Below are 1153433 nucleotides of genomic sequence, written 5' to 3'. Positions count from 1 at the left end.
AAAATATAAATTATATATCAGGGGGCCGATTCTAAAATATATTGACCTCAAGAGAGCGAATGTCAAAAAAGTTTGGGAAACACTGTTTTAGGGTGATGTTTGTAGTAAAATTCTTGATTGAAAAAATAATATAATGAAATAAGTTTCGAGAAGTGATAATTGTGAATCGAATTGAATGAACATTATGACTCCATGATAGTTTCCAAATATTTTATAAGGATTTTATACTCCATACTTCGGTCAAATGTTCACCGTATATCCTACAGAAGGTTAGGAGTATGGTTGCGCCTTTGAATCAAACAAATATTGAATTTCCCAACAGTTCGTGGCGATGGACGCTTACTCAACCACCCCACGAAGCATCCGAAATTCCATCGTCCAGTTTAAATAGAGTCGTTAATTCATGTGCAAGCACTGCGTGTGCGGTTTGATCCCAATTTCACCTGCAAGTCAACATTATGTTCACGAACGGGTCATAATGCATCCGAAGGCTGATACTGCCGATGATGTTTGCGTTCCCTATTACAATGTGCCGCACTGGTACAAGCCCCAAGACGTAACCTCACGCGTCATATGTCAATAGTGATCACTGACTTCTGGCACTTCTGGTATTGCTTACCCGGGTGGATCACACAGCACTAATCGCCTTATCGTCTACTTTTACCCTACTCAAACAAACCAGCGAACAAACTAACAAGTGCATCCGAAACCAGAGTCAATATTTGGCCAGCTCAGTAAGTGAGGGCTCAGGCGGGTCACGCTATATGTAACGTCTATTGTACCATCCAAGTGCGATCCATGACGGACTCGGATTAGTGTAATGAGGTCCGTGACGGAGATTTGTTTTCCTATCGCGCGATTTGGGTGATCCAACTGAAAGGTGCCTTACAAGACTGTTTGCGTTTAGTGAGTAGAGAAAAGTGATTCGAAATACACGGGGCAGAATGACACAACTTATGGAATTTCATAGAACTAAATGCAGTCAAACTTCGATGATAAATATCGAAGGAATGATATTTTTGTACTTTTCAATTTATATGGAAAAGGAACGCTATTGAGGAAGTAACCATGAATCGGTGGTTTTATTATGAGTAGATATAAAGTCATGGAATATCGGCTAATTAAGGATTTACTGACCAGGATTGCAATTCTGTTTTGAATAGTTTGTTTAATACTTTGCCATCCCTGATGATGGCCCAGTAATGTACAATATTGATTGGCGACATTAATTCAAACTGTTCCAATATTGTTTGTGCTGAGCTGCCGCCCAAGAATTGATCTAAAGCTTCACCTAACACTTCAAAATTGGAATAGCTCAAGCTCAGGGCCAATAAAGTCGTACGATACTCCATGAGCCAATCACCTAGCTCATTGTCCAATTAACATCCAGGAATGGAAGAATAGCCTGGTCAGGTAGTCGTACAAGCTAAACAGAGTTGACTGAATTCAGTTCCCCAATTTGAGATCCACATTCGATAACCTCTACATAGCATTGGCCAAAGCAAGAGCTTTGATAGCCTGGTTATGTGAAAAGAAGTATATAACATTACATATTACGTGCTGTTGAGGTGTACATTGCACTCAACACACACCACATATTTCCACCCAAAAAACGATACAGTGCAAGAATGGAAAAAAATTAGCTCTAACGACAAACAACACGGTATTTGAACGGTCAAAGAGGGCCATCGCTCTTGCAGCAACATGATTTCAACACCTCACCACGCGCGCTAATCATAGATATATCGAGCATCCGATAAACTGTTTGTCGTAGGACAAAGGGTTTGTCGGATATTGTAATAAGTTGCGATTAATGCGAATCAATTTAAAATTCACGGATAAACTTTCTCACATTCCATGCACGATTGACTTTAGGATCAAAAATGGTATGCTAAAAGTCATATCGCAGAGTGAAAGCGAGAAAATCTTCCAAAACTTATGAATTCGGTTTGCGAACAATTGATCGTTAGCATACATGCCGAGCGATTCATTTTCGCGGAGCGAAGTTTGTTGTGATGGCTTGACGACTAAGGGTTTATCGTTGTTGCTATGATCACATGACAAAGAACAACCACGATGCATCATTTGTTTTATCATGATCACTAGATTTCCATCCTTGATACAGTGTCAATCAAGGGAATAAGACTGATTCAGGTCATGAGAATACAGTAAGTTTTAGCCATACGATATCGTTTTATATACTTCATTTCAAATAGTTAGACGTCCACTCTTTTCGAACTGTGGAAAACGAACTTTAGTATCCGAAAATAGTATATTGTAGTAGAAATTATGACGTTACGCAAAAATGAGAGCACGAAACCAAATTCAAAGAAATATAAATCTAACATTGTTAGCGAGAAACTGTTATACAACACGATCATAAGATTTCCACAAGATTTGAATGAAACGTGTCTGCATTCACTCAGTCCTCAATAAATGTCGAGACTCAATAAATTTTGGAAAAGGTATATATTAGCACTGGAAAGCACAAAAAAAGCTACCCTAATGCGATATGGAACCCGGTCAGTGCATCAACAGTGATGAATATTTAATGGTTTCGGATGAATAAAATTTGGTCTCTAATAACAAGATTGCCACCTTCGGTCGTAGATATTCCCCTAAGAACGCCAATTTCCTGTCCCACTAATTTGCACGTTCGGAAATTAAATTATCATGTCTTCTCGATTATTCACATTTTCTGCTATTTCGTCAATTAAATATTTCCGTTGACTTAAATCTGCTCCCCACAGTCGGTCATCGGTCGATCGGGGTGATCCTCTCTCACTCCACACATACACTGACATGTTCTAGTGCTCCAAATCTCCGAACCTCCTGCGCAACCGACGTCAGTTTGGCTAAGCCGACCGTGTTCAGACTACAGCCTGCGCCTAGTCCATTCATGCGTTGATCGTTCTTCGTTCAACGGGCGTGGACCGTTCTAAATGTGCACGAATAGAGTGGTTTTGAGATAAATACACTGCTCACAAGCGGTATGAAGTGTATTATGTAAATTTTGAATTTCACATTTTTTTCCACAACTCTCCATTACTTGATATTTCGTATCTCGATATTGAGTTAGAGAACTATAGTAAAAGTTTGTTTTGCATTTGCACATGTTTTGTGTTTTGTAACTCGATACCTCCCTAACTCGATGGCCCCTTCGATATCGAGTTAGGGATAAATGACTGCATAAGTAATGGGAAGAAAATGAAAAATGTTCTTAAATTCAAGCACTTGAAATGCGTTCATTCTTTTTTTATTCCTTCAGTAGTATCATTTCAAATATTACATTCATTTCTAATATCTAAGAGTTCGTGGTTTATGGTTAGGCGAGCTCAAAGCTGTTGTATTGAGAATCGGAGATTAGTTGCAATTCAGATAATTAATGTTAGAATGCGATTTCAGGACTTACATTTAGTGACCAAGTTTTAATTCGGTTTTTTTCAACAAAATGTCGGTCTAAGAAACGATAATTCACTATTTCGGAAGAACCGGTTATAGCGGACACTTTCTGGCTCTGCCTACTTGTCCAGTACCTATACAAGGAATGGATTTGATAATAACTTACGGATATTACGATACCTGAAAGCTGTCAATATATGATAACTAACTAATGCGGCTGTATAGGTGAAAAAGCGCAAGGTTGTTCACTACGAGACGACAGTGGCGTAGGTTCGCCCCCAACATTCCCCGACCTGTAATGCAAGTCCAGAACTTACTTACTCTGCTCTTCATGGCGAGCCGTTGCCTCGAAATCCAGAATGGCGACCTTTGTTACAGGACGCCGAAGCACTTAATCATGCTAATGTCTTCACTAGGACTTGCCTGCATCGCCCGTCTCGTCCTTATACAACTGAAAGAATACGCCCTCGCAGCCATCCGTTTCGGACCGACGGGTCCACGACGACCGCCAGATATCGGACGTTCGGATCTTCAAACCACCTGATACGTCCAGAAATTGTTGGCAGATATTCCCGTACCCATCGCTTCCAAAATTGGTTCACAAGGTTTGTCGTCAGCCACCAGTTAGTCCTGAGGAATTCTGGGCGTACTGGAATAATCATTGGAGATTGTGCGAGTTCAGAAGTAAAAAAATGATTAGCGGTTAGAGCAGCCTGTGATTCTATCTTAAGTGGCACAAACGTAAGTGGTCTAGAGTTCACCATCCCTTCCGCCTCAGTCATCAGCGTAAGTTGTGTCTCGTCGTCCGGATTTCTGCTAGTCGTCATGGCAGAGAACGCGACCTTTATAGACCTGGCTAGTAGCTCCCATGAGCCACCCATGTGAGGGGCTGACGGCGGATTAAAACCCCACTTCGTGGCTGCGTTGGTAAAGACGGCTGAAAGTTGTTGATTCATGCCTCTAATCTGTTGCTGTAACTCGTAAATGGCTCCTTGGAAATTGGTTCCATTGTCGCTCCTAATTTTCGCCGTGTGGTCATTTTACACGCTTCAGTGGATAGGGAATGCACCACCTCTAGGTGGACAGCTAGAATGGTGAGGCATGTAAATAGTGCGACCCAACGTTTCACCGGCGCACGTCCGATCTTGACCTGAATAAGACCGAAGTAGTCTAGCCCAAAGGGTTGCAAAATGGTGAGTCGACAACCAGGCAGGAGCGTCAAACATAGCTCTGGTCCTCGCTACCTCACGCTTCCACGGGTCAAACGACGACAAAGACCGCCAGCTAAGGGTTTTGTACTTAGCTGTTAGTGCAACCTGGGCACTGTTGTCCTTCTGACATCAGCTAGAGTGAGGGGGTGCGTCCCGAGCGTCTGTTCACCAGGAGGTGCGGCTCAAACAGCGTCTGTTCTGGTATCCAGCAACTGAGTATGAAATGTTGTATCACGTCAACTAACCTAAGGTGGCACCCCATCAACGTGATGTAGGTAGCGCAACCCCGGTATGGTAGCATACCGAATTTCTCAACTACCACGAAAAATGAGAAAGAAGAAATAACGAACGATATTTTCGGCAACCGACCTGGCAACAAAATAAGAACTATGAATGCAAACTTGGTACCTGTAATGTCAAGAAGTTAAATGAACCCGGACGAGCGAGCCTTTTGAGTCGTGAACTGCAGAAGGTTGGAGTGGGCATGGTCGTCATTCAAGAAGTGCGGTGGCCTAGAGCTGGAGAACGTGAATTCCGGGCGGTTGATCCCATTGCCAACACTACGTTCAAATATAACATCTACCACAGCGGCGGCGATAAAGCTGAACACGGAGTCAGTTTCATAGTGATCGGGAAGCAGATGAAACGCGTTATGAAGTGGAAACCGATTAGCGAGCGAATCTGTGTACTGAGGATACGGGGCAAATTCTTCAACTACAGCCTGATCAACATCTATGCACCGACGAACGAGAAACCTGATGACGTGAATGATGGCCATCAGCAGTACCTACTTTGCACGCATGGACATTCGGGAGAACACCTGGAGGCATCCAAATTATGATATTTGCAACCAGATAGGCCATATTCTGTTGGATGGCCGACATTTCTCAGATGTCATCGATGTTAGGAGTTTTAGGGGTCCTAACATTGACGTGGATCACTACCTCGTTGTCAGTAAAATTCGTAGCGAATTCAAGACCATAGCGAACAATGCGATTCAATATCCTGCGCTTTTCAGCAGACGGTGTTACATCTGAATACCACCAAAAGCTGGACGAGCGGATAAGTAAGGTCAATGTGAGCGAAAACTTCAACAATCTATGGGATGCAATCCATGGTGTAGTGAGTGAAACAGTGCGAGATGCGACGAGTGAAACAGCGGATGGTTCGACGAGGAGTGCCAGAGGGTGACGGATGAGAAGAACGTGTCTGGTACCAGGCTGAACAAAGAGTACAGGGTACAGGGAAGCAAGATCAGCGAATCCATCGCAGGAAGAAAATAGAGTATGACGAGAATGTGATAGCCGAAGCGCAAAACTGTATGGAACAGAACGATATGCGACGATTCTAGGAAACGTGCGGAGAAATTCAGCGCCGTCTCCTGTCCCGCTGACAGATAAAACGATGGTGGCTGCCAGGTGGAAAGAGCACTTCGAAACGTTACTGAATGTAGGGAACGATAGAGCATCGAAGAACAGAATGAACATCGTCAACGATGGTCAAGCTGTGGAGCCTCCATCACTAGATGAGGTTAAGGATGCGATCAAAGAGCTGAAGAACAACAAGGCTGCTGGGAAGGATGAGCTCCCGGCCGAACTTCTCAAGCACGGAAGTGAGCAGCTGCATAGAATAATTCACCATATACTACTAAGGATATGGGAGGAAGAAGAACTGCCTGCTAACTGGATGGATGGCCTCATTTGCCCTCTCTTCGTTTCTAGGCCTATCATAAGGATGTTTTGACGTGTATTAGTTTTTCCATAAATATTTGGAATCAATTTTTGGCCCATAGCGGGGCAAAAGTTCGAATCTGCGGGGCAAAAGTTCGACCCATGTATAAACCTACGGAAAATTTTTCAAATTTCCTGAAATCTACATATTATCTTCAAATTTAGCAAAATTTGCCTGATCGTGCGAAAAATGTCACAAAAATTTTACATTTTCACTTAGTTTTGCGAAAAACTGCTATTTTTGGGTGTATTACAATTAACTCTGTTTTGGGCATTTTTTGATGAAAATTCAGTGTGTATTTTTCGGCAAACATAAGTTTACGGCTGGTATAAAGTATGCCTGGCATAAAAGTATTGATATTTTGTGTTTTAGCCAACGAACTTTTGCCCCACACTAGATTCGAACTCTTGCCCCACCGGTGGGGCAAAAGTTCGTTTAAGACAATCAATTTTGAAACTGTTATAACTAAAAATAGGTAAATATTTTGACACAAGTTTGTTCAGCAAAGTTATAGCCAATATGTTTGTAGTGAAACAACGTCTTCAGCTTTCAGTGGTTTATTACAGAATGAGCATCCCTAACTGTCAATCTTATCTTTTACCCTAAGTCTGCCTACTATGATCTTACTACATCTCGGGCATCCTGACACTATCGATGTCCTCATCGATATCACTGTTGTCAGATATGAAATCCTTCATTTCCTCATATTTTGAGGAGAGCAAACCGAATTGAATGGGATATTTGCAATTTGAAATCCATCTACCGTTTTGTCTCAAATTCCGAACAGACTCATATTCCGAACACTCGGTTTTTGTATGGCGACTTGGTTGAAATGTTTCGCTGAAATATGTCATCAAATCACTACGAAATAGCTGTCAATTGCAATTAAATTTTAACGTTTTCAAATCTATTTTATAGCTCTGGAGTAGTGATGATTCTCAAGTTCAAGACCCGTAAGACTAGCTCAGATAAATTTATTTGCAAAATTATTCATTTGAATAAGATTTATTCGTGCTGTTCGGAATTTGAGTCAAGGTGTTCGGAATATGAGACAGAATGAACACAGTGTTCGGTATTTGAATCAAAATGTTGTTCCATACTTTAACGTAAAAACAATAGTAAACACGTCTAAATAAATATTTTTTTCGGTACACCCAACAGCTAAGGGTTAGACTTTGTAAAGAAATGTAAATTTTCACAAATATCACCTAATTTATGCCTATCAGATGCATTTGAAGTCACTGCTGACCTTAAGTGTTCGGAATATGAGTCAAAACGGTAAATCAGTTACAACGTACCTATCGTTCGGCAAAACTTTATGAATTTTATACGGACCTTTATATTTAGGAGCTAATTTATGTGTTTCGCCAGTTTTCAGAACTACGAAATCACCCTCTGCATATACTGTGCTCTTTTTTCGTTTCTTATCTGCATTTCTTTTGTTACAAAGCTGACTTCTAATATTATGTCTTTGAGCATTTTCTCGGATATCTGTCAAACTCGTTAAACTAGTTGACACCTGCCTATTTGCAATAAAATTCGAAATATTTTGACTTTCACAGTCCAAATTATTTTGTTGCACACCAAATAATAACACGCTAGGATAATTACCTATTGACCTATTAAAAGTATTATTAAATATAAATTCCAATTTTGATAACAATTCATTCCACGGTTTAGCTGTTTCATTGCACATTTTTGCAAGCATAGGAGTTAAAGTTTTATTTACACGCTCAACTTGATCGTTAGCTTCAGGAGTATACGCAGCAGTTTTAATGTGTTCGATTTGATTGATGGTAGTAAAATTTTTGAATTTTTGTGAAGTAAAACAAGTACCTCAATCTTTGATAATTCTGTTAGGTTTACTGTAAAAGTGCATGTAATTTGTCAAATGGCGAATAGTTTCATCTGAGCTTGTTGATTTTGATGGAAAAAATTTCGTAAACTTTGTGAACCCATCTATAATTACCAAAATATATTTTGCTCTATTTGAAGAAGATAATTGTATTGGTCCATAGTAGTCTAAATGAACTGTTTCGAACGGTTTATTTCCTTTATCAATAATATTGACAAACCCTTCTTTTCTCCCAGCAGGGCTGTAAAAAATACATGTCAGACAATTGTTTACATAATTTTTCACCATTTTTTTCATTCTACTAAACCAAAATTGCTTTCTTATTTCATATAAAGTTTTCTCTATTCCAATGTGTCCACAATTATCGTGACATAGTTTAATGACAGTATCGATCATTAATTTTGGAACAACTAATAAACGTTTCTGACCTTATTTTCTAAAAAGAACTCCATTGATTAGCTCAAAATCTGGAAATGTAGATCGCTCAAGTAATTCTCTAATATTCAAAAGTTTAACATCTTGTTCTTGCGCCACAATAATATTTTGTTCAATATCACAATCATTTAAAATATTAACAGTTTTATTTACATATTTTTCTTTGCCTAATTTATCTTCTTTTTAATGGAATAATTCCTCCTCAGTAAATTGTTTTTTAACTATAGTATTTTGACGGCTTAAAGCATCAACATGTTGCATTTTTGAGCCATCTCTGTACTCTAAATCAAAATCATAACTCCCTAAATACAATGCCCATCTGCAAATCTTCGGATTAACATTCTTTTTTGACAAAGTCTGAACTAATGCATTGCAATCTGTAAAAATTTTAAAATGTGTACCGGCTAAATAAATATGAAATCTTTTTATTGCATAAACCACGGTGTTCGGATGTAGAAGAACCTTGACAGCCTTTTTATCTTACGAGGCTTAAAGCTAAAACGATAATCTTTATTATTTAAATATAGTTGATTGATAGTCATTAACTTACGATAGTCTTCTCGTATTGTTCCAATTTACGGCCTATACTGAACAATTCCGTACAAAGATTGATTGTCCCTTTTAGAGAAAAGCACGTTAATTAAGGGCTAATTCAATAAGATATAGGTTAATGTTACCTATTATCGAGCTCTATTATTTCAGAGGACTACAGCTAACCCGAATACAATTGCACAGTATAATTCACAGTTTCTGGGCAAATAAACCAATTTAATTAAATTCATATCAGTGATATTAACACGGAACTTACTTTTACAAAGTTTCTTCTCTCGATCAGCAAACTAATCTTTTTCTCAAATTAATAATTCAACGTTAACATTCAGTGTTTCAGAAAATCATCTCACATGTTTCATACTTCGCTACCTATACGCTATGTCGTGGTGGCTTGACAGCCAGTTCGCATTCATCGGCGAGTTCACTGCCTGCTCGTAGTCCAGTGATGCCGGAACACACGGCTAATGTTTCGAGTTCAAAGTTGTGCAATTTTGACTCAAATTCGTCTGTTTTTCTACTAAAATAACTAACAGGATGAAAGTTGTTGTCCTTTTGTTTTTGAAGCAAAATAGCTCCAAATCCAAAAGAGCTTGCATCACAATGAAGTTGTGTTTCAGCCTGTGGATCGAAAGTAGCAAGTATCGGTGACGAAATCAATTTATTTTTCAATGAGTTAAAAGCATCTAATTGTTCTTTACCAAAATTGAATTTTGCATCTTTTTTCAAAAGAATATACAAAGGTCTCGCGATGGTTGCAAAATTTTGTACAAACTTCCTGAAATAGCTTGGAAGACCTAAAAACCTTTGAACGTCTTTATTATTTGTTGGAACTGGGAAATTAGATATACTATCAACATGAGACTTATTCAATTTCTTTCCAAATTTATTAATTGTGTATCCCAAATAATCAACTTCTTCGAAAAGAAATTGACATTTACTCAAATTTATTTCTAATAAATTATCATTTAATATTTGAAAAACTTTTCCTAAAGTATCTATGTGTTCATCAAAACTTGTGCTTGCAATAAGAATATCGTCAATAAAAACTATAATTTTACCATCATCAATCAATTCTTTGAATATTTTGTTTATAAATCTTTGGAAAACTGCAGGGGCGTTACACAATCCGAAAGGAACACGTAAATATTCATATTGTCCATTTGGCGTTACAAAAGAAGTGTACTCAGTTGACTCTGTTGCTATTCTAATCTGATGAAAACCAGATTTTAGATCAATAATCGAAAATATTTCCTTATTTTTCAGTGTATCAATTAAATCGTCAATAACAGGTAAAGGGTAGTTATCTCTAACGGAATTTTTGTTTAGTTTCCTATAATCTACACATAATCTAAAATCATTACCTTTTTTAGGAATTATTACTATTGGACTAGCATAGGGTGAATTACTTTCTTTAATGATTCCATCTTTCAAAAGCTCTTTTATTTTTACCTCAACTTTGTTTTTCTGGTCAAAAGATAATCTTCTTGGTTTAAAATGAAAATATTCCTCCTTTTTCAATGCAATAGTCATTTCATATTCTGTTACTGGTTTGGATGGTTTGTTGTTAAAATAATATTTAGTTTTAAAACATTCTAAAAATTTTGTCTTTCTATCATCTGATATTTCTCCAATATTCGACGATAGTGTTTGGTACGTATCAGAATCAATATTACATATTTTGTGTTGTTTTACCTTTGTGTTAGATGGATCTTCAATCTTTAAATATCCTTTCTCGATTTCAAAAATCTGAATACCATTTTCGATTTCGTCTGTTTCCACTAATACTCCGATACATTTGTTTTTCATTAAATTTAGATATTTCTGATTTCTTAACTAAACCTCGTCGTATTAGTGAAATCTTATCCGCGCAATTCAACGCTAATCCGGTTGATGGTTGAACAGCGGCAGCAGCAGCATTCATTGCGCTTGAAACGACGATACCTGCAGCAAGTGATCCGCCTACGTGAAGTGAATTTCCCGACATCTTATTTCTCTCAGCTACAGTTGAGACTCCAGTTTCCGCAGTGTTTTCTCCGATCGAAGCAAAACTTCCTGATTCCATGAAATTTTTTCGACTCCGTACCTGCATGGCTTATCCCACTTCTGAATTGTAGTGAAACAACGTCTTCAACTTTCAGTGGTTTATTACAGAATGAGCATCCCTAACTGTCAATCTTATCTTTTACCCTAAGTCTGCCTACTATGATCTTACTACAATGTTGAAGGTTCGCTGAATGGTGTTTGTTTTGTTTCATCTGCTATTATTTTCCTGGAAACTTTGATCAGGGGGAGTGTACCAGTTATGGCCATAGTGGTTCCCTATTTGGCCATACGGGAAATTTCGATAACTTTCACATTTTAAATCTTTTTAAATGTTTAAACTTCAAGATATATCTTAAATCTTACTACTAAAACACACAAAATCTTTCAAAATGTGAAAACATTCAAGTAATCCCATATGGCGAAATAGGGAACCACTATGTCTATAACTTGTACACCTACCCTATACCATTAAGGTCGAACTTTTGCCCCACCTTACTCTACCGAGGATAAACGCTCCTCAACTCGGCGTACAAAATAATTTCACGTATTCTGTTGAACAGATTGAGACCGCTTGAAGAGTCCTTCGTCGGCGAATACCAAGCTGGTTTTCGTGAGGGCCGATCGACGTCGGATCAAATGTTTACTCTGTGACAGATCCTCGATAAATTCCGGGAGTACAACTTGCAAACTCATCTGTTCACTGATTTCAAGGCGGCGTACGATTCAGTTAGAAGAAACAAGTTGTGGGAAATAATGATGGAACATGGTTTTCCGACGAAGCTGATTAGACTGATTCGTGCAACGTTGCAGGGATCGAAATCAAGTATACGGGTTGCGGATGAGATTTCAACATCCTTCGTAACCTTAGACGGATTGAAGCAGGGCGATGCACTTTCAAACCTTTTGTTCAACATAGCGTTAGAAGGAGCAGTAAGGAGAGCATGCGTGCATAGGATGGCACTATTATGCTCCTTGGATTTGCGAACGATATCGATATAATCGGGATTGATCGCCGAGCTGTGGAAGAGGAATACGTGCCTTTTAAAAGGGAGACAACACGAATTAGGCTCATTATTAATACTACAAAGGCAAAGTACATGGTCGCTGGTAGACACCGTGGGCCCATAGGTGATGTTCATAGCGAGGTAATGATAGGTGGTGATATTTTTGAAGTAGTTGAAGAATTTGTGTACCTTGGAACTCTAGTGACTTGCGATAATGATGTTACCCGCGAGGTTAAAAGGCGTATTGCAGCTGCGAGTCGGGCTTTTTACGGACTTCGTAACCAGCTAAAGTCCCGCAGCTTACAGACGAAGACCAAACTCGCGTTGTACAAGACTCTAATTCTTCCGGTAGCTCTGTACGGCCATAAATCTTGGACGTTGAAAGAGGTTGACCGGAGAGCTTTTGGGGTCTTTGAACGTAAAGTGCTGCGAACAATACTCGGCGGTAAATTGGACAATAGCATCTGGCGGCGTTGCATGAATCACGAGTTATACCAAGTCAATAATAAAATGGATATTATTAAGCCTATAAAACATGGTAGGCTGCGATGGGCTGGGCATGTAGCTCGCATGTCGGAGGAACGTCAAGCTAAACTAATATTCAGCAGAGAACCAGGAAGAGGCTGTCGCCTCCGTGGAAGGCCGCGCACCAGATAGCTTTTTGCAGTTGAGGAGGATTTAAGGTCCGCTTAACGTTCAGAGTGACTGGAAGCGATTGGACCAGAACCGGGTCCAATGGAGAAGGCTTCTTCATTCGGCGTAGGTTCAAAGCAAAAGCAAGGAATTCTTGCCCATCATGTGTCAAGTAAATAAGTCCAGCCCAACAAAGCTGAAAGGTCGAGTATTCGGGCTCAAGCGTGCCTCAGGGGTTTGTGTATTAGTTTTTCCATAAATATTTGGAATCAATTTTTGGCCCATAGCGGGGCAAAAGTTCGAATCTGCGGGGCAAAAGTTCGACCCATGTATAAACCTACGGAAAATTTTTCAAATTTCCTGAAATCTACATATTATCTTCAAATTTAGCAAAATTTGCCTGATCGTGCGAAAAATGTCACAAAAATTTTACATTTTCACTTAGTTTTGCGAAAAACTGCTATTTTTGGGTGTATTACAATTAACTCTGTTTTGGGCATTTTTTGATGAAAATTCAGTGTGTATTTTTCGGCAAACATAAGTTTACGGCTGGTATAAAGTATGCCTGGCATAAAAGTATTGATATTTTGTGTTTTAGCCAACGAACTTTTGCCCCACACTAGATTCGAACTCTTGCCCCACCGGTGGGGCAAAAGTTCGTTTAAGACAATCAATTTTGAAACTGTTATAACTAAAAATAGGTAAATATTTTGACACAAGTTTGTTCAGCAAAGTTATAGCCAATATGTTTGTAGTGAAACAACGTCTTCAGCTTTCAGTGGTTTATTACAGAATGAGCATCCCTAACTGTCAATCTTATCTTTTACCCTAAGTCTGCCTACTATGATCTTACTACATCTCGGGCATCCTGACACTATCGATGTCCTCATCGATATCACTGTTGTCAGATATGAAATCCTTCATTTCCTCATATTTTGAGGAGAGCAAACCGAATTGAATGGGATATTTGCAATTTGAAATCCATCTACCGTTTTGTCTCAAATTCCGAACAGACTCATATTCCGAACACTCGGTTTTTGTATGGCGACTTGGTTGAAATGTTTCGCTGAAATATGTCATCAAATCACTACGAAATAGCTGTCAATTGCAATTAAATTTTAACGTTTTCAAATCTATTTTATAGCTCTGGAGTAGTGATGATTCTCAAGTTCAAGACCCGTAAGACTAGCTCAGATAAATTTATTTGCAAAATTATTCATTTGAATAAGATTTATTCGTGCTGTTCGGAATTTGAGTCAAGGTGTTCGGAATATGAGACAGAATGAACACAGTGTTCGGTATTTGAATCAAAATGTTGTTCCATACTTTAACGTAAAAACAATAGTAAACACGTCTAAATAAATATTTTTTTCGGTACACCCAACAGCTAAGGGTTAGACTTTGTAAAGAAATGTAAATTTTCACAAATATCACCTAATTTATGCCTATCAGATGCATTTGAAGTCACTGCTGACCTTAAGTGTTCGGAATATGAGTCAAAACGGTAAATCAGTTACAACGTACCTATCGTTCGGCAAAACTTTATGAATTTTATACGGACCTTTATATTTAGGAGCTAATTTATGTGTTTCGCCAGTTTTCAGAACTACGAAATCACCCTCTGCATATACTGTGCTCTTTTTTCGTTTCTTATCTGCATTTCTTTTGTTACAAAGCTGACTTCTAATATTATGTCTTTGAGCATTTTCTCGGATATCTGTCAAACTCGTTAAACTAGTTGACACCTGCCTATTTGCAATAAAATTCGAAATATTTTGACTTTCACAGTCCAAATTATTTTGTTGCACACCAAATAATAACACGCTAGGATAATTACCTATTGACCTATTAAAAGTATTATTAAATATAAATTCCAATTTTGATAACAATTCATTCCACGGTTTAGCTGTTTCATTGCACATTTTTGCAAGCATAGGAGTTAAAGTTTTATTTACACGCTCAACTTGATCGTTAGCTTCAGGAGTATACGCAGCAGTTTTAATGTGTTCGATTTGATTGATGGTAGTAAAATTTTTGAATTTTTGTGAAGTAAAACAAGTACCTCAATCTTTGATAATTCTGTTAGGTTTACTGTAAAAGTGCATGTAATTTGTCAAATGGCGAATAGTTTCATCTGAGCTTGTTGATTTTGATGGAAAAAATTTCGTAAACTTTGTGAACCCATCTATAATTACCAAAATATATTTTGCTCTATTTGAAGAAGATAATTGTATTGGTCCATAGTAGTCTAAATGAACTGTTTCGAACGGTTTATTTCCTTTATCAATAATATTGACAAACCCTTCTTTTCTCCCAGCAGGGCTGTAAAAAATACATGTCAGACAATTGTTTACATAATTTTTCACCATTTTTTTCATTCTACTAAACCAAAATTGCTTTCTTATTTCATATAAAGTTTTCTCTATTCCAATGTGTCCACAATTATCGTGACATAGTTTAATGACAGTATCGATCATTAATTTTGGAACAACTAATAAACGTTTCTGACCTTATTTTCTAAAAAGAACTCCATTGATTAGCTCAAAATCTGGAAATGTAGATCGCTCAAGTAATTCTCTAATATTCAAAAGTTTAACATCTTGTTCTTGCGCCACAATAATATTTTGTTCAATATCACAATCATTTAAAATATTAACAGTTTTATTTACATATTTTTCTTTGCCTAATTTATCTTCTTTTTAATGGAATAATTCCTCCTCAGTAAATTGTTTTTTAACTATAGTATTTTGACGGCTTAAAGCATCAACATGTTGCATTTTTGAGCCATCTCTGTACTCTAAATCAAAATCATAACTCCCTAAATACAATGCCCATCTGCAAATCTTCGGATTAACATTCTTTTTTGACAAAGTCTGAACTAATGCATTGCAATCTGTAAAAATTTTAAAATGTGTACCGGCTAAATAAATATGAAATCTTTTTATTGCATAAACCACGGTGTTCGGATGTAGAAGAACCTTGACAGCCTTTTTATCTTACGAGGCTTAAAGCTAAAACGATAATCTTTATTATTTAAATATAGTTGATTGATAGTCATTAACTTACGATAGTCTTCTCGTATTGTTCCAATTTACGGCCTATACTGAACAATTCCGTACAAAGATTGATTGTCCCTTTTAGAGAAAAGCACGTTAATTAAGGGCTAATTCAATAAGATATAGGTTAATGTTACCTATTATCGAGCTCTATTATTTCAGAGGACTACAGCTAACCCGAATACAATTGCACAGTATAATTCACAGTTTCTGGGCAAATAAACCAATTTAATTAAATTCATATCAGTGATATTAACACGGAACTTACTTTTACAAAGTTTCTTCTCTCGATCAGCAAACTAATCTTTTTCTCAAATTAATAATTCAACGTTAACATTCAGTGTTTCAGAAAATCATCTCACATGTTTCATACTTCGCTACCTATACGCTATGTCGTGGTGGCTTGACAGCCAGTTCGCATTCATCGGCGAGTTCACTGCCTGCTCGTAGTCCAGTGATGCCGGAACACACGGCTAATGTTTCGAGTTCAAAGTTGTGCAATTTTGACTCAAATTCGTCTGTTTTTCTACTAAAATAACTAACAGGATGAAAGTTGTTGTCCTTTTGTTTTTGAAGCAAAATAGCTCCAAATCCAAAAGAGCTTGCATCACAATGAAGTTGTGTTTCAGCCTGTGGATCGAAAGTAGCAAGTATCGGTGACGAAATCAATTTATTTTTCAATGAGTTAAAAGCATCTAATTGTTCTTTACCAAAATTGAATTTTGCATCTTTTTTCAAAAGAATATACAAAGGTCTCGCGATGGTTGCAAAATTTTGTACAAACTTCCTGAAATAGCTTGTAAGACCTAAAAACCTTTGAACGTCTTTATTATTTGTTGGAACTGGGAAATTAGATATACTATCAACATGAGACTTATTCAATTTCTTTCCAAATTTATTAATTGTGTATCCCAAATAATCAACTTCTTCGAAAAGAAATTGACATTTACTCAAATTTATTTCTAATAAATTATCATTTAATATTTGAAAAACTTTTCCTAAAGTATCTATGTGTTCATCAAAACTTGTGCTTGCAATAAGAATATCGTCAATAAAAACTATAATTTTACCATCATCAATCAATTCTTTGAATATTTTGTTTATAAATCTTTGGAAAACTGCAGGGGCGTTACACAATCCGAAAGGAACACGTAAATATTCATATTGTCCATTTGGCGTTACAAAAGAAGTGTACTCAGTTGACTCTGTTGCTATTCTAATCTGATGAAAACCAGATTTTAGATCAATAATCGAAAATATTTCCTTATTTTTCAGTGTATCAATTAAATCGTCAATAACAGGTAAAGGGTAGTTATCTCTAACGGAATTTTTGTTTAGTTTCCTATAATCTACACATAATCTAAAATCATTACCTTTTTTAGGAATTATTACTATTGGACTAGCATAGGGTGAATTACTTTCTTTAATGATTCCATCTTTCAAAAGCTCTTTTATTTTTACCTCAACTTTGTTTTTCTGGTCAAAAGATAATCTTCTTGGTTTAAAATGAAAATATTCCTCCTTTTTCAATGCAATAGTCATTTCATATTCTGTTACTGGTTTGGATGGTTTGTTGTTAAAATAATATTTAGTTTTAAAACATTCTAAAAATTTTGTCTTTCTATCATCTGATATTTCTCCAATATTCGACGATAGTGTTTGGTACGTATCAGAATCAATATTACATATTTTGTGTTGTTTTACCTTTGTGTTAGATGGATCTTCAATCTTTAAATATCCTTTCTCGATTTCAAAAATCTGAATACCATTTTCGATTTCGTCTGTTTCCACTAATACTCCGATACATTTGTTTTTCATTAAATTTAGATATTTCTGATTTCTTAACTAAACCTCGTCGTATTAGTGAAATCTTATCCGCGCAATTCAACGCTAATCCGGTTGATGGTTGAACAGCGGCAGCAGCAGCATTCATTGCGCTTGAAACGACGATACCTGCAGCAAGTGATCCGCCTACGTGAAGTGAATTTCCCGACATCTTATTTCTCTCAGCTACAGTTGAGACTCCAGTTTCCGCAGTGTTTTCTCCGATCGAAGCAAAACTTCCTGATTCCATGAAATTTTTTCGACTCCGTACCTGCATGGCTTATCCCACTTCTGAATTGTAGTGAAACAACGTCTTCAACTTTCAGTGGTTTATTACAGAATGAGCATCCCTAACTGTCAATCTTATCTTTTACCCTAAGTCTGCCTACTATGATCTTACTACAATGTTGAAGGTTCGCTGAATGGTGTTTGTTTTGTTTCATCTGCTATTATTTTCCTGGAAACTTTGATCAGGGGGAGTGTACCAGTTATGGCCATAGTGGTTCCCTATTTGGCCATACGGGAAATTTCGATAACTTTCACATTTTAAATCTTTTTAAATGTTTAAACTTCAAGATATATCTTAAATCTTACTACTAAAACACACAAAATCTTTCAAAATGTGAAAACATTCAAGTAATCCCATATGGCGAAATAGGGAACCACTATGTCTATAACTTGTACACCTACCCTATACCATTAAGGTCGAACTTTTGCCCCACCTTACTCTACCGAGGATAAACGCTCCTCAACTCGGCGTACAAAATAATTTCACGTATTCTGTTGAACAGATTGAGACCGCTTGAAGAGTCCTTCGTCGGCGAATACCAAGCTGGTTTTCGTGAGGGCCGATCGACGTCGGATCAAATGTTTACTCTGTGACAGATCCTCGATAAATTCCGGGAGTACAACTTGCAAACTCATCTGTTCACTGATTTCAAGGCGGCGTACGATTCAGTTAGAAGAAACAAGTTGTGGGAAATAATGATGGAACATGGTTTTCCGACGAAGCTGATTAGACTGATTCGTGCAACGTTGCAGGGATCGAAATCAAGTATACGGGTTGCGGATGAGATTTCAACATCCTTCGTAACCTTAGACGGATTGAAGCAGGGCGATGCACTTTCAAACCTTTTGTTCAACATAGCGTTAGAAGGAGCAGTAAGGAGAGCATGCGTGCATAGGATGGCACTATTATGCTCCTTGGATTTGCGAACGATATCGATATAATCGGGATTGATCGCCGAGCTGTGGAAGAGGAATACGTGCCTTTTAAAAGGGAGACAACACGAATTAGGCTCATTATTAATACTACAAAGGCAAAGTACATGGTCGCTGGTAGACACCGTGGGCCCATAGGTGATGTTCATAGCGAGGTAATGATAGGTGGTGATATTTTTGAAGTAGTTGAAGAATTTGTGTACCTTGGAACTCTAGTGACTTGCGATAATGATGTTACCCGCGAGGTTAAAAGGCGTATTGCAGCTGCGAGTCGGGCTTTTTACGGACTTCGTAACCAGCTAAAGTCCCGCAGCTTACAGACGAAGACCAAACTCGCGTTGTACAAGACTCTAATTCTTCCGGTAGCTCTGTACGGCCATAAATCTTGGACGTTGAAAGAGGTTGACCGGAGAGCTTTTGGGGTCTTTGAACGTAAAGTGCTGCGAACAATACTCGGCGGTAAATTGGACAATAGCATCTGGCGGCGTTGCATGAATCACGAGTTATACCAAGTCAATAATAAAATGGATATTATTAAGCCTATAAAACATGGTAGGCTGCGATGGGCTGGGCATGTAGCTCGCATGTCGGAGGAACGTCAAGCTAAACTAATATTCAGCAGAGAACCAGGAAGAGGCTGTCGCCTCCGTGGAAGGCCGCGCACCAGATAGCTTTTTGCAGTTGAGGAGGATTTAAGGTCCGCTTAACGTTCAGAGTGACTGGAAGCGATTGGACCAGAACCGGGTCCAATGGAGAAGGCTTCTTCATTCGGCGTAGGTTCAAAGCAAAAGCAAGGAATTCTTGCCCATCATGTGTCAAGTAAATAAGTCCAGCCCAACAAAGCTGAAAGGTCGAGTATTCGGGCTCAAGCGTGCCTCAGTAGAGGTGCTTCACGAGAATACATTTTTTTTTTAATTATAGACACTTTACACCATGTGGTGCATTCGTGTCTGAAAGATTGAAAAAGTTAACATTACACGATACATCGATAACAATTTCATTTCTTCCTAGATCTTGTTTGATAAACCTTCCATTCGGGATCGACTTTCTGGCTGCCCTGGCTACACGATCGCTTCGGTATATTGTCTTCTGTTGCTCCACTGTTTGTCTCAGTCGACAACCGCCTCTTCCCGGTAGATTCGATTGTTTCACTCGCTTGCATATCACCGCTGTTGCTGTTACCGTCGTCGTCGTTGTTGCTCTCGTCCCCGTCGTCATCGTCATGGTCACTTGAGTCGTCGGCAGAATGGACCGATGGTGCGCCGCAGTAGTTGTTTTCGGCTTTCTCGTCACTTGTGGTTGATGGTACTTGGGATGTCGATTTTGTTGTTGATGGTGTGCGTTGATTATTATCGGCTTTCGGGTAGCTGATATAGCTGCGGTGACCGTCCACGGCAACGTATGACGGCAAGGGTTTTTCTATTCTCATTCGCACAACTCGAACACCGTTCGGGACCCCCGGGAAAAAGTTCTTCCAAACGTCGTTTTGAATAGAAATCACCTTGCCGTACTGTTGCATGTAGTTGCTGATTGTCGTGTTGGACATTTGTGGCGGGAGGTCGTGAATCTTCACGACTGTGTTGGGGCCATCTACGTACACCGGAACGAAATAGTCCCTTCCTTCGTAAACGAAGGAATGTCGCAGATGGTGTTGCTTCTGCAGTCGTGGCGCCAAGCTTGCGTTGTTCATTTCTATGAACACGCAGTTCTCGAGGTGGTGCAGCTGAATGCTCTTCACGTCGGCCATGTCGAGCTTGATTCTTTGTTTTAGAAATTCCTCCACCTGATCTAGAACCGGCCGTTTTGGTAGGGTACTAAAGTCCACTACTAACGTGTTTCTTCTATGCGAAGGCATTTTGCGTCAGACACAAAATTCTATCGCAACAGAAACTGCGAAAACTCGAAAAACCGGAGCAAATAAAAAGTACGTGTATCGCGAACGAAGAAAGGTTGTCAACTGGAGAGAATACAATGGTTACGCCTTGGAAATCCTACATTGAACCAGCACACGGAGGCAGGGAACGTGGAACCTGTGACGAACCTCGTTGATAACGGCGGGTAGTACCGACAACCATCCTAGACAGACAGATCCTCTAGAGAGGGTTATCGGAAACTTCGTGTCGCAAAAAGATTGATTCGGAGATTCTCGTGTCCATCCGTACCACCCCGTACTCGTCGATGAACGGTGACAACTTGTAGATTGGGCTGGCTCTTCAACTTCACACCCAGGTAATAGGCGCGTGGTGCTCGCACTTCTTCCCGCTCTTTGAATTTAGCGATCCATGAACGCCATCGCTCCAGAATCTGCTCGTCTATCATATCGTCCCAGCCAGTTTTCGTATGCCAGATGTCCTGGATATTAACTCGGACGTGGGCCAGGAAGTGCGGAAGAAGTCCCAACGGATCGAACTGGCTCATTACTGTAACGCAGGATGCTTCTTTTGGTGGGAATCACTGTTTCCACGTCGACCACGCTGAAGAATACGAGAACATCCTCGGCTGCCTTCCATTGCACGCCCGCACGCGCTTTATATGAGAACCGAAGGTCCTTGGAGATTTCCCGCTTTCACTGGGCCAAATTAATAGCTGGCTGTATCGGTCATCGCGTCCGATCTTAAGCTGATGGATCATTTCCATGAAGTCCCCTACGATTGACACTACGGCAATCTGCCGTATCCGACATCCACAGAGCACTTCCGGGAGTGGTTGCACTAAATCTGGACCTTTTGCTAGCATGCTGTTCAAGGAAATGCCGTCTACTGTTGTTGCTGCATGCCACACGATTTGGATCTTATTTGGCTTCTTCGGGTTTTGCACTATTCCGACTGGGACTCAAAACGATCAGCGAGGTCTTTGTAACGTAGTGGTTGAACCGGTAGTGCCAAAGATTCTACGGTTCTGACATCTTTGAGCAGATATCTTTTACCGTCTTTTTTTTTTTTTTTTTTTGTTTTTTACAAGGGGGAAATCTGCAAACAGATCCCCTGAGAAGATAACTCAGGGAATGCGGGGATGACGCACCAACGACGACCCGCTAAAACCAGCCTATGCACTGTGCATGAGCAATTCATTTAGAATTGCTCAAGTGGTGAACAGTGCATCGACATGACCCTTGGACTCAGACCATCATCTCCCCGGAACCACCTTACGGTATTTCTTCGGGAAGGGACCAGTGCATATAGCACAACACGTGTAGCAGAAGTAGCCTAGGCAAACTGCTTCTCCTTGCCGACTTAAACAATGTTACAAGGGACCAGCCTCGGCAGGGCTAATCCTCTGCAGCCAACTCTTGGTCGGCGCGCCATAGACGCTGCAATTCTAACATAATGTGAGTGACAGCCGTTGTTACTGCATTCCAGAACTCGGCATCCGCACACATTCTCTCTATAATATTGTCGGGGGACGTGTCCCCTCCGCATGTAGTGAGCATGCGACCTCTCACAACAATGAAACGGGGGCAATCGAACACGACATGCTCCGCTGTTTCCTCTACACCAGCACAATTGGGGCACGCAGGAGATTCTGAGTGCCCGAACCTATGCAGGTACTGTCTATAGCAACCATGTCCTGACAGAAACTGCGTCAGGTGGAAGTTCACTTCCCCATGGCTTCTACCATACCAATCTGACACATTTGGTATTAGTCGATGGGTCCATCTACCCTTAGTGGAGTTATCCCATTCCTGCTGCCAGCTTCTGAGCGTTTCCTCTTTACACGTGTCGCGGACTGCTCTGGTACCCCTTTGGTTGAAGCATTGAACATCTTCCTTGATGATGAGCCCGATGGGCGTCATCCCGGCTATGATGCACACGGCCCCTTTAGATACCGTCCGGTATGCACTTGCTACTCTTAAGCACATTATCCTGTACGTGCTTTCCAACCGCTTTAGGTTTCTGTTCGTTCTAAGCGCTTTTGACCAGATTGGTCCTCCATACCTTAGTATGGATAGCGCCACGCTTGCCAGCAGCTTGCGTTTGCTGGCAATTACAGCAGAGCTGTTAGACATCATCCTCGAAAGCGCCGCTATAGCCGTAGATGCCCTTTTACAGGCATATTCAACGTGGCTGGCGAAGCTCAGTTTGTCATCGATCATTACCCCAAGATGCCTAAGGGATCGCTTGGACTCTATGGTGCAATCACCTACCGAGATAAGCGCCCGTTGCTCGGACTTGCGGTTGTTGACCACCACCACCTCAGTCTTGTGACGGGCCAGTCCTAGTTTCCTAGACTTCATCCATTCCTCAACCAGGGAAATAGAGTGCGCTGCTGTCAACTCTACTTCCTCCATCGATTCACCATAGACCACTAGGGTGATATCGTCGGCGAAGCCAACAATCTTAACACCCGTCGGAAGGGGCAGCCTCAGTACGTCATCGTACATCGCATTCCATAACAGCGGGCCCAGGATTGAACCTTGAGGTACTCCCGCGGTAATTCGAACGCTTTTCTGCCCCTCCTCTGTGTCATACAGTAGAATCCTACCATCAAAATAGCTTTCTAGAAGCTTACACAACTGCACCGGTACCTTGAGGCGGTGAAGCGCGTGTGCTATTGCTTCCCAGCTTGCGCTGTTGAACGCATTCTTCACATCCAGAGTGACTACCGCGCAGTAACGGATGTCGCTCCTTTTATGCTCGATTGCCACCTCAGCTGTTTGAACGACCGACTGGATGGCGTCCAGAGTAGATTTACCTTTTCTGAATCCAAACTGGTTGTTGGACAGGCCGTCCGCACTCTCCGTATACGGTACTAGTCTGTTGAGAATCAACCTCTCCAATAACTTGCCCGTCGTATCTAGTAGACAGATAGGTCTATACGCCGACGGGTCACCTGGTGGTTTCCCCGCCTTTGGTAGTAGCACCAATTTCTGTCGCTTCCATACATCCGGGAAGATTCCTTGATCAATGCAGCGTTGCATCGTGGTTCTGAACATGTCCGGATCCGCGCTCACTGCCTCTTTTAAGGCAACATTCGGGATACCATCGGGTCCCGGTGCCTTGTTTGACGCGAATGATTTCACGACTTCTGCCAGCTCTTCGTTCGTCACTCTCGCCACTTCTTCTCCTTCATCTGCCGCATACGGCGCTGGGGGCCATGGGCTTATGGGATGGTGCGGGAAGAGTACATCGATTATCGATCGCAGCAACTCGGGCGATTTCTCTTGGGGCGCTATGGCTCCTTTGGTCTTAGCCATTACCACTCTGTAGGCGTCACCCCATGGACTAGAATTGGCACTCTCGCATAGACTTTCAAAGCATGCCCGTTTTCGACTCTTGATTTCCTTTTTGAGAGCCAACTTTGCCTCTCTGAATGCTGCACCGCGTTCCTCTCTTTGTGCTTCTGTGCGTGCGCGTTGCATTCTTCGTCTAGCCCGAAGGCAGATTGCTCGAAGATTTGCAATTGATTCGCACCACCAATACACTGGCGGCCTGTTCTCTCTAGGAGGGGCTTTTCTCGGCATAGAAGCATCACACGCTCGTGATATCATAGCAACTAGCTCTTCACCGTTTAGGTCCAGAGTGTTTCGTTCGCCCCTGAGGCTTCGACGTCGAAGCGCGCTGTTTTCCATCCTCGGGCTTGGGTCGAGTTACATCGCGCTGCCTTCTGCCCGCCTGGTATTATACTATAGCGAATCGATTGATGATCGCTATGAGTATAACCGTCATCAACGCGCCAGTTCATGGTACCTAAAAGGTTAGGACTACAAAACGTCACGTCGATGATCGATTCTGCACCATTTCTGCGGAAGGTACTCACTGTACCCACATTTGCCAACTCTACATTTAATGCGGCCAGGGATTCCAACAATAGCTGGCCTCTTTGATTGGTGCAGTGGCTACCCCACTCCACTGCCCATGCATTAAAGTCGCCAGCTATCACTACTGGCTGCCGATTAGCTAGTTCGGCCATCATCCTGTCAACCATGTGGGAAAATACCTCAATCGACCACCTTGGGGGCGCGTAACAACTGCAATAGAACACGCCGTTGATTTTTGCTATCGCAAAACCGTCATTTGAGCTAGAGACTACTTCTTGGATTGGGTATCGTCCTGTCGTCCCTATAGCTGCCAGCTGTTGAGACCTATCCGCCACCCAGTTCCCGTTGTTGGCTGGTATGCGGTATGGGTCCGATAATAACACCACGTCAGTCTTGGTTTCCGAGACTGACTGCCAAAGCAGCTGCTGGGCTGCATCACAGTGGTTTAAATTTAACTGTGTTACTTTCGTTTTGGCTGCTTTGATACTCCGCTTGTGCCCGGACATTTGGGTCCGCCCGTTAAGTGTCCGTTGTCTGCTCTGTCGACACATATTAGGCACTTAGCGATTTGCTTACAATCGCTTGCCCTATGGCCTTCCGCGCCGCATTTTCTGCACATCTTACTTCTGTCGGGACCATTGCAATTCCACGACTTATGGCCCTTCCCGAAACACTTGAAGCAAACTTCAGGAGGCTGTTGTATGCTCAGCCGGCAAACAGACCAGCCTACCTTGAGTATGCCCAAGTTCTTCGCTTTGTTGGCCTCTGCGACCGGCAGCCTGATCGCCGCCACCTGGGTGCCCTGCGGGCCCTTTCTAAGGTGGATGGCCTTACTGGCTACGTCGATGTCACACTGCTCTTTGAGGGCAGCCGAGACCTCCGCTGCATCGGTGACCTCATCCAGATTTCTACACTGGAGAGTCGCTTCAGCAGTAAGGGATCTTACATCAACCTCGTCACCAAGTACTTCTTGTGCCAGTTGCTTATAGACTGCACCCTTTTCCTTGGCGTCCTTCTTTAAGACTAGGATCATTTCACCAATCCTAGTTCGCCTTATGCTTCGCACGTCTGCGCCCAATGGCGATAGCTTCTCTGTGCTTCGCATCGCCTTCAGAACCTCGGCGTATTTTGCTTCCTCCGTTTTGATAACGAGGGCTTCGCCTAAATTCCTACGTTTCGCTGTTTTCGGTTTAGCGCTCTCCTTGGGCTCCGTTTTCGGTTTCCTCTGTTTTTTATCTTTTACCGTCTCCGATGCTCGAAATAACCACCTCTACGTGATGCGAACCTTCTTCTTCGCGACTGATATTACTCGTGCAGATCAGGCAGAGACGCATTTCCGTTCCTTCTGCTTTTAGAGCATCCGCTATGATCTTTTCGGGAAGCGTTACGGATGTGCGGAAGTGCTCATACAAGAAAAGCAGGCTCTGTCCCAGTTTTCACGTAATACCAAGAAGAAGAATCTATGTACAGACTCTACTTAAAACATGTAAATAAATTAAATGAGCCGTTCATGTTCATTAGCATGTTATCATTACAGTGCGCCAATGCTCATTTTTTTTATGAAAATATCAAAAAGGTTCATTGCAGTCTGTTCAAATTTAGTACGTTGCAGCCGGTTGCGCGGGTTCCCAAAATTTGATGGGATAATTCCCCACCCCTGATTTCTACCGAACCTCAACGAACGAAGGAAGGCCCGAAGAAAAAGCGATCACCGAAGGCCCAAATTAAACCAATCAGCATTTCCTCTCCCTTGTCCAAAAGGCTCACTCGAAACGAAAACAGCCTCCTCACTATTAGAAATGGAATGTGAAGCCGACGCCCCTTTCGCCTCCTCTGGGTTCGCTCCACACGTTCCACAACGTTTCACACGGACTTGTTCCCAGAACTTGTAAAAATTAAGTGATGAAATGTGCCTCGATTAGCTCTCAAATCCATGGCCTAATCTATCTCATTTTCGACCGTTCCCCGAATGAAATCCCGCCAGACCCGTCACATTAGGCGAGTGTTGTTCTGAGCTGTTCCAATCCGCACAAGAAGCCTATAATTTCCGACCGAAAATCCTACCGCGCATATCCGCATCCAAAAGTTAGGCCCTGCCGAACAAGACTGCGAGAAAATAAAAGGGATAAAAGTGCTCCGAGCGAAGATTTCGATTCTTGCGTGTTGCACCCGCCTCCCTATTTGTGGCCAAAATTGAATGCCCTCTCTTTCTGCTTGTTTCTCTGTCTCGAACGGAATGCGAAGCGCTTGAATTCTGGGTGGCATTTGCGGCTGCAGCAGACATTTTGAATCCAGAAAAAAAATCTCGTCACGACTAACTAGTATCCCAAGCAGAGTATTGGAGCACATGGTTGGTCGCAACGGGATAGGATTATGATTCTAAAATAATGTTAACGATCGTTGAGTTGAGTATCGTAATTCAAAAGCATGTTATCAAGTATCTTAAAAACGGTAATATACAACATTTTAGAATGATACGAAGAGCAACAAATCCCATCTCTTGAGTAAACCCTTTTTGTATAGAAAATTCTGGCAGAAATCAACTTTCTCTTAACAAATAAACTTTTTGATATAAACTTGAATACCACTATTCTTTAGTGAAAAAAGCAACAGTTTTCCATACTTTTTAACTTATCTTGTTTTTAAAAATTTATCAACTCATTACGCGTGGTAAAGATGGATGAATTATGGGCGAAATTATGAAAATACATCCACGTGACCCAGGACTCTTGTATGGTAGACGAGTTCTTTAGCAACTAAGCTTCCGAGCCAGCTGGTGACTCAATAACTCAGAGTGTTACAAGTTTCGAATTCAAATCGATGCGCCTTTGCGCTGAAAAATTCTGTTTTTGTAGCACTAAGAAGTACTGTTTTAATGATTTAAGTAGTTGTTGGCGATAGATGACATGGTTTCAATTTTTTGAAGACTTTATTCGATGAATTACAAAATTCCTGCGACGATATAACAGTGCTTCAGTTTGAGGTTATTTGGGAGTACCTACTTGTAATACTTACAATAATAGCTTTGGACTATCACATAACAATATAGTTTTTAATAGGACCACTATTAACTATCATTCCAATAATCTGATGTAGAAACCTTATAGAATTTAGTTTTAATTAATAATATTGCATGAGATTAGTTGTTTGTTTCCTCACCTCGTAGCTCTAATAAGTTTTAATAGATATGACGGTTCCTCTATTTTCTCAGCGTTCAAATTTCTGTTTCTAATGTAATTTTGCGTTGAGAATAATTAGAACAATCAATTCACTTGCATGTCTTACCAATAAGGAATAACGGAAATTTTAGGTTAATTTATTTATTTATTATTGATGTTACGAGCTGTATCTACAGTGCAACTTATTTATTTATGTTGTTAACCGACGTAGACTAGTACATTTTACATATACATATTTTTGTTTCATTTCTTAATACTAAAATTTTGAAATTTATAAAAAATATTGAAAAAGAAAGTGTAGTGTAAGTAATGTTAATTTCATTTTGTTTTATTTTATGCGTTGCGATTTCTAATGGATTTGAAGTATGTTTTTGGCATAATTTGTTCGATGATGATTTGTCAAGAATAAGTTATGATTTCGTAGTTGCCTAGAAGGAGCGTAGAAATTTAATTTTGATAAGATTTCTGTAGAATCAATACGAAGCGAAACGATATCATTTACAAATGAAACTCTTGCGATTTCACGTCGCTCTTTCAAAGTTTGTATGTCATTAAGCATGCAACGTGCTTTGTAGGGTGAAGTGGAAATGATGTCCAACCTAATTTACAAAGAGCATATAGTAGAAATTGTTTTGTACAGATTCTAATCTTTCTTCGTGTGTGATTGAGAAAGGAGACCATACAATGCTGCAGTATTCTATGATTGATCTTACATATGCAATATATAGAGTTTTAATGGCTTTAGGACATTTCGTCGAATGACATTTGGTCGAATGACGTTTGGTCGAATGACATTTGGTCGAAAGAACATTTGGTCGAATGAACATATGGTCGAATCACTTTGGAACATTTATTTTGGTCGAATGACGTTTAGTTGAACGGAAATTTAGTTGAAATCTTATTTTCAAATAGTTTATTGAAAGATCATTTGGTAAAATTGAATATTGTTTTAGGCATTGCAAAGGTTGTAAGATAACGTATTCTTTTGAATGATCTGAATCATTAACTGTTGTTGAATAAAAAATGGGACATTTTATGTAGTTTAATTTTTAAATTATTCAATTGAACTTATAAGAAGTAGTTTTTTTGTACATTGACTGAAATATAAAGCTCTAGTGAATTTATTATTCTTTGAAAATATCATCATTCTTTGGAAAACTGCTCAACAAGTTTTCACTTCATTATTCAGTGATGTGAGCATAATGCTATTTTTTTTATTTTTCTTTTGAAATTTCATCGTTCTTCGTAATGAACTGCTGATCTTCATCTGATGGAAGCATTAGGAAAGAGTGCTCGGGATCTTTTCTTGAATTCCGGGCCTTGCAGCTTACGGAAGTGGGTAAGATTTTTAAATGCGGAAATCAGAATTAAAACGGGCAGAAAAAAATGCTTTGTGGTAAAGCTTCATGGCGAAGTGAATGTTTGGTTTTTGTAATTCTGCTTTTGGCAAATTAGCTTACTGTGAATTACAGCTTAAGAACGTTCCTCAGGCAAATAAATGGCTCTGCTGACAGTGTTGATGACCTCGGATGAATAACAAAGTGTGCAGTAGAAGCTTTGAATTATTAAAAATGAAAATTGTGCTAATTTCATGTGTCGAGTAAGGGAAGATGTGTTGACTGAGGTGACAAAAGCTGTCTTGCTTCCATTCAAGATCATCTTATCTCGAATCGCAGAACCTGCCTGAACGAATAAGCAGCACGAAATTTCAAAAACGCAAGAGGTTGATCTATATTTTGGGAGAGCGTCCATCAAATTGAATAACAAAATTTTGCTAAGCGCATAGAAATTGTTTCAATCATCTTGTATTAGCGACAAAATGCTACTTTCGACGATAGTCAGACTAAACGTAAAACATTATTTCCATACTATTGTGTATGGGTCATGAAAGTTGTAGCAGAAGCGTTTTATGAACCCTAGCATGTTATTAGCCCTGTGAATTGTTGTATTGTAGTGATCTACGAAAGAAAGCTTAGAGTCTAAGATTACTCCTAAGTCCCTTACTCTTTCACATTTTTCTACATTTTGATTTCCTAATGAAATTGAAATTTGTGGTGTTGTTCTTTTTCTGCTAAATGATATTATGTTGCATTTTTTTTTTTCATTCAATTCTAATAGGCTTTTTTGCACCATATGTAGATTTTTTCTATTTCATTGCGGAATACATTGATGTCTTCTTCTTTCTTATTTCCAGGTAGAGCTTCATGTCATCGGCATAAATTAACACTTTGAGTTTATTTAAAATGAAGAAAATGTCGTTTACATACATAATAAAAAGAAGAGGTCCCAAATGAGAGCCTTGAGGGACACCCGAAGTGACTTGAATTGGTTTTGATTTGATTCCTTTGAATTTTATTATTTGTTGGCGTTCAGTTAAATACGATTCAAGCCATTTCAGCAGTCTTGGCTCGATTCCATTTTTTTAGTTTGAAAAGTAGCATTGGTATATCTATGCGATCAAATGCCTTGCTCAAGTCCGTATAAAGATCTTCTACGTAGTTTCCATTGTTCATTGCATTCAATGAATAGTCAACAAATTGAAGTAAATTTGTTGAGGTCGAAAGACCTTTAAAGAAGCCATGTTGTGTGTCAGTAATTCTATTTTTGATTTGAAGAAATAGTTTTTCGTTGACAATTGACTCGAAAAGTTTTGGAATACAAGAGATAATGGCTATACCACGATAATTACGTATGTCAGATTTTCGGCCAGGTTTAAAGATAGGCACTAAAAAGGAGCTTTTCCATATTTTTGGGAAGATTCTTGATTCAAGGGATTTATTAAAAAGCCAAAACAATGGCGCTGTAAGTTCTTTTGCTAAATTTTTCATAAATATTGGTGAAATCGTGTCAGGGCCGGGACCTTTTGAAGGGTCCAAATTCATTAGAGCGTCTGAAATTTCCCGCACATTGCTTTGATTCACACCAATATCTCTAGAAAATTCCGGGTAAAACTTTAAGTATAAATAGCAAATTTCGCAGCAATCCAGACAGCTAATGCTTTCTTTTATTTTATAGTTCATCAATTGTTCTGCATGTATGATTATTCGACGGCAAATCCTTTCTATACGCTCTAGGTGTGCCATAGGCGTAGTAGGATTGCTGATAGACGTTTCATTTAATCGGATCAGTCCAACTTTTTCAACACCAACATAGATAAAAACCAAAAAGGTTAAATAGTTTTTATTAGTGTCATTCCAAGCATTACATTCATGTATTATACCAAGGTGTTCTGTGTTATTAGACAACACTATCATCCTAATTTGGTAAAACGAATTTAAGATTTTATTAACATTTTGTTAAAAACATACTAGATTTCTTTTAACGTAGCCGTTCAGATTTTTTACAGATGAGTTGATTTCACCTGGTTATAAGAGAAAAAAACACGTTTTCAATTTACTTAACCTAAACATATAACGCATTAATTGTGGCAAAATAAGATTGTAACGATTTTTGCCTGAAATTATTAATTATTTTATTTGACATTTGTTCCAATGTTTCAACATTGGATATTCTATGTAACTCATTGGTACTATACCAGGGAGGAAGCCTCAGAATCATTTTCAAAATTTTATTTTGAATTCTCTGCAGAACTTTCTTCCTGGTATTACAACAGCTAGTCCATATTGGTACAGCATACAACATGGCTGGCCTGAAAATTTGTTTGAATATCAAAAGCTTGTTCTTAAGACAAAGTTTTGATTTTCTATTAATAAGGGGATAGAGACATTTTACATATTCGTTACATTTGGCTTGAATGCCCTCAATGTGATTTTAAAAAGTTAAATTCTTATCTAGCATGAGCCCTAGATACTTAACTTAAACTGACCAATTTATTGGAAGCCCTCTCGTCGTGACAACATGTTTACTTGAAGGTTTCAAATAAAGTGCTTTTGGTTTACGTGGGAATATTATTAGTTGAGTTTTGGAAGCATTAGGAGAAATCTTCCATTTTTCCAAGTATGAAGAAAAAATATCCAAACTTTTTTGCAATTGACTACAGATAACACGCAGGCTTCGTCCTTTGGCAGAGAGACCTGTGTCAGCAGCAAATAAGGATTTTTGACATCCCTGACGTAACTCAGATTTGTCCGCGGTAAAAATATTGTATAATATTGGTCCCAAAATGTTGCCTTGAGGAGCACCAGCTCTTATAGGAAGTCTTTCAGACCTGGAGTTCTGATAATTAACCTGAAGTGTACGATTTGACAGATAACTTTGAATTATTCTAACAATGTATGTTGGAAAATTAAAGTTTTTTTAATTTTACGATCAAACCTTCATGCCAAACACTGTCGAATACTTTTTCTATGTCTAGAAGAGCAAGATCAGTAGAATAGCCTTCAGATTTGTTAGAACGAATCAAATTTGTTACACGAAGAAGTTGATGAGTGGTCGAATGTCCATGGCGGAATCCGAACTGTTCATTGGCATAAATTGAATTTTCGTTGATGTGGACCATCATTCTGTTCGAAATGACCTTTTCAAAAAGTTTACTGATGGAGGAAAGCAAACTGATTGAACGATAGCTAGAAGCTTCTGCAGGATTTTTGTCTGGTTTTAAAATTGGTACAACCTTAGCATTCTTCCATTTGTCAGGAAAGTATGCTAATTGAAAACATTTGTTAAATATATCAACTAAGAATGATAAGCTACTTTCTGGAAGTTTCTTGATAAGGATGTAGAAAATTCCATTTTTGATTTTTTAATAATAGTTCTCACTTCTTCCAAATCAGTCTCCCAAGAATTTTCGAAAACGTTCTTTTGATTAAGAATATTTCCGAAGTCCTGAGTAACTTGATTTTCAATTGGACTAGTAAGTCCTAAATTAAAATTATGTGCGCTTTCAAACTGCATAGCAAGTTTATGAGCTTTTTTGCAATCGGTTAGTAATAATTTGTTTTCCTCTTTCAAATCCGGTATTGTCTTCTGAGGTTTTTTTTTCCAAATTTTAGATAATTTCCAAAAGGGCTTAGAACCAGGGTCCAATTGAGATATTTTATTTTTAAAAAATTTGTTTCTAAATTGTGAAAATCGTTTTTTGATTTCTTTCTGCAAATCCTGCCATATAATTTGCATAGCAGGATCGCGAGTGCGTTGAAATTGCCTTCTCCTCGCGTTTTTAAGACGAATCAAGAGTCCATTAGAAAAACGTAATCCAATAACAATTTGATTTGTAAATTTTACACCAACTTGGACTGCTTCAGTCCTAGTAGTGGCTTTGAACATTGCATTAATCATTTGATTCAATAATCCAGTTAGAAAATTAAAATCAGAGGCAGACATATAACATGAAGTAGGTACATTATCGGATGATTTTCCGTTAGAATTTTCAGTAGACTAAGAAGCGGAGTAGAAGTTTCCTGTGGCGGCAGGGCTTTTTCCATTTGATTTGAAACAATTAGAACGGGTACTCTTAGAATGAAAAGGGAAGAAGTTCAAATTAGCTGCTACGATATCGGCAAAGGATTTTTCTTGGGTAGATACATTCGAAATTAAAAGATTCGAACGGCTATCCGACGGATTAAAATTAGTTTGTGAATGAGCATGATTATAATCTTCCTAATGGGTATGATTACTAATCAAGCGATCGTTAACTGAAAAATGAGCATTGTTCGAAACTCTACCTGGGAAATTCCGGAAACGGGTATTATCGATCATCTGCCTGGCACGAGCCTCGACGACTCGCCTACGCGAAGGGCATGCCCAAAAATTTGACTTATGATTGCTCCCGCAATTAGCGCATATGAGCTTATCGGTATCTTCCTTCACTGGACAGACGTCCTTAGCGTGAGAAGAACCTCCGCAAATCATGCATTTAGCATCTATGCGGCAGTTTTTTGTACCATAACCCCACTTTTGGCACCGACGGCACTGAGTGGGGTTTTGGTAATTTCCTCCAGGTTTCTGGAAATGTTCCCATGTCACACGGACATTGAACACAAGTCTTGCTTTTTCTAAAGCTTTAATATTATTTAGATCTTTTGTTTTGTTGAAGTGAACTTAATAATATTCTTGAGAAAGCCTTTTCCGAAGAATGCCAGATTGGATTCTCCTTTTCATAATGATTACTTGGACTGGGGAAAATTCAAGTAAATCATTTATTCCATTTTTGATCTCTTCAGGTGACTTATAGTCACTTGAGAGACCTTTCAAGACGACTTTGAATAAACGTTCAGTTTTGTCGTCATAAGTGAAAAATTTGTGCTTCTTCTCTTCAAGATGTTTGAGAAGAAGTTCGCGATCTCCTTTCTTTGCGATTTGGAAGAAAACCTTTATTCCACTAATGGAGTTCAAGATCTCCTGCCTAAATCCTGCAAATTCAGAACAACTGACCATGATAGGCGGCACTCTTTGCTTCCTCACTTGAATCAAAGAGCCTGGGCTAGAGGCTGCTTCGATTTGGTGTTCGGAAAATTTGTCTAGAGCATCGAACTGATTGCTCATTTCGATACAATTATTCATTTCACCCTTGGAAGAAAGTTCGCATTCCAGAGAAACGTCCTCTCTTCCATTCTTGCCACGTTTAGTGACAATTTTAAATCTCACTTTTTTGGAAGGAAGTTGTGAATTCAGAGATTCACCCTTCCTTTTGTTTGTTGCTGCAACCATGTTTAGTGAATAAACGAAAGAAGACATGACCTTCGAGAGGTTTTTTTCCCAAGACGGTGTCCAAGAAGGACACCGCTAGTTTTCGCCAACGGGTCCAACGAAAAATCGAAGACACGGTTCCAAACAAGGATCGTAAAGGGATCAATAGTAGAAAAAATAGCACTGAAAAGTACCGTTTTTAATTTTAGCACTGAAAAGCACTGTTCGTGTAGCACTGAAAAGTACTGTGTTATTTCTTGAGGTAGTTTTTAAAAACTTCCAAGAGAAGAGAGAATTCGTGTACGCACAGCACGAAGATATGAGGCGCACTGTTGATAAATAGTATTCTACATTAGGGTTCGCTATATGAATAATAACATTAATATATCATTTTTTTGTATGCCTACCCTACATAAAAAACAGCTCGAGCATAATTTCTATTAATTCCTCAGCATCGACCATAAGCAATGCATCGAGAAAGAACATCTCTTTATGGAAAGACCTGATAACAAGACATCGTCATCATGATTCCCATAATTTAGAAGCAACCAATTTGCCGGGCTTTCATGCCCATATTTCCAATCGAACGACCGAGAAACAAAGCCGACGCTCAGCCTTCTCCAAACGTTCCACCGCGTGCTCGAAAGTATCTTGTTAATTTTCTCACGCAGCTATTTGAATAAGCTCACCCAGGAAGAACCACGGCATTCCCGGTCGTCCAGGCCCTCAAACTCGAGGCCAACAGCAGCCACTAACTGTGATGTATGTTTTGTATATTTGTTTGTTGATGATCCCTTCTCGTTCCAGGCCATCCCATCATCATCATCTTCAATCCCTAGGCAAAGGGGGCAAGCCACTCTCTCGGTGTGAAACGTAGTACATATAATCTCCGCGCAGCGATTGAGTTATGGATTCATTTATCTCTACGCTTGTGCTGTTTGCCGCTTGTGTTTCATTGCTCTTTCAATACGAATTATCTCATTCGTTTCGTGTACTGTGTTCCGAACACTCATCGCATGTATGAAAAACTTTTAATGATTGATTCATCCACTGTGAATCTAAACCTCTCTTCAACCAATGTTTCAATAAATTCAGCACTAGGGGATATGATACAAAAAAAAACCCTTTTTACTATTACATTCTTTTCTCATATCTAGGTGTTCTGTGTTAGACAACAATTAGGGTGATAATTTGGTTGAACATCAGTGCTTCCCAAACTGTTTTCAACTGTCGTCCCCTTGAGGCCAATGTTTATCTAAAATCGCCCCACTGATTTGTAATTCAATTATTTCAATTAGGTGCTGTTCTCGACTCGCATATCCATAGAATCATAATACAATATCTAAAAATACCTAAATGCATAGCACAAACATTTTGCGTTTGACAATCATTTATTTATTTATTTATTTATTTATTTCTGCACCGTCTTGGATAATTAATCCTACAGACTGAATAATAACTTATGACTAAAGAAACATTGCAACATAATATTCATAATTTAAAATACAGAGATATACGCGGCCATACATTTAACGACGATTTTACAACCAGGTGTACAATATGCATCTAACGACAAACAAAAAATCAAGGCATAGCTGTATTTGTACAATCAAAAGCTCTAATGATGAATATAAACGAAAAACATGTTAAAACAAAAATACTTAAAACATCTAGGTTTGTATCGTAGGTTTCCATGTTTCATTAATCATATTTACGAATTCTCTAAATTTTATTCCCTTGGGCCATGTAGATGCACGCAACGCTTTTGGTTTCAGGCTCATATTCAATATTACTTTGAATGATACATAGTCCAACGTGCAAGTATTCCTACTCCTAGATATAAGTTTCACTACATCGGTACAACACGACAACGGTACATCTAGAGAACGTGATACCATCATACTAACATCGTCCTCCGTGGCAACCTTATCGATGTTCGTCAGATACAGCGAGAAATTTTCATTTGTAGATGATCGCGGGAGCAAAGGCACAGATTGCTCTTGTTTGCTTTCAATAGAGATGTCTTCGTTGGTTTCATGAGTTCCATTCAGCAGAACACGTGATGGTACGGGCGTTGAGTGTAGGAACGAGGCAGCAACATCTGGCTTGTGAATCACACTTGCAAGAGTGTTGGCGATTTCGGATACAGCGCATTTCAACTGATTGATTTCCTCTTCTATCGAACGGGATGCATCCATGTTCGTTGCGGCATCAGCATGAGTTCTTTCTCTTGTTCTGCAGAACAAAATCATGCATGCGTCACAGATCCATATGATGTTACATGACAGCGCGCACAAAGCAGTTTCGGTGACACCAACACAGTTCGCATGAAATGATTTGGCGCATTTACCCTCACATACTGTGAAGAGATCATTATTGCTGATCGAATGGGAGCATTTCGCGCATGTTCCAGCCATTATGGTTATCGTAGGATGAGCGAAAACAAATATTTCAAGCAACAAATTGCGTGGAATTCTCAATACGATGTTATTGAACTCGTACACCAATGAACAGCTCCGTCACTTATGCTCGGTTGCAGACACTTTCCGATGTTTTAAACATACGTATGCACACTATTTGACGACATAAACGGAAGGAGTAAATCAGCGCGACTTTTTGACAAAAATGCAGATGCCATTGACCAATCATCAAGTGTTGTCTATCGAAATTTTAAAATTACCATGATTAGAGATATAACAATCTAAGGTAAAATAGTCCTGGAAATAGTAAAGTTTGGAATCGATTACCCATCAGATGTGTGCCCTCCAAAGGGTACGTTTTTTTTCGAATGCTAGCATGTTAGCTTTTTCGCCCCCTTTCTGAATTTTTCGCCCCCCAAATTCTATTTTACAAATTTTCGCCCCCTTGAGCTTTAAAATCGCCCCCAGGGGGGCGAATTTGCCCACTTTGGGAATCACTGAACTAAATTAAGCTTTTATTAACATATTGCTAAAAACATATTACATTTTATTTGCCGTAGCAGTTCAGAATTTTTATAGGTATAAGAGAAAGTAAATGCTTTCAGATAACTTAACCTAACCTCATCTAAATATATAACGCAATTATCGTGGCAATAGAAGATTGTAACGATTTTTTTATCTTAAATTATTTACAATTTTATTTGACATTTGGTCCAATGTTTCAACATAGTATATTCTATGCAACTCATTGGTATTGGTAGCTTGTTCTTAGAACAAAGTTTTGATTTCCTATTAATATCGGGATAGAGACATTTTACATATTTGTTACATTTGGCTTGAATGCCCTCAATGTGATTTTTGAAAGTTAAATTCGTATCTAGCATGCGCCCTAGATAGCTAACTTCATCTGACCAATTTATTGGAACCCCTCTCATCGTGACAACATGTCTACTTGAAGGTTCCAAATGATTCTACCCCATTACCCCGAATCCCATTACCTCGAATCCCATTACCCCGATTGCTATTAACCCGAACGCCATTACCCCGAATTCAATATCCCTGAACAATCCATCACCCCGAATGGCCTTACACCGAATTCCAATATCATGGGCAAATGTCATCAATATCATCATGTCAAGATAATTATAAATTTGGGGAAATCACATTTGGGGTGATGGAATTCGGGGTTATGGTTCATTCGGGGTAATGGAATTCGGGGTGATGGCATTCTGGAAAATGAAATTCGGGATAATGGGGTAGAATCGGCGGAGAGATCTGTTTCATGCGCAAACAAGGATTTTTGACATCCCTGAGGTAACTCAGGTAAGTCAGATGTGAAAATATTGTATAATATTGGTCCCAAAATGCTGCCTTGAGGAACACCAGCTCTTACAGGAAGTCTTTCAGATCTGGAGTTCTGATTATTAACCTGAAGTGTACGATTTGACAGATAACTTTGAATTATTCTAACAATGTATGTTGGAAAATTAAAGTTTTTTAATTTTACAATCAAACCTTCATGCCAAACACTGTCGAATGATTTTTCTATGTCTAGAAGAGCAAGACCAGTAGAATAGCCATCAGATTTGTTGGAACGTATCAAATTTGTTACACGTAAAAGTTGATGAGTGGTCGAATGTCCATGTCAGAATCCAAACTGTTCATTGACGAAAATTTAGTTTTCATTGATATGGACCATCATTCTGTTCAGAATGACCTTTTCAATAAGTTTTCTAATGGAGGAGAGCAACATGATTGGACGATAGCTAGATGCTTCTGCAGGATTTTTGTCTGGTTTTAAAATTGGTACAACTTTGGCATTTTTCCATTTTCATGAAAACATGCCAACAGAGAAAATTTGATAAATATACCAACTATGAATAATAATCAACTTTCTGGAATTATTACGATGTAAAAAAATATTATTAGTTCTTACTTGTTCAAAATCAATCTCCCAGGAATTTACGAAACGTTCTCTTGATTGAGAATGTTTTCGAAATCCTGAGTAACTTGATTTTTTTATTGGACTATTAAGTCCTAAATTAATATTATACGCGCTTTTAAACTGCATAGCAAGTTGTTGAGCTTTTTCGCAATTAGGAAAAGAAGAGGAAAAATATCAACGTCATATGCAGCCCAGATTCCGCTGTCACGAAACGTCAAATGCAGCCCGTCGTTTTTATGGCTGAAAAAGTAAAAAGTATTGTATTCAATAGAAACTATTATTAAAAACCTCAATCAGCAGAGAAGATTTTTCAAAGATGCTGATAAATCTAAACACATAACTAGTTACTTATAATGTCTGCTACGTTTTCTGGCTTGAAATTTCACTCAAATACAGTTTATACTTCGGTGTGATTCAAACACAATAGTTTTTTGCTAAGATAGTCATGTGAGAGCTTGAACGGCTTGCGCAAGATTAATGTTAACATTGAGTGGAATAAGAAAAAAACTCAGCAATCGCAGAAAAAGAAAACCGCCTCCGCGAGTCTTGTCTCAGATATAAACCAGCTATTACTTATGATCTAGGACAAGACGTGACAGCTCAACTGAGACTGTCACGTTGTTTTTCAGCCGATAACCTTGACGATACAAATGCCAGTGTTACCAGTATCCTTTTTGAGCAAATCTGGTGAACAAATTCAAATATCAAGGTGCATAATCTGATTGTTTCTTGCACGCTTCATTTACTAACTGCAATAGAGGATGTTATATATTTTTAAACTCATGTTGAAATTCAAAACCGGCGATATTTTTAGAGAAAATTTACACCATTTCCAGAATATTGTTTTCAATTAGGTATTTTTATATGTTTTAGTATTGTATGAACACATGCTTTGAACTTAACATCGAATACTAATAGATTTGAAACAAAATGATTTTCATGAAAAATTTACAAACTTTTGATGCAAACTCTAATCTATGAACTAGCAACACAGCCAGGCTAGCAACAAAGTGCTCTGTTGCAATCCAACTCAACGATGTGAAAGTAGGCCCAGCAAACCAGAGATCATATAAGGATGTTAATTTCAAATTGTATAAATGTGCAGTTTACGTTGGAATTGGATATGAATCAGAATTGAATTGATTGAAATTGTTTATAGAGCAAGTAATTTGATCTGATTCAAATTTGCATCTAAACAAACTCCAATTTCAAATAACAGAATATGTAACTTCCAATTGTCATTGCTTTACGATTTACACTTCACTTGATTTTATGCTATTATGATTCTGAATGTGAGATTAGATATGAGTTCATTTGAGGCAAATATAAAATCATACAGGGGAAGATGATGTGTACTCTGATTGCATCTAAAAAAACAGGCATAATCCAAACAAGAGGTATTCACGAATAAATCGACATTCTGAACAATATAATATCAAAATTTTACATTACCAGAATAACATCACTTTAGGTAACCATTTATGTTAATTTCTTCAATAATTAACTCACTACGAGATAGATGTACTGGGGGAGCGACTGTGGTCACAAATTGGACCGCAGATTTTTTGTTCTCCAGTCTTACGGCGCTGTTACAGCTGCATACGTTCATTCGACGGCAATCACACATGAGAAAAACTCACTTACTTATTACGTTTTACTTTCTTGTTATTATAACTATTAATATTGTATTAACTTGATAATTGATGGCCACAAATTTGCGGACTGCCTCACGATTGTTTGTAAAAATTAAATCATATAAAGTGCAACACACTGTCATATAAGTTAGTTATAGTAAACGCCAAATCAACTTGTCTGGAGTTGCAATGGCCATGATGAATTGCCTCCAAGTTTTTACGAATAGAGAATTCGCGCAATCTTATAATTTGTATTTATCGAATAAGCGTTTTCTATGCGGACATTGTTTTTGGCTGGGTAATAATTATAATGCCTAACGTTTTATTTTCAATTGAGGAACAAATTGATTACTTCAGAACAAAGCTGTGTCAATTATTGGAGTTAACTAGTGTATTTACGGAATGCACCGATGACAAATTCTATTTAACATGGGTTTCAGTATGGATGAGGTAGAGACGTTCGTGCAGATGAGTTATATTGTTGGATTTATATTTGCCAGATTTCCGTGTCATTCAATAGTGATTGAACGGCACAGCGGTAGCCAATATGATTAGCGATCTGAAGATCATTGTATGGAGGCTTGCACCCACTTGTTTTACCTTTTTTATTTTTTTGTTTGTTTATTAAACCAAAGTCATATAAAGTGCAATATACTATTATATACCATGACCCCACAGTTATGGATCAAATATTGTGGAGTCCAACCTATAAAATTCAATAAAACGACATGGAAAACGTAAAATTGTAATTTAAAAACACGAATCGAATCGTTTCAAATTGGAACTTCGGTTAGTAAACTGTTTTGAGTGTAATATTTACATAGGATTGCAAAAAAATTAAAAATTGTGTTGGTTCCTGAAAACCATATTATGGATCAATTTTCATATTATGGATCAAATTGTGACATATTACGGATCAGTGCGCAAAATCAAGAGATTTCCAACTCAATGCATCTGTATTGCATGGTTTGGCGAACAGTTCACAATGTGTCATATATTACTGCAAAAAATATCAGTGTTAGAGCTGGAAACAAGGGTAAAATGTCCTTTTTATTATGATATTGCATTGTAGTAACTGAGACATGAACTGTTTCCGCTCCACACCAAGTTTTCCACCTATTTTTGTCTGCTAAAATATGAAATTTACAAACCTTGATGTTTTAGTTTGCTCCTTAGTGCTGTTGTCTGAAAATATCGAATCCAATGCATAAAATAGCAGAAATCTACATTCTTTGGAAGTGATCCATAACCGTGGCAAACAATCATTTCCTGGTCCATATTATGGATCACTAGTTAGAAGTGCTAATATTCGGTATTTTGAATAAAAATTCAAGTAAAATGTTTTACAAAGATGAATTCATACTAAATCGAAGCGAACGAGCATAAAACATGCTATAACATTTGAATTTTACCACCTGTAAGAGCTTATGAATGCTGACGGCACTTCTTACATAAAACGACCATATAATGATAGCTGTGTGGTACCAACTAAACATTTGTCAAAAACACCGGTATTTAGCGGTTGAATGTTGTGCTTAACATTACAAATGGTAGAAGACAAATAGTATAACATGGGAAAAATATGTTTTACGTCAACGTTTATGTTTTGAGCGAGTTATCCGATGTTGAACGCCAAAGCGATCCGTCACTGTGGGTGATCCGTAACTGTGTGGGCATGGTACAAGATTATAAAATGCACCAAACGAACTCGTCTGAAGTTGTATTAACCACACTGCATTTTCTAGAATGTACGTATATGGCCTCCACATTTGTCTACATAAATGGAATCTATGCATTTAAAACAATCTTTTATCTCCGAATAAGCATTCACTTCACTGAGTTGGAGCTCAGTTATGTGAACAAATTTGTTGCCAAAACGACCAATGAGAAGCAGTGTTGCCACAAGTACAGATTTATCTGGAAAGGTACAGATTTTCTGATAGTTTTTGGTACAGATTCTGTACGGTACAGAATACAGATGTTCACCGGAGAGTACAGATTGGTACAGATTTTTGGAATTGGCGATTTTAGTTATACAAAATCCAAAAGATGCTTGAAATTCGGAACTAATTACCACGAAACTATTATTAGATAATATTATTTCCATATAATTTAGTATTTATCATCTAATAAGTGCAATTATTTTAATAAAAACTATGTAAAATTGCCAAATTAATTAGGATTTCTAAAGTTTCTTTCCACAATTTATGTTGTATGTGGTACAGATTTTGAATACAGATTTTTAGAACCTCTGGTACAGATAAAACAGATTTTTGAGCCTTCGGTACAGATATAAATGTGACAACACTGATGAGAAATGGTCTTTTTTGACAGGCTATTGGTTTCGTTTTTGTACTTTGACCTGTCACGTCTTGTCTTAGCTTATGATTATCTCAGCGTGCATGAAACATTGCACGTTTGGAAGTGCTAGTAAAACATGATTTAGTTGGGTGAATATTGTTGTAGAGTGATGATGTGCGTAGCAGCGGAAGAAAAATTCGACTGATGGTGGATCAGCCGAATGTATTTTCGAGTTGCGGATACTACAGTATGTTTCAAATGTATTCCAGCCTGCTCGGAAATAATTGAAATTAGAGCTGACAGGATTAAGAATCTCTTCATGCGGTATTTGAAATGTAACAGGGACATGATCAGAATCAAAATTAGCGTGAGTAGCCAGTTGGCAATAAAGGTGGCTAGAGTCGGTTAAGACCAAATAAATCATAGACGGGTTTCTTTAAGAAAAACAAGTACTATCAGTGTATTGAATTGAGAAATATCTTGAAAAGCACTCATCAAATAAAAACTTTCCATTACGCCTATGAATAATAATAGCAACTCCACCACATGACCATTTAAGACAATATAACAGCTTGTCCTCTCAACCATTCGAAAAAATAAAGGAATGCTTGTTTTTTTTTCAATTTCAAAGAGGACGAGCTGTTTGATTTTCAAAAAATATTTAGTTCCGTTAGAGCAGTGATTCTTAAAACTAATGTTTATGGAAATACCAAATATCTCCAGTGATTTAAACTTCCGGTCGTCAAACGGTTGACCAGCGCCAGAAGCACTCGCTTTTTGTTTACAGCATCTGCGTAGTTTTCTCAACTGTACAATATACACTATGCTACAATTGAAGCACAGCTGTGATTGAAGTGTTATCTGATGTACTGGGAAGTCACTCCAACAAATCATATCTGTATTCCACAACAGATCTTAATGGAGGAATCGTCAATCAAAAAATCCTGCTGTAAACTTTTGAAGAAGTTCACTACGAATTGAGTCAGGTATCTACCTAGTTTTTCCAAAAATATCACAAGGAACTTCCATAAAAGATCTTGACAAAATTCAACAATGTATGCAGGGCAAGTAGGATTAACTACTTGGGAGGTTTTCGCCATCCAATTGTCTGAATTGTCTCTTCCAGGATCCACTTTTACAGGGGAAATTTTCTCGTCCAAATTGTCTGAAACTTGGCAATAAGAAGCGTTTGAAACAACGCATATTGTGATCAAATATAAGCTTAGTAGGGGAAAAGCACTAATTTTCAACTCATAAGAATTCTGTGCCAATTTTCGGATTTTCATACAAAGTAGGCCAAAATCGTATGGATGGGTCGAAAATTAGTGCTTTTCCCCTAGTTCTAAAAACTCCTGTCGAAGTGAATCAGGAGTGCATAAAAAATATATTTCACATGGAAATACTCCGTATTCCGCTTATACCATGCCCACACAGTTACGGATCACCCACAGTGACGGATCACTTTGGCGTTCAACATCGGATAACTCGTTAAAAACATAAAATATGACGTAAAACATATTTTTCCCATGTTATACTATTTGTCTTCTACCATTTGTAGTGTTAAGCACAACGTTCAACCGCTAAATAGCGGTGTATTTGATAAATGTTGAGTTGGTACCACACAGCTATCATTATATGTTCGTTTTCTGTAAGAAGTGCCGTCAGCATTCATAAGCTGTGCACAGGTGGTAAAATTCAAATGTTATAGCATAAAACATACTCATTCGTTTCGATTGAGTATGAATTCATCTTTGGAAAACATTTTTCTCGATTGTTGATTCTAAATATCGAATATTAGCACTTCTAACTAGTGATCCATAATATGGATCAGGAAATGATTGTTTACCACGGTTATGGGTCACTTCCGAAGAATCTAGATTTCTGCCATTTTAAGCATTGGATTCGACATTTTCAGACAATAGCACTAAGGATTAAACTAATAAAACGTTTAGGTTTGTAAATTTCATTTTTTAGCCGACAAAAATGGATGAAAAACTTGGTGTGGAGCGAAAACAGTTCATGTCTCAGTTATAACAATGCAGCATCACAAACAAAAGGCATTTTACCCTTGTTTCCAGCTCGAACACTGCTATTTTTTGCAGTAATATATGACTCATTGTTAACTTTCATCAAAACATGCAATACATATGCATTGAGTTGAAAATCTCTTGATTTTGCGCACTGATCCATAATATGTCACAATTTGATCCATAATATGAACGTTGATCCATAATATGGTTTTCAGAAACCGATACAATTTTTAATTTTTATGCAATCCTATGTAAATATTATACTCAAAATAGTTTACAAACCGAAGTTCCAATTTAAAACGATTCGATTCGTGCTTTTAAATTACCATTTTACGTTTTCCATGTTGTTTTATCGAATTTTATAGGTTGGACTTAACACTATTTGATCCATAACTGTGGGGTCATGGTACATCATCGAAAATCTTCCCAGGAGTAAATTGTAAATTTCATATGTTGCTTAAAAGCCGTAGGGAAATTAATAAAAAAAAATCGTCATGAAATCTCCGAAAACCTTGGATCTCGTCAATAAGCTGTCAAAATCTACTATGGAATAAGCCGCAAATATTCCATATATTTCCAATGGATACTTCCAGAAATTATTCTAGGTTTTAATTTTAAAGATCTAATTGGATAAAATTTACATGGATGTGCTTTGAGTAACTATAGCTGACTTGCAATCCTTAAGTGACAGGATCAACAGGATTACATTGATGGTGTTTCTCAATATTTTCACAGTTGAAAGGAACAAAATAGGTTTTAGTTTGAAAGTACTTCACAGATCAAAAATTTGCAACGCTGTAATAATTGAAACCAAATTGAAATGAAATTGCAATGACTCTCTCGTGCTTATTCGTTGAAAACCAAAAGGGCCTAGCCTTGTGCTACAGCACGCTAACAAAACAGGACAATGACTGCTTGAAAATCAAAAATGGGCCAAGCATTTAAACCCTTATTTTTCCACATTTTTGGCAATTTTCAGAATGAAATCGATTATTTACGTGTATTAATAGTAAATCGTCAATCAACGAGCAAGAAAGCAAGATTTATTTGAATACTGATAAAAAGGAATTGAAAATGTGATGAACAATATTCATTTCGAATTTTCTCTGAATCAACGATCTTAGGATTGGGCCTTTTGAATTATTAAGTGAGACTTACTCATCAATTAGGACTCCTAATTTAGGAGAAACGACACTTGCTCTCAATAGCTTCGTGAACCCCGTGAAAACTCTTCACGGCCCCCTAGGGGTCCGTGGACCACCGGTTGAGTAACCCTGCATGAGAGAAACATAATCCAAAAACAATTTTGTTTGTATATTTCACACCAACTTGGACTGCTTCAGCCATAGTGGTGGTTTGAACATTTCATCGTCTCATCGTTTCATCATTAGATTAATTTGTTAAGTTTGAAATCGGTGTATATTAATTGATTTTCTATTGACAATTTCCGTTGATTAAGAGACAGAATAGAAATGCTTACGCAGATATTAAGCACGTTTGAAACAATTCAAACAATTACCCATAAGAAGAAATATTGGAGGGGAGGAGCTGCAATTACCTGCGACAATATTGGCATATAAATTTCTTTGAGTATCTCTATTCGAATTTTCAAGATTCGAACGGAAAAGCTAGCTTAATTATAATTAACTAGTGGTCCCGGCAAACTTCGTCTTGCCATCAAGTAGGCTGCTGAGAAACGTCATGGAACGCCCCATACAAAACTGGCAGCTCCGTTCACTCCCGTTTTTGCTAACTTTCCCGGTGAACACCCTGTGTTTGTTATACACACAAACACGTCGGACCACTTCAGGATCATATCTTAATGAAAAATTTCAAAATCCGACAGCCCATTCTCAAGCCATTTCGTGACATACAAACACCATTCAATTTTTATTTATATAGATCTGATTTTTTTTCTGGCATAACGTCCCAAACCGAAACAGAGCCTAATTCTCAGCTTAGTGTTCTTATAAGCACATCCACAGTTATCAACTGAAAGCTTTCTATGCCAATTGACCATTATTGTATGTGTATATCGTGTGGCAGGGATGAAGATACTCTATGCTTTGGAAAATTCAGAAAATTTCCTTTAGGAAAAAATGCTTTGGAAAAATTGGAAAAAAAGCATCTGGACCAACATTTCTCTTGCCGAGTATCTTCTTTCGCAGGGCAAACGTCGTTATCGTGAGAAGAACTTTTGTAAATCATGCATTTAGCATCCATGTGGCAATGTTTAGTACCATGACCTCACCTTTGACACAGACAGCACTGACTGAGGTTCTTGAAAGTTCCTCCAGGTTTCTGGAAATATTTCCATGTCAGACGGACTTCGAACATAAGTCTATCTTTTTCTAAAGCTTCAATATTATTTTGACCACTTTGGTAAAGTGAACAAAATTCATTTTTCTAGCAAGCCCTTTTCGACGAATGCCAGATTGGGTTTTTTTAAATGATTACTTGGACTAGGGAAAATCCAAGTAAATCAATTATTCCACTTCTGACCTCTTGAGGTCACTTAAGAGACCTTTCAAGGCGATGTAACAAACGTCTATTTTTGTCGTAAATAAGTTCATGATCTTCATGAGTTTCTGGTAAAACGCGACAGTCACCTTCCTTTGCGATGTGGAAGAAAACCTTGATTCCGCTAATGGGGTTCGGGATCTACTGGCTAAATTTCCCAAATTCGGAACAACTGATCACGATAGGCAACACTCCTTGTTTCTTCACTTGAATCAAAGAGCATGTGCTACAGGCTACTTCGATTTGATGTTCGAACAAATTTTCAAAAGCATCGAACTGATTGCTCACTTTGATGCAATTATTAACACTCAAGTACCAAAGTTAATTTTATGCAATTTTTGAAGTGTTCTCTTACACAAATCCTACAAAACCCGAAATAAAACCAGTTGTAGCACGCTAAATGCGGCTAGGCTCCGCTCGTTCTCTACACGTGGTCTAGCTCGAAAAACGGACAGCTTAAGCGCCACCTCAAAGAGGACTGTCCGTCAAGTTTAGTTTGCCCGGCAGAAACCCAACCTCAGGGCGGGTTTTATGTTGTTAGCTAATATCGGAACGATTCTGACCACCTATCGAGTACAGCTGAAAAAGATTATGTTCAAACGGTCCTGAAGGGAAAACTGGTGCTAACCGTCGTTCTACCGAAAATCCACAAAAACACCACTCACGTATTTCTCATCACGGGAGGAACTCACTGTTCAAATCTTCTCGTCCGTTTCCGACACGTGAGTGCTGAGGCTGATTTCCCAGGCAGCCCTACCTGGAGTAAAACAATCAACAAAAAACTACAAGAACGACGCGAAAAACATGAGAAATCCTTCGGACCAAAATTATTGTTACATGAACTGAATAACAGAAACACATTTATTCAGAAAAAAACGAGACTTTTAACATTTATTGCATGGATTTGTAGCCTAGGGTTTATTCATGGTAGTTCCTTTCCTCTCCTTCTCTCTCTCTCACTCTCTCTCTCTCTCTCTTTCTACTTTCTAGCCTATCTCATGTGTGCGGTTTTCTAACTAATGGTTCTAGTGATTGCTAAGGTGTGCTTCTTTAGCGTCTGTCTTAGAGCTTAGTGTTGGGGTGTGGAAATAAGCATGCTTTTGTTCTACTCACGGTACCGTGTTCTGTATTAACGTCGTCGGCCAAGCAGCATCTCACCGGACGAAGTATTGCGCGTTGCACTCCAAATTGGCTTCCCGACTTCTGCTTCGACTTGCACGCGGGTGACGGTTGGTGCAAATAATCGACGTGAGGACCGCCGATCCGTTCAATGGTCCACACGTGGCGGAAAATCACGTGTTGGACCTTTCGCTCTGTCGGAGATAAACGTCTCCCTTCCGGAATCTCCCCCGACCCGGGACCTTTGACGTTGAAGCGTGGGGTCGAAAATGCGCTGGACAAAAAAGGCGATGTGCCGAGCAGGTCTTCGACCGCCAGAAGCGATTCTACACAAGAAGCCGTCGATCGGCTTTTTCGACGCAATTAATTAATTAAGGGGTCGTCCATAAATGACGTAGCTTTTTTAGGGGGGAGGGGGGTCTTCACGAATTTGCGACGAAGTGTGACGAGGGGGAGGGAGGGGTCCTAGCTAGTGGACGTAGCATTTAGAATCAAGTCCGTAAAAACTCAAACTTCTTTTTTTTATTTATAAACTTGGGTTATGAAATTATGATTAAGCTTCAAAACATTCATATGACAAGATGGATATTGCTTGATATGCTACGTATTTTCCAGGGGGGAGTACCAGCATTTGTGACGAAATGCTACGAGGGGGAGGGGGGTGTAAAAAATCTGTGAAAAAATGCTACGTCATTTATGGACAGCCCCTAATTAATTATTTCCACACAAAAAAAAAGAGGATTCAATTTACCTTCTATATACACTATACGCACACAAAAAAATAGACCGCACGTAACTTTTGACCTATCGTTGACTAAGGCTACACGAAAAGGAACAAGAATTGAACAATAACTTAATCTTAAAGACTTCTCACGTTTGCTAAATCACATACCACATTAAACACACCGCGACACAAGGTACACTTAAGTACTAACTACGCGCACTCTCGCCTCTTCCACGGTTCAAGTCAAAGTGAACGAGTAGAAGTCCCTGAAATCCTCAGATAGGGTTGAATGTTACGGTCTTCGTGGCCGGAAGTGCGTCAAACCCCCGAAGTAGTTCAACGACCTTTTAAACAATCAATTCTCATCAATCTCCCCATCGTTCTTGCCCAAAACTACATCCCTTTCATACGCATACCTTCTAGATGGTCTTGTCTCGTTTTGTTTCATCTTCGCTTACTGGTCATATAAAAAGAGAGAATGGTTCGGATTTTAACTTTGAACCTCGAGCTAATTCAGAATCTACGGCGGCGTGTGAACGATAGTTATCCTGCTATAACTTTGAAGGCAACTTGCATGCAAGTTATGCGGATTTGAGAATAATGCATGTCATTTAGAAGTGGTGATACAGAATTTGCAAATATTTAGTGAACTTATTGGATTTAGTAAATTATCAAGGAAATATCATTTGAAATAGGAAAATAAATTAAACACGGAAACAATAAATTACATTGAAGGAAATAAATAACTGTATACGCAACAATATGTAATAAATCTTAAATGGCTCCATCCCATTACCCCGAACACCATTACCCCGAACGCCACTACCCCGAACGCTACTACCCCGAATGGGTCACTACCCCGAAAGCCATTACCCCGAATGGGTCATTACCCCGAACGCCACTACCCCGAATGAGCCATTACCCCGAATAGTATGAGATACAGTACAGTATCTTGTTTTGCGTGCAAAAATGCGTCCTAATGAAGGCTGGTAATAAATGGCACGTAAAATTCGTCGGTAAAATGTTCATCATATATTTATTCTTTCGAAATATCTTGATGGCATCTATATTCTTCTCATTCTTTCTTTTGTTACAGTGATCATTCACGTCAAAGCTGCAAACATTTCACCAGAAGTTTGCCCTTTTTTTTAAATAGGCTGTTCTTTCACGTTTTTGTTGGATAAGCTAGTCACTAATATTTCCATATAGAACAGCTTTTTATAAAGGCATATATCTTGAAGGCTTTCACTAAAGTGATTCCTGCTATAATTATTATCGGAAATTTCCCTTTCTTTTATCTTCTTGTATTAAAACAGACAGGTCTCTTATTAATTTACTACCACTTCATTATCTTGAATCAAAAAAATATTTTTTGTGTGGTTATCTCACAGAAATTCAAATTAATGATCCCACAAATCAACACAAGTCCTTACTGTAGCGTCAATCAGAGACCGCCGATTGTTCTAACATGTACAAGTGTACAAGTGCGATAGCGGAACGGTCGTCTATTAGGTTGTTTTTTAGTCGGGTTCCATTGAACAACTTTTGCAGCGACTATCTCAGGGTGAACTTCCATTACCATCGTTTACGAAACAACATCTTTAAGAAGATCTAAATCTTAATGCCCGACACCTATAAAATGAGTAAAGGAAGTGGCTACCGACGTCCAATAAGAGACTTTACTACTTCCTAATTTTGTACATATTATAGCTGTCCTTCTCATAATAAATTCACCATTCTTTTCGAAACAGGCTGTTCTTCAGAGCATTGCAGTGTGGCTGTGTGAATCTTCCCAAAATTAGAGGACGAAACTTAGCGTGTAAAAATTATTTGCTTAACAACTAGCTGCTTTTTTATCTTCTAATATTTGAAAAATACATTTTTGAGCCAAACTCGTGAAATACTCAAAAGGAATCGTACAATTATCTCTCCACTCTCTAACTAGAATATGTCTCAAAATGTTATCCATTCGGGGTAATGGCGTTCGGGGTAGTGACCCATTCGGGGTAGTGGCGTTCGGGGTAGTGTCATAGAATCATCTTAAATTAATATTTACATAAAATGACCATGTTACACAGTAACTTTTCAAACTTTCAATAGCTCAACCATGAACCTCTCGTAAGACTAAAGAGGCCCATAATAGAGACGGTATTAGAGAGCATTTCACAAATATCTCTTAAAACTTGTAATCATGCGCTTATGACAATTCTCAACAATAAACCTCAATAATAATATAATGATAATAAATCTTCCAAGTTGTGTAGTGGTAGGTAAGTAGAAGAAAAACCGAATTTAGTACTATAACATTTAATTCCACTTAAGTTTGTATTTTTTGACAGATTCGCGCATTTCGACCACAACTGTAAGGCTTCAGTGTCGTGTCTAGTACACGACATGTCGCCAGCATGCCGAAGAATCGTTTCTTCCCTTTTTGCCATGTTTAGTGACAATTTGAAAATACACTATTTTGGAAGGAAGTTGTGAATTCAAATAATCAGCCTTTCTTTTCTTCGTGGTTGCACTAAAAAATAATGTTTTTGTAGCACTGAGGAGTATTGTTTAATTGCTTCAGATTTGAGCTTTTCAAAACTTCCGTCAACAGAAGTAGTTTGTGTAAACCGAGAGCACGATGCAAATTGAAAATATTCATATAGGATATTACGGCTTTTCTTTACACAAAAATGTATCGAAATCAGAAAAAAAACATGCAGCATCAAGATCTACTCACTCGAAGTACCGCGCAAATCTTGGATCACGCAGAGAGCCCACCAAGCGAGGAGTAGGCCCGATTTCGAGCCTTCGATGGTTTCCCTCCGTTTCTTATACGGTACGCTGATGATGATCTCCGAGCTGCCCGCTCGCTGCTCGGTTAAGTTCTATATAGTCATCACGCTAATAAGGCATGAAGAAAATCAATTTCGAGGAAATGTTATTTGTTTTTCAAATTACTTTATTATCGGCTGTTGCCTCTTTTACCGACCAACGACGAACGACCTGAGCAGAGATGTGAGATTTTTTCGGGGCCATTTTCGGTGCTTGGTTGTTTGGCCAACGGCATTCTTTGCGCGCTTGCGCTAGCCGTACGAGCCAGGGGGTTTGTTTTAGCGGACTTTGGGGCAAGTGTGCCACCCCTGCTTTTTATAAAAACTACAGTATATATTTTCTCTTTGAGCTTAACAATACGTTTCCTTATAGTTCACAATACAATGATCAAAATATGATGAAAATTGCTCCATTTTTCACGTATTTACATCGACTTGTGCAAAAACAACCAAATTTGAGAGGATTTTTATAAGATTTCGTTGTTCCTAAATAGCATGGTGAAAGGTAAATTATTAACAGAATTTTCTAACGTACTGTACATCGTGAAACTATTCCAATGTGTAATTTATTGTGGCATTTGAACGAAAAATTGTATTTAGTTTTACATACGACATCCAGTTTGGTTGAAATGTATACTTATTGGGGCAAGTGTGCCACCTATTTGGTAAATAAAAATTGTTCGAGTGAAATTTATAAAAATGTAAACAACAAAAAAATCATCATAATAAACCAAAATGAGGCACCAGTAGTAGTTTCGGAAGTATAGTAGGGGAATAACTGACTTTTTTGCCCCCCAAAGTGATTTTTTCTCAAAATATTGAATAATAACATGTTTTTCGGCTTATTAAGTATCTTTTTTACATTTTCGCCGTTATATAAGGGTAATACATATATTGTATTGAATGAAGACAAAAATAATTATTTTAGTTATTCGAATTGAGTAATAGGGAGTTACACATGGTTTGAGCCTTGTTATAAAGCATCCCCTTATTACGGTAAACTTGAAATTATTTTTTAAATTATCGATTAACGTCTGCTTTGTAAATAATATTAATAGGAAATAGAGAAAATTTCATTAAAAGTAAAATTACATGCGACGTTCATTCGGTGGCCGTCTTGCCCTATTTGGGTGGCACACTAGCCCCATAGTGTCGAAAAATAGGTTATTTTGGGATGAAATTTGAGAAGCTCCAAAACTAATACTTTTTGAAATTATTTTCTTTTTAAATGGTACAGTGGTTATGAAAAGATGTGAAACTAACATCATGAGGCTAAATTAGTGGATTTTATAAGCTTTAGGGAAAGTTAGAGAACAATTTGCTTAACCCTTTGGGGCCTGATTTTTTCCAAGAACTATTATACAGTTTTTTGAACGCCTTTCAATAGTTTTGGTGCTCAAAATGCTAAACATAACAAGAAATGATGACAAAATTTTTTTTTCGGAGGTGCTAGGTCTTCCAAACTGCTCTTGAGTTCATAATTTGAAGTCTATGCTTGTAATAACAACCTTGTTCATCATAAAAAACTGTAATCTACCGTATATTCTGAACCTTCTGAGTGTTCAGCAAATATTATCGGATCATTTCGAATGTTCTAGATTATCTAACTTGTCGGGATGTTCAGTACATAAGATCTACAACGCGATGAGAGTCAGGATTTAGTGGTAATAAATTAATAACCCCGAAACGAAGCACTTCCGAAACATGGTGTATTCGACAAAGTTTCCAGTCATAATTAGCGACATCTATTGGGAAGCATCCATAAATTATGTCACGTAAAAATATACTATTTTCAACCCCCCTGCTTTTCACCTTTTGTTTGAGAACAATTTGTGAAAACGTCAGTATAGTATAAATGCGTAAACGTTTTGAATATATGTGTTTGTCGACGAATCTTCTTCTTTTTTCTTGGCATATCGTTCCCACTGGGAGGAAGCTGGCTTCTCAGCTTAGTGTTAGTTTAGAACTTCCACATTTATTACCTGAGATCTTTCTCAGCTAATGACCTTTTTGCATGGATATATCGTGTGGTAGGCATGCGCCCATACTCTGTGCCCAAGGAAGAAAAGATCCGGTAATCGTCATACAAATCTCGAGCTCTACTTCTTTTTTGCAATCGTGCAACACGACTATCCGTGTAGAGGCGTCACTACTGTACTGTCACAGACAAACAGACGTAACACTCTTGAGAAGCTCATGGTACATGCGTTTAACGATGAATTTGAATTTCATTTGACCGACGCGATCGTTCCACCAGAGGCGCTAGTGTTCGACCGCTTTGACTTTTGATAGTGTACACGTTGCTGAATAATGCGAACAAAACTTACAGGCAATTCGCGTGGTAGTGTGCGTGTTAGGCAAACGTCAACTAAAAATCCATCATGGCAGACAGTGCTTCGCGCGGTTCTTGCAACAGATGGCAGTGTGGACTATAAGACTATCCATGAGGACTCTTCGCGATTGGGTTGACAGCTCAAAGTGCAAGCACAGTGAACACTAAACTTACCGAAATTTCGTTAAGCGTCATCAGTGCTTACCAATCTCCTTGCGATGATTGTCAAAAATTCATGGTAAACAAAAAAATTTAGCTGATCACAGCTGTCTCATGGATTGCCTTATTGTCAGTTAAGCACTTAGTAAACTCTTTGCCATGACACGAAAAGGCATGTGAAGCAGCGTTTTTCTTGACATAATAGGTATGTATTACCAAGTACGAACATCAATTGTATTTACAAAAGGCATTTTAAGCTACTTTTATACTAATTATTCTATTTGTCAGACTTCTGCATGTTAAGGATGTTCTAGGTTGCCAACTAGGACATTAAGGCATACACCTAAATTTTTCCCTGACAGGGAAGTATATTTGCAAGGACTTTTCCGAAGACAGTAAATTTTATTCATTGGTTCTTTTTATACAGCCATTTTCCGACTACGGTCATAAATGACCGTGCCGGCCCCAAAGGGAAAACTTTGATCATTTTAGCGAGAAAAGTTACTGGAACAATGGTAGACCTGAAGTTCTGAACTCCAGGATAAATTGGAGGGCCTGGAATATCACCAACGTTCCTTGAAATAGCCAAGTGGTCTGTGAGAAGGTTCAGTGAACATGGTAGATTATATAACTTCACTCAGTTTAGAAGGAAATATTACTGGAAAAATAGTAGACCTGAAGTTCTGAAGTCCTGGGGAAATTTTGAAGGATCTGCAATACCTCAATCGTTTCTTGAAACAGCATATTGATCCCTTTGAAGGTTCAGTCAACATAGTAGATTATATAACTTCACTCAGTTTAGAAAGAAAAATTACTGGAACAAGGGAAGACCTGTAGTTCTGAATTCCAGGGTAATTTGGAGGGCCTGGAATACTCCAAACGTTCCTTGAAATATCTTTTTGATTCGTGAGAAAGCTCAGTGAACATTAAATAACTTCATCGTTTAGTAAGAAAAATTACTAGAACAATTGTAGATCTGAATTTCTGAACTCCGGGGTAATCCGGGTGGCTCGGAATACCCCAAACGTTCCTTGAAACAGCTAATTGATCCGTGAGAAAATTCAGTGAACATGTTAGATTTTATAACTTCACTCAGTTTAGTGAGATAAATTACTTGAACAAGTGCAGACCTGAAGTTCTGAACTCCAGGGTAATTTGGAGGGCCTGGAATATCCCAAACGTTCCTTAAAAGAGCTTATTGATCCATGAGATGGTTTAGTGAGCATGTTAGATTATATAACTTCACTTAGTTTAGTGAGATAAATTACTGAAACAAATGTAAACCTGAAGTTATGAACACTAGGGTAATTTGGAGGGCCTAAAATACCCCAAACGTTCCTTGAATAAGCCTATTGATCCATGACAAGGTTCAGTAAACTTGGTAAGTTATATATCTTTACTCAGTTTAGCAAGAAAAAATACTGGAATAAGTGTAGACCTGAAGTTCTGAACTCCAGGGTAATTTGGAGCACCTATAATATCCCAAACGTTCCTTGAAACAGCCTATTGATGCATGAGAAGGTTTAGTGAACAGGAATATAACTTTTATAAATTCACTCAGTTTAGCGAGATAAATTTCTGGAATAAGTGTAGCCCTGAAGTTCTGAACTCCAGGGTAATTTGGAGGGCCTGGAATACTCCAAACGTTCTTTAAAACATCCTATTGATACGTGCGAAAGTTCAGTGAACATCGTAGATTATATAACTTCACCCAGTTTAGCAAGAAATACTATTTGAATAAATGTAGACATGAAATTCAGATTTCTAGGGTATTTTGGAGGGCCTGGAATACCTCAAACGTTTTTTGAAGTAGCCTTTTGATCCGTGACAAGGTTCAGTAAACATTGTAGATTATATAACATCACTCAGTTTAGCAAGAATAACTAGTGTAGACCTGAAGTTCTGAACTCCAGGTTAATTTGGAGGGCCTGGAATACTCCAAACGTTCTTTAAAACATCCTATTGATACGTGCGAAAGTTCAGTGAACATGGTAGATTATATAACTTCACCCAGTTTAGCAAGAAATACTACTGGAATAAATGTAGACATGAAATTCAGATTTCCAGGGTAATTTGGAGGGCCTGGAATACCTCAAACGTTTCTTGAAGTAGCCTTTTGATCCGTGACAAGGTTCAGTAAACATTGTAGATTATATAACTTCACTCAGTTTAGCGAGAATAACTACTGGAACAAGTGTAGACCTGAAGTTCTGAACTCCAGGGTAATTTGGAGGGCCTGGAATATCCCAAACGTTCCTTGAAATAGCTCTTGAGATTCTCAGAGGTTGGTAGATTCTATTTGAATTTGTAATGTTATTGTTTTTAACCCAAACAATTACTGTTACGGTTGTAGATTTGAAAGAGTGTGCTTCAGGACAGTTTGGACGTCCTAAAACATCCCAGGACATAGCAAAGCAAGTGAAATAGTGTTTTTGCTAAAAGAGTAATTCTGTATTATCTAGCCTGAACATCATTTATGTTCACAAACAGCATTTCACGCTTAGTATGTACTTATAGTTAAATTTTCCAAACTTCAGGATGTTCAGGATGTTCTAGGTTGTCAATTAGGTCATAAAGGCATATACTTCATATTTTTCTCTGATAAAAGAGTATATTTGAGACAACTTTGCCGAAGACAGTATATACATTTGTTCATTGGTTCTTTTTTTACAGCCTTTTTTGTACTGCGGTCATATATGACCGCGCCGGCCCCAAAGGGTTAAGGTGGCACTTTTGCCCCAAATTCCGCTACTTAACAATCAAGTCGATAGACACTAGTTTCCCAAACTATGGATCGCAGCCTATGTTGTCAAATGTTTCTCAAAAGCTTGATAACATAATTAATTTGTTAATTTCAAGAACGCTGAAGTAATATAATTCTGTAATGTTTCGAAATTTCAGTATAAACTGTTATGTAAATCTTTAACATTTGTAGGCCTTCTTTAAATCCTCACCAAAATGGCAGTAAATCTGGCAGCACACTTTTTTCTTCACAAAGACTGTATAGAAGATATGGCAGATGAGATTTATTTTCTTATTTGCACCACTCTATTGTGCATCTAAAACGACGAGATATTATTTTTAATGATTTTTGACAATGTTTGTCAAACATCGAAATTCTAGAAAAAATGTAAGCCATGGTCTTACTCAACAGGAAACTTTCATCTTACTTATTTAATTGGTATTGATTGGCGTTGGAGAACACTATGATCCTAAAGTGTTAAATTAATTTTATTAACACATACAGTGATACCTCCATGAGTCGATGTTCCATGACTCGATATCGACTCATGGAACCATACTAAAACCATAATTTCATGGTTACTATGATGGTCCCTTGAAGCAGCTTTCCAAAGAATTGCTGTTCCATGACTCGATATTTCCATGAGTCGATGGTCCCTTCAATATTGACTCATGGAGGTTTCACTGTATTACACTTCATTTGCCGTAGCGGTTCAGAATTTTTGAAGATTTGTAGAATTCACCTGCTTATAACAGAAACAAAATAACTCTTAGCATACTATTTTTGTTTTCGTGTCGTGCACCACAAAAGTTTGGGAACCTTTGCGATAGACTGATGCTTGCTCATCGAGGAATCGTCATCCGTGTGCAATTATTGCCAAACGACCAATCCTCCTGGAATGCAAACATCTCTCGGCGATGGCCTGACGTACGTCCCAATGGAATTCCCCACCAGTAACGTAAATCAACCCAAGAGGTAACAATCGAAGCAATTCAGTAAACATTTTATATTAATTAACGAAAAGGCAGATATCTGATCAGCACTTATTGCTGCTTTGAATACTAAATATGCGCTGAAGCACCTATCGGAGTTGTGGAAAAACACTCGAGAAAACGCTTTTACGCTGAAGCAGGCAAACATCCACATCCACCGCCGACTGCGCGCTTGCTTGCCTATATAGATTTTGATCGCGAGCGCAAAAGGTTAAAATGCTAATTTGACGAGCGACTCCTTCACGTCTGGTTCGACTGGAAACTCAACAGCGTCAAAGACGACGCGAGAGACTCCTTAGCGCGAGCTTCTCCGACATCATCCTCATTCGTTCCCATTGAAGTATAGTTTTCACCGGCTTCGTTTCCTCCCAACGCCAGCCATAACCCACATTTGCACCCAACCCAGCTAATGGCGAAAATAAAGGTATTTGAATTGTAAATAAAAATTGATATGTTTGTTTTCTAATTTAAACGACAATGTGAGAAACAACAACCCCCGGTTGCACCTCGCACCGTCACACTTTGTTTTCTACCGATTGGTGGGCCTCCATACAATCAGGGCAAAGTGATTTAAAATGAACTTATAAAGTAAAATAAACTAGTTTACATTTCAATACAGCTACAGTCGACTCTCTACATCTCGATATCGAACGGACCATCAAGATAGGGAGAGATCAAGACATAGAACAAATTTTTAATGATAACAAGAATGAAAATCGATCCTAACCACTAAAATTCAAAACAAACAGACATCACATTGCACTATGGTCCAGGAATCAGTTTTACGCGGAAAGATGCATTTCGAGCTTTAGAATGAAACATTAGACAAAAACGGTCTTCTACAAAGTTGTTTGTATTAGTTAAGCCCTTTGTTTGGTTCTATTAAAAATTAGGGTGGACCACATTTTCATAGAAATTGTGTAACTAACTTTCTTATTTGTACAAATTATATTATACATGCTTCAGCAAAGTTGTCGATCATTCAATTTCAAGCAACTTTGCCAAAAAAAGTTTTTTTGTATCTCTTAAATTGACCGATTTAGAGCTTTTTTCCTACGGTGACATAGGGTGGTCCGAACAAAACTGGTTTTCTGGCTCTAGAGTTTTCAATTCAAATTTCCCATCAAAGTAGTCTATGAAACACTTTTAGAGCTTTGAAAAATGCGTAATTTGGTGAGTGAAGAAACTCGCTATCTCCTTCCGTTTAGGAGTTATTGTTGGTTTTCTCTCAAAAACATGCCTATTTTGATTGTGAATATCTCTGATTGGGGCAAACATAAAAAATATCTTTTGACGGCGTTCAAAAGACAAAATACAATTGTATATTATATCAAAAAAATACAGATGTGTTATTTTTGTAACTCTAAAAAAACGTCTTGAAAGTCAAATATTTTTTATCACAAAAACTTTAATAACTTTTGAACTAAAATAGATATCATCAATATTTTTGCATTAAAATTTGCGTTTTGTTAAGTTCTAAAAGTCGTTCATAGACGACTTTGACGAGAAAATAATATTAAAAAAACTAGAGTTGAAAAACTTATTTTTGTTGGACCACCCTGCGATGATTAGGAAAAAATCAAATTTTGAGCTACAGAAAAACTTTTTTTGGCAAAGTTGATCAAAATTTCAAGTTCTACCGCTCTGCCAAAGAGCATATACCAGTATTTTTGCAAATAAAAAAGTTGATTATATGATATGTGTGATATTGTGGACCACCCTAGTTTCAAATGACACAGTATGTAAGCTTACATTTTTAGAAACAATTTTGTAGAAGATCATTTTTGTCTAAAATTTCATTTTCATGCTCAAAATGCAAAATAATAAAGAAATACATACTATGAAAATCTTCAAAATAGTTTTAGAGCCCTATCTTTCTTATTTCAGATTTCTCGTCAAAGCAGTCTATGAACGACTTTTAGAACTTAACAAAACGCAAATTTTCATGCAAAAATATTGATGATATCTATTTAAGTTCAAAAGTTATTAAAGTTTTTCTGCTTAAAATCCTTTGTTTTTCAAGGCATTTTATTAGAGTTACAAAAATAACACATCTGTATTTTTTTGATATAATATACAATTTTATTTTGTCTTTTGTATGCCGTCAAAAGATATTTTTATGTTTGCCTCAATCAGAGATATTCACAATCAAAGTAGGCATGTTTTTGAAAGAAAAACAACAATAACTCATAAACGGAAGGAGATAGCGAGTTTCTTTACTCACCAAATTACGCATTTTTCAAAGCTCTAAAAGTGTTTCATAGACTACTTTGATGAGAAATTTGAATTGAAAACTCTAGAGCCAGAAAACCAGTTTTGTTCGGACCACCCTATGTCACCGTAGGAAAAAAAGCTCTAAATCGGTCAATTTAAGAGATACAAAAAAACTTTTTTTGGCAAAGTTGCTTGAAATTGAATGGTTTACAACTTTGCTGAAGCATGCATAGTATAATTTGTACAAATAAGAAAGTTAGTTACACAATTTCTATGAAAATGTGGTCCACCCTAATTTTCAATAGAACCAAACAAAGGGCTTAACTAATACAAACAACTTTGTAGAAGACCGTTTTTGTCTAATGTTTCATTCTAAAGCTCAAAATGCATCTTTCCGCGTAAAACTGATTCCTGGACCACTGTGCATTGGCTTTGCAAATTGTTTTGGACCCCTAGAATCTAGTCTAGTAACCTTTGATAATGGGCATTTCGACATACAGAGAGAAAATCGGGAATGAAAATCGCATTGAGATATGGAGATATCGAGATAAGGAGGATATCAAGATATGGAGAGTGAAAATGTATGCAGTACGAAGGGACCCAAAAAATCATCGACATAGGAAAAGATATCGAGACGTGGAGAGTCGACTGTAATAATGATTATAGTACTCACCGGGTAGACATTTTTTTAAGTTGTTAGCCGTACAGTGAATACTGTCCGAAGCTCTAAACTAGACTTTAGATAGAAAAGAGGACATAATCCTTCTGAAGCATGGAAAGATGGGTTCGGCACTGGTATTGATATCACCATTTTTATTATCAACAGAATTTCTACTAACAGCGTCACCATTATCTATACCATTTTTATTATTAACATCACATCTATAACCCAGCCACAACACAATACTACTGCTCAAGTTTAAAGTATAAAACTTCTCATTAAAAAATAATCACTGTAATAAATAAATCATATCAACACTCAACATCATTATCTTCATTAAAATAAAAGTAGGGTTCTTGTTGCTCATATAACTAATATTCACAATATCACCAACTATCATCACTCGAATAATCACCATCTTTGTAGCTTACTACCATTAACCACACAAACTTATTCGACACAATAACGTCATCTCACTATATTATCACATTATCACTATTTTTAAAACCAGCAACGGAATTATTCATATATCTTCTTAAGGTGATCTTGACGAGGGACTGAAGGCCGCAATAATAATGAGAACAATGTCCTGCAACAATGAAGCGCATCGCACAGCAATCACAAGTGCAGATTATACTAATCACTTACACTGAGCTACCTGTTTTCACTAAAACTACCTCCGAGTACGCGTCCAAGACGCGTAGAATAGTCCTTAATCAGATTTATTTTAGAATTTGTTTATTAAGGTGAAGATGAGTCTTTCATAACGCATATGTTCCATGCTTCAATTTGATTACTTTATCAGTTTTTATAGTATATTTAAAGCTATAATGAAAAACTTAATCTTGAGATGACTAGAAGAAAGTGATATAATTAGTAAATTAGTAAATAGTGATATTATTAGTATAAGAAACGGATTTAATAAGATTCTCTTGTATCCTTGTACGGCCCATGCGTGTTCCTGTTCAGCACGATTTCTTCAATGTTAGGAGGTTTTGATGCACATTAAAACAAATAAAATAATGATGACGGAAGTATAAATGAAATACGTATAGAAAAAACGAACAAGAGCCGCTTCATCATAGACCACGTAAAGTATCAGTTCACGGCGATGTTAATCAATATTGTTCATTAGAAAACACTTTTGATTATTTTCACCATTGGCAGCACTAGTGTGCATCTTTCTCTTCAGAGTAAAGATACATTTAAGCTCCGAGACCTAACAGCAATCAAGCTGATCACAAGGTTGTGCCTTTGCCCTTGGGAAACAGTACTCACCGGGTAGAAAAGATTTATAATCTTATTATCACTTACAATATAGGCTTCATTGATAGTAGAATATCATTCTTAGAGCTCTAATATCTTGGCATTACACTTCAACGGAAAACTATAACACAAATTAATAGTTTTAGGGGAATTCATATAAAACACGGATCATAAAAAAGCCTTTTAATCTAACAAGTATAAAATATGATCAATTAGAATTATAACTTCAGTTTGGACGTCGCTTCAACTGCTGAGTGAGCATAGTTCATTATCCATCTTATAATTTACATGAGCTATCTGGAATTTGAATCAAAGTGTCCGGAACATGGAGCAAATATAAAGTGGCGTCCGGAATAAAAAGTCATGGAAAGGGCAATTTGTTTATTCAAGCTGCGGAATCAAAACCTTGACCCACTATTCGAAAATTAAGAGTTTTCAAAGCTAGATGAAGGTTCCATACAAAATGTTTTAACTTATATGATTATAGTTATAGTGAGGTTTGAAAATATTCCTCAACATCACCAGAGTTCGGTAGCATGCTCTAGAGCAGATGCGACACAAAACACAACGGAGTTAAAATCCATCATAAGAAAGTCATCCATCACAACTCCGCAAGGCCTGTTTTGTTCGGACGGGTCACTCAAATATTCTTTTGAAATGTGAGTAAGGGTGAGCAATGCACTCGGTAGAAAATCAGAAGAAATATCGATTGCAATAATCATTATTTTCACAAATTTCGTAGTTTGCAAAGATTTTATATGTTTTTATTTTGTCTGACATCACTGCACATCAGTGGTATTTGTGAATTTCAAATTTCACTTCGAATGATATTCATTTTTTGTCTAGTTCAGTAAAAACCTTCATATTTTTTCCGAAAAGATCATGATAAATATCTCTTGTGATTCTTCCACGAGCTTTCTTAGCTTACCAAAAAAATTCTCGAGGAATCTTTAAATTAATCAATTTCCATTCGAATTTTTTGAAACCACTCTCATTTGTTTGTCACAAATGAACAATGCTGAATTCAGAACCATGCCGAAGATATTCCGAGTTGTTGTAGGGTACCAAATTTTGAAAACACGAGTTATTTTATTTATACCAGTTGAAACAACGAAGTTTTCATGTTGAGCGTTAAATAATGATCGATTGTCATCATTTAAACAAAATTTGAATAAGTGGACCGTTCCGGAACACCGAAGCTGGTTCCGCCAAGGCCCCTTAGGGGACATTTACGTTTTTAATCCAAAACATACCGTGCAAGGTCTCAATCTTCATGAAATTGGGAGAACATGTCAGTAAAATAAGAAAAAAAAATACAATCTACTAACAGATGTGACCACTTCAGAGCTCCTGGCACGGGTTCCACGAGGGCCTCTTTGGGGACATTTCCATTTTATGACCGAAACATACCGTGCAACATTTCAATTTTTGTCAATTCGAATGAACATGCCAATAAATAAAGAATAAACCAAGAATGTCCAAAACATACCGTGCGACATCTTTTGATTAATTGGTGTCGCGGATCGCGAAGCAGGTTAGGGTAACGTATACAACTTGGACATGCATATAATTTGGACAGGCTAGTCGTTCTATGCCCATTTCCAATGAGATGGTGAGGAATATATGTACGGGAAATCATGTATTGCATTAATAATTCACTATGCTGCTTATTAAAGATGACCTTTTTCATAACAATCACAAATTGGCTTCAAAAATATCAAAATTGTAAATTGTATCAACAGAACATCTGTGAAACCTACGAATGCAAGAGGCTGTGCCTTTCAAGAACATACATTTAATGCAATAATAGCACTCAGAATTGGCATTCATAAAAAGTTCAAAAGTGGCAACATGATAAATTATGTCTAAAATTTATGCTAAGTTCATCTAAAATCTTAACATGAGTATGTAAGGCATAAATCAGATGATGTCCAGAATAGATTATGGTTTTAGTTCTGTTGATATAATTTAGCCATCTGATGAAACACACTGGAATGTCGCATACATGCATACTTGCAGGCGTTTTTCGTGGATCTGATGATATTTGCTTGCATTGAATGAAATTATTGATTATCACTAAAATACACATCCGTTAAGCGAAAAAATGCATAAGTTACATGTAATCTCTTAAAATTTTATGATATGATTGTCTTTTTAAGAAATCATTGCATGGATATTGAGATACCGTCCCTGTCCAAATTATATTCACCAAAATGTATATTTGGTGTCCGAAATGTATAACAGACAGGCCGCCAAAAAATGCTATTTTGGTAGTTAAAACTACAGTTTGTAAGCTTTTGCTCCCTAGAAACTCAAAGTATAATGGGACATTAAGCATATAAGCAACATTAGGTAATAAAATATTACTATCTAATGCAGTTAATCAATCATCGTTCGCAGACATATCCTTAGCCTGTCCAAAATACATAATTTACCCTAGTAGTGTTTGATCTTTTGCTCGCGTCACTTGCTCCTGCGGGGGCGGGTGATGTGAGCAGGATCAATCGTGTTGCGCGTCGTTGACGTGGTATGATTAATTAGTGTCGCGGATCGCGAAGCAGGTAGTAGTGTCTGATCCTTTGCTCGCGTCAAATTATTTATCATGGTCTAATCGCTTATCAAAGTGAATCCTGTGACCCAACGATCCTCCCCATTAACAAACATTCATCCCAGCAACCTTTGTGGAGATGCAGAGGCAAACACGGTCTCCAAATAGCAAAGGTTACACACTAACATTCCTTCCTCCAATCCCACCTGACTGCAAGGACGTGGCCGGCGCCGTTATTGACCATGTATAAATAGAGGCACTGAATTATGTACACTAAAGTAGGTTATGGCCAATCCCAGCCGAACTTCTAGTTGATTCTTTGTGCATTTTCACTGACTTCGGTCAATCACGGAATAGCAACCATTGATATGTGTAGCCAGTCTAAGCTAAGCTAAGCTAAGCTAAAACATACCGTGCGACATCTCAATCTTCTTGAATTCGAAGGAACTCGTCAATTCGTGAAGAACCAATTTATTATCAATTGATTTGGCCACTCCAGCGCATCTAGCACAGGTTCCACGAGGACCTACTAGGGGACATTCCCGTGTTATGCCCAAAACACGCCGTCCGACGTCTCAATTGTTGTGCATTCGGAAGAACATGTCAATAAACGAAGGATAATTTCGGTTTCAACAAACATGATTACTCCAGAGCATTTGGCACAGGTTCCGCCAGAGCATGTTAGGGGACATTATAATTTCAAGTCCAAAACACACCGTGCGACGATTCAATCTTCGGGAAATCGAAAGAACAAGGCCTACAAATGAAAAGTTAACTTGGTATCAACAGTCATGCTTCAGAACTTGCCACTCAGCAATTGGACAACTTTCACCAAGGCTTCTCTGGTGAAATGTCTAATTTATGTTCAAAAGACATCGTGTCAACTAATGCGATCAGTCCAGAACAGGCTTCGCCATTCAAAACATACCGTGCGACGTCTAAGTTTATAAGTATTCGAAAGAATGTGTTAATGAATGAAGATTGAACATGGTATTATTTGCATGGATATTGCATTATTGGAGGCATCTCCAAAGCACCCAACACAGGTTCCACGAGGGTCTGATTTAGGACATATTCGTTGTTTAACCAAAACATGATGTTTGATGAATTCTTGGCTAGATTATTGTTTAATTACTCATGAAATCCTTGACAAAATGTTTTTTTTTAGTTGCACGTGGAATTCCTCCATTCGTAAATGAGCGGTACGATTGACGGAATGGACGTTTGGTCGAATTTACTGTTTAAATTGGTATTGGTGGTTCTCTTTATTTATATAGTTAAAATAATTACTGACAGTAAATATGCCAAAGGACCGTATGTCAAAGAGATAGCATAGAGGTTATAAGAGGTTTTTTATGGTCTATTCATGGGGAGTTCTAGTGGATTCCTATTAAGTTTTTCAAAAATAATATTGAGAAACCTTGAGTGATTAATAGAGAAACTTGTGATGATATTGATGACTTTTTTGAAGTTCACAGCAAATTCTTGGTAACATCCTAGCCAAAACCTTTTTAAGATTCCTGTTGGATTTCTGATGATCTAGTTGCTTAGTGTATTCCTGTCAAGGTAACTGGCGTATTCATAAAGACAGATTTTCCAAAACTCGTGGAAATCATATGTTCTGAGAGATACTGCTTCAGATTGCTTCAATTTAAGATCAGTTTATCTCGACTCGCAGAACAAGCCTGAACGAAAGAGCAGCATGAATCGTCAAAAACGCAAAAAGTTGATCAATTATTGAGAAAGTAGTGTCCATCAAATTGATAAACAAAATTTTACTAATCGCATATAAATTGTTGGTAAAATGGCTGATACTCTTTTCAATTACTCAATCATTCTGTGTGTTACTGACAAAATGCTATTCTCGACTCTTTTCCACGAAATGTTAATATACTCTATATTGCAATTAAACATTTTCGACCAAATGTTCATTCGACGAAACATCTGTTCGACCAAATGTACTTTCGAGCAAATGTCACAGATTCCCGACTCCTATAGGGACATAAAAGAAGAAATAGATGTTTTTTTTAATTTTTGGATTTTCTTTTAAGATCTCTTAGGTTTAACAATTATGTTCAATTCAAATCGCTCAAATTCCCAATTAAATGTATTATGACCCCCATTCCCTCTCATTGTGACCTCCTTTTTACTCCTAATTATGAGTTCCAGGGCAGGATGAGTGTTCGAGAAGGTTTAAGGTGGACAAACATTGTTTCCTAGGGAGATTCAAGGGATTCTGTAAGAGTTTAACTGAAACGATTTTTATTATGCAAACGGCGTATTCACAGAGGCGGGATTTACCAGATTCCAGTAGGGGCATAATCTCTCTCATCTAAATGTTCCTCATATTTAACACTTCAAATTGTATTTCAAATCTCTTTAAATTTATTTCAAATTCATGGTGACCCCCTTCCATTATGACCCCCGGTAACACCTTCTTGTGGAATTCATGAGGAGTTTATTAATGTGGGTTTCGTGAAAACAAAAACTGGGAAACCAGTCCGTCTGAAAAAAATTCAGGGATCAGGATTTCATTTTGGACGTAAGAGGGAAACTAGCTGACTTCAATTTCCTCTGCAGACACATTCCACGCACATCTACGCCAGGATATCAAAAATTCAAACTCTGAAATATTTCCAAAGCTATGCAGAACATGAAAGACAATATGTTGAATTGTATAAAAAACATAAATTTGATTGAAAATACAGTGAAAAACATACCTGAAAAGTTATATAAAGTTTATATAATTTATTGGTGAGAAATTGAGACATTATACAACTTTTTCATAATAGCCCTGTATCATAGTTTATCAAGTGTAATATGATTGTCTAATCCGTTAACTAGAAGGGTATTAGATGACATTGTTATGTGCGGGTTTAATTTTTTCAAACGAATTATTGGTTCTTTGAAAACGTATTTTTTCAAATAGTCACATTATTATGGTGTCGCGTTACGAAAATCGCCTTATTTTTGACATTGTAAAATAAGTACTTCTTATAGAACTTTTATATTTTGGATTCTCTTCCTACTCGTCAAGATACGTGTTTCCATAAAAAAAATTTAAAATCAACCATTCTTCGAAAAGTTACACTAGGTGCAAAGTTTTGGTGTCGCATTACGTTAATTTTCACCGTAAATTTTCAGGATGAAACTACAAATTTCAAAATGTTCGTTCTCAGCAATGCTACAACCGATTTTCGAAATTTTTGATTTTTAGTAGATGGAAATAGTTATACACTCCAACCTCTTTTTACGACCGTTTTTCTACCGACGGTTCTTTTTCCGACCACTTTTTTACGACCGAAATTCAGATTAACGACCGTTTTTATAAATGATCATTATCTTAAAAAGTATTCAAAATAGAGGATCATTATGTTCAGCAAAATTGTTCAGTAGTTCAAGGGCTAACAAATGGTGGTCATTCAATTGCGGAATTCTGCCGCTAGGCGGCGCTAGTGAGCATAGAACTTTTGTTTTGCGGATAGCTCACGATCCTGACCACTTAGAAAGATGGCGTCTTCGGCAAAGTTGTTCAGTAGCTCAAGGACTATCATTATAAACGCTATGAAGTTCAAAATTTTGCCGCCAGGCGACGCTAGTGAGCATGAAACTTTTGTTTTGCGGATATCTTAGGATCGTGGCCACTTAGAAAGATGGTGCTCTCGGCAAAATTGTTCAGTAGCTCAAGCGCTATCATTATTAAAGTTATGAGATTCAAAATTTTGCCACCAGGCGGCGCTAGTGAGCATAGATTTTTTGTTTTCCGGATATCTCAGGATTCTGACTACTTAGAAAGATGGCGTCTTCGGCAAAGTTGTTCAGTAGCTCAAGGGCTATCATTATAAAATCTATGAGATTCAAAATTTTGCCATCAGGCGGCGCTAGTGAGCATGAAACTTTTGTTTTGCGGTTATCTAAGGATCCTAGCCACTTAGAAAGATGGCGCCTTCGGCAAAGTTGTTCAGTAGCTGAAGCGCTATCATCAGAGCCGTATTTACGGGGGGTCCAAGGGGGCCATGGCCCCCGGGCCCCCACAAAATACGTCTAAAATAAACATTATTGATTATTCAAGAAGGATGAAATGTTGCCAATTTTTTGAATCACATTGAAAGATTTGAAAACACATTTTTTTTTTATTTTAAATTAGAGTGTAAATGTTGAATACTGTTCTTGAAATATAAATTATTTTAGACTTATCTGGTGTGTGCAGCATATTTGCCTTTTTGATTTGGATCTGAGAGTCTTAATTTTTGTTTGTTTCTAAGAGTTTTGGTTGGTACTTTTTTAAATAAATAAAAAAATGAATGAAATGAAAAATTTATGTCGGATCACTGGGGTGAACATGTTTCTTGATTTCTAAAGAATAAATAAGTCTAAAAGTAAGGATATATCCAACATTAATTTGATATATTGTAAATAAATTATATTGAATTACAATTGAGGGGCCCAAGGTAAGTAACAGTCATATTTTGGTCATTTTTGATTTAGGTTTACTGAAGTATTGTTCTGTTACCAAACTTTCCATGAGTGGTATTTCCGTCTCAAAAAATATCATAGTTTGTAGAAAATTGGATTGTTTTTTGGCTCTCATAAAATTTGTACGGAGTAAAAGATTACTGGAAAACACCAAAACCGTTTTTCTATAGCTAGGTTTTCATCACTTACACGCATTGATCACAATTTGCATTTCTAAGGGTTTTAAAGCAGCTCAAGCCTATCTTCTGGTAATTAAAACATAGTGGGCTTCGTGGCATTTTGGTCAATGCTTCCATCAAAGGACAAATCGTCCATTGGAAGCATTAACGTGTCGGTGTATTTTTGAAAAGATAAAAAAAACTTATCCAGAACATTAATCATAAAACTTATAGGGAAATTACCAATGCAAAAATTCTAGTAAGGACACAATCGCATATGATACGACAAAAGAGTACAAATATGGAAACGTACATTTTACATGCAGTTTAAGGTGAAGATGAATCGAAGCCAAACCTGAAATTTTCAAGAGCACGGATCTGGAGAACCAAACATCCGTTTGAGCTGAAAACTTAATCGATTTGTCACTAGCTGTTGGTGACCAATCGATTAGGTTTTCAGTTCAAACGGGTGTTTGTTTCTCCAGATCCGTGCTCTTGAAAATTTGAACTTTGGCTTCGATTCATCTTCACCTTAATGACGCATGTACATATATCACCTCCACATACTCCACACACTAGTATCCCAGTATCAAATCATTGTTTTCTGGGAAAAAGGCCCCCAAAAGACTCTGGCCCCGGGGCCCCCACGTTTGTAAATCCGGCCCTGGCTATCATTATAGAAGTTAGTGAGCATGAAATTTTTTTTTTGCGGATAGCTCCGGATCCTGACCACTTAGAACAGTGGTCACCAAACTGCGGCCCGCGGGCCGCATGCGGCCCTCGTAAAGGTGTTGTGCGGCCCGTGAACACATTTTGAATGTTAATGTGAAGTGACCCGCGTGTTACATAAAAGAAATAACGAGGCTTGTATTATTTTACCTTTGCAACTATGTTTTGAAAAGTTGATCATTATTAAATGAAAAATTTTCCTGTAGAATTTCTTTAGAAATTTATGGAATACCGGTTGTATTTATCATCTCAGGAATAATCAGTTAAGTGACAGAACCTCTTATTCGATGCAAAAATGAGGCGGTTTCGAGGTTTTTCTGAGAAGTAAAAAATTAACACAAATTCACAACACGAATCCTCAAACGATTCGAATGAAAGTGCATCGAAATGCAAGGATTTTTGCTGATACTCTTTCTCTCTTGCTTAGACTCACCCTTACTGACACTTTATGATAACTCTTAAGTGACTCGTCCAAACAAAACAGGCCTCGCGGAGTTGTGAATTCATTCTTTTTTGATGGAATTTTCATCCGTTGTGTTTTGAGTCGCGTCTTCCTCGCTCATTTTTTATTGCCACTTTGCTCAGTATAGTTTCTATCTCTTACAAAGAGGCAAAGGCAGCACGCTAGTCTAGAGCATGCTTTCGAACTCTGGTGATACTGCGGAGTATTATCAAGCCTGGGAATAACTAGAAATCTGTCTGAGACCGTATCTCTTGAACATACCTTGAATCAAAAAATCTTAGATAAGCCAAGGGTTTAAAATTAACTTCAAGTGTTCATAAATTTCTTCACTTCGCACATCGATTTATTGATAAAATTTAAGTTCCTTTGAAGCAGTGTAATCTTCAAGATTCATAAGCATCCCAATTTAAGGAAGGATTTCAGGAAGCCCAGATATATCTCCAACCCGTATTAATTAGGAGTCTGATATTGTTTTTATGGGATAATACCATCTGTATTGTTTGACCTTCTTCTAAAAGAGATAACCGAAGGACCACAAAACTCATGTTAATAGAAAATTCAAATTTTTTGCATTCTCATTGAAAATAAAAAAAATCTCAAATACGATGTGGCCCGCGCTATGTTTTGAAAACACCTAAGTGACCCGCCTAAGCAAATCAGTTGAGGACCACTGACTTAGAAAGATAGCGTCTTCGGCGGAGTTGTTCAGTAGCTCAAGGACTATAATTTGTATTTGTATTTGGACTATAGGCTGTAAGCCCGTTACCCTTACTTAAAATTAACAAACAAATTTCTTAGTAGTCTCTTAAAAATATCCTTAATCTACTACGAATTTCATCACTAGTCATATTAATAGAAATTACATCCTGTAGTCTGTTGAAGTCATTCATAAATCTAGCTGTAGGCTCATGCCGGGTGTAGTTTCTCGACCTCAATGGGGGATCAAACACCCTTCTGCGGCGAAGTGAAACTGGACTGGTGTTAAAACAAAGCCGATCGTACAAAAGTGTACTCCTTATGCGTCCACTCAAAATATTGCAGAAAAATACAATGTCTGCGATCTGATGTCTGTTGCTTATGCTGTCGATATCTACAAGGCGGCAAAGTTCATCGTAATCAGGCATTTGCTCTCTAGTCCATCCTAGGTTTCTCAGTGCAAATTTCACGAACTTCCTCTGGATTGCCTCAAGTCTTTGCACATGTATATCATATTGGGGACGCCATACAACGCTCGCAAAATCAAGCTTAGTCCTAACTAGGTTGGTGTAGATTGTTAAAATAGCATGAGGATCATCGAAATCTCGGCCAAAACGTCGGGTCAGCGCGAATAGTTGAAGTGATTCCTTAACAACTGTGTTGATGTGGTCGTTAAACGTTAAGCACTGATCCATCGTCACACCTAGATCTCGAACAGTTTCTACGCGCCGCAAGATCGTGTGTCCCAAGCTGTAGTCAAATATAATTGGTTGAACTCTTCTTGCGTATGTTATTACAGAACATTTGCTTGGATTAATACTCAGCCTATTCACGTCGACGAATCTTTCAAAGTTGCGTAGGTCATGTTGAAGCAGAAGACAATCATCGATGATCTTCACTGGCAGGAATATTTTTACATCATCAGCATAGATCAGCACAATTGCCTTTGTCATGAACGAGGGTAGATCATTCATAACCATAACGAAAAGCAGTGGACCAAGATGGCTACCTTGTGGAACTCCCGAATGCACACTAAACGATTCAGACGTGTTATTGAACACTCTAACGAACTGTATTCTGCCTCGTAAGTATGTCCTTATCCATTCGAACAGCATGCCGCTGATTCCGAAGTTGGTCACAGCGCGCATAATACTGTCTATTCCCACGACGTCAAAAGCCTTGCTCATATCTGTATATACACAGTCAACTTGGTATCCCTTGGAGACAAAGTCGGTGACTATGGAACTGAACTCACACAGGTTCGTCACAACTGACTTACCTTTGAGAAAGCCATGCTGTGCAGCAGAAACACGTTCACTGACACGTTCGTAGAGATGGCAGTACACTAATCGTTCGAACAATTTTGGTGTCGCGGACTGAATTGCTATTCCTCGGTAGTTCTCAGTGTCTGAACGTGAGCCCTTTTTATGAACCGGAGTTATGTGAGAGATTTTCCAGAGATGTGGAAAATAGCCGGATGAGAGCGATGAGTTGAACAGAATGGATAGTGGTTCACAAAGTTCGTCCTTGAATTCTTTGAGAATCTTTGCTGGCAATTTGTCCGGACCTGCTGTTTTGCTTGAATCTAGATCTGCCAAACCTTGATTCACTTCATCTTGAGATAATTCCATTACATCACCATGCGCGTTGATTGGAGGATTATAGTCGTTTGGAATATCGTCGCGATAAACACTCTTGAAGTATTCGGCGAAAAGTTGAGCTGTGTCTTGTCCATTTGCGGAGGATCTGTTACCATACTTCATGACCTGTGGAACTAAGAATAATTATTAAAGCTATGAGATTTGAAATTCCACCACCAGGCGGCGCTAGTGAGCTCATGATTTTTGTTTTTCGGATAGCTATAGATTATGACTATTCAGAAAGGTGGAGTCTTCGGTAAAGTTGTTCAGTAGCTCAAGTGCTATCATTATAAAAGCTATGATATTCAAAATTTCGCCACCAGGCCTCGCTAGTGAGCATAGAATTTTTGTTTTGCGGATAGCTCTTGATTATGACTATGGCGTCTAAGGCAAAGTTGTTCATCAGCTAAAGGACTATCATTATAAAAGCTATGAGATTCAAAATTTTGCCACCAGGTGGCGCTAGTGAGCATGAAACTTGTATTTTGCGAATATATCAGAATCCCGACTACATAGACATGTTGTCTTGGGCAAAGTTGAGCTACTCAACAAGTTTACCGAAAACTCCATCTTTCTTAGTGGTCAGGATCATAAGATATTTATAATGATTTTTATAATGATAGTCCTTGAGCTACTGAACAGCTTTGCCGAAGACGCCATCTCTCTAAGTGGCCAGGATCCTGAGCTATCCGCAAAACAAATATTCTATGCTCACTAGCGCCGCCTGGTGGCAATCTCATATGCTTTATAATGATAGCGCTTGAGCTACTGAACAACTTTGCCGAAGGCGCCATCTTTCCAAGTAGCTAGGATCCTAAGATAACCGCAAAACAAAAGTTTCATGCTCATTAGCACCGCCTGGTGGCAAAATTTTGAATCGCATAACTTTTATAATAATAGCGCTTGAGCTATTGAACAACTTTGCCGAAGGCGCCATCTTTCTAAGTGGCTAGGATCCTAAGATAACCGCAAAACAAAAATTTCATGCTCACTAGCGCCGCCTGGTGGCAAAATTTTGAATCTCATAGCTTTTATAATGATAGTCCTTGAGCTACAGAACAACTTTGCCGAAGACGCCATCTTTCTAAGTTGCCAGGATCCTGAGATATCCGCAAAACAAAAGTTTCATGCTCACTAGCGCCGCCTGGTGGCCAAATTTTGAATCTTATTGCTTTTATAATGATAGTCCTTAAGCTACTGAACAACTTTGCCGAAGACGCCATCTTTCTAGGTGGCCAGGATCTTGAGATATCCGCAAAACAAAAGTTGCATGCACACTTATACTGCCTGGTGGCGCAATTTCAATTAAGCTGTGTTGCCAGCTACGAAAAAAAATTTGAACCCTTCATAAAAAACTGGATTACAGTTGAAGAGTATTGCTATGTTGCTAACCATCTATATAAATAAAAATGGAATGGTGTTTGTATGTCACGAAATGGCTTACGAACGGGTCAGCGGATTTGGATAATTCTTTCTCCATTTTGTTCGTCAAGGGTTCCGACGTGTTTGTGTGTATAAAAGTTGCACGATATTCACCGGGAAAGTTAAAAAAACGAGCGTGAACGGAACTGTCATTTTGTATGGGACGATTCGTACTGGTTTTCAACAGCCTACTGGATGGCAAGACGAAGTTTGCCGGGTCCACTAGTAAATAAATAAATAAATAAATTATATTTTTCTGTTCCTCTCAAGTTTGATGCTTTTGATCTTTACTTTATTCTTCTTAAACAGTGTTGCAAGCCACATGAACATTTGTGATTCGGCCGACTGTATGGCACGCAACACTTCCTTCAACTTTGTTGAACATTCGGTATCGTTATCTTTAAAAAAATTTGTAATTTGCATATCACACCCCCATAAAATTGGCTCTTTTGATAACAATCGAGCAGTGTTGCCATCTATTATCAAAATATGAAAACTTGAACGGCCATTTTGGAAAGTTCTCAACCCATGCTTCAACTTTGCCGAATATGTCGAATCAGTATTTCCGCATCTAGACGTTGCATTTTTCAAAAACATAATTATTACCCTGATTTTTTTACGACCCCCCGATAACGGTCGTAAAAAGAGGTTGGGGTGTACTAGCTTTCAGCGTTGGTGCCACCTCACTAAAACCCTCCCCGTTTTTGTAAAATGTGGGTATGTCTGTTTTCTCTTGTTTTTCACTCAAATCTGATCAAGTAGCTCTGGTTTTTAATGGCTAGTGACCCAAATCTTATCAGACAGGTGCCGTTTAGTGCAGGAATAGTCTCTTACATGTTGTGGAATACTTGGCTTCGATGGTAAATAACGTGGTTCTCCAGCGGATAATCCGGAATATCCGTAAAAATGGTCTATTCATGAACCAGAACTTACCAGAACTCCTTATTATAAAACGCAATAGATTATTTGAATTGTTCATGGACCTAGGTGGTCACAATAATGACCTCCGGAAGATCCGGAACATCCGTAAAAATGGTCATTTCGTGAAAATCATCCTGGATCACTGCGCTTTTTTTCAAAACATATCAGAAATCAATTACTAAACATAACGGATGATTGGGATTGTTCTTGGATATATAGGTGGCCATTATAAAGCGCTTGAGAGGATCTGCAGCAACCGTTAAAAATGGTCATTTCGAAAAAATCAACTTAGACACGTAGTTTTTTTTTTTCAAATCTTCTGGATGTCTTGTCATGACATTTATCTATGTTGACATTCATCCTTTACGTTATATAATAATTAATTTGATTAATTTTGCAATAAACTTCGGTGACCAAGGTGGTCTTTAATTTCAATACAAATTATACTCCTTCTTCTTCCTGGCGTTACGTCCTCACTGGGACAGAGGTTGCTTCTCAGTTAAGTGTTCTTATGATACTTCCACAGTTATTAACTGAGAGCTTTCTTTGTCAAAGTTGTAATTTTCACATTCGTTTATCGTATGGCAGATACGATTATACTCTATGCCCAGGGAAGTCAAGGAAATTTTCTTTACGAAAAGATCCTGGACCGACCGGGAATCGAACCCAGACATGGCTTTGCTTTGTAGCCGCGGACTCTAACCACTCGGCTATGAAATGCCCCCAATTATACGTGTATTACAAATTTTATATGTTATATAATTATGATTTTTTACGTGTTAAAAAAAACACACAGTGTTCTAGCATGATTTTTACGACCAGTTTTGCGGATTTTACAAAGGGAGTTGTAGTGGCCCATGGGCAGTCCTGATTGGATGATTTTATAAATTGATAATTTTTATGAATATTGCGGATTTTCCAGTAATCTAGGTTGTTTACCATTGAAGCCAAGCAGTCCATAACATGTGTGAGGCTATCTCTTCACTGACCGGCACCTTGTGTACCAGTTATGGCCATAGTGGTTCCCTATTTGGCCATATGTAAAATATTAATAACTATCACATTTTAAATCTTTTTGAATGTTTCTACATCAAGATATATATTAAATCTAACTACTACAACACACAAACATTTTCAAAATTTGAAGACATTAAAGTAATCACGTATGGCAAAATATGGACTCACTATGTTCATAACGGGTACACCTACCCTACTTACCTCTCACTTAAACGTGGAATGTTTCAGAAGAATTGCGCCAACGCTTAAATCTGGTACAACTATTTCCTTTCAATGAAAGCTCAAACAATCGGTTGAATAATTGACGAACTGAATTTTATGAGTTAAAATGTATTCACAGTTTCGCCTAATAATCTGATTTAATAACTCTTCTGTGCGGTAGAATTCCATGATATTCAGATCACTATTTTGAGACCATAAACATCCTTAATAATTTTGCCAAAAAAAAGTCCTTAAAATACTACATGGCTACGTTGAAATTTTATTGGCCCAATATCTGGTTCACTTACACCCCTATGCCACAAAATTCTGTATCCTTCAGACCAGTAGTAAATCGTGAACACTTGCACACGCTATGTCTGAACCAGCAGATTATAAAAATCGAATGTACATCGGATGTTTTCGTCATCTTCAAAAAAGATCAAAGGAACGGTAAAAAAAAATTAACCCAAAAAAGTACAATTACCCCACTGTACAGCAGCTCTATATATTTTTCGTCCCATCATTGGGAAGCTTTTATGGTCGTCTACAAATTTCTGAAACAATATTCTTAAAATAATTTATTGAATCTTTTTAATAATTTTACCCATTTATCAGATCCATTAACTTCACTGTGTTGTTGAATTTTGGATAGCTCCGGCAACCATAAATGTCTGCTTGTCGACTTTTCCGAAAGCATACTTTTAGAAGTACATCGTTGAAAGGTTTACATAATTTTATTTTACAATCAAATTCAATCATTCTAACATGTATCAAAGCTCAAGATTATTCGCGCCACCATCCGGAAGCACTGTACCGGAAACATTCTTAAAAAATCACAGAAATATCTTAACATTATTGCAAAGAATTGAGTCAAATTTATATGGTGACCACAAGCGCCATCTACGCTTTTACAAAGCACGACATTCTCAAAAGGTTTCACAGAAACATTAAATTAATTTTAACCAGTGTCGGATCAAATTACCCCACTGTGAGGCAGAATGTCAAATGTATTAAACAAATAACAATACTAGATATACATTTTTTCTGAAACCTGAAAGCAACATTACCGATTTTATCAATAAAAATAAAAAATGCTTTTTGCGTAACGCGACACCATTTGCAGAACTCTGTTGGAGTACGTAACGCGGCGCTCATAAAATGAAATCAATGATTTCTGCAATTATTCAATATTTCCATCCAGTTTAAAGTCACACTCTGATTCTTATCAATACATAAAAGGATTGCCTAGAACAAATCCGGATTGTAAAAATTATAGCAGAGCAGATATAGGCGATTATAGAGTGATGTTTAAAAAAGTGCATTTCAGCGATGGTGTCGCGTTACGAAATGCAACTGCTTTTAATTACCATATATGCAGTGTTATGTTTCAAAATGAATGTCACAACATCAAGTACATTTAATATGCAAGATATAAAACCTGTTTTATCACATGGTCATAAGGCATATTTCCGAGAACATGCCTAATTTGATAATGAAAGTCGGTTCCTCGTGGTGTCGCGTTACGCTGGAATGTGTCTGCATGTTCCTAAACAATAATGCAAATTCTATTCAGAACCGCTTTAATTCCCCTTTATATGTATCATGGCACCTCTTCCTCATTCATTATGACCTAATTGTTATATTCCCTTATGAGGTTCATGGGAAATTCATTAGGGTCCGACAAAAATTGAATTCCAGGAACGATTAAAGGGTTTTCCAGCGGAGGGACATACCAAATACCGGTAGGGGAATAAAAGGCAAAACTAGATGATTAGTGGTATATTTCTCTATATCCTTTTAACATCTCTTATTTTTAGCAATTCATATTCTATTTAAAAGCTTTTTAAATCCCTTGTCACACCATATGACCTCTTAGGATAAGAGATAAATTATTTTTGGCCGAGAGAGGGTTTAGACTTTAGAGGGGCAAGAATTGAGTTCCAGAGAAATGTAGCATACCAGTAGAGGTATAAGTCGAAAGTGATTGTATAATTTCCTGTATCTTCTGGACATCCTTCACTGTTACTAAATTAATTTTCAATTCATATATATTTTAATACCTCAAAAATTATTGTTACCTCACTCCCATTATGATCCCCTCTTAAAACCCCTAATGAGTTTAAATTAATATTCAGAGTCGTTTTAGAGAATTTTCAGGAGGAAGCATACCAGATTATAGTAGGGGAGTTAATGGCGTTTGCTCTGAATTTTACAAAGATTTACAGTCTTGATGTTTTCACTTCCTACATTCTTAGTTTTTTCTCGTTGTTCGGTAAATTTTCTTACCGGAAACTTATTGTAAATAAATACTTTACTGAGGTTTCGGTATAACGAACAAGATTTACCGAACAACCTTGAATAAATAAAAAAAGCAAAACAATATTCCTCCACTTTTACTGAAATCGTCGATTTATTACCGAAAAAAACTGTACACCATTTAGATTCACCGTAGCCTGTAATTTTTACCGTACATCAGTTCATAGCGCTCAATGGTTTACCGAACAAATTGTAATTTGAAATATCGGAGACCGCCATGTTTGTTTATAAGTGTTAATCAACAACTTCGCATTGCATCCGGCACAGTTTAATAGTCTGTTTTTGTGGTAATGAACACTGGTTTTCAAAAAAACTACAGAAGCGGGATGAGGGTCTAGTACTTGTTTTCCGTAAGTATGACCTTTGAATGTCTTTAAAAAGCGTATTTTTAAGATGGAATAGTTTACAATTTACGTTTTCGGATTGCAGCGTCATAATAACCAGCATGACCACCCATACCGGGATCGGTGGCACCGGTATCCTTCATGAGGAGTGAAAAGCCAGGATTGTTGTTCAATGTCCCACCAGTGACCGTTGATGGTGTTTAATATCTTACCTTCATCAACAGAAAGCAACAGAAATGCGAAATAAATCGAATTATTAAATTTAATATCAATATGAACTTCATTGTTTTTTTTTTATGATGACCTCATTCTATTCCGACTGCCTGCTGTTATGAACAATGTGTTCGGTAATTTGTTTAACAATTCGTTCGGTAATAGGTCACGAACATATTGTAATTTTTTGACAGCTGTGTGTCGATTAACGTTACAGATTGTTCGGTAATTCTTAACTTTACCGAAAGCATTACCGAGCGCTCAGCGGTTTATATGTCGGTAAAAAAATTACCGGAGTCGGTGATATTTTCTAAGTGTGTACATCTCGATATCCCCGTTATCTCGATATCTTCATATCTCGATGTGATTTTCATTGCCGTTTTTTTCTCCGTATTTCGATATACCTATTATCGAAATTTACTACACAACATTTTAAGGATTCAAAACAATTTGCGAAAACGAAATGACGTCTTTTTGTTTTTAATTTTGCTGGTAACGGAGCATTCATTAAACATTTGTGCGATGTCTCGATCTCTCTCTATTTCGATAGTCCCTTTGATATCGAGATGTGGAGAGTCGACTGCATTTATTATTGCAGTTTTTTTTTTTTCAAATGATATTGGGATACACAAATATTATCATTCTATAGCATCAACTTAAATATCGACAAAATTGAAACATCAGATCACTCTTACAATACGATGATGATCTTACTATGCATTCCATTCCAATATTTTGGTCCGTCTTGCCTAAATATTTTAATTCACCCTACCCTGGTACATTTTCCCCCTTTCATATGGCATTTTGAACTCTTAGTACTGCTTCTGAATGTTTCATTAAAAATCAATATTTTCTGTTAAATAAACTGTTTTTCAATTTAAAACTACTGACAACCGATATGAGTTTCTTGTGAAACTTAGCAATTTCTCCATAAAATGCCATTGAGCTTAAATTGGCATTTTACATCATCTTGCCCTACTGCGGTGTATTCCTAAGGTCAAATCATCCAATCGAACCTGTTGTACGGTATGCAAATTTTGCACTTAAGACAAATGATTGTCAATAGATTGAGTGTGTCGGAGTCGCTTTTTTGTGTTTGCGAAACACGCCATCATGACCGTGTTGAAAATCGTGAACGCTCGAGGTGAGAAGTTCCACGACATCAGGCAGGCCGCAGTCAGTTCTGACGTCTTTCAGACATAGTGGCGACTTGACTTGACATGACCAACTGGGGGAGGTGAATTATATCTGCGGGAAGACCGGCAAAATGGAAGGCGTAATTGCTTCAACAAACAGCGCAATACATATGCAGAAAATTTTAACAATTATTTCATTGATGTTGATGGTTTGCAAGCTTCTTCTTCTGTTTGGCATTACGTCCTCACTGGGACAGAGCCAGTATTTCAGATTAGTGTCAATGAACACTTCCACAGTATTAACTGAGAGTTTTCTTTATCACAGTTGCAATCGTCGCATTCGTATATCGTGTGGCAAATACAATAATATTCTATGCTCAGCGAAATCAAGGAAATTTCCATTGCGAAAAGATCCTGTACCGAGCGGGAATCGAAGCCAGACACCTTCAGCATGGCTTTGCTTTGAAGCCGTGGACTCTAACCACTCGGCTAAGGAAGGCCCCATATGGTCAGTGTTCCCTTAGTAGACAGTCCCCTATAGTCGCACTAGTGGCTTTTCACGGCCGTTTCGCTATAAATCGTAAAATACACAGCTTGATTTTGTTCAAAAAATGATCGAAATAATTAGTTTTGCTTAAAATTTGAGCTCCCTTGCGTCTATAGTAAACCTATTGTTCCTATTGTAACACTACTGAGAGAAACTATTTTTTATTATACGAAATTATTGATGAATTAAGATTTTTTTTTACATCAAACGAAAGCTTTTGATCCACACTTTAAAGGAAAAATATAAAAGTTTTGTAAAAATACGGTTTTGACGGTTATTTTGCCAACGTCTAGCATCACGACGTTGACAAAATACCACTACTATAGGAACAGAAATTAGAAATAGTGCTACTATAGGCACATGTGTTCCTTTAGTGGCACAAGCGATAATAAATACAAACGTATGAGTTTTCGTAGTTTTCATAACACAAAAACCAAGATAAAAAAACTTTCAGATGAAGGAAAAATATTGACGCTAGCGTTATTTTTCGATTTTATACGAATATTTGTTCTTAGCTATGCGGCTATTGGTACATCGACCCTACTGATTGTGTATGTTCCAATAAATCACTTTCATCATTTTGTAATAAAAAAAAATGAAGGTTCCGATCAAAATACTGACGAACTAAGATCAGCCTTTCGAATACTGAATAGAGAGTTTTAATCAGATGTTTAATCGCAAAGATTTGGACAAACATCCTTAGTATGTTTTGTCGGGGTCATCCCAAACTTTTGTACGGGAATGTATGCTTTGAATTCACTGCAGACATAAAAGATGTCAAAAATGTTTGCAAATAATCGAGTCTTAACTTGTTGCCTGACGAGTTTCATTCCATTGCGATTAAATCATTCCTCAATAAAGCTCATCTCTCCGAGCCAATCCTCCGACCCATTGAGGATAATAAATCCCTCATATTGCGCATCTTGTTCACGTCTCAATAAACACATCGTTTACGTGTGCGCAAATGCAAACACTTTTCACGAGAAGCGGCGAAATCATCTGCGCGTACCTACTTATCGTTGTCAATCATACAGTCAAAAGTGTCTCCCGTTGAGCCCCAAAGACTGCTGCGGCGTAGTTCGTTGGGAAGTGGTGGTGATCGCGCGATCGTGGAATTTCATGGCGACATTTCGTCTAGTGGTCTCCTGATGTGTGCGCTTTTTCACCGTCTCATGATGTTATTTTATGGATGACGCAACCCCAAAGGCTTTCAGCGTGACATCGCTTCGCCAAGAGGGAAGAGGGTTGTTTATCGAGGTGTTTTGCGCGCGCTTTTACTGCCCGGCTCAATGGAAGAGTACCGTTTTGTTCCGAATTGCAAAGAGACTCATATTGCGAACATTTAATTTCGTAACGAGACTTTTTTTTAATATTTTACTGAAACGTGTCATTGAATTTTAAGAAAATAATCGTCTCAAAAGAAACTTTTATAAATTTCTCAAAAAGTCCTATGTCTTCTAAAAATTTTGTTTGAACGACTGATGCCACGTGCAAATGGTCTACAGAAACATGTTTTTTCAAAGTGAAAAAAGTGTGACGCTGGATTAGATAGTTAAACATGTTTTTGCTCTGGTCATATAATTGTGGTTTTACCCTAGTTATTAAATTGGCCTTATTGGCTCTGGTAGTTTTTGGAAAAAATAATTTTATAACCTAACAACTATTTACAAGATTAATTTAAAATTTGATAACCTAAGGGATGACCTGCTGGCCAGAACGGTGGAATTGGTCTGGGTTTGGTTTTCAAAAGTTTGGTCATCTTCCAGAATGGCCTAGCACAATCTGGGAGAGAGCGGATCTTTTCGGAAAAATCATCGTTCCTGAGGTCCACCATTCTGGCCATGATTATTTTGGATATGCGATTGACTTCGCTTTTTAACGCAGGAAGACCAGTGCGTTAGTACTGCCTGCGTTTGGTCTTCCGTAAACGAATGAGATCTTCGGTAACACGATCGATAAAAAGGGTGTTGCTCACCTGACCAGATGCTGGCACATGCTGCTCTCGGGCCACGGAGATGACCTCTTCCACGCTCTGCAGCTGCCGGTCGATATCTTCCACGGACGCCAGAGGAGCCTCGTACCGAGTGTTGGCGTCGACACACCGTTGGAATTGACCCCAGTCGACACGGTGGTAGTTGCGCCGGGTGACCCGATGCCGGTTGACCAGGAAACCAACTTCTGCCACCACCGGGTAGTGGTCCGAGCTGAGGTCCTGATGAACAACCAGTTGGGAGATGTTGCCGTTCATGTTGGTCAGGAAGACATCGATGGTTGAGTGGGCCCCGTACCGGTTCAGGCGAGTGGGTGAATCCGGGCTCAGGATGGTGTAGTGGCCTTCCTCCAGGTCCTGTTGCAGGATGAGGCCATTCCCGTTTCGCCGGAGGTTACCCCATGTCTCGTGCCTTGCGTTCAGGTCGCCAGCCAGGAGGAAATGCCCCTGCCGCCGTGTCAGCTTGGTGAGGTCTTGCTTTAGGGCCGCCGATGTTCCGTCGTTGATATTGGCTTACTTCGGGTAATACTAGAACACCAACGGCCTCGATGATTTACAGCTGGAAGCTCGGCAGCAGGGTGCAGTTTACGTTCCTCCGCAGAGCAATCGCAACGCCACCTCCTTCGGATCCTCACCGGTCAAGCCACACGAGCCGGAAGTCGGGGATGAAGACGTTAACTTCCGGCTTGATGCCTTCTTGGTCCATGAAGGCGGACAGCTCTCGGTTTTTCCTCCGGAGGGAGCAAGCATTCCAATTGAGGATCTTGGTGATAGCCTCACGGGCCATATTTTGCGTGGAAGGCGAATACCACCGAGTTGGCGGCGTTGATTAGCTCCGACTTGGAACGGCAGGCGCGCAGCCGTTGGAACAAGTCCCTGGTGTACTCCAACATTTGCTCCGGTGTGTACAGGGAGCCGTCGTCGGAGGGAGGAGTGCCGGGGGCACTGGGTCCAGGATTCTCCCATCCAGGAGGGGGCGCATTCTGCACCGGTGGAGCGGCGGCGGCGGTCGCGAGGCGATGCTAAACGGAGGGGGTCGGCTGGCGAGATTCCTGCCGGTGGGTTGGTGGAAGCGGTGGCAGATTGGGCACCTGGTAGCGGGGCGTCGGAAAGTGCTCCTCAGTCAGCGGCCGGGGTGGTTGGCGCTGGCGTTGCCGTCTCAGCTTCTTGGCGGATGCTTGCTGGCGGATTGCCAGGAACTCCGCTCGTTTGGGAAAATTGCGGCTGCTGCCCTCGTGGTTGGCGCCGCAGTTGCCACACTTTGGTTCGGTGCCCTCCATCGGCTGGCATGTCGTAGTGGCGTGCGCACCGGCACATTTGCCACAGCAGGGCTTCATGTGGCAATTTCTCGTCCTGTGCCCGAGCGCGAGGCAGTTGCGTCACGTCTCTCTTCTTTGGGCGGTAGCGCTCCCATTCAATGACGATATTGAAGAGCGCTCTTACCCTCGTCAGGCCCGCCATGATGGTGGACCCCTTCTCCAGGTGGACCAGGTAGAGCTGGTCCCGATGTCTTCCTCCTTGCGCTTGCCGGATGGGGAACACATTCGTCGGCTTCAGTCCAGCCGCCTTAATCTCGTCGACGATGGCCTACGGGGTGTTCTCCGGCAATCCTCGGACGAGAACCTTCAACGGCTTGCTACCGGGGGCATCGTGGGTATAAAATTCTACCCCCTTTGCCTTCTGTAGCTTGCCGGCCTTGTCGTATTCGGCGCCCGTAGCGCACATGATCTTGGTGCCGGTGTGGCACAGCTTGAACAGCGGTCTGATGTTGAGAACCACTAGTTCGGACCGCAGCGCCGAGAGGTCCTTCGACGCGGTGAACAGGGGGGGTGACCTTCGCGCTCTGGGGGGTTTGGTCCAAAGGCAGGGAGGCAAACTGGTTGTTTGCCAGCAACCTGCTGTACGCCGCCAGGTTAGCATCCTCGTTCCTTGCGCGTTTTGGCGTGCTTGTCAGCCCGACAGGCCAGCGGGGCAGGGATCGAGGCGGAATCCGCCTTTTGTTTCCGATTGCGACCCATCGCTATGGGCCGCGGTTGCTCTGCTGCTGCTTGCGGAGATACTTTTTGGTCAGCCATCCCAAGGAGGTAGGTTAGCGCCGGAGAGCAGTCGCGGGAGCGAGAAATCGCGAAGGAGGTGCATTTCGCACACGAACGGGAAAAAAATCGCACTTGTGCTTAGCAACTCAAAAAACACGACCGTTCAGAATGGCAGTTCGATTCAGAATAAACCGAATTCAACGAACCGAATTCAACGAAGGAAGTATGCTTTATACCCTTAGAATAGCAGATGATGCTCCTCCTTTTCGTATTCTTCGCTTTCTGATACAGTCGAATTTCGTTCGTTGCACTATCTTTAAGTGGGCTACGTTTTAATTGGGCTACCGTTAGTTGGGCTATAGCCCACCTAAAACGAAGGCAAACGTCATTTTCTGACATAACACGCAATTTGTCAATGTTGGTAGCTCTGTTTTTCTTTTGTTCTACGTTATTTGTCAGCTCGAAACTCAGCCCGATTAGTGAAAGTCTTTCACTAAGTGGGCTAAAGGTTTAGTGCAACGAACGAAAGTTGACTGTATAGGGAAATAGGTTATATGAAATCGATGTCTTGGCAAGGGATGTACAAGATGAGCATTATGCTGTTATTGCATCCCGACGGCACAGCAGCATCGTCTTCGGAAATACCTCAAATTGCCGTATTGTCGATTATTCGTGATAAATCAGATATTGTATAATGCTACGAGATGCATTAAGAGATTATAGCAAGTATGTGGTAAACACATTAGGAAATATTAGACAAATAACTCTTAAGTACACATTTGTTGGCCCTAAATTGGCCGAATGAATTGTTAAATTCGAGGAACACGGACACATATTATCGACGCACATGTTGAAATCCTCCTCGCCTGATGAGGTTTGCGATGGCGGCTTCTTCGGAGTCTTCTTCATCGCGGCGGTCTTTGAAACTTGTGGGGTTTTGCTTAGGAACTGCCTTCTTTTTCACCTCCTCCTTCTCGGATGCCAGCCACAGCCACAGTTTCCTGGGATTTCACTTCACTCTTGCCAATCTTGCCGACATCGCAGCCAGGGTTGTTAACGTTAATCAACGATCAACGCCGTTTCGTTGATTCGTTAACGTTAACTGCAACGATCAACGAATTTTCCGTTGATTTTTTGGAGCCGTTGATCAACGTTAACGTTAACGCTTGACGTTGATTTAACGTCAACGACTCCGTTAATTTTTACGTTAATGGTGGCCTTTGTGCATTCAATTTCCAGCAGATCGCCGACCTAGTTTATCTGAAGTAGACTATGTAATGTAGCAAGAGGGCCTCTCGGAGTGGCAAAAATAAACCCAGTTTTTAAGGTCTTTTAGCTAAATGATAAGTTGCTGATTTATTTTGTTGTTGTTTTCAGACCAAAAAACACATGTATTTTATGTCATTTACTTTTTGACAAAACGTGAAGGATTTTTGGATACTAAAATAAGTTTTCTATACAGTCAGTATAATATTTTTTCAGTTTAAGGGGACACGGGAGACCGTGTTATTTTCCCTATCTTTTGTCTCACTCTAACAATTATCATCAAAACTTTGCCGAAGCAAATCTCGAGTTTTAGTGAACCGATGAAGTTGAAAATTTAATCGATTGTGCACCACATATATAGAATATAGTGATAAACTTTTCACGTCCATATATGGAGTGGTACTTGAGATCTGCTTCTTCAAATGGATTGGATGATTATAATGACGTCCCGTGCGGCCTTAATAATCAAATAAAAGATTACCATTCAAAATGTCCTAGTTTGGGGCTATGTATCTCAGATTCTAGTAATTCTAATTGGTTGAAGTTTGAATGACCTGACAAAACCTAAAGTTTTGTGTGCAGTGATTTCATTATTTCAATTTAAGAGATAACTTTCCGTTCTACGGTTGAACAGAAAGCTACCGCAGCAGTCACATTAATCATTTTCTCAGAGCATCATCGATCGGCTGCGATGATACCTTGGAAACCACGCTAATGACTGTTGTTTTCTGCTGTTTTTCAAAGCTTTGGACTCTATTAGCATGCTTTGATTAGATGGTTTCGTTCAATGATACAATGATTTTCAAGCCTGCGGTAGAACTTTGACAGCTGCGGTAGAACTTGGCGGCTATCGCAGAACGGAAAATTTTCAGAAGAACCGTAATACCTTGCAGAATTTAGATTTTAATTTTAATTTCTCTTTATGCATGTAGACGTAGTTTATCGTACTGATGTTCTGTGATTACGAAATAACGTCGTTACCGGAACCAGTGTACAGACAAGACAGGTTTTGAAAATTTCCTCGGTGAAGGGGCCACTTGGCGAATGTTGATACGGGAGGTAGCTTGGATATGGTTCTGCGGATCTTCATTTTTATCCACTCATCACCCTTGTTTGTTTGCTAAGGTCCTCCTTCGATTCGGTATAGGGCTCTGCACAAAAATCATTCTCTCTTTTTCTCTCACCCATGAAAATAGTAAACAACAAGGCCAGTAAACGGCAAAATCCAAACAGTGCAGAGCCCCATACATTCGTTTTGAATATCGGGTTGCACAGTGCAATCGAGAAACGTAATTCCAAGCACTCTGAACAAGTCCGGATTCCTTTAACACTCGTTCAAAATTGATCATGAACCTCTAGGCTGGCACCCTTTTATATCCCTAAACAAGATGTTTTTTGTTTTCAACTTCCTTGGTTACGCCATTTGCATGGAAACAATTTGTTTATCCAAGTAGAGAAAATTTTCATTGCATCTACACAGGTTGAGGGGGGTCCGTAGCCTTGAGGTAACGCTTTCGCTTCATAAGCGGAAGGTCATGGATTCAATTCCCAGCCCCTCCAAAAAATAAACCGTCCAGCCACCAGAAGACGCCGCACGGAGGACCGTGCATAGGGGAGCACATCCATCCTCCGTCAGTATCAGATGGTGACTGAGACAAATTGACCCACTTCGCAGGCAGCTAGCCTCAAACGACTCAGGAATACGGCAAAAACGAACCACCGCAAAAGAGCAACGGACTATGGCTTATGGAAATCGATTGGACCAACAGCAGTGCACTCTCCTACCTGCTCGGTGTGAGAGCAAAAGAGAGCAGAAGAGAGTGAAAGCAAATGTAAATATAGATTAGTTAAAAATAGAACTGTATCGGTAAGGAAGATACAGATAAAACTGATTCCGGCACAGTAGTGGCCACGAGCACGGAGTGCCTTAATAAAAAAAAAAAAAAAAAAAAAAAAAAAAAAAAAAAAAAAAAAAATCTACACAGGTCATCCAATAATCAACGATAAAATTACCGCTGTTCGTTGACGTTGATTCAACGCAACGAAACGCCGTTGACGTTGATCTCGACAAAAATTAACGTTAACGGCGTTACTCGTTGATTAACGTTAACAACCCTGATCGCAGTTGTAGTTTTCGCCGATGTATTTCTCGATCGCATGCAGAGAGAACTCGTTCCGTTCGTTTAGGGCTGCAATGGCGGCCACAACCATCTCATTCTCCTGTGGACTGCTTCCTCTTCTTCTTCTTAGCGGTGATGGCTTTGGCTTCGGACGGCATCTTCTCTCGGTCGGTCGACGGTCAGTTTGATTTGAGCGAAGCAAGACAAACGGGGGGGGGTCCTTCGCTATCGGTGTCTGTGCCTGAGACGCACGACCGATCAGAGCAAGCCGGCCTGTTGCCTGCTGAGATCAGGGGGCCATCAAAAGACGATCTTCCCGTAGCTAACAACAAAAACACGTTGAAGATAGTTTCTCCTTTTATTTAGTGGCTTACACAATTCTTTTCTCATTTACTTGCGCATTTCTAGAAATCGTGTAATTTTTGAGCAATAGCACACTAAAATCAATTCCATCATTATGCGCCTTACCCAGCTCAAACAACCCAAAACTGTCAGATTTCCCAAAAGTGTCATTTTCCCAAAAGTGTCAAAATCATGTTGACCACGGTTCATGTATATGTGGTTGACAAGCTTGGAGGGCCCGTGGCTGAGATGCGATCCAAGCGGAGAAAGAAAAGCAAATGACGTCAACATTTTTCTAGCACCCCTATTTATAGATTTGCTTGAAATCAACGTTCTCGTTTAAAACAGTTATTGAACTATTTGGATAGGTATGTGGGATTCCGTAAGTGAATGACATGAACCTTTGAGGCCTTGTCTTTCGATTGAGGTGCTTATGAAGGAAATTCGTTGAGTCAGCAAAAAGTTATAAACGTTAAAAATATTTCATGCCAACGTAACGCTCTTGGTTTTGAAATTCCAATTTCACTCCTGTATAGAGAAGAAAGACGCAGTCCTACGTCAAAAGAGATATGACACCAGCCATGCTGTACGGAAATTTAATCTAGGTGTTCGGAATTTGCGAAAGAATGACGTTAGTGTTCGGCACTCGAAGTAAAATGTTGTTCAACAAATGATAGGTAATAATAGCTAATCATTATTTCCAGCAACACACTCAATAGTTTACCGTTAACTTAAAAAATATTAGATCTTTTAGCTATGTTTGCTATTTTTTTACTATAGATTACCTTTAAAGTCACTATCAGCCTTAAATGTTCGGAATATGAACCCAAACGTTACTTATTTACACAACTGATTCTACCCGGTAATAACACGACTATCACTCAATGAATCTGATGTTGTTCAGTTGCGATTACTGTCCCAAAGTGTTGATTTTGACACGCTACTTGACTGCGTAACAGTTTCCTGGTTACATGACCATACTTTGTGGAAGAAAATCTTGTTGTTACCAAAGTGATCGCGCAAATGAGTACAAAGTAGCAACTTCCAGAAAATTCTTTTCAAACAATTATGCATTTTTTTTTCGGCGAGGAGGTCACTCGACCACTGTTATCTAACATTCCACATCTAGAGAGAATCTGTCGGCTAGTCGGATCGATTCATGCATTTCCCAAAGTCAATCTGTGTGTCTTCTGATTCGGTAATTGATGTTTCCTAAGGTATATTTAAGATGTTCAGTTTCTTTCGTTCCGTTCTTTGCCTCTTCTTGGAGGTCATCATTTTTTTTTTGCTTCAGCTTCAAAAGTCATTTGTGTGACTCGATGGCAAGACGTTTGCCGGACCGACAATCGAGGAGGAAGGAAATATCGGCGAAAGGGAGAAAAACTAATAATAAATTAAGTGGATCAGAATGGTTGTTTTATACGTTTCCAAAAGGTTTCGTTTTTGTTAATGGAAAGGCATTTCGCTTCAGTCGTCTTTTTTGTCTTTTCCTTCACCAAAGTCCAGTTGCACGCATTTCTCAAGTGAGCTCAAACCCACTTAGGGGTCGTAAAGCGGACACAAGTTGTGAGTCATCATTCAATAAAGTGCAGCCGACAAGAGCCACCTCTTGAGACCCCGATGCGATGCGTTGAGGGACGTTCATAAATGTCGTAATACTTTAGGGGGAGATATAATTGATTTATGTTCTTAGAGAAACAGAACATTAGTACTGATATTTGGCCATGCATAGGAAAACCAGTTTCATCCTTGCTCTGCTATTAAATTGTCTCAGTACACTAGGAAAAACTTTATTAGGGACGTTATTTTCTCGGGAGTAATGGAAACTTCTCGATAACAGCTTAGTTTTCCAGCAACTTCAAGACTGTAATTTTGTTAAAGAATTTCCTCAACGATAGTTCATGCAATGTATTAAATTTAAATTACATTTAAGTTTCACGGGTATCTCTCATAGATACGTCTGACCCAACCTTACGTTACCAATTACATAATCCACTATATAATTTTACTGTATGAATTTATTGCAAACTAATCAAAGCGATACTGTCATTCTACGCATGATTGTTCCGCGATCCATAAGGATAACATAGAACATGGGACAAGATGACGTAGAAAGACAGTATAGCTATCATAACTTGACAGTTCGATCGTTTGGGGCTGTCCATTAACCACGTGGTTTTGTTTTTTGGATTCCAGAACGCCCACGTTATACCTAACACATATCAAACTCTTTCTCCAGATCATGGTTTCTGTTGATCGGGTACTGGCGCAACACGCGTGAAATAATCATCTAACTCCTATTTGATATGATTGAACCAAGAAAAACGATGTCCAGAAAATATAGTCTATTCTATAGTCTACGAAAAGCTTCGAGGTTTTTTTAAGCTATTATCAAACCATTTCGCTGGCCTGTACTGCCTATTGGCTGTCAAAAATCTAACACGCATACTTATTGATATAACCGAATGTCTGCCAATACTCATCAACGTTCTCATGATACACGACGTCGTTGTTTGTATCCAAATGAACCTCGTCAATGACATGAGTGCCGAACAGGTCTGTTTTATCTATGTATATACAACAAACAACGATCACTTGTTTGATCATCGTATCATTGAAGCGTGAAGATTAAAGATTAGACTCGAAAAAATGCAACACTTTGTTTTGGGTGTAATTTTTTTATCACGTGGCTAGAAATTAATGAAATTTTGTGTAATACTAGTTTAGAGTTGTATGTTTATGTGTGCAAAATTCAACGCGATCTGTCAAGTAGTTTTTAAGATGTATTTGAAACAAGAAGAGGTACGCCAGAAAATCTTAGTCGCGATGATCGATAATCCTGGTCAGTCGCACAGATGAATCGCAAAAGGCTTGGAATCCACCATTCCACCGTGTCCCGCGTTGTGAAGATGTTCCAGGAGATGAAGACGATCAAGCGGCCGAAAACTGAAAATGGAATATTCGGAGAAGGCGTGGAAGATAAGGCAGTATTTAAGAATTACCCCAACCTTTCTACACGAGACGTGGCCAAATAGCTCAATTCATCGAAGTGGTCCGTCCAGCAGACCATGAGGCGGGCCATTACGTGCCACTACACCAAGCCTATAATGGATTGGTACGAAGGGTGTTAATGTGGGCCCGAAGGAGGCGAACCCGTCAAATACACCAGAGCTTCGTCCGATCGAAAAGTTTTGGGGGATAATGAAGAAGAAGTAGAAGAAAATCGAAAAAACATTCAAAACCGATGAAGCTTTGAAGGAAAACTGGGAGAAATTGTGCAAGAAAGATGGGCGAAAGGGGTCTACTCCAAGCCGCGAGCAAGGCAATCGTCAAGCAGGTCGGGATCGAATGGATGGATGAATTTACCAATACAAAAATTAGATGAAATTACAATCCTTTTAGCGCACCTCACAAAGGATGGGTTTGGTTCACTCCATGAAAGCAGCGCTAACCGTGCTGAACGATGGGCGGTCGTTGACCGACGACGTGCTCCTGACGACGATTACGGAGCCAGAAGACCTCATAAATTTCCAGACGCTAATGAACGTTGGCCTGGAACCAGAAACGGAAGAAGCATTGACGCTGAACCATTTTATTCGCGGCGTCGATACGTTGAACGCGGAACATTCTATTCCACCAATTAGTGAGACGCAAGCACTGTGGGACTAGTACAAGCGGTCGCAGGAACAGGCAGATAAGTTGTGGACGCTTCCAAAAGTCAACCAGCGTACGAAGTGGCACTTCGAGTCGCCGCCACTAACCTGTGGTGACCTAATATATACCACAGATGACTTTGTTCGAAAGAGTTGGGTACGAGGCATTGTTACTAAAATCTACTCGGCAGGATTTGACAGGCAACAGTGCAAACTACGAATGGTAAGTTCAGTGCTCGAGGTGCAAGATAGTAAAGCCTGCACCAGCGTTACGGGGAGGGGAATGTTAGCCCAGCTGCGTACCATCCAACGGCAGCGTAACATGCGTTCCACATCGAGATGCGCCCACTGTGCTTCCATTCACCCTGGATGAAGCATAGACAGCTGTCAGTGAGTATGTTAAGCATACAGCGAAGTACGGACTTCAAAAGAATAGCACTCAAGTAAAATTTCTCCTGATTAACAAAGTAATTTTGATAGCTAATCCAATAGGATTGAAATATCACTTTTACTTATGGATCGTACGCTGTTCATAAGTACTGTGCAAAAAGATAGGACAAGAAACGGTCAAGGAATGATTCCACTACCGAAATTATTTGTGCTGTACCCTGCTGATAAGTAGTGCCGATTTCGTACCGTCGATAACACTTGCCGTGCAAATCAGATGGAGCTGTCAGAATCAAACAGCCGTGGCAGAAAGACCAATTTGAAAAAGATTGAGAATTTATCTATGCAACTGAAAATGACTATTCAGAGGCTGAAAAATTTCTTCAGGAAAGATTTTCTAACCTTGTTCTAATTCCTGGAACAAAAAAATATCATTCATTTATACCAAAAGACGAACGAAGCAGTTTTACTAGTGAATTCTCAGATGCATGCTTTGTTCTTAATAATACAAAGAAACGAAAATCTTCTGGTGTTAGCAACCAAAGACAATCTTCCCGGTTGAAAAAATAGATAGTATTGAGATGAAAATGTATGTTATATACTGAATAATTGAAAAAAAAATATTTAAAAAATAATATAAATAATCTTATTTGTTCCATAAAAAAGAAAGAATCCTTTTCAGTGTAATGAAAAATTGAGTCAGAACGTTTTTTTTTCAGTTTTTCTTAGCGGTGTAATTTTTCATGAAAAATATCATCCATTTCGACTTATACTTCATTAAAACCAATCTCATATCTTTTTTTCAGATGTTATAGAAAATTTGCAATTGCTTTGATAAAAAATCTTTGTTTTTCCGATGCTTCGATTGAAATATGGGTTTTCAAAGAAAAGACTTATATGGTCATTTTCCACAAAATTGGCCATAACTCAAAAACGAAAAAAAAGTTCATTTCAAAAATTTAATTTCGACGATTAAAGCTTATGAAATTACCTTCTCAATTTTTTTTTTAAAGTTTTCCACTAATTGGAACATAGTTTTTCCGACTTTTCTTTACGAATTTTCTCAACGGTGGAAAATTTTGTAGAAAACTGTTTCCAGTTAATATTTTTTTTTTATTTCTGAGGAAATTTGCTTTCATTTTCATAAAAAAATTTGTTTCTACGATGCTTCTTTCTTTATGATTCTTTATGAGTTATGATTTTTCAAAGAAAAGGCTCAAAATGGCACATTTGCACATTTTTTACAAAATTGGTCATAACTCAAAAACGAAAAAAAAGTTCATTTCAAGAATTTCAGCGATTAAAGCTTATGAAATTATCTTCTCAAAAATATTTGTTTGAAAATTTTCCACGAATCGGAGCATAGTTTTTCCGGCTTTTCTTTACGAATTTTCTCAACGGTGGAAAATTTTGTGGAAGTTATTTTTTTTTATTTTTGAGAAAATTTGCTTTCATTTTCATAAAAAAAAATACTGTAATTACCAACCCGAAACGGCGACAATAAAAATGGACTCCATCCAGTTAAATCTTGCTGGTCTTGTCTTGTCTTGGGCTGGTTTAAGATCATTTGGTCATTAACAATATAATTATTCATAAGCGCTTTTGATCTTAAGAACCTTTGCGCAAAATCCTTCACTGGCTATAATGTTCTTAAGTCAGACTATTTGTTCTGCACTAAGGGTCGATTTCTTCACCACCGCTTAGGCCTTAAACCTAGTTTAACTATATGGGTAAACGTGGTAGTCCGTACGTTTCTTGTCTTATCCTTTTGCATTGTATTCATGAACAGCGCACTACCCATATAGAGCAAGAAGTAGAAGGTAGATAAAACATAAATATTGTAAATGTGTATAATACGCTAACTATGATTAAAATGTTGTACGATTTCAACAATGTATTCAGCAGTTCACACTTAACGTTCAAGGATACGTCATCGTCATTATCAAAACATCAAAACAGCTGTTTTTTCTGTTCAAAACTGAAATTTATTCGATAGTGAACACATTACTGTGTTTTGATTAGAGAATAGTTTCTAGAAGTAGCCAAAGGAACTCGGAAACAAAAGGGCTATTTTTTGGAACATGCCAAGTTACCTTTATTTATTTGCAATGACAATCATTTTAATTTGCATAAATCATTAAGATCTGATATTCAACATTATAAATGAAGAGTTTTGCACTGTTAAAATATACCGAATGCTCCGTCAATTATGGATGGCCCCTTGCGAGACTGGAACCAAGTCCCAGGAGAAGATAGGGCGCTTGTTTGTTCTTGCTCGGCTTATCGTATTATTGATTGCACCTTTCGTTTCAGTTCATTTCATCGGGTTTCTTGTTGATCCATCATCGATGTCTTGCTCTATCTCTCTGGCTCTGCACAGCCAGCGTTCACAGAGAGTTCTGAGCGAAGCGGATACAGAATGCCGGGTGGCCACAATTGCTACTTTAAGAGGCAACTGTCAAGAGGGGATGTAGATAAGCGCCACTTTATTTGTAAAATTGGTTGCCCGATCTGGAATGTCACGGGAATGGATTCTCAATGAGGGCAGATGATGGATTGGCTCTGTCACCTAGAAGCTGTCGGTTCCCATGTAAATGATTGTACAAAATGAGTTGGAATTGATATCATAAGAATGTAGACTGATGCATCCAACACGTCTTCTTTGAGGCAATACAAAATATGAGCATGAGCATGAGCATATATGACCGTACAATTCGTAGCTGCTACTCCGTGATTGACTAGAGCAATCGAAGTTGCACAGGGAATCAATGAATGGGGCTTGGGATTAGCTAACCATTCTTCAATGTGCACAAATCGAGAGCTCAAATTTTAAAAGTCAATAACGGCGCCGGCCACGTCCTTACGGTCATCGGGGAAGGGAAGGAATGTTAGCTAGACAACCGTTGTTACTAGAGACCGAAGAATCTTCTGCATCTCCACAGTTGTCATGGAAGGGATATTGGGTTAGTGGGATAAGGTAAAGATCTGGGAGTCACCAGCGATTGGTGATGCGATCCATGATACATTCACGCCTAACCCGTTTAACGCCACTATTTATTCATGCCGCGCGAGCGACGCGCAATACGATTGATCCTGCTCACATCACCCGCCCCCGCAGGAGCAAGCGACGCGAGCAAAGGATCAAACACTACTAACCCTATCCGCGAATCACGCCACTATTTATTCATGCCGCGCGAGCGACGCGCAACACGATTGATCCTGCTCACATCACCCGCTCCCGCAGGAGCAAGCGACACGAGCAAAGGATCAAACACTACTGACCCTATCCGCGAATCACGCCACTATTTATTCATGCCGCGCGAGCGACGCGCAACACGATTGATCCTGCTCACATCACCCGCCCCCGCAGGAGCAAGCGACACGAGCAAAGGATCAAACACTACTGACCCTATCCGCGAATCACGCCACTATTTATTCATGCCGCGCGAGCGACGCGCAACACGATTGATCCTGCTCACATCACCCGCCCCCGCAGGAGCAAGCGACACGAGCAAAGGATCAAACACTACTGACCCTATCCGCGAATCACGCCACTATTTATTCATGCCGCGCGAGCGACGCGCAACACGATTGATCCTGCTCACATCACCCGCCCCCGCAGGAGCAAGCGACACGAGCAAAGGATCAAACACTACTGACCCTATCCGCGAATCACGCCACTATTTATTCATGCCGCGCGAGCGACGCGCAACACGATTGATCCTGCTCACATCACCCACCCCCGCAGGAGCAAGCGACGCGAGCAAAGGATCAAACACTACTAACCCTATCCGCGAATCACGCCACTATTTATTCATGCCGCGCGAGCGACGCGCAACACGATTGATCCTGCTCACATCACCCGCCCCCGCAGGAGCAAGCGACGCGAGCAAAGGATCAAACACTACTAACCCTATCCGCGAATCTCGCCACTATTTATTCATGCCGCGCGAGCGACGCGCAACACGATTGATCCTGCTCACATCACCCGCCCCCGCAGGAGCAAGCGACACGAGCAAAGGATCAAACACTACTGACCCTATCCGCGAATCACGCCACTATTTATTCATGCCGCGCGAGCGACGCGCAACACGATTGATCCTGCTCACATCACCCGCCCCCGCAGGAGCAAACGACGCGAGCAAAGGATCAAACACTACTAACCCTATCCGCGAATCTCGCCACTATTTATTCATGCCGCGCGAGCGACGCGCAACACGATTGATCCTGCTCACATCACCCGCCCCCGCAGGAGCAAGCGACACGAGCAAAGGATCAAACACTACTGACCCTATCCGCGAATCACGCCACTATTTATTCATGCCGCGCGAGCGACGCGCAACACGATTGATCCTGCTCACATCACCCGCCCCCGCAGGAGCAAGCGACGCGAGCAAAGGATCAAACACTACTAACCCTATCCGCGAATCTCGCCACTATTTATTCATGCCGCGCGAGCGACGCGCAACACGATTGATCCTGCTCACATCACCCGCCCCCGCAGGAGCAAGCGACGCGAGCAAAGGATCAAACACTACTGACCCTATCCGCGAATCACGCCACTATTTATTCATGCCGCGCGAGCGACGCGCAACACGATTGATCCTGCTCACATCACCCGCCCCCGCAGGAGCAAGCGACGCGAGCAAAGGATCAAACACTACTAACCCTATCCGCGAATCTCGCCACTATTTATTCATGCCGCGCGAGCGACGCGCAACACGATTGATCCTGCTCACATCACCCGCCCCCGCAGGAGCAAGCGACACGAGCAAAGGATCAAACACTACTGACCCTATCCGCGAATCACGCCACTATTTATTCATGCCGCGCGAGCGACGCGCAACACGATTGATCCTGCTCACATCACCCGCCCCCGCAGGAGCAAGCGACACGAGCAAAGGATCAAACACTACTAACCCTATCCGCGAATCTCGCCACTATTTATTCATGCCGCGCGAGCGACGCGCAACACGATTGATCCTGCTCACATCACCCGCCCCCGCAGGAGCAAGCGACACGAGCAAAGGATCAAACACTACTGACCCTATCCGCGAATCACGCCACTATTTATTCATGCCGCGCGAGCGACGCGCAACACGATTGATCCTGCTCACATCACCCGCCCCCGCAGGAGCAAGCGACGCGAGCAAAGGATCAAACACTACTAACCCTATCCGCGAATCTCGCCACTATTTATTCATGCCGCGCGAGCGACGCGCAACACGATTGATCCTGCTCACATCACCCGCCCCCGCAGGAGCAAGCGACACGAGCAAAGGATCAAACACTACTGACCCTATCCGCGAATCACGCCACTATTTATTCATGCCGCGCGAGCGACGCGCAACACGATTGATCCTGCTCACATCACCCGCCCCCGCAGGAGCAAGCGACACGAGCAAAGGATCAAACACTACTAACCCTATCCGCGAATCTCGCCACTATTTATTCATGCCGCGCGAGCGACGCGCAACACGATTGATCCTGCTCACATCACCCGCCCCCGCAGGAGCAAGCGACACGAGCAAAGGATCAAACACTACTGACCCTATCCGCGAATCACGCCACTATTTATTCATGCCGCGCGAGCGACGCGCAACACGATTGATCCTGCTCACATCACCCGCCCCCGCAGGAGCAAGCGACGCGAGCAAAGGATCAAACACTACTAACCCTATCCGCGAATCACGCCACTATTTATTCATGCCGCGCGAGCGACGCGCAACACGATTGATCCTGCTCACATCACCCGCCCCCGCAGGAGCAAGCGACACGAGCAAAGGATCAAACACTACTGACCCTATCCGCGAATCACGCCACTATTTATTCATGCCGCGCGAGCGACGCGCAACACGATTGATCCTGCTCACATCACCCGCCCCCGCAGGAGCAAACGACGCGAGCAAAGGATCAAACACTACTAACCCTATCCGCGAATCTCGCCACTATTTATTCATGCCGCGCGAGCGACGCGCAACACGATTGATCCTGCTCACATCACCCGCCCCCGCAGGAGCAAGCGACACGAGCAAAGGATCAAACACTACTGACCCTATCCGCGAATCACGCCACTATTTATTCATGCCGCGCGAGCGACGCGCAACACGATTGATCCTGCTCACATCACCCGCCCCCGCAGGAGCAAGCGACGCGAGCAAAGGATCAAACACTACTAACCCTATCCGCGAATCTCGCCACTATTTATTCATGCCGCGCGAGCGACGCGCAACACGATTGATCCTGCTCACATCACCCGCCCCCGCAGGAGCAAGCGACACGAGCAAAGGATCAAACACTACTGACCCTATCCGCGAATCACGCCACTATTTATTCATGCCGCGCGAGCGACGCGCAACACGATTGATCCTGCTCACATCACCCGCCCCCGCAGGAGCAAGCGACGCGAGCAAAGGATCAAACACTACTAACCCTATCCGCGAATCTCGCCACTATTTATTCATGCCGCGCGAGCGACGCGCAACACGATTGATCCTGCTCACATCACCCGCCCCCGCAGGAGCAAGCGACACGAGCAAAGGATCAAACACTACTGACCCTATCCGCGAATCACGCCACTATTTATTCATGCCGCGCGAGCGACGCGCAACACGATTGATCCTGCTCACATCACCCGCCCCCGCAGGAGCAAGCGACACGAGCAAAGGATCAAACACTACTAACCCTATCCGCGAATCTCGCCACTATTTATTCATGCCGCGCGAGCGACGCGCAACACGATTGATCCTGCTCACATCACCCGCCCCCGCAGGAGCAAGCGACACGAGCAAAGGATCAAACACTACTGACCCTATCCGCGAATCACGCCACTATTTATTCATGCCGCGCGAGCGACGCGCAACACGATTGATCCTGCTCACATCACCCGCCCCCGCAGGAGCAAGCGACGCGAGCAAAGGATCAAACACTACTAACCCTATCCGCGAATCACGCCACTATTTATTCATGCCGCGCGAGCGACGCGCAACACGATTGATCCTGCTCACATCACCCGCCCCCGCAGGAGCAAGCGACACGAGCAAAGGATCAAACACTACTGACCCTATCCGCGAATCACGCCACTATTTATTCATGCCGCGCGAGCGACGCGCAACACGATTGATCCTGCTCACATCACCCGCCCCCGCAGGAGCAAACGACGCGAGCAAAGGATCAAACACTACTAACCCTATCCGCGAATCTCGCCACTATTTATTCATGCCGCGCGAGCGACGCGCAACACGATTGATCCTGCTCACATCACCCGCCCCCGCAGGAGCAAGCGACACGAGCAAAGGATCAAACACTACTGACCCTATCCGCGAATCACGCCACTATTTATTCATGCCGCGCGAGCGACGCGCAACACGATTGATCCTGCTCACATCACCCGCCCCCGCAGGAGCAAGCGACGCGAGCAAAGGATCAAACACTACTAACCCTATCCGCGAATCTCGCCACTATTTATTCATGCCGCGCGAGCGACGCGCAACACGATTGATCCTGCTCACATCATCCGCCCCCGCAGGAGCAAGCGACGCGAGCAAAGGATCAAACACTACTGACCCTATCCGCGAATCACGCCACTATTTATTCATGCCGCGCGAGCGACGCGCAACACGATTGATCCTGCTCACATCACCCGCCCCCGCAGGAGCAAGCGACACGAGCAAAGGATCAAACACTACTAACCCTATCCGCGAATCTCGCCACTATTTATTCATGCCGCGCGAGCGACGCGCAACACGATTGATCCTGCTCACATCACCCGCCCCCGCAGGAGCAAGCGACACGAGCAAAGGATCAAACACTACTGACCCTATCCGCGAATCACGCCACTATTTATTCATGCCGCGCGAGACGTCTTCTTTGAGGCAATACAAAATAATATAAAAATGTTTGGATAAAAGGATACTATAATTTTGATTACATATCCGTGAAGTTAAATTTAAACAAGGAAAATTATTCTAATTGCGTTTTTACTATTTTAACGTAGGTCCAAGTAAAAATGTTTAATATTATGGCGGTTATCTTTGCGGAGATCATCTAAATCGTCCTCTTTATACAGTCGCCTTTCCACATCTCGATATCGAAGGGACCATCGAGATAGGGAGAGATCGAGACATAGAACAAACTTTTAACGAATACTAGATTGAAAATCACTCCGTTGCCAGGAAAATCAAAAACAAACAGATGTCATTTCGTCTCCGCAAATTGTTTTGAATCTCTAAAATCTAGTCTAGTAACCTTTGATAATGGGCATATCGACATACGGAGAGAAAATTAAGAACGAAAATCACATCGAGATAGGGAGATATCGAGATAAGGAGGATATCGAGATATGAAGAGTGAAAATGTATGCAGAATGAAGGGACCGAAAAAAACATCGACATAGGGAGAGATATCGAGATGTAGAACATCGAGATGTGGAGAGCCGACTGTACTTGTGAAATTTATTTATACACTTTCATTCTAAACTAGTGGTCCCGGCAAACTTCGTCTTGCCATCAAGTAGGCTGTTGAAAACCGCCTAATCGTTTCATACAAACTGACAGTTCCGTTCACTCTCGTTTTTCCGACCTTCCCGGTGAATATCCTGGAACTTTTATACACACAAACACGTCGGAACCCTTGACGAACAAAATGGAGAAAGCATCATCAAAATCCGCTGACCCGTTCGCAAGCCATTTCATGACATACAAACACCATTCCATTTTTATTTATATAGAAGACTATTTTGCATCGAAAAGTATTATGTTATGAACTTTTAAAGTATCAAGGCCGCTAAAACTTAACACCAGCAAATATGTTGACAAATGTTGGCCGTGTTGTTGAATTTGCAAAACATTGACATTTGTAAATTATATTGAACAATTTGTTTGAACTGTCATTTCTTTAGGTCCCACTTGCCCCACGGTATCTTAGGGTTTTCATTTTTCAATTAAAAAAAAAGGTCCCTATTTTATTTTTTTTATATTGTTTTCTGCCGTAAAGAATACTTAAACGTTGAGCGAACACTCAACAAATTTTGATCATTTTTGTCACTCACTATACTCGTACATATATCTATAGTTACTTAAGCTAGCCAGAGGACCTAAGGAATGTTCAAAATTTTGTAACACAATACGCCTGAACGACTGATGCCGCTAGCCGCACGGTCACGAAAACCACTCACATATTTTTGTTATAAGCTAGTCATACTTACTTATTCGATTTTTGTTATGAATTTGATTTAATCAAATTTCAAACCAAGGTGCATCCTTTCTACCTTACTTAGAGAAGACGAACATCAAACTAGCAGTGAATGACTCATACAATCTATAAACTGCAGAGCGCTACAGTCAAAGCTAAAACAATAAAGCGAAACCGCTAAAAAGGTCCATGACCACACTGGCAAGCGAAGTGCAGGTAGATAACTGCCAGAATAGATAGGACTGGTATGTGGACCTTTTCCTTTGATCGATGGCCACCATCGAAGCGCCGCCTGCACGAGGTACATGGCGTGTAGTGTAGTGCCACTTGCAGCTTATGGCAAGTTGCTGTGCAATAATTTATGTTTTATGCCCCGAAATTACATGGATTTTCACTTAGCCAATAATTCCGGGTTCCAGTCCGGTCCGGATAGTGCGTGTGCGAGTTCCGACATGTCACTTCACGCTGGGATTGATCTTGGATTTATTGACTTTTGGTTTCGTTCGGTTTATCTCCCTGCAAGCAAACACTGAAGTGACATTTTTATGCCCTTCTCTTCGTTGCTGTACAGAGTCAGGCTGAGGAATTGAGGTGCATTGCGGCAGGTTTCTTGCACTCTATCGGCGTGCGATAAAAAGGCGGCCGGTTTGCTACAACCATCTTTTAGGCGATAAAAAGTGGGCCATCAATGCAACATTCCTTTGAAATTGATATATTTTGGTTCATGTGAACTTGATAATAACGTGTGTTCCTGTTTTCCATCGTCAGATTGGAATGTACCGTAGGACGATTGATTTCTGGGACCATTTTTAAGTTATTTTCTTCTTCTGTTTCTTTTTTTTTTGGCATTACGTCATCGCTTAGAAAGAGCCTATTTCTCCGTTTAATGATCAATGAGCACTTTCACATATCATTAGCTGAAGGCGCTCTTTGCCTATGATGCCATTTTTGCATTCGTATATCGTGATGATATCCCATGGCCATGGAAGTCAAGCAAATTTCCATTGAGACAAGATCCTGGACCGACCAGGAATCGAGCCCCCAAAAGTTCGAAAAGACAAAAGGTCGAAACAACAAAATTTTAAAAGGTGAGATATTAAAGAAAAAAAAGGTCGAAAATGTTTTGCTCAGTGAGAATTTTTCCTACTTTGAAATAAAAATACGATCTTTTGTCCCTTCTTTTTTTGTCCTTCGACCTTTTTATCTTTCGGCCTTTTGTCTCTCGACCTTTTGTCTTTTCGACCTTTTTGTCATAGATTCATGTCAACTTGAGTCTCCATTACCGGAAGCGGTTGAGCGCAAGAACAACTGGAGTGCAGTAGGAGCGATGCGGCTGATATCAGCTTCGGGTATGTAGGACGAAGTCGACGGAACTCACAGTACGATGCTCCATAGATAAAAATCAAATTTCAAGTTATTTTATCCGGTGTGTTGATACGTACCCGTTATAAAAACAAGTATTGATAGGCTTTTTATTTTATTTAGTTGATGTTACATCAATTAATTTGATAAAACCTCGTTAACAATGTTAGCCAATTTACTCCGTCCATGGCTGTGTCCATACAACTTCAATTTTGGCCCACGCTCACCAGATCTTGTTGCACCTGATCAAGCCACCTCGCTCGCTGTGCTCCTTGCATTCTTGTGCCAACCGGATTCGACGCGAACGCCATCTTTGCAGGATTGTTGTCCGGTAGTCTTGCAAAATGCCCTGACAAACGCACCCTTCCGACTTTCGCCACCTTCTGGATACTGGGTTCGCCGTAGAGCCTAGCGAGCTCATCTTTCGCGCCGTACACCGTTCTCCTGCACGCCGCCAAAGATCGTCCTAAGCACCTTTCATTCGAACACTCCAAGTGCTTGAAGGTTCGCTTCCAGCATGGTCCATGCTTCATGTCCAATAAGGACCACCGGTCTTATAAGCGTTTTGTACATGGTAAATTTGATGCGTGGGTGAATCTTTCTCGACCGCAGCTTTTTCTGGAGCCCATAGTAGGCGCGACTTCAACTGATGATGCGCCTTCGTAATTCCCGACTAACGTTGTTGTCAGCCGTCAACAAGGATCCGAGGTAGACGAACTCGTCCACCACCTCGAAGGTATCCCCGTCTATCGTAACACTGCTTCATATGCGGGCCCTGCCGCGCTCAGTTCTGCCAACCAGCATGTAGGGGAAGTGGTGGTAAAATGAACAGGGGTGGTAAAATGAACAGGGGTGGTAAAATGAACACTGTTCCTTTTACCGAGAAAAAACAAATTTCGATGAATTTTTATCTCGCACGAACGATTTAGAGCATAAATCTGAGTGTTCGAGTTCATACGGAGGTCAATTAAAGTGAAAATATCAACGAAAATTAAGATTTTAGAAAACGACGTTTGAAAATTAGAACTGACGTAACTTTAAGCTCGGAAGACTTGAGGTTTTTCGGTGAAGTGGGTTACAATCATTAATGCATGTATTTTCAGTGGGACAATGAAAATTTTCAGAAATATTTGTTTTGCTCACGTTTTTTGCGTGGTGTTCATTTTACCACCAACCGCTGTTCATTTTACCCACATAATGCAGGTAAAATGAACATTTGCATCGCTTTTTGATAGCGATGAAAATGTGTGAAAATTTAGCTATTTTAGTCTGAATCCATGTCGCTGCTATAGATTGCTTCCCTATTTAAGATGTTGTGCGATATAACTATACAAATTCCTCGTTTTTCTATCAGATACAAGACGATTTCCTTAAGGTGTTCATTTTACCACCCCTTCCCCTACTTTGTTTTCGACGCATTCACCATTAGCCCGACTCTTGTTGTTTCGCGTTTAAGGCGAGTGAACAAATCGGCCGCCGTTCCAAATTTTCTCCCAATAATATCCATGTCGTCCGCGAAGCAAACAAATTGTCTGGATCTCGTGAAAATCGTGCCTCGACTGTTAAGTCCGGCTCTCCGCATGGTACTTTCATGCGCAATATTGAACAACAGGCACCAAAGTCCGTCGCCGTGTCGTAGTCCCCGCCGAGACTCGAACGAACTGGAGTGTTCGCCCGAGATCTTCCGGCAGTTTTGCACACCATCCATCGTTGCTCTAATCAATCTTTTGAGCTACCCGAGAAAGCTGTTCTCGTCCATGATCTTCCATAGCTCTACACGGCCAATACTGTCGTATGCCGCCTTGAAATCGATGAACAAATGGTGCATAGGGACCTGGTACTCACGGCATTTCTAGAGGATTTGCCGCACGGAAAAGATCTGGTCCGTTGTCGAGTGATCGTCGATGAAACCTGCTTGATAACTTCCCACGAACTCGTTTGGTGATAGACGACGGAAGCACTTTATAAGCGGCGTTTAGATAGAGCATATAACGCCTTGCTTCCACTCCTCCGGTAGCTGTTCTAATTCCCAGATTCTGATTATCAGCCGATGCAGACATGCGGCCAACCTGTCCGGGCCCATCTTGATGAGTTGGCTCAGATACCATCCTTGCCAGCGGCCTTGTTGTTCTTGAGCTGTTGAATGGCATCCTTAACTTTCCCCACCGTAGGAGCTGGTAGGTTTCCACTGTCTGCTGTGCTGACGTAGCCGTCGCCTTCGCTGTCCTGGCCTTCTGTGCATGTGTTTTCTGCGCCATTCAGGTGTTCATCGTAGTGCTGCTTCCACCTTTCGATCACCTCGCGTCCTCCCGTCAAGATTCTCCCATCCTTATCCCGGCACATTTCAGCTCGCGGCACGAAGCCTTTTGCGGGATGTGTTGAGCTTCTGATAGAACTTGAGAACGGTACAGCAACTCCATCTCTTGGCATTCCACCTCTTCCAGGCGGCGCTTTGGTGACATCCTGTTGTTTCAGTCGCGCTAGATTGTACCGAGACGGGCGTGGGTACCGTACATCGTTGATGACGGATAGTTTTGGGCGTAGTTTTACCATCACAAGGTAGTGGTCGGAGTCAATGTCAACGATAGGTTCTGACGTCGGTTATGTCGGAGAAGTGCCGTCCATCAATCAAAACGTGGTCGATTTGCGATTCTGTTTGCTAAGGTGATCTCCAGGTGTACCGATACGGAAGGCTGTGCTGGAAATAGGTGCTACCAATGGCCACATTCTTGGAGGCGGCAAAATCAATCAGTGGTAGGACGTTCTCGTTCGTCAGCCGGTGGGCGCTGAACTTTCCAATCGTTGGTCTGAACTCCTCCTCCTGGCCAACCCGAGCGTTCAAATCTCCTATGATGATCTTGACGTCGTGGCTTGGGCAGCGGTCGTACTCACGTTTGAGTTGCGCGTAAAATGCGTCCTTGTCATCATCAGTGCTTCCAGAGTGTGGGTTATGCACGTTGATTATGCTGAAGTTAAAGAATCGGCCTTTGATTCTTAACTTGCGCATGCGTTCAATGATCGGCCACCACCCGATCACGCGCCTTTGCATATCACCCATCACTATGAAAGCTGTTCTCAGCTCGCGTGTGTTGCCGCAGCTCTGGTATGATTACCTCTAAACGTTCGCACCATTGCTCCTGTCCAGCACACCTCCTGCAGCGCTACGATGTCGAAACCGCGGTTCTTCAGTACATCGGAGAGTATGCGTGTGCTTCCAATGAAGTTGAGAGATTTGCAGTTCCACGTACCGAGTTTCCAATCGCTAGTCCATTTCCGTCGCTGTGGTCTTTACCGTTTTTTTCCGGTCCGTATTCTCTCGTTGACGTACCTGTGCTGATGTGTTTTTATGGTTGGCTTGCAGGGCCTGACACCAATCCTCTAGATTTCCGGAAGACCATTCCCCCTAAATTTTCGGAGGGCCATAATGCGCAGTTTAGCTTAGAGTCCTTCTCTGGCACTCGGACGATGATCAGCCACCCCTGACATGGGGAACAGACGCTGTTGTGAGCCGCTCCTAACATGGAGTACAGCCGCTCCAGGTTTGCTGAAGCAAAAGCTAAAGCAAACCCCCCCTTCCCTGTCAGCATACGACCAAAGTTCCCACCGGGGTTGGTTACCCGATCTTCCCTAAGGTTACACGTACCCCGGCTAGTACCACGAGAAGGTAGGGATGGGAGTTTCTTTGCAAGAGGCTAAGGACCGCACGAAGGGGTCTATTTTATTCCTGCAGGTACAAGAAAAACAAGGAAACATCGAAAATAGGAATCTTAGCAGCGACATGAATTCAGACTGAAATAGCTAAATTTTCACATATTTTTATCGCTAGCAAAAAACGATGCAAATGTTCAGTTACCTGCACTATGTTTGTAAAATGAACAGCTGTTGGTGGTAAAATGAACAGCTGTTGGTGGTAAAATGAACATCATGCAAAAAACATAACCAAAGCAATTTTTTTATTTTCAAAAATCTTCACTGCATTCCCGACAATATATCCATTAATGATTGTAACCCATTCAAAAAGAAATCTAAAGGTATCAAATTTGACATCATATCATAACGATTTTCACCTCACAGAAAAACCTCAAGACTCCCGAGCTAAAAGTTAGGTCAGTTCTAATTTTCAAACGTGGTTTTCTAAAATCTTAGTTTTCGTTGAAATTTTCACTTCAATTGATCTCCGTATCAACCTGAACACTCCATGCACTAAATCGTCCGTGAGTGATAAAAATTTAATCAATTAATTAATTTATTTATTTTTTTCTCGGTAAAAGGCATGGTGTTCATTTAAGCACCCCTGTTCATTTTGCCACCACTTCCCCTACATGCTAATATACGGATCTGAGCGCGTAGGAAACAATGTCACGATAGACAGGGATACGTTCGAGGTAGTCGATGTGGATTCTTGCTGACGTGTGATAATAACGTTCATCGTGAAATATGAAGGTGAATTTTTTGTTGAAGTCTGTATTCCAGACGATATTGTGATCCAAAAAGTTGTCAATACAAAATGGGCAATGTACCGTTCTGATTCAAATTCCGGACAGCTTTCAATTCCGGACACTCAACTTTGTATGGGAAAGGTTTCACTTGAAATGTTTCAAAATTTGCCGTTCAAAAGTTCCCAACCAAGGTATCTAGAAGGGAGGTACTTCAATGTGTCAGAATGTTGAATTCGCCTTTTTGATATACCAGGTGACAGCTGGCGAGTTTGTTTTGGTTTGAAGGTGCTAACTCAAGACGTAACTCCAAACATTTTTCACAGCCATGGAGTGTGGCTGTGAAAAATGTTTGGAGTTACGTCTTGAGTCTCGTCTCGTTTCGTTCGGCTTTTAATTTCACTAGTCATAGAAGAAATGTAGCATCCTAGTAGCTTTTCCTCACTTTAATGCTCGGTTATACTTCACCGCGGCCTTAAGTGTCCGTAATATGAATCAAAACGGTACAAGATGTGCATAAGTTTAGTGATCCTCTACGGACGTGAAATGCTCAAAAACCTTTCACCTTGCACTTGAAGTGTACAAGCGTGTTAAGGGCCATCCATGGCAATATATAGTGGCGAATAATGAACCACGAGCTCTCCCAACTCTACGGCTAATCCTGTACTAAGAAGATGAAACTGTAAAAATAAGATGGACAGGAACGATATGTTGCTAAAATATTTAATGCATGAATGTAATGATGATACCTATGATACCAATCAGCATTAAATTTGCTCTAAAGACAATTACAATACTTGAACATCATATAATAGCAAAATTTACTATACAGGGGAAAATACAAATCGTTTTTTCAATTAATTCTTGGAATTTATCCAGCTCTTCCTATAAATTGAAACTGAAGTCCAGATCCCCGTCAGACAAAATGGCTACACTCGCTTCGCCGTGTTCAATTTGAAACCAATTCCGCTGTTTCTCACAGCTTTTGCTTGTTGTGTGAATCAGCCCGCGCCGGAGGATTTATTCAGTAATGACCATTATAAAATGTTATATCCCATTTTCCGCGGACCGTTTCCCCAGCAGCCAACCCCGTCCCAAGCCCCACAACCTCAGAACAAACCTAGCGAGGACCCACCGCAGAAGCAGCGAGTGATTTAAGCCACACACAAATCGTTCTTCGGGCCCATTGAGAGAAGATCCAGCAAAAAATAACATATCTTCGGCAAAGTAAAACAATAAGCGGCAGGCAGCAGAATGATTGCATGATGATGGTTCGGTGTGGTTTTTGCTCGTTCCATAAAAAGGAACCCTTTTCCTTTGGGCCCCCAAGGCGAAATTTGAATTTTTTGTTTCTGCTGGCTGAAGCCCTCCCTGGTGGGTCCACAGTGGTTCGAATAAAAGAATCATGGTAAAAATGCCGCATTCTACCAATTTTACTATTTTTAGTCACAAAAAGTGTTTGCAACAGGATTTTGGGTTGAAGACTTTATTTTGGGCATAGTTACAGTCTTGATTCTAATTTAACAGAGGTCCAGATATCCGTGTCGGATATGCAGGATCTTTTATAAATGACCATGAAAATGAAAATGAAAAAATCCGAGACTTTCCAAGGCATAGAGCATCTCCGTGTATGCCTCACGATATTCGCAAAAAATGGTCAATTGGAAAAGAAGGCTGTGAATTAATAAACCTTCCCCATTCGATTGTTTAGTCTTGAAAGCATTTTATTTTTTTTTTTGTTTTCGTTTTTACTGGTATCATTTCATTTGTTATAAGCAGGTAGAGTAAGGTGGGGCAAAAGTTCCACCTTAGTGGTATAATCAAAGTTTCCAGGAAAACAATAGCAGTTAAAACAAAACAAATACCATACAGTGAATCTTCAACATATTGGCTATAATTTTGCTGAACAAACTTGTGTCAAAATATTTACCCATTATTAGTTGTGACAGTTTCAAAATTGATTGTCTTATTCGAACTTTTGCCCCACCGGTGGAGCAAGAGTTCGAATCTAGTGTGGGGCAAAAGTTCGCTGGCTAAAACACAAAATATCGATCTTTTTATGACAGGCATACTTTACACCAGCCGTAAACTTAAGTTTTCCGAAAAATACACACTAAATTGTCATCATAAAATTGCCCAAAATCGGGTTGATTGTAATATTCTCAAAAATAGCAGTTTTTCGCAAAACTAAGTGGAAATGTAAAATTTTGGTGACAGTTTTCACACGACCAGACAAATTTAAATAAATTTGAAGATAATATGTGGATTTTAGGTAATTTGCAAATCTTTCCGTGATTTTATACATGGGTCGAACTTTTGCCCCACTATGGGCCAAAAATTGTTTCCAAGCATTTATGCAAAAACTAATACACCTCAAAGCAACCTTATGATAGGCCTACAAATCAAAAAAAGAAACTCTTACTGTGACATGCCCCTCGGGCAGTGCGCTTCAAGCTTCGAGCCCCTATCGGATACACGGCGCTCATGGAAAGTGGTGATATATAATATCTTATAATCTATTGTTTTCTCTACCTATTGTGTGAACTAGAGACTGAATTGAGATCAAAACACGAACATGTGAAGTCATAACTTAGTGAATTTAAACTACTGCTTGCTAAATTACCAGATTATTGTACTTTTGTGTAGAAATTTGCAACGGTAACTGTAAATATTAGAAGCTTCAAAAATGAATTAAACTTATTATTAACAATTATTGTTTAAATAGCTTGCAAAACTAGAGCTGGATATTTAGAGTGTGCGAAGAGAAGATTATGCTGGAATGAATACTAAACGTGAGTTATTTTGAAAACTATAAATCTATAAACTAACTAATTCATGAAAATATACAGGAATTTGAAATTCTCCTCTGAAAAGCCAGGACAGGAGTATTTTATGATCTCGGAAAGAAATTCAACGCAGCATAAGCAACATCTTTCAAATTCGTTTATACGAAATGTCTGGTCGCAGCAAATCCAGTGCCCGAACAAGCGAAAGCATTCGTAGCAAGCAGTCAACTCGTAACAAAGAAAAACCACCTTCAGGTAGCAAAAATAAGTTCACCGGGAATAGCTGCCACACTTGCAAATCGTTCGATAATAGCCAGATGGTTCAATGCGACCATTGTGACGACTGGCATCACTTTGCGTGTGTTGGTGTTACCCAAGAAATCGAAAAAAATAGTTGGTGCTGCCCACCGTGTGAAAAATCAAAACAACAAAGCTCGATGACTGATGTGGAATCAAAACAAAAAGCGAAAACCAAAACAACAGGTTCAACAACATCCAAGAAGCCGGCGGAAACAATAAGCGAGACGGTGGTGAAAAAGGCTACCAGAGCCATAAAAAAGGTCCCTGGTGTGTCCAAAAAGGAATCATTGGTGAAGACAACTAAGATGCAGACGAGAAAAGCAAAAGCACGATTAGCGGAGCAATCCGAGAGGTCGAAGGCCGCCTCGCTAGTGTCAGCATCTTCAATAGTATCATCAAGGGCGCAACTGGAAGCCGAAATTAAAAGAGTGGAGGCGGAGCAGACACTCCTTGAGCAAGAAACTAAGCGTAAGCGGGATCTCTTCATAAAAAAGCTCAGTCTGCTGGAAGAGTTAGCGGAAACTATGGGCGAGTTGGAGGTCGCAGAGGAACAAGGTGCGAACGAAAAGGTCAATTCATGGCTGGGCAGTAATAATCTGCAACAGGAGGTCGGCAATGGCAAACATGAGTCCAACGACGACGATTCCGACGAGGAAACTGACGACAGCATTGATGAAACCGCCACCAGCGACACGTCAGAAGAAGGCGATGGAGACGATGGTGGAAATAGGTCCTTTGTTCCCCTACGAAAATCGACACCAACCAGACAAACGTTGGCTAAGCTCCCAAATGCGGACCGCACATGTCTAAACCGTTCTCAAAACACTCTCACGCAAGAGCAAATAGCCGCTCGTCAGGTGGTCTCGCGCGACTTGCCGAAGTTTGGTGGCAACCCGGAAGAGTGGCCAATGTTTATATCCACGTTCGAAAGCACCACGAAGATGTGTGGTTATCGCGACGAGGAAAACATGATTCGCTTGCGAAACTGTCTTCGAGATGATGCTCTCAATGCCGTCAGAAGTTTTTTGATGCACCCTTCCACAGTAATGAAAGCCATCAGTGTACTGAAGTTGCGGTTTGGTCAACCCCAAATAATTATAAACACGCTACGGGAGAAAATACTCACTATGCCACCGGTTAGACCCGAATCCATGGACCGGTTAATCGACTTTGCCCTCTCCGTACAGAACCTATGTGCAACGATAGACGCGTGTGGACGGAAGGAATATAAGCGGGACGTGACCTTATTACAAGAACTCGTCGGAAAGCTGCCGCCTTCCATCAAACTAGACTGGGCGAGATACCAGAGGACCCACTCCAAGGTTAACCTTTTTACCTTTAACAACTGGGTGTACTCGGTAGCTGAGGATGCTTGTTTAGTATCAGGGGCAACAGTCTACAACGCTAAACCTATCGAGAATCGTGGGAAGAAAAGTAACAAAGCTTACGTAAACTCACACATCGAGTGGCGCTCGGAGAAGCAGAATCGACAAGACACGAAGCCTTCCAACATCAAGCAATCAGCCGCTGCACCAACGGAAGAGAAAGTACCGGTCAACTCAAGCAAGGGCTGTCCAATCTGCAAAGGATGGTGCAAAACTTTAGTCAAGTGTGAACGCTTTGTCGGATTGTCCTATGAGGCGCGATGGTCAGCCGTTCGAGAACTGAAAATCTGCCGTAGATGTCTGCGGCAACATGGTGGAACTTGTGACCGGAAACCTTGTGGTATCAATGGCTGTACCTTTAAGCACCACCCTCTACTCCATAAGAATATGTCAGTTGCTACGAATATTCCCACCATTCACGAAAAGGAACCAGCAGTCATCAATGAAGAACGCAGCTTGAACGCCCACTTATCGGTGAAAGGAGCCCGAATGTTCCGAAATTTGCCCGTTACATTGTACGGTACCAATGGCCAAGTTGACTGTTTCGCCTTTCTCGACGACGGATCGGAATTAACTCTGATCGACCGAGGAGTTGCAGATAGTTTAAGCTCGTCGGGAGCACCGATACCACTTTGCCTAAAGTGGACTGGAGGAACGCATCGCGTTGAAGCATCGTCTCGCAGCATTGATATAAAGGTCAGCGGCAGCTCTGGTAAAATATTTCACCTGGCAGATGTTCGAACTGTAGAAGAACTACGCCTCCCGCAACAGACTTTGGACGTAGAGCAACTGGTAAAATCTTTCCCTTATCTCAAAGGTGTGCCCGTTACTTCATATTCGATGGCGCGCCCACGCATTCTTATCGGCCTCAAGCACGCTAACTTATCTCTTGTACGACGAACTCGCGAAGGTAGTGCAGGCGATCCAATAGCCGCAAAAACTTTGTTAGGGTGGACCATATACGGTGGCTGTGCAGGTAACCTTGCGCGAGATGCGCACCACACCTATCACATATGCGAATGTAACCTTCGATTCGACGAATCTTTAGAAAAAGCTGTCAAGCAACACTTTGCCCTGGAAAGTCTAGGAGTTTCGCGTCCAGAAAATCCAGTGTTATCTACAGCAGAGCAGAGATCTCAACAACTTCTGCAGTCATTAACAAGATACGTGGGAGATCGATACGAGTCTGGTCTACTCTGGCGACATGATAACGTGCGGTTGCCGGATAGTGAACCTATGGCTCGACGCAGATTTGAATGCCTGGAGAGACGGATGGCACAAGACGAAAGCCTCGCCCGTTCCCTGAGAAAAAAAATTGAAGAGTATTGTGACAGAGGCTATATTCGCAAGCTGACAGAGGAAGAGCTTGCTGGTCAATATGAGCGTGTATGGTACCTCCCAATTTTTCCGGTCAAGAATCTGAATAAGCCGAACAAATTCAGAATCGTGTGGGACGCTGCCGCATCCGTTCATGGAGTCTCCCTCAATTCGGCCCTGCTCACAGGACCTGATGAACTGGTTTCCTTACCATCCGTGTTGCAAACATTCAGGCAATTTAGAGTGGCAGTAGTCGGTGATATCCGGGAGATGTATCACCAGGTGAGAATGCGTCTTCCGGATCAACACTGTCAACGATTCTTCTTCCGCAACGATAAGAGCGAGGAGTTAAGCGTTTATGTCATGCAAGTGATGACTTTTGGCGCATGCTGTTCCCCGGCAACCGCGCAATACGTCAAAAATAGAAACGCGGAGAGGTTCCAAATCGACTACCCACGAGCAACCGATGCCATCATAAACAAACACTACGTGGATGACATGTTGGTAAGTGAGGAGACGGAGGAAGCTGCTATTGATCTGGCTATCACAGTTCGCAGGATACATGCCGAGGCCGGTTTTGAAATCAGAAACTGGCTGTCGAACTCGAGCAAGGTAGCAGCAGCCTTGAATGGAGCTTCAACGGAAGAAAAGGACCTCAACCTAACTGCTGAATTGGCAAATGAAAAGGTCCTGGGGATGTGGTGGAACACCACAACGGATTGTTTCACATTCAAGCTCTCCAATGGACGTTTTGATCAATCTCTCATCGACGGAAGTCGTAGACCGACCAAACGCGAAGTACTTCGCGTTTTAATGAGTATCTACGACCCTTTGGGACTGATCTCTCACTATATGATGTTTCTCAAAGTTACGCTACAGGACGTTTGGAGGACTGGTATCCATTGGGACGCAGCTATCGAGGAGAAGCAATTCAAAAATTGGAAGACTTGGGTAAAGCTTTTACCCAACCTGGAAAAGCTGAGCATTCCTAGATGCTATCGACAGGTAACCTCAGCTTGCGAGACAACGTGCAATGTGCAAATGCATACTATGGTAGATGCCAGTATCAACGGAATGGCAGCCGTAGTATACTTGCGGTTCGAAGAGAAGGGAAAAGTTGAGTGCGTGTTGGTTACTGGTAAAACTCGAGTGGCTCCACTTAAATATTTATCAATACCGAGGCTTGAACTTCAAGCTGCCGTGCTGGGCTGTAGATTAGCCGAAAGCGTCTCCAACAACCTCTCCATCAAAATCTCTAGGCGTCTATTTTGGACAGACAATCGCGATGTACTTTGCTAGTTGCGATCCGAACATAGGCGCTACAGCCCCTTCGTAGCTGCACGCGTAGGAGAGATATTAGACACAACTACAGTCGACAATTGGAGATATGTTCCGTCAGGTAAAAATGCTGCCGATGATGGGACCAAATGGAGTGGTCAACCAGACTTAAGTTCAACAAGCAGATGGGTTAAAGGACCGAAATTTCTATGGGAATCCGAGGACAGCTGGCCCAGGATGCCTTTCATAAACTCAGAAACGGAGACTGAACTACGATCCAGTGTTATGATTCACCTTGAAGCTCCATTACCTGTCATCGTAGCTGCGTCGTTCTCTAGTTGGAGAAGAATGATCCTGGTGACTTCTTACGTGCAACGGTTCATTGCAAACACTCGTCGTCGTCTTCACAAGCAGAATATACAAGTGGGTCCAGTGACCATCGAGGAGATGCACGCCGCTGAGAGGTACCACTTCCGCACTGCCCAAAATGAAGCGTACTCGCACGAAATTTCCATCTTGAGGGCATCGAGTTCCTCAAAGCAGATCCCCAAGTCAAGTCCACTATCGAAGCTTAGTCCATTCCTAGATATCAACAATGTTCTTCGAATGAGGGGGCGAGTAAGCGCTTGCCTCTATGTGAACGAAGAAACAGCGAACCCTATTATTCTACCTGCCGATCATGCTGTGACGTCTCTTATGCTTAATTCGTACCACCAGAGGTTTCATCACCGGAACTTTGAAACGGTAGTTAACGAAGTTAGGCAGATGTTCCGAATACCTAAGCTACGAAGACTTATATCTTCTTTACGACGCAAATGCCCAAAATGCAAAATCCGAGATGTTCGGCCAAATCCACCAGAAATGGCAGATCTTCTGGGCGACTTGCAGCGTATACTCGGCCATTCTCACATGTAGGCGTGGACTATTTCGGCCCATACCTCATCACTGTAGGACGTCGAACCGAAAAGCGCTGGGGGGTCCTATTGACCTGCTTGACGACGAGGGTGGTCCACATAGAGGTTGCTTATTCTTTAACGACTAGCTCCTGTATTATAGCGCTTCGAAATTTTATCGCGCGACGAGGAACGCCGCTTGCCTTTTACAGCGACAGAGGAACGAATTTCGTCGGCGCTCAAAAAGAACTACAGAAGGCCTCGGAATTGTTGGAGCAGAACAAGATAGCGTGTGAGTTTACAAGTCCCCGAACTTCATGGCACTTTAACCCTCCCAGCTCTCCACATATGGGTGGAAGCTGGGAAAGATTAATTCAATCTGTCAAGCGAAACTTGCAGGAAATTCAAGGCACACGCAGACTCAGTGACGAGGAACTTCGTAACGCGTTAACTGAAATTGAGTTCACTCTCAACTGTCGTCCATTGACGCATGTACCGATAGACGACGAGTCAGAGCCGGCGTTGACCCCGAATCATTTTCTTTTGGGGTCGTCGGATGGTAGTAAACCGCTTACCCGGAACGACGAAAGTGCAGCGACGTTGCGACGTGAGTATGAAGTATCACAAACATTAGCTGATTACTTTTGGCGAAGATGGCTGCGCGATTATCTTCCTGACATAACGCGACGAACCAAATGGTTCCAGAAGGTAAAGCCAATCGAAGAAGGGGACATCGTCGTTATTGCTGACCCTGATCATCCCAGAAACTGTTGGCCGATGGGCCGCGTTATCGGAACAGTTAATCGAGACGGACAGGTACGACGAGCGACTGTGCAAACATCAAAAGGAGTTTATGAACGACCAGCCGTGAAACTAGCGGTTCTCGACCTTGCCAGCGAGTGATTGTAACCCAAATCTGTGTTTCGGATTACCGGGGGGACTGTGACATGCCCCTCGGGCAGTGCGCTTCAAGCTTCGAGCCCCTATCGGATACACGGCGCTCATGGAAAGTGGTGATATATAATATCTTATAATCTATTGTTTTCTCTACCTATTGTGTGAACTAGAGACTGAATTGAGATCAAAACACGAACATGTGAAGTCATAACTTAGTGAATTTAAACTACTGCTTGCTAAATTACCAGATTATTGTACTTTTGTGTAGAAATTTGCAACGGTAACTGTAAATATTAGAAGCTTCAAAAATGAATTAAACTTATTATTAACAATTATTGTTTAAATAGCTTGCAAAACTAGAGCTGGATATTTAGAGTGTGCGAAGAGAAGATTATGCTGGAATGAATACTAAACGTGAGTTATTTTGAAAACTATAAATCTATAAACTAACTAATTCATGAAAATATACAGGAATTTGAAATTCTCCTCTGAAAAGCCAGGACAGGAGTATTTTATGATCTCGGAAAGAAATTCAACGCAGCATAAGCAACACTTACCCCACTCGAACTTTTTCCCCACTTTACTCTATCATTCATTTATTATAAGCAGGTGTTCTATGTTACGCAACACTATCATCTTTATTATGTAAAACAAAATTAAGCTTTTATTGACATTTTGTTAATAAAGGTGCCAGATAGCCGTAGCGGTAAACGCGCAGCTATTCAGCAATACCAAGCTGAGGGTCGTGGGTTCGAATCTCACCGGTCGAGGGTCTTTTCGGGTTGGAAATTTTCACGACTTCCCAGGGCATAGAGTATCTTCGTACCTGCCACACGATATACGCATACATTGCCATAGTAAGCTCTCAGTTAATAACTGTGGAAGTGCTCATAACAACACTAAGCTGAGAAGCAGGCTCTGTCCCAGTGGAGACGTAACGCCAGAAAGAAGAAGAACATTTTGTTAACAACATATTACATTTCATTTGCCGTAGTAGTTAAGAATTTTTACAGGTGAGTTGATTGTATCTGTTGATAAGAGAAAAAAAACACTTTCAATTAACTTACCCTTATTTAGCCTAAATCTTCTTCTTTTTTTTCTTCTTTTTAGCATTACGTCCTCACTGGGACAGAGCCTGCTTCTCAGCTTAATGTTCTTATGTGCACTTCCACAGTTATAAACTGAGAGCTTTCTTTGCCAATTGGGTCCTAAAATCTTTAATGAAATCTTGTTTTTATTTATTGACACGAAAAAGCATGTTACTGTAACTACTTTTGCAATTTTTCCCGCTCAAATAATGGCTATATCATGTTTAAACTTTAATTTAGCTTCAGAAGCATTTTCAAAATTTTCACCAGATTTAAATATTGTAGATGAATGTTTGACTTTGTTTCTCAACTTAAAACTAGGTTTAAAAATTGGGTTTCTGCCAGCTTTCTGAAAAAGAGGGACCTCTGTGGGGTCGCGTTCTGTTCTCCCTCTTGATGGGTGCAACTTCACACGCGGCCCTAGGAAGCCGCTGATGAACGAAAATTTACTCCGAATACGAGTCAATTTATTGCCTTCTGGAAGAAAAAAAAAGTGGCCCTCCGCGGATGCACGACAGCACAAAGCAAGATGTTGATTTGAGATGAAGTCATTTATCTTGTCGAAAAGTGAGGCATTTTGCCGAGCGCTGGTTGTCGTTTGAGCTGTTATCAATCAACAGTTATTTTTAGCGAGGCTGGATAAAATTTATGAATCTGCCATGGATGGCCTCTTCCATGATAATTTTCCCCAATCGAACATTGATTGCCATTGATCATTGGGAGACCGCCAATTTTCAAGTTTTACATAATACATTTTTTTAATAAAATAAACTTTATCTGGACACATACAGTTAGAGAATTACGGCTTGATAGCTTCCCACGAGTTCGTTTACTACAGGTGACAGACGACGGAAAATAATCTGGGATAATACTTTGTACGCCGCATTTAGAATGGTGATTGCTCGGAAGTTCTCCCAATCTAACTTGTCGCCTTTCTTGTAGATGGGGCATATTGCCCCTTCCTTCCACTCCTCCAGTAGCTGTTCTGTTGAGTTCAACTCCGATACCATCCTTACCAGCAGCTTTATTGTTCTTGAGCTGGTGAATGGCATCCTTAACCTCCCTCAAAGTGGGGGCTGGTTGGTTTCCATCCTCCGCAGTACCGACGAAGGCATTTCCTCCGTTGTCCTGACCTTCATTGCCTGTGCTCTCAGCGCCATTCAGATGTTCGTCGAAGTGCTGCTTCCACTTTTAGATCAACTCAAGCTCCTCCGTCAAAATGCTCCCATCCTTATGCCTGCACATCTCGGCTCGCGGCGGGATGCGTTGCGGGATGCGTTGAGCTTCTAATAGAACTTGCATGTTTCTTGAGACCGGCACAGCTGTTCCATCTCCTCGCACTCCGTCTCCTCCAGGCGGCATTTTTTCTCCCGAAAGAGGCGGGTCTGCTGTTGCCGGTTCCGTCTATAACGCTCCACGTTCTGCCGGGACCCTTGCTGCAGCATGACCGCCCGTGCTGCATTCTTCTCCTCCAGAATCTGCCTACATTCCTCGTCGAACCAATCGTTCCGTCGACTCCGTCCCACGTACCCGACGTTGCTCTCAACTGCTTTGTTGATGGCTTCACTGTTCTCCAGCAGTCCTCAAGAGGGGCTTCATCCAGCTCACCCTCTTCCGGTAATGCAGCCTCGAGGTGCTGCGCGTATGCCGCTACGATATCTAGTTGCTTGATCCGCTCTAGGTCATACCGGGGCGGCCGTACGTTGTTGGCGACGGAGAGTTTTGGGCGCAGTTTAACCATCACCAGATAGTGGTCAGAGTCGATGTTAGCGCCACGATAGGTCGTCGATAATGTAGGAGAAATAAGACAAAGAGAACAAAGAGAATTGGTCGAGGATCATTTCGGGTTGGAAATTTTCTCGACTTCCCAGGGCATAGAGTATCTTCGTACCTGCCACACGATATACGCATGCAAAAATGGTCATTGGCATAGTAAGCTCTCAGTTAATAACTGTGGAAGTGCTCATAAGAACACTAAGCTGAGAAGCAGGCTCTGTCCCAGTGGGGACGTAACGCCAGAAAAGAAGAAGAAGAACAAAGAGAATTGATGTGGAATTAGACAAATTTAACATAATAACTATAAAATAATATATTATTGGGTTTTTGGACTTCCAAAAAGTCAGTAAAATTGAAATTATTGTTACGCGTAATTGAATTGCAAAATATTATCATGTTTCAGTTTTTTATCGATATATATGGTATAAATGGTATAGTCTGCTGTTAAATTCCATAGTGTTCTTTGAAATTAAATTTTAGTTTTACTTATTTTGCTAATTTTTATGGTAGTTCAAAATTACAGTAATTTGAATCCCATAGATCAAGTGTGTAATAATGAACGAAGTTAACATCTCTCATGAACGATCTTATCAAATAACTAAATCAAGTAATAGCTAACTGAATAATATAGCCATAAGCCCGTATACAAATAATATCTTAGTGCATTCACCGTTCTCGCTTGGGCGGTACAAAACGGTCTATGCTCGCACAACGTTAACAACGTAACGATGAAGTAAAATAAAACAACAAAAAATCCATCCAAACACGTTAATAAGATGATGTTATATGCTCTTGTATGTTTAGCTTATTCTTCTTCGGCTTCTCTAAGCCTGGGACCGCTTCACATTGCTTCTGCTTAAGATCGCTTGCGCAATGCACCACCGCACATCATCATCAGCATCTTCATCGAGGTTTCGTTCTGTTCCGTAGCATAAATGCTTCATAGCCGCTGGTCAAAATTATTCCCGAGAAAATTTTCGGGAGGTCCTACATAATATCCGCGCTAGCCCTTGCCCCCCTTGTGTCTTTGCCCTCAATAATAGTCTCCTCCCATTTTACCCCCCACGCGAATCGGAACCCCGCCACTAAATAGGATCCACAGCGAGGTGAAGAAGGAAACGAAGCTCAGCACGGTGTGTGTCCCGAAATTGTTCTCAACCAGGCCGTGCGTCTTTTGAGATGTACCGACTGGGTCCCGTCGATTGGTGCACGAGGTGGAGATCTCAGTGCCGAATTGGGGCCGGTTCAGATCTCAGAAAGGGCAGGATTTTGTTTTGATAGCGAATTTTTAGAAAGCCTTCCGAAAATCTGATGCTTTTCAACTTAGTGTTCTTATAAGCACTTTCGCAGTTATTAACTGAGAGCTTTCTTTGTCAACTGACCATTTTTGCATTGGTATATCATGTGGCAGGTACGAATATACTCTATGCTCTGGGGAATCGAAAAAAAATTCCTCTACGAAAAGATCCTCAACCGGTGGGAATGAAACCCACCCTCAGCTTAGTCTTCTTCCTGAATAGCTGCGCGTTTATCGCTACGACTATCTAGGCCCCTGTTTCCAAAGACTGACTGTGAAATACAGGCATCAAACTGTCATTTTTTATGTTTTAAATACTGGGGCATTTGCCCCCCTCAAATTCGGACCTGGGAGATGTCCCTTGTTCCCTTCGGCTCTTGTTTCCTTCGCGTGCTGATGCTGCTGCTGCTGCTCTTGGGATCGCAACCGTAGACTTTGGGGAGCATAAATATTTAAATTACCTGGAAGGGTTCCCGTTGCTGGAAGGTACTGCGTTGATATCTGGCCGCGTACTGATGTAGCGATGAGGTAGATGAGCGTGTTATTGGTTTTATATGAGCAAATAAATTATGATACTTCATCGACGATGCTTTTTTGGGGCTGATGAGCGGAGAAAATAGCTCAAGCAGCTTAATCATCACGGGGCTATAAATTACAGTAAGAGTGAAGACTTGTGGTTGATTTGTCGATATTTTTCCTCGATCCTTACTTAAAAAATATGATAACAAGAGGGTTATAATGTTATAGAATACATCGCATTCCTAGATTTTTGTATTTTTTCGATAAAATTGGATTTCTAATTTGTACGAAATTGGATACCTTTTGTTGCTGAAAAATGATGATCTGTAGTTAAAAAATGAAAAATGGACACTAAAAATATATAGTTTAGAGATAAAAGAACAAAAATCTACAATCATTGCTTTGTTCGCAAAAAAATTCAAACTACACTCAACTCTCCGTTACTAGATATTCCGTTTCTCCACATCGAGTTAGAGAACCATAGTAAAAGCTGATTTTCATGGCCATTGCGATTTGCGCTTGGATCACAGTTGCAAATGTTTTGTAACTCGATTTTTTTTTTTTTTTTTTTTGAACATAAACCACTGCGACCAATAATTGATCTATTGTAGTATATCCCGTGTCCTTTGTGTAGTGCATGTCGTTTTATTTTGTCACTATCGAGAAGTGATAAAGCATTCGGTTTTCTTACAGTTGTAATTCCTAACTTGATCACAGGAAAGGATTCTAACTGAAAGGTTCCTACCCTTCGAAGAGTGTGGTGCATGCACTCTCCACAGGCGCGCCCCTTTATCAAGCAAAATCGGATCCCTCGATAAAGCCAAGAAATTACACCGATATTGTCCATGCATCAGAATCCTAGTCCTTACTTCTTCAAACTAGAGAACGAAATAAATAAAAGATTAGAAAACAAATTTTTGAATTCGGCTCATGTTTTTCCTTGTCTCAAGATCATTCTCGGCAACTGGGAAAACCGAGACTTGTCACTTTCAACAAGGTTTAAAATGTAACAAGGACTAAAAGTGTTCCTTTGATTACTATAACATCCTGTTCTCTTCGTTTGAAGCAGTCAGGACTAGGGTTCACTGGTAGATCTTTACCCCATAACGCACCACGAAAAGGTGATCTACCTGCGTTATGGGTTTTTGTAACTCGATAGTCGTTTCAATATCGAGTTATGACTGTATTTTCATCTTTTGCAAAAAATATCTACAAATATATAATTTTCTAGTAGTTTTTGATGGTTCACGAACAAAACAGTTTTATTACACGTAGTTACAAATACATTTCGATCCTGCCACACTCGATGCGCCATCACACAAGAATATTTTGAAGCATACCTGGAGGCAACCAAATTCTGATACAGGGCCGACATTTCTCAGATGTCATCGGTGTTAGGAGTTTTAGAAATCCTAATATTCAGTGCGTATCGTGCCTTCGTGCTGTGCGTACACGAATTCTTTCTGCTCTTGGAAGTTTTTTTTTAAACTACCTAAAGCAATAAAACAGTACTTTTCACTGCTAAAGCTAGGTATGCTATTCCGCTCAAGAAAAGTAAAAATTTCTGCTCAAGAAATGGTCAAGAAATTTCCTACAGTGAACTCCATTTGAAATGACATTTCTTTTCAACTGCTTACTGCGATCAAAGAAAAATGCTTTTCTTGAGCATTTCTTACAAGAAATTTTCCACGCATCGAGATAGGCGATTACTTTTCTGTTGAAGTGCATACTTCGCTTAAAAGTAAAAACGGTAATTTTCAGTGCTATTTTTTCTACTGTTGATCCCTTTACGGTCCTTGTTTGGACCCGTGCCTTCGATTTTTCATTGGACCCGTTGGCGAAAGCTAGCGGTGGTAATCCTCTTGGACACCGTATTGGGAAAAACCTCTTAGGAGGTCTTGTCTTCTTTCGTTTATTCATTAAACATGGTTGCAACTACAAACAAAAGGAAAGGTGAATCTCTGAATTCACAACTTCCTTCCAAAAAAGTGGGATTTAAAACTGTCACTAAACGTGGCGAAAATGGAAGAAAGGACGTCTCTTCCAAGGGTGAAATGGATAATGTTAGTAATTGCATCGAAATGAGCAATTAGTTCGATGCTCTAGTACAAAAAAGTGCAAAAAATGATCCGGCCCGCGGGCCAGACTGATTTTTACTTTAGCTTGCATCGCTAGCGAAGAGTTGGATATAAATTTGAAATTTTCAGCATGGATTAGACAGATATACTACAAAGCTTTCATTTGAGGCTAATTTTGTTTAAATTGGCCTATTCCTGCGAACGCACCAACCATTTATATCGAAAAAGAGCCAACAAGGTTGGGCACTGCCATGGATGCACCTCAAAACTAGATTAGTTGACCCGTCCATTACTTCTTAAAGAATTGAAATCGGTCAATTTTGTCAAAGTTACAGCATTTCAAAGTTGGCCCAATTTTTGCCTGTCCCTGTGTGTTTGTTATTTTGACAACCCCATGTATATCAAATATTCCATCATTTGCGATACTTTAAAAATGGGGAGGGTACAAAAAAAGGGCGGAGGGCTCCCTGCAAATCTTATTACAAATTTTCATATTGTATTTAAAGTTAAAAACATTATATGGCACATGAATTCCGCTGTCAAGTTCAAATATATTTTTAAAAAGACCTGGGCAGACACGAACATTCTGAAAACGCCATTATTTTTGTTTATTGTTATACTTTCAAGCCCGGGTTGTCCGGTCTCTGTGCATTCAGATCGACTTTTTTGTCGAACAGTGTAATATTAAAGCTTTAGAAAAAGCTACCCAAGTAACACGCGAAACATCTTTCAAAGAGATGCATTCTAAAAATGGTTTCAAATGTGTATCAATAAAAGCATCCATAACTTACCTAGTTCTAGTTCCGTTGCATATTAATATCAGAAGCTCATGTAGTTTCTTTATCGTTCCAATAAACTTTACATTTTACCCCTTGTTTGACGTTTAACTTTATCGAAACAACGAGATTTTCTGCAAATGTTCTCTGCAAACAGCAATGAAGTCAAGTTTATCAAGATGTATTCAGTTACCGTGAGGGACCGAATTCCGTACACTTGACCTAATTATCATTATTTTTGTATTTAAATTGCTAAATATGCAGTATTAAATGGACACATCCTGGGAGGGAGGCACCGATACTACACGCAAAATATAAGACAACGTTATTTTGAACTGCAAGATAACTCCAGCTTGCCAACAACAATCAAGGCAGGCTTCGAGAAAATCGGTACTTTCCTTTTGTTGTGCACCTTCGATCTTTCCTGACAAACATGAAAAAAGGGCCACAGTTTTCTATGCACTAAATATTCATTTTCATTGGAAAAAGTAGAACGATGCGTTTTTCAATGCATTATGGTCAATCATATTAAATGGTGCTCACGTGACATTATTTGCGTTATGTGCATGAATTGATTTTCATTCGATTTTTATCACTTTTGAAGAAATACGAAAATGTGTTTTAATCAGTTACGCGCTTTTTTCATGTTAGTCCAATGTTTGAGATCTGGGCTCACAGTGACAGTTCGTGACAGCGGAATCTCGGCTCACTATGACGTACAGAAATTTTGTATTGGTTTCTCCCTCCCAGGACACATCTAATCACAATAAGTTATAAGTTGCTGGTAATGCCAACTGTATATAAGTAGGCCATGATTTGAAAATTATAAAAATCAAAACGTGATCGCTTGTCATTGTGTTGTGTGATTTGTTTGCCTTCTTAGCGATTTGCTAACGAAAGTGGATATAGTTTTCAACAGATTAACTAGAGTTTTCAATCCCGGAAACATTTTCCGGGAAATGAGATTTCCCGGGATTCCCGTTTTCCGGGAAATGATTGCCTGTTTCACGGGATTCCCTATTTCCCAGGATTTCTGTATTTCCCGGGTATTTCTATTCAAAAAGGATTTTTCAAACCAAATTTTCAAACCAAAACTATCGTATAATTTACTTTTCATATCATTCTAACCAATGACCTTACTAGATCACTAGTTATACTTCGATATTGATTTATTTTTTTTTTTTGTAATCTAATAGTTGTTGATAAAATGGATAGCTCTTTGACGATATGTTTTTTTTTTTTTTTTTTTCAAAATAGATTATATGCTATATAAAATAAAGGATTTTTCGAGGGATCATCCATGAATTGAGTACGCTCATAATGTTTTCATGGATTTAACCGTCACATTTTCCATCGTTAGACTCTAGTTGGTTTGGTTGGTTTGACTTTATTAACGAGATTTTTAGCCCTGGGCTAGTTCATCTCGGGACCAACGGCTTTACTTCCCTTCCGAAGGAAGTCGTCACTATAACTTTTTACGTCATAGGTGACTATGTCGGGGATGGGATTCGATCCCAGGTCCTCGGCGTGAGAGGCGAGTGTTCTAACCACTACACCAGGTCCGTCCCCATTAGACTCTAGTGCTTGAAAGGTTTGATTTATTGTTGGTGCAGGTCGGACTCGATTATCCGTTGTATCGTTTTTTTTTTTTCACTCCGGATAATCGAATCTTCCTGCTAATCGAAACACTAAAAGAAAAATTAAAATCTGCATTAAAAGAACTCAAATATTATCTTTTTTCGTTGTTTAATTTATATAATGCAGTGGCGTTTCCAGAAATTAGTTCTAGGAACATTAGGGGTCTTGGGAAGAAATTATTTTGACCGTCATACAAAAAAAACTATTTTTCAAACCCCCTCTTTTACCTACATCCAAAGCTGCAAAACCATTCATATTGTATATTGCAATACCAAATTACCATCAGTGCACCAGATTCCGCTCATTTAAGGGAAGCTATGTGTTCAAATGTTTATTTTAAAATAACTATTGTGTCGATCAATACTATTTTTATGTCACAATATAGCTCCAAGTATAAGTAGTCAGCAGAAAAATAAAAATAATTTGAGAAACTGTCATAAAAAATATTCAATTGCTTTTGCTATTACAACTAAGTGTTCCTATTTCCGCTCACGGTAAACAGATTTCGTGACGAACTTACTAAAAATCGCATTATTTCGAATTTCGCTATTTATCCTGAAATTTTTTATGGTCAAACCTTAGCTACTACTGCAACAAAGACATATTAAAGACCTCCATGTCCCTTACAGTTGCCCAAAATTTTATGGCTCATAAGGTAAAGTGTACTGCGATCTATCAAACTTTGGTACCTTTTGCACTACCGAGGGACCAAATGCAGTACAAGAAGTGGTATCCAATCTGAGCCCGAGTAGGACGGACCTGACTGCAATAAAGAAGGCTATATACTAAAATCGTCATTTCTTTAATATTTTGTTTAATTTTTTGCATGAGCGGTTATTGGAACACTCAAAAATACCTAGTGATCCAATAACCGCTCACCAGGTCTTGTGTTTTCAATATAAAAAAATATTTAATCCAATGAAAATAATATCAGACGACTTCATTTGAAAGTTAATATTGCTAGAATATATCCGTGCGAAAAATGTTGATTTTTGACACGAAAAATCAATTTTTGCACTAGTGAGAGGAAATAGGGGCATGAGCGGATACTGGTACACTGATGGTATCTCAAATTTATGTATAAAATCTCAAAAACAACAATATCAAAGAACAAACTCCGGATAAAAATCCGGATAATTATAGTAGCGTGTTGATCTAGTACGTTGTTTATTTTTATTTCCGTTAAAGTAGGCTAGAGATTATGAAGTCAGGAATACCTTTGTCAAATAAATCATTCTGTACCGAACCATCAACCACTGCAGTCATCCTTACTACAACTTCAGAAGTGGGATACCGCAATATTTTTCCTCTTAAAAAGCGACTACCATCTAAGATGCCTCGTACCGCTAGAAGTCCACTGCGTGCCCGCCCTGAATTGGTTGACTTGGATTGCGAAAACGAAACTCAAGTTGGCGGTACAAGCCAAACTAAGAAAGCACAAGAAGTTAATGATGAAAATAGAAATAGTCAAATGAACGCTAATGTGAAAAACGATCTTCAACGAGTTGCTGATATTACAAACCCAGACATAAGAAGACTTGAAAATCAACATCCTATGCATCCGGATGACGTTAAGAAATTAATACCTTTATTCAACCCCAACGAAACGACCTCAAACTTATGGATCGAAATCATTGAAAATTTGAAACGTTTATACTTTTGGTCAAATCAAACAACTCTCCATTATGCTGTAACTAGATTAGGGGACGTTCCACGATTATGGTATGAAGCTGTTCGAGGAAAAATCGAAAATTGGGAAGATTTTAAGACTGAGTTGCTGAAAGGATTTCCAAATACACTCGATGAAGCAGATGTCCATTTCCGTTTGATGAATCGTTTGAAAAAACCAGATGAAGATTTCGAAAAGTACGTGTACGAAATTATGGCGATTGGTAAGACTGTAAACCTGAGTGAGCCAGCGCTGATCAAGTATGTAATTAATGGAATTCAAGATAATGAGCTGCGAGCAATGATGTGTATGCAGAAATTTGATTCAGTATTGAAAATGATTTGTTGCCTCAAGAGATTGGAATTTTTGAATTGTATGAAAACGCCTGCCATTATTCGAAAGTCGTCATCAGACAACCGCTGGATTTGCCACAATTGTAATCAAGTTGGTCATATTTCAAGAAATTGTACAAATTCCGCAACCAAATGTGCTCAATGTGGTCGACTCGGACACTTATCGAAATTTTGCCGTGCTGGTACTTCGTTGGCGCAGACTTCTAAGAATATGAATTCGATTTCAAGAGAAATCAACCCTTTTGGAAAAGTATACACATCAAACTTTGGTCGTCAAGTTCCGGATGTTTCTCAAGAAAATTTTGCCAACCATTTTGAACATAATGTTAATCATCTAGGTAGTATAGTTAGGATACAATTAGTGAAGGATCATTTCACGTCGTTCATTAGATTTGACAATTATTTCAAACCAGTTTTGACATTGATTGACACAGGAAGTTCAGTTAGTCTCATCAAAAAAAGCCTTATACCACCTTTATTTAAAATATCTTCATTTTCAAATGATACAGAATTCAGAGGCTTGAACGATACAGTTGTTAGAATATTAGGTATGATTACTACGGAAATGATGATAAACAATATTGTTTTTAATTTACAGATTAAAGTCGTTCCGGATGAGACCATGTACCCGGATTGTATTGTTGGACGCGATTTTATACGTGAAAATGATGTCAAACTTACACATGAACGGGACTTGGTTACAATACAGAGGGAACCAACTTGTCGCAAGAACAAATCTGAAAATTTCAATGAAGCTGAAGTTTTTCTTAATCAACTTTATTCTATGGAGGTAATCAATTCACCAACAAGTGTTAATGTAGTCGATAATTTAGATATAGGTGATTCAAAAATAACTCTCAATGTCGTGAATCAGATTAAATCTCTTTTTATGCATTATTATTTTGAAGCAGTTAAACCGTCAAAACCTGAAATTGTCCATGAAATGAATATAGAGCTTGATTGTAATAAACCTTTTCATTTTTCTGCAAGAAGGTTTTCCTTTTATCAGAAAAAGGAAATAGAAAATACCATTGACAAATTATTGAAGGAAGGCACAATTGTCGAAAGCAATTCTCCTTATGCTAGTAGAGTAGTGTTAGTAAAAAAGAGAGATGGATCATTCAGAATGTGCATAGATTACAGAGAACTAAATAAACAAACCGTCAAAGATCGTTATCCAATTCCATTAATTGACGATCTACTTGATCAGTTACGCGGGAAAAAATATTTTACTAGTTTAAATTTGAAAAGTGGTTACCATCAATTAAGACTTTCTGAAAAATCAACGATGTACACAACCTTCATTACACACATGGGTCAATATGAATATAAAAGAGTGCCTTTTGGGTTATGTAATGCCCCATCTGCTTTTATGAGGTTCATACATCATGGTTTCCGTAAATTAATTAAGTCTGGCAAATTGATTATTTATATCGATGACATTTTAATAGCAACAGATACTGTTGAAGAACACATGAGTATTTTGAAACAGGTATTCGAAATTTTAAACAAAAATTTACTCACTTTCAATTAAGTAAATGTGCGTTTATTAAAACTGATATTGAATTTCTCGGCTATAAAATTTCAGAAAATGGGATTTGTCCAAGCGATCGTCATACTGAATGTATAAAAAATTTCCCTGTGCCAAAATGTCAAGCAGAAGTACATCGTTTTGTAGGATTAGCCAGTTATTTTCGGAGATTCATCCATCAATTTTCTTTGATTGCAAGTCCATTGTATAGTTTAATCAGTAAAAAAGAAAAATCTTTTGATTTTGGCGTCGATCAATTGAATTCCTTCGAACTTTTGAAGCAAAAACTGACAAGTGATCCTGTACTAAAAATATATAATCCATCAGCTCCAACAGAGCTTCACACAGATGCCAGTAGTCATGGCTTTGGTGGAGTGTTATTACAAAAACAATCAGATGGCCAATTTCACCCCGTGATGTATTTTAGTAAACGCACTACACTTGCAGAAACAAAGTTGCATTCTTTTGAATTGGAAACATTGGCAGTTTATAATAGCGTAAAGAGGTTTCAAATTTATTTGCAAGGAATTCATTTCAAACTAGTAACTGATTGTAATGCTCTCACAGATACGTTGAAAAAGAAAGATATAAATCCAAAAATTGCCAGATGGGAGATATTTCTTTCAGATTTCGATTTTGAGCCAATTCATAGATCTTCAAGTAGCATGAAGCATGTCGATGCATTATCAAGAATTAACAGTATACATTTACTAGACAATACTTGTAATGATTTTGAAAGAGCATTAGTAGCTTGTCAACTGAGGGACGCAGAAATAAACAAATTAAAAGATGAATTACAAACTGCTGAACACAAATTTTATGAGTTATGCGATGGAATGGTTTATCGAAAATACAAAAGCAGATTATTATTTTATGTTCCACATGATATGGTTAACCGTATTATAAAAGTGGGCTTCGTGGCCGTGCGGTTAATGTCGTCAGGCACTTAAGCGCATCGTGTCATGGGGTGTGGGTTCGATTCCCGCTTCAGCCATTGAAACTTTTCGTCAGGAATGTTTCTCGGCTGTGCCACTGGAGCATGCTTGTCCGTTGTCTAGTGTTAAGTTACAGTCTGTGCAGCTAAATGGCTGAAGACGGTGTCCGCGTCTTTATAAAAGTATGTCATGATGATTTGGGACATTTTGGATGTGATAAAGTATGTGAAATGATTATGAGATGTTATTGGTTTCCGAATATGAAGGAAAGAGTGATAACTTATATAAAAAATTGTCTCAAGTGTGTAATGTTTTCAAAAAAGTTAAGTAAATATGATGGACAATTACATAATATCGATAAAGGTAATACACCTTTTGAAACAATTCATATTGACCATTATGGCCCTTTAAAACTAAATAATTCAAAATTTAAGTTTATTTTTGGTATAGTAGATGGGTTTACAAAGTATATCAAATTATATCCTTGCAAAACAACAAATACTAGCGAAGTTTTGAAACATCTTCGGAACTATTGTTCAAATTATTCCATTCCAACAAAATTAGTTTCGGATAGAGGTTCATGTTTTACAGCAAATAGTTTTAAAACATTTATGAATGATTCAAATATTAAACACGTGTTAATAGCTTCAGGTTGCCCAAAATCAAATGGTCAAATTGAAAGATTCAATAGAACTATTACACCGCTTATAGCTAAGTTAATTGATTCTTTTCCGTATAAAGGTTTGAGTACAATTCTAAATGAAGCTGAATTGTTGTTAAATAATACTGTTAATAGAAGTACATGTGAAACACCATCAAAATTATTAATTGGAGTCAATCAAAAATGTAAAACAGATGATCATATAAGAACTTATTTAGAATCCAAATTAAATGTGGAAAGAGATTTAACTGATATTCGACAAAAAGCTTCTGAAAAGATCAAATCAGCTCAATTAAGCAATAAAAAGTTCTATGACAATAAATGTAAAATTAATAATACTTTCACTGTTGGTGATTTGGTTTACATTCCTAATAGACCAGAAGTTGGAGTATGTCGTAAACTTCAAAAACAATTTAAAGGTCCATATCAGATTAAGAAAATTCTTCCAAATAACAGATTTGTAGTAGCAGATATTGATGGTTTTCAATTGAATCAAGTGCCGTTCAATTCGGTTTTTGATCCGTGTAATTTAAAGCATTGGAAACCTATTGATTTATGACAATACACTTCGGGTCGAAGTCTTCTTCAGGATGGCCGAGTTATAGTAGCGTGTTGATCTAGTACGTTGTTTATTTTTATTTCCGTTAAAGTAGGCTAGAGATTATGAAGTCAGGAATACCTTTGTCAAATAAATCATTCTGTACCGAACCATCAACCACTGCAGTCATCCTTACTACATAATCGAGTACGTCCTGTACATATTATTTGAACTTCATACGATTTGTCGAGAATAATCTCCACGTGGACCAAGGGGGTGGTCACTCTACACAGTGCGCCTGGCGCAAACCGGGCGCACATGAGCACGCTAAGTGGCACATGTTTATCATAATGGCACCTGCTATAAAATTGAACTGAAAATTCAAAGAAATATTCTTAGCATGCCATGATTTTCGAATGTTGTGTTTACTGTCTCCCAGAGGTTTGTCTTCACGAGGACCTGCAAAACACTTTTCATTAAAATTATTACTATTATTCGATGATTTTAACATCAATTTCATTTCAGGTTCGCGAAACTCATCGATGGTAGGACAGAAAAAGTGAACTTCTCAAGTGTAACTCCCTGTATTTTTTATATACAACGAAATCCAAGCCTCAATCCAACGACAAGGCGGGTTCGAAAAGCTTTGTGGGTCTTTCATTCATAAGTGAATTGAATGCAAGAATGAAGTTTTGTGATGGTTAGGAACTAGGAGGGAGAAACCAATACAAAATTTCTGTACGTGATAGAGACGTCTAGTCAAGTTAGAGGGCAAATAAGTAATCACGGTGTACTAAAATTAATTTTTATGCCGTGTAAGTAATGAGGTTTATTTTTCAAATTCAAATCGTCGCTTACTATGATCTAACATCCCCCCTTAAGCGGCAATTTTATGAATACCTAACATTTTTCTATCTTCAAACAGCTTTGTGTTTGGTATCGGTTTGGTAAAAATATCTGCTGCCTGAAGATCCGATGATACATGGTTCAAGGAAATGGCCCTAGATGCAAATTGTTCCCGTACATAATGGTGTCTATGTGCTTGCTCCTTGAATGGCGCTCTTGTTATCGCATTTGATCGGCACTGGCATTTCCGCACCATGAAGTTCTTGACGGAATCCTCTCCACCATGCCGCTTCCTGGGTAGCCGAAGAAAGTGCCATGTATTCAGCTTCGGTAGTGGACAGTGCTACGGTGGACTGCCTCTTCGAGCTGCACGAAACTGCACCGCCGCTCTGCATGAACACGTACCCAGAGATTGAACGCCGAGTCTCGATATCATTCGCCCAATCCGCATCGCTGTAGCCTTGGAAATCCTGTTCTGGGTCAGCTCAGTACACTAGCTTGTGATCCTTCGTCCCCTTCAAATATCGTAGAATTCGCTTTGCTGCCGTCCAGTGTGCTGATCCCGGGTCGCTACTAAAGCTGCTGACAACACTCACCGCGTAGCTGATATCCGGCCGAGAGCATTGGGTAACGAATTGCAAACCACCAACTAGCTCTTTGAACGGAATACTGCTCATCTTTTCTCTTTCTTCCGCAGATGCCGGCTTCATCGCTTTGGTCAGCTTCTGATTGACGTCCAAGGGTGTCGCCACAGGGTTTGACTGCAAGTATTCTGAATTCAAGGTGACGTACACGATTCTGAGCTCATAACCTGATAGAGACGTCTAGTCAAGTTAGAGGGCAAGTAATTAATGAGGTATATTTTTCAAATTCAAATCGTCGCTTACTATGATCTAACAGTACGTCATAGTGAGCCGGGATTCCGCTGTCACGAACTGTCACTGTGAGCCCAGATCTCAAACATTGGACTAACATGGAAAAAGCGCGTAACTGATTAAAACACATTTTCGCATTTCATCAAAAGTGACAAAAATCGAATTAAAATCAATTCATGCACACAATGCAAGTAATGTCACGTGAGCACCTTTCAATCTGATTGAATATAAAGCATTGAAAAAACGCATCGTTTTACTTTTTCCAATGAAAATGGATATTAAGTGCATAGAAAACTGTGGCACTTTTTCCATGTTTGTCAGGAAAGATCGAAAGTACACAATAAAAGAAAACTAGCGATTTTCCCCAAGCCTGCCTTGATTGTTGTTAGCAAGCTGGAGTTATCTTGCAGTTCAAACAAACGTTGTTCCACAGACAAACAGACGTAACACTTAGAACAAATCTTAATCAAAATCATAGTCACGAAGACATGTACGCCCAATGCTATAATCGGTGTGTTTGGCCGACGGGCCAACAGATGGCGGTAGTGTGTAAACGTCAAACACGAACAAAAACGATACGAGCGCTGCGGGTGGTGGATTGGCCACCTACCATATTTTTGAATCGACCGTTAAAAAGGTGGTCGATGGACAACGATGAGAGTGTGACGTCTGTTTGTCTGTGGTTGTTCTATATTTCGTGTGTAGTATCTGTGCCTCCCTCCCAGGTTCGGAATATCTAACGATGTTGGTTATAAGTTCAGCGTTATCTCAACGACGGAACCTTTCTTAGTCGATTGGATGAAATCGTGGAATGTGGGAGCTATGATTTTTTTTAATTTGATTGTGAAATGATTGTAAATAGATTATGATCACAATTCAATACGCATGAGCTTTGTTGATTTGAATTTGACTAACACACTAGACTAGGACGACGAATGCAAAACAAAAACGATTCCTGAAAATTACTTAAATTACATAAAAAAAAACCTTGCGGGGCATTTAGGTTATACAAAAGCCTAACATTTTTGAAATTCAACTTCCAGAGTAGCTCACATTTTAGAACCAGAGGCAAACAAGAAGTAAATTCCAATGTCATTGTTTGCTGAGACCATTTTCGATGATTTCAGTTCATTGATTTTTTATAGTATGGAAAATTATAGCAAGCTTGGCGCACTTGGCGCACCTTGGCACTCTGAAGGCACAACTTCAAACTATGTGTGCCGACTGAAGTGTGTAGAGTGACCACCCCCTTGACGTGGACTCAATATCATAATTTGTATTGTTCTGAAGCCTAGCGTACACAACGAAATCAATAGATTTTTTTGAGAAACATACATAAATTACTTACAAAAAAGAGAATTTAGGTACCATACAAGTTTACTGGTATAAAAAAAAATATAACAAAAATACGAATACACGTTTTTGCAAATTTCCCGGGATCCTGGGATTTCCCGGGAAATGGCAAATTTAGTTCCCGTTTCCCGGGAAATCAAATCCCGGGAAATTTGAAAACTCTAAGATTAACCGAGATGAGCCAGCCTCGGGCTGCAAATCTCGTCAATAAAGATAATAATAATAATAATAATAATAATAATAATAATAATAATAATAATAATAATAATAATAATAATAATAATAATAATAATAATAATAATAATAATAATAATAATAATAATGCAGTATGTGCCGTTTCTGACCAGTACAATAACTATTTTTGAGTTTTATTGTACTGTACGGATTTTGATTCATATTTTCAATTTGAATCTAAATCTGTACACAGGAAAAGTTTAACATATTTCATCATGTTCTAGCCAAAACACATGATACAATGAAGCCCAAATATAGCGCTGGAGATTTGGAAAAAGCCGTTGAAGCAGTGCGCAATGGCCAATCATTCCGGAAAGCTGCGGATGCTTTTGGTATACCCAAGACCACTGTCAGAGATGCTGTTATAAATCGGTACGCCCAAAAAAAGGAGCTCCCACAGTTTTCACAACCGATGAGGAAACCAGAAATGTAAACTGGATCCTTGCAACGGCCGCAGCAGGATTGCCGGTAGGTGAAAAGCAGATATGTTAAATCTATCGATTTCGGAGACGTCTGTTCATTTTTGCATTAAAACAAAGCTGAAAATGAGGCGTTATCCAATTTGGTATGTAATGTCAGTAATAGAGAGAAGAAGTTATAATTCCATCTTTAGCATCCAGGTTTTGAATTTTAAGTATTTAGCTGTACGGATTTCGAATCACAGGTGTGTGGATTTCGATTCAACCTTATTCAGGTGTACGGATTTCGATTCAAGGCAAGTCATTTTAATTCCTATTTTTTAATGATTTCTACTCAACTTTTAGATATTGATGTGATTATTTACATCTTAAAAGATGTTAAGGTAACAGAAAAAAGGCTGATCGATTCTCTATACAAACCCACACAACTTAATCATAGGCTTTTATTTGGCTTAGTGCTTAGGTGTACGGATTTCGGTCCCACACGGTACTTTACAAACAAACTCGTGCAACTTCTCCTAAAATGCCTATTTTAATGTTATGTATGTTTCAAATTACAGTTAACTCTCCCTTACTCGATATTCCGTATCTCGATATCGAGTTAGAGAACCATAGTAAAAGTTGGTTTTCATGGCTAACTCGATGGTCCCTTGGAACGCAGTTGCACTGCTTTTGTGTTCTGTAACTCGATACCTCCCTAACTCGATGGTCCCTTCAATATCGAGTAAGGGAGAGATGACTGTACTTTCAATTAAAGCATCCGCAACATGAGTTTATTGCATTCAAGTTCCGTTTCAATACCCACTACTCAAGGAAATTCATCCCAGTTGCGTAAACGTTGCACTTAACTACGTGTTTGACAGCTAGAAGTTTGTGTGTTTCAATCCAGTTGCAATATAGTTGAGTTTCACATTACGCTCCATGTAACTACAAAAACATTTTAATTTTCTCTTAAGTATTTTGCAACAAATAAGCAATTTCACTATAACATAAATATGTTGCAAACAGACTCCGCCTCTTGCGCTTTTTGCATTGCTATTCAGTGCAATTGTAAATCATTTTTTCAACAATTGACAACTCTAATTAGTTTCAAGAGAAATTTTTATTCTTGAGTTGAAACAAACTGTGCAGCTTGGGTAGACTTATGTTCGATGTCCGTGTGACATGGCAATATTTCCAGAAACCTGGAGGAAATTACCAGAACCCCACTCAGTGCCGTCGGTACCAAAAGTGGGGTCATGGTACAAAATATTGCCGTGTGGATGCTAAAAGCTTGATTTGCATAGGTTCTTCGCACGCTAAGGACGACTGTCCAGTGAAGGAAGATACCGATAAGTTCATATGCGTGAATTGTGGGGGCAATCATAAGTCAAATTGGGCTTGCCCTTCGCGTAGGCAAGTCGTCGAGGCTCTCGCCAGGCAGATGAATGATAATGTCCGTTACGATAACGGTCGTTTCCGGAATTTCCCTGGTAGAGTATGGAACAATACTCATGTTTCAGTTAACGATCGCTTGATCATACCCATCAGGAAGATTATAATCATGCTCATTCACAATCTAATTTCAATCCATCGGGTAGCCGTTCGAATCCTTTAATTTCGAATGTATATACCCATGGAAAATCCTTTGCCGATAGCGTAGCTAGTAATTTGAACTCCTCCCCTATTCGTACTATGAGTACCCATTCTACTTGTTTCAAATCAAATAGAAAAAACCCTGCCGCCACAGGTAACATCTACTCCGTCTCTTCGTCTACCGAAAATTCTAACGGAAAATCATCAAAAGTACCCACTTCAAGTGATATGTCTGCCTCTGATTTTAATTTTCTAACTGAACAATTGAATCTAATGATTGATGCAATGTTCAAAGCCACCAATATGACTGAAGCAGTAAAAGTTGAAACATATATTGACTCTAATCTTGATGTTAACATTTCTTTACAAATAAAACTTGATATTGACAATGGTCTTGAAACTTTAATAAATTCTATTGTTGAAGCCAGGAGCATTGCAATTCCAAAATGTGAATCCGTGATTATAAACGATGATCTTAAACTCTTGATCCGTCTTAAAAACGTGAGGAGAAGGCAATTTCAACGCACTCGCGATCCTGCTATGAAAATTATATGGCAGGATTTGCAGAAAGAAATCAAGAAACGTTTTGCACAATTAAGAATCCAAAATTTTGAAAATAAAATTTCTCAATTGGACCCTGCAAGCACTTCTGGAAATTATCTAAACTATTGAAAGAACCTCAGAAGCCAATACCGGCATTTAAAGAGGAAAACAAATTATTACTAACTAATTGCGAAAAAGCTCAAAAACTTTTTTATTTTAGGGCGTAAGTCGCAGGATCGATTTCTCTTCATCGATCCTCTCTTTTGTGAACAAAGGTGGCAAGATACAAGTTTGTCAGCATTTTTTCACCTCGGGACGCAAGATTGCATCGCTGTCAAGCGGTCTGAAGCGAAAAAATGCTATCAAACTTGCATCTTGCCAATTTTATTCACAAAAGAGAGGATCGATTAAGAGAAATCGATCATGCGACTTACGCCCTTATTCAAGCACACGGTTGACTTATAGTTATGGGTTGCTATTGAATAATGAAACTATAACTGCAATAAAACATTAAATTTTGAAATATATCACAATAATGTTCGATACCGTAGTGATCTAACATAAAAATGAGAGCTCAATAAGCTTTTAAGAAGCATGTATATTTCCAAAGATCACAATAATGGGACGAATCTACTACACATGACAAAAATATATATATATAAATCAAAGAGATGTCCAACAAAATGACGACACACAATTTTTTGACTCACATTGTTTTTGAGTCATTTTTAATCTATTCAAATAACGTTGAGTCAACTAAATCCCATTAATGATCATTTGAAAAATATGCTTTGTTATGTTGACTTGAGTTTGTTTCGGTGAAAACACCTAAGAAGTAAGATCAACTCATCGCCTCTCGATAAAGCCATACAGAATTTCAATCAGACGTGTAAATAAAAAAGAGATAAATATCCAAAAAACTTTGGTATGTTTTTGTATGCGACCCTCATGGTATGCAGTGGAGTGTATGTGTTCCTGAAATTATATATGTGGCTTCGTACCATCTCTCAAATTAATCTTGGATGTTTTTATAGATTATAAGAAAGCTTTGAACTAGAATAAATCTCTTTTCCGTAACTGTTGTTTTTTCCTAGATATTCAAGGTAAATGAATATCTGAGCGATAACCAACTATAAATATAGATATCGAATAACAAAGAGACAATTTCAAACTGCAATTCTTTGAAACGAAAACGCAAAACCGTTCGCCATTATGGCTGGTACGTCCGAAGAACAAAAGGAAATACCAAAATCATGAACATGTTTAAAATTATCTGCCCCTGTGGTAATGCTTTTGACCACACACGAACTTTAAGTGCAACATGCTGGCTACTAAAATATTCATTGCCGAATGGTCGAGCCTTGCCGTGCTGTCTGCTGGTCTGTCCTCACGTCCCCGTTCGCAACAAAATTCTTATTCGGGAAAAATCCTCCCAACAAAAAAAAACACGCTAAACAATACACAAATGACTGGACCGTGTGTTTGGCTTCTTTCAGGTGAAATTAATTGCTACCATCGATCGTTCGTGGCCGTCCCCTTCTGTAGAGTAGAGTCCGCGGACGCAGTCGGTGACTCAAACTAATGAAAAGTAAAAAGTATGCAACGCAGTCCCGACCACGCCATTCAGTCTGAAAAGACATCGAATCTTATGCTGGACTGGAACCGCACGGACACGATTCGTTTTTCTCTCATTCGCCAGGAAAATGCCTTTAGCTGTATTGGGGGTAAGTGAGGTGTAAGTAGGGAAGAACTGCACCTATTCACGAGATTCCAGAGTTTCAGCTGAGTTTCACTCCCTGGCTTGTTAATGGACGATATAACTCCACACCCAACTTCACTACATACCGGAGCAATCATCTTTTATGCGTATTGTGTATTGATGTTCCATTATGAAAAAATGTGTACATGAGAATTTCATTTTGAAACCAAAATTCGCAGAAATTGAATAAGTCTGAAACATTTTTGCACGATATATAAATAAATAAATAAATTTCATCAAAAAAATAATACAATAAAATAAAACCGGTTCTTCAACTTCAACAAAAAACAAGCTGGCCTAACTAGCCATAGTGATAAACGCGCAGCTATTCAGCAAGACCATGCGTTGAACGGTACCAACGCCTGCTTTAATACAGTCTAGCGCTACCGGAGGCGCGTCCATGTTCGAAGCCATGGGCAAGACAAACGTTGGAAGTTTTTTTTGTGCCCAGTGAAGCTAAGAAAAGCAGTAACCCAGGGCTGGCAATTGAAAGTTACTATATTTGAGGAGCTCAAACGCAAAGAGTGTAAGTTGAGGAAATGTTACTGTTTCCAAGCGTTCTAACAATATTTTCAGGTGACTTTTCCGCTCAACAGAAAAAATAACATAATTTCATTGAAGACTGGTTTAATTTTTTACTCCCATACAATTTGTATAGATAGAAAAACTGCTGATAAAAATTTCAAAGTAAATTCTCACAAAACTAGGATTTTGTCACTGACACAGCCAACAAAACAAAACGAACTCTAAAAGGAACCATAAGATAAGAGTTTGACTCTTCATAGCAGACATTTATCTAAAATCTAAGATTTTTTTTTGGATTGTTTGTGATATTACAAGTATTAATGTATGTGTTTTTCATGATTTTCTCTAGCAATTTCATCAGCATTTTCCCAAATTAGGATTCCTAATACCGACCCCTTTTGACGAGTACCAATTCTACGGTACTATAACTCTCAGTACCGTTTTTTTTTGTTTTTTTACAAGGGGGAAATCTGCAAACAGATCCCCTGAGAAGGTAACTCAGGGAATGCGGGGATGACGCACCAACGACGACCCGCTAAAACCAGCCTATGCACTGTACTTGAGCAAATCTTATAGAATTGCTCAAGTGGTGTATAGTGCATCGACATTACCCTTGGCCTCAGACCCTTATCAACCCGGAACCACCTTACAGTATTTCTTCGGGGAGGGGCCTGTGCAATGCATATAGCACAACACGTGTAGCAGAAGTAGCCTACGCAAACTGCTTCTCCTAGCCGACTTAAGCAATGTTACAAGGGACCAGCCTCGGCATGGCTAATCCTCTGCAGCCAACTCTTGGTCGGCGCGCCATAGGCGCTGCAATTCTAACATAATGTGAGTGTCAGCCGTGGTTACTGCATTCCAGCACTCGACATCCGCACACATTGTCCTCCGCATGTAGCGAACATGCGATCTCTCACAACAATGAAACGGGAGCAATCGAACATGACATACTCCGCTGTTTCCTCCACACCAGCACAATTGGGGTACGCAGAAGATTCTGAGTGCCCAAACCTATGCAGGTACTGTCTATAGCAACCATGTCCTGACAGAAACTGCGTCAGGTGGAAGTTCACTTCCCCATGGTTTCTACCATACCAATCTGACACATTTGGTATTAGCCGATGGGTCATCTACCCTTAGTGGAGTTATCCCATTCTGCCAGCTTCTGAGCGTTTCCTCTTTACACGTGTCGCGGACTCCTCTGGTACCCCTTTGGTTGAAGCATTGAACATCTTCCTTGATGATGAGCCCGCTGGGCGTCATCCCGGCTGTGATGCACACGGCCTCTTTACATACCGTTCGGTATGCACTAGCTACTCTTAAGCACATAATCCTGTACGTGCTTCCCAACCGCTTTAGGTTTCTGCTCGTTCTAAGCACTTTTGACCAGATTGGTCCTCCATACCTTAGTATGGATAGCGCCACGCTTGCCAGTAGCTTGCGTTTGCTGGCAATTACAGCAGAGCTGTTAGACATCATCCTCGAAAGCGCCGCTATAGCCGTAGATGCCCTTATACAGGCATATTCAACGTGGCTAGCGAAGCTGAGCTTGTCATCGATCATTACCCCAAGATGCCTAAGGGATCGCTTGGGCTCTATGAGTAAAAAAAAATCCTATATTTTTCAATGCTGAACATGTACCCATATATAAGTACACCCATATGATGCTTTACTTATAGATAGACAAGGGCACTTTACCCATAAAATGAGTGTGTGCACTTTTCGGCGATTATGGGTAAACTTTACTCATATTTTGGTAGACTGATCTTAGCGTGTATGGTGATATCGTCCAGGGTGGGTGTACGGCTGTCAACTACAAACAAAGCTCCCCTAACAATCATCTCTCACGCGGGCCGTCCCAAACAGCATCATTTCTCACGCGGGCCGGCCAAACAGCACAGGTCGAAAACGCGGGCCATGCCAGGTAGCAAATGCTGATGCTTTTCAACACTCAAACAGCGGGATGTCTAGCAGCGTTCTGAGCCACACGAACACATCCACAAAACATGAACGGTAGGCGCACCTCGTTGCGTATACCCCCCCTGATATCGTCGGCGAAGCCAACAATCTTAAGGTGAAACATCTCGAAATGCAAAGATGGCCGGCACAATGGCCGACTTCTCCACCTACTCACGTTTTCAAAGACACAAAACTGGAGGAATAGTTGGCAAATTGTAGCATGATAGACTTGCATTACAAAGTTAATATTCAAAAAACATAAATAATTCATCTCAAGCATTAGAACATGTTCATGTTCCGATGTTCATAAAGAATATCAAATTACAGAACGTTTCCTAGCTCTCACAAATCCTTAAGAGTGTGAAAAGCATAAAACAGTAAAACTAAATTTCACATCAACTGAAATGCTGAACCTTCCCACGATCATAAAAACCTTACTTCACAATTCCCAAGCATTCATATCATGCTAACATTCAAACCAAATTATTGCCAACCTTTTCCAAATTACAACTCAGGCAATGACCCATGTCATTGTCACTACACTCTGACGCCAACGATCATTCCAGACAATCGATATATGCAATAGCGTAATTCGATCTCCTTGCCTACGCCAAGTGCATCGTTCTCACGATGCAAGAGGCCAATGGTTATATTTCTTTTCGCTTATAATGCATAGTGCTAAATTCTGATTGGCTTATATTTACATACCAAAAGTTAACTCCAAGTACCGCCTCTTTTAGAACACTTTTAGAACATAAGCAATTCAATGATTGTAAGACTTCTTGTAAGTAAAAATGATTCTAAATAAATATAAGCTTGTAGACAACGGAACAATCAACAAGTCTAAAATTTAATACGGTAAAATTAATACGGTAAATGGCGACCGGTGACTTTCGAATCTTTCGGAGTCCGAAGTGGATTATTATTGATCACCAACTAGATGATCTAGTGATTGATTTTGCATGAAGCAAACAAGTGAAAAAACAAAACAAAAATCGGAAGTTTTTCAAACAGTGCTAGTGAGATTCAAGTGATAAGTGAGATTCAATTATGGGAAAAGGCGCATCAAAGTCGTCCAACGAAGGCGACGCAAATGTTCAAATAACTAATCTCCTAGAAAACCATCAACAGTTCCATGAGGAAAATGCATTAAAGTTGTGGCTAATTTTGGTGATGGTTGGTATCCAAACAGTGATAATGGTTTACAACATAATAAAGAAGAACACTCGAAAAAATGCACTCAAAGCAGCTAAGAGTATTGCTGTACTGGAAAAAGTTTGAATAAGAAATCAAGTGCAGTGAATAAAAATAAACATTTTAAATCATTCGATAAAAATAAACTGAACAATTGTAACGAGTAAGTGTACAAAATAATCTTCAAATAAGTGTAATTCTTGTAAGTGAACAAAATAATCTTCAAATTGTGCGGAAAATCAGAATCGCGTGACACAAGAAAATCCCGCGGTGCAGTGAATTGAAAACGAAAATTTATTATCCACGGGCGAACCGGCAACTTGGAGCCGCCCCAACAAAGGGCAAACCGGCAACATGGAGCTGCCCCTACGAAGATGAGAACGTACAGTTAGAACAACATCAACAAGCAGCAGCAGTGACCGAGGTGCAACGATCGTGCCAGAGCCAGGAACATGGCGATGAGCAGAATTACCCGTAGGAAGACAACTATTGGTGAGCGTATCAAATCCGTAATTGATTACTAACATTAATTAATAATTTTCATATGTGAATTGTGCATTGTAAATCTACTTTTATAATTATATTGGAAAATAACAGAAGAATGAATATTCCCCATTAAGAAATAATATGTTATGATTTATATGGTGAACATAAATGAAAGTTTATGCCTTTATTAGTAAATTTCATTTGGTATTGATATTTTTCTTAACTATATGAATTATAATTAAAATTTTAAAATGAATGACATTGAATGGGAAGATTTTCTCAAATTTTTAAATGAAGTTGAAAAGGGTAATGGTCCAGAACCATTTGCACCTTTTGAAAGAAACACAACCCCCCGTACGTGGGAAGAATTGATAGCAAGAATTGAAAATTTGCCAGGAGACGATCCAATCACATGGTTGCCCCTGAGCGAAAAACTATAAAAGAAAAATTTTATTTTTTTTTATTATGCAATTAACCTTATGATCAACTTTAAAAGTTTTCAATGAGTGGAATTGAATTAGAAATACAAAATTTAATTGGAAAACTACATAATATTAAAACAAACTTAAAAAAATCTCCTTTTAGAAGATACCTTAAAAGTACTCTAAAGGATAAAATTCTTTTAACTAAAACCATATACAATAAAGTCGTACAAACTCTTTTGAAATATGAAGATGTTTTAGATAATAGACATGTTGATTTCTTTATAAAAGCAGCACGTCTTGATTATGATGAAATAATTTATATACTAGAAACAAAACTTAAGAAATATTCAAAACCAATATCATTAAAATCTCTTAGTTACGCAATAATATTCAGTATTAGACTGATCAAGATTTCAAAAAAAGTTAAAATGGCATTGAACATAAAAACAGCATCTGAATTAGCATCACTGATTCCCTCTTACGATGGAAATCCAGGAGGTGTAAAATCATTTATTGATGCTATCAGATTGGTGCAAACTATAGTGCCAGCAGATCAGCAAGCCCCTGCCATTCAGCTCATTTTGACTAGGTTGACTGGTAAGGCCAGAGATTTGTTTACTGGCGTTCCGGCTAATTACCAAGAAATTGTGGATAAAATTTCTGCTGACTGCACTGACAAAAGCAGTTCAGATTTAGCTCTCGCTAACTTGAAAAATATTAAACCAAAAAAAAGGCCAAGAAACTTCTGGGTTTACCAAGGAAGTAGACATACTAGCAGATAAATTGAAACAAGCTTACATTAGAGAAGAAGTACCTAATGAAGTAGCAAAAAAATTAGCAAACAAGGCTGCCATTCAATCCTTGATTATCGCGTCACAGAAGCAGGAAACAAAAATGCTTTTGAAAGTTGGAAAATTTGATTCGCTTTCTGAGGCATTGAATATCGTTGTGGAAAACGAGAATTTTAACAACGAACCATCTGTGTCAATGTTACAGATGAGAAAGAAATTTCCTCAAAATAAGCCAAGTTATCAATCAAATTATCAAAATCGCAACAATGGCAACAACTCTAGAGGTAATTTTAGAGGTTTCACACGTAATAATACGCGTCAAACCACACCAAATTTTCCTCAACAATCATCAAACAGATTTTTAAGATACAATTACCAAAATACCAATCATCAACATCCAAGACAACAAAACTGGAACCATTCCGGTAATAGACGATTATATCATATGAATGAGGTAGATGGTTCAATGCTTTCCAGTCAATTTGCGCCAAACGGTGCATTGCCTCAACCGGTGAGTATGGTGCCAAGTAACATGATGCCATCGCAAAGGCAACACCAACAACCTCAACAAGTTCCAAATCATTTTTTAGGAACAACAGGTCTGTTCCCGTACTCACGATGAATCTGAACGCGTCCAATTTCATATCGGTCAATGTTCAGATGACAAACACTACAAACACATTCATAATAGATTGTGGAGCAGACATATCTATTTTCAAACGTAGCAAAATACACCCCAGCTATCTAATAAATATAACGGAGAAGATCAAGTTAACAGGTATCACTGATGACACGGTTGAAACCATCGCGTCAGCAGTAACTGACCTATATTTTGAAGGAGGACTGTGCATCAAGCATAAATTCCACCTTGTAAATGATGAATTCCCTATTATGACAGACGGCATTTTAGGCCGCGATTTCTTAAGTTCCCATAGATGCATAATTGATTATGAGTCTTGGTTACTTAAGTTTAATGTAAATAATGAAGAAATAACTATACCAATTCAAGACAACTTAAACAATGGCTTTATCTTACCGAAAAGAAGTGAAGTCATTAGGCGAATTATAAATATTCCATATACATACGATATGGTTGTGCATTCACAGGAAATATTGCCAGGCGTTTTCTGTGGAAATACTATCATATCATCTAATAACCCTTATGTTAAATTTATCAACACTACAGAAAATCCTGTACATATATTGTATTCACGATTCCAACCTATAATGGAACCACTCTATAATTACCATATAATGAAAATTAATAGTAGTATTAAAAATAAGAAGAATCGTCAGCAAGACATTCTGAATCAAATTAAAACTATTGGAATACCTTTAGATGCAGTAAAAGGTTTACAGAACCTCATTGCAGAATATCACGACATTTTTAGTTTACCTGATGATGTTTTAACCTTTAACAATTTTTATACTCAGGAAATTCCTCTGCAGGACAACTGTCCGATATATATTCCGAATTACAAAAACTTACATGCCCAAACCAATGAAATTCAGAGACAAGTGGATAAGATGCTGGGTGAAAACATTATCGAACACTCAGTATCCCCATATAATTCTCCAATTTTGTTGGTACCGAAAAAATCGGATACTAATGACAAGAAATGGCGTTTAGTTGTCGATTTTCGACAGCTTAACAAAAAAATCCTTGCTGATAAATTTCCTCTCCCCAGGATTGATACTATTTTGGATCAATTGGGAAGAGCTAAATATTTTTCCACGTTGGACTTGATGTCTGGTTTTCATCAAATCCCACTAGATGAGAACTCAAGAAAATTCACAGCGTTTTCAACACAGTCTGGACATTATCATTTTACGCGTTTACCATTTGGATAGTTTCCATCCAAATAGTTTCCAGCGTATGATGACAATCGCCATGGCTGGATTGACACCCGAATTAGCTTTTATTTATATTGATGACATCATTGTGATTGGTTGTTCAGTAAACCACCATCTAATGAATCTTACACAAGTTTTTGACAGATTGAGACACTATAATTTAAAACTTAATCTAAGTAAATGTAAATTTTTTCAATCAGAAGTGACTTATCTAGGTCACAAAATAACTGATAAAGGAATATTACCTGATCCTTCTAAATTTGATACAATTAAAAATTATCCAGTTCCATCCAATGCGGATGATGTTAGACGATTTGTAGCTTTCTGCAATTACTACAGGAAATTTGTTCCAAACTTTGCAAAAATTGCTAGTCCTTTGAATAATTTACTTAAGAAAAATTCAAAATTTATGTGGACGGATGAATGTCAATATTCATTCGAATCATTACGCAATTATTTAATGTCACCAATGATTCTTCAATATCCTGATTTTAATAAACAATTTATTTTGACGACAGATGCTTCAGACATTGCTTGTGGAGCAGTACTGTCTCAACAATTTGAAAATAGCGAGCTACCGATAGCTTTCGCAAGTAAAACCTTTACGAAAGGAGAAAAAAATAAACCAGTAATTTTGAAAGAGTTAACAGCGATACATTGGGCTATTAACTACTTTAAACCTTATTTGTATGGAAAAAAGTTCGTTGTAAGAACAGACCATAGACCGCTAGTATTCCTGTTTGGAATGAAAAATCCAAACTCGAAACTCACAAATATGCGTTTAGACTTAGAAGAATTTGACTTTGTCGTAGAATACATACAAGGCAAAGCTAATGTAATCGCAGACGCACTGTCACGTATTGTCACAACGTCTGAAGAATTGAAAAATATAAATATTTTGAAGGTTAATACAAGAGCAATGACCCGAGAACAAAATCAAACTACAACACCCGCAGAAACACCAAAGGTTACTGTTAGTAAAGAGCCTGATCACCTCTCTACTTACGTAACTGAAAATCCAAGCATTACCAACAAATTGCATAAGTTAAGAATTAGTTATGATAACAATGTTCTTGAAATGATAATTTTTTCAAAGAACAGTAAAAAACGTGTTGCATCAGTGCAACAACAGTTTATAAGAAACGGAAGTCAAACACTTGAGTTTGCTCTTCTGAAATTAGAGAAATTATTACTTACGATGAAAATTAAAAAGATTGCTTTATCTTCGGATAATGAACTTTTCAAGTTATGGCCTATAAATATTTTCAAAAAAATAACAAATGAAAAAGTTAGACACGTGCAAATAATAATTTACAATCCGCCAAAATTCATAACGGATAAAAATGAAATACATGAAATAATAAGAATTAACCATGAGATCCCATTAGGAGGTCATATTGGACAACATAGACTTTATCTCAAAATAAGAGAAAAATATAAATGGAAGGATATGAAAGGTTGCATATCACAGTTCGTAAAATCCTGTGAGTTATGTAAAAAAAATAAAATTACTAAACATACTAAAGAAAATATGATAGTTACCACAACACCTTCCACACCATTTGAAGTGATTTCAATTGATACAGTTGGACCACTTCCATTAAGTAATAACAAAAATAGATACATAGTTACAATCCAATGTGATTTAACGAAGTATGTTGTTTTAATACCAACGGCAAGCAAAGAAGCTAATGTCATTGCCAAGGCATTAGTCGATCATTTCATATTAGTGTACGGAAATTTCCTTGAATTGAGGTCAGATCAAGGAACCGAATTTAAAAATCAAACCTTAGAACAAATTTGCAAAATTTTGGAAATTAAACAAAACTTTTCAACGGCTTATCATCCCCAAACTATTGGTTCATTAGAGAGAAATCACAGATGTTTGAATGAATATCTGAGATCCTTTACAAATAAACACCATACAGATTGGGATGATTGGTTAAAATTTTACAGTTTTTCCTATAACACCACTCCACATTCAGATCATCAATTTACACCATTTGAATTAGTTTTTGGCAGAAAAGCTCAACTACCCAACGAAATATACGAAAAAGGCATAGAACCACTTTATAATTACGAGGACTATTATCATGAACTTAAATTTAAAATTCAGAAATCAAATGAAATCGCTAGAAGAAAATTAATTGATCAAAAATTAATACGAACAAATCAAGCAAATCAAAATATCAACCCAATAAATCTAAATATTGGAGATTTAGTATATTTAACCGTAGAAAACAGAAAAAAACTTGATTCATTTTATTCAGGACCTTATAAAATAGTCGAAATCAATGACCCAAATTGTAAAATTAATCACTATTTGACACAAAATAATGAGAATATTACAGTTCACAAAAATCGACTTATTAAAGCATAAAAATAAAAAAAAAAAAAAAAAAAAAAAAACAAAAAGTTTTGATTTAATTATTGTATCGATAACTAACAATAAATTTTAATACAAAAGAGATCCACCGAGCCTAACACCCATAAAAAAGAGAATAAAACACAAAAAAAAAAATGACAATCAAATGGGGTAGGTAAAATTTCTTAGTATAACACTAAGAAGCTTGAAATTCGATAGGATCAAATAAGTATATTTTTTATGTAAACGGTATTTGGAGCATAGCTATACACGAGTAATTTTTCTTCGATACATTACTCTCCCGAAGGGTGGAGGTGTAGCATGATAGACTTGCATTACAAAGTTAATATTCAAAAAACATAAATAATTCATCTCAAGCATTAGAACATGTTCATGTTCCGATGTTCATAAAGAATATCAAATTACAGAACGTTTCCTAGCTCTCACAAATCCTTAAGAGTGTGAAAAGCATAAAACAGTAAAACTAAATTTCACATCAACTGAAATGCTGAACCTTCCCACGATCATAAAAACCTTACTTCACAATTCCCAAGCATTCATATCATGCTAACATTCAAACCAAATTATTGCCAACCTTTTCCAAATTACAACTCAGGCAATGACCCATGTCATTGTCACTACACTCTGACGCCAACGATCATTCCAGACAATCGATATATGCAATAGCGTAATTCGATCTCCTTGCCTACGCCAAGTGCATCGTTCTCACGATGCAAGAGGCCAATGGTTATATTTCTTTTCGCTTATAATGCATAGTGCTAAATTCTGATTGGCTTATATTTACATACCAAAAGTTAACTCCAAGTACCGCCTCTTTTAGAACACTTTTAGAACATAAGCAATTCAATGATTGTAAGACTTCTTGTAAGTAAAAATGATTCTAAATAAATATAAGCTTGTAGACAACGGAACAATCAACAAGTCTAAAATTTAATACGGTAAAATTAATACGGTAAAAAATGTTCCTGAGCTTCTTATTTTAAGCTTTCTGCTAGTGCACAAAGCCAAAATAAAAAGTGCACTGTTATGGGATGCTTTCTTCGCGAGATTTGTGCCTTTGAAGTTTTAGTGCAATCTTAGAAGTTGATTCCAAACTGTTTCACCTTAACACTCGTCGGAAGGGGCAGCCTCAGTACGTCATCGTACATCGCATTCCATAACAGCGGGCCCAGGATTGAACCTTGAGGTACTCCCACGGTAATTCGAACGCTTTTCTGCCCTCCTTTGTGTCATACAGTAGAATCCTACCATCAAAATAGCTTTCTAGAAGCTTACACAGCTGCACCGGTACATTGAGGCGGTGAAGCGCGAGTGCTATTGCTTGCCAGCTTGCGTCTGGATGACCGACTGGATGGCGTCCAGAGTAGATTTACCTACCTTTTCTGAATCCAAACTGGTTGTTGGACTCTCCGAATACTGTACTAGCCTGTTGAGAATCAACCTCTCCAATAACTTGCCCGTCGTATCTAGTAGACAGATAGGTCTATACACGAATGGGTCGCCTGGTGATTTCCCCGCCTTTGGTAGTAGCACCAATTTCTGTCGCTTCCATACTTCCGGGAAGATTCCTTGATCAATGCAGCGTTGCATCGTGGTTCTGAACATGTTCACTGCCGCTTTTAAAGCAACATTCGGGATACCATCGGGTCCCGGTGCCTTGTTTGACGCGAATGATTTCACGACTTCTGCCAGCTCTAAGTACCGGTAGTACCGGTAAAATGCTAGTACTGGAAGGTTTTTTTGCAATAAATAAAAAGTAGGGAGACTTACGGCTTCGGCACCATTCGACTATAGGCCTATTCAAATGACGTCTCAAATCAGCTGATCGGGAAGCACTTTGACATTTCTTCTATGAAAATGACAGGCCCGTGTTAGCACCGGTCCTCCACCGATGTAAACAAATGCATAGACGGATCTGTCACATGAAAAGGCCTATTATCGGCAACCAAATTTCAAATGCCAAATACACAGTATTTTTCTATCAAAACACATCAATGAAAACATCCAGATGATTCTTTGTTCTGCCCGCTTCCCGCTGACGAGATTTTCGAGACTGAACAACAATATCGCCAAAGATGTCATCAATTCAAATGAACACGCCTCAAAATGCGATTGATTTGGAGCTGCCAAAGAGATTCACCAGCAGTTCTTATGAGAAAATTGCCGAACAGAACGAGGCTGCCGACAATAGTCACACTGACAAGGGATGTTCGCAGCGTTGTAAAAACGTTTCCGAAAGCATTCTGAGAAGTCAATCGGTGTGAATCGATAGAGGATTGAGCAACGCATAAATGTAAACAGGCAAACACGGAATTTGTCTGCTGATGTCCGAGAAAATTACATAAGAAGCGCGGCATCGGCTTAGAATACGTAAGTTCCCCTATACAATATTGGACTTAAATATCATAAATTTTTCAATTTCGTCGATAAGCACAAGTTTGCTTCATTTTAATGAATTATAACACTAACAAAATATGGTCTTAAAATAATAATGAGTATACCGTTCGATCTTAATAACTGATGAAATACTCAAAAATATATGTTGAAATTCATGTTTTCCCGCATAATCATGAACCATACTAGTACCGTTTCCCGTTTTGTCCATAACAATTTGCCACAATATGTGAACAATTTCGTACAGTATCAAAAATAACAATAAATCTACCCTACCGCAAACGTTGTTTAGGTTTATGTAGGTTATTTTTGTTTAATTGTTTATTATTGAAAATATTCGGTTTTCTAAAACTCACATTATCTACCCTGAATGGTTTATAGAAAATATCAAAATACAGTTCCAACACCAGTCCTATAATTTCTCCCAACTCCTCCGCCATCCATGTGTCTTAGATGCGGAAAAGGCATTTTTCTTTCATCAGCTTGATGAAAAGTGAATCTACTCCGTAGATCGTAGAACTTCCATTGCCTTCGATCACCAAAGAAATGTTGTCATACCGGCACCGACAGTAGTTCGTGGTTCCATGAGGGTTTTTGTGCTGCCATGCCACCTGGAATGTCGATGAGTATCAGAACTTCAGACGGGATTTACGGCATATGTGGCTATTCGATAGAGTTGCGGGTTTAAACTTACCTGGCGCACGGAATTCCATGCGTTTTCGACGCTGCCGGATTGTTTGATTTCACGGAGTTTTAGGTGTTTCAGAAAATCAGCGGTTACTAAATAAAAAATAAACTTTGGCTGTTGTGGAAATATGACACAACGATGAAAATGATCAACGATGCACTAAATATGTTCAGTACGAATCGCTCACAAATATCAACATGTTTGACTGTTTGCCAAATTGTGAAACAAAAGTAACATATTGTTTTAATTTTCGTGTGTGCGTGTGTTGCCATGTTTCTTGCGATTATTTGAAAATATAATTTGAGAAAAGGTGATCAAATTGTTCTACAATTTCTCTCAAGTTTCTTTCTTCGTCTTGTTCTTCGTATGGTTTTACAATTTCTTGACACTTTTACATATTGTAACCGTTCGCTAAGAACTCTGCAAAGTGTTCTTAATGATTTTAAGCTTTTTGATTGATATTGTTCGACAAAATACCAACTATTTGGGATAAATTAACCGTTTCTGTTTAAAGAAACATACTGTTTGGAAGCTAAGGATAATTGTTATTTTCTATGCGGGTTATCTTGTGGTCCACCACCCACATACATAAAAAAATAAGTTCACCCTCATTTTTTTATTGTCCCAAAATATGTTTTAACAGAAACAAGATGCAAACAATGTGCTTCTAACGTTTTTATGTACGGAGATAAACCATCCTTAGAACTGAGAAGATGATCATTAGAATAAGCCTTTATGTAAGACGTTCTTTGATCGACCAGGGAATTACGCCAGCAACGAATTTTACTAAACTGACGTACCATTTATTGTGAAGATATTTATTGATTCAAACGATTAATATATTATCGTTAGGCTGCAAAACGGTGAGTCGACAACTAGGAAGGAGCGTTCAACACAGCTCTGGTCCTCACAAGTTCCTACCTCACGCTTTCACGGGTCAAACGATGACAAAGACCGCCAGTTAAGGGTTGCGTACTTAGCTGGTAGTACAGCCTGGGCACTGTTGTCCTTCTGACATCAGCTAGATTGAGGAGGTATGTCTAGAGCGTCTGTTCACCAGGCGGTGCGGATCAATCAGCGTCTGTTCTGGTATCCATGGTTCATCCTTCGCCGCCACACACCGGTCTCCTGCACACCGCCAAGGATCGTTCTAAGCACCCGACGTTCGAAAACTCCGAGTGCTTGCAGGTCCTCTTCGAGCATCGTCCACGTTTCATGCCCGTAAAGGACCACCAGTCTAATCAGCGTTTTGTACATGGTACATTTGGTGCGGGGGTGAATCTTTTTTGACCGCAGGTTCTTTTGGAGTAGGCACGACTTCCACAGATGATGCGTCTCCGTATTTCACGGCTAACATTGTTGTCCGCCGTCAGCAAGGATCCGAGCTAAATGAATTCATCTAGGTACCATCTCGTAGGTATCCCCGTCAATCGTAACGCTGGTTCCTAGGCGAGTCCTATCGCCTACAGCATGTACTTTGTTTTTGACGCATTCACCACCAGTCCGACTCTTGTTGCTTTGCGTTTCAGTCGGGTGTACATTTCTGCCATCATTTCAAATGTTCTTCCGATTATATCCATGTCATCAGCAAAACAAACAAATTGACTGGACCTTGTGAAAATCGTGCCTCGGTTGTTAAACCCGGCTCTCCGCATGACACGCTTTAGCGCAATGTTGAACAACAGGCACGAAAGTCCATCGCCTTGTCTTAGCCCCCGGCGGGACTTGAACGACCTGGAGTGTTCGCCCGAAATCTTTACGCAGTTCTGCACACCGTCCATCGTTGCTCTATTCAGTCTTGTGAGCTTCTCGGGAGAGCTGTTTTCTTCCATGGTTCTCCATAGCTCTATGCGGTCGATACATTCGTATGCCGCTTTAAATTCAATGAACAGGTGATGCGTGGGGGCCTGATATTCCCGGCATTTTTGGAGGATTTGCCGTACTGTAAAAATCTGGTCCGTCGTCGAGCGGCCGTTCACGAAACCTTCTTGATAACTTCCCACGAACTCATTTGCTATTGGTGATAGACGACGAAAGATGATCTGGGATAATAATTTTTAAGCGGCATTTAGAATAGTGATCGCTCGATAGTTCTAAAATTCTAGCTTGTCACCCTTATTGTAGATAGGGCATATAACCCCTTGCTTCCACTCCTCCGGTAGCTGTTCTGTCTCCCAGATTCTGACTATCAGCCGATGCAGACAAGCGACCAACTTCTCCGAACCCATCTTGATGAGTTCCGCTCGGATACCATCCTTCCTAGCTACCATGTTACTCGTCGTAGTGCTGCTTCCACCTTTCGATCACCTCGCGTCCGTTCGACAAAATGTTACCATCTTTATCCCAGCACATTTAGGCTCGCGACACGAAGCCTCTGCGGGGTGCGTTGAGTTGTAGATAGAACTTTCGCTCGCCCAACTTTACGGTGAACCCAGTATCCAGAAGGTGGCCAAAGCTGGAAAGATACGGGGCCCTATCACGAATACCACTCACGGTGACAAAAAGGTGAAGTGATCACTTTCCTATTACCGATATCACCCAAGTGAGAAAATGTGGAGAAGTTCATCGCAAGTGATAGATCGCATGAACACGAGCTATTACGAATGGCACGCTACCCGGCGAAGATCGGCAAAAGCAATCACTTGAAGTGGAAACTTTCCACCGCCGTACGGGTAGGTGAAGAGTTGTCACGTAAAATGAAATAAGTTTAAAACAGCATTTTTTTGCTTTCTATATAACAAATCTTATATTTTTGTTATTCTAGGAAACATAACACTATATTTAGCCTCAGTTTGCAGCAAAAAATAATTTATTGTTCTTTCTTTATTTGTGGGAAACTAAGGTAGAAATCGAACCAAAAAATTTTTCCCGCTCGCTGTACGCAAAGGAAAAAAAGGTCAATTCAAACGGGAGTCGCTGTAGAAAACTTTTGCCTATCGACGGAAATATTAAGAACATTTTTCAATTGCAATTGATACACATTCGTTGATTTACAAATATTTTTAATGCTATTGGCGATCAAATGTGAGGTAATGTTGCGAAAGTTTTGCAAATTCAAATGGATATTCTTCTCTGTGCTTAAAATTCTAAACTTTTTTATCAGTGAAATGATTGTGGTTATTTCTCTTCCAAAGTAATCAAAATTCCGTTGAAGTATATCGGAGTGAGACCTTACCCCAGTGGTTCTCAACCTTTTCGGAGCAGCGACCCCTTTTGAAACTTTACAAACGTCTCGCGGATCCCCAAAGATGGATGTTCATAAAATCGATGTTCATGGAAATACCGAATATCTCAAAATGATTCACTCCTTCGGTCATCACGCGGTAGACCATCGCCAGACGCACCACGCTGTTGCTGTGAACGAAAAGCGAAGTTTTCTCAGCTATGTTGTACAAAATACAAAATACGTCTAAGTGTTATCTGGTATACTGGACAGGCACTCCTACAAATCATGTCTATAATCCACAACAGATCTTAATAGGGAAATCGTCGATGCAAGAATCTTGCTGTGATCCTTTGGATGAGTTCACTAATAATTGAGTCAGGAATCTACCTAGTAATTTTCCAATAATACAATAAGAAACTTTAATAAAGGATCTTGACAAAATTCAATATTTATGCAGGGCAAATAAGACAAACCACTTGGGGTGTTTCGTCAGCCATTTGTCTGATCAAGTAAGCTGCATTTATGTACGGTTCAGAATAAAGTAAAGAACTTTGGCACATCTACGATACATTTTTACGGAGTGAATTTTCTCTATTAAATTGTCTGAACTTTGGCAATAGGAAGCGTTCGAGAACAACGCATATTGTGACCAAATATGAGCTCAGTAATTCTAATGAAACCCTGTCGAATCCTTATTTAAATTAGGAATGGTAAGAATAAAATACTACACATTAAAACATTTTAAATGTTTGCTAATAATTTATCAAAAAGCTAAATATCTATCTGACGTTGAGAGAATTACAAAAAACAACGCCGGGAAATCTCCGAAAACCTCGAATTTCATTAGTAAGCTGGCGAAATCTACTAAGGATAAAGCCGCAAATATTCCAGAAATTTCTTATAGATGCCTCCAGAAGTTATCATAGTATTAAATTTCAAGAACACACTGGATAGAATTAGAATGAATGTAATTATAGCAGACTTGCAATCCTCAACTGATAGAATTACATTGAAGGAATTTTCACGGTTGAAAGAAACAAAATAGGTTTCAGTTTAAAGACACTTCACAGATCAAAAATTTTAAACTCTACAATAATGTTCTCTGGATACCAAGTTGGGTAAATGATTCCTCACATTTGTTCATTGATCAGTCGAAATGACACTTACTCTCAATGGCTTCGCCGACCCCCTGAGAGCTCGTCACGGCCCCCTAGGGGTCCGCGGACCACCGGTTGGGAAACCCTGCCTTACACACTATTTAAAGTAGTTTTAAGTATTTAGTAGTCGGTGAGATACTTTTTTTAATGGTACGCTTGAATGAAAACGGATACAATTCTTCAAAAACAAAACCATGATTGAGATGTTAAATTTGATTATGTTCACAATAGTGATTTGAAACTGTTTAGTCATTTGAAATTATAATTTGAGTAATCTGATATTTAATAGTTAAAACTAAGTCCGTGCCTATATCCAAATCAACTTTCAAAATAGCGCCAAACAAATCTGTATTCTAAACATCATGTAATTCCTTAAGAAATCATAATTCAAAATTCTACAATTCGAATTATTCTAAATAAAAAAAACGATGAGGCGCACAAAAATCGAACACATTTCCATTACTTTCTCATGTTTAAAAACCATCCACCGCAACTAGTGACTATTCGTTGCATTTCACTGTAAATAATGCTATTATGAACACCACTTCACTGCAGTTGTCACTCCACTGAGTTCATTTTCAGTCACTGACACTGAGTCCGTGACAACGGGAATAGAGCAAAACAAGTGAAGTGACGGGAAGGTGAAGTGTAAGTGAGCGTGAAAGTGATATTCAGAATAGGGCCCACGATTGGCAGGGCATGTTGCAAGAATGCCGGACAGCAACCCTGCAAAGATGGTGTTCGCTTCGGACCCCGTTGGTACAAGAAAACGTGGAGCGCAGCGGGTGGACCAAGTGCGCATCGATTTGGCGAACGTGGGGCCGAACCGAGGATGAAGAAATGCGGGCACCGAGTATTGTGGCGATTTTTTTTTTTTTTTTTTGATTCAGTGTTAGGGAGCCAGATCCTAGTTTTAACACTTTTGATTCCGGCAGTAGGTTTTTTTAAATGCTACAGAGCTCATATTTGGCCACATGTGCGTCGTATTGATGCGCTTCTAAATGCAAAGTTTCATACGATTCGGCCCCCCATGCCAAAGCGAATCATGGAAGTGCCCAAGTGGTTCTGAACCCTATCTGTTTAGATCTGTTAACTAAATAAATGAAATGAATGAAGACGTGCGGCTGCACATTGTTCCCTGAATCTGACTATAAATTGACGCATGTGGTCGAACGCCGCAGTTTGGAGACCACTGTTCTAATAAAACTAGCAAAAACTTGTAAAGATAGAGCCACAAGGAATTTAATGATCACCCTTTTGAAATATTGTGGTTCAACTAGGGTGCAGGTAGGGTGGTTCAAAAAATCGTTTTTACTCCACACCGCTCATTCGTTTCAAGATCAAATTCTGAGTGTCCTCCCAAAAATTTTAGCTCATTCGGATGAAAATTGAGACTGCACAAGCACCTTCAAAGTTTATATGGGAATTACTATGGGAAACACAAACAAATCATTCAATCGGTCATAGTGTTTGTCCATGTGCTTTTGGGGATTAAAAAAATGTGCTTTTGGGGTTTGTCCATATGCTTTTGGGGATTTGAAAATGATCATCGGCAAAGTTGTAGCTGATGAACGTATCTTACATTATCAACATAGCTCTAATTCCCAAAAGCACATGGACAAACACTATGACTGATTGAATGATTTGCTTGCTTTTCCCATAGTAATTCCCATATAAACATTGAACGGTTTGTGCAGTCTCAATTTTCATCCGAATGAGCCCAAATTTTGGGACAAAACGATATTTTGAACCACTCTAGCAGGGCTACTTAGGCACTTCCATGTTTCACTTTGACATGTGGTGGTTTATTCGGCCGAATAGTCTTAAACTTTGCGTTTCAATACGACGCATATTGTAGCCATATATGAGCTTTGTAGCTTTCAAAAAACCCCACTGCCGAAGTGAATCAAAAGTGCCAAGAATAGGATCCGGTTCCAATATATTACCTTGTAATTGTTCTCATAGCCATTACCGCACACTAAGAAATTTTCTTCAAAAGAAACCAATGCTAATTGAGTTATCCCCAGCGAGTTGATTTCATTCACTTAAAAACCGTCGATCAAGCACCATCTTAGGTGGCAGAGTTGAATTTCCTTATTTATCGCTTTTTCCCACACCTTGCGCTACCGTTTTCGGCTCCGGTATCACGTTTCATCAATTGGTTTGATTGTGACAGAACGTGTGCTCATTCTGCCGGGTAAAACGCACTCACTCTTTAATCGTTGCCTTTTTTCGCACCGTTCGTTCCGTGCGTTATTTCTGCATTTCAGCTCCAATTTGCAGCTCGACTGCATGATGATTTCAAAAAAGGAATAATTTGTAGCCCCCTACTATGGGCGGGAGTGCATTTATGGACTGGACTGTGTTGAGCAGTTTACGTCCTTCTTCGTCTCCTCTCTTTCGAATGCACCTGAACCATTTGGAGGGCAATGGATACGGTGGTTATGTTCAATTACGTCAAGATCTGCTGCCACCAGCATACAGAGCGCACTATGGGCTAGAAATCAAAACTTCGCGACAAAATTTCAAGTACATTAGCAATGAACAAAAATCAACCTAAAAGTAATATGATGCGTCAAAATTTTATTGAAATCGGCTGAAAATTATGGAAATTAGAGCCAGAAGATCACAAAAATTTGGTTGTAAAAATAGGCCAGGGACGCAAAGGTTAAATAACACATTGAATGAGAACCACGCATTTGAAGGTTAAAAAGAATCAATTGTTCAAACTTGTTTCTAAAATTATTTTTTTTTCCAATGTTATGAAAAAACATTCCTGACATGCGTCAAAAATAAAATTATTTTGATTTCGAGTTACGAAAAAATACACAAAATTCCAAAGGGCCAAAGGCGAGATTGGGTATTACATGGTTAATATAGACTGGAACTAAAGTTCTTCATGTTGAACAAAACACAACTTCATAAAGTGCAATGTGAAATAGTCCAGAAAAATTATAATAGTTGAAAAATTAATACCACCCAGTAATATTTTAACATATTGGCTATAATTTTACCACACTGTGAAACAAATACGGTTTCAATGTATTTATGAAAAACTTATACATCTCAAAGCATCCTTATGACAGTCCCTAAAACGCCCTTATATAAAACCCCCTAAAAAACAAAAGAGATTTAAACTTTACTTTGCGCGCAATGAAAATTCGACTGATAATTACAATTTTCAACCAACAATAGTCATAACTTGTCCCAATCCCAATAAATTTCTATAATATTTGGAGTGAAAGTCTTTTACTTGAACAGCATTCAAGCCATAACATTTGTTCTGAATTGAGCTAGTAACTTTTGTTCACATTACTATAATTTATCAAATAAAATCGTCGATATACAATTACGATTTTTTTTAACAATGTGAAATTCATGACTATAATTTGTTTTAATTAAATAAAAATATTTTTATACTTTTGTCACGAAATTTTGATTTCTTTCCCATAGTGAAGTGGACGGCAATCGCATCCAAATTTGGTAGAACAAATCAATTTGATCATAATTATGCTGTTACAGTTTCTTTCCTTCTTTCGTTTAGTTCCACCACTTTCGGACGGACGCCTTCGTTGGTCTACAGTGAAGCGCACGTGAGGTCCAACCAGCAAAAAGAAGGCCTGAAATCGCGTGCAAGAGAATAATTTGCACCATTTTTCGGAGACCTCACGGCGCTGACATGGCTTTCGAAGAATTCTCATAGGAATCAGACATTATGCCTTAGCAGGATATTACGATATTTATATTGCATATTGTAAATAATATACTTAGCTACAAAAAAACAGGCTAACAAGTGTAACTGTCGCAATAGTACCCCTAATAACATACCCAGTTCTCTTCGTGTCACCCGTCGCATGCATACGTCTGTAGTTATGCTCCACCGATTTCCTGTCCCAGCAGCGATAACTGTTTCAGGAATTGCTTCGCATTGGTCAAAGTCGAGGCACCGTAGATTATCCTACGATTGCTATTGGCGGTCTGTTTCGTTTTGATAAAGTCCACCAAATTTTGATACTCAATGTAGTTTCCGCCGCCGACCATGAACACAACGGCATCTTGGAATGGAGCCCGATTCTTCGGCACAATGTCACCTCCCTTGAGCAGCTTTGGATCCAGATACAGGTAGTCATCCACTTCTCCACCGGCCCGACATTCCATCAACTGCTCGGTAATTTTCGTGACCGGTAGATTCTGTTGAAAAAAAAAATGTTTTAGTACTTCAGTGGAGTGAGTTCAGTGAACCCCAAAAGACTTACATGTCGCTTCACCACCAGATTTTTGACGCCCTCCATAACGAACGATGATCCTTGTGTGACCAATTTTGAAAACATCGAAACCGTCTTCGTGCCACTACCTTCGTACTGATTGGGATTTGTAACGGAACTTTTCATTATGCTCCTGGGAATAGGAATGTGAAAAAAATATGAGCAATCATACAATTAAGATTAAATCTGCAATGTAAGAAACATAATTGAAATTTAGTTGTCTTCACATCTGTCTGCTCAGTGAATCTGTTACTAATCAACAGCTCCTATGTAACACAAACAGGGGCAAAATGATTGAGATAGGCAAAATGTTGCCTAAATTCAAGTGATTACAACTTTTTGGAAAATTTATGAAATTGGATGCATCTGGAAGTATTCAATGGCAAATTTGGGAAAGTTTCAGTAACTTGCATATTGACCGCCGGACACCGAAGATGTTCCGGATTTTCGGAGACCATTTCAAAAACACATTTTTCGGACGATCGTATTTTTGTGTGGACTGAAGTTTTATTGATGTTCACAATATTTACAAGAAACAAAAACTTATTGAAATTTGGATGCCGATGGATGCACTACGATTCGTAAGAAAACTTCCGAAAATATGACTTTTTCTGTTAAAATGGTTCCGGAAGTGAGAATTGGGGGTAAGTGGGACCTTCCGTCATAGCTCATTTAGAAAAAAAAGTTTTCAAGGGGGGTGTTCTTCAAGAAAGTTGAAGATACAAGTATACGAAATACATTTTTTTTGTGGTGTTTAGTTGGATATGCCTGACAGCTTAACTTGTCAAGGCTGAACCCTCAGTCTGGCTTTTGCCAAGTTTCCCTTCTACCAGGACCAATACTCAGACGGACTAGGCTATGGTGCCCAATTGAACACTGTTTTTTTTATTCGTATTGTGACGTGATAGTTTTTGAAAAATACCCAAATTCCCTTGGTTCTGAGAAAAGGAAGCATTGTGAAAATTAGCAGCTCCATCAGAATTTGTTTGAAATATGTAGTAGTGTAGTAGTGTCATTACTAATACTGTCTAGTCAAAATGGCTTTGAATAATTTGTTATTTACGTGCTATTCTCATTACTCCTGTCTTTTACGTAAGATTCGAGGCTTAAATGTCAATTGTCGTGACTCGTGATGTCTTAACAAAATTAGGCTGTTTAGTAGTAGTTCTAGTTAATTTCATTTTTTATTGTTAAAAGTATTTATTGGTCATACGTTCATATATCCTTAAAGAAAAAAGTCGCTTTCCTTGTCTGTTCAACAATTTTTCGAAACTAGCAAGTGTACCCTAATGATCGATCTCAGCGTCTTACTTTCCATAGTCATTTTTATAGTGAATATTTAAGAGTAAAGTTACCTTAGGCTTCTATAACAGTCTCCTACAAGAATCACTTTTCGGTGGCAAATGCAATGCTTTACAACGCCTTCTTTCTGCTTGTAAATTTTGTGAAAATGAAGCTGGAATTAGATTATTTATACCGTTGTTACAAAAGAGGTATTTCTTTTTATGGGAATGTGAAAACCATATTGAAATACGATTGTCGCCACTTATTTCTACTCAGTGAATCTACTAGTCATTTTCCTCAGAGTAATATTCCCTACGTCGTATATGATAACGATGTGTCTAGCTAGCTAATAGTATCAGAAGGCCGGCTCCAAAGGCACGTTCACCACCAGTTGGGAGATTTGTGCCATTAATAGTAAGAGTGGCTACGGATCGTTCTGGTTAGCAAAAGGCAAACTGATCGTCACCAATAGTATTAATGTCCACTTCTAATAGATTAATTATTAGAAATGGGCATCAATTCTATCAATGACGCAGAATGTCCGTTGGTTCACATCCGAGATATTAGTGCGTCTATGCCATATGAATTATGACGCGGCTTTAAGCAAAAAAAATGCCAAAATGATTTTTTAAAAAAAGGTTGATTTTTCAATATGGTCTAAATAAACTTTTTGAATGCTTTTCGACCCGATTTCATGAAAGTACGCAAAATTTTCAACAAAAAAGGTATATGAGAAAATTTTGCTAATTGCTACCGAAACATTTGAAAAGTTTATTATGACCATTTTCAACAAATTCAGCTTTCAACGATTTTTTTTTTTAATCATAACTTTTTTGTCCATGCTTTCTCCATCTTGACCCACTGTGCAAAAGACTTCATTTTTTGTCTACTTCAACATATAAAAAAATCAAAAAAAAAATCAAAAATACGATTTTTGAGAAAATTGATTTTTAAGCTTTATTTTCGATATATAAAAACATTTTTTTACAGTGTATTTTTTTTTTTCCTGATAGTCCCAACAATAACCTAAAACTTTGCGGAAGACTCCAAACTGATCGGACAAACCGTTTCTAAGTTATATTATAATGACCGAAAATTGAAAATTATATCATAATTTTGTATTAAAATCGCTGTATCTTTAAAACGGTAAAAGTTAGCCTGATTTTTCCGTATACCTTTTTTGTTGTAAATTTTGCGTACTTTCATAAAATCGAGTTGAAAAATATTTAAAAAGTTTATTATGACCATTTTCAAAAAATCATAACTTTTTTGTCCATGATTTCTCCATCTTGACCCACTGTGCAAAAGACTCCATTTTTTGTCTACTTTAACATATAAAAAAAAAATCAAGAAAACGATTTTTGTGAAAATGGACTTTTAAGCTTTATTTTCGAAATAAAAAATTACATTTTTTTTACTGTGTATATTTTTTCCAGATAGTTCCAACAATAACCTAAAACTTTGCGGAAGAAACCAAACCGATCAGACAAATAGTTTCTGAGTTTTAATTTTTTGAAAATTGTTAAGGCTTTTTTTCTTAGGCCCTTCTTAAAAGTAACGCTAGGGTAAAAATGGCGAACTGATGATGCAAATAGGCATTTTTGGGTATAAAGAAAGCATATGCCAAATTTCAGCCAAATCAAAAAATACAAAAGTAAACCGACATTCGAATTCAAATGGAACCGCTCTACTGAAACCTTGGCCGTTTTCAAAAATATTTTCTAGTTTTTGAGATATTGGGTGTTGAAATGCATTGTTTAACGACTAAGTCAACTTACATGCAAGAACAAGATTATATGAATATTTATTTGCTTAGTTTACTACAGAATTCAAAGTTATTGTATTAGAGAATGCTTTTCAACAAATTTCATAATACTTTCAAAGCTCAAAAGTTATTTGTTGATGTAGTAGAAAAGTACGGTATCTTGCCATATAATAGGAACGAATATTTGTGTGTGACGATGGCGGCATGTTGAACAAATCGATTTATTCGACATTTATTCATGCATTCAAACCAAATTGAATCCTACATAACCCTATTCTGATGATTATTGGTGGGTTAGATCACTATATATCAATCATAGTTTAAGGCGAAGTAGGCCGTCATTGCAATTTGTACGTGTCGTTGATGATTGTTGCTAATTCATCTCACGATTTCGAATCAAAGAAAATCAGTTGGTTTTGCACTGACATAGCTAAAAAGGTATCAGCATACTTTATGCATGTTAGCGCGTACAGTGATTATTTTTCAAGTCAACATAAACTATCAAGACTGAGATTTATCACTTTGAAAGGCATGCTGAAAAGTCATCATTGTTGTCAAAACGAATGACGGGCTACTTAGCCTTAACTTTCAACATTAAGGCGAAGTAGGCCGTCATTGAAATTTGTATGCGTCGTTGATGATTGTTGTCAAGTTACTTCACGATTTGAAAGTGAAGAAAATCTGTTGGATTTGCACTGACTTAGCTGAAAAAGTATCAGTATACTTTCCACATGTGGGCGCGTACAGTGATACTTTTTCAGACCAACATTTATCATGCGGACAAAATTATATCAATTTAAAATTGCGAGCTGCAATGTCAACATGACTGCCTAAACAAATGACGGGCTACTTAGCCTTAAAAAAAACAGCATTTTATACAACCCGAAAGAACCAGTAGCTTAAAATTCTAATGTACTGGAACATTTTCGAAATCAGCTTCAATTTCACCAACCCCAAATTTACTAGGCACATGATTTGATCTTTGAAACACGCAAAAATGTTATCTTTGTCAAGCAGTGTAATATTACTGCTATCTTTGAAAATTTTAATCATGCAGATTCATAACCTGCAACAGACATTTTTTCCGGAACTACAAATAATCGACGATTTTAGTACTTCATGATAAATATATGGTGAATAATTTGAAAGCATTTCATGGAAAACGTCCAGGTTTATTAATAAACTGAATCGTTCAAGTAGCATTATAAAGCGGCGCAGCTGAAATTTTTTATATTGAATAGTGTGCAAAAATAGTTTCGAAATAGTTAATCGTGGACATATTCAACGATGAATTACGGTATCAAAATTATTTCCCTGAATGTGGAAAATTTTCCCTGAGAATTTTAGGTTTTTTCCAGGTTGAATAGAATTCCCTGAAAATTCTAGGTTTTCTAGGTTTTTTTTTCAGGCAGTAGACACCCTGGAAAGCCAATAAATATTAATTTAATGATTCGAAATGACTCCTAATTCATTAATTGACTCTTTATTATAGGGAAATGCAGCCCGAGGTAAAATGACTCCTAGAGAAAAATAAGAAATCTAGAACACTGTGATTACGTCAATATTAGATTAAGAAAAAAATAAAACTTTTCTATGAAAAAAAAACAAGAAGAACACAAAAAAAAACAAATAAACTGCATTTTGGTACTTACTTCCACCGCTGCAGATATGGAATTGGGGCCAAATCGCACCCGCACTCCTTCAGCACCTGTTCCAGCTTCTGATACTCCGACTCGGGCATGTTCGTACAGATGTAATAGATAATAAACAGCCGCATCTTATCCTCAGGCGTTCCGAACTCCGGGTCCTTCATAAGATCACTCAGTGCCCGATCCAACGCCTGTTTGGACATAATCTTTTCCTCGAACTCAAAGTACGAGTCTAGCCGTCGCGCTTTAATGAAGTTCAGAATTGCTGTCGCTATTTTGGTGTGCATATCGATAAGGCGTTTCTTCTCCATAAGCTGAGGTAAAGAATTCACGGCACTCGTCAGTTTGGCCGTGTTGTCATTTACCATCGAGAAAGCCACATCTGTTTCGCCATCGATTCCCATGGTGGATTTCAACTTCTTGATTTCGTCCTCCGATGATCGATACTGTTCTAATTCTTCCTGGATTGCCTCCGCCACCATCGGGAACGGGCTGCCTTTATGGGAACTCCAAAATTTGTCTCTCGAATCCAAATCGCAGGCTTTCATTTTAGACTTTGCCCCTGTCGATGTAGCCTTTTCATTGTCGTCCTCCACAATCACTCGATTTAGAGACAATTCCAACACGTCGTGAGCCAAAGCTTGATACGTCCACGTGTGGTGTAACGGAGTGGCCATATCCACATTTCGATCCATCAAAATCAGCAATGGACGCTGGAAACTAAACGTCCCAGTTTGAGTGGCATCCATGTGGAACAGATTATTGCGAGCATCCCAAAGATTTTCCCGGAGTTTTTTCTCCAGTTTCCGGGCTACCATTTCGGCGGCCGTGTTCTTTGGACATCGAATGATCGGAACGTTTCCAAGTGTAACAAACACCGAAAATAAACTGTCCACTATGCTGTCCATGATGCCTTCCATTTCGTAGTCTTGTGTGTTTGCTCGGTTAATAGCTGAAATGAAAAGTATTATGTTGGACTATTATTAGCTATATTAGAGAGATTTTCAGATTTCGGCCCTTAGTGACATAATACACCCAAAATATGAGTTTAAGGCAAGGGATGTGACAAAATCTAAAAAAATCAGAAGAAAATTATTTTTGCCTGTAAACTAAAGAAAAGCATTTCAAAATAGACTAAGCATGTGTTTTTGACCTAAACTTAAGTGTACGGTATCGGTAATAAGATTGGGACAGGGCTTTAGGACCCGATTACGGAAATGATACTGTTAACTTAACAGTGTTAAGATCCCAATAAAAATCCTGATAGCCCAGAACCCAGTAGATATTCCGAATAGGTCTTTTAAAGAACACCGACCTGGATGGTCGGCATTTGGTATTTTTTAATGTTTCGCAATTTTCTAAAGTATATAATGTTTGACACCAATGCAATACGGGACGCTAAGTAATGCGGGACAAGTTTTCAGAATTCAGATAATCCGGAAAGTTTGGTCGCTTACTGTTAGATTCAACGAAAACTTTGCTAAAAACTAAAGCACTTACCATAGTACGAGAGGGAATCACTGTTTTGGTGCTTCAGCACAAACATATCATCTTCCAACGTTATAAAGTTCACGTACTGGTCGTACACTTTATGGATATTTGCCACACATCCAGCTTGAAGGGCAGCAGCGGCCAAATCCTCCAATCGCTGCCTGGAGATAGGCGAAATGAAGTTCAAGTGATAAACGTCGTACAATCCATTCTGGAAATCTTGAGCTATACGTCCCAGATTTTCCTCCGTTGGTGCACAAAAGTATATCGCCGGCACATCCGGAATCGAATCCCGATCGGAATGTAGTTGTCTACAAAAAAAATATTCATGATAACTAAAAAATAACTTAGAATTATCATTTACTTACATATGCAATGTCACACCCAATTCGCGAAGTTCCCTAATAGAAATAAGCGGTGAAATAATGTCCTGGCCGACACGGTCGTAGATCAAAAGCTTCCAAACAGGTTCCGCGGCCAGGGCTTTGGTCTGTGGCTGGTTCATATTAAGCATCTGCTTGATGGCATCTAGAAGAAACATTCGCCTTCAGAGAGGAACTAACTTACTTACACCACGAAAACGCACTTATCTGCCGGTCCTTCAAGGTTAGCATCTTGATGAGTAATTAGACTTTTAAAATTCTACGGTAAATACAGAATTACGCCGGCCACTCCGAATAATTTTAAAATAAATTGGAAGAATAAAACTTCCGAGTCACTACAGCTAAATAAAATACGTTCGTGGACAAAAATATTCGCTGCAGTGTGACGTTGAACGACAACTGTCATAATCGTTCTAGTACTGCAACGCAGGTTCAGCTCAGTGTACACCCGAAAAAATCACGAACTAATACACTCAGAAATAAATCTATTAGGATATCTCGAAAAGCATCTGCACAGTGTTTTGTTTCGTTGATTTCATGCACCTTTTGAACACAAGTATGGTTCATTCACATATTTCATAACGCCAAAAATGACCATTTTTGACACCCACCCCTCGTAACGCTTTTTGTATGCATGTTATACAAATTTTGTATGAGCTGTAACATCGCGGGGACACCCACCCACCCCCTTAAGCGTTATGAAATTTATGAATGAGCCCCACAGATCGCAGTACATTTTCACGGCATTCCAGATTTTGCTCTAAATCTGGAAAAATGGCCATTTTCGGTGTTATGACATTTGTGAATAGACCCATTTCGTCTTTGTCGAAACCGCAGACAGACGTTCAAGTTAGACTCAGCCACTTGTGTAAAAACATGGCCGCCACAAATCGCCAAGTGGCAATAAGCTAACAGATGGCGTTAGAGGCGTATGCGTCCCGCCACCATCCTGATCACATTTCGTTGACATCATGACACACAACCGCTCCCACAGTCCACGTGCTCAACGCTAAAAACTATGCACCTATTTTTCGCGCTGGGTGGGTGATGTTCCCTTTTGATTCTAATTTCTCATGTAAAAGTTAATTAAATCCATTGTAATTTTTACCACAAGCTGGCATTTAATTTACTCACAGATTCATGCTAGTATAACACCCTTGAATGATCGTAACTCATGTAAAATAAATTGGCGTGAACAAATCACAATTGTGTGAATCATTTTTAAAGTGATTGTTTTGATATTTTTGTTCAGTGGGTGGTGGACTGGGTGGTAAGCGAGAAGATGAAGCCACGTGCTTTTACGAACTGTCACTGTACTGCAGCAATTTGCTCCCTAGGTGACACCACGGTAGAATTTACACAGGAATTTTGAATAAATTTGTTCCTGCTTAAACGTCTGTCTGCGGTTATTCTGTGCCCATATGTTTTGGGTTGTACTGATTACTGATAGGTGCTTTTGGTCAGCCATAAGATTTATGGTTTATCAGCAGAATCAAAAAATCACTAGAAACATTTTTTAAAACATGCTATATACTTACGAGCGGTGGATGCCAGTACTTCACGCAAAAAAAAGTGCGGTAAAAACTACCATTTTAGGGGGTAAACTTAAGCGCTCGCACCGGAAATTTTCAGCAAACCAGGAATGCGCTTGATTTTACCATGTCCAGGGCTGTTACATAAACTTCAAAATTCATCCGCGAAAATCGCGACTACCAAAAGTCGATCCGCGTCTAGAGGCAGCAATCCGCGTCAAAGAATAACATTTTCTAAAATTTTAAATTAGGACACCTGGACCAATGGTTGTATCAGTACCAAGTATCAGTACTTCAAATCCCAAACAGTAGGTCATAACGAATATTTTCGATAAAAACGCCATATACTATTTTTCATCCAAAAGAATTCTTCCAGTAGATTTACAAAATTTCAGCTTATCATCTGACAAAATGTTCTAGTAAAAATTAGGTTTTCTCAAAAATTTAAATTCTTTGCCACAGTAGTTACCGTCAAGTTCAATTAATGAAAGCAATGTTTCAAATGAATGTGTTGAAATAAAAAAAACTTAGAGATGTTCTGCATGCACCATTTGAAAGAATTCAATTGCTGCTACGAGGGAAAAAATTAAATCTATATTTAAATCAAATATTTTGTTTAAAACACAATTTGTACAAAAATAATTATATTTGTTGAATTTTTTGTTAAACATGAAAAGATCAACAAGTCCTATATTTGAGACCTATCATTATTTTTTTTTATATATATTTTTTTTTTGTTTTCAGGTTATTCATAATTGGTAGCGAAAACTTAATTCAAATTTTTCATATTAGATCGCCAAAAGCTTGCAAGGTCTAACATTTGACTGGTATTGACCAAAACGTCAAACATTCATTCGATATCTCTGAAATAATGTAATTTTTTAACAGTCTGTCAAAATATGCTAAAACAAAATAAAAAATCCCATTTTTTTTTTTTGTTTATTTGTTCTAATTTTTTTGGGTTTAAAAATACTGAACCGAAAACATTCTTTAATTACAGTAAAATTTCCAAAACAACCGTAACAATTTTGCCTTCACAAACTAGGAATCAGTAGGAAATTAAAAGAACTAGGATTCAATAATTGGGTTGTTTAGCGGTAGAAAAGTTGCAGTTTTTGTTGCTTGATCGAAAAAGCGCATTTTTCTAGGTATTGCACAATTATTTACGTTTCATTATCATAATTTTGGCATTATAAAGGTAAAAAAATATTTAGAAAAAAACATATACACTCAATGACATTTCAATTTACACAATGACAGCTCGTTCCGAAGTAAAATTTGTCGAGAGGTGATTTCCGTACTAACTTCAAACGTATTTTAAAAATAGTTCCAGGAAACGGAAAATTATGAAACTTTGCTTTCTGGCTCAATTTTTAACGTAGATATAATATATAAAAAAGTGGATATTCCTAAACAAGCCATCCTACGTTTTTAAAATCTTAATAATAAGACATATATAACTCTACAGTTTCAAGCCTCCTAATAACTGTATGAAATTATATATAATTATATATATGAAATTTGATGACAACACTAGAATATGACCTAACTCTCTGCATTTCCAATATATTGGGGTCACAAAACTTCACGCGGGCTTCCCCTGAGGGAACGACGTGCCGCACTTTTTCCACACTGTTCATATCTTGCAAAGATACTGAAAAATAGAAACTTTGTAATTTATGAAAAATTGAAAATGCGCAATTCAAAACATGACAAAAAAAATGTGTCTGGCAAATCTATTGTATGTGATTTTCGTGGCATGATGTAGCAAATCCGCGATTTTCGCGACTGTTTTTCATGCACCCGCGATTTTCGCGTCTGGCGGCATAAATCCGCTACAAATCCGCGAAAATCGCGAAATCCGCGAGAATCGCGAAATTCGTGACTGTTGTAACAGCCCTGCATGTCTGTAGTCGAAATCAGATTGTTGTAAATTATTTCTGTCAAATGTACCAGTAATGTGGTGGGATGTACCGTAGTCATAGTAAATTGGTCTGAAATTGCATGGCAGTTTCAAGAATGGGCGTAGTCAGCTAAAATAGTAATTTTTACCACAGATTTTTTTCCGGTGTTGTTTTAAAAATCTAAAACTTGTAACATGTGCATTGTGAAATGATAAAATTAAGAAATATTCAAAAAAATGATCACCCAGATTAAGGTACATAACTGTCAAAGGGATCGTTCACAAATTTCATGACGCTGAAAATAGTCATTTTTGACACCCACCCACTTCCTCGTAACGCTTTTTGTATAATTATTCAACAAATATTTTGTATGAGCTGTAACATTTAGAGGAAACCCACCCACTCCCTTCAGCGTTATGAAATTTGTGAAGATGCCCAAACTGCATACATTTTCGCGTTGACATTTATAGCCCCGTCGGCCAGCAAAAAATGTTTCGACTGCGACGCCAGCGTCATTCATCCTCTATGGTCCATTGCACGAGTTCACTAGGGTAAAAGCACTATATTTCGACCCATGAAACCAGCAAATAAGATGAAAACTCCTATAAAATCTGCAAAAATGCCTTAACTAATATTCAAATTTGACAATCGAATAAGTAAACATTTTATTTGTTCATGTATAGCTTCTTTCAGGTGATATTTTATTATATTTTGTGTACATTTCGCGATAAAGGGCTTTATCTTTTTGTGCTATATTTCGACCCATTGTTTCATTTTTCGACCCATACTTGTGCTAATTTTCGACCTGCAGCATATTGCAGCAATATAATCGTTATATTGGATGAGGAAAACACTAATTTATGGAATTTATATAAAGTTTGTGCTTGTCTCACTAAAGGGAAGACAATTATGTTTTTTTTTTTTGTATTTGAGTGCATTTTTATTTTGTAAAGCGAACGTGGGAAGATCAAGACATTCATGGCACAGGAGAGCAGACGTGGACACTAATTGATTTTTGTATCATTAAATCGTTTTTTCGTAGAACAAACAAACACAAAACATCATTTTATTTAGAGCATATATTTTATTTCATTATAGTGTAATTTAAAAAAAGGTAACAAAAAACTTATTCTTCGGCTAATTAACACTTGATTTGGTCTGCTTCTTAGTCTGCGGCTTGGATTTTTTTAGCTGTTTCGGTACATTGTTTTTTTTTTGTTTTCCTTCAAACTTTGCATGTTCAGCTTGCTCTTATTTCTTCAGATCAGATTCTCTCTTCCGTTCCATTCTAGCAATCTTGCGATTTTCTTTTCCTTGTTCCAAACGAAGCTTATCTGCTTCCTTCTGTTTGAATTCCTCTGATGTAAGCACATGATATTTTTTCGACCTATATTCCCGTGTGTTTTTCCTAGTTGGTGTAGGTGGTTTGCTCAGGAATGTGCTCAACGTTGGTTTTGGATTTGAAGAAACAGTTGATGTTGAACCCAGGGACTCGGTTTGTTCTTCTAATTCAAGAACATCCAAATCCACGACAGGTTCGACAATAGGCTCTGTATTGCTGGTGGATGGCTGACAAAAATCTTCTGTCGGAAGCGATAGATCAACTGTTGCAGTAAAAGAGTCACCAATGTCGATATCACAGAATACTTCGTCGTTTTTACTAAAAAAAAAAACTAAAACTAAAACTTTTTAGCACCTTCTTCAAATTGTTCAACAACATCCGGGCATGCTTTCTCAATGGTGGTGAATATTTTGAATAAAACTGTCTCCTCGTCATTCTCTAAGCAAACAAATTTGCTTTTGAACTTCTGAATTCGATCAACGCCAATGGACCGATGCACGAGTTCACTATCTGACGTTTGAGCGTGAGTTATTTACGTGACTATGGCAACGAGTGAATTCGGCACCGCTCAAACGTCAAATTAGTGAACTCGTGCATTGATCCATTACCTGAATGCACTCTTGTAGTGCATTTTCTGTGTCGCTAAGTTCCTCTTGCAGATTGTCATCTACTGTGTTATCGTCCTCAAACAAATTTCGTTCGTCTCCTGCATTTTCTTTATTGACATTCTTACCCAAGCACTTGGAATAGTCAATTGCAGAGCGGTCCCATGGAAATAAACCAGAATCAATTTTTAATAGTTTGCACCGTTAAAGAGTTTCGAAGACAATCTTGTAACACAATTGCAAAATTACTAGTTGTAACGGAAATGGTTGCATTCTTACTTCGAAATCTTGCAACAGCTTTTGGCCACCCATTTTTAAGTGGTTTAAAGACTGCAACATCAGCAGGCTGCATTATACGCGTAACATTTGGGTAAAATGCGATCAAAATTATACCAAATTCCTGGCACAGTATTGAGGTATGCAAGTTGATGTGGCTACTATGGCCATCAATGATGTAAATGACGGGCTTTTTGATACTGTTCGCTACGATGTACGGATCCAAAACATTACGAATATAATCTCGAAATACATCTGAGGTCATCCAACCACTGTCGGACTTAGCAATTCCCCACTTTGGCGGTACGGAGTCAACTACAGCTTTCGGTATGGTTTTATATGGATAAATAATAGTCGGAGGCACTACCTTACCTGCAGCGGAGAAGGTGAACATAGTCGTGATGTTTGTTTTGCTGGGTCCTCTTTCGATCTCGTAAACGTTACGGCTTCCACGTGGTGCGAAAACTGACTTTGTTTTCGGATTGAGGTAGAAAGACGTTTCGTCGCCGTTGAAGATTCTGTCTAGGACCTGCCTAGACTCTAGGTCATCTTGTATGTCTGAGTTTCCCTCCGCATTCAAATAATCTTCAATTTTGTCAAACCACTTTTTTATGTCTGACTGAGAAGCCTTGGCACTAGCATTCGTGATGAACTCAGGAGTTCGAATTGTGATGTTGGGGTGCCTTTTCAAAAGTAAACGCATCCATGTGCGGCCTGTATACATAGAATAAATATTAAAATCATTATGAAACTGAAACAATTTACAATGGTTTTTAGGCTGTTTGGGCACGTCAGGAGTTAATCATCAATGTTAACTTCCTTTTCCCGATCAGCCTAGAGAACCGTGTAGTGTCGGTAGCGGTTGTTTCAATTGGCTAAGACAGGCCTGCCCAACCTTTTTGAACCGCGGGCCAAATCGCAAAAATAATTTTGTGTCGCGGGCCACATTTTTAAACGCACAAATATTCCCATGAAGTCTGACAAAAGCCTGTAAATGAAGTTCAAGAAACCTGACAAAATCAGTGAATGGAGTCAATTTCATTTGAATAAATCGAAAAAAGAAAAGCTTAACAGCAATTAAGTATTCTGCTGGACATTGTGAAAATCCCTTTCAAAATTATATGATAATATAGTCCAAAATATTTAGAACTAGTGGTCCCGGCAAACTTCGTTTTGCCATCAAGTAGGCTGTTTGAAAACGTCATAGACCGTCCCATACAAAATGTCAGTTCCGTTCATTCTCATTTTTTCGACTTTTTTAACTTTTTATGCACACAAACACGTCGGAACACTTCACGAATACTTTAGTGAGAGAATCATGCAAATTTTTTGATCCATTCTCAAGCCATTTCGTGACATACAAACACCATTCCATTTTTATTTATATAGATAGAATCTATCCTAGAAATTTTTAATCCTGTGAGAATGATACTAGGGATTTTTTTCAATCGTACTCAGAATTTTGTCAGAATCCGACTTAATATTCTTAGCATGAACCGGAATGATGAAACTCTGATCAAGCTTTTACGAAAATCCTGATCAGAATGTCCAAGATATTACAAGAATCGTGCCTAGGATTCCTTCAGAATCTCACTTAATAATTACAGGGCTGTTACAAAAACTTCAAAATTTCATCCGCGAAAATCGCGACTACCAAAAGTCGATCCGCGTCTAGAGGCAGCAATCTGCGTCAAAGAATAACATTTTCTAAAATTTTAAATTAGGACACCTGGACCAATGGTTGTATCAGTACCAAGTATCAGTACTTCAAATCCCAAACAGTAGGTCATAACGAATATTTTCGATAAAAACGCCATATACTATTTTTCATCCAAAAGAATTTTTCCAGTAGATTTACAAAATTTCAGCTTATCATCTGATAAAATGTTCTAGTAAAAATTAGGTTTTCTCAAAGATTTAAATTCTTTGCCACAGTAGTTACCGTCAAGTTCAATTAATGAAAGCAATGTTTCAAATGAATGTGTTGAAATAAAAAAAACTTAGAGATGTTCTGCATGCACCATTTGAAAGAATTCAATTGCTGCTACGAGGGAAAAAATTAAATCTTTATTTAAATCAAATATTTTGTTTAAAACACAATTTGTACAAAAATAATTATATTTGTTGAATTTTTTTGTTTAACATGAAAAGATCAACAAGTCCTATATTTGAGACCTATCATTATTTTTTTTTATATATATATATATATATTTTTGTTTTCAGGTTATTCATAATTGGTAGCGAAAACTGAATTGAAATTGTTCATATTAGATCGTCAAAAGCTTGCAAGGTCTAACATTTGACTGGTATTGACCAAAACGTCAAACATTCATTCGATATCTCTGAAATAATGTAATTTTTTAACAGTCTGTCAAAATATGCTAAAACAAAATAAAAAATCCCATTGTTTTTGTTTATTTGTTCTATTTTTTTTTGGGTTTAAAAATACTGAACCGAAAACATTCTTTAATTACAGTAGAATTTCCAAAACAACCGTAACAATTTTGCCTTCACAAACTAGGAATCAGTAGGAAATTAAAAGAACTAGGATTCAATAATTGGGTTGTTTAGCGGTAGAAAAGTTGCAGTTTTTGTTGCTTGATCGAAAAAGCGCATTTTTCTAGGTATTGCACAATTATTTACGTTTCATTATCATAATTTTGGCATTATAAAGGTAAAAAAATATTTAGAAAAAAACATATACACTCAATGACATTTCAATTTACACAATGACAGCTCGTTCCGAAGTAAAATTTGTCGAGAGGTGATTTCCGTACTAACTTCAAACGTATTTTAAAAATAGTTCCAGGAAACGGAAAATTATGAAACTTTGCTTTCTGGCTCAATTTTTAACGTAGATATAATATATAAAAAAGTGGATATTCCTAAACAAGCCATCCTACGTTTTTAAAATCTTAATAATAAGACATATATAACTCTACAGTTTCAAGCCTCCTAATAACTGTATGAAATTATATATAATTATATATATGAAATTTGATGACAACACTAGAATATGACCTAACTCTCTGCATTTCCAATATATTGGGGTCACAAAACTTCACGCGGGCTTCCCCTGAGGGAACGACGTGCCGCACTTTTTCCACACTGTTCATATCTTGCAAAGATACTGAAAAATAGAAACTTTGTAATTTATGAAAAATTGAAAATGCGCAATTCAAAACATGACAAAAAAAATGTGTCTGGCAAATCTATTGTATGTGATTTTCGTGGCATGATGTAGCAAATCCGCGATTTTCGCGACTGTTTTTCATGCACCCGCGATTTTCGCGTCTGGCGGCATAAATCCGCTACAAATCCGCGAAAATCGCGAAATCCGCGAGAATCGCGAAATTCGTGACTGTTGTAACAGCCCTGTAATTATTTTGAAATGCCACCTAGAATTCTTTGGAAATGCTAAAAAGTATTTCAAAAGAAGCCTGCTCATATTTTTATTACCAATTCGTTTAGTGTTCTGGCAAAATGTAACATAGCGTTATGATGAAATTATGTATTGAGTTCGTCGAAAATCCTGGCTTTGGAATCCTGTTAAAAATTCTGTGAGAATCTTGCCAATGTTAAGACTGATTTGCTGCTCACAAGAAAAGTAATCGCCTATCTCGATGCGTGGGAAATAACTTGCATGAAATGGTAAAGAAAATCACATTTCGTTAATCGCAGTACTCAGTTGAGAAAAAATGTCATTTCAAATGGGGCTCTCTGAAGGATTTTATTTTGACCCATCCACTCAAGGAATTGCTTTACTTTTCTCGAGCGAAACAGCAAAATCAGCTTCATCCACGAAAGTCGTGTCCAGAATTCTTAAAAAAAATCCTGTTCAAGATTTTGTAAAATGCCCGCCTTTTCTATAATCCTATCAAAAATAAATGTCGATTGAATGAATGTAGAAGGAAGTGATGGTAGAAACATTGTTGAAACACTCCGAATTGGAGATTTTGAATTTGAATCATCCATACAATTCGATATCTAAGAAGGTTAAAAAACAAACAATTTAAATAATTACTAAGCTAGAATATGATATTGAAACTAAATTGAAAATTAAATAGGCTTGGTATGTTCTAACTTTGGGTTGGTACAATATTCAGCGGGCAAAATATAAGAAAAATCTTCAAACCCTCCGCGGGCCGCATATAATGGAGTCGCGGGCCGGATGCGGCCCGCTGGCCGTACGTTGGGCAGCCCTGGGCTAAGAATTAACACTACGGACTGCCTGTTCCGGTGGTAAAAGTCCACCTAACAGGTGACCCCTAATTCATGTGGCTTTAAGCTTACCGTGCCTAAGAATGAATGGTTAGGGGGTCTAAATAAAACCTAACCGCAAACGGAGCCTGTGGAGTACCAGGGCGCCCTCTACAGTATTATGCCCTTCTTGTGCTACCCGGAGCAATGGTGCAGGTGACCTTGTGTTTCTCCGAGATAATCGGCTGCCCTTCTTCAGTCTCAAGCCTGAGGCTAAATAAGGGTGGGATTATTAATACGTTGTAATTTAGTTTAGATTTTCACCTCTATGGTTTCGCATTATGCGTATTACACAGTGTAGTCTGTGCTTTTCGCCTTTGGCGACTTTTAAGAGATACCGATCTGGTTTTTCGCTGCTGGTCTTTTTCGTTCTGAGATTGCGAAAAGCTTAATCCTGCCTAGTTTGGGTAGTGGCTACGGTTAGGATAGCTTAGTTAAACCAATCTTCAGCATAAAATATCAGCAACGATCAATCTTTGCAGACTCATGCAAATGGTACAGTTCAAGTGGCGCAAGTTTAAAAAACTTACTTTCGTGAACTTTTTTCTAGGTAACTTTGTGGAACCAGTTTTTGCTATTTTCAAAAACATGGAATGGCAAACTCGCGTTCCATGCCTCGTGTCTGCGTGCTCGTTAATAAAGCAATCGTTGCTACACTCATTTCTGAGTTAACAACCAGAGATGTATGTGCTGTCACAATTGATATTTCTGTTGGTGACCTCAATAGGAAATACGTCTTTCGTTTTGTGGTGTATTTACCACATGATGAACCATCCCCAATGGATGATTTCAAACGAGTTGTTGTTCACTGCCTATGAAAAGGTCGTCTGCTGATTGTGGGCAGTGATGTTGATACTCATCACATCATCTGGAGCAGCTCAAATATCAATTTGAGAAGCTCCAGTCTGATGGAATGCTTAAGTAGTTCAAATCTTGGATTACTTATTTCAGGGAATCGCCCAACCTTCATGGTATCTGCTAGAGAAGAAGTGTTAGACATAATGCTCTGCTTGAACAGAATCAGTCACGAGTTGACGAATTGGCATGTATCAGATGATGAATCATTATCTGATCATCGCTACATCTCTACATGAACATATGAATGTAAATTCGCAGACTTTGTATTTGTTATACTCCACAAACTGGGAATTGGTTGTGACCAAATTCTATGAATTCTCTCCGTCCATTGGAAATCCTAGTGATTTGAATGTTTCCACTTCTGGGGAATTAGGACACACTTGTCCTTGCTTCAAGTGAATCCCACAATTGCTTGTCACTTTGTTCCTCACAACTCCCTTCGCGGGACGAGTTGACGTCTGGCTATTTGTAAAGGAATATGTAAGATAGTCAGGCTGCTTTTAAAGCTCTTGCTTCGACCAACTCAAGGTCTAAGCTTGTTATCGCACGTCGAACTCAATTTGAGGAACTGAATTCAGTGAACTCTGTAAAACTTATATGGGTCCTTGCTATTCTTCCATTGCTGGGAATGAATTGGCTTATGAATTAGCTCGCATTATCACCTGATATATAACTATCCAATCTTCGCGTAATTGCGATTCCAATTACTTGGTTAACACTTATTAAGTGAAACTGATTTCAAAAACCTGAATCTTCAGGACATTCTGTTATTCTTAACCCGCTGTGGTAATGAGCTATAGGCTCTCTTTACGCTCATGCGTTTTGCAGTGTGCTTTTTAGGGCGCTGTTCGAACCCATTGTGGTATGGAGCTACATGCTCTCAATTCACTTATGCGATTTTCCCCCTTCCAGGGACCCCACTCCTATTTCCTCCCATCTTTCCCTTCCCTTTCCTCTCCCATCGGGTAGATGATGAAATAGGCTCAAATATGGCGATGGCACAAATCTCCCAAATGGCGGGGAACGTGCCTCTGGAGCCGGCCTTCTGATACCTGATACCTGATAGCAATTCCCCACTTTGGCGGTACGGAGTCAACTACAGCTTTCGGTATGGTTTTATATGGATAAATAATAGTCGGAGGCACTACCTTACCTGCAGCGGAGAAGGTGAACATACACGGGAAAAAAATCTGTGGTAAAAATAACTATTTTAGCTGACTACGCCCATTCTTAAAACTACCATGGAAATTCAGACCAATATACTATGTTTACGGTACACCCCACCGCATTACTGGTACATTTGACAGAAATAATTTACAACAATCTGATTTCAACTATAGACATAGTAAAATCAAGCGCATTTCTGGTCTGCTGAAAATTGCCGGTGCGAGCGCTTAAGCTAACCCCCTAGAATGGTAGTTTTTACCGCACAATTTTTTTACGTGTAGTCGTGATGTTTGTTTTGTTGGGTTCTCTTTCGATCTCGTAGACGTTACGGCTTCCACGTGGTGCGAAAACTGACTTTGTTTTCGGATTGAGGTAGAAAGACTTTTCGTAGCCGTTGAAGATTCTGTCTAGGTCATCTTGTATGTCTGAGTTTCCCTCCGCATTCAAATAATCTTCAATTTTGTCAAACCACTTTTTTATGTCTGACTGAGAAACCTTGGCACTAGCATTCGTGATGAACTCAGGAGTTCGAATTGTGATGTTGGGGTGCCTTTTCAAAAATAAACGCATCCATGTGCGGCCTGTATACATAGAATAAATATTAAAATCATTATGAAACTGAAACAATTTACAATGGTCTTACCTGGCCGATTGTTTTTAAAATTGTTAGGCCTTTCAGCAGCGTCAAGAAACCCTTTCAGACTCCGAAACTGATTCACGTGCCATTGGCCATCCCCGTCGCTGACTGTCGAATTTCCACTCTTCGAGTTCTGTCTCCTCTTCCATTGTCAGTATTGTGGCCGGTCCAGTACGAAAGACGGACTGCGATTTCTTCACCAATCTCGAATACAGTATTGGACAAAACATTTGCAACTTTTTCGATTTTCCATACAAAATGACCAACTTTGGTAAGTTATATCTCAGTTATTTATGAACCGATTCGATTGAAATTTTGGCAGAATATCAGACATAACTTGAATTTTAACATATATTTTTGAGTGATTTTTCCTATCACAAGTTCAAAAGCAGTAACGGTTTGAATAAAGTGATTTTTTTTGTAGATTTTTAATAAATTGCATAACTAAAAATATTTAAGGAATAGCTTCATGGTATCTTCAGCAAAGTTGAAGATTTGAACGAGATGAACAAGTATTCTGAAGACAGTTTTTGTGTAGGGCCATCAGATTTTGAGATAAATAGTTTTAAATTTTTCGTCGAAAATTACACTTTAAAAAACCGTTATAACTTATAAACTCGTGATTGAAAAAAATATTCAAAAATATATGTTAAAATTCAAGTTATGTCTGATGTTCTGTGAAAATTTCATTCAAATCGGTCCATAAATAACTGAGATATAACTTACCAAAGTTTGTCATTTTGTATGGAAAATCGAAAAAGTTGCAAATGTTTTGTCCAATACTGTATATCGTCGATTTTGGAATTCCATACTGCTTCACAGCAGCATACAGCGAGAGTTCTTTATTGACTACCTTTGAAACCGCTTACTGGATGTCGGTTTCTCCGTAGACTTGTCGGTACTTTTCTGGACGCTGGAATATGTCAATACATATAATTTTGATGAAATTAAAGCAAGATCAGTATGATTCTCACCATTTTTGATGAAAACCGTTGAATGTTTACTTCTGATGGTGGGTCGAAAACTGAAACACATCGTTTGCTGAAATCATGGCATGCTTTTTCGTCCGGTCGAAATTTGAAACATGGTGTTTCAATTTTCGAACAATTTTAAACGTATAATTAAATGTATTTTTGCTTATGAATGAATATAAATCAGTACAATATGCTTGAATCTAATCTATTTTTATCAATTTTCATTAAATAGGTATTTCTTTGTTCAGTTTTTATACTGATTTGTGTCTTTTACATATGTGATGATTTTTCATCATTGGAAGAAAACAGGACTGATTCAGACACCTAAAAATCAGACTGAATTTAAGATCAAAATTACCAAAATTACGCTATAAAAATGTAATTTTCATTAGATCATTACAAGTATAACAGCAATGACACATTCCAGTGATTTTTGAAGGTTTCAAAATTTCAAATAGTATTTTAAATCACGTTTGTTTTATCAATGGTTCGAAATTTAGCACAGGGTCGAAAATTAGATCCCTTACCCTATTTGACGTTTTAGTGGTGCCGTGTCATTTATGTGACCATGGAAACCAGTGAATTCGGCACAGCTCAAACGTCAAATTAGTGAATTCGTGCATCGGTCCATAGTTTGTTACCTCTATTGTTTGAAACGAAGCAGTAGTGTTTAAATTTAAGGCAAGCTTGAGTCAGTCAGCTGGGGACTGATATGATATTATGATTATAATATTATGAAATTATGATATTATGATATTATGATATTATGATATTATGATATTATGATATTATGATATTATGATATTATGATATTATGATATTATGATATTATGATATTATGATATTATGATATTATGATATTATGATATTATGATATTATTTCAGATTAAACTACTTTTTAGTTTCTAAGATTTGCTCAAATCTGAATGGCATAACTATTGCATTTAAAGAAATGATTAAATAATTGAACTGTTCTATGGTTATTCCTTGTACGACGATATCAGAAACTAAACGCCACCTTTCGAACGAGAAGAATATAAAACTAATCATATTCAAGGTAAACAAATTCAAGTGACTCAATGGATTAATATTCTACGATTATCTATATCGAACGATCAACCGTGTGGCGCTGCCAGCTAGTGATGACGCGACGCTATTTATTGACGGCAGTGTAGATTGTTTACGACAGCCAATTAAAAGTCACTCGTCGAATGCTAAGTGTTGTTTTCCAAACCTCAAACTCACATTCACTCAGGCATTAGTTGAGGTAAGCAACGCGCTGGGTAATCAGGCAAAAGGCTAACTAGTATAGAGTTACTGCCTCTCCTCTCAGCGAATCACGTTACGGGGGCACGTCTCACTTACGTACCAATTCTCAACTACGACATCTCCTGACTTGAAATATATGAATATAGGACTATATGTATAACTCATATATTTATATACTAGTGTTGTTGACGGTAGACGTAATCTCGTATGAATGCATTTTTCCTCTTCCTGTGACTACCGTGAAGATATATGGAATAAAATTAAACTGTTTTTGTTTATCCGATTACTGCAATGCTGACGCTGCTTTAAAGCTTAATGTGTTTACTAAAGGCACAGGATCGCGTGAGAGTTGTTTTGAATTTAAATTCCTTCACGTTTTTGTTGTTTTCATTAAACCACTAAATATCTAGAATACGTCGCCTTGAGGACCTTCATTAGTCTCATAGTAACATCCGCAGCTACAAGGCCATGCTAAAGGTGCCAAGGGTTCGAATTCAGATTGGTCCACGGTCTTCGTATCTGATGAATGCCAAAAAGGAAAAAAAAATGACAAAGAACGCTCTCGACTAATAACCGTGGAACTGATCTTACAGCATGATTAGGAGCTGGCTCTATCCTAGAAGAGACGTAATTACAAAAATAAGAAAACTTTGCAATGGATCATGCTCATATTTTCAAGTTTTACTATTGTTGCTATTTATGCAAAACCTGGTATAGCAAGATCTTAAAACAAAATGACCAGGAAGCCCTACAATCATACTGGTAGGGGAAAATGCCCTAATAAGACCACCGTAAACCAACAGTTATTAGTTTATTAGTTGTTTCAGTACATAAAAGAAAAATGTAGAATCTTTGAGTGATTTGGTATCTATGGTTGAATAAGCTTGGGTTTACAAGGTTCTTGCCGAACTTAGTACTTTACCACTATACCATTTATTTTCACTAGAGTTTGTGTACTTGACACTGACGATGGCGTTACAGTTGAGGTCGAAATACATGTATCTGTGAAATGATATGATCTCTAGTGGAAATAAATAATATAATACTAAATTCGGTTTTCATTTGTTTCTGCAGCTAAGTGCTAATTGAATCATTTTTTACAGCTTCGTCACCAGCTGAGGGGAAGGGTAAGGAGGATTTCAGTCTAGACTTTTGAGACGGTGCTGGTGGCAGTGGGTAGATTGGCGCAATCCCAGTTACTCGTGTTAGCTCACGCGGATTGCAACATCGACGCCGTTGAGTGTGTCGTTTCAAGGTTCCTTCCGTCTTGGAATCTGGTTTTCCTCTCGTCTCTGTGTCGTGCCGAGTTGATATTACGGGGATTCTGAGTTGTTGTTCTATTGGTTAAACTGCTGTGCTTCGATAAGAAAAAAAAACTATTGATCTGGTGAGGTACTGTTGAAAAACAAATTCGAGGAGGGTCTCATGACGTTTCAAGATATTGTTCAAAATTGTTTGTGAATAAATAAAATACATACAATACAAAAATACATGCAGCAGATATAAAAGTTCATGATGGAAATTGAATTTTGAAGAAAGTTTTTATATTGTGGAGAAAAATAATATATCGCAATAATATTTTGTGACATTCATACTTTTATTCATTCAAACGAACGATTTATCTTTACTATTCATTCTCTCTTGTTTACAAATATATTAAAAAAATATCATGGCAAAAATGAGTTTTAAAAAATTAGGATACGAGATGAGCAGTTTGACTGACTCTTTATTATGGAGAAATTCAGCCGAAGGCTGGTTCATCCCCGTGAGCAGTTTGATATCAAAATTTACTTTTTTACTTCACTAATGCTCTAGATAAAGGATAGACTTCGTATTGCAAAATAAGAAGTCTATTTAGGTTATGGACATTAAAATACGATTTATATTTCAACACCGTGCATAGGTCCTCCACAATAGTACGGATACAAAATAACCAATGTTTCCCAAACTTTTTTGACTTTCACCCCCTTGGGGCCGATTTATTTTGAATATAAAATTTATTTTCAACGCTATACTTCGCTGAAGCTTTGACCAATATCGTATCATGACTGCACTGAAAATTTTGCCCAACTCGTGTTACTTAGATCATTTTTTGGCAGGTTTGGGTGCAATGGTGCATTCAAAAGCCGGCAATATGCAATAAAAAAAACATACAATGGTTTATCTTTTTTTTGTTTCTGGTATCTATAATTCTTTCAAATATTTTTCCTTAAATTTATACAATCGAAAATTAAATGATACACTGGTCAATAATGTCTAATAGAAAATGTAATAATATCCAACGAACAGCAGATTTCTCTATGGGGTCTATTTTATTAGTCGAGTCGATCAAAATAACTCGTCTGGAGTCACTGTCGACCAAAAAATTCGCTCGACTCAGCTCTGTTATTCGAGTTTATCGACAGTTGTCACACTATGTGACTGGATTACTATGGCAGTCGACGGATGACATCTGGAATATGCGTGCTTGCTTCGATCGACAGTGACTACAGATGAGTCACATGAATTTGCTCGATTTACAAAATAGACCCCTATATTGAGACCTTCGATACAATTATGACAGGCTTTCTATGTTTTGTTGTTATTTTTAAAAAATATTGGAATAAGTTTTAAAAATGCTGGTAAATCTTTCATAGCTTTGTAAATGCTTAAAAATGTATGTGACAATCGTGTTTTGCAACTTTTATTTCACGGCAGCATAACTTGAAAAAGGTACTTTTTCTTTTCTGAATTACACCGATAATTATTTACGTCTTTTTCCAAGTAATGTAATAAACTTTTTCGCCAATTAGTGGATTTATTGTTTGCGCTTGTTTTTATCGGTCCAATTCCCCAAAGCTATTTATGAAATATTGTATAATATAAGAAATTATTAGCATAGAAGTAACCAAAATATTGAAATAAGTTCGAATAATGTGTTCGTGGAAAATCCAATGTCAACAATAGCCATTCAATTCCTCAAACTAACGAGTAATCAAGTATTTATTTCATATTTTGAAAACCATTTTAGGACCATACTTTGGAAATACTTATTTTCTGTGACCACAACTTCCAATTTGCCGTTTCATGTTTTAAAATGCAAACAATGGAAAACATTTCAAAATAAATAAATAAAATAATAAATAACGAAATAGTGGATGGACCGTAAAATCGCCCACTTCGGGAATCTCTGCTCACTTTGGAGTAAGAGTAACGCGGGTAGATCACTTTTTCGAGGTACGTTACGGGGTAAGATCCACCATATTGTACTCTTGTTGTATCTGTTATTGTGAATACTTATAAGTTAGGGTCGAAAGAGTATAAGAGAGTAACAAGCCACTAAGTCCCACTTATTTGTCCTGGATGATGAGGAGGTCGAAGTGGAAAAATGGGTCAATCAGCATCTGAGGTTGGTTTCAACTCATGAGACAATTTCTTTCCGAATTCAAGAGTTTATCTTTCGATATCTAGGAGGGAAACGATTCCGAATCAGTGGAATAGCAGACCTCTTAACTTCTAAAATAAGCTTTTTGTTTCAAGGAATCTAAATGTTTCATGGGATGAAACCTGTTCACAGTTTCAAAAAACGACTTTGAACCTTATAAGTAGAAGCAATAAAATGATACGCTAGAGTACCGATGCATGGTCAAAATCAGTATCATTCAACCAGCTTAGTGGCCGAACCTGATTAAGGGGCACGCTTTTGAGAGTTTAATGGTGACAAACTGTTTTCTCCAAAAGGTAGAAATAGCGGTATCTTTTTCTAAAGAGCCTCTATACAAAATGGTAAAGAATAATACTTGTATAAAAAACGACTACTTCATTATTCAATAGTAATGGAGTAGAACGACATGCACTAAACAAAGGACACGGGTATACCACAAAAGATCAAAGAAAACTGGTCGCAGTGGTTCATCCCGAACAGAAACAGAAGAGTATATTTATAGATTACACAGATTCATCATTCGAAAAACTTATAACCTACGATAGATTACTTACAAAGCATTTTTTTACCCAGTGTGATGTGAACCCAACCCAATTCTGTAATGCACTGTGCACCGTGATCAGGAGTAACATTGGTCAGTTTATTCAGTCCTCATTTATACTAAAGTAATCTATCCAGGAATTCTTAGAAGAATTCATCATTAAAAAAAAGAGGAAAAATACACGGACATCGCCTTCAGTCATATAGCTGCGTAGACTATAACTCAGTGGTCACCAAACTGCGGTCCACGTGCCACATACGACACTTTCCACGGTTTTGTGCGGCCCACGAGACATTGTTGAATATAGATGAGTTGCGGCCCGCTTCTTATGATCTCAATAGAAAAGGATTATATGTCTTAAGTTCTTACAATCAAATACTTATGAACTGTACATGGCGAGATTTTTATATCACATTCTGCGCTACATCGTACTGAGCAGAGGCGAAATGTTATTTTTTTCATTCCATGAACAGCTTTGAATTTTGTATGACAATCCTAACTGTTATCGAGTCTTGATTTTTCAACACATCTTAAAAATCTTTTTCTGCCAGTTATCTCAAAAGCGTTCTAAACATATTGAGAGCTTTTTGAGCGTAAGTTGTAAAGGAAAATGGTAAAGCTTCCTACAGTGGCTGGACAAACTTCCTTTCAGAAGCCGGAAAAGCTTTTATCCAGAAGCAAAAAAATCTTTCTTCCAAAAGCTTCAAAATCTTCCTTCCAGAAGCTGCGAAATCTTCCTTCCAGAAGCTGCGAAATCTTCCTTCCAGAACCTAGAAAAGCTTCCTTCCAAAAGATGAAAAAGCTTCCTTCCCAAAGATGGAAAAGCTTCCATCCAGAAGCTGAAAAAGCTTCCTTCCAGAAGCTGGAAAAACATACTTCCAGGAGCTGGACAAAAGCTTACTTCTAGAAGCTGGATAAGCTTTCTCCCAGAATCTAGAAAAGTTTCCTTCCATAAGGTGGAGAAGCTTCTTTCCAGCAGCTGGAAAAGCTTCCATCCAGAAGCTGGAAATGATTTCTTTCAAAAGCTAAAAAAAACTTCCTTCCAGGAGCTGGAAAAACTTCCATCCAGAAGCTGAAAAAGCTACCTGCCAGAAGCTGGAAAAGCTGCTTTGCAGAAGCTGGAAAACCTTCCTTCCCAAAGCTGGAAAAGTTTCCTTCCAGAAGCTAAAAAACCTTCGTTCCAGAAGTTGCAAAATCTTCCCTCCAGAAGCTAGAGAAGCTTCCTTACAGAAGCTGGAAAAGCTTCATTCCCAAAGCTGGAAAAGTTTCCGTCCAGAAGCTGAAAAAGCTTCCTTCCCGTTTCTAAGATATCTAAAATGAAATGATCGGCACAAATACCTTTTAAAACTCACAAAACTTGTGCGGATTGAACCGGCTTAGAAGATAGATATTAGGGATGTTTTAGGTTTGAAGTGGAATTCTTTCTGTTAAATCCATGTATTTGATCCCATAAATGAGAACCTGATTTTTTTACTTACCTAGAAGCATTCTAATTATAAAAATCTCGTATTTTTCTCTCCACATAAGACAACATCTCGAAGTTATAACTCTTCAGGTATTTTAAATAGTAATAAAAATAATACATTTCAGAATTACGAAAGGTAAATCTCTATTCTCTTGGATAGGCAACTTTATTTTTTATTTATTCATGTTTTTACGTAAATATAAGGATTTGTTTTTTGACCATTTTCAAATCGACCACGGCTGGAATCGCATTTAAGTTCCAATACAAATTTTACATGCTTAAGTTTAAAATTTCAAATTGAAGAAGTGATAGTTCCGATCAATTATCATTTCGTCGCTGATAAATATATTTTTTCATATTTTCACTACACGCACTTTCTGACATAGAACAAATTTTGTAAAACAAAGTCGCTCAAAAATAACGCGATTTGTGCAAGACTGATAAGAGATGCTTCAAAGAAATGTAACATAATCAACACAATAATAATTAAATTATTTACTAAAAAATCGCAGTCTACTCTTGTTGGGCACAATAATCTAATGTGTAAAATTCAGATTTTTATCATTACTAGTCTTGAAATGGCAGTATGGTGAACTCGTGCCCATACTTTCTGGGACACCCTATAGAACGAACAAACAACGACAAACAGATGTAGCTCTCGAATTATTTTCATCGTACAGTGGAATAGCGCTTAATTCTAATATTTTTAGTTAGATAACCGTCAAGCATGCTAAATGGCACAGTCGAGAAACATTCCTGAAAAAAAGTTTCAAAGAACTGACACCCCTTGACGCGATGCGCTTACTGCCTGACGATACGAATGCTCAGCCACGAAGCAAAGAAAACTCCTCATTCTTCCCCATGAACTCCTATCGGGATTCTACTTTATATTCCTGTAAATATTTTCTTGAAATTCTTCAAGGAGTTCTTCCAAAAAATACTTCAGGGATTATCCAATAAATCGTTTTCCCAGCGAGTCCTCAACAATACTTTCTTTTTAATAAATGCCTCTTAAAACTTATAAGTTTTTTTTCTAAATACCTCATGATTTTTTTCCGAGAGTTTATACCAAGACTGTTTGAAAAATTAACTGATGGAATCCCGATGAAACTTTTTTCAAGGCATAGCAAGCTTCAAGAATTGTTGCAAAGTACTTACATAGAAGTTTAAATAAATTTCTCTAAGTTACAATTGAAAATTAAATATCTTGATGCATTCCCTTTTTGAATGTGTTCCGCAATTACACAATATAATCTATTAATTGATTCTGTTTTTAAGAATTTTTGTACTTCAATAATTGTCCTTCTTTACTCCTTGTTCAATTCATCAAGATTTTCTCAGTAATTTCTCGATATATTCCTTTAGAAATTGAGCCGGATAGTTCCGTCTTCAAAAATGCCCTCTATAAATCCATTTTTTTTTTTAATTTTCTCAGGGATCCGGATATCATGATACCTCTGAGAACTCCATCAACTGTTTGAAAGATTTCTACAGAACTTTTGATAAGTTTTATTCAAAATTGTTTGCAGAATTTCTAAGCACATCGGAGGATTCCAACAAAAATCATCTCCAACAATTTTCAAAAATACGATTAAGAATTCCACTACGATTTTGTTTTTATGTTTGCCTTGATAGGGCCCAGATAGCCGTAGCGGTAAACGCGCAGCTATTCAACATGATCATGCCGAGGGTCGTGGGTTCGAATCCCGCTGGTGGAGGATCTTTTCGTAATTTTTTTCGATTCCCAGGGCATAGAGTATCTTCGTACCTGCCACACGATAAACACATGCGAAAATGGTCAATCGGCAAAGCTCTCAGTTAATAACTGTGGAAGTGCTCATAAGAACACTAAGCTGAGAAGCAGGCTTTGTCCCATTTGGGACACCAGAAAGAAGAAGGGCAATTTTCACTCATTACCTCTCAAAAGCATAAGCATAAGCATAGATGACCGTACAATTCGTAGTTGCTACTCCGTGATTGACCAGAACAATCGAAGTTGCACAGGGAATTAATGAATGGGGCTTGGGATTAGCTTACCATTCTTCAATGTGCACAAATCGAGAGCTCAAATTTAAAAGTCAATAACGGCGCCGGCCACGTCCTTACGGTCATCGGGGAAGGGAAGGAATGTTAGTGTGACTACCGTTGTTACTAGAGACCGAGATCACCTCTGCATCTCCACGGTTGTCATGGAGAGGATATTGGGTTAGTGGGATAAGGTAAAGATCTGGGAGTCACCAATGTTTGGTGATGCGATCCATGATATAATCACGCCTAACCGGATTCGCGAAATAATTCGATAATCGCATTAAACGCCGAACAAGTGTTCGTCACTCGCCCACGCAAGAGCAAGCGACGCGATCAATAAATCAAACACTACTAGCGATCCGCGGCGCTTTTCCATTTCTCTGAGCGAACGACGCGCGACAAGTTTGATCCTGCCCCCATCGCCCGCCCCCGCAGGAGCAAGCGTCAAGGTCGAAGGATCAAACACTACTAACGAACCGCTCACTTTTTCACCGCTTCACTACCGACGCGCGACATGTTTGATCCTGCCCTCATCACCCGCCCCAGCAGGAGCAAGTGTTAAGGTCGAAGGATCAAACACTACTCTTTTCACTCATTGCCTCTCAAAATCCACCAAAATACCACAGGGATTTTTCCAGTAATATGCCGTGAGTAATTATCAGATACTATCCTAAAAATTTCTCCCGGAATGCTTCTTGGTTTTCTCCATGAAGATTCAAGAGTACCTCAAGTAATAGGATTTTTTAGAAATTTCTTCAGCAAACTTTCCGAGCATTCCCTGGTAACTGAGGAATGTCATGCAAACGCAAGAAGGCACGGACTACATTCAGCAGAAAAGTGGAATTGATCTCGGAATAGAAATCCCCTAAGCACTGACTGAAAAGGAAGTCCAATGAAATAATCTTTCGGCACAATCGTTGCTCTCCTCCTTGGTTCAGAACGAAGGACAAGGAAGTATTGTCAGCTGATAATTCTAGAACCGAAATTGGAGGCATGCCATTTTTTGTGTTTCCAGAAGTGTACGGTTTAGTCATTTTATTGCATGTTTCGAGTTTTTTTTGCTCTAGTTGACATAAACGTCATGCCACCAAGCCGTTTATAAGCATTGATAGCTGTTGTATACTGCTTATTGGCACAGGGTTTATAAGCCCTGTACCAAAGCGTTATATACTAATATACGGTCAATTTCAGGGCATGTGGGTCACAGTGCCTAAAAGCATTTAAAAATATCTTATGATGCTAGTTGGCACTGAAAAGCCGTTGAACGACCCATAAACCGCTATTAACAGTGCTAAGTGGTTACCTGGGTAGCGTTTACATTAGTTGGAACGAATTCCACGTGGCTGCCGAAATAAACGGATATGACCGATCATTTGTAAACAAAATTCTACAGAAACACAAACGCAAAAGACACAGACGAAACATAACAACACTACGATCGGATGATGAAAATGTAAGGAGGATCAGTTTGCCATTCTTCCCGAAAATAACAAACCCTATCAGAAACACTCTCCATCGACAAGGCCTACAAGTGGTACACAAGAGCGACAAGACCCTACGTGACCTACTGTGCAACCTTAAAGACAAGGTTCCACCGGACGAGCAATCTGGAATTTACCGGATCCCTTGTAAGGATTGCCCAGCTGTCTACATAGGCCAAACCCGCCGAAAAGTTAAAATTAGATTAAAGGAACACAAAAATGCAGTATCGGCGAATAAAATTAGTGAATCGAGTGTAGCAGCCCATGCGATAACTTCCAATCATGCAATAGATTGGGAAAGTGCGAAGCTTATAAAAAACGTAAGAAAAACTTCGCACTTGAACGCATGGGAGTCTATGTTCATCAGCAACGACGAAGGACCCCTGATGAATGAAGACGATCCTCCCATATCGTCGTGTCTGTTCAATTTGATAGATACGACGATCCAGTAACATTTCTCTTCGGACGCGTACGAACAACGTACGAGAAGCAGTCAGTCGGACATTGTCCCGTAGATGGGCTACATCGTGCCCGAAACCGGTCGACAGAAAGGTAATTTTTTTTAAACTTTCTTGACGTTTGTAAGAACTGTAAGTGTTATGTCTTGTCTCGCGTCGCGTATCGTGAATTCCATGCATCAGGAAAAAATGCCAACTGAAAGCATTTCTCAAATATATCAACCAAGAACGGCAAGCTACTCTCTGGAAGTTTCTTGATGAGGATGTTAAAAATTCCATCATTATCAGGGGCTTTCATATGTTTGAATTTTATAATAATTGTTCTCACTTCTTCCAAATCAGTTTACCAGGAATTTTCGAAAACGTTCTCTTGATTGAGAATACTTTTGAAGTCCTGAGTAACTTCATTTTTAACTGGACCGTTTTTCAGTTGTATTTCAAGCAAATAGTTACCAAAAAAATTTTCTACCTCATTCTGTCGCATGTGGTATTGCGCGTTTTGGTTTAAGAATTTTGCAAAAATAGCTACAACCTATTGTTACGGGTGTTTGAATTTTGAAATAAACAACTAGGAAACGTTAACGCATTAAACATCGAGCTTTGCCATCTGGCCATCCACGCTGCTGTTCAAACCTCTTGTCGAATCAAACCTGGCAAGACGACTAAACGTTTGCACCCAAAATTAAACTGGTTTGAGTCAGCTACCCTGCGTTCGATGACACGAAGATTGTGCGAATCGATAGCAAACGACCAAATCTTATTACCTGTACCTATAATCTGCTTCCTACAGTCGGACAACAATCGATAAGAGGATTCGAATTCAACTGAACTGTGAGTAATCAATGCGATATCACCATTCGAATGATGAGATGTATCACGTCCTTGGAAAATAAGCTTGATTACACACCTTCAACAATTACAAAAAACACCGTAATTATCAGAAGCAATGCAAAGTTCCAGGTGAAAGGAAGCGTTCTAGCCTTGAAGCGGAAGAATAAACAAAAATCATCGATTTGTTGATCTGGTTCTTTATACTGAGAAGTTTACCACAGGAAAAATACGGAATCGAGAATATATGTTTGCATTTTTCTCGAATGATTATGGTGTCGGCTAGCAGTGGAAAGTGAATGGTTTGGCTTATGTTCATTCAGAATATGACTTTGAAAAAAGTGAACCACTTTGCTTGTGCAAGGCTAAACATCGTTAAAATTAATATGGAACTACGGAATTAATGGTTTTACTTGTTCAACACCTTGTGGAAATGCGATTATTCGGTGCAGAGTACCTCTAATTACCATTTTGTTGTCTAGATCAAGAATGCCGGACATTGTGACAGCCATGTTTGGATTCCGACATATTTCACCTTAAGCAAGATCATCCAATGGTGTAGTCACTTAGAAATGACTCCACGTTTAAGTAGTAGCTCAAGAATAGAAAGGTTTTTATTTTATTTTGATGCTAATTTAAGAGGGTGGCAAGAACCTCTACATCTTCCAATCGTAAAATAGTGATGGTCTTATTGGAAAAGTATTTGATGGCCTTAGAAAAGTGATACACTGTGTGTGATTTTTGCACAAGAACGCAGTAAACAATTGATTTATGAGCAGGAGCTAGCTATTGGACCCTTCCCTTTACAATGCACATTGGGGTCATGCACAAATTATGTCTACTTTACTAACTAATCTTATAATTTATTCGAGTTTCTTTTCATCTCCACAGGTTCTTTGTTTTTGAACTAAACAAAAATATAAAGTCTACTAAACTCATCTGAATTCATGACTATCTGTATACGACACAGGATACTAGTTTATTTGGCAGTTTCGGACACCATATGGCATAGCATAGCTTATTTTAGTTTAGACTGGTTTGATTAGCTTCCATACTTTTTATCAGGGTCAAGTCTGGGAGTTCACGACCTTCTGGTTAGTCATCAGATGCGATATATGTAAGGCTGTCAACCCCATCCGCTGAATTATTATTAAATTAGAATACTAATATCAAACATTTACCCATTTTTTCTCTAAACACAAAAAAAAACAGTTGTGAATCGTACGTCGCATACGAGATTCCATTCCATTCCTTCTTTGTTTCGATATTGATACAATTGTTCTGCTGTGCTGTTATCAATGCCAAAGCGTAAAACAGAACATAGAAATACATTCATCCTACTTTGTATTCAGCAATTTCTTGCTTGTTCTGTGGAATTCTTTCTCGATTACTAACTGATTATCCGTCGTGGGGCTCACCGTTTCGAAGAAGATGATGAAAGCATTCGTATATATTACAAAGTGCATCTCCGCTGCCTCTGACGTAGGGACCAATAAACAAATAAAGTCTTTTCCTACATGTACTCATTGATTGATTTTATTTTGTTTCTATGTTAGTGACCCAAAACTGAAGATGCAAACGTACCATAATCGTGTTCAAACTACGTTGTATGAAGGCGTCCGATACCCCCTCGAAATGTCTGATAACTGTAATAACATTGGATTAAATTGCTTCGAAGTAATAGTGCTAATGAGGAAACGTCTCGCAAATATTAACCATTATTAACCCTTCCTTCGATCTTTGTCACTCATTTTGTATCAAAATGTAAAGGTTACGTTATGAACACTCCTTCTTCAACAAAATGGGACAAAGCCTGCTCCCCAGCTTAGTGTTCTTATGAGCACTTCTTCAGTTATTAACTGAGAGTTTTCTTTGTTAATTCATTGTCTGTATTACTTTATAACTTGGGCAGTCGAGAAAACTTCTGTTGTGGAAAGAATCTCGACCTACGGATGCGAACCCACGACCAGTGGTGGAAAAGTTCGCATCATGAAGCAGCTCACGAGTGTATACCAATGCATAACAAACATGACTGACTCGCGAACTGGCTAGGTGTGAGTAAGTCCGTACCCGTCTGCTCGGGAAAACATGCCAAAAGAAGTAGCAACAAGCTCGGGAACGTTAACTTGCGAGTAACCGAGCCAGATGTGATTTATTATGGTTTTGACAGGCAATTTTACTGTATACCATCAAATCGACAGTAAACTACCAGTTTGTAATCAAAAAACCCTTGAATACCATGAATCTCGGAGAGGAGCAGGTTTTTTCCCTAAGCACAATTGGCTCTGAACAGCTCCGAACACGGTCACGAATCATTTTTTGCTTCGGTTACTCGAGAGCACGACCGATGCGAGTAAACCATTGCTCTGACGCTCGGGAGCAATTGGTTTTGGTTTGTTCTAGTTCAGCAGAAATGATTCCCACTTTCCATCACTGCCTACGACCCTCAGAATGATCTTGCTGAATAGCTACGTGTCTACCACTACTACGAATTGGGACACCCCATATGCCTTCGTAAACCATGCGAATCTTATCAACAAACGATCATGTGTCGAATTATGTTTAGTCTTCGATCACGAGCGCGCTATTTCTACACCATTGGAGTGTCATTACGATGTTTTTACCAGGACTCAATTTACTTACTTCACGATAGAACAACGTGTTCTGGAGAAGATTCATGGGATCGATTGATGGGTTGATTCGCTGATTAAATTTTACATTTGCTTGTCTTGTTCTTACATAGGGCGAACTATTGCAGAAGATGGACAGCACGACCCATTAATTCAAACCGCATTTGATGTTGATTATTTCAGAAACACAATTATGCTAATTCTTAATATTTACACACACAAAATATACTTCCGGTCAAATGTTTAAGGATACCTTACACTGGAGTAGCATTGATCTTTTTCATATCGTAAAACGGGGTGTCATTTATCAACGTTGCAACATTGATCAGCATGTATCTCCACGTAAAAATATGAAAAGTTCAACTCAACATTTTTCGTTGTCGTTTCAATATATGTTATTCATTCAGAGCTGAACACGTTTTTGTTTCAAGCACCAAAATATAGATATTTACTTGATTTAAGATTGCTGAATCCATTGTCGTTTCTAAAAATATCATAGCACGTCTAGTTTTTGAGATATTTGCAAATGAAAATTTGACTATTTCAGTAGGATTGCAGAATTTTGTATGGAGCCTGCAAGCATGTTGGTTTCATATAAGTTTAAAGTGCAATTTCTTAAATGAAAGCCGTCATATTTTCCATTCTTGGGTGATTAGATCACAAAAAAAGTTTGATAAATCATATTTTAAATGTCATGTAACATCATTGAAACCAGTGTTTCATATCACTTTGGCGACCTGTAGCTAAAAATGTGACGTGCTGGAACATTTCTAAAAACGGTATTTGATCCAGCACCCCCAAATCTACTAGAGACACATAGTTTGATCCTTGAAACACGCAAAACTATCATTTTTGTTACGCTGTGTAATGCTTCTCTATTTTATACGAGTTGGTATGTGAACGCCGTAGCGCCCAAGGGGACTATATTTTAAAAGAGTGCTTATTTTCTTCTTATTCTATTTTGACGTACTCTTCTTCATCTTTTCCTTCACTTTCCATGCCGTCCATTTTTAAATATTTAGATTTGGTTGAAAATTTTCAAAAAAAAAACTGCAATGTGTAAATGTTTAAATCACTGTTTTTTTTTACATTGTGTGAAATTTCATGAAATTGTTGATCATAAATGTATGAATAATTGTTTCCTCACTAAATCGAAAAGCATTTTTCCTCTTTTGAACACCAAGTAGTTTTAGAGGATATGGGAATGAGAATTCATAAATGGACTGGACACGATTGGCTACACATGGAAGGATTTTAAAATTAAACCTTAATGGTCGACTATTTTATGTTTACAATATGCTTACAACTAACCCATTGTAGAAAACATACCTTTGAACAAGAAACTAATGCTAAGGAAAGCTAATATATATACAGCCATTCCATGAAAAACCGATCTAGTGGGTCACCGAATTCCGTGAAAATTTGCTATTTTGTTCTTTATCCGAAATTAGGATACACGTGTTTTTGGATTTTTTGATGAGGGTGATCATTTCCGAAATAAGGTGACCAGAAAAATCGCGATTTTGCTAAATTTTTATTTTAATAAAAATTATGAACCGTTTGACCGATTTTCAATCTTTTGGGACGAAATGAAAGCTAAAGACTTTGACTTTTCAGGAATAATATAAAATTTTACTCTAAATGTAAAAAGAAAGGCTCAAAAAAGCATTTCTAAATTATTCAGGCACTAAGTATGAAATATCAATACTTGACGATTTCGAGAATCTTCTTTGGATGAGATATAAGTTGATGATAATCTATTCAAACTCGAAAGCGTGTTAGATAAGCAAAAGAGTTTTACTACATCTATATCAAAAATGAAACCTTCTTGTGTCATACTGCATAGGATTTGTAAGACAAACGGACCAATATATGGTCGGTGTTTAGACATACTGAAGTAAGTGCTTTTTGAAAGTTCTAGGAAAACGTTCCAAGGCATTCCAAATGTCAAAATATTCGCATTATTTGCTGTAGTAATAGAACTTATCTATTTGATAATACATCAGTATCAAAATAGCTTTGAAAAAATCCGAATTTATGGAGTCTTTAACGTATGTTTAGTCCGTTCTGTCTGAACACCGACAATATATACATAATAGACTATAGAAAATAAACACAAAATTTTCTCCGTGGTCATATATTTTTGGTACTGAGCTCATAATACTTTTCGAAATATCTATGCATGTATACAGTGTATAAAAACAAGCTGCATTAAAAATGTTATAAACCAAAGTTTACATAATGTGGAAATGGTTTCCACTAGAACCACATTTTTGGGGACCTTTTTATTTATTTTCCTTTTATTGTTGTTAAGCTGGAATGCTTTATGCACAAAGTAAATTTTCATACATTACAGCTTAGTTGGATTAGATGGGTTTTCGATATAGAACCATTAAATGAAGCGAAGAATATTCTAGTCGAGCATAATATTGAACCTTAAATAAATATTATATAATGGGGCAGATAAGTGAATTTGGAAAATAATGTTTTTTTTTAAATGGAGCACATCCTTACATGTTTGTTTAATAATCATTTACGTGATTTATTAATATATAACATGCTAATGCTAATATTCTCTTAACCATATGCACTTTTTCCTGCAGACATCTTGTAAATAATGGCTTGATAAATTCAATACATGAAATAAAAAATATAATAGCTTTTTGCTTATTATTTTTTTTTTGTAATTATAAATGCAAAATTTTCAAACATAAAAAATCCAAGGGTGTTTCGAATCATTTGAAAACGGCATCTTTCCACACTTTTCTTGTACTTAAAAACCCAAATAGACGCATCTCTGATCCATTCAAAAACATTTTGTTAAACAGTGCATGCAACAGTGCAGTGTTGAAAAGGTGCATGTATGCACCTATGGTGCTGATTTAGGATAACAAGTAATTGAGCCATTGAAATAATATGGAACCAATATTATATAATATAATAATCTGAGTGATTAAAGCGTTGCTAAAATATGATTATCACTCTATACAGCACATACTCTTGTTTAACTGCAACTGCTGTTGTAAAACATTAGTTGAGGAAACATGTTAATTCATCATCCTAAATTCAGGGCTAGTAGCAGGTCTCTTTTGAGAGACTTGGTCTCTGTTTTACTACAAGTTTCTAAAAAGTATCTTTTTAATGGAAGGTTTCTAAAGTATTTTTTTAACCAAATTGGTCTGTATTTTCCTTTTCCCTGTGTGAATTCTGATTGGAAGTACCTAATCATAAATTACTACATCGATTACTTGTAAATTTTCCAAAACGCCTTTCCGGGGATTCCTTGAGAGATTTTGCAGTTTTCTATAGATTTTTCTGGTACCGTTTCCCAAATAAATTCGACCAATAGTGATTCATTGTTAGGTTACTTCAGAAAATTTCTTCAACATGTCATCCACAAATTACTCCTGCAGTTTTTTCAAAGAAGTCTTGAGTCTTCTTAAAATTTTCGTAGATTCTCTAACATTTCGTTTGAGGTTTCACACCAGCAAATACTACCGGTCAATACTATTACTCAATGTTTTTTTAAGGAATGCTTCCAAATAATTCTGAATGATTTTATCCATGGATTAATTTTTTGATAATTATCTTCGGAAAATCTCCAAGACTTACTATAGGATAGGATTACTATCAGATTTTCAGGGATTTCTCCGGTAATTTCTCAAAAATATCCTTGACTATTCTCTGGAGACAATCCAGGAACAATTATTTGAGAAATTTTTCAAGAAAATCGGACTAAAGAAATTATAGGTGAAATCTCTGGAGTAATTTCTAAAGGAATCGTTATAGAAATTCTTGGTTCTTTTGGACAAATTTAACGACAATTTTGGAGGAAATCCTAAACAATCTATGAAAGAAATCTTCGTAAAATCGATTGAAGATCAGCTTCCTTGATGAATTACAGGATTCTTTGAAAAAAAATGTGAAGAAAACTTTAGATGAATCCAGGAGTCACTGGAGTAACTTCGGGGTTATCCTTAAAAAAATCCAGTTTGAATTCATGAAGGCATCTTTAATTGATTTTACGAAGGAATCCCTCCAGGCCTTTAGAGAATCAATAAATGATTTTTTTGACAAATACCTTTCTGATAAAATTAGTTTATAATGAATCTGTGAAAATCTTGAGAAAATGCATACATTAATAAGAGCAGTGATACTTGTAAACAAAAGTAAATATATTCAAGAAAAATGTCCGGACGGATTTTCTGAAAAATTCTTATGAAAACGTTTTTCTCATGATGTTAACTTGGATTATTTTTATTTTCTTGATTCCTGTGTGGTATCTTATTGTTTCCCGTTCGGTATCTTTTTAGTTCCTGTTCGGTCTCATTTTCCAAGCATAAGGTCTTTAAAGTTCCAATTATAAAGACATTGTTCCTTGGTTGGATTGTTTAGGGATGTCATGTTTGTTACATATTCCAAATGTACGTTAAAAATTGAATCGGAATCCAAAGCTTCAAAATTCGTGCCTTGGAACTATTTTCAAAACACGTTTGATATAAGCGTGTAGTTACCCCTCAAAAAATTGTACTAGGCACTGGACGAGCTGGCATAATATGAATTGAAAGGTCATGGAGTCAATAAATCCAAATATTTTTCAATCATCTATCTATTTTCTATCTATATGAATAAAAATGGAATGGTTTTTGTATGACACGAGTTGGCTTGATAACGAATTACTGAGTTTCGAAAATTCTCTTATAAATAAGTTTCTAAAGTGCCCCGACGTGTTTGTGTGTAAAAAAGTACAGGATACTCACCGAGGGCTTTAGGACATTTGGTCGAAAGACATTTGGTCGAATGACTTTTGGTCGAATGACATTTAGTCGAAAGTACATTTGGTCGAATGGACGTTTTGTCGAATTACCTTAAAACATTATTTTGTACGAAATATCGTTTGGTTCAACAGATATATTTTGGCCAATGAATGATCTTATGACTATTTTGGGCAAACATACTTTTCATCAGAAGTCAATAACGAATCTTTCTATATTTTTGCCCACGGTTCAATGTATGGTTAGCATGCATGTATTAGTGTCTGTATAGGATTGATTATTCTTGTACATGTACTCATTCTTCATTCAATTTTGAATAAGAAGACGGTAATTGTTTCTGGTACTCATTGTTCAACGTTGGAAACATAATTCTTTATTCTTTCAAAATGTCATCATTATTTGCAAAAAATTCTCCTTAATATCTTCGTTGCTCAATTATTGTAATATTAAACATTGGTAAATCTATTATTCTTTAAAAATGTAATCGTTCTTTATAAATATTTGTTGTACTTTATCCTATGACTACTTCGAGTGCGAGTGCGTTGAATTATCTGTTTATAAAGCACTTTCATACGAAGAATAAGAGGGCGAGTTTTGATGGCCATAGCTTTTAGGAAACGATTTTGACGGAATCTATTGGAAGTTCCGCCTATAGTAAACGTTTTCTACTCATGGTGAATTATCGTTATGATTGTTACTTCCAGCTAAATCACATTCCTTGGGTAAACATGTGGGTTTGATAGCGAAGTTGATGACTTCTATCTAAATAAGCTGATTTATAATTAAATCGAAAGTAATCAAACAAGATAATTGTGATTATCCCATGTATCGCGTGAGGTTAGACGAGTCTACTTTGGTGATGAAAGTTCACTTGCTCCTATTTGAGATCAGCTCGTCGTGGTTCATCCGACTCGCAGAATCTATGACATTTTGCCGAAAGACATTTGGTCGAATGACATTTAGTCGAATGACGTTTGGTCGAAAGTACATTTGGTCGAACGGACACTTCGTCGAATGGACATTTGGTCGAAAAGGTATAGTTGCAACAGAAAGCATATGATATTTTGTCGAACTATTTCGTGGAAAGGATAGTGGTTGAATCTAAATAGTATGGAAACAAGTTTAGTCTGACTATCGTCGAGAGTAGAATTTTGCCGCTAATACAAGAGTGATTGAATAATTGAAAAAGTATCGACCATTTTACCAACAATCTATAAGCGATTAGCAGAATTTTTCCAACATATTGATCAACCTCTTGCGTTTTTGACGTGTCATGTTGCTTTTTCGATCAGGTACGTTCTGCGATTCGAGATAAGCTTATCTTAAATGGAAGCAAGCCAAATTTTGTCGCCTCAGTTAACTCGTCTTCCCTTACCCGATACATAGAATTGGCACAACTTTCAGTTTTAATAATTCAGAGTTTCTACTGCGAACACTATTATTCACCCGAGGTCATTAACTGGAATTCACCAATTGACCATAAGTAGAGTAACCGACACCCAACATTCACTTTGCCATAAAGGTTTTCCTTAAAGCATTTTTTTCCTGCCGTTTTGATTCTGATATCCGCATTCAAAAATCTTACCCAAGTCTGCAAGCGCTGCAATACCCGGAATTCATAGAATGATCCCGAGCACTATCTCCAAATGCTTACATCAGATGAAAATCAGCAGTTCATAATGAAGAACGATGACATTTCAAAAGAATAATAAATAATGAAAACATTATGTTCACATCGTTGCGTAATAAAATAACTTGTTAAGCAGTTTCCAAAGAATGATGATATTTTCAAAGAATAATACAGTCAAACCTCCATGAGTCGATGTTCCATTGCTCGATATCGACTCATGGAACCATACTAAATTCAAAAGATCATGGTTACTATGATGGTCCCCTCAAGCAGCTCTCTATAGAATATTTGTTCCATGACTCGATATTTCCATGAGTCGATGGTCCCTTCAATATCGACTCATGGAGGTTTCACTGTAAATTTACTAGAGCTAAATATTTCAGCTAATGTACAAAAAAAATACTTCTAAACAGTTCATTTGAATAATCATCGAAATCCTAGTGGCAAAATGTTCAACAACAGTTAATCATTCAGCCTATTCAAAAGAATACATTATTCTACCAATTTTGCACAACTTAGAAAACAATAATCTACTTTACCAAAATAGTGATCTTTCAATAAACCATTTGAAAATAAGCTTTCAAGCTAATTTCCGTTGAACTGAACGTCATTCGACCAAATTAAGTGTCCCAAAGTAATTCGTCTAAATGTCCATTCGACCAAATGTCCTTTCGACCAAATGTCATTCGACCAAACGTCATTCGACCAAATGTCATTCGACGAAATGTCCTAAAGCCGACTCGCAGAATAAGCCTAAATGAGAAAAATTACATCAAGTAACGTCAACATTGTCGTTTTTTTGGGAGTCTGAAAGATCAACTGGAATCCCAAATTATCACTCGTCGCTTATTAAAAGCTTGAAGTTTATTCAGTAAATACCAGCAAATCAATGCAGATTTCTTGCCCTCCATCATGTTGTTCTTGCATCTGCAACCTCACGTAATAGCTCTAGCTCCTACCATACATGCTTTCCGCTCTTTCAATCTCAATCACTATGTATTAATGTCAAAATATCACTCTGTAAAATAATCTGAAATATTCGACCAAATTTTCCACTAAATGTCCTCTGGACCAAATATCATATGCTTCTTGAAGCAATTAAATTCTGTTCGGCCAAATGTCCATTAGACGAAATGTCCATTCGACCAAATGTACTTTCGACTAAATGTCATTCGACCAAACGTCATTCGACTAAATGTCATTCGACGAAATGTCATAGATTCCTCACCGAGAGAGTCGAAAAAACTAGAATGAACGGAACTGTTATTTTATATGGGACGTTTCATGGCGTTTTTCAACATCTTACTTGATGACAAGGCGAAGGTTGCCGGGACCTGAGACGAGACTCGCGAAGACGGTCTTCTTTTTCTGTGATTGCTTCTGTGATTTTTCTTATTCCACTCTGTGTTCATATCAATCATGCGCAAGCCGCTCAAACCGCCACATGAACATCTCAGCAAAAACTTTTTGCGTTTTCATCACACATAAGCATAAATTGCCTTTAGAGTGAAATTTTATTTCAGCAAACGTAACAGACACTAGAAATAACTACAGTGAATCCTCCATGAGTCGATATTGAAGGGACCATCGACTCATGGAAATATCGAGTCATGGAACAGCGATCCTTTGGAAACCTGCTTCTAGAGACCATAATAGTAACCATGAAATGTTGCTTGTAGTATGGTTCCATGAGTCGATATCGAGTCATGGAACATCGACTCATGGAGGTATCACTGTATAGTCTTGTGTTTAGAAGCTGCTCCGCTGACTGAGGTTTTTAATAACAGTTTATTTTGAAAACAATACTTTTCACTTGTTAAGCCAGAAAAACGACGGGCTGCATTTGACGTTTCGTGACAGCGTAATCTGGGCTGCATATGACGCTGATATTTTTCGTCTTCGCGAGTCTGTTTCAGGCCGGGACCATTTGCTTATAATATAAACATTAAAATATTGAAACGTTATAAAGTTGTGTCATTCTTAGAAAAATGTGTTCTTTAAAAACTGTATTTTTTCATCACTAAACAACCCAAGTGATATCTTTTTAATGATGTATTTATAAAGATATGCGTTTTAACCTATTGTCTAAACTACTGATGCATTCACAACCAGAGCTGTTAAATGTTATGAATATAGCATGACTTTGATTTCTAATATTTCAATTGAATATTGCTTATATCATCTTTCCCCGCGGAAAAAGTAATCGGAAAATGTTTTTTTCGGTGACTTTTTCCGAATTACTATCGGATGGCAGTATTTGCTGATACGATATTTTGCTTAGGAGAGAGCTATAAGCATTTGGAATTTTCAAAAATTTTGACATTTCACAGCACTGTTCACAATCATTGGCACAGGTACACCCTGATCAAATTGGAATTTCCGAATTTTTATTTTCAAGGAGAGTGCTTTAGAATAGTTCTTTCTATGGCTATCTTCAATATAGCTTGGATAATGTTACATACCGTTCAGTTCTTGGGTGGTACATAGGAATTAATTCCAAATCAACTTGTTCGTAGTTCTAAACATTCATTAGTAGGTAATAGAACGTTTTTATTAAAATTATTGTCTTGTTTCGCTTCGATCGTATATATCATCAAATGTATACTAATTTTTGGGCTAGAAGGCATTTTTTGCAACTTTATGTAGGCGACTACTTTTAGAATTTTAGATCAATCAATTATATTATTATTTATTCCAACAAATCAAATGTTATTTGATCTTAAATAGTTGATTCATTCAAATGATCATAAATAAAGCTCTAACCACGTGATTTTCGATAGCCACCATAAATAAGCCTGTGTTGAAAATTGAAATGCCTATGCCTATCTACATATCTCTCAATTCAATGATAAGATTTAAAATTCAAAAAATATGAAGGAGATCGTAAACAAGTTCGAAATCTGCTTGCGAGCAAAGATAACAGCATGCACATACTCCTATCCGAAGTGATGCAACAGTTCGTTATATTTTCATCACGGAAATAAACAACAACATCGCCACCGGTCGTAATGTTTATGAAACGTCGACTGCGGTAACCCCGAGTATCTCCCAAAAGCCCCAACCGTTCGGATATTCTCAGCCTTATGGTGTGAAATTTCGGCAGCTTCTTATAAATAGGATCTGTGCCGCGTAGATTGCTGACTTCTGACAACAAAGTCACCACTCCGTCTCGTCCGATGGATGATCTTCTTGATCTGCTGAATATTTTCCTATGAGCGGAGAGATCAAATTCAAGCTGCGCGATGCATTATCAAGCATGCTTCTAATTCAAAATGCCGAATCAGATCGAAAGTGAGAGTAGGTACACATTTTCATTTCATCATCTAGACTGCCAACTCGGACGATGATATCGCCCGCCGTCGTGGGAATTCAGCTTTTGCCATGACCTAGTTCTTGGCTTTCGTATCAGCATGTAGCTAGGTATTTTGAGTAGAGTAAGGTGGGGCAAAAGTTCGAGCTTAGTGAAACAATCAACATTATCGTAAAAACTATAACAGTTGAAAAGCAATAAATTTCGCACAGTAGACTTTTGATCTATTAACTATACTTTGTTGAATAAAATTGTTTCATAATATTTAGATACCCGTTTTAAGTTAAAACAGTATCAAAATTAGAAGTCTAAAACGAACTTTTACCCTATGGGGGGGGGGTTAAAAATTCGAAACTAGTGTAGGTCAAGTGCTCGTTGAATGAAACACAAAATATTGATATATTTTGACAGGACTGTATTATGCCAGCCATGAAGTGATGTTTGCATGAAAATATGTACTAAATCACTAACTTTTGATCGGAAAATTGACCCAGATAATGCTAATTCTCGCATAATATAGGATAACGACCTAAGAGCATTTATAATCACGTGTATAGCACTTCGTTTCTGAGTACATATATGAATCATTTTATACGTTATTTACTAACCCTTAACAAAGAGAATATCTTTATATATGTACAATGGACAAAACTAATACACAATGAAGCATTTTTTTCCATAGGCCTAACTACGCTCTTACATAACAAACGAATAAGACTTTTTTTTTATTTCTTGCAATGAAAGTTACGTTCTGTTAAAAATTACAATTTACAGACCATAAACACAGCTAATTGCCATAACTTTTTCAAATCTCAATGATTTAATATTTTGCTGGCGAAAGTCTTTTAAAATTTATTTTCAAATGTGCTATAAATTGTTACCCCATTGTACTCTATACTAACCAGTCGCAGCAAATACTTCACGATTTAGCAAAATGTGCTCCAAACGATAAAATGTGATAGGGACGCGTGCCGCATGCGGTCGATCACCATCACCACCAAGCTGAATGCTGAATCACATGTGATAAGTGAACGACAAAACTCAACGCATGATAAGAAGGTGCGTGATTGTGTTGAATGGATTATGTAATTTAAAGATAATTTTTGAAGGCCAACCCTATTGAAGCATATGCCGCACCCATTCGCTGGCACGAACGCTCAGAGCCAATAGATCAACGATCTTTATTAGGTTTATACATCTGCCAAAAGAATGTGTAAACATTAGTATTACAAGTGTAATGCTTAACAGCCATCATATTTCTCGGTGTCGATTAGAACAACTTCCATGAATACTCCTACTTCTTTGTCGATATACCATTCGGTATGTCAAAGTGACCCACATTACCGTTTTTTGTTCGTTTCAAATATACTTCTTACGCCTAATCAGTCACGTACGCATGGAGAAAAAAAATGCATCACTAATTGCTGAGGCAATAATGGTTCACCACGGTCGAAAGCTGTTGCACCAGTTCTGAGAGGATTAAACTTTTGGTGATTCAATCTCTAAAACATAAGATGCATGATAGGGACTTTCCCTATTCGTCATCTAGATTTAATTCCCGATACGACTCTGCATTTTTTTGGACTGAAATTTCCTTAATTTTCAATATGATTCTGAGTAGCAATTTTGACAAAATCAGCTTTTTGCAGCAGTGGTGTCATAAAACTAGGGCATCTTCAGCAGCGTTGCAAATCGTATGACAGGGTTTATTGGAACCCCTCTCATCGTGACAACATGTCTACTTGAAGGTTGCAAATAAAGAGCGTTTGGTTTATGTGGGAATATTATTAGTTGAGTTTTGGAAGCATCAGGAGAAATCTTCAATTTTTGCAAGTATGAAGAAAAAATATCCAAACTTCTTTGCAATATACTAAAGATGACAAGCAGGCTTCGTCCTATGGTGGGGATGCCTGTGTCATCCGCAAACAAAGATTTTTGACATCCCTGAGGTAACTCAAGTAAGTCTGATGTAAAAATATTGTATAATATTGGCCCCAAAATGCTGCCATGAATAACACCAGCTATAACAAGAAGTTTTTCAGACCTGGAGCTCTGATAATTAATCTTAAGTGTACGATTTGACAGATAATTTTCGATTATTCTAACAATGTATGTTGGAAAATTGAAACATTCATGCCAAACACTGTCGAATGCTTTGTCTATGTCTAGAAGAGCAAGAACAGTAGAATAGCCTTCAGATTTGTTGAAACGGATCAAATTTGTTACGCGTTAAAGTTTATGAGTGGTCAAATGTCCATGTCAGAACCCGAACTGTTCATTGGCAAAAACTTAATTTTCGTTGATGTGGACCATCATCCTGTTTAAAATGATCTTTTCAAAAAGGTTACTGATAGAGGAAAGCAAACTGATTGGACGATAGCTAGAAGCTTCTGCAGGATTTATGTCCATTTTTTTTATTTAGTATCGTAATCCGGGGTAACTTTGACCGCAACGACCCTCCTTGTAGAAAGTTCGAGTCAACATTTATCATATTTTCAATGCATGAATAGTAGTTCTCTTACTTCTATTCATAAGTTGATAAACATTAAGGTTTTTGCAAAAATTGAGTTTATTTTAAAATTTTTCAATTTTTGGAAATATTGATTTACATTTTGTGTGAAATGTTTCCCATACAAAGTAGAGTGTCCGAAATTTGATACTGTCCGTAATATGATTCAAAACGGTAAACTCTTCATAACGTATTTTTTTTTTGGTTCTCATTTATTTCTCGCATAACTTATGATCTCGCCCTAAAATCCATTGGTAGCCATGTGTGTAGCTTGTTGTTTCTGAGGATTTACACGGATTTACACGTTTTTCATCAACTCTAGGGTGAAGAAACGATCATTATCTACCTGCCAGTGGTATTGGTTTGTTTATTTGTTTATTTATGAATGTTTATACATTCATTTGCTCAGAAACAACGAGCTACACACGTGGTTACCAATGGCTTTTAGGGCGTTATGCCAGATTATGCGAGATTTTTACAATTTTTATTTTAAACATTCTTTATGAACTAAAATAAACATTCTTCAAGTATCAATCACCAACCAATATCAAATCAGAGCAATGTCAACGTTTACTACCACTGAATACAGTCATGAATCTATATCGAGTGAGCTATAAGCTCAATGTTTAAACTAACGTTTTGTCATTGTTGTACATTTGTATACATCTTCTTTATTTTCGTGGCATTTACGCTCCCACTAAATCCAAACCTGCTACTTATTTCAATTTTCCCTGAAAACTTTAATAACTGGCTTGTTTATGGGTACCGTAAATTCAGGTGTAATTGATCAGTAGGGTGAAATTGATCACCGTGTTACGCGATTTTATTTCTTACTAATAGTGCTCCAAGCTCATTGCAACTTATAGTAAATGAACGTTGTTTGTCTTGAATAATGTCTAATTGTGTATAGTGAAGTTTTTTGTGCAACAGAATGTTTATTTCTATGAAAATAATGTAGAATTCTAGAATCAAGTTTAGTGTGAAATTGATCATCATCTATCAACTTCTAGTTCTAAACAAGGATTTGGACATAGTGCAAACCTGAAAGTTTGTGAGGATGCTAACAATATATCTCCCAAACAGATTTTACTATCAAAACTCTTACCAATTTGCTCGTTTGGTTGAAAAATTCAATTTTCTGCAACAAACTAGGGAAATCCTTTGGAAATTGCCTACATTTAGGCGTTTTCGCGGTATTCTTAAAATTTAATTATTGATTATTTCCATAAATATTGTCTTGTTAAGAATTTGGCAAGCAGATTTGGATTCAGGAGGCCCAAATTAAGTATGTAAAGTTGATTTCGAAACTAACAATAATAACATTGACAAGTGATCAATTTCACCCCGAAATGGGATTCCCCGATTTTGAATTTTAGACCAGATTTTTGACAATAACACCACATTTGTTGACAAATTTCGGTACATGAGCCAATGAGGCTCACCGTCGTACTTGTTTTCCTGCATTTAGTTGTATGATATTGATAACAGTTTAGAAAGCATACCAAGAAAACAGTGAAAAATGATCAATTTCACTTGAAATTACGGTATCCTGTTTTTGACATATTCTGATTCTACGTTACAAACTGAGCCAGAATCCAAAGTTTCATAATTTTCCGTGCCCTGGAACTATTTTTAAAACACGTTTGAATTTGATATGGAAATCGCGTTTGAATCACCCCTCGGCAAATTTTACTTCGGGACGAGCTGTCATTATGTAAATTGAAATGTCATTGAGTCGACGTAATGAAATCTTTTTCAATCATTTACTATATCCAAATTAAGATATTGAAGCGCAATAAAATCGTGTTACACTTAGAAAAATGTGCTCTTTCGATCAAGCTACAAAGAACTGTGAATTTTTCATCACTAAACAACCCAATTGATTCAGTTTTCTATGAACCACTTAATACATAATGCAATAACAAAAGTTTCCAATGAAAACTAATTATTGATTAGGACTTTGCATTCAGAAACACTAGATTAAATTCATATTAGGCTTGGGTGACGTCGGGCCACCCTGTCATTGCCGATCTATTTATTTGACAACATTTTTTTTCTAAAAATCCTCAAGCCATTATTTAGGTATAATTTTAGGAATTTCTACAGATATTCTTCAAATGATTTCTCCTGGAATTTCGCTACGGATTGCCTCCAGAGATTCCTCCAATAATTTCCCGATATACGCATCTTGAACCCTCATTATAATCATGTGTAAATCTTAATACATATTCCTTAAATAATTTCGACAGGGATTTCCCAGAAAATGCACTAGATATTCCTCCAAAAGTTCCTAGGAATATTTGGTCAGTATCGGATTAACGGATTTCCCGTCTTGAGGTTTCCTTGAGGAAATTTATCAGAAATTTTAAAAAAAATGTTTACGTTTTTTCTACTTTTTGTGTCAAAATCGTAAAATGTTTTATTTTAAAAACCATGCGTCGCTTGATTTCGATAACATGCATGTACTTACTTGATACTTGATGGGCTACAATCCGCTACGTTGAATCTACGCCGAATGGATAATTCTTCTCCACTGGGCTCGGTCCTGAGCCAATCGCTTCCAGTCGCCCTGAACGTTAAGTGCCCTTAAGTCCTCTTCAACTGCAAAAAGCCAACGTGTGCGCGGCCTACCACGAAGCCGACGGCCTCGTCCGGGTTCTCTACTGAATATTATTTTTGCTTGTCGTTCTTCCAGCATTCGTACCACGTGACCAGCCCAACGCAGCCTGCCGTGTTTTATGAGCTTGATAATATCCACTTCTTTATATACTTGGTACAACTCATGATTCATGCGACGCCGCCAGATGCCATTTTCTTGTTTACCGCCGAGTATTGTTCGCAGCACTTTACGCTCAAAAACTCCAAATGCTTTCCGGTCGATCTTTTTTAACGTCCAGGATTCATGGCCGTACATGCATGTACGGTATAAAAAAATATCTTATTTTTATATAAATATTTGAATTTTTGAACAAAATATTGTAAAAATATCATAATTTTTGACATGACTTTACTCAAAAAGTAGCAAGTTTTTGCAAAAACTTATCAATGATTCTAAATACGTTTTATAGAAATAACGTAGAAAAAACGTAAAATTTAAGTGATTTACACATTTTTTACCATAACTTTGTTATTTAAAGTCCTAGAACTTTGGTGTCTTCGACAACTTGTCGTATTTTTACACGTTCTAAAACATTGCCGAAGACGCGAAAGCTCTAGGACGTAAAACAAAAAAGTTTGCATCGCAGCGCCACCTATGCGATGAAATTCCCAACTAACTTTTATCATCAAATTGAAGAACAAACAAATTCAAGATAAGTCTCCTTTGACACCAACCCGGAAAAATGCACTCCTAAAGCGCTAGAGGTTTTGTCTGGCTAAATTCTGCTCCTGGCCCAGTGTGCAATGTTCGTTTGAATATTATTTAGGATGCATCAGGAAATCATATATCCATCATTGGATGTTTTTAAAGTTAATCATATTTCAATCGTGGATTGGATTGAATTGGATCCATTGGTTCAGTGTAGAATACCGATGATAGTCCCAAAAGGTATTCGTTCAGAAACTTTTCCTTGGATTATCTGTCAAGGAAAGTTCTGGTTTCAAATGAAGTTTTCTAGTAATTTCTTCAGAAATTCTTTTATACATGTGGGAATAATATCCTATGCACCCCTACGTGTTCTCCCAGTTACGCACTGCAACCCGAGGAGCAGAGGCAAAGCATACGAGGCAGTTAGTGTTTGAATGTGAGAGCAACCGTTCGGTCGCGTTTAATTTGCTTCAATATACTTTTAAATTGATTCGCCGTCTTTGAAAAGGTTTCGATATCCGAAGTTGTCATCTGGAACGCGTATCCTTTCTTTTAGTGCGGGAAAAGTTGAGCTAGTAGTTAAGATTTACTACAAATTTGGGGGCTCGTCCGGGAACGCGGGATGAAACTGTCGTGATATTCGTTAGTGTGCAAGATTGAGGGACTGTTTTTTAATCATCGTGAATCTGAAATTTGCTGTGAAATAGCATTGTAAAGAAACTTTTATTTTGAGTGTTCTGAATTTCAATAGTTTTTTAGATAGATATGAAATAAATAATTTAGTGTTAAGGCATTGAGTAAGCTTGACTAGTTATTTAGCGATAGGAAAATTGAATTCGGATTTTTTTTTTTAGCAAACTGTAAATAAAACAAACTGCCACTGATTCTTTCCCGCCGCGAAAAAAAAAACTAATAGTGAACTGTTGTAAAAGTGGATTGCATTGAATTTCAGATTTGACCTGGGGTTAAGGGTCATTGTACCGTAACCAAAATAGTTAACGCGTGTGATTTGGTGCGGTAAAACGGAACAGAAAAAATAGAATGGCGACAATGCAAGACGTGAACGTTTGGCCTTTTCAGCCCATCAGCGGTGATGCGCCTTCTGCTTCTAATCCTCAACTACAGTTTGCCTTGTCTGCAAATGGCATACAATTTAATGCAATTGACAATACGTTCATGCGTTTAGTGGATCAGCTAACATTTTCTAATACGGCTGTGGCGGACCTAACGCAAGAGCTCAGTGTGATGCGTAGTGAGATGAACTCTATGCGGGCAGAAACATCTCGTTTAAGTTCAGTTATTGAAAAAATACTTTCTGGCTCTATGGTACCACAGCAAGCAAGTACTCCAAATGGAGGTAGATGTGATGAAGGTGGACATGTAAGAGTCGAACAAATGAGACGTGGTGCGATAAGTGAAAATATTGCGATGAACAGTAGGCTGGCTGTTGGAAACAACGCAATGAGTGACGGCTATGGTCGTGGTCATGATAATGTGTTGAGAAGATATGTTGGAGATGTGAATGAAAAAGCAAACAATGATCTGTTGGGTGATGGCCCGAATAATAAATTTGTTACTAGAGATTTGCAGAATCTATTTGGTGATCGTAAATGTACGTATGAGAATGTCGAGTTCGGAAAAGACCGAAATAGTAGAAAAACAGTGATTAAGACCTGTTGTGGCTCTGAGGCATACGGTGGCTTGCGTGGTGATTACCACTTGGAGGCTCATGCGCATGATATTGGAAGTAGAATAGAACAACAATTATCGGTAAGTGATGCTGAGTGCGCATTTTCTGAATTTTCTGGAACTGATTTTTATCCTGTTCGAAAATGGATCGATGATTTTGAGGAACTGTCAGATTCCATTGGCTTGACAGAGTTACGCAAATTTGTAATTGCAAAACGAAAATTAACCGGATTAGCTAAAATTTCATTAAACTCCACTAATAATGTCTCTAACTGGAGAACGTTAAAGGATATTTTAATAAATGAGTTTGAGTTTTCAGAAAATAGTGCTGTTGTGCATGAAAGATTACGGAATCGCAAAAGAAAATTGGGCGAGAATGTCCTAAAGTATTTTCTGCAAATGCGGGAAATTGGGGCAAAGGCCAATGTTGACATATCATCAATTATTACGTACACAATCAACGGAATAAATGATAATGGTCCAGACAAGACTATATTATGTGGATCAAAAAGTATGGATGAGTTCAGAGAAAAGCTTCGTGAATATCAAAGAATAAAAGATAATAAATATTGTAGAGATTATAAGTCAAAGTCTTCAGCTCCAGAAAGATTTTTTAGTAGCGGAAGGCCAAATGGCCAGAATAATTTTGAAAATCAAAATGACATCCTACCCAAGACTGTGAAAAATTACAATTGTGGAAAAAGAGGTCGTGTTCCAACCAAATGTCCGAAAAATATTGGAAGCAATTACGTAAATCTCTGTTATTCAGATCCTTCTTCGTTAAAAAGAAATAGTTTGTCAATATTCGTTCATACAATTCAATGTCAAGCATTATTTGATTCCGGTTCAAGTGTTTCTTTACTGAGAGAGGGGTGGACAAGAAAAATGAATTTGAAGATAAATCGGAATGATCGGAAACGTTTAATGACGTTTAAGGGAGTCATATGGACTTTAGGTAGTGTTGCGTTAAATATAGTGATTGAAAATACACCTTTGAATATTACATTTGATGTTATAAGAGATAAAGATATGGAGAATAATATTGTTTTAGGGAAAAATTTGTTAATTTTTGGCGTGGTAAATATTACAGCGAATGAAACTAAATTTTATCCTAAAAAGAATTCCATTTCAAAAATTGAAAACCGTAAATCCTGTCATTTAGACGTGTATAATTGTACGCAGTTCAGAAATCAATCAAAAGACTCTGGAAAGTATTTCGAAATGCTTGATAACACCAAGAAGAAGCTAAATTCAAAATGTGACGTCAATGCGATCAAAATTGGGAACAATTTAAGGAAATATGGTAACAGACATCAAGTAGCACAGAATTCAAAGATTTGGAAGCAGCCAACGATGAAGATGTGGAGGACTACATCCAAATCAAGGAGTAAGGCTAAGCAAAGCGAAGAAGATTGGGAGCGAAACGACGAAAGTGAGAGATTGAAGCTAGGCAAGGAAAGACAACATGTTGGACGATCTGATAGCACCATCCGGGCCGGATGGTGGTCAGGATGGCCGATTTGTGGGAATAATATCCTATGCACCCCTACGTGTTCTCCCAGTTACGCACTGCTACCCGAGGAGCAGAGGCAAAGCATACGAGGCAGTTAGTGTTTGAATGTGAGAGCAACCGTTCGGTCGCGTTTAATTTGCTTCAATATACTTTTAAATTGATTCGCCGTCTTTTAAAAGGTTTCGATATCCGAAGTTGTCATCTGGAACGCGTATCCTTTCTTTTAGTGCGGGAAAAGTTGAGCTAGTAGTTAAAATTTACTACATACATTATGTTTAAGAATTCTTAGGAAATTTATTAATAATTTATCCCACCCAAAAAATTACTAAAGATTTATTTTCAAAAAAATTACCATGAACTCCTCATAATAACTCTTGAAATTCCATAATTTCCTACTAGAAATGTTCATGAACTGCTCAACATTATTTTTTTATAGATTTCTGAAAAATCTCATCTATGAATCTATCCAAAGATTTTCCCGGAATATATTTCTTTTAGAATTTCTCCAATAAACACGTAGGTATTAATCTATCTAAATAAAAATGGAGTGGTGTTTGTATGTCACGAAATGACTTGAGAACGGGCTATCGGATTTTGAAATTTATCATATAGATATGATTCTGAAGTGTTCCGACGTGTTTGTGTGTATAAAAAACTCAAGATGTTCACAGGAAAGTTAGAAAAAACGGGATCGAACGGAACTGCCTGTTTTGTATGACGTTTTTAAACAGCCTACTTGATGGCAAGACGAAGTTTGCCGGGACCACTAATAAATATTAGAATTAAAAAAAATAACAACAAATATTGAAAAAAAATAAAAATGACTGAAAATACCTGCTAGGTGAATAATATCAATTTTTGATTCATAATCAAATAATCATTTTCTCATAAAAAAAATTGAAAATTTAGAAAAAAATATGCTGCTTTGATATAACGTAACCTCGAACTGTAGATGGTAATAATTTGTTTTCTCTTTCAATGCCGGAATTTTCTTCTGAGTTTTTTTTTTATCAAAAATTAAAGGCTTAGAGCCAGGATCCAATTGAAAAATTTTTGTTTCTTAATTGAGAAAATCGTTTTTTAATTTCTTTTTGCAGATCCTCCCATATAATTTTCATAGCAGTATCGCGAGTGCGATACGTTTTTAAGACGGACCAAGAGTTTAAGATCATCGTCTATAACCACGATTTCGAATTTTACTTCACATGTTGCTATTGGATTGTCCCTTGCTTCAACAGTGGAATTTTTTAAATATTCGAGAGCATTGTCAATATCAAGTTTTGTTTGCAAAGAAATGTTAACATCTTGATGATCTTGAACTATTGATGTTTTTTTTTTTCATATGTGTTCCTGTAGGCTCGTAAATAATTGGAATTGGAGGTAATAGGATTGAGAATCGCTTCAAGGAATATTTTAAATGCAACAGGGACATGATCAGAATCAAAATCAGCATCAATAATCAGTTGGCTACAAAGGTAACTGGAATCCGTTAAAACTAAATAAATCGTAAAAGGGTTTCTAGTAAAGGAAAAGCATGTAGGGCTATCAGGGTATTAAATTGAGGAATATCATGAAGAGCACTCATTAAATATAATACTGCCGTTGGAATTACTTTGCGAATTATTTCATGAGCAATTTTTGGCATTAAAATCACCAATGACAAAAAAATAGACTTTTTGCGACTCGATTTTTCACATGTCAGTTTAAAGCAAATTAACTTGCTGCTCAGTGCTTTGAACAGGCAAATGGGCAGCTATATTTACACTTTGCAAAGCTGTGTTTAGAAGGAAATCTTGATTCCCCTAATGGAGTTAAAAATTTCCTGCCTAAATCCTCCAAATTCGGAAAAGTTACTATGATTGGTGGTACCCTTTGTTTCCTCACTTGAATCAAAGAGCCTAGGCTAGAAGCTACTTCGATTTGATTTTCGGAAAATTTGTATAAAGCATCGAACGAATTACTCATTTGTGTACGCACGGTCTATTATATAATGCAGCTTACAAAATCAAGTCACACCCTAACGAAAAGTCATTCTCTTTACCCAGTACTTTTGTATTCTATTCTGTGATTACCGCACAACAATTATCTGAATTTTCGACTTCAGTGTGGAGTATATGACCTAGCACAAAGAATACTAATCAAACAAACTCTCCATATCGGCCTCTTCCACATCGCAATTTGACGCCAACAGAACCAGATAGTATTAATACATATATGGCTGTATTATCGCTCTGTGTAGACTAGAGAAAAAAAAATATGCAAATGAAATTGACACAACTCGGCTGTTACCCACGCTTTCCAAAGCTGCTTGGTCATGCAAGAATATATCAAACATGATCATCCAATGTGACGATTCTATGTTATATTGAAAGCAAACATGACAATGTTTTGGTCGTAAAGTATTGATTCAGAAATATTTGCAAACCATGTTATTGCTCTTTATCAATAAATGCAGATTAGTTCAGTTCAGTCACGCAGCAAGATGAATTTATGGAATAATTTCCAACTAATGTTAAACTAATTTTAAAATTCAAAAATACACCACAATACAAAAAAATATAGGTGTGTCCGACAAACAAGCTGAGAAGCAGGCACTGTCCCAGTTGGAACTCAACGCTAGAAGAAAGAAATGTGTAGGTGATGGATTTATATGTGTCTATGCTAGAGTGGATCATTATGGTTGATTTTGAATATGAGCGTTTGTGAGACTGATTTTTCGATTCAATTAAAAAATACAACATTGCTTGCTGTAAAAAAAATCTTAAGAGGTATGATGGCTCGAAATTTCACGACAAGTGCCAATTATTAGCTTCATTCCCGTAAACAGGGTTGGTAACAAATCTATTTTTAAAGACTTGGTCTATATTTTAAAGCAAGTCTCTAAAAAGTCCCTATTTTTAAAAGAAGGTGTCTTAATCTCCATCTTAACCAAAATGGTCTCTAAAGTCCTTAACCTTGCAGTGAACTCTGATTCGAGCCAGGATTACTCTGAAAATTTTCCAAACTACTGTTCCAGGTATACCTCCAGAAATGTCTCCACCAATATCAGTTATCCCCTATTTTTACCAGTAGTCACTCTAACACTGGCTTGTTCAACCTTTTTGGCGCTTTTTCAACATAAATGGTTGGTGCGTTCGCAAGAATAGACCGACATGAGAAAATTTTACCTGAAATAAAACCTTGGTATTGAATGTGTCTGATCCATGTTGACGATTGCATAATCGATACTTAAGCCTCGTAGGAGATTAACTCCACATAAACATTACAGCTAAATTTCCACAATACTATGACCCACCCTAATGCATGACATGTACCATATGTGAACAAAGATGAATATGAATTTTCTGTTTTCGTTTCCAGTTCATTGGCCGATTAATAATTTTCATCCAGCATGAACAGCATAGAAACATGCTGAGACGGATATCAATTCGTTGGTTGTCCAATCTCGCGCAATATTTCGATGACCGTGTTTGTAAACATATACCCTTCCGTTCAGATTGAAGTTTAAAACAATACCAAGAATCTAAAGGAATAATAATAATAGTAGGTATTGAGCTCCACGCCTGGAGAATATTGACGCTATGTTGAGAAAACCGGTTTCGCGGAAGGCGATCACAAGTTATGTTATGAAGTTGTGAAGAATGTAAAAAAGGGCCCAAAACAGCAATCCCGTAAGAAAACGAAGCAACCAAATAAAAACAAAAATAAAAATATAACATACTCCGTACGCACACTTTGGCACGTAGTATTTCTTCAATATTATATGCTGTGTCTATAGCAAGCAGCAGAAGTAAAGCCATAAGAATACGATACCGCCGTGCGGGGTGACATTGGTCCTAGGGGGTGACTTTGACCGCCCTTTTCGATGCATGTCTTGACTAGCACGGGAGGCAAAAAACTAATCCATGACCATCCAGTGGCTATTCATAACGTATTCTTGAAGCTTGCCGCATTGTATTCATTATTCTAGTTATAGTTTGCTGTAAAAATCTTGGCCCAAAGTTACCCTTATGGACCAATGTCACCCCGCACGACGGTACGCAGAAAACAAAAAGTTAGCAAGCACTCGCTAAACTATCGAAGGAAATGATTATTCACCTAGCAGGCGACAGACAGCACGTAATTTATTCACCCAATCCGAAGATTGGCGATGGTGTGAGTTTGATATTTCAAGGTATTCAAGAATCTTCACTCATGAGTCTGATTGCGGTAGGTATTTACATAGGTTGCGTGGTTAAACCACGCTTTGTCTGATGAAATGAAAACTCGTGGTTTGCGAAGCGTTTCCGCGACACTAACAAATGTATGATGCTAATGTAGTAGGGGAAAAGCACTAATTTTCGACGTACAAGAAATCTGTGCCAATTTTCGGATTTTCATACAAAGTAAGCCTAAATCGAATGAATGGGTCGAAAATTGGTGCTCTTCCCCTAATATATTGTAGGTATAATAACCCAAGGTTTCCCAAGTGAAAAGACTCATAAATTCTCGGCAGAAGCCTGTTTCATATGAAATGATAACCCGATCAGATTTATGTTTGTTAGAAGTACTCCGAATTAGTGGAAGAGATTACCACATAATTATATATAACAAATGAAAATAAATACCTAAATGTGGTAAAATAATAAGCACTGTTATAAATTCGTTTCAATCGAAAACATAATAACATCACGATTCAGAGTGAAGAAACAGAGATATTCACTCATACTTAGTAAGTACTTATGTTCAGAGAATTTAACAATAATGTATACCGTAATCCGGGGTAACATTGATATTTTTTTTAATATTTCTTAAATATTTCGTTTGAAAATACAAATGTTGCTAATTGTATACTTTTAAAACAAGTACTGCCACCCATAGCTCGTGACTGAATACTGTTTACGCAAGTTCATTTATAAACAAGGAATTCAGATTAGAATAGTCAGACTGTAGTGTAACCGTAACTAAATCTTATGCAATTGTTATGCACTCAGTCACTCAGTACTGTTACCGCCAAAACTTAGCATTATGTGCATCAAACTTCCAGTAGAAAGCGATTGACCGCTCTATAATTGCCTTTAGAATACTTCAGAACAATAAGTCTATACATCAAGATCATATAAAAGGTCAAGTCTGAGAACATTACAGTTAATAACCGATCAACAGTTAATGTAGTTAGTCCGCACGCGTCCAGTTTGTAATCGTCCAGAAATACAGTGATCGTTTAATGTTTATGTGAACAGTTTACAGTACAGTACAGTGTTTGAATCGAAATACAGTCAGAAAAGTAGTTGAAGCTAAGTTTCCAATAAACATCCGTATTAATACAGAAGACTTTGTGTGCCACTTGTCCGTCAAATAAACGTTGTGTTGTAGTTCAGCAATTTCGTGTGCCAATTCTGCTACAGTTCCGATTATCACCACGACCATGAATGAAAGGTGTCCGACAAGATTCCGACTACCACACAGACGCTCTTATGTGCGCAATCATAAAATGGTCCTTCGAGCCGGATTGTCGGTTTCGAAGTCGGACCTCGGAACGGTCGTCGTCGTGAGTGAATGTCCGTAATGCTCGCAAACCCCGTCGGAAGTTTCGAAGTACCAGTATCGTCGAGCTAGTGAAATGGAACCGCCGCCATCAAAATCCATGGAGCAAAACAGTTATGAAGATCAAAACTTGTGAAACGAAATTCTATGATTTACTGCGTCAGAGCTGAGAACATTAGTGTGTGTGTAATGCCAATCGCGGCGAAAATCATTCCTACACGGAAATCATCCAGTGCATCCAGGATACTGTGATACGAAATTGTGAAGAAAAAATCAGTCAGTCAGTAGTACAGTATAATCAACGGAGTGTGTATTGAAAAAATGCCGTCAGAATAATCATTTGTTGTGTGAAAGCAATCCGTACAGCTTATTGGTGTATCAAAAATGTCCTACAGTTCTCATAAATTCGGTTATGCAACATCTGTTCAGTTGCATCAATGTTTAAAGAAGAATCCATTTCCGTGGAAGCCGCGACAACCGTCAGTACGAGATACACCATGCGCTGTTGATAACCGAGCGAAAAATTGTGAAGTTCATTAGTGTGTGTGAGGCAGGAGAAATTTTCGTTTTTGTTTTGATCGTTCGTAGCGGACAGATGGAGAAGAAAGTTTCGTCGTTGTTTTGATCGTCAATGCCGTCCAGAACAAAAACACAGTTTTGTCGTGTATCGTAATTATGTGTTCGAAAAGTTAAGTTGGTTTTGCTGCATTCAGACAATGTCATTCGCAAAATGAAAACCTTTGCGATTCCGTCCCAAGTGGCCGGCGGCAAGTCAGAATACGTCGCCACACACCAAAACACATACGAAACAGAGGAAGCACTGCAGTAAGTACAGCAAGGACTCCAGTTATGAGTGTTTAGGCCCCGTGAAATTCGATCCAACGAAGCGATCCAGTCAGACAGTCCAGAACTCTCATCGCAAAACCGCACTGTGCAGAATGCAGACTGTAGCTAAGTGAAGTGAATGTGATTACCGGCAATGAAAAGCCGCTTCAATTGGTGTTAAGAATTACTGACTGAACTAAACGAAACTTTGGTTTTGTGATATTTTTTGAAATTTATTTCGAGACTGAAAGTCAATCAATATTGACTCTGGGAATGAAAGTCATAGTTCGACCGACATGAAGAAGTTTGTCATCGAACTATTGTTGTTGTGTTCAGACAGTTTCATCCGTTCCGAAAGTACAACTGCACTAAACAGTCCAGTTCCATTTAACCTGTTATCCTGTGCCAAGAATTTTCGAGCCAGCGTGAAAGACCGTTGGTGCCTCATGAGCAGCCGCCATCAGTCCAGTGAGATGTCACTGGGGCATGAGGATTTGTAGTAGAAGGCAAGGTATCAGTGTGGATTCGCCTATACGGTGTGGGCCATCCAGGGCCAATAATCTCCGAGCCAACGTGCAAGACCGTTGGTGCCTCATGAGCATTCTGCCAACAGCCCAGTGAAACGTGTCACTGGGGCATGAGGATTGAGTATAGAAGTTTGCCTATCAGAGTCCATCATATTCGAGCCAGCGTGCAAGACCGTTGGTACCTCATGTAGGTTCGCCATCAGTCCAGTGAGATGTCACTGGAACATGAGGATTAGTTTGGGATGACACGATAGTTTCACACCGATCCACTCAACCGGAGTGGATTCAGCGCATTGCAGCCTTGCAATTGTGCTCCCTAGCTTGCTATTGTAGCAAGCGCCCCAATTCTTGTTGCTTTCGCAAGTTTTGGTTTGTTGGTCTGCCCGCCACGGGAGACACCTTCACAGCCGTGAAGTTTCAGTCGCTTTTTCTAGCACCTCAACCGGAGGACGCCTGCTAGTAAGAGCAAATCAAGGAGCGTAACCGAAATATCGTTGTCTACCAGTCGAAATAAGATGCCATTCGTCAAAGGAATCCACATCAGTCGAAACAGTTTCACAAAAGGAAAAAATTCAGCCGGTGCAGCAACGGAGCACCATTATCAGTCAGCAGATAAACAACAGCGGAACATATCCAGTCATCAGCAGCAAGTCGTTGAGCAATCAGCAGTCTGAAGAACCGTTTAAGCCACAGGGGCATTCAGCGGAGGCCAACCGGCCTCCATCCAGGCAAGTCGTTTTTTGTTTGTTTTATTCAGTTGAAAAAGCGGTCTCTCATTTTATTCATAGCAATCGTCGGAGGAACATGGTCTGCCTTCATCCAACGTTAGTCATCAGAGATTCTTCATCCAGTCAGTTTGAGAAGCGCAACATTATCAGCAGTAATTCATCCCAGAGCAAGTCAGTTCAGACCGTCCAACAGTTGAGCGGAAGTCAGCCGACATAATTATCCAGATCGGTAAAGTAACAGAGCTCATCAGGCAGCAATCATCGGACACGTCAGATGACGTGAACGGGGGCCAGCCGGCCTCCGTTTCCAGGCAAGTGTTTGTATCATACTGTTTTTCGGTTTAAAAAGCACCCTCTCATTTGATCAATAGGGTACATCGACCGGGTTGGTTGAGCGCCAACCGCTTCGTCCATCCATGGGACACATTTCACACGGACTTGGTTCGCACGGTCTGCCAGCCAATCACAAGCCGTGGATGAGATTCAGCGGAATGCACATGGTTGCAGTTCCAGTAATTTCTGCACAGTTCGTCTACCAAGTTCAACTGTAGACACCGAGAAGATTCAGTCCGTCAACTCCAGTCCAGCAAGAAAGGGATCGTATGGAGTATGCCAGTCAACGCATTTCACGCAGCCCGTCACAGACAACATTCCTCGTAGTGTCAACAGAAGCAGAATGAGGAGAGAAGAAACGGATGGTAACCAAGAACGGCATCCGCAACGGAGGGAGCATCGTCATCGTTCCATATGGCAATCGGCCTAGTTCAGTACAACTCGATCATTACCAGGAAAACCAAAGCAGACAAGCAACGCTTCAGTTAAGTAATATGCAGTCAAAATTGGAAAACCAGGCAGTTTTTAGAATATCGGGAAAAAGCTATTAAGATCCAGACAGCCTCTGCAAGGTTAGGTCATTTGATGACATACAGATACTAATTCAGAGAGTTAGCTTGTTCCATCATTCAGTTCCTTTAGATAAAGTGGAATCTTCATTGAAAGACTTAGTCGTGCGTCTTTCAAGGGGGGCGGTATGTTTACGCAAGTTCATTTATAAACAAGGAATTCAGATTAGAATAGTCAGACTGTAGTGTAACCGTAACTAAATCTTATGCAATTGTTATGCACTCAGTCACTCAGTACTGTTACCGCCAAAACTTAGCATTATGTGCATCAAACTTCCAGTAGAAAGCAATTGACCGCTCTATAATTGCCTTTAGAATACTTCAGAACAATAAGTCTATACATCAAGATCATATAAAAGGTCAAGTCTGAGAACATTACAGTTAATAACCGATCAACAGTTAATGTAGTTAGTCCGCACGCGTCCAGTTTGTAATCGTCCAGAAATACAGTGATCGTTTAATGTTTATGTGAACAGTTTACAGTACAGTACAGTGTTTGAATCGAAATACAGTCAGAAAAGTAGTTGAAGCTAAGTTTCCAATAAACATCCGTATTAATACAGAAGACTTTGTGTGCCACTTGTCCGTCAAATAAACGTTGTGTTGTAGTTCAGCAATTTCGTGTGCCAATTCTGCTACAGTTCCGATTATCACCACGACCATGAATGAAAGGTGTCCGACAAGATTCCGACTACCACACAGACGCTCTTATGTGCGCAAACAAATACTGTATTTTGTTTTTAGAAAAATTTAAGCATGTTTAAAAAAATGTTTTAGGCGATTTTCTGATTAAGCTGATATGGGGTAACATTGATCACCTACGTAATAGTAGTTTACGCAACAAGTTGCAGAATGATGATTTTTACAGCATGAGTCGTAAATTTATCCAACGAGGCTTGCCGAGTAGGATAATTACGACGAGTGCTGTAAAAATCGAGTTCTGCAACGAGTTACGTACAACATTTTTTGCAATTTCGTAGAATGCCACTTGAGGGTATCAGAAATAATATCGGAATGCATTCACCTTAATTTTACAATTTCTGAACAATTGTTGTGTAATGATTCATTACGCAACTCAAAACAGTTGCGTAATGAGGAAGCGTTGCGTAATGAATCATTACAGCACTGGTTTCAGTTGCGTAATGACTATTTCCGCACTGCAAAGTAGGCCGTTATATGACAGATTGGCGTGATGAAAAACAGCCTATTACGATGAGAAATTGCAAAAACAATATTTAGTAATATTGAAAATGTCGTTACTTACTAAAATCATGGCCTCTGAAGCCGAATATGAAGGCCAAACGCTTACAAGTCATTTACTTTTTGAATTATATTAAAATTAAAAATACCTCTAACCACGGAATGCGCCTAAAGGTAGGCAATTTCCTAAGAAAATTTTACTTTCTTAACAGTAATTCGGTAATGTTGCCTAATTGAGCATAGTTTAGAAAGTTTTGACGACGGAATTATTTTCGACGAAGTATGTGGTGGAAGAAAGAAGCTAAATGAGCCTAATGAGACATACATGGAAAAAAATTTGGGGTGGGTAGTGTCTATTACATTACCGCGGGGTTGACGTAGAACTACGATGATTAATAATTTGATTTGTCATGTGTATGAATTTGTAAGTGTACTAGTTTTGTGTTGTTATTGATCGGATGAAGTTTTCAGAAGTTAACTCTTTTTGGACTCATTTTGGTAGTCCTGAAAAGAACCATTTGTCGTTCTGTGGTTCCGAGAACCAGTGTTTGGTGTTCCAGGAATAAGGCCAGATGATTGAATTTGTTTCCTTGTGTTGCTTGGTTGGGTGATCGGTTTCTGGCTTCAGCTGTAGTACGCCAAACTCCTCCAGTAGATTAGATGTTTGATAGCTCGGGTGCTTCGATCGTGAGAATCGATAGAATCGGTCCAGTGCTTTGGTCTGTAGCAATATCCATTGCATGAGCATTTAGGCTCTGTACATTGATACTCATCAATATGCAGGCTTGGCCGCTATGATCCAGTATTTCACGCAGTTCGTCTCAAAGCGTCACTAATCGATGATTGCCTAAGCACTGCAGCTCATTCCTTAAGTCAATCCTCTTGGGAGAAATGCTGCCTTTGGCGTGATGGAACTTGAAAAAAGTAGAGTTTGTCAAAAATAGTCCTTGCAATGAAGTAACCAGCGACAAACCAACATATACCAATTGCTGATCCTGGCTTTTGTCATAGTCGTACACGACCTCGGGGAAAGTTCCACCTTGCGACTTATGAACAGTAAAAGCACAGGCACTAACCATCGGGAACTGAATGCGTTTGCATTTGATTATGCCGCCCAGTTTGAAAGTAAAATAAAAGTTCTCTATACAGGAGTGAAAATGGAATTTCAAAACCAAGAGCCACGTTGGCATGAAATATTTTGAACTCTTATAACTGTTTGCTGGTTTAACGAAATTCCTTGAATGTCACCTCAATTGAAAGACAAGACATCAAAGGGTCATGTCAAATAGTTTAATTACTGTTTTAAAATAGAACGTTGATTTCAAGCAAATCTATAAATAGGGGTGCTAGAGAAAATTTGACGTCATTTGCTTTCCATTCTCCGCTTGGATCGCATCTCAGCAGGCAATAGATCGTCTAGCTCTGACCGGGCGTGCTTCTCAGGCACAGACATCGATAGCGAAGGACCTCCCCGTTTGTCTTGCTTCGCTCAAATCAAACTGTCGAGCGAGCGAGAGAAGATGCCGTCCGAAGCCAAAGTCATCACCGCTGCCGCCGCCGCCAAGAAGAAGAAAGGGAAGCAGTCCACAGGAAAATTTGCGGTCGAACTGTGAACACGGTCGGGCAAGTCATTCTCGCTTTGTGCTTCACCGCTTGTTTGCGTTCACCCAGCCATCGTCATCGCCGCCATCATCAGATTTCGACTTAAGCCCGGTGATCCACTACCTGTTACTGTTGTGCGCCATCCACGCCACAAAACTTTCGGTTCGTCGTATAAGCAAATAACTTGCTCAAATTTATACATTTGAGTTGAGGATACCCCGTTTGACCATGCCAATCAACTGATAACATCCCGCAGTGTTATTTTTCTGTAAGAGCATCAAAGCTAACAAAGCCATCGGCCCTTTTCAGGGCCATCAAATTAGTGGAAAAGAGTTGAAAGAGAAATATTTCCGACTTTATATATGACTTCTAATATTCCTAAATCAATTTCACAGCTTCATACAAAATTTCATTTCTCATGAATAATTTATGACTAAACATTTTGAGACTGTAATCGCGGACACTGCTGCAGTGCCGTCGGGGTGAGTGCTCAACATTCCACAACAATTGTAAAAAAGAGTGACATTTCCAACAGCGTCTTTGATGTTCCATATTTTAAGGGAACACTTTGATTAGGAAAATTATCACATGCAACAAAATTGCGACATATTTAGAATGCTTTTGAAAAGACATTCTCATTGAACAATTGTAATAATTTTGGCACCCATGAATCAGAAATTTACCTTCACAATAAAGAAAACTATTGATTATCAATAGCTCGTATTGAATATTTAGTTAATGTCAACCTTTCCAGCAATTCATGTTCGACCAATTTCTCACGCATTAGCATTCAGTTTCATTCCAATTCCGCTTTCGAGCTGGTAAGAGTTCCTCCGAACTTGCTCAGCGAGAAGTACCTCGCTGCTAGAAATCTGCTGAGCTGTTAATCTTCAAGCTGCCAATCCAGCATCTGATTTGTGAAATCGCTCAAGATTTCTAGGTTGACCGATCCGGGCTTCTAAATTTCGACTCGTGGTAAACTCGTGGTCACAGCATACAAGCTCAACTCTGCTGTTATTGCATCCCGACGGCACTGCAGCAGCGTTCTCGGCAGTGATGCCACATACACAGATTTATCTCTAATTACACAGATTTTTTCTTGTTCTTGCCTACAGATATCTGTGATCACAGATCACATAATTTTGAGTTCAAAAAGATTTTTAAGATTTTAGGATATAACACGAGTTTAGGACATGGATGTGAAAAAAAATGCCATTACTCTGTTTGATTTTCTAAAATTCGTAAGTATTTCAAATATTTCGAAACAATTGTGCATCTGTTTCTTACTTTTAGTAGAGTAAGTTTAAATTTAAAATTGTTGACATGCCAAGAACACCCAACATGCGTTAGCAAATGTTCTTTTCGATCTAAAAAGTTGAAATTTTAAATTTTTGTGCAACACAGATTTTTACCAAGATTTTTGTAGGTGGGCTACAGATAAAAAAGATTTTTTCAACTCAAAACACAGATGAGATTCGAAAAAATGTGGCAACACTGGGTGTGATTCTTCGCTGAGAAAAAAAACTGCAACTCTTTTGATTTTTCATGCAAAATTACCAACTTTGATAAACCATATCTCAGTTATTTATGGACCGATTTGAAAGAAATTTTCACAGAATATCAGACATAACTTAAATTTTAACATATATTATTGAGTGATTTTTCCAATCACACGTGAATTTTTTGACGATTTTTTTTATAATTGACATAACTAAACATATTGAAGGAATCGCTTCATGGTATCTTCAGCAAAGTTGTAGATTTTGACGAGATGAATATGTTTGCTGAAGACAGTTTTTGTGTAAGGCTGTCAGATTTTAAGATAAATAGTTATGAATTTTTCGTCGAAAATTACAGTTTAGTCAAACCGTCATTACTTATAAACTTGTGATTGGAAAAAATATTCAAAAATATATGTTAAAACTCAAGTTACATCTGAAGTTCTGTGAAAGTTTCATTCTAAAATATTTCCATAAATAACTGAGATCTAACTTACCAAAGTTGGTCATTTTGTATGGAAAATTGAAAACGTTTCAAATGCATGTGAATAAGTTGGGGCCTTCCTTAGCCGAGTGGTTAGAGTCCGCGGCTACAAAGCAAAGCCATGCTGAAGGTGACTGGGTTCGATTCCCGGTCGGTTCAGGATCTTTTCGTAATGGAAATTTTCTTGACTTCCCTGGGCATAGAGTATAATCGTACCTGCCACACGATATACGAATGCAAAAATGGAAACTTTGGCAAAGAAAGCTCTCAGTTAATAACTGTGGAAGTGTCATAAGAACACTAAGCTGAGAAGCAGGCTCTGTCCCAGTGAGGACGTTTATGCCAAGAAGAAGAAGAAGAAGAAGAATAAGAAGATGTGAATAAGTTCTCAGTTTATTCGACAAACCAGCTAAATATTTCATGGGTGCACAACAGCAACAGGGTAGCGGATCACAGGGATTTAGTTGAAATCTGGAAACGTAGCTCAATTTTGAAATCTTGAGCGATTTCACAAACCAGATTCTGGATTAACTGCTCAGCAGGCTTCTAGCAGCGAGGTACTTCTCGCTAAGCAAGAGCTCTTACCAGCTCGAAAGCGGAAATGGAATGAAACTGAATCCAACGAAGGCAGCATGTTTTATAACCTTGGAATAGCAGATGATGCTCCTCCCTTTTGTGCTCTTTGCTTTCTGATCGACCAATCTGGGAAATGGGTATGTGCCAATAATGTGTTGGGTTTGGAATTACTTGAAAATTGCGGAGAATACTAATACGTGAGAAATTGGTCGAACATGGATTGTTGGAATGATTGACATTCCCTAAATATTCAATACTAGCTATAGATAATCAATAGTTTTCTTTATTATGACGGTAAATTTCGGATCCATGGGTGCCAAAATAATTACAATTGTTCAATGAGAATGTCTTATCAAAAGCATTCTAAAATGACAAATGAAATTTTGTATGAAGCCGTGAAATTGATTTAGGAATATTAGAAGTTATAAATAAAGTCGGAAATATTTCTCTTTTAACTCTTTTCCACAAACTTGATGGCTCTGAAAAGAACCGATGGCTTTGTTAGCTTCGATGTTGTTACGGATAAATGACACTGCTCGGACCAGCAAAACTCAGGGGGCTTCTGGTATTTGCTCCTAACGGGATTGCTTCTTGACCACCAAAGATGATTTCATCACGAGTCGAAATTTTGAAGCGCGAGTCTACAGCTCCTCGGCCGATGAAATTTGCGGCGGCGATGACGATGGCTGGGCGAACGCAAACAAGCGGTGAACCACAAAGCGAGAATGACTCGCCCGACCGTGTTCACAGTTCGACCGCAAATTCACCTGTGGACTGCTTCCTCTTCTTCTTCTAGGCGGCGGCAACGGTGATGGCTTTAGCTTCGGACGGCATCTTCTCTCGCTCGCTCGACAGTTTGATTTGAGCGAAGCAAGACAAACGGGGGCGTCCTTCGCTATCGATGTCTGTGCCTGAGAAGCACGCCCGGTCAGAACAAGCCGATCTGTCGCCTGCTGAGATGCGAGCCAATCGGAGAGTGAAAAGCAAATGATGTCAAATTTTCTCTAGCCACCCCTATTTATAGATTTGCTTGAAATCAACGTTCTCTTTTAAAACAGTTATTAAACTATTTGGACAGGTATGTGGGATTCAGTAAGTGAACGACATGAAGCTTTGATGTCTTATCTTTCGATTGAGGTGCTAATCAAGAAATTTCGTTAAGCCAGCGAGATGTTATAAACGTTTAAAATATTTCATGCCAGCGTAACGCTCTTGGTTTTGAAATTCCAATTTCACTCCTGTATAGAGAAGAAAGACGTACTTCTACGTCAAAAACACGAACTCTCCGGAAACTTCGTTCAAAAACTTCCCAATCCTGAGTTCGATACCCATCATCTGACCAATAAAATAAACACTATTTTCCTTACAATACCACATCTCCGTTCTCTGGCTCGATACGTGCCTACTCTTACCGCTTTTACTCGCGCATTTTCCACACGACGTTTCTTCTCCTTTCTAACCTCTCTTCTTTCCTTTTGTGTTCCAGTGTGCGTTTCGCATAGTAAAATCTAAATCGCCTATACCCACCCCAAAGCATTGCACCGCAAGCCAAACTAGCCCGGTGCCACCACCACCCCCTAGCATTCACCGGCCGGCAAGTGCACCCCGCCACTCTGAGTCCCCCGAGGTAAGGCAGTTTCTTCTTCGACCAACCGGCATTTTTTTATTATTTCTGCCTCCACACTACACCACATGTTTACACACAAATGTGTGCCGGGGCGAGGCGATTGTGGGCGGTAGTCAAAATAAAAAGCATTTAAAGTAGGCAAACACTCCACGTTATATTGAAAAATAATCATTGAAACAATTAGAAAGAAGCAGCAGTTCGAAGATAGAACAACAATATAATAGCAATCAAAAAATTCAAACAAGCAATCAAAATAAACAATATATTCCTATAAAAAAGCAATGGGAAATCATACATACTTAGAAAAATTCAAATATTCTAAAAAAAACAATAGCTCAATAAAACCACAAAATAACGAATAAATTTGAAACTAAGCGCATATAGCTTAAAAGTACTATTTAACATTTTTTTTTCAGTTTCTTATATTGCATTGAATTAAAAATAATACAAATACAGTTACTTCTCCCTTACTCGATATTCTGTATCTCGATATTTTCCCTAACTCGATGGAATGCGCGGTCCCTTCAATTTAGCATACTTTGATCCCTCTGTAAGTCGGTACCTCTCTAACTCGATGTTCCCTAACTCGATGCGATCTGTTTGAGTTTTCCATGCAAGTTTACCTCTCTAATTCGATATTTTCATAAAAAGTTTTAAATATCCTACGAATGTAAATGAATTCCTTAAATTTGAGTGCAATGATTATGCTTATAGTAGAATTAATTTAAAACCCTTAATTTCAAGGTGATAAAAATTCAAATTTTGTTTGTAGACTGTTCAAAAAGTCTCAATTAGGTGAATGTGTCAAAACTATACTATTTTCTACGTTGATATAACTATTTTAAATCTATTTTGTCAAAAATTTGAAATTTCGAAAAAATTGAAAAATGTGTGTTCTGTATCTCGATACCTCCCTAACTCGATGGTCCCTTCAATATCGAGTTAGGGAGAGCTGACTGTATTCTCATTTTTTCTTCGGGAATATTTGTTTTGCGATTTTCAATGCTATGGTTTGGGTTTTTTTTTTTGGGAAAAAAATATTTTTCAATGCAATATCTATAACAAATTATTGATTTTTCTAAAATTATGTTATTTGTTTTGGATAACCTAGTGATAGCTATCCTTTTTTAGGACACGACAATATTTTTCCTCACTGTGAGGCCTCCTATTCGTTCCCGGAGCGGTCCACCAGAAACTACGCCGTAGGAAACTCGCTTGCAAACATTGTTGAGTTTCTCGCTCTTGGCTCGGCAGCTTGACGGATTCCATATCATACGATTCCCTCAGCTACCTACTGCCCCGCGGCCCACTTTTCCCTCTCAACTTCCATTCCTATACTTGCTCCAAGAGAGTCGCGATGAGTGTGCCAGAATTGGAGCAAGGGATGGGACCGATGTGAGGAGCGTGCGTTTCTGCACGCTGTAAGTAATGAGTTTTAATTGATAAATCATCCGGCCCCCGTCGAGATGCATCGCTAGAGTTTAACTCGGGCTTTCATGTAATCGAGGTTTTCAGGGGATAGTTTTTATCGGTAAAATGGTTTTTCTAAGTGTTGAATAAAACTTTATAAAATTATTGTAATCATTTTTTTTTTTCTAAATTTAACCTTTCTACTGTCTGATGGCGGAATCGGCAAGAAGTAAAAAATTATAATTGATGGATACTGCAATACAGTTTTGCAATCAGATTTATTGATTGTCCTTATTTCGGATTTCGATTATTTCTACATTTATGTACTGTTTTTACAATAATATGACCACCCATAATTGTTCGTATAACTGAAGTAGGAAAAATCTGATACCTTGCTATGGTTAGGTGTAACGAAAATTAATGAGGGGAAAATTAATTCATTAAAATTAGTGTTAATTGACATATATGGCAAATAAGGCTTTTCAAATAGATATGACCACTTACGCAAAATTGTATGTTAAACAGCTCTAATCTTTTTGTAACTTTAAATGCTTATTGCTTATGGTAGTGTTAGAATAAGTTTTGACATCTATCTTTGTTAGTTTACAGACCTACTCGTCTTTAAACCATAGGTAGAAAAAAAAACTCAGTTTTTTATGCTTTTGTCATTTAGCTATACTCCGGTAATGTAATATTCAGAAAAAATGGTTGAAGCGGCTTACTAAGAAAGGCAGTAAATGGGCTATTCAACAGCATTTCAGTGCCAACTAGCACCATAAGACATTTTCAGATACTTTTAAAGTGACACATCTCGGAATCCAAACATGGCAGACACAATGGCCTACTTGTGCCCCTACTCACAATTTCAAAGGCACTAATCTGCTGAAATAATGAACGTACAAAGCCAATCTTCTTATTTAAAGCTTTCTGCTAGTGCACAAAGCAAAAATAGAAATTACACTGTAGTTTGATACTTCTTTCGCGAGATTTGTGCCTTCAAAGTTTTGGTACATTATTGAACCTGATATTAGTAGTATATGGGTTTATAACGTTATGTTACAGGGCTTGTAAACCCTGTGCCTATAAGCAGTGCACAAGGTCTACGAATGCTCATTGATGCTTTTGGAACAATATCTTGCAGATAACGAAAAATAATTGTAAACATAAACATGTTTTATCTTGTTTTATTATGAATCTCGAATTTATTTTAAAAATGTATCCAATAATATTGTGTATTTCTTTCACTACTGGACTGCGAAGTGCGGTCTCATAAGTGCGAAAGTGCGAATAAAAGTGCGGGATTGCAATGAATCCTGTTGGTGTCTTCAGAGCACTTGTTCTTTGATTTACGGAGAATAAGTCCCCCGAAGACACCTACCCGATTTGACGGAATTGCGCACTTTTATTAGCGTTTCCGCACTTGTAAAAACTTCTGCGATAGTCCAGTGGTGAAAGAAATGCGCAATATCTAAATGTTATTCTTAACTCCACAGTAATATTTTATTAAAATATATTTGTCGGATAACTCGCTTTAAGACATCTATTCTTGATTATTCGTTGTTTTTTTTTACTTTTAGCATTTTTACCGGTTATTTTGTTTTTTTTTTCTGGCAACACTGTTATCCAGAAGCTCAATACACCATAGAAGTTCATGCAATGCGTTATAAAATGTTATAATGTTCTTATTCTTCTTCTTGGCACTAACATTCTCACTTGGACATAGCCTGATTCTCAGCTTAGTGTTCTTATGAGCACTTCCACAGTTATTAACTGAGAGCTTTCTTTGCTAAAGTTTCCATTTTCGCATTCGTATATCGTTTGGCAGAACGATTATACTCTATGCCCAAGGCATAGAGGCAGGCAGGAAGTCAAGGCAATTTCCATTACGAAAAGATCCTGGACCGACCGGGAGTTGAACCCAGACACCTTCAGCATGGCTTTGCTTTGTAGCTGCGGTCTCTAACCACTCAGGTAAAGAAGGCCTCTTTTGTAATGTTATAAAATTCATGCTTCGAAACTATTGATTTAAAAAAAACGTTATATGAAGAAGTTGCAGTGAACCGATTGGGTTACAAGAAAAAAATATACAGTGAAAAAATATTCTATGTGTTATCATGAAAAATTCAAAAATGAAACTTATACTTTAAATTTCACAACCCCAAACTCAATATTTATTTATTTTTCGACAAACAATACTTTTTTTAAAGTGAAGATGAATCGAGCCAAAGCCAAGCTAATAACTGGATGTATTGGATCAAGTTTTCAGTATGAACGGATGTCTGGTTCTCCAGATTTGTGCTCTTCACCTTCACCTTCACCGTCACCTCAAAATTATTCTGATCCCTAATGATTGTTATAATCTTTCACTAGAATTAGCCCAATTTTCATTAGTTAATTGGGATCCTCTTACTACATTAATAAGTTAGTAGTGGGAAATAAATACCTATTGTTCTTGATGACAAATCGTGATTAATCAGTGAAAGCAGCATATTTTATTGTTCACTTCATAGATTTTTGCATTAAACTTGAAATGACTCGAAAATGGTTACTTCTAGAGAGGTGATCATTATAATCATTATGGTTGAGTATAATTTCAAGACTCCTAATCTATCATCAAAAATTATTTAGGGTGATTTACAGCTTTAGCGCTATTCGACTATTATCGGCAACCAAATTTCAAACGCCAAATGCACAGTACATTTCTATAAAAGCACACCAATGAAAACATTCAGCAGATTATCTGTTCTGTCAGACTCCCGCTGACGACAATCCTGAGATTGAATAAACAATTTTGCCAGAGATGTCTTCAAATGAACAGGCCTCAAAACGCGACTGATTTGGAGCTGCCGAAGAAATTCACCAGCAGCTTTTATGGGAAAGCTGCCGAAGAAAATGAAGCTGCCAACAATAGTCACACTAACAAGAGATGTTCGAAGCCTTTATAGAAACGTTTCCAGAAAGCTTTTAACGAGTCTGTTGGTGTGAATCGATAGAGGATTGAGCAGCGAATAAATGTAAACAGACAAACACGTAATGTGTCTGCTGATATCCTAAAACATTGTAAAAGAAACGCGGAATCGGCTTAGACTGTCGAGAAAACGTAAGTTCCCCTATATTTAAAAAAATAATCTAAAGTTGTTCTTTAAAAAAACATTTTTATTTAAAAATTCTCCATCATCAAACATCGTTCCGAATATATGTTTCCTATCGATATTTTATGATAAAATAAAAAAAAATATTGAAAATAGAGTTTTTGTGTCTTATTGAATTTAAGCTTTGAGCTTAAATAAATGAAAACCGAACTAAGTACTGTACCATTTAATTCCACAGAAGTTTGTATCCTTTGACAGATACGCGTACAAATATAGCTGGCGTACGAGGGGTCCACCAATTTGAGAAAACTGAAAGGACCACCCATTAGTTTTAGCATATAAATGAAAGACGTGTTAGTGAAAATAAACGTACGCTTTGGCTTTTTTTATTCGGGATCGTATTTTTTTTTTTTTTAATTCATAACTGTTGTACGATTTTCAATGCCCCACACAGTTATGAATCAACACTTCTAGGAATGTGATTGACATTTTTTTTCCAACGGGCGGAAAAAATATGTTCAAATATATTATAATTGATTTTGATGTTGTAAAGATTTATGGTTCGCGTAGGTAAAATGTGTTCTTTGTAATTGCAACTCTATTTCATGAGATATTCTTTATTTAATCCAACTCTGATTCATATCTGTGTGCTATCCATAACCGTAGGGTGACTGTAAAAGTTGGTTTTCATGGCAACCTCGATGGTCCCTTGGATCGCATTTACACTGGTTTTGTGTTCAATAACTCGATACCTCCCTTCTGCCCTGATAACTCGATGGTCCCTTCAATATCCAGTTGTGGAGAGTTGAATGTAGTATGGAACAGTTAAAATTTGCCATGATAAAGGGCTATTTATGTCACAGGAATGATTAATGAATAGGCGCCAAAGAGGCGTGCCTTCGAATGCTGAAGAACCGGTTGAGCGAAGTTGCACCTCTTGAAGGGCATACTAATATGTTATCTCACAACCAAGAGTCCTTAAGGGGCTGTTTGTTTATCTCACCGAACAGCTTAACTTTTTCTTTGAGTTGGCTTGAGTAAGCTATGCAAGGTATGAAGATAAGAACCCAATTATCAAGCCAGAGTTTGGGTGCATACACCCGGGCGGGATTCTGCGACGCAATCCCAATCAGCCGGTCACTTCGCCTCCGCCGCCACCCCGCCCTTGTTCCACCTCCTGGATACTACCCTGCCCTGCGCCCCACGAACCACGACGAAGGCGCAGTTCTCCTCTCGCGATGTGGATGTTGTTGTTTTCGTGCTGCTTTAAATTGCGGCGCGAACCACGCCGAATCTTTAGTCAGTGCCAGCATTTCAAACCGTTGCGACAGCTTACGTTCTTCACGGAAAGAAAGAAAGGAAGCCCATTAGGGAACATTACTACACGTTCTCCACTTCCACCAGTGCTTTCCCCCTTCTGCAACAGGAAGCTGATATTGGTTCGAAACTGCCCCTCGTTACAGTTCAGAGAGAATACTGCCAAGTGCCAATTGAAGAGTTGTTCTGCAGCGAGCAGTCAGTGTGTGCAGGTTCTGATTGAAGAGTGTGTTAAGAGTGCGTATTGCAAGGTGTAGAAAAGAATTATCATACTTAGTACAAAGTTTAGCAAAGTACCTGATAAGCTTAAAGCAAAACAACCACAACATCATGTCAGCATCGCCAATCGCACGCCAAGCCTGCAGCCAAACGCAGGCTATTCCATCCAAGAGAGTTCTCATCCATGACGCCTCCGAACTGCCGGATCTCTACTCGTCGACACCCGGTGGAACTCTGTATTCCACAACTCCAGGAGGTAAGTAACTACCGCTCAAGGAAGGAAGAAGAAATATATGCCTACTATGAAGGTACGCGTTTTCCGGCTTATCGCATTCAAGGCCTGCTGCGTACTAGCGTGTTGGGTAGTGTGTGGCAGAGCTCATGATAGCTGTGCGAATATTGGCAAATGAAGAAGATACGCCCATTCGTCCTTCGAGCGTATCTCAAATGTTAATGCGTAATTTTGCAAATGTGATCGCTTGGTAGGCCTAGCCGTGAAAGTTTTCAAATTAATGCAAATGTTGACGCGAATTAATTATATATAGCGTCGCGTATTTTTGAAAGATTTAAAGTTTTAGTCCCGAAAAACACGTGCTAAGCATCGGAGGAGCATCACACTACCAGCTAGCGAGTGCTATATTTAGCTGACGCAATCGCGCTTTCGCGGCAGCTTTGTCTGTGATGGCACACTAGAATTTTGAAAACACGGCTTTCAACGCCGACAGCGATTCTCCTCCCGACGACCTGATGAAGCGGAAATATTAATCTGCAATTCAATAATCTTCGTTCGCATCGCAGCAAGCGCATACTGGCTCTGGACAAAGACCTTTCTCGCCCAGAGTGCAGAGCACAGCTAGCTAAGATCGAACCAGAAAGAGGACACTCTTAGTCAAATGGCTTCTTTGTTCGGGCTCAGAAATACGATCAACGATCATCGACGAGAAGAGAGTGACTACTAAATATTCATCATCGAGCACCGCCACCGCGCGTCTCATAGTCGTTCGTGACACATGTAGAGGTACCTGCCTACGTACACGAGCGCGCGCCTCTGGAGAACTCGTTATACCTGTTCTGTTTGTCACCTCGAATCTAGGATCGAGAAATAGGGCCAGCTCCAACTTGTTTGCTATGCCCATTAGGGCAGTTCAATTAACAAAAAAGTTAGAAACCCTTATTTTTCATATTTTTCGTACAACCCACAACCAAAATTGTAGGTCCATTTACAGTTACAGTTAACTCTCCCTTACTCGATATTTTGTTTCTCGATTCGAGTTAGAGAAACATAGTAAAAGTTGGTTTTCATAGCTACCGTTTTGATTCATATTACGGACAGCTTCAAATTCCGGACAATCTACTTTGTATGGGAAACATTTCACACGAAATGTTTCAATTTTTGCCGCTCAAAAGTTCTCAATTTCGAGGCTCGTTTTAGTAAACTTTTTCCATAAATATCTTTGAAAATTTATAATGTCCAACTACCTTAGATGTCTCTTTAGTGATTCGACGATTTCAATTGATGATTTGACTGTTCCATTCATGATTATCATGAGCTGCCCGGAATTCGAATCAAAGTGTCCGGAATATGAGGCAAAAGTAAGGAAGCGTCCGGAATAAGAATCATTAAAAGGCCACACATTTTGATTTATTTAAAATTATTCAAGTTGCGGAAGCGTATTCTTTACCCACCATTCGAAAGTTAAGGGCTTTCGACGCTTAATAACGCTAAGGAATCACACAGAATGATTTATTTTGTATGCTCTATGCTGAGTTATATTTCACTGAGGCCTTAAGTGTCCGTAATATGAATCAAAACGGTACTTCGATGGTCCCTTGGATTGCATTAGCAGTTGTTTTGTGTTTCATTAATCGATACCTCCCTAACTCAATGGTCCCTTTAACATCGAGCTATGGAGACTTGACCCTGTGGGGAAATTTATAGAAATGTTCTAAACACGGTAGTATTTTCATATAAGTACAATCTTTTCATCTCTAAGTCTAAATTTGTTCTTCAATTCATAGAGAAGAAAGTTGCTGTAGAAAGTAAAACGATCCGACAGATAGGAGAAGAGTTTTCCATAATTTTGTGTGATACCTTTTAGTTTGTTTTAATATGGGATGTAACTCTGTGAACTTTTACAAAAAAAGCAAACAAAATAATTTCAAAATGAGTTTTTACTATCAGAAACATTATTTATTAAACTCGGAGTTTTAAGGTTTTGTGATGCATTTTAGCATCACCGAGAGTTAAACCGTTGCTGAATTTTTAGAAAAGTGGCTGAAATTTTGACATGCCAATATGTTTCTCATTAAGATTGCAAGGAAGATATGAGAGGTGAGATCTTTAAACTTGTTGTTATTTGAAACATCCTAATGTACATATAGGCATAAACAATTCGCACCGGTATAGATTGCTCCAGGCTCCACTCTAAGCGTATGTTTAGTCCGACAAGCCAGTTGGTGTGTATGAGAAGCATAGAAGGGCTGATAGGGAAGTAGACAGAGCTGATCGCAATCATCCAATCCGACAACGGTTATGTGGTCCAATTGAAGCCTATCGTCGTGGAACTGTTTGTTGATCATAACTATATATGGCTACCAGGAGCGGCAATAGAATCAAATTTCCTGTTGCCGATGATAACCAAGTGGTTCTCTCACAGATCACTGACGATCATCTGGTCGAGTCGAGAACCAAACGAAGTGTTTTGTTTTGCTACTGAATCCACGTGGAAGCCACTAAAGCTGATGTTTAGGTAAACGACCCAGATTGAGCTGATAGTGAAATGATAGGCCTGTGCAATGCGGTGTTTCATAATAGAAATGCATAATAAGAAGTTTGTTTAAAATTATATGTCATTAAAATTTCAACAAATAGTTTGCAGTTTACATTGCAATTCAAAAACAAACTTAGAACTGACGTAATATACGTCATAATTTCATTCAGCTCAAATGTTCTTTAATGCTCCAAGTAAGACAAGTAGTGCAAGGAATTCTTCGATCAATTAACAAAGTTACATTCAACTTGACTTTTTCTTAAGCCTCTAAATGTAAAAATCGAGTTAAAATTGTTAACTGAACTGAAACTTTTTCAATGCAAATGCTATAAAATAAAATGTTACTAGGAGTTTTTGGTTTACTGTGGTTTTGAAGATCGATTGTTAACTTTTAATCAGTATTACAACCGTGACTTCTAAATTTGTTCTGAGAAAGTGGTTCAGACTGCAGCATACTTTTTATATCGATAATGCAACTGTAACTAAGACCATTCGCAATGCTTTTTGATTCCATACAACGAATTCGGAAATGAAAATGTAATGGTAGCTATTCAGTTGCAATGTTAAAACTGCAGTTACATTTTTCGAGCACTTTTTCCAAATAAATTCGAAGATTTGTGTCAATCTTGAATCAAATTCAAACTGAAACAAAATTTATAAATAACGTAGCATTGCACAAGCAATCGCAATGCGCGTTTAGAGTTCTATTTTTTACTACTTTCTTGAAACAGAATCGAAACTATTGGATATGTTAGTTTTGAACCTGAGATCATTTTAGACCGAAGTAAAGTTTTGCTTTATGAAGAGTACGTTTACTTGGTTTTTGTGAATATTTCTGCGATATTGGACCACTTTACAAATCAAATCATTTTGGAGCGAAAATCGAGTATATTGTGTTGATGCAAAAGCTGAATGAAAGTTCAACAAAAGTTTCTCTAACAAATCTACACACAAAGTACAGTAGACATTCATTATATGTAACAAGCTTGCGTATTACTTATGGAAGTGAATCAATTATCAACCAGCACGCAGCAACAAAGGCATTGACCTCTTGTGGTCTTATTGCGACAATTTTAACTCAACAACAGTTTATCACAATTGGAACAGAATATGACAATGATCACTCACCTAGGCTTTGTATTCCAATTTTCGTGAACTTTCTCCGTGTTGGTAAACATTACAACATTATCGATTAACAACCATTAAACGAATTTGATTTTGCGTTAAAAATAACTGATTAATCACGAGTTAAAAAGGTTGCAGCAATGTTGCCCTCTGTGTTTATCATGTCAATTTTTTATTAGCGAAAATTAGTAGTGCTTCAAGAGTGAATTCAAATAGTGCATAATGTGAAAAATAAATCGAAAATTAGTCGAGAAAAAGAATCGACAGTAATTTAAAAATAGACAATAGGTCAAAATTGAGTTGAACCTGAGTCCGGATTGAGTCCGGGTGCTAAGAGTTGTGAAGTTGTGTTTTTTGAAGCTGCATATGATCTGAGACATAAGAAGTCGAGAACGCCAGCCAAAAGTAAACAGAGTGAGTCAAAAAGCAAAATTCTTAAGTGAGTTGGGAATTAGTTGAGATTGAATTAGCAATGAGACGAGAATCAATCGAGAGTGAATCCTGAGTGAATACAAATTTGGTCTAGAGTGAGGTGAAAATTAGCTCCGGTTGAATCGAGTGTGAGTACCATAAGAATCAAGTATTTAATTCAAAAGTGTAAGTGTCGAGTGAACATAGAAGAAAACAAAATTGAGTTAAGGTGAAACATCTCGAAATACAGATATGGCCGCCACAATGGTTGACTTGTGCACCTACTCACGTTTTCAAAGGCAATAAACTGGAGAAATAGTTGGCAAACGTTTCTGATCTTCTTATTTTAAGCTTTCTGCTAGTGAACAAAGTTAAAATAAAAAGTGCACTGCTATTGGATGCTTTCTTCGCGAGATTTGTGGCTTTGAAGTTTTAGTGCAATCTTAGAAGTTAATTTCAAACTGCTTCACCTTAAATGAGAGACTATTTTTCAAAAATCCAATTGGTGGTTTACAACGCTATAATAACACATGATCAGTTCAATGCACTGCCAATGCAGCCAAAAACATTTACTAAGAGCATATTTCTCGCGTAAAATTTCAAAAGCACCTGCAGTCAGTGACATAAGTTAGTAACCAAATGCTGTTTTTCCATACAAAATGCTCAATTATGGGGTGCTGTATCTCAGCTTCTGGTAGACCGAATTGGATGAAATTTGGATGACGAACTACAAATAACTAGAAGTTTTGCCTGTAAAAGAATTATTACATTGCAATCATTTTCCATAGAGTTTCAGAGGGTTGTTCAAAGACAAAAGTAAGTAACCGGGAGACTTTTTAATTTATTTCGAAAACGGTAAGTCTTGGGAAGTTGGTGTGTTCTTCAAATTTATGTGACTTCTGAAATTAAACAACTTTGTGAAACAGACCAACAACCCACAACTTGTGGTTCTCGAATCAAATAAATAATTCTCTCAGTTACTTACTTTTGTCTTTGAACAACCCTCTGAAACTCTATGGAAAATGACTGCAATGTAATAATTCTTTTAAAGGCAAAACTTCAAGTTATTTGTAGATCGTCATCCAAATTTCAGCAAATTCGGTCTACCAGAAGCTGAGATACAGCACCCCAAACTTGAGCATTTTGTATGGAAAAACAGCATTTGGTTACTAACTTATGTCACTGACTGTATCTAACATTAAGAGGCTCTTTTTGTTTAAATTCTCTTCAATCAATAACTTCTTCTGTTGCTTTTTTCATATGAAACGCTAGCCAAGGAGATTGTTTTTCGATCTATAGTGAAAAGTTTCCCTAAAGCTCTAGTATTGCACTGCTACAATCGAAATAGAGCGAGAGAGGAGAGAACCTCTCATTGATACATTGGTCCTTTTGTAGTGTTACGCGCGATTTGTGTTAATTCCATGGTATCTCAACGAATTTCAAGATAAATGAAATCTCAAAACAATTTAAATATGAAAAGCATCAGTTTTATTACTTCAATAAGCTAATTACCAAACCAAGCTCAAATGTAGACTGTAACTTCAAAGACGAAATTCAAGAAAAAGTTCTAGATACTGAATGGTGAAGAACAAAACTAATCGTAACACGAATCGCAACCTTGATTATGAAACAGAAACTGATGTTTCGTTTATCAACAGCTAAAGTTTTCCGGTACATATCTTGAAATTAACGGCGAGAACTTTTTTTCTACTCAGTGTCTAAGTCTGTGTGCAAAAATAGAACAACACCTGATAACATGTTTACCGAGTAAGGTCGAAGGGATGGACATTCATAGACCAGAGGTGTGTCTTATGTTTGATATCTAATAGTGCAAAATTAACTGTCTGATCACAGACACAGATCACAGGTGTGTCTTATGTTTGATATCTAATAGTGCAAAATTAACTGTCTGATCACAGATAGCCAGGCACAAGGTATCTCGAAGGAAGGTACATCAATCTAAGCAGTCAGTTGATGCAAGGTGAAGTAAACTGCGGGGAAGGTTGAAGTGACAGCTGTCGAGCTGGCTATCTGGCTGAAGGCTTTACCCTATTTGGAGAAGATTACTATGAAAAAAAAAATACAAATTACATAAGACTTGCTGCTGCCAATGTTCGACGTAAGCACCATTGACTATTGTAGCATTCTAACTACGTTATACAGCGTATGATTGAAAATAATATGATTTGATATCTACATGCCATTTGGTCGGCGTTAATTCAGAGTGGACCAAGTACAAAACATGGGAAAATTGGATTAATCTTCCATTAGATGCGAAATCACTTTAACTCCATTTCACTTCGATCCGATTTGATGAATGCTGTAAACTGCGAGAGATATAACCAATTTACTTTGGATGATCAATAAAAATCGATAAAAGTATGCAGTCAGAGTGGACACAGTGCTTATTACCACATTTCACATTTACAAAGACATTTCAAGTGATTTGTCAGTGTTTTCGACATCGAATGATTTTTCTTCTCATCAATCAATAGAAATTCATAAATAAAATAAATAAATAAAAACTGATTGATTATTACATTTTTCGAGTAGATTTCAGAGTCCGATAGAACTTGTTGGTAGTTCTATGGTGTTTGTATGGAATGATGTCCTAGAATCCGCTTATTAAACCAGCATATTTTGGCTGGTACTCAAGATTTTCACTTAGTCCACTCTTACTGAACACTTATTTAAATATTTGGTATTCAATACCTTTTGTAGGGCAGCTCTAATTTGCAAGCTATTATTATTATTATTATTATTATTATTATCTTTCATTTGAACTTTTTTTTTTATTATATGTAGAGACTTTCAGCCCTGAGCTGGTTCGTCTCTGAAACATTTGAACTTGAATTTTGAAAGAGGGAAAAACAAATTATTTTATTTTTGGCTAAAAGGATAGATCATAGCACGCATATTATGCCTTTAAAAAAACATATTTTGTAGTTTTTGAAATATGTTTTAAAAAAAACTGAATTATATTAAACTAACTAATACCTGAGTCTTATTTAATGTGTAAAACATGCTCGAAATATTTCCCTACAATAAATTTATCATTGATTAAGAAGTAACTATTAAATTTAATTTATCCGTAGTTTTTTTCCAAAAAAAAAAACAAAATGTTCAAGAAAAAATGAAAAATTTTATATTTCTAGATTTACCGTTAAAACTCAAATTTTCATTATTGCCCGGAATCGATATGAAGAAGAAGCTCATAGAAAAGAAAATAAAAAGAATAGGGATGTTCAAAATTAAAAATAAGAAAAATCGAAAGCTAAATTTCATAAAGTCGCAAATAAAAAAGAAACATTACCCAAAACGTGCCTAAAACTATGTTAGATTACGAAATATTATATTTTGATTGATAATAAAATTCGGGGAGTTAATTATGGAATATGGAAAGTACACTTTGAATCGACATAAAAACAAATAGGAAGTTTTTATGAACGAATAGGTATATTTGGATACTGTTTTCCACTCATTTTCGTCAATTCTGACACTAATATTTTGTACAGAAAAACCCCTCCGCAAATAAACATTCAAGGGAACGGAAAATTTGCACATCAACATCTTTCACATTCTCGCTAAACCGTTCATCAGTCAACGACCCGCGAGCAGAAGCGCGACCGACGAGCACGTTGCGAATTTTACTACGCATGACATCAAGGACGAATCATTTATTATACGTATCTTATCGGGACCGGTTGTGTTTATTTAGCTGCCGACTTAATAAACGCGAAGAAACGTTATTTTTCTCTCGCGCCTGAGTCAAATTTCTGAATCACGCTAATTAAAGCTCGACTTCCTGAATACTGACGATGACTTTTCGTAGGGGTGTGGTAGTCTAAATCCTGCGTATAGAAAATGGTCACAGCCGGATTGGTCTGGATCGCGTGTACCATAGAGCAAAGATCGCATGAATAGAATCCCTTACGCAACCCATATGGTCCTTCAAAGTTATGTAGACATTTGAATGACAACACATTGTGAAAAAATAAATGGGTTGAAGCTAATACAACACTCTGGCCGAGAAGAAGAACTTGTTTATTAATAGAAGCCCATTCTGAGAAACTGGTACACAATGGTTCAGATTGGGAAGCTATGCGCTTTTCAATGTCAATTCCAACAGTTCTTAGTAAATATATTGAGGCAAATGATTTTTGCATCTCATAATTACTTTTTGCTACTTTATTTTAGTATACTCTCAGTATACTTCAAATTTTCATATTTCTTTGGATTTCGAGATCTGAAATTCGCAAAATTTTAAGAAAAAAAACTGTTTTATCCAATAACACCAAATAACGGTTGATCCATAGATTAATGTAAACATTTTTTAATAGTCTCATTTAAACCACCTTCACGTTCCCTTAGTCAACAAACATCCTACTGCTCTTAGTTTACATCTTTCACACAAAATGTTCTTATCTGACTTTTGGGAGGCACACGGTGAAAAGAATTTCGCCAAATTTAGAGTTTAATTCAGCAGATGCGTAGAAAACTTTTTTGTTATTTGAATTAATACAAATAATTTGAAAATTGAGTTAATATTTATTTCTTTCACATTTGGTGAACCAAATGAATAAATCATAGAGTTAATATACCAAGTAACATAACAAATCAGGTTTTTTCATTTGATTCAAAATTTAAAAAATATCTTCGAAACCGCTACAAAATACTAGGGATATGTTAACCATCAGGGGCACATGTTTACCACCATCCCCTACTAATGATGGAACGATCGCACAACTAGGCTAATATCGACTTTGTTCCTCACACTTCGCAGCTGTCGTCGGTCGACCGCGTGCAATTGTATGGCTGTATAGAATTTTCGTGAAACAGAAAGCGTTTTTTTTCTTTCGTCGATGCTCATCTACGCCGGTACGCCACAATAAGGAAACGGAAAAGCAAAATCCGTTCAAAACTAGGACATTACGGAACACCTTTTGGCACCGATCTCCTGCGGCTAAAATTATCCCCCATCAGCAGAGATTCATTGCACTTTGACGCGAGTTGGCGATCGTATAAGACTGGTGTAGAGAGCTAACGACCAAAATTAAAGGAAAGTAAACATCTCACGTAAATGACTAACGTCATCCCTGTTAAACGGGTGGTCTCTACGGTTCAGCTGATGGCGGTTAATCGTTGTCGCGTTGATGATGATTGTTTAATTAACGCTTATGAGGTACATCCCGTATTCGAAAGGAGATGATGTAAAGTCGTCTAAACTTAGCTAAAGAGAAAACAAATAATCCACAGACTGTCAGTCGACACTAATTAAGAGAAAGAAAATATCGGTACCTAATTTTAAGGTATTTGACCGCATGGTGCATTCAAAACCGACAGATGATAAATGTCACGTGGTACATTTCTTCAAATGCAAAAGTCAAACTCAAATTCTTATCTTATCGGCCATTTCCATTTGCTCAGCGTTCTTGCTATTCCCGAGCTGTTTTGAATATTTTATTGAAATAGATTGATTGTGCCGTCGATGTATTGTTCGTCTGCGCAAATTTCCTAGGCCTTGTCCGTTGACGTAGACTTCGTATTGAAAGGTCAACTCGTTTGACCGGACAGGACTGGCTCGATCAGGACCTAGCTGCTGAGTTTGCACGTTTGCACTGATCATCGGTCGATGTGTGATGACCTCGATTGTTCTTTGAAGTATTAAGGCTTTCAATGGCGTACAGCCAGATAACGCGTATCATTTATGATTAGGTTCAAATTCAGTCAAAATCAACTCAAGCCAGACGACCGCAATCTAATCTATTCTGTTTCGCTCTTCTCTCTTCCAGGTACCCGCATCGTCTACGAACGTGCCTTCTTGATGAATCTGAAAAACTCTCCACTGGCACGCACCCCACCGTCTAACCTTAATAACCTACCTCACAACATTCTCCGAAACGGAACGACCGGTGTCACCAGCAAGCCGAAGCCGCAGCAACAACCGCAGAACTCGCCGCCCAAGTTCGATGAACACCAAGAGCAGTTCGACATGGACCTGTAGATTCGGCTGCCGGGACGCTGTGTTCCACAGAGAGTTCTTTGTTACTAATGGATAATTCAACTTCTACGTTAAGATGATTCACGATATAAACTTTATAAGTTTATCCTACTTTATCGTTTGTAAGATTAATGTTAGCGGACAAATGCTGCTTTGCAACACCCAAAAGAGCATACTGATTCGAGGAAACGGAAACCATATTTTAGGTTCGTCGAGCCGATGAACTCAATACAGCGTGCAAAGACTGCTATACGCCATCTACATAGTTCGCCATCTAAACTGATGAATGTAAGGCAACCTCATGAACCAAGACAGAGTACATATGACGCCTTGCGAGAGTGCACGCCCGAGGACGATCATTCTTCTGTTTTGTCGAATTGGGTTATAACACGTTTATCCTATTCTTTCTACTCGTGTATCCCCCGACGACAGTCAACACATGCTGTGCTGTCACTGGCCAACAGTACGGGAAGTTTGTGATACTGGATGGCTGATCCAACCAACCATCCAACTTCTAGGGACTAATGTTTGGTTTAGAAGCAAAACAAGTAAGAAAACTAAAACCGTTTAAGTATCAGAAAACAAATTGTTAGATGTTAGTAATTTTGAGTGGAATTGAAGTCAACACCATCTTCCAACAAAGAGAACAAACCGAACAGTTCTCAAAACAGTCATTTGATTTGTATGGAACTCTATTATTGCCGCTTTCCAATTTCGAGACTATAGGTTTCAAAATCAGCTAGGAATAATGATAACAAATATCGCTGTAAAAACTGTCTATGCATTGCAAGGTCAATCATTGATACGATATCATGATAGCAATAGGTGACAAGAGTATAAAATGATACAGATAATGTTTGTTTTTCTTCGTTTTTAATGTTTTATTGTATGTATTTGAGTAAATGAACCTATTTGTAATATTACTACTACTTACTATGACTACTAGCAGCCATGCAGATTGACAATCTGCATTTTGAATCTAATTCAATCATTTTTATGGAAGCACGATGCAATGATATTTTATTTGATTACAGTTCATCAAAATAATAAAAAAAAATCAATGAATAAATCCGTTTTCTTCAATGTCAATCCAATATCCGAAAATTATGCTTTATTTTATATAAAAAGTTTTGTGGTAAATTCGCCCTTTTGTTTACTTCAATCAACAAAGAACCAGACATCGATGCTAGAACAAAAATCATCTTAAAAAATTAGCAAGAAACAGCATAGTATTGCCATCAGACTAGAGGGAGGCCATTAGCACTTTTCATAAGATTTAGATCGTTATGAAAGTCCTATCATAACTTTACAATGCTTGTTTCGATGATATTTATGAACCAATATAATGGCGTTTTTTCATACAGAGGTATATCATAACCTCAAAAGTGTCCCAAATCGATTGAACAACCTTATGTGATACCGTATGTCACTTTCAAGGAAAATATTTTTTGTTTAATTTGCTAAGATGACAATTTTTACCCAATCACATAGAACTCTAATGAAATACAAATATACTAATTAAACAGAGAAGATCAAAAGCAAGAAACAAGTTCATCATTCCAATTTGATTTGAACAAGATTTTTACCCGAATGCAGATTTAAATTTTGAATTGGTTGAATTAAACTACAAACCTCTTGAAGGCAAACAAAACTAACGCATGTGTCCTGACATATGGAACAATGCTAAGGTTGTACCAATTTTAAAGCCAGACAAAAATCCTGCAGAAGCTTCTAGCTATCGTCCAATCAGTTTGCTTTCAGTAAACGTTTTGAAAAGGTTATTTTGAACAGAATGATGGTCCACATCAATGAAAATTCAACTTTTGCCAATTTTTTTTAATTTCTTCATTAGTATCATTCCAAAAATTACATTCATTTTTTATATCTAGGTGTTCTTGTGTTATTACACAACACTATCATCCTGATTTGGTAAGACAAATTTAAGATTTTATTAACATTTTGTTAACAACATATTACATTTCATTTGCCGTAGCAGTTCAGATTTTTTTTACATGTGAGTTGATTTCACCTGATATAAGAGAAAAAACACGTTTTCAATTTACTTAACCTAACTTAAGGGGATTTTTTTTTATTTCCGTACGGGTTTGGACCGAAGGGTTTCAGATTTTCATGAAACTTTTTCCTAAGGCAGGGCTCATCAATATATGAATAAAAAAAATTGAGAAAAATTCAGGGTCGCTTATTTTCCCGGAAAACTCAGTTGGAATTTTTTTGTTTCCACTACTTACTTTGAAAAATCATAACTCAAGAACGAAGCATCGTAGAAACAAAGTTTTTTTTTATGAAAATGAAAGCAAATTTTCTCACGAATAAAAAAAAATTAACTGGAAAAAGTTTTCCACAAAATTTTCCACCGTTGAGAAAATTTGTAAAGAAAAGCCGGAAAAACTATGCTCCAACCCGTGGAAAATTTTCAAAAAAAAAAAATTTTTGAGAAGATAATTTTATAAGCTTTAATCGCTTAAATTTTTGAAATGTATTTTTTTTTTCGTTTTTGAATTATGGCCAACTTTGCAAAAAATGACCATATAAGCCTTTTCTTTGAAAACCCATATTTCAATCGAAGCATCGGAAAAACAAAGATTTTTTATCAAAGCAATTGCAAATTTTCTAAAACATCTGAAAAAAAGATATGGGATTGGTTTTAATGAAGTATAAGTCGGAATGGATGATATTTTCCATGAAAAATTACACCGCTAAGAAAAACTGAAAAAAACTGTTTCTGCCTCAATTTTTCATTACACTGAAAAGAGATTCTTTCTTTTCTATGGAACAAATAAGATTTTTTTTAAATTTTATTTATTCAATTATTTAGTCATAACGTACATTTTCATCTTAATACTATCTATTTTTTCAACCGGGAAGATTGTCTTTGGTTGCTAACACCGTTTCTTTGTATTATTAAGAACAAAGCATGCTGTATTTTCTTGGTTTTCATGTGCATCTGAGAATTCACTAGCAAAAATGCTTCGTTCGTCTTTTGGTATAAATGAATGATATTTCTTTGTTCTTGAGTTTTGGAAGCATTAGGAGAAATCTTCCATTTTTGCAAGTATGAAGAAAAAATATCCAAACTTGTTTGCAATCGACTACAGATGACTTCGTCCTTTGGCGGAGAGGCCTGTGTCATCCGCAAACAAAGAATTTTGACGTCCCTGAGGTAACTAACAGGTCCGTCCCACTCGGGCTCAGATTGGGTACCACTTCTAGTACTGCATTTGGTCCCTCGGTAGCTAAGTATATTGACAGCTATAGAAGGTATGCTATTGACAGGCTATCGACATGATGGAGACACCATCGTCTATGGTGACAGAGGGCTCGATTGGCTTGTCAGATAGATCGGGCCCGGGACATCCTGTTTACTGCAAATCGCTGCAGTTGATATAGGGCATGTCCATTGCCTGGCTATTCACGACTGTGCATTAGTATTAGTAGATAGTTATGAAGTTTTTCCGGAGTTGTATGGCATTTGTTATATTTTCATGCAATTTAAGTAAATTTAGGTATTTGGGATAACAAAATGTCGATAGCTTAGCAGAATAATTTATTATGTATCCGATTGGGTGGTCATATAATGCATTTGATCTTTTTATTAGGTGTATTTTTCATGTTTCTTATCACAACCTTTTACCTGCTTCAGAAATAACTAGCCGTGCAAGTTGTGTGTTATTTTACATACAAGAATCTTCTTCTTCTTTCTGGCGTTACGTCCCCACTGGGACAGAGCCTGCTTCTCAGCTTAGTGTTTTTATGAGCACTTCCACGGTTATTAACTGAGAGCTTACTATGCCAATGACCATTTTTGCATGTGTATATCGTGTGGCAAGTACGAAGATACTCTATGCCCTGGGAAGTCGAGAAAATTTCCAACCTGAAAAGATCCTCGACCGGTGGGATTCGAACCCACGACCCTCAGCTTGGTCATGCTGAATAGCTGCGCGTTTACCGCTACGGCTATCTGGGCCCCTACATACAAGAATATATTTATTATATGTACATAGAAAGGCATTATTGTACGGAATGCAGGAATTGAATCCTGTTATAATTTGGGAAATTTGACCGAATGTCTAGGTCATGAGGGGCGTGAGAGTGTAATTTAGGTCGGTTTTGAGTTAAGTATGCTGAAAAGTTTCAAGCTTTACAACAGTGTTTTTGGAAGATTTTCGATCAGCCTTTTCGATATTTTAGATTGGTGTAATAAAATGAATAAAACAGGGTGCATTTGCTTGTTGTTTATTGTTCAGTATAATTTAACTTTTGATAGTTGTTCAAAACTTACAACAGGTTTTACTTTAATTTCTACCGCTATGGTCCTGCTATCTGATTCACGGAATATAAGTGCTTGGAACGAACGAAAAGATTCGTGCTATTTATTTTTAAAGTTTTAGCCCAAAAATGTTAACCATCGGTTTCTCTGCACATTGATCGTTGGAAATTTGCTCCTGCATGTCGAAACATGACAATTCGACACTTTAATGGTGAAATTTAAGCACTTTTCTAGCTCCAAACCGGTGAAACTGGCACTGAAAAAGTTTTCGTAGTTTGATCGAAAGAGTACATTTTTCTAAGTATAATACAATTTGATAGCGCTTCAATTTCTTAATTTTGACGTTATAAATGATTAATGAAGATTTTAATCTGTAGACTCAATGACATTACCATTTACATAATGACAGCTCGTCCCGTAGTAACATTTGCCGAGCAATGATTCAAAAGCGATTTCCATACTAACTTCAAAAATGTTTTAAAAATAGTTCCAGGGCACGAAAAATTATGAAACTTTTGGATTCTGGCTCAATTATTATCGTAGAATCATGATATGTGAAAAACTGGATACCCCTAAACAAGCCAATCGAATAAATTGAGTTTATATTCCGATTTCAGTACAAATCTGACGGATTTTCATAACTATTTTATCTGTGTGAGTATTTTCGTGTAAGATAAACAAAAATGCAGCGTACCTTTAGTAGCTGTCAAAATACGTTGCCTCGGTAATGCAAAAGGTACCCAAGTTTGACAGATCGCAGTACACTTTGAACGGCATTCTAGATTACCTTATGAGCCATAAAATTTTGGGCAACTGCAAGGGACATGGGGGTCTTTAATTTGTCTTTGTAAGTAAGGTAAGATCTGGTAAGTCAGATGTGAAAATATTGCATTATATTGGTCCCACACTGCTGCCTTGTGGAACACCATCTCTTACAGGAAGTCTTTCAGACCTGGAATTCTGCTAATTAACCTGAAGTGTACGATTTGCCAGATAACTTTGAATTATTCTAACAATGTATGTTGGAAAATTAAAGTTCTTTATTTTTACAATCAAACCTTCATGACAAACACTGTCGAATGCTTTTTCTATATCTAGAAGAGCAACACTATTATAAGATGAACCAGCCTCGGAAAGAGCAAGACCAGTAGACAAATCAAATTTGTTACACGTAAAAGTTGATGAGTGGTCGAATGTCCATGGCGGAATCCGAACTGTTTATTGGCAAAAATTGAATTTCCGTTGATGTGGACCATCATTCTGTTCAAAATGACCTTTTCAAAAAGTTTACTGATGGAGGAAAGCAAACTGATTGGACGATAGCTAGAAGCTTCTGCAAGATTTTTGTCTGGTTTTAAAATTGGTACAACCTTAGCATTTCTTCATTTGTCAGGAAAATATGCTAACTCAAAACATTTGTTAAATATATCAACTAAAAATGATAAGCTACTTTCTGCGAATTTCTTGATGAGGATGTAGAAAATTCCATCATCGCTAGGAGCATTCATATTTTCGATTTTTTCAATAATAGTTCTCACTTCTTCCAAATCAGTCTCCCAGGAATTTTCGAAAACGTTCTCTTGATTGAGAATATTTACAAGTCCTGAGTAACTTGATTTTCAATTCGTGATCAAACGTCAACATCCCACCGCAAAATCGCTAGTGTTTGGAGGTGATTTTAACCTCCAAATTGCCAAATAACCTCCAAAACATCACCTCCAAGTTAGTTCTAATAACCTCCGTTATATGAAATATGGTGGCGCGTTGATGTCGCAAGTTTATCGTTAAACAGTCAATAGGGTAACGACTGTTTATTTCGTTCTTAAACGCTAACAGCTGGCGCCAGCGCCAAAAAGTACAGGTAACAACCTTTCGAACATTCAGTTTCTTCCACTTTCTATCATATTTTAAATTTATTTTAAAAATTGGATCCATAAATGAACCATGAACCTTGACACTTGAGATCATGTTTGACGTTCGCTTAGTCGACAAAAACACCACAGGGGTTTTAGTTTTAACACTGGGGTTGTTCCTATCTGACATTTCTGAAGGGACACGGAAAACAAAATACACCCAAAATTTGAGTTTAAGCCAAGGGGTGTGACAAAATCTAAAAAAAATATATAAAAACAGTTTTTGTACTTAAACAAACAAAAAACATCAAAAAATTGAGTAAACATGTGTTTTTTTTTTCCTAAACTTAAGCGTTTGGCAATGAAATTGGGACAGGGCTTTAGGACCCTATTAGGAACCTGGATCAAAAAAGTAGTGATAAGAAATCAAGTGCAAAGTGAATACATAACTTTTTGTGTTTATTTCATCTTTCGTGGTGCTTTCTTTGCTTCAGGATTTCGATTTTACTACCACTGAAAAAGAGCCATCCATTGCCTTTTCAGTTTTGAATATCGCCCTATAGGACTAGTAAGTCCTAAATTGAAATTGTGCGCGCTTTCAAACTGCATAGCAAGTTTTTGAGCTTTTTCGCAATATGTTAGTAATGATTTGTTTTCGTCTTTCAATGCCGGTATTGGCTTCTGAGGTTTTTTTCAAAATTTTAGACAATTTCCAAAAGGGCTTGAAGCCAGGGTCCAATTCAGAAATCTTATTTTCAAAATTTTTGTTTCTTAATTGTGCAAAACGGTTTTTGATTTCTTTCTGCAAATCCTGCCATATAATTTTCATAGCAGGATCGCGAGTGCGTTGAAATTGCCTTCTCCCCACGTTTTTAAGGCGGATCAAGGGTTTAAGATCATCGTCTATAATCACGGATTCAAATTTTAGTTCACATTTTGGAATTGCAATGCTCCTTCAATAATGGAATTTGTTAAAGTTTCAAGAGCATTGTCAATATCAAGTTTTGTTTGTAAAGAAATTTTAACATCAAGATTTCATATATATATTCCAGTTGGCTCGTAAATAATTGAAAGTGAAGCTGATAGGATTAAGAATCGCTTCATGGGATATTTGAAACGTAACAGGGACATTATCAGAATCAAAATCAGCATGAATAACTAATTGGCTACAAGATGACTATAGTCGGTTAAGACCAAATCAATCGTAGATGGATTTCTAGAGGAGGAAAAACACGTAGGGCTATCAGGGTATTGAATTGAGAAATATCCTGAAGAGCACTCATCAAATAAAATTCTGCCGTAGGAATTACTTTGAGAATTATTCCATGACCGATGTTTGGCATTAAAGTCACCAATGACAAAAAAAATTGACTTATTGCTGTAGTAAACGAACGATGATTGGATAAATTAACATCCAATGAGAATATATACCGAGGTGAGGAAGACGACATTTAGTGTGCGTGACATCCGTGTACGGTGCAAAATGCTTCACAACAACAAGCGAGCGAGCTCCCATAAGAAGCCGGGTAAATTAGTGACGTAGTTAATTTTGTTTACGTTTTTTTCTCTTTACTAATACGTAGCCATTGCTTCTTTTTCCACACCTTAGTATATATTCTCATTGATTAACATCCATCCGCTACTGCAATGGTTACAAGAATGAATTCACACGCTTCCTATCACCCGATCTTTCTCAGCCGAAACTCACACACAAACGAAACACGAAGTACATTGCAAATCTCCCGTTCTTATTCCGCATCATCCGATACCAATACATTTGCATTCTTTAGAAGCCGATGCAAACTTTCGTTCAGTTTTCATCTCTCTGGCATGTTCACACACTGATTCCGATTAGTGGTGCTCAGTTAGCATGTTCAAGCTAGTGATCCTTTATAGAGAGATAAGCGGAAGTAAAATGGAATGATTTGGCAACAGACCAGCAGTGCTGATTTTGCTCGGCGTCGAGAATAATATTGTAACACGGATATGACTTCCTCATTGCTATAAAGTGTATTTTGTTTCGTTATAGATCTTTGAGCTACATATCAAAACTAATAAACAGCCGAAAAAATCAAAAACTAAAAATCGCATTGACAAAAAATCAAAAAATAAAACATTTCATTTTTTTGCTTCATGCAAAATTACTTTTACCGAAATAATTTCAAGCGGATTACATTACTCCTCAAGAAAAGTTCAAAACAAACATAACGCATGTTCGTTTGGCTCACACTTTGACAGCTCTCGCTGCTCGATTGGCTCACACTTTGACAGAAATGTCAGCTTCCGCGAATCTCTCTTATAAAGGATTTCTAGTTCAAGCTTATTCGAACACACACAAAAGGAAAACTAGTAATATTATTTAACATTCCTACCATGACTACTACATTATTCCTCTTCTCTACTCTACAAAGACATTTTTCATCAACTTAGTCTTTTATAAAAACCTGTTCACTCATCAATTCATCGAATAACGTCATTACAATCTCATTCAAATCAAAATCCAAAGCCGAATCATAATTTAAATCTAGCCAGATTCAAGAGTAATCAATTCCCAACAAAATTAAAATTGAATACTATTGAAGTTCTATCCAGATTCAATTCAAATATCATTTAAATCCAATTCAATCCACATTTAATTCAAAAATCCTATTTGAATCAAATCTAAAAAAAAATCAAGTACAGTCCATATTGCAGTCCAAATCAAATTCCAATCCAAATCCAATTTCAATCCACATCCAATTCAAATTAAATCCAAATCCAATCCAAATCCAAATTCAAATCCAATCCAACCTAAGTCCAATCCAAAACCGATCCATATCCAATCCAAATCCAACCCTAATCCAATCCATTCCAAATCCAATTTCAATCCAATCCAAATCCAATTGGGTCCTAAAATTTTTAATGAAATCTTGTTTTTATTTAATAACACGAAAAAGCATGTTACTGTAACTACTTTAGCAATTTTTCCCGCTCTAATAATGGCTATATCATGTTTAAACTTTAATTTAAAAATTTAGTCCATAAATGAACCTTGAAACTTTTGATCATGTTTGACGTTCGCTTAGTCGACAAAAACACCACAGGGGTTTTAGTTCGACCACTGGGGTTGTTTCTATCTGACATTTCGTAAGGGACACGGAAAACAAATTACACCCAAAATTTGAGTTTAAGCCAAAGGATGTGACAAAATCTAAAAAAATGTTTTTTGGGCTTAAACCAACGGAAAACATTAGAAAATTCAGTAAACATGTGTTTTTGGCCTAAACTTAAGCGTTGGGCACTAAAATTGGGACAGGGCTTTAGGACCCTATTCAAAACCAATACAATCAGATTCAAATCGAAACCAAATCCAATCCAAATCCGAATTCAAATCCAATCCAATCTAAATCCCATTTTAATCCTATCCAATACAATCCTAAATCCAATACATATACAATCCAATCCAAATCTAATCCAATCCAAATCTAATTCAAATTTAATCCAAATCCAATCCATATACAATTTGAATCCGATCCAAATCCAAATCCAACCCAAACCAATTCAAATCCAAATCCAATCCAATCAAAATCCGATCCAATCCAATCCAAGTCCAATCCAAATTCAATTTAATCCCAATCCAATTCAAATCCAACCCTAATCCAGTCCAATCCATATCCAATTCAAATACACACCAAATCCAATCTTAGCCCATTCCATATTCAATTCAAATACGTTCCACATCCAATCTAAATCCAATCCAAAACTTTTCCAAATCCAACCCAATCCAATCCAAATCCAAATCCAAATCCAAATCCAGTCCATATCCAAATCCAATCCATATCTAATCCAAATCTAATCCAAATCCAATCCAAATCCAATCAAAAGTTATGACATGTTGCATACATTGACATCTTCCATTCCTATATTTGAACTACCTATGTTTTTTCAGTATCATCACGGTTTTTTTTCACAACAACTTGCAGACTCGCAAATTTTTTGAATCTCCTTCTTTTTCGAGTCGATATCGTCATTGAACTTTTTTTTTCTTACGGCTTTCTTTTTTCCACCTTTTTTTCTTTATTTTTTTTTACCTCATTTATTGTTTTCGCTTCTCACATTTGTCCAACATCCTTATTTTTTTCTCTTGGAGATTTCGTATTTTTTTTTCTCTAGACTTCTTCTTATCCTCATTTGCTAGTTTTTTTTACTCAGACATTTAAACATCTCTCTTTTTTCTCAAAACCATCGCAAAGCTTTTTTTTCACATTCTCTATATATTTTTTTTTACCTCAGAAATATCGAGTGTCTTTTTTTTCGCTTCTCCCTTTTGTCCATCACCCATATATTTTTCGTATTTTTTCTTTTTTTTCAACTACTTATCCACATTTTCTTATTATTATTTTTTTTAACTCAGTTATTTAAACATATTTTTTTCTCAAGAAATCGCATAGCATTTCGCATCGCCTCTGCATCCCATCGTTTTTATACCATATTCCCCCCTTGTACTTCACCATTACCTTCGTTTTCTGCACAAAATTGTTTAGCATTTCACTTCTTAAGACCTAAATATTGAAGAAAAATACATTACTGAAGTCGTTATTGATCACTAGTTTCACTGAATCTCACAAAAAATTGGAAAATTGTCTCCTACTGACTGCGCCATTGTAGTAAACGAACGATGATTGGATAAATTAACATCCATCCGCTACTGCAATGGTTACAAGAATGAATTCACACGCTTCCTATCACCCGATCTTTATCAGCCGAAACTCACACACAAACGCAACACGAAGTACATTGCAAATCTCCCGTTCTTATTCCGCATCATCCGATACCAATACATTTGCATTCTTTAGAAGCCGATGCAAACTTTCGTTCAGTTTTCATCTCTCTGGCATGTTCACTAGCCTGGGACACGGTTATATGAAAAATTTAGATTCTCGCTCCAGTCCACTTTTTGGATTGCTTTTAGGTCCCATAACAACTGTGCAAAATTTCAGCTCGATCGGAGAAACTATATTTTAGCGCCAGCCGTTCAAAGTTTGTATGGGATTTACTATGGGAAAACTTACTTTTGCAAAGAAAAATCGCCAGAGGTCGCCCATTGACCTCTATAAAAATTCGAAACACAGAGCTCGATAGGTATTTTCACGATGAACAACATTGCCGAAGACCGCAAAGCAATCCGATGCTTGTGAAAAAAGTTATTAAGCATAGACTATTCGGAAATTTTGCCAGATTTTGTTATTATTGTTATTCCTTTACGTGTTAATCAACGTCGCCATGCAAATCGGTTTTCATTGAATAACTTTTTTCACAAGTGTCGGATTGTCTCGCGGTCTTCGGCAATATTCTTCATCGTAAAAATACCTATCGAGGTCTGTGTTCAGAATTTTTATAGAGGTTAATGGGCGACCTCTGGAGATTTTTCTTTGCAAAAGTAAGTTTTCCCATAGTAAATCCCATACAAACTTTGAACGGCTGGCGCTAAAATATAGTTTCTCCGATCGAGCTGAAATTTTTCACAGCTGCTATGGGACCTAAAAGCAATCCAAAAAGTGGACTGGAGCAAGAATCTAAATTTTGTCCCACACTAATGTTCACACACTGATTCCGATTAGTGGTACTCAGTTAGCATGTTCAAGCTTATTCGAACACACACAAAAGGAAAACTAGTAATATTATTTAACATTCCTACCATGACTACTACAATTGCGAGTCAATTTTCGCAAGTCAGTTTTGACCAATGAACTTCAAGTTGATTTTGACTAAGTTATAGAGGCCTCAACTCGGTTTCAGTTGAATGTAGAAATGAGGCCTATTAAGGAAAGGGCCGCATTTGCGATAAATATCTTGGTTAGCGGAAAATGAGATGGGGCCTTTTAGAAAAATGTTTTTTTTTTTTCAATTTTCATGCATATTTTTGAATGGCTGTTGTGTGTTTCAGTAATAATAGGCTCTTATACACTAAAATCAGCAAAAACCCGATTTGTTTACATTTTGGACTTTCGATTTGTTGATCTTGAAATGTGAATAGTCCATTTTACGAAACGGCAACACTGATGATATTGCTGTTACTTTCACACGTTACGACACCGCCTACTGTAAAAATTTCATTCATAAAATAAGCGTCTCGTAAAATGGGCTATACGCTTGATATATTCAAGATCAAGTTTACCCAACACATCTCTATGTCTTCCTTCTCTGGCTTCCCTCGGGCCCTTAGGGAAGCACGTAGATTAGATCTGGCAAAACCATACTCGGGGCATTCCCAGACAACATGATTAATGTCTTGATAGCCTGAACCATAGTTGCAGCGATTACTGTATGTGAGTACATTACCGGCCTCATTGAACGAATAGCCTCTATGGAGCTAAGGCTATCCGTGAAAATGAAGTATTGACCAGAGGGAAGAGAGGCAATTCGCTCTATAATGCGTAACTTATTGCTGCTAATTCAGCGACATATACCGAACATATACCGTTAATGTCACTTCTTACAGTATTAGCAGGAATACTGCCATTATCAGATCGTTCAGTGAAATTGTCGTTAAGGTTTCTCATTCGCTGTGAAGTGTTAAACCCATTGGTAATTGAAAATTTTGAAAAGCTAATCGAACGAAATTCTCAAACAAGATTTATGACGTTGAATTACTCGTAGATAACTCTGGAGGTGAATCCTTCTATGAATATTTCCAATTTCGGTTGCTCCTCTGACTTCTTCAATGGTACTGTAATTTTTGATCTGTTCATGACTCATAAAAGAACTCCTACACGCAAAAAAATTGTGCGGTAAAAACTACTATTTTAGGGGGTTAACTTAAGCGCTTGCACCGGCAATTTTCAGCAGACCAGAAATGCGCTTGATTTTACCATGTCTGTAGTTGGAATCAGATTGTTGTAAATTATTTCTGTCAAATGTACCAGTAATGCGGTGAGGTGTACCGTAAACATAGTAAATTGGTCTGAATTTCCATGGTAGTTTTAAGAATGGGCGTAGTCAGCTAAAATAGTTATTTTTACCACAGAATTTTTTCCCGTGTAGTAAGCGCATGTGACGAGCCTCACGAGATGTAAAGCGCTCACTAAGATATATTTTGTACGTACTATCTGCATCTCGTGTCTCACACAATCTGTGTGCTGCGATATGAAATATCGCATGGCACACCAGCTCATTTAGGTATACATGAGAAATACGACACTCTGAATGTAACAGGAATGAAGATACAACATAGTGAAATTAAACAGTGCAACAAACGAAATTTGACTGTTTAAGCAGACGTCTCTGCGTCGTCTGTATAATTAATTTTGTCAAGTACTGTGCCTCTAAATTCTATTCTCTGTTTTCTTTTATTTTTAGCTGTGTCTGAAATATTTCCCCTCCTTGCAGTACTAGCATTAGTGTACACCAAGCTGAACAGGTTTTCACGAAGTTTGACGTTTCAAGACATTTTCACAACAGCCGTCAAGTTGTTTCGTTCTTCGTAGCATCGTCCAAGTTGGGTGCAGTTTTTCACGGAGAAAATCAAGAAAAGTGTAAATTTTCATAACGATTTATAATAATTTAGTGTACGAATAACTAGATTGTAATTGCAGAACATGCCGGAAGCACCAGCACGTAATCCTTTGGAGAGCTTCACCAATGCAGTTGGTGCTATGATCGATGGTCCGGTTACATGGTTCCGTGGTAAGTTGGAATTTGTGGAGAATATTTTCGGCTTATTTGCGTAACTGAAGTACCTTTAAAAGATTTGGTATCTTGCGCTAATGTGTCTCTTCCAGTTAGAGAAACTATATCCGTAATGGTTATTCTTAAAATAATGTTAAAATTTGTTTAGTTACATAATTTTCCCATAACCTTTTCACATGTCCAGCTTCGGCGGCTTCGCGACCAAAACAAATGCAGGAATGTGGGGTAAAATGGGCACTATTGGAATATTATGGTTGAACGGGTGGATGCCATGTCTAAGAATCTGTGATGCTAAAGGAATGTAGCTTAATTATTATACAACAGGACTCTTTTTTCATAATCTGTGTATTTGAAAATATTTTATCTTCAAAATAATTTCTGTGCGTATTATCTATCTAAACGTAATGTAGCCTAATATTATAATATCTGGTCACTATAGCTTCGTTGACCTTGTAGAAAGTTTTAAACTTAAAACTTTTCGTTAACAATAAACATACAAATATTATTTTAATGCAAGTCTTTAAATTGTCTCTATTTCAACCAAAATGGTCTATAAAGTAACCTTCTCCTTATTCTGTTTGCAAAGAATTCTGATGCAAAATTCTAGAAGCTCTAGAGAAACCTTTGGAGACTATAACGCAACTATTCCACAATCCTACAAGAATTTCTTCCCAGATTCACCACAAAAGATTCTAGATTCTTCAGAGATTTCTTCTGTGATACATTCAGGAACTCATCTAGAGGTCTCCCCCTAGATATTCCTCCACCAATTCTTCCAAAAAATTTTCCTTCGATTTTCAAAGGGATGCTTATAGGAATTTCTCCACAACTTTCTTCAGGAAATCCTCGAACATTTCAACACTATTAACTTCAGTAATTTTCTTAGGGAGTACTGTAAAAAATTTCCAAAAGACTCCCAGGGTTTTTTTTTTCAGATATTTCCCCAAAAACTCTTCTACCAATTTCTTCAGCTGTTACTCAAGAAGAACTTTCAAAGCTTGTTACAGGATTTCCTCCAACAAAATCCAGGTTTTTTAACATATTTTTTAAGGATTTATTTTTTTTAAGAAACCCTACAAGATTTCCAACACAGATTTTTTTTCCAGGTATTTTCATATGAATTTCTTGAAGAATCTGTCCAAAAAATCGTCCAAAGATTATTCGAGAAAATCTATTAAAAACTTTTTCAGGAACTCCTCAATAAATTCGATCTAGGATTAATCAAGAAGTTCTTCCAGATATTTTCCTAGCTGTCAGTTTATACTGAACCAATTATTCCAGTAATTCCTCCGATGATTCCACATTTTTTCGGAGCTTTCGTCCGATATTTTTCAAGAATTCAAGAAACTCCTGAGATTAAAAAAAAACATCGTGGAAATGTTTATGAAGAAATTATTGTTTCTAAGGACAAAAATGCGATGAGTTTCAAATAATAATTTTAAGAAAATCATAAACTTTCAACGCTCATGGTTTAAAAGCACCATCTCTTTTCGACGTATTTAACATAAACCAATTCAGTTAAATATTGTCAAGTATTTATTAGAATTACCATGGGGGCATCACTCAAATAGCCTACTTCTTGGATCAATAGTGTAACTTTTGACAAACAATCAGATCACCATTGACCAAAAGCATTTTTGCGATTTTGATAAAATTAGGTAAATTCTGATCCTGTTTCTGTACAAACTTAATTTACTACTTAAGCTTCACTTATCTATAGAATTGATAAATAAAAATCCGTAATACTGCATTGTACATACTAATTTTATTCAATCGTTTCCCATCATTTTCCAGAATCTGTCGTCGAACCAAACCGCAAAACCTACCCATGGTACCACCAGAAGTTCCGCCGTGTTCCCACCATCGACCAGTGCCACACCGATGATGCCGTGTGTTTCTTCGAAGCCAACAATCAGTTCAAGCGCGACAAGTAAGTACCATAAGCAATTGCCAGCAGTCCGTTCTATAGTTCTTTGACCGCATCGGGAAACAGTTGAAGTCCTGTATGGTGGTCAAAACCACCAGCAAAGTAGAAACATGAGCGCAACAATCGCAAACACCACATCTCGGATGCACGCTTCCTGTCGCCAGCGGGTGTATCCTGTGGGAATCATGGTTTTCTTCTTTGCGTTATTCGGAAATGGTAACTGAAAATTGAATAATTTGTCGGTGTTTACAAGCATTGAATATGTTTAATGAGAATTGCTAGGCAAGCTATAAACCGACAATAGTAATTTACCAACGTGAGGTCAAACTGTCTGTTTTAAATTCGCACTGCAGTCATGCATGTGTGAAAAACGTTTGTTTATTCCGACAAGTGTTTTATGGCCTGGGATGTTTATGTGATGTGATTTCGAAGATAATGAAGCGGTATTTATTGTTAGCGCTGGTTAGAATAATTGTGCGATCTGCATTTTATAACTTTTTGAGAAATTGCTAACATGCAGTTAGTTACTATATACAATATTTAGTAACTGGGTACTAGTTAGGGTTTACCATTCCGGGAAGAATTTGCAGGGATTTCTGTTTTCTGAAATTCTCGAATTTTCCGAGAAGTTTCATTTCGATAAAAGATTGATCAACTGTATGCAAATAATATCCATCATGCAATTTTCTTATACTGACAGTGCACTGTCTTACGAGGTAAGATGCACACAATTACGAGGTAAGATCTACCGGGTACGAAAGTCCAGGGGCTTAACGGACCCCCCCAGATTGCTATGTAGGATGACGTACTGAGGCTGCCCCTTCCGACGGGCGTTAAGATTGTTGGCTTCGCCGACGAAGTCACCCTAGTGGTCTATGGTGAATCGATGGAGGAAGTAGAGTTGACAGCTGCGCACTCTATTTCCATAGTTGAGGAATGGATGGCGCATCACAAGACTGAGGTGGCGGTGGTCATCAATCGCAAGTCCGAGGACTTAGCGCTTATCTTGATTGCACCATAGAGTCCAAGCGATCCCTTAGGCATCTTGGGGTAATGATCGATGACAAGCTCAGCGTCGCTAGCCACGTTGAATATGCCTGTAAAAGGGCATCTACGGCTATAGCGGCGCTTTCGAGCATGAGGTCTAACAGCTCTGCTGTAAGTGCCAGTAAACGCAAGCTACTGACAAGCGTGGCGCTATCCATACTAAGGTATGGAGGACCAATCTGGTCAAAAGCGCTTAGAACGAGCAGAAACCTTGAGCGGTTGGAAAGCACGTACAGGATAATGTGGTTAAGAGTAGCAAGTGCATACCGGACGGTATCTAAAGAGGCCGTGGGCATCATAGCCGGGATGACGCCCAGCGGGCTCACCATCAAGGAAGATGTTCAATGCTTCAACCAAAGGGGTATCAGAGGAGTCCGAAACACGTGTAAAGAGGAAACGCTCAGAAGTTGGCAGCAGGAATGGGATAACTCCACTAAGGGTAGATGGACCCATCGGCTAATACCAAATGTGTGAGATTGGTATGGTAGAAACCATGGGGAAGTGAACTTCCACCTGACGCAGTTTCTGTCAGGACATGGTTGCTGTAGACAGTACCTGCATAGGCTCGGGCACTCAGAATCTCCTGCGCGCCCCAATTGTGCTGGTGTGGAGGAAACAGCGGAGCATGTCGTGTTCGATTGCCCCCGTTTCATTGAAAAAAACCCGGGAATTACAAATGACCGGGAAAATACGGGAAATACCCGGGAATTTAAAGAACACCCCGGGAAAATATGTATTTCAAATAAAAGATTACCGGTTTCTTTAAATTTAAAGCACTATGAGCGACATTTCTTCCAGAAGGTGCACAACTGCCTACCACTCGTACTTCCCAATATCACTAACTTTTGGTGTATTAGTAGGAAGATAGTTATCGATTAAGATCTAAAAAACATTTCTAGAAGGGTATTTAATGATTCCTGGCAAGGTTATTGGCGAGATTCTTGTTAGATTTCTATTCAAATTCATGGCACATTTTTAATGAGATCTTTGCTGGAATCCTAACGGGAATCGAACCGATAATTGACCAGTTTCTTGAAATATCTTTCTGAGAGATCACTGAAATTGTTATTAGAAAATAGAAAAAAACTTTGGCTGATAATGCTTGATTTTTTTACTAGGTACGTAGAGGTTGGTAAAAAGCTAAGCTAAAATATATGGCTTATTTCTTGGGAGATCTTTTGAAATCCTGGACAAGGTAATGAAAAGCTCCGTTTGGCGGATTTCTGGAGTTATTTGTGAAATTGATTTTTGATGACGCTTTTTTGGATTAGGTACTAGCGCAGACAAATAGACGTAACACTGGCGAAATTTCCATCATCCACTCATTTAACGATCATTTGACGATGTTACAAATCTCACAACCCGAGGCGCGCGCATCGTTTTTCTTTGCGTTTGACGTTTCACACTACCGCCATCTACCGGTCTTGTTGCACGAAACACCTTTTCGTGCAACATGCTCGCCAGATGATGATGGTGTAAACTGGGCGATGGATTTTGAAGAAATTTGTTCTAAGTGTTACGTCTGTTTGTCTATAGTACTAGTTTGGCTATGACAATTTGATGGATTTCTGCAGATTCACAACGATTTTTTCTAATCATTCTCGACAAATTTAATTGCAAGATTTTCGATAAATAAATAAACAGCAAGGTTCTTTATGCTTATACTCTTGGCCAGTTTTTTGTTTGATTATTGACGAGATTCATGACCAAAGATATAGTTCCTGGTAAGAAAAATCTTTCATTGATTTACTAAATCAAGAATTGCTCCAGGAACCAGCCCTAGGCCATATCTTACGCATTATTCCGAAGGCATTTTGAAAAGATAAGGGGTGTCCCTTAATTACGTAAGACAATTTTGGCAACTTTTAGACCCCCCTCTCCCATAGTCAGATATTGTGTATGAAAATTAAGAATAATTTGCCTGGCGCGTAAGAAATCTCAAACACCGCCACCCCACATAAACCCTTACGTAATTAATGGACGATCCCTAAAGGCTTGCCTTTTGAACTTTGCTCCTTTGCAAAATTTTGTGTATCTAACAGAGCAGAAATTTGTTTATACAATTCCAGATTCTTTCTGAACTTCCTATGAATTCTAGGGGGTGAACGGTCTTTTGGATACATCAACAAATTTTCTTTTTTTGTCCCTGTCCTTCGGTTCAGAAAGGGGTATGGGCGCGTTCTGCTAACTCGGTCGAGGCAGATTTCTTGTGTGAGCAAGTTACAACATGGACGTTCTGAAGTGGCAGAATGAAGTGTTGTGCTTGTGGGGAGCACTTGAAGATGGGATGGAAGGTCATTACTTCGCGTCCACGCTTTACTTCTGCTTCTCTGAACAGTTATATACAATAATCGAACCTAAGCTTAACTATCTAAATTAACTGTTGCAATTACAATAGTCGTCTCTGAGCATGTTAAATTTCGTCGTGTAAATTTTATTATAATGATCTTTTATCTACATCCGTCGAACCATTCTGATATCCGTTGTGAGAATATCACCAATAATTTCTCACATGCAATAAAGGAGGATTGTCCTACATTGAAACATCATTCGCTCTTCGGATTCATGTTTTGTTGTTTGTCATCAGTTTTGTTGAGTTGTCCTAAATACCGTACATGGCGTACAGAGATTATTGCCATGGACTTTCTCGGAAGCTTCATGGGAGTTGTTATAATCCAAACAGCGAATTTTGTATGACTTCAGTGTAGGCCAATACTACAATAGAGCATGTAACAATCACTAACATTTCTTCACTCCTTGTCTGTTTTCATATCTAATCCGCCATTACTCCGAGGAATTATTCATCGGAGAGGGACATCCGGCAGCGTAATGGCCGAAACAAGGATAAGTACCGTAATCCGGGGGCAAATTGATCACTTTTTCGCAACTTTTTGTCATGTTTTTCTTTGGAATTCAAATATTGTCAAATTTATTTCGGTAAAACCAGTACTTCATCGATCTCTATCAGATTATGTAATTGTTTTTTGATGAAATAAATTTTAACATTTCATAAAATTAGTTTTAATATCAATAATTGAAAATGACACTTTGGGGCGAAATTGATCACTATATAATTAAGCATATTTTAGAAAGTAAAATTTCCCCATCTACTAAATTTGAGTCTCCTGAATCTGAAAATGATGTCAAAATTCTTACAACTTGTGTATCTCATCATTTTATTGCAAAATTAAACTTTGTAAATCTGCATAATACGCCTAAATGTATGCAATTTCCCTTGAAATAAGCACGTTCTTGAACAATAAACGCTTTTATAAGCAAACAACACTGTTCTTGTAATGCTGTACGATTTCAAAAATGAGTTCAGCAGTTCATACTGAAGCTTACACAACATTTTTAGCACTCAAAGTTTGTATGCAGGCTTAGCACTAGCGGATTGTTTAGTACCGCCATTTTCAACAGTATTGCTGACACCTTAAAAAAATGTGAATATTTCTATACAAAATGAAATAGTTTAAAATTATCATTAGACATCTATAAACTAGAAAATATGGAATGTTTGTTATACCAACGAAGTATTAAGCATCCTTGAAAGGAAATGCTATTTGGTACCGACCTGATCAAATTCAATCCAGTGATCAATTTGCCCCCGGATTACGGTACCACGTTTCTGTAAACATTCTCATTACTAATTAAAAGGTAAATCAGATTAACTAATAACAAATTTGTCCCACAGAGCTATTTACAAATCACACCACACAAAATCCCTCCTTTCCAATTTCCTTAGGCAAAACACTTCACTACCGCTATATGTATGGCTGTTTCATGTTCTATTGACCTTGCATTATTCATACGTATATTGGAAGTCTAGGGTAGAAGCAAAACTTAAAGAACCTTCTGGTCAAAGATTTTGCGTTGCCTACCTCCCACACTCCAAAACCCCCGGTGTATTATGGAAGATGTGAGTTTTTAAACTTATGCTGGAGACTTGGCCCCTGGGTACATCAACAAAATAAAATAAAATCAACAAATTTTCTTTTTTGTCTAAATCTTTTTCAAAATTTGAACCGTTTTAAGGCAAAGCAGGCCGTCATTCGTTTTGGTAGCCATTTTGGGATTGCAGCTGGCAATTTCAAAGTAAAAACCTTCTCATAGTTCATACTGATTTGAGAAAGTATCACTAGATGTGTTTACATGCCAAGTGTATGTTGATAGTTTTTCAGCAATGTTAGTAAAAAAACCAAATTTCAATGACGGCCTTCATCGCCTTAAGCTTACAGTATTTTGTAAATTTAATTGAAACTAATTCATAAATAATTTAGATCAAATCCTCCAGGTTTGTTCACATTTTATGCAAGTCGCAGGATGATTATCCGTTTTTTTTTAATTTCTTGGGCATCCGGGGAAAATCCGGGAATTGGAAAACGAACCGGGAAAAACGAGAAAAAGACGGGAATTTGAATCCATCGGGAAAAAGACGGGAAAAACCGGGAATTTGAGATGATCACCGGGAAAATCTACAAAATCACCTAAAATAAGTCGTAGAAAGTTGTTCTAATCGACTTAAAGTTAAATAAGTAAGGTAAGATACATGCTTCAACATGTGAAACAACATATGAAGAAAAAAAATGAAAGATTAGAAATTGAAATACTTTTGAATAGGATACCTAGTAAGATACACAGAAGGGGTATATCTATATGAATGGAAAAGGAATGGTAATTGTATGTCACGAGTTCGCTTGAGAACGGAACGATCGATTTAAACAATTCTTTCATTTTTGTTTTCCTCAAGGGCTCCGACGTATTTGTGTGGAATAATATTTCTGGAAATATTCCGAAAAAGGTGAGAAAACGGAAAATGCATCTGACATAAACTTCGGGAAGCCTCTTATACGGCCTACAGTACAACGGGACAGCTATTTGTTGATAAATATGGACTTGGTAGCTTTTAATACAAATCCCTGTCGAAGTTAATCAAAAGTGTCATGAATAGAAACCGTCCTATTAGCACAATTGACAGGAACCTAGTTTTGAGAAAATGGACTTTCAAGTATTTTTTTTTCAGCAATTTTTATTCCATACAAATTGTATGGAAGCCAAAAACACCAAGCCAATCTTCTACGAATAATATTATATTTTCTATTGGACGGAAAATTCACCTTAAAATACCATTGAAAAGCTTGAAATAGATTTTTCCAATATATTCAACTCAAAAACCGACCAATGGGGCTTTGGCCCCTCAATTAAAAACCGGGAAAATTTTGAAATGTATACCGGGAAAAAAGCGGGAATTTCAAAATGAATATTTGGTGGCCACCCTGGAATTTTGAATGGACACCTTGGTGAGAGGTCACATGCTTACTACATGCGGAGGGGACACGTCCCCCAGAGAGGATGTGTGTGGATGCCGAGTGCTGGAATGCAGTAACTATGGCTGTCACTCACATTATGTTAGAATTGCAGCGCCTATGGCGCGCCGACCAAGAGTTGGCTGCAGAGGATTAACCCTGCCGAGGCTTGTCCCTTGTAACATTGTTTAAGTCGGCTAGGAGAAGCAGTTTGCCTAGGACCTCGCTATACGAGAATAAAAGAAAAATTATAGACGTGGGAGATTCTACCATTTCCCAGGATTCTTTTAAACCTCTAATACCCAAACCCGCCTTTAGACTTTGGAATTTTGTACATTTTTTCGTAGATCGGAAATCAAAATGATTTTATTTTTGGCTTAAACCTTAGCTCATAACACGCATATAAAGAATTTTTTTATAACTTCAAACTTTTTTGTATTTTTTAAAAAATGTTTGAAAAAATGTATTTTTTATAACCTACAATACCTGGGGTTCATTTAAGGTGTACTACAAAAAATCATAACTTTTATATTTTTCTACAATCAACCTATCACAGAAGAAATGCCTGGTGGTATTATAATAATTTCAAACCGGTTATTCTGTTAGATACACGAAAAATAAAATACGCTCCAGAAAAAAAATAATATTTTCAAAAGTATTGCAAAAATTTAAATTATTTTTATTTCCAAAAATCAATAACCAGAAGAGGCTTCAAGAAAAAAAATGAAAAAGTGTAGGAAAAATTATAAAAATCAAAAACCAAAATGTATAAACTTTCGAATAAAAATAAATCATTGCCCAAAACGTGTTTAGAACCATCTGAGATAACGAAAAATTATATTCAGATCGAAAATAAAAATTTGGGTATTAGAGAGTTAAGTACTGGCAGTCTATAGACTAAGTAGACAAGGAGTGCTTACAGCATTCGCAAATTCGGCCCAACTACTATTATCTAAAATGCTGACATGTTTGGATGTATTACCACAAATGACTTCAATGAAAAGGATTTCGTTACAAAATGAAAACATATTGAATATTTTCCTGCATATTTTAATACACAACCTTGTTTTGTCCAAAAATCTCAACAAACATGATTTCCACCAAACACAAAAACCATAAAACCCACACGCAATCCTCACTTTTTCGCCTATTGAACCGTTCAGAAGCCACTTATCCTGCAGTAAATACTATTTTTAACAATCACCATCCGACGGACGATCACTTTCGATTAGTAGTTATACACGTTTAACGACTTTCTCCGCATAACTGATGAAGGACCTATCCTCGACGCTGTATATCGATCAACTTCAACCGAATCGGTGGTGTACCGAAAAGCAACCGAACGATCGATGATTCGATGTGCTCTCTTTAAAACGGTTGAGAAATTGGTCAATCGCCAGCAGCACTCTCTGCTTTCGGTTTTGTGCGTCATTAATACGAAGCACTTAGAATGTAGATTCAGACGACACATCACAGGTAATGTCGTAGTATCACACTTCGATTCCGAATAAGCTCCCACTTGCACATGTTTGTAATCATTTTGCTATCCCACTCTCCGTAGCGTTTAGCTTAGCTTGCACTTGGTCTATCGAATCGAAAGTAATGCTGATTAATTAGTAGAAATAACTGAAATCTGTCGACGGCGGGATTACAAATACCTCGTAGAAAAAGTCGTTTATTTTTACTCGCCATGGCACCAGACCGTATGGAATTCAGAAACATTTGCTAGCTATGTTGTTCAAGATGGTGAATATTTTTATCAATATAAGATAGAACAGATTTCCAGAACCCAACCGGAACATGCTTCGCTGGACGGGTAGACACTTGTTCCGCACTTTGCACTCCGAGGTATTCTTGCTGTATTTGGTGTACTGCTTGGGATTGTTCTGATTGCCCATTTGCTTTGCCCGTCAGGATCTGCAAATTAGTTCAATTTTGAAAAAGTTACTATTTCAACGCTAGAAGATGTAATGTCTTACCGTCTCTTTCGCGCGCCACGCGACTCGGAGTACGCTGAACAATAGACGTAATGGTAAACCACTCGATTGTAATTCGCTAAGCTGTGTGTGGGAGTATTGGATGGTAGCTATATCAGCTCGACACGACTATGTTTCCATCAAAGATTCGATCTGCGGTGAAGGAGCGTCGGCCACCGACTGACCACCAAATATCAATTGGTCAAGTGCTGGCGTGTGTTTCTCCGATATTCCTGCCCACCTTATAGCGAATGGATTGGTCGATTTGTACTTTCTGTAACTTCAATACGTACACACCACATCGATATATCGATCTTGGCACCATGCGAGCCGATGGGTGTAATAATTGGCTATAATTCAGTAATATTCAATAGTCAGGTTGACCAACTTCAAGTCTTCTGAAATTTGTGTTTTGTTTTTCAAAAACTGAGCTCGTTCTTCGTTATGAGTTGGCACAAGTAAATTCAAGCGTTAGGTTCAAGTTAATTCAAATTTTACCACCAACAATTCAACTTAATCTTACAAAAGGCAGTTATCTTCCTGCAGATGGAATTCTCCCCATGCTTGTTTACTTTCAATAGCTAACACAAACAATGCTTGCTAAAGTAAACGTTTTTTATTTTGAATATACCTGATAATTTTCAATTCGCATATCGCTCTCCTCCTCCATATCCATGAGCGTAGCCAGAAAGGGGTAGCGAGATGGTAGTGGCCGATAAAAAAGACTTCTCAATTTATTTTAGCGCATATCTATAAAAAGTTTCTATTACTTAAGAATGCCTATAAAGAATCAATAAATGTTGTTCGCGCAAATACCTGAATTAGTTTCTGATGAAATTCTTAACAAAAATCATAGAAAATACATTATTAGTAATCCGATCAGTAAAACTTAAATTTATAAAAAAAAATATTCCTAGAAAAATGTCTGACCTGATTTTCTGAAAAAAAAACTCAAGATAACTTTAATCTCCTGATTCTTGTTTGGATTATTTTTTGTTTCCTTGATTCCTGTATGATCTCTTTTTCGTTCCCTTTTGGTCTCTAAAAGTTTTTATCTAAATGTACTTAAGGGCCATTCACAAATTTCATAACGCTGAAGGGGATAAGTGGGTGTCCCTAATATGTTACAGTTCATACAAAATCGAAACATATTAATACAAAATCCGTTATGAGGGGATTGGTGGATGTCAAAAATGACCTTTTTTAACGTGATGAAATTTGTGAATGAACCCTTATCGCTACCAATCCTGAATCTGTGAAGAAAAAATACATAGCTAATGGACCGATGCACGAGTTCACTATTTGACGTTTGAGCGGTGCCGAATTACCTCGTTGCCATGGTCACGCAAATAACACGGCATCGCTCAAACGTTAAATGGATCTATGCACGAGTTCATTATTTGACATTTGAGCGGTGCCGTGTTATTTACGTGACCATGCACAGAAAAAAATCCGTTCTCGTATCCGTGAACAGCAGACGTGAACTCGTCAACAAGCAAAAATACACCGTGAACTAGATCATGTTTTTGTGAACGCGTTGCTTAGTTCCGAGAACGTTCATGATGGTAGTTCATGGTGTATTTTTGATGTAACACGGACAAACATTTTGACGGCGCACATGTTGGATTCTTCCTCGTCCGATGAGGTTTACGGTGGCGATGACGATGGGCGCTTCTACGAGCAGCTTTGGCTGATTTTCTTCAATCATCTCGTACAAAGCTTGCGTTAGCGTACCGATTCCTTCAGGGCCAATTCTGGTAGCGCGAGTCAATTTATAAATCTTGAGCAATTTCACAATCCGGTCGCTGAATTTGCAGCAGCTTGATGATCAAGAGCTCTGTGGCACAGGTAACGAGGAGCTGAGCAGGTTCGGCGGAGCTCTTACCAACTCGAAAGCGAAAATATAATGAAACCGAATTCAACGAAGGAGGTGTGCTTTATGGACCGATGCACGAGTTCACTAATTTGACTTTTGAGCGGTGCCGAATTCACTGGTTTCCATGGTCACATAAATAACACGGCACCGCTAAAACGTCAAATAATGAATCCGTGCATAGGTCCATACCCTTAGAATAGCAGATAATGCTCCTTCTTTTCATATTTTTCGCTTTCTGAGCTGGGAAATAGGCTATATGAAACTGATGCTTTGGCAAGGGATGTACAAGACGAGCATTATGCTGTTATTGCATCCCGACGGCACTGCACCAGCGTCCTCGGAAACATCCTCAAATTGCCGTATGGTCGATTATTCGTAATGAATCAGATATTGTATGATGCTACGGGATGAATTAGGAGATTATAGCAAGTTTACACATTAGGAAATATTACACAATTAACTCTTTAGTACACATTTGTTGGCCCTGAAAAGGGCCGATTGAATCGTTGAATTCGAGTAACACGGACACATTCTGACGGCGCACTGGTTGAAATCCTCCTCGCCCGATGAGGTTTGCGGTGGCGATGACGATGCTTGAAATCAATGTTCTCTTTTTAAACAGTTATTAAACTATTTGGACAGGTATGTGGGATTCAGTTAGTGAACGACATGAACCTTTTATGCCTTGTCTTTAGATGGAGGTGCTAATGAAGGAAATTCGTTGAGCCAGCAAAAAGCTATAAACGTTTAAAACGGTCCTATAACACTTCCCCGAATACCATTACCCCGAAAACCATCTCCCCGAAAACCAGTACCCCGAAAACCATTACCCCGAATGCAACGTTACCCCGAATGACACATTACCCCGAAAACCATTACCCCGAAAATCAGTTCCCCGAATACGACACTTCCCCGAAAATTAGTGATGCACTTCAAAAAATTCTTCAAGGAATCTCGCGAATTTGAGCCTAACAGTTTTCAGCTTAACTACTATTATTCCTATTAGTGATTTTTTATTCTTTCAATCATCGGCTGTTCTTTCGATGTTGTATAATGGCAGTGTAAAAGTTTTATTCAATGATTTTCTCTTCTTTGAGTTATAGGCTGTTCTTTCGAGTTGTAACGTTTGAGTTAAAGTTTGAGCGATAGCGGTTAAAAAAATCGACTGACAAAATTGTCTTGAGCGAAATTCAAAGTTGACAGTGACTTCAGACGAGCAACCTTGAAAATATGCCGCTGCATTACTTGTCTGTATTACATCTTGTCAGTATTACAATTTCCAACCAGAGATTTGTCCTTCTTTTAGTTATCGGCTATTCTTTTGGAAGTTGCACTAGCAAAGTGATTGTTGGCATCATAATTATTGACGCTTTCATCAGTGATTTTTTCTTCTTTTATCATAGGCTGTTCTTTAGCGATGTACTTTTGAAATAGTGGTCTGTTTAAAATCAGTTAACATTCTTATCTGACATTTTTCAAACCATAGTCTAGTGCCCTTCTAGAATATGTTCAACTCGCATTGCCTCCAGCAATATAAAAATATAATTATGCATTACCAAATAATATAACGCTTTTGAAAGAGGGCGGGATATGTTTCTAATATTAACATGTCAGCACTATCACCAGTTCGAAAAATGATTTATTACTGTGAACACAACCATTCTCACAAAATCAAGTACACGCCTGTGAGTGAGATTTTGGTTCTCACTTGGCTCATGAAGAATAGCTGTTGATTAAAAGAAGAATAAATGTTTTGATAACAAGAACATGAATTCAAATGAAAATCAAAATTCTATAAAATTGGTATATGGGATTAGTTTGTCGGATCTTCATTTTAAATTTTTCGTGCCAAAAAAAATTCGGGGTTATGGTCTATTCGGGGAAATGGTATTCGGGGTAACGGACTATTCGGGGTAATGGGTTTCGGGGTATTGATTTTCGGGGTACTTGACCATTCGGGGTATTGACTTTCGGGGTGATGGTTTTCGGGGTAATGGTATTCGGGGAAATGTTATAGGATCTTTAAAACAATGGTTCCCAATCTTTTTGAAGTTGCGGCCCCCTTTGAAGATCTACGAACATCTTGCGGACCCCTGATAATAGATGGTCTTGAAATTGAAACTCATTAAAACGAAGTATTTGCCCATATTATAACTCAAATGATATTTGAACATCTCAAAATGGTAAACAAACAAAATGACTGAAACAGCGTGATGTCTACGAATGCTCTCGTCAAGCATCAAAAAGATCAATTAGATCCTTTTCACAAGATTAGTAGATTACCAAAGATCTCAGAGTAAATCAATAGATATTTGCGGCAGACAAACCTAAAAATTGCGCCGTATTTCATGAATTCTGCTATGATCCTCTTCTTCTTCTTCTTTCTGGCGTTACGTCCCCACTGGGACAGAGCCTGCTTCTCAGCTTAGTGTTCTTATGAGCACTTCCACAGTTATTAACTGAGAGCTTACTATGCCAATGACCATTTTTGCATGTGTATATCGTGTGGCAGATACGAAGATACTCTATGCCCTGGGAAGTCGAGAAAATTTCCAACCCGAAAAGATCCTCGACCGGTGGGACTCGAACCCACGACCCTCAGCTTGGTCTTGCTGAATAGCTGCGCGTTTACCGCTACGGCTATCTGGGCTATGATCCTCTGAAAAACTTCAAAAAACTAATGATTAACCTGATATGCGGATTTTGCCAAAATAAAACCGTATAGGGAGCCGGATCCTATTCTTGACACTTTTGATTTACTTTGGCAGTGGGGTTTTTTGAAAACTATATATGCCCACAATATGCGTCGTATTGAAATGCTTCTTATTGCAAAATTTTAGACGATTCTCCCGAGAAAAATCCCTCATGCCAAAGTGAATCATGGAAGTGCCTAAGTAGCTCGGCATCCTACTTGGGAACAAAAATCCTGTCAGCAACTCATCAATGGTATTTGAAGGAGTTGTAGAAAATTTCCTCAGTTATCTACGCAAAAATTTTCGAAAAGGTACGAATATTTCCTCGGATATTTTCCTTCAGGATCTGCTATACATATTTTAAGAGTAAACTATCAACAATTAGAAAATCAATCAGAAACTCTGCTAGAATTGTATTCGAAGTCTACCAATGCTCAAAACTCAGATATCATTCGAAAATCTAATACCCTAATAATCCTTCTGATAAATTTAAGAACATTCCGCCAATGTTTTGAGTGGAAAAAGTGAATAATTTCTGGCCACGAATTTGTTGAGGGATTTTTGGTAAAATCTTGCAAGTAAAAAAAAAAAAAACAAAAAATATGCCACGATGGAAACTCGCTCTGGAATAATATTTAAGCAACAAATGTAAGGAAATACCTGGCTTGCAATCTTTTATTGACATAATGACGTTAAAGGAAATAAGAAATTTTGGAATTCGGTAATATTAAACTCTAGTAAAGCAAGTTAGGTTAGAGACTACTCACATCTATGCATCGATCAAAAAGCACGGCACTTAATTACAATGGCTTCGCGGACCCCCTTAAAAGTATTCACGGCCCCCTGGGGGTCCGCTGACCACCGGTTGGGAAACCCTGGTTTAAAATATTTCATGCCAACGTCTTCTTCTTCTTTTCTTCAAAAAATCTTACCCTTGTAAATGCTAGAGAATTCGGTTTAATGATTAGTCGATTAACGGATCCTTAGGATATGTTTGTACTAATTGATTAATTCTATTCTTTTCATCCACGGTTACTCCCAGGAATGGCTAAAAAAGACCTTCGAGAGTAAATGAAATCCAAATTTGAACTTTACCCATTAATTCCACTAGAGTTTGCATCGTTTGACAGATACGCGTCAATAGAATGGAGGAGTCAATGGCGTTCAATAGCAGTTTCCCGGCGAAGGCAGTTTTCGATATGCTTCGTCTGTTGGAGAGGGTTTCTAGGCCCAACAATCGGCAGCGTTCTCCATATTTCTGGATTATTCCAGAATATAAATCTAAAAGCGTATCTGATAAACCGTCTACCCCAGTTGTCAGTATAGTGGTTATCACGCCCAATGGTATGGGTGCCCTAGTGTAGATGTAGTTGTGAACCTTAGAGGAAAACAATATGCACTCTGTCTCGAAAAACCCCCAGAATCAGGGTGTAAATTTTTCAAATTGGGTAATATTTCCATATGCATTTTGATGAGTCTGGAAAGCGTGTGCAAGTTTCTTTGAGGAAAACAAAAACAAACTGTGTATGACGAGCGTATGCTAGTATACGTGTGTTCAAATGTCACTAAGCTCTATACACGGAGAAAACGGAAAACCCATATTTGAGTATATTTTAACTTACTTTTGAGTTATTTTTCTCTCCCTATTTCATTCGCTCCTTCTATTGTTGTCAGAGAGCGAAGAGCAAAACAACCCAAAAACCGAACCTTAGTGCGTTACCTCAAATTTGAGTAAGTGGCGTAGTACTGGAAGTTGAGTTATTTGATCTGCCGGTTGAGTGAAAAGAACTTAGCCGGTAGGTAGTTTTTCACATGGCTGCAAATGAAAACAACTTCTACCCCATCAACTCAAAAGTAGGTTAACGCACGAACCCACGGAATTGAGTGGAATGAACACACTTTTGAGTACTTCATTTTCTCCGTGTAGGGACACCAAACAATAGATGCTGGCTCTAGGACTAATCGTACCAGCGCTACATAAAGAGCGCCTAATGGCTGGTACGCTGTTCATAAGTACTGTATAAAAGGATAGGACAAGAAACGGTCAAGGAATGGCTCCGCCACCAAAATTATTTGAGTACGGGAAAAAGTTGCCGCTTAATTATTACACAAGTAAAAGTGACATTTCGTTCATACTGGATCAGATGTCAAAATTACTTTGGTAAAAAGGAGAAATTTTACTTGAGCGCTTTTCGTTTCAGGTGCATACCACGCATAAGCAGTAAGGATCTCGAAACTCAGCTGACATCCTAAAGAAAAAGGTTGCTTTTACTATGATCGACGAGTAGTGGTCCGTGAACGATAACTTTGCGTCGATCAGCACTCCTAAGTCTTTTACCACAGGAATCACAATAAAAAACTTTGAATGGTCCGACACATATTTCCTTGACATGATTTAAAGTTGTAAATACTAACATGCTATCGTTTTGCCAATAAATTACAATTACAATTGCAAAACGTGTCGACGTTTTATCAGTCTTATAGAGCTATTTCGAATGAATAAATTATCAAATGCAACAAACACTTTGTATGGTTCGTCACCAGAAGTGTCGACATTTTTTTGTTTAGAAGAATAGAGTAGATGAAAATTATGTACACCCGATTCTGTTTTTGCTAGGTTTTTTTTGTACACGGCCTTGCAAAAAAAGTTTCCATACATTTTTTTACGCCAAAACCTTATTTTTGCAAGAAACGTCGAGAAATGGTGTTACTTTTTTTTGCACGGTACGCATCCCCCGTGCAAAAACAGAATCGGGTTTAATTATCTACTTAAATTGAGGTTACACGAATCGCATCACTTATCAAGGTGAATCCAGATTGTGTAGCTTATGAATCCTTCCCACTAACAAAAACTCCTTCCCGTGACAACCATGAAAATGCAGAGTAACAATGTCACACTAACATTCCTTCTCTTCCCCGATGACCGTAAGGGCGTGGGCCGATATTGACTTTATAATATTTTAATTTCCCAAAATTATACACTGAGGATGGTAAGCTACTCCCAAACTCCGTTTGTTGATTCTTTGTGCAATTTCGATTATTGTGGTCAATCAAGGAGTAGCAACTACGAATTGTACGGTCATCAATGCTCATGCTCATGCTATTTCTGTGTAAGATGAGCAATTCTCGCTGAAGCCAGGCCGCCATCGGCACCCATCGTTAGAATTCCAATTTTATGTCACTAATCGCTAGTTTTCGATAAAACTTAAGGGTGGTCTTTTCTGTTTTCTCAAATTGGTGGACCCCTCGTACGCCAGCTAGCTGAACAGTTTGCGAAAAAGCCCATTTTTTGATAAATCTTGGGTATTTCTTCACGGAATATGTCTCATATTTCGCTTGGAACACATAGCAAACTTAGTGACATCGTATAGAGAAAGGATATAGCTTTCATTTAACCTTGAAAAAATTTTGGCGTCCATTTTGAATTCGGCCGCCATCTTGAATTTTGTTAGAAAAATCGTTTTTTCACCATTAGCGCACCGCTAGTTTTGAGTTCTGAGATCACCATCAGAAAGCTGAGGAAAAATTGCGTAAGATAGGTTACAGAAACTAGGTGAGCAATGGTATTTACCCTATCAAATGAACGATTTTCTAAATCATGTTATACGATTTCGACGTATATGGCGAGTGCAATCAATGCAAACATCATTTTTTGTACAACAAAGAAACAAGTTTTCAACCTTTGGTGTTTTATTCGAGTCGAGTAAAGAATAAGAATATTATTTCTAGTGAAGAAATCTGGCGGCCATGTTGGATTTTGACGCCATCTTGATTTTAGGTAGTAGAATTAATTTTTCACCTTGATAGCACTCAGCATGTCGAATTAAGAGGCTACCAATAAAAAAAGGTTACGTATACTCTTCTTCTTGTTATTCTTCATTTTACTGACGTTACGTCCCTACTGGAACCGAGCCTGATACTCAGCTTTATTAGTTATAAATCCAGGTTATTAAACAGGAATTTTCTTTCTTAATGCGATTTCAGCCAACACGACATATCTTTGAATTCAGTAATAATGAATAAATGAATTCAATAAATGAAAACCGTCAAAAAACATTGATTGTATTAAACAAACATTTTTTTACCCTATGCATTGTTGTTCATTGTATGAAGTTTATAGATTGCGTGTCGGGACATTAGTAAGCCTTGTGGTAATATCTGTAGTTCTAACGTAAAACATTTACAAAAGTGCATTAATTTATAATTAAAGTCTTAAATTTTGAAGCAAAAAACATCCTTGATTTTCTAAGCCATAAAGTATCGTTTTAGTACCGCCCAACATGCATGTGAAAAATAGCGAAATTGAATGATGAGAAGCAGGTTTTGTTCTAATCTGGACGTAATGCAGAAAGGCAGGTGTATGATTTCAAGGTTAGAAAAACTGGCGGCCATCTTGGCTTTCGACGCCATCTTGGTTTTTAGCAGTTGCATGATTTTTTACCATCTCAGTGCTCATCATGTTGAATTATAATGCCTCCATTAAAAAAAAAACAATCAGATTCTATCTTTCTTATCTTATCTCAGCTGTTCAACTGATTATTCATTTGTATCAATGGTTTTAGACCAAATAAATGAAAGAAATAATGCTATTTTACAACTCGAAGATATGCAGAAGAATCATTCAGGCAGCAAATAAGCGTTAAAAATCCTATTTGATAATTTGTTTTTAAAACTAGTTAAGTTGAAGGGCTGGCTCTGTTCCAGTAGGGACGTAACGTGAGGAAAAAGAAGAACAAGAAGAAGAATAAGTGTAACGGTAGCATTGAAATTCAACATGTTGAGTGCTAACAAGGTGAAAACTCATTCTACTACTTAAAACCAAAATGGTGTCAAAATCCAAGATGGCCGCCAGATTTTTTCACTCAAATTAATACTCCTATTCTTCATCTGTCTCAAATAATACACCAACGATTGAAAACTTGTTTCTTTGTTGTACACAAAATTATGTTTGCATTGATTGCACCCGCCATATACGTCAAAATAGTAGAACATGATTTAGAAAATCGTTCATATCATAGGGTAAATACTTTTGCTCACCTAGTTTTTGTAGCCTATCTTACGCAATTTTTCCTCAGCTTTCTGATGGTGATCTCAGAATTCAAAACTAGCGGTGCGCTAATGGTGAAAAATTGATTTTTCTAACAAAATTCAAGATGGTGGCCAAATTCAAAATGGCCGCTAAATTTTTTTCAAGTTTAAATGAAAGCTATATCCTTTCTCTATACGATGCCATTAAGTTTGGTATGTGTTCCAAGGGAAATATGAGACATATCCCGTGAAGAAATACCCAAGATTTATCAAAAAATGGGCTTTTTCGCAAACTGTTCAGCTAGCTGGCGTACGAGGGGTCCACCAATTTGAGAAAACAGAAAGAACCACCCTTAAGTTTTATCGAAAACTAGCGATCAGTGACATAAAATTGGAATTCTAACGATGGGTGCCGATGGCGACCTGGTTTCAGCGAGAATTGCTCAGATACAAATAATTTGAGTGTTACGTCTGCTTGTCTGTAGTACCGTAAAATGGGGTAAAGTTGATCACTTTTGAGCGAATCTGTTCTATAATCCCTAGTAGGATGCATGATTATCATCCACATATTTTTAAAACCTGTACTGGTTGGATGTTTATCGAATTGCACAAACGAATTTTGTTCAAAATGTTATCGTAATAATAAAAACCATTTTTTAGAAATTAAAAAAAGTTGAATTTTTGATACCGCTTCACCCCGATTAATTGATTAATCACTGCGATATGTTTCCTAAAATGAAGAGATATGCTATTTAATAAATTTGGGGTCACTGATTCCGAATCAAGTTCCAAAAATCTTACAACTTGTTTATAAATCGATCAATTTTAGAATTGAATGTTGTGAATTACAGAATACACCACATACACCGCCTAAAAGTATGCAATTTTCATTGAAATAAGTAATCTGCGCACAAAAAGAACATTTTTTTTTCTCTGAAAATGATTTTTTATCCACAATGCAAATTCAAAACTGGGTTCACAGAACATATCTCTAATGTATGAAACAGTTTATTTAAATGGATTCTTTATAAAGCCTTTGAAATAGTTGAATGTTTGGAGTAGAACGCATCAACAGTTAATCAAACATTTCTTAAAAATCTGTTTTTCCATGGTATACTTATCTTGAATGGCAAACCGAAATTAGAAACACCAAGCGCAGCTATCAGGTAATGCGGTATCATAGAAATTATGATAATTGAAAACGCTTGGCAGTTCATACATGTGGGTACGAGAATGATCAACTTCTCCCCACTGATCAACTACACCCCGAATTACGGTACTACATCATCGATTTCAAATTCGTGCCTTAGATAGCTTGAAATTTTGATTTGTAGCTTTAAGGGGACGAATTGTTCTTAAAAGTTCAATTATCATTTATTATCAATCATGATAGGAACTCTTCTAAGATATATTGCCACATGTAGAGTTGTTTGGAAATCCGATCACCATGTTTTTTTTTTGTTTTATTAACTGATTACGCGTGGTACAAATGGATAAATTATTTAGTGAAATTATGAAAAAATCTACGTGCTCAGGTGGGATTCGATCCCACGACTTGTATGCTAGACAAGTGCATTAAAAGCTAAGCTACCGTCAAGACATTGACTTGGATCTATAGTTTATACCTGTCCTTTCTCTGGACACCCCTTATTCTCTGAGAATATGCATATTTCAGCAATGTGATACACTGTGTACAATCTGTATTGCATATGAACTGTTTAACGACGAAAAAGTTCATTTTTTGTTTTAATTGTCCTTTGAAATTTGATTTTTATTTTTTGTTTAATTTCAAAATGGGTTGTAAGCAAGTCGGTGGAAGAATCAAGTTTTCGAGCAAAATAACGAACCTAGAGAAGTTTTTTCTAGCTAGTAAGATTGAGGGAGAGTCCTTTTACCTATCAGAAATATTGACACTCATTAATAATATTGTTTTTACAAAATTACACGAAAGTGTTCATTTTTCTCCCTGATACCTTTTTTGCATCCTTTTTTGACCCAATTTTCAATCTCGTTTTTCAGACAATTGATACTTACTTATTTGGCTTTACATCAATTATCTTGATAAAGCCTCGCCAACAATAATTCGCCAAATCACTCGATTCATGGCCGCTTCTCTCCATCCTCGACTGTGACCCACGCTCTCCAGGTCCTGGTGCACCTGGTCAATCCACCTAGCTCACTGCGCTCCACGCCTTCTTGTTCCGACCGGATTCGTAGCGAACACCATCTTTACAGGGTTGTTGTCCGGCATTCTTGCAACATGCCCTGCCCAGCGTATCCTTCCAGCTTTAGCTACCTTCACGATACTGGGTGCGCCGTAGAGTTGAGCGAGCTCGTGGTTCATCCTTCGCCGCCACACGCCATTCTCCTGTACGCCGCCGAAGATCGTCCTTAGCACTCGGCGTTTGAAAACCCCAAGAGCTTGCAAGTCCTCCTCGAGCATAGTCCACGCCTCATGCCCATAGAGGACTACCGGTCTTATGAGCGTTTTGTACATCGTGCATTTGGTGCGGGGGTGAATCTTTCTTGACCGCAGCTATTTCTGGAGCCCATAGTAGCCGACTTCCGCTGATCATGCGCCTTCGTATTTCCCGACTAACATTGTTGTCAGCCGTCAACAAGGATCCGAGGTAGACGAACTCGTCCACCACCTCGAAGGTATCCCCGTCTATCGTAACGCTGCTTCCTAGGCGGGCCCTGTCGCGCTCAGTTCCGCCGACCAGCATGTACTTTGTTTTCGACGCATTCACCATTAGCCCGACTCTTGTTGCTTCGCGTTTTAGGCGGGTGAACAAATCTGCCACCGTTTCAAATTTTCTCCCAATAATATCCATGTCGTCCGCGAAGCAAACAAATTGTCCGGATCTCGTGAAAATCGTGCCTCGACTGTTAAGTCCGGCTCTCCGCATAACACCTTCAAGCGCAATATTGAACAACAGTCCATCGCCCTGTCGTAGTCCCCGCCGAGACTCGAACGAACTGAACTGCCCATAACTGCATATTTGTAACATTCGACAAAAGTAGGCATTGAGTAAATGGGATACTAAGTTTGTATTTTATTGCAGTATGGGAAGGAACTAAAATTTCAAAAAATCACTGAGAGTTCAAAAGTGCTTATTTGAGGTTAAAATTTTGTACAACTCATATCGCATAATGGGTGAATAGTCAGAAAATAATTCTGATAGAAATTTCGTTGCTACTGCATTATGACGCTTATGTATAATCTCAATGTGACTGTTATGCGGTTACAATTGCCAATGTGACAAAACAACTTGGTATTTTTTTCGAATTTCCTAGAACTATCTCACAGATTTCAGTTAGTTGATCGAAAGTATTTGTCATTTGATAACTCTCCCCGGTATTAACTCGAAATTGTCAAAAATGTCGAATGTGACAAACATGCAGTTATGGGCAGTGAAGTGTTCACCCGAGATCTTCACGCAGTTTTGCACACCGTCCATCGTTGCTCTGATCAATCTTGTGAGCTTCCCGGGAAAGCTGTTCTCGTCCAGACAATTGATGTTATTTTTTTTATCATCAATGAATGCAGCACGTCATACTAATATCAAACAAGGAAACGAGCTGGGTAACTGAATAGTATTGCCATTTAATGATCTTAAAAAAAGCATTCGCTTAATGTGCCCATTATGCCCCTAATCCCCCCTAATGTATTTTGAAAGATGTTTTTCAAAATTTTTTAAAACATTTTTGTAGCAATTTTCGAAAGAAATGAATTCTAGGTGTAATTCCTAGAGAAATTTAATGTGAAATACATGAATGTATTTCTTGAAGCATATTCCTGGAAGACTTCTTAGAAAATCTTCTACAGGAATGTCTTGTAAAATCTTTGGATTTTTTCCTGAAAAAAAAGGAAAGAAAAAACTGCATAAATTTTTCGACGTTTCCTTGGATAATTCTAGATATCATAATCGCATACTATAAGAATCATAACTTGATTCCAATTCAGCAATTATTCTAATCGAGAATGAACCACACCATCTACTGAAAAAACAAAAATGTCGTTGTTACAAGGTTGTTTGGCCCGTGATGAAAATTCTGGCTACGCCCTCGACCATATCTCTAGTACAAACAGAAAATACAAACAATTAAAGTCATAATCATCATCGGCAGCTTGACCGAGATCAATCTTCGGCGTGGTTCAATCTATCCGCGGGACCGCCCACGCATGTTCTTTTTTCTGCGCGATTGGCAGAAAACACGCACATTTCGATGATCGTTCGTTTATGTTCCATAGGTAGATTCACACCCTTCCCTCGCATTTGTGATCCACCCGCTTTTAGTGGGCCATAAACATTTCGTTACTATCTGCTGCTGCTGCAAACTCTAATCACCGACCTCACCGCGCCGAGAAAGCATATTATACAGGAACGAAACGAGCCGAGTATTTATTGGCTGCTGACAGTCTAGATTGCTACAGTGGCCCAATTTCATATTCGTACAGGATACTGACTCCACATCATGTTAGTAAAAAACTATTAAATGAAGTATTGAGCTACAAATACTTTATCCACATTGAAGGTAATAGGTGTCATCTATTGTTTGCCAATCACAAAATGTTTCCATTTACATTCATCTTTGGATTAATAGAAAAGTATTGAATTGATGTCTAAAATTCACCCAATTCCATATTCGTACACCTACCAAAATTCAAACGCACAACGTTCAAAACTAAATTTAGAAGCTCTATTTGATTACTGAAGTGCTTTATTATGATGTTCAGATGTAGTGAAATACATTTGGACAATTTATTAGTGGACATATATAAAATTTAGGTAAAATTATGAGAAATGCCAGTTTTCCAATGATTTTTGCTATAAAATCCAATAATTCGAATAATTACGTTTATTTTTGTCATTGGATCCAATCTATAGATTATACTTGTAAGCTCTGATAGAAATTTAGTTGAAATATATACACTTTACAGAAATCATAAACAGTTTTTATCCCTTTTGAGTTCAGAAAATTGTTGTGCCATAAGTTCAAAACTCTTCTAAAATGATATTTTTAATCAATGTAAACCAAATTTTCATTCTAAACATCTGGTAAATGTTAATTTCAAATTTGTCTGTAAAAATAATTTGAACTACGAACATCGTTTTACAATAAAGTACCCTAAACTACCTTGTACATACCTCCACATAATTGATGTCATCATAATATTCAATTATCTTTGAAATAATATTTAAATTATATTCAAAATAACACCCTATTTTGCAATTTATTGATTTTATAAGAAAAATACAAAATAACTTGAATGAGCAGAAAGCATTGATACACTATTTAATAGAATATATCCTGTTGTTTTTATCATTTTAAAAACACGTTTGTGTTGCGGTTATGGCAATAATATTTATTCTATAAATCTCTATAATCATGTTTGGTAGTAAAATGTAAATTAAAAATGATAATTACGCAATGTTTTGATAGGAACATTAACTATGGATTATGTATATACATTTAGGAGCCAAACATACAGAAATTGACTAAAATTTTTGGTTTTGGATTTGTTATAAATATTATATTAACTAAGATTCAGAAGTATAAGTTGTCGATATCCACTCTTAGCTACTCTAAAACTGATTATAATTTTTTGAAACTTGTGCAATATTCGCAATTATCATTCTTAAGGAAGTGATGATGAAAAAAATGCAATTTATTGTTCGACTTACAGAATATTTTAGCAAAAAACATGGGAAAACTGGTATTTTTATTAAATTTACTTAAGTTTCAAATATATCCGTTTATAAATTTTCCAAATGTATTCTACTGCATCTGAACAACACAACGAAGAGCTTCAGTAGTCATCTAGTCCATTAAAAATTAGTTTTGAATGCTGTATATTTCTTTTTTGTTAGGTGTACGAATATGGAATTGGGTCAATTATAGACACAATCTCAATACTTTTCCATTATTCCAAAGATTTAAGCAAATGAATACAGTTTGTCATTGCCAAACAATAGATGACACCTATAACCTTCATTATTGATAAAGTACATCGAAGTCCATGCACCATTTAACAGTTTTATACCAACTTGATATGAAAACAGTGCCCCGTACGAAAATGAAATTGAGCCACTGTAGACCCCGCATATGATAGGGAGAAGCGAATAAAAGTGCCACCTAAGACATTTCCTAGTTTGAGAATCTGCAATTCGCAGTAGTGCTTAATTAATGTAGAAGAAAATTCAATAAAGATTCATTTCTTCGACTTCTTTTATCCCAACAAGATGCATTTGATCCCATAGTCCCCATTACCTACTAGCCAATTTGGCGATTTACTTCGTAGTAGCAACTGGCCATCTGGATTATTTTGTCTCGTTTGACGGAAGGCGATATAATGTTTAAACAATAAACCGTTCTTGGATAGGTTTCTTCTTATTTCTGGAATAAGGTTTAAACTTAGACTCAGTATATCGTATCGAAAGTGCATCTCCTTGCTTCAATCCAATTTTGAAAAAAAAGCTTTCAGTTTCGCGTTTTTTTTATTAAGTAACTATAGAATTGCTCATAGAAAATTGATCTGAGATGCAGGCTCTTGTCTCAATTGGAACGTAAAAATAGAAAAAGAAAGTAACTGTTCCACTTGGCTCAGAGTACCTCATAGAAACCATCTTGCTGAGTGTCCCGTTTTTCCCTGGAAGCAAGTTTAACGTCATGGGTTTCCAAAGGTCATTTATTATACATCAACAAACATGCCACTTTTAACTCGTCATATTCCGTTGCCAACAAGTTCAAACATTGTATCGTCGCACCATTCAGGAAAATAAGCGAGCTCAAACCAAAACATCGTTACCTTGTCATTAATTTGGTCAAAAAGTTAAATCAATCCAATTTTCGACTGAGTCCAATTAAAGTGAAATCGTGGCGCTAATTTGGAAGCTAATTTTCATCTTCTCAAAGAATATTTTCCTACTGATGCACGATAGCTATCTATACCTAGTCCCATTTGTTTATATTGATTGTCCTTGTCGGTGGTTATAACGCAGAAAGTCAATCAACGTCTGCCCGATCGGATCGAAAGATGGAACGATGTCCATCTTGACTGGTCCATTGACCAGCCAGCCGGCTTGTTTTCGACTTTGAATTGTTTATACATATATTCGTCGAAGTAACAAATCCGCAAACTTTCCACGCTGGCTGAGGCTTATCCTATCCGCCTGTAGAGCATGCTTTCGCTGTTCGCCATCTGGTCTGGGTTGATGGACACAAACGGTTCTAGGACAAAATCAATTGCCTCGTATTTTACATTTCAATGACTCAACCACTTGCAGCTGATTTCTTTAATTGATATTCGTGATAGAAATGAGTCAAGTTAATGCTTCGTATCTATTCAATGGGGAGATTGAATTTATAATTATCAAGCAATAACCGTGCATCAGTCGTCTTGAATCAATTGTTTTTAAAGCAAAAGTATTGTAATTGTATACCACACTAAACATTATACAAATGATCTTTTATTTCCAGAATGGTTGACAACGAGATCTTGAACATTCTTCGCCAGCGTTTTGAGGACTGTGTCATGTATGAACAGCCGGACCATGAACGCAAATGCCGACCACTGTTGGATCAGTATGAAAAGGCTGCCGAGAATTGGTTCATTAAATGTAAGTTGAACCATGCACCCCATCTCCCACCCGTTCCACTTTTATTTCTCTGCCTTTTTTTTCAGACGGTGATCTGGGAGGTTATGCCAACGCCAAAACTGCCTACATGAAGCAGAAGCATCGCATGGTGTGGGAAAGACGCCACGGACCGGTCGGTTCCGGAATGAAGCAATCCGATGATGCTGCCCCCGAACACTAAACCGAATAGGTTCGAGAATGTTACGAAAGAAAGGGCTTGTCGCAGTAGTTGCAGAAATTGGTTATTTCTTATGAAATTGTGTAAATATAAGAACAACTGGAAAAGAACTGTTACGGTCGATTTGAATCGAAATGAAAGAATTTCTGGATTGGGCGGACCCAAATGAGCAACCTAAGAATGCTCATTCCGGCATTGATTTTTCATAAGAGCTTATCTGCATTTACTGATTTCTCTTCATCGTAGCTCTCTTTGCATTATTGCAGAAAACTGATTCACTTTTCGTGTTGTAAGGTAAAGAATCACCATATCACCAACAGTCATATTTCCCTCCTTAGCCATTAATCGCATCACCGACCAAAGATGACTTCCAGATGAGGGATTCCACGGAGGCATGCAAGTCGATTCTGATCGACCATTTCAAAAATATCTGAAACTTTGCACAGTTTTTCAGTTCCATCTAAATCGTCATTTTCCGATATCAAATCTTCAAGTTGAGTCACGACTAACTTTTCAAAAGGGTGTATGTGAAAATGGTTCAAAAATATTCAAAAAGCTGCACAGCAAAAACGGTTCGTTCGATTGTTGGACAACTAAAGAAACAAAGTTATCAAAACCTCATTTTTGTCACAAAAACTCAAATATCTCAAAACCCTATCGGAATACCAACGTAATTTTTTGAGGGAAAACGGTCCATTATATTAGCTATAAAAATTTGGTGATGGTAAGCCAATAAACAAAAAAGTTATGACATTTCAAATATTTCACAAATTTGACACTTAGTGAAAAAAAATTTTTTTTTCATTGTTAATTTTTTTTTTAGGACCGCAGTTTGTTGCTGATTTTTTTGTTAAGGGTACCACATGAGGTTAACAAGTTGTTTTCATGATATTTTATTTAATTATTCATAACTATTATAGCATCTATTAGAAAGTCAGACGCGATCCAGTGTTGTGATCTCAAGTCTTGATAGTGTCATATTTTTTATTGTACGTAACTGAAGAAAAATTCTCTCAATAGTGTTGAAACCTTTTGATAAAAGAAACCTATAAGAAATCTAATATTGAAGACAAAAGCAACAAAAAAAGTTTTCTATACAGGTATACGACTAGTTTACCTGCAAAAAGTTTACCTCGTAGAGAACAAGGCGGGTCTATACCCAGGTAATCTAGTATACGTAAAGCAGGTCGGTTTTCTCGGCGCTGGTTTTCTCCACAAAGTTAAAATCTGACTACACCTGGGTATAGACCCGCCTTGGTAGAGAATAGACTTTGTTAATCATATTTGGGAGAAAGCGAGTAACTTCGACAACATCAAAAACATGATAGGTACATACCATGAACATACTCACGAAAAAGCTAAAAATATACTACCACTATGGTTATAAAAGATTTAATTGTAAAATTTTTCTTCAGTCAAGCAAACGACACCAAACTAGTCAGTAAAACTAAAAAGTGATTTTGTTTATTAAAATCTAACGAGCAACATGAGTAGTCGCTTTCTCAACTGTTGCAGGCCGTTTGCAGAAAAAAAAGTGTTCGAAAGAGCTACGAAATCTCACCGAAAGCACCATAGATAAACTGAAAGCGGCTGGTAATGCTCCAATGTCTACATTGAATACAAATTTACGCATTTGTACGTCCTGCCGTTTAAACGTTGACAAACGGGCAATCTGTACATCATCGGTGGATCAGGTTGCAGGAAGTTCGAAAACAACAACAACTGAGGAATTACTAGATGCACCGACAACAACTGAGGAGTTGCCAGAAGTACCAAATGCAGATAGTCTTGCCACGGTACCATCAGCGACATCTGTTTCAACAAATCAATCAGAAGATGAGTGCATCCAGAAGGTCAACATCGAACGCTTCAACGAAGGGATAGCTGGAATAAAAGTGACTCCGATTAAATGGACGAAGATGGGTTACGTCAATTATCCCGAGAAAAAATACCGTGAAATCAACGAAGCTGTACGAAGAAACCTCTTCAAATTAGGACCTGAGGATGTGGAAAATACAGACTACGATGAGGTAATTATGAATATGAAGGAAAGGTTCTCGAATCTAGCCACGACAAGGAAAGAAAAATTATTGATTTTGTCGATGCTGCCAAGCTCGTGGTCTATTCAAGACGCCATTGATGAGTTCAAAACCAATAGAAATACAGCAAAAGAGGCAAAACAATTCAAAAATAACTGTCTTGCAACCAAAAATGCTAGGTCGAGTACTTCATTAACAGATGAGACAAACGAAAAAATAATTCAATATTTTGAAGACGATGAAGTAAGTAGAGCTATGCCTGGCTAAAAAGATTATGTATCTGTAAAAAAAGATGGAAAGCGTCAAGCAATCCAAAAACGATTAATGATGACTACTTTGAAAGAAGCGTATACACGCTTCAAGGAAATTAACGAAAATATTAAGGTAGGTTTTTCCTCATTTGCAAGCCTTCGTCCAAGGCAATGCAAGCTTCTATCCAATTCAGGAACACATAATGTTTGTGTGTGTGCACAACACACGAAAATATTAACCTAATCTTACATAGTTTGAAAAGAATCAATTTATCAAAGGATATTAAAATGTTAACTGGTAGTCTTTTGTGTGAAAATAGAACATCAAATTGCTATCTACGATCTTGTTCGGATTGTCCAGATTCTTCATCATTGGAAAATACTTTATTCGCTGAGTTTGAAGAAAATTATATTGATCAGTTATCATTTGAGCAATGGGTGACCACGGATAGGTGTGACCTAGAAACTATTGTAAAACCTGTAGATGAGTTTGTGTCATTTTTTTGCTTGAAATTAGAAAGTTTAATTCCTCACGACTTTATTAAAACAGAGCAATCCCGCTTTTTTAAAAATACGAAAAATACATTACAAGATGGTGAATTTTTAGTCATTTGTGATTTTTCTGAAAACTATAGCTTTGTATTGCAAGATGAAGTGCAGTCCCATCACTGGAACGTACAACAAGCTACAATTCATCCATTCGTTATTTATTTCAATGGAAGTACGCAAATTGAACATTTTAGTTTTATTGTAATTTCCGAAGATTTAAGACACGACTCAGTATCTGTAAATTTGTTCATTGCCAAAATGATTAACTTTTTACGCGTTGATAAGGATAAAGAAATCAGAAAGATATATTTCATGTCTGATGGAGCAGCATCGCAGTACAAAAACCGTAAGAATTTTTCGAGCCTATGTCAATTTAAATCAAAGTACGGAATTGATGCAGAATGGCATTTCTTTGCTACGTCACATGGAAAAGGTCCTTGTGATGTTATTGGAGGAACCATAAAGCGCATGGCCACAAGAGCAAGTTTAGCCAAAGAACGTGAGCATCCAATTAAAACTGCAAAAGAACTATTTGATTGGGCGAATCGCAGAAAAGAAGAAGATTTAACAAAATTATCATTTTGTTTTACTACTACTGAAGAGAACGAATTAACGGCATCAGAGCTCAGCGAGCAATATAATAACGCGAAAACGATCCAAGGAACCCAAAAATTTCACTGTTTCATTCCATTGTCAGAAAATAAAATTAAAGCAAAACTATACTCGAACTGTACTGATAATGATGCAAAAGTGTTCGATATTGTAAAAAAATTGAATAACAATAAATAAATAAGTATTAATAAAATGTTTTCATGATCTCATAACGCATACCCAAATCCAAAACTTTTAAAGTTTATATATAACATTTAGAAACTTATCGATCATACTCTAAAAAAAAATATCCTGGTAAAAAAAAAATTATTTTCGTGTAATCTGTTAATTCATTTTAATTTATACATATATACATATACATATAATATTTATACATATACATAATATTTATACATATAATATCTTCTTCTATATAAATAAAAATGGAATGGTGTTTGTATGTCACGAAATGGCTTACGAACGGGTACGCGGATTTGGATGATTCTTTCTCCATTTTGTTCGTCAAGGGTTCCGACGTGTTTGTGTGTATAAAAGTTCCAGGACACTCACCGGGAAAGCCGGAAAAACGAGAGTGAACGGAACTGTCATTTTGAATGGGACGATTCGTAGCGGTTTTCATCAGCCTACTTGATGGCAAGACGAAGTTTGCCGGGACCACTAGTACATAATACTAATGAATACATGAAAACGACTTGTTTAATTCACGCAAGGCCCTTAACAATAAAATCAGCAACAAACTGCGGTTCCCGTAATAATTTACACCGAAAAAATTTTTTTTTTCTACTAAATGTGAAAATTGTGACATGTTTGAAATGTCATAACTTTTTTGTTTATTGGTTTACCATCACCAAATTTGTATGGTAGATAGCTAATATAATAATATAATAGCTAATAAGCTAATATAAAAAAATTACGTTGGTATTCCGATAGGGTTTTGAGATATTTGAGTTTTTTGGTCAAAAATTATGTTTTTTAATGCAAAAAAAAATTTTTTTTACTGTGTGTATTTTTTTTGGAATCATTATTTAGTTGTCTAACTTTGTTTCTTTAGTTGTCTAACAATCGAACGAACCGTTTTTGCTGTGCAGCTTTTTGAATATTTTTGAACCATTTTCACATACACCCTTTTGAAAAGTAAGTCGTGACTCAACTTGAAGATTTGATATCGGAAAATGACGATTTAGATGGAACTGGAAAACTGTGCAAAGTTTCAGCTCAATAGAAAAAAATGAATTAAAAAATTTACCAAATTTTGGTGCTGTTGCTTGGAATCACTCTGATATCTTCCTTCTTCACTGATAAACACCCTTCCCGTGGTGACTGTGGAGATGCAGAGGTATTCTCGGTCTCTAGAAGCAACAATCATTACACCCTAACATTCCTTCCCCCATCCCAACTTACTTGCAAGACTTGGCCGTTGCCGTTATAGGCCTCTGCACTGTTTTGATTTTGTATGGGATTTTGATGTTTACTGGCCGTGTTGTTTACAAATTTCGTGAAAATGTGAAAAAGAGGCAATGATTTTTGTGCAGAGCCCTATTGATCAATAATATGTGTTTTGCTAAAACTGTACTTCGAGAGTAAGCGGAAACTCCCATCCCCTATTCTTTATTTGGATCGAAGTGCAATAGGCCAGGAGAAGTGGATGAACTAGTCATTCATTTTTCTGTCAATTCTCATACAAAATCTACTTTTTCTCTGACATAAATTCACTCTAGGTGAACCACTTCCCCTGACCTATTCTTACCAGTTTCGATCAATCACGGAGTAGCAACTATTGGCATGCACAGTCAGCCTATGCTATGCTATGCTAACTGCAACGATACCAACTAGTGAAATTAGCTAGCTTTATTCACACTAAGCTGCATCGCTGAGCACTTTTGTGATTTACTGGACACAACGGCCTTTGTTTTGCATAAGGTTGTGCATAGTGTAATACGATTGTATCAACCTAAAATTTCAGATTTATTCAAAAAAAAAAAATCTAAGAGCACCATCATACAATCGTTTATTCAACACTCCATGTATTCAGAGCAGTCTCAAACTACGTGATTGATATTTTGATAACCTATCATAGCTGTAGTAATGTATGTTTGTGAGTTCTATGCAATAAACATATGAACGAATCTAGAGACATAAGTCTTAGATGAAGTTTCGATTAATAAATAAATAAAAAACAGAAATAAAGATGTGTAGCATGTGTATTCAGATGAATATAGAATAGACCTCTTAGTATCCCTCTAAGTGGGATTTCCCGGTATTCACTTTCTACGTGATACGCATTGCATCAAGTTATCGGGCCAGATATCCCTGAAAATGCTCTTCAAAAGAGGTAGTTCAGCTGTGAGGATAAATATTGCATGTTCTGCTAGCTTGTCGTTCTGCGAAGAACCGTGAGCGGAATTAGGACATGTTAATAAGATTTCCGGTAGCTTGGTTAATTTATTAATGTGGGGTAACTCTATATGAACTGCAATTCATGTATGTAACAGAATTTATCAAGAATGAAAGTCATTTAATTTTATTTTATTTTATTGATGTACAAGGGGGTCAGGGGCCAAGTCTCCAGCATAAGTTTGAAAACTCACACCGTCCATAATACACCGAGGGGGTTTTGGAGTTTGGGAAGTAGGCAACGCAACATCTTTGACCAGAAGGTTCTTTAAGTTTTGCTTCTACTCTTGACTTCCAATACACGTATGAATGATGCAAGGCCAAAAGAACATGAATCAGCCATACATATAGCGGTAGTGAAGTGTTTTGCCTAAGGACATGGAAAAGGAGGGATTTTGTGTGGTGTTTTGTAAATAGCTCTGTGGAACAAGTTTGTTATTAGTTAAAAATTTAGTTGATCTGATTCACCTTGCAATCAATAATAAGAATATTTACGGAAACATAATACTTATCTTGTCTCGGCCAATACGCTGCCATGTCTTTCCTCTCGGATGATTTTTTCCTCGTTGTAATGGCGGGTTAGATATGAAAACAAAGATAAAGAGAGAAGAAATGTTAGTGATTGTTGCATGCTTTATTGCTGTATTGACCTACAATGAAATCATACAAAATTCGCTCTTTGGATTCCCATGATAACAATCCCCATGCAGCTTCCGAGAAACTCCATGGCAATGATCACTGTACGCCATGTGCGGCATTCAGGACATCTCAACACTACTGATGACGAACAACAAAAAGTGAATCCAAAAGAGTGTAAAGCTTAATGTTTCAATGTAGGACAATTCAGCTTTATTGCATGTGAGAAGTTTTTAGTGATATTCTCACAACGGCCATTCAGACTGGTTCGACGGATGTAGATAAAAGATCATTATGATTAAATTAACGCGACGACATGTTAGTAAGCTCAAAACGATTATTGTATTTGCAACTGTTAATTTAAATAGTTAAGCTAAGGGTGGGTTATTGTATATAACTTTATAGATAAGCAGAAAAATAGCACGAACGCGAAGTAATGACCTTCCATCCCATCTTCAAGTGCTCCCCACAAGCACAACACTTCATTCTGGCACTTTAGAACGTCCATGTTGTAACTTGTTCACACAAGAAATCTGCCTCGACCGAGTTGGCAGAACGCGCCCATACCCCTTTCTGAACCAAAGGACAGGGAATCAAGAATGAAAGTCATTTAAGAAACAAAACTAAAGAACTGAGAACGTACAAATATGTTTGTTGGTCGTTGTATATATTTCTCTTACTAATACTTGTTATCTTAAATTAGGCATAAAGCACTATCATTTCAGCTACTTCGTAATACTAAGTACAAATTTGTCTAGTATGCATTGGGAGTCCATTCGATCGCTGTGCGGAATGATATTGCCTTAACGTGTACAAAGTTCATAAATATGAATGAATGAGAAAAGCAAACTACCTAAAGTCAATAGTATAAAAATTAATCTAGTTGATTGTCACCAACGGTTTGCTCATCAGCGACTTAGTCAAGCCCATGGCAGAGAGAGATTTCTTCAGACCACCATCCTTCTTCTTCACAGCCATCGGAGTGATGTACTCCCGGTCACGTATCTGCCGCCGTAAATCGCGATAGTATTCGAGAACCTTTGGATTGGCCCATACCTGTTTGCCGTCAAAATCCAACACTCGGAGGCTGTCCAGGCTCTGGGCTCGACTCAACGCCACGTAAGCTTGACCCGCTTCGAACACTTTGGACAGCGACATCTCGACGCAATCCAGGGTTAGTCCTTGAGACTTGTGTATGGAGAAGGCCCAGGCTAGTTTGAGTGGCAACTGCGAACGAGTAACGATGACGGCGCCGGCAGTTTTGATGGACCACTTCTCCGGTTTGACCAGCAAATCGCGCTTCTTAAACTTGACCAAGGGATAACCCTGGACAAAGTTGGTGACTACGCCGCGGGCACCATTCACCAGCCCTTCGGCAATGTTGAGATTCTTCAGCAGCATCACCTGAGCGCCTAGTTTCAGTACGAGCTTCCCAGGCGCTTGAACCTGCTGGTCCAGTTGCTTTGTCATGTAGGCATCACTGTCGATTGCATGATAAGTCTTCTCCTCTCCCGAGAGATTGTTCAGTTTCGATTGATTGATCAGATCGGCATCATTGGTGTGGGAGCAGAGTTGCGTCGCGAGGATTCCTTCCATTTCTATGCGCTGCTTTGAGGTTGCGGTCAGGGTGTCTCGTATCTGCGGGGTCACCCGACCGATTCGAATACTGTTGAGGATGCTAACAAAGTTTGAATCCTTCTGACGGTGGACAACCGTTAGTTCGAACGATTGCTGCACACACTCCTGCCAGGTCTTGGTTTCGAACGAAAATCGCATCACGGAATTATCGTCCTGGGTCAGAGCATTCCGCGAGAAGGAGTCCTGCTTCACCACCGGTGGCAGTTGGAAAAAATCGCCACAAAGGATTAGCTGTATACCTCCGAAGGGTTTATCGCATTTTCGCACGTATCGGGCGACGGCTTCAATTTTCTGTTGAAGAAAAATAAAATAAGAATAAAATTGTTAAAAAAAAATCAGCACATATAAATATAATGCGGTGGTTATCCTTCTTAGACTTCGACTTTGAAAAAAATCCTATTGGCATAAAATGACCAGATGTGTCGCGGAAAAATCCGGAACGCTATGTCAGATCTCATCCTCAATGACTTACTGCCAATATTGTATGGGTATTTACATTTATATTCAATTCAGAGACATCCCAAGTCTCAGATCCCAAGTAACCACGAAGCTATATATGAATACTTTATGTTTGCTCTATAGTGTACTATCAGATTTTGTTTTAAAGTGACATAACCTTTAAGAGCTTTATAAAGCATAATTAAAGTGGGAAAGGGCCCCACAACAACCAAATTAAAATTAAATTAAACAACCAATACTTGAAAGCCATTTCATTATTCCATATCCCACAAAACGTAATGAGCGAGTGCGTTTAATGCGATTCGAGTGCGTTTAATGAGGTTATGTAATCTTGAATGACAGCATAACTGTATATTCACTCTAAACGCTTAGCATAATGCTATATTAAAATAATGCTACAAAGCATTTTCAATGTTAATCAAATGCATCATTGCTTGACAGTTATTGAATAAATGCATGATAACATTATTAATGCAAAAAATGTTGACTTTCGACCAAATTAATGCAATGGTATAATGTTGTGGTTACTTGGGATGTCTCAAAGATCAAGAATGTATCTTTAGTAAATTTAGGTTGCTGAATATGATACCGTTAAAGTTAATGTTTAAACCAAATTTAGAAACACCTATCCTAGTTGCAGCGATTGTCGCTATCGCTGTTTTCTACTATTTGGAGCGTAAACATCCACCCTGGGGAAAAATCCCATGGAAAGTCAGAGGCCGGCTCAGTCGCGGAGGCTGGGCCGTCCGGGAAAGTGAATATTCTGATCCGTAAGACCTACGATAAAAACAAAGTGAATGCTATGCTTGGAAGTTCGCTAGTAATCCCAGAGGATCCACAGCGGACCCGAACCAACTCCGGCAGCTCCAGTCAGCCATCCGGCTCGCTATCGCAACCGATAATTCCGTCCAACAATAATGCTTCTACATCAACCCAACCACTGGCGTTCAACATTCCTACCAGCAACTCGTTCGAGTCTCTAACTGAAATAATGGATGACTCGAATCTCCCCGGCGATGCGACTGTCCCAGGAAACAGCGAGTATACACACTTAGATCAAATCACCGAATTCGGTAATCCATTTACCGAAATCTCAACAGCTGAACGGTCGGTAATCCGTTCGGTAAACGAATAAATTACGGACCTTTCGGTAATTCGCATTTTCGATCGCAGTTGTCAAAACAACCGATTGATCGGTAATCGTTTACCGAAGAACTGTAAACACGGCGCACCGATTTTTGTTCCTCGGAACCCATTTTTCAGACAAAAAAGAACAACGTTGACAATTTTTATTAATGGCCTTTTTATTAATAAGTTATTGCTCTTTATAAATATTGAGAAATATGTTCCCGGATCCAGCATTCTTAATATTTTGATGAAACAACAGGTTTGAGCAATGAAGTCGGGTGTGATGTTACATTTTCAGTTTCCTCGATGCGCCGGGAATAACGAGAGAGCAGCGGAGGCTGATGGCTGGACTTCAAATAATTATGTTAGAGATAGATAACACATTCAGTTCATATTACTTACCTTAATAATAACGAAGTTTCCCTAAAATCTATTGGATGCTGGGAATAATAATTAACGATACACCACAGAAAATCGTTGCAACGGGAAAACAATAATATACAATATGAATTCAGGCTGCGCAGCATGTCATTCAGCCAAATTACAGAATTCGGTAACCTAATAATCCGTTTACCGAAACATCAGTAAAATGTTTTACAGTTTTCGGTAGCACTATCGATTCACAGATCTTTCGGTAATTTTTTTGACAGATCTTCAACAGTTCACCGTAGTTCGGTAATTTTGTTTTTGGCACGCTGTCAAAAACTGCTTGATTACCGAAACATCGGTGATATCGTTATTTACCGATTAGTTTCGGTGATTTCATTTACCGAACTCTCATTCTCTGTTTAAGTGTGTAGTCAAAATACCGTTGCTCGCAAGATTCGCTGTCCTCCGATTCATGTGTACGGAACATCGGTGACTGAATTGAACCAACTCCTGCCAGCGGCAAATTTGAGTCAACAAGATTATGTGCTTCGTGTTGGCAGAAACAACATACAGATAAACATCAAAACAAAACCTCACTTTGCCGCAAATGTGGAAAAGTTGCGTTCGAGAAATATGCATTTCTACACTCATGGTACGAGTGACGAAATGCCTGACAAATTTGTCTTGTCTGGTCTTCCTAAGTACGAGATTCAAGATCTGGAAAATGAGTTGAGAAACAACGATATAGCGCCAGCAGATGTCAAGCTGCTATCATCGTCACGATCAGGCGATATTGCAGCGCACTTACTACAATTTCCGAAAGGCATGGTGAAACTGCAAATGCTCCAGAAAACCAAAACTCTGTTCAACGTTGTCGTCTATTGGCGTTTTTATACACAGAAGAAAAACGATGTAGTTCAATGCTTCCGATGCCAACAGTATGGGCATAGCATGCGAAATTGCAATCTCCAAGCAAAATGCCTGAAATGTGGTGAGCGCCATCAAACAGTAGACTGCCAACTACGAACGAAGGCTGAAAATAATCCAACGACCAAAGCAAAGTTAAAGTGTGCTAACTGCAGCCAGAACCACACTGCTAACTTCAAAGGTTGTCCCACCCGTTGGCAGTACCAGAAGAGGTTGGAGGAAAGGAAAAATCGTCCGCCGGCAACTCGCGCTCCAGGGCGGGCTCAGTTGTCGCAACAGCGTTCATCTCAGCATCAACAACCGCACATTCGCCAGGACCATCCATCTGCAGTGCTGTCAACAATCACCAAACAAGTTCACTCCTATGCAAGCGTCATAAGGAGTATGCCGGTGGAGATAGCGGACCAGCCTAGTGAACCCGTTTTGTTCTCCGTAGAAGAATTTCTGATGCTTGCACGTGAATTACAGTGGCTCAATTTCATATTCGTACAGGATACTGTTTCCACATCAAGTTAGTAAAAAACTATTAAATGAAGTATTGAGCTACAAATACTTTATCCACATTGAAGGTAACAGGTGTCATCTATAGTTTGCCAATCACAAAATGTTTCCATTTACATTCATCTTTGGATTAATAGAAAAGTATTGGATTGATGTCTAAAATTCACCCAATTCCATATTCGTACACCTACCAAAACAGGGTGTCTACTCATTTACAGAAATGAAATTCCCTGAGATTTCCAGGTTTTTCCAGGTTTAAAAAAAGATTCAAAACACTGGAAATTCTCCAAAATACATAAATTATTGATGAAAAGTTCATTTTACATGACTAAAAAAATGTTTCAAAGCATTTAAACAAAAAATACTTAAATTTACATAAAACATAAATGTATTTTTCATTTTTATAAACAAAAACTTTATTTTCAATTATTCAACATTAGAAAAAACAATTAAAAATTTTGTGATTTTTATTTGATTTTCACAAAAAAATAATTATTCTTTTCAAATGATCTGAACGTGCCTTCAATCATCAAAATCAGATGAAGAAAATATTCTATTCGAACATAAGGGAAAAAAATTTTCCCCTAAAACGGGATTCTGAATCATGGACATCAGTGATACACCTAATTTCTTTTGAGGGCATTTTGTATTTTTTCCAAGATGATATCTTGGGGAAATCGGGTCTGGTAGCGTTTGATAGCCTTGGAAATAAGAATTGTAGATACCTCTCGCCCGAAAAAAAAAACAACATGAACCACGTCATGAAATTTTGGTTCTTCATTTGAACAGACATTTCTTTAAGAATGATTCTAAAACTTGTCGGATTCCCTCGACATTACGACAAGTATTGATTTTTCAAGAACTTTATAAGAATTTCTTCCAAGGATTTAGTTTTTGATACCTTCAAGAATTCAATCTGGAGTTTTTCTGAGGATAACCATAGAAACTACTTCGGTGATTCCATCAGGAATGCCTCCAAAGACCTTTAGAGACATTTTCAAAGGGAGTAACATGTTCTCAAGAAATATATCCATTGATTTTTCCATTGATTTCCCTAGGACTTTCATCGACATTCCAGCAACTTCAAACTCTCGAAAAGAATTTTGAAGAGACTCCCTGAAGAAATTTAAGTATAAACAATTAGAAAAATACTTGTTAGAATAGATAATTTATGTAGAACCTTGAATGAAGTTTTGAAGAATCCACGGAGTTTGGAAATATTATTTGAAAAGTTATTAGATAAATGTTTGAACCACAGCAATAACATTTTGATGAAATGCTGGAGATATTCTGAGAAAAAAATCTGGAGAAACTTAATCAGGAATTCCAGGTCGAATTTTTTGAGGAATTCTTGAAAAAGTTCATAGAAGGTTTCATCGGAATAAGGCCTGAGGAAATTTTCGGAGCAATTTCTGAAAGTAATCGTGCATGATTTTTTATAGAATTCATGTGAAAAATGAAAAAAACGACGTGGTAATTATTGTAGGATTTCTTGTAAAAATATCGAAATTATGGAATGAACCTTTGTGCAAAGAAGGAATATGTGGTGAATCTCCTAGAACTAACAACTGGAAAAATCGGTGAATGAATCAGTGGAAAACCATCTGGAGGAAATCCTAGGATAATCGCTGTCATTTTTTTTTTTTTCAGAGCGATCTATGTGAAAATTACTGGAGGTAATAATGTTGCAGTGCTCTACGATTTTCTTGACAAAATTTATGAATGAATTAATTTAAGCATCTCTTGAAAAATTGCTGGCGGCATCCCTGGATAAGCTCACAAAGGTATTCCAGAAAGAATCACTAGAATACCTGAAGCATTCCTTGAAATTTCTTCCAGAACTTGTGGAATAGTCGAAAACCATTTTTGTGAATAAATTTGGAATGTTTTCCTCCAAGTTTCATATGATCATAAATGACACCCAACTGTAAATTAGAATTGTACTTGCCTTTACCAAATTTCCAATCTTAGGTTTATGTTTTATGTTGGATAAATAAAAATCGTTAATAAAAATAGGGACTGAATATTTCTAGTAGCGTCTTGATAGCGGCGCAGCCGAAATTTTTATGTTTGAAAAGATTTTTTGTCTAGAAAAGGACATATTCTACCTTGTATTACAGATGCAAAATAATTTCCCTGATTTTAGCCGAAATTCCCTGAGAATTCCAGGTTTTTTCCAGGTTGAATAAAATTCCCTGATAATTCCAGGTTTTCCAGGTTTTTCCAGGTAGTAGACACCCTGTCTAACCCTTGTAAAGTCCTTGGAAGAGTTGGTGAGGGAATATAAATTTCTGGAGGGATCCCAGAAATATCTGGAAAAATCACTAAAAGAATTTCTGAAGCATTTTCTTGAGAAGTCTGAGAAGATATTCTTTAAGAACCTGTGGAATAGTCGCGGGCCCAAGTAAAAATGGTGCAAAAGTAAAAACTGAAAAAGCAGTTTTTCCGAAGAAAATAAAAACACACAGCCCTTTTATTTGCAAAATAAAACAGCTGTGTGTTTTTATTTTCTACGATTTGTTGATATAGAAGGAGCAAACTGCTTTTTCAGTTTTGAAGAAGGGTTCAATTCTTACTTGAGCCTTAAAATCTGTGAAAGTTTATTTGGAGCCTCTAGAAATTTGCCCCAAGATTCACTACAAGCAGAATAAGGAAAAAGGAATGACATGCCTTTACAAACCATTTTGGTTAAGATAGAGGCCTTAGAGAGCTTTCATTAGAAATAGCGACTTTTCAGAGACTTGCTTCAAAATATAGACCAGGTTTTCAACCTACCTCGAAATAGCTTCCGTCCACCATGGAAATTTCGTCGATGATCAATCTCTTGCAGCGTCGCCAAATCTGGCCGCTATTGGCCCTGGTGGCCATTTCGTAGCATCGACTGAGTGAAGCCTCACCGCTGCCTATCCCGGCAAACGAATGCAGCGTAGTGCCACCTATCAGACAAGCAGCCACTCCAGTCGAAGCGGTGGCAACCGTTCCGTCCGGGGGAAGCGTCGAGATGATCTTTCGCAGCAAGAAACTTTTACCCGTCCCGGCCGAACCGGTGAAGAACACACTGCGCCCTCTTACGCATGCATCCAGAATCATCTTCTGCTCTGCGTTCAAGGTCTCCGGCTCCATGGAGGCTACGGTCAAAGGAGACGGAACGTACAGCTTCTTTGGGGCTGGCCTTTGTTCCTCGCCGGATAATCTTTTTCGCTTCTGCGGTGGCGACGGTGTAGTTACGGATCCATTCCCAGAGGCCATCTTTTTCGCACGAGCCAGCTCGGCGTTCGTGACCGGACTGATGTCGTCGAACTGATTCGCCTTCCCGGACAGCAAATGGGCGCGGGTTTTCTTGAGCATGTCCTCTTTCGATTCTCCGTTCGATGTTTGGTCGGAAGTGATCTTGATGAAAATTACTTTCAAAAATTGAACCAGCAAACCCGGTGGGGCGTTGGACAGGAAGCAGGAACATTTTTCGTCGGTGAATTGGATGGAAGCCTTTCCTTCGGCCATAAACTTGGAGTGGACCTTGATTCCTGAAAAGGGGATAGTTAGTATTATTTTTTTTAATGAGTAAATAAATGTAGTTTGTAAAGGACTAGAAGCGACTGAGTGTCTTGAAAATGGGAACTTTAGAGACCACATGCTTGAAAAAAGGGATCAAGCTGAAATTAAAAAGAATACTCAGAAATTAGAAGAAAACTAGACTAATATTTACGATCCAAGGAGTACTAAATTAGTAATTTTGTAGGATTTTTTTTAAAGATTTTTCAAGAATCCAACCAGGTACTTCTTAGGGGGCAATTATAAGAATTTCTTTATTGATTTCTCGTGAGATTAGACCTGGTATTACTCTATTGTTCATGATTTTCTTCAGTAATTTCACCAGAAATAATTTGAGATAATCATTTTGATTAAAAATGAGCTTTTAGAGACCTTTTATTGAAAATAGAAAATTTTTAGAGGCTTGCAATAAAAAGTGACCAAGTCCCTAAAAAGAGTCCTGCTAGGTAGCAGTTTTGGCTTATCTTTAACCCATAATAAACACAGCTGCCTGAAAGTTTTGGAATCAATTTCTGAAAGTTCAACGTACCGTTATTAGACCCAGACCCATTAAAAATTCCAATAAGAAATTTCGTAACTTCATCAAAAACGCATTAATTAGAAATTGATTCACAACTCATTCGTCCCATTTCTGTCCCCAACTTACCTTTCAGTTTCATTTTGATGGGGTTCACCTTCTCTCCGGACACCTCCAGAAACATTTCCTTCAGCGTGTTCCGAACCAGCCGGAGCGTGGCCTGTTTGTAGGCGACCTTCTTGATCGTTGTTCCGAGGCTGTTGGTCCACACGATGTTCGCCACGCAGCTCAGACTAGCATTGTTGGGATCCATTTTGGGTGAGGGATAATTATCACAATAAACGAGCCGCACAATATGACGAAACCGGGCACGGAGGACACGAAGCCGTTCTGGAAACGGAGGAACACACGGGTAATCGGTGCGGAAACGGTGCCAGAAGCCAACGCTATTTTTCGAAACCAAACGAAACCGATCCGCCTTCGACGACGGACAAACGAAAACAAGAAACACGAACTGACGTTTAATTTTCAAATCCGCGCGAAAACATCTGCTCAAAGCTCGCGCGCTAGAAATGAACACGATCGATAGCGCACAGCTCTACTCTTTCGTGTTTGCTTAACGGAATGAACATTGGAGTGAGGGGCGCATGGATGGACGCAAGATTGCATCGCTGCCAAGCTAACAAACATGCATCTTGTCACTTTTATTCGCAGAACAGAGGATCGATGATGAGAAATCGATCATGCAACTTATGCCCTTATTCACGCTTGAAATAATGTAACACACTATAACTAAATTTATGATCTCGCCTTAAAAGCCATAGCACAGTGGGACGGATAGGGGTTTTTAGGAGGAAATATGGAACTCATGCCTTCAATTTATATTTTATTTACTACCCCCTTTGAAGTTTTACAAACAACTCGCGGACCCCCAGAAATGGATGCTGTTCAAATCAATGGTCATGCAAACCACCCAGAGATCTCAGAATGATATCAGATATAATTTTCCAATAGGCCAGGAGAAGTGGATGAACTTGTCATTCATTTTTCTGTCAAATCTCATACAAAATCTACTTTTTCTTTGACATAAATTCACTCTAGGTGAACCACTTCCCCTGGCCTATTGGCAGGCGTACCAAAAAATCACGTTTGAAATTCACCACAGATTATGTAAACATTCTGTTAGGGCCCATTTGTTGGGCAGAGGTGGACACACCACAACGCAGAACAGGGTCACCGAAGCGGAACGCGGAACCAGGATTTCGGTAGGAAAGAAAACAACTACAAATCAACTACTGTACGCTACGAGAACTTTAATAAACACGTCTGAACGGATCGAACATCACATTACGGATGAATGGCAAAACTTTCCATTCTCCCTTTCTTCCTTCTATTTGGCGCTCTCGCCGCCTGCCCTACTGGCGCATGCGTCGCAGCCTCATTCTCCAAATTCTACACATTCAGTGTTGCCGCTTTGCATACGAGGCACAAACATTGCATACTCCAACACTCCTCCTCAATGTTGTCCTCGTACTCGTCCGCATCCTCTCTGCCTTTCTTGCCGGGTTGATCTCCTCCTGCTTCAAACAACGTAATCAACCAATCGGCCAGGTCGGACTCCTCGATTGCTCCTCCTGGATCGCCGAACTTCCCTCCAGTTATCAGCATCCGAATCTGAGCTTCCACTGTTGGACTCTACCACTTGCAGCGGCTCCACTTCCTCGCTTGAAGTGTCCGCATCGAAATATTCTTCTTCACCATCATCGGCTCTATTCGGCTTCTTCTCCGAATACCAGCTCACCACACTGACTGGTGAACTTCTTCCCTTCGTTGTCTTCTTCTCGACAATTATCGACCGCTGGCCCTCCACTTTCTTCATAATCTTCGCTAGCTTCAGCCGATACAATGGCCCCGACTTTTCGCCAATTACCACTTTCTTACCGGATGTATCGCAAATGTCACAACTATCTTTGTTGAATTTCACTGAGAACTCTTTCGCCGTCAATCTGTCCACTGACACAAGTCCACTCTTTAACGACGGAACATACAAGACGTTGGTAAGCTTCACCTCAACTCTGTTTCCATTTCCGTCCAAACCGTACACAACACCTTCGCCACAACCAGCGGCGGTAACCACTTTACCGTTCGCTAACACTACACTTGGGCCTTTCTCTTCTTTCAGCGATTTGAAAAAGTTTCTATCGCTCGTCATGTGCCGACTTGCTCCACTGTCAATGTACCAGCACTTTTGCTGATCCATTCCAGCCATAAAACACACACTGGCACCACAATTTTCGTCATTTACTTGTCTCGCGTTTTGCCGCACACGCACTCTGTCGTCCGGCTTCTTCTTATCTTCGCACTCACTTTCTAGCTCCTGCTTCGCTAGCAAAAATGATCGACAGTTGCGACGCAAATGACCGGGCTTGTCGCAAAAGTAGCATCTTCTCACCGGTGCTCTATTGCCGAGTCCACCCACGCTTTGCACTACCGCACTTTTCAACGCTTTCGTTTCACATTGCATTTCACTTATTTCGCCGGAACGCTCTCTCCGACGTTCAAACTCATCGATCAGCTTCGATTTCACAAGCTGCATCGTGATGTCCGCATCGGCACGACTCTCCAACGCCGTGACCAAACCACCGTACGAATCAGGCAAGCTACGCAGGATCATCGCAATCCGCAGCGACTCTTCCAGCGGTTGCCCCGCATTCGACAAACGATCGAACAAATCGTCAAGCACAACCAGATGACTCTCAAGGTCACCTTCTTCCGCGAGATTTAACGAGCACAGTTTCTTCAGCAAAGATACACGTGACGTTACCGTGTTCTTCTCGTGATAAGCACGCAACTGATCCCAAAACGCTTTTGCACTGTTTGCTTCCTTCACCAGTGCAAACTGGTTATCATCAATACACAATCCGATAGTGGCACGAGCTTTCCGGTCGTCCTTCGTCCACTGATCGGTCACTACAGCCGGCCTCGCATCACCGACCACATACCATAGTTCCTCCCTGGTCAGGAGCATCTCCATCCGGAACTTCCATATTTGCCAGTTGTGGTTGTTCAACTTGGCAAACGCAAATTTGTTCACATCCGCCATTTTGTCCACGCAAAATCACCACCGCGGAGATACAACTCACACACACTCACACGCGGCGTGATCACTTTCGCTCTCTCGGATCCTTTTTCCTACGCAATCCAGAACCTTCCCTTCGGCACTGCTGGGCCAATAACCTGTTGGGCAGAGGTGGACACACCACAACGCAGAACAGGGTCACCGAAGCGGAACGCGGAACCAGGATTTCGGTAGGAAAGAAAACAACTACAAATCAACTACTGTACGCTACGAGAACTTTAATAAACACGTCTGAACGGATCGAACATCACATTACGGATGAATGGCAAAACTTTCCATTCTCCCTTTCTTCCTTCTATTTGGCGCTCTCGCCGCCTGCCCTACTGGCGCATGCGTCGCAGCCTCATTCTCCAAATTCTACACATTCAGTGTTGCCGCTTTGCATACGAGGCACAAACATTGCATACTCCAACACCATTCACAAATTTCATAACGCTGGAGGGGGTGGCTGGGTGTCCATAAGATATTACGGCCCATATAAACACTGAATATTATTCATACAAAAAGCGTTACAAGGGGGTGGGTGGGTGTCTAAAATAGCCAATTTTAGCGTTATGAAATAAATGAATGAGCCCCAGTTATCGCTTTTGCTGCTTTCACTAAGCTGTAACTCAACACCGTAAAAGATAGCAACCTAATGATGTGGAATAAAACTCGCCAACATCAATCCGGCTGCTTCTATACAATATGATTTGTTATGCTGCTCAATATATATTTAAGAAGCGCTTTGTCGTTAGTTGAACAGCGAGCATACAGCAGTATGCTGTAAAACAACAACTTGTGGCGCATCTACTCAACTTGTTGGATGTAAACATTGCGTTTGACGTTTCGCACCCTTTTACAGCCTGATGAAGTGGTGTAAGCGCGGCTATGACATCTTTTACGATCATTATAAAATATGGTGTGAACCGTTTTCGATGTAGAACAAAACGGTGTTTCGATATAGACTGTGGTGGCAACAAGGACAGCGTCGACACTTGTGGATGCAGAGATCGTGAGTTCGATTCCAAGCGGTGGCAGGTAACGTTGGGAAGATTAAATTCAGATACTTATGATATGAATTACTCATTGGGGCCCAGATAGCCGTAGCGGTAAACGCGCAGCTATTCAGCAAGACCAAGCTGAGGGTCGTGGGTTCGAATCCCACCGGTCGAGGATCTTTCCGGGTTTTTTTTTTCTAATTCGTTTATTTTAAGGCTCACACGCCGTATTCAGCTTAACAGAGCCGGTTATCATTTTCTACATTGTATAGAAAAATCACAACTAAAAGTTTATTTATTTTTGCTTTTTTCATCTGGTGATGAAAAAATTTCCGCATGGTCCGTGTTTGGGGAACACTGACTGGAGCAAGCCTTTTTGGTTTTACACCCTTTGTTATTCTGCCTCGATCGCCGTCGCTTGTATGTTGCACCATTGTATTCGGAAGAAGAGTTCGAAGCAGGCATTACATTTCATCTCATCTTTTGATCATCTGAGTGGGATATGGATAGAATAACAAGATATTATCTTTGAGCTCTTTGATCGATTTTCCCCTAGATCTCTGACTCTTTTGATCATCAATAGAATCTTTTAACCTAAGCAAACCATGCGTAACAAATTCTCAATCAGTGACACTGTCAATCATGCAAATCAATTCCAGGATCAACAAGTACTAATACTTGTGGGTTATTTGAAGAGTATTAGTTAATTTTTCATATTAAAAAAGATCAAAACATTATTTCCGTTTATTATTAGGTAACGCAGACTTCTACGTCCGTGAAGGGATTCCGAGTTCATTCTGTCCAAATTGCCCTCATCCCATGTTCAACCAGGATATATGAGAAATACCTTAACGTCGTCTCAATGGATTCAACGAACTGCTTCCCCCAGAATATTGATTTGACAAGATTATTCAATATTATTGTTGTATGACATATGTGGGTCAACGTGACATCAAATAATAAAGATTACCATGCTAGAAATCCGCTAGAAATGCATTATTCAATGATTCCTCTATGTTTCAACCCATTTAATTTATCTCTACAAACCGCGTTTGGTTTTTAGATGAGCTTGAGGTTGAGCTGATGTTCCCTTCACACATTCTTCAGTAATATGTACACAAATTAGACAAGCCTATAAATAAATTTAATACAATCGTTCGATTCAATTTTTACAAAACAAATTGTATTGTTGATCTCGCTTAGAACCAATTGAGGAGAAGCACAATATGGATCCATAGGTGTAAGATACAAGAAGTATTCGTTAATCAGTTATCGTCAATTGTTCTAAAGAATCTTGAATGCTGACGAATTCGTCTGACCATATCTGTCAACTACCATTGTTTGAGTGAAAATCACTGACAAAAGTTCAAGGACCGGTCCAGCTCCTCACTGAGCTAGAAATTTTTTTTTCCACAATCATATTTCAAAAATGTGGGACACCATACACTTGGTCTTACAAAAGTACGTTTATAAACTGTCAATGATAATCATTTTATGTTCCAGATGGAAAGATTGTATCATCTCAATGTGCTCTTGGATTAGGGATAATATCTTTTCAACATGCAAAGATGATCTCTACGCTCAGATGAGTTTGCAATGCCTGGTTCGAAGCACTTTCATCATCGGTCCAGTCATCGTCGTTGTTGTGTTCGCTATTGTCGTTCTGTGTAGCTTGCACTGGTTCGGGAACGGGAGATGTAGTTTTTTGCAGGTTATTTGCTATCGGCGGGAAATCATCCTGCGTGAACAAACCGTCGGGTGATTTTGTTGCCGTCGACGTTGGTGGACTTCCATTTGAAGTAGTGTTTGGCTCCGGACATTTGCCAGGATGGGACGATTGGTCAGATTTTGGCTGGCCATTGTAAGTGACCATTGTATGTTCATATTCAATGGTAATGAACGATGGGATATGTCGTAGAATGTTCATTCTTAGAACCCGCACTCCGTTGGAAATCCCGGGAAAATAATGCTTCCATTTTTCCTTCCGTATGGAGATCACCTCTCCATACTTCAACATATGGTCCGCAATAGTGACGTGACTCATCGATGGCGGAAGATCATGGACCCGGACCGTTACTGCCTCGCAATCAACGTAGACCGGAATACGAAATTTCGCATTATTTGAAAGCATTGTTCGCTTCCAATTATGCTCTAATTGGTAGCGTGTGACGATTTCCTTCGTCTTCATTTCAATCAGTACACAGTTGCGTGCGTGATGCAACTGTATACTCTTAACGTCCTCATATTTAAGCTTCAATTCTTGCTCCAAAAACTGGTGCACCTTCGCCACTTCAGGGCGAACAGGGAGAACACTGAAATCCACCACTAGTGTGTTAACCCGCATACCGGACATTTTCCACGAACTGCGAATGTGAAATCGAGAGAGGTAAGGGAGAGCGTCCGACGCGTGCGATGTCTGGCTGATAACTGATCTTTCCGGGTTGGAAATTATCTCGACTTCCCTGGGCATAGAGTATCTTCGTACCTGCCACACGATATACGCATGCACAAATGGTCAATTGGCATAGAAAGCTCTCAGTTAATAACTGTGGAAGTGCCCATAAGAACACTAAGCTGAGAAGCAGGCTCTGTCCCAGTTGGGATGTAACGCCAGAAAGAAGAAGAATGATTTGAATTCCGGAAGCTGTGAACCAGCTTGAAAATAATATTTAATCGATAATACAGCGAAGCTGTATAATAATTATTCAACAGTAGCGAAATGGTTGAGAAAGCGCCTTTCGAAGATGTTACATAAATAGCTACTTGTCGTATAACTGTCGAGATAGAGCAATGATCGGTATGAATAAGAGCTGCCAACACAGCTTAAAAGTAGCTGAGTAGGAGTAGATTCGCCAGATTTGTTGGTAAAAGGATCGCATAGAAGCTTTCGTTCGTATGTACAGCGCCTTTACTCAGCATAAAGCCGTATAAAGAGGGCCTAGAGAATGTTTACATTTGCACTAAATGTTAGTTGGGTAGTTATTACAACGATGGGACTTAATAACTGATTAATTTTTATTTTGCATTTTCCAAATATCTTGTTTAACATGGTTAAATTATTCACCAATCATTTGGCTTCCACTATCTGAATCAGATCACGTCATGGATGATGGGGTCTGATGCGACAACGTAATTCTTAGCAGCTTTAGTAATTTGTCGGATACGTCCACTTCGTTATTATTGGTGCTGGTTCCACATAAGATCCATCCTGCGGGACGAGATTCTTACCGGGAAATTCAACAGTTTCCATGCATAATTGTAGAATACGAATCTGAAAACAATAGCAGAAATAGAAATAGAAAAGACACAATTCAGCTAAACTCACCTGTTACACTATAAAAAACGTACCATTTAGTGAATGAAATAAACCATTAATGTACAATATAACGTACTGGACACAATACAGCGTATTGTAATTGAATGTCGAAGCAACATTATTCTTATTTGAATATACAATTCAAAAACAATTTAATATATTGTAAAAAAAACACTGTATTGTTTTTTATTGGTTTTAAACCTTACAATAGGATAACGACTGTTTATTTCGTTCTTAAACGCTAACAGTTGGTGCCGGCAGCAAAAAGTACAGGCAACAACCTTTCGAACATCCAGTTTCTTTCACTGGACGCCGAGCGACGACACTGTTGTTTGTATTCCTGATGTATGTACTGATCGCGCTACGCTGGATTCTCAAATTTCTCAAACTTTCAACACAAACGCATGGACGAATGGTAGTCGAAGAACTGTCAAAACGTATGTAAAATAATGAAAAACTTAAATTGCTTGCAATTAGGAAACTGGATAAAAAAAAGTAGTGATTGGAAATCAAGTGTAAAGTGAATACATAACTTTTTGTGTATATTTCATCTTCCGTGGTGCTTTCTTTGCTGCAGGATTTCGTATTTACTACCACTGAAAAAGAGCCATCTATTGCCTTTTCAGATTTGAATATCGCCCTATTTTGGCCAAATTCCTATTTTCGTGTAAAACAACTGTTGCTTTTTCTATGTAGCTTGACTGAAAGAAGTAAACAAAACAAGTTCAGAGAGCAAGAAATATTGAGTTAAAAATGTTTAAATAGTAAACATAAGTAGTTTTGTAGAAGCCACTTGACATTATCATTTTTCAAAGGACGAATGCAATCATGTAAATATCTTTATTTCTGTAGGGGTAAAATTCTTTTTCTACTGGTGGCACGAATATCCAGTAAGTTGGGGACAATCCATACAAAAGACAAAGTCTCTACTTTTCACCACTAATTGAAATACAGTTCGTTGAATTGTTTTTGTATTGCACAACAGTACACGAATTGCAAATCAAGACAATACATAAATAATATATTGTATTGTATTTTCAAATTGTATGTATGAGAAAATATCTATATTTGTATTGTTACGATACTTAACAACCCATACATTATATTGCAAAAATCTCATATACCATACAGTGAACTGTTCAAAACAATATATTGTACTTTAATTGTATTGCCATTTTACAATATACTGTATTGTATTTCCAATATATTGAATGGTACTGTTGCAATACGTTATATTGTTTTTGTATTGTATTTTTTATCCGGGTATGCACGGCTGTATACTGCTTTATGATGCCGACTGTTGGTTTCTCTCCTGGTTCTTCTGCTCATTCCGGATACAGAAAACTATCTGTGGCACTATTTTTGCTCAGTAAAGGGACATTAATGGCTCGAAAAGTTATTTCTTCACATTGCGGATCACTTCGAAAATATTTGCAATGATGATCGCGCAATATCAAAACAATATATAAATTCCATGGTTGCCAGAAACGAAAAAAAAAAACCTTAAGTGCCAGATCTTCGGCACATTTCGGCACACCAGGCACAACATGCACTGAGCAGAGTTTCCCACTCCCTGATTAAGGTGATTATAAAACAAAGCAAAACTTTGAACTTTCAAGTGCACAAGTCTGGAGAATTTAACAATTGGGTTGTTTAGTAAAGAAAAATTCACAGTTTATTGCAGCTTGATCGAAAGAGCACATCATTCTAAGTATAACACGGTTTTATTGCACTCCAATATCTCAATGTTGATATTATAAATGATTAACCAAAATTTCAATCCGTTGACTCAATGACGTTTCAATTTACACAATGACAGTTCGTCCCGAAGTAAAATTTGCCGAGGGGTGATTCAAAAGTGATTTCCATACTAATTTCAAACATGTTTTAAAAATAGTTCCAGTGAACGGAAAATTGTGAAACTTTGGATTCTAGTTCAATTTTTAGTGTAGATTCGGAATATGTAAGAAAATTGATACCCCTAAACAAGCCAATTGTTGGCGTTGATAATGCTTGATTGTTGGTGGTGACTAGTGATCCTTTATAAGGGATGGTACACAAATTATGTCACGCTAAATTTCGACTTTTCCAACCCCCCTCCCCTTTGTCACGTTTTTTGTATGAGTCCTTCGAAAATTTTGTAAGGCTTGTCACGCTTGGCTTGACCCCCCCCCCTTGGAGCGTGACGTAATTTGTGCATGACCCAGATACGCGGAAGCTGACATTTCTGTCAAAGTGTGAGCCAATCGAGCAGCGAGAGCTGTCAAAGCGTGAGCCAAACGAACATGCGTTATGTTTGTTTTGAACTTTTCTTGAGGAGTGATGTAATCCGCTTTAGATTATTTCGGTGAAAGTTGTTTTGCATAGAGCAAACAATATATTTACCTTTTTTGAATGTTTGTCAATGCGGTATTTAGTAAGTGATTTTTTCTGCTGTTTATTAGTTTGGAAATGTAGCTCAAAGATCTATAACGAAACATAATACACTTTTTAGCAATGAGAAAGCCATGTCCGTGTTAAAATATTATTCTTGACGCCAAGCAAACTCAGCACTGCTGGTTTGTTGCCAAATCATTCCATTTTACTTCCGCTAATCTCTCATATAAAGGATCCCTAGTGGTGACCAATGGGACAAATTTTCAACGCGGAGCGCTGTTTGGTTTTCAAGAATTTTGCTTTTGAAATTTTGAGGAGTGGCTCCGTTCTAAAATCATTTTAAACTGAACACTCAGAAATAAAAATAGTCACAGGGTCAAAGAATTATTAAAGTTTATGCATTAATGACTATATGCCTGTCTTTCATTCTGCTGTGAATTTTACACTGTGCCGACAACACCCCTCGTTGCAGCGACGCCGCTGGTGGGGTTACAAACACTTCACGACAGGCCATGCACGTAACCGTCAAGTATGACAGTGGAATGGAAGACATGTCGAAGCAATAGGAGATTTGTATACATGCAAGTCATCATGGTACTACTTTCCTCCGTATGAGACGTGGCTACCAAATCGAAGCAACTATTAAAACTATATTGTATTTTTTGGTAAAATCCAGAATGCGATCGCAGTTCTGTTTAGAGCTGCGAACTTATTTACACAGTTAGAGAAAATTGCTCAGAACAAAGTATAAAAACTCTCTTGATTTATTACACCACATGCATCAAAATAAATGAGACTTCACAAAGATTATCAATATTACTTGCCAAATTAGAGTAACACACATCATAATTGATAAAAATAAAACAGTTTTCAGTGAAATTTCGACGTCAGAAATATAAATTTCACCAGCTGTATAACATTTCATTGATCCTAGGATGAAAATATTGTCGCACCGCCACCAAACCGGATCGCGCCAGCGAGACTCGCGACGCGCCTCAACTCGCCGCATTTTGAAATCAGTTTTTTAGTGTGGCGCTGTATTCTTACGATTTTTATAAACGCAGCGCACTATTCACATATTAGCTGCGACGCACGGGGCCCGAGAAAACAATAATTATATACTGCTTCGCGACTAAAAATGGGTGAACCAACGTGCGAAGTTCGATTTTTGGCCAACTTCGCCGCGTCGCGAGTCACTTCCCTATAGTGCGCATCTATGCCCTCCGCCGTGTGCATCATGCGCATTATTGAGAATCGAGTTGCGACGCGTCGAAGTTGCTCAAAAATCAAACTTCGCACCTTGGTTAACCCATTTTCTAACGCGAAGCAGTATAAATAAATGTTGGTCTTGATTTCTACCGGATACATAATATTACCTGCAAAAAGAATCCTCATGTCTTTTGGATTTACACTGCCTGCAGTACAATGTTACGCGAAATACGCTATTCGGAAAGTTTACAAACAAAATGTAAGTCTTTTTCGTCACAAGGATGCGATGAACGTTCTCTGACTGATCGAGAGGAGAATCCGAGTACCACTACCAGTACTTCACTCGACGCTATTGCCGAGATCAAAACAGAAATCGCTTCGATACAGAAAACATTGTGTGATCTGACTGCGTTTCGTATGAGTATAAGCACAACTTCAGCTGATCGACCGTTGGCCCATTCATCGCCTACATCAAACGAATGCCAAACAACGAACTACATCGGAACTGCACCAAGACGAATAAGAAATGATAGTACCCATCGCAGTGGAAAATTTTGGCTGTATTTCAACCGCATTAAAAACGATGTCACGGAGAACGAAATGCATTCAATGGTCGCTGAATCCCTTGGAAATACGGATGCAATTATTGTTAAGAAGCTTGTATCTAGCTGGACAGATGTGTCTCGCCTTCCGTATGTGTCGTTTAAAGTTGGTGTTGATGATAGTCTCCGTGAACGTGCATTGTGCTCGTCGACTTGGCCCAGAGGCATTTGTTTTAGAGAGTTCAAAGTTATGGGAAAACGGACAATCAACCGGAATAACTAAAACACTACACTAGTTTAATGAACTTAAACTAACAAACAACTTTATTCTGTAGCAAAAAGGTTAACATAGTCTTGTTTGCTCGACAACTGTTTCACGAATGAGGTAGTAACAAAAAGCGCGCGCTAACCGCACGGTGATGACAGGAATGGCACGCTAGCTAAAAGCAACTCCAGTGATGCGCACGCTAAGAGCATCTCCACAGTAGGGGTTGGAAATTGGTACCTCAACACAAAGAACAATGTTATACGTGGGAACCTCAAATACGAATAGCACGTATTGTGTAAAACTGTAAAATTGAATACTTATGAAAATTCGTCGTTTGATTCAAAAATGTTGAATGTGTCCATATTGCTATTGTTTGTCTTGTAATTTTGTGCATTTTCATCTAGAATTAAGAAAAATGTTCAATTAGATCATAAGAGACCGCTTCAATTAGATCATATGGACCGCTGTCCATAAAATGCCGTCTCTCTGTAATTTGCTACCACCACCTTCAGAAGGTAGATCGCTGAGATCATCAACGGCCAAGTCTGGTCTGAGGCAGGTCAATAAAGTGACTCAATTGGCATCACAATTCGCTCGGAGCGCTCATAGCACGACTTCGAGTGTCCGTGCTGCCCGTCTGCAAGCCCAAATGAAGCTGGTTGAAGAGTGTAATGACTTGTAAAGTGAGAGGTTTAAAGATTTCTGTTCTATATTAGATTGTAGTAAAAACACGTCTTGTTTCGATGGTAGTCACAAAACTTTTAATCATGTATATTTCACCTATTCCTTACATAGCTGAACTTCCTCTAAATTCCCTTTTCTCTCTTCATGCTATCTCTTGTTTTCTCTGAGCGAGTTCTCAAGCGTTTGTCACTACTACAACTCCTCCATCCTTTAGTTCGAGAATAATTCATTTATTCTAAATTTATTTAAAATCCAACTAATTCAATTTAAAAACCTTCGAACGCACATTATGCTTAAATGTATACACTAAATTATATTTACAATTTATTTATAGATTTCTTGCTTATTCGATTCTATTAATAGTAGACAAAATCGCTTTTTCTACGCTTCTTATTTCTTCTTCGTTTTGATCTCCTATTTGAAACCACTGGAAGTGGATCTGACTCCTGATTTTCAAAATCAGGCTCATCGTTTGCAAAAATGAATGAATCGGCTGGGTAGCCATAAAATTCGAATTCTGGACTAGAACTATCTTCGGAATCATGTTCTTCATCTTCTCTTCTTCTCTTACCAGTAGTACGAAAATTGTTCCTTACCGGAGACGATGACAAAAGAGATTCTGATAATGGTACCGATGACAAAATTGGTGCTTCTTGATTGGTTAGAGATGACGAAACTGTTGCTGCTTCCGGATTTGGCGGTAAAAGGAGTGCTGTATCTTTTACTGGGGTATTCACACTCTCAAATGGGAAAACTAAAGTTCCCTTGCGCTGAGTGTCCGACGATAGCTTAAGCTGACGCTTATGCGCCAACACTATCCTTCCCCCAAGAGAAATCTGGAAAGTAGCATCAGAAATTTGTCTTAAAAAAGTGGCTGGCAACCATCTTCTGATGTCTGTAGTGTTAAAATTTTTATAAAAAATCAGATCTCCATTCTTGAGTTTAGTAAATGCATCAGGTTTCTTATCACCTTTTTCATCGACAAAATCAGGATCATCATGCGAGTTAGTCAAGTGGTGTTTAAAATTATTCTTAGGATTAATTAAGTCCAACATAGTTTTTGGTTTATAAGAGAGTAATCTTTCAGAAGGAAACTGGCCTTTGTCTAAACAAATGTTACGATAATTAGACAAAAAATATGCTATTTGTTCATCAATATCCAATCTTCTCATATCTGGATCAAGGAAAAACTTTTTCAAGACGTCCTTGACCAGCCTAACAGTTCTCTCTGCTTGTCCATTACTCTCCGGGTGATACGGTGGACTTTTCATCACCAAAATCCCCTGATTTTCCAAAAACTTTATAAATTTGTCGGAGTTGAAGGGTGGTCCTCCATCTGTGACCACAACGTCCGGCAAACCATACCTGGCGAAAATTCCCAAAAGAACCTTCAAAACCTTGTTGCAATCCGTTCCATATCGCATGTACTCTAGCTCGATCCACTTGGTAAAGCTGTCCACGACTACAAAGAAAACTTTCCTATCAAAGTGGAAAAAATCCGCATGGATTCTGCTGAAGGGTTTTTTCGTTGGGATCCACTGGGAATACGGAGCTTTTTTGTTTATCGCTGTCATCTGATGGCATATCACGCAGGTTTTTACATAGTCCTCCACGTCCTTATTCAGTCCAAACCAGTAAACTGTCCTCCGTGCTAGTTGCTTTATTTTGCTAATACCTGAGTGATTCATATGAAGCATTTTAAGAATTTTGTTCTTCATTCTCTCAGGAATAACCACGCGATCCTGGAACAAAACGCATCCTTCAACTTCCTCAAGCTCCTGGTAATGAGAGTACACATCCACGAAGCGCCTTTCCAATCTCTGAGGCCAACCTTGCTTCAGGTATTTCAAAATTGACTGTAAAAATTCGTCGTTCAAGGTTTCTCTGGCAACTTCTTTATAGTTTATTGGAAATTCGTCGGAAAAGTTAAGGTTTTTGATGTACTCCCTTGCTAACTCTTTTGGAACTTCGTCGGATAAAGGAAAACGACTACAAAAATCGGCATTACCCATCCTTGAAGAAGGTCGATACACAATATCAAAATCGTAAATAGAAAGCTCCATAACGTATCTCTGTAAACGCGTCACTGAAATGGAATTCTTACCCTCTTTGCCAAAAATACCGATTAAAGGCTTGTGATCGGTGTAAATGGTAAAATGCATCCCGTAAAGAAATTTATGAAATTTCTTCACTGTGCTAACAACTGCTAAAGCCTCAAGATGCAAAATGGGGTAGTTTTTCTGTGCGCTGTTCAAAGAAAATGAGGTGAAACATATTGGCTTTTCTTCGTCTTCAACCAAATGAGCGATTACACCTCCTAAACCATAGCTGCAAGCATCTGTTACTACGACAATGGGCTTATACGGGTCAAAATACTCTAAAAGGTTTGGGTTTAAAAGAAATCCTTTACAATCGTTGAATGCTTTTTCGCATTTGTCTGTCCAACAATATGTCACGTTTTTCTTTAAAAGATTGTAAAGGCAACTGATGCGAGTGGACAAATTAGGAATGAACTTAGAATAGTAAGTTACAAGTCCCAAAAATGCCTTCAATTCTGAAACATTTCGTGGAGCTTTCGCTTCACGGATAGTTTTTACTTTATCGGGACAGGGAAGTAAACCCTTGTCTGTTAAAACATGTCCCAAGTAAGGCAACTGCGAAACAAAAAATTTGCATTTTTTCCAATTTACTTTTATATTGGCCTTGGCAAGTCTCTCCAAAACCAACAAAAGTTTCTTCTTGCAATCGCTGAAGTCCTTACCCGCAATCAGTACATCGTCCAAATAAACTGAAACATTCTCCAAACCACAAAGGACTTGGTCCATGACCTTTTGAAATATAGCTGCACTTGATGAGGCTCCTTGAGGGAGTCTATTGTAGGTGTAGAGACCCTTTATGGTGTTTATAACCATAAACCTCTTCGAACGATCCGTTAAAAGCAGCTGAGTATAAGCACCCTCTAGGTCCAAAGAACAAAAAATTGTTGAACCCGAAAGTGTAGCAAACAGATCCTGCGCTACAGGCAAAGGATACGTATTTGGAAGCAAAACTTTATTGATGGAGACTTTACAGTCTATCACCAACCGAATACTTTGATCCTTCTTCACAATAGCAATTACCGGCGAAGCCCATTCGCTGGCTTCAACTGGCGTTATTACTCCTTGCTGTTCTAAATCTGCCAAATAATCAACAACTTGCTGTCTCAAACGTAATGGAACTTCGTAGGCCTTCTTAAAAATGGGTATGTCTTCCTTCAAGATTAAATCTCCCTTATAACCAACTATTGGACTAGAAAAATCTTTGGTAAAAATTGTCGGAAACTTACTTTTTACTTCTTCAACAACTTTCTGCTCGTCTGCTACGTCAATGTTTCCAACAGTCAAAATAGGATTCGTAAAAGTGTTTCTCCATCCGGTATAGAATTCATCCAACCATGAGCGGCCTACCAGCGGGATAAAATCATTGTTGCAGCGTAAAACAACCATGCTGAGTTGTTTCCGATTTCCGGCGAGCTGTACCTCCACTAAAATTTTTCCAACAACTTTGAGTTTGTTACCGTCAATCACAACTAGTTTTTTATTGCAATATTGCATCTCGCAATTCGCAAAGTTTCGCAGGTACAACTCTTCTGAAATCACACTCTCCGCTGAACCGCAATCGATTTCCATGGTCAAACGTTTCCTATTAATCAACACCTCCACATAGCAGGGATCGCTGATCTTATTGACGGAAGAAATCATGAGGCAAGGCATTCCATCAGAATAATCTGAATCTGAATCCAAATCTTTCTTCAACCTCTTGAAAAGTGTTGCATCTTTAGAGCTAGAAGATGGCTTTGGAGAATCTACAAATTTAACGCTAGCTTGATTTTTGCGAGGGCTTTTCCCATGTAAACGGTAGCAAAATTTTCTAGTGTGTCCAGTTTTCTTGCAAAAGGAACAAAGGTAAAGTGGTTTACCTGAAACTCCACCTCTTTTGCTTGGATATCTACTGTTACTTCTACTTCTGGCTGAAAATGATCGATTTCTGTCAAAACTACGACTTCTGTTTCTAAATCTATTTCTAGACCTGGAAACATCCGATCGCTGACCCAATCTTGCTACTACGCTTACTCGCCTGTCGTCATCATGATTAAGTTGCTTCGTTCTACTAGCTGAAATCTCAGAGTTGAGAATCAACCGTTCTGCCTTTGCAGCAGATAAATCTTCTTCATCGCAAAGTCTCTTCTGCAACTGAGTATCATTCACTCCTATCACGAGCATATCGCGTATAGCCCTTTCCTTAAATTCTCCAAAATCACACCTTTCTGCTAAATTTTTTACTGTTATCACAAAATCTTCCAAAGATTCATTCCTGCCTTGTCTTTTCGTCCAAAATTTGTAGCTATGAACTACTGCAGAATCATTCTTGTCATAACGTTTCTTTAATTCATCTGTCATTTGCTTGTATGTTAGTTCATTGAAATCTCTTCCAGGAAAAAGCCTTTTTAGTTCTGTGAAAACTTCTTTTCCACAAACTGCAAGGAAAGACGTTTTGTAACGATCCTCTGGCAATTCATTGTATTTAAAAATCCATTCCAGCTGCTCTTGATATTGGCTGAATGGCATTGAATACGGCACGTAAGGATCCGCAATTGATGTCAAGGTCATCCTTTCCAAAGAAATGCACAAGAATTTTACACAAAAAAAAACAAATTAAAATCGAACTCAATCAATAGTCAAAATAAAATAAAATCAAAAAATAATCTTGCTCTTGCACAAGAAAGATCAAAAAAGTAAACAAAAAAAAAACAACCACGTACCTGATTTATGATGACAAAAAGCACTCTCGATAAAACGTTGCGTTCCGCAAGCAAAATCCGCTCAAAAACTGTAGCAGCAACCAAATTCGCACCAAAATCTCCTCTAGATGCACTTCTGCATGCAAAATCCCTGTAGCACCAAACGAACGATCCTTCAGATGCACTTCTGCATCCACAGTCCACAACAGCAACAGTAGCAACGATGGCGAATCCCAGCAGCACGTACACTATGTCCTTGATGGCAAATCCAACCAGATGAATGGCTTCCACTGCAGAAAATCAACGCACTTTCCAAACGGCAGTCCTCAAAAAACAACCAATTCTTCGCCGGCTAGCGGGTTTTCACAGCAGGCCACTAGTTCGTTGATCTCTGATGCACTTTGGATGCACTTTTCTCTGTTGACTTCAGACGTAAACCAAACTCTGTCGCTCGAGTTGTCGGTAGTGGTGAATTCAGTCCTTCGCAATCCGCTCAACTCACGCACACTACTTCTTCGGAACTGTCAAAATTTTCGTCGATTTTCCCTTTTGCGTACCCAGTCACTGGGATATTCTGGTACGCTGATTCGCACACTGAGAAAATTTCTGCTGGTGTTTGTGATTCTCGTAAAAAATATGCTGTAAATATGTAATGCGAAAAAGTGTGTGTAGAAAAATTTATCGTCGACAAAATTTTACCACGTTTTGACAAAATGGCGTTTTTATAATGGCTTTTGTCTACACCAAATATAATTTAAGAAAATTGTCACTTTTCAGCTTTTCATCACCAACAATAGAACAAAGCGAGGTTATTGTTCTGGCACAAAAGATTGATTTCAATAAAACACAGAACAATGGCCAACCAAGCATAAAAATATGGTGGAAAAAATTCTTTTCACAAGGAGGGAAAATTTACTTACGCCGAGCTCCTTGGATAAAACTTGTGGAAATTTCCTCGATCCACTAAAAATTTTCACAAAATTCACACGCGAAAAAAATTAAGTAATGAAAAACTATCACTTTTTCAAAAAAAAAATCTATCCTCGTACGTCACTGTAATGACTTGTAAAGTGAGAGGTTTAAAGATTTCTGTTCTATATTAGATTGTAGTAAAAACACGTCTTGTTTCGATGGTAGTCACAAAACTTTTAATCATGTATATTTCACCTATTCCTTACATAGCTGAACTTCCTCTAAATTCCCTTTTCTCTCTTCATGCTATCTCTTGTTTTCTCTGAGCGAGTTCTCAAGCGTTTGTCACTACTACAAAGAGGAGCAATTACTAAAGGAGCAGGAGTTAGAAGCCCAAGAAGCGATGCGGAAGAAAGAAATGGAAGAAGAAGAACGCCGGCTAGAAGAAAGGAAAGCACTATTGGAAGAAGAAGCGCGGCTACGGCAACGAAAGCTGCAAGACGAAAAGGAGTATCAGAAGCAGCAACAGTTGATCAGGATGGAATCTCTGGAAAAGAAAAACACCATCGCTCGGCAACTAAGCGAGTGCAGCAGCAGAGGTACATCAATCCCCGATTCAGATCAAGAGGTGGCCCGTTGGCTTCAACAATGTTCGCCAAATTTACTCGACGATAGAATTCGATCTCTAAGAATTGATCCTGAAGAATCAGTACCAGAAGCCTTACCTAATTCATCCTTGTTTGCGGACTGCCAACAACAAGTTGGACCAACCAGAGGCAGCAACCGTACCGAATCGTTCAAACCATCCGTTGCAGCAACCATTATATCGCCTCTCTTCAGCCCATCAACCACACCCCTCGGATCGTGTAGCGATGCACAATCATGCGAGCTTCACTCAGCGGCATCCAATGTTCCCCTCGGAACCGAGATTAGGAGTGCCACGAAAAAACAGACAAGATACCTGTTGTGACCGAGAGCACTCGCGAAGGTATTTTACGGAACCGGGAAACAGTAAAACACTTCGGAATACTTTCCGATAGCTTTATAATGTATTCACGTGTACTTTTCTTCTAATTACAATGGCGAATGAACAAGGTTATTATAGTTGGGGGGAGCAAGGCATGTTAACTTCAAGGTTATTGTAATAGAGTAGTAATTAAGGTAATGGTTTGATATGGACACGGAAAATATATAACAGCTCTTCCCCCCTTATGGTTTACAACGTTACAAATCCAATCTCTTAGGAGCTTTCACCATACGGGTTGATCTTCTTGGCGTTTGCTGATACGACCCTTCGCTTGGTTCACGCTCCGTTGTAGGCTTACTCGCAGATGGAACCGTGGACGAAACGCTCAATGTCGGACGTGGTCCAGAAACCGACACCGAGGCTGGTTCAACTCTTGAACTTGCTGGAATAGCAACTGGTTCCGTAGATGTAGAGGCTTCTTGATAAATCGGCGCAGCATTGCCTCTTGTAGCGTTCGAAGTAGCTGCGGGTTGTTGTGGAAGGTTCGGTAATACTGGCATCTCTCGTAGGTTTCGACTAGCTGGTAAGTGTTGGGCAGAGGTGGACACACCACAACGCAGAACAGGGTCACCGAAGCGGAACGCGGAACCAGGATTTCGGTAGGAAAGAAAACAACTAATAACTCAACTACTGTACGCAAGAGAACTTTAATGTAAACACGTCTGTACGGATCGAACATCACATTACGGATGAATGCAATTCTTTCATTCTCCCTTTTCTCTCTGTTATTTGGCGCTCTCGCCGCCTGCCCTACTGGCGCATGCGTCGCAGCCTCATTCTCCAAATTCTACACATTCAGTGTTGCCGCTTTGCATACGAGGCACAATCATTGCATACTCCAACACTCCTCCTCAATGTTGTCCTCGTACTCGTCCTTCTCATCTCTGCCTTCCATGCCGAGTTGATCTCCTCCTGCTTCAAGCATCGAAAACGTAATCTACCAACCGGCTGGGTCGTACTCCTCGATTGCTCCTCCTGGATCGCCGAACTTCCCTCCAGTTATCAGCATCCGAATCTGGGCTTCCACTGTTGGACTCCGCCACATGCAGCGGCTCCACTTCCTCGCTTGAAGTGTTCGCATCGAAGTATTCTTCTTCTTCACGTTCTTCGGCTCTATTCGGCTTCTTCTCCGAATACCAGCTCACCACACTGACTGGTGAACTTCTTCCCTTCGTTGTCTTCTTCTCGCCTATTATCGGCCGCTGGCCCTCCACTTTCTTCTCAACTTTCGCTAGCTTCAGCCGATACAACGACCCTGACTTTTCTCCGATCACAACTTTCTTCCCGGATGTATCGCAAATGTCACAACTATCCTTCATAAACTTCACTGTGAACTTTTTCTTCGTCAACCTGTCCACTGACACAAGTCCACTCGCCAACGACGGAACGTACAACACATCGGTAAGCTTTATCTCCACTTCGCTTCCGTTTCCGTCCACGCCATGCACAATACCATCGCCACAACCAGCGGCGGTAACCACTTTACCATTCGCTAACACTACACTCGGGCCTTTTCTTTCTTTCAGCGACTTGAAAAAGTTCCTGTCGCTCGTCATGTGCCGACTTGCTCCACTGTCAATGTACCAGCACTTTCGCTGATCCACTCCCGCCATGAAGCACACACTGGCACCGCAATTTTCGTCCGTCGCTTGTCTCGCGTTTTGCCTCACACGCACTCTGTCGTCCGGTTTCTTCTTCTCTTCGCTTTCTCTCTCTAGCTCCTGCTTCGCTAGCATAAACGAACGACAGTTGCGACGCAAATGACCGGGCTTGTCGCAAAAGTAGCATCTTCTCACTGGTGCTCTATTGCCGAGTCCACCCACGCTTTGCACTTCGTTTCGCACAACAACACTTTTCATCGCCTTCGTCTCACACGTTTCGCCGGAACGCTCCTTCCGACGTTCAAACTCTTCGATCAGCTTCGACTTCACTAGCTGCATCGTGATATCGGCATCGGCACGACTCTCCAACGCCGTGACCAAACCACCGTACGAATCAGGCAAGCTACGCAGGATCATCGCAATCCGCAGCGATTCCTCCAGCTGTTGGCCTGCATTCGTCAAACGGTCGAACAAATCGTCCAACACCACCAGATGACTCTCAAGGTCACCTTCTTCCGCGAGATTTAACGAGCACAGTTTCTTCAGCAAAGATACACGTGACGTTACCGTGTTCTTCTCGTGATAAGCACGCAACTGATCCCAAAACGCTTTTGCACTGTTTGCTTCCTTCACCAGTGCAAACTGGTTATCATCAATACACAATCCGATAGTGGCACGAGCTTTCCGGTCGTCTTTCGTCCACTGATCGGTCACTACAGCCGGCCTCGCATCACCGACCACATACCACAGCTCCTCCCTGGTCAGGAGCATCTCCATCCGGAACTTCCATATTTGCCAGTTCTGATTGTTCAGTCTAGCAAACGCAAACTTGTTCACATCCGCCATTTTGTCCACGTAAAATCACCACTGCGGAGAAACAACTCACACTCACACACGGCGTGATCACTTTCGCTCTCTCGGAACCTTTTTCCTACGCAATCCGGAACCTTCCCTTCGGCACTGCTGGGCCAATAACCTGTTGGGCAGAGGTGGACACACCACAACGCAGAACAGGGTCACCGAAGCGGAACGCGGAACCAGGATTTCGGTAGGAAAGAAAACAACTAATAACTCAACTACTGTACGCAAGAGAACTTTAATGTAAACACGTCTGTACGGATCGAACATCACATTACGGATGAATGCAATTCTTTCATTCTCCCTTTTCTCTCTGTTATTTGGCGCTCTCGCCGCCTGCCCTACTGGCGCATGCGTCGCAGCCTCATTCTCCAAATTCTACACATTCAGTGTTGCCGCTTTGCATACGAGGCACAATCATTGCATACTCCAACAGTAAGTTCGGTCCTACTTCTCGTAGTTGGTCGATATGACGCTTCCATACACGATTGTCGTCCAACTGGACCATGTAGTGCAACTTTCCAAGCTTCTCTATCACACGACCGTATTTCCATTTCTCCTGATCCAAGAAATCACGCGCAGCGACTCTTCCTCCCTCGGGAATAGTTCGGACTTTTGGATCAACCTTCTCCGAGAATGTCGGACCAGGCAGCATCAATTCAAGTCGGGAGCGGATTTGTCGATTAAAGAGCATCATGGAAGGAGACTTTCCGGTTGTCGGGTGGATTGTCTTCCGGTAAGTCAAGAGAATGTTGCAAAGTTCCACGTGCATTCTTGATTTGTCACATTTCATGGCCTTCATTTTGTTTTTAAAGGTCTGAATGAACCTTTCGACCTGCCCGTTGGTCGCCGGATGGTACGGCGCACCCATTTTGTGGAAAATTCCATTCAACTGCAGAAATCGCTGAAACTCACCGGAGGTGAACTGCACCCCACGATCGCTGACCAGAACGCAAGGTATTCCGTAAGTCGCAAAGAACTCTCTACATGCATTGATAGTCGTAGCAGTAGTTATGTCCCGTAGAATCTTCACCTCTGGCCATTTTGTGTAGGCGTCGACAAAAACGATAAAATATTTGCCCATGAACGGTCCAGCGAAATCAACATGTACTCGTTCAAACGGTTGAGTAGCAGATTCCCAGCAGTGCAATGGCGCTTTTGCAGGATTCGGACGTGTAACCTGACAGGAAGCACAATTCTTCACCAGATCTTCAATATCCCTGTCAATCCGTTCCCACCAAACGTACCCTCTGGCAAGTGTCTTGAGGCGGGTACTGCCGAAGTGAGTGGAATGCAATTCGTTGAGTACTTTCATCCGTAACTCTGGAGGAATGTAAACCCGAATACCGCGCATAATGCACCCTTGCTGCAATGAGAATTCGTTCTGATCGATACCGAATCGATCCTTCGCCTCCACTGTCTTTCCGTTTCGCAGACCCTGAAGCAGCACCTTGACCGAACCATCTGCCGCGGTTCTCTTGGCCAAGTCATCAACGGTGACAGGCATCGTCTCGATAATACTCGTTTCCAACATATCGACTTCTTCTACGACGTTATCCGGCCGCTTCGTAGTAATCGGCAACCGTGAGAACGCGTCCGCATTGTAATGTTGCTTAGTGGGGCGAAATTTGATGGTATAGTCGAAAGATTGGAGGAAAGTAGCGTAGTGCTGCATTCTCAAGGCTGACATAGTCGGTAATCCCTTCGTCTCGGAGAAAATTTGCTTAACCGGCTCGTTGTCCGTGTAGAGAAGGAATTTACGTCCATACAAATACTGATGGAACCGTCGAATGCCGAAAACAATCGCATAGGCTTCACGATCAACTTGTTTGTACTTACGTTGTGTCTCGTTCAAGGTTTGCGACGCATACTGTATCGGACGCTCCGATCCGTCCGGCAGGATGTGACTTAACACCGCACCGACTCCGTACGGTGACGCATCAGTCGCCAACACCAGTGGCAACTCGGGGTTGTAGTGCACCAGCAAACTGTCTGACTGCATCTCCTGTTTCACCTTCCTAAAAGCTTCTTCGCACGACTTCGACCATTCGAACGGCACGTCGTTCCGCAACAGCCGATTCAGCGGATAGATCATCGTGCTCAGATTAGGAAGAAAACGTCCATAGTAGTTCACTAAACCGACGAACGAACGAACCTGTTCTTTGTTTTCGGGAGTGGGCATATTCTGCACCGCATCGATCTTCTTTCGCACTTTGTGTATACCGTGACGGTCGACAACGTAACCACAATACTCTATTTTGTCCGCAAAGAACACGCACTTGTCCAAGTTTATACGCATTCCGTAGTTGCTCAAACGATTAAGCACTTCTTCAAGTCGTTGCAAATGTACTTCGTCATTCGGACCCGTCACACGTATATCGTCCAAAAACACTGTCACTCCCGGTATTCCGTTTAGCACTTCTTCCATTAATCGTTGCCATATTGCAGGTGCGGAGCTCACGCCGTACATAAGCCGCGTCGGCCGGTACAGCCCAAGGTGTGTGCTCAGCGTCAGAATTTCACGCTGATCCGGATCCACCTCAAGTTGCAAATACGCCTGGGACAGATCTATCTTCGAGAATTTCTCTCCACCGGCGACATTCGCGAACAGCTCCTCGATTGTAGGGAGAGGATGCTCATCCACCACTAGATTAGGGTTAACCGTTATTTTGTAATCCCCACACAATCGCACTTTGTTGTTCAGTTTCATCACGGGGACCACAGGAGTCGCCCAATCACTATGGTTCACTTTTTCGAGCACTCCTTCTTTTACGAGCTTCTCAATTTCTTGCTCGACAGCACTTCTCAAAGAAAACGGCACTGGCCTAGCTTTAATGTACGCCGGGTGGGCGTTCGGCTTCAACCGCAACTTTGCCGTGAGCCCTTTTATCTTCCCCATCGAATCAGCACAAACACTACCGTACCGCGCAATCAACTTTTTCACCGATTCATCGGCGGTGCACTTTACACCATTGTACGCAACCGAATGTACTTCTTCGTAAAACTTGTTCACGTCAAGTCGCAAAACTTTCATCCAGCTTCTTCCTAGTAACGGATGCTTTCGGTTGTCCGCCACGTACAACAACAATCGATGAACTTTGCCTGCATACTGCACCGAGACCGTACACATACCGCGCAATTTGATCGAATTTCCACTGTAGCTCACAAGTGACAAATCCGGTGGAGCCAATTTCACAGCCGGTAGCAGCTTTTCGTAGTCCATCACGCTCATAATCGCGACGGGAGCACCACTGTCTACCTCGAATCGCACTTTGGAATCATTCACCGAGATGACGACCCAAAATTTGTCCACTCGGCTCTCCGCGTCGTACAAGCCACAAATTTCATCCATGTAAACATCTTCTTTCTTCTTCTGTTTACATTCTGCAACACTTTCTTCCACTTGATGGAAATCACTTTTGCTCTTCGTGCTGCAAGCACTCTTCTTCTTCATACACACTTTCTCAATGTGGCCCGTCATGCGGCAGAAATTGCAAACAGTTTTCACATGAACGCACTTGTTCGCAAAATGATTCGTACTGCCACAGCGGTAGCATGCACCCTTTTTCGAACCTTGCTTCGAATCACTGTGGTGCGACTGACTAGCAGCAGCGTTCCCCGGCTTCTTACCCTTCGGTTTACCACTCTTGTTTACCGGATGCTCGACCAAATTCACATCAGCTTTCGCACGAGATTGAATCTCTTGGCCCCCTTTTGCGGACATCTCCATCGATACCGCAAGATCGCGAGCTCTATCTAACGTGAGGTCGTGCACTTCCAAAAGCCTTGCCTGAATTCCGCGATCCTTCAGGCCGAAGACGAACTGGTTTCTCAGAGCGGTGTTGAGGTAATTGCCGAAATTACACGTTATCGCCAATTTCCGCAGCGCAATCAAGTAGTCGTCGATTGACTCATCGACTCTTTCGTCGCCTTGCCTCCTACACTTGAAGCGAAAATTCTCCAGAATTTCGAGCGGGCGAGGGTTGAAATGAGTTTCCAGCAGCTGTACGATCTCATCGTACGTTTTCTCCTGCGGTTTGTCAGGAGCCATCTTGTCCGAAACGATGTCGTAGTTCTCTCCACCCATGTAATGGAGCAGCATCGGACGCTTCAAATCGTCTGGAACTCGAAACAACAAAAATCCTCCCTCCAAACGCTCGACCCACCGAGACCACTTCATCCGATGACGATCGTATGGCTCGATGGTGAAGTTCGATTGCATTGCTAGCGGAGCGCCAGCAGCAACCCCAGCAGCAGCACCGGCGACAGCAGCAGCACCGTTCGGAGGAGGATTTTCTCGAACTTGTTCCTGATTCCTCCGGCCGTTTTCGTTCCCGTTTTCTGCCATCCTCGTCGACAGATTAATTGTTGTGACCGAGAGCACTCGCGAAGGTATTTTACGGAACCGGGAAACAGTAAAACACTTCGGAATACTTTCCGATAGCTTTATAATGTATTCACGTGTACTTTTCTTCTAATTACAATGGCGAATGAACAAGGTTATTATAGTTGGGGGGAGCAAGGCATGTTAACTTCAAGGTTATTGTAATAGAGTAGTAATTAAGGTAATGGTTTGATATGGACACGGAAAATATATAACACACGAGAGCAGCGACAGTCGAATAATATGGAGACAGAGTTCACTCCTGTGGTAATCAACGCCAGCCAACTTGCAGCCAGGCAGGTGATGGGGAAAGAATTGCCCAATTTCTCAGGTAACCCCGAAGATTGGCCGATTTTTATCTGTAGCTTCGAGCAATCGACAGCTGCTTGTGAATATACCGATGCAGAAAATCTCATTCGGTTACAGCGATGCTTAAAGGGACATGCACTAGAATCGGTGCGAAGTAGACTCCGTCTCCCTTCGAGTGTCCCTCAAGTCACCCTTCGAACGCTTTACGGCAGACCAGAGCTACTCATAAGAACACTTATCGAGAAGGTGCGTTACACTCCAGCACCTAGACATGACCACCTGGAAACGTTGGTTGAATTCGGGCTCGTCGTTCAAAATCTAGTGGACCACCTGAAGGCGGCGAAACAGTACACGCATTTATCCAACCCAGTACTAATGCAGGAACTAGAAGAGAAGCTCCCCGGTTCACTCAGAATGGACTGGGCAATCTACCGAAGCAGGCAGCCGTATGCTACGTTGGCAACATTCGGGGACTTCATGACGGGACTACTGGAAGCGGCTAGCCAGGTGACCTTCGAACTTCCGAACTCAAGTCGTAGCTCCAGAGGTGAACAACGACGTATCAAACAAAAGGGTCTTCTCCATGCTCATTCATCAATACCCGTTTCCTCTTTGGAGCCACCGTCATCACCAAGTCCAAAAATGGTCAGGTAAGCCATGCGCCGCATGCGAACGTGAGGGACACCGGGTGGCTGATTGCCATAAATTCAAGTCCTTGAGCAACGATGAGCGGTGGAAAATCGTTCATCAAGGGGGACTGTGTAGAACTGGCTTGAATGGTCATGGAAAGTGGCCTTGTAGGTCTTGGCAAGCGTGTGCAATTGAAGGCTGTAACGAAAAACATCACACCCTTCTTCACCCCCCTTCCCCTATCCAATCTTCCCTCAATGTCTCCGTCAATAACATTATGCAGAAAAATGGTTCCTCCTCCATGTTTCGAGTCCTTCCTGTGGTATTATATACCGGTAAACGGAGGGAAGTCGTCTTCGCCTTTATCGACGAAGGCTCATCGACAACATTTTTAGAGAAGACGGTCGCTGATCATCTGGGTGTTTCTGGGCCGGTCGAACCTTTGACGTTGCAGTGGACGGGCAACATAACTCGAGAGGAACAAAAATCACAGCGCGTGCAACTAAAAATTTCTGGTGAAGATAGTCTCAATATCCATAAGCTATGTGAGGTCCGAACGGTTAATTGTCTAGTTTTGCCTACGCAATCCATGAAGTACGGCGAACTCTGTCATCAATATCCTCATTTGCATGGGCTTCCATTGAAAGATTACGAACTCATCCAACCGAAACTACTAATTGGATTGGACAACCTTCGTTTGGCTGTTTCTTTGAAGGTAAGGGAAGGGGGAGTTTCAGACCCCAGAGCAGTAAAATGCCGACTGGGTTGGAGCATTTACGGATGCGTGCAAGGTTCATCATCCCCACGCGCTGTAGTCCATTTCCATGTTGCTGCATCTGCTGACAGTGACCGCCAGCTGAACGACCAGTTACGTGACTATTTTGCGCTAGAGGATGCTGGAACAAGTGAACAGATGAGGTTGTTGGAATCAGACGAAGAGAAGCGAGCGAGATCGATACTGCAACAAACAACTAAACGCACGGATCGTGGATTTGAAACCGGACTGTTGTGGCGGGATGATAATCCGGATTTTCCAGATAGCTATCCCATCGCTATTCGTCGTTTGAAGGCTTTGAAGCGAAAATTATCAAAAAATAACTGGTTACACGAGCGTGTGCGCGAGCAGATTTCTGAATATTTGAGGAAGGGGTACGCTCACAAGGCAACCGAATCGGAGCTGAACAATGCTGATCACAAACGCATGTGGTTTCTGCCACTTGGCGTGGTCGTACACCCCAGGAAACCGAATAAAATTCGACTGGTGTGGGATGCAGCAGCGATGGTGGACGGAGTCTCTTTCAACTCAAAGCTTTTGAAGGGACCTGATCTACTAACTCCACTTCCAGCTGTTCTTAGCCGTTTCCGTCAGTTCCCTGTAGCAATCTGTGGCGACATCAAAGAGATGTTTCATCAGCTCTCAATCCGTGAACACGACCGTCTGGCACAATGTTTTCTTTGGCGCGACAGTCCAACCAATCCTGTTCAGATCTATGTTATGGACGTGGCAATATTTGGCGCAACCTGCTCGCCCGCCTCAGCGCAATACGTAAAAAACATAAACGCAGAAGAGTTTTCCGAAAACTACCCACGAGCGGCGACTGCGATTGTTAAAAATCATTACGTCGACGATTACTTGGACAGCTTTCAGACCGTCGATGAAGCCGCTGACGTGATTAAGGAAGTAGCTTGGGTCCACTCGTTAGGAGGTTTTGAGATCCGAGGTTTCCGCTCCAATTCGTGAAATAGGGGGACCTTTGGCGGCTGATGAACCGAAAAACTTAATGCTGGAACGAAGTGCTACCAGTGAATCAGTGCTGGGGATGTCCTGGGATCCCACGAATGATTGTTTCTCCTATTGCTTCAATCTACGGGACGATTTGCGCTCAATACTGGATGTAAATTATTGTTATTATTATTATTATTGTCTTCATTTAAGAGATTTTCAGCCCTAGGCTGGTTCATCTCGAAGCGATGTAAATTATATTCCTACCAAAAGAGAGGTTTTAAAGGTCGTAATGAGCCTATTCGATCCGCTCTGGCTCGTTTCACGCTTTCTCGTCCACGGAAAAGTAAGAATTCAGGGGACTTGGGCTGCTGGAACTGGATGGGATGAGCCAATTAATGAAGACCTTAACAGAAAGTGGCGCCAGTGGGTATCACTCTTCCCGAAGCTCAATGAACTAAAAATTTCCCGGTGCTACTTCTCACAATTTCCGTCCAGTATCAAGAATCTACAAGTTCACACCTTTGTGGATGCCAGCGATATCGCCTACTCTTGTGCTGTATATTTTCGTTTAGTACACGAAGACTGAGTCCATATAGCGCTGGTAGGAGCTAAGTGCAAAGTGGCCCTACTAAAGACACTATCCACTCCACGGCTAGAGCTGAAGGCAGCCGTCCTCGGAGTAAGATTCGTGGCAGCAATTCTTGAATATCATTCACTTCCGGTGTCCCAACGGTTCTTCTGGAGCGACTCAACTACGGTGCTAGCGTGGATTCGGTCTGACCATCGTAGATTCCACAAGTTCGTGTCGGTGCGAATAGGCGAAATTCTTACTTTGAGCGAGCCGCAAGAATGGAAATGGGTACAATCCAAGCTGAACGTTTCCGACGATGCGACAAAATGGAAGGACGGTCCCAATCTCAACCCTGAGAGTACCTGGTTCGATGGACCCAGATTCCTTTACTTCGATGAAGCGGCATGGCCAGAGCAACGGATTACGACGACAACTCATGAAGAACTTCGACGTGTTCAAACTCACTGGAGTCGCGAACCAATGATAGATTACTCCCGATTCAACGAATGGACAAGACTTCAACGCACAATGGCATATGTCGTTCGTTTCATCAATGGCGTGCGTCAACGAAATGATGAGCTGAATATACAACTGAAAGTACTCACTCAAGAGGAGCTAGCACAGGCCGAAGTTATGCTATGGAAGTCGGCACAGGAGGAAGTCTTTGCTGAAGAGCGATCTGCGTTGGAAAAAACAATGGGCACTCCAGAAGCTAGGCACGCCTTTGTGTCAAAATCTAGCCCAATTTATAAAACTTGGCCGTATATGGATGACCAAGGAATCCTACGAATGCGAGGCCGCATAGAAGCGGCGGACTTTCTACTCTTCCATGCAAGGTACCCTGTAATACTACCAAAAACACACCCAGTTACAACTTTGATCGTGGGATGGTTCCATCGTCTCTATCGTCACGCGAATCAAGAGACGGTGACGAACGAACTTCGGCAACGTTTCGAAATTGCCAACATGAGATCCATTGTGCAAAAGGTAGCAAAGGATTGTTCCTGGTGTCGAATCAATAAGGCCTTCCAAAAAACACCAGTAATGGCCCCTCTACCCAAGGAACGATTGGAACCGTATGTGAGACCCTTCACGTACGTTGTGTAACCGATGGTTTCATGATTTTGGTTTGTGACTCCATCACAAATACAATAATATTACTCCTTAATGTGACTCTGGAATATGCTCAGCGTGAGAGACCAACTGTCTATCACTTATACACTCCCTATCCCTTCCAGCGGTATCACTCACCAAAACTAGCAGTCTGTTGGCAGCGGTTTGAACGCCGGCAAAAGACACTCAGCCGAAACAGCAACTCAGAGGCATGATCAAGGGGCGGTGATACTCACAGAAACAATAAATATTTAAATACGGCAAACTCGGGTTCGCTCGTTTTCTTAGGGGAATTAGAGGGTCGATCTCGGCTTGCTAACTCTCGCCAGTTCAATTCAGCTCTCAACGTGCAAGCGAGCAGTAAGTGCGCGGCGGTTGTAAATTTATAATTCACATGCAAAAGTGATATTAGTAGTGAGTTTTTTTAATAATTTGTTTGTTCTTTATTTTAGATCTAGTGTCATTAAAAGTCTTAAAGCTAAAGTTAGTAGTGTTAATTGTGAAGAAGTTATTAAAAAGCGGTTAGTAATGTTAGTAGAAAAAGCGTGGTCAAATGTCTAAAATTCTATTGTGTTAATCTAGGGTAGAGTGACCTAGCTTGGTCCAGCGCATCTAAAACACTACAAAATAAGTTGAAGTTAGAAGCAAGAAAAAGGTAACGATATGCACATTTATAGATTATTTAGTCTAAAATGATCTAAAACTTATTCCTAAATACTAATTAAAAATGCGGTTTTGGAGAAAATGCGGTAATGCGTGAAGTGTGACTAATTAGTGTGGTAGGTCCACAAAGGGGCCTTTTTCTTTGTAATTAGCAGCTTTGTTCGGAGGAGGAACGCCATCTTTATTCCCTCAGAACAAAGGCAAGTCTTGGGTCCTTGGATGCCTGACCTGAGAAGCCATCTTGGGATTCGGTGAATGGTATTGAAGTCGCGGAGCAAAACCGCCGTCGAATAGGAAGCTTCATCCGAAGTTCCGAAGTTCCAGGTCCTCGATAGCCAACCACGAGTGTCGTAGGAATACCCGATCCCCTGCTGGTCTGGTGCCCTATCAATGGGAATACCAACCAAGGACGCCCCGATACGCCATTAGCCGTTGCAGAATCCACCCCGACCACCTCAAGGTGCCGTTAGTCCGCAGAAAGTCCACAACGCAAGAGTAAAAACCGCAAGTAGAACTATGTGACGTCACGTTATAGCTAGATCATAAGAAATGGCCATTTTACACGAATCTTTATGTAAAAACACTTAATACACAATGTTATTACACGTAAATTCAAAGTGTTTTAAAGGATTTTCAGAAAGTTAAATAATTCACTACTATTTAGATTTGCTTCGTTTCCGGACTCGAAAGGAGTCTTCAAACCTCCCTCACTTTGCGTTAGATCTTAATTGAATTGGCAGTGTGGCCTTTGAGCACATTTCCCTTAAGACGTTGTTTGTGAATGCCACCCATCCTGAGCACACTTCTGAGGATGCTCTAAGAGAGAGTTCCTGCTGGAAGTAGACCTGTGAACATAAGTGAGTGTCTTGTACCGATTTCCCTGATTCCGACCCTGGAGATCCCCTATTCCACTGAGCGTAGCCAAGTGGGTTAAAGTTGGGTTAGATTATTTTGGGCCAGTGCTGGTCAAGGTTGGCCGAAGTCAAGCCAAACGGTGGATTGCTCTTTTTACGTGTCTGTCAGTTCGAGCTGTGCACATGGAAATAGTACACAGCCTTTCTACGGAGTCGTGCATCATGGCAGTCCGAAGGTTTATATGGCGCCGTGGCTCGCCTGCTGTGATATATTCGGATAATGGCACCTGCTTCCAAGGGGCCAATAAACAACTTACAGAGGAAATTGCTGCTAAAAACGAAGCAATGGCGCACACCTTTACGAACGCCGATACGAAATGGAAATTCATTCCACCTGCCACTCCGCATATGGGGGGCGTTTGGGAGCGCTTGGTAAGATCGGTGAAAACAGCAATTGGATTGGCTCTTGAATACCCTCGTAAGCCCAACGATGAGACTCTAGAGACCATCATTTATGAAGCTGAAGCGTTAGTGAACTCCAGACCGCTCACGTACATTCCATTGGAGTCAGCAGACCAAGAGTCGCTGACTCCCAACCATTTTCTTCTGGGCAGCTCTACGGGTAACAAAATCGAAACAACCGAAGTGTCTGGATACGCTGCACTCCGTAGCAGCTGGAAGATGGCCCAACATATCGTTAACGAATTCTGGAAGAGGTGGATAAAGGAATATCTGCCTGTTATAACACGCCAGAGCAAGTGGTTCGAGGAAACCAAAGACCTAATGGTAGGAGACCTAGTTCTAATTGTCAGTGGGTCTGGGCGAACTCAGTGGACTAGAGGACGGATTGAGGAAATCTTCGTCGGCAGCGATGGGAGAGTTCGTCAAGCACTTGTACGAACGGCAAACGGAGTTTTACGGTGACCTGCCTGCAAGCTAGCTGTGTTGGACGTCGAAGGAGGATGTGAATCCATGCGACTCCAGAAGAATTCGAGACATCACTTAGGTTCACAGGCGGGGGTATGTGCCGACAACACCCCTCGTTGCAGCGACGCCGCTGGTGGGGTTACAAACACTTCACGACAGGCCATGCACGTAACCGTCAAGTATGACAGTGGAATGGAAGACATGTCGAAGCAATAGGAGATTTGTATACATGCAAGTCATCATGGTACTACTTTCCTCCGTATGAGACGTGGCTACCAAATCGAAGCAACTATTAAAACTATATTATCCTATCTAATTCTGAAACTATTTACACTAAGCTTTTCCTGAATCGTGAATTTGTGCTTAAAACTAGAGGTCAGATTTTGAAATCATCTGTAAGTAATAAAAATAAGGCCTAATTGAACTAAAAAACTAATATGTACAATACGATTGTAGCAAACGCCTATTGACGAGGGTTATCGATACGATCCTTCCAAACTCTATAAAACGTGCACTAAAATCATAAGTAAATTGTATACTTTTTGCGTATCAGTTAATAAAAATGAACTTTTTAGCTTGAAGCTTACATTACCACAAAAACGTGTTTGCTGTCGAGATTTAGTGACAACCCCTCCGAATATACACTAACTGTCATTTCGCCTGGGTTGAAGCATCGCTAAGCTTCAACCCAGGCGTAATAAAATTCTCTGTAGAGTGAAAGAGAGGCAGATGGAAAATAGTCATAACACAGACAAACAGACGTAACACTTAGAACAAATCCCGATTAAAATCATAGTCACGATGACATGTACGCCCAATGCTAAAATAGGTGTGTTTGGCCGATGGACCAACAGATGGCGGTAGTGTGTAAACGTCAAACGCGAACAAAAACGATGCGAGCGCTGCGGGTGGTAGATTGGCCACCTACCATATATTTGAATCGGCCGTTAAAAAGGTGGTCGATGGACATCGGTGAGAGTGTGACGTCTGTTTGTCTGTGGTCATAAATTACTAAAATTTAGTAATTCTTTGATTACCCATGTTTCTGAGTGAGTCGGTCATGTGACATGCGCCCTTATTCAGTACACTGAAAGGTCAAAGTACCCTTTTAAGGGTAAAAAAGTACCCTCTTTGAGAGAAACTAGTTTAACTCATTAAAAGAGTAAAGGGCCTTTACTCTTTAAAGAGTAAACGGCTTGTACGTCAAATCAACGAGTGAATTTTACCCATTATTGCCGACAAATTTTTAATGAAAATGGGTAAAATTTACTCTGTTCCCATTTCTTGTATATTTTGATATTAAATGGTACTTTAACAAAGAAATATCAATGTAAAACATTAGATGCAGGTTTAGAGTATGTTTATTTTATACAGATAATCAATTGAATTACAAATTTGGTTTATACACGCACTTTAGTTGAAACATCAACGGGAGAACAGCGTCGGCTCCGAATGGCTTGTGTCCTAACAATCCAGTATTTCCGTATTCCCTGATTCATTTTCCGAGGTATTCCGCAGATGGAATACCAGCACATCTCGGTAGCGATAGGTATTTTCAATCCGGATCCTCGACTCTGGAGTTTCAATGCAACTTGTCCTGTAATTTGTGAAACAAACTGATATCCATATTATTCATTAAATCAGTTGCACTTACCTCTAGTCTTTTTTTCGATGCGCTAACTATATATTTTTTCTTATAAAAATGTTCCGCGAATAAGTCAGGATCACCATTTTGAAGTTCAAGAAACTTTTCACCCTTTAATGGGTAAATGCTTCGAACTTCAATATGGGAGAAAAGTACCCTTTATTTCGCATTTGAAATTACTCTTTATTTTGACGTTTCCATACATCAGCAAAAAGTGGGTATTTTTTCCACATTAAAGAGTAATGACGAGTTTACAGTGTACATGCTTGATTTAAGTTGACCAAAATATCTCGATTACTTTTTCAAATCGACGTAAGTAACTTTCATATGATTTGGAGAAACTAAATTAGGGTTTATTCACAAATTTCATAACGCCAAAAGTGGGTATTTTTGACACCCACCCACCGCATGGCAACCCTTTTTGTATGGAAATCCTTCAAATTTTGTTTGAGCTGTCACATTTCGAAGACACCCACCCACCCCCTTCAGCGTTACGAAATTTGTGAATGGGTCCTTAAGAAGAATCACAACCTGTCCTCTAAAATTGTATTAAAATGAATCAACTTTTTAACAATTTTTCACCGTGTACATACAACCAGCACGCGTTTTGTTTTGATTCGTGGTTAAGTCACTTTGTCCCTCCATACAACGAAGCAGCGAAAGTAGCGGTTAGGTTGCGAATATTGAAAATCTTACTTAAGCCGTTTTGTAAATCGGTAAATTAAACGTTCTAAAAGTGAGTTGGTTTCAAGCGGAACGCGTGGAATTTCGTCTGCGAAACACGTAGGATCGATAGAGTAAGTTTGTTGACTTTTCTGAGTTGAGACTGTTTGAATAAGTCTTCGAGATATAAGTTTTTCGTGTTGCATATCAAACTTGGGACGTTTTCAATTGAGCATATATATATGGCAACCCTGGCGCACAAGTTGGATGTGTGCGTGTCTTTTCGCTGCGAGCTGTCATTTTCATTTTCGCGACCACCCGCCTCGTCTGACTGTCTGTCTGTTGCTGCTCCCACCCATCTCTCGCGAGACAGCGGACGAGCTTTCGCGAACCATCACGGATCTCGCGAGATTGTGCATGTGTGGTGTACTCTTCGCGTGTGTTTACATCAAAAGAGCAACTTTGAACGGGAGAGCGTTTCCTTCTCTGTGTACGTTTTGGGCCGCTGGTCGATCGAAGCGAATCGTTTTGCCGTTCGAATCCGACCGAGAGCGGATAGAAAATCGACTCGCGGTTTTGCGTTGGAAGTATGGAAGAGTGGTCGGCGAAAGAACAGTGAATTCGTGAAGTTATTCGTTTGTGGTGGACTTTTCGGTGGAGTGATAAAAGTGTGGTGTTTTCCGTGATAAGAGGTTTGTGCACTGGTGGAATGTGAAGAAAATGTCGAATGGAAAATTGTTTTTCTCGATACAATATTGCGCAAAAATATCGATTTGCAAAAGCACACGGCCTCTCGCTCTTCCGCTCGTGGTGTACTTACGCACACCAATGTAGCGCAAAAATACCTGCAGGGTTGCCAAAACATTCTTATTATTATAATATTTATTAATATTATGTCCAGGGATTTTTACCAGGAACTACTCTAGGGCTCATTCATTTGTTACATAACGCTGAAAATGACCATTTTTGACACCCACCCACCCCTTCGTAACGCTTTTTGTATGGATATTCTACAAATGTTGTATGAGCCGTAACATCAAAGACAACAAAGATAACATCGTGAGGACACCCACCCATCCCCTTCAGCGTTATGAAATCTGTGAATAAGCCCCTAGTATATCCTCCAGAACCCCATACAAGAATTTCTCCAGTAGTTTCTACTCCGATTTTTCAAGTTTCCAGGCATTTCAATATGGATTTTCTTGAGAATTCATCCACGTTTTAATCAATGGCTTAAGCCATTGCTTCAAAAAAATCTGAATTCCTTTCAAAAAATACATTATTTTCTGGAAATGCTCAACTATTCGACCAGGGATTTCACATAAAAGTCCTCTTATGTTTTTATAAGAATTTATCCAGCATTTCATCTTACTCTTGTAGTTCTTTTGATTTCAGTGATCTGTGAAAAACTTCCCTAAAGATTTATTAAAATTTATCGTCCACGGAGCATACAAGTTAAATAAATCTGTTGAAAATCGTACCCCGGTTGTTAAGCCCGACTCTCTGCATAACACCTTCTGAGTATCAGACACGAAAGTCTATCACCTTGTCGTAATCCAGTTAATATTCAAATAAACTGGAATAGTCGTCAGAAATCTTTACGCAAAATTATGAAAACTTTCCAACGTTGCTCTTATTAGTCTTGTGAGCTTCGCGAGAAAACTGTTTTCGACCATGATTTCTCGTAGCCTTGCTCATAGCTCTACGCGATCGATGCTATCATATGCTGCTTTCAATTCGATAAAAAAGTGATACGTTTGGACCGTTGTCGATCGCCGTCAACGAAGCCGGCTGGATAATTTCCCACGAGCTCGTTTACTACAGGTGACAGATGACGGCCTACAAAGGCCACTTTTAGGATGGTGATTGCTTGGAAGTTCTCACAATCCTACTTGTCGCCTTTCTTGTAGATGGGATATATTATCCCTTTCTTTCACTCCTCCGGTAGCTGTTCTGTTTTCAAGATTGTGCCTATTAGTCTATGCAGACAAGTAGCCCTTCCGGGCCCATCTTTACGGGTTAAGTTCTGATACCATCCTTATCAACAGCTTTATTTTTCTTGAGCTGGCGAATGGCATCTTTAACCGCGCTCAAAGTGAGTGCTGGTTGATTGCCATTGTCCAAAGTACTTGGCGAGTTGTTAGAGAGCTAGTTAACGATTAAGACTCTTGAAACATTTCTAGAAGGGGACTTAGGATTTGGTGAAATGATTGTTGGATATTCTTTTAAGATTCATGGCAAATTTTTGACTGGATCTTTGCTGGATTCCTAACGGAAATCGAGTCGATAATTGACCAGCTTCTTGAAAGTTCTTTCTGAGGGATCACTGAATAGTCTATGAGTAGATAACCAATAAGGTTTTTAGATGATTCTAAAAAATATCTTCGTCTGATTTTGCTAAAAATTCTTAGTAGATTCGTAGGAATTAGCAAAAACCTAAGCCAAAAACAATTGGATATTTTTGAGAGATCCTTCGATGTCTTGGATAGATTAATTAAGAATTCCGCGGATTTCTAAGGTTATTGATAGTACTGATCCTTGTTGAAGCCTCGTTTGGACAGTCAAACCAAAGACACATTAAATACCTCCATGTCCCTTGCAGTTGCCCCTCATAAGGTAATCTAGAATGCCGTGAAAGGTGTACTGCGATCTGTCAAACTTGGGTACCTTTTGCACAACCGAGGGACCAAATGCAGTACTAGAAGTGGTACCCAATGTGAGCCCGAGTGTGACGGACCTGGTCAAACTAGTCCTTGATCTATGACAAACTTCTTATGATGCCTCTGACGGGATTTAATATGGCCCTTTTCAGATTTACAGCGAATTATTTCAAACATTCCCAGCAAATTTCAAGTAAGAATTTTTAAGAATTCATGACAAGATCTTCGACGAGTACAAAAATAGTGAGTATCTTTAAGTGTTTCTGTAGTATTACTGAGGTTACCTATCGCACTTACGTGAAATTCACGTAGGTGCCTAAGTTCATTTTGACATCTGCATATTGTACGTACATTCGGTGTTGAGCGCAAATCCTAAGATGGCGCCCGTTTTATTTTTAAAGAACTTCAGAAGCTGCTGAGCTTCAAACCCTGTGAAAGATTGATTTCAAGGTAAATATGCTTTGAAAACCGAAGAATCCCTGCAACTTATTTTTTTCTGCCTGAATTATAACCTCTATCAATTATAGCACGCAAAGGCTACAACAAGACAGAACAAACTCACAACATTTGGGAAACAGGATTTAAAATGCTCAGATTGAATATAAAAATATCACAATCTTATTGGTTTGTTTAGGTTTTCAAATTGGGAATTAGTTTTCTTCCAAAGCCTATTAGAGATAAGGTTGGTCTTTATTCCAGTTAAATTTAATGCAAAACCATCTACGTCCTATTGAAACGCTTCGTAAAGGCTACCGAAAAAACCACGTAGCTCTTACGTGTAGCACCGGTGGAATGGACGAAGTTCAAAAGTTCATGCGTTCATTCTGGGCTACCTATGATTCTCGTAAGAGCTACGTGAAAAGTGCGATGGAAAAAAAACCACGTATGTTTTCACGTAACAATGACGTTTGGATTATTTTGAGTGCTCTAAACTTCCTATAAATTATCGGGAATGGACGCTCTCCAAAACGTTTTGAGCTCATAACATTTTATAAATACAAGCAAAAATAGTACATAAATAAGTTAGATCAAGTCCTCCAACTACAACCATTTTGTATGAACAACGAAAATATCAAGTTGCACGTTGGTGGTGGTTGGTCCCTAGTGATAAATCCTACCTCCGTTCTGGTCACGATCTTCAGATTATCGTGATTCGTCAACATTCGTATTGATAAAGTGGGAGGACAGAAGTAAAATTTGAAAGAAACGAATGCCAGAACAGGTATCCACCGGCGACGCCAAACGGACCAACGTAATGTGGTGTAATTTGGAATTTGTGGATTGAATACTGACACCTATATTTTTTTTGCCAAGCATCAATATGGATGACTCTCGAGGATTGCTTAACGTAAAAGGGATTATGACAAGGTTGTGGATTTACTGGGTAAATCCATCACATTGGGGTTATGACTTTGTGTCTAGTCAGGAATAGGGTCTGATTGGTATGGTAGAATGCAATAGAGTTCGGAATTGATAGACAGACTTTGAGGAAAGAAGTTTTCAACGTAAGGCAGCAGCACCTTGGAACTTGCAGGGCGCAGATCTGGAGAGTTGGGCAGCTGTTCATGCTGGGTTACATTATGTAGAAAGTGGAATCTGTTTTGCCGCGCACAAATTATGGGAAGTATTTGAAAATGGCTTCTTGTTTAGATTGTGTAACGCAAGAGAGCATTTTTTAGCTCTACGTTATATTAGGAGGTTATTATAGTGCAAGGTCTACTGATGACTGTGTAGGTATTTTAAGGGTGATTGAATGAAAGTTTTGTTGAGGGTAGTTATTGTTGAATTTTAGCATTTCGTAATTGTTTTGAAATGTTTGTCGTACAATGAGAAAGAATTTTGGGGTATTTGTTTGGTTATTATTTGCGCTTTTGCACTTGTAAATGTTTTATTTAATAGAGATACTTTGTGTTAGGGAAGTGTAGGAGGATAAATTATAATTTATTAGAATTTTCTGATAGAGGCAGAGTTCACATGTTACTTAGGTATTGGAAAGCAAATGAGAACCACATTAAATAATAGATAAACACTAATGCTCATATTTTTATATTTTCATTTCATCGCGGTCCTCATTGCCCGAGCGGAGACGATAAAACTCGAGTTGGATATAATCGACGCAACTACGATACGGAAAAGAAACAGATGAGAAACTATCTATACATTTATTTAACTATAAAAACCACGTTTTAACGTAATAACTTTATTTATTTCTTCTCGTTTCAGCAATCCAACAGCCAAACCATCTCTACTATCTTTTTCATTTCCTCTTCGTTACATTTATAGTCCCTCTGGTACTGAATCGAATGACGCATTCCGCTTTTTATCAGCGCTGTCTTTGCTGTACGTTGAGCATGGTGTCGGAGGTGGTGTGCTGTGTAAAACATCTGATGTGCTACACGGCACGCTACTTCCGGCATTTTGTTGGCGCGCGGGATGGGCAGTGCTGGTGATGATGTGGAGGGCGCTATTCGGTTTAGTGCCAGAGGGACTATATCTATTTAATGTATCTGAAACTTGTGGGACCGCTTTAAATACCGGCGCCTGCTTGTGGAAGATCCCGGTGTGCTAAACGGTATAGGACATGTTAACGGGGGAGGCTTGGTAGGTCCTCACCTAGCCCGTGTCTAGATAGGCGGACGGATGTCTGCCAGGGTGTGGATCGAGCAATTACAATTACAATTACAACGAAAATATCAAGTTGCACGTTGGATCATTTTGTTATCCATTTTTTTAATCTTAGCCTCCGGGAATTTTAAATCTGATTTTGAAAGGACACTTTGAATCTCGAGGTGCTGCGCCTATGCACATGCGACATCCGGTTGCTTTGACCGCTCTAGGCCATATTGAGGAGGCCGTCGGTATCGTATACTGTTGATGACGGACAGTTTTGGGCGCAGTTTAATCATCACCGGATAGTGGTCAGAGTTGAGGTTAGCGCCACGATAGGTCCTGACAACGTGGTCGATTTGTGGTTCTGTCTATACTGTGATGAACTCAAGGTATATCAATTCTCGTTCGCCAGCCGGTGGCTGCTGTGCTGTATTTTCCAATAGTAGGTCTGAATTTTTCCTCCTGGTCAACATATGATGATTTTAACACAGACCAACAGACTCAACATGGACGAAATTTCCATCGACCACTCATTTAACCTTCATTTCAAATTCGCTAAGTTACAAATCTCACAACCAGAGGCGCGCGCATCGTTTTTCATCGCGTTTGACGTTTCACATTACCGCCATCTGCCGGCTTGTTGCACGAAACACCTTTTCGTGCAACATGCTCACTTGATGATGATGGTGTAAACTGGGTGATGGATTTTGAAGAAATTTGTTCTAAGTGTTACGTCTGTTTGTCTGTGATTTTAACGTCGTGATTTGAGCGGCTTGTGAAGGCTGTAAAACGGGCTTTTAACCATTGATCTTGGCATTATCATTTTCCAATTTGTCAGGAAAATATGTATCAACCAAGAGTGATAAGCTGCTCTCTGGAAGTTTCTTGACGAACATCAGAGGCTTTTATATATTTTAATAATAGTTCTCACTTCTTCCAAATCAGACCCCTAGAAATATTGGAAAACGTTGGCTTGATTGGGAATGCATTTGCTTTGCATTGCTCGCATTCTTCGAGCTTCTTCTACTGCACCCACAAAGCTCCTCGGTCACCGAATGATCCAGATCGTTTGTTCCTCCAGCCGCACGATTCTTTTGGTCATCTTCAGTCGAGTTTGTCGGACCTGGCGCTAAACTTGACGCTCTCGAAGGCAATCACCGATCTGATCGTGCAATAACCGCTTTTGCCGGGAAACCTGGCCATCACATCCCATACTCGGCTCCTCAGCTTTTCTAGCTGTCTCGTGTACCACTCCTCCGTCAAGGTATTCATTCCATACTATCTATCCTTTTTGGTCGCATCATGGAATCGATGACCAGCATCTACATAGTGCTTCATAATCTGCTGGACTTGGTATTCACCATGATGTTCGGGAAGATTACACTGATGATGCAGCTCTGTGCTCCTGGTTTGTTGTTGATCGACAACATCTGAGTCAATCCGTTAAAACGCTCATGTAAGATCCGGAAAGATGAGCTAGACTTATGAAGATGGAAAAAGATGTTTTACGGAATGCCACAGATGAAACAAGATAATATGCTACAAGAAGATGAATGGTCATCGCAGAGATGGTTCAAAGATATCCTCGTGATCTGAAATACCTGGATGTGTCGTTCCCCCTCGGCTTAGACCACGGGTCAAATTGAGAAATTTTATTTTCAAAATTTATGTTTCTTAATGGATTGAAACGTTATTTAATTTCTTTTTGCCGATCCTGCCATATAATTTTCATAGCAGGATCGCGAGTGCGTTGAAATTGTCTTCTCCTCACGTTTTTAGGCGAATCAAAAGTTTAAGATCATCGTAGTAGGGTGCAGAGTAGACCTGTTCATATTGAAAAAAAAAAAAAAGGTTTGGAAATCTACCGGTCAAGCAGTATTCGGAATTCTCATGCTAAGAGCAATGTCTGGTCAAATTTTCAGCTCATTTGATAAAGATTTCAGTATGCTTCAAGTTGAAAATGTGTTTTGGGCTTATTTCAAGGTTTGAAAAATCATAACTAGCATGTGGAAAATCAAAACCACTTGCTATTACCACTATTTGAAAGCTAATTCTATTCTGTTAAAGTTTGTCCAACACGCTAACAAGATTAAATTGAGTTTTAACATTGTTTGATCCAAATTTGTACTCCGCAGTACCGAGAAATTACAGTTTTCTCATCATACATGGTATATAAAACATACATTGGTATTATTTTTTCAGGCCCAAGTCAACGGGAATCAAACATAATACATTTATGAAATCATTGACCATCAACAGATTACATGTTGCTAAAGGCAATAAATTACAATAAATGCCCAAAGATCGAGCACCGCATCGCAACCTGTTGATAGTTAAATCATGCATGACACATGTATCGGAAACGAATGAATTGCACAAGTTAGCATTGCTTTTTCTTTCCGAGTGATGATTGTTTTGATCGCATTTCACTGATCATTTAGAACGATTTGAAAACAATCATCATCATCGACTGAGAAAAGGCAGTGCTAACGTGTTCATTTTTTGTATTCATTGAAGCTCACGGTGGTGCTCTTGGCTCACCCACAGTGGATTTACAAATGTGCTTCCTAATTACCCATTTTTTATAATTTATTTTCGTAAGATAAATGGTTACTTTGAACGGGATTGACTTTTAGATATACATTGTCATCATGTCTGGAAAATAAAAATCCGAAATTTTCATGCAGGCATGCTGTTCAGTGAAAACAATTCCCGAAAAAAGAGATTTTCAAGAACCTCGAGATACAAACCTCAACCAAACTATGTTAAAACTTGCTCCAATCATAAAATTGTGTTCTGCAAAAGTTCGTAGAATTGGATAAACTACTATGTAGAAATATTTCCGATAAACTTTGATGTTTCGTTCGGTAGTTATGATTTTTTAAAGCTTGAAAATAGCCCGAAAACACATAATTGATTTGAAGTACAACTAAATTTACCCTAAATTGAGTGAAATTTTGGCCAGAAGTTCATTTCGCAATGAAAAATCAAAGTATTGGTTGACTGGGGAGTTTTCAGACATTTTTGAAAATATGAATAGGTCTAGTGCAGAGCTACTTGGGAACTTCCGTGATTCACTTTGGCATGGGGGTATTTCTCGGCCGAATCGCATGAAACTTTGCCATAAGAAACACTTCAATACGAAACATATGGGATCAATAGCTTTCAAAAACATCACTGTCGAAGTGAATCAAAAGTGTCAAGAATAGGATCCGGGTCTCTATAGGGTATAGGTATAAGGTAGGTATACTTATAATGTTTGTGCTTGAGAGTTTACAGTTCCTAGCACTGAGCTTCCAATCGCTTTTTAATGGCTGTGTAGGAAAATAACTATTGAAGATTTTTCAAATTTGATAGCCCGGTCTCAAGCCATTTCGTGACATACAAACACCATTCCATTTTTATTTATATAGAAGAAGAAGATTATGATTTTATCGGTTCTGCATGCTTGGCAACCCTGTTGGATGAGAGCGCGAGCGAGGGAGCGAGGCGCCCGCAAAGCTTCGCGAACGGCGGATTGCGCTTACGGTTCTTTGATGTGTGCGTTTGTTGTGTCTAGCTAGCTCGCGGTTGCCGTCGTCGTCGGCGTTGTGGTCGCGAGTAGCTGTACTCGCGCTCGCGGATACAACCACACGACCGACCCTTGCGCTGGTGTGCGTTATTCCCTCGGCAGTGTATTAGCGCAAAATTCTCATTTGGAAAGGTCCATCCACTAGCTTGCTCTTGCTTGGCAGACATGTTTTGCTAGACAAACGCGAAGGTTCTGTTTTCGTGTCGCGCGCGCGGAGAGATAAGAGAGGTTCTTCGGTCTGATTGACTGGCTGATGGGATTATAGTGAACGACTAGGAAGAAGAACAAGAAGAGCAGCGACGGACAGACGGACGGATTGCCTGTGAAATCTGTGTCGGTACCCTAGACCAAGTCGAAGAAGTAGGAACCAGTAGTGAAAAGGGAGACGAGCCGTCGTCGGATCAGAACGGAACGGATTTCGACCGATTTCGACGTCTGTGATGAAGAAGAGTGAAGTGTAATGCCAGGGGAGCAGGAGTGAATTTCGCGAAACACAAGACAGGATGAACAGAAAATAGATTCGGTTGCAGTGATTTTCGTCCGAATCCGGAGTGCAAAAATTTCTCACCAGTGAGGGCCCCGAATTGTGAATGGGTCGAAGAAGCAGAAGTTGTGTTGATTGACGCAAGGTCACAGGACGTTCCCCTAGAAGAAGCCTGAGAAGGGCATTTAAATCAACCGGAAGGCAAAGGTGCTGTGTTTCCAACTCTGGGAGATTTCTGGGGAATGGTTGCCTTTCGTGACTGGAAAATGGCTTTGACGAGTGTTCCGGATAGAATCGATTGAAGCTTGGTGCGTCGCGGACGCGGGGTCACTCTCCGGGACCTTAACCGTTGTCGTCGTCATCGGAAAACGAGTGGAAGACAAATAAATAAAACGTTGCGTAAGTGTGGCTCTCTTCTTCACCGCGCCCCGCAGTTGTGTTTTTCGGTTCCGTCGGATTTCGGACCACCGTCGTTTCGCGTTTGTGTGTTTCATTTTCGGACGAAAACGTGTACTACGCCGCTCTGTCATCGTCGTTGCGGCCGCCGTCTTTCCGAGAGAAACAGAAGCAGCAGGAGCGGAAGCGCAGGAATCGCCGCCACCAGAAAAGTGGAGAAAGCGCGAAAATCTGAAGTAATTTTAGTGCCAATTAAAATGAAAAGTTTGTGTGTGAGCCCCAAGCGTGTGCAAACCGTGTAGAAGTAAAAAGGGAAAGATTCTTGGCACATGGTTCCCGCTGTGGCTCACGCTGCCCAGAATTACTTCTTGGTTCGGTCGGTGTATACCTACCTATTGGGGAAGAAGAGGGCGATGAATTGTCCGCAAATGCATCTCCCGGACTAGAGGCCTGGTGGCGTTGAGTGTGTCTTTTTGTCCCAGACGGTGTACGGAATGCGCTACGGCTAGACTAGACCGAGGTTACAGTATGGCTCATAGAAAAATGCGAAAATCGTCATATAATATGTCGTGGTAGTTTTAATGTAGAACATGAAAACGAATAATGAACTTTACTTATTAGTTGATTAGTTCAATTCAGGATTCCATCCGGGAAATGCGGGAAAACTTGGGAATTTCAAATGATCGGGAAAATACGGGAAATTCCCGAATGTCATGGAAGAAACTAGAAGATTCCGCCAATGAAATTCTTGCACAACTGCCTGAAACAAGTCTGGTTGCAGATCTCATTTTAGAGACTTGGTTTCTATGTCCATTTCTCTAAAATGTCTCTCTTTTAATGGAAGGTCTCTAATGTCTCTATTTTAACCAATTAACGATGAGACCATTTGTCTTTAAAGTCGCTTTTTTTCTTTTTCCGATTGGAGTGAATCATATTGCAAATTTCTACAGGCTTCAGATACTATAACGCGACTGTTCGCCTTTGGTTAATCAATAGGATCCTCCAGAATTCCTAGAGGAAGAGCAAACTACTTTTGAAAGAACTTTCAAGTAAGTGATTAATTTTCTGCAAAGATTCTGGATTTCTGCAACGATTTCATTATGGATTTTCATGAATCTTAATAGAAAGTAGTAGCTACTATTTTTACTAGAGATTTTACCCGGAATACCAGGAACGCCCACAAAGATCTCTTCAGAAATTCTTTTAGACATTTCTCAAACAATTCATTCAGAAATTCTTCTAAAGTTTTTTCTTAAAGGAGGCTCAGAGGAATTTCTCCGAAAATCCTAAAGCACTCCAATACTTCTGCCTCCAGTAATTTTCTCAGTGATAACTGTTTTTCATGAGCAATTGCAAATAAGAGTGGTATTATAGTTCGACGTAATCCCACACGATCAATTCAACGTAATCCCGCACGTTTATTCACAATCTCGCACTTATAATGTGCGCAATGCGCTGTAAAGTAACTAACATGACAGTTTTCAGTGTGCTATGTACGAATTATTCCGTTACCACGCAACGCAGTTATTTTCTCAGGGATTACATCGGTTTTTTTTCTCCAAGACTATCCTGAGATTTTCCTCAGTAGAACTTTCAAAAATACCTACAGAAATTCTTCCGAGAAACTCTACAAAGAATTTTTGAAGAAATTCGTTTAGATATTTTCCAATGAAGCGAGAATTCCTCTAATTGTTCATGTGGAATCCACAAAGAGTTCATCTAAAGTTACTCCTAGCATTTCTTAAATACAGGATTGCTGGTCTAATGGCTACCGCTTCTGTTTCGTAAGCAGAAGGTCATGGGTTCATTCCCAGGCCCGTCCCTTTCCTCGTACATTGTAGTTGTTTGGTTGGTTCCTGGTGTAAGTGCAGCTGATCTGGCGATACTGTAGTAGCAACCACGGGCGGCCAATCAAGCAAGTTACTCCTAGAATTGCTCCAAACATTCCTCCAGGGGTTATTCGAGGAAATTTATCAGGAACTCTTCCATGAATTCCTTGGTATTTTCGACCTAAGATAAATAAAGCTCCTTTAGATTTTTTCTAGTAATATTTCCATGTTTGAACAAATCTTCAGGATTACTCCTGAACTTTGGAAGGTCTACCAAACATGTCTATAGGAATTTCTATAAATATACCCATGAAATCTTCAAAAGTTTATTTTAGGTTCAACAGCAGTTAACATAACATCTATTTTTTTTAGTTTTTCCTCCAATATTCCGTCCGATTTTGAGGAATTCCTTTGGAAAATCCTGCAGGACATCCAGACATTCGATTGATTTTTTTTTTCAATTTTCTCAGCAATTTCTCTAGGCAGGAATTCTTTGAGTGATCCTTATTCATAAAGGGTTACTTTAGAACTTGTACAAGTTTGCATCAGAAGTTACTATTGTTACCCTAAGGATTTGTTTTTCTTGATTTCTGAAAAGTTTACTTTATATTTCGCTGGAGAATTTTTTGGAAGAATGCCTGGGAAAAATCTCTGAAGGCTTTCTTGAAAAATATATAAAAGAATTACTGGATGAATTCATGAAGAAATCTTAGGAGGAATCTCTGGAGTAATTCCTGAAGGTATCCTTAGAGAAATTCCTAGTAGAAATCCTGAAAAAAAAATCTGAAAGTTAATTCGAAAGGAAATCTTTAAAAATGGAAAAGTTATTGGTTGAATTTCTGAAGATGTGCTAAACTGGAATCTTAGATGATGTCATAGGAATATCATTGAAAAAATCAGTGCAGGAGGTAGAGGACATTTATGATAAATTTGAAGGATTTTCCAAAGGAATTCCTGATGGTCTCCTGACGATTTCCGAAAAAAAAATCTTTGGCGAAATCCCTTATGTAGGAATGTGGCTATCCTGGAAAATTTTTAAGGTATCCACTTTTTTTTAAAGGAATTCCATGAGAAATAATCGCTGAATGAACTCCTGAATCATTTTCAAAATACCTTGTTTGATTTCTTATAAAATTCCTGGAGAAAATTTTGAAAAAAATATATACAGTTCAAAGTAATACTTGTGGTAACGTCAAGAGCTATTCCCAAAAAAAGTTTTACGTCTTAGAGAAACGTCTGGTCTGATTCTATGGCGTAGAATCAAACTCTTATCTTCTGGTTTCTATTAGTTCTTGTTTTGCTTTCTTAGTTCAAGTTTGGTCTATTCTCGGTTCTCTTTGGGGGCGTCCACAAATTACGTAACGCTCTAGGGGGAGGGGGGGAGTAGGCTCAAGCGTTACGGCTCATATAAAATTTTGAAATTTTTCATACAAAAAGCGTTACGGACGGGGGGGAGGGGGTCGAAAATTTCCAAATTTAGCGTTACGTAATAAATAGACGCTGCCTTTTTAGACTGACCTTTTGGTCTATTTTTTTAAGCAAGAGGTTCTAGAGTTCCTATTTTTAAGGCACACAGCCCTGCTAGTAACTCCAACTTTGCTTTATGACTAACTTTCGGTGTGGAGATGATCTCCCTAATAAAGCTAAAAAAAAAATCGGTGCGATGCTAGAGCGATAGTCACCAAACATTAGTATGTTTTGTAGAATCCTGTAAACATATGGTTGGTTTCCTGGAGAGATACTTGGTGAATTTTGCTTACGTTTATACCGATTTGTTGTTAGCCTCTATGTAGATTTCTGGCGACAACATATTGTACAGATTCATGGGAGATATTATAAAATATCATTGAGATCCTCGGAAAATTTCTAGAACTGCACTAACCTCAAATCTATCTGTTACACGAATTCTTGGATTTCATCAACAAATTTGCATCTAATGAACGGACATTTATTGAAAAGTACGATTCTGTTCATATACTATTTGATTTATAACCTAAATTTTCCTAATTAACCATATTTTGGTTCGTGGAACAGTTAAAAAGTGAGGTTACGAGTCGCCTCTGATACTTAGGAATTCCTTCGATGTTCTTGGTGAGATTCTTGATATCTTTCTATTAAAATCTTTGCAGGAATCCTAACTAAAAGCCGATAATTGATCAGTTACTTGAAAGTTCTTCGAAAATTGCTGAAAATCAGTGGATTGCTAATTCGATTTTCAGTGGAATCTATAGAACATCCTTGGCTGATATTTCTTGCAATCAATATCTGAACCACGAGAATGGTTGGTGGAAAGCTGAACTAGGAGACTTGCTGATAATTTTATGTGAGATCTAGGTGGTTTCCCACTGGAATCCAGTTCCGTTACTTGATATATGACAAGAAGGTTATGAATTCCCTGGCGGGATTTTGGATAGATTTCTGCATATTCACTGCGAGTTCTTTCAATAGTTCTCATTACATTTCTGGTAAGACTCTTAATGAATTCATGAGTAGATCCTTCGAGAATTCTTGGGCATTTTTTTGTTTAATTTTTGTCGAGATTATTGATTTAATCTTTGATAGCTGCCTAGGAAATTGTTGTTTTCATTTCGGGTGGCTTGTTGTATCTTCGAATGCTTTGTTCTCTTCGTCTTGAGTGGTTATATTGAACCTGTTTGGCTACTTTTATCACATAAGCCTATCTCACTGCCGAATTTAAGAAGATTTGGCCTACAAAAACCCTTCATAACGAAGAGTAAAAATAACTTCCGAAAATACTTAAGTTCCCCTATCTTACATGTTTTAGCAAGCTTCATAGAAGAACATTTAAATGTGTTTTGGCCAGATGTCGTTTCTGTCAATACGATCTCTCGAATCCAACAGGAGTTTCGCCAGATCAAGAATACCCAGGGTCAATGTGCAACGCATAATTTCCAATACATTCCCAGAGGAGCTGATTAGCTGTTAAACTTTGCTCTTTTGTGTAACTATGGGCAAAACTTAGATATATCGCGTGGTTATGCCCATTCGACTTACAATAAATAGTGGAAGGCAACTTTCACCATGCCACATGATTTCTTCCACGTATTCCAAAGTTATAAGAGCTTTTTTAAGGAGTGTATCGAAAAGTAGTCGCAAACATTTAAAACGGTATATCTCAGAGCATAGTTCATTTTTTGAAAGCTTTTTTCACGCAAATCTTCACCATGTCATCAAAAATTGAAGCAGCTAAAAAAATATTGAATAATATGCAGTCTTAATATAAATACAACAAGGTTTATAAAGCATGGAAAATAAAATCTTGCACAAAATTACATTTTTGAAGTGTCTTCTGAAGATTCGATGATTTGTATTTAACAAAATGTATATCAAACAAAATAGGATGAAAAGCTTATTCTATCGGAAAATATGTTTACTTCACACAGCACGTAAAAAGAAATTCAAAAAAATAAATTATTGCTCTAAAAAGGTCAATAATTGGAACAAGGTCGGTTTTAGAAAGTCACTTTTGTTTAATCAACTTTTGAAGCTCTGTCATATACAGCGGTAATTATATAGAGTAACATTTTTTGCTTACGTTACTTCATAAATATGCAAAGAAACTTTTCCAATCAAAAAACAATGTTTTATTCATTACAATCATTCGATATTAGCATTAACGTGTAGAAAGAAAAAATCAAAAAACGAGGTTCTTAAAAATCGACTTTTTTCGATTTTTGTATCTGGTCTTAAATGCTTGTTAATGAATTTTTCAAAATATTGTTTACACTATGTCATGAGAGTTGTGGCACAGAATATATTAGCATAAACAAAAATATTTTTTTCATAAAATTTAACACATTTATTAACATATCAATTTTTTCAGAGGTGTGCAAGATTTTCATCGACATCTGTTAGTAATTTGCAAAATTATCATGCAAAATGCCACTTTCTTAAAATAATATCACCGCATCATCATTTTTAAATAGATTGTAAAGCATTTCTGTTAAAAACATCGTTTTTAGGTTCAACCCATTATTTTTGAGACTGTTTTGAAAGTTTGCGACTACTTTTCGATACACTCCTTACTACCATTCAAAACGATGTGAAAAATGAAGATCTGATCTGAAAGTCATTTGAGCAAACTTTCAGTTCTGTAATTTTATAAAAGTTTGCTCAAAAGATTTTTAGCGTTGGTCTGTCAAAGTATAATGATGTCACGCAGTTAAATATTTTCAGACATCCGGAAAAAATCGGGAAATGAACAACTCTACTTTTAGTTTTGCACATTACTTTTATCTGTTACTTTCCTCTGAGTATTCCATGTCAAATAATCAAAGGGAACTGATTCGCTGTAGACTTCAACATATTTTAGCTTGAACTGCTTACTCTGAAGTACCGTGATTGAGGTTTCATTAAAGTGTAATATGCGGCTCTGTCTTGCTGAAAAACTGTGTGCCAGTGTTGATCGTGAAATAGACAGACAGTTGAAAAGAATTTGAATCCACCGGGAAATAAACGAGAAAAACGGGAACATGGCCACGGGAGAAAATCGTTTTAAACAAACATTTCCAAGCTTCTAATTAACAAATCATCAAAAAAAAAAGTGGTAGAAAGTCGTTATGTTTGATTATACTGTAATTAAGCATCTGTGTTTGGACAAATAACTATGCTTGACTAGTTAATTAGTCATTAGTTAGCAATCGACTAAAATTTTGATAAATAATGCAGAGATCTTCTTCTTTCTGGCGTTACGTCCCCACAGGGACAGAGCCTGCTTCTCAGCCTAGTGTTCTTATGAGCACTTCCACAGTTATTAACTGAGAGCTTACTATGTCAATGACCATTTTTGCATGCGTATATCGTGTGGCAGGTACGAAGATACTCTATGCCCTGGGAAGTCAAGAAAATTTACTACCCGACAAGATCCTCGACCGGTGAGATTCGAACCCACGACCCTCAGCTTGGTCTTGCTGAATGGCAGCGGGTTTACCGCTACGGCTATCTGGGCATGTAGAGATACATTCTTCTAATTGTTTTCCTTTCATTAATCTTCACTTTAAACTTATTTGCTTTAGAAAACTCTTTATTACATTAAAAATGAAGGATTCAAAATTAAGATATTTTCAATTAGAAATTTCTGTCGGTCAAATTATTTCAAACTTGGCAGTAGGATAAACAAATGAACTTAAGTATTGAAGAGGTATTATTAAGGGGCCCAGATAGCCGTAGCGGTAAACGCGCAGCTATTCAGCAAGACCAAGCTGAGGGTCGTGAGTTCAAATCCCACCGGTCGAGGATCTTTTCGGGTTGGAAATTTTCTCGACTTCCCAGGGCATAGAGTATCTTCGTTCCTGCCGCACGATATACGCATGCAAAAATGGTCATTGGCACAGTAAGCTCTCAGTTAATAAATGTGGAAGTGCTCATAAGAACACTAAGCTGAGATGCAGGCTCTGTCCCAGCTGGGACGTAATTCCAGAAAGAAGAAGAAGGTATTATTCCTTCTGGGTAAAGTCTCTCTTAGCGAAAAAAATGGAAAACCTAAAAAATCGGGAACTACAAAAAGGAAATTAAGTGTCCTCCCTGACCTAACCAAAGGATTGATTAATGTAGGCCACCAGAACCAGTTTCAGCCAACTTTGATTGCTAAATTAGTTGCTAAACATTGATTTCTCCTGAGAGTGGCCAAAAGAAGGAATAGAAGATAAAATTATGAAGAAAATTATGTTTTTCTATTACCTTCTGGGTTGATTTGGACGAATAAATGAATGTAGTTCTAACGTTTGAATGTGTTCTACTTAACAAGACAAATGTTTCTTGCTAATTTGGTGTGTGAAACGTTTTATTATCCACTATGGCTACAATTGACTCTATGGCCAAAACCGGTGCTTCTACCCTATAACGTCTAAGTTAGTGAACAATTTTCCTACTTGACAAAGTCATGTTGGTTCTAGAACAACCAGAAATTACATTAATTGTTTGTGCTAAATTCAACTTCATACCATTTTCGCATTTTTTATGGGCCATACTGTACAAGTTGTAGAAGCGACCTGGGGGAAGATGCATCAGTGAACAGGTGTAGGCGGTTCCCATACGGTGAAGGAAAGCCTGCGGAACCCCAAGTGATTCTAATTGCGAAAAAAAATGTGATCATTACAGGTTCGAATTTGAAGCCGCAAAGTGTTCCGAAGAATTAAGAGAAATTAAGAGTGGCCAAGGTCTGTGTCTTGCGCGGCTTGCTTTCACGTGATTGGAATGTAAAACCCCAGAAGATTTCTTCGCTGTGAAATGTTCGCAAAGTGTTGTATCGTCAAAGTTATGGAAGAATCGGAATCGTGAAGCAATCGAAGAAGGAATACCATTTCGAAGAAAAAAAAATGTGTTTGTGTTAAACGAGAAAAGATCATTATTGAAAAGAGAATCTATTTATAAGAAAGCTTGTTATTTTCGCGCTCGGCCTGTCTCCTCGGACGCGACTAGCGGAGAGCGCTAGCAGATCTACTTGGTGGCAAACACAGCAACGGATAAAAACAACACCATGACAGAGTACGTCCCGCCACAGCTGATCACGGTTTTGAAAACCTACCAGGACAATGCACCGAAAGGCCTGCACGGTCCCGGCCTCTCGCTGGTGCACCCGAGCAAGGGCGGCCCCTCCACCAGCAGCAGTGCCACAGTTCAGCGTCCGGATTCTCCGGACAATCCGGAAGATTCCCTGATCGCACCGCCCATTACCGGGCCCCTTCCGATGCCATCGCACCCCATTATGACAACCCCCGATCCGGACTGTGGCGTAGTGCAACTCACCATCCTCGAAGGCAAGAAGATTGGTTGCTTCCTGTTGGGCGGCGAAATGCGACTCTGCCTGCCGCAGATTTTCAACAACATCCTGATGGACTTTTCCGTCGAGCAAATCAATCGCTCCATCCAGGAGCTGATGATCTATCTGTACAACTGCACCGATCAGCAGCTGCAAGAGTTCAAACGGGTCAACATCATCCCGGACACGGCCAAAACGTGCGGTCTGATCACGCGTACCAACGCGGAGCGGCTCTGCAGCTACATGCTCCATCAGGCGGACGACACCCGCAACATCAAGGGGGCGACCTCGTTCCGGGTGTACCACCGGTGCTTCGGCAAGTGCGAAGGCGAATTCACCCCAGCCCTGTACAGCTTCAAGGAGCCCGCCTGCATCCGGTGCCGCGTCTGTCAGGGAATGTTCTCGCCGCAGAAGTTTGTTTGCCACCAGCACGACCGGCAGGAGATCCGCACCTGCCACTGGGGGTTCAACTCGAGCAACTGGCACGCGTACATCCACGTGGCCCTCGACGAGCAGAATCGGGAGGCATTCGCGAAGATTTTGGAGCAGATCTGGCACCAGGAGCAGGACTTGGAGGAGGAACTGCAGGAGCAGGAATACTGGATCGCCAAAAGAAAGGTAAGTGTGATGGGTGGATGGCGGGGCGGGTTTGCGGGTTCTGTGCTGATAAGGGAGTAAACACCGTTTGTTCGGTTTGGCGTGGGAAAGGGTTTGAGTTGCGGTGGCGCCGCTCGGGCAGACAATGCCATGTAGAGATAAGGCGCTAGACAAGAACGTCATATCTAGGGTTAATATTTGATTGCACTGATTGGATTTTTTGTACAATTTTGCTCCAAACAATTCGTACACACGAGATTAGGATTTAATATGTAGAAAAAGGGAAACAATGAGTCGAAATGATTTGCGTATTGCGAAAGACTTTAGTTAAAGTAAAACGTATCTACTTATATCATTTTGCTTGTTATGATGTCACAGAAACGTTCCCAATCAATGTCAAAAATGTAACAACAGGGACTATTAGACAAGATTGTCCTGGTCGCGTGTTTGCAAAAGCTGTGAAATATGAAGGAATGATTAATTGAACACCTGTTTATGGAAAATGCATTAAATTTCACAAGAGTTGAAAGGTAAATGAAATATTCAAAAATTTAAAAATGGATTCTTTTCTAAATGAATGGAATCTATTGAATCAATTAAATCGGTTGAAAAACATTACCATTTGTAAAGTTTGGGCATAAAAATTACTTAACTACTTAAGGTAGCTTTCGATAAGTGCTTCAATTGTTCACAATATTTTAGTGCCTACTTTTTCCATATGGGACAGTTATTCTTTTCTGGGCAGCATAAGAAGCGCACAAATTATACATACTCGTAAGCTATCACTCTGAATCATCGGAGATGAGCATCTAAAAGTCTTCATCGAGACCACTAACGAGCTTTTCCTCATGATAAATGCCAAATGAAAATAATTATATACCAACTCAGCGATCTTATTTAACCAAACGATCCAGGTAAACCCGTAAAACTGCAATGATAGCTGATAATTTGAGATAAACCAAATCATTCGTCAATTTTTGTTCACCGAGCGTTCCGATCATCGAATAATACGCGTAAAATGAAATTCGTTATGCCCTCCGCAAAACCGACAATCCGGTTATTTGCCAGCTCTCTTCGGCACACCATCACCATAATTACAAGTTTTGCAACCTGTTCTGCCAGCGTCGTCGTGTTCCTGCTCTGATCCTGTGCATCCTTTTTCGACCTTTCCCTTCCATCGAATCGTCGTCTGCCGTTGCCCATCGATAACAGGCATCTTGGGACGCTTTTGAAACGAACCACACATTACAGCTGGTGGTCGATGCATGACGTAACCACCATACACATAATGTTTCCCGAATGGCTTTCCCTGCTGAATGTACACAGCAAAAAATAAGTAATATCGGATTATTTAACTTTAAGCTGAGTATCAATAATTCTTGAAGGTAGCAACTTTGAAATGTTAGAAGATGTCCTGGTTCAAATTCAGGAGTAAATCTTCTAATAATCGTTGAAGAGAATTTTCTGCAGGAATTTCTGGTAGGATCCCTGGAACAGTCCCTGAAAGTGTTTCAGAAGAAATTTTCGAAGAAATCACCAGAACAATTTCTGAAGATAATCTTAGAGGATTCTGAGAAGAAATTTCTGAAAACTTTTTGAAAAAAAAGTTAGAATCTATTATGGTATCTCTTGAAAGCCTTGAGATTTCATCATCAAGATTTCCTGCAAGAAAAAGAGTGCGCTTCGTAAAACCCAAGCTATCGGTTTCGTTTTTTGCCTCGCTGGAGTGAATGTTCTTTTTTTCGGTTTTCTCGTTATGCTCGGCAGCTTGGCACAGTCGAGGATGGAATTCAAATGGTGAGCTCGTTTTATGCTTCAATTTTAAATAAGTTAAATATGATGGTTTTGATAAGATTAAGATAAAGAGTAAGAAAAGAAAAAGAGACTGATAGTTTTTTTTTTTTTTTATTAATGTTGCATTCTTATAATGCACGTTGAGCTTTCAATCACGCAACACAGCGGTCAAAAATTCATGGCTCATCTGTTTGACTCGTATTTACATAATTTTCTTGCACAAAGCAGTGATTTAATGTTAGTTTTGCAGAACTATAAATTATATCTAAAATAAACAGTAAAATTCGGATTTCAAGAGTTTTTGACGGGATTTAGGACTGAATTATATTGACGGTTTGGGTGTGATTGAGTGATTTTGCATAAGAATCTCAAGCATAAGATTTGCTAAGCAGATCTTTATAGAGTTTTCTCTCGCGTGATAGCTCATTGATTTAGGATTTGAATGTGAGACTACCAACACTGGTGATAATATACAATTATTTTTTCACTGTGTACCACCAATCCATGCATATGCAAGGTGAAACGCCTGGGGACCCCAAATGCACATTAAAAATAGCACCATCTAGAGCGCTTCCTCCAGACGAACACCAACGGCGGACATCGAATGCGAGGATGATGACGGTTTATTGAATGTCTTGACATGACGGAAACATAACCGGACCAGCGAGAGGAATATTCCGAAAAAAAACGCACAGAAGAGAATAGCCGCGTCCCAGAACGTCCAAGACGACGACGGTGACAAAAGGTAGAAGAAGGAACTACCTACAATTATAATAAGACATGGCAAACCTGCTGTCGCCGCCGTCCTTCCTCAGTGGATACACACACCGTGTCCTCCCGATACGCTTTGAAGGTTAAACATGCGACCGCCGCGCGAGCCCTCGTTCTGTATAGGTTGTTGGGTACAGGCATCTCCTCCTCGTGCCACATCACCGGTCCTCGCATGGCTGGTCAGTTCTTGCCATAAAAAAAAAACGAGGAAACGCAGCGAGAGAGGGGGATTGCGTATATCTGTGTGTCCGCCGCCCGGTTGTTCTGTGAATGTAGGCATTGTTCCCAGCGGCCATCGGACGGGTAGCTGGTCGTCGCCACAGAAGAGTAACTAGATCAAATTCGTAGTCATAAATTCGAATTTGAAAATTTGAAATCGTTGATACCGCTATGCTTTGTAAACATAGCTAAAACTATACCGCATATTTTTGTTACATTGAATAGACTTAAAAAAAATTGAAAAAGTATAACGAGATTGCAGAAAAGTGGATTTTTCAATGAATTTCCATCTCTTCCTATTATTCAAAATTATTTTCAAAAGTTATCCTTGGCTGGTTTTTAAGTTCGTAATTAGTACGACGTGCTACATTCACCCATGGTGAGAAAAATCATATCAAATTTCAGAAAAACGAGATAGAAAATTGGGTCGAATACAAGGTTGGTAAAAAGTGTCGGGTCAAAATGAACACTTTCGTTTAATTTTGTTAAAACTTTATTATTGATGGGTATCGAACGTTATAAATGATAAAAAAGTCGCTCCTCTATCATATTAGCAAGAAAAAACTTCTCTAGGTTATTTACTTTACTCAAAAATTTGAATCATCCATTACCTTGCTTATAAACTAATTTGAAATTGAGAAAAAATATAGTCAAATTTCAGAGAATATACAGATTTCATACAGTGTATAAAATTTTAATGAAATATGCATATTCTCAGAGAATAAGGGGGTTGTCCATTTCGCCCCGTGCGTACCTTATGCTCCTAATCCCCCAAACACGTTTAATTTTCGGAATTACAAAACGACGTAAGATTTTCAAATTTTGTAATCTAACCACTAATCGCCGTTTTATATGGAAAGACAACGAAACACAACGCTAATCAATCTTATATTGATACGAAAATGGCGTAAGTAATTGAACAAAATGATGTATCATTTTGTTACTAAGGTTTTGTGGGAAATTGATAGAAAACCAAAAGTTTTAGACGCGTGCTGCTTGCTTGTAAAGTTTCAAGGATACACGAGAAGAAAAATGGCAAATTGTAGATTTCTATTAGAATAGATATATAAATAAGGTTTTAATTCTACTCATTGTTTCTCCAACCTGTGTGAAAGTAAATGACTTTCAAGCTTAGTTTAGCTTAGCTTAGACTGACTACACATATCAATGGTTGCTATTCCGTGATTGACCGAAGTCAGTGAAAATGCACAAAGAATCAACTAGAAGTTTGGCTGGGATTGGCCATAATCTTCTTCAATGTGTGTGAAAGTAAATGACTTTCAATTTGAAAAAGTAATCGAGATTTGGTATAATTGTTTTTTCTCTGACGTTGATTTTGTAAAATTTATACAAATGTTTTGTTACATTTTTGGTTTGTCATTATAAAAATAGCTTCTGCTAAAATGTTCCCAAAAAATTGTATCATTTATTTATTTTCAAGAGAACCTTGAATAACAAATTTTTACTCATTTTTGACCATCTTAAATATTGAAAAAGTGTCGTATTCGGCAGGATCCGACAAAGTTGCGTTTGCTATATGGAACTTAAGACATTCCGCTTGCATTGTGGGGACGGACCTGGTGTAGTGGTTATATTACACGCCTCTCACGCCGAGGACCTGGGATTGAATCCCATCGCCGAGATAGTCGCTTATGACTTAAAAAGTCACAGTAATGACTTCCTTCGGAAGGCAAGTAAAGCCGTATGTCCCGAGATAAACTAAGCCCAGGGTTAACTAATTTAATTTAAGTTAATAAAGACAAAAAAGCTTGCATTGCAGTAACCTTGAATCCCTAATCAATTAAAATTGGTTTTATAAATTAATATTTTTTTAGTTTGCAAAACTGCCCTACGTAAAATCGATAATTCAATGAATGGCTTATATCACAGACACAAGGGTTTTCGATGAGCTTGACGTTTGTATGATAAAAATAGGCAGCCCATGATAGGCTAATTCTATGCAGATACGACATGTTTTCATAATCTTAGCATTAGTTGGTGCTGTAGATATCAAATCATCACCTTAATTAGATATTTATCTTTATGCAACAAGTTGCATGATGATGTCGCAATAATGTAGAGTTTTGCAACGAATTGCATACAACATTTTCTGCAATTATGAAAAATGCCGTTATAAATGGATTATTTTTTGGAGCATGAACATCAGTGGCGATTCCCTAACCTCAAATCTACCTGTGCTACAAATAGAAATTAATAAATTTTCACAACAATTGCGCATATACTGAATAGGATATGGTTTAAATAGTTGATTTCAGTAATATATCTTTTCCATTTGCCTATAGATTTGCTAGCATATTAATTTTTACTGTCGTAGAACAGATAAAAAGTGAGGTTACGAGTCGCCCCTGATGAACATATTACAAAAAAATCCACATGAGCTTCCATGCGTAGAAACAGCACTGGTTTCTCAATCAGAGGTTGTGAAATGACTGTCACATATTTTTACACTTCCATTGCCGATTACATTTCTAATAACTAGAAAGGTAAGTCGTTACATACAATTTTCTTACATTATCAAAATTATTATTTTCTGCTGAATTGCCTGCACGAACCGCCGCATTCAGCTCCCGACTTTTTAGAGATTCAGAGCAATTTGATAAATGACGTATAGAGGTAATCAGATATTAATTTGACAATTCCCAAAATAGTGTTGAAAATTGCTACTTTTCGATACCGTTATTAGTGCTGAAAAGTTCCTTTTAATAGAAAAAGTAGACCGTTATGTTGATCAATTACTTGTCAAAAAGTAGGCTTATATACAATGGAATTGACAAAATATAATTATTTGCTCAAGAAACTTGTTAAAATGGTTGAGAAAAGTCTCGGTTGATGTTACTTCACTACACAAACCTTATGGTGGACCCGCCTAGGGTGAAAAGCCACTTTCATAATGTTGAAAAACGAAGCAATCGTGAACCCTATCTGAACAACCCTGCTACGTCCCTGACAACCGTATCCTGGAGTAAGTTGGACCTAGCAACTTAGGGTTGTTACACTTTTTTCTTATTCCTGTTTCAACCACCAATCACATCAGACGTGTTTTTCAATAAACATTATTGTTCCTGTTGGATTCGTGTCTTGTTCTTCGTCTCCAAAGTTCTACAACATCAACACATAAAGATCACATTTATAAAATTCCAGAGTTGTCTATCTGTCACTAACGCTTTGAAGTGTTTCGTCCATTTGTCCATTAAGCAATACAACATAAAGTTCAAAAGACCACAACAGTTTATTTAAATTATAATAAATACCACAACAGCTGTGCAGCAGAATGTTCGAGAATTTTCGGTAGCATCTTCTTCGTAGAGTGTTCTGGAGCTTTTGAAATGTTTCACATCAAAAGAAAAACTATAAAATCATTAGGGCTGTAATGATTTGAGACTAGAACCTTACAACAGAATTAAACCAATATGCTCAATGGAGTATGGTAGGAAGATAAATTAAGGCGATTTTGCAGTCGTTATTACTATGTCGATGTCTGGCAATGTTAACAAAATTATAATCATTATCCTTTACTTCTTGACATTACATCTCCACTGACAGTTTGTGTTTTCAGTGCTATTTCACAGTTATCAACAACAAATGTTTTGCTTAATTTGCCATTTTGCATTCGGACATGTGTTTTATGAATCTTAGGAAAGCAACACATAGCGTTCAGCTTCCAAATTCCGTTGTAAGGTAGTTGAAATCGAATTCAACTTCTGCGTTCATGAGTCCTTTCGTGGTGCAGGGGTGACACGCGCTTTCTAGTAAACAGGGAGTCATGAGTTCGATTCTCTCCCAGAAGACGAGGAACTTTCTCGCAAATTTCACATCAATTTGTCCATATAATCCAATTGCAAAGTATATGTAATGTTTAGTTTTACGGTAGTTGTTCGAAATAGTAGTTATGAATTTCAGTATTTGAATACTTTGGAAAAGGAGGACATTTGCATCCTAAGTGATACCATATGATAAGCCTACCCTAAACGGAAACGCAGATCTACTGAAACCAGAGTTGTTTTAACGCTAAACCGTTGAGTTGAGTCCAATAATCCAAAATTGGCTAACATTTGCAACTTTTTTGGTTTTCCATACACAATGGTCAACTTACGAGGCTTAGACATTTCAAATATATTTTTTCCAATTACGAGTTCAAAATCAATAACAGTTTGAATATAGTAAAATTTCAATAATTTAATCTAACTTAAAAAATGGAGGAATAGCCAGAGGCTCACCAATTTGTTTTAAACTAAACAGTTTTCACCAGTTGTAACAACCTTCTAAACATTGCTTATAAACCTTTCGGTTGTCGCGCGAATTTTTGTAACGCGAGTAGTCGCGCGTTGTATTTTGCACAACACCTTTGGTTTTGCGAATATCTCACAAGGAAAGGTTACGATGGTGTTACACGGGGTGTTCAACCGGACTATTTTTTTAGATTCTACATGTCGAAATATGAAAAACCTCAAAGCCTTTCGGGTGATGGACTAGTGGTGAGCCAGGAGGGGCTCTAAAAGGGGAAATTTTGTACGTATATTATATTATTAAGCTAATTGGAAGTTCGATAAAAATATTTTTTAGGTGTTAATGTGATGGTAGAGAACATAATTGACATTAATGTATGTTTAAAATGTACTTTTTTCATGCCATAGGCGTAGTCGGGATGGGTTCATTGTTGGTATACTATTCTAATAAAACCAAATTTGTTTTTGGTGTTCATATCCCATGGCATAACAATACATTATAAACATACATTAATGTCAATTCTGTTCATTACTATCGTAAAAAAACACTGAGAAAATCTTTTTGACAAATTTTCAATTGACTCAATAATATTATATTCGTACAAAATCGACCCTTTCAGAGCCCCTCCTGGCTACACCACAGGTCCATCACCCGAAAGGCTTTGAGGTGTTTCATATTTCGATACGTAGAATCCGACATCTGGGTTGAAAACCCCGTGTAAAACCATCGTGACTCTCCCTTGTCAGAAGCCTGACCATTTGGAAAGATGGCGTCTTCGGCAAAATTGTTCAGTAGCTCAAGGGCTATCATTATTTAAGCCAATAAATTTTGGATTTTGCCAGTAGGCGGCGCTAGTTTGCATGTTTTGCAAATCTCAGGATCCTGACTACTTAGAAAGATGGCAAAGTTGTTCGGTAATTCATGGACTATCATTGTTCAAGCTGTTTTTGCAAATATCTCAGGAGCCTGATCACTTAGAAAGATGGCGTCTTCGGCAGAGTTGTTCAGTAGCTAAAATGGTTTCTTTGTTTTATCCTTTATTTTGAGATTGGGTAAAATAATGATAACCTCTGAACTTCTGAACAACTTTGCCGAAGATACCATCTTCCTAAAAAGTCAGGATGCTGAAATATTCGCAAAACAAAAGTTTCATGCTCTCTAGCACTGCCTTGTGGCAAAATATCCTATTTATTGGCTTGAATAATGATAGCCTTTGAGGCTACTGAACTACATTGCCGAAGACGCTATCTTTATAAGTGGACAGGCTCATGAGAAAAAAAAAAGTTTCATTCCGCCTAGATGCAAAATTTTGAATCAACTAGCTCGAACAATGATAGTCCTTAACTTATTGAACAATTTTGCCGAAGACGCCATCCTTCTAAATTGTAAGGATGCTGAAATATTTGCAACACAAAAGTAAAAATTACATGCTCACTAATGCCACCTAGCGGTCAAATTCCGAATTAAATGAGGTACCATCAGATAGCATCACCTTTAGAAGAACTTTATTGAAGAACCCAAGTTTCGAAATTATCTGGATTTTGAAATGTACCGATTTCAAACTGTGGTCTGCTAGAACCGTATATAGTGCGTTCATTATTATGCGACTTCCATGTACATTTGTTAATTTGACCGCATTATAAAAGGCCATACTGTAAACAAAATCAGTCGAGTATTATTCTTAAGAAGAATCTTGAGGAATGCATTTTGGTTTGGTGTCAATATATATCTTTGTTGCAAAATGATAGCATATAAATAACAGCTGTAGCACAAAGTACAACAGCGCGACAGCCCGAAGGTTAGAGATAATCTTAAAATTTTGTTGTCTATAAACAATTACTTACTGATATGTGGATAGGCGCCATGCAGAGGTTCGTCCGAAATTAATCCTAGTTATGCTCAAGCCGTTGATATTAGAGCATAAGAGTCCATTAAGGGCAGAACATAGTTTTGACCATGATTGACAAAAATTATTCCTGTGCGGTCGTCGTCGAGACGGGTTCGCTCGGTTCACGCGATGCTGACGACGACGACCCTTGCTTGTTTGGCGGATTTCTCAAGTCTCCTGCGTTGTTCTCGGCGTCGTCGTCGTCGTCGTCGGTATCCTCCTTTTCGAGGTTCTTTTTCTTAATCAACGACACAGCAGTGCAGAGTGTAGTGTGTTGGTTTCCCTTTCCACGCGCGCGCTCTTCTTATCCGCTGTTTGTCGAACCGGTCGTTGTGTGCATTTTTTTTTGTGGTCTTGATCGTTGGTCGACCGTTTTTGGAGGGTTTTTTTCTGGGTTGTTCCGCATGACCGTATTCGATTTCATCTTTTGCAACATTGTTGCCTCGTGGAGTAGCATGAATGTGTAGGGTCGGTTGGGAATTCGGGGTCCAATTTGTTCGTTTGTATTTGCTTTTGTCAGAAATTAAAGGCTCTTCAACGATGCCGCTCCGGACAGTTAAATCGCATATCATATGGATTATTCTCAGATGTAAAATTCTGCAACTGGAGCTACCATTTTCTTCAGACAATCACTGAAATCCATGTGAAATATTAGGTTTGTTTGAGGAGGCGTCTGAATCATAAGCTTATACTGTTGAAAGTTATTTTAAAGAGTAGATCTGAAAATTTTAGCGTTTTTGTTCTGAATTAAACAGATCTTGAATTACACAGTTAAAAATAATGAAGATTACACGTAATGTAAACTTCATTTATGCCATGTAAACATAACGTCATGTAAACTTAAGTCTGAAATCATGTAAAAATGTGTTATATGTCATGTAACCACTCGGGATCCTGCTGGATTACATGACATATAATTGAAGTGTCATGTAAACTATCCATGTAAATATCCATGATACTCCACGCTCCAATTATGTGCATTATATGTCTCAGAAATTTACACGTTTCATTCGAACTGTGTACCTAATATAGGAAATCGCCCAACCTTCATGGTATCCACTAGACAAGAAGTGTACGTCGTAAAGCTCTGCTCGATCAAAACCAGTCACGAGTTGACGAATTGGCATGTCTCACATGAGGAATCATTATTTGACCATCGCTACATCTTGAACATTTGAATGTGAACTTTGCATACTTTGCGTTTTTGGAATCTCCGATCAACAAACTGGGAGCTCTATATTAAATTGGTAGCAACCGAATTTCATGGATACTCTCCGTCCATTAAAAATCCAAGGGATTTGGATGATGCCGTAAACTGATCCAAAGACTGATAACAAATTGTGCTGGGAATGGTAATAGTAGTAGGCTTGCCTTTTCGCGAAAATCACGTGGCTCTCCCAGTACAGTAGTTCAAAAACGTGAATCTCATCAAGTAGCCTCTGTTGGGTGCACGAATTTTCTAAATCATGAGTATCATTGAAGGCTCTAAATGCGGGAAATGCAGCGGGAAATAGAACATTTTTCTACAGTAATTTCGGGTTGCCCTTCGCAACGGGTGTTTTGCAATTTTCAAGGCATTTGCCTACAGCAGCGATGGGCGTGAGTTTCACTGGCTTCGCTGACTGTGATTGGCTTTGTTTGGCTACTGTAGAGTGAGTTTCAGATTTTTTCCCAACCCTGATAACAATGAATGATCCTAAATCTTTGAATGAATGATCATTAATCTTTTAAAAGACTTGTATCCAATTTAATGCAAGGCTATATTTTAATGGATGGTCTCTAAAGTATCTATATCAACCAAAATGGTCTCAAAAGTCTGTTTTTGCCATATTCTGTTGCAAAATTGTACAACCTTCAGAGATTTTAGTGGGTTCAGCCAGTTGAATTCAAGAATTTCGTCTTAGATTTCGCGAGGAGAAGCGTCAGGAATCAACATAGTCATTTTATTTAGAATACTTTCAGTGTCTCCTACAGAGAGAGATTTCTCTACCACTTCTTCCTAATTTTTCAAAGCATGCTTAGTGGCATTCCTCCAGAATTTATTCCAGGAAATTCTTGAGAACTTCCGTCTGTTCATGTGGGTTCCTTCAAGAATTCATCTACTTTTCCTCCCAGAAATTTAAAATTCTGTGGGGTGTTCTCGAACATTTTTTTTCTAAAAATGTTCCAGCATTTCATCCAAGCATTACTCCTGCAGTTTGAGCAAACGTTTCTTCAAAAAAAAAATCTCAAAAAATTCCCATGCAATCTTCAAAAGCTTATTTATATTTTTACACACGGTTTTTCCAATAATTCCATCAATTCCTGTAGAGATTCTGTACAATGTTTTTCGAGAAATTTCTTTGAGAAATCCTGCAGAATTAAACCGAGACTCGATTGATTATTTATCGTTTATCTTAGCAAGTTATCTAGGAAATCTTCTAGAACTTCCTCAAGAGTTCAGGAGTTGTTTCAGAGATCCTTGTTCATTAGGGTGACTTTCTTATCCAAGTTTTTTCAGAGGTTACTCTTGATTTTTCTTTGAAAACACTTCACGGATTTATTAAAAAAAAATCTTGGCATTTCTCTGGAAACGTTCCAGGAAGAAATCATTAAAAAAAAACTTTCAGGACTTGAGCAATTCTCAAAGAATCACTAGATGAATTGCTGTCAAAAACTTAGAAGGAATCTGGAGCAATTGCAGAAGGTATCTTCAAAGAAATCTCTAGTTGAAAACTTGTATAAAAATGAAAAACAATTTTAAAGGAAATTCCTAGAAATTTCTGGAGAAGTTATGGATGAATCACTGAATAAAATGTTAGGAACTTTAGTTAGGACTTTCTTGAAACATTCCTAAAAAAATGGAGGAATTCAGATGATTTTTGAAATAACCTTTGGAGAAATTTCTTTTCTTTTCTGTGGTTCACCTTGGAAAAATCCTTATTAATTTCTTGTTCTTTCTAGTTTGTAGTAGATTTTCTCTTTGAAATTTTTTCAGCAATTTTTTATTTCATACAAGTTGTATGGGAGTCAAAAAAAATAAGCCAGTCTTCTATTAATTGTGTATTTTTTTCTGTTGAGCTGGAATATCACCTGAGAATATCTCTAGAATGTTTAAAATTTTCATCAAATTAACTCGAAACCGACCAAAATGTCACTTACACCCTTTTTCGTTTAAGTCTTTCAAGTATAGCTATTTTCAATTTCCGGTCCAGGGTTAAAATTGGTTTTAGCTTCACTGTGTACAAAATATTAGCCAACGTTTGTCCTACCCATGGTTTCAAACGTGGACGCGCCTCTGGTTTCACCACTTAGGAAATATAATAAGAAAAAAAGGAGATAGGCTTTAATAATATGTAAAGACAGTTCGTTCCCTGTTGCAAATAATCAACAACAATCAAAACAGATGATCGTTATAAATTTTAAAAGAGAAATTTGTTTCGAATACGAGTGATAATCGATTGAATCATGTCTCGTGTCATAAACAGATCATATTTGTTCCCCAAACTATACATTGTCAACTCACTAAATTAGACAACCCCGCTTTTTCTCGCATCATTCGCAAAGTCGGTGAAATATTGCGAACAATATTTACATGACCTCTGCAACGTGTGTGTTTCGCCACTATTACTGACGCAGATTGACGTAATCCTGAGCCCATGGATAGAAGAGCTCTCGCTTTTTTCCCTCCTATGATGACAGAGACATCTCCCTAGCATTACAAATCCGTCTCTGTCGTGACCGACTGGGTTTATAGGCTTGTGAATGTGTTTATGTATTTTGCTGGCTTTCGCAGACTCTTCGAAAACATTGTTGTATTATAGACAGATCGCAACCAACTCGCAAAGTCGCGAGTGTTGGAAATCATCAATTTCATCGTACGACTGACTATCAACGACCATCAATAACGGCTAGCGTGCGGGGAGTCGTTGTCGTCTCTGTTGTGTTGTAGGGATGGAGGGAGGGTGGAATACCTATTATTATCAGCGGTATATCAGCATATACATTAGAAATGGGTTGTTTTCGCCGCTCTGTGAGTATTTCCTATCAATTTGCAGCCCCCACCCGCGCTCTCTCCTGTTTGCTTTGTACGTTTCCCGAGCACTATGTTTCCTGCTACATAGAAAGCTGGTCATAAATACCAATTTCTATAAATTATAAATTCTATATGAAAATTATATCTTCAGGTATAGAAATGTACTACTTTTCAAATGTAATTAAATAATCATTCACATACATACACGTACAAAATGAACAGAAGGAATTGTTTAGCCAATAATTTAGTACATTTTACAGGGTGTTCGTAAATTATCCGAACAACAAAATATGAGAAAGATGATCTCACATTTTGAACGATAAAAAATCATTGACCGTGTACCTTTTTTGATACATCCATATGTTGACACAAAATAGAATTTCAAATGATTTCGAAATAATTGCTTCTTTCTGAGATAGGCAAATTTTAATTTTTCGGAAACGTTATTCCTGAGGGCCGCTAGTCATTTTAGAGATGTTTTCTCCCTAACATTTGAAAAAGATCATTCCAAATTTTCTACTACTGTTTGAAGTAATCTCTAGTTCCTTGGCTTCAAGATAGGCTGGAGATATAAAATGAATCAGTTCAAATCCTGTGAGTTCTATGGACTTTTATCTACCGTCAAAAAGCTCGAAAAACGGCTCTCTCTAAGACCTTTCAACACTTTTGTCTTGGTTTTACAAATATTTGAAACCGGAAATGTGTGAAACTTACTGCTAAAGGATATAATAGGTCAATGTATTATACCATGCAAGAATACTGAAATTATTCCGCTTAATTGCATAGAGCCATGCTTTCAAAGTTTGTACGGATAATTTGCGGACACCCTGTAGACACTTTTTTTTCCAAATAATTGATTGGTCACTCGCTGCTGGTGTTTTCAGCTTGACTGACTGTCTGGTTCTCTAGATTTATGCCCTTCAATATTTGCGGTGTGGTTTCGATTCATCTCCTTTGAACAAATATCACGATTTTGTTGAAGTAGAATTAATGAATTTGGAGGAACCACTGTGCGTCGAAAGCCGCTGCCCCTGCGTCGTCGCTTCAACTGATAGCCGGTTCGCTGCTAGTTTATTTGTATGGATTTTTTGCCGACCTGCCGCCGCTGCTGGCTTGTTACAACAAACTCAGTTCATTCAATAGAGAGCGAGGTACACAAAAGCAGCCATCCCACGTCGTGATTTGCTGTTTTGTAGTGTCGTCGCCGTCGCTGATAAGCTACTGAGCTGAGCGGCTACTGGCCTGTCTGGGTCTTTTAATTCAGTGTAGTTAGTGTACGTACAGTCAGTGTGAGTGCGACAAGCTCCAATGGAGCGCTTGTTTGACCTGAAGCGTTTTGTCTAGGATGGTGGCAGCAGGATGGGGGGTGGGGGGACTTACAAGTAACCACTCTCGGGACGGGGTGAACAATAATTGTAAACGAAACGGCGGCGCGCTCGGCTCAGACTACAGCATTGTACAAACTCGGGTTCGGCGGGTTCTGGAGAGTTGAGGTTGGGGCGTACGCAGGGAGGCTCCAGAACTGGACCGGCGGGGACTACATTCTGTTTCTCGTTCCGCGCACCAGATAAGCTCTTCTAATGAACGTGTAACACCAATTGTGACAGACCTTGAACCTCTATTGTAGATGTTTACAGATTACATACGTTCGCCTGCCAGATGACTGGAATTGTCACTAACGCATCTGGTATAAGCGAGCGTACCCACCCTCTCTCTCTTTTTAGAAGCCGAACTACGGCTAGTTGATGGATGCAGAATGGATTAATGGCTTACCGGCGACCGTACCGGAGTAGGTTGGGCTGAAACGCGAGAGACAAAATGTTGAACAAGTTCTCGAGATAAAAATAGATTTATAGATGGCCTTGACGGACGCTTTGGAAGAACAATGCATTTGATTTAAGGTTGCGGCAGCGTGCTTTAATCGGATCACTATGTTTAACCAAATTGAAGCGAAATTTACGCAACTGGGACGGATTTTTTCCGTAAAAAACTAGGAGTCTAATAAGGCTGCTTGCTGACAATGTAGATACTACTCAAGAATGCTGGTGCTATATTTTTGCACAACAATTCCCTATCTATGGTTCAACCCGTATAGGACTGAGTGAAAGAAAAAAAAGTAAAACAGCAAATTTTTAACGGATTTCAATCATTTTTTGTCAGAATACACGTACTCATGTCTAGTTACGAAAAGTGGCCAGAGGATCTCGGTAATGTTCATGGAATGTTCACTCGACCTGACCCGTTGGATCACTGGGTCAGGTCGGGTGAAAAAGGTGATGTGCGTTTGTGCCCCTGGAGGTAGGCAAATTTCAAGTCACAGGTTATTTCCGGAATCGGCTATATTGTGGCCACTATATCAAGGAATTTAAAAAAAATCGCATCAGTGTAAACCTTTTGAGAAACTATTGATTTGGATAACCACGTTTCCAGCATTTGATTGATTCTACAAATGTCCATTTTCGGGTAACAATAAAGTGATCAATTTATATCTAAGCATCTGTGCCAAGCTGAATTATTATGTTTGAGTTCTACTTTTCGAGAATTGTAACCGTTTAATATCCAACAAATCTATTGCCGGTTCTTCCGAGCATTAGTTCTGAGTTTCCTAATCCGGTACTCTCTAAACGGTCCAAAACTCTATTTATAATAATAATTATCAGATCTTAATGATTTATGCAAATTTTAATGAATATCATTGCAAATAAAGATAACTTGGCATGTCCCAAATAATAGTCGTTTTTTACCCGACTTGACCAAGTAACCCACCCACAATGGCCGGAAAAAAAACGAAGTTCGGCCAAAACTAGTTTTATCGCTTTAATCGATGAAATATGCAATCTGAATATTTATATGGCGTTTTTATTATTTCAGAAAGGATTATTCACATATAACGTAACTTTTTTTAAAAACCTTTTTTTATTAGAAATGCAATCAAATTTGGCTGAAAGCACAAATTTTGTTTGTATTTTAACGAGTTTGATCAAAATATGTATGAAGAGTGGTTGAATATGTTTTATATCAACTTTGTATGAAAAATACCGTCAAAATTTATGAAAATATTGAATTATTCAAATAGCTCTAACTTGCAAATCAGCAAATTTCTGCAAAAAAAAATTAAACGTTTTTTGTAAGATCTAAGGATGCATTTTAAAGTGCAATATTCGAAATTGCGGCGACATGACGCGACAAGAGTTGTTTTTCATATTCAAAATCATTAAAATTACCAAAGTGTAATATCGAACGGTATAAAAACTTCAACCAAATATTTTTTTCCATCCTCATGCTCGATAAAAGCGTTGAACCATAAGCTTGGAGATAGTGTGTAACTTTGGGAAAATATTGCATTTCTTAAATATAAATTTTGTACTTTATTTTATTGTTACATTTTTCAATTTTTTGACTTCAGTCAGTTTGACGTCATAAAAGTCAGAGAAATTTAAATTTCAGCTTAATTTCAATTAATAATCATAATAATATAATACATGAGGTATATTTTAAAATGATAAAAATCATAAGAATCTCAAAAAAGTGTTTTGGTAGTTTTGGCCGCTCCTTTATATGGAGCCCGACCATTGTGCCACCGTAATAACTCTGGCCACATGAATATTCCCGGGTTCCTCTGGCCACTTTGAGAAACAAGATATGTGTGAAAGTATAATGACAAAAAATCATTTGAATCCGTTAAGAACTCGCTGAGTGGTGAGGGTTTTAGTATTTTTGCTTCCACTCAGGCCTATACGGGTTAAACCGTATCCACCCAGCAAATGAAAAAAAAAGTTCAAATTGCTACCATTTCCGCAATTCTTGACGGGTTACTTCGATATGTAACAATGGATGTAATTTGAATCCACCATCATATTCCAGAGTCAAGTCAGTAGTCGGCTGAGTGGACAGTAACAGCTAAACCTCGTCCAGAGGATTATTATTATTATGTTAATGAATAAAATTGATTTATGAGCAAATGTTTTTGATTTATGGGTTTTCTTACAGGCTTTTCAGCCGATGTATTACATTATTTGGTATATTGTATGTTAAGCGGAATTTTAGGGGTCTGTTTTGTTCTATAACTTTATTCAATGCTAAACGTAACCACCAAGTATCAAAATGTTAGGTGCTTATCTTCTGATAGACACTGACTGTCACATTTAAAACGACAATTTGCTTAAATTTATTGTAACTTCTCCAATTTTATCAGAAAAAAAGATTATTTCCAAGCACTACGGGGTGTTACCCATTCAATCCTGATTGTCTAAGCGCAGGGAAAATCTTCATGAACGCATTCATCATTAAAGTATGTATTAGGTATTGCATAAAACGATGGAGGATAAATGATCTAATAACGTACGTTCCCACAGAAATTCTTTCCAAAATTTCTTCTACGATTCCGCCACGAATACTTCTAATGTAAGCTCCTGTGATTCCTCCTCGCGGAACTTCTTCAGTAATGCTAGTCGATTTCTTCAAAAGTTCTTCGAAGGAAGTTTTCAAAGGATTTTTACCAGGGATATATGTTTTTCTTCATCTTTGCATTAACGTCCTCACTGGGACAGAGCCTGCTTCTCAGCGTAGTGTTCAATGAGCACTCCGACAGCTATTAACTGAGAGCTTTCTTTGCCAAAGTTGCGATTTTGGCATTCGTATATCGTGGGGCAGGTACGATGATACTCTATGCCTGAAACGACCGGGAATCGAACCCAGACATCTTCAGCATGACTGCTTTATAGCCGCGGATTTAACCACTTCGGCTAAGGAAGACCCCAGGAATAAATGTCTGCTAGATTTTATTCAAGTCCTTTTTGAATTCCTCTCCTGCAAACATTTCTCTAACGATTCTTCCTGCTATTTCTTAAAGGATTTCTCCAGTAATCATACACAGTTTTCCTGGTTCTTTAATGTTTTTTTTTTTTCATGGATGGTTTGAGAACTAAAAACCTCGTCCAGAGGGTTTCAAAGAAAATTTCCAAGAATTACTACATAAATTCCTCGAAGAAATCCTACAAGAGTTTATCAAATAAATTCTATATATATTCTCCCAGTTAATATTTAAGTAATTTCTAATGTGATTCTTCTTGGCATTATGTTCCCACGGGGATAAAGCCTTCTTCTCAACATATCGTGTGGTAGGTACGAATATACTCTATTTCCTAGAAACTCTAGAAAATTAGAGATCCTGGACCATCTGAAATTCTAACACAGAGGCCTTAGCAAGGTTTTGCTTTGTTTCGTTGTTGCGGACGTTACCTAAAGACCCAGAATATTTAACAAGCATAAAGAGTGGTGGTAAACGCTTAGCTATTTATCACGGCCCCATTGAGGATTAGAATCAGTGCTGTTAAATGTCAAAATTTTGTAAAAATTGATTAGAATACCACCTGTTAAGGATCTTTTCGGGATATGATTTTTTTTTATTTATCAAGTCATAGATCATCATTGTGTTTACCATTTGTTAATCCTCTCAGCAAAGAATTGTTGAAATGCTCCTAGCGCACTCAACTTAAAAGCAGGCTTTGTTTTACTTATGGAAGTAACGCTACAAAGAATGAAGAGGAAACCACATCAATCCATATTACTTAGCAAAAAAAATCCAGAATCTGTGCAAGTTCTCATTCAATAAATTGATTGTGATTTCAACTCAATGGTTCATGGACAAATCCTGCACTGCACAACTAGGGAACCGGATCGTATTCTTGGCACTTATGTTTCACTTTGACAGGTGTATTTTTAGAAGCTTCGACTACTAAAAGTTACTGAGCTCATAATTGAGCATGATATGCCCCATACCAAATTGAATCAAGGAAGTGCCCAAGTAGTACTTAACCCTACTTTACTCTGACCTATGTCAAGCGAAAAAAGTTGCCATTAATGATGTTCAATGCAATTAATTATCCCGCGCATTATTACAACTCATGTTCTCATCCCTTTTTAGACAAAATAGATTCACTATTGACACTTACTTATCTGAGACAAAACTGATTTGCTAGTTTTTTTCGGCGTTATCAGGAATGTTTTTCCCGAGCAAGTCGTGTTTTGACCAGACCGGCTCTCGCACCAACTAACGCGGTTCCCTGTAATGTGCACCAAGGCGAAACCGAGTGCGTAAAAGTCAACGATCGCGCATTAATTACACACTTTCCTCTCTGACGCGCTGCTGCTGGCTGCACAATTCCGAGCTGACAGGCACGCTGTTTGTTGCATTGCTTCCCTTCTCGTGCGGTATGTTCTGGTTGACATACTGCCGCCAACCGCGCGCGGGGCCGTAAATCATTCTGACATCGAGATTAATAGACACATTGTCTCATATTATCCCCGAGACATCGCGGATCGACGGAAGACGACGACGACTGACTACGACTACATACCCGACAAATCTCTCGCTCGAAGCAGAATCTCTAGGAAAACGCACCAGAAGAATCCATTTTTGCGGCGCAGCGCGGTTGTTATTTTTGCAAACGCTTCGGTTCAAAGAATAATAATAATCAACGGTGACAAGTGAAGTCGATGGACGGACACGTACACCAGACGACACTAGTGCACTGGTGCAGCCAAAAGTGCATCTGTATGCGTAGAGAGCTCTCAAACTGAGTTGGCGCGTGAACAAACTCAGGACGGATGCAGAGCAGCGCTTTGAGATTTGTCGGGCGATACGGTTAGTAGAAACGCCCAAGGTGCATCGAACATCGCGCCTAGATGACACCTTTGCTTCGACATTAACCCTTTCAGGACGAATTTTTTCTAGATACATTTTAGGTATGGATTTACTTCTACCATTGATACTCCATCGAATCGCAAGGACGGCATATATTATGTTTGAGAGCATAAACAGTAATCAAGATATTGTTGGCTCTCAAAATTATTTTGGAGTTCATTTCATTCAATCAACCAGAATGTCCTAGACTCAAAAGGTTTTCTTCTTGTTAAAAACCAATGCCTTATAACATCATTATGTTATAATACGAAGAAAAATAACATATTGTAGGCTCTCCATACTGTCCTTGAGTTTAATTAATTAAATCTATTTTAACAAGACTTGAAACATGTTCTATTGAATCAAAATAAATTAGATCCTTAAGGCCTTAAGGCGACTCGGCCAGGCAAGCAGAGCTCAGTTTAGAATGACCTTGCAATTTTATGTTTGCTACTTCGTGATTGATCGGTGTTGATGGTAATATAGAAGCAATTCGATCCATTATGTCTCAAGGCTGCTTGTCCAGTGTATATAAGGTAAGCATATCTTAGTTTAGACTGAGTGCACATTCCTATATTCACTACTTTGTGATTGTTCAGAGTTGGTGATAATATACAAGGAATTAACTTAAACTTCGCCTGAAAATGTGCATAATCTTAAAAATGTCCTGAAAGAAATTGAATCTAAATTTTGTGTAACTTCAAAAATACATTTATTTGGAGGGAAAAGAGGAATCGATTACATAAACATAGTTAAGAGATATTTTTGTGGTTTTCAGCAATTAGTTCTTCTTCTTATTCTTCTTCTTCTTCTTCTTGGCATTACGTCCTCACTGGGACAGAGCATGCTTCTCAGCTTAGTATTCTTATGAGCTCTTCCACAGTAATTCAGCAATTTGTACAAAGTGCATAAAAAAAAACAAGCATATTTTCTCCGAATTTTGCCAGAGTGCTAAGTGCTTTTTAATAATTTCAGGAAAACGTACTCCAAGCATAAGAAATTAAATTCGTATTATTTGCCGCAATATTGGCTATGGTAACATTTCCCCTTCTGCAGATTCAGCCACTTCAACATTGAGGACTAATGGCATGTGAAGTATAAATGTTCATTATTATGTAAACCAAATCCATAAAGGCAGCATCCATTTATCATTTAACGCCAAAATTGTCAATTTAAGATCACCTCCCCCCTTTCGTATAGAAAAAAAAAAATCAAATTTTTGTATGAGCCGCAACGCTTGAGCCTACTATCCCCTCCCCCTAGAGCATTATGTAATTTGTGGACGGTGCCAAAAGGACGATTCAAGATTTTTCTGTGTGACTTGGTCACTTAAGGCTTTATTTTACTCATCTTGATCTGACAGATGCAAATCGTACGCTCACAACAATTCTTGATTACTTTTTCAATTCGACGTAACTTGTGACATAGTGACATCTCTTCTAAATAGAATAAAATGCTATGTAATTTAACCAAATGTACTTCTTTGTTACATAAATATGTCATATTTGAACAATCTGTGCGGATTTTGTATGTATTTATGCGTTATTGGAAGACTCCCCCCAAATACATCACTAGCTGGCGCACATAGACGTAAGTAACTTTCACATGACTTGGAAAAAAAAACATTTAAAATAAATCCACATTTTATCATTTTTTTTTCTTTATGTGTACTTTAGTACGCGTCTAAAAATTCTGGTTTTCTATTATTTTCCCACATAAACTTAATGGCTAAATGATACACCATTTTATTCAATTACTTTCGACGTTTTTGTACCAGTGTAAGATAGCCTCAAGTAGTATTTTGTTTTGGTTCGCGGTTAAGTCACTTTATTTTTCCATATAACAGAGCGGTGAAAGTAGTGGCTAGGTTGCTAAATTTGAAAATCTTACTTACGTCGTTTCGTAATTCAGATACACGGAGCTGTCATTTTCATAGAAGAACTTTCAACGAGCCTCCCAATCAGCTGATTTAAAACGTCTCGTGATAAGACCTGTTGAATAATCCGTGTCCGAGAGAGCGGAGATGAACGTTGGCTCTAGCCAAATGTACATCTTCCATTAGGGTGGGGCTTATTTCCAAAAATCTTCCGTAGTCAGTAAATCCTGAGTGGAAAATGATCACCGGTCCCAAAATAACATCCTGTGAAAAAATGAGATTTTTCGGTGAAGGTTTAGAGGTGGCGCAAAGGGCGTAAGTGCAATTTTCCCATTTTAGTGAACTCTGAAAAAATTTGGTATGCTTTTCAGCTTGTTTTGGTGATTTAAGGACCCTTAAGGGCAAAAAATCACCTCAAAATTGCGATATCTCTACTCCTTTAGATGATATTTGACGAAATATATGTATGCATGCGATTTTTGGCCCTTGTATAGGTTACGCTGACTGATTACTATGAACCCGAATAAGCATATGATTAGCTGGGGAGAATTCCTATGCTAGTAAAATGGAGCGAAGAGCAAAGAAGAATGAGAGAAAGAACAAAGAACACAGAAGAATGTAAGGTAGGGTGGGTTAAACAAGGGATGGTGTAACTGATGATATTATATTAGAATAAACTACGGAATCATGAAAATATCTCGGTTGGATGTATGAGATGTGATTATATACAAGTTCAACACTAATTTTGTATTTTAGAATGCCCGTTTTATATAACTCCAGCAATTGCTTTTACAATCTGAAAAAAAAAAAATTACAGAGGGGCCTTAACCAATACAGGCTTAAAATCCGTACACTTCATACAAATAGAAGGAGTTTTATATGAAGTGGAAGGGTTTAGATTCATATCATAGGTGTTCGGATTTTGATCCCGCACGATTTATCCTTATTAGGTAAATTCATAAACGATTTCTGCTTTCTAGCAGTAACACTTCCTCTTAGAATTTCGCCCTTAAGGGTCCTAAAATCACCAAAACAAGCTGAAAAGCACACCAAATTTTTTCAGAGTTCACTAAAATGGGAAAATTGCACTTACGCCCTTTGCGCCACCTCTAAACCTTCACCGAAAATTCTCATTTTTTCACAGAATGTTATTTTGGGACCGATGATCATTTTCCATTTTGTAAATCCTGACTACGGAAGATTTTTGGAAATAAGCCCCACCCTAATCTTCCATTAGATAGATCTTGCTTACTGTGAAGCTCTGCAACATCATCTTAGCTTTTGGGTTGAACTGAGGATGGTTGCTTCGTCAACACAAGATCTTAATTTCATTCTTCTCTTTGCCCTTTTTGGCAACGAAGAGCTATCTGGAAATATCGTGTAACTATTCAAAAAGAACTCTTTCTCTCTTCCGATCAAACAGTGCAATACTAATGGAATCTTGGGTAATATGCACCTTCGAGGCAAAACGACCCACAGTGCACTTTTAGGCTATTTGCGAAGTAATTTTGAACAATTTTTCATCAGGGGTTGATAGTAAAGAACCCCAACATACGATTTGACAAGAAAACATCCGCGGAAAATGTCTCAATTTTTCCAAAATATTCATAGAAACCCAAAAAAGTCGTTTTGCTTCAGGGATGCATATTACCCCAGATGCCCCTATAGCTTTTGAGTATTTTTTTACTATAGATCGAAAGACAATGTCCTTGGCCATGTAAATACACTATCAATCAAATCTCTTTTAAGCACTGAGCACAAATCTTTACAACTGTGGGAATGGAAATATACAAACACAACCGTGTAAATTCTTCATCCCGCAGAGTACGTATTCTCAGGTTAATACACAGGTAAATCGCTTCTCTTTTGAAGTTAACCATTAGGGCCCAAGTAAAAATGGAGCAAATGTCAAAAATGAAGAAGCAGTTTTTTGCTTCAGAATCGCCAAATCGAAGAAAACAAAAACACACAGCTGTTTTATATTTGAATTGAAACAGATGTGTGTTTTATATTCTTTCCAATTTTACGATTTTAACGCAGAAAACTGCTTTTTCAGTTTTGACATTTGCTCCATTTGCATTAAAAGGGGTAGAAAGTGGCTAAGTCAAGAGCAAGAGCCTAGTCAACTGCCGACGTGTTTCGTATATCTCATTTGTTCTCAATCCTTGAAGCTACGACCCCTTTGAAATTCTACATTCAACGCGGACCTCCAAAAATGAATATTCATTCAATTGTAGTCTACTAAGATTGTACAGATCATCATATTTACAAACGTAACTAGAGACATTCTCAGTACAATTCTCAGAACATTGTGAACAATGATGATACCGTAACAGGCTCATATAACTAAGTTCTATTTAGTGTTGAGTTCTACGATTGTTTCAAGATATCCAATAACCCCTTAGAGCACAGGTCTTCAGAGCAACAAGCGTAATCAGTGATCTCCCGTAAGTTTATGAGTAACATTAATATCTATATAGGCTTTGGAAAATAGATCCTGTCAAATTTTAAATTTAACAGCTGTTTAAAGCTATTCAAGGACTTCATTGGATTTGAGTACTACAACCGTTTAAGACAGTGGTTGTCAAGCTGCGACCCTTTTGATGTTCTACATCGCGGAACCCCAAAAATGGATGCTTTTGAAATCAATGTTCATGCAAACCTCCCAAAGATCTGAGAATGATTTTGTCAGATATACGTGCCAAGTGACGCAGACATATCACTAAGTGTCTGTTTGCTATATTGGGGTGCACTTTGTGAGTTCGGATATTGGAACGTGTAACGAAATTTGGTAATATTTCGAACGTTAATAACTCAGTTGTTAATGAGCCTACAATAATGATTTTAGTATCAATCGGTCTACGCATTGATAGTATCAGTTTATCTACGCATTGACAGCAATTAGACAGTTTTTAGGCACCCCTATAGTTTGTTTTGATATTGGACGGTTTCTCAGTAAAATAGTTTAAAACTTAGCAGTATCTTTCATTCATAATGTCATTGTTGCAAAATATGAGCCCTGTAGCTTTCATGAAATCTCGAGTCAAAGTAAATCTAAAGTGTCGGGAATAAGTAATAAGATAAGAGTTCATTGAAGATTGTCTTGAGTTTCACAAGATTGTCTGAGAAGTTTCAGAAGATTTACTTAAGTACTTCATCAGAAACTCAAGAAGACTTCGCAAAACATGGTATTTACAAATATTTTAAGGGACTTTCTGATTGGCTTATCGTTAAAAAATATCCAAGAACTCTCTGAAAACCTTGTAAAATATCCATCAAATAACTTCGCAGAAATCTACAAATGATCACTATTACAAATATCAGCCTAAGAGTTTGATTGGAAACAGTGAATTATTGTTCTTAGTCCAGCTGCCATAACTGCCAGTGTACAAATAAATTATCCGAAGATTTCGCCAGTAAACTTGCAAAATTATATCTGACAACGATTAAGCAGCAAATCTTTAAAAAAAATCTTATACCTCTTTAAACTATCCCAGTTTTACTAATTCTCGTGTACAATTTCTTACTGCTAGAATGACATCAAAAGTAGTTGATTAATATTTGCGTAGTTATAAAAAGAAAATATCTGGAAATTTTGATACATCAAATGCTTTCTTGTATGAACAGAAAGAAAAACGGCACTTATTCTCAATAGTTTTGCGGACCCCCTGAAAGGTCGTCACGGCCCTTAGGGATCCGTGGACCACCGGTTGGGAAACCCTGTGATATCTGGTTCCATCGGTGGATATGGTCACTATTTTGGCGGTTCCAAAACATAGTTTATCATATCAAACTTTATGATTTTTAAAACCGTATATAAACAAGTTCAAATTTAAGAAGTATTTGGATAACTTGGTCACATACCGGATTTGATCAGGATATTCAGAACCCCAGGAAGAAATTGTGACTAATTGAGTTTCGTACTCCTGGTTTTTCGGGATCCAGATAGCCGCAGCTTTAAACGCGCAGCTATTCAGCTGCAAGTAGAGGGTTCGAATCCCACCGATCGAGGATTATTTCGGGTTGGAAATTTTCTTGATTTCCCAGGGCATCGCGTATCTTTGTACCTGTCACATGATATACACATGCAATAATAATCCATTGGCATAAAAAACTCAGTTTCAGTCGTCGCGCGGTTGGCCACCGCCAGAAACACCACGCTGATCTTGTGTATGAAAGCGAGGTTTTTTCATCGGTATTGTACAAAATACAACAGCGCGACTACTGAAGTGTTAAGAACTATGGAAGTGCTCATAAGAACACTAAGCTGAGAAGCGGGCTTTGTTTCAGTAGGGTTGTAACGCCAGAAAGAAGAAGAATCCTGGCTTTGGACACAGTATATCGAAGAAGCTTCTGTTAACTTCAATGAACTGTTTATTAAGGCCTTTGAAAATAACAATAATAATATGTTTAGAGATTTGTGCAGACTTGAAGACACATACTAAACATCTACCATAACTGAAAAGAATATCAAATCATTAGTCCTCGTCACCCTCGAATGAGTCACCGCAAACCTACCATAGAGTAGTAATACTTTCGCAAGCATCACCTTCAAAAACCTTGAAGTGCGATACCCATGTTGGTATGCTCCATGTATGTTTCGATTTGTCCACATCCCCCCGAGCAGCTGAAATCTACTATTGAGTGTTCATGGCATCTTGTTGTTCTGAAAATTGTTGAAGTTGTATACCCATATTGATATAATTACATACACGTTCAAAATAGGCCACATCCCCCGGGGCACCTCGAACCTACTATACATTGGCCATTGCTAACGGCGGTTCTAAAAATGCTTCCGGAAGCCTGAGCTTCAAAAATCTTGAAGTTTGTTACCGAATACATTAAAAAGAGTTACCCATATTGATATGGTTCTGGACATGTTTTGAATTGGCCACATCCCCGGTGTACTTGGAACCTACTATAGATTGGTCAGAGCATCGAATGGTTCTGAATATTTTCCCGGAAGCATCATCTTGAAGTTTGATGCCAACTTGGATATAGTTCCGGTTGATATATACATGATTGGAAACACAAACGTGACTTCTTGTATTTTCCGGTACAAGTTTTACGGAAATGGTCATATCTCGGAAGATTTCCAACGAATCTTAATGCGTCCACCTGCATTAAATCATCAATTGGGTCTAGTTTCTTGGAAAAGTCTTAACATCTATAGAACTTCACACCGCACAAAGTAACAAGTGACAGAAAATATGTGATTTGGACATGACCTCGAAAAATCCGGAACATCTCCGGTGTTCGGTGGCCAAGCAATTCCAACCAATTCCTAAAACTAGACTGAATTTGGCATCTAATGCAGATGCATCCTATTGCAATGGCATCTAATGCAGATGCATCTAATGCAGATGCATCCTATCCTATATAATTTGGCGAATCTAGAACATTTAATATGCAAGAAAATTGTATTTTACGCAACACTAGACTCACATAGACTCATGGAACATGTGTAGATATATATCGTTGTTGAAACAATTCTTATTGATCCAGTACTCTATTTATTCTGAAGTCTTGAAGTTAACAGACTCGGATCATTTTGAATGAATAAAAATGAATCATAGGAGTTGTGTATACTAGGCTTTGATTGAATCAATACCGATGTTTAGGACACCTGGATAATCTAGTTTTTAGTAAATTCATTTATAAGAGCCAGCTGGTTTGTAGACCGTAGAACATAGAGTATGCAAGAACATAATTTGACAGTTCTGCACTGCACATAGGCTCACAGAACATGTTGGATAGGCTGTTAAAAAGAAAACAGTGAGAGTCTAGGTAGATCTAGGGTTTCAATGCTAGTAATGGACCCCTTAGTAGCTGAAATTCATTCTCGACGCTTTTCCGCAATGATAACTCAGACGGATATACGTTTTGTGGAGTCCAAAAACAAGTTCAATGTCTTTACTCCATAGTACGCCTATGAAACATAAAAAATCATTCGATTTTTCTAGCGAAATATACATTTGGAAAACTTTTGTTCGAATGCCTATTATGGACCCTCCCGGGGTCCATAATAGGAATGTTTACAAATTTGACGTTTCCTTTTATGGACTCCATTTGATTCCCATGAACTCCGGCTCGCAGCCGAAGTGCCTATTATGGACCCACCTGGAAATGCGACCCTCTTGTGTGGTTACATTTACAAAACTGTTCAAATATCTGTATTTATGCGTCTCAAAACAAATGCTTTGTCTGAAACTGCTGACTAATAATGCGACCGAAGTTCCCCTGGTGGAATTTTATAGGAATAATGTTGCTTTGAGTGTTAATTTTATGTTTTTCTGTAGGGGGTCCATAATACGCAAAGGGTTCATAACCGGCATCGGCTCCCTAGTTGATCATCTGAATTGAACTCCCGGACTTTTTGAAAGAATTAGAATCCAAATTCAAGTGTTTCCTCGACGACCAACATTTTTCAAAACGTTTTGGATATCTGTAGGTACATTCCAGATATCGCAAACCGTCCTGAAAGGGTTGAAGTCCATATAGCAAAGCGATGAGAAGCGACAGGACCGAGTTATGTCAAACGAAGCAAATTTCTGCCAACTGGCTGTCACACAGCGCGCGCAAAAGAGGGGACGACTTTGGGCCGGCGGCGGTGAATGCGAAAATTTTCTAATTTTAACTCGGGCGGCAAAAAACGTGGCGTCTCCGGTGTGCAACGGTGATGGGTCTGTACAGCTATTTACTACCCAGAATGCGTTCACGGGGTACGATTCGTTGTATTTCACTGCGGTGGTTCGGGGCAATGTTGGCGGTCACCGGAAAATGGGGATACTGTATCCATCAGACGGACGCAGGAGGGTGCTGTCGTTGGCAATTTGAAAATGAATTGCATTTAATTCATAAAAATAATGTGTCGAACCAATTTATCAATTAACGTTTGACGAAAAAGACGGGAGCACGCAGGTGCGTGCATTGTATGTTTTATGTTGAGTCTGCTGAATGGACTATTTTGCATACCTCGATGTCGAAGCCGCAGGCAGCGTTAGGGAGACATTACCAACGTGGTTTGCACCAGCGGTGAAATATAATATTATTTTTTCTGTATGTGCCTTTGAAGTCGTATTGTTTTTATTATCAACCTTATTTTTTATATGACGTGCTGGCAGAGCAATAATACAGTCTTAAAGTGTGGCTTTTGCATCATTTACTGTACGCGTTCCAATTTAACGCATAAAGAGTTGTGTCGCAAAGCTTGCGATCACCATGTGGAAAACAGAAAGATTTGGCCGTTTAAGATTATGCTGGCATCTTGAATAGAATTGTATGCCAGGTTTATTCATTTAGCGTGCTATTGCTTGCTTCTCTAATCTTCATTTCTTTGTCGAAATGGTGATGAATACCTTAGTGATGAAAGGCTTAGCGAAATCCTTGTTAGATTCTTATTCTTGACATAATTCTAAACAAGAGGACAGCTTTATTTGCCAGTTTATCATTTGCCTTGGGATTTGAACACGCAACCCTCAACAGGGAATAACTGCGCATTTCCTTTTTGTCGTAATTCCAAACGGATTCCAGGAAAAAAATATGAAATGAGAAAATTAATTGCAAGATTGGACAGTTAATTTTGATCTGGCGAAGTCCTCAGCGGGTTTCTCGCGAGATTTTCATAAATTTCATGCAAGGTATTGAATGGCGCATCCTTGATAGTCGGAATCAGACGACAGCTTTGACGGTTTGCCTTGAATGATATTTCCCCGTGGTAATGAAATTTGTTGTAATTTCATCCGGGGTTATGGATGGTTTTGAGAACTGGTATTCAGATAATTGGCTTTCGGAGTACATAAAAGGATTCAGGGTTATGGAGTTACATTCTTAAACGAAGAAATTATGTATATTTCTACTTTGGAAATATGTTCTACAACTTTTTCTTTATCCCCTGCGCATTCAACAGCATCTATGACTAATTTTTCGTAGAGATAACTAATGATACAATTCTATTTTACGAAAGCAATCATTAAAAATGCTTACAGAGGGACATAGCACGTATGCTAGATGTGTACATAACAGCGACATTTCAAATAATCCGTCCGGCAACAGTATTACGTGTATCTCGGCTTGTTTAGCCTCGTTTGATCAACGACCCCATCCCCCACCCGGCACGGCATCTGCATCAGGTGCTAGCAACAAACAAGTCCTGTTGATTTCAATGCCACCCGAAAAAGAAATACCCATACACACTACCGCTGCTGCTGCATTACACTGACAGTAAAACAACGTTACCCATATTTCATGCAACCAAAAACAATTTCGTACCCTACCGCACACGTTACCTACCGACCAAGAAAAAAAAACCGAAAAAACGTGCAAGCGTTCACTCTCGATCCCCCTTTTGGGGTATGTGTAGTATGAATGTAGATATTTTGCTGGTATGCTAGCAAGCTGGCAAGCTGTTGTTGTTGGTGGTGAGTCCAACTTTCCCATTGATGTGCTGCTTCTCGGTTTGGTACGCAGCGAAACTGCCTTCGCCTTACCTTACATTCGATGGAGAGCGTAAAAAAGCAGCGAAAATCAGCCAACAACCAACCAGCAGACAAGTTCGCCCGAAGATGTCGGTATGTGGCCGCGCTACGTTGCGTTTTGTGCAGGTAGTGGTTTTAGAGGAATTTTGGGTCTTTTTGCACCATATCCGCACGAATATCCCTCCTTTTTTCAAAAGTGTGGTGACTATGGTTGTGGTTGCGAGCGCGAATCGCACACTGTCTACGAATTGTAGAGGCATGTCTCCGCGCGCCGCATCTAAGGCCGAGGGCATAGTAACGCGATGCGTCAAGCAGCGCGTGACGCGTTTTTGTAAGATTTTCAGATAGGCGTTGTGTGACGCGATATATGACATAGTGACGCGTTTTGAATCGCTTGGGGCACAGCTACATAATCGAATATCCGCCAGAAAAATCAAAGAAATAGATGTTTTAGCAAGCCAGCTTAACATTTTTTATCATTAACAACATTTTAACTAAATAAAAATAGAATTCAGGCTGGTCATTAATCACGTACCTACGACTATTTTGACTATTCTCCCATGGTAAGATTTTTGTACGGAAATAAAAAAAATAATGCCGAGTATGACCTATCAACAAACATGGGGGTCTGTCCCATAAAACTTTATCAAAGTTTCAGTCACTTGTAGCTGATGCGCCACTTGGTGTCCCATGATTCTTATTCTTACATCATGCGACCTGCAGTAGTACCAAATTCCACTGAAACCTGTCTCCAGAAATTGTACACGATGGTCCTGCTTATATACACATACTTCACGATAAGCTTTTTAGCTAACAAAAACTTAAAGTTTTTGCAACGAACGCCATCATAAACAAAATGAAACAGCATCGGACGCGCGTGAAACCACTTCACGGAATGGTTCGACGCGACTGCACGCGCATCGCATCGCGTTCACTTTGTCATGTATACGCGCTGCACCATGCGTTTTGCATTGACGCCTGCCAGAACTGTTCAGACGCAAACGCGTCGCGTTGCGCATCGCTTGACGCGCGGCGTAACTATGCTCTCGGCCTAATAGCCAGCGTTTCGAAAATTACGATCAAACGCCTGGAGGATAAGCATGGGCGCAAGATAACAACGACTTATAAAAATCGAAATAACTCGACTGTTTACGTATGGTTGAGTGTACACTAAGGTGGCCCATTTTTATATGGGAAAAATCTACATTTTAAAATCTTAAGGGAGGCTAAACCTTAACCTTAAGGGAGGCTAAACGAGCTTGTATGTAGTATGTATGTAATTTACGAAATATAAGAGAAAAACGGTTCTAAATGCATTTTCGACCATAGCACAAAGGACGAAAGCCTTAATATTCTATTCTATTCTATTCTATTCTAAGTGCTTGCACAGCCAATATTGAAAAGCATCCTGGAAATACCGAAAATCCATCCAGTATTTTCTTGTCAGCATTAATATTTGTAGCATATCAATGATTTGATACAAATATTAAAATGGCCAGGCCCACTGTGCAAACTTGGGGTTTGAAAGTAATTTAAAAAAATCCGGCGATCAGATTATTCACGAATGAATAACATGATAGACGGAATATTTTTTAAATATTGTGATGGAAGAAACGGGGACAACCGTACCAACCGTTCCATTCACGGAGATCGGGTAAAATCGTTGGGAGTGGCGTTGCTAAGAAAGTTAATGCGCACTCCATTGTTGTTTGTGGTTCTTTTCCAAGGATGGGACACAGGTATTTCTTCCGTATGTCCTGGCTATGAAGCCTAGGCTTAAGCGCCCTTACTCGCTCTCTGAAACGAAAAGAAAAGTTACTCTGACCTCCCTCCCGACCGAAATCTATAATGTATGTATCCTGAATAAATGAAACCCTTTCATGAATTGTGTTGAAAATAAAAAAAAATATATGTACAAATCATCAGAGTGGCATTTTGACCACTCTCCCCTATTCGTTTTGAAGTGCAAACAACTAAAAAAATTAGAACAATCTCACCAAGTTCATCCATGGCCGGTGTAGCTGTCATGAGCATGTAAGCTTCCATATACTTCCATCCCAATCCCGCGAGAAAATGGTCACGATCGAGTATACGTCAGGGGCACATTTTTACACTTTTACCAAAACACATTGTTTTTGCATTGTGTGGCTTTTGAACTACTTTTTTTATTTTGTCTTATTTTACCTGCCTTGTTTCGGCAGGAATTATTTAAAGCACAAGCTAAATTGCGGAAAACTCCAAATGCGGAACGCAGAATCACACTTATCACAAACGAATGATAAACTTTAAACGGGTGGCGTAGGGCCGGCCGAACCACCAGCGAAATCACGTAACAATCTAGAACGCGGAACAACACATACTGTCTTTAAAATGAATCTCCGCGAAGAAAAACACTTTTATTACTTCAAATTACATTTTTCCATAGAATATCGACAAGTGGCATAGCACCATCAGCCGATCCGAAAAAAAAAAACGCGGAACGAAGTAAACGTGACAGAAAACTCCAAAGGACGAAAGCCTTAATATTCGCTTCAAAACTAGACTTTTTTTCTACACTAAACCGTGCAAAAGGGGTTGGTAGTCTAATGGTTATCGCTTCGGCTTCCCAAGCAGGAGGTCGTGGATTCAATCGATTGTATGACATTTGCCACAAAACCAGTCACCAGAATGATTTTTGCCAGAAAACCATTCCCCAGAATGGACCATTTGCCAGAAAATCATTTCCCAGAATCATTTTATTTTAATTAATTTTCAACCTTGATATCAATTTATCTACAAATTTAATGAAAATTTGAGGCTATCGAATTTTTCGATACATGTGATTTTGGTATCATAAATATACTCATATTTTTTTGTACTTATAGCATGAAACATTGTTTAGCCAACTTTCAGATTATTTCATCCAGATGATTGGACTGCTAGCACTGTACAGCTACAGCGAAAAATTCATTGAAATTTAGCGTCTTTTCTGCAGTACATCACTTGCGTCGTAAATGTTGCGCCACATAATATTTATATCATTGTAAGATTATAAAAAGTATAAAACAACGCGATTGATCGATCTATGTTATTTAATCTATGTTGATACAATCATTCCCATACAATTTTATGCAATTTTCACAACGTGAGAGATGTGTGACGTAAGATTCCCTCTGTTGCTATATAGCTGACCTGAAAAAAATAACTAAACAACTAGAAAGAACAGCATTTATTGAAAAATTATGTTTAAAAAATGATCAGTTTAGCGCCAATAATTATTTTAACAGATGTCGGCTAGGTGAGAATCGAACTCACGACTTCCTGTTCACTAGATAGGGCGCGTTACCCCTACACCAAGCGAGGACTCGTAGACTCAGAAGTTAACCTGAATTCGATTTCAACTCAATAATCACGTGGTCCTTTTTTTCTGAAATAAGGTCGTAGCCGGCGCCGTTATCAATCTAGAAATATTAGGGTATTGTACACTGAAGATGCAAAAAAAGGCTAAAACCCAAGCTTTATCTTAGTAGTTCTCTGTGCAATATCACTATCCTGATTAATCACGGAGTAGTAACTACGAAGTGTATGTTCCATTTATAGATTGTTTTGGACTCTCAGAAGCGACCGATAAGGTATAGATTTCCTGGAAAATCCTAAGAAGCCTGGGAATGTCAAGGAATTCAATGTCTGACCTTGAATTAACCTTGCAACTCAAACTGTGTATGCCTTAAGAATCTCGCTGTTTAACAGAACAGAAGTCATGCACCGAAAATCTTGTTAAAAGTTCACTAAGGATCTCACAAGAAATTCGATGAGGATGTTTGGGTATATGTGTAACAGATCTCGGAAATCCACACAATATATGGTCGGCGTTAAGTCAGAGTGGACCAAGTCACATTTTTCATATTTTGAGAAAAATGGGTTTAAAGTTTAACGCTTTGTAATTTTTGAACTCGTTTGATGTTAGGTTCAACATTTCTACACCTCTTTGTATTACTTCCAAACAATATAATGTGAAGTAATAATCATGAAAAATCGTAATTCAAACCTCTGATAGAACGATTTTTTGATGGAATATGTGTACTTGGTCCACTCTGACTGAACTAAAGACCACCGTTCGGTGAGTTGGTTCACTCTGATTGAACAATTTCTAGGAAAATAACAATCATTCAATGCTTGCATGGTCAAACTGGGTACATATCTCTAAGAAAAGCAGATTATCAAGACCCTTCGACACCAGTATTGTAAATTCTTCTATATTCCATTGGTCAATACCATGATCAGTGGCATTACGATAGCTTGAAAATTAAGGTTTTGCAGGGTCAGGGCATTGAAGACCAGAAATATTCAAATATGTGTTCAGTCAGAGTGGACCAAGTGAAAATCTTGAGTATCGACCAAAATATACTGGTCCAATAAGCGTGTTCTAGCACACTCCATACATACACCACAGAACTACCGTAAGCTTCTATCGGACTCTGGAATTAACTCAAAAAAATGCAATAATCAATCAGTTTATTGCTTTTCATTACTTGGTCCGCTCTGTCTGCACAGAAATTGTTGCAATTTCTGACCACCCATCCAAATATGGTAAATAGCCAAAAATCAAAATTAAATGCATCGAATTAAATAATATTCATAAATTTCTATTGATGGATAAGTAAAAGAATCATTCGATGTTGAAAAATCTGACAAATCTCTTTAAATGTTTTTATTTTCTAGCATTCCTCAGCGCGTTGATCGTTTTAGCTGTTATGGTAATAAGCACTTGGTCCACTCTGACTGCACACTTTATCAATTTTTATTGATCATCCAAAGTAAATTTGCCACAAATCTCTCGCAGTTTACAGCATTCATCAAATCTGGTCAAAGTGAAACGGAGGTAAGGTAATTTCGCATCTAATGAGAGAATAATCCAATTTTCCCAAATTTTGTACTTGGTCCCCTCTGACTTAACGCCGACCATATGGTCGGGGTTCTGCTAAACCGCACCAAGCGCCATTTTTTTTTTCCAAAAATGAGTTATTCACACCAGAGGATTTAGATAATCACAACCTTACTCCATAATAAATATCGAATAGTTTGAACACTCATTCGTTGCACAACTTCATAATTTTTCTCTGGCAGGATATGTAAAACTAAATTTGTATCCAACCAGAGCGAACCATAAACCAAAGCATGCAATTGGAGGCAATTCAGTATTCTGATTCAAAACGGCATTCTTTTCGAATTTTCCCTAAAACATTGCAAAGTGGTTATTCCGGACAACTTACAGGAACAACACCATAGTATTTTGGCATGTAATGTAAGCGGATGGCTATGTTAAAAAACTATTGTTTCGGTGGTGCTGATCTATTTTCATTGAAATTTTGTTCAGCCACACCGCACCAAGTACCATTTATATACAAATCGTGATATTGTATGAGGAAACGAAATCAACATGCACTAAACGCTCACTATTGCTTTGTATCTAATATGTTGATGGATCCATGCAGGAGTCGTAATGAAATAACAAGACGTTTTGATTTGATGTTGTCTGGATTATTTGGGAACACTTGGTGCGCTTTACCTGCTCAGAAAATGACGTTTTCATCATCAAGCCTCTTCGATGAGAATGCGCGTAAGTTGTTTCGAATTTCTCGCACTCTATTCAACGGTTCGAAATGACCGAGAGGTAGCGCACCTGATCACCACTCGAAGTTCGAATCCTAATTAATATTTTTTACCTTCTTCCTAACAGACAGTCATGACAATCAATCAACTTTCAGCTCATGTGACTTTTTTATAATAGAGCACAAGGAGTATCACGTACAGCAGAAATGACGAATTTCATGCCATTCCAAGTATCCACTTCACGTAAAGAAACGTGAACTTTTTAGCAAAAGTGCGCTTAATGCGAGTAACTTGGTGCGCTCTAGCAGAATAAATTCATGGTTTTCTTCGATCATCATATTTTTTAACTACACCATTATTGTCTCTTTCGAATCTTTGAACGCGTGAGGGCCTTGATTCAACATAATTTCTGTTGAAATATATAATCCACCAACAGAAAAACAGATAGAATACGTTGAGGATGGCTTATGAAAATTTATTGTTACATTCATTGCAGTAGACCGGATATACCCCTGCATCTACGCCAGTTTATGCGGGAAAGTGTAGAGGTGGTAGTTTTATGACAGAAAGGCTTGCTTTTGGTTAGCAAACTACCTATGTTTCAGGCGCAAGGAAAGACGTGCTATAAAGATGGAAAAATTGAAGCGTAGGGAAACTTTGTTTGTCCATCTCTGGTTCTAGCGTTTGAGTGTGATAGATTAAGAATGGAAGATATAAGCAATTGAAAGATACAGCTACAATGTACGAGGAAAGGGACAGACCTGGGATTGAACCCACGTTTTCTGCTTATGTAGCAGAAGCCATGAGACCACCAACTCCGTCGAAGAAAGTCGAACAAATATTTGAGAAAATCGTTCTAATTACCTTTTCGGCCATATGTGTAGCTCTAATACTTGTCCATGAATTTCTTTCATAATTAATTTGTGGATTGTTCAATAAATAGAGAAGGTACTGCAACAAACCGAAAGTCTTTTCGATAAGAAACAAACAAAAATCTATATTTTAGCGTTACGTTTCAAATAGGACAGAGCCTGCATCTCAGTTTAGTGTTCTTACGAGCTTGTTGAAATAGTTGAAATTTTAAGCTTTCATTCCGTACAAAAAGATTGGAAATCGATTAAGCTGTTCAAAAGTTATAATTTTTTTTAAACATTACAAATCTAATGCGCTGAGACCTACAGTGTGTGCCGATAAAAAATGACTGATTTTTTATTTTCAAAAAAATATATCTCAAAAACTAAAAAACATACATCGTTGAAAATTTGACAGTAAACGTAAAATTTTCTGAACTTCCAAGCAAAAATGAGAACAACAATAGCCCCTTTGGTCCCGAGGCCTTCAAAACACGAAAAAACGGAAATTATTGATTTTTTTTCATGTAAAAAAACATTTTTTGTGAAATTTTATATTTTTCCTGGAAAGCCAAAATCTTTAACTTTCATTCGTCCAAAAAGATTGAAAATCGGTCGAATGATTCAACAGTTATAATTTAAAAAAAAAACAATTTTGCAAAATCGCGATTTTCTGGTCACCCTATTTCGGAAATGGTCACCCTAATCAAAAAATCCAAAAATACGTGTATCCTTATTTCGGATAAGGAACAAAATAGCCAATTTTCACGGAATTCGGTGACCCACTAGATCGTTTTTTCATGGAATATATATCTTATACCATGGGAAGTCGATAAAGTGTTCAACCCGAAAATATTCTCGACCGGTGGGATTCGAATCCACGACCCTCAGCTCGGTCTTGCTGAATAGCTGCGTGTTTACCGTTGCGGCTATCTGGGCACCAAAAAAGTTATACCTAGGGAAACTGATTCGTTTTTCCCTCGGGGTGGATTGATTGGAGAATCTCAATAATGGAGAATCGATAATGAACGTAATTCATCGACTACAGCGCCACCCGTCGCCAAAAATGTAATTAGAATCTTATATTTTCAAACAAATCTATGTAACAATGAGAGATTATCTCCTGTCTCGCTCTCTTTTGATTATAGCAGTGTAATACTAAAACTTTTGATAAGGTTTTTCACTACATATCGAAAGACAATGTTCATGGCTAGCGTTTTATACACCAGAAGAGGTTAATGTGGCTCAGTTATTGATTAAAGAGAAAGTAAATAGGTCCTTTTGAAAAGTTACGTGAGATTTGGTCGATTTTCTCCATACAAACTTCAAGCTCATTAAGACTCCCTAGAGTTAGCGCAGCTACTGCAGGTGTAAATGAACAAATTTGGGGGATAAGACTTGAGATTTTTGTAGTTCCATCATTATTGGCCACCCTAGTGTACACATAGCTGTACGCGCAAAAGTGTAGTGTCTGTGATGGCTAGCAATCTGCTCTCGCAGCCACCGAACCTATACGTGTATCCGCAGCTCCGGAGATGGGGAGCTTCACCGTGACGTAGCGCCTGGGTACAAAACACACTGACCCATCGCGGGAGAAGAAACATGGCATGGCAGACGTGCAGAACTATAAAAAGGCACACGAAAAAAAAAACGCGATTTCATCGACGCCAAAGTCACGCTTCGACGAAAGAAACCAGAAGACGCCAGAAAACGAGGGAGGGACAGGTGGGGTCCTCAGAACGAAAAGAGTTGAAGAAAGAAACGCTGATGGGGACCCTCGCGGAGACGTCTACGGCAATGAAGACGACGACGACGACAAAGATGGGATGGTCTGGTGCACTTGAAAAAAAGGAACACCCTCGACTGCTTTGGCTCATACCCTCGTCGACTATCGTGAACCGAATGGCGGCCATTATTTCCGAGAAGAAGAAAAACCCGAAACGCATGGTTCATACAAGTGGAGTGGACTTTTTCGCTCCGTTCTTTGTCATCGTGCTCGTGACTGATTCTTTTTCTGGATCGAATCAAGGTTTTCAATGAAATCTATGTTTTAGGGAAAATATTTTAGAAACTCACAGTATTGAATCGGCAGCTTTACGTATGTTCTTCTCATGAACAAGGTATCTTATTGTCGAATTACAAATAATTTGACCAGAAATCCTTCTTGGTTTCATGTGCCCTTATGATGTGACCAGGAGGCGAATTCCGGTGCGTATTTTGCTAGTGGGTTATGAAAGAAAATTTCTTCTCTTCGAAGAAAATGTGCGCCGGAATTCACCTACAGATATAAAGATATGCGACTCACCAAATTGTATATTCTTCGATGTTATGACAGTTGTTAGGCACCAGGGGGTCCAAATAACAAAATAAGTTGAATAGTCCTATCTTCAATATCTTGCTTACAATCTTTATGATGAAAACAGAGTTCTTTAAAACCTTATTACTAAAGCCATTTTGAAGAATGATGATTAAAAAATATTAGCTTGAATTAATTTTATTTGAGGATTTTTGCAGAAGTTCAATGCATTATATTGTACTATATTGTACTAAAAATTGCACACAAATTTATGGATATCGCTTCTCCAATCCGTCAGATCGATTTGCTCTCTTCTCTAGGGTTTGAAGAACAGAGTCGGTGGTGATTTAATGACAACCGTTTCTATTTAAAAGCTCATGAATTCAATCTGAAATCTCTGGCTTTAGTAAAAGATGGGAAGGAGGCATCCCTCCTAACTAGCATGGTGGTACAGCACATGTGATAATTTAGAAAGCAATTTAAAAATTGCGTTAAAAATTTCAGATACGTGAGCTTTGATTATCAGTACTCGCATTAGCTTTAAAAATGTTAACCTTGTAATGTTTGTATTTACAAATTAACAATTCGGAAAAAAAACTGATCAATGTTTTCCAGATTTTACTATGATAACTGTAAACCTTCGAGTCAAATAAGAACCTATGATAAAACTGCCGCAGCCCTTGATGCTACGTCTACAGCCTGCCTCTACGATTGATCAGTAAACCTACCGACGCAAACACATTTGGAATCAAGAGCCGATTTGTTATGTCAGTAGCAAAAACATGTCCACGTACTACACACCGGCCAGCCCAAAATACTTTTTAAGCTGACCGCTCATTATTCACGGCAGGTTTGTGGCCACCAGTAGCTCCACAATCAATTTTCGATTGCCAAATTAACGCAAAAATGCCCGAACCAGCGTGCGCAGCAAACAAAAGCGCCACATCGCGCACAGTTGTAGCAAAACAAAAAACAACCAAGGTTCAGCGTTCGTTTCCATCAATCAAATATCAATAAGACAAGGTGAAAAAAGCCTAACCTAAGTCATAAAAAGTAGTTCACTCAGCCACGGCAATTCGCCGTCTCGCTCACGCGTTGTTTTGAAAACAAATACGCAAAGCTCTCTCTCGCAGAGGACAATCCTCGTAAAGCCTATGCTGCCGCGTGCTGCGGAGCCAAGAAAACAAAAAACGAGTTTCCCACTTCTGACACCCACCTCCTCATCTACGGATCTACGGAAGAGACCGCGGCCCACAGTGGTCCATTCATGGGAAAAATCGACATTCTCAATATTTTACTATTTTTAGCCATATAAAGTGTTATGGAACGTGATTTCAGGGTTAAGAACCTATTTTGAGCTAGTTTTCATACATTTTGAAGCTATCAACTTAAAAAAATGTTTAGGCAACAATAACAGTTATTTTAATAATTGAACCCTTATTAAAAATAAATTTGCAAACAGAAATACCGAATCTTGATAAGAATTAGTAGTAATAAGAAAAAATATGGAGAAACCCAAATTTGCATGAATTCTGTTTTTTGAGTTTTAAAGAAAAGAAAAAGTTTGTTAACATCTGCGACTTTTTAGCGTCCAAACATGATAAAAACATTTTTCTTTTTAAATTCCCGTATGTGTTCTTAACCATACAATTTTGATTCGCAATTTGAAACTATGTTTTGAAATTGGGTTTTTCCAACTTTTCAAAAAACTGAAGCTCTGTGCGCAGCACGAAAATCCATTGTACTCACGATATTTTGACGTATTTGTGCGTGTATGGCGCTGGCAGTCGAAATTTAAACCCCACGTTTCTGTCTGTCGGAATGGTCGAGCAGACAAACGGATGGATGGATGGAAGGCTAGATAGACGGATGGCACGCAGATCTTCCCATGAGTAGTGTTATGATGTAGGCATTCACATCGATATATCTTCTGTGTGATGCTCAGCGGGGATCGAATACACTGTGGAAGCTACGTGCGAACGATCATTGTCTGCTGAACCTACATAACTAGTCTAGCTGTCATGCTGAATCAGAATAGTTTGGCCCCAGACTACGCGCCAGACGGATACACAATGCAGGGCTAGAAGCAGATCTCTTCTTGATCAGTTTTTAATTCTAAAGGCCCAAGAGAAACCTTTAAAGACTTTAACGCGACTATTCCTTAGATTCTTCCGGAATTTCTTCGTACCGAAATTATTCGAGTGATTTCTCCACAGATTTCTCCTGGCATACTGCTGAGGACTTATCCAGGAATTCCTTCAGAGCTTTCTATACTAATTCTTTCAGGAATGGAACATACACTTCGTAGTTGATACTCCGTGAACAATCAGGATAGTGATATTGTACAGTGAACCACTCAAATGAAGCACACTATCCTTGATATTTCTAGATTGATAACGGCGCCGGCCACGTTATAATGCCTTATGGAGAGGAAGAAATGTTAATTAGTTAGCAGTTGTTACTAAAATCTGAGGAGAATCTCCTGAATTTGCCAAAGCTTCCTTGGACGTGGGAGTGGTTTGTTAGTGATGGATGGGATATTCGACCGGAGGATATCACTGTGATAAGCAGTTAAGTCGATTCATTAAATTATAGCTATAGATAGAACTGATAATGTTTGATTTCATTATCAAGGATGGCGCTCTGCGCGCTTGTGTAGTATACATGAGATGGATGTATATGGGTTATGAAAAGGGTCTACGTGATCCGTGGGGATTTGAATTCGAAACTTGTAACCATCTAATTGGGTCACCAAGTGGCTCGGTAGCTTAGTTGGTAATGCGCTCGTCTAGCATACAAGAGTTCTAGGCTCGAATCCCAGCCGAGCACATGGATTTTTTTTTCCATAATTTCACCCATAATTTATCCATCTTTGTCACGCGAAATGAGTTAATTAATTTAAAAACCATGCGGATTGGGTTGCCGATAAGCTTCAATTTATATTAATGTTCTTCATTAAAACTTCCACATGTTTTAAATGAGAGCTTTCTTTGACGATTGACAATTTTTCCATGTATATTGTAATAATATATTGTGTAAGAGGAACAAAGAAACTCTATACCCTGGGAAAAAGAAATAAATTCCTAATTTGAAATGATGCTCAATAAGTGGGATACACGACTCACAGTTTAGTCTTGCATAATAGCTACGACTGTCTGAGTCAAGATTCTTCTGATCTTTGAAAATATTCCCCGTCTCTAAAGTCTCTATTCCAGCCCTAATAATATCTCTAAACTCCTCTAGTCCTGCGGATTTCTTTCCTTATTCTGATCTTGATGGTTAAGATAATTGTAAATCCAACATTTTACAAATAATCGAGGATTGCGCAACATACAATGCTAAAAACGAGTTTGGTGTTGCGTGCGAATGATCGGCTTAGTCGTGGTCAACCGAAAGCGAGACGAATTAAATGCTGCGAAACATACACATTATGTAGAGTCCATTAATACTATCCAAAAAACCGAAGCACACAACGGGCGAATCATTCATACGAACCGAGAAAAACGCCGATCAAACTGCGATGCAAGTGTAACAAGTCGACACCAAAGACATTGAAAACTCTACCACCTTTTTCTGGTGCTTATTCATTCGTTCCGTGGAGTCATTTTCTGCCATCTATCGTCCGCATGTGATATCGAACAGGGTGCGTCGATGGAACTAGTCCTTAAATTTTCAATGAGGCTTAAATGAGTTAAAATGTTTTCCGCTTTTTCAAGACCTAAGCAAATTAACAATGTATATGTGAATGGACGAACTGTGCAAATTAAATTGACGTAAGCATTTGAATGAATGAAACCCAAATTAAGACTCCAAAGCATCGAAATCCGCACTGAAAATCAATAAAACTGCTATCGAATTTCGTTTGTTTATTTTTCACGGCACACTTTACACTATAAGCACAAAACACGGCCACTTCACCCATGGTTTTGGTAGTGGTGTGCTTCCCAGATGGTGTGGTGGTGCACTGTTGTCGAAAAAGTCTTTGACCGCAAAGTTTTGTGTGTTTTGTTTTTGTTACATTCTTCTTTTTTTTCTCTGCAGCGCGCGACTTCACGATCATCATCGTCATCATCATTCGCGCAACAGTAGTGAGCGAGCGGTAACAGCAGAACCGACCAAAAGCATAAGCAAGAAGTTGGCAATCATCAAGCGACTGATTGAAGCGACTGGTGTCGGTGACACGGTTGATATGATTCACACAAAATTGTGTTCTAGTAACCCGAATTTTTAGTTACATTTACCCATCCAGAACAGTTACGACATAACCCAAGTAGTAAAATAGCACTTTATTTTGCATTGCGTGCTAATATAGTGCTATTATTGAGCTAACATTGTCTACATTAGTCGTACAATAGTTTTATTAGCACAAAATAATTGGCTTTTTTGTGCTTATAGGGTTATTGGGCGTGCTAGTGATTACGTGGGTTACTACATCATCCTGAACCTACCCTATTTCAGATGTCTAACAAATTTTAAAATATATATTATAGACATATTAAAGTGTAAAAGATTCTTACCTTGCAAGCACGTACAAACTTATCGCACCGTCCAGAACAGAGAACGGCCCGGTTCCCCGGAAGGCACTTGGACGAGATGTCAAGATCACGAATGAATTCGGACTTTGGTCGTCTCGTATGCGTCTTGTGGCGAAGTTGTGTGGAGCTACTAGACGTTGACTTCACTTTCCTCGAACCGCAACTGGTTTTAATGTGTGGATCATTTTGGTTTTTGCTGTTGCTGCAATTATTATTTCGTTGAAGGTTCGATTGTGATGATCGGACAACTACATTAAAATTAATCATTAAATAAAAATTAGTCGCACTAATTTAGGCAGATGAGCGGCTTCAAATCATCGAAACATATGATTTCAGATTGTTCGTATATGCTATAATGTACATGTTCATGAACTATTTTTACCTTTTGTTGGTATCTTGACTGAGTTTAATTATCGACAATCACTATCGATCTGCTAAAATCGGAATTATTTACAACCAATGGATTTTTGATTTTCTTGCTGGGGAATTTTCCCTTTTTTGAAAAAAAAGATAGTCGGCCTTTTGTTCCTTATTTTATTTTCTTCCACCTACTGCTCTTTAACCCTTTTGCCTTCCGTCCTTTTTTTGAAAATCATACTCCAAATAAGGGCTATCCAACGTATGACCTGTGGTTACATTTTGTGCGTTCCGCGAATAGTTCGAAGGCTCTTCTTATTCCCTTTAACCATTCTACCAACTTGAAGCAAAAACATATCAAGGCTAATTATGTAATTGTATAATTGAGTTGCTTAATGAATCTACACAATATTTTTCAGGATTTTTTTTCAATTGATGATTTTTTTTAAATATTTCAATTTTAAATTTTTAAAATACTTAAATGTTTAACTGCTTACAAATTCAGGTTGAGATATTCAATTTGAAGGTTATAATAACAATTTTCATTGTGTGATACACAAAATTATGTTCACAGAAGAATTTATTTCAATTTTGTATTCTTAAGCTTTGAACAAAAGGTGTGAAAATACTCGATTGATCAAACACATTACCGGATTCTCCTAGAGTAATGGGCATATATTTTACTCAAATATTGGAAATATTTTTATTACATAACATTTTTACATTTACATTTTTTGGGTATTCCGAATTTTACCGAATTTTGGACATGATTTTCACGAAAAATCCTAGCTAGATATATTTTTTCACAGGAATTTCATACACCCCAGCATGAGTTAATGATAGAATTCTGTACTGGATACTTTCAACGCCCTGAGTATCATTCTTGTAGATTTTAGCACAAAAGTTGAGAGTTGAGACGAATTCTAGGCGTTAGTCTGGTTGAGTTCTAGAAACAATTCTTATAAAGAATGATTGAAAATCTCAACAGGATTCTTACAAAATCTGAGACGTGATTCTCAAAAAAAAAAAAAAAACGCTCGTCACTGGATTCCTAACAGAACCACACTTTAAAAATCCAAAATTCCGTTATCTCAGAGTCAATTGCAATATTTTTTAAAAGAATCCTAGGCAGATTTTTCTTTGAGTATAATTCCAACTTTAATCTCCAGTCTTGTACAGAATGCTTAGAACCTTTTGACCGTTTCGCATTTCGCACAATTTTATAACTGAGGTTTGGCTCATTTGGATAAAAAATGTTGAGATCTGTTGGGCTGCTCTAGATCAAATATAATATTTATGAACCGGCAAAAACCGTTGCAAAACACTGTGAGTAACCATTCAAAATTTAAATAATTAATTTAGTTTTCTTATGCAATGTAAATTCTTTTCGGTTTCATTATAACTTCCAAGCAGTGTAACTGATCTTCTACCATGTTTTAACTTAAAACGGTGATCATAAATACTCTGGATGCATACCTTTAAATAGCAGTTTAAATAAAACCAATATACTTATATAATAAATTGTAAGAGTCGTGCTTCTTCCAAGAATATGCTCCTGAATAACAATAAGAAATCTTGAATTAGAATATCCACACAATCATGTTTTACGTGAACATCAATGATCGTTATACATCTAAGATCCCTAAAATAAAACTTGTTACTCTTGCTCGCATCAGAAAGTCCAGGAAAATAGCTTTTTTAAATGCAAGTTTATTTTTCAAAAGTTCTCAAAACCAAAAATTCGCGTGCTTTTCTGAATTTAAATCATATACAAAGAACAACCTCAAATTTTGAGCCAAAAAGGTTGATATTTAAAGCTGGCGCAAGCGACTTGAAGGTGCTTTTTCAAGATATAAAATATAAACTAAGTGAAATCTTCAAAACTTTGTTATTTTCAATTACGGCCAAACCTCTGTTTACGCTCACTTATTTTACGCTCCTTTTTTTTACGCCCCCTCCTTTTACGCTCCAAATTCCTTTTTACGCTCCAAAAATTCTAACTTACGCTCCTGCCTGTACGACCCACGAGAACCATATGGTATGCGTATATCTGGAACGGGACCGAAGAGGAGATGACGGAAATCGATTTCTGACGCCAATTTGGAATCCAGGATGGCGAATTTAGGTTTGTAAAAATCACTTGAAACCCATGCAATACGGGTTCCGTTTTGTATCAAATAATTTTCACAAACCGGAAGTAGCTATCTTGGATTCCAAAATCGCATAAGATACCCATTTCCGTCATCTACTCATCGGTCCCGTTCCGAAAATACCCATATTACATAGATTTCATGTAATTTTCACAAACCGGAAGTCGCACTCTTGGATTCAAAAATGGTGTCGAACATCGATTTTTGTCATCTACTCATCAGTCCCGTTCCGAAAATACCCATATATCATGGGTTTCAAGTGATGTTTACTAACCGGAAGTCGCCATCTTGGATTCCAAAATGGCGTCAGACATCCATTTCCGTTATCTACCCATCTGTCCCGTTCCAAAAATACCCATATATCATGGGTTTCAAGTGATTTTCACAAACTGGAAGCCGCCATATTTGATTTCAAAATGGCGTCAGACTATGGTCTACGTCATCCCTATTGATACCCTTGAGAATAACCATAAATAAACCCCACTTCTTTGCAAAACTTCTTGAGAACAAACGAAAAGCTTTTTACGCTTCTAATTATTTTCACGCTCCCCCAGTTAGGGGCGTAAAAAGAGGTTTGGCTGTAATTTTGAATATCTTAGCATCATTCTTTTCAAAATTAAATTTATGAAAAGTTTGTAAACATCAAATTTTTCTTAAATCAAAACTAAAAAATGACACTACACGTCAATGCTTCCAGTGGGCTGTTTGCCCTTTGAAGGAAGCACCACACTAGACAACGGACTAGCATGCAACGCCCAGTGGCACAGTCGAGTCGGAAAACATTCCTCTCGAAAAGTTTTTCGGCCTGAGGCGGGAATCGAACCCACACTCCTTAGCACGATGCGACTAAATGGCTTGGTGACACTAACCGCACGGCTACGAAGCCCACAAGTGTAAGTTAAAAGTAGTTTTCTTCAAATTGTTTCTCAATCTACTTAGAAAAATATCTTCGTTTGACCATAACCTCATCCGATTCCAATTCATGCTTTTGAAGCTAGTTTAGTTGTTTTTAAGGCGAAATAGGCCGTCATTGAAATTTGTACGCGTCGTAGATGATTGTTGCTAATTCATCTCACGATTTTCAATCAAAGAAAATCAGTTGGTTTTGCAATGACACAGCTGAAAAAGTATCAGCATACTTTATGCATGTTAGCGCGTACAGTGATACTTTTTCAAGTCAATATAAACTATCAAGACTGAGTTTTATCACTTTGAAAGGCAAGCTGAAAAGTCATCATTGACGGGCTACTTAGCCTTAAATTGTATACACAACAGATTCAATAAAAAATTGTTTTAACTTACTTATTCAACAAAAATTGAGTAATTTTGACGAAAAAAAATCAAACTTCTTTGGATTGTTGAATTTTTTACCGTAAATTATATTCTTACTATTTCACTTAAGTTTATAAAGCATCTTGTTTTAAGTACATGTTGAATAGTGCATATATTTATCAAAAATTATAAAGAAAAATTGTTATGAATTTGATCAAAAAGACCTTTGTGAAAGTTTAAAAATGAGAAAATATCACCGTTTTTCATTTGGCATGAAGTCGTTTGGCATAATGGTCATTTGGCATAAAGTCGTTTGACATAATGGTCGTTTGGCATAATGAGTCTGAAACCAAGAATTTCTTAAGATGGCATTCGTTTTTACGTTTCTATTGAATTTTTCTGAAGACATCAGGCTGGCTTAGGAGCCAATTGATACAAAATGACACTTTATTCGACAATCATTCGCTCTTTAATACACTAAAGCATATTAGGAAAGTTTCCCCAAAAGCCAGTTCTCCGAATTCTAGTTCCCAAAATATCCTGTTTCCCCGATTAGCCCACTTCCCCGAAAAGTTTTTAGCACTCATAATTGTCGTTACTATATACATTTCAGGGTGGTTAACGAACTGGCCATCTAATATGCGCCCTTTTTTATTTAATTAGGGGTGCTTTCGAGTTTTACCGTCCTCAGCATTTTTGACAACATGTGTAGAGCCGAGAATGACAGAATACCGTCGGGCGGGGTGACATTGGGCCATAAGGGTAACTTTGGGCCAAGATTTTTGGTTTAAACATAAATTTTGCCTTCTTTTGAAAATAGGCTGTTCTTTATATATATATATATATATATATATATATATATATATATATATATATATATATATATATATATATATATATATATATATATATATATATATATATATATATATATATCCCTGGGCTTGGGATTATATTTTCCAGGGAGCGATGAGTTTTGATGATTGATCGCTGTTGTTAGTAGTTTTGATTAGATGTTTAGTGAATTTCAAAGCAATGGCAACCTTTTTATTACAAAATTTAGATTTTGTCTTCTGACCTAAAGATTCTGGTTAAACTATTGCATAGTACGGCTATCACTCATCAAAATTACTTTCACTTCGGGAAAATATAATTTCAAACTGGCGAGAAGATTACAAACTGAGGGTGGGTTAGGAGCACAGTCAGACCCTTGAATGTGCAATGTGGGGTAGTAATTGGGAATGCCATTGACGGTTTGTAATCTTCTACGAGGTTTTCGAAAACCAACAGGGCGCGTGCACCGGGTTGCGGATAGGAGCAAAGGGAGATCAATAGCATCTACTTAAAATAATAGAGCAAAAAGCCGTTCCATGATTAGGTAATGTTTAGCGATCTTCTATGGTGTTCTAGTACTATAAAATTCTTCACTCACTGGGAATTCTGGCCTTGATAATATCAATAGTGATAAAAACATAAAATAATACCTAATACTCAATAAGTACAATGTAGCTTCAATGTAGTCATAAATGAAATAGAATCAATTTTCTATACTTGACAAGGTTTTGAAGACAATCAATGAGTGAAAGAACTACCTATTAGAAAAGCCACATCAGCTAAGGCTATACATATACAAATGATGGTCATAGGGTCATGGCGAGCATTCGGTATGTATGTCTATGACTGATTCTGATCTAATAGGGGCACTAGAAGACCACGCGGACAATTTCGAAACAAATTATTTTTATACATCGGTCTTATGATCCGAAAGGCTCAGCTATGCTGTACTGTCATTTTTTAAGCTATTCATTAGTGCTGTTTAATTGTTTATTATTCTAACAAAACAACATAATTACTCATTACTAATCACTGTTCCTATATTCTCTCTTTCTCACCTTCTTACCTGTTGCATGATTATGATCATTACTAATATAATGCATGAGCATGCACAATAAGAATAATTTCAGAATTGTAAGCAGTCAATGGATAACTGGATAGAATAGCTTCGAAAAGGATGCTCAAAACAGAATAATTCTGGTCAGGGAAGTATGAACCACATGAGTAAGTAACACATTTCATTTTAATAATATCAAATATTTTTATATAAATCAGCACCGCCAATCAGTGAACTGAATTATAATTTTATATCTGTACATAATAAAAACAGATAAAGTTTGTAAAGTTGTCACCATCGATTGAATTGCGTTCTTTATAGTAATGTTCAATCATTATCAAAAGCTCCTAAAGCGTCGCATCGTGCTATCAGCAGTTCTTAGCATCACTCTCATATTGTTATTACTTTGTTGTTTATTAAATTTCTATAAAGCGATCAGCTCATTCTTTCTTACTTGTACAATTGTTTGAATTTTTAATAAATCAAACCAAACTTCAAAACTCAAATTAAATTACTCTCAGCACATTTACATTTTGCAGCATTAATCGCATTACTGTGTCAAGTCTTCTCCAATTTCCTATACCCTACCCCAACCCTTCCTATCATTTCCGATGGTGTTCAAGTGGTCCGCATAGACTATTACGGCCATTACCTATCCCTGCCCCCGGCTTTGGACTGATATATATATATATATATATATATATATATATATACTGTTTTAAATTTTATTATTTAGTAAAGCTTAATGTCAACCATTTTTATATTTTGCTGTTTTCAAAATGTTGGCAAGACGTACTGTTATAACGAAAATTACTGTAGAACCTTCCAATATTCAACATATTTTATTTTAGAAAACGCATGATCTTCTTTCGTAATATGCTGAAAAAAAAACATTATTTCAATTACAAATTTTCCCTTCTTTCGACAATGGACGGTGTTTTTGATGTACACTTCCAAAATTATTTTTAATTGAATCGTTGAAAAGTTTTGCCATTTTAAACGAAAAATAATCTGCCCTCGTATATAGGCTTTTTTTGCATTATGCTGCATTAATAGATCTTTGTATTAGAGCTTTTAATATTTTGCAAATAATCATTATGTCAAACGGCCAGACTGTTTTTATATTAAATTTGGTGTATACACAGTTTACAAAAAACTAAATCAGCATGTAAAAAGATTTGGAATCGGTTAGTTATTCTTGAAGTTATGGTCAAACAAAGATGATTTTTTTAGTAAAATGATGCAAAAATGGAGAAAACTTAACTAAAACTAATTTCGATTTTAGACAAATTTGGTGTTCTACAAACTTTTCATAAAATTAATCCTAAAGAAAACTAACCTAAAAGCATCAATGTTGGCTAGACAACAATAAAGTTAAGAAGACTGCACTTAAGGCCGCACGGGACGTTATCATAATCACCCTATCCATTTCAAGAAGCAAATCCCAAGAACCACTCCATATGTCGATGCGAAAAAGTATCACTATGATTCTATATATGTAGTGCACAACCCGATAAATTTTCAGTTTAATCGGTTCACTAAAACTCGAGATTTGCTTCCACAAAGTTTTGATGATTATTGTTAGAGTGAGACGAAAGATAGGGAAAATAACACGGTCTCCCGTGTCCCCTTAACGTCATATTTTATACCTTGGAAAATCACCTTCAATTCGCTTGCGCCGCCTCTAAATCTGAATATTTTTGGCTCAAACTCTAAGGTGTCTTTTTCATGTGATTTGAAATCAAAAGATCACACGATTTTTTTAAATTATGCCGTACCCTAATAATGAAGGTTATTCGGAAGATTTTGTGTAAATTTGAAAAAAAAAGAAGTTCGTTATCAACCATATCAACTCAATGAGTGTCTATGATTTGACAAATTAACTCCTTAAAAGATTTCTGACTAGATCATAGGCGAAATCCCTGTCAAATGCTGTGTAGATCCAGAAAGTTATCCTAATTTTTGAATGTCTTTTTGTCATAGATGAGTGCAAATGCAAATGCTGAAATGTCATAAAAAAATCAAATTGGGTTTCTACTCGTGGAGCCTTGAAAAATTTCTCATATGATTCTAGGCGGACTCCTAATGAGGATCTTATCGGATACCTGTTAAGATCCTCGGTGGCCTCTACCTATGAGGTATTTCTTTGGAGGGATTCCTGATATTCTTGAGTTTTCGTGAACTTTCTGAGTATGGATTCTTAAAAAAACCTGAAAATCCATGGCTCTCTTCAGTAATTCCTGAAAGAACAGGAGCTCAAAATCTTTGTGGAATGAGGTAATCTCAGGTGAAATTTCCGGAAGAAACACGGATTGAATACCAACTATGTTATCCATTTTGGTATGGAGAAATTTTCTTGGTCAAATTATCTGAAACTCGTCTGTAAGATGCACGTGTATACGGAGCAAATTGTTCACAAATATAAGCGAAGTTGCTTACAAAAAAAAAAAACGATGTTTCTTATCTCAGTAGAAATTTTCTAAAAAAGTATAGTTCCAAATACAGTTAACTCTCCCTTACTCGATATTGAAGGAACCATCGAGTTAGGGAGGTATCAAGATACAGAACACATATTTTTCAAATTTTAAACTTTTTATTCTTTTGACACAATTTATTCAAAATAGTTATTTTTACGTGAAAAACAATACAATTTTTTCACATTTACCTATGCGACACTTTTTACCGATCTGCAAAAATTAAAAATTTTAGCGCCCAGAAATTGGCAGTAAACCTTAGTTTTACTATCAATTTAATCATAATAATCAAATTCATGAAATTTATTAACGTTTGGAGGACATTTGGAACTTTTTATGAAAATATCGAGTTAGAGAGGTAAACTTACTTGGGAAACTCAAACAGATAGCATCGAGTTAGGGAACATCGAGTTAGAGAGGTATCGACTTACAGAGGTATCAAAGCATGCTAGATTGAAGGGACCGCGCATTCCATCGAGTTAGGGGAAATATCGAGATACAGAATATCGAGTAAGGGAGAGATGACTGTATATATATTTTTTTGTGGTGTTACGTCCCAACTGGAACAGAGCCTGCTTAATAGCTTAACTGCTAAGTATTCAACCAGTTGCAGTGTGCTAAATAATCACAGCCTGAGAAAATTGAGAGTATCTCTCACTTATCGCTTTCTGTAACAATGAAGATCCGCAACACATCATGAGAGTCTGTTTATCGTCTACTGCTACAGCTCTGATTATATATGTGAAATAACAGGACATGATAAAACCCATCCAAACAATCTCCAAACCTTGGGGACACTATTGCTATCCGATGTTCGAAGATTGTTCATCATGTCAGTAAAATGAAACGCCTACCCCCGATTGTAAATAAGCGAGAAAAATGATTTTTTTCATCGCTCTCTCATTGTTACAACCTGCGCAACATTGCCGACCATGGACCGATACAGATGCGATGTTTCTTTTCGCTTGCTTTGATGGTGCTTCGAAATCAATTGAGAAAAAAATCTGCAACGTCTGATCATAGCACAATACTCCATGCTCTGAAAAGTCGAAAAAAAGTAAAAAATAAAACAGAAAAATATTGATTTAGACCGGATTTGAACCGACCATTCGCAGCATGGTCTCGCTGAATAGATGTATGCTTACCGTTACAGCTATTTCAAACAGGATGCCGAATGTTGAACACCAAAAATTAACTCCAATCAAGTCACGCATTTTGCAGCCCATATTTTGCCAATATAAATAGTCACCGACCCAACAACATTGCCTCGTCGTAGTCACGTCCGATTTGCCATTTAATTGGCTGTGAAATTGCAAATGCGATTTTCTTCTATTTTAATGTATTTACTTGGTAATAACCAAATGCTCTCCCTCTCTCGTAGGTACGTGTTGTAGATTGTTTTCATCACAAAAAAAAATCGCAACAGTCTGGCACAGGTCTAGTTTTGCCGTGACTGAAACCTCGCTCTCGTGCAGCTTCAAGGACGGCTTCTTTCAACTCTTATCGTTTCGCGCAAAGACGCACGTGTTTTTTTTCTGTGATAAGAAAAAACACGAACCTAGACCGGCGCTGCGTCTGACATGTAGACATAAGTGTGACGTGAATTTAATCAGTAAATATGGAATAGCGAGTTCAATTGTGGAATTTTTTGATTCGCATCTCCGGTTTTAGCTGATCTTGATGGAATGGAAACCGGCAAAAGAATGCTTTCTGCGAGTCTGCTCGACTAAATGGCAGAAACAAGACTTCAAATTATTGGAACAAGAAAATATTATAACTAAAATATATGAAATTTGTTTGAAGAATTTTAAAAAATAACAAAAACCTTTCAAAATAAAAACAGACCCATTCTGTTACCTAAATTGTCTGAAATTCATTTTTTCTTGTCATAACCTTATTATGTGTAATTCTGGTCTGGTTTCGCACCAGTTCCGGCACAGATCAAGGTTCAACGGAAGCAAAGTCAATTAACTGATCTTCAGAATGGTCCCATGGGCAATCTATAAAAGTGAATTATTCTATTTTACAATGATCACCTTTTTTCCATTGGGGACGGGTTTTCATCCTAGAAACCTTGATTTTATAATAATAACCGTGGAATATGCATTGGACACTCACATTCGGTTCAAAAGTTTGATCACTATTTCTGCCATTCCGTACCCCAGCCTAGTTACAGCAAATCGCTTACAATGGACATTGTGTTGTACATTATGTTTAAAATGCATAAAACGTATCACTGCACGGAAAGCCGGTGCGCCGTCGAGTTTTCGCCACGCGGATAAGCAGTGCAGCTGTTCAATCTTATGCTTCATGTGCCCAACTGGATGGGAGGAAGGGTGTGGCAGATGCAAAGGAATGGCGAGGTTGTTTTTTTCTGTGTCAAGCCGGAAAAGTGCGCTGAACCGTGGTGAACCTCGCTAAACACCATACTTATGGTGAGTCACTTTTAGTCGACATGTGCATTTATGCTGATAGAAATGCACAAGTGTTGACAAGTGTCACTGCGTTTATTTTATGGGGGGCAAGTTTAGCACGTTTCGATTGTTTAGTTTGCTTTAGGACTTGTTTTTTTTATTAGTGAGAAAGATTTAAAACTATGCTATGTAGATAGATTCTTTACACATGTCATTCAAACATATTCTAATGTATCTTTATTTTCTTTTTTTACAGGTATGTACACTATTGGTGACAATTTATTTTGGACAGGAAAATGCAGTAAGTTTTGTCTTCTACTCCAAGTGGTTTTCTAATATATGATGATAGCTAAATGATGGTACTGTTGTTATCTCAGATAACATACAACATTATCTATACGAGGTCATGTTCATACTTGTCCTAACCAGTGCTGGGAATAGTAATAGTACTAGGTTTGAATTTCGAAAAACTCACGTGGCTCTTCCCAGTACAGTAGTTCAAAAACGTGAAACTCATCAAGTAGCCTATTATGGGTGCATGAATTTTCTAAATCATTAGTGTCATTGAAGGCTCTAAATCCAGGAAATAGAACATTTTTCTACAGTAATTTTGGGTTGTCCTTAGCAACGGGTGTTTTGCTATTTTTAAGGTGAAGATGAATCGAAGCCAAACCTCAAATTTTCAAGAGCACAAATCTGGAGAACCGAACACTCCTTTGAGCTGAAAACTTAATCGATCGGTCACTACTAGCCTGTGCGATTGGTTACGTTGTCAGCTCAAACGGGTGTTCGGTTTTCCAGATTTGTGCTCTTGAAAATTTGAATTTTGGCTTTGTTTCATCTTCAGCTTAAGGCTTTTTGCATACAGCAGCGATGTGTGTGAGTTTCACTGACTGTGATTTGCTGTGCTACTGTAGAGTGAATTTCAAGATTTTTCCCAGCCCTTCGGCAGTTTTAGACTATTTATATTATAAACATCGCTACTCCTGTGGCATTGCATCCAGAAGTGATATAGTGGGATTTTTCTAATGTTGCGTCCTATCAGTTATTATCTCGGCAACCTAGAATATAAGAAAATATAATTCGTGAAACTATAGAGAGTTGGACCTATTCTTTTCACTTCTGATTTGCTTCGACAATGAGGTTTTAAAAGCTACTGAGTTCATATTAAGCCACAACTTATTGCTTTTCCCGGTTGACTACAAGAGTTCCATGAAAGAACCATTAGCATTCTTGGAAAACTCAGGCTGACTTAGATCTGTATGAATTCCTTTCACTAATCACTATTTTTTTCACTAATCCATGAAGGAAATTTCAAGCGAATACCATAAACAGGGTGTCCATTCATCCGGGAAAATCAGGAAAAACCCAGGAATCACAAATGACCAGAAAAAATATCTAAGTAACATTGGTTGCTGAATAACAGGTTGTTCGGTTAAAATGCTGTCTATACAGCCTCTTTTCAGCTGAATAACTGTTATTCAGCTCCCATTATTACCTGGGTACGGGAAATACCCGGGAATCTGGAGAACACCCCGGGAAAATATGTATTCAAAACATAAGACTATAAATTAAACTTCAAACGCAATGGGCAAAACTAGATATTTTTTCCAGTCGGTACGCGACTACCTGCACTCGCGCTTTACATCATGATTAACTTTTCGTGAGTTGGTTTCGTAAGGAAGTTAAACATTGAAATCTTTGAAACATTTGTAGGAGGGTACTTAAAGATTCCTGACAATCCTGCTGGAGTCCTGACGGGAACTGAACCGACCAGTTTCTTGAACGTTCTGATAAATTACTGAAATGTTCGTTAGATGATTGCTAATATGGTTTTTAGTGGATTCTAGAAAAGATTCTTGGCTGGTTTTGCTCGTAATTCTTACTATTTGTGCAGAGATTGGCGAAAAGCTAAGCTATAAACATGTTTGCATATTTCTTGGAAGATCTACTGAAACGGATTGGACAGATTCATTAGTAATTCTGTTTGACGGATTTCACGGTTTGTTGATGATACTTGTCTGGATTACTAGTTTGAGTAGTATTTGATCTATGGTAGAATTCCCTGGCCCCTGATGAAATTTTGTATGGATCGTTCTCTGGATCCAGCATAAGTTTCACCAGATCAAGAGTTGACCCAGGAACAAGCCATGAGCAATGTCTAACGCATACCTAATTCCAAAAACATTCTTAGAAGGTAATTGGTTGGCTATTAAACTTTGCCTATTTGTGGAAGTTTAGATACTCTGAGCAGAAATCTGTTAATCTAATTCCAAAATCTCTCTACACTTCTTATCAATTCTAAGGGGTGGACGGATATTTCAATATTTTTTTTTAAGTCCAAAACTCTTTCCAAATTCAAACCATTTTGAGCTCACCGTATTGTATAAATTTAGTTAAAAATAATTAATAAATAGGATAGATTAAATCCTTCAAATTTATGCATATTGTACCAGAAAACAATAACAAAAATATCAACTTACAGGATCATTTTGTCACCCGTTTTTTTATTAATTGGGCATCCGGGAAAAATCCGGGAATTGGAGAACTAATTTTGAATAGACATTCTGCATAAATCAAGCAGGTACCATTAGTACCATATCTAAGAATCAATGAAAAATCCACGAAGAATTATTGTTCTTCACTTATTGAAGAAAAGCCTTGAGAAATTAAAGAAATCTGTGAAGGTATTTGTGGTGTTATTTCTAGATGAAATTTCTATATTCTTGGATGAATTCCCGGATGATTTCAAGGAAACATGAATATTCATGGATATTCAAGGGTGAATATTCATGGGTATTCAAGGGTACCAATTAGCGTTGGGCAAATTTTACTAGAACATCGATGTTTCTGAATCGATTCAAATTTGATATGTCGAATCGAATCACGGATTTAATCGAATCGTTCAAATCGATGTTTTTGAATCGATTCGATTAAAAAGCTCATATGAAAATTTACAAAATGTTCTCAAAGTAAGACCAAAAGCAATAGCATATATTTTTTATATTCCTTACGTTTGAGAATGAAAATTATATAATGAAGACTGCAAAGTTTATCCAAAACTAGATTTATAGTTCATAGACTCACTAAAGACCAAGCTGAGGGTCGTGGGTTCGAATCCCACCGGTATAGGATCTTTTCGGGTTGGAAATTTTCTCGACTTCCCAGGGCATAGAGTATCTTCGTACCTGCCACACGATATACGCATGCAAAAATGGTCATCGGCATAGTAAGCTCTCAGTTAATAACTGTGGAAGTGCTCATAAGAACACTAGGCTGAGAAGCAGTGTGGACGTAACGCCAGAAAGAAGAAGACTCACTAAAAATGCTAATCAATTTCATCCTTTCGAATCGAAACAAAAAATCGAATGGAGAAAATCGAGTCACTCGATTTTGAGTGCTCCTAGCATCGATTGAAAAAATCGATTATTCGAAACGAAAAAATCGATTTTCGAAACATCGATTCATAATCGCCCATTGCTATTACCAATAACGTGTACTCACAGTACTCATGATAACATACACTCATGAGTATTGATGGATATTAGCGATTATTCAAAGGTTTTCAAAGGTTACTCCAGTGTACTTACAGATACTTACTGGTATTCCAGGGTACTAACGGGTATTTTACGTTCTGATGTATTTCAAGAGTGTTACCGGCAAGCATGGGAAATTCTCACTCAGTTATTGCGTTTCCCTAACTCGCTTCCACACAGAGTCGGGAGCGAGAAAGCCGTTTATTTAACCAAGCCGAACGTTTCAATTTCCAGTGCCCATTCTGCTTCTTCGGTGAGCACTAAACGAAACAGAAAATGGCAACTGATTGAGTCGCTACCGATTCTGAAATCCGAAAGCAGCCGAATGCAATACCGACATTCTGATTGCTTTCGATTTGCATTCGGGTTTGAATGCTGATGAGCGTTCACTGACTGGCAATCTACACCACGCAATGATTCAGTGAGTGGGAATCCGCTTTGTCAGTTTGACAAATTTCGAGATTTCTCATTTCCCGGGAAATAATTTCTGACGTCCCGAGATTTTCGGGATTCCCGGGATGAACCTAAAGTTTAATTGAACGCTTTAACTTTCAATCAAAACAATGACACATTTTCTCAGACCAAATGTGTATTCAATAAAGTAGAAAAGAATATCACATAAGATGAGAAATAGCTCTTCTTCAGAAGAAGACATACAAATAAAGTAAAACATATTAACCTAGTTACAAACGTACTGGAAGAGCCTTCGTGTCCATATAACATTAACTTTGAGCGTGATTTACTAAAATACCTTCAATGGATCTAAAGTGTATCTCTCGTCTCGTCGTCAAATTTGAATAACTGTTTGAGTAAGCTGAAATAAATTGTTTTTTATCTGACTCGAAACCAGTCAGAAAAAGTGATCACTTTTGTTCAATTAACCAAATCTTAATTACGCATTTGCATATTGATATTATAACATACTATTTTGTGATGTAATGTTGTATTTAAACTCAAATGAAAACTATTATATTGTTGAAACTTAACTTCAATTATAATGAATATTCTAGTTTTATTAGAAGTCTAAGAAATCCCGGGATTTCCCGGGATATGCAACATTTTTTGTCCCGAATCCCGGAACAAGCAAAACGGTCGGGAAATGTACACTCTAGTCACATAGGATTGAAAAACTTCTACTTGTACGTTACTTTCAAAATTATGAATCAGATTTCTCACATCTCGATTAGATAGTAGAACAGCGTATTTGGCAAAGTTGTTCACGAAGTCTAATTAACCAATAAGAGGTCAGATTTATTCTTACTTCGTGAATCAATTTCCAGATTGTTTGTATTGTATTAATGCTGCATTGCAGTGCACGGGTTTTCACATTTTTGTATTTCTGAAACTTTTAATGCTTCGTTCTGTTGTTACATCCCAACTGGGACAGAGCCTGTTTTTCAGCTTAGTGCTCTTATAAACAATTGCCAATTTCAAATTGACCATTTTGGGGACGGATCTGTGTAGTGGTTACCTCAAAACCTTGGAACAAATTTCCGAATGGTGGCGATGAACTAGCCCAGAGTTAAGAGTCTTGTTAACACACCGAGGACTAAGGCTCAAAATCAGTTGGAACGCTAAATTTAAGCTACTATATCTCAACTATCTTAAACCCGATATAGTTTTGGCATCTACAGAAACTTATGGGCTTCTAGATTCATTGTTTAATTTGTAGTACTAAAACACCGGATCATGTCATTAAAAATTCTAATCGGTTCTAATTGATACATAACCTGAAATTTATCGCGATAACTTATAGATATTTTGCTGAAATGATAATCGAGTCTGGATATAATCAAACAATTAGCACTGAGATTTTGATTGTTAGCCATTTCAAGAACTACAATATATTCACAAAATTGCGTAGAATACAGAAAAAGTTCATCTTCAACTATAGCTTGGAGAGTGTCTTCATGATTGCCTCGCAATATACATCTTCCAAATTTTTTATCTCTATTATTAAAAGATAAAAAATGATAATTTTTGCGAATGTGTCAAGCATGAAGATACTCTGCATGCCCTAGAATGTCGGGAAACTTCAAAACCCTAAAGGTATACCATCTTTTAGTCTGTGACACTGTAGACGAATTGAACTGTTCAACTCTGTCCAACAAACTTTATATAAGATTCAATAGATTGCGTGAAGTTCAAATATTGAGTTTACTTCTACGTACGAATGAAATCCCGTGACTACAACACATTCCTTCATATATTTGCCTAAACGAATCTGATATACCTATAGCAGTAAATGCCTAATATGCGAAATTTGAAGACGTGTGCTCCGTTTCCAATTCGCCGTTGTGGTTCAGAAATCCAGATAGGTTATGATTGACTCAACTGCTTCGTTTATCCACACCCGTGTGTCTCGTTATCACACTGTATTCTTACCAGCAAGACGCTGATTCCCGCAAGCATTGCACATAAATCTGCCAAAATGATGGAACTGCTATACTGCAGCAGCCACTACTGCCTCCTTCAATTGTGCAGCCAAGCATAAGGTGTGGTTTAAACACTCTGCCTATCGGTACAAACGAGCTGTAAATTAAGATTGATGGAAACTCTCTCAAGCCGTCTGAAAACTTGAAGCATAGCAGATCTGACGGGTTGGGATAGGGGTAGGGGAACGTGACAGTGCACATTCCTCATACAGAGCATCGAAGAGATTGTTCTGAAAGTGAACGAGAGGGGATTCTTGGCGTTGGCATATGTTGGCATAAATGTGGGACTCTCGCTGATATGTGTGTCATCGTCTCGTTTTAGCCCGCTCTAAATGTGGACATGGAATCTCCATAAAAATGGGTCGATCCCCGATTGTCAAAAATACTCTCTCCCCCTCTCGAATACGAACAGACCGAAAAAATCCTGTTAAGTGATTGATTTCCTCGGGGACCTTCTCGTGACCTGACAGGTTACGAACTAATTGAAAGTGTGCCCTACGTCGTCGAACAGGGGGGAAAGAACTGGAATTGGTCAGATCTATTTTTCCCGACACCAATTACCCGGGGTGATGTTCTTTCGTTCCTAGGAACGAAGCGGGGTTAGATCTAAGTTAACCTGTTGCTTTTTCCGAGTAATACGCTCCCTAATGACTGCGCTCAAGAGTGACAGTCCAACCCCCGACTAAACTCGGCGACGACGACGACGACGGCGTTCAGTTAAGCCGAAACCCGCGCATATTCTGCGCTATGCGGCAGTTTAATGATCTCGACATCTCCTGGTCTAGTCGGACGGAAGCATGCTACGACGATGGTTGATCTCCTTCGCCTAGCCCTAGAGTATGTAGTGGAACCGAGAACTTGCGCCGCGGAGCACGCGAGCAGCCAGCATGAAAACCTATATTTATTTAAACGACGCCGTGTACATATTCGTTATTATATTTATGATTAGTTGCAATTATTATAATTATTGTGTGTTGGTGGATTTTTAAGATCCGAGATAGCGATGCACTCGGGCCGGACCGCGCCGCGTGTCGCGCCCAGGAGTAACAGAACAAATTTCATGGTCAAAAGTTTTGAAGACGTTTAAATGACCTTTTGAGGTTGTTAGGCCTTAGTTATTAGTATTGCACTGTTATGATCGAAAGAGAGCAAGAGAGGAGAAAATCTTTCATTGTTACATATCGTCCCCTTAATGCTACAACTAGATAACTCGAAAATCAAAATTTTGAGATGTGCAACTTTGGAAGTATGACCGTTTAACAAGGTGATGGTTAAACGCAGAGATTATGATTGAAAAATAATTTTTAACTTGTATATTTTGAATCACACGCTTAAGACCTGTGGATATTTTGCAGATCTAATTAAGAAAAATGTTTTGACATATTGAAGTCAAAAATTTCAAATTTCGAGTTATCTAGTTGTAGCATCAAGGGGACGATATATCCTTCAGTAAAGTTCAGCGAGATTTTTTCACGAATTCTCTTAGGAATTGATCGAGGAATTCATCAAGGAAATCTATTTTTCCTGGTATTCATCAAGAGATTACTCTTAAATGGGTTTCTCTACAATGTCATCCATGAATTACTCGTGTAGCCCCTTTAGAAGATTTTGACTAATTTCTCAAGTAAATTCCATCCATCAGTTAATTGAAAATTAATCAGGATATTATTTCTTTACATTTTTTTCAGAGATTATTCCTAAAGTTCTATAAACATACCTAAAGAATATCCTACAGGATATTAGCCAATGTTTAGTTTTTTATCTACCCTAGAATATTCCAAAACTATGTAGAATTGCTTCAAGTACCTCCGAAAAATATAAGGCAAATATTGTTTTTACATTTGGCCAGTAATTCGGTCCAGTTACTCCTACGTGCATCTTTGGATCAATGCGGAAAGGTTCATATCTATTACCGGGCGGGCAGCAGAGATAGAGACAAGCCGCCCGACGAGAACTGCATGTTGAACCGCGCGCTGATGAGGTTGGGTCGCAAACTCTTGACAGTGCGCGCGAGTGATGCGAGAGAACGTAGGTCTACAGAGCAGAAGAAAAAAAACCGTGCATATGTCTGAATAAATAGGTATTATTCGTATTGAATTCTGCGAAATCGTCATTCACATCTGTAATTGGAGTGCAGTGCACTCCGGTGGTTGGTTTTTCTCGTTGATGACCGGCAGGCCCCCTGGCTGATGCTGGTGCTGGCGCTAATGAAGGGCTCATGGTTGCGAAATGAGCACAACAGTCGTCAACAGTCGGTTTGAGGTTATGATAGGTAGTTTGTATGTGGAAATCCTGGCTGCACTTAGAAAGGCAAAGACATTAATCGACAACGGTTCTACGGCCTTGGCCATTCTGTTGGCGGCTTGTTGGTGGCGGATTTATTTCTATAATTTCTGCGATCGTAATAATTGCGCTAATGTGGAAAAAAGCGATACGTTAGCTCGACAAAGCTTACGATGCTCGCAAATTATACTAAATTGACTGGATGAGTCATGTTTTATTGGTTTTAAACGAATGGTTTGCTGCCTATTCCATTCGATCATAATTTCTATATTATTTTCTGTGATTTGTTTTTATGGCTTAGATTTTACAAATTTCAAATTGTTAGTGTTTAAAAAAAAATATCTGTGGCTAAGTAGTGTTTATTTACCGTTGTTTTTTGTTACCGAGCTCCACTTAGGTGGGTATGGTTCATTCAAACTTTAATTTATCAGAAAGCAGCTAGAAATGTGTTGTTCATCAGTAGATAATCTTGAAAAGTTGGTGATCAAGATTATACAACTCTTCCTTATTTTCGACGCTATGCATTTCGACGTTCGACCTGGTGTTCGTAAGTCGTGTTTTTTTTTAGTTTTTTTCCTAAATTTCTAACGAGGTATCTCTGAATTTACTATAAGATTCATGGACAATACTGAATGCAATCCTTAGTGAATTGTGTATCAGACAATTGAGCGACAGAACTTCTTGTGACAAAGAAGCTCATGGAAATTTCGAAGTATTGCTTGATGCTTTGCTGTACAGATATGAACAATTTGATAAAGACAGCTCTTAGTAGATATCTGTGAAAGTCGTCTTAGAACACTGAACTGAGGACAGATTCTGTTCAAGATGAGCTGTAAATCCGAGAACTTGTCGGAATGTAACATAATTCAATTCTAGCGAGCTAAAAAGAACATAAAACAAAACTATTCAACCGAGGAACATTGAGCTCTGTGCAATTCTGCCAACAACGATCGGAAATTCTCCGTAAACGCCGTTGTTACACCGAAACAATAACAACACCAACAAAGCGAGTGCACATGCAAAAGCAAAGTTGCCGACATCTTTTCAGTAACAATCTTTCTCGCTATTTATCTTTCGATAAATAAATAAATAGCTCCGTAGATTGTCGAGCTAGACACTGGCAGCGAACATAGACACACTTGCGCCATCCACCACCACCAAAAGCCAAAAGCCGTCTAGTCTAGGACCGTGGTCGTCTTCCCTTGGGAGTCAGGCCTTGTCATGTTTTGCCTTCTTTCTTCCAGTCGGCAATAGTTCGACAAACTCGGTCCCCTCCCCTCCTTCCGAACGTCGCCTCTATCATTGGATGGTTTGCACTTTCCGAACTGTGCAACGCGGCAGTCATCAACATCATGCATCGGCACATATGCACATGTTATTTAACTTAATGTGTTTTGTCTACACATGGTTGTTTGGTTAAATCTAGTCATGTTTTGCCCCCCTAGATGGGAGGTGGGTGGACCCGGGGTGCCAGGTGCAGCATCTGCCAATTGGTCGGGTTCTGCACTGTGATCAAAGTCTGTGGTCCGAAAAGAAGCTATGCAAATGCAGAGAGCAGCCGGTCGGCATACAAATGTTGCCTATCGATGCATGAATGCAACGGTTGCAGCCGCGGGAGGGGGAGGAATATCTAGAGCACAGAGAAACATATCGAGCATTGGGAGCAAATTGTGTCGAAAACGTGCGCCGGATCTAGAGGAGAGTATCATTTCTTTACGGCAAACAGTTCTCAAGTTCACCACACCGGTTACCGTCCATTTGAAACGTGCAAAAAAAAAAAACGGATGAATCGAGCGTGACAATTTTGTCTGCAGTTGTTTCTTTCTCTGAAGTGGACAATAACCAAAACAAATATGCAGAGCAGTAATGCTCTATATCCAAAAAAAAAAAAAATTTTTTTTGTGTTGGAACCATTGGAGGAATTCATGTACCAATGCTTGAAGAACATGGAAGAACCTGACGAAATTCTTGCAAAAATATTTGGAAGAATTCTTCCGGGAAACTAAAGAACGTTAACTGTAAACCAATTTTGGAAGAATATATAGAGGTGAAACGATTAAATGTATACCTCAAGGAGTTTCGTTCAAATCAAACGTCTTCAGAAGAATTATTGTACAGTATGTTGTTGTCTCAAAAATTCACTTTGTCAGAAAGCTCTAAATCTCCAAATGGTAACTAAGGACATGTCAACCTAAATCAGTGGTGCTCATCCTACGGTTTGTGGGCCGCATATGGCCCTCGAAACCCATGTTTGCGAGACTCTTTTTCATAAACGAAAATTGATAACAAACGCCAAAAAATTATCCGTAGAGAAGTTTCCAAAAAATGCCTATGGCGATATCCCCGCACAGTGGTCCAGATTAAAAAAATCACGCATTCTCAATATTTGACAAGGTTTAAGGTTTAACATGTTTCAGGGTCGCAGACCCTATATTTTGCATATTCACCATTTTTTGGTTTCCATAGAAATAAAATTTCTCCAAAATCGCAATTTTACACTCCTGTGCATAAGTTTGGGTTCACCCCCTAAAAAACATACACAAGTTTTCAGTCCATATCTCTGGGATTACCAGTCCAATTGAAACTCTCTAAGTCGCATTCGAAACTAGAGTTACATATTTCTCAGGAGCACATAAATGTACTGACGAGCCTCATGCCAAACCGTCTCTCAGCTCATCGGAATCCTAGTGTTCTGCGCTTGACGGGGGCTCACGAAAATTCTAAAAGCGCGCGCTAGGTGATGTGCTCTCGGGGAGACTCGTCTCATGCGCTGCTCGGCGCTACGGCTCACCATCGGTATCCAAGTTGTGAAACAACTGCTTAGTAACGAAGAGCCTCAACAACTATTTTCGCCTTATTATGCAGGTGTCCAGATAGCCTACATGATATGGTCCAAGACTCGCAATCCAAGAGCTACAATTTCGATCCTCGTTGAAAACTTTTGTAGTCACTTTAATTATTGCGCTGAATTTTAAACAGCACATGTGACGGAGCGCATGAGACCGCAGTGAGACACATCTCAAGAAAAATGAGGCGCACCAAAGAAGGTCTCACAATGTACAGCGCGCCCGTGCGCTTGCAAGCAATGAGGCTCTTGCACCTAAGGCTACAGCACGTGCACATTAACTCTAATTCGAAAGGCAAAAAATTATTCTCACTTCGTATGTAGTTTTCCAAAAATATTTTTTGAATTTTGTATACTAATTTTTTACTTAAAATTGTGACATTTTTTAAAAAAACACACTGAAAAAACATTGCTAATTTCCTCAGCATTGGATCGACCAAAATTTTGAAACAAGGTGTCATTAGAATCGTAATCTTATATTCTTTGAAGGGCACTCACGAAATTTTTGCGGAAAAATTTGAAAACTGTTCAAAATCAATGAAACAATCATTCAAGTCATCGTGCAAAAGTTTGGGTGCTCAGGAGTGGCAACATATGTTTACGCAGTGCCTAATTCCCGTAACGCGGGTAGATCACCTTTACGAGGTGCGTTACGGGGTAAGATCTACCATATTGTACTCTTATTGTATCTGTTCTTGTGAATACTTAAAAGTTACGGTCGGAAGATTATAAGAGAGTAACAAGCCACTAAGACCCACCTATTTGTCCTGGATGATGAGGAGGTCGAAGTGGAAAAATGGCTCAATCAGCAAATGAGGTTGGTTTCAACTCATGAGACAATTTTTTTCCGAGTTCAAGAGTTTATCTTTCGATATCTAGGAGGGAAACGATTCTGAATCGGTGTAGTAGCAGAACTCTTAAATTCTAAAATAAGCTTTCTGTTTCAAGGAATCTAAATGTCTCATGCGATGAAACCTGTTCACCTGTGACAAGCTGTTTTCTCCAAAAGGTATAAATAGCAGTATCTTTTTCTAAAGAGGCTCTATGCAAAATGGTAAAGAATGATATTTGTATAAAAAACGACTACTTCATTATTTCTCAATAGTAATAGAGTAGAACGACATGCACTAAACAAAAGACACGGGTATACCACAAAAGATCAAAGAAATAAAACGAAAAAATCCCAGTGCGGCACTGGTGCAACCTGAGCTTAGGAGCTCTGGAGTGACCACATCAGTTGATATTAAGTTGATTTTTCATTTTTTGACAAGTTCTCTCCAATTTGGACAAAAAAGGAAATGTCCCCAAAGAGGCCCTGGCGGACCCTGTGTCAGGTGCCCTGGAGTGGTCAAATCTTTTGATATTTAGTTTTTTTTCTTCAACTATTGGAAAGTTCTTCCGAATTCACGAAGATTTTGTTACCTGCGAATCTTCTGCACTAGTGTCCATTTGTCAACCTAGAGATCGACCGACCAGTAGCATCGGGAACAGTTCGAAAACCGGTTAAATTTATTCAGAAGTCGCACGGTATGTTTTGGACATAAAATGGAAATGTCCCCAAAAAGGCCCTCGTGGAACCCGTGCCAGGAGCTCTGGAGTGGTCACATCTATTCATACCGAGTGTTTTCTTCTTTTACTGACATGTTCTTCCGAATTCATGAAGATTGAGACGTCGCACGGTATGTTTTGGATAAAACGGAAATATTCTTGGTCCTGGGGCCCTGGCGGAACTGGCTTCGTTGTTCCGGAACGATCCACTTATTTAAATGTTGTTTAAATGATGACAATCGATCATTATCTAACATTCAACATAAAAACTTCGTTGTTTCAACTGCAATAAGTAAAAAAATAGTCACATTTCCAAAATTTGGCACCCTTGGGACCCCAGTACAACCTAGAATAAATCTAATGGAAATTAACGAAATGCCAGTTATTTGAAAATGCTTTGTCAGGGGTCGGTAACGTAAAGGTTAATAAAGAAATTCTAATAAAATCGATGGGAAAATACCTGGTGGAATTCCTGGCTTTTTTTTCTGGCGGAAGCAATATTCACTAAAGAAATACAGTAGAGATACCTGGAGAAACAACTTGGGGATTGAACGAAACCACTGGTAAATTTCTTTCAACAATACCTGGCCGAATGCTTAAAGATATTCACAGAATAATCCCTGGACCAACTCATGTAGGAATTCCGTATGATTTTCAAAATGAATCGTTTCGAGAAACACTGGAGTTCTTCATTGAGGAATCATTGTGGTATTCCAAGATGAATCATTGGAAAAATGAAGTTTTCCCAAGATAAATTCTCAGAAACATATCCGGAAGTGTTCTTTATGTAATCTGTGAAAGAATTCTTGGGAAAATTTCCGAATGAATCCCTTGACGAATTCCTTTTAATCCACATGCATTGCCTAAATATTTCCTGACGTGTTTTTTTTCTATTAATATGGTCTTTTTTCGAGCTGAATCAACGGCCTTCCTAATTTAACCAAATAAAATACAAAGTTTCAGAGGACGTCTGATCTCTGATCGGTCCACCTTGCGGCAAATTCTCCACTTGTCTCTTTGTAGCAACATCTGCTTACAAACATTTCACAGGCAGATGCATCCGCTCACTGTCCGAGCGCCAAATGTATCCATTCCTCATTTAGTTTTTCCCGAAACATCAAACCGCCTAGACCGGCGACGACGACAGTTGCACCCACACCGCCGTCTCCATGTTCTTGATCTATTTCGGCCATCCACTTCGGCAGACATCCCCACCACCGCCGCCACATCTGCCTTACCGTGAATCAAAACCTCCGACGTTCTTCGGTACGCAATCGTCTGATGTGTATTCTTGTACCGACGACAGGTCTCGCGCTCGGGAAACCTTTCGTTTGAAGCGCGCAAATAACCTCTAGGAAGTTATGGCTTCCCTTCTCCAAAAGAAACCGACCTCACCAGGAGCGCTGGGCCAAAAATAGACTCCAGCCACCGCCGACGGTTTCGTCACGGCTGAGCTGCAACATAATCTAGCTGAGCGTCTCCTCGCGCTTCGGCAGCAGAAGTCACTGGCGGCATTCTCTTGTTTTGTTTGGTGTTACGTCCCCACTGGGACGGAGCCTGCTTCTCAGGTCTACGAACACTTTCGCAGTCATTAACTGAGAGCGTTCTTTGTCGTAGTTGCCTCGATTGATTATATCGTGTGGCAGCTATGCCAAGGGAAGCCAAGGAAATTTGCATTACCAAAAGATCCTGGACCGACCGGGAATCGAACCCAGACACCTTCAGCATGGCTTTGCTTTGAATCCGCGGACTTTACCACTAGGTTAAGGAAAGCCTCTTCATTTGGCATTAAAATTCAACGCATGCTCAGCTCCGGCAGAAACCGGTTCCTTCCTATTAGATATGTTCTCACACCGCACTCTCATTCATTCCCGACTTAGAGATAACGCGAAAATGTCACTATCTGCACCACACTGACTCATAGAGATAGTGCGGATACTGAACCGAAGTCGGTCGATACCTGTAATTGAATAGAGTCGTCAAGGTGAAAAACCACTTTTTTTCGCTGGTTAAGACGAAGACGGTCGATGACTAGGGTAGATGTGCCGATAAGAAAAATCTTGCCGTTCTTGTGCTACCATAGTGTATGAGTCAACTGTAGACACCGCCACCCTTTGGGGTGCGTTTCGCATATGCCGCGTGGACGCATTACTTCAATGATGACGACGAGAACGACGACGGCAGGTGCGGGTTTGAAGTGTTAGTCAGTAAATTGATTTAAGTCATGTGTCTGTCACCGGTCTAGACCAACTGTTTGACATTTCAATTACCAGCAGCGTGAAGCGGTGAAGCCAACGCAGATGTAACAACACCCGTGAGAAGAATTTACTGGTTTGTGTGGAAAAAGTTGTTTTGTGGAAAATAAGACTGTTACTAATTGTGACGAGGATCACAAGATGTTGCAAAATAACGCTTATCCTACCTTGCTTCAGAAACAGGAATCATTTCGGGAATTTGGTAAGATAAGGTAAAAATCTCGCCTATCGTTGAACAGTCTGTGTATTCCTTATGGCGTGTTCGACAATTAGCGAGCATTTCAGTCGTTCAACAATTGACGAATTACACTATTAGCGTTCGCACAAAAAGCGAAAAAAAATTGTTAAAAGTGTCAGTAAATCATTGATTTCACTTTTACGTTCATCTCTACAATCCAAAAACTTTACACATTTTTTAAAGAACTCCTTTTTTTGAATTTACAAGTCTATTGTGAAATTGCTGCATTTCTCGTATAATGCTTCTAAATGACTCAAGCAAGATAGTTTGGGTTTTCGCGTCGCCGGAATGATTTTTTTATGCATCGAACATGTTGATAAAGTAGATTATGGCTACTCAGTCAAGGATAGATGATCAATTTGGTGAGCTCGTTTCATGTTTTCATGTTTTATCGTGACAAGAGAATAAATCAGCGTAGCAACCATTGACATGTACAGTCAGTCTATGCTATGCTGTGTTATGCTCATACACTGAGAAACATGAATCATAGTAAATTTATGTTTAAATATAAACGTTGAAACGTTGTAGATAATCAACTAAATTTACTGAAAAAAAATATCAGTAAATCGAGTTAAAATTTTCGAAAAAAAAATACGATTGCGGAGAAAAAAAAATGGTATGTAACCTTCCCAAAATGATCATTTTAAAAAAGTCCTACAACCCCAAGTAACTTTGAACATTTGTCCTACAACCCCAAGTCTAATCTTTGAACTTTGGCAAACAAAACACTGATAGCGGGCTATGTTATAGTTTGAAGAAGCATTCATTTGCTTCATAAAATCCTAGACCTACTTTTGGAAGATCTGTTTTTTTTTGTGTCTTTTTTATGATATCTTCTAAAGATATAACTAGATATTAGATATATTCCCGCTTTATCTTCCATGAACCATTGCTGGTACCACCATTCTCCTGCGTCAACACACACACATGCTCCATGTCGAGAGATACAAACCTCAGACCCAGTGTAGCGAACGACAATACGACACTATTGCCGGGGCTTTAGCGCGACATGTCTGAAAATATCATAAATTTGAGGCTGTCTAACAGAGAACGACGCAGTCACTATCTACGGCTATGCCTGCAGTGTCATATTGTGCGGTTTAGTACAGATATAGAGATATAGAATGTTGTGCTACTGTTGTCGCCGCCGCTGTTACAGTATCTACTACTAGCCGGTTTCGAGGGCATACGAGGGGCGCACCGAGCGGTTATTTTTTATTGTTATTAGAATAAATTTAATCACTTTCCGCTCAATATGGCAGCGCAAAGGGGGTAAAATGTCAGCCGCCACCGTTGCCGCGATGAATTGTACCTACACTCGCTTTAGGGCCGCCAATACGTTGGTCATTTGTAATTGATTTGAACTCGTCACCGGCGATGCTTGCTGCATGTTATCGCGCTTCTGTTCTGGTCGGAGAAGTCATGTAGTCACGTTTGATGAGAATTGATGGTGGCTTTTAGCTGGAATTACTTTTCTGTCATGGACCATTAATGTGCACATTATTTTGAAAGTGGGATTGGACCGGTATGGGATTGTTCACCAACTGTGAACAGTTTAAGCTTTAATAGATTAACTCGTTTAGTGGAAATACCAGTGCTGGACTGGCTCAAGATTTTCCACCTAATTTATTTCGCAGCAAAAGCTGTACACACGACGCACATCCATTCCGTTCGTTTCGCTTCAATAATAAGGGTGATAGATGCGTGTCCAATTGGCGGTGCAAACTACATCCGGTGTACCGTGGAATTGCAATAGTGCACTTTTCCTACATACGTGACACAGACGCACACACATACACCCACATCAAATGGCACTACAAGCAGCAGCTGCTGCTACGAGTGGAAGTGTCTTCGCGATCGTCATCAACCACTGTCAATCCGTCACATATCGCGTCGTCCTGCTTGCGGAAAAAACCCTGATGCGGGACACAGAAGAGTAAAGGACTATTTACATGGTAAAAACTCTTACGGCCATTCAAATCATCTGTTGTATGCTAATAAGCTTTCAAAACTTTGATTTTATTGGTTTTAGTACATTTTGGATGAGAAATCTTTATTATACCGTCAAAACATATTTTGAAATATTGATGTACGCTAGCAGATCTTCCAAACATACCTTCAGGATTGCTTCCAAAGAATTCTCAAAGGTTCACTCCAAAGTTTAACATTCTTTTTAAGATGGTTTTCCCGGAAACCCTAAAATAATTTCACGAGGAGCTCCTACGCCGATGTTTCCAGTTCTTCTTCCAGACATTTTCATATGTATTCGTTCAACTACAATTCACATACATTTTTATTATATTTAAGAATGTATAAATTATGCATTTTTCGTCCCTCAATAATTTTTTGACCTAGTATCTCAAATTTCAATTCAAGGTTAAGGAAACATTTACATTAACACTTTTATAAAATAATTCTTGACCTAATTGACAAAAGCACAAAAAAAGCTTTGCAAACGTAACTTTCTGGTACCTAATTAAAGCGTTCTGCAAATTCATGATTGGTCTTTCCTGTTAATGGTAAAACTTTATATAGATTTGATGAAATAATACGCCTGAGTTGTACTAGTTTAGTTTGTTTGCTCTTTTCAAATACTAGTCTAGAGTAAAGCAACTCTTTTTCTGACCGTAGTCATCTTGATTGGGGAAGTTGGCCAAAGTATACCTATAGGTTAAATTAAGAATTTCATTTTAATTCAATTCACTGAAATTATAATAATCGTTATTTGGTGAGCTGCGATAGCAAGCTCTTCAATTCAGAAAAAAATACTAATAGCAATTTTGTTTAAAACGATCAAAGATTTTTTTAAACAAAACTATTGGTCCAAAAAGATAAAGTAAGCTATCATATTGAATAAAGAGTGTAGTGTTCATAAGAGCACTATGCTGGGTCAGTTAGGCCTGATGAACCTCGTCTGATAAAGTTTGCCCCCTCAATAATTTCTTGAAGTTGGCACCCCTTTGCCCAGGGGTCCGCCAAGAAATCCCTCCAGAGGGTTTCCCAAGTATTCTCATCTGAATAACTCCACAAATCTCTCTAAGGAGACCTCTTTGGGCTTCGCTGGGTATTTCTCATAAAATAATATCAATTATTCGATCAAGCATTTTATTTTTTACTTTTAAGTTTCGAAATTTTCGTCCAACTACTAAACATTTGCGAAAAATGTTGCAGGTACTTGCGATTTCGGTAATGTAATCCATGTAAACCTCTATTTTGGGGCCACCCAAATTGATCTTCATATCGGGGTGCCAAAACTCTAGCTACTCCACTGTTTTCTGCAGACAATATCTCAAAAACTGTGTGTAGTGTTATGATATTTTTTTAAAAACGACAATGGTTCCAGTAAGTACTTAAGTACTGTTTTGTTTTAGTATTTTACTGCTTGAGACAAGAAATTCTCCCTAATTGTTATTTATTCAATAATTATCTTAGCAAATTATCTAAAAGATCCAGTACAAATTCGTGGATAGTTTCTTTGAGATGTCCTTGGGAAATTTCACAAGGAATTATTGATTAACTTCTTGAAGGAATCTTTGGAAGCGAATCTGCCTTTGTTTTATAAATATCCTCAGGGATTTCCTGGTCAAAATCTTAAAGTAACACTGAAACACAATTTTTTGAAGGAATCCGTAGAAATCTTGAATTCGTGAAGATGTTCTAAACGCAAATCTTGGATAAAATCCTATCGAGATTTATGGGAGAATCACTGGATGACTCCTGTGGAGAACTTTCTTAAGAAATTTGTGAGATTTTTTGAAAGATTTCCTAAACAAATTCAAAGTGGAGTCATTGGATAATTTCGGAGCTTGTCTTTAAAAATCCAAGTTGATTCTTGAAGGTATCTTGAACAAAATTTATTGAAGAATTCTTTGAGAAAGCCGTTGAACAAGCAAAACATTTAATAATGAATGGGCTTAGGGATAAAATGTCGAATCAATTATTCTTTCGGAAAAGAATCATCCTTCCAAGAAATTTTCGGTCCCTTCGACACTCAACTTTCGAAGTTTTGTTCTTTCGACATTTCGTTCCTTCGGTGTTTTGTCCTTTCAACGTTTTGGCATTCGACGTTTTGAAATTCGACATTTTGTCTGTCAAGGTTTTGTCACCGAACCATTTAAATGAATTCATTAACAAATCATATACAGTGGGATTCCGTTTTTGATCCGTTTTTAGCTTGCTCCATTTTTGGTACCCCCCGTTTTTGGCATTTTGTTGTCCGATTTTGGCAACACATTTTAAGGTGAAGATGAATCGAAGCCAAACCTCAAATTTTCAAGAGCATGGATCTGGAGAACCTAACATCCGTTTAAGCTGAAACCCTAATCGATTGGTCACTAGCTGGTGGTGACCAATCGATTAGGTTTTCAGCTTAAACGGATGTTTGGTTCTCCAGATCCGTGCTCTTGAAAATTTGAAGTTTGGCTTCGATTCATCTTCACCTTAATATCATTAAAATTTGTAGAATTTTGTAAATATTATTGTGTTTTTAGGTTTAGTCATCTGAAAAACAAGTCATCTTCACGCTTACCCGCATGCCAGAGCTCATTTTTTTTTCGATATTCCACCAAAACGCACCAACTGATACAGGTCCCGTACGCGCCTATTTAATTCTAGATAGTCATGTGTTTTCAACGTTTCACGAAGATATCAATATCTATGAGTATCTCAACTAGAGCTCCAACCTCTCAGGCATTCACTTTATATGACCAACCCACTTGGCTGTGCCGACAGGTGATAATTTTTTTTCTAGACGTGGAACAATTTGTTTGAACAAAGCACAAGTCTATGACTTACACAGAGTTTCTATCATAAATTTGGTTTCGCCTCTCCAGCTCAGCTTTAATTGTGGGATTACAAGTATTGTATGTCTAAAAGCATACCACAACAATAAAAGGAAATCAAGCAAAACAACTAAATTACCCTCCGGCTTCTTCTACACGCCATTTATAGCGCCACATTGTCCAATGCAAACACAGTCTAAACTACACTTTGTTCTCAAAAGGGTCATTAGAGATTACGACAGAGACTATGTATGATGTTCGATATTTTAAAGAAACGATCCAACATTCTATACCATTGGTGCTCAGACTGTAGTATATTGGTTGTCATAATAATCTCGATATGATCAAGGATGCGGATCGCATAAAATGATCAAAACAGTTTTTACCATATCCTGGTGAACCCTAGCTGGATCAAGAAGTTTTCTTACCGGATTCTGGAGATCACCTACAAGATCATATGGTATGTAGGCTTCTGAAAATTTTCATCGAATTCCTAAGGATACTGAGCGAAATCTGAGTATTCCTACCGGACTTTAGGTTTTGCTTCTAAGAATATGTAATTAGTTATTGGGCGATTCCTTATAAACTCCTAAGATTTCTTAGGCGTCCTGTGAATGTCTAGTGAAATACTGTGAATATTTAATAACAATTATGAATATTTTTTTTTTAATTTCTGGCAAAATCTTGAGGATTCTGAACAGGTTTCGGAATTTGAAGATTGCTAGGGGTAATCTGTAAAATCCTTATGAACCATTGAATTTCATCGAAGACTTGAGTATTTTCAGCAATATTACAGCGAAATCTCAAAATTCTAAGCGTAGATGTCAATTCCTTTCTGAATCGTACGCAAGATCCTGTGGATTCCTACCGAGCTTTTTAATAGCTCTAGCGGGTTCCTGTGGGTGCGTTACGGACATCTGAAGATTCTTATCTTTGGCTTTCATAGCAGTATCCTGTGAATTTCTGTTGAATTCATATGTTGATTCACATACAGGCTCAACTTCTAAAACACAAATAAAACTAATTTCGAATTCAAGTGATGTGAAGCTTATTTGTGTATAAATTGTATACTTGTTTATGTGAAAATGAAAAATCTGATTGAAGTCCTATTATATTTTTCGTGTACAGCAATTGATTTCAGCCGTTTATGTGTGTTGTTTTGACTGTAGTCAATCATCTGATATGCATAAGATGCCTTATATGCAATGAAATGCCATTTTCAAAATGACAAAAAAAGCCATTTTCAAGTTGACGAATACTGTCTTTGTTCAATAAATTCGAAAAATCATTCAGTTTTGTAACACGTAGAACTAGTTTCGTAATTACGTTTCTAATAAAATGTATTGAATTTCTGTATTCTTACTCTATTCTAAGGAATGGACCACTTATTGAATAAAGGTCACTTATGCGTTTATAACTTAAATGTGTACAAAACAACTTATAAAGCTCATTAAAGATACTTCAGCAATGAAAAGATTGAAGAACGTTTATTACAATTAATATGACTGGTCTATAATTTCATAGTAGGGTGCCGGTACCATTGGTTGTAATGTACCAGTAGATTGGACTATGCAATAAAACGTGCATTTTTCGATATTAACTACATGGGTTTATTTTGGTGGATAGATCGTCTCTAGTTTAGTCGATTGGCCAAATATCAGCTTTTAATTTTATCAAAAAGTCATATAAATAATTAAGTATAATCAAAAAATGTGCTCCCTTGCACCAGTAGTAGCCGTCGTGTTCCAGTAGTGGATCAACGGATGGAAGCAGTTTTTAAAATGGATGTATAAAAATGAAGAAAAACCCCAGAGATGATCTTTATGCTTCATTCGAAAGACATTAGTTGCTGTTCCGAGGGAAAAATGTTAAACCTACGTAAAAATTTATCATTTTGTTTAAAATTCCTTGTATCATTCTCGAACGTCTACTACTGGAGCACTAGCGCAACTACTGGAACACGTGTACCAATAGTGGCTCAAGCGATTTTATGTTTAAAAATTAGTTTTATCACTCATTTTATATTTTTCCCATATATAATATCTCTTCACCGCGGGACAAAAATGCAAAACTAGTTTAAGTAAGATCCCGATCCCGACCCGAAACCCGAACAAATTTTGTGAGAAACCCCCGAATAAGACCCGAGTTTGAGAAAATGTTAAATTCATCGTTTCTGATTAAAAAGGAAGCTTCAAGGTTGTTTCTCTGTTTAGACTTGAGAACCGGAGTTTGCGTCAAGTTTGAAAACATGAATGATACTCAAATGCAATAGTAAGTTTTTGTTGATAAATGCTTTTTTATAACATTCGGTTGAACTTTAAGCCAAAACCAGCCTATATCAAAATGCTATATTTTAAGCGCTGCGATTTCTTTGGAAAGTTATTCTCGACCATCATCAAGGTTATATATTGAAGTTTCGCATCGTTTCAATTGGATTGTTGCATGTTGCAGAATGTGCGTTTTTTTTCAATACCGAAAATAATGTAAATCAGTAAAGCTTTTTTTTTAAATTCAATTGACCCATATTTCATTGTACCTGATATTATATAGAGGTATAAAATATTCTTTCACTAGATTTTTGACGCAATCATTATTTTGGTTAGTGGTCGTACACAAATGATGTCACGCTCCAAGGGGGGGCGGGGGTGAGGAATAGCGTGACAAGCCTTACAAAATGTTCAGAGTACTCATACAAAAAGCGCGACAAGGGTTAGAGGGAAGTGGTCGAAAAAGTCGAAATTTTGCGTGACATAATTTTGTATCATCCCTTATGATACGTTCATAACATATATAGTAAGTGAAAAAATATTAATAGAAATACGTCAGTTTTGATCAACTGTTCCAGAAAATAAATCCTTTTATATGTATTTATAATTTCGCAACATAATCTAGCATATCTTCAAGTATCTAAAAAAAAGCACGTAAAAGTTAACAAAAACATATTTTGACTTGAAGCCAGGAATTTGATCCAGTTCCTCCTCTGTGCGGGGCAGAGAATCGATGGACTGGTTGGCTGGTAGAATTCCCGTGAATTGCAAACGTTCCCTGGATAGGTGCCGGATAAGGTTGAACGACTTCGTAGGGCCAACGAGGGAAGAGAGGCGAGAAGGTACAAGCGTTTGGCAGGCGAGACGAGGCGACGATCTAATTTACATAATATTATGCATGCAGCAGACGCGCGGGTAAATATTGGAACAAGCGGAACGCGGACCCAAACGGAAGATCGCTGCGGTACACAGCTAGAAATAAAGGTAATATTACGACGTTTTTTGATGCACTTCACTCGAGTCATGAATATTGCGCAGAATTACTATCATATATTTTTTTGCTGTGCACTGCTGTCGCGGCCGAAGAAGAAAAAGTGCCACTTTTGTGAGTGTGGTGGGTGACTGAGTAAATGTGCGTCCAGCGATGAGTGAATGTGTCGGAATGAACCGTTTTCATGCCCTGTTGTTGGATTGGAATGACCGTCCCGGAGAGATTGAATGGAGGAGCATCACCGGTGGGAGGAGTTGTGATTTCAATGCTAATTTGATTTTGAATAGCATTTGGCGTTCATTGGCGAGTTTTTTTTTTTTTTTTGGTTACTTTTTGCTACATTCGATGCTGGACATTCCCCGTGGGGTGCGTCAGGAACGATGTGAGATGTTACCAACCGCTGCCCTCTAAGATCCGCTATTTCTTAGCCTTGACTGGTAAGATCGAATTTTGAATTTGCTTTGCAATGCTTCTGTCACAATAAGCCGCTGAGTTGGATGACTCGACCGAGACTTCTTTGCGCATATATCTGCACGTGTACCCCCTCGTAATACGCTTCGATGAAGCCAACAGTTTTCTTCGGGATTGCTTTCCAAACTGTGCGCCGCGAGCTGCATCATCATCATCTCGGAAATTGGCTTACAATCGTACGATTCGTGATGAATCGAATAAGTCTATAAATTTAAAAATAAGATTTCAAACTGACGGGGTTGGTGGTCAAATCGCATGGCTTCTGCTTCATATACTGAAGGTCATGGGTCCTAGGCTCGTTCCTTTCCTCGTGCTTTGTTGTTGTATCTTTCAATTGCTTATAACTTCCACTCATAATCTATCACACATAACTATTTGTTCATAGTAAACGCTATAACCAGAGACATACAAGAAACCGTTTCCCTACGCTAACATTCTTCCATCATTATAGCACGCCTTTCCACGTGCCTTATACATATACAGTCTGCTAACCAAAAGCACGCTTCTCTGTCATAAAATTACCTTACCTCTATACCTTCCTGCATCAACTGGCGTAGATTCAGGAGTATTTACGGTCTACAGTGGGCCAGTTTTGAATGCATCATAAATTCCTCTTCCTTCCCCTCATTGGTCTGCTTTCTGACGTGGCAGGCGCCATTGTTGCCTAAAAATATAAGATCCAGCACTTATACATTGAAGGTGTCTGTTAGTCCCTATCAGCTGGTTCCATGAGTAAAGGCAGCTGATATGGTGATACTGTAGTAGCAACCACTGGATCAAACTCAAGCTTGGAATAATATGCAGTTTACAGTGAATGTCTATGGAGTGGATTTTATATCGTTGACTCCTTGATAGTTTTCCCTTTGATGCTTCTCACACTGATGCTGCTCGTCGCCATCAATATTAATCTTCGATCTGTCTCAAAACTTCAATTGACCATAATTCATCCATCCCTTCAATAGTATTGATGACGCAAATTTAGGTAAATATCTTAATCTGTTGATAATCGCCCGAAAAACGAAGTTTAAAGTCTTCTGGAAGCCATTCTAGCGGGGGAAAACTACAATAACGCATCAAACCCAAGGACCAAATTCCATCAGTGCGGTGCGGTCGGTTACTTTGTACATCCAACGAAAAAATCGTGGAATTCTGTTCGGTCGTGATGTGGCTACGAGTAAACTGACGTGACAATCAATTACTCGGTCGGGCGGCTTCCCTTTCTGCCAACGACGCCGCACTATGGGCAGATTTCATGCTGTTTGGCAGCCGAAAATATTTGTGCTGACTTATGTCATATATCTATGAGTTTTTTATACAAATTTGATGTTTGTTTTCAAAAAACTAGTTGTTCACGATACTTAAGTTCACATCTAAAACTATTATTAAAACATAAAATTTTAGCCCAGCACAACTTGGAACAAAAAAGTATGCAATGTGTGAAGTTGCGATAAAAATTCAAAAATATTTTTTCAGTGTAATCTTTGCATTTGCCTGAACTAAATAACAATAAAAATAACTCTTTTCTTAAAATAGCCTTTTGAATACGCTTTTGAACAGCGTATGGAAATATAACGGTAGAGTATTATTATTATTATTATTATTAACTTTATTTGGGAGACTTTCAGCCCGTGGCTGGTTCGTCTTGTAGAGTAGTAGAATTCATTTGACAGATACGTTGTGTTCACACTGATTTTTTTAATTCCCTATTTTGACATATTGTAACAAAACTACTAAAAATCTTGCTCTTATATTGCAGGAAAATCTTAAAAGAAGTATTTACTATAAAATGATGAACAAGAAAACCCTATTAACATACTCTTTATGTTTTTCCATTTTGGCCACCTCATTGCCCATTGTGGCGCCCCGGCTTTACATGATATACCCCTCGCGAGACACACCAGAACAAGCGAAGCGAGGTTGGGGCTTGGAACCGCGCCACCGGCGGAGGTGTAATTTATTGTCTACCTCGTAGATCAATTGTCGCGACGACGACGAGTTACCGACAGTAACGAACAAGGACCGTCGATCGAGACGAGACGAGACAGTTGAAAAGTGAAAATCGTGTTTGTTGTTGATAGAGGGACGTCTGCAGTAGCGAGCGAGTCCATTTTTATTTTTGGGGGACATTGATGCGACGAGAATAGTGCATAGCTCTACTTTCACAGTGGCAATTAGCATTCCGATTGGATTTGTCGAGAGCGGTTTCAGTGTGGCAAAATGTGAATTCCTGGGATTGTTTGGGGGTTGGGGAGATTCTGCGGTGAATACGGTTATAGGAATTGATTCTGTGAGAATCTATTGGTTCTATGGGAATATCAAGTTGCTCAGGATGTCTACCATCTGAAAAAAATCGAAAAACCATTTCAAATCGTGTTTTTTTTGGTCAAAAAACGACTGCACTGCTATCAAAACTATTCAGTGACTTTCTAGAGTAAAGGAATGTACTCCTGCGTAATTACTCCAAGGATTATTATATGACATTTTCCAGGAATTCCTACAGCCGTTTTTTCAGGGTACTTGTTCGGATTCGTTCAATGTTTCTTCTTAATTATTAAAAAAAATCTCAAATATTTTTGTATGGATTTTACTAGTTGTCGGAAAGAACTTGCTCAAGAATATTATGAACAATCACTTGAACAAAAGTGATCTAAATAATATTATTAGCTTTAGAAGCTTTAGAAAAAGCAAAACTTATAGTCGATGTCCATGTGACATGGGGACGTTTATCGTACTGATCGACATGAAGAGAGCATGTGATGGAGTTGCTATCATCATTCATAGAAGTTGTTGAAACATTGATTAACTATTCGCTGCTGATTTATGTATTTGAGGGTCTGGATATTGCGGAATTTCATGTTTTCACCCTATTCTGCAGGATTTTCTGGAGAAATCCCGAATAGTCTGGCGGAATCATTGAAGAAATTTTTGTGTAGATACAATCGGAGGGATTACAGAAATAATGGGTATAGAATATTCTGGAGTAAAAGATCTTTTCAAGAATACATGGAAAATTTACTTGAGAAATTATTTGGGAGATCTTTGGAAGGGACAGCAGGAGTAATCCTCCGATGAAATGTTGGAGAAATCCATAGACACTTCATGAGTAACCCATGTTGAAGTTTGTTGAAGAATTCAAAGAAAGGTACTCTGGATGATCGTTCCAGGGATCGTACATGGGATCGTTCCAGGATGAATAATTTCGAATGATTTTATTCAAACCTGTAGGAAAAAGGCTTTGTGGATGTTCTTAATGGAATTTCTGTAGGAATTTTTGGAAGATATACAAGACCAACAACTGAAGACATCGGTAGAATACTGTAATCATACTGTAAGAATCTCCGAAGGAAATCCTAAAAAAATCCCTAAGAGGTTATCGCTATGAAAAATACTGGAGGTTTCAGCATTGGAATACTTAAAAAGTCCTGAAGGAGTTCATTCGTGCGTCGTTTGAAAAAAAAAAAAAGTTGAATTCTAGGATGAAGTCTTTAGAGAATTGATGGAGGAATCTGGAGCTCTGGACGAGACTCTGAATATTTTCACTGACTCTTTGGATAACGCAAAAAGATTTACAGTTTGTTTGGGTAGCATGAAGAAGACAAAGTGCTTCTTTAACTCATTTTCTTGATATTCTTTACTCATTCAACCCCTTACACCTTACACCATATCACGTACCAGATTCAACTGATGTGATAAACTGGCTTCAGTGCATTCATCGCGTATCACCGCCACTACTGGGCTGTCGCAACATTAGGAAAATCAATTGTCAGACAAAACTTAGTCAGACTCCTCCCATTGTACGTTTGCAAAAGCGCGCGGCACAGGGAATGCACTTCGCCCCAATCGATCGCACTGATGGTGGAGATAGTGTACTAGTGCTCTGGCTACATTTGGTACCATGATTTATTTAGCTGACCGGAACAAAGTGGCCGAGCTCCATGCAATCGTTGAAAAAACCTAATTTACCGGCAAAATGTCATTTTTGATAACAAAATGGCCGCTAATTTGAGCATATTTAGTTTTTTAATAATAAAACCGTATAACCATCAACATTTATAGATTTGTAATTATTTGCATACCAATTTAAAAAAGAATACCATGGGCAAACTTTTCGTGGCTCTGAATTTTATCGGCAAATCATGATGTCAAGAAAAAATGCGGTTTTGGTGGAACAACATCCACGAAATTTGCAAAATTAAAGTTTAGCTAAGACCTCTCCCAAAGTGTTGAAATTCGAAATATTGATCAATCGATCTGATATTTTGCGGTATTACTATTCAATACTCAAAGCCTAAAAAACGTCAGTGATAGAATTTACGAACTTAATTATTTTGCTTTTTACTAGCTTTGGGCCACTGTGGCGGACAGCAGGAATCTCTCGAGGGGCTTTGTGTGGCGTCGTCTCCGTCCGCTGACATTGGCTACTGTTTCGTGTGCTGAACTGAAACTGATGCTAATCTACTTTGCACAAAGTCGACTGCCGGTCGGTTAAGTGGATGCTGCCGGCTACTGCGCCCCAGCCAGCGGTTGCACTTTTGTAAGTGCATGGCAAATAGAGATGTACTATCTCTATCACGGCGCTGCCGCCGCCGTCGTTGCACTGCAGCAGGGTCGGTAGCGACTGAGTGTCTTAAAAAATAGGAACTTTAGAGATCTAATGCATGGAAAAGAGAACAAGAACAAAAAGATATTGATCTAGAATCAAGGAACCAGAACGAAACCGACCAGGCATTTTTCTAAGAATTTTTCTGATAGTATTTTTAGTAATTTCTCGTGTCTTTACGACAAGTATTAAGTCCAAGGAGCGTCGAATGGAAACTGAACGTTTTGTAGATAGACATAATTCTCCTTTGTCGTCTACGAAAATATCTGCCACTGATCACATTGTCATATTGTCAATGATGTTACATAGCAAGAAGTAAAAGCAATGGTTTGTAAATCGATAGGAGTCAGTGATGTATGACCCATCAAACCTTTTGTGCACACTTCAACACTGGACAACGTCTCTTTCAAAATTGTCGTAGATGCTCATTTCCGCAAAGCTGCATTAAAATGTTCGAATTGGCCAGTTGGAGTGCGATGCCGTGAATTCAGGAGCCTTTCCCAAACGCCATGAAGGCCATCGAACCGAGACGCTCGACAGACGACATAGGTTAAAATCGATCAAGTGTGACTTTTTATTGTACTTTTATCAGGTTTGTAGCTTGATGTCATCGTTGTGTTCAGGGATTGAATCCTGAGAAAATTGAGAGAATCTCTCACGTATCGCTCTCTGTAACTATCATAACATGCTGCATATTATGAGAGACTGTTTATCGTATACTGCTACAACTTTGATCAGATTAGGGCAATAGCAGTGCACGATAAAACCCCTCTAAACAAGCTCCAAACCTGGGGGGACACTATTGCTATTGGAAGTTTGTGGATTGTTCATCGTGCCAGTAAAGAAGAACACCTATCCCCAACGGTAAACGAGTGAGAAAAATGGATTTTATCACCGCTCTTTCTTTGGGGCTCTCGCTCGCTGCTTCCATTTATCAGACTTGTTACATTGTTGACGATCGTGGACCGCAACAGATGGGATGTTTTTCTTTGCTTGCTTTGATCGTCTTTCACACTCAAATGAGAGCGAATTCTGCAATGCCTGGTTGTGTTAGATTTGTGAAAATTGAATTGAATGTTAATTGTATCATACATATGTTTAAGTATCAGTCTGTGCGGTAAACGCCGGAAATGATGGAATAAATTACTGTTCAGAAGATTTCTCTGGAGACTCTAGTACTTAACACCAGGACTCTAAAACGTGACTTTAGAAAACAGTTCGCTTAAAAAAGACCCTTTAGAGATCTCCCATAAAAAATAGAGACTTTTCAGAGACTTATACAAAAAAAGGGGCTACCAGCCCTGCAGCAGGGATAACGCAGATGAGGAGAAAAAGTTGCAACTTTGCGTGACTGGTGATGGCTCTCTACAACAACACAGTAGCAAAGTTGCACACTGACTGCAGCGGCACCAGCGGGACTACATAAAAGAGAGAGACGGGCAGGCAGCGCTCGTATTTATAGACGTTAATTGCAATTAATTAATATTGACAATTAACATTTCTCGAGCGGGCGCCCATAAATCTTGGTTAGGCAGAGGAGCCCCCGTTCGTCGGCCGGCGGCTCTCAGAGGTGACATTCAACGGTGCATCTTCACCAATAAGATCTTAAGATCGTGCAAGGCATTGCATGGCATGTCGAAGAAGGTTGTTCTCCTGTTGCGTGAGCTGTCGCATCTACGTCACGAGTTTTGATGGGTTGGACGTTTAGCTGCTACTACAGGGTGTATTAAGGGTACTATGTTTTGTTTGTTATTTTTTCGTTAATTATTTTTTTGAATGTCTGGCGAGTCATCCAATAGGTCATCATGGTTAAGAAGTTCCTTTAAAAATCCTTGCAAGAGTTCTCTCATACAAGAGTTTATCATGTGTTACACCAGGAGTTTCGTAAGCGCTTATTTTAGGATTTCCTTATGAAGAACATCCCGTACCGGATCCTGCACTTCCAACAATGTCAAAAAGAATTCTCTGGAGAAATTTCTGTAAGAATTTCTAGAAAAATCTGTTGATATCTTGGAGGCATTCCTAGGATAAATTGCGGTTGGGCTGAAGTTGTGTGTCTTGTGTGTCAAGTGCCCGACCAAAAATATTCCCATCCCAAGTAACATTAGTGAGCTTTATAACAATAACAATATTTTTAGGAGTATCTTGTTTAACCCTCTAATACCCAAATTTTTATTTTCGACCTAAATATCATTTTTAGTTATCTAAAATCGTTCTAAACATGTTTTGGGCAATGATTTATTTTTATTCGCAAATCTATGAAATTTGGTTTTTGATTTTTATAATTTTTATTTTTGAACATCCCTATCTTTTTTCATTTTTTCTTGGAGCCTCTTCTAGTTACTGATTTTTGGCAATAATAAAAATTCAAGTTTTTACAATACTTTTAAAAATAATAAATTTTTAATATTTTTCTGGACATATTTTTATTTTCCGTGTAACTAACGGAAAAGCAGATTTGAAATTATTTCATTACCATCAGGCTCTTCTTCTGTGATAGGTTGATAGTAGAAAAATATAAAAGGTACGATTTTTATATTATACGTTAAATAAACCCCAGGCATTTGTAGTTTATATAAGAATACATTTTTTCAAACAATTTTCAAAAATACAAAAAAGTTTCAAAAGTCATGAAAAACGTTTCTTATATGCGTGTTATGAGTCAAGGTTTGAGCCAAAAATAAAATCATTTTGATTTCCAAGCTACGAAAAAATATACAAAATTCCAAAGTGTACCCCGTCTAAAGGCGGGGTTGGGTATTAGAGGGTTAAATTTGATTCAGCAAAAAAAGTTTATTAAGCAGGGGAGTTTGTAAAAAATTTCATTGCAAGTGTTTCAAATGATTTGAAGAAATATATAAGACATTCCTCATGTATATTTTAAAAATTTCTCTAGAAATTCGGAAAGATCTCACCATATTGTTAGGTATCCACCATTTGAGTCTTCTATACATATTTTAAGAAACTTGCAAGTGTGCTTCTGAAGAGCCAACTATAGGTTGTGTAAGGAATTCGTTAATAAATTCGCCAGTAGATATTCAGAAATTTGTCAGATATCTGTTAGGAATTTAAGCGAAGGTTCCTGGCGGATATCTGACTAAGATTTCTAAGATTTCTCTCCAAAAATCCTGCTGATAGATTGAAGTGGATTCCGCAAATAGTTAGAATGCAAAAAAAAAGAAAAATTGCATATATCTTGTATCTTACCATTCATGTGCCTGGGCCACAAGTAATTTTGAACGAAAATTTTGGATACTAGAAATGGTCGGGCTTCGGATTTTCAAATCTGAAACCCGACGCAAAGCCGGGTCGGATTCGGGTTCGATAATTTAAAATGTTAGGGGTTCGGGTCGGGTTTGGAGGCTACACAATTATCGGGTACGGGTCGGGTTCGGGCTTGGAAAAGATCGGGTTTAGTTGGGTTTAGTGAGAATTGTAAAGAAAGTAACAACCTGAAAGCTGCACAGGGAAGCGAACGAAGAAACGATGAAATCATCATCTTTTAGAACTCTGGTTTTATTAGAATTTTTCTTGCAAAAAAAATGGGGTTTTGGGTTTGAACAGCGTTATTCTTTCGGATTCGGGTCGAGTCCGGGTTTGCTTTTCAATTTAGGTCTCGGGTTCGGGTCGGGTCCGAAGAAATAATATAAATCGGGTTTGAAAAAAGTGAAACCCGACCATCTCTACTGAATACATCTACAGTCACCTGAATAATTGAATATCTGAAGGAACCTTTGAACAAATGTCAGAAATATTTACATTATGAAGAAATTTCTGCAGAAAATCATGAAAAATTCTTAGAGTGACGTAATTTAACGAAGACTTTCAAAATATATTGTTAGAAATAACCTCTGAGAGATGCCTAGTCGGATTATATGAGGAATTCTTAGGAGTATTGACTTATTCCTATTTGTTCGGTGTTCAGACAGACTAGACTAGATAATATTTTGTCCTTGTAACTGTTAGTCAATGACTCCATCAATACTGTTTTTATTTCGTTGTGATTTTGATACAGTTGTTTGTTATGGATAAATGGATAAATTCGAGTATTGAAGCAATCGAGTATAATGCAAGTGTTTTGTCATTTCAAATGCTTCGAGTTAGAGTATCCATTCCGGGGCATCCCGGGACAAAACATCCCGGGATTTGACAAATTTCAGGATTTCCCGTTTCCCGGGATTCTATTCCTGACATCCCGGGAATCCCGTGATTCACGAAATGTACGTAGAATTTGATGGAAACCACTAAATTTCAATGAAAAATAATGACATGTTTCCTCACTATCAACCTTATTTGATAAAGTAGAAAAGCATACCGAAAAAGAGAATAAAGGCATGATTATTTTCATTAAGAAACACATATTTTTATTTGTCTAGTTGCAAAGTTTTAATGCTTTTATTTTCAACTTTAGCCGTTTATATTAGCGTATGCTGAGATAACAAGTTTAAATTACCCATAAACTGCCGCAAATCGCAAGTCAGTGCCATCTGTGAAAAGAAGGTATTGAGAAAATTAACTGAGAAGTTTTCAATCTCGTTTTCCATACAAATATTCAAACAAATCCAGGAGATTGGAACATGTTTCGATCTCAATGACACTTTCATAATTTGCTTTTCTCTTTGTCACCTTTCCAAGAAAAAATATAAAAATGGAGTTAGTAAAAAAATATTCACTACCTCAACATCCTTATCAGCTAGAAGATTGGTGTCTTCATCAAAGTTATTCAGCAGATTGAGGGCTATCTGGAGGTAAAAAACCTAATTGTAAAATCATCTGCAAGGTAGCGCTAGTAAGACATTTTCTTCAAGGTACATCAAGGGCTTTCTGATGGTGAAGAGTCTGATTGGGAGTTTGATTATTTTTTACCTCCATATAGCCCTCAATCTACTGAATATCTTTGCCGAAGACACCAACCTTATAGCTGATAAGGATATTGAGCTAGTGAAGATTGAAGATTTATTTTCCTAGCGCCACCTAGCGGATGAATTTCCAATCAAACTCTTTACCGCCGCATTTTATAACTGCTGAACAGTTTTGTCGAATACTTCTATCCTCTAGCTGATTAGAATGTAGAGATACAGATGATTGAATAAATTTATCACTAGTGCCATCTAGCGGATGAGTTCTCAATCAGATTTATCATTGAAAGATAGCCCTTGATCAGCTGAATAACTTTGCCAAAGACACCAACCTTCAAGCTCATTTGCATATCCGCTTGAGGTCATTTTTTGACCCCTCGTGTCCACGGCATCTGATATAAAATTCACCAAGATACCACAGTGAATCCATTGAAGATGGGGATTTAGATTTATTGTTCGATATTCAGACAGACTGGACCAAGTGTTTTTCATGAAAACGTATCCCAGGCATTCTGAATATCTGAGTATTTGCATTATTATCTGTAATAATGGCACTTATCTAGTTGATGATACAACTATATAAAAATAGCTTCGAAAAACCTGGAATTGTTGAAGTCCTTAACATATCTAAGGAACGCCAAAATATCATCTAGTCCGTTCTGCATGAACACCGACTAATTCTTTTTAAGATTATTGGTGAATTGTTCGAAAAAGCTATCCCGACTACAACAAAATTGTAGTACAATTATATCAAGATTTGTTACAAATAACAAATTTTGTTTCATTTTTGTTACAAACACTTTGAGTTGATGTAGGAAACTGTAACATAATTAAAACCTAATCAGTTATAATAACAGAAGCTGTTTTAAATTTGTTTCAATTTGAAACATAATTATAACACAATTTGTTATTTAAAATTGAGAGCAATTGCTTATATTAAATTTTGTTGTAATTTAGTTATGGAAAATAACAAAATGAGTTATATTTTTGTTTGATTTGAAACATAATTAGTAACATTTTTGTTTAAATTATACAGTTGACTCTCCATAACTCGATATTCAAGGGACCATCGACTTATAGAATTATCGAGTTATAGAACATACCGAGACAAAAAAAATATCCAGAAATGAAAGTGTTAAATTTCTGTGTTTCCAATACTTTTATGGTCACTTTTGTAAGAAAGCAATATTATTTTGTTGATAGCATTTTGAAAAATTATATTTGAAAATTTTCTCCAAATAGTCGAAAAATCACATAATTTTACTGAAAATCAATTTTACTTTTACTTAACTGGTTAAAGACTTTATTCACAAACAAGAATTAGTCCAAGTTTCACCGTATAAGAAGGATTATATATTATAGATTATAGGATCATTATTATAGAGTATATGGAGTTATAGAACATCGAGTTGTGGAGAGTCGACTGTAACATTTTTTGTTTTAATTTTATTTAATGCACAGCTGATTGTGTTATAATTTTTGTAATTTTAACTACAAATCAGCCAGAATTATAACATATTTTGATAGAAAAAACGCGCTAACTGAGTTACAAAATCTGTTGCAACTCTGTTGTAATTCACTGGTCGGGATGTTAAGAACCTTAGCGAATGATTTGCATCGGGAGATTTCATGATATTTACTAATATTAGTTGCTTAAACAAGTAAACTTTACTGACTGTGAAAATTGCGTGTCGTGACAGTGGAATGGGCTGATATCAAGAACGCCTTCAAAAAACATGCTGCTTCCAAGTAGACTGTGCATAATTTCAATCCACCTGTAAAAGCCGATGCACCTCTTGTCTAAATCCTCACTCAGACTCTTCAATCATGCCATGGATGGGTGCCGACCAGTCAGTGGTCTGCCACTAATTAGAACATGGGGGGTGTGCATACTTATAGGCACATCGAAACCCGCAATGGACTTTCAATCTTTAATCAGCACACACACACCGCTCAATTATTGTACCGGAATTGCATGGGTAACATATTTATTGCGGCCGTTCTAGTTTGAAGATTTCCCGAGTTTCCCTGCCCCTTCGGTGGTGCATTGTGTTATTTGGGAGGGCGCTAACGTGTGAATCAGCAAACGTACGGGGATGCACCTGACTCACCAATGTGTTGAACAAGTGGGCTTCTTGTGGCAGATTCTAACACCGATAATAAAATTGCTCATTAATTAAGCACGGTTTTGCGAGTTTTGAGCTGAGACGGTTGCGATGTAATAAAACTTTGTGCTATGTGTTATATTTATTCATCCATTTATATAATTTTTTGTTCATTAGCTTGTGTTGGTATTTTCTCTGTGATAACAATCTACTGCAGTAGCAGTTTTTAAAATTATTTTTGCCTCTTCTCATTTTATTTTCTTTGTTACTTTTCATTTCCAAGAGGAAAGAGGCTGTTACCTGCAATGTATTATTCAAGCACTTCCACAGATATTCACTGTAAGCTTTCTTTGTCAATGGTATCAATTTTGGGACCTTCCTTAGCCGAGTGGTTAGAGTCCGTGGCTACAAAGCAAAGCCGTGCTGAAGGTGTCTGGGTTCGATTCCCGGTCGGTCCAGGATCTTTTCGTAATGAAAATTTCTTTAACTTCCCTGGGCATAAAGTATCATCGTACCTGCCACACGATATACGAAAGCGAAAATGACAATTTCGGCAAAAAAAAGCTCTCAGCTAATAACTGTGAAAGTGCTCATAAGAACACTGAGCTGAGAAGCAGGCTCTGCCCAGTGAGGACGTTAATGCCAAGAAGAAAAAGAACAGTAGGCAGAACCCGGTTGATTTTTTCAAAATTTTTCGTTTTGTTTGGTTTACTTATAATAGTTTATAGCTATAGATAACTAAGCTATAATTCGCAATATAAATAGACTATCACTAACTTCCCTGGCCACGATCACAGGGTTTGACGGTGCCAAAGTAGAAGGTGCACCATAATAATACCCGTCTGTGAAACATATCACCTTCCCAATACTTTGGCACACCTCCAACGGTTCATGATTTATCATGAAACGGCTGCATTCAGGCGGAGGATCTGTTAATATGTTTCGGCATATTATCAGGTCCTCTTCGAACGGAGGGACCGCCAGGGCTCATTAGTTACTTATAAACCAGTGCTGGTTGTTTGATGTTTCAATTCGTTTACACGAGCTGTAGCATCCTTTGTACTAATCAGCAATGGTGGTTAAGTTTCGAAGCCAACGTGTGATCAATCGTTTTATAATGCAACATAAGAATGGGTGTTTGGTGGAACTGTGCGTTACACTCGTCGTTATTAAATTTAGTGATTGTGAAGGTGCTAATAGTGATTTTATAATTAAATCTATAGTGATGAAAATTTGAAAATTAAGGTGAAGTGATTCTGATAGTTTTGTTAAAAATATAATAATAATGATGTGAACTCTACTAATTTAATAATGGCCATAATACATTGTGCAATCATTTTTCTGAATATAACTTAATTTAGTTTGAAGAACTAAAACGTGCATGATAAAAATATTAATACATAATGACAGCGAGTGCAGAAGAATGGATCGAATTGATTTGTTTTTAATGTAACTTTCTTGATCATAGTGCTAAATCGTAGTTTGAATTGTAATGACTCTACAGCAACAAAAATAATGATACATTTAAATTGAATATTTTTAAATTACTTAGTAATGCTAACAGATGGTAATGCTAACAGATTTATATAAAAATGGTGTGATGTGAAAAGTGATATAATAGAAAGTATATCTGAAGTGTATTACGAAAGTTGATGAGTGATAATCGGTGATATACGTGATAGTGTCGAAAATAAAAGTGACGATAGTGAGTGATGAAATGAAATGGGGAATGAGGACCTTTTAATAAAACTATTTCGTTCTTCACTTTAACCACTCTAGTAGCATTTCAGGCCTTATCATAGTTTGATAGTATTTTGAACTACTAGACTGCAAAACTACGGCAAGGGCTGATTGCTGCTAGCGTACACAGTGACCATTTGAGCAACATTGCTTAGGAACGTCTGTGTGATGAACGCAATAGAGGCTTATAAAAGCAAATGCTGGGAAGGAGCTTAGGGCAGATTAAGAGTGCCAGTACTACCCCTATCGCTACCGACAAAAAAAAAAAAAAAAAAAATAGACTATCACTAACTTCATAACTAAAGCAATTTCTTATCTTCTTCTACTTTCAGGTTTGTTCCAACACTTATCGGTTACTTTTCGTAAGTAAAATAGTGTGTGCTTTAAGAATAACATAATCTTATACTTAAGTCATTTTAGCAACATCCTTCATCAATATTTTCAATTTAATGCATTTCGCGAAGAAAAAAAAAGTTGAATTATAGTCACCCATTATTTGTTACATTCCTTGTAACACCATAAAACATTCAGCTACGACAACTGAAATCAGTTACGTATAATGACTATTACGCAACGCTTTTTTTTATTATGCAACTTTTTTGAGTTGCGTAAAGAATCACTAGCGAACAATTTTCAGAAATTGCAAAATAATGGTGAATGCATCTCGACATGATGTCTGATACCCTTAATTGATCTTCTACGAAATTGCAAGAAATGTTGTACGCAACTCGTTGCAGAACTCGTTTTTTACAGCACTTCTCGTAATTATCCAACTCGGAAATAAATGTACGACTCGTGCTGTAAAATTCATCATTTTGCAACTACTTGCGTAAAATGTTTATTCTACATCCATGAAAACGAAAGGGAGTGATAATTGTGACAAATCATTCTTAGATTTTTGTCCTACGGGTGGTACCACTATGCGATGTTATGTGCCTCACCGATGATGGTGAGAAAACATTTACTCTGTGGTTAGGCGTGTCGCGTACGTCGATTGGCACCGTTTGTCGGCGACAAAGATGTCCACGATGGTGTATACAGTTGCCGCGAATATGTTTTCGAAATATTAAACAATATTTTCAATTTTCCTACACCGCAACAACAACGTCGCTACGTCAACGCTTTACGGGGACGGTGTGTTGTGTATGTACAGGCGAGTATGGGCCGACCACGTAGTGTCAGTGCACTTGTGCACGGAATATTCAAATAAATAATTGCAATAAAAATAATATAGGACTATCAGGTGGGAAAATGCATATCTGGGATGGGAGAAAAAACGGGCTGCAGAAGGGCTGTAACTGGTGAGAGGAAGATATATTGAAATGAAAAAGACCGACACGCCACCGCAATTATACTGAACTACTCGATGCTACACAGCAGGTGTGTTGAAATCTAAACGAAAAAATAAAAAGGCTTGTCCCATACCCATCAATTTTCTAGTACACTCTTTTCCTTCAATTCCCACAAAAGGGATAGTGTCTGCTTCGCAGCTTACTGCACTATGAGTACTTTTTACACTGAGACTTAAACTGGGAACATTCTTTTTCAAAGTAACCTTTTGTTTTATTATTTTTTATTTCTTCATTAGTATCATTAGATTCATTTCTTCTTCATCTAGGTTTTTTGTATCAGACAACACTATCATCTTTATTTGATAAAACAAATTTAAGATTTTATTAACTTTTGATTAACAACATTTGCCGTAGCAGTTCAGATTTATTACAGGTGAGTTGATTTCACCTGCTTAAAAAAAACACGCGTTCAATTTACTTAACCTAACTCAAACTAAATATATAACGCATTAATCGTATTTAAAAAAAAAAGTTCTCTAATTTTACGATCAAACCTTCATGCCAAACATTGTCGAGTGCTTTTCTAGTGTCTAGAAGAGCAAGACCAAGAATAGCCTTCAGATTTGTTGGGAAGAATCAAATTTGTTACACGTAAAAGTTGATGAGTGGTCGAATGTCCATGACGGAATCCAAACTGTTCATTGGCAAACATTTTCGTTGATGTGGGCCATCATTCTGTTCAAAAGGACCTTTTCAAAAAGTTTACTGATGGAGAAAAGCAAACTGATTGGACGATAGGTAGAAGCTTCTGCTGGATTTTTGTCTGGTTTTAAAATTGGAACAACCTTAGCTTTTTTCCATTTGTCAGGAAAATATGCTAATTGAAAACATTTGTTGAATATATCAACTAAAAATGATAAGCTACTTTCTGGAAGTTTCTTGATGAGGATGTAGAAAATTCCATCATCGCCAGGAGGTTTCATATTTTTTATTTTTTTAATAATAGTTCTAACTTCTGCCAAATCAGTCTCACAAGAGTTTTCGAAAACGTTCTCTAGATTGAGAATATTTTCAAAGTCCTGAATAACTTGATTTTCAATTGGTCTTGTAAGTCCTAAATTGAAATTGTGCGCGCTTTCAAACTGCATAGCAAGTTTTTGAGCGTTTTCGCAATAAGTTAGTAATAATTTGTTTTCCTCTTTCAATGCCGGTATTGGGTACTGAGGTTTTTTTTAAATTTTAGATAAGGCGGCATCCACAAATTAGGTAACGCTCTAGGGGGAGGGGGAGTAGGCTCAAGCTGAGCCGTAACGCTAAAATTTTAATTTTTTTATACAAAAAGCGTTAAGGAGGGGGGGAGGGGGTCAAAAATTTCCAATTTTTGCGTACGTAATAAATGGACGCTGCCTAATTTCCAAAAGGGCTTAGAGCCAGGGTCCAATTGAGAAATCTTATTTTCATAATTTTTGTTTCTTAATTGTTTCTTGTTTTCTTTCTGCAAATTCTGCCATATAATTTTCATAGCAGGATCGCGAGTGCGTTGAAATTGCCTTCTCCTCACGTTTTTATGACGGAACAAGAGTTTAAGATCGTCATCTATAATCACGGATTCAAATTTTACTCCACATTTTGGAATCGCAATGCTCCTGGCTTCAACAATGGTATTCGTTAAAGTTTCAAGAGTATTGTCAATATCAAGTTTTGTTTGTAAAGAAATGTTAACATCAAGAATAAGAGTCAATAAATGTTTCATATGTATTCCAGTCGGCTCGAAAATAATTGAAAGTGGAACTGATAGGATTGAAAATCGCTTCATGGGATATTTGAAATGTAACAGGGACATGATCAGTATCAAAATCAGCATGAGTGACTAATTGGCTACAAAGATTACTATAGTCGGTTAAGACCAAATCAATCGTAGATGGATTTCTAGAAGAGGAAATACATGTAGGGCTATCAGGGTATTGAATTAAGGAATATCCTGAAGAGCACTCATCAAATAAAATTCGTCCGTTGAGAATTATTCCATGGCCGATGTTTGGCATTAAAGTCATCAATAACAACAAGTTTTGACTTATTGCGAATCAATTTTCGCAAGTCAGTTTGGAGCAAATTAACTTGCTGTCCAGAGCATTGAAAAGGCAGATAGGCAGCTATAAAAGTATATTTACCAAGCTGTGTTTCAACAGTAACACCTAAAGTTTCGAAAACTTTAGTTTCAAATGACGAAAACAGTTGATGTTTTATACGCCTATGAATGATGATTGCAATTCCCCCACATGGCCCATCAAGTCGATCATTACGATAAACAAATAAATTAGGATCTCTTTGAAGTTTGAATCCAGGTCTTAAATATGTTCCAGTAATATACACGTGCTATATACACGTTATTAGCTGTAAGAAAATTAAACAGCTCGTCCTCTTTACCATTCAAAGAACGAGCATTCCAATTTAAAATATTTAAATTATGATTTATTGGATCCATTAGAAAAACGTAATCCAATAACAATTTGATTTGTAAATTTTACATCAACTTGGACTGCTTCAGTCATAGTGGTGGCTTCGAACATTACATCAATCATTGGATTCAGTTGTTCAGTTAGAAAATTAAAATCAGAGGCACACATATAACTTGAAGTGGGTACCTTATCTCATGATTTTAAGTTAGAATTTACAGTAGACGAAGAGGCGGAGTAGAAGTTACCTGTGGCGGTAGGGTTTTTTTTCCATTTGATTTGAAACAATTAGAACGGGTACTCATAGTATGAATAGGGGAGATGTTCTAATTACCTGCTACGATATCGGCAAAGGATTTTCATTGGGTAAATACATTCGAAATTAAAAGATTCAAACGGCTACCCGGCGGATTAAAATTAGTTTGTGAATGAGCGTGATTATAATCTGCCTGATGGGTATGATTCTTGATCAAGCGATCGTTAACTGAAACATGAGCATAGTTCGATATTTTACCTGGGAAATTCCGGAAACGACCGTTAGCGTATCGGATATTATTGTTCATCTGCCTGGCTCGAGCCTCGACGACTCGTCTACGCGAAAGGCATTCTCAAAAATTTGACTTATGATTGCCCCCGCAATTCGCGCATACGAACTTATCGGTATCTTCCTTCACTGGACAGTCGTCCTTAGCGTGAAAAGAACCTACGCAAATCATGCATTTAGCATCCATGCGGCAATTTTTTGTACCATGACCCCACTTTTGGCATCGACGGCACTGAGTGGGGTTCTGGTAATTTCCTCCAGAAAATGTTCGCATGTCACACGAACACCGAACATAAGTCTAGCTTTTTCTAATGCTTTAATGTTATATAGATCTTTTTTGTTGAAGTGAACTAAATATTCTTGATAAAGCCCTTTCAGAACAATGCTAGATTGAGTTCTTTTTTTCATAATGATAACTTGGACTGGGGGAAAATCCAAGTAAATCATTTATTCCATTTATGATCTCTTCAGGTGACTTATAGTCACTTGAGAGACCTTTCAAGACGACTTTGAACAAACGTTCAGTTTTGTCGTCATAAATAAAAAAATGGTGCTTCTTCTCTTCAAGATGTTTGAGAAGAAGTTCGCGATCTTTAAAAGTTTCCGGCAAAACGCGACAGTCTCCTTTCTTTGCGATTTGGAAGGAGACCTTGATTCCTCTAATGGAGTTCAAGATCTCCTGCCTAAATCCCCAAAATTCGCAACAACTGACCACGATAGGTGGCACTCTTTGCTTCCTCACTTGAATCAAACAGCCTGGGCTAGAGACTGCTTCGATTTGGTGTTCGGAAAATTTGTCTAGAGCATCGAACTGATTGCTCATTTCGATGCAATTATCAACATTATCCATTTCACCCTTGGAAGAAAGTTAGTATTCCGAAGAAACGTTCCTTTTCAATTCTTGCCTTGTTTAGTGACAGTTTTAAATCCCACATAGCGAGACACTTCATTATCACATGTCACAAGCTCTTAAATGATTTGGAACAAAACTCCAATCAAATACTACGTGACAAACAAAGCTACTAGACATACTTATGTCCCTACCTGCAATCAAGTACTTCGTTCTTGTAGAGCTCATGATCAAGTATATCCCGGTTGCCTCCTTCTGGCTTTTGCGATGTTCTGTACGATTATTATGTACGCCGAATTTACCAAGGTTACACCTCTGCAATTCGAAGTACTCTATGGATCTATTGATAATGCAGCTTACTTCACGAGATCTAGTTTCCCACAATCTTCTCATAGCTTATATTATTTTATCCTGATTCTACGAGTCGGGTGAATCGCGACAAGCTGATCTGAAATGGAAGCTACTCAACTTTTGGCACATCAGTTGACTTTTCTCACCTCACCCGGTACACAAAATAATTACAAATCTCTAGTTTGAGTTTTTTTTGTCTGAATAATTTATCAAATTATTATCGATCATCGACATAGTCATTATCTCATCATATTCGCCCTAAGAATATGTTTTGGTTGGAAGCCACAATAACCTGATTTACGATGAGTAGAAAATAGTATCATATAGGCGACACTTTTGATGGCGACACTATGAAGCGTTGACCATCAAAATTGACCCTGTATAAAAGTACATTTTATGTTCTATTATAGTTCTCAGCCCAACCGTTCCAAGTCTGGGCTCTGCATCCCAAATTCTTAAACAAGTTCCTACGCATTGAGATCTGAAAATCAAAGTTTCCAAGCACTCACATTGAGTATCATTGGATAAAGATTAGCAATTGTATATGAAGAACGATGGAATATTTGAAATAATAATAAATTCAATAAAACTAATAATTGAATAATAACGAAACAATAATAAAAAAATAATTGGAAAGCATTTTCCCTGAGAATGATGATGTATTGAATGAATAACAAATTCAATAAAAAAATCAACATCGATCAAATTGAAAAAAAACTAATTTTAAAATATTTGACACAATTACATTCGAAGTTCTACTATACCGGGTGAAATGAAACGGCCCGATTTCTCAACCAACAATTACAAAATAATCCTCCGAACAAATGTCCGTTCGACCAAACGTCATTGAAACAAACATCATTTGGCGAAATTTTCTAAATCTATTCGACCAAATGTCCCTTCGACCAAATGTACTTTTGACCAAATGTCATTTGACCAAACGTCATTCGACCAAATGTCTTCCGACGAAATGTCCTAAAGCCCAGTGGACAACTGTGGAAATGCTCATATAACACTAAACTGAGAAATATACTCTGCTACGTGATGCTTGAAAGAAGAAGAAATCGTAAGCTGAGTTATTCAATGTCTTTCAACGTTTCGCTCCGTGGTTTGGACCTTCTTTAGAGATTTTTTTTTCTCACATCAGCTTAGCGTCAGAAATTTCTTGCAAAAGCTTAATGATCAATTCGAAAATCAAAACCAAGAATTTTGATGCAGTTTATCATCGCAAATCAATCATCTATCTATTCGCCTGCACTTCGGCATCGATTTAATTTAGAACCACCAGGCGGGGAGTCAGTCACGAGCAGAGAGAAATTTGCATGACATCTCCCTTTTACGGGAAGGGCGCATAATCCCAGGCCGAGGAGAAGACCTTGACAGCGAAATCGAAATCGGTTTGCATGCCTGGTGTTTGCTGGCCCGTTCTAATTGGAGAACCGTCTCCGAACACACAAAGCTCTGAGCTGACATCCACGTTGACGGGACGGATTGAATATGGCAGTTGAATTAGCGAGCATTTAAAGAAGGGGAACACTCTTTTCCCCACAAAAGGGGCCAACAAAATAATTTGACATAAGCAATTGTTTGAACATTGTTATCAATAAAAAACAGTCATAATGACGCTAAAAATATATTTCTTACCGGTAAATAGATAAAAATTAGAATCTATATGAAAAATTAATCGAAAATCCTATACAACATTGTAAATGTATACATCTTTTATATAAATAAAAATGGAATGGCGTTTGTATGTTACGAATTGGCTTGAGAACGGGCTATCGGATGTTGAGCTATCGAAGCTTAGGAAAAAGTTGGCAAAACACGAGTAAACGGAACTGTAATTTTATAGGGGGCGATTCTAAGCGTTCTTCAACAGTCTACCTGGTGACAAAACGAAGTTTGCTGGGACCACTAGTTGACGAATTAGTTTGGATAAACCAGTGATGATTATCCTTGCCCTAGGGTACAACATTATTTTCCCGCTTCAATATTATTCTGCGCCCTGCCTCTTGGAGTTTCTTCCCGTTTCTTGACAATTTAATAAAACGTCGACGGCTGATCGTTGGATGGGTGGGCGATGATTGCCAATGGTAGCAATTAGAGGGGTAACATGGGGTTTGGAAGGGTGAGCTGCTCATTCGCGACTATTTGCGGTTGTTTCGTAATACCATTAGGTGGGTGAGGGATGTGGCCAAGCTAGAGCTAGAGCTAGGAACTTGCTAACAACGCGCTACGGCAGCTGAGTTGTCTAATCAATGGGTTGTGATAATCGTTTTGATTTGCATTTCCCGAGCGGAGCTTGATTGATGTGGTTTGGGAAACAAAGGATGACAGGAGTAGTGGGTGTTGCGACTGGGGAGTGTTTCGTAATATGCTGTAGGTATTAGTCTCAGTGGTCACTTAGGGTCAAGGTTAGAGGTTTTGCGTGGAGCTGCATGAGTGTTTCATTTGTCGTATGTATAAGAACTAGACTTTCAATTCTAGAATCTATTTGTATCTTGCATAGGTGTACCGAGTGAAAACTCTGACTGCTGGTGACATCTTTCTAGATTGGTTGTTACTTATTAACCTTCCTCATGCATTAAGAAAAAGTTACACATTATGCATTAAGGGTCAAAAATGGCCCACAACTTTGAAACGCTCTTCAAATCCGTTTTTGAACCGATTTTTGTTCTTTCAGCTTTATATGAAATGCATAGAACCCTAGAATCGAAAAATGGACATTTTTTGTGAGTATGGCCATTCTGGGCATAAGGGCACCCGGAACCTATATCAGAAGGAACAGTCACATATCGTGCTCAGAAGTTCATACGCATGTATTGTAGGACGGTTCCAATTTCATGGTTTTTCATTTCCATTTACAAAAGCATCAAGAGGCTCAACATTTATATTTGGCCGGTTTTGATCGGAGTGATGTGGACATTTTCGAACCATCTTATAGTTCCATCATGCGACAGCTCAAAATACGTGATTTTTCATCCAGATCTAAATAGACACCATGAATAATACCAAACATAAATTCTTTTTCTTAATTCTGGCGTTACGTCCCAACCGGGATTGTTCAGCTCGGACTAGTTCAAATGTTACTCCACAGATTCCTTCAAGCATTCCTCTCGAAATATCTCCAGAGACTCTTCCAGAGAATGCCTCAGGAAATCCTTCAAGATAATCTCTACCGCAATCGCTACAAGAATTCCACTAGCGGTTTTGTCAGAGACTCCTTAAGGCAGATTTTTTGTTCACTACTAGATTTTCTAGACCAGTTCCGATAAGGCTCCAAAAATACCTTCAGCAATTCGTGCTGGAATTTTGCCAGCAGCTTCCTCCAAGAATTGTTCCTGATTTTTTGCAGGGATAATTCTACCGGAATGCCTCCAATGATTCCTCTATAGATTTTCCAGTAAAATCTTTACTGTGGGATTTCCTCAGGAATTTCTAAAAGGAGTTCTTCAGTAATAGCAAAGATTCTTCAAGCGATTTCTCCTCCAAAAAATCTTCTAGGGATTCTACAAGAAATAAGTTCATGAATTCATAAAGGGATTCCTCGCGAGTTTTCTTCAGGAATTCTTCTAGGGATACCTCTAGGAAAATTGCTTCATGAATTAGATTAAGGGTTTGTCCTGGTAATCCTCCAGGGACGCCTCTTAAAATTTCTCCAGAGATTCGTTCTGGCCCTCCAAAAACTCTGATAAAGGATTCCTCCAAAAATTCCTCTAGAAATTCTTACGAAGATGCATCCATGAATTCATCCAGAAATTTTATAAAAAAGAATAAGAATTCCTCCCGGACTCCTTCCGCGTTTTCGTACACATTCCTACAGGAACTCCTTTCCTTAAAAAGTTTTTTTTTGAGAATTCGCTTCCGGTTAAATTCCTGGAAGAATCCCTAGAAAAATTCTTGCAGAATTCTATGAAGGGATTCCCGAGGAAATTTTTGCCGGGATATTTTCACCGGAATGCCTCCAGTGATTTCTCTATAGATTTTCCAGTAAAATCTTTACTGGGATTTCTCCGCGAACTTTTCCAGGAATTATTGCAGAGATTACTTCAGATCAGACTCCTTAAGAGTAGCCTTCAAGGATTTTTCAAGTAATTTCTCCTTCCAAGAATCTTCTAGGGATTCTACAAGAAATAAGTTCATGAATTCATACAGGGATCCCTCGAGACTTTTCTTCAGGAATTATTCTAGGGATACCTCTAGGAAAATCGCTACATGAGTTATTCTAAGGGTTGGTTCTGGTAATCCTCCAGAGTTTCCCCTTGAAATTTCTATCGAGATTTGTTCTGGGCCTCCAAAAACTCTTATAAAGTGTTTCTCCAAGAATTCCTCTACAAATTCGTACAGAGAATAATCCATGAATTTCTTCAGAAGGAATAAGAATTCCTCTCGGGTTTCTTCCGCGTTTTCAGACATTCCTACAGGAACTGCTTTCCTGAAGAAGTTTTTTGAGAATTCGCTGGATAATTTCATGGAGGGATTCCAGGAGAAATCCTTGGGGGAACCTGTAGAAAGAAAATCTAGAGGTATTCCCGGTTAAATTCCTAGAAGAATCCTTGCACAATTCTATGGAGGAAGGAAATCGCTGGAGGAATTCCTGAAGAAATCCCTAGAGTATCAAATATGATTTTTAGCTACGTAGTGTTTATTTCTTCAACGTCTTCTTTATTATAAAGAACGCGTAGACAAGAAGTGTATTTCATTAGTATATAGAGTCGATTATCTACCAGCTCATCCCAGGAAAAAAATCTAGAGGAAACCATTTGGAGATCTTTCTGGAGCAATCCTTGGAGACATTCGTGAAGAAAAAACTGGAGAGATCCCTGGACAAGTCTCCGGAGAAAATCCTGTAGAAATCTCTTAAAAAATGTCTAAGCTAATTACAGAAACACTCTTAGAGGCATCTCTGGAGGAATCCTTCGAGGTATCCTAGGAAGAATCACTGTAAAGATTTCCTGTTAGAATACCTACAGAAATCACTGGAAAATCTCCTTTTTTTCTGGAGAAATCTCTGGTATAATCCTTGGAGGAATCCATTGAGAAATTTCTGGAGAAATTTTTGCAGGGAGCCATGAAGAGCTTCCAAAACCAGTTTATGTAGAGTTTTTACTGGAGAACAATATCTTATGAAATTTCTGCAGTAGTTCATGGGAGAATCTCTTGCGGAATTTCAACATGAGCTCTTGGAGGAATCACCGGAGGAATTTTTATAGGCCTAGAAAGAATTCCTGAGGAATCCCCGAAGTGAGTCAAATCCCTGGAGTGAGTCATGTAGCGATTTTCTTGGTGGTAATTCTGGGAGAATTCCTGGAAAAAAATCTTGAGGAATCCTTTGAGCAATTCGTAAGTTGTAGAAAACTGGAGGAATTCGTGATAGAATCCGGAAGGAATTCCTGGTAGAATTCCTGGTAGAATCCCTGGAGCAATCCGTGAAAGAATCCCGAAAGAAATTTCCGGAATAATTTCATGCTGAAACGCGTGAGGTCTACTTGGGAATATCTTTGCATGTATCAGTAGAGGAATCCTCGGAGGAAATTCTAAAAAAATCACTCTCAAGTGACTTCTAAATATCTAAATATCTTAAAGTTATCCTTGACTTTCGTACAGTAACTCATAGAGGAATTCCTGGAGAAAGCTTTGAAGATATCTCTGGAAGAATCCTTGTATAGTTTTTTTTTCTGGAGGAATCCTTGGAAGATTGTCTAGAAGAATTCCTGAAGAAATCATTTGAAAAATCCCTGGAGAAATTGTGAAATATTCCTGGAAGAATTACTGAAACAAATCCACGAGGAATCCCTGGAGTCCTGAAAGAATCTCAGTAAAGATTTTACTGGAGGAATCTATGAAGGTATCTCTAGAGAAATTCCTCCAGGAACTTCCTGTGAAATAGAGGAATCATTTTTTTTCCTGTGTAGGGTTTAATATACTGGAAAAAAATGGTTTTCAAATTTTAAAGTCCATTAAAAAAAATGTCATATTTTATTTTAATGAAATTTTGTTTACTACAAACCGTCCATAGATCGCGAGATGAGAACTTTTGAAGACAAAAGTTTTTTCTTGTCTTAAATAAAATGTTTTAGCATGTCATTTTCAAACAAAACTAAACAAGTGAAAGTCACAATCATCTCAGAATTCAATGAAATTCATTAAGTAAGTCAATTTTGTGTAATCGGTTTATTTAGGACATGAAAAAGTTTTTGTTAGAAAAACTTTCTTCATTAAGTGCCATCTCGCGATATATGGACGATTGATAGTTAACACAAATACTAATCTTGAGAAAAAAAATCATTCACATAAAAAATGACCTTATTTTAAATCGAATTTAAATTTTGAATATCAGTTTTTTCAGTGTAGGTCACAAATGAGACATTTTTTTGTATGAAATTCTGGATAATTTGAAGCAAACTGATTAGACAAAATTGCGTCACTTTTTAAGCTTCATTGAATTCTGAGAAAATTATGACGTTCTGGACGATTGGCAGTAAACATAATTACTTATCTTGAGCAGTGTTGGTAGACTCACACTCAAAACTCAATCAATGAGCTCTCCTGCAAGAGCAAACTCACTAGAGATCTTTTTCGTAAATCTCACGCTTGAATTTTTCATGCATAATCATTCAATCACACTTAAGCCGTCAAAAATAATTCAGTCATAAAAACCATCAAAAACTCGTTGAAACCGAATGTTGTTGTAATTGTTAGAAAGGACTACTATAATTCTACCAGACTAATAAGGAATCATTACTTTGTGCGAAAAAACTGTGGAACTACGAGGCAATGATTCAAACAGATGAGCCGACTCATCTATGATGTTTTGACTGCTGAGTTGCGTGATTGACAACTCACGCATGAAGAATCTCAATCGTGAGTTTTTCACAACACTGATGAGACAAAATTACATCAACATAAGAAATGTCAATTTTGAAAACCATTTATTTTTAAGTGTTGACCACACATAAGATTATCTTATGTTGTTTTTTATTCAAAAATTTAAACAATTGTCTAAACAACACTTTTTTGTAGGTGTTATTTGTTTCAAGAATAGGGTGAAAAAGTCTGGCCCGTTCCAAAAGATAGTCCAGATAAATTTTGGAAAAACTAACTATGCAAAGTGGCATCCAGAAAGTTTCATTAAATCTGAGAGGGTGCTGCCAACATCTGTTTGAGTTGGCGCGAAATTAGAAATTCAACAAATTTTATTAGGAGTTATTTGACATTTTGTTTAGAAATACCTCACGAATTTTTTTTTACAAAATTTCCAGTTTCTGAGCAATTTTTGTGACATTTCTTTGAAGACATTCCTGGAAAAATCTTTGAAGGCTTTTTTTTTAGATATATTTGATTTAATTACTGGACGAATTCCTAAAGAAACTTAGGAGGAAACTCTGGATTAATTCTTAAATGCATCCTTAGAGAAATTCCTACTTGAAATCTTAGGAAAATTCTGAAGAACAATTATGAAGGAAATCCTATAAAATCCTTGAAGGCATTTCTGGAAAAGTTTTTGGTTGTATTGTTGATGGTGTTTTAAAACGGGAGTCTTGGAGGTTCACTGGGTAAAATCCTGGAGGACTTAGCACTTTCAAGAAAAATATCTAAAAGAATTTTTGGAGGAATTGAATTTCTGAGGTAAATCCAGTGGTTAGTTCGGGTTTCCGAAACAAAATTCTTGGAGGAATTCCTTAAGAAAATTTTTGGGGGAATTTCATGGGAAATAAACACTAAAAAATCTTCAAAGTGGTATCTGATGAAACTCCTAGAGTAAATTATTAAAAATGCAAACAGTAATACGAGCAGTATTGCGTGTCATTATGTCACTAAGAATTTCTATAAAATGTCTTAAAAATAAATTTTGAGAAATTTCTGATTATATGACGAATCAAACACTAATCTACTGATTAGTTGTCGTTTGGTTTTCTTGATTCTTGTTTGGCCTCTTTTTGATTCCTGTTTCGTCCCTTTTTCCAGCTAAGAGGTTCCAAAGTTACTATTTTCATGACACTCAGTCGCTACCAGCCCTTCTTCTTCTTTCTGGCGTTACGTCCCCACTGGGACAGAGCCTGCTTCTCAGCTTAGTGTTCTTATGAGCACTTCCACAGTTATTAACTGAGAGCTTACTATGCCAATGACCATTTTTGCATGCGTATATCGTGTGGCAGGTACGATCATACATTATGCCCTGGGAAGTCGAGAAAATTTCCAACCCGAAAAGATCCTCGACCGGTGGGATTCGAACCCACGACCCTCAGCTTGGTCTTGCTGAATAGCTGCGCGTTTACCGCTACGGCTATCTGGGCCCCGCTACCAGCCCTGTTGCAACTAATATCAGGAAGAGTGAAATTCTGAATTAGTAACTTCTTTCCTTGAAAGTGGGGATCAAACCTGTAGCAAACAAATTGAGTAATTAATCGTTAATTCGAATGGCGCTACCTGTAACAATGTGACTGAGGGTACACATAATTTCAGTTCCGCCACTTCACCAACGAAAAGCTCCCTAAACGTATTTACTACAGATAACATGCCTGCCTTTGCTTTTGATTTCCTAACTGAACAATTGCACCAAATGATTGATACAATGCTCAAAACTGATAATTGCTTCAAAAGAGTATGTGCTGGAGTTGCGATAATGTGAAACCAATTTATTTGAAACTTTGGATGTTTCGATTGAAATATAGGAGCATAGTGAATCTACTCTCGAAGCTTTTCAATGCACAGCAAGTTCATCTTCTTTAAACTGGCTCGAAAAATTATGGCTAAATTTTTTATCATCTGAAATTATAATGTCAAACATTGTTAGTGGAAATATTCCTAAAGCATTGCTTGTGTGATAAATAACGGTTGAATATTTAAACATTGTGGCAATAAACAAATCCTTACTCAAAGATAAAAAAATGAAAATTTATTGCTCAGGCAGGTGCATGCTATTGTGCAGCTTTGAATAAATAAGGCAGGTATTCAAATGCCATTGAGCTTCCAGAGCATAAACGCATCCCATATTAATATTCATCTCTTGACAAAACATCACAAAAAATGCATTCCCTCGTGCCAAACCTTGAACTCATTCGCTGCCAGTTCAAACGTATTCCCATCGCCATCCATATCTAGACCACTCCTCTCAAACAGTGCGCCGAAAATGTGCAAAGTCTCCTCCTCAACCTCGCGCAAACACAGTCAGTCTGTCAACGTTTTTTAAAATAGACCAAATGTCCCCATTTTTGCCGTCAACCATGTACCGGTGGCGGGCAGTGTGTTACTCGTCGTTTGTTGCGAATATATGTCTGCAACCGAATGTGTTTCAGCTTTTCTATGAGATGCACATCCCTTTTCCCCTCCCCCCTGATCAGGCTTGCGACTAACAATATAGGAAAAGTGTACCAGTTATGGTCATAGGGGTTCTCTATTTGGCTATATTTGAAATTTCTAATATTTTCTAGTTTTGAATGTTTTGGTATCGAGATACACTTGTCATCTTACTACTAAAACAATCAAATCTATTCAAAATTTGAAAAGTAGCTTATGATTACATACTGATTGCAACAGTGAAAGAATAATCAAAATCTGTTAACCCGTTCTAAAGCCAACTCGTGACATACAAACACCATTCCATTTTTATTTACTTGTAGATATATAGATGGCGAAATAGCCGAGTGGTTAGAGTCCGCGACTACAAAGCAAAGCAATGCTGAAGGTGTCTGGGTTCGATTCCCGGTAGGTTCAGGATCTTTTTGTAATGAAAATTTCCTTGACTACCCTGGGCATAGAGTATCACCATACCTGCCACATGATATATGAATGCAAAAATGGCAACTTTGCAAGTGATCATAAGAACACTAAGCTGAGAAGCAGACTCTGTCCCAGTGGAGGCGTTTGCTATTGAGAAGAAGAGGAGAAGATGGCAAAATAGGAACCCACTATGACCATAACTGGTACACCTACCCTATTGTGTGCACATTTTTGGCAACTATCATCCCTCTGCAAGCTGCTGTTGTTGCGGTGTAGTGTGTGTGTTTCAAACGGTTCCCTGCCCACTGCGGCGCACTGCAACTCACACATGGGTAGAGCGCGCCACTCGACCGAAAACTGTGCGCTCTGCTGCTGCTGCTGCAACTGCAACTAATAGTGGTGGAAAACGAGATCGCACGCTTCTTTAGGTTGCCAAAATATCTTCCATCATCGTGGCAGGCAGGCGATGCACAAATGGGTTGATCCGGTACCGGTAGGGTGACCAGGCGGGTGCATTTTCCGGGTTTTCTTCAAATTCCTTTATATCTAATTTAATTTCAAACAATACATTGATTTCTCATTACTAGACACTACCATTCTATGAACGGTTTTGAAGATAAATAGAATCACAAAATATATATATTTTTAGCAACTTTAAAACACCTTCTGTAACTATTATACCATGCCCGTAACTTTGATAAAACATTGATAAAACCTCAAGAAAGCCATACTACTGTCGAATAGGGTCCTAAAATATTTAAAGAATACTTGTTTATATTTAATAACACGAAGGAGCATATTACTGAAACTACTTAAGCAATATTTCCCGCTCAAATAACGGCTATAGCATATTTAAACTTTAACTCAAAAATTGGGTCCATAAATGAACCTTGATACTTTTGATCATGTTTGACGGTCGGTTAGTCGACAAAAACACCACAGGGGTTATGTTTTAACACTGGGGTTGTTCCTAACTGATATTTCAGAAGGGACACGGAAATCAAAATGCACCCAAAATTTGAGTTTTAGCCAAGGGGTGCGACAAAATCTACAATAAAAACATAAAAAAATGCTTTTTGGACTTAACAAACGAAAAAAAAATAAAAATTGAGTAAACATGTGTTTCTAGCCTAAACTTAAGCATTAGGCACTAAAATTAGGACAGGGCTTTAGGACCCTATTGTTACTAGAGCGTTCTTTGGTCACCCTATTGGTCGACCAGCTCGACCATCCACTCACTAGACCAAAGTTTTCCACTACGTGTTCTGCCGTTACGCTTCTGCTGCAGCAGCCGCCGCTTCTGATGATACGGTCCATCGAGAGGACAAATAATGCATTTTATTCGATGTGACAAAACAGTTCGTCTTTTTGGCTCGACAGCGCGAACGCAAGACAAATTGGACGACATTGCCGTTATGTCCCTCTGAGCTGTTTATAAGTGTTGTACTGTGTGTAGCCGTAACTCGTAGGAAAGCCTATGCATCACCACGTTACGAGCCGTATAAGTTTGAAGTTGCGGAGAAACCCCTTTTCTGTCTCGTGAGTGACAGCAATTTTTCTCTATGATCAACACATTTTCGATCGCGGTCGTCTCCATCGGTTAGCTCGCTATCTTCAGGGCTGATAGCGGTGAAGTTGCAAAATAACTTTAGTGACTTTAGTAACTTTAAAAAGATCAAAATTATGGCTAAATACTGACTGGAAAAAGACCTAAAAACCACACATATTCCATACAAATAACCAAAATTATGTGCCAGTGCCTAGAAATAGGGTGTATCAACCATCGATATACACCAAACATTATGTCAAATTGAAAATTAGTAAAATCTTCAGTTGGGTATATTTGTCTACGTCTTTCATTCCGGTACACAGTTTGATTACTTCAAATGGCTCGTTGTCAGAAACAAGCTCTTCTAACTATTTAATCGAATTTAATCGAAATAAACTCTGCAAACTCAAGACTAAGGAACAAATCTGCAAACGATAGATACTGATCACGATGCTTTTTATTTTCTATTGAAAATTATCAATTTTTGAATGTGATAAGAAAAAAAATACAAATCATAGAAACTTTATAATTTCTGGTTTCTGTAATAATAACTTCTCTGGAGTTTCTCACTCTCCTGTTCAAACATAATGTTTGTCTCTGAAATCTACTATAATTGTAAAACAATATTTTTATTTAATATTGTATTGATCATGATCATGAGCATGATAGACCGCCCGCAGTAGCTTCTCCGTTATTGCAGTAACAGCTGCAACAGAGAATCAACAGACGCTACTCATAATCACTAGCATCCTCAATGTTTAAATACTAGTGCTTTCATTATTATAGCAAACAACAACGGCGTCGACTGCGTTCGAATGTAGATCAATTTGAGGATGGGAGGGAAATGTTAACGTGTTACAGGTATGTTCCGTTTTTATCAAGTTCCAATTTCGTCAACAAATTATTCCGTATTTATCAACACACAAAAAATGATTTATTTTAATTTTCAAAACATTTAAAATATAATCTAAATACTTACTTTGAAGCAATTTAAATGCTTCTCAATAGCCTGTTGTGTTGAATTTTTGACATTATGTTAATATTGAGCACTTACGATATATGGTAGGTACCAAGTCATATACGATTCAATAAGGATTGTCTTCTTTCTATCTACTAATCAACTGGAGTTTTCAAACTTAGCATGGTCTGTTAGACAAGATGGATCCATCGATTCAACAATCGAGAGTTGCTCTGGCCAAGTCCTAGCAACAATTGTGGAGACTTCTCCTTTTTCCTATATAACATGGCATCAAATAATTTTCTATGAAGGCCCCTATTTTCCATTAATTACGTAAGACAATTTGTGCAGTTTCTCGATCCTGCTCCCACTATGGTATGTTTTTTTGTAAGTACGTGGTATGCCACGTAAAATATCTCAAAACCCCTGGGTTAAGAACGGGCTAATAGGGCTTTAGGACATTTCGTCGAATGACATTTGGTCGAATGGCTTTAGTACGCTTATTTTGGTCGAATGATGTTTAGTTGAACGGAAATTTGGTTGAAAGCCTATTTTAAAATGGTTCATTGAAAGATCATTTGGTAAAATTTATATTTGTTTTGCAAAGTTGATAAGATAACGAATTCTTTTGAATAATTTGATCATTAACTGTTGTTGAATAAAAATGGGACATTTGCTGTAGTCTTCTTTTAAAATTTAATACACCTTTTTATTTGTAATTTGAAGTTACGCAAAAATCTAAAATTTCAATGACTATCCAAATGAACTTTTTAATAGTTTTTTTTGTACATTAAATGATTTAGCTCTAGTGAATTTATTATTCTTTTAAAATATCCTCATTCTTTGAAAATCTGCTCAACAAGTTATTTTATTACTCAATGATGTGAACATAATGTTTTCTTCTTTTATTATTCTTTTGAAATATCATCGTCCTTCGTAATGAAGATCAGCTTATCTGATGGAGCTTGTAGAGCATTCGGAGAGAGAGCTCGGGGGCATTCCGGGTCGTGGGTAAGATTTTTGAATGCGGAAATCAGAATTAAAACGGCATTAAAAATTAGCTTCAAAGAAAACCTTTATGGCGAAGTGAATGTTAGGTGTCGGTAACTCTATATACTATATATATATATACTTATGGCCAATTCGCTTATTGTGAATTTCAGCTCAATAACATTCCTCAAGCAAATATATGGTTTTGCTGACAATGTTGATGACCTCGAGTGAATAACAGGGTTTGCAGTAGAAGCTTTGGATTAATAAAAATGAAAAATGTGCTAATTCTATGCACCGCATAAGGGAAGACCAGTTGACTGAGGTGACAAAAGTTGGCTTGTTTCAATTTAAGGTGAAGATGAATCGAAGCCAAAGTTCAAATTTTCAAGAGCACGGATCTGGAGAACCAAACACCCGTTTGAGCTGAAAACGTAATCGATTGGTCACTAGCTGGTGGTGACCAATCGATTAAGTTTTCAGCTCAAACGAATGCTAGGTTCTCCAGATCCGTGCTCTTGAAAATTTGAACTTTGGCTTCGATTCATCTTCACCTTAAGATCAGCTTATCTTGAATCTCAAAACATACCTGAACGAGAAAGCAGCATGAAACGTCAAAAGGTAGATTAATACTTTGGAAGAGCGTCTATCAAATTGAATATCAAAATTTTGCTAATCGCATATAGATTATTGGTAAAATGGCTGATACTTTTTCAATCATTATTGTACAGGCATTACAGAATTCGCTCTCATTTGAGTATGAAGCACGATGAAAGCAAGCAAAGAAAAGCATCCCATCTGTTGCGGTCCACGATCGTCATTGTATCGCAAGGTGTAACAAGTCTGATAAATGGAAGTGAGAGCCCCAAAGAGAGAGCGATGATAAAATCAATTTTTCTCGCTTGTTTACCGTTGGGGATAGGTGTTTTTCTTTACTGGCACGATAAACAATCCACGAACTTCCAATAGCAATAGTGTCCCCCAGGCTTGGAGCATGTTTAGAGGGGTTTTATCATGCACGCACTACTATCCCCCCAATCTGATCAAAGTTGTAGCAGTATACGATAAACAGTCTCTCATAATGTGCAGCATGTTGTGATAGTTACAGAGAGCGATACGTGAGAGATTCTCTCAATTTTCTCAGGATTCAATCCCTGTTCTTATATAAGCGACAAAATACTACTCTCGACGATAGTCAGACTAAACGTAAAACTTTGTTTCCATAGTATTTAGATTCGAGCACAATTCTTTCCACGAAATGTCGGTTCGACCAAATATCATATGCTTTCTGTTGCAACTAAACCTTTTCGACCAAATGTCCATTCGACGAAATGTCCGTTCGACCAAATGTACTTTCGACTAAACGTCATTCGACTAAATGTCATTCGACCAAATGTCTTTCGACCAAATGTCATAGATTCGCTAATAGACATGATTATTTTACTGTCACATTGATAAACTGTCCCGATAGGTTTGAGTGAAGGAAACGATTTGGAAAATTCTCTGGAATAGCTGGAAAAACAACTGAAAACGAATATGTCTCTTTGTATGGGAGATGCATGCTATTTTTCAGCAGCCTACTTGATGGCAGAACGAAGTTTGACGGGACCACTTGTATTTAATATTACTTTTACTTAACAAAAAACTAGAACTTCAGGATATTTTATTGTCAGTCTATTCGTGATCTAACGTAAAGCTAAAAGCAGGCATGATAGAAACTCCTCTGCGTTGCAAAGAGGAGGCGATTTTGCCGTTTTTCTGAGGAGAAAAAACAGAACTTAAAATTTCCAACACAGATCCTCATGCGATTCGAGTGAGAGTGCAAAAAAATGCGAGGATTTTGTTGCGATGCTCACCTTTACTCACACTTCAAAAGAACTCTTGAGTCTGCCACCCGAACAAGACAGTCCTCGGGGAGTTGTGAGAGCACGCTTTTTTGATGGAATTTTACTCTGTTGTGTTTTTTGCTGCATCTTCCTCACTCATTTTTTGTTGCCTCTCTGCTTAGCATTTTTTCGCTCCTTCGCAAAGAGGCAAAAGCAGTACGCTGCTCTAGAATATTTCACCGAACTCTGGTGATGTTGAGGAGTATTATCAAGCCTGGCTAAAAGTCGAAGTAATAACTATAGAACGAAGATCACTACGATAATTTTACTGATAATATTTTGGCAATCCAAAGCACAGAAAACCGTAAATATTCATTTCAGTTTGCAAAACTTTCGCAGCATAACTCCAAATTTAATCTTCAATCGGGTGCGCTCAAAAATGCAAAAACATTTTTTTTGGAAAAAAAAGCTCTCAGTTGATAACTGCGGAAGTGTTTAGCTTAGCTTAGTGTTCTTAAGCTGAGAAGAAGGCACTTTTTCAGATGGGATGTAATGCCATAAATAAGAAGAAGAAGAATAGAAGCAGAAGGATGAGGGTAAACAATAGAAAAAGTTTTTTCTTGTTTAATCTTTCTTGAAAAATAACAATGATCAGCTTGACCCACTTTCTTGTAGTTATTTTTACAAATATGACGCACCTTATGATGTGAAGGACATTTATGTGATTATCGTTTTAATATTCTAAACATTTATTGAAATTATATCCAAGAAAACTAAAACTATTACTGGATTATTACAAAATCATATTGATTGATAGGAGTCTGCAATCAACTTTCATTACGAACCTATATAAATGAACTATTTACATGCTCCTCGTAGCTCCTGAACATCAATACTGTACATTTATATGACGAAAATGTGTATTACCCTGACAAAACTGCAGTTTTCTGTGCAAAATTGTAAAATATTTGGTCCAAGAAAATTATTCTGTTTTTTTAACGGTTCCGTTTTTGTCAACTGAAAATTGCCGATCGTGTTGATACAAACGGAACATACCTGTACTGGCTTTATGGAAGCCGTAGAGTCCTCTGCACTTTTACAAAAAACCACTTGGGTTTTTTATATGGGAAAGGGAATTGTATTGTTGTTTAAGTTTAAAGGACAAATACAAAATACGATATCTTTGATATTCACTTAGTGATATTTATCTAAAAAATGTGACTTTAGTGACTTGTCGAACATAGTGACCAAGTACTATAAATTGACCCGCTACCCACCCTGTATATCAGCTATTCGACGTGAGGGACGACCCAACATGCTCCTCTCGGTTCACAATTAGCGCTGCACTTCCCCACAAATGCTACTGCACTGAGACAAATACGTCGTCGACCAGATGATAGTAGTCGTCGTCATCGTCGTCGTTGTACATGTAAATTAGTCTGATGACGATCGGCGGCCCACGACGGACGGGAACGCCGTAGATATAGTCCGATTGTTGTCTGCCCGGTACGCGGCGTGCTTCGAAGTAGCTTTAATTGTTGTTGATATTAATTGAAAATAATATTCTATTTAGACTCATTAATCTCGAGCGAGCCAGCACGAGGAAGGAACGCGGAATGTGGTTGGTTAAGGGTTCAGCACGTGTACCCCACAGTTGGCATGTTGATTAACTAAACTATTACAGCAACGGCAGCGTATGCTTACTCCTACGTCTTCGGATTTGTTCTTGGCAAGCAGGGCAGACAAAGGCCGCCGGGAAGGTTAAGTAGTTCGGAGCTGTGTTTGAGCTTCAGATATGTAACAAAATGTGGTTTGTGCGGTTGGAGGTACATGTGTCATAGGAATTTTCCAGACTTTTAACCATTGCGTTCTGCTGTAAGAATTCAATCCCTCGAACTCTTAATCGCATATCTAGCCTGATCAATCTCTCGCTCTTTTGCAACTTTGAAATCAATATGATTTTGATTTCAGGAAATGTGCTCAAATGAAGTCTTAAAATGTACATTTGTATCTCTTTTAATATTTTGTAATCATTTTCTCAATTTCTAAGAGAATGTTTTAGCCGTCCCTAAGGATCTTCTTAGTGACTCTAACTTGCTTCCTGAAAACTGTTGCAGTACTGATGCACTGTTCCTCAATGATTTGAAATGGGATTGTGTTTTGGCAAGCATTACGATTTGTTGAAGCTATCCAAGAAATCTATTCTGTTCAAGCCTTCAAATCTTCTGGTTTAGCCAGTGATTTATCAGAAGTTTCACTAAGGTTTCTATTAAATAAATATGGCCTAACATGTTTCGAGTTCAAAAAGTATTTAAGGTAAACCTAAAACTTCGACTTTATAGTCGAGTCTAGTACACGATACTAGTTTTTATAGTAATGTCGAGCCGTGCGGAATTAAAATCCGACATTTTCTTCAACTGGTCAACTCATTCTCCGAAGCAACCCCATCCCCCATCTTGCTCCGCAATCATCTTTCCTGCACTTGCAGAACAGATCCTCCCCTGCATGAGCGCATTCACATAATTTGGTTCAGAGTATCGCATTCACCACTTTGAGAATTTATGCATCTTGTTGATGCGACGTCGACGATAATAATCACAACCAGCGCGCACTGCTGCAAACCGGGAGAAAATATATCGTAAGTACATGCATGTCCGTACATATATAGGTGGTACACATAGTTTGAGGCCCCCCGTTCGCCGTAGGTTCTGATTTTTTTTCTGCTCTCTCATAATACACAATGCAACTCTTCTTCGGCTTTACATCGCAAGACAGGGAAGACACGCTTCAAGAAGGCACCGGCCGGCGGCGGCGTTGAAGCTTGCTTGAAGAAGGGAAAAGAAATGCCTATCATCAAAGGGCGAGTGTTTCAGTAGTGGCGCGCGAGGAGAATAAAACAAAAAAAAAAAACATCCAAGTCCAAGCCAGGAGAACCCTCGGTGGATGCCTCTACCCTTCTCCGGTGGATGCATCCGATTAGGGTGATTCATTTAGGTACGGTGAAATACTTTGGATTTTTCATGGAATAACCATGTGAATTGTCTAGTCTTTGGATGAGCCTAAGTGTACGATAACAAATAACCTCGTACACCCAAAACAATGACTCATTCAAAATTTGTATTAGGGCCTTCCTTAATCTAGCTGTACCATCCGAGGCTAATAAGCAAAGTCATGCTGAAGTCGTCTGGGTTCGATTCCCGGTCGGTCCAGGATCTTATCGTAATGGAAACTATCTTGACTCTCCTGGGCATAGAGTATGATCGTGCCTGCGATATACGAATGCGACTTTGCAAAGAAAGTTCTCTGTTAATAACTGTGGAAGTGCTCATAAGAACACTAGGCGTTGTCATGCTTGGGTGTACTATCTTAATATTATACTTGTCTATTAGACCTGATCATATTTGAAAAAATGTCTGGAAATCTACCGGTCAAGCAGTATTCGGAATTCTCATGCCAATAACAATGTCTGGTCAAATTTGCAGCTCATTTTAAAAAGATTTCAGTATGCTTCAAATTGAAAATGTGTTTTTGGGCTTATTTTAAGGTTTGAAAAATCATAACTAGCATGTGGAAAATCAAAACCACTTGCTATTACCAATTTTTGAAAGCTAATTCTATTCTGTTAAAGTTTGCCGAACACGCTGATGAGATTAAATTGAGTTTTAACATTATTTGATTCAAATTTGTCCTCTACAGTACCCGGAAATTACAGTTTTTTCAATATACATGGCTTATAAAACACCCATTGACATTCTTTTTTCAGGCCCTAGTCAACGGCAATCAAACATAATACATTTATGAATACATTGACCATCAACAGCTTTTATGTTGCTTGAGGCAATAAATTACAAAAAATCGGGATTGACTTTTAAATATGCAAAGTCATCATTTCTAGAAATTCAAAATCCGAAATTTTCATGCAGGCATGCTGTTCAGTGAAAACACTTACCGGAAAAATAGATTTTCAAGAACCTCGAGATACAAACCTCCACCAAACTATGTTAAAACTTACTTCAATCTTAAAATCGTGTTCGGCAAAAGTTCGTAGAATTGGATAAACTACTATGTAGAGGTATTTTCGATAAATTTTGATGTTTCGTTCGGTAGTTATGATTTTTTAAAGCTTGAAAATGGCCCAGAAACACATAATTGATTTGAAACACACCTAAATTTACTCTAAATTGAGTTAAATTTTAGCCAGAAGTTCATTTCTCAATGAAAAATCAAAGTATTGGTTGACTGGGGAGTTTCTAGGCATTTTTGAAAATATGAATAGGTCTAATGTCTATTTTTGTATATTCAAGAATGTTTGTTTGGCTCCATTCCATCTCAACTGAAACAGAATCTGCTTTCTTGATAATATATTGCATTCAAAGCACAACGTTATTTAAGATGATACTTTATATTCGGTAAAATTCAGAAATTTTCTATTAAAAATACTGTGCAACCTCATACTGCTGGTAGCAGGTCTCTTTTTAGAGGCTTAGTCATTATTTTGATGCAAATCTTTAAAAAGTCTCTATTTTGATTGGATGGTCTTCAGAAGTTTTTTGTTACCAAAATGGTATCTAAAGCCTCTTTTTCCTTCTTTTGTTTTTTGAATCTGCTCCAGGAGGAAATCCTTGAGCACTCCCATGCTACTACATTCAGCATTTGCCCACTGATTACTCTGATTTTTTTTCAGTGACTATGTCAACTGGTTTTTATATCTTTCAGGGAACTCTATTTCTATTTCCATTCTTTCGGGGATTCTTCAATAAATTCGACCAGGAATCCTTCATGAGAAGTCATCGGGAATTTTTCAAGGTATTTCTATTGATCCTGAAACTACTGATGAAGTTCTTTCGAACATTTCTTGAGTAATTTCTTAAGTACAAGCTTAATAGATTCTTCAAAAAAAAGATTTTATAGTTCCACATCGTTATTCCTTTAAGACATCGTTTCCCAAACTTGGGTTTCGCGACCCCCCAACACCTCGTAGCCTCGCTTTTTGTTGATCATTATCTTACAAACTAATCTAGAATATCCTCCAAGACTTCATAAAGAGTTCAGGACTTCTTTCAAATATTCTGTCTGGAGGTTAACAGGAATTTTGATAATTAAACAGCGCACTTTCAAAGAAATAATGTTTCAGTAGAGTCTGTAAATTGTAAAGCATATTATAAATTCAATGAAGAAATAAATGAAATGAAAATTTCTACATGTTAGGAGCGGCTCACAACAAGGGTCTGTTCCCCATGTCAGGGGCGGCTAATCATCGTCCGAGAAGGATTCTAAGCTAAACTATGCACTATGGCCATCCGAACATTCAGGCCCTGCCAGCCAGCCGTAAAAATCATGCAACGAGAGAATGCGAACCGGGACAATCGACGAAGACCTCAGTGACGTAAAGGGACTAGCGATCAGAAGCTCGTTACGTGGAACGAAGAGCTACGGCAACACACACGAGCTTGGAACAGCTTTTATAGTGATGGGTGATATGCAGAGGCGCATGATCGGGTGGTGGTCGATCAATGAGAAAATGTGCAAGTTAAAGCTCAAAGTCCGGTTCTTCAACTTTAGCATAATAAACGTAAACAGCCCTAGATCCGAAATCACTGATGAAGATAAAGACCGTTTTTTACTCGCAGCTCGAATGCAAGTAGGACATTCTAAGGCACTACGTCAAAATCATCATAGGAGATCTAAACGCTCAGGTTGGCCATGGTCTACCTGCAGGAGGAGGAGTTCAGACCGACTGTTGGAAAGTTCAGCGTCCAGCAACTGACGAACGAAAACAGCTTACGACTAATTGATTTCGCCGCCTCCAAAAATATGGCCATTCTTAGCACCTACTTCCAGCACAGCCTTCCATACCTATACACCAAGAGATCACCACATCAGACAGAATCACAAATCAATCACGTTCTGATTGATGGACGGCACTTCTTCGACATTATCGACGTCAGGACCTATCGTAGCGCTAACATCGACTCTGACCACTATCTGGTGATGGTTAAACTGCGCTCAAAACTATCCGTAGTTAACAACCTACGGTACCGACAGCCGCCCCGGTATGACCTAGAGCGGCTCAAGCAACCGGATGTCGCAGCGGCATACGCGCAGCACCTCGAGGCACCGGGTGAGCTGGACGAAGCCCCTCTTGAAGATTGCTGGAAAACAGTGAAGGCAGCCATCAACAACGCCATCAACAGAGCAACGTCGGGTACGTGGGAAGGAGTCGACGGAACGATTGGTTCGACGAGGAATGTAGGCAGATTTTGGAGGAGAAGAATGCAGCGCGGGCGGTCATGGTGCTGCAAGGAACCCGGTAGAACGTAGAGCGTTATAGACGGAACCGACAACAGCAGACCCGCCTCTTTCGGGAAACGAAACGCCGCTTGAAGGAGACGGAGTGCGAGGAGATGGAACAGCTGTGCCGGTCTCAAGAAACACGTAAGTTCTATCAGACGTTCAACGCATCCCGCAACGGCTTCGTGCCGCGAGCCGAGATGTGCAGGGATAAGGATGGGAGCGTTTTGACTGACGAGCGTGAGGTGATCGAAAGGTGGAAGCAGCACTTCGACGAGCACCTGAATGGCGCTGAAAGTACAGGCAATGAAGGACGGGACAACGGAGGAAATCCCTTCGTCATTACTGCGGGCGATAGAAACCCACCAGTCCCCACTTTGAGGAAGGTTAAGGATGCCATTCATCAGCTCAAGAACAATAAAGCTGGTGGTATGGATGGTATCGGAGCTGAACTCATCAAGTTGGACCCGGAGAGGCTGGCCATTTGTCTGCACCGGCTGATAGGCACAATCTGGAAAACAGAACAGCTACCGGGGGAGTGGAAGAAAGGGTTAATATGCCCCATATACAAGAAAGGCGACAAGTTAGATAGTGAGAACTTTCAAGTGATCACCATTCTGAATGCGGCCTGCAATGTATTATCCCAAATCATCTTCAATCATCTGTCACCTGTAGTAAACGAGTTCGTGGGAAGTTATCAAGCCAGCTTCGTTGACGTCCAATCGACAACGGACCAGATCTTTACTGTGCGGCAAATCTTCCAAAAATGTCGTGAATACCAGGTCCCAACGCACCACCTTCTCATCGATTTCAAGGTGGCATACGATAGTATCGACCGTGTAGAGCTATGGAAAATCATGGACGAGAACAGCTTTCCCGGGAAGCCCACGAAACTGATAAGAGCGACGATGAAGGGTAGGCAAAATTGTGTGAACGTTTCAGGCGAACATTCCAGTTCGTTTGGATCCCGCCGATGACTACGTCAAGGTCGTAGGGTCTTTCGTGCCTGTTGTTCAATATTGCGCTAGAAGCTGTTATGCGGAGAACCGGGCTCAACAGCCGGGGTACGATTTTTACGAGATCCAGTTAATTTGTTTGCTTCGCGGATGATATGGACATTGTCGGTCGAACATTTGAAAAGGTGGCAGACCTGTACACCTGCCTGAAACGCGAGGCAGCAAAAGTTGGACTGGTGATGATTGCGTTCAAGACAAAATACATGCTAGCTGGTGAGGCCGAGCGCAACAGGGCTCGCCTAGGTAGCAGTGTTACGATAGACGGGGATACGTTCGAGGTGGTCGACGACTTCGTCTACCTTGGATCCGTGCTGACGGCTGACAATAACGCAGTGAAATACGGAGGTGCCTCATCAGCCTCTACTGGAAGCTGCTGTTAAAAAAGATTCACACCCGATTTAAATATACCATGTACAAAACGCTCTTAAGGCCGGTAGTCCTCTACGGGCATGAAAGTTGACAATGCAATGCTCGAGGAGGACTTGCAAGCACTTGGAGTCTTCGAATGTTGGGTGCTTAGGACGATCTTTGGCGGTGTGAAGGAAAACGGTGTGTGGCGGCGAAGGATGAACCTCGAGCTCCCCAACTCTACGGCGAACCTAGTATCCAGAAGGTGACCACAGCTGGAAGGCTACGATGGGCAGGGCATGTTGCAAGAATGCCGGACAGCAACCCTGCAAAGATGGTGTTTGCTTCGCATCCGGTTGGTACACGAAGCCAGCGAGCTAGGTGGGCGGATTAAATGCGCATTGATTTGGCGAGCGAGGGGCAGAACCGTGGATGGAGAGATGCGACCACAAACCGAGTATTGTGGCGTGAAAGTGTTGATTCAGTATTATTGATATCTGTTTAGATGCTAAATAAATAAATAAATGAATCACTTCACAAAGATTTCTTGACAGTTTGTTTTATTAGTTTTTGAAAAAAATACTGGAGAATTCTTTGAAAATATCCTTGAAAGAAATCGTAAATAAATTATTTTAAAACTTTTAATAAAATATTGGTCATCTGTTAAATTTTTGAAATTTTCGAAGAAAACCCGTATGGAATCTTTGGAGGAATCTCTGCAGAAATTTTTTAAGGCTTAAGGTTGAGATTTTAATGACACTTATTCGAGGAAATCTTTAAATCTGGAGAAATTATTGGGTAAATTCTTAAAGATGTCCTTATAGAGAATCTTGGAAAGAATACTTATTAAAACGATGTAAGAATCATGGGATGAATTCTATGAGTATTCTTGGAAATATTTAGTAAAATTTATAAGAACTTAGAAGTAGAATTCCTGGAGTGATTTCTGGGTTTAACCTTAGAAATATTTTTGGTTGAAGGTATATTGAACGAAATTCTTAGAGGAGTTCCTTGGGGACATCCCCAATGAAAGAAAATATAGTCCTGAAATAATAGCTGAATAAACTAAACTGAAGATGGAATTCCAGCAGATGCTCATTAAAGCATATACTATTCGTCAAAAGTAAGTATGGAATGGCATAAGTAATCGAATACTGCAACACTCAGTGATATGATTTCATACTATACGGATAGTGTACATACAGTAATGTGAGCTTAATATTTAATAGCAGTAATACTTGTTCGAATGTATTTAAGAATTCAATTAACCCCCTAATACCCAACCCCGCCTTTAGAAGGGGTACACTTTGGAATTTTGTGTATTTTTTCGTATTTCGGAAATCAAAATGATTTTATTTTTGGCTTAAACCTTGACTCATAACACGCATATGAGAAATTTTTTTTATGACTTTTGAAACCTTTTTATATTTTTGAAAATTGTTTGAAAAATAGTATTCTTAAATAATCTTCAAATGCCTAGGGTTTATTTAACGTGTAATATAAAAAATCGTGCCTTTTATATTTTTCTACTATCAACCTATAACAGAAAAAGAGTTTGGTCGTATTAGAATAATTTCAAACCTGTTTTTCCGTTAATTACACGGAAAATAAAAATATTTCCTGAAAAATATTAAAAATTTAATGTTGTTAAAAGTACCGTAAAAACTTGAATTTTTATTTTTGCCGAAAATCAGTAGCTAGAAGAGGCTGCAAGAATAAATGAAAAAGGATAGGGATGTTCATAAATAAAAATTATAAAAATCAGAAACCAAAATTCATAGATTTGCGAATTAAAATAAATCATTGCCCAAAACGTGTTTAGAACGATTTTAGATAACTAAAATTGATATTTAGATCGAAAATAAAAATTTGGGTATTAGAGGGTTAAACTCCTAGAAAAATCGCTAGTTAGATGACTGGTCGGCTACTCTGATGAATCCTTATGGAAGCTCTCACTTCCTGGTTTCTTTTTGTTTTATTGATTCCTATTATGCTTTTTTTATTCCTTTTGGGGTCGTTTTTGATCTTTTTAAGACATGTTGTCTTAAAAGTTCCCTTTTTTAAGTCAGTCTGTACCAGTCCTGATACAGATTTGTCGAGTTTGTAAATGTCGACCGTGCATTGAATCACCCTAATCCAAACACATAAGATCACATAGGCATTGTAGTTTGTTTGGTACGTACAGTCTTTTTCTACAAAGGCTTTAGCGCAAAGACTTGGACTGCGCCCCCCTCTCTACCAACCACGCGCCAAACCATCCCACCACTCGACATTCTGTTCTATGCAGCATCAATCCGGGGCCCCGGTCGTGAGTGCATATTATGAATGTTCGCAGTGGTATAAATAATTTTTCATAATATAAAGCACAAGATTTGTGAGCGGCAGAAACATGATGTTAAAGGAAACCCGAGTCCCTCCGCACATCTTTATATAGAGCATGCATTCTCATCAAAGCGAACACCTCGCTGCTTGAATATAAGCTGGCTGGTGCAGCAGTTGGATGGGGCATAAACAGCCGCTGCGATGAGTGTACTACCTATTTCTGCAAGCTAACACCCCCCCCCCCTTTCAAGAAGGAGATGAGTTGTTACAGTGGTTCTCAAACTTTTTGGAGCTGCGGTTTCTTGGAAATTTATGCAAACCTGCCGTTCATGTAAGAATACATCTTGCCAAGGGTCTACCAAATACCTTTCTACGGGTTCGAGAACTAAAAAAAAGCATCTATTCATCAGCTGGGTTTTCTCTGGAATCATCCACAAAGATTTCCTCGGATATCCCCCAAGTATTTCACTAGAAATGCGGAAGATCACGCACGATCAGAAGTATGAAATTGCTCACATTCGTTTACCAGTCATGAAAAATGGCTTCACTGTCAAGGGGTCGACAAGTCGTCACAGCCCCATAGAGGTCCGCGAACCACCGGTTGGGAAACCCTCAATTATTAGATAGGAGAGCAAAAGCTTGAGATGCCCTTTCCACGTTTGCATCCTCAAGCCGCGGCCAGCAGCAACGACGGCGGTGCATTTCTGTTTGCAGTGGTGGCAGGATCGACTTGCCGACAATTGGCCAGATTCGCTCCGGTGCTTCCGAACGAAATCTCCGTACGGAAAGACGTATGGAACGACGCGGCGTGACGCGTGTGGTGAAAGGTCCAATTGTTTGCCACTGCACGCACAATGTTCACGCACTACACGTGTAGCCATAGAATGAGCTATAGGGACTGTGGAGTGGATAAACCTTGAGTAGGAATAGCATTTTTCTGCTGGAAAAGTGCGTGTGCGTTGATGTGGGATAGAATGGTGGGGACAGCGATTGCAGAAATAGCTTTACAGGGCCTCTTGGCAAATGTTTGTCACATCAAGAGGGGTTACTTTTGAAATGGCACAAGTCCCGTTTGGAAGTTGCGTTTTTCCTGCGGAAGGGCTTCACATGCATATATTACCTCTGGGATGAGACTCTATGACATTACCCCGAATACATAACATATTGAGACTCATTCTGATCAGAAGGTGGGGAGATAATTTTACGATTCCTTATGAGTATTAAACAAGTTCTCAGCAAATAATTTTTCATGTGGATTTGGACCAACCTGATAGAAAAGCGACGCCATTTGATCGCCTCTACAGTAAGCACTTTCGTTGGTTTGTGGAATCATTCAGCTGAATTTCTTTGAGGTAACCACAAAAAGTAGTTGTAGTTGACTCAAGATGATGGTAGAAAAGTGGTGAGCAGTTCCATAATCGACCTGACTGTTTTAATGAAAGAAAACAAAAGAAGGGATTTTTTTTATTAGGATTATACCAGGATTATTTTCAATGAATGCCATAATATCCTCCTTTTAAAAAAAAAAATAGCTGTTCCATATGAAATACCAACGTGACTAGCACCCCAAGTAACCAAACAGCACTGCGTGCTAATATACTGCTATGATAGAGCTGACATGCCCTATTCTAGCCGTATAATAGTCCTATAAGACCAAAAATTTCAATTAGCGGTCTAGTGGTTACTTGGGTCATCCAACGAAAACTTAGAAGAATACCCTATTTAAGAAAGAAGGGAAAAATTCTAGTGAAATCACTGTAACAATGTGATGCTACCACACAACCTATATTCATAAGAAAGAAAAATCTTTGTTAAAAACAAAATTAAAATATAAACACCACCAAGCAGTCTAAATGCCGGTGAGCACGCAGCTGTTCATCAAGACCATATTGAGGGTATGAGTTCGAAATCCTCCGTTGGCGGTTCTTAATGCATTGAAAATTTCCTTGACATTCCTGAGCATAGAAGCACATGTACAAGAATTGTAAAAGATACTGGCCTATATCTCATACTATTCGGGGTAATGGCTCATTCGGGGTAGTGACCCATACGGGGTAGTGGCTTTCGGAGTAGTAGTATCAAGCACTATCTCAGCAACAAAACCACCAAGCCAGAGCCACCAAGATAGAGTTAGCTGTACCTGCAACCATATACTTCATTTTGGTAGAATTAACCGGTCAGGCCTATCTTCGTTATCTCCATATTCAGAATCATCCTCCTCCTCCTACTGACCTGCGATCCATTGTGACCATGTAATAGTGCCGTTTCTCTGCATGCCATATTGACACCTTGTCTGCAATCTGAACACTAGATTTCGAACTATCCAGCGTAGCACCTATCAGATTTATTAGTTTCGCCGGAAAACCATGTTAACATATTATCTACCACATCTCATTTATTTTCAATGAAATGTACGCTGTCTTGAAATCAATAAACAGATAGTAGGTCTGCAAGTCATATTTCCGGAATTTATCTAAGATCATTCGCAACATCTGGTCCGTTGCCGAGCGGTCCTCACGAAGACCAGCCTGGTTATCGTCGACGGAGGATTCCTAGAGCGGTCACAGAATGCGTGCAAGTATTTTGTACGCCGAATTCAGCAGGGTAATCCCCTTCGAACAAACCGGTAGGCATTTCTTCGTCCTCCCATACCTTCAGAAGTACTCGGAGGATCGATTGGTAAAGCTGTTCACTTTCATGCTTGAGAAGCTCGACCGGGATCCCCTCCTTCTCAGCAGCCTTACAGTTCATTCGCTGATAGCCTTTTTAACATCTTCTATAGAAGGTGGGTCCACAGCTCGATTTTCATCATAACCATGTTTATCGCTCCATTCCCCTTTTGCACCATTCAACAACAAAAACATTTGTATTTAACATCCTACAGCTTTTGTGGCTTCGGCAGGTTTTCTTTGACTGTTTCAATGATGAGAGTGTTGATGAGAAATAACAGAAATCATCAAAACTCTGAACGTTTACGGCAAATGAAATGTACTATGTTGTTCACAAGATGTTAATAAAAGATTAATTTTGTAATATAAGAATATAAGAAATTAATGTAATGATTGAAATGATACTAATAAAGAACAAAAATCATCTATTATATTTATATTTTGATGTAAATATATACTAAAAAATGCGTAACACTCCAGGTTATTACACTTTTTCATATTATAAAATGAACAAATTTTAACACATTGCCTTCTAGGCCGCAAAATTTCCAACTAATTTCTGTTATCATATAAAGTAACAAATTAATCCCAGAGAAGTCTCAAGAGACACCAACCCGAAAAAATACACTCCCAAAGCGCTAGAGGTTTTGACTGGCAAAATTCCGTTTCGGGCCCAGTGTGCAATGTTTGAGGAACTAAGGGGTAATCCCTGGAAGAAATTACTAGACATTTTTGAATCTACTTCATGAGATATTCCTGGCCGAACTTATTGAGGAATTCCTAGAAGATTTTTCGAAAATTTCCTCGAATTCCTTCCCTGGAAGATTTTTTTTAGTCCGCGAACTCCTGAAGGAATTCTTGTAAGGTTGCTAGGAAAAATGCCTAAACGAATTTCTTTGAAAAATCTTTAACAAACTTGTGGGATAATGCCTGGAGAAATCAGTCGAAAAGTTGGCGGAACAATCTCTGGAAATAGTCTTGGGATAGCTCCTGGCAAACTTTCAGTGAAAATTAATAAAGGAATTTTGGAATTTCTGTACGAATAACTGGAAGAATGGGTAGAAGAATTTCTGGAATGATCCCCGAAAGAGTCATTGAAAGCAGGGTAGACAATCGTCAGATTCGTCACCGACTGGAGACGAAATAAAAAAAAAACATCGTCATCAACAAAAGAACGCACGACTAACTTCAATCCAAAATCGTCACCGAACATTGTTTTTCTTCATTCCGTTTGCTACCCTTACAAGAAGAAGGCGTTTTCGCTTGCTACGCACCAAAACGGCAAGTGAACTCACTCTCCTTATGATTCGACAATAGCTTTGTTGGTAAACACTTGGAGTTGACGAGTCAGAGATCGTTTGTTCGATTCCAGACGTGTTTTGCTAAATATTTTGTTTTTATTTTATTTTATTTTTCAATGCTCATAATCTTTCGCAGAAACGTTTCATATTTTTAACCGGCTCAGTGCTCCTGAACGAAGATTTGACCATAACGTAGGAAGCTTATTTATTCGTCATGACGCCGAGCCTATGTGACTGGACTCTTCGGCAAATCGTCTTCCGACGCTGGTTGAGTGACGATGACGATTCTTCTTTTAGTTTCGTCGCCGACTTTTTCCATTTGACGGTGACGATTGTTTATCCTGTTTGGAAGTACTAATGGTGGTAGCTCCATCGAAGTTAATACGCTAATTGCGTGTTATCCTCGATTTTACTATGATAAAATCGAGGATAATACGCGATTGGGGTATTAACTTCGATGGAGCTTACCACTATAAGATACATTGCAAACAAAAACAGGAAAGCAATGCGGATAAAAAACAGACTTTAAAGACTAGGCATAAAAATTGAGACTTTCTAGGAACTTGCTCTAAAATAGTTACCAAGTCACCGAAATGAGACCTACTATCAGCCCTGCATGACTATTCTAATTCTTCTTGGAGACTATTTCGACCACCTTGGTCGTCATGTTTAGTTTAGCGGCAGTAACGACGACGCTGACACAGACGTGACATCTGTAATGCTTGTGCTGCGACCAGCTACCTATAACAATGGTGGCCACATACAGTGTCCGTCAGTTGGAATCATCATCATCATCAACCAGGGACACACATTGTTCTTGTGTGTTGGCCGGATTACCCAGTGCCGTACCTACTTGCAAAAATACACGAGAATCTAGTAGGTATCTAGTTTTTCGCTGTGAAGGAGGTCGGGAACGGTGTGTCACACAGCTTCCCTCCCACACACACTGCGCGCTACTGCCACTGCCAAAGGAGAGCAAACCGACAAGATAACTCGAGGCCCGTTTGGTCATCGCAACGACGACGCTCTCTGCATATCTACGGTGTTCTGTCATGTTGAGCTGTGTGACATGACTAACAGCCGGTCAGCGTGCGCTCCGTTACTGCCATCGCGCTTGCTTCTAGTTTATTCAGTAGCGCGCCTAACCAAATGAAGGTTTGCAAGACGACCACCGCCGCCGCCGCCACCGCATTGTGGACTATTTCAAATATGACAAATTGCACATGATGGACACGGACGTGAGGAGGCGTTGCTCCCTTTTTTTTTTTTTTTTGTTTTTTACAAGGGGGAAATCTGCAAACAGATCCCCTGAGAAGATAACTCAGGGAATGCGGGGATGACGCACCAACGACGACCCGCTAAAACCAGCCTATGCACTGTGCATGAGCAATTCATTTAGAATTGCTCAAGTGGTGAACAGTGCATCGACATGACCCTTGGACTCAGACCCTCATCTCCCCGGAACCACCTTACGGTATTTCTTCGGGAAGGGACCAGTGCATATAGCACAACACGTGTAGCAGAAGTAGCCTAGGCAAACTGCTTCTCCTAGCCGACTTAAACAATGTTACAAGGGACCAGCCTCGGCAGGGCTAATCCTCTGCAGCCAACTCTTGGTCGGCGCGCCATAGACGCTGCAATTCTAACATAATGTGAGTGACAGCCGTAGTTACTGCATTCCAGCACTCGGCATCCGCACACATTCTCTCTATAATATTGTCGGGGGACGTGTCCCCTCCGCATGTAGTGAGCATGCGACCTCTCACAACAATGAAACGGGGGCAATCGAACACGACATGCTCCGCTGTTTCCTCTACACCAGCACAATTGGGGCACGCAGGAGATTCTGAGTGCCCGAACCTATGCAGGTACTGTCTATAGCAACCATGTCCTGACAGAAACTGCGTCAGGTGGAAGTTCACTTCCCCATGGCTTCTACCATACCAATCTGACACATTTGGTATTAGTCGATGGGTCCATCTACCCTTAGTGGAGTTATCCCATTCCTGCTGCCAGCTTCTGAGCGTTTCCTCTTTACACGTGTCGCGGACTCCTCTGGTACCCCTTTGGTTGAAGCATTGAACATCTTCCTTGATGATGAGCCCGATGGGCGTCATCCCGGCTATGATGCACACGGCCTCTTTAGATACCGTCCGGTATGCACTTGCTACTCTTAAGCACATTATCCTGTACGTGCTTTCCAACCGCTTTAGGTTTCTGTTCGTTCTAAGCGCTTTTGACCAGATTGGTCCTCCATACCTTAGTATGGATAGCGCCACGCTTGCCAGCAGCTTGCGTTTGCTGGCAATTACAGCAGAGCTGTTAGACATCATCCTCGAAAGCGCCGCTATAGCCGTAGATGCCCTTTTACAGGCATATTCAACGTGGCTAGCGAAGCTCAGCTTGTCATCGATCATTACCCCAAGATGCCTAAGGGATCGCTTGGACTCTATGGTGCAATCACCTACCGAGATAAGCGCCCGTTGCTCGGACTTGCGGTTGTTGACCACCACCACCTCAGTCTTGTGACGGGCCAGTCCTAGTTTCCTAGACTTCATCCATTCCTCAACCAGGGAAATAGAGTGCGCTGCTGTCAACTCTACTTCCTCCATCGATTCACCATAGACCACTAGGGTGATATCGTCGGCGAAGCCAACAATCTTAACACCCGTCGGAAGGGGCAGCCTCAGTACGTCATCGTACATCGCATTCCATAACAGCGGGCCCAGGATTGAACCTTGAGGTACTCCCGCGGTAATTCGAACGCTTTTCTGCCCCTCCTCTGTGTCATACAGTAGAATCCTACCATCAAAATAGCTTTCTAGAAGCTTACACAACTGCACCGGTACCTTGAGGCGGTGAAGCGCGTGTGCTATTGCTTCCCAGCTTGCGCTGTTGAACGCATTCTTCACATCCAGAGTGACAACCGCGCAGTAACGGATGCCGCTCCTTTTATGCTCGATTGCCACCTCAGCTGTTTGAACGACCGACTGGATGGCGTCCAGAGTAGATTTACCTTTTCTGAATCCAAACTGGTTGTTGGACAGGCCGTCCGCACTCTCCGTATACGGTACTAGTCTGTTGAGAATCAACCTCTCCAATAACTTGCCCGTCGTATCTAGTAGACAGATAGGTCTATACGCCGACGGGTCACCTGGTGGTTTCCCCGCCTTTGGTAGTAGCACCAATTTCTGTCGCTTCCATACATCCGGGAAGATTCCTTGATCAATGCAGCGTTGCATCGTGGTTCTGAACATGTCCGGATCCGTGTTCACTGCCGCTTTTAAGGCAACATTCGGGATACCATCGGGTCCCGGTGCCTTGTTTGACGCGAATGATTTCACGACTTCTGCCAGCTCTTCGTTCGTCACTCTCGCCACTTCTTCTCCTTCATCTGCCGCATACGGCGCTGGGGGCCATGGGCTTATGGGATGGTGCGGGAAGAGTACATCGATTATCGATCGCAGCAACTCGGGCGATTTCTCTTGGGGCGCTATGGCTCCTTTGGCCTTAGCCATTACCACTCTGTAGGCGTCACCCCATGGACTAGAATTGGCACTCTCGCATAGACTTTCAAAGCATGCCCGTTTTCGACTCTTGATTTCCTTTTTGAGAGCCAACTTTGCCTCTCTGAATGCTGCACCGCGTTCCTCTCTTTGTGCTTCTGTGCGTGCGCGTTGCATTCTTCGTCTAGCCCGAAGGCAGATTGCCCGAAGATTTGCAATTGATTCGCACCACCAATACACTGGCGGCCTGTTCTCTCTAGGAGGGGCTTTTCTCGGCATGGAAGCATCACACGCTCGTTGCTCCCTGTTGAATGCAAATTGTGTGTTCCCAAGAATTGCAGCAGAAGCCATGCGGAATCGATTCCTCCGATTGGGTGGGCTGTCTTTTGCTAGATGGTGGCAGTTTGAATCGGATGGCCCTGAGTTTATGACTATAAACTAGAAGGCGATACAAGCGTTCTGACGTAGTTTTTAGCCATTTTCCTAAAAATCACCTGCAACAGTGCAACGGAGGTAGATGGCGATATGACAGTAGTCGAATAATTGTTTGTTTGTCCATTAGTAACAGATGGATGGGAAGCTTATTTTACTACGCCCAATATTAGGAAAAGAAAACAAAAATGTCTTCTACTACTGAGTCTTGGGTTTTCTCAGCTCCTTCTTATTCTTCGAATATCGTCATAACCAGGATTGATAGGCCCAGATAGCCGTAGCGGTAAACGCGCAGCTATTCAGCAAGACCAAGCTGAGGGTCGTGGGTTCGAATCCCACCGGTCGAGGATCTTTTCGGGTTGGAAATTTTCTCGACTTCCCAGGGCATAGAGTATCTTCGTACCTGCCACACGATATACGCATGCAAAAATGGTCATTGGCATAGTAAGCTCTCAGTTAATAACTGTGGAAGTGCTCATAACTAAGCTGAGAAGCAAGCTCTGTCCCAGTGGGGACGTAATGCCAGAAAGAAGCTGCTTCCCAGAATAACCCTTGGAAGGCGTGGACGACTATTATGCACTCTTTTGTCCATATCTTTCAACTCAATTGATCAATTCTCAAAATTTTAACAGTTTTATGCAGTAAATTAGTTGCACCACCAAATGCGTCCAAAAAGATTTTGAATGTAACATTTTTGAACCACAATAATCCCTTGGCCGTTCAACATGTTCAGATACAGTATGCGATCCAAAAGAAACCAACCCAAATCAAATGTTGATTTCTATGCTGTGTCATATAAAATAATATTTACTCCACATAAGACAATCATCGGAAGCATTTCTTGTCATTTTGCTCGAGTAAGTTTCCATTTTCAAGACACTTACTCGCTACCAACCCTGTACCACTCGCCTTAGATGGGTCAGTTGGTCGATGCGGCGGTCGCTTAGCCTTTTTTACACTGAGTTTGTCATTAAGATTTATTTGTGGTAACATGCAGTCGGGGCGGTATCGTAAGGTACTAGTCGACTACGCTGTATTACAAAGCATTCATAACCATCAAAGGGAAGCCGATTTCGGTTGCACTGGAATGGGGAAATATTGTCGAGATACTAATTCATATTCGTGACAAAAAGAAGTGCAAACAACGATAAATTGCCTATTTTCAAAAAGTCAACTGCCTCAATATGATGCAAATTCTTTGAACTGGTTGAAATCTGCGCTCGCGAGAGCTCATTAGCGTATTCCATTCAAAAGGATCCTTATCATAAAAGTTTTACCCAGTGGGGTTGACTTGAAAAGTGTAAGATGCGTGATTGCAGATACGCATAATTTATTCATCTCTCCGTCCTGGAAGTTTCCCCGTAACCGTAAAAATGCCAATGAAAGAAGTTCATCAACTTTGATGCTGCCGAAGGATATGTATTACTCCAGTGCGAACGAAGTGAGGGTTAAGAAATGCGCCTGCAATCTTCCATTCTGGATGCAGTTCTGAAGTGGATGTCAAACAACTTGGACTAATTATTTTCCAGGAATTGTATGCCGGGAATTGCGATGCATCAAGTTTTCCCCGCTGTTTTGTGCGTTGCATTGCATTGAGTTGAGAAACTTGTCGATGCACATATGCATTGTGGAAGTCTTCTCTGTGTTTTTTTTTTCTTTTTTACATATTTTCGAGTAGGTTTACATATTTACATACATTATGTATATTATGATATGTGTTTTGTTGTTGAGGTAAGCCAGCAACACATCTTCCACAATATGTAGCTATTGACTTAAAACACCTTATACTGAAATTTGTTTCAGGAATTTCTGGATTTTTTCTAGGAATGAATTTTCAATTGTGATTCTTCCGAGATTACCTGGGAATACCTCTATTATTGTAAATTTTTCAGTGATTTTTGCAAGACTTCTTCAAAATAGTCCTTAATGAATGAGCTACTGATTTTTACGGTGGTAGGTCATTTGGCATAAAGCCGTTTGGCATAAAGCCGTTTGGCATAAGGTCGTTTGGCATAATGGTCATTTGGCATAAAGTCGTTTGGCATAATGGTCGTTTGGCATAATGGCCGTTTGGCATAATAGTCGTTTGGCATAATAGTCGTTTGGCATAATAGTCGTTTGGCGTTTTTAGGTTTCTATTCAATCTTTCTTAAGACGTCAGGCTTGTTTTGGAGTCAATTGATACAAAATGACATTCAACAATCATTCGCTCTTGATTAATTTATGCATATTAGGAAAGTTATTGCCAAAAGTACTTTATTATTTCTCCAGAAATTACCCTTCTTTCAAATATTCATTCTTCTTTTGAGTTTCGCTATTGGAACAAATTTTTGCACTGAAGATATTTATATATTCAGCACAAATTAAACCTTCTCTTAATTGTTCTAATTTTTTTCTTCTAAATATGTTGTAACCATAATTATCGGGATGAAAAGTGTTGATTTAAAATTTTAATAAATTTCGCCTTCTTGTATGCATAGGTTGTTCATTGGAGATATATTTATTAAGTATTTTTTTGTTTCTAACTGACAAAAGGGCGGCAATCGACAACATTGATCTGCTCAAATTTTCAGCGAAAAAAAAATCGATTACTGCAGTTCCTTCGATGGGTTTTGCTACTTTTCCCCGAATGTCGGTTCCCCAAAATTCGTTTCTCCGAACGCCAGTTCCTCGAATGCCAGTTCCCCGAATATCCCTTTTCCCGACAAGCCCACTTCCCCGAAAAGTTTTAAGCACTCATAATTGTCGTAACTTTATACATTTCAGGGTGGTGAACGAACTGACCATCTAATATGCACCCTTCTTTATTTAATTGGCGGTTCTTTCTAGTTTTACCGTCCTCAGCATTTTTGCCAATATGTGTATAGCCGAGAATGACAGAACACTTCCTTCTTTTGACTATTTATCGTTCTTTCTCGTCACCACTTTTCGAGGTAACCAGTCATTCGGGGAAAAATAGCACAATCACTTCGATGATTCTGAACGCACTTTTTATATCTTTTCGTTTTATTATGCCACAATAATTTTTAAATTTTAATTTTTCTTCTATTGTTTTAATTATAAATTTTACCTTCTTTAAAAATAGGCTGTTCTTTATATATATACTGTCTTAAATTTTATTATTTCTTCTTCTTCTTCTTTCTGGCGTTACGTCCCCACTGGGACAGAACCTGCTTCTCAGCTTAGTGTTCTTATGAGCACTTCCACAGTTATTAACTGATAGCTTACTATGCCAATGCCCATTTTTGCATGCGTATATCGTGTGGCAGGTACGAAGATACTTGATGCCCTGGGAAGTCGAGGAAATTTCCAACCCGAAAAGATCCTCGACCGGTGGGATTCGAACCCACGACCCTCAGCTTGGTCTAGCTGAATAGCTGCGCGTTTACCGCTACGGCTATCTAGGCCCCTAAATTTTATTATTTAGTAAAGCTAAATGTTAACCATTAGTGTTGTTAGAATGATAATTACTTTAGAACCTGTCAATATTCAACATATACTTTTTTGAGACAAACTCGTGATCTCCTTCCGAGATATGTTGGAAAAAATATTATTTCAATCACAACTTTTCCCTTCTCTCGATAAAAGACGATGTTTTTGATGTACACTTTCAAAATTATAATTCATATTGAACCGTTGAAAAATTGGCCACAAATATTTTCTTTTAAAGATGTGTTGTTCGTTTGAGGTATGCTGTGAAAATTTTTTTTGGGTTAGAGCCTTAAACATTTCAAACGAAAAATAATCTGCTCTTGTATATAGGCTATTTTTGCATTAGGTCGCTTTGATAGACCTTTGGATTAGAGCTTTTGATATTTTGCAAAATAAATTCCATTCTTTTATCAAGTAATTTTCATCGAGTGTTACGTCCAAACTGGGACAGAGCTTGATCTGCAGCAAAATATTCTATGAGCGTTGCCTTGATGGATAACTGCGAACTTTCTTTGCCAATTTACTGTTTTCAAATATGTATATCGCAACAAGCTCAAAGATAATCTATGTTCTAAGATGTAGAGATCTGTCACGAGGTTTATTTAGTAATGCTCTCTAATGTCAAAATAATTATTGAAATTCTTAGCTTGGAAAATCTCTGAACGAACACCACGCTTGTTTCGAACCTACCAAATTGGGTGGTGTTGATCTCAATAAAAGCTTAAAAAATGTCGATATTTATTTTAAGTTAAACATTATGCCTAACGGCTATTATGCCAAATGACCATTATGCCAAACGGCCATTATGCCAAACGACCATTATGCCAAACAACTTTATGCCAAACGGCTTTATGCCAAACGACCTTATGCCAAACGACTTTATGCCAAACGGGGTACAATCGATTTTTACTGATAATTCTCATTGGTTTTAATGGATTTTTACAGGATTTTATTTCGGACATCTTTCAATTAAATTATTGATAAGCCTCAAAGCTGTAGAAAAAGATGATGTGTTGCGAATCATGATTGTTACAGAGAGCGATAAGTGAGAGATACTCTAAATTTTCTCAGAATTCAATCCCTGCTGGTGGTCAATAAATAATCAATCACATCGTGATTGGTTGTTTGGTTCTTTACATTTGTAACCTTGGAAATTCCAGGTGTATATCTTCATCGTCACGTAACAAAGTTAAAATTTATCTAAGCATGGTTGCGTAATAGGAATTGCTCTACAGTGATCTCTTTGCCTTCGCAGATCTAATTTCATTATCGATCCTTCCAACGTCTTCATTTAAGGACCTCACATATCATTGCCTGTAGAAATTAATAACGTTTTAATTTCACACCAAATTAGGCTGTCGCAATCGAATCAGCTTCAGGAGTTGCTACCAGTAAATACCTGTCTACCTTAACCAACTTTAGTCAACGATGCGAACTTTGATTCACTCCTTCGCAGAACCTCCAAGAGCCTACGGGTTGTCCAGCCCATTTCGATTAATTTTCATATAGATTAGAATGTATGTCTGCCCACCACTGGCCTGGGTGACGTTCCAATCCAACGACGACGATGGTTGATGCTGGAACGATTAGTGTACTTTATTGGCGTGAACAAATTTTACGATTACCTCCGCGCCGCCAACTTCCCAACAACATTATTGCGGCGAATTGATCGGGCAAGCCGAGAAAGGGTTCAATCGCCGACCCGGGGGCTGTTTGCTGATTTGCATTTTAATAAACTGCCGCAACAAGTAAAGCGATTATAGTACGAGTTGACCGCGCTCTCGGTGCTGCTATTTAGTAGGAAATGTGGATTTTACTTATACGGAAAGGTGGAAACGTATGATTATTTGTTTTATTGAGTTGACCAATTTTTATGCCAGTTGGCTTGAATCGAAAACGTTTTCTATCTGAAAAGTCTAACTAGTTTTATTTTTTCTGTTTATTTGCAGGTATGTCCCGTGAGATGCTGATTGAGACCGGTCATCAAAGGACGCAAAGCGTGATCTGTGCTAATACATGACATGTCAGTCAACGGTTAATACAAACCAACAACCCGTAAACCTCACAGTTACAGGGCAGGTAGCGCGTTACTTTTTAGTGACTTGGTCCTTATGTTGAAGCCAGACGCTATAAAGTATCTTTTATAAACCATTTTTTGCATAACTTATGACCAAGCCAAACGAAAGGATTAGCTAGAGAAGATCTTTCTCTATCCTCCAGGAATCTATGACATTTGGTCGAAAGACATTTGGTCGAATGACATTTAGTCGAATGACGTTTGGTCGAAAGTACATTTGGTCGAACGGACATTTCGTCGAATGGACATTTGGTCGAAAAGGTTTAGTTGCAACAGAAAACATATGATATTTAGTCGAACCGACATTTCGTGGAAAATATAGTGGTCGAATCTAAATAGTATGGAAGCAAAGTGCTACGTTTATTCTGACTATCGTCGAAAGCAGCATTTTAAGATTGAACATAACTAACATTAGACAACGGACACACGGAACGACCAGTGAAGAATTTTTCGTTTGACGAAAAGTTTTCTCCGACTGGGGCGGGAATCGAACCCAAACTCCGTAGCACAATACGCCTAAACGACTGACGCCGCTAACCGCACGGCTATGTCGCTAACACAGGAAACAAGAGTGATTGAATAGCTGGAAAATAATATCAGCCCAACAATCTATAGGCAATTAGCAAATTTTTGTTATTCAATTTAATGGGCACTCTCCCAACAAATTGATCAACCTCTTGCGTTTTTGACGCTTCATGCTGCTTTTTCGTTCAGGCAAGTTCTACGATTCGAGATAAGCCGATCTTAAATAGAAGCAAGCCAACTTCTGTCGCCTCAGTCAACTCGTCTTTCCTCACCCGATACAAAGGATTCGTTTTCAATAACTCAAAGCTTCTACTGCAAACTCTGTTATTCACCCGAGGTCATCAACGCAGTCAGCAAAGCCAAATATTTTCTTAAAGAATTTTATTAAGCTGTAAATCACAATAAGCCAATTGGCCATAAATAGAGTTACCGATACCTAACATTCACATAGCCATAAAGGTTTTCCCTGAAGTAAATTTTTCCTGCCGTTTTAATTCTGATTTCCGCATTTAAAAATCTTACCCACGTCCGTAAGCTGCAAGACCCGCAATTCAAAGAAAGATCCCGAGCACTCTCTCCGAATGCTTTATTCAGGTAAATTTCAGCAATTCATTATGAAGAACGATGACATTTCAAAAGAATAATAAATAATGAAAACATTATGTTCACATCATTGAGTAGTGAAATAACTTGTTAAGCAGCTTTTCAAAGAATGATATATTTTCAAAGAATAATAAATTCACTTGAACTTAATATTTTAGTCAATGTACATAAAAATACTTCTAAAAAGTTCATTTGAATAATAATCGAAATACTTGATTTTGGCATAACTTCAAATTACAAATAAAAAGATGTATGAAATTAAAAAAAAAACAGAGTACATTATGTGTCCCATGTTTTATTCAACAACAGTTAATGATTCAGATTATTCAAAAGAATACGTTACCTTACCAACTTTGTAAAGTTTAGAAAAAATAGTCATTTTTATCAAATGATTTTTCAATAAACCATTTGAAAATAAGCTTTCAACCAAATTTCCGTTCAACTAATCGTCATTCGACTAAAATAAGTGTTCCAAAGCAATTCGACCAAATGTCCATTCGACCAAATGTCTTTTCGACCAAATGTACTTTCGACCAAATGTCATTCGACCAAACGTCATTCGACCAAATGTCATTCGACGAAATGTCCTAAAGCCATCCTCCAGTGGTTATAGTTTTTATCTTGGTCCAATTATTTGCCCATAAACAACTTACTACTTACTTGGTTACCAAGTTATGGTTTACCTTTCTCTAATGATTCTTTAGTCTAAATTGAAATTTATGTAGAGATTGCAGTTGGACTGTGCGATAGTGCTTTAGGACATTTCGTCGAATGACATTTGGTCGAATGACGTTTGGTCGAATGACATTTGGTCGAAAGTACATTTGGTCGAATGGACATTTGGTCGAATTGCTTTGGAACATTTATTTTGGTCGAATGACGGTTAGTTGAACGGAAAAATGGTTGAAAGCTTATTTTGGACTGCTTCGTTGCAAGATAATTTGGTAAAATTGATTATTGTTTTCTAAGTTTTACGAAGTTGGCAAGATAACGTGTGCTTTGGAATAATCTGAATCGTTAACTGTTTTTGAATAATATTTCATGTAGTCTTAATTTTAAATTGCATACATCTTTTGATTTGTAATTTGAAGTTATGCCAAAATCTAGGATTTCGATGATTATTCAAATCTCGAAAACTTATTCATACAGACTCAAGTCAAAAAGTATACAAACTAACTTTATCGATCCTACGTGTTAAGCAGGCGGAATTCTACACGTACCGCTCTGTACCAACTCAACTTTTCACTTTTAGAACGTTTAATTTCCGGATTTACAAAACGACGAAAGTAACATTTTCAACTTTCGCAACCTAACCACTACTTTCGCCGCCCCGCTGTATGGAGTGACAAAGTGACTTAACCACGAATCAAAACAAAACACTACTTGAGCCGATTTTACACTGGTAGAAAAACGTCGAAAGTAACTGAATGAAACGGCTTATCATTTTCTTATAATTATTTTTGTGGGAAATAATAGAAACTACCTAGTTTTTGAATGTGAGCTGAGTGTATGCAAAATTTGAGCGAAGTACACGGCAAAAAAAATGTTAAAAAGGTGATTCATTTTAAAACAGTTTTAGAAGACAGATTGTAATTTTTCCTAATTAATTTTCTCAAAACCGTATAAAAGTTACTTACGTCGATTTGAAAAAGTAATCGAGAAATGAAGTTTTTAGACGTAGTTTTTTTTTACATTGACTGAAATATTTAGCTCTAGTGATTTAATTATTCTTTGAAAATATCATCATTCTTCGGCTGCTCATCAAGTTTTTATTTTATTACTCAATGATGTGAACATAATGTTTTCATTATTTATTATTCTTTTGAAATGTCGTCGTTCTTTGAAATTAACTGCTGATCTTCATTTGATGGACGAATTCAGAGAAATGAATTGCAGCTTACGGACGTGGGTAAGATTGTTGTATGCGATAATCAGAAATAAAACGGCAGGAAAAAATTGCTTTAGAAAATCCTTCAGGACGAAGTGAATGTTAGGTGTCGGTAACTCTACTTATGGTCAATTGGCTTATTATGACTTCCAGCTGCATTCTATGCATTCCAAAAACAAACATATGGCTTTGCTGGCAGTGTTTATGACATCGGGTGAAAAAAGAGTTTGTTGTAGAAAATAGAAAATTATGCTAACTCTATGTATTAACGACAAAATGCTACTCTCGAAATATGCTATGCTTTCTGTTGCAACTAAACCTTTTCGACCAAATGTCCATTCGACGAAATGTCCGTTCGACGAAATGTCCGTTCGACCAAATGTACTTTCGACCAAATGTCATTCGACCAAATGTCATTCGACCAAATGTCTTTCGACCAAATGTCATAGATTCGTGCAATAGATATCTAATATAAAATAAGTTGTCAAAATTCTTAAATTGTAAGGATAAAATGTAGTGAAAAGTACCAAACATGATCTACACAGTGAAATATAGTCATTGAAATAGCTACTTGTGGCATCACTTTACGCTACCAACCCTGCACTTGTTGAAACTGCATGCCAAGTGGAATTTTATAAGATTTTTCTTGATCCCATGCAAAAGTTTCCCGTCCAGGTTTGGAACTACAATCTCACCTCCGCCTGCGCACCTCAACCTGTAGTGGTGGTGCTGCTGAGAAGCCGGCTAAGCGATTAGCAGTTGGTGGTGATAATTGTTTAATTATGGCAAACTATTTACATACACACATGGCCTCTCCCCCTCACCGTCGTTTTGCGTTACATTCAAGTCCAATCCAAAGCGTGGGTTAGCTGTGAATTTATGGAGCACCATCACTGACTTTGGTTTGGGCCTACAACTCCAACAGCAGCAGCAGCAGCAGCAGGACTAACTTTCGTGTTTGACTGTGGCTAATCCATCCTGATCAGAAGAAAATAACAATCACATACCAAAACAAGCTACATACCTATAATACTTCTGCATATTCGTGACTTGCTATTATATGGGTAACTAAGGAATCCTGATGAATACCATATTATGTTATCATAACAGAGTTAGCACATATAGCCGTAGCGGTAAACGCGCAGTTATCCAGCAAGACCATGCTGGATTCGATTCCCACCGGTCGATGATCTTTTTGAGTTGGAAATTTAATCGACTCTCCCCTGCATAGAGTATCTTCGTGCTTGCCACACGTCATACGAATGCAAAAATGGTTGGAAAAAAAGCTCTCAGATAATAACTGTGAAAATGCTCATAAGAACACTAAGCTGAGAAGCAGTTTCTATCCCAGTTGGGACGTGACGTAAAAATAAAGAAAAGAGAAAAACAGAATTAACTGCTTATAAGCTCATCAAAAGTAAAAATCCTTTGAAAATTTGGGATGCTTTGTTTGTTATGTAATACTAACTCAATAACATGGTTTGCTATTCATTTGGTTTTCAGGTATAACTCATTAACTTTTTATTAAAATTAAAATTATGGAAATTTATAGTATTTTGTCTCATATTCCCACCTTAAGAAGAGCTTACTTTACGGTCTGCTGGTACTCAATTTTAATACCATAATAAGGTTTTAGTTCGCCACGTTCTTCTGCTCGGGATGGCTCCACATATGAAAGCCGCGCAGTCAGCGCTGGTGGATCTACTAGAGGTTTCTTGTTGGCGCGCGCTTTTTGATTCCCAGTCATGCGGCTAAATAGCTGTGAAATCGAGTTTAAACTGATCCCACTTGGCTCGGCGGTGGTCGGTCGGTGCCTACCAGTAACAACCGGCTGCATATAGGTACCCAAACCAAAGATGATAATGGCTCAAGCGCGCGCACGTTTCGTACGGTGATTGCGTGAGTGCAACACTTTTAGGATAAATATCGGTTGTCAGCCGTTTGGGCTCCTATCTCAGTGCAACAAGATCGATGAGGTGAAAATGCGAAAATTTTGCCCGAGCATGACATGGTTTAATATATATGCTGGTTTTTACATCTGGAGGAACATTTCCCTAGCTTATTCGGTTTCTTATTCGAGCTTCATAATCATTTTAATAGGGGCCCAGTTAGCCTTAGTGGTAAACGCGCAGATATTCTGCAAGACCAAGCTGAGAGTCGTGGGTTCGAATCCCACCAGTCGAGGATCTTTTCATTATAAAAAATTTCACGACATCCCAGAGCATCTTCGGTATCGTCGTGCCTGCCACGCGAAAATGGTCAATTGGCAAAGAAAGCTCTTAGTTAATAAATGTGAATGTGCCCATAATAACACTCAGTTGAAAAACCGGCTTTGTCTCAATTAGGACGTAACGCCAGAAAGAAGAATAAAAAGGGTTTTGATAAGGCAGCTTGATTTTTTTTTATGTTTTGCAGAACTAAAAAGCAGCTGTAATTTAACCCGTATCCGTAAAATAACAGAAAAAAAAATCAAAATACAGCCATTTTTGATGAAATGCCGGTAGGGTAAATCGCCAAATGTTAAACGGTTAAGATAAACGTTATTTTGTTATTTGATTTTCATCAAATTTTGATAGAAAGGTTGCTAAAAAAGCATTCAACACCGTAGACGATTGTTTAACATTATTTCTGTAACATTTTTAGCACGGTAATGTCCCTTTTTAATTGAAAAAATATATATTTAAAAAGATAGTTCTATACCCAATTGTTGAACACATACATAACCCATCTTATCCTAATGTTGAACTATTGTCGCTAAATGTTGACCGTTTTACTCCCGCATTCATTCAGCTTGCAAGTTTGCGCTCCTCGTCGGTTGTGAGGCCAGGGTTAGGTCCGCGAAGCACTTTCCCTGACCACTCTGGGCTGAAACGGAAGTGAATCGTCCCCTACGACACTCCATAGACTTTAGCGGCTTCTCCTAATGTACATTATTTTCGACATTACAGCATCAATCGCGAGATTGAGGTTATACTCCGGATAAATCGGCTGCCTATGCGTAATTTCAATCATGGTGTAAACAAACAAACGGTGATGGCATTGATGCCATAGTGAAGATAGTGAAATTCGAATCAGAATGGCTATGGGAATGGGATGCAATTAATTATACTTTTCTGAATCGCGTTTTTCACCATTGCAACATACACCATTATAGGATTTTTTATAGTAATTATTCAACAGATATTTAATGCAAAAAACAATACTATATTGTGTAATGCAATATTCCATTTCAATATAGGTGTTTGGTACGAAAATAAAAAATCTGGCAATACTGTTGATGAAACCAAGCCTTTCATGTTATTCAGTGTTCAACAAATGGAAAATGTACGTGAAACGAAAGTGCAATTGAAAATGATTTTATGTAAATAATAGATACGAGTAAATTGTACGGATGTTTAGAAAATAACTAAAGTAGACTTTTACTGATATCGTGAATAGGTGCTTAACCCAATATACGTAGTATGTTTTACCACACAGCTTATTTCATAGCAGCCCCAGCTTAAGTTATTTTTAAGAGAATTAAAATTTTCGTTCCACCTACCGATAAAAATTTTCAATAAATATTTCGTTTCAGAAATTGATGTGCTAATTAAATTTATTGTGTCCAATAGTACAGCTAACTTACAAAATAATCTGTATTATTTATAGAAACTGTTTGAAAATGTTTCAATTTCCTGTTTTAACATGGTTTGTACAGACCGTTCAACATTTGGGTAGCGTTCAACAATTAGCGAGTTACCCTATTTCACTTCCATCCGATTATACATTTTAAATTATTTAATGTGCCCATCAGTCCGGAGATATATGGCAAAGGATATGGGAATTTTTTAAAACATTCTTTCCATAATCTTTTAGTCGTTTCCTCTTGTACTTTGAAGTTTTTCCAGTAATCTATGGGTTATACTAGGGATTCCATCAAAAATTCTTCCTAGAATTCTACAAGGAATCTAACAATTGATGGGGCCTTTCGTCGCTATAAGTCTATGGACCCTAGCGGTTTTACAACTTCTTCAACCCGACTAAAGTTTTGGTCTAACCACTTTTTCAGTCCACCGATTCTATCGGCCATGGGCCTGACGACCCGAGCAGAAGAAAATAACTACTGAATACCAAATTGAGGTATTCCATACCAGATAATTTCCAATACTTACAACCTGAATGAGGTATGAATGAGCCCTGCATAAGAGGTAAAATACCTCAAATAATACCTTCTGCATATTCTACAAATACCAAGCTAATAATTAGATCAGGTATTGTAATACCTAAATAATACTTGATGGATTTTCATATAAAAGTGAAATTTTTCAATACTAGTTCAATACCTCCAGCAGTCCTCAATAGCTGTCGAATACCAAAATGAAGTATTTTTAATTGTTTTAAACATTTTTTTCAAATACCATTATGATACCAAAGTGAGGTATTGATAACTGAACAATACCTAATTCTGGTATGATACCAAAATATGGTATGCATAAGGGGATTTTTTTTTTTATTATCGTACAAATTGGGCCGAAGGGTCTCAGATTTTCATGAAACTTTTTCCACAGGCAGGGCTCATGGATATATGAATAAAAAAAATTGAGAAAAATTCAGGGTCGCCTATTTTTCCGGAAAACTCAGGTGGAAATTTTTTGTTTTCCCTATGGTTATGGAAAATCATAACTCATGAACGAAGCATCGTAGAAACAAAGTTTTTATATGAAAATTTGAGCAAATTTTCTCAAAAATCCAAAAAAAATATGAACTGGAAAAAGTTTTCCACAAAATTTTCCACCGTTGGGAAAATTCGTAAAGAAAAGCCGGAAAAACTATGCCCGAACTCGTGGAAAATTTTCAAAAAAATATTTCCGAGAAGGTAATTTTATAAGCTTTAATCACTGACATTTTTGGAATGCACTTTTTTTTCGTTTTTGAGTTATGGCCAATTTTGTGAAAAATGTCCAGATGTGCCATATAAGACTTTTCCTTGAAAAATCATAACTCAAGAACGAAACATTGTAGAAAGAAAGTTTTTGTATGAAAATTTAAGCAAATTCTCTCAGAAATCCAAAAAAAAATATGAACTGGAAAAAGTTTTCTACAAAACTTTCCACCGTTAGGGAAATTCATAAAGAAAGGCTAGAAAATCTATGCCCGAACTCGCGGAAATTTTTTATTAAAATATAGTTTTCCGGAAAAATAGGCGACCCTGAATTTTTCTCAATTTTTTTTATTCCTATATCCATGAGCCCTGCCTGTGGAAAAAGTTTCATGAAAATCTGAGACCCTTCGGCCCAAACCCGTACGGTAATAAAAAAAATCCCCATAAGTTATTGGCGAGTTATTCTTTCCTCCTCGGGGACCTCTCAAAATCCTTACGAGCTTGTGTGAGGTCACTAGGCCGAATTACGTTGGGCCGAAGTACGTTAAGCCGAAGTTTCTTATGCAGCCCACAGACGCACAGACGGTTTGACCAACATTGACTCCGCCCCCCAAGTTGGTCAAACCGATTTATGTTGATGCAACCGTTTGACCGACTGTCAAAGTTCGTAACAGCAACACTATATTTCTTTGCATGTTTTGAATTTCGGCAAGTCTATTTGATATGTGATTATTATTTTTTCGTATTCTGTGGCTGTGGGTGGAATATCTCTACGATTTTTGAACAATAATCGTAGCAAGGAAGAACAGAACTTTCAAAATTTAAGTATCGGAAAAAAATGGTATGGATGAGGAATTCCAGTTATAATTCGCACGAAGTATTCCAGCAATACTCTAAAATGATGAGGGGTCTCTGTCGGGGATTATTCTGAGCAGTCATCGATATGGGAATGGATATGGGAATTTTTCCAAACAATCTATCCAGAATCTTTGAGTGGTTTCCTCTATTTATTCTACTTTATAGTTTTTTCAGGAATCTATGGGATATACTAGGGATTCCATCGAAAATTCTTCCTGGGATTCTACCAGAAATTTTTTCAGGTCTTACTCCAAGGCTGCCTCCAAGAATTCTTCCAGAGATTGCTATAACAATTTCTTCAAGTATTCCTTCAGGAATTCCTCTAGAAGTCAGTTCCAAAAATTCCAGCATGCATTATCCAGGAATCACATCACGAAATCTTTCAATTATTTCTCAAGGGATTCCTCAAGAAATTTAACCCCAGAATTTCACCAGGACTTTTTTTATGGCTTCCTCCTAGGATTCCTCATTGAATTTCACAAGGACTTGCTTCATATCTTCCACCAGCGATTCTTTCTAGTATTTTTTCTCCAGATTCCTCCACGGATTTATACAAAAGCATTCCGATAGATTTCTTCAGTGATTCATTCAATGCTTCCTTCAAGAATTTCATCAAAAAATCCTTCAAAGATTTATTTGAGAATTACTCCAGTAAAACTACAGGAATTTTTTTCCTGCGATCCCACCAGGAATTCTTCTAAAAATTCTGAAAGAGATTGCTCAAGAAATCCCTTTCAAGAAATTAATACGGGAAGAATTTCATCAAACATTCTATTAAGAATTTCCACCAGGAATTGCTCCTATCAAAAATCTTATAGTCATTCTCCTGGTGATTTCCCGATAAATACCTTCATAGATTCCTCCAGAAAATCATTCACCGATTTTCTCTATAAATTCCTTTAAAAATTCCTACAGAAATACATGCAATGATTTACTCCAGGAACTCTTACAATGATTCTACCCAGAATTTCTCCTAGGATTGTCTTTTTAATGTATAGGCCAAAACTTCCAACACGTAACAGGAACTTGAATTGTTTCCTTCTTTTATTATTGGCCATTTTTTCTTTGTTATTAACTCACTCGGCCTAAGACAAGTTCGGCCTAATGACCCATTCGGCCTATCGTACTTCGACCTAATAACCCAGCACCTTATGGCCTAAAGGTATCCGGCTCAATGGCATTCAATATTATTGGACAGCACCAAATACACTCACATTTTTTTTTAATTTTTCCCGAACTTTAAGGCTGATACAAATATTAATTTTCTTTTATGTAACCTCCCCTCCCTTATTAAAAAATCCTTAAATTTGGAAGGGGAGAAAAAAAAAGATTCATCATTTTTTTGACATCACATTACATTAATTTCAAAGTAAAAAACAGGTAAAATAAAGATCTAGAGGACGATTGAAAAAAATTTGACAACTATCGTTACAAATAAAAAAAAAAAAAAGAAAAAGATATATTTTTAATGGTTTTGTTCCTTATTTATTTTTTTATAAACCTTCCCACCCTCTCGTACCTTCCAAGTGGTCTCGAACATAAAAGAAAATTAATATTTGTATCAGCCTAAATAATAATCGAAAAAGAACGAGAGAGAAGAGAATTTCTAATTGTAACATAGGTCCTTCTGAAAAGTTACGCGAGATTTGAATTGTCGCTTAGTGTGGTCTCTCATGAATACGGCACTCATCAGCCTCTGTCAGTTCTCACATCGTAGAACTGAATGCGAGTGCCGCAGTCGTTTGGTTTCGCTTGAATTTTGAGCTCTGAGATTGAAATTTGTTAACACTGATCACAAGTAAATATCTCTCAGATGGGATTTGATCCCAGGTCTAGTGTTAGAAGAATCATAAAAGTTTAATGTATTTAAGACTCTTTTGTAGTCCCGCAGCTATTCAGCACAACACTACCGTTCAAAGCGTCTAGGATCTGTTCCAAGGGAGGTACTAGCGGCTCTTTGTTGCAACATCAACGTGTCGCTGGTTCTAAAATGTAAACAACCACACAAAATAACGACCAAACAATGGTGAAGGCGTAATTAATTTTCTCGCAAACATCCATTTGGAAATTTAGCAGAATTTGCTGATTAAATTACCAACAGAGAATTACAGTAGCACGTAGTTAATGAGTGCTTGCAAAAAATATCTTTTGCGCATTGATTACCTGTAATTTTGCAAATAATGACTTTTACTTTTCCGCGTTTACTTAGCCTTGAAACTGGTTGTGGACTTAGGTTGGCGGCTTTTCAATTTTACTCTTATTTGACAGGTGCTTTCCACGCTTGATCTTTACGAGCTGGAAATTCGACTTCCTAGGACAGAAGTTTCATGAATTCACAAATTATCAATTGGAAATGAGACAGACAAACCTGAGAAGAATCTATCCAAGTAGAGACATAACGCCAGTAAGAAGAAAAAGAAATATCTACGTGGTTGGCCTACGATATACTGATACAAAAAAATCTCAATATGGCATTCGAGCTGCCCAAAAAGTGGTTGCATATTGTTGCATCTATTCATGATCCAGGTCACATCTGCGTGCGAGAAGCTGGACCAATTCTCCATTCCCCTCAGTAGCCTGCTGGTTTTCTTAAGGCGAAGTAGGCCGTCATTGAAATTTGTACGCGTCCTTAATGATTGTTGCTAATTCATCTCACGATTTCGAATCAAAGAAAATAAATTCGTTATGCACTGAAACAGCTGAAAAAGTATCAGCATACTTTATGCATGTTAGCGCGTACAGTGATACTTTTTCATGCCAATATAAACTATCAAGACTGAGTTTTATCACCTTGAAAATGCAAGCAGCAAAGACATCATTGCTGCTTAAACGAATGACGGGCTACTTAGCCTTAAGCTTTACTCGGTTTCATTCATTCCGCAGCATAGTCAACTAAATGCACTAGGTATGCAGATGCGGAAGAAAAGTTGTTCTTTGTGTCTCTTAGACGTACCAATCAAATTATGTTGCAATAAAATGTGTTGAAATTTCGTAAAAAAAAATGAAACATCCCTTCAAATGATGACTACAATGTCCCGTAGTTACAGTTTTGGGGGTCATACTCCTGTTCCTAACTGAGGATCATATTTCGTTACCGTACTCATAGAAAAGAAAGAAGTGGATTCGACAGACTCGACTAATAGCCATGCCTCTGGTGGGACGAAAACCGCAGTGCAAAAAATACAGTTAGGGTAATGTGGGGTTTTATGTTACCAAGCAATCGTTAGAAAAAGAGGATTTTCAATCCAACCAATAATCGATTGTAAGCCTCTTTAGAGATATAGTATTCTAGTGTTTTGCTCAATATGCAAACTTTTTATCCTGATCGAAAGCTTCTATAAATTTTAAATGTAATTCATTTTTTAATATAGATAAATGGGAAATTTACAAATTTTCGATCAGTATTTAAGATGCTTTCTCTTATGCGACTTTTCAACCACATTCTCATAAAAGACGACAACGAAGACGGACGACACCATACCTATAAGGAAAAGGATGCTGGTTATTCAACGGTTTCCGAAGTTTTGTGGCACATAGATATGTGTGGCCCTATAAAGCGTGTGTAGTGCAAATTTTATTTATGATGCTTTAAAATAACTTCGCAAACAAACGCTGGCGACGATCATCTTATGTATGTGTGTGTGTTCGTGTGTTAGTTCTTAAATGGCACCGAAGATACAGGATGCGGACGACAATATGTGGAGCCGTAGTTCGGAGGATGGTTACGATGGTGATGATGGTGGTTTCTGAGAGCGCCATATCACGCAGCGAATCGAGCGCGCGAGTTTTTGCTCTCGTTTTCATTTCCTCTGCTGGTGGCGGCGGCGGCATGACCGTGATGGCGACACCTCGCCGTCGCCACTGCTGCCGGCTAGGACTTAAGACGACATGGTCCATCAAGGCTTTCCTTTTGAATGTGGGGAACTATTTTGTTGTTTGGGATGTATCCCCAAACGATGCATAGTGGATAAAAGTGGATGCAATATCGAAACTTTTTAGAAGCCTCTGGTTTAAAACAATATCAAATACCTATTTATATAAAAACATAACGAGACACCGTTGGATGATAGTTTCGTCCAGGCATTGCAGAAATCGTTCTCAATTGATTTCGAAGCACGATCAAAGCAAACGAAGAAAAACATCGCATCTGTATCGGTTCATGATCGGGAATGTTTCGCAAGTTGTAACAAGCTTGATAAAAAGCAGCATCAAAGAAGAGACCCTAAGAGATTGAAAACCCATTTTTCTCGCTTATTTACCATTAGGGGTAGTTGTTTTACTTACTGGCGTGATAAACAATCCCTGAACATTGCATAGCAAAAGTGACCACCAGGTTTGGAGCTTGTTTATATGGGTTTTATCATGCACTGTTATCCCCCCATATAATCATAGCTGTAGAAGTTGAAGATAAACAGATTCTTATGATGTGTTGCGGATCATGATTGTTACAGAGAGCGATAAGTGTATGGCGTTCAATTTTGTCAGAATTCAAGTCTGCACAAGACGAGACTATCACCAATCGATTCTTCGTGATTTTTCATTAAAATTGGTATATAATAACGTTTTAAACCAGCGGCTTATCAAAGTTGTGGTTTGGGTCCATTTTAGCCCACTGTGTGATGCGACGTGACACGTGGCATTCGGATGAGTGCAACGCAAAACCGTCAATAGTAGAAACTAAATTTCTTCTATTTCAAACAAAAATAGCTTCACGAGTTGTGATTGAGTTAATTGATTTATCAGTCTCCGTCATTAAGCGAGGTAGTCAAGCGTTTGACACCGTCTACGGTGTGGAACTCTGCTTTCAACAGGGCCACGCCACGCCAAATGCGTGTTTCACCGTCTAGTCGTCGTCGTCTTCGACAGCTTGTCGATCCACAGTAATAACAACTCAACGACCTCACGAAACCGACTTAGTTGGCCTTGTTGTCGTCGACCATTAGCTAAGTTTGAAGTGAGGAACTGCGCCGAAGGGACGCCAAACATTCCGAGCGCGACTCGGCTCAATTTCAGCGTGACAATTCGAAACTTAAACCTTCAAACGAGCATTCGCTGGCATTGGGATTGGAAATTGGCCCATCTCAGGCGAACGTCGTTGTTGTCTCCGGGACACGAGACTCGGAAGGTACTAAATTCCCACCAATTTACGACGAACTACGTACGACGCACAGTGGTTTGATTTGTTTTACGAAGCGATCAAAATTCATCTTAAAAATCTGATATCTGATGGAACTACCATCGAAAATGGCCAATTCAACTATGGTTTGATTATCAAAAACACTCGAGAGTTCAAGAACATTAAAAACAACAAACAAGAACAGTGGAAAATAAGACAACTTAGCGATGTTTGGCCTATGGGCGGTACCACTGTGGAATGCTTAAACCGTTTACCTCTTGGTTGGTTTCGTATTTCTTCGAGTGCGATTTGGTGTGATGCTGCAAAACACGGTTTGTCAAATGCGGCTTAGGTGAAATATTCCCAAACTCTGACAGACGTCACAAACTTACTAAATCTCATCCCAACCACGTGCCTCGCTTCGCTGCTGCCCCCTACACACATACACACCGGTTATTTGTGCGATCAATGAAGACGACAGCAAAACAACAGATTACACACACCCACCGTAGCGGGCGCATTATTTACCCGAAAAGCAAAAAAAAAACGCTTCAAAATTAGAAAATTCCAAGAATACGGGGTGAAAAACAAAACGACCTCATAACCGATTGACCGGCTCTCATCAACGTGAAGTGAAAGACCGAAGCAAAAAAAAAAAACAGGCAAACGGTGCCGCGAATGTAAACAGGCTTCCTTCACCGTAAATTCCTCTCTCACAAATTCGCTGCTGCTGCGGTCGTAGTTAGTTGTCGTCGTCGTCGGCTACGTCGTTGTCGATCACACAGACACGTGAAATTTGATATTTTAGCAAGAGCTCTCCTAAACCTTGGGGAAAAAATGGCAGTCTCGAAAAAAATAAGCTGACAACCGTTGCAAAAGCAGAGCCATATTTAGGGATTCGGAAGGGTGAAGTTCATAACGTTAGATGGAGGCATCACAATAAAATTTTGAAATTCTGTTAGTTTCTGTATGTATACAGCAAAAAGACGTGAAAATTGACTGAATTTTCAAGGAATACAATGTGATTGTTATAAAATTATGCATGCAAGATAAACCTAGAAAATAATACCAATTATCCTGAATTTATTGTAGATGAATCTCTGAAAAAGATCTAAACATTTTCAACATTTTCCTAGTCTTTAATTTCCTAGTAAGATATCTAAAAGATTAAGTTTGCAGAGATGGTTACTAAACTTATGCAAATTGCAAAGCAAAGTTGATTCACATTGGCATGAGGGTTTTTTTCTCGGCTGAATTGACTGAAACTTTGAAATTAGAAGCACTTATATACGACGCATACAGTGGCCAAATCCTGAGCTCTTGCTCAGTAGCTGGCGAAAAACCTCACATATTAATCAAAAGTGACAAGAATAGGATCCAGCTACCTTTGTATGAAAGATACCAAACTTTTGTATATTCGGCTCTCCAGCTCTCCATCATTATATTCTAAGGAAGTGCTACAACTTTGTCAAAGACCTCATAATAAAAACATTGTCCTTATGTCCCCTAAAAATTGACCTTTAACTAGTTATAGCTAACAAAGCCGATTTTTTATTGCATAATTTGGTGTAGAATTAGATGGACGAATACAAAAGGTGGGCTTTCGCATAGCAATTTCCATACAAATTTCAAGTGCCGTGTTTTCTAAGTCAAATTTCTTCCAAGCTATTTCAAACTTCTAAGAAATGATCCTTACCGTTATTAATATTGTTCAAACAGAAGGGAATAAAAACTTATAAATTTGCTTCAGTCTCATGCTTATAAGTGGTATACCACTATAGTCTATATGCAATGTACTCAGATTTGCAATAACTAGGAATCCAGAAGACTTACAAATCTGAATGAAATCTAGATGTTTGCTCTATAAAATCAGACGAAGTACTTGGAACAAATTTCTCCAAAATACATAGCCAAGTTCACACCGCAAATCTGTTTTATGCAACAAGACCTGCAGAAGGCGCTAGTGTGAAACGTCAAACTCACTTCTGGTTTTGAGGTTTGAAACATAGAGAACAAGAAATCATCGTTCAATGAGTGGTCGATGACAATTTCGTTAGAGTTACGTCTACCTTGAATTTTCTCAAACATCAATCGGATCAGTTTAACCACGGATAGTTAAAAAGATCCGATTGATGTTTGAGAAAATTCAAGGCGGTAAGATCTTTGCTTCGATGCAATGCACATTTAGTTTAAGTGTGATGAGGGGTATATCTGAAATGTATCATTAGTTCTTTCAATTCAATAAGCGTACTGCTAGCATTAGGGGGCCAGATAGCCGTAGCGGTAAACGCGCAGCTATTCAGCTAGACCAAGCTGAGGGTCGTGGGTTCGAATCCCACCGGTCGAGGATCTTTTCGGGTTGGAAATTTTCTCGACTTCCCAGGGCATAAAGTATCATCGTACCTGCCACACGATATACGCATGCAAAAATGGTCATTGGCATAGTAAGCTCTCAGTTAATAACTGTGGAAGTGCTCACAAGAACACTAAGCTGAGAAGCAGGCTCTGTCCCAGTGGGGACGTAACGCCAGAAAGAAGAAGAAGAAGAAGACTGCTAGCATTCTTTGAAAGTTTTCAGATAACTTGTCATGAGTTTAATTAAGTAAGTAGCCTTTAATGGAAAATATGTTGAAATTAGTTTGAATTAGGAATTTTTTTTTTGCCTTCAAAACGCAAATTTGAGCCTTCGAAACACACGGACGACGAGGGTTTCTTGTAGTGTTGTTATTGTTAGAATGGCACGTGGTTAAACATAATGATAAGTTTTTCAATGTGCAATTTACAATATTTTTGTTAAAATTACAATTTTATAAAATTTGTGCGGTTTGATCCTACTTTTTTGGTAAATAGATCGAAACCAAGCGAACAATTTTCCACTTTTGCCTCCCCTTTCCTAAGTTTTGGTAAGGATAGGCGTGGCCGGGAATAGCGATGTTCATTATTTTCATATTCTTGTTTAAGGTTCAAGGTTCACTGCCCAGCCTTGTTCTTGAAAGCAGTCTAGATGGGATTATCAAAAGGATCATGAACATTGCTGTAGGGTGTCCCAGAAAGTATGGGCACTGTCATTTCGAGACTAGTGCAGATATGTTCTTGCCCTTATCAAAAGCAGATTTAGAATTTTGAGCTATTTTTTTCGCTTTTCTTTTTGTTGATGGTGTAACATTTCTGGAAGCTACTCTTTTCAGTTTTGCACAAATCGCGTTATTTTTGAGCGACTTTGTCGTACAAAAGTTGTGCTAGGTCATAGAGTACGTGAAATAAAAACCTGAAAAAAAAATATTTATTATATATATATATATATATATATATATATATATATATATATATATATATATATATATATATATATATATATATATATATATATATATATATATATATATATATATATACAGTATTGGACAAAACATTTGCAACTTTTTCGATTTTCCATACAAAATGACCAACTTTGATAAACTATATCTCGGTTATTTATGGACCGATTTGAATGAAATTTTCACAGAATATCAGACATAACTTGAATTTTAACATATATTTTTGAGTGATTTTTCTAATCACAAGTTGGAAAGCAGTAACGGTTTGACTAAAGTGGATTTTTTGACGATTTTTTATAATTGACATAACTAAACATATTGAAGGAATAGCTTCATGGTATCTTCAGCAAAGTTGTAGATTTTGACGAGATGAATAAGTTTGCTGAAGACAGTTTTTGTGTAGAGCTATCATATTTTGAGATAAAAAGTTTTAAATTTTTCGTCGAAAATTACACTTTAGTCAAACCGTTATTACTTATAAACTCGTGATTGGAAAAATTATTCAAAAATATATGTTAAAATTCAAGTTATATCTGATGTTATGTGAAAGTTTCAACCAAATCGGTCCATAAATAACTGAGATCTAGCTTACCAAAGTTGGTCATTTTGTATGGAAAATCGAAAAAGTTGCAAATGTTTTGTCCAATACTGTATATATATATATATATATATATACTAGTGGTCCCGGCAAACTTCGTCTTGCCATCAAGTAGGCTGTTGAAATACTCTATTGATCGTCCCATACAAAATGACAGTTCCGTTCACGCTTGTTTTTTTCAACTTTCTCAGTGAATATCCTGGGATTTTTATACACACAAACACGTCGGAACCCTTGACGAACAAAACGAAGAAAGAATCATTCAAATCCGGTGAACCGTTCGTTAGCCATTTCGTGACATACAAACACCACTCCATTTTTATTTATATAGATATATATATATATATATATATATATATATATATATATATATATATATATATATATATATATATATATATAATATATCATTGCCGATACGATAAATGATCAGACCATCACTTGTTTTATTCGAAATTATAAGCTTAAGTATATGAAATTTGAATAAAAACTAAAAATCCGATTTCAGCTGTGGTCGATTTTTAAAAGGGTCAAAACCAAGTCTTTTGCCTATCCAAAAGTATAGATATTTCACATAAACAAATTTTAAATGAATAAATTTTATTTATAATGAAAATACCGGAAAAGCTATTATTTCGTGAAGTTATCTTATGTGGAGAGATAAACTACCGATTTTTTTGGAATTTGGCTATTTTGTCAAATGTTTCATAGCAAAGCCATTCAAAATGCTTAACAAAAATTCGTGTGGATCATCTTAGATATAATGTACTTGAACTCACTACAGCAAAGGATTTTAATAAAAACATTCATTACTAGTTAAATTCCAACGAAACACAAAACTAAGGTCTGTGCTGGCTAGATACCCGACCAGAACCACATAACAAGATTGTAACACATTCCTATCGGCAGCAGTTAAAAATAACAGAAGCTGATAAAGTTTTGTTATCAAGATGGCTTTTTTCTCAATTTGTTATATTTTTAGCAACACATTTATAACAATATTTGTTATACTTTTGACATCGCTTTCATAAGTTTGTTGCAAATGACATCCGATGTCATAAACAGTAACATAGTTTGCAATAATTTTGTTATTTTGTAATTTCCTTGCAACACATTCTGTAATAATTTTAATATAATTATTACAGGGTTTGTTATATTTTAGTTTAATTTGGAGCAAATTTTGTTAGAATTTTTGTTATTTTAACTACTAATGGTACATGTTTTATTACAACTGTTGATATAAAATGATCATATCAAGGGAACACATTTTGCTATAATCTTGCTTCTTCAATCTGGTCGGGTAAGAATTGATTTTCTAAAATCAATAATTTCAATGTAAATGGTTATTTTATCAAACAAAATTTTCACAGACAGTATTTAAAATTCCCCAAGGAAAAATACAAAAATATAAAAATTATTATTTGTTTGAAAAAATATTCTGATTCTCGTTATCGAAGTCGTGCCCATACTTTCTGGGACACCCTATAGTATCCAATCTACTAAGTATACTGTAACTACGGTAATGCTAACGAAACCAAGCGAACAATTTTTTTATAATCTAGAGATATACAACTCTAAGAAGTTAGAAGTTTTCAAATAGAATTGTATTGTATTATAATTATTCTGTTTTATCAAGTAGATTAGTTAAGGAATCAAGTGTCCTCAGCCTACATCTTTGAATACAAATCAGAAACACATTTCATCTTTTAACTTATTATTTCTGCAATTATTAAATTTTACTATGATACTTTCCCATTTCATCTTACCCAAGCCGTCTCAAGTTGCCCCGGTGTACCTTATTTAAATCTCCAATTGTGGGAATTTTATAGAGTGCTATGCAAAGGCCCAAGCTGACCTGTTCGGATCGGCGCTTAAACGGAGTGATTTTTTTCCTTCGGGTTTGTAGGCAGTGCTATGCAAAGGCCCAAGCTGACGTGTTCGGATTCGCGCCTAAACGGAATGATTTTAAATCGGTCTTCACGTGTTGATATACAAATTGTTGATTTCTCATTCGAGGATGAATTACCAACTGGTGAGATCGTTTCATGTTATTTTTATCGAGGCAACTTTACATTTATGAAATTTTGAACAAACTATGAATGGTTCGTCATAATGAGTGTCGGCATAAATACCTATTCCTGTTTTATACTTTTATAGAAATACATATAACTTTTATTTCACCTTTGAACAGTTCGACACTAAAGAGTTGGCGTACTGATAAATAACTTTTTAAACTGATGTTAAATAATTTGCATCACCTTCACACTTAGATTAAATTACTGGGCTCGTTAAAATTTTACTGGGTTTTGGAACTACCGAAAAAGTCAGTAAAATGAAAACTGTCGCCACGCGTAATTGAAAAGCAAATTTCACCATGTTTTATTTTTTATCGATATATGATATAAAAAAAGAAAGCTCTCTGCAAAATTTCCGTGAAAAATCTCTATTTTTCGATTTCTGACATTTTTTTTAGTTTACTGACTTTTTCGGTAGTTCCAAAACCCAGTTATTTTTACCGAACAGATTGAGTGTGTTCTAAGGTGTATTCAGATCATATAGCTTTTCCGATTATAAGATAAGATGTAGGTGTGGATGCAAACACGTCGCGATTTTACTATTCGCGAAGATCTTATAGGGATCAGTATGAAACAATTCATTGACCCTGGAGGGACCGGTTCTGCTCTTTGATACATACTGAGCTGAAAATTCGAAAATGTATGCTTATTTATGTGTGAAGTGAGCAATAGCGCAGTACAGTATTCAAATTATATCGCCTCTTGAGTTTTTCTTAATCCGCGGATCACATCACCAACCGAAGGTGTCTCCCAGAACTTTTCCTTCCCACTAAAAGTACCCTTCCCGTGGTGATTGTGGAGATGCAGACTCTCGGTCCCTAGTCTCTAGTTGTTGAACTCCGGTTTTATAGAAATAACTATTATTGTAAATAATTCTTGTGTAACTTTTTAAAAGGACCTATCAAACATTGAGGGGCTCTCTTTGTTTACTTCCTCTTTAATCAATATCTGAGCCACATTAAACTTTTCTGTAGCGTATTTTGTATAAAACCTATTTCCTTGGGAATTAATAATATTAAGTATTTAGATTCTGCAATGGATTTACCATTAATTATCGAAGAACTTTATTCAAGGGTGCTTCTAAGGATACTACTTATTTCTAATACATTTACTCACACGATTTTCTTCAGGAACTTCTCTGAAAATTTGTCCATAGTTCTGAGGATATGTTCAAGAAACTGATTGCAAATTCTTGAGTTAAGCTTTAGTAGAAATTCCAGAATCATGCGTAACTTTTCAAAAGGACCTATCTAACTTGCTCTTCAAACAATATTTGAACCACATTAACCCTCCTCTGTTGCGTTTTTTGTATAAAACCTATTTCTATGAAAATTACTTCGATTAAGTGTTAAGATTCTGCAATGGATAATTCTTGATGAACATATTCAAGGATACTTCAAAAATTTATGATACATTTACTCACAGAATTTTCTTTAGAAACTCCTCTGTAAATTCGTCCATTTTTTCTGAGGATGCCTAGGAAACTTATTACAAAATCTTGAGTTAAGCTTTCGTAGGAAGTCCGGAAATAGTTCTCGCGTGACTTTATAAATTGACCTAACTAACATTGAGAGCTATCGCTGTTTACTTTTTCTTTAATGAATGTCTGAGCAACACTAATCCTCCTCTGTTGCGTTTATGTAGAAAAAACTAGCCAAGGACCCTGTATTTCGTGCTATAGTAGAAAACTTCCCTAAAACTGCACTATTGCACTGTTATAATCGAAAGATAGCGAGAGAGGAGAGAATCTCTCATAGGTTACATAGGTCCTTTTTTTTAGACAGTGTCTCGGTAGCTTAATTGGTAAAGCGCTAGTCTAGCATACAAGAGTCGTGGGTTCGAAGATTTTTTCATAATTTCACTCATAATTTATTCATAATTACCACGCGTAATGAGTTATTTTATTTAAATACTATGCGAATTGGATTGCCGAAAACCACAATATATGTGTGAATACAGTTTTTTTTACTAAAATTGATTGTTTTCAGTATGTTTCAAACTAAAAACAAAACCTTTTTTATGATAAATGAAAGGATTGGGATAACATACCAAAAATGCGTTTGGAATTCTCGATCTAGTAAAATTGAAGTGTTTTCTAAGCAGTGGTAAAAATTCATGACCAAACCGAGATTCAGGCCTGTAAACTTGACCAATTTGTAAAAAAAAATCAATGCTTACTTTATCCTTTCCTATCTTTTATAATACAGAGGCATTCCTGTTAATAACAGTGACTCATTCTCTGTTCACTGTGGACTTGGACTTATTCATGATATTTCTTGTTATTCTATTTTCTCTTGACGCAAAGGGGTGTAAATGACAAGCTTTCCAGTGGTAATTTTAGGTGATTTTTACGCCTAACAGAAAAAAAATTCGTAGAAGATTGTTTTGTTTCTTTAAAGGCCCCCATACAATTTGAATGGAAAGAAATCTTACTTAAAGAACTTCAAAGTCGACTTTCTAAAACTCAGTTGTCTCCACTTAGGTCCATTTGTTTTTGTTCTTCCTCTCAACTAACACTTTTTATCATCCCTATCATAACGTTAATCTCGAAATTAACTTTATTTCGACTCACTTTTGATGCACACTTAGCATACTCTGCTGAGTAGGAAGAAAAATGGTGCTTATTCGAAAGGTGAACGATTTTTTTTTCTATACCCCTCCTAAAATAACAATTACCAAAAATTGAATCCAGCACACAATTTTATTAAAGCCTTTGATACCAAACACCGGTCTCAATTGAACTCAGTTGATCTTTTGTGCTAGCCAAATTCATCGAACTCATTCTCAGCACAATGAGTACAATATGCGGCGAAGTAAAATTAGAAAACTGTAAAATGTTTAACAACTACCGAAAAGCTAAACATTACACATAATTTGCAATTGGATTAGATGGACAAATTGATGTGAAGATTTGCGAAAAAGTTACACGTCTTCTCAGTGAGAATCGAACTCACGACTCCCCGATTTCTAGTTGGGGCGCGTTAACCACTACGCCATGAGAGGACTTATGAACGCAGAAGTTAACCTGAATTCGATTTCAGCTCAATAATCACGTGGTTCTTTTTCGCAAAGTGCACCTCTTTCGGAAGAATTAGATGCCCATCCAAACACAACGCTTTCTATATATATCCAATGCCTAGCCCGAGAGCGCATTGTTTTTTAGGTATAGGAATAGCACACTACACTAGCCAGCAACTGCGCTGGCTGAGGTATCTATTGTGTGGGCTTCCAATGGGTCGCGACGTTCTCAAACCACCGGTTACGGAACATGAGTCCGTTGCTCGATAAATACTTGTTTTTAATTATGAATCGTGGTTTACGGCTAACCAGCCGAGTGGAAGTTTAACAACTACCGAAAAGCTAAAGATCGGGGAGTCGTGAGTTCGATTCTCACTGAGAAGACGTGTAACTTTTTCGCAAATCTTCACATCAATTTGTCCATCTAATCCAATTGCAAATTATATGTAATGTTTAGCTTTTCGGTAGTTGTTAAACTTCCACTCGGCTGGTTAGCCGTAAACCACGATTCATAATTAAAAACAAGTATGTAAAATGTTGATGAATAATAAATTTTGTCAAAGATAATTTAGATTCTAATTCTAAAATATCTCCTAGACAGAAAAGATGCAAACTTTTTCGGAAATCACATAATAAAATATCAACGATTAAATTCCACTGGAGAGGATTTCACTTTAACTCATTCGCAGGGATTGAATCCTGAGAAAATTGAGAGAATATCTCACTTATCGCAGCACATCATGGGATCCTGTTTATCGCATATTGCTATAGCATTGATTAGATCGGGGGGAAGCAGTGCATGATCAAACCCATCTAATCAAGTTCCAAACCTGAGGAACACTAATACTATCGGATGATCGGGAATTGTTTATCATGCCAGTAAAATATAAAACCTACCCCCAACGGTAAACAAGCGAGAAAATGGATTTAATCATCGCTCTCTCTTTAGGGCTCTCGTTCGCTTCTGTTATTTATCAAGTTTGTTACAACTTGCGAACGTTGTCGATCATGGACCGATACAAATGGGATGTTTTTCTCCGCTTGCTTTGATCGTATTTTCAAATCATATGAAAATGAATTTTGCAATGCACGAGAGTGAGCATTTTAGATTTTACTAAATGTAAATGTTTGCCTGAACGGAAATTCTGTTTTCAAGCATTTTAATAGATTTTTCAAGTGATATTTCACGTAATAATAGGATTCAAAGGAAATTGGCTTGTTTTCTGTTCTCCATATAATTTGTTGAAGTGAAAAATTTCTGAAAATATTTGTTGTCTTCAAAGTTATGTTTTTGATTCTTACTTTCTCACATGATGTTCTCTTTCCCGTTATTTCAATTTTTATAATATATTAATAAAGTTTGTAAATCTATTCACACTTTTCGCTTTATTTTCCACCCCACACTGTACCATACAATGTTGCTAGAGCATTGCCAATTTCGGCAGCCCCGTGTCAACAAATTCCAGTCTATTCTGCATCCATTTTTTTTTCTTCGTTCAGGATTCTTCACGCTTTACACGCTAATAAACCATCTATTAGAAAGTCACCCCAAGGTCTCATCGCTGGAAAGAGAAGCAAATCAAAGCAAAGTTTTTTTTTTTTGAAACAGAGTGGTGGGGTTCTGCGTGTGCATAAATTTATGCTAATTCTTCTTCTCATGTGAGATACTGAGATGTGACGACGACGATCTCTGTGTGGTTGCCGTCGTGGCATTTGCCAGGCCGATTTTGGCTCTTGTTACTTCCACGAGTAGGGTAGTGGATTGTATGCTGGACTGACAACTGTGGATTCAATGGAACTCTATTGCACAGATATCGGCAATTAGATTTAGGCGGTAACTTTTATCGATACGAGAATTCGACATCATTAGTTTTACCAAACTTTATCACTGGAAATTGTGATCACTACCCTATTCCAGTGTAGGTTTTTTTTGCGACTTCATCGCATCGCATTCGTAGAAACGATCATTTCGGTTTGTTTCATTGAATCAATTTAGTCAGCAGAGCATTATTTCCATAAATTGACGTTATCCATTGGCTGTGGTGGGCTTGCCTTTTGGACCGTTTCCCCTGATTTGGGCAGATCAACGCAGCGAAAGTGCAACTCGTGTCCGTGTTTGAAACGAAACTGCGTTGCAGTTTTATGATAATCTTCGATTTCTGAATTTGATTTCGAAATGGTTAATTTTGAATCTATAATTTGTTAATAGATGTGTGAAAACAGCAACGCAACTTTATGAATTATTCTAGCTATTTGTGGAATTGGATCACGATTAGTGGATTAAACTGGGTCGATGAACTAGATATATCTGAGGCTGTAGAGCGTTACTGCATTGGCTAAATAACAATTTGAAAATTTTAGAAAAACTATCAACACATTCTTGAGTTTCTTGAATTTTGTTACCAGCAGGTAACATTTGATATTATATTTGATTGAATGAGAAGAGTTGGCGTATTCTTACAAGACTCTGTCAAAGTTTCTACTCAATTTAAGGATTCTAATAACCTTCAAGCCTTTTTATATTATACCGTGTTGGAACATTACGGTTTATTGAGTTTTGTTACCGGCTGGTAACATTTGGTATTATGTTTGAACGGATGAGTAGAGTTGACGTTTTCAAACTAGACTCTGACTAAGCTTGCACTCACTTTTATAATACTCTAATCACCCTCAAGACTTTATAGACAATATAGCGAATTGCGTTGAAACATTATAGCTTATTGAGTTTTGTTACCGGCGGGTAACGCATGATATTGTATTTGAATGGATCGTATTCTAATTAGAATCTGGCAAAGTTTAGTCGGTCTAATCACGTTTGTGGTCGAACAAATAGCAATTGTTGCAAGCAATTTGATTAAAGGTTTGAAATTTGAAAGTTATACTGTGTCGCTGTTGCATTGGTCATGTCTCTGATTCAGCATTGAATTATCACTTATGAATCATGTTTTCTTTCACTTCATACAAACAAATACAATTTGACCCTGTTTTGACCTGGATACTAATTGATTTTTCCCATTCTTCTTTCTCTGCTTGCAGGTATGATTATTTCGCGAAGCTAACTGCTACACAAGACAGGATGAAAACTAGAATCTGCCATCATAGACTGATTGAATACTTTTGCTGCTATCGAGTGGCCTCGGATACCGCACAAGATGGCTCACCTAACTGACTAGCACTAGCAGAGAACAGCAATGTCTGCCTTTACTAGCACTAGAAGGATACAAACGCTGCCCCACCGTTCACAAGAGGTTTCCGTCCTCCGGCTGCTGTCGGGCTTGGGTCAGGATTATTTTTAGCATCGTAAATCAATTAGCATTTTCTGCAGTCCAGCCAGATGCGAATCACGGATGTAAAGATGTTCGTTTAGTATCATTCTATTTATTCAAATTTATGTAAAAGCTTGCCTGAATAAAAGTTGCAATTCTCTTGAGAACAGATTAGTTCTTATTCTGTTGAGTTAATTTGTGTTGTTTCAACTTGTAACAATTCATGTTCGCCAACATAAATTGTAACAATCCTTATTTTATTATTGGAACGATCTTCTTTATTAGGATTCGAACAGAACCTTTTTCGGATTGTAACAACCCTTTTTTATAATTGGGACAATCCACTTTTTGGTATGGACACAATCCCCTGAGATTGGGACAATCCTTTATTTGGTATGGGGACAATCTCCCTTTTGAGATTGGGACAATTCCCTTTTTGAAATTGGGGCAATCCCCTTGTTTGGATTTGTCCAATACCCCTTTTGGAATTGTGACAATCCCCCTTTTCGATTGGGACAATCCCTTTTTGGTTTTAGGACAATCCCCTTTTTGATTTTGGGACGATCCCCTTTTCGAGATTGGGAGAATCTCCCTTTTGGTATTGGGACAATCCCCTTTTTGAGATAGAGACAATCCCAAAATGGGGATTGAGACAATCCTCTTTTTGGGATTGGGACAATCTCGTTTTTGGAATTGGGACAATCCCCTTTTTGGTTTTAGGACAATCCCCTTTTTGATTTTGGGACGATCCCCTTTTCGAGATTGGGAGAATCTCCCTTTTGGTATTGGGACAATCTTCTTGTTGGGATTGGGACAATCCCCTTTTTGGGATTGGGACAATTTCATTTTTGGGATTGAGACAATCCCCTTTTTAGGATTGAGACAATCCCCTTTTTGGGATTGGGACAATCTCGTTTTTGGAATTGGGACAATCCCCTTTTTGGTTTTAGGACAATCCCCTTTTTGATTTTGGGACGATCCCCTTTTCAAGATTGGGAGAATCTCCCTTTTGGTATTGGGACAATCCCCTTTTTGAGATAGGGACAATCCCAAAATGGGGATTGAGACAATTCTCTTTTTGGGATTGGGACAATACCCCTTTTGGGATTGGGACAATCCCTTTTTTGGGATTAGGACAATCCCTTTTTTGGGATTAGGACAATACCCTTTTTGGGATTGGGACAATTTCATTTTTGGGATTGAGAAAATTTCCTTTTTGGGATTGAGAAAATTTCCTTTTTGGGATTGCAAAAATCCCCTTTTTGGATTGAGACAATCCCCTTTTTGGAATAGAGACAATCCCCTTTTTGGAATTGGGACAATCCCCTTTTTGGGATTGGAACAATTTCCTTTTTGAGATTGGTTGATTGATTTTCTGACGAAAAAATGTTTAAACTTTGTTAACCAAATTCAACGAAGTACTTGACTGTCCAAATCGACATTTTAGTGCTAACTTCTGGCTGAAAAACCGCTAAGCTAAGTAGTTCAATTTCTTCAATACATACCCGATTTGGCAAAATATACGACTTCACGTGCTAATCGAATGCTAACGACTCAACTTATCTCGGTGTACGTACCATAGAATAATAAAAATGTGTTTAGTTCAAATTTATACTGCAAAAGTTATCGTTTTTTTCAGAGCCGACTTCTAATTTGTACTACAAATAAGTCTTCGTCGAGGGGATGATCTCTTTCCTTTTGTTCCTTAAATCCTTTCGTAAAACAGTTAATCAGCCACCAAAACCACCAACCAAACTAGTTTCCTTCCAGCTAAATTGCAGTGATTTATAGCTGCCATCATAACAAGTTCATTGCACTACCATTTTCCAGGACTAGACCGAACCCAGACAGCCCGAGTCACGAATGTCGGAAAACGCGTAAAATCCTGGACATCGAGAACAAAGAAACCAGTTCAGTACCCAACAATTGTGATTACTTTCTATAGTATTCCAACTTTCAGCCCCTTTTCCGAAGAAAGTTGGAGAAAGCAAACAAACATATCGCAGTCAAACAGTCATACCGCACCACCAGAAAGAGGGTGAAATTTTATTACAATTTATACATGCATCCGTGCGAGCAATATGCTACGAATCGCCTTCGATTGGGCACAGTGGGATAATTGAAACTATAGGATGGCTAAAATTGTGCAACGATACATATTTTCCTGCAGAATTTGCATGTCAAGTTTTTTTTTCATGGGTTTAAAGCAAACTAAAACTCCCAAATAAATAATTAAAATTGCAATAAAACCAAAAATGTTATTCGGTACCGTAAAATCGGGTGTAATTGATAAGAAGGGTGAAATTGATCATCGTATCACACTATTTTATTTATTCGTAATGGAGCACAAATATCAATGTAAGCTGCACTAAAGGAACGTTGTTTATCGTAACTAATGTCGAATTTTGTGTTTTGAAGGTTTTTGCGTTAAAGAATGTTTATCACTTTGAAAATAATGTAAAATTTTAAAATCATGCTCGGTGCAGTATTGACAAACATCTATGAACTTCTTTTTCTAAGCAAGGATTTGAACATGGTATAAATAAATCCCCAAACCAGATTTCATCACCAAAACTCGTACCAATTAGCTCATATAGTTGAAATAATTGAACTTCTATTAGATATTATTGAATTCCTTAGGAAATTGCATACATTTAGGCGTTTTCCGCGTAATACTTGAAATTTAACTATTCGTTATTTATGTAAATATTGCATTGTTAAGAAGTTGACAAGCATATTCGGATTCAGGGAGCTCAAATTTATCATGTAGAGTTGTTTTGAAAACTAACAATAATAGCATTGACAAATGATCAATTTCACCCCGAAATGAGATCCCCTGATTTTTTTTATTTTAGAGATATTTGTTAACACTAAAATTACATTTGTTAAAAAATTTCGGTACATGAGTCGATGATACATACCTTCGTACTTGTTTTCCTGCATTTAGTTGTTTTGGCTTTGTTTACATTATAGAAAACAGACTAGAAAAAACGTTAAAAATGATCAATTTCACCCGAAATTACGGTACCCTAGTAACATTTTTGGTTTTATTGCGGTTTTAACGACCAATTTAAGGGTTAAAGTTAGCTATAAGCCAATGAAAAATATTGTACTGATTTAAACTCAAAACTTACACAGAGAATGTAAAGTTTTCGTACAAAACATTGAGGATATATATACAACAATTAAGGTGAAACATCTCGGGATCCAAAGATGGCCGCTTCAATGGCCGACTTGTGGCCCTATTTACGTTTTCAAAGGCACTAAACTAGAGAAATAGTTGGGAAACGTTTCTGATCTTCTTATTTTAAGCTTTCTGCTAGTTCACAAATTCGTTGTTGGCTGCTCTCTTCGCGAGATTTGCGCCTTTGAAGTTATAGTGCAATCTTAGAAGTTAATTCCAAACTGTTTCACCTTAAGACCAGATTTAGACCAACTAGGACCAATAAAAGATAATATTTGTGATCCCATTTTTAACACCTCTGTCGTCGCGCTGTTGTATTTTTTACAACACTGTTGGGAAAACCTCGCTTTTCGTTCACAACAGCAGCGTGGTGGCTCTGACGGTGGCAAACCACGCGACGACTGGAAGGTTAAATATCGAAACAATATTTAGAAATTCGATGTTAAACTTTCTTTTTGTCCACCAACCGGAGTCAACTGTTCCTCCAAATTGTCGCACTCGACCAGTCCCGAACCCTCGCAACTTAGGGGTAGAAAATGTTGTCGTTGCACTTTTCATACCATTTCATCCGTCGTCATTGCCTCTTCCCTGGTTGTCGTGTGCCGCCGCTCCAATATTCAAGAAGGGATGGTGACTAAATTGTCCTTTGTACTCGGGAGTTTGATGCGTCCGATGGCTTACGTACCGTAATCCGGGGGCAAGTTGATCACTACTGGTGTGAATTTGACCAATTCGTTACAATTCCTTTTAAGGATGCTAAATATTTCGTTCGCATCAAAGACATTCGATGTTTTCTAGTTTGTTAATATCTAATGCTGATTTTATTTTTTTTTGTTTTTCAAAAATTTAAATCCCAAAAAAATCTTTCAAAGGTTTTACCAACATTTCTGACGAAGTTAGTACCAAACAGAACACTACTGCTTAGCCTAGCAAATTGCGTTAGCTTAAATGTAATCTACTTAACTCGTCTTTGAAATTATACAGGCTTGGAATCTTTGTTTTCCGAACATAAAACCGCTTATTCCCGAAAAAGGTGCTTATTTCAAAGGGAATTGCATACTTTTAGGTGAATTATGCGGCAAAAATAAAAATGGAACAACCTACTAGTGGTAAGGATTGTGACACATTTCCCAGATTCGAGGGATCCAAATTTTGTGGAAAAGGCATTTTTTTTATAATATTTGAAATTGCAGGATTAAATTTAGATTAAATTGATCATTTGAACATGCTCTTGCAGTCTCCGTGCAAAATTTTTCGCTTTTTTTTATGACACAATACACGTTTCAAAACCATAAAAACTAATTTTTGAAAACCGGTAGAATATAAACTTTGTTGATAGATATTGTTATACACATGAAGTTTGAATTGTGTGGCAGATATATTGTCATACAAGCTGCAAACTTGCATGCAAGTTGGCAAAAAAAGTCAAATATTTTGTGAAAAAGGCAATAGATTCAGCTACGCCTAGTTAAGTAAATAGCGGTATGGTATGGTTCTTGGGACAAAAATATGTTCCGCAGTGTAGTAGTTAGGACAAACTACAATCATATCACCCAAATCATATTAAGCTTTGTTCTCTTTTTGTAAGAAACGATTGGCTTTGATCTATTTTACCCCAGTTTACGGTACTAGCAGTAGTGCGATGTTGATGGTATCCAACAGAAGGGCGATTGAAGGACACTGAACGGGCAGGGCGAGACGTGCGAGTTTGGTTCGGTTTGGTATGGTGGATGGAATCCTTGCCTTGTACCCACTTCGCGCCCGTTTTGTCGTCGTCCTGTAACAATTAACTCAATTGAGTGTGAAAGTTGTCCCATTGCAGGTTACTGGACCGATCCACGGATTGTATGGCGAGGGTAATGGACGACACAGTATGTAGTACTATGATGAAGTGGAGGAGCAAATTCCAGCATGAATTTTTAGGTGAACTGCTTGGGATGAGGGTGGAAATGGGTCTGGTACATTCGATTTCAGTTTGATTTAGGAGAACGAAATCGAATATGCAAACAAGCGGAAACGAATTGCGCATTGAGGTAGGGTGCTTTCTGGCATGAATATTTTACCGAAATACCATACATCTGTTGATGTATTTAGCATGAACCGACTGAATTTTTCGCAAATTAAACACTACCATAAAAAATATTTACGAATTTTATGCTTTGCAAATTCTGAATACATTGAAAGATTTCTAAAAAATCACTGTCTGATACCTTCGCCAAGATGCCATCCTTTTATATTATCAGGATCCTGAAATATCAGTAAAACAAAAGTTCCATGTTCACTAGCGTCACCTGATGGCAAAATCTCTATTTTTTAGCTGAAATAATGATAGTCCTTGAGCTACTGAACAACTTTGCCGAGGACGCCATATTTATGAATGGACAAGCTCCTGATATATCTGCCAAACAAAAGTTTCATGCTCACTTGTGCGGCCTGGTGGCAAAATTTTAAATCAACAAGTACAAACAATGATAGCCCTTGGCTACTTCTTCGCCTATGTTGGTAGCAAAGATCAAAGCTTTAAGCCAACCCTTCTCTAGTAGAGAAGCTAGGTAGAATACAGGACGCTTCGATGCTTACTGATTTTAAAATGGCTTGCTCAATTTTCACCACCTAATAACATTTCAATATTGTCGCTCCCTTGCGACGCCTATCTACCTATTCATTTCCATCATTTGCAAAATCTTCTATAGACTCTCTTTAACTTTGAGTCGCATGCCCGATATAGCCATAACAAAATAGAAGTTGTGATTAGTCGTAGGGGCAAATGAGCTTTTGGGCCATATGGGTTGTTTGGAGTTCGGTCAAACCTTGAGGCCCACAATATCAGCTGTGAGTTATAAGGCGGCATCCACAAATTACGTAACGCTCGAGAGGGAGAGGGGGGGAGTAGGCTCAAGCGTTACGGCTCATACAAAAATTTTAAATTGTTCATACAAAAAGCGTTACGGAGGGGGAGGAGGGGGTCAAAAATTTCCAATTTTAGCGTTACGTAATAAATGGACGCTGCCTAACTCGAAAGAACAGCCTTTGTTTAAAAGAATGTTAATTAATCGATAAATGATTAATCCTGTTTTTATTTTGCACCTTAAAAAGTCAAATGTTATTTCGACTTTACGATTGTTTCTATCTAACAACCTTTTCGGCCTAACCGCATTCGGCCTAACGGGATAGATCCATGTTTTCAGGGCCTGCTGCCGAAAAAAATCTGCGAAACTTCTGAGAGGAACTCAAGTGAATTTTAGATAAGAATTTCAAAAGGGATTCCTTAAAAACAGCCAAAAGGAATCGCTGAGGATTCTGTATAGAAATTTTAGGTACTGTAATCCGGGATTCCATTGATCGGTATGGCCCTTCTCGTAAAAAATCGAATCATTATTAATTGATCGAACATTTTAAAAGCATAATTGGTGCTTATCTTTTTTACATTCGTAAGCTAATATAAATTGAGGTTTTTGCGAAAATTGCTTTTAGTTTATGCATAAATTTATCAACTTTTTGAATCAATGGTTTTCATCATTATGGGTGACACTGATAGGTCTCACATGAGTTATGCAAATGGTATGAATAAGGATAATTCGGTTATTTCTAAAAAAGACATCGCCGAAAATGATTTCTTTGTCGAATCTTCAATAAGTTTATTCAATTAAGCAAAATTAATGAACTTCAATAAAAAATGTTGAATTTCCTAAGGAAATTACCTACCTTTAGACGTATTCCACGGTTCAAAGTGTTTTTATTTTTGAAATAACTCAAAAAGGGAATGATTTGTATGAGTTTGGTCTTCATATTCGGTATCAGGGGCCATGATTTAAGTACCGTAATCCGGGGTATCATTGATCAGCGGGGTAACATTGATCGGAATGACTCATCTTATAATAAGTTGGTATCATCATTTATTGATGAAACATTTTCAAATCATGAAAAATTACGTTAACTTTATGCGTAAATTTGTCAAGTTTGCGAAACAATGATTTCAATGGTTAAGGATGACACTACCAAAGATTCATGTCTCACATCTGCAAGCGATATGAGCAAGGTAAATGCGGTTCTCACTAAAAATGGCATCGCCAAAAACGATTCCGCTGTCAAAACTTTCTTATGAATGTTCAATAAGGCAACATTAACGAATTACTGTTAAGATTGTAGAATTCCCTTAGGAAATTGCCTACCTTTAGGCGTATTCCGCTGTTCGAGGTGTTTTTAATTTTAAAATAACTCAAAAAGTAAATAAGATGTAATTGTTTGGACATCATATTCGGGGCCATGATTTATGTAAGTAACGGCATTTTCAATATTATCGAACGTTGTTTACATGGATGATCAATGTTACCCCATATCCGCTAAATGAAAAATCACATAAAACATTTTTGTAAACATGCTTAAATCTTTCAAAAACCAAAATACAGTATATAGTCACGAGCTATGGGTGGCAGTACTTAAATGACGGGGTTGGTGGTCTGATGGCTACCGCTTCTGCTTCGTACGCAGAAGGTCATGGGTTCAATCCCAGGCCCGTCCCTTTCCTCGTACTTTGTAGTTGTATATCTCTCACTTGCTTCTATCTTCCATTCTAAAATCTATCACACTCAAACTATTCGTTCATAGCAAACGCTAGAACCAGAGACGGACAAGAAACCGTTTCCCTAACGCTTCCTACTTCCACGCGCACGCCTTTCTTACGCCTGATACATAGGCAGTCTGCTAACCACAAAAGCAAACCTCTCTGCCATGCCTTTCCCCCAATCCATACACTCCCGCATGAACTGACGTGGATGCAGTGGAATATACGGTCTACGTGGGAGTCAGTTCAATGCATCATCAATTCCTCCCCCTTCCCCTCATTGGTCTGCATTCTGACGTGGCAGGTGCCATTGTTGCCTAAAAATAGAAGATCACCAGCACTTATACACTGAGGATGCCTGTTAGTCCCGAGCAGTCATTCGGTTGGTTCCTTGTGTAAGTGCAGCTGATCTGGCGATACTGGAGTGCATCCACGGGCGGCCAATCAAGCTCAAGCTCAAGCTCACGAGCTATGGGTGGCAGTACTTGTTTTAAAAATATAAAACTCACAACATTTACATTTTTGGATGGAATATTTAAGAAATATCCTGAAAACTGATCAATGTTACCCCGATGTAATATTTACCCCGATGTAATATTTACCCCGATGTAATATTTACCCCGATGTAATATTTAAATCGTTACGGTAAGTAACGATTTAAATATTACCGTACGTTTTTTACATGGGTAATCAATGGTACCCCATATCAGCTAAATAAAAAATACTTAAAACATTCATTTCAACATACCGTCAAACGGGGCTTCTTTTGACATTATTTCCAAATTCTTTAACTTTGAGGATTTGTAACTCTTAGAATTTTGGATAGATGTTAATAATTTTTGCCTATATCTAAGTTGTATATGTACGTAACAAATGTGCAAAATATGAGGCAAATCCATCAAGAAATAACAAAAATGCTAGAATAGCGAAAAAAGTGTGTCCTTCAAGACAAAAAAGGGGCTACTTTGGACATTTTCACAATTTGCTAATGAAATGATTTTTCCTTATAACTTTCAAACTAATTCAATAGATTGTCGTCCACTATGATGTTATGGAACGTTTTTCATTGATAAACTTAATGTAGAAAATTGCAAAGCTAGAATCAATTACACATATATAACAAATTTCAACGAAACATGCCATTCACTATTCTCAGTTTGCAGTATGAAACTTAAATTTCCAGCTTCTCCTTAAATTGAACTATCAGTTACGAATGCTCGACTTTCAAGTTGACATAAACAAACAACGTAACTACTAGGTACTGCGATGATAAATGTACAAAATAATAATAAATGTACAAAAACTCTTTTTTTTATTCTTACTGTTATATGAACAATATGTTGAAAGATCACATTAATACCGATAACTAATTTAATACCAGTAAGTAATTTTCATTAAAAACGCAATCTTTGAACTAAAGTTTAGCAAGATCGTAAGGAAGTAAGTTTGCTTTTGTAATATACTTTTAGCTTCTTAGCAGTTTAGAGCTGGCTCAAGAGTAGTTTAATTTAGGCATTTGAAGGGTGCAACTGTTTTGTACTACAAATTCATGTAAAATATGACGAAAAATAGTTTTTTAGAGATTATGTTGTGAATTTGGCATTGGTACGTATTGAAATATATGTGTTTTATGTCTATTCACTTTTACAAACATTTTTTTTTTTTTGTAAAATACACAAATCAAAACATTATAATAAAATAAAAGTCGCAAAAATAAGATATTTGATCAATTATTTTAATAAAACAACAATTTTAAGCAAAACTAATCACAAGATTTTCATGAAACATGACGATTCGATAGTTTTGTGATGCTCCCAATAAGTTTCCAAGACATGGGTAAAATTCAAACAATGTTTGTATAGTCAATGTTTTATTCCTTGTGAATATTTATTCGGGCTTGTTTGAAATGTTTTCTTGTTTATCCTGTTATTGTTGATGTTGTTCCAAGAAAAAAATCATGCCTAGTGGTAGAGCATATATTGATTAATAAAAGTGCTGAAGACACAAAATTGCTCAGATTAATATTTACGCTGCTAATAAATAGAAAAAGTGAGTGTCCAAAGTAGCCCCGTCCGACGGTACTTAAATCTACCAAAATACAGTATATAGTCACGAGTGGTGGGTGCCAGTACTTGTTTTAAAAATATAAAGCTTGCAACAATTCCATTTTCAAATGATTTTTTTTTTTAATATTCCAAATACTTATCAATGTTACCACCGGATTACGGTACCGACTGTGCCTGAAGGAATCGCTGATGGCTGTGTACAAAAATTCTAAGTATCTACTTCCTTAAACAATTACTGGAGGATTCTTTGGAATAGACTCAGAGAAATACCTGGAGAAATATTCCTAGAGAAATTCATGGGAAAGTTTGTTATGGTACTCCTGATGAAATACCTTGAAGAACCTTTCGAAGTATAGGATGGATTTATTTTGAAATACCCAGTATTTTTTCAGATATGACTATTTGCTGAATCCTAAGGAGTTTCGTATCGAATTTTAACAGATTTTTAGCTTGAGATTTTCAAATCTTTTGGATAATCTTATCAGAATCTTTAGCAGTCTCCTTGGAGTGTTTGGTGTAAGAGCACTTGTCTCAATTTATTTTCATTAGTCAACGTTGTGCGTAAAGATAAACAAAGCAAAAATAGTATGGAACAAGCTCACCATTGCTCTCCGTCTCCCTTTGGGTAGACCGATGTAAAAGGTAAGACATTTGTATAAGACGATAATTATTCATATATAAAACCTATCTTAAGCAATTTTGTCTAATCAGCAAACCAATTATCCAATTATTCAGATAACTTTTTTTCTGTTTGACCATTGCTCCAATATTCAGCCATATCAGAAAAGAACGTTACAGCATAGCCATCAAACACCCACTTGGACCAATACCTACACCACGTAGTGAACCTTGCGCATAAAATCGAAAGTAAAACTCATCCCGTAGCATACAAGTCAATCAAAGATACTTGCTGGCATCTAAAAAAAGTTATAAGGGTATTGTGCAGACGGCAACGGACACTTTCTTTTTATCCTGCTATCGTTATCGCCTGTTATCACCAAAACCAACCGTCGTCGTAAAGCAGCGACAGCATCGTTTGTGAATGAACATATCGTTCGTATCCTTTTGTTGGCACCGTGAAACGGGGTATTTTTGATAATGCGGGGCTCACAACTCATCAAACGAAATAATTTCTGTTGAACAGCTAATGCAAAAATAAAGAGTGTTAGAATGACACTTCATGTCAGAGATATTTCTGTTGGAATTGGGAACATTTGAAGCTTTATACTCGAATAACTCAAATCCTAGTATCAATAGAACTTGGATTTGGTCTTCAATCTCTTGACAAAAAGCACAAATTGGGGCAATTTTTGTTATTGAATTCAAACATATCCATATAACACTAAAAGCCTAGTCCCATTTTCTTAACGTATTTTAATTGATTTATTTCGAAATATACTTATTTATATTCGAAAAACAATTGTATTATGTTGAAAGCAATGTAAGAAATAATCAATATCCAAAATCAATAATCATCTCGTGACCAACGACTTTACTTCCTTTCCAAAGGAAGTCGTCACTATAACTTATTAAGTCATAAGTGACTATCTAGGGGATGGGATTCGATCCCAGGTCTTCGGCGTGAGATGCGTGTGCCCAGATCTGTCCCCTATCAAAAAATGGTTTTATACAAATACTTATAAAATTATAAAAGTGAAACAACTTCGTTTGAGCATGTAGTTTGTTACCCCGTTTTACGGTTTGTGAAAGCTGATAGATTCTGATCAATGCCTCTTACGGAATAATGGGGCTATATAGTTCGAATCCATCTCTCTCGGCAACAGAATCCGTAATGGCATACCAGTCAGTGACCGCTGTCATCGTCGCCATCGTTACTGAATCAGAAGCAGTTCCATCGTGATCTCAACGACAACATTGTTTCCTTTCCCGAAATAAGGGATGGATTCTCACAATCGTGCATTTTACGCTTTTGTTGGGATCCTGAGGGGCAACGAAAAAAGATACGAAGCTATCAATGTCGAACGCTTGACGTTTCCAAAACAACACGTTCCTCAGTCAATCAGTCTGTTGGAGCCTGGCGGTCATCTACATCTTATTTTAGACGAGCGTGATACAAAGTCCGTACATATCAGGGCGCACTTCTGGAAGCTTCAAGATCAAATCAATGTCGTTGGGCGTGACAAAGATGACAATGTGTGGCATCCCGAGGAGGAAGGAATAACTCGTACGTGTCTAGGCATACCATATTTTGTTATTATACCTTAATTAGGTATCGTTCCGTAGTTCAGATATTGTCCATATCCTTATTTGATACTATAAAGGAAAATATTGTTTAAACCAATTGAAAATATCTCGTTGAGGTATTGGAAAGCTATTGAGGACAGCTTGACGTATTGAACTACTTTTGAAAATCAAAAAGCCCTCAATATAATTTCATCATGTATTATCTAGGTATTGCAATACCTGATACAATTATCACTTTGTGCGAATGCGAAAAAAGAATCGCGTCGTTAGTGTATGGTTTTTGATTCCGTTGTGTCTTGTACGTGTTGTGCGAGTGCGAAAGGATATTCGCGTTGAGTCGCAAATGGATCGCCGATTAGTGAGCTCGTTTCATCCTTAAAATAACAAATTTTGTAGTGGCAACTAAACGTTTATGTATCTGCCTTCTTCTATATACACCAATATATTTCCACCAAGAGATAAAAATGCAAAACTAGTTTTAAGTAAGAGTTGTATTTTTTCTCCTTATTCATGAATCGCAACATCGACCAAAGGTGATTCCCAGCTCTTTTACCACTCTCACTAATCAACACCTTTCCCGTGATTATTGTGGAGATGCAGAGGTATTCTCGGTCTCCAGTAGCAACAATCATTATACACTAACAGTCTTTCCCCATCCCAACTGACTGTAAGGACTTGGCCGGCGCTGTTATTGATCAATAACATGAGAACTGCTAAAACATGCACTTCGAGAGTGAGCGGTAGCCCCATGCCTTATTCATTTGGATCGAAGTGCAGCTCCGATCAATCACGGAGTAGCAACCATTGGCATGTACAGTTAGTCTATGCTAAGCTATGCATGAGATATTATTTGAGGTGTTTTACTTTTTATAACGTATTCAGGTGGTGAGTATTGGAAATTATCTAATAGGGTCCTAAAGGACTGTCCCAATTTTAATGCCAAACGCTTAAGTTTAGACTAAAAACACATGTTTACTCGATTTTTAAATGTTTTTCTTTTGTTTAAGTCCAGAAAACATTTTTTTTAGATTTTGTCACACTCCTTGGCTTAATCTCAAAATTTGGGTGTATTTATCTTTCCGTGTCCCTTCTAAAATGTCAGATAGGAACAACCCCAGTGTTAAAACTAAAAGCCCTGTGGTGTTTTTGTCGATTAGGCGAACGTCAAACATGATCAAAAGTGTCAAGGTTCATTTATGGACCTAATTTTTAAATTTAAATTTAAATATGATGTAGCCGTTATTTGAGCGGAAAAATTGCTAAAATAGTTGCAGTAACATGCTCTTTCGTGTCATTGAATATAAACAAGATTTCATTAAACATTTTAGGACCCAATTTAGAAATCCTTAGTTTGGTATTCTGCAGTTATTTTCTTCTGCTCGGGACTCGTACGAGGCGGATTGACCATTGTGTTCCGGGCTATTTTTCGAACTCCTTGATAGATTTCCTTGAAGACCCAATTATAATGCATGTTTGGGCGGTTGGGGTGAATACCTTATTCAAAGGGAGACTCTCAGGCATTTGATTAGTCTAAATTTGAAATAAATCACGGTGAATCTTTGGAAACTGTCACTAAACGTGGCAAGAATGAAAGGGAGGACATTTCCTTGGAATGCGCTCTCCCTTATAGAGGTTTTTGAAAATTGTATAGAAATGAGCAGTCCAAATTTGCCGAACAAAACATTGAAGCAGTTCGAATCAAGTGAGAAGGCAAAGAATGCTGCCAATCGTGATAAGTATTTCCGAATTCGTTGAATTTAGGCAGGTCTTGAACTTCATTTACTGCTTCCTTCCAAATCGCAAGAAAAGGAGATAGTCTCGTTTTTACGGAACCCTTGAACTTTGCGAGCTACTTCTCAAACATCTTGAAGAGAAGAAATTATCATCTACAAGATAATGTTATGTACTTGATGCTCAATTCCAAATTTTTGATTTGCAATGATTGCTGATGATTGAATGATGGATTCTTGAGCCTTAAAAAATAATGGTTCGGTTCAGTAGATCTTACGTACGTAAAAGTGGTCTACTACGTGTGTTACGGTTGTGGTTAACCTTATAAAAAGTTCAACACCGAAACTACCCTGCCTTAATAAAAACTAAACGTTGACAACAAAAAAGCAGAGTTCAACTCGCCTAATACGTAGTTGTACCACTGTTTCCATAATTGCACTCTCAACCCCTCAGGTAACAATTACGTCCACCCATCGTGCAACATCCGTTCATCTCACATTGGAAAAGTCAATATGAAAAATCTGGTCCACAAGTGCTGTCGCAACTACTCCCCTAACATCGAACGCGACAAAACCTCCCCTGCTGACATTTGAATTTGAACAAAGAACTAACATCTCCTCGTCAGTAGTGTTGGCAATTGTCCTTGAAGCAGGATTTACCCATCGTCCGTAACTCTTCTCGGTGGTTGACGTGGATATGTTACGAATGGATGGCCAAGCTTAACCTATGAGGGTACTGTCCCGCAAAAATGTGACGATTACAACGTTTGAGGCAACCCTCGGGTTTCGGGGTGCTGTCACAAGATTTGCGTTCGTCTTTCGAGCGCATTCTGGCAAACTAAATCGACATTTGTTGCTAGCATTGCAGTGATCCCATAAATTACCCCATCATTACGTTAATACAGGCAGGCATTCATTCGCGCCAATAAAACCACGGCATCAAAGTTTGAATTTTAATGCGTAGATGAACGTCACTTTGTTGGTCGGGATATGTAAGGGCAGGCACAACTACTTGGCGTCATCAGATTCGTCGATGAACATTTATGGCGTAGCATTTGAAAAAGGCCTAACAGCAAACAACATCGATTCGTCATTATTCATATCAATATCTACGTAAATTACCGCTCAAGAGCATGCAAGACGCATTTTGCATTTTAAAAGAACCTATCTCATAATAGGATACCTAGAAAGGCTTAACTGGGCATAAAAGGGCCTAACTGAAAATATACTTCAAAATCATATTGATCCTTTTGCACATTCTTGTTTCCTCATTTTTCTCAAAATTTTGCAATTATATTGTAGATGAAAAAAACAAATTTAGTATTATACCATTTAATTCCACTAGAGTTTGTATCCTATGACAGATACGCGTATTTCGACCTCAACTTTTTTTATTACGTTTATACCTAGTTTTAATATATAATGTGTGCATGCGATGGTTTTCTTCAAGTCGAGTCTAGTACACGACACTGAAGACGGCCTTACAGTTGATGTCGAAATACGCGTATCAGTCAAAGGATACAAACTCTAGTGGAATTAAATGGTATAGTACTAAATTCGGTTTTTTCATCTACTTATAGATATTCTACTAAACAGCTCGAAGATTTATTATCAATTATATTGTGTTTTTCTCACAAAATCGTTTGGTAGAGTAATGAGGCCAAAGATCTTTTTCAAAACACATGTGTCGTACACATGTTATGGTGATTCAAATGTTGCTTTGGAAGCAAGAGCATTTTTCTCCAAATAACAAATATTATAAAAATCGATTGAGTTTTGAAAAAAGCAAATGTATTTATTTGTTATTCTTGGACGTAAAAATGGTAATTTTCTGTCGAACTTCCATTTCATGGGACAAAATCATGTAAGGGCGTAGCTAGGCTTATGCTAAGGATGTTGTTGCTTTTGCATAAATGTTTGGAAACCATTTTTGGCTCATAGTGTGGCAAAAGTTCAAATCAATGGAGCAAAAGTTTGAGCCCAATATCACGAAAAAAAAACTTGTCTAAAATTTACAAAATTCCTTCAATTTTGACAAAATATGTCTGCTCACGCAAAAACGTCATTAATTGCTATTTTTGGTATATTACAATTACACCTGTTAGGCAGCATCCATTTATTACGTAATGATAAAATTGGAAATTTTTAACCCCCCCTCCGTATCGCTTTTTGTATGGGAATTTTTTAAAATTCTGTATGAGTCGTAACGCACCAACCCCCCCCCCTCTGGAGCGTTACGTAATTTGTGGATGCCACATTATCGACAAATTTAATATGTATTTTTAAGCAAACTTTCTTTTATGACTAGTAACATACTCCTGAATCTTTGTTCGAGAATTTATCAATGTTTACATTTAGCAAATAGGCTCTTTTTAAATGTCGCACTAGATTTTGATCTCGGGGAGGGTAAATCCGAAAAAAGTCATAAAATATGATTATTTCACCTCGACTGCGATTCAACTCCGGTTGGTAGGTGACTGCCATCACTTCTCGGATGGGGGCTTCCCGTTTTTTGAATGTCTGGTTCTGTCGGAACCGAGTAACCCAACCAACAGAGGCAGGCAGCCTTTTTACGATCTCAAACACGGGCATAAAGATATTAGTTGCCTGACAGCGAAATTTTAACGCGTGTCTATTTGTATTACAAAAGGAGAATTCATAAACCCGCTCCGCTGAATATGTTTATAGAAAATGAAAAGAAGCGAAGCACCCATTATCGCCACTGCCATGGGAGCTCACGCACCAGATTCTCCAGGAAAAAAGATAGAAACTAATAAAATGTCACACATTTCCATTCACAGCCGAAGTAACTCGTCATCTCTCCCGGCAAGCATGTCCCCAGTATAAGCCATCTCGCGGAATGAATGCTACAGAAAAGCAGGGCTCTATTTCTTACACGAATGGCAATTAAATTCCATAATGGGTTTGCATAAATCAGACCTCCGGGAAGCGATTATGAATTTTTATTTCACAAAACGTCTTGCCAGACATCGACGTCTTCCGTCACTTCTCGCGTTAAAGTTCTAAAGGGCCAATGATCAAATTGTAAACGAATCGGATTTTGATACCAAACGATAGCATCTCCAAACACCTACTAACCATGGATGAATCCTATTTTCAAAACGGTCAATTATTGCATTTTTCCGAATCATTTATAGACCCTCTGCTAAAAATGGCCAATGAGTGGATCTCTCTCCATCAAGAGGGACTACAATCGTGAAATTTTGCAAACTGTCTATGGCCTTAGCATGGTGAGGGGCCAATGACTCTTTCTTGTTCATTCGAAGTATACAAAAAGGCCAAACCTTGATCCAATGCATTGATTGATTCGAATAACGAGAAATAGAAATTAAATATTTGGTGAACGATCGAGCTTCTCAGAACTAACCATCTGGGGATTGGCCCTTTAGAATTGTCATGCAATACTTCTGTGATCCGATGACTGTTGTGTGCCATCTGGAATTGATCGTTGCTTCAAATATATGTGTGCGCATTAGCCAATTAGGTTCGTCAAAGTGGAATCGTGATTGCATATTTAACAATTCCATCAATCATGGGATACCCGACCCGGTTCGAATGACACAAAGTAACACTGCAACTTGTCCAATCGCCGTCGGCTGAGCTAGACTAACCGTCTCTTGCACGGAGTTTTCATTGAATGTAAATGCTTGCGGTGGTGCACCTCACACGATGGCGACGATGACGACGATGACGACGACTGTATATAGCTACTGCCTATGAGGGCAAATATAAGAAATCAATTAATGCAATTCCCATTAGCTGTGAGTGCTAAACGAACGAGCCCCCTCTTCGAATTGCATCTTGCAGCTTCACTTCATTGGAGGTTCGGAGCAGCCGAGAAAAGTAGTTATTGGAATAGCTCTCAGCTACAATGTTGCAGGGCTCCGGAGGAAACCGAATCTCCTGGTGATGAAGAACTTTTTTCCATTGAGGATTCAAAAGATTGAGTTGTACAAGCATCCTTATAGGACTAGCATCATTTCGCTCAAAATTTAAATGAAGTTCATGAAAATATATCTTTGCGTCCTATGATATGATTCATTAAATGTTGAAGAATAGTTATAAATTAATTCGTCACAGCTTTTCTATTTTAGGTATAGAACCGCAAGATATTATTGGCTCAGCTCTGTGATAACCTTCGAAATTGAATTTAAATTTCGATACGTTTCAGGCAAAGGCAAAGGCAAAAGTTCATCTTTGAAATCATCATTGGAATTAATTCTGTGTTGTTTCCCCAGAAAAACTTTGTGATCGGGTTTTTGAAGCGGTTCAACAGGGTTGTTTTCCGGCATTCTTACAACATTTCCTGCCAAGCATATCCTTCCGGCTTTAGTTGCTCCACAACGCCAAACATGTTGATAAGAAAACATCGCTCGAAAACTCCAAATGCTTGCTGGTCCTCCTCCAACATGGTATAGGTCTCAGGACCATGACCAGCAGTCTTATTAGCTTGCAGGAGTTAATCATCGTCAACCGTAGTTTCATCTGGAGCCCATAGTAGGCACGACTTCAACACATGATGCGTCTTCGCATTTGTCGGTCAAAGTTGTAAACGAACTCATTTACCAATTTCAAAATATCCTATTCTCGTCTATCGTGACATGACTTCCTGGTCGTGCCATGTTTTGCTTAGCTCCACCTACCAGCATGTTCTTTGTTTCGACGCGTTCAACACCTAGTCTGAGTTTGGTTTCTTCGCGTTTCAAGCGGGTGAACAAATTTCCCAGCGTTTCACATTTGCTTCTTATAATATCCATGTCACTCGCGAAGCAAATAAACTGACCGGATCTGGTGAAAATTGTACCGCGACCGCTAGGTTCGGCTCCCCACACTTTTATGTGCAATATTGAACACAAGGCTTGAAAGTCCATCGCACGAATTGGAGAATATTATTTTTGCATTTCTTACTTCCGACAAACTCAGTAAGTGACCAGATCACTGAAGTTTGCCGTATTTTTCACACTAAATAATGTTCGCATCTTTATACACTTGATACAACTCGTAGTTCGTAGGCTTTTCGGTCGGCCCCTTTCAACGTCCACGCTTCGTGCCCGTAGAGAGTCACCAGAAAAGTCATTGTTTTATACAGGGCGAATTTGGATTCCGTTTGCAAGTTGCGTAGTCCGTAAAAAGCTCTATTCGCAGCTGCAACACATCTTTTCACTTTGCGGGAAACGTCGTTGTCACATGTCACAATGGAACACTTGTGGTTAAACTCTTTAACAACTTTAATCACATTCCATCAAGCGCTATCTCAGCACCTCTATCAAGCTTACCTCTATCTTTACCTGCAACCATGTACTTCGTTTTGATAGAATTAATTTTCAAGCCTATTCTCGCTGTCTCCCTCTTCAGAGGCACAAAGGCCTCTTCCACTGACCTGCGATCAAATCCAATAAAGTCCAATAAATATCTTCCACGTCAGATCTCCTTATAGCACCCTCGAGTGCAATGTTGAACAGTAAATTGGAAAGTGCGTCTCCCTGCTTCAATCCGTTTAACGTCACAAGTGAGGGACACCTCGCCTGCAATCCGAACACTTGTTTTCGAACCATAAAGCGTTGCATGTATCAGCCCAAATAGTTTCGCCGGAAAACCATGTTCAGACATTCATTTTTTTTCACTGAATCGTATGTCTATATGAAATCAATAAACTAAGTCTTCAAGTTATACTCTCGGAATTTATCTAGAATAATTCACAAGGTATACATCTGGTCTGTTGTCGAGCGGACCTCACGAAAACCAGCTTGGTATTCGCCGACGAAGGATTCCTTGAGCGGTCACAGATTGCTTAACAGGATGCGTGACAGTATTTTGTGCGCCGAATTCAGCAGAGTAATCCCTCTGTTATTGGCGCACGCCAGTCTTTGTCCTTTCTTGTAGATTGGGCGTATGAGGTCATCCAACCAGCCGGAGGGCATTTCTTCGTTCTCCCATACCTTCAGAAGTATTCGGTGGATCGACTGGTAAAGCTGCTCACTTCCGTGTTTGAGAAGCTCGACCGGGATCTCGTCCTTCCCAGCAGCCGTACAGCTTCCACACTTTCTTTGAGCTGCCTTTTTTTCTGCGATATATCGGCTTTTCTTCGGCTCTCGCTGCCCTGTAGTACCACTCTCTTTTCTGTCGGGTACCGGCCAAAAGCATACGACTGGCGACATTCTTCATGTCTGTCACTCTCTGGCACTCTTCATCGAACCAGTCGTTTTGTCTTCGTCGTTGACCGGTGCCAATCACTTTCCACGTCGTTGTTGTCACAGCTTCGTGGAAAGGCTCCCACAGGCTGCCGACTTCTCCAGAAACGTCGATTTTTCCCAACTGCTCGTCTAGCTGCTGGTGGTACTGTGCAGCTACCCTATCAGTCGACAAGCGTTGATATTGAAGCGCAGCGTTCTGTTAGTTCTAGAATTCGTGACGCTGGATAACCGCACCCGTATTGAGCTACAACGAGATAATTATCCATGTTTGCGGATATTCTTGCGTGTGTAGTAGGTACTGCTGATTGCCATCAGGTTCTCCGATTTGTATGAAATTTTCACCAGAGGTAGAGCTCGTGGATACATGACCAAAAGTGAAAATAGTGGCCTATTTTCCCGGAAAACTCTAGATGAATTTTCACGATATCCTTATATACCTCAAACTTTAAAAATTCATAACTCCTGAACTATGCATCGTAGAAAAAAAAACTTTTAGTGAAATCAAAAGGAAATTTCCTCAGCAATCTATTAAAAATATAAAAAGAAAAGCATTTCTTGGAAAAATTTTTACCATGGAGAAAACTGTCGGAAAAATAGCGAAAATACTATCGTCTGAGGCCCACAATAGAACACATTTTCCTATGGGAAGCGTGCGGGTGGTCATCGGTTTTTCAGTTCTGTCGCCTAAACGGTAAAAGATACCACCTTAGCTTGTTTATGGACGAAAGTTAGAGTATGGATTGATGAAACAAAACATATTTTTTGAAAAATTTTCATGATACAGACGACAGTTTTTTCGCTATTTTTCCGACAGTTTTCTCCATGGTAAAAAATTTCCCGAGAAATGTTTTTCTTTTTATATTTTTAATAGATTGCTGAGGATATTTCCTTTTGATTCCACTAAAAGATTTTTTTTCTACGATGCATAGTTCAGGGGTTATGAATTTTTAAAGTTTGAGGTATATAAGGAAATCGTGAAAATTCATCTATAAATATTTGTATAGAAGCACTTAATACGAATGTGAATTAAAACCAATAAGGGGCTTTACAGACTTGTGGTCATATATATAAGGAGAGAGAGGTCTGGCCAAACAGCACGCCCCAACAAAATTTTAAAATTTTATGTGGACAAAAGATCATGAGGGTCTGAAATCCAAAGAAAATGCCTACATAGTTAATGGACAGTTTTTATGGATATGAAAGCAACTACCATTTTATTTTTAATTTGTTTACCGGCATATCGGTCTATTTTGCTCGAAGTAAGAGGGAGCATGAAGAAGAAAGCAATGAATACTAGATGGATAGACACCGTAAGGGAACGGCGAGAGAAATTGGATTAGATGTTGAAGAGGGCATACCATATGAAACAGTAATAATTGAAATGTCCTTCCTGGTGGCTAACGTCCCCTATGGGAACGGCTTGGCGTGTTGTTCGAATAACACTACCAAGACGGCTATTTTATTTTTATTTTATTTTTTTGTTAGGGGTCGTTTGAATAATAAGTAACGCGCAGAGAGGAATAGGTATGAACAAAGATTTTTTTTTTATTAACTTTCTTCATAATTCCAGATCAAAGGTCAAAACTGGAATCGACTAACAGTTCAAAAAACAGAGCTGTGTTCATGATTCCAGGTCAGATGCTTTATGATATCATAACTAAATATGTAACTTTTTATCTTTAAACTTAGAATTATAAATGACAGGTACCTAAAAAAGGTCTTCATGAACTGTGTTCCTTCCTTCATGATTACAAACGGAACGATAAGGCAGCGTTACGGTGAAACGATTCATGATTTCATGAATTTTGTTCATGTTTGTTTTCACATGGTAAAAACACACGTTTATCCATAAATTATGACTCTTGTTTTAGTTTCGGATGCCGCATTTTTTCCCGTTGTCACCATTTCCAGAATTTACTTTGAATTTCTTTGCAGTTTTTTTTTCGGCGGTCTCTCATGGATTTCTCAATTAAATTCTTCAAGAATTTCTTCTGATTCTTCTGTTGCTGCCTTTAGAAATTTTGAAAATAAATCTATAAAAACAACCTACAAAAAGCTATGATTTAAAAAAAAATCATCATGAATTTTTCGATTGTTTACAAGATTCCTTTAGATATTTTTGTTAACTTCAGTTAGTTCTCCAGATTCTACAAATTGAAGGGATTCATGTATTTTTCAGATGTTTTTTCCTCGAACTTATGAATGCTCATGGGGTCTTCCATAGCCGAGTGGTTAAAGTCCGCGGCTATAAAGCAAAGCCATGCTGAAGGTGTCTGGGTTCGAATCCCGGTCGGTCCAGGATCTTTTCGTAATGGAAATTTCCTTAACTTCCCTGGGCATAGAGTATAATCGTACCTGCCACACGATATACGAATGCGAAATGGCAACTTTGGCAAAGAAAGCTCTCAGTTAATAACTGTGGAAGTGCTCAAAAGAATACTAAGCTGAGAAGCAGGCTTCTGTCCCAGTGAGGACGTTAATGCCAAGAAGAAGAAGAAGACCTATGAGAAATGAGTACTAATTTAGCATATTTTCATCATGATAACCTTCTATTCATTCAAGCTGGCCATAGATTCGCAACCCAAATACATTGAGACAGCGACTATGAAATTGTGCTTATCTCCCCAAATGGTATCCCGCGAATCATCCTTTCCGGGCAATATCTAGGAAACGACGGAGCCAGCCATCCAAGCCAACCATGGGTGATTTGACGCGACAGCTCCAGCAAACCGTCGACGACGTATAAGCGGAAAACCGACTGGTGGCGGCGCCCTGTCGACGATGGCGCCCGTTGTTGGTGTGTTTTGGTGCGTATTTTTATGGGCACAACAATGTACGCCAGCCAGCAGCCAGCCAGCGGCAGCTCAATTCGATTCGAATGGCCATGACTCCTGCGGGGCTGCGATGCCCGAGCAGAAAAAAGATTTCTGCAGAATACCGAACGACGGTGTTCTATACCAAATTATTTTCAAACGTTCAAACCACTTGAATATGGAATGAAATAGTCCTGCTCTGACTGATAGTTGCGTTAAACATTGTAATACCTAAATAATACATTATTATCATGATAATTTCTATATCAGTTCAATACCTCAAAAAGTCCTCAATAGCTTTTTAAAATCTCAATGAGGTATTTGTAATTGTTCTAAACAATATTTTCTACACCATAATTATACCGAATTGAGGTGTGGAGAAAACCTGGATTACTGAGGATTGTCTAATTTAAGTATAATACCAAAATATGCTATGCATAGATAGGCACGAGTTATTCGTTCCTGCTCGGGTGCCTAGGCCGATGATGACACGCAGGAAGGCAAGCAGCCGAACAGGACGACCATCCAACCGCAAAAAGGACGACGTGCGCGGACGGACGGCAGGGAAACCGGAAGACGTGTGGATGGAAAACGGGATGTCGGCGTCGTCGTCGTCGTCGTTGCTGTCGACGCCACAATCGAAATGACGCAGTACAAATTCGGGTTTTCTGGAAGAGAATCGATTTTTCTTCCGGAGCGGGACTGTTTTGGGCAGTAGTGGTTGTGCGTGGAAGCATTGGGAATGATTTCCAGGATTACACATTGAAAGCAAATATTCCGGGCGGGAAATCGTTTGCAATGAACCAGATTGCTGATGGACTTCCGCAAATTTTACATGATGAAAGATATGCATTTCTACTCTGTCCGATTCAAAGTCTTTTTCCTATTTTTGCTCGATTATGAATGAACTTTTCAATAAAGTGTACCGTTTCAAGCGTGTTCTCGCACCCGAAAAAAAAGAAAAAATAAACTTTTCCGTTGGCATCACCCACCATCTGCCAAAACATTATCAACAAAAAATCAAATATTTACCGAGCGGCGAGATGCAAATGAGTGCGCTAATGGTACACAACATGGGGGACGGCAAAACATTGATAAAGGAAGGCAGGTACCACACCATTAGTTTCCCTCCTGTTGCACGCATCAAACTATGTTTCAGCTGACAGCCAGCAATTATCGAGCCTAATTGTCTGTAATTATAACACGCACCCAGCAACACCATGCATGGCTGCCGTCGTTGTAACCGTTTGGCGGATCGTCCGATAGCATAAGTACCCAGCTATCTACCTAGTCTAGCTGGCTAGCTACTTGTGCGGAGCAAACTGCTTCTGTCAATCAAGTCATCGATGTGATGCCAGCGCCACCGCCGGGCATTCGGATGCATTTCTTACCGTTATCGGCCAAGCTGCTGTGCTGTGATCAGGTACCGTTATTCGGAGTAACATTGATCGGAATGACATTTTCAAAGTTTGAATTGTGCTTTTTTATTCGCGCCCAGATAGCCGTACGCAGCTATTCAGCAAGACCAAGCTTACTGTTTGTGGTTTCCCACCTAATGATCTTTTCGTAAAGGAAATTTTCTCGACTTCCGTGGGAACAGAGTATCATCGTACGTGCCACACGATATGCATATGCCATATTGGCAAAAAAATGTCTAAGTTAATAATTATGGAAATGCTCATAAGACCACTAAGCTGAGAAGCAGGCTTTAATTCAGTTGGAACGTAACGTCAGAAAGATTTTTATTTCGAAACAATGATTTCTTTGATTTTGGATTAAACTTCTGAAGATGCATACATCCCAAGTAAAAATTAGAGTTTTATAAATGACTTTCAGGGTGCTATAAATCAACGACTTTAGAACTGTGGCTACAATACTTGTATCTTCATAACATCTACCAAAACTTCTTACAGAGTAGAAAGGGACTGTTGAATAAATCAATCTTTCAACAAAAACAAAAAGATCAAAAAATAGCTGAGGTAAGCTGTTTTGTTCTGCATCTATTATGGCGTGAAGTTAAAAGTGATCTAAATTCTGTGAAATGATAAAGTGTCCTTTTTGTCGCTAGCCAGCGCATTCCTTTAGGCACGCAGAATTTTTGTTTTGACTTACGTCTTTTCTGTGCAGTATTTTGTAATGACATTGTCGCGGCTCAGAGTAACGAATTTTTCGTGAAATAGACATTGATACAAAAGCGGTGCATTGCAGATGAGTTTCGAAAGTGGAATTCAGTGAGTTCCAATCTGTTGTCACTTATCAAAACTATATATCTATATGCCAGAATGCCTACCAAACGTATTCTATAGCCTTTACCCTCTCCGCTAAAATATTAAACCTCCCGTGATATCTATGAGAGGATGTAGCGGTTTCTGAAACTCTCAAAAACCCTATCAGAGATTGCCAGATTGTTAAATAATTTGTGTTTTAGAGACGAACTAGCTCAAGGCTGAAAGTCTCTAGCAATAATAATAATAATAATAGTTTATTTATATAGCCATTGCATGAAAAACCGATCTAGTGGGTCACCGAATTCCGTGAAAATTTGCTATTTTGTTCCTTATCCGAAATGAGGATACACGTGATTTTGGATTTTTGATTAGGATGACCATTTCCGAAATAAGGCGACCAGAAAAATCGCGATTTTGCTTAATTTTTATTTAAAAAAAATCATAACTTTTGAACCGTGCGACCGATTTTCAATCTTTTTAGACAAAATGAAAGCTAAAGATTTTGACTTTTCAGGAAAAATATAAAATTTTGCAAAAATTGTTTTTTTTACATGAAAAAAAAATCATCAATTTCCGTTTATTCGTGTTTTGAAGGCCTCGGGACCAAAGAGGCTATTGCTGTTCTATTTTTTTCTTGAAAGTTCAGTTAATTTAACGTTTACTGTCAAATTTTCAGCGATGTATGTTTTTTAGTTTTAGAGATATATTTTTTTTGAAAATAAACAGTGCATTAGATTTTTTTTTTAAAAGAAATCATAACTTTCGAACAGCTCAACCGATTTCCAATATTTTTATGGAATGAAAGCTTAAGATTTAAACTTTTCAGAAAAAAATATAAAACTTTGAAAATATATTATTTTTACATCAAAATAAATGAAAATTTTAAAAAAAAAACTAGATTTTTAAATACTTTTTCATACACATTTTTTTAAGTTTTTTATTTTGTCTGAAAAGATGAAAACCTTCATGTAATAGATAAGGGTTGTATCACAGACAAGCAGACAAATCTCTCGGACTTATTTCAGTGAATGGCATAATAGCGCTTAATTCTAATATTTGGTAGTGTGCTATCTGCTCACCTGATGCGCTCGTATCGCTTTTGTTTGAGTTTGACGTTTACGCACTACCGCCATCTAGTTTCCTAATTTGGCGATAATCAGTATTTTTAGCATTGGGTTCTAATGCTTGCGGTACTCAACCCGTATCCGCCCAGCAAATGGTAAAAAGTTCAAATTGTTGCCATCTCGGCAAATCTTGTCAGATTGTCTTCATTTTAGTTCGAATAATCAATCATTATTGGACTTATTAGTATAAATCTGACTCCAACTCAACTTGTTTTTATAGTTTTGACTACGGACGTCATGTGAAAACTGAATTTGTTACTGAGACCAGATTTGGCCTAGGGTATTTTTTGTTGGATCCGGCCGGAGATATGTAAATTTTATATTTCTTGTGAACCGTCTAAATTTGGGTGTTACACTTCATCATTTGCAAATGCTAACTCAGAGGTAGCCAATACCCTTAAAATTTTGTTTGTGCTGCTTTTTCAAAATGACATATATAATACAAGAAGTTGCTTCTTAAGTAGAAAAGTACCATTGGCCTATTAGAAGCTGGTTTTACGAAGCTACCACAAATGACCAAAAAGCAAAGCAGGTCCCAATGTCCAATTTAAATTTGTTCGAAGTCAAAACCATCAAAAAAATAATTGAAATGAAGTTATATTTATATTGATTTATTGGGTAAAAGTTGATTGAACAGGAAGTTGGGGTCATTTTTTTATTATTAAACTAGACATCCTTTCTATTTTACTCGAATTAAAACGTCAACAATTGTCGAAATGGCAGCAATTTGAATTGTTTCTTTTCATTTGGGCGGATACGTTGAGTCTGTTTTTAGAATTTTATCATAACATATCTAAAAGATATCTAAGATTGAACTTGAAAAACGTGAGATAACTCTGCAGAATTACGTTAAAAACGGCAACATAGTCGGGAGAAATAATCGCAAAAATTCTTACCAGCCTCCAATCATGTCCATTATATGTTACAGAAGTTTATACGTTTTGTGCGAATCATGTAGAGAAACTAGTTTATAAAAAGGTGTCTCCAGAGAACAATTTTTATATTATTCGAATTTTTAAGTTCTGACACGATTTAACCAGCTGCTATTACGGTCGCCATGTCCTAGAATGCAATAAACAAAATAATGTCAATTTTAGTGAGAAAAGTATCCTCAAAATTGTCCACATTCCCGACCGTTTGTAAAATTTCGGACAACTTTATAGTGTAACGCTAAGAAATAAGTCAGAAGAATGAAAACGTCGTCTGATTTTGAAATATTCTCGAACAAATAGCAAAAGAGTAGACAATGGCAGTGTGAAACAATTTATGTGTGAAATCCAGTAAAAATTTAGAAAACTCTTCTGGAAAGCTGATAATTTATATATGTTTTCCTCAAAGCTTAATAAAAATGCTATAGAAAGATTTTTTGTAAGTTTGTTTTTCCTTTTGGATAAATCACTCATTATGTTAGAAGGTCGCAATCTAAGTGGAACAGACTTTATGTTTCAAATTTAGAATTGTTGTAACTGTTATGACTGTTTGTCTGTGTACATACAACCTACAAATTTGTGCGAAACGATAATTCTCGTGGGAAAGAGGCATATTTATATTTTTTTTTTTTTTGCGTTTGCAAGCAAAAAGCAGCATGTTTGAAGCAAAAAAAAAGTTATGCAATTTTTGGTTGGTTTGGGCAGTTTTTTTCTGATTTGAGTGTCAGACTAGTTCCTCAATTATATCATAGCATTTTCTGGAAAAAATGAATAAGGGAATTTTTTGGCGGAACCATGATTGATAAGTTGTCATTAAGAAACGCTGTTTTGTCATAATAAAAACGCGACTAAGACCATAGTGCAATGATTCGACATTTGTACCTGTAAATCTACCTTTATATATGTCGATTCAAGATGATTTAACTTTTTCACAATAATTTTTTTTAATAAATTTAATATTTTTTATCATAAAGTTAATAAATAAGCATCAGTAACTACAAAAAATTTAAACGAAGATTTTAATGTTGTTATAAAGTCAGTTTTGAGCCACAGAATTTCGACTTTACAGACTATAAAATTTGAAGACAGCTTAAAACCGAATTACAAAATATATACTTTTGGATAAGGTAAATGTCTTTACCACTTTAATTTACTTGTAATATGATTCACATTTGAAGTCCATTCAAAGTGTTAACAGTAACTTTGCATATTTGCTAACTACCACAATGAAAAAGTTTCCCAAATTTGAGTTTTTTACGGTTTTCAATCGTGTCGAAAAGTTGGGGATGGTTCAAAATGATCAAATAGGTGGGGTAGAATGTCATTTAGTATGGAGATCGAAGAGTCAGCTACTATGCTTCCCCATGAGTTTGCTCTGTGGCATGGAAACGCTTATTGAATTATAAAATCATCGGATAAGTTTACGACTTAGGCAAAAAAGTGAAAAATTGTGGAATTTCACCGTCATTTGTGGAGCCTCATTGGCCCATATAGGTACCGAAATTTTCATACAGATGTGATTTTTATGCTGAAAACTGTCTTCAAACTAAAAAATCAAGCCACCTCATATCGAGGTGAAATCGATCACTTGTCAAAACGATTATTGTTGGTTCTGAAAACAATTTTACCTACTTAGTTTGGACGTCCTGAATCCAAATATGCTTGCTAAATTGTTAGCAATGCAAATTTTATGGTGAAAACAACTAAATAACTAGCCCCGGGCAAAAAATCTCGTTAATTAAAATAGAAAAAAAAAACAAATAATTGAAATAATGATGCAAATTGGTACGAATTTCGAAGATGAAGTCTGCTTTAGGATATATTTCAAGCATCCTAACAAACTATCAGGTTGATAGCACGTTTAAATCTAGGAGTTTATAGATGTTTGCTAATATCACACCGAACACGATTATTAAATTTAACATTATTTTCATAGAAATAAATATTTGTTAACACAAAAAACTTCACAATCAATAATTCGACATAAGTAAGTTCATTTTGTTCATTTGTACAAATTGTATGCTGCATCTTTTAAATTTATCAATGAAATTGCAATCGGTTTTCAGTACATCGTTCGACTAATATTGTACAATGTTGTGATAATAAAGCCTCCAAAATAATTAAATATCACGCGAACAAGGAACAACGTTTAGAACGGTCGATTTTTGGAGGTTATCAAAATCAATGATTGTAGGAAATGGGCTGGAAAATTTGACAATCTATATTTTTTATTTTCAAAAAAGGCTTGTTCTTCGAAAACATTATCAATCAGATGCTTGCTAAAAAATATCAAGTTATTTTTGGAGTAACACATTTCCAGGCATCATAGAATCATTTTTCACCGATTTTTTTAGAGCAAAATATTTTAAATTTAAAGGAAACTGGTATGAGTAGATTTTTTGGTTTAAAGTACGTCCCGAGTCCTGACCAGACATTTAAGACGTGAGCAATCGTAGTGAGCATGAGCTTTGCGCAATCATAGCGACCATGGTCTGTGAGCGAACTGTACCGCTCAGTCAAATTCCACTTTGCGATCATGAGCGATCACTGTTGAAGTAAACAGTGAGCTCGAAATATCACTTAGCAACAGTGATTCAACACCAAAGCGTTTCAGTATCATGGAGGCAAACCAAATGTCACGGTAAAAATTAATGTGAGGAGCATCATTGTTCGACGTTTTGCAAAAATCTATCCTACTAAAGTGGTATTAACAAGTTTACATGTAGGGCACGACTCCTCTATTTAACGACGCTCAACAGCAACAGTGCGGCAAACATACTTTTCTCAGATTGTGTGTACAGTAAATGATACAAACGATCTTAGTATGGAAAAGGCCTGGTCATCAACCGATATTACTCCGTGCCTTTAATGCAATTGCACCCCATTTTCTACAGCGCGACGCAAAGATACACGCGTCACATAGGGAGCCGGATGCTATGCTTGGCACTTTGTATTCACTTCGGCAGGGAGTTTTTCGAAAACTTGTGGTTTCATGCTTGGCCACAACATGCGTCGTACAGAAGTGCTTTCTATTACGACCGAGAAATGCCCCTTTGCCAAAGTGAATCATGTGCCCAAATAGATCATATTATGGAAAAAAAATCTAGAAGAAAATTTATTCAAGCACAGTTAAACCATCCAGCAACGAAATTGTCTTATCGAATGAAGCTAATTTGTCTAACACATTTTGATACTTCATCTGCCTGTTTATCACTCTAGAGCACTGTCATTTGAAAAACAGAATTCCTAAAAACACTTCAATTCGGTCCAAATACTGTCGTGATCAGTTGATTTCTGTTCTGTCAGGCTGGTTTTTGCTCATGAGCTGAGCATTATCGATACCTGGTCCTGACCGAAGTACTAATGTAGTATCAATATGAAAAATAGTCTACACTTTCATAGAATTTATTTAGTCTTATTTAGTCCTCACGCAATATTTAAAGCATAATCGAAAAACAAATGCCTTATTTTTAGAAGACGTCTCAAAGCACAATGACAATCATCATAATTGGCAACACTGTAATAAAAATGATTTTATTTTCAACTTATTTTTTTAATAATATGTTATTCTAAGATTACCGATTAAAAACGTTAACGATTTGCTGTAGATCGATAAACATGCCTACATGATTTTAAAAGTATGAGACTTTTTTGTAAAACGACCATAAAGAGTAAAATGTATACTTAAGAATGCGGTTAAAACTCACTACTTAGCTCTTGTTTATAGAAGTTTAGTTTCATTAGTAATTTGAACTGGTTTTGAACACGCCTTTTACTTTTCTCTTTTGCTGGGAGTGAAAGCATGGTGTTTCAAAAAATTTGGACATAAATGGATAAATCACTAAAGTGACCTGTTGTCAGAGAATGGTGGAATATTATTTGTTTTTTTAAAGCTCTACCTTCGGTAGAATACTAAAGGATACCAACCCACATATTTTTAATAAAAATGAAGATTTTTGTTATGCGAAAAATAATGTTTAACTTAGATGAAGAGTTTTTCTTATGAGTTTTTGAAAAATTTATTTAGTTCGTCAATCAAAAGCATTTTGTGAGATCTTATATTTTCATAACATTGTAGAATGTTATGTAGGGTGGTAAATGACTGGACAATGCGTACCATTGGTACTTCGTGTACCTGCAGGTATAAAATAGACCCCATTTGTGGTCCTTAGCCTCTTGTCCAGTAACTCCTATCCCTACCTCCCCGTGGTGCCGCCTGGGATACGAGTAACCGTAGGGAAGATCGGGTAACCAACCCTGGTGGAACCTTGGTCGTATGCTGACAGGGAAGGGGGGCTCCTCTCTTCTGAGAGTGTAGCTTATCAGAGCGTCTGTTCTCCATGTTAGGGGCGGCTCAAAACAGCGTCTGTTCTCCATGTTAGGAGCGGCTGATCATCGTCCTAGTGCCTGCGTGGGACTCTAAACAGTGCTGTGCACGATGATCCTCCGGCGAGACAGGGGGTTGGTGCAGGCCTTACAAGCCAGCCGTAAAAATCATCAGTACAGGAAGCATACAATGTAAATTCGGACCGGAACAATCGGCATAGACCCAGGCATCGAAAACGGACTAACGATTGGAAACTCGGATCATGGAACTGTAAGTCTCTCAATTTCTTGGGAAGTACCCGCATTCTTTCCGAATTATTGAGGGTCCGCAAGTTCGACATCGTAGCGCTGCAGGAGGTTTGCTGGAAAGGGTCGACGGTACATACGTATAGGGATGGTTATACCATCTACCAGAGCTGCGGCAATAGACATGAGCTGGGCACAGCTTTTATCGTGATGGGCGAAATGCAGAGGCGCGTGATTGGGTGGTGGCCAATCGACAACAGAATGTGCAAGTTGAGGATCAAAGGCCGTTTCTTCAATATCAGCATAATCAACGTGCACAGCCCTCACCTAGCAAGTGACGATGACGATAAGGACGCTTTCTACGCGCAGCTGGAACGTGAATACGACGGCTGCCCAAGCCATGATGTCAAAATCGTTATCGGAGATCTCAACGCTCAGGTTGGCCAGGAGGAGGAATTTAGACCGATTATAGGGAAGTTCAGCGCTCACCAGCTTACGAACGAAAACGGCCTTAGACTGATTGATTTCGCCGCCTCCAAAAACATGGCCATACGTAGTACCTACTTCCAGCACAGCCTCCCGTATCGGTACACCTGGAGATCACCCCAACAGACTGAATCACAAATCGACCACGTTTTGATTGATGGAAGGCACTTCTCGGACATTATCGACGTCAGAACCTATCGCGGCGCAAACATCGATTCGGACCACTACCTTGTGACGGTTAAAGTGCGCCAACGACTCTCCGTTGTGAACAACATTCGGTACCGACGCCCGCCCCGGTACAATCTGGAGCGACTCAAGCAACCCGAAGTCGCAACTGAATACGCGCAAAGCCTTGAGGCAGCGTTGCCGGAAGAAGGAGAGCTCACCGAAGCCCCTCTTGAGGACTGCTGGAGTAGTCTCAAAGCAGCCATAAGCAACGCAGCGGAAGGTGCCATTGGGTTCGTGGAAGCAAATCGACGGAACGGTTGGTTCGACGAGGAGTGTCAGACGGTTTTGGACGAGAAGAATGCAGCGCGGGCGATGATGCTGCAGCAAGGCACCCGTCAAAACGTGGAACGATACAAACAGAAGCGAAGACTGCAAACCCATCTACACGGAAAAAAATGCGTTGCCGGAATCATGAACAAAAAGTCATGAAATCATAAAATTTTATGTTTCATAATATCATGACTAGAAGTCATGAAACCATGGCTATTATTCAAGAATTTGTGTGCTCAGGGCGTTACATAAATCCAACTGTCACTTTTTTTCATTTAAGTCAACACGTCTTTTGCGATCGGTAGTGTTTTTTTTTCTAGTGAAATTATAAATATGTTTTGTTTGCGGAAGAGGTTAATTTGAATACCATGCTCGTCGGAACTTTACCATCATATCGATTACATTCCCGATGACCATTGCTATTAGATGTGCGAAAATGTACTTGCAAGATTTCACATTGATTATTCCGTACCGGGCAATGATTGACGAAGGTTTTGCTTGACAAATTCGTCGGCGATTTCAAATTTTCGGTGTGATGCATTCTCCACATCTTACAATACAGCAGCTCACACAAACCTTCGGCAGCCGGATGATCTTTACCATTTTCCACGCCCGAAGAGTCGTTTATTTTTCCATCGCCAATACAATCCACCAGTATTTTGCAGCCCAGGGACGATGTGCCAATTCAACTGATGTTTGGAATGACATTTTTCGTGCAAACCTAACCACCGGATGTTCGCGTTCCTGCCAAAGATGTGGCACTCGTTAAGTTGACTCTTCTCACAGTTTATTCCGAAACTACCGGCACAAAATCCATCTTCATGTTATTTGTTTACCTATGACAAATAAACTGGGATCATAATTGACGTTTGTATGTTTTCATGAAGTTAGTTCATGATTTCATGATCCTGCTTCATGATTTCATGACTCAAATTTCCACTTTTCATCACCAAAACTGGAATCATAAATGACAGGTATCTAAATCCATGAATAGTTTTCATGTTTTCATGAATTTTATTCATGGTTCCGGCATACATAGTTTATGATTTGATGATTCGAATTAACACTTTGTAAACGTAACGTACAGCTGGCGTTACGGTAAAAAGATTCATGATTTCATGACTTTTGGTCATGGTGTATTTTCATAACATGAAAATACACATTCCTCCCAAAATCATGACCTTTTTTCCTTGTTTTGTGTGCCGCATTTTTACCCGTGTATTCCGGGATAAAAAGCGCCGCCTGGAAGAGTTGGAGTGCGAAGAGATGGAGCAGTTGTATCGTTCTCAAGAAACACGTAAGTTCTACAAGAAACTAAATGCATCCCGCAAAGGCTTTGTGCCACGAGCCGAAATGTGCCGGGATAAGGATGGTGGTATCTTGACGGACGAACGTGAGGTGATTGAAAGGTGGAAGCAGCACTACGATGAACACCTAAACGGCGCAGAGGAGGAAGATCAAGACAGCAGGAGGAATGGCTTCATCAGTACGGCGGATGAGGGAGATGTGCCAACTCCCACAATAGGTGAAGTTAAGGATGCTATCAAACAGCTCAAGAACAACAAAGCAGCTGGAAAGGATGGTATTGGAGCGGAACTTAACTTGATAGCCAGGATCTGGGATACAGAACAGCTACCGGAGGAGTGGAAGGAGGGAATAATATACCCAATATACAAAAAGGGTGACAAGTTAGAATGTGAGAACTATCGAGCGATCACCATTCTTAATGCAGCCTATAAAGTGCTTTCCCAGATCATCTTCCGCCGTCTATCGCCACTGGCAAGCAGATTTGTTGGAAGTTATCAAGCCGGATTTGTGGACGGTCGATCGACGACAGACCAAATCTTTATGTTGCGGCAGATCCTCCAAAAGTGTCGCGAATATCAAGTCCCTACGCACCACCTATTCATCGATTTCAAAGCGGCCTATGATACCATCGACCGCGAAGAGCTATGGAAGATTATGGACGAGAACGGTTTTCCCGGGAAACTGACTAGACTGATCAAAGCTACGATGGATAGTGTACAGTGCTGTGTGAAGATATCGGGTGCTTTATCGGACCCGTTTGAAACACGCAAAGGACTTCGACAAGGCGATGGTCTTTCCTGCCTCCTGTTCAATATTGCGCTAGAAGGTGTTATGAAACGGGCGGGCTTCAACATGCGGGGCACGATCTTCAATAAATCCAGCCAGTTCATTTGTTTCGCTGACGACGTGGACATTGTCGGAAGAACGTTCCAGGTGGTTGCTGAACAGTATACCAGGCTGAAACGTGAAGCAGATCGGGTTGGATTGAAGGTAAATACGTCGAAGACGAAATATCTGCTGGCTGGAGGAACCGAGCGCGATAGAGCTCGCATAGGCAGACGCGTGACGATCGACGGGGATGAGTTCGAGGTGGTGGACGAATTCGTCTACCTCGGATCATTGATAACGTCGGATAACAACTGCAGCAGAGAAATTCGAAGACGTATCATCGCCGGAAGTCGTGCTTACTATGGACTCCACAAGACCTTGCGGTCTGGTAAACTTCACTTCCGTACTAAGTGTACCATGTACAAGACGCTAATAAGACCGGTAGTCCTCTACGGGCATGAGACGTGGACAATGCTCGAAGAGGACCTGCAAGCGCTAGGAGTTTTTGAACGACGTGTGCTTAGGACGATCTTCGGCGGAGTATGTGAGAACGGCGTATGGAGGAGAAGAATGAACCACGAGCTTGCGCAACTCTACGGTGAACCCAGTATCACGAAAGTCGCCAAAGCTGGAAGGGTACGATGGGCGGGACACGTTGTGAGAATGCCGGACAACAATCCCGCAAAAATGGTGTTCAACTCAAATCCGGCCGGTACAAGACGAAGGGGAGCGCAACGAGCTAGGTGGTTTGACCAAGTGGAGCAGGATCTTGGAAGTGTGGGGCGATCGAGGAATTGGAGGTTAGCAGCCATGGACCGAGTTAGTTGGCGTAACATTGTGGCGCAGGTCATGTCTTGAAGGACGTAGCGCCAGCAAAAGTAAGTAAGTAACATTGTAGAATAATTGTTGAATTATGCACAGAAAACCGATTACGATTTTATAAATAAATAAAAATAGATGTAGCATAAACAAAGTGTCCACTTTATAAAATGAACAGTCCTTAAGACAAACAACGTTCATTTGCTATGGATTGCATTTATTTGTGTGCTTCAATAGTAGAAACTAAAGTCGTGTGACACGGTGATCAATTTTACCCGAATTTACGTTAATGCTGAAATTTGCATTTTGAAAAGAGTTTTTTAGATATATAGTAAAAAAGCTGATCAAAGTTACCCCGAATTACGGTATCTGACGAATGCAGTCAGTGTGGTGCCAATATTCTATCACTGCTGCTGCTGAATGTATTAGCACTTGAGCCCAAATACTAGGGTGTGAATGCGTCTCCATAGAGGAGAGCTTCGAGGGATGTCCAGATTGACCATTCAAAGAAGCTGTGGACTGGATTCTGTCAACTTGAGGTGACGTTTGAATGACGCACTGCTGATTCGCCCGGTTTTGCTGTAATTATTGGCAACGATTTCAGAGCGGACTTGATTCACTCAAGTATCAAGGGAGATGTTTAAAAGCATCGTTGCATTAAGGCTACTATTTTAAAATATACTCTAGCATGTTGAGTACTGTGCCTGCTTAGAAAAAAAAAATGATTTGTGATGCGTTGCTATGTTGCTTGTCTAAGACATTCAAGTGGCTCCTACGGGAATCGTGGTATGGTACCAAAGTGCTGTAGTCCCAAAAGTGCGTAGGAGAGCTTTCTAAACGAAAAGTTGCCATAGAGCCATAGAATTTTCCAAAGGATGAGCTTGTATCGTTGCTATTAAACAAAATTGTGCGACACATTCTGTATAAAGGGCTGTCTAACGCAATACACCAAGCTTCCCTGACAAGAATTGGGAAATATTCCGACGGGTTTTCCCCACTGACTCTTATGTTGATTTAGCATGTCGCCGTCGTCGCTCATCATTGCTAATGTGCCTTAATGCTGCCACGTTCTGTGGGCTCCTGTTTCGCCATTGACTGCCTTGTTCCCGGGCTTACGTCGAGGCCCACTGCGGGACCGGATATTGATTTTCGCTGAATGTCGCCTTCTTATCCCAATTTTTTTTCTACGTCGTAGCGTGTCGAACTTGAATCCAATTGGGGTGACCCAATCGGGGGCTCGTTCCGATATTATGAATATGAATATGAATAGGGCAAAGTTTTGAGTTATGTCGGGTCGTGAAAGCACGCTTCCGATATAGTACGTAGCAGTATAGTAGACGCAACAACAAAACCCAAACGCACAGACGACCGGCGCCGAGGATATCACCTTCTTGTTGCCAAGAATCCTGGCGGCCCTTTTGGGATCGATGAGTTGGGCGGTGTCAGAGCTGCTGTGCTGGATATGTGCGGGAAAGTGTGGTTTAATCGATTGAATGGAAATCGACGAAACATCGCGGGCAATGAATAGCATGTCGAGAGAATTGTTCATGTGGTTCCAGTAATTCTGACTGGAGAACTTTCTTCCAAGAATTTTCCGTTCCCTTCCCATTCTTTCGATGTTTTTGCATTTGACGTTTTGGAATTCGACGTGTTGTCTTTCGATATTTTGTCACCCAACCGATTTTACAATTCAGTGAGAAGAAGGTTGATTAGAACTTACTATTGCAACAATAAGAACTGTCGAAAAGTTCGCTAGGTTAGGTAATTAGAGAAAAAAATAATCGATGAACAGATATCGAGTACGGCGGGTACCCCGTTATGATACTCAAAGCGTAATTTCAAAGTTTATTACGATTTCCTCGAAATACGTTTCGATATCGGACCTGATTCCGCTTCCGACTTCAAAGTAAAATTCCAATGATAATGATTTCAGCTCGAATGATGAAAGACATGTATGTTGGACGATTTTCATATTCTATCCTCTTTATTTTACGGCAGGTATTTGTTCACATCGAGTCAAAGACGCAAGCAGCAGCAACCATCGCCGTCCAACCTAATCCAATTTTCCTGTTAATCTTGTTTGATTTTCGGTTGCTTTCCTTCAACCTGCATCCCTTGAATGTGTTTCGTGTTTTTCTTCGCAGCGCCATGGTATTCGGATGTGAATGTTTTATTCATATAATTTTCCTTTCTCTTGTTGTTTTTACAGGTACGATATCCATCGGTCCGGGTGCCCTTAACGGTGGTGGTGGATCCAATGTTTTTTGGAAGGATAACATCCAACTTAACGATGGCGATTCACGGCAACCTGGCTGCCTCGTACAGGTAGACGGAGGGAACGATCAAGGTGAACTCCACCCTATTTAGGGTGGGAAAGGTGCTGAACAGGAGTTTGGGTTCCACAACAACATTGACTACGTGGATGGCACACATTCACGTTTTTCTTCTTTGGGTCATGGCACATTTTGGGTGTGTCGGTTCTGTCGCAATAAATTAGACGGGATGTGTAAATCACACCTGCGAACGTAAGGCTACGTTTTAGCAGTCTATATGGCGAGCATTTACTATACTACTCTGCTTTTGCTGTACTATATCCAGTATTTAATCTAAAATGGTCAAAGCAAACCCGTCTGATCGCGGATCTTTTCGAGCTAGAATTAAGCATGCTTGATTTCTCTGGACATGAGTATTTTTTTCTTGTCATACGATATAAAAAATAAATAAAAATAAATAAATAAATAAATAAAATAAATAAATATCAAACTCTGTCCCATTCGAAATATAACGCCACGAAGAAGAAAGCGATCAACGCAATGATTGAAATGATATTAACGACAAGATATATGTTCAAAGGGAAAATAAATAGAAGTAATGAAGTAGTTCAGCGATTAGCAAAACCTCGGAACAATTGACTGCAATATGTCATTTTCAAATGAAAAATAGCTCTAGCTATCGTACAATCATCTAGCTTTGCACTGTCAGTAATATTGGGTGACAAAACGCCGAAATGAGAGAATTTTAAGAGAACGAAAACTTATTGGAAGAATGATTGTCTTCCGAAAGACTAAATAATTTGTCGTTTTGTGCTTTCGACGTTTTGGGATTCGAAGTTTTGGCTTCGACGTTTTGTCTTACGACATTTGGCTCTCTGTGAAGGAATCCCAAGTAATCAGAATTTTGAACAAAATGGTATTTTCGATGATAAGTAGCTTATTTATGAACTTATAAATTCACACAACTTAATGGGACAGTTTCATTTGCGCCTCATCAGAACATTTAAAAACTTGTCAAAACTTATCAGCGAAGTTCCGATGAAGTTCACAGTGGAACCAATATTAAGATTGATCAACTCATTTTAGTGTTTTGTTTACTAAATTTGTATTTAAAACTAGCTGTTTTGGAAAAACTTGTACTGCCTCAAACGTCAAATATTAAGTAACCCGCTTCTATCCAGAATCTTTTAGCGATTTCTTCTAGTTATACAATAGTCACACTGCAGGGCTGGTAGCAAGTCACTTTTTAGTGACTTGGTCACTTTTTTCGACCTGGTCACTAAAAAGTCACTATTTCCATCAAAAAGTCACTAAAGTCACTTTTTTCAGGAAAATGGTCACTAAAGTCACTTTTTTCTTGATCTGATGCCAATGACAAGTTAATAGCTTTTCAAAATCAAACAGAAAGAAGATTATTGATACAAGAAAAATAAAGACTCCCGACTAAGTTTCTGGAAGAATTCAAGTAAATATTCTGTAGACATTTCCTATGAAAAATGTCAACATTTCCTATAATAATTTTTAGAGAAGATTCTGGCAAAACTTAGAAAGCATGATTTTTTTGTCAGAAATATTTTATTAAATTTTGGCAAAAACCAGGACCAATATCTGTTTTGAGTAATCTACAGCTACAGGGTGTCCGCAAATTATCCGTACAAACTTTGAAGACATGGCTCTATACAACCAAGCATATTAAATTCAATATTCTTGCATGGTTTTAACCATTGGCTTATTATATATTAAGAAGTAGGTTTGACACATTTCCGATTTCAAATATATGTAAAACCGAGCCAAATATGTTGAGGTATCTCAAACGGAGCTGTTTTTCGAGCTTCATGACGGAAGAGAAATGTCCGTAGAACTCACTGGATTTGAACCGTATAATTTCACTGCGGAACACGGTTTTGTCTCAAGCACCAAAATACCGCTATTTACTTAATTAAGGGTTGCTGAATCGATTACCATTTTCAGAAATATCCTAGCACGTCTAGTTTTTGAGATGTTGGCAGTTGAAAATGCTATATTTGACTATTTCAGCCAACTTGCATGCAAGCTTGCCAGCTTGTATGGCAATTTATTTACTTAATTTGCCTCCGAACCCAATTATTATGTGTATAACAATACTTCAAGCGTGTGCTAGAATAAGGGCGTAAGTCGCATGATCGATTTCTCTTCATCGATCCTCTCTTCTGTGAATAAAGGTGACAAGATGCGGGTTTGTTGGATTTTTTCACTTCAGACCGATTGGCAGTGATGCAATCTTGCGTCCTGAGGTGAAAAAATGCTGAGAAACTTGTATCTTGTCACCTTTATTCCCAGAAGAGATGATCGATGAAGAGAAATCGATCATGCGACTTACGCCCTTATTCTAGCACACGCTTGACATATCTACAAAGTTCATCAGAATTCCGATGCTCAAAAGTCATTTTTGTTGGTTTAGAAAAGTATTGTATTTTTCCATATAAGAGAAACGAAGAACTTTGTATGGAGACTATAAGCATGTTGAAAAAATCGATTTAATCTAACTTTAACCGTGTAATTTCAACCAAATTAAATATGAAATGAAAGTTATGGTCTTATTTTGCATGATAAAATTGTTTAAATTTTATGTGAACATCAATGAAACCAATGTTTTATGCAACTTTGGCGACCTGTAGCTAAAAATTGTGACGTGCTGGAACATTTCTGAGAACGGCATCAGATTCAGCAGCCCCAAATCTACTAGAGACACATGATTTGATCCTTGAGGCACGCAAAAATGTTATTTTTGTTCCGCTGTGTTTTCTATTTCCAGTCTAACTTGAAGCCACTAAACTGTAGGTTACTTCAAATAATAATTGGACATTTGGATTTATCGCTTTTAGATTTTAGGGATAACACATCTCCAGTATGACTAGCGGCGCTCAGGAAAACGTCTCCGAAAAAATTAAATTTGATTATCTCAGTAACAAGCAATCAATTCAAAATTATTTAAAGTTGTATGTTGTGTAAGCGCATAGATGTATTATGAAAGCACAGACAAACAGACGTAACACTTAGAACAAATCTCGATCAAAATCATAGTCACGAGGACATGTGCGCCCAATGCTAAAATTATTGTATTTGGCCGACGAGTCACCACACACGGCCACGGCCACGAGTCACAGTTGCGGACACCATATATAGAAGAAATCTTGAACCCGCTTTCTCAAATAACATAATCAAAACTCCTCCGGAAAAAAAGCCAAAGACGGCTAGGAATAAAAAAAAATCAAAGAATTGGTCAGAAACTCGTCCAGGACGTCAAAAGCGAGTACTAATTTTACTGGAAATCATTTCAGAAATTACATTAGAAATTCCAACAAATAAACAATTGATTAACCCTTGAACGTGTTTTATCACAAGACTTTCATCAACTATTTATGTAGAAAAAACACGTTTCTTCAATGAGTGTTTGTACATTGTTTGACGATAGTTAATTATTAATAGTGATATCAGTGACTATACCCTAACGTCAAATCTACCTGTTTATAAATTTCAGTGATTTCTATCGTTTACTGTTTGCTATATAATCTAAGTAAGCAAAATTAGTCATTTCAAGGTCGTAGATAAAACGTGAAGTTGCGAGTCGCCACTGAGTAATATGATTATTTTCAATAACAGTCATCTTATTCGGTTTGTCTCGTATTCGTCAATAATCAATTGTGTTCTGGAGTTATTGTTTATTTGCAAGAAATGGTTTAATTTAACAGAAATTCTGCCACAGATTAGCAGTTTCGTCAACAACCAAAAATTTTCCCTCGATTTATTCACCAGATTTGTTGAGAAATGCTTCAAGTAATTCGTTTTGCATCGCTACTTCAAAATCTTCAATTATTTTTTGCCAGTAAGTTCCTTATGAACATGAAGTTTGCTAAAATTATACCAGAGTTTATGTATTTTTTTTTCACCAATATTAAACTAATGTTCGTGTCGTAAAAAATGATAAGTCAAGTGAAATCTCAAATGCGTCATCTTTTAAGAATTATTGACGGGGCTGTAACTTTTTTGTGAATGAACCGATTTGTGAAATTTTTACATACGTTGGTGAATTTCCGTGATAGGATTTTTTATCAATTATCTTGAAAAATAGTTCATCGAAAATTTTCATGAAAATAGTATGTTGTCTGTGTTTTGGAAAGCAAATTTAATTGAATTAAAAAAAAAAATTAAGAAAATTCAAAAGGGGGCTGGTTCATTGCAGGGAGGGGTTATTGTGAAAAATTGTTTAAAAACAACGAATTTTTGAAACTTTGGACGCTAACATCTCAGAAGAAGTTCTATATAAAATTATACATTCTTCGGTGAAGATTTGCAATAGGGAGTGGGCTATTATATTATGTATTGGTCAGTTGGGAATTTCACCACATGATAGCGCTAGCTAAAAAACATGGTTTTCTGATTCCCCTAAGCGACTATGACGTTCTATAGATCATACGATGGTTCTAAATTCTGATGATTTGTAATATTGATGTCTTTGGCAAAGTTGCTCATTAGTCTAAAGGCTATACACTTTATGTTTGCTTTGTTGAACATTCTGGGGATCCCAAAACCCAAACAACGTAGCTTTTTTCGCACAGAGAGAAGGTTAATTTACACATAGAACGTATTTCCATTTCAAGTCATTTTTGTGACTTATACTTGTAGTTTTCAAGTCACTTCTAGGTCACTTTTTGGTCACTATTTAGTCACTTTTTTGGTCATTTTGGTCACTAAAGTCACTATTATTTTACTGTCTGACTGCTACCAGCCCTGACACTGACAAGGGATGTTCGCAGCGTTGTAAAAACGTTTCCAGAAGCATTTTGACAAGTCTGTTGGTGTGAATCGATAGAGGATTGAGCAACGCATAAATGTAAATAGACAAACACGGAATTTGTCGAGAAAATTACAAAAAAGCACGGCATCGGCTTAAGCTGCCGAGAATTCGTAAGTTCCCCTATTAGATATTCCACCAGGAATTTCTTCAGCGATTCTTTCTAGTAATTTTTCTACAGATTATTTCGGAGATTTATCCAACAACCCCCTAAGAGATTTCTTCAGTGATTCTACCAATGCTTCCTTCAAGAAATCCACCAAAAAGTCCTCCAAAGATTTATTTGAGAATTCTTTCAGCAAAACTTGAGGAATTCCTAAACAGATTTTTTCACGATTATTTTCCTGCGATACCACCAGGAATTCCTCTAGAAATTCTTAAAGAGATTGCTCAGGGAATTCCACCAAGAAATTACTACAGAGATTTCATCAAAAATTCTACCAGGAATACCTCCTATCAAAAATCTTCCAGTGATACTCTTAGTGTTTTCCCTAAGGAGCCCCCACAGTTTCCTCCAGAAAATCCATCAGCGATTAATCCAAGCATTCTTCCAGGAATTGCTTCCACGATTTTCTCTTAAAACTCCTTCGAAAATGCAAACTCAAAAAAAGGAGAGATTTAGTTCTTCTATCCCGAATCCCTCCAAGGACTCATCAAGGAATCTTCAATAAATTCTTTTATAAATTCCACAAGTGTTTCCTTCAATGATTATTTTTGGTATCCCTGAAAGGACTCTACGTGGCATTCGTCCTAGGAATTATTCGGGCATTACTTCAACAATCGACCAGAAATTCCTCCCAAGATCCATCAATTCCTTCCAGTATTTCTAGCAAAGAATCCACCAAGAACCTTAGAGATCCCTTTAGGATTGGCTTAGAAGTTCTTCCAGAGATATACAGCCTCTAGTAGGTCACCGAATTCCGTGAAAATTTGCTATTTTGTTCCTTATCCGAAATAAGGATACACGTGGACGGGGTTGGTGGTCTAATGGCTACCGCTTCTGCTTCATATGCAGAAGGTCATGGGTTCAATCCCAGGCCCGTCCCTTTCCTCGTACTTCGTAGTTGTATATCTCTCACTTGCTTCTATCTTCCATTCTAAATATATCACACTCAAACTATTCGTTCATAGCAAACGCTAGAACCAGAGACGGCCAAGAAACCGTTTCCCTAACGCTTCCTACTTCCACGCGCACGCCTTTCTTACGCCTGATACATAGGCAGTCTGCTAACCACAAAAGCAAACCTCTCTGCCATGCCTTTCCCCCAAGCCATACACTCCCGCATGATCTGACGTGGATGCAGTGGAATATACGGTCTACGTGGGAGTCAGTTCAATGCATCATCAATTCCTCCCCCTTCCCCTCATTGGTCTGCATTCTGACGTGGCAGGTGCCATTGTTGCCTAAAAATAGAAGATCACCAGCACTTATACACTGAGGATGCCTGTTAGTCCCAAGCAGTCATTCGGTTGGTTCCTTGTGTAAGTGCAGCTGATCTGGCGATACTGGAGTGCATCCACGGGCGGCCAATCAAGCTCAAGCTCAAGCTTATCCGAAATAAGGATACATGTGTTTTTGCATTTTTTTTTTATTAGGGTGACCAGAAAAATCGCGATATTGCAAAATTTTTATTGAGCTTGAGCTTGAGCTTGAGCTTGATTGGCCGCCCGTGGATGCACTCCAGTATCGCCAGATCAACTGCACTTACACAAGGAACCAACCGAATGACTGCTTGGGACTAACAGGCATCCTCAGTGTATAAGTGCTGGTGATCTTCTATTTTTAGGCAACAATGGCACCTGCCACGTCAGAATGCAGACCAATGAGGGGAAGGGGAAGGAATTGATGATGCATTGAACTGACTCCCACGTAGACCGTATATTCCACTGCATCCACGTCAGTTCATGCGGGAGTGTATGGATTGGGGGAAAGGCATGGCAGAGAGGTTTGCTTTTGTGGTTAGCAGACTGCCTATGTAACAGGCGTAAGAAAGGCGTGCGCGTGGAAGTAGGAAGCGTTAGGGAAACGGTTTCTTGTCCGTCTCTGGTTCTAGCGTTTGCTATGAACTAATAGTTTGAGTGTGATATATTTAGAATGGAAGATAGAAGCAAGTGAGAGATATACAACTACAACAACTACAAAGTACGAGGAAAGGGACGGGCCTGGGATTGAACCCATGACCTTCTGCATATGAAGCAGAAGCGGTAGCCATCAGACCACCAACCCCGTCTCGCGATATTGCAAAATTTTTATTTGTTGGAAATTATAACTTTTGAACCGCTTGACCGATTTTCAATTTTCTTGGACGGAATCTAATAGCTAATGATTTCGACTTTACAAGAAATATATAAAATTTCACAAAAATTGGTTTTTACGTTTTTTTCGTGTTTTGAAGGGCTTGGGACTAAAGAGGCTATTGATGTTCTCATTTTTTCTTAATTCTTATTTTTTTACGTTTACTGTCAAATTTTCAGCAATGTATGTTCTTTAGATTTTGAGACATATTTTTTTGAAAATAAAAATTCAATCATTTTTTATCGGAATACACTGTAGGTCTCAGCGCGTCAGATTTTTTATTTAAAAAAAATCATAACTTTTGAACAGCTCAACCAATTTGCACTCTTTTTTATGGAATGAAAGATTAACATTTCAACTGAAAAAAAATTAATCACATGAAAAAATTTAAAATTTTCTAGTTTTTTAGGAAATTCTTATATATTTTCATGTAATTTTTTTTTTTAGAGTTTTATATTTGTTTTGAAAAGTTGAAATCTTAAGCTTTCATTCCATAAAAAAAGATTGGAAATCGATAGAGCTGTTCTAAAGTTATGATTTTGTAGATTGGTGTATTTTTCAGAAAAATCTTGTGGACTATTTGTTAATTGTTTGGTTGATTCCCTGGAGGAATTTCTAATAACCCAGAATGAATTCTAAAAAGAGAAATCCTAGTAAAACCTTTGAAGTATTTTCTGATAGAACCTCTGATGAAACACTTTAAGATTTTTCTGGTGGAAGTTCTGATGAAACTCTGGTGATATTCCCAGTGTTGTCCCCGGATGAACTCCTGAGGAAATTCCTTAAAAAACTCCCCTCTCTCAAAATTACTGATGAAATAATTAGAGAAACTGGTGAAGTCGCTGAATGAATTGCCGATGGAATCTTCATGGGGCATTGTGGTCGCATGCCTTGAGAAATTTGTTATGGGATCCTTGGACAACATTTTGGTTGAATCCTTGGAGGTTTTTTTTCCAGAATGGTTTAACGTTTTTTTTTTATTCAACGGTAAAATCACCGGCGGAGTTTCTGATAGAGCTTCTAGTGGAATTCCTATAAGAATTTCAGCTGAAATCCTTGGGGTTATGCTAATGGGAATCCTGGAGAATTACCTGGGCGAGTTCCAGATCCAGAATCCATGGAGGAACCTCTGGTGGGATCCTCAGAGGTAGATTTATGTAGGGGATTTTTAGTTGGAAGCCTTAGAGAAAATCCTAGTGGAATTTTTATACAATTATTGGAGGAATTCTTGTAGGAATCCCTAAAGGAATTCCTATTTTGAATTCCAAAAGGAACTCTTGATAGAGTCATTGAAGGATATGGTAGATTCCCTTATTACTGGAGAAACCGTTATCAGAAATTTCTGGTAAAATCCCTGGAGGAATTCCGCCACGAATCCCTGGAGATATTCAGTGAGAAATTCCTGGAAGAATTCCTTGATGAATTCTGCGAGGAATCTCTTGAATATTTTCGGTGGTGAATTCTTATTTAAAAAAAATGGTAAAATCCCTGAAGAATTCTCGATTACCCTCGGGAATTATTGATCCATGTGACTGGGAGGAATCCCTTAAAGAGTTCTCCACAGAAGAACTTCTGATAGAATCCCAGAACGTGTTCATGATGGAATCCCAGGAGTTTTTCATAATTAAATCTCAGAAGTATTCCTAATGGAAGCCCGGCAGAAACACCTGATGAAATGTATAGAATAACTTCTGATGGAATCCTTTGAAGACCTTCTGATGTAATCCTTGGAGGAATTCCTGATGAAATCTCTACGGAAACTCTTGATAGAATTCTTGTAAAATTACAGGTAGAAACATCCCTGGAAGAACTCTTGATAAAATCTCTAGAAAAATCCTGTTGGAATCTCTAGAGAAACTCGTACTACAAACCCTAGAAGAACTTCTGATATAATTGTTGAAGCAACTCCTAATGGAATCATTGGAGGAACTTTTTGGGTAGTCCCTAGAAAATCTCCTGATAGAATCCGTAGAGCAACTCGAGATAAAATCCCAAGAGGAATTCCAGCTGAAATCTCCTGATGAAATCCCCTGAGAAACTCCTGATAGAATCATCTGAAGGAATTCCATGTGGAATCTCTGAAGGAACTCCTGATAGAATCCTTGGAGGCATTTCCAAGTAGAATCTCTGAAGGTACTCTTGAAGGTATCTCTGGAAGAAACTCCTGATGAAATCCCCAGTAGAATTCTATTTGAGGCCATACAGGTACTCCTGACAGATTCCCTATAGGAACTCCTAAATATATTCTTGAATCTCCTGATGAAATCGCCTGAGAAACCCCTGATAGAATCATCTAAAGGAATTACATGTTGAATCGCTGAAGGCTCTCCTGATAGAATCCTTGGAAGCATTTCCAGGTAGAATCTCTGAACGAATTCTTGAAGGTATCCCTGGAGAAACTCCTGATGAAATCCCCAGTAGAATTCTATTCGAAGCCCTACAGGTACTCCTGACAGAATCCCTATAGGAACTCCTAAATATATTCTTGAAGGAACTCCTGATGAAATCATTGGAGAAACTCTTTATGTAATCCCTACAAAATCTCCTGATGGAATCCCTAGAGGAACTCCTGATAAAATCCCTGGATGGATTCCAGATTGAATCACTGAAGGAACTCCTGATGTAATCCCTAGAGGAACTCCTTATGATATCCCTAGGAGAAATCTAGATGGAATTCCTTGAGGACCTCCTGATATAATCTCTATAGCAACTCTTGATATAATCTCTGAAGGAATTCCAGGTGGAATCTCTGAAGGAACTCTTGATGGAATCCTTGTAGGAATTCCTGATAAAATCCCCAGAAGAACTCTGATGGAAGCCCTACGGGTAAGAACTAGAGGAACTCCTGATGGAATCCTTGGAGGAATTCCTAAATATATTCTTGAAGAACTCCTGATGAAATCGCTGGAGGTATTTCGGATAAGATTCGTAATGGAACTCCTGATAAAAACCCCTATGATATGTCTAGAAGAAATCCTGATGGAATTCCTTGAGAACCTCCTGATGTTATCTCTAGGGGAATTCCAGGTAGAATCTCTGAAGGAACTCTTGATGGTATCCCTGGAGAAACTCCTGATGAAATCCCCAGAAGAACCCTTTTCGAAGCCCTACAGGTACTCCTGACAGAATCCCTATAGGAACTTCTAAATATATTCTTGAAGGAACTCCTGATGGAATCATTGGAGGAACTCTTTATGTAATCCCTAAAAAATTTCCTGATGGAATTCCTAGAAGAACTCCTGATTAAATCCCTGGATGCATTCCAGGTTGTATCACTGAAGGAACCCTGATGGAATCCCTAGATGAACTCCTAATAGAATCCTCTGGAGGAATCTCTGAAGGAACTTCTGTCAAATCCCTCGAGAAACTTCTGATGTAATCCCTCGAAGAACTTCTGGTGTAATCCCTAGAAAAATTTCTGATATAATCCCTGAAGGAGATCCATGTAGAATCTCCGAAGGAACTTCTAATGCAATCTCTATAGGAACTCCTGATGAAATTCCTAGAGGAATTCCTGATAAGATTCCTGACGGAACTTCTGATAGAATCCCTAGTGGAGCTCCTCATGATATCCCTAGGAAAAATCCAGATGGATTTCCTTTGAGGACCTCCTGATGTAATCTCTTGAGCAACTCCTGATATAATCTCTGGAGAAATTCCAGGTGGAATCTCAGAAGGAACTCATAATGGATTTCCTTAAGGAATTTCTAATGAAATCCCCAGAACGAGATGAAATCTCTGAAGGAACTTCTGATGAAATCTTTGGAGGAATTTTGAATGAAATTCCTGAAGGAGCTCCTGATGGAATCCCTAGGAGAACTTCTGGTGGAATGCCCTGAAGAACTCTTGATGGAATTCCTTACAATTACTTGTAATGGATACTTTTGAAATTCTCCTGATGGAATCCCTGAAAGAACTTTTAAAGGAATTGCTAGAAGAACTCCTGATGGAATCCCGTGAGGAATTATAGGTGATTTATCAAAGCAATTCTTACAGAAATCCCTAGTCAAATCAGTGAACAATATCTTGATTAAATTTTTGAGAAAACCCGGTGGAATCATGGAAGTATTACCAATGAAATCCATGAAGGATTTTTGGTAGAATTTCTAAAAAAAATCCTACATAATCTCCTGGAGGAATTCCAGGCGGAGTTCCTTGTTGAACTACTGGTGAATTTGCTAATTAAATAGAATATAGAAAAACGCTAGTGAAATATATAAAACAGCTCAAAAGCGCACATTTGCTAGGTCATCACGGCGTCGACATAAATTTACACATTTTAACCCTTAAAAACCCGAGGCGAACCTTGAATTTTTAAATGACCACAATTCGGAGACTAGAAGATCAATTATTTTAAATAAATTTTGAAGTAAATGCGGCAAGTTGGTCTTACGATACTTGGGTGGGACATCCCCCTGACCCCTCGTGGACACGAGGGGTCCAAAATTGGTTTCAAACGGATATCTCAACACCCAAACAAGCTAGGAGATTGGAGTCTTCGGCAAAGTTATTCAGCAGATCAAGGACTATCTAGCGATAAAAAATTTGATTGAGAATTTATCCGCTAGGTCGCAGTAGTGACAAATTTTATTCAATCATCTGTATCTCAAGATCCTTATCAGCTAGAAGGTTGGTGTCTTCGGCAAAGCTGGTCAGCAGATTAAGAGCTATATGTAAATTAAAAGTCTGATTGGAAATTTTCCCGATAGGTGGCGTTAGTGACAAATGATCTTCAATTATCTGTATCTCAAGATTTTTAACAGCTAGAAGGTTGGTGTCTTCGGCAAAGTTATTCACCAGATTGCTATCTGGTGCTGTAGGGCCTGAACGTGAATTTATCCGCTAGGTGGCGTTAGTAACACATTTTCTTCAATTGTCTGTATCTTAAGAGTCTTTAAAGCTAGAAGGTAAGTGTATTCGGAAGAGATATTCAGCATATGAGGGACTATCTGGCGAAGAAGAGTCTGATTGGGAATTCATCCGCTAGATGGCGCTTGTAAAATGAAATGTACAATATTCTCTACTTCGAGGTTCTTAATAGCTATAAGGTTGGTGTCTTCGGCAAAGATATTTAGCAGATTTTTGGCTACCTGGCGGTGAAGTGTTTGAATGACAGTTTATCCGCTAGGTGGCGCTAGTGACAATTTTTCTCCATTTGTCTGTATCTTAACATCCTTATCAGCTAGAAGGCTGGTGTATTCGGCAAAGCTGTTCAACATATATAATGCTATCTGGCTATGATTCGAAATTCTTGATTCGTTTTGACTCATAATCCGAACACTTATGCACAGGTAAAAATGTGAGCTTGAGCTTGAGCTTGATTGGCCGCCCGTGGATGCACTCCAGTATCGCCCAACCCGGTGCTAGGCAGCCATGTTTTCGTGGTCAGCATCAAACTCAAGAGCAACAACGTACAATGGCCTAATCATATTAGGAAATTTTTCTTCCAATACTAAAATGTGTTTCTAGCTAATCACTTCAACCCAAATTGACTTGCTGTACTGCAATGCAATAGTTTGCAACCGTTTGTTTGTTCGAATAACTGTTGTTTTGCGGGAAAAGAAATTTTTCGGAGAAAAAGATTTCGCCATCATCGATTGTTTTTCCTCAAACGGTTATTTGTTTACAAACATTGAGCTGTCAGTGGGAACCACTTCCCAGTAGGAACCAGAGATGTTTGTTCGTTATTTTCCTATGGGGTTGTATGGGCGGTGTCAGGAGGCTGGTATCGCCAGATCAGCTGCACTTACACAAGGAACCAACCGAATGACTGCTTGGGACTAACAGGCATCCTCAGTGTATAAGTGCTGGTGATCTTCTATTTTTAGGCAACAATGGCACCTGCCACGTCAGAATGCAGACCAATGAGGGGAAGGGGGAGGAATTGATGATGCATTGAACTGGCTCCCACGTAGACCGTATATTCCACTGCATCCACGCCAGTTCATGCGGGAGTGTATGGATGGGGGGAAAGGCATGGCAGAGAGGTTTGCTCTTGTGGTTAGCAGACTGCCTATGTATCAGGCGTGCGCTTGGAAGTAGGAAGCGTTAGGGAAACGGTTCCTTGTCCGTCTCTGGTTCTAGCGTTTGCTATAAACGAATAGTTTGAGTGTGATATATTTAAAATGGAAGATAGAAGCAAGTGAGAGATATACAACTACAAAGTACGAGGAAAGGGACGGGCCTGGGATTGAACCCATGACCTTCTGCATATGAAGCAGAAGCGGTAGCCATCAGACCACCAACCCCGTCTGACTTATGCACAGGTAAAAATGTGTTCCAGAAACCACGAAAATTATTCATGGAATCATGAATACCCATATTCATGGCACTCTTTTCCGTACAAAATCGGACCATGAATATGGATATTTATGATTTATTCATGATTCCAGGAATAGTTTTGTTCGTGAAATCTTACTGTTGGGGGTGCCGATAGAAATGTTTATTTTAACTTGTATAGTATTGTTTCTTCGTAAGAGTATGGAACATCATTTTGATTCAATTTTTTTCATTCTGTCTCATATTTCAAACACCTTGATGTGAATTCCGAACAGCACGATTGAGTCGTATTCAAATGAATAATTTCGCAAATAAATTCATCTACTGACCTGGAACTAGAGAGTAATTGAAATTGCACAAGTATAAAATACATTAAAAGGCATTTGAATTGACTTGCAATTGACTGTCATTTCTTGTAAATTCGATGACATATTTCAGCGAAACATTTCAACCAAATCCCCACATGAAAATCGAGTGTTCGGATTATGAATCTTTTCTGAACTTGAGACAAAACGGTTCTTCTTTTTCGCATCGATGCAAAAATACAACATTTTCTCTGTTTCCCCAAAACATCCTTTTTGCTTCAAACGAAAACAGAACCATCAAACAAATATTGACATTTCGCCAGTTCGTGAGTATGTCTGTCTGAGAGTAACTCCAAGAACCAACCCAACCGAATCAAGGAGAAGGAGAGAACGAACCTGGATCGAAATTAAGTAGAACATTCTGCACAGTCATTACATTCAAGTAGTAACGTTACTATGTAGTAGTGGTTACAGCCTCTCCAACGCTGCTCTCGCTCTCAACGGTTTCGATGCAAAAAACGTTATTACGCCATAGCTGGAGACTGCTGGAGCACATGGAGCACGACGTCCCCTCACAAACACAGTCTCAGTCCGGCTGCACGGAGTCTGAGAAATTCGTTTTCCGACAGGGGGTGGGTGGCTGTAGTGTGGAGGCGTCTGTGCAAGGATACGGGCAAAGTGGGTGGGAAACAGCCTCGCCAGTCAGTCAACCAGAGCGCAGTCAGTGGCACGACACCAGCAACGAGGATGACGACGTTGGTTGCCCGGGCAATGGATGGAAAATGGTGGAAGGGGTGGAAAATTCTCCGAAATTGAAGCCTCGCTAGACAGACCATCGTAAATATAGTACCGGGGTACGTTGTACGGCGTCGGCTGGTTTAATGTGGGGGCGGAGGGTGACCGACGTCGACTGACGACGACGACGGCGATGTTGATGACGGACGATTCGGTCGAGCAAATGTGCGTGCTAACGTGCGTTTTTCTCTGCACGTATCCATTTAGATTCTATTACATTTTCCTGACAACCATTTGCCCGAATGCGACATTTGCCCGAATAGTATAGTATTCGCGCCATCTTGAATTCTTGTAAGCTTGTTCTTAACACAGTAGAACCTTACCCATCTGATTAGATTGATAGTAAAAGCGATATCGAGTTCATTATACGAAGAATTACTAAAGACCTTGATTTATTTCAGAATACCACGACACTTACGTACAGGTAAATGTCATTCGGGTAAATGGTTTTCGAGCATTTGTTACAGAATCATTCACGTAGTACCCAAAAGGAAAAAAAAACGCTTTCGGTGTTGGAAATCGTTTTTCCCAAAAATTATGCTCCGTTCAGGGCGGCGGCCGACGTCAGTCAGTTGAAGTCGGTTTTGGGTCGAGGCATTCGGCGGGGAGTGTCTGGAAGCTCTTCTCTTTCTCCATCCACTGCCATGTCCTGACGACGACGACGACGACGACGAATACGGTCGAATATCGTAAAGGAGAGGCAAAAACCATGGTCGAAGGGTCATAATTTATTGCGTAGTTTGGGTTTGGTTTTGTGCCAGAGAGTGGGCATGGTAGATTGGATGGGAATTTCCCCATTTCGGGCTCGTTAGGGACATTCGCCCAAGGGCATGTAGTTTTGTGTGGAGATGGCAAATACCAGGCATGATATTGAAGCATTGTTAAGAAAGACAAATTCATTGCCTTAGAGGCGTGATGAATAAGTTTTAAGACGTTAAGCGCGTTATGGAGACGCATGGTCATTCATAAACGGCGGTACTGGTTGATTCGAATACACAAAGTCTTTTTGCTCACGTAAGTTTGGAATTACCTAAATCAATAAAACAGTACTTCTTAGTGCTACAAAAAAGGACTTTTCAGTTCTACTTTTTATACTTATTGTTCCATTTTCGATCCTAGTTTGAACTTTGAAGCGGAAGCCAACGGTGGTAATCCTACTTGGACACCGTCTTGGAAAAACTCTTAGAATTTCACTTTGGAACATTCATTTACTTCCACGAACAAAAGGAAGGGTTAATCTTTGAATTTACATTTTTCTTCCAAAAACGTGGTTTTAAAAATTCCACTAGACGTGACTAAAAATGTAAGAAAGGACGTTTCTCCAGAATGCCTGCTTCCTTCCAAGGGTGATATGGTTAATGCTGATAAGTGCATGGAAATGAGCAATCAGTTCGATGCTTAAGACAAATTTTCGAGCATCAAATCGAAACAGCTTCTAGCCCAGGCTCTTTGATTCGAGTGAGGAAACAAAGAGGGCCGCCTATCGTGGTCAGTTGTTCCGAATTTGAAAGATTTAGGCAGGAGATCTTGAACTCCTTTAGATGAATCAAGGTTTCCTTTTAAATCGCAAAGAATAAAGACTGTCGCGTTTTGCCGGAAACTCTTAAAGATCGCGAACTTCTTCTCAAACAACTTGAAGAAAAGTAGCACATTTTTTTTTACTTATGATGATAAAACTGAACGTTTGTTCAAAGTCGCCTTGAAAGGCCTCTTAAGTGATTATAAGCCATCTGAAGAGATCAAAAATGGAAAAAACATATTTACTTGGGTTTTCCCCAGTGTAAGTAATCATTATGAAAAGGAGAATCCAATCTAGCACTCTTCGGAAAGAACTTTCTAAAGAATATTATTTAGTTCACTATATCAAAAAAATCTAAAAAATATTGAAGTTTTAGAAAAAGTAAGACTTATGTTCGATGTCCGTGTGACATGGAAACATTTCCAGAAACCTGGAGGATATTTCCAGATCCCCTCTCAGTGCCGTCGGTGCCAAAAGTGGGGTCATTGTACCGAACCTTTCCGCATGGATGCTAAATGCATGATTGGCGGAGTTTCTTCTCACGCTGAGAGGGCGTCTGCCCAAAGAAGGAAGATACGAAAAAGTTCGTATGCGCAAATTGCGGAGGCAGCCATAAGTCAAACTTTTGGAACAAAGCAGACGAATCTCTAGCAATTCACATTTGTCAATTAACGATCGCTTACTTAACCTCTACCGGCAGCTTCATTTTTTACCGCAAAATTAATATTCAGATCGTTATAACTTTTTTGTTTTTCAATATTTTTGCACCATTTTTTCACAAGCTCTCAAATAACTCTTTTAGTTTAGAAGTCCGTGTCGATATTAATCATTGGTGATCTGGTTTTAAAGATATTCCGATGTTCCTTGGGGGACCGACAGTTTCCATATAAAATGTCTTTGGCGGCCATTTATCAAAAAAATAAAATGTTTGCTATATAATGCCAGGTAATAAGGAGCTACTCTGAAAAAATCATATAAATCAATTAAGAATTCTTGGAGATATCTAAAAATTACAATATGATGTTTTTTGAAGTTTTTAAGATATTTATTTGGCCAGCGTAGTTCCAGAAACCTAAATGCTCATTACTTAAATACGGCTGCACCAAATTGCTTCATTTTTTCACAACATGTATTGTTTGTTAATGTATTGTTCCGAAGAGTGAATATCCGAATACGATTAAAATTCTTAAGCCTGAGAAATTAACGGGGGGTTCTGGTTACGGGTCGGTCCCCCAAGGTATGTTGGAAGATCTTTAAAACCAGATGATCAATGATCAATATCGATACAGATCCTTAAACTAGAAAAGTTTTTTGAAAACTGGTGATAAAATGGTGCAAAAATATTGAAAACCTAAAAAGTTATAACGATTTGAATTTGAATTTTGCCATTGCCATCATTCAAACGCCAATTTTCTTCTGTCGGACAACCGTTCGAATCTTTCAAATCCGAATGAAAATACCCAAGGAAAATCCTATGCCAGTGTTGTCAAAGGTAGTTTCAGTACCTCCCCTTCAAATTTTCTTCCTATAGGTAACCGTTCGAATTGTTCAAATCCATGAAATACCCATGCTTATGTCGCCACAGGTAATTTATGTTCCGTCTCTTTATCAACTACTATTCTACTGGTCTTGCTCTTCTAGACATAGAAAAAGCATTCGACAGTGTTTGGCATGAAGGTTTGATCGTAAAATCCAAAAACTTTAATTTTCCAACATACTTTGTTAGAATAATTCAAAGTTAACTGTCAAATCGTACACTTCAGTTTAATTATCAGAACTCCAGATCTGAAAGACTTCCTGTAAGAGCTGGTGTTCCCCAAGGCAGCATTTTGGGACCAATATTGTACGATATATTCACGTCTGGCTTACCTGAGTTACCTCAGGGATGTCAGAAATCCTTGTTTGCGGATGAGACAGGCCTTTCCGCCAAAGGACGAAGTCTGCGTGTCATCTGTAGTCGATTGCAAAAAAGGTTGAATATTATCTTCATACTTGTAAAATTGTAAGATTTTTTTTCTAAAAAAATATTTGCAATCTTCTTTTGCCATTTAGGTCAAGTTAGATTAAAGTTTTGAGGCATAAAGCAAGCCGTGGGGACGCATGGTCTTTCTAGATCGCAGTACTAGTTGAAGTACGTTGACCTTCAAATCGTAGCACTATCTATTGTAACAATGTAATTTTTCTTTCGAAGCTCCCTGCATCATAATTTTCCTCCCTATCATATCCAACCGAGCAATATTTATTCCCATTTCGTATTGATACATTGTCCCAATTATCGATTTTCGCCCTTCTTCGGCTGTAACTCAGCCCAAACCTCCCCAGGTCCTACCCAGCTGCGCACAAAAACCGGGAAAGGAAACAACATCCCTTCGCTCCGGCCGACTGGATGGCTGTCCAAAATGTAGGTCAAACCCGACTTTGCTGCGAAACGCCGCCTCCGCCACCCGCACCACTGCAATCGATAGCAGGGAAACAAATTTCCTGGAAATTAACACAGAACCGCCACGACGCAGCAGTAAAACACATTGTGAAGGTACACTGCCAGCGCTCAATCCAAACGTGTTTAAAAATTGATCGGCCTCACCCTTTTCGCATCCCTTACCATTAGGGTGGTTCAAATTACATGAAAAGTTTTGCCAGGATTCTAAAACGGATTCTGTCAAAGTTTTAGTCAGAATTCTTCCCAGAAACTCCTAGAATTCTATGAAAGATTCTGTCAGAATTTTGTTTAGGATTGAGCTAGAGTTCTTTTATTTTTCAATTATGTTCAAAATCCTTTTTGAATCATGTTCAGTTTTTTTTAATTCTGTCCATTCAAAACCCTAAACAGTATTCAAGAATTTTGTTCAGGACTCTCGTTGAATTTTTTTCAAGATTTGTTTTGAATCCTGTTGAGGATTCTATTCTTGTTCTGTTGTCATAAAATTTTTGCAAAATTTCAAACAAAATTCATACAAAAAGGATTTGTTTCATCAACAGTGGTTATAACAGTTCTACTGGTATTAGAAGTACACATTATTTTAGTTTTTTCATATGATTTTTTATGTAAATCTTCGAAGTCTCAGGGACACCTTTAAATCCTCACTAAACCTTATGGAAATTTGACAGAACTCTACTTTCATCATAAAGATTGAGATGTAGATATGGAAGAAGGAAATTTCTTACATTTTATCCAATTTGAACCGCCCTATTCACTCTCCACATCCCGACTCGGTAAAAGGGCCCACCCTTGTCATTCGTGGGCATAATTTCACCTGATTGAATTCTACACAACAAAAGTTACGAACCCCCCCTTCGGTTTCGCGATGGACGACAAATTGTCGTCAACCCGCACTTTGGAGGGGTAAGAGGCAGCAGAAAACGCGAGCCTTTCTACCTGCCGCCGGCCTTTATTGTAGGGGTGGGTCATGAATTTGACGTATTGGCGTGAGTTATTATGACACCAGACCAATCACGACAGTTAGTTGCTGGAGGTGACCCAATGCAATGGCTTCGGGGTATGGAATGTTTCAATCAGCTCTTTCGAAATGGGTTATTTCCTGCTCGACGGCAGTGTGGAAACGGCGCAGGATGGGTGGCAGGTGGGTGAACACTCCCCGGAGTAATTATGAAATGCCTCCATAGGAGCATTTGCTGGCGGCTTACGACGGTACCAACTGTCGATGATGATGGCTCAGGGAAAAAGGGGATATAAATTATTTGTTGCAGTGGTTCCCAACGGTTTTGAATTTTGCGAACAATTTTGCCAAAATGTGTTATTATATGGACGTAATAGAATTTCTAGGATTCTCTCAAAATCCTGTCGATTATTGTCTCATTATCAGGTCGATGGCTCTCTATGATCTTGTCGATGATTCTCTCAGAATCCTGTCGAGGATTATCTCATAATCCTATCGAGGATTCTCTAATCATCCTCTCGAGGATTCTTTCAGAATCCTGTCGAGGATTATCTCCGAATCCTTTTGAGGATTCTTTCAGAATCCAGGATTGTCTCAGAATTTTACTGAGGATTCTCTCAGTATTCTGCTGAGGATTCTCTCAGAATCCTGCTGAGGATTCTCTCAGAATCCTGCTGAGGATTTTCTCAGAATCCTGCTGAGGATTCTCTCAGAATCCTGCTGAGGATTCTCTCAGAATCCTGCTGAGGATTCTCTCAGAATTCTACTGAGGATTCTCTCAGTATTCTGCTGAGGATTCTCTCAGAATCCTGCTGAGGATTCTCTCAGAATCCTGCTGAGGATTGTCTCAGAATTCTACTGAGGATTCTCTCAGTATTCTGCTGAAGATTCTCTCAGAATTCTACTGAGTATTCTCTCAGAATTCTGCTGAGTATTCTCTCAGAATTCTGCTGAGAATTCTCTCAGAATTCTACTGAGGATTCTCTCAGTATTCTGCTGAGGATTCTCTCAAAATCCAGCTGAGGATTCTCTCAGAATCCTGCTGAGGATTCTCTCAGAATCCTGTTAAGGATCGTCTCAGAATCAAGATGAGGATTCTCTCAAAATATTGTTCAGGATTCTTTCAGTATTCTGTTGAGGATTCTCTCAGGATCCTGCTAAGGATTCTCTCTCCCTCAGAATCCTGCTGAGGATTCTCTCAGAATCTTACTGAGGATTTTCTCCGAATCCTACTGAAGATTCTCAGAATCCTCTTGAGGATTCCCTCAGAATCCTATTAAGGATTCTCTTAGAATCCTATTGAGGATTCTCTTAGAACCCTGTTGAGGATTCTCTCAGAATCCTGCTGAGTATTCTCTCAGAATCCTCTTAAGGATTCTCTCAGAATCCTGTTAAGGATTGTCTCAGAATAATGAAGACGATACTCTCAGAATCCTTGTGAGGATTCTCTCAAAATCTTGTTCAGGATTCTTTCAGTATTCTGTTGTGGATTCTCTCAGGATCCTGCTAAGGATTCTTTCAGAATCTTGCTTAGGATTCTCTCAGAACCCTGTTGAGGATTCTATCAGAGTCCTGTTCAGGATTCTCTCAGAATTATGTTGAGGATTCTACTAAGGATTCTCTCAGAATCCTGTTCAGGATTCTATCAGAATCCTGTTAAGGATTCTTTCAGAGTCCTGTTGAGGACACTCTCAGAATCCTGTTCAGGATTTCCTTAGAATCCTGCTGAGGATTCCCGTAGAATCCTGTTCAGGATTCGCTCAGAAACCTGTTCAGATTTACATCAGAATCCTGTTCGGGATTCCCTTACTGTTTATGATTCTATCAGAATTCTGTTCAAGATTCTCTCAGAAGCCTGTTTAGGATTCTCTCAGAACCCTGTTCAGGATTCTTTCAGAATCCTGTTCAGGATTCATCCAGAATCCTATTCAGGATTCGTCCAGAATCCTGTTCAGGATTCGTCCAGAATCCTGTTCAGGATTCGTCCAGAATCCTGTTCAGGATTCGTCCAGAATCCTGTTCAGGATTCGTCCAGAATCCTGTTCAGGATTCGTCCAGAATCCTGTTCAGGATTCGTCCAGAATCCTGTTCAGGATTCGTCCAGAATCCTGTTCAGGATTCGTCCAGAATCCTGTTCAGGATTCGTCCAGAATCCTATTCAGGATTCGTCCAGAATCCTATTCAGGATTCGTCCAGAATCCTATTCAGGATTCGTCCAGAATCCTATTCAGGATTCGTCCAGAATCCTATTCAGGATTCGTCCAGAATCCTATTCAGGATTCGTCCAGAATCCTATTCAGGATTCTCCCAGAATCCTGTTCAGGATTCTCTTAGAATCCTGTTCAGGATTTTCTCAGAATCCTGCTCAGGGTTTTCTCATAATTCTGTTCAGGATTATCTCAGAATCCGGTTTAGGATTCTCTCAGAATCCGGTTTAGGATTCTCTCAGAATCTGGTATAGAATTCTCTCAGAATCCTGTTCATGATTCTCTAAGAATCCGGTTCAGGATACTCTTAGAAACCTGGTCAGAATTCTCTTAGAATTTAGTTCAGGATTCGCTCAGAATCACGTTCAGGATTCTCTCAGAATCCTGTTCCGAATTCTTTCAGAACCCTGTTCACGATTCTCTTAGAATCCTGTTCAGGCTTCTCTCAGAATCCGGTTCAGAATTATCTCAGAATCATGTTCAGAATTGTCTCAGACTCCTTTTCATGATTCTCTCAGACTCCTGTTTATGTTTCTCTCAGCATCCGGTTTAGGATTCTCTCAGAATCCGATTTAGGATTCTTTCAAAATCCGGTTTAAGATTCTCTCAGAATCTTGTCCAGGATTCTCTCAGATTCCTGTTCAGGATTCCCTCAGATTCTTGTTTAGGATTCTCTCAGATTCCTTTTCAGGATTCTCTCAGATTCCTTTTCAAGATCCTTCAGAAACCTGTTCAGGATTCTCTCATAATCCTGTTCAGGATTCTCTCATAATTCTGTTCAGGATTCTCTCAGAATGCTGTACAGGATTCTTTCAGAATCATGTTCAGGATTCTCTCAAAATCTTGTTCAGGATTCTCTCAGATTCTTGTTCAGGATTCTCTCAGAATCTGGTTCTAGATTCTCTCAGAATTTGATTCGGGGTTCTCCCAGAACCCGGTACAGGATTCTCCCAGAATCCAGTTCAGGGTTCTCCCATAATCCGGGTCAGGATTCTTCTAGAATGCTGTTCAGGATTCGTCCAGAATCCGGTTCAGAATTCTCCCAGAATCCTGTTCAGGATTCTCTCAGATTCCTGTTCAGGATTCTCTCAGATTCCTGTTCAGGATTCTCTCAGATTCCTGTTCAGGATTCTCTCAGATTCCTGTTCAGGATTCTCTCAGATTCCTGTTCAAAATCCTTCAGAAACCTGTTCAGGATTCTCTCATAATCCTGTTCAGGATTCTCTCATAATTCTGTTCAGGATTCTCTCAGAATCCTGTACAGGATTCTTTCAGAATCATGTTCAGGATTCTCTCAAAATCTTGTTCAGGATTCTCTCAGATTCTTGTTCAGGATTCTCTCAGAATCTGGTTTTAGATTCTCTCAGAATTTGATTCGGAGTTCTCCCAGAACCCGGTACAGGATTCTCCCAGAATCCAGTTCAGGGTTCTCCCATAATCCGGGTCAGGATTCTTCTAGAATGCTGTTCAGGATTCGTACAGAATCCGGTTCAGGATTCTCCCAAAATCCGGTTCAGGATTCTCCCAGAATTTGGTTCAGGATTCTCCCAGAATCCGGTTCAGGATTCTTCCAGAATCCTGTTCAGGGTTCTCCCATAATCCGGTTCAGGATTCTTCTAGAGTGCTGTTCAGGATTCGTCCAGAATCCGGTTCAGGATTCCTTCAAAATCCGGTTCAGGATTCTCCCAGAATTTGGTTCAGGATTCTCCCAGAATCCGGTTCAGGATTCTCCCAGAATCCTGTTCAGGGTTCTCCCATTATCCTGTTCAGGATTCTTCTAGAATGCTGTTCAGGATTCGCCCAGAATCCTGTCCAGGATACGCTCAGAATATTTTTCAGAATTATCTTAGTACTCTATTCGGTATTCATTAAAAATTGGGAACCACTCCCCTCCACGGCATCTCTGGGATTATTTTTCCCTGTGCTCGTTGAGTTGGCGTAGCACATTTTTCCCTTACTTACAAAGTATCTGACTCTGCGCTTTTCATTTTCACCGCATTATCGGCAACGGCTCCGGGTCTGAGTCCGGGTTGGGTGTTATTTCGGGGTTGGTGTTGACGATATATGGGCTTTTGGTACCATTCCAAGATCAGCTTTAGAGAGCAAGCGAGAGAGAAACAACAGTGTGCGAGAGCGAGAGAATTATCGCAGACAGGAGGCTACCATCAACAAAGTAGCTCAAATCAGGCGCCCAGAGGGCGAGCCGTCTTCGTCGTAGTCTTTGAATATTGATTTTACGCCCAAACACACATAACCGCGCCAGCTCGTCCCGACGACATCGTTTTTGGGATAACGACGCTGGTTGCGACGCCGCCCTTGCCATCCTGCGGCCGTGTGGAAGGTTTCTGTCCGTCTGCCAAACTCGGAATTCCATCTCACTCGTTCATTGCAGGGATCCGCTAGAGTAAAGTGGGGCAAATGTTCAGAATCCGCTTTTGTAGGGCAAAAGTTCGAATCAGTATTTCAAACTTATGCCAAACTTTAAATAAAGTTTATTCAGGCAGTAATCGACTATTCATTGTTTGTTGAACAAATACATAAACGTAGTATCCACTTCGCTGTATCGATAATATTTTGAACCATAATATTTAACTTATTAGAAACAGAAGCATGAAACGAGCTCACCAGTTTATATTTCATCCTCTACTGTTCAACAAGAAGCTGCTGAGCAAAACGTAAGCACAAAATTAAACTTTACCTCTGGATTTCTTCCTTTGGAGATATATGTTAACATAATTGTATGGCTGGTATTAATGGTTCCTGTCCAAAAAGTATCAATATTTTGTTTTTTAATCAGTGAACTTTAAGTTTGTTTAAAACAATCAATTTTGAAAACCTAAAAATGCTTTAACATTTTGTCACGAGTTTGTTCCAACAAATTTATAGTCGCTATGCTGATAGTTTACTCTCTGATATTTTTTTATTTTCAACTGATATAGTTTTTGCGGAAATATTGATTATTCCACTAAGTTCGAACTTTTGCCCCACCTCACTCTATGTGTCGGCAACCAAAGGGAGAGCATATCAATCCTGCTCCAGCTCACGTTTTTCTGACTCTGTGGGTTAGTGTGCTCTTACTCTCGCTCGTGACTTTGTGCCATATATGTGCATAGATATAAGTTTTGGTAGCCTTCCGACGAGAACGATAGTGACGCGCCACATGCCAATTGCCCGGCGGAGGAATGCGGGAGAATGTCTAGCATTCGAGTTCCCCATGTGACCTCGACGAGTTTTTTTTTTTTTTTATTTTAGAAGTTACCCACTCTCACCCCCTAATGGTCACTTGTACTTGTTAGCTATTTGAGGAGTCTTTCCCTCAGGATATGCTAGGCTTTTTGTATACGAAGCAATGTAAGATTTGATGTTCTTCAGTCATGAGCATAGTCAGGTTTTCCAACAGGAGGGAGGAGGTATCCTACAAAAAGTTCTTCGGGGTATTTCTTTAAGGAATTCGTCAGGTTCTACTTATTTTCGGTATTACGTACCAACTGGGTACCAACTGGGACAGAGTCTGCTTTTCAGCTTACTGTTATGAGCACTTCCACAGTTATGAGCTGAAAGCATTCTTTGCCAAAGTTGCCATTTTCGCATTCGTATATCGTGTGGCAGGTACGATGATACTCTTCGCCAGGAAAGTCAAGGAAATTTTCATTACGAAAAAATCCTGGACCGATCGGGAATCGAACCCGGACACCTTCAGCATGGCTTTGCTTAGTAGCCGCGGGCTCTAAACACTCGGCTACGGAAGACCCCTCAATGCTTGACCTATCCTTTGGGAAATTCAAACAATATTCACGTCAGACAAATTACAGAACAACCTTGGTCAGCCAGGAAGGGGCATAACGACACCTCTCCTGTCCCCATCTGGCTGTTCTGATCAGTTGATGATTTGTTTCGTCGTAAAACAATGCAAATTTGTACGAAAAAAAAAACATAACATAAATGTGAGTGGCGAATAGGAATCAATCAATCAAAGCATCAAACTTCAACATTGCAGTTTAACGCGTTCACAATTTTCTTCGTCCCATTTTTCTCAGATTTTCTTCCCCAGAGACAGTCGTCAACATGGGCCGACATAATAAACTTCTTAGAATCAGAATTGCCATATTTTTTTATAAAATCTCTCGCGAGGATGCTCTCACCCACAATCGCTCACCTCTCTTGGTATGCTTCTCTTCCAGTATCCCTATACCAACACCATCACCACCAATAATGTGAAAAACATTTTCCCAGTCTTCATGACGCACAACCACCGCATGGAGGCCCATGTTGACGACGAGTCTGGATCAAAACCGTCGCGTTCCCTCTGCAACCCCACACCGCCACCCAAACAACACACACATTGCATCACACTACTGCAGGACATTTTTCTCTCCCTCTCTGGGACAGACACACAGACAGAAGCCCCACTTGTGCAGAGATATTGGTGCCACTTGGAAAACACACGTTGTTGTTGCTGACTGTTGGAAAACTGGAGACTGGCGGAAAATGCTTTTGCTCCAGTCAGCCAGACACCCACGTCTCACTCTATAGCATTGCTGCACCCCCTCCCCTTCTGAACTTGTTTCATGTTGTCGTCCTGGTCCCCCTCCTACTCCCCTAGCCGTTAGAAGTGTAATCCAGAGTGCCACCCCACGTGGCGCGTTGTCTATGTTCTGAAGAACGAACCAACTTGCACGGTGCGGGGAGAGGTGGCACCGACGGTAGTCGGGTAAACTAGGGCAACCGGGGTAGTCACCCCCGCCCTCAACCAGATCCCCATGCGCAGTTTTTCATAACAGAGAACTTCTCCCAGTGTTGGTGAGTTGTTTGGATTGGTTTCCGTCGACCACGCTGCTGGTGCTGTGATGGAATCACACCATGGCATGCCGTGTGAGACACTGTTTGTCGCTGCTCAACGTGGCAATTGTTTTTCCCCGTACACACTTCAATGCCTTCTGTCTCTCTGCCTTCAATGCCGCTGTCTCTCTGTCGTTGGTTTTGGGAAAAGAATTGCAACTCAGGCAATGCATTTTCCAATGCACTGAAACACAACAGCGTGAGGACTTGCGATGCAAAACATACATTGTTGGATGGGTACTGTTTTTCATCGTTGATGTCTTGTCTAGTGCCTTGCAAAAAAAAATATGGATATTTTTTTTTTGCGGGAACATATTTAAGCAATGAATCTTACGTGTTGTGATTGCTTGTGTATACGATATGTTTTATCAGTACTTCTGAAAAATAGACTTAGAATAATTCATCAACGAATGTTCTTTTAAAAAAAATAACACAAACATTAGCCCAGGGGCGCAGCTGTACATCATGCTGAGGGTCGCGGGCTCAAATCCCACCGGTCGGGTAGTTTTTTTTTCGAGGTATAGACAGGGTATCCCTGTACTTGCCACACAATAAACAAATGTAAAAATGTTCAACTGACAAATAAAGCTCTCAGTTAATAACTGTTAATGTAAGTAAGGCTAAGTAAGGCTCTGGTCCGATTGGGACGTCACGTCAGAATGAAGAAAAATACATTGTTAGCGCAATTTATGATGCAGCATCTGGACGAAGTTTTTTAAAGCCCTTGAATAACATCCTAAATATTTTGATGAATTTATGGTATTTACCATAGAATTCTAAGATGATTTTTTTAAATTTTAAATGAAAGTTTCTCACGAAATCCATGGAGAAAACGGAGAATGGAGAAATTCTGCATTGAAGGAACTTCAAATCCATTGAAGGAACTTCTTCCGTAATTTCTGGTATAAAAACTGCAGCATTTTGTTGAGCAATTTTTTCAAGCAGCATTAGACAAATTGCTATGTGAAGTCGTAAAGAGCTTAATTCAATAGAAATTCCTCGGAGAATCTCGTGCGTTAGAAATCGTGGAAGAAATCATGCTGAGACGTACCTTGCATAGGATCTGGGTGTATATATGAAACCTTTAGCAACTTCTCTATAGGATGTTCTGAATTTGCTTAATAGATTTCTGTTGAAAAAAACTTAAGCATTTTGCTAACGTTTCTGCCTGAGAAGTTGTGTAAATCGAATTATTTACCAAGGTAAATCCAGATTTTGTAGCTTTTGAACCCTTCTTCTAACAAAACCTCCTTCCTGTGACAACCGCATGGAAACGCAGAGGTTATCTCGGTCTCTAGTAACAATGGATGTCACACTAACAAGCCGTCAGGTCTTCGATGACATTGCGGAACACGTTTTTGTTTCATGCACCAAAATACCGCTATTTACTTAAATAAGGGTTACTGAATCCATTGCTGTTTTCAGAAATATTATAGCACGTCTAGTTTTTGAGATATTGACTGTTGAAAATGCAAAATTTCGATATTTCAGCCAACTTGCATACAAGTTTACTAGCTTAATTTGCCACAGAATTCCAACTTCATATGTATAACTCTACTTATAAATTAAATTGATAGTATATCCAAGGCCCAGATAGCCGTAGCGGTAAACGCGCAGCTATTCAGCAAGACCAAGCTGAGGGTCGTGGGTTCGAATCCCATCGGTCGAGGATCTTTTCGGGTTGGAAATTTTCTCGACTTCCCAGGGCATAAAGTATCATCGTACCTGCCACACGATATACGCATGCAAAAATGGTCATTGGCATAGTTATGCTCTCAGTTAATAACTGTGGAAGTGCTCATAAGAACACTAAGCTGAGAAGCAGGCTCTGTCCCAGTGGGGACGTAACGCCAGAAAGAAGATATCCAATGCTCAAAGGGTAATTTTTCATGGATTAGAAAAATATTTTATTTTTCCATATAAAAGAAACAAAGGATTTTGTATGGAGACTGCAAACAAGTTGAAAAAATCGATTGAATCTCAATTTAATCGTTCAATTTCAAGCAAATCATATCTGAAATGAAAGTTTAAGTCCTATTTTGCATGCTTGGTGGATGAGATCACCAAAAATTTTGGAAACTCATGCTTCAAATTTTATGTAATCATCAATGAAACCAGGGCTTCATCCAACTTTGGCGACCTGTAGCTAAAAATCGTGACGTGCTGGAACATTTTTGAGGATGGCATCAAATCCAGCAACCCCAAATCTACTAGAGATATATAATTTGATCCTTGAGACACGTAAAAATGTAATTTTTGTTACGCTGCGTAACCGTTCTTACGTGGCAGGCGACGTTGTTGACAAAAAAGTCCTCGAAGATGTATATCAGTGATTTTTCATATGAAATTTACCGTTATATATTACATAAATTTGACTGTTTTGTCTACAAATAGACAAAAATCAATCTCATCTCTCCTTAGGAAACAACTAAGATGATGGCTGGTTCCTTAAGAAATTTTTGACGAATTCTGGGTGTTGAAAACCGTTGTATCTGTGATAGTAATTATATTATTGGTGGGCTTCTACCAAAAAAATTGCCACAAACGAAATTCAATGAATTTTGCACTTGAATTCAAATAAGCATTTTCTCATAAATCCACCAAAAATCTCTACAAGTATGCTACTACGTGTTTGAAGACCACTCAAAGTATCTGCCCAAAAACCAAAATCAGGGTTTTTATTCATCCAAGTAATCCGGAAAACCCCTGAAATTCCAAATGATCAGGAAAATAACGGGAAATATCCGGGAAATTATAGAACCTACCAGTTTATTTGAAACCGCCCATAGTGCTTTGACGCAAATTTAAGATTTTGCCAAGTGGTCCACGACTGCCTGACAACTTGCAGTTCGCACCATGACTAACTTTTGGTGAACCCTGTGAAAACAATTGTTGATCTTTTGCAGATCTTTCTCAAATTGTTTGCCGATTTCTTGTTTTTATTCTAGCGTTTGGTAAAAAGCTAAACTTTTTTTTAGCAAAATTTCATGCCAGATTTAAATTATGTCCAAGTAAAGCCTTTTTGGATTATCAGTTTGACTAGGTAGCTTAAAAGTCTTTGTGAGATCCCTGGCGAGATTTTGTATGGATTTCTGAAGATTTACAGTGAATTCTTCCAGTCAATTACTTGGTTGATCTTTAGGGTTCATTTACAAATTTCATAACCTAAAGCCTAAAATAGATATTTTTGACACTCTCCCACTCTCTAGTAACGGGTTTTGCATGAATATTTTATAAATGTTGAATTTCGAGGACACCCACCCACCCAACTTTATGAAATTTGCGAATAGGTTCCTAAAGGCATGTCTCAATTTTAATGCCAAACGCTTAAGTTTAGGCCAAAAACAAATGTTTACTCAATTTTTTAATGTTTCTTTTGTTTAAAAAACATTTTGTCACACTCCTTGGCTTTAACTCAAATTTTGGGTGTATTTTGTTTTCCGTTTCCCTTCCGAAATGTCAGATAGGAACAACCCCAGTGTTAAAACTAAAAGCCCTGTGGTTTTTTGTCGATTGAGCGAACGTCAAATATGATCAGAAGTGTCAAGGTTCATTTATGGACACAATTTTTAAATTAAAGTTTAAACATGATATACCCGTTATTTGAGCGGGAAAAATTACTAAAATAGTTGTAGTAACATGCTCTTTCATGTCATTAAATAAAAACAAGATTTCATTAAACATTTAAGGACCCAATTGTATTTTTCAACAATTATTAAAATTCCATGACGGAATTTAGAAACTGTCAATTATGTACTCACGGTACATTATTGAACACTTTTAACCTGTCATCCATGACGTGCATGAGACGATAGCGATTAATTGAGTCATAGCAAGGTCTATAATCGATGAATAAATCCGTTTTCTAAATTATTTTTCTCCAAATTTTTGTTAATTTCTTGACAAGATTCTCGTCTCGTCTCGTTCTTTTAGTGAACTATGATCTAAACGCAAATGGTTTATATATTTCCAAAATCACAAAAGTTTCATTCAAATCCATCTTAGATCTAGTCCATAAAATAATGCACAAAATCTTCCCATTGCACTGTGTTTTATTTTCTCGTTTTCGTGAGCTTTTTGAATAGCGCCGAAACCGTTGAGTTAAGCGATATAGTTTATTCGGAGAAGTTTTTTGGTATATTAAAGCGCAACTTTTGACGAAAAAAGTTTTGTGATCAATCCACCTAACAGTGAGATAGAAAAACTATTTTTTCAAAACATTTAGATAGACATATGGTGTCTTCGGCAAAGTTGTAGAATTGGCACTTTGAAACAACTTTGTCGAAGACACAATTTTTCTATCTCTTATACTTTTTGAGATACATGCCGTTGTATGTGAATGACTCCTAAAAAAAAAATACTATATTAAAACGAATTCGACTGATAATTATTTTACTTTAAGAGATAGAGAGGTGCAATGTTCAGCAAAAACACGCGTTTTAAGATGTTTAACAACTTTGCAGAAGGCATGTTAAAAATTTAAGTAAAAAGTTATAAACGAAAATGATTTTGAACGATTTTTTTCATACAAATTTGTGTACTTTAAGTTAAAAAAATCGTAACTCTTTTACAAGTTTTTTAACATTTTTCATGTCTTCTACAAAGTTGTTAAACGTCTAAAAACGCGTGTTTTTGCTCTCATGACTCAATCGGTTCCAAAAACTTCACATGCTTTTTAAGCTAATAAGGTTGTTTCCGACTACATATACAACACATGATTTTAATGAAAAAAAAAAACAATTTCATATATAGTCAAAATTATTTCGCCGGCAATTACATTGAACTATTTAACCGAATATATAAACATTATCTAAACATATTGTTATAACAACGAGTTGTATAACACTTATATTTTTTTAGAAATTATATATAATTGTGTTGTAAAATTTATTAAAAATTGACCTTTTAAAAGGTTTAACAAATAAGAAAAACTAGTTTCAGCTTAAGTATTAACGTTTAATTGGCAAAAATTTGGTTTTACTAAAATTTATATTTGTGGGACTTAATCAAAATGATTTTTCAATTGAATATATGGTATAGTATATGTATATCTTGCTGGTAATCACCTTCAGTTTGATTTTATTGGACTCCATAAGCAGATGCATGGTTCGCTTTGATTTTTTGTCGTTTGTAAGTCGATTTAAAATAATAGGGGTGTTCACTTAATGTTGCGTAAAATGAAATTCTGCGTGAATTCAGCGATGAAACAATTCAAATGAAATATTTCTTTTCTGATTCTAGCCGATGTCAAATCAGAGCTTTTTAATCTAGTGTTCCATAGTAAACAACAGCCGATCACCCAGGGTCACCCAAAATTTTGAATTCAGAATTCAGAGTTGATTATTCTCTCGTTAAATATTTAGTAACAATTTTGTTCCACGGCAAATCTTTTCCACAGAAAGGAGGACAAGGTTGTTCAATTAAAACAGAATCCTAGCTAGAATCCCATCTAGGTAACTGCAATAAATGACAGACAGTGCACTGTTAGTCGTCACCCAGGATATTTTTTCGGGTATATGTTATAATCGCGTTGATGGAATTCTGTACAAAATCCAGAGGCGTCTGGTCAGCCTGTTCAACCTGTTCATTGAACAGGTAGACCATTTGAATCAAAATCGTACAACTAATTTAAAAAAGTAAATCAAATTCAACAAATTTTAAAATAGCATGAGTGTGGGTTTATACGTACTACATAGAAAGTAGCATAACAATTGTCCCAAGGCACCAAGATCGATCGCGTAGTGTGCTGAGTTCACGCACCATGTAAAAAGCTCGCTTGACATCCACAGCACAAGCGTGGTATTTCACCAAAGACAGCAGCGCAAAAGTTGAAGAGAAACTACTGTGCCTGTTCAACTGCTGCTGCTGAACCAAATCCCATATAACTAAGGTCCCACATACATTCACAGCTTAGTAATCTGTACACGCTCAAAAGCATACATGTGTGGAAACAACCCGTTCAACGAAAGAAGTTGAACAGGTTTTACTTTTTCTTCTTCCGAAATATTGGTGCACGCTAAGCAGTTTCCTAATAGAATGCATTTTGTTCGGAATAGATCAGATGTCCAATGTCCATCCAGACATATTTACATCAACTTAGAAGGATATCCACATTATAAAATGAGAGATTTTAATAATTAAAATCAAATTTATAACAATTCGAATGCATACCAAGCATACGTAAATTCGATTAATCCAATGTTAAACTAATCATCTCTGGTCTTTGGTGAAGTTAGCGCAGTCAATGTGAAAATAGAATGTTCTTAGAGTGCAAATTGCATGCTTTACGGTGCTAACTTTCATGCAATACGAAATCGGTTTCTCTCGACAGGTTCAACCAGCCGATTTGAACAAGCTGAAGAAGATGATAAAAGCTCAGGAAGAATGTATTATCAATGGAATTAGCGCATTTATTTTTGCTCCGTAGCCTGCTCAATTTCCATATTTCAATAATAGATGATTCCATATCTGTTTTCTCTATAGTTTATTGTGGGATTCATGTTGTTTTTAAAGAAGGATTAACCTTTCTAACGGGATTTTCGGCTCGCCACCGAAGCGGACAGCGTAAAAATCATTCGCGATGTGTTCTTACGCTGCATTCATACAATTCAAGTACCGCCGTGTGGGGTGACATTGGTCCTAGGGGGTGACTTTGACCGCCCTTTTCGATGCATCTCTTGAATTGCACAGGAGGCAAAAAACTAATCCATGACCATCTAGTGGCTATTTATAACGTATTCTTGAAGCTTGCCACATTGTTTTCATTATTCTGGTTATAGTTTGCTGTTAAAATCTTGGCCCAAAGTCACCCTTATGGACCAAAGACGACGGTATTGCTCATTTTAAATCCACATCCAGGGGCGGCGATAACGCGCAGATATGCGCGCAATGTCAACATTCAAGTAGGTTTGAATTTTTTCGTTCTTCAAGTACGCGAATGTTTGTAATTATCTAAATCTGAAACCGTCAGAGACGAACCAGATCAGGGCTGAAAGTCTCTATAATAAAGCAAAACAAAAAAAAATCTGAAACATTTGGTGATTTTTATTATCACTGCGACGATATACCACCATTTTCTGTTAATCGCATTCCGTGGATTTTTTTGCAGAGCACAATACGCACATATTCACATATTAGTTGTAATGGCTAAGGGACCAAGAAAATTATTTTTAAAAAATAGTGTTTTTTTCTATATTTCTGCCGGATACACGAGATTAATATGCAGATGAAAACATTTGCAAATCAAGTAAAACGTACCAATAAATCGTAAAAAAAATGCACACTGCAGTTATTTTACTAAATGCAAGAATATATGCAAATACGCGCACATTAATACATTTTGTTATTTCTGATATGTTTTGTAACTGAAACGTGCGAAATCCAGTTAATCACCAGTTTACCGTTTACATAGGCGTTATTTACCCAATTAAAAAAAATATATTTTTCTTGTTGTTGCACAGGTGGCTTATTTGAGCACGCGACGCCTCTGACAAAATCATCATATATTAGCTTCATAATGTGCAGGTTCACTTTGGTGTTCAATTTGGGAGACTAGACTATGTGGATGATATTCAATAGGAATCACAGGGAGTCAATAATGGGAGACACACGGAAAAACTATTTTTTTATCCCACATGCTACAAGGCTCCACGTACCCACTTCAATTACGTGACTGAGCTCGAGGCTGTCCTAAACGGAAACCAAGTATAGATTAATATACATTTAGAGATTCTGATGCAACTGTACGCTATAATTTGCCCATCATCAAGTATTTCAATCTTTATTCACACTATCTTTCTGCAGTAAATTCTTTGATGATTGGCATACTTCCGCAGAAGTTTTCGGAAGTTTTGAAAATCGAAAATGACCGAACCAAAATTCAATAACCGCTGCCATCCCCGTCGTCTCGGTACTGGTATTAGAAAAAAACGAGCAGAGGTCTCTAAAGCTGCCTCCTTAGGCAAGTATGCGTGGCTTTCGAACTTGATTCCGTCTCTGAAGTTCCTACGGATTACAGCTCAAATTGTATCATAATTGGTCACCAAGTAAGAAACAATGTTAGCTTGGAATTTCAATAAATACTGACGCCATGACTGTCATATTGACTTCACCAAATTCTTAGATTGATTTTCAACCTTATGAAATATTTAATTGGTTATTTACGCCATATCATGAAACATTTTAAATAATCAATTTAGCATGACTTACGCAGCAGTTTACGCTGTTAAGTGAATACCCCTAATATTTTAACCTACAAAATCACCATTACTTCGAACCTACAAATCACCAGTTCGAAGTCAGGGCAGTGCTTCGAGAAAGTCCGAGCAAGCATCAGTTTTTTTCCCTCTCGGGTTGCGCGTTCTTTTTGCCGGGCAGTGCGTCAAAAAGCTTGAGCAAGCGTTTTTGTTCTTTCGGTTTGCGCGCGTTTTGCCGGGCAGTGCTTCATGGAAGACCAAGCATTTGTGTTTTAGTTTTGTATCATGAGAGCCATTTTTTACATATAAAGCAAAAGTGTTACTTTTCCAGCGTCTCCACAGTAATTTATTTCGTTCAGTGAAGCTGAAAGTGGATTGTGGCTGCTCAGTCAAGGATGAAGGATCAATTGGTGAGCTCGTTTCATGCTTTTATTTCAAATCTGTAAAATATGTATAACTGCACAATTAATCGTTACAACGGTATATGACTTTTCAACAAACTATGAATGGTTCGTCACTGTGAGTGTCGGCATAGACTCTTATTCATTATTTATTTAATTCTGATCATTTTTTTTTCAAAACACCAGTTTCATTTTACTTATATTTTTGTAATTTTTTTTGTATGGTTCGACACTATAAGTGTAGACTTGCAAAAGGTTTACTTTAATCAACAAACTTTGAATGGTTCAACACTGTAAGGGAAGGTAAATGAGTGTTCTGTGATGGTCCAACCAATCGAGTTTTTTTTTCTTTTCGAATGAGTAAAATATGATAACACATGTATTCGTCCTGACAGCTATAAAATATTGCGTTTAGCTATTTGTTCAACATACTTTGAATGGTTCGTGGTTCAAGTGTCGACATTATTTTTTTTTACTTGGAAATTTTTCATATTAATTGAAAATATTATATTTACTAACAGGTTTATATCTCACAAATAATTGTTTATCATGGTCTAATCACTTATCAAAGTGAATACTGTGACCCAACGATCCTCCCCACTAGCCAACATCCCTCCCAGTAAACTTTGTGGAGATCCAAAGGAAAACACGGTCTCCAAATAGCAAAGGTTACACACTAATATTCCTTCCCCCAATCTCACCTGACTGCAAGGACGTGACCGACGCCGTTATTGACCATGTATAAATAGAGGCACTGAATTATGCACACTGAAGAAGATTATGGCCAATCCCAGCCGAACTTCTAGTTGATTCTTTGTGCATCGGTCAATCACGGAATAGCAACCATCGATATGAGTAGTCAGTCTAAGCTAATCTAAGCTATTCCAATACTCCAGTCAGTCGACCAGTGTATCATCCTCTACAAACGTTGATACGTGCAAATAATAGTGTCACAGCAATGGACAACCAACACAGCTCTATACCACGCTTACCTACTACGCTCTAGGAAAGTGCGAAACATGACCAAAGTTGAATGACTTCCAAAATGAAAACAGCCTCGTCATGTGTAATCGCAACAACCAACGTCCACTTGCACCCGTTGCTGTCCCCATACTCTGCCTAAGTGGAATGCTTCGCAAGCTCACACGACACGTACCACTAGCCAGCTATCCAAGACGTAACGCTGCCCCAAAACCGATTAACGAATTGAGAGAGTTGGCTAGTTTCTGTGCGGTAGATCAATGAATTGCTTGAGCGTAAGCTTCGCGCACGCGGCGACGCACTCAAATATCTCCACTAGCGTTGGTATGGTTCGCTCAGTACAATACACATTTGTAGGTAGCCCTCTCCGCGTCAGTGGCAATTTCTTGAATGAAACTTTACGTCAGCTTTTGGGGTGTTCTCGGAGCTGTTTTTAGGGTGAGCTATGCAGAATGGACTGATTGTTTGTTGTTTGTATATTTTCGGCGCACCGTGAGTGGCAAACCTATGCGTGGTCGATTTACACGTATTGACTGAACGAAGCCAAATGGAAATCGAATTATAATCAGGATGGTTACTATAGGGATTCACCAGCTTAACATATCAGTATTTTAGTTGGTATGTTCCCTTTTTATACACTAGAGTTTGGATTATTATCTACATTTGTATTGACGTTTGCAAAAAAATGCAAATCAGTCTCACAGGACTAGGACTTCAGGAATTTCTTTTTAAGAATAATTTAGAAAATCTCCGCCGATTTATCTTGGAATCATTCTAGAAATCCCTCCAAGGACTTCTGTAAAATTCTAGAAACTCTTACAGGGTATTTTACCATTTCCTCAGACAATTGCTCCAGTTATTCGTCCAGGGGTTCCTCATAAAGATTTTCCATGATTTTTCTCCTAAGATTTTTCTAGGGATTATTCCAGCAGATTCATTCAAAAGTATCTGGATTTTTTTTCTCAAGTAACGGATTCATTACGAAATACTGAGGGTTTCCTCCAGAAAATGCTTGTTTCTTGTATTATTTTCAGCAATTCCGACCGACGTGTCGGACTTCTCCAGGAAATCTTGCAGAATATTACCCAGGGTTTTGTTTGGTATTTTTTCCAATAATTCTTCCAGCAGGACTTCCTCGAGAGATCAAGAGTTTCTCCATGCTGAAGCTGATCAGAAGTTCTTCGAGAAGTTTCATCAGATAATGCTAAAACATTTCTGTTAGAGATTCGACAACCAATAACACTCGTATTTCCTTCGCACAATTGTATTTCACTGTTTCACTTTTTTTTTTATTTGAAAAGTCTACTGATACATGAAAAAAACACTTTTTTAAATTAAAAAAGGGTTTATCCTACTATTGGTTGTTTAAAACAAATGAAAACTTAATAAATATCTTTAGCTTCTCGGACTGATTCGTTTCGTGTCGTATCTTCGGAAATTCCTCCAGCATACCTTACATAAACACTATCGCTACAACGTAACGCATCAAAGAATTTTAGCACCGGACACGTAAGTTAAAACCGCACCGCCCACAATCCTATTATCTGGTTCAATTATAATCAGCCATCCCATTAGTTACTACCACTGCACAATAATGGCCTTAATCGTCGTTTTCCAGCACACCAAAGTCCGTCTAGCTCTAGCAGCTCATTTGCCATTCTTTCCTCTTTTTGATGATGATGATGATGATGGTGGTGGTGGTTGAGGTGGCGGCGCTAAAGAAGAAGAAGAAGGCAATGAATTCCCACACTGTGGCTGTGGGTTGATAACTGCGTCTACAAGGGAATCCATGGTCGCCTCTTCGGTCTCTTCGTTTATTGCTCCCTCGATTTTGAGTTGTGGTGGTTGCTGTGCAAACATGCGGTGATGGGGGACGAGGGTCTTCAAGGTCACCACAACCGTTGGCGGCGCCGCTGACGGTTCGATAGTTTGTTCAATGTAGCCCGAGTGGGGTGTGTTCCCCTGGCACATATACATGAACACGCTTCAGGAAGACAATCCCTAGTAAAACGAAAGCTATGTGCACTAGGTAGAGTAGGTATACACTTACTAGACAGTCACCTATAGTCGCACTATTGGATTTTTAAGGCCGTTTTGTTAATAACACAGCGTAACAAAAATGACACTAGTAGATTTTGGGTCGCTGAATCTGATGCCGTTATCATAAATGTTCCAGCACGTCACAATTTTTAGCTACAGGTCGCCAAAACTGTATGAAACACCGTTTTCATTAATGTTTACATAAGATTTAAAGTATGAATTATCATTTTTTTGTGATATAATCTACCAAGCAGGCAAAACAGGACTTAAACTTTCAATTTAGCTATAATTTAGTAGAAATTGCACGATAAAATTTAGTTCAATTCGATTTTTTCAACATGCGTGCAGCCTCCATATAAAATTCTTCGTTTCTCTTATATGGAAAAATACAATACTTTTCTGAACCACCAAAAAATAATATTTTACCAACGAGAATATTATGAACTTTGTTGATAGGTATTGTATGACACATGAAGTTTAAATTCTGTGTCAAATTAAGCAAATAAATTTCCATACAAACTGGTAAACTTGCATGCAAGTTGGCTTAAATGGTCATTTTTTGCATTTTCAACAGTTAATGTCTCAAAAACTAGACGACCCCTATATTAGTAAATAGCGGTATTTCGGTGCTTGAGACAAAAACGTGTTTCGCATAAATAAAGGAAGAATTAAGAACTTATTTTTAGGTACATCAATTGAAAGCTTTCGATCCAATCTTTAAAGGAAAAGTGTAATAGCTTTTATTTCGTAAATATAAATTACATAAATTGATAGGTTGATGACTGTAGCTGTGAATATAAACGACTAAGTACAAAATAATCCATGCTGATTTTACCATTTTTGGGAAAATTTCTGATGAATCAAATTCCTGACCGGTTCACTAGAGCATATAACGCTTCAATGTGATTCGTTACGCATAAAACTATCAGTTCTTTCAACAGAACAACGGAACAAGCGATGTGCAAAATAAGCTTACCCATGAAGCGTTGTACCATCTAATCTGATGTACCCCGCAGCTCAACCCCTCATAAATCTTTAATTTATGCAAATGACCTACGCACAAAAATAACTTTCGTAGGTTTCAGAGCATCCCTGAGCCGGACCGGAGGATCCGTTATTATTCCACTGTCGACTACAGAGGGAACTTGGTGGCAATCGATAACACTGCGAAACACGTTTTTGGTTTTTGAAATATTATAAAATACAGACTATTTCAGCCAACTTGCATGCAAGTTTGCCTGCTTATATGAAAATTTATTTGCTTAATTTGTCACAGTATTTAAACTCATGTGTTTAAAAATACTAATCAACAAAGTTCATAATATTTTTGATGATCAAAAGTTATTTTTTGATGTTTTAGACAAGTATTGCACTTTAGCATATGAAAGTACCGAAGAATTTTGAAAGAAGACTGCAAGCATATTAAAATAATCGATTTAATCTAAATTTTATCGTACAATTTCCACCAAATTATGTCTGAAATTAGAGTTATAGTCCTATTTCGCATTCTTGGTCGATTAGATCACAAAAGATTGATAAATCATAGTTTAATTTTTATGTGAACATTAATGAAACCAATGTTTTATACAACGTTGGCGACCTGTAGCTGAAATTTGTAACGTGCTGAGTCGTTTCTGAGAACGGCATCATATTCAGCAATCTCAAATCTACTAGAGACACATAATTTGATCCTTGAAACACGCAAAAATGTCATTTTTTGTTACGCTGTGTAACAAGACATATATTTCGCACAGATGTGTTTTAGCGTGTTGGTGCGATGAGGTCAACGGCGTAAAGACGCATGGAAGCAGGTAATGAGATTTTCACGGAAAGTGGTAAAGATAGATAATAAATAAGTCGTTTCACGGGAGGGACCGAGCTTTTCACTTCCAACACGGACTGGTGCTAAAGGGCACCGCATCTCAAGAACCCGCACTGAAATTCCGATGGATCAGTAGAGTGGAAAATTTCATCGTAGTTGCAGGGGAATCATATCAAACATCAACTGCAGCGGCTAGATCAATTTTGCAGCACGATAAGAATTTTCCAGAGCCCAACTTAAGTGGATAAAACGCAACCGGCTAGGAACAACCGGCAGCATAAAGCAATTAAAATAACTTTCGCCAAGGTGTTGAATGCGACTCGAAATCAGAGCACTTTGGCGCAAACTGCGACTTCAGTTGGGAACCCCAAAGGCTCTCGTTCGGAGAGCGGCACATTCCAAGGGCTCACACCTCGACAGGAATCCGAAATATTTCGTAATATCACCACCGGCTACCACACTTCTTGATGGTTGCCTTTTGTCCGGAGCCTGGTTGCCTCTTATGTGGATGTGGCAGTAGCACTTTGCGCCACTGCCGGGTTGAAATAGATTTGTTTAGCTTTTTAATTGGATTGTTGCAGAACTCGGCCGGCCCTCCATAGCTGTGGACGTTGATGGCGGTGCGCAAATACAAGAAGATAGAGGTTCGCAACCCAAGACGAACGATACCTACATTCATCTGCATTACGCCTCTTACGCCTGACTGCAAGACGCGGCAGAGTGCAATCAACGTCTTTCAGTTAGGGTGGTTCAAATAGTAAAAAAATGGAAAATCTATTCTCCCATAACTTTCTCACGATGTACAATTTTTATCCTTGTTGGCGAGCATTTAATAATTACCCTTGAAGAATTGAATGGATATTATAAATATGGAATATGGATAAAAAAAAACTAAAATGATACTTCCAGCACTAGTTCAACCTTCGTATGACCGTTGATGCTAAAATACATCATAAAACCTTCTTATTCCGGCCTATTTATGAAGAAAAAAAAATGAATAATTGAAATCATCTTGAGCTAATTATTCATCTCGGAATCCAAAGATGGTCGTCACAATGGCCACTACTCACGTTTTCAAAGGCACTAAACTGGAGAAAGAGTTGGCAAACGTTTCTAATCTATTTATTTTAAGCTTTCTGCTTGTGCACAAAGCCAAAATGAAAAGCACACTGTTGTTGGATGGTTTCTTCGCGAGATTAGTGCCTTTGATGTTTTGATGCAATCTTAAAAGTTTGATTCCAAACTGTTTCACCTTAATAAGTTTACTGGACTACGGTATTGGACAGAAAAAAGTACGCTTTGACCGTTTTCCGTACAAGTTTGGAGGCCTTAGCTTCTAGAGCTTTGATTGACCTGGCATTTTAATCGCAACTCATAAATGTCTTGTATTTTTCACAACTGAAAATATAAAGTATTTCAAACATGAATCTTCCATCATTGCCCATTGGTTCGAATGGACAATTTAGCAGAAAAAAGTGTTTTATCTGTTCCCGTTGATTTTATATGAGAGAAGTCCTAAGGGCAGTTGATCGTGATTGAGTTTTGCATCTTGTTAGGAAAAAAGTTGAGTGGGTTGGTCCTTATGACGGTTTAAATGTTTAATCAAACTTTTTTATTTGAGATTTGAATGTGCTCTCATCAGCAAACTTTCGAAAATTATTATTATAAACCACTTTGCTGAAAACACTTTCAATCTAACTCTTCATTTGAGCTCAGTAAATTAATTCTAAAAGATTTAACTTAAGGTGGACCCAAACAATCTGTTTTTATGGTCTAACTTTTATATTTTCAGTTCTACGTAAATGTGATCTCCAGGAGAGTTGTAGAGAAAGTAACAATGAATATTTCTGCTGAACTTTAAGGCGATTCATAATTCAAAAATGTTTGATAGTCCAATCTCCCATACCTTCCTTACCATCCTTATCATAAAAATAGTGTTCTGTGAAATTTTCAGCTTTTTCGATGGTCATTTAAAGGTGGCCCAAAGACAATGTAGGTTTATATGGAAATCACTATGGAGAAATTTTGAAAAATGTTCGAAACAGTTTAGTACTGCAATGTAAGTACAAACTTATCATCTCATTGTAAAGAAATAAATCTTCATATTTAAGATGAAGATGCATCGAAGCCAAACATCGAATTTGCAAGAGCACAAATCTAGAGAACATGACAACCATTTGTGGTGAAAATTTAACTCTCTGGTCACTCGCTGATGGTGACCAATCAATTGAATTTTCAGCGCAAACGGATGTCAAGTTCTCTAAATTTGTGCTCTTGAAAATTTGAGGTTTGGCTTCGATGCATCTTCACCTTAAGGAAGGATGCCCTGATAAAAATCCTGTTAACTTAAAGGGATACTCGTGGATAATTATGGCACTATCCACATTAGCAACTACAAATGATCTCAGTGGGTTTCATCTGGCATCACTTGCCACCCGAAAAAATATACGACCCCAAAAAGTGACTGATATTTTCACCTAAATTACTATAATTGCTTTCCATTACGTTTTTGAACCGTAGTATTTCCGAGAAAATTATCTATTTTGACAGTTTACACAATTTTGTAGAAATAAGTTGCTACCGAAAACCTCACATTTTCAAAATATTCGAGAAAAACGGGTTGGAGGGTCGTTCATAAAATACCTCCATATTTCGGAAATGTGACTAGATACAGACTAGGTGTCTTTGGCAAAGTTGTATGTATTTAAATTATCTACAACTTTGCCACTGACACCATATTTAAAGATCGTCATTTCAGAAATTTTAATTTTACAGCGCCGCCTGTGGCAAGGTTGTGAACTAACGTTTACCGCCAATAAATGCGCTATATTTTTAGAACATTTTCGTCCGAAGACACCATTCCAGAAAAAAATCACGTTTAAGAGTGCTACTGAATTAGGTTCACGATATCGGCCTATCAAAGTAGAGACTTGCGGGTCCGCCCATTAGTTTTTGGCCCTTCATATAGAGGACTGGATGATCACAAACTATGGCAAAATTTTGATCAAATCGCTTCTCAGATTATTCCAGTGCTATAGGCAGCTGCCTTGTTACTATAGATGGTAGTATCTCATCATCATCAAAAGTTATATCTCAATCAAATTTTCCTTTTATTCTCATTAAATGAGATTTGCAATAACTCAAAAGATTGTTCATGAAAAGATCATGAACCGTAATCAGCGGGGTAACATTGATCGCAATGACCCTCCTCATAAAAAGTTCGAATCAACATTTATCGATGAAATATGTTCAATGCATGAATGGTGATTCGATTTCTTCTATTCATAATCTAATAAATATTAAGGTTTTTGCAAAAATTGAGGTGCGTTCATGCGAAATAAAAATAAATTTTTGGAATCGATGATTTTCATGATTATGAATGACACGATCAAATAATTATGTCTCACATTAGTTCTGACAGGGTGGCCACCGAACCGGGAAAAACGGTAAAAGCGGGAAAAAGACAGAAATTTGAATCCATCGGGAAAAATACGGGAAAAACCGGGAATTTGAGATGATCACCGGGAAAATGATTATGAACAAACATCTTCAAGTTCTAAATTTACAAACCACCGAAAATAAGATGTAGAAAGTTGATATGATTGATGATATTGTTACATAAGTTTTCATTGAACATTGTTGATAAGTTTACATTGAACATCTGTAAACTTGGACAATTAACATTTAAACATTAATGATATAACTTATTGTAGAGATATACATATTTTGCTACATTATACATTTTGGCAATGTTTCAATTTTCTCATTGGTTGGCAATGTTTTGAAATGTTTTTTTTTTCTATCACTTAAGGTAAAAAATGATGTAGCAAATGCATCATTTCAAAAGTTTTCTATGTCAAGGCGTTGCTCATTTAGTTGGTCATGCTCTGAATGCAACTTTCTCTTTCCAGGTTGCTTCAAAAAAGTGTACAAAAGGTTTTTTTTTAATGTTAACATTTCAAAACAACCCGGGCAATATGTCCCTCCCATAGTTTTCCTAGGCCCACAGCGTTGTAGAAATAGGAATAATCTGAAAAGAGATTTTATCAAGATTGTGCTATTGTTCGTGAGCGGTCAGTCTCCTGTATGAAGGGCCAAAAACGGATGTGCGGACCCGTAAGCAGAGACACTTGCACGAAACCCGCGGCAGGGGAAAAGAATCTCCTTCCAGAAGAAAGTTTTCACGAACAATTGTACAATCAAGCCCTCGATTGACAGAATACTCCCAATAGATGGGGTCGAAGAGCCCGCCCTCATTCCACGAAATGTTAACAACAGGAGAAGGCAGTCCCAAGCTCCCTGTCCAAATCGCTTCATTCGGGTGCCCTGGTGGTCCCTCCCAACCCAGTTATATCTATATAAATAAAAATGGAATGGTGATTGTATGTCACGAAATGGCTTACGAACGGGTCAATGGATCTGATTGATTATTTCTCCGTTTTGTTCGTCAAGGGTTCCGACGTGTTTGTGTGTATAAAAATCCCAATATATTCACCGGGAAAGTCGGAAAAACGAGAATGGACGGAACTGTCATTTTGTATGGGACGATCCATAGCGTTTATCAACAGCCTATCTGATGGCAAATTGCCATTGGCAAGACGAAGTTTGCCGGGACCACTAGTATGATATAAAATGATAAATAAATTCAATATAAATTAGAACAATCTCGCCAAGTTAGTTGGAATCCCATGCAGATTTGTAACACTTGATGAACTGGATGAGCTCTTCGATGACCAATGATGGTTTGATTTTTATTATGGTTTCCTTTTTACGCTATATGCTACACTATATGCTTGCGAAACATTTCATTAATGATTGTGTTAACTTTACGCAAAATTCAATAAGATTGAGATTTCTTACGCGCCATATAATTATTTTTGTTTATTTTCATACAAAAAGGGGTTCAAAAATCCTAAATGTTACGTAATTAATGGACAGTAGGAAATGTATATCTAAGGGCCGATTTCTTCACCTTCGCTTAAGTCGTAAACCACGTTTACCCATATAGTTAAACTAGGCTTAAAGCTTAAGCGGTGGTGAAGAAACCGCTTATAAAACTGCAAAATATTAATTTTTCTTCTGGATATCCTGTAATGTACCTACGACATACGCAATTCAGCAAGGCATCACAATGTCACATATAGCGTCACTCGACGCTTATATGCAAATCGCACGATGAACGCGTTACTATGTCGTCGGCCTACAGCTTTAGTTTGTTCCACTTCTAACACCACATTTCGTCGTTGTCATGACAACATAATGCTCGATGCGCTAAGTTTCACGCACACACACTTACTGATCTGAGGTACCCATGGCTTCCAGAATAGTCTATGCGCACTTCAACCACATGATATAAATTCTTGAATTAAACGACCATATTACGAAATATATATGAAACGCTGTACATGCCAACTGACAACAATTCATTCCACACCATTGAACCCTATTAAAACAACATCATTCAAGCTTCAGATAAAGAAACCCCTCACTTCACTCCACCCACACGACAACACCAATACAATGACTACGCCAGATTTTTTTCACTTCACATCAGCCAAGCCATTACAAAATCGATCAAACACCTCAAAAAATACCATAATTTCACAATTTTTCACAATACACAATGGAAATTCATTCCTATATCCACTGACACGCACTATCCGCTACTTTTTTTGAGAATTTTTTTTCCATATTATCGAGAACATTGCATTTGAAGCAGGAACCGCTTCCGCGCACGTCTTCGCCGCCCGAGCACCATTTGCATATGTTATCAATTCAAGGTGTTTTCAATTTAGAAATAACTTAAAAAGTGCATGACTTGTAAAAGTTTGGCCTTCATTTTCGGTATCAGGGACCATTATATTAGTAAGTAAGGATATTTTCAATTTTACCGAATGTTGTTTTCATGGGTGATCAACCTTTCCCCATATCAGCCAAATAAATAAAATCACTTAAAACATTTTTATAAAACCGTTTTAAACTTTCAGAAAACAAAATAGAATATATAGACAAGAGCAATGGGTGTCAGTACTTGTTTAAAAAAAAAAATCTAGTACCATATGCATTTTGCAATGAAATATTTAAGAAATATAAAAAAAATGATTAAAGTTATCCTGGATTACGGAACTTCTAACAGAGTAAATTTCAAGTTATTTTTAAGCTGCGGTGAACTTGATTCAAACTTGATCATTTTCTGTGAAAAAAATGACCAATGCGTACTTTCTTCTGTCCAGTACTGTAGTATCCAGCATAAAACAGCACTTTTCAAACAGTGCGAATTAGCAAACAATTGGGAAATTTGATCATAATTATATAATGTTTTTTTTTCGAAGTGACTAAAAGCCTACAAATCAATGCAACTTAGATTGATTGCACGACACCCCAGAACGCCATTCAGTGAACACTTTTAACCGGAAAACTCAGGGAAAACCAAATTATAGTTTTCAAAAGTAAAACATTTTTTTGATTGCAGGACTTCTAGTTTGTTGAAGTCGTTGATTTATTGATTGAAGAATATTTTAATCAATAATTCAGGTAATTTATCAAATACTGCGCCTCCTATGGTCGTAAATGTAACTCAAAATAAGAAGATCAACTCTGTTCGAGTAACTATTTCTGTAGATTAGTGCCTTGGAAACCACGAGTAGGGCACAGGTCGGCCATTATATGGCCATCTTCGGATTCCAAGATGTTTAACTTAAATTTCTACCGAAATTGCGGAAAAAATTACAGAACTCTATTGCTATTGAAAAAATTGTAAAGAAGTTATAAAAAAAGAAATTTTCCAAAGTTGTTGTCATTGGAACCGCCCTATTGTCGGTGCACTTGCTTTTAACCCTAGGCACCAGTAGCACGGTGCCAATCGAGAGCACTTTTCCCTGCTGCGGATCAAGTTCAATGCTGATGGCTCTGTAGTATCGGACTTCGCCGTCGTCGTCGTTGGAATGGGAGGGTTCGGTTGGGTCGCTAAGCCTCCGGGCTCTTTTATGACGAGAGATTGAGACAGCAATCGCTGATTGGACACAACCATCGAGTGTCGATGTTACCTGGAGGAAGCTCCAGGCTTTGGGCTTGGTATTACCGGCGCTAGACGTTGACTCTAGGATGGAGACAAAAATAGACTTCTAGTCTACTCGCTGTTTTGTTTTTACCAGAAGGTTATTTATTGGATATTAAACAATGTTAAGACTTGCATTTGGTCGAAATTATTGCTTTCTCGTTACTGCTTTGAAATGAGTATAGAGCTCCATGGCGGAATTCGAAGTTTTCCTTTGGAACCCTTCATTAACTTAATAAAGCAATAGAACAGTACTTTTCCGTTGCCCCTCATGATCATTGTTAGGACCCGGGCCTTCAATTTTGTTGAACCTGTGGGTGGAAATAAAATTGTTGGTACCAATGATTATCCTTCTAGAACACAATTGAAGATCTCAGAATATGATTGCTACATAAATGAAAGAAATGTTGAGCCAAAGGAATGAAAGAAATAAAAAGCAAAGGGTTACAATCGTGTTCAATATTTCCGAATTTACTGGATTTAGACAAAATAGCTTGAATACAAAGCTTTTTATTTGAAACTTATGATTTTCATTATTATTCTTGGTGATTTTTGAGCATAACTTTCAAAGCTTTTCTAAGCACTGAAATATGTACTGTTCTATTTGAAACGTAATGCCAGATAAAAGTAGGAGAAGCTTATTTCATATAGAATTTGCCGCGTAGTTTGATGTTCAGATTAAATCGCGAACAGGACTTATTCCACGAACCACCAGCCACCAGTTAATTATTCCCTTTAATTAACTACAACCATCCCACCATTCGTCTGCAATGGGGCGTCTCGCAATTTGGCTCAAATGAAGCCGCACTTGTGGATAATGTCGGTATGTGTGACCGCAGCAGCAGTAGACGACCACCCACATCCTGTCGGCTGTTAGTTACAACCGGCGACACTACTGCAAATGTGTTGTGCTCGTCGTCTTCGCTGCGGTTTTCATCGATGCGTTTGTTCATTTGGGTCCCCGTTTTTGACACCCTGCCTGCACAAGTGAGCTAGCGGTCTGCATCGTGAATAGCAACAAACTGTGAAATGATAGATCTCTGACGAAAATTTCGGAGCGACAACGAAGACCGCTGACACTGACAAGCGTCAACACTCGGCTGCTGCACTTGCTCTGTGCATCCGCAATAGGGTACGGCTTATTTTTATAAAGTTCTTAAAACCAAAAATTTGTGTGCTCCTCTGAATTCTAATCACCTAAAAAAGAAAAACGTCAAAGTTTAGACCAAATGTCAAGACTTAGAGGTGGCCCAAGAAACTTTAAGATGTGACCTTCAGTGAAATTTACACTTTGTTTTACAAATTTGTTCAAAATTAAAACTAGTTTTAGTTAAAAGTAGTTTTTTCCAAATTTAATCCAATTTAACAAAAAAAAAACGTGTTTTCTAACCATAACTTCATTAAAGCTCAGCCGATTCCTAATCATTACGTATGTTTTTGAAAATAAAGTCGGAGGTTTCACTTTTTATATGATTTGAATCCAGAAAAGCACACGAACATGTGGTTTCAAAAACTTTTGAAAAATAGGCCGCACTGCACACTTGCATAGACAGGTGTGCACCGATCATCGACTACTAGCTGTACCACCCACGCAGTGCAGTTAAACAGGAATTCTAGAAAAGAAGCACACCGATTGTGGTCGATGCGCTTCTTCTCCTGTTCGATGTTTGAATACGTAATTACCGGTGTCGCGAGCGATGATGAGTGCGCAAAGACGGTGTCAACGAAGACGACGACGACAGCCCGTGATGGCGGACAAGATCAAACAGATGTTTTCGTTCTGATTACACACGGCGACGGCCGGTGACACAGGAATGAGATGGATCTATGGAAAAGGCGTGGAATAAGGATGACCTAATTGTATGTTTTGCTATTTTTTAGACCGTCTATATCTTTTTGTAATATTTTTGAACTGTAAAATTATTAGAACTGAAAAAAATGTAAATTTTTATCGCAGAACTTCAAGTGTAAGGACGTTTTTCTCTGATGCAAGCCTAATTTTTCAATGTTTTAACGTAATTTCACTGCATTGTATGTGAAGAACTACAACGCAGCAAAATCGAAATCATTTTATCCCTAAGATATTTTGTATTTTGTAAATTGAGTAATGAGTTACTTGCTCACCTTATATGAAGTTTGTTCACCTTATATGAAGTTTCTGAAATAGTCATAATGTAGCCGTTTCAAATAATATTGTCTAGGAGTATCTTATCCGACGTTACTATATTTATATTTGTTTCATAAACCATCAATGGATCTAGCTTCGAACTTTAACATTATTTATTTTTCTGTAAACCTAAGGCTCATGGAAATATCTTCTTTTTCTTTTCAGGTAACTCAAAGCTTATGTATGAAATGGTCCAAGAGAATCAAGTATGTATTTTTGCATTTTCAATTGAAGTGAATTCTTACTCACGGGACCCACAATTAATGCTTCGGTTATTTCGCATCTAACTTCAATAACAACTGTCCATACTATTAGATTGTTGGTAATTTATCTACCGAGCTTTTAAAATATATGTACTATCGAGGCTCTGGAGTTTATGACCCAAAATGAATTTCATAATGACTACTGCTGAACAATTTATTAAAGTTATTGTCAAAAATTATTCTAGAATTCTGCCTACATTTGTTGTTGCAAATGAAACCAGAGACAAAAAAAACTGTTACACATTGCTATAAGCCACCATGAAACTCAATTTTTATTAATTTGTTCATTCGTGAAAAAAGCTCAGTGCTTGAATTCCCTCCAGAGTATTTTAATGATTCAAATTAACAAACTCAGCAATTGTCACCATCTAGGGATATGCAATGATGTCAGTGATCCTTGATTCATTTCAACAAACCGATAAAAATTTATCCTGCATTAATTCCAACCAACACAAAACCCATTACAACTCCAAAGGGTGTGCACTGTGCATATTGTGCAGAACAAGGCTTTATTAAAAATTATTACAATGCCACCAAACAAGCCTTGCGTGGGAATAGAACATGGCACGCGATCTCGACTCCCAACGACATCACGCAGTAGTAGAGTATCATGCTGCGAAATCTTCGCTCCTCCCAACCGTTCGCCATCATCGATTGCAATCAATCCGAGGCGAGCTGAATTGTTGTAATTGCGTGTCCCCCTGTGGTCGGTCGGCAAAGCCCTCAACCAAAAGCTCCACATTTTAAAGCCCACGACTTCCCGAAACTGTCGGAATGACCTTTGTGCAACAACGACGCCGCCGCCACCATCTGTGAAGACTTTTGCGCTATGTGACACTCTGTTGCAACTTCCTGCCAATAATGGGTTCTCCGTTGTCTGTTCTGTGCTCTCTGTGGAAGTAGGGGTACTGGGAATAATTTGCCCATAGGGGCAAAACGCGCCACCCTAGATTTGGACAAACGACGTGTTTTGTAGAGTTTTCATTCCCGAGAACATTTCCCGGGAATTGAGATTTCCCGGGATTCCCGTTTCCCGGGAAATGATTTTCTGTTTCCCGGGATTCCCGTATTTCCCGGGATTTTCATATTTCCCGGGTAACTTTATAATAAAAGAAATTACTATCTATTTTCAAACAAAAATCATCGCACCATTTACTTATCATATAATTCTAACCAATGAACTCACTACATCACTAGTTATATTTCGATGCTGTTTTTTTGTATTTTTTGTGATGAAATAGTTTTCATGAATTTTGCTATATAAAATAAAGGAATTTTCAAGGGATCTTTTCTATGAATTCAGTGGGCTTATAAAGTTTTCATGGATGTAACAGTCACAATTTTTAATGTAACTCTAGTTGGATTAAGAATAAACTCCACGAGGAATGTTGCTTAATGCTATAAACTTTGTTGTGCTGAAGCCTAGCTTTTGAAATGAAGCTGTCATTTCTTTAGAGAAACATGAATAAATTACTCATTAGAACAAAAATAAACAAAAAAAATACTAGTATAGGGCCGATGAAGCCGCATGACTTTGAACAAATATTCAAATAGAATCTAAAAATAAAGCCAGTGGCATTGTTTTTACGTCTGAAAGCTTTTTATCACGGTTTTGTAAAAAAAACACAAAAATACGAAAACAATTTTTTTTTGTGTGTCGCTTGTGCTACAAAAGCCTTTAATACACAGCAAAATACAAATCAAAACCGTGTTTTTACAAAACTTTAACATTTTTACTTTAAAAGGTGGATCAAAATCGTTTGATTGATTTAAAAAAGTTCTAATTTAATTATTTATTTTGTTTTATGAAAAATAGCTTTTCTTAGTAGTGCTACTATAGGTACAATATGTTTCCTATAGATGCAAGGGAGCTTAAATTATAAGCAAAACCATATTTCGGTCATTTTTTTTACAAAATCGAGTTGTGTATCAATGATACTTAGTTAAGTGGTTCCTAAGCTTCATGTTAAAAATGTATTGCAACGATTTGTAGCAAAACGCCCGTAAAAAGCTACTAATGCGACTATAGGGGACTGTCTACTAAGGGAACACCGACCTTACACGAAATACGAATAATTTGAAAAATAAAATTCCACCAAATTTGCTTTAATTTAACGTTTTTCATAAATCCCGGGATCCCGGGATTTCCCGGGAAATGGTAATTTTATTTCCCGTTTCTCGGGAAATTTGAAAACTATAGTGTTTTGGAACGTTTTTTACCAGAGTTTACAAAAATTTGTATCATTATTTCTCTGTACAATTTTTATGTGTTATTTTCTGAAGAAAATCGTGAAGTTCTTGAAAAGAGTTTTTCTCTGTTACCGCTGCATTTTTTTTGTAATTATTAAGTGACTTTTCAGGTCGATAAATAACCAAACATCTGAAACTGTTACTAAGAGCCTTGTGCATTCCATGCGAAAAATTGCCATCACAAATCCACGAGGGCTGTTTTGTTCGGATGGGACATTCAAGAGTTGTTTTGAAGTGTGAGTAAAGGTGAACATAGCAACAAGAGAGAAAGAGTATCAATATAAATCCTCGCATTTCTTTGCTCTCTCACTCGAATCGTTTGAGTGCAATTTTTACTCTTTAGAAAAACGTCAAAATCGCTCTATTTTTGCATCGCAGAGGTGTTTTTGTCAAGCCTGCTTGTAGTACAACTTTAAATCAGACTTATACCAAAGATTTTTCCAGAAATAATTAAAATAAATGAATTGGGCATTGCCTCGCCACCATTCGACCGATAGAAAAAGTATTGCCTAATCTCATGTGTTTTAATTTCTCAAAGATCTGTCTCCTCCTCTCCTAGACTCCAGATTGAAGATTTTTTGGAGTTCACCAAACAAAATTCACCAAAGCCGTTTTCCCATAGAACTTCAGAGAGCTATATCTCCGCCTTTTTTCAACCGGTTACTTTTATTTTTTCTGTAACAAACTACAAATTACCTGAATTTTTGAAAACTATTGATAAAATTGCGTGTAAACTATAGCCAAAAAACTACGCGTAGAACCATCTTGATGTATTCAGCACATAAGTTCATCATTACTTGTTGTCTAGATGTATTTTTATGTCCAAATTCAATAAATCTGTAACTTTTTGATCAATACTTTTCACGCCACATAAATAGCTATTAAAAATTGAGGTAATGTCGATTTTTCTCATTTTCGCTCTATTCGTTTCGTACACGTATTAAAAATTCCACTCTAGTTCATATCACTAATATGTGACCGTCTCTATGAATATAGTTTATTACCATGTTTTTAACTTTACCAAATATTCTAAGACCTACGACTATAAGTTTTTGAAGAGCATTTATTAAGGTTGTCCACCTTCAAAGCATACCTTGCTGAAATTTTCCTAGGGTGATTTTTTGTGCTGAAACGAAGAGATTGAAAGTGTAGGGATTGTGTTTCGCTTTGTCCGAACAAACAAAAATTGTTTCCTGCACCTTGCTTTCAGTTTACTCGCAAAGAATGGGAGACGCACAATAAATTTCGGATTAACACGCATGTTTTTTGCACAGCACTGAGTTTTTAAGACGTTCCCGGCATTTGATTCTTCAAGGAATTTGCTCAATAATCACTGCATAGTTTATTCCTAAATTTCATTCTAATGTTAACGCTTAAATTATTTTACAGGAATCCGTGAATTTCGCCGTAATCTCAACAGCTGAAATAAATTTACGGAGTACGATAAATTTTTACAGTTTTCGGTAAAAATTCACTGGAATCCGTTCAATTTCGACGGAATTACGGTGTTTTATTTTACTGAACTGTTCAGCTGTTGAGATAACGGTGAAATTCAAGGATTCCGGTAAAATAATTTAAGTGTGTTCATTTTCAGAATCCTGATAGAACTGTCTTAAAACACAATGAATTGCTTCATCAATACAATAATTATTGTTATAGGGGTTCTAGCAAAGATAATACTGAAATAGAAGTTTATGGAACAAGTTGCAGAATAATGATTTTTACAGCACTAGTCATATTGGAGAGATTGATTCTCAACAGACTAGTACCGTATACGGAGAGTGCGGACGGCCTGTCCAACAACCAGTTTGGATTCAGAAAAGGTAAATCTACTCTGGACGCCATCCAGTCGGTCGTTCAAACAGCTGAGGTGGCAATCGAGCATAAAAGGAGCGGCATCCGTTACTGCGCGGTTGTCACTCTGGATGTGAAGAATGCGTTCAACAGCGCAAGCTGGGAAGCAATAGCACACGCGCTTCACCGCCTCAAGGTACCGGTGCAGTTGTGTAAGCTTCTAGAAAGCTATTTTGATGGTAGGATTCTACTGTATGACACAGAGGAGGGACAGAAAAGCGTTCGAATTACCGCGGGAGTACCTCAAGATTCAATCCTGGGCCCGCTGTTATGGAATGCGATGTACGATGACGTACTGAGGCTGCCCCTTCCGACGGGTGTTAAGATTGTTGGCTTCGCCGACGATATCACCCTAGTGGTCTATGGTGAATCGATGGAGGAAGTAGAGTTGACAGCAGCGCACTCTATTTCCCTGGTTGAGGAGTGGATGAAGTCTAGGAAACTAGGACTGGCCCGTCACAAGACTGAGGTGGTGGTGGTCAACAACCGCAAGTCCGAGCAACGGGCGCTTATCTCGGTAGGTGATTGCACCATAGAGTCCAAGCGATCCCTTAGGCATCTTGGGGTAATGATCGATGACAAGCTGAGCTTCGCTAGCCACGTTAAATATGCCTGTAAAAGGGCATCTACGGCTATAGCGGCGCTTTCGAGGATGATGTCTAACAGCTCTGCTGTAATTGCCAGCAAACGCAAGCTGCTGGCAAGCGTGGCGCTATCCATACTAAGGTATGGAGGACCAATCTGGTCAAAAGCGCTTAGAACGAACAGAAACCTAAAGCGGTTGGAAAGCACGTACAGGATAATGTGCTTAAGAGTAGCAAGTGCATACCGAACGGTATCTAAAGAGGCCGTGTGCATCATAGCCGGGATGACGCCCATCGGGCTCATCATCAAGGAAGATGTTCAATGCTTCAACCAAAGGGGTACCAGAGGAGTCCGCGACACGTGTAAAGAGGAAACGCTCAGAAGCTGGCAGCAGGAATGGGATAACTCCACTAAGGGTAGATGGACCCATCGGCTAATACTAAATGTGTCAGATTGGTATGGTAGAAGCCATGGGGAAGTGAACTTCCACCTGACGCAGTTTCTGTCAGGACATGGTTGCTATAGACAGTACCTGCATAGGTTCGGGCACTCAGAATCTCCTGCGTGCCCCAATTGTGCTGGTGTAGAGGAAACAGCGGAGCATGTCGTGTTCGATTGCCCCCGTTTCATTGTTGTGAGAGGTCGCATGCTCACTACATGCGGAGGGGACACGTCCCCCGACAATATTATAGAGAGAATGTGTGCGGATGCCGAGTGCTGGAATGCAGTAACTACGGCTGTCACTCACATTATGTTAGAATTGCAGCGTCTATGGCGCGCCGACCAAGAGTTGGCTGCAGAGGATTAGCCCTGCCGAGGCTGGTCCCTTGTAACATTGTTTAAGTCGGCTAGGAGAAGCAGTTTGCCTAGGCTACTTCTGCTACACGTGTTGTGCTATTTGCACTGGTCCCTTCCCGAAGAAATACCGTAAGGTGGTTCCGGGGAGATGAGGGTCTGAGTCCAAGGGTCATGTCGATGCACTGTTCACCACTTGAGCAATTCTAAATGAATTGCTCATGCACAGTGCATAGGCTGGTTTTAGCGGGTCGTCGTTGGTGCGTCATCCCCGCATTCCCTGAGTTATCTTCTCAGGGGATCTGTTTGCAGATTTCCCCCTTGTAAAAAAAACAAAAAAAAAACAGCACTAGTCAAAAATTTATCCTACGAGGCTGGCATTCAGCATTATTTTACAATTTCTGGAAAATTGTTGTGTAATGATTCATTACGCTACTCAAAACAGTTGCGTAATGAGAAAGCGTTGCGTAACGATCCATTACAGCACTAGTTTCAGTTGCATAATGACTATTCCCGCACTGCATACTTCAGTGCAGGAAAGTAGGCCGTTTCATGACAGATTGGCGTGATGAAAAAGACGTTTAAGACGGCACCATCAGGATTTCTCCTGCATAGATTTTTTTTTCTTCCATCCTTCAGAAACTCGGTCAGGAATTACCACCAGATATCTGATTCAAAAATTAAATATATTTTATTCTTTGTAAAATTTATACAGCTTTCTCTTTTGATATCTTCAGTAATTCCTTCTAAAGGAATATGAGAAACTGCTCCTGATACCTTTCTTGGGATTCTCTAAACTTCCTCAAGAATCTCACCTTAAATCCCTTTTCCTGATATTTTCTCTGGATTTGCTGATGAAATTCAACCTGAGATTGATCAAAATTAAATACCTCTGAGAACTCCATCAAGAACTGCTTATGAGAATTTTCCATTAATTCTTCTAATTTATTTTTTGAATTTCACATAATGAAACAATAATGTACTACATAAATTATTGCATATTTCTTGCAAGAATTCGACAGATATTTCACTAGGATCATCTTCAAGTATTACTTTAGTCATTATTGCTTCAAGAAATTTCTTCAGAGATTCTTCACTGTGATTTGCCCTAAATAGTTTTTAGGACAACCTATGAATTTTTCTTTAGTCATAGCTTTCAGCCTATTTCACTTCCGTTAGTTACAATTTGCTTAGGAATTTTCTTTGTATATATTTTTTCGAGAATTCCTGCATGAATCGTTCCAGGAATTGGTCCAAGTATTACATTAACAGATCCTCAAATGGTGATTCCTACAGAAATTTCTACAATCAATTATTTGGGTTTCCATCGAAGGTTTTTATCAAAGCTTAATTTAGGAATTCTCATTACTGTTATCTTTTTTTCAAAAAGTTCCCAAATACTCTTATAGAGATTTTGGAAACTTTCAAGATTTTTTTTTTTTTCGAAAAATGAAAATTGAAATTTTATATTTTTGTTTTTACTGCAGAGGTTATATGTAAACCATATCGCATTAACGACTGTAGATTGAACCGAAGTTGTGATGTTATTGGACTTAGGAGTCCAAGTAGCAGCATAAACAATTTCTGATTTACATCCGGTAATGTATTTTACCTTTTTCAAAGACTAGAAGCTTGTGTTTCTGTACAAAGCTTGTATTGCACTCTGTAAGCCCAAGCAAACGGTTTCATTTTACGCGATGGTTGCAAAAGAAGTGCAGTAGATTCTCGATTTTATCACTGGACGTTTCATTATCGCTTCATTTTATCACTCTCGATTTCAGCAAGGTTTTCTGTTCGATTTTATCACACCATTGAAGTTTCATCATTTGTCATTGAAAAATAATTCTAATCATCCAACATATATGTGTTTTACCCACCTCTTACGTGCTTTTCATTTCATTCGTTCTATATATGGCAGAAAAATACAATTTCGGTATATCACGCTTCGGTATAACACGACATTTTTTGGATCCGTTATATAATTGAGATATTACTGTATCGCAAATCCGTGATTATTGTGGGTGCTGGTGACGAAATTGAAAGTGATTGATTTCCCTATCAACGATGGATCATCAATTGGTGAGCTCGTTTCATGCCTCTATTTCAAATCAGTTGGTTCCTTGCGCAATTTTGATTGTTCTGCTCAGTCACGGAGTAGCAACTACGAATTGTACGGTCGTCTATGCTCATGCTCATACTCACATGCTTTGTATTGCACTACGTATGATTGTCCTCATGCTAAGATGTCGCTCACTTCGTTGCACATGTGCCGATAATTTTTTGGCACTCTGTATCATTGGCGGTGTGCTTTAAGTATAGCAGCTTAAGCCTTTTACTTTAGCTAAAATATATTACCGAAACCGTCGGATTTAGATACGAAATTGTTTTTGCTGCTACTTAGACTGCTAAGGCCGATAACATCATAACTCCGGTTCAAACTACAGCCGTTAAACTTTTATCTGCCGAACAAAATGGCCATATCGCTTTGATTGTCTATGAAATAATTCTGTGATTTCACAAGGAAAAAGTATAACTCCTTAAGAATAGCCTGGACGAGTTTTCAAAGCAATACAGGATACAATTCTGGAGGTTTTTTCTTAATTATGCTTAAAGAAATTCCAAGAAGATCTCTTGGTATCCCATGAAAAATTTACATTGGAAATAATAAAAAAATAGGATTCATCTCAGAGATATCTCTGAGGCAAGTTTTGGAGAAATCCTTGTTAAAATTTCATCAAGAATCTCCAGAGAAATTCATCAGAAAAAAATTCATGATTCATGAATTCATGAAAAAAATATGGCCGAATCTAAACTAATGATACATTCAAGTTGAGACCTAGTGAACCACGTATCGTATTAGAATTTGCGTCCAAAATCACAAATTTGTACGTCAGAAACTGGAATCGCACAATATGCCAAAATTAACGTAATGGATGTCAAGCCAACTTGTATATGATTCCAACATGTCGTGAATAGTGCAGCATAGAATCGCGGCAAATTGTATAAAATGAAAGATCATATGTCAATCCAGACTAGCATCAAATGAAATAGCAGTAACTTAGCAAAAATTGCCACCCAATCTTGGTACCAGTTGACGATTGAATATCAAAGCAATTTTTGCTATATATAAAGCTTGCATTTGTATTAGCAAATAATCACACCTCCTTCATGCATCAATTGGTGGTCACATCTTATCACTGATGTTTGGTCCTGAATCCAGAGGATACGTGTTGGCTTAGGTGATGGCTTTCTTTTTTTGTCAAAATTTTGTGACATCGTATATCTGATCGCAGAAAGTCTGGAAAAGGCGTACCAAGTGCGCATATAGCCTCCAATTAGGTACATAACCTTATCGTACATTATATATGAGTGATTTTGTTGAACTACCATCAAAATGTTGACTTCCAGAGAAATACTTTATGGAATCTAGGGAAAACTACTTGAGAAATCTTTGGAGTAATGTACAGAAGAATGTCTGCATCAAATGTCAGTATAGAACTCAAAATATTATCCGCTTGGCTTTAATTCAATTTGATAGAATACATTTGGAAGTTTCTGGAAGAACTCCTTGAAAAATGCAAATTACCCGGAGGGGAAACTTAAAACGAATCCTGAACAAATCTCTAGTTCAGTTCCCGGGAAAATTTCAGTCGGATTCCTTGAATGAATACTTGAGGGATATCTGAAAAATGGGGGTTATTCCTGGAGCTAATGGAATCTCAAGGAAGTTTGAAGAAACTACATATATGAAATTTTTATATCCAGTTTCGATAACTGGGCAAGCTGAAATTGCTGATCGATGGGACCTCTACCAATCGAATCTTCAGAAATTTTCCAAAGCTTTATTCAGCCAACAAATTGAACCAAGGCGTGTTTTGGTCTCCACTTTGCTCACTGTGGAAGAAGAAGGAGATTGATGACGGAGTTTGTGGTCTGATAGCTTCCGCTTCTGTTTCATAAGCAGATGGTCGTTGGTTTAATCCCAGGCCCGTCCCTTTCCAGGGATATATCCGGTCTATTGTGGGCCAGTTTTAAATGCAACATCAACTCCCTTCCCCTCTTTGGTCTACATCCTGGCGTGTTAGGTGCCATTGTTGCTTAAACATAGAAGATCACCAGCACTTATACACTCCGGGTGTCTGTTAGTTAAAAGCTGTTGTCTGGTTCCTTGTGCAAATGATCTGGTGATACTGGATTATCAACTGCGGGTGGCAAATCTCAAGCAAGCTATGGAAGAAGAAGCAGATTGGATGTTCCCGTGTTTTATAATGATTTTGCATGAAATTCGTGAATGAACGTCTGAGGTCGCTCGCTCAAAATATATAAATAATGTCTCTCATAGCACACATTGCTTTTTCCTCAACATGGGCGTATTACTCCCCATTCCCCTATAGCGGTAGAACAACGATGAATCAGCTTTTGCAGGCGCTCATTTGAATTGTTTTAATCGATTACAGGCACACGCGACCCGATCAAGCAACGCCACTCCTCTCGATTTCAGTCTGTCATGATGCTTGCAGTCACCGCCGCCGTCGCCGCATAGAGTAGGGGGGGGGTTTATTATGTTGAGCCGCCTGACCTGCATTCGCACATTACTGGTCTGGGTCCTATGAATAATGCTCTGGTCACTAGCATATCGCTTCGTCGCCGCCACCGCTCGTTGCACAATTCCTATTAACATTCTTTAGCGTAATTCGTCGCTAAACAGCTCTCGCATATTGGACCCTCATTTGATGTGGGCTAGTCCTTCCTAGGATGGTGTCTCCTTTGGTACTGTATGGTCCATTTGTGCATAATGCAGCACTAGACCTGTCGATTGTGGTCAGATAGGGCCAAAATGGCAATCTTTGTGTGGCAAACGGTGCAAGCTGCTGAGTCGTAGTGCAAAGAACATTATTCATTTTCATTGTGACTAAAAGACTAAGGGTGACGAAAACGGGCAACAGCATATTTAGTAACCCAGCAATCAAGTAGTTACCAGTAGTGCCGCCAGTAGGACTACTCACTCGCTTCCTGAATGGAGGTTGGGGATTATAAAAGTGTGGTATATGGTTGATTTGCGTCATCAAAACTACTCAAAGGGGTCAGTGTAAAGCAGGGATTGAATCCTGAGAAAATTGAGATAGTCTCTCACTTATCGCTCTCTGTAATAATCATGATTTGCAGCATATCATGACAGTCTGTTTATCGTATACTGCTACAGCTCTGATTAGATCGGGGGTAGCAGTGCATGATAGAAGCCCTCTAAACAAGCTCAAAACCTGAGGCACATCTTTGTTATCGGATGTTCGGGGATTGCTTATCATGCCAGTAAAGTAAAACACCTATCCCAATGGTTAATTAACGAGAAAAGTGGGTTTTATCATCGCTCTCGCTCTCTGCCGTTAATTATCAAGCTTGTTACAACTTACGAATTGTGAAATACCCCCAAAAACTAGTCTGCGCCTAATGCATCTCATCCATTCAATTTGTAAAGCAGGTTTCAGTCAATAACACAATCAATATTCTCGTAAAACTGCAATCTACCCCGATAGTAAAGGTGTCAGCGAGTGCGCGACTATCTCAAAGTTGCTACTACTGCTTCGGGCAAATCATCCCACACGTGGCGGGGGATCATCTGTGTGAGAACAACCAGTCACCCCTGTCCCAGTAGATACCTAATGCTCGGTATACAAGTCACACACGGAGCTGATTGCATACAACGAGGGGGTGGAACACCCTTTCGACCTCGGTAGCCCGCGAAGCGAGTTGATATTTATGGTCGCCCTGGCTCCGGGTAGCGTATAGAAGCTCCCTAGAGATGCACTCTGCAGGGCTGGCAACGGGTCTCTCATTAGAAACCTGGTTACTCTTTCAATGCTCCAAGGCAAGCCTGCCCAACCTTTCTGAATCGCAGGCCAAATCTCAGGAACAATAGTGTGCGTTGGGCCATACTTTTTTCTAAGCAGCAATTTCAATTATTTTGGTGAAATTAAATAAAAGGTATAAAATTTTTTTTTGGGAAACTTGTCTTGTCGAAAATTCTGTGAGAATTGTGCTCATGCTTACGCCTGAATCCAGCCCAGGCCTTTATGAGATTTTACTCTGAACCCTGTGAAAATATTGTCCAAGATTTTATAAAATCAATATCAAGATTATACAAGAAATATTCTGTTAGAATCTCATCTAGCATTGTTGGAAACCCCAGTTCAGAGTTTACTAAGAGTCTCGGATTTTATGATAATCCAGTGTAAGATTCTGTTAAAATTGTCCTCAGGACTCCATCAGAACCTCACCCTTAAATTGATTTTAAAAACCTGTTCAAGAATCTGGAGAAATGTGTCCCACCCTGAATTTTGTTATGTAAATTAAATTTATGTTAAAAACTTCCGCAGAATAATATCCTACAATCGGTGTGAAATCATACAAGGATTTAATGACAATCTTGTTTAACATTTAACGATAATCGATTTAAGTTATCCGTGAAATTTATGTAAGAATCTTATAATTACTTCTTAAAGTAATCAATCATTTTTTTATGATCTTTCTCATGTATCAAATTCATGCTCAGGATTTTGCAAGTATCCACCTCACGAATCAGTGAGATTGTGTTTGTCCTTTAACTTTTTGTCGGCAACATTTGTTCGAATTTTCAATATAAATTCATTGCACTCATCGAACTTGATATAATTAATGTCCATTTGATATAAAAGAAAGTTTTTTGGTGAAGATCCTCATAAAATGTAGCTTTTTTCCGATGATAGAACCATTTCAATAATTAAAAAAATTAAGCTTATGCAGAAAGATAAAAAAACATAAAGAAAAACCTTGGAATGTTCGAACATCAAGTTTCAAGAGTAGTAAGAGAGCCGGATATGAGAACGGTCTTCGAGTTCCTCGCGGGCCGCACAAAATGAGGCGGTTGAATAGGCCTGCTCTAAGAAATCTCTATTTTTAGTGGAAAATCTGTATGCCCATTTTTTCAGCTGAATGGTCTCTGAAGTCAGTTAGTTTTACTTATAGTGAATATTGGTGTTATTGTTGAGGCCTCAGAGACTTTTACGCGACTATTCCACTATTCAGGAATTCCTTTGTGGATCTTTACAGTCAAACCTCAGGGATGCTACAATGATTTGGTCTGGAATATGTTTAGACGGAACACACAGAATCTATGACAAAAAGTCGAAATACAAAAGGTCGAAAGGATAGAAGGTCGAAAAGATACAAGGTCGAAAGGACAAAAAGTCGAAGAACAAAAAGGTAGGAACAAAAGATTGTAAATCTTTTTTCAGAGAAGGAAAAATCTCCCACCAAGCAAATCACTTTCGACCTTTTGTCCTTTGTTCCTTTTAGTATTTTGACCTTTTGTCCTTTCAATGTTTTGTCCATAAACCGCTCCAACGATTTTTTCAGAAATTCCTACAAAGATTTCTCCAGCTGTTCTTCCAAAAATTCCACCTGTGATTTTTTAAGGGATGATGCTTCAAGAAATGTCACTAGAAATTGCACTTGGAAAATTCCAATGCTGCTTTCACAAGCAATAATTTAATATTAATAATATAATATAATATTAACATATAATAATTTCACCATAAATTCTTCTACTGATTTCTCTAGTTAGGCTGATAAAAATATTCATTTTCTTTTATGTCGACACGCCTTTCAAAAAATTGAAAATATTGAAGGGGAGAAAACAAAAGTTGTCTTTTTTGGTTTTTAAAGTTTTTAAAATAGAAAAAAGATCGATAAAAATATTTATTTTCATTTATTTATTTCTATCCCTTACCCTTCGTACGTTTCAAGTGGTCTCGGATTTAAACGAAAATTATTAATTGTTTCAGTTCCATAAATTTAGGGTACCTTGGAAAAAATTGCTTTTAATTTTTCCAAATAAAAATCCACAGAGATTCTGGGATTGAAGCAATTCATTTGGGAATTATTCCAGGAAATCCTACAAAAATCCTTGACTTTCATATGATTTGCTTGAAGACTTGCTCTAAGGGTCGGTCCATGAATTTCTCTATGGATCATTCCATGGAATTCATTAGGAACTTTCTCATGAATACCTAATTAAATTCGTCCAAAAATGTCTCTAGGAATTTCTTAAGTATCACTCCTGCAATCTCAGATTTTTTAAAGTAAATTTCCATGCATTTTAATAAAACAAACCACAAATCTTAAAAGGAATCCTGAACATATCCCAGGAAGAAACACTGGATAAATTCCGAGAGGACTAAGGACCAAATATCTGAACTGCTTTTTGATGAAATACTGAAGATCAACAATACAAATGCTCAATTACTACTTGGCGTAATGCCAAATACACACTGAGAGATGGTTGGTTGAATTATTTGAAAAATGCATATCGAAAATAGTAGTATTTCTCGATTGTTGTTTTCCCTGGCAAGAAGACGCTAAAGTTCTTACTTCCTAGGCACTTAGCCGCTACCAGGCCTGACTTCGTCCGCGGTTATGCAACCTTGTCGATAGTCGATTTTGCCCCTACGACGACGACGGCTACGAGTGATGTGTGAATCTCCCGACACTCTGCCAACCGCAACTGATCTGCTTACCGACGTCGTTACACCGCGCCGTTGTAGTCGTTTGACAGTTACCGTGAGATGTGGGCCGAACGCGTAGATTAATGCGGTTAGATTATACGGATTGAGGGATGCAAACATGTGCCGCCGGAGTGCAGCGGAATTACGACATCGCACCACCAGGCAGCTAGCCTGTAATGCATTGCATCTGTTTATTTAAGTCAAGGTCTTCTGGTTTACTCCCGACGGAGGGGATTTGTTTAGCAGGGAAACCACGATGGTGTTTATTACTGTGGGAACTAATGGGTTCTCGTTTAAGGTCGATTTGCTCCGGACAGTTTCCTGGTCACTGAATTCCATGACAAAAGCCGTCACATCTCCTAACCAAAGTCATTTAAACGAAAGTGACACACAGCCAACTCGTTTCGAATTCCACCGCAGCAGCGTGTGCAGAAAACGCTCCCACCCTTTGAGGTATTGTCCCGCATTAGAGGGTGCCACTCGCATAAGTCATTATTTTTCCCAACACCCGCTCTCCGATGGCGTTATTTATTATGCACCGCATAAAACTTCACAATCCACTACTGACCGAGTTCAATATCGATTGCATCACTCACACATTCTGTCCCATGTGTGCTAGATTGCCACCCAAGCCAACAGTGCATTGTGTGCCGTACCGTCGTCACTCCGTACTTAGATATCCATCCACATGTTTTGTAGGTCCTCTTGGTTGGAGCCGCAGAGCAGAAGCATACCTCTTTTCCTACCGGGTGAGTCCTCAAGCAAGGAGAACACTCGACAAGCTTTGGCACTAGGCGCAGTAGGGACGATGGTTCCCAAGCTTTGAAGAGACGCGGTCCACGGTGTGGGGAAGCTACCTGTGTCAGACATGTGCAGAGCTTAGTTAGGTGTTGGAGTTTAAGGACACACAGTATAATTCTTACAAACTTCTACCAGCCTAAAAATTCCTTCGAAATGGCGTAATGCTAATCGTATAACAAGTACCTAGATACTTCGAATGCGGTTTTTTTTTGCTGCACAAACAGTTTGTTGACTTGGATATCATAATGGATACCGTGTATGGAACCAAAGATTCTCCAAGAAGAGCTTCAAAAACTCTTCAGGCGACTCATATAGGAATACACTCAGGGAGTCCATTGGGAATATCCATTAATAATCTCTTTAGAGATTCTTTCAGCAACTATTCTAAGGATTCTTCCAGAGATGACTCCAAAGATTTCTTAAGCGGGAAGTCCGCCGCTGATTCAGATTAATGGATTGACACGAAAACAACTCCCCTTTAGTAGTTATTCTTGAATTTACCCAACAAATTCCTCCAGAGATACAACAGATACTCAATCTCTCCTGTGGTATTCTCCTAGAACACATACAAGATTTGTTGTCGAAGATTCATTAACCCTTATCCTACTTATCCTTACGTTCTAAGCATTCATAAAACGATTTATCAATCATATCGTCGTTGTTTCTGAAGCAATTTTACCATTTCTAATGGAACATGTCATACATAGGAGTTATTCCGGAGTGCAGTGGGGTTTTTCCTGGCTGATGATCCACTTACGAAATGCTTCAGAAGCGTAGACTTGAACAAACGAGCTCATTTCAAACTACTTAGGAGACTTTTAGTCACTTTGGCCGCATTTCGGAAGCTTGGTTCCCCTGCGGAAATGGCAGTTTATGGACCAGTTATAAAGCAGGGCTGGCGACATATGTCAAGTATGTTGAAGACTGTTTCAATCGTTTTTGATATCATTGTTCACATTCAGGAAATATGGACCAGTTATGAAGCAAGGCTTTCGACATATCAATCTTCAAAATTTTTCGAGCAAATATGTTGAAGACTATTTCAATCGTTTTTGATCACATTGGCCACATACCAGAAAAAAAAACTCATCCAGGAAATCGGCCAGGGATTCTTGCAGACTCTCGTTCGAAATTTATCTATAATTTCGACCGGAAATTTCCATCAGAGTATTATCCAGGAGTTTCCCAACGTTTCTCCAAAGATTTTTCGGGCAGAATACTTCAAAGATTTTTAGAGGTTATTTCTCAAATAAATATCCATTTATTTTTTGAAAATTATCGTTTGCGAAATTTTGATTGAAATCTGGAGAAAGTTTTTGAGGAATCTTTAAATATGTTCTTGGTCGTATCCTTCGAGATATTCCTGGTGAAACTTTAAAGAAATCCTGGCCAAGCCTAGGTCAAATTCGCCAAATAATGTTTCGAGTCATTTCTGGAACCAGTTCTTGGGTATTTCCTGATAGAATCTCTGAAAAATGTCTAGCGTGATTACTAGAAAAATCTCCGAATGAGTTATTTATTGAGTTCTTGAAGAAATCCTGAACAAAAATCTTGGAGAAAATGCTAGGATAATTCATGGAAGTACCACTTGATAACTTTATGTAAAATTGAATCTTTGAAGGATTATCCGGAGAATTGTCTGGGACTATCCTTAGAGAAATTGGTGATTAAGGTTATTATAAAACGAAGCCAAACTTTGAATTCAAAATTTTAATTTTGGAACAAATTATTGTAAAACTATTATTATTTTTAATATCACTTTACTAAAAAGTTGCAAAAAATTATCAATGTTCCGAAATAAGATATCGTCTATCAAATGTCAAAGTTTGCCGGATATATATTTTGATATATTTAAGTTATCTGAATCCAATTTTTGGGCGAATTGAAAAATAAAATTTTCGAAGTTTTTGCATACAGCACGATTTCTACTAACGTGAGCCTTAGGCCCAAATTTCCTAACCACTGACGACCCGTACCTTCAAGGGAGCTTGTGCATTTCTTCACGTCAAGCTCCCGTGGGCATTATTGACAATCGATTAGTTTGGTGGCGCATTGTTGTGCTGCAATATCGGCAACCCAGTCGGTCGCAATAACCGTTCGGGGCCCCTAGCTGGGGCTGAGTTGACGATGGCCAGGCTGGTCCAGGAAAAGTCGTCGCCAATGTCGTCGTCGTCGCACCGTTTACAGGACAAATTATGTCCCAACTGGTCACGTTTCACCAATTTAAAGCCGGCTTTGGTCATATTACTTAAATTGCACCTCTCCCTTTCAACATCAAAAGCCGTTCGATCTTGAAATCTTTCGGTGGGGTGGATGTACCAGTATTTGACACCCCGAATTGTATACCATTTTATGGCAGAAACACGCATAAATCGTTAAGTATTCATTAAATTACTTTTAAATGATTTGGAAACATTCTCAGAAATCTCAAATTTGCTGAGAAAATACATTTTTTGTTGCTTTGCTCCTTTTTCGCTAATATAAATTCAGGTGCAGGTGATCCAGTTTTCGTCATTTTAATTTTCAATACAAAAACAAAGTTTGTGATAATTTCTTATATTCCTCCTACTTAACATGAATTGAATGCTTTCGTTCAACATATTAACTGTATTCAAAAATCTATTGACTTAATTAAAATAAAAACTTGCTTAGGGTGGCGAATGCTGGTACAACTACTCCATTGGCTCATAACTTCCACAGTCCCGTCGTCGGTCTGCCAGAGCCATAAATATGGACCCGATTTGCATTTTTATTCCCTCGCGTTGATTCAATCTCGTTGGTTGCCGTTCAATCACTTCCTTGGCGGACAGAGCGATGAAGTTTGGTCCACCAATCTCGGTTGTGCTGTTAGTTTCCTATAAACCGTATGTGTGGCATTGTTTATGCGCCTGATTTGGCGGGAGGGGGCTTTTTATGGTTATTCTCTTCGGCAGCAACCAACTATCAACAATCTAGCAGAAATTGATTATTTGCTCGTGGATTTCACGGACCGGAGCTGACTTGGTTGATCATGGGTGTCTCTACGATGGTTGATGTGTTGAATCAAGAAATATAATCCCAAAGAGCCTTTTTTCAGTACGAGGCAAGCCACACGAGTTTTTTTCTTGATGGTTACTGAAAAAAAAGTAAAAACTGGAGTCTTCAGTTTAGATATAGGTTTCTTTTACGGATCTCAAGTTTCTGGACAAGCGCCACTTGGGCTATAGGGTTGTGTGCTAATATCCATCATATTGAGGTTTGATCAGTGAGATCCTGAAATTTTATCAGTATTCCTATGAATAAAGCAGATACAAATCGATGCCAAACAATTTTTTCCCGAGACGGCTTTCGCATTGTGCAATAAGATTTTGATAAAATATATCGTTCATTCGAAATAATGCAGTGAAATTATTACTTACCGTGGCCTATATTCGTCGTATCCATGTTCATTTCGGCCACAATCAGTTTTGATTCGTCTCATAACTAACGGCTTACTGTGATATAGTGAGTAGTCAAAATACAACACTTCAACGTAATTAAATGTTCTACTGGAATAACTGGATCTACGAGCATCTCCCTCAATTCTTTCAGCATGGTGAAATATATGGATTTTCTTTAGAATTCATTGGCGCCATCAAAATACAGCCCAATCATATAAGCACAATTCCTTTGAGTAATCATGACAGCTGCTCACAATGAATCACAGTCGCAGGAACCGTTTTCTACGCCGAACATCACGCACACATTGATGCAAACAGATTTTTTTTCTCAGTCTGACTTGAATTGAATTTTTTTCGACGTTCTCAATTATTTGCGGGCGTTGAGTGAATTTAATAAAATTTCGTAAATTTTAGAAGTTATTTTTTATTGAAATTCTTCAGTGAAGATGTACGAAGTTTTTCCATGATGTAAATAAGTGCACGGTGAATAAAGTCACACAGAAGGGTAGAAAGAAATATGAATCGTAATGTGGCTTAGCTCAGACGATCGCTAATCAGATTTCGCTCGGTACGTCTTCGTCCTACGATTCCGGTGCAAAAGTTCGAAAATGTAATTGAATTGAAGTTATTTATCAAAATACAGCAGTTATGGACGAACCATAACAGCTTTCACAAAATTACACTTATAAAATGAATCTATATTGTAGGTAAGTTCGGTTATCAACCGTAGTGGAATATTTTAAGTTTGATATGACGAATAATAGCGCTTGCGACGAAGTAGATCGTAACCGAGCTTTATATAAACTGCTGTTTTTCTTAGAAAAAGACATTGATGCTCCGTATTCATAATTATCTCCCACTTGCATTACATGTCACACAACATCCCAAGTCTGGAAACAATTTCCGACCGGCAAAGTTTACCGTGTCACTGTCGGGTCCGGAGTTTACATGTTCTCGCCATCGCATATCGTGTATTATTTTGAAAAACAACTCTCGGTCATCTGCTGCTCGCTGCTACCTTTGTGTCTATATCGGCTATGCGCACAGCACTTACGATGGGAGCATTTCAACGATCAGACACCGGCCAGTCTGTGAGTTCTGGGATATTACAATTGCAAGCCATAATGCTCGCTTTGGACATATGCAACTAAATACTGTTCCACTCCAGTCCAGTCAGACCTCCTTCTTATCTCCCACTTTCGTTGTTACGCCCTGTCAAATACGCCCTTACATCGACGCATGGATGAACAAAAGCCGATGATGTTTGACGACGACCGCTGATGGAAAATAAAAACAAACCACCAACCAGCCGGGATCGTCCCCATTTTCACACTATTGCCAGCCGAGCAAAAAACAACACGTGCAGCTGGTTGCAGGGCTGGTAGCTGGTCGCTTTTGAGAGACTTGGCCACTGCAAGCCTCTATTTTTGGTGGAAAATCTCCAACGTAACTTGAATTCTACTCAGAAAACATTCAATGTTTTATACCAGAGTATTTTTTAAGAAATTCATTTAAGGATTCTGTTCCGAAACTCTACAAGAACCGCTGCAAAAACTTCTACGCCGATGAGGGCTTTGATCTACTTCGGCGCAAGCGCTATTATTCGTCGTATCAAACTTTAAATATTCCACTACGGCGGATGTTCGAACTTAACTATAATATAGTTTCATTTTCCAAGTGTAATTTTGTGAAAGCTGCTATGGTTCGTCTACATGTACACAAAAATGCAAAAGTTTTGTATTTTGACCACTTATTATACCACAGTGAGCCGTTAGTTATGAGACGAATCAAAACTGATTACGACCGAATTGAAAATGGATACGACGAATATAGGCAACAGTAAATAATTATGTCATTGTATTATTTCCAACGAACGATTCATGAAAATGTTATTGCACAATGCGGAAGCCGTCTTGGGAAGGCATCGGTTTCTGTCGGCATCATTCACTGCAATACTGGGAAAATTGCAGGTTCTCACTGATCAAAGCATAATACGATGGATATTAGCAAAACATCATGTTCCAAAAAATCAATCAATAAATCTTCCAAAAAATCATCAATAAGATCAATTATGGATTCATCATGAAGTTTCGGCAGTTATTCCAAGCATTTCTTCAGTAATTTCTCAAGCAAAATCTCCAAGGTTCTCTAAAATTTTTATTAGGGGTTTCAAACCAGCGAGTTTAACAGCAATTGTTCCAGTAATTACTCCGAAAAATTCATTCAGAGATTCCGTTCTACATTTTCAAGAAATTTCCTCTGAAATTCCTGCTAATATCCAGGGATTAGGGTTATAATTTTTTTCATTAATTATCTCAACAACTATAGAAAATCCAACAAGCATTCCTCGGGAGTCCAGGAGTTCTGTGCCCCCAAAATTTACATAAGTTTCATCAGAAATTATTACAGGATGTTTTTGAGAAACTCAGTCGCAACCAACCCTGCGTTTGTGTGTATTATCAGATTCGGGTGTGGCTAGTAATGGCGGAATTGGAGAGTGGGGAGACATCGAATGTCATTCCGCAGACCACCACCGCAGCGTGTTTTTAATCACTGACTCGACATGTTTGTTTGTGTTCAAAAGTTTGTTGTTTGTTGACTGGTCGGAGCGGTATGGATACATGCGGAAAATATTTTTGCACGATGTATTCCAACTTTTTCAAACTGCTGGCTGCTGCTGCACTGTGTTTATTGTTTGATTTGTAGATTAGATATGTTTTGATATGGGTAATGGAATGTTCTAGTTTGGTTGAAGAAACGGCAGAGTAGGTATATTTAAATTATGCTTCATGAAAAACAATGTTTCACTTATTTGCTTGGCCATACCCATGAGAGCTTAGTATGCTTTCAAAAGAATCTTGATTTTTTCTTCAAATATAACAAAAGCTTGAAAAGCTTTCTTCAACTCTATCAGGACGACAGTTTTCTACATATATTTTATTTTAAGTTTTTCTGCCAAGTCATCCAAAAACTTTTGAGCTTTACTTCTGAAGACCTAGTTTGTGAGATCTTCAAGTATGATATATTACAAGCTTGGTTCCAGGAAAACTGGGAAACCAGATATCCAGATCAAATCCGGCATGTGGCCAAGTTTTCCAAAAAAAGATTGAACCTAATTTTGACTTTTGGATCGACGCTGTGGAAATTCGGAAACAGAAAATGTCTTTTGTCATCTTCTATGAACTGATTTCAAAATGTTGTAAAGGAGATTAAATTATGGAATCTGTTTGCAGTCATCGGCTCCGTTATGCATTAAGGCGCATGAGCCTTTCAAATAAATGAATGGAGAATACGTTTGAAGAACGCATGCAGACTTAAAAACAGTATCTAAACATCTACTATTACTGAGGACTTCATCAAATACCTAGTTAATACAGTTCATCATTTCACCTAAACTTTCGGTTGACTTAGAACATGTAATATGCATCTAATATTTAAAACAATTGAATTATGTGTAACACTAGACTCATATAGACTAGGGTGGAACTTAGTTAGAAAAAAAAAACAAAATTAGGAAGACTTCACTGAAGGTGATACTTCACAACTTGAAAATTCACCTTCAAGTCGCTTGCGCCACCTCTAAATCTTAATATTTTTAGCTCGAAATTTAAAGTTTCCCATTTTGTGTGATTTGAATTCAGAAGAGCACACGAATTGTTGGTTTTGAAAACTTTTGAAAAATAAGCCGCACCCAAATATAGACTCATCCAGAGCTGTTAGCAGGTTTGTTTTATATACTTGGTCTCAACTTCAATGCAAGTATCTAAAATGACTATTTTCAAGGTCTCTAAAATTTATATTTAAAAAAGGTCTCTAAAGTAACTTTTTTCCTGATTCTGTTTACTATAAATCCAAATGTTAGTGGTACTAGAGAAAACTGAGACTATTACTCGACATTTCACAGGTTCTTCAGAAATTTCTTCTCAGATTCCTCGGGGAAAATCTTTGGAAATTCTGATAGCGATTCTTTTAGAAAATTCTTCTGACTATTCTTAGGAACTACTTCAGAAATTGCTCTAGTGATTTCTCTACCAATTCTCGCAGAAATGCTTTCAGCAGTGTTTCAAGCGATGCTTAGATGAATTTCTTTAGAATTTGTTCCAGGAAATTCTAGTGCACTGTAACGCTTCCATTTTTAGTAATTTCCCAAAAGCTATTACAGGATTACTTCCAGAATTTTTTTGTTCAAATTCTTAAACCGATCCTCCCAGATGTTACTATACAAAAACTTCCGAAGTTTTTACAGCAGTTTTTTTCAGAGATTCATTTCAGAGTTTTCGGAAAAAAATCGTTTTAGAATTTTCTAGGAAGATTTACGAAAATTCCTCGGTCAATTTTTCTAGTTATCCATTGGGGCATTTCATATGGATTCCTATAAGAATTTATCCAACATTGCACACCTGGAAAACATGGAACACCTGGAATGCTCAGGGAATTTTGATGACAATCAGAGAAATTTCCTTGCGGCAGTAATTCATGGTAAAATACGTTAAAAACAAAGGATTTTCGCGTCGAAAATCCCAAAAAAGTTTATAATTTTGATGAAAGGTCTCTTAAATCTCTCTTTTTTTCGAATATTGCTTGCAGTGAACTGTGATGCAAAATTTTGTAGGCTCCAGAGAAACCTTCAGAGACTGTTACGATATTATTCAAAAATTTCATCTCAGATTTCTCGAGGAAAAACTACAAGAATTATCCTTGTGTTTTTTTTTTCCAGAGATTTCATCTGGAATACTTTTAGGGACTCCTACATTGATCTCTTCAGAAATTCTTCTAGAAACCACTTTACCAATTCTCTCAGATATTAATCCAGTGATTTTTCAAAAAATATCTTCAGAAATTTCTTTAGACTTTCCTCCAGGAAATTCTCGAGTACTTCAACGTAACTATCTCCAGTAATTTGCTCAGGGATTAATTAGAAATTTTTTCCAAGCACTATCTTAGGACTTCCTCCAAATATTTTTCCTTAATCCTTCAACCAAATTTTTCAGTAGGAGATCTTTCAAAGATTTTTACAGGCTGTTTTCCAATAAAATCCAATCTTCTATCTTCTATCTTCTATCTTCTATCTTCTATCTTCTATCTTCTATCTTCTCTCTTCTATCTTCCATCTTCTATCTTCTATCTTCTATCTTCTATCTTCTATCTTCTATCTTCTATTTTCTATCTTCTATCTTCTATCTTCTATCTTTTATCTTCTATTTTCTATCTTTTATCTTTTATCTTTTATCTTCTATCTTCTATCTTCTATCTTCTATCTTCTATCTTCTATCTTCTATCTTCTATCCTCTATCTTCTATCTTCTATCATCTATCATCTATCTTCTATCATCTATCTTCTATCTTCTGTCTTCTGTCTTCTATCTTCTATTGTCTATCTTCTATCTTCTATTCCATACTAGTTAACGTTGCAGCATTTTTCTAGAAAATCCGCATACACATTTTTACAAGGGACTGTCCGATGTTTTTCTATGAGTTCGTACAAAAAAAGCTGCAGGATATATCCAGTGCTTCGATTATGCAATCTCTTACACATCAGAGGTTACTTTTGTGAACATTTCCTCAATTTCTAAAAAAAAATATTGCTTACAGTTCAAATCATGGGAGAATACTTTAAGGACTTGCTTCAGAAGTCTAGAAGAATTAATGTAAGAACTCCTAAAGAAATCTCTGAGTAATTCCTGGAGATATTCTTAGACAAATTCCTAGTTATAATTTTAAAGGAATTCTCAAGAATAATTTTGAAAGAAATCCCTGAAAAATATCGCAAAGAAACTTTGAAAGGAACACAGAAAAAAAAACTAATTGTATTCTTGGGATTTCTAAAACAAAATCATTCGATTAATTCCATAGGATCATTTTCGAAGAGGTCCCTGGAAAAAAAATCACTAAATGAACTAGAGAAGAAATTTAAGAGATGAGCCAGCTTCGGGCTGCAAATCTCTCAAATAAAGAAATATTTCCATCTATCCTAACATGATAAAATCTTCGGAAGTAATATCTGAAATACCTGAAATAATTTCTGATGAAATTCCTTGAGCAAATCATTGAAAAATGCTGTTCAAAACAAAGGAGCAGTAGGGTAGGGCGCGACAAGATGAGCACCCTAAGGATAGACCGATATTTGCTGAATGTGATCATTATTTTTTATTCAAAATGGCATGGAATCGATTAGACAACGTGTTTAATATCATTTATAAAGATAATAGGTTCAAAAAATAAAAATTTTCATTGAATAAATGCCTGAACTAAAAAGATGTATTTAAGTTGGCTTAAATACACTGCGGGGCAAGTTGAGCACCCCTGCCGGGCAAAAAAGGCACTCCCTTTGTTATCATTTTTCAACTATTAACCTTTCGGTCGTCGTGCGAATTAGTCGCGCGTTGTAGGAGTCTGACCAGTTTTGCCACTAGGCGGCGCTAGTGAGCATGAAACTTTTGTTTCGCAGATCTCAGGATTCTGACAACATAGAAAGATGGCATCTTCGGTAAAATTGCTCGGTAACACGAGGGCTATTATTGTTTGAGTTGATTGATTCAAAATATTGCCACCAGGCGGCGCTAGTGAGCAAAAAACATTTGTTTCGCAAATATCTCAGGAGCCTGATCACTTAAAAAGGTCTTTGCCGACGACACTATCTTTCTAAGTTGTCAGGCTCCAGAGATACCTGCAAACAAAAGTTTCATGCTCACTAGTGCCGCCTAGTGGCAAAATTTTAGGTCAGCTCGAACAATGATAGCCCTTAACTTACTAAACAACTTTGTCGAAGACGCCATCCTTCTAAATGGCCAGGATCCTAAAATATCTTCAAAACAAAAGTAAAACTTCCATGCCCTTTAGTGCCACCTAGCGTTTAAATTCTGAATTAAATGAGGTACCATCAGATAGCGCTTCACCTACAGAACAACTTTACTAAAGACCCAAAGTTTCTATATTATCTGGATTTTGAGATATACCGTTTTTAAACTGTGGTTTACTCGAACCGTTATTATGCTACTTTAATGTACATTTGTTGATTTTACCGTATAATAAAGGGCCGTACTGTAAATAAAAACTGTCGAGTATTGTTCTTAAGAAGATTCTTGATAAATACATTTTTGGACCAGATGTAAGAAAGCTAAAGCAACTAGTCCAAGCTTTGATATGCTTATTAAAATTATTTAAACAAAATCTCATTTCACTCTCATTTGCTCTTCTTGCCAACTTTTAAAAATTACTTAAATCAAGTAAAGTATTGTAAACAAGTTTTGTTGTTTTTTTTTATCTGTATATACTAAAAGACTCTCCAAATATACCAGATATATATTGGAGTAATGCAAAAAGGAAATCATACTGAACGGGTTAACCAACGTTTGTATTAGTTGTAATCAAAAGATAAACCCTTTCTTATCACAATTTCCATTCCTAACTTGTTGTCTCTTCATAACCAGCAATCTTGGAAATCCTCCGAATGCCTTCAACCAGCGTTTCAACCTAGTTTTTCCTTTTCATCTGTCGGCTTGCCATTGTGTCGAGATGTCGTCATTAGGAGCAGCATTGTCTAGCCAGAAATGCACGAACGTATTTATTCGGCGCAAGCTTCGAAGCTTTTGAGTTTTTTTCTGAGGATTTTGCTCCAGTTTTCCAACACTCATTCCCTTCTTTGCACAAGGTGAAGTGTCGCTGAGAGCGCAATAGGCGGCCACTTCTTGACGGGGTTGGAGGAGAGGGTGGTGGTACGGACGAATGTGAAAGAAAGATTTCTTTTTTGTTTGCTTGAGAAGGTGTCTGCCCAGAAGAGTGCTCTTGGCAGATGGAGAAAAGCTTCATAGCTTTTCCAGTGAAGTAGTTCTGTGTGATGGAAAAATGTTACACCGGGTGCACCAGCTTTACCTGGCAACTGTGCACTAGTAGCGGTCCCCAGTTCCGTCGTGCCTTTCATGTATGGTTGAACGGTTTCATCGTCATTCTTGTGACTGGATGCCGAAAGAATATATGGAATGGAATGATTTGTGAATGATTTGATACTGCTAAGAAAAAAGATTTATTTTTAACTTGTTAAGAATTTTAAATTTGAGTAGTATATGGTATTGTTTTGAACTTGGGTCACTAAAGTTGCGCCAGATGAACAGTACCAACTATTGACATTAATTTCCAATCGCAATACCAAGTAGAAGCGTAGCGAGCGAAAATAAAAAAAACAAAAACTAGTATCGATGGAATGACTCCGTAAGCAATTAAGTTCAGAATTCACTGTGAATTCAAGTACTCTTTTCAGGAATTGACCTAGTGTTTTATCCAGATATTTCTTTCTAAAATAAATTCGGGACTCCAGATTTCTAAAAGGATTTCACCAACATTTCTCCGACGAATTTTTCAAATATTCCTTCGGAGAAATTATCTTCTTTTCCAAAATAAGATCTTCAGAATTAACTTCAGGATATACTTCACTGCCCATAACTGCATATTTGTCACATTCGACATTTCTGACAATTTCGAGTTAATACCGAGGAGAGCCATTAAATGATAAATACTTTCGATCAACTTACTTCTTCTTCTTTCTGGCGTTACGTCCCCACTGGGACAGAGTCTGCTTCTCAGCTTAGTGTTCAAATGAGCACTTCCACAGTTATTAACTGAGAGCTCACTATGTCAATGACCATTTTTGCATGTGTATATCGTGTGGCAGGTACGAAGATACTCTATGCCCTGGGAAGTCTAGAAAATTTCCAACCCGAAAAGATCCTCGACCGGTGGGATTCGAACACACAACCCTCAGCTTGGTCTTGCTGAATAGCTGCGCGTTTACCGCTACGGCTATCTGTGCCCCTGATCAACTTACTGAAATCTGTGAAATTGTTCTAGAAAATTCGAAAAAAATACCAAGTTGTTTTGTCAGATTGGAAATTGTAACCGCATAACAGTCACATTGAGATTGTACATGAGCCTCATAATGTAATAGCAATGAAATTTCCATCAGAATTATTTTCTGACTATTCATCCAATATGCGATATGAGTTGTACAAAATTTCAGCCTCAAATAAGCACTTTTGAGTTCAAAGTGTTTTTTAGAAATTTTAGTTTCCTCCCATACTGCAAGAAAATGCATACCGTAATCCGGGGTTACATTGATCATATTTTTGAATATTTCTTAAATATTTTGTTTGAAGATGCAAATGTTGCAAGTTTTGTATTTTTAAAATAAGTACTGCCACCCATAGCTCGTGACTATATATTGCATTTTGTTTTTTGAAAGATTTAAGTATGTTTAAAAAAATGTTTTAAGTGATTTTTTGATTTAGCTGATATGGGGTAACATTGATCACCTATGTAAATAACGTTCGGAAATATTGAAAATATCGTTACTTACTTAAATCATGGCCCCCGCAGCCGAATATGAAAGCCAAACGCTTACAAGTCATTTACTTTTTGAGTTATTTTAAAATTAAAAACAACTCGAACCACGGAATACGCCTAAAGGTAGGCAATTTCCTAAGGGAATTCTATATTCTTTACAGTAATTCGTTAATGTTGCTCAATTGAGCATATTTATGAAAGTTTTGACAACGGAATCGTTTTCAGCGATGCCATTTTTAGTAAGAACCGCATTTTCCAGAACTTATGTGAGATATGAATCTTTGGTAGTGTCATCCTTACCCATTGAAATCATTGTTTCGAAAAGTTGACAAATTTACGGATAATGTAAGAGGAATTTTCGCAAAAATCCCCACTTACATTAGCTTATGAATATAAGAAAGAGAAGCACCATTCGTGATTTGGAAATGTTCCATCAATATAGGATGATACGAACTTTTTACGAGATGAGTCATTCCGATCAATGTTACCCCGCTGATCAATGATACCCCGGATTACGGTACTTGGAATCCCATTTACTCAATGCCTACTTTTGTCGAATGTTACAAATATGCAGCTATGGGCAGTTCAGCACTCCAACGCTTTTACATCTTAGAAAATTTTAGTGATTCTTCCACCGGTTTCTCCTATTTTTGTGGGAGATTTCCCAGAAGATTATCATTAAAGTGCTTCCAATAATTCTTTAAAGGTTTATTCTGCAGATTAAAAAAAATCTTATTTTTCCTGTAAGCCCTATGAGAATTCCAGGAGCTTCTACGCTGATATTTCCAGTTATTCTTTCAACGATTTTTGTAAGGATGCCTTCGTTCATTCACTGTTTCTCTCAAGATTTTATATTTCAGGAAATCTAATAAAAACTCTTGATCATGTATTCCTTGAAAAGCTCCTTCAGATATTTTTCTGGGAATTTCTCGAGCATTTCATTCAGAGATTACTTCTGCAGTTCTCCCAGACAGTTCTCTAGTAATTTCTTATGCAATTTCTTCATAAATGCCTCAGAAGTCCATTCAAGGTTTCACATTAGCAAATTAAACCTGTAATGTTTATCATTCCTATTTAATATCTATGTTATAAAACCATAAAAAAGCTGAAATAAAACTGTAATAAATGACTGTACAAAATTATGTCCCAAACGAGATATCAAGTTCTCTTAACACCAAAAAAATACATTTAAAACCGTAATTAAACCGAAATTGTTACTTGAAGAACTTTTTGTTCCACAATGGACAAACCCTTGTGCTACTCCAGTTTTCATATTTTAATTGACGATCACGATTATACATATGAAATCATGTCCAATACGGTCGATCAAGGATCGTCCTTTCCAAACGTTCATGTTATGTAGCAATTAGCTTTAACAAGCATCATTTTAGTTTAACTCTTATCGTCGTACTTGAGTTCCATCAATTTCCAAACAAGATTTATCACCTCCGGGCACGCTACTTGGCCGTAAGTAGGCAGGTGCTAGGTTGAACATTGAAGTTCTCCGCCCAGGTTTTACTAATTTATTGGACATATTTATTACAAAGCCGCCTGCGCATAACTTACCAAACTGGAACTCATCGTAGATGGTTGTGCCGGTGGAATCTTGCTACACTCTCGCTTGTTAGTACAACACGAACTAGTTCCGTTCTGGCTTATTGAGCACCTAACTTATGTTGAGCGGTTTCCACTAGTGATTAATGACCCGTGAAAAGCCGAAGATAGTTGATGCTGATTAGCCTATCGCTTCTGGAGTGCACAGTGGAAAGTTGAGAAGAAAATTTCCACTCATAGGTGGACAAATTCTGGCTGAAAACCAAATTGAGGCTTTTTCACTTGTCCGATCCATTTGAAGGTGCCACGCATTGAGTGCACTGGTTGAAACGATAAATTATGATTGGTCGGCATACCGCAAAGAGGGCTATCTCTCGTAGGGGCCCAACAAGCAGTGATGCCAGATTGTTCGAGCGTGGATCCCGTAGATTTGACTAACACAAAACAAAAATCTAGCTTTCATTCGGTTTTGAAAAACAAATTAAGAAGAATCACAACCTGTCTTCTAAAACTGTTTAAAAAACCTTTTGACAATTTTTTCTCCGAGTACATCGCTTAAATTTTGTATACAATCAGCTCGCGTTCAAAAACTATGTAGTTTCTATTACTTTCCACAAACATTTTACGACGAATATAACAACATGAAATTCCAACAATTTACTAACCAAATGCTTGGAAGAATATCTAGGAAGATCTTTGGAAGAATCCTTGAAGAATATCTTGGAGGACTTCCTGAACGTATCTTAAAAGAAGCCACTGTATGTTCTTCTAATATTTTGAGAACGGGAGGGATATTACAAACGGATTCACTGAAAAAATAAGAAGTAATGCCTAGAACAGTTTTTCTGGAGAAATGATTGAAAACCCTAGGGGACAAGTTCAGATAGTAAACCCTGAACGAGTTCCCTGCGAAAAATTTTGTCAATAAAAGTGGAATGGTGTTTGTGTGTCACGAAATGGCGTGAACACAGGTAAAAAAATGACACAATTCTTTCACTTTTACCTTTGCTAAGGACTGCGACTTGTTCGTGCGTAGAAAATGTTTAGGAAAGTCTCCGGAATAGTCGGAATTAGAGATGGGCAAAACGGCTTATTTTAGTGGACGGATCTGAACCGAATCACTCATTTTAATGAACCGAATCTTTTGGACGGTTTGGTGGCTCAGCGGTTAGCAAAGAAAGAGAAAACTGAACCGAGCGAACGAAAAACAGAGAGGTTCGCTCCCTGTTGCACGACATGATTTACTCGGCCGATTTCGCCTACCCGTACCAAAAATAAGAAGCAAAACGTAAGCACATTCCTGTGAGTACTTTTTCTCTATTTTTCATCTGCCTGCGTTCAAGTGGGCTGAGAGTACGGAGCAGCAGAAAAATGTGCTTGTATATGTGGCGTGGCGCGCAAAGCAAGTCACGTGACCAGCGTTATAATAAAGCCGAGAAACGAACGAAGGAAAATAGGGGAAAAGAATCGAGACACTTTTTGTCTGGCTGATCAAATAAACCGACTCTCGTCAAAAAAGAGCTATGGATCATTCGTTCTTTTGAGTGATCCGGATCTTTTGAACGGCTCCGATTCTTTTATCCCATCTCTAGTCGGAATAAGGGGGAAAACTAATATGTTATATTTAGTAGAATCCTTAAACATTTTCTTTTTCTAAGCTAAATATTGAATAAAATATTTGAAATCAATCTGATAAAGACTCGTGGAATTAGCTGTGGAATTTTTTTAATGTGTGTTATTGTTATCTCTAGAAGAATGAATGGAATTTCTGAATGAGTCTCGATGGTTTTTATTTTTGAAAAACTCATCGCATAATATAGCTCTTATAGCAATTCGTAAGGGAATTGCAGGCAAAATCTCAGTATAATTTTGTAAGAGATTTACCGGACGAAAGTGTGGAGAATGCTCATTCTTTTTAGTGGAATCATTGGACAAATTCCTAGATGAATTCCTGTAAATCATCGCTGACTCAGTCAGTAGATGAACCTTCCTAAGAATTTTTGGGATGATATGATTTTTTTTTTTCAAACTTTGGGATAATACAGTAAATTTGTAAACCAGGAGATGAATTCTGAAAAAAATGAGAGTGTCTCTCACTTATTGCTCTCTGTAACAATTATGATCCGCAGCACATCATGAGAGTCCGTTTACCATGGGGACCGATACAGATGCGATGTTGTTCTTTTCTTGATTTGATCGTGCTTATAAATCAATTAACCCCTCTACCGGCAGCTTCATTTTTTACCGCCAAAAATATATTCAAATCGCGATAAATTTTTTGTTTCTCGACATTTTTGCACCATTTTTTCACAAGATCTCAAAAAAACTCTTCTATTTTAAGAAGCCGTGTCAATATTTATCATTGGTGATCTGGTTTTGAATATATTCCGATGTTCCTTGGGGGACCGACATTTTCCATATAAAATGTCTCGGGCTGCCATATTGTTTTTGGTCAATTTATCAAAAAAAATAAAATGTGTACTATACAATACCAGGTAATAAGGAGCTACTCTGAAAAAATCATACAAATCAGTTCAGTATTCTTGGAGAAATATGAAAACTACGATATGAGGTTTTATAGAGTTTTCAAAATCTCTATTTGTCCAGGGTGGTACCAGAAACATAAATGCTCATTACTCGAAGACGGCTGCACCAAATTGCTTCATTTTTTCACAACATACTCGCATTAATGTATAATTTCAAGGAGTGAATATCCGAATAGTATAAAAATTCTGTAGCCTGAGATATTTACGTGGGTTATGGCTACGCGTCGGTCCCCCAAGGAATTTTGGAATATCTCCGGATCCAGATGACCAATTTTTAACTTCGACACATATTCGAAAACTAGAAGAGTTGTTTGAGAACTTGTGAAAGAATGGTGCAAAAATATCGAGAAACAAAAAAGTTATTGCGATTTCAATATTTTATTGGCGGTAAAAAATGAAGCTGCCGGTAGAGGGGTTAAGAACGCAAGACCTGCTCTAAACTGTTTCTTGTACATTCCCAAAATCTTTCTTGGATTAATTATTAGCATTCTTTTCAATATCTCCAGCCTTTCCTCTTATATAACGGTTTCAATTTAGTTTATAGACGTACGGAAATTTCCGTAGATCTGGCACCGCTGCCAGCAAACTGAAAACGCATTGGCGCGTGAAATTAGCCACGTAATTTGCGATCGGTCCTATCCACCTTAATGGATCCGATCCGTGCTGCGTTGATGGACTTTTGAGTGAGGTTGCCACCTCGGCGGCGGCGCGGCGCAGGAGGAAACCAAACGAAACATTAGAAATCAATTAATTGCTAATAAATCATGCTTTCAGTGTTTGATTAAACGCAACTTGTTACATCGGTGTCCGAATCGACAATTGAACGGATGAGGTCAGTAGGGGGAGGTGTGCGGAGGGGTGTGGTAAAACCCCGGGCGGATGCATGTTCTTGGTGGTTATCTACCGATGTCTTTAACACATTCAATTATGCGTTCTTGGGTTTAATTGGCTTCAGAACGCATAGGTATTAGCAAACAGAGCCGGCGCCTTTGGCTGTCAACGCAGTGATCGATGGGTTCAGCAGCAACAATGTTTTGGACCGAATCTATTAATGCAATCCGCTGATCAAAGGACTGCCATGTTATGCAATATTGTACTAGCAGAATTACAAAGGCTGATAAATAAATCGGTTAATGGTTTTTTGAACTGATGCCCGGAGGGAGATCCGTGTGCGAAAAGCGTTAATGAGCAGCTGGTCAATGACGATCGGTTTGATGGTATGGAAAATTGATAATGGATGGTGCCCTTTAATGTAAATCAAATGCAAGTTGTCAGGGCATAACTTATAGTTTTTTTTTGCACTTCTTGGAAAATTTTTCGAACCCGGTTCGAGATGGCCCTTGAACTAAACCTACAATGTTAAGCCCACACCTGTGTGGGAAGTTCAAGCAGTTTTTAATCCTTACGTTAGTTCTAGCCAAAGGCGTGTTTTCGCGTTCTCAATTTCAGCGATCCGAAAGAGATACTCGAGATTTCACTTTACAAATTAATTTATGTAGCATTTGTTAATGTTAACTTTCGTTTTTAATTTAATTGTTTTGTTTTATCTGCAGTGAACCATGGCCCAAACCTTTATTTGCAATCACAGAACAACCTTCAATATGACTATTGTAATCGATCGATAATGCTCAGCTTTTTGTTATTGCAAATTATTGATGCAAACATCTTTGTTCCAATTTCTCAAGATCCTGAGTTTTGAAAAAAAGTTTTTAATGTGTGATCATTCAAAATGAAACCTTTGACAGGTTTCCAAAAAGATCTTTGGTGGGTTTGCAGCAAAACACTCACAGGCTCGTTACAAAAACTGCAGTCTATTAATATTTTTGGTTGTGGGGGGGTCTGTAGCCTTGAGGTTACGCTTTCGCTTTATAAGCGGAAAACCATGGGTTCGATTCCCAGCCCCTCCACAAAAAACCCGTCCAGAAGACGCCTCACGGAGGACCGTGCTTAGGGGAGCACACCCATCCTCCGTCAGTATCAGATGGTGACTGCAGGGGTGCCACTATGCCAGATTAATCTGGCACTACAAGACTTTTTATCGACGAAAAGACAAAAAGACAAACTACTTATTCTGCAAGATTTTTTCACATGCAGCAACACTTTACTGACCGACGCTTAGTCATAACCCACATTGACATCGCATTCTTTAGAATTTTCCCAAGTTCGGTTACTTGCTCTCTAAACTATAGTTCGATGAGAGCCCGTTATGAAAAATGAGGCAAATTACTGCAACCATTTTTGAGTAATGAGTATTTAGGTATTTGGTTCCGCTCACGCCGTATAAAGATCTTGAAAACATCGATAATCGATCATCAATTACGTGGATTTTATAATGCTCAGTTTTCGTTAGGACAACACAACCGATATTTATGATTTTAAGAGAGAAATTTTTCAATACCTGACATTGTTTAGCCCTATTTTTTCCAATATTGAGTAAAAACAAAATGGCGGCCTGATGTGTTTTATATAGGGGATGCCATCTCTCAAATCATTTCGGAATATTCTCAAAATCAAGCAATCAATATCGACACAGATTCCATAAATAAACGAGTTTTTTTTTTGAGTGGATGAACAAATGGTACAAAACTATCGAAAAACAAATAAATCATGGCGATTCAAATACTAGTTTCTGGTGGAAAAAGATACTGCCACTAGAAGGGTTGACCTGTATTCAGATCAACTCTACTAGAGCGTAGTTCTCATTGATTAAGTTCATACAGATTTTTGAAAACATGGCATTGCTAAATTTTCTCACGGATTCATCGTTTAGTCTTGAATGCACTACAATAATATGAACTTAACAGTTCGGTCGTCACGCTGTTGTAATTTGCGAAAAGCTCGCTTTTCGTTCACAACAGCAGCGCGGTGGTTCTGACTGCGGCAAACCACGCGTCGACTGGAAGGTTAAGTGCCAAGATCTAAATTAAACATAGAAAACTTATTAGATAAATACCATAGATAAAATACTAGAATGTTTTCCAATTCAGCCTCATGCACTTGAAAAAGGTAAAGCTCAAGTTTCAGTGACGGAGATAATTTTAGATAAATTTGTCTATTATACATATTTTTTTGTTACAGACGAATTCCATCTAGAATGAGCCGGAAAAAATAAAAATCATGCTCGATTTGGATTAAATTTTGCACATGTTTTTGGTATGGTAGAATAAGTGTTTTACATAGAAAAATTGATCATTTTGATGGCTTATAAATTATTGCATGCAACTTATTTGAAAAATTCTAACTCCGAAACTGTTGATTTTAGAGCAAAAAGTTCTATGAAGAAGTTGTAGTGAACCGTACCAAAAATATGTGCGAAATTTAATCCAAATCGAAGATGGTCGAATTTTGGTTGGATGAGATCCTCGGTGCTTCACAAGCTCTCTTTGACGAATTTCTACCTTTTATTGTTTGAATCCGTTGAATTTGGACTGTTGAAATGTTTAACCTTGTGAGATTCTTGTCAGACTCTTATCTGAATCCTCATGAGATCTTCGGTATGTTCCTCCAGAGCTTCTTAGTGTGTTTTTCGAAATCCAGACAAATTACTGGTGAAACTTTTGTCGATTTCCTTTTCAAATCTCCGGTAGACTGATAAAAAAACTTGGCTGTAGAGATACGGGTCCTAGATGAAATTCTCGAATCGAATCCTGATAAAATTGTGTACTTGTTTCTTATGCCATCTTTATATGTTTCCTGACATGGGTTATTTAGAAGTCCAGAGAAAACTCCAAAGAGATAACCAAGATCTTTGGAGGATTCCTAGCTTATTCCTGTCGAGTTCCTAACGAAAATTTCCCCAGTTCCTCATCTACGACCTTGATAAACCTTTGATGAATTCCAGGTGACATTCGTATCCTTGTAATATGACGATAATTAGTGGTGAAACCATGAAAGACAATTTGCATAATTTGCATAACTTAACGTTTTCTTGATGAATTTCTTGGTGGATTACTGACAAAATCGATATCCGATCCCTGGCAAGATCCTTGAGGGATTTTCCTTGTGCATACTTTTAAGGTTTATGGCGAATTTTATGAGCATTGTTATGAGCATTGGCAATATTTTGGGTGGATTTCAGTGGATATCCTTGACGAATTCAAAACACGAATTCGGTTCTGCAGATAACTTTGATGAATACTGAACAAACTTCTTCAGATCATCGACGAGTTCTTGATTAGCTGTTTGCTTGTGGTGAAATTCTAAAAAATAAAATATAGGATATTTTTGTGTTTAGTGGAATTTCTCTTAAAATCCCTGGTAGATTTTACGGTCGAAACTAGTTTATTTTTGCTAGAAGATGTACTAAGACAGAGCTATTGCAAATTGTTTTTCTTGATTTCTGCTGTTTTTTTTTTAATTCGGATACTTAACGGAAGGTTATGGTGAGATTTTTCATAATAAATCTTCGAGCTCTTTAGTGGAATACCTATAAATAAAAGAAAAACCGAATTTTGTACTGTACAATTTAGATCCACTAGAATATGAATAAAAAAAAAATAAAAAATGGGGAATTTGGGAGAAAGGAGCATGATAACGTTCCGTGCGGCCAGTTTCAACTCCTGTACTCACTAACTCAGACTGTTATCGCCTAGGAAATGGTATTTCAATAGCTCATAAGCAGTTTCCCTGCAAATAGTATCAGAAATCCTATCAAAATCCTGATAAATTGAGGAATTCGGGTCAAATGAGTTTGATATCGATCCGTGTGTTCAGTTTTGATTCCTGCACTCCCTTCTCTAGACTATTATCGCCTAAAAATGATGTGTCAATAGCTAAGAAACAGTTGGCCTGCATATAATATAATAATTCATATGAAAACCCCGATAAAATGGAGAATATGCGTGAAATGGACATGATAACTATCCGTCCGGTAAGGTCCAACTCCTGCTTCCACATTCTTTTATTCCTATTGTCTAAAAGCGTTATTTTAACAGCTCATAAACAGATTCCCCGCGTATCATGTGAGAAATCCTATCAAAAACCTCTAACAATGAATAATTTGGATTAAATGGGCATGATAACAATCCGTGTGGCCAACAGAACCACTTTCATTCAATTTTTTAGACAATTTTACATAGGATATAAGAATTTTCTAAAGATACGGCACTCTTTGTCGCTACCTTTTCTTCCCACTGCCTTATAGAGTCTATAAGATGCCTTTCCTGTGTGTTTCAAGAGATATATGATACATATCATGCGAATAAATACCCAAAATTTATCAAAATATGGTAGCGTGTAAAATCGCTCCTAGGATTATGTGATAATCCTTTTTTGTGCTCAATATTGTGTCATAACCTTGGTCAGGATTCATTCAAAACTCGAGCCTTGGACTCTTCGACAATAATGTTTAGAATTCAACAGTTTTGTCAAAAATCCGCATAGTATTCGTTAAAAATTCTACCTCTTATTATTTGAATACTAAGGATTGTGAGAATTTTGCCCAAAAATAATTAGAATCTGGCGTTGGAATTTGTGATAAAGTTGTCTAGCATTTTATAAGAAATATGCTTAATATTTGGTTAGAAATTCACCTAGAATTTTAACAACTTCGCCCTATGTCAGTCTATCCAGCAGGATACTTAACACAAAAATGAATGCTAATACCGTATCGTGAGTGTACCAAATGCGTACCATAGCCCTTGTTTTACTGTACAACTTTGCCGAAAACATCGACTTTCTTGCTCATCAGGATCTTGAGTCATAGTGAATTTATGAAGAATGTTTTTAGCGCCGCCTAGCGGACGAATTCCCAAACAGATTTTTCACTGCCAGGTAGCCCTTGTGCTACTGAACAACTTTACCAAAAACACCAACTTTCTAGCTCATCAGGATCCCGAGTTAAAAAAAAAAAGAAATAATGGTACTACCGCCACCTACTGGATGAATTCCTAAATAGAGTTTTCACTTTCAGATAGCCTTCGGTTCGTTGAACAATTTTGCCGAAAATACCAACTTTCTAGCTCATCAGGATCTTGAGTTATAGAAGATTTAAGAAAAAATGTTACTAGCGCCATCTGGTGGACAAATTCCCAAACAGGTTTTTCAGTGCCAGGTAGCCCTTGCCGAAAACACCAATCGTCTAACTCATAAGGATCCTAAAATATCCGTTGCAGGGATGATGTGGCCAATTTTGTACCCCAAGACAATCCGGAATAACTCCGGAACCACCTGGACCATATTTCCAAAACTTTTGGACCTTAAACTAGAAGAGTTTTTCGGGAACTTCTGAAAATTTAAGCAAAAACAAAAAAAGTTATGCAGGTTTTAGTGTGTTTTTCAGCATGCAAAAGTATGTTGGCTGGATGAAGGTTAAGTACATTTTAGTAGGTACATTACATTAAGCTTTTCTAATATATCATTGTTGTTATTGATGTACAGGGGATAGGCAAAATTTTGCCTAAATTCAAATGCTCATAACTTTATGAAAAATTGATGAAATTGGATGCATCTAGAAGCAGTCGACGGCAAATTTGGTCTACTTTCAGGAACTTGCTTGGCCATGCATGTTGGCCACTGGACACCGGAGATGTTCCGAATTTTCCGAGGTCATGTCTAAATGTCATTTTTTCTGTCACTTGTATTTTTGTGCGGTGTAAAGTTGGATAGATGTTTACTATTTTCCTAGAAACTAGAACTAATAGGAAGTTGAATGCCGCCGGACGCATCAAGATTGGTTGGAAATCTTCAGAAATATGACCATTTCCGTAAAATGGTTCCGGAAAACATGGTCAGTCATGTTTTTATTCCCAATTATGTAAATACTATCCGGAACTATATCCAAGTGGGCATAAACCTTTAAAATGATGTTTCCAGCAGCATATTCAGAACCATTGGATGTATAGACCACTTTATAGAAGGTTCCAGGTGCCCTGGGGGAAGTGGTCAATTAGGAACATATCTGGAACCATATCAATATGGGCAATAAACTTCATGATTTTCAAAGGTTATGCTTTCCGAAGCATTTCCAGCACCACCGGCTGCCATGACGACTCTATAGTAGGTTCCAGGTGCCCCCGGGCATGTGGCCAATTCAAAACATGCCCGAAAACACATCAATATGGGTATAAACATCAAGTTTTTTGAAGGCTATGCTACTAGAAGCATTTACAGTGCAACATATTTATATAACCACTGCACTGTGTAATAGTTTCCATGGGCCCTGAGGATGTGGTTATGTTCCGAATTGGCCACATCTCTAGGAGCCCATGGAATCTACTATAGAGTGGTTATTTAATCTTGTGATTCTGAAAATGCTCCACATCCTTCAAGTCACATGGATCCTACTGTTCATGGTAAAAGGTGATTCTTAACAGGTGAACGGCCAAATTGGCCAAATCCCCTGGGGCACCTGGAACCTACAATTAAGTAGTCATGGCAGCCGGTGGTGCTGGAAACGCTTCGGATAGCATAAGCTTTGAAAACTATGAAGTTTAATGCCCATATTGATATGGTTCCAGATATGTTCCTAATTGACCACATCCCCCAGGGCACCTGGAACCTTCTGTCGAGTGGTCTACGTATCTAATGGTTTTGAATATGCTGCTGGAAACATTATTTTTAAGGTTGATGCCCACTTGGATATAGTTCCGGATAGTATTTACATAATTGGAAATACACACATGACTGACCATGTTTTCCGGAACCATTTTACGGAAATGGTCATATTTCTGAAGATTTCCAACCAATCTTGATGCGTCCGACGGCATTCGACTTCCTATTAGTTCTAGTTTCTAGGAAAATAGTAAACATCTATCCAACTTTACACCGCACAAAAATACAAGTGACAGAAAAAATGACATTTAGACATGACCTCGGAAAATCCGGAACATCTCCGGTGTCCAGTGGCCAATATGCATGGCCAAGCAAGTTCCTGAAAGTAGACCAAATTTGCCGTCGACTGCTTCCAGATGCATCCAATTTCATCAATTTTTCATAAAGTTATGAGCATTTGAATTTAGGCAAAATTTTGCCTTTCTCAATCATTTTGCCTATCCCCTGTATCCCTAAGCTTAATGTTCTTGCTATAGGTTATATATTAAACCCATTTACATCACGGCTCTCATTATGTTTGTTCTTCTAAGTTCAATGCACATTGGGCCAGACCGCAAAAATAGGAGGAATGATTTTTCAGTAAAAATAATGTTTGTTTTCACATCAAAATTATACTGTAAATCCTCCAGAGATGCAATATATCATTTGAACCTCTATGTTATACCTTTCAGATCCTGCGCAAATTGCGTCCCCGTTTCCCCCCTTTTAGAAATATTGACGTTTGAAAAATACGTTTTTTTTTTTGAATTTTTTTTCACTTATTTTTTTTACCAAAATGCGCGTTTCAACTAGGGTCAGTGTTCCCTTAGTGGACAGTCCCCTATAGTCGCACTAATGGCTTTTTACGGCTGTTTTGCTATGAATCTTTTCAAAATATTTTTTGACATGAAGGTCAGGAGCTATTTATCTAAGTACCATTGATACACAGCTTGATTTTGTTCAAAAAATGATCGAAATAATTAGTATTGCTTAAAATTAGGGCTCCTTGTGCCTATAGTTAACCTATTGTTCCTATAGTAGCACTACTGAGAGAAACTATTTTTTATTATACGTAATAATCAATGAATTAAGTACTTTTTTTACATCAAACGAAAGCTTTTGATCCACACTTTCAAGGAAAAATATAAAAGCTTTGTAAAAATACGATTTTGATTAGTATTTTGCCAACGCCGTGATGCTAGTGCTACTATAGGAACAGAAATTAGAAATAGTGCTACTATAGGCACATGTATTCCTATAGTGGCACAAGCGATAATAAATGCAAACATATGAGTTTTCGCAGTTTTCATATTTTTCTCACAAAACCAAGATAAAAAGCTTTCAGATGATGTAAAAATAATGACGCTAGCGTTATTTTTCGATTTTATACGAATATTTGTTCTTAGCTATGCGGCTATTGGTACATCGACCCTAGTTTTGAAACTTTGTAGAAGTCGCAATTTTGATAGAATTTGAAATCAAAAAGTTATGTGTAAAATATATATTTTTCATGGACCACCCTACCCTGCATAATTGAAAACGCCATAGCAAGGGCTACAGCAGACTTACAAGGTTGGCGTCTTCGGTAAAGTTGTTCAAAATTAAATAAAGAACAACTTTCTAGAACACTTCAAAGCGCTAATTTGAAAGCCATAAAAGTTGGCAAAAATATGTCCGTATTTTGTTTTACCACCCTAATATCACTTAATGTCAACATGTAGTCCTCATTATATGTAACAATTTTGCCGAAGACACTTTTGTTCTTAAAAGCCATCTTCATAGTCAAAATATTTTTTTCCTCCTATTTTTTCGGTCTGGCCCAATGTGCAATGTTGAGTGTTGCATACATCTAGACAAATATATGAACACATCTGGTAGTATACATTGAGGGGTGTATTCGAAATCTCGCTTATAGCGATTAGGTTTGTTTGCCATAAAGTAGTCGTATTTCAACTTAAAGACATTTTTTTTACATGTTTACATGAAAAAATAAGGTACGTTCAAAACCGAGCTTAGATCCGGAAGGTAAATCGTTAGTACTCGCTAGCTTCGAAAAAATCGGAACAGTTTGCCAAAAATTTCGATAACTCGACCATCTATCCAGCGTTTAAAAAAAAACGTGAGGTACGTTCAAAATTCCGCGAGGTACGCTATGGTACGCATTTGGTACTCTCACGATACGGTATTATTTTTCAGTTTTCGTTTTTGGGATAAAGTATCCTGCTGGATAGATTGACATTTTCGCCCAGGATTCGGCGGTAATCCTGGTTCGGCTTCTGTGTGAATCTCTAAGTTTTCCATGAAAATCGTCTGGGGTCGATGTACCAAAAGCTGCAAAGCTAAGAACAAATATTCGTATAAAATCGAAAAATAAAGCCAGCGGTTTTATTTTTAGATCATCTGAAAGCTTTTTATCTAGGTTTTGTGGGAAACATATGAAAACTACGAAAACTCATATTTTTATATATATTATCGCTTGGGCCACTGTAGGAACACATGTGCCTATAGTAGCACTATTTCTAATCTCTGTTCCTATAGTAGCACTAGCTTCCCGGCGTAAGGTGATACTAATCAAAACCGTATTTTTACAAAACTTCTATGTTTTTCCTTCAAAGTGTGGATCAAAAGCTTTCGATTGATCAAAAAAATTCTTAATTTATCAATTATTAAAAAAAAAAAAATTTTTTCTTAGTAGTGCTACTATAGGAACAATAGGTTAACTATAGGTGCAAGGGAGCTCAAATTTTAAGCATAACTATTTATATCGACCATTTTTTTGTACCAAATCTAGCTGTGTACTTACTTACTTACTTATTTGGCTTTACATCAATTATCTTGATAAAGCCTCGCCAACAATATTTCGCCAATTCCCTCGGTTCATGGCCGCTTCTCTCCATCCTCGACTGTGACCCACGCTCTCCAGGTCCTGGTGTACCTGGTCAATCCACCTAGCTCGCTGCGCCCCACGCCTTCTTGTTCCGACCGGATTCGTGGCGAACACCATCTTTACAGGGTTGTTGTCCGGCATTCTTGCAACATGCCCTGCCCAGCGTATCCTTCCAGCTTTAGCTACCTTCACGATACTGGGTTCGCCGTAGAGTTGAGCGAGCTCGTGGTTCATCCTTCGCCGCCACACGCCGTTCTCCTGCACGCCGCCGAAGATCGTCCTTAGCACTCGGCGTTCGAAAACCCCAAGAGCTTGCAAGTCCTCCTCGAGCATAGTCCACGCCTCATGCCCATAGAGGACTACCGGTCTTATGAGCGTTTTGTACATCGTGCATTTGGTGCGGGGGTGAATCTTTCTTGACCGCAGTTTCTTCTGGAGCCCATAGTAGGCACGACTTCCGCTGATGATGCGCCTTCGTATTTCCCGACTAACATTGTTGTCAGCCGTCAACAAGGATCCGAGGTAGACGAACTCGTCCACCACCTCGAAGGTATTCCCGTCTATCGTAACACTGCTTCCTAGGCGGGCCCTGTCGCGCTCAGTTCCGCCAACCAGCATGTACTTTGTTTTCGACGCATTCACCATTATTCCGACTCTTGTTGCTTCGCGTTTCAGGCGGGTGAACAAATCTGCCACCGTTTCAAATTTTCTCCCAATAATATCCATGTCGTCCGCGAAGCAAACAAATTGTCCGGATCTCGTGAAAATCGTGCCTCGACTGTTAAGTCCGGCTCTCCGCATGACACCTTCAAGCGCAATATTGAACAACAGGCACGAAAGTCCGTCGCCCTGTCGTAGTCCCCGCCGAGACTCGAACGAACTGGAGTGTTCGCCCGAGATCTTCACGCAGTTTTGCACACCGTCCATCGTTGCTCTGATCAATCTTGTGAGCTTCCCGGGAAAGCTGTTCTCGTCCATGATTTTCCATAGCTCTATGCGGTCGATACTATCGTATGCCGCCTTGAAATCGATGAACAAATGGTGTGTAGGGACCTGGTACTCACGGCATTTCTGGAGCTTGCTTCCACTCCTCCGGTAGCTGTTCCGTTTCCCAGATTCTGACTATCAGCCGATGCAGACAAGCGGCCAACCTGTCCGGGCCCATCTTGATGAGTTCGGTTCCGATACCATCCTTGCCAGCGGCTTTGTTGTTCTTGAGCTGTTGAATGGCATCCTTAACTTCCCCCATCGTGGGAGCTGGTTGATTTCCGCTGTCCGCTGTGCTTATGTAGCCATCGCCTTCGCTGTCCTGACCTTCTGTGCCTGTGTTCTCTGCGGCATTCAGGTGTTCATCGTAGTGCTGCTTCCACCTTTCGATCACCTCGCGTCCGTCCGTCAAGATGCTCCCATCCTTATCCCGGCACATCTCAGCTCGCGGCACGAAGCCTTTGCGGGATGTGTTGAGCTTCTGATAGAACATCCGCGTTTCTTGAGAACGGTACAGCAACTCCATCTCTTGGCATTCCACCTCTTCCAGGCGGCGCTTTTTGTCCCGGAATAGGCGGGTTTGCTGTTTTCGCTTCAGTCTGTATCGTTCCACGTTTTGCCGCGTACCATGCTGCAGCATTGCAGCCCGCGCTGCATTCTTCTCCTCTAAAACCTCTTGGCACTCCTCGTCGAACCAATCGTTTCTTGAGCTCCGTTCCACATATCCGACAACGCTTTCGGCAGCGTCGTTAATGGCTGCTTTGACTGTCCTCCAGCAGTCCTCAAGAGGGGCCCTATCGAGCTCGCCCTCATCCGGCAACGCTGCCTCAAGATGCTGCGCGTACGCATTGGCGACATCCGGTTGTTTCAGCCGCTCGAGATTGTACCGGGGCGGGCGTCGGTACCGTACATTGTTGATGACGGATAGTTTTGGGCGCAGTTTCACCATCACCAGGTAGTGGTCGGAGTCAATGTTGGCGCCACGATAGGTTCTGACGTCGGTTATGTCGGAGAAGTGCCGTCCATCGATCAAAACGTGGTCGATTTGCGATTCTGTCTGCTGAGGTGATCTCCAGGTGTACCGGTACGGGAGGCTGTGCTGGAAATAGGTGCTACGAATGGCCATGTTCTTGGAGGCGGCGAAATCTATCAGTCGTAGGCCGTTCTCGTTCGTCAGCCGGTGGGCGCTGAACTTTCCAATCGTCGGTATGAACTCCTCCTCCTGGCCAACCTGAGCGTTCAAATCTCCTATGATGATCTTGACGTCGTGGCTTGGGCAGCGGTCGTACTCGCGTTCGAGCTGCGCGTAAAATGCGTCCTTGTCATCATCAGTGATTCCGGAGTGTGGGCTATGCACGTTGATTATGCTGAAGTTAAAGAATCGGCCTTTGATTCTTAACTTGCACATTCGTTCATTGATCGGCCACCACCCGATCACGCGCCTTTGCATATCACCCATCACTATAAAAGCTGTTCCCAGCTCGCGTGTGTTGCCGCAGCTCTGGTAGATGGTATGATTACCTCTAAACGTTCGCACCAATGCTCCTGTCCAGCACACCTCCTGCAGCGCTACGATGTCGAAACCGCGGGTCTTCAGTACATCGGAGAGTATGCGAGTACTTCCAATGAAGTTGAGAGATTTGCAGTTTCACGTACCGAGTTTCCAATCGCTAGTCCATTTTCGTCGCTGTGGTCTTTGCCGATTGTTCCGGTCCGTATTCTCTCGTTGACGTTCCTGTGCTGATGTGTTTTTACGGCTGGCTCGCAGGGCCTGACACCAACCCCCTAGATTTCCGGAGGACCATTCCCCCTAAATATTCGGAGGGCCATAGTGCGCAGTTTAGCTTAGAGTCCTTCTCTGGCACTCGGACGATGATCAGCCGCCCCTGAGATGGGGAACAGACGCTGTTGTGAGCCGCTGCTAACGTGGAGTACAGACGCTCCAGGTTTGCAAAAGCAAACCCCCCCTTCCCTGTCAGCATACGACCAAAGTTCCCACCGGGGGTTGGTTACCCGATCTTCCCCAAGGTTACTCGTACCCCGGCCAGTACCACGAGGAGGTAGGGATAGGAGTTGCTGGGCAAGATGCTAAGGACCGCACAAAGAGGTCTATTTTATTCCTGCAGGTACGCGAGGTACCAATGGTACGCCATGCCCAGCCATTTACCGCGCCAAATCTAGCTGTGTATCAATGGTAATTAGAAACATAGCTCTTGACCTTCATACCAAACAATATCTTGCAACAAATAAAAAAATAAATAAATATTACAATTTATAGCAAGACAGCCGTAAAAGCCACTATAGGGCTTTTGGGGTAAATCCCATTCAGGACGGTATTCAATTCATATTCTGGATTCTATGAGAATTAAGTCTGAAATTCTACGTGATTATGTTTAATCAGTATAGCCTTTGTTATAGGGTAAAAGCAGCGGTTTTGGCCAGCCTAAGAGAAAATGTCGATAAAAATTAAATGGGACGCCGTATTTATACTACAAATATGTCAAATGCAAGCTTTCAATCCATATTATGTGTGTAAAATATCACAACTGAGCTAAAACCATTTTCTCGCTTTGAAAATCCCGTTGGTCAATATAGGCCAACGGAACCAGTTTCGGCCAGAGATTTAACTTCGGTTCCTAAATTGGTATGGCAGTTAAAATTATAAGAAAAATTAATTGTTTTTCTTATGCTTTGAATCAATTTGGACGAGTAAATGAATGTAGCTCTATCATGTGCATGTGATCTACTGAACACAAAAGGTTTCATGCTGATTGGCTATGTAAAACGATGTATAATCCCCTATAGCCACAACTGGAGTATGGCCAAAACCGGAGCTTCTACCCTATGAGTTTTTTTAGCAAATGGTGAAATAAAAGCAATGTGAGAGAATTTGTTCTTGGAGTTTAAGGAAAATTATTCCGAACAATGAAAAATAAACTTGAAATTACGTGTTATGCTTAAATTTTTGAAAAAAAAAGTTTCCAACACCCGATCATCTTAAGCTAGACTTTTTACGTATAAGTATGTATAAGTTACATAACATAGTAAGGATTTTTTTGTCTCAAACTCCAAAATATCGCTATTTACTTGATTCTACGTCACTGAATCTATAAAAATGTCATAGCAATATCTGAGATATTGTTTGCTGAAAATGCATTATTTTACGATTTAAGTAAACTTACATGCAAGTTTCCCAGCTTGTATGCTGATTTTTGTGCCTAATTTACTACATCAATTAGTTTTTAGTTGCTGCAGAATACGAAACAACAAAGAATTTTTAATAATTTCGTTACTAACAGATATTTTTTGATGGATTGTAAAAGTATTGTATTTGACCATACAAAAGAAACAACCAATTTTATATGAAATGAATGATCGAATCGATGAACACAATAGTTGATACGCCAGCAAAAATAACAATCAATCATGGTTTAAATTTTATTGAAGCATCAAATAAACCAGTATGACGTGCTGGGGAATTTCTGAGAACGGCAACCCCAAATTTACTGGAGAAACATAATTTGATCTTTGAGACGCAGGAAAAGCTAATTTTTATTCCTCTGTGTAATTTGAAAAAAAAAGAGAGTGCAGCTGAACGAATTTTGAAAATTTGAATTAACGTTTTTAAATAGTTCTGGCAATTTGGCATAATTCGCGAAAATTGAAATTGAAGTTATCGTAAGGTCCTGAGAGCCTTACGTTTCAAAAAGAGGACACGGACACCGTCTTCAGCCCTTTAGTTGCACAGACTGTAAGCTTAACACTAGACAACGGACAAGCATGCTCCAATGGTACAGCCTAAAAACATTCCTGACGAAAAGTTTCAATGGCTGCAGCGGGAATCGAACCCACACCCCATGACACGATGCACTCATTGCCTGACGACACTAACCGCACGGCCACGAAGCCCTTTTATATGTACTTCCTACAAAAATTGGATTGCTGTGTGTCATTTAAGTGTGTCCATTAAGGCGAAGTAGGCCGTCATTGAAATTGGTACGTGACGTTAATGATTGTTGCAAAATCATCTCACAATTTCTAATTGAAGAAAATCAGTTGGTATTGCACTGATGCATCTAAAAAAGTATCAGCATACTTTCTGCATGCCAGCGCATATAGTGATACTTTTCTGAATCAATATGATCTATGAGGACTGTGATTTATCACTTTGAAATTGCGAGCAATTATGTCAACATGGCTGCCAAACCGAATGACGGGCTACTTAGGCTTAAAACAGTCTAAAACATTTTTTTTAATACAAAAAAGCATAGCAAAGGTAAAAAAGAAGATGAAAAAATTCAAAACTTCAAACGTTATGTAATAAATGGGCTTCACCCTATCAGTAACAACCAGTCTAGTCCCATCAACCGCAAACGTTTCCACCAAGGCGTACAATGTCAACACTTTTGGTCCGCGGTTAGCGCGAACAGCCCCACCCAACCCTACAACTAGCCGCGGCGTGTGTGGTTCATAAATCATCGGCGACGACGACAACGACTTGGTCACACTACGCTCCGGTAAATTGCACTGACTCTGACTGAGGCGGAGTGCAGTTCCGAACTGCATTTACAAGCGGTGAAAACTTTTCTCACCACAAACCGTTTGCTCTGCTCTACTGTTTTTCTTTGTAGATTAGTTTTCATAACAGGAAAAAAAAGCCGCGGCCCCCATATGGGAATGCGTCCCCCCGGTGGGGAACTTTATCGTTGTAGGATTTTTGATAAATGATGATTACTTTCCAAGCGATTGTTCCTTCGCGCACTTCTGGGGGGATGAGCAAACACTTCAGGAAAACTAGTTCTGTTTCATTAGCCGCCGCCCCGAAGGGAAGGTGAGACCAACAACCGTGCTTCTTGATAGACCCGTCAACTTGTCTGTATTGATTGAAATTAATTTTTCATCGTTTCATCCATGCAGCAAAACGGCGTGGGGCTATTACCATAATTATAATTGTAATTTGTTCTAATAAATGCTGCATCCTTTATTGGCCGGCACGCTTCGCCTTCTAGTGTTCCCTAACAGCTATGGCAGGGTTTCTCAAATGGAAGTTCGCGGACCCCTAGGGAGCGTGACTTACATTATTTGTTTCATACGAGAGCATCATAATCTAAGTTTAAATTTAATATAATAGTTCTGAAATATTAGGGGAAGGGGTGGTAAAATGAACACCTTAAGGAAATCATCTTGTTTCTGATAGAAAAACGAGAAATTTGTATAGTTCTATCGCACAACATTAACGATAGGGATGTAATCTATAGCAGCGACATGTGTTCAGACTAAAATAGCTAAATTTTCACATATTTTCATCGCTATCAAAAAGCGATGCAAATGTTCATTTTACCTGCACTATGTGGATAAAATGAACAGCGGTTAGTGGTAAAACGAACACCATGCAAAAAACGTGAGCAAAACAAATATTTCTGAAAATTTTCATTGCCCCACCAAAAATACATCCATTAATGATTGTAACCCATTCAAAAGGAATTCTAAAGGTATCATATTTGGCATCATATCATAATGATATTCACCTCACTGAAAAACCTCAAGTCTTCCGAGCTAAAAGTTACGTCAGTTCTAATTTTCAAAAGTGGTTTTCGGAAATCTTAGTTTTCGTTGATATTTTCACTTCGATTGGTCTACGTATCAACTCGAACACTCAGATTTATGCTCTAAGTCGTCCGTGCGTGATAAAAATTAATCGAAATTTGTTTTTCTCGGTAAAAGGCACGGTGTTCATTTTACCACCCCTGTTCATTTTACCACCACTTTCCCTACTTTTTTCGACAAAGCAAATACTGAAATCATAATGGATATTCGACAAGGTTTCTAAGGGTTCCTGGTGAAATTTTTGACCAATTCTTTCGAAGACCGTAAGGTGATTCCTGAATATCCATTAGCAAATTTCTTAGAATACTCGAAATTTTTGACCAGCGCCTCGCGGATTATGGAAAAATTCTCAGGGATACCTTTGCAACTCTTACTAATCATGTTAAAACCTCTTGTGATGCTACTCTAGGATTCCTGGAAAAGTTTTTGACAAATTCTTCCGAAGACCGTTAGGCGAGTCAACAAATTTCTTAAAATATTCGAATTTCATGGCCATATGATTCCATCGCGGATATGGAAAAAATCTCATAGATACCTTAGAAAGTCTTTCAAATCATGTGAAAACCTTTTGTGATGATTTTCTTAGGTAAATTGCTGTCAGAAGTTGGAATCATCCCAATCAGCTGATCTGCAATATTTTTCTTGGACTTCAGAGGCTCTTACAAGAATTTTTGGCATATCCGTGGTGGTTTCAAAGCTTGATTCTGGGGCTGAAGGATTTCTGTTGATTCATTTTGAGATCTTTCCATAAATCCGCGAGAGGTTTGTAAAATTTCGAAAGGGGTCACAGTTTCAGAAAGATTGGAAACCCCTGAGTTATAGCTTCGGCGATCAGCGTATTCTCGCACTCGTTCGGTTCCCGCGTGAGACAATCAATCGAGAGGTAATTATTTCGTTCGCAATCTTTGCGTAGAGCCTCTACCGGGCACTTGCCCGTTTCTCACGAAGGAACCTAGGCAGAAATCTTTGCTTGCAACTAGTTGCTGCTACTGGCTGCCGGCTGATACGACATGCGATCTCGATTGAAACTGGGTGGGTAACTAGCGCTCGCAAATGAACAATCCAATCACTTTGTGCACCGACAACGGCTATGACTTGCCTGGAGGTATCGGGATTACTTATTCGCTGTTCTAAACGGCTGAATCAATATCTTTCTCGTTGTTGCTCAAACGACTGCTTCTGGGCGCTACAAAATTAACGCTTATAATTCGAGTTCTGATCGAAATATAGGCTGTCTAGAGGTTCCAGACATGACTATACCACTATTGCTTCAGGAATTTCTTCTCAGATTACTGGAGAAAACGTTGCAAGAATTCTTTACGTGATTTCTCCAGAGATGTTTTTTGCTAAACTTTCAGGCACTCTTCCGGGGTTACCTCCGCCAATTCTCCCGAAAATTCTTCCAGAGATGTTTCAAGGGATGCTCAGAGGATTTTTTTAACAATTTACTATAGGGAATTCGCGAGCACTCCATCGCTATTTCCTCTAATAATTTCCATAGAGATCACTGTGAAAACGCAGAGACTTTCTCTAGATATTTTTCCACAAATTTTTAAACTTTTAAATACAATACAATGGATATCTAGTGTTGTACAGATTGCACTTTTGAAAGATTTTTCTGATTCAATCGATAATCATTCGCTGAAAAAAAGGTGGTATTTGAAAGCAGGAGTCTACTTGAAATTCTATAAATCCGATTTGTTCTAGAATATCGATATCATTAATTTCAACAGAAGTGTAACTATCGCATTTACTCAAATCACACTACGTGCGATAAATCAACCGTAGTTGCAAAACTTTTGGTCATACCTCGACGTGATCTGCTTCATTCATCACCATTTGCTGCAGTAGTCATAGTCGGGGCTGTCGCCGTTTTGAACAGCATTTATGACGCCGATTGACTGACCAACAACCACCACCCCCTCCACCCGTCCAGTCCAGTGGGAACTGAATAGGCGAGCGTTTTTTGCACAAAGAGAGCCTGAAATTAACCGATCGCTGTCATAAACTAGTGACACTAGAATTTATTACCGGATAATTAAAATATTTTCCAGCCAATCGATCGATCACATTCATGAGCCGAGGGGGGTGGCTTCTTGGTTGGTCAGTTTTCCTGTGGCAGTCAGAGTCAGGAATATGGTGCTGCTGTTTGAGCAGGTTGCAAAGGTGTAATTGCACCACACAGAGAAGGCCGTTTATGAGACATTCGGTGACTGTTATTCTTGGAGTGCGAGATTTTAAGATGGTTGTAAACGCGGTTGATTGAACGTGTAATTCACTGGAAAGTGGGTCAATGCTTTCGGGCGTTTTTTAATGAAATCGAAGTCTGTTACAATGATCATTAGTAAAGATTTTTACAGACATCTACACATTTTCAGCAAATTATGAATGCAAATCCATTTTATGCAATTCGTGTGAATGTGGAATTGGATAGCTTATAAAAGTCAACTCTCCATTACTCCATTACTCCAGTCACTCTTTCCAGGTTTTAGGGTAAGTGTTCCCTTAGTTGTGGGTGTTCCTATAGTTGCGGTAGTGCCGTTTTCACTGATTTGATTACATTAGCCACAGAACCGACACTGTCAATCGACGTATTGGCTGGTTGATACACGAAACAGTTGGAAAGAGTGTTCAAATTGCTTTAAAACTGATGAAATATCACTAAAATAACTAAAACTTGTCTTAGTTGTACCAATAGTTGCGATAAAGTGTTCCTATAGTGGAGGATCCCATAAGAAAACAACGGATACCGTAACTATAGGAACACAAATTAAAAATATACCGCAACTAAAAGAACAGTGTACCAATAGTGGAGGTATTATTTTTCACTGACATGCCGTGGATTACTGCGATGTAATCATTTTTCTCATTAAGTTAATGGTCGTTAACTTCCCGTTACAACATTACCATGTGAGCGGTTCCATTTGAATTCGAATGTCGGTTTACTTTTGTATTTTTTGATTTGGGTGAAATTTTGCACATGCTTTCTTTATGCCCAAAAATGCCTTTTTGCATCATCGGCTCGCCATTTTGACTCTAGCCTTACTTTTGAGAAGGGCCTAAGAAAAAAATCCTTAATAATTTTCAAAAAAATATAACTTAGAAACGGTTTGTCCGATCAGTTTGGTGCCTTCCGCAAAGTTTTAGGTTATTAGTGGGACTATCTGGAAAAAAAATATACACTGTGAAAAAAAATGTTGTAATTTTTTATATATCGAAAATAAAGCTTAAAAATCAATTTTCTCAAAAATCGTATTTTTGATTTTTATTTTTATTTTTTTATATGTTAAAGTAGACAAAAAATGAAGTCTTTTGCACAGTGGGTCAAGATGGAGAAATCATGGACAAGAAAGTTATGATTTTTTGAAAATAGGTGAATTTTTGAAAATGGTCATAATAAACTTTTTAAATATTTTTCAACTCGATTTTATGAAAGTACGCAAAATTTACAAAAAAAAGGTATACGGAAAAATCAGGCTAACTTTTACCGTTTTAAAGATACAGCGATTTTAATACAAAATTATGATATAATTTTCAATTTTCGGTCATTATAATAAAACTTAGAAACGGTTTGTCCGATCAGTTTGGAGTCTTCCGCAAAGTTTTAGGTTATTGTTGGGACTATCTGGAAAAAAATAGACACTGTAAAAAAAAATGTTGTTATTTTTTATATATCGAAAATAAAGCTTAAAAATCAATTTTCTCAAAAATCGTATTCTTGATTTTTTTATATGTTAAAATAGACAAAAAATGAAGTCTTTTGCACAGTGGGTCAAGATGGAGAAATCATGGACAAAAAAGTTATGATTTAAAAAAAAGGTGAATTTGTTGAAAATGGTCATAATAAACTTTTCAAATGTTTCGGTAGCAATTAGCAAAATTTTCTCATATACCTTTTCTGTTGAAAATTTTGCGTACTTTCATAAAATCGGGTCGAAAAGAATTCAAAAAGTTTATTTAGACCATATTGAAAAATCAACCTTTTTTAAAAAAATCATAACTTTTTTGTCCATGATTTCACCATCTTGACCCACTGTACAAAAGACTTCATTTTTTGTCTACTTTAACATATAAAAAATAAAAAAAAATCAAAAATACGATTTTTGAGAAAATTGATTTTTAAGCGTTATTTTCGATATATGAAAAATTACAAAAAAATTTTTACAGTGTATATTTTTTCCAGATAGTCCCAACAATAACCTAAAACTTTGCGGAAGACTCCAAACTGATCGGACAAACCGTTTCTAAGTTATATTATAATGACCGAAAATTGAAAATTATATCATAATTTTGTATTAAAATCGCTGTATCTTTAAAACGGTAAAAGCTAGCCTGATTTTTCCGTATACCTTTTTTTGTAAATTTTGCGTTCTTTCATAAAATCGAGTTTAAAAATATTTAAAAAGTTTATTATGACCATTTTCAAAAATTCACCTATTTTCAAAAAATCATAACTTTTTTGTCCATGATTTCTCCATCTTGACCCACTATGCAAAAGACTTCATTTTTTGTCTACTTTAACATATAAAAAAATAAAAAAAAAATCAAAAATACGATTTTTGAGAAAATTGGTTTTTAAGCTTTATTTTCGATATATAAAAAATTACAACATTTTTTTTTACAGTGTATATTTTTTTCCAGATAGTCCCAACAATAACCTAAAACTTTGCGGAAGGCACCAAACTGATCGGACAAACCGTTTCTAAGTTATAATTTTTTGAAAATTATTAAGGATTTTTTTCTTGGGCCCTTCTCAAAAGTAAGGCTAGAGTCAAAATGGCGAGCCGATGATGCAAAAAGGCATTTTTGGGCATAAAGAAAGCATGTGCAAAATTTCATCCAAATCAAAAAATATAAAAATGAAATTTGGGAAAAAAGTCGTCATTTTCTGTGGAACCGCTCATGTAATTGCGCTTCTTGAATTTAGGCGGTTAAATGAATTTCAATAGTGCTTAGTACCTCCACTATTGGTACATCTACCCTATTTATAAATGTTCCCAAAGAATTTATTCAGAAGTTCTATTCAACAATTTTCCAGTAATCTAATTCAAATCAGTTTTCTGAAATTCATTCAAAAATTTTACCTGTTGTTAATCCAGACATTCCACATGAGAGTCTATCAGCATTTATCATGTAATTTTTCATAACTTCTTCTACAATTCTTCCGCATAATTATCCCAAGGATTTTACTTCCCTGGACTTCTTCAAGGAGTATTTTGTGCAATTTTACCATGAATGCCTTGGATAAACTCTTCTGTTCATTTCAATTGAGAAGCTCCAGGATTTCTCAAATTCCACCATGTATTTGTCAGGATTTTACATGAAATCTTTAAATAAAATATCCCAGTAAATTGTTTAGAGGGCTGCTTATAAAAAGATATGAAGTTACTATAGTCATCTTTAAACATATTTCTAAGGGTTTTCCTTGAATTTACTTAACTATCTATTCTCCCGTTGTCATTTTCATATAGTTTTGAAAAATTTCTCATCTTGCATAGAACTCCTCTTCAAGTGTACCAAAAATTTATTAGGATGGTTCTCTAGTTATTTCCACTGTAATTTATAAATATTCTTTAACATCTTATCACAGACTTTCTACAAATCTCCGTCTTTTGAAACCAGAGACTAGCCTGAGAATTCTTTCAGGATTTTATTAAAAGCTACTTTTAGCAATTCGGTATTTGTCCATAGATTCATGGTTGAAGAACTGTTTGTAAGTGTTAAAACTTGAGTTGATAAAGGATTTGGAAACGAAAATCCATACATTTATCCATAAACTCTCGTATGCATGCTTTCAGATATATTCAAGGGAATTCGTACAGAGATTCTTGGAGAGATTCTACCTGAAATCAATCCGGAAAGTTATCCAGAAGTTTTTGCATATCAGCCACAAATTTCCTTAGTTTAATATTATTGAAATTTGTGCGACACGTTTTCTCAAGTTTTTCGGGGAATCCTCCTAAAAATTTCTTGAGGAGATTTTCCTTCAAATGTATACTCATTTCCTACTAATTTTCCGGTAATTTATTCATAGTTTTATAGTGATTGCCACTGAAGGGATTCCTATTAAATTATTTACCACGACAGTTTTTTAAAGTTTATTCCTATTTTTTTTCCACAGGACGTTGCATTTTCAGATTTGCATTGAAATCAAGTTTAATTTGCTTCAACGGCTTGTGTAATAATCAGAGATGGAAATGTTCACTCAAGAAGCACCTCACGAGTGTACCCCAAAGTAAAACAAACATGACAAACTCGCGAACAGGCTTGGTGTGAGCAACTTCGCACCCGTCAGCTCGGGAGAACATACACAAAAGAAATAGCAAAAAGTTACTCGCGAGTAACCGAAAAACGTGTGATTATTTTAGTTTTGACAGATGAATCAATTTTATATCCATCAAATGAAAACCTAGAAAACCAAAAGTCTCACAGAACAACTCCGAACACATTTTGTTTTGCTTTTGTTGCGGCAAACTGATGTTTGCCACTTTCCATCACTGGTAAGCGACAGTCAATATCTCAAATTATCAACTGCGAAAATCTTGAGAAACAGATATTTGTATACGTTGAAAACTTGATCGATTCAATATTTGTAAGAGTATGTGACATTTGATGGTTGTTTCAAATTTATTTGTCATTCAACATTGTCATCTCACTACAGAACCGAAATATTAACCCTTATTCAATTAACCTTGAGCAGTGTAGCTAGTTATGACTATGTATTGAAGTGTGGTTCATTTTTCGAAATCTTTCAGAACCAAAAATTTGTTTGCTCTTCTGAATTCAAATCGTTTCAAAGTTCAAAACAAAAATATTAATATTTAGAGATTGCGCAAGCGACTTGAAGGTGAATTTCCAAGTTATTAAATACGACCTTTAGCGAATTCTTTATAACTTTGTTATTTTCTAATCAATTGTAACGTCATTTAGAACCCTATTCGTAGTTTTCGTTCTCATTGATAAAATTTGTTTGTATTTGTTATGTATACTAGAGTTCGTCGTGAATGTCGCAAACTGACAGCATAGCTTCAAGTTTAGTCCGAACACCAACCAAACAAGACGCCACCTATGTTCATTGAAATGAACTAAAGAAATATTTCGGAAATTCAAATCTATTGCGTCTTAGAGAATTGACCAGAATTTCTCTCGTCGCTCCTACTAAATTGCGCCGATGGGCTAATATGAAAATTCCCAAATTAGCCAATTAAAAGAAAACAAAAGATAGTACAACCATTGTACGCATTCGGGTGGAAATTGCGTTCTTCTAAATTAGCTCAACCCTTTTTTAAGTCTGGATCGCGATTGTTCATTTATTATAGTGGAGTGCGTCAAAGCGATAAGATCGTTATTAGTCGGAGTGATTTTGAAAGTGTTTGAGTTTAACTTAAGTCTAATTGTGACTTTGTATTTTGGTTTAAACTAAACTCGAAGTAAGTTTCGGGAGTTTTAGATTTACTTAGTGTATTAATTTCAGTTTATGTGTCTTTTATGTTCCTCGTTTAGAATTTTGAATTTGTCGAGTCGAATTGTAATATTTTGAAAAAGTGCCTGAGATATTGTGAGATTTGGTGAATAAGAATTCAGGTAAGCCTAACTTGATTATTTAGTGAGCAAATTAAGTGAGAATCCGCGTTGAATAGGCCCTCCTTGCCCAATCAACGTGGGCGGCTAATCTGGGCTGGGATCAACTAGAAGCCCTCCCTCGGCTACGGCTGGGACTACGATCGGCCGTCGCCAAGAGGCTGTAAGTTCCCGAGAACGGCACCGGTCCCTGAAATTGCTGTGCAACATCGGCTACCAACGCTCGTGTGACATTTCGCTCGCCAATTCGTCCGGCGTGAGCATCGTTCTTATAAGAAGCTCTTCACTCCACAACAAGGGGACGCCTTTACCCCTTAAGCGACGCCGACGCGCAAATCACATGTTGGCTTTACCGGTCGATGGAGTAAGTTTGACCCACAGCAATTGGTGAGTACGTACGTGAAGTTTTACTATCGGTGAACTGCATGGGACAACCGACGAGGGATTGTCGCCGAGAAGAAAAGGCCAGATCTGACAATAGAAAATAAGAATTTGCTCAAAGATAAATCAAAACTTGATTTAAATCGTGACGTCACATTAGGGATTAGGCTTGTTTGAATTTAAATAAATATTTACTCGTTAAAGTTAAGGCAATCGATTTGAACTCGATAAATTTAAATTTTTATCAAATAAAGTAACTTCGGATTGAATGTTTGATTTAAATAAACTTACTTCTAGATTAGTTAGATTACTCCACTAGTTTATTACGTCACGAATTGGTTTTTGGCTAGATTTAAGATTGGTGTTTGGGTTCTTTTAGTGAATAAGCATTTCCCCCATTGGTTAATTTCTGAATTTATTTTCGGTTTCGGTTGTTTTGAAGATTTTGGAATTGGTTCTGGTTAGTTTTTGGAGACGTTTGGGTTGTTTTAGTGCGACATCGGTTCTCATTAACTAGGTGACCTGCCCTGAGAGGGTAGTTTCATGCCGGGTAATTAGAAAGAGCTAACGGTCCTTCTTATTGGAAGGTGGCGCGTAAGCCGTTTGCTTAGCGTAACAGAACGGAACGTTACATTTTGGCGCCCAACGTGGGGCCTGGCTTTTTAAGCTTGGCATTGCTGATTAATAACTTGAAAGTTGGCAATTGGAAAATTGACTAGGATCTTTTTAAAATTGATTGAATATTCGATCTGAATTGAAATTAGGATAACAAATTTTGATTGCAAATGCAATCGGCTATCGGTTTAGAATAATAAATTATTGAATTTCGGTTCGTTTGAAGTCGGTTAGTTTAATATCGGTTTAAATTCGGTAATTTTTTGGTGAAATTTTGTTTTTTTTTTCGATAATTGCTTATAAAGTAGAACATTCGTACAACTGTCATTCATTTCGAATTTGTTCGATTATAAAGTGAATTTAAAGTAAGATTTTCTTCTAAATTGAATTCAATAATAGTGAATTGAAGTGATTGTTTTAGTGTGGAAAGAAAATTCTTCAAAATGGAGAATTACTATATGAATGCGGATGATTTAAATGACGAAGAAGTGGCCTATGAGCTGAAATTGCGGAATTCGGCCATCGGTCGCAGCACAGATAATCGTCGTGTCCTTCGCTATTTGATTCGTCGTGAGGAAACCCAGGAGTTTCCAACGTCGAACACCATCAACGACGAATACGTAACCGTTGCTGCAGCTGTGAAGCAGATTGAAGATTCTCTGCTGGCTGGCAGACCGATTGGGTGTCGATCTAGGCTGATTCACCACTATCGGCGTCTTCGTAGATGCCACGCGACTACAGCGTCTGGAGAGCAGACTCGTCTGGCGCTGATGAAATTTGTTTTTGGATTGGCAGGACGTTATTTTCAGCTCGATTTGAATCGGCTAGGAGCTGTTTCGAATGCCGGAGTTTCTTCGGAGCCTACCGGAGTAGTCTCGCCTCCGAATCAGAGTGTGGGTGGTCAAATGCGGCTAGCTACACCCCCGATGGTTAATCCAGAGATGCAATCATCAGCTGAAGGAGCTGTTGGCGGCGAAACTCGCAACGACGCGGTTGAAGATCCACTCCAGATGTCAGAGAATGTTTTGAATCCGTTCATTGTCGAAAATCGCCATTCGTTGGACAGCCGTTTTCCAGCCCCAGGGAATCTGCAGAGTGAAATGCAGCAAGCTTCGCTCGGTAGAATGTCCGCTGAAGGAAATCCTCTGCCTTTTCGTAATGTTCGATTCCGTTCCGGAGAAGATTTGTCATGCTTGAATCCTCCTAGACAGAATTTGTCATCGGTTGACCCAGAAGCCTCGGGAGGTAGTGTTCCTCAGCCCCTTAATGTGATTGGCTTTAATGAAGAAAGGAACTCTGTTGCAGAAACCGTTCCGAAACCTTCTCGTGGATCACGAACTGATTTTTGGTCAATGGGACCTCCGGTATCCCAAGGGAAACCATCTTCCAACCCACAAGAGGGCCAATATCGTCCTTGGTTAGATGAAAGAGTTCGCCAACCCTCTAATGCTGGAAATTCAATACCAGAGCCACGAGAAACCGTTTCTGTTCAACCTGCAAATACAAACGCGAATCAGCAACTGAATCTTAGGGAGTACGTGCATATTTCCGAAATAGAAAATTACGTACAATCATGCGTGAGAACTTTGTTGAATGAACGATCAGATCGTCCATTGGTGCGTGAGACTGTTGTAAATAACGTGAGGGAACAGTTTGCTAATTTTGGAATAACATCTACAGGCGAACGTAACGAAAGTGTGCCGAGATTATCGCCACCATTACAGTTACAGAACGCCCCAGGACCTCAATCATCGAGTAACAATATTCCGTTTACTCCTTTGCTAGGAATCGGCACAGAAAGAAATTCAATGCCATTCCAGTCTCAGCTTAACTCGACTCAGATGCCTCAATTTGCAGGGAATACCCAGAGCCCGATACAATTTCCGGCCTCGTTGTCTTCAGGAAATAACGGTACATTAGGACAGCGAAGATTGCCACACCAGACCTGCAATATTATTGAAAAGTGGCCTAAGTTTGCAGGAGACTCAAATCCGGTCCCGGTGATCGACTTTTTGAGACAGATTGATCTCCTTTGTCGTTCGTACCAAGTGAGCAAGGAAGAATTGCGAACACACGCTCACCTCCTGTTCCGAGATGATGCGTACGTTTGGTATACAGCTTATGAACCCAAGTTTAATTCGTGGGATACCTTGCTGTACTACTTGCAAATGAGGTACGACAATCCAAATCGCGACAGGTTTATAAAGGAAGAAATGCGCAATAGAAAACAACGCCCTAACGAATTATTTAGCGCTTTCCTTACCGATATGGAGACTATGGCACAGCGCTTGATCAAACCATTGACGGAAGGAGAAAAATTTGAACTCATTATTGAAAATATGAAACTTTCTTACAAAAGAAGACTTGCTTTGGAAAAGATTTACTCCGTTGAACACTTGGCTCAGCTTTGCTACAAATTCGATACCTTGGAAGGGACTTTGTATGGCCAACGTGTCCAAACAAAACCTCATCTGGTAAACGAAGTTCTTCTTGAGGAAGAGGACGAGTTTGTGGTTCAAGCTGATGATGAAGAAGAAATAGCTGTTCTCCAAGCGGAGAAGGTAACTTCAAACAAAGCTCGTCTATCTCCAGCTGATAATGCTCGAAGCTCTTTCAACAATGGCCAACGACAACCTTTGTGCTGGAATTGTAGGAAGGTTGGTCATATTTGGAAGGAGTGTGACCGCCAGAAGACAATTTTTTGCCATGTTTGCGGGCATCCGGACACTACGGCTTTCCGGTGTCCTCAACAGCACAATATTCGACCATTATCTGAAATGAAATCAAAAAACGCTTAGGTAAAGAGAGATATGGGGACCCCTCTCTGAACCTTAACGATCCAGAGGTCTCCAATCGTAGGTTCGAATACTTCAATACCACGTATACTATCCATACTCAGTTTAATCGTTGTCCCACAATTATAGTTAATGTTTTGGGCATAGAAGTTGAAGGTCTTATTGACACTGGAGCTAGTGTGACAATCATGAGCTCGCAGAAATTAATAGACCGTCTCGGACTTAAGATTCTGCCTTGTCGTCTTAAGGTTTCGACAGCTGATCGAACTTCATATAGCTGCCTGGGATATGTCAATATTCCGTTCGAGTTTCAGAAAATCACCAAGATTATTCCTACCGTTATCGTACCGGAAGTTTGCAAAACCTTGATTCTCGGAATCGATTTCCTGAAAGCATTCAACTTTCAGTTAACGATTAACCCGAATCAAAGGCCAATGATTGCAGATCCGTCAAAGAATCATACCATATTACTGGCAGAAAGTTATTTTAGTGAAGATGAAGGCAAAGTTTGTTTTCATTTAGTCCCTGATCTTGACACCAATCAATCTCTAGATCCGAAGGAAGACGATGATTCATTAGAGATGCCAACCGTAGAACTGCCATCCAATCCTATAACAACCTCGAACTATATTGTTACGGAACATAAATTGAGCACTGAGCAGAGAGAACTTTTATTTAGGGCTATCCAGGAACTTCCAGCAACACGTGAAGGTCACTTAGGACGCACTAATCTCATAAAACATTCGATAGATTTGATTGTAGGCGCGACCCCCAAGAAAATACCACTTTATAAGTGGTCACCGACTGTAGAAAAGGTGATCGATGAAGAAATGGAGCGATTACGTAGGCTTGACGTAATTGAAGAATGTCTGACCTCCGCAGACTTCTTAAATCCATTATTACCTATTAGGAAACCCAACGGAAAGTGGAGAATATGTCTGGACTCGCGACGATTGAATTCTGTCACGAAGAAAGATGAGTTTCCCATACCAAACATGTCTCAGATCTTGCATCGTATCAGTAAAGCTCGATACTTCTCAGTCATCGATTTGACCGAATCGTATTATCAAGTTGAGCTGGACGAAAATGCCAAAAATAAAACTGCCTTCAGGACCAACAAAGGCCTTTTCAGGTTCAAGGTTATGCCTTTTGGCTTAATCAACGCCCCAGCGACGATGTCTAGGCTCATGACCCAAGTTATTGGCCATGATTTGGAGCCATTCGTGTATGTATACTTGGATGACATCATCATAGCAGCTGAGACTTTTGAAGAACATGTACGACTCATAAAATGTGTTGCCGAAAGGTTACGAAACGCGGGTTTGACCATTAACCTTACAAAATCCAAATTCTGTCAAACCAGCATACGATATTTGGGGTACGTCATCTCTGAAGCCGGATTATCGACGGATGTTGCAAAGGTACAACCAATTCTCGATTATCCTGCGCCTAGGTCGGTTAAAGAAGTACGTCGTCTACTAGGTCTGGCTGGTTTCTATCAGAAATTTATCAGCAAATATTCTGAAATCACGACTCCATTGACCAACTTGTTAAAGAAGGGACGGAAAAAGTTTGAATGGACTGCTGAAGCGGATGAAGCTCTCAACAAGCTGAAAGAAGCGTTGGTATCTGCTCCTGCGTTAGCAAATCCAGACTTCTCAGAGCAATTCATCATCGAAACTGATAGTTCCGACCTTGCGGTTGGTGCAGTTTTGGTGCAATTGCAGAAAGGTGAGAGGAAATGCATCGCTTACTTTTCCAAAAAGTTATCCAGCACACAACGTCGGTACAGTGCAACCGAAAGGGAATGCCTGGCCGTACTATTAAGTATTGAGCACTTCCGACATTTTGTCGAAGGAAGTCGCTTTATTGTGCAAACAGATGCAATGAGCCTTACTTTTCTCCAGACCATGTCTATTGAGTCTCGGAGTCCGCGTATCGCTCGGTGGGCTTTGAAGTTATCAAAGTATGACATTGAGCTGCGATATAAAAAGGGCTGCGAGAACATCCCAGCTGACTGCCTCAGTAGAAGCATCTATACGGTGGACATTCATCTGTCAGATCCATATATTGATGGACTCAAGTATCAGATTGAGCATAATCCACAGAAATATCCCGACTTTAAAGTAGTCAACGGGAACGTCTTTAAGTTTATTACGAATTCGACTTTGATTGAAGACCCTGCCCATAGATGGAAGCAAGTAGTTCCAGGACCTGATCGAAGAGAAATTATTAAAAATGTTCACTGTGAAGCTCATCTCGGTTTCCTGAAAACACTGACCAAGATTCGTGAACGCTATTATTGGCCAAGAATGGCTAGCGACATTAAACGGTACTGCTTCAGTTGCGAAGTGTGTAAGGAGTCAAAAGTTCCCAACCAAAACGTTCAACCCCCATGTGGTAAACCCAAAGTGTGTTCAAGACCTTGGGAGATGATCTCCATAGATTTTCTTGGGCCATACCCTCGGTCACGCAAAGGAAATGTGTGGATTCTGGTCATTTGCGATTTCTTTTCGAAATTCGTTTTGGCACAGTGTATGAAGACAGCCACTGCTCCTGCGGTATGTACTGTAATGGAGAATCTAGTCTTCAATCTCTTCGGTGCACCGTCAATTTGCATAACCGACAACGCTAAGGTTTTCGTTTCCGATTCCTTTAAGAAGTTGTTGAAGGAGTACGGAGTTACTCAATGGAATCTAGCTGTCTATCACCCGGCCCCTAATCCAGCTGAAAGAGTAAATCGAGTGATAGTCACTGCAATCCGCTGTGCATTGAACAAACAAGCCGATCATAAAAACTGGGATGACTCGGTGCAAACGATAGCTCGTGCCATTCGGACTAGTGTGCATGAAAGCACTGGACATACACCCTATTTCGTGAACTTCGGACGTGACATGATAAGTCACGGCCAAGAGTACGAAAATCTTCAAGAACTCGGGGATGGACAGGACTACGATGCCACAAAACGAAAAGAAGAGCTTACGAAACTCTACGAACTAGTTCGCTCTAATCTCTATAAGGCCTACCAGAAGTATTCGCGACCTTACAATCTTCGATCGAACCAAAAACATACGTTCAAGAAAGGCGACATCGTATATAATCGTAATGTTCACCTTTCTGACAAAAGTGCCAATTTTGTGGGCAAATTTGGATCGAAATTCACTAAGGCACGAATTAAGGGAGTGCTCGGTACCAACACTTACATCCTTGAATCGGAGGATGGACACCGTATACCCGGCACTTTCCACGGTTCGTTCCTTAAACGAGCATAAAAAGGTCAAGCTATGACTGCACTACGGCCGCGTAGTGCATACACCAGTCAAAATAACAAAAATACACTTATGTGGTGCAACGTTAGTCCGATCCGAGATGTCCTCGTGTTTCCTCGATCGTTGACAAAATCTTGAGCTTATGTTACCGAATAAAACCCAGCTATGACTGTGTCCTTAAACCGGAGGCACAGCAACAATCCTTTCCACTAAAATACTCCTGGAGGTGCTACGGAGCTCCAACGTTCGAGATGTCACATCAGCTGTTTCCTCACGTTGTCGAGAAATGATTTCGCTCAGAAGTGCTCTGATGCAGCTATTTGCATTGATAGCTAGCATTAAATGGGCAAATTCTAATTGGAATATTCACACATCCAACTTGCATCAGGCTCGATGACGCATGAGAAGCGAAGTTGAGAATGCGAACATGGATCAGCAGAAAAATTGTAGAATCACTAGTAGTGTCACGCAGTTCTGCATGTTTTCCATAGTATTACGAAAACCCACTTCAATTTGTTTAATCTTAGACCTAAAATAGAGTTTGTAACGTTGTAAAATATTAAATTTTAGCATAAATTACCTTTCGGATCAATAATTTCGTTCGTTGTTTGTTTTGTTTTAGTGAGTTTTGACAGTTGTACGTTGTTTCGTCATTGGTAACCAGTGTTCAGATGTGTAGTAGTATTAGTGTTAGGTCATTTCGGATATGCTGTAAGTAAGTTCAATAGGGTTATAAAATCAAGAATTTGCAATTTTGTTTGCAGTATTCGGTTAGAATTAGTTTCAGTAGCTTATCAGATTAGTTCTGATGTTTATCGGTGTATGAAATCGGTTCGATTAATTTTCAAGTATGTTGAAGCAAATCGGACCGACATTCGGAAATCTTTCTCAGTTGTTACTGAGGTGATCGGATAATTAGGTTAGAAATTTGTATCAGATTCGGTCTGATGTAATCGGAAAATTGGTTTAGTTTAGGAAATTAGGATATTGGTTTCAGATTATTCTGAAGTATTCGGTTAGCTCAGTTTCGGAAATACGTAGGTAATAGAAGAATATTCAGATCATTGATTAATTTGTTTGTTTGTTAATTTGAAGATAAGCCTTCTTTTCTTATAAAAATTTTGAAATTTCTTTAAATTTCAAAATTTTTATTTATTTAGTGGGGGCGATAATGTAACGTCATTTAGAACCCTATTCGTAGTTTTCGTTCTCATTGATAAAATTTGTTTGTATTTGTTATGTATACTAGAGTTCGTCGTGAATGTCGCAAACTGACAGCATAGCTTCAAGTTTAGTCCGAACACCAACCAAACAAGACGCCACCTATGTTCATTGAAACGAACTAAAGAAATATTTCGGAAATTCAAATCTATTGCGTCTTAGAGAATTGACCAGAATTTCTCTCGTCGCTCCTACTAAATTGCGCCGATGGGCTAATATGAAAATTCCCAAATTAGCCAATTAAAAGAAAACAAAAGATAGTACAACCATTGTACGCATTCGGGTGGAAATTGCGTTCTTCTAAATTAGCTCAACCCTTTTTTAAGTCTGGATCGCGATTGTTCATTTATTATAGTGGAGTGCGTCAAAGCGATAAGATCGTTATTAGTCGGAGTGATTTTGAAAGTGTTTGAGTTTAACTTAAGTCTAATTGTGACTTTGTATTTTGGTTTAAACTAAACTCGAAGTAAGTTTCGGGAGTTTTAGATTTACTTAGTGTATTAATTTCAGTTTATGTGTCTTTTATGTTCCTCGTTTAGAATTTTGAATTTGTCGAGTCGAATTGTAATATTTTGAAAAAGTGCCTGAGATATTGTGAGATTTGGTGAATAAGAATTCAGGTAAGCCTAACTTGATTATTTAGTGAGCAAATTAAGTGAGAATCCGCGTTGAATAGGCCCTCCTTGCCCAATCAACGTGGGCGGCTAATCTGGGCTGGGATCAACTAGAAGCCCTCCCTCGGCTACGGCTGGGACTACGATCGGCCGTCGCCAAGAGGCTGTAAGTTCCCGAGAACGGCACCGGTCCCTGAAATTGCTGTGCAACATCGGCTACCAACGCTCGTGTGACATTTCGCTCGCCAATTCGTCCGGCGTGAGCATCGTTCTTATAAGAAGCTCTTCACTCCACAACAAGGGGACGCCTTTACCCCTTAAGCGACGCCGACGCGCAAATCACATGTTGGCTTTACCGGTCGATGGAGTAAGTTTGACCCACAGCAATTGGTGAGTAAGTACGTGAAGTTTTACTATCGGTGAACAGCATGGGACAACCGACGAGGGATTGTCGCCGAGAAGAAAAGGCCAGATCTGACAATAGAAAATAAGAATTTGCTCAAAGATAAATCAAAACTTGATTTAAATCGTGACGTCACATTAGGGATTAGGCTTGTTTGAATTTAAATAAATATTTACTCGTTAAAGTTAAGGCAATCGATTTGAACTCGATAAATTTAAATTTTTATCAAATAAAGTAACTTCGGATTGAATGTTTGATTTAAATAAACTTACTTCTAGATTAGTTAGATTACTCCACTAGTTTATTACGTCACGAATTGGTTTTTGGCTAGATTTAAGATTGGTGTTTGGGTTCTTTTAGTGAATAAGCATTTCCCCCATTGGTTAATTTCTGAATTTATTTTCGGTTTCGGTTGTTTTGAAGATTTTGGAATTGGTTCTGGTTAGTTTTTGGAGACGTTTGGGTTGTTTTAGTGCGACATCGGTTCTCATTAACTAGGTGACCTGCCCTGAGAGGGTAGTTTCATGCCGGGTAATTAGAAAGAGCTAACGGTCCTTCTTATTGGAAGGTGGCGCGTAAGCCGTTTGCTTAGCGTAACAGAACGGAACGTTACACAATATAATATATGTATGGAAAGTAGAACATCAAAATTGTCTCAAATCAAAACAAGTCTTAGTTAAAAGCAGTTTTCTCCCATTTTTCCCTTTTTTACTAAAACAATCTGTGTTCAGCTCAATCGATTCCAAATCTTTTTATATGGTTTTGACATCAATTTAGTTGTTTTTAAACTGTGTACAACAAGTTCATTGCAAATATTTTTTTATTTAGTTATTTAATAAAAACTACTTATTTTCATAAAAAAATCCTCGGATTTTCTACTATTTAACCGAAGTTCATAAAGCTTCTTGATGTAGGTACGAGTTGAAAAGTGCATCATTTTTTTGTGTTGTACCCACAGTTAAAAAAACATCTAAGTTCGCTACAGCTAAAAAAGCATGTAAAAAGGTTTGGAATCGATTAAGTATTCATAAATTTGTGGTGAAACAAAGATGATGTTTTTTGGTAAATGAAAAATTTTGAGAAAATTATTTTGAACGAGGACTAGTTTTGATTTTAGATAATTTTGATGTTCCACTAACTTTTAATGAGTTTAATTTTAAAGAGAATGATGCTGAATTGAAGCTTTCAGCATTTTGGTAAAAAAAATAACAAGCTTATAGAGATTTTACTGAAGGTCATATTTTATAACTTGAAAATTCGCCTTCAAGTTGCTTGCGCTACTTTTAAATTTGAATATATTTTGGCTCAAATTTTAAGGTTTATCTTTTTATGTAGCTTAAATTCAGAAGAGAACACTATTTTTTGGTTCGAAGTATTTTTGAAAAATTCTTTAATATTATGTAGTGGTTAACGCTTGGCAAGTTAACACCTCTACCAGCAGCTTTATTTTTTACCGGACAAGAAAACATCAAGTCGTTATATCGTTTTTAGTTCTTAATATTTTTGCACCATTTTTTTTTACAAGTTTTCAAAAGTTCTGGTCCTTTAACGTTTTGGTACAATATTAAAGTTGGGCGAGTAATGGCGCTCAAACCAAAGCTTATTAGCTAGGACACATGATGTAAGTATCTGTGCCCAATCCTTAAATGATAAACGTGCATGGGATGACATTAATTTTCTTATCTGCGTCATTCCCAGCGATCATAGAAGGATTACATTTACAATTACACCCAATTGCAAAAAATATACTTAATTACACATACACTAAATTTAATCTGGTCGCATCACTCGCTTATAGTGAATCATACGCCCGTACCTTTCCCATCATCCAACTCCTTGACATCTACGAGGGCGTCGGTGAGTTGCTCAGTTCTCTTCAAGTAGATGTCATATCATCATTATCCTTTCCTTTCTTCGTAACGGAGAAGATGGGCGTGGCCAGCAATGGAAATTATCATTCCTTTTCATGTCTGACTTCCGATTGGATAGCTATTTCTTCCAAAATAGTTTTCAATGATCAATTGGAATAAGGGTGATCAAATAATCAATATGACAGTATGGGGCCCAGATAGCCATAGCGGTAAACGCGCATATAGCAGGACCAAGCTGAGGGTCGTGGGTTCGAACTCCACTGGTCGAGATTTTTTTCGGGTTGGAAACTTTCTCGACTCCCAAGGCATAGAGTATCTTAGTACCTGCCATACGATATACACATGCAAAAATGGTCAATAGGGTCCTAAAGTCCTATCTGAATTTTAGTGCCAAACGCTTGAGTTTAGGCCAGAAACACATGTTTACTCAATTTTTTTTATGTTTTTCGTTTGTTTGAGTCCAAAAAAAAAAAATTAGGTTATTTTTTTGGATTTTGTTACACCCCTTGGCTTAAACTCAAATTTTTGGGTGTATTTTGTTTTCCGTGTCCCTTCCGAAATGTCAGATAGGAACAACCCCAGTGCTAAAACTAAAACCCCTGTGGTGTTTTTGTCCACTGAGCATGATCTTAAGTGTCAAGGTTCATTTATGGACCCATTTTTTAAATTGAAGTTTAAATATGATATAGCCGTTATTTGAGAGGGAAAAATTGCTAAAGTAGTTGCAGTAACATGTTTTTTCGTGTTATTAAATAAAAACAAGATTTCATTAGACATCCATCCTATTGGCAAAGAAAGCTCTCATTTAATAACTGTGAAAGTGCACATAAGAACACTAAGCTGAGAAGCTGGCTCTGTCTCAGTTGGAACGTAACGCCAGAAAGAAGAATAAGTATGCAATCTATGTAATACTTCGTCACTACGCAACGCTTTTAAAGTTTCAGTACAATACTTACGTTGGATTCAAGATGTTTCATATTAAACTTATCATGTTTTAAGTAACATGCTGTCATCCATAACGTAAATCATAATGATCGCCACGTTATTATCGTGGCAAGATTTGGGCGACCGATCTATGCAAATGATTGTTATCATTTTTTTTTATTTTCATATGGCCAACTATCAAAGTCCTCGTACCCACGTTCAATGATCCGAATCGGGGAACACATGTCAGCCACATTATTCGCCAGGCGTAAATTCGATCTATCTCTAGTCAGCATCTGCCATCGCTCCTTGGCTCATGGAAGAGGTATTGCCACTGCATATCCACAATCCACATGGCAGCCAGGTGGGATGCAGAAAACTGCTCGGTTTCTAATGGTGCCGTTATTGCAAAAGATACACAACACCGCCACATGTGGAAGAGCCCCGACTGAGCCTTAAAATCTGTCACACTTGGAGTTTGCATCTACTACCTTGCTTCCATAGATTCGCCAATATGCGGCGATGACCTTCTTCGATACGCGCCCGCCGTGCATTATTCCGACGTGACGGCTGAATGGCGTCTTCATTCTCCCCGATTCAGATTTTGTTCGCTTATTAAGAAGCTCATTTACATGAATTACACGACCAATTTCGGAGTGGGTGTATCGCATTAACCGTGACTCTGACGGCGACAACCAACCAGCTCCGCGCGGAGGTTTGCAAATTATGTTACGCTCGCGTAAACTCACAATTAACGAGCAAGTCGGCTCGGCACACACGAGGGAAGGGCACGACATCTCAGCAGCGATACTTTGTGTTGTTGCATCACTTTTAGGCTACAATTTAGCAGAAAATAATTAATCATACAAATTACGGTTCCACCGAATGGATGTTGTCTCCGGCAGGTCGGGAGCTCGCCATTTGTGTGTAATTGTAATGAGCGAAAAGCTCGAACCCGACGCAGCATTGCCAGTCCGCAGACTCGGAGGCTGGTGAAATATGAAACCGTAAAGCGGGGCTGGGCAGTATCGGTTCTGTTCCGCCCGCCCTATCGTCGACTGGTCGTCTCCCTTGTAGGTACGTTCCTCAATTGCTATCCGAATCGAAGCATGTAGGAGTCTCATGACCAATTTGATGGCCAAAATGTTTGAAGACGTTTAAATGACCTTTTATGCATTTGTAAAAGCATTTAAGTCCTGTCTTGTAAGGCAAACTATACCTCAACATGTCACCTCCAAAACGTAATACAAGATTTTTTCAATTTTAATTTGCAGTTTAAGTTCTATGGTATTTAGTATTACAACTTTTCATTGCAGGTTCTTCTTCCAAAATTCAGATGAAACCCACTTTCATAATATTTCATTATGATTCATAAGCAGTGATTTCCTTGCTTTAATATCTTGAATAGAAGAAGTTAAACACATTTTGATAGTTTTGCTTTGAAAATCTAGTACAAATTAAGAGAATTGAACAGTGTCCCTATCCCAAATGATTATAAGGACTTGCTGCCGCTGCTATTGCTCAATAATATGAGATCTGTTAAAATGTGTACTTCGAGAATAAGGGAAAGTCGTTTCCCTTATTCATTTGGATCAATGTGCAATTATTTTCAGTTCCGATCAATCACGGAGTAGCAACTATTGCAATGCATTGCCATTTACATTCAGTCTATGCTATAGAAATGTGCAGCTTATGACTAGGAATTTGACCAAGTTACTCCTATGTCCGAAGCCTCGAGTCTGGAGCACCAGAATAACAGATGGAGTCTGCAGACGACGAAGTTTTTTTTTCGCCAAATCCGACCGAACCGAGACATGCACCCACGGAGAATAGGTAATTGGAAGTGAATTATAAGGTTAGGGCAGTAAAGCAACAAATTAAATATTATTCATAGATTATTTATGCACTTTCGATAGTAATTTATCATCGCGCGCTAAAAGTGTGCGGAGAGCAAAATCGATACGTGTTCAACGTCGGAGTTCTTGTGGGTTCCCCAACTCACTTTTCCTTGTTTCCTATAATTGAACCGGGCGCAATGATGATGAAGCCCACCACCAATATCTACCGGGGCTGCGGCAGCACTTCAACGACAGCAGCTGACTCCTTCAGCTTAGCTGGTGAAGGCAGGAGTCTGTTTCGGTTCCCTCCCGTGCCAACAACGACGTAGACGTCGTCAGCAGACGGACACCAGTAATCGACCGGCAAACGCAATCCATATTGCCTATTAAATCTGTTAGCGTATGTTATAGCGGCCATTATTCATCATTGGAATGGAACGGAAAGTGGGCTTTCTATCGCTGATATTACTTCAGACGCTAAAGTGCCCGTTTCACGCGTATACCGTTCGCAGGAAGGAGGTGGCATTACGCAACAACAGCGATGCATGGATTCGATTTTTCGCCTTTCACCTGCACCAACAAAGAATCATTTAAAAACATCTCATTTGCCTTTGGCTCCCTTTTTGATAGGCTATTTAAACAAATACATTGAATATGTAGCTGAAATAGAAGCTCTTGAAGCCCAACGCTTCAACTGTAATGTATTATTGGACTGTCCTGACACCTCACCAATCTCAATCACATCTAATCGGAGAAACAAAGTGATATGTTTTTAATCTATTTCTTTAGTTTTTGTACATTTGTTGGTCTCTACAACACGCTAAATTAAAAAAAAACTGCACAATAGGGTGCGGCTTATTTTTCGAAAGTTCTCAAAACCAAAAATTCGTGTGCTTTTCTGAATTCAAATCACATGTAAACAATTTGAAGTTATTAAAGCATCTAGTTAAAACTACTATTTAAATAATGCTAATTTTTCTAAAAAAAAATCAAAAATATTTCAGATAAAAACTTTATAAAAAATTGCTTTTAAGACCTTTTTAAAGGTTGAACAAATGAGAAAACCCGGTTTACCTCAAATATTACCGTTTAATTGACACAAAATTGAAAATTATAGTATTTTCTGTTGAAACTCCATGTTTTTGGTCAGTTTTTGTTAAATCACTAAGTCAAAAATATTTTCGAAATTAATGTGTTGTACCATAATTTTCCACAATGTTAAGCTTCAAAAACATGTAAAAAGATTTGGAATCGGTTAAGTATTTATGAAATTATGGACAAACAAAGATGATTTTTTAGTAAAAGAGGAAACATTTGGAGAAAACTACTTTTAACTAAAACTTGTTTCATTTTTAGACAAATTTGGTATTCTAAAAACTTTTTAAAAAATTAATTTAAAAAATAATGATGTTACACTGAAAATATATATTGTTTTATATTACGAAATCGTTCATATGAACTACGAAATTATTCGTTGTTTTCTGCAACGAAACAGTTTCGTAAAATGTATGCAACCAGCTTCGTAATATGATTGAAGCTCGAAATCAAAACAAACAATGATTGTTATAATGTACTAAACATTTCGTAATCGAAATTCGTTTGTTTCGTATTCAGAACGAAAATTTATACGCGCTTCTTCTTACCTCCCTCGGCTGCGGTCGTGTCATGTTGTTTTTTACGAAATGTGTCTACGAAACCTTTCGTTGCAGAAAACAACGAATGATTTCGTAGATTATACAATCAGTTTCGTAATACTAAACAATTCGTAATACGAACAATACGATAACGCACATCTACGAATTTCATATCGTACATCTTACGAAATATTGTTAAGTCCCTGAATCGCGAAATTCTGTCAAGTACAAATAATTCGTACAATGATTGAAAATAGCGTTATATGTACGAAATCTTGTTTTACGAAATGGATTTTGGATAAAATACGAAGAGATGTTTTCAGTGTAAGATCTTCGAAATTGGTTGGAAAACAACAAAGTTATGAAGACTTCACTGAAGGTCATATAGCATAACTTGAAAATTAAGCTTCAAGTCGCTTGTGCCACCTCTAAATCTTTATATATTTAGCTCAAAATTTGAGGTTTGCCTCTACATGTGATTTGAACTCAGAAAAGCACACGAATTTTCGGTTTTGAGAACTTTCGAAAAATAAGTCTGACATTTTGGATTCACGGTTATCTGGAATCAAATAAAAAGTGTGATTGGGTGCCAACCGCAACAGGCTTCTTCAGTAATTTAGAGATTTCTCGAGGGATCCCAAGAATTGTATTGTATTGCTTGAAAAATCCTAGAACGGGTTTTAGAAGTTTACGATTTGGGCTCGACACGTAATAGTGATGTTACAAATCAATGAGGCTCAAGCTTTGTTAGGAACGAAAATACCAAACTACAATGTTTCTTTATATCATGCCTGTCACAACATAGGTTTACAAATTTGGGCAAACTTTTGGACTAATGGAAGTCAAAGTGGTGTGTACTTTTTAACTAGGATTCTAAATTCATGATCGTGTGTTGCCATAAGGCTGAATTTTGTAGATAATTACCTTATTGAGCGTGTGTAAGGATTGACAAATTATGAGTTAAAACATGAAAAACATGTTGGAATTAGAATTCGATACATGTAACCTTTTGAGAAATTGATTCATCAAGTGGCATACAAGAGTTGTGGGTTCGAATCCCACCTGAGCGCTTAGATTTTTTATTCTATATTCCTGTAACTTTAGATATATTAATTAAATATACATTCATGAACGATGAAAACGATCATCTAATGGAGCATAGACTTCGTAGTTGCTACTAAAAGATCAATCAGGGTAGCGATATTTATTGCACAGAGTACTACTCAGATGGAGCTTAGGATTTTAGCTTTTTACCATCTTCAGTGTACAATCAACTATCCTTAATATTTATAAATTGATGGCGTCGCCGACGACACGTCCTTATGTCTATAAGGGCGAGGAAGGAATGTTAATAAGATAGTCGTTGCTACTAGGAAACCGGAGAATCACCTGTATGTCAAACAGCTAGCTTGGGATATCACTGTAATAGAAACGCTTATTACAGTGATATCCAAAGCTAGCTGTGTGACATGCAGGAGATTCTCCGGTTTCGATTTATTTGATTCAAACGATAGATAGAATTGATGATGCTTTGATGTCGTTATCATGGATGATGCAGACAGATAAAGAATGTTACAAATATGATAAAGGGACGCACCTGGGATTGAACCCACGATCTCCTGCATGGGAAGCAGGAGCAATAGCCATTAGACTATCAACTCCGTCATAAATATGCATTTTGCAGTTTTTTTTTTCATAATCATAAAAGAGAGACCCAACCGAAAAGGAGTGTACGTGATATTTTGGTCGGTTTATTGTTATTTGTACCGAAAAATTCTACTGTTTTCCAGCTTTCCTACTTCATCTAACAGAAAAAAAATAATATTGCTGTATGCGTTTGAAACTCAAATATCAAATGCGGGAACACCAAACGCGGTAAGATTTTCCACAAGAAATGCAATGTAAAAGATTGGTTTTTCTATCTAGGTCAGCGGTGGTTTAGATAATCGTTGCTAGGAGTCCTTTGATTGGTTTGTTTTACCGCATTTGGAGGACATTTAGTCAAGATTTGCACCTCAAATGCAAACAACAATATAATTCGTAAAAAAAAGCATGTTATTACTTGTATTATGAGCTGAAGTGTATGGATTTTCGTCAATGTCGATTCCTTTATCTAAAATCTATCACAACAACTAGATGTTTTTGAATTTCTTATTTAAATTTACGTGTAATAGTCGTTCCCTTTTAAGCAAATGAAAGCAATTTTACCTGCTGTGCTCTTGTCCACAGTTGATTAGCAAAAGTTTTTTCGTTTTCTCTTGTATGGGGAAAGGCATCTAACTTCAAATTTCTCGTAAATGAAAGCATTGATCGAAAAAACATTTGATAGGCATGATAGCCGTTATCATTACGTACAACCGGTATCAAATATTTTTTCGAAAATAGTTTCCAATTTTGAGAAATAAATCGTTAGATGCTTTTCGCCATACAAATATTTTTCGCGTTACCTTTTAGCGATTTTTCGTGCATAGACTCTAGCGCATGTGCGTTACTATGTGGCGAGTAGCGAATCAGGCCATGCATGTAACCCATTGAAAGAACTTTCAATTGCTTCAATTTCAACTATAATCAACTGTAATATTTGATAATGAAATTTAGTGCTTTTTTCTGTTGAAAAGAATACATTTTAAATTGTGGAAACCGTTTCGTTTATGATCGTTATAACATCGTTTTTCATACACAGCATCAGCGCGCTGCTTGTGGCGATGACCAATTTGCTTAGATCGGATTTGTGAGTTTGTTCCAATTAAAGTACTTATTTTCATTGAAATTGGAGCAGTTTCAGAGGATAGGGTCAATTTGTTTCAATCTCGTTTCAGAGAGCGAGCAATGGTGCTTACACCAAAGCTCTTTAGCTAGAACACCAGATGGTGCCTCATCCCTGGAAGATGCACATAAATTTTACGTTAATTTCTTAGCAACGTCACTCTCAAAAATTTTAATCCGATCGTATCACTCGCTGATAGTGAATCCTAAACCATTCCTTTTCCTATTATCCAACTTCTTGGCATCTATGGAGGCGTCGGTAAATCGCTGGTCTCTCTTTAACCTTCCAGTCGTCGCGCGGTTCGCCACCGTCAGAACCACCACACTGCTGTTGTGAACGAAAAGCGAGGTTTTTTCAACAGTGTTGTACAAAATACAACAGCGCGACGACTTAAGTGTTAAGTAGATGCCATATAATTATTATCCTTACTTTTCCCCGTAACGGAGAAGATTGTAATTGGAAATAAGAGTGGTAATAGTAGTTTACACAACAAGTTGCTGAATGATGATTTTCACAGTACGAGTCGTACATTTATGACGAGCGCTGTAAAAATCGAGTTCTGCAACGAGTCGCGTAGAAGACCACTGAACTCAGTGAGCGCTCAACTTCCGAGCTGAATAGACGCGTTTTTGCTATCGTTCCGTGGAAGTCGAACCCAAACCAAATTATAAATTTCGTTTTCGGTTATTTTTCTCGTCGCTAAGCCATCGGTGCCTATGTGCATACCGCAACTCCGTCATGGGCCGGCGGGAGAATACATTTCGCATAGACTTTTCAAGTGTGCCGAAGAAACCAGACGTTGCTAAAGTCTACAAATTTTGTGCGACGGTTCTGGGTCTTCAACCTTGTGATGTGTTGCGAATTCAAAACAGCAGAGCTCTCGGTGTTACGTTCGTGAAGGTTGTCGATCTAACGCTGGCGCAACGTATTTGCGAAGAACACGACAACCAACACGAAATATCTGTCGATGGAAAAAAGTATCCATTGCGGATAACAATGGAGGATGGAGCGGTAGAGGTGAGACTCTACGACTTGTCCAAAGATGTGTCCGATGAAAAAATCACCGAATTTCTCGAAAACTACGGTGATGTGATCGAGATTCGTGAGCAACGGAGCGGAATCGATGTCGATTTCCCAGGTGTCTTGACCGGCGTTCGAATCGTCAAGATGATTGTGAAGCAAAACATTGAATCGTGGGTTACGATTGACGGAGAGTTGACAGCCGTTGGCTATTTCGGGCAGCGTAACACATGTAAGCATTGCCGGGATTATGTGCATGTAGGACTAACCTGCGTGCAAAATAAGAAACTGCTTGTGCAAAAGTCTTATGCTGATGCCGCCAAGCAGATGAGCCACACCAGCCCCAAAGCAGCCCACATTACGATCGCCGCTGGTACAAACCAGGGCAACAAAACAAAGAACCAAACCGCTTCCAAAGCGAACCAAACTAACCCCGACTCCGTGCAGGCAGAATCAATGCCACCGCCGAAACCAATCCCGCAACAAAAGCCACAACAACCTCCACCATCAATCGCCTCCGAACAAAATTTCCCCCCGTTAGGTGGGTCAGTGACCGCCACTACAGGTCAACAGCCTTCTGCTAGCTGTGGAATGTTTCGCAGATCTGCTAGTGGAACATCAGATGGCAACGAAACAGATTCGTCCGTCGGCTCAGCTGCCTCCAAGCGACAACTCCGAATCCGACCACCAGGCAAGAAGCCCCGCGTGGAGGAGAACCAAGAAAACAAGCGAGAAGGAGGGTACGAAGCAATCTAATGGCTGAGTTCACCAGTTACAATCTCGCTACCGTAAATATCAACAACATCACGAACGCCACGAAAATCGAAGCACTTCGGACCTTCATCCGAACACTCGATCTCGATATCATTTTTTTACAAGAGGTAGAGAATGATCAGCTTTCTCTCCCCGGATTCACCGTCATTTGCAATGTAGACCACGCCAGGCGGGGAACAGCAATCGCACTCAAAGTCCACATTCGGTTCTCCCATGTAGAGAAGAGCCTAGATGGTCGTCTCATCGCTTTGCGGATACAGAACACGACGCTCTGCAATGTCTATGCACCGTCGGGCACAGCTGCCCGGGCCGAGCGGGAAAGGTTTTTCAACGGTACGATTGCCTATTATCTTCGCTTCAACACGCAGCACGTCATCCTTGCAGGAGACTTTAACTGCGTGTTACGTCAGGGGGACTCAACAAGTCCCAATACAAGTCCAGCTCTGCAGGCGACCGTACAACAGTTGCGACTACACGATGTTTGGTTGAAACTATATCCCAACACACTCAACACAAGAATCGCATATGACGGCTACTACCAGAATCCAGGCATGATATCGACCATCAACCGTGTAAAAGCACAAATGCTAACGCTACAACGTCAATTTGCGCAAAATTTCATCAGGATCAACGAAACTTTTGTGGCGGGAGAGAGCTTGTCCACCTTCCAGGTGGGCGACAGACGAAGGAAAAAAACTGTGATAACAGAATTACAGAACGAGCAAGGAGATCAACTTCGAGGCTCGCTTGAAATTGAGCAGCACATGTTCCGATATTTCCGGAACCTTTATGCGAGAGAAGAGACGAGACAAGACGCGGAAGAAAGGTTTGAAACTGAGAGAGCTATCCCAGCAAACGACGAAGACAATATTCCTGTAATGGCAGAGATCACAATCGACGAACTCAAGAGTGCAATCAAAACCTCTCAGAAACGGAAATCACCCGGCTCCGATGGTCTACCGGCTGAGTTTTACCAACGATCATTCGACGTCATATATCGTGAACTGTACTTCGTAATGAATGAAGCAATGACCAACGAGCTTCCCCCGGAATTTGCTGATGGGACCATTGTGCTGATCAAAAAGAGAGGCGGCGATGGGTCCGCGAGAAGATACCGTCCGATCAGCCTGCTAAACGTAGACTACAAAATTGTCAGTCGGGTCATGAAAGCACGATTGGAAAAAAATCCTACAGACTCTTCGAGTTCTGAGCGACGCACAAAAATGTGCAAATACCGAGCGTTCCATCTTCCAAGCTACTCTTTCACTGAAGGATCGTATTGCTCAGCTGATCGCGCGAAAGCAAAGAGCGAAAATGATCTCATTCGACATGGATCATGCATTCGACCGCGTATCCCACGAGTTCCTGCACCGAACCCTCCTCTCTCTGGGACTCAATCCAGATTTCGTCGACTGGCTCTCTCGAGTGGCAAACGCGTCTTCGTCACGGCTTCTGATTAATGGGCGACTATCTCAACCGTTTCGAATTGAACGCTCCGTGCGTCAAGGAGACCCGATGTCGATGCTGCTTTTTGTGATTTATCTTCACCCTCTTCTCACACGATTGGAGCGGGTATGTGGTGGTGATCTTTGCGTCGCATACGCTGACGACATCACTGTTATAGTAACAGCAACCTGTACAATCAACCGTATATTTGGTCTGTTTTCCTGTTACGAACTCGTAGCCGGCGCAAAGTTGAACATGCAACAATAGCGATTGATGTTTGGATTCATCAATGGGGATCCACTGACGATACCTGGTCTGCAAACAGCGGAGACAGTTAAAGTTTTGGGTGTTATTTTTACCAACTCCGTGAGACAGATGGTGAAATTGAACTGGGACAGCCTTGTGTCTAGAATCGCACAAATCATCTGGATGCATAGTATGCGATCCCTCACTCTACAACAGAAGGTGGTGCTGTTGAATACGTTCATCTCATCGAAGGTATGGTACCTCGCGTCCATAGTTCCACCACAGTGCGCGCACACGGCGAAACTAACAGCATCGATGGGAACGTTCTTGTTTCGAGGGCTGCCAGCACGAATACCGGTGTTTCAACTAGCGCGTAGCAGAGATAATGGGGGGCTTAAATTGCATCTTCCAGCAATCAAATGCAAAGCTCTTCTAATCAACCGTTATCTAAAAGAAATTGATTCCACTCCCTTCTATCACTCCCAACTTGCCCAAAACATTGCACCTACGACCGAATTTCCCTGCTTAAAACTTTTATCCCAACAAATTCCTTTGCTTCCCCATCACATCAAGCAAAATCCTACCAGCGAGCAAATACATCTTTTCTACTTGGATCAAATTGATTTACCAAGAGTAGAACGAAATGAACCAGGACAAAACTGGAAAAGAATCTGGAGAAATATCTCATCAAAAAGACTTTCGTCGAAGCAGCGTAGTGATCTTTACCTTCTAGTCAACGAGAAGATTGAACATCGAAGATTGATGAGCATCATGGGACGAGCCAACGATCCAAACTGTCAGCACTGTGTGGTGGCCATCGAGACACTGCAGCATAAATTTTGTGAGTGCCCACGAGTTGCTCAGGCATGGTCTCTCGTTCAACGGAAAATTACGACGATTCTGGGAGGGTGGCAAAGGCTAACCTGCTCTTAGTAATATTGTAGAAGTGAACCGAAACAAATCTCTAAAAATCTTCATTCAATACATCAACTATGTTAATGAATCAGTTAATAATAGAATAGATGTAGATGGACTAGATTTCATGCTGAATCTAGCAGATTAATATTTTATATTATCAATATGTTATTTATTATCCAGAACTAAATAAACAATATTTTACAAAAAAAAAACAACTGAAAATAGTTGCGTAATGATTATAACGGCAACGTCACTGCATACTTCAGTGAAGGAGAGTAGGATGCCATGACAAATTGGAGTGAGGAAAAACGGCATATTACGATGAGAAATTGCAAAAAGTGAATAACATGACAGTTTTCAATATGTAGTCTACGAAATACTCCGTTACCACGCGTTAGCGTTAGCGTAGTTACGGTATACTTCGTAGATTGGATACTAGCAACATTCATGTTTCTTTTTAATAATCTCATCCTGACTACTTTCAAGAACAAGGCAGGGGAGTATGCCTTGTTCAAATCATAAACAAGAAAACTAAAAGCATGAATATCGCTATTCCCGACCACGCCCATCTTTACCGTAATTTGGGATAGGGGAAGGAAATGTTGATGTAGCACTTACTTAATGAGAGGCCACCGACTCAGCGACACCCTCATAAGTGCTACGGAGTTGGAGGTTGGGGAAGGTATATTGTCAGGATTCGCCTAGAAAGCTGGCGATAGACCATAAATATTTGTTGTTTAAGCGTTTTCAAATTAATCTTTTGAATGCCGGCAATCAAAAGAGAAAACAATAGCTTATTTATAGTATAAATAGTATTTCGCGAAATGCTTGTCGATTGTGCAGTAATATTTTTGCTCAATAACCAGTAAAAAGCAAAACCGATCCCTCCAGGGTCATCGGATTGTATAAAATAACGATACGCGTAAAAAAAATCTCAGGCGACAAAAACACGCGCGAAACCGTGAGCAAAATCTATCTGACGACGCAAAACCGAACTGTCCTGCTTGGGCTTTACAAAGCACTACCCAGCAAGACGCTCCAAAACAGGAAAAAAAAAAAACAAAAAAATCTCCAGCGACGAAACCGTGAGCCAAATCTATCGGACGACGCAAAACCGAATTATCCTGCTTGGGCTTCACGAAGCACTACCCAGCAAGACGCTCCAAAACAGGAAAAAAAAATCTCCGGCGACGAAAACATGTGCGGAACCGTGAGCCAAATCTATCGGACGACGCAAAACCGAACTGTCCTGCTTGGGCTTCACGAAGCACTACCCAGCAAGACGGTCCAAAACAGGAAAAAAAAAATCTTCGGCGACGAAAACATGCGCGAAACCGTGAGCCAAATCTATCGGACGACGCAAAACCGTACTGTCCTGCTTGGGCTTCACGAAGCACTACCCAGAAAGACGCTCCAAAACTACGAAATACTCCGTTACCACGCAACGCATAAAGTCGGAAGACTAAAGGTTGAAAGCACGTCAAATGGTTAAAAATGGAGGAACAAAAAGTCAAAAACGATATGTTTTATGCTTTATCATCTTCCTTGAACTAGAGGGAATCGGTGATGAAGCTTTTTGTATTAAAAAACTAAAATTTTTGTGTCAGCCGTAAAGTTTGAGCCTACTTTCCCCTCCCCCTAGAACGTTACGTAATTTGTAACGGCGCCTCATTTTTGATCTTCTGTACATTTGAACTTAGCCGTCCGACCTTTTGACATACCTATGCCGTTTTAAATATTGCTCAATGCGTTCTCAATCACCAGAACTATTAATAAGGATCAAATTACTTAACTCTCTGTACATGCGATGGGGTAAAATTGATCCCATATTAAAATCGTAATAACCTCCCGGTTTTTAATCGATTTTAGATTTTTCTGCTGTTTTGGAAAGAACATTCAATTCATTAAAACACTTAAGCAATTTCAAAAGAGGGGGGGTGTCTTGGCGAGAATGGGTTATTGCGAAAAAAGAAAAAAAAAAGTGAAATTTTGACGCTTTAGACGCTTATAACTCAGAAAAAGTTTTACATAAAACTATACTTTATTCGGCAAATATTTGTAACAGGGGTAGGGCTACTATGTCGCACATTGATTAGTTAGGTATTCCACTGCATGATGGAGCTATAACAGAAAACATTATTATCTAATGCCCTGAATTTCATAATTTTAGAAAACTATTTTTCAACATATTCGAAAAAAACATGTTCGCAACAAACTACTCGTAGATACGCACGAATGTGTGCAAAAAGAATCCCAAATCGATTCAGACAAAAAAAAGGTACACCCCTTCAAAGTTTACTGGGGTCATATTGACCCCAGAACACAGACAACGGGTCAATCAATGATCGCTGAATCCATTTCCGTTTTCAAAAGATCATAACACGTCTAGTTTTTGAGATAATGGCTGTTGTATTTTTAGCAACTTCAGACTGCTTGCATGCAAGTTGACCAGCTTTTATGGTGATTTATTTGTTCAATTTTCCACAGAATTTAAACTTTACGTGTTAAGGAATACTTATTTATTTAATTTATAACACTTTCGATGCTCAAAAATTTTGATCTCTTAGAAAAATATTGTGTCTTTCCATATAGAAAGGAAAAAAATGTATGGAGACTGCATGCATGGTAAAATAAATGATTTAATCACAATTGAACCGTATAATTTAAACCAAACTATGTACTACATGAAAGTTTAGGCCTTTTTCTGCATGTTTAGTGGTTTAGATCACTAAGAAAACGATAAATCATAGCTTCAATTTCATTTGAACAATAATAAAACGAATACTTTATGAAAAAACTAAAGTTCGTACACACAAAAGTCAATTTGGACAAATTGAGATGTAAAATTGTGAAAAATAATGGATTCGTTCTGGTGGGCTTCGATCCCACAACTCCCAATACGCTAGACGGGGCGCGTTAATCAACTACGCCACAGAACAGGTAACGATTGAGTAGTGTTTGATCCTTCGACCTTGACGCTTGCTGCTGCGGGGGCGAGTGATGAGGGCAGGATCAAACATGTCGCGCGTCGGTAGTGAAGTAGTTAAAAAGTGATCGGTTCGATAGTAGTGTTTGATCCTTCGACCTTGACGCTTGCTCCTGCGAGGGCGGGTGATGAGGGCAGGATCAAACATGTCGCGCGTCGGTAGTAAAGAAGTAAAAAAGTACCGCGGATCGTTAGTAGTGTTTGATCTATTGACCGCGTCGCTTGCTCTTGCATGGACGAGTGACGAACACTTGTTCGGCGTACGATGCGATTATCGAATTATTTCGCGAATCCGGTTAGGCGTGACTATATCATGAATCGCATCACCAAACATTGGTGATCCCAGATTTAAACCTTATCCCACTAACCCAATATCCTTTCCATGACAACCGTGGAGATGCAGAGGTGATCTCGGTTTCTAGTAACAACGGTAGTCACACTAACATTCCTTCCCTTCCCCGATGACCGTAAGGACGTGGCCGGCGCCGTTATTGACTTTTAAATTTGAGCTCTCGATTTGTGCACATTGAAGAATGGTAAGCTAATCCCAAGCCCCATTCATTATTTCCCTGTGCAGCTTCGATTGTTCTGGTCAATCACGGAGTAGCAACTACGAATTGTATGGTCATCTATGCTTATGCTTATGCTCATGCTTACGCCACAGTACAGGTAACGATTATGCAGCGCAATCAGCCAGCCTGAAATCAAAGTCCGTCATGACCCCACATTCTCCTTCACAACACTATATCTCCTTCGGCTACTTTATTATTATACTTTATACAAATTTGGCGATCTGCAGCTCAAAAATTGGTTTGATGCTTGAGACACGCAATAATGTTTTTTTTGTTACGCTGTGTTAAATAAAAATATTTTAACATGAAGATCAGGAACTATTTATCTAAGAACCATTGATTCACAACTCGAATTTGTTCAAAAAATGATCGAAACAAATAGTTACCTATTATATACCTAAAAGTAGAGGAAAAAACGAATTTAGTACTATCCCATATAATTCCTCTAGAGTTTGTATTCTTTGATAGATACGCATATTTCGACCTCAACTGTAAGGCCGGCTTCACAGTTGAGGTCGAAATACGCGTATCTTTCAAAAAATACAAACTCTAGTGGAATTACATGGTATAGTACTAAATTCTTTTTTTTCATCTACTTAAACTATGTTTATTGAACAAAATAATTCAAGAATTAGGAACTTTTTACAACAATCAAAAGCTTTTTAAGTGTTTGCCTTCATCGTGAAAACTATAAAAAGAGAAATAGTTCTACTATAGGCACATGTTTCCCTATAGTGTCACAAACGATAATAAATAAAAAAAATATGAGTTTTAGTAGTTTTTTTTTATAATTTTTCTACAAAACCAAGATAAAAAGCTTTCAGATGACGTAGAAAAAAAGTCGCTGGCTTTATTTTTCTCGATTTTATACGAATATTTGTTATTGGCTATGCGACCAATAGCCGACAAACCGACCCTAGCTTCGTCTTGCTTTTAAGAGTACTCAATCTCATAACTTCAATATGTTCTAGCCTAAATTTCTAAAAAGTGAAATTCCTATTCCAAAATTTCGACCTGACTGCAGGAAATGAATTACGTATGTCGCACTTACAAAAGCGCTTTTAGAAATCTCCTTCACCTTCCGAGGCCCACAATCTCTCCCAAACCTGTGTAATTATGAAAAATTACAATCAATTTATAATCAGCTTATGACAAAAGTTTACCTGTCATCGAAACAGTGTAGAGTTATGGTACGACCGACGAATGAATTTCGGAGGAGTTCAACGTTCTCTTCTGCTCGTCGCTTCAAGCGACTGACTGTTCGGTTTACTTCCTACAGACCGAATCAAAGTTCAAGGTTGTGCCAAAATGCTGCGCAAGGCAACCGAGCTGTTTGAAGGGGTTTTTGGTCCGGCGGTTATTTATTTTTCGGCGATGTGGGGACACTGTTGAAACTGGTGATATTCGTTTTGTTTATGAAAGGGATTGTCGTAACTAAAATCCGGAATGATAAATTGTAAATTATTTCAACGATTTTCTTTTCTTTTCTTTGCAGGTACGAAGAGTCATTTGCTCTACATTTTAACGGAGGTAAATAAACTCACCGTAAGCGTTCAGCACAGTTTAAATAAACATTTCAACATACCACCGACCGCAACAAAAACCATTCTCGTTGACAAATGCATTGCATTTTCTCCGGTTTTAAAGCCACCCGACAATAATAGCCGAGTTTGCTAATAATTTCTCCCACCCAAGATGATTTACTGCAAATCGTAATTGCAGCCGCGCTAATGCAAACAATCATCCATCATCTTGACCTGCCAACAAGTGCCGTTCACAAAGCCGCGAGATGCCTTTGGCGCTTGGCAACGCCAACAAACGGGAACCCTTTGCCCAATAATGGCCAATGACCCTGGCGACAGTATTCGTTCACTCTTCTGTCCGGGGGGATGACACCGCACTCACGATTCGCACTTAATCATCATCATCATCGTGAAACCTACACGTTCATCCTGACTTGAGCCAGAACCCTTCTCGCATTTAGGCCAAGAATTCGACAATGACAGAGTATCTAGCTAGGTACTCAGTTCAATGAGTCACTCTTACCGGGACGGTAACCCCGCTGTCGAATACCGTCATTTCGGGTGTAATTGATAATATTCACTGTTTTTTATGTTTGATTTTTATAATGCTATCAATTTCTCAACTAAACACAATAGAATAAGTACAGCGGTGAATGTAATCTGGTACACAAATTTTAAATCAAAGTTTATTTCATTGTCGAAAGTTATTGTTGAATTTTAAGAAAATTGAGAATGTCTCCCACTTATTGCTCTCTGTAACAATCATGGTCTGCAGCACATCATGAGGGTTGGTTCAACATATTCTGCTACAGCTCTGATTTCAGGGAGGGATAACAATGCATGATAAAACTCATTAAATATCTCTTTTCTTAATTTGAAGTCTATCCCTACTGACCAATTTAACCCGATTTTACGGTACTGGTATATTTTTCGCGCATGGAGCCCTCTCCAATATTTTTTTCGTGCATTTCGCGACCTCCCAGAAGCGGGGGTTGTCTCCTACAACGACAACCACCGCCGTTGGTACTTGACAATCTTGACAGTAAGAGCTCTCCAAAGCTTACTCTACCGGATGAAGCTAAAGCTTCTCGAGCAAAACCCCACAAGACAAAAATCTCTCAATCATCTTAATTAAGTTACCTTGTTCGGGTTAATGAAGCCAATCGCTAAGATAATTACCTTTTAGATCCCATTCGAAGATTAGAATTCTAATAAGCGACGGACTGCGGAGGAGCGTACCCGGTAGACATTGCTGCAGCTACCTGCAATATAGACTTGGTGCTGTAGTCGTCGGTGCGCACAAGAGTAAATCCAGGAGTCGGCTCGAAGCAAAATGGGGCGTTTCATAATCTGCGGCGGCGGCGGCTGTTTTCTCGTGGAGATTAGGTTGTCGTTTTCCGCGTGGCAAACTAAATCAATGCTAATCTGGCTGATCCGCGTGCGAGTTTCGCAGGTAGAGAGCACGGTGCTTCGGTAGTTGCACAGTGGTGTAGTAAGGGGAACGTTAGACCCTAGCGATTGGTATTTGATTTTCATATTTTACGAAAAGCTTCTATTCTGCATATGAGGTACAGTAACCCCACGCAGTTGAATCACCCACAATTTATGAATCAGCAGATTTTAGAAGGCAAAATTATTATCAAACTTATCACAAAACATCACAGAATCATTTTTACTGATAAGCAACACATAGTGTTCAGTCGTTTCAATGCTTTTTATCTAAGTAAAAAAGCTCTAAATAGCGGTATAAACCAACTATATTACTAAACTCTTTTTGTAGCTATTTGGGCTGTATTGTTTGGTAACTTTGTAAGCCGTGTGGCTATTGACGCTTGGCTAGAAACGACGTTTTAAAGTATGTGTCAAAGAGTTTTTGTGAGAGATTAAACCCCAGACAACATTTATAGATTCAATAAACATAGCTATGAGAGATAAATGCTTATTTATACGGATTTGGCTATGATTTTTGAGTGAAATACTTGATCAATAAATCGTGGGAAATATACACACCAGTCACAGTTTATGAATCAGCGTTCAAACTACTAGTGCTCAAGATTTTTTATAAATGATTCTTAGTTTCAAATAATTTCCTATGTTAAATTTTGTTACGGGAGAGCAAAAGTGGTTTGCGACCGTTCATAAACTACGGTTTTTTTTTTTGTGGAAAAGGAATCTGAAAATACAAATGAATTTCCATGATTTTGAAAAAAAAAACAAATTCTTATGAAAAGTTATTTAGGGGGTTAAAGTCTTATATGGCTATTAAAATTCCAGACGTTGTTTGTGTAAGGGCTCAAAGATTATTATGTTGAATAATTTTTGGACATATAAAAAATCCTAAATTTGTGAGGAACGAAAATAACCAGTATAGATGTAAAAAATGTAAAGATTTTTTTAGTTACACCTGATAGGTGGGTAAGAAAAGAACTGGTTTGCATCCTCTCTGATTGATATCAATACCAATTGTTTGCCATTTTTATGATCACTTTTGTTGCACGTAAGTTTTTTTTAGATTAACTCCCAGGCTAAACTGTTGGCTCTTTTATCAGACATATTGAGAAGTAAAAGATATTCACACTTTTAAAAAATTAAAATATCGGACAACTTTACTAATAAAAGAAAAATTGAATTTATAAATTTTCATATAACACATTCAGCTTCAATAGACGGGGTTGGTGGTCTGATGGCTACCGCTTCTGCTTCATACGCAGAAGGTCATGGGTTCAATCCCAGGCCCGTCCTTTTCCTCGTACTTTGTAGTTATATATCTCTCACTTGCTTCTATATTCCACACTCAAACTATTCGTTCGTAGCAAACGCTAGAACCAGAGACGGACAAGAAACCGTTTCCCTAACGCTTCCTACTTCCACGCGCACGCCTTTCTTACGCCTGATACATAGGCAGTCTGCTAACCACAAAAGCAAACCTCTCTGCCATGCCTTTCCCCCAATCCATACACTCCCGCATGAACTGGCGTGGATGCAGTGGAATATACGGTCTACGTCTTCAATGCATCATCAATTCCTCCCCCTTCCCCTCATTGGTCTGCATTCTGACGTGGCAGGTGCCATTGTTGCCTAAAAATAGAAGATCACCAGTCTGGTATGATACCATAAAGGACTTATCGGAATTAGTCAACTTGACTCTATGGTTGTTGATTATGTTCTCTCTTTTATTTTGAAGTCAATCTTACAGCTAACCTCGAGCTTAATCTAGTACTCCACTATATTACGAGAAGGCTGAAACAACCAATATCAATTAACCAATCATAGAATACAAATTTAAAAGAAGGCGTTTACCAAACGGATGGGTAAACGTTTACATGTGTGTTCGCTGGGCCGTTGCACTGTCGGGTCAAATCAGTGCAAAGGCAAAAGTAGAAATTGTCTTTATGGGAATTGAAATATGAAGCTTCTCAGCATGAATGCGCTTCGTCATGAGAACAAAATAAGTTGCTCAAGTTGTGTGGTATGTGGATAATCGATGGGTTGTGAAAAATGAAACCTAGTCGATTAGTTGAAAAATGACATGTACCAAATGCTTTGAAGATGCAAGTACAGCTAACTTGCGTGTGGGAATGTTTTCCTAGAAGTTGAGCAATGTAAGCTGTCATGATCCTTAAATTATGATCTTTTTGAAATGCGTTAAGATAAACATGCTACACCATCCCCCTTTGGGTGAATGACGTAACGTAGTGAAGACATTCAATTCTTGTCAACATATGTGATATAAATGAAAAAAAAAAAAAATGTTGTTTCAATCTCCTTTACAATGTTAGATTATATTATTTTGATAGAATATTGGTAAATGTATTCAAAAACAAGAAGAAAAAATGCTTAATTAAATATCCGAATTTCTCACTTCTCAGCTTGCGCTAGGAATTTTGACCTATCTCATTTTTTTACTGTTTTTTGATTTTCATTATTTTTTTATGAGATTAGGCTCGGTTTTAAAACTAACACTTCCTAGGATTTAATTAACCTATTTTTATGAACTAAAGATAATTGATTTGTTTGTAAATTGATGATCTCACAATTTGGTTCTGTTATTGATTTTACTTTATATGGACCTGAATAAAATGAATCTAATTTACGTCTGTTTTCTTTTTGCAAATAAACTATATCTCCTATCTTGATTTGTAATGGGTTTATCGAACGATCATTTATTTCCTTTCGTATTTGTTTTTGTTCAAGTAATTTTTGTTTAACTATTTCATGTGACTTTTGAAGTTTGTATCTTAATTCTTTACTATAGAGATCAAAATTATAAACAGGATCAATTCTATCTGTGTATGTTTCGTGTGGTACTCTTGCTTTAACTCCAAAAACCAATTCATATGGTGTTAAACCATGATCAGTGTGTGGGCTAGTATTATATGTAAATGCATAAAATTGTAACCAATCATCCCAATCTGACTGATGTTCGTTGACAAAATTTCGCAGGTATTCATTTAAACACCTGTGATTTCTTTCCAACGAACCAATCGTTTGAGGATGATAGGCTGTAGAAAAAGTTTGCTTAACCTGTAATAGTTTACAAATTTGATCAAGGACTTCATTTTTGTATTCAGTTCCTTGATCCGATTTTAACTCTAAAAATTTTCCATATATTAAAATAAAATTTTCAACTAAAGATTTAGCAATTACGTTTGCTTCTTTTGTTGGAATAGGGACTAAAACTACATATTTAGTTAATTCACACTGTATCGTTACAGCATATCTATTATTATTGTTTGATTTGGGAAGTGGTCCTATAGTATCAATAGATACCACTTCAAACGGTTTAGACGGTGTATTTGTAATTGTTAATTTTTCCTTTGTATGTTTGGTAATCTTGTTCAGTTTACACAATTCACAGGCCTTTATAAATTGTGCTATTGAACTTTTCATATTTGTCCAATTATAAATTTCTCTCAACTTGAGGTATAGTCTGTGCTGACCTATATGTCCTCCAGTCGGTGTTTGATGGTAATTTTCAAGTATTCTTTTAATCTCATCAAGATCACTAATGAACTTGGGTGGATTATATATTATTATCTGCAAATTTTTTATAGATTTCAAAACTAGTTCTTTAAATGTTTCTTTGGGTACCCATTCAAAAATACAGTCATGACTCGATAGCGCGATTTTTGTAATTCTCTTCATTTGCATTTCTTTTTCTAACACTGAAAGTGCAAACACTAATGTTTGTCTTATACTTCGCAGTTGTGTTGTAATTCGTATTATTATTTTATTCTTTTGTGATGCTTCATGTAATGTAAAAATTAAATTCTCATTTTCCATTGCACTTCGAAGTTTTGGTAGTTTTCTAGTTTCAGTCGGATTCTCTGTCGTATAAATAACAAGTTGATCAGGCTTATTATTAACGGCATTGTTTTGACTTTTGTTTTCATCAGGTAGTTCCTGACTACGTTTAGACTCTTTCAGTTTTCTTTTTGTCATGGCTCGTGTATTAACAGTAAATATACTTTTAGGTTTTAATTCATCTGACGTCGTTACTATACGTGATAACGCGTCGGCAGTAACATTTGTTTTACCTTGAATATATTCAATAGAAAAATCGAAATCTTCCAAATCTAATCTCATCCGGGTCAGTTTGGATGTTGGGTTTTTCATATTAAATAAAAATACCAATGGACGATGATCTGTACGAATTACAAATTTACGTCCATACAAATAAGCTTTGAAGTAATCGATAGCCCAATGTATTGCTGTCAATTCCTTCAAAATTACTGATTTATTCTTTTCTCCAGGCGTAAAACTTTTACTGGCAAACGCTATGGGTAAATCGTTGCCATCAATATTCTGTGATAATACCGCACCACATCCTACATCTGATGCGTCGGTAGTCAATATAAATGTTTGCTTAAAATCTGGATATTGTAATAGTTTTGGTGACATCAAAAATGATTTTAGAGCATTAAAAGCATCTTCACATTTTGATGACCATTCAAATTTTATGTTTTTTCTCAACAATTGATTCAACGGGTATGCAATTGTTGCAAAATTTGGGACGAATTTCCGGTAGTAGTTACAAAAAGCTACAAACCTTCTGACTTCGTCACTGTTCTTGGGAACTGGATAGTTCTTTACGGTATCATATTTACTACTGTCGGGCAAAATACCTCTATCGGTTATTCTGTGCCCTAAGTACGTTACTTCTGTATTAAAAAATTTGCATTTTGACAAATTTAATTTTAAATTATATTTTCGAATTCTTTCAAAAACAACTGATAAGTTGTGTAAATGGTGTTGCATTGAACAACCTACAACAATTATATCATCGATGTAAACAAATGCTAGTTCTGGCGTCAACCCAGACATTGCAATTGTCATCATCCTTTGAAAGCTGTTTGGGCTAATGTTTAGTCCAAACGGCAATCTTGTAAACTGGTAATGACCTGATTGGGTCGAAAAAGCTGTATATTTTAAGATAAACATGCTACACCAGCATTTATACACTGAGGATGCCTGTTAGTCCCAAGCAGTCATTCGGTTGGTTCCTTGTGTAAGTGCAGCTGATCTGGCGATACTGGAGTGCATCCACGGGCGGCCAATCAAGCTCTCAAGCTCAAGCTCAAGCTCAATAACACATTCAGCTTCAAAATTTGCTTCTTCTCATTGGAAGAATATTGATGACTGTTGTTCGACACGAGGTCCAACCGCAGTTTAGTTCGCTATGGGTTGATCACAAACAATTTAGAAGTTTTGAATATGGATATCGATAGCAAAGCTCATCGATTTCATCATAACAAACTCATTGCGCAAATCGATTAATTGACCAACATAACATAACATAATGATCATGACACAAGCTAACCATAAGCAAAACACACTGAATCCATGGGTAGATGCATACAAATCTGAAAGGAAAGCTTCGGGAACTTATTTGGAAAAATTTTAGAATCCCTGTTATCGGTTCATGAATCAATCGATGAACCAAAACAAAGGAATTTGATGTGTAACACACATGAAGTTTGCAAGAAAATCACAGCAATTCGATATGGACGTTCATGAATCAATCCATAATTTTAAACACACAAATCGAACGTGTGAATTTTTATCACTGCAGTAAAGGCAGTCGAAGAGTCAAGCATTTACGAGTTCTGCAATCTAATCTGTCTAATTACACTACCTGCCATCATCCTCCAAATAAACATAGCATACATCCACATCCTCCATATAAGCACATTCTCCAAATAAGCATATAAATCCACAAATTCAATGTTCACTAGGCCCGCTCAGTGGCAACATTAAAAATCATGCAATGTCATGCAGATTCTTGAAATACTTGGTTCCGGTTCACCTCCGGTTATAATTAACGTTGTCTGAGACAGTGTTTTAATAAACATATGAGCTATATAGCATTTAATTGCGAAATAATTGAAAGTAAACAACTGATTCATAAATCGTGTTCACATTGATTCATATTTGTGGACAACTTTTTTGCCGATTCATAAATTGTGGTTTAAGACAATGTTGAAATTAGTAAAAGTTTCAAATGTTTTCAACAATTTTAATGACAACATTGTGCATGAACTGCATGTATATACTCCACTTTAGCATTCGGCATTGATTTCATAAAAAAATATTGTTTATTTTGCTCTCTATAATTTTTCAAATTTAAGCTGAACCTTAAATGATTCATAACTGTGGGACCAGTGTATACTTTTATTTTGTGATTCTACAAACTTCCTTCCATTTGCATCTTGTTCTTGGCATTACGTCCTCACAGCGACAAAGCCAGCTTTTCAGCTTAGTGTTCTAGGAGCACTTCCACGGTTTAACTGAGAGCCTTCTTTGCCAAAGTTTATTGCACACTGATCCCAAAGCCATATCTAGGAAGACAAAAATGTTTGCGCCTAAACCGTCAGTTTTAGATATACGGTGTCTTCGAGAAAGTTTCTCTATATTGTTTAGACTTTTTTTTCAGTGATGTGAAATTAGGATGGCCCACATGGTGTACGAGATCCGAATACATACTTTTTTGCTGACACATTTAGGCCCATACAATGTTCTTCAATGTTTTAGAACAATCAATTTGGAGCAACTTTGCCGAATAACCCAAATTTCTATCTCTTATGATTCGCGAGTTATGTTTTTTTTTAACAAATAAGTTATGGTGCACCTGAAAAATCAGTTTTTTCTCAATAACTTTTTTACACGATGATTTCTCGCAAAAACTTTGTTCCGAGCACTTTTAGAACTTGTGATTGCGCAACTTTTTACTGAAGTATTTACTGGTCTATCTCTTACGGTTGCAGAGTTATCAGAGATTTTATTCGCAAAAATGGGTGTTTTCAAATGTCTATATTTCTGAAAGGCGCAAACGGATTCTCAATCTTTCCTGTTTGAAGAGATTAACAAAATTTTGAAAATAATATGTTTTTAAAAGTAAAACGTCTATAACTTGAAAAATAATCGAGATAGCTCTTTAGTGGCTTCAGCGAAACTGTGCCAAATTGAAAGTTCTGAAAGTGTTTGATACAAAGTATTTATAAAAAATCAACGCTTTAGGATATATTCACCAAAAACCGAAATTGATATGGTAAAGAAAGAGAAAAAAATATATATTTGCTAGAACAACCGAAACAAATGTATGTAAAGTCATTAATCATTGAATATTCATGTATAGATATTAGATCAATCACAGTAAGCGGAGTCTAAGAAGTTGGGAAATTATTTGCTGAAGCATGATGAATCTTCATGCCCAGGGATGTCAAGAAAATTTCTAATACGAAAAGATCCTAGACCGAGTGGGAATCGAACTCAGACACCTTCAGCATGGCTTTGCTTTGTAACCGCTAACGTTTCCAGAAGGTCAAGAAGGGACAAAATGTCGAAAAAGTGTTTTTTACAGAAGGGAAATATTCCCACCAAGCAAATCATTTTCGACCGTTTGGACTTTTGACCTTTTGTTCATAAACCGGAAGGCTCCATTACCATACAATTTGCTAATTTTCTATTGGTTTCGAACTTGAAAACTCTAAGAACCTAAATTATAAAACTTCTCTTCTCAACCATTAGCCACAAGTGAGAAGACCAATTGTAAGTTACCAGTCTTGCAGTATTTAGTAAAAAAAATATCTAAATATAAAGGTCAATACTTGTGTTACTTTTTCGAATTTACAAACAAATTAATCAATTTTTGAAAATATTCTTCAGTCCTACGATAACGTCCGAAGATACATATCTGCAGGTATCAGGGTTAGATTCTTGGTCAACCCAGGATGTTTTCGTAACAGAAATTTCCTTGATTTCCCTGGGCCATGATATAAGAATGGAAAACGAACACAATGGCTTTTAGTTGATAACTGCGGAAGTTCTCTTAGATATCGAAGCTGAGAAGTGTCTTAGTCCTAGTTAGGTGGTAATGCAAAGAAGAAGAAGAACTTCCCATAAACTTTATTAGGATTTAAGATTAACTTTGTTTCGACAAAAAACATAGCGGTTCTGCCATGCCTTTTCATATTTTTTCCAAGAAATCATGTTCTAAGCGAAAACATCGAAAATGTCCTTTGAAAGTTTATTTTGAAATGTTTCAGACCACGACCAAGACATCAAGCTTGTTTTTATCTGAAGACAATTCATTTTGGAAAAATTCTAATGAAACCGCCATAGAATCTTTGAAGAAAACCCAGCATGATTGTGTTGATGGTTTCTTTTTTTCCAATGGTGGCTAGAATACCACAGAAACCGACAATTAATTATCAAGGTATCATTCAAAATCCTCAGAATATCTCTGCGAACTTCGTTGGGAAACTCCAAGATCCCACTAGAAATCCTCAGGACAATACGCGTTCTCAAATTTCATTAAGGTTTTTTTAAAGCTCAAGACTCTCGAAAATAGGGGGTCTGTAGCCTTGAGGTTACGCTTTCGCTTCATAAGCGGAAGGTCATGGGTTCGATTCCCAGCCCCTCCACAAAAAAAAAAACCGTCCAGCCACCAGAAGATGCCTCACGGAGGACCGTGCTTTGGGGAGAACATCCATCCTCCGTCAGTATCAGGTGGTGACTGAGACAAACTGACCCTCTTCGCAGGCTGCATGCCTCAAACGACTCGATTGGACTAACAGTAGAGCTCTCTCCTACCTGCTCGGTGTGAGAGTAAAAGAGTAGTAGAGAGTGAAAGTCGATGTAAATATAGATAATTCTCGCGGAACATTACTAAAGGACCTATGTACAAATGAGAGATTCTCTCCTCTCTCGTTCTCTTTCGATTATAACAGTGGAATATTAAAGATTTTGTGAACTTTTTCACTATAGATCGAAAGTCAATTTCCTTGACTAGCGTTTCATACAAAAAACGCAACAGAAGAGGTTAATATGACTTAGTTATTAATGAAAGAGAAAGTAAACAAAGAGAGCCTCTCAATGTTAGATAGGTCCTTTAGTAATGTTCCGCGAGAATTTGAAAATAGATTTGTATCGGTAAATAAGCTACAGATCAACTGATTCCGGCACAGTACACTGTGTTTTAATTCCTCGTTTTCATGCGCTTTTTGAATAGCGCCCTAACCGTTGATTTTAGCGATATAGTTTGTTCGGAGAAGTTTCTTGGTATATTAAGGCGCAACTTTTGACGAAAAAAATTTTGTGATCAATCCACCTAGCAGTGAGATAGAAAAACTATTTTTTCAAAACATTTAGATAGACATATGGTGTCTTCGGCAAAGTTGTAGAATCGGCAATTTGAAACAACTTTGTCGAAGACACAATTTTTCTATCTCTTATACTTTTTGAGATATATGCCGTTGTATGTGAATGACCCCTAAAAATCATATTTTTTATCACAACTTTTTTCCAAGATTTTTAACATTTTTTGTGTTTTCTACAAAGTTGTTTGTCATAGAAAAACCCGTGTTTTTGCTGAACATATCATCACCCTATTTTTTGAAGTAACAAAGTTATTCATGAATTACTCTTTTTTCAAGGGGTAGTTTAGGCCTCTATAACTGGCTTCGCTTTCATGTCTTCTACAAAGTTGTTAAACATCTTAAAACGCGTGTTTTTGCTGAACATTGCACCTCTCTATCTTTTAAAGTAAAATAATTATCAGTCGAATTCGTTTTAATAAGGCTTATTTGTTTGATAGTAAAAACCCATGTAAAGACGCTTATAGACATAAGTTTTTATCAACTGCCAAAAGGGGAGATAAGGTACTTTCATGATTTGTAAGAGTTGTCTGCGCCATTTTCATCTTTTTCAAAGATCTTATTCTTGCTAGATTTGCTGAAAAAGGTTCTGAAATCTAAGAGGGACTCCTATAGAAACTATTGAAGAAATTTTGGAAGAATTCGGTATCTTTTGCTGTGAAATTTGCGTATGAATTATAGAATAAATTTCCTGAATTACTTGGAAAACAAAGCTCGCAGTTAAAAACTGTGGAAGAAACAACTTGAATCATTCCCTTGATATTCCCTGAGAAAAATTCTTGACATTGAAGTACATCATGGAAAAAATATATGTAGTCATTCCATAAGAAATTTTCAACGAGTTTGTGGAGAAATACCTGTGAAGTAATAGCTGAAGTAAACTTTTGGCACAGTCCAGTGTGTATCGCTGTGATAATTACTTAATCACTTTTCATGGCGCTACGTCCTTCAAGAGATGACCTGTGTCACAATGTTACGCCAACAAACTCGGTTCATGGCTGCTAGCCTCCAGTTTCTCGATCGCCTTATACTTCTAAGGGCCTGCTCCACTTAGTCAAACCACCTAGCTCGTTGCACTCCTCTTGGTCTTGTAGCGGTCGGATTCGTGGTGAACGTGCCCTTTGGAGACTTTCTGCAGCTTTGGCGACTTTCTGGAGACTGGTTTCACCGTAGAGTTGCACAGGCTCGTGGTTCATCCTTCTCCTCCATACGTCGTTCTCACATACTCCGCCAAAAATCGTCCTAAGCACACGTCGTTCAAAAACTCTTAGCGCTTGCAGGTCCTCTTCGAGCATTGTCCACGTCTCATGTCCGTAGAGGACTACCGGTCATTTCAGCATCTTGTACATGGTACACTTAGTACGGAGGTGAAGTTTACCAGACCGCAAGGTCTTGTGGAGTCCGTTGTAAGCACGACTTCCGGCAATGATACTTCTTCGAATTTATCTGCCGCATTTGTTATCCGACGTTACCAATGATCAGAGGTAGACAAATTCGTCCTTCACCTCGAACCCATCATCGTCGATCATCACGTCTGCCAATGCGAGCTCTATCGCGCTCGGTTCCTCCAGCCAGCAGATATTTTGTCTTCGACGTATTTACCTTTAATCCAACCCGGTCTGCTTCACGTTTCAGCCTGGTATACTGTTCAGAAACCACATGGAACGTTCTTCCGACAATGTCCACGTCGTCAGCAAAACAGATGAGATGGCTGGATTTATTGAAGGTCGTGCCCCGCATGTTGAAGTCCGCCCGTTTCATAACACCTTCTAGCGCAATATTGAACAGGAGGCAGGAAAGGCCATCGCCTTGTCGGAGTCCTTTGCGTGTTTCAAACGGGTCCGATACTGCACCCAATATCTTCACACAGCACTGTACACTATCCATCGTTGCCTTGATCAGTCTAGTCAGTTTCCCGGGAAAACCATTCTCGTCCATAATCTTCCATAGCTCTTCGCGGTCGATGGTATCATATCGCGACACTTTTGGAGGATCTGCCGCAACATAAAGTTTTGGTCTGTCGTCGATCGCCCGTCCACAAAACCGGCTTGATAAATTTGAGATTATTCTGCACGGCGTGTGAGGTGACACGAGTCGAATGAGGTGACAATTGTCGACTCGCTTCCATTTGATTAGCATTAGTCGTCTCATGTCACCCGAGGTGAGAGCGACTTGTTTAGACTCACACGCCTCGCAGAATAAGCACAATTCCCACAAAGCTGCTTGCCAGTGGCGATAGACGGCGGAAGATAATCTGGGAAAGCACTTTATAGGCTGCGTTAAGAATGGTGATCGCTCGATAGTTCTCACATATTAACCTTTTTTGTACATTGGGTATATTATTCCCTCCTTCCACTCCTCCGGTAGCTGTTCTGTATCCCAAATCCTGGCTATCAATCGGTGCAGACAAGTAGCCAACCTGTCCGGGCCCATTTTATTAAGTTCCGCGCCAATACCATCCTTTCCAGCTGCTTTGTTGTTTTTGAGCTGTTTGATAGCATCCTTAACTTCACCTATTGTGGGAGTTGGCACGTCTCCCTCATCCGCCGTACTGATGAAGCCATTCCTCCTGCTGTCTTGATCTCCCTCCTCTGCGCCGTTTAGGTGTTCATCGTAGTGCTGCTTGCACCTTTCAATCACCTCACGTTCGTCCGTCAAGAAACCTCTATCCTTATCCCGGCACATTTCGGCTCGCGGCACAATGCCTTTGCGGGATGCACTGAGTTTCTTGTAGAATTTGCTTGTTTTTAGAGAACGATACAGCTGCACCATATCTTCGCACTTTAACTCTTCTAGGCGGCGCTTTTTATCCCGGAATAGATTAGTTTGCTGTCTTCGTTTCTGTTTGTATCGTTCCTCGTTTTGACGGGTGCCTTGCTGTAGCATCATCGCCCGCATTGCATTCTTCTCGTCCAAAACCGTCTGACACTCCTCGTCGAACCCAATGCAATGGCACCTTCCGCTGCGTTGTTAATGGCTGCTTTGACACTACTCCAGCAATCCTCAAGAGGGGCTTCGGTGAGCTCTCCCTCTTCCGGCAACGCTGCTTCAAGGCTTTGCACGTAATCAGTTGCGACTTTAGGTAGCTTGAGTCGTTCCAGATTGTACCGTGGCGGGCGTCCGTACCGAATGTTGTTCAACGGAAAGTCTTTGGCGCACTTTAACCGTCACAAGGTAGTGGTCCGAATCGATGTTTGCGCCGCGATAGGTTCTGACGTCGATAATGTCCGAGAAGTGTCTTCCATCAATCAAAACGTGGTCGATTTGCGATTCAGTCTGTTGGGGTATCTCCAGGTGTACCGATACGGGAGGCTGTGTTGGAAGTAGGTACTACGTATGGCTATGTTTTTGGAGGCAGCGAAATTAATCAGTCTAAGGCCGTTTTCGTTCGTAAGCTAGTGAGCGCTGAACTTCCCTATAATCGGTCTAAATTCCTCCTCCTGGCCAACCTGAGCATTGAGATCTCTGATACCGATTTTGACATCATGGCTTGGGCAGCTGTCGTATTCTCGTTCCAGCTGTGCGTAGAAATCGTTATCGTCACTTGCTAGGTGAGGGCTGTGCACGTTGATTATGCTGATATTGAAGAAACGGCATTTGATCCTCTACATGGACATTCTTTTATCCATTGGCCACCACCCAATCACGCGCCTCTGCATTTCACCCATCACGATAAAAACTGTACCCAGCTCATGTCTGTTGCCGCAGCTCTGGTAGATGGTATAACCAATGATTATTAACCATCCCTAAACGTATGTACTGTCGACCCTTTCCGGCAAACCTCCTGCAGCGCTACGATGTGGAACTTGCGGACCCTCAATAATTATTTCGAAATGTTACTGACAGACATACAACTCTGTCATTTTATAAATATGATGATATCCAAATTTTAAGTCGATGGATGATTTGTCTCATATGCGACAATGATTAGATGTGTATTGTTTAGAAAATTTTTAAAAGCTTTCATTCGAAAAATAGATGTGGAAAATAATATCCTTCAACTTTCAATGTTTTGCTCACAATAATCTTAGGCAGCGTTCATTTATTACGTAACGCTAAAACTTGAAAATTTTGACCCCCACCCCATCCGTAAGGTTTTTTGTATGGAAATTTTCCAATTTTTGTATGAGCCATAACCCTTAAGTCTACTTCCCTCTCCCCATAGAGCGTTACGTAATATGTGGATGCCGCCTTATTGATATTTATCTTACTTCTGTAAAATAAAAAGTTCGAGAACATTCCTGACTCGGGACGAACAATGATCCACAATATTCTCGAATTCTAAACAGCGATTTTAGTGCTCTATTATTTGCAATTGTAATTTTCTAAAATTTTAATCGTTCAACGAAACATTTCGATGAAACAACTTTTCAAAGCGTTACTGACAGGCACAATTTGAGGAAACTCTGCAATAAGGAGATTCCCCAGGAGTTTTCCCAGGAATTTATTTGGGCATTATTGCAAGTGCTCCTGCAAGAACTTCTACGTATCTTTTCTAGAATATTTCTTGACAAAAAATCAAATTATTTAACAAGAAATATTTCAGTAGTTTTCCAAGACTTTTCGAAGGATTTATTTTGAAATCCAGAGATTTCGTGGGAGTTTCTCTCATCTCATTCCTGCTTGACATTCTCCTATGATTTCTCTCGATGTTTATCTGGGATCTCTTTTAGATTTTTTTTCTATGAATCTATCCAAGAAAACCGTTTGGGCATTCTCACAAGCTGTATCTTTTGTTATAAAAAGTCTGCCTATTAAATTTCTTCAAAATATGCCAGTGTGAATTTCTTCAAATATTTTTGCAAGGATTTGTCAAGTTCCTACAAAAAAAATCACAGTGAACCTATCTGGATTTTTTCCTACAATTTATTCAGAGATTCTTAAAGAATTTTGTCCAAGATTTATTCTAGAATTACTTCTTGAGTTGTTGAATATTATCCTGATTTTATTATTTTCTGCCAGAATTGCTTCAGGGATTTTTGCATAGATGCATCTAACAACATCCATCCATCTGTTGGTTTCTTCTCGTGTTCTTGCGGAGATTCTTTCAGATCATTATGCCTTCAGAGATATCTTTAATGCTATCTACGGATTTCATTCGAAAATTCCTCCTGGAAAAGTTCGAATTGGAATGTAAACCTTATCACTGCTCTGCGACTAATGACGATAATTCTGAATGAAAGCATTACTAAGAAATTACTAACAAAATGCCTTTTACCTTTCTTCGTTGATGATAAGTCTTCAATGGGCCACCTAACCATGGTTGCACTACCTACATCAAGCTAGAGGAGATGCCTTCTAGATGTGCGAACTTTACGCTAGTTCTTTTACTTTTAAATTATTTTCTTTTCTTTTGGAGAATTGTTCTGACAAATGTTGGAAATGCCTTTTATGCGGCATGCTCTTATGAAGCAGTTCATAGCTAACTTTGTCTCCAGTCAATTCATGCATTACTTTTTGCCTGAAACCGCTATTGCATTTACGCTACCGTACTTGCCGTGAATCGAACCTTAGCATAGAGCTAAGATAAAATACAATTATTTATTATTTCACTGCCCTATCGCGACTAAGTCTGACCGCCCTCCAAACCAACCCAGCCAACAACGCAATGAACCAACCAACCACCGATCGACCAATGACGATGACGACGACGCCACAAGATAAGAATGTAAAATCAATGCGATGCAATTTAAGATTTGATACTTTATGTTGCCTGGAAATCGCCGGGGATTGGTCGTTTCTGTTCGGTACGGTGTAATACGTTCCCGATCAGAAAGGAGTATCAAAATTATAACAACCAGAGCTATTTTTCCAAAAGAAATTTATAACAGAATGTGTTATAAATCATAGCTGGATATCAATAGATTTTAGAGCGCGATCCAAATATATAACTTATTAATCGTAGAAGATTGAAACTGTTTTTGTCTAAGAGTAATAATAATTTTATTCGACATTTGTTCCAATGTTTCAACATAAGATATTCTATAATAGAATTTATATGTAACTCTTTAATACTGCACCTGGGAGGGAGCTTCATAATCATTTTCAAATTTACATTTGAAATCTTTTGTAGAGCTTGCTTCCTTGTATTACAACAGCTAGTCCATATTGAATACAACATAACCGGCTTGAAAATTTGTTTGAAGTTTATTCTAAGACAAATCTTCGATTTTCTGTTAATAAATCGATTCAGACATTTTATGTATTTATTACACTTAGTTTGAATGCCCTTAATGTAGCTTTTGAAACTTATTTTTGTATCCAGCATGAGCCTTACATACTTAACTTCACCTGACCGATAAATTGGAACCCATCTCATCGTGACAACATGCCCACTTGACGGTTTCAAATAAACAGTTTCTCCTGTTATACCTTCCTGATCGGATTGTTCCGTTTTATTTAGGGAAAAAATATCACCGCAGCAATGCGGGTGCCTGCTTTAGCACTTAGTACCCACATGCCAACATTGTATGGTTTCTTAGATCAGGGTTAATCTATCCAGCAATTCAAATGTGAAAGGACAGTGCAACCGTTTCGCCTATAAGGTATAAATGGCTGGTAATTTATGAAACTCAGATTGTAATCTCGACGCGAGTCTGATCGTCGACGTCCGATCGGTATACCTACATAATGGACTCGTGCTACGTCAGTCCGTTTGTGGTGGCATTAGGAAAAAGGTGTGACACCGTGTGGTGACATTACAATTCAAAATTATGAGATCTCTGCGGGATGAAGTGACTGGGTTGATGTTGCAGTAAAACGTACATTGTAATTAAATTGAAGAACCCAGGAACGTATCGAAACATTGAAAAATATATAACGAAATACAGATTCAATACTATTACATTCAGGTATTCTTAGTGAAATGTCTGATCGGATTCTCTGATAAATCCTTGAGATACTTCGTTCGTCTTGTTTTGTTTTCTTTTTTCGTGTTTGGTTTCTTTTCGGTTCTTGTTTAGTCTATTTTTTCAGTCATGAGGTCTGAATCGGGTAATCGATCGTCATCTCTCTCAAAGGCTATTTACACTCGGAATTATCTTGTGTGATACCCGCTAATTAGAGACAATAAATTCAAAGCCCGTTTTTCTTCGCAGTAGCAACTAATCTCCACCTTTCCCAAGCATCTGATCGCGAAACAACCGTAGTTTTCAGCCATGCAAACGACCTACGATTGGGAAATGATTTCTTCGATCCATGTTCAACACACCCACTTTTCAAGAGGACAGGTGGCAGCGCTTTCTTACTTACCAGTCTGGCAGGACGAGATTTTTCTCCCTCCCTGTGTAATCTCCCGACTCAGTAGGAATTTATTTCACAATACGAAAACCATTTATCAGCTGGCTGCAATTAAGCATATTTATCATAAATTCTTCCGAAAACTACCGGTCTTGGTTATAGCAAGACTTCGATTACTGTTGCTTTTTGCTGGTAAATGGTGGGTAAACGGTGGCGTGTGGCAGCACCATGACCACGGTTGCAACGATCGGTGAATTTATGACATCTATTTTTCTCACCTTGCACCATTGCTAGTATAAATATGGTGTAGCTCCTGTTGGGCTGCTGGATAACATTGCGATAAAAATCTGCCTCACCCAAACGAAGTCTATCCTAGGGATTGGGTCTAAGTGCGATATCGCTCTAATCAGTTGTTTATTTTGCTTTATGGTGAATATAGAACGGAGCCAGACCTTGAATTTTCAAGAGCACAAATGTTGAGAATAAGAAATCCGTTCTTGGTATACATTTCATCAATTCATGGTAGCAATCAATCAAATATTCCGTTTAGATTTGCGGAATCATTGCGGAAAAGCGTCTAGAATGAATTTCAGCTACTAAGGGGTCCATTACTAGCATTGAAACCCTATATATGCAAATCATTTTGAGAGAAGTTGTATTGTGAAATCAGACAACAAAATTATAAAATTTTCTCTTCGTACTCGTCATTTGTACGAGTACGATTTGTTTCGAAAAAAAAAATCTTTTTTGGATGAATTGTCATAGTTCTTGTATGTCATTTACACGTTTCTTTAAAGTTTTACTTCATCATGTCCTTCTTGTCCTTGTTAAACTTCGAGAGACACCATTCTAACAGAAGTTGTTTTGTGAAATCAGACAACAAAATTATAAAATTTTCTCTTCGTACTCGTCATTCGTACGAGTACGATTTGTTTCGAAAAAAAAAAATCTTTTTTGGATGAATTGTCATAGTTCTTGTATGTCATTTACACGTTTCTTTAAAGTTTTACTTCATCATGTCCTTCTTGTCCTTGTTAAACTTCGAGAGACACCATTCTAACAGAAGTTGTTTTGTGAAATCAGACAACAAAATTATAAAATTTTCTCTTCGTACTCGTCATTCGTACGAGTACGATTTGTTTCGAAAAAAAAAATCTTTTTTGGATGAATTGTCATAGTTCTTGTATGTCATTTACACGTTTCTTTAAAGTTTTACTTCATCATGTCCTTCTTGTCCTTGTTAAACTTCGAGAGACACCATTCTAACATGGCAATCAATCCGGCTCAACACAGAAGCACTTTAATTGAACATTCCAGTCTGGAAACTTCCTCTCCACGACACCACCCACGTCGTCCCCACATTCTGAAATGCTTGCAAAAAGGAGTTTCAATTCCACCAGGTTCTTACCGTGTCGGTACTCTTTGGTACATGGCTGCAGCACGGGTCCACAATCAGACCGTCACCACCGTCTTGGTAGTCGTCGCCGTCGTCTTTGGAGCCCATCGGTCGTGCTCGTGAGTCTTACCTGCAGATGTATTACAATAATAAAATAAATTACACGATCAAGCATTCACCTGTACACAGCCGGTCTGCGCGTTTTTCGGTGCTGCTGCATACATTTATCTCGCTCCATTCTTGCCTGTTCCGCGCTGGTCTCTCTATTGCTGTTTGTGGATTAGGGTGTCCCGAAATTTTGATTTGTCAGAAAACTTTGAGACTCAACCTCTAAATGGTAGATAAGGGCGTTACAAATAAACTGTTAAATGGGGAGGCACTCTACGAAAATGCGCCTAGAGGTTTTCCCGTTGAAAGTTTTGAATTTTTGGAATGCAAAAAAAAAATCTAGTTTTGCTAAAATTTCGCAAACCCGTTGTTTTGTGAATCCTCGCAAACTGTCTGAGAAAATGTGTTCATGCTCATATTCGCACGAAAATTTTGCCAACTGTTTTTTAGAATCTTCGATAACTATGAGTCAAATGTACATCTCATACATCCGAAGGAAGTTTAGACTGCGAAATGATGATACCACTGTGCTTTGGGGTAATCGAGTTCAGTTCGCCTCCGAGCGTCGTAATAAGACACCTGAGCAAAAAATAACCTACTGTTTTTTTCTTTTGTTTTTTTTTCTAATAACTGAATAATATTGAAATGCAGAATTATGTTCGGCGTGGTATTACATCCATCCATACATCCATAAACTTCTAGTTCTAGACAAGGATAAGAACATGATGCTAGTCTGAAAGTTTGTGAGAATGCTTAAAATATATCCCGAAAACAGATTTCATCATCAAAAATCGTACCGATTCGGAAATTGCCTACATTTGGGCGATTTCCGCGGTATTATTGATGTTCAATTATGTATTACTTCTAAAATATTATTGTGTTAAGAATTTGGCAAGCAAGTGGAGTTGTTTTCAACACTCACAATAATCGCATTGACAAGTAATCAATTTCACCCCGAAATGAGATCCCCAGATTCTTCATTGTAGAGATAATTTTTAGTACTAAAATCAGATTTGGGAGAAAATTTCGGTTCATGAGCCTGCATTCAGTTGTTTGGCATTGTCAATATTGTCTATGCTGATTTGAGGGAAAAAGCAATGTCTGTTGATACCTGGCCCAGAAAGGACGAATGACCTTCGGGTTAAAGTCTCCCTCATCAAACAACAACAACCTGGCCCAGAGGAATTCGTTTTAGTGAGTTTGAAGATCATAGCCTAACACGTCAGGGTTTTTGGAGACCAACATCTGTTCCTGTGATTGCGGTTCCACAAACGATCATCACACCAGACCCAGCAACCGAGCATGGGTTAATGCTGAATCCCGATACCGAACCACGTACATCGTCTGTCCTGTCCTCCTTTCTTGTGTATTACCAAAATGTTCGTGGTCTAAGAACGAAGACGAGCGATCTGTGTACAATAAAGTGACTACGATTATGAGGTTCTGGCTTTTACAGAAACTTGGTTACATCCAGGTATTGCCAATTCAGAGCTGTCTTCTGCATACAATTTGTATCGGTGTGATCGGAACGCCTCGACAAGCAATCTTCAACGAGAAGGTAGTGCCATGATAGCTGTTAAGAAGCACCATTCGGTTTCATTCGGTCAGAGGTACGGCCGTAACCAAGTTGCAGTACGTATCAAGCTTCCATCAAAATCGGCCTATGTTTGCTGTATCTATATTAGTCCCAACTCCGATTCGTCAATCTATAACCAACATGCTTCCTGCATTCGAGAGGTTTTGCGAGAAAGCATCGATCAACGACACCATAGTTTTGTTGAGCCGCATCTAGCGCATCTCATTTGGAGTTATGATGACGAAATCAACGCGTATCTACCGACAAATGCATCTTCTGAATCACGTTTAGATCACGTTGTCGGAATCAGTGCTTTCAGTCGAACTCTTTCAAGTGGTAAACGTCCTTAATAAAAATGGTCGTTTACTCGATTTGGCGTTCGTAGATGATACTCATAGTGTGGAAGTATTGAAGCCGTCTTTTTACCTATCGTTGAAAAATGACGATCCGGATTATTACAACATCCGTCTCGATTTTCGTCATTATGACGTCAAAGCTGTCTGTAGGTGTATAGTCGCCATCAACTGGAAAGTAACTCTGAATGAAAACTCTGTGGACGACGCAGTCATCGAGTTTTACAATCTAATCCACGACATCATCCGTGAACATGTGCCACGCAAAAACCGCCAAGCAGCTTCCAACTTCAATCAACCGTGGTGGAACGACGATCTTCAATACTTTCGAAACAGGCTACGCAAAATCCGTAAAAGGTATTTCAAGCATAGATCCAAAGCAGAACTGGATACACTTCAGACAATGGAACGGTATTATTCATCCATATATACAGCTCTCCGTGAGTATATATGAGGCTTGGAAAGCAACGCGAATAGCGATCCTTCGTCATTTTGGAAGTTATGTAAAATCAACGCAAATCAATTGGTGTGCCTCGTGAGATTCGGAGACCGTGGATAAAGTTTACCAGCGTTTATCCGACTTGGATACCACTAAAGGTCCAGGTCCCGATGAAATTCCACCGCTGTTTATTGCCCTACCCGTATTAATTCTCTTCAATCGATCGCTGGCGAATGGCGTTTTTCCTGCTTTATGGGAAGAAGCGTTTATTACTCCATTCCACAAATCGGGTAATCTAACGAATGCTGACTAATTACAGTGGTGTTTCAATTCTGAAATGTTTTTTTTTCGAGGCCTTGTATCGAGTCGTTTTGCCAGTCATTCCGTGCAGCACGGTTTTATCAAAACAGATCTACAACGACGAATCTAATGACGTTTGTAACCAGTTTTAAAACCAAAATAGAAAAAAAAAATCGTCTAGTCGATGCCGTATACATCGATTTTGCAAAGGATTTCAATAGATTACCTCACGGACTACTTATTGCAAATCAGTTGACAGCCAGAGCTCCTATCTATCGGTCGTGTTCTTCTATTCGCTCCTCTATTGTTCAGTTCTGAGTGCTCAGTGAAACGACGGCAATGAATTCTAATCGACCAAATACTGTTGTAGTCGATTTCGGTGTGCTTCCAGCACGTCCCGATGCTGAGAAAGTTCACAAATTTCTGATGAACGATATGGAGCTCAAGTTATCGGAGGTGAAACAAATTCAGTTTCACCACATTCGAAAATGCGTGTTTATTCAAATGACAAGTTTTGAAGCCGCTTGTCATTATGAAACTGAACACAATTTAAAGCATAATTTTTGGTACAATGATAAAAAGTTTGCTATTCACATTTATGTGGACAGCGAATTGGCTACGGTGCGAGTGCATGATCTCCCGCCGTCGGTGGATAACAAAACTGTACACAAATTCATGCAGCAATATGGAACAGTCACCTCAATCACGAATGAACGGTGGAAGTACTACTTCCCCGGTGTTTTCAACGGTGTACGCGTGCTTCATATAAGACTGAGACAGCCCATCCCTTCGTACGTCACTATCAATGGGTTCCAGAGTTATTGCAGTTACGATGGCCAAAAACCCACGTGTAGAATATGTGGGCAAACAGCTCATCCGCAGCAGAAATGCTCCAATTCAACCCCTGCATCGAGCAACAAATCAACATCAACACCTCCGACAGCATCAATACTACAACCTTCCGACTTCCCCCCGCTTTGCAATGAGCAAAGTCCATCGTCACCCGACACATTCGGAAAAATAATAGCAAGGGCACGGCGATCGCTTGCTGAAGAGGAAAGCAAAACCCAGGATAACAAAAACAACGATTCTTCCGATGAAGACTCATCACTATCCAGTTCAGCATCTATCGATACAAACGAAAATATTGGACACACAAAGCGACGGCTGCCAACTCGCAAGGCAAAGGAGAAGAAGAAAGTTTGTCAGGAGCAGTGTCCATCAAACGCGTGCCCGTCGGATGAAATTGTTAATTTAGGTAATGAAAACAACGGGAAGAGACCCAGTGGTAAACATTGTTAAAACAAATCGGCTCCGTTAAGCTTGAAATGGCGGTTGAGCCTTCCAAATAAATATATTGAATAAAAAAAAAATACTTATTGCAAATCTACAAAAAATATGGGCCTCCCGAAGTGGGCAACATCTTGGTTACGCTCATATTTGCCTGCACGCTGGGCTTTTGTCAAAATTGATGGTATTAAGTCTGTGGGATTCGTAGCCGTACGGTTAGTGTCATCAGGCATTTAGCCGCATCGTGCTAACGAGTGTGGGTTCGATTCCCGCCTCAGGCCGGTAAACTTTTCGTGAGGAATGTTTTCCGACTGTGTGCCACTGGGCGTTGCATGCTAGTCCGTTGTCTAGTGTGGTGCTTCCTTCAAAAGTCATAAACGTTCACTGGAAGCATTAACGTGTCAGTGTCTTTTTTTAAGTCATCCCGTTTCAGGATGCCTTCGGGTGTCCCTCAGGGAAACCATCTGGGACCGCTGCTCTTCGTTTTGTTTACTGCCGATCTGTGTGGTCTAAATCAATCAGAAAAACTGTTTTACGCCGATGACCTGAAAATCTTCTGAGCGATACTATCCCGTATCAACTGTTGTATTATACAACGAGATTTTGATACAATCGTGAAGTGATTGGAGTGATTGTCGATAGTAGCAGTGTATGGATTTGGATCAGAATAAGCCGATCGAACCATATTCCGAGAGTGTTACAGTTCGCGAACCATAACAGTTCGTGGCACATCGCATTCAGAGAGCCCTATGAATGTAAACATTCACTCTCTCGTTTGGTACGTGGCACGAGAGCGTTCAGGAGCAGCAACTCTCACAGACTGCAACAGTATCGATTCGAGTGATTTATGTTTTGCATAAAATTGTTAATAACTTTCATATTTTCTGATAATGTAGCCTTTAACAACCTAATTATAATCTATTGGACCATTGAACACCCCTTTGGTTGCAAACATAGCACAGAAAATAAAAAAAATATTCGCCTCAGCTGTTTCTTGATCAGAATGAGAGTGAGTCAGCGAATGTTACAAGTGTTGACACACAGTGATCGGCGCCAAACAGTGGGTGGTATGTGTCTGTCTTGTTTACGTTTGTGGCTCGTTATCTTTAACGAACGATAAATGTCATGCTTGTTGTATGAATGCAGGCGGATAATGAAATTAGGGTTTGTGTGTCAATGATCGTTAAATTTTCCAAAGCCTGGATAGTAGGATGAGCTTTAATGAGTATATAGCTTATACTACGGCGAAAGCGTTTTCCTTGCTAGGATTCGTACTCAACGCATCTTCTTCGCGAACGATAATCTACGCATCTTCGCGATCCAACATTCACCAAAATTCATTTTTTATTTTTGCGTCATAAAGAGCATCGCAAGAAGCGAATGGATGCAACGCCGAAGAAGCAAAATGAACACACCGATAAGTTGCTCGCGAAGCCCTTCCATTCGTATGATTCATTTATTCACGCGCAGTTCATTCCTGCGATTCATTGCAAGGTTCAGTATTATGCCCTTCCTGTGCTACCCGGAACAATGGTGCAGGTGACCTTGTGTTTCTCCGAGATAATCGGCTGTTCTTCTTCAGTCTCAAGCCTGAGGCTAAATAAGGATGGGATTATTAATACGTTGTAATTACGCGTATATTACACAGTGTAGTGAGATTGCGAAAAGCTTAATCCTGCCTAGTTTGGGTAGTGGATACGGTTAGAATAGCTTAGTTAGACCAATTTTCAGCATAGAATATCAGCAACGATCAATCTTTGTAGACTCATGCAAATGGTACAGTTCAAATGGCGCAAAAACCTTACTTTTGTGAACTTTTATCTAGGTAACTTTGTGGACCCAGTTTTTGTTACTTTCAGAAACATGAAATGGCAAACTCGCGTGCCATACCTCGTGCATGCATGCTCGTAAATAGCGCTGACGTTGCTACACTCATTTCTGAGTTAACAACCAGAGATGTATGTGCTGTCACAATTGATGTTTCTGTTAGTGACCTCAATACGAAATACGTCTTTCGTTTTGTGGTGTATTTACCACATGATGAACCATCCCCAATGGATGATTTCAAACGAGTTGTCGTTCACTGCCTATGAAAAGGCCTTCTGCTGATTGTGGGTAGTGATGCTGATACTCATCACATCATCTGGAGCAGCTCAGATATCAATTTGAGAAGCTCTAGTCTGATGGAATGCTTAAGTGATTCAAATCTTGGATTACTTATTTTAGGGAATCGCCCAACCTTCATGGTATCTGCTAGAGAAGAAGTGTTAGACATAATGCTCTGCTTGAACAGAATCAGTCACGAGTTGACGAATTGGCATGTATCAGATGATGAATCATTATCTGATAATCGCTACATCTCTGTATGAACATATGAATGTAAATACGCAGACTTTGCATGTGTTATACTCCACAAACTGGGAATCGGTTGTGACCAAGTTCTATGAATTCTCTCCGTCCATTGGAAATCCTAGTGATTTGAATGTTTCCACTTCCGGTGAATTGGACCACAATTGTCCTTGCTTCGAGTGAATCCCACAATTGCTTGTCACTTTGTTCCTCACAACTCCCTTCGCAGGACGAATTGACGTCTGGCTATTTGTAAAGGAATATGTCAGATAGTCAGGCTGCTTTTAAAGCTCTTGCTTCGGCCAACTCAAGATCTAAGCTTGTTATCGCACGTCGAACTCAATTTGAGGAACTGAATTCAGTGAACTCTGTAAAACTTATATGGGTCCTTGCTATTCTTCCATTGCTGGGAATGAATTGGCTTATGAATTAGCTCGCAATGGCAGGCAGCTCTTTCAATTTCGAAGTGCTGGGTGAAGCTTCAGAAATTCTTGTGCGGCAACTCAGCACCAGCAATAATTGAATAATTTTGAGTCATGTCGTCAAACAAAATTGTACATTACTGAGCCATCCCAAAGGTGGCTAAGTATTTATCAAATCTGTCAAAGCAGAATTGCAGTCTCTTGGTTACAACCTTGACTGGCCACTGCCGACTCAACTATCACATGGCAAATATTCAGTGTGTGGTAGTTGTGATTCCGATGATGGAAATTCTTATCACCTGATATGTAACTATCCAATCTTCGCGTAATTGCGATTCCAATTACTTGGTTAACACTTATTAAGTGAAACTGATTTCAGAGACCTGAATCTTCAGGACATTCTGTTATTCTTAACCCGCTGTGGTAATAACTATAGGCTCTCTTTACGCTCATGCGTTTTGCAGTATCCTTTTTAGGGCGCTGTTCGAACCCATTGTGGTATGGAGCTATATGCTCTCAATTCGCTTATGCAATTTTACCTCTTCAAGGGATCCCACTCCTATTTCCTCCCATCTTTCCCTTCTCTTTCCTCTCCCATCGGGTAGATGATGAAATAGGTTCAAATATGGCGATGGCACAAATCTCCCAAATGGCGGGGACGTGCCTCTGGAGCCGGCCTTCTGATGATGCGAAGAAAACGATGTACTGTACGATAGGTCGCAGTGTGTTGGAGTACACCGTACAAGTCTGGGCACCGTATAATCGAGTTCAAGCTGACAGAATCGAACGGGTGCAGCGATCTTTTGTTCGTTATGTTTTGCGTCAATTACCGTGGAATGATCCTATCAGATTACCTCCCTACGATCATCGTTGCAGGCTAATAGGATTGGACACGGTAGTGTCGAGAAGTATTATGTCACAAAAAATCTTCTTTGACCTAATGACAGGAAACATCGACTGCGCAAATCTACTTCGACAAAAGAATTTCCATGCTCCGGTTCGCCGTCTACGACAAAATACGTTTTTTTTTCCGCCAACGTATCGTACTCTTTACGTTCATAATAATCCTCTCCATAGCTGTTGTAAATTTTTCAACAAAGTATATGACAAGTTCGATTTTAACATAACAAAGATGACATTTAAAAGTAGGATAAGATAAATAATTCAAGCTATAGTCTGCGCAACCATTGAGTTGAATGCACAAGAAGAATAATTAAAAAATAGATCAGATTACCCGTGAACAATCATCAATTTCATCAATTACGGTATTCCGTCATTCATCGGGCAAATTACTTCCAGGTCAAGGGTAACCAATAGAGCGACGGTTTTATCGGTCTTGCTAATTCTGATGAAAGCTAAAATGTTATACTACAATATTTTACTATGGATTCCATGGCTTAATCATCGTAGCCTTAGTTCGTTTGCTATTTTTATTCGCTGGATATTGAAATATTTGAGCTTCAGTCAGTCATCAAGTATTATTACACTTTGTGCCAATGCCATAGAATGACCAGAAAAAAATGACAGACATTTTTCACTACATTATGCTTTTAGGCGCCTTCAGTTACAATACCAGTAGAACTTAAAAATATTTCAGAAGCCATTTTGTGACTAATCTATCATAAGTTTCCAAATTCATCCAAATTTTCGTGACTAATTCAAAAAAAACGAAACTTTTAGCTCGTTAGATCTGATTGAAAGTTCTTATTAGGGGTACAAGGTAAATATGCTAGCCGTAAGTTTAATCTACACCTACTGTTTGATTCAATAACGAAGAAATAGATTTGTTTGCAATTCCCTTGCATAACAGCCTATTTGTTATTAAAAGAATGAACAGAATGCTACTTTTTGGAGTTGGCAAATTCATATTTGAGCGCTTGTGAAAGCTTCTGATTCTACATCAGATGGATGATCCTAATTCGACACAGGTTCGTTTTGTAATTTTCGTAATTTCAAAAATGTTGTTTTCAACTCAATGCAAAACTTGATTATTGAGCATGAGCAGAGCATGAGCATGATTGACCGCCCGCAGTTGTTACTCCGTTATTGCAAAAACAGCTTTACTTACACAGGGAACCAACAGATGCTACTCAGGATCAGTAACATCTTCAATGTGTAAGTACTGGTGCTCTCATTATTATAGCAAACAATACCGGCGCCGGCTGCGTCCGAATGCAGGTCAATTTGGGAATGGGAGGGAAATGTTGACCTGTTACTTGCTTTATGGAAGCCGAGGAGTCCTCTGCACTTCCACAAGAAAACACTGGGAGTTTGGATATGGGAAAGGATTTGTTTTGGGTAAACGATAAAGATATATTTTTAAATGATTACGTGAACATATACACAAATAACCGATACCGATAGTGTGATTACTATGCAAACCGGACACGATCCGAATTCCGTCGCTCACCCACAAAGGAGCATGCAACAGATTCAACGAATCAAACACTACTGACGCGTCGATTCTTTTTTTTTCACTCGCACACTTCGTTTCGTTTTTTTCTTCCGAAAAACACGAACCTGACACAATTGATCCGGTTCCCGTCGCTCGCTCTCAAAGGAGCATGCAACAGATTCAAAGGATCAAACACTACTCAATGCAAAACTTGATTATTTTTCACAAAAACTAAATTTTGCAGCATAGAAGTTAATTTTTTTTGAATTTCTTATCTTAAAGACGGTTCTTAATCATGCCAATCTTTCATAAAATGGCTTACTTTCCTGCACTGAATTATGCAGCATCGTAATTCATTACGCAACTAATTTCAATTGTGTGATAGCTTTTACGCAACGCTTTTTATTGCGTAACTGTTTTGCATTACGCAATGGATCATTCTACAAAAAAAAAACAATCAAAATAATGATGAACCCATCTATATACAATTTCTTATAGGATAACTTACGGCTTCGGCACCATTCGTGTATTATCGGCAACCAAATTTCAAACAATATTTTTCTATCAAAACACACCTGTTCACGCCAAAACGTGAACGTTTATTTTGACCACTTGCCAACACCCATAGTGCGAGCAGAATCACTTTCTGCTGGGCATTCGATCCAGCCACACTCTGCATGTAGCTAGATATAAGTGATCGCTGTTGCCACAACAGATCAAAGTCCATCCTGTCTAGACTATAAGTCGACCATCGCCACAGTCTCAACACATTTGTGAAACAATAGTGAATGTTAAACTTTCCACAATCCGGGTCGTTTTTACGCTGATTCGCAACAAACTGGCAAACAAGCTACAGGACGGTCAAGGCGAAGAGGATGGATAATAGGAACTTTACATCACAGCATCTAGCCGGTCGTATACGAGGCTGAGCACAACCTCAACCCTTCCACCTTTTTTCATCTTTCGTCAAGCACCCTACATTTTCAATACAATAAACTACTGTTCGACAAACAAGACAGTCCATCTTCATAGCATTTGCTGTACCCGCGCGCGCTCGTTATCCGATCTTCAACGTATCTTAACCGTGTTATCTGTACATTTACATGTAGAGTAAGGTGGGGCAAAAGTTCGACCTTAGTGGTATAATCAAAGTTTCCAGGAAAATAATAGCAGATGAAACAAAACAAATACCATACAGCAAACCTTCAACATATTGGCTATAACTTTGCTGAACAAACTTGTGTCAAAATATTTACCCATTTTTAGTTATAACAGTTTCAAAATTGATTGTCTTAAACGAACTTTTGCCCCACCGGTGGGGTAAAAGTTCGAATCTAGTGTGGGGCAAAAGTTCGTTGGCTAAAACACAAAATATCAATACTTTTATGCCAGGCATACTTCATACCAGCCGTAAACTTATGTTTGCCGAAAAATACACACTAAATTATCATTAAAAAATGCCCAAAACACGGTTAATTGTAATACACCCAAAAATAGCAGTTTCTCGCAAAACTAAGTGAAAATGCAAAATTTTTGTGACATTTTTCGCACGATCAGGCAAATTTCGCTAAATTTGAATATAATATGTAGATTTCAGGAAATTTTAAAAATTTTCCGTGGGTTTACACATGGGTCGAACTTTTGCCCCGCAGATTCGAACTTTTGCCCCGCTATGGGCCAAAAATTGATTCCAACTATTTATGGAAAAACTAATACACGTCAAAGCATCCTTATGATAGGCCTAGAAACGCCCTTACATAAAATATTGAAAAATATTTTTTGCAATTCCGTTGCAAATCAATCAACTTTTCATTGAGAAGTTGATCAACATAACGGCCTACTTTTCCTACTGAGAAAAACAGTGCTGAAAAGTGCTACTTTTCAGCACTCTTTTCGGTGCTGAAAAGTAGCACTTTTCAGTACTGTTTTGGTAGGCATCATCCGAACAAACCAGCCTCTTCATGCCATGTGCTTATTTGCGCGGCATGTGAGTCGAGACGAGTCCTTCTCACCTCGGGTGATGTGAGGCGACTAAAGCTAATCCAATGGGAGCGAGTCGACAATTGTTCCTCATTCGACTCGTCTCGCCTCACATGCCGCGCAGAATTAGCAAAATTGCATCTGATTCGTTGTGCGATATGATTCCGACAGGGGCTGTCCATTCACCACGTGATCAGTTTTTTGGGATTCCTGTCAACCCCTTCCCCCCTCGTGGTCATTTGTCCATACACAAATTTATAAAATTTGTATGGACCTTGATCATTGGCCAGACGCTCCCTCTCCCCATGAATGACTACGTGATTCTGATTTGGAATAGAATAGTCCAACATTTGTAGTCAGCAACTGTTTGTGCTGTCTTACCTGATTTCGATGGGAGAGTGAAAACTTGTGACATTCATGGGTAGGTACTACTGTATCACAGCCTATGTGATTGAAAAATACTGAATTGATACTACGCATGGATGTGTGCCCATGTGGGTTCTCTTGAAATGTTTGTTTGTGCTTTTAGAGTTCATCCAGCTGAAATGGCATTTTTCGAAATAGCAAAAAATGTTGTAGGCAACTCGTTGCAAAACTCGATTTTTTCAGCACTCGTTGTATTTATCCAACTCGGCGAGCCTCGTTGGATAAATGTACAACTCGTGCTGAAAAAATCATCATTTTGCAACTTGTTGCCTAAATAACTATTATCTTCATTTGGTTCCATGCATCGAAATTTTGACCAAATATTACAATATTTACGTCGAAAAACAACAAATAGCCAGAACTTTTCCAAATCTCAATCGATTTTTATGATATTTGGAGTGAAAGTCTCTTACTTGAATAGCATTCGAACCACCATAACATTTCTAAGTTTTGTTTTGATTTGAGCTAGAAATCTTAAAAAGAAACTCTTGCCCCACTCGAACTTTTACCCCACTTTACTCTACATGTAGAAATTTTGAGCATAGATCAATTTAGTCTTCTTTATCAATAATGTAGTGTAAAACCAATCTAGAGGCTTCTAAATGTCCCTAAGAAGAAGATAAGTGTTGTGCTCAAGTAATTGTTGTTGCGTCTCGGTTCTGAGCTCGACCACATCCACGGCGTCAACAACACCAATGAAATCATTCAGATGTTTCTTTGTTCTGTCAGCTTCTCCGCTGACGAGATTTCCGAGACGAAACAAACGATTTCGCCAAAGATGTCATCAATTCAAATCTACACACCTCAAAATGCGACTGATTTGGAGCTGCCGAACAGATTCGCCTGCAGTTCTTATGAGAAAGCTGTCGAAGAGAATGAGGCTGCCGACAATAGTCACACTGACAAGAGATGTTCGAAGCGTTGTAAAACGTGTTTCCAAAAAACTTTTCACAAGACAGACGGTGTGAATCGATAGAGGATTGAGCAGCGCATAAATGTAAACAGACAAACAAAATTTGTCTGCTGTTGTCCGAGAAAATTACAAAAGAAGCGACTGACTGCCGAGAATACGTATGTTTCCCTACCTTCAAGTTTTTTTTTTCAAAATTGAAAAAAACGTTGTTGCATTCGTCATAATTATCTAACTCGGCAATCCTCGTTGTTACTAGTGGCAAATGAAGACTGCTGAAAAAATCGAGTTTTGCAACGAGTTGCATACAATATTTTTTGCAATTACGAAAATTGCCGTTAAAATTGAAATATTTCTAGGAGCGTCGATCCCTAACCTGAGTCGAAGGTAGTTTACTCAGTCATTGAGGAACTCGATGGAGGAACTTTTTGGAGCAGCAATTCGATGGAGGCACTCAGATAATCATATGCCAGCACTCAAAACAGAATTTAAAAGTACTACTTTTAAGCAACGGTTCCCTCCATGTAAAAATTTGTTTGTAATAGCCTAATCTATCATTTGTAGGTTAAGCCCCCAAGTTTTATTACAAAGTTTTAATTTGGGACACCCTACTATTGATGGTGCGGTTTGCTCTGGTCCTTGCGAATAAGGCTGATGCACATCGTGCCCTCGCGACCACCTCACTCTTTCGGATCCTACCACCGGGATCTGCTCCGTGTGTCAGTCAGTCAGTCAGTCAGTCAGGATCAGGCAGCAATGCTTAGCAATAATGCTGCTTCTGATGCTGCTGCTGCTGCTGTTGCCGTGAAGGTGGCATTCAACTCTTCGCCATCAGGGCTCTCTGCTGAGCGTTCAAGAGTTCAATGTGCCCCTCACTCATCAACTCTGATGGCAAGAATTCTGTAATCTGTTGGCGGCAAGTTATGTAACTCACGTGTGTATGCGCGCCCAACAACGATCTACCGGCCAATATGATGATGACGACGACGGTTGTTGTCGGTGGTGAGCGGTTTTCAAATTTATGGTACCTGTCAGAGCGGGAGCTTGCAGATTTAAGACCTTCAAGATTTCATAATAACCGTCAACGGTGATGCGAGAGGGAATCGCCGTAGAAGACCAAAAAGCTTTCGAGATATTTTTGTGCGGTGTGTGTGTGTATGTTTGCACTAGATTGGGGTTAGAAATACTATTATTCATGTCCCAAGCCGTTCGATATCAAGGACATCGCTTTCTAGAATCCAGATGATGGGTGGTCGCATCGCAAAAAACATACAAAACGTCATTACCAACGATAGTTTTCCACTGTTCTACTATTCCTTCCAGGGGAATGATTCGGAGGTTCCACTGCTGCTGGTCGTGATGCGGTTCGGGCCCAATTTAACATGATCGATTGTTTGCATCGAGAATGTCATCAATTACCCCATCTCCGCACCTTTCATTTTCAGAGGAACCCGTTCTATATTCTGCTTTCATCTAAGGAATAGTGCAATTTTATTGTTTTCCTCCTGACTGGTGGCGCCACTGGTGCTCCGGAAAAAAAACAAGGAAAAGCTTACGTTTCACTGTATATTCTGGTTATTCATTTGCTTTGGATTGAATTGCACAATAGGGTCGTTGCATTGGTTATGGACAGTTATGTGCCTGTTTTGAAAATTGAAAAAGAAAATATCGTTTATGATTACTCGTTTACAATATTTTAGTAAAGTAGGTACTCTTCAGTGTTCAGTCGTAAGTTTTATTAGTTAATTAACCTGAATTTAAAGATCAAATTTCCAAACCAAAAAAATATCAACTGGAAGGTTACAATCTCATCACTCAAGGTTCATACAGTACCAGTTTGAAAAAGTGCCCATACGGTCAAGTTATCAACTAAAAAGATAATCCTCAAATCTTAAAGGTAGATCGTACTGTGTATTGAAATTTCGCCGAAGACAGTACTGTGCTATCTTTTAAAGCATACGAGATGTTCCACAAAACCTTCAAATCAATTAAATTTCCTTAAGACTTGGGTCTACTTTAACGCGCCCCAATCACGTGTCTTATAGGAGACTAGGCTGTATTTAACTTACTCGTACCACTTTATCAGTGTTGCCAGTGTAAAAAAATGATTGTTTTTCGCTTTACTGAACGTAATGTGTAACATAAAAACATAGAAAACATGCTGAAAATTTGATATATTGAGTTCTATCGATTTTACTTGAGCAGTGTTGCCAGTTACGTCATAGTTTTGAAACCATCATGAAAAGCTGGATTGCAATTGGAGAGTTAGTTAGAACATACATAGAAGTTGCTGAGCATTCTATTTTTCTATTCCGCTATAATTTTATGATTTAGATCTTTTCTCAATTCTTCTTAAACAGTGTTGCCAGTCACATGAACATTTGTGCTTCACCTTACTGTATGACATGCAACACTTCCTTTATCTTTGGTGAACATTTGGTATCATTATCTTTAAAATTTATTGGTATCTGCATATAACACTCCCATATAATTGACTCGTTTGATAACAATCGAACAGTGTTTCCATCTATTATCAGAATATTAAAATTTAAATGGAAAGCTCTCAACTCATGCTTCTTGGATCAGTATTTCCACATTTAGACGCTGCATTTTTCAGTAAAGAATTTCATTTCGGATATTTTTAAGAAGCCACGACCTGCACTGTCAACTCTCCTTAAGAAGCAAGCCAATCGTGTTCGATGCAATTATACTTCAATTAGCGCATGTTTAACACTGACTGAGCTGTAAATTTAACATTCTACATAATACCAAAATGAAAACAAATCGTTGCTGGACTGGCAAAAAAATCCTCCAACCACTTCGATCAAGTACAATCGTTTATTGCAATTTACACGCCCCGGTCTTGTTTGGTTGCAGGGGCCACCTGCTTGCAGCTGCAGAAAGCTCATCGCGCGCGCCATGCAGATATTAAATGCTTCCTCCTACACGATTCATTGAGAACCACCACGCATCTAGTCCTGCCGGTCGGTCGGGAGCTCGCGCACCGTTTCACCGCGCTAAACTTCAATTAGAGTCAGCGAGCTGTCGGGGCTCGTAGAGATCGAAGTTTATTACCTGACGAACTGCTGCCTGCCTGGCCGGAGGAGGCCAGTAAGGAGTCGAATGGTGACAACACGCTAAAAAAATAAGTTACACATAATTGAGCGTAAAAAAGGTTTTCACTATCGATATGTGGAAACTTGCCATGCTGAAGGTGTCTGGGTTCGATTCCCGGACGGTTCAGGATTTTTTTCGTAATGGAAATTTCCTTGACTTCCCCTGGGCAAGAGTATAATCGTACCTGCCGAATGCGAAAATAGCAACTTTGGCAAAAAAGCTCTTAGTTAATAACTGCACGCTATGTCTGAACCAGACTATTATAAAAAATCGAATGTACATCGGATTTTTTCTCGCTAGAGATCAGTATTTGATCTATGTTTTCATAATCGGAAGGTTTTAAAATATTCTATCGGTGAAATTTATTCCATACATTTTGTATGGGCTGAAATGCGTCGAAAACATGATTTTCATGGGATTTAGTATGAAAAATGGCAAAAAAGTGGAAAAAATCAAAATTTCACCGATGGAATATTTTAAAATATAACCCAAATACTATACTCTAGCGAGAAAAAATCCGATGTGCATTCGATTTTTATAATCGTCTGCTTCAGACATAGCGTGAACTGTGGAAGTGCTCATTGAAAACTTATCTAAGAAGCAGGCTTTCTCCCAGTAAGGACGTAATGCCAAGAAAAAAAAGAAGAATGTGGAAACTTTTACTAGACAAAATTTGTACATAGTTATGAAAGCCATTTAAGTCTTCTTCCTGATCAGAAGAGCAAATTAGAATTATAACAAATGGTTTTATTATTATTTTTTTTTTGTATCAGAATCAGGGCTGTTAAGAATCATGAGCGGCTTGCGACACTGACGAAACCAGTCTTCTCACTGTCACTAGACAAAGCTATATTTCATGTGCTCACTCCATCATGTCGCATGACGGGGCTCTCATGAGAGCGATTGTAAAGGTTTTTTGCTTTTAAAATTTCTATCTAATTTTGGAGAATTTTGGGAGGCAAATGTGTTTGATGAGTAAAGAGGATATCCATTAATGATTCTTGCGATATAAATAACAATTAAATCAGATAATGAAATAAAAATGGTCTAGTTTACAATTCCGTCACAAGCCGTAGCGACGAAAAAAAGAAGGAGAATTTGAAGAAAGCGTCTGTCATTGGGCCGTATGAATAAAATGTAGTAAAGTTGAGTTTACTACATTCTCGGTAGTAAACGCTATATGTGGAACACGAGTGGAACATGTTTGTGTCATTTTCCTTTCTACACCTTTCGAACATACTACAAACAACGCATTGCTATGAATAAAGGTAGCATTTACTACAAAGCTACTGGTAGTTAGCTTCAGAGGTTGCTACACATGCTTTGAGTTTGCGGAATTGAATGGAATAATTTACTTTTGAGTAAAAATCATGGGAAAACGATATGAGTTTTGATATATCGGAAGGTATTTTGAGTTTTGCAAAGGAATTCTGAGGTTACGAAAACTTTCGCTCCGCCAATTCTGAGATTCCGGTAAGATTACCGGCAGTAGCAATTTGTAATATCCGTGTGAATTCTGGCATTACGATAATTATGTTATTTTCTAGGAATTTTAGGATGTCGGTAGGAATTCAGATATTGACAAAGTAATTCTGAATTTTACGTGTAAATTCTGACATCTCAGATTTCCTTTTGAATTCCGGAATTCCTGTAGGAACTTTGAGATTCCGATAGGGATGTCGGATTTTTTATGATAATTCTGAAAATCTAGGAATATTGCGGAAATATTAGGAATCTGGTAAAAACTCTAGAATTGGGGTGGGAATGGGATTCCGAATATTAACCTCTTGGAATTCTGTGGGTATCTTTGAGACGGTATTTCTGTAAGAATCTATGAGATTGCGGTGGGATTACTGCGAATTATTGTGTGAATATTTGTAATTCCGAAAATCAATCTTTGTAATTATTGTAAAAACCTTTAAGATTCCGTTGATCTCCAGTTCCGTTGGAATTTCAAAGTAAAGCTTTTGAATGTCGGTAAATATTTTATAGATTTCAATGGGATTTTTTGTGGAATCGTTAAGAATTTTAATAATTTCAAAGGGAACCCTGGTGTTTTAGGGGAGATCCTCATTGAATTCTAACGACTACCAATGGAATCACTACAATTCTCATAAAAATCTCTACATTTTAAGTTCTAGACATTCCAAGGATACTATCAGAAACCCCACCAAAATAACGAGAATATCACAGAAACACTTAGAACATCGTAATTCAAAATGCTGTTAAGAAAACACACGAGGAGCATCAAAATTCTACCGCAATTTCATCAGAATACTCAGTACTCTTGTCAAATAACAGCACCTTCATGATTTGTGCAAATTGTCGCGTAATCGATTAGATTTCATGCATTTTCTTCATATTCATGATTGTATTAATTTTAAGCGTCACTCTGAATAGATTATTCTTTACGTGCAGAATCACTCTGCACTCTGAATGGAAATTTCTTAACGTGCAGCTTCAGTCACTGCTCATGTTCGAAAGTAGTAAGTACTACATGTTCGAAAAGTTTTTTATTCATACCAAAAGTGTAGTAAACTTTGTGGATTTTGTTTTTGAGTATATGCTACATGTAGTAAAGTTCAAAGTTTTTTATTCATATCACCCATTGTCTCGCCGTCCGATGACAGTGAGAGAAGCATCTATGTAAAAGTCGCGCGACAACCTCTATTTACATTGACGCTTTCCAGCACTGATCAGAATGTGTCATGAAATATGCTGATGAGTTGTTGCAATTTTAAAAAACCTGATCAAGATGGAAGTTGAACTCGGGTCAGCGACTGTTCTCCGACACTGCTTCTACCGTTAAGTTTAACAACGCACATGAGTGAAGAGCTGCAATAAATAAATAAAAGCCGTTCTATATTCTACAATTATTTCTGATTTCTGTATGAGTCGTACTCAAATCAGCCTAACTTTTTTTAAGCGTGAACTGCCTAGCCAAGCCGGGACCACCTGGTGGTTATTGTGGCGGTCGTGCAGAGCGGATCGTGTCGTGCAATGTTTTCGAGGAAGTGTCGCCGCAAAAATAAAATCGCCGGTCGCCTTTTAGCATGGCTGCCAATGGCAAATGAATCCACGGAATACGTGATCTGATCACACTTTGGGTCGTAGGTGTTACTTACAAGGAATTGAAAAAAGCAGCAGTGGACACGACGCGGATCATGACCATTGATTCGCAGTGGTTCAGTTTTTCAACATATTGACAAAATGAGAGAAAATCAGTCTTGAGACTACGATATCTCGTGATTTATGACAAATCTTATGGTTTCAAATGTCTACCCACGGTGTTTAACTTCATATGTGTATGTGTCTAGCATTTATCAAGATAATTATTGATGGAAAAACTGCATTAACTGCATTTTAAATTAAAATTTCAGGTCCTTGTCATAGTTTTACAATTGGGTTTAGTTTAAAAATTGATCTTTAAAACCTTATTGATCTATCTATCTATCTTTATTAACGAGATTATTAATCCTCGACTAGTTCATCACGAGACTTACGGCTTTATTTTTCTTCGGAAGGAAGTCGTCACTATAACTCTTACGTCATAAGTTACTATCTCGGGGATGGGATTCGATCTCAGGTCCTTGGCGTGAGAGGCGCCACTACACCAGGTTAATCCTAAAAACCTTAATAAACCCAAAATATTATTTTGGTTCTGTCTTTTGAAACATAAAAATATAAACCACGGCGACAAAATCTTGATTATTATCGAACTATCGAACTACCTCAAATATTTTCCGAAAACTATGGAATAGTCACGTATGAAACAAAACCAGGATTCGCGTAATTTCTTCACAAATCCCTTGCGGAAAATCTTCCAAAATTCTTTGAGTGAACAGAACACTTTCAAGGACTCTTCCAGGGGTTCCTCCAGAGATTCCTTCACCAGTTCTCCCAAGATTTTTCCCTGAAATTTCTGCATCGTTTTATAAGATAAATTTAGCACTCTATTATTACTATCTACAATAATTTCTACAAGGTTTATTCTGATAATTTTCGCTAACTCCTCTATCGATTTCTACAGTTGTTACTCTGAGGCATTGCATTTAGAAATAAGATTAAAATTGTATTTTCTGAAGTGCTATGATCATCTCTCGACATTCATCAAAGTCCTTTCTAGAAATCCAACAAGGATCGGGAAAAAAATGTGCTAGTTATCTTGTTTGATTACCAAGCACAAATGACATTTCTTCTAAAATCCACCACATATCATGTAATAAAATTACTTTGAAACTCTGGACTGGACAAGCCCTCCAACAATTTCGGAAGAAGACGACACGTAGTATCTTTCCTGAAGTCCACTAAATTGTTTTCAAAAACAGTCTTGCCAAAATGATCTAGGTTATTTACATTTTCATGAGAAGATTCCAACAATAGATCCTGCCAAACATTCATCGGGATAGATCGTTAGGCTGGATGCCGTTAGACCCAAAGTAGTTTGCCGAATGTCATTAGGCTGAGTGTCGTTAGGCCGAAAAGGCATTTAAGACGTAAGGGCTATTAAGCCGAAAGTGGTTAGCAGTTTTGATGGGTCGTATGGCCTAATGGGTCGTTAGGATTTTGGTCTAGATTATTTGTATTACCTTGAAGCCCACAATATCTGCTGTGAAATATACCTAGAAAAAAACTGCCTTTGTTTAAAAGAAGGAAAACACTGATAAGTGTATGCCATTTGAATTAGTAATTTGTATTATTCACCATGAACAGTGAAATGTCATTTCTGTCTAAAAGAAATAAAATCCTTTATTTAGAAGAATTCTGTATTTTTCTCATGAAAATGTCAAATGTTATTTCGGCCTAACGTCCCTTTAGGCCTAACCACATTATTCGGCCTAACGGCATTATTACTAACTGCATTCGGCCTAACGGCACTCAGCCTGACGGAATAGAACCGATGAATGTTTTCCGGGCCTCCATTGATAGTATCCTCGGAAATGCCTAAAATCAGAAATCCACAGAAACCTCATTTGAAATTCTCTAGAGATGTTGCCTGAAATATATAAGATATTTCCTTTGAAACTAGCTATAGATGTTTCAAGGAACACTTTAATTATTTTTTAGAGTTTATAATGTATCTTGGAAAGAAACCGTTGGACTTTATCAAAAAATCGTCCACAATCATCCCAAAAATATATCCAGAATCAAATATCTGCTAAAGATATCATGTAGAATACTTCCTAGGTGATGAAGAAATCTGCGAAAAAATAATTTGTAAAATGGCTTTTGCTGATGTCTTTCTAAATTTCTCTACCGTTCCAATAGAATCAGTCAAGAATTTCGAAAAAAAATTATCTGGGATGGTTACGCAAAGATCACCTCAGGTATTTTTTAGGAATCTGGTAAAAATCTCTGGCGAAATCTGTCAATGATTGAGCCCTTAGATATATTTAATGGATACCTACACTGCCCATAACTGCATATTTGTAACATTCGATAAAAGTAGGCATTGAGTAAATGGAATACCAAATGTGCATTTTATGGCAGTATGGGAGGAAACTAAAATTTTAAAAGTTACCAGGAACTCAAAAGTGCTTATTTGAAGCTAATATTTTGTACAACTCATATCGCATACTAGGTGAATTGTCAAAAAATAATTCTGATAGAAATTTCTTTGCTATCACATTACGAGGCTCATTTATAATCTAAATGTGACCGTTATGCGGTTATAATTACCAATGTGACAAAACAACTTGGTATTTTTTTCGAATTTTCTAGAACAATTTCACAGATTGCAGATTGCAATTCTTGGATAAATTTCTTCTCTGGAGAAATTTCTGGTTGATTACTACTTGATACTTTATTCCTTGCTATTGCGTTGAATCTGCGCCGAATGAAGAAGTCTTGTCCATTTGACTCGGTCCTGAGTCAATCGCTTCCAGTCGCCATGAGCTTTAAGCGACCTTAAATCCACCTCAACTGTAAAAAGCCATCTGGTGCGCTGTCTACCTCGGAGGCGACGGCCTCTCCCGAGATGTCTGCTGAATATTAGTTTTGTTTCACTTTCCTCCGCCTGCGAGCTACATGCCCAGCCCATCGCAGCCTGTCGTGCCTTATACGCTTAACAATATCCATTTCTTTATAGACTTGGTATAACTCAGTATTCATGCGACGCCACCAGATGTCATTGTCCAATTTACCGCTGAGTATTGTTCGCAGCATTTTGCGTTCAAAGACCCAAAAAGCTCTCTGGTCGACCTCTTTCAACGTCCCAGATTCATGGCCGTGCAGAGCTACCGGAAGAACCGACCATGTACTTTGTCTTTGTGATATTAATAATTAGCTCAATTCGCGTTGTCTTCCTTTTTAAAGTCACGTATGCCTCTTCCACGGCTGGGCGATCAATTCTGATCATGTCGTTATCGTCCGCAAAACCATGGTGCATATACGAACGTGTGATAATAGTGCCATTCCTATGCACGCAAGCTCTTATTATTGCTCCTTCTAATGCTATGTTGAACAATAGGTTCGAAAGCGCATCGCCCTGCTTCAATCCGTCTAAGGTTACGAAGGATGTAGAAATCTCATCCGCAACCCGTATACTTGATATCGATTCTTTCAACGTTGCACGAATCAGTCTAATCAGCTTCGCCGGAAAACCATGTTCCATCATTATTTCCCACAACTCGTTTCTTTTCACTGAATGGTACGCTGCCTTGAAATCACTGAGCAGATGATAAGTCTGCAAGTTATACTCCCGGAATTTATCGAGGATCTGTCGCAGGGTAAACATTTGATCGGACGTCGATCGGCGCTCACGGAAACCAGCTTGGTATTCACCGACGAAGGACTCTTCAAGCGGTCTCAATCTGTTAAACAGGATACGTGACATTATTTTGTACGCCGAATTGAGGAGCGTTATTCCTCGGTATTCGGCGCACTCAAATCTATGTCAGAGAGGGCAAATGAAGGCATTCATCCAGCTAGCTGTCTGTTCTTCTTCCTCCCATAGCATAGCATAGCATAGACTGACTGTACATGTCAATGGTTGCTACTCCGTGATTGATCGGAACTGGTGAAAATTGCACTACGATTCAAATGAATAAGGGATGGGAGTTTCCGCTTACTCTCGAAGTGCAATTTTAGCAGATCTAATATTATTGATCAATAACGGCGCCGGCCAAGTCCTTACAGTCAGTTGGGATGGGGAAGGAATGTTAGGGTGTAATGATTGTTGCTTCTAGAGACCGAGAATACCTCTGCATCTCCACAATCACCGCGGGAAGGGTGTTTATTAGTGAGGGAGGAAAAGATCTGGGAGTCACCTCTGGTCGATGATGCGATCCATGGACAAGGGGGAAATATACGACTTATATTTAAAGCTAGTTTTGTATTTTTATCTCGAGAAGTTTTTGGTAGAAGCTTTAAAAAATACGTCAACATCTGTAATGTCAAACAATTCAAAAGATGTTTTTATTAATGACGAAAACTGAAAATTACATGTAAATATTTTATAGTATATGAAACAGGAATAATGCCGACACTTGTAGTGACGAACTATACATAGTTTGTTTGAAAATTACATATGAGTAGTACTGTGCATTTTGTCTCGATATGGTAGAAGTTCTAAAAATACGTCAACATTCACAATATCGAACAATTCAAAAGATAATTTTTAATAATGTCAAAAAAAGAAAAATATATGTATATTGAAATTGTATAAGAAAAACATAATGCCAACACTTATAGTGACGAACCATACAAAGTTTGTTTTAATATTACTTAAAAGTTACGCTTACAAGAAAAAATGTGTTATCACAAGCATGAAAAGAACTCACCAGTTGGTAATCCATCCTCGACTGAACACAAAACTGACACTGACAGCAAAACTTCTTGGCGTCCCGAAAACAAACCGTCTTGCTTGTGCCTTCCCAAATATCTATCCAGCAAGACGCTCAGAAACAGCAAAAAAAATTCTTCGGCGACGAAAACACGCGCGAAACCGTGAGCAAAACCTATCTTACGACGCAAAATCGAACCGTCCTGCTTGGGCTTCACGAAGAACTACCTAGAGAGACGCTCCAAAACAGGAAAAAAAAATTCTCTGGCAACAAAAACACGCGCGAAACCGTGAGCAAAATCTATCGGACGACGCAAAACCGAACTGTCCTGCTTGGGCTTCACGAAGCACTACCTGTCTGTTCTTCTTCCTCCCATATGCTTATTAGTATATGGTGAATTATTATATGTAGCTGCTCACTACCGTGCTTGAGAAGTTCGGCTGGAAGCTCATCCTTCAAAACAGCCTTGTTGTTCTTCAGTTACTTAATCGCCTTCTTAACCTAATCTAGTGAACGAGTCTTCACAGTTTGCCATCGTTGTCGATGTTTATTCTGTACTCCGATGCTCTAGCGTTCCCTCCAATCAGTAACGTTTTGAAGTGCTGTCTCCATCTGGCAGCCACCATCGTTTTATCTGTCAACAAATTACCTTCCCGGTCGTTGCATATGGCGGGAGAAGGCGCTGACTTTCTCCGCACGCCATTGACAGTATCATAGAATCGTCGCATATCGTTCTGTTCCATACAGTTTTGCCGCTCGGCTATCATACTCTCATCATACTCTTTTTTCTTCCTGTGATGGATTCACGCTTTTCGGCTGATCTTGCTTCCTTGTATCGCTCTCTGTTCAGCCTGAGAGACACTAACATCCGACGTGTGGCCACGTTCTTCTCATCCGTCACCCTCTGGCACTCCTCGTCGAACCATTCGGTTCTGGGGCGTCTACGAGCCGTACCTATCACTTCTCGCGCTGTTTCACTCACCACTCCATGGATTGCAACCCATAGATTGTTGAGGTTTTCGCTCACATTGATATCACTTATCCGCTCGTCCAGCTTTTGATGGTATTCAGCTGTAGGGCTGTGCAAATATCGATATTATCGATAATATCGATGTTATCGGCTTGATTTTATCGATACGATATCCGATATCTGTCGACCCGATATTTTCCGATATCGATAAAACTACCGACCGTCCGATAATCAGGATAACACTCAATGATTATGTTAAAACTAGACAAACGGAATTTGAAAAAAAAAAACCATTATTAAACAATATAGGACATCGGTTCGATACCGATAATGTCAAATCCGATATATCGCCGATACCGATATTGAAATATTTGAATATAGTCGATACCGATAAATCGTCATTGTCCGCAGCCCTAGTCGTAATACTTGTCGTGAGTACTGCATTGTGAACTGATATTGCGTAAAAATATAAAAATCTTGTGCCAAAACAAGTGTTGTGAGCAATCACGGTAGTCGACACGTTTTTGTTGAACATTCGACAACCTTTGCCTTCAGTATTCACAACACAAGCAGTCAAACGAACGTACGAAAGAAAAATGTCATTTGAATGCAGTTGACGGTTCTGTTGATTTCTATATTTTTTCCTAATAATGCAGCTTGCATTGTATGTGCGTCAGATTCGACGTAACAAACAAAATTGAATTATTTTTGTTGTTCCTGATTGGATATCACTGAAATTATTGCAAGATTTATGATTTATGAAAATGTCATCGTGTCATTCGACCTTCATTTCATAGTTTTTGTGTTTCTCGATGTACATTTTACGTCTCGTGTTGTGTGTGAGATTATCATTTGACCAATATTTTCCAAATTCGTACCACTGTGGCGTTGTGTTCTGGTCAAGTTCAAAAAACCTCATCAAGCGCTGAGTAGGTGCTTGAACCAATGGTGACGTTTCTTGGCAAATCTAAGCCAAGCTGGAAACGACGAGACATTCGGTTTTGTTCGATGGTATTGTTCAATTTAGTGGTGATAAAGTTCTTGATTTAACGACTTCATTTCGATTGAAATCTATTCACGCGCGAGAATGGATGACGTTGAATGGAGCTTGTTATGACCTAGTCGGAATTGTGGGTGCATCAGTGTGAAAAAAAAAACGATTGGATGAAGTAATTTTAATAAGATTTATCTGTGACCAGGGTTGTTGACCGGTTGTAAAGTGAGTTCAAGTATTACCGTTGCACTGCGTTATGAAATGTCAGTCAGTCATAAATCACTGTAATATTTGCTATTCCTTATGTATGCTTATTTCTAACCGATGTGTGATCTGATTAAGGTGGAACAGCTTGGAATCCAAATTCGTGCTTCTTATGCCAACGTTGCTGCGGATTCACATGTTTCCAATTTCGCCTCTTCACCTACCAAAAATCTTCAAAATACGAAAAAGAAACTTTTTCTAGTATTACATTTTACATTTTAAATTCTACTTCGAAACATCTTTCAACTACAAAACGATCATTGCTAAGTACCATGCCCACACAGTTACGGATCACCCACAGTGACGGATCACTTTGGCGTTCAAGATCGGATAACTCGCTCAAAACATAAACGTTGACGTAAAACATATTTTTCCCATGTTATACTATTTGTCTTCTAGCATTTGTAAAGTTAAGCATAACATTCAACCGCTTAATAACGGTGTATTTGACAAATGTTTAGTTGGTACCACACAGCAATCATTATAGGGTCGTTTTCTGTAAGAAGTGCCGTCAGCATTCATAAGCTCCCACAAGTGGTAAAATTCATATGTTATAGCTTAAAACATGCTCGTTTGCTTCGATTTAGTATGAATTCATCTTTAGAAAACAGTTTTCTTGATTGTTGATTCTAAATACCGAATATTAGCACTTCTAACTAGTGATCCATAATATGGACCAGGAAATGATTGTTTACCACGGTTATGGATCACTACCAAAGAATGTAGATTTCTACCATTTTAAGCATTGTATTCGACATTTTCAGACAATAGCACGAAGGATAAAACTAATACAACATCAAGGTTGGTAAATTTCATTTTTTAGCAGACAAAAATGGGTGGAAAACTTGGTGTAGAGCGAAAACAGTTCATGCCTCAATTTCTACAATGCAGTAGGGGGAGATCCCCCAGTGCCGGACAGCACCCAATACCGGACAAAGTCGAAACATTGAGAAATCATGGTCCAATCAAGATGGTGTATTAGTAGAAAAGAAAGCTATTATGTAGACTAATGTTTGCGTAGAATAACACATCCTTGAAATATGCATCCCTTTTTAAAAAAGTAGAAAAGTTTGGAAATCTTTAAAAAATTGACGTATCTTTTTAATTTTGAGGCTATTTAGTAATTATTTTGAATATGAAAAAATACTTTGGATCCCGCAAGCATGATCGAACATAATCCTAATTTGATAGTACGAATGTATTTTGTACCATAATTGAAGTAAATATGGACAAATTACAATTTTGGTTTAGCACCTCCTGTCCCTCAGTTTCGGACAGCTTGATTTGTTATATGATATCTTTGTAATTATTGCATCAGTGTCTCAAAATACTTTCATTTTTCATGGGTTCCGTCGACCATGGTATCAAACATGCAATAAAATTAGGAAGAATGAACATTCATAACAACATCGTAAAATGTGCTATTTTTCATCATATATGAAAGAGGTTTTTGATAGGCATCTTGCAAACTAAGGAAAACTCAAATTATTTTTGTAAATGTTGCAATTGCATTGAATTGGTAATTATTAACTATTTCTATAGTGTACACATTCAATGATGTTCAAATTTACAGATTTCGAGACATTTCCAGACCGTGTCCGGTATTGGGTGCCACCTTTCAAGATCGATCAACTTGGTACATCTTGAAAACTCAATGTCAAAATTCATATTTATATTTTCAAATTTATTTTTGTACACTATAAAAATGATAATATTTATCATAAATGGGTAACACGAGCCCATCAAATTAATATTTTTCGAATTATGAATTTAGTGGCTTAAGTGTCCGGTACTGGGGGATCTCCCCCTATATCACAAAAAAAGACATTTTTCCCTTGTTTCCAGCTCTAACAATGCTATTTTTTGCAGTAATATGTGACACATTGTTAACTTTCACCAAATCATGCAATACAGATGCATTGAGTTTAAAATCTCTTGATTTTGCGCACTGATCCGTAATATGTCACAATTTGATCCATAATATGAAAATTGATCCATAATATGGTTTTCAGAAACCGATGCAATTTTTAATTCTTATGCAATTTTATGTAAATATTACACTCAAAACAGTTTACTAACCGAAGTTCCAATATGAAACGATTCAATTCGTGCTTTTCAATTACAATTTTACGTTTCCCATGTCGTTCTATTGAATTTTATAGGTTGGACTCCACACTATTTGATCCATAACTGTGGGGTTATGGTACAATGTCGAAAAATTGCTTCTCCTGCAAATCCGTTTGGCTGTCCGCCGGAGGCGACAATTTCAACATTTTTTTCCCTACATTTCCAGTTTTAGTTAACGACTTCAAGTGACATGCGCCCGTCCGGCAGACAAACGAATTTCAAACCCAAACTACGTGGGGGTACAAGCTACAAAGGTACCTATCTCAGCAAATCAACCGGTTGAAATGCTAATCGGAAGACAGACAGCGCAGAAACTCAGCGGACTGGAGCTCAGACCGAATAAAATGTCCCTTCCGGGCATCCCGTCATTCGGTAACATCTCTGCTGGCCCAGTCCAGTCGCGTTCGTTACAATGTTTCCTTGCGAGCGCTGAAACTGTTCTGCCGCGATCCTGTTTCGACGGAATTCCGCATGTCGGCCATTGGGTATAATTTGTTTCATGGCTAGTGGAGACTGGTGCCCTTTTCCGACTAGATGGAAGAAACAAAATTGTAACAGAATGTGTTTTTGTTATCACGAGTTGTTATAAAGCATGTACCCTTAGCAGTAAAATATCAAAATTTACACCAAATAAAACAAGGATATGACAAGTTTAACTGAAATTATTACAAAATAATAGTAAAATGTGTTTCAAGAATGTTTAAAAATACCAAAATTATTACAAATTTCATTACTGTTCATAAGTTTGAGTGTAATTTACAATAAACGTTCAAATGCAGTGTCAAAAGTATAACAAATGTTGTTATAAATCTGTTACGAAACACATACCAAGCTACATACATACATCTGGTCCTGATAGAACCATGTTATAATCTTGTTATTTGATTCTGGTCGGGTTGGGATTCTGCCTGTACGCAGGATAAGGTTTTTGAGGGGTAAGGAGGAGCCATTTCGGTGTCTGTCAGACTTCAACGAACCCGGAAACTGGTTCCGATGGTACTCCGATGTTTGAGCTCGATCCTTCGTTTCACAGTTGTAGTACCACTTTAATTGAGGTGCGAAAAGGTCGAGCGTACTGTATTGGACAATAAATTTGCAACTTTTTAGATTTTCCATATAAAATGATTTTAAGGCTTAGATATGAGTTATTTATGTACCAATTTAAATAAAATTTTTAAGGAATTTTCAGACTTCAATTTCAACATACATTTTTTATTGTTTTTCTGTTCTTAGAGGTCAAAGGCAATACAGTCGAATTGTTGTTTTTTTTTTATCTCGTGAATGAGTCGATGTTCCATTACTCGACGGAACCCTACTAAACAAAATTTCTTGGTTACTATGCTGGTCCTCTTAACCCATAAGCCCCGAACGCCCAGCGTCCTATAAATAGGACAGTACTTGTAGTGCAAATATCTTGAAAATAAAGAGGTTTAGGAGAAAACTGTCTTCTGCAAAGTTGATCAATGGACTGATGACTTCCACTTGGTAACTAATTTAATTCAGAATTAATTCACCAGGTGGCGCACAGACGCCAACAAATGTCGCATATATAAGCAACATATGAAACAACTTTCCAGCGTACAAATATTTGCTTCGTTTATATCTCAATCCAGCGATGAGATACAAAGTTGTTGTCTTCGACAAAGTTGAACAACTAAATAATACCTATTCGCATAGAACCTTACAAATTCGGAAGACACTCCCAAGATGGCGCTAGTGAGCCAAAAATTTATTTACTTATATCTTAGCCCAGTTATGAGATATAAAAATGGTGTCTTCGACAAAATTGAACAACTAAATAATACCTATTCGCATAGAACCTTACAAATTCGGAAGACACTCCCAAGATGGCGCTAGTGAGCCAAAAATTTATTTACTTATATCTTAGCCCAGTTATGAGATATAAAAATGGTGTCTTCGACAAAATTGAACAACTAAATAATACATATTCGCATAGAACCTTACAAATTCGAAAAACACTCCCAAGATGGCGCTAGTGAGCCAAAACTTTATTTGCTTATATCTTAGTCCAGTTATGAGATACAAAAATGGTGTCTTCGACAAAATTGAACAACTAAATAATACCTATTCACATAGAACCTTACAAATTCGAAAAACACTCCCAAGATGGCGCTAGTGAGTCAAAACTTTATTTGCTTATATCTTAGCCCAGTTATGAGATATAAAAATGGTGTCTTCGACAAAATTGAACAACTAAATAATACATATTCGCATAGAACCTTATGAATTCGGAAAACTCTCCCAAGATGGCGCTAGTGAGCCAAAACTTTATTTGCTTATATCTTAGTCCAGTTAAGAGATACAAAGTTGGTGTCTTCGATAAAGTTGATCAACTAAATGAGAACTATTCGTCTAAAACCTTATTTGTTCGGAAAACACTCGAACATTTTGATTGTTTATATCTCAGTTCAGTGATGATATGCAACGTTGTTGTCTTCGACAAATGTGTTTAACTGAATGAGATCTATTCGCCCGAAAACTTTCACTAGATTGCGCTAGTGGGCAAATATTGTATTTGCTTGCAACTCAGTTCTGTTATGAGATACAAAATTGTTGTCTTCGACAATGTTGAACAACTAAATGATATCTAGTCACATAAAACCTTATAACACTCACAAGATGGCGCTAGTGGGCAAAGATTTTATTTGCTAATATCTCATTCAAGTGATTAGATACAAAGTTTATGTCATGGACAATGTTGAACAACTGAATGAATCCTATTCGCCTAAAACCATATTAGTTCGGAAAACACTCACAAGGTGGTGCTAGTGGTCAAAATTTTTATTTTTTTCATATCAGTCCAGCGATGAGACTGAAAAAAATCGAACTCTTGAAATTGGTATCTTTGACAAAAGTGTTCAACTAAATGGGATCAATTCGCCCAGAAACAAAGTAGTTTGGAAATTTTTCTCAAGATGGCGCTAGTAGACAAATATATTATTTGCTTTTATCTCAATCTAGAGATTGGATACAAAGTTAGTGTTTTTGACAAAGTTGGAGAACTGAATGAGACCTATTCGCCTGGAAATGTATTACTTCGGAAATCACCTAAATGGCATTACTTGGCACATATTTTATTCGCTTAACCTTCTTAGTTCGGAAGTCATTCTCATGATGGCGCTAGTCGACAAATGATTTATTCGCCTATATTGATGTCCATTGATGAAAAATTTGGTGTCTTCGAAAACGATAATCAACTAAAAAAGATATTTTCGCAAAAAAAAACATATTAGCTGGGAATTGCTATTATGTGCGAAACATCAAGGAAACAACCAATAAGAAATAAGTCTGCCTAGATCAAAACAATGGATACTTACTATCGATTCGAGCAACAATCGCTTATTTCGGATGCAATGTTCCTCATATTTTCAGATGAACCTTGACACCATTTAGATCTTTTGATTTATTGAAGGGAGTGAAGAACGAAAAAAACCGACAAATTGACTTATCCATCCAAGGGGACGGACCTGGTGTAGTGGTTAGAACACTGGTCTCTCACGCCGAGGACCTGGGATCAAATCCCATCCCCGACATAGTCACTTATGACGTAAAAAGTTATAGTGACGACTTCCTTCGGAAGGGAAGTAAAGCCGTTGGTCCCGAGATGAACTAGCCCAGGGCTAAAAATCTCGTTAATAAAGTCAAACCAACCAACCAACTTATCCATCCATGAACTGAACTCCAAAAGTGAAGGGCGGCTGTCAAATGAGAGTAAAATTGAATAGCCGCCAATCTTAGTCCAGAACCCGTTTTAAGGCTTAACGTGGTAAAGTAAAAATTATTATTCGCAAAATTACAGGTAATAAATGCGCTTGAAAGATATTGTTTGCAAGCAGTTATTTACTACGCGCTACTGCAGTGCATTGTTGCCAATTTAATCAGAAAATTGTACTTAATTCCCAAAATGAATGTTTTCGAGAAAATTGATTACGTCTTCACATTGTTTGGTCGTAGTTTTGTATGGCTGTTTACTTTTTAGAACCAGCGACGCGTTGAGGTAGCAGTAAATAGCCTTCCTTGCTGAACTCACTCGGTCCAAGAATTGTGACATTTGAGCGGGCACGCTTCAGTATGCTCCCCAGGTATTCTGGCCAGCTCTAGTGTCAAAAATCTTAGACCGCGTGGATTCGGTTCTATCAGTGAATAAGACTAACATTTGAGCAGTACTAACGAAATTCTGATATTGCCAAATATGTATTTCGATCACTGTCAGATCCGAGTCACACTGTATACTAAGTATGTAAGTGTTACTACTAACTTAGTGGAATTTTCGTCACTTTGTGTGAAAAATATCGGACGTGGCAAACAGATAGACACTGTTTACACTGATTTGAAAGCAGCTTTCGATCGTGTTAGCCATTCGATTTTACTGGCAAAGCTAGAGAAGCTTGGTGTTTCTGTTCAGCTCGTAGCTTGGTTCAAATCATACCTGTGTGACAGGAAACTCGCGGTCAAAATTGACTCATCTGTCTCCAGCTGGTTTTCGAACGGTCAGGTGTACCTCAAGGGAGTAACCTTAGCCCATTATTGTTTTCCCTTTTCATCAATGATGTCGTCTTAGTTCTCGGTGAAGACTTCTGCATACTTTACGCCAATGATATGAAGATTTACAAGATTATTGAGCACATTTCTGACTGTTACGAGTTACAATCGCTTCTTGACCGGCTTATTGAGTGGTGTGGGGCAAACAAAATGACACTCAGTGTTCCTAAATGCTCTATCACTAGTTTCCATCGTAAGAAACAACCGATCATGTTCAGGTATGCGATCGGTGAAGATTTTCTTTCACGAGTTGACTTTATACGTGACCTGGGCGTTATTCTTGACACCGAATTCACCTTTAAGTATCATTACGAGGAAATCGTGAAAAAAGCTCGTCGTCAACTAGGATTTATGTCCAAAATAACGAAGGAATTTCGCGACCCATACACTCTTAAATTATTGTATGTAGGTCTGGTCCGTCCTATACTGGAATCATCCTCTATTGTTTGGGATCCCTATCATGCAACAATGATTGACCGAATTGAAGCTGTGAAGCGCAAATTCTTAAGATTTGCTTTACGGTTGCTTCCTTTGGAATGGTGCTGTGAACCTGCCTCCGTACGAGGCTAGATGCCAGCTTCTGCAAATCGAACCATTACAACTACGCAGAGAAAATGCCAAGGCTGTGTTCATCTCGAAGGTCCTGACTGGGGAACTCGTTAGATATAAATGTGTCAGCATATACGCTCCGCTCCAATGATTTCTTTCGCTTACCACGACGACTCCACGCCTACGATTCGAACGAGCCAATTCGATCAATGATGAACATTTTCAATCAAATGTATCATAACATAGATTTTATTTAATAATGACGTTTATACTCTAACTATAGATTCATTAAGACACACTATATTGTCAGACACCTTTAAATAAATAAATAAATAAATAAATAAATAATAACTTGACCCAGAAAAAAAACATTTTTATAGTTATGTTTCCATTATCGGCTGGCAAGTTTTATATAATCATTTTGAAGACTATTCTAAAACATCTAGGTTTTTTTTTCTAAATCAAAATATTTGATGTGAGATTTTATTTTGTTTTTGGTATAAATGGTTTAGGTGTGCAGAATTGTACATATACATGTATGGAAATGTATGTATGTCTGTATCTTACTTACGTGGTAGAGCAGAAAATTGAATTGAAGTCACTAAATGATTTAGTTCTGGCATGCACCTTTCACCTCTGAAAGTTTTATTCTTTATGTTGCAATTTCTTTATCAGGGTACGTCCATAAATTACGTCACGCAAAGTTTTGCCATATTCATCCACCTCAATTTTCCTCCGTATCAAACTTTTTGTATGGATTCCTATTTTTTATGGATAGTCACGTTTCATTGTAACCCCCTCCTTCCTCTTCTGTACGTGACGTAATTTATGAATTACCCCTCACCAGCAGTTTTTTCCAACTTGTTTGCATTGTAATGGGTCGAACTGCATGAAAATATATTTGATTTATCTCGAAAATAAACTTATAGAACAGCTAGATATGGACGACACACTTTCAAGGATCCCCACCATAGACTTAAATTTTTTTGGTGAAATAAGGTTTAATTTATTGGAATACGACAATGAATAACAAAAACGGAGCTGAATTCCAATTGTGAGATACCTTGGGCGTTAACGGGTTAAATTACTTTCTGTAGCTTTTCTGTTCCATGACCCGATATTTCCATGAGTTGAGGTTTCTTAAAAAACCGACTCATGGAGGTTTGACAGTATATGTCAAGTCAATTCTGACGTGCTGTGAAAATTTATTTCGAATCCATCCTTTAACCACTGTTGGGGTTAGGTTGCACTAAGTCCTGAGAGCAAACTCGAAATTTGTTGATGGTAAGCTTCAAGCTATAAAGGGATTTATTTAAATAATCATTTTACAATATAATTGTGCAGATACTCACATTTTTAGTGAACCGACTAAATATACAGGGTGTCCGCAAATTATCCGTACAAACTTTGAAGACCTGGTTCTATACAATCAAGCATAACATATTCAATATTCTTGCATGGTTTTAAACATTGACTTATTATATTCTTAAGAAATAAGTTTGACACATTTCCGATTTCAAATAATTTCAAAACCAACCCAAATGTATTGATGTGTCTTAAAGAGAGCTGTTTTCCGATGTTTATGACGGAAGAGAAATATCCATAGAACTCACAGGATTTGAACCGTACAGTTTTCTATTTCCATTCTAACTTGAAGCCATTAACCTGTAGATTACTTCAAATAATAATAGGACATTTGGGTACATCTCGTTTAGGTTTTTGGGCCAACACATCCCCAGTATGACTAGCGGCCCTCAGGAAAAACGTCTCGGAAAAAAAATAAATTTGCCTATCTCAGTAACAAGCAATCATCTTGAAATTTTTTAAAGTTGTATTTCGTGTTAACACATAGATGTATTATAAAAGGTACATGGACATTGATTTTTCATTGTTTTCAATGTCAGATCATCTTTCCAATATTTTGCTGTTCGGATAATTTGCGGACACCCTGTAAAGAGCGCAAATGAGTCTGCAAATGATCCCACGCTAAGTCCAACCTGGCAAAACAATTCATCTATAGATTTAAGATTTAATGGTTGAGTTATACTACTTACAATGTATAGTTCAATTAGTTAGTTAATTATAACCAACCGTACTAGATTAGGCTAAGTAGAATATCAAATTATCCGTACTACACTTTAGGATTAGTTTTAGATAGGGAATTTGAGGTTTTAAATAAATTCGTAATCCGTAGACTATTATGCGTATCGAAAATGACTTTCACTTTTGCCAAATGACGTTTTCTCTCTTCTCATTCTAATTTAATGACATATCTCCATTTGATGTCGGTCGTCGGTTGATGCATCGCATCCATCGGTGTAGTCGTAACGAGGGACCCCGTCGTCACATACCCCCGCCCGTGGACCTTGGCGAGAGTTTGAGAGCGAGTGCAGTCTCGAGCCTGGTGCACTATACTCCACGACGTCCAAAACGGCTATCTTTGTGGCTGATCTTCGTAGGGTCCCTGACGATGTCCGCACGAGCGCTTGTCGCACTCTTCCGTCTCTTCCCGGTAAAACTTCATCAATTCGTCCCCGAATCCACTGGTTCCTCACCGTATCGCCAGCCACCAGAACCAAATCTCCGACCGCCAGGTCTTTCGCTTCCTCGAACCATTTGCTTCTTCTTGTGATGACGGGCAGATACTCCTTAAGCCATCTCTTCCAGAACTGATCGGAAATGTATTGAGCTAATTTCCAGCTACTTCGAAGGACTGCCCGTTGTTCTACTGGTTCTGTGGGTAGAATCTTTGCTCCAGTTGAACTGCCGAGAAGAAAATGGTTGGGCGTTAACGCTTCTTCATCTGCTGACTCCAATGGTATGTAAGTTAGCGGTCTACTGTTCACCATGGCCTCAGCTTCGTAGAGTATCGTCTCTAATGTTTCATCATCAGGTTTACGAGGTGCATCCAGAATCGCACCGATCGCCACCTTAACTGAGCGAACAAGCCTCTCCCACGCACCGCCCATGTGTGGTGTGGTAGGAGGAATGAAATTCCAGCTTGTTTGGGCACTAGTAAAGGTGAGGGCTAAAGCTTTTGTTGTGGCTTCGATTTCGGCTTTCAACTCATTATTTGCACCTTGAAAGCAGGTGGCATTGTCCGTCCAAAACTCCCTAGGTGGCCCGCGACGTGACACGAAGCGTCGCACTGCCATAATGCAGGACTCCGTGTTCAACGAGTGTACCACCTCCATGTGCACAGCCCTTATTGTTAGGCAGGTGAATAGGGCCACCCACCGTTTGGCATTACTTCGACCCACCTTGACAAGCACGGGTCCAAAATAATCCAGCCCGACGAAGGTAAAGGGTCGGACGAAGGCTGTTAATCGCATCTCTGGAAGAGGAGCCATAACTGGTGGTTTTGGTGCAGCTTTCGTTACGCGGCACCAGATGCATTTCTTGGCGACCTTCTGCACGAGTGACCTGAGGTTTGCTATTTCGAAACGTTGACGAATCTCGTTGACGATGGTTTCTCGGTTGGCATGGCGAAAACGACGGTGATACCAGTCTACAATGAGAAATGTAATTAGGTGTTGCTTGGGAAGGATGGCAGGGAACTTAGCTTCAATCGGTGCATGTGGTGCAGCACCGATACGTCCCCTCATTCGCAGAATTCCGTCGTTGTCTAGGAAAGGCCAAGTCTTATAGATTGGGCTGCTTTTTTCAACGATACAATGGCGTCCTTCCGGTGGTCCTTTTGATTTAGTTAGCAGCGAAATTTCATCAGGAAACGCCTCGCCTTGCGCCATTTTCCACAAAGCTTGTTCGGAGTGCTGTAATTCGTACTGGTTGAGAATGCCGAGTTCCAATTGTTGACCATCCCTCTTCCGGCGAAGGTTATCGATGTAACGTAGCACATATGCAGTGGCACGGTGAAGTCGAGCCCATGAGCTAAATCTTGAGATGTCAATTATTGGAGAGAAATGTCCAAGCTGTAGATTGGTGCGGCGGAGTTCTTCGTTAGTATCTGAGAGTGATCGTTCCTTCGGCCATCGTTCTTCGGATTCATGTAGGAATTTAACGCCATGAAACCAAGGATTCTCCATGGATAGTTGTGGACCGCTCTTCCACTTGGTAGCTGAGTCTGCAACGTTGATTCGTGACGGGACCCATCTCCAATCTTGCGGCTCAGTTGACATTAATATCTCACCCACGCGAACCGAAACAAATTGATGATACTGACGATGATTTTTGGACCGTATCCAAGCAAGGCAGACACCGGCATCACTCCACATGAACTGCCGGGCGATTGGATAGCTGTGTTGTTTTTTGATACTGTTCAGCATCCGGGTACCCAGAACAGCTGCCTTTAGTTCGAGCCTGGGTATTGATATCGTTTTGAGCGGAGCGACTTTGGTCTTGGAGCTAACGAACGCTACTTGCACGACTCCTTCATATTCTAAACGGAAGTACGCCACACATGAGTATGCTGCCTCACTGGCGTCGACGAAGACGTGAACTTGAAGATTATCAAGGTTCTTTGGAAATGGATGCCGAAAGTAACATCGTGGTATGCGTACAGAATCCAACTCCGAAAACAAGCCAGTCCATTGTCGCCAACGCGTGTAGAGATCCTGGGCTATTGATTCGTCCCACTCGGTTCCTCTGGACCAAATGTCTTGGATCAAGATTTTTCCGTGGACCAAAAAGAAGGAGATGAATCCAAGAGGATCAAACAAGCTCATAACGACTTTAAGAACTTCACGTTTGGATGGAATATGTTGTTCCTCTAAAATCCTCGCAAGATCGTCCCTTATGGCGAATGAATACACGAACACATCCTCCTTCGGAAGCCATTTCATTCCCAACACCGATTCTGATTTGTCACCTCGTTCTAGTGCCAGATGCTTTGCCATTTCTTCTTCAAATTCTCCAACTCCTTGCAATACGTCCGCTTCGTTGGACAGAAAATGCCGCAGTGTGAAGCCTCCTCTGGAATGCACTAATTTGACTTCATTGACCACTTCTATTGCTTCATTTATTGACTGAAAACTGTCTAAGTAGTCGTCCACGTAGTGGCTGTTTTCTATGGCTAGCGCTGCGCGTGGAAATTCCTCTTCAAACTCTTTAGCGTTGAGATTCTTTACATATTGGGCCGATGCAGGTGAGCTTTTCGACCCAAATGTGGCAACATCCATCACGTATATCTGGGGATGATCAGTCGGCTTATTTCGGTAAACGAAGCGCTGGGACTGGCAATCGGGAAAGCGGATTTTGATTTGGTGGAACATTTCCATTATGTCGCCGCACACAGCCACCGGAAATTGGCGGAAATGACACAAGACTTGAGGAAGTGGGGTGAGGAGATCGGGACCCTTAAGGAGTTTCGAATTAAAGGATACTCCGCCCACTTTGGCCGCTGCATCCCAAATTAATCTGACCTTCCCAGGTTTTTTAGGGTTGGTCACGATACCCAAAGGAAGGTACCACACACGGTTTGAATCTACCGAGGTCAATTCCTCTAGCTTGGCTTTATGGGCGTATCCTTTTTGTTCGTAGCTCGCAATCTGAGAGCGCACTTTTTCTCCAAGCTCTGGTTCCCGTTCAAATCTCCGTTCTAGGGCTAACATACGGCGGATGGCCATCGGAAAGCTGTCGGGGAAGTTAGGACTATCGGTGTTCCACAGCAGTCCAGTCTCGAAACTGGTTCCGGATAACGTGCGCCGAGTTGTCTCCTTTAGCAGTCGCTTCGCACGTATTTCATCCGCGGATTCTTGTACCTCACCAACATAGCAGGCTGAAACACCTGCATTCTCCAATGTAAAGTAATCACGGAGCTGTTCGTTCATCTCGTGGTCTGGATCAGCAGCGGCACCATGAAAGTTAATGATGGAAGAGGCCTTTGGTTGCCCCGGAATGCAGCCGTAGATACTCCAGCCCAAACGACACTTCGCACCGATAGGGTCCTTCGGTCCACCTTCGCGAAGCTTCAACGGAACACACAGTCGAAGGTTGTCCAAGCCAATCAACAATTGTGGTTGAACGAGCTCATAATCTTCCAAAGGGAGGCCACGCAAGTGTGGAAAACGGTACGCCAGATCTTTATATTTTAGTGTTTGGGATGGGAGAACCAGATGACGGACTGTATGTACATGATCCAGATCATGAAGACAGGAACCATTTTTACCAGAAATCTTAAGATTCACCAGCTGAGATTTTGACTCCACACGCGTTACATTACCGGTCCATTGCAAGGTCAGTGGATCCGTCGGGCCACTAACGTCGAGCTGCTTGGCGACGGACTCCTCCAACAAGGTATACGAGGAACCCTCATCGATGAAGGCAAATGTGATTTGTGACCGTTCATTTCCATACAATACTACCGGTACGACGCGGAAAAGTGGCCAATTGTACTCACCGGCGGACACATGACTCGCAGATATGTGCATATCATGGAGTGTAGGAGAGGAAGAATGGAGAAGTGTATGGTGCTTTTGCCGACACCCATCGATGTCACATCCGGACCACGATCGGCACGGCCATTTGCCATGACTGTTCAAGCAAGTTCTACATAGACCTTTTTGTTGAACTAGTTTCCAGCGTTCGTCTACGCTGGCCGCTTTGAACTGAGTGCATTCGTTTACACGATGGCCGTCACGTCCACACGCTGCACACATTTTGCTTGCTCGGTAATTGGTCGTTGGCGTTGCTGATGGCCCTGACGACCATTGTCGTGAAGATTCAGTCTCAGACAAATGGGTGTGGAGAATACCCGTGTCTCTCGGCTTTCGCTTTTCCACTCGTGGGGTGTTTTCAAACGCAGGTAGGTCGAAAGTTACTTCACTCGCTGCTGTTACGAGTCCTGACATAAACTCACCAAAGGTTTCCAATGTAGCAGGTTGATGTTTATTCTTGAAAACGGCCCAGTCGAGTCGCATCGTACCCGGAAGCTTTTCCACTAGCTCTTGCATGAGTACTGGGTTCGAGAGGTGATTTTGCTGGTTTGCTGCTTTCAAATGGTCCACGAGGTTCTGAACCGAGAGTCCAAACTGCATCAGCGTCTCCAGCCTGTCGTGTCTTGGTGCTGGAACATGATGAATTTTATTCATCAGAGACCGAATTAGAAGTTCTGGCCTTCCGTACAACGTACGCAGAGTCTGGATGACGTGCTGCACGCTCGATGGTAGGAGTAACCGGCTCTTGACTGATTCTAAAGCGTGTCCCTTTAGGCACCGCTGAAGACGGATGAGATTTTCCGCCTCTGAATAGCCGCAGGTGGCTGTTGACTGTTCGTAGCAGCTAATGAATATGGGCCAGTCTTCGGGATTCCCATTAAAAAGGGGCAGTTCTTTTCCCAAGACTTGTCGTGCTGCAATTTGCTGCTGGGAAAGACCGCCTGACCATTGAGTTGGTCCATGAAGCCCTTGAACTGCCGAAAGTTGATTTAGTGGCGGAGTCATGTTATCTGGTTGTACGGGAAGAGATGGACGACAGCTGATGGGATATTTAGGAACGTTTAATAAATTTTGCAACGCCGATGCTACTTCTGATACCGCAGATGAACAGTCTGGCTGTTGTTCTTGCTCCGGAATGATTGATTTGCAAGGAACACTTCTTGATGGTATTACACTCACTTTCTCCTGTTCAGCCAACCATCCCTGGACCTTCTCATTTGAGTCTGGAATCGACCCTCCCCTGCTACTAGTTTGAGCGAGCTGCCGAATGATTTCGTTCCGTTTTTCTAGAGATTCGCGTCTGATCTTTTGCTGCAATGCCTTCATGGCGGATTCTTCCTTCAGCTGTTGTTCGCGAAGCCGTTTTTCTTCCTCTGCGATCTTTTTCTTCTCCTGTAGTTGTCGTTCCGATTCCTCCATTTCGCGCCGTTTAAGCTCCGTCTGCTCTTCCAGCTCCTGTTCTTGAAGACGTCGTTCTTCATCGATCATCTTCAGTTGCTCTTCAAGGAGCGCCCGACTGCTCGAAGTCGCACTTCCGGGAATGTTCGGAAGTTGTTTGCTTCTCCTGGATCCGGCTTTCGATCCTTTGACGGAACTGGTCATCGACTTAAGGTGCTTCTTGTTGGTCGCCGACGGCGATGCTTTCTGCTTATCGCTACAATTTTTACAGGCGAATTGAATACTGGATGCTTTAACTCGCTCGTCGACACCCGCACAGCCGAAATGCTCCCACAACTGGCAAAGGTGACACTGGACCATTTCGTCTTCTGCTGTATCCGGCCGTTCACAGGATTGGCAATTATGTGCCGTGGTATTTGCCAGATCGTTCATATTGACGCTTCCCCAAAGATAAAAATCTTGAAGTTTGTTGGGGTTAGGTTGCACTAAGTCCTGAGAGCAAACTCGAAATTTGTTGATGGTAAGCTTCAAGCTATAAAGGGATTTATTTAAATAATCATTTTACAATATAATTGTGCAGATACTCACATTTTTAGTGAACCGACTAAATATAAAGAGCGCAAATGAGTCTGCAAATGATCCCACGCTAAGTCCAACCTGGCAAAACAATTCATCTATAGATTTAAGATTTAATGGTTGAGTTATGCTACTTACAATGTATAGTTCAATTAGTTAGTTAATTATAACCAACCGTACTAGATTAGGCTAAGTAGAATATCAAATTATCCGTACTACACTTTAGGATTAGTTTTAGATAGGGAATTTGAGGTTTTAAATAAATTCGTAATCCGTAGACTATTATGCGTATCGAAAATGACTTTCACTTTTGCCAAATGACGTTTTCTCTCTTCTCATTCTAATTTAATGACATATCTCCATTTGATGTCGGTCGTCGGTTGATGCATCGCATCCATCGGTGTAGTCGTAACGAGGGACCCCGTCGTCACAACCACAGAGATCAAGCCCACCACAGTTAACCATTTTGTATGAAAAATTTAAAAAGTTGCAATTATATTGTCCAACACTGTATATTTGCAACATTGTTGCAATGTTATACCGAGGGCAGATTAGCGCAAACTATGTGACATACTACTACTACTGCGACTGCGAACGAGGGTTCACGGGTCGCCTGGTTTGGTCATTAATTTTGTGCTTTGTAATGTAAATTTTTCCGCATATAATACGCTGCTGACTTATAATGAGCAAAGATATATGTATTGCTGTAATGGAGCTCTCCGGTAGGGATTAGATTGGATAGGACTGTGGCGTTGCGTTGGGATAAGTTGTACTTTTGAATGTTTTTCTAAGAAAAACAAACAAGTTCTGTTTCACATTCGAATTATTTCCAGGCTAATTGTTCACTAAATGTTAACATCGCTTAGCATCGCTCTTAGTTTCTATAAATTATGTTGAATATTTTCTAATACCTTTTTAAAATATTTTTTTAGCATTTTGATAATATTCAAGTATCTAAGGAGGCTAGAAGCTTCATTGAATTCTTTACTTGTTGAGTTTTGTTTGAAAATGACACGCTAAAAAATTTCATTCAAGTCAGAAAAAGTTTTTGTTATTTTGTATTTTTTTTTTCTTGAAAGTGTCCATCTCGTGATGTATGGACGTGTGATAGTAACCCAACCAAACGGAAGCAACAAGATTATAGCAAAATGTGTTCCCCTAATATGATTTTTTTATATTTCCAGTTGTTATAAAACATGTACCGTTAGTAGTTAAAATAACAAAAATTCTAACAAAATTTGCACCAAATTAAACTAAAGTATAACAAACCCTGCCACCATTATATCAAAATTATTACAGAATGTGTTGCAAGGATGTTACAAAATAATATAACTATTGCAAACTATGTTAAAGTTCATGACATCGAATGTTATTTGCCACAAACTTATAGATGGGACGTCAAAAATATAACAAATGTTGTTATAAATGTGTTACTTAAAATATAACAAGTTGAGAACAAAGCCATCTTGATAACAAAATTTTATCAACTTCTGTTATTTTTAACTACTGCTGATAGGATTGTGTTAAAATTTTGTTATGTGGTTGTGGTCGGGAAACTACTTAAAACATAATTACCTATTTTGAGACAAAATGTCATTCAAATAAAAAACGGCCATTTATTTATATCAACTTTATATATTGAAAATAATTATTTTCCAGTGTATGACACACATGAGACAATCTTATATGGCATTCTCGATAATTTAAAGAAAACTGATTAGACAAAATCGAATCACTTTTTGACCTACATTAAATTGTGTGACGTTTACTTGTTTAGTTTTGTTGGAAATGACACGCTAAAAAACTTCACTTAAGAGCCAGTTCGCTAGAATCTTTTCCAAGAGAAGTTGTATTAATGTTCAAGCGTAACAGAACAGAACTTTCTGATCTCTACAGTCTCTCCAAGCGTGGCCAGCTTTCTGACAGTTCCAGCAGGTTAGTGGAGACCTCTGCTGTCCTTCTTTTCGCTCTGTGAAAGACTGACGCTGTTCGCGATTATTTGCGATTGGTTTTTGAAAGTTTCTTTGTGCTTTTTGTACAGTTTGTACAGGAGCCTCGTCTTCCGAATAGTCGCTCAAAGAATCTTCATTTGCCTCTAAGTGAAGAACTACACTACGATGACTATTCGGATATCTATAAAAGTTGGGATCACTTGCGTCAATCTTATGATTGATCTTGATCAAATGTTCTAGATCTTCAATGTCCATAATTGACAATTTTGATCTGTAGTGAGGTCGCATATTCTCCCATACCAATTCAAATAAAGTACTCGAGGAAAAAGGTCGTTGAAGGCATTGATTCAATTTTTCAACTTTCGTGACGTATGCGATAAACGTCTCTCCTTTACGTTGCTTCAATTCGCGTATTTGGGCCTTGATACCTCTATCGCGATTTGGATTTCCGTATCGGAAACGTATTTCGTCCTCAAACTTGCTCCATTTATTAAATCTGTCCTCTCGGGTAAACCACCAATCGTAGGCTTCTCCCTTTCAACGATGGTGAATGTTTTGCAATAGTTCCTTCTCGGAAACTCCTTCATGCTTTGCAAGTTTCTTGATTTTGTAAAGAAAATCTTCAACTTGCATCGATCTATTATCTCCGGAAAATACTAAATTCCAATTCTCTACTCTGGATTTTCTGTAGCGAGCAGTAGCGCCTACTGAAGAGCTACTTGACACTGAGGAATAACGTCTGTGTCTCCTGCTTCTACTACTACTCCGCTTAATAAACCTTCCTCTATGATCCCTCTCAGAATCACTTTCCGACTCACTGTAGTATTGTCTACGCCTAGACGAAATTCCTATTTCTCTCTTACCTTCCCTATCTTCCATTCCTCTTCTATTTGATCGTGTTTCTCTAAAATTTATCACCGGGCTCAGCGTCCTATCATGCTGTGATCTATCAACTCTATGATTTGTGTACTGAGTATCTCTAAAACGGTAATTTTTACGCTCCTTCTCATAACCGCTCTCATCTCCTATCTCGCTTTTCCTCCCGTTATCTAAGTTCGCTTCTCGTTTTGTTGAGTAATTCCCAAAAACTTCTTTCCTAAAAACAAATCTTCCTCTCGTACTATCATTTTCTCCTGATTCAGCTTCTTTATTCTTATCTAAATCTCCATGATATCCCCTAGAATTCATTGAAACTTTCCTCTGCGCTCCTTTCCCATCACACTCACCGCATTTACAATTAATTTCTGAACACTTTAACTTAAGTTTATCAAAATGGAGGGACTCGAAAGAGCTTCGAATCGACCTCCGTGGTGTCTTTAAAAGGGCACCAGGATCGATTAAACGATATTTCAAATCTATATCCTTATCCTCACCTAACTGTTCCTTGCTCTTGAAATCTTCCTCTTCTCCTTTCTTAGAATTCACAGCTGAATTAGGATCTGGATTTCTCCATGAATCACTACCAGAACCTTTCCTTCCTGTATCAGTATCTTCTTTATCGATTTCTTCTCGAACGTGCTGACCTAATTCTATGAGAATCTTCTCAATCTGCTCACATGCTTCTTTCCTTGCGATTGCTTCAACAATCCAAAAAAAATCCAGGCTTTGTTCTCCCATATTGAAGAAGATAATTTACCTTTTTTTAATTTTTATATTAGGGGCAAGTGGGACAACATGACCCTTAATGTTTTCATGTCGCAAAACATTCAAAATCATTAAAACTGATATAACTATAGCAGAAAAACACGGATTTAGATATTTAAACTAAATATGGTCAAACTACAAATTTGGTCTAGCACCTCCTGTCCACCAGTTTCGGAGAGCTTCATTTGTTACATGATATCTGTGTAATTTTTGCACCATTGAAGACCATATATTCATTTTTCATGAATTTATCGATCATGATACTAAATACAACACAAAAGAAGAATGAAAATTCAGAACAATAAGTAAAATGTGTTATTTTTCATCATATATGCAAGAGGTTTTTTCATGAACCATTTGCACACTAAGTAAAACTCAAATTACTCTTGTGCATGTTGCAAATTCTTAGAAATGGCAGTAAAATACGAATTCACCTTTTAATATTGGTCAATTTGGTACTGTAATACGTCGTCAAAATACAATGCCAAAATTCATATTAAAATTTGTCCGGCCTTTTCCAACTTTGAAGTTGCTGATTTTGTCGTCGGTTATGATCATGGTAGTGGCAGGTCCGTCCCACTCGAACTCAGATTGGGTACCACTTCTAGTACTGCATTTGGTCCCTCGGTGGTGCAAAAGGTACCCAAGTTTGACAGATCGCAGTGCACTTTTCACGGCATTCTAGATTACCTCATGAGCCATAAAATTTTGGCCAACTGCAAGGGACATGGAGGTCTTTAATTTGTCTTTGGTAGTGGTGTGGTGTGAGCGAAACAAGAAAACATACTTTCGCATTTTTCACACATACCTACGGTGACAGTTCCTTACGAGGTATCTCGAGTGATCTGTTAAATTTATTTTTGAACTTCCAAGTCGCGAATTAAAAGCTCATCGTTTGCTGCTACCTACCGATAGGTGCCTACATAAAATCAACACACGCTTGAAAAATTCTACAACAATCACTTACAAGCCCAAGCGCGTTAAAAAAAGACACACTCTAATATAATGCCACTTAACCTTGCATACACAAAGCTTACTCTACTACTATTATTGAGTATATCCCCAACCCGCTCTGAGTGATTTCACTTCAAAGTGTTCGAATAATTTAGCGTGCTTTTATTTTCCACGCGTTAATAGATATAGTGGAACATCGGCAAGTGGGATGGTGTGAAATTTATCCCCGGAGTAAACTGGATGAAATAAATTGAATTCTGATTGGAAGAGTGTAAGTGTTATGATATATGAAGAAGAGGGTAAAATTGGAGTGTCTCGAATAGAAGTGAAACTATTTTTTTACGAATCGCCAGATTTAGTTATTTGGTGTGCACATCATTGATAGCCCAAGCAAACAGAGGTTTTGACGACAGATCCAGGATAGCACATGAGGAAAAATCGGTGAGATCTTTTCATGTTGAATTTTGGGGATGGGTTGGGACCATCAGGTCACCCGATTGAAACGATTTGGACAGGGAGCTTGGACTGCCTTCTCCCTGTTGTTAACATGTTTACCCCATCTATTGGGAACATTCTGTCAATCGAGGGCTTGATTGTATAGTTGTTCGTGAAAACTTTCTTCTGAAAGGAGATTCTCTCCCCTGCCGCGGGTTTCGTGCAAGTGTCTCTGCTTGCGGGTCCGCACAACCGTTTTTGGCCCTTCATACAGGAGACTGATTGATCACAAACAACAATACAATCTTGATCAAATCTTAAGATTATTCCAGTGCTATAGGCAGACACCTTGCAGACCGTATAAAATAAGGGATTTTCCTTAGCGGAATGGTTAGAGTCCGCGGCTACAAAGCAAAGCCATGCTGAAGGTGTCTGGGTTCGATTCCCGGTCGGTCCAGGATCTTTTCGTAATGGAAATTTCGTTGACCCAGGGATAGATTATCATCGTACCTGCCACACGATATACGAATGGGAAAATGGCAACATTAGCATAGAAAGCAAAGCTCTCAGTTAATAACTGTGGAAGTGCTTATAAGAACACTAAGCTGAGAAGCAGGCTTTGTCCCAGTCAGGACGTAATGCCAAGAAGAAGAAGAAAACCGTATAAAATAAAAAGTTTTTGAATTACGAAATTAGCGGCTTAAATGTCCGGTACAGGGGGATCTCCCCCTAAGCAGTTTGTAAGATGTCAGTGAGCACCAATTTTCATCCGTAATTTATTAATATAAGAATTATTATTAATAATAATAAAGCCATTATTCAAATAAATCTTATTCCAAACTAAAATATTTTTTCGAATTTTTCTGTGAAATTGGAAAAACATTATGTTTTTAATAAGTGTCGTGAGCAGCAATCAGATTTAAATCAGTTTTGTTTGTATGTCTCTCTATAAATAATAGTAAAATGAATTTTATTTCTTACCATATTTCCTCCTGATTTCTCGTTATTTTCAACAGCACCATTTCTAGATGACATTTCAAATGAAAGCCCACAAGTTGTGCTACAAAATCTCGTATTTAGTCAATTGACTTAGTTCGACTAACACGGAAAAAATATCGTTCTAAAAATAATAAATTTTTCATGAAAAAATATAACATTTATCAATGTTGAACACTGTGCCCAATTGAAAGGATTCAGAATAGAGTATTCGTGCAAAAGTTCGTTCATTTTTGCGGAAGTTATAGCAATTATTTGTTTTTGTGTATTTCTCAACACGAATTTTGGGGGGCTGTTTTATCCTACTTTCCCTAACACAAAAATCTAAAATTTTGCAGAACATCTCTTTTCATATGAACTGAAAATTTCAGCCCAATCTGAGAACATCGATATAATATGGGATCGCAGCTCTCGCGGACTGGCGGCGTTTAAACATGAAAACAGAAAAAAAAATTGAAACGGCGTTTCTAGATTACACCTTAAATGGAAGCCTTTGAGTTTCCCTACAAAACTGCATATTTAGTTTTTTAACCTAGTTCGATTGGTAAGAAAATAGTAGATTTGAAAATAACTAAATGTTTCATAAAAAAACAGATTTTTTTCGCTTTGAGGCATTTTTTGAATCCAAATACCTTACTCAGTTGGAAGTTTATTCAACATAGAGTAACCATGCTAAATTTAAACTTAATCATTACATTTTTACTATTTTTTTATCAACTGTGAATTTTGAAAATCTTTTTTTTAGTGGAAATTACAAATAAGATTTTTTAGTATTTTTATTCAAATATTTTGACAATCTACAAATCATCCATATAACACTGTTTTTGATAACATTTATTTTTCCAAAATCAGGTAAAATAAGGACTGTTCATTTTATAAAGTGGACACTTTGGACATGCAATATCTTTTTAATTTATCAATGAATTCGAAATCGGTTTTCTGTACATCGTTCGACTAATATTGTACAATGCTGTGGTAATGAAAAAGTTACCAAAATAATATGATTTCACACTAATAAGGCACAACGTTTGGAACGGTCGATTTTTGGAGGTTATTAAAATCAAGGATTATTAAAAATCGGCAGGAAAATTCGACAATTTATATTTATTTTCAAAAAATGGTTGTCTTAGAAAGCATAATCAATTAGAAGCTTGCTAAAAAATATCAAGCTATTTTTGGAGAAGCAATTTTGCAGATATCATAAAATCATATTTTATCATTTTTTTTTAAAGAAAAAAATCTTAAATTTAAATGGGACTGATATGAGTAGAATTTTAAGGTTTAAAGTACGTCCAGACGGAAGTAGTAATATAGTATTTATAATAAAAATAACTTACGCGTTCATAGAGTTGCTGATTTAGTCCCCACGTGATATTTTAAGCACAATAGAAAAGCAAATAATTTATTTTCAGAAGACCACTCAAAGCACAATGACAATCATCAAGATTGGGAACACTGCTTGAATTAAATCAAATTTATTTTGCATGTATTATTTTCAATATGTATTATTCTGAGACTACCTATCAAAATATTTTGAGAAAAACGCTTACAGTTTGCTCTAGATCGATAAACATTCTTCTTCTTGGTATTGACGTCCCCACTGGGACAGAGCCGGCTTCTCAGCTTAGTGTTCTTATGAGCTCTTCCACAGTTATTAACTGAAAGATTTCTTTGCCTATGTTGCCATTTTCGCATTTGTATATCGTGTGGCAGGTACGATGATACTCTATGCCCAGGGAAGTCAAGGAAATTTCCATTACGAAAAGCTCCTGGACCGACCGGGAATCGAACCCAGACACCTTCAGCATGGCTTTGCTTTGTAGCCGCGGACTCTAACCACTCGGCTAAGGAAGGCCCCGATAAACATGCGTATATAATTTTAAAAGTATGGGATTTTTCAATAAAACGACCATAAAGAGTAAATTTGGTACCCAAGAATGCGGTTAAAACCCAAGATTTTGCTTTGTTTTATACATATATAGTTTCTTTAGTAATCTAAACTAGTTTTGAACACGCTTATTACTTTACTTTTTTGCTGGTAGTAAAAAGATGGTGTATCAGCAAATTTGACCATAAGGAATAGATCACTAAAGTGACTCAGCGTCAGGAACTGATGGAATGTTATTGATGTTTTTAAAAGCTCTAGTTGAATAGTAAAGGATACCAACATACAATTTGTTCATTAAATTTAGGATTTTTTTCATGCGAAAAATAATGCTTAAACTTGACGAACAGTTTTTCTTAGGAGTTTTTGCAAAAACTATTTAGTTCTTCAACCGAAAGCATTTTGTAAGTTTCTGTATTTTCATAACATTGTAGAATAATAGTTGAACGATACACAGAAAACCGTTTACGATTTCATCAATAAATAAAAAAGATATAGCATAAACAAGGTGTCCACTTTATAAAATGAACAGTCCTTAGTTTGGCCCTTTTCAAATTTTGGGAAAACTATGTGTGCAAAGGGCACGGAGACGGAATTCATCTCAATTTTGGGTTGTTTCAACGCAATTCCGTAGCTGCGAATCTATGACAAAAGGTCGAAAGACAAAAGGTCGAAAGGACAAAAGGTCTAAAGACAAAAGGTCGAAAGGACAAAAGGTCGAAGAACAAAAAAGAAGGGACAAAAGGTCGAAAATCTTTTTTTCCAAGAAGAAAAAATATTCCCACCAAGAAAAACACTTTCGACCTTTTGTCTTGCGATCTTTTGTCCTTTCGACCTTTTGTCTTTCGACCTTTTGTCCATAAACCAGAAAAATATACTCGATTTTGGGTTGATTTAACGCAAAATTGAGTTCTATCAACCCAAACATAAAAAAATGTTGTATATACAAACAATTTGCTTTTGGGCCAAAGTACCCTAATTTTATCAAGGTCTACACATCCAGAAAGTTTTATTGGAATCTGAGAGGGTGCTGCCTGCTCGGAATACGATTTGGCGTGAAATTCGTATATAATGATTACTTACATCTTTACCAAAGTATGTTTTAACCTTCCTATCAAACTCATAGTCATTAAACGGCTCTAACATATTATGCTAAAGTCATACTACTGTTGATGTTTGATCAACATCTTTGAAGATTAAGGTGGTATTCAAAAACCTTGTATAAGTAAAAAACCCAAATACATGGAGAAATGACATGGTTTATTAAATGGACATTGTAATGTCAATTTTGGGCTTACTTTTGCTTAAACACTACATTTTTGACAGTCTTTATCTTAAAGTAAATGTCAAAAATGTGCATACTTTGACTATTTAATTTAGTTACCTTCTCACTCAAATAAATTCGGTACTTACTCAATCCCATACCTAATGATTCAACATTTTTTCATTTCAGGTAACTCATCAATCTTTATATTGTTCAAGAGAAAAGTCATCTAAATAACTTGTAAGTATATTATGCCATTATGAACAACATCTCCACTCACGTTAGATTCATCGTCACATTCTCCAGTTTCACATAAGTTTTGATCGGACCAATATCGGTCAAATCGAGAAGCGACTTACCGTTTAATGAATAAAACAAAGATTTTACAGGATTTGGTGTAGGTATATAGTAATTTTTATAGGGCCACTCATGAACTTCTCAGCCTTTGTTCCGTACTTGACGCTGAATATGCGGCGATAAACTGCACATGAGAGCGTATTGTTCATGACATTGCCTCGCTTCTCTCTGACCAATATCTTATTTGCATGAATAGTCTTATTGCAAAGGAGACTATTGAATCAACCACACTTGGTTTTGAGTCCCTTCCACATGCTTGATTCTAGGCAATGAGAAAGCGGACTCATTTCTCATCACTGTTAACCTTCACAGTACTGGGTGTCGAAATCGAAATTTCAAAATTCTGTAACTTCGCAATTGTTCGATCGATTTTGATGAACATTTCAAGAAAAATCACAAATAAATTATATTCATGCATGGAAAAATTCGAATTCAGTGATGATTTAGGACTTAAGTCTAAATTTGTTGGGGTACCTAGGGTATTTCGAAATGGAAATGATGTAGAAATACTAGAAACCTTATCATAAATTTTATAGAATTGGAGAAGAAAGCTCTATTCCGGTTGGGTCGTATGGCCAAGCACAAAAGCAATTCTGTGCGAAAAACCTTGTTATTGAAGTCCCCACACGACAACTGCACAAGATGTCCTGAAAGTGGCCATTTGAAGTCCTATCTGAACCTGTCACCGAATGTCAGAAAATTATCAGAACCACTTCATAATTCATGATATGGGCTTTATTCACTTCTGCGTTGAAAATCATGAATTTTGAGCCGTCGGATGGTATCAGTGCATCATATTTTGGAAATGTTGTTACAATTTTTTTGTTACAATAAATGTTATTTGTTGAATGTTGGTCCATTTGATTTAACTAAATAATGTGTAAAAGGCCCTAAGCTAATTGACTGGAGCCTTACAAAGTATAAACATTAAATGCTCCAAGAAAGCACATGGTTTGTGAAGTGTTCAAATAGCCCGAAAGAATGCAAATTTAGGACTTGAATAATTTGTACCAAGAGGTGAACCCGCCTAAGGCTGAAAGCCTCTATAATAAAGAAAAAAAATCATCAATTTGTACCACTATATGTTTGTGCATTTTATTGCTTTCCGAACCCAGACATCAACTTGTTAATGTCAAAGGTGTCGATTCAATATAAGGGTGCCCTTAAGGAGATGGAATCCTAGAAAAAAAATTCAGCTATGAGGACAGAACTTGTACCACTGTCGGCTAAAAGCAATAAAGCTTAGTAAAACACTTGTATTTACGGGAATAACTTGAGGACCCAGAAATTTAATAAGAAACCTCGTCATCCCGTAGGGCTAAAATTGTGACGTTCTCCATAAAAGTAGTATAGGGAACGTTACAAATGTAACTTGATGTTCTGTGATTTGTCTGCTAGTGTAGTTGTCTTAATTTATTATTTTTTGTAACATTTTGTAACGAAATCGAAAAATCTTTCTGTTACTTACTTTTCTCTTTGACCAACCCTATGACACTCCTCAAAAAAAGACTAAAATTTAGTGAGCTCAGTATACACAAAACTTCAGGTTATTTGTTATTGTTGTCTTTCATTCATCATTGTTATATTTCATCATCCAAATTTTAGCAAATTCGGACTACCAGAAGCTGAGCTACAGATCTCCAAACTTGGGCATTTTGTATGGAAAAACAGCATTTGGTTACTAACTTTTGTCACCGACTGTAGGTCCAAAACCATCACCGAATTCGTAATTCCGAATGCCTGAAATAAAAATATAACTCATTTGTGATTTTCACTGAAAATTTCATCAAAATCGATCGACCGGCACCCAGCCCAGTACTGTAAAGGTCAATGAATGTTTTGTTGACAAGTTATAAACAATTGGCAAATCCTTTAACATACAAACATCATTTCATTTTTTTATATAGGTTGTTTCAATGCTTGTAATCTTCATTTACAACAAATGTTGAATGCGGATTAAGTGCCTTTGTGGATACCATACAAATATAGCTTTAAGTATACCTTGAGCTTGAGCTTGAGCGAACTTGATCGTCCGCCCGTGGTTGCTACTCCAATATCGCCAGATCAGCTGCACTTATACAACAGACACCCTGAGTGTATAAGTGCTGGTGATTTTCTAGTTTTAGGCAACAATGACTCCTGCCACGTCAGAATGCTGACCAATGTGGGTAATTGATATTGCATTTAAAACTGGCCCACAGTATACCGGATATACCCCTGAATCTACGCCAATTCATGCTGGAAGGAATAGGGATGAGGTAATTTGATGGCAGAGAGGCTTGCTTTTGGTTAGTAGACTGCCTATGTATCAGGCGTGAGGATATGTGTGCTATAATGATGGAAGAATGGAAGCATAGGGAAACGGTTGCTTGTCCGTCTCTGGTTTCAGTAAATGATATGTAAGAATAGATCAACGGTGATACATTAAGGATGGAAGATATAAGCAAGTGAAAGATACAACTACAAGGTACGAGGAATGGGACGGGCCTAGGATTGAACACATGACCTTCTGCTTATGAAGAAGGAGCGATAGCCATTAGACCACCAAACCCGTCTCCATGATATAGGATCCATTTAACAGTACTTTTCTCAAAGTAGGGAAAGTGTACCAGTTGTGGCTGTTAAGAATAGATAAAATAATGAATCACCCTATTGTACAACAGTTCAATACTATTGCAATACATCTCTCTTATCACCTATCCGTCTGATAGCGTGAGCGAAACCATCTCTTTTGTGCTCCCAATCGAGTCCTGAGCGTATTTTATAACTAGTATAGAATAGTCAGTCCAGTCAGTCGAATAAAAACCGTCAAACAAAGAACAGTGTTTCTCATCGCTATCCAAACCCTAACTTTCCAAATCCGATACCGAGCCAATCTAGTCACATTTCGTACATAGTAAAGTGGTCCTTCGAGCCGGATCGATTAGCCTCGGTATATTCGTAGTTTTCGGTTCGCGTCAGTGCTTAGTGCTTGTCGTGAAATAAGCAGACCGTGAGTGTCACGCGTTTCGGTGTCACGGTAGAAGAAGTTTTGTGTCGCTGTTTCGGCGAACGTTATCGGTGGTGATCATACGGTGCCGTCCAAGCGCCGTGGACGCTAAGCGTGCGTGTAAGCGGAGCGTGTAGTGAATAGTGTCGAATACGAACGTTCTTGATACAAACGGAACGCAAAAAGAACGATAATTGTGCAAAAAGTGGTAACCGCTTCGGTCGGAAAACAGAATAGTGAAAGTGCACCAGCAACCAAGTGAGTGTGACGCCAACACGTGGTTTGAGTCGACCGCGTGCTCAACAGATAGCGTGGCTTGGGTCCGCACAATAGGATCGCAGATAATAGCCGTAGCAACAAAGGCCGATCCCCGCCGGCCGGTCGCCGCACCTCCCGCCGATTGAAGAGGTAAGCGAGTAGAAGCATGCGACTAACCCTTTTCGCAAATTGAGTACCATCGTATCGGACAGAGCAGAAAGATTTAGAGCATTTTTTAGAGATTTGAGTGCAGTGGTTGATGATTTGCGAACCATATTAACACGAGGTGGTGGTTAAATATTTCTCGTGAGCAAATAAAGCTGTTGGTGTTTGAGAACTGCATATTTCGACAACTATCTGCGACACAGATTGCGATATTTTTGCACAATTTCGAACGCTTTCTTTTGTTCTTTTGAAGTGGAACAATGGCTCCAGACTTGCGAGCATTGACAAAGCAAGAACGTTTTTGCTTCGATACGTTGAACAACGTGGCTAAATTTATTGATGGCTATGATGAAGCGCGGGATAGGGGTCGGATCGCGGGTTGGATGGATCGTTTGGAGGGAATTTTCGAAAACTTTTTGAAGATTCGTCTTGAAATAGACTTGCTGCAGGATGAAGATTCACCTACGGCGGAAGAGGAAGATAAGATCAGTCGAGCCTCACGTGATCAATTCGAAAAGATCTACGTGCAGGTGAAGGGTTTCCTCGTCAATGCGGAACGAAATGCGAAAGCGATCCCGAGCAAAGCTTGAGATCATATTGAAAACTAATTTTGATGTTGTGATGTCGCGGATTTTGATAACTCAATTTGTTGTCATTTTGGTCGTTTTAACGGTTAAAAAATCAAAACTGAGAGCAGAAAAATGTTCCCATGAAATCAAATTGAAAATTCTTTTTGCTGTCAGTGAAAGCAAATTGAAAACAGTTTCTGCTATCATTGAGAGCATATTGAGAACTCACTGAGATATACATATTTTTGATTAATATTGAAAGGTGGCTGCGACTAGATAAATGCTTCATTTCCATATTCTCATAGTATTTGAACATGTAGCACGAATACATTTATAATTAAATAAAAAGAAAATATAAACCAAAATTTAAAATGATAGCAGAACAAAAACAAAATATGATATCGAATATTTCATTATTAAATTGATATCAAATTATGATATCAACCTGATGTTGAAAACAATTTATGATTTTAACTTGCTTTCATTTTGATGTTGGACTTTGCTCGGGATACCATCCACCAGTGCGGGCGAAGGTTTCAGTGGTTCGATTCCCAATCGCACGAATCAAATGGCTCGGATAAAGCTTCCTGAAGTCAAGCTTCCGTCTTTCGATGGCACAGTCACGGAGTGGCTGACCTTTAGAGACACGTTCAAGAGTCTCATTGATTCTAATCCAAATCTCTCTGATGTGGACAAATTTTCCTACCTTGTCGCATCACTGACAAAGGAAGCGAAGCGGGTTGTCGAGTCTATCGACATCACAGATGCCAACTATGCTATCGCTTGGCAGTCTTTGACAAAGCGCTTCGATAACAAAAAGTTAGTGGTGAAAACATACTTAGATTCGCTTCTTTCCGTGGAACCTTTGAAGCGGGAATGTTATGAATCCCTCTCTCGTCTTATCGACGACTTCGAACGTAACCTCCAGATGATTGAGAAGATGAATATCGACACCAAGGGTTGGAGTGTCTTACTTGCTCACATCGTGTGTTCTCGACTCGACACAGCAACGCTGAAACAATGGGAGAATCATCACAAATCGACAGACGTTCCCAAATATGAGCAGCTGATTGATTTTCTTCGTTCCCATTGCATGGTGCTTCAGTCAATCGCGCCTGGGAAACAGCGCGCCTCTGACCCTCCCCGATCTGACCCAACTAGAGTGCAAAAGTTCAAGGTCAGCAGCGTGCACTCCATAGTCAGTTCTTCCTCGAAACCATGCTGTTTTTGTAGCCAGTCTGCCCACTCTCCGTTCAAATGCGATGCGTTCCGCAAGCTTTCCGTGTCTGAACGATACGATTTGGTGAAGAAAAGGTCTCTCTGCATAAATTGCCTGTCCGCTGATCATCAAGTGCGAAACTGTTCATCTGGTGCCTGTCGTGTCTGTAGTCAAAAGCATCACACGATGCTCCACCAACAAGCTCCCAATCGCAATCCTCCCCAACCACAGGTTTCCAAACCGAATCCAAGCCAACCCACCACAAATCAAACTCAATCTCAGATCGCTTCAACTATATCTTCAAACGCAAATCCGACTTCCTCGCAATCAACCCTCGCTGTCGATCCTACGCCTTCCACAAGTTCACTCAGCCATTGCTCTACCTCCTTGGTTGCCAACGTCCGCCGAATCCCATCAACTGTGTTGCTGCAGACGGCGCTCGTGAAGGTCATCGATTCTGCGAAGAACATCATCTGGGCTAGAGCTTTGCTTGATCCTGCATCGCAGCTGAACATCATCTCCGAAAGTTTGGCTCAACGATTGCAGGTGCAGAAGGTCAAGGAAAATCACAGCGTCGGTGGTATTGGACAATCCTCTACCACTTCTACCCATTTCATCGTGGTCCACATCCAGTCTCATTGCTGCAGTTACCGTACTCCATTGAAGTTTCACGTGTTAAAGGCTGTCACACGGGAACTTCCTTCGAACAACATTGACGTTGCTGATTGGAATTGGCCTACGGACGTTATACTGGCTGATCCCAAATTCCACCAACCCGCACCTGTAGACATGATTATTGGAGTGGATGCTTACTATGATTTGCTTCTCGATGGTCTCATCCGTCTTGGCCCCGGCAGACCGGTGCTGCAAAATACTTTGCTCGGTTGGATTGTTTCCGGTAGGGTCGGAAATAGTCGACCGGATCCAGAAAGTGTTAGCGTCGTCCACGTTTGCAGTACGCTGCGGCTCGATGAACAGCTGTCCAGATTTTGGGAACTGGAAGCTTGTCAGTCCACCAGCACCATGTCGGTAGAAGAATCGACTTGCGAGGCTCACTTCGTAGCTACCACCACGAGAACTGACTCCGGTCGGTTCGTAGTCGAACTTCCAAAGAAATTGTCCGTCCTATCGCTGATGGGAGATTCGTATGAAATTGCAAAACGCCGCTTCCTCTCCGTTGAACGCCGTTTGCAAGCAAAACCCCAACTGAAGGCTGTTTACTCCGCTTTCATCGAGGAGTACCAATCGTTAGGGCATATGAAGGAAGTAGTAGATGTCAGTCAACCCACACCATATCGCCCATATTATTTGCCACATCATTGCATAGAGCGTCCCGATAGCGTCACCACCAAACTTCGCGTGGTTTTCGACGCGTCCTGCGTCACGGACACCAGCATTTCTTTGAACAACGCCCTAATGGTGGGTCCAGTGGTGCAAGGCGACCTATTCTCACTGATTCTGCGATGGCAAACTCATCGGTACGTTATTATTGCGGACATTGAAAAAATGTATCGCCAGATCCAGATACATCCCTCGGATCAATGTCTTCAACGAATTCTTTGGAGAGAAGATCCGTCAGAGCCAATCCGCATTTTTGAGCTCTCGACGGTGACTTATGGCACCTCCTCGGCGCCTTACCTAGCCACCCGATGTCTGCAAGAACTGTCCAAACTGGGTCGCTTTTCCTACCCCCTTGCTGCGGAAGTCGTTGGAGAAGACTTCTATATGGACGATCTTATGACTGGAAGCAACGACATCGAATCTGGCAAGCAGTTATGTACACAACTTCAGCAGCTGCTGGACTCTGCTGGGTTTCCGCTACGCAAATGGTCGTCCAACTCCCCGGAGATGCTTTCCCATATTCCCGAAACACTGCGAAATGAACGGACCGTTTTGGGACTCGATCCCGGTGCTTCTATCAAAACGCTTGGTTTGAAATGGGAACCAGCATCCGATAGTTTTGGTTTCCACGTTCCAAAATGGAAACAGGACATCTGTGTATCCAAGCGGCAGGTTGTTTCGGATTCCTCAAGCCTTTTTGATCCTCTAGGCTTCATAGGACCGGTGATAGTAGTTGCCAAAATGTTCGTACAGGAACTCTGGCGAAGCAAACGTTCCTGGGACGAGCCTCTTGAAGACGAACTCCAACAAAACTGGCTGCAGTTTCAATGCGAACTTGCAGTTATCGAGACGATCAACGTTCCTCGTTGGGTTGTTCCAATCATCGATCCGACTGTCATCGAATTACACGGTTTTTGTGATGCCTCCGAGAAGGCATATGGGACCTGCATTTACATTCGTGCCGTGTCCCCCAGCGGAGAAATATCCGTTCGCTTATTAACCTCTAAATCGAAGCTAGCACCTCTCGGAAACAGCAAAAAGCAAAAAAAGATCTGTCTGCCTCGGCTGGAACTTTCTTCGGCGTTATTACTCAGCCACCTGTTTCAGAAGGTCCAAGAAGCACTGAAACTCCAAATGAAGTGCTTTTTCTGGACCGATTCGATGATAGTACTCCAGTGGATCTCATCAACTCCATCTCGCTGGAAAACCTTTGTGGCGAATAGGGTGTCAGAAATACAACATCTGACGGAATGTAGGCTTTGGGCGCACGTGCCCGGAGTTGAAAATCCGGCGGACATCATCTCCCGCGGAATGCTGCCAGCGGAACTCAAGGATTGTGCTGCGTGGTGGAATGGTCCACCGTGGCTCAGTCAACCGAACAGATTCTGGCCTCCCCTAGTCCGCCCAACATTGGAAGACTTCGCTGTAGACGAATTAGAGGAAAAGGTTGTAGCACTACCGATCCAAGCCCAGACGCCCAACCCCATCTTTAGTCTGCGTTCGTCGTATACTGGATTAGTTTCTTTGACGGCGTATATTTTGAGGTTTTCCAACAACTGCAAACAACGGAGTCCATCTAATCGGCGAACCGGTTTTCTCCTGGCCGCCGAGTATAAGGAAGCTCTCAGTGTTCTAGTTCGTGTATCCCAGCAAGAGTCGTTGAAGGAAGATATTCAACCCATAGCCGCTAATGGAGAGGTTAAACCTAACTCGAAATTAAAAACCCTTGCACCGATTCTGGAGGATGGAATCCTGAAGGTCAAGGGTCGTCTACGCAACGCATCAGTCCCCGAAACACGCAAACACCCAATGATCTTGTCTTCACACCACCCTTTCACGAAGATGGTGGTTGTCTACTATCATCAGAAGCTTCTTCACGCTGGCCCGCAACTAATGATCGCCAACTTGCGGGAACAGTTTTGGCCACTAAGAGTACGCAACTTGGCGCGCAAGGTGGTGCAAGATTGCATTAGATGCTACCGCTGCAAACCCACGGTCCAGGAGCAACTAATGGGGGATCTCCCCACCGAACGGGTGACTCCCACCTACCCGTTTCTGAAAACCGGCGTTGACCTTTGCGGACCATTATTCTACCGCCATTATGGTCGTAAGTCCCCTCCGGTAAAATGCTACGTCGCCATTTTCGTGTGTCTAGTCACCAAGGCGGTACATATCGAATTGGTGGCGGATCTAACAACGGACGCCTTCATCTCGGCCCTGAAACGGTTCATTGCCCGACGCTCCAAACCGGCCGTTATCGAATGCGACAACGCGAAAAACTTTCAAGGCGCATCCCGTGCGTTGGCCGAGCTTCTAACGCAATTCAAATCGCAGCAGCATCAACATTCCATCAGTTCCTTTTGTGTAGCAGAAGGAATTGATTTCAAGTTTATACCGCCCCGCTCGCCAAACTTCGGAGGCCTCTGGGAGGCCGCCGTTAAGTCGTTTAAGAAGCACCTAAAAGCGACCATCGGAACTACCGTTCTCTTCAAGGACGATCTTGAAACCCTGCTCGTCCAGATTGAAAGTTGCCTGAATTCCAGGCCACTCACGCAGCTGTCCACTGATCCCGAGGACCTGGAGGTACTTACACCGGGTCATTTTTTGGTCCACCGACCTTTGGTTGCTGCCGCCGAACCTTCGTATGAAGAAGTTCCACAGAACCGACTTAGTCGCTATCAGTCGACGCAAGAATTTGTTCGACGAATTTGGAAGCGCTGGAGTACGGATTATTTGTCCGGACTGCACCCGCGCACCAAATGGACCCGCCAGCGCGATAATATTGCTGTCGGAACCCTAGTACTCGTGAAGATTGAAAAATTACCACCCCTCCGGTGGTGCCTCGGTCGTGTGACACGACTCTACCATGGTGACGACGGGAACGTCCGCGTCGTCTCAGTGAAGACAAAAGACGGAGAATTCAACCGTTCAATAAGCAAGGTCTGCGTTCTTCCCGTTCAACAGTCAGCGACCGCTGAAGATGATGAAGTTCTCGCCAACAAGTAACGTTGCTCAATCCCAACAGCGTTTAGGCGCTTACTTGTCTGTACCATTCGTTTCTTAAACGTAAACTAATGCTTTCTGTCATTTCATGCTGCGCAACTGCCCCTTCGTTGAGATTCACCGCTCGGCTGTGTGGTCATCCGATCACACTGGACGTTGTTGTCGAATCCTGACAACGACATCGATGAACTGGTCTCCACGTCAGAACGGAATCCCGGATAACTACAGGTGCAGCAAATAAGGTTCGAAGGTTCAACGAAGTCGAAGATCAACATCAATTGATCGACCAATCAGAAAATCAAACCCAGTGAACTAGTATTAATTAGCAGATTTGAGCGCCTCGTTAAAATTTGAATTTGTAGTAGTTAAAAATTATTGAAAACCATAAACTTTTCAACGGAGGCCGGCTATGTTAAGAATAGATAAAATAATGAATCACCCTATTGTACAACAGTTCAATACTATTGCAATACATCTCTCTTATCACCTATCCGTCTGATAGCGTGAGCGAAACCATCTCTTTTGTGCTCCCAATCGAGTCCTGAGCGTATTTTATAACTAGTATAGAATAGTCAGTCCAGTCAGTCGAATAAAAACCGTCAAACAAAGAACAGTGTTTCTCATCGCTATCCAAACCCTAACTTTCCAAATCCGATACCGAGCCAATCTAGTCACATTTCGTACAGTGGCCATAGTGGTTCCCTATTTGGCCATATGCAAAATTCGGATAACTTTCAAATTTTTAATCTTTTCGAATGTTTTAAGATCCAGATATATCCTATATCTTACTGCTGCAAAATATTGAGACATTCAAGTTATCACGTATGGCGAAATAGGGAACCACTATGGCCATGACTGGTACACCTACCCTATTTGATTTTGGAAAATTTTGAACATGAGTGGAATATATTGTTACCTTCGAAAAATGTTTCAATCATCCTCTTTGTGAATTTCAATAAAATGCATAGAAAAAATATTCTATGCAATCCCATGCAACTGACCACAACGCAACTAGCAACGTACGATTCACCCACCCATCAGCCGGTATTAAGTGCCACTCTTTATGTGATTTTTATTCACACTGCTGTCGGGACGGGAATGGACAATCCAGCTCTGTAAATCTCTTTCTCGCAATTCAAACGGACGCCCTGCCATGCATTGAGCATCCAACGGTAATAAAATCTGCAATTCTCTGCATCAGGTCTGGAAATCCACGAATGCAACCCACCAACCTGCCGGTCTGTCGCCGAGCTCCAAATCGATGTGAAATAAAAAAAAATCTAAATATTTTTTTCATAAATTTTCCAGTAATTGCAATTTTATGGTTATTTTTTGTTTCACTTCACATCGTCACGGGAGCCATCTTCCAGCCAGCCACCAGCCGTTTAAATCCCCATCTGCTGTCCATCCATGATAGAGCAGTAGGCAGTCCTGTTTTCCATTGGTGATACAGCTGGTTCATGGTCCAACCCCTCCCACCACCTCAATTCGATCGTCAAATTGAATTAAATCGGATCCTTTGCAGGGCTGTCAGCAGTCTCATTTAAAAAGTTGGTAACTATTATCATGCAAGTCTCCATTTTTATTGAAAGGTATCTCGCTTTTTAAGCAAATAGCACTGCTCTTTTTTTCTATTTTATGTACCAAACGCTTGAGCTAACGTCAGAAATACGCGTTGTATTGGTTTAAGTCCGAAAAACAAATTTATTTATTTATTTTTAGTTTATTCAACATCCCTACACTTTAACTCAGCTTTTGGGTGATAAAGGTTTTCCGAAATGTCACAGGACAACCCCGGTGTACGTTACAGGTTTAACCATTTTTTATTATTCCTGCAGATACATAGCAAAATAAACCGAAAATTGAATTGACGCTTAACCTTGACAGATTACGGCAGAAACGCCTGAAATAATTTCTGATGAAATTTGAAAAACCTAGAATAGTATCTGACGTAATGTCACAAGAGGTTTAGAAACAAAATGTCGAAAGACAAACGTTGAAAAAACAAAAAGTCGAAAATGATTTGCTTAGTTAGAAATTTTCTATTTTTACTGTTTTGCTCTTCGATCTTTTGTCATTTCTACCCTTTGTCATTTCGACCTTTTTTCTATTCGAATTTTCGTTATAGATACTAAAGAATTGTTTAAAAATTTATTAATTTGGAGTAAACCAGGGAATTTAGTCTCCTCGTGGTTCCGATGTGGTCTCAAAAGTTCCTATTTTTCAAACACCCCGCTACCAGCCCTGGTTTCGTTCGTCCCGGCCAAACTATGCGATAGTAATCATCGGTACGACGGTGCAAGTGCCCGTTGGGTGGTTGGGGATTCCGTTGTCACACTACTGGTGGGTTCCGTACCATCGGTCCCCCAGGTCTGGATCACGTCACGGGAGCAATGGACAGCCAACCATCGAACGCGTCTGGCTGGAGCTGGACGGATGAAATGATACCGGAGGAAACCAGCCGCAGCCGTAATTGTCCATAAAACGCATGCAACGTTTATGTGACATTTTAACTCGCAGTGGGTTTTGTATCGATCGATCGCGAGTGCGATGTGGTTTGGGTATTCGAAAATGGGACGGTCGAGTTGTGACTTAAATTGGTTTTATGGCAGGGCAGATGTCTTTCCGTGTTTTATCGCTGTGGGAAATGTCGAAAATTGTTGCTCGCACGACACTGTATGAGTTGCAGTTAAGCTTGTGACAAACCTTCGTGCTATTATAGAGCCCATATTAGCTGTATAATCGCCCTATAAGTCCTAGAAGACGAATAAACTCACTAATTTTTATCAGAATTCAAAAGCATGTTTGAACTAGTCAATCCGTAAAAACCCTGGTTCGTTTTGGAACCCTTTATAACTTCTGGAATCTTTTTGTAAATCTATGAACATTCTTTGGAAATTCTTTCAAAATTAATGGAAAACCCTTGACAATGCTTTGGAAACCTATATTTGAAAACGCTTGAAAAACCACCGCAACCCCTTGGTTGCAATACTGATATGGTTTTAGTTGATTTTGCAAACCATGTATTGGAGGAATAGTTGAACGATTTTCGAATTTTCCGCGGATGAAAATCAAGATTTCGAATAACTTCGTACAACTTCGGATTTTCTATCAAGAAAGCCTGCGTCTCACCTTGCACGACGGACGAGCGGTCCCTCAAGCCTTAAGAAAAATGGTTACTAATGTGAATTTTATTTCTTTCTCAATAAAACCTAGTGTAATTTTATAAGACTTCAAATATTTCTATGCCACCTTGTTTTATAGGTTCTACAGGAATTTCGTCAGAGATTTCTTGAGGAAACGTTGAAAAGCTTTTAGTGATTTCATAAATTTCTGCAAATTTATCCAGAAAATTTCTCTAATAATACTTTTAGCAATTCATGCCCCTCCAGTGGTTTTCCAAAATATTCTAAGCGGAATTACCAAAGAATTTATTCCAGGAAAGCATTAAGAAGTCTAACGCTGGGGAAACTTTGAAATATCTCCCAGGATTTTCTTCACATACTTATTTCTCCAGTTGACTACGCTAAAGGTTGCTGGTTCGAATCTCGTTGGTCAAAGATTTTATTTTTTGGATTTCATCCGGAAATCCTGAAAAATTCTGGAAGAATTTCGAAGTAAATCCATGGAAATATCACTGGCTGAATTCATGGAGCGCTGAGATTATCTTAAGATATTTCTAGAATCTGGATTCATTATACAAAATATCAGCATAAAATGCGTAATACAGTATATAAATGAGCATTAAAATTAAATCATGTGCAACAAAAAAGCTTACTAAAGTATCATTTATCCACACACTAACGAATAAACTGCACTGACCTTGACAAATGCAAAGCTACTATTCACCGTCCGTAAGATCCTATTCCCGTCGCAATATAGTTGTTTACATATTTTGCTTTTGCAAAAAAAAAAATCTCCGTCATCCTCGCAGCCATCAAGTCGTCCCTGTGCATATTCTCCAGTGAAGATTTGCAAACAAGGCAGCAACAAAAGCAGCGGGCTGACGATTGACGGTCCAGCTAATTTATGCGCATTTTAAGCCCGGCTACTGGCAGTAGCTCACGCCTCGATGTTGCGCGGCCACAATTTAGAACTGTTGGCTAAACCGACCCGGGAGGAAAACGTAAGCCGACGGTAACAGAAAAAAGTCTGTCAATCCATGAACTGTTTCTTTTCTCGGAGAATATGAATGAAGAGTATGTTTCGTTTTGTTTGTTCTGATCCAATGTAAATAAGTGCATAAATTTCTGTATGTCGTTTCCCGTGCTTTTCCGGATTTCAAGTACAGAGCTGAAAGCGACTTTGTAGACCTCTTGTTTAAAATAGATACCACAAAACCAAAAAGGAAACAATAAAGTAAAAATAAACGTTACAGGAACCAGGAGATAAAAGTTTTATTCTTTAAATAATCTGACTAGACCTTTTACTAAGAATTATTCTAATACTTTTGTTTAGGAAATATCTTGTGACATTACGACAAGTAGGGGAAAAGCACTAATTTTCGACCTACAAGAATTCTATGCCAATTTTCGGATTTTCATACAAAGTGGGCCAAAATCGTATGAATGGATCGAGAATTAGTGCTTTTACCCTATTACTGTTTGTATTTTTTCATGATTACCTAGGAAATTCATTAAGACATTTGCCCAAATTTACATGCAGATATTACTCAGAAAATGTCTTCAAGATTTTAACTAAATGACTTTTTTACGAACACCCTCTAGAATTTCGTTTTAGATCAGAGCTTCTCAACCCTTAAGGGGCCTTGACGACTTAACAGGCGATACACGAAATCATTGAGAATAAGGATCATTTATGATGAATAAATTTGAGGAATCTCTTATCTGGTTTTTGTATTGCAAGAGAGAATTAGTACTGTGTTTATGTTATTTGATATTTAAAATATTTTTAATAGTTGACACATTTTGTTTATTTCTACTACACAAATACTTCCAATGTGATTTTGTAATAAGAGATTGAAAGTAGCATCCGTTATCCATGAATTTTATTCAATGTTGGCGAGATCTTCAAAAAAAAAACTCCTAAAAACCCTCGCGATTATTAAAAGGATTGAAAGCAAAATGAAATTTTATCCTGTCTTTACTGTGATCATTATCATTTTTAGTAGTATTTTTGACAGGTATACGGTGGATTTGACTGGACGGTGTGATCTTTGGTGGATTTCTGCGATAATTGTACAGTTCTTTAGAACGCTGAAAATTATCTCTTAAGGAGCTCATTATCAAGTCGTTCAAAAAAAAAAACTCGTCAATCTTTAGAGGTGATGCATGATGGATGTATTACAATTTCTGTGTGTTGGAATGTCTTTTCGAATTTCCGATGAATTCTTTTAGGAAGTCTTCAATTAACACCTTGCAATATTATTGACGAAATGCAAGCGAAATTTTTGGTTGGGATGTTCCCAATTAGGGCGTATCATATTCCCGGCATTTTTGAATAGGTTATTCTGAAAGCTACTATGCTCACATTTTGTCTCGTAGAAAGCGTCTTCCTTCCGATTTTTTTAGAACTTCACCGAGAAAAAACCTCTATGCCAATGCGAATTATACAGGTGGCCAAGTTCTTGCTTGTTTATCCTGCTTGTTTTTTTATGGATGTTTTTCATTGACTTCTAGGAATAATACATTTCAGATTCCTGGCGCTTGTCCAAATGGACACATTTAAATGATCACAGCATAATTCTTTCATTATCTGTGGTGGACAACAAGTGTGTTTGCTAGCTGTGCCTGGCGAGTACACATTATCCAGAGATCTTCGACAGATCTCCGTAAACATCATAGATAAAAATATTTAAATTTCAAAGTAGCGTAAACATAAGAGTACAGTAAAAGTAAATCAAATTTATCTATGGTTACGGCATCACGATTAATTTTCAACTAAAGATGCTTGAATGTCACATGATCGTGTAAATTTAAAGTGAAAAATAAGCGATTTGTCGTTGAAATTTCAGTTTATTTTGATGCTCCAAATATGTGCATGAAAATAAACTGAAATTCACAACATATTTTTAGCTGTGATTTATTACAAAAAAAAACAAGTTTGAGGGTCCGTAAAGAGGGTCACGGGTCCAGAAAGGTTGTGAACCATTGTTTTAGATACCTTCAAGAATTCATCCAGGATTTTTTCAACTCGATTGTGATCCGAAACAGACATGTTTAATCAACAAAGGTTTTCTCACGATCGATGGGATGAGTTAGACTTCCTGCGAGTAGGGTTTTCAAACCGGATTTTCAACCGAAAATAAACAAGAAAATATACCAAACGAAGTATTCTAGCATTGACCCGTTACTTAATGTCTGAAATCTGTAGTTAAATATTAGTTTTGTTGCTAAATATGTGAAAAACGCTACTGGTTGAAAAACATGTTTAGACCTGAAAACCCCACTCGCAGAAAGTCTAACCCATCCCATCGGTCGTATGAAAATAAAAAGGTCTGTCCCGGGGCTTAGGGGATTGAGTATAAATCCGAAAATTGTTCAATCAGAAATTTTTCAAAAAGGTTTGAATTTTCACTAGGACCCCGATTTCTCTAGGACTGCATCCAAATTCCCATTTAGAACATCTTTATGAATTCAACCATCAATTTGTCCAGAGATGTTTCAATGGAAATTATAGGCGATATTTTTTGAAAAAAAAAACCGGGAGGTTTTTCTTTAAAAAAATGTGCTAAAGTAACCTATGATGAAACTTGTGCCAACTCTAAAATAGCTCTCGATGATCTCCAAGAAATTAACGAAATTCTTCAAAGACTTGAAAGAAGCCGTTATGCAATTTGAAGCACGGGCCACATTTCAGATACAATATTATGTGGTGGGCCAAAATTTTAGGTTCACTAGAAATTTGAACAGTTTTGTAAAATGAATCAAAACTTTCTGCTGAGGAATTTGAGAAGAGATAGTTGCTGGTGAGCATCTTGCTTAGGATTCTATGAAAACTCTTCCCAGGATTTAGTAATAATATTGTAAAATTGTTCTCATAGTTACATCTCTCATAGACCTACATACTCTAGAGCAGGATCCGTTCGAAAACCCAGACCATCCCGACCAGTGGATTACAACAAAATTGTAGCACAATTATATCAAGATTTGTTACAAATAACAAATTTTGTTACATTTGTGCACTTTGAGTAGATGGAGGAAATTATAACACCATTAAAACAAAATCAGTTTTAAATGCAAGGGCTGTTTCAAATTTGTTTTAGTTTAAAACATAATTATAACACAATTTGCTTTAAACAATTTGGGCACTATGGCCTATAACATATTTTGTTACAATTCAGTTAGGGAAAATAACAAAATGAGTTACATTTCTGTTTGAATTGAAACATAATAAGTTACATTTTTGTTTAAATTTTACATATTTTGTTTCAATTTTGTTAAATGCAATAATGTTTAACTTTTGTTATTTAACTACTAACTAGCCAAAATTATAACATATTTTGTTAGAAGAAACGCGCTAACTGAGTAACAATATCTGTTATAACTCTGTTGTAATCCACTGATCGGGAGGACTCCGTGAGAATGTAATTCAGGATTTTTTAAGAGTTTTTAAGTTCTGTCAGAAACTCCCTAAGGATTTTGTCAGAATTGAAACCTAGTACATAAGAATTATGCGCTAGATTTCGCGAGAATACTGAATACTGTGGGAATTGTTTTAAAAACTTCGAAGGAATATTTTCTCTAGAATTCGTACTGAAATCTATGAGAATTCTTTTCAGGTTTTCGCAAACATTCTTTCACAGAATTATGTGAAACTCCTGTCCAGGGTTTTGTTAAATATTTGTCCCGAGTTCGGTGGTAGGTTTGAATTCTGTGGAATCATGCTAAAAATTTTAAGTTCGTTCTCTCCAACTTTCTGTGAGAATGTTGACAATTTTTCCGTATTTTTTTTAACTTCTGTTTTTTGTGAAAGATCCTGTATCGCTTTCTGGATTGTGTAAAATGAATACCCAGGCTTCTGAAAAAATCCAGCATATGATTGAGTGAGAATGTATTTGACGAATATAAACTTTTTGTAGATTTTTTTTACATGTTAGGAATTTGTTTGTTTTGTTACAGTGCAGAAAAAACATGAAAGATAAATTGATCTTGACATTAAATTAAAATTAATCTACCATTAAAATTACTGAGTCTGTTCTCATAGTAACCCACAAATAGAACGTGGCATTCTAGATTCACGTATAGAACATTTCTAACGGATATTCAATTTTCAACTGAAGGCAAGCAAAAAGTAGCTAAGTAAAAATATTAGCATGAAATTAAATCATCATTAGTTGAAGCTTTGGTATATTCTGAAATCAAGTTAGCAGAAGAATTAAACGGGCCATATATGAGAAGAGTCTGCAAACTCATCGCGGGCCGCACAAAATGGAGGAGAGGACTGAATTGCCTTACGTTGCGCAGCCCTGTGGAAGAAATACGAGCAAGAATTCCTGTAGATGGAAGTAGCGTTGGAGTGCTACCTCGAGCAAATTTTGAAGAAATTTCTCAAAGTTTTCTCATTATCTGATGAAATTTTAAGGAGCTCGTCGTTATCCTTCATAACTTAATTATAGTAGATCTTGAATTCGGTCTCAAATTTCTTAGCAAATAGCATTCTTACAAATTTGGGAATCATTTTGTAATCGAAGTAAGAAATTTCCAAATATCTTAAAATGCCAAGAGGTATGCAATGCCCTAGTTGCTCTAAGTAACGTTTATTCGGTTTTGATCAAAATATATATTTTTTATATTCCAAATACAATTGATTTATGTTGAATTAAATGTCGAAACCGAAGAACCAATCGATATCAATCTAGCAGTATTATTTCATTTATTTCATTTCATTTATAGCCTTATAATGGTGGTTGTCATATGACAAACATATGTTTGCTTCCACTTAAAACACTTGTGTATGTGATTTTTTATTTATGTATGTTCTGTACTTTAAGGCCCAATAAATCGAAGAAAATAAAAACAAACAGCTGTTTTATTTGGCAAATACAAGAGCTGTGTGTTTTTATTCTCTTTGATTTATTGGTTTAAAAAGAGAAAACTGCTCTTTCAGTTTTGACTTTTGCTCCATTTTTACTTGGGCCTTAAATAGAGTGCGTCGGGAAAGCCCATGCATATGCAATCGTGTTCGTTTTGTTTTCTTGTTTCGTCGGCGGTGCCGTTCCTTTTTTTCTCCATTTGCGCGCGATTTGCTGGGCAGTGCGTCGGGGAAGCCCAAGCAAACGTGTCCCTTTTTTCCCGTGTCGTCGACGGTGCGGAATCAAGGTCAATCGTGTCTCGTTCACGTACTGCGAGTGCGAAGAGATATTCGTGTTCAGTCGAGGATAGATTACTAACTGATTAGCTCGTTTCATGCTTATGATTACACATTTATATCGAGGCAATGTTAAGTTTTATATTTTTCAAACAAACTATGGATGGTTCGTCACTACGAGTGTCGGCATAAACCTTCACTCTGTTTTAAATAATTTAAATAACATATACCTAAACTTAATTTTTTCTTCATTATTTAAAATAACCATTGAATGTCGGCGTACTACAGGTTTACTTTTTTTTAATAAACACAAATCTTTATTTTTCCGTCATTACTGAAACTAAACTTTGATTTGTTCGATATTATGAATGTCGACGGGTTTTCTTAAAAATACCCCCGTTTTCTTTTATACAATGTTCATGATTATTTCACTTATTTACATCGAACTACATTAAATTAAGAAGATTGAATAGTGTTTTAAACTTTGTTTCAAATTATTATCATTATTGTTTTTGTATTTTTCAAACAAACTATAGATGGTTCGTCATTTCAAGTGTCGGCATACACCCTTATTCTTATTAAATATATGTTTATTGAACATAGCATTATTTACTTGTCATTACTAAAACTAACATTTGAATAGTTCGACATTTTGAATATCGACGTTTCTGCTTAATTTTCTTTCTTAAAATATCTTTCCACCGTGAGACAAAATGCAAAACTAGTTTTGAGTGAGAGTCGTATTTTCCTCCTTATCCATGAATTGCATCACCGATCAAAGATGACTCCCAGATCTTTTTCCTCCCTCACCAATCAACATCCTTCCCGTGATGATTGTGGAGATACAGGGTTATTCTCGGTCTCTAGAAGCAACAATCATTACACACTAACATTCCTACCCCATCGCAACTGATTGTAAGGGCCTGGCCGGCGCCGTCTTGATCAATAATTTGAGAGCTGCTGAAATATTCACTTCGAGAGTAAGTAGGAAGTCCTATCCCTTGTTCATTTGGATCAAAGTGCAATTCTTACCAGTTCCATTCAATCACGTAGTAGCAACCATTGACATGTATATTTAGTCAGTCATTGCTATGCTTCTGAGTTTAACTTCCATAGTGGTTTGTTCAACTTCAACCATTAAAAAATGACAAAAGTAATCACAGTTCTAATGCGTTGAATGCGAATTCATAGTTGCTTGAATAAGTTCAAATTGTCACCCTTGTTTACAATAGATGTCAGGAAATAAATAAGTAGCCATTTGTCTAATTGATCGTTTTTAAGGAAATATCCTATTTTAGACATGAATTTGACCCAAACGCATTTTTGTATAAAATCCAACTTAACAACTGCGTAATTTCCATCCTGCGTCAACGGCAGACAAAACAACCGTTCCTTTATCCATTGAGTTCCGTAAACTCCGCACCATGAATGTCACCCAGCATCCTTGCTTAGTGCGAGAAATGACCACTTGAATGTCCACACCGGGACCGGTTTTTCACACCCGTTCGGGCCATTTATTTGTACAAGAAATTACACTTTAAAATGTAGCACCCATTATTATCCTTCCACCTGGGGTATAATTTTGCCCGCTGGCCCTCCTCCCCTCCGGCCCCTAGGCTTCGAAGCGCGAGGAAAACGCCCATTTCCCATTGAATCAGGGCCCCTAGCAGGGTCTCCGTTTCTTTGGTCTGACTTGGACGTGACCGCGCAAGCAAATCTTACCAAGTGGACGGTCAGAAACTACGCGCGACACGGTCGGAAGCATTCTTGTGTCTATCAAGATAATTGACTGGCTGTTGTGTGAATAAGTGCGTGAGGAAAATTACACCATATTATGGAGCTGGAGAGCCTAGACAAAGGGTGACGTTTTGGGACATCGCAGCTCAAGAAAGAAGAGCTGAGTCAACTGATTTCTTAACAGATTTTTCTTAGAATGAAGACTCTGCGAAATGAAATTTTGGATCGACTTATCTTTACAAGATGAAACATGAATGTTTCCTTATTCCTTTATTAGTATCATTTCAAACACTACATTCATTTCTTATATCTAGCATTCTTTGTTAGACAACATCATCATCCAAATATGGTAAAACTAAATTTAGTTTTTATAAACGTTTTGTTAACAACATATTACATTTTTTTTGTAGCAGTTCAGAATTTTTAGTTGTGATTATTATCATTATTATTATCTTTATTAACGAGATTTGCAGTCCGAGGCTTTTAGTTGTGATTGAATTCACTTATTCGATAATCTTAACCTAAATTTGTAAAGCAATTATCGTTGTAATAGAAGATTGCAACAATTTTTGCTAAAAATAATATTTTTTTTTTTCGACATGTGCTCCAGAATTTCAACATAAGATATTCTGTGTGATTCATTAGGACTTCTTTGTAAATAGGCAGCTTTAGAATCATTTTTAAAAATTTATTCAGAAACCTTTGAAATTTGTTGGAAAATGAAAAGCATATCCTAAAGATGTTTGATTACCTTTTAATAAATGGACGCTTTTAGAAAGTTTTCTGCAAAAGACTTACTAATCTAAAAAAAAAATAGTAAAACGGCTCACTGTACAAACTGTTATACAAATAACAGAGTTTTTTTTAATTATTTTTTAAAATTATTATTTGATTCAGATGAATTCAAATCTCTGTAACTATTTTCACCGTCTCGTATCGAACGCACCTATTCTCAATTTAAGGTCGTTACCCCACCGAGCAAAATCTCTATTGAATGATCGAGCTGACTCATTATAGAACAAAGAGAATATAATTTAAAATCTCCAATTGCCACAGGAGCCCCCACCGGCGTAATCCGTGGGCACATTTTTCACGCCAAACAATGTGTCATTCTGTTTGTTCGACAATCAAAACCCTGACCGTTATCCTCGAGATCCCACCAACGAGAGTCAAACGAAGACATTCCAGCCCAATCCAACTTCCCCCGCAACTGATGCGGCGGGACGGGGTTTCGAACCCAGGCCCACGAAGGCGCGCGGGTGGAGAAGGCCTTCCGTAGTGGTGGCGGCGGCAGATTATTCCACAATTTATTCGCCATTGAGCAGGATAATTGTGTCCATCAATTACTGGCTGGTTTCTTTCAAGAATCGTCTCATAAATTATGATTGTCCGCTGCCATCGGTGGCGACGACGACGATGACGACGACGGAGATGATGGTTGAACGTGCGCACATTGCGCGGGATTATCCCGGCCTCTTTAAATGGCGGCGAGCTGTGCGGTTACAAACTGCAACTGTGATTTGGCGCAAAGGTTTCGCGCGCGTACATACATCCTTGCACGGTGCTCCCCAGACCGTTATTATCAGAAAAAAAAACTACGTCAAATCTATATTGATCAGTTTTTTATTTGCTTTAATTATTAGAAGAAATACAATGGTTGACATTTGTTTACCCGAGTTATAAGCACTGATTTTATGGAGTTTTTTTTTCTGATAATAACGGTCTCAGGAGCACCATGCCTTCCGCCGGCGTTGTTTGTCGCCGGCGAATCGCGCCGTGGACGGGGAGGGCAACCGAATGACAGCTGTAATAACAATTTCAGCGTAGGTAATCGGTGATCTTTTGCGAGCCTGATGGTAGTGACCACCACCGAGTGGCAAGATTCCACTGGATGTGCACAAATGCACCTTATTACACACGTCGTCGGGGGAATGGGTTGACGAGCTCGATGGTTGTTGTAAATCGCGCGTCTCTACGTAGAGTGGAGGAGGAGCGTAAATTAATTTTAGAAAGTCATATTTCGTCTCCTGCTAAGAATTTAGTTACCGACGAAATGGTGCTCTTCCGCGTCTTGTTTGCCCGTTGGTTGGCGACACGGCTTCGAACGGATCCATATGGAAACTGCCTTTCCGGGAGCCGGGACGAGACGAGAGTTGGCCGCGCGTTCCTCGAAGCGCAGAGGCAGAAGCAGAAGCAGCACTGTTTGTTCAGACGCGACATCGCGGCAGAGTGCGCTTTGCCCAGGCTGGATGACACATAAATTTTCTCATTATTTATAGTTTGATGAAAAATTTTCTGCTTTATTTGGTGGTGGTTGGTCGTTTGGTGAAGGAACTACATTTGTGTAAGTGGAGTGCAATCCATTGCCATTGCCAAGGAGGAAATTATTTGACAATTTATGATTAAATTGGTTACTACAATTGTCCAGGTGGATGGTACGAATTTGACAATAACAGCTAACCTATTTGTAGTGACGAATGTTCAAACTTCGCTGTTCTGTACAAACCAGTCCCTGATGCTCCCTATTTGCACGATTGCTGTCCGGCATTCCTGCAACATGCTCTACCCATCGTATTCTTCCATGTTTGGTCACCTTATTAGAGTTGGAAGAACTGGTTTATCTTTCGCCTCACATCGATTTCCTGTACTCCGCCAAGGATTATTGTAAGCACCCGGCTTTCGTAATCCCCAGGAGCTTGCAGGTCCTTCATATACGTTTGATGCGAGATTTTAATGCAGCTTTTTTGTATCTCATATTAGAATTGCCACACACGATGCGCCTCAGTAACGTTATTATCAACTGTCAGAAAAGATAAAAGGTAGACGAACACAGTAAACATTTGGAACGCATTGCTGTCTATCGTAATACTCATTCCTAGGCGTACGTTGTCGCGCTCGGCTCAGCTCATACCTGCTACTTTGTCTTTGACGTATTCACCACGAAAGTTCGACTGACAATGTCCATATTATCCACGGAGAAAACAGAATGATTGGATCTGTTGAAAATTGTTCCTCGGCTGTTAAAACCGACTTTCTGCATGATACTTTTTAGCGCTCACAAATAAAAACCTTCTTAAATTTCTGAACAGCTGTTATGAACTCGAGAACAAGCAAAATAAAACACCGTGAAGATCATGTTTAGATGAATATGTTGCCTGGTTCCGTGAACGTACATCAGAACGTTACGTTAGTTTACGGTGAAATTTAAGACAGTTTTCTGGAAATCTTTTTTGAGCGTTCAATATTGAACAACAGGTACGGAAGTCCATCGCCTTGTCGTAGTCCCCAGTGGGATTCAAATGACTGGACTGTTTTTTTGCAAATCTTTTTGTTTTGTAACCAAATATATCGTCGCTACTATCAATCCTATGAGATTTCCTGGAATTCTGTTCCATAGCTCTACGAGGTCAATACTGTACTATGTCGCCTTAAAAGTGATGAAAAGGTTATGCATTGGGACCTTATATTACCGGCATGTTTTAAGGATTTGCCTTACAGTAAAGAACAGACAGTTTGTAGGTCGTACTTCAATGGTGATTGCTCAAAGTTCCCATACTCCAGTGACAATTCTGGTCTTACTCAAAGTAGGGCGGGTTGGTTAACATTGTCCACAGTACTTGAGTAAACATTTCCTCAGTTGTCTTGATCCTCATTTCTTGCGCTCTCAGCACCATTCAGATGTTCATCGAAATGGTGCTTCCACCTTTCGGTTACCTCACGTTTGTCCATCAAGATGCTCCCATCTTTATCGTTTAACATCTCAGCTAACATCCCAGACAACCAGAAGTCGCATAGTAGTATGCAAACATAGTCGTTTATTTGTACAACTAAGCATTTCTTGTAAAATAGTTGATGAATTTACCAACCATTAGAACATTCACCCTATCTTTCGATTTTAGAAGCCCCACACGCATCTCATCCATCGTCATAAAAAAACGGCGACGTGAATCGATTGCACTTTTCCTCACTTTATTTTTTTATTTTGGCAACCTTCTCCCTCAACGTCCGCTGCAGGAAGTTGGGAAACAAACTACGCTATACTCCTTCTTCCCAGTGATTAATATAGTACGCGAGCGCGTCAGAAAACTTTACACAATCCCACTGGGAGAATGGAAGCCCTGATCGAAAGAAAAAGTTTTCCACTTTGCCATGGAATACTCCGGTGATGAGTGAAGGAAAAAAGAATCCTTGGAACAATGCGCAAAAACAACACCTTCTCGCAGTCTACACAGGCTATAAGAACTAGCACACAGTGGTTCAGATTTCCCTTTGACTTTTGTATTTCTAGTGAAACATGCTTGAAAATATAATTTTGCAAGCTTTATAGAAAACTGTTCCTCTGTGTATCTGGACGACGCAGAATCGCCGCCATGTAGTTTTAGTCGACGTCCCTGCTGTCCACTGAAAGGCCGGAAGCGAGAACGAAAGACGCCTCTTGGGTAATAAATCACCGTAACGAGAAGATGCTGCTGCTGAAATTGTGGACGTACCTACTCACTATTACGTACTGTGGGAAAACTGGGAGTGCTGTTGTTTGCCGGCTGGATTGTAAGTTTTTGTTTTCGGTTGCCGTATTCTCCCTTTGGAATGTAGTTTTGCTTCTGGAGCTGAAGGACACGCTTGCAAGAACGCACGGGATATGGTCTAGTAGTGCAATTAGTTGGTGAAAATTATTTTCTAATTATTTCTGTTGAAATTCAATTTCATATGAACACGTATGAAATTCATAAAGCAGTGTTTCTAAGTTGAACGTAACGCGTCTGGTAATGCTCCTACTTCAAATTTCATTGCAAGAACGAGTACTACAGATTTTGATACAATATTTTAAATGCTTTCGATCTACACCTAACTATTTTTTTTTCTTGCAAATAGGTGATTATTTCTATTTAATAAAAGATTGTTAGCATTCTCAGTATTCATTACTAACATGCTCACTTTATTTATCGTTTTCCATGAAATGATCAATTTAGGAATGTTTCGGAAAAAAAGTTTCTATCCAAGATATAAAAAATATTTTTATCTGGAAAACTCAATAAAGAAGCATGTTGTCTTATAGAAGTATCTAGAAAGAAAAATGGAGGTTTATTTATGTAGTGCAAGATATAATAGATTCTAAGGATCAATGGACTCACTGTAATTACTGTCACTAAGTATAATGAAATAACGTTTAGTATAGTGGACATATGGCATGAGAGCGTTTGACCAAATAAGGCATCTTTGTATAATAATGCGAAACATTGTGTAAGAAAAAAATATTATTGAAAGAAGGCAAAATTTAAGATTATCAGCTTAGTGCTAATAAATATTGGAAGAACAGCTTATTATTCTAAGAAGGCAAAACTAAGCCGAATGTTCATTGGTCCAAGTGTCCAATTTATCAGTAATAATTATTAGAGCTCCTGGAAATTAAAACAGTTTTTTTCTTCCTCTCCTTCAAATTTCACCATACAGTGAGAGGCAAAATAAAGTGCCCACCTTACCAGTTTTCGAATTTCTCTCATTGATTTGGTTCAAATTAAAGTTAACACACCTAAATCTTTTGTGATATTTTATTTTTGATGTTCTTTTAAAGTTGCACTTACGAAATTTTGATAAAAAAAAGAATTTTACTTAAAGAAAAAGAAAATCAATTTGTATTGAAAAAAAAGTAGTGACAAAAATAAGTGCCCACTTCCTTCTTGGCCCCAGAAAAGATGATTTAAGAAAAATAAAAAGCAATTTAATAGTTAATGTGTCCTCCTTTGGCCTTAAGGACTTGCTGGAGGCTCTTCGGCATGCTTTTCACCAGGTTTTGTAGGTGTTGTGGATCTAGTTCTTCCCAGGCGCGCTCCAAGGCTTCAAAATAATTATTTTTGTTGGTAACACCAGTTTTTTCAACCCTGGCATCGAGAATCGCCCACAAATTCTCGATGGGGTTGAGGTCTGGGCTTTGTGGAGGCCATTCCAGCGGTTTAATCCGACAAGACCGGAAAAAAGACTTGGTCTTCTTTCCAGTATGCTTCGGGTCGTTGTTCTAGAGAAATATGAATTTCTCTTCAAGGCCCGTCTGGATCAGCGAAACCTCCAGATTTTCCAGCAAGATGTTAATGTAGGAATCTGCCATCATTATTCCGTCGATTTTCACGAGGTTTTCTACTCCACTCCATGAAAAACACCCCCAGACCATCACATTTCCTCCTCCATGCTTCACCGTTCCTTGGATGTGGTGCTCTGCATCACACACGAGCCCGCCGCTCTCGGTTAGACAGCTCGAGCTTCAGGAGCGCCACATCCAAGGAACGGTGACGCATGGAAGTGTGATGTGATGAAATGTGATGGTCTGGGGGTGTTTTTCATGGAGTGGAGTAGGAAGCGTCGTGAAAATCGACGGAATAATGACGGCAGATTCCTACATTAACATCTTGCTGGAAAATCTGGAGGTTTCGCTGATCCAGACGGGCCTTGAAGAGAAATTCATATTTCTCTAGAACAACGACCCGAAGCATACTGGAAAGAAGACCAAGTCTTTCTTCCGGTCTTGTCGGATTAAACCGCTGGAATGGCCTCCACAAAGCCCAGACCTCAACCCCATCGAGAATTTGTGGGCGATTCTCGATGCTAGGGTTGAAAAAACTGGTGTTACCAACAAAAATAATTATTTTGAAGCCTTGGAGCGCGCCTGGGAAGAACTAGATCCACAACACCTACAAAACCTGGTGAAAAGCATGCCGAAGAGCCTCCAGCAAGTCCTTAAGGCCAAAGGAGGACACATTAACTATTAAATTGCTTTTTATTTTTCTTAAATCATCTTTTCTGGGGCCAAGAAGGAAGTGGGCACTTATTTTTGTCACTACTTTTTTTTCAATACAAATTGATTTTCTTTTTCTTTAAGTAAAATTCTTTTTTTAATCAAAATTTCGTAAGTGCAACTTTAAAAGAACATCAAAAATAAAATATCACAAAAGATTTAGGTGTGTTAACTTTAATTTGAACCAAATCAATGAGAGAAATTCGAAAACTGGTAAGGTGGGCACTTTATTTTGCCTCTCACTGTAAAAGCGAATACTATAGATTCTAATGTTTTGGTCAAACATTTTTAATGCCTTCGATCTACTATTGGTAAAGATTTTTCTTGTAATAGATTTTTTTTTCCATTCAATTCAAAGCAAAGCATTTTGATTATTTATTATTTATGTTCACCTAATTTGATGTTTTCGGCTAGATGAACTATTTCTGAAAATAACGTTCGGCATTATTTATTTATCTGGAAAACTGATATCGATTGTCACAAAATAAACATAGAAGCATGGTGTAGCGCCTTTTCGAAAATATTTGGAAGGAAAACTCGGGGTTTAATTATGTAGCGCAAGGTATAATAGATTCTATCTACCGAGATGAACCAGCCTCAGGCTGAAAGTCTCGTTAATAAAGATAATAAAAAAAAAAGATTCTATCTCTAGCCTAACGTATTAAGGCTCAGTGGACCCACTGTAAGTACAGTCCTTCATGTCACGCTGAGTGTAATGAAAAACAAATCTTTTGACTTAATGGACACATGGTATAAGGACGTTTGACCGAATAATTTATCTTTGCGAAATAATGCAAAACAATTTGAAAGAGCAGCCTTTCATTAAAAGAAGGGAAAATTATAATTGAAATATTATCAGTTAAGCGCCAATATTTTTTTTATTTATTTTTATTTAATGATTTTGGACATCAGTTACCTCAAACACAAAGGTTTTATAAGAAACTTTCAACTAACCTTCCAGCAGCTAGCACGTTTTATACTTTTTGGCTGCATGGTCTTGATTAGCTTTCAGTATGTAAATTACATTACGATTTTTTCGGGGAAACGGTACATTCGAGAAAATAGGCTTCGGGGAAGTAGTTCGAGAAGACGTTATTTATAGAAATTGCATTCGGTGAAATGACGGACAATCAGGAAAACGTACTTACTGAGTAACAAAATCTTTTAAAACTCTGTAGTAATCTACTGCTCGGGATTCCTTCTTGAATTTGCTTAGGAATTTATCTGGCATTGCTCCAAGTATTTTTGCACGATTTTGCATGGAGACAATAATTCGTACATAAAAAACGTCCCCATAGATTTCTACTGAAATTTCGAATTTTTTTTCGTTAGAGTACAATTTTAATGGTTCAATTAAAATTTTTCAGGATTTATTCTACAAGTTCCTCAACAACATATTTCAATGATCTCAATTATAAAGTCAAAATTCCAATAACTTCTCTAAGTTTTTCTTCAGGATTTTTTAAATGGTTTATTCACGCAATATTTCAAAAGCGCTTGATTTGTTAAACGACTGGAAATAATTTTACCGGTGTTCATTTGATATTGAAATATTCGTTTGACAAATACTGACTTAGATATTAAAGACACTCCAGCATTCTTCGAATTTTTGATTGGTATTACTACAGATATTTCTCCAGAAATTCATCCGAAGTTTGCAATTTCTTGCGTATTCAAAAAACCATTTGAGTTTGTCAGTAGGAATTTATCCAGGAATAAGACTTACTTCCGGATTTTATTTTTTATCTTTATTAACGAGATGCCATGGGCTGGTTTATATTGAAACCAACGGCTTTACTTCCCTTCTGAATAAAGTTGTCACTATGACTTTTCCATCATATGTGACTATCTCGGGGATGGGATTTGATCCCAGGACACTAGGCCCGTCCTCACTACCGGAAATCATTTCTGAGTTTCTTGTAAAAAAATTTTTCCAGAGGTTCTTCCGGATATTTCTCAATGCCTTTTTTTTGAGAATTCTTTCAGATATTTCTCAAAAAATCATGCAGGTATTCCTCAAGGACGTCCTTCAAAAATTATTGGAGATTTTACTGGAAGAGTTTAGCGTTAGCGTAGTTAAGGTATACTTCGAAGATTGGATACTAGCAACATTCATGTTTCTTTTTAATAATCTCATCCTGACTACTTTCAGGAACAAGGCAGGGGAGTATAGCTTGTTCAAATCATAAACAAGAATACTAAAAGCATGAATATCACTATTCCCGGCCACTCCCATCTTTACCGTAACTTGGGATAGGGGAAGGAAATGTTGATGTAGCACTTAATACTTAATGAAAGGCCACCGAATCAGCGCCACCCTCTTAAGTGCTACGGAGTTGGAGGTTGGGGAAGGTATTTTGTCAGGATACGCCTAGAAAGCTGGCGATAGACCATAAACATTTGTTGTTTAAGTGTTTTCAATTTAATCTTTTGAATGCCGGCAATCAAAAGAGAAAACAATAGTTTATTTATAGTATAAATAGTATTTCGCGAAATGCTTGTCGATTTTGCAGTAATATTTTTGCTCAATAGCCAGTAAAAAGCAAAACCGATCCCTCCAGAGTCATCGGATTGTATAAAATAACGATACGCGTAAAAAAAATGTAGATTTTACTGGAAGAGTTTTTGGACAAACTCCTGAAGTAATCTATAAAAAACCTGTAGAATTGCCTAGGCAACTCCTAGAGAACATTGTGAGAACTTCCTAGATCCTTGAAGATTTCTTGAAATGTTCTGACAAATTTCAACACTCTAAACTCTTAACACAAATTACTTAAGGAATTTATACAAGGATTCAGAAATAAATTGTTCAAAATATCATTTTTTTATTTTCTTTCAAAAATTCCTTAGAGAATTCGTTCAAATGCTCTTCTCAAATATCTTCCCGTTATCTTTTGTGAGAAATATATGCCTTTATTAAATGTTATTTGTTCCGATATGGCACTGCTCAGTTTGTACTTGTTCCCCCTGATGTAAATTTTGTCTACGCCCTTTGTTACAATCGTCGTGTTGCAAAATTGTAACGCCATAAATATGAAACCCTTTTGATTCGGTTCGTGAATCATATCTAATCGATACAATTTGTTTCTCGTTTCAGGTACATTTGGTTCCATTAAACATTAGTTGATATTGAAGTTACTATTGAACATTGGGTAAGGTAAGCGTTTCTACTTTGTGAAAATGTGTATGAAAACGTCATAACGTTTCTCAAGTTTGCTTAAATAATTATGTGTTCAAAGCTCCATCGGACATAAAATTTAAAGATTCAATTTTTAAACATTCATTTCTGCAATTCGGACAATGTGACTGAATTTGAAGAATGCTTAAATTTCTCTCTTTGAAACCACACGATCGTCTTTGCTTTGTTAAGTCATAGTGCACCGAGTCTATGGAATAAACGAGATAAAAAATCACACCTTCAAAAGCGTACCTATTGAGTTAATAGTTAATTGATAATGATTTTTGAAAAATAATTTGAATAATGAATTCTATTCCTTGCAGTCTTACATTATGAAACTCTACTTTGTATGAGAGACTAGCTCGGAATCATAACCAATTGAATCAAAAATCGAACGTGAGGAAGTCTATTAAGTACCCATCATGAGATGGTGATGAAACGAAAACATTGACAAAGTCATTTGAATTACTACTCTAATGATTACTTATAGAGACCTCTGACTTTCTTGAAAACATTATTTTCTATTGAAGTATCTCTTTACTGATAATGAAACACGTGAATTGATTATTTTCAACTATTACTAGTCCTTACCTGATCCGGAGATTTTATGAGTATTCAAGTCTAGCTCTGGCACGCAATATAAACATTACCTATTCCATGGATAGTTAATTGATGCAGTTGAATACTAATCATCTGCAACATTGTTGATTCGAATTTCCACACTAATTCTGATGCACGAAAAAACTCCGGATAATTCAACTTGCTGGGATGTGACTTTTCTTTTGCTAAACCATGAAAAAATGGTTCATGTAATTTTATATTATGAAATTTCTAAAAAAAAATAAGACGTTGGCAGGTGAAGTCACGAAGATCGAAATGCAGTCGCCAATCATTTTTCAAAACTACACTTCGAATGATAATAATGAAAGTTGATATACTCATTACTCATTCAAACAATTCATCGATCTTATTTGGATTGTTTTTACCCTGATATTACAACCTTTTCTGCCAATTCAGTTATTCAAGAAAAGTAATACAAACCAGATCCGATATTCTTCGGTACCTAATGTGATAACGATCGCTATTCAAAACTCCATAAGAAGCAGCCCCCGACGACACTCGTCTACGTATTCCACCAGCCAGCAGACACTAATGATACCATCGAGTGTTCCTTCCCATATTATTTTGCGCCAGATTTCGCTTTCTCACGCAATACGATCGTAAGGACGATGAACATTTTGCCACCTCGGACCTCCGACAATCGACAACGATGTAGGTAGGTATCTTGAGACCGATACAAAGTTGCAGCAACCAGTCAGGGTGCCGTCCCCGCTGATTAAAAGTGTCCATTATCAGCCTGCACCTAATTGCCGCTGAATGTGTCGTTGGCGTGTTGGTTTTCTTGTTCTTGTTCGTTGCTTTGAGGTGTCCATCCGGCGGCCGAAGTCGCTTTGGTTGGGATTTTAGCTCCACTGCTGCAGAAGTATAGTGTCGGACATAAAATAGTAAATCACTCATAGCATTGCAAGATTTTGTAAAAATCTGATTGATTTTTTTTTAAACTTCGATGAGATTTTTTTTTTGTTTCTCGAACATCGAAAAGTCCAAAAAATACAGAAACTTGGGTAATTGACTTATTGAAACAAGCAAGAAGGCAGTTGAAGAAAATTTCGTTTGACAGATTGAACTGTTTGCAAAAAAAGATTGAAATGTGAGTTTAGTAAATACTTTTTAGGATGTTATGGTTTCCTTCTTTACAAGTTTTCTACTAAGCGAAACATAACTTTTCTTCATTTTCATCTCCATTTGTATTGTAAATTTTTAATCAATCAAATTCTATGTCCGTCACTGTACCGCAACATACTACAAGCGCCAAACTGTACATATATCGGTTTTACTATGCTCACCTCTCCCAACCACCCAGTTGTTGGTTTTTGCATACGCGGGATGAACATTTACATGTATGCTTTATATTCAGTCACTTCGGAACATTTCCCTCCTGGCCGCGCCTCCGCCCTGTGCCCCCTAGTTCCCCGGCAGAAAAGCAATTTAATTAACGACGTCAGTGTAAAATGTGTTTAAAATTGATTCCGATGGACATAACTTAACCGATTCGATTGGAGCTATTTTAAATTGACGCATTCAGCAGTCAGTGAGATTAGCCCGCTCCCTGCCTTCGAGTTTCCTAACATAGGAGGACGCCCAGTGCCTGATGATGGGTGGAGCGAGAAAGAGGTGGTAATTTGCAACATTTTATCGATCACATCACAGCTCGTTTCAGCGTCTCGACGATGGAGGATTTTTATTTTAGCAAATGCATCTGTCTGACGGGCGAACGAGATGTTTGGTCTATGATGTTGGTTTTTATTATTACTATTAAGCAATTTCCGTTGGTCGACCGAAACTTGACATGCAGGAATGCTGATTGTCTCTAGTAAATAGATATCAATTATGCGAGAACTTGATTTCTTTTAATGAACGCGTGAGCAGACTAATTAGGATGAGACCTTTCGTAGCATAGAAGACTAATATGTTCCTATATGTTGAATGTGACTGAATTACAATTGCAAACTATTCTGGGGTTGACTTTTTTAGACTTCCCTGAGCATAAAGTGTTTTCGTGAAAGCTCTCAGTTCATACCTGTGGAAGTTCTCAGAACCATCTGTTGAGACCCATGCTCCTATAGAATCGTAAACCAAGAATTAAAAAGGTAGAACATTGGCTAAAAGAGCTCTCAGTTTTAAACTGTAGAAATGCTTATAAAATATCAATATGAATAACAGGATCTAACTAATTAACCATACTTGTGCATTAAGGTCATTGTCACATTGCATCAAGGGCCAAAAATTACCCTCTACTTTAGAAACACTTTCAAAAATCAATTTTTGAACAGATTATCGGTATTGTAGCTTTAAACAAAATATATAGGATAATTTATTTTTTAATTTAAACGTTAAAAAAAACTGGCAAACACCTTATTGATACTTTTATACGCATGTATAGTATGACGCCTAAAATGTCATTATGATTATAAATCTTCGACCTGCTGTAGGATACCTGTAAGTTAAAAACAAATTGAAGGCATGCCAAAGACGAAATATAGAAAACATTACATCCAAATACCCAGCCTGAAACGGTTCTCAGGGTATCTACTACCTGGAAAAACCTGGAATTTTATTGAACTTTTCCAGGTTTATTAGGAAATTATCAAGAAATCTCAATAACAATCAGGAAAATTTCTTTGAGGCAATAATTTATGGTAGAATATGTTAACGACTAAGTATTTTCGCATCAAAACCCCCCAAAACATTTCGGCTGCGCCGTTATTAAAACGCTCCTTGAGTTGTTCAGTGAAGATCTTTTCGGGCAAGAACTTTAATTGACATGATTGATTTTTATGAATAATATTTTATCAGCAATAGATTCACATATCTTCGCTCACGATTTTTTAAATTATTCTGGAATAATAATTTTGGAGAAGTTTTCTAGAACAACCTTTAATTTAAAATATCGAAACGACCAATTTATCAGTTCATATTTTAATCCTTGTTGTTTAACCAAAATGGACTCTGAAGTCCCTTTTTTCTATATCTTGCTTGCAGTGCACTATAGACCAGGGATGCAATCTGGAGGGACAAAATTAATAGCTAGGTATCGAAGCGTTTCCGGCATTTGGTATCTTCGGCAAAGTTTTTTGTGGCCCATAGTCCAATGATTTCTAATGCAAAATTATGCAGGCCCCTGGGAAACCACCAGAGACTGTTATGAGACTTTTCAACTAATTCTTCAAAAATTTCATCTCAGATTTCTCGAGGTATTATCCTAGTGATTTCATCTAGAATACTTTCAGGGACTCCTACAGGGATCTCTTCAGAAATTCTTCTAAAGATTCCTCTACCAATTCTCCCAGATATTCTTCCAGCGATTTTCAAAGGATGTTTTGAGAAATATCTTTAGAATCCGCTCCAAGAAATTCTAGAGCAATGTTACTATCTTCAGTAATTTGCTCAGGGATTACTTCGATTTTTTTTACAAACACTATCTTAGGATTTCCTCTAGATATTTTTCCCCAAATGCATCGACAGAATTTTCCAGTTGTTACTCTAAGAGCTATCCGAAGATTTTAACAGATTTTTTTCCAAGAAAATCCGAGGAGGTTAATACCTGAGTTTTTGAAAGAAAATGTTGAGGGATTTTTTTTTCAAGAAATCCGACAAACAATTCGACGCAATTTCATCCACGAAACTCCAAAAAATTTCACCTAGAAATCCTCAAGGGGTTATTCGAGAAAATCTATCAAGATTTTACCAATTCTTCTTCTTCTTGGCATTAAAGTCCCCACTAAGACAGAGCCTGCTTCTCAGCTTAGTGTTCTTATGAGCACTTCCACAGTTATTAACTGAGAGCTTTCTATGCCAAAGTTGCCATTTTCGCATTCGTATATCGTGTGGCAGGTACGATTATACTCTATGCCCAGGGAAGTCAAGGAAATTTCCATTACGAAAAGATCCTGGACCGACCGGGAATTGAACCCAGACACCTTCAGCATGGCTCTGCTTTGTAGCCGCGGACTCTAACCACTCGGCTAAAGAAGGCCCCTAAGATTTTACCAATGAATTCCTCAAATTCGACCCTCTGTTGCATCATCCTTTAGATTTTTTTTCTAGGAATTTCCACAGAATTTCATCGAAGAATTACAACTGCTGTTCTTACAAACATTTCTTAAAACATTTTTAGGAATCCACAAGAGTTTTTTTTAAAGTTCCATACTAATTAACACTGCAGCATTTATCCTAACATTGTTTAAGAGATTATGTTCGATGTTTTGCAAGGAGTTCCTTCAGATCATGCTGCAAGATACTATCCAGAGTATTGATTTATTTGTTTTTTATTTGTCAATCGTCATAACTAGAGACTCCTCAACGATCTATGTATTTTTTGTAACCCTTCTGACTTAAAATATTTGAACAAATTTAATTATAGGTTACTTTAAAATTTACGTTACAAAAAAAAATCATTCGCATTTCCATGGAGAAATACCTAGAAGAATACTTGGACAAAACTTCAAAGACTTTATTGAGAAATCTTAAAGAATTACTGTAAGAATTCCCAATGAATTCTCTTCGAAATGTCTATTCTTGTAGTAAATATCTCAAAGAAATTTTGAAGAACAATTTTTAAGAAATTCATGGAGGCTTTAGATCTTTGGAGAAACTTCTGGTTGAACTGTGAAGAAGTTTGACCGGAAGTATTGGAGAATATCCTATGATAATCGATGGAATCTTTGGATAAAATTCTGGAAGACTTATGGCTTTCTTGAAAAATATCTAAAAGAATCTTGAAAGAAATTCGTGGTGATCTCTGAGTTAATATCTGTGGTTATATTTGGCAAAAACCAGGTGGTGTGCTTGATGTATCCAAAACAAGATTCTATGATGAATACCTTAGAAAAATTCTCGAAGGGATTTCATGCGAAATAATAACTAAATGTAAACCTTAATAAATTTAAGAGATAAGCTAGCCTCGGGCTGCAAATATCTAAAATTTCTGTGGTCTATGGTCTGTTATGTTTCGTATTGTTAGTTTTTTTTTCTGTTTGGTCTCTTTTTGGTTTCGGTTTGGTCTCTCTCTAAAGTTCCTATTTTGAAGACACTCAGTCGCTACTAGCCCTGCAGTTTTGTAAATTAGAACGTTTTCGAATGGTTCTATTATCTGGACCAGAGTTGCTCGATGTCACTATCAATGCTTAAAATTTGCTGATTTGTACAGGCCAACTGCGATACAAATCGGATCATTTCATATCACATCAACATCATGCTGTCTACTCCATCACCAGTGCATTGATGGCGATACACTATGGATATCACTGATGGGTTATGTTTAGCTTTGAATTAAGCAGATAAAATGGCAATTTATCAGTACGATATTTTCGACAGTGTTGCAGATAGATTGAAACTATGTGTTGGTCACTGAAAAACATTAATAGCATGGATAATGACCACGTGATCACTCATTCTACAGTGATTTTGATCTAGAGTGCGATGTCGCATCACTACTGTTGATTGTCAAATCAAAGTGATATTGATAGCTCGCAAGTGATATTGATAGTTTTAGACCATCAGCCATCAGCTGATGTGATTGATATTAAGCAACTCTGATCTGGACAAAACTAAATTAATCGTCCGGGTATTCAAAAGTGTATTGGGTTATTTGTGTTTACTTACATAGATGGGAATATACCTACTCAAATATCTATCAAATTACTTTTATAATATTAACACGATTCAATGAAGTGATAAGAAATATTTTTAATAACTTGGCTTTTTTGCAATTCATATTTACCAATTTTATGGATAAAATTAAGAAAATAGCAGTTAATTTTATTGTAAAATATTTTAAGGCAGTTTTTTCTTTTTTTCGTACAATAATAATAACAATAATTTTTCGGATAAACTACTTATAATTAATCCAAGGGGTCTTCCAAAGATTGTATGATGGGATATTCGAGTCCTTTGATTGCCCAGTAATTTACCCTGGAAATTATTGATTGATCTGCACAGGTCCCCCAGGATTCCGTTCAAAGATGATTTCAAAAAGTACTCCGGTGATTTCTCTAGAAAACTTCAGGACGTTTTTAGAGATTACTGCTTAACTCAATACGAACTATCAACTAAGAACTCTCTTCGCATCCCTTCAAAAAAAAAATCTTTAGAGTATATCTTCTTCTTCTTCTTCTTCATCTTCTTCAAGGAATTCTTCTAACAATGCTTCTATCAACTTGTTGAAATTCTCGAGAGATTTGAGGATAGTTTTTTTTAAGTTTTCAAAAAAATCCTCCATAATTTAATTTTAAAATTTGTACAAGTATTCCCTCAGGGATTCCAACAATTATTCCTTGAGAGATTTATTCATGGACATCTCTTGTTTTTTTTTATTTCCAGGTATTGCTCCAAAAACACCTTCTGAGATTTCTTGTAGGAATCCAGGGAGGAACTACAGTAAAAATTTCTGGAGAAACCTCAGAAAGAATAACTGGAGGAATGTTATGAAGAATTCATGGACAAAGCTCCTAGAAGAATTCCTGAAGTAATTTTTAGGGAAATCTATGTGCGAATCTTCCTTAGAGGATACCCAAGTAACAATGAAAGCTGAACAGCAAGAGTATTTACTGAACAATGGCTGATTAATGGTGTACAAGGCTGAACACCGTGACAGCTGAACAATAATTAGAAGAAAAGCTTATTAAACGCTCTTATTCAGCAGTATACTCAAAGATGAATATCAAGTTGAACAAGCCATTTCCTATCTACAATTTTAACTTTTGTTCAGCCATCCTGAATGACATTGATTAAAGGTTATTTGAAGCTTTAATCAAATCAACATCCATTGTCGAAAAATTGTCCAGCTGTAAGTTGACAAAATATACACAGCAACGTTTGAGTGAAACACTAAATTAATTATTAAAAAACTGTTTCATGGAACTCACCGAACAACAAATTTTCACATCCCGAAGCGGACATGCCCGCACATGGGCCCAGTGTTTATCAAAAAAATAAAATCACCTGAATTCGGCCTCCATCAGCATGAGTAACAACAAGATAGTACAATACACTCGCTCACGAAGATTTCTTCGTCACATTTTTAATTAACTATACGAAATCGTAATCATTACCAACTTTTGTTGACAACAATTAACCAGCAGTAATTGAAGATTATCGAGGATTCTATTTTGAAACAAATATCACAACGCACAAAACACTAACTTAAGTGTTTTAGCACAGTGTTTTCTCCAGCCTCAATGCAAAGTCAATAAGTTATTCCCTTTTTTTAATAATGCTCACACAGTCTCATGTGGAGCAGATGCCAAGGTAAGTGGTTATAAATCAGTGAATCCCAGTTCAATTCTGAATTGTCAATATTTACTAATCTTCATTTTTAAATTCCAGCACACATCACCCCTATGTGTTTGAAATTGTTAGTTGCGTTGATAAAATCCAAAACTATGAGCCTCTAAATATTTTAACATTTTTTGGTTTATTGTTGAATAATGGATGAATAAACGATTGTTAAGCTTTCGGAAGGTTGCCATCTGTTCTAAAAATAGAATTATCGTTATTGAAAGGGGGTCGAAAAAGCGCATGATAGACCTTTATTCAGCCTTCCATATAGCTTCAATTAAGCTTAAGGCTGAATAAAATCGCCATAATTAGATGTTTAACAGCTGAACAACAGTGTATGGAAGCTTTGAGCAGCTTTTGTTCAAACAAAGGCTGAATTGGATTAGTTATAAAAGCGTTTGAACAGCTTCAAATTGTTACCTGGGTAGTCTGAGGTAATCACCGAAAGAACACGTAAAACCGGAAAAATTAACCCTAGAGTATTCGTGGCTTGATCTCTTGAGTAAGAACCGGGAAAATTCCTGAAAGAGTCCTAGGTAGAGTGTCCATTTCCCGGCTATTTTACTCGTCTCGGGATTCGGGTAAAAATCTTAGCTTGTCCTAGTATTTTGGTTGAAGTGGAAGTACGAATCCAACAATAATTTTTTTTTTAAAGAAAAAAGCTAGTGTAACTATCCCAGATAATATGTTAGTTATGGCAAATCACATTTCATATGTGACTTTCTTATTCTGATGAAGTTACTTAACAAAAATTGACTAATTACGGGTTTGATAGGGATTTTTTTTTTTCAAATTCTTCACTTAGGAATGGAGGTAGGTAAAACATTAAGTCTTAATATCAAAGTAATTTGCTTCGGACATTTGAAAAGTCATCCTAACTTTAGAATAAAAGAAATTATTAAAGATCATTGAAGGTATTATAGAATATCATGCTGAAAATAAATTATTGAAAATTGTTGACTGAAATTTAGGTGTTGTTTCAAATGCGAAGGAATGTGGTGAGCATGTCTGCTGAACTTGAACAAAAGCAACACAAAATGCTCCCGAGCATCAGAGTGGTGATTTACTCGCATCTGTCGTGCTCACGAGTAACCGAAGCAAAAGTGATTCGTGAACGTGTTTGGAGCTGTTCAAAGTCAATTGCGCTTTAGAGAAAAAGCTCATTTCTTCTCCGAGATTTTTTTGGTTTTTAAGCGGTTCGACTACAAACTGGTAGTTTGATGGATATACAATTGATTTGTCTGTCAAAACCATAATAAATCAAACTTTGTTCGGTTACTCGCGAGTAAATCTGTGCTGTTACTTCAATAGGGCCTAACTGACATGAGCAATTTCTCTTCATCGATCCTCTCTTTCGCTAATAACTTTGCGTAAATTAGATAAATCTGTAATATTTCTTGTTAATGATGCAAGATATAGTGATTCTTCATCATACAGCACAAAAATATGTTATGAAAAGAGAATCACTTTTCTGCAATAACGCAAAAAGAGCAACGATGAAGAAAAACTGTTGAATTCAGATAAGTCCTTATGAAGAAAAATAAATGTTCGCGAACTTTTTGCATTTTTTTACATGTTCTCTCGAGCAAGCGAGTGCGAACATACTCACACTAATCCTGTTAACGAGTCTGTCATGTCTGCGTTGATTTACACTGGTGAGGTGCTTCGTGATGCGAACATTTTCACCATTGGTTGAAGAGATAAATAAAAATTTGTGTTTTTACGTAGTAAATTAGTCTTTTAATGAAAATAGTTAGCCGTTTATTCTCTTTTTCATGATGCTTTTCTATTTTATCAAAACAGGCTTCATAGTGAGGAAAATGCAATTGTTTTTCATTGAAATTGAGTGGTTTTCATAAAATTCTACGTACATTCCTGGAATCCCGGGATTCTCGGGATGTCAAAACTAATATACCGGGAAACGGGAAATCCCAAAATTTGTCAAATCCCGGGATTGTCCCGGTATGGACACTCTTATTCTAGGGAAAAAACTGAAAACATTGCATGATAAAATCCTGGCGAAATAGAGGATGAAGATTCGGTACGATTCAAGAGATATAATTGGAAGAATTGCTGGTGGAATCCCATAAAGAATATCTGGATGAAATCCTAGGATAATATCTGGAGGAATTTTTGCAGGGATCCTGAATAAAGGAATAAAGAAATCGCAGGTGAAATTGTTGATAGAATCTTTGATTTCTGAAGGAATCACAAGAAAAACAATTACATTGAATGCAATCAGAATTCCTGGAAGACTAGAAATGCCATAAGCAATTGGAGCAACAAAATCTCAGGAAGTATTTCTGACGAAATTCTTAGATGAATCTCCGGAGAATGTTTTCGAAAAAGCTTTGGATAAACTTCTGGACACTATTTGGAGCAATTCTTGGAGGAATTTCTTGAGGGACTTCAGAAAGTATCTTAGGAAGAAGCCCATCAGAAATTCGTAAAAGTATTACTGTAGGGATTTATGGAATAATCACTGGTGACGTTCCTGGTATACCTGAATTAGTAATTTTTAAAAATTGAAGTAATCCCTACAGAAATTCTAGAGGACAACAAGAGACGTAGCTTGCTAAATTTCTGAATAAACCACGGAAAAAATCTTGAAAGAATGCCTGAAGAAATCTCTGCAAGAAATACCAGAATGAAAAACTTTATGAATCTCTTTAGAAATTCTTGAAGAAATACTTGTAGCAATTTCTAGAGCAATCACTGGACGAATTTTTCCCTGGAATCCCTGGAAGATTCTCAGGTGTGTGTGTAAAATCTGGAGGACTACCTCGTGGAGTATCTCAAGAAACACCTAGTAAAATTCCTGTAAGAATCCCTAATCAAACTTCTGAAGAATTTCCTGGTTGAACATCTAAAGAAATCCCTTGTGAAATTACAGAAAGCCCAGGAAGAATTCCAGAAGGAATTTTTGAAGGAATTCTTGGAGGAATCCCTAGTGGAGATCCAAGAGAAATCCTTGGTGGAATTTTGGAGGAATCCTTTGTGGGATTTCTGGAGGAAACTCTGAATAAGGTGTAGTACACCAGTTTCTTCAGAAATATGTTATAGGTGCTCTTGAATCCAGAGGCTCAAATTCACAAAATAATGCTCAGGGATTCAACTCATATCTTTCGCTCAAAGCAGAGAGTATGAAAAACGTTTCGAAAATTGATTTTTTTGTGTGTTTCTATGTCATGGGTCAGCTTTTACCCCATATTCATTATATGTAACTGTTTTCTGGATGTATTTGCAGAAGTTAATGTTTCATCCTATGTCACGCCATCTTACATACTCAATGTGAGAATTTATTCCAATTCTAATAATCGTGCAACCACTGTCGGGTCATACGAAATGCACGCTTACAAACGATGACAGACGATCAGCTGTCTTATTTGCATACGCCACTGACCTCAACCTGAACCTGCTCTACCTGCAGTCTGTAGCAGCATTGCATCTACAACGTCATGACTGCAAAACGTTGCCTTTGTGCAGGTTCTGAAATTGCACCAGAGAGGGGATTCCTTTGCGCCGATCATTTGTAATAATTATTTGCATTATCATGACAATTAACACGTTTTTCATTAGATTAGAGCTGTCACTGGGTCGTGAGTTAGGTTGCCCCCTTCTCTTGATTCGAGTTAGGGGGTGAACAGCATGCAAGACACTGACTGCAGCACCAATCAACCAGCAAACTTTCAGGTGAATACTACACTACTAGCACTTGCTCTGGAAAGGTTCACAACCTAACGGACGACGCGAATGTAGATTTGAGCCTCTGGCCGAGACAGTTGAATGCAGTTGCGGTCGCCATCCATCAATCGAAACCTAGACAGTCTGCCACTAGTAGTAGCTGATGTACTCTCGTCGTCGCACAGTGGCGCATAGCCTAACAAAAACTCAGGAATCGAAGCTTTTAAAATTACTTGTTTACATATTCTTGAGTGTTCTCTTACTCTTGAATGTAGAATTCGTCAACTTGTAGCCTTCTTCAGTGTCAGTTACTGGTATGAAGAAAACAAGCATTATCAAAAAATAGATATTCAATCTAACCAAATTATGTTTCAAACAAAAGTATAAGTCTTATTTTGCATGGTCGGTAGATTGAAATGTCATAAAAAATTACAAATCATGGTTTAAATTTAGCTTGAATAGAAGAGAGCTTGTATCTCTGCTTTAATTTTTTGTATTTTATCAGAGTTTAATGTAGGGTGTAGAACCAATTGAGCACTACTATAATTCACTTTGGCATAGGGTTTTTTCTCAGCCAAATTGTATGTTCTTTGTAATAAGAAGCACTTCAGTGCGAAATACATTGTAGCAAAAAATGAGCTCTGTAGCTTTCAAAAAACCCCAAGTGTCAAGAATAAGATCCTGCTCCCTATAACAGCCTTTGATAAAAATACCATCTGGATAAAATAAATAGATAAATAAATATTTCAATTTGCGTTAATTTCCAAAAAGATTACTTTAAGCATCAAGTGAAGTTGGTGAATTATCGTGTCCAATAAAATTAGGACACTTCTGTAGTTTTATCCACCTTCTATATGAAGGCGCACCACTGTGCGCCGGTGAGGCCAGGACTGGGTGAGCGCAATTGATTCGTTTGAATAGTCAATGAGGGCTGTTTGTTGTGAAATTATTAATTATGCGGCGGGATGCAATTTGTTCGAATCATTAATCTTTGCTGCATAGGAGATGGACGACGACGATGGCGAAACAAAACCGATGATAATGAAGCAACCAGCAGAAACTAATTGCAATCGATTCCGGTGACAAAAAGCGTGTTTATCATTTGCTTGGGCGACGGTAATTGGGATTGGTTCTTTAGTTTCCTGGAAGCGTCTTCAATGGGATGGGGTCATCTGTGTGTATCTGTCATCATGGAGCGGTGGACTGATGATGGGAAACTAATGGGAGGCGCCAAGTGGACGGGGGGCCTAGAAATGGAGCAATTTCCTCCGCATAGTGCAATCATCAACTGGTTGCAATTTAAGATGCCAACGCTGCTGCAGGAGATGATGCATCGCCATTAGCGCATTAGCGCCAAAGAAAACAAACACAGTCCGCCCTATTTAGTTCCACCCATTTGGCACATGGCAATTGACTGGTGTGTCCATTTGAGTCGTAGAAAAAGGTTTGAACGCTGATTGGATAGTGAAAAGGATTAGGGTAGGTGTTCCAATACCCAAGCAGTAACGTATGCCATATCTTGTTATTAAACCATAATCAGGTATCAGGTATTCATTAGTCCAGATATTGTCTACACCTCTTTTCGATTATTATGGTACAAATTTTTATTACTTTTCTTCTTCTTGCCTTGCCTCTCATCCATATATATTAACTACAGGTGTACCACTCGGTCTTTAACTTGTATGCAAGTTCTATTATCTTGCTTGCAAAGCATTGCAGATAGAATGACATACATATATTTAGGCAGAGACGACATACCAAGCTTTTCCCTATAATAAAAGTGGAGAGTTCTTGATTAGACTTCGTTCTTGCGAAAAAAATCAGCAGATGTTTAAATTTTCATGTTGTTCGTTGTCTCCTAAACAAATTGAACAACTTCAAAAAATATTCTTATCTCCGTATTGGAAATACGGTATTTTAAAGACAGTGTTAAACTTCTCGAGAGTGAATTTAAAAATGAAATACTTTTCTTGGTAAGGTGAAGAACTAGCCATATGACAATGTGCTAAAATTCACCTTAATAAAGAAACAAAAAAACATTTTTCTTATTCTTGGAATTACACCCCCCCTGGAACGAAGTATGTTTCTCACTTTGATAAATGAAAATTTTCACTTTTTTAATCTGAAAACTTTTCCAATATCTTGTATTTTATGTGTTAATTTTTGATACAATGATACTTTATGCTCAGAGGGTGGTCATAAAAATTAACAACCCATAAAGATCTTCAACTGTGCCTGCATATTTTTTCAAAACGGCGTACCCAACACTCGGAAGGTTTCGAGAAAAATGCGATGTAATATATTGCAAAGCACTTTAAATCGTGTTTAAAATGTTTTGCATTTTTCTATTGTTGTATCTACTATAAATTAAAATAAGAACGCTTTTTCTAACCATTACTAAACAATGCCAATTAGATTTGAATTGGATTGAAAAATTTATAAAATTACCCTTTTGGTTTGTACTTGTCACATACACCATGAATCGTCGATATCATACCTTGATTTTTACATACATACACCTTGCTTGATGCGTCGGTTGGATAGTTTGTGTTGCACTTGCGTCATGTCAGATATACCAGTATTTATTGCAAATACATCGGTTTGTAAATTCTCGTACATACTTAATGAAATTAGTCAATTCGTCAGTTGCTATGTTCAACTACAACGAATATTGGTTTTCGAATGTTTCCCATTTCAACTCGACTCAGGAGCACCCCGGATGGAGCCGAGAGTTACAAAAGTAGATGGAGAACTAATATTTGTGAAAAATATTGCCTAAAACCGAATACTGATGATATTCCACATCAGTTTGCCGACCCGACGGCTTTGGGAATCAGAATCTCTTGATTTACAACATATTTAGTGATTCAGTGACGTATCCGCCGATTGAATTGAAATTTTGCTGTATTTGCTAGTATGTAAAATGTTGACAGTTGAGTCGTGTTGTAAACGTAGGGTGTATGTAGCCAAATGAAAAACACATAGGATATAATTGAAATTTATTTTAAAAATCATGTAGGAATGCTGTAGACTCAATATGTATGTAGATTATGCGTATGTTGAACACATGAAAATCAAATCTCGATTTGTTTATGTTTGCATATATGTATATATTTTAGATGTTTTTGATTATCTACTATATAAGGGCGGCAATTGATAACATTGATATGCTCAAGTTATCAGCGAAAAGATAAATCGATAACTGCAGCTACTCCGATGATTCTGAACGTAATTTCTGATGTCTTTTCGTTTTATTATGCCGCAATAATTTTTTGCGTTCAATTTTCTATTGTTTCAATAATAAATCTTGCCTTCTTTCAAAAATAGGCTGCAAGCCGTGCTGAATGATCATTACTTAACACATGATTTCCTTTCGAGATATGCTGGAAAAATATTATTTCAGTCACAAATTTTCCCTTCTTTTGATAATAGAGGGGATTTTTTTTATTTATACTTCCAAAACCGTTCAAAAGTTTTGCCACAAATATTTTCTTTTCTCTGCCAAACGACATTATGTCAAACTGGTTACAATCATTCAATCACAATACGCTATTTTGTCCAATACGTTATATTGTATACTAATGGTTTATTCCAGTTACTAAATGGTTTGTTTTTATCTGGATGGGAATCAAACCCAGACACCTTCAGCATTGCTTTGCTCTATAACCATGGAGTTTACAAAAAGGATGGAACAGGCCTTCCGAGAAACGGTACTAAGATAGGTATGACTTTGGTCTTTTCTAGTAATTGTTACATTTAGAATCGATAAAACAGTTTTTAATATGATAGAGTTCATAAAAACAAGTTCATATTTACTGTGCCACATATTTTACACGAAAACCAAATGGTGCACGCCATCGCATATTTTACAGTACGCTAGATATGTATTCATAAAAGTCACAATGTCATAACATTCTCGCTATTTATTGGTCGATCCAAAAAGTAATCAAAGTGTCATAAGCGCGTGCATATAATGACGGCATGGCCAATAAATTTTACAACGCGTCATAATTGGCTCGGGGCTCAACATACCACTGGGTCAATCGGAAAATTCTCCATCCGATCTGGGAAAACCGGTGCCGAGGTTTAGTGATCAAAATTATACTATATCATCATAAAATTCGACCACCATTGACTGCGGTAATGACGACCATAACAACACCAATTTCAACATATCCGTCCGTACGTACGGGTGTTAAAGAAGCTGATTAATCAAGGAATTTATGATTATATAGTGTATAGTGTAAAGTCATGCGCCATTAACTGCATCTTCTGAGCACGACGAACCCATATGATTGTGCCCGATCGCACAATGGGACCATTTTTGGGGAAAGAGGTCAAACCTCTAAGGGTTCTGGGATGACGTTTTAGAAGAAGGTTCTTCGTCATCTATGTACCAAATTATTTTGAGGTTAACCCACAAAATGAACATGAGTTCTACGAAGTATATCGTAACAACGCTAACGCTAACGCTAACCCACAAAATAAACATGAGCAAATATTCTTCTTCTGGTTCTTGGCATTAGGTCCTCACTAAGACACAGCCTGCTTCTCAGCTCAGTGTTTCATGAGCACTTCCACAGTTATTAACTGAAAGCTTTCTTTGCCAAGTCAAGGAAATTTCCATTACAAAAAAGATCCTGGACCGACCGGGAATCGAACGCAGGCACCTTCAGCATGGCTTTGCTTAGTAGCCGCGGACTCTAAACACTCGGCTAAGGAAGGCTCCTCATGTTGTAGACATCAGCTCTCTATTTTTATTTTTTAAATCTAAACGCCATTTTTGACCCCTTTTTGAATTCGACAGTCCCTTTCCTGAAATGATCTCATTGTCCCATCGCATCGCCATCATCCTGACAGCACGCTAACTGGCGCAGATCAGTCGTGGCCGATCTCATTTCTGACAAGCAGCAAGCAACACGGCGCGTCGTCTCTTGTCTGTTGTGCGATGCGCGCATAACGGAAACGGTTAATAGATTTTTTAGTGCTGCAATCACCTTGGCGCGCTCGCTTGCCAGGAATGGCGGAAGAACCCAGGCGGATAAGGAGGTGCCCACAGGAAAAGCGGGCAGCGTGCAAAACTGAATCATTTATTACTGCATGTTTTACGGCCTTTGCGCTCGCGCCCCGGTCCACAATAAGTCGCCAGTGGCTCAGCCAGCGAGGTGGTAAAAGTGCAACGTGTTGGAGTCATTGGAGAATTCCATCGTTGCACAGTGGTCCAAATTTGAAAAATTGTAGCGAAAATTGCGCATTCCTCTTGTTCTACAAGTTGTGATCAATGCAAGTATTGTGGAACATGTTTTAGGGTTACAAACCCTATTTTGAGCATAATCAGCATATTTTGGTACTCACATAACACAATTTTAATAAAATTGCTTTTTTCATACACTTTGAGGCTAACTATTTCAAAAAACGAATATCTAGCCAAACTTAGGCAATAGGAATCTTCTCTAATCGATTTCCTAGTATTGAATAAGCATTCGAGCATTTTGACTGTGTGTTTTCTCAATATCTACTATCATATGGTTGTTTTACTTTGTTTGTTAACTAAAATCATGTTTGGAAATCGGCTCCAGCTTTTTATAAAACCGGACCACTGTGCTCAGAGGTAGCGCTTCTTTCGAACGGTTGTTCCACCGCAGGTATAACTAATAGCTTTGCGCAAAGTGTGGCGCTCTGATCTTGTACTAATCCCAGCAATTGGCATGTGCAAAAAATAGAAACGACAGGAATCACGGAAGATGTTGTTGAGGGGTTCTGCGCGTTAGTCGGTCATCATCATCATTATCATAAAACACGTTCAAATGTTCTGCTTAGGATATGTAATCGGTTGATGATGGTGAAAATTTTCTCGATTTACAGGAATCCCGACTGAATTCGATCGAATGAATAGCAAAAATAAGTGTTGTTGAATGTTGTAAAATCATAGATTACAATTTTCTCAAACTTGTTTTATAATTCCAAATAATATGCTCTCAGATTCATGAGATTAAGCTAAATCGACATTGAATCATGTCGCAGTTGAAATAGGAACTTTCTTTGCGTAAAAAATCCTCAAATCCTAAACAGTTCAACGCATTATCCATTGAAGACATTGATTAATTCATTGACATTAACAACGTCTTTCACGTGTCACTGAAAGCATAATCTCCCTAGATCTCGTTTGCAAAGACGCATTCGCTTGTCATTGTTTGGATCAGTATGCCAATGTCACGTACAATGAACCCTATCCCTTCTTTCCGATATGTTTCTTCAACTGCGAAAAAAGACAAAAGCTTAGATCGACCCTAATCGTCGCTTTCTTTATGTTTTTTATTCCTTTACTCTTCTCGCAATTGTGCAGAAAATCATCCTATAAAAAAAAATTGGTACACTGCTGTATCTATCACACTGAAATTATGCGTTAAATGTAATCTGATGATTATAGGGAAACCATTTATAATAATTTAGAATCACTCTGAATGGAATTCGTCAGAAGCAAATTTTTTCAATAGTAGTTCTATACTTCAAGCAGTCCTCAATAGCCTCAAAGAGGTATTTTAATTATAAAAAATATTTCTAGTTATTGCTAGGGGACGGCAAGGAGTTTAAACTGAATTCTGAAACTGCTATAGCCATAGCGAGTTCTGTTTGATCTTCGACCTAGACGATTGCTCCTTGGCAGTGCGTCAAGAAAGCCCGAGCAGTCGTCAGTTGTTTTCCCTCTCGGGTCGTGCGCCTATTTTATCTGAGTGCTTTTATATAGCCGAGCAAACGAGTTAAGCTGAATGTGGATTGTTGCTGCTCAGTCAAGGATGACGGAACAATTGGTGAGCTCGTTTCATGCTACTATTTCTAATCTATAAAATATGTATGACTGCACATTTAATCGATACAACGGTTGGACGTATATATGATTTTTCAACAAACTATAAATGGTTCGTCACTGTGAGTGTCGACATAAACTCTAATTCATGAATTATTTATGTTTAACATTTTTTTGTTTTCAAAACACCCCTTTCTTTTTATCTTTATTTTTGTAATTATAAAAAAAACTTTGAATGGTTCGACACTACAAGTGTAGACTTGCGAAAGGTTCACTTTATTCAACAAACTTTGGATGGCTCTGTAAGTGTCGGCATAAGAATAAGAGTGTTCTATGATGTTCCAGCCAATCGAGTTTTTGTTTCTTTTCAAATAAGTAAAATATAATAACACATGCTTTCGTCCTGACAGCTGTAGGAATGTTACATTTAGATATTTGTTCAACATACTTTGAATGGTTCGTCACCTCAAGTGTCGGCATAATTTTCCACTACATAGAAATTGTTCATATCAAATGAAAATATTATATTTTCATAAAAGCATATTTATATTTGACAAAAAACTATTTATCATGGTCTAATCACTTATCAAAGTGAATCCTTTGACCCAATGAACCTCCCCATTAACAAACATCCTTCCCAGTAACCTTTGTGGAGATGCAGAGGCAAACACGGTCTCCAAATAGCAAAGGTTACACACTAACATTCCTTCCCCCAATCCCACCTGACTGCAAGGACGTGGCCGGCGCCGTTATTGACCCTGTATAAATAGAGGCACTGAATTATGCACACTGAAGAAGATTATGGCCAATCCCAGCCGAACTTCTAGTTGATTCTTTGTGCATTTTCACTGACTTCGGTCAATCACGGAATAGCAACCATTGATATGTGTAGTCAGTCTAAGCTAAGCTAAGCTAATTCTGAAACTGCTATAGCCATAGCACTTTGACATTTGTTAATGCTTGTACCTAGCGTCCAAGTGATTGTTGGTGCAAGAAAGAAAGCTGTTTTTAAACTAATCTTCAACTGATCATCGATTAATTTTCAACTCAATTCTTGTTGCAATCAAGAAAGAACATCATATGATTGAAAGAGGGGTAAATTTGTGCAAATTACATCAAAATCTCCAGTTCAAAAATTTATTCCAATAGCGCAATTCAAAAAAAAGAATTTATATTTTAAAGAAGCATAATTTATGGATAAATTATAAAACACTATTGGCTATCTTTTCCTAATATGCTTAATATATGTTTATTCGAGAGCTTATAATTGTTGAATAAAGTGTCATTTTGTATCACTTGACTCCAAAATAGGCCTGATGCCGTCAGAGGTATTCTATAGACACTTAAAAACGAATGTCATCATCCTCTGTGTTAGACTCATTATGCCAAACGACCGTTATGCCAAACGACTTTATGCCAATCGGCTGTATGCCAAACGACTTTATACCAAATGACCTACCCCCGTGATGATTGTACCCATAAGGTAGTTTGGCATAATGGTCGTTTGGCATAATGGTCATTTGGCATAATGGCCGTTTGGAAAAATGATTGATTTAGAATTAATATCGGCATCTTTGAAGCAAGATCAACACCAACGAGCCCATAGCAAAAAAAAAATTGGTGGGTACTCAATAAGCGTGGTGTTCGTTCTGAGATTTTCCAAGCTATGAATATCAAATATTGTTGTGACATTAGAGCAGGCCTGCCCTACCTTTTTTGCTCGTTTTTGACATAAATGGATGCGCGATCGCAAAAACAGTCCGATGTTAGAAATTTTTACCTCAAACGAAAGCTTAATACTATATCTAACTAATCCAGATAAAAACATTTGAATTTATATTAAACTTTTTGATTGCTAGACGAATAAAAGCCAAAATCAGTCCGGTCCGCGGGCCGCACGATTTTTTCGTCAATATTTCATCGGCAGCCTAAAATATAAGAAAAATTTTAACTTCACTTCATATGAGGTAAAAATTTCTCATATCGGACTATTACTGCGAACGCACCAACCATTTATGTCAAAAATTAGACAAAAAGGTTGGGCAGGCCTGCATTAAAGAGCGCAACTAAATAAAACTGGTGTCGAGTCTGGTGGACGATCTTTTCGGAATAATATATTTTCTCTACATCTCAGAACATATAGTATCTTTAAGCTTGTTGCGATACAGATATTTTAAAATAGTAAATTGGCAAAGAAAGTTGGCAGTTATTAATGAAGGGAACGTTCATATAATATTTCGCTGCAGACCAAGCAGTTTGGACGTAACACTTGATGAACATTACGTTGTAAAAGAAGGAAACATATATTTGCAAAATATTATTCGACAACAGCTAGTACCTAATACTGGCAATTAGAATTTTATATATGAGTAGAGTATCACTGACAGTTAAATACTCTTTGAAAAATGATGCTATTGTTGAAAAACTAGAAAAAGTGTGAGTACCATCAAAAACAATGAAAAGTGAAGCTAGTGATAATCGCGCTGTTATTTCTCTTTTCGATGTAAAATTAAATCATAATGCTTTCGAACATATTTGTGCCAATTATGGGATAGCAGAAGATGATTACAATGACTTAAGAGCTTTATAAATTGGAATGTAAATTTGTTACAAAGTGGAAGGAAACTTATCATATCAAAGATTTATTGAAAGATTGCATAATATTTTGATAGCAATCAACTGTCAAGAGCCAATAAACCCAGAAAAAATTGATGAGTATTTTGAAGCAACTTTTCAACAATATTTTAATTTGTATAGTTGGTATAACATTCCTGCAACTGTTCATAAAGTTCTGGCGCTTTGCATGAGCCAGATCCATTTTGAAATTCCATTTGAGTAACGAAACGAAAACAAAAAAAAGTTTCTGTGGGTTACCATAGAGTTGTGCGAAACTTTATGATATTCAAGGATTCTAAATGCGATTTATCCTTACATGATCTGATGGACGTCGTTGATAAAATTGACGAACATTTTGTGGATGAGAGGTTAACTCAGATTAAGAATAGTGTTGTATTGTTTTTATGATAAATAAAAAAAAGAAGAACAAAGACAGTTCGGTTGAGAACGTCAACGCGATAAGACGTGATATTTTTGTGCGATTAGCGGGGTTAATGGTTTGGATAAAAATTTGGTGTTAGAAGTGTTTCAAGCAATTTGTGTTAGTTGTTGGTTATCAAGTGAGTTTAACCGTAGCTTTCAGTAGCCCAGTGCTACATTTTCGGTGGAATAAAGTGAAAAAAATAAAATTTTACATTGCTCCAGTGAATGTGAAAATGGCGCTTGGTGCAAATCACAGTTGATGCAGAAATGTGGTTGAAGAGCGAAATATAGTGTATTCGAAACCTGCTAATGTGTGTGTAACGGCGACGCAAGTTTGTCAAGTTTATGTGAGTGAACGAAAGGCCATCTACATTGATGCTGACTATGGAATTTGTGCACCGGAATGGAATGTACACAAAATCGGAGCGGCCTGGATGAATTGGTGAGAGAGTTCCTTTTGTACATGTTTGGATAGTACAAACTTATTTCTAGTAGTTTGAGATGATGCTGATATTACATGATATCAATTTCAATGATACAAACCTAATTTAGCATTTAATGAATCATTTTGTGGGCATACGTTTTCATTATGGCTCATGCGTCTGACACCAGTATTCGGAAATTTGTGATGCAAAGCAAGGGAAGGAATTTCACACGACGAAAGAATTCATGTGTTGGTGGTAGCGACAGCTGTTTTTTACAGTTCAAAGCTGGATGGAAAATATTTCAGAGGCCGTGATCAGCGAATGTGTAGGTGTGAAGTGATCAGGCTTCCCACGTCAATGAGCGTGTATTCAATCTATTATGACACCACATGCAAATCAAACTGATCGTATTAGTCAGGCTTATGCTTCCTTCTGCGTGTTTGTCTGTATTAGGGCCCATTCGCAAATTTCATAACACTGCAGAGAATGTGTAAAAGGCATTGCGAGCAGATGGGTGTATGTCAAAAAGGGCCATTTGTAAATGATTCCTAAGCAAAGATTTATAACAGGAAGAGCTAAAAACTATCTTCCTGATAGTGGTATTAGTTTGGCTGGGTGTTTGGAGATGGGATCAAATACAGCGTTTCTGAATTAAAAGAAACACTCAAAACATCTTCAGCCTTTCTCTAACGTTTATTTAGGTTTGTTTGCCCTGGTTTGTCGACTGGACTTGATTATGTTTTAATGTTGTACCTGTTTTTGCATCCTTTTTGTATTAATGAACTGATGTATTTTCATATTCAAAAATTTATTCATACATATATCAAGTATATTATATAACATGCTCCTGCTCGATTGTATCAGGTCACCATTGGAATTAGCTTCTTACATACATACCAACAAATTTATCCATACTGTCCATACTACATTTTATTATAGTTTGAATTCCAGGATCATCACTGAGGCTTTGTAGCGGAGATATTAACTTTATCATTAATCTTAATCTTTCAGCAAGACGTTCTTCTCTACAAAATATATTTCAACCTTATACTAGAGTGTACTTAAGAGGGTCCCTAAACTAATTAGAAAATCCATATAAATCATATATGAGCATAATATCCATTTAATATATACATATCATAATATTTCTTTTTACTATATGTCGGGAATAGGGAGGGCGCGACATGTCGTAATAGACATCAGAAAGCACGCGTGGGAAAGAAATCGGATGATTGACTGATAAGATTAGTTAAATTTACACTATTGACTTCATATAAATCTTTACATTATGTTACAGGTTTCAAGTTCACAATCCAGGCTGCAACATGATACATTAATTGCTTTAATGTGTATCGGTGTTTACTTTTATTTCATTTATTATATATCGCGATCTAGTAAGCCCATTTTACAGACATATCTAAAATTTCAAATATATTATATTTCTTTTTCATCGTGCAATTCCCAATAAAATGTTTCGACAAGTAAATCAGTGATGTTGCGTAGGGAACAACGATGATGTGTCGACCATAGCAGATGAGCCCTTATGGTGAAACAACGTCGAATTGATCGTTAAAATTGAAGTCATACCTAACCTTAGTCTAGCCCGAGTAAAAACAATTTAATCCATTCAAACCATTATAGAGAAACACAAATTTCCGAGCCATCATAAGCCGCTTATTTTATGAGATTTCGACCTACCTTATAAGAAATTATGAACACAACAATTCTTGTGGGTCGAATGTATGTGCTTTATGTGTCTAGGTACTTATGAAGAAAAAGTTTTCAGCACCCTTCCCTCCGACCACCAAAAGTTAGTAGCAATTCGTGTGTATAATTTATTTTTTTTTTTTCAGGATATATCAACAAGCCAGGTTATTCCACGAAGATTTGTAAACATGTAGTTTTTACAGAAATATTTATTTTCAGGAACGTTGTAAAATATATTACAACACAAACGATTTCAATATGTTTATATGTTTTCTTTTTAGGACATATCTTCAAGGTATTTAATTATCTTTTATTTATTAATTTATTAATATAAATAATCTTATTTTAAACATTTCAAATTTTTCAAATCATTTAATTTCATCATATAACATGGGTGATAACGGGAGGGTGCATCAGGGCATCATTGAAGTTAAAGCTGGACAATGGAGTGGAGTGCCAGCCGGAGTTAAGTGTTGAAGTAACCGGAACATCCTTGTAGATGGGTTCTTCTATCCCAACAGTTGTAATGGATTTGACGCGCCCTTCAAACCATCCCGTGGATAACTTGACAGGTATTGCAAATTTAGTTATACTTTCCGTTGGATCATATTATTGGAAGGAGATTCTCTATTTCCCGCGGGTTTCGCGTAAGTGTCTCTGCTTACGGGTCCGCCACACCCCATTTTGGCCCTTCATACTATGGTATGTTGAATTCTGAACGATAATGAAAATTGACTGTACTGTTAAGTGGAACCGCATGCAGAGCAATACTCAAGCTAGGATGGTGGCTACCTATATACATACACTTGTGTAGCGTTGTACTATATCTACTGTTCATAGGTAAGAAATAGGTATACAAATAATTCCTTTGACTCATAACAGATAATTTTCATTCCTTATAGCTTCTAGTCCAGTGGAGGTGCACGAATTACTTATTTGTAATTGGTTTGTTATACTAATTCATTGGCATAATTTCCAGAAGCATCATGGAGTCATCGGAGACACTAACATAATCACTGCTATTAATATTTTTGCATGTCGTTCTATTCCGGAAATCGTAATTCGTCCTTATTTTGGAGACTACCTAATGAGGTTCAATTCATCACATTCAGAATGGAAATTCTGAAACATTTATATTCATATCATATACAACTATAAATTCCATTTTATATATTTAAATAATTATATTTCATTTATTATATGCTGGGTATTGAGAGGATGCATTAAGGCATCAGAGAAGTCACAGATTGACGATGTAGCAGGGTGTCAGCCGGAGTCTAGGGGAATGTGCTGTAACATCATTGCACTACATGCTGCTACAATGACTTTAATGTAATTGTCTTTGTTTACTACAGTAGGCTACAGCAAATGAAACGAAGCGTCTGATGTAACATTATTTTGTTTGTCCTCACTAAACATATGGAAGCTGGAATTTTGTTTTTGATGTATCCAGAAACTTTAATAACAAATCGCTGATTTTTTATTTTGATTCAAATTATTTGTTTATTTTTATCATTCTTCCCTCGACCAGCCTAATATCATCAGTAGGACAAATATTCAAATATATATCGGCCGATATAATACTGCATACATTCAGATGCTGTTCCACTGCGTCATATATTATTGTTACTACTATTTTATTTTCATATTTTATTATCATATTATTATATATACTATAATCTGTTGTACTATATAACATATTACTATAATTGAATTTATCATGTTTTGGGGAGGGAGGGAGCATCAGGGCATCATTGAATTTACAACTGGACAATGAAGTGGAGTGCCAATCGGAGTCAGGAGGAAAAGTGTTAGTCGTTCGCGTCTAGTACTTTTCTCTCCAGCAGTTGTAAAAGATTTGACGCGCCCTTCTTCTAACAAACCTTTCCGTGGAAAGCTCGACAAGTATTGCAAATTCTAATACTCAATCTGTTGGATCATATGGCTGGAAGGAGATTCTCTATTTCCCGCGGGTTTCGCGTAAGTGTTTCTACTTACGGGTCCGCCACCCCCCTTTTGGCCCTTCATACAGCGATATGTTGAATGCAGATTGGTAATAAAATTTGACCTTACTGTTGAGTGGAGCCGCATGCAGAGCAAGACTCAAGCAAGGATTGGTGGCTACCTACATACATACATACATACATAAAAAAAAGAAGAACAAAGAAGGAGAAAAACCAATTAATATGTCCAGATTTCTTAAGATTGCCTTCTTCTCGCTTTATATGGTTTATTTTCATAGATTTTCAAAAAATAAAAAAATAAATGCTTATTGCTACCGCTAATTGACACCCCCTCCCCTCCAATATCCCGCCCTCTTTTTACCCTTTTACCAAACATACCGAAAACTCTACATGGAATGAATAGAAACACAACCATTCTGTATAAAACGCAAGGGGGAGGGGGGGTAGTAGGGGTTTGTCCCATGATACTCATATTTCACAAAGTTAGATCATACCTTGCTAAAAACAAATAAAAAAAAAACGCTATGAAACTAAAAACAAAAATTTGACCGCTTGGTCGTATGGGGATCCCCCATAGCACGAGACGTGCGATAATATCAAACCAGTCCAGCACTGCGAGAGTGTGTTCTCACGAGATCTGCAGCAACGAATTTATATTATCACCAGCAACGAGAGAAGTTGGCTTTCTCCTTTTCTTCTCTTTGTTTTGTCGTATATCAAATTTCTCTCTCCTTTCGTTCAGCTAGCGTGGTCGTGTAGTTATGGAGCGCATGATTTTCTGCGAAAACGTTTTTGTCCATGGACATGGGTTCGAATTCCGCCGGTGGCAACTATTTTTATTATTTTCCTTGTGATAATTATCGCGATAAGTTCAGAGCCGATAAAGTTTGATCAGTGGAAATATTCGGATCGATCCTGACTTATCGTCAGTCCTATGATCAACAATTATAGCTGTTCACGAAATCTGTTTCTCGCAGATAAAAGCGGCAAAGAAAAAAGGCCTATTTTCGTCTCATTTCCACGATAATTTCATTCACTGCTTTTGAATAGGCTAGGTATGTTGAATGAATTTTAACTATCATCTCTATATTTACTTGTTATCAATGAGAATCTAGTGCACAAATGAGTAGTACCATTCTACAGTAATTAGCGACAGTAGATACACTTATTTTTGTTCTAAATGTGTTTCACTATGTTGAACCACCCATAGATAACGAATAGAATGATATCGTGCTCCAGAATGTTGTTCTTTCCAGATCCAATTTTGGACTATCAATTCACAGAAACACATACACGGTCCTATTCTCCCTAGTCTTTTTTCCACGTTTACCGCCACAGCATAATTAATGCTCAACATAACATTGACCGTGGCCCTTTCCTACAATGTAATACAAAGTTGCACCGATAAGGGCATACCGAGTGTGGAAGAAATTGTTGCGCGTGAAAAGTAAAAAGGGCGAATCGAGCACACCGAACTAAAAAAAAAACAGAAACCTCGATCTACATGTACGATGATTCTGGATATAACGTCACTGCATGGAGCACAGAACATTGTAACGGGAGACATTACTGCTCCTCCAAGTGCGCGTTCGAGGACGACATTTAATGGGATTTTGCAAGATAAATTGCATATTTATTGGCCGTACGCGGGTATTAGACGCGTACCTCCAAATCAGTGAGGAGGTTCTTCGGTGTACGACTACGATACACCAGTCAGACATGGGTCATTGGAACACGTTCCAAAACGAACGAACGAGAAGCCAAAGAGCATCGTAAGGGGGTATCCCGACTAGTCAAAACTAACAGAATTATAACTTGATGAGTTATTTGGTTACTGTTCAGTCGAGGATGGATTAACAAATGGTGAGCTCGTTTCATGTTTGTGATAACACACATTTGTGTCGTGGCAACTTTACTTTAATGTACCTAGTCATGCGGAATTGCCCCGTTAATGGTTAGTACACAAATTCAGTTCGGCTGTCTATTCTGCGGAAACATAAGGAGTTTTGTAGCTTAATTGGTTAAAGCACGGAGTCGTGAGTTCGAGTCTCACTAGAAAGCGTATTTTTTCGCAAATTATTGTCTCGACCCACTGTGCCTTCTGATTACAAGTTTCCAAAAGTATGTCTCAGATATACCAGCAAATCTGGTTATGTCAGTAAATGACCAACATTCATATCTGTACTAAAAAGTAACCTTATAATCACTAAGTAAGTAAAGTAACGCCTCCACTATTATTGCAGCGGTAGGTTTTTAAACTAAATGCAAAGAAACAAATTCACTTGCACGATTTGATGAGATCCACATCATTACTGATAAACGATGCTTACATTAAGTTTCAATTATGACTGGATTGTAACAAGATTTATTATAACTTTTTGTAACATGATGCATTCATGATATCATTTTGATATGATTTGGTAGTCGGGTATCCAAGGGACCTATCAGCGTTTCGTATCGCTGCCACGACGACACGAGCATTGCTAGTACCGAGGGATCGCTAAACACATGTAACTCGAGCGCGATAGCACAACCCATAGGATCTCTGCTCTCCAACTTTGGCATGTGGCACCAGGCAGCGCCAGTCTGGAAGTGGTTGGATGAAATCGTGGTTCTATGTAAGCGATAATGTTATTCGGGAGCCGGGAGTCCTGGTGGTGTCGCGAAAGAAAGAAACCGATTATATCTACACTAAATCTTCCTAATTAGGCTTCGCCAGTGCACTGCAGTGCCAGAAAGCGCTATGTGGAGGTCGGAGGAACACTTGGGAGCTAGAAGGGGACGAACGGGTATCGTTAATTTATCACTTTAATGTGCTTTTCCCCGCAAAATGTTGGTTGATTGTGTGGCGAGTGAATTGGCTTGGTTGGGGCGACAGATGTGAGCTACTGGAAAGGCGATTTTAACGCTAGTACCCTTCGTCGTGAGAGTTGTGCTTCAAAATTGTTTTATTCAAATTATTAGTATTGATTTGTTTCGATATATTTACTGTATAGCATCTTTGAGTTGTTTTAAATGGTCCAAATCGAACCCAGACATCTTAAGCAGAACTTTTTTTTATGACTGTGGACGTTACAGCAAGGCTAAGAAATCAATTAATGTACGTTTGAAAAATAATTCAAGAAAATGATCTATTCATCTGCTTTACGAAATTTGTATCTTACGAATCTATACGAATATTAACACATAGTTTATAGATCAAATTCCCCATTGCCTGCCCTTTTCTTGGTGATTACTGCCTAATGCACTATATTTCAGCCAAACTCCTCCAGGGCACTCATCTTACACCAGTCCGATTTCTACAATTCTCATCCCTGATAATAACCGTCCGATAGAACCAGTCCAATTATCACGATCATTGCGCTACCATTCTCCTTCGAAACCCGGTGTGTAATAACATGCAATGACGAATGTTGAACTGGCGAATAGTGGTCCGCTCACATTCTCCTTCCTACCCACACCCAAGGCATGGACAAACAGACGGAACACTGAGAACACATTTCCAAACACAAAATTCATTGCCCAGTTTACATCATCATCATCTGATGAGTTTGTTGAACGAAATACTGCTCTGAAATATGATCGAAGTCACGTCTGTTTGTCTGTGCTCATATCATTGGATCACATCGCATCACAATTTGAGAGATGAAATAAATAAGACGTACCAACTCACGGAAAGGAATTTCCCGTTGTGCCCTTCAATCCCTCCTACCATAACACACCACGGACCCAAAAGGCCAACGATGTGCGAGTTGTGCATTCGTATCCAGCAGATATGATGGCCGCGCGGAGTGATAAATGGTTCAGTTCCCTTATTTCTCGCAACAATCGTCCGGCACTTCGGCTCATCTATCCTGCGCCAATCAGACGAAGACGGCGAACTTGTGAGGACAATAATCCAACGCCGGATGATAATGGGTGCACACTTCTCGCAAGTGCACGCCGCACACAGTGGTTCGAGCTGAACAAATGTCGACCACAACTTCAAATTTTAATTCTAATGGTGAATATTGTTGTAGTTTTGTCTAACTCAATTTGTCCATTTATTCCAACTGTATTGTTTAGTTTTTCGGTAGGTCTTAAACTTCTACTCGGCTGGTTAGCCGTAAACCACGACTCATAATTAAACAAGAAACTAACGCGTATGATTGACATGTATTTGTCATATTCCAATATGACGATCTATTTTTTAGAGTTCGACGGCTCAAGGTCATTTTTCATCTAGAAGTAGATGCCATAGACCAGTATTTTGGCACCAGGTTTTTGAGACGGCTCGAAATTCATGATTTTCCATATTGTATTGAATAAGGCAGCGTCAGCTGAAATTGGGAATTTTCGACCTCCCCACTCCGTAACGCTTTTTGTAAGATTTTTCTAAAATGTTTGTATGAGCCGTAACGCTTGAGCCCACTCCCCCTCCCCTAGAGCGTTACGTAATTTGTGGATGGCGCCTAAGAATAATGGCAATAGAGGACTAGGCTCAATTCGGATATTCTGAAATTGGTTCTGGTAGGGCTCAAATGGAGCACTTTTTGACAGAATGGTCATAACTACTAATACTCATAGCCAGTGGCGCGGGAAGTGGGTAGGACAGGCAGGTCGATAAAAATGTACTATGATAAAAATACCTGAGTAAAAAAAAACAAAAACAAGATCATCAGAAAGCTTGAAAAATAAATTTATCTTTCTATTTATCATCATTGTAACTATGATTTCATCAAATTCCTACTGATATTTTTTTTTTTTTTTTTTATAATAGGGAGACTTACGGCTTCGGCACCATTCGACTATTATCGGCAACCAAATTTCAAACGCCAAATACACAGTATTTTTTATCAAAACACATTAGTGGAAATATTCAGATGATTCTTTGTTCTGCCCGCTTCCCGCTGGCGAGATTTCCGAGACTAAACAAACGATATCGCCGGAGATGCCATCAATTCAAACGAGCACGCCTCAAAATGCGACTGATTTGGAGCTGCCGAAGAGATTCACCAGCAGTTGTTATGGGAAAGTTGCCGAAGAGAATGAGGCTGCCGACAATAGTCACACTGACAAGGGATGTTCGCAGCGTTGTCAAAACGTTTCCAAAAGCATTTTGACAAGTCTGTCGATGTGAATCGATAGAGGATTGAGCAACGCATAAATGTAAATAGACAAACACGTAATTTATATGCTGATGTCCGAGAAAATTACAAAAGAAGCACGGTATCGGCTTAAGCTGCCGAGAATACGTAAGTTCCCCTACTTAGAGAAGAAAAAGACGTTTTTTTTGGGGAATTGGTGAAGAAATTCTAGCAAAATATTTGATGGAGTTTCTGCTCGATGAAACAGTTTTCAAGCATCTTCAGTTTCTCCTGAAATCTTTTGCGATTAGCCGGATTACTTCGGTGCAAAGTAGGCATGTAGTTTAGTGTATTTTTGTCATTTTTTAATAACATTTGTTTGAAAAGAATAAAAATGTAGATATGAAAGATTTTCATTTTTTTTAAATTTGTATAATAACAAAAGTTTATCCAATGAATGATCCAAAAGATAGGAATCGTAGTAGATTTACCAAAAACTTGGTCTCTATTTTAACCCGTATAGGCCTGAGTGATTGCAAAAATACGAAAACCTTTACCAATTAGCGCATACTTAACGGATTCAAATAATTGTTTGTCAGTATACTGGCCCATATATCTAGTTTCTAGAAGTGGCCAGAGGAACTCGGGAATACTCCTGTAGCCGGAGTTATTGCGGTGGGTTACTAGGTCAAGTCGGGTAGAAAAAGGCGATTTTTTGGGACATGCCAAGTTATCTTTGTTTATTTTCAATGGCAATCATTTTAATTGGCATAAATCATTAAGATCTAATATTCAACAATATAAACAAATAGATTTTCACCGTTTAAAGTATACCAGATGTGGCCACTCGGACTTAATGCCCTGAAGAACCGGCTCTACATTTGTTAGGACTAAACCGTTTAAAATCTCTAAAAGTATAGATCAAACATAATAGTTCACTAAAATGCGTTCCCATTAGCTTGACACAGATGTTAAGATACAAATTGCGCACTTTTTCATAAATTTGAGGCATCTCGGGGACCCAAAAATGGTCATTTGTAGGATCAATCGATTGCAGTTGACATAATTATTCAATTTAATCGATTATCAAAAGGTTTACGCTGATGCGTTTTCCATGAAACTCCTTGGTATAGTCGCCACATTATAGACGATTCTGGAAATTATCAGTGACTTGAAATTTGCCTACCTACAGGGGCACAGAAGCACAGAACCCTTGTTACTCAACCTGACCCAGTGATCCACCACAATAAACTCTGGCTACATTAACAATCCCGAGATCCTCTGACCTCTTTCAGAAACTAGATATGTGTACGAGTATACTGACAAAAAATAATTGAAATCCGTTAAGTATTCGCTGAGCGGTGAGAAGTTTAGTAATTTTTCTTTCACTCAGGCCTATACGGGTTAATGTAAGTTTCTAAAAAGTCTCTATTTCTAATGGAAGGTCTAATTGACGTTAAATGGTCTTCAAAGTATCTTTTTTCTTTATTCTGCTTGCATTGAATCGTGATGCAAAATTGTCGGGCTCCAAAGAAACCTTCAGATAATATAACGAGTTCAAATTCTTTAAAAATTTCGTTTCACATTCCCCGAGGAATAGCTTCAGGAATAATTATAGTGATTTTATTAAGAATATTTTCAGGGTCTTCTACAGAGATTCAAAGGATACTTAGAAGAGATTCTCCAGAATTTTCTCCAGGAAATCTTTGAGAACTCCTAAGCTACTACCTCCAGTAATTCCTCAGGCATTACTTTGATTTTGTTCTCCAAAGTTATCCTAGAATCTCCTCCAAATATATTTCACAAATACTTCAAATAGCCTAAGGTTATCTTCGAAAAACCCTGCTAAAGTTCCTACGCCTGTTTATGTGGATTCCATCAAGAATTTATCCACGTTTTCTCCCAGATATCTAAAATTTTCTGAGGGATTCTTCGAACAAATCTATTTTTTCCAGGAAATTTTCCAGCATTTCATCCAACAATTACTCCTGCAGTTTAACCAAATATTTGTTAAAAAGATTCTCAAAAAAAAAACACCAGTATATGCTACGGCAAATTTTTCTAGAAATCTTCTCGAAAATTCTGCAGAATACTATCCCAAAACAAGATTGTTTTTTTTTTTTGATTATCTTAGCAAATTATCTAGTTGAAATCTCTTATAAATCCTGAAAGACAATTTTAAAGAAAATCCTTGGAAATTTCTGTAGAATCTTGAAAGGATGTCCCAGGGAAATCGATGAATGTATAAAATCTTGTAGGACTTTGGTGAAAAATGTCTCAAAGAATTTTTGGAGGAATTTAGATGATTTCTAAATCAATAGTCGGAGTAATTCCATTTCTGAGGTTCTCCTTGGGAAAATTTAGGTTGAATTCTTAAGGTACCCTAAACAAAATTCTTGGTGAAATTCCTCAAGGAAATTCGTGGCGAAATTCCTTGGAAAACAAACACTTTATGAATTCCTTCGTAAAATTCCGGAGTAATAATCTGAACATTCGGCAAATACCTGAACAATTGCAGATGAAATTCCTAGAGAAAATGATGGACAATAGAAGGTCTTAGATCTTAGAGAAATGCCTGCTCTGATGCTAAGAAGAATCATACGCTTATCTCCTGGCTCCTATTAGGTATCGTTTTGCTTTTTTGGTTCCTGTTTGGTCTCTTTTCGGCCTTTTTTTCAATTCGTCTTCAAGAGGTCTTCAATTTCCTATTTTAAAAGCACTCAGTCGCCACCAGCCTGGTAAGGATCAAAAGCTTTCTTAAGCTTGGGGTAATGACTGGTACGAAAATAAGAGAGTTTGAACTAAAGTGGTGTTAGCAAAAACCTAGTTTAAGGAAAATCTACTTTGAAGTCTTTTCAGCAATTTTTCATTCTACACTAATTGTATGGGAGTAATAAACAAGCCAGTATTTCAAAATTGTTATTTTTATGTTGAGCGGAAAAATCACCAGAAAATATCGTTAGATCGCTTAGAAACAGTAGAATTCACACAACTCAAAACCGACCAAAATTTCACTTACATCCCGTTTGCGTTTGAACCCCTCAAATATGGTTACTTTCAATTTCCAATTCAGTGTTAAAATTGTTCTTAACTTCACTGTGCACAAAATATTTGCTAACGCTTAAGTCCTGCCCATGGTTTGGAACGTGGATGCGCTTCTGCTCATGACAGTTTATTTATACCTTAGTGTCCACAATGTTATGATTTTCTCGAAAATTTAGAGTGATATAATGTTTTTTCTGTTGAGTATCCTATTTAGGCTTGAAAGTGTTGCTTATTTTATGTCGTTAGAGTCACCGAGAATTTCTTGTTTAGCGTTTTGTACAATATAATTTGTTAAATGTCAGGAAAACTTCTACATTTATAGGTTTCCACAGTTCAAACTCCCGAGAAGCTATGCTTTAGATATACTCCACTACTCTAGAGTAATTATGCAGAGGGCTTCTGGACTGCCTTGCGGGGGGCGTAATAGGGTAATTGAGTCAATGGAGAGAGCAATAACTGAGCAACGAGGTCAGGGACCACAAGACGGTCGACGACTGTCAGAGTTCGTCGGCCGAAACAGTCAGAAGTTGAAAGGTAAACCCAAAAGTTAAAGTGAATAGGTTAAAAAAGGAGAGATAAGACGTGGAAGACGTGAAGGCGAAGTGGACTGCAGGTAATCTCATAAATAGTCCACTGTGACGAAACCAGACGGCATCTTTTTCCTTGTACAACTCCGTATTAGTAGACCGAGTTTCCTGCGGTATCCCGTAGTCCATCTGGGCAGCATTTTGGCTACGAAGGCCGATCTGTTACCATATCGACAGAACCAGGACAAGCAGTAGGTCTACGTAGCCCATACCCCAAGCCATTCCAGAAGACCCCAACGTGCTGCATTGTCGTCGACGTAGAGCTCTGCATCTGCGTCGGGGAACTAAAGCCGTCGTTGCAAGGATCCTGAAGGAGTAAGGTGGTGAACAGAAAGAAGGGGGTCCGCATAAGGTTAGATTAGGATTAAGGAAGTAAGAGTGAAGCTTGCCAGTGTAATGTCGTGCCGAAATGAAACACCGGATTTTCACTAATCACTAATTTATTACTACGGCTATCGTGATACTCCACGGTCGATCGGTAAAAGAGACCGATCATGGGGACGCATGGTCTTTTATAGGGTGCAGAACAAAAGGCATTGTTTTACAATCTATTGAGCGTGGGGAAAGTGTGCGGGAATAATCTACGTTCAAGGTCATGACTATTTCTATACACTGCTAATTTACCACAGTATACAGTTGATGGATTCTGCAATGCTAATAGGGTTCACAACACTTCTCCCAGCTTTAAATGAGACTTTAGAGCTAATTCTACTGTACAAAAAACTGTAATCCAACGATATCGAAAACGCGAAACAACTATCATACTTGAAAAATGGTAATTCCTAACTATCAAATACTTTCGATACACGAAGGGACAAAACATCCGTTTTCCTAAACCCACACTAGCGCTTAAAAGTTTTATCGCGAATACGTTTGGAACGACGGAGTTTTGGTGATGTAGAATCACTGCGTTTTCTTTTTTCCGATTTCTTCTTTTTCGGAGATTTCTTCTTATTCAACGGTCTTTGTTGAATCGCGGTCGAGGAACCAGGCACCTCCACCTCTGTCGTTGGCTGCTCGGACTCAGGGATAGGACATATTACGGGTATGGAAGGGTGGAATTTGTCCGACAGATCAGACACACGGATCTGATTGGCATGAACCATACGTACATTCCCGTTGAGGTTTATCAAGTAAGTGTGAGGACTAATTTTCTCTAAAACAATCGCTGGAATCCAACGGACATAATCATCCATGTGATTCCGATACATAACCTTATCACCTCGAGAATACGTTTTGGAACATACAAGGCTACTGGACTTTTCGGGACGCAACGAAGGTTTAACCACATTCTTTTGTTCATTTTGAATGTCCAACTTGACCGGATTACTTGAATTCAAAAGTGTGCGAGGCACGTAAGAGAACATCATAGACGAGGGTGTTCTACTGGTAGTGGTAGACGGAGTATTTCTGTAGTTGAACAGAATGCGGTTAAGTTTTCGCTGAATTGGCATCGGTTTGAATTTCTCGTCCAACAGATACTTCTTCAATACAGTCTTGATTGTCTGTACTCCTCTCTCCGCTAATCCATTGGACTGCGGATGGTATGGAGGAGATTTCAACACATTGATATTGTTTGCTTTGCAAGCTTCAACAAACAAAGACGAATTAAATGGTGGACCATTATCTGAACACACTTCAGTTGGAAGACCGAAGTATGTGTATATTTCATCCAATTTCTCCAATACACTATTGGCATCCGTTCTTCGCAGAAGTTTAACATCAATAAATTTCGAATATGCATCGACGACAATTAAAAACGTTTGACCTTCAAAATGAAACAAATCCAAATGAAGGCGTTCAAAAGCATGACTTGCTGGAGGCCAACTAGACTCGACTACTTCTCTGGGCACTTTTTGAGTTTTCTGACATGTGACACACGATTTTACGAAATTCGCGACATCTTTATCGAATCCTTTCCACCAGAAGTAAGACCGACCGATCATTTTCATTCGCACGACGCCATCATGATTCTCACGAAGCTTCTCGAGCACGCGTCGCTGAAGGGACTTCGGAATCACTACGCGGTCTTCGAAGTAAAGGCAATTGTCATCCATTTCGAAATTTGTGTTAATCTGCGCGAACGGTTTCAAATCGGTTTCAACAACCCGAGGCCATCCATTTTTAACAAAACGAATAACCTTACCGAGAATAGGATCACAATGCTGCTGTGTTCTAATCTCATCGATACCGACGTAGTTTTGTAGGTTATGTTCAGCTACCGACATGTGCTCAATTCGATTTTCGATGGGTAAGGGTAGACGAGACAACGCATCGGCATTGCTAATACTTTTGCCGGGACGATGTACAACGCGATACGAATAATTCGATAGTGTTACTGCCCAACGGTGTAATCGAGACACCGCAACCGCCGACGAACCTTTATTCGGATTGAAAATTTGTTTTAACGCGGAGCTATCGGTCACGAGAGTAAATTCCGTACCATACAGATACTTATGGAATTTTGACACACCGAACATAACTGCTAAGGCTTCTTTGTGTATTTGACCGTAATTAACCTGCGCGGGGGTTAATGTAGACGAAGCAAAACACACGGGTTTTTCGATTTGACCGACTTGGTGAGACAAAACCGCACCGATACCATACGGACTCGCATCGGTAGTGAGAATCAACGGTTTCAACGGATCATATGGTTCCAACACATCGTTAGCAACCAACAGCTTTTTACTGTTTTCAAACGCTCTCTGGCACGCGGACGACCACACGAATTCTTGATCTTTTCTTAACAGATCGTACAACGGACGTAACTCGGCGGACAAATTAGGCAAAAATCGATGATAATAGTTCAAAAGACCTAAAAACGACTGTAACTGACCTACATCTTTTGGTGCAGGTGCACAACAAATGGCTTCGACCTTTAAAGGGCTAGGCCGAATTCCATCAGCAGTTAGCCTGAAGCCAAGGTGTTCAATTTCGGTTTCGAAAAATTTTGACTTGGACCAATTAATTTGCACATTGTGCTGATTTAGCTTGTCTAAAACCTGGAAGAGGTTCCTTTTACACTCTTCAACGGTTCTGCCACCAACTACAATATCATCTAAATACGGAACGGCTACTGTTCCTAGCAAAATTTGATCGATAATAGACTGAAACAACGATGGTGCTGAACTGATACCGAAAGGCATCCGGGTGTACTTAAACAATCCTCTATGGGTGTTTATCGTACACAACTCCTGCGCTGCGTCGGACAATTTAACTTGCAAATATGCACCAGTTAAATCGATTTTGCAAAAGACTTTGAAATTTGATAGACTAGCGAGGACATCATCAATCAAAGGTAACTGGTAATGCTCAGTGGATATGAACCGATTCAAGGTAGCTTTTCCATCTACACAGATACGAATAGAGCCATCCTTTTTCGGAGTGACCACAATGGGACTCGCCCACGTGGAGAAACGGACTGGAACAAGAATTCCGCTCTCCACCATGCGATCCAACTCTTGATCTACATTTTCGCGAAATTTGAACGGAATAGTGTACGGTTTATGGAAAATTGGAACAGCATTTTGCTTCAATACAATATCGGCACTGAAACCTTCAATTGCCTGGTTGGAGTTGCCAGCAAACAAATTTGGAAATTTGCTCTGAATTTCAGACTTAAGACTGGGTTGAATAGCACTGATAGAAGAAAAATTGAAACTCACCATGTTTCTCCATTCCGGAACCAGGATATCGAGACTCGAACGACCAAGTAGAGGGGTGATACTCCTATTCCTCTCCGGTTGAAGAACAAAAATTTGAAGCGACACTAAATCACCACTCCGATTTCTTACCTTGACCGCTAGTTCTCCCTCTGGACGGATGTCTTGGCCCGACACTGACTGAAAGCACTTGACAGTCCGTCGCAATTTGACGTGGGAAAGCTTATCTTGATACGTATTTTTCGATATCACTGAATCACACGCTCCTGTATCAACTTCAAATTTCACTGGCACTCCCTCAATTTCTAGCTCCATAATCGCAGGCACATCTATTCGCGCTCGACTTGACTCAGTCTCCCCAAGAACGAAAATACTGTTGGCACGTTCCGCCGTAGCTACATCTTCCGAAGGCTCGATCGATGAGGACAACCGGTTCAACTTCCAGTTTTCGACGACTTCCGACATTTCTGCTACTCGATTCTGGTTGCTCGGCTTTTGCTTCGACGACCGACACATTGTGGACACGTGGCCGACCTTGCCACATGCGAAGCACGTCCACTGCTTGGCTGGACACGACTCTGGGTTGTGGGACCTACCACAACGGAAACATGTCTTGGAGGGCTCCGATGATTTCTTCGCTGGACTACTGGCTTGCTTCTTCTTCTCCTGGACGGTGAACTTCGACTTTTTAGGCTTGAACAACTTCTGTCCCTGCCGCCGGTTGAGGGCAGCAATTTTGGATGCTCCCTGCATTGCTTTCGACTCCTGTTCCGCTGCTTCCCAGCTGCGAGCGATTTCGCATGCTCTTTCGAAAGTGAGGTTAGCTTCCGTCAGCAACTTCGTCCGAAGATTCGAATTATACACTCCGGCCACGAACTGATCACGCAAGGCTTCTTGAAGGAAAGCATTGTATTCACACGACTGGGATTGGGCCTTGAGATCGATGATGAACTCCGAAATGGTTTGACTTGAAGACTGCTCACACTTTCGGAATTTATAACGCTCAGCCACCACATTGACGGTTGGGGCTAAGTGCTTTTTCAACAACGCGATCAATTGCTCGTAAGTTTTCGTACACGGGTCTTCCGGAGAACAAATTCTCGACGCAATTGAATACAGGCACGGACCCGCCATTGTCACTAACATCGGCACTTTCTTATTATCGGGCACTTCATTCACCAAGAAAAACTGTTCTAACCGACTGACGTACTCGCCGAAGTTTTCACCAACCACAAATGATTCCATGTGTCCGAACATTTGCATCGACATTTTTATCACTCCCGGTGATCCCGACGTACCCGGTTTTAGTTCCTGTCCTTCTGCTATCATTCTGTCCGTTTTTCACCGCACCGACACTACACTTATCACTGATCTCAGACGCAAGATCGCACTGACTACAGTCACCACGTGTTCCGAACCGACGTTGTTCTGAAAAGTGAGGTTAGACTTCCTCCACTCACGTGTGCACTCGACCGACCGACTTCACGACACTTTCCGGATTACAGACGCGTTTTCCGTTTCACTCGTCGCCAAAAATTTGTAATGTCGTGCCGAAATGAAACACCGGACTTTCACTAATCACTAATTTATTACTACGGCTATCGTGATACTTACTCCACGGTCGATCGGTAAAAGAGACCGATCATGGGGACGCATGGTCTTTTATAGGGTGCAGAACAAAAGGCATTGTTTTACAATCTATTGAGCGTGGGGAAAGTGTGCGGGAATAATCTACGTTCAAGGTCATGACTATTTCTATACACTACTACTATTGCTAATTTACCACAGTATACAGTTGATGGATTCTGCAATGCTAATAGGGTTCACAACAGCCAGCTAATAAATTGTATAAAGAAGTTCTGTGGTTATTGAGTTATGGAGTCAGGGAATCTCTGTGGTGCACCCGATTGACTTACCCAATAGTTACACTTTGACGCCCAACGTGGGGCTCGAACCCATGACCCTTAGATTAAGATGCTATACCGACTGAGTTAGCCTGGCAAGTCTTTCGGGAGAAGTTGAAGGACAAACCCAAAAGTGAAAGTGAAGAGTGGTTAAAAAAAAGTCGAAAAGGATAGAGTGAAGGCGAAGTGGACTGCAGAATCCTGGCGGTTTTCAATAGTTAGACCGAGTTCCTTGCAATGTCCCGATGTTCATCTGGGAAACATTCTGGCTACGAACTCGACGAAGGCCGATCCGTAACCATATCAGCAGGACTAGGACACGCAGTAGATCTTACCCGATAATTACAGGCTACCTTAGGTACCCAACGAGAATTTTCAAGATTATTCATAAGTTTTCAAGATTATTCATAATTTTCTGAAAACTTTAAAACATTTGTAATCTAACCGTGGTAGAATCATCAAAATCGGTTGAAAATTAACAAAGTTATTGCAAGTTGAAGGAAAGAAAGAGATGATTTTCTATGTTGATAAAGGTTAATGTCTCGATTTGAAACAATTATAAAAAACGCAAGATAATCATTGTCGGGGAGTACCCATAAACTATCAATCACTGTTAGAAGAAGAGAATCTTAAAAAGTGAGACGATCCATACAGGTATTTCGTAAATGTGATTCTAACACGCTTAAACGAAGTTACACAAAACTGAAAACGATTCGCACAAATCGAATTCTTCTGGACCAACGCAACATTGTTCTGCCAGATCTTTGTACAAAATTGCCTGTCAAAAATAGACCACTTTTGGTAGTTTTGACAACGCCTATTAGCTTTGCCTTATTGTTGCTAGAGCGGCCGTGTTACCAGTTCAATGTTTCGATTTGTTACAAAAAATTTGAACCCTTTTCAATGAAATCATTTTTTGAAGTACTAAATGGTACCACAATACTCAAATAAATAGGGATACTAAACTGAGAGCATTATAATTCAATTTTTTTTCTCTTGAAATATTGCGTAGTTTGATATGCTTTAATTTTAATGATTCTTATTCCTGTTGCATCTTATATTACAATTATTGAATAATGTATGCCAGAATTATGAGCTTTGATATTTGAATTTATTCACTACATTTTTCGAAAGGAAAAACTGTTAGCAATGAAATCTATATCCTCAGAGTAAGAGCAGACGCAGTAGAGCTGTCACGTCCTGTTCGAGACCATCCAAAACGTGAAGGTACAGTGAATCCACAATTAAGAATCACCCACAATTTATGAATCAGCAGCCTTTAAAGGACAAAATAACAGTAAAAAATAGCACAAAACATCACGGAAACATTTTCGCTTATAATTTATTTTGAGTAAAATTGTTTACGTGATGTTTTGTGTAGATTTTTGTTGTTATTTTGTCATTTAAAGTCAGCTGATTCATAAATTGTGGATGATTCTTAATTGTGGGTCCACTGTATCTATCGCAATTTTTTGCAAAATAAATTATAACGGGAGCCGGATCCTATTCTTGGCACTTTTCGGTCACTTCGGCAGTGGGGTTTTTTGAAAGCTACTGAGCTCATATTTCGCCACAATATGTGTAACATTGGTATGCTTCTTTTGCAAAGTTTCAGACAATTTGGTCGAGGAAAACCCCCCATGCCAAAGTGAATCATGAAAGTACCCAAGTAGTTCTTCACCCTCCCATCTGAAAGCTCTCGTTTTAGGTTTTCGAATGTACTTAATCTAATCGAGAGCACTCGCGAACTACTATATTCTTACCCAAACAGCACTTTTTTTTCTACCTAGGAATAAAAATATCTCTTGGAACTTATCAGAGTTGTTAATTGCTACAAAATACTAGCAAAAATGAAAACATAAATATAGAATTGAACTTCTGGACCTCAAGATTATAAATCTTCTCCTCTACTCACTACTCCATTAGCTCTTCGAACAATTGCTTCGCCAATGTACTATAAAATCGATAACATTGCCTAGAAATAAATTCTTGTTGCTTATAACCTCATTGCACCCTTCAGAATACAAGATCATTACTGGCGAAATTTGGACACGCCTCAAATGAACTAAAGTTTTTGCAAAAACTTTGTGTTGCTAGGTATAACATATTTTCGTTGTTTTTGAGCTTTTGGCCACCTTCGAACCACGGTGAAGTGGTGTTCTGCAGCAGAACGGCAGGTCCGCGAATCCGTCCGGTGCGAGCCGCGGCCGTTCACGTGGAAGAGCGAGACCATAAATTGTGTGACCATTGCGCGCGCTAATTCTGATCCAAATCACGTCCTCTTATTACAAACAGCAAACATCCCCAGCCCAGATCGGGTATGGGATGGATGACGCGGAATGATGCCCGGTGGGTGATTACCTCCAGAAATGCCTTCGCGCAGAGATGGGTTGCACAAGAGGACGACAGCAAACTCGTTGTGATAACTCAATTTGTGAAATTACTGTTCCCTTTTCCGGGGGTAGACTCTCGCTGAGAGTACCTACAACTCGAAGATTGTCTGAGCCGGAATTGATTCTATGGTTTTGAGCGCGGAAGAGCAGCGAATACCGGTTCGGAAAATTATTTCACCCTTATTTGGTGTGAGTTGACAATGACCGATAAATTAGCGCGGTGTCGTTTGCTGCTCTACAATACCCCGCATGAGTGCTGAGAAAATTTCTAAATCAACTGCTTTGATACGACGATTTATCTTATATCTTGATTTTTTCAAAGACTGTATCAGACATTCATTAAATAACTGTGTTATGAGAAGGAGTATTCTTGGCGTCCATCAAGAACTCAGGTATCTGCCAAAGATCCTACCAGAAATCATTCAAAGGTTTCTTCGCGGTTCCACAATGGATCCCCTTCTTTTTCTTCTTCTTGGTATTACGTCTTTACTGGGACAAAGCCTGCTTTTCAGCTTAGTGTTCAATGAGCACTTCCACAGTTATTAACTGGAAGCTTTATTTGCAAAAGTTGCTATTTTTGCATCCGTGTATCTTATGGCAGGTACGATGATACTATATTCACAGGAAAGTCTAGGAAATTTCCATTACGAAAAGATCCTGGACCGACCGGGAATCGAACCCAGACACCTTCAGCATGGCATTGCCTTGTAGCCGCGGACTCTAATCACTCGGCTAAGGAAAGCAACCAACGGATTTTGTAAGATTCTTGTAAAAAAAAAACTACTTAAGTATCTTCCTGGGACCCAGATAGCCGTTGTAGTAAACGCGCAGCTATTCAGCAAGACCAAGCTGGGGGTCGTGGGTTCGAATCCCACCGGTCGAGGATCTTTTCGAGTTGAAAATTTTCTCGTAGAGTATCTTCGTACCTGCTACACGATATACACACGCAAACATGTTCAATTGGCCAAGGAAGCTCTCAGTTGATAATAGTGGATTGTGCTACTTTTCCCCGAACGCAAGTTACCCGAATGTCCCTTTTCCCCGAATGACCCGTTTCCCCAAAAGTGAAGCAGTTCGAAAAGGTGCAAGAATAGTCTTCAGTGACATGGTGGTGAACTGGAAAGAACGATGAGCAGCCAAAAGAAGGAGGTATTTGGTCATTCTCAATTGATCCCATGCTGCAAAAAATGTTGAGTACGGTGAAACTCGAAAGAACCACCGATAAAATAAAGAAGAGTGCATACCGTATGACCAGTTCATTCACCACCTTGAAAATGTAAAGCTATTATAATTATGAGTACCAAAAACTTCTCGGGGAAATGGGCCATTCGGGGAAACGGGTTGTTCGGGAAACTGGCATTCGGGGGACTAGAGACCGAGGCTACCTTTGCATCCCTACAATCATTACAGGAAGGGTGTTGTTTATTGAAAGACGAAAAAGATCTGGAGTCACCTTTGGTCGATGATGCAATTCATGAATAAATTGGGAAAATACGATTTTTTTAAAATAGTTTTGCATTTTTGTCTCGCGTTAAAAATATATTGATAGAAGATTAAAAAGATTATTCTAAGTAATGACGAAAACAGAAAGGATTGTGTGTTTTCAATTATATGAAACAAAGATAAGGGTTAATGTCGACGCTTGTAGTGACGAACCATTCGAAATTTGTTTGAAAATTACATAAACGTAGCGTTGCAACGATAAAAATGAGTAACCATAAGCATGAAACGAGCTCACCAGTTGATAATCCATCGTCGACTGAATTCGAATCTTTTCGCACTCGAACAAAACGAGCCGGACACGATTTATCTTGATTCCGTCGTTCGTCCCACAGGAACATGCAACTAAATCAAAAGACCACACACTACTCCCCCTAGCAGCCGCTGGATAAGATTAGAGTGTATAAACAAATTATTCTCGGCAGGTTACACCGAATTTTGCTCAAAATGTGTTTTCTAGGACTCTAGAATTCATTTGGAAGTTTCTCCAAGGATATTTTATGAGTTATTCATTAAATGATCTGCCGTGAATCGCAAGTCAGTCCCATCTGAATTTTCGTCAAAATTTAGTTGAATTCAGTTTTCAACACATTTTCCAATGCTCTTTCAGCTGCACTGATGAGATAATATAATTGGTTCGAAAAAATAGAAAAAAAACAGCAAGTCAAATTGTCCCATAATGAAAAGTAACCGAATATCAGTCCCACTACAGATTTTCGCACCGTGTAGCACAAAAACGAACCGTGTTTCGATCAACTTTATATTTTTTCCAGAAATATATCGTAGTGATAACCAGATTGTGAAAGTTTCATACAGATTTGAACATGTTCTAATCCTCTGGAATTTTTTGAATATTCGTATGGAAAACCTTCACAGCCCATTTTCTCAATGCCTACTTTTTACAGATGGGACTGACTTGCGATTCACGGCAGTGATTATTCTAGGATATACTGCCCATACTCGCAATACAGTCCCATTTGGAAAATCATCATGCCGAGAAAAACGCATCTGAACCTTATTGCAAAATTTTTCGTAACGCCGCTGGTGGCAACATAAAATTCTGGTGGCATTACTCAACACATTATCATTACAGTATAGGAAAATGCTCAACGAATAAAATATTGTTAATGCAGTTGATTTTACTGTACAAATCCAAGATAATAGTAGGTGGGACTCGTTATCCGAGTACTTTTCTCATCAAATGCAAATATACCCGCATACCAGTCCCATTACTTGGGACTCGCTTACTTTGTTATCGCGCACCTTGACACATTTGTTGGCAAGTTTACTAAATCTTCCAAAGCACTTTTCCTTTTGCTAAAATTAGTGCTATCATCTTTTAATTTGAATATTTCCTGTAAAATAATCAGCTATACGGTGGAGGTAGCGACAGTGTTCAAGATATTCCTGGGCTAGATGGTAGTGTTGCGGCCAGCCAATATGAATAGTACCCCCTGGATTCATCAGCAGTACGTTTACGTTGGGTTGGTAACATAGATAATACTAATAGCTATCAAGGCGTAAAATCGGACAAGCTTTGGTAAGCCTGATTTCGGCAAAACTGTTAAAAATTTCTAAGATATGCCTTCTTATTTCTCAGCATTAGTTATCGTATCACTAAAACACAGTTTGACCAGTCGACGATACCAGTGATGATGTGCGTATGCCCATGTTGACCCAAAAAGCTTTCCCCTCCATGTCGTTGGAAGATGACCCTACCGGAGGCAGAGATTTCGTTACAAATTGGCCAGAGGACGAGAGATGTGACAGGTATAGCTTTGACGTGGAGGAAAGCTATTTATTTTATTTTTTGTTTAGACTTTCTCAAGAATTAAAAACTTAATATGCTTCAACCATCAATATCACCAGAAGCATTCTGGAATAAAATGAAGTCATGTTAAGCAAAAACTACATTTTCATGGAATAAAGTTGACTTACAATACTCAAATTAGTAATTTTTCTTTTTCTTTTTAAATGAAAACAACGATGCAAGATTACAGGAATCATAACAGGAAACGGTTGGCTTGAATTTCATCGTAATCTACTGATGGGACTGTTATGCGGGTACTTTCAATATGGGACGCACATAGTTTGGTATTTTTTTCGCATTTTGTCCATACAAAGATACAATTTTAGATATGCTACCAAGAAGTACACTAATAATAAGTACGATTCATGAAGAAAACTGAAAAATTATGAAAATTCAAATGGGACTGTTATGCGAGTATGGGCAGTATGCTTCAGAGATAATTCTAAAAATACGCATATTAACAGCTCTAAGAATTCTCTATTGAGTCACTTTTCGTTTCCGGATTATATAAACTGAAGTTACTGTAAGGATTCTAGGGATGGTGTTCCGATATTCGTCACCCCGGATATACCGTTTCACGTCACAGAAAGTTATAAATTGTTTATTGGTCATTAAATCGCCTTAAGATGATATGGGAACATTCTCAGAAACCTTAAAATTTGCTGGGAACACAATAGAAAAAAACGTTTCTCTTAATATGTTTGCTCTTAGGATCCTTTATATAAAGGATCACTAGTTTGCTCCTTTGCCATGGTGTTTCTGATTCAATGTTTTAGGGTTTTTTGACAAAACATGGCAGCGATTACTCTAAGAAAGTTTCCAGGAGGTCTTTCAGATCTTTGTTCTACCTAGAAGATAGTATTTCTCTTCTGTTTTATGAGAAATTCTTTCAGTGTTTTACCAGAAAATACTACAAGAATTTCTTAGAAGACTTATCTAAAATGTATTACTTTTCATAATGTTATGATCTCCCACATTTTTCGTGTAAGTAAATTCCAGACTGGTAGGAAAAAAAACTGCCACTTAGCCACAAATGTAATAAGTAGAGAATTATTTCATTAAATGTTGTGCTCTGGATATTTTGAACATATGTAAAAATTGCGCTTTTGAAAATGATGACCACTTTAGGAAATTTGCAAGCTTATCTTCTCATCTTCTCAAGTTAATTGGTGTTATCCTTCTAACAGAGGTAAATCAGACAGAAAAAGGTTCACTTCATTTTTATATTATTAAGATAATCTTCCAAACATAGAGAAAATGCACGCTTGAGATCATAGGACCAAGTTCTCGATATAGAACCACCTGAAACCTACATTCAGAAGCTTTGTAAACCAAGTTTTAATCTTGTATATTTTGGAAGCAATTTTCATTTCTTCTACTTCAACATACGCCAATTTATGTCACCATTCATATCGTTTAGCAACATAAAACTAATTTATTCCCATTCTTCTAATTCCAGGGCATCGACGAGACCAACCCGCTGATGGCGACGATCAAGACCGAACCGCTCAGTGACATTCCACTCAAGAAACCAAAGCTAATCAACGAGGCCAGCCTGTTCCACAGCGCCCGGCAGCTCAATTCGGCATTTCGGCCGTGGCAGAGAGCACAACTGTACGCCGCACACCAGCAGTATATGCTAGCGATGGGGGATTCAACGGCAACGGGATGATGAACGGGGGGTAATGGTGCGATCGGTGCAACGGGTTCCCCCGGAGGACACCTGGCGCTTAGTCAGGAGCCTCCGGAACTGCAGAATCCGGAAAGTGTCGTTCGGTTATCGGAGAGCGACAAGTTCGATCTGAGTTTGCAGCCCAATGTGGCCCTGGCTCCCCGCAAGACGATACTTTGCAAAGAGCGCGAACGGGAAAGGGAGCGGGAGCGGGAAAAAGAACGATCGGTAATAAAATGTGATGTACAAATCAAACAGGAGAGTCCACCGACACCGCCGGCAGAAGTGATACCCCCGTCCGTGATAAAGATCAAAAAAGAACGACCCTCGACGCCCCCGATGGAGATGTCTCCCGGACTCCGGGTACCTTCTTCGCCAAGGTCGCCCCCTCCATTGCCATTGGTAGGGACTCCCCTGCTCGGAGGAGTCCCGATCAAAACCGTTCCATTGCCATATAGTCCCGGAGCGGATATGCATCACTCCGGCTCCAACGAAATCACTTCATCCACCTCACCTGTACCTCCTGCGGTCAACATGACCATCATGAACGGTTGCATCTCAGAAAAACCAAAGCTACTGGTCAAAGAGCAGATAAGACCTCCATCGCCCCGAAGGACGCCCACCCTCAACGAAGAAATGCTTCACCATCGATCTCATCCAGCACCTGCAGTTATACTGAAAAATGGTGGAATCTCAATTGGGCCACCGGGGGGTGCACCTATCGTGGGAAACCCAGAGTTTGAGCTGTCCACCGATACCGACGACGACAGCTTAGCTGGCGAACCAGACAGCAGCAATATCTCGATGGCCCCTCTCGAAATCCTCGGCGATGTAATGAAAGACGTCGCCCATGAAACTCGAGAACAGCTCATGAGCATTTTCAAACTACTCATCCAAGAAACGGCACAAATCCGGAATCGGTTACTACAGGATAACAAGCAAAAGGACGATTTAATAGCGGGGCTCCATCGCGAAAAGGAAAGTTTGCAACTGCAAGTGCACCATCTTCAGCAACAGCTGAACCGATCTCTCATCAAAATGGCCACCTCGGAGTCCAACTCCTTGCAGCACCAGCACCACCAGCAGGACCTGGCCATTGCTGCCAGTGCGAATGCTGGTGTGGCCAGTGGCTCCGCCCCTTCATCGACACCACCCTCACCTCTCTCGTTAGCTTCCAACGGCAGCAACAGCCAAATCGTGATCGAGAAGATCGAACGAAGGAACAGTTTTCCGCAGAAATCCGACGTCATCATGAAACCGCTGAAGAAATGCCTGCGCCGAAGTCCTGACGATTCAGTGTTGCATACGCTACAATCACCACCACCTCCTCCCCCGCCAGTAGCACCTCCATCGACAATTCCAGTCGCCAGTCTGTCAATTAGTGCCACCAGCATGAAGCTAGATCCATCCATACACGACGAAGACGAGGACGAAGATGATGACAAATCCCCACAGCAACAACAACCGATCGATTCTCCGCTGCTGGCCAACGGTGTGGTCTGCGGAGTGATAGCATCGCCCTCGCCACGACCACCATCCAGGCCAGCGTCAACGGCTTCGACGGCATCCAACGGCTCCACAAGCTCAGTGCCCCCGGTGCTAGAAAACGGTTCCAGTGGCGGCAGTATCAAATCCGCCAACAACGTGAGCCACGAGGTCATCAAAAGTGCTAATAACTGATAGTTCATCATCTACCTTTGATAAAAAGGGCCAATACGTACAGAGATTGAGAGCGCGGATAAGCTCTCTTGCGTTTTGTTTTAATCGTCAGATTGTGCGCAGTGTTCCGTCTCCCCAAAACACGCAGGTTGATGTTACGAGACTTCAGGGCGCACTGACGGTCTCGGGGAAACGCATCCAAACCAGTTCGATCCGTACTCAAACACCTTTTCTTTTTAAGTACTGATCACCCACGGCGGTGGGTGATCGCACTCGTGCATTGTAAAGTAGAAATTTTTAAGCTTCATTGTCGATATTTTTCCCACCAAATAATTTCTGTTTGTTTATTTTTAGGCGAAAACAACAAACCTTTATAAGCTTAGATTGTAAGGCCATACCGTAAGCCAACTGCAAAGAAATTACAAAGCAAAGCAAACAAAACTGATACAAATTTGAAGAGCAAACGCAAAACAAACAAGTGTAAGAAGAAGTTTACAAATTCTTGTTCGCATGAAACAAAAATCGATTTACATTCATAATTTAACGTAGTTGTTCGTTGAAAACAAAAGGTAACCATTTCATACATAAGCATAAACAAACAAAAAAGAGCTGAAAGTAAAAGACTAATGTGTTACAAACAAACAAAAAACCTTAGTCAAGTCGAAACAAGCAAAGCGAAGAACAAATTAACACAAAGTCGAAAACGAAAAAAAATAACACTTGCAAGAAATTATAGGGGTAGAAGAACCGATTAAGAAGTACTCAAAAATATTATTCTCAACCACTAAGTGGTTTTCAAAGTCTTGCGTAGTGTCTTGTATAAAGATTAAGTTTATTTTAAAACAAAATCGAACGTTCTACTAGTAGCGCAACGCCCTTACTCTAGTGTAAATAGTCAGCTGTGTAAAAAGAAAAGATAAAACAAGTTTTGTGTTCTTTCAAACAACGTTTTTTTTAGTTCTTTACTCTTAGTGGTCAGTCAAACTCACCTCTCATCTACACTCATGTAATTTCTACGATACCAAGTACACACTATCGTTTTTTATTAGTTTTTTTTTCTACATAACTTATCCATAAAAACGCATCATTTTCTGCCATTTTTTGGCAGAAGAACCATCACTGTACATTGTTTAAATAGTTTTTTTGTTTCCTTAATAAATTTGCCACGACAAACCAGGCATTCAAAATGCCTCTTACTATGTTTAGAAACGAAACTCATTTACACGCAAACGTTTAAGTAATAAACAAGAAGAAAGAGAGAGAGAGAATAAAAAAGCAAAAAAAGTAACGTAATCGCTTTTCAAAAAAGTGTTCACCTTTTAAAATATGTTTGGTTTAAAAAATCGAACTACGTACTCCTTATTTTGAATAAAAAAAACTGTCTCTAAGTAACGACTACTACAATCTAAAAACAACACACAGCAACACACTACAAGCAAAACTAAAGCGTAACATCTCTGTCGATCCGCTTCCACGTAGAGGAGGCTAAGTAAAACTGTAGGAACGTACCAGAAAACAGAAAGGGATCCACAAAAAAAAACTAGCCATCGGGTTCTCTTTTCAAAAAATAGAGAAGGAACAACCAAACACAGAACCCAGAACCGAGTCCTTAAACGGCGAACAAACCGCATACACGTTCACAAACACACACACGTTCAAGTCTGTATTTTAGTGTTTCAATCAGGCCACGGTTATGATATTAAAGCAAAAAATTATTTATTTATTTATCCTCCTACTTTTTAGAGAAACGAAAACCGCAAAATTCATCTCCTTAGAACTTTTTCTTTTCGGTGTACAACTCCTACGTTCTTTAAGTTCAGCGCATCGGAAAAGAAAAAACAAAGTCAAGCAAAATGCATCAATCAACACACTGCTACTTGTTTTGTGATCTTTATTTCATGTTTTTTGATCTAATAAAAACGGAATGCAATTTTATCGTACTATTAAAAGGCGCTTAGTTTTCTTTATTTCCCTTAAATTTGTTCACATCCCATCCGCCTCAGTTCTCTCATCATCGTCGTACTGAGCCTCGGCTCATCTCATCACTGTGACCTATATTGAACTCACTCTCGTTGTTACAACACTACCGTTCTCTTCTGTTCTATCGAGGCTTGCGAAAAAGTTGAGAAATCACACACAAACACTAAATGGAAGCTTTAACTGACTTTTCAAACTGGGAAAACAGCTTGGACTTCAACTATTGCCATCGACGGTTTCGGAAATGCGTATTCACTGTTACATTTATAATTTGGGTGATTCAGGATGTCTTGCGACTATAGTTGAATAATTTAGAAATTGATGAAAGTTTACGAGCGGAAAAGATGGTCGAAAACGATAATTTTTCACAGTCTGCTCTCTTTTTATAATGTTTGTATTAAACGTATCACTATGAAGGACATCTTCCCTCCTGTTTCACTTTCATTTGACGAAAAGACTCAGTTCAACTTCTTTGCTGTAGAAGTAAGGGCTTGGACTATTCCATATTGAAAAAGGTCTAAAGATTTACATTGATCGGTTAGTTAGAGTCCCGAGATTATTCTGAGTTCCTTATTTAGGCATGTGTATCGGATAGTTTAAGAATTTCATAAAGTTCCTCCAAGAAATCTCTAGAACAAAGTCCTGAGGCAATTGTTCCAAAAACAACTCGAAAATTTCTCCAAGAATTGAAATGTTTTTCGAAGAATTCTTTCAAAGATGGGTCTATTCTACGAGTGGGGTGAGGTGACAATACTCGACTCGAGTGAAGTTACTCTCCATTTGATTCACACGGCGAGTCAATTCACTCCAGTTGAGAATTGTCACCTCGCTATACGACACCGACATTCTCACATCACGCGACTCGTAGAATAAGCCCAAAAAAATCCGACAGGAATTGAGGAGCAAAAAACAGAGAGATGTACCGTTTTGATTCATATTACGGACACTTAAGGGCTCAGTGAAGTATAAATAGTAAGAAATCATATAAAAAGAATCAATCTGTATGATTTTTTCACGTTATTAAAACGTCAAATCATTTATCTTTCAAATGATGGTTAAAGATTTTGATCCCGTAATAATAATTTTAAATAAATTATTATTATTTATTAAGGAGGTTTTAACTTCAATGTCATTCGCCTCCAGATTTTAAATAAATAGAAATGTATGAACTTTTCATGATTCTTATTCCGGACACTTCCTTACTTTTGCCTCATATTCCGGACACTGTGATTCGAATTCCGGACAGCTCAAGAAAATCATAAACAGAAAAGTCAAATCATCAATTAAAATCGTCAAACCACTATAGAGACGTCTGAACAAGTTGGGCATTATAAATTAGCAGAGATATCTTAGGAAAATGCATAATAAAACAAGTTTTAAAAGTGGCAACTTTTGAACGGCAAAAATTGAAACATTTCGTGTGAAATGTTTTCCATACAAAGTAGAGTGTCCGGATTTTGAAGCTGTCTGTATTATGAATCCAAACGGTAAATGAATCTCTGATCGGTTTTAATTTAAGCATATTGAAAAAAATGTAATGTTTTCAGATTTTCCAATAATATTTTTAACCCAGTGATCTGCAGCTAAGCTCTCCAAACAAAGCGTGGGCCGCAAGATATTTGAGACATATTCTAACTAAAAAAAAATTCCCTTAACAAAGAAGATTACTCTAAAATTCTTTCCATTTTGGTCAAAACGTTTCTGGATTTATTGAAATGATTAATCCATTAATTTACTTGATTTTAAAAGATGGGATTTGGTGCAACTTTCAATGAGGAAAACATGAAAAATAGATTGCATTGGAGAAAATTTCTGTGATTTCGGAGTTTTCGACAGTACGAAAATACTTCACTCAATGCCTATAAAACATAAAGAAGAAGCTGATGATGCAGAACGATAATGTTATCAATAAACTGAATGCGAAGCGATAAAATTAAAAAGATTTTGATGCAACTTTTAAGCCCTTGGTTCTATTTTATTGAAAAAAAAAAATAAATAAATAAAAAGATTTTCGAAACTTTGGGGTCTTACTTAGACGAATACGAACTTCGAGCTGTCTTTGAGCTGATAAAGCAGGCATTTTCCATTAACTTTACAAATATTTAAATGCCCAACAGGGACATTTGCGATATTTTAATGACCGTTTTCTAGCAAGATAGGTAGCTGCATAAGCACAAAAATACAACCCCCCCGCGCAGTGACAGATAACGCAATTTTCACGTACCTACTTGCAATGTAAACAATGGGGCCATCCACCGCTGCCGGCACGATTTTCCACTACGGCAGATCGGAATTTTGTTTCGTTGTTGACGGATGCAAAACAACGAATGGCATGAAATGAAATAAGGGCGAATCGGATATTTTCGTCTGCCAATGGAAATAAATTTAATAAAATCATCAAGTTTAAGCACCAAATGAACTTAAGAGCGCACCAATTCGTTCGATGAAAAGATTAAACGACCTGTTAGTGCTTTTTTTTGCGGGAAAGTAATCCATGATAAATTACTCACAATACAGCCTAACTGATTTTGTGGATCGCTTTTCTGCTCTCAAAAGAAATATCGTGGGCCTCGTGGCCGTGCGGTTAGTGTTGTCAGGCATTTAAGCGCATCGTGTCATGGGGTATGAGTTCGATTCCCGCTTCAGCCATTGAAACTTTCCGTCAGGAATGTTTCTCGGCTGTGCCACTGGAGCATGCTTGTCCGTTGTCTAGTGTTAAGTTACAGTTTGTGCAGCTGAAGTCGGTGTCCTTGTCTTTTTATTTGAACGGGTTTCAATTAAGATCGAATCAAGTCAAAAAGTGATATTTTTTTTATTTGCAGATTTTTTTTCTATACGGCTTTGAACTCTTTTTCTCATACTCACCACCAGAGGTCTAAATTTCAATCAAATAAGCCTATGAACTAATGTACGATGACGTCACGCTACAACTTACAGCGAGAGGAAAACCTTTACTGCATACAGAAAAATGTATGTATAAAGAAAAATAAACGATTTCGTTGCACATTCATCCACGCATTGTTCATCCGGTGAACATTCGTGTTGGTGCGGATGTCATTTTATGTAAACATATTTAGATCAAAAAAATGTTACATGTCACCAACACTACCTAAAAATTGCTGGTGGAATATATAAACAAAGATCAGCTGTTCCCAGCAAAATCAAACAGCAGTACCGTTTTGATTCATATTACGGACACTTAAGGCCTCAGTGAAGTATAACCCAGCATAGAGCATACAAAATTAATCATTTTGTATGATTTCTTAGCGTTATCGAGCGTCGGAAGCCCTTAACTTTCGAATGGCGGGTAGAGAATACGCTTTCGCAACTTGAATAATTTTAAATAAATCAAAATGTGTGGCCTTGTCATGATTCTTATTTCGGACACTTCCTTACTTTTGCCTCATATTCCGGACACTTTGATTCGAATTCCGGACAGCTCATGATAATCATTAATGGAACAGTCAAATCATCAATTGATATCGTCAAATCACTAAAGAGACATCTAAGGTAGTTGGGCATTATAAATTTTCAAAGTTATTTATGGTAAAAGCTTACTAAAACGAGCCTCGAAATTGTGAACTTTTGAACGGCAAAAATTGAAACATTTCGTGTGAAATGTTTCCCATACAAAGTAGAGTGTCCGGAATTTGAAGCTGTCCGTAATATGAATCAAAACGGTATTTTCCACTAGCAAATTTGCGCATGTCTTCGTGACACCGCTCGGCAAAAGCTCAATGCTCCCCACGTGTTTCGGTCAAGTGTTAAAATTCACGCACTGAGTAAATTTGGTGCACCGGTGGATAAGTCCATACCAAGCGACCCATGTCAAACGTCAGATCACTGGATCCCTTTTTTTATAAAAGTGGGCTAATTTTTTTTGGTGATATTAGCGCTCGTATAAAGCTGGATAGTTCATCCAATAAGTTTATCTGTTCGGGGACGGACCTGGTGTAGTGGTTAGAACACACGCCTCTCACGCCGAGGACCTGGTATCGAATCCCATCCCCGAGATAGTTTGACGTTTGGCTTGAGTCGTTTTATGGACCGATGCACGAGTTCACTATTTGACGTTTGAGCGGTGCCGTGTTATTTACGTGACCATGGCAACTAGTGAATTCGGCACCGCTCAAACGTCAAATTAGTGAACTCGTGCATCAGTCCATATTGATCGGACCCAAGCCAAACGTCAAATCGACCAATCCCTACCAGAAAGCAAGCCTGTTGGCGGCAGCCATTAGCGCTCGTAAAAAGCTGGATAACTACAGTAAATTTTCCATAAATTAATAATCCTCGTAAATATCTAAGGGATGATTCAAATATTACTTAACGAAGAAATTTGCCAATTTAAATTCCCTCCCTTCCTGGAGTAACAGATTTTGTATGGAAGATTTCAATCTAGAAAGATTCGCGAATCAGGCGAAACTGACAAAATGTACACAATTTAAGAAAATATAGCGTTGAAATTGTAGCTCGATTGTCTATTCACTGCACTTGAACTTTTCCCCTATCGATAATTTAACTATTCAAAAAACGCAAATTTGTAGAAGACGAAACTTCACCTCATGCCAAACCACACACTTAATTGATTACGCCTGTGTTTTTGTTTATCAAAGTGATGGGCGCATCTGAAATCGAAATCAAAACACGGCGAGAGTAAACGGCGACACTGCAAACAAAAAATAAACAAGGCGTACATGGCGGGCTTAATTGAAACCAGAATGTAAACACGGCGCAAAAGTAGTAGGCGACACTGAAAATAATATCGATTACAGGCTCATAACATTGGGCGATACTGGCATTCTCGAGTACGTTTTAAGCGAAACCTTTAAAGATTTTTTGAGTACGAAATAGCTAGGGGAATTGTAGGAGATGTGTGTGGTATTGATGAGGATTTTAAAACTAGGTTTATGAAATATGTTTTAACGTGAAAAGGTTAAAGTTTGAGTATATTTTCTCCAATTGGGATTTAAAATTGCACATGAGAATTTCATTGATTATTTTCTCATTGTTATTGATTTGTCAGATAGGCCCTAATCGCGAATTCCTCTAGCAATTTATTGTATGGACCGTTACACCACAGACAAACAGACGTCACACTCTCATCATTGTCCATCGACCACCTTTTTAACGGTCGATTCAAAAATATGTTAGGTGGCCAATCCGCCACCCGCAGCGCTTGCTTCGTTTTTGTTCGTGTTTGACGTTTACAGACTACCGCCAACTTTTGGCCCGTCGGCCAAACACGCTGATTTCAGCATTGGGCGTACATGTCCGCGTGACTATGATTTTGATCGAGATTTGTTCTAAGTGTTACGTCTGTTTGTCTGTGGTTACACGTTACACTACAAAAGACCCCTTCCCTCCCCCTGTTGTGTTACGTAATATTTGAATGATCCCTAACAAACTAGTCTTGGCTTGAATTGCAAAGTGGTCAAAAAATAATTTCGTAATATAGGATCGGTTATTATAAGCAACTTTACAGCATGCGGATCACATCACACCACTATCCAAAACTCGTTCGTGGGCCATACAAAATCTTCCCGATGGCCGTACAAATCCTTTCAGAGAATCGTAATTTGGTGATCACTCGTTTATAATGATATTCCAAATGCCAAACATAAATTGTAAAACTTTTTTTTATGTCCATCAGCATAAAGTTTACACCCTATTTTGAGCACACTCCACGATTTCATTGAGTTTGACAGTACCACGGACCAAAATTTTTCGGTACATTGACGTTGTACTGCAGCTGTCATGATGCTCCCGGGTTGCAAAAATATAAGCTCCGCATTCAAGAAATAGGGTCCCAAGGCCAAAATCATTTTTTACGATTTTTGAGATTTTGTTACAGATAGGAACTAAAACCCCTATGGCATTTTTGTCGACAAAGTGAGCGTCAAACATGTCAAAAGTGTCAAGGTTCATATTTGGAACCATTTTTAAAATTAAATTATTTTATAGCCGTTATTTGAACTGGAAACAATGCTTAAGTAGTTGCAAGAACATACTCTTTCGTATTATTGAATAAAAACAAGAAATCATTAAAAACTTTAGGACCCAATTGAAACCTACAGGCTCATCGCGTTGGGGCCTTCCTTAGCCGAGTGGTTAGAGTCCGCAGCTACAAAGCAAAGCCATGCTGAAGGTGTCTGGGTTCAATTCCCGGTCGGTACAGGATCTTTTCGTAATGGAAATTTCTTTGACTGCCTTGGGCATAGAGTATAATCGTACCTGCTACACGATATACGAATGCGAAAATGCCAATGTTGGCATAGAAAGCTCTCAGTTAATAACTGTGGAAGTGCTCATAAGAACACTAATCTGAGAAGCAGGCTCTGTCCCAGTGGGGACATAATGCCAAGAAGAAGAAGGCTCATCGCGTTGCTATTAGCGTTAAGCACTTTGCACAAGTTCGTAGGTGTTACAGTCATATCAGACCCTTGTATGAGGGTTGCCTCCTTCCCGTCCGTTACCACAGCCAGTGATTTGAGACTAGTATCTGGCTCTTGGACAAGATTGACGCATCCTCCAACAGGCGAGAGCTGTCCTGGCCACGTCCTTGCAAATGCTAGGTAGCGGGAAGGAATGGTTAATTGAACGCCTACATGAGAAAGATGCAGAGAACTCTACGACCTCTCATAGATGTAACGGGATATTGTGGAGTGTTAATGAGAAGAGTAAGGCCATATAATACATTTGGTAGACGTTCTGGCAAGCATGTGTATATTAACTGAATACCGGAACAAACTCACCGAATTTCTCCTGCGGAACACCTCAGAAATCCGTCGTTCGACTCTAAATGAGCTGCACATTGAGATTCACTATCCGGATTCCCATCAAACACGCACACCGAGACAAACCACGGGCTAACCTAACAGAAAAAAAAACACCGAGACACAAGAGAGCGAACTCGTTTGCTTGGGCTTTCACGAAGCATTCGGAAAATGATTGTCTAGCATTTTATATGAAAACTGTTTAGAATTCTTTAAGAATCCCATCTAGGATTGTGTGAATGTCCTGTCATGGATTTTGTGTTTCAGATTTAGTGTTCTGGTTTGTCAATTCATGTCAATGATTCTTTGAAAATTCTGTCCAAGATTTTGTGAAAAATGTTCCTATAAACCTTTCCAGAATTGTGCGAAATCAATGCCCAAAATTTTGGTGGAGTCCTGCCTGTATTTGAATTAGATTTTATATGACACAACTTGATTAAAATTCAGTTTTTTTTCTACCAAGTAGTGGAAAATGGGGTTTCGCACCACGGACTTCAAAGCGGCTGTTTTACAGCTAGATTAATCTGAAGAACTGAAGAATCTGAAGAAGGTTGTTCAAATTCAGAAAAAGTACTTATAAACTAACTAGGGTAGGTGTACCAGTTATGGCCATAGTGGTTCGCCATACGTGATAATTTGATTGTTTCTACATTTCGAAAGGTTTTGTGCGTTTTGGCAGTAAGATACAGGTTATATCTTGATGTTAAAACATTTAAAAAGATTACAAATGCGAAGGTTATCGAAATTTTACATATGTTCAAATAGGGAACCACTATAAACATAACTGGTACACTTTCCCTACTAAACATTATATTTTTTCGCAAATTCATGTCTCAATTTGTCAAACAAACACACTGTGTCTTCTGATTGCAAGTTTCCAAATACTAAACATTTACAATTTACAAATTAAATAAAACAGGAAATCACGGGCCAGACACGACGAATCTTCAAACTCTTGGCGGGCAGCACAAAATTAAGTCGCGAGCCGGATACGTATATTAGGCAGCCCTGAAATTCAGGAATTTCATAACGCCAAAAATGGTCGTTTGTGACACCCACCTACCCTCTCATACCGCATTTTGTAAGAATATTTTCAGAATTGTGTATGACCTGTAACATCTTGAAGACACCAACTCACCCCCTTCAGCGTTATGAAATATATGAATGGGCCCTTTACGCATACACCGAGGCAAAAATACGTAGGTTTTCCATAAATCATGGCTTATGAACCAGCCAAATTATGGTTTCATTGAACGCTTAACTATTTCGAATATGGGATCATAAGTTTCATAAAGTGAGAGCTTTGAATTATTTAAAAGCCATCACTCGAAATAGTTTTTCTAGCAATCGCTAGAGGAAGTGCCCCGCTCTCGATGTTGGGTACAAGTTAATCGAAAGTAGGTCTCATGTTATCAAAACATGTCAATTTTTGAGCACGCCTAAAATGGAAGGCAAACATTATTAATAATTGATAAATTTAATTCTGCAATTTTCATTGAATTGGTTACAGATTTTCATTGGTTGACTTATGAAATTTAGTAATGAAATTCTTCACCAAAATCATTAGTAAAACTTAAGAATTTCAACAATAATCGTTGTGGCGCCAGATCTTAATTATTCCTTAAGAAATTATTAAGTTTGTTGCCTCAGTGTATTTCTTTATTATGGTTTGATGAATGAATGAATGAAAACTATGTGATAATAATATTGTACTTACATTACACTGCCGTCCTACGCATATTTGTTCCGTGGTCTGTAAGGTATATATGGACCTATGCACGGGTTTATCCGTTGACGTGTGAGCGATGCCGTGTTATTTACGTGATGATGGGAACGAGTGAATTCGGCCCCTCTCAAACGTCAAATTAGTGAACTTGTGCATTGATCCACGGACCGATGCACGAGTTCACTAATTTGGCATTTGAGCGGTGCTGAATTCACTGGTTTCCATGGTCACATAAATAACACGGCATCGCTCAAACGTCAAATAATGAACCCGTGCAGAGGTCCGTAAACCACCGAAAAAGCTGAAATTTTCACATAACACAATTTTTATAATAAAGATGGTAAAGAAGATATGAAAGATTGGATTTTTAAATATTGAACCGCTCTAACAATGCACAAGCTTGTAAACTTCGTCGGCTGGAGAATTCGTCGGAAAATCCATCCACTGGAAAACTGGAAGTTGTCCCAACAGCGTATTTACTACGAGATTCAACTAAAGTAAAGGGCACATCTGCAAATACTAAATTTCCTGATTGCTTGAGCTTTACGCGATGTCGGTCGGTTTTGTGCCCAAAATTATGCAAATTTCAATACGGCATCGAAAGACGTCTTCCTTTCGGGATAAACTTTACAGCAGGGTTTCCGAACCGGTGGCCCGCGGACATCTAGGGGGCTGTGACAACAAAGACAACCTCCCAGGGGGGGCACGAATACATTTTCAAATTTTTGTTTGTTTGAGTTGAGTTAAAAATTTTCAAATACGTTCAAATTAGAGTGCCTGTAAACAAGAGTGACGTCTTGTTCCAGTTTTGACTTGTCTCCTGCTCGATTGGAACGCGGAATTGTATGGAAATGACAGTTCGTCGCTGTTCCAATTTTGACATTGACGCCACTCTTATTTAAATCCACTCTGGTTCAAATATGCTCAATGTACGTCTATCAATAAGAGGTTGATTGTGTCTATACTGAAAACTTTTATTTCTTACTACATGATGAATGTCTCACTAAACAGCTACATGAATGTTAAACAATATTTTATTGGCAATTGCCTAGTAAAAAATAAAACAATTTAGGGTGATACGTCAAATTTATTAGGCAAGCTTATAGAAACTTTGAAATCAAAACCAACATGGATTCCTGGAAAAATTTGTGACGGATTGCTGACGGAATAATAGGATTCTTTACAAGACCTTCACCTGCACGACTTTTGTTCAATTTAGGAAAGATCCTCGTGGTATTCTTCTTCTTCTTCTTTCTGGCGTTACGTCCCAACTGGGACAGAGCCTGATTCTCAGCTTAGTGTTCTTATGAGCACTTCCACAGTTATTAACTGAGAGCTTTCAGCTGCCAATTGATTATTTTTGCATGTGTATATCGTGTGGCAGGTACGATGATACTGTATGCCCTGGGAAGTCGAGAAAATTTCCTTTACGAAAAGATCCTCGACCGCTGGGATTCGTACCCACGATTCTCCGCTTGGTCTTGCTGAATAGCCGCGCGTTTACCGCTACGGCTATTTGGGCCCCTCCTCGTGGGATGTTCCTTGGAAAATGCTTAATAGTGAATTTCTACGAAAATTAATAGCAGATTTATAACCTGGATTCCAGGATTCCGGACGTGATATTTGCATGTCCCTATCAAGGACATCTGTTGATTCAAACGTGATTTTTCGCAGGTTTTACTAAACTTCTGAACATGTTCTTCATGCATATTTTTACATGCATGATAAGATCATTGGCCAATCCATTATGAGATGATTTTTAATGTGCTGGGGTGGACCTAATAAAAATCGTTTTCAATGATGTAATAATTAGAGTCAATGTAGTTTGAACCTTATTTTGAGCTGCATCAAATCATCAGATTTAAAAAAGGCATATCCTTTGTTACCATAAATTTTGATTTCAATAACCTTTATTTTTGTTGAGATTGTAGTGTCGCACCCGTAGGTAGAATATACGGGAATCGTCGGTGTTAGTATTTAGAGGTATGTTATGTTGTGCTTAGTGGAAATGAATTGTAGATACCTGGATGAAATAAAAGGAACAGCAGTTGCTAGTTGAGTTATCAGTCAGTAGCTGTCTGCAGAGGAATGGACTAGCTTGTTTTCTTTGTGCTCAATAAGCTATCCTGGAATTGGAATTGCCTTTGTGTACTTCCAATAATTTTCAGGGGTCAATGGGATGATTGTAGAACTTGAAAGGAGGCTGCAGCTCCAAAAAGTTTGGGAAATACACGCCAGAATCTAAAAAAATATGCGGTAATAAAACTGCTAATAAGTATTATTGCTGTGTGCATTTGAAATGCAAATATCAAATGCGGGAACACCAAATGCGGTAAGATCTTTCATAAGGAAAGCAAAGTCAAATATAGCTTTTCTTTGCTAGGTTGGCGGTGTTATGGATCACGGTTGCTAGGTATCCTTTGATTAGTTTGTGTTACCGCGTTTGGAACGCATTTGAACAAGATTTGCACGTCAAACGCAAGCAGCAATGGACCGATGCACGAGTTCACTATTCTGACGTTTGAGCGGTGCCGAATTCACTAGTTTCCATGGTAACATTAATAACACGGCACCGCTAAAACGTCAACTAATGAACGCGTGCATTGGTCCATGGACCGATGCACGAGTTCATTATTTGACGTTTGAGCGGTGCCGTGTTATTTACGTAACCATGGAAACTAGTGAATTCGGCACCGCCCAAACGTCAAATTAGTGAACTCGTGCATTGGTCCATATTTCAAAACATGTTTGATAACCTCAAATGTTGTCTGTAGCAGAGCAGGATAAATCCCATCGTCTCCTGGAAATTTGAGAGGAGCAAAACTATCAGTGAATGTCCATTGGGTCAATTTTGTAGCTAAGGTACTTAAGGTACTGCGAGCCAAAGTCAGAGATTCTTAACTCATGCAAAGGTATGTGGTTCATCTGCATGTGTTCACACATCCGGAGAAATGTATATTGAATGAACGTTTTGAAATTTTACATTCTAGAAAGTTCCAATCAACCAAGAGAATTTTATTCACCTGGAAATTCTTAGGTTTTACAAGGATTTCATCAACTGACTTGCTTCACTCTGAGTGAACTCATTTGTACAAACGTTTTCCAGCCAGATCGGATCATTCATTCGATCAACATTACAATAATTAAGGTACACCGGGGCAAGTTGAAACGGCTGGGGTAAGATGAAATAGCATGATTTCATCGTGATGTTTTAATATGATGAGAAATTTAATTACAGAAACATAAATTTGACAATTGATGCCAACTTTTAGGAAAGAAATAACTGCTAAACGCTTCCCGCACGTGCAGATGGCTTGCCAAACCAGGAATTTCTTCGCAAATTTGGATATCTTCTGAGTGCGGACATGCTCCGGAACCTCGGCCTTCACATATGTTTCGTCGTCCATGATGCAGCATTCAACTTTCGTCAGCATGTTGAGTTACAACTTCTTGGCACGGGTTTTGGCGGACTTGTTCTGCTTCTCGTCGCGATTAGGGACCATTACTCGCATAACTTATGATCTCGCCCTAAAAGCCATTGGTAACCACGTGTGTAGCTCGGTATTTCTGAGCATTTGAATGGATTTACACATTATTTAACAACGTTATACTGAAGAAAGGATCATTCTAGATCTGCCAGTGGTGTTGGTTTGGTTGCTTATTCATTCATTTTCCCAGAAACAACGAGCTACACACGTAGTTACCAATGGCTTTTAGGGCGTTATCCCAGATTATGCGAGATTAGTACCTTGAACGTTCGAAGCCCAGCCTTAGTTTTGGCCTTCTGGGCAAAACTTCGGCTTAGGTGCAGGTTCTTCGCCACATCCCGAACGGAGGCGTTCGGGTTTCGGTTGAAGGCCCCAACTACGCGGTTGTGATTTTTGGTGTTGTACGGAATACTTTTTCCTTCACTTCTGGGCTTCCGATTGGTGGTCAATCGTTTCTCGAACCGCTTAATCACTCGCGACTCCGTGGAATTCACGATTCCCAACGTTTTAGCGATGGAACGATGCGAGAGATCCTTGTTCTCATGATGAATACGCAAGATTTTATCACGCACGAGCTGTTCTTTCGACTCCATTTCCGCGAATTTTGATCACAGGACTTTAAAACTTGCAGGATGTAAATAATGCATTATGAACTAAATCCACCCAAGTTTTCATTAAATTCTACCCAACGGTTAAAAAGTTAGAGCAATTTCATAGTGTGGCAATTTCATCGTGGACACCCTTTAACTTTTATTGTCATCATATTCAAAACTTTGCGTTTCACCTTGCTCCACCCGTTTCAACTTACCCCGGTGTACCTTACAATAATAATCAGCATTTTTGAAGAATTTGTCTGTACAGTTCTGGTATCGATTCTGGTCTACGAAACCGGCTTGATAGCTTCTCACGACTTTATTCACTGCAGGTGTTGAATGACGAAAGATTATTTGGGTAACACTTTGTAGACCGTATTGCACGGCTGTCGTATGATATCCTGGCTTCCATTGTTCGCTAAACTGAGGTAGACATTTCCTTCGTTAAGCGTTGGGCAAATTTGTCTATAACATCGATGTTTCGGAATCTATTCACATTTGAACTACCGAAACGATTCATCAATTTAATCGAATTGATTCGAATCGAATTCGAATTCAAATTCATTTTGAAATGAGACCATTGCATGTGCATTCGATTTTAACATCTTTAAATAAGTCGGTTTTGTAATTCAATGCAAGATATTTACTGTTCTACTAGGATAACTCAAAATTTGGTTTCTTTTTGATCAGCCTGTTAAGAAAGATTCGTCAAGTTTAACATATTGAATTGAATAAAAAAATCGTATAAAGAAAATCGATTAACCCGATTTCAGATGCCCCAAACGCCGATTAAAAAAATCGATTAATCGGAATGAAAACATCGATTTTCGGAACATCGATTCAAAATCGCCTAATGCTACCTTCGTTGTCATGCCTCTTGTTGCCTGCGCGCTCAACATCATATAGATGCTCATTAAAGTGCAGCTCCCACCTTTCGATCACCTCACGTTCGACCGTCAAGATGCTCTCATTCTTTTCCTTGCATACCACAGTACATTAAATATCACATTATAGAAAGGGAACTGTAGTAGTTTTGTAACATGTCTGTGGGGATGAGATTCGATCCCAGATTCACGGTGCGAGAGGTATACTACTAAACTATGGAATCGATCCACCCTTTTGAAAATTGCAGCAACTCCTGAGAAGTTTGTAGTTTCTAATAACTACATTACCAACTTGTGATCTCCGCTGATCTTAAGCTTTTTGAAGGAATATAGAAAATGAGTGGTGCAATACACGGTAAAGCTATTCCATGTCATCGTTTATATGAGGCCTGATGACAAAATGTATTAAAAGGCCTAAATTCAATCTGGATGCTAAGCCACCGCTAATGACATCTCAAAATTAGCAAAAGAATAGAAAATTTAATTTTAGCTAGTAGATCCATCTTGATTTTAATCGGATCATTACAATGTGTAACGTAATCGTATTCTGCATTGAAATATGGAAGTACCTATTAGTAAACTAATTTGGAAGAAAGAGACACATTTTTGAAAATATGTTCGAAGTAATTTGCCCCTTTATCCATTTCAAATAAGCAGTTGTAAGGACGCAATATATTTCAGTGTGCTATAAAATAACAATAACGACGTTGATCGCTCGATTAAGCACATGAAGTTAATTACACATCGTAAGTCGACACTCCCGAAGACTCCTGATGAGAACAAAGAAGTACAAATTAGTAAATACGATTCATTCACTTAGTGAACAGAATATTGAAACATCACAACAATCATAATGACACCTATTGAAAATAGATAAATTGAATTTTAATACGACAAGCAACATGCATACTGTCGTTTTACGCTAGATTGTCCCATTTTCTAAATAATTCACCATTAACATAGGGTAATTATTCGTGAGGCAATATTTAACACACTATTTACTCGAACGCGTATATGATTACATTAAACATAGTGCAAATCAATTCATTTAAGATAAACAAAATTTAGCTGATTGTGGGATATGACTACCATTGTTATTTCTTAACATGTTAAGTCAATAAAAGTTCACTCAAATTTTGATATAATAATTCAAGCGGAAGTAATTTCAACATCGGATTTCAATGTAATAAAATGAGTCCACACGAAACGTATTACATTTGAAAATGTATTGCAATATGATCTTACATTCAGAAAAAAATAATGCTTTTTCAGCTATGAGAATTCATATAGTTTACATTACTTTAAAACTTCGAGATGATTTATCTACTTTCCATAACACAATCAATTCTCACGTTCAGTGTCATATCGGCATTTCTCTAGTAAACGATTTCACTTGCAGCTACGGCAAATGTTTCCAACTATTATTTTTTGTAAATTTGGGAAGTTTCCATCATCCGTCATCGTAATGCATTGTGAAATCTAACAGAAATCGACTGGATTTCACGTAAAATAAAAAAAAAATCGATCGAGAGAAATTGATCACTGCAGGTACGTCGTTATGATTCTAAACGCAAGAATTTTTAAATAGGTCCTAATTCGTCTCAAATAGCATATCTTTAAAAATCAAAAAAGTGATCTCTGAATTGCGATGCAAAAACCCTAATCGTTACGATTCTTTTACATTTTTCCTTATTTGTAAATGTATCTGAAAAAGAAAACGAATATGATGACCAGGACTAATGAACAAACAATATCATTCAAAATCTTTTCCGATGTCTTTGGCAATGGTTCAAATTGAAGCTATAATCAACTAAAGTCTATTTTCGGGTAAATTAGTAGAACAAATATATATGAAACAAGCATAAAACCACAAATAATAACGAACTGATTGCCGTTCCGCAACATTTTTAAAGTAATTGTATAGAACTGAATTTTGAAGGCAATCTCACCTGAAAAAAACCTAAATTAAATAACAAAAAGTTAGTAGTCATGTTTGGAAATCCATTCACTTTGTAAATAAACATTATGAATCGAATTTAATAGCCGATAGCGATTCTTTATGATTTTCGAAAAAAAAAATAACATCTCCAATCACCCACGGTCATCGAATATACACCATGTGGAAACGCCCTTCCTGTCCGGGGACGAACGTTAAGGCAAAATATAAACCCAACCAAATCAATTTGATAACTGTTTATCTACAATAAAAAAAAGTATAATAATGCAATGTGGAAACAAAACTTTCAAAACTAAAGCGTGAACATGAAATCAAAAGTCAGACAAAATCTACCACACTCTACGAAGGTACCAGTATATTTCTACAAATTTTAAAACACTACACAAATATAATAGACAAATGAAATAACAACAACAACAAAAAAAAAGTTTAATTAGTTCAATATGGCGACCGTTTGCGGAATATAAACGAACAAGCGGAATATTAACGAAACTGCTAGCAGTGAAGCACTGCTAACCGTGTAAAAGCAACATATATGGCAACCTTGTACTATAGAATTCTGCGTAAAAGAGAAAAACCCACAACGGTAACGGAAGCAGAAGTGAAATAGGTGTTGATTTTGGTAGGTTTATCGTTCTGAACCGAAACAATTAATTTACACTTTCGTTTAAACCTTAATTTTGATTTGGATCACAGGATATCTGCTGCTCATTTGCGTTTCAATAGTCATTCATTTTGATACATTTTTGGATAAATAATTAGTCATAGTAAACGCAATATCTTTCGAATCGAAACAGTTCACTTTTCTTTATTACAATTATCTTAGCCCATCAACATGCACGCTTTCACACATTCTCGAGACGAGAAGGCTCAGTTTTCCACGCCACGAACGTCAAAAGGAAGATGAAAACGCTTACGTTGGCCAGGAGGAGAAATTCAGACCAAATATAGGAAAGTTCAGCGCCCAACCACTGCCAAACGAAAATGGCCTACGATTGATTGATATCGGCGCCTCCAAAAATGTGGCCATTTGTGGCAAAGCCTTTCGTACCGGTACCTGGAAATCACCACAGCAGACAGAATCGCAAACCGAGCGCAAAATTATTCAGATTAATGGACGGCATTATCGATATCAGGACCTATCGTGGCATCGACCTTCATCAACATTACCAATGCTCAACAACCTTCAGTAATATCAATAGAGATAAGAGTGAAAGCGTCTTAACAGACAAACGTATTGTAATCGAAAGGTGGAAGCAGCACTTCGATGAACATCTGAATGATGCTGAGAGCACTGAGACAACTGAGGAAATGTCTATGTCAGTACAACGAATGATGGAAAGCAACCAGCGCCCACTTTGAAGAAGGTTAAGGATGCCATTCATCAGCTTAAGAACAATAAAATAGCTGGTAAGAATGATATCGGAGAAGAACTCGTAAAACTGGGCCCATAGAGGCTGATTATTCTTCTGCAACGGCTGACAACCACAATCTAGGAAAATTGGCAACTACCGGAGGAGTAACAGGCCGGCTCCAAAGGCACGTTCTCCACAAGTTGGGAGATTTGTGCCATCGCCATATTTGAGCCTATTTCATCATCTACCCGATGGGAGAGGAAAGGGAAGGGAAAGATGGGAGGAAATAGGAGTGGGGTTCCTTGAAGAGGGATGATCGCATAAGCGAAATGAGAGCATGCTACCACAATGAGAACAGTGTCCTAAAAAGGGCACTGCAAAACGCATGCGTGAGAGCCTTTAGCTCATTGCCATAGCGGGTTAAGAAAAATAGAATGCCTTGACGATTCAGGCTTCTGAATTCAGTTTTTCTTAATAAGTGTTTACCAAGTAATTGGAATCGCATTTGCGCAAAAACTGGACAGTTACATACCAGGTGATACGAAGTTCCATAACACAACGCAACAAAAATGACATTTTCGCGTGTCTCAAGAATCAAATTATGTGTCTCTAGTAGATTTGGGGTTGCTGAATCTGATGCCGTTTTCAGAAATTTTCCAGCGCGTCACAATTTTTAGCTACAGGTCGCCAAAGTTGTATAAAACATTGGATTTATTGATGTTTACCTAAAATTTGAAGTATATTTTATCAAACTTTTTTGTGACCTTATCCACCAAGCATGTAAAAGAGGACTTAAACTTTCGTTTTAGATATATTTTGGTTGAAATTTCACGATTATATTTAGATTAAACCGATTTTTTCAACATGCTTGCAGTCTCCACACAAAATTCTTCGTTACACTTATATCAGGTCCGTCACACTCGGGCTCAGATTGGGTACCACTTCTAGTACTGCATTTGGTCCCTCGGTAGTACAAAAGGTACCCAAGTTTGACAGATCGCAGTACACTTTTCACGGCATTCTAGATTACCTTATGAGCCATAAAATTTTAGGCAACTGCAAGGGACATGGAGGTATTTAATTTGCCTTTGCTTATATGGCAAAATACAATACTTCTCTAAACCATCAAAAAATAACTTTTCCACATGAAAAGTATTATGAACTTTGATGATAAGTATTGTTATACACATAAATATTGAATTATGTGGCAAATTAAGCAAATAAATTTCCTTACAAGCTGGCAAACTTGCATGCAAGTTGGCTGAAATAGTCAATTTTTGCATTTTCAACACCTAATATCTCAAAAACCCAGATAGCCGTAGCGGTAAACGCGCAGCTATTCAGCATGACCATGCTGAGGGTCGTGGGTTCGAATCCCGCTGGTCGAGGATCTTTTCGTAAAGGAAATTTTCTCGATTCCCAGGGCATAGAGTATCTTCGTACCTGCCACACGATATACACATGCAAAAATGGTCAATCGGCAAAGAAAGCTCTCAGTTAATAACTGTGGAAGTGCTCATAAGAATACATAAGAATACTAAGCCCCAGTTGTGACGTAACGCCAGAAAGAAGAAGAAGATCTCAAAAACTAGACGTGCTATGATAATTCTGTAAACGGCAATGGATTCAGCAACCCTTAATTAAGTAAATAGAGGTACCGTGCCAGTACCATATTATAGACAGCGCTATATTCTGAACGGTCCGTTCCTTATGTTGAACATTCATTGTTTTTACATCTAAAATAGTAAACTGTCAGTTCGAAACATGATTCATTGTAACATTTCAAAACTAAAATACATGGTTAAGTTGTTTTATTCAACAAATATTATACTTTAAGTTCGTTTGCTGTCCATAATAAGGAACAATGTGTGTTCATAATTAGGACCATTGATATATATGGCGTCCATAATTAGGAACATGCATGCGTCATACTAACATATGATTTTTTAAATAATTGATAATTGATGGACGTTTTATTTTAATCTTTACGTTTATTCAAATATTAGACAAATGCAACGGCAAGACAAACCAATATCCCAGCTGTTGAAATCGTTAATAATTTAAGTTATTCAAATTGGATTTTCTTAACCGTTCAGAATATGGTGCTTGCACGGTATTTTGATGCTGGAGACAAAAACGTGTTCCGCAGTGTAATCGGAGTCACAACTATCACACACAAATGAGTCAGCACGCTGAATATTTGTCATGTGATAGTTGAGTCGGCAGTGGCCTGTCAACGCTCTGACCAAGAGACTGCAATTCTGCTTTGACAGATTTGAATTGATCTGAAGCTTCACCCAGCACTTCGAAATTGGAATAGCTGGCTCAGGGCCAATGAAGTCATGCGATGCTCAATCCCGAGCTAGCTCATCAGCCAATTCATTTCCAGCGATGGAAAATGGCCAGGTACTCATACAAGGTTTACAGAGTTAACTGAATTCAGTTCCTCAATTTGAGTTCGACATGCGATAACAAGCTTCGACCTTGAGTTGGCCGAAGCAAGAGCTTTTATAGCAGCCTGACTATCTGAACAGAAGTATATGACTTTACCCATTACGCGCTGTTGAAGTGCTGATTGCACTTCACACATAAGAGCAAATATTTCCGCCTGAAAAACGGTGCAGTTTCTACCAAGTGAGTAAAACAGATTCAGCCTTAACTCACGAGAATATACTCCTGCACCAGCTCTACCTTCAAGAAGGGAGCCATCAGTGTTACATACTATATTGTTTGATATACTTCTTTCCAAATACCAAAAGGTCCACTCTTCCCGTGAAGGGAATTGTGTGGTAAATGTCCTGTAAGGAAAGTGACAAGCAATTCAAGCGTGTGCTAGAATAAGGGCGTAAGTCGCATGATCGATTTCTCTTCATCGATCCTCTCTTCTGTGAATAAAGGTGACAATATGCGGGTTTGTTAGCATTTTTTCACCTCAGGCCGCAAGACTGCATCGCTGCCAAGCGGTCTGAAGTGAAAAAAATGCTCACAAACCCACATGTTGTCACTTTTATTCACAGAAGAGAGGGTCGATGAAGAGAAATCGATCATGCGACTTACGCCCTTATTCTAGCACACGCTTGAATTGCGAGATCACTTGGAGCAGGGACAATTTTGTTCCAATTCACCAAAAGTGGAAGCAACGAAGTGTGTGTAGATCTACGATTCACTGGATTTTTCTCGAGTAGATCCAACCCATTAAGAAAAGGGCCTCGAGCGCTGTTGTGGGAGTTGTAGAGAACGCATCAGACATCGCCATCAAGCAAATTCTTTGGAGATGGCCCAATTTTGATTGGATTGTTCTCACTTCGCCCTTTTGCCACCACACAAGACATCCATATGCCAATATTGGTCGAACAACTGTTGTGTAAATTCATTTGATATACTTGGGTTTTACTTGGACCCCAAGTTTTACCAAAGGTTCGCCGGCATCGACCGATGGCCATGCAAGCTTTTTTGACTCTGAAATTAATGTGTTTAGAATCTAGAACGACTCCGACATACTTTACCTGATCCGTTAGTTATCTGATAGTTAACTCAGGAATGAGTTTAGCAACGATTGCTTTATTAACGAGCACGCATGCGCTGAGCATGGAGCGCGAGTTTGCTGAAAGTAGCAAAAACTGGGTCCACAAGGTTACCTAGATATAAGTTTCCCTGACAAAAGTAAGGTACATGAACTAGCGCCACTTAGGCTGTACCATTTTGCATGAGTCTGCAAAGATTGATCGTTGCTGTTCTTTTGTGCTGCTGAAGATAGATCTGAACTAACCTAACTGTAGCCACTACCCAAACTAGGCAGGATTAAGCTTTTTGATGGTAAGAGATAGAAATTTGGGTTCTTCAACAAAGTTGCTCCTAATTGTTTTTTTTTTTCTAAAACATTGTAGAACATTGTATTGGTCTAAATGCATCAGCAGAAAAGTTTATATTCTGATCTCTTAAACTATGTGGGCCACCTTAATTTCACATCATTGAAAAACATATTTGAAAAAATCAATATTTTCAATTTTCCCGAAGACACCATATATCTAAAACTGACGATTTAGGTACAAACATGTTTGTCTTCCTAGACCGATGTGCGTTGATTAGTTAGGAATTTCACCGTAAGATGACGCAATGTAGAGCCCATATATTAGTCATGACATTCTATACCTTAAGATACTGAGGATTTGGAAGAATGATTACTTCAGCAAAGTTGCTCATTGAATCAAGGCTATACTGCCGTTAAACGCATAATTGTCCCACGTTACTTTTTGTGCATTTTAATGTTTTGCCATCAAACATTTTATTTTCACGTGTAGTTTTAGAAAACACTCACAAAAAATTAACTTTGTTCGGAAACTCAATGAAAAGCAAACCAAGTCAATTAGTCCCATTGTTTAATTTTAACGCATAACTGTCCCGCTGTTGTATTTCTACGCATAACTGTCACACCATACAATTCGCAGCGCTAATCTCGTATAAAGTATTCAGTACGCTGTTTTTAACTCGCCGTGGTTTTGAGAAATAGTTTTGAATATTTTCTTCTTACGTTGGCTTTACATCCCATGTGAAACACAACCTGTTCTATGTCTTTGTATTATCGGGGTGCATTCTCATTAACACTTGCGTGCTTAACGTCAAATTTTGTTGAAAATTTTAATGCCAAAATACTATTTCTCCTCCATTTTTTCTACGAATTTTCAGGGTTGATCGCAAAATTCTTCTAGTTTTTGGAACCGTGGTCATAGATTTGACAGTAATTTGGAGGGAGTACTGAGGTATCCTCACTTAAAGAACCAGTAAACACTTTAATTTGACTCAGTCCATGGATTGCGACCCAAAAAACTTCATGATTTAGCAAACTAATTATGAAGAAGAGTAGTTCAATCGAATTCACCTAAATTTAATCGCGTAATTTAAACCAAACTATATCTAAAATGAAAGTTGCAATTATATTGGCGATTCTGAAACTCGGCTTACGATGCGGTTTCTTCACTACCGCTTAGGCCTTAAACCTGGTTTAATCGTATGGGTAAACGTGTTTTACGGCTTAAGCGAAGGTGAAGAAATCAGCCCTTAATGAATTTGTAAATCAAGTCTAAAGATGGTTAAACACATCAAACTTCATAAATTCCCAAATCTAGGCTAAAGAGGGATGACTTAGACGACCTTTAAAAAATCTTACAAATTCTAATATACTCATCTACTGTTGCTTTCACTAACTCATACATTTTCTCATTATAAAACATACAGAAAACTTTGCTTTCCATCCCAAACTATAAAATCGTATTTCTTGGCTTCCCCACTTTTGGCTCCGTTTGGCACATATCACTTGAGTCTTCATTAAGTGCTTCAACATAGTCAATATATACATTAAAATTTAAAAAAAAAAAACTCATATATGTCAGGATTCAGATCAAATAGCAGTAAAGTTGCTGGTTAAACCAATAGCAATTATTAGCATATTTGATTAGTACAAAATAGTACCTATAGGAAGCACTAATGATTACACTGCGAAACACGTTTGGTCTCAAGTACGAAACTACCACTTTTTAATTAATTAAGGGTTGCTGAATCCATTGCCGTTTTCAAAAATATCATAGCACGTTTAGTTAGTTGAAAATGCAAAATTCGATTATTTCAGCCTACTTGCATGCAAGTTTGCCAGCTTGTATGGCAATTTATTTGCTTAATTTGCCATAGAATTCAAACTTAAGTTATTTTTTCGATGATTTAGAAAAGTATTGTATTTTGCCATATAAAAGAAACGGAGAATTTCGTATGGAGACTGGAATCATATTGAAAAAATCGATTTAACCTAAATTTAATCATGCAATTTAAACCAAATTATATCCAAAATGAATGTTGCAGTCCTATTTGACATGCTTTATAGATTAGATCACAAAAAATGTGATAAATCATACTTTCAATTTTATGTAAAAATCAGTGAAACCAGCGCACATTGGTCTCAAAGCCATATCTTTTTTCACTGATGTGAAATTATGGTGGCCCGCATGGTTAACGAGATCAGAATATGTACAAACTTTTTTGCTGGCACATTTAGGCCTATAAAATTTTCTACAATGTTTTAGAACAACCGATTTGCAGCAACTATGCCGAAGAACCAAAATTTCTATCTCTTATGGATCGCAAGTTATGTTTTTTTAAACAAATAAGTTGGGTAGTCCTGAAACACAGTTTTTTTTAATAACTTTTTATATGATAATTTCTCGCAAAAACTTTGTTCTGAGCACTTTTAAAACTTTTGATTGCGCAGCTTGCCGAAGAAACTACTGTTCTATCTTTTATGATTTCAGAGTTATCAGAGATTCTCTTTGAAAAAAAAAATGATTGTTTTATGTAAGTTTTTGTTATTGTAAAGGAATTCGTCAAAGGATACGTTTTGGAGTTTTTCGCAAAACCAAGGAAAAACGTGAAATTCACCCAGGTGATCAATTACGGTACCGAAACATTAACCTTGCTTTATTCAAAAATTTTGCTGAAAATATTGGCTTGACAGCTGTTTTGCATCGTGAGATTTGAGTTGAAAATATTTGATGTTCACTAGCGCCTCCTGGTAGGAGAATGTTTAACATGTTAGAGTGTCGTGTTTCTCATGTATACCTAAATGAGCTAGTGTGCCATGCGATATTTCATATCGCAGCTCACAGATTATGTGAGACACGAGATGCGGATACGTACAAAATATATCTTAGTGAGCGAGTCTCATGAGACATCTCGTGAGGCTCGTCACATGCGCTTACTAGGAGAACTTTTATGCAGTTATGTTTGCCTAGTACAATAACTCCACGGAAGCATACGACTTCGTTCTATATCTATGCTTCTTCGTTGGCCAGCCCAAGTTTTTCGATTCAAATTCTAGAATCTCAACCGCGTTGAACCACATCAGTCCTTTGAAACTGCCTACGGACAGTTTTATCCATAGTTTAATCCCTTTTCCTTGCTTCTGAAACCTTCGCTTGCGAGGCTCAAATGTACTGTCACATTGAGATTTTCTCATGAGACGGCGCATGAGCCAGTGCAGATGTGATCGTTTGAGCTAGTACATTGCTACATGAGATCTAAAAAAATGTGTCTCACCATAGCACGTGCTCAAGCGCGCGATTATTTTTGTGCGCTCATGGCAAGCTGATCTCAAGCTCTTGATATGAAGCGCGTATACATGATGTCTGGAGATATGCAGCATTTAGCCATTTAGTTCTAACGTACAACTTTGCCGAAAACAACAGCCTTCTGGGGCCCAGATAGCCGTAGCGGTAAACGCGCAGCTATTCAGCATGACCATGCTGAGGGTCGTGGGTTCGAATCCCGCTGGTCGAGGATCTTTTCGTAAAGGAAATTTTCTCGATTCCCTGGGCATTAGACTGATGCAAATTTTGAAGTTTTTGCTCCCCTATGCTTAAACGATGTCAATTATGATGAAAATCATTCTCCCAAAAAATGATGTGATTTGGAAGAGATTTGGTGGTGCACACGCCATTTGAAGTTTATATGGAAATTACTATGGAAAAGCCAAACCTTTTGTGTTCAGTCCTCTATCTGCTCGTCATAATAATACATGAAAAAGCGAACACACTCTTCTCATGTAAAATCTTCCCAGCTACAACTTTGCTGAAGACCACATTTTGTTGGGACGTAAGGATAATTTGTTATTCTTGATTCAAAAGTCCAAACTATGCTGAGATGATCATTCAATTAGGGGAAGTGGTGGAAAAATGAACAGGGGTGGTAAAATGAACACCAAGCGTTTTTCCAAGAAAAAACAAATTTCAATGAATTTTTATCACGCACGGACGATTAAGAGCATAAATCGAAGTGTTCGAGTTGATACGGGGGTCGATTGAAGTGAATATATTCACGAGAACTAAGATTTTAGAAAACCACGATTTAAAACATGAGCTGACGTAACTTTTAGCACGGAGGTCTTGAGGTTTTTCAGTGAGGTGAATATCGTTATGATATGATGTCGAATCTGATACCTTTAAATTTATTTTTGAATGGGTTACAATCATTTATGGTTATATTTTCGAGAATGCATCGAAAATTTCCAAAAATATGTATTTTGCTCACGTTTTTCGCATGATGTTCATTTTACCACCACCAGCTGTTCATTTTACACACATAGTGCAGGTAAAATGAACATTTTCATCGTTTTTTGCAAGCGATAAAAATATGTGAAAATTGAGCTATTTTAGTCTGAATTCCTCTCACTACTTTAGATAACATCCTTATGTTTGATGTTGTGCGATAGTACCATTCAAATTACTCGTTTTTCTATCAGAAACAAGATGATTTCCTTAAGGTGTTCATTTTACCACCCCTTCCCCTACTTTCAGAGCAACACTGCTTTTTTGCTGTAGAACATAGTAGCCTGGATTACTTTGATCAATTCTTCTTGCCTGCCGAACAGTTGGTGAAGCATGTACAATGCAAACCCACTTTATGATGATGAATAACAATTTTTCCTGACGTCCAAACAAAATGTGGTCTTCTTCAATGCTGAAAGAATTTCGCATGAAAAGAGTGTGTTCACTTTTCCATAAAATATGATGACGAAGAGATAGAGGGCTGAACACAAAAGGTTGGCGTTTTCCATAGTAATCTCCATATAAACTTCAAATGGCGTGTGCACAGTCAAATTTCTTCCGAATCATTTCAAATTTTGAGAGGATGCTTTTTACCATAATTTAAATCGTTTAAGCATAGGGGAGCAAAAATTTCGAAATTTGCATCACTCTACTGGGCATAGAGTATCTTCGTACCTGCCACACGATATACACATGCAAAAATGGTCAATCGGCAAAGAAAGCTCTCAGTTAATAACTGTGGAAATGCTCATAGGAACACTGAGAAGCAGGCTTTGTCCCAGTTGGGAAGTAACGCCAGAAAGAAGAAGAAGAACAGCCTTCTATCTAAACTGCACAGGACAATATTTAAGTTTTAAATGCTCATTTACGCCTTCTAGTGGTATAATTTCGAACTAATCAAGCATACAGCGCATGGACCTAAACCTAACGAACAACCTTGCCGAAAACATCGATTTTCTAGCTGTTCTGAATCCTGAGATATGTGAGTTTGAAATATTTGTAGTTCACCAGCAAGCAAACATGTAGTGTAAGCTTCGTGGCCGTAAGGTTAGTATCGTCAGGCAGTTAAGCGTTCCGTGTCATAGGGTGTGGGTTCGATTCCCACTGCAGCCATTGTAAATATTCGTCAGGAATGTTTCTTTGCTGTGCCACTCACTAGAGCATGCTTGTCCGTTGTCATTTCATGTTTACGGCAAATGCTTCAATAGCTTCGTGAATACAAGGTTCCAACGCATAACCTTTTCATCGATTTTAAGACGGCATACGATAGTCTCAACCACGTAGACCTATGGAGAAGCGTTCCCGGAATCTAACAAGACTGGTAAGAGCAACGATGGAAGGTATGCAAAATTGTGTGAAAATTTCAGGCGAACATTCCAGTTCGTTTGAATTCTACCGGGGACTACGACAAGGTGATGGACTTTCGTGCCTGTTGTTCAATATTGCGCTAGAAGGTGTTATGCGGAGAGCCGGCCTCAACAGCCGAGGTAAGATTTTCAACAGATCCAGTAAATTTGTTTGCTTCGCGGATGATATGGACATTATCGACCGCACATTTGAAAAGGTGACATAGCTGTACACCCGCCATGAAATACGAAGGGGAATCATCAGTTGGACCTACGATTGGTTTTAAAGATTCGTCCCCACATGTGTAACATTCTCACCTACATACCTTTAGTCCTCTACATGCATGAAACCTGCACTATACTCGAGGAGGATCTGTAAGCTCTACAATCTGGTGCTCACGATCATCGGAGTCGTGCAGAAGAATAATGTAAGGTGGTGAAGAATGAATCACGAGCTCGTCCAACTCTACGGTGAACCCCGTATCCAAAAGGTGGCGAAAGCTGGAAGGCACTGAAACCAAGAAGGCGTGAAATAAAGCAAGATAGATGGGAGGATCAAGCGGAGTATATATGCAGCCACTAACCGAGTATTGTGGCGTGATGTTGGTGATTCAGTGACATCTGTTAACTGAATAAATGATAATGAATTCTTGATAAACGATACAGTATTGAGTGAAATTATTTAGTTTTGATAACACAAATAACACTTCGCTTTTATGTAATATTTCACGCTGTAATGCTTATGTTTCTTCAAACTTATTCCACTTTAAATTTCAGTTATACCAAATCATGATACATAGTACTTCGTTAAATACGTTAAATATACTGCAGAACCATTATCTACGGAATATTGAAGCGCAAATGAGAAGCATTTTAATTGATTGGAAGCTCTGTTGGTAAAATAGAAAATATTTGTTCCCTATAATTTAAGAAAGCAGTATCTAGTCCGTATGACATTTTTGATTCATTATTGAATCCTCTAGTGAAAGAAAAAAACAACCGTTTTCCAAAATAAAAGGCTTGGCCATAAGAAAGTTTTTTGTTTCTTGTTCAGTTTTTATTATCTGAATTTCACATTTAAATGTTATCTAGTAGTTATTATGGATGAGATACTACAAGTAAGTATGTAAATCTAAAGAAAACGCAAAACACTGTTTCAACTTCACTTTAAAATACAACTAACTAAAGGTTTAAAGACAAATGGAAGCAACCATACAATTCATACAAGTAGAGAATCGTATATTAGTGGAAATAAACGAGCAAGCATGCAATGAAACCGTTACCAACAGAATAGGAAACGCCCCCCAACATTGAGACAAGTGACAACTAGCGTAATATAGTTACACAAACACATAGATCAATGCAGAATACTAAATATAAACTGACTTAAAAACTTCATTAATGGCTCTAGACGAAATAGAAAGAAATAAAACAGGAGTAAAGAAATCAAACGGTAATGAAACTGTAGCAAACAAAAAAGCAAATGGCAGCAAACAATGTAAAACAAAAGAAGCACACATCCATACCGAAGAGTAAACAAACACGGGAGGACGCGAAAAGAAAAGAAAACACAAAAAAATGCTAGTTAATAATAACCATGAGAACAAGCCGACAATGCTGCAAATCATTATGGACGAAGGTAATACAAAGAAGCAGAAAATAAATGAATTATAAAATGATTATTGATATCATTTGTTGATCATATGTGTGATTTGTGTCCGAACCATCCCTTATTCCAGGTTATCGATCAACTCGTTGTTTGTTTGGAAAGATTCTAATTGTAGAACGCACACATCCGAAAAAGGTTGAAACTGTAGGTGAAAATGGTTGTTATTGGCACTTCAAGGATTTTATTCATTTTGTCCTAATAACATCCGAAAAATGCTAACAGTAACTTTGGAATATTTGCGTCTGTCTGGTGCTCAGAAAAGTTTATTTCAACTTGAGTTAAAGTTCAAACTGAGTTTAGAATAAATAGCTGAAATTTGTAGGACAGTTTATGGTATTATAAGAAATTGTAGCTTCCTTGGCTTTAAAAAATAATGTGGGTCCATAACCAGTAACATCATTAGTAAGTATAAAACCAAATTTCCTTAAAACCTTTGTCTAGTTCACAAAATCGTCTAGTTTCACAAAATAGCAACAAAACCTGTAGAAGGCACAAGTGCGAATGAGATATAGAGAATTTGAAATGATTCTCGTCGAAGGGAATTTCGTCAGTTTTACTTTTGGTCGTTTCCTGAAAACTCAACCCTTAGGAAATAAATGAAATCAAAATACTTTATTGATCATTTTCAATACACAGAAAATCCAATTCAATTCTATTGCGATAAAATCAATCGATTTGCAGTTAGTTCAATCTTTTGATTTCCAAGCACACTGTATCTGCTTACAATCATATGAACAATGCATTCGTTTCTATCAGCTACAAAAGCACAGAAATCTTCGTTCTACTCTAATATGTATTCCCTAGTCTAAGTAAGTTCACTTCGCCGGAGGAGCTTGGTTGAAGTCATCCACCTCTTCCGAGGAAATCTTGTGCGGTCCGGGCCCTTTCACGCGGTCTTGTATCTCCACGAAGCTGCTCTTTATTTCATCCAGTGCTTTGCTGAGACCTTTCTTAATGAAGTTGAACTCTTGAGTTACCAGGGAAAGACGTCCCAACAGGTAGTTTAGGTTCGAGTCCACCTCGGACATACGACCGGTTATTTGCGAGACCTGTTATTCAAACAAAATTATTCATGATTACAGTATTCTAATACATTCATAAGCATTATCTAATTACCTTTCCTTCCATGCTATCCATTGTCTCCAGAGTACCGTTCACGTATGCTTCGGTTTGCTGCTGCAGCCGATCCAAAGCTTGTTTGCTAGACGAGATTTCTTGATACATGATACCAATCTGTCTCCAAACCTGGCTAATTTCGGTTTCGATCTTCGAACTAAGGTTACTCAGGGCTCCGTTGTGATTGTCCAAAATGGTGGCACCGATTTCATCGAAACGCTTGGTGACAGTGGAGTTCAGTTCCTTTGAATTAGTCTTCACAACTTCCGTTACCTCTCGCAAAATCTGGTGGATTCCGTATTCTATGCCTCGCTTAGCATCCAACGTATTTTCACCCGTTTGCAGTAGAAGTTTCTCTAGTCGGCTTAAGGCAGCGATTTCGTCCTTCAACGTTCCAATGTCCTTCTTTGTACCGGAGAAGAATGCTTCCGTGTCGACGATTTCTTCCGACAGGGTCTTCAGGATTTCATTCACCGAGGACTGCAGTACCTCGTTGTTCTCCTTGATACGAGTCGCCGTCTTTGAGAAGCTCTTATCGGAAGCTGTCAGCACTTCCAGGCGCATATCTTCGATGGCCTCTAGCGTTTCATTGATCAACCCGTGAACGAACTCCTTATCAATGGATGCAGCAGGTGCACTAACCGGAGCTGACAGCGATGAATGACTTTCCTTCACGTTGGCATCGATCGCTTCCAACTTCTTGATGACCTTCTCCTCGAAGGCATCGTTCGAATGGGAGATTACTACGGGATTGTTGTAGTATGAAGAAAGGCGTTCCTCGATCTTACCAAGGATGTCGTCCGTCGAACCCAGTTTGGAGTTGGCCAATTTTTCTGCCTGCTCCAACAGGTTGCGATTGGATTGCTGAAAATGGAGTGGAGTTAGATCTATAAGGACTTTTGAAGACGTAATTATCTGATGACATTGTGTTAGACTATTATCGAATATATACTAATCGACTAATCGGTCAACTCTAAACATGTTTCAAAATTATTTTACAAGTTCATACTCCCGAGTACAATTAGTTTCATGTTTTAGCTTTGGTTTAGGAATTATAACTCTAGAGCAGGGTAGATGCACCGGTTTTTGTAATAATATCAGCATTCTTTACCTTGGATTGGTAGAAAACGTTTTGATGATTATTAACTCTACCGTCAACATAATTTTGTATCACAAAAAAAATATAATTAAAATCTCGATAAATTTTCTGTTTATCGATAGTTTTGTAGCATTTTTTTTAAAGTTCTCAAAAAACACTTCGATTTTAAGAATCTGTGTCGATCATTGCACTTCTGGTGTAAGGTGATCAAAGGACAGACCGTTACACGTTTATAAATTGACCATTTACGGCAAAATCAAATGGAAGTGGCCAAATTTCATACGCGTAACGCACTGTCCAAAAATACATAAAATACCCTATGTTACGTTTGTACTTCCACAAAAGTACTATCGTGTTCACAACACGTTTCGAAATTTGCATAAAAGCTACATCAACTTTAGGGCACTTTCAAGTCTCTAATGAATAGCTGAAATTAAAAAACATAATTCTTCTCAATATTCGTCTTGCAATTTGCTGCAGAAAATTATTCACGAATTAATGCATCAATTTTTCTAGGACGCAAACATAGACGATCCCATAAAGAATTCAACCAGAAATTTATCTAGAAATACATTTGTATCAGATCCAGAGAAGCAGATTCTTGGATTCCATAAAATGTTTCTCCAGAAATACAGGAGCTATTCTGACATAAGTTCCTCAAGAAACTCCTTTTGATTTGTTCTTAGAGGTCTTAGGAAAGTGTGAACTGCTCATGGACTTTCTGGAAAATTGCTTTAAAAAATCTCATTTTTGAAGAAATTTTCGAATTTAAGAGATCTGGAAGATGTGCTAATGTGCTGGAGCTAGTTCTGAAAGAATTGCCGTTTTTTAAATAGAATCTTCGCACTTCTAGCGATGCTACAAACTTTCACCTAGCCGGGGAGCACATGGGGTTTAGGCTCTCGTTACGTTGCCCTGCTCGCCAGTTGCGCTGTAAACCAGATATTATTTGCACAACCATGTGGGTCATCATATTCCAAAGATCGGGATCGTTTATCATTCCGTGTACCACACCTTATACGCTGAAGTACTCATCAAAAGCAGCCACCACCGTATTTCGTACAATGTTGAACCACGAACTGTCGAAGACAACATGTTCTAGCGTTTCTTCAATCTTCATACACTCAGGACAGAATGGTGAAGACGCATGGCCGATACAGATACTGATTGAAGCAGCCGTGGCCTGGCAGGAACTGTGACAAGTGGAAGTTCACTTCTCCGTGCTCCCTGTTCACCCAGGCCGATTCGGGATGAGCCTGTGCACAATGGTCCGAAAGCGGACAAAACCTCAAAAATCAAAGTTGTTTTAAGGTGAAACAGTTTGGAATTAACTTCTAAGATTGCACTAAAACTTCAAAGGCACAAATCTCGCGAAGAAAGCATCCAACAACAGTGCACTTTTTATTCTGGCTTTGTGCACTAGCAGAAAGCTTAAAATAAAAAGATCAGGAACGTTTGCCAACTACTTCTCCAGTTTTGTGCCTTTGAAAACGTGAGTAGGGGGGGAAGTCGGCCATTGTGCGGCCATCTTTGGATTCAGAGATGTTTCATCTTAACCGAACTGTAATATTTTTCCCGACTTCCTTAATACTTCTGTGGTTCAAATCCAAAGTTTGAAGCCGATTCATTGGATTTTGAATTTTATACAGCTCCTTGAGTGGACCGTGGACAATGGTATATTCAGAGAAGTTGTTTGTGAATACATAAAGTAAACCTGAGTTGAATACAAATTTTCATTAAATTCATACAAAGTTAAATTAAAGGTAAAATTGTTCCAAAAACATATTATTTTTTAGAGAAGTACCCAAGACATTAGTAGCCCGCGAATGCCCACGATGAGAATAAGTTCATTCGAAAGCAAAAAACCAGGGGCTTCAAGGAGGGTACAAATTAATTTGCGAAAACTTGCGATAGACCACTTTTAACGCGTTTGAAGGTGTACGGAGTGCATAACCCTGTGATACGCTAGTACGTGCATTGCAATCGCAGTAGCCATGAATTGCATCCCGAGAAGGAACGAAAAACTCGCTCCTATCATCTTCTTCATCTTCTTTCTGGTGTTACGTCCCAACTGGGACAAAGCCTGCCGCTAAGCAGGCAGGTGTTCTTATGAGCACTTTCGCAGTTATTAATTGAGGAGTTTCTTTGCCGATTGACCATTTTTGCATGTGTTTATCATCTGGCAGGTACGATGGTACTTTATGCCCTGGCAAGTCGAGAAAATTTACTTCACCAAAAGACCTTCAACTGGTGGGATTCGAACCCACGATTCTCAGGTTGGTCTAGCTGAATAGCTGAGCGTTTACCGCTAGGACTCTGGGCCTGAATGTATACAATATTTTGGTATTATACCTTAATTAAATATTGTCCACACCTATTTTTGATATTATTAGGGTATTGAATAACTTTGAATCAGTCTTCTAAGAGCATCCTTCTGCTCCCAGATTTAAACAAGCATGCTTTGAATTCATCTCGAAGCGCGGGATCGCTTTAAGAGGAAAATAACCATCATCGTTTTACAAATTTTCAAAACCAGTTTTTTCGCTCAAAATTGAAGCAATGCTCAAGAAAATCTATCATTGCATTGAACTTATTATGTGTAATGCAATGATAGATCTTCATGGAAATTTTTTAAAATTTGAACGTAAAAACTGGTTTTTCATTTTTGATGATTGCTGATTATTGAATGATGGAGTCTTGAGCCTTAAATCCTGTTTTTTCCAATCTCAGTGAGCGTGATTCATACAAGGATTCAATCCCATGATTGAATCTCGTCATTACGCTTATAGGCAATCGAGTCAAAGTAAAATGCTCTTTGTCGGGAATATTTGACGTTTTATTGGGAATTGGGACAAATAGAACGTACCTACCGAACATGAGATGAAGTGATATGGAAGGCAATGAAGTTCAGCAATGAGGATAGAGGAGAAATGGTATCATACCACAGCAAAATTGCACTAGGTACTTTTGATCATTTCCACTCAGGGAGAAATTAAGCAAGACAAAGATTTGGAAGACAGAGTTTCGTTGAATCCTGAAATGTTTCAATGGAAATTCAATCTAAATTGTCCTGATTCATATTTTCTTTTAAAGAGCTCGGAGTCCCGTCTACATGTACATTCACTACGCCAGGTCAGAATGTCACCAGAACTTGACACTAGTTTCCTGAAGCCATTCACTGGAAACAGCTGTGCATCATATATTCCTGTCAGACAAAAGTTTTAAATCGATATGGAATAAAATTTCAATGCTTACTCGATTTATTGACCCAGCTAACAATCGATCAAGGATTGAATCCTGGGATTTAATCCTCTCATACACGTGGCATGATTCATTGCATGCCTGGATTTGAGCAAAAGATGCGCGCGGAAAAAATCTTGTTCTGATGGCTTTTGATCTCGGCAGCTCTTGGAGTGGGATTTTTTAAAGACTGCTTTGAATTCAAATTTGAACTGTCGCCTAAATAATATAACACAAATTATCTCAGCTTATTTAGATGGTTGAACGAAACTATTTTCTTCAGATAAAATGGAACAAATTGGAAAAATCATTCCCTACGTGGACTTGCTTTTGCTGTTAAAACAAGTATGATAACAGACTAAAGCTATAGTCATGACAATCATGCTGAAACTGACTAAATGGATAATACTTGCATCAAGGCATGGTTAGATCTGAGATATTTATAGACAAATGTGCATGAAATTTTCACAATTTTTTTTTTCGGACGCCACATGAATTTCAACATATATTTTTGAGTGATTTTTCCAATCACGAGTTCATCGTAGTGATTTATTTTACAAATTTGAAAAATTGGCGTATTAAATAAATAAGGTGGACATTTAGGCGAGATGAACATATTTACTTATAATATCTTTGAATGAAAAGTTTTTTTTTGTTCAAAATTTTTACTTAAGTCTAGTTGTTTTTACTATTGGAGTTGAGCATGAAAAATTTTCTCAAAAATATATGTTGAAATTCAAGTAATGCCTGACATTCTGTGAAAATTTCATTTCAATTCGTCTATAAATAACTGACAACTAGCCTGCCTAAGTTGAGCCTTTTGTATGGAAGATTGAAAAAGTTGAAATTGTATGGTCCAAACCTGAATATTCTAATTATCAGTTCAAAACAAGAAAAAAATTGACAACAAAATTCCATAATAGTTAAAGATGGCACAAAATATGTCGAATAAGGTACCCCGGGGCAAGTGAGAATCCGGGGTAAGTGGGGCGTTTCGTCATAGCTCAACTAGGAAAAGTTTTTCATGGGGGTATTCTTCTAGAAAGTTGAAGATACAATGACAAGGAATGTATTTAGTACTAAACATATTGTTATTTTTATTACCATGTGGTTCATGTAGCAGTTGTCAGTTCAGCGCCATTTTCAACTAGCATGATAAATTGTGGCACGTTTCACGTCTTGCATTGACTCGCAAAAAATAAATGTGTTTTAAATCGAATTTCCATCAGTAAGCTATAATTTTAAGTATTATTACAAGCTGCTAACGATAAACCAGTATTTTGTTTTCACTTCATATGAAATTTTTGATGGTGTATGTTACCCCAAAATATATTTGTACCTGGGGTAAGTGGGACCTATCAAAACAAAAACCAGAATCAAAACTTTTCGTACACGTTTCATACATTTTCCTAGAGAGTAGCACTAAAACATTCAAACAAATGATTTTTATCAAATAAGATCAACTTCAAATTACGTAATTGCATGAGAGGGAGAAGAAAAGTGTTATTATTCTTTATTTTTTAATTATTTTTTTTTTGGTTTTTGAAATACGACTTCACAATTTAATAAACACGAAGCTGAAATTTGAAATGGATCATGAGAACGATTACTTTTCTATTTTATTTGAACTTTATTCGTTATTTCTACCAAATTAAATAGTGATGGGAAACAATTCCACCCCATAAGGTGGTTTTCTGCCATGCATATAAATAATAACAAAACATAGTTATAATTTCGTCAATTATTGATTGTTTATGTGCTACATTTTAATTAACAACTTATAAATGATATATTTTGAACATGTTTAATTCCTTTTTACGCTTTTATTGAGGAATTTTCAGTTAATATTTAATCTGAGGTGACATACTATTAAATAAAGGGTTTCTTCCTAAAACGTAACGTATTTTACGGTTGATCCCTTTTGTACATCATGTACTTAAAATTAAAAATCTATGACTCTTCAGTCCTATTATTGTAATGGTTGACTTACTGAATTGGATTGACGCATGAAACTGGATGTGTCCCACTTGCCCCGTTTAGCGAGGTAACTGCGTCCAATGGCTCATTGTAAAACTTTCTTCCAAGGTTTTCACAATTTCGAAATTAGTCGATTAGTTTCATGCACACACCAGCAAATATGTTGCCAAAACATGATTGTGTTGTTGGATTTTAAAAATATTGACATTTGAAAATTTTATTGAACAATTTGTTTGAACTATCGTTTTTTTCGTTCCCACTTGCCCCGCGGTACCTTATATGATTTCAGCAATATTAAAGAGAGTTTGAGGTTTTGGCCGACATTTGTTCTAGATCGAACCACTGTGCTGTGGGTCCACCTTCCATTCTCGGAGGCATCCAATTCTTGCTGCCACTTAGCCATCGAGCGATTTATTGCCAACTTCCCCGCCTGCCTGGTTTATCTTCGCTGATAGCAGTCGATGTCTTCGGACAAGATGATGCAGATAGGGATCATCCCAGCGATTACGTATGCCGCCTCCGACGATATAGTTTTGTACGCGCTCACCACTCGCGAACTGATGAGTCGGAACCCGAGCAGAAGAAAATAAATACTGAATACCAAATTGAGGTATTCCATACCAGATAATTTTCAATACTTACAACCTGAATGAGGTATGAATGCTGCATAAAAGGTAAAATACCTCAAATAATACCTTCTGCATATTCTACAAATACCAAGCTGATACTTATATCAGGTATTGTAATACCTAAATAATACTTGATGGAATTTCATATAAAAGTGAAATTTTTAATTGTTTTAAACATTTTTTTCAAATACCATTATAATACCAAAATGAGGTATTGATAACTGAACAATACCTAAGTCTGGTATGATACCAAAATATGGTATGCATAAGTTATTATTTGTTCCTCCTCGGGAACGCGCTGTTTAACCTATCCCGATTCTGCTTGATCTGTAGCGCCGCGCCCCAGGATGGCGATGTTGCAGTGCCAGCCAGAAGACGACTCTTACTGCGTCTATGACCACATATGTTGAACATAATTCTTGTGAGCGCATCGCTCGGCATCGCTTCCTTCTCACATGCATAAATCGACATGATTGTTGAAGTTCAGCCGATCGTCTGACATTACGTCCAGGTATTTCAGCGTTCGCTGAATGTTATGATGCTATGACATGCCCCCCGACAGTTATATCACCGTGCATGACTGCTTTGCAGTTGCTAACTAGTAGCACCTACGTTTTTTGATAGGCTAGCTTCAGCTTGACTCACTCCATCCAATCTTCGACCAGAATAATCGCCTTCATTGCTAGCTTTTCTACTTCATCCTGCGTCTGACTATTACCGTTTGGACGACGTAATTGGCAAAGCTGACGATCTGGACCCCCTTGGGTAGCTCCAGCGATAGGACTCCGTCGTACATACATCGCATTCCACAGCGTTGAACCCAGTATGGAACCTTGTGGAACTCCAGTCGTTATTCCTTACTCCTTCGGGCCAGCGTCGGTTTCATACCTCAGCACTCGGTTTTGGAAGTAACTCTTCAAAATGAGTGGTCTCCCAGCTGGCGTTGTTGAATGCGTTCTTCACATCTATCGTGACCACGGCACATTAACGATCCCCTCTACACTTTTGTTTCAATGCTTTCTCGATCCTCTCCAACACCGTCCAAATAGCATCCACCGTCAAGTTGACCTTCCTTTCCGGAATCTAAACTGCCTTCTGATAGTCCGTTTTCGCTCTCTGTGCATATAGGCCTATATGATCCTATATCCCTGGACAGTTTTCCTTGCTTCGGCAACAGTTCAAGTTTCTGAATTTTCCATATTTCAGGAAATTGAAATTCGTCCAGGCATTTCTGCATAACCTTCCTTACCACATCTGGATACAGACCGGCAAGGACCGCTGGCTGCTTTAAGTGCCACGTTGGGGCTTCCGTCCGAACACAGGCCCTTGTTCAACTTTAGCGCTTTCACCGAGGCTATTAGCTCATCCTTGGAGATCTGACGACCTTCGGCATTTCCTACCTCTCCATTTCCACACCATATAGCCGGCCACTTTGTAGGGTCATGCTTTGACACACAAAAAAGATCACCAAAAATTTATTTTAAATCGGATGCTTCTCAAATGTTCAGGGATTAAATTACTATATATGAGCTATGTTTTGGCATAATTTATTTATTGAATTTCCTACCCCAGGCTGAATGCTCGTACATTTCTCTTAGCACTGCTCATGAGACCTTGGGCGAGGCTTTGCCCATCTCTCTTACACAATTTCTCCCAGTTTTTCTTCAAAGCTTCATCGGTTTTGAAAAAATTTACCGTTTTTCTTCAACTTCTTCTCCAACATCGCCCAAAACTTTTCGATCGTACGAAGTTCTGGTGTATTTGGCGGGTTCGCCTCCTTCGGGACCACATTAACGCCCTTCGCTTCGTACCAATTCATTACAGGCTTGGCGTAATGGCACGAAGCGAGAACCGGCCAGAACAGCGTGGGACCACGATGAGAGCGGAGGAAGGGCACAAAATAGAAATGTGGTCGGCTTTTGTTTAAAAATTATTCAGACCTATTGTTTTGCATGATGAAACGAAAGCATATGGATTAATAAAGCGAATGAGTTGATGAAAATCCGACAGGGAAAAAAGTGTTAAAAAAAGCAAGGCTCATAATTCGAAGTCCTGCTGCATCTTTGGTGGTGAAATTAGATGAAGTAGCAGTCGGATTTAGAATGATTACCACTTCTAGTACTTCATATAGTCCCTTGGTACCGTTTTGTCTCAAATTCCGAACAGACTCATATTCCGAACACTCGGTTTTTGTATGGCGATGTGGTTGAAATGTTTCGGTGAAATATGTCATCAAATTATCAGTAAATTGCAGTCAATTTCAATTCGATTTAATCATCTTTCAATCTATTTTATACCTCGGGAGTAGTGATGATCTCTAGTTTAAGGTCAGTGTGTAACTAGCTCAGATAAATTTATTTGCGAAATTATTCAGTTGAATACGATTAATCCGTGCTATTTGGAATTTGAATCAAGGTGTTCGGAATATGAGACAGCATGAACACAGTGTTCGACATTTGAATCACACTGTTGTTGCATATTTTTACGTAAAACACAATACTAAATAAGATTAGATAAACATTTTTATCGGCACACTCAACATCTAACAGTTAGATTTTACGAAGAATTCAAAATTTTCACAAATATCAGCTAATTTAGGTCCACCAGATGCATTTAAAGGCAACAAGTGTTCGAAATATGAGTCAAAACGGTACTGCAAAAGGTACCCAAGTTTGACAGATCACAGTACACTTTTCACGGCATTCTAGATTTTGCTCTATCCTTAGGCATGTATGATGTTAGAGGAAGAGCACCAATTTTCGACCCATTCATACGGTTTTTGGCCTCTTTTGTATGTAAATCCAAAAATTGGCACAGAATTCTACTACACTTTTTTTTATTGAATTTAGAATTCTAGTGGGTCAAATAATAGTGCTTTTCCTCTACTCTTAGATTGTTTGTAAGAAATCTGAAATATTAAATTGAAATAAAAACTTGCATGGGTGATCACTGTGCACCATCTTATGCAAAACAAATGTCGTTATGTGCAGTAAATCACAAACGTGTAGCTGAGTGTCAATAAAGTTCGCTTATTTCTCTAGTTGGTATCGTTGCAATTGATTAATAGGTCCTCCTTTCGTAATTTAGGAATTTCAACTTATTCAACAGAATGTTGATGATGCAACCAAATGCCTAAGAAATGGTTTAATAATTGTTATCTATTTAAGATTCTATTGAGCCTTTTACCTGGGTAGAAACTTCAAGAACAGTTATTCCCAAAACTATCATAAAAACCGTAATTTCGGGTGAAATTGAACATTTTTCACGGTTTTTGTTGTCTGTTTTCTATAATGTTAACAATGCCAAACAACTAAATGCAGAAAAACAAGTACGAACACGGATAAAAATGCGGCACTCGAAATAAGGAGAATGAGTCATGATTTCGGGAGGAAAGTGTGTTTTCTTGTTATGAAAATACACCATGACCAAAAGTCATGAAATCATGAAGCATTTTACCGTAACGCCGGCTGTACGTTACGTTTTCAATTTAAAACGAAGAAAAATGTCAGCTGGAATCCTCAAATCATGAAGCATGTATGCTGGAACCATGAATAAAATTCATGGAAACATAAGCACTATTCATGGATTTAGTCATCTGTCATTTATGATTCCAATTTTTGATACGAAAAGTGGCAATTTCGGTCATGAAATCATGAAGCAGGATCTGATATCATGAACAAAGTTCATGAAAACATAAGCACTATTCATGTATTTAGATGGCTTTCATTTATGATTCCGATTTTGGTGCTGAAAAGTGGAAAGTTGAGTCATGAAATCATGAAGCAGAATCCCTGAATCATGAACTAATTTCATGAAAACGGAACATTATACGTCAATTTAGCTCCCAGTTTATATTTGCTATTGGTAAACAAATGAAATGAAAAATTAAAACCGTTGCGACTTTTGCGCCGTTAGTTTCGTAATAAACCGCGAACACATTCCAGAAATGTCAACCTAACGAGTGCCAAATCTTAAGCAGGAACGCGAACATTCAGTGGTTTGGTTTGTACGCAAAATATTGTTTCGAACATCAATTGATTTGACGAAAGGTCTACTAAGCTGCTCTACTATAGGACATAGGGAAGGCATCACATCCGAACAGTCAAAATCGCCGACTAGTTTGTGAAGCGAAATCTTCGCTCAAAGTCAAACATTGCCCGGTTCTGCAAAATCAGGATGAAGGCTTGTAAGTATATTTTGGAACATCTAACAGCTCCGGCAGATTGATTGTGTCGTGACACAATGTGGGAACTTACGGAAATATCGCCAAGAATGTCATCTATACGATGGCAGTGTCGATCAAAAAAGCAGTGTCTTCAATTTAAACTTTTTCAAAAACAAAACTACTAGAAAAAAAATCACCAATCGCCATGAGATGCGTTGACTAAGATGAAGAAAGTGACAGTTAGATTTGTGTAACGGCCCACACTGGGGCAGATCGCTGTTTTCGACGGCCAAACCACTAGTACTCTAGATATGCACCCTAGAGGTTTGGTGTCTTCGACAAAGTGTTTTGGAATAACTTGTACTATATTTTGACACTTTCAGATTTGTTCTAGATAAATGAAAACTGGTCTAGATCAGTTTTATCTTTTGATAGGAGCGTCCTAGCAAAAAACTTTCTTCTGCAAATGTGTTCATTGTGGCATTTTTGACATTTTTTCGGAAGACACTTACACTCTATCACTGACGTGGATTACGATATATGACAATTTAGTAAAAACAGTCAAAAAATCGATTTTGACCATTTTTTCATACAAAAAATGTTAAAAAATATATTGTCATCAAGTATCAAAGGCTTAACTATAACAAAGTAAATTTACATCATTTACTAGCAAAATTTTCAGATTTAATTATGTTTTGATAAAAACAGTCTAAAAATAGTGTTTTACAAAATCCAGGATAACTCATGAAGCGGCAGATGGCGGCAGCTAATTTTTTTGTATACGACTAGTCAAGAACATAAGTTTCATTGTCCCGAAGAAAAAAAACTTGGGGGCCACGTGGGACTTTTTTGTTGTTGTGGTTTGAAAATTTGATGAAAATATGTTAAAAAATGCTTATATTTGTGAAACTTTTCATGAATTTATATTTCTCAAATGTATTTCTGAAACATATTGCATGTTGACGAAGTGTTTTGAAGAAGTCATCTCTAAACTGGTATTCCAATAAACTTTTAAACGGAATTCAAGATATTTTGTCTTATATGTGTATCTGCCTATCTATCTATCCTTTGATTTTTATTAGAGTAATAGTATTGTGTTTAATAAAAGCCATATTATACGATACCAGTTTGGTGATGACTTTTACAAATCACTTCGTCAACATGCAATATGTTTTAGAAATACATTTGAGAAATATAAATTCAAGAAAAGTTTCTCAAATATAAGCCTTTTTTAACATATTTTCATCAAGTTTTCAAACCACCACAACAAAAAAGTCCCACGTGGCCCCCACTTTTCTTTCTTCGGGACAATGAAACTTATGTTCTTGACTAGTCGTATTCAAAAAATTAGCTGCCGCCATCTGCCGCTTCATGAGTTATCCTGGATTTTGTAAAACACTATTTTTAGACTGTTTTTATCAAAAACATACTCAAATCTGAAAATTTTGCTAGTAAATGATGTAAATTTACTTTGTTATAGTTAAGCCTTTGATACTTGATGACAAAATAATTTTTAACATTTTTTTGTATGAAAAAATGGTCAAAATCGATTTTTTGACTGTTTTTACTAAATTGTCATATATCGTAATCCACGTCAGTGATAGAGTGTAAGTGTCTTCCGAAAAAATGTCAAAAATGCCTCAATGAACAACTTTGCAGAAGAAAGTTTGTTGCTAGGACGCTCCTATCAAAAGATAAAACTGATCTAGATCAGATTTCACTTATCTAGATCAAATCTGAATGTGTCAAAATATAGTACAAGTTATTCCAAAACACTTTGTCGAAGACACCAAACCTCTAGGATGCATAACTAGAGTACTAGAGGTTTTGGCCGTCGAAAACAGCGATCTACCCATTGTGCGGCCTGAGCATACAAATTCTTGCATAATACTTCACGATTTCATGACTTTTAATCATGATATCATGAAACATAAAATTTTATGAATTGATGACTTTTTGTTCATGAATCCGGCAACCGATTTTTTTCCGTGAAGGTGAGCCTCATCGACTCATGTACCGAAATTTTCTAACAAATGTCATTTTAGTGTAAACAAATATCTCTAAAACAAAAAATCAGGTGATCTCATTTCGGGGTGAAATTGATCAATTCTCAATGGCATTATTTTAGTTTTCAAAAACAACTCTACATGATAAATTTGAGATCTCTGAATCCGAATATGCTTGTCAAATTCTTAACAATGCAATATTTATATACAGTGAGAGGCAAAATAAAGTGCCCACCTTACCAGTTTTCGAATTTCTCTCATTGATTTGGTTCAAATTAAAGTTAACACACCTAAATCTTTTGTGATATTTTATTTTTGATGTTCTTTTAAAGTTGCACTTACGAAATTTTGATAAAAAAAAGAATTTTACTTAAAGAAAAAGAAAATCAATTTGTATTGAAAAAAAAGTAGTGACAAAAATAAGTGCCCACTTCCTTCTTGGCCCCAGAAAAGATGATTTAAGAAAAATAAAAAGCAATTTAATAGTTAATGTGTCCTCCTTTGGCCTTAAGGACTTGCTGGAGGCTCTTCGGCATGCTTTTCACCAGGTTTTGTAGGTGTTGTGGATCTAGTTCTTCCCAGGCGCGCTCCAAGGCTTCAAAAATAATTATTTTTGTTGGTAACACCAGTTTTTTCAACCCTGGCATCGAGAATCGCCCACAAATTCTCGATGGGGTTGAGGTCTGGGCTTTGTGGAGGCCATTCCAGCGGTTTAATCCGACAAGACCGGAAAAAAGACTTGGTCTTCTTTCCAGTATGCTTCGGGTCGTTGTTCTAGAGAAATATGAATTTCTCTTCAAGGCCCGTCTGGATCAGCGAAACCTCCAGATTTTCCAGCAAGATGTTAATGTAGGAATCTGCCATCATTATTCCGTCGATTTTCACGAGGTTTTCTACTCCACTCCATGAAAAACACCCCCAGACCATCACATTTCCTCCTCCATGCTTCACCGTTCCTTGGATGTGGTGCTCTGCATCACACACGAGCCCGCCGCTCTCGGTTAGACAGCTCGAGCTTCAGGAGCGCCACATCCAAGGAACGGTGACGCATGGAAGTGTGATGTGATGAAATGTGATGGTCTGGGGGTGTTTTTCATGGAGTGGAGTAGGAAGCGTCGTGAAAATCGACGGAATAATGACGGCAGATTCCTACATTAACATCTTGCTGGAAAATCTGGAGGTTTCGCTGATCCAGACGGGCCTTGAAGAGAAATTCATATTTCTCTAGAACAACGACCCGAAGCATACTGGAAAGAAGACCAAGTCTTTCTTCCGGTCTTGTCGGATTAAACCGCTGGAATGGCCTCCACAAAGCCCAGACCTCAACCCCATCGAGAATTTGTGGGCGATTCTCGATGCTAGGGTTGAAAAAACTGGTGTTACCAACAAAAATAATTATTTTGAAGCCTTGGAGCGCGCCTGGGAAGAACTAGATCCACAACACCTACAAAACCTGGTGAAAAGCATGCCGAAGAGCCTCCAGCAAGTCCTTAAGGCCAAAGGAGGACACATTAACTATTAAATTGCTTTTTATTTTTCTTAAATCATCTTTTCTGGGGCCAAGAAGGAAGTGGGCACTTATTTTTGTCACTACTTTTTTTTCAATACAAATTGATTTTCTTTTTCTTTAAGTAAAATTCTTTTTTAATCAAAATTTCGTAAGTGCAACTTTAAAAGAACATCAAAAATAAAATATCACAAAAGATTTAGGTGTGTTAACTTTAATTTGAACCAAATCAACGAGAGAAATTCGAAAACTGGTAAGGTGGGCACTTTATTTTGCCTCTCACTGTAAATAATGAATAGTTAAATTTCAGGAACAATGCGGAAAACGCCTAAATGTATGCAATTTCCTAAGGAATTCAATGATATCTAACAGAAATTCAATTATTTCAACCATATAAGATGAAACATCTCGGAATCCAAAGATGGCCGTCACAATGGCCGACTTGTGCCCCTACTCACGTTTTCAAAGGCACTAAACTGGAGAAATAGTTTGCAAACGTTTCTGATATTCTTATTTTTAAGCTTCCTGCTAGTGCACAAAGCCAAAATAAAAAGTTCACTGTTGTTGGATGCTTTCTTCGCGAGATTTGTGCCTTTTGAAGTTTCAATGCAATCTTAGAAGTTGATTCCAAAACGTGTCACCATAAGCTAATTGGTACGAGTTTTGGTGATGAAATCTGGTTTGAGGATACATATTAAGCATCCTAACAAAATTTCAGGTTTATACCATGTTCAAATCCTTGCTTAGAAATAGAAGGTCATAGATGTTTGTCAATACTGCACCGTACATGATTTTGAAATTTTACATTATTTTTATGGTAATAAACATTGTTTAACACAAAAAACTTCACGACACACAATTCGTCAATAGTTACGATAAAAAACGTTCATTTACTGTAGTTTACATTGATATTTGTGCTCCATTAGGAATAAATAAAATCGTGTGATACGATGATCAATTTCACCCTTCTGATCAATTACACCCGATTTTACGGTACCGTAATCCGGGGTAACATTGATCAGTTTTTAGGATATTTGTTAATTGTTTAATTCAAAAATGCAAATGTTCTGAGTTTTATATTTTTAAAACAAGTACTGCCACCCATAGCTTGTGACTATATACTGTATTTTGTCTTTTGAAAGATTTAAGCATATTTACAAAAATGTTTAATGTGATTTTTTTCATTTAGCTGATATGGGGTAACATTGATCATCCATGTAAAAAACGTTCGGTAAATTGAAAATGTTGTTACTTACTTAAATCATGGCCCCTGAAGCCGAATATAATGTTCAAACGCTTACATTTCATTTACTTTTGGAGTTATTTTTAAATTAAAATCACCTCAAACAGCGGAATACGCCTAAAGGTAGGCAATTTCCTAAGGGAATTCTACATTCTTAACAGTAATTCGTTAATGTTTCCTAATTGAACATACTTATAAAAGTTTTGACAGCGGAATCGTTTTGGCGATCCCAGTTTTAGTGAGAACCGCATTTTTCTTGCTCATATCGCTTGCAGAACTTATGTGGAGACATGAATCTTCGGTAGTGTCATTCTTAACCATTGATATCATTGTTTCGCAAACTTGACAAATTTACGCATAAAGCTAACGCAATTTTTGCAAAAAATCTTAATTTTTAATAGCTCATAAATATAAGAAAGAGAAGCAACATCCATGCTTTGGAAATGTTTCATCAATAAATGATGATACCAACTTATTACGAGATGAGTCATTCCGATCAATGTTACCCCGCTGATCAATGATACCCCGGATTACGGTAGCTACAATGTTGACATATAAAAATAATTTCGAAATTTATTCGGCTCCGTAATGCCATACGCCACATGAACCCTCATTTATAAGTGATGAAATTTTCGATTCTAGATTTTATCAAATCTTGTTTGCATTGTTTTAGGGGTTTTAAAGAAATTTAAAGTCAAAGAATCATGAAAGGTATCCTCATACCCTGTTTGATGAGTCGTCTACCTAGGACTTTATTCATATAAAATATTAAAACCCAAATATTTCAATTTTTCACTGATAGAATATTCTGAAGCTAGGATTTTCCGAAAGATTAGACCATGTAGGGTGCAGAACCACTTGGGCACTACCACGATTCACTTTGGCATGGGGAGTTTTTATCGTCCGAACTGTCTGAAACTTTGCAATAAGAAGCGCTTCCGTACGGCGCATATTGTTGCCAAATAAGAGCTCTGTAGCTTTCAATAAACCCTACTGCCGAAGTGAATCAAAATTGCCAAGAATAGGAACCGGCTCCCAACTAAAGTCCTACGAAAAAAAAATACATAAATTTAAGTTTGATAAAATCGTGGTTACAGGTATGCGTAAAAATTTGAACCATGTTTGGAGTTGATCATTGAAATTATATAAAAAAGTATCGACTAATCAAAGTTCAATAACACTCGCACACAATGTAACTCTTCATAGAACCCATTCGTTGAAGCATACATACCTCAATAGAATCTCTATCTGACTTAAGCTCGGCCATCTCCCGTCGCAATTCTCTAATACTTTCGGTAAGCTCCTCAATCTTTCCTCCGATGCCCTCCGTTTCCTCATCCGGTCGCGATTCCACATGGGCCCTTGTCTCGAGCGCGTGTGCATTGTCGCTCAACCAGCGGAGCACGCCCTCCAGAGTTTCGCTCAACTTCATCTGCTGCATCGTGTTCTTTTCATCTTGCTGTAAATTAAAAGGTTTACATTAGCACTTCTCCCCAGAAGATAAATCTCCAATCTCAAGTGTGTGTGTGCGCCTTGGACTAGAGAGTGGCCGGCCATAGCTCGAGTACTTACGCTAAGGAGTGCCGTCTCGATACTACTGACTCTTTCCTCCAGTCTTGTGATAGTACCCTTGAGTGGATCGAATATCCGTTGGTTCTTCTGCAGCGTAATCAGACCCTTTTTAACTTGTTCGCCCAATGACCGCTCCCGTTGCTCGTGTCGTTCCAATTTGTTGTCCAAAAGATTGTAGGAGTGCACCAGCGATAGAATGGCATCTCGGATTTCCTGGTTTCTGTAAGGAATGCATTTATCAATATTGATTGGCACAAAAATGTTAACACGTGTACTTTTCGATATGTTAGTTTTAACACTAGGTATATAAAAGCAATTATAAAATAAAACTTTTGAAAATATTTGAGAAAAACTCAATGTAAGTATTCTTACACATAAACAATTTGTTGAAGGTGAATGCATATAGAAACCGAGCTAAATCTGATTTTTCAAAAGTATCTATTACGCTGACTAATTTGATTAATTTGTTACCCGCTGGTGTTGACCAAGCGAAAAAATATTTAGCTCGATACGTTACAAAACGTGAGTGAAATACCGTGTGAAACGTTTGTGAAACGGCAGTGAACGAAAAGTAGTGCCAGCCATACTTCGTTCAAGTAAAACTTTGATGGCGAAACACCTAGCTACTGTATTTTAATATTGCTCTGGTCTTCAGGACCTTGTCACCTGCTACAAGATAACATGTAACAGACATTTAGACGTTTTCCTTGAAATGAGTATTATCCCACCTGAGTAAAAATATATTGGCGCTCTCAAATTTGAATGTATAGTATTGGCAACTGTATAACTAATGTATAGTATTGACAACTGAAAATTTCGCTTTGTTGCCAAAAACGAAATCCCACTGTAAGTCTCATGTCAAAGTTCAAGGCCTATTTAGCGTACTCGCTGGATTGAATTAAACATATAATTCATGGTTTCAGTCTGATACGAGACTCGCGAAGTCGGTCTTCTTTTTCTGTGGTTGCTGAGTTTTTTCTTATTCCACTTTGTGTTTATACGAATCATGCGCAAGCAGTTCAAACCCTCACATTAACCTCTCAGCAAAAAATGATTGCGTTTGCATCACACCGAATCATAAATATCCTTTTGAGTGCAATTTCATGCCAGCATTCGTAGTAGATATTAGAAATAACTAATCTTGAGTTTAGATTTATCAGTAACTTTGGAAAAAACTGCACCACCGACTGAGGTTTTCAATAACAGTTTATTTTGAATACAATACTTTTCACTTTTTCAGTTATAAAACCGGCGGGCTGCATTTGAAGTCTCGTGACAGCGAAATCTGGGCTGCATATGACGTTGATATTTTTGCTCTTCGCGAGTCTCTCTCAGGTTTCAATTATATTATAAGACTATTTTGTACCACTTTGATGACCTATAGGGTGTCCCAGAAAGTATGGGCACGACCATTTCAAGACTAGTGCAGATAAAAATCTGATTGTCACACATTTTATTTTTACAGTTATTAAGAGCAGATTTTGAACTTTGAGTGATTTTTTCGCTACCTGTTTGTTGGTGGTGTTACATTTCTGGAAGCTTATCAGTTTTGCACAAATCGCGTTATATTTGAGCGACCAAATCTAAAAGTCTAGAAAATTTGTTGTCTATCCAAAAGTTTAGATAATTGTGTCTCAGAAAAAAAGAAGAAGAAGATAGTTGCCAACATGATATTCCGAAAGAATAGCTGACATATGAAAGAAGGGAAAATGTACGATGAAAATTTTACCGACGTATTTTACGCACCATTAAATTAACATTAGACACGCATATATGAATGGTCCATATTTTATAACAGTATGGTCAATATTTTCTGCCCGCTAAACAATATAATGCACTGCATCTCATACTATTCGGGGTAATGACCTATTCGGGGTAATGGCTAAAAACACGTCACAATTTTGCTGCATAAGACATGCTTCCAGAAAATCCTGAGTATCCGGTAGTCATAGTTCATCTTTGTAGGTACACCTCAAAACTACATTAGTTTACCCACTTACCGTTTTGACTCATATTCCGAACACTTAAGGCCAACAGTGACTTCAAATGCATCTGGTTGGCATAAATTAGCTCATATTCGTGAACATTTTAATTTCTCCACAACATTTAACATTGTTTTTACGTAAAAGTATGGAACAATATTTTGATTCAAATCCCGAACACTGTGTTCATTCTGTCTCATATTCCGAACACCTTGATTCAAATTCCGAACAGCACGAATAAATCGTATTCAAATGAATAATTTCGCAAATAAATGTATCTGAGCTTGTTCTACTGGTTTCAAACTAGAAAGTCATCACTACTCCCGCGGTATAAAATATATTGGAGACGTTAAAATTGAATTGTAATAGACTGCAATTTCCTTGTAATTTGATGACATATTTCAGCGAAATATTTCAACCAAATCGCCATACAAAAACCGAGTGTTCGGAATATGGGTCTGTTCGGAATTTGAGACAAAACGGTACTTCTTAAAGAATTAAAATCGGTCGACATTTGACAAAGTTACAGCGTTCCGAAATTGACCAAATTTTTACCTATCCCAGTTATTTTGACAATCCTCTGTAGTTTGATATTTGTGACACTCGAAAAGGTGCCCAGTAGTGTGGGACAAAATTAAGATTCTCGCTCCAGTTCTCTTTTTGGATTGCAACTTTGAACAGCTGGCGCTAAAATATAGTTTCACCGATCAAGCTGAAATTTTGCACAGTTATTATGGGACCTAAACTGCCTATAAAGGCATAACTGTCCCATATGAAAAAAAGTAGGCATTGAAAAAATAGCGCTCAAAGTTTGACGTTTGTCTTCTCATACAAATGTTCATAATTTCGTAGTACATTTCTGCATGGCATATTCATTAAGCACCACCGCACAAAAAAACTCATTATGCTTCTAAGACTAAGCTAAAAATAAAAACTTGAACAAAATTTGCGTTTTGCAGTTGCTATTTGGGTTGAAAGTTTATATAGAGACTGCCTTTATTTATCAATATGGGACAGCACAAGCTTCATATTTTCCCACAACATTTTCAAACAAAGTGTGTAAATTTTTATATGCCTTTTAGATGTAGTGAAAGATGAATGTTGCGATGTAAAAAAGTGTTGGTTCGAAAATCCATATGGGACAGTTATGCTTTTATGGGCAATAAATGCAATCCAAAAAGTAAACTGGAGCGAGAATCTAAATTTTTCATATAACCGTGCCCCAGGCTAGTGCCCAGACAAGCTGAAGTTAATCGTGGAGGGTCTCTTTCCGAAGCACGATCCACCGTCTTGGCCACCAACGCCGTACGATGAAGACGCAGAAGCAATAACTGAGGAACGGCAAGCGTCTAACGACGAGCTTATAGAAGCGGCAAAGCGACTAAAATCGAAGAAAGTCCTTTGTCCAGATGGAATACTGAACGTAACGCTGAAAGCTGCCATCCTGGCATATCCGGACATGTTCAGGAAAGTGTTGCAGAAGTGCCTTCACGAAGGTAACTTTCCAAGAATATGGAAGATCCAGAAACTGGTACTGTTGCCAGAGCCAGGGAAGCCACTGGGAGATCAAGCCTCGTTTAGGCCAATTTGCCTGCTTGATACGCTCGGAAAACTCCTGGAAAGAATCATCCCAAACAGGCTGACGAAGTGTACGGAGCGAGAACGCGGGTTTGAGACAAATGCAGTTTGGATTCCGCAAAAGCTTATCGACGGTAGACGCAATTCGAGCAGTACTCAAGTGTGCTGAAAAGGCGTCGAAGCAGAAACGAAGAGGAGATCGACACTGCGTCGTGATCACGATAGATGTGAAAAACGCATTCAACAGTGCCAGCTAGGAGGCCATCGCCACAACACTGCTCATAATGCAGGTTCCCGACATCTGTGCAAGAACCTGAAGAGATACTTTCAGAGCAGCCCCTTGTGTACGAAACAAATGAAGGGCAGAAGTCAGAAGGGCAGTGTCAGCGGGCGTCCCTCAAGGTTTCATTCTCGGTCCAACTCTTTGGAACGCAGCTGAAAGGTGAATATTGTTGGTTTTGCAGATGATATGTCACTAACGGTGATGGGCGAGACGCTGGAGGAAGTGGAGATGTCAGTGATGAAAACAATTGACGTAATCGAGGGGGCTGGGTGAGCGGAGCCAAACTGCAGATAGTTCACCACAAAACAGAGGTACTGCTAGTCAGCAACTGCAAGGCAAATCAGTAGATGGAGGTCATCGACGGAAGGTATGTAATTGAACCGAAGTGCGTATTGAAGCACCTGGGAGTAATGATCGACAATCGGCTGAATTTCAACAGCTACGTTGATTTAGAGTGAATGCAAATTTTGAAATTTTTGCTCCCCTATGCTTAAACGGTGTCAATTAAGAAAAAAAAAATCTTCCAAAGTGATTTGGAAAAAAATGGTTGTGCACACGCCATTTGAAGTTTACATGGAAACTAATATGGAAAAAGCAAACCTTTTGTGTTCAGTTCTCTAACTGCTCGAAATAATAATCTATGGAAAAGTGAACAAACTCTTCTCATGTGAAATCATCCCAACTACAACTTTGCCGAAGACCACATTTTCATGGGACGTAAGGATAATTTGTTATCATTGATAACAAAGTCTGAATCATGCTGAGCTGATCATTCAATTACTTTCAGAGCAACACTGCTTTTTGCTGTAGAACATAGTAGCCTGGATAACTTACTTGATACTTGATGGGCTACAATTCGATGAATCTGCGCCGAATGGATGAGCCTTCTCCACTGGGCTCGATCCTGGGCCAATCGCTTCCAGTCGCCCTGAACGTTAAGTGCTCTCAAGTCCTCCTAAACCGCAAAAAGCCATCGTGTGCGCAGTCTACCACGAAGTCGGCGGCCTCGTCCGGGTTGTCTGTTGCTTGTCGTTCTTCCGGCATACGTGCAACGTGGCCAGCCCAACGCGGCCTGTTTTATGCGCTTGACAATATCCACCTCCTCATACACTTGGTACAACTCGTGATTCATGCGACGCCGCCAGATCCCGTTTTCTAGTTTACCGCCGAGTATTGTTCGCAGCACTTTACGTTCAAACACCCCGAAAGCTCTCCGGTCGACTTCCTTCAATGTCCATGATTCATGGCCATATAGGACAACCGGAAGGATCAGTGTCTTGTATAACGCGAGTTTTGTTTTCGTTTGCAGGCTACGGGACATCAAATGGTTACGGAGCCCGAAGATAGCCCGACTTGCAGCTGCAATATGCCTTTTCACCTCGCGGGTAACATCATACACAAATTCTTCCACCACTTCAAACTTTTCACCACCTAGCACCATTTCGCTACAACTAACACGTTCGGACCCACGTTGACCACCAGCTATCATGTACTTCGTTTTTGTGGTGTTGATCGTGAGCCCGATCCTCGCTGTCTCCCTCTTGAAAGGCACGAACGCCTCTTCCACTGCCCGACGGTCATTCCCGATAATGTCGATATCGTCCGCAAAGCCAAGGAGCATATGAGAACGTGTGATAATGGTACCGCTTCTCTGCATACCGGCCCTCCTGATAGCACCTTCGAGCGCTATGTTAAACAGCAAGTTAGAAAGAGCGTCACCCTGTTTCAATCCATCTAAGGTTACGAACGATGATGAAATCTCGTCCACCACCCGCACACTTGATTTCGATCCATCAAGCGTTGCACGAATCAGTCTAATCAGCTTCGCCGCCATGTTTGGACATCGTTTCTCTTCACAGAATTGTACGCTGCTTTGAAATCTACAAACGGATGATGAGTCTGCAAGTTGTACTCCCGGAATTTATCTAGGATTTGACGCAGGGTAAACATTTGATCCGTCGTTGATCGGCCCTCTCGAAAACCAGCTTGGTATTCGCCGACAAAGAACTTCTCATACGGTCTCAGGGGCCTATTTTATAAATCGAGCAGATTCATGTGACTCGTCTGTATTCATTGTCGATCAAAGCAAGCATGCATATTTCAGATGTCACCCGTCGACTCCCATAGTAATCCAGTCACATAGAGTGACAACTGTCGAAAATCTCGAGTGACAGAGCTGAGTCGAGTGATTTTTTCGGTCGACAGTGACTCTAGTCGAGTCATTTTGATCGACTCGACTTATAAGTAGACCCCTCAATCTGTTGAATTAAGGAGTGTTATCCCTCGGTGAATGGCGCACTCCAGTCGATGCCCTTTCTTGTACAACCAACTAGTAGGCATTTGTTCTTCCTCCCATATCCTCGAAATGATACGGTGAAGCAGTTCATGCAGCTGCTCACTTCCGTGTTTGAGAAGTTCGGCCAGGAGCTCGTCCTTCCCAGCAGCCTTGTTGTTCTTCAGGCCATTGATAGCTTTCTTTAGCTCATCTAGCGTTGGAAGTTCCACAGCCTGTCCATCGTCATCGATTTGGATTCTGCTACCAGATCCACTTCCATTATCTCCGTTCAACAATGACTCGAAGTATTCTTTCCACCTGACGGCCGTCAGCAAGTTTCCTTCGCGGTCGTTGTATATGGCGGGAGACAGCGCTGTTTTCTTCGCACACCATTTACGGACTCGTAGAACCGTCGCATGTTGTTCTGTTCCATAGCTTCTTGCACCTGAGCAATTACTGCCTCTTCATGCTCCTTTTTCATTCTGCGATGGATCCGTTTTTCGGTTGCCCTTGCTTGCTTGTACCGCTCTCTGCTCTGACGGGTACCAGACACCAGCATCCGGCTTCTAACCAAGTTCTTCTCGTTCGTCATTCTCTGGCACTCCTCGTCGAACCAACCGCTCCTTGGTCTTCGTTGAGCAGTACCTACCACTTCTCGCGCTACTGTGCTCACCGCTCCGTGGACTGACTCCCACAGATCGCTGAGGTTGACGCTTTTGTCGATTTCGCTAATCCGCTCGTCAAGCTTTTGATGGTAGTCCGCTGCCACACCAGCCTGGATTACTTTGATCTATACTACCCGCCAGGAGCACCACTGTTTCCTGCCGAGTAGTTTCTTAACCATGCAAAATGTAAACTCAGTTTATGATAATGAATAGCAATTTATCTTGACGTCCAATCAAAATGTGGTCTTCTGCAAAGTTGCAGCTGAAAGTATTTAACATAAGAAGAGTTTGTTCGCTTTTCCATAAAAGATTGTGACGAAGAGATAAAGGGCTGAACACAAAAGTTTGGCGTTTTGCATTGTTCTCTCTATATAAACTTCAAATGGCGTGTGCACAGTCAAATTTCTTCGGAATCATTTCAAACTTTGGGAGGACGCTATTTACCATGATATAAGTCGTTTATACATAGAGGAGCCAAAATTTTAAAATTTGCATCACTCTATTGATTACGCATGCGAAAGGTCCGAGAGGGCAATGAACGTCATAGTAGTTTTTGACTGTCCATGATTCGCAGAAGTGCGGAACGGAATTCTGGGAAGCAGCGACGGATATTTAAGCCCCGACAACATCGTGCAGAAAATGCGTCAACACTTAAGGACGTTTCACGCGGTGAACACAGCGATAACGCATATAATGTCGCCACTGCAAAAGAAATGGCGAGAACACCAAATGACGGTGGGCCACGATCGGAGTAGGCTAGATCCTCCGTCTCTGATGGGTATTCGGGGCAGCTGCGAACCGGAAGCCTTCCTACATCGGAATCGCAGGACTTACCTCGGCAACATACCGACCATCATCGAGTAGGAGTAGGCTAGATCCTCCGAATCATCTGCTTGAGTTGGCGGAGCGTCAATGAACTCCGAAACCGCTGGCCCGACTTCGGCACTGTACCGGCCAATAACAAAATAAGAACAACGCGTAACGTTACCAGTTTCGGGAGATATTCCTCCGTCGGAGAACTCTCCATCGTAGTAGGCTAACTTCACCGTCGGGAACTACGCCGAGTAGTATCGATCACGACGAATCGCCGGCTTTGGGTCGTCGGGGCGCCTGCGTACCTTAAAACATCCATCAATCGGAATAGCAAGAGCATGACGAGTATTGCAGTAAAGTCCAGAGAATCAACAAGCACAGGAGCATCTATCATAAAAAGTCTCACATGGCCCAGGTAAGTGACGGAGCAGAGACAAATCGCAGCCAGAGCGAATAGAGCCAGAGGTGACGAAATGGCGTAGAGGCCCCAACAAGCCCTTAGCCCCTTGAAGTAATACCATGAGATTGTTCCCGAGGACATCGGACTTGTACCCCAAGCCAATTAAAAGTGTCGTGGTACAAAGTCGTTTCCCCCTTTTTTCTCTGTACGCCACTCGAGACGTGTATCCGTACTTGATAGACCGTTGAACGAGAACCACAGAGCCTAATCCCCATTACAAATTGATCCCAAAGCCGTATCTAGGAAGACAAAAATGATTGCGCTTAAACCGTCAATTTTAGATACATGGTGTCTTCGGCGAAGTTTCTCCATATTTTTCAAACATTTTTTTCAGTAATGTGACATTAGGGTGGCCCACATGGATTACGAGATCAGAATATAAACTTTTTTTCTGGGGCATTTAGGCCTACACAATGTTCTACAATGTTTTAGCACAACTGATTTGAAGCAACTTTGCCGAAGAACCCAAATTTATATCTCTTATGGTTCGCGACTTATGATTTTTTTAAACAAATAAGTTAGGGTGGTACTGATAAATCAGTTTTTTCTTGATACCTTTTTATATGATAATTTCTCACAAAAGCTTTGTTTTGAGCACATTTAGAATATTTGATTGCGCAACTTTTTGCCAAAAAATGATGAGCATCAAGCCCGAAACCGGTCGTAAAAAAGGTAATTTATATGTCCTTTTAACGTTTGTAAGAACCATAAGTGTTGTGTCCTGTCTCGCGTCGCGTCGTGTGATTGTGATATAGTTCTTACGTTGCACAAAACCCAAAATAATGAGTGAGTTCTTTGGTGCCTTCAGCAAAAATGTGCAGAATTGAATGTTCTGAAAGTGTTTCATACAAAGTATTAATAAATAATCAAGATAATAGTTTAATTTATAATAGATAATTTAATAGATAATAGCTTCAAGACATATTCACCATAAACCTAAATTTATATGGAAAATAAAGCAAAAAAAGAGATTTACCGGAAAAACCGAAATAACTGTACGTAAAGTCATTTAAAATTGAATATACATGCATTGATATAAGATCGATCATAGTAAGTGGATTCTAAGGAGTTATGGGTAGGAAAATTATTTGCTGAAGCTGAAGTTGCGTAATCAAAAGTTCTAAAAGAGCTCGGAACAATGTTTTTGCGAGAAATTATCGTATACAAAGTTATCAAGAAAAAACTGATTATTCAGTACCACCCTAACCTATTTGATTAAAAAAAAATATAATTCACAAACCATAAGAGATAGAAATTTGAGTTCTTCGGCAAAGTTGCTCCAAATCGATTGTTCTAAAACATTTGTAGAACATTTCCACAACATAAAATTTTCATCAAAATAAACGATAGTCTAATCCATAATTCTATCGACACCGATATTATTTTTTGCAATTCCGTTGCATATCAATCAGCTGACGTAACGTTGCTAGTGTAGAACCATATATGTGAAAATCAGATTTTTATCTGCATAAGTCTATAAATGGCAGTATGGCAAAATCATGCCCTTATTTTCTAAGACACGTTCTTATAATTAGCTAGTGTAGCTTGTGTTGAGATCATTATTATTATTTTTTTAGAAAATTTTCAGTTCCTGGTTGGCTCATCTCAGGAAAGAAAAGAAAGAAAATTTGAACAAATTTGCTAAGCAATCTGTTTAGAAATAGAGCAGAAGGAATTATTTAACTATTGTAAATGTAAAAACACGTGAAACAATTCTTGGAATTGTAGCTTCTGTGTGTATATTGGAGAGCTTTTGGAGGAATTCCTGTAAAAATCTCCGAGAGATTTCTAAAAGAAATATTTGAATTAATGATTCCAATATGATTAATCACAGGCAAAATTGAGAAAAAAAAATACTGAGCGCATAACAGAAAGAATTACGGCCTGAAACTATGAGATTTTAGGCAGATGTTTTATTATTTCGAAGCTACTTGAGTTAATTTATGTTTTGGCTGCATATTGAGCACACCACATACCATTATTTTCGAGAAACGTGCTTCCACTTGGGAAGTAAACTTAAACAATCTATGCAGCATTAGCCCACGTCGACTAGTACGCCAAACATTTGTCTGCTATTGCTATAACAAGACAAGTGTAAACATAGTTGCTACTGGATTTCTAGTACTTCCATAGTAGACTGGTTCATGATCTATGGTATACAATTTTCTTAGATCTATACAAATGTTTTGCATGAACATTTGTATATAGGGTGTACTAGAAAGTATGGGCACGACTTTGAAAACGAGGATCACAATATTTTTTAAAGCAATTAAATAATTTTATATTTTTGATGTTTTTTTTCGTGGGGTATTTTAAACGCTGCCTGCGAAAACTTTGTTTGAATAAATAAACTTTTAAATTGAAATTTTTTATTCTAGAAAATCAATTCTTATCCAGCCAGCACTGACCCTACTTCTGTGCTTTGTTGGAACTTAAATAGAAATGAATGGTTTTATCAGAATCCTCCGATGTGATGAGTTCATGTACATTATATCTAAGACGTTTCACAAGAATTTCTGTTTAAAATTCGATTTGGCATTGCTAAAAGAAATTTGAAAAATAGGTAAAATTCTTTAAAATGGTTATTTTTTCTCTTCACTTAAGATAACTTCATGAAATCATAGCTTTTCAAGTACGTTCAATATAAAGAAATATAATAAATTTCAAATTTACTTATTTTTATATGTTTTAACAGATGTACAAGGACTTAATTTGGACTCTTTTAAATCGACCACAGCTGTTTATAATTTCCAATATAATAAGTGTATATTTTAATATTTTTCAGATTTTTATCGTGGGTATTTTATAAGCCATCACAAATTTCATACAACAAAGTCCCTCAGATATAACGCGATTTGTGCAAAACTGATTATAGGAGCTTCCATAAATGTAATACAAAATTCAAAATCTTCTCTTGATACGTAAAAGAATAAAATGTGTGAAAATAAGATTTTTAAATACATTAGTCTCGAAATGACAGTATGGTAAAGTCGTACCCATACTTTCTTGGACACCCTATATAAATTATGTTTGCTAATCAGAACTAATCAAATATGATTGCTTCCTTTTTAAAGTAATCTGACTTTCTTGCTTTAATTGTATATATGACGCTGATCGAGTTTAGTATTTTTTATTAATTTTCAAACAGTTCATAAAAAATTGGAGAAAAATAAAATGTTAAATCTTTTAAAGAAATTTTGCTTTAATTAACTGAAATATAGTTAAAATTGACAAAGCCATACAACACAGCTTCACACTAAGCTGATCTGTTTCAATGGAAGCGTAATGCCAGAAGTAATAATAAGAAGAAGACAGCTTTAAGACACAATGAAGCATATCTTTAACGATGCCAGAGAGCACTAAATGAGTAAACAAATCCACGAACTTAATGCGCTTGGAAGAATGTATGCCTACAACTTGTTAGTCGACAATGAAGGGTTCAACATGTGTGACATCATCGCTTCACAGCCGAGGGAAATGTGTTACTTTCAAGCTGGCGTTCCAATGGGATCGAATAGTTCGTTGAAAACATCGTCAATTATGACCAATTAGATCCTTGTCTCCACCAAGCCATGCTACGTACAGAAGCTGCCAGTGCATTTTTCTCAAACATTGTTTAATGAGTTCATTGCCATCACGATCTACTGGGGGAAATGGGTCGGATCGACTCCATCCGAACAAACATAAGCCACATGAGATCAGATCAGATGGCACGCCTCAGTAAATTTAATTATGGTGGCGGGGATTTTTGTATTTGTAATTAAAACGTCTTTTTTCGGGAACCGTTTCACACTTAATTAACAATAATGTTTCAGAATGGGCTTTCGCTGCTAAGGTCAACATGTGCGTTGAAAACGAACTGAAAGATTAAGATGGGAACTTTGACACTGGGTTAGAGCATGTTCATGGTATAAATTAAATTTTTAAAATCGTTATTTCCAAGGATATATTTTCTTGGCATAACGTCCTCATTGGGACAGATCCGGCTTCTCAACTTCAATGAGCACTTCTACAGTTATTAGAGTTTTCTTTGGAAAAGTTGCCATTTTCGCATTTGTATATTGTGTGGCAGGTATGATTATATTCTATGCTCAGGGTAGTCCAGGAAATTTCCTTTACGAAAATATCTTGGGCTGACCGGGAATCGAACCCAGACACTTTCAGCATGGCATTGCTCTGTCGTGGACTCTAACCCTCGGCTTAGGAAGAAACCAAATTTTAGTAATTTATATCAACAACAAAAACTCAAGGGTCGATTGTCAGTTAAAACTTTTCAAATGATTATATACTGTATGTTACTTACGTGACATCCACTTTTTGCTGTGCGAATACTTGTGCCGACATTACGCAAATCGTAATTAATACGAATGTATTTCGTAGGAAGCCCATGATTTTCGAGCGGTTGCTAGGTCAGACCTGGAAAATAAACGAAACAGATTTTGCTATGGGTACATTTGGAATATGCTCTTTAAAAATGATAAAAATTTTAGGTGGTGCTAGTGCGCAAACGTCAAACCCGAAAAAAAAAGCGATACAAACGCCTCAAATGAGCAGTGAGCACACTAGAATTAGAATGGAGCGCTATTTTACTATAAGATGAAATAAATCCGAGACATATAATGCACATAATTGGAGCCTGGAATTTCATGTCATGTCAATCCAGCAGGATTCTGTGTGGTTACATGACATATAACACATTTTTACATGATTTCAGACTTAAATTTACATGACGTTATGTTTACATCGCATAAATGAAGTTTACAAGACGTGTAATCTTCATTATTTTTAACAGTGTAGATGAATGTCAGGCGTAATTTCTGGAAGAAATCTGAAGGATTTCAAGAAGAATTTTAATATCTTAAGTAGCCTTCAGCAGCTTACCAGGCAGTTTTTATCATTTCAAACAATATGTTCGATACCATTATGGTTATTTTGCTACATTACCCCGAATGTTGATTCCCAGAATGTCATTTCCCCGATTCCCAGTTTCCCGAATGACCCTTTTCCTCGAATGCCATTTCTTCGACTGACCCGTTTTCTCAAAAAATGGTACAATTCAGCATGGTGCAAATATTGTCTTCAGTGACAGGGTGGTGAACTAGAAAGAACGATAAGCAATCAAAAGGAGATATTCGGTCATTCTAGACTAAACACATATTCATGGTTACCATCTGTCCTGATTTAGTAGGGCATGTCCTGATTTTGAGATTATATTGAGGTGTCCTGATTTAAATTTACATTTCAAGATTTTTTTTTTTCAAATATGAAAAAAAAAATCAATTCGCGATCGGAATGAAAGAGATCTCTGAAACTTCTAATAATCGAAGTTTGACACAAATGGTAGCAATCATGCGAACATAAAATGTTTCCTATCGTCTTTTAAAATATTCAGACATCGCAAGGAGACATTCCTTCATTTGAATGCCATTTTTGGAACTCTAGGAAGTATGTCATCATAGAAAATTTAAGATTGCTGAATTAATAGAAACCACGACCGAAACTACTAAATTTTACCAGAGGATGCACGAGTGGAAAAGGAAGATGTCTCGTTTATGGGTTATTAACAACAGAATACAGCCTTAAAAGTAAATAGAGAAACTTTTTGTCTCAAATTCCAAATATTCCGATCAATCATTTTTTAACAATGACTTTACAAGAAACTCATTTAAATTTCTACACTGGATGAACAATTCCTTTACATTACAAGTACTTACCAATTAAAATTTGAAAAAAAAACATTAAAATCGCTACCGCCCCTTGAAAAAAAAACACCCCGGTGGTACTGTATTTTTAGATAATCGAAAAACGAAAGGAAGCGCGTTCGAACTAAACACCCTAGGATAACACAGTCGGTTTTTCTGCTCAAAATTCTACGAATCGATCCCTCCAGGGTCATCGAGCGGTTAAAAAGCATCCACAACCGATTGTTAGTTGCGTAACACCCGCCCGGACAGAATGCGCAATCTGAACATCCTTAACACACTCCGAAAATAACATTTTCCGTTTAAGAAACGACCAGAAGTTCCACGATGCGGACAAAAACGATCCGGAAGGCTCACAAAAAAAAGTATCATACTGGAACACACTCACCGGATTGATTCTCTAAATTCATGTGCTGCCTGTCACTTCCGGATGGTTCGGTGAACTTGGGGCAGCCAAAAACCAACAGTACTGAGGATACAAATCACTTTGTAGTTGCTACTTGACCAAAACAATCGAAATTGCACAGATTTTTAGAATGGGGCTTGGGATTAGCTAACCAGTAACCATGGTCAATGAGCACTAATCGAGAGCTCAAAATTTAAAAGTCAATAACGGCGCCGGCCACGTCCTCATTTTCATCGGGAAGGGAAGGAATATTAGATAGACAACCATTGTCACTAGAGTCCGAGTATACCTCTGCATCTCCACAGTTGTCATGGAAAGTATATTGGGTTAGTGGGATAAGACAAAGAGCTGGGAGTGACTAATGGTGCTGCGATCCATGATATATTCACGCCTAAACAAATTCGCGATATTATTCGACAATTGCATTGTAGGCCGAACAAGTGTTCATCGCAAGCCACGCGATCATTAGATCAAACACTACTAATGAATCAATGCACTTTTTCATTTCTAAGCTAACGACGCCCGACAAGCTTCATCCTGCCCTCGCCACCCGACCCACAGGTCAAAGGATCAAACTAGAGATGGGTAAAAATACACGGAGCCGTTCAAAAGATCCGGATCACTCAAACGAACGAGTGATTCGTGTCGTGGCTCTCTTTTGGCGAGAATCCGTTCATTTGAGAACGGATCAGACAAAAAGTGACCCGGAAATGTAGTGAACTGATTATTTTACCCTATTTTACTTCGTTCGTTTCTAGCCAAGCCCACTTCCATACAGGGAGATGAAAGATAGAGAGAAAAAGTGCCCACTTGAAAGGCAAAGCACATTTGGCTTTTTCTCTTTGGTTCGGGTGAGAAAAATCGGCCAAGTAGTCATATCGTGAGTTTCTGGGGAAGAATGTACGATGAATGAGATAGCGAAAGATACGAAAGGTATGACGAATGTCGCGCAACAAGGAGTGATCGGCTCTTTTCCCATCCACTTAGTTCAGTTCACTCTTCCTTTGCGAGCCGCTGAGCTACTGAACCTTTCAAAAGATCCGGTTCACTAAAATAAGCCATTTTGCTCATCTATAGATCAAACACTTATGATTTATATTAGCTTACAAAAAAGTTGTGAAAATTGCAAAATGTCCTGATGGTGAATCTCCAGGAGATGGTTACCCTACACACATTGCCAAAAAATCAAAGAACGCTGAAAGTCGATTGATTGATTGACTCTTTATTATATATCTCTCATATCTTTTTTACCACCCTTACTTTAAAAACAGTGTTCTTTAAAATTTTCTGCTTTTTCGGTGGAGATTTAAAGATCACCGGTTTCCGAATATTCGGTTTCCCTGAATATCCCATTTCTCCTAAAAGTTTTTGGCACTTTGTCCTTTTCCGGGAGATTGGATTTACAAACTCTACCACCCTTATGATAAAAATTGTGTTCAATTATATTTTCAGCTTTTTCGGTTTTCGGTCCAGGTATTGTTCACACCTTAGTCTGTTATTATAATGGATTGAGCTACTTTTCTCCGAACGCCAGTTTGCCGAATGCCCCGTTTCGCTGAATATTCCATTTTTCCTAAAAAAAATGGCCTGATAAATGCCATAATATGGCAGTTCAAAATTCAATTTATTTTGTTGATCCAATTTCCCATATGAATCATACCATTCTTATGATAAAAATAGTGTTCTATGAAGTTTTCAGGTTTTCTTCGGTGGACATTTAAAGTTGGCTCAAAAGACTTTTGAAATTTACTATGGATTTTTTGTTTTTGAAAAATTTTCAAAATACGTTAGTGTAATAGAAGTTTGAAGAATGAGTTTTCACTATGGTATAATAAGTCGATACTTACATTACAATACTACCGAGTTTGGGACATTTTTCAAAATTTCTCCATTGTAAATTCCTTATAAAACTACATCGTCTTTTGGCCAACTTTAAATCTTTACCGAAAAAGCTGAAAATATAATTGAACACAATTTTTATCATAAGGGTGGTAGAGTTTGTAAATACAATCTCCCGGAAAAGGACAAAGTGCCAAAAACTTTTAGGAGAAATGGGATATTCAGGGAAACGGAATATTCGGAAACCGGTGATCTTTAAATCTCCACCGAAAAAGCAGAAAATTTTATAGAACACTGTGGTAAAAAAGATATGAGAGATATATAATAAAGAGTCAATCAATCAATCGACTTTCAGCGTTCTTTGATTTTTTGGCAATGTGTGTAGGGTAACCATCTCCTGGAGATTCACCATCAGGACATTTTGCAATTTTCACAACTTTTTTGTAAGCTAATATAAATCATAAGTGTTTGATCTATAGATGAGCAAAATGGCTTATTTTAGTGAACCGGATCTTTTGAAAGGTTCAGTAGCTCAGCGGCTCGCAAAGGAAGAGTGAACTGAACTAAGTGGATGGGAAAGAGCCGATCACTCCTTGTTGCGCGACATTCGTCATACCTTTCGTATCTTTCGCTATCTCATTCATCGTACATTCTTCCCCAGAAACTCACGATATGACTACTTGGCCGATTTTTCTCACCCGAACCAAAGAGAAAAAGCCAAATGTGCTTTGCCTTTCAAGTGGGCACTTTTTCTCTCTATCTTTCATCTCCCTGTATGGAAGTGGGCTTGGCTAGAAACGAACGAAGTAAAATAGGGTAAAATAATCAGTTCACTACATTTCCGGGTCACTTTTTGTCTGATCCGTTCTCAAATGAACGGATTCTCGCCAAAAGAGAGCCACGACACGAATCACTCGTTCGTTTGAGTGATCCGGATCTTTTGAACGGCTCCGTGTATTTTTACCCATCTCTAGTTTGATCCTTTGACCTGTGGGTCGGGTGGCGAGAGCAGGATGAAGCTTGTCGGACGTCGTTAGCTTAGAAGTGAAAAAGTGCAGCGATTCATTAGTAGTGTTTGATCTATTGATCGCGTGGCTTGCGATGAACACTTGTTCGGCCTACAATGCAATTGTCGAATAATATCGCGAATTTGTTTAGGCGTTAATATATCATGAATCGCAGCACCATTAGTCATTCCCAGCTTTTTGGTTTATCCCACTAACCCAATATACTTTCCATGACAACTGTGGAGATGCAGAGGTATACTCGGACTCTAGTGACAATGGTTGTCTATCTAATATTCCTTCCCTTCCCGATGACAATGAGGACGTGGCCGGCGCCGTTATTGACTTTTAAATTTTGAGCTCTCGATTAGTGCTTATTGACCATGGTTACTGGTTAGCCCCATTCTAAAAATCTGTGCAATTCCGATTGTTTTGGTCAATCACGGAGTAGCAACTACGAAGTGATTTGAGCGGTTCCATTTGAATTCGAATGTCGGTTTACTTTTGTATTTTTTGATTTGGATGAAATTTTGCACATGCTTTCTTTATGCCCAAAAATGCCTTTTTGCATCATCGGCTCGCCATTTTGACTCTAGCCTTACTTTTGAGAAGGGCCTAAGAAAAAAAACCCTTAATAATTTTCAAAAAATTATAACTTAGAAACGGTTTGTCCGATCAGTTTGGTGCCTTCCGCAAAGTTTTAGGTTATTGTTGGGACTATCTGGAAAAAAATATACACTGTAAAAAAATGTTATAATTTTTTATATATCGAATATAAAGCTTAAAAATAAATTTTCTCAAAAATCGTATTTTTGATTTTTTTTTAATTTTTTAAATGTTAAAGTAGACAAAAAATGAAGTATTTTGCACAGTGAGTCAAGATGGAGAAATCATGGACAAAAAAGTTATGATTTTTTTTAAAAAAGGTAATAATAAACTTTTCAAAAGGTAATAAAAAACTTTGCAAAATTTTCTCATAGACCTTTTTTGTTGAAAATTTTGCGTACTTTCATAAAATCGGGTCGAAAAGCATTCAAAAAGTTTATTTAGACCATATTGATAACAATAACCTAAAACTTTGCGGAAGACTCCAAACTGATCGGACAAACCGTTTCTAAGTTATATTATAATGACCGAAAATTGAAAATTATATCATAATTTTGTATTAAAATCGCTGTATCTTTAAATTGGTAAAAGTTAGCCTGATTTTTCCGTATACCTTTTTTATTGTAAATTTTGCGTACTTTCGTAAAATCGAGTTTAAAAATATTTAAAAAGTTTATTATGACCATTTTCTAAAATTCACCTATTTTCAAAAAATCATAACTTTTTTGTCCATGATTTCTCCATCTTGACCCACTGTGCAAAAGACTTCATTTTTTGTCTACTTTAACATATAAAAAAATAAAAAAAAATAAAAAATACGATTTTTGAGAAAATTTATTTTTAAGCTTTATTTTCGATATACAAAAATTACAAAAAAATTTTTACAGTGTATATTTTTTCCAGATAGTCCCAACAATAACCTAAAACTTTGCGGAAGGCACCAAACTGATCGGACAAACCGTTTCTAAGTTATAATATTTTGAAAATTATTAAGGATTTTTTTCTTATGCCCTTCTCAAAAGTAAGGCTAGAGTCAAAATGGCGAGCCGATGATGCAAAAAGGCATATTTGGGCATAAAGAAAGCATGTGCAAAATTTCATCTAAATCAAAAAATATAAAAATGAAATTTGGGAAAAAAGTCGTCATTTTCTGTGGAACCGCGCATTTGTGTCCTCAGTACTGTTGGTTTTTGGCTGCCCCAAGTTCACCGAACCATCCGGAAGTGACAGGCAGCACATGAATTTAAAGAATCCATCCGGTGAGTTTGTTCCAGTATGATACTTTTTTTTGTGAGCCTTCCGGATCGTTTTTGTCCGCATCGTGGAACTTCTGGTCGTTTCTTGAACGGAAAATGTTATTTTCGGAGTTTGTTAAGGATGTTCAGATTGCGCATTCTGTCCGGGCGGGTGTTACGCAACTAACAATCGGTTGTGGATGCTTTTAAACCGCTCGATAACCTTGAAGGGATCGATTCTGCTTTTCGTAGAATTTTGAGCAGAAAAACCGACTGTGTTATCCTAGGGTGTTTAGTTCGAACGCGCTTCCTTTCGTTTTTCGATTATCTAAAAATACAGTACCACCGGGGTTTTTTTTAAGGGGCGGTGCAATTCCAAACATAACTCATATTCCGGACAGTAGCGATTTTAATGTTTTTTTTTTTCAAATTTTAATTGGTAAGTACTTGTAATGTAAAGGAATTGTTCATCCAGTGTAGAAATTTAAATGAGTTTCTTGAAAAGTCATTGTTAAAAAATGATTGATCGGAATATTTGGAATTCGAGACAAAAAGTTTCTCTATTTACTTTTAAGGCTATATTCTGTTGTTAATAACCCATAAACGAGACATCTTCCTTTTCCACTCGTGCGTCCTCTGGTAAAATTTAGTAGTTTCGGCCGTGGTTTCTATTAATTCAGCAATCTTAAATTTTCTATGATGACATACTTCCTAGAGTTCCAAAAAATGGCATTCAAATGAAGGAATGTCTCCTTGCGATGCCTGAATATTTTGAAAGACGATAGGAAACATTTTAATGTTCGCATGATTGCTACCATTTGTGTCAAACTTCGATTATTAGAAGTTTCAGAGATCTCTTTCATTCCGATCGCGAATTGATTTTTTTTTTTCATATTTGGAAAAAAAATCTTGAAATGTAAATTTAAATCAGGACACCTCAATAAAATCTCAAAATCAGGACATGCCCTACTAAATCAGGACAGATGTTAACCATGAATATGTGTTTAGTCTAGAATGACCGAATATCTCCTTTTGATTGCTTATCGTTCTTTCTAGTTCACCACCCTGTCACTGAAGACAATATTTGCACCTTGCTGAATTGTACCATTTTTCGAGGAAACGGGTCAGTCGGAGAAATGGCATTCGAGGAAAAGGGTCTTTCGGAAAACTGGGAATCGGGGAAATGACATTCTGGGAATCAACATTCGGGGAAATGTAGCACAATCATCATAATGGTATCGAACATATTGTTTGAAATGATATATTATGGCATTTATCAGGCCATTTTTTTTTTAGGAAAAATGGAATATTCAGCGAAACGGGGCATTCGGCAAACTGGCGTTCGGACAAAAGTAGCTCAATCCATTATAATAACAGACTAAGGTGTGAACAATACCTGGACCTAACCAATACTCAATAATAGTTCAAATAATTTACGAATGAATTTGTTTTGAGTTGACAGTAGCAGTTTTGTTGGCAAAATTCTTGGCAGAAAACTGGAGTGAATCCCAACGGATGTTTTTTTTTTAGATTGCTTACAAGAGCTTAGGAAAATTCCTGACGAAGCTAAATATATAAACTCCCGTGCATATGTTTGGGTTCACCCCCTTAAAAACATACAAAAATGATCAGTCTATATCTCTGTGATAACAAGACCAATTGAAACTCTTTAAGCCGCATTCGAAAGGCAAAGAGTTATTCTTACTTCGTATGTATTTTTCCAAAAATTTTCTTTGAACTTTGTATACTAAATTTATACTTAAAGTTGTGACATTTTTCAAAAAACACACTGAAAAATCATATCTGATTTCCTCAGCATTGGATCGACCAAAATTTTAAATCAAAGTGTCATTAGAATCGTAATCTTATATTCTTTGAAGGGACCCCACGAAATTTTGGCGAAAAAATCTGGAAAGTATTCAAAATCAATGAAACAGTCAGTCAAGTCATCGTGCAAAAGTTTGGGTTCGCTCCTCAGTATGGTGTATCGTGCAAAAGTTTGGGTACACCTGAACTTACTTAAATCTGTGAAATCTCAAACCAATCATGTACGCACCATTATTTGCGCTCAAAAAAGCTTTAAACTATTAAAATCGGTTGAAAAATGGCAGAGATATTGACAAAAATGATGTGCCTGTGGCTCAGGTGAACCCAAACTTTTGCACGATTTGCATCATACTGAGGGGTGAACCCAAACTTTTGCACGATGACTTGACTTACTGTTTCATTGATTTTGAATTCTTTCCAGTTCCAGATTTTTCCGCCAAAATTTCGTGTGGTCTTTTCAAAGAATATACGATTACGATTCTAATGACACTTTGATTTAAAATTTTGGTCGATCCAATGCTGAGGAAATTAGATATGATTTTTCAGTGTGTTTTTTGAAAAATGTTACAACTTTAAGTAAAAATTTAGTATACAAAATTCAAAAAATGTTTTTGGAAAAATACATACGAAGTTAAAATAACTCTTTACCTTTCGAATGCGGCTTAAAGAGTTTCAATTGGACGTGTAATCACAGAGATATGGACAGAACACTTTTGTATGTTGTTTAGGGGGTGAACCCAAACTTTTGCACGGGAGTGTAGGTGAGATTATTGGCATAAGCCTAGTTTTTGGTGGGCTCCAGGAATGTTTCAAGAAAAAAATCATGGGCAAATATTGTATAAAAATGAAAACTAAAGGAAATATTTGGAAATAAAATGAACATTAAATTAATCTTTGTAGCACAGTATCTAAATCTATTGACAAAGGGCACCTCGTCCTTTTGTCAATGGGCCCCTCTTTTACCTTGTACCCTGGCTACGCCCAAGGTAAGGTGGTTTCCTATTATAATTAAATGCAAGCGTTTTGATGTCTCAAATAGTATTGTTCATGACTACTAGAGTATTCAAGTTACATGCAATTCCCATAATTGATATCAAAAGATCATCTTGTTATTCTTATAATTTATTCATGAAACTTGCAAATTGGTGACAACATTCTCTTGTCCAATTTTACCTAAATACTGAATAATTCAGCATGAATCAAATTTTGACCCCATGGTATCACTACTTTTGTAAAAAAGATTTAGATCCTTTACAACAAAACATTTTTAACCACTCTAAAACTACTTTAAACAGGCAAATATAATAAAATCAAATGCCTGCAACCTTCCAGGTCACTCGAAGACTTCACCATTCGAAAGTGTCACATCGTCGAACAAATATAAAATTCGGAAAATTTTCGTAGATCTCGTAGACGTTCGCTACAAGAATCCAATACAATTTTTTGATGTCGATAGCGCAAAATATATAGGGTGGGTGGCCTGTTATCAAACTTTTACAGTGATTCATGAATTATAAAGCCCCTACACACTGGTCCAAACCGAAAATACACCAGAAAAAACTGCGTTGCGCACATCATAAGTGCGAAAAATGCGAAATTGCGAAAAAAAAAAAAATGGGGGATTACGTTGGATCGATCCGAGCGATGACGAATAAGTGCGACGAAGACACCAAACCGATTCACGTTTATAAATTGTCGAACAAAGCTGTGGGAAAGAAACGGTTAAACTTGGGGTAGTCCCAATAAACAATTTTATTCCCTTGCTATGGTGCTCAGAATAATTTTAGCAGAAGTAATGCTGGAAAATACATGCTGTTAATTATTCCCATTTAAAATAAAAAGCAAAGTTGAAAAACATTTTAAAATCTCGATACATGTCTGAAGAAGCTGCAGTACTGACCCGATATTGTCAATCCATTTTTCGGAGAACTTTTTTCTCTCACTGTTTCCTAATCGAATGGTGTTTAACCTCGATATTATGAATATGCATAACATAGGGAGGAAATAATTCTGATAATTTGTTTACATATAGAAGGGAACTAGAAATAGTTTGAAAAGAGCTGACAAAATCGAGTCATCCGTGTATTAATCATTTCTTCAATGAGAATATAAATAAATATATGCGATGACTTTTACCGCGAAAACCTTGAAAACGTATTTTTTTTTTATTTGACAAATCCATTTTGAAATAAAAATATTCGAGTATTATGTAACTTACTTTTTTTTACATGTTTGTCTATATTCAAATCCTTCCCAGAAAAATTCCTGTGAATATCAAGTTGTCAAGTGTTTGCCTTTTTCGAACGTGATGTACATGACAGCGAATAATTTAGAAATAATTTACCTAAAGTAGTAGGTCGTTACTAGATCTATCATACACATCACGATTTTGAAAAAAAAAAAGTCAAATGCTTGAGAGTTTGACATTTACTGCAAAATAGTTGCAAATTTTCTGGAAAGCATTTGAATAGGGGTCATGTACAAATTACGTCACGCTCCAAGGGGGGGGAGGGGGTCGAGCCAAGCGTGACAAGCCTTACAAAATTTTCGGAGGGCTCATACAAAAAGTGTGACAAAGGGGGGGGGGAGGGGGTCGAAAAAGTTGAAATTTAGCGTGACATAATTTGTGTACCATCCCATATAGACAAAGACACAAAATCAGATTTTGTTTCTCTCAGTATGAACTGTAATAGGAAATGTCTCTCGCTAACAGCCTGATTGAACAAACAGTTCAACAATATGAAGGAACGGTCTTGACCTTTTACACAGCGCGTATTACGCGAAAACTGATAATGGCTTCTTTTTGATACTAGCCGGTACTCGAGAGCCGTAGATCACAAGTAAATAAAGATGAGTTCATGGTTTGTCTTCGCTTTTCACTTATCAAATTTCAGATGCACGGTAGCACTTGATAGACACCATCCATTATAAATAATACAATGGAATTCCGATTTATGTAAAATATTCTTTTATTTTGATACCTTTTTTGAAGAGTTCAAGCAGAACTTTTTATTTGTTATCACTGAACTACAATCCCAAGAGTCACTTATCACACTTTTCCAAAAAAAACAAGCCGAACACGTGCGGTCCCGTCTCTGGACCAATGTAGACTACTCGACCACCGTCGGATATCGCTGCGGTTCGAAAAACTAAATACACATCACTTTCTTGTGCACTCTGCTAAACACCAAATCAGAACGCATGGAGTTCCACATGTAATGCGACCCATCATTTCTGCTTCTTTATTCATTCCTCAACAACATATGCATGCACTGACTGCACCATTTGGTGCAATCCGACAATGTTACAGGATTTCAAACGAACAAATGTGAAAAATAACATTAAAAGAAAAAAGAACATCTCAAGTTACACGCTCTCGAAAGACACTTGACTTGAGCAATCTTTATCACTTAGCCTTTTCTTTCGGGAAAACTCTAAACAACCAAACAAACCTTCTTCGCTTGAAATGGGTCCTATTTCTGCTGGGGGCAATTTTCGGCTAGCACAGAGCACAGTATAAGCGCGACACTAGAATGAAACACGCTGATGTAGACCGGACAGCACCTTTGCCTCTGCGCTGAGGGAAAAAGATGTTAACCGATCAAGCACTGGGGATGAACTGAGAAAAGGATCGTGCAGCTCTGTTCTAGGTTCTCTTCAATGAGCGCACTTAGAACAAGCCGGGAGGAATCATCATCAAGAAACGTGAAGCGGCTGCCGGTTGGAGGCAGTTTGCTGATACATATTATACTAAATGGGTGGTGTATGACGATGATCAGAACAAAACTATAGTAACCTCTTTTGAGATGGGAATGAATTGAATAGGGAAGAAACAAATGTGGCAAATGAGACATGATGCTGCCTTGATCAATTAGTAATTCATTATAATGTTTATAGCAACCGTCAAACATTCCAAAATCGTCGTATTGCTAGCCTACGGGAAGAGGGTGAATTTCGAAAATTGGCAAAAGAATTACTTGATTGGATACATAAACTGATAAATAGAATGACTATCAATAATTGCTACTCCATGATTGATCGGAACTAGTAAGAATTACACTTGGATTTAAATAAATAAGGGCTGGGACTTTCAACTTACTCTCGAATTGTACATTTTAGCAGCTCTCATACTATTGATCAATAATGGCGCCGGTCAAGTCCTTAATACCTCTGCATCTCCATAATCACCATGGGAAGGTTTAGATTGAATATTGCAGAAACAAAATCTTAGTTTCATTCAGCCTCTTGGAGTGATTGACATTCATTAAAACTAGTTGCTTTTTGGACTCTAATCATGGATGTTAATATGCAAAAAATATAAATATTGTTATCTGAGATTATATATCCACGGTGCTCCCCTGACCGTTATTATCAGAAAAAAATCTCCATCAAATCTGTGCTCACCAGTCGATTTCTATAGCTAGGCTGCATGTCGGCGCAAAATTTTAAAAAAATCGTAGGGCCCGTTTTGAAGTTACGCCCTTTTGAATGTGTAAGTCCACTAATTCAAAAGAAATCTGAGATATTTAAACGAGTTTTCATTGGCCGTGATTATCAGAATAGTTATAATATTAAAATTTGAATCAAAGTTGGTTTATATGGTTATTTGTTACTTCTGGGAGGAGTTTTAAATGAGAAGATAGACGAACCATATAAACCAACTTTGATTCAAATTTTAATATTGTATCTATTCTGATAATCACGGCCAATGAAAACTCGTTTAAATATCTCAGATTTCCTTTGAATTAGTGGACTTACACATTCAAAAGGGCGTATCTTCAAAACGGGCCCAACGATTTTTTTTTTAAATTTTGCCCAGACATGCAGCTTAGCTATAGAAATCGACTGGTGAGCACAGATTTGATGGAGATTTTTTTTCTGATAATAACGGTCAGGGGAGCACCGTGATATCCATATAATAAAAATATAATGATAATGCAAACAATCACCTTGTTTTGGCTTTGATAAAATGCACGAATTCTAACGAATTGATGGTGGTATGGTCATTTGGCATAAAGCATAACGAGTCTGAAACCAAGGATTTCTTAAGATGACATTCGTTTTTACGTTTCTATTGAATCCCTCTGACGACATCAGGCTTACTTTGGAGTTAATTGACGCAAAATGACACTTTATTCAAAATCATAACCTCTCGAATAAACTAAAGCATATTAGGAAAGTTATTGCCAATATTATTTTATAATTTATCTAGAAACTACCCTACTTTCATATATTTATTAAAACTTTCCTAATATGCTTTAGTTTATTCAAGAGGATATGATTTTTAATAAAGTGTCATTTTGCGTCAATTAGGGGGATTAGGGGCATAATGAACACCCGGGACGAAATGGACATCCCCTCAATCTCTGAGAATATGCATACTTCATCAAAAGTTCATACACTACATGAAATCTGTATTGCATTCGAAATGTTTGAAGGTAAAAAAGTTTTTGTTTTGCTTCAATTGTCCTTTGAAATTTGACTTTAAGTTTTTCTCCGCTTTAAATTGGCATATAAGCAAGGTGGTGGGAGAATCTTTTTTTTTTAACAAAATAACGAACCCAGAAAGGTTCTTTTTAGCTCTTATGATAGAGGGAGAGCCCTTCCACACATCGGAACGATTGACAGACATTAAATATTTTGGAATCATTAAATTTCATGCAGGTGTTCATTTTGCCCCGATACCTTTTTACTAGCCTTGTTTTCGACCTAATTTTCTATCTCACTTTTCTGGCGTATGATATGATTTTTATTACCATGAATGAATGTAGCACGTCGTACTAACATAAAACTTAAAAACTAGCCGGTAATAATTTGAAAAAGATGTCATCGTATGGTCTCAAAACAAGCATTTGCTTGATGTGTCCATTATGCCCCGAATTCCCCTAACTCCAAAGTAAGCCTGATGTCATCAAAGGGATTCAATAATAGAAGAAATGTTTGCACTGAGGATTTTGATATACAGTCGACTCTCCACATCTCTATGTTCTACATCTCAATATCTCTCCCTATGTTGATGATTGCTTCGGTCCCTTCATTCTGCATACGATTTCTCTCTCCATATCTCGATATCCTCCTTATCTCGATATCTCTATATCTCGATTCCAGTTATGCTGTGGGAAGATTTTTTTTTGCGTTTAGACCATAAACCTCAAACGAAAAATAATCTGCTCTCGTATATAGGCTATTTTGGCATTATGCAGCAAAAATAGAACTAGATTAGAGCAATAGGATTAGAGCTTTCAATATTTTGCTAATGAATTTTACCTTCTTTTACCATCAATTGTTACGTCCCTACTGGGACAGAGCTTGCGATCAAGCAAAAATGTTTTATGAGCGTTCCTTTTATTATTAACTACGAACTTTCTTTGCCAATTTATTATTTTCAAATATGTATATCCCAAAAAGCTCAAAGATAATATATGTTCTCGGATGTAGAGAAAATTATTATTTCGAAAAAATCTTCCACCAGACCTGTCACGAGTTTTATTTTGTTATGCTCTCTAATGTCACAACAATTTTTGACATCCATAGCTTGGAAAATCTCTGAACGAACATCACGCTTGTTGAGAACCTACTAATTGTTGCTATAGGCTCGTTGGTGTTGATCTCGGTTAAAGCTTTATAAAATGCCGATATTCATTCTAAGTCACTTATTATGCCAAACGACCAAGGATGGAAAAAATCGTCTCTAGCGACAATCCGGTCAACCATCCTATGAACTACTTTAAATATCTTTATCCAATAATAAATATTTTTGTCGCATGTTCTTTACTGTTCATTTCGTTACGTATATTCAAGTATCTTCATCAATCTATAAAACCTTATGAGTGTCTTTCTTTATCAAGCATACAATATAGATCTTCAAAGAAATGATACTAAATTTCGTTAGATCATGTTTTATTGAATGGGCTTTAGTCACCTTCATGAACATTCATCGAAAAACGTGTAACGAATGATGTCAAAGTAAAGTTATATATTGATAAACAAAAATGAAGCTTTGTATCGAAGCACCTTTATCATTCTTTTCCGTAACGTTTCGTAAAGCAGCGTAAAGGTATTCTAGTACATCGCATGGCAGGTCTCGATGGTTTGAGTTTTCGTGGCTTTTTCGGATCTTTTCTTTCAGATCCGAAACATTACTGATAAGCATTTTGAGTACCATAACCAGAAGGGTTCTTAAATTGGTAGGTATTATCGCAAATATGTATGCGCAAGAAGCATGCCTGCTGCTAGAGTGCTGGCCATTCTTGAGGCCTAGTTTATGAATGCCTTTTGCCACCATTAGGGATGTGATATAGTGTGGCATAGTTGATAAGTGTCGCTTACTATTCCTCTAACAATTAGCGTTCAATTCCCAATCAAAAAGGTATTGACAAAAAAAAAATTAAAATAAAACATAAACAGTTCGGTTCGCATGGAACCCCACAAATGTTTTTGGTTATTGATTATTTTTTTCAAAGTCGGTAAAGCAGAAGAAGTCCGCTTATTTTGGTGTCGAAATTTTGATAACATTTATCGAATATTCTTTACGCACAGTTATTTTTTTACGAATCGATGACGATCGCTATCGATCAGTTATATCAGTGCACTATGGTCCAGGAATCAGTTTTACGCGGAAAGATGCATTTTAAGCTTTAGAATGAAACATTAGACAAAAACGGTCTTCTACAAAGTTGTTTGTATTAGTTGAGCCCTTTGTTTGGTTTTATTGAAAATTAGGGTGGACCACATTTTCCTAGAAATTGTGTAACTAACTTTCTTATTTGTAGAAATTATATTATATATGCTTCAGCAAAGTTGTAGATCATTCAATTTCAAGCAACTTTGCCAAAAAAAGTTTTTTTGTATCTCTTAAATTGATCGATTTAGAGCTTTTTTCCTACGGTGACCTAGGGTGGCCCGAACAAAACTGGTTTTCTGGCTCTAGAGTTTTCAATTCAAGTTTCTCATCAAAGTAGTCTATGAAACACTTTTAGAGCTTTAAAAAATGCGTAATTTGGTGAGTGAAGAAACTCGCTATCTCCTTCCGTTTAGGAGTTATTGTTCTTTTTCTCTCAAAGACATGCCTATTTTGATTGTGAATTTCTCTGATTGGGGCAAACATAGAAAATATCTTTTGACGGCATTCAAAAGACAAAATAAAATTGTATAATATATCAAAAAATTACAGATGTGTTATTTTTGTAACTCTAATAAAACGTCTTGAAAATCAAATATTTTTTATCACAAAAACTTTAATAACTTTTGAACTAAAATAGATATCAACAATCTTTTTGCATGAAAATTTGTGTTTTGTTAAGTTCTAAAAGTCGTTCATAGACGACTTTGACGAGAAAATAATATTAAAAACACTAGAGTTAAAAAACTTATTTTTGTTGGACCACCCTGCGATGATTAGGAAAAAATGCTCTAGATTGGTCAAATTTTAAGCTACAGGAAAACTTGTTTTGGCAAAGTTTATCAAAATTTCAAGTTCTACCGCTTTGCCTAAGAGCATATACCAGTATTTTTGCAAATAAAAAAGTTGATTATATTGTGGACCACCCTAGTTTCAAATTACACAGTATGAAAGCTTACATTTTTAGAAACAATTTTCATTTTCATGCTCAAAATGCAAAATAATAAAGAAATACATACTATTAAAATCTTCAAAATAGTTTTAGAGCCCTATCTTCTTATTTCAGATTTCTCGTCTAAGCGGTCTAAGAACGACCTTAAGAACTTAACAAAACGCAAATTTTCATGCAAAAATATTGATGATATCTATTTTAGTTCAAAAGTTATTAAAGTTTTTCTCCTTAAAATCCTTTGTTTTTCAAGGCATTTTATTAGAGTTACAAAAATAACACATCTGTATTTTTTTGATTTAATATACAATTTTATTTTGTCTTTTGAATGCCGTCAAAAGATATTTTTTATATTTGCCCCAATCAGAGATATTCACAATCAAAGTAGGCATGTTTTTGAGAGAAAAACAACAATAACTCCTAAACGGAAGGAGATAGCGAGTTTCTTCACTCACCAAATTACGCATTTTTCAAAGCTCTAAAAGTGTTTCATAGACTACTTTGATGAGAAATTGGAATTGAAAACTCTAGAGCCAGAAAACCAGTTTTGTTCGGACCACCCTATGTCACTGCTGGAAAAAAGCTCTAAATCGGTCAATTTAAGAGATACAACAAAACTTTTTTTGGCAAAGTTGCTTGAAATTGAATGATCTATAACTTTGCTGAAGCATGTATAATATAATTTTTACAAATAAGAAAGTTAGTTACACAATTTCTATGAAAATGTGGTCCACCCTAATTTTCAATAACACCAAACAAAAGGCTTAACTAATACAAACAACTTTGTAGAAGACCGTTTTTGTCTAATGTTTCATTCTAAAGCTCAAAATGCATCTTTCCGCGTAAAACTGATTCCTGGACCACTGTGCAGTGTCTTTAAAGCTCTATATAAAGAAAAGTGAAGAAATTTAAAGATATGGTTGACCGGGAAGCAGCACGGTATTTTAACGGTCTAACATGATTCGAACACCTCACTACGCACGCGTTGTACCGATATATGAAGCATCTGATGCAGGATGTCATGTCGCGGGACAAAGAGTTTATCGGATGTTGTTATTATTTTTCGCACAGCCCATGCTCGAGTGATTTTAGATCTATAAACAGCATATCATGATCACTAGATTTCCATCCTTGCAAACGACCATTATGCCAAATGACTTTATGGCAAACGGCCTTATGCCTAACGAATTTATGCCAAACGGGGTACAATCGGATTGATATTCTACGGTTTATCTCCAAAAGATTTAACACAGCAGTAATCGTGGAATCCGGGAATTCCATAACCTTATAATTTATATAATCGCCTGTATCTAGAATTCAAACATGAAACCTCTGTGTCCACTATTGGAGCACTGGAAAGGCCGTATTATGGGAAAATGCAGGCATGTAGGTTTAATCAAAGGTATTCGATGCCACAGTTCTCCATGGTCGCTCTTCTAGCTCAAGTAATGATTAATGATCAGTCTGATTCTTTATGGCTACCGAAATAACCCAGCAATATTAATTAATTCGTAATACATTATTATTAGGGGAAGGTGGAGCAGTATGGTCATACGGGGCATTATGGGCCACCCTTCATTTGAGCTCAATAAACCGATTTGGATCGCGATAACCTTAGGATCTCATAAAGCATGCTTCAACTAACTTCTTATAAGATTTTAGATGAAAAAATAAGCTTTGCTTAAAGTTTTGTCTATTGTTTTCATTTTTTTTCATAGCAGTTCATTCTTCCAAGATTTTAGATGATCTATAGGCATGATGTACACGAAATTGTATAGATTCCAAAATAAATTTTCAATAAAAACAGAACTTATATAAAACATGTAGGAACGGGGAAATATGGTCATAGAGAGTCAAAGCTATCTTATCACGAAAATAAACAATCAATACATGTCATTTTTGCAGTTTCATTGCAATATCATATAACCGTACGTGATGTTGATTAAAACTAGATTTTTTTACTGGTTAAACTTATTTAAACAACAATGTTTGAACAATAATGTTCTTAAAACCGTCATTTATTGAACTGTCAGCAAAACATACAATTTCATGATTCAAAACAGACTTTCACCCAGTTTTTGAACAAAACCCTCTCATACATACCCTTTTTCTACATTGTGTCTTGGAAACGATTTGCGTAATTAAAATAATAAAGTTTAGTATGGTGGCTCATATTGCTCCGTAGGGAGGACCATTTTGCCCCGTACCACCAAACACAAAATAATGTTTTTCAAAAATGCTCGCAAGAAAATTTTAAGTAACCTTTTTTACAAAATACAACTATGATATGAAAGGAAATATTTTGAACTACAAATTAACCTTATGGAAGGATTAAATTGTATTGTGTTTCTATGCTTTTCAAGACATTTTGCTTAGGTGGACCATACTGCCCCTATCGACCCTATGTATGCACATGTTAAAAACTAGTCATAATGTACAACATTTTTGTTGGTTTGCCCAACCTACAAACAATTGATATATAACGTAAAAATTCATATGATTATTTTCAAACTTAGTTTTGTATAACAATACTGCGTAAATCCAAAAAAAATAGCGTTTTCAATTCAAGAGCTTAGGTGTAAGGTACTGGGGGATTTCCTCCTACAGTCGACTCTCCACATCCCGATGGTCTACATCTCGATATCTCTCCCTATGTCGTTGATTTTTTCGGTCCATTCATTCTGTATACATTTTTAGTCTCCATATCTCGATATCCTCCAATTGGCAAAGACGAAATGACGTCTGTTTGTTTTTTATTTTCCTGGTTATGGTCTCAATCTCTCCCTATATCGTTCTTCGATATCGAGATGTGGAGAGTCGACTGTAATTCAAAATAATTTGCGACGAACTAAGAAACCTGCAATGGATGCAGTGAGCAGTTGGTTCGATTGATATTTTGTATATGCAACGGCTGGCATGCTGTAGCAAATAATTATTTATATCAGTAGTCTTCAACCTAACGGGCCACCTCGATGATTTCAAAACATGGCGAATACTGCAAATCACGTAAGGATTTATTTTAACGGTTGTCGATGGAATTGAACAATACTTCATCTGATAAACACTAGGGCAGTTCAAAATTAAAAAAAAAAAGTTTGAAAATCCAATCTCCTATATCTTGTATACTATCCTTACCATGAAAATAGTGTTCTGAGAACCAGCTTTCTACACACTAAGAACAAATCACCGAAGTCGGTAATAAATTTACCGAAATCTCAACAGCTGAGCTGTCGGTAATCAGTTCGGTAAATGAAAAGATTACCGAACGGTCTGTAATTTGCGTTTGGGATAGCATCTATCAAAATTACTGAGTATTCGGTAAACGTTTACCAACAATCTGTAGCTCCGAACTAACGATTTTTTCCAGGATGATTGTTTTAACAAGAAAAAGAACATTCATATAGGATTATTACCATTATTACACTACACAGTGAACTCGACATGCCGGTGCTGCAAACGTCGAGTTCAATCAAATACAGAAAATGTAGCTGTAATGTGGAATCTTGGTGTAGTGCTGCAAAAGAAGCCGCGGAGAGGCTGCAGTTAGACGTTAACATGGGCTGTAAACGATTTAAAATAGTATAATCAATATGATCAAAACATTTCGCTTTATTTACCTTGCCGTAATAACAATATCCACACTAAATCTTTAAAATAATTGTTTTGCAAGATTGCCAGATAAAATCAAAATTCGAACTTCACAGATATCAAAACTTCTGTTTTGACGTTTCGATCGAGCCAGATTACTGAGCTGTCGGTAGTCTAAAATTTAGACTCTAAATTATTGATTACTGAATTTTGAGTGGAATATTATACAGACTTCGGTGATATCGTAAATTTTTACAACAACTTACCTAAATTGAGTAATTTTGTTTATGACTCACTGTCAAAAGCTGGTCATTTACCGAAACATCAGCATTTTTATGAATTACAGATCGGTTTCGGTGATTTCGTTTACCGAACTCATAAAATATGTCTCAGTGTGTAGGTGGTGATTGAAAGGTAGCATAAAGATGATGTAGGTTTATATGGAAATCACTATGGCAAAACTTTGGAAAATGTTCCAAACACGTTAGAAATGGAATGTGAGTACAAATTTATCATCCCATAGTAAAATCTCATTCTTCAAACCATAGTAAAGCATAATTTGCATAATAAACCATAATTTGCTGAAGAGAGCAGTCCAATCCGACGAATAGGAGAACAGATATTCATGAGTTTGTTTGCTATTATATAGCTTCATATGGAATTATAGCCCTGCAAACATCTACAAAAATCCCTAACAAAATTAGCTCAAAAGGGATTTGTTTCTTCAGCAACATCCTTAATAAAGGTTTGAAGAATGAGTTTTCACTATGGGATGATAAGTTTGTACTTGCATTACAGTACTAACCTAGGGGGTGCGAACTGGATATCAACAAGCAGCCAGGCTGCTGTCAAGCAAAAATTTTCATCTAAATGATCCGAGTATGCCTAGGAGTGTGCGGTCATTGGTTCGTTACACTAAAAACTGCTATACATTTTATGTGACACTAAAACTATCAACTGTTGAAATACGTTTACTTGGTCTTATTGATGCGTAAGTTTTTCAGAACTTTTGTGATTGAGTGGATTTTTAAACTTTTTGCCTGCATCAAACTGCAGAAGCTTTGTGTGAAATATTTTAAGTGTGCATCTTGAAAATGGTTTCCTGCGAGACAAGCAAACAAACAACAGTTAGCACCTGAGACGAGACTCGCGAAGACGGTCCTCTTTTTCTGTGTTTGGTGAGTTTTTTTTTCTTATTCCACTTTGTGTTTATACCAATTATGCGCAAGCCGTTCAAACCCTCACAAGAACCTCTCAGCAAAAAATGATTGAGTTTGCATCACATCGAATCATAAATAACCGTTTGAGTGAAATTTCATGCCAGCAAACGTAGCAGTCATTAGAAATAATTAATCCTCTGCTTAGATTAATCAACAACTTTGGAAAAAACTGCTCCGCCGACCGGAGTTTTTAATAACAGTTTACTTTGAACACAATACTTTTCACTTTTTCAGCCATAAAAACGGTGGGCTGCATTTGACGTTTCGTGAGAGGGGAATCTGGGCTGCATATGACGTTGATATTTTTCCTCTTCGCGAGTCTCTCTCAGGTTAGCACTAGTAGAAAAAATTGTGCCCTAATGAACACAACCGTGAGATCTGAGGGGCCTTCCTTAGCCGAGTGGATAGAGTCCGCGGCTACAGAGCAAAGCCATGCTGAAGTTCCCGCGGTCCATAAGGTTTACATAGAACATGGGACAAGTAGGGGGCAGTGTGTGTGTAAAAACCAAAAGATATTAAACAGGAAATACTTATCATTGCGTTTTTCAACAGCCTACTTGATGGCAAGACAAAATGCTAATAAAATCATAATTTATTTTTACCAAATTTTTAGCATGATAGTGTTGTCTAGCACAGAACACATAGATACATGAAATGAATGTTAAGTATGATTGAAATTATACTAATAAAGAAATAAAGGAGCCCAGATAGCCGTAGCGGTAAACTCGCAGCTATTCAGCAAGACCAAGCTGAGAGTCGTGGGTGCGAATCCCACCGGTCGAGGATCTTTTCGGGTTGGAAATTTTCTCGACTCCGCAGGGCATAGAGTATCTTCGTACCTGCCACACGATATACGCATGCAAAAATGGTCATTGGCATAGTAAGCTCTCAGTTAATAACTGTGGAAGTCCTCATAAGAAGCTGAGAAGCAGGCTCTGTCCCAGTGGGGACGTAACGGCAGAAAGAAGAAGAAGAAGAAAGAAAAAAGTACAAGGGCAAGCCAAACAAGAGGCCTCCAAAGGTGTCAACAAGAATTGCTCAAGGATCTCACAATTCATCGCAATCTTCACTAATGTACATTGGTTGGGAAAAAATACAGTCAACTCTCCCTTACTCGATATTTCGTATCTCGATATCGAGTTGAAGATCTAAGTAAAATTTGATATTCATGGCTACCTCGATGGTCCCTTGGATCTCAGTTCCATTGGTTTCGTGTTCTGTAAATCGATACCTCCCTAACTCTATGTTCAATATCGAATTATGGAGAATTCACTGTAAATTTTCATCACCCTAATCGAAGAAGTGTACAATATGAATCCACAACTCTCCACAACTCGATATTCTATAACTCGATATACTTTTTTTTTTTACTTAATCATTTATTTATAAGGCTCATGCGCCATTAGGCATTACGGAGCCGAGTTCTTTTGATTTTATTTACAAATTCATGGTGTTTTCTTAATTTCTATGTTAGTTTTGGGGAACCGAAAAACTCGCGGTTTGGTCGAGGTTAGGGGTAACAATAATTTCAAGGAAGGGATAGGATAATGGGATCGTTCCGTTGACATTCAGCAGCTTTAAGTTGTGACGTGTTTGCTTTGCTGCTGGTCGAACGTTGAGTGGACAATGACAACCTGTAACGATACAAAAAGACGGGTTTCGAGAGGACACAAGGTGGACAAGTGGACCGACAAGAAAGGGGAGTTAAACAAGAATGTTAGCTTGTTTCAAAAAATTGTACATAAGCTTCATGTACACAAAGTCAATTTTACCCAACACATCCCTAATGTCTTCCTTTTCTGGTTTCCCTTGGGCCCTGAGGGATGCACAAAAATCAGATCTGGCAAGACCGTATTCGGGGCATTCCCAAACTACGTGGTTGATATCTTGGTAACCTGCACCGCAGCTGCAGTGATTGCTATCTGTGAGCCCTATTCGATAGAGATGAGAGCCTAGAGAGTAGTGATTGGACATAAGACGACACATTACCTTAATAAAGTCTCGGCTTAAGTCCAACCCCTTGAACCACGGCTTCTTCGATACCCGCGGGAGAATGGAATGTAACCATCTGCCCAATTCTCCGGCATCCCACTTTTGTTGCCAGCTGACCAATGCATGTTGACGAGCCATTGAAAAAAATTCATTGAAGGCAATTTGTCGATCATAAATATCGCCTTCCATAGCGCCCACCTTGGCAAGCGAGTCCGCTTTCTCATTGCCCGGAATCGAGCAATGCGAAGGGACCCAGGCCAAGGTGATAGTATATGATTCATTCGATAGAGCACTCAATGTAGATCGTATTTCACCGAGGAAATACGGAGAGTGCTTTACCGGCCTCATTGAACGAATAGCCTCTATGGAGCTAAGGCTGTCCGTAAAAATGAAATATTGATCAGAGGGAAGAGAGGCAATTCGCTCTAATGCGTAATGTATAGCCGTTAATTCTGCGACATACACGGAGCAAGGGTTCTGAAGTTTATATGCGGCGCTATGAAACTCATTATATACACCAAATCCAGTGGAATCATTTGTTTTTGACCCATCTGTGTAAAACCTTCTATTGCAGCTGACGTGACCGAACTTGCTTGCAAAAATTTTTGGTATTTGCTCCAAACGAAGCAGATCTGGTATTCCACGGATATCTTGCTTCATGGTCAGATCAAAAACTACAGCGGAACTTGAGAAGTCAGGGAAGCAACCGTGATTGGGAAGATTCAAAGAAGGGTTAACCTCCAGAGTCATGTACGCGTAGTACAATGTCATAAATCTTGTTTGAGGATTTCGTTCGATTAGCTTCTCAAAATTTTCAATTACCAACGGGTTTAATACTTCACAGCGGATGAGGAACCTTAACGACAATTCCACGAACCGATCTGATAAAGGCAGTATTCCTGCTAATACTTCTAAGCTCATGGTATGAGTCGAGTTCATACAGCCTAAAGCGATCCGAAGACAGCGATACTGAATACGCTGGAGCTTCAGAATGTGTGTTTTCGCGGCGGATTGGAAGCAAAAACTACCGTATTCAAGAACCGACAGAATCGTGGTGCGATATAGCTTTATCAGATCTTCCGGGTGGGCTCCCCACCATGTTCCTGTGAGTGTACGCATGAAGTTGATTCGTTGTTGGCACTTCTGATACAGATATCTAATTTGTTTTCCCCAGGTGCATTTAGAATCAAACCAGACCCCTAAATACATATGTGATAAACCTTGAGAGAGTTCCTTACCCATGAATTGAAGCTCTAAATCCGCAGGATTACGCTTCCTAGAAAAGACAACTAACTCAGTTTTCTCCGGAGAGAATTCGATACCCAGCTTTACAGCCCATGCGGACAAATTGTCCAGAGTATCTTGCAACGGTCCTTGCAAATCGTCCGCCTCTGGTCCTGTGACAGAAACAACGGCGTCATCCGCAAGCTGTCTTAACGAGCAATTTCTCATGAGACAATCATCAATATCTCTTACGTAAAAATTGTAAAGAAGAGGACTTAAACACGAGCCCTGGGGGAGACCCACGTAACTTATTCGCAAAGTTGTCGAGTTTCCATGTGAGAAAAACATATGCTTCTCAGACAACAAATTGTACAAGTAGTTGTTCAAAATCGGGGAAAGTCCACACTCGTGGAGTTTGTCTGAAAGGACATCTACGCAAACTGCATCAAAAGCCCCCTTAATATCCAAAAAGACTGAGCCCATTTGTTCTTTTTGAGCATAGGCCAGTTGAATTTCAGTAGAAAGCAACGCAAGACAATCGCTCGTTCCTTTGCCTCTGCGGAATCCAAATTGAGTATCAGAGAGAAGGCCATTCGATTCAACCCATTTGTCCAGCCGAAAGAGAATCATCTTCTCTAACAACTTCCGAAGACACGACAACATCGCAATAGGACGGTACGAGTTGTAGTCCGAAGCAGGCTTTCCTGGTTTTTGGATGGCAATAACTCTCACTTGTCTCCAATCATCCGGAACAGTGTTGCTCTCCAAGAATGCATTGAACAAGTTCAACAAGCGCCTCTTTGCGACGTCTAGGAGGTTTTTGAGCAAGTTGAACTTAATCCTGTCCATACCTGGGGCAGAATTGTTACATGAAAGGAGAGCAAGTGAGAATTCTGCCATCGAAAAAGTTGAGTCCATTTCATTCCAATCGTCTGGATAATCTCGTGTGATCGTTTGCACTTGGACAGAATCCGGGCAAACTTTCTTCGCGAAGTCGAATATCCATCGAGAAGAGCTTTCACGATCCTCATTTACCGATACCGCATTTCGCATTCTTCTTCCGACCGTCCAAAGAGTTCGCATCGACGTTTCCCGCGATAAACCATTAACGAAATTCCTTCAGTAACCGCGTTTCTTCGCTTTCACGAGGCTCTTGAACTTGCGGTCAAGAGAACAATACCGATCGTAGTTATCGCGCGTGCCACGTTTCCGATATTCTTTAAACGCATCTGATCTTTCGCGAAAGACTCCGGTGCATTCGCCATCCCACCACGGGGTGGGCGGCCGACGTCGTACTGAAGATCCTGGAACCGGTTTACGCTGAGCTTGAAGAGCACTGTTTATAATCAACGCGGATAAGAATTGATATTCTTCCAGCGGCGGAAGTATATCGACCGATTGCTCACCTACGGAGATCGCTTCAGCGTATTTTCCCCAGTCGATATGCTTCGTGAGGTCATACGCTACGTCGATCTGGTGTGTCCGACACGAATTGTTGGTAACTGAAATTTTGATAGGCAGGTGATCACTACCATGGGGATCCTGAATTACTTTCCACATGCAATCCAATGATAATGAATTCGAACAGATTGAGAGGTCTAACATACTTGGGGGATCTGGAGGTTTTATCCGTGTTGCTTCCCCAGTGTTCAAGATTGTTAGATTGAAGTAGTCGCAAAGATCATATATTAAGGTTGCGCGATTGTCGTCCCTCGGTGACCCCCAGGCTGTACCGTGAGAATTAAAATCTCCTAGGATCAACCATGGCGCAGGCATAGCTTCGCATATTGCCGCAAGGTCTCTGCGAGATACTCTAGCATTTGGCGGTATGTATACACTGGCTATGCTGAGGCTTTTACCTCGAGCTGTGATATGACATGCAACTACTTCAATGCCTGTCATCGAGGGGAAGTCGATTCTGTAAAAGGAGTGGAGCTTATTAATCACCAAGAGCACCCCTCCGTATCCATCCCCTCGATCCAGACGAATAATATTAAAATCGTGGAAAGGGATATTTTTATCAGAAGTTAGCCATGTTTCACAAAGAGCAAATATGTCACAGCGAGTGCTGTGTACTAAAAATTTGAACGCCTCCATATTTTTTATAAGGCTTCTACAATTCCACTGTAGCACTTCGATCATATCTCCGACCTCATTGGATAAGTTAGCCATCGAAAGATATGAACGAGTCAAGAAGCGGCCACTTTGAAGCTATTTGCTTTAGAAAAGGTTTCACCAAAGAAAGTGCCATGTTGATTAGGTTTCTCGTTTCGGGTGAAATTTGAAACATTTCGAAGATGAAATCCACTATCCCAGAAAGAGTCAGTTTTCCGGAAGCACTGTTTGGCTCCTGCTGACGAGTTGGTTGAGTTTCTGGGCGAAAAACTGGGGCAACTGGGGTTTTAGATGTTCCCGGAAGTGACGGAAATTCTCCAGCTGAAAATTTAAAACCTGGAGGTGAGGATTTTTTGGTATTTCCGCCATTTCTTGATTTTGCCAAAGGGTTTTGAGGAGAGTTTTGAACAGGAACGTTCCGAGAAGCCTGTTGCTTCAAGTGCCGTTTTGTAACCGCACGCTTCCTTTTCGTTCCTGTTTCAATTATGGTATACTCTTCCCCATCCTCAGAGTCGTCGCATTGATCATTATCCGGCAGGGATGCGAAGATATTGTTACTGGTTATAGAGTGGGCCGATGGAACAACAGTCGGAGCGATCTTTTTCAGCATATCTGCATAAGATCGCCTAGACCGTTGTTTCAGGGAGTTTATGGTATGTTTCTCCCGCTCTAGGTACTTCGGGCATGCACTGAGCTCGTGAGGAGCTTGGCCACAGGAGGTACATCTTGGCTCCATATTGCAGGAACCTTCGGCATGTTGTTCGCCACACTTACCGCAGCGTGGTTTGTTGCTGCAGTAAGGTGCAGTGTGGCCCAACTGCCGGCACTTTTCACAGTGCATAACCGTCGGTACGTAGAGACGGACGGGTAATCGAAGACGCCCAATCACAAGGACGCTTGGTAAGGCTGATCCGGAGAAGGTCACACGAAACGAATTTGACGGCTGTTTTGAGCCATCGGGGAACACTTTGTTCATTTGATTTGCATCAAGAACAGGGGCTAGCGGAACGGCACGATTTTTGAACCCACCAGCTCCTGACATGATGTCTAAGCGAGTCAAATTATGCTCCGTGACCACTCCATAACATTCGACCTCTCGACTGGGAATGTAGACTCTGTACTCCATCAAAAAGAGCTCAAAGGCAGCAATTTTATTCGCCTGGTCGCGGTCACCGACTGTGACACGCAACTTATCACGGCTGGGTGAATCTATCTCGAGGATACCTCGAAACGATTTTGCCAGATCCCTTTCAATTTGAAGTTTGTTCAATGGTTTACCATTCGCTTTGGACCGAAAGAAAACCAGAAAGGGACCCTTAGATCCGGGTGGGTAAGCTTTATGGCGGGGGGGGCGCCGGGTTCGAAGAGGAACCAGAGGGGGAAAACGCATGGGATTGGCTTAAACTGCCGAGCAGACCAGAATTAGTAACCATTTGCTTTTGAGACGAATGCGGTAAGCCATGAAGAGAGGGATTAACCGTAACATCTCCTGACAATGCAGTACCTGAGTGTACTGGAGGCACAGCTGAGGGAGATAAAGAAGGAGAAGGAGTATCATCATCGATGGTCTCCATAGCCTCACTATGCTGGGTTTTTAGAATTTGATTCATCTGACCCAAAACTAACTCATCGTCAGAAGAGACTAAATATTCCGGCGTGCCCCCGCCAGTATCATTTGGTTCCATTGCGGAGCAATTTTTGCTCTACCGCAAAGGAGGGTCAACACAGCGCTAATGAGCGAATTAACTTTACTTAATTTAATCACACTATTGCCAAAGGAATTAAATAAAAACCAACTCACGTACTACAACTAGTATGGCGAGAAATTCCTAATAGTGTTAAAAAAAAAAATAAACGAAAAAAAAATTGACAAAAAAAAAACAAATGAAAAAAAACTTAACAAGAAAAAAAAAATATTACGAGAAAAAAAATAACGAGAAAAAAAAGTAAATAACGAAAAAAATATTTACACAATAAATATTTTGTAATAATTAAAAAAAAGGAAAAAAATATATATATATATTTCAAAAAAAAAAAAATAAGGCGAAAAAAAAAACTAATTAATTGAGCAATAAAACACTCCGAGACCACTGTGTCACACGGTGTGTGAATATTACTCCAACAAAATGTCTTGAAAAAATATCAAAAATATGCCAATTAATTGAGCGAAAGAGCACTTCGAGACCACTGTGAGAATATCAATCTAACAACGGGGATTAACAGCGACCAAATAATGCGGATGGTATGGAACTGGAGAGGAACAATACCTACAATCTCCTTTCTGCTGCTCTAGCTGCGAGGACAGATGTACCGGCGTGGTGCGATCGTCTATTTCTGCAGCTTGTTTTGATGCGATGAAACGATGACGCCGATCTCCTTTGTTCTGCCACGTGGTGCGAATTAGATGGTGCCTCTTGTGGTATTATCGCCACCGATGAATGCTGGTGGTGATGTGGTTAAAGATGTTCAGTCTACCAAACTGGGCTCGGCCAATGGTAGCTGCTCCTTGTGCGGGTGCACTATCGGCAATATGCTTTCCGATCGTAGCCAGGAAAAAACCCATATACTTGGGAAAAACACTGGTGAATTTCGGTTTCGGTATATCACTGCGCGATAGTCGACTGACTCGGGCGAGCACTCAACAAGGAATGGACTCGATATACTGAAACACGCTAAAAAATTTGCCAACTTTATCTGTGGATAACTTTGATTGTGAATTTTGCTAGAAAACCGCCATGCAAAATCTATCTAAGAATCTGTCGAACGATCTATACGAATATTATCTATTCCAATACAGATTTCGCTTCGTGCCACGTGTTCAATTCCGCCATCTCTGGGGATGGATAATCCGGAGACAGCGGTTTCGGTTACTGCACAAGGGAGGGATCTTTTCCTGCGAGAAATTTTCTCGACCTCCTGAGCATAGCGGAGACGATTAGCACTAGTAAATTACTGGATGGGTTCCAAATAACAGAAAATAGGTTTCGTTAGAAAAAAAACACAAATTTTAATTTCTCATAATACAATTTAATTGTTTCTTACTGAAAATCTAGAAAATGTACTATGAGTGAGATTAAAAATTATTTTGCTTGCTAACTGGTTGCGATTTGCAAGTAACAAGTAGTATCTCACTTTTGTTGATTTAATGGCTGATGTAATCTATGGATTTTTTTTAAGTTGAAAGTATAGCTACCATTCTAATGGACATCTCTAGGTTAAAAAAATCTTGATCAACTCTGAAATTGACATGTAAAAAGTAGACTGTTTTTCAAGCACGATACAATTTTTTGCTGAACTATTATATAATAATATTCGGATATGTAGAAATATCGTTACAAACTAAATTCATAATCTCCAATACGGGTATGAATGTGAATTTCTTGCAACTATTATATTTTATAGTTCTAGTTTTGTTAGATCATAGGAAACCACCGGAATGCTTAAGCAATTTTCTAAGGAAATATTACATTTTATGCAGTAATTTGCTGAATAAAATATAAATAAACAGAAACGTGTCTGTCCATTTTAGTCTAAACATACTTTAGTAAAACATTCTTTTTGGTTTATATTCTTCGCGAAATTCAAGTGAGGCATTAATATTTGATTAGGTTATTATAGATTTACACCATTCAGTGTTACCTCACTCATCGATGTTACTGGATTTCGTAGTACTGACTCATAGTCTCATAGACTCATGACTCATCTAGGAAAACAAAATCAAAACCCCCCTTGAGCGATTTTCTGAGTACGCCACTGTATCAGAAATACACCATACCTGATATTCCATCAACTATCTTGTCACTTTAGAAATCTGCCATATACTGCGATGACATTCCGCCAAAATTTTGTGAGGATCCACCAGGCAGAAATTCACAAATAATCTTACAAGAGATTCGATTTTTTAAAGAGAAACTAATCATGCATCACCGACAAATGTACAAAAAGTTCTTCAGAACTATCCATAATTATTCAACTACGTATTTATCAAAAAGGGTACCGTAATCCGGGGTATCATTGATCAGCGGGCTAACAAGATGAAATGACTCATCTTGTAAAAAGTTCGTATAATCATTTATTGATGGCACATTTCCAAAGCATGAATGCCGCTCCTCCGGCTTATATTCATAAGCTAATAGAAAATAAGATTTTTGCGAAAATTGCATTTACTTAATGCATAAATTTGTCAACTTTTCGAAACAACGATTTCAATGACAAAGGATGACGCTACCGAAGATGCATGTCTCATATAACTTCTGCAAACGATATGAGCAAAGAAAATGCGGTTCTCACTAAAAAAAGGCATCGCCAAAACGATTTCGTTGTCCAAACTCTCATAAGTATGTTTAAATTGCCTACCTTTAGGCGTATTCTGCTGTTTGAGGTGTTTTTGATTTTAATACAACTCAAAAAGTAAATGACTTATAAGCGTTTGGCCTGCATATTCGGCTTCAGAAGCTATGATTTAAGTAAGTCACGACATTTCTCTTCATCGATCCTCTCTTCTGTGAATGTAGGTGACAAGACGCAAATTTGTCAATATTTGGTCACTTTAGAACGCAAAATTGCATCGCTGCCAAGCGTTCTAAAGTGACAAAATGCTAACAAACTTACATCTTGTCACCTTTATTTAGTCGGCGTTAAGTCAGAGGGGACCAAGTACAAAACTTGTGAAAATTCGATTATTCTCTCATTTGATGCGACATCACATTGCTTCCATTTCACTTTGATCAGATTTGATGAATGCTGCAAACTGCGAGAGATATGTTATAAATTTACTTTGGATGATCAATAAAAATCGATAAAAGTATGCAGTCACCGTGGACCAAGTGCTTATTACCATAACAGCGAAAATTATCAACGTGTTGAGGAATGCGAGGAAATGAAAAACATATCAAGATATTTGTCAGATTTTTCGACATCGAATGATTCTTCTACTCATCGATCAATAGAAATTTATAAATATTACTTAATTCGATGGATTTGATTTTGATTTTTGACCATTTACCATATTTGGATAGGTGGTCAGAAATTGCCTCTATTTTGTGTAATCAGAGCGGACCAAGTGTTGAAAAGCAATAAACTGATTGATTATTGCATTTTTTGAGTCAATTTCAGTGTCCGATAGATGTTTATGGTAGATCTATGGTGTATGTATGGAATGTCCTAGAACCCGTTTATTGGACCAGTATATTTTGGACGGTACTCAAGATTTTCACTTGGTCCACTCTGACTGAACGTCTATTTGAATATTTCTGGTCTTCAATGCCCTGATTATGCAAAACCTTAATTTTCAAGCTATCATAATGCCACTGATTTTGGTATTGACGATATGGATTATTATTGAAGAATTTACGATACTAGTGTCAAAGGGTCTTTAAAATCTGTTTACTTAGAGATCTTAGAGATCTTAGAGGACCCAGTTTACCCATGCAAGCATTAAATGATTGTTTTTTTTCCTAGAAATTGTTCAGTCAGAGTAAACCAACTCACTGAACGGTGATCTTTAGTTCAGTCATTATGGTTTTTCATGATTATCACTTTACCACAGAGAAACAGACGTAACACTTAGAACAAATTGCGATCAAAATCATAGTCGCGATAACATGTGCGCCCAATGCTAAAAACACTGTAGTTGGCCGATGGACCAACAGGTGGCGGTAGTGTGTAAACGTCAAACACGAACAAAAACGACGCGAGCGCTGTGGGTGGTCGATTGACCATCTACCAGATATTCGAATCGATCGTTAAAAAGTTGGTCGATGGACAACGATGAGAGTGTGACGTCTGTTTGTCTGTGACTTTACATTATATTGTTTGAAAGTTACACAAAGATGTGTATAAATATTGAACCAAAATTTAAACGTGTTAAAAAATTCAGAGCGTTAGACTTTAAGCCCATTTTTCTCAAAATTTGAAAAATGTCACTTGGACCACTAGACTGGCCCAGCTCAGTATGGGAGAAAAATAAAATTGTATGATTCCGCGGGGCACCCCCCAGGATTATTTCTTGGGGTTAGAGGAAGCCTTTCTGAAAAATTCAGCTCATTTTGTCGTTCCATGAGCTGGCGCATTTCAATTGAAGTTAATATGGGATTTTCAGCTCAAACATATGAGCAACAGCACATCATCTACTGTTTGGTTCAGGAAAATTGATGATCGCGTTCAATTGGACCCAGAATGTCAAAAACACTACTTGATGTAATAGCGAAGAATATTGTAGAATATTGTACCATGATCAAAATTAATAAAGTTGGTGTTTTAACCATCTGAAGTATGTCATGCAATACTGCTTGTATTTCTTCAACATAGCTTGGAGGTAGCCACTAAACGCATCATAGCCACCTATGACGCGGAGCGAGCTGAGGCACATGTCGCATGCATATAAGTGACTGTACGGGAGTGTTGATATAAGCCTAACTTTCAACAACTGAAAGAGTAATGAAAATGGGATTAATTCCAGATACAACCTTCTGCAATTATGTTCATTTGGGTATAAACTAGTTTATTTGTCATTCTGGGCTTATTTGATCGCGAACAATTAGTATACAGAACGCAACAGTGACATAGGATCAATTTTCAATATATTTGAGACGAATATCCCATACAAACTTCAAATCTAATGCGCCAGCTGGTGGAGCAACCAATTGAGTTGATATTTTGAGAGAGCGTTTTTCTTACCCTAAGGCTCATATCTTGAGCAAGGTATCTAGAAGGGAGGTAGCCCAATGTGTCATATTTCCCATTCCGCCATTTTGAAATGCCAAGTGACAGCTGGCGAGTTTGTTTTGGATGTTTGGATATCAGATGCATGGCGTGACAAAGTAGGTATAGAATGTTTCTTTTACACCCACATCTGTGTGGTATACGCGGCAAAGTATCTGAATTTACTTCACTGTGTAATGCACTGATAGTAGAATGACTTAACTTACGAGATAAAGTTACAAGAATACAACCGTCATCGTCAGACGGCGACACCGTGGCGCATCCTCTCTTTCATCTGTAGACCATCGGTGGTGGGTGGCTCTCACCCGCTGCACTATTCGAAATTTCCACATTTACATGCATTACATGCAATTGTAAACCAATTTTTCAAATAATCTGCTTTTCTTCGACGCAAAACACCGGAATACTACATTAAAGACAAAAATTTGATTCGCGACAAAATGGTGGAGAAAATTTTCACTTCACTGTGTTTATGTTTGTTGGAATAAACATTCCCTAACAACCCCATAGAAACGGTTGAGTACACAAACCCGCCAACTAGCCAACTCGCCAGCTGTTACTTCCGCCTTCCCCGCAGCTAACTACACCGCGCACCCACTGACTGCTAAGATCGGTAAACCTGTCATTATAATAATCTTGATCTTGAGTTTTACAACTTTTTTGTCTATTGGACCACTCTTACCTAACGCCGAACATTTACAGAAGAGAGGATCGATGAAGAGAAATCGATCATGCGACTTACGCCCTTATTCTAGCACACGCTTGATTTCAATATTACCGAACGTTGTTTACATTCATGTTACCCCATATCAACTAAATCAAAAAATCGCCGAAAAATTTTTTTTAAACGTACTTAAGTCTTTCAAAAGACAAAATAAAGTATATAGTCACGAGCTATGGGTGGTGGTACTTGTTTTAAAATTATAAAAATTTTAATATTTGCATTTTCAAATGAAATTTTTGGAAATTTCAACAAAAAATTATCAATGATACCGTGATGAATCAATACCCGGACGCTTAACCAGTGTCAAATGTTCTAGCACAGACAAACAGACGTATCACTCTAATTATTTTCATCGCACAGCGGAATAGCGCCCAATCCTAATATTTAGTAGTTGGCCGACAGGCCACTCGTGACGCTCGCATCGTTTTTGTTTGACGTTTGCTCACTACCGCCATCTAGTTCGCGGTTGGCCAGATGAAGTATTTTTAGCATTGGGCGTAAATGTTCATGGGGCCACGTTTTAAATTGATAATTGTTGTAGCAGTTACGTCTGTTTGTCTGTGGTTCTAGTACTGATTTCAATTCATTTCCTTTCGATTTTATTATTGTACCCCCATGTTACGAATCGTTTAGACATTATTCTCAATAAAAATGACTAGTTTTCTTGTTAAAATCTAGAATTTATTGCTAAAATAACGATATTAACTACACAAGTCTTGTTTTGAAATCCGGACATAATAATCAAAAAGCCGGACACTTTTGAATCAAATTCCGGACACTTGTACTTTAGCTAGCTAAACTTACAATGAATTAAAATAAATGTACTCAAATTCGGCCACAATACTACATTACTTGAAGTTTATTACATGGACACACATAATAATGATTGTATTTATGATTTTTAAAGAATGTTTCATGTTTCGGGTACTTACCTTCCTTGGTTGTAGGTATACGCAATTTACCTGCAATAATCATTGCCATAGGAGCAATTTTTCAGCAAATTACCTTATTTCCTGCCATATACATACTTTTTCTAACTTTCCTTCATGATTTCTCTGTATTTTTCTTCCCGAGTATTTTTAAGCAAAATATAACACGAACGCTTAGCGTCCGGATTAAAAAAAAACATGTTTCACCAAACCGGACACTCACGAATCGCTCGATAAATACCATTTTTCACTTCTTTTCTACGCTTTGATGTATTTAAATTGTTTACTAAATAGGTTTACGCACTAATGTTCGCAACAATTCACAAACAATATACTTTTCAATTAACAATCGTAACACAATGTTGCCCTTCGTTTTCTGGCAAGCTTGAGCCACAAACACTGCACTATGAAAAGACGGTGTCAGACTGGGGTTACCATTATGTTTTTATTTTTATTAATTTTCTGTCAATAGTTACTAGATTAGAAATCATTGTAAAATGACGAGCAATGTTACAAAACTCAGATGTGAATAATTAAAACCACATTATTATTCAAATTCATATGCAAATCAGTGAATGATATCGGAGTGTCCGGATATTGGTACCGTCCGGATTTTGATTCATCACGGTACCCCGGTTTACGATAGTCAAGATATAGATGCCATACGCAGGGTTGGGAAAAAATCTGAAATTCATACAAAGCTAATCGCAATCAGCGAAGCCACGCCTATCGCTGCTGTAGGCAAAGAGCCTTGAAAATTGCAAAACACCCGTTGCTAAGGGCAACCCAAAATTACTGTAGAAAAATTTTCTATTTCCCGCATTTAGAGCCTTCAATGACACTAACGATTTAGAAAATTCATGCACCAAACATAGGCTACTTGATGAGATTCACGTTTTTGAACTACTGTACTGGGAAAGCCACGTGATTTTCGCGAAATTCAGGCCTACTACTATTACCATTCCCAGCACTGGCCATACGTCCCTGCTCACCATCTCCAAAATTAATTGTTTCGCCCACTATTTGGGCCGCACCAAACCTTCTCTATGTTTAGTGACCACTGGTTTATATTATTTTTTGCTGAGGGAAAGCCGTCAAATGTACACAAATACTCAAAATTTATACAAACGGTCAAACATGCCCAGAGAAAATGTAAACCATTCGAGTGCACCGTGTTCAGACTATCCCTTGCTATACCCTGTTCTACCTACTTTAACTGGTAAGATCCCATTTGCTCCATCGGTACTATGGTCCATTGGCAGTGCTGGATGGAAATGGGTGCTGAATGATGACGATCAATTAATGCACATTTGACGCTAAGTCATTCACAGTACCAATAACTGCGTGATGGTTATTCAGACTGCCGCCATTCACAGCTCCTTCACCCCGATAGGCGCGTGTTAATCCAATCTGCTTACTCCTTTCTTTATTCAGTGCGCGCCAATTTCTTTGCTTTGTTTTCCGTTACTTGATGCAACGCTAGAAAATGGACACATCCGACAAGTCTGCTGGATCGCTCAGGAGAATGATTTACTTCGCATTGGAAAAGCCAATGTCGTACTCGGTGTTGAACCAGCGCTATTTATATTTGGACAGAGCGTCAGGTTCATGCCATGTCATGGGTGAAGGTCGAATGCTGTTGAATTTGAATAAATAAATAAATTATGTTTATCGATACAATACACATCTTTCAAAGTCGAAGTGTATTTGAGCTTGCTCTCTTAGTTTGACTTTGAGCCTTTATCTATACTTTTCAACGTTTTGTTGAGGAGGATTCGGATATTGTCAAACTGATTTCAACATGAATCAGAAGCTAGAAGAAATGAAAGCAGTTACAGGAAAACAATGTTTGCATGAAATAAAAAATCTTTCAAATAAAAAAAATAATAAAACTTAACTTAATTTTATTTTAGAACACCGGTACCGCAATTTCTGATGAAATTGATCACTTTTTCCGTTATTCATGTCTGTTTTCTCAATTGTTACGAACACCTTAAACTTACAATATCAGAAATATGAAATGCACCGAAGCCATTTTCCCATATACAATGGTCAACTTCAAAGAGTTATATCTCAACTGTTGCTCAACGAATTATTATTATATTTTTTTCTGTGACGAACTACAAATTCCCTCAATATTTGAACTTTTGAAAGAATTGTGTGAAAACTTTTGATTTGTAAATTACAGATTGGTTGAGTTTTGACATAAAAAACACCAAAACAATAAGTAATGTTTCAGATAAATTATATGTACCGTCGATGGGGGTGACAATGGGTCTAGGGGGTGAGATTGGGTCAAAACGGAAAATTATGATTTATGTAATATATCAGCTAATAACGCTGATATCGCTTGAAATAATTATTCATATGTTGGGGAACATATTATTACACATAATTCATCACAATATACATTTTAAAATAAAGTCATTTTTGTTTACTATATCAATAAACTTTTATGTTGAAACTAGATAAAATTTACAGCATTAAATTTCTCCTGTGAAAATTATAACGCATGTACTTTAACCTCTATCGTTGTATTAGTAGAAGGTTGAAAGACTTTTCATTACATTTCACAAGTATTTTCCGGAATCTAATTGATTTTTCAACAAAAATTTTATTTTTTTCGGTACGGTGTCTAAAACATTGAAAATGGGGGTGAGATTTGGTCAAGCAAGAACGATAGTACATTAAATTGCAAGACCACTTATTAGACATTTTACGGTGCCGAACACCTCATTAAGATGTGTTTATTCTTTCTAAATACAGCATCTCTGAAACATCAAACAAGTCTACTTGAGGATTCCGTGCATCGAATAACAATGCAACGAATTTTGACAACTTCTCAAACCAGCAACTGTGTTTCGTGCGCAGTAACATCGTAAAATTTTATCAATTGTGTCGTAATTTCACGTCCGATGTCGCATAAATCCGTTTCAAAACTGAATTATTTACGAAATTCGTTCGCATTCCAACCCTCTACGGGCCTTGCGCGCATTTAAACCCTTGCGATCCCAAAAGTCCTTTTTCTACACTCTGGTTTACAAAAACCCAATATTTGAAATAAGTTACTTTTTTACACTTCACAATTTACTTTTTTTTTCTTCTCATTCAAGTAGAACCAATCTTATTTTTGTATACTATTACATCTATTCCCTACATTCACCTTCTCCTCTACTCTCATTGACAATATGATTGATAACACTCTACAAACATCTCACTCTGATTTAGTTATGTCAATCTGGGTTGAGCTTACCAGACCCAAAATATCCCTTTAGTTTCAAAATAAGAACATTTTGAATAATATCCTAAACTCATCTCATTTTACATGTCCTATCACACTTTCTAGAGCTCACTCTGATGTTATTTATGCTATTCTGGATGGAGCTTACCAGGCTCGAAGTATCCCTTACGCAGAAAAATCATAAAATGTTCAACAATCATCTCATTTTACGTGTTCTAACACACTTCCTATAGCTCACTCTGATTTTAGTTATGTTATTCTGGATTGAGCTTACCAGGCAGGAAGTATCCCTTTAGTAATATATCCTAAAAATCATCTAATTTTACATGTCCTATCATACTTTCTATAGCTCACTCTGATTTTATTTATGCTATTCTGGATTGAGCTTACCAGGCTCGAAGTATCTCTTGAGCAGCAAATTAAAAAAAATCAACAATATCCTAAAATCATCTCATTTTACATGTTCTATCACACTTCCTATAGCTCACTCTGATTTTATTTATGCTTTTCTGGATTGAGCTTACCAGGCTCGAAGTATCCCTCAAGCAGCAACATCAAAATATATTCAAATATATCTTAAAAATCATCTCATTTTACATGTCCTATCACACTTTCTATAGCTCACTCTGATTTTATTTATGCTATTCTGGATTGAGCTTACCAGGCTCGAAGTATCCCTTAAGCAGCAAAATCAGAAAATGTTCAAATATATCCTAAAATCATCTCATTTTACATGTCCTATCACACTTTCTATAGCTCACTCTGATTTTATTTATGCTATTCTGGATTGAGCTTACCAGGCTCAAAGTATCCTTTTAGCAGCAAAATCAGAAAATGATCAAGTATATCCTATAAATCATCTCATTTTACATATTCTATTACACTACAAGCAGCTCACTCTGATTTTGTTTATGCTATTCTGGATTGAGCTTACCAGGCTCGAAGTATCCCTCAAGCAGCAACATCAAAATATATTCAAATATATCCTAAAAATCATCTCATTTTACATGTCCTATCACACTTTCTATTGCTCACTCTGATTTTATTTATGCTATTCTGGATTGAGCTTACCAGGCTCGAAGTATCCCTTACGCAGCAAAATCAGAAAATGTTCAAATATATCCTATAAATCATCTCATTTTACATGTCCTATCACACTTTCTATAGCTCACTCTGATTTTATTTATGCTATTCTGGATTGAGCTTACCAGGCTCGAAGTATCCCTTAAGCAGCAAAATCAGAAAATGTTCAAATATATCCTAAAAATCATCTCATTTTACATGTCCTATCACACTTTCTATAGCTCACTCTGATTTTTTTCATGCTATTCTGGATTTAACTTACCTGGCTCGAAGTATCACTTTAGCAGCAAAATCAGAAAATGTTAAAATATATCCTAAAAATCATCTCATTTTACATGTCCTATCACACTTTCTATAGCTCACTCTGATTTTATTTATGCTATTCTGGATTGAGCTAACCAGGCTCGAAGTATCCCTTAAGCAGCAAAATCAGAAAATGTTAAATTAAATCCTAAAAATCATCTCGTTTTATACGTCCTATCACACTTTCTATAGCTCACTCTGATTTTATTTATGCTATTGTGGATTGAGCTTACCAGGCTCGAAGTATCCCTTAAGCAGCAAAATCAGAAAATGTTAAATTAAATCCTAAAAATCATCTCGTTTTATACGTCCTATCACACTTTCTATAGCTCACTCTGATTTTATTTATGCTATTCTGGATTGAGCTTACCAGGCTCGAAGTATCCCTTACGCAGCAAAATCAGAAAATGTTCAAATATATCCTATAAATCATCTCATTTTACATGTCCTATCAAACTTTCTATAGCTCACTCTGATTTTATTCATGCTATTCTGGATTGAGCTAACCAGGCTCGAAGTATTCCTTAAGCAGCAAAATCAGAAAATGTTAAAATAAATCCTAAAAATCATCTCGTTTTACATGTCCTATCACACTTTCTATAGCTCACTCTGATTTTATTTATGCTATTCTGGATTGAGCTTACCAGGCTCGAAGTATCCCTTACGCAGCAAAATCAGAAAATGTTCAAATATATCCTATAAATCATCTCATTTTACATGTCCTATCAAACTTTCTATAGCTCACTCTGATTTTATTCATGCTATTCTGGATTGAGCTAACCAGGCTCGAAGTATTCCTTAAGCAGCAAAATCAGAAAATGTTAAAATAAATCCTAAAAATCATCTCGTTTTACATGTCCTATCACACTTTCTATAGCTCACTCTGATTTTATTTATGCTATTCTGGATTGAGCTTACCAGGCTCGAAGTATCCCTTAAGCAGCAAAATCAGAAAATGTTCAACAATATCCTAAAATCATCTCATTTTACATGTCCTATCACACTTTCTATAGCTCACTCTGATTTTATTCATGCTATTCTGGATTGAGCTTACCAGGCTCGAAGTATCCCTTTAGCAGCAAAATCAAAACATTTTCAACAATATCCTAAAATCATCTCATTTTAAATGTCCTATCACACTTTCTATAGCTCACTCTGATTTTATTTATGCTATTCTGGATTGAGCTAACCAGGCTCGAAGTATCCCTTAAGCAGCAAAATCAGAAAATGTTAAATTAAATCCTAAAAATCATCTCGTTTTATACGTCCTATCACACTTTCTATAGCTCACTCTGATTTTATTTATGCTATTGTGGATTGAGCTTACCAGGCTCGAAGTATCCCTTAAGCAGCAAAATCAGAAAATGTTCAAATATATCCTAAAAATCATCTCATTTTACATGTCCTATTACACTTTCTATAGCTCACTCTGATTTTATTTATGCTATTCTGGATTGAGCTAACCAGGCTCAAAGTATCCCTTAAGCAGCAAAATCAGAAAATGTTAAATTAAATCCTAAAAATCATCTCGCTATACTTTCTATAGCTCACTCTGATTTTATTTATGCTATTGTGGATTGAGCTTACCAGGCTCGAAGTATCCCTTAAGCAGCAAAATCAGAAAATGTTCAAATATATCCTAAAAATCATCTCATTTTACATGTCCTATTACACTTTCTATAGCTCACTCTGATTTTATTTATGCTATTGTGGATTGAGCTTACCAGGCTCGAAGTATCCCTTAAGCAGCAAAATCAGAAAATGTTCAAATATATCCTAAAAATCATCTCATTTTACATGTCCTATTACACTTTCTATAGCTCACTCTGATTTTATTTATGCTATTCTGGATTGAGCTTACCTGGCTCGAAGTATCTCTTTAGCAGCAAAATCAGAAAATGTTCAAGTATATCCTAAAAATCATCTCATTTTACATATTCTATCACACTACAATCAGCTCACTCTGATTTTATTTATGCTATTCTGGATTGAGCTTACCAGGCTCGAAGTATCCCTCAAGCAGCAACATCAAAATATATTCAAATATATCCTAAAAATCATCTCATTTTACATGTCCTATCACACTTTCTATTGCTCACTCTGATTTTATTTATGCTATTCTGGATTGAGCTTACCAGGCTCGAAGTATCCCTTACGCAGCAAAATCAGAAAATGTTCAAATATATCCTATAAATCATCTCATTTTACATGTCCTATCACACTTTCTATAGCTCACTCTGATTTTGTTTATGCTATTCTGGATTGAGCTTACCAGGCTCGAAGTATCCCTTAAACAGCAAAATCAGAAAATGTTCAAATATATCCTAAAAATCATCTCATTTTACATGTCCTATCACACTTTCTATAGTTCACTCTGATTTTATTCATGCTATTCTGAATTGAGCTTACCTGGCTCGAAGTATCACTTTAGCAGCAAAATCAGAAAATCTCGATTACTTTTTCAAACCGACGTAAGTAACTTTCATACGGTTTTGAGAAAATTAATTCAGAAGAATCACAACCTGTCTTCTAAAACTGTTTTAAAATGAATCACCTTTAAAACATTTTTTCGACGTGTACATTTCTTAAATTTTGCATACAATGAGCTCGCGTTCAAAAACAATGGAGTTCCTATTATTTCACACAAGAATTTTATGACAAAATGATAAGCCGTTTTATTCAGTTACTTGCGACGTTTTTCTACCAGTGTAAAATTGACTCAAGTAGTGTTTTGTTTTGATTCGTGGTTAAGTCACTTTGTCTCTCCATACAGCGGGGCGGCGAAAGTAGTGGTTAGGTTGCGAAAGTTGAAAATCTTACTTTCGTCGTTTTGTAAATCCGGAAATTAAACGTTCTAAAAGTGAAAAGTTGAGTTGGTTCAGAGCGGTACGTGTAGAATTCCGCCTGCTTAACACGTAGGATGGATAAAGTAAGTTTGTATACTTTTTTGACTTGAGTCTGTATGAATAAGTTTTCGAGAAATGTTAAAATAAATCCTAAAAATCATCTCATTTTACATGTCCTATCACACTTTCTATAGCTCACTCTGATTTTATTCATGCTATTCTGGATTGAGCTAACCAGGCTCGAAGTATTCCTTACGCAGCAAAATCAGAAAATGTTAAAATAAATCCTAAAAATCATCTCGTTTTACATGTCCTATCACACTTTCTATAGCTCACTCTGATTTTATTTATGCTATTCTGGATTGAGCTTACCAGGCTCGAAGTATCCCTTACGCAGCAAAATCAGAAAATGTTCAACAATATCCTAAAATCATCTCATATTACATGTCCTACCACACTTTCTATAGCTCACTCTGATTTTATTCATGCTATTCTGGATTGAGCTTACCAGGCTCGAAGTATCCCTTACGCAGCAAAATCAGAAAATTTTCAACAATATCCTAAAATCATCTCATTTTACATGTCCTATCACACTTTCTATAGCTCACTCTGATTTTATTCATGCTATTCTGGATTGAGCTTACCTGGCTCGAAGTATAACTTTAGCAGCAAAATCAGAAAATGTTCAAGTATATCCTAAAAATCATCTCATTTTACATATTCTATCACACTACAATCAGCACACTCTGATTTTATTTATGCTATTTTGGATTGAGCTTACCAGGCTCGATGTATCCCTTAAGCAGCAAAATCAGAAAATGTTCAAGTATATCCTAAAAATCATCCTATTTTGCATGTCCTATCACACTTTCTATAGCTCACTTTGATTTTATTCATGCTATTCTGCTATTGAGCTTACCAGGCTCGAAGTATCCCATTAGCAGCAAAATCATAAAATGTTCAACAATCATCTCATTTTACGTGTTCTAACTCACTACAAACAGCTTACTCTGATTTTAGTTACACACTTACACACTTGATTGTTTGTTACTCACGTTATTCTTTACTGAGTTTAACTGGTACAAGACAAATAATCGAAAGCATATCAATTTTATTCGGCCTAACTAGGTCCGATGACTTTTCTGACCTATCAACCAGCTCACTTCAGAGTATGTTTTCAAAATTCGTTTGGCTTAACTTGGCTTCTTCGACCCAACGACCAACTCACTCCAGAGTTGGATTTCGATATTCCTGTGACCCAACTACTCCTTTTGACTCCGGTTACTCCGACCCATCGACCAACTCACTCCAGAGCTGGATTTCAAATTGCTTTGACCCAACTAGGTCCGATGGTTTCTCCGACCCATCGACCAATTCACTCCAGAGCTGAATTTCGATATTCCTGTGACCCAACTAGGTCCGATGGCTATGCCGACCCATCGACCAACTCACTCCAGAGCTGGATTTCGATATTCCTGTGACCCAACTAGGTCCGATGGCTATTCCGACCAATCGACCAACTCACTCCAGAGTTGGATTTAAAAATTACTTTGACCCAACTAGGTCCGATGGTTTCTCCGACCCATCGACCAACTCACTCCAGAGCTGGATTTAAAAATTCCTTTGATCCAACTAGGTCCCATGGCTTCTCCGACCCATCGACCAACTCACTCCAGAGCTGGATTTCGATATTCCTGTGACCCAACTAGGTCCGATGGCTACTCCGACCCATCGACCAACTCACTCCAGAGTTGGATTTAAAAATTCCTTTGACCCAACTAGGTCCGATGGCTTCTCCGACCCATCGACCAACTCACTCCAGAGCTGGATTTCGATATTCCTGTGACCCAACTAGGTCCGATGGCTACTCCGACCCATCGACCAACTCACTCCAGAGCTGGATTTAAAAATTCCTTTGACCCAACTAGGTCCGATGGCTTCTCCGACCCATCGACCAACTCACTCCAGAGCTGGATTTCGATATTCCTGTGACCCAACTAGGTCCGATGGCTACTCCGACCCATCGATCAACTCACTCCATAGAGGTCCCCAAGCAAACTGCCACAAACACCAACGCAGAATCAATCTTACCCAAGTCGGTTTCCTCAGAATGAAAACGGTTCGATTTTTGTTTGACGTTATTGAGCTTTCGGTCAACGACAGGCCAACAAGGAAGTGGTTGTATTGCTGCAATTCTGTTTATATGTTGATTCTCACAGCAAACAAAAGCAATGTTGTGACAGTTCTCACAGCAAACAAAGAAAATTTTGTCAACATTGCACTACTACGCAGGCAACTGGATTGGTCTATAGTCGGATTTCAAATTCCTTTGACCCAACTAGGCCCTATGGCTATGCCGACCCATCGACCAACTCTTTTTGACTTGGATTTATAACAATAAAATGAGCCAGACCTGTGTAAATAGTTTGTTATTTGAAAAATATTCTATTTCAAAAACTGTTATATTTTTCGTTCCTTAAGCGAGATACATGATTCATTGTCCATATTACAAAATGAGTCACTGAATCGATCGAAAAAGTCGATTCACTTTTGTGAGTGAGTCACCTACGATTCGTTCCCATAATTGGACCATTTTGCCCATTTGTAATTCCTACCCATCGACTAACTCACTCCAGAGCTGGATTTCAAATTCCTTTCACCCAACTAGGTCCGATGGCTATTCCGACCCATCGACCAACTCATTCCAAAGCGGGATTTCAAATGCCTTTGACCCAACAAGATCACATTTCCGATGTAATGAAACATTTTAAATTTTACACCATTTCCGACAACCATTGCGGATTTGTTACAACGAACCGCAATAAAAAAATCTGATCTTAAGTTATATATTGGTTAAGCTCAACAGCTTGATAAATCCTCAAGCATGTCATAAAACTACATACCTATCCTTGGGATGAATTTTTTTATTTATTTTTTTTTTTTTACTAACGCCGTTTTCATTAATCAAATGATTTGTCTCCACTTTCATCATAAAATCTGGTGCTGTATTGTTATGTCAATTTACAAATAATATCGCAAGTTTACCTTAAACTTATTATGTACTTCCCATTGGGCAACTATACAATATATCAGTTCCAATCGTTCTCATTTGATTTCGATACACAATCCAAGCAAGCGAAAAAAAAACATTTCATATGTATCGGTCCATGATCGACAATATTACGCAAGTTGTAACAAGTTTGATAAGTAACAGCTGTGAACGATACCTTTCCTTTTTTTTACTTTTCTCGTTCACTTACCGTTGAGGGACGTGTTCTGATAGCAATAGTATCCCCCCACGTTTGGAGCTTGTTTATGTTTTTTTTTGTTCAGCGTTATCCCCTCAATTCAATCATAGCTTCAGCAGTAGATAAGCAGATTCTCATGTTGTGCTGCGGATCACGATTATTACAGAGAGGGATAATTGAGAGATAATCTCAATTTTCTCCGCATTCAATCCCTGGTTCCGTTGGAATGAACCGTATGTGAATGGTCTGTGAAATATATTCGGCTCGTTTTCGTATGTACTGTATATTTACAATAGTTTCAATGAAAAACACATTATACGGTTTCTTTTACGTTCAAGCTTATCATTTTGCTGAACACTACTCAAAAAAATATATAATGTCACCGTGTCATCAACTATATAAAGTTATTCTAGTTTTTTTTCGGGTTCGGTTTCTGTTTATGAAATTCGAGTCATCTCGTAATATTAGTGGGAAGTTTATTTGTTTTTATTCCGTTGATGTCAGTTTTCTGTAACGGCTGCGGCGTACGACCGCCGCCAAACTCTTAAAAAATAAGACGTTCAGTGTATTGAATTGAACTGCTACCACTGACATTCACTAGTTACCAAACAAATCATACTTCTAGTATGAGGCTCCGCACTCAATCAAAATCGTACATCAAAAGAGTGCAATGCTCTATTCGTCATCAAACGTCAACATCGCTAGTGTTGGAGTGCAAAATCGCTAGTGTTTGGAGGGGATTTTAACCTCCAAATTGCCAAATAACCTCCAAATCATCACCTCCAAGTTAGTTCTAATACCATCTGTTATGTGAAATATGATGGCGCATCGATCGTCGCAAGTTTATCGTTAAACAGTCAATAATCAGGACCGCATGAAAAGAGACCTCACTGTAATAACAATTTCTTCTTCGCCATACCACCCTCACAGCGCCTGCAGTTCACGCAAACAAACACTCACCTCACACCATACACAAACGATTCGGATCAGCCATCTGCTTCATCCTTTTTTTTTTCCTCATCACCTGAAAACACAACACTACAAGCAAAAATTTTACAACCGCACACTTACGCGAAACAGAATGAAACAAACAAGCAAACTAGAAAACTTCCGAAAATTAAAACAAATCATAATCCGCGTTGAAAAATAAAATTACTGTGGCCGAGCAATAAAGCAATTGGGAGCTTCGGTTCCCCACAAACTGCGTCATTGTCGTAATTTCACGTCCGATGTCGCATAAATCCGTTTCAAAACTGAATTATTTACGAAATTCGTTCGCATTCCAACCCTCTACGGGCCTTGCGCGCATTTAAACCCTTGCGATCCCAAAAGTCCTTTTTCTACACTCTGGTTTACAAAAACCCAATATTTGAAATAAGTTACTTTTTTACACTTCACAATTTACTTTTTTTTTCTTCTCATTCAAATAGAACCAATCTTATTTTTGTATACTATTACATCTATTCCCTACAAATTGTTTTTTTTTAATAAATTTAATTATTTATTAGTGTTTTCATATTACAGAAACATCTCACGAAAGTACGAATGAGTCAAAATCTGCCTGAAATATATTGATCGAGGAATGTCGCACCGAAATATAACTATTTGCGAGGGTTTAAAATAATCACTGTTTCAGTACACCTCTGAGAAAACTGAATAGGCTTTATGGCAATGGGGATGAGACTATAAAGATGATTTGAGGGAAACAAACAAGAAAATTTATGTAAATTTGACGATAAATGTTGGGTCTCATATATTTTCTCATAGCTCTTCAAATTTTTGATATAATCGTTCTTTTAATTGGGTTTATCATACTTGTGAAACATCTTAGATATCTTTTCGTCTTGTTTGCATCGTATTTCATCAATATTTTTCAGCTGTGAATGATTTTGCAATCATATTCTCAAAAATAAGTTATTTCAATAATAGTGACCCAATGTCACCCCCTCTATGGGGTGAGATTGGGTCATTTTTCATTCACTTGTAGTGCCGCTGTGAATAAATATTTTTCAATAATTTTTTGAACAGTTGTTAATGTACCATCAAAGTACATACACACCAAATTTGAAGTTTATTGGAGCTAAATTGCGATAGTTATATGCCTATTAGTACATATACCTTTTTGACCGATTGTCACCCCCAACGACGGTACGTCGTATCATTTTGGTGTCTTGAGAGAATATGGTCCTTATCACTCAATGAACAAATGTGCTGAATATTGGCGGAATGTGGGAGCAAATCGGACAGGACTTGACAGATCAACTTGACTACAATCAAAGATGGTTAGAAGGTGGTTCCTTTTAACCATCTTTGCTACAATTTAAATAAGGAAGGCGTGCCAGTTATCGCCATAGCACCATATGAATGACACTACCGAAGATTCATGGTTCACAAGTGTTCTGGAAACGGTATGAGCAAGAAACATGCGGTTGTTACTAAAAATGACATCGCCGAAAACGATTCCGTGGTCAAAACTTTCCTAATTTTATTCAATTAGGCAATATTAACGAATTAGTACACTCTCAAAAATAATGGAAATTACTGTGGACGTAATTAATAGTATGACTGAATGGCACATGATGTAAAAGACAGAATTGGTGGACTAATGGCTACCGCTTCTGCTCCATAAGCAGAAGGTCATGGGTTCAATCCCAGGCCCGTCCCTTTCCTTGTACTTTGTAGTTGTATATCTCTCACTTGCTTCTATCTTCCATTCCTAATCTATCACACTCAAACTATTCGTTCATAGCAATCGCTAGAACCAGAGACGGACGTGAAACCGTTTCCATAACGCTTCCATTCTTCCACGCGCATGCCTTTCCTTACGCCTGATACATAGGCAGTCTGCTAACCACAAAAGCAAACCTCTCTGCCATGCCTTTCTCCCAAGCCATACACTTCCGCATGAACTGGCGTAGATGCAGTCGCACTCCACAGTCTACAATGGGCCAGTATAAGTGCAGCATCATTTCCTCCCCCTTCCCCCCACATTGGTCTGCATTCTGACGTGGCAGGCGTCATTATAGCCTAAAAATAGAAGATCACCAGCACTTATACACTGCGGGTGACTGTTAGTCCCAGTCATTCGGTTGGTTTCTTGTGTAAGTGCCACTGATCTGGCGATACTGGAGTAGCATTCACTTGCGGCCAATCAAGCTCAAGCAAGCTGACTGAATGGCACATGATGATAATGATAGAACGACAATTTAGGAAAATTCCTACTTTAAGGCGTATTCCACGGTCCGAGGTGGTTTTAATTTTGAAATAACTCAAAAAATAAATAACTTGTATTATGCGTGGCGCGAAAAATTCTCCCGCCAACTATCCTAAAAAACGCTTGTAGATCGCCGCAGGTACTTCAAATCGTTTTAGTGTCTTGTGCGCGATCATGCTTTGGACAATCAAGAATAATCGCGCAGAAGACACTAAATCGAATTGAAGTATCTGCGGCGATCTACACTTTTTTAGTTTTGGTGTCTTGTGCGCGATCATGTTTTGGACAATCAAGAATAATCGCGCAGAAGACACTAAATCGATTTGAAGTATCTGCGGCGATCTACACGCATTTTATTGCGGCGCTTATATTAAATCCACATCCAGCGGCGGCGGTAACGCGCAGAAGATATGCGCGCAATTCAAACGCAACATCAAAATTCAAGTAGACTTGGATTTTTTCGTCCTTCAAGGATACAAATGTTTCAAATTTGCTGAATCTGAAACATTTGGTGATTTTCATTACTACTGCGACGGTATATCGACATTTTCAGATAATCGCATAACGTGGTTTTATCTTGCAGAGCACAATAAGAAGTTTTCAAGATCACCGTCGCGATAAATAATCGCGCAATGCACAGTAAGAGTTTGATCTTCATATTCGGCTTCAGGGGCCATGACTTGAGTTAGTAACGACATTTTCAATGTTACACGCAGAATAATATTGTAGGGTGGAATCTAAGAACGCGCCTATTAGAATCTGTGGTAACCGGCACTCGCGGAACATAATTTTGCAAGGAATTGCAAAATTAAACTAAAGGTGTTAGTTCACCCCAAAAGCCGTTGACAAACTCCAAATCAATCCAAATCCAATCCAAATCCAATCCAAATCCAATCCAAATCCAATCCAAATCCAATCCAAATCCAATCCAAATCCAATCCAAATCCAATCCAAATCCAATCCAAATCCAATCCAAATCCAATCCAAATCCAATCCAAATCCAATCCAAATCCAATCCAAATCCAATCCAAATCCAATCCAAATCCAATCCAAATCCAATCCAAATCCAATCCAAATCCAATCCAAATCCAATCCATATCCAATCCAAATTTAATCCAAATCCAATCCAAATCCAATCCAATTCAAATTCAAATCTAATTCAAATCTAATTCAAATCCAATTCAAATCCGAATCCATTCTAAATCCAATCAAAATCTAATCCAAATTCAATCAAATCCAATTAAAATCCAATCAAAATCCAATTCATATCTAATAGACATCCTATCCATTTCCAATCAGAATTCAAGCCAAATCCAATCCAATTCCAAATTCAATCCAAATCTAATACACATCCAATACAAATCTGATGCACATCCAATTCAAATTTGTTCACATGCAATCCAAGTCAAATCTGGCCCAAATTCAATATTAGATACAATCGTATCAAATTAATTTCAAATCATAGTGTAAATCAAATTCGATCCAAATCCAATCCAAATCCAAATCCGTACAATTCAAATCTGTTTCAAATCCAATTCGATATTATTCAGAATCAAATTAAACTTGTATCAAAATTAAATGTATTTCACATCCAAAATAACTTCATTAAAAATACAATTCACATCTCATCCACATCCTATCGAAATCCAATTTGATTCCGATTCAAATTCAATCAAAATATAATCCAAATCCAATTCGAATGCAATCCTAATTCAATCCAATAAACGTTCAATTAAAATACTTTTTAAATGTAATCCAACTCAAATCCGAATTCAGATTAGATTCAATCTGCATTAAATTCAGTCCAACCAAAAGTCTAATTCAAATCCAATCCAAACTCAATCAAAATCCGATCCAAATTTGATTCGAATCAATTCTTATCAAATGCAAGTCTGAATTCAGTCAAAATATAAATTGAATTCAAACCTTTTTACAACAAAGCTTATCCTTCTTTGAAATCTTATTCAGATTCCATTTCGATCCATATTTTATCAAAATAATGTCACATTTCTCGTATCACAATTTAGATATTTTATTTTGACGTCATTCCGTGTAGGCAAACCAAAGCCAATCCAATTCCGATCTAATTACAGTTAGATTCAAACAACTCCCTTCCAAATCCAATCCATTATCATCCATATCCAATTAAACACAATCATAATGCACGATAATTGACATCTTAATTCTGCACAAATAAAAACTAGTTCAAGCCAATCCAAATTTGGTCCAAACTGTGATTTGCATACTGATTTAAATCAAATTCCATTGCAATTCATCTATCTCTTCGATTCTTTCAGATAGGTTTTCATACCATTCATTCAGTTGTCCGGATACCTCGCCCCGCCTAGTACAATGTGGAAGCCTAACGCTTCGAAAACGGACCACAGAAACCTGTCGCTCTGGAAAACTTGGAGAACTGTCGCTCCATTTAATTTTTACTTGAAGACCTGTCGCTTCAAAACAGAGACCTGTCGCTCTGCAAAATTAACTTGGAGACCTGTCGCTCCATTAAATTTACATTCAAAGACCTGTAGCTTTGAAAACAAATCACAGAGACCTGTCGCTCTGGAAAACATGGAGATCTGTAACTCCGTTCAATTTTCACTCGAAGACCTGTCGCTTCGAAACAGAGACCTGTCGCTCTGCAAAATTTAGCTTGGAGACCTGTCGCTCCATTAAATCTCTGTTCGAAGACCTGTCGCTTCGAAATTGAACCCCAGAGACCTGTCGCTCTGGAAACGTTCACAAGGGGACCTCTTGCCCCAAAATTCAACTGAAGATTATTACTGTTCTTCATAACTCACCTACCGATATGCGCCATTGTGGTAACCGGCACTCGCGGAACATAATTTTGCAAGCAATTGCAAAATTAAACTAAAGGTGTTAGTTTTGTTGTTTTATCCTTTCTTCCAGCTTTTGGAATGAAGACAACTCGAACCTTTTGCCACGCTTTTGGAATATATGAAAGCGCAACACTTGCTTTGAATATTTCGGTTAAGAGCGGACAAAGCGTCTCTTTTCCTTGTTGCAGTAAGGCTGGGAAAATATCATCTTTCCCGGCAGATTTGAAAGGCTGAAAAGAACTCAATGCCCATTCGACCCTCGAAGGCGTGAAGATTTCACAAGCTTTCTGATAGGCATTTATCGACCATACATGTCTTGCCTCATCTGAGACCTGTTCTTCATCCGAATATGGGATCGATTCAGGGAAATGAGTTCTCATCATTACTTCCAGTGTTTCAGAAGAGTCAACAGTATAACTGCCGTCTTCTTTTTTAAGGCAACCTGGACCATTTGAATGGTCTTTTGAAAGGACTTTGTGCAGCCTTGCAGCTGCAGGAGCGTTGTTGATGGTTTCACATACCCGTCTCCAGTCCTTACGTTTGGCGTACCTTAGTTCTCTGTTGTATTCTGTTAGGGCTTTTTTAAAATCGAACCGGATTTGTTTATGATCTGACAATGATTCTTCATCAGAAACATGCCAGTTCACAATCTTCTCCGAAAACAAGTCGCTACAGATCGTGAGATCAAGAACCTCTTGTCGGATAGAGTTTACAAAAGTAGGAGATTCACCTCTATTACATATGTCTATGTTGTTAGACGACATGTAGTTTAAAAGATCTTCTCCTCTTTTATCAATATCGGTGCTGCTCCAAATTGTATGATGGGCATTTGCATCGCACCCTATTATAAATTGGGCATTAATTTTCTTACAGTAGTTGACAAAATGAACGACAGAGCATGGAGGCACATCTTCAACATCTCCAGGAAAGTAAGCAGAAGCAATACATACCTCCGTTTTCCCACGGATAGTTGGCACCTCTACTTTGATCGCAACAATGTCTCTACGGATAAATTCTGTAATTGGGACAAATTTTGTGTCCCTATTTACAAGAATAGCCGTCCGTGGTTTGGACTGAGTTTCGTCGTACAAAACTCTACAACTGCTCGAAGGGCAACCAAGTACCCTTCCATTATTTGCCCAGGGCTCTTGAATTAGTCCCATATTGATATTTTCCTTGGTGAACCTTCTGCTGAGCACTGCTGATGCACCCTTTGCATGATGAAGGTTCACCTGGATAATTTTGATTCGATTCATATTACATTAACATGCTCCCACTCGTATCAAGCCTCTGATTTGAGGCTAAATATGAGTAGCCGATTATTTCGGAGAAGTACAAGGTCAACTGCGCCATTGCTCCGGGTAGCATAGTAAGGGCATAATACTGTGGAGGGTGCCCTGGTACTCCACAGGCACCGTTCACGGTTAGGTTTCTTTTGACCCCCCTAACCATTCATTCCTAGGCACGGTATGCTTTTAGCCGCATGACACCATGAAACAATTCTTGTTTGAATTGAATCAATCCATCTGGCGGTTTGTTTCTAATACGGCATATTTTTGAAACAACAAAATTCTGTGTCGAATGAAATATTTCATTTCAACAAATGACAATTATTATTTCAACAATATAATTTTGTTCAATAATTTTTTTTTCTTGTCGTCATTTTGTACCGTTTTGTCTCAAATTCCGAACAGACTCATATTCCGAACACTCGGTTTTTGTATGGCGATTTGGTTGAAATGTTTCGCTGAAATATGTCACCAAATAACAAGGAAATGGCAGTCAATTGAAATTCAATTTTAACTTCTCCAATATAATTTATACCACAGGAGTAGTGATGATTCTCTAGTTTGAGACCAATAGAACAAGCTCAGATAAATTGATTTGCGAAATTTTGCATTTGAATACGATTTATTCGTGCTGTTCGGAATTTGAATCAAGGTGTTCGGAATATGAGACAGAATATACACAGTGTTCGGCATTTGAATCAAAATGTTGTTCCATACTTAAACGTAAAAACAATACTTAATTTAATTCAATCAACATTATTATTGGTACACCCAACAGCCAACAGTTAGGCTTTGCGAAGAAATTAATATTCACACAAATATCAGCCAATTTATGCCAATCAGATGCATTTGAAGTCACTGTTGGCCTTAAGTGTTCGGAATATGAGTCAAAACGGTATTTGAGAAATAAACAGAAAAGTTAAAGACAAAAATTTTATTTTGTTTAAAGTTGAAAAAGAAGTGTTTATGGGATATTCGGTAGCTGTCAATTGTCTATACAGATTTAGTTTGTATTTACAATATATTTCTCTGTGTGTACCTAAGGTTTTTGACATGAGTGATCAATGTTACCCCATATCAGCTGAATCAAAAAATTGCTTAAAGCATAAACATAAGCATAAGCATAGATGACCGTACAATTCGTAGTTGCTACTCCGTGATTGACCAGACCAATCGAAGTTGCACAGGGAATTAATGAATGGGGCTTGGGATTAGCTTACCATTCTTCAATGTGCACAAATCGGAAGCTCAAATTTTAAAGTCAATAACGGCGCCGGCCACATCCTTACGGTCATCGGGAAAGGGAAGGAATGTTAGTGTGACTACCGTTGTTACTAGAGACCGAGATCACCTCTGCATCTCCACGGTTGTCATGGATAGGATATTGGGTTAGTGGGATAAGGTAGAGATCTGGGAGTCAATGTTTAGTGATGCGATCCATGATATAATCACGCCTAACCGGATTCGCGAAATAATTCGATAATCGCATTGTACGCTGAAAAAGTGTTCGTCACTCGCCCACGCAAAAGCAAGCGACACGATCAATAGATCAAACACTATTAACGATCCGTGGCGCTTTTACATTTCTCTGAGCTAACGACGCGCGACAAGTTTGGATCAAACACTACTAACGAACCGATCACTTTTACACTACCGACGCGCGACATGTTTGATCCTGCCCTTATCACTCGCCCCCGCAGGAGCAAGCGTCAAGGTCGAAGGATCAAACACTACTCCAGCTGAATCAAAAAAATGCTTAAAACAATGTTTCAAACATGCTAAAACCTTAAAAAAAAACAAAATACAGTATATAGTTACAAGTGGTAACTGCAGTTATGGCTAAATTGACAAAAAAATGGAAAAAATAGAACATTACCATCAATAGTATTTTATTAGAAGTTGTCATCAAGGATATTTTTTACATTTTCTGCCAATTTACTACAGTTATCCTTTCTAATTTCAAGTGTTTTTAAGTATTTTAATTTCCGAAGCAACCATTGCGACCACACCCGATTCTGTTTTTGCACGGATTTGTTTTTTACACGGCCATGCAAAAAAAAAGTTTCCATACATTTTTTTTTCACCAAAACCTTATTTTTGCATGAAACGTCGAGAAATGGTGTTATTTTTTTTTTGCATGGTTTTTGAAATTTTGAACTGAAAACTTTATTTGCACGGTACGCATCCCCCGTATCTTATGGATTCATTATCACATATGCCAGTTTTTAATAGTCTGTTTGAGCAGCTGTAATTTTTTAAAATGACTGAAATTTTCACAAGGATATTCTAAGAATAAATAAAAATACTTAAAAGTATCAGTTTTATTTTAAAGTTCCCGAACATCTAAAACAACTGGTGTTTTATGCACGGACAAACTTAAGCCATACCCAAGTAACCAATAAGCCTTGAATATCAGCACCAAGACGGTTCTATAGTCGAATATAAGACATGGATAACAGGGCTCACAGATACTATATCGTGATTAAGGGCCACTTTTGGCGAATTACTCGACTGATATACTACTTATCGTACTGAAGCTCTGAAGATTGAGTTGTTAAAATTTTATAGCACGTGATTTGAAAGAAAGAAAAATTTTGTTTATAGAAGAGTGCATGGCGACGTCACGAAAAATTCGCCTTCTCTATCCCTCTTTCATCACGCTCAATTGACTGTCCTGCTATTTGACACTCACTGCTGGAATTTTTTAGATTTTTTGACATTCTTGACATTCTGGATTGCTGGAATTGTTGACATTTTTTTATATGGAGTTTCGAGGTTAGGTCAGGCGTGCAACAATCTATTTTCTGCATCTTTCTTCTTTCCCCACTTCTATCGATGTTTTTTTGCTGGGTGATCTAGACTTGATCTCTGTTTGTATTGAATGTTTTCATAGCTCCTGTGAGATGATTCGAAAAAGCGAAAAAGTTTGCAGCAGCATATTTTTCAGGTGATAAGTTGTTGGTCATGATTTTATTTGCATATGGATTGCAGTGAAAGTAAGGTAATAGAAAACAATTACCGACGTTGCACAAACCCTTGAAAGCCCTCGAAATCAATTGCATATTAGTTTAAATTAAATACTATTTATTTTTTATTTTTTTTTATTATTTGGCACGGTGCAGCAGAAGCCAAATCCATAGAAAGCAGGCGTTTTTGCCCCGTGAAGGACGCTAGAAATGTTGAAGATTAATTATCCATAACCACGAGAGGGCTTCTAATTATATTCTTGCTCATTTCATCAACGTTCATCACCATTGATTTGTTTTGGATGAGGTTAGTTCCAATCTGGTTGACGTAAACGTCAAGTACTCCAAGCCTTTGAATAGCATTGATAGCCGTTGCATTCGGCTTACAGGCACAGGGCTTACAAGCACTATAACGCAGACAAACAGACACTTAGAACAAATTTATTCAAAATCCATCGCCCAGTTTACACCATCATCATCTGGTGAGCATGATGCACGAAAAGGTGTTTCGTGATACAAGACCGGCAGATGGCGGTAGTGTGAAACGTCAAACGCGAAGAAAAACGATGCGCGCGCCTCTGGTTGTGAGATTTGTAACATAACGAATTTTAAATGATCGTTAAATGAGTGGTCGATGGAAATTTCGTCAGTGTTACGTCTGTTTGTCTGTGGACAAACCGTTGGACAGCACACATACCGCTTATAACAGTGCTTACCTGGGTTGTTTTAGGAATGGCTAAGGCCCCAAGCACAATGTGAACGGCAACGCGGTACAACGACAAAACGGCATGCCCATTTTGATCTACACATTACTTATCAATCCCATGTTGACTAAATCCTTTTCAACATTGACTTGACAAGTAGAGTGTAGCTCAAGATGGGCTTGCCGTTTTGCCGTTGTACCGCGCTGCCGCTCACATTGTGCTTGGGGCTTAAGGGACATCCTTCAGTTTTTTTTTTTTTTTTTTTTCATTATTCCGTATGGTATTCCTACAGGATTTTAAAGCGGAAACTTGTCAATGAATTTCACCAGGCACTTTGAATTCGTTCCAGAATTTTTCAAGAAACCTGAGACTTTCTTCAGGTTGAAATCCTGAAGAAATCATTGGAGGTTTTCTGTAGGATTTTTTTAAGAATCCCTGAAGAAATCCCTCGAAAAATTTCTGAAAATAATCTCTAGAGAAATTCCATAAGGGAATAATTTACGGTGGAATTCGTAGAGCAATATTCAGAGAAACTTCTATTCAAATTTCTAGCAGAATCCCCGAAGAAATTTCAAGAAGAATTGTTGGAAAATTCTCGGAAGAATTTCTGGACGAATCCCGGGAGAAATTTCATGAGGGATCTTCGTAGAATACGTCGGTATAATTTCAGGAAAAAAAAACGTGTCCTCCTCTTAGAGGACCTCTTAACAGAACTTTCTGAGGAACTTTCATTCCGGAAAAGTTGAACGTTCAAACTGATATTAGATTAGGTTGATTGATATTAGGTTTGAAAATCATCCAGAAACCCTTCTACCTGTTTTTAACATTCTTAAATATTTAAATAGATTACGAATTCCATTGGAAAATTCCATTAGAAAACAAAAACATCTCAAAACATTCCTCCAAAACTGTTCAGGGAATTTTTCTAACAATTTGTTTAGCTAATTAAGTACTTCAAGATTTCCATAAAAAAAATCCTCTGGAGATTTGCCGAGAAATCTACAAGAAATCATGCAGAAAATCCTCAAGAAGTTGTTCAGGATTTTTTGTTATGGGAATTTCTCCAGGAATTCCTATTCCTACAGTTTGTATCAGTGATTCCTCAGAGACTTTCAGAAATTCCTCCAGAACTCTTATAGGAACTCCTCCAGGAATCTTTCCAATAATTCCTACAGAATTTCTTCTGGGGTCTCCTTCAGGAACTATACCGAGCGTTTCCTTAGGAATTCCTCGATAATTTCCCCAGAACATTATTTGGAAATGTGTTAAGAAATTCTCGAGGAAGTTTCTCCAGATTTTTTTCTGATAATTTCTTCAAAAGCTGTTCCTGGAGTTCCTCCGGAAATTTTTATATTATATCTCATAGTAATTCCTCAATGGAAGCCTTTAAAAATTCCTCTAGAAAGTTTTTTCAGCAATTCTTCCACCTCCAGGTATTTCTCGAGGAAATTCTGCCATAAAATTCTGTTTTTTTTTTTCGGAGTTTCTTCGGAAGTTCCATTTGAAGTTCCTTCGGTAGTCCCGTCGAAAGTTTCTTCCGAATTTTTTTTCGGAAGTTCCGTCAAAAAATCCTTTGGGCGAGCTTCATGAAGGAACTTTCTGAAGCATCTTTCCGAGTGAACTTTGCGAACGAACTTTCCAAAGAAACTTCCCAACTTGCCAAGGGAACTTCCTAAAGCAACTTCCCGAAAGAACTTCCTGGAGGAAATTTCAAAGGAACTTTAATACATTTCATTGAAAAACCACAATGCTCCAAAGAACGGCCACAAAGCTCCAAAATTTTGAAATTACGTTTCAAATATAGAATATTTTGTCCGTGTACTCTTGCAGATTGCCAACTGTGGTGTTGTGGTATTATCGTCGTCAGGTTGAATCTTTCGAGCGTGCATTGTGCGAACTTTGAACTCACTCTTCGGCGAACATATAAAACTGTCATCTTTAGTTCTGTTTTGCACTGTTTGCTCCTCACTTCTTTTTTCAAAACACAAAATGTGCTCGCGGTCGTGCTCGTCCTGTTAAATTTACGCATTTTCACCGGTTTTTCGACAGTACAATTCGTAAAAGTGCTCCCAAAATGTATCGAATGCTTAGCCTAAGAAGCCTTTCTAGAAATAAGAACAAACTGCTGGCCAACAAGACCAGCGTGGTGCGACTTAATCCGGAACTGATCTGCTTCCAGAATTTTTCCCATTTATGTAACCAGCAACTGGGAGGATTGGCAACCGAGGAAATTGCACTCCTCAGAAGCGGTGAGTAATTCGATAGGGACCTATTTCGGTGATTCGTTGGCCTTGGTTTCCAGTATCAGGATCGATAACAGTTTCCGTGAATGGGAATTGCGTATTAATCCTTGCCAGGGACAATAATTGGTGAGATAGGTTATGTTTTGTTATGCAATCAAAACAAACAGAGGAAGAACGAAGAAAGTTTGTAAACAATACTAGGGTAGAGGGACCATACCTTTACGAGCTTGATAGAAGATAAAGTATTATGGAGATTCAGTAACAAATTCTCTGACATGAACAGAAGTTCAGTTAACAAACAGTTCGTTATTGAAATAATTATAATATACAATCATCTAACATAAATTATTAAATCATTGATCATCTATAAACCTTTTTCGTTTGTTTCAGATGTTTCTTCAATAAAGTATGACATTATCAAACGTGTTCACTCAACAACTCCAACGCCTGAAATGCTGGAACTTTCAAGCAAGAAAAAACGGAAGAAAAATGTCAAAAAATTTACTGAACTTCTAAAGGGTAAGAAAATGTATGATTTGAGCCCTAGAAAAGTGGGTGTACGTGACATTTTGATTAGTTTTGAATTAGGTAAATGTTCAAATGTTCATTATAAAATAACTGTTGTGTTGATCAACACTATTTTTACGTCACAATGTAGCTCCAAGTAAAGGTAATCATCGGCCAAAAGAATTTGAGAAGTTTTCATACAAAAAGTATTGCAATGCATTTGCTACAAAATTACTAAAAAATGCAGTATTTCGAATTTCGTTATATGCATGATATTTTTTAAAGTCAAACCATAGCTACTACTGCAATAAAGAAGGCTGTATACTAAAATCGACATTTTTCTTTAAAATTTTGTGTAATTTTTTGCATGAGCGGTTATTGGAACACACAAAAAATACCTAGTGATCCAATAACCGCTCACGAGGTCTTGTGTTTTCAATATAAAGAATTATTGTATTAAATGAAAATAATGTCAGATGACTTCATTTAAAAGTTGTCATCAGTGCGAAAAATGTTGGGTAAAAATCAATTTTTACACTAGTGAGCGGATAGGGGAAGAGCACCAATTTTCGACCATCCATACGATTTCGGCCTACTTTGTATGAATATCCGAAAATTGGCACATAATTTTTGTAGTTCTGAAAGTAGTGCTGTTCCCCTGGTGCAATGATGATATTTGTAGGAAAATATGTCCGTCCAACAAAAAACATAATATAATTTGAATAGAATTGACATGTTTTTGACTCCCACACAAATTGGAAATTTCTATGAATTTTTTATAATCCTAACGGGAAGCGAGACGATAATTGTCACTCTTTGTGGTATATTTGAAAAGGTAATTAGAGGATTGCCTATAAGATTTGCAATCAATCATAATATGAAAGGTGTTTTTTAAAGTTTTTCTCATCTTGTTCCGACTTACCCTACTGTAAAAATGTCCTAAATATTATAGAAAAATGTGCCAGATTTTGTGGTTCAAAAATCAAATGATTTTTACCATTTGTGGTTTCGTCCTTTTACGATTCGGCCTTCTGTGATTCGGCTTTTTTGGTAGACAAATTATTACAGTATTTCGTTCGATTGTGGTGGTACTTTCGTATTACGGCGGTGTGCCTAAAAACACACAATGTTCGAGCATTAAAATTATGCTCCCTCTATGTTAAGGAAACTGCACTGTGCTGTCAGTTTGTGTGACATTGGACATATCTAAAAAGAAAATGAATTGATTACTTTATTTAACTTTTATTCCATTTTTGTAATTACAGTCGCCTCTCCACATCTCGATATCGAAGAGACCATCGAGATAGGGAGAGATCGAGACAAAGAACAAATTTTTGATGAATACTAGATTGAAAAACACTCCGTTGCCAAGAAAGTAATACACAAACAGACGTCATTTAGCGCTCCTAATTTGTTTTGAATCCCAAATCTTTGGTCTAGTAACCTTCGATATTGGTCATATCGACATACGGAGAGAAAATTGAGAACGAAAAATCAACAGAAACACATCGAGATATCGAGATAAGGAGGATATCGAGATATGGAGAGTGAAAATGTATGCAACCTGAAGGTACTTATGAAATCATCGACATAGGGAGAGATATCGAGATGTAGAACATCGAGATGTGGAGAGTCGACTGTACTTGAATTTTGTCATGTTACTTTTTCCATAGGATTCCAATGATGCATTACTAGAAAAGCTTTCAGAATTTTGAAAAATATATTTTTTTAGCACGTACCATGTAAAATATGAAGTCAAGTTTCCAATGAATCTTGATTGAGGTGAAAGTTTTAAGGATTAGCTACTTTAATCGAAGTATTCAATAAGTTAAGAAAAAACTGATCGAAAAGCCTGTAATGATTACTAGCGCTATGACAAGTCAGATATATACTTGTTGATGTATATAACCAATATCTTCGAAAATGCGTTACATAAGTGAAAAGTATTCCCTCTTGGATTTCTTTTATTGATTTCATTTTTTCTATTTTAGAAATCGACTTTTTTAGCACAGTCCTAATTAGTTTTTTGTCACATATATCCATTTACTTCTAACCACAGAGAAACAGACGTAACACTTAGAACAAATCTCGATCAAAATCATAGTCGCGAAATCATGTACGCCCAATGCTTAAAACACTGTAGTTGGCCGATGGACCAACAGGTGGCGGTAGTGTGTAAACGTCAAACACGAACAAAAACGACGCGAGCGCTGCGGGTGGTCGATTGACCACCTACCCAATATTTGAATCGATCGTTAAAAAGTTGGTCGATGGACAGCGATGAGAGTGTGACGTCTGTTTGTCTGTGTTCTAACGCTCATCTATCTTCTTCTATATAAATAAAAATGGAATGGTGTTTGTATGTCACGAAATGGCTTACGAACGGGCTAGCGGATTTTGATGATTCTTTCTCCATTTTGTTATTCAAGGGTTCCGACGTGTTTGTGTATATAAAAGTTCCAGGACATTCACCGGGAAAGCCGGAAAAAACGACAGTGAACGGAACTGTCATTTTGTATGGGACGATTCGTAACGGTTTTCATCAGCCTACTTGATGGCAAGACGAAGTTTGCCGGGACCACTAGTTCTTTATAAAATATATGCAAATTAACTGCACAATTGTAATAAATTGTTTATGTTCTACTTACCAACAGTTACGGACACTTCAACCAAGCAGACCAAAGCATCAATTCAGCAATTGAAAGCCCAAAAACTGTCGGATTTTATCAATAATCAAATAGCTCAGGAAAATGTCGAATCTCCCGAGAACTTAAGCAAAACCAGCACACATACCTCGCCTGACATATCCAAATGGAATTTCGTGGAAACTCCAGTGATCTACATCGGAAAAGACATGAAAGAAATGGAATTGCCCAACGCAACGTTGGCAGAAATTTTGGAAAGCTACCGGACACTCAAAGAACATCACGAAAGGCGTCAATCCAGTGAAGCTACAATCGTAGAGGATGCAATTGAGGAAGAATTCCTAGAACATCATGAGGCTTCGGTAGAAGAAGAAATTCTTGAAATCCCCAGGACTCAGAAACAAAAATCCAAATTAAAGAAAGGCAAGCAAACCCAAGAGAAGGGCAAAAAATTCGATTCAAAGAATTACAAAAGTTCTGAAATGGAGTTGCTGGCACGCCACAAAAGTTTTCATGTAACTTTGCATGCATATTTAGACATCTGTCTCTCCAGTGGAATGATAAATCGCGCCTATGCAACCGTGTTGAACTACAGACACAAACGAAAACGGAAAGTTACAGATGTTGAAATCTATAATATCCTAATGCATGGGTATGCCGAAAAGGGTATTATCTTGAAAATCAAAGACATACTGAAAATTCTGAAAGAAGATAATATCGAACCGAATCCTCAAATGTATGCTGCCATTTTTGAGTGCCTTGGTAGGATGGAAACCACAGAAGATGTAGAGAAAGATGCGCTAACTTACCTGGAAGAAGCTGAAACCAAAGGATACACGATGGACACCGTTTTGAATCAAAGCAAATTTGTACGCGATCAGCGGGAAACTGTACTGAATTTATTCAATCAGTTGAAACCAGGCTTCAGACCAGTCTATACACCTCCTAAATTATTGTACGGTAATCACCTGCTAAATTCACTCAACGAATATGTCCGGCCAATCGATACAACTGCTGCTAACAAAAGCGATGTTCAAGTTGGTACTGAAATAATGAACCCGAAGGCCGGATTTACACGCGATCAGCTAGAAAAATTCAGTAAAGCTCAAGTAGAACTCGAATTGAAAGGACATCTGACGGTGAAAAGCATTCAAAAGTTCCCCGAGGCGAATGATACTGTTAAGCAATATGTGAGTATTTTTCATGTTTTATTTATTGACGAATACCGAATAGTTGGAACGTTATTATTCTGCTGAACAAAATTATAATATTCGGCGAGGTAAAGCCTTAATATTCGGTCGAGTAGCACGCATACTCGTATATTTCACACGTTCTAAGCGCGGGATTGCAAAAAATGAAATATTGCGACAGATCAATCGATTCTATATCATTTTCCAGAATTTCGTTTCTTAGAATCTTCTTGAAATCTATTTTTTCGGAGAAATTTGCGTAAACTGACAAAATCAACAAAGTATACTATTGAAATTGTAGATTTAATTGTCTATTAGCCACTCACTTTTCCCCTAGCGATAGTTTAACATTGATTTTTTATTTGCCAGTTAAGCCCTGATCGCAAATCTCACTTGATCACTGACCCAGGCTTCTATCTTATGTTCTAAAGATTGTAGGATTAAATTAAGGGCTTCTTTCCATTGATTTTGATAAAATCTAGAAATCGTGATTTATTTTTCTTTTTATACTCTTCTTTGGTTCAATTTTAACCCTCTAATACCCAAATTTTTATTTTCGATTTAAGTATTATTTTTCGTTATCTAAAATCGTTCTAAACACGTTTTGGGCATTTATTTATTTTTATTTGCAAATTTTTCAATTTTGGTTTTTGATTTTTATAATTTTTATTTTTGAACATCCCTAGCTTTTTTCATTTTTTCTTGAAGCCTTTTCTAGTTGTGGATTTTTGACAACAATAAAAATTTAAATTGTTACGGTATTTTTAAAAATATTAAATTTTTAATTTTTTTTCGGAGCGTATTTTGTTTTCCGTGTAACTAACGGAAAAACAGGTTTGAAATGATTTTAATACCACCAGGCTCTTCTTTTGTGATAGGTTAATCGTAGAAAAATATAAAAGGTACGATTTTTTATATTACACGTTAAATGAAGCCCAGGCATTTGTAGGTTATATAAGAATGCAATTTTTCAAACAATTTCTAAAAATACAAAAAAGTTTCAAAAGTCTTAAAAAACTTTTCTTATATGCTTGTTATGAGTTAAGGTATAAGCCGAAAATAACATCATTTTGATTTCCGAGCTTCGAAAAAATACACAAAATTCCAAAGTGTACCCCGTCTAAAGGCGGGGTTGGGTATTAGAGGGTTAAGCTAAAATTTTAGTTTTTCGAATCTTTCTTTTTCTTCTTCTTGGCTTGGATTTTTTTTTTTTCATTTTAAAAACTAGATCAACACAGAATCCTAAAGAAAAATGTCACAATCCTGGACATGAATATAGAACCCACAGACGGATTCATAAATAATCCTGATCATGATTCTCGCATATAATTGCTGAGAATTATAACAGAATCCTTTGTGACATTTTATGTATTTTTTGCAAGACTCTTACAAAACACTTGAGTAAAAATTGGAAAGAATTCTTGAAAACTTATTCAAACAACCGTAAGTCAGAAGAGTTAACAAACTTAGTTTATCGATTCCACGTGTTTCCCAGACGAAATTCTACACGTTCCACTCTGAGCCAACTAGATTTTCACTTCAAAACCGTTAAATTTTCAGAATTAGAAAACTACATAAGTAAGATCTTCAACTTTTGCAACTTATAGCTAGTTATATGGAAAGATAAAGTGACTTAACCACGAATCAAAACAAAATACTTGGATCAATCTTACACTGGTAAGAAACGTCGTAAGTAATTGAACAAAACGGCGTAACATTTTGTTATTAAGTTTTTGTTAGAATAATGATAAAGAATCAGATTTTTTTTGACGCGTTCTGCGTGCATGCAAAGACGTGTTGGCAAGCGTTTTGTATTCTCATGGCATTTCTGGAGAATTTGCCGCATAGAAAAGATCTGGTCCGTTGTCGAGCGGCCGTCGATGAAACCAACTCGTTTGCTATAGGTGATAGACGACGGAAGATTTTCTGGGATAGCACTTTGCAGGTGGCGTTTAGGATAGTAACTGCACGATAATTTTCGTAATTTTCACATTCCCGTTTGTCGTTTTTTTGTAGATGGCCTTGCTTCCTCTCCTCCGGAGGCTGTTCCGTTTTCAAGATTCTGATTATCAGCCAAAACAGACAAGCGGCCAACCTCTCCGCGCCAGAGCGGCCTTGCTGTTCTTGAGCTGTTGAATGGCATCCTTAACTTTCTCCACCGTGGGAGCTGGCTAGTTTTTACTGTCCGCTGTGCTAAAGTAGCCATCGCCTTCGCTGTCCTGATCTTCAGTAATATTTTTGTAGCCAGCATCAAAACTGCACATTCAAGCTGGCTGTCAGCTTGGACCTTCGGCTTGAGCCTTGCAATGCTGGCTACGAAAACTTCGTGTTGGTTGGTATAGTGCTGCCAGTCCCTTGGTTTCAGTCGCGCTAGATTGTACCGAGGTGAGCGTCGGTACCGTACATCGCAGCTTCACCATCACCAGGTAGTTCTCGGAGTCAATGTTAGCGCCACAATAGATTCTGACGTCGGCTATGTCGGAGAAGTGCCGTCCATCGATCAAAACCTGGTCGATTTGCGATTCTGTCTGTTGGGGTGATCTCCAGGTGTACCGATACAGGAGGCTGCGCAGGAAATAGATGCTACGAATGACCATAATCTTGGAGGCGACGAAATCTATCAGTCGTATGCCGATCTCGTTGCCGGTGGGCGTTGAACTTTCCAATCGTCGGTCTGAACTTCTCCTCCTGGCCAACCTGAGCGTTCAAATCTCCTATGATGATCTTGACGTCGTGGCTTGAGCAGCGTTCGTACACGCGTTCAAGCTGCGTGTAAAACAGGCCTGCCCAACCTTTTTGAATCGCGGGCCAAATCGCCGAATCATTTTTGTGTGGCGGGCCATTTTCTTCAAATGCCCATATATTCGCATGAAATTTGACAAAAGTCAGTAAATGAAGCAAACTGGTTTTCGAAATCAAAAATTAGATAAATGATACTAATCTTTGTGATGGATATTTAGAGAGTCTCTTTCAAAATTATGCAATAATCTTCCACATGATATTTTGAAAAGTCTATTCAGAAATGTTGCAGCTTGTTTAAATTCTCTAATAATCATACTTAGAATTCTGCCACAATACCACCTAGTATCATCTGAAATCCTACATAGAAAGGATCTTGTGAGATTCGTGACCCTAAATGCTGCAAAAGTGGCGAAAATCTTGGTCAGAATTAAGTGAGAATTGTGTCCTGAATTTTACAAGTACAAAATTCCTTCAGAATCGCGTCGCATAGGCTGAAGAAATGCTGTCCAGGAATTCATTTCAACATTGGCCAGGATTTAAAAAAAAAACAAATTGAATTCGATGAAAATTCTGTACAATCCTGTGAAATCCTGTTGAACATTTTGTTAGAATCTCACCCATGTTATCCGCAGGGCTGAGGGGACGGACCTGATGTAGTGGTTAGAACACACGCCTCTCACGCCGAGGACCTGGGATCGAACCCCATCCCCGATATAGTCACTATAAATTTCAGTGACGACTTCCTTCGGAAGGGAAGTAAAGCCGTTGGTCCCGAGATGAACTAGCCCAGGGCTAAAAATCTCGTTAATAAAGATAGAAAAAAAAATCCGCAGGGCTGGTAGCAAGTCACTTTTTAGTGACTTGGTCACTTTTTTTGACCTGGTCACTTAAAAGTCACTATTTCCAACAAAAAGTCACTAAAGTCACTTTTTTCAGGAAAATGGTCACTAAAGTCACTTTTTTTTGTGATTTGATGATAATGAAATTTAATATTCTGGGCTGGGTTAGCTTTTCAAACACAATCAGATAGAAATATATATTGTTATCATAAAGACAATAAGTGTGTTTTGGGAATCAAAGCGTCAAGATTCTTGACTCAAGAAAAGTATGGACTCCCGGCTAACTTTCTGGAAGTATTCAAGTGAATATTCCGTAGACATTTCCAACGGAAAATATAAAAATTTCCTGGGAAAAGTTTGGGAGAAGATTCTGGCAAAAATTTGAAAGCAACTCTGGGATGAATTTTTTGTCCGAAATATTTCACAAAATTTTGGCAAAAATCAGGACCAATATCTCATCTGAGTAATCTACGGCTTTAGAAGAACTCCTAGACCAGCTTTCTATATGAGCATCATCAAAACTGCTCTGGAAGATAAGCCAGAGATGGCTATGAATAACATGACTTTGTCATAAACTTGCCCAGGATTTCAAAAGCTAGTACTTATTTTGCTTGAAGTCATTTCAGAAATTACATTCGAAATTCCAAAAAATAAACAATACATTTTCCATTGATTTACTCTTGACACTGATTTTTTACACAGCTTTGTTAAACTATTTCTATACAAAAACACGTTTCTATAATGAATTCTTGAACATTGTTGGAAGATAATAATTATTCAATAGTGAGATCAGTAACGATTACCTATCGTCAAATCGGATTTTTTCAGAATGTTTTACGATCTTCGCCACAATTTTGTCTGCAACCAAACATTTTCCCTCGATTTATTATCGTTTTGCATCTCTACTTCAAAATCTTCAATAAATTTTCACCAAAATGATCCTCATTAACAGGAATTTTGCTAATAATTCTATCACGAGTTTGTTTATCAGAGTTCATGCATTTGTTTTGTTTTGTTATTTTTCGACTGAAATCAGAAATATAACATAGTAACCTATATTTAGCTAATGTTCGTCTCGTAAAAAAAGGATATATGAAAACTCAAATGTACCATCTTTTTAGCATAGGATAGCATAGACTGACTGTACATGTCAATGGTTGCTACTTCGTGATTGTTCGGAACTGGTAATAATTGCACTGCGATCCAAATGAATAAAAGATGAGAGTTTCCGCTTACTCTCGGAGTGCAATTTCAGCAGATCTAATATTATTGATCAATAACGACGCCGGCCAAGTCCTTACAGTCAGTTGTGATTGGCAAGGAATGTTAGGGTGCAATGAATGTTGCTTCTAGAGACCGAGAATACCTCTGCATCTCCACAATCATCACGGGAAGGGTGTTTATTAGTGGAACAGGAATAGATCTTGGAGTCACCTTTGTTCGGTAATGCGATTCATGGATAAGGAGGAAAATACGACTTATACAGTCAACTTCGTTCGTTGCACTAAACCCGTGGCCCGATTAGTGAAAGACTTTCACTAATCGGGCTAAGATTTGAGCTGTCAAAACACCGATTACAATAGAAATTCAGGGCTACCAACATTGACAAATTGCGGTTTATGTCAGAAAGTGACGCTTGCCTTCGTTTTAGGTGGGCTATAGCCCACTTAACGGGAGCCCAATTAAAACGAAGTGCAATTAAACGTAGTGCAACGAACAAAATTCGACTGTACTTAAAGCTAGTTTTTATTTTTGTCTCGAAAAGTTTTTGGTAAAAAATTTAAAATAAACGTCAAAATCTATAATGTCAAACCATTCAACAGAAGCGAAAAGTGAAAAATATATGCATATATTATAAATTATATGAAACAGGAATAATGCCGACACTTGTAGTGACGAACCATACATAGTTTGTTTGAAAATTACATAAGTGTATTGCTGTGCATTTTTGTCTCAAAAACAAAAGTATTTAGTAGAAATTTTGAAAAATAGGACAACATTCATAATGTCGAACAATTCAAAAAAGTATCTTAAGTAATATCAAAAATTTTATATGTATATTAGAATTGTATAAAACAAGCATAATGCCGATACTTGTAGTGACGAACCATACAAAGTTTGATTGAATATTACATAAACTAACGCTTTCATGAAAAAATGTGTTATCATAAGCATGAAATGAGCTCACCAGTTGGTAATCCATCCTCGATTGAACACGAATATTTTTTGCACTCACACAGCGGGAACAGCAAAACTTCTCGGTGCCCCGAAAACGAACCGTCTTGCTTGGACTTTCCGAAGCACTGCCCAGCAAAACACGCGGAACGAAAACCAAACTCCCGGCGTCCCGAAAACGAAGCGTCTTGCTCGGACTTTCCGAAGCACTGCCGAAAACTCAAATGTACCATCTTTTTCATCATTTAAGCATGACAATCAAGTCTTATCTCGGACAGATAAACTCTTGAGAAAGATTTGAGATTAGTGCTGTTCTCTACATTCTAAATTCGCTTAGTATGTAGATTGATTAACTCCTCTACAAGCAGCTTCAGTTTTTACCATAAAAACATTTAAATCGCTATAACTTTTTTGTTTCTCAATTTTTTTGTACCATTTTTTAAAAAAGTTCTAAAAAAACTCACCTATTTTCAGGTTTGTATGGATTTGAAGATATATCGATGTTCCTTGGGGGACCGACATTCCCCTATTTTGGCCACCATTTTGTTTTGGTCAACTTAACCAAAAAAAAAAAAATATATATATATATATATATATATATATATATATATATATATATATATATATATATATATATATATATATATATATATATATATATATATATATATATATATATATATATATATATATATATATATATATATATATATATATATATATATATATATATATATATATATATATATATATATTATATATATATATATATATATATATATATATATATATATATTATATATATATATATATATATATATATATATATATATATATACATATATATATATATATATATATATGAGCTGTACAATGTTAGATAATGAGGAGTTTCTCCGCAAAATAAAAATCATATAAATAGGTAGGTTGATTCGTCTCCAAGCAATCTTAAAATTAGAATATGGTGTGTTTTGAAGTTTTCAAGATCCTCCTTCGGCCAGAGTGGTATCACAAACAAAAATGATCGTATCTCAAAATCGGTTGCACAAAATCGTTTCATTTCTTCAGACATCATCCACAGACTCGTATTAAATTGTTTCAAAAAATGAACAACCGAACACGAGAAAAAAATCTGTAGCCTAAAATATAATCGTAGGCTATGGCTACGGTTCGGTCCCTCAAGGAATTTGGGAATATCACTGGATCCAGACGACCAATGAATAAAATCAACACTTATTTCAAAAAAAGAAATGTAAAAAACTAGGTGCTTACAAAAAATACATATCGCAATATGAATACTTTTTTTGTTGTAAGAATTTGATGGTGCTAGTAGAGGGGTATACACGCAGAACGTATTTTCATTTCTAGCCATTTTTATGACTAATACTTGTTGTTTTCAAGTCACTTTTTGGTCACTATTTGGTCACTTTTATGATCATTTTGGTCACTAAAGTCACTATTATTTTGCTGTCTGACTGCTACCAGCCCTGTATCCGTAAAAATTGTATCCACAATTCATAGCGAATCCTGTACAAAATTTTGTGAAAGTGTGTTTATTTGTTTATAATCCTGGATACTGCGTTTTTACTCCCAGGAGTTGGTAAAATTAGTTTCTATAGAATTCTGGGAGAATACAACTCTTTGGTTCTGTGAAATTATGTTAGCCTTTCAGCAATGACTTTTGTTTAGGCTTTATTCATCGAATATGGATAGGAGTCCGAACACGATTAATCGTGTAAATTAATTTTTTTCTCATAAACACCAATCGGAAAGTGTCTGAAATTTAGCTGACAAGACAAAACAAAGATTTTAAATGATTCCTAAAATCATATATTTGAGAAGATTCAAAAATATTACTTAAATAATTACCAAGTTGAAATGTTAGTTCAAGGCTAAACAGAGAATTCAAATAGTTAGCCTTAATATATTCTAATTTCATGTTTATGGAGTCAACGGGCCAAATACGAGAATAATCTTCAAACCCTCCGCGGGCCGCATAAAATGAGCGGGCCGTATGTTGGGCAGGCCTGGTGTAAAATGTCTCCTTGTCATCATCAGTGCTTCCGGAATGTGGGCTATGCACGTTGATTATGCTAAAGTTAAAGAATCGGCCTTTAATTCTAAACTTGTACATTCTTCCGTTGATCGTCCACCACCCGTGCCTCTGCATATCTCCTATCTCTAGAAAAGCAGTTCCCAGCTTTGGTAGATGGTATATAAATATAAAGTACTTCCATCAGTTCCCTTTAAAATTATAATATTTTTCTCTAAAATATCAGTGAACATGGTTTTTATGATATCTGATAAATTGATTGAACTTTTAGTTTATGATGCTTCTAAAGAACACGCCCTCTTTGAAAAAAAATAATTATTGTCCAATTTTTCAGCCAATTTCCAATAATAATTGATTCCGAAAAAGCGATTATAATTTCATTGATAAATTAAAAAGATATAGCATGCCCAAGGTATTCACTTTATGAAATGAACAGTTCTTAATCAAGCCAAACACTTTTATTAGAGTTTGTGCTAGTAAAAGTTAGTAAAAATAAAATAGTAAAATGGTTACAATTTTTTAATCTTTTTCCATTATTTTGAATCATTCTTACACTTTTCCTGGCTCAATAATAAAATTATTTATTCAGCAGACTGAATGTTCTTAAAAAAATCAATTATTGAGGTATTCGGTAATCAGGACATGTCTAGCTTTTATTGACGATCCAATTAACGCTTTCCATATATTTCAGCGCAAGGAACTCGAGGAACTTCGAAAAGTTTGGACCAAACAAATCACCATGGCTCTTCACCGGGACGTCAATACCTTGAAAGCGGTGACGGAATCCAAATCGAGTCGCGCCATCAATTTGTTTCCATACGTCAAGGCCCTGAACGTGGCACAGTTTACGGAAATTCTCCTAGATGAAGCCCAGATGCTAATCGAAGGATCGGACAGTTTCAGTATCGGACTGTCCCATCTGCACAAAGAACTGGGACGTAAAGTAGAAGCTCGATATCACGTGGAGCAGAAACGTCAGAGTGGAGTGCTGGACAAAACGTGTGAAATCTACAGCTTGTACTGCGACGTACTGTCGGAAGGAAACAGCAGTGACAATTCGAGACAATTGTGGCAAAGACTGGTCCACGAAAACAGACACGACGGGCCCAGTTTGGATGTGCAGAGTGTCACATGGCCGAAGGCTGCGGTCAACGGAGTGGGAAAATTCTTGTACAATATTCTGAAGAATGATCTGAAGATCAACGTAAACGCTACCTCCAAAGCAAATCGTCAGCCTAAACTAGTTCCAGCTTTCTACTCACTTTTTAGATATGAAGCCAAAATAGCCAAAGAACAAATCAAACCTCATCCAGTGTTGATCAAACTTTATCGAAAGTCTCAGCAAGAAAATCTTAAATTCGATATCAACCTGGTCCCCATGGTGTGTCCTCCTCAACCTTGGAGTACACCCGTGAATGGAGGCTACATATTGGCAAAATCGGACCTGATACGGTTGCCGCAGCAAGCCCACCAACAGTCCGAACGAATTAACGAGGCTAACCCCCAGGATATGTATCCCACGCTCGATGCACTCAACCAACTAGCCAGTATTCCTTGGAAAGTCAACGAAGAAGTTCTAGACATAGTGCTAGAGGTCTTCAACAACGGTGGAAATGCCAAACTCGACGTTCCAGAACCACCCAGTTCCCTTCCTTCGATTGTAGAAACAATTCCGCGCAACGAGATGACCGGTTTCGATCGTTTCAATATGGTGCGTAAAAAGATGACTCATCGGCGGAAACAAGGCGACATGTACAGCTTATGGTGCGATGCATTGTACCGGCTGTCATTGGCAAATCACTTCCGCGATAAAGTATTCTGGCTTCCGCAAAACATCGACTTCCGTGGTAGAGTATACCCCATTCCGCCGCACTTGAACCATTTGGGACATGATCTCGCCCGCTGCCTGATGGTCTTTCACCAAAAGAAACCATTGGGCCCCGATGGGTTCAATTGGTTGAAGCTACATTGTATCAATCTAACCGGTTTGAAGAAGCGAGATTCAGTTGAGGATCGCCTCAAATACGCCGATGAGATAATGGATGATATACTTGATTCTGCTGATCGGCCCTTAACCGGGAGAATGTGGTGGAGCTCATCCGACGAACCTTGGCAAACCCTGGCTTGCTGTATAGAAATTGCCAAAGTTCACCGATCTCCGAATCCAGCCAAATTCATGAGTGGCTTTCCCATCCATCAAGACGGTTCCTGCAACGGTCTTCAGCACTACGCAGCTCTAGGTCGTGACACGGCTGGCGCTGTTAGCGTCAATCTCGCGCCTTCTCCCGTGCCACAGGATGTTTACAGTGCGGTAGCGGCTCTAGTAGAAGACAGCCGCACCAAAGACGCCGAAAATGACGTTAAGGTTGCCAAAATCCTGGAAGGATTCATCAAACGAAAAGTTATCAAGCAAACTGTGATGACCACAGTGTATGGTGTAACTCGTTACGGAGCCCGTAAACAAATAGCTCGCCAACTAGAATACATCGACGAATTCCCAAAAGATTGGGTTTGGCCAGCTTCCAGCTACCTAACAGTAAAAACGTTCAACGCTTTAAGCGAAATGTTCACATCCGCCAAAGAAATCCAGGATTGGTTCACCGATTGTGCGAGGCTCATCTCTGCCGTGTGCGCTCAGAATGTCGAATGGGTCACTCCGCTTGGGCTGCCCGTGGTGCAACCGTACAATCGCTCCGAGAGGCAAGCTTCGTCCAAAACCATTCAAATTCCCGAACACTTTTCGATGGACTCGTACGAAAAGCCCAACATCATGAAGCAGAAGAACGCTTTCCCGCCCAACTTCGTACACTCATTGGACTCGAGCCACATGATGCTGACGTCGCTGTTTTGCGAACGGGCCGGATTGACCTTCATTTCCGTTCACGATTGCTACTGGACGCACGCTTGTACAGTGCCAACGATGAACAAGGTATGTACATATATTGAGTTTGTTTTTTACTATTTCTGTTCGGGATGAATAACTGCGACGAGTTTTCTTCGATCTTTTATGGTATAACCGTTGCATATATTTAATGTATGTCGCTTTACTCCATTTATATTGAGAAACAACGAAGTAGGTAGTCGTTCTTCTTTAAAAAAAATATCGCTATTTATACCTTCTGATGAAAAAGTTTATTCCCAGTAAACTCTCTAAAGCGCGCCTCTTGGTTTGGCCACTAAGCTGGTCAAATGATACTAATTTTGATCATGCATCGGTACTCAGCGAGGCCATACCATTATCAACTTTTTGTTTTTAAATTTATCAACTTTTGCTTGAAAATACGCTTTTAATCTTTCGGTCGTCGCGCGAATTTTTGTAACGCGAGTAGTCGCGCGTTGTACTTTATACAACACCCTTGGTTTTGCGAATATCCCATTTTTTTTTTTTTTTTTATAGTAGGGTACAAAAAAGCTTCAAAAGCCAGGCCTGTTGTGTGTTGGCACGGTGTGGGACTCACGTTAGGCGTGCTTAACCACTAAAAAACTTTCCCTACTGCTCCTGTGCCTCGATCCCCCCCGGAACTACATCAGGCAACTACATCGGGGGAGGGCTGTGCTCATGCACTTCTTCAATCTCAACCTCTAACTGTTCTGCTAGTTCGCTGTTGGAGCGTTTTGCCCAATTGGCGGTTGAACATCTCGCCGGGACTTTGGACAGCTTTCTGTGCGACGACGCATACTTCCCTTGAGCTGGCCTCGCGTCAGAGCTCTGTTGATCTTCAACTGGACACTCATGTGCACTTCGTTGCGCTACGACGACTCGTTCTCCGCTGCTGCTGTTCGAGCTCTCCTTGTTGACCAGTTGGATGCCGAGGTCGGTCCAGCGATTCCGGTTGGAGGATGACTTCCGGTTCACTGGCGCCCAGACGACCCAAAACTGGTTTGTGACGATCGATGCTACTCGGCTTAGTCCCCGACGGTGGAGCTAGCCTACTCCGGCTACGCGCTTCTTCATGATTCGATACTGGCCGGTGGAGTGCCGAAGTCGGTCCAGCGATTCCGGTTGGAGGATGGCTTCCGGTGCACTGGCGCTACGACGACTCAAGCCGGTGATACGCTACGTACTACTCAGAGTAGTCCCGGCGGTGGATCTATCTTACTCCGACGAAGATTTCCCCGGCGGCGGAAGATCTCCCGAACCGATGCTATCCGGGCAGATGCCGAGGTCGGTCCTGCGATTCCGGTGGAGGGAAGCTTCCGGTTCACAGGCGCCCCGACGATCATTTGCCGGTGCAACAACGCGATCTACTCAACTAGTCCCCGGCGGTGGACTTAGCCTACTCCGAAGCTGGCCGGGCAGATGCCGAGGTCGGTCCTGCGATTCCGGTGGAGGGAAATTTCCGGTTCACAGGCGCCCCGACGACCATATTCCGGTGCTATTTCGCGAATTACTCAGCTGGACCCCGGCGGTGGACTCAGCCTACTCCGACTCGACGTTGGTTGGCCAAGTGCCAGGGTCAGTTCTGCAATTCCGGTTGGAGGATGGCTTCCGGTTTGCAGGCGCCCGGACGACTATTAACCGATACTACGCTACGCCCGCTCTACTCGGTCTAGTCCCCGACGGAAGATCTAGCCTACTCCGATCGCGACCCGGAGCTCTCTGGTCTTCACGCCATCTCCTTTGCAGCAACGACATAATCGCCGTTATTCCCCTGTTCACCGCATTCCAGGTGCTTTCATGCTGGCACATGTTCTGCACGATGTTGTCCGGATTTAGGACGTTTGCGGTTTCTGGCATCATCTCGCTTCGTATATCCGTGAATCGAGGGCAGTCGAATATAACGTGCTCCGGTGTCTCCTCGATATTTGGACAGGCCGGACAATGTGGAGATTCTGCGTGTCCGAATCTGTGCAGATATTTCCGGAAGCATCCATGGCCTGACAGAAACTGGGTCAGGAAGAAGTTAACTTCTCCATGTTTTCTGGTCGTCCACACCGACACGTTAGGAATGAGCCTGTGGGTCCACCTTCCTTTCTCCGAGTTATCCCACTCCTGCTGCCACCTGGCCATTGTGTCCAACCTAATGGTATTCCTCACATTCCTGGTGTCCCTTCGCTGGTAACATGCGATGTCCTCAGCCAGAGTGATGCAGATGGGGATCATTCCGGCGATAACGCACACTGCCTCCGATGATATAGTGCGGTAGGCACTCGCAACCCGTATAGCCATGAGCCGGAACGTACCTGCCAGCTTATCTCGATTACGTTTGGTTCCCAACGCTGCAGCCCAAGCCGGGACTCCATACCTCAGTATAGACGATGATACGGTCGCTAGAAGACGCCTCGTGCTGCTTCTTGGTCCTCCAATGTTGGGCATGATCCTGGCTACGGTGTTAGCAGCTTTCGCTGCCTTTTCGCAGGCATAGACTACGTGGCTGTTGAAGTTTAGCCTGTCGTCGACCATTACTCCGAGATGCATTAGAGAGCGCTTCGATGGGATTGCGTGCCCTCCGACGTTGATTTCCAACTGCTGTACCGCCTTGCAGTTGCTGACCAGCACCACCTCCGTTTTATGATGAGCCAACTGCAGCTTGACTCCCGTCATCCACGATTCGATGGTGTCTAGCGATTCCGCCGTCAGCATCTCCACCTCCTCCGCAGTCTCACCAGTTATCGCGAGAACGACGTCATCTGCGAACCCGACGATCTCGACTCCATTTGGCAGTGACAAGGTTAGCACTCCATCGTACATCATGTTCCACAATGTTGGACCAAGTATGGATCCTTGTGGAACTCCCGCCGTGACTTCAATTGACATCCGTCCCTGGTTTGTGTCGTAGACCAGTACCCGATTCTGAAAGTAACTTTGTAGAACTTTACATAGATATCCTGGAACCCGCATTCTGTGTAGGGCTGCGGCGATAGCCTCCCAACTGGCACTGTTGAACGCGTTCTTGACGTCTATTGTTACCACTGCGCAGTATCAATTGCCTCTCCTCTTCTGCTTGGACGCTTTCTCCGCGCACGCGATGACTGCCCGAATAGCATCCACCGTCGAAGTCTTTTTACGGAATCCGAACTGCCTTTTCGACCATCCGTTCTGGCCTTCCGTGTAGATCGTCAGCCTGCCGAGGATGACCTTCTCCAAAAGTTTGCCAAGAGTATCCAGCAAGCATATTGGTCTATATGAAGCAGGATCTCCCGGCGGTTTTCCCGGTTTTGGCAGTAACACCAGCTTCTGCACCTTCCATCTGTCTGGAAAGCAGCCTTCCGCTAGACACTTCTGCAATGCTGTCCTGAATATGTCTGGGAACGCCAAGATTGCTGCCCTTAGCGCAACATTAGGGATACCATCTGGTCCGGGAGCTTTGTTCAGCTTCAATCCATTCGCAACCGTTATCAGCTCGGCGTTAGACACATGTATACCGGCATTTTCCTCATCTACGTCAGCGTACGGTGTGGGCGGGCCACGCTGTTGGAGCATGCGTAGGAAAGAGACCGTTCACTATCGCCTTCAGTTTGTCGGGACACATTTCAGCTGGGGTAACTGGGCCCTTGATCTTCGCCATCACTACTCGATAGGCGTTGCCCCAGGGATTTGCGTCAGCTTCCCGGCACAACTCCTTGTAGCAGTTCGTTTTACTCGTCGATATTTCCCGTTTGAAGGCGGCTCTGGCCAGCCGGTAGGTCACTTTACGCTCTTCCATGCTGGCTTCGGATCTAGCTCTCTGCACGCGTCTTCTGGCTCTTAAGCAGGCTGCGCGAAGGGTGCTGAGTCTGTCGTTCCACCAGTATGCAGGACGCCGTTGATTTCTTGGCTCCAATTTTCTCGGCATAGTTGCGTCACACGCTCTCGCCAACGCTTCTGTCAGTTCTCCTGCATCCATGTTTGGAGCGTCGCTTACTGCTCGGAGTGCTTCGACGAAAAGATCCTTATCGAAATGCTTCGTCTTCCACCTTCGTTCTCCATTCCTCCTCTGCCATACTGAACAACTTCTCTGGCCAACGCAGTAGTGGATCGCCTGATGGTCACTGTGGGTGTATTCTTCGCTAACTCTCCAGTTCATATTGGTGATCAGCGACGGGCTGCAAAAGGTCACGTCTATGATGGACTCCCTACCGTTTTTGCGAAATGTGCTAGCGAGACCGTCGTTGCACAGCCTTACGTCGAGCTTCGCTAGAGCTTCAAGCAAACTGTAGCCTCTCGCGTTGGTCAGTCTACTACCCCACTCCACGGCCCACGCATTGAAGTCTCCTCCAATTATTACCGGCGTTCGACCGATCAGCTTGTCGGTTAGCACATCCAACATCTGGGTGTACTGCTCCAGTGTCCATCTCGGGGGGCGTAACAGCTACACACGAAGATTTCGTTAATTTTAACGATCACGAAGCCCTCGTATGAGCGTTCCACTACTTCTTGGATAGGGAATCGGCCCATTACTTGAATCGCCGTCGTCTCTGCTCTGCTACCCAATTGCCGTTATCGGGAGGAACCCGATACGGTTCTGCAATGATCGCGATGTCACACTTTGTTTCTGTTGTCGACTGCCACAACAGTTGTTGTGCGGCGTCGCAATGGTTGAGGTTCACCTGCGTTATCTCCATCATCATTACTGCCCTGTCTTCGCCTTCTGATATTTGGGGCACTTGAAGCCACCCGTCGTATGGGCGTTACCTTCCTCCTCCTTACACAGCATGCTCCTAGGTGTATTCAGGCAGTCCCTGCCAACGTGACCTTTTTCACCACATTTCCTGCAGTGTTCGGACCTGTCTGGGACCTTTGCAGTTTATTGCCCGGTGGCCGAAATCCATGCATTTGAAGCATCTCTCCACCGGATTTGTCTCCCGAGGGATCAGTTTCAGCGGGCAAACCGACCATCCCACCTTGATCTTACCAGCCTCGACGAGTTTTTTGGCTGCTGCGACTGGTAATCGGATCGTCGCTATTTGCATACCTCCGTAAGCTCTCCTCAGCCGGATGGACTGCGGTGCTTCTTCCAGGTTGCATTGGGATAACAGTGCACCCCTCACGTCGTCTTCTGTTGTGATCTCGTCCAGTTCTCTGCATTCGATCACTGCCTCCTGGGATAAGGCTCTCACGCTTGCCTCGTTGCCCAGCGACTTCGCGACGAGCTCTCGGCAGGCCGAACTCTTGATCGACGGATCTTTTTTAAGCTCAAAGAGCATGTCACCTTTCTGGGTGCGCCTGGTTCTCACCACGTTTTCACCCAGCTCCTTAAGCTCTGGGTCCTCCCTCACTCTCCTGAGAATCGCCGCGTAGCTTGTCTTATCGCTTGCCTCAATGACAAGAGCATCGCCCCTGAACCTCTCGCGAGGTGACCGTCGCTTTTCTTTCTTCTTCGGTTCCTTTTTTTGCCGCTTCCTCTCCTTACGAGCTGTATTCTTCTCCTTTTGACCTTTCACGGTGCGCCATTCACTGCCGTTCTGCTCACTGACGCACTCATTGTCGCTTCTCTGCTTTTTGGGATCTTCCTCCTCTCCTGGTGTATCCCTCGTTCTTTTTTCCGAGCGGGTGGTCGGATTGCTCCTAGGCGTCTCCTGTGCAACGGCTGTTGCATTCACCGAAGTTAATGCTTTTTCTGCTTTTTCCGCTCTACTCCGCAATTCCTTCTGTCCGCGTTTGTGGCCACTACTGTGCCGGAATCAGTTGATCTGTAGCTTCTTCTTTACCGATACAGATCTATTTTTCAACTTACCTATATTTACATCTTATTTTCACTCTCTCCTACTCTTTCACTCTCACACCGAGCAGATAGGAGAGAGCTCTGTTGTTAGTGAGGCTAGCTGCCTGCGAAGAGGGTCAGTTTGTCTCAGTCACCATCTGATACTGACGGAGGATGGATGTGCTCCCCAAAGCACGGTCCTCCGTGAGGCGTCTTTCTGATGGCTGGACGGTCTTTTTTTTGTGGAGGGGCTGGGAATCGAACCCATGACCTTCCGCTTATGAAGCGAAAGCGTAACCTTAAGGCTACAGACCCCCCTATGAAACTTGTGTTTCGCAGATCTCAGAATCCTGATCATTTAGAAAGGGTGGCGTCTTCCGCAAAGTTGCTCGATAACTCAAGTACTATCATTGTTTGAGCTAGTTAATTCAAAATTTTGCCACTAGGCGGCGCTAGTGAGCATAAAACATTGTTTCGCAAATATCTCAGGAAGCCTGATCACTTAGAAAGATGGCGTCGTTTGACAGAGTTGTTCAGCAGCTCAAATTCTTTCTTTGTTTAATCCTTAAAGTTCGAGATTTTGTAAAATAATGATAGTCCATGAGCTTCTTTGCCGAAAGTTTCTGTTCAAAAAGTCAAGATCCTGCAGTATCCACAAAAACAAAAATCTCATGCTCATTAGCGCCACCTGGTGGCAAAATATCCTATTTATTGGCTCAAATAATGATAGCCCTTGAGCTACTAAACTACTTTGCCGAAGACGCCATCTTTCTAAGTGGTCAGGCTCCTGAGATATCTGCAAAACAAAAGTTTCATGCTCACTAGCGCCGCCTAGTGGCAAAATTTTGAATCAACTAGCTCGAAACAATGATAGTCCTTAACTTACTAAACAACTTTGCTGAAGACGCCATCCTTCTAAATGGTCAGGATCCTGAAATATCTACAAAACAAAAGTTAAACTACCATGCTCACTAGTGCTACCTAGCGGTCAAATTCCAAATTAAATAAGGTACCATCAGATAGCGCTTACCAGATCAACTATATTATAGACCCCAAGTTTCTATATTATCTGGATTTTGAGATATACCGATTTCGAACTGTGGTTTACTCTAACCGTATATAGTGCGTTCATTATTATGCGACTTTCATGTACATTTGTTGATTTTATCGTATTTTAAAGGGCCATACTGTAAATAAAAACTGTCAAGTATTGTTCTCAAGAAGATTCTTGAGGAATATATTTTGATTTGGTGTCGATAGATATCTTTGTTGCAAAATGATAGCATGTAAATCACAACTGTTGTACAAAGTAGAACAGCGCGACAGCCCGAAGGTTACTTGAACCAAATAAAGCCATACCTAAAATACGAAAAAATCAGACCACGCTGAAAATTTTATCCATTAGTAACTGGTTGGTTTCAACCAATCGATCGAACTTTCTTTTAAGACCATTCTTTTGTTCTCTAGATTTGTGCTCTTGAAAATTTAGATGTTGCTTTAATTCATCTTAACTTTATGATGTTTTCGACGATATGATGGATGGCGACAAACTGTGTACAAAATCTTGATCATTAATGAACTTTCATGTATATCGGACGTAGGTATTTACAAAACGCTTAACATTTCTGCTAAGATTTTGTAATTGGAAGGTTAGAAATATTATGTCGGGTAAATGTGTCCATTAATTTTGTATGAGACAGATTTAACTTTTAGGGCCTTCCTTAGCCGAGTGGTTAGAGTCTGTGGGTATCAATAAGATGCACCCTTGATATCCCTTTCTTCTTCCATCCCAGGCTGTCAAGAGAAAACAGTGATGAATAAAACACAAATGAAGTGAAAACGCGTTGTAAACATTAGAAGATAAAAAAAATCATTTTTTTAGTGATCGCCGTCAGATTTCCATCCGGTTTACTGAAAACACGAGAACTTTTCAGTCTCTTCGAACGTTATGTGTGCTAACCTCAATAATGGCAAATCCGGAAGCGAATGTCGACGTGACAAATCCGACCAACAACATTGGAGCAAGCGACGTCATTTTAGTGAAAGTTGCCACAGTTTTGGAAAGCGAATTTCCGAAATGTGGTTTGCCCAAGCTGAGGCGCAGTTTGTGTTGGGCAAAGTCGTCAAGGATGATACAAAATTATACCACATAGTGGCGAAACAAGACAAATACAAGAGCATCAAAGACCGCTTGATTTCCCGGTTTGCGGCTTTCACCTGGAGTGCGCCTAGAACGCTTACTAGCTGATGCGTTATCCCGGATTAAAGCAGACATCATGATTGATCTTTCATCAAGATCAAATTCATGATGATGAATTCAAAACTCTCCAAAAATCTTCAGTGCTCAAGATAGAACCTATACGCATTCCAAACGTATCAAGAACTGTCTACTGTGATGTTTCGATCAAGAACAAATATCGTCTTTTCGTTCCAGCAAAACATCGATTGTCAGTGATTCCCCAATTGCATGACATGGCACACATTGGAGCTCGAGCAACCAAGCGGGTCGTTTCGGATCTATTCGTACGGTCTCATATGAATCGTTCGAGAATGTCAGGATTGTCAACTTTCCAAAGTAACACGGCATACTATGTTCCCGTTAGGATCGTTCGATCCACCGAAATGCAGATTCCGTCACATCCATGTCGACCTTGTTGGGCCGTATCTACTCACGATTCTGGACCGTTTCACTCATTGGCCTGAAGCCATACCTCTGTCAGACATGACTGCTCCTTGTGTAGCGAAGGCGTTGACACATCATTGGATTTCGCGCTTCGGTTCACCGGAGACAATTACAACGGATCAAAGGCGTCAGTTCGAGTTGAAACTTTTTTCGAGAATTAACATATATTTAGGAGCACACATATTCGGACTATGTACCGCTTATCACCCACATGGGATCCAATGGGATGGTAGGAAGATTTCATCGCACTCTCAAATCGGCGCTCTTGTGCAAGAATATTAGAAACTGGTGTGATGAACTACCGGTTGTTTTGCTCGGTCTTCAAACGGCTTTTCGCGATGAATTAAAGTGTTCTTCAGCGGAACTTCTGTACGGACAACCTCTTCGAGTCCCCGGGAAAGTTCTTTGATCCACCTGATAGCTCTGTCGATCGCTCCGATTTTTGCTGCGACATAACATGATACCTTTTTGAGACTACGACCACCCAAGACTAATCACCATGGTAAACCGACAATTTTCATCCATAAAGATCTTCAGAAGTGTACCCAAGTATTTGTTCGAGTTGACGCGGTAAGACGCTCATTGCAACAACCTTACGAAGGTCCATATCAAATTGTGCAGCGACATGGAAAGTATTTTGATGTGCTTATAGTCGGAAAAAAGCAGAGAGTAACTGTGGATCGATTGAAAGCATGCCTACGGTTGCGATGAATAATATTTCCAACTATCAATCGGAGGATCCATCCACCAAAGTTACGCATTCTGGACGACGCGTAAGATTCTTGGCCTAACTGGAGGGGCGCCTGTGGGTATCAATAAGATGCACCGTAGATATCTCGTTCTTCAAGAGCCACCCTAGTCTATCAGAGAAAACAGTTATAAATAAACACGAATGAAGTGAAGACGCGTTGTAAATATTAGAAGAGAAGTAATATCGTTTTATTAGTTAAATCGCCTGACACTCATAATGAATCCGTTCCGATTCCCCAAAAGTCCTTTGGCTCCCCATGCCAAAATGAATCATGGAAGTCCCCAAGTGGTTCTGCACCCTAACTGTTAGTTTTTCAATTTACTGTTAAAAACGCACTTGTGGGGCAAGTGAAAAATAGAGAAACGTTTTTCAAAAACTTATAATGTATTTTTTTCTTCTATTTTGCATAAAAATTAATTTCAGCATACCGCATATACTTGGTGGGAGTCAAGCTAAAAAAATATACACGACTTCATTTATTTCAATTCAAAAGTCTTTAAAGTTTGAAGAATCTCAACTATACGATTTTCATTACCCATTTGCCCACTGGGCGGTCCACAGGAACGGCATTTCAGGAGAATTTCCGAAACGAAAAAAAAATCTGGTCCGCTATCAGATGGCTGTCGATGAAACCCGCTCGATACGTTCCATCTTCGCTGTCCTGACCCTCTGTGCCTGTGTTTATCCACAACATTCGGGTGTTCATTATAGTGCTGCTTCCACTTTTCGAACACCTTTATGTCCGACCGTCAATATGCTTCCATCCTTATCTCTCCATATTTAACTCCCGGTACAAGGCTTTGCGGGATGCGTTGATCTGCTAGTAGAACTCAGCGTCTACTCCAGGGCGTCCTTTAGGCCCATAATCTGTTGAAATAACTATACATGGAGGATTCGGTCCCTCACCGTAGGCTATTGCCTGATATCGCTACCAGCTCAGCACCTCGCTATATTGAAGTCTGGAGAGATATTTACATTAGCTTTATCCTACGATTTCATCCTAGACATCTTAACTTCAGGATGTGTGATGTATCTGCCCTCCAACAGGTTTGATTTCGCTTCAGTCTGTATAGTTCCACATTTTGCCGCCTACCGTGCTGCAGCGTTACAGCCCATGCTGTATATTTTTTCTACAAATCTCGTCGACCTATGGTACGAAGGCGTCGGTATCGTACATTGTTGATGACGTATAGTTGTTGCCGTAGTTTAACCATCACCTAGTGGTTCAATTTTTTTCTTTCTTCAAGACCGAGATTTTTGACCCTGGGCAAAGTTCAAGTTTTTAAGTTACAGTTACAATAATTAAAGACGATGTATGTGCCTTTTTTTTCAATTTGTGATCCATAGTTTTATTCCTTTATTTTGTTTCTCATTTACAGATATGCCGAGAGCAGTTTGTTGCTCTACATTCGGAACCTATTCTCGAAGATCTCTCCAAGTTTTTGGTGCAAAAGTATAGTTACAATGAAAGGTAAGATGGCAAATAATGCTCGTGTATTTTGAATGCAATTAATATTTCTATTTCTATTCTAGTGAAATCACCAACGACGGTTCGGTAATAGATCTGACAAAGCGCAAACTAAACCGAATCCTGCACCAATATCCGGACAAGGGAGACTTCGATCTTCGGCAGGTACTGAAATCGGTGTACTTCTTCAGTTAATCCCGTGGCGCGTGTCTGCTCTGATACAGCAGACAGAGCGGCTTGGCGTCTAGTCAGTTGTGATTCGAGAATCGGCTATCGTTTTTTGCTTCGCTGAAAAATTGGTAAGTTGAACCCATTGTGATTTCTACGATTGCGGATCGTTCGTTTTATATTATTTCGTGGCCCTAACGTTTTACATTAGGCTTGATAAGGTGCAAGCAGGACTGATACAGAATAAAGTGTAGCAAATATTAAAAAAAAATCTGGTTGTCATAGGAAAGAAAAGTCCTTGGAGATATACGTGGGCAGCAAAAATAGTGATGTATTTCGGGTTTTTATTGCCTATGTCATAAAACTAGATAATACATTTGTGAGGTACATACACATTTGGATGTAGTAGACAGAATATTTCATTGAAACAAATGACGACTTAGGAGATCATTTTTATACTTTCTCTCAGCTGCTCCATTGATTGCTTAGCTACATTTGCTAGAATGCCCTCGGGTGAATACGGATCCTCCCATTCCAAAATGCTAGAACATTCCTGAAGCATAAGAGCTGCCTCGCTTAGTTTCTCCTTCAATGGATTACCGTCCAGAACGCCCTGACGATACTGCGACTGCGCCAACATAACAATCGGTGCATGAAGTTCGTATAAGATCATCGCTCGCGATCGAGTCTTCCCTGGCTCGAAGATGTTCAACACCCAAAGAATATCCCGACAGAGTTCAACTTTGCGCTCCAGCAGAATATCTGGCAACTCTGGCATTTCATATCCCGGAACTCTACCGTACAGTTCAATCAAACTGTGTCGGATGGATGTCTTTATGAAATGCAACGGATGCAGTATGCTACGATATTTCTTGTAGAGTTTCTCGAAAGCTGTAAGTTTTTCTGGTCCATTTTCCAAGCAGCTCAATTGATCTATTTCGGCTTGCATAACCTGAATAGCTTTCTGCACGGCAGCTCCCCTTGTTTTGAACTCACAGTTTGAGCATCTCCACTCCGCCTCGTCATCTGCAAGGGAAAATATAACAGAACAGGTTTTAATGTGCGATTCCGGAAAAATCAATGTAAATCTTACCCAATGGATTGGATGATACGATTAAGCCATTATCACACTTCTGGCATTTCAGTGAACTGAAGTGGGTACCCAGTTCGGTTGGGTCCAAGCATCGTGGGCAACGACACGTGAAATATTTGCTGGATTTCAAAGCGGCCTGGCGTGTGCTGGTTCCGTTCAGAGTGTACGTGTAGACGGTGTACAACTTTTCTCCTTCCGGGATATCGATCGCCACCCTGCCGATAAGCCTGGAAGATATACAGAGTGATATTGATAGGGAACTGCTTTCAAAGTGCATTTATCAGAGGATCATGAAACTATTTATTGAACAAAAAATATTTGGAAAAGACAAATTTTCACAAATTTTGCGGTTTTTACTATCATTTTGAACTAAATCTGCTTCTTCTTTCAAAAAGCTAAATAGTGAAATTCCTAACCACCTGGCTACGCATTACCATCGAACGCGCTTTAATTTAAGCGTACTAGAAAAGGTCATTCCTCTATTTTTAAATCGGATCGGAAATGCATCAGATTCGCTTTATCTTTATTCATAGTAAGTTGAAACAGCGGTTCTCATCATCAAGTCATGATAACAATTCGACAATAGTTATTATAACAGTGACTTGTTTAACAGTATCATTTCAAACATTACATTTATTTTTTTTAGATTTAGGTGTTCTGTGCAAGGGAAGACTATCATCAAAATTTGGCAAAACTGAATTAAGCTATTATTTACGTTTTGTTGATGACATATTACGATTTATTTGCCGTAGCAGTTCAGAATTTTTACAGGTTAATTGAATTGTTGAATTGAATTGAAAGTTAATTGAAGCAGATGAATTTAATTTGCTTATAAGAGAAAAAAAAAACATTTTCAATTAACTTAACCATAAATATATAACATAATTATCGTGGCAATAGAAGATTGCAACGATTTTTGTCTTAAATTATTTTTAATTCCATTCGACATTTGTTCCCATGTTTCAACATAACATATTCTATGTAACTCATTAATGCTAAATCAAAGAGAAAGCTTCAGAATCATTAACAAAATTTTCATTTGAATCCTCTTATAAGCCTTCTAGGCAGCTAGTCCATATTGGTGCAGCATACAACACAGCCGAATATTTGTTTGAAGATCTAAAGCTTGTTTGTATGACAAAGTTTTTTTTCTGTTGATAAGTCAATACATACATTTTATGGATTTGTAACATTTGGCTTTAATGCTCTCAATGTGAGTTTTGAAAGTATTTTTTTATTTTTTCTGTAGTATAAGCCCTACATATCTACTTATCTTCATCTAACCAATTTATTAGAACCCCTCCTATCGTAACAGCATGTCTACTTGAAGGGTTCAAATAAAGAGCGTTTGGTTTATATGGGAACATTATTAGTTGAGTTTTGGAAGCATTAGGAGAAATCTTCCATTTTTGAAAGTATGCAGAATAAATATCCAAACTTGTTTGCAATATACTACAGATGACACGCAGGCTAGGACCTTTGGCGGAGAGGCCTGTGTCATCTACAAACAAAGATTTGAGGTACCTCAGGGACTTGGAATTCTGATAATTAACCTGAAGTGTACGAGTTTAGAGATAACTTTGAATTATTTGACTATGTATGTTCGGAAATAAGTTTTTTTAAATTTGAATAACAAACAAGCCTTAATGTCAAACACTGTCGTATGTCTTTTCTATACACTAAGCTCTTACGGTGAATTTCACCGTAATCTCAACAGCTGAACAGTTCGGTGATATAAAGCACCGTAATTCCGACGAAGTTTTACGGATTCCGGTGATTTTTCACCAAATACTGTAAAAATTTACCGTACTCCGTTAATTTATTTCAGCTGTTGAGATTTTACAGGAATCCGTAAAATAATTTAAGTGTGTATGTCTCGAAGAGCAGGACCAGTAGAATTGCCTTCAGATTTGTTGGAACGAACTAAATTCGTTACACGTAAAAGTTGATGAGCGGTCGAATGTCCATGTCGGAATCCAAACATTGGCAAAAATTGAATTTTCGTTGATGCGGACCATCATTCTATCAAAATGACCTTCTCAAAAAGTTTACTGATGAAGAAAGGCAAGCTAATTGGACGATAGCTAGAAGCTTCTGTAGGATTTTTGTCCTGTTTTCAAATTGGTACAACCTTGGCATTTTCCCATCTGTCAGGAAAATATGCCAACTGATAAAACATGTTTAATATAACAACTAAGAATGATAAGCTACTTTATGGAAGTTTCTTGATCAGGATGTAGAAAATTCCATCATCGCAAGGGTTCTGATGAAGTGAACGATTTGACAGATATCTTTGAATTATTCTAACAATGTTTGTTGACAAATTAAAGTTTTTTTAATTTTACGATCAAACCTTCATGCCAAACACTGTCGAATGCTTTTTCTATGTCTAGAAGAGTAAGACTAGTAGAATAGCCTTCAGATTTGTTGGAACGGATCAAATTTGTTACACGTAAAAGTTGATGAGTGGTCGAATGTCCATTGCGGAATCCGAACTGTTCATTGGCAAAAATTGAACTTTCGTTGATGTGCACCATCATTCTGTTCAAAATGACTTTTTCAAAAAGTTTACTGATGGCGGAAAGCAAACTGTTTAGACGATAACTAGAAGCTTCTGCAGAATTTTTTGTCTGGTTTTAACATTGGAACAACCTTAGCATTTTTCCATTTGTCAGGAAAGTATGTTAATTGAAAACATTTGTTAAATATATCAACTAAGAATGATAAGCTACTTTCTGGTAGTTTCTTGATGAGGATGTAGAAAATTTCATCATCATTAGGAGCCCAATTGGAAAATGTAAACAAACTTAAAAGATTGTGATATTTTTATTGGCAATCTGAACATTTTGAATCCTGTTTCTCCAATTTTGTGAGTTTTGGCCTGTCTTGTTGTAGCCTTTGCGTGCTATAATTTATATACAGCTTATGCTCGATAACTGGGCTGGGAGAACCTTCCAGTTAGCGAGCAGTGCTCGATAACTGGACTGCCATTCCAACGCACACACACATTTAAATAAAAATCCAGGGGGACTTAGGTGCAAAGTTTTTGTTGGCGTCATTCGGTTTTGGAATCGCGTCGTGTTCGTGTCATTCCGTCATTGAATTCGCGTTTTAATCGTACCGTCTTGTAAATTTTGAGGTGAATTAAACAGTTTTCGTTCCTGCAATGGACATCCCACCGGGCACCAACCGCAAACGGAAACAAAAAACCCTTACGTTGGTGGAAAAAGTTAAAATTATCGACGATTTCGAAAGAGGAGGTGGATCGCACGAGTCGCTCGCCAGAAAATATGGCGTAGGAATTTAAAATCTAAATGAAAAAAGAACAAATTTACAATTGAAAAAATAATGCCGAAACCTTATTTTGCATTTGCACGCCCCTCGTCAGTTACGGGATGGTGAAAGTTTTTGACGTTTAACTGTTTTTTAACTGGGCTACAGCCCAGTTAGCGAGCACCCAGTTAAAAAGCAGCCCAGTTAAATAGCACCCAGTTATCGAGCATTAGCTGTAGGTTAGAAATGAGGTATAAAATATAAAGTAATGCAGGGATTTTTCGGTATTCAAAGCATATTTATCTTAAAAATCAATCTTACACAGTATTTAAAGCAGCAGCAGCTTCTGAAATTCTTCAAAAATCAAGAGGGCGCACTCTTAGGATTTGAGCTCAACACCGAATGTACGTACACTATGCAGATGTCCAAAATGAACTTAGGAACTTACGTGACTTCACGTAAGTGCGATAGGTAACCTCAGCAAACCTTACCGAGTCACTATTTGGTGGTTATGAATGGTTTAGTGCAGAGTCTATGAATGAAGAGTTGCGCGAAGAGACTTCTTTCAAAGATTGTTCTTCCGCGTCTTCGAAAATAGCCTCTATCTGTTTTGCTGGTCTGCTCGATAGGTAGACGGTTTGACAGTTTGATAGGTAGATTTGATTTCACTCTTCGCGCAACTCTCCATTCATAGACTCTGGTTTAGTGATCTTTATCTTAGTCAGGTGAAGTGGAGGTAAAATGAATTTGGAATAATCTACGTGATTTTTCACGTAGAAATGACGTTTGAATTTTTTTGAGTGTAGATAATTTCCAAAAGGGCTTAGAGCCAGGGTCCAATTCAGAAATCTTATTTTCAAAATTTTTGTTTCCTAATTGTGCAAAACGTTTCTTGATTTCTTTCTGCAAATCCTGCCATATAATTTTCATAGCTGGATCGTGAGTGCGTTAAAATTGCCTGTTCTCACGTTTTTAAGACGGATCAAGAGTTTGAGATCATCGTCTATTACAGGGTTTCTCAACCGGTTGTCCGCGGATCCCTAGGGGCGTGAAGACTTCTCAGGGGTCCGCGAAGCCGTTGTAATTAGACACAATTTTTGTATTGGGAAATAAATTAGAGAATTTTTTACATCGCTCAATCAATTTGCAAGTTATTATTAGCATGGTTCAGAGTTCTGTTGCAAAAATGGCTTTTGATTCTTCACAACTAGTGATAAATTAGTTGTAATGTATATTTGGTAGGTGTTCAGACAGACTGGACCAAATGCTTTTCAATGGTTTCAGTAAAACATACCCCAGGCATTCGAATTATCAAAATATTTGCATTATGTGCTGTAATAATAGAAGTTATCCATTTAATAATACATCTGTATCATAGTAGAATCGGAAAAAGTAGAACTGATAGAGTTCTTAACGTATCTTTGGAACGCCAAAATATCATCTAGTTCGGTTTGTCGGTGTTCAGACAAACCGAACTAGATGATATTTTGGCGTTCCAAATGTCCATTTGTCAACATGAGTCTACAAGTATAACTTTAAGGGACGGACCTGGTGTAGTGGTTAGAACACACGCCTCTCACGCTGAGGACCTGGGGTCGAATCCCATCCCCGAGATAGTCACTGACAAAAAAGTTGTAGTGACGACTTCCTTCGGAAGGGAAGTAAAGCCGTTGGTCCCGAGATGAACTAGCCTAGGGCTAAAAATCTCGTTAATAAAGATAAAAAAAAGTGTAATTTTTAAACAAGACAATTTACACCGCCATATACCTTGGCAGATTTGCATGTTATTTTTGCAGTGTCAATTAAAGCATAGCTAAGCTGTTTCATTAAAAAAAAAGTAAAAAAAATAATAGACCTATTGGACCAAGAAATTTTATACAGAGAGAGCTCCATTTGAAATGACATTTCGTCTCAGCTGCGTACTGCGAACAAAAAAAAAATGATTTTCTTGACCATTTCAGGCAAGTAATTTCCCATGCGATTACTTTTCTTGACAGCAACAAATCAGCCTAAAAAACACACACAAAATTACCATCATTCTCAGCAGTATGTGAAGAAAATTTTTAACATATTTTCCTCGGCTCAATCCTTGGCAGATTTTGCCAGCCTCGTGATGAGATCCTCAAAAAGTTTCTGTAAAGTTCCTCAGCGAACTATTGACAGGATTGGAAAAAATGAAATTTCTTCACTGTTTCCACTCAAATCATTAATGAAATCTTCTCTAATCTAACAGCAGGATTTTAAATCAGATTTTCAACAAATTCTTGAAAAACAAAATTATCTGACAAGATTTTTAGTGGTTACTGGTCAAAATTTTCACGAATTCTTCCAACGGCTGTTATCTGGTTATTAAAAAGCTCATTAGATTTTTTTTAGAAAACTCAAAGCAGCTTGCATAGAATGAATCCTGACATTTTATGCCTTTGCGAATTCTGGAGGAAGCCTTGAGTATACCCGAAGAAATATTTCAAGCTTTGTAAAAAACATCGTGTTTTGGATAAGTCTTTCCTGTACTCCTGTAAATATTTTTAAAAACTTCCTGGCAGCAGTTTTTGTTAAAATTTTCTCAACCACCAGTTTTTTTTGTACGTTTTTTTAGAAATTTCTTATCGGAACCTTAGTAAGATGTCTGATAGACTCCTGGAAAGATTTTCAGTGAACTTCGAATAATCTTGGAAGAATTCTTGCTATATTAGAGGTGGATTACAGAGAAAAAAAAATCGGGTGCGTGAGTCAATCACATCCGTTGATTCATCTTTAATGTTCGAAAAGTTTTCATAAGTTTTCGTTTAGAGATCATCACTTTTGTACGCACAGCACGAGGGTACGATGAACACTGAGCAAAACATCCTAATTTTGTTAAGTCTTGACGACAATTGATATTTAAGACTCTAATCTTACGTACCTAAAACAGAGGAGTAATCATAAAAATGACTAAAAAGGACACTTTAATGACACATTATTCAAAATCATTTCGACTAGAGAGTATAGTAATGACATTACTATTTCAACAAATTATAATGCTTCCTTTTCGCAGAAGAAAGGCAATATGGGTATCTTTTTCAAAAATTTACAGGTCACAATATAAATGGACAGTCTTCTAGTGGGCGCCATAGCCTAGTCCGTCTGAGTATTGGACCTGGTATAGGAGAAACTTGGCAAAAGCCAGACCGACGGTTCAGCCTTGACAAGTAAAGCTGCCAGGCAGCTTCAACTAAATACCATAAAAAAATATAATTTAATTGGGGTTTTTCATTTTATGTGAAGAGCACACGAACTTATGATTTCAAAAACTGTCGGAAAATAAATCGCTTCCTAATGTACATTCTAAAACTTTACAAACCTGTAACCATCGCTAGGATGTATTGAATGTACGACGTTAGGCACGCATGAGTGTGCCATTACACCCAACTTGGGGTACAAACCACGCGCGGAATAACCCTTGGACGTTCGCACTTCAAATGCGTTGATATCTAGAATTCCTATCACCTGTTGTATCACTTCCTCGGAAAATCGGTCCTTCAGCCCACAAGGACCCCGCAGATATCCAACTATGTTCTGCTGGTCTTGGTGCCATGTTGTGCCGTCCTTCCGGGCATCGTTGTGGTACTCCATCACACTAAGCTCCGCATCCCATCGCTCCGGGTGGTCTTCTTTGGCCAGTAACATTCTCAGTGGTGTTATGCAATCCAGTTGCATGCAGCTAGCGGTAGAGTCTTCAACATTTTGAAACTTCGCTTTACTTTTCACAAATAGAGCACATTCCTTTTTGTGATACACAACGTTGTCCTTATCTTCGTTACATTCCTCACACATCGGCCAACCACAGTCAGAACACTTAGGTCCGTTCGCACTGCCATCAACTGGGCAACAACACTCCAGACATAACGGCGAACTGTTCACTTTTGGCCCTATTGCGAATGGTATTTCCTCCAAGATCACATCACCAGCTTTTAAATCCTTCGCTGATACAGCGTATCGTCCCAGTTCGGGATTATCCAGGACTTTGTATGGTTCGCTCATATTCGCGATATTGCACTTTTTTCAATACTCTTACGCTTAAACTGACTTTCAAATAACTGACCTATGGGCGACCACTTCCTCGGCAATATATAGGTTCACTGACCACACGGTGTGTGTTAACTCTGCCAGTTCTAGAACAATAATGCGGATAGCGCAGCGCAGACATGATCATCTGAACGATATGCGCCTATTTTTAAAATTGATTTACTAATTTATTTTTAGTGCTATACCTACGTTTTAATGAAGACTAGACAAACAGCGGGAAAGCTTTGAGATCTCTCATCGATATTATATTTCAGTTGAAAAATTGTACATTTTGCAATCAAATTTAAAAACAAGTTTTGTTTTAGTACTTTTATGAAGAAAATATGGATAAATAAGGGCATCCAGGCGGCAAGATTCATTGCCGCCAGTATCAACAACGAAAAAAGTAAATTAGTTTTAAGTAATAGAATATAACAATCAATACCGAATCGAATGACACAAAAGATAATGAGTTAAAAGGTCACCCAATGAAAAATTTGTGTTCTATTCTATTTTTCATTAATTATTTAATTAGTAAATAAGGTATTTGTTTAACGATGTTGGATATAGATTATTAGATTATCACGACTTTACTGCCCATAAACGCATAATTTGTCCCATGTGAATAAGAATCCAAGCAACCAAGGGACTGACTTGTGTTTATAGGCAGTTTACTGCTGTTTCTATCTTTCCTTTCAGTTTTTTTTTGTTTCAACCAAATTTAAAGTTTTTAGCACAATGCAAAAAGTGTACCATTTTTTGCTTAGATAAAATAGTAAACCACAAGGGTCATAGTTTTGTAGGATGCTATTTTATCAGTATTTTTACTGCTTGGTAATTTATATATAATTATCAAACAAATAAAGTATTAGATATGGATTACAAAAATTGCAATTTGTTAATATTTAATTGAAGATTTCATTCATGTCCCCTGCACTAAATTCGGCCCTGCTTCGATACTTCGTAATTACGCGTGATCTCCTTACCTTCAGCGGTTTTCAGATCGTGCTCCGTGAAGCTCTTGGTGCTTCGTGAAGCATTTGGTGCACCGTGGAGCACTTGGTGGTCCGTGAAGCTTTGACAGGTGCTCTGCGACAAATTCGAAAATTTGTACCAATCCTTTGAAATACCTCCTTTCTGAAGAAACATTTGAAAAGGGCCCAAGAGGTCTTGAGCCTTTTTTCAGAAACGTTCCTGTTGAGTCCTTTTTAACCCGCCCACACAAACTAACACCACTATTAGAAAGATTGGTGTTAGCTCTTCCTGATAGTGGTATTGGTGAGCGTAATCGAGTTGAACTAGGTCTTGCAAAGCCAATGTTTACCAATGTCGATGTGCCCTTTTGAAATGTTTGTCCAGAACTTTTTCCATTAAGGTGGAGATGAATCGAAGCCAAACCTCAAATTTTTAAGAGCACAAATCTAGAGAACCAAACATCCCTTTAAACTGAAAACTTAATCGATTGGACACTAGCTGGTGATGACCAATCGATTAAGTTTCCAGCTCAAACGGGTGTTCGGTTCTCCAGATTTGTGCTCTTGAAAATTTGAGGTTTGGCTTCAATTCATCTTCACCTTAAATGCGCTTTTTATTATAGCAAACCTAACCATATTTAGAATTTTGAAGAGTACAAATTTAGATAATAAAACAACCGATCGCACTGAAAATTTGATCTATAAACTCGTTGATCACGGCCAATCGATCGAATTTTTATTTAAGATCAATGTTCTCTTGATTTTTAGAAAGATTCGCGAATCAGGCGAAACTGACAAAATGTACACAATTGAAGAAAATATAGCGTTGAAATTGTAGCTCGATTGTCTATTCACTGCACTTGAACTTTTCCCCTATTGATAATTTAACTATTCAAAAAATGCAAATTTGTAGAAGACGAAACTTCATCTCATGCCAAACCACACACTTTATTGATTACGCCTGTGTTTTTGTTTATCAAAGTGATGGGCGCATCTGAAATCTAAATCAAAACACGGCGAGAGTAAACGGCGACATTGCAAACAAAAAATAAACAAGGCGTACATGGCGGGCTTAATTGAAACCAGAATGTAAACACGGCGCAAAAGTAATAGGCGACACTGCAAATAATATCGATTACAGGCTCATAACATTGGGCGATACTGGCATCCTTGAGTGCGTTTAAGGCGAAACCTTATAATATTTTTTTTAGTACGAAATAGCTAGGGAAATTGTAGGAGATGTGTGTGGTCTTGATGAGGATTTTAAAACTAGGTTTATGAAATGTGTATTAAAGTGGAAAGGTTAAAGTTTGACTATATTTTCTCCAATTGGGATTAAAAATTGCACATGAGAATTTCATTGGTTATTTTCTCATTGTTATTGATTTGTCAGATAGGCCCTTATCGCGAATTCCTCTCGATTTGTACTCTTGAAAATTTGGAGCTGGTTCTAATTCGTCTTGAAACACTATTTTTACAATTCTTATACACACGGTTTAAAAATCTCGCTTTGGGCACATTCAGAAATTTTATAACGCTGATGGGGGTAGGTGGATGTCCTCGCTATGCTACGACTCGTACAAAATTTATTGAGTATTCATACAAAATGCTTTACACCCCCTCGTGTCGAAAATAGTAATTTTCAGCGTTATGAAATATGTGAATGTACCCTTATTCTACGAACGCATTTAGCATTTGGGCTAAGAGTTTGTTATTGAAAGGTTGAAATTATTTGTATGGGACAATTTTAGATGCAAAATAGGGTTTCTTGAATTTAGAGTCGAGGAACGTCCCATAAAGTTGAAGAAATCCAATTTCCCCCTATAGAATATTTGAAAACTTTCAGGTTGTGAAAGTTTTGTCGAATTACTTATCCTCGTCTAAATTTTTTTAGGTAAATGCCACTTCAATCACAATCGAAATTTTGAAACCGTGATACAAAATGTTGGAATATTTCACGAGTTATTTTTTTTCTTTTGTTGGGATTTGAACCACTGCGACCATTAAGTTGATCTGGTTATATCAGAACTATGAGTATTTCCATAATGTTTAACTTGTGATTAAAAATATTTGATTTCTAAGCTTTTATTAATGTGTTTGAAATGGGACACAATAGTAAAAGCTTTAAAAAGAAATATTTCGCTACAGAAACTCGTTCAGTTTTTTGAACTAAAAACAAACATCGGAAATTTTTCTAACCAAAGCAAATCTGCCGTTTTCCAGTCACGAGTTTTGAAATATTTGACGAAAACCCAAACACAGTTTCTCTTAAATGCCTAGTTTAAGCCTGAAATAGGAAAACTTGCTCAATGAAATAAAACAATAGATTTATAGATCAGAACTAAAATCTTAAAATTAAATCAAAATTAAGGAAATATTGACCAACATAAATTTTACTTCACGATTTTCGTAGGAATTATAAGGTTGATTCATGGTGAAAAAATTCGGAGTGCAAACAGGAGTGGTGATTAAGAACAGGTGCTCCGCGCACCTTTTGTATTTCAAAAAGTGCTTTGCGAGCCAAAAAGTCTGAAAACCCTGTTAACAGCTTAAACTAGATAGGATAAGGCGGGACAAGATGGGTCACTTAAGGAATGAATTCCTTTAACTTATAATCCATATGAATATGAAAAGCCTTTTTAAAATAGCTTAGAGTTAGCGATAGCGATAAAAATCGATTCAGAGATCTTAAAGTTAAGAACATGAGTTGAGACAAGAAATTTTCAAATTTATTTGGCGTTCCATTTAGTTAGTTTCTAACAACGCGCTTCTTGTTAAAAAGTCGTGGATGGGATGGTGGTTGCTTCATACAACAAATTTAACCCTTCAGTCGTCGCGTGGTTTGCCACCGTCAGAACCACCACGCTGATGCTGTGTACGAAAAGCGAGTTTTTTTCACCACTGTTGTACAAAATACAACAGCGCGACGACTGAAGTGTTAAATAGAAATAAAATGGCTCAATGAACTTTCTTAGGAATCCACCTCGTATCTCGAATGTACTAGTCGAATCTAGAGTGTTTTCAAGACGGTTCACAAAAGAACAAACATATGCGTATAACGAAACAGCTGTTTTAGAGGACGAAAAACAAAAACTTTTTATTGAGAAGTATAGGTTTTCTTCTTTTTGCCGTTACGTCCCAATTGGAACCGAGCTTGCTGCTCAGCTTATGAGCTGTTATTATTTTATTATGAGCACTTCCACAATTATTAACTGCATGCATTATTTGTCAATTGATCATTTATGAATTTAAAAAATCGTATGGCTAGCAGAAAGATACTCTATGCTTTACTTGGAAAATTGAACAAAAAATTCTAAGTGGAATGATCCTCGACTGGCCGGCATTTGAACCCCCCAGCATGGTTTTGCTGAAAAGTTGTGCGTTTATTGAATATAAATTTTGTTCTGATCTTCATACATCTATATGTATGAGTAGATATTGAATGGATCGACTTTTCCATGAGTCGTTATATGGAACAAATGCTATTAGGTTATTATTAGATGTTATTGGTTTTATAATCTATAAGTCGATTTCGAGTAATGGAACACCGACTAGCGGAGGTTTGACTGTATATGGGAACTGGGGCACTATATCCATATGTTAAGAAAGAAGGCGATTTGAGCTATTAACTCTTTCTTTCCCACGACTTTTGTCGACTATTTTTTTTAAGAAAAAATCTTTTTCATATGACGTGCTTAAACAAACAAGTTGTAAGAGGGCCAGATATTTTTTTTCTTGTTTTTCAATAGTAAAATGATTGTTTACTGTAGTTTTACTGTCGAAACAGTTAGTTGACTCTTGAATCGATCCTAAGAGTATGGAATCATATTGTCGGAGCGGTAAAAAGAAATGGTTCCTCGGCGAAGTTGAATTTTTATCAGAACCTATGGGAGATACCTAACTTCGAAAGTGGTGCATTCGATTCACATCTGGATGCGCTCGAATGCGCCCTACTACCAAAGTAGGGTATCTTGCATGGATTCCGAGAAAAGTCCAACTTTTCTAGTAAGTACTGCATAGTATTCATCTGATTCGATTTATCCATCATTCGTCGAATAGGTGATTCGAGTGGATTTTAGTACGAATCTACATTTTCCAATTTTAACCGTATTCAGCTTTTCGGTTGCTTAGTACAAATTACGACTTTCTGATTATCGGCTTTTATTTCTGAGATCTCAGAAAATGTGTGCCAATCTCGGTTAAATATTGCCGATATTCAGCATTTTAAATAAAGTGTGTACATGTCAACACTTCAAATTACTGTAAAAAATTCAAGTTACAGTCATAACATCAATAATCAAGGGACTATCGACCCAATAAGGTAGCGTCCATTCATTACGTAACGCCAAAATCTGATTTTTTTTTTTAACAATCCTCCTCCCCCTCCGTAACGCTTTTTGTATGAAAAATTTCAAATTTTTGTATGAGCCGTAACGCTAGAACCTCTGTATACAGATTCTGTATAAGGTACCGTGGGGCAAGTGGGTAATGGATTTCGCATAGTTGGGATTCTTCAAATTCTAGAGACTTTAAATTAAAACAAATGAGGTCGTGTATATTTTTTAGCTTGACTCCCACCAAATATAAGCAGTATAACAACTACCGAAAAGCTAAACATTACATATAATTTGCAATTGGATTAGATGGACAAATTGATGTGAAGATTTGCGAAAAAGTTACACGTCTTCTCAGTGAGAATCGAACTCACGACTCCCCGATCTCTAGTTGGGGCGCGTTAACCACTACGCCATGAGAGGACTCATGAACGCAGAAGTTAACCTGAATTCGATTTCAGCTCAATAATCACGTGGTCCTCTTTCGCAAAGTGCACCTCTTTCGGAAGAATTAGATGCCCATCCAAACACAACGCTTTCTATATATATCCAATGCCTAGCCCGAGAGCGCATTGTTTTTTAGGTATAGGAATAGCACACTACACTAGCCAGCAACTGCGCTGGCTGAGGTTTCTATTGTGTGGGCTTCCAATGGGTCGCGACGTTCTCAAACGACCGGTTACGGAACATGAGTCCGTTGCTCGATAAATACTTGTTTTTAATTATGAATCGTGGTTTACGGCCAACCAGCCGAGTGGAAGTTTAACAACTACCGAAAAGCTAAACATTACATATAATTTGCAATTGGATTAGATGGACAAATTGATGTGAAGATTTGCGAAAAAGTTACACGTCTTCTCAGTGAGAATCGAACTCACGACTCCCCGATCTCTAGTTGGGGCGCGTTAACCACTACGCCATGAGAGGACTCATGAACGCAGAAGTTAACCTGAATTCGATTTCAGCTCAATAATCACGTGGTCCTCTTTCGCAAAGTGCACCTCTTTCGGAAGAATTAGATGCCCATCCAAACACAACGCTTTCTATATATATCCAATGCCTAGCCCGAGAGCGCATTGTTTTTTAGGTATAGGAATAGCACACTACACTAGCCAGCAACTGCGCTGGCTGAGGTTTCTATTGTGTGGGCTTCCAATGGGTCGCGACGTTCTCAAACGACCGGTTACGGAACATGAGTCCGTTGCTCGATAAATACTTGTTTTTAATTATGAATCGTGGTTTACGGCCAACCAGCCGAGTGGAAGTTTAACAACTACCGAAAAGCTAAACATTACATATAATTTGCAATTGGATTAGATGGACAAATTGATGTGAAGATTTGCGAAAAAGTTACACGTCTTCTCAGTGAGAATCGAACTCACGACTCCCCGATCTCTAGTTGGGGCGCGTTAACCACTACGCCATGAGAGGACTCATGAACGCAGAAGTTAACCTGAATTCGATTTCAGCTCAATAATCACGTGGTCCTCTTTCGCAAAGTGCACCTCTTTCGGAAGAATTAGATGCCCATCCAAACACAACGCTTTCTATATATATCCAATGCCTAGCCCGAGAGCGCATTGTTTTTTAGGTATAGGAATAGCACACTACACTAGCCAGCAACTGCGCTGGCTGAGGTTTCTATTGTGTGGGCTTCCAATGGGTCGCGACGTTCTCAAACGACCGGTTACGGAACATGAGTCCGTTGCTCGATAAATACTTGTTTTTAATTATGAATCGTGGTTTACGGCCAACCAGCCGAGTGGAAGTTTAACAACTACCGAAAAGCTAAACATTACATATAATTTGCAATTGGATTAGATGGACAAATTGATGTGAAGATTTGCGAAAAAGTTACACGTCTTCTCAGTGAGAATCGAACTCACGACTCCCCGATCTCTAGTTGGGGCGCGTTAACCACTACGCCATGAGAGGACTCATGAACGCAGAAGTTAACCTGAATTCGATTTCAGCTCAATAATCACGTGGTCCTCTTTCGCAAAGTGCACCTCTTTCGGAAGAATTAGATGCCCATCCAAACACAACGCTTTCTATATATATCCAATGCCTAGCCCGAGAGCGCATTGTTTTTTAGGTATAGGAATAGCACACTACACTAGCCAGCAACTGCGCTGGCTGAGGTTTCTATTGTGTGGGCTTCCAATGGGTCGCGACGTTCTCAAACGACCGGTTACGGAACATGAGTCCGTTGCTCGATAAATACTTGTTTTTAATTATGAATCGTGGTTTACGGCCAACCAGCCGAGTGGAAGTTTAACAACTACCGAAAAGCTAAACATTACATATAATTTGCAATTGGATTAGATGGACAAATTGATGTGAAGATTTGCGAAAAAGTTACACGTCTTCTCAGTGAGAATCGAACTCACGACTCCCCGATCTCTAGTTGGGGCGCGTTAACCACTACGCCATGAGAGGACTCATGAACGCAGAAGTTAACCTGAATTCGATTTCAGCTCAATAATCACGTGGTCCTCTTTCGCAAAGTGCACCTCTTTCGGAAGAATTAGATGCCCATCCAAACACAACGCTTTCTATATATATCCAATGCCTAGCCCGAGAGCGCATTGTTTTTTAGGTATAGGAATAGCACACTACACTAGCCAGCAACTGCGCTGGCTGAGGTTTCTATTGTGTGGGCTTCCAATGGGTCGCGACGTTCTCAAACGACCGGTTACGGAACATGAGTCCGTTGCTCGATAAATACTTGTTTTTAATTATGAATCGTGGTTTACGGCCAACCAGCCGAGTGGAAGTTTAACAACTACCGAAAAGCTAAACATTACATATAATTTGCAATTGGATTAGATGGACAAATTGATGTGAAGATTTGCGAAAAAGTTACACGTCTTCTCAGTGAGAATCGAACTCACGACTCCCCGATCTCTAGTTGGGGCGCGTTAACCACTACGCCATGAGAGGACTCATGAACGCAGAAGTTAACCTGAATTCGATTTCAGCTCAATAATCACGTGGTCCTCTTTCGCAAAGTGCACCTCTTTCGGAAGAATTAGATGCCCATCCAAACACAACGCTTTCTATATATATCCAATGCCTAGCCCGAGAGCGCATTGTTTTTTAGGTATAGGAATAGCACACTACACTAGCCAGCAACTGCGCTGGCTGAGGTTTCTATTGTGTGGGCTTCCAATGGGTCGCGACGTTCTCAAACGACCGGTTACGGAACATGAGTCCGTTGCTCGATAAATACTTGTTTTTAATTATGAATCGTGGTTTACGGCCAACCAGCCGAGTGGAAGTTTAACAACTACCGAAAAGCTAAACATTACATTGAGCTGATTATTGAGCTGAATCGAATTCAGGTTAACTTCTGCGTTCATGAGTCCTCTCATGGCGTAGTGGTTAACGCGCCCCAACTAGAGATCGGGGAGTCGTGAGTTCGATTCTCACTGAGAAGACGTGTAACTTTTTCGCAAATCTTCACATCAATTTGTCCATCTAATCCAATTGCAAATTATATGTAATGTTTAGCTTTTCGGTAGTTGTTAAACTTCCACTCGGCTGGTTGGCCGTAAACCACGATTCATAATTAAAAACAAGTATTTATCGAGCAACGGACTCATGTTCCGTAACCGGTCGTTTGAGAACGTCGCGACCCATTGGAAGCCCACACAATAGAAACCTCAGCCAGCGCAGTTGCTGGCTAGTGTAGTGTGCTATTCCTATACCTAAAAAACAATGCGCTCTCGGGCTAGGCATTGGATATATATAGAAAGCGTTGTGTTTGGATGGGCATCTAATTCTTCCGAAAGAGGTGCACTTTGCGAAAGAGGACCACGTGATTATTGAGCTGAAATCGAATTCAGGTTAACTTCTGCGTTCATGAGTCCTCTCATGGCGTAGTGGTTAACGCGCCCCAACTAGAGATCGGGGAGTCGTGAGTTCGATTCTCACTGAGAAGACGTGTAACTTTTTCGCAAATCTTCACATCAATTTGTCCATCTAATCCAATTGCAAATTATATGTAATGTTTAGCTTTTCGGTAGTTGTTAAACTTCCACTCGGCTGGTTGGCCGTAAACCACGATTCATAATTAAAAACAAGTATTTATCGAGCAACGGACTCATGTTCCGTAACCGGTCGTTTGAGAACGTCGCGACCCATTGGAAGCCCACACAATAGAAACCTCAGCCAGCGCAGTTGCTGGCTAGTGTAGTGATGCTATTCCTATACCTAAAAAACAATGCGCTCTCGGGCTAGGCATTGGATATATATAGAAAGCGTTGTGTTTGGATGGGCATCTAATTCTTCCGAAAGAGGTGCACTTTGCGAAAGAGGACCACGTGATTATTGAGCTGAAATCGAATTCAGGTTAACTTCTGCGTTCATGAGTCCTCTCATGGCGTAGTGGTTAACGCGCCCCAACTAGAGATCGGGGAGTCGTGAGTTCGATTCTCACGAAGAAGACGTGTAACTTTTTCGCAAATCTTCACATCAATTTGTCCATCTAATCCAATTGCAAATTATATGTAATGTTTAGCTTTTCGGTAGTTGTTAAACTTCCACTCGGCTGGTTGGCCGTAAACCACGATTCATAATTAAAAACAAGTATTTATCGAGCAACGGACTCATGTTCCGTAACCGGTCGTTTGAGAACGTCGCGACCCATTGGAAGCCCACACAATAGAAACCTCAGCCAGCGCAGTTGCTGGCTAGTGTAGTGTGCTATTCCTATACCTAAAAAACAATGCGCTCTCGGGCTAGGCATTGGATATATATAGAAAGCGTTGTGTTTGGATGGGCATCTAATTCTTCCGAAAGAGGTGCACTTTGCGAAAGAGGACCACGTGATTATTGAGCTGAAATCGAATTCAGGTTAACTTCTGCGTTCATGAGTCCTCTCATGGCGTAGTGGTTAACGCGCCCCAACTAGAGATCGGGGAGTCGTGAGTTCGATTCTCACTGAGAAGACGTGTAACTTTTTCGCAAATCTTCACATCAATTTGTCCATCTAATCCAATTGCAAATTATATGTAATGTTTAGCTTTTCGGTAGTTGTTAAACTTCCACTCGGCTGGTTGGCCGTAAACCACGATTCATAATTAAAAACAAGTATTTATCGAGCAACGGACTCATGTTCCGTAACCGGTCGTTTGAGAACGTCGCGACCCATTGGAAGCCCACACAATAGAAACCTCAGCCAGCGCAGTTGCTGGCTAGTGTAGTGTGCTATTCCTATACCTAAAAAACAATGCGCTCTCGGGCTAGGCATTGGATATATATAGAAAGCGTTGTGTTTGGATGGGCATCTAATTCTTCCGAAAGAGGTGCACTTTGCGAAAGAGGACCACGTGATTATTGAGCTGAAATCGAATTCAGGTTAACTTCTGCGTTCATGAGTCCTCTCATGGCGTAGTGGTTAACGCGCCCCAACTAGAGATCGGGGAGTCGTGAGTTCGATTCTCACTGAGAAGACGTGTAACTTTTTCGCAAATCTTCACATCAATTTGTCCATCTAATCCAATTGCAAATTATATGTAATGTTTAGCTTTTCGGTAGTTGTTAAACTTCCACTCGGCTGGTTGGCCGTAAACCACGATTCATAATTAAAAACAAGTATTTATCGAGCAACGGACTCATGTTCCGTAACCGGTCGTTTGAGAACGTCGCGACCCATTGGAAGCCCACACAATAGAAACCTCAGCCAGCGCAGTTGCTGGCTAGTGTAGTGTGCTATTCCTATACCTAAAAAACAATGCGCTCTCGGGCTAGGCATTGGATATATATAGAAAGCGTTGTGTTTGGATGGGCATCTAATTCTTCCGAAAGAGGTGCACTTTGCGAAAGAGGACCACGTGATTATTGAGCTGAAATCGAATTCAGGTTAACTTCTGCGTTCATGAGTCCTCTCATGGCGTAGTGGTTAACGCGCCCCAACTAGAGATCGGGGAGTCGTGAGTTCGATTCTCACTGAGAAGACGTGTAACTTTTTCGCAAATCTTCACATCAATTTGTCCATCTAATCCAATTGCAAATTATATGTAATGTTTAGCTTTTCGGTAGTTGTTAAACTTCCACTCGGCTGGTTGGCCGTAAACCACGATTCATAATTAAAAACAAGTATTTATCGAGCAACGGACTCATGTTCCGTAACCGGTCGTTTGAGAACGTCGCGACCCATTGGAAGCCCACACAATAGAAACCTCAGCCAGCGCAGTTGCTGGCTAGTGTAGTGTGCTATTCCTATACCTAAAAACAATGCGCTCTCGGGCTAGGCATTGGATATATATAGAAAGCGTTGTGTTTGGATGGGCATCTAATTCTTCCGAAAGAGGTGCACTTTGCGAAAGAGGACCACGTGATTATTGAGCTGAAATCGAATTCAGGTTAACTTCTGCGTTCATGAGTCCTCTCATGGCGTAGTGGTTAACGCGCCCCAACTAGAGATCGGGGAGTCGTGAGTTCGATTCTCACTGAGAAGACGTGTAACTTTTTCGCAAATCTTCACATCAATTTGTCCATCTAATCCAATTGCAAATTATATGTAATGTTTAGCTTTTCGGTAGTTGTTAAACTTCCACTCGGCTGGTTGGCCGTAAACCACGATTCATAATTAAAAACAAGTATAAGCAGTATACTGAAATTGATTTTTATGTAAAATTGAAGAAAAAAGTACAGAAAAAGTTTTTGAAAAACGTCTCCTTAGTTTTCACTTGCTCCACAGGGGGGCAAGTGAAAAGTTTATCGTTTTGAACAATAAATTCAAAAACTTACAGTTACATTCACGATTTATATTACCTTTAACATTTGTTAAGGCGTCCCAATGAACAAGAACATAAGTAATATGTAAACAAAGAAAATTTTATTCTTGTTATCGTAATTCGGGGTGTAGTTGATCAGCGGGGAGAAGTTTATCATTCCCGTACCCACATGTATAGAGTGTTATAAAAGCTATGACACGATTTCAATTATCACAATTTCTGAGTTGTGGCATTACCTGATAGCTACTCTTGATTTTCGTAAATTCGGTTTGGCATTCAAGGTAATTATTTCATGGAAAAACAGATTTTTTAAGAAATGTTTGATGAACTGTTGAAGGGTTCTTCTCCAAACAATCGACTATTTCCACGGCTATACAAGATTTCAATTTTAATAAACTGTTTCATACATTCCAGATATATTTTGTGTACCCAGTTTTAAATTTATATTGAGGATACAAATTCTTTTTTTAGAGAAAAAATGATCTTTTTGCAAAAGAATTGCGAATTTCAAAGAGAATTGCCTACCTTCAGGCGTTTAATGTGGTGTAATCTGTAATTCACAACTGTCAATTAAAAAATACCCGATTTATCAATAAGTTGTAAGATTTTTGAGTTTTGATTCAGATTCAGAGACTCCAAATTTAGTAAATAGCATACTTCTTTATTTTAGGAAACCTATCGCAGTAATTGATCAACTTCACCCCGGAACCAAAAACATCACTTCAATACAGAGTTAGAATTAGGGCGAATGTGAGCACTAATACATTGTCAGTAAAATCGGTTTGAAGTTCAGCGGATATAATTTCAATTCTATATTATGTTTTCGATCGATTTATTCGCATGATGCATTTTTGTATGATCCATTACAATATTACTTTTATAACAAACCATTTGATTTATTTTCATATTATGAACAACATGTTAAAATAAATAAAAAAGCATCATGCGCCATTCATCAAAATTGAGGATTGTTGCGCCCCTCGGTTTTTCGTCTCCTTCAATTTGACAGCAGCGATTGCGCCTTTCTACCCCATCCTTCTGGTTTGACTATCATCAGCTTCGCCGTTTTGCTACGCTCTTTCACACGAACCTTCTTCACTATCGACCTTCTGCACACTCAGTTTTAAATGCGCCCTGCTGCCACACTCTATCGCAAATGCGCCCGGTTACCGCAAGGGGGGAAGGTGGGCGAAATTGACATCAGAGTTCGTATCGAAAGAGAATATCAAATGCGCCTTTATGTTTTTCTCACTTATTTCGTGAAAAACGTTATTTTTAAGAAACAGTTGTGCAGTATATGATTGTAGTTTATCAAATAAACTGTTAGGTGAATAAAACTCAATTTGTTTACATTTGTCAGTTAGGCCGTTGTTCTGGTACTGTATTGACTTTTGATTTCCAAAAATGTTTTTGTTATTATGATAATAATTCGTCAAAATTTCGTTTATATAATTCGTTAAACATTCAACCAGTACAGATTCTAAAAATATTTGGATGATAATACATGCATCCCACTAGGAATTATAGCACAGAATCGGTCAAAAGTGATCAACTTCCCCCCAGTTTACGGTACTTGAATATTCTTCTGTTCAGTTATGTTTGTTGAAATGATTCGACAACATTATAACTGCTACATTTCCAATTTTAGTTCTTACATCATGGGACAGCAATTGCATTTCTGCTCTGTAGAATTTCCACCGCTCGTTATTTGTTTTTAAGAAAATCGGATATGACATCGGATAACTCTTCAAGAGAAAACAGACGGAATCATTCAGTGAAGTATTTAGAAACTTTTTGATGTGGATACACCTATACCCCATTTTTTATGTTTTGAACCAGCTTTACATAGACATTCCACAAGATTTCTAGGCGTTCTCTTATATTGGAACTTTTCAATCAACATCTTCCTTTCAAACGGCTGTCGGAAGTAAACTTATTAATATCGTAATATTTGGCAATCTTTTTTAGAGAAGTTTCATGATTTGGCCATGATAATAGCATTTAACGCTTTGACTATAGTGTTTCTTGAATTATCAGCACGTTCTGTAGTTCTATGATAATTGCGAACCTTGTATACTTATAGCTACCTAAAGAGAAAACACAAATTCAATCTCTAATGAGAAACTTTTCACTTGCCCCACTTGATTAGAAAATTGACAGTGTTTCAATTTAGTTAATTTTAGGTCTATGTCGAATTAATTCTAAAACTTTTTTTATTGCAGTTTGAAACTGTCAGAGGGGACAACTTAGAAATGGTACAGAAAATAATTTTCCGCAACTTTTTTCCACTGAAAATATTAAAATAAGACTGCACGCCGCCAACTTCTTACGGAGTGATAGTTGACAGGTTAACAATATTTCGCTCTATGCAATAATGGCTGAAAAATCTCAGAAATTTCTTACCTATCGTAATGTTCTCAATGGCCTCAAAGGTTTACGCATGAGTTTAAAACGTTAATTCACATCCCAAGTAACAACTCCGATTCTATTTAGATTTGTTCAATTTTTATCGGGGTTTTAAGATAGCACGATCAATATGTGCAGTTTTATAGCATCATTTCATAAGTTGAAGTAATCTCCTCAAGTTCATTATCTTCAAATCATTTACACAAATACTTGAAGTGAACTCTATAAAACCATTGATTTTATAAGAATATTTGATCTAGAAGTGAGTTTTATAAGGCTCTCCAAAAATCGTTCAATAAAGCACATTGAATTGTATTGTGGACTATTTATGCCGGTCACAGTAAAACTCAATATATCTCCTAAACTAATTCTTGAATCACCCTTGAAACTTATTGTTCTCCAACAAAAATCATAATTCCTTCTTAAATACTGATTTGAATAATCCTGAATAACAAGTTGTAGCTCTAATTTATGATCATGTTTTTGACAATATTTCCATATTTCAACATTGTTTAGTTTGTTTTAATTAAATTTAATGTAATGTTAACAGTAAAAAGTAATACAAACGGCCAAAAAACTGATGTATGAGGAAGGTGAAAAAATGGTACCTTATATTGCCAGCATACTGTCTCCCACTCAAAATATAAAACAGCACCATCGTGTTCATTAATTAGAAATAATTTATCGGTACTTACAAGAAACATCTGTCGCTTTATTACATTCAATATTCGTTAAAGTTCCGAAATGATTTCAATCGCTATTCCAAAAGACATCTGATTGAAAAAAAAAAACACTTTCTATACGATTGGTGATGTAAATAAACAAATGTCAAACTATTACTCCTGTATGAATCCTCTGAGTTTTATATAAGATTGTATCAAGATCAACCGTTCTCCACCGAAGTGTTCATGAATCTAAATAGCCTTCTATAAACTGCATTGGATTTGTACAAGATGTTGTGAATATGATAGTGTATTATGCTGCACTTATTCGAAAACATCAATGAAATATGGCGTATACATGATTGAGTTGGAGGCCATGTTGGAAAAATGCAGAAATATATGTTTCAAAATGAAAAAATGCTGTATTATATTCTTTGAACTTATGAACTGTTTTGCAATATGAGCGTGGCGCATTTTATTTTTCGATAGTATCATGCAGGATAATAACGATATACCGAGAATGGCAGCTTAAATTTGTGTAGAGTATTTGATTTTCTAGCAATGAATTAATTTGCGTGAAGATAATAATTACGTTTCAATAGATTTATTTATTTTTTGTTGAAGTCATATTCATCCCCCATCTCAATAAAATACACATTAAACGCACAAAAATGATTTTGATTTGTTATTACCTACATGTATTTTTAAAACAGATTATCATAAGATCAATACACTTAGAGGTATTCTCATCATAGTTTTATGGTTCTCTCATAATCGATGATAAGTTTTCGGTCACAAGAGTATCAACATTTAAGAGAATCTTAAGAAATAGTCTTGAAAACCTACTGAAGCGTGGGCCAGATCGGCTTTATGAGATTTTCATGATGTTTTGTGTTACTTGGGATATTCAGTGTGTTTGGAAAAAATATTTTCAAACAATAATGACTTAATAAATATTGTAGAAATAGTCTTTGCAACACTATATTTCTTATAAATGTTCTACTTTTCTCATTTTTTGGTGTGTAGCCACCAAAAAATCTCAGATTTACACGTAACGTTATTTTAGTTTCAATCATGGAAAGCCATTTATCATGTACTATTCAATGATGAAACCTATAAACACATCTATTATATCCAACATTGCAACATTGTTATCAAATTCCTTAATATTGAACTTCGTCTTCCTTGAAAAGAATTCTGCATGCAAAACGGCTCTGTTTACATCAGTGATTCCCAAAGTGGGCGAATTCGCCCCCCTGGGGGCGATTTTCAGGCTCAAGGGGGCGAAAATTTGTAAAACAGAATTTGGGGAGCGAAAAATCCAGAAAGGGGGCGAAAAAGCAAACATGGGAGCATTTGAAAATAATTACTCAAAACCTTTGGAGGCCACACATCTGATAGTTAATCAATTCAAGTTTTAAGAATGATCAGCATTTGAGATTTTCACAAGATTTTGCAGATGTCCAATATTTTATATAAGGACCATTTTTTGTATGTGAACTTTAAGGTCTGGAAGTAAATATTTCTGGCATACAGCTTTTTAGAAAAAAAATCTACAGTATCATTTTCAGGGTGTCCATCCATCCGGGAAATCCGGGAAAAGCGGGAAAAACCCGGGAATAACAAATGACCGGGAAAAATACGGGAAATATCCGGGATTTAGGAGAACACACCGGGAAACCAATCCTCGAGGGATTTCTGGAAGAATTTCAGTAGGATTTCCGGAACGATTCTCGAAGAATTTCCGGGAGAATCCTAACGAAATTTATGGAAGTATCTCAAAGGGATTTCCGGAAGAATTTTATAAAAAATTCTGGAAGTAGACGAAAGAGGGATATCTGGAAGCATCCCAGAAAGATTTCCAGAAAAATCCCTGTAGTTGAAAAATCTCAGGAGGATTTCCGGAAGAATAATCGATAAATAACCTGAACAATTCCAGCAATATTTCTGAGAGATTCCTAAAGAGAATACCGGACAAATTTCAGAGGGTTGCAAGCATCTTTGAAAGATATTCCGAAGAATTTTAACAGGATTTTCGGAAGAATTTCAGATGCATTTCCGATAAAATCTCCGAAGGTTTTACGGAACCTGTCCAGGAGGCTTGAAGAATCCCAGATTTTTTTTTTTTTTTTTGAAGCATCATCGAAAGACGTTTTGGAGATTTCCAGCAGAATTTTTGAAAGTGTTCAAGAGGAAAAAGTCCTAGAAGGATATTCAGAAGAATCTCAAAAGTAATGAAAGCCCCATGAACATTTCCAGAATTCCACAAGGATTTCGTTAAGAGTCCGCAAGAGACATCCGAAAGTACTCCAAAAGAATTTTTTAAAAGAACTTAGAGGCATTTTGGGATGAACTCCAGAGGAATTTTCGTAAGAGGAATTTTCAGTAAGATTCCGGAAAAACAGGTCTGTTTAAATTAAAAGCACTATGGGCGAAAATAGAACTTTTCCACAAAGTGTACGATTGCTTGTCACTCGAACCTTGCATCATGTTAATCTTTTGGTGGTAGACAGATAGATTAAGCTCTTCGAAATATTACTAGAAAAGTATTTAGGGATTCTTGGCAAGGTTATTGACGAGATTCTTGTTAGATTTCCATTTAGATTCATAGTTGATTTTAAATGAGATCTTTGCCAGAATTCTTACGGATATCGAATCGATAATTGATCAATTTCTTGAAAGTTATTCCTGAGAGATTACTGAAGAGGTTATCAGTAGTTTGCTATTAGGGTTTTTTAGTGATTATTAGAACAGACCCTTGATTGATATTGCTTGAAATTCTTAGCAGAATGCTTAACAAAAAAAAAAAAAATTTTTTGCCAAATATGTTTTTAAATCATTGTCAGATTACTTGAGAGTTCCGTTAGGAAGGTTTCTTTGATTATTGATGATACTGATTTTTTTTTTTTTTTTTTTTTTTAATTTCTTTATTAGTATTATTCTAAACATTACATTCATTATTTCTTATATCTAGGTGTTCTGTGTTATTAGACAACACTATCATCCTAATTAGGTAAAACAAATCTAAGATTTTATTAACATTTTGTTAACAACATATTACATTTCATTTGCCGTAGCAGTTCAGATTTTTTACAGGTGAGTTCATTTCACCTGCTTATAAGAGAAAAAAAAAACGTTTTTAATATACTTAACCTAACTTAACCTAAACATATAACGCATTGATCGTGGCAATAGAAGATTGTAACGATTTTTGCCTGAAATTATTGATTATTTTATTTGACATTCGTTCCAATGTTTCAACATTGGATATCCTATGTAACTCATTGGTACTATACCAGGGAGGAAGCCTCAGAATCATTTTCAAAATTTTATTTTGAATTCTCTGCAGAGCTTTCTTCCTGGTATTACAACAGCTAGTCCATATTGGTACAGCATACAACATGGCTGGCCTGAAAATTTGTTTGAATATCAAAAGCTTGTTCTTAAGACAAAGTTTTGATTTTCTATTAATAAGGGGATAGAGACATTTTACATATTTATTACATTTGGCTTGAATGCCCTCAATGTGATTTTTGAAAGTTAAATTCTTATCTAGCATGAGTCCTAGATACTTAACTTCATCTGACCAATTTATTGGAACCCCTCTCATCGTGACAACATGTCTACTTGAAGGTTTCAAATAAAGAGCTTTTGGTTTATGTGGGAGTATTATTAGTTGAGTTTTGGAAGCATTAGGAGAAATCTTCCATTTTTGCAAGTATGAAGAAAAAATATCCAAACTTTTTTGCAATCGACTACAGATGACACGCAGGCTTCGTCCTTTGGCGGAGAGGCCTGTGTCATCCGCAAACAAAGATTTTTGACATCCCTGAGGTAACTCAGGTAAGTCAGATGTGAAAATATTGTATAATATTGGTCCCAAAATGCTGCCTTGGGGAACACCAGCTCTTACAGGAAGTCTTTCAGATCGGGAGTTCTGATAATTAACCTGAAGTGTACGATTTGACAGATAACTTTGAATTATTCTAACAATGTATGTTGGAAAATTAAAATTTTTCAATTTTACAATCAAACCTTCATGCCAAACACTGTCGAATGCTTTTTCTATGTCTAGAAGAGCAAGACCAGTAGAGTAGCCTTCAGATTTGTTGGAACGAATCAAATTTGTTACACGTAAAAGTTGATGAGTGGTCGAATGTCCATGGCGGAATCCGAACTGTTCATTGGCAAAAATTGAATTTTCGTTGATGTGGGCCATCATTCTGTTCAAAATAACCTTTTCAAAAAGTTTACTGATGGAGGAAAGCAAACTGATTGGACGATAGCTAGAAGCTTCAGCAGGATTTTTGTCTGGTTTTAAAATTGGAACAACCTTAGCATTTTTCCATTTGTCAGGAAAATATGCTAATTGAAAACATTTGTTAAATATATCAACTAAAAATGATAAGCTACTTTCTGGAAGTTTCTTGATGAGGATGTAGAAAATACCATCATCGCCAGGAGCTTTCATGTTTTTGAATTTTTTAATAATAGTTCTCACTTCTTCCAAATCAGTCTCCCAGGCATTTTCGAAAACGTTCTCTTGATTGACAAAATTTTCGAACTCCTGAGTAACTTCATTTTCAATTGGACTAGTAAGTCCTAAATTAAAATTGTGCGCACTTTCAAACTGCATAGCAAGTTTTTGAGCTTTTTCGCAATTAGTTAGTAATAATTTGTTTTCCTCTTTCAATGCCGGTATAGGCTTCTGAGGTTTTTTCAAGATTTTGATACTGATTCTTGTTGAAGCCTTATCTCGATTACTAATTGGAGTAGTCCTTGATCTTCAATACAGGTCTTTTGAGGCCCCTGAAGAGATGTTGAATGGATTTCTTCATATTTACAGTGATATTTACATATTTCTTGAATTATTATGAACAAGCTCTTTGAAAGATAACTAAATAGCGAGGTCCTTTTGGCAGATTTTTGATTCACGCGATTCTTGGAAGATGCAATTTTGGGTTTAGGTCAAAGTTCACTTCATAGGGGATCAAAAAAAAATGTATTAGATGATAGGAGTCATGCACAAATTACGTCAGGGGGGGGGGTCTAAAAAGGCGAAATTTAGCGTGACATAATTTGTGTACCATCCCATATCATTTCTGTTAATCTCTGCTTGGATTCAACAAGAGTTCCACCAGATCAAGAATTTCTCAATGAAGGGCCATATCTTACGCATATTTCCGAAGGCATTCTCAGAAGGTAATAGATTGACTATTGAGCTTCGTCCTTTTTGGAACTATAGTCTAAATTCAGATACACAGAGCAGAAATTTGTTCATATAATTCCAAATTCTCTCTGAACTTTCTATGAGTTCTCGTTGGTGGACGGTCTTTAGATATTTCAACAAATAGTTTATATCTTTCTGTCCAAAACGATTTCGAAATTTGAACCGTTTGAAACTTATAGCATTTTAAAAATATAAATAAAAATAGTTCATAAATAAGTTAGTTAAGGTGAAGATGAATCGCAGCCAAACCTCAAATTTTCAAGATCACGGATCTGGCGAACCAAACATCCGTTTGAGCTGAAAACTTAATCGATTGGTCACTAGTTGGTGGTGACCAATCGGTTAGGTTTTCAGCTCAAACGGGTGTCTGGTTCTCCAGATCCGTGCTCTTGAAAATTTGAAGTTTGGCTGCGATTCATCTTCACCTTAAGGTGAAGATGACTCGAAGCCAAACTTCAAATTTTCAAAAGCACGGATCTGGAGAACCAAACATCCGTTTAAGCTGAAAACTTAATCGATTGGTCACTAGCTGGTGGTGACCAATCGATTAAGTTTTCAGCTCACACGGGTGTTTGGTTCTCCAGATCCGTGCTCTTGAAAATTTGAATTTTGGCTTCGATTCATCTTCACCTTAAAGATCTCCTAAATGTATATGGAAAAAAAACTAAAATATTAAGTCCAAAGATCATTTTGTCATCAGTTTGTTAATAATTTGGGCAACCGGGAAAAATCCGGGATTTGTAAAACACCCTGCATTTTTGATGTTTCTAATGATTTTATAAACAAAGTTTGAAAATTTTAGCAGATAAAATCGGGTTCCAACGATGCCAAAGACAAAAAAAACACTATTTATAAATATATTTAAAGAAATTTCAGAGATGCGTGGGATTTGAACCTCCAGAACGTCCGACAAATTCGATTTTTTTCTTGGTTTTACAAAAAACACTCTTTCAATAAATTAAATTAAAAAAATTCTGGATTTTCATATATTTTTCAGGGTTTTTAGATAGCTTAAAGAAAAGCGTTCTCAGAAACGTCAGACATTTTTTACTCACAATTTTAAATAGCAGATACCGTTTTGATTCATATTACGGACAGCTTTTAATTCCGGACACTCTTCTTTGTATGGGAAACATTTCACACGAAATGTTTCAATTTTTGCCGTTCAAAAGTTCGCCCTTTCAAAGCTTGTTTTAATAAGTATTTTTCACAAATACCTATGAAAATTTACAATGCCCAACTGCCTTAGACGTCTGTTTAGTGGTTGGGCGATTTCATTCGATCATTTGACTTCTCTATTAATGATTTTCATGAGCTGTCCGGAATTGGAATCGAAGTGTCCGGGAATCAAGGCAAAGGAAGCAAGCGTCCGGAATAAGAAGCATGGAAAGTCCACACATTTTCATTTATTTAAAATTATTCATGTTGCGCAATCAAAATCTTCACCCACCATTCGAAAGCTAAGGGTTTTCAAGGCTCAATGACGCGGAAGAATCATACAAACTGATTTATTTTATATGCTTTTCGATGAGTACCACTTCACTGAGGCCTTAAGTGTCCGTAATATGAATCAAAACGGTAAATCACATAAAAATATGAAATCACAATTCACGGGGTGAGATCTAAAAACGAACAATGGCGAACAAGTTCAATACAGTTCACCCAAATATGACATATTCATGTAAAAATAAATCGTTTCCTCGGAAAACATTGCATTTGATTCAGTGTTGGAGTACTTCCATTTGAGTTGAAACTGGACCGAACGTTTACCGATTGATTCAATAGCCTGTAATGCACGCAAGATATTTTAACGCAAGATATTGTTAAGATTGATATTCTAACAGTCCAGGTTATTGATATTGAAGAAAATATTTTTAAATGTACATAATAGTTATTGTACTATGATTCTTTGGATATATGAGTCGAGGACATTTATTAAAATATTTGAATCACATATCAGGGGGGCGATTCCAGATAAATATTGACCTGAAGGGGGCGAAAGTTGAAAAAGTTTGGGAAGCACTGCACACTGGGCCAGGAGCAGAATTTAGAAAGATAAAACCTCTAGCGCTTTAGGAGTGCAATTTTTCGAGTTGGTGTCAAAGGAGACTTATCTTGAATTTGTTTGTTCTTCAATTTGATGATAAAAGTTAGTTGGAAATTTCGCCGCATAGGTGGCGCTGCGATGCAAACTTTTTTGTTTTGCGTCCTAGAGCTTTCGCGTCTTCGGCAATGTTTTAGAACGTGTAAAAATACGACAAGTTGTCGAAGACACCAAAGTTCTAGGACTTCAAATAACAAAGTTATGGTAAAAAATGTGTAAATCACTTAATTTTTACGTTTTTTCTACATTTTACGTCAAAATCGTAAAATGTTTCATTTTAACAATCGTGTGTCGTTTAATTTCGATGACATGCATGTGCAAATTATTATAAAAATATGATAATTTTTAACATAACTTTACTCAAAAAGTTGCAAATCTTTGCAAAAACTTATCAATGATCCCAAATACGCTATATTTCATCTAGCAAATGTCAAAGTTTGCCGGATGTATATTTTGATACATTTGAGATATCTGAATTCAAAATAACCACCTTTTTCATATAAGAGAATAGACTTATTATTAATTTTAATCTTGTCCTACAAGATTGTTGACACATTGCGTCAGTCAAGTTTTATTAATCAAATACTTTTTATTAGTCAGGTGTTACCGGTGTTACAGTATCTAGATATTCTCATATTGTTGTGTGGCTCTTATGTCATCTCCTGCAACTGTCTAATTAGAACTTCGCTATGGCCTGCTATTATTCATTTTTTACATCCTGTTATGACCGCGTCGAGACAGTTCTCTCTGACATAAATCACAATTTACAAATCACTAGTATCAAAATAAAAGTATTTGATTAACAAATCTTAACTGACGCAATGTGTTAAAAATCTTGTAGAATAATGATAAAATTAATAATAGGGAGCCGGATCCTATTCTTGGCACTATTGATTCACTTCGGCAGTGGGGTTTTTTGAAAGTTACTGAGCTCATAGACCAATCCAGTTGCCTGCGTAGTAGTGCAATGTTGACAAAATTTTCTTTGTTTGCTGTGAGAACTGTCACAACATTGCTTTTGTTTGCTGTGAGAATCCAAATATAAACAGAATTGCTGCTAAACAACCACTTCCTTGTTGGCCTGCAGTTGACCGAAAGCTCAATAACGTCAAACAAACATCGATACGTTTTCATTCTGAGGAAATCGACTTGTGTAAGATTGATTGTGCGTTGGTGTTCGTGTCAGTTTGCTTGGGGACCTCTATATTTGGTCCTAACATAACTGAAAAAGACAGCTTGCTTTACTTTCAGTGTACCTTGATATTCACCACGAATCTACCGCCGCCAGCCTTGGTGTGACGTAAATGTCATGTGTCATGTGGTGGCTGTGACGCACGCACACCATCAACCGCCCGGATTCGGTACTCACCACGAAAAATTCCCATCGCACGCTTTCTCTCGCTGCCAGTCTTGAAAGTTCCGTCGAAGTTCTTGTGTGCGCATCCTCATCCCAGTGTGTGGCATTTTCGCTGTGGTTCAGTGAAAAGAAAGAAAAGAATAGTTTTGTGTTTCTTCTAATCCAGAGTTTTCAACTCGATAAAACTTCTTATTCAGATAAAAAGTAAGTAATCGAAAACGGTTCCAAGTGCTACTAAAATAGTGCGGCCGGAGATTGCGATTGGTGGCAATTTTCAAAGGGGGTTGCAGAGAGCGGTAAGCAATTTCGTCATGGGAGCCCCGAAAAATGTACCGCGCCTACTGCCATCGATCCCGTTATAATTTTGTCGTTTGATTCGAGGATTCATGAAAAAGAGCGGGTTATTAATTTAAATGTTTAGGGATCATGGATTCACAAATCGGATTAACGACAATCCCTTTTAAACGGGACCAAATTCTATGCGTCGCCGAAACTAGGTTACATAACCGATCAATAACAGCCTCTGATGGTCAAAATGGTGCCAAAGAAAAGACCACATCACACTTTACAAGTGAATTGGAAGCTAAGCTGCGATGATATCAGCGCTCTTATCAATTGATTACTTTGCTAGAATTCCATTCAAATGACCACTATCTGTTGGGATCATCCGATTGCAACATTACCGGAGATGTTGCAGAATGTTTTAGGGATAAGAGGGAAAGAAAAATCAATATGGCTGCGAATCTAATTTACTCAAATTGCGACTCACACCATCGTCATGTGGAGCAGAGGAACAAAATTCAACTAATCACGTAGCTTCCAAAAACTGCATTCTAACGGAACAACTATGGTCAATAGAATCGGAATTCGTTCAAATATCCTTATCTCGTTAGTACAGAGAGAAATCACTGGAGCGATTTAATCGGCTTTCAAACATTAAATTCATTAACTCATTGCGAAAGGTTTTACAATATCCAGAATGAAAAAAATGTCAGCTCACGAGGTGAGTCTCCATACAGGTTCAGTAAGATAGCACGTAGGGTAGGTGTACCAGTTATGGCCATAGTGGTTCCCTATTTCGCCATACGTGATAACTTGAATGTCTCCACATTTTGAAAAGTTTTGAGTGTTTTAGCAGTAAGATATAGGATATATCTTGATGTTAAAACATTCAAAAGATTAAAAATGTGAAAGTAATCGAATTTTTAAATATGGCCAAATAGGGAACCACTATGGCCATAACTGGTACACTTTCCCTATTACATAATATTTGCAGAACGAAAATCCATGCACCTTCCGCAATCAGGAGAGCAATTCGTAAAGAAAAAAAATGTGCTAAATGATATTGCCATCACTACTAGATCATTTTGACGCTTAAGTCCAACGCATACCACGCGATTCGCCGGTACCCATCGCCCCATCGGGTTGGCGATTCTTTGGGGTTAGCGAGCAATGATGTGACTGTGGTTTCTATCGGTTTGCGTGTGTGTTAGTCCCTGTTCCCCCCTTGCATGTACACGGCTGGTGGTGACGTAACACACCGAACAAGCGGTATCTAGTGCGAATCTAATTTCCTGAGGTGTTCCAAGTTCAACGTGTGATTATTGGGAAGATCGAAACTGATTCGATCGCAGTTTAGCAAACTTTCCAATCCTAGCACATTACTTTTAAGGTAATATCAGTGGAGAAATGTTGCACCATTTTAAAGACTGTATGGAGTTCATGCCTCTACTGACAATGAATGATAAAATCTGTAGATTTTAATGATTGTTACTCAATGCAGTTGACCAATACGTTCTCGAAGTTTACATTCATTTTTTCTTCTTGGCATAAACGTCCTCACTGGGACAAAGCCTGCTTCTCAGCTTAGTGTTCTTATGAGCATTTCCACAGTTATTAACTGAGAGCTTTCTTTGCCAAAGTTGCCATTTTCACATTCGTATATCGTGTGGCAGGTACGATGATACTTCTATGCCCAGGGAAGTCAAGGAAATATCCATTACGAAAAGATCCTGAACCGACCGGGAATCGAACCCAGACACCTTCAGCATGGCTTTGCTTTGCAGCCGCAGACTCGAACCACTCGGCTAAGGAAGGTTTACATTCACTATTTCCAAAATTATTCGCGCATCCACGGTGTCACATGGTAATCAATCCAAAGAGCAATATTATCTCCACCCCCAGGTTTCAAGTAAACTTGGTTTGTAATTTTAGAAACCACACTTGTTTTTGTACTACAATTTCCATAATTATGTAAATTTATCTTGTTTGGAAATCCAACACGTCAAGCTTTGTTTGTTGTCCAGTTACGTTGTGTGTGGACATCGTTTAAATGAGCTGCATCAATCGTAAGTGGATGTATCTAGACAGCACACAGTGATTCCACAGATGATTTGATTGGGGAAAAAAAGTCTTCAAATGGATTTCTCACGTTCATATAAAGATTCCTAACTCTGATTGTACAGATTGTGGCCTGCCTGAAACTTTTCAACTTTATCGCATAATTAATCCTTCTTTGGTCTACTGTCGTGTTCTTTGGTCGTATGTATAGAGACATCGGAATTTTAGGAGCAAAACGCTTCGTACAGGCAGTGTCAAGTTATATGGCACCTGAACCAAACTAAAAAACGATTTGAATATCAAAACATTCAGCATTTCTGTGTTTAAATCTTTTGATATAAATTGTAAGTGTTTATTCCATTCACCAACATTCAAAACACTTCAATGACAAATTTCAATTCATTTCACCATTTTGTCTATCAAAATTGTAGCTTCTATATCAATCAATCGACTGGATATATGTTGCTCGAGATGTCCCTATGATTTCCAGAAAGTTGACAGAAAAATTTACAGTTTAAGCCTAATGTGACAACCCAAGTAACATTAGTAGCTGAGTAACAGCTTGATAAGCAAAAATTAGTATACTTTAACTGAATAAATTGTTAGTCAGCTGAAATAATTACTAGGGAAGTGTGCGAGTGTTTGCTCACATTTTAAAACTGAGTTGAAGTTTTTACGATTTCTCTATACATTTTACAAGGGAGCAAAAAAAACAAGCATAGCATGTTGGTAACTTCTTTGAAATACTAATAAGTAAATTAAGTTTTTATCCAAACTTTATGAAATCTTGGCTAAAGACTTTTCGAATATTGAAAAAAAAAAATACAAATTAAAACTTATGGAATTGATAGTGCAAGTAAACTATTTGATTTTTGTCCGCATTCCCTGGCAAATATTGAAATCATATTGAAAACTAATGTTGATGCTGTGATGTTGAAGATTTTGATATCCAAACATAACAAAAATGAAAAATGATATCGAATATAATAATGATAAATTTATATCAGATATGTTCAGGCAGTAATTCATGGTAGAATATGATCATGGTAACGGATTATCGCGTGAAAGACATGATTTAATTTGATGAGTAACATTGATCAGTAATGGATTCACATACTATCATGCGCGACTTTTTAAAATTATTCGAAATTTGAAAAACTGGAATACTGATTTTAGAAAAAATAATCTTGTATTCAAACAATTTTCAATTCAATATGTCCTAAAATTGATAGTTTCGCAATTCATCAATTTAAGGGCTACTAGTAGGTCTCTTTTTAGAGACCGGGTTCTATTTTACAAGTCTCAAAAAAGTTTATATTTTTGATGAAAGGTATCAAGGACTCTTACATCCAAAAATTCTTCCTCTGCCATTTTTCCCAGATATTCTTCCAGCGATTTTTCAAAGAATATCTTGAGAAATTTATCCAGGAAATTCTATAACACTTTAACGTTATTATCTCCAGTTGATTTTTTTTTTCAACCACCATCTAAGGACTTCCTCCAGATATTTTTCAAACGATTTTTTCAGTTACTCTAGGAGATCTTCCAAAGATTTTTACAGATTTTTTTTCTAAGAACGTCCGCAAAGGTTAATCACATAGTTCTTGAAAAAATGGTCAATGATTTTTTTTTCAAGAGACCCAACGAGAATTTCTACGTCCACTGTGTGTTCACCATTCAGTTCCTCTAGATTTTTCCTAGGCATTTTTCCCGAATTTCATCTGTAATTCTCCCAAACATTTCTCGATTAAATCCCATGAAATCTACAAAAGTTTATTTAAGGTTCCATACTAGTTAACACTGCAGCATTCTTCCAGAAAATCCTCCTTTTTTAAGGGATACCGTCCGATGTTTTTCAGGGAGTTCATTCAAAAAATGCTGCAAGGTATTATTCAGATTTTCGATTGATTCGTATTTTTTAAATCATCCTAACAAATTAACCAGAAATTCTTGTAAAATTTCCTATGAGTTCTTCTAGTAACACTCATTCAACAAAGGTTACTTAAGGACTTACACAAGCTTCCTCAGAGGATACTTTTTTGAACATTTTCTCATATTTTTATTCACCTTTCCATGGAAACCTTGAAGAATACTTGTACAAATCTTCGAAGACTTTAAAAAAATGAACAAATCTTCAAAGACTTTTTTTAAAGAAATCTCCGGATAAAATCGTGGAAAATGAGGCTGGCTTGAAAAATATCTGAAAGAATCTTTAAAGAAATTCCTGATGATCTGGTGTTTGTATTCTTGAGATATCCAAAACAAACTTCGTTGATGTATTACTTAGGAAAATTCTCAAAGGGGTTTCCTGGAAAATAATCACTAAATGAACTCCTGAAGAAATTGAAGAGATGAGCTAGCCTCGGACTGCAAATCTTTCAAATTAAGAGATCCAACCATCTATCCTGGCCTGAGAAAATCTTCGGAGTATTTTTTTTTTTTTATTTGTATGCCGGCATATCGGTCTATTTTGCTCGATGTAAGAGGGAGCATGGAGAAAAACAATGAAAACTAGATGGATGGGTACCGTACGGGAATGGCGGGAGAAATTGGATTAGATGTTGAAGAGGGCATACCATATGAAACAGTATTACTTGAAACGTCCTTCCTTGTGGCTAACGTCCCTTACGTTCGGAGTGATAGCTAAATCTTTGGGCAAATACCTAAAATAATTTCGGATGAAATTCCTTGAGAAAAAATGCATACAGTATGTAATACGAGCAGTTTTTTTAATCGTAATGTCACGAGGAACTAAAAAAGTAATACAGTACTGACCCGATTTTGTCAGCCTATTTTAAATTTGTCAAAAAAATAATTATCGTCATGTTTTACCACGTTTACATTAAAATTGATAAAGATGTTTGATGTCATGCACGCAAGGGTGTAGCCAGAGGCGGCAATGGCAATGCCTTTTATTAAGTGTTGAAAATCGATATTACCAATATAAGGGAGGGGGGAGCCCCCGATAAAAAAACTGGCTACCCCCATGTCCATCGCCCTCTTAAAAGTCAATGTAACCATGTAAAAAGTCAAAATTTGAAAAACAGGAACAAAATAAAATGACCCGATTTTGTCAGGTTCCCCATTTTGTCAGCCTAAAATTCATCGAGGGGCTGACAAAATCGGGTCCTTACTGTATTCTCAAAAAAATCCCTGGTCTGATTTCATGAAGAATCAAACTTCTACAGTGGGGATTCGCTCGTTGGGGGTCCGCTACATGGAATGACTCGATGGTTGGATGTTCGCTGGTTAGAAAAAAATCCAACTAAAAAGCACTCGAATGTCAAACTGACTTTGTTGTCTAAGCACCGTCGCATTGAAGTCTCCATGTATAGAATAAATGTGCATGTATATGTGCGTTTTGTGACGATTTGCTCTCGAGATGCGTGAGTCTGCAGCATTTTTATCAGCTGTCAGTCGTTCCAACTAACGAGTCGGATTCGCTAGCTGGAAGGCAGTCGTGTTCCAACCAGCGAATCCCCGCTGTATCCGAAGATATTTTTCACTAGACGCGGGCTAAAAATGCTCAGTGTATGATCTGTTTTCGCACGAGTACGCAGTAATCAAGAAACGTGAAGGATGAAGCATACTGATACATTTGGGAATTCCGTTCAATTCACAATGATGAACAGAGGTCTAACAGACGTTATAAAAATGATGAATTCTCACATAACTTCTGATCTCGCCCTAAAAGTCATTGGTAACCATGTGTGTAGCTCGTTGTTTCTGAACATTTGAATGGCTTTTCATGTCACAACGCTATGGGGAAGAAAGGATCAATATCTACCTGCCCGTGATGTTGGTTTGGATGCTTATTCTTTCATTTGCTCAGAAACAACGAGCTACGCACGTGGTTACCAATGGCTTTTAGGGCGTTATCTCAGAGTATGCGAGAATTCTCCTTATCAAATACAATTCAGTTGTATAAAACATTGATTTTGATAATGTTCCACTTTGAAATAGCTTCACCATTTAAAAAATCTTGAAGCTTGAAACACTATTCATTAATTTTTTTTTTCTATGTTTTTTTTATCTATCTGAAATTAGAGTATTTCTTGAAACTGTCATTGTTTTGTAAAACCTGGAAATATAAGGGATTTTTTTGTGTAAACGAGTGTATTATTAATAAATAAATAAATAAATACAGTGAGGAATGTCTATCAATGGAAAAATGCATTTTGGTCATATTGGCGTTTACGTCGACTATGCGAACACGGGCAGTTCAGTCGAGATGGTGTGATTATTTCAAGAACGGGAATATTTCTTATATTAGCGTTTATTGTAAATTATGATCACACTATTTTTTAACTTCCATAACTGGGATGCCGCATAAACCACTTTACCACTTGATTTTTACAGAACATGTATTGTAATTTGTACCAAGTGTAAAATTTACTATGTTTTGTTGCTGTGGTTACAGTAAAAGTTACCATGCTTTGGTGCAAATAAGCATTGTTTTGATTGCAAGTGGTTATGCGGTAAAACGGTTCAATTTTACCATGGTATGGATAATTTTACTAACGCAGTATAATACCTTTAACTACGCATCGAGAATTCTTCTTAACATGTGTTTATTATCGTGATATATTCGGTTAAATATGGGATCAAATGAAACTTATATTTCAAGAACTGTTTTTTTTTAGAGTGGTTTATTTGATATAAAGGATTAAATTACATAAAATATTTCTTTAATCTTACATATTTTTTGTTACCTACACAATACATATGGATAGGTGGATCATCAAATCGATCGGCATTCATTATAATGTAGTTATCATATGGGGAACAAACTTCAAATGACGCGAAATGTTCATCATAGCCTTGCACTAACCATTCCTGACATGCTATGTACAAATGTACATCCTTGATCAAAATATCTTTGATTTCGTATAATTGTTATTTGTCGATATTGTATGAAAAAGGCCGACTTTGTAAACAGTAGGTACCTTTATACTTAACAACGTTAGAAACTGAATAGGTGGATGTTAATAGTTCAGTTGTTATTTGCAGTTTTGCAATATATGGTAAATTAACTAGTTTCATTTTAATCGAATGTTTGAATTCTAGAATTTCGGAAAAAATGAGACTGATTTTTAAGATTATTGATAAATATGGCATGTGCTTTTTTACAATGTCAAACAGATAATCCAACGGCATGTTATAGTTCTGCAATATTTCTTGAAAATTTGATGTGCTGCCTCAAATCGAAAGCTCCAAGTGTATCTTGACCAATCTTGTTTACTATTTGTGCGTAGTGCAACAACATGTGATACTTAGGTTTAAGGTGCTCGTTAAACAATCTTATGTATAGAGAATGGTTATAAGTAATTTGTTTTTTTTTCTAAAACACTAATCATTTCAAATTAAACAGAGGGCATGGTTTTAATTACCAAATCCTTTTTATCAGTGCATACGCAAGCAAGCCAAAGCGATCGGTGATTGAATATTTGGCTCAAGTAACACTCCAAATCCAAATAGCACTGCAGCACTGTTAAAATGATGAAAATAATATAATTGAATTATTTGACAAACGTGTTTACCTAGCAACGTTTACCTTGAGAAAAGTTACGCTGAAATTCGTGTGACTTTGAGTATATATCTTGTTTATTTTTAGCGCCATATTCTTTCAATATTTAGAGTAATGAATGTGCCACACAATATTTTGCTAGATCTGATTTCGACTCTGCACACATTTTGGCTTTTGAACGTATAATAAACGCTGTAAAATGATTGGGAATGGTAGCACCCATTACACACGACACTGTTGTGAACTCCAACTGTGTGCTACAAGCATTCTATTTTCGCGCAACTTTTCAAAAGGATCTATCTAACATTGAGAGGCTGCTCTCTTTGTTTACTTTAATCAATAACTGAGTCACATTAACCTCTTCTATTGCGTTTTTTTATAAACGCTAGTCAAGGAAATTGTATTTCGATTTATAATGGAAAACTTCCCAAAAGCTTTAGTATTCCACTTTTATAATCGAAAGAGAGGAGAGAATCTCTATTCTGTGTATAGGTCCTTTAGTGTTCAGCAAGATTTCATATTTATCTATTGTCAGATAATTGTCACCTTTGAAAGTTAAATTCAAGTGAATGAACCTTTTTAGGGGCCTACGTGATTTTCCACATAACAATGACGTGTGGATTATTTTGAGCGATGACTTCGATTTATCTTCACCTTGTCGCTAAAGTCAATTTGTTATAGGATATTTACGAACAATTATACATGAAAATCTGCGCAGGTTTATCCTAATGTTGAGGAAATTCGTTTGAGAATCATTCCGAAAAAATCCTTAGTAAATTTTCTCAAGTAGTTCCTTAGCCGATTTTTGCATATATTTCTTGCAAAAAATAGAAGATTTTCACAAGATTTTTTCCACGAGTCTTAGGAACCATTCCAAAAATTATTGATGAAGTTTCTCTCTACAATATCTTTAGAAGATTACTCGAGTGATCACCCAAATAAATTTCCATGTTCCGCCAAAAATTCATTTAGGTTATCTCACCAACAAATGCAACAGCAATTCGATATTGATTTTTCATAGGGCTTACTTGCGATTTGATTTACCGTTCGTACAGTGGTTACACAATACAATGTATTGGTGCCACTTCAAAAATGTATGTCATACTGTTGGGCTGCTAAATTCGCATCTAGATTTCAAATGAAATTATGTGTGCCCCATTAAGTGTATTTCCAAATTCTCGCTAAGTTTATGATCTCGCCCAAAATAGCCATTGGTAACCAAGTGTGTAACTTGTTGTTACCGACCAAATGAACGGTTTTACATGTTATTCAACAATGCTACGATAAAGAGAAGATCCTATACTCTCTCCCCGTGGTCTATATCTTAGTCCATTCATTTGCTTAGGAACAAGGAACTACACACTCGGTTACCAATGGCTTCTAGGGCGAGATCAAAAGTTATGCGAGAGTTATGCGTATTTTGTTATCATTTTTACGACAGTTTAGAAAATTTACATTTATTTGTGCAACACTGGTAAAAAAAAATCTTGCTCTTCGTAAATAACAGAGCGTGGTGGTTCTTCGACAACTTTTTTTTTTTAGCTTTATTATTATTTAGTTTTTTTTTTTTGTTAAAGTGATATAAATAATATTCTTGAGAAAACCCTTTCCGAACATTTTTTTTAAGGCTCTCCGTGCTCGTGGCCACTACTGTGCCGGAATCAGTTTATCTGTATCTTCCTTACCGATACAGTTCTATTTTTAACTAATCTATATTTACATCTGCTTTCACTCTCTTCTGCTCTTTTGCTCTCACACCGAGCAGGTAGGAGAGTGCTCTGCTGTTGGTCCAATCGAATTCCATAAGCCATAGTCCATTGCTCTTGCGGTGGTTCGTTTTGCCGTGTTCCTGAGTCGTTTGAGGCTAGCTGCCTGCGAAGTGGGTCAGTTTGTCTCAGCCACCATCTGATACTGACGGAGGATGGATGTGTTCCCCTAAGCACGGTCCCTCCGTGCGGCGTCTTCTGGTGGCTGGACGGGTTATTTTTTTGGAGGGGCTATGAATTGAATCCATGACCTTCCGCTTATAAAGCGAAAGCGTAACCTCAAGGCTACGGACCCCCCTGTTCTTCGACGATTTGAAGGTTAACAATATTTTTCATTTCTAAGGGATTTTCGAAAATTGCGCGGAATTAGGGTTTTGGTTGCGCTTAACCTTCTTTTTCCCAAGGTAACTCCAGAGCTCCATTGGTTTTCGACGAACTTGAGACAAAGGAACCAGATGAATACTATGAACTATTGCATATGATAAATAACATATGATTTAATACTAATCAGATTAATCCAAAAGTCGATTGACCGTTTCAATAGTAAAACAATTTATAAACAATCAATTTACTATTGAAAAAAAATTGATTTCATAAAAATGGGACCATTTGCAACATTGTTTGTTCAAACACTTTTTATATAGACGCTTTTTTCGTAATGAAATAGGCGATCAAAGAGAAAGAGAGAGAGTTTATTCTGATACTTCACGATACGTTCAATGTTTCCATTTCCATAAGCATGGTGTACACTTATTGGGTACTCTAGTTAAATGTCTGGGACGGACTAATGCAACTTTGTATGCCATAACGTCATTTAGGAGTATGCACTTCGATGGTAACAGTGCACTCATTCCACTGGCATCCACGTTGTCATAAGTTACCAATCAGTGATACGAGAAGCTAGTACCAAGCGCATTTGTTTTGCGCTATCTCTCAAAGGCAGTTGCTTACATTAAATGTCTCGAAGCTTTACACGAGAGGACATTGCTGGTTCAAGATGCTGCATTTGAACCTTCCGTTTATTTACTTTTGTTTCAATGCACAAGCCCTTATATTTTTAGAATGTGTTCGCTGTAACAGTCGAACGATGGAAAACTGCCGACTGTGTCAGAGACAACATCTAATCGAAACAGACTGAAACGAGTGAGCTAACCACAAACGCCAAAGCGGTGGAGTTCAGCGAGATTTGAATCGAAAGGGAGGATGGGCGCAAATTGTTTACTATTATTTTGCTCGCTTGACTAACCTTCTCGCGGTGTCGATAAGAATCCTGACGTATGTGTGTTTAGATGAGGATGGCTTTCTACATGAACCGATCCTCTAGACACGGTGGAGTATTAATAGAATCATTTGAAAGAGAAAGCATGGTTCAACGCTGTCTCGGCAAGGTCATTGCTCTAACGGGATCGATCTAAAATTATCTCAGATTAGCAATCTCACGTGCTGCAACTGCAATCTCCGGCAAACGATTACTCGGTGAAATAAGATACCTATAGGTTGTAGAAGTATATACATCATTACGCATTGATTTTCTTGTAGATGGCCCCACCAGCATACGCAGATCTCGGCAAGCAGGCCCGCGATGTCTTCAACAAGGGCTACCACTTCGGTCTATGGAAGCTGGATGTGAAGACCAAGACCAACTCTGGCGTAGAGTTCAACACCAGCGGATCGTCCAACCAGGACAATGGAAAGGTGTTCGGTTCCCTGGAGACCAAGTACAAAGTCAAGGAGTACGGTCTGAACTTCTCCGAGAAGTGGAACACAGACAACACTCTGACCTCGGAGGTGTCCGTCGAAAATCAGCTCGTCAAGGGTCTGAAGCTGTCCTTTGATGGATCGTTCGCTCCGCAAACCGGGTACGATAGTGCCAAGTTTGGCTACAGCGTCACGTACAAGTATCGCCGGAAGACAGACAATGCTAATGTTCTTACTTTGTCCTACAGAAGCAAGACCGGACGTTTTAAGACTGCCTACTCGCACGATAAGGTCCGCGTCGATGCCGACGTCAATGTCGATCTCGCAGGACCACTGGTAAACGCTTCCGGTGTGTTCAACTACCAGGGCTGGCTGGCCGGTTACCAGGTTGCATTTGACTCGCAGAAGTCCAAGGTCACCGCCAACAACTTCGCTCTCGGCTACTCGACCGGTGACTTTGTTCTGCACACCAACGTGTAAGTATTTATTCAAATGATCAGTTTACTTATTACACAATCGGAATATTACGGGGAATTTTAGCTTGATGGTTATCATATTTTAATATTTTTATCTCGTGTAATACTCACTGAGTGGGGTATTTAATTTGGTCATATATTCCTGCTTATGATAAGATAAACTCACCTGAAGAGTGATCACGTATGCTGCAGACATCACGCGGTCACTGATCATAAAAAATAATGGAGGGTGTGATGCTGAAGTAATCTACCTAGATAAAAGCAATAAATTTATAACGAGGAAGTATTCCGAAACTGACTTGCATTTCTGTTAAAGATTTTTAGCATAGCATCGAAACAGATAGCTTCTTCTTCTAGGCATTACAGCCTCACTGGGTCAATGTTCACTTCCCTGCCTTTTTTAAGATGCGCGCTGATTATAACAGAATTAATTATGAGGTGATATTTGGCAGTGCTCAAATGGACAATGGCAGATTATCGATGTACTTACTTTCGAATGCAGCTTATTTGTCTCATAAGAATAGCATATAGGGGAAGGCAGAGCAATATGGGCCACCGATTTTACCTAAAAAATATATAAAACCCAAAGCAAAGTTTTCCCATACAAAATGGGTAACTTCAGGTAGCTATACCAGTTGACAGTCTAAGCTTGTTCCAATCGAACGCGTTTCTATTCTTTTCTTTTTCGAAACAGAATGGGTGTGATAGATTTCAGTACTCTTCTCAAGTAATCTGAAGTATCTGCTGTGCATAAATTCATGTGCGACGTACTAAACTGCCCATAAACGCATGTCAGGCACATGTTTGCTGGATTTCCTATTCACATGGGACAATTATGCGTTTATGGGCAATAAAGTGGGCCATCAATCATATTAAAAGTCCAAAATACAAAAAACAAGACAACATCTGTGATATTTTTTGATCACACCTTAGGCTCAAATATTTCCGCCTGAAAATCAGTGCAGTGTCTTCCAAGTGAGCAATACTGATTCAGCTTTGGCTCACGAGAATATACATCAGCACCAGCTCTACCTTCAAGAAGGGAGCCATCAGTTGATAGCCAAACATCGCACGCGTCGGACGTACTTCTTTGCCTTTCTCGCTTTCGTTTGCAGTTTGTGGAAAATGTGCAGTGCTCGGAATAACACTCTAGTGCAGGGCCACCCAACGTACGGCCCGCGGGCCGCATCCGGCCCGCGAAGAGTTTGAAGACTCTTCTTAAATCTGGCCCGCAGGCTGCTCTACTCATTTGAAGTAAGAACATACCAAGAATCATTATTGAAAACTTCGTTTTAATTTTACGCTAGTATGATGGTTCAATTAGTTTTTAAATTTTCTAAATTTACTTGATATCTTTAATGATTCCAATGATGTATTGTCATATTTTGCTTATACTCAGTGAATCAAATGGCGATCGAAACAAACGCAAAATAATCAATAAACCTAGCACACTCACATTGTTTGTCCCAAATTTTGCGGGTTGGGATATAGAAAAATTGTCATGGCCAACACAAAGTGCAACATTGTTGCAATTTTTTCAATTCGAGATTAAATAGCTTTTTTAAATAATAGAAAATTTGGTAGTACTCTTTTTTTAAGTTGATAAGCGATAAAATTATTCTACGTATAAATCAAGGAGGCGAGAATCAATTTGAGACTCATAATGAGAAATCATACTTTTTAATAATCGCAATAATTTAATTAAGATTTTAACAACACTATAACATATATTCCATGACTTTCTTCAATATTTGACAGTAGAGACTGAAATTTGATCAATCTTAAATAAAATATGATGGGAAAAGGCTAAATTAAATCGAGCAGAATACTACAGCAAAGGCTTGACTTCTACAAAATCACACACACTTTTTTTTTCTTCATTAGTATCATTCCAAACATTACATTAATTTCTTATATCTTGGTTATTAGACAACACTATCATCCTAATTTGGTAAAACAAATTTAATAATCTTACACACTAATTTTACAGAAACCTTAGGTAGAATTCTCACCAAATCATAAGCATATTTTTTCAGAATCTTCTGAACCAATTTTTCACAAAATTCTGAGCAGTGTTTCCATTTAACCTTGTGTGGATTTCTGAACATATTCTTAACAAGATTCATATGCAATCTTGGAGAAATATCTCGCAGATTCCATAACAGGATTTTAGAATGGATATTCTCAGCGTATAAACTGCTTTGGATTTTTGCCAAATGTCAGGTTTTCTTACACATCCCTAGGCATGATACAGTCATCTCTCCCTTACTCGATATTGAAGGGACCATCGAGTTAGGGAGGTATCGAGTTATAGAACACAAAACCAGTGCAACTGCGATCTAAGGGACCATCGAGTTAGCCATGAAAACCAACTTTTACTATGGTTCTCTAACTCGATATCGAGATACGGAATATCGAGTAAGGGAGAGTTGACTGTACTTAAATAACGATGGGCGAAATTGTGACAAAATTCTGAGTAGGATTTTTATAACATCTTATATAAATTTAGTTCAGGTTTTCAACGATTCCTCAACTAAATACTGACATAATCTTGAAAACAACTCCTTCGCAAGATCATTAAAGAAAACTGAGTGAAAAAAATGTTGGAAATGTTTTGGCCCGCTAAGCAATATTATTGCTGAAATGTGGCCCGCGGTTCAAAAAGGTTGGGCAGGCCTGCTCTAGTGGTTGACTTCAGTGTTCTCCCCATTCGCCCTGATGTGGCAAATGTACAACAATTTTTGGAGAATGAAATAAAGCTCCAGATTTCTGATGTGAAGAGTATACAGTTGCATCACACGCGCAACTGTGTGCTCATCGAAATAAAGTCGAAAGAGATTGTCGCTCGCTACCAATTAGAGCATAATTGGAAACGAACAATGCTTTGTGGTAACACGAAATTTCGAATTCCGGTTTACATCGAATGTGACGCAGTGACGGTTCGAATCCATGACCTCCCACCGTCGATGAGTCAAGTTACCATCGCGGACTATATGATGAAGTATGGAGAGGTAATCTCCATTAGAAATGAGAAGTGGAAGCACTATTTTCCCGGTGTTTCAAACGGAGTGCGAGTACTTAGGATGAACTTACTTCGCGAAATTCCATCGTTCATCACTATAGAAAATGAACCTACTATGGTCTCATATATCTCCCAGTCCAGGTGACAATTGTCGACTCGCTCTCATTTGATTAACATTAGTCGTCTCACGTCACTCGCGGTGAGATCGACTCGTCTCGACTCACGCGCCGCGCAGAATAAGCACAAATATATTGGAAGCCTTATTTGTACTCCACATATGTCAAACGCAAGATTTTGAAAATCTCGTTGGTCAATATTAGAAATCCTTTATAAGAGAGATTCGCGGAAGCTGACATTTCTGTCAAAGTGTGAGCCAATCGAGCAGCGAGAGCTGTCAAAGTGTGAGCCAAACGAACATGCGTTATGTTTGTTTTGAACTTTTCTTGAGGAGTAATGTAATCCGCTTGAAATTATTTCGGTAAAAGTAATTTTGCTTGAAGCAAAAAATGAAATGTTTTACTTGTTTAAATTTTTGTCAATGCGATTTTTAGTTTTTGATTTTTTCGGCTGTTTATTAGTTTTGATATGTAGCTCAAAGATCTATAACGAAACAAAATACACTTTATATCCATGAGGAAGTCATGTCCGTGTTACAATATTATTCTCGACGCCGAGCAAAATCAGCACTGCTGGTCTGTTGCCAAATCATTCCATTTTACTTTCGCTTATCTCTCTATAAAGGATCACTAGTCAATATAGGCCACCAGAACCAGTTTCGGTCAGGTTCGATTCCTAAATTGGCCAATCACATTGATTTTTTATGAGAATAGCCATATTAGGAGTTGTGTGGCCAGACTATGTGTATGGGAGTTATAGAATTTTCTTATGTTTTGAATCATTTCAGACGAGTGAATGAGTGTAGCTCATTCATGTGAAAATGATCTACTGAACACAAATGGTTTCATGCTGATTGGCTATGTAAAACGGTGTGTGGCTACTACTGGCCAAAACCGATGTTCCTACCCAAATTAAAGATTTGTAATTCGTCGATGGTGCTCCCCTAGGTATATCAAAATCAGAGCTCTCAGGTCCATATAACTTCCCAAGTTCGGTCGAAAAATCGGAATAAGTAACGAATGTATTTCTCCTAATTTTCTAGTAACGATGGCCGCGAATTCGGTGGTCTGATCTACCAGCGATGCAACGATCGTCTGGAAACCGCCGTTCAGCTGTCGTGGGCCTCCGGCTCCAACGCTACCAAATTCGGACTCGGCGCCAAGTACGATTTGGACAAGGATGCCTGCGTCCGCGCTAAGGTCAACAATCAGAGCCAGATCGGTCTGGGCTACCAGCAGAAGCTGCGCGACGGTAAGTTCAAGCTCGCATTTGGCCAATTACTCCTCTTTGCTAATCTTTCCTCTGTTTTTCCAGGAGTCACCCTGACCCTGTCCACGATGATCGATGGCAAGAGCTTCAACACTGGCGGACACAAGATCGGTGTTGCTCTGGAACTCGAAGCCTAAGCGAGTCAAAATCGTGTTCGTGTTTTAACAAACAGATTCAAATCTAATAACTATTAAAGAAATAAAAAAAAGTGAAAAACCACATAGTAAAAAAACAAACATTCGCATCATGATGAAAGACAGCATGTCTCGGTAAGAGCGCACTCCCCACACTGGTTATGGGATGAGTTTTGCGAATACTAAATGCACTGCCCACGAGGAAGAAGCAGTCCGCAGTGAGACGTGAACAAAAGATACACAGTCAAGAATCAAATAAAGATGAAGAATCAGTACAGTCCTTAAAACTAGATGAAGATGTTTATTGAATTTTTGAGAAAAGGTAAAATGAATAGATACCCACTACGTGACAGGCCAACATTACGCAACTCCTATAATTCTATGCTACGCGTTTTACATGCATGAAATACGAGAACTGCGAAGTATTGAACAAAATCACATTTCATCGCTTGATATACGTCGTTACCCTGTAGATCGTCAGATGCAACGTAAGCTCATAAGTATAGATTACCAACAAGGACCGAAACGTTGACGAAGATTTTAAAATAATCAACGCAAAGGTTTTCTAGACTGTATAGCCGAAAAATGCCCTTGAGTATAGATTACCTTAACTATAATGAGACATTGCTAAAACAATAATACGCGATATGTTATGTAATGCCACTTTTCGTGCGTTTACCTGTGCAGGAGTCACTGAACTAGGTTAGCTAAGTAAAATTTAAAAAAAATAGGACTAGTCAAAATATGGTTCACAATTCGCATATCTGAATTTCTCGGGGCCCAAGTAAAAATGGAGCAAATGTCAAAAGTGAAAAGCAGTTAGTTTTCGCCCTTAAAATCAACAAATCGAAATAGAAACACAGCATTTTTTTTGCAAATAACACATCTGTGCTTTTTTATTATTATTTTTTTTTCGATTTGTCGATTTTAACGTCAAAAACTGTTTTTACCATTTTACCTGGGCCTTGAAAGAAAATTTTGCTTAAGTGCTAAATAACAGCGTGTATTGTTTAGTAGCAAAGTCTAAATAATAAAATAGTTCACTGTTTTCGCATTAGCTTTATCATTGATTGTGTTTCATTCAAACTTTTGTTGTTAAAAAGAAACATTTGTGTTATTTTTATCTTCCTTTTCAAGTGTGAACCCAATTTTTGATAGTTTTTGCCCGGCAATCTTGCAAAATGCCCTTTTCAGGCGAGCTTTTGCAGCCATAAGCGCCCGTAGTGCTGTTCCACTTACAGCATAAACCATGCAGCTATAGGGACGACAGGACGATACCAAATCCAAGAAGTAGTCTCTATCTCAAATGACGGTTTTGCTATAGCGGCTTATTCTGTTGCAGTTGTTACGCGCCCCCAAGGTGGTCGATTGAGGAATTTTCCCACATGGTCGACAGGATGATAGCCGAACTAGCTAATCGGCAGCCAGTAGTGATAGCTGGCGACTTTAATGCATGAGCAGTGGAGTAGGGTAGCCGCTGCACCAACCAAAGAGGCCAGCTATTGTTGGAATCCCTATGTAGAGCTTGCAAATGTGGGTACAGTGAGTACCTTCCGCAGAAATGATGCAGAATCGATTATCGACGTGACGTTTCGTAGTCCTAACCTTTTAGGTACCATGAACTGGCGCGTTGATGACAGTTATACTCATAACGATCATCAATCGATTCGCTATAGTATAATACCAGGCGGGCGGAAGGCAGTGCGATGCAACTCGATCCAAGCCCGAGGCTGGAAAACAGGGCGCTTCGTCGGCGAAGTATTCACTGAAGCCCTGAGCCGCGAACGGAACACTCTGGACCTAAACGGTGAAGAGCTAGTTGCTGTGATATCACAAGCGTGTGATGCTTCCATGCCGAGGGAAGCCCCTCCTAGAGAGAACAGGCCGCCGGTGTAACGGTGGTGCGAATCAATTGCAAATCTTCGAGCAATCTGCCTTCGGGCTAGACGAAGAATGCGACGCGCACGCACAGAAGACCAAAGAGAAGAACGCGGTGCAGCGTTCAGAGAGGCAAGGTTTGCTCTCAAAAAGGAAATCAAGCGTCGAAAACGGGCATGCTTTGATAGTCTATGCGAGAGTGCCAATTCGAGTCCATGGGGTGACGCCTACAGAGTGGTAATGGCTAAGACCAAAAGTACCATAGCGCCTCAAGAGAAGTCGCCCGAGTTGCTGCGATCGATAATCGATGAACTCTTCCCGCATCATCCCACAAGTCCATGGCCCCCAGCGCCGTATGCGGCAGATGAAGGAGAAGAAGTGGCGAGAGTGACGAACGAAGAGCTGGCAGAAGTCGTGAAATCATTCGGGACAAACAAGGCACTGGGACCCGATGGTAACCCGAATGCGGATCCGGACATGTTCAGAATCACGATGCAACGCTGCATTGATCAAGGAATCTTCCCGGATGTATGGAAGCGACAGAATTGGTGCTACTACCAAAGGCGGGGAAACCACCAGGTGACCCGTCGGCGTATAAACCTATCTGTCTGCTAGATACGACGGGCAAGTTATTGGAGAGGTTGATTCTCAACAGGCTAGTACAGTATACATAAGGTGTGGATGGCCTGTCTAACAACTAGTTTGGATTCAGGAAAGGTAAATTTACTCTTGGCGCCAGCCAGTCGGTCGTTCAGACAGCTGAGGTGCCAATCGAGCATAAAAGGAGCGGCATCCGTTACTGCGCGGTTGTCACTCTGGATGTGAAAAATACGTTCAACAGCGCAAGCTGGGAAGCAATAGCACACGCACTTCACCGCCTCAAGGTACCGGTGCAGTTGTGTAAGCTTTTAGAAAGCTATTTTAAGGTGAAACATCTCGGAATCCAAAGATGGCTGCCACAATGGCCGACTTGTGCCCCTACTCACGTTTTCAAAGGCACTAAACTGGAGAAATAGTTGGCAAACGTTTCTGATCTTCTTATTTTAAGCTTTCTGCTAGTGCACAAAGCCAAAATAAAAAGTGCACTGCTGTTGGATGCTTTGTTCGCGAGATTTGTGCCTTTGAAGTTTTAGTGCAATCTTAGAAGTTGATTCCAAACTGGTGGGGATTGCTCATCAAACCTTCCGGTCCGCCTCATAGTTACGTACTATTTGGTGCTGGGTGTAGTTCTTGTTTTCCCAGCTGTATTGAAAAGCATGAGCCATAGTCTTTGGCATACAATCGGATCTTTCTTTAGCAGAAAAGAACCGAAATGTCTATCGACGACCGGTGATTGCTAGCAGATATAGTGGAGAGCTTGTCTTGAAACGTTCATCGCTTCAAGCTAGTTGAAAAACTGAATACACTGATTGCCTGTCGATCAGAGCCGAACTAGGCATAGATCGTATACATACATCTGAATCTACATGTCTCCGATGTATTACATCGTTCCAGGTGGGAGTTATCTGATATGTGAATATGGTACCATAACAGAATTTTCCATCTGAACGAAGTGATAAATCATAATATTCCGCAAACTGTATCACACATCTACAGAATGTATTGCGTGAAGTTAAGACACAGCAGAGTATTGGGTACATAGGACCAAGTCCCTGCCGGGTGGCGCGAAACTGATGAGCGATAGACAATAGAATCAACAACACTGCCATAAGGGATAGTAAGCATGTGACTATTGTCGAAACTATGATTAGGAGGCAAATCAACATCCCAAGATCAAATTTTTGTTACAACCAATGTAGGTATTATTAAATTAGGCTGTAGAAAATGATAAATATCTGCAAGGTAATAAATGCTCGTAGTCTGTTTTCTTCGAATACACATGTATAAATTGTTAAAATTGCCGAATCATACGCGGAATTTATTAAACGGATCATGAAATTAGGACTGAAATCATAATGATGATAGATTATCAACTTTCCTTTCGTCGTGCTATTTTTTACCGTTAGAATCACCAAACTGATTGGTTTCCCACTACATACACCAATACAACAGCACAAAAACTGAAGTATTATAATCGCGCGTTGAAACTTATTCAGTGAATTCTTGTATATAGCTAGTATAAATGACAGAATCACCAACTTCTTAAACTTTCTTTAACTGAAAACAGGATGCTTGTTTATCAAACATGCTCAATCTGCACCTAAAATCTCGGATCCAAATAGTTTTCTAAATAAAAATTGTGCCTAAATAAAACGTGCAGGCCAACAAAACATAATTGAGTAGGAGTTTACAAGTTACTTAGCACATGAAAAGCATTCTGAAAAGGGATTTTGACGGTTCGATTGGCGGCTTACCGCCTACTCGCATTTCTCCCTTTCAGGATCTCTACTCACAACAATAATTATTTAACACAAAACTAATATCAGATGGGCCGCCATTCTGTGGAGTGATGTGGCCCCTTCCTTTCCTTGTTTTCTTATCTTTCCAGAACAACCGAAATGAAGAAGGAAACCTCCAAGCCATTGTGGAGAAGTGATGTCACAACAGGAAGATACGCATACCCGGCACGCAAATATTCCCACCTTAAGGTCGTTAACACGTGGAAGGTCGTAAATCGTTTTGATTACATGGATAATAATAACTATTTACACCCTGACAGAACTGCCTATCTCAAAAATAGGTAGAAGGGCGGGACGATGGTGCGAGCCTACCCACTCTGTCATCGGTGGGCGTCGGGCGTGCTAACGGGTATAGCATGGCCTATGGGGCTCTGCCTGCACAAATCATGTTTTCTTTCTCTTTCACTTTTTATGAATTTGCTAACAACAATGCCATTAAAGTGAATCCAATACAAGAATGCAGTGCAGAGCCTCATAACGCCTTTTTCGGTAAACGTATTTCCCAGCGTGGGGGTTTATAGGGATGTTTGTGTAAACAACGCAGATTGGCCATGGCTAGGGGGTGCGTTGATATTAGCAGATTAGCAGAGAATCTTAGAAGTTGATTCCAAACTGTTTCACCTTAATGGCAGGATTCTAATGTATGCCACAGAGGAGGGGCAGAAAAGCGTTCGAATTACCGTGGGAGTACCTCAAGGTTCAATCCTGAACCCGATGGTATGGAATGCGATGTACAATGCCGTACTGAGGCTGCCCTTTCCGACGGGTGTTACGATTGCTGGCTTCGCCGACGACATCACCCTAGTGGTCGTCTATGATAATCGATGGAGGAAGTAGAGTTGACAGCAGCGCACTCTATTTCCGTAGTTGAGGAGTGGATGAAGTCTAGGAAACTAGGACTGGCCCGTCACAAGACTGAGGTGGTGGTGATCAACAACCGCAAATACGAGCAACGGGCGCTTATCGCGATAGGTATTGCACCATAGAGTCCAAGCGATCTTTTAGGCATCTTGGGGTAATGATCGATGACAAGCTCAGCTTCGCTAGCCACGTTGAATATGCCTGTAAAAGGGCATCTACGGCTATAGCGGCGCTTTCGAGGATGATGTCTTACAACTCTGCTGTAATTGCCAGCAAACGCAAGCTCCTAGCAAGCGTGGTGCTATCCATACTAAGGTATGGAGGACCAATCTGGTCAAAAGCGCTTAGAACGAGCAGAAACCTAAAGCGGTTGGAAAACACGTACAGGATAATGTGCTTAAGAATGGCAAGTGCATACCGGACGGTATCTAAAGAGGCCGTGTGCATCATAGCCGAGATGACGCCCATCTGGCTCATCATCAAGGAAGATGTTCAATGCTTCAACCAAAGAGGGACCAGAAAAATCCGCGACACGTGTAAAGAAGAAACGCTCAGAAGTTGACAGCAGGAATGAGATAACTCCACTGAAGGTAGATGGACCCATCGGATAATACCAAATGTGTCAGATTGGTATAAAAGGTAATTTCCACCTGACGCAGTTTCTGTCAGGACATGGTTGCTATAGGTAGTACCTGCATAGGTTCGGGCAATCAGAATCTCCTGCATGCCCCAGTTGTGCTGGTGTGGAGGAACAGCGTAGCATGTCGTGTCCGATTGCCCGCGTTTCATTGTTGTGAGAGATCGCATGCTCGCTACATGCGGAGGGGACAATATAATCCAGAAAATGTGTACGGATGCCGAGTGCTGGAATGCAGTAACTATGGCTGTCACTCACATTATGCTAGAATTGATCATTGAAGGTAGTTTTTGCCAGTGCTCACCGCATCAACACAAAGGCACCACTGTATGGGATTTAACATTGTGACAGCATTGCTGTTCTGCCAAACACACAAGGCTACGGTGGCGCTATCTATGCTTGCCATAGCGGCCGTTTTGGTTATTTTAATGATCCATTGGCGCGCCGACCAAGAGTTGGCTGCAGAGGATTAGCCCTGCTGAGGCTGGTCCCTTGTTTAAATCGGCTAGGAGAAGCAGTTTGCCTAGGCTACTTCTGCTACACGTGTTGTGCTAAATGCGCTGGCCCCTTCCCGAAGAAATACCGTAAGGTGGTTCCGGTGAGATGGGAGTCTGAGGCCAAGGGTAATGTCTGTGAACTCTGCACACCACTTGAGAAATTCAACAAAAATTTCTCAAGAACAGTGCATGGGCTAGTTTTAGTGGGTCGGCGTTGGTTCGGCGTCCACATACTCCCTGAGCTGCATCTGATTGCAGATTTAGCTCTTTAAAAAACCCCCTGCAATCAAACCCCGTCAAGAACCTCTACCCTACATGGTTACTGTCATCACCGAAATCAGACAAACCGAAGCAAACAGATTACACTTCAAGTTATTATTCGTATCAAACGCTTACAGGTGATTCCGGATTCTTTAAAAATCGTATTCGTATCGTAACTCTCTGACGCCTTAGGTGCACATTTCTTCATCCATTACCTTCGTGATCCATTCGGGTTCGGCAGCGCTAATCTTTTCAATCAATCCATTCACCTGGTAGCACAAGCTTTGGATTTGCTTGTCCCATTGGGGCAAAATTTCGCGAGCTGTGAAGATAATAAATGAAAGTTGACTAATTAAATTGGAAACTATTACAACAGTACATGAAACTCACTTTCAAAGTGGACCACTCCATCGATTTGGTCAATGTAGCCATTCATACGACCCTCGGTAATCATCTGGCTGGCAATGCGTTCAGCCTTATTCGGGGGAATTTCCAGCAAGGAGCCCAACTCATCGAAGGTGATGTTGTTGTACAGCTTGCTGGCCGATAGCAGATTGTGCTCGAAAACGGCGCGATCTAGTATAGTGGAGCCATCCACAGTGCTTGCCTTCTGGTGAGCTTGGAGCAGCGCTTCGAAGTCCTGCAGCTCCGACCGACGAATAATTCGATCCAGGTACATCTTTTCCAAGATAGAGTAAGCCGGAAGGTGCTGGCAGCGTTCATCCTTGAACAGTGTGGCTAACATACGAGATCTTTGCTGGCCAGCGGATGCCAACACAGTGCAAATTAGTGCTTTCTTCAAAGCAGTCATACGTTCGCCTTCGTCGACGATGGTACGGTAGGATAGCTCGTTGTACCGTTGGGCAGCTTCAATGAACTTCCGGCGGTAGTCAAGAACACGAGCGTAGCAGACCTTGTAGAGAATTTGCAGCTTTTCGTCCTTCGTGTCCGCCTGAAGGATGGACGCACGGTTGATGAAGGCTTCCGCCTGCACCGGATCCTCGTCCTCCAGGTATAGGCGCGCGATTTTGAGATACGTTTCCAATTTGTAGTCCAATGAGTATGGTCTGAAAAATTATAAAATATATAGTAAAAAAAAATACAGATATCAACTATCAAATACACTACTACACTAAGAAAACTGAAATTATGATATGCATAACACTTTTCATATGCAACAGTATTTTGATATAGCTATTAGTTTGACGGCAGCTTGGCCAAGGATACAATTTGCAAAGCTCTGCAATGTCGCGAGCAATGGGAACATAATGGAACTATGTAACGGGATTATTTGTATTTAGTTATTAGATTTAATCATATGCTTCGTAGGGCAAACACAAAGATACTCTATGCCCGGGGGAGTAAAGAAAGTTTTTTTTTGTAAAAGGGATTTGAACCCATGATCCTCAGCTTGATCTTGCTAATTATTTTCTCAGGGTGTCTACTCATTCACAGAAATGAAATGCTCTGATATTTCCATGTTTTTCCTGATTTAAAAAAAAAATAATTCCAGATCCAAGAACTCCTTCAAAATGCATAAATGATTGACGAAAAGAAAACATTTAGATCTAAGGTTTTTTGTAAACTGATTTTTTCTCTATCACGCAAAGAATTATCAGCTATTCAAAATAATAATATTGTTTGTTCTTTCAAAAAAGATACGCAATTCAATACAAATGGATGTACTGAATTGAAATAATTTTAATTATTTTTGAACCAACAATAATCTACATTACTTTGAATGTAACATGCATTCATGTCAATGATAATTCTTGTTGTTCCTAATGTTTAGTTTTGCTTAATGTCAAATATTGAACATGTGAAAGGCCAAGTTTTTTTTTTCTTTTGTGAAGTGAAAACGGGTTAAATAACTGTGAGCCTAACATACCGGGTGTATACAAGTAAGTTTTTTCTTTGTTTTTCGATTGTGTTTCCATTTTTTATAAAAATCTTTCTTAGTTTTAGTCCACCCACAAACATTGTGAATGGAAACAAATTTGCAGAACTGAAGTTTGAAGAATTGCGAAGGTAATTCCGTCTATCAATATTCCATTAAGCCATATAGTAGTCATCAGCAAAATCTGAACGCCAAATAAGCCAATTGAAGCTAATCACTTTGAAATGTTAGACATGCAGAAATATGTGATTGAATAACTTTTTTTCTTTGAAATGTTTTTTTAGAAAAATAATTAAAATTTTCGAAGTTTCAAACTAATAGAAATGTCAAATAATGCAAATGGATTTATTATTTAAACGGATAAAATAATCTTTGATTCAAAAAATAACATTGCGTTGTTTCAAAAACAATTTTTTTATTTCAAATATAAAAATTTGTTGTTATAAAATCATATTTTTTAAAAACAAAAATCATACTTTTTTAAAACAAAAGTTTATTTGTTAAAACAAAAATTATATTTTTTGAAACAAAAAATATATTTTTTGAGACAAAAAATATATTTTTTGAGACAAACTGTTTTGTACGCGGTTGTCAAAATCAACAAAAAAAAATTGTTGAACCAAATTCGCAGTGTTGTTGAAACAATAACAACCAATTATAGGCCGGCAAACAATACATATTTTTTATTGAAATCATACAGAATTCATTTATATTTAAAATTGTTTTCTCTGCGTGTGGATCAGTGCGCAAAATCAAGAGATTTTCAACTCAATGCATTTCTATTGCAGAATTTGGCGAAAGTTAACAATGCGTCACTAAGTATTGCAAAACATAACGTGTTGAACGAGCTGGAAACAAGGGTAAAATGCCCTTTTATGGACAGTAGAAAAATGAATTAGGAATGAATTAATAAATAAAACCTGAAGAGGCTTTTCAGGTAGTTTACACTTTTCAGACACCCTGTTATGACCATTCAACCATGATAATTGTGCTTGTTTGAAAGCATATTTCATCTCTATATAAGTTGCTGCTCATGTTTTACACTCAAAAAAATCCAAACGTCATTGCTACGTGAAAAATCACGTAGATCATTCCAAATTCATTTTGCCTCCACTTTACCTTACTAAGATAAAGATCACTAAGCCATTCATAACCATCAAATAGTGAATCGGTAATTGTTACTGAGGTTACCTATCGCACTTACGTGAAATTCACGTAAGTGCCTAAGTTCATTTTGACATCTGCATGTTGTGCGTACATTCGGTGTTGAGCGCAAATCCTAAGATGGCGCCCGCTTGATTTTTGAGGAACTTCAGAAGCTGCTGAACTTTAAACCCTGTGTTAGATTGATTTCAAGGTAAATATGCTTTGAATACCGAAGAATCCCTGCATTATTTCATATTTTATACCTGATTTATAACCTCTATCAATTATAGCACGCCGAAGGCGAAGACTACAACAAGACAGAACAAACTCACAACATTTGGGAAACAGGATTCACAATGCTCAGATTGAATATAAAAATATCACAATCTTTTAGGTCTGTTTACATTTTCCAATTCGGAATTAGTTTTCTTCCAAAGCCTATTAGAGATAAGTTTGGTCTTTATTCCAGTTAAATTTAATGCAAAACCATCTAGGTCCTATTAAAACGCTTCGTAAAGGCTACCGGAAAATCCACGTAGCTCTTACGTGTAGCGTGTAGCTATGATTAACGTAAGAGCTACGTGGAAAGTGCGATGAAAAAAAAACACCTATGTTTTCACGTAACAATGACGTATGGATTATTTTGAGTGTATGTTTTTTGGAGACTCTTTTTGTGATACTGCATTGCAGTAACTGAGACATGAACTGATTTCGCTCCTCACCAAGTTTTTCACCCATTTGTGTCCGCTAAAATATGAAACTTACAAGCCTTGATATTTTATGAGTTTTATCCTTAGTGCTATTGCATGAAAATATCGAATCCAATGTCGCATAGCTTGTTATCTCGCCCTAAAAGCCATTGGTAACCGAGTGTGTAGCTTGTTGTTACCGAGCAAACGAATGGATTTACACGTTAGTCGTGCGAGCAATGCTTTAAAATTGCAAAAATCTACATTCATTGGAAGTGATCCATAACCGTGGTAAACAATCATTTGCTGACCCATATTATGGGTCACTAGTTAGAACTGCTAATACTCAATATTTAGAATCAACAATCACGAAAAATGTTTTCCAAAGATGAATTCATACTAAATATAAGCGAATGAGCATTTTTTACGCTATAACATTTGAATTTTACCACCGTGGGAGCTTATTAATGCCGGCACTTCTTAAGAAAACGACCATATATAGTGATAGCTGTGTGGTACCGTAAAGACGCCATTCACCGCTCATTTAACAGCATTTGAACACATTAAATTCTGTCAAAAATCGGTTTTTCGATATTTTTCAAAACTTTTTGCGCTAAACGCAAAATAAATCATTTGTTTTTGCAGGAAAGAAGTTGCCCAAGTAACACCGAAAACATCTTTTCGAATAACAGATAGCAGATATTGTCATATAAGTGTTAAAATGGTGAAATCATAACATCTTGTGCTATATAACAGCTAAAAAATAGCTATCGGAAAACAAATCACCTTAAAACAGTTAATCCAAAAGTGACAAGCGGCCCTGGTTAATTTAACGCTCTACAAACATATATATAACTTTATAGCATAGCATAGCATAGCATAGACTGACTGTACATGTCAATGGTTGCTACTCCGTGATTGATCGGAACTGGTAAGAATTGCACTACGATCCAAATGAATAAGGGATGGGAGTTTCCGCTTACTCTCGAAGTGCAATTTTAGCAGATCTAATATTATTGATCAATAACGGCGCCGGCCAAGTCCTTACAGTCAGTTGGGATGGGGAAGGAATGTTAGGGTGTAATGATTGTTGCTTCTAGAGACCGAGAATACCTCTGCATCTCCACAATCACCACGGGAAGGGTGTTTATTAGTGAGGGAGGAAAAGATCTGGGAGTCACCTCTGGTCGGTGATGCGATCCATGGACAAGGGGAAAATATACGACTTGTATTTAAAGCTAGTTTTGTATTTTTGTCTCGAGAAGTTTTTGGAAAAATACATCAACATCTATAATGTCGAACAATTCAAAAGACGTTTTTATTAATTACGAAAACTGAAAATTACATGTATATATTTTAACTTATATGAAACAGGAATAATGCCGACACTTGTAGTGACGAACCATACATAGTTTGTTTGAAAATTACATATGAGTATTACTGTGCATTTTGTCTCGATATGGTAGAAGTTTTAGAAAATACGTCAACATTCACAATGTCGAACAATTCAAAAGATTTTTTTAATAAATAATTTTTAATAATGTAAAAAAGAGAAAAATATATGTATATTCAAATTGTATAAGAAAAAAGCATAATGCCGACACATATAGTGACGAACCATACAAAGTTTGTTTTAATATTACATAAAAGTTACGCTTTCAAGAAAATATGTATTATCATAAGCATGAAACGAACTCACCAGTTGGTAATCCATTCTCGACTGAACACAAAACTGACACTGACAGCAAAACTTCTTGGCGTCCCGAAAATAAACCGTCTTGCTTGGGCCTTCCCAAATACGTACCCAGCAAGACGCTCCAAAACAGGTGAAAAAAAAAATCTCCGGCGACGAAAACACGCGCGAATCCGTCAGCAAAATCAATCGGACGACGCAAAACCGAACTGTCCTGCTTGGGCTTCACGAAGCACTACCCAGCAAGACGCTCCAAAACGGGGAAAAAAATTCTCCGGCAACAAAAACGCGCGAATCCGTCACCAAAATCAATCGGACGACGCAAAACCGAACTGTCCTGCTTGGGCTTCACGAAGCACTACCCAGCAAGACGCTCCAAAACAGGAGGAAAAAAAATCTCCGGCAACGAAAACGCGCGAATCCGCCAGCAAAATCAATCGGACGACGCAAAACCGAACTGTCCTGCTTGGGCTTCACGAAGCACTACCCAGCAAGACGCTCCAAAACGGGGAAAAAAATTCTCCGGCAACAAAAACGCGCGAATCCGTCACCAAAATCAATCGGACGACGCAAAACCGAACTGTCCTGCTTGGGCTTCACAAAGCACTACCCAGCAAGACGCTCCAAAACAGGAGGAAAAAAATTCTCCGGCAACGAAAACGCGCGAATCCGCCAGCAAAATCAATCGGACGACGCAAAACCGAACTGTCCTGCTTGGGCTTCACAAAGCACTACCCAGCAAGACGCTCCAAACAGGGGGAAAAAAAAAATTCTCCGGCAACGAAAACGCGCGAATCCGCCAGCAAAATCAATCGGACGACGCAAAACCGAACTGTCCTGCTTGGGCTTCACGAAGCACTACCCAGCAAGACGCTCCAAAACGGGGAAAAAAATTCTCCGGCAACAAAAACGCGCGAATCCGTCACCAAAATCAATCGGACGACGCAAAACCGAACTGTCCTGCTTGGGCTTCACAAAGCACTCATATATATAACTTTATAATGACAAACAAAATCAATCGGTTTGTTGATATCAATGGTAAGGGTATAAAACACTCAGAAACTGCCAAAAACAGAACGAAAACCCTTCAAAGAGTGAAAGAGATGTGGTCGCAAAGAGTACAGCGAATAGGCAAAATAAATATGTTTCACGGTGAACTCAAATTCTGCCAACTTCGTTTGCCTCTTCTACTTGGATTGGATGTTTTAGAGATATAATTTATGAATTTTGCTACATCTGTCTAGAAAAATATACGCTAAAAGCGTCACTTCCCGAATATTTTAGCACCGTGATTGGCACATCACATAGTTCCGAGCGTATTGTATACAACGGGCACCTGTTTGTCACCGGAATCAACATAATTTCAAACTTGCACTTGTTGCTGGAAACACAATATCCCAATGATAAATTTTTCACTAGTATTTAATAATATAAAGCTACTTTTTCCTTTGTAAATTTGAGCTCTCGATTTGTGCACATTGAGGAATGGTAAGCTAAACCCAAGCCCCATTCATTACATCCCTGTGCAACTACGATTGCTCTGGTCAATCACGGAGTAGCAACTACGAATTGTGCGGTCATCTACGCTCATGCTCATGCTCATAAAGCAACTTTTTCCTCTATGTGGGCTACAATCATTGTAGTCGAATAGGCTTCAAATTTATGAATACTATCTGAATAAAAAAAATACTACAGCGCGAGTTATGTCCGTCACCATTACTGCAAATTTTACAATGTTGACATTCGTAAACCGATGTTTAACGTTTGACAGATGAAAATCTATCCACTTAGCAATAAGCTATATTTAAGTTATTTGGGTGTTATAACTTTTATCGAAAAAACAAAAACAAAAGGATTTTTTTAGAGTATGTTGAAAATATGTTCTCAAGATGTATTTCAAACGTTATTAGAAGATAATCAAGAACCTGTAGTTAAGATGCACTTTAGACATTATTACAACGTTATTTAAACTTATTTACGAATCAAAACAAAAACATTTCACATTTTGTCAAATTAATAATCCAGATTACAGTACCGATCGAAAATTTGAATCACCTTAGCATAAAGCCGCATATAAATCATATTAACCAGATTAATTTGGTTAGAAATCAAGATTCAATTTCATTAATTGCGCAATCTTGACATGAAGTATATCAAAATTGACTAACAATTTGGAGTGTGAGCAATGTGACCAGATCAATAATAAAGTTTGAAAAAATAATTGAATCGTTCGAATATTTTCGGACGGTGCTGTAGGCTCAACTAACAATCAGCCATAATATTTTCCTAGCGAGAATTGGAGCGAATTCCACAAAACAGCACAAATTTGAAGGATTTGTATTACATACATGGATTATTATAATAGCCCATGAAAAATATATGAGTGAAAATGAAAGTTTCACTATAAATTTTGAATCGCATATTAAACTTCCCAAATGCCACTAGATATGATCCATTTTCATTTTTTTTCATCTTAATGATAATCAAATTTCAATTATTTCTTAACATTTTTCAGGTTCTTATAGCCATGTTTTTTAAGACAATTTTGTTTTTATTTTTCTGTTAGTTCTTTTGTTTTGCATGTATTTAGACATTGGACATTCTGATCAGATATTTTGTGATACAAGTGTGTCTTTTAAGTTATATAACGTACAAATAACGTCATAACAACCAAAACATTTGCCTGCATTATAAACTGATCATATTGTGTCATATATATTTGGTTTTCACTTTTAAATAGCTCAATTACAACAAATGAAATATGTCGCTATATACACTTGATTTGTGAGTATTTTGTGCTGAAAAATAGCCTAATTAGAACAAATGATCATCACAGCTCATAAACTCATCTTTATTATGTTGAGAATATGTTTATAAATCGTCAATTGTATGTTATCATTAATAGTTGTCAGACCTATAAGATGTTATATAAGCCGCCATTTTTTGCGCTGTTTTAGCTTTACAAGCGTTAGATATAAAGTAAATACTGCTAAAAAAATACAACGGAATGTGTTCAAAACCTGAATTATTTACTCATATATAACTACCTGTGTTACTTGGGATGTTGATGACTTTTATTGCGAAAATTTGTTAAGATTTTTCAAAATAATTCAATGAGCGGTGAATGGAGCATGAGCGGTGAATGGCGTCCTTACGGTACCAACTAAACATTTGTCAAAAACATCGCTATTTAGCGGTTGATTTCTGCTTAACATTTCAAATGATAGAAAACAAATAGTATGATTTGGCAAAAAATATGTTTTACGTCAACGTTTATGTTTTGAGCGAGTTCTTCTTCTTTCTGGTGTTCGTCCCAACTGGGACAAAGCCTGCTTCTCAGATTAGTGTTCTTATGAGCACTTCCACAGTTATTAACTGAAAGCTTTCTTTGCCGATTGACCATTTTGCATGTGTATATCGTGTGGCAGGTACGAAGATACTCTATGCCCTGGGAATCGAGAAAATTTCCTTTACGAAAAGATCCTCGACCAGTGGAATTCGAACCCACGACCCTCAGCATGATCATGCTGAATAGCTGCGCGTTTACCGCTACATCTATCTGGGCCCCCTGAACGAGTTATCCGATGTTGAACGCAAAAGTGATCCGTAACTGTGGGTGATTAGTAACTGTGTGGGCATGGTAACCGTTATAATTGTTAAATACTGAAACTTATAAAATCAAATAAATAAAATGAATTTAAATTGATTGAGGAAAAGTTAGTTTTAAATGCCTAAAATTTATTTTCAAAGATAGATGGTTGGGCCTTGAAACACTTGAACAAATCTAACGATGAATTCAAAATAAAAAGTTTCTTATTATCTGTTTGTTCCAAACGTATGAAAAACATAAGAATTTAAAAAATGTGATTTTTATGTAATTTAAATCATGTTAATCAAATGACAACAAGTCAGATGATAACAAATAGTCTATGTGATCTGAGTCCAGAACATCAGCGATGTACCAAGAATATTTCTATGGAGCATATTTTATACTTTTGCTTAGATAATATCTTGGGGAAATCAGGGCTCGTATTGAATGATTGCCTTGGAAACAAGAACTTTAGTGACCTTTTCCAGAAAATTTATCTCGTTTTGAATTCTCGTTGTACGCATTTTGGCCCCCCATTGTATGCCTTGATTAATTTCTACGAGGATCTCTGATTTCTAATGGTTTTTTTTTTATGAAACTCATGCTCGACTTGCACTCGACACTGAAGAAGTCTGTAAGTCGCAGACGAAATAGGCCTATCTGTCAAGATAAGCAACATGTTAGAGTTTAAATATATTTGCTCGCCTTACTAGTAATTTTATTTTTTGCAAAAAGTGAAGTGTTAAAGTTCAATTAGTAGTTTTAAACATACTCTAATAATCCCTCCCCTAAATTTAATAAAAAAAAGTGTAGCAATAATTTATGCAACATAGGCGACCTGTTTCTGCTTCTTTATTTGTGTGGGAAACTTGTGGCAATAATAGTGATAATAAGTACTGCTTCCTTGCCAAAGCATGTTTTAGGTTGAATAAATAAAAAACACTAAAAAAATAAAAGATCTGAACATCTCAATAAGCAGCCGAAAAAAATTTGATTGTAAATATTTGGTATCACAAAAAGAACAAAAAGGACTGTTTCAGAATAAATGCCCTGAGTATAGCCGAAATTCCCTGATAATTCCAGGTTTTTTTTTCAAGGTTGAATAAAATTCCCTAATAATCCCTTATCCCAGGTTTTTTTCAGGTAGTAGACACCCTGTTTCTTCTGGTAAAATTTCATAAGGAAATCGAAATATTTCTTTCCTCAGAGTTATAGAATCTGACCGGACATTCCTCTAAGAGTCTAAGAATATGTACCGTAAAATGGGGTGTTAAGGGATGAAAAAAAAAATCCACTTAAAATTCGAGCAACTTCTAGTATGCCTATATAATTGAACAAAATACAGTCCTAGCATTTTCCCGGCGTGTATATCAAAAGCCAATTACAATGAAGACGATTCTATGGCAGATTTCTGAGATAATCATAAAAATGTGTGATTTTTGACGAAAATGCAAAATGGGGTGTTAAGGAATTTGATCTTTGTATATAAAACTATATTTTGCCAACAGCAAAAAAAAAATTATTGCTGTTTGCGTTTGACGTGCAAACGCAGTCTAACTGGGCTTCGAATGCGGCAACACAAAGTAACCAAAGGATACTTAGCAACCATGATCAATATCACCGCCAACCCAGAATAGAAAATCAACTTTTGACTTCGCCTTCCTTGTTAAAAATCTTACCGCGTTTGGTGTTCCCGCATTTGATATTTGCATTTCAAACGCACACAGCAATATTTTGGTCAATATCGTTGATGTGTCTCTTCAACTCTAAAGGTCTTATTCAATTTAAAGATGATATTACTTCAATATAATTTAAGTTGGAACTCCTGAAACGCTAACCGTTTTATTTTAACTGCTAAATCTCTCATACCTATTGATTCTATTTTCAAGCAAGCTATCAGTGCATCGCACAATTGTCTTGAAAAGATTTTTATACTTATATGCAGTATTCGTATCCTAGAACAGTGAAGAGCAATCTTGTTATGACTTGTCAAAAGAAGGTGAATTTCAACAAGCTTTAAGTGTGAATAGGGTAAGTGTCCAATTTGTCTTTGAAATAAAGCATCACACTAAATCAGAGTGATGTAAAAAAAATCATACTGATAAATTGCTATTTTATTTGCCTAATTTAACCCTTCAGTCGTCGCGCGGTTTGCCACCGTCAGAACCACCACGCTGATGCTGTGTACGAAAAGCGAGGTTTTTTCACCACTGTTGTACAAAATACAACAGCGCGACGACTGAAGTGTTAAGGCCAAAGTTAACCCATCAGTGATATCCATAGTGATATCCTATCGCCATCAATGCACTGGTGATGGAGTAAACAGCATGATGTTGATGTGATATGGAATGATCCGAATTGTATCGCAGTTGGCCTGTACAAATCAGCAAATGTTGAGCGTTGATAGTGACAGCGAGCAACTCTGCACCAAATAACGGATTTGCATGTAACACCCAGTGGCATGATCGGGAAAAATCCTTACGAAAAGTTTCCAATATAGAGTTGAAATCGCTCACACTATACCGCACACAATATATTTTCCAAAAATAGCTCGGAAATAACCATATATTATAGTTGTTTATCTAGGACTTAGGAAATGCTTAAAAGAATTAATAGCTCTAAAACCATCTCAAATGAGATAATCATTCCATCATTCATATATGCAAACTTTTCACCTATGTGAACAACTTTTGAAAATAGTATCATGAAAAACCCATATTCACATTAATCAGTTTTTATCTACATTTTACATACCAATTTTACCAAATTTTGAAATAAGTAAAGAAATAACTTTACATTGCAGTTCAACTTCACGGAACAACTCAAAACTATATTGAAATATATTACGGCATAAATTTAATGAGTTAAGTTACTTAGAAAAGTTAGAATAGATAATTCCTTAACACCCCACTTATTTTCAAAACGAGACTTTTTTCATAAAAGTTTCTAAAAATCGAAATCCAGACATAATTTTAAGAAGTTTTTGTCTGTACTATGATCTCAATTAAATTTCCTTATCTTCTACCTTACTCGCGAATTTTTCTCAAATATAGTTCATGGTTTTGAAGATAAATGTATTTAGACCATAAAATTCAAAAAAAAAAATGTTTTGATAGGTTTTCAATTTCTAGAAGCCACAATACTTCATATTAATAGACGGCTCCTTTTACATAATGCAGTTCACAATCCTCTGAACAAATCGAGCATTTCAGATTACTTATATATCGACTTTCTAAATTTCTGTGATTTGTCGAACTTGATTGAGAAGTTCGATCCCTTAAAACCCCACGAGTCCTTAACACCCCATTTTACGGTATAAGAAAGAGTATTTTTAAAATGCCTCGTAACTTCACAAGTATTATGGTTCATGTTACTGTATGTTTTTATGATTTTCAGAAATTCTTTCAAGGGACTTCCACAAATGCCGAAATCACATAGAGCCTTAATATTAAAATCAATTCTATTGTAAACAAAACAAGGGACAAAAGATCGAAAATTCTTTTACAATGAAAGAAAAAAATCTCACCATGCAAACCATTTTCGATCATTTGTCCATTAGAATTTATGTCTCCCCACCTTTTGTCCTTTTAACACTTCAGTCGTCGCGCTGTTGTATTTTGTACAACATTGTTGAAAAAAAACCTCGCTTTTCGTTCACAACAGCAGCGTGGTCGTTCTGACGGTGGCAAACCGCGCGACGGCCAAAAGGTTAACCCTTCACTGAGGCAAATAGTCTATCAAAATACATAGGAACCCCTTATGAAAATTCGCCACGAGAAATCGGGTTGAAATTCATAGATTTGCCTAATGAAACCAACATTTGAAAACAGAAAATGTTTTCGCGGCAACTTGGAATCGAACTAAGAACCTTGCGATTGATAGGCCCGTGTGTACACCACGCGCTTATCGACGCCTTGATGTAACTTTTGATTGAAATAAGATACCAATTTAAAATCTTCTGACAATTACTTTTTTGTGAGAAATTTTATTTTTGCAAAAACAAAAGTTTTGAATGACCCCTAGGGGAGCTTCCATAAAAAAAAGTTACAAATTGTGACTTAGGGTCGTTTACGACCCGAAAATTCAAACAGCTTGCAAAAATCAGTGTGTTGACCGAATTTAGTTCTGTTGGGCTTAAATAAAAGGCACATATGTCTAATTTCAGAAACCCTCTTGGAGATCCGGATTTGGTCACTGTGGCTACCGGGAGCCTGCTACATATGAAAAAAGTCCCTTTAGAGACCCTTTTTTTTCTTCTACGTACTTTTTTTAGAACTATTGTATATACCCTTTTGCTTTTACAAAGACCCTCAGTGGCGAGAACGCCACCGGAATACTTTGCGCGGTGACTGGACTTTTACCCATCTGCCATCGATGGGCAGAAGTCCTAAGTTGCAGCATTGTGAATCCCCCAATCTGGTACGATCAACCTGATAAAGCCGACCACTTCCCTTGGGGATGCGTTCCAAATATCGGCCGGCTCCAGAAAGGGCTTGTCAAATATTTTGGACCTTTGTTGTATATGTGCACTGCAGGAGCAGAGAAGGTGTTGAGAGGTTTCGCACGTTTCACTACAGAAACGGCAATTTGGGTATTGGTTAGAGACCCTTACTTTGACAACCTGTAGTTTCGTAACTAAACAAATAATCTAAACCGTCCTCATATTGTTGAATAAATATTCACGTGCACTGAGAAAAAGTAAAGTCAGTTCCCAACACTGTTTTGTATATGTAATTCACATCGGTACTATTCGGTTGAACAAATTACCAGCGCATATCCCCTGAAAAATTCGGTCCAGTATAGTCCATGCGGAACCGGTTCCAGGTTTCCCGGAAGGTAGGCAATCTGGACAATTCGATGAAATACTTGGATTTATGTGTGTGTGTGTGTGTGTGTGTGTGTGTGTGTGTGTGTGTGTTTTTTTTTTTTTTTTTTCATGCATCTCTAGGAGTTAAAAAAATCTTCTCAAGACTGGCCTGTATTTGTTCATGCTCATGCCACAGTGTATGGTTTGGCACTGTGTGGGATTCGCAATGGGGCGCCTACCCACTAAAAAACAGTCTCCTAGGTACACCGTCACCGTAAAGAATTCTTCTCCGGCACCACCTTGCGGTATTACTTCGAAGAAGAGGCGACACATGCTACGCGCACCCTTCATTAAGCCCTTCGGCTCCATCATTAATTTGTTAGTTCCTAATCCATGCCATGCTGAGCCCTTCGGCTCCCATTAATAATTTGTTAGTATTCCTAGTTTGTGATCTAAACATGCCATATTCAGCCATTCGGCTCACGATACCATGGGTGCCAGAAACTCCCTGACGAAGGAAGTTCTCTCGGTGCTGGACGCATGCCATTTAGCACTCCAGGTTCTCGCGCACTATTCGGATAGTCCCCAGCGGTGAATTTACCCTACCCCGACGAAGACTTCCCCGGAGGTGGAAGTTCTTCCGGTACCGATGCTGCCCGGATAGGTGCCAAGGTCGATCCTGCGATTCCGGTTGGTGGATGACTTCCGGTTCACAGGTGCCCTGACGACCAATTTGGCAAGACAATTTACACCGTCTTCAGCTCAAGGCTGCACAGACTGAACAATCACAAACATTAGGCAACGGACAACACGAAACACCCAGTAGCCCAATGATGAATTTTTCGTTTGACGAAAAGTTTCCACCGACTGGAGTGGGAATCGAACCCACACTTCATGGCACAATATGCCTAAACGACTGACGCCGCTAACCGCACGGCCACGAAGCCTACAATTTCCGGTGCTTTTCCGCGATCTACTCGGTCTTGTCCCCGACGGTGGATCAAGCCTACCTACCGGTTGGATGCCGAGGTCGGTTCGGCGATTCCGGTTGGAGACTGACTTCCGGTTCACCGGCTTGTTCCTCCCTCCACTTCCGCTGAAGCAATGACATTATTTTCGTCACCGCCATGTTCACCGCGTTCCACATCACCTCATCGCTACACATTCTATCCACTACGTTGTCTACGGTTACGTCAGCACCACAGACCGCTGTCATTTCGCTACGTTCCGCAGCAAAACGTGGACACTCGAAAATGACGTGTTCCGGCGACTCCTCTACGACTGGGCACTCAGCGCAGAGCGGCGACTCTGCGTGGCCGAACCTGTGCAGATATTTCTTGAAGCAGCCGTGACCTGACAAGAACTGCGTCAAGTGGAAGTTGACTTCTCCATGGGATCTGCTCACCCATTTCGCCAGATTTGGAATAAGGCGATAAGTCCACCTTCCCTTCTCAGCGGTATCCCACTCGCGTTGCCATTTCACCATCGTGTCGGCTCGGGCAATCTTCCGGGCTCCTCTAGTACTACTAGCTTCGTAGCACTCCTTATCCTCTTCCAAAACGTAGCTGATAGGGACCATTCCGGCAATCACGCATACTGCCTCCGAAGATATGGTTCGGTAGGCGCTCGCTACCCGCATGGCCATCAGCCTATACGTGCTGCTAAGCTTGACTCGGTTCCTCTTCGTCTTCATTGCGGTTCCCCACGCCGGGCTAGCGTACCTCAGGATCGACGTAGCCACGCTAGACAATAGCCTCCGCTTACTGCTGCAAATCGCCGAGTTATTCGGCATGATCCTGGACAGCGCCGTGGCTGCCCTCGCTGCTTTCTCGCACGCATAATCGACATGGCAGTTAAAGTTCAGCCGATCGTCGATCATTACGCCGAGGTGTTTTAGCTCCCGCTTTGAGGCTATGGTGTGTTCTCCCACTGTAATCTCAGCCTTTTGCACCACTTTTCGGTTGCTGTGTTTTTTTTTTTTTTTTCAGTTGCTGTGTGTGTGTGTGTGTGTGTGTGTGTGTGTGTGTGTGTGTGTGTGTGTGTGTGTGTGTGTGTGTGTGTGTGTGTGTGTGTGTGTGTGTGTGTGTGTGTGTGTGTGTGTGTGTGTGTGTGTGTGTGTGTGTGTGTGTGTGTGTGTGTGTGTGTGTGTGTGTGTGTGATCCAACTAACACCCACTGTCCGGCAGTGATATTATGGAAAAAATCTTTCTGCAATCCTTTTGCAAAAAGCTGCAGTCCAGGAGTTAGAAGCTGATAGCTCTATTGCAGATCCAGTGACCCATTTCAGAATGGCTGGAGAGACACATCCATTCAGAAGTCATCTCCACTAACAATAAGACCCGCATGTATGCATTACCATTATCAAATTGATAATGATAATGCAAACAAACTGTTTTCTTCAAAACTGGCACGTATTTAGTAAATTTAGTAAGAATCATAATCAGAACAATATAAGGCCATATAAGGCGGCATTGCCGTCACCATGGGAACCTTCGACTCAACCAGCCTTGGGATCGACTTTTCTTCCCCTTTCACCTCTGCCGCGCATTCGTCCGTCATTCCACAACACAAAAACCATTTTTTCAATGTCTTGAATTTCACGACGGTTTTGATTCACATTTAAGCACTTTTCTCCAACAAGTTGAGTGATAGAACGCGGTATTTGTTGCATCTAATTTCTTCTTTTTGCGATCTGTTACCGATTATTTTGAACACGAATCAACACTGGGTGGCGAAGTACGTGCGATAGAGCCCGAATCAAAATTTCAGAGACAAACTTTATCCGGAATAAACTCACAAGCCAGTTGCAAACGGCCGTAAAATATTACAAAAAAACACGAATTTCAACGTTAAACTCCGGGAGCATTCGGTGATTCACTTTCATACGTTCTGCTGCGTTCTCGATGAAATTACTCGGATTTATGCCCCAAAACCTAAGACAAGACGTGACAGGTCAAAGTACAAAAATGAAACCAATTGCCTGTCAGAAAAGACCACTTCCCATTGGTCGTTTTGGCAAAGGCCTACCTTCACATCGTTGAGTTGGATTGCAACAGGGCACTTTGTTGCTAGTCCGGCCGTGTTGCTAGTTCATAGATAGTTTTTATCAAAAGTTTGAAAATTTTTCATGAAACTTTTCGTTTCAAATCTATTTATATTAGATGTTAAGCTCAAAACATGTGCTCCTAGAATTTTAAATTAAATTTAAAATTCCTTATTGAGACAAATTCAATGGAAATTATGTCCATTCTCGCTAAAAATACTGTCGGTTTTGAATATAAACCTGATTTTTTTAGATATAGCATCCTCTATTGCACTAAATCAATGAAGCGTAAAGAAAACAATCAAATTTTGATCCTTTATATTTGAATTTGTTCACAAGATTTGCATTAATAGGATACTGGTAACACTGGCTTCTGTATCGTCAAGGTTATCGACTGAAAAACAACGGGGCAGTCTTAGTTGAGCTGTCACGTCCTGTCCTAGCCCAAAACCAAATAAATTGTATCCATTTTTTTATGTTTGGATTTAGTTTGCCAAAAGGATGAATGGATGGATATTATGGTGCTTTTGGAGCACCGGAATGATCACCGGGAAACCCGTCATATGGGACCACTAAGTTTTAGCATCAAAAGTAGGCATGCGACGGCTGTCTTCATGATTTTGAATCCCTGTGACTCTTCTAGTTCCAGTATAGATAAATGACCTGGAGAGTTTCTGAAACTCAATTCAAGCTCAACAGAACTGAAATAGATCAACACACTGATTTTTGCGAGCTGTTTGAATTTTCGAATCGAAAACGTAATTTGTAACATTTTGTTAGGGACTAAGGAAAGTTAAAACATATCTGTTTCATAGTCGGTTAAAATGCTCCGGGCAAGATGAGCACCCGCACGAAAAGATTGAAATAAATCCTATTGTAATTGATAGGAATCCCAAAAAATATAGAAAACCTTCGATAAGAACGTCACAAACAAGAGGTGCTCACCCTTCTTGCCTATCCCTACCAGTGTTGTTCAGATTCATTTCCCCGAAAATAACATTTTCCGAACTACGAAGCCACGAACTACTACAACCATGCTCTATCCTCATAAGATAGAAAAGCAGATGGTTAAGCTTGAGTACTGCACACAAAATCGATCAATTTTGATCCCAGAGAGCCACAATTCAAGTTTCGGTGAAATGAATTGAATGAGTGAGTGAGTGCGAATCATTTCACCGAAACTTGAATTGCGGCCCACCGAGATCGAAACTGTCGGATCCCATGTGCAACACTCAAGCACAACCACCTCCCCCTCCATCTCAGGAATACAACGCACAGTTATAACAGTTCATGGCTTCACAATTCGAATTTCGGGGAAATGAGTCTGGTCAACACTTCCCTACTACAGAGATTCCTCCTAAGATGTCTTCAGGAAGTCTTTCAAAAATTATTTGATAAATTTACAAATGAACCCCTCAAAGAATATACATATCCACAAATTCTTTCAGTGACAATTTTTTGGAGTGATTCCTCAAAAATTCCTGCAAATATTTCTAGGGAAATTTAAAAGCAATCTCTGATGAAACTTCCTGAATTCCTGAAAATCAGAATTCCTGAACTGCTGAGAAATGTTCAAAAAGTCTTTCTAGAAGATTTTTTAAGATTACTTTGGTTGAAAAAAACATCAGTTGAAAATAAAGACTTGCATTAAGAAGCAGTGACCAAGTCACTAAACAGACTTGCTCCCAGCCCTATATATCAATGGACACTTACTTTTGACCGGTCTCGAGCGGAATCCCGCCGAGTACGTTGGCGGCTTCCTTCCAGTTCTGGTTACGTTCGTAGATCCCAGCTAGATGCTGCCGGATCGAAGCCACCTGTTCCTCGAAGGAAATCACACGGGGCTGCACCTTGTCCAGTGTGAAATGCGACACCGCCTTCGAGATGTCGTCCGGGAGTTTGGCTAGATGGGTGCTAACGTCGGACAGGATTTGCCGGGAGATAACCAAACTGACATGTTCGTTCACAACTGCAATGTAAGAATTTCATTGATTTAGTTATTATCGCTTCCGGGACGGCGGCATTCTTAACAATACTTACTTGCTTCAATAAAGAGTTTTAGGGTGTCCACCAACTCATTCCCGGTATTAAGCAGAATCTGGTCCAGCAGTCCCCGATACTTGTCGGCTTGCTCCTTGTGTATTCCGGAAAAGTTTGTTAGGGCGGCAAGCTGGTTCCGAAGAGCGGATTGCGAAATGGCCATGTCTAAGCACTGGTTAAGATTTATCCGTTAGATATTTAACTACGTATTATGCCACAAAATCACTGCGTTTACGGAACTATTTTGCAGTTTTGTTTTCGATTGGAAATTTGTCGCGAAAAAATTTTTGTTTTGCCTGAGCGACTGACTGATGTACGCTACGTTAGCCTAATACGGCCGCGGGAAAGTCGTGAAACAGTGGCATTTCTAAATCAAAATTGGTCATAATGTTTTCTATTTGGCTGCGTCCTTTTCTCTTGAGTTCAGTTTAGAAAAGTTATTGCGCTACCGTAATAGACTCTCGGCTGATTTTTTGCCACAATTTTTATTACTATGGAACTGGTGCTAAAATTGGCTTGTTTAGGATTATCCAGTTTATTACATATTCTGAATCTACGTCAAATAGAAATGTGGCTTTAACCAAGCGTGCGTGGTGATGTACATTGTACATGTGATTGTTATTTTTGTACCAAACCACATCACCCGCCATCAGATCATCTATAGAAACATACAACTTAGTATTGAGCTCTCGCCGAGCGGTGTCACGAACACATGCGCAAATTTGCTGGTGGAAAATACTGCCGATTGATTTTGCTGGGAACAGCTGATCTTTGTTTATATTTTCCACCAGCACTCTTTAAGCAGTGTAGGTGACATGTAACGTGTATATACACGAGCGCAGAAACCACTATTAGTACTTGTGGTGTCATTTGACAGGATACATCACCTATATGTCGATGATATTGCTGTTTGCATTTGACGTGCAAATCCAGTCTAACTGAGCTTCAAATGCGGTAACACAAAGTAACCAAAGGATACTTAGCAGCCATCAATCTTTGACTTAGCCTTCCTTGTTAAAAATCTTACCACGTTTGGTGTTCCCGCATTTGATATTTGCATTTCAAACGCACACAGCAATATCTTCGGTCCCTTCATTTTGCATACATTTGCACTCTCCGTATCTTGATATCCTCCTTTTCTCGATATCTCCCTATCTCGATGTGTTCCTGGCTGATGGGCTGATCTTCCTTCTCGATTTCCTCTCCGTATGTCGATGGTCGATACTGTCATGTCTACCTATCTCGAATGATATTTCTTATTCTGCCTTATGACTCTGGTACCTTTTAATTGTTCGTACTTAAGGGATTTCTGAGCTATAAATACCCCAAGTAACCACAAGCATTATAACATTGCACGTATTCTACTGCTTATCAACAACATTGATGTAACATTGCTTTTATTCGACATATTTCAAGAGCTGTCAAGCAACAAAGCATTAACTCTACATTAGAAATGTATCAATACACTAATATCACTTTATAAATTGCACTGCTGCACTAAAGTTACTTTATAAATTGCTTCATTGCTTTATCGTCGTGTTTGCATTAGTGCAACTGTAAAAGGGCCTTTTTCCACTTTTTAACTACTTTAATGGTAGGCTTACGGCAAAGCAGCTGCATTATATATGCAATGATATAATGCTCCATGGTTACTTGGGACTGGTTGTTGTAAGAGCAAAAGAGAGAGACTTCCCGGACTGTGGACAGATTAACATATTATTTTAATCTTTATTTACAGGATATAAAAGATACGTCCATTATCAAAGGTTATTAGACCGATTTCATTGATTCAAAAGAGTTCGGAACACGAAATGACGTCTGCTTGTTTATTATTTCCCTGGTAACGGAGTGGTTTTAAATCTAGTATCTATTCAAAAGATGTAGGTCTTTGTCTCGATTTCTCCCTATCTCGATGGTTCATTCAATATCGAGATGTGGAGAGTCAACTGTATGTGTTCTGTATCTCGATACCTTCCTAACTTGATGGTCCCTTCAATGTCGAGTTATGGAGAGTTTACTGTAATAATCAGTTGTACGATTTTTCACTTTCACAGAGCTTTGGTATCTCAGAAAGTATGGACACGACTTTACCATACTGCCTTTTCAAGACTAGTGCAGATAAAAACCTGATTTTCACACATTTTGTCAAGAGCATATTTTGGATTTTTAGCGATTTATTTCGCCATTTGTTGATGGTGCTACATTCATAGAAGCTTTCCTTATCAGTTTTGCACAAATCGCGATATATCTGAGCGTTTTTGTTTTACGAAATTTGTGCTAGATCATAAAGTACGTACAAAAAATACCTCGAGAAATATATCTACCATTGCCGATATAATTAATGATCAGATTATCACTTATCTTAATAGAAATTAAAAACTTAAGTATATAAAATTTGAATAGAATAAAAAATCCGAGATCATGGTCGAATTAAAAATGGATAAAATCAAGTCCTTCTATTTAAGTAAAAACATGCTAAAATCTAAAATGTTTGTTGCCTCTCGACAGCGTATTGTCCATAAACTAATGTGGAATGGATCATTGAAGGTAGTTTTTGTCAGTGTTCACCGCATCAAAACAAAGGCGCCACTGTATATGTGATTTTACATTGTGACAGCATTGCTGTTCTGTCAAACACACAAGGCTACGGTGGCGCTATCTATGCTTTCCATAGCGGCCGTTTTGGTTATTTTAATGATCCATTCGTTTTTGAACCTAGGTTGGAACCGGCGAAACTCGTTCTGAACCACAGTTTTAAGGCTTTTTGGTGCATCATCAAAATATGGCTTCTTCTAAAATCACTAACATATTGTTATGATAGTAATGGTATTTGCAACATCGATGTAATATAACTACTGATCAGCTGATTTAATGGATAATTTATACGAAGATATATGCTTCAGGTGGTACTTCAATATTAAATTACCACTCTCAGATACAACATTATCAATTTAGCGACAATATACATGAGATTTATATTCTCAAAAAAATCTCCGATCTTATGCCGCATTTTTAATTGCCTCACACAACTACACACTTAAACGCATTCGCCGAGAACCCAACAGCTGATATCTCGGTAATAATTTGACGATTCTCGGTAAAAAATTTACCGAGATCTCGGTGAACGTTTACCGAATCTCGGTAACGTTCGCCGAGATCTCGGCAAAAAATTTGAATTACCGAAATCTCGGCGAAATAAGTACCGAAATTCGGCATTGAAAATTACCGAATTCTCAGCTGTTGGGTTCTCGGCGAAAAGTTTCACTGAGGTCGGTGAAATAATTTAAGTGTGTACACTTGTAAATAGAAGGTGCTTACCTTTTCCATTGTAATTCTGTAGCAAGCATTTGTGTTTTGGATTTCATATTTAGTTCACTACACTTCCACTAAACAAATCTTTCATTCACTTTCCTTAAAGGAACACATTTCAAACGGGAATCAAATATTTATAAAGTTTTATTAACCGCAACATTCAAAACTATTATGGCGGTGCACACTTAAATTATTTCACCGACCTCAGTAAAATTTTTCGCCGAGAACCCAACAGCTGAGAGCTCGGTAAATTTTAACGCTGAATCTCGGTACTTATTTTACCGAGATTTCGGCAATCCGATTTTTTTGCCGAGATCTCGGCGAACGTTACCGAGATTCGGTAAACGTTTACCGAGATCTCGGTAAAAATTTTACCGAGAATCGTCAAATTATTACCGAGATATCAGCTGTTGGGTTCTCGGCGAAACCGTTTAAGTGTGTGGTTTTCACTTGCTGCGAATCGACGCCGGCGCCGCACACTGAGACATGCCTTTGTCTATAGTCTAAAATATCCAACTTTTTTTTTCTGTTGTATTAATTTCCAGTGTGGAAAAGTTGTGAAAAGCATGCAAGTTGGCTGAAAGAGTGAAATTTTGCATTTTCAACAGCCAATATATCGAAAACTAGACGTGCCATGATATTTCTGAAAACGATTGTGGACTCAGCAATCCTTAATTTAGTAAATAGCGGTATTTTGGCGCTTGAGATAAAAACGTGTTCCGCAGTGTTATAGGGAAGTTACAAACCAGTTTACAAACGAAAACGGCCTTAGACTGATTGATTTCGCCGCCCCCAAAAACATGGCCAATGGCCATACGTAGTACCTACTTCCAGCACAGCCTCCCGTCTCGGTACACCTGGAGATCACCCCATCAGAGTGAATCGCAAATCGACCACGTTTTGATTGATAGAAGACACTTCTCGGACAATCTCAATGCATCCCGCAAAGGCTTTGTGCCTCGAGCCGAAATGTGCCGGGATAAGGATGGAGGTATCTTGACGGACAAACGTGAGGTGATTGAAAGGTGGAAGCAGCACTACGATGAACACCTAAACGGCGTAGAGGAGGAAGATCAACAGGAGGTAATGGCTTCATCAGTACGGCGGATGAAGGAGACGTGCCAACTCCCACAATAGGTGAAGTTAACGATGCTGGAAAGGATGGTATTGGAGCGGAACTTATTAAAATGGGCTCGAACAGGTTGGCCACTTGTCTGCACCGATTGATATCCAGGATCTGGGATGCAAAACAGTTACCGGAGAAGTGGAAGGAGGGAATAATATACCCAATATACAAAAAGGGTGACAAATTAGAATGTAAAAACTATCGAGCGAGCACCATTCTTAACGCAGCCTATAAAGTGCTTTCCCAGATCATCTTCCGCTGTCTATCGCCACTGGCAAGCAGATTTGTGAGAAGTTATCAAGCAGGTTTTGTGGACGGGCAATCAACGACAGACAAAATCTTTATGTTGCGAAAGATCATCCAAAAGTGTCGCGAATATCAAGTCCCTACGCATCACCTCTTCATCGATCTCAAAGCGGCCTATGATACCATCGACCGCGAAGAGGTATGGAAGATTATGGACGAGAATGGTTTTCCCAGGAAACTGACTAGACTGATCAAAGCTACGATGGATAGCGTACAGTGCTGTATGAAGATATCGGGTGCATTATCGGACCCGTTTGAAACACGCAAACAAAAACAAGGCGACAGGAGGTCTTTCCTGCCTCCTTTTCAATATTGCTATAGAAGGTGTTATAACACGTTTCATATATGAAACGGACGGGCTTCAACATGCGGGGCACGATCTTCAATAAATCCAGCCAGTCCATCTGCTTTGCTGACGACGTGGACATTGTCGGAAGAACGTTCCAGGTGGTTTCTGAACAGTATACCAGGCTGAGACGTGAAGCAGATCGGGTTGTATTGAAGGTAAATACGTCGAAGACGAAATATCTGCTGGCTGGAGGAACCGAGCGCGATAGAGCTCGCATTGGCAAACGCGTGACGATCGATGGGGATGAGTTCGAGGTGGTGGACGAATTTGTCGGATAACAACTGCAGCAGAGAAATTCGAAGACGTATCATTGCCGGAAGTCGTGCTTACTACGGACTCCACAAGACCTTCCGGTCTGGTAAACTTCACTTCCGTACTAAGTGTACCATGTACAAGACGCAGATAAGACCAGTAGTCCTCTACGGGCATGAGACGTGGACAATGCTCGAAGAGGACCTGCAAGCGCTAGGAGTTTTTGAACGACGTGTGCTTAGGCCGATCTTCGGCGGAGTATGTGAGAACAGCGTATGGAGGAGAAGAATGAACCACGAGCTTGCGCAACTCTACGGTGAACCCAGTGTCCAGAAAGTCGCCAAATATGAAAGGGTACGATGGGCGGGACACGTTGTGAGAATGCCGGACAACAATCCCGCAAAAATGGTGTTCACCTCAAATCCGGCTGGTACAAGTCGAAGGGGAGCGCAACGAGCTTGGTGGTTTGACCGAGTGGAGCAGGATCTTGGAAGTGTGGGGCGATCGAGAAATCGGAGGTTGGCAGCCATGGACCGAGTTAGTTGGCGTAACATTATGGCGCAGGTCATGTCTTGAAGGACGTAGAGCCAGCAAAAGTAAAGTAAGTAAGCAAAATCCTTAAAAAATAAGACCAATTTCCTTTCAACAACTAATTGATGATTTTTCAGATGTCTCCGAGAAGGAAAACAAATTTGTAAAAATTGTAGATTTGTGAAAAAAGTTTTAGCAGAATCATTATTGAATTCGTTGAAATTTCAATAGCTTCTAGTGGAATTTCTGGCAGAGTTCTGGATTTTCTGCCTGGCATATTCGTGGCAATTATTATTTCAACTATGGTATCAAATTTACTTACTTACTAAGCTCAAAAAAAAAAACTTACTAAGCTCCAAACTCCCTAATGGAACCAAAAAAAATCCTGAAGAACTTCTCAAGTAAAATAGTTACTGGAAAATATTGGTGTTCGCGAAAACTTATTGAAATACCTTCGCAGAGAGATACAATACAGAACAGTTAAGAAAATTTGATTTTTTTTTTCAAATTCTTATATTTGCCTTAAGTTGTTTCATTACAATTGCCAGCAATCTCTTCTCACCTTTACACATAAATGCTCAAATTTGAAAAAAAAATAAATGTTTTAAGAACATCGAAAATCTGAAGAACATTGCTCTTCAGCGTAAGAGTTTGAAAGATAATCCGAATTATTAGTTGTTTATCATCGGCTTACAAAACACTAAAACTGAACAAAGTGATTATAGTAACATTTTGTTGTAAATAGTCAAACATTGTCACTCACTATTAGTCATGTGTATATAGTAATTTCAAGACATTTATAAAAACGTGAGCATATCTTATGATCAATATATCTTATTCTTTAATCACTGAAAACCGATAACTTCTAAAAAAAATCAATCCATGGTTTGTCTCTATCATTATCATCTGGCGACATGTGCCACAATGGAAGAAGCAATGAAAACGAATATCGTAACAAATGCTTTGACTCTCGTTGATAACGAAATGTGTTAAATAGTTTTGCATACGAAGTGATAAATTAGCCGCTGGCATTGTGATTGCAAGCTGTGAATAGTCATCTGTTCATGATGTTGCTCGGTCGATATCGCAATGGAAAGCTGCTGTTGTTGAGTTTTTCGCTCTTACTGGTTCTGTGCACATATGTAAGTAAACTGATTCCTAAACAAAACCGAGAACCAGTTTATTGGATGTTTGAAAATTTCAGTTGTACAGAAAGCACGGAAAACCGACAAAATCCCATTACAATGTGATGGTTTGGTGGAACCCATATGTAAAACAATTGGATTATCACAGGAAATGTGGAGAAGTAGAATGTCGTTTCACAAGCGATCGCAAGGCACAGAAGGATCCTTTTTTCACAGTAAGTAATTTTACTATTTTCTGATGGATAAATAGCCAAAATCTATATTGCTGTGTGCGTTTGAAACGCAAAATTCAAATGCGGGAACACCAAATGCGGTAAGATTTTTCATCAGGAAGGATTAGAAATATTAGTAGTAGAACGCTAGTAGCATAGTTGTCGCCAAACTGATTTTAATTTTTATTACCTTAAATTATTTTTCATAGTTTGTTCAATACCATGACGTTGTTTTGGTTTTTAAAATTAATCTGACACTTCGAGGCCCAAAAGGATGTACACCCCACAAGCTTCCTTAGCCGAGTGGTTAGAGTCCGCGGCTACAAAGCAAAACCATGCTGAAGGTGTCTTTTCCAGGTCGGTCAAGGTTCTTTTCGTAATGTAAATTTCCTTGACTTCCCTGGGCATAGAGTATCATCGTACTTGCCACACGATATAGTCGATATACGAATGCGAAAATGGTAACTTTGGCAAAGAAAGCTCTAAGTTAACAACTGTGGCAGTATTGATAAGCTGAGAAGCAGCGCTCCTAGGATCTGTCCCCGTGAGGACGTAATGCCAAAACGAAAAAATAAGAAACATCCGACAGATGTGTGTCTATTACGAAAGATCTAACAATAGGAAATATTGTAGTATGGAATATTTTATCAAAGATATATTTTGTTATTACACTTTTAATATACTATGAGGTCTTGTGGCTATCTTGTGTACACAACCACATTTAGGTTACTTCCAAAGCTCTAATATCAGTACCATAATCCTCAAAATTGTTTTTTTTTTTTTATTTCTTTATTAGTATTATTTCAAACATTACATTCATTTCTTATATCTAGGTGTTCTGTGTTATTTGACAACACTATCATCTTAATTTGGTAAAACAAATTTAAGATTTAATTAACAATTTGTTAACAACATATTACATTTCATTTGCCGTAGCAGTTCAGTTTTTTTTTTTACAGGTGAGTTGATTTTACCTGCTTATAAGAGAAAAAAAAAACGTTTTTAATATACTTAACCTAACTTAACCTAAACATATAACGCATTAATCGTGGCAATAGAAGATTGTAACGATTTTTGCCTGAAATTATTAATGATTGTATTTGACATTTGTTCCAATGTTTCAACATTGGATATTCTATGTAACTCATTGGTACTATACCAGGGAGGAAGTCTCAGAATCATTTTCAAAATTTTATTTTGAATTCTCTGCAGAGCTTTCTTCCTGGTATTACAACAGCTAGTCCATATTGGTACAGCATATAACATGGCTGGCCTGAAAATTTGTTTGAATATCAAAAGCTTGTTCTTAAGACAAAGTTTTGATTTTCTATTAATAAGGGGATAGAGACATTTTACATATTTATTACATTTAGCTTGAATGCCCTCAATGTGATTTTTGAAAGTTAAATTCTTATCTAGCATGAGCCCTAGATACTTAACTTCATCTGACCAATTTATTGGAACCCCTCTCATCGTGACAACATGTCTACTTGAAGGTTTCAAATAAAGATGTTCGGATCAAATCGGCTAAAACAAACGGTTTTTGCAAATCAACCTTTTTACGGGTAGATCAAACTGTAATTGAAATTGAAATTTTTGCGTTTCAGTGTACGCACAGATTTAAGATGTTACATTTTTGTACACATGATTCAACTTACAATTTTAGTTTGCCTTCGTCCCTATAGCCTTCCTTTTCTTCCAAGCGACTACACCCTGGGCTACACGCTCCTTCGCACTGATTCCTATAGATTTAGGTTTATGTAAATATTAAGTTATTCGTTCCTACTTGCCTTAGAACTTACAATGCTCTCCGCAGTACACAAACTGCACTAACAAGCTCCGGTTATAAATCGTCGTGTCCGTTGTCTGTCACAAATTAACAATCTTACTAATTTTATTTATTTATTCCTAATCTATGTTTTACCTGTTTGTTCCGTGGTATGTAGGTTAACTCGTATCGTTCTTGTCTTTCTAACGTCCGAAAGTCTAACCCTCAAGTCGACGTCTCACTAAACAGGGGATATGCAAGTTTTTGTTTCGTTTGTTCTATTTCTATTATGTCTCTATTACTTACAGTTGTGCTTGAAATCTATCCGTTTTAATTATTGTAGAAATCGTCTAACACTTCTCGGTAAACTATTTCGGTATTTAAAACTTCAGGATATTGATTCCCAAAAACAAATCTTCGCGCTCAAGAATTTTTCGCACCTTTAATTTCCTTTCACTACTTCTGTTTTTTTTTTATTATTTTTATTTACATCTGTCACAGATGACAGTTTTTTGACATCTGTCATCTACCTTACTCCTTCTAACTCACCTCTCGCTGTCAACTAACACTCACGGCTCACGTCTCATCGGGGCGGCAGGGCTGCCAGAACATTCTCCGGCCCGTAACTCTGTCCCGGAAGCCACATCCGGCTCAGGGTTACCATCCGCTATCTCCATTCTGGCCAGCTTCACTGTCGCTCGCTTGTACCGCCCGGTGCTGGTACGTACCCACGCTTGACGGACCCTTCCGTCGCCAGACTTGATGGCTTCCTCTACTACTCCACGGACCCAGCACTTCCGGTTGGCACCCTCGACTACGTACACCAGATCTCCTGCACGTAGCGGTCTGGCTTCGCCGAACCATTTCGTCCTCTGGTTCAACAACGGCACGTACTCCTTTATCCACCGTCCCCACATCACGCTAGCCAATTGTTGCGAACGCTGGAACGCGTCCCGCAAGGCCACCGCTGGATGGGGAGGTGGAAGCGCCACGCATGGCTGGTTCGGTGAAACACCCCTCAGAAAATGGTTCGGAGTGAGTGCTTCTGCTTCGTCGGACTGCTGCGACACGTACGTCAACGGACGGGAGTTGATGATGTCCTCCGCTTCAACGATGGCCGTCTGCAGAATCTCGTCGGTCAACCGTCTTCCGTCGTCAAGTGCCCGAAGCGCCTCCTTAACCGAGCGGACCAACCGCTCCCAGACGCCTCCCATGTGCGGTGCGGCTGGAGGGTTGAACGTCCACTTCGTTCTCGCGTTCGTTAATAGGTCTTTTTTCCACCTTTTTTCCGTCCTACGTCCTACTGTCACATCGTACGGTCCCAGGTAATCTACGCCAACGTAGCTGAATGCACGTAGATTTGGCGTTACTCGCTGTACTGGAAGCGGGGCCATCCTCGGAGCTCGAAAAAAAAAAAAAAAAAAAAAAAAAAAAAAAAAAAAAAAAAAAAAAAAAAAAAAAAAAAAAAAATTATTTTAAAGGTCATTCCGGATTGGGATAACTCGCATCATCAGATAACGGCAGTTATCCTGAATGGTAACTCTCCGTACTGAGCACGTTGCGATAGTAAACAGGGTATACCACAATAGATCAATTAATGGTCGCAGTGGTTTAAATCCCAACAAAAAAAAAAAAAAAAAAAAAAAAAAAAAAATCCTCGGAGCTTCAGGACGACAACGATGCACCTTGCACCACATGCAGGATGCCGACACCTTCCTTACCACCGCGTCTACATGGGGAATGTAATACAGCTGTCGCAGCTCGTTCTTCACCGCCTGGCGGTATCCGTGGCCGCTCCTCTCGTGGTAATGCTGAACTATCAGCCTCGTGATCCGGTGGTCATCCGGAAGAATCACCGGAAACCGCAAGTCGAACGGTAGAAACTCCGCACGCTCCACTCTCCCTTCCATTCGAATCACGCCATGCTCGTCAACTAGCGGAGTCAGCTTGTACAGCGGACTGGACTTCTCGATCGTCATCCACTGGCTTGCCGGTCGAATTTTGTTCCTCGACAGCACCTTCAGCTCGTCGACGAAACTCTCCGACTGCGCAATCCTCAGCAAGCAGCGCTCCGCTATCTCATACTCGTCTTGCTTCAGTGGCATGCGAACTGAAGCTCCCGCGTTTGGTATCAGCACCTTCAGCTGACTTCTCGTTGCCCGCAGCGTCTCAATCGGCAGCCTCTCCCTTTTCCGCCTGCAATTCGAAACGAATCGGATCACACACGCCATCGTTCGAACCAGGACCGTCCACTTCGAAAATCTGGTCGCGTCCACTAGTACCGCTGGAACCTTCACATCATGCAGCAGTAGGTGAACCCGCAACTCCTCCATTGTGTTCGCCGGTGGCAAACTCTTCTTCGGCCATTCCTCCTCACTCTCGTACAGGAACTGCTGTCCTCGTACCCACGCGCTGTTCGGGTCTATTTCCGGGTTCTTACCCCACTTCGTCAGCTGGTCTGCCACGTTCAATTTCGTCGGCACCCATCGCCAGTCAGCCAGCCTTGTTAGGCTCAGGATCTCTCCGATACGAAAACCGACGAACTGCTTGTAGCGGCGCTGATCGGACCGAATCCACGACAACACCACCTCTGCGTCGATCCAAAAGACCACCTTCGTAATGTGGAAATTGTGGTTTTCGTACACCGTCTGTGACATCCGTGCGCCGAGCACGGCTGCTAGAAGTTCCAGGCGCGGAATCGACAGCTGCTTCAACGGTGCCACCTTCACTCGGCTCATCACGAGCGCACACATCACCTCACCGCGTACTACGGCTCGAAAGTATGCCACGCATCCATACGCCGTCTCGCTCGCATCCGCAAATATATGCAACTGCACATCCTGGACCTCTTCCGATCGCGCACTGCCGAAATAGCTGCGTGGCAGCTTGAAAGCTCGAACGTCTGCCAGAATGTCCGTCCACCGTTTCCACTTGCCGAACGATGCTTCATCCACAACTTCGTCCCATTGACACCCTGTCCGCCAGAGGTCCTGAATCAGCATCTTTCCTAGTATGGTGACTGGCGCTAGGTACCCCACCGGATCAAACTGCGCCATCACGATGCTAAGCACGATTCGCTTCGTCGGACGTTTATCACCGCTGAGGACTTCAGCGTACTCCGACTTCGATGCGCTGGCGAAGCAGAAAACGTCTTCAACCGTATCCCATACGATTCCCAGTACACGCTCGTACTCGGTACTCTTGTCCAGGCTGAAATGCACCGACGACTCGCTACTCCGCTCTCCAAGGTTCTCCAGGAACACGCCTGAATTGGACACCCAGTTCCTGATATGGAAACCTCCGCGGGAGTGGACATATTTCACCTCGTTCGCTCGCTGAACCGCTTCTTCCACTGTGTCCACGCTGTCATAGTAGTCGTCGACATAATGCCGCTTGACGATCGCTACCGTAGCCTCCGGGTACTGATCCGAAAACTGCTCGGCGTTTAAGTTCTTCACGAACTGTGCTGAACTCGGCGAGCATGTGGAGCCGAAAGTCGCTACGTCCATAACGTACACCTGCGGAGCATCGTCGCTGTTGCCTCGGAAAATGAATCGCTGCGCCTGCTTATCCTCCGTTCTGATGCGGATTTGGTGGTACATCTCCTGTATGTCCCCACCAAAGGCGACCGGACGCTCCCGGAAATTGCAAATTACCCGCGGGAGGGGAACTAGCATATCCGGACCCTTGAGCAACTCCGAATTCAGGGAGACTCCATTCACCGACGCTGCAGCATCCCAGACCAGGCGTACCTTGCCCGGTTTCCGTGGATTAACCACAACATTCAGCGGCAGATACCACACAGCAGCTTGTGGCGTCTCCGTTAACTCGGCGTCGGTTGCTTTGTGTGCGTACCCCTTCGTCTGGTACTCCTCAATTTGCCGACACACGTTCACCTTCAGCGCTGGACTGCGTTCTAGTTTACGGTCGAGGGCTTTCATCCGTCGAACGGCCATTGGGTAGCTATCGGGAAATCTTTTCTCGTCCTTGCGCCACAGCAATCCCGTTTCGAAACGATCGCCTATCCGCTTTGTCGTCGTCTCAAGGATTTCTCGAGCCCGCTTCTCTTCCGCCGGTTCTGGAACAGCGAACGACGAACACGCTGTTTCGTCCAACACGTACTGGTGCCGCATCAGGTCATGGAGCTCCTGGTTGCTCACCGGTGCGACGGAGTGCAGATTCAAGTACGTCTGCACCGTGGGCTTTCGCTTCTCGGAACCGTAGATCGTCCAGCCCATCTTCGAGCGTACAGCGATTGGTTCGTTCGGTTTCCCTACACGTGACTCCAACGGAGCGAACAAATGAAGGTTGTCCAAACCGATGAGAATCGTTGGTACCCCGTACGGAAAGTCCTTTGTCGGCACCCCGGCTAGATGCTTGTACCGCTGCACCACTTCTGCATACCGAACATTCTGCTTCGGAAGCTGCAGCTCAGACACCGTTCGTGTGTTGATCAGCGGAAACTTCTCCCTCGAACCCTTCGCTGACATCATCATCTCGACACTCCGAGACTCGTTCTCAAACCGGTTGATGTTGCCGGTCCACGTGACGATCAACGGCTCGAGTGTACCTTCTGCCTTCAGCCGCTTTGCAACCACGTCGTCCACCAAAGTCGCCGACGATCCTTCGTCCAGGAATGCGACGGTATCGTACTGTCGCTTGCCGACGTAGAGCGTTACCGGCATCATCCGGAAAATCACCGTGCAGTCCGATTTCGCTTTCTGCAGCTGCACTGATTCTTCTACCCGGTGCAGAAGAGGATGATGAGCTCCCTGACAATTTCGCATCACACACCGAATTTTGGATGGACAACGATTTCCATTGTGCTTGTTAAGGCAGACTCCGCAGAGTTTCTGCCTCTCGACTTCTCGTAGACGCTCTGCGATGTTCATTCGCCTGAATTCCTCGCAGTTCCGAATCAGATGATCGGTTCGCCTGCAAATCCAGCAAGGCCGGCTGGCCACCTCGCTACGATTCACTTCACTTCGCTTCGGCTCAGACTCGTGCACATGCACGAACTCCTTCTTCCGATTATTCTCCTTCCCAGGCCGCACCCGGTCGTTCATCGACAGTGTGGTGAATTCCGCCACTTCGGAGACGTCGGACACAATGTCAGTGGCAAATTTCGTGAACATCCTCAGCGGACTGTCCACTCTGCCCCGCTTGTACCGGACCCAGTCCAGCTTGTAGCTTGGCGGCACTTGTCTACTAACTCCTGCACCAGCATCGGGTTACTGAGGTGGTCGGTCAGTCGTGCAGCTTCTAAATGGTCGCACAGTTGCTTCACCGTGATACCAAAATTTATAAACGTCTCCAGCCGATCAGCTCTCGGCGCTGGAGCGCTCCTCACCTTCGTCAGCAGCGTCTTCAACAGCTTCTCGGGCTTCCCGAACAGGCTTCGAAGGTCCCGAATAACATCCGGAACTGAATCTGGCAGAACTAATCGGCTCCTGACTGCCTCGAGCGCGTCTCCTTGCAGACAGTCCTGCAGCCGCTTCAAATTCTCCAAGTTCGTGAATCCACACGCCGCTGTAGTGTGTTCGAAGCTGCTGATAAATAGCGGCCAAACTTCCGCTTCTCCACGAAACTTCGGAAGGTGCTGCGACACCGCTTTCCGAGCGGCCAGCTGCTCTCTCGTAATTCGGCCGACGGCTCGCTCCGACCTATCGCCAACTTCGCTACATCTCGAGCTTCGACCAACGCTTCGCCCCGGCCCGTTGCCGGCTTTGTTGCTATGACGGCTACTTCTCACTCGATCCTCCGACGAGTCGCTGCTTTCTTCTTCGTCGCTTGATTCCGAATCGGTCTCGACCACTTCCCGCACCTTCTTCATCAGTTTCGGCTTCTCGACTTTCTTTGACTCCGCTCGCAGCGGATCGCCTTTGGGGTACGCTCCCCGAAAATCAGCGGCCAACGGCAATTTGCTAATCTCCGTCTGCTCGTCCAGCCACTCGTGCACTTTCTGCTTCGGATTGTCTGCCGAAGCTCCACCAACAGCGCCTTCTTGGTCCTTCAACGCGTTGACCCTATGAACGCTGCTAGCAAACTGCTTCCGGATCGCATCCCGCTTCTTCACAAAATCCCTCTCCGCAGCCAATTGAGCATCTAGCATCTCTTGCTCGTGCTGCAACTGCTGCTCCTCCATCTCGCGTTGAACCTCGAGTTCCAGCTCACGCATCTCCCGTTCTTGCTTCAGCTGCTCTTCCTTCCACGCCTTCTGCCGAGCGAGTAACTTCTTCCGCGCCGCCATCTGCTTCGCGAAGGCCTTCTCCTTGGCTATTTGTTCCTCTTCCAACTGCTTCTCAACTGGATCAACGTCGGAACCAACTCCCTGATTGGACCCTCCATCGCTTTTCTTGCCGGACTTCTTACTCCTCTTCTTGTCGGCCGCATCAGGAACTCTCAGCTGCTGAACACTACTAGGGACACACTGTGGGCAAAGCCAATGACTATTGACAATCCCTTGGTCAACACCAGCGCACGAAAAATGTGCCCAGTGTTTACATTTCCCACATTGGACCCAGTCAACGTCCTCAGACATTGACTCCGACATCGAGCAGAACAAACATAGCTCGTTCTTGGAAGGTGAGGAAGCCATCTCGAAGAATCCGATATAAAATTTTTGATTTTGTTCGGATCAAATCGGCTAAAACAAACGGTTTTTGCAAATCAACCTTTTTACGGGTAGATCAAACTGTAATTGAAATTGAAATTTTTGCGTTTCAGTGTACGCACAGATTTAAGATGTTACATTTTTGTACACATGATTCAACTTACAATTTTAGTTTGCCTTCGTCCCTATAGCCTTCCTTTTCTTCCAAGCGACTACACCCTGGGCTACACGCTCCTTCGCACTGATTCCTATAGATTTAGGTTTATGTAAATATTAAGTTATTCGTTCCTACTTGCCTTAGAACTTACAATGCTCTCCGCAGTACACAAACTGCACTAACAAGCTCCGGTTATAAATCGTCGTGTCCGTTGTCTGTCACAAATTAACAATCTTACTAATTTTATTTATTTATTCCTAATCTATGTTTTACCTGTTTGTTCCGTGGTATGTAGGTTAACTCGTATCGTTCTTGTCTTTCTAACGTCCGAAAGTCTAACCCTCAAGTCGACGTCTCACTAAACAGGGGATATGCAAGTTTTTGTTTCGTTTGTTCTATTTCTATTATGTCTCTATTACTTACAGTTGTGCTTGAAATCTATCCGTTTTAATTATTGTAGAAATCGTCTAACACTTCTCGGTAAACTATTTCGGTATTTAAAACTTCAGGATATTGATTCCCAAAAACAAATCTTCGCGCTCAAGAATTTTTCGCACCTTTAATTTCCTTTCACTACTTCTGTTTTTTTTTTTATTATTTTTATTTACATCTGTCACAGATGACAGTTTTTTGACATCTGTCATCTACCTTACTCCTTCTAACTCACCTCTCGCTGTCAACTAACACTCACGGCTCACGTCTCATCGGGGCGGCAGGGCTGCCAGAACAAAAGAGCTTTTGGTTTATGTGGGAATATTATAAGTTGAGTTTTGGAAGCATTAGGAGAAATCTTCCATTTTTGCAAGTATGAAGAAAAAATATCCAAACTTTTTTGCAATCGACTACAGATGACACGCAGGCTTCGACCTTTGGCGGAGAGGCCTGTGTCATCCGCAAACAAAGATTTTTGGCATCCCTGAGGTAACTCAGGTAAGTCAGATGTGAAAATATTGTATAATATTGGTCCCAAAATGCTGCCTTGAGGAACACCAGCTCTTACAGGAAGTCTTTCAGATCTGGAGTTCTGATAATTAACCTGAAGTGTACGATTTGACAGATAACTTTGAATTATTCTAACAATGTATGTTGGAAAATTAAAGTTTTTTAATTTTACAATCAAACCTTCATGCCAAACACTGTCGAATGCTTTTTCTATATCTAGAAGAGCAAGACCAGTAGTATAGCCTTCAGATTTGTTGGAACGGATCAAATTTGTTACACGTAAAAGTTGATGAGTGGTCGAATGTCCATGGCGGAATCCGAACTGTTCATTGGCAAAAATTGAATTTTCGTTGATGTGGGCCATCATTCTGTTCAAAATAACCTTTTCAAAAAGTTTACTGATGGAGGAAAGCAAACTGATTGGACGATAGCTAGAAGCTTCTGCAGGATTTTTGTCTGGTTTTAAAATTGGAACAACCTTAGCATTTTTCCATTTGTCAGGAAAATATGCTAATTGAAAACATTTGTTAAATATATCAACTAGAAATGATAAGCTACTTTCTGGAAGTTTCTTGATGAGGATGTAGAAAATTCCATCATCGCCAGGAGCTTTCATATTTTTGATTTTTTTAATAATAGTTCTCACCTCTTCCAAATCAGTCTCCCAGGCATTTTCGAAAACGTTCTCTTGACTGAGAATATTTTCGAACTCCTGAGTAACTTCATTTTCAATTGGACTAGTAAGTCCTAAATTAAAATTGTGCGCACTTTCAAACTGCATAGCAAGTTTTTGAGCTTTTTCGCAATTAGTTAGTAATAATTTGTTTTCCTCTTTCAATGCCGGTACATATTGGCTTCTGAGGTTTTTTTTCAAGATTTTCGATAATTTCCAAAAGGGCTTAGAGCCAGGGTCCAATTGAGAAATTTTATTTTCAAAATTTTTGTTTCTTCATTGAGCAAAACGTTTCTTGATTTCTTTCTGCAAATCCTGCCATATAATTTTCATAGCAGGATCGCGAGTGCGTTGAAATTGCCTTCTCCTCACGTTTTTAAGACGGATCAAGAGTTTAAGATCATCGTCTATAATCACGGATTCAAATTTTACTTCACATTTTGGAATTGCAATGCTCCGGGCTTCAACAATGGAATTTGTTAAAGTTTCAAGAGCATTGTCAATATCAAGTTTAGTTTCTAAAGAAATGTTAACATCAAGATTGGAGTCAACATACGTTTTATATATATTCCAGTCGGCTCGTAAATAATTGAAAGTGGAGCTGATAGGATTGAGAATCGCTTCTTGGGATATTTGAAATGTAACAGGGACATGATCAGAATCAAAATCAGCATGAGTAATCAGTTGGCTACAAAGATGACTAGAGTCGGTTAAGACCAAATCAATCGTAGATGGATTTCTAGAAGAGGAAAAACATGTGGGGCTATCAGGGTATTGAATTGAGAAATATCCTGAAGAGCACTCATCAAATAAAATTCTGCCGTTGGAATTACTTTGAGAATTATTCCATGACCGATGTTTGGCATTAAAGTCACCAATGACAAAAAATTTTGACTTATTGCGAGTCAATTTACGCAAGTCAGTTTGGAGCAAATTAACTTGCTGCCCAGAGCATTGGAAAGGCAAATAGGCAGCTATGAAAGTATATTTACCAAACTGTGTTTCAACAGAAACACCTAAAGTTTCAAAAACTTTAGTTTCAAATGATGAAAACAGTTGATGTTTTATACGCCTATGAATGATGATTGCAACTCCCCCACATGCCCCATCAAGTCGATCATTACGATAAACAAAAAAGTTAGGATCTCTTTTGAGTTTAGATCCAGGTTTTAAATACGTTTCGGTAATAACTGCTATATGCACGTTATTAACCGTAAGAAAATTAAACAGCTCGTCCTCTTTACCATTCAGAGAACGAGCATTCCAATTTAAAATATTCAAATTATTATTTGGATCCATTAGAAAAACGTAATCCAATAACAATTTGATTTGTAAATTTTACACCTACTTGGACAGCTTCAGTCATAGTGGTGGCTTTGAACATTGCATCAATCATTAGATTGAATTGTTCAGTTAGAAAATTAAAATCAGAGGCAGACATGTCATGTGATTTCCTATTGGAATTTCCGGTAGACGAAGAAGCGGAATTACCTGTGGCGGTAGGGTTTTTTCCATTTGATTTGAAACAAGTAGAATGGGTACCCATGGATCGAACAGGGGAGGAGTTCGAATTTCCTGCTACGATATCGGCAAAGGATTTACCGTGGGTAGATACATTCGAAATAGAAAGATTCGAACGGCTACCCGACGGATTAAAATTAGTTTGTGAATGAGCATGATTATGATCTTCCTGATGGGTATGATTCATGATCAAGCGATCGTTAACTGAAAAATGAGCATTGTTCGATACTCTACCAGGCAAATTCCGGAAACGACCGTTATCGTAACGGATATTATCTTTCATCTGCCTGGCACGAGCCTCAATGACCTTTTTGCGTGAAGGACAATTCCAAAAATTGGACTTATGGTTAGCCCCGCAATTACAACATATGAATTTGGTGGTATCTTCCTTCACTGGACAGACGTCTTTGGCGTGAGAAGAACCTCCGCAAATCATGCATTTAGCATCCATGCGACAATTTTTTGTACCATGACCCCACTTTTGGCACCGACGGCACTGAGTGGGGTTCTGGTAATTTCCTCCAGGTTTCTGGAAATGTTCCCATGTCACACGGACATCGAACATAAGTTTTGCTTTTTCTAAAGCTTTAATATTATTTAGTTCTTTTTTGTTAAAGTGAACTAAATAAAATTCTTGAGAAAGCCCTTTCCGAACAATGCCAGATTGGGTTCTCTTTTTCATAATGATTACTTGGACTGGGGAAAATCCAAGTATATCATTTATTCCATTTTTGATCTCTTCAGGTGATTTATAGTCACTTGAGAGACCTTTCAAGACAACTTTGAACAAACGTTCAGTTTTGTCGTCATAAGTAAAAAAATTGTGCTTCTTCTCTTCAAGATGTTTGAGAAGAAGCTCACGATCTTTAAGAGTTTCCGGCAAAACGCGACAGTCTCCTTTCTTTGCGATTTGGAAGGAAACCTTGATTCCCCTAATGGAGTTCAAGATCTCCTGCCTAAATCCCCCAAATTCGGAACAACTGACCACGATAGGCGGCACTCTTTGCTTCCTCACTTGAATCAAAGAGCCTGGGCTAGAGGCTGCTTCGATTTGGTGTTCGGAAAATTTGTCTAGAGCATCAAACTGATTGCTCATTTCGATACAATTATTAATTTCACCCTTGGAAGAAACTTCGCATTCCGGGGAAGCGTCCTTTCTTCCATTCTTGCCACGTGTAGTGACAGTTTTAAAACCCACTTTTTTGGAAGGAAGTAGTGAATTCAGAGATTCACCCTTCCTTTTGTTTGTTGTTGATACCATGTTTAATTAATAAACGAAAGAAGACGTGACCTTCGAAAGGTTTTTTCCCAAGACGGTGTCCCAGAAGGATTACCACCGCTAGCTTTCGCCAACGGGTCCAACGAAAAATCGAAGACACGGGTCCAAACAAGGATCGTAAAGGGATCAATAGTAGAAAAAATAGTACTGAAAAGTACTGTTTTAGTAGCACTGAAAAGTAACGTTTTAAATTTAAGCACTGAAAAGTACTGTTTTTGTAGCACTGAAAAGTACTGTTTTATTGCTTTAGGTAGTTTTTAAGAAAACTTCCAAGAGCAGAGAGAATTCGTGTACGCACAGCACGAAGGTACGATGCGCACTGATCCTCAAAATTGTTAAGATAAGCTTAATAACCAAGTATGTTATTGACTATTTTGCTGCTCATCTTTCGAGTATACGCAGTAGAGTGATGCAAATTTTGAAATTTTGGCTCCCCTATGCTTAAACGATTATAATTATGGTAAGCAGCACCCTCCCAAAGTTTGAAGTGATTCGGAAGAAATTTGACTGTGCACACGCCATTTGAAGTTTATATGGAGGTGACTATGGAAAACGCCAATCTTTTGTGTTCAGCCCTCTATCTCTTCGTCATAAAATTTTATGGAAAAGTGAACAAACTCTTCTAATGTGAAATCCTCCCAGCTACAACTTTGGGGCGGTCCATTAATTATGTAAGGGGTTATGGGGGGATGGGGGGTTTGAAATTTCTTACGCACCATACAAATTATTTTTGATTTTCATGCAAAAAATCTTATCATGGGGGGAGGGGGTGTCGAAAAACCGCCAAAATTGTCTTACGTAATTAATGGACCGCCCCTTTGCCGAAGACCATTTTTTGATTGGACGTCAGGATAAATTGTTATTCATCATCATAATAACATTTCATTTGCCGTAGCAGTTCAGATTTTTTACAGGTGAGTTGATTTCACCTGCTTATAAGAGAAAAAAAACGCTTTAAATATACTTAACCTAACTTAACCTAAACATATAACGCATTAATCGTGGCAATAGAAGATTGTAACGATTTTTGCCTGAAATTATTTATTATTTTATTTGACATTTGTTCCAATGTTTCAACATTCGATATTCTATGTAACTGATTGGTACTATACCAGGGAGGAAGCCTCAGAATCATTTTCAAAATTTTATTTGGGATTCTCTGCCGAGCTTTCTTCCTTGTATTACAACAGCTAGTCCATATTGGTACAGCATACAACATGGCTGGCCTGAAAATTGAGCCCTAGAAACTTAACTTCATCTGACCAATTTATTGGAATCCCTCTCATCGTGACAACATGTCTACTTGAAGGTTTCAAATAAAGAGCTTTTGGTTTATGTGGGAATATTATTAGTTGAGTTTTGGAAGCATTAGGAGAAATCTTCCATTTTTGCCAGTATGAAGAAAAAATATCCAAACTTTTTTGCAATCGACTACAGATGACACGCAGGTTTCGATCTTTGGCGGAGAGGCCTGTGTCATCCGCAAACAAAGATTTTTGACATCCCTGAGGTAACTCAGGTAAGTCAGATGTGAAAATATTGCATAATATTGGTCCCAAAATGCTGCCTTGAGGTACACCAGCTCTTACAGGAAGTCTTTCAGGTCTGGAGTTCTGATAATTAACCTGAAGTGTACGATTTGACAGATAACTTTGAATTATTCTAACAATGTATGTTGGAAAATTAAAGTTTTTTAATTTTACAATCAAACCTTCATGCCAAACACTGTCGAATGCTTTTTCTATGTCTAGAAGAGCAAGACCAGTAGAATAGCCTTCAGATTTGTTGGAACGGATCAAATTTGTTACACGTAAAAGTTGATGAGTGGTCGAATGTCCATGGCGGAATCCGAACTGTTCATTGGCAAAAATTGAATTTTCGTTGATGTGGGCCATCATTCTGTTCAAAATAACCTTTTCAAAAAGTTTACTGATGGAGGAAAGCAAACTGATTGGACGATAGCTAGAAGCTTCTGCAGGATTTTTGTCTGGTTTTAAAATTGGAACAACCTTAGCATTTTTCCATTTGTCAGGAAAATATGCTAATTGAAAACATTTGTTAAATATATCAACTAGAAATGATAAGCTACTTTCTGGAAGTTTCTTGATGAGGATGTAGAAAATTCCATCATCGCCAGGAGCTTCCATATTTTTGAATTTTTTAATAATAGTTCTCACTTCTTCTAAATCAGTTTCACAGGCATTTTCGGAAACGTTCTCTTGATTGAGAATATTTTCGAACTCCTGAGTAACTTCATTTTCAATTGGACTAGTAAGTCCTAAATTAAAATTGTGCGCACTTTCAAACTGCATAGCAAGTTTTTGAGCTTTTTCGCAATTAGTTAGTAATAATTTGTTTTCCTCTTTCAATGCCGGTATAGGCTTCTGAGGTTTTTTCAAGATTTTAGATAATTTCCAAAAGGGCTTAGAGCCAGGGTCCAATTGAGAAATTTTATTTTCAAAATTTTTGTTTCTTAATTGAGCAAAACGCTTTTTGATTTCTTTCTGCAAATCCTGCCATATAATTTTCATAGCAGGGTCCCGAGTGCGTTGAAATTGCCTTCTCCTCACGTTTTTAAGACGGATCAAGAGTTTAAGATCATCGTCTATAATCACGGATTCAAATTTTACTTCACATTTTGGAATTGCAATGCTCCTGGCTTCAACAATGGAATTTGTTAAAGTTTCAAGAGAATTGTCAATATCAAGTTTAGTTTCTAAAGAAATGTTAACATCAAGATTAGAGTCAACATACGTTTTATATATATTCCAGTCGGCTCGTAAATAATTGAAAGTGGAGCTGATAGGATTGAGAATCGCTTCTTGGGATATTTGAAATGTAACAGGGACATGATCAAAATCAAAATCAGCATGAGTAACTAATTGGCTACAAAGATGACTAGAGTCGGTTAAGACCAAGTCAATCGTAGATGGATTTCTAGAAGAGGAAAACATGTAGGGCTATCAGGGTATTGAATTGAGAAATATCCTGAAGAGCACTCATCAAATAAAATTCTGCCGTTGGAATTACTTTGAGAATTATTCCATGACCGATGTTTGGCATTAAAGTCACCAATGACAAAAATTTTTGACTTATTGCGAGTCAATTTTCGCAAGTCAGTTTGGAGCAAATTAACTTGCTGCCCAGAGCATTGAAAAGGCAAATAGGCAGCTATGAAAGTATATTTACCAAACTGTGTTTCAACAGAAACACCTAAAGTTTCAAAAACTTTAGTTTCAAATGATGAAAACAGTTGATGTTTTATACGCCTATGAATGATGATTGCAACTCCCCCACATGCCCCATCGAGTCGATCATTACGATAAACAAAAAAGTTAGGATCTCTTTTGACTACACTTTTTTGATCTCTTTTGAGTTTAGATCCAGGTTTTAAATACGTTTCGGTAATAACTGCTATATGCACGTTATTAACCGTAAGAAAATTAAACAGCTCGTCCTCTTTACCATTCAGAGAACGAGCATTCCAATTTAAAATATTCAAATTATTATTTGGATCCATTAGAAAAACGTAATCCAATAACAATTTGATTTGTAAATTTTACACCTACTTGGACTGCTTCAGTCATAGTGGTGGCTTTGAACATTGCATCAATCATTAGATTCAATTGTTCAGTTAGAAAATTAAAATCAGAGGCAGACATGTCATGTGATATCCCATTAAAATTTTCGGTAGACGAAGAAGCGGAATTACCTGTGGCGGTAGGGTTTTTTCCATTTGATTTGAAACAAGTAGAATGGGTACCCATGGATCGAACAAGGGAGGAGTTCAAATTTCCTGCTACGATATCGGCAAAGGATTTACCGTGGGTAAATTCGAAATTGAAAGATTCGAACGGCTACCCGACGGATTAAAATTAGTTTGTGAATGAGCATGATTATGATCTTCCTGATGGGTATGATTCATGATCAAGCGATCGTTAACTGAAAAATGAGCATTGTTCGATACTCTACCAGGCAAATCGCGGAAACGACCGTTATCGTAACGGATATTATCTTTCATCTGCCTGGCACGAGCCTCAATGACCCTTTTGCGTGAAGGGCATTCCCAAAAGTTAGCTTTATGAGGGCCCTTGCAATTGGCGCATTCAAACTTTCTGGTATCTTCTTTCACAGGACAGACGTCCTTAGCGTGAGAAGAACCTCCGCAAATCATGCATTTAGCATCCATGCGACAATTTTTTGTACCATGACCCCACTTTTGGCACCGACGGCACTGAGTGGGGTTCTGGTAATTTCCTCCAGGTTTCTGGAAATGTTCCCATGTCACACGGACATCGAACATAAGTTTTGCTTTTTCTAAAGTTTTAATATTATTTAGTTCTTTTTTGTTAAAGTGAACTAAATAATATTCTTGAGAAAGCCCTTTCCGAACAATGCCAGATTGGGTTCTCTTTTTCATAATGATTACTTGGACTGGGGAAAATCCAAGTAAATCATTTTTTTCCATTTTTGATCTCTTCAGGTGACTTATAGTCACTTGAGAGACCTTTCAAGACAACTTTGAATAAACGTTCAGTTTTGTCGTCATAAGTAAAAAATTTGTGCTTCTTCTCTTCAAGATGTCTGAGAAGAAGTTCACGATCTTTAAGAGTTTCCGGCAAAACGCGACAGTCTCCTTTCTTTGCGATTTGGAAGGAAACCTTGATTCCCCTAATGGAGTTCAAGATCTCCTGCCTAAATCCCCCAAATTCGGAACAACTGACCACGATAGGCCCAGATAGCCGTAGCGGTAAACGCGCAGCTATTCAGCAAGACCAAGCTGAGGGTCATGGGTTCGAATCCCACCGGTCGAGGATCTTTTCGGGTTAGAAATTTTCTCGACTTCCCAGGGCATAGAGTATCTTCGTACCTGCCACACGAAAATACACATGCAAAAATGGTCAATAGGCATAGAAAGCTCTCAGTTAATAACTGTGGAAGTGCTCATAAGAACACTAAGCTGAGAAGTAGGCTTTGTCCTAGTTGGGACGTAACGCCAGAAAGAAGAAGACCACGATAGGCGGCACTCTTTGCTTCCTCACTTGAATCAAAGAGCCTAGGCTAGAGGCTGCTTCGATTTGGTGTTCGGAAAATTTGTCTAGAACATCGAACTGATTGCTCATTTCGATACAATTATTCATTTCACCCTTGGAAGAAAGTTCGCATTCCGGGGAAACGTCCTTTCTTCCATTCTTGCCACGTGTAGTGACAGTTTTAAAACCCACTTTTTTGGAAGGAAGTAGTGAATTCAGAGATTCACCCTTCCTTTTGTTAGTTGTTGATACCATGTTTAGTTAATAAACGAAAGAAGACGTGACCTTCGAGAGGTTTTTTCCCAAGACGGTGTCCAAGAAGGATTACCACCGCTAGCTTTCGCCAACGGGTCCAACGAAAAATCGAAGGCACGGGTCCAAACAAGGATCGTAAAGGGATCAATAGTAGAAAAAAATAGTACTGAAAAGTACTGTTTTAGTAGCACTGAAAAGTACCGTTTTTAATTTTAGCACTGAGAAGTACTGTTTATGTAGCACTGAAAAGTACTGATTTATTGCTTAAGGTAGTTTTTAAGAAAACTTCCAAGAGCAGAGAGAATTCGTGTACGCACAGCACGAAGGTACGATGCGCACTGGGATAATTTTCATCATAATTGACATCGTTTAAGCATAGGGGAGCAAAGATCTTAAAGATCGTGAGCTTCTTCTCAGACATCTTGAAGAGAAGAAGCACAAATTTTTTACTTATGACGACAAAACTGAACGTTTATTCAAAGTTGTCTTGAAAGGTCTCTCAAGTGACTATAAGTCACCTGAAGAGATCAAAAATGGAAAAAATGATTTACTTGGATTTTCCCCAGTCCAAGTAATCATTATGAAAAAGAGAACCCAATCTGGCATTGTTCGGAAAGGGCTTTCTCAAGAATATTATTTAGTTCACTTTAACAAAAAAGAACTAAATAATATTGAAGCTTTAGAAAAAGCAAAACTTATGTTCGATGTCCGTGTGACATGGGAACATTTCCAGAAACCTGGAGGAAATTACCAGAACCCCACTCAGTGCCGTCGGTGCCAAAAGTGGGGTCATGGTACAAAAATTTGTCGCATGGATGCTAAATGCATGATTTGCGGAGGTTCTTCTCACGCTAAGGACGTCTGTCCTGTGAAAGAAGATACCAGAAAGTTTGAATGCGCCAATTGCAAGGGCCCTCATAAAGCTAACTTTTGGGAATGCCCTTCACGCAAAAGGGTCATTGAGGCTCGTGCCAGGCAGATGAAAGATAATATCCGTTACGATAACGGTCGTTTCCGCGATTTGCCTGGTAGAGTATCGAACAATGCTCATTTTTCAGTTAACGATCGCTTGATCATGAATCATACCCATCAGGAAGATCATAATCATGCTCATTCACAAACTAATTTTAATCCGTCGGGTAGCCGTTCGAATCTTTCAATTTCGAATTTACCCACGGTAAATCCTTTGCCGATATCGTAGCAGGAAATTTGAACTCCTCCCTTGTTCGATCCATGGGTACCCATTAGACCTGTTCATATTTTAAAAAATGCCTGGAAATCTACCGGTCAAGCAGTATTCGGAATTCTCATGCCAACATCAATGTCTGGTCAAATTTTCAGCTCATTTAATAAAGATTTCAGTATGCTTCAAGTTGAAAATGTGATTTTGGGCTTATTTCAAGGTTTGAAAAATCATAACTAGCTTGTGGAAAATCAAAACCACTTGCTATTACCACTATTTGAAAGCTAATTCTATTATGTTAAAGTTTCTCGAACACGCTAATAATATTAAATTGAGTTTTAACATTGTTTGATCCAAATTTGTACTCCGCAGTACCCAGAAATTACAGTTCTCTCAATATACATGGTATATAAAACACCCATTGGCATTATTTTTTCAGGCCCCAGTCAACGGGAATCAAACAAAATACATTTCTGAATTCATTGACCTTCAAAAGATTACATGTTGCTTAAGGAAATAAATTACAATAAATGCCCAAAGATAGAGCACCGCGTCGCAACCTGATGATAGTTAAATCATTCATGACACATGTACCGGAAACGAATGAATTGGACAAGTTAGCATTGCTTTTTCTTTCCGAGTGATGATTGTTTTGATCGCATTTCACTGATCATTTAGAACGATTTGAAAACAATCATCATATCATCGACTGAGAAAAGGCAGTGCTAACGTGTTCATTTTTTGTATTCCTTGAAGCTCACGGTGGTGCTCTTGGCTCACCCACAGTGGATTTACAAATGCACTTTATAATTACCTATTTTTTACAATTTATTTTCGTAAGATTAATGGTAACTTTGGACGGGATTGACTTTTAGATATGCATTGTCATCATGTCTGGAAATTAAAAATACGAAATTTTCATGCAGGTATGTTTTTCAGGGAGAAAACTCCCCAAAAATAGCGGTTTTCAAGAACCTCGAGATACAAACCTCAACCAAACTATGTTAAAACTTGCTCCAATCATAAAATCGTGTTCGGCAAAAGTTCGTAGAATTGGATAAACTACTATGTAGAGGTATTTTCGATGAATTTTAATGTTTCGTTCGATAGTTATGATTTTTTAAAGCTTGAAAATAGCTTAAAACACATAATTGATTTGAAGCACAACTGAATATACTCTAAATTGAATGAAATTTTGGCCAGAAGTTCATTTTGCAATGAAAAATCAAAGTATTGGTTGACTGGAGAGTTTCCAGACATTTTTGAAAATATGAATAGGTCTAGTACCCATTCTACTTGTTTCAAATCAAATGGAAAAAACCCTACCGCCACAGGTAATTCCGCTTCTTCGTCTACCGAAAATTTTAATGGGATATCACATGACATGTCTGCCTCTGATTTTAATTTTCTAACTGAACAATTGAATCTAATGATTGATGCAATGTTCAAAGCCACCACTATGACTGAAGCTGTCCAAGTAGGTGTAAAATTTACAAATCAAATTGTTATTGGATTACGTTTTTCTAATGGATCCAAATAATAATTTGAATATTTTAAATTGGAATGCTCGTTCTCTGAATGGTAAAGAGGACGAGCTGTTTAATTTTCTTACGGTTAATAACGTGCATATAGCAGTTATTACCGAAACGTATTTAAAACCTGGATCTAAACTCAAAAGAGATCAAAAAAGTGTAGTCAAAAGAGATCCTAACTTTTTTGTTTATCGTAATGATCGACTCGATGGGGCATGTTGGGATGGGGGTAATTACTTTGCCGCGAATGATCACCTATTGACAGCAGTCATTTGTTGAGCAGCTTCAATGCTGTTAAAAGCGTTTATTAATATTTACAATCATTTCATTCAATCTTAAAATTACTTACATTCTAGTGTACAATGCACGAGTCTGCAAAGCATCCACCTTCCAACTGACTTCTTTCCTCTTTCCAAACAATAAAATTATCTACCCTCTCAAGTCAGTGTTGCCAGTTTCACAGCACCAATAATTCTCCACAACAGTCTCCCTCCCGTGAAACTGGTAACCGGTCTGAACAGTGATTGCTGTATTCACATGGAATGGCGATAATCTGGAAACAACACAATACTGGCGACCCGCAGTCAGCACTGTCGAACTGCCGTTCATTGTTCTTTTTCCGTCCGAATTGCTCATATAATATTCCGCCGGGATCATAAACTTCAAACACCGCTATCGCAAAAAACCTTTGTTTTTTCGACACTGCGTTTGTTTCTCTGCTGATGTACCTTCCAAACTGTGATTGCCTAGCCCGGTGATTTCCTCTGATTTCAATATGTTTGTAGGTAGGTAAATTCCATACACTGATCCAATCGTTTTGATCATTCTCGCCCTTGTTTTGCGCTTTTACTGCCTTCCGCACAACAATCCTAACATCAATCGTACGTTTTTGAACAATACAATTCGACGGTACTGTAGAAGCTGGATGACGATTGTTTGCTTCTGGTTGAGAAGTAGTGCAGGCAGATTTTTCTCTCAAACCTTCATCACTAAATTGCCTTTTTACTTCTTCCTTCCTAGCTGCAAACTCCAACTCAATTGCTTTAGAAGCTTTTCGGAATCTTTCCCGAATTTCGGCCAAACTCTGCTGATATTCCTCTTCTATTCTCCGCTCTTCATCTTCACAATGTTTTCGCCATTTCGCACTCTCCTCTTCCAACAATTCCAATCTACGTGCTATGGGCTCCATTGTTAACTAATCCGTAGGCGATTAGATTCATTGAAGAATGTTGGGATGGGGGTAATTACTTTGCCGCGAATGATCACCTATTGACAGCAGTCATTTGTTGAGCAGCTTCAATGCTGTTAAAAGCGTTTATTAATATTTACAATCATTTCATTCAATCTTAAAATTACTTACATTCTAGTGTACAATGCACGAGTCTGCAAAGCATCCACCTTCCAACTGACTTCTTTCCTCTTTCCAAACAATAAAATTATCTACCCTTTCAAGTCAGTGTTGCCAGTTTCACAGCACCAATAATTCTCCACAACAGGGCATGTGGGGGAGTTGCAATCATCATTCATAGGCGTATAAAACATCAACTGTTTTCATCATTTGAAACTAAAGTTTTTGAAACTTTAGGTGTTTCTGTTGAAACACAGTTTGGTAAATATACTTTCATAGCTGCCTATTTGCCTTTTCAATGCTCTGGGCAGCAAGTTAATTTGCTCCAAACTGACTTGCGAAAATTGACTCGCAATAAGTCAAAAATTTTTGTCATTGGTGACTTTAATGCCAAACATCGGTCATGGAATAATTCTCAAAGTAATTCCAACGGCAGAATTTTATTTGATGAGTGCTCTTCAGGATATTTCTCAATTCAATACCCTGATAGCCCTACATGTTTTCCTCTTCTAGAAATCCATCTACGATTGACTTGGTCTTAACCGACTCTAGTCATCTTTGTAGCCAATTAGTTACTCATGCTGATTTTGATTCTGATCATGTCCCTGTTACATTTCAAATATCCCAAGAAGCGATTCTCAATCCTATCAGCTCCACTTTCAATTATTTACGAGCCGACTGGAATATATATAAAACGTATGTTGACTCTAATCTTGATGTTAACATTTCTTTAGAAACTAAACTTGATATTGACAATTCTCTTGAAACTTTAACAAATTCCATTGTTGAAGCCAGGAGCATTGCAATTCCAAAATGTGAAGTAAAATTTGAATCCGTGATTATAGACGATGATCTTAAACTCTTGATCCGTCTTAAAAACGTGAGGAGAAGGCAATTTCAACGCACTCGGGACCCTGCTATGAAAATTATATGGCAGGATTTGCAGAAAGAAATCAAAAAGCGTTTTGCTCAATTAAGAAACAAAAATTTTGAAAATAAAATTTCTCAATTGGACCCTGGCTCTAAGCCCTTTTGGAAATTATCTAAAATCTTGAAAAAACCTCAGAAGCCTATACCGGCATTGAAAGAGGAAAACAAATTATTACTAACTAATTGCGAAAAAGCTCAAAAACTTGCTATGCAGTTTGAAAGTGCGCACAATTTTAATTTAGGACTTACTAGTCCAATTGAAAATGAAGTTACTCAGGAGTTCGAAAATATTCTCAATCAAGAGAACGTTTCCGAAAATGCCTGTGAAACTGATTTAGAAGAAGTGAGAACTATTATTAAAAAATTCAAAAATATGAAAGCTCCTGGCGATGATGGAATTTTCTACATCCTCATCAAGAAACTTCCAGAAAGTAGCTTATCATTTCTAGTTGATATATTTAACAAATGTTTTCAATTAGCATATTTTCCTGACAAATGGAAAAATGCTAAGGTTGTTCCAATTTTAAAACCAGACAAAAATCCTGCAGAAGCTTCTAGCTATCGTCCAATCAGTTTGCTTTCCTCCATCAGTAAACTTTTTGAAAAGGTTATTTTGAACAGAATGATGGCCCACATCAACGAAAATTCAATTTTTGCCAATGAACAGTTCGGATTCCGCCATGGACATTCGACCACTCATCAACTTTTACGTGTAACAAATTTGATCCGTTCCAACAAATCTGAAGGCTATTCTACTGGTCTTGCTCTTCTAGACATAGAAAAAGCATTCGACAGTGTTTGGCATGAAGGTTTGATTGTAAAATTAAAAAACTTTAATTTTCCAACATACATTGTTAGAATAATTCAAAGTTATCTGTCAAATCGTACACTTCAGGTTAATTATCAGAACTCCAGACCTGAAAGACTTCCTGTAAGAGCTGGTGTACCTCAAGGCAGCATTTTGGGACCAATATTATGCAATATTTTCACATCTGACTTACCTGAGTTACCTCAGGGATGTCAAAAATCTTTGTTTGCGGATGACACAGGCCTCTCCGCCAAAGATCGAAACCTGCGTGTCATCTGTAGTCGATTGCAAAAAAGTTTGGATATTTTTTCTTCATACTGGCAGAAATGGAAGATTTCTCCTAATGCTTCCAAAACTCAACTAATAATATTCCCACATAAACCAAAAGCTCTTTATTTGAAACCTTCAAGTAGACATGTTGTCACGATGAGAGGGATTCCAATAAATTGGTCAGATGAAGTTAAGTTTCTAGGGCTCAATTTTCAGGCCAGCCATGTTGTATGCTGTACCAATATGGACTAGCTGTTGTAATACAAGGAAGAAAGCTCGGCAGAGAATCCCAAATAAAATTTTGAAACTGATTCTGAGGCTTCCTCCCTGGTATAGTACCAATCAGTTACATAGAATATCGAATGTTGAAACATTGGAACAAATGTCAAATAAAATAATAAATAATTTCAGGCAAAAATCGTTACAATCTTCTATTGCCACGATTAATGCGTTATATGTTTAGGTTAAGTTAGGTTAAGTATATTTAAAGCGTTTTTTTTTCTCTTATAAGCAGGTGAAATCAACTCACCTGTAAAAAATCTGAACTGCTACGGCAAATGAAATGTTATTATGATGATGAATAACAATTTATCCTGACGTCCAATCAAAAAATGGTCTTCGGCAGCATGTTTAGTTAATAAACGAAAGAAGACGTGACCTTCGAGAGGTTTTTTTCCCAAGACGGTGTCCAAGAAGGATTACCACCGCTAGCTTTCGCCAACGGGTCCAACGAAAAATCGAAGGCACGGGTCCAAACAAGGATCGTAAAGGGATCAATAGTAGAAAAAAATAGTACTGAAAAGTACTGTTTTAGTAGCACTGAAAAGTACCGTTTTTAATTTTAGCACTGAGAAGTACTGTTTATGTAGCACTGAAAAGTACTGATTTATTGCTTAAGGTAGTTTTTAAGAAAACTTCCAAGAGCAGAGAGAATTCGTGTACGACAGCACGAAGGTACGATGCGCACTGGGATAATTTTCATCATAATTGACATCGTTTAAGCATAGGGGAGCAAAAACTTCAAAATTTGCATCAGTCTAATACGCAGCTATACTAATATAATTTCCAATAATTCCTTTGGAGGTATCCCTTTTTTTCTGTTATATGTAGTTACATAGTGCGGAACGTTTATTACCGATAACAATGCTTATGTTTCAATAGGGATTTTTTTTCTTTCATTAACAAACTGTTCTTTCGAGTCCAACCGTTCCAATAATTATTGTCATTGTAGCCTACATAAATAATTTTCATCAAAGATTTCCCATTCTTTAAACCAAAGGTTGCTTATAAGGTTTATAGCTATATGATGAGATATATATATATATATATATATATATATATATATATATATATATATATATATATATATATATATATATATATATATATATATATATATATATATATATATATATATATATATATATAAATAACATTAGACACTCAAGCTGCTATTATTCAAACCTATTATACCTTCTTCAATAATAAAGCTCGTTTTGCGATTCACACCACTCATCGAAAAATATTTTCTTCCGAAATTTTCCCACAAAACAATGACATTCTCTTACATGTTATTAAACTGAATACATGCTTTAAGAGTTATAATTATTATACAAAGTACAGCAGTGCGATAACTAAAATATTAAAGGCATCTTCAGCAGCGTTACAAATCGTATGGCAAGTTATATAATTGTTGTAACTCGATTACGATTTTTAACTCTGCGTTTAATGGCTTTAAATGACTAAAATCTTGTTTTTGCAGGGTTATCTATTTCACGGTAAAAAGATGTCGATTCATGACATGCCTGCAAACCGTAGAATAGACCAGTACTGGGGCTTGTATCATGATGCGTCACCAAGAAATGCTCCTTTTCTCCTACATAGCCTGGATATCTTCAACTTCTCATCAACGTTCAGTCGACATAGTACGGTGCCGCTCACATTGCAATCATTCACAACTTTGGAAGAGCTTATCAATTATAAAAATATGTACACATTTGGGCTAAAAACAAGCTTCCAGAAAAAAATGAAGTTGGCTCCAGTTTTATACATACAATCCCACTGTGATACTCTCACTGGTCGAGAGTTATATGTTAAAGAATTGGGAAAGCACATATCAATTGATTCGTATGGTAATTGTTTGAAAAACAAAACATTCCCCGATGGTATAACATATGACTCAATTGATTTTGAAGACACGCGGAATTTCTATGAATATGTTTCAAAATACAAATTCATCATTGTATATCAAGACATTATCTGCGAAGATTATATTGCTGATAAATTTTGGAAATCGCTAAGCTTAGGAATCGTTCCTATCTATTTCGGAGCAACCAACATAAGGGTAAGTGTAATTTCACTGCTCATCTAATAACTACTTTACTGCCCATAACTGCATATCAGTCACATTCGACATTTTTGACAATTTTGAGTTAATACCGTGGAAAGTCATCAAATGATGTATACTTTCGATCAACTTAATAAAATCTGTGATTTTGTTCTAGAAAATTCGAAAAAAAAATACCAAGTTGTTTTGTCACATTGGTAATTATAACCGCATAACAGTCACATTGAGATTGTGCATGAGCCTCGTAATGTAGTAGCAAATAAATTTCTATCAGAATTATTTTCTAACTATTCACCCAATATACGAAATGAGCTGTACAAATTTTCAATCCTTAAATAAACACTTTTGAATTCCTGGTAATTTTTTGAAATTTAGTTTCTTCCCAGACTGCAATAAAATGCAAACTTGGTGTTCCATTTACTCAATGCCTACTTTTGTCGAATGTTACAAATATGCAGTTATGGGCAGTTTACTGAAACAGACATATTTATTTCTATTTTACAGAACTATCTCCCAAACCCAAACTCTGCCATTTTGATTGACGATTTTGCCACTCCCTTTGATCTGGCGCAATTCATATCACAAGCATCAAATAACGAAGATCTGTATACAAGTTTTTTGTACCACAAAACGTTGGACATGTATCCGATATCAAATCAGCTGTTAGTCAACGCTATCTTCAAGGAGGACATCTATTATTTAGCAGATAGAAAAACACGATCAATCGTAGAATTCGAATGCACCGCGTGTGTACAAAGTTTTCACCAGGAAAAGTTGCAAACTCAACAAAAGGAATTATCGTGCGAGCTTCCGTACTTCCCACCTGGAAATTTTACTTTGAAGGCCCTTCCGAGAGTACGGAAATTTGTCGAAAGAGCTCGAATGGAGGCAACAATTATGCATAAAATGGCTGGTGTTAGTGAAACATAGATATTGGGGTCAAAATAAAAATGGTGATTTTGCCGTGTGTTTTTTCTTAATCAATCAATCAACATTAGAATAAGTCTTCAAGCAATATTACAACTAAGATATAAAAATAAAATTATATTATTTTAATAATACTGTATTGTTTTTATACTATTTGTTTATTTGTTTTACACAAACATTTTTGGTTAAATACCACAAAGTTCCGCCAGAATACAAACTAAGTTAAAAATACTGTGGCCGAGATGTAGATGTAGAGTAAAATGTGAATAATTTAAGAACATATATGTTTAAATTTGACACAACCTTCGGGAAAGCAATATTTAAAGTATACCCCTTCTATCACTAAACCGAAAGCGCCTTCCGCTTTTTTACTAGCACTGCCTTTCTTGTACGTTAAACCTAATGTCGGAAGCATCTGATGATCTATACAGCGCACTACTACCGACATTAAGTTTAACGTACAGGGAAGGCAGCGCTGAAAAAAAAAGCGGAAGGCGCTATTCGGTTCAGAGCTAGTGTTGATGTGATTTTTTTGAAATTCATTTCTACAGGGGATATGTAAAATTATTGAGATAGGCAAAATTTTGCACAAATCCAAATGCTTATACCTTTTTTGAAAATGAATGCAAATGGATGCATTTGTAAGCATTCGATGTCAAAATATTTAATATGGTCTAGTTTAAGTAATTTTCTTGGCCTTGCATATCTGTCACCGGACATGTTCCGAAGTTTCCGAGATAATGTCCAAATCACATTGTTTCTATCGCTTGTAATTTTGTGCGGTTTGAAATTCTGTAGATCTTAACATTTTTCCAAGAAACTAGAATCAATTGAAAATTGAGTGCTGGCGGAGATTCATTGGAAATCACAAATTCAAATGCGTATTACTTTTTCGTCCATTTTTCAAAGAGTTTTGGGGCAAAATTACGCCTGTCACAATCATTTTGCCTATCCCCTGTATATAAAAATATGTAAACTTAAGTAAACTTTTCTGGTATTTTGCATTCTCTTACAATAAAAAAAAGACTATAACTTTCAACACTAGTACTAGGTATGATATTCAAGTCCGTTTTGAAAATAATGAAAACTCTTCTTCTCCTATGTCTTCTTATTCTTCTTGGCATTATATGAATACGAGGACACCGGTTCTCAGCTTACTGCTCTAAGAGCACTTTCACAGCTATTAACTGGGAGCTTTAATCGTCAAAGTGTTACATTCGTATATCGTGTGGCAGGCACAATAATACCACCGCGGAACACGTTTTTGTCTCAAGCACCAAAATATCTCTATTCACTTAATTAGGGATTGCTGAATCCTTTGCGGTTTTTAAAAATATCTTAGTACAGCTAGTTTTTGAGATGAACAGCCAATATGTGCTGTTGAAAATGTAAAATTTGACTATTAAATTATTAATTATTAATAACTAAAACTTCATGTGTATAACAATACTTATTATTATAATTCAGATTACTTTAAACATTCTGATAGTTCCAAAAATGAGGATAATAGGATTTTAAAACCCTATCAACGCCAAATATGTTAAAAAATTGACATATTTTTCTGAAATTAAATTTCAATTATTGATTAGTTGTTTGTTTTAGGCGGGAAAATTCTTCGAAATGGTTGCAACAAAAAAAAATATTTTTTTTATTATTAATTATTTTTATTTAAAAAAATCGAATTTTAGCTACATATTGCTGTTTGCATTTGGGATGCAAATCTAGACTAAACGTCCTCCAAATGCGGTAACACAAAACAATCAAAGGACACCTAGCAACGATTAAACAAATCACCGCCGCCCTAGCAAGAAAAATCTATCTTTGACATCGCATTTCTTGTGAAAAATCTTACCGCGTTTGGTGTTTCCGCATTTGATATTTGCATTTCAAATGCACACAGCAATATATAAAATGTAGAAAATTGTGACAATAAAATTATTGAACTTACTGATATGAAAAGTTTTTTTTGCCGAGTTGTTCATATAACTCTAAGACATAAGTATTTGTATAAATTAAGGAAATCGATAGGAAAAACAACAAACTCGGACAATTCAAAACTACATTATGTTACACACTTAAATTATTTTACGGATTCCTGTAAAATCTCAACAGCTGAACAGTTCGGTGAAATAAATTAACGGAGTACGGTAAATTTTTACAGTATTCGGTGAAAAATCACCGGAATCCGTTGAATTTCGACGGAATTACGGTGTTTTATTTCACCGAACTGTTCAGCTGTTGAGATTACGGTGAAATTCATCGTATGAGTTTAGTGTGTAGGGTCGGTGAGCCAGTGATTAACATTGTATAAATAATAGCGGTCATACGAATTTTAGCTTATTTGCTAATAAGATTATTTGTGATCTTTCTAGCAGATTTGACCTTTTGAGATCCCTGACGGGGTTTTCTGATTTATGAGAAGATTTACAATGCCTTTTTCAACTTACAGGGTTATTAGGCTATTTGTGCCTTTAAGAAACCCTACCAGAAATTGTATGTACAGTATGGCCCAGAAAAAAAAATGCGAAAATTGATTGAACGTAAATTTAGCATCAACAAGCGTTTATTTCATTGTTTTTTTGTGAGTGAATGCTTTGACATAACTTCGCTATCTAGGACAGTTTTTGTCATATTTTTCTCACTACCCTAAATAATGTAATAAACCAAAGAAGTTTAAAGATTTTCCGCTCAAAGTTAGAAACAGCGTCTGATTGTCGTATATTCTGGTGGTAAATTTTCCACCTGCGAAAATCATACTTTATTCTTGAAAATATTATTTTGTTTAATATCAAAGGATGGAGAAGTTCTTAGAGAACGTGGTTTTCATGGTCACAAGAAAATATTTTGCCAGGGTTATAGTTTTGGGGGCATTTACGTCTTAGGGGTTTGACAAGCCTTTATGTTTTGTTAAAATTTAATAAAAATTAAAATCAGTGATCTATAACAGTTTTTGAGGAAGAAATTTGGGGGACAACATTGATCAATACTGGCTCAAAGGTTTTGAGCAAAACAGAGCCACTTATCATACTTATATGAAGGTTCAACCAAGACTCTCCATAATAAGCCGATTTTTCTAAAATATATTTAAGTCTCCAATGCTCCAGGTATACATCCATTCTATCATTTGATCCGGGCGAATAGTGGAGACCAGACCTGTGAAGAATCACACTCCATCGTTGATGGTTTAGAAGCTTTCATCACAAAGATATTGAACTCGATGACTGCATGATAAAAATTGAAGGTATGCTTCCAATTCCTCTCTACTAAGGTGAAAGATAAAAATCATGTGCAAAGCAAATAAAAGATGAAAAAGCAGATAAAAATCATGTACAAGCCAAAAACTGAGTCTAAACAGATTAAACAATACAAATAACATTTATGTTTTTAAACGATATAAAAACTAACATAAAACATTATATGACGATTTTCGCATTGTTTTTATGGGCCATACTGTATGTAGATAGGCACCATCCTTCCCAGACAACCAGAAATCGCATGAAAGTTCACGTTACAACTCGTTTATTCACACTAATTACATCAAACCCGCGAAACACCGTGGAAAAACTCGTCAGTTTGATGAGTTTCCTCGCATAAAACACTTCTATTCTGACTTCATTTATACATTTTGTTTCGTCTCGTACACTCGTACAAAGTAAGTCGCATCAATCCGTAGCAGCTGTCAAATCAACATTTGTTATCATGAGTTAAGTCGCATAAGATCACAGGTTGGTTCGGTAGAATATTTATACACTCACATTGTATGTTACTATTCATCACATAATATATGCACGCATATCGCCTCCACTTTTGTACGTAGAAGGCCTTTTCGCGACATCTTATAAGTGAAATTTTGCACATATAAAGCCTCCAGGTGATTTCGTTATACGTACATTTTGGTTGTCTGGGTTAGATGGAGTCTTGCTCTGCATGCGGTTCCACTGGACAGCAAGGTCAATTTCATAATTAACCCATTAACGCCCGAATTATTTCACATTTGTAGTAATCACCTGATTCTTTCTGGAGTATCACATTATGATAAGAGAATAGTTAAACCGTCATTTAAATGAAAATCTACGGTCACATTTTGTCACAGTACACAGTGGGTCATATGTACGCAAAATATTGAAAAAAAAAATTAAAATACTTGATTATTTTTGCAAATGTTTGAAGGTGGTATGGTGCAATAAAAAGTGACAAGATATTATGACAAACATAATGTAAACAATCACATACACGTACATGCACAACACATACTCGTTTGTACATACAAACATGCATACATTCATACACACATAGTCACAGTAGTCGCATTCTCCTCCTTTATTTTACGCCAGGCTCGTTTGCATCAAATGGTTACGGGGTACACACTTATACAAATTTCCACGAATATGATATTTTTTGTCGTAATAAAACCACTAAGGATTTAGCAGGATTCCCAACAATAACATATTGTTTCTACAGAAATCTTGAAGGCTTCGCACAGAATTCCATCAGGATTCCCTCAGGATTCTTGAAGAATATCACAAAATCCGCATTAGAACTTTTCCAGGATGCTCATGAAAAAACACACTGAATTCTAATGTTGACAATTCCCACAGTATTTCTACACAATACCCAAATAATTCTTACAATTGACTCTTACCAATAAGATCTTTCCAAATTCCCAAAGTATTTCTACGTGATTCTCTCAGGAATACTAACTGTTTGCCATATAAGATAAGATTTCAACAGGGCCATCACAAGAATCTCAGCATTCTCGTTAGATTCCTAATGTATTTTAAAACTTTTTGCTCACTATTTTCGCAATTTTTTTTTACAAAATTTGCACAGACTTTCAACATAACTCCAACAGGATTCCCTCAGTATATCCTTGGTCTACCATTTAACAATTTCCACTGGAATTCAAGAATCCTCACTGGAATACAAGCATCGACACTAGAATCATAAAATCCGCACTACAAATCCATGATCGAGCTGGAATCCAAGGATCCACACTGCAATTCAAGAATCCACACTGGAAACTCAAACTCTTCACTGGTATCCATCAATGAAACCCTAGGATCCACATCTGAAATCCATACTGGAATATCCCAGGATCCGCAGTGAATTTCAAAGATCTACACTGGAAATGCATAATCTTCACTGGTGTTCAAATATCTACACAATCCTAAATTCCACACTGAGATCCCAGCATTCACATTAGAAACCAAGGACCCATGTTCCAATCCTGCGCTTCACACTAAAATCGCAAGATCCATACTGGAGTATCAAGATACTGAAACCCCATGGTCCCTACTGAAGTCTCAGGTTTCACATTACATTTACGCGACCCATGTTACAATCCCAGGATCTATACTGGAATTCCAGGATTAATTCCAGGAATTTCAATATCCACAATGGAATACCAAGATTCGGAACAACAGTCCCAAGACACAAAAATACAACAAACCTAGTGGAATTCTAATATCCACAGTAGAAACCAGGGATCCAAAATCCAGCAACACAATCTACACTAGAATCCTATGATCCACACTGAAACACTTGGAATCAGACTGGAACACCAGGATCCACATTGTAATTCCAGGATCCACACTGGATTCCAAGAATCAACACTAAATTCCTAAAATCCACACTGGGTTTCGCAAAATCCACACTGGATTCCCAGAATCCACACTGGATTCCCAGAATCCACACTGGATTCCCAGAATCCACATTGGATTCCCAGAATCGACATGGGATTCCCAGAATCTACACTACAATCCCAGCGTCCACACTGAAACCCTACGATCCACACTATAACTCCAGGATTCACACTGGAATCCCAGGATTCTGCACTGGAAACCCTGGATCCACATTGGCATCCCAGGATATATTCTGAAATCTCATAATTTACTCCGGAATTCCGGAGTCCACACTGACTTCCGGCACAGGAACCATTCTGTAATTGTTCAGGAATCACTGATCTGCACACCACGCTTATGGTAGTATAAGACGAGCGTGGTGATGCCGACAAGAGCTGGTGACAAAACAGAAATGTTTTATGCTGATAGCGCAACCTAGTGGAAGAAATATGAATTAAAAAATCTGTCATTAGACTGCCCATAATGTCTTTCACAACTTTGCCAAAGATACCAACCATCCATTTTGTCTAAAAAATTAACCCTGTCATTCAGAAATGTAACTGATCTCCAATAGATCACTGGGCGTTTCTGAGGCACTGATCTCAAAATAGATCACTGGCGTTAATGGTAAATTTTGAATTCAAATCATACGCTTGAATGGAGGGCCAAAAGTGGCTGAGGCCGGACCCTTAAGACAGAGCACCTTACGGGAAAGCAAAAATCTTCCTTCCACAAAACTTATAGAATAGAGAATTACTCTGCGAAATCGCTTATCATTTTGTATATTTTTTTTTGTGAAATAAAAGGACTCCTAGTATTTGAACGCGAGCTTAAATATGCAAAATTAAGCGATTGTAACGGACCGAAAAAAAATTTCAAAAGTTGATATTATTAAACGTTTTAAAAGACAGTTTGATCTTTCTGAATTAATTTTTCTCAAACATATGAAAGTTACTACGTCGATTTGAAAAGTATCAGAAATAGAATAATGAGAATTCTCGCGAAACTTACTAAAGGACCTATCTACATTGAGAGCTCTCTTTGTTTACTTTCTCTTTCATAATAACTGAGGTGACTTAACTCTTCCTGTTGTGTTTTTTGTATGAACGCTAGTCAGGAAATTGACTATAGTGATTCTATAGTGAAAAACTTCCCAAAATCTTTAGTATTCCACTGTTATAATGGAAAGAGAACGAGAGAGGAAGAATCTCTCATTTGTACATAGGTCCTTTAGTAATGTTCCGCGAGAATTACAGTAATTATCAAGCTTTCCACGAGATGGTTTCCCAAGTAACATTAGTAGCTGAACAACAGTTTATTCAGCTGAAATAATCTTCAGACTGGTGGGCCTTCCTTAGCCGAGTGGTCAGAGTCCGCGGCTACAAACCAAAGCCATGCTGAAGGTGTCTGGGTTCGATTCCCGGTCAGTCCAGGATCTTTTCGTAATGGAAAGGAAGACTTCCCTGGGCATAAAGTACTATCGTACCTGCCAGACGATATACGAATGCGAAAATGGCAACTTTGGCAAAGAAAGCTCTCAGTTAATAACTGTGGAAGGGCTCATATAAACACTGAGCTGAGAAGCAGGCTCTGTCCCAGTGAGGACGTTAGTACCAAGAAGAAGAAGAAGCATCTTCAGACTGGTTTGTTCAGACCGCGTCAAATCTACTGCAACTGTTGGAGGTATGTACCCATCTATAAGGATACAGCACATTCTCGTAGACTCCGGTTGGCACTCTATTCTATCGTCCAGCCGCAACTTTAATGATGCCTTGATGCACCTTCCCAACTCTCAACATACAATCAACTTTCCCGATATTGAAGGGACCTTCGAGTTAAGGAGGTATCGAGTCACAGAACACAAAACCAGTGCAGATGCGATCCAAGGGACCATCGAGGTAGTCATGAGAACAATTTTAGTTCTTTAATTAGATATAGAGATACGAAATATCGAGTAAGGGAGAGTATTGCAAAATGAGATAAATTTAATAAAATATGTAAAATGTTTTTTTTTTTTCAATTATTTAATTCAATTAATGTGAAGAATTCACCTTCATTAAGTACACTCCAAAATAAGACGATATACATTTTGTAGAGATGAAGAGCCTCTCGGCTATCTCGGATATGCATACTTCATGATGCTCCTGGAAGGTATAACAGTCTCCAGTGGCGCAACCAAGGGGGGGGGGGGTTTAGGGGTCAAAACCCCCCTCCCCCCCAGAGCAGATTTTTTTTATAAGAATCATATAATATATTTTTAGAATTCATCACTCAAGTCCACAAACATCGGAATAGTAAGCAGCTGTAGTGGTAAGAGTCTTTCTAATTTGAATACATTTGAGCAGTTGAAAAAACGCTATATTGATTTTTCTGATAAATAAGCTACAGGTTTTGAGGTGAAGTTTGTCAAACAAACATGCATATCGATACTATTTTAAAAGCTGTTTGATGCAAAATTTGATATATTGAAAAAACTTTAAGTTGACTCAGCATTTAGCCGAATTTTAGGACCTCCAGAGAGCACGTGAATTTCCTGAGAAGCAATTTTTCAGTTTTTTAATTATTAGAAATAACAATCCTGGGGATAACTAGGGGGATGATGGTTACGTTGCCAAGCTGTATAATCACAAATTTTCGTCTACAATATTGAAATACTTCAATATCTGCAATGCTGATTTGCCTTCGACAAACTGCTAGTTATAGTCGCAATGTTTCTTACTGCGACTTGCACTGAGAGATTCCATTCGTTGAAAAACTTGAAAACATATGTAAGGAACAAAACAGACGAAGAGTGATTGAACGCTATCACGCTAATGTATGCGCGTGCTCTAAAATGTAGCTTGGATAAACTTTCAAACAAACTATGGAGTGTTTAAATGTAGATTTGAATGATAATAGAATATTGTAATTCCGTTGAACTATTCATATTTAAAATGCAGAATCCAAGATAATTTTTGTAAAGAACGAAATGTTCTTTGGAACCCGAAGGTTTTTCCATACCGAACAAATGTATTTCGGCAAACTTTTGGAAAAATTTTACCAGGTGCAACAGATTTTCCTTGAGTAGGGTTGCAAATATATATATATAAAAATGTATGCCCAGGGTGGACTAGAATAGCTCAAGTTTGCATATTGTTACATTTTTTTTATGCTAATCTAGCTTAGAATCTAGGAATATTTTTAAATTTTACTTTTCCAAAAAACACATTATTTTTAAGTTCACAAAACCCCCCCTAGAGCCAAATCCTGGTTGCGCTACTAACAGTCTCCGTATGAAATTTCAACTCAAATAATAAGCGCGAATAATTTTCAGGTATACATAACTGAATTCCCGGGAAACGAGATAAAATTGCAATATCCCATGAAAATTAAAATGTACGGTACCTACTCTTTGAACAAAGATGATCAACATAACATAAAACTTTCCAGGAAATGCTTCCAGGGATTGGAAACCCTACTCCATGGCAAGATGTTTTGTATGAAAATTTAAGAAAAAATATTGCACATAATAAACTTCAAACACAAAGTTGAGCCTAAATAGTAATTATTTTGAAAATTGCAAAATGCTTTGGATATTACGCAAGCTAGATCTAATATAATCATAATTTGAAAATATGCATGTAATTTGTACCATATTCAAATTAAATATGGACAAAATACAAAATTGGTCGAGCACCGCTTGTCCCCCAGTTTCGGGCATATTGATTTGTTATGATATTTTAGCATGCATTTTTTATGTATTTCGTCGATCATGGTATCACACATGAAATAAAAATAAGAAGAATGAACATTCAGAACAACATTGCAGAAAGGTCCTAAGAATTTCTAGAAGAATTAATCCTGACACTTCACAACGGTTTTCTAAAAAACACACATTTCCAAAAGTTGGTGTCAGAATTTCTTCTGTGATTCAAGGGAAGTCTTAAGTATTTTAAACAGGGATTCCTCTAAATACCTATCCACAAATATTCCCAGAAATTTTGTCTCTATTATTTCTCCAGCAATTTCCTCAGGTATTCCTACAAATATTTCTGCAAAAAATAATCCAGGAAATCCTCCAGAAATACCTAATGTTGATATGAGGAGTTCAATCAGAAAACGCTAGGAGTATTTTACAGAAAAATCCATCAGCTATGCTTTCAGAGATTCGTAGCCTTTGGGTGGCTAAAGTGGACCAACATTGACATTTACTCATTGATATGCTAGAAGAGCCAAAGGGCTACGTAAAGTTCGAAACGTCGAATGACTACTTTTGGATTCCTCCGCTGGCTTCTCTGGACCCAACAAAAAACAAAGTGGCCGTACTCTTAATGCTGTATAAGAAAAATTACACATATTGAAAATCAGGAAAACTAAATTATCTCATACTATCGCACTCTTCGGTGCTCATTTCTTGGTCATTCCGTTGGCCACAAAGTTCGGCACATAGAATTGTAATTCATCCGTTACATCACACAAAAAAAAGTCACAAATATTTCAAATTATAAGCAGTTGAACGGCTAATTGAATAACAGACAATTTGAATCTATTTCATATGAAAAAAAAATTCGACCAACATTGTAAATCAATGCAATAATGTAGCTGTAAGCACATAAACGCATTTGATAGTGATGAGTAGTCTATGAGACACAGTAGAAAATAAATAGTTTCGACATGCCTGATCAATTTCATTTATGGGATGGAAAAGTCATTAATTTCATCATGAACCTGAATCCTCATTCCACACGACACCGTATTCACATGCATGCTGTCTCTCTAAGTTACCACAAGCGTGTCACTCAGTACACAGTGCTTTGCCTTAATCAATTTATTATTCAATTACAACACGAACATATCGCAGCTAAACTTGACATTGCGCGACATCAGTGAAATTAATTATTTAATTGATACAGGTGCAGTTATTGCATTGATGGTAAAGCGAGAGGTCATACAATTTGACTACCAGCATCAAAAGAATGGAAAATTGCTGCATTTTATGTTTGGTTAAAATGCAGTTCTGAAGCGCGTTTTGCTCCGTATCCCAATATGCCAATAAACAAGTTGGGGCATTTGAAAGTAATAGAATAACAAATATAAACTAACAGGTAGCCAAATTAACAAGCATCTAAGAAAGGGGAACACGCGTTGTTTTATCAAATAGCAGCCCGTTAAATAATTAGACACAAGTTTGACCCATTTTAGCAGTAAAAACAATCCAAAAAGCACTAAAAATATATTTTTGCCGGTGAATCGATAAAAAATAAGCAATTGGAAACATGCAATAAAAATCAGTCGATATTTCTATGAAATTGTAAATAAGCCTTAAAAATTGAAAATTAGTACTAATGTTGCTGGCAACGCTGTCACTGGGGAGTCCCCCGCCAGCTTACCTAGTGTGCGTATGGATAAACGTTAGATTCAAAACTGTCAGATGATCTGTCAGGCATGAAATGTCATAAATACGTAATTTGTCAAGTCATTGGATTTATGCAATTTAGCAGAATATTGTTTATTACGTAAGAATTATAAAAACATAAATTTATATACTAGATTTACCGAGTTTGAACTAAATTTGAAATAATTACAGAAGCAAAGCGGAAATATTTAATTGTAGAGTTTTTGTTGGTAGAATTGAAGTGTTGGCGAACTAAAGGGAGAATAAATGTAAGTTTAATTGAACTCAATGTAAACAAAAATTAACCCGCAATAAATTTACAGCTTTGAGCTATCTTGATCGGGAACACAGACGAGTTGCTTCTAAGATCTCCGAAATCATTTCACCAACAACTAAAATATTAAAACTTTCCAAAAAGAAAAAAAAATAAACACTTAATAATACGAAAAAATATCAAATGAAGCATGCGAAATTTAAATTCAAAAAACGCCAATAAATTTTATAAAATATAAGATTTTGAGTGCATTTTTTAATTTAATTTTTTATTGCTTTCTTGGGATTTAATTGGCACAAATGTATTGAAAGCCGAATTTAATACTTTTGAATGTTGAATGCGTACCTACCTGATGATTATTTGATTTGTTTTGGACTGGTAAATGAAGCAGCATATGAGATTTCTTAAATCTAAAACTTTCATTTCACTCGATGAAACATTTTCAAATTCACGAAGAGAATATTGAATGGTAGGTTTGGTGGCCTGTTTAATGGTATTTTTTACGTTAATAACGGTTTTAAACATCTTGGTGTATATAAAGCTAACATTATTTTATAAGTACAATTAAAGTTGATTTTAAGTGTAAAAGTGCCCTAGAGCCACAACCAATAATTGGTTAAGCATAATTCTTCAAATCGGCGTATCTAACATTTGCATGAAATCGAGAAAAATGCGATGCAACATATTGTAAAGCATTTTAAATCCTATTTAAAATGTTTTACATTTTTTCTATTGCTGTGTCTTGTAAAAGTTGAAGAAAAGAACACTGTTTCTAACCACTATTAAACAATTCAGATTTGTTTTGAATTGAATTGAAAAACTGGTGAAATTAACGAATAAACCCTTTTGCTTTGTGCCGCTCACATACACCATGATGATTCGTCGATACCATACCTTGATTGATACATACACCTTGCTTGATGCGTCGGTTTGACAATTCGTTTTTCACATGCGTCACGTCGTATACACCAGTATTATTTTGAAGTTGCACATACACCGGTTTGCAAATTCCCATAAAACCTAATAAAGTTAGTAAATTCGACAGTTTCTACGTTTAACTACAACGAATATTGGGTTTCCGAATGTTTCCAATTTCAACTCGACTAACAGGAGCGGGGACAGAGCCGTGAGTAACAAAAGTAGATGGAGAACAGTTCTTGTGAGAAAATTGGTAAGAAATATTGACTAGAACCGAATACGAACGAATGTTCCACATTAGTTTGCCAACGCGTCAGCTAGCTGCAGTTGTAGAAATCCCAATTTCTCGATTTCCAACATGTTTAGTGATTCGGAAACGGTATGACGTATCTGCTGATTCAAATTTTATGTTTTGATTCTGCATATAGGTCGCTTTACTATGAGCATATGTACGGTGTATGTGCTAGCATGAAAAGTGTTGACAGTTGAGTCGCTTTGCAAACGTAGGGTGTATGTAGCCAAATTAAAAACACTGAGTAAAGTGCACATAGGGCAGAATTGAAATTTATTTCAAAAAATCGAAAAATGGTTTTAGGAATACTTTTGTAGGCTCAATATGTAGATTATGCGTTTGTCAAGCCCATGCAAAACAAATCTTGGTTTGTTTGTTTTTGCAGATACGTCGGAATGAAGAATTATGCTTGAATTTATAATTTATAACATTAGCTCGAAATTTGTAGGGCCCTTAACCTTTTTACATCAACTTAATTGTACTTATACAGTACAGTACATAATTTTTATGCATAAATTGTAGTTTGAGCAACAGAGTTACTTAAATTAACTTTTTTATTGTTAATTTATACTCAATTATTGTTTGCATAAATTAGTGATGGCTATCCTTCTCTCAGGGCTTGACAACCCTTTCTCCAAACTAATACACATCTTGGCCTCTATGGAGGATATACCCTTACACGCTAACTCAGAAGTACCCATTAATGGGTACTTTCGTACCCATTTCCAACTAAAGTGGCTTAACCCATTTAATGAGTAAAGTCGATTTACTCATTAAAGAGTATTCGTCAGCAACTTCAAAACATGGGTATTTTTCACTCTTGATAGGATTCCAATAAATGGGTAAAAAAACCTCATCTTTTGTCGGTTTCGCTCTTCATTTAGGAGGAGATTTTCACCAAATTATTACAATAAAACTCAAACGAACGCAAATGAAATAATGCATATGTTTTATTTGAAATCTTATATTCATACATTAACACAATCATAATTTGATATTAGTAGCGTAAAATGATCTATTTACAGGACACTTTCCCGATACTCCTCTACATCGGCACATCGGAAATCGGCTCCGGAAAATGTTGCGCCACATCCGAATTCGTTCTAGAATGAAAACGATGAAAATAATTACCATTCGACCAGACCAAAAATCGTTCCAGAAACTACTTACCTTGAAAAGATATTTTAAAAGTTTTTTGCCAGAAGAATTCAAATCCGAATTAGCAATCCAAATACTAATAGTTTCAGGATCAAAAACACAAAAACACGCCACCGTAAAGTCGACTTCAAAATGGCAATGCTGCTCATCAAAGTACCATGCGTATTATATACCCATCATTGGTAAACGAATAGGAACTTCATTAAGGGGATAAAGTACCCTTTTTATGACATTTGAAAAATACCCTTTTTCTGACAATTCAGTACTGGTCATGAAAATGGGTACATGGAACCCATTTAATGGGTACTTCTGAGTTAGCGTGTACAGTTTTTGGCAATTAAATTTCGCTTTGGTGTAAGTAAAGGCGACGAAGTAATGTGCTTAATCGTGGCGTCGTTCGTAGATTCGAATTAGTTCTCTGCGCGTACATGTCCAGCTTGGTGCGACACTCATTGTTTTGATTAGGTTTCTTGTTGGAAAGGTAACGCCCAGCGTAGGTTTAAACTCGATAATTTGAGTGATAAAATCCAGTGAGCATGATTTGAATTAATAACAAATTAATTTGTTTTAGGTATAAAGATCTTTGTTTGGAAAAGGGTGACTCAATATGAATGAGTATGATAGTGAAAGGCGTTTAGCGTACCTGTATCCCCTTATCGGTGCGTTATCATTTATCTGCTGCATATCAACTGCTGTAGCATGGCATCATTGGCAGTATGTGCTAGACACTTGTGTTGAAACCAACTGCGGATGCATTCTAAATGGGCTTTCAACACCAACGTTCTTCACCGGAGGCCACATTGCGTACTGCCATTGGGCAACCTATGGACTGGTTTTACCCATCATCTTCTGTTTCATCTTTGGCATATTTCACGTATTTCGAGTATGCTGTGGCAGACCAAGAGGACACACTTCTACCGCTACGGTCCGACAAAGGTAAGTCTAAAATTCCAGATCCTGGAATCCAGGATAGTGTTATCCCTAATCGAGCAGCCATTAGCAATTTGCTTACTACCGTGATTGCTCGTTGGAAGGGTTAGTATGGGGGTGTGTATTCATTCATTAGTTTATCGAGCAAAACAAAATCAAATTACTTTCATAAAACTACATAAAAAGACATTTTTGCGTTAATCAAGGGAAAAGCCCCCTTTTTTGAAAATGATGTGCCAATTTTCGATCTTTCATACAAAGTAGGCCAAAATCGTATGATTGCTCCAAAAACTAGTGCTAGGTTGACAATTAATTAGTTAATTAAGCCTGATTCGCTGTTGACAAGTAATTTCTCGGCCTATCTTGATGCATGGGAAATTTCTGCAAAAGAATCGTTCAAGAATGCGCTTTTTTCTGATCGCAGTACGCAGTTGAAAAGAACTGTCAGTTCAAATTGGAGTCGCTGTAGAAAATTTCTGCTAGGAATCGACGAGGAATTTCTTTAGCGATTCCTTTTTAGTAGCAAAAAAGGTTTTAAGCTAAGTATGCTGTTCCGCTCAAGAAAAGTAAAGAAATTCCTTGACTGAATGGGTCCAAAAATTTCCTACAGAGAGCTCCATTTGAAATGACATTTCTTCTCAACTGCGTACTGCGATCAGAAAAATGTGATTTTCTGGACCATTTCTGGGAAGAAATTTTCCACGCATTGAGATAGGCGATTCCTTTTCTTGTCAGTAGCAAACCTGCCTTTACCCTGTATGCTGTTCAGCTCAATAAAAGTAAAAATTTCTGCGGAAGAAATCTCGCATAATCTGTGATCTCGCCCTAAAAGCCATTGGTAATCGCGCGTGTAGCTTGGTGTTACTGAGCAAACAAATGGATTTACACTTTATTCTACAATGCTACGATGAAAAGAAGATACTCCTCTATCCCCCAGTGGTAATAGTTTTCATACTGGTCCATTCATTTGCTTAGAAACAACGAGCTACACACTCGGTTACCAATGGCTTTTAGGGCGAGATCACAGATTATGCGAGAAATGGTCAAGAAATTTTCTACAGTGAGCTCCATTTGAAATGACATTTCTTTTCAACTACATACTTCGATCAAAGAAAAATGCTTTTCTTGACCATTTCTTGCAAGAAATTCTCCACGCATCGAGATAGGCGATTACTTTTCTGTTAAAGTGCATACTTTGCTTAAGGGTAAAGTGTGCTGTTAACCATCGACGTTACTTAAGTTAATAGCTGTTTGTCTAATTGGTCGCAATGGATCGTAAAATATCTTGAGCAATGCACATACGATCAGTCACAATGCAATAGTAAGTAATCAAATGCTGTTTATCCATACATTATTTTAATTTAATTCAAAACACAATAAGTTTTAGGTGATGAAGTGTATTTTGCTAAATTGGGTTTCTTCTTAAAGTGAATAACTTTGCAAACAAACAAACAATCGCTCACAACTCACTTTTTTAATTTAATTTAAAAATCTAAAAAAAAAGAAAGTAACTTTTGTTTAAAGATGACACCTTGAAACTCTTCGAAAAATGACTGTAATGTAATGAAATCACTGCAAACAAAATTTGAGGTTATTTGTAATTCGAACCCGACACTCAAATTTCAGCAAAATCAAACTACTAGAAACTGAGGTACAGCGTATAGAGCCTCAAAGTTAAGCATTTTGAGTAGAAAAACAGCATTTGATTACTTACTTTTGTCACTGAAATATCTAATTTCCATGAGGAGAACATTTTTTTTTTGAGAGATCTTAGACCTCCTGGATCAAAACACACACCCTCCCCTCTTAGTTACGTCAATGCTGAACTGCCCATAACTGCATACTTGTAACATTCGACGAAAGTAAGCATTGAGTAAATGGAATATCAAGTGTGAATTTTATGGCAGTATGGGGGGAAACTAAAATTTCTAAAAATTACCAGGACCTAAAAAGTGCTTTTTTGAGGCTGATATTTTGTACAATTCATATTGCATACTAGGTGAATTGTCAGAAAATAATTCTGATAGAAATTTCATTGCTATCACATTACGAGGCTCATTTGAAATCTCAATGTGACTGTTATGCGGTTATGATTACCAATGTGACAAAACAACTTGGTATTTTTTTTTTCATTTTCTAGAACAATCTCACAGATTTCAGTAAGTTGATCGAAAGTATTTATTATTTGATGACTCTCCATGGTATTAACTCCATTTTGTCAAAAATGTCGAATGTGACTGTTTTGCAGTTCTTCTTCTTCTTTCTGGCGTTACGTCCTCACTGGGACAGAGCCTGCTCGTCAGCTTAGTGTTCTTATGAGCACTTCCACAGTTATTAACTGAGAGCTTACTATGCCAATGACCATTTTTGCATGTGTATATCGTGTGGCAGATACGATTATACTCTATGCCCTGGAAAGTCGAGAAAACTGATGCTGCACAAGCCCTTCAAAGTTTATATGGGAATTACTATGGGGCCTTCCTTAGCCGAGTGGTTAGAGTCCGCGGCTACAAAGCAAAGCCATGCTGAGGGTGTCTGGGCGCGATTCCCGGTCGGTCCAGGAACTTTTCGTAATGGAAATTTATCAGTAATGGAGTATCATCGTACCTGCCACACGATATACGAATACGAAAATGGCAACTTTGCAAAGAAAGCTCTCAGTTAGTAACTGTGGAAGTGCTCATTGTACACTAAGCTGAGAAGCAGGCTCTGCCCCAGTGAGGACGTAATGAAGAAGAAGAAGAACTGTGGGAAAAGCAAGCAATTCATTTAATTGATCATAGTATTCATCATAGTATTATGCAATAATCCTGTCCAAGATATTTTGAAGAATCTTCTCTAGATTTTTTTGAAAAAATATTGAGATAAAATCTGTGACGATGACTTCCAGGATTTTGTATGAATCCTACTAAGAAATCTGCCACAATCCTACCTGTACAGAGTTTAGTGACATGCATGACCCGGATTATGAGAAAATTCTGCTCAAGTTTTGCGAAAACTTTTGTGAATATTCTGTCCAGGATTGTGTCTAGGACTCCTTCAGACACTCGCATTATATTTATTTTCAAAACCTGCGTTGAAATCTTTGAGAAAACTATCCAGGTTTTCGAAAGAAACCTGATAATTATTCTATTTTAAATAAGCCTTAATTCCTATAATATTGATTTTAGGATATTACGTCCTGAAGTCGATGAGTCCTGGTTAAAAGTCTATGTGAATTATGCAAGTTATCTATGAAAATTGTAGCCAAAACTTTTTGAGAAGCCTGTCTATGATTTTTGTGAAAATTCTTGCTATATTGATAATCATGCCAAAGATTCTAAGTTAATCACTTCCAGGGTTAGGTTTAATTTATGCCAGGATTCTGTAAGAATATTAGCCTTTGTTCAGGAGAATTATGTTTAGAAATTAGGTTGTTTTTTTTATAATAAACCTCAAATTAATCTTATCACAAATATGAGAAGAGTATTGAAACTCTCCGCTGTCCGCTTAAATTTGATTGCGGACCGGATACGGCCCAGAGAATATGACTAGGGAATACCGAATACTACTCGTATTACTGTATGTACCGTAAGAACGCTATTCACCGCTCATTTAACAGCATGTCAACATGTTAATTTCTGTAAAAAATCGGTTGTTTGATATTTTTTCACAACTTTTTGCCTTAGACGTAAGATGTGACATTTGTTTTTGTAGGAAAAAAATGAATTGTGAGAAATGTACAATGGTACCGAATAACATGTATGCACGCAAAGAATTATCAGCTATTCAAAATAATAATATTATTTGTTGTTTCAAAAAAGATACGCAATTCAATACAACTGGATGTACTGAGTTGAAATAATTTTAATTATTTTTGAATCAACAATAATCTACATCACTTACATTCAAAGTGCATTCATGTCAATGATAATTCTTGTTGTTCCTAATGTTTAGTTTTCTTTAATGTCAAATATTGAACATGTGAAACGTCATGTTTTTTTTTTCTTTTGTGAAGTGAAAACGTGTTAAATAACTGTGAGCCTAACATACCGGGTGTATACAAGTAAGTTTTTTCTTTGTTTCTCGATTTTGTTTCCAATCTTTCTTAGTTATAGTCCACCCACAAACATTGTGAATGGAAACAAATTTGCAGAACTGAAGTTTGAAGGATTGCGAAGGTAATTCCGTCTATTAATATTCCATTAAGCCATATAAATAATGAAACACATATTTGTTTCAGATGTAGTCATCAGCAAAATCTGAACGCTAAATAAGCCAATTCTCGAAAACTTATTCATACAGACTCAAGTCAAAAAAGTATACAAACTTACTTTATCGATCCTACGTGTTTCGCAGACGAAATTCTACACGTTTCGCTCTAAACCATCTCGATTTTTCACTTTTAGAACGTTTAAAATCCGGATTTACAAAACGACGAAAGTAATATTTTCAACTTTCGCAACCTAACCATTACTTACGCCGCCCCGCTGTATGGAGAGACAAATTGACTTAACCACGAATCAAAACAAAACACTACTTGAGCCGATTTTACACTGGTGGAAAAATGTCGCAAGTAACTGAATAAAATGGCTTATCATTTTGTCATAGAATTCTTGTGTGAAATAATAAGAACTTCATAGTTTTTTGACGCGAGCTCATTGTATGCAAAACTTAAGCAATGCACACGTCGAAAAAATGTTAAATAGGTGATTCATTTCAAAACAGTTTTAGAAAACAGGTTGTGATTCTTCTGAATAAATTTTCTCAAAACCGTATGGAAGTTACTTACGTCGATTTGAAAAAGTATTCGAGAATTGAAGCTAATTACTTTGAAATGTTAGACATGCAGAAATATGTGATTGAATAACGTTTTTTTTTCTTTGAAATGTTTTTTTTAGAAAAATAATGAAAATTTTCGAAGCTTCAAACAAATCTTCTTCTTCTTCTTTCTGGCGTTACGTCCCACTGGGACAGAGCCTGCTTCTCAGCTTAGTGTTCTTATGAGCACTTCCACAGTTATTAACTGAGAGCTTACTATGCCAATGACCATTTTTGCATGTGTATATCGTGTGGCAGGTACGAAGATACTCTATGCCCTGGGAAGTCGAGAAAATTTCCAACCCGAAAAGATCCTCGACCGGTGGGATTCGAACCCACGACCCTCAGCTTGGTCATGCTGAATAGCTGCGCGTTTACCGCTACGGCTATCTGGGCCCCGCCAAACAAATAGAAATGTCAAATAATGCAAATGGATTTATTATTTAAACGGATAAAATAATCTTTGATTCAAAAAATAACATTGCGTTGTTTCAAAAACAAATTTTTTATTTCAAATAGAAAAATTTGTTGTTATAAAAACATATTTTTTTAAAACAAAAACCATACTTTTTCAAAACAAAAGTTATATTTGTTAAAACAAAAATTATGTTTTCTGAAACAAAAATCATATTTTTTGAAACAAAAAATATATTTTTCAAACTGTTTTGTACGCGGTTGGCAAAATCAACAAAAAAAAATTGTTAAACCAAATTCGCAGTGTTTTTTTTTTTTTAAGGCACTCCGTGCTCGTGGCCACTACTGTGCCGGAATCAGTTTTATTTGTATCTTCCTTACCGATACAGTTCTATTTTTAACTAATCTATATTTACATCTGCTTTCACTCTTTTCTGCTCTTTCGCTCTCACACCGAGCAGGTAGGAGAGTGCTCTGCTGTTGGTCCAATCGATTTCCATAAGCCATAGTCCATTGCTCTTGCGGTGGTTCGTTTTGCCGTGTTCCTGAGTCGTTTGAGGCTAGCTGCCTGCGAAGTGGGTCAGTTTGTCTCAGTCACCATCTGATACTGACGGAGGATGGATGTGCTCCCCTATACACGGTCCTCCGTGCGGCGTCTTCTGGTGGCTGGACGGGTTATTTTTTGGAGGGGCTGGGAATTGAATCCATGACCTTCCGCTTATGAAGCGAAAGCGTAACCTCAAGGCTACGGACCCCCTTATCAAATTAGCAGTGTTGTTGAAACAATAAAAACCAATTAGGCTGATACAAACATTAATTTTCTTTTATGTCACCCCCCCCCCCCCCCCTTCAAAAATCCGAAAATTAAAAATGTCTTGAAAAACAAATGTTTTTTTAACACAAAAACTTTAATAACTTTTGAACTAAAATAGCTATCAACAATCTTTTTGCATGAGATTTTGCGTTTTATTAAGTTCTAAAGGTCGTTCATAGACAACTTTGACGAGAAACTAACATTAAAAAAGCTAGAGTTGAAAAACTTATTTTTGTTGGACCACCCTGCGATGAATAGGAAAAAATGCTCTAGATTGGTCAAATTTTTAACTACAGATTTTTTTTTTTTTGCAAAGTTGATCAAAATTTCAAGTTTTACTACTTTGCCTAAGAGTATATACCAGTATTTTTGCAAATAAAATAGTTGATTATATTATTTATGTGATATTGTGGACCACCCTAGTTTTAAATGACACAGTATGAAAGCTTACATTAAGCTTACATTACATAATTGGTTAAAAACAATTTTGTAGAAGATCATTTTTGTCTAAAATTTTATTTTCATGCTCAAAATGCAAAATAATAAAGAAATACATTCCATAAAAATCTTCAAAATAGTTTTAAAGTCCTATCTTTCTTATTTCGGATTTCTCGTCAAAGCGGACTATGAACGACTTTTAGAACTTAACAAAACGCAAATTTTCATGCAAAAATATTGATGATATCTATTTTAGTTCAAAAATTATTAAAGTTTTTCAGGTTAAAATCCTTTGTTTTTCAGGGCATTTTATTAGAGTTACAAAAATAACACATCTGTAATTTTTTGATATAATATACAATTTTATTTTGTCTTTTGAATGCCGTCAAAAGATATTTTTTTGTATGCCCCAATCAGAGATACTCACAATCAAAGTGGGCATGTTTTTGAGAGAAAAAGAACAATAACTTCCAAACGGAAGGAGATAGCGAGTTCCTTCACTCACCAAATTACGCATTTTTTTTAAAGCTCTAAAAGTGTTTCATAGACTACTTTGATGAGAAATTTGAATTGAAAACTCTAGAGCCAGAAAACTAGTTTTCTTCGGACCACCCTATGTCACCGTAGGAAAAAAGCTCTCAATCGGTCAATTTAAGAGATACAAAAAACTTTTTTTTAGCAAAGTTGCTTGAAATTGAATGGTCTACAACTTTGCTGAAGCATGTATAATATAATTTCTACAAATAAGAAAGTTAGTTACACAATTTCTATGAAAATGTGGTCCACCCTAATTTTTAATAACACCAAACATAGGACCTTACTAATACAAACAACTTTGTAGAAGATCGTTTTCGTCTAATGTATGCTCAAAATGCACCTTTCCGCGTAAAACTTTTAGGGCACGAATGGTCCTAAGTATGAGGCCCTATATATAACACTATTTGGAATTAATGTAGTTTCATTAGTTGGTTGGTACGACAATATATTAAACCTTGGCAGCAAAAAAGCATTTTTCGGTCTGCCATAATAAAATCTATTTGTAATTTATGTAGTTTCATTAGTTGGTTGGTACGACAATATATTAAACCGTGTACGCAGAGAAAACAATCTATATAAATAAAAATGGAATGGTGTTTGTATGTCACGAAATGGCTTCCGAACGGGTCAACCGATTTGAATGATTGTTTTCCCGTTTTGTTCGTCAAGTGTTCCGACGTGTTTGTGTGTATAAAAATCCCAGGATAGTCACCGGGAAAGTCGGAAAAACGAGCGTGAACAAAACTGTCATTTTGTATGGGAAGATCCATAGCGTTTTTCAAAAGCCTACTTGATGGCAAGACGAAGTTTGCCGGGACAACTATTTTAAATATAAATGAATTCTGTATGATTTCAATAAAAAATATGTATTGTTTGCCGGCCTATAATTGGTTTTTATTGTTTCAACAACACTGCGAATTTGGTTCAACAATTTTTTTTGATGATTTGAACAACCGCGTACAAAACAGTTTGAAAAATATATTTTTTGTTTCAAAAAATATGATTTTTGTTTCAAAAAATATGATTTTTGTTTCAGAAAATATAATTTTTGTTTTAACAAATATAACTTTTGTTTTAAAAAAGTATGATTTTTGTTTGAAAAAAATATGTTTTTATAACAACAATTTTTTCTATTTGAAATAAAAATTTTGTTTTTGAAACAACGCAATGTTATTTTTTGAATCAAAGATTATTTTATCCGTTTAAATAATAAATCCATTTGCATTATTTGACATTTCTATTTGTTTTCTAAAAAAAACATTTCAAAGAAAAAAAACGTTATTCAATCACATATTTCTGCTTGTCTAACATTTCAAAGTGATTAGCTTCAATTTGCTTATTTAGAGTTCAGATTTTGCTGATGACTACACCTGAAACAAATATGTGTTTCATTATTTATATGGCTTAATGGAATATTAATAGACGGAATTACCTTCGCAATCCTTCAAACTTCAGTTCTGCAAATCAGTTTCCATTCACAATGTTTGTGGGTGGACTATAACTAAGAAAGATTTTTTAAAAAAATGGAAACACAATCGAGAAACAAAGAAAAAACTTACTTGTATATACCCGGTATGTTAGGCTCACAGTTATTTAACACGTTTTCACTTCACAAAAGAAAAAAAAAATATGGCGTTTCACATGTTCAATATTTGACATTAAGCAAAACTAAACATTAGGAACAACAAGAATTATCATTGACATGAATGCATGTTACATTCAAAGTGATGTAGATTATTGTTGATTCAAAAATAATTAAAATTGAATTGCGTATCTTTTTTGAAACAACAAACAATATTATTATTTTGAATAGCTGATAGGGTCCTTCCTTAGCCGAGTGGTTAGAGTCCGCGGCTACAAAGCAAAGCCATGCTGAAGGTGTCTGGGTTCAATTCCCGGTCGGTCCAGGATATTTTCGTAATGGAAATTTCCTTGACTTCCCTGGGCATAGAGTATAATCGTACCTACCACACGATATACGAATGCTAAAATGGCAACTTTGGCATAGAAAGCTCTCAGTTAATAACTGTGGAAGTGCTCATAAGAACACTAAGCTGAGAAGCAGGCTCTGTCCCAGTGGGGACGTTAATGCCAAGAAGAAGAAGAATAGCTGATAATTCTTTGCAGCTAAAAAGCATTTTTCGGTCTGCCATAATAAAATCATTGTTACAGTGACCGACGAATAAAAGATCATTTTGCCGTTTTTCATACAAATGGCCAAGTTTGGAAACTTGGATCTTGAGCTCCGATTGATCTGAAATTTCTAGGAAATAACTAGAAATGTGTGCAGTTAAAAAGTCACACGTAGGGGTAGTCGGGGCGATTTGGCCAATGGGGTGGAATGAGCACCTCTTGAAAACTGCATAAATTATTGAAATTTTATCTAAAATAACATGTAACCCCAAAGCTGATGAGGGAATGAAGTAATAGGCATGTTATAAGTCAGTGTTCAAAACTCAAAGAAAAATAAATAAATAATGTTCGAAAAAACTGCCCATATTGCCCCGAATGGCTCTTTTAAATTTTATCATTTCAGAACGATGATGTTTGACTGTTAAAATGTTCTTAAAAAATTGTATCTTCTTGCACGGAGTGTTGTCGTACCGATGTGCTTCTTATTACAAAGGTTCAGACAACTCGACCTAGAAAAACCCCCCATGCCAAAGTGAATCATGGAAGTGCCCAAGTGGTTCTGCACTCTATATTGCTCTAAATCCTTTCGTTTAAAAAATAGTTCAATATGTAAAATTTAGCATCTTTTACAAAATGAGGCATTTGCGATAACTTTAAAGTTGGTGATCAAAATGCTGTGAATTTTTCACTGCAAATTTCAAGTTTTTTCCAAGATCCAACTCACCAAACTTGGTCATTTTGTCACCAAACATGGTCATCAGGTATTCAAAATCATGAAGAATGAGCCGTCGCATGCCTAATTTTGGCACAAAATTTCAAATATCCTACAATACGGATATCTCCGGTGGTCATTCCTGAGATATTTGGGGGGTCACAATAAGCCAGTGTGGTAATTCGTCAATAATTGAACTAGAAGAGTCACATGTATTTAAAGTCATGAAGATTGAGCCATCGCATGTCTAGATTTGGTACAAAAACTGAAACGTCCCACAATACGGGTATCTCCAGTGGTCATTTTTCAGGGTGGAATTTTTCAGGGGATGTGCGCCAGAGAAATTTTATGCCTAAATATCCATCAATCGAATAGTATCGATGTGAATTACATATACAAAACTGCGATAGAAACTTACTTTTCGGATGTTCCGGGTTTCCGGAACCGGGTATGAATAACTAAGTGATTTGAGAATCTCTATTCACAGTCCTCGTGAATACCTATTCAACAATTTGACGACGATTAAGATTACTTTTTTTAGTTACGGAGCTACAGGTTGTCAAAGTAAGGGACTTTTTCAGATGTAGCAGGTTCCCGGTGGCCACAGCGACCAAATCCGAATCTCCGGGAGGGTTTCTGAAACTAGACATGTGTTCCTTTCATTTAAGCCCAACAGAACTAAATTCGGTCAACACACTGATTTTTGCGAGCTGTTTGAATTTTCAGGTCGAAAACGACCCTAAGTCACAATTTGTAACTTTTTGTTAGCGACTTAGGAAGGTTAAGAAATAATTATAGTTATTTCACGACTTCTAGGAGGTATTCGTGGAAGAGGTTCTGAATGAACCACTGAATCCAACATTTTCAGAGGCGATGTAAAACAACTGTTGGGTCATCTCAGGCAGATTTTACAAATTGTATGGTCAGCTAATATGTAGACTCGCCAAAACTCTTTCATAGATTCATCTAGGAATTTCTTTAGAATCTTCTCCAAAACTCACAGTAAAATTACAGAAGCTCTTCTTGAAATTCCTTCAAGTGTTATTTAAACAATGCATTTATAGATTTTTACATAAGTTAACATAAGAATTCCTTGAAAATTCCATCAGGAGTTTCTTAATATTTTTCAGATTATTTCTACATTTTTTGCAACAACTATTCGGAGGATTTGTCTAAGAATATTTCTACTATTATGTCTTGTAGGAATTCGCAAAAGGTGAAAAGCAATATTGTATAGACAAAATCATTGAGGTGTTCCTAATGGTATTGATGGACCACCCCCAAAAGTAACACCTGAATTCATGGACGAATTTCTGGAACAATCCCCTAAATAATTCCTGATGTATTTTTGGAGAAATTCCTGGTTGAATATGAAGAGTCCTGAGAATAGTATAGCCATTTCTGAAGAAATCGCAGGATTAATTAAAAAAATATATATTGCAACATATTTCATTTTTTCCTCCACTTCTGTATATTTCCAACATCCTGGAAGAATCCTATTTACTACACAGTTAAAAATAATGAAGATTACACGTCATGTAAACTTCATTTATGCAATGTAAACATGACGTCATGTAAATTTAAGTCTGAAATAATGTAAAAATGTGTTATATGTCATGTAATCACACAGAATCCTGCCGGATTACATGACATATAATTGAAGTTTACATGACATATCATGTAAATGTCCATGATATTCCACGCTCCAATTGTGTGCATTATATGTCTCAGAAATTTACACGTTTCGTTCGAACTGTGTACTTACGGCAAATATGAAATAATTCGTGGAATATTTTTAAAGAAATTCAAAAAATAGAAAAAGCTAAAAAAAAAGAATTTACAGAGAATAAATCAGATAACAAGTTTTTGTGAGTATTCTTGAAGGAGTTCCATGACAAAATCCGATAATAATTACCAAAAGCATTTGCTCAAAAAATAATTACTAAAGATATCTTAAGATAAAGCCGGATGAATTTTGTATGAAGTGCAAGAAATGAAATTATTTTGCAAAAATCTATTACTCATATTCCCGGACGCAGGGCTGGTAGCAGTCAGACAGCAAAATAATAGTGACTTTAGTGACCAAATTGACCAAAAAATGACCAAATAGTGACCAAAAAGTGACCTAAAATGACATGAAAAATACAAGTATTAGTCATAACAATGATGTATATGTGTAAAAAATTCTAACCAATCTACATATTAGGCGAACTTTGAATTTAAAATTAGGTTGCAGTAATTTCAAATCTTTCTTAACAGTCAACTTAACTTGATTGTCATAAACCGTTTGATTGGAAGCTATCAGTGCACAGTTCAAATGTCTTGCAATGATGTTCGTTCTTAATTGCATTCACATTATAACCTAAATATTTGCGGTTTACGAATCCTAGAAGCTGTGCAGATCAATATTGTGAATAACCTGTATGAGGATGATTTCAACCAGTTTTTTTTTCATAGAATAAGTGGCAATTTTTACAGAAAAGCAATACATTAACGACATATTTGCATGCAACACTGAGTGGCATTGTCGGAGAAATCCTATCAAAACATTTTGCAGTATGAAGCGGAATCTTACTTACACTCTATAGCACAATGTACATAATGCCGTTTAACTTCGCGGAGCAAGCTAAGAGTATATAACAATCCCATTCTTTTCAAAAAGAGACTTTTTGCAACACCTCTTGAACTCTGGTAAACAAGCTCGTGAAAGATTTTTTAGCAGATATCCTGTTCATGATGAACTTACTGGCGAAAATTCATTGAAGATTTAAAAGCAAAGATGCAAAACGAATTACTCGTAGCATTTCTCAACGAATCATGAAAAAATGGAGGAAAAATATTTGGTTATAGACAAAATTGTGGCGATAATCATGAATGATTTTCAGAACATCCGCCGAAAAAAATCCTTACAGAATTCAAAGTTCAAAAACAAACGAAATCATGCTAAATTTGTGGCAGCATTTCTGTAAAATAAAACCATTTCTTACAAATAAACAATAATTCCATAACACGAATGATAATTGACGAACTTGGGACAAACCGAATGTCGTCCATAAAGAATTAGAATATGAGTAATGAAACGTCCAGTTGAAATTTAGATACTTGAAGTACTTCAAATATCTAAATTTCAACTGAACGTTTAAATAAATGAACTACTGAAAGTAATCATATCATTCAGTGGTGGCTTGTAACCTCACGTTTTACCTGATCTATGACCCTGAAAATGACTAAATTTGCATAATAGCAAACGATAGAAATCACATATTTGTTGCTGAAATACATGAACAGGTGGAGTTGACCTTAGCGAATGGCCACTGATATCACTTATTGATTAATAATTATCGTCCAACAATGTAAAAAAATCATTATAGAAACGTGTTTTTTGTGTAGAAATAGTTGTACAAAGTCGTGTAAAAAAACAGTGTTGTTTGACCCTACACACTAAGCTCTTACGGTGAATTTCACCGTAATCTCAACAGCTGAACAGTTCGGTGAAATAAAACACCGAAATTCCGTCGAAATTTAACGGATTCCGGTGATTTTTTACCGAATACTGTAAAAATTTACCGTACTCCGTTAATTTATTTCACCGAACTGTTCAGCGTCTGTAAAATAATTTAAGTGTGTAGCAATGAAAAAATGTATTGTTTATTTGTAGGAATTTCTAATGTAATTTCTGAAATGATTTCCAGCAACATACCGTATTGGACAAAACACTTGCAACTTTTTCGATTTTCCATTTAAAATGACCAACTTTGGTAAGCTAGATCTCAGTTATTTATCGACGGATTCGAATGAAATCTTCACAGAACATCAGATATAACATGAATTTGAACATATATTTTTGAATAATTTTTCCAATCACGAGTTTATAAGTAATAACGGTTTAACTAAAGTGTAATTTTCGACGAAAAATTTAAAACCATTTAGGGCAAGTCGCCTAATGTTGAACGGCTTAAAACGTCGCCTATTGTTGAACAGCCCGTGTATTCCTTATGGCGTGTTCAACAATTAGCGAGCATTTTCACCGTTCAACAATTGGCGATTTACCCTATCTCAAAATCTGATAACCATACACAAAAACTGTCTTCAGCAAACTTGTTCATCTCGTTAAAATCTACAACTTTGCATGAAGCTATTCCATCAATATGTTTAGTTATGTCATTTATAAAAAATCGTCAAAAAATTCACTTTAGTCAAACCGTTACTGCTTTTGAAATTGTGATTGGAAAAATTACTCAAAAATGTATGTTAAAATTTAAGTTATGTCTGATGTTCTGCCAAAATTTCATTCAAATCGGTCCATAAATAACTGAGATATAGCTTACCAAAGTTGGTCATTTTGTATGGAAAATTGAAAAAGTTGCAAATGTTTTGTCCAATCCCGACCAACCAGTCTTCATAATTCTTTATAGATCTTTAACCAACAATGGCGATCGCTAACGGTTCAAAACGAATCTATATCGATCGCTATCGAAAATCACTGACTGGTTGACCGGGATACTGTAAGTACTTACCTTCAAAGTCCAGGATGAGTTTAAATTTAAAGTTATTGTTATTTCTAGAGTACTTCGTGAGGGCCAAGCAGGACAGTTCGGTTTTGCGTCGCCCGATCGATTTTGCTCACAATTTTACGCGTTTTCGTCGCCGGAGAATTTTTGTTTTTTTTTTCCTGTTTGGAGCGTCTTGCTGGGTAGTGCTTCGTGAGGCCCAAGCAGGACGGTTCGGTTTTACGTCGCCCGATCGATTTTGCTCACGATTTCGCGCGTTTTCGTCGCCGGAGAATTTTTTTTTTTCCTGTTTTGGAGCGTTTTGCTGGGTAGTGCTTCGTGAGGCCCAAGCAGGACAGTTCGGTTTTGCGTCGTCCGTTAGATTTTGCTCACAATTTCGCGCGTTTTCGTCGTCGGAGATTTTTTATTTTTTTTCCTTTTTGGAGCGTCTTGCTGGGTAGTGCTTCGTGAAGCCCAAGCAGGACAGTTCGGTTTTGCGTCGTCCGATAGATTTTGCTCACGGTTTCGCGCGTGTTTTCGTCGCCGGAGAATTTTTTTTTTTCCTGTTCTGGAGCGTCTTGCTGGGTAGGTATTTTGGAAGGCCCAAGCAAGACGGTTTGTTTTCGGAACGCCAAGAAGTTTTGCTGTCAGTGTCAGTTTTGTGTTCAGTCGAGAATGGATTACCAACTGGTGAGTTCGTTTCATGCTTATGATAACACATTTTTTCTTGAAAGCGTAACTTTTATGTAATATTAAAACAAACTTTGTATGGTTCGTCACTATAAGTGTCGGCATTATGCTATTTTCTTATACAATTTCAATATACATATATTTTTCTCTTTTTGACATTATTAAAAATTATCTTTTGAATTGTTCGACATCGTGAATGTTGACGTATTTTTTAAAACTTCTACCATATCGAGACAAAATGCACAGTAATACTCATATGTCATTTTCAAACAAACTATGTATGGTTCGTCACTACAAGTGTCGGCATTATTCCTGTTTCATATAATTTAAATATATACATGTAATTTTCAGTTTTCGACATTAATAAAAACGTCTTTTGAATTGTTCGACATTATAGATGTTGACCTATTTTTTAAAGCTTCTACCAAAAACTTCTCGAGACAAAAATACAAAACTAGCTTTAAATATAAGTCGTATATTTCCCCCTTGTCCATGGATCGCATCACCGACCAGAGGTGACTCCCAGATCTTTTCCTCCCTCACTAATAAACACCCTTCCCGTGGTGATTGTGGAGATGCAGAGGTATTCTCGGTCTCTAGAAGCAACAATCATTACACCCTAACATTCCTTCCCCATCCCAACTGACTGTAAGGACTTGACCGGCGCCGTTATTGATCAATAATATTAGATCTGCTAAAATTGCACTTCGAGAGTAAGCAGAAACTCCCATCCCTTATTCATTTGGATCGTAGTGCAATTCTTACCAGTTCCGATCAATCACGGAGTAGCAACCATTGACATGTACAGTCAGTCTATGCTATGCTATGCTATGCTATGCTTTAATTTTTTGGTTGTTATTTCTAGCCGTCTCTGGCTTATCTTCCGGGGGAATTTGATGATGTTTATTCAGAAAGCTGATTTAGGATTTCTTCTAAAGCAATAGATTACTCAGATTAGATATTGGTCCTGGTTTTTGCCAAAATATAATAATATACCTATTTCGGACCAAAAAAAAAAACATTCCAAAGCTGTTTTCAATGTTTTGCCAGAATCTTCTCCAAAACTTTTCCCAGGAATTTTAAACATTTTCCGTTGGAAATGTCTACGGAATATTCACTTGAATTCTTCCAGAAAGCTAGCCGGAAGTTCCTATTTTTTTCTTGAGTCAAGAACATTTATACTTAATACAAATCACATAGTTGTCTGTATAATAACAAATATTTTTTTCTTTCTGTTTGTATTTGAAAAGCTGATCCAGCCTAAAATTCCATTAACATCAGATCCCGGAAATAGTTACTTTAGTGACCATTTTCCTGAAAAAAGTGACTTTAGTGACTTTTTATTGGAAATAGTGACTAATAAGTGACCAGATCGAAAAAAGTGACCAAGTCACTAAAAAGCAACTTGCTATCAGTCCTGCGGACGTAATTCATCAACGAGTTCAAGAGGGATTGCATGAAGAAGTTTCTTGAAGAATATTTTAAAAGAATTGGCAGATGTTTCTTGGCAGAAATCGTGGATTAATACATGGAGCAATTGTTTATAAAAGTTCCTTCAGGATTAATAGCTTATTCTCTTTCAGATCCGGCGAAGTGGTTGTTATGACCACCAAGACCGATGTTACGGACGATGACGACATCAGCCCATACTACTGGATCCCCGTGAGCGTAATTGGTAGCGTTATGGCGTTGTTCACGTTGGTCCACGCCGCTATGTACCTGGATGGATTCCTGTACAGTTGCAAACAGTACCGCAATGAGCTGATCAAGTATATGCAAGCCAGTGGACCTTTGGTGGCTGCCATCCAGGGAAGACTGTCCTGTGCCTCGGTATTCGATTTCATGGACTACCTCCATCAGGACGTTTCATGGGACAGACGTCGTGAGGGACGAATCAATACGTCAGCCGCACTTATAATCGGTATCATTTGCTCGTGGACCTGTATTGCTCTTTGGATCTGGACCGTGGTAATTGCAGCACAACGTGCTAGGGCTAGCCGTAGAGTTCGTGTTTGAAAGAACAGTTGCCAGAGCGAAAGACAACTTTTTCGCGATCATTTTTGCCATTTTCTTGCATTGAGTACAACACAACACGGAGCAAATCATATCAATGTCATCTGAACAATATTACATAGATAAATGTGTTCATTTATAATTGGCCTTAATAACTTGTCAGGGAAATATGTGCCTTTGCAAATCCTTACCGCATATAAACGTAAAAATCTACATTCATCGATCATCGATTTCCAATAAGCGCCCACATCGAAGATGGGGCTCGATTGGCCAAACACAAGTTTTTTTTTATTAAAAAAAAGTTTTTGCACGGAACATTTTGATCGATATTTTACCTGCGCTTTTACAAACCATACCTGCAATACAATAAAATTTTATACATTCCTTTAAAGATTATCATTTTATCATCCATTTTATTTACTATCTTTTAAACATATTTTAAGGTTTTTAACGACAATAAAGATATAATTTTTTTTGTATTCAAATGAAATGCTATTAGTTTTATTTCTTCATATATTAATATAAATCCCTTACTTTTTTTGGCAAAGTAGGCACATTCTAAACTATACTTTTGCCAAATTTGTTTTATATTTTATTTTGGAATAGTGGTCCCGGTAAACTTCGTTTGTTGCAAAAAGTTTTGTAATCCTCTGTAAGAATATTTAAAGACATTTTTTGGAAATTCAAGACATTACGTAACCCTAGATATTTTATCATTATTTACTACAAAGTATCGTACACAAATGTTTCAATAAGGTCGCAAGTTCACCAGGAACTTATCCAATGATTCTACCATAGTTTTCTCAGGGACTTCTACCAATATTCTTGTTTAGGTCATTTTCTAAAATTTAATCATTTCTCCAGGGATTTTCTAGGATTTCCTACAAAACCAGTGCAAATGCGATCCAAGGTACTATTCAGGTAGTCATGAAAACCAACTTTTTATATGGTTCTCTAATTCGATGTCGAGATACGGAATATCGAGTAAGGGAGAGTTGACTATCTTGTACATAACGCTTATTAATCGCGTGATTCAACATCGAATCTAACCGATTACGCGACAATTTGCACAAACTCATGAAGGTGCTATAATTTGACAAGATGTGTAGGGGAGAGCCTCTGTGCCCGGACACTAGTCGTTTTTCAGAAATCAAGATTAATTTTAAAAGTTTAACACCATAATACAATACCTATTGGGAAGTTATTAGGTTACACAGAATATGACTTTCCTATCTTCACAGATTATGAAATTAGAGACATGTATTTTATGGGCTGGACACTTATATGGAAGTTTTCAGCTTTATTTTGGACCCTTAGAAACACTGACTTTGTCGATAAAAGTACCTAAAACACTAATCTGTTTATATGAAGCATAAAAAACACATGTTATATCTTCATTCTATGGTATTGGTTTGAATTTTCATCAACTGGTTCACTTGTACGAATTAACTGAATTTAGTGTCCGGGCATAGAGGACACCTAAAAAAATATTGCATCTTTCAATTAGTAACGAAATTCACGCCAAAAATAATGTAGTTTTGGAATTATGAATTTTCAACTAAAAGTGTCCGAGCCAGGACTTTCCCCTAGTGTAATTTTGCGATAATTCTGGCATTCTCTTTAAGTGCATGATTTTATAATGATTTTGCATCGAAGATTTTTTTTTGGGCGGTTTTAGGTCTTTGCCAACGCCAGTGTTTAACGAATTTTGTTATTTTAGATTGAAACTAGTGTCATATAAAGAGATATTGAGATTACAGTAGGGGGAGATCCCCCAGTACCGGGCACTTAAGCCACTAAATTCATAATTCGAAAACTATTGATTTTATGGGCTCGTGTTACACATTTATGATAAATATTATCATTTTTATAGTGTATAAAAATAAATTTGAAAATATAAATATGAATTTTGACATTGCGTTTTGATGATGTATTTCAATACCAAATTGATCGATCTTGAAAGGTGGCACCCAATACCGGACACGATCTAGAAATGCCTCGAATTCTGTAAATTTGAACATCATTGAACGTGTACACTATAGGAATAGTTTATAATTACCATTTCAATGCATTTGTAACATTTACAAGAATAATTTGAGTTTTTCTTAGTTTGCAAGATGCCCATCAAAAACCTTCTTCATATATGATGAAAAATAGCACATTTTACGATGTAGTTCTGAATGTTCATTCTTCTTCATTTTATTGCATGTTTGATACCATGATCGACGGAACCCATGAAAAATGAAAGTATTTTGAGACACTGATACAATAATTACAAAGATATCATGTAACAAATCAAGCTGTCCGAAACTGAGGGACAGGAGGTGCTTAACCAAAATTGTAATTTGTCCATATTTACTTCAATTATGATACAAAATACATTCATACTATTAAATTATGATTATGTTCGATCATGCTTGCGGGATCCAAAGTATTTTTTCATATTCAAAATAATTACTAAATAGGCTCAAAATTAAGAAGATACGTCAATTTTTTAAAGATTTTCAAACTTTTCTACTTTTTTAAAAAGGCATGCATATTTCAAGGATGTGTTATTCTACGCAAACATTAGTCTACACAATAGCTTTCTTTTCTACTAATACACCATCTTGATTGGACTATGATTTCTCAATGTTTCGATTTTGTCCGGTATTGGGTGCTGTCCGGCACTGGGGGATCTCCCCCTAATCAAACTAGGAATCACATAATTTCTTTTTTGAGGCCAGTTCTGAGATTCTAATGAAATTGCGATAAAATTTGAAGCTTCCTTTGCGTTTTCTTAATAGTATGTAAATTCCGGGAATTCTAAGTATTTCTATGATATTCTAGTGTTTTTGGTAACACTCCTGGAATTCCTAGAACTAAAAATCAGGTCTCACAATAGGAAGTTTTTTTTTGAGCTCTGGTAGCAATTTCCGTTAAAAAAAATGTGTAAGTCTAGTAAAATTGCGGATTTGTATTTTATTCGTTTTTTTTTGTAATCTTGTAATCAATTCGATTTTGTGGGAATTCTGAAACCCAGATGGGAATGTTGAGATTGTTATGGGAATTGTAGTGACTCCAATGGTAATCGTTAGAATTCAATGAGGATAACCCCTTGAAACTCATAAATGACTGAGATTCTTATCGATGTCACAAAAAATTTCATCGGAATCCAAAAGATATTTACCGACATTTAAAACTTTTTTCTACTTCTTTCTGGTATTACGTCCCCACTATGATAGGGCCTGCTTCTCAGCTTAGTATTCTTATGAGCAGTTCCACAGTTATTAACTGAGAGCTTTCTATGCCAATGACCATTTTTGCATGTGTATATCGTGTGGCACGTGTACGAAGATACTCTATGTCCTGGGAAGTCGAGAAAATTTCCAATCCGAAAAAATCTTCGACCGGTGGGATTCGAACCCACGACCCTCAGCTTGGTCTTGCTGATTAGCTGCGCGTTTACCGCTACAGCTATCTGGGCCCCTTATATTAACGTTTTGCTCTGACATCCCAACGGAACTGGAAATCAACGAAATCTCAAAGCTTTTTACAAGAATTCCAAAGATACTCACAGAAATCCAAGAGAATAACAGGAATTCCATTCCCTCCGGAATACTTATGTTTTTACCACAATTCAAATATTTTTATTTTATTTTATTGGTGTACAAGGGGCCATAGGGGTACTAGGGTTGTCCTGTCTATTGCGGCTTAAACCAGCCGACGGTGTTTTGAAAATACCTGAAGGTCGTAGATACAAAAGTTGAGTACAATTGAGCGGCGATCTCTCTATCGCAAAAGGGGTCGATATGACGAGATACGACCACGTCGAAAGCCGAACCCATACTAACCATCTCATTGAGCCAACGCTGGCTTATATGAGTAGTGTGGTTCAAACAAGGCAACAGTGCGACGCTAAAAATAAAATCTCTCACTGTTGTTCGTAGGAACGCTTAGGAGAGTCGAATTAGGCATCTCAGAGAGCCGAAGGAGGTGTAGGCTTGTGAATATGGGGTCGTGACGGACTTTGGTTTCGGGTTATCCGTTCTGTGGCGTAGTTGGTTAACGCGCCCATTCTAGCGTATTGGGAATCGTGCACTCAAAATAATTCAAACGTCATTGTTATGTGAAAACGTACGTGGTTTTTTTCCATCCCACTTTTCACGTAGCACCTACGTGGATCATAGATAGCACTGAATGAACGCATGAGCAAATGTACCTCATCAGATCCATCGAAGTTTCAAGTCACAGCTACATGAATTTCCACGTAGCTTTTACGAAGTATCCCAATAGATCGTAAATGGTTATTCATTAAATGTTATCAGAATAATTGCATAGAAACCAATTCTGTTTTGCATAGGCTTATGCAATCAAATAGCTTTCAAATTAAAATAAAAACAACTCAAAAGATTACACTATTTATTATATTATAAGACCATTTCCAATAAAATATCCAGTAAGATGACTAGCGGAATTTGGGGCAAGTGTGCCACCTTAAGCAAATTGATCTCTAACTTTGTCTAAAGCTTATAAAATCCACCAATTTAGCCTCATGATGTTAGTTTCACATCTTTTCATAACCACTATGCCATTTAAAAAGAAAATTATTTCAAAAAGTATTAGTTTTGGAGCTTCTCAAATATCATCCAAAATAACCTATTTTTCGACACTATGGGGCAAGTGTGCCACCCATATGGGGCAAGACGGCCACCGAATGAACATCGCATGTAATTCTACTTGTAATGAAATTTTCTTTATTTCATATTAATATTACTTACAAAGCAGACGCTAATCGATAGTTTAAAAAATAATTTTAAGTTTACCGTAATAAGGGGATGCTTTATAACAAGGTTCAAAACATGCGTAACTTCCTATTACTTAATTCGAATAATTAAAATGGTTATTTTTTTATCCATTGAATACAATATATGTATTACCCTAATATTACGGCGAATATGTATAATATTAAACTAGATCAGCACTAAATAACGGTAAAATATTGATGAAGTTATGTAAAACGGTACTTAATAAGCCGAAAAACGTGTTATTATTGAATATATTGAGAAAAAAAATCACTTTATGGGCAAAAATGTCAGTTATTCCCCTACTATGCTCCAGAAACTACTACTGATGCCTCATTTTGGTTTATTATTATGATTTTGTTGATGACGTTTACATTTTTATAAATTTCACTCCAACAATTTTTGCTTACCAAATAGGTGGCACACTTGCCCCAATAAGTATACATTTCAACCAAACTGGATTTTGTATGTAAAACAAAATAATTTTTTCGTTCAAATGCCACAATAACTTACACATTTGAATTGTTTCACGATGTACAGAACGTTAGAAAAATCTGGTAATAATTTACCCTCCACCATGCTATTTTGAAACAACGGAATATTATAAAAAATCACTCAAATTTGGTTGTCTTTCCACAAGTCGATGTAAATACGTGAAAAATAGAGCAATTTTTATCATATTTTGATCATCGTATTGTGAACTATAAGGGAACATATTGTTAAGCTCAAAGAGAAAATAAATATTATAGTTTTTATAAAAAGCAGGGGTGGCACACTTGCCCCTATGGCACACTTGCCCCAAAGTCCGCTAGTAACAAAAAATACATTGGCTGACACGGCGGCATTCCATCAAAACAAACGCACATTTTTCTCAAGTTGGTCCATTGAAAAATGTCTGGTTTCTCCACAAAGTCTGGTTTCTGTTCAAAGTTGCGTAATATGAAATTTACCCAAGTAACACAGGTAGTTATATATGAGTAAATAATTCAGGTTTTGAACACATTCCGTTGTATTTTTTTAGCAGTATTTACTTTATATCTAACGCTTGTAAAGCTAAAACAGCGCAAAAAATGGCGGCTTATATAACATCTTATAGGTCTGACAACTATTAATGATAACATACAATTGACGATTTATAAACATATTCTCAACATAATAAAGATGAGTTTATGAGCTGTGATGATCATTTGTTCTAATTAGGCTATTTTTCAGCACAAAATACTCACAAATCAAGTGTATATAGCGACATATTTCATTTGTTGTAATTGAGCTATTTAAAAGTGAAAACCAAATATATATGACACAATTCCCAAGTAACACAGGTAGTTATATATGAGTAAATAATTCAGGTTTTGAACACATTCCGTTGTATTTTTTTAGCAGTATTTACTTTATATCTAACGCTTGTAAAGCTAAAACAGCGCAAAAAATGGCGGCTTATATAACATCTTATAGGTCTGACAACTATTAATGATAACATACAATTGACGATTTATAAACATATTCTCAACATAATAAAGATGAGTTTATGAGCTGTGATGATCATTTGTTCTAATTAGGCTATTTTTCAGCACAAAATACTCACAAATCAAGTGTATATAGCGACATATTTCATTTGTTGTAATTGAGCTATTTAAAAGTGAAAACCAAATATATATGACACAATATGATCAGTTTATAATGCAGGCAAATGTTTTGGTTGTTATGACGTTATTTGTACGTTATATAACTTAAAAGACACACTTGTATCACAAAATATCTGATCAGAATGTTCAATGTCTAAATACATGCAAAACAAAAGAACTAACAGAAAAATAAAAACAAAATTGTCTTAAAAAACATGGCTATAAGAACCTGAAAAATGTTAAGAAATAATTGAAATTTGATTATCATTAAGATGAAAAAAAATGAAAATGGATCATATCTAGTGGCATTTGGGAAGTTTAATATGCGATTCAAAATTTATAGTGAAACTTTCATTTTCACTCATATATTTTTCATGGGCTATTATAATAATCCATGTATGTAATACAAATCCTTCAAATTTGTGCTGTTTTGTGGAATTCGCTCCAATTCTCGCTAGGAAAATATTATGGCTGATTGTTAGTTGAGCCTACAGCACCGTCCGAAAATATTCGAACGATTCAATTATTTTTTCAAACTTTATTATTGATCTGGTCACATTGCTCACACTCAAATTGTTAGTCAATTTTGATATACTTCATGTCAAGATTGCGCAATTAATGAAATTGAATCTTGATTTCTAACCAAATTAATCTGGTTAATATGATTTATATGCGGCTTTATGCTAAGGTGATTCAAATTTTCGATCGGTACTGTAATCTGGATTATTAATTTGACAAAATGTGAAATGTTTTTGTTTTGATTCGTAAATAAGTTTAAATAACGTTGTAATAATGTCTAAAGTGCATCTTAACTACAGGTTCTTGATTATCTTCTAATAACGTTTGAAATACATCTTGAGAACATATTTTCAACATACTCTAAAAAAATCCTTTTGTTTTTGTTTTTTCGATAAAAGTTATAACACCCAAATAACTTAAATATAGCTTATTGCTAAGTGGATAGATTTTCATCTGTCAAACGTTAAACATCGGTTTACGAATGTCAACATTGTAAAATTTGCAGTAATGGTGACGGACATAACTCGCGCTGTAGTATTTTTTTTATTCAGATAGTATTCATAAATTTGAAGCCTATTCGACTACAATGATTGTAGCCCACATAGAGGAAAAAGTTGCTTTATGAGCATGAGCATGAGCATAGATGACCGCACAATTCGTAGTTGCTACTCCGTGATTGACCAGAGCAATCGTAGTTGCACAGGGATGTAATGAATGGGGCTTGGGTTTAGCTTACCATTCCTCAATGTGCACAAATCGAGAGCTCAAATTTACAAAGGAAAAAGTAGCTTTATATTATTAAATACTAGTGAAAAATTTATCATTGGGATATTGTGTTTCCAGCAACAAGTGCAAGTTTGAAATTATGTTGATTCCGGTGACAAACAGGTGCCCGTTGTATACAATACGCTCGGAACTATGTGATGTGCCAATCACGGTGCTAAAATATTCGGGAAGTGACGCTTTTAGCGTATATTTTTCTAGACAGATGTAGCAAAATTCATAAATTATATCTCTAAAACATCCAATCCAAGTAGAAGAGGCAAACGAAGTTGGCAGAATTTGAGTTCACCGTGAAACATATTTATTTTGCCTATTCGCTGTACTCTTTGCGACCACATCTCTTTCACTCTTTGAAGGGTTTTCGTTCTGTTTTTGGCAGTTTCTGAGTGTTTTATACCCTTACCATTGATATTAACAAACCGATTGATTTTGTTTGTCATTATAAAGTTATATATATGTTTGTAGAGCGTTAAATTAACCAGGGCCGCTTGTCACTTTTGGATTAACTGTTTTAAGGTGATTTGTTTTCCGATAGCTATTTTTTAGCTGTTATATAGCACAAGATGTTATGATTTCACCATTTTAACACTTATATGACAATATCTGCTATCTGTTATTCGAAAAGATGTTTTCGGTGTTACTTGGGATATATTACATTGAAGTCCAGCAGTTCCTAGATGAACTTGCGGCCACCATCTTTGAATTTGAACTCAAGAGAGAATGAACACGAAATGCAGACATCCAAATGAATTTATGGGCCTACGTGATTTTCACGTCAGTGCTATTGGTAGCCTCAGTAACAATCACCGGATCTCCATTTGGTGATTATACATGCTCTAGTAACTATTACCTTAGTCTGGTGAATAGGAGGCAAAATTAATTTGGAATGATGTACGTGATTTTTCACGTACCAATGACGTTTGAATTACTTTGAGTGTGGGATAGGCATGACAACCCTAGTTGAGTCATAATTCTTTTCGAAACCTCAGAACAATTTCTCAATTTCCGCTTAAATACCTTAATTTTGATACCTATTATAAACGATTTAAAAATATTTCAATCCATTAACATAATGACATTTCAATTCACATAAAGACGTCTCTTCCCGTAGTAAAATTTGCCGAGGGGTGATACAAAAGTGATTTCTATACTAATGTCAAACGCATTTTCAAAATAGTTCCAGATCACGGACAATTTTAATACTTTTTGTTCTAGTTCAATTTTTTACGTAGATACTGAAAATGAAAAAAAACTGGATACCTACCCCTAAACAAGCCAATTGCCCAATAATGCCTTTAGATATAATCAAAGATAAAAGAAGGTCTGACTCACCAGATAAATCCTGGCTTTCGCCAATCAATCGACCTTTGCCGTGCGTGGAAAGAAACTCGATGCGCCGAATGGCAGTGGAACAGGATCGGTAGAAAATACAGGGGATAGGCAAAATTCAAATGGTTATAACATTACAAAAAATTGATGAAAATCGATGCATCGGGAAGCAGTCGACGGCAAATTTGGTCTAGTTTCAGGAACTTGCTTGGCCATGAATATTAGACTGGCCCACCTTAGTATGGGAGAAAAATAAAGTTGTATAATTCCACAGGGCACCCACCAGGATTATTCTTTAGGGTTAGAGGAAGACTTCCTGAAAGTTTCAGCTCATTTGGTCGTTCCATGAGCTGGCGCAATTGAATTGAAGTTAATATGGGATTTTCAGCTCCAACATTAGACTGGCCCTTAAACAAAAAAGTTGAGATATTCCGGATTTTCCAAGGTCTTGTCCAAATGGCATTTTTTTGTCGCTTGTATTTTTGTGTGGTGTGAAGATGTATAGATGTTTACAATTTTCCTAGAAATTAGAACTAATAGGATGTTGAATGCCGGCGGACGCATTAAGATTCGTTGAAAATCTTCAGAAATATGACCCTTTCCGTAAAACTGGTTCCGGAAAATATGGCCAGTCTTGTTTGTATTACCAACCATGTAAATATTATTCGCAGCTATATGCAAGTAGCATCAATCTTCAAAATGATGCTTCCAGCAGCCTATCCCCTGTATCCTACCCGGATTTCGGAGCTCCACTGGAAAAACTGGAACGAGGCCGAAACTGTACCGTCGACCAGCAATATGACACTGAATCCTTCAAATCATCCTGATGTTCCTTCGAATTGTTGCTTTGCTCGGCTGAGCTCGTGATATAATCGACGAAGTATTGCTTTCAAATAAGGACAGTACCTGTATGAAATATAAGAAAACACTCTTAAAAAACAATAAAAGCATGAAAATATGCAAAGCAATTTAGCTTCACTAAATACATATACAAAAGTACGAAAAACATACATTTTGGTTCCCCCTATTGAATTCTTTGTCAAAACGCGCAAAACTAAAAGACATTTTCAGTATTGACGCGCTATTGTGTCCAAATTTCTCCCCAAATTTTTGCACTTACTCTAGTGGGGCTATACCCGTTTATACTTATGCTTCCGGATAACTGCTAAATAATTTCACTTTCTAACTCGCCGAACTGTTTTATTTTAACTTTATCTGTGATATTAGAGTAATTTGTACAACTGGTTGGTTGAGTCTACAATTGAATGTTTAACGAGAAACTTGCGACGATCGAAACACCTCCATCCTTCATATAACGGAGGGAATTAGAGCCTCCAGGATGAAATTTTCTAGCATTTTGGAAGAAAACCTCAAAAGTTATCTATCAGTAAGTCGACATTTGTTCAAAGTTAGACTATTCAAAGGTTATTATTAGTATTTCTTTTATAATGTAGGAATAAGGGCTTATGCCAACACTTATAGTGACGAACCATCCATTGTTTTTTTAACGATCAAATAAATGTAACATTGCCTCGATATAAATTTGTGTTGATTATAAGCATGAAACGAGCTCACCAGTTGGTAATCGATCCTCGATTGAAATCACAATCTTGGCAGCAACACGAAAAAAGCTGGGATACAACATTGTCCCGATGGCACCCGAAAAATAAATATTAGGCTTGGGCCTTGGCAAAGTTGTAGAACTGGCCAGCAAGTTGTAGAACCAAAAAAAAAAACATTTCACTCCGAATGCGCAAACAACGAATCCTCTGGCTTGAGCTTCACGAAGGGCATTCATTTACCAAGCTCACTATCGACAAAATGCGAAAGAGGTTCAGTTCGTAAGCCCTCAGTACACTGTTTGTCAAGTGTTTTTTTCCGCACGCATAAACCAACATGCAAACATCGGTCTCAACAATGACAAAACATCTGAAGTGTCAAGTGGATATTGAAGTGTTAGTTTATACGTGTGGAAAAATTTGCACACTCGGCAAAGAGTGTACTGAGGGCTTTATACTCATGGTGTAGTTTAAGGGGCCAGGATCCGTCATTGATCTCGGAATTTTAAAAAGCAATTTTTTCGTTCAAAATAAAGAAAATTTACAGGAAAATGTGTTCACTGTATTTTGTTCCCCTACCGAAACACAGTGAACACATTTTCATCGAATAATGTTTAGTTTTGAACAAAAATATTGCTTTTGAAGTTTCGATGATGACGATGATTACGATGACGGAGCGTTGATCGTTAAGGAGAAACTTTTGATGAAAACTTAGCTTAGCTTAGACTGACTACACATATCAATGGTTGCTATTCCGTGATTGACCGAAGTCAGTGAAAATGCACAAAGAATCAACTAGAAGTTCGGCTGGGATTGGCCATAATCTTCTTCAGTGTGCATAGTTCAGTGCCTTTATTTATACAAGGTCAATAACGGCGCCGGCCACGTCCTTGAAGTCAGGTGGGATTGGGGGAAGGAAGTAACCTTTGCTATTTGGAGACCAAGTTTGCCTCTGTAACTCCACAAAGGTTACTGGGAGGGATGTTTGTTAATGGGGAGGATCGTTGGGTCAAAGGATTCACTTTGATAAGTGATTAGACCATGATAAATAGTTATTTGTCAATTATAAATATGCTTTTATGAAAATATAATATTTTCATTTGATATGAACAATTTCTATGTAGAGGAAAATTATGCCGACACTTGAGGTGACGAACCATTCAAAGTTTGTTGAACAAATACCTAAATGTAACATTCCTACAGCTGTCAGGACGAAAGCATATTTTACTTATTTGAAAAGAAACAAAAAACTCGATTGGCTGGACCATCATAGAACACTCTTATTCTTATGCCGACACTTACAGTGGCGAACCATCCAAAGTTTGTTGAATAAAGTGAACCTTTCGCAAGTCTACACTTGTAGTATCGAACCATGCAAAGTTTTTTTAATTACAAAAAATAAAGATAAAAAGAAAGGGGTGTTAAGAAAACAAAAAAATGTTAAACATAAATAATTCATGAATTAGAGTTTATGTCGATACTCACAGTGACGAACCATTCATAGTTTGTTGAAAAATCATATTTACGTCCTACCGTTGTCTCGATTAAATGTGCAGTCATACATATTTTATAGATTAGAAATAGTAGCATGAAACGAGCTCACCAATTGATCCGTCATCCTTGACTGAGCAGCAACAATCCACTTTCAGCTTAACTCGTTTGCTCGGCTATATAAAAGCACTCAGAGAAAATAGGCGCACGACCCGAGAGGGAAAACAACTGACGACTGCTTGGGCTTTCTTGACGCACTGCCCAGGAGCAAGCGTCAACGTCGGAAGATCAAAAAGAACTAATCGAAAGCAGCACTTTTTCACTTTACTCGATCGACGCGCGACATGTTTGATCCTGCAAGCAAGCAGCAAGCGTCAAGGTCGTAAGATCAAACAGAACTCTTAAGGAGAAACTTTTGATGAAAACTGTGGAAAAATGTGGAATGTGGAAATGTGGTGTAATTCTCAGGAAATGCTCGAATAAAATTCAAAAACTTTTAGCGGTATCCAGAATTTGAGAACAAAGAAGAAAATAATCCAAAACGAACTTTTTGGCTGGTTCACTAGTTGGAATTTAACATTATTTCTAACAAATGTAACACACTGAATACTTATCTTTATGAGCTTCTAGATAAAATTCCTAGATGTATTCCTAAATCAATTTTTGGACGCAGTCCCAGAGAAGTTGCTCATTAACCTCCTAAAGGAGTTATGTTGGGATCCCTTCAGAGAACGTAAGAAGAATACCCCTTCTGGATTCCGAGATGAGCCATCCTCGGGCTGCAAATCTCGTACATAAAGATTATAATAATAAACCGCTACTGGATTTTTGTAGACAATTACTCTGCCAGCAATTAATTGATCTGGTCTGTCAGAAAACCGCAACGAGTATCAGTCAAGCTTTGTCAAATATCTTTTTAAAAAAAATGAATTTTTCTACCATTTTTACTGCAAAATTCTCCAAGAAACCCGTTTGAGTATCTAATCCAGATGGTCGGTTTTTCATCATCAGAAACACTAGAAAAATGAATTTGAATTTGGGTCAAGTCGGAAAAAATTAACCAAGTCACAAAAAGTCACTAGCTGCCAGCTTTTTACATGTAGCGAATACAACACAAGTTGACAATAGTTGCTGTTCGATTTCGAAGGAAGTGTTATAACTACTTAGAATAAGTAATGCAATAAACGATGTAATACAATTACAATTTATTAGTTGCTCACACGCAGAACTTAAATTAGAGTGCCATTTTCGTACAATGAAAATATTTTAAAAATATTCAAATCACAGCTGACAAGTGTACCTTAAAACATACATAATCAAACCCATTTCAAGGAAACACTTGTTCCCGGTGTGTCTTTCTTTGGCCGACAAATCAATCAACGATGATAGAGAACCGATCGCTTCGTGGCCTACACGCTTCGAATTTACCTACTGAACCTATAGTGATTTTAAGCTTCTCGTCATAATCCTAATTGGGAACTAAATCGAATAATCTACATGTACTGCGATCGCAGTTCTTTCAATTTTTTCGAGCTCCCGCCGGTGACGTTCCATAGCACGTAGAGCGAACTCAAAGCCAGACCGATTCCTCCTCCCATGGCACACTTCCTCAAGCCTGCGGTGGACTTGTAGAGCAGCCCGGTGGCACCACCGGCCGCTATCGTGTTGATTTCATCATCCTCTCCACGCGCCCACTGGAGCACCACGCCGAAGACGGAATACATCACCGCCAGGGTGCCAAGGGTGTTTGCGGTAGCTGCTCCCTGCTTCATCACATGATTCAACAGCCTGGAAAGAAGGGTAGAGTAGGGATGAAACAGTGCGGAAACATTGAATTAATACTATATATTGACGTAGGAACAGGGGGTCAAAGTTAAGAGTTTTATTGCAAGAAAATTTAAAGTTTATCGATATGGAGAAATCACTAGAAGAAGTGCTCCAAAATTAACTGAAAGCAGAATAATAATTAAATAGACTTAAGGAACCTTCCTTTTAGTTTTATTAAAAATAGATTTTTAGAGACCTGACCTAAAAGGAACAGCTCTGCAAATGACAGTTTTTGTTTTAGCAAATCAAGTAAGTACCCATATGCTAATTTTTAAATTCTTGTGGAAAGAACTTCTTAAGCTCAACTAGTAAAAGTGCAGCTATAGCCCCTACAATTTATTTCTCTCCGATTTTTATCAGACCCCTTTTTCCCCTTTGATTTTATCTCCACGTTGTGGTGAATTTATGATCAGCTGTTCCCACTGTTCCTCTACGGTCTCCACTCAAGCTTCTGCAGAAAGCAACAACAGATTGAAGAAAGCGTTCCAGATATTTAGGATTTTAATTTAAGAAACTTAATCAACTAAACTAACTTACTGTGTTCGACGCAGCTTTCCGGTTTGATTGGCCAGTGCAGTGGCGCGCACTCCATTGTAAAAGCCTGCTACTCCTCCGATACCCGCTCCGATCATCGCCGACGAACCAATCTGTGAGAATGCCAATTCAAATCTACCCCTCTGTTTGGAGGCGCCCTCGGGGAAGATAAACTCTGGCTGGGACTGCAGGTAGCGGGTGTCATAGTTCAGGTACGGCGACAAGGGTTGAATTTGCTGAGATGGAAGTGCTGCAATTATCAAAACAATCATCATCAATGGCATTGAGGTTACACGCCTCGCGAGGGCTGCAATATTGCGTAACTTTGAGATTTGAGGAATCATACTTACCCGGTGCCGGAGCTCCGAAAGATAGCGGTTTACTCAAATAGTCGTCACTCATTGTGTGCTGGGGAGATTGTTCCGAAGAGAAACACTGGATTTTTGGGGTGAAAAATACGAAAATCAATCGCAATCACGACAGCCAATCTGCGCCGTGCGATGGAGAGGACAATGATTGAGTTTTGACGTTTCGATATTTGAGTTTGACAATCATGAATCATCGACGGGGGCTCCAAAGCGGTCGACGTTAGCTCATACACACTGAACGAAAACATCCTCCTTTTTCACAAAGGAGAAATCTGCAACCAGACCAGGCAGAAATCACACCTCAAATAACGCACGTAATCATTCACGCAGCGAACTACCCGGATAAAAACGTATCATTCAGTGAATGGAATAAACCATTAATGTACAATATAACGTATTGGATACAATACAGCGTATTGTAATTGAATGTCGAAGCAATATTATTCTTGTTTGGATATACAATTCAAAAACAATATAATATATTGTAACAGAACATTGTATTGTTTTTAATTGGTTTTATACCTTACAATTTTGGTTATATTCCTATTTTCGCGTAAAACAACTGTTGCTTTTTTCTATGTAGCTTTGCTGAAAGAAATAAACAAAACAAGTTCAGAAAGCAAAAAATGTTGGGTGAAAAATATTCAAAAAGTAAAAATAAGTAGTTTTTTAGTAGTCACTTGACATTAGCTGTAACGACGAATGCAACCATGATACAGTTCGTTGAATTGTTTTTGTATTGTACAACAATACACGAATTGCTAATCCAGACAATACATGAACATTATATCGTATTGTATTTTCAAAATGTTTGTATGAGAAAATATCTATATTTGTACTAGTGGTCCCGGCAAACTTCGTCTTGCCATCAAGTAGGCTGTTGAAAAACGCTATGGATCGTCCCATACAAAATGACAGCTCCGTTCACTCTCGTTTTCCCTACTTTTCCGGTGAATATCCTGGGATTTTTATACATGCAAACATGTCGGAACCCTTGTGGAACAAAACGGAGCAATTATCATTCGAATACGTTGACCCGTTCTCAAGCCATTTCGTGACATACAAACACTACTCCATTTTTATTTATATAGATTGTTACGATACTTAACCACCCATACATTATATTGCAAAAATCTCATATACAATACAGTAAACTGTTCAAAACAATATATTGTACTGTAATTGTATTGTCATTTTACATATACTGTATTGTATTTCCAATATATTGAATGGTGCTGTTACAATACGTTATATTTTTTTGTATTGTATTTTTTATCCGGGTAGACTATCGAAATTCATACATTTTGCCTTATGGAACTATTATGAGCCTCTGTACATGCTATAAATTCTTTTGTTCTTTTGACTTTTACTGTGCGCCGTGTGTTGGTGCTGTCTCGCTCTCTCTCACGGGCATTTTGAAAACAGGGCGCGCAGTAAAAGTCAAACGTTTTATAGCATGCAGAGGCTCATTGCTATATGAACGCTTTATGTATTGCGCATTTCTTCCACCACTGGACTATCGCAGAAGTTTTTACAAGTGCGGAAACGCTAATAAAAGTGCGCAATTGCATCAAATCGGGTAGGTGTCTATGGGGGACTTATTCTTTGTAAATCAAAGAATAAGTGCTCTGAAGACACCGACAGGATTGAATGCAATCCCGCACTTTTATTCTCACTTTCGCACTTATGAGGCCGCACTTCGCAGTCCAGTAGTGAAAGAAATACACAATATCATTTTAGGATATTTCCACACCAAAGCGTCAATGAGCCTCTGTACGTGCTATAAATTCTTTTGTTCTCATGACTTATACTGTGCGCCGTGTGTTGATGCTGCCTCGCTCAAGCCCCAAGCACAATGTGATCGGCAGCGCGGTACAACGGCAAAACGGCAAGCCCATCTTGAGCTACACTCTACTTGTCAAGTCAATGTTGAAAAGGATTTAGTCAACACTGGATTGATAAGGGCCCATTCACAAATTTCATAACGCTAGAGGGGGTGGGTGGGTGTCCTAGCGATGTTACGGCCCATACAAAAATTGAATAACATTCATACAAAAAGCGTTACAAGGGGGTGGGTGGGTGCCCAAAATGGGCAATTTCAGCGTTATGAAATAAATAAGTGAAGTGTAGATCAGTTGTGCTCATCCTGCGGCCCGATCTGCGCTGCAATGCGGCCCGCGGGGTGATTTCAAAAATAGTAAAATAAAAAAAAACGTTTCGATACGCTTAAAAGAAAATATGTAAAGAATATGTAGAATTTTCAACCACTGTGTAACCTCGTTTAAGAGAGCCAAGAGCGGCTCAATGAGAGTTGAGAGAGCGTTCGTTCATGTTTACGCTCTCAAACTTGAATGACTGCTGATCACATTCACCTTTTCGATGTCTGTTGTCAAACGCTTCGTTAGGAAAGCAGTCGTGTGTGTTGTATTGATTCGAGAAAATGGAGGCCAGCAGCAGCAAAAAGAGAAGAGTGGCTGAAGAAGGCCGTGTTTTTCAGGAAAAGTGGTGTGAAATGTATTTTTTCACATGTGTAAATCAGAAACCAGTTTGTTTGATATGTAACGAAGCCGTTGCAGTTATGAAAGAGTTCAAGGTGAAGCGGCATTATGAATCAAAACACTCGAAAATGGACAAATATGTTGGAGAGGCGAGAGCTGAGAAATGTGCTGAATTGAAGGGACATTTGGCCAATCAGCAACTTTTCTTTGTGAAGCGACAGATAGAAAATGAGTTGTGCACAAAAGCGAGTTATATTGTCGCGGAAAAGATTGCTTCTCAATCAAAGGCATTTTCGGATGGTGAGTTCATTAAGGAGTGTATGGAAGCTGTTGTGCAAATCATTTGTCCGGAAAAAAGTCGTATTTTTACGCAAGTTAGTTTGTCCCGGTCAACAATCACTAGAAGAGTTGAGGACATTGCGGAAAATTTGGCCATGAGTTTGAAGAAAACAGCTGGAGATTTCGTGTTTTTCTCGGTGGCATTGGATGAAAGCACGGATATAACAGATACGGCCCAGTTGGCTGTATTTATTCGGGGCGTTTCTGCAAATTTTGAGGTGACATAAGAATTGGCACGCCTTTTTCCTATGAAAGGCACGACGAAGGGTGTGGATATATTCAACGCACTAAATGCAGTTTTAAACGAATTTGATCTACCATTGAAGAAAATGTCCGGTGCGGTTACTGACGGTGCTCCTGCTATGTGTGGTAGGTTAGACAACGGTGTCCCTATTCTCTTTTGCTTTCACTAAAATATACTTATAAATTTTACCATTCAGGAAAAAATGAGGGCGCTATTGCTCATCTTCGGAAACTACCAGGAGTTTCAGAGCAATTCACTCAGTATCATTGTATCGTTCATCAGGAGAATCTTTGCGCAAAAAATGTTGGGTTCAAGGACGTCATGAAGGATGTTATCAAAGTGGTTAATTTCATCAGATCGCACGCGTTGAATCACCGTGAATTTCAACAACTTCTTGCAGACGTGGATGCAGAATATGGGGACATACCATATTTTACTGAAGTACGTTGGCTTAGTAGAGGAAAGGTATTGCGACGAGTTTTTGATCTCCGTGCGGAAATTGTGGAATTTATGGCCAAAAAAGGAAAACCAGTGAAGCAGTTCGAAAACGCGGAGTGGATGTCAGATTTGGCTTTTCTGACTGACATCACAGGTCATTTGAACGATTTAAATTTGAGCCTTCAAGGTAAAGATAAATTGGTTCACAACATGCTGAACCAAATTAAAGCGTTCGAAAATAAGCTTGTTCTGTGGAAAAAACAGATTGAAAATTTCAATTTTGCTCATTTTCCCACACTGGCAAATAACAAAGTGGCGTCAACTAAAAAATACGTTGACGCACTCCACGCAATGATTACTGATTTTTCACACAGATTCGGAGATTTCAAAGCGCAGGAAGCAGCGCTTCAAATTTTTTCTGCCCCTTTCAGTTTTGATGCTGAGCGAGCTCCTGAGAACATGCAAATGGAAATTATTGAACTGCAGTGTGATACAGAGTTGCGAGAGAAGTTCAATAATCATACTTTACTGGACTTCTATTCCAAATTCATTTCGGACACCCGGTTCCCGGTATTGAGAAGGCATGCTCTTTTTGTCGCATCTTTGTTTGGATCTACTTACATCTGTGAGCAACTGTTTTCCACAATGAAGCAAGTTAAATCAAAGTCAAGAAATAAGATTACAGACGATCATTTGGAAATTGCCCTTCGTATTTCGACCTCCGCTATCAAAGCTGATCTGGATAAACTGGCTCAAGAAAAGAGCAAATAAAACTAAATCAGTAAGAATATGTTTTGTAACCCAATTTAAATTCTAAAATAAATTGAAGTAAACAACATTCGTTATGTTTTCAATAAACAAGGACAGGTTAAATCATTCTATACTATATTCAAGGGGGTGGTCACTCTACGCACTGTGCCTCGCGCAGCTATGGCACATTTCGGCGCAATGACTGGCACACCTGATCAAAGTGGGTTGCTATAAAAATCACAGTGAACTGAAATTTTCGTCCCAGCAACCATTGAGTTTTCTGAGTTGTGTGCTATTTGTCAAACAAGAAAGTCATAAAACTTTCGCGTTGGCTTCGGGTTCACGGAGAAATGGGTAAAACGTGCAGGGATCTTCGGAGACATAATCGTCATCGTGTGTCCAGAGGATTACAGTATTCCACACATACTGCATCCCGATGATTTCACCGTAATGATCTCCCAACTGTTTGCACACTCTCCCTTGCCCCACGATTCTGTACATAACCGTTGATGCTCCGTGCAACAGTTTCCATGTTGTCTCGGAATTCATATGGGCCTTTTTCTACACCTTCCCATTGAAGTCTTACATCAAGCATATGAATGGCTTTCTGGTTTTCCCCTGCGATAAGGGAACGTCCATAAATGAGGTAGCATTTGTTGCAGATTTTTGACACCCTCTCCCCATAGTAGCTCCTATTTTCTATACCTAATACATGGTTCGTCACAATATCGTAGATTTCTCCCTCTCCCGTAAACTACTATGGCATGTATGGATGGCCTTTAATGTTAGTAAAATGTATCCCGGATAACTACCGCTCATGAAAAACAATGAAGGGGAAGTTATGTAAAACTTGAAAGGCAAACCAGAAGAAAATTAAACATGTCAATGCTTGCTGAGACAGTTTTTCCATAATTTCAGTTCATTGTTTTTTATTGCATGTAGTATTATAGCACGCTTGACACACCTTGGCGCTCTAACGGCACAACTGTGCCGAATGAAGTGCGTAGAGTGGGGAGGTCACTGGCTATATTGAATATTGAGAAACATGCATTTTAAATTGTATACTAAAATTCGTCGAAATTATAAAAAAAAGTATTGCGGCCCGCAGCATTGATAGAAAAACATAATTTGGCCCGTAACATGCTGACACCTGAGCACCACTGGTGTAGATCAAGATGGGCATGCCGTTTTGCCGTTGTGCCGCGTTGCCGTTCACATTGTGCTTGGGGCCTCACTCTCATGGGCAACTTAAAAACAGGCCGCACAGTAAAAGTCAAACGTTTAATAGCATGCATAGGCTCATAGGCGAATGGTGTGCAATTTCAAGGGTGGTACTGGCGGCTCTTTATCGCTACCCCAACGTGTTGCTGGTTCTAAAATGTAAACAACCATACAAAATTACGACCAAACAATGGTGAAGGCGTAATCAATTTTGTGGAAAACATCCATTTTGGGAATTCTGCAGAATTTTCTGATTAAATTTCCAACAGCGCACTGTAGTAGCAAGTAGCAAATAATTGCTTGCAAACAATACCCTTCAAGCGCATTTATTACCTGAAATCTTGCGAATTCTATTCCGCGTTAAGCCTTAAAACTGGTTCTGTACTTAGGTTGGCGGCTTTTCAATTTTACTCCCATTTGATAGCCGCCCTCCACCCTTGGTGAAATAGGGTCCTAAAGCCCTGTCCCAATTTTAGTGCCAAACGCTTAAGTATAGGCCAAAAATACATGTTTACTCAATTTTTTAAAGTTTTCTTGTTGGTTTAAGTCCAAAAAACCTTTTTTCATGTTTCTTTAGATTTTGTCACACCCCTTGGCTTAAACTCAAATTTTGGGTGTAATTTGTTTTCCGTGTCCCTTCCGAAATGTCAGATAGGAACAACCCCAGTGTTAAAACTAAAAGCCCTGTGGTGTTTTTGTCGACTAAGCAAACGTCAAACATGATCAAAAGTGTCAAGGTTCATTTATGGACCCAATTTTTAAATTAAATTTTCAACACGATATATGAAATGCGGTGGCGCGTCGGTCGTCGCAAGTTTATCGTTAAACAGTCAATAGCCGTTATTTTAGCGGGAAAAATTGCTAAAGTAATTGCAGTAACATGCTCTTTCGTGTAATTCAATAAAAACAAGATTTCGTTTAAAATTTTAGGACCCAATTTACGTAGGAGATGCCGACGTTAGCCCACACGTGTTTTACTGTTGCAGCTGCGTGCTTTGGTAGCATATTTCTACAATCCACGCACCCCTCGTTATGCTTCTTCGCATGTCATGTAATGTTGCCAATGTTGCGCTTGCCGATTTGACAGTTCGATTTTATTCTTCTCAGGTTGATTCTTCGGGAAAAAAGTCTGAAAGTTTTGAACACATGCATTTATCGAAAGCGATAAATCTCTGAATAACTCTAATAGTTTATTAATTTCCCATCAAACCAACGAGGACATCGAACAAACATGGATTTGGAATTGAAAAAGGTACGCTCGCTGATACAATTATTGTCGACCCAGCGTTAATTCATTGTTCCCATTTTAGGCCTTCTCCGAGATGCAGATGAACAAAATCGAATCGACCAAGAAAATCCGCCTGCTGGACATGAAAACGGATAGCTTGAAGGTGTCCAAACAGCGAGTGGAGCTAACCAACAAGGAAATTTCCCAGCTGAATGCCGATACCAAAGTTTACGCCTCGGTGGGACGTATGTTCGTCCTGTCGGATGTTCCTTCGTTGACCGATGAGATGAAAATCAAACAGAGCAACTTCGAGGAGATGATCGGCCAGTGCGAGAAGAACAAGGAATTTCTGCTGAAAAATCTCAAGGAGCAGGAGGACAGCCTTCGGGAGCTGGTCCAGCAAAAGCGGACAGAATCGACGGCGAAGGAAAACGGCACCGAGGCGAAGAAGGAATAGAATTCTAGACATATAAGTTAGACGCGATTCAATGCATTTCGGATGATTGATGATAAAGAATGGATCGTAAAGCATCATTTTTTGTAACGTTATCTATAACCCGATAATAAAACTACACCTTTTCTGATAACACACTATCCAGATCGAAATTAGCATAAGAGGCAAATTCGTTTCCTAAATTCCTTTCGTGTTGCGGTTCAAATTTGCATATATCCAAACCCAGAAATTTCTTAGCCCACTCTTTCACTGCATATCCAGAGCAGAGGACAGTTTTACAATCGTCTTTGGCGATTTTACGTACAATGATGCCCATTTTCTCTATGCATTCTTCCGAAAGAAACGGCGGATCCGCGATGATTAGATCGAATGATTTCCTGTACTCTTCCAGATAGTCGTCCTCGGTGGCGCGGTTGTAGTCGAAATGTTTGAAATCCTCTCCAATGGATGCGAATCGTTGGTCGTACTCAAATAAGGTCACTGGGTGAAGTAGGATTGGTTTATAGGTAATTAGTGTTGCTACTTATAAAATAGAATGACAATGAAGTCCACTCCCCACAACTCGATATTCTAAATCTCGACATTGATAGAACCATAGTAAAATAGACTTAGAGACCACATGTCCGAAAACGAGACCAATAAGGAGCCAAAAAAATAAATAAAGAGACCAAACAGGAAACAGGCAACACTCCCAAGAGTAATTCTATAAGGATTTAAAAAAGATTCTTAAAGGAATCAGAGCTAACTTCTCTCAGAGGGCGCTTGTAAATGTTTCTTTGGGGATTCCCACAGGGTATTATGCTAGGATTTTCCTATTGATTTATCGCCGGAAATTTCAACAGAAATTAATTCAGGCACCTGCTCAACATTTGTGTTCAGGAGTTCGTTCAGAGGTCTTTTTACAAATTTCTCTATGGATTTCTTTAAGATTTCCGATTAGGATATATTCATGAATGCAACCATGTTTTTTAGGGATGTCCCCAGAAATTACTCAAGAGATTTCTCCATGTTTCTTCTTTAAATTGCTCAAAGAAGTGCTCAGTTCTCCAAGAATATGTCTAATAATTATTCTATAGATTTTTCTAGGTAATCTTCAGAAAATCATTTGCGGATAGTATGCTAGGATATTCCCCAACATTTTCGTTCGGATATTCTATATTAATATCCTCAGGAATTATCGCAGTGATGAATCCTGGGCTTCCTCCTGAGTTTTTTTTACAATCCAGGAAATTGTCATAAATTATTCGAGAAAATCCAGAAATACCGTGAACGTACCATACTTGACGCGGGGCCAAACTTGACGTTTTTTTATTAATGTTACCATAAATTAACTCTAGTTCAGACTAGCACTCGAAAATGAAGTAATCAATCATCATTTATATGTTATTGACGGGATCCAACAAACAAAGGTTCATTTTTGATTATTAATAGGTCAGTAATATTCTTTTATTTAAGAGTTGCCATCGACATTTTTCTAATTTTAATGATTCTTTGAGTTACACGCCGCTTCACCTTAAGGAACCAGGTGTTCCACAAAATCTGCTAGAATTTGTATCTTTCATTCTCAACGCAATTGACAATGGCAAACACGTAGAATCCCTCTACACTGAGTTCAGTAAGGCATTTGACCGAATCGACATACCTGGCTCCAATAGGAATGGAGCCAGGACTCTTTAATTGGAGGGAGTTATATCTATCACATCGGAAACAAATAGTGCGCTTTCAAAATAAATCCTCAGCACCCATTTCTGTAACATCTGGAGTACCACAAGGTTCTCATTTTGGCCACTTTTTTATTTACTATGTAAACGAAATGTCCTTTATACTTACAAAAATAAAATTTCTTATATGTATATTAGACAGTTTCACAAAAATCAAAATTTCTGAGATTCAACCAGTCACCCCCTAGTCCCAGTTGCAATACTAAAACAAACTACCAGACAAATTTTCACCCATTTTGGAGAAAATTAGCAGGTGCCTCAAGTCGAATTTGTGTTTTTTGGCTATTTTTTACATTTAAAAAATTCTAAAGAGAATTTGGAAAAATGAAAACGAGTGAAACCAATGTTTATTATATGCAGCATAGAAAAAGGACTAAAGGCACAAATCACTACTTGAGCATTTCTCTTCATTCACTTAGGAAAAAAATAATGCACTTTTGAACAATGAATCGTGATGAATTTTTTTGGCCTCAAGTCACTTGGTCCATGGCAAAAACAACACTCTAAATGAAGTCCCGTAATCAAACTCTGATCCTCAAGTCGAGAAGCTAAACCTCGAGGCTATATCACATATGTAATTGCTTGGCATCAAATGCGAATGTTGTGTGAAACACGACTGCGTTGATGACATTTGATAGCTGTTTTCTTCAATCATCATCCATCATTGAAAAAACAAAGCTACTATGTTCAATTTTGTAACATGGCAGCAATTGCGCCATTTGGCAGCAGCTCTAAATGCAGGGGATTGAGGAATGTCGTATTTCCGACGATTTTTTACAATTTTTCTGCAATTCGGATACAAAAATGATGTACTACAATAATGTTCAGAAATGACAAAGGAATGATACTACGGTTGAACTTTTATGATTAGACATGAGGTTAAGAATCTTGTAGAACAAAAACTGTAGAGAAATGTATGTTTTACAGGTACTTCAATGAACAGAAATCAATTTTATGAGGTCAAAACCATCTCTTATCGGCATACAGTGTTCTCAAAAGTTGTAAAGTACTAATAATACCTTCAACTAGTGGTATTTATTTGAATTTTCGTTTTTCCAAATTCTCGTTAGAATTTGAATGTAAAAAATAGCCAAAAAACTCAAATTCGACTTGAGGCACCTCCTAATCTTCTCCAAATTGGACGAAAATGTGTCTGGTAGTTTGTTTTAGTATTGCAACTAGGACTAGGGGGTGACTGGTTGAATCCCCGAAATTTTGATTTTTGTGAAACTGTCTAATAACCATCGAATGAATTATTGAAGGAAATTCTTGTTTTCTACCTTTATTAACGAGATTTTTAACCCTAGACAAAATATTCCAGAATATCCCTGGCAAAAATCCTGCATAAATTCAATGATGACATCCATGTAAAATTACTCAAAGAATACCTGGATGTATTTCTGAAGGAATCTTAGGAGGCATCTCCGGAGGAAATCAGAGGAAAATCGATGGAAGAATCACTATATGAATTCCTTGAGGACTTAAGATTTCCTCGCGAAATTTTTGAAAACTTTATGAAAAAAATCCTGGTGGAATCCCTGGAGTAATGTCTAGGGTTGCCATTAGAAAAACTACAGGTTGAATTCTTGTAAGTATCTTGAACGAAATTCTTGAAGGAATAAAGTCCGTGAATCATCTCATCACCAAATCAACTCTTGAAAAAAAAAATATCTGAAGGAAACAAATGCATGAATAAAATTAGGAAATAATACTTAGGCCTTAAGCCTCTGGTAAATCAAATTAGTTGTAAAAAATTCTAGTTATAACAACGGTAACAGTTATATACTAGTTGAGAACAGTTTGGCCAACTTTTTGAGCGCTTTTGTAGGTTTTTTCAGTGTTATTGCAAAATTTTAGTATGGATTATATTGAATTTTTAAGTCAAAAACTTCAAATAAAGGTTTCTCGAGATTCCTACTAGGGATTTTTTTTAAATTTGTCCAGATGTGCAAAATGACCTCAGGAATCGAGCCCTGTGCTCAGATTTGATGGACAATTTTATTTCATAATAACGGTCTGTCGGGGCACCGTGTTAGGGTGAATTCACGAGAAATAAAGCTTAAATAACTATAAATATCCTTTGTGAAATCCCTGGTCGAATTCTGTGAAAAATCCTCATATCAACTTCTATTTCCCGGTTCTATATGGATTTCTTTGGTTTTATTAGCTCCTGTTCCTTAGTTATCGTTTTGATCTCATTTTGGGGCACCAGGTTTCTAAAGTTCCAAGTCTTAAGGCTAAGTAGTTTTGATTGTAATTGTAATTGTAATTGTAATTTATTAACATAACGTAGGCCTGTTAGTTACACTTAAAATCAGGTCAAGGAAGAACACATTTTGAAAAATACAAAGGAAGATTAATCGAAGTACAATTGATTGTCAAGTACGTCTAATTCTTATCACTAGTGAAGGCGTCTGAGGGACTCCTTGAATGAGTGGATCGATGTTTTGCCTTTGACATCGGCAGGCAGTTGGTTCCAGAAGGGGATCCCAGAAATTAGGACGCTTTTCTTTCCGCTGGTGGTGTGCCTGGGAAGCAGGTATGCTCTCGCTCGCTCCATTTGACCTCGCTTCAGGTGTTCCAGGATGTAATCGGGAAGTTTCTTGTTCCACGCGTTGTACAGGAAGCAACATATCCGACGATGGTAGTTCTCCGGTAGGTCGTGGCCGAATACCGCATTGCGAACGGCTGCAGTTGTGTCATACCGATTTATTTTGAACACAAATCGAATGGATGACTTGAAGCACCTGTGCAGTTGCTCCTTTAATGCAACCGTGAGACCAGGATGATACACAATGTCGCAGTATGTGAACATTGGTATTATCACCGCCTGCACCAACTTGAGGCGCACTGGTTGGGATAGAACTGATCCAAAACGGCGGAAAGTTCGCAGCGTGTTGTATGCCTTCATGGTTACTCGATTGACTTGCTCCTTCCATTTCAGATTGCTATCCAGCAGCAGGCCAAGGTTGGTAACTGTGGTGCTCAAGGTGATCGTTTGTCCGCAGAACTTGATTTCAGCCCCCGGAACCACCTGGCCGTCTTTGCTGAATATTATCGCTTGGGTTTTTCTTGGGTTGGGAGAAAGTCCATTGACCGATGACCAGTTCGCTACTGCCACCAGGTCTTCATTCATAGCTTGGACCAGCCTATTTTTGATGCTCACTTTTGATAGTTTATATTGACTTGAAAAAGTATCATTATGAACCAATGCACGAGTTCACTATTTGACGTTTGAGCGGTGCCGTGTTATTTATGTGCCCATGGTAACGAGTGAATACGGCACGTCACGTCTCAAACGTCAAATTAGTGAACTCATGCATCGGTCCATACGCGCTAACATACATAGAGTATGCTGATACTTTTTCCGGTGTGTCAGTGCAAAACCAACTGATTTTCTTTGATTCGAAATCATGAGATGAATGAGCAACAATCATCAACGACGCGTACAAATTTCAATGACGGCCTACTTCGCCTTGAAACAGTCGAAAGCTACCCACAGAGCAAATACCATGTGCATCATCACATTACGCCTTATCATGTGATGAACTTTTTCTATCAATTCTCAAAGAGCACTATGATAAAAAAAAATATAAGACTATCTGTTCGGTGTTCAGACAGAGTGGACCAAGTGTTTTTTTAAAGCTTTTAGAAGAATGTACCACAATCATTCGAAATATCAAAATATACGCATTATTTGCTGTAATAATGGAATATATCTATTTGATGATAACTCTGTATTTAAATAGCATCACAAAAATCAGGATTGATGAAGTTCTCAAAGTATCTTTAAAACGCTAAAATATCATCATGTCCGGTCTGTCTGAACACTAGATTCTAGTTCTTAGAGGATTATATCGCGGGTATCTTTGATCGCTGAAGTGGAATTTCATTTGAGCGCCAAGATATGTCGATGACGCTTCAAACGCATTTTGAATTGATTTCGTGTTCTATACCTCGATTTAGACCTATCTTGAAGGGACCATTTCAATATCAAAATGTGGAGAGAACTGACCAGTATCAATGAACCCCAAAGGAAGTGAGAACACATTTTTCCTCCTCCTGAACATGCTCGCTGGCTCTAGTACATGTCCAGCGCACTGAACGTATATGGAAAGCAGATTCTAAATGTATTCCGGTACCGCAAGTAGTGTGTAGTCAAATTACTTGAATGTAAATTGCGACTTACCGTTATTAACAACTTCCTTAACATGGTGATAGAGCGATGGAGATGAAAGCAGAGCCACCTGAAGATCCCTTCCTTCAAATGCTGATTTGAAATGACCAACGACTCGCGCTAATTTAACTTTAGTTTCCTCGTTGTACCAGAACTGACTCAATTGCTGCAATTAATGGAAAATGATTTAAGTAACATAAAATGCAAGGAATTGTGCATCCTTATACAAACCCAATTCTCCTCGAAACCTTTATCGCCGGCAAGCTCGCCCGTTTCCTCGGCTTTTTCACGCAATTCTTTTTCGCGTAGAAATTGCTGGAGAACCAGCATTGTGTCGGCGGGAAGCTGGCAGTCATCATCGTCACTATCGTGCGTTCTGTTCTCCGACATGTTATTTTTGAATTGATAATGATTTCTATGCTAGAGATTATGTAGGATATTTCAAATTTTGAAAACAAATCCGTCGATTTATGCACCTAGTGGATACTAAAATTTATTTAAAATCGTGCCAGAATCAGCAGCGGCATGCGTGCTAATGTTTATCATCACACACGAAGATCGCGGCATGCGATGTTGTGGTGTGGGCATGTGCGATGTTTTCAAATTGATTTTCTCGATTTTCTCTTTCTACAAAGGGACTATGGGGCCAAGTTTGAAGCTTTCCCGGTCATTCACAAATTTCCAGGCCCATGACAACCAAATATCGATACACAGTGTCCTTCGTAGCCAGGATGTCCCGGGCGATAAGTGAATATCGCCCACTGTCAATTGTAAGAACTGTGAAAATAAAGACCAGTGTTTTGTTTAATTGTTTGCTATGGTTTGATTATCAATTTTTGATATTGTTAAATCAGCTAATTATGTGCCAAAAAGTTGAAGCACATTCAACATTTCGATGGTTTTGGAAGGAGAGCAAACATTAAAAGGCATCCTGTAAGCCTCCAAGCAAGCAATCAGTGATTTGATTGCGACAAGCAAG

At 38.3% G+C, this 1153433-nt stretch overlaps 16 protein-coding genes, 3 long non-coding RNA genes and 1 other non-coding gene across 36 annotated transcripts; 10 read left to right on the top strand and 10 right to left on the bottom strand.

Moving 5' to 3' along the window:
• Positions 1–160052: 160052 nt before the first annotated feature.
• On the bottom strand, positions 160053–167551 carry LOC5572652 (protein sly1 homolog). Its single transcript, XM_001654102.2, has 6 exons — positions 167373–167551; positions 167155–167314; positions 166796–167097; positions 165299–166247; positions 160589–160730; positions 160053–160523 (listed from the first exon to the last, which is right to left on the bottom strand). Exons 1-6 carry the CDS (start codon positions 167398–167400, stop codon positions 160203–160205), a joined length of 1902 nt encoding a protein of 633 aa, XP_001654152.1. The 5' UTR covers positions 167401–167551; the 3' UTR covers positions 160053–160202.
• Positions 167552–234865: 67314 nt separating this feature from the next.
• On the top strand, positions 234866–246248 carry LOC5572651 (eukaryotic translation initiation factor 4E-binding protein 1). The gene is made up of 2 exons (XM_001654101.2): positions 234866–235371; positions 245215–246248. Exons 1-2 carry the CDS (start codon positions 235227–235229, stop codon positions 245424–245426), a joined length of 357 nt encoding a protein of 118 aa, XP_001654151.1. The 5' UTR covers positions 234866–235226; the 3' UTR covers positions 245427–246248.
• A 12682-nt stretch (positions 246249–258930) lies between these two features.
• On the top strand, positions 258931–287016 carry LOC5572650 (NADH dehydrogenase [ubiquinone] 1 beta subcomplex subunit 10). Its single transcript, XM_001654100.2, has 5 exons — positions 258931–259078; positions 259139–259229; positions 261027–261162; positions 286571–286710; positions 286776–287016. Exons 2-5 carry the CDS (start codon positions 259142–259144, stop codon positions 286907–286909), a joined length of 498 nt encoding a protein of 165 aa, XP_001654150.1. The 5' UTR covers positions 258931–259078; positions 259139–259141; the 3' UTR covers positions 286910–287016.
• Positions 261183–269745, bottom strand: LOC110676603. Of its 2 annotated transcripts, XR_002500551.1 has the most exons (3): positions 269492–269704; positions 268652–269429; positions 261183–261379 (listed from the first exon to the last, which is right to left on the bottom strand). It is a non-coding gene; the product is annotated as an uncharacterized LOC110676603 (long non-coding RNA). The 2 variants fall into 2 exon arrangements; XR_002500552.1 differs by lacking the exon at positions 261183–261379 and having other exon boundaries at positions 268547–269429; positions 269492–269745.
• A 7017-nt stretch (positions 287017–294033) lies between the features above and the next one.
• Positions 294034–303003, bottom strand: LOC23687606 (ATP-dependent DNA helicase PIF1). Its single transcript, XM_011494769.2, has 3 exons — positions 302608–303003; positions 301185–301933; positions 294034–295316 (listed from the first exon to the last, which is right to left on the bottom strand). Exons 1-3 carry the CDS (start codon positions 302789–302791, stop codon positions 294267–294269), a joined length of 1983 nt encoding a protein of 660 aa, XP_011493071.1. The 5' UTR covers positions 302792–303003; the 3' UTR covers positions 294034–294266.
• Positions 303004–332899: 29896 nt separating this feature from the next.
• LOC110676602 lies at positions 332900–334193 on the top strand. Its single transcript, XR_002500550.1, has 4 exons — positions 332900–333263; positions 333356–333424; positions 333486–333558; positions 333687–334193. It is a non-coding gene; the product is annotated as an uncharacterized LOC110676602 (long non-coding RNA).
• Positions 334194–338016: 3823 nt separating this feature from the next.
• LOC5572648 (ski oncogene) lies at positions 338017–839557 on the top strand. 9 transcript variants are annotated; one of them, XM_021845126.1, is made up of 4 exons: positions 338018–338347; positions 346629–347612; positions 355326–356604; positions 555179–555682. In XM_021845126.1, exons 3-4 carry the CDS (start codon positions 355705–355707, stop codon positions 555296–555298), a joined length of 1020 nt encoding a protein of 339 aa, XP_021700818.1. In that variant the 5' UTR covers positions 338018–338347; positions 346629–347612; positions 355326–355704; the 3' UTR covers positions 555299–555682. The 9 variants fall into 9 exon arrangements, with proteins under 9 accessions (XP_021700819.1, XP_021700818.1, XP_021700820.1 ...); XM_021845128.1 differs by lacking the exon at positions 555179–555682 and adding an exon at positions 517171–517590 and having other exon boundaries at positions 338020–338347; XM_021845122.1 differs by lacking the exon at positions 555179–555682 and adding an exon at positions 836259–839557 and having other exon boundaries at positions 338023–338347; positions 346660–347612.
• Trnas-aga lies at positions 514046–514119 on the bottom strand. Its single transcript has one exon. It is a non-coding gene; the product is annotated as a tRNA-Ser (tRNA).
• On the top strand, positions 836471–838151 carry LOC110674014. The gene is made up of 2 exons (XM_021839571.1): positions 836471–836481; positions 836534–838151. The coding sequence occupies exons 1-2, from the start codon at positions 836471–836473 to the stop codon at positions 838149–838151; spliced, it is 1629 nt and encodes a 542-aa protein (XP_021695263.1).
• A 29019-nt stretch (positions 839558–868576) lies between the features above and the next one.
• Positions 868577–910850, bottom strand: LOC5572647. Of its 3 annotated transcripts, none has more exons than XM_001654096.2 (6): positions 910673–910850; positions 898905–899017; positions 886546–886765; positions 886205–886432; positions 869108–869971; positions 868577–869040 (listed from the first exon to the last, which is right to left on the bottom strand). In XM_001654096.2, exons 2-6 carry the CDS (start codon positions 898988–898990, stop codon positions 868807–868809), a joined length of 1632 nt encoding a protein of 543 aa, XP_001654146.2. In that variant the 5' UTR covers positions 898991–899017; positions 910673–910850; the 3' UTR covers positions 868577–868806. The 3 variants fall into 3 exon arrangements, with proteins under 3 accessions (XP_001654146.2, XP_021700809.1, XP_021700810.1); XM_021845117.1 differs by lacking the exon at positions 910673–910850 and adding an exon at positions 910202–910365; XM_021845118.1 differs by lacking the exon at positions 910673–910850 and having other exon boundaries at positions 898905–899043.
• A 47142-nt stretch (positions 910851–957992) lies between these two features.
• On the top strand, positions 957993–984392 carry LOC5572646 (DNA-directed RNA polymerase, mitochondrial). Of its 2 annotated transcripts, XM_021845115.1 has the most exons (6): positions 957993–958291; positions 958676–958804; positions 961447–962627; positions 971128–973365; positions 983874–983965; positions 984028–984392. In XM_021845115.1, the coding sequence occupies exons 1-6, from the start codon at positions 958117–958119 to the stop codon at positions 984155–984157; spliced, it is 3945 nt and encodes a 1314-aa protein (XP_021700807.1). In that variant the 5' UTR covers positions 957993–958116; the 3' UTR covers positions 984158–984392. The 2 variants fall into 2 exon arrangements, with proteins under 2 accessions (XP_021700807.1, XP_001654145.2); XM_001654095.2 differs by lacking the exon at positions 958676–958804.
• Positions 984393–984437: 45 nt separating this feature from the next.
• On the bottom strand, positions 984438–992669 carry LOC5572645 (protein msta). The gene is made up of 3 exons (XM_001654094.2): positions 991840–992669; positions 985224–985450; positions 984438–985156 (listed from the first exon to the last, which is right to left on the bottom strand). Exons 1-3 carry the CDS (start codon positions 992517–992519, stop codon positions 984570–984572), a joined length of 1494 nt encoding a protein of 497 aa, XP_001654144.2. The 5' UTR covers positions 992520–992669; the 3' UTR covers positions 984438–984569.
• A 23695-nt stretch (positions 992670–1016364) lies between these two features.
• Positions 1016365–1032994, top strand: LOC110676601 (voltage-dependent anion-selective channel-like). The gene is made up of 5 exons (XM_021845114.1): positions 1016365–1016557; positions 1027526–1027845; positions 1027933–1028160; positions 1032342–1032550; positions 1032614–1032994. The coding sequence occupies exons 2-5, from the start codon at positions 1027526–1027528 to the stop codon at positions 1032703–1032705; spliced, it is 849 nt and encodes a 282-aa protein (XP_021700806.1). The 5' UTR covers positions 1016365–1016557; the 3' UTR covers positions 1032706–1032994.
• A 6334-nt stretch (positions 1032995–1039328) lies between these two features.
• Positions 1039329–1058472, bottom strand: LOC5572643 (COP9 signalosome complex subunit 4). The gene is made up of 4 exons (XM_001654092.2): positions 1058139–1058472; positions 1057812–1058067; positions 1039626–1040302; positions 1039329–1039557 (listed from the first exon to the last, which is right to left on the bottom strand). Exons 1-4 carry the CDS (start codon positions 1058299–1058301, stop codon positions 1039424–1039426), a joined length of 1230 nt encoding a protein of 409 aa, XP_001654142.1. The 5' UTR covers positions 1058302–1058472; the 3' UTR covers positions 1039329–1039423.
• Positions 1058473–1065028: 6556 nt separating this feature from the next.
• LOC5572642 (alpha-(1,3)-fucosyltransferase 10) lies at positions 1065029–1093089 on the top strand. 2 transcript variants are annotated; one of them, XM_001654091.2, is made up of 4 exons: positions 1065029–1065156; positions 1065219–1065374; positions 1091446–1092027; positions 1092535–1093018. In XM_001654091.2, the coding sequence occupies exons 1-4, from the start codon at positions 1065079–1065081 to the stop codon at positions 1092958–1092960; spliced, it is 1242 nt and encodes a 413-aa protein (XP_001654141.2). In that variant the 5' UTR covers positions 1065029–1065078; the 3' UTR covers positions 1092961–1093018. The 2 variants fall into 2 exon arrangements, with proteins under 2 accessions (XP_001654141.2, XP_021700805.1); XM_021845113.1 differs by lacking the exon at positions 1091446–1092027 and having other exon boundaries at positions 1092535–1093089.
• LOC110676600 lies at positions 1086666–1087783 on the bottom strand. The gene is made up of 2 exons (XR_002500549.1): positions 1087688–1087783; positions 1086666–1087629 (listed from the first exon to the last, which is right to left on the bottom strand). It is a non-coding gene; the product is annotated as an uncharacterized LOC110676600 (long non-coding RNA).
• A 12052-nt stretch (positions 1093090–1105141) lies between the features above and the next one.
• LOC5572641 lies at positions 1105142–1124956 on the top strand. Of its 4 annotated transcripts, none has more exons than XM_021845111.1 (3): positions 1105142–1105397; positions 1107166–1107530; positions 1124136–1124956. In XM_021845111.1, the coding sequence occupies exons 2-3, from the start codon at positions 1107202–1107204 to the stop codon at positions 1124566–1124568; spliced, it is 762 nt and encodes a 253-aa protein (XP_021700803.1). In that variant the 5' UTR covers positions 1105142–1105397; positions 1107166–1107201; the 3' UTR covers positions 1124569–1124956. The 4 variants fall into 4 exon arrangements, with proteins under 4 accessions (XP_021700803.1, XP_001654139.1, XP_021700802.1 ...); XM_001654089.2 differs by lacking the exon at positions 1105142–1105397 and adding an exon at positions 1106940–1107075; XM_021845110.1 differs by lacking the exon at positions 1105142–1105397 and adding an exon at positions 1106961–1107087.
• A 12882-nt stretch (positions 1124957–1137838) lies between these two features.
• On the bottom strand, positions 1137839–1139555 carry LOC5572672 (mitochondrial import inner membrane translocase subunit Tim23). The gene is made up of 3 exons (XM_001654088.2): positions 1139367–1139555; positions 1139020–1139266; positions 1137839–1138443 (listed from the first exon to the last, which is right to left on the bottom strand). Exons 1-3 carry the CDS (start codon positions 1139416–1139418, stop codon positions 1138149–1138151), a joined length of 594 nt encoding a protein of 197 aa, XP_001654138.1. The 5' UTR covers positions 1139419–1139555; the 3' UTR covers positions 1137839–1138148.
• A 6387-nt stretch (positions 1139556–1145942) lies between these two features.
• On the top strand, positions 1145943–1146702 carry LOC5572640 (prefoldin subunit 1). The gene is made up of 2 exons (XM_001654086.2): positions 1145943–1146126; positions 1146185–1146702. The coding sequence occupies exons 1-2, from the start codon at positions 1146106–1146108 to the stop codon at positions 1146557–1146559; spliced, it is 396 nt and encodes a 131-aa protein (XP_001654136.1). The 5' UTR covers positions 1145943–1146105; the 3' UTR covers positions 1146560–1146702.
• On the bottom strand, positions 1146624–1153108 carry LOC5572638 (protein-lysine N-methyltransferase CG9154). The gene is made up of 3 exons (XM_001654085.2): positions 1152686–1153108; positions 1152467–1152620; positions 1146624–1147036 (listed from the first exon to the last, which is right to left on the bottom strand). Exons 1-3 carry the CDS (start codon positions 1152842–1152844, stop codon positions 1146672–1146674), a joined length of 678 nt encoding a protein of 225 aa, XP_001654135.1. The 5' UTR covers positions 1152845–1153108; the 3' UTR covers positions 1146624–1146671.
• Between the last annotated feature and the right edge of the window lie 325 nt (positions 1153109–1153433).

This window comes from Aedes aegypti, chromosome 2 (assembly GCF_002204515.2).
Source record: "Aedes aegypti strain LVP_AGWG chromosome 2, AaegL5.0 Primary Assembly, whole genome shotgun sequence".
Lineage (NCBI taxonomy): Eukaryota > Metazoa > Arthropoda > Insecta > Diptera > Culicidae > Aedes > Aedes aegypti.
This window is presented reverse-complemented; position numbering and strand designations above follow the sequence as displayed.

What these genes read in the sequence shown, in the direction of transcription:
- LOC5572643 (XM_001654092.2), bottom strand. Translation starts at nt 1,058,301, where the DNA reads ATGGCCATTTCGCAATCCGCTCTTCGGAACCAGCTTGCCGCCCTAACA. An exon ending in AAAACTCTTTATTGAAGCAA is followed by an intron (nt 1,058,068 to 1,058,138) that starts GTAAGTATTGTT and finishes CTTACATTGCAG; the next exon opens with TTGTGAACGAACATGTCAGT. An exon ending in CCGCTCGAGACCGGTCAAAA is followed by an intron (nt 1,040,303 to 1,057,811) that starts GTAAGTGTCCAT and finishes ATAATTTTTCAG; the next exon opens with ACCATACTCATTGGACTACA.
- LOC5572648 (XM_021845122.1), top strand. Translation starts at nt 355,705, where the DNA reads ATGACAGAGTACGTCCCGCCACAGCTGATCACGGTTTTGAAAACCTAC. An exon ending in ACTGGATCGCCAAAAGAAAG is followed by an intron (nt 356,605 to 836,258) that starts GTAAGTGTGATG and finishes TTCTAATTCCAG; the next exon opens with GGCATCGACGAGACCAACCC.
- LOC5572647 (XM_001654096.2), bottom strand. Translation starts at nt 898,990, where the DNA reads ATGGGCTTCCTACGAAATACATTCGTATTAATTACGATTTGCGTAATG. An exon ending in CAGCAAAAAGTGGATGTCAC is followed by an intron (nt 886,766 to 898,904) that starts GTAAGTAACATA and finishes CATTCCTTACAG; the next exon opens with AAACCAGGAAATCCGAGATG. An exon ending in CAGATAGAGATTCTATTGAG is followed by an intron (nt 869,972 to 886,204) that starts GTATGTATGCTT and finishes CTCCATTTTCAG; the next exon opens with CAATCCAATCGCAACCTGTT.
- LOC5572672 (XM_001654088.2), bottom strand. Translation starts at nt 1,139,418, where the DNA reads ATGAGTGACGACTATTTGAGTAAACCGCTATCTTTCGGAGCTCCGGCA. An exon ending in TTTCGGAGCTCCGGCACCGG is followed by an intron (nt 1,139,267 to 1,139,366) that starts GTAAGTATGATT and finishes TGATAATTGCAG; the next exon opens with CACTTCCATCTCAGCAAATT. An exon ending in GGAAAGCTGCGTCGAACACA is followed by an intron (nt 1,138,444 to 1,139,019) that starts GTAAGTTAGTTT and finishes CCTTCTTTCCAG; the next exon opens with GCTGTTGAATCATGTGATGA.
- LOC5572651 (XM_001654101.2), top strand. Translation starts at nt 235,227, where the DNA reads ATGTCAGCATCGCCAATCGCACGCCAAGCCTGCAGCCAAACGCAGGCT. An exon ending in GTATTCCACAACTCCAGGAG is followed by an intron (nt 235,372 to 245,214) that starts GTAAGTAACTAC and finishes TCTCTCTTCCAG; the next exon opens with GTACCCGCATCGTCTACGAA.
- LOC110676601 (XM_021845114.1), top strand. Translation starts at nt 1,027,526, where the DNA reads ATGGCCCCACCAGCATACGCAGATCTCGGCAAGCAGGCCCGCGATGTC. An exon ending in TCGTTCGCTCCGCAAACCGG is followed by an intron (nt 1,027,846 to 1,027,932) that starts GTACGATAGTGC and finishes TTTGTCCTACAG; the next exon opens with AAGCAAGACCGGACGTTTTA. An exon ending in TTTGTTCTGCACACCAACGT is followed by an intron (nt 1,028,161 to 1,032,341) that starts GTAAGTATTTAT and finishes CTAATTTTCTAG; the next exon opens with TAACGATGGCCGCGAATTCG.
- LOC5572638 (XM_001654085.2), bottom strand. Translation starts at nt 1,152,844, where the DNA reads ATGTCGGAGAACAGAACGCACGATAGTGACGATGATGACTGCCAGCTT. An exon ending in AAGGTTTCGAGGAGAATTGG is followed by an intron (nt 1,152,621 to 1,152,685) that starts GTTTGTATAAGG and finishes CATTAATTGCAG; the next exon opens with CAATTGAGTCAGTTCTGGTA. An exon ending in TAAGGAAGTTGTTAATAACG is followed by an intron (nt 1,147,037 to 1,152,466) that starts GTAAGTCGCAAT and finishes TACTTCACCCAG; the next exon opens with TGACCTTATTTGAGTACGAC.
- LOC5572646 (XM_021845115.1), top strand. Translation starts at nt 958,117, where the DNA reads ATGTATCGAATGCTTAGCCTAAGAAGCCTTTCTAGAAATAAGAACAAA. An exon ending in AATTGCACTCCTCAGAAGCG is followed by an intron (nt 958,292 to 958,675) that starts GTGAGTAATTCG and finishes CGTTTGTTTCAG; the next exon opens with ATGTTTCTTCAATAAAGTAT. An exon ending in CAGTGCCAACGATGAACAAG is followed by an intron (nt 973,366 to 983,873) that starts GTATGTACATAT and finishes TCTCATTTACAG; the next exon opens with ATATGCCGAGAGCAGTTTGT.
- LOC23687606 (XM_011494769.2), bottom strand. Translation starts at nt 302,791, where the DNA reads ATGGATCCCAACAATGCTAGTCTGAGCTGCGTGGCGAACATCGTGTGG. An exon ending in CATCAAAATGAAACTGAAAG is followed by an intron (nt 301,934 to 302,607) that starts GTAAGTTGGGGA and finishes TCCCCTTTTCAG; the next exon opens with GAATCAAGGTCCACTCCAAG. An exon ending in TGGACGGAAGCTATTTCGAG is followed by an intron (nt 295,317 to 301,184) that starts GTAGGTTGAAAA and finishes TTTCTTCAACAG; the next exon opens with AAAATTGAAGCCGTCGCCCG.
- LOC5572652 (XM_001654102.2), bottom strand. Translation starts at nt 167,400, where the DNA reads ATGCTAACCTTGAAGGACCGGCAGATAA. An exon ending in CTTGAAGGACCGGCAGATAA is followed by an intron (nt 167,315 to 167,372) that starts GTGCGTTTTCGT and finishes TGTTTCTTCTAG; the next exon opens with ATGCCATCAAGCAGATGCTT. An exon ending in ATCTGGTGGTGAAGCGACAT is followed by an intron (nt 160,524 to 160,588) that starts GTAAGTCTTTTG and finishes TTTTTTCAACAG; the next exon opens with AATCTACCGGTCACGAAAAT.
- LOC5572640 (XM_001654086.2), top strand. Translation starts at nt 1,146,106, where the DNA reads ATGGATTTGGAATTGAAAAAG. An exon ending in TGGATTTGGAATTGAAAAAG is followed by an intron (nt 1,146,127 to 1,146,184) that starts GTACGCTCGCTG and finishes TTCCCATTTTAG; the next exon opens with GCCTTCTCCGAGATGCAGAT.
- LOC5572642 (XM_001654091.2), top strand. Translation starts at nt 1,065,079, where the DNA reads ATGATGTTGCTCGGTCGATATCGCAATGGAAAGCTGCTGTTGTTGAGT. An exon ending in AGAAGGATCCTTTTTTCACA is followed by an intron (nt 1,065,375 to 1,091,445) that starts GTAAGTAATTTT and finishes TTGTTTTTGCAG; the next exon opens with GGTTATCTATTTCACGGTAA. An exon ending in TCGGAGCAACCAACATAAGG is followed by an intron (nt 1,092,028 to 1,092,534) that starts GTAAGTGTAATT and finishes TCTATTTTACAG; the next exon opens with AACTATCTCCCAAACCCAAA.
- LOC5572641 (XM_021845111.1), top strand. Translation starts at nt 1,107,202, where the DNA reads ATGAATGAGTATGATAGTGAAAGGCGTTTAGCGTACCTGTATCCCCTT. An exon ending in ACCGCTACGGTCCGACAAAG is followed by an intron (nt 1,107,531 to 1,124,135) that starts GTAAGTCTAAAA and finishes ATTCTCTTTCAG; the next exon opens with ATCCGGCGAAGTGGTTGTTA.
- LOC5572645 (XM_001654094.2), bottom strand. Translation starts at nt 992,519, where the DNA reads ATGAGCGAACCATACAAAGTCCTGGATAATCCCGAACTGGGACGATAC. An exon ending in CATCCTAGCGATGGTTACAG is followed by an intron (nt 985,451 to 991,839) that starts GTTTGTAAAGTT and finishes TATATCTTCCAG; the next exon opens with GCTTATCGGCAGGGTGGCGA. An exon ending in CGTATCATCCAATCCATTGG is followed by an intron (nt 985,157 to 985,223) that starts GTAAGATTTACA and finishes TTTCCCTTGCAG; the next exon opens with ATGACGAGGCGGAGTGGAGA.
- LOC5572650 (XM_001654100.2), top strand. Translation starts at nt 259,142, where the DNA reads ATGCCGGAAGCACCAGCACGTAATCCTTTGGAGAGCTTCACCAATGCA. An exon ending in TCCGGTTACATGGTTCCGTG is followed by an intron (nt 259,230 to 261,026) that starts GTAAGTTGGAAT and finishes ATCATTTTCCAG; the next exon opens with AATCTGTCGTCGAACCAAAC. An exon ending in CGAGAATTGGTTCATTAAAT is followed by an intron (nt 286,711 to 286,775) that starts GTAAGTTGAACC and finishes CTTTTTTTTCAG; the next exon opens with ACGGTGATCTGGGAGGTTAT.